General features: G+C 48.8%; 255 protein-coding genes and 4 non-coding genes across 259 annotated transcripts; 138 read left to right on the plus strand and 121 right to left on the minus strand.

Annotated features, from left to right (window-relative positions):
* Window positions 1-207: 207 nt before the first annotated feature.
* GCS1_1 (Zn finger-containing GTPase- Activating Protein for ARF) lies at window positions 208-2,635 on the minus strand (the record flags this gene model as incomplete). The annotated part of the gene is made up of 6 exons (XM_044823377.1): window positions 208-1,335; window positions 1,390-2,098; window positions 2,150-2,313; window positions 2,364-2,429; window positions 2,501-2,573; window positions 2,625-2,635. 6 exons carry the CDS (start codon window positions 2,633-2,635, stop codon window positions 208-210), a joined length of 2,151 nt encoding a protein of 716 aa, XP_044681868.1.
* A 5,212-nt stretch (window positions 2,636-7,847) lies between these two features.
* On the plus strand, window positions 7,848-8,475 carry J7337_005704 (uncharacterized protein; the record flags this gene model as incomplete). Its single annotated transcript, XM_044823378.1, has 2 exons — window positions 7,848-7,883; window positions 8,050-8,475. 2 exons carry the CDS (start codon window positions 7,848-7,850, stop codon window positions 8,473-8,475), a joined length of 462 nt encoding a protein of 153 aa, XP_044681869.1.
* A 505-nt stretch (window positions 8,476-8,980) lies between these two features.
* Window positions 8,981-10,030, minus strand: J7337_005705 (uncharacterized protein; the record flags this gene model as incomplete). The annotated part of the gene is made up of 1 exon (XM_044823379.1): window positions 8,981-10,030. The coding sequence occupies one exon, from the start codon at window positions 10,028-10,030 to the stop codon at window positions 8,981-8,983; it is 1,050 nt and encodes a 349-aa protein (XP_044681870.1).
* A 1,860-nt stretch (window positions 10,031-11,890) lies between these two features.
* On the minus strand, window positions 11,891-13,239 carry GNA2 (G-Protein alpha subunit; the record flags this gene model as incomplete). The annotated part of the gene is made up of 5 exons (XM_044823380.1): window positions 11,891-12,235; window positions 12,294-12,552; window positions 12,608-12,774; window positions 12,875-13,059; window positions 13,122-13,239. 5 exons carry the CDS (start codon window positions 13,237-13,239, stop codon window positions 11,891-11,893), a joined length of 1,074 nt encoding a protein of 357 aa, XP_044681871.1.
* Window positions 13,240-18,823: 5,584 nt separating this feature from the next.
* J7337_005707 (uncharacterized protein) lies at window positions 18,824-20,332 on the minus strand (the record flags this gene model as incomplete). Its single annotated transcript, XM_044823381.1, has 1 exon — window positions 18,824-20,332. The coding sequence occupies one exon, from the start codon at window positions 20,330-20,332 to the stop codon at window positions 18,824-18,826; it is 1,509 nt and encodes a 502-aa protein (XP_044681872.1).
* A 2,087-nt stretch (window positions 20,333-22,419) lies between these two features.
* J7337_005708 (uncharacterized protein) lies at window positions 22,420-23,668 on the minus strand (the record flags this gene model as incomplete). The annotated part of the gene is made up of 2 exons (XM_044823382.1): window positions 22,420-23,490; window positions 23,549-23,668. 2 exons carry the CDS (start codon window positions 23,666-23,668, stop codon window positions 22,420-22,422), a joined length of 1,191 nt encoding a protein of 396 aa, XP_044681873.1.
* Window positions 23,669-24,272: 604 nt separating this feature from the next.
* J7337_005709 (uncharacterized protein) lies at window positions 24,273-25,969 on the plus strand (the record flags this gene model as incomplete). The annotated part of the gene is made up of 2 exons (XM_044823383.1): window positions 24,273-24,395; window positions 24,449-25,969. The coding sequence occupies 2 exons, from the start codon at window positions 24,273-24,275 to the stop codon at window positions 25,967-25,969; spliced, it is 1,644 nt and encodes a 547-aa protein (XP_044681874.1).
* Window positions 25,970-26,362: 393 nt separating this feature from the next.
* Window positions 26,363-27,309, minus strand: J7337_005710 (uncharacterized protein; the record flags this gene model as incomplete). Its single annotated transcript, XM_044823384.1, has 3 exons — window positions 26,363-26,570; window positions 26,622-27,106; window positions 27,169-27,309. The coding sequence occupies 3 exons, from the start codon at window positions 27,307-27,309 to the stop codon at window positions 26,363-26,365; spliced, it is 834 nt and encodes a 277-aa protein (XP_044681875.1).
* Window positions 27,310-29,947: 2,638 nt separating this feature from the next.
* J7337_005711 (uncharacterized protein) lies at window positions 29,948-32,252 on the minus strand (the record flags this gene model as incomplete). Its single annotated transcript, XM_044823385.1, has 3 exons — window positions 29,948-31,804; window positions 31,872-31,915; window positions 32,138-32,252. The coding sequence occupies 3 exons, from the start codon at window positions 32,250-32,252 to the stop codon at window positions 29,948-29,950; spliced, it is 2,016 nt and encodes a 671-aa protein (XP_044681876.1).
* A 3,053-nt stretch (window positions 32,253-35,305) lies between these two features.
* J7337_005712 (uncharacterized protein) lies at window positions 35,306-38,434 on the plus strand (the record flags this gene model as incomplete). Its single annotated transcript, XM_044823386.1, has 3 exons — window positions 35,306-35,329; window positions 35,432-35,508; window positions 35,590-38,434. 3 exons carry the CDS (start codon window positions 35,306-35,308, stop codon window positions 38,432-38,434), a joined length of 2,946 nt encoding a protein of 981 aa, XP_044681877.1.
* A 3,327-nt stretch (window positions 38,435-41,761) lies between these two features.
* Window positions 41,762-43,209, plus strand: J7337_005713 (uncharacterized protein; the record flags this gene model as incomplete). Its single annotated transcript, XM_044823387.1, has 3 exons — window positions 41,762-41,876; window positions 41,934-42,594; window positions 42,642-43,209. 3 exons carry the CDS (start codon window positions 41,762-41,764, stop codon window positions 43,207-43,209), a joined length of 1,344 nt encoding a protein of 447 aa, XP_044681878.1.
* A 662-nt stretch (window positions 43,210-43,871) lies between these two features.
* J7337_005714 (uncharacterized protein) lies at window positions 43,872-44,793 on the plus strand (the record flags this gene model as incomplete). Its single annotated transcript, XM_044823388.1, has 2 exons — window positions 43,872-44,235; window positions 44,300-44,793. The coding sequence occupies 2 exons, from the start codon at window positions 43,872-43,874 to the stop codon at window positions 44,791-44,793; spliced, it is 858 nt and encodes a 285-aa protein (XP_044681879.1).
* A 91-nt stretch (window positions 44,794-44,884) lies between these two features.
* TFB5 (TFIIH complex subunit tfb5) lies at window positions 44,885-45,232 on the minus strand (the record flags this gene model as incomplete). Its single annotated transcript, XM_044823389.1, has 3 exons — window positions 44,885-44,932; window positions 45,012-45,160; window positions 45,214-45,232. 3 exons carry the CDS (start codon window positions 45,230-45,232, stop codon window positions 44,885-44,887), a joined length of 216 nt encoding a protein of 71 aa, XP_044681880.1.
* A 1,256-nt stretch (window positions 45,233-46,488) lies between these two features.
* On the plus strand, window positions 46,489-46,747 carry J7337_005716 (uncharacterized protein; the record flags this gene model as incomplete). The annotated part of the gene is made up of 2 exons (XM_044823390.1): window positions 46,489-46,535; window positions 46,582-46,747. 2 exons carry the CDS (start codon window positions 46,489-46,491, stop codon window positions 46,745-46,747), a joined length of 213 nt encoding a protein of 70 aa, XP_044681881.1.
* Window positions 46,748-50,839: 4,092 nt separating this feature from the next.
* J7337_005717 (uncharacterized protein) lies at window positions 50,840-55,998 on the plus strand (the record flags this gene model as incomplete). Its single annotated transcript, XM_044823391.1, has 2 exons — window positions 50,840-55,892; window positions 55,946-55,998. The coding sequence occupies 2 exons, from the start codon at window positions 50,840-50,842 to the stop codon at window positions 55,996-55,998; spliced, it is 5,106 nt and encodes a 1,701-aa protein (XP_044681882.1).
* Window positions 55,999-57,357: 1,359 nt separating this feature from the next.
* J7337_005718 (uncharacterized protein) lies at window positions 57,358-58,441 on the plus strand (the record flags this gene model as incomplete). Its single annotated transcript, XM_044823392.1, has 2 exons — window positions 57,358-57,511; window positions 57,573-58,441. The coding sequence occupies 2 exons, from the start codon at window positions 57,358-57,360 to the stop codon at window positions 58,439-58,441; spliced, it is 1,023 nt and encodes a 340-aa protein (XP_044681883.1).
* A 257-nt stretch (window positions 58,442-58,698) lies between these two features.
* On the minus strand, window positions 58,699-59,409 carry RPL22 (60S ribosomal protein L22; the record flags this gene model as incomplete). Its single annotated transcript, XM_044823393.1, has 4 exons — window positions 58,699-58,825; window positions 58,917-59,113; window positions 59,249-59,305; window positions 59,395-59,409. The coding sequence occupies 4 exons, from the start codon at window positions 59,407-59,409 to the stop codon at window positions 58,699-58,701; spliced, it is 396 nt and encodes a 131-aa protein (XP_044681884.1).
* An 821-nt stretch (window positions 59,410-60,230) lies between these two features.
* J7337_005720 (uncharacterized protein) lies at window positions 60,231-62,003 on the minus strand (the record flags this gene model as incomplete). Its single annotated transcript, XM_044823394.1, has 2 exons — window positions 60,231-61,846; window positions 61,922-62,003. 2 exons carry the CDS (start codon window positions 62,001-62,003, stop codon window positions 60,231-60,233), a joined length of 1,698 nt encoding a protein of 565 aa, XP_044681885.1.
* Window positions 62,004-62,660: 657 nt separating this feature from the next.
* On the minus strand, window positions 62,661-74,995 carry J7337_005721 (uncharacterized protein; the record flags this gene model as incomplete). Its single annotated transcript, XM_044823395.1, has 3 exons — window positions 62,661-74,752; window positions 74,816-74,897; window positions 74,969-74,995. The coding sequence occupies 3 exons, from the start codon at window positions 74,993-74,995 to the stop codon at window positions 62,661-62,663; spliced, it is 12,201 nt and encodes a 4,066-aa protein (XP_044681886.1).
* Window positions 74,996-77,647: 2,652 nt separating this feature from the next.
* Window positions 77,648-79,254, minus strand: DBP5 (RNA helicase required for poly(A+) mRNA export; the record flags this gene model as incomplete). Its single annotated transcript, XM_044823396.1, has 4 exons — window positions 77,648-78,145; window positions 78,193-78,430; window positions 78,482-78,967; window positions 79,022-79,254. 4 exons carry the CDS (start codon window positions 79,252-79,254, stop codon window positions 77,648-77,650), a joined length of 1,455 nt encoding a protein of 484 aa, XP_044681887.1.
* Window positions 79,255-80,008: 754 nt separating this feature from the next.
* Window positions 80,009-81,608, plus strand: J7337_005723 (uncharacterized protein; the record flags this gene model as incomplete). The annotated part of the gene is made up of 4 exons (XM_044823397.1): window positions 80,009-80,603; window positions 80,652-81,322; window positions 81,376-81,459; window positions 81,513-81,608. The coding sequence occupies 4 exons, from the start codon at window positions 80,009-80,011 to the stop codon at window positions 81,606-81,608; spliced, it is 1,446 nt and encodes a 481-aa protein (XP_044681888.1).
* Window positions 81,609-82,316: 708 nt separating this feature from the next.
* Window positions 82,317-83,623, minus strand: J7337_005724 (uncharacterized protein; the record flags this gene model as incomplete). Its single annotated transcript, XM_044823398.1, has 3 exons — window positions 82,317-82,614; window positions 82,669-83,509; window positions 83,566-83,623. The coding sequence occupies 3 exons, from the start codon at window positions 83,621-83,623 to the stop codon at window positions 82,317-82,319; spliced, it is 1,197 nt and encodes a 398-aa protein (XP_044681889.1).
* Window positions 83,624-87,845: 4,222 nt separating this feature from the next.
* J7337_005725 (uncharacterized protein) lies at window positions 87,846-88,931 on the minus strand (the record flags this gene model as incomplete). The annotated part of the gene is made up of 1 exon (XM_044823399.1): window positions 87,846-88,931. One exon carries the CDS (start codon window positions 88,929-88,931, stop codon window positions 87,846-87,848), a length of 1,086 nt encoding a protein of 361 aa, XP_044681890.1.
* Window positions 88,932-90,686: 1,755 nt separating this feature from the next.
* J7337_005726 (uncharacterized protein) lies at window positions 90,687-91,855 on the plus strand (the record flags this gene model as incomplete). Its single annotated transcript, XM_044823400.1, has 4 exons — window positions 90,687-91,284; window positions 91,335-91,382; window positions 91,436-91,651; window positions 91,707-91,855. 4 exons carry the CDS (start codon window positions 90,687-90,689, stop codon window positions 91,853-91,855), a joined length of 1,011 nt encoding a protein of 336 aa, XP_044681891.1.
* A 1,213-nt stretch (window positions 91,856-93,068) lies between these two features.
* Window positions 93,069-93,920, plus strand: SNF7 (ESCRT-III subunit protein snf7; the record flags this gene model as incomplete). Its single annotated transcript, XM_044823401.1, has 4 exons — window positions 93,069-93,243; window positions 93,304-93,508; window positions 93,578-93,786; window positions 93,838-93,920. The coding sequence occupies 4 exons, from the start codon at window positions 93,069-93,071 to the stop codon at window positions 93,918-93,920; spliced, it is 672 nt and encodes a 223-aa protein (XP_044681892.1).
* A 2,043-nt stretch (window positions 93,921-95,963) lies between these two features.
* Window positions 95,964-98,823, plus strand: J7337_005728 (uncharacterized protein; the record flags this gene model as incomplete). Its single annotated transcript, XM_044823402.1, has 2 exons — window positions 95,964-96,021; window positions 96,071-98,823. The coding sequence occupies 2 exons, from the start codon at window positions 95,964-95,966 to the stop codon at window positions 98,821-98,823; spliced, it is 2,811 nt and encodes a 936-aa protein (XP_044681893.1).
* A 256-nt stretch (window positions 98,824-99,079) lies between these two features.
* J7337_005729 (uncharacterized protein) lies at window positions 99,080-101,977 on the minus strand (the record flags this gene model as incomplete). The annotated part of the gene is made up of 2 exons (XM_044823403.1): window positions 99,080-100,912; window positions 101,252-101,977. 2 exons carry the CDS (start codon window positions 101,975-101,977, stop codon window positions 99,080-99,082), a joined length of 2,559 nt encoding a protein of 852 aa, XP_044681894.1.
* An 18,889-nt stretch (window positions 101,978-120,866) lies between these two features.
* Window positions 120,867-124,742, minus strand: J7337_005730 (uncharacterized protein; the record flags this gene model as incomplete). Its single annotated transcript, XM_044823404.1, has 2 exons — window positions 120,867-121,949; window positions 122,001-124,742. 2 exons carry the CDS (start codon window positions 124,740-124,742, stop codon window positions 120,867-120,869), a joined length of 3,825 nt encoding a protein of 1,274 aa, XP_044681895.1.
* A 3,295-nt stretch (window positions 124,743-128,037) lies between these two features.
* J7337_005731 (uncharacterized protein) lies at window positions 128,038-129,572 on the plus strand (the record flags this gene model as incomplete). Its single annotated transcript, XM_044823405.1, has 2 exons — window positions 128,038-128,270; window positions 128,336-129,572. 2 exons carry the CDS (start codon window positions 128,038-128,040, stop codon window positions 129,570-129,572), a joined length of 1,470 nt encoding a protein of 489 aa, XP_044681896.1.
* Window positions 129,573-129,974: 402 nt separating this feature from the next.
* J7337_005732 (uncharacterized protein) lies at window positions 129,975-131,231 on the minus strand (the record flags this gene model as incomplete). The annotated part of the gene is made up of 1 exon (XM_044823406.1): window positions 129,975-131,231. One exon carries the CDS (start codon window positions 131,229-131,231, stop codon window positions 129,975-129,977), a length of 1,257 nt encoding a protein of 418 aa, XP_044681897.1.
* Window positions 131,232-133,535: 2,304 nt separating this feature from the next.
* J7337_005733 (uncharacterized protein) lies at window positions 133,536-135,309 on the plus strand (the record flags this gene model as incomplete). The annotated part of the gene is made up of 3 exons (XM_044823407.1): window positions 133,536-134,496; window positions 134,587-134,755; window positions 134,865-135,309. 3 exons carry the CDS (start codon window positions 133,536-133,538, stop codon window positions 135,307-135,309), a joined length of 1,575 nt encoding a protein of 524 aa, XP_044681898.1.
* Window positions 135,310-135,679: 370 nt separating this feature from the next.
* Window positions 135,680-136,464, plus strand: J7337_005734 (uncharacterized protein; the record flags this gene model as incomplete). The annotated part of the gene is made up of 2 exons (XM_044823408.1): window positions 135,680-135,842; window positions 135,893-136,464. 2 exons carry the CDS (start codon window positions 135,680-135,682, stop codon window positions 136,462-136,464), a joined length of 735 nt encoding a protein of 244 aa, XP_044681899.1.
* A 1,212-nt stretch (window positions 136,465-137,676) lies between these two features.
* J7337_005735 (uncharacterized protein) lies at window positions 137,677-138,619 on the plus strand (the record flags this gene model as incomplete). The annotated part of the gene is made up of 2 exons (XM_044823409.1): window positions 137,677-138,102; window positions 138,155-138,619. The coding sequence occupies 2 exons, from the start codon at window positions 137,677-137,679 to the stop codon at window positions 138,617-138,619; spliced, it is 891 nt and encodes a 296-aa protein (XP_044681900.1).
* A 272-nt stretch (window positions 138,620-138,891) lies between these two features.
* J7337_005736 (uncharacterized protein) lies at window positions 138,892-140,171 on the minus strand (the record flags this gene model as incomplete). Its single annotated transcript, XM_044823410.1, has 2 exons — window positions 138,892-139,565; window positions 140,003-140,171. 2 exons carry the CDS (start codon window positions 140,169-140,171, stop codon window positions 138,892-138,894), a joined length of 843 nt encoding a protein of 280 aa, XP_044681901.1.
* Window positions 140,172-142,801: 2,630 nt separating this feature from the next.
* Window positions 142,802-144,496, minus strand: J7337_005737 (uncharacterized protein; the record flags this gene model as incomplete). Its single annotated transcript, XM_044823411.1, has 1 exon — window positions 142,802-144,496. The coding sequence occupies one exon, from the start codon at window positions 144,494-144,496 to the stop codon at window positions 142,802-142,804; it is 1,695 nt and encodes a 564-aa protein (XP_044681902.1).
* Window positions 144,497-146,679: 2,183 nt separating this feature from the next.
* J7337_005738 (uncharacterized protein) lies at window positions 146,680-147,557 on the plus strand (the record flags this gene model as incomplete). The annotated part of the gene is made up of 2 exons (XM_044823412.1): window positions 146,680-147,104; window positions 147,158-147,557. 2 exons carry the CDS (start codon window positions 146,680-146,682, stop codon window positions 147,555-147,557), a joined length of 825 nt encoding a protein of 274 aa, XP_044681903.1.
* Window positions 147,558-149,843: 2,286 nt separating this feature from the next.
* On the plus strand, window positions 149,844-150,854 carry J7337_005739 (uncharacterized protein; the record flags this gene model as incomplete). Its single annotated transcript, XM_044823413.1, has 1 exon — window positions 149,844-150,854. The coding sequence occupies one exon, from the start codon at window positions 149,844-149,846 to the stop codon at window positions 150,852-150,854; it is 1,011 nt and encodes a 336-aa protein (XP_044681904.1).
* A 464-nt stretch (window positions 150,855-151,318) lies between these two features.
* J7337_005740 (uncharacterized protein) lies at window positions 151,319-152,246 on the plus strand (the record flags this gene model as incomplete). The annotated part of the gene is made up of 3 exons (XM_044823414.1): window positions 151,319-151,502; window positions 151,553-152,041; window positions 152,095-152,246. The coding sequence occupies 3 exons, from the start codon at window positions 151,319-151,321 to the stop codon at window positions 152,244-152,246; spliced, it is 825 nt and encodes a 274-aa protein (XP_044681905.1).
* A 540-nt stretch (window positions 152,247-152,786) lies between these two features.
* J7337_005741 (uncharacterized protein) lies at window positions 152,787-153,495 on the minus strand (the record flags this gene model as incomplete). The annotated part of the gene is made up of 2 exons (XM_044823415.1): window positions 152,787-153,194; window positions 153,244-153,495. The coding sequence occupies 2 exons, from the start codon at window positions 153,493-153,495 to the stop codon at window positions 152,787-152,789; spliced, it is 660 nt and encodes a 219-aa protein (XP_044681906.1).
* A 3,261-nt stretch (window positions 153,496-156,756) lies between these two features.
* J7337_005742 (uncharacterized protein) lies at window positions 156,757-156,957 on the plus strand (the record flags this gene model as incomplete). The annotated part of the gene is made up of 1 exon (XM_044823416.1): window positions 156,757-156,957. One exon carries the CDS (start codon window positions 156,757-156,759, stop codon window positions 156,955-156,957), a length of 201 nt encoding a protein of 66 aa, XP_044681907.1.
* Window positions 156,958-159,255: 2,298 nt separating this feature from the next.
* On the plus strand, window positions 159,256-160,914 carry J7337_005743 (uncharacterized protein; the record flags this gene model as incomplete). The annotated part of the gene is made up of 1 exon (XM_044823417.1): window positions 159,256-160,914. One exon carries the CDS (start codon window positions 159,256-159,258, stop codon window positions 160,912-160,914), a length of 1,659 nt encoding a protein of 552 aa, XP_044681908.1.
* Window positions 160,915-161,865: 951 nt separating this feature from the next.
* On the plus strand, window positions 161,866-162,790 carry J7337_005744 (uncharacterized protein; the record flags this gene model as incomplete). Its single annotated transcript, XM_044823418.1, has 2 exons — window positions 161,866-162,363; window positions 162,443-162,790. 2 exons carry the CDS (start codon window positions 161,866-161,868, stop codon window positions 162,788-162,790), a joined length of 846 nt encoding a protein of 281 aa, XP_044681909.1.
* A 117-nt stretch (window positions 162,791-162,907) lies between these two features.
* On the minus strand, window positions 162,908-163,819 carry J7337_005745 (uncharacterized protein; the record flags this gene model as incomplete). The annotated part of the gene is made up of 1 exon (XM_044823419.1): window positions 162,908-163,819. One exon carries the CDS (start codon window positions 163,817-163,819, stop codon window positions 162,908-162,910), a length of 912 nt encoding a protein of 303 aa, XP_044681910.1.
* A 798-nt stretch (window positions 163,820-164,617) lies between these two features.
* J7337_005746 (uncharacterized protein) lies at window positions 164,618-168,790 on the minus strand (the record flags this gene model as incomplete). The annotated part of the gene is made up of 2 exons (XM_044823420.1): window positions 164,618-165,642; window positions 165,688-168,790. The coding sequence occupies 2 exons, from the start codon at window positions 168,788-168,790 to the stop codon at window positions 164,618-164,620; spliced, it is 4,128 nt and encodes a 1,375-aa protein (XP_044681911.1).
* A 7,625-nt stretch (window positions 168,791-176,415) lies between these two features.
* Window positions 176,416-177,219, plus strand: J7337_005747 (uncharacterized protein; the record flags this gene model as incomplete). Its single annotated transcript, XM_044823421.1, has 1 exon — window positions 176,416-177,219. The coding sequence occupies one exon, from the start codon at window positions 176,416-176,418 to the stop codon at window positions 177,217-177,219; it is 804 nt and encodes a 267-aa protein (XP_044681912.1).
* A 9,530-nt stretch (window positions 177,220-186,749) lies between these two features.
* RAS1 (Ras GTPase) lies at window positions 186,750-187,522 on the plus strand (the record flags this gene model as incomplete). The annotated part of the gene is made up of 2 exons (XM_044823422.1): window positions 186,750-186,854; window positions 186,920-187,522. The coding sequence occupies 2 exons, from the start codon at window positions 186,750-186,752 to the stop codon at window positions 187,520-187,522; spliced, it is 708 nt and encodes a 235-aa protein (XP_044681913.1).
* Window positions 187,523-191,841: 4,319 nt separating this feature from the next.
* J7337_005749 (uncharacterized protein) lies at window positions 191,842-193,195 on the minus strand (the record flags this gene model as incomplete). The annotated part of the gene is made up of 2 exons (XM_044823423.1): window positions 191,842-193,079; window positions 193,141-193,195. 2 exons carry the CDS (start codon window positions 193,193-193,195, stop codon window positions 191,842-191,844), a joined length of 1,293 nt encoding a protein of 430 aa, XP_044681914.1.
* Window positions 193,196-198,375: 5,180 nt separating this feature from the next.
* Window positions 198,376-201,197, plus strand: CHS1_1 (Chitin synthase, class 1; the record flags this gene model as incomplete). The annotated part of the gene is made up of 3 exons (XM_044823424.1): window positions 198,376-198,444; window positions 198,506-201,007; window positions 201,060-201,197. The coding sequence occupies 3 exons, from the start codon at window positions 198,376-198,378 to the stop codon at window positions 201,195-201,197; spliced, it is 2,709 nt and encodes a 902-aa protein (XP_044681915.1).
* Window positions 201,198-201,906: 709 nt separating this feature from the next.
* On the plus strand, window positions 201,907-202,683 carry UBC12 (NEDD8-conjugating protein ubc12; the record flags this gene model as incomplete). Its single annotated transcript, XM_044823425.1, has 4 exons — window positions 201,907-201,927; window positions 201,980-202,073; window positions 202,149-202,438; window positions 202,531-202,683. The coding sequence occupies 4 exons, from the start codon at window positions 201,907-201,909 to the stop codon at window positions 202,681-202,683; spliced, it is 558 nt and encodes a 185-aa protein (XP_044681916.1).
* A 1,514-nt stretch (window positions 202,684-204,197) lies between these two features.
* On the plus strand, window positions 204,198-205,541 carry ILV2_1 (Acetolactate synthase, mitochondrial; the record flags this gene model as incomplete). Its single annotated transcript, XM_044823426.1, has 3 exons — window positions 204,198-204,408; window positions 204,474-204,784; window positions 204,846-205,541. The coding sequence occupies 3 exons, from the start codon at window positions 204,198-204,200 to the stop codon at window positions 205,539-205,541; spliced, it is 1,218 nt and encodes a 405-aa protein (XP_044681917.1).
* Window positions 205,542-206,080: 539 nt separating this feature from the next.
* J7337_005753 (uncharacterized protein) lies at window positions 206,081-207,353 on the plus strand (the record flags this gene model as incomplete). Its single annotated transcript, XM_044823427.1, has 2 exons — window positions 206,081-206,420; window positions 206,476-207,353. The coding sequence occupies 2 exons, from the start codon at window positions 206,081-206,083 to the stop codon at window positions 207,351-207,353; spliced, it is 1,218 nt and encodes a 405-aa protein (XP_044681918.1).
* A 135-nt stretch (window positions 207,354-207,488) lies between these two features.
* Window positions 207,489-209,285, minus strand: J7337_005754 (uncharacterized protein; the record flags this gene model as incomplete). Its single annotated transcript, XM_044823428.1, has 2 exons — window positions 207,489-207,746; window positions 207,798-209,285. The coding sequence occupies 2 exons, from the start codon at window positions 209,283-209,285 to the stop codon at window positions 207,489-207,491; spliced, it is 1,746 nt and encodes a 581-aa protein (XP_044681919.1).
* Window positions 209,286-210,500: 1,215 nt separating this feature from the next.
* On the plus strand, window positions 210,501-211,955 carry J7337_005755 (uncharacterized protein; the record flags this gene model as incomplete). Its single annotated transcript, XM_044823429.1, has 3 exons — window positions 210,501-210,801; window positions 210,858-211,019; window positions 211,081-211,955. 3 exons carry the CDS (start codon window positions 210,501-210,503, stop codon window positions 211,953-211,955), a joined length of 1,338 nt encoding a protein of 445 aa, XP_044681920.1.
* A 305-nt stretch (window positions 211,956-212,260) lies between these two features.
* J7337_005756 (uncharacterized protein) lies at window positions 212,261-214,239 on the minus strand (the record flags this gene model as incomplete). Its single annotated transcript, XM_044823430.1, has 4 exons — window positions 212,261-212,360; window positions 212,415-213,851; window positions 213,898-214,149; window positions 214,202-214,239. The coding sequence occupies 4 exons, from the start codon at window positions 214,237-214,239 to the stop codon at window positions 212,261-212,263; spliced, it is 1,827 nt and encodes a 608-aa protein (XP_044681921.1).
* A 1,073-nt stretch (window positions 214,240-215,312) lies between these two features.
* On the plus strand, window positions 215,313-216,424 carry J7337_005757 (uncharacterized protein; the record flags this gene model as incomplete). The annotated part of the gene is made up of 3 exons (XM_044823431.1): window positions 215,313-215,420; window positions 215,605-216,274; window positions 216,330-216,424. The coding sequence occupies 3 exons, from the start codon at window positions 215,313-215,315 to the stop codon at window positions 216,422-216,424; spliced, it is 873 nt and encodes a 290-aa protein (XP_044681922.1).
* A 280-nt stretch (window positions 216,425-216,704) lies between these two features.
* On the minus strand, window positions 216,705-217,765 carry J7337_005758 (uncharacterized protein; the record flags this gene model as incomplete). The annotated part of the gene is made up of 2 exons (XM_044823432.1): window positions 216,705-217,687; window positions 217,741-217,765. The coding sequence occupies 2 exons, from the start codon at window positions 217,763-217,765 to the stop codon at window positions 216,705-216,707; spliced, it is 1,008 nt and encodes a 335-aa protein (XP_044681923.1).
* A 5,145-nt stretch (window positions 217,766-222,910) lies between these two features.
* On the plus strand, window positions 222,911-223,419 carry J7337_005759 (uncharacterized protein; the record flags this gene model as incomplete). Its single annotated transcript, XM_044823433.1, has 2 exons — window positions 222,911-223,146; window positions 223,209-223,419. The coding sequence occupies 2 exons, from the start codon at window positions 222,911-222,913 to the stop codon at window positions 223,417-223,419; spliced, it is 447 nt and encodes a 148-aa protein (XP_044681924.1).
* Window positions 223,420-225,303: 1,884 nt separating this feature from the next.
* On the plus strand, window positions 225,304-227,571 carry J7337_005760 (uncharacterized protein; the record flags this gene model as incomplete). Its single annotated transcript, XM_044823434.1, has 3 exons — window positions 225,304-225,757; window positions 225,816-227,084; window positions 227,132-227,571. The coding sequence occupies 3 exons, from the start codon at window positions 225,304-225,306 to the stop codon at window positions 227,569-227,571; spliced, it is 2,163 nt and encodes a 720-aa protein (XP_044681925.1).
* A 436-nt stretch (window positions 227,572-228,007) lies between these two features.
* Window positions 228,008-228,861, minus strand: J7337_005761 (uncharacterized protein; the record flags this gene model as incomplete). The annotated part of the gene is made up of 2 exons (XM_044823435.1): window positions 228,008-228,143; window positions 228,194-228,861. 2 exons carry the CDS (start codon window positions 228,859-228,861, stop codon window positions 228,008-228,010), a joined length of 804 nt encoding a protein of 267 aa, XP_044681926.1.
* Window positions 228,862-241,902: 13,041 nt separating this feature from the next.
* J7337_005762 (uncharacterized protein) lies at window positions 241,903-243,555 on the plus strand (the record flags this gene model as incomplete). The annotated part of the gene is made up of 3 exons (XM_044823436.1): window positions 241,903-242,128; window positions 242,181-242,313; window positions 242,379-243,555. 3 exons carry the CDS (start codon window positions 241,903-241,905, stop codon window positions 243,553-243,555), a joined length of 1,536 nt encoding a protein of 511 aa, XP_044681927.1.
* Window positions 243,556-244,840: 1,285 nt separating this feature from the next.
* Window positions 244,841-246,970, plus strand: J7337_005763 (uncharacterized protein; the record flags this gene model as incomplete). Its single annotated transcript, XM_044823437.1, has 1 exon — window positions 244,841-246,970. The coding sequence occupies one exon, from the start codon at window positions 244,841-244,843 to the stop codon at window positions 246,968-246,970; it is 2,130 nt and encodes a 709-aa protein (XP_044681928.1).
* Window positions 246,971-247,432: 462 nt separating this feature from the next.
* J7337_005764 (uncharacterized protein) lies at window positions 247,433-248,524 on the minus strand (the record flags this gene model as incomplete). Its single annotated transcript, XM_044823438.1, has 2 exons — window positions 247,433-247,824; window positions 247,876-248,524. 2 exons carry the CDS (start codon window positions 248,522-248,524, stop codon window positions 247,433-247,435), a joined length of 1,041 nt encoding a protein of 346 aa, XP_044681929.1.
* A 1,029-nt stretch (window positions 248,525-249,553) lies between these two features.
* On the minus strand, window positions 249,554-250,519 carry J7337_005765 (uncharacterized protein; the record flags this gene model as incomplete). The annotated part of the gene is made up of 1 exon (XM_044823439.1): window positions 249,554-250,519. The coding sequence occupies one exon, from the start codon at window positions 250,517-250,519 to the stop codon at window positions 249,554-249,556; it is 966 nt and encodes a 321-aa protein (XP_044681930.1).
* Window positions 250,520-253,859: 3,340 nt separating this feature from the next.
* Window positions 253,860-254,483, plus strand: J7337_005766 (uncharacterized protein; the record flags this gene model as incomplete). Its single annotated transcript, XM_044823440.1, has 1 exon — window positions 253,860-254,483. One exon carries the CDS (start codon window positions 253,860-253,862, stop codon window positions 254,481-254,483), a length of 624 nt encoding a protein of 207 aa, XP_044681931.1.
* Window positions 254,484-255,993: 1,510 nt separating this feature from the next.
* On the minus strand, window positions 255,994-256,852 carry J7337_005767 (uncharacterized protein; the record flags this gene model as incomplete). The annotated part of the gene is made up of 2 exons (XM_044823441.1): window positions 255,994-256,731; window positions 256,790-256,852. 2 exons carry the CDS (start codon window positions 256,850-256,852, stop codon window positions 255,994-255,996), a joined length of 801 nt encoding a protein of 266 aa, XP_044681932.1.
* Window positions 256,853-262,893: 6,041 nt separating this feature from the next.
* Window positions 262,894-265,947, plus strand: J7337_005768 (uncharacterized protein; the record flags this gene model as incomplete). The annotated part of the gene is made up of 1 exon (XM_044823442.1): window positions 262,894-265,947. The coding sequence occupies one exon, from the start codon at window positions 262,894-262,896 to the stop codon at window positions 265,945-265,947; it is 3,054 nt and encodes a 1,017-aa protein (XP_044681933.1).
* A 550-nt stretch (window positions 265,948-266,497) lies between these two features.
* J7337_005769 (uncharacterized protein) lies at window positions 266,498-267,379 on the minus strand (the record flags this gene model as incomplete). Its single annotated transcript, XM_044823443.1, has 6 exons — window positions 266,498-266,766; window positions 266,819-266,887; window positions 266,938-267,081; window positions 267,134-267,235; window positions 267,300-267,305; window positions 267,370-267,379. The coding sequence occupies 6 exons, from the start codon at window positions 267,377-267,379 to the stop codon at window positions 266,498-266,500; spliced, it is 600 nt and encodes a 199-aa protein (XP_044681934.1).
* A 387-nt stretch (window positions 267,380-267,766) lies between these two features.
* On the plus strand, window positions 267,767-268,569 carry ERV25 (vesicle coat component; the record flags this gene model as incomplete). Its single annotated transcript, XM_044823444.1, has 3 exons — window positions 267,767-267,976; window positions 268,033-268,156; window positions 268,247-268,569. The coding sequence occupies 3 exons, from the start codon at window positions 267,767-267,769 to the stop codon at window positions 268,567-268,569; spliced, it is 657 nt and encodes a 218-aa protein (XP_044681935.1).
* Window positions 268,570-269,600: 1,031 nt separating this feature from the next.
* Window positions 269,601-271,129, plus strand: J7337_005771 (uncharacterized protein; the record flags this gene model as incomplete). The annotated part of the gene is made up of 4 exons (XM_044823445.1): window positions 269,601-269,722; window positions 269,791-270,288; window positions 270,340-270,664; window positions 270,719-271,129. 4 exons carry the CDS (start codon window positions 269,601-269,603, stop codon window positions 271,127-271,129), a joined length of 1,356 nt encoding a protein of 451 aa, XP_044681936.1.
* Window positions 271,130-271,534: 405 nt separating this feature from the next.
* J7337_005772 (uncharacterized protein) lies at window positions 271,535-272,243 on the plus strand (the record flags this gene model as incomplete). Its single annotated transcript, XM_044823446.1, has 2 exons — window positions 271,535-271,748; window positions 271,804-272,243. The coding sequence occupies 2 exons, from the start codon at window positions 271,535-271,537 to the stop codon at window positions 272,241-272,243; spliced, it is 654 nt and encodes a 217-aa protein (XP_044681937.1).
* Window positions 272,244-272,842: 599 nt separating this feature from the next.
* J7337_005773 (uncharacterized protein) lies at window positions 272,843-274,524 on the minus strand (the record flags this gene model as incomplete). The annotated part of the gene is made up of 3 exons (XM_044823447.1): window positions 272,843-273,278; window positions 273,329-273,497; window positions 273,552-274,524. 3 exons carry the CDS (start codon window positions 274,522-274,524, stop codon window positions 272,843-272,845), a joined length of 1,578 nt encoding a protein of 525 aa, XP_044681938.1.
* Window positions 274,525-275,829: 1,305 nt separating this feature from the next.
* Window positions 275,830-277,707, minus strand: J7337_005774 (uncharacterized protein; the record flags this gene model as incomplete). Its single annotated transcript, XM_044823448.1, has 3 exons — window positions 275,830-276,145; window positions 276,195-277,380; window positions 277,629-277,707. 3 exons carry the CDS (start codon window positions 277,705-277,707, stop codon window positions 275,830-275,832), a joined length of 1,581 nt encoding a protein of 526 aa, XP_044681939.1.
* Window positions 277,708-283,169: 5,462 nt separating this feature from the next.
* Window positions 283,170-284,872, minus strand: J7337_005775 (uncharacterized protein; the record flags this gene model as incomplete). The annotated part of the gene is made up of 8 exons (XM_044823449.1): window positions 283,170-283,360; window positions 283,412-283,588; window positions 283,637-283,713; window positions 283,760-283,802; window positions 283,855-284,403; window positions 284,451-284,575; window positions 284,621-284,734; window positions 284,787-284,872. 8 exons carry the CDS (start codon window positions 284,870-284,872, stop codon window positions 283,170-283,172), a joined length of 1,362 nt encoding a protein of 453 aa, XP_044681940.1.
* Window positions 284,873-287,304: 2,432 nt separating this feature from the next.
* On the plus strand, window positions 287,305-288,355 carry DRE2 (electron carrier; the record flags this gene model as incomplete). Its single annotated transcript, XM_044823450.1, has 2 exons — window positions 287,305-287,992; window positions 288,048-288,355. 2 exons carry the CDS (start codon window positions 287,305-287,307, stop codon window positions 288,353-288,355), a joined length of 996 nt encoding a protein of 331 aa, XP_044681941.1.
* Window positions 288,356-288,737: 382 nt separating this feature from the next.
* KEX1 (Cell death protease) lies at window positions 288,738-290,705 on the minus strand (the record flags this gene model as incomplete). Its single annotated transcript, XM_044823451.1, has 3 exons — window positions 288,738-290,048; window positions 290,099-290,384; window positions 290,521-290,705. The coding sequence occupies 3 exons, from the start codon at window positions 290,703-290,705 to the stop codon at window positions 288,738-288,740; spliced, it is 1,782 nt and encodes a 593-aa protein (XP_044681942.1).
* Window positions 290,706-291,869: 1,164 nt separating this feature from the next.
* J7337_005778 (uncharacterized protein) lies at window positions 291,870-292,716 on the plus strand (the record flags this gene model as incomplete). The annotated part of the gene is made up of 4 exons (XM_044823452.1): window positions 291,870-292,188; window positions 292,325-292,435; window positions 292,490-292,608; window positions 292,660-292,716. The coding sequence occupies 4 exons, from the start codon at window positions 291,870-291,872 to the stop codon at window positions 292,714-292,716; spliced, it is 606 nt and encodes a 201-aa protein (XP_044681943.1).
* A 1,117-nt stretch (window positions 292,717-293,833) lies between these two features.
* J7337_005779 (uncharacterized protein) lies at window positions 293,834-294,728 on the plus strand (the record flags this gene model as incomplete). The annotated part of the gene is made up of 2 exons (XM_044823453.1): window positions 293,834-293,840; window positions 294,142-294,728. 2 exons carry the CDS (start codon window positions 293,834-293,836, stop codon window positions 294,726-294,728), a joined length of 594 nt encoding a protein of 197 aa, XP_044681944.1.
* A 202-nt stretch (window positions 294,729-294,930) lies between these two features.
* J7337_005780 (uncharacterized protein) lies at window positions 294,931-297,005 on the minus strand (the record flags this gene model as incomplete). The annotated part of the gene is made up of 2 exons (XM_044823454.1): window positions 294,931-296,580; window positions 296,631-297,005. 2 exons carry the CDS (start codon window positions 297,003-297,005, stop codon window positions 294,931-294,933), a joined length of 2,025 nt encoding a protein of 674 aa, XP_044681945.1.
* A 2,172-nt stretch (window positions 297,006-299,177) lies between these two features.
* Window positions 299,178-299,887, plus strand: J7337_005781 (uncharacterized protein; the record flags this gene model as incomplete). Its single annotated transcript, XM_044823455.1, has 2 exons — window positions 299,178-299,377; window positions 299,434-299,887. The coding sequence occupies 2 exons, from the start codon at window positions 299,178-299,180 to the stop codon at window positions 299,885-299,887; spliced, it is 654 nt and encodes a 217-aa protein (XP_044681946.1).
* A 266-nt stretch (window positions 299,888-300,153) lies between these two features.
* Window positions 300,154-301,023, minus strand: J7337_005782 (uncharacterized protein; the record flags this gene model as incomplete). Its single annotated transcript, XM_044823456.1, has 3 exons — window positions 300,154-300,493; window positions 300,549-300,726; window positions 300,813-301,023. The coding sequence occupies 3 exons, from the start codon at window positions 301,021-301,023 to the stop codon at window positions 300,154-300,156; spliced, it is 729 nt and encodes a 242-aa protein (XP_044681947.1).
* A 928-nt stretch (window positions 301,024-301,951) lies between these two features.
* Window positions 301,952-303,439, minus strand: J7337_005783 (uncharacterized protein; the record flags this gene model as incomplete). Its single annotated transcript, XM_044823457.1, has 1 exon — window positions 301,952-303,439. The coding sequence occupies one exon, from the start codon at window positions 303,437-303,439 to the stop codon at window positions 301,952-301,954; it is 1,488 nt and encodes a 495-aa protein (XP_044681948.1).
* Window positions 303,440-304,195: 756 nt separating this feature from the next.
* Window positions 304,196-304,961, minus strand: J7337_005784 (uncharacterized protein; the record flags this gene model as incomplete). Its single annotated transcript, XM_044823458.1, has 3 exons — window positions 304,196-304,243; window positions 304,360-304,718; window positions 304,808-304,961. 3 exons carry the CDS (start codon window positions 304,959-304,961, stop codon window positions 304,196-304,198), a joined length of 561 nt encoding a protein of 186 aa, XP_044681949.1.
* A 2,103-nt stretch (window positions 304,962-307,064) lies between these two features.
* J7337_005785 (uncharacterized protein) lies at window positions 307,065-308,951 on the plus strand (the record flags this gene model as incomplete). Its single annotated transcript, XM_044823459.1, has 1 exon — window positions 307,065-308,951. One exon carries the CDS (start codon window positions 307,065-307,067, stop codon window positions 308,949-308,951), a length of 1,887 nt encoding a protein of 628 aa, XP_044681950.1.
* A 2,535-nt stretch (window positions 308,952-311,486) lies between these two features.
* J7337_005786 (uncharacterized protein) lies at window positions 311,487-313,466 on the plus strand (the record flags this gene model as incomplete). The annotated part of the gene is made up of 1 exon (XM_044823460.1): window positions 311,487-313,466. The coding sequence occupies one exon, from the start codon at window positions 311,487-311,489 to the stop codon at window positions 313,464-313,466; it is 1,980 nt and encodes a 659-aa protein (XP_044681951.1).
* A 1,272-nt stretch (window positions 313,467-314,738) lies between these two features.
* Window positions 314,739-316,007, minus strand: J7337_005787 (uncharacterized protein; the record flags this gene model as incomplete). The annotated part of the gene is made up of 1 exon (XM_044823461.1): window positions 314,739-316,007. One exon carries the CDS (start codon window positions 316,005-316,007, stop codon window positions 314,739-314,741), a length of 1,269 nt encoding a protein of 422 aa, XP_044681952.1.
* Window positions 316,008-317,968: 1,961 nt separating this feature from the next.
* STS1 (Tethering factor for nuclear proteasome sts1) lies at window positions 317,969-318,971 on the plus strand (the record flags this gene model as incomplete). The annotated part of the gene is made up of 2 exons (XM_044823462.1): window positions 317,969-318,047; window positions 318,142-318,971. The coding sequence occupies 2 exons, from the start codon at window positions 317,969-317,971 to the stop codon at window positions 318,969-318,971; spliced, it is 909 nt and encodes a 302-aa protein (XP_044681953.1).
* Window positions 318,972-320,467: 1,496 nt separating this feature from the next.
* Window positions 320,468-322,131, plus strand: J7337_005789 (uncharacterized protein; the record flags this gene model as incomplete). Its single annotated transcript, XM_044823463.1, has 2 exons — window positions 320,468-321,230; window positions 321,281-322,131. The coding sequence occupies 2 exons, from the start codon at window positions 320,468-320,470 to the stop codon at window positions 322,129-322,131; spliced, it is 1,614 nt and encodes a 537-aa protein (XP_044681954.1).
* A 450-nt stretch (window positions 322,132-322,581) lies between these two features.
* On the minus strand, window positions 322,582-324,197 carry J7337_005790 (uncharacterized protein; the record flags this gene model as incomplete). The annotated part of the gene is given in 2 exon segments (XM_044823464.1): window positions 322,582-323,809; window positions 323,821-324,197. The coding sequence occupies 2 exon segments, from the start codon at window positions 324,195-324,197 to the stop codon at window positions 322,582-322,584; spliced, it is 1,605 nt and encodes a 534-aa protein (XP_044681955.1).
* A 418-nt stretch (window positions 324,198-324,615) lies between these two features.
* Window positions 324,616-325,213, plus strand: J7337_005791 (uncharacterized protein; the record flags this gene model as incomplete). The annotated part of the gene is made up of 2 exons (XM_044823465.1): window positions 324,616-324,706; window positions 325,032-325,213. The coding sequence occupies 2 exons, from the start codon at window positions 324,616-324,618 to the stop codon at window positions 325,211-325,213; spliced, it is 273 nt and encodes a 90-aa protein (XP_044681956.1).
* A 3,696-nt stretch (window positions 325,214-328,909) lies between these two features.
* On the plus strand, window positions 328,910-331,447 carry J7337_005792 (uncharacterized protein; the record flags this gene model as incomplete). Its single annotated transcript, XM_044823466.1, has 4 exons — window positions 328,910-329,496; window positions 329,898-330,641; window positions 330,693-331,281; window positions 331,364-331,447. The coding sequence occupies 4 exons, from the start codon at window positions 328,910-328,912 to the stop codon at window positions 331,445-331,447; spliced, it is 2,004 nt and encodes a 667-aa protein (XP_044681957.1).
* Window positions 331,448-335,683: 4,236 nt separating this feature from the next.
* Window positions 335,684-337,264, plus strand: J7337_005793 (uncharacterized protein; the record flags this gene model as incomplete). Its single annotated transcript, XM_044823467.1, has 1 exon — window positions 335,684-337,264. One exon carries the CDS (start codon window positions 335,684-335,686, stop codon window positions 337,262-337,264), a length of 1,581 nt encoding a protein of 526 aa, XP_044681958.1.
* A 447-nt stretch (window positions 337,265-337,711) lies between these two features.
* Window positions 337,712-339,586, minus strand: J7337_005794 (uncharacterized protein; the record flags this gene model as incomplete). Its single annotated transcript, XM_044823468.1, has 1 exon — window positions 337,712-339,586. The coding sequence occupies one exon, from the start codon at window positions 339,584-339,586 to the stop codon at window positions 337,712-337,714; it is 1,875 nt and encodes a 624-aa protein (XP_044681959.1).
* Window positions 339,587-340,785: 1,199 nt separating this feature from the next.
* J7337_005795 (uncharacterized protein) lies at window positions 340,786-342,342 on the minus strand (the record flags this gene model as incomplete). Its single annotated transcript, XM_044823469.1, has 4 exons — window positions 340,786-340,830; window positions 340,882-341,055; window positions 341,110-342,167; window positions 342,315-342,342. The coding sequence occupies 4 exons, from the start codon at window positions 342,340-342,342 to the stop codon at window positions 340,786-340,788; spliced, it is 1,305 nt and encodes a 434-aa protein (XP_044681960.1).
* A 10,466-nt stretch (window positions 342,343-352,808) lies between these two features.
* J7337_005796 (uncharacterized protein) lies at window positions 352,809-354,692 on the plus strand (the record flags this gene model as incomplete). The annotated part of the gene is made up of 2 exons (XM_044823470.1): window positions 352,809-353,720; window positions 353,907-354,692. The coding sequence occupies 2 exons, from the start codon at window positions 352,809-352,811 to the stop codon at window positions 354,690-354,692; spliced, it is 1,698 nt and encodes a 565-aa protein (XP_044681961.1).
* A 1,744-nt stretch (window positions 354,693-356,436) lies between these two features.
* Window positions 356,437-358,760, minus strand: J7337_005797 (uncharacterized protein; the record flags this gene model as incomplete). Its single annotated transcript, XM_044823471.1, has 2 exons — window positions 356,437-356,470; window positions 356,524-358,760. 2 exons carry the CDS (start codon window positions 358,758-358,760, stop codon window positions 356,437-356,439), a joined length of 2,271 nt encoding a protein of 756 aa, XP_044681962.1.
* A 3,532-nt stretch (window positions 358,761-362,292) lies between these two features.
* On the minus strand, window positions 362,293-364,896 carry J7337_005798 (uncharacterized protein; the record flags this gene model as incomplete). Its single annotated transcript, XM_044823472.1, has 1 exon — window positions 362,293-364,896. One exon carries the CDS (start codon window positions 364,894-364,896, stop codon window positions 362,293-362,295), a length of 2,604 nt encoding a protein of 867 aa, XP_044681963.1.
* Window positions 364,897-367,291: 2,395 nt separating this feature from the next.
* J7337_005799 (uncharacterized protein) lies at window positions 367,292-368,626 on the minus strand (the record flags this gene model as incomplete). The annotated part of the gene is made up of 1 exon (XM_044823473.1): window positions 367,292-368,626. One exon carries the CDS (start codon window positions 368,624-368,626, stop codon window positions 367,292-367,294), a length of 1,335 nt encoding a protein of 444 aa, XP_044681964.1.
* A 2,050-nt stretch (window positions 368,627-370,676) lies between these two features.
* J7337_005800 (uncharacterized protein) lies at window positions 370,677-371,491 on the plus strand (the record flags this gene model as incomplete). The annotated part of the gene is made up of 3 exons (XM_044823474.1): window positions 370,677-370,942; window positions 371,016-371,437; window positions 371,460-371,491. 3 exons carry the CDS (start codon window positions 370,677-370,679, stop codon window positions 371,489-371,491), a joined length of 720 nt encoding a protein of 239 aa, XP_044681965.1.
* A 1,773-nt stretch (window positions 371,492-373,264) lies between these two features.
* Window positions 373,265-374,833, minus strand: J7337_005801 (uncharacterized protein; the record flags this gene model as incomplete). Its single annotated transcript, XM_044823475.1, has 3 exons — window positions 373,265-374,362; window positions 374,415-374,624; window positions 374,669-374,833. The coding sequence occupies 3 exons, from the start codon at window positions 374,831-374,833 to the stop codon at window positions 373,265-373,267; spliced, it is 1,473 nt and encodes a 490-aa protein (XP_044681966.1).
* A 1,065-nt stretch (window positions 374,834-375,898) lies between these two features.
* Window positions 375,899-377,078, minus strand: J7337_005802 (uncharacterized protein; the record flags this gene model as incomplete). Its single annotated transcript, XM_044823476.1, has 2 exons — window positions 375,899-376,426; window positions 376,590-377,078. The coding sequence occupies 2 exons, from the start codon at window positions 377,076-377,078 to the stop codon at window positions 375,899-375,901; spliced, it is 1,017 nt and encodes a 338-aa protein (XP_044681967.1).
* Window positions 377,079-378,009: 931 nt separating this feature from the next.
* J7337_005803 (uncharacterized protein) lies at window positions 378,010-383,345 on the minus strand (the record flags this gene model as incomplete). The annotated part of the gene is made up of 5 exons (XM_044823477.1): window positions 378,010-378,566; window positions 378,668-378,806; window positions 378,859-380,472; window positions 380,527-382,587; window positions 382,929-383,345. 5 exons carry the CDS (start codon window positions 383,343-383,345, stop codon window positions 378,010-378,012), a joined length of 4,788 nt encoding a protein of 1,595 aa, XP_044681968.1.
* A 561-nt stretch (window positions 383,346-383,906) lies between these two features.
* On the plus strand, window positions 383,907-385,979 carry J7337_005804 (uncharacterized protein; the record flags this gene model as incomplete). The annotated part of the gene is made up of 1 exon (XM_044823478.1): window positions 383,907-385,979. The coding sequence occupies one exon, from the start codon at window positions 383,907-383,909 to the stop codon at window positions 385,977-385,979; it is 2,073 nt and encodes a 690-aa protein (XP_044681969.1).
* An 834-nt stretch (window positions 385,980-386,813) lies between these two features.
* On the plus strand, window positions 386,814-388,149 carry J7337_005805 (uncharacterized protein; the record flags this gene model as incomplete). The annotated part of the gene is made up of 3 exons (XM_044823479.1): window positions 386,814-387,125; window positions 387,301-387,391; window positions 387,437-388,149. 3 exons carry the CDS (start codon window positions 386,814-386,816, stop codon window positions 388,147-388,149), a joined length of 1,116 nt encoding a protein of 371 aa, XP_044681970.1.
* Window positions 388,150-388,402: 253 nt separating this feature from the next.
* J7337_005806 (uncharacterized protein) lies at window positions 388,403-388,929 on the minus strand (the record flags this gene model as incomplete). Its single annotated transcript, XM_044823480.1, has 3 exons — window positions 388,403-388,483; window positions 388,537-388,748; window positions 388,812-388,929. 3 exons carry the CDS (start codon window positions 388,927-388,929, stop codon window positions 388,403-388,405), a joined length of 411 nt encoding a protein of 136 aa, XP_044681971.1.
* A 3,552-nt stretch (window positions 388,930-392,481) lies between these two features.
* MBF1 (multiprotein-bridging factor 1) lies at window positions 392,482-392,988 on the plus strand (the record flags this gene model as incomplete). Its single annotated transcript, XM_044823481.1, has 2 exons — window positions 392,482-392,637; window positions 392,686-392,988. 2 exons carry the CDS (start codon window positions 392,482-392,484, stop codon window positions 392,986-392,988), a joined length of 459 nt encoding a protein of 152 aa, XP_044681972.1.
* Window positions 392,989-393,818: 830 nt separating this feature from the next.
* On the minus strand, window positions 393,819-394,865 carry J7337_005808 (uncharacterized protein; the record flags this gene model as incomplete). The annotated part of the gene is made up of 4 exons (XM_044823482.1): window positions 393,819-393,927; window positions 393,987-394,246; window positions 394,272-394,414; window positions 394,472-394,865. 4 exons carry the CDS (start codon window positions 394,863-394,865, stop codon window positions 393,819-393,821), a joined length of 906 nt encoding a protein of 301 aa, XP_044681973.1.
* Window positions 394,866-395,337: 472 nt separating this feature from the next.
* RPL44 (40s ribosomal protein L44e) lies at window positions 395,338-395,961 on the plus strand (the record flags this gene model as incomplete). Its single annotated transcript, XM_044823483.1, has 3 exons — window positions 395,338-395,544; window positions 395,591-395,868; window positions 395,922-395,961. 3 exons carry the CDS (start codon window positions 395,338-395,340, stop codon window positions 395,959-395,961), a joined length of 525 nt encoding a protein of 174 aa, XP_044681974.1.
* Window positions 395,962-396,284: 323 nt separating this feature from the next.
* Window positions 396,285-397,357, minus strand: J7337_005810 (uncharacterized protein; the record flags this gene model as incomplete). Its single annotated transcript, XM_044823484.1, has 3 exons — window positions 396,285-396,895; window positions 396,946-397,189; window positions 397,238-397,357. The coding sequence occupies 3 exons, from the start codon at window positions 397,355-397,357 to the stop codon at window positions 396,285-396,287; spliced, it is 975 nt and encodes a 324-aa protein (XP_044681975.1).
* Window positions 397,358-397,795: 438 nt separating this feature from the next.
* Window positions 397,796-398,539, minus strand: J7337_005811 (uncharacterized protein; the record flags this gene model as incomplete). Its single annotated transcript, XM_044823485.1, has 1 exon — window positions 397,796-398,539. The coding sequence occupies one exon, from the start codon at window positions 398,537-398,539 to the stop codon at window positions 397,796-397,798; it is 744 nt and encodes a 247-aa protein (XP_044681976.1).
* Window positions 398,540-399,167: 628 nt separating this feature from the next.
* Window positions 399,168-400,747, minus strand: J7337_005812 (uncharacterized protein; the record flags this gene model as incomplete). Its single annotated transcript, XM_044823486.1, has 4 exons — window positions 399,168-399,531; window positions 399,581-399,768; window positions 399,817-400,625; window positions 400,705-400,747. The coding sequence occupies 4 exons, from the start codon at window positions 400,745-400,747 to the stop codon at window positions 399,168-399,170; spliced, it is 1,404 nt and encodes a 467-aa protein (XP_044681977.1).
* A 1,192-nt stretch (window positions 400,748-401,939) lies between these two features.
* Window positions 401,940-402,349, minus strand: J7337_005813 (uncharacterized protein; the record flags this gene model as incomplete). Its single annotated transcript, XM_044823487.1, has 2 exons — window positions 401,940-402,014; window positions 402,065-402,349. 2 exons carry the CDS (start codon window positions 402,347-402,349, stop codon window positions 401,940-401,942), a joined length of 360 nt encoding a protein of 119 aa, XP_044681978.1.
* Window positions 402,350-403,947: 1,598 nt separating this feature from the next.
* On the plus strand, window positions 403,948-405,077 carry J7337_005814 (uncharacterized protein; the record flags this gene model as incomplete). The annotated part of the gene is made up of 2 exons (XM_044823488.1): window positions 403,948-403,992; window positions 404,043-405,077. 2 exons carry the CDS (start codon window positions 403,948-403,950, stop codon window positions 405,075-405,077), a joined length of 1,080 nt encoding a protein of 359 aa, XP_044681979.1.
* A 251-nt stretch (window positions 405,078-405,328) lies between these two features.
* Window positions 405,329-407,126, minus strand: J7337_005815 (uncharacterized protein; the record flags this gene model as incomplete). Its single annotated transcript, XM_044823489.1, has 2 exons — window positions 405,329-406,800; window positions 406,850-407,126. The coding sequence occupies 2 exons, from the start codon at window positions 407,124-407,126 to the stop codon at window positions 405,329-405,331; spliced, it is 1,749 nt and encodes a 582-aa protein (XP_044681980.1).
* Window positions 407,127-409,181: 2,055 nt separating this feature from the next.
* Window positions 409,182-409,736, minus strand: J7337_005816 (uncharacterized protein; the record flags this gene model as incomplete). The annotated part of the gene is made up of 3 exons (XM_044823490.1): window positions 409,182-409,388; window positions 409,441-409,545; window positions 409,602-409,736. 3 exons carry the CDS (start codon window positions 409,734-409,736, stop codon window positions 409,182-409,184), a joined length of 447 nt encoding a protein of 148 aa, XP_044681981.1.
* A 1,115-nt stretch (window positions 409,737-410,851) lies between these two features.
* Window positions 410,852-414,124, plus strand: J7337_005817 (uncharacterized protein; the record flags this gene model as incomplete). The annotated part of the gene is made up of 1 exon (XM_044823491.1): window positions 410,852-414,124. One exon carries the CDS (start codon window positions 410,852-410,854, stop codon window positions 414,122-414,124), a length of 3,273 nt encoding a protein of 1,090 aa, XP_044681982.1.
* A 1,621-nt stretch (window positions 414,125-415,745) lies between these two features.
* J7337_005818 (uncharacterized protein) lies at window positions 415,746-417,900 on the minus strand (the record flags this gene model as incomplete). Its single annotated transcript, XM_044823492.1, has 3 exons — window positions 415,746-417,391; window positions 417,445-417,754; window positions 417,820-417,900. The coding sequence occupies 3 exons, from the start codon at window positions 417,898-417,900 to the stop codon at window positions 415,746-415,748; spliced, it is 2,037 nt and encodes a 678-aa protein (XP_044681983.1).
* A 5,808-nt stretch (window positions 417,901-423,708) lies between these two features.
* Window positions 423,709-425,732, plus strand: J7337_005819 (uncharacterized protein; the record flags this gene model as incomplete). Its single annotated transcript, XM_044823493.1, has 5 exons — window positions 423,709-424,510; window positions 424,567-424,702; window positions 424,754-424,860; window positions 424,911-425,305; window positions 425,355-425,732. 5 exons carry the CDS (start codon window positions 423,709-423,711, stop codon window positions 425,730-425,732), a joined length of 1,818 nt encoding a protein of 605 aa, XP_044681984.1.
* Window positions 425,733-426,581: 849 nt separating this feature from the next.
* J7337_005820 (uncharacterized protein) lies at window positions 426,582-427,049 on the plus strand (the record flags this gene model as incomplete). The annotated part of the gene is made up of 2 exons (XM_044823494.1): window positions 426,582-426,679; window positions 426,818-427,049. The coding sequence occupies 2 exons, from the start codon at window positions 426,582-426,584 to the stop codon at window positions 427,047-427,049; spliced, it is 330 nt and encodes a 109-aa protein (XP_044681985.1).
* A 3,602-nt stretch (window positions 427,050-430,651) lies between these two features.
* J7337_005821 (uncharacterized protein) lies at window positions 430,652-436,010 on the plus strand (the record flags this gene model as incomplete). Its single annotated transcript, XM_044823495.1, has 2 exons — window positions 430,652-430,715; window positions 430,771-436,010. 2 exons carry the CDS (start codon window positions 430,652-430,654, stop codon window positions 436,008-436,010), a joined length of 5,304 nt encoding a protein of 1,767 aa, XP_044681986.1.
* Window positions 436,011-440,732: 4,722 nt separating this feature from the next.
* Window positions 440,733-441,951, plus strand: J7337_005822 (uncharacterized protein; the record flags this gene model as incomplete). Its single annotated transcript, XM_044823496.1, has 4 exons — window positions 440,733-440,745; window positions 440,943-441,210; window positions 441,267-441,729; window positions 441,859-441,951. 4 exons carry the CDS (start codon window positions 440,733-440,735, stop codon window positions 441,949-441,951), a joined length of 837 nt encoding a protein of 278 aa, XP_044681987.1.
* Window positions 441,952-444,438: 2,487 nt separating this feature from the next.
* J7337_005823 (uncharacterized protein) lies at window positions 444,439-445,660 on the plus strand (the record flags this gene model as incomplete). Its single annotated transcript, XM_044823497.1, has 3 exons — window positions 444,439-444,967; window positions 445,023-445,465; window positions 445,517-445,660. 3 exons carry the CDS (start codon window positions 444,439-444,441, stop codon window positions 445,658-445,660), a joined length of 1,116 nt encoding a protein of 371 aa, XP_044681988.1.
* Window positions 445,661-446,228: 568 nt separating this feature from the next.
* Window positions 446,229-446,534, plus strand: J7337_005824 (uncharacterized protein; the record flags this gene model as incomplete). The annotated part of the gene is made up of 2 exons (XM_044823498.1): window positions 446,229-446,325; window positions 446,377-446,534. The coding sequence occupies 2 exons, from the start codon at window positions 446,229-446,231 to the stop codon at window positions 446,532-446,534; spliced, it is 255 nt and encodes an 84-aa protein (XP_044681989.1).
* Window positions 446,535-447,095: 561 nt separating this feature from the next.
* J7337_005825 (uncharacterized protein) lies at window positions 447,096-448,713 on the plus strand (the record flags this gene model as incomplete). The annotated part of the gene is made up of 3 exons (XM_044823499.1): window positions 447,096-447,936; window positions 447,986-448,107; window positions 448,174-448,713. 3 exons carry the CDS (start codon window positions 447,096-447,098, stop codon window positions 448,711-448,713), a joined length of 1,503 nt encoding a protein of 500 aa, XP_044681990.1.
* Window positions 448,714-449,329: 616 nt separating this feature from the next.
* On the minus strand, window positions 449,330-450,949 carry J7337_005826 (uncharacterized protein; the record flags this gene model as incomplete). Its single annotated transcript, XM_044823500.1, has 1 exon — window positions 449,330-450,949. One exon carries the CDS (start codon window positions 450,947-450,949, stop codon window positions 449,330-449,332), a length of 1,620 nt encoding a protein of 539 aa, XP_044681991.1.
* A 354-nt stretch (window positions 450,950-451,303) lies between these two features.
* On the minus strand, window positions 451,304-453,505 carry J7337_005827 (uncharacterized protein; the record flags this gene model as incomplete). The annotated part of the gene is made up of 1 exon (XM_044823501.1): window positions 451,304-453,505. One exon carries the CDS (start codon window positions 453,503-453,505, stop codon window positions 451,304-451,306), a length of 2,202 nt encoding a protein of 733 aa, XP_044681992.1.
* A 2,903-nt stretch (window positions 453,506-456,408) lies between these two features.
* FDH1 (formate dehydrogenase (NAD+)) lies at window positions 456,409-457,853 on the minus strand (the record flags this gene model as incomplete). The annotated part of the gene is made up of 5 exons (XM_044823502.1): window positions 456,409-456,641; window positions 456,693-457,330; window positions 457,387-457,522; window positions 457,607-457,736; window positions 457,836-457,853. The coding sequence occupies 5 exons, from the start codon at window positions 457,851-457,853 to the stop codon at window positions 456,409-456,411; spliced, it is 1,155 nt and encodes a 384-aa protein (XP_044681993.1).
* A 1,271-nt stretch (window positions 457,854-459,124) lies between these two features.
* On the plus strand, window positions 459,125-462,449 carry J7337_005829 (uncharacterized protein; the record flags this gene model as incomplete). The annotated part of the gene is made up of 2 exons (XM_044823503.1): window positions 459,125-461,509; window positions 461,556-462,449. The coding sequence occupies 2 exons, from the start codon at window positions 459,125-459,127 to the stop codon at window positions 462,447-462,449; spliced, it is 3,279 nt and encodes a 1,092-aa protein (XP_044681994.1).
* Window positions 462,450-462,952: 503 nt separating this feature from the next.
* J7337_005830 (uncharacterized protein) lies at window positions 462,953-465,522 on the plus strand (the record flags this gene model as incomplete). Its single annotated transcript, XM_044823504.1, has 3 exons — window positions 462,953-462,997; window positions 463,083-463,939; window positions 463,995-465,522. 3 exons carry the CDS (start codon window positions 462,953-462,955, stop codon window positions 465,520-465,522), a joined length of 2,430 nt encoding a protein of 809 aa, XP_044681995.1.
* Window positions 465,523-466,000: 478 nt separating this feature from the next.
* On the minus strand, window positions 466,001-467,713 carry J7337_005831 (uncharacterized protein; the record flags this gene model as incomplete). Its single annotated transcript, XM_044823505.1, has 1 exon — window positions 466,001-467,713. One exon carries the CDS (start codon window positions 467,711-467,713, stop codon window positions 466,001-466,003), a length of 1,713 nt encoding a protein of 570 aa, XP_044681996.1.
* Window positions 467,714-469,600: 1,887 nt separating this feature from the next.
* J7337_005832 (uncharacterized protein) lies at window positions 469,601-472,206 on the plus strand (the record flags this gene model as incomplete). Its single annotated transcript, XM_044823506.1, has 6 exons — window positions 469,601-469,723; window positions 469,779-469,916; window positions 469,972-470,082; window positions 470,131-470,702; window positions 470,753-471,047; window positions 471,094-472,206. The coding sequence occupies 6 exons, from the start codon at window positions 469,601-469,603 to the stop codon at window positions 472,204-472,206; spliced, it is 2,352 nt and encodes a 783-aa protein (XP_044681997.1).
* A 433-nt stretch (window positions 472,207-472,639) lies between these two features.
* Window positions 472,640-472,903, plus strand: J7337_005833 (uncharacterized protein; the record flags this gene model as incomplete). Its single annotated transcript, XM_044823507.1, has 1 exon — window positions 472,640-472,903. One exon carries the CDS (start codon window positions 472,640-472,642, stop codon window positions 472,901-472,903), a length of 264 nt encoding a protein of 87 aa, XP_044681998.1.
* Window positions 472,904-476,364: 3,461 nt separating this feature from the next.
* On the minus strand, window positions 476,365-478,165 carry J7337_005834 (uncharacterized protein; the record flags this gene model as incomplete). Its single annotated transcript, XM_044823508.1, has 2 exons — window positions 476,365-477,292; window positions 477,339-478,165. 2 exons carry the CDS (start codon window positions 478,163-478,165, stop codon window positions 476,365-476,367), a joined length of 1,755 nt encoding a protein of 584 aa, XP_044681999.1.
* A 1,868-nt stretch (window positions 478,166-480,033) lies between these two features.
* On the minus strand, window positions 480,034-482,051 carry J7337_005835 (uncharacterized protein; the record flags this gene model as incomplete). Its single annotated transcript, XM_044823509.1, has 3 exons — window positions 480,034-481,636; window positions 481,682-481,898; window positions 481,955-482,051. 3 exons carry the CDS (start codon window positions 482,049-482,051, stop codon window positions 480,034-480,036), a joined length of 1,917 nt encoding a protein of 638 aa, XP_044682000.1.
* A 1,270-nt stretch (window positions 482,052-483,321) lies between these two features.
* J7337_005836 (uncharacterized protein) lies at window positions 483,322-484,100 on the minus strand (the record flags this gene model as incomplete). The annotated part of the gene is made up of 2 exons (XM_044823510.1): window positions 483,322-483,951; window positions 483,996-484,100. The coding sequence occupies 2 exons, from the start codon at window positions 484,098-484,100 to the stop codon at window positions 483,322-483,324; spliced, it is 735 nt and encodes a 244-aa protein (XP_044682001.1).
* Window positions 484,101-486,583: 2,483 nt separating this feature from the next.
* J7337_005837 (uncharacterized protein) lies at window positions 486,584-490,754 on the minus strand (the record flags this gene model as incomplete). Its single annotated transcript, XM_044823511.1, has 3 exons — window positions 486,584-488,372; window positions 488,420-489,678; window positions 489,723-490,754. 3 exons carry the CDS (start codon window positions 490,752-490,754, stop codon window positions 486,584-486,586), a joined length of 4,080 nt encoding a protein of 1,359 aa, XP_044682002.1.
* A 626-nt stretch (window positions 490,755-491,380) lies between these two features.
* J7337_005838 lies at window positions 491,381-491,463 on the minus strand. Its single transcript has one exon. It is a non-coding gene; the product is annotated as a tRNA-His (tRNA).
* Window positions 491,464-491,560: 97 nt separating this feature from the next.
* Window positions 491,561-491,642, minus strand: J7337_005839. The gene has a single exon. It is a non-coding gene; the product is annotated as a tRNA-His (tRNA).
* Window positions 491,643-494,714: 3,072 nt separating this feature from the next.
* Window positions 494,715-494,989, plus strand: J7337_005840 (uncharacterized protein; the record flags this gene model as incomplete). Its single annotated transcript, XM_044823512.1, has 2 exons — window positions 494,715-494,858; window positions 494,915-494,989. The coding sequence occupies 2 exons, from the start codon at window positions 494,715-494,717 to the stop codon at window positions 494,987-494,989; spliced, it is 219 nt and encodes a 72-aa protein (XP_044682003.1).
* An 837-nt stretch (window positions 494,990-495,826) lies between these two features.
* On the minus strand, window positions 495,827-497,069 carry J7337_005841 (uncharacterized protein; the record flags this gene model as incomplete). The annotated part of the gene is made up of 2 exons (XM_044823513.1): window positions 495,827-496,322; window positions 496,378-497,069. The coding sequence occupies 2 exons, from the start codon at window positions 497,067-497,069 to the stop codon at window positions 495,827-495,829; spliced, it is 1,188 nt and encodes a 395-aa protein (XP_044682004.1).
* Window positions 497,070-499,380: 2,311 nt separating this feature from the next.
* On the minus strand, window positions 499,381-500,708 carry J7337_005842 (uncharacterized protein; the record flags this gene model as incomplete). The annotated part of the gene is made up of 4 exons (XM_044823514.1): window positions 499,381-499,811; window positions 499,872-500,316; window positions 500,518-500,565; window positions 500,622-500,708. The coding sequence occupies 4 exons, from the start codon at window positions 500,706-500,708 to the stop codon at window positions 499,381-499,383; spliced, it is 1,011 nt and encodes a 336-aa protein (XP_044682005.1).
* A 3,955-nt stretch (window positions 500,709-504,663) lies between these two features.
* Window positions 504,664-509,208, plus strand: J7337_005843 (uncharacterized protein; the record flags this gene model as incomplete). Its single annotated transcript, XM_044823515.1, has 2 exons — window positions 504,664-507,649; window positions 508,331-509,208. The coding sequence occupies 2 exons, from the start codon at window positions 504,664-504,666 to the stop codon at window positions 509,206-509,208; spliced, it is 3,864 nt and encodes a 1,287-aa protein (XP_044682006.1).
* A 48-nt stretch (window positions 509,209-509,256) lies between these two features.
* On the plus strand, window positions 509,257-510,378 carry J7337_005844 (uncharacterized protein; the record flags this gene model as incomplete). Its single annotated transcript, XM_044823516.1, has 1 exon — window positions 509,257-510,378. The coding sequence occupies one exon, from the start codon at window positions 509,257-509,259 to the stop codon at window positions 510,376-510,378; it is 1,122 nt and encodes a 373-aa protein (XP_044682007.1).
* Window positions 510,379-510,896: 518 nt separating this feature from the next.
* Window positions 510,897-511,813, minus strand: J7337_005845 (uncharacterized protein; the record flags this gene model as incomplete). The annotated part of the gene is made up of 3 exons (XM_044823517.1): window positions 510,897-511,401; window positions 511,492-511,666; window positions 511,771-511,813. 3 exons carry the CDS (start codon window positions 511,811-511,813, stop codon window positions 510,897-510,899), a joined length of 723 nt encoding a protein of 240 aa, XP_044682008.1.
* A 3,547-nt stretch (window positions 511,814-515,360) lies between these two features.
* Window positions 515,361-517,043, plus strand: J7337_005846 (uncharacterized protein; the record flags this gene model as incomplete). Its single annotated transcript, XM_044823518.1, has 1 exon — window positions 515,361-517,043. The coding sequence occupies one exon, from the start codon at window positions 515,361-515,363 to the stop codon at window positions 517,041-517,043; it is 1,683 nt and encodes a 560-aa protein (XP_044682009.1).
* Window positions 517,044-517,627: 584 nt separating this feature from the next.
* Window positions 517,628-519,719, minus strand: GYP1 (GTPase-activating protein; the record flags this gene model as incomplete). Its single annotated transcript, XM_044823519.1, has 4 exons — window positions 517,628-517,885; window positions 517,938-518,821; window positions 518,878-519,326; window positions 519,667-519,719. The coding sequence occupies 4 exons, from the start codon at window positions 519,717-519,719 to the stop codon at window positions 517,628-517,630; spliced, it is 1,644 nt and encodes a 547-aa protein (XP_044682010.1).
* A 1,094-nt stretch (window positions 519,720-520,813) lies between these two features.
* J7337_005848 (uncharacterized protein) lies at window positions 520,814-521,250 on the plus strand (the record flags this gene model as incomplete). The annotated part of the gene is made up of 2 exons (XM_044823520.1): window positions 520,814-520,857; window positions 520,932-521,250. The coding sequence occupies 2 exons, from the start codon at window positions 520,814-520,816 to the stop codon at window positions 521,248-521,250; spliced, it is 363 nt and encodes a 120-aa protein (XP_044682011.1).
* Window positions 521,251-522,543: 1,293 nt separating this feature from the next.
* Window positions 522,544-523,767, plus strand: J7337_005849 (uncharacterized protein; the record flags this gene model as incomplete). The annotated part of the gene is made up of 2 exons (XM_044823521.1): window positions 522,544-522,654; window positions 522,706-523,767. The coding sequence occupies 2 exons, from the start codon at window positions 522,544-522,546 to the stop codon at window positions 523,765-523,767; spliced, it is 1,173 nt and encodes a 390-aa protein (XP_044682012.1).
* A 1,007-nt stretch (window positions 523,768-524,774) lies between these two features.
* On the minus strand, window positions 524,775-527,178 carry RSP5 (NEDD4 E3 ubiquitin-protein ligase; the record flags this gene model as incomplete). Its single annotated transcript, XM_044823522.1, has 3 exons — window positions 524,775-524,874; window positions 524,928-526,932; window positions 526,992-527,178. 3 exons carry the CDS (start codon window positions 527,176-527,178, stop codon window positions 524,775-524,777), a joined length of 2,292 nt encoding a protein of 763 aa, XP_044682013.1.
* Window positions 527,179-530,508: 3,330 nt separating this feature from the next.
* Window positions 530,509-531,235, minus strand: J7337_005851 (uncharacterized protein; the record flags this gene model as incomplete). Its single annotated transcript, XM_044823523.1, has 3 exons — window positions 530,509-530,755; window positions 530,808-531,064; window positions 531,122-531,235. 3 exons carry the CDS (start codon window positions 531,233-531,235, stop codon window positions 530,509-530,511), a joined length of 618 nt encoding a protein of 205 aa, XP_044682014.1.
* A 1,048-nt stretch (window positions 531,236-532,283) lies between these two features.
* On the minus strand, window positions 532,284-533,015 carry J7337_005852 (uncharacterized protein; the record flags this gene model as incomplete). The annotated part of the gene is made up of 1 exon (XM_044823524.1): window positions 532,284-533,015. One exon carries the CDS (start codon window positions 533,013-533,015, stop codon window positions 532,284-532,286), a length of 732 nt encoding a protein of 243 aa, XP_044682015.1.
* Window positions 533,016-533,879: 864 nt separating this feature from the next.
* On the plus strand, window positions 533,880-537,454 carry J7337_005853 (uncharacterized protein; the record flags this gene model as incomplete). The annotated part of the gene is made up of 5 exons (XM_044823525.1): window positions 533,880-533,963; window positions 534,031-534,195; window positions 534,252-534,932; window positions 534,982-537,267; window positions 537,320-537,454. The coding sequence occupies 5 exons, from the start codon at window positions 533,880-533,882 to the stop codon at window positions 537,452-537,454; spliced, it is 3,351 nt and encodes a 1,116-aa protein (XP_044682016.1).
* Window positions 537,455-538,002: 548 nt separating this feature from the next.
* Window positions 538,003-539,192, minus strand: TIF34 (translation initiation factor eIF3 subunit; the record flags this gene model as incomplete). The annotated part of the gene is made up of 3 exons (XM_044823526.1): window positions 538,003-538,368; window positions 538,416-539,013; window positions 539,143-539,192. 3 exons carry the CDS (start codon window positions 539,190-539,192, stop codon window positions 538,003-538,005), a joined length of 1,014 nt encoding a protein of 337 aa, XP_044682017.1.
* A 1,971-nt stretch (window positions 539,193-541,163) lies between these two features.
* Window positions 541,164-544,200, plus strand: J7337_005855 (uncharacterized protein; the record flags this gene model as incomplete). The annotated part of the gene is made up of 4 exons (XM_044823527.1): window positions 541,164-541,287; window positions 541,427-541,464; window positions 541,516-544,043; window positions 544,092-544,200. 4 exons carry the CDS (start codon window positions 541,164-541,166, stop codon window positions 544,198-544,200), a joined length of 2,799 nt encoding a protein of 932 aa, XP_044682018.1.
* A 2,265-nt stretch (window positions 544,201-546,465) lies between these two features.
* J7337_005856 (uncharacterized protein) lies at window positions 546,466-548,556 on the plus strand (the record flags this gene model as incomplete). The annotated part of the gene is made up of 1 exon (XM_044823528.1): window positions 546,466-548,556. One exon carries the CDS (start codon window positions 546,466-546,468, stop codon window positions 548,554-548,556), a length of 2,091 nt encoding a protein of 696 aa, XP_044682019.1.
* Window positions 548,557-549,832: 1,276 nt separating this feature from the next.
* On the plus strand, window positions 549,833-551,073 carry J7337_005857 (uncharacterized protein; the record flags this gene model as incomplete). Its single annotated transcript, XM_044823529.1, has 3 exons — window positions 549,833-550,018; window positions 550,071-550,152; window positions 550,199-551,073. The coding sequence occupies 3 exons, from the start codon at window positions 549,833-549,835 to the stop codon at window positions 551,071-551,073; spliced, it is 1,143 nt and encodes a 380-aa protein (XP_044682020.1).
* A 3,763-nt stretch (window positions 551,074-554,836) lies between these two features.
* On the plus strand, window positions 554,837-556,524 carry GLN1 (glutamate--ammonia ligase; the record flags this gene model as incomplete). Its single annotated transcript, XM_044823530.1, has 6 exons — window positions 554,837-554,839; window positions 554,900-555,022; window positions 555,305-555,639; window positions 555,688-555,770; window positions 555,872-555,958; window positions 556,040-556,524. 6 exons carry the CDS (start codon window positions 554,837-554,839, stop codon window positions 556,522-556,524), a joined length of 1,116 nt encoding a protein of 371 aa, XP_044682021.1.
* A 2,413-nt stretch (window positions 556,525-558,937) lies between these two features.
* J7337_005859 (uncharacterized protein) lies at window positions 558,938-559,337 on the minus strand (the record flags this gene model as incomplete). The annotated part of the gene is made up of 2 exons (XM_044823531.1): window positions 558,938-559,039; window positions 559,179-559,337. The coding sequence occupies 2 exons, from the start codon at window positions 559,335-559,337 to the stop codon at window positions 558,938-558,940; spliced, it is 261 nt and encodes an 86-aa protein (XP_044682022.1).
* A 460-nt stretch (window positions 559,338-559,797) lies between these two features.
* J7337_005860 (uncharacterized protein) lies at window positions 559,798-560,520 on the minus strand (the record flags this gene model as incomplete). The annotated part of the gene is made up of 5 exons (XM_044823532.1): window positions 559,798-559,824; window positions 559,870-559,920; window positions 559,973-560,086; window positions 560,141-560,337; window positions 560,391-560,520. The coding sequence occupies 5 exons, from the start codon at window positions 560,518-560,520 to the stop codon at window positions 559,798-559,800; spliced, it is 519 nt and encodes a 172-aa protein (XP_044682023.1).
* Window positions 560,521-562,426: 1,906 nt separating this feature from the next.
* On the plus strand, window positions 562,427-563,368 carry J7337_005861 (uncharacterized protein; the record flags this gene model as incomplete). Its single annotated transcript, XM_044823533.1, has 1 exon — window positions 562,427-563,368. The coding sequence occupies one exon, from the start codon at window positions 562,427-562,429 to the stop codon at window positions 563,366-563,368; it is 942 nt and encodes a 313-aa protein (XP_044682024.1).
* Window positions 563,369-564,522: 1,154 nt separating this feature from the next.
* Window positions 564,523-566,644, plus strand: J7337_005862 (uncharacterized protein; the record flags this gene model as incomplete). The annotated part of the gene is made up of 2 exons (XM_044823534.1): window positions 564,523-564,705; window positions 564,749-566,644. The coding sequence occupies 2 exons, from the start codon at window positions 564,523-564,525 to the stop codon at window positions 566,642-566,644; spliced, it is 2,079 nt and encodes a 692-aa protein (XP_044682025.1).
* Window positions 566,645-566,992: 348 nt separating this feature from the next.
* Window positions 566,993-569,232, minus strand: J7337_005863 (uncharacterized protein; the record flags this gene model as incomplete). The annotated part of the gene is made up of 5 exons (XM_044823535.1): window positions 566,993-568,107; window positions 568,156-568,643; window positions 568,690-568,874; window positions 568,929-569,137; window positions 569,205-569,232. 5 exons carry the CDS (start codon window positions 569,230-569,232, stop codon window positions 566,993-566,995), a joined length of 2,025 nt encoding a protein of 674 aa, XP_044682026.1.
* A 2,921-nt stretch (window positions 569,233-572,153) lies between these two features.
* On the plus strand, window positions 572,154-573,512 carry J7337_005864 (uncharacterized protein; the record flags this gene model as incomplete). The annotated part of the gene is made up of 1 exon (XM_044823536.1): window positions 572,154-573,512. The coding sequence occupies one exon, from the start codon at window positions 572,154-572,156 to the stop codon at window positions 573,510-573,512; it is 1,359 nt and encodes a 452-aa protein (XP_044682027.1).
* A 1,090-nt stretch (window positions 573,513-574,602) lies between these two features.
* J7337_005865 (uncharacterized protein) lies at window positions 574,603-574,934 on the plus strand (the record flags this gene model as incomplete). Its single annotated transcript, XM_044823537.1, has 2 exons — window positions 574,603-574,701; window positions 574,752-574,934. The coding sequence occupies 2 exons, from the start codon at window positions 574,603-574,605 to the stop codon at window positions 574,932-574,934; spliced, it is 282 nt and encodes a 93-aa protein (XP_044682028.1).
* A 512-nt stretch (window positions 574,935-575,446) lies between these two features.
* Window positions 575,447-576,412, plus strand: J7337_005866 (uncharacterized protein; the record flags this gene model as incomplete). The annotated part of the gene is made up of 2 exons (XM_044823538.1): window positions 575,447-575,932; window positions 575,978-576,412. The coding sequence occupies 2 exons, from the start codon at window positions 575,447-575,449 to the stop codon at window positions 576,410-576,412; spliced, it is 921 nt and encodes a 306-aa protein (XP_044682029.1).
* A 206-nt stretch (window positions 576,413-576,618) lies between these two features.
* Window positions 576,619-577,803, minus strand: J7337_005867 (uncharacterized protein; the record flags this gene model as incomplete). Its single annotated transcript, XM_044823539.1, has 1 exon — window positions 576,619-577,803. The coding sequence occupies one exon, from the start codon at window positions 577,801-577,803 to the stop codon at window positions 576,619-576,621; it is 1,185 nt and encodes a 394-aa protein (XP_044682030.1).
* A 1,134-nt stretch (window positions 577,804-578,937) lies between these two features.
* J7337_005868 (uncharacterized protein) lies at window positions 578,938-579,705 on the plus strand (the record flags this gene model as incomplete). Its single annotated transcript, XM_044823540.1, has 3 exons — window positions 578,938-578,997; window positions 579,050-579,262; window positions 579,319-579,705. 3 exons carry the CDS (start codon window positions 578,938-578,940, stop codon window positions 579,703-579,705), a joined length of 660 nt encoding a protein of 219 aa, XP_044682031.1.
* Window positions 579,706-583,149: 3,444 nt separating this feature from the next.
* Window positions 583,150-583,919, plus strand: J7337_005869 (uncharacterized protein; the record flags this gene model as incomplete). The annotated part of the gene is made up of 4 exons (XM_044823541.1): window positions 583,150-583,159; window positions 583,279-583,516; window positions 583,574-583,739; window positions 583,791-583,919. 4 exons carry the CDS (start codon window positions 583,150-583,152, stop codon window positions 583,917-583,919), a joined length of 543 nt encoding a protein of 180 aa, XP_044682032.1.
* A 3,618-nt stretch (window positions 583,920-587,537) lies between these two features.
* On the plus strand, window positions 587,538-587,886 carry J7337_005870 (uncharacterized protein; the record flags this gene model as incomplete). Its single annotated transcript, XM_044823542.1, has 3 exons — window positions 587,538-587,655; window positions 587,703-587,763; window positions 587,811-587,886. 3 exons carry the CDS (start codon window positions 587,538-587,540, stop codon window positions 587,884-587,886), a joined length of 255 nt encoding a protein of 84 aa, XP_044682033.1.
* A 392-nt stretch (window positions 587,887-588,278) lies between these two features.
* Window positions 588,279-589,396, minus strand: J7337_005871 (uncharacterized protein; the record flags this gene model as incomplete). The annotated part of the gene is made up of 4 exons (XM_044823543.1): window positions 588,279-588,692; window positions 588,743-589,238; window positions 589,297-589,318; window positions 589,375-589,396. The coding sequence occupies 4 exons, from the start codon at window positions 589,394-589,396 to the stop codon at window positions 588,279-588,281; spliced, it is 954 nt and encodes a 317-aa protein (XP_044682034.1).
* Window positions 589,397-592,707: 3,311 nt separating this feature from the next.
* Window positions 592,708-593,103, plus strand: J7337_005872 (uncharacterized protein; the record flags this gene model as incomplete). The annotated part of the gene is made up of 2 exons (XM_044823544.1): window positions 592,708-592,799; window positions 592,830-593,103. The coding sequence occupies 2 exons, from the start codon at window positions 592,708-592,710 to the stop codon at window positions 593,101-593,103; spliced, it is 366 nt and encodes a 121-aa protein (XP_044682035.1).
* Window positions 593,104-593,883: 780 nt separating this feature from the next.
* Window positions 593,884-594,789, plus strand: J7337_005873 (uncharacterized protein; the record flags this gene model as incomplete). Its single annotated transcript, XM_044823545.1, has 1 exon — window positions 593,884-594,789. One exon carries the CDS (start codon window positions 593,884-593,886, stop codon window positions 594,787-594,789), a length of 906 nt encoding a protein of 301 aa, XP_044682036.1.
* Window positions 594,790-595,082: 293 nt separating this feature from the next.
* On the minus strand, window positions 595,083-596,669 carry SPE3 (putrescine aminopropyltransferase; the record flags this gene model as incomplete). Its single annotated transcript, XM_044823546.1, has 4 exons — window positions 595,083-595,360; window positions 595,692-596,222; window positions 596,279-596,314; window positions 596,633-596,669. The coding sequence occupies 4 exons, from the start codon at window positions 596,667-596,669 to the stop codon at window positions 595,083-595,085; spliced, it is 882 nt and encodes a 293-aa protein (XP_044682037.1).
* A 1,381-nt stretch (window positions 596,670-598,050) lies between these two features.
* On the minus strand, window positions 598,051-600,381 carry J7337_005875 (uncharacterized protein; the record flags this gene model as incomplete). Its single annotated transcript, XM_044823547.1, has 1 exon — window positions 598,051-600,381. One exon carries the CDS (start codon window positions 600,379-600,381, stop codon window positions 598,051-598,053), a length of 2,331 nt encoding a protein of 776 aa, XP_044682038.1.
* A 2,448-nt stretch (window positions 600,382-602,829) lies between these two features.
* Window positions 602,830-604,533, minus strand: J7337_005876 (uncharacterized protein; the record flags this gene model as incomplete). Its single annotated transcript, XM_044823548.1, has 1 exon — window positions 602,830-604,533. The coding sequence occupies one exon, from the start codon at window positions 604,531-604,533 to the stop codon at window positions 602,830-602,832; it is 1,704 nt and encodes a 567-aa protein (XP_044682039.1).
* Window positions 604,534-607,783: 3,250 nt separating this feature from the next.
* RPL30 (60S ribosomal protein L30) lies at window positions 607,784-608,366 on the plus strand (the record flags this gene model as incomplete). Its single annotated transcript, XM_044823549.1, has 3 exons — window positions 607,784-607,862; window positions 607,922-608,076; window positions 608,268-608,366. 3 exons carry the CDS (start codon window positions 607,784-607,786, stop codon window positions 608,364-608,366), a joined length of 333 nt encoding a protein of 110 aa, XP_044682040.1.
* Window positions 608,367-610,177: 1,811 nt separating this feature from the next.
* On the plus strand, window positions 610,178-612,100 carry J7337_005878 (uncharacterized protein; the record flags this gene model as incomplete). The annotated part of the gene is made up of 1 exon (XM_044823550.1): window positions 610,178-612,100. The coding sequence occupies one exon, from the start codon at window positions 610,178-610,180 to the stop codon at window positions 612,098-612,100; it is 1,923 nt and encodes a 640-aa protein (XP_044682041.1).
* Window positions 612,101-617,840: 5,740 nt separating this feature from the next.
* On the plus strand, window positions 617,841-620,408 carry J7337_005879 (uncharacterized protein; the record flags this gene model as incomplete). Its single annotated transcript, XM_044823551.1, has 1 exon — window positions 617,841-620,408. The coding sequence occupies one exon, from the start codon at window positions 617,841-617,843 to the stop codon at window positions 620,406-620,408; it is 2,568 nt and encodes an 855-aa protein (XP_044682042.1).
* A 1,054-nt stretch (window positions 620,409-621,462) lies between these two features.
* Window positions 621,463-624,255, plus strand: J7337_005880 (uncharacterized protein; the record flags this gene model as incomplete). The annotated part of the gene is made up of 1 exon (XM_044823552.1): window positions 621,463-624,255. One exon carries the CDS (start codon window positions 621,463-621,465, stop codon window positions 624,253-624,255), a length of 2,793 nt encoding a protein of 930 aa, XP_044682043.1.
* A 366-nt stretch (window positions 624,256-624,621) lies between these two features.
* Window positions 624,622-625,146, minus strand: J7337_005881 (uncharacterized protein; the record flags this gene model as incomplete). The annotated part of the gene is made up of 3 exons (XM_044823553.1): window positions 624,622-624,792; window positions 624,866-624,981; window positions 625,035-625,146. The coding sequence occupies 3 exons, from the start codon at window positions 625,144-625,146 to the stop codon at window positions 624,622-624,624; spliced, it is 399 nt and encodes a 132-aa protein (XP_044682044.1).
* Window positions 625,147-626,604: 1,458 nt separating this feature from the next.
* Window positions 626,605-628,160, plus strand: J7337_005882 (uncharacterized protein; the record flags this gene model as incomplete). Its single annotated transcript, XM_044823554.1, has 3 exons — window positions 626,605-626,998; window positions 627,050-627,223; window positions 627,289-628,160. The coding sequence occupies 3 exons, from the start codon at window positions 626,605-626,607 to the stop codon at window positions 628,158-628,160; spliced, it is 1,440 nt and encodes a 479-aa protein (XP_044682045.1).
* A 425-nt stretch (window positions 628,161-628,585) lies between these two features.
* On the plus strand, window positions 628,586-631,123 carry J7337_005883 (uncharacterized protein; the record flags this gene model as incomplete). Its single annotated transcript, XM_044823555.1, has 1 exon — window positions 628,586-631,123. One exon carries the CDS (start codon window positions 628,586-628,588, stop codon window positions 631,121-631,123), a length of 2,538 nt encoding a protein of 845 aa, XP_044682046.1.
* A 978-nt stretch (window positions 631,124-632,101) lies between these two features.
* On the minus strand, window positions 632,102-634,188 carry PTC2 (Protein phosphatase 2C 2; the record flags this gene model as incomplete). The annotated part of the gene is made up of 7 exons (XM_044823556.1): window positions 632,102-632,484; window positions 632,552-632,812; window positions 632,865-633,071; window positions 633,124-633,208; window positions 633,304-633,377; window positions 633,490-633,784; window positions 634,153-634,188. 7 exons carry the CDS (start codon window positions 634,186-634,188, stop codon window positions 632,102-632,104), a joined length of 1,341 nt encoding a protein of 446 aa, XP_044682047.1.
* Window positions 634,189-636,481: 2,293 nt separating this feature from the next.
* Window positions 636,482-639,193, minus strand: J7337_005885 (uncharacterized protein; the record flags this gene model as incomplete). The annotated part of the gene is made up of 1 exon (XM_044823557.1): window positions 636,482-639,193. The coding sequence occupies one exon, from the start codon at window positions 639,191-639,193 to the stop codon at window positions 636,482-636,484; it is 2,712 nt and encodes a 903-aa protein (XP_044682048.1).
* A 1,496-nt stretch (window positions 639,194-640,689) lies between these two features.
* Window positions 640,690-641,689, plus strand: J7337_005886 (uncharacterized protein; the record flags this gene model as incomplete). Its single annotated transcript, XM_044823558.1, has 3 exons — window positions 640,690-640,931; window positions 641,070-641,237; window positions 641,344-641,689. The coding sequence occupies 3 exons, from the start codon at window positions 640,690-640,692 to the stop codon at window positions 641,687-641,689; spliced, it is 756 nt and encodes a 251-aa protein (XP_044682049.1).
* Window positions 641,690-644,142: 2,453 nt separating this feature from the next.
* On the plus strand, window positions 644,143-645,012 carry J7337_005887 (uncharacterized protein; the record flags this gene model as incomplete). Its single annotated transcript, XM_044823559.1, has 1 exon — window positions 644,143-645,012. The coding sequence occupies one exon, from the start codon at window positions 644,143-644,145 to the stop codon at window positions 645,010-645,012; it is 870 nt and encodes a 289-aa protein (XP_044682050.1).
* A 1,194-nt stretch (window positions 645,013-646,206) lies between these two features.
* J7337_005888 (uncharacterized protein) lies at window positions 646,207-648,609 on the minus strand (the record flags this gene model as incomplete). Its single annotated transcript, XM_044823560.1, has 2 exons — window positions 646,207-648,180; window positions 648,241-648,609. The coding sequence occupies 2 exons, from the start codon at window positions 648,607-648,609 to the stop codon at window positions 646,207-646,209; spliced, it is 2,343 nt and encodes a 780-aa protein (XP_044682051.1).
* Window positions 648,610-649,494: 885 nt separating this feature from the next.
* J7337_005889 (uncharacterized protein) lies at window positions 649,495-651,011 on the minus strand (the record flags this gene model as incomplete). Its single annotated transcript, XM_044823561.1, has 2 exons — window positions 649,495-649,995; window positions 650,052-651,011. 2 exons carry the CDS (start codon window positions 651,009-651,011, stop codon window positions 649,495-649,497), a joined length of 1,461 nt encoding a protein of 486 aa, XP_044682052.1.
* Window positions 651,012-652,237: 1,226 nt separating this feature from the next.
* Window positions 652,238-653,965, plus strand: J7337_005890 (uncharacterized protein; the record flags this gene model as incomplete). The annotated part of the gene is made up of 1 exon (XM_044823562.1): window positions 652,238-653,965. The coding sequence occupies one exon, from the start codon at window positions 652,238-652,240 to the stop codon at window positions 653,963-653,965; it is 1,728 nt and encodes a 575-aa protein (XP_044682053.1).
* Window positions 653,966-654,255: 290 nt separating this feature from the next.
* Window positions 654,256-655,291, minus strand: NUO24 (NADH:ubiquinone oxidoreductase 24; the record flags this gene model as incomplete). Its single annotated transcript, XM_044823563.1, has 3 exons — window positions 654,256-654,624; window positions 654,760-655,050; window positions 655,169-655,291. The coding sequence occupies 3 exons, from the start codon at window positions 655,289-655,291 to the stop codon at window positions 654,256-654,258; spliced, it is 783 nt and encodes a 260-aa protein (XP_044682054.1).
* A 1,967-nt stretch (window positions 655,292-657,258) lies between these two features.
* Window positions 657,259-659,092, plus strand: J7337_005892 (uncharacterized protein; the record flags this gene model as incomplete). Its single annotated transcript, XM_044823564.1, has 3 exons — window positions 657,259-657,861; window positions 657,924-658,943; window positions 659,009-659,092. The coding sequence occupies 3 exons, from the start codon at window positions 657,259-657,261 to the stop codon at window positions 659,090-659,092; spliced, it is 1,707 nt and encodes a 568-aa protein (XP_044682055.1).
* Window positions 659,093-659,411: 319 nt separating this feature from the next.
* Window positions 659,412-660,846, minus strand: J7337_005893 (uncharacterized protein; the record flags this gene model as incomplete). Its single annotated transcript, XM_044823565.1, has 2 exons — window positions 659,412-660,539; window positions 660,592-660,846. The coding sequence occupies 2 exons, from the start codon at window positions 660,844-660,846 to the stop codon at window positions 659,412-659,414; spliced, it is 1,383 nt and encodes a 460-aa protein (XP_044682056.1).
* A 1,181-nt stretch (window positions 660,847-662,027) lies between these two features.
* Window positions 662,028-665,523, minus strand: J7337_005894 (uncharacterized protein; the record flags this gene model as incomplete). The annotated part of the gene is made up of 2 exons (XM_044823566.1): window positions 662,028-662,738; window positions 662,788-665,523. The coding sequence occupies 2 exons, from the start codon at window positions 665,521-665,523 to the stop codon at window positions 662,028-662,030; spliced, it is 3,447 nt and encodes a 1,148-aa protein (XP_044682057.1).
* Window positions 665,524-670,622: 5,099 nt separating this feature from the next.
* On the minus strand, window positions 670,623-671,934 carry J7337_005895 (uncharacterized protein; the record flags this gene model as incomplete). Its single annotated transcript, XM_044823567.1, has 3 exons — window positions 670,623-670,667; window positions 670,762-671,855; window positions 671,913-671,934. 3 exons carry the CDS (start codon window positions 671,932-671,934, stop codon window positions 670,623-670,625), a joined length of 1,161 nt encoding a protein of 386 aa, XP_044682058.1.
* A 964-nt stretch (window positions 671,935-672,898) lies between these two features.
* Window positions 672,899-675,125, minus strand: ATG7 (Autophagy protein 7; the record flags this gene model as incomplete). Its single annotated transcript, XM_044823568.1, has 4 exons — window positions 672,899-673,366; window positions 673,413-674,708; window positions 674,754-674,877; window positions 674,926-675,125. 4 exons carry the CDS (start codon window positions 675,123-675,125, stop codon window positions 672,899-672,901), a joined length of 2,088 nt encoding a protein of 695 aa, XP_044682059.1.
* A 1,302-nt stretch (window positions 675,126-676,427) lies between these two features.
* J7337_005897 (uncharacterized protein) lies at window positions 676,428-676,741 on the minus strand (the record flags this gene model as incomplete). Its single annotated transcript, XM_044823569.1, has 2 exons — window positions 676,428-676,500; window positions 676,554-676,741. 2 exons carry the CDS (start codon window positions 676,739-676,741, stop codon window positions 676,428-676,430), a joined length of 261 nt encoding a protein of 86 aa, XP_044682060.1.
* Window positions 676,742-677,977: 1,236 nt separating this feature from the next.
* On the plus strand, window positions 677,978-678,779 carry GPI11 (Glycosylphosphatidylinositol (GPI) anchor assembly protein; the record flags this gene model as incomplete). Its single annotated transcript, XM_044823570.1, has 2 exons — window positions 677,978-678,307; window positions 678,360-678,779. 2 exons carry the CDS (start codon window positions 677,978-677,980, stop codon window positions 678,777-678,779), a joined length of 750 nt encoding a protein of 249 aa, XP_044682061.1.
* A 4,305-nt stretch (window positions 678,780-683,084) lies between these two features.
* On the plus strand, window positions 683,085-686,177 carry J7337_005899 (uncharacterized protein; the record flags this gene model as incomplete). The annotated part of the gene is made up of 1 exon (XM_044823571.1): window positions 683,085-686,177. The coding sequence occupies one exon, from the start codon at window positions 683,085-683,087 to the stop codon at window positions 686,175-686,177; it is 3,093 nt and encodes a 1,030-aa protein (XP_044682062.1).
* Window positions 686,178-686,280: 103 nt separating this feature from the next.
* On the minus strand, window positions 686,281-687,235 carry J7337_005900 (uncharacterized protein; the record flags this gene model as incomplete). Its single annotated transcript, XM_044823572.1, has 2 exons — window positions 686,281-686,450; window positions 686,497-687,235. The coding sequence occupies 2 exons, from the start codon at window positions 687,233-687,235 to the stop codon at window positions 686,281-686,283; spliced, it is 909 nt and encodes a 302-aa protein (XP_044682063.1).
* A 754-nt stretch (window positions 687,236-687,989) lies between these two features.
* On the minus strand, window positions 687,990-688,596 carry IMP3 (Small subunit (SSU) processome component; the record flags this gene model as incomplete). The annotated part of the gene is made up of 2 exons (XM_044823573.1): window positions 687,990-688,385; window positions 688,441-688,596. The coding sequence occupies 2 exons, from the start codon at window positions 688,594-688,596 to the stop codon at window positions 687,990-687,992; spliced, it is 552 nt and encodes a 183-aa protein (XP_044682064.1).
* Window positions 688,597-688,882: 286 nt separating this feature from the next.
* On the plus strand, window positions 688,883-689,571 carry J7337_005902 (uncharacterized protein; the record flags this gene model as incomplete). Its single annotated transcript, XM_044823574.1, has 2 exons — window positions 688,883-689,329; window positions 689,380-689,571. 2 exons carry the CDS (start codon window positions 688,883-688,885, stop codon window positions 689,569-689,571), a joined length of 639 nt encoding a protein of 212 aa, XP_044682065.1.
* A 187-nt stretch (window positions 689,572-689,758) lies between these two features.
* J7337_005903 (uncharacterized protein) lies at window positions 689,759-692,188 on the minus strand (the record flags this gene model as incomplete). Its single annotated transcript, XM_044823575.1, has 2 exons — window positions 689,759-689,927; window positions 689,982-692,188. 2 exons carry the CDS (start codon window positions 692,186-692,188, stop codon window positions 689,759-689,761), a joined length of 2,376 nt encoding a protein of 791 aa, XP_044682066.1.
* A 1,037-nt stretch (window positions 692,189-693,225) lies between these two features.
* Window positions 693,226-694,342, plus strand: J7337_005904 (uncharacterized protein; the record flags this gene model as incomplete). Its single annotated transcript, XM_044823576.1, has 2 exons — window positions 693,226-693,570; window positions 693,626-694,342. 2 exons carry the CDS (start codon window positions 693,226-693,228, stop codon window positions 694,340-694,342), a joined length of 1,062 nt encoding a protein of 353 aa, XP_044682067.1.
* An 861-nt stretch (window positions 694,343-695,203) lies between these two features.
* J7337_005905 (uncharacterized protein) lies at window positions 695,204-696,871 on the plus strand (the record flags this gene model as incomplete). Its single annotated transcript, XM_044823577.1, has 1 exon — window positions 695,204-696,871. One exon carries the CDS (start codon window positions 695,204-695,206, stop codon window positions 696,869-696,871), a length of 1,668 nt encoding a protein of 555 aa, XP_044682068.1.
* Window positions 696,872-697,355: 484 nt separating this feature from the next.
* Window positions 697,356-698,678, minus strand: J7337_005906 (uncharacterized protein; the record flags this gene model as incomplete). The annotated part of the gene is made up of 1 exon (XM_044823578.1): window positions 697,356-698,678. The coding sequence occupies one exon, from the start codon at window positions 698,676-698,678 to the stop codon at window positions 697,356-697,358; it is 1,323 nt and encodes a 440-aa protein (XP_044682069.1).
* A 1,380-nt stretch (window positions 698,679-700,058) lies between these two features.
* Window positions 700,059-701,110, plus strand: J7337_005907 (uncharacterized protein; the record flags this gene model as incomplete). The annotated part of the gene is made up of 2 exons (XM_044823579.1): window positions 700,059-700,560; window positions 700,740-701,110. The coding sequence occupies 2 exons, from the start codon at window positions 700,059-700,061 to the stop codon at window positions 701,108-701,110; spliced, it is 873 nt and encodes a 290-aa protein (XP_044682070.1).
* Window positions 701,111-701,579: 469 nt separating this feature from the next.
* Window positions 701,580-702,055, minus strand: J7337_005908 (uncharacterized protein; the record flags this gene model as incomplete). Its single annotated transcript, XM_044823580.1, has 2 exons — window positions 701,580-701,938; window positions 701,995-702,055. 2 exons carry the CDS (start codon window positions 702,053-702,055, stop codon window positions 701,580-701,582), a joined length of 420 nt encoding a protein of 139 aa, XP_044682071.1.
* A 2,759-nt stretch (window positions 702,056-704,814) lies between these two features.
* J7337_005909 (uncharacterized protein) lies at window positions 704,815-705,987 on the plus strand (the record flags this gene model as incomplete). Its single annotated transcript, XM_044823581.1, has 3 exons — window positions 704,815-705,232; window positions 705,283-705,581; window positions 705,634-705,987. 3 exons carry the CDS (start codon window positions 704,815-704,817, stop codon window positions 705,985-705,987), a joined length of 1,071 nt encoding a protein of 356 aa, XP_044682072.1.
* A 1,001-nt stretch (window positions 705,988-706,988) lies between these two features.
* Window positions 706,989-708,030, plus strand: J7337_005910 (uncharacterized protein; the record flags this gene model as incomplete). Its single annotated transcript, XM_044823582.1, has 2 exons — window positions 706,989-707,440; window positions 707,499-708,030. The coding sequence occupies 2 exons, from the start codon at window positions 706,989-706,991 to the stop codon at window positions 708,028-708,030; spliced, it is 984 nt and encodes a 327-aa protein (XP_044682073.1).
* Window positions 708,031-708,215: 185 nt separating this feature from the next.
* Window positions 708,216-708,305, plus strand: J7337_005911. The gene has a single exon. It is a non-coding gene; the product is annotated as a tRNA-Ala (tRNA).
* A 624-nt stretch (window positions 708,306-708,929) lies between these two features.
* On the plus strand, window positions 708,930-710,018 carry J7337_005912 (uncharacterized protein; the record flags this gene model as incomplete). Its single annotated transcript, XM_044823583.1, has 2 exons — window positions 708,930-709,139; window positions 709,191-710,018. The coding sequence occupies 2 exons, from the start codon at window positions 708,930-708,932 to the stop codon at window positions 710,016-710,018; spliced, it is 1,038 nt and encodes a 345-aa protein (XP_044682074.1).
* A 1,561-nt stretch (window positions 710,019-711,579) lies between these two features.
* On the plus strand, window positions 711,580-712,765 carry GLE2 (RNA export factor gle2; the record flags this gene model as incomplete). Its single annotated transcript, XM_044823584.1, has 3 exons — window positions 711,580-711,846; window positions 711,901-712,352; window positions 712,408-712,765. 3 exons carry the CDS (start codon window positions 711,580-711,582, stop codon window positions 712,763-712,765), a joined length of 1,077 nt encoding a protein of 358 aa, XP_044682075.1.
* A 622-nt stretch (window positions 712,766-713,387) lies between these two features.
* J7337_005914 (uncharacterized protein) lies at window positions 713,388-714,053 on the minus strand (the record flags this gene model as incomplete). Its single annotated transcript, XM_044823585.1, has 2 exons — window positions 713,388-713,861; window positions 713,919-714,053. The coding sequence occupies 2 exons, from the start codon at window positions 714,051-714,053 to the stop codon at window positions 713,388-713,390; spliced, it is 609 nt and encodes a 202-aa protein (XP_044682076.1).
* Window positions 714,054-718,081: 4,028 nt separating this feature from the next.
* Window positions 718,082-719,099, plus strand: J7337_005915 (uncharacterized protein; the record flags this gene model as incomplete). The annotated part of the gene is made up of 2 exons (XM_044823586.1): window positions 718,082-718,127; window positions 718,177-719,099. 2 exons carry the CDS (start codon window positions 718,082-718,084, stop codon window positions 719,097-719,099), a joined length of 969 nt encoding a protein of 322 aa, XP_044682077.1.
* Window positions 719,100-719,665: 566 nt separating this feature from the next.
* On the minus strand, window positions 719,666-726,411 carry ATG2 (autophagy- protein 2; the record flags this gene model as incomplete). Its single annotated transcript, XM_044823587.1, has 3 exons — window positions 719,666-719,683; window positions 719,733-726,173; window positions 726,238-726,411. 3 exons carry the CDS (start codon window positions 726,409-726,411, stop codon window positions 719,666-719,668), a joined length of 6,633 nt encoding a protein of 2,210 aa, XP_044682078.1.
* A 1,354-nt stretch (window positions 726,412-727,765) lies between these two features.
* J7337_005917 (uncharacterized protein) lies at window positions 727,766-729,435 on the minus strand (the record flags this gene model as incomplete). Its single annotated transcript, XM_044823588.1, has 3 exons — window positions 727,766-728,646; window positions 728,695-729,280; window positions 729,418-729,435. 3 exons carry the CDS (start codon window positions 729,433-729,435, stop codon window positions 727,766-727,768), a joined length of 1,485 nt encoding a protein of 494 aa, XP_044682079.1.
* Window positions 729,436-732,013: 2,578 nt separating this feature from the next.
* J7337_005918 (uncharacterized protein) lies at window positions 732,014-733,719 on the plus strand (the record flags this gene model as incomplete). The annotated part of the gene is made up of 4 exons (XM_044823589.1): window positions 732,014-732,835; window positions 732,887-733,163; window positions 733,224-733,332; window positions 733,383-733,719. The coding sequence occupies 4 exons, from the start codon at window positions 732,014-732,016 to the stop codon at window positions 733,717-733,719; spliced, it is 1,545 nt and encodes a 514-aa protein (XP_044682080.1).
* Window positions 733,720-736,253: 2,534 nt separating this feature from the next.
* Window positions 736,254-737,416, minus strand: J7337_005919 (uncharacterized protein; the record flags this gene model as incomplete). Its single annotated transcript, XM_044823590.1, has 7 exons — window positions 736,254-736,402; window positions 736,455-736,581; window positions 736,631-736,752; window positions 736,876-736,889; window positions 736,939-736,973; window positions 737,031-737,050; window positions 737,362-737,416. 7 exons carry the CDS (start codon window positions 737,414-737,416, stop codon window positions 736,254-736,256), a joined length of 522 nt encoding a protein of 173 aa, XP_044682081.1.
* A 3,892-nt stretch (window positions 737,417-741,308) lies between these two features.
* J7337_005920 (uncharacterized protein) lies at window positions 741,309-742,057 on the plus strand (the record flags this gene model as incomplete). Its single annotated transcript, XM_044823591.1, has 3 exons — window positions 741,309-741,607; window positions 741,711-741,820; window positions 741,873-742,057. 3 exons carry the CDS (start codon window positions 741,309-741,311, stop codon window positions 742,055-742,057), a joined length of 594 nt encoding a protein of 197 aa, XP_044682082.1.
* Window positions 742,058-742,778: 721 nt separating this feature from the next.
* J7337_005921 (uncharacterized protein) lies at window positions 742,779-744,008 on the plus strand (the record flags this gene model as incomplete). Its single annotated transcript, XM_044823592.1, has 1 exon — window positions 742,779-744,008. One exon carries the CDS (start codon window positions 742,779-742,781, stop codon window positions 744,006-744,008), a length of 1,230 nt encoding a protein of 409 aa, XP_044682083.1.
* A 33-nt stretch (window positions 744,009-744,041) lies between these two features.
* J7337_005922 (uncharacterized protein) lies at window positions 744,042-745,820 on the minus strand (the record flags this gene model as incomplete). Its single annotated transcript, XM_044823593.1, has 1 exon — window positions 744,042-745,820. The coding sequence occupies one exon, from the start codon at window positions 745,818-745,820 to the stop codon at window positions 744,042-744,044; it is 1,779 nt and encodes a 592-aa protein (XP_044682084.1).
* Window positions 745,821-746,926: 1,106 nt separating this feature from the next.
* On the plus strand, window positions 746,927-748,795 carry J7337_005923 (uncharacterized protein; the record flags this gene model as incomplete). Its single annotated transcript, XM_044823594.1, has 1 exon — window positions 746,927-748,795. The coding sequence occupies one exon, from the start codon at window positions 746,927-746,929 to the stop codon at window positions 748,793-748,795; it is 1,869 nt and encodes a 622-aa protein (XP_044682085.1).
* A 449-nt stretch (window positions 748,796-749,244) lies between these two features.
* On the plus strand, window positions 749,245-751,376 carry J7337_005924 (uncharacterized protein; the record flags this gene model as incomplete). The annotated part of the gene is made up of 2 exons (XM_044823595.1): window positions 749,245-749,332; window positions 749,386-751,376. 2 exons carry the CDS (start codon window positions 749,245-749,247, stop codon window positions 751,374-751,376), a joined length of 2,079 nt encoding a protein of 692 aa, XP_044682086.1.
* A 1,165-nt stretch (window positions 751,377-752,541) lies between these two features.
* J7337_005925 (uncharacterized protein) lies at window positions 752,542-755,525 on the plus strand (the record flags this gene model as incomplete). The annotated part of the gene is made up of 5 exons (XM_044823596.1): window positions 752,542-753,222; window positions 753,272-754,075; window positions 754,126-754,232; window positions 754,291-754,453; window positions 754,506-755,525. 5 exons carry the CDS (start codon window positions 752,542-752,544, stop codon window positions 755,523-755,525), a joined length of 2,775 nt encoding a protein of 924 aa, XP_044682087.1.
* A 703-nt stretch (window positions 755,526-756,228) lies between these two features.
* Window positions 756,229-756,833, minus strand: J7337_005926 (uncharacterized protein; the record flags this gene model as incomplete). The annotated part of the gene is made up of 3 exons (XM_044823597.1): window positions 756,229-756,324; window positions 756,450-756,612; window positions 756,721-756,833. The coding sequence occupies 3 exons, from the start codon at window positions 756,831-756,833 to the stop codon at window positions 756,229-756,231; spliced, it is 372 nt and encodes a 123-aa protein (XP_044682088.1).
* Window positions 756,834-758,676: 1,843 nt separating this feature from the next.
* Window positions 758,677-759,877, plus strand: J7337_005927 (uncharacterized protein; the record flags this gene model as incomplete). The annotated part of the gene is made up of 2 exons (XM_044823598.1): window positions 758,677-759,037; window positions 759,111-759,877. The coding sequence occupies 2 exons, from the start codon at window positions 758,677-758,679 to the stop codon at window positions 759,875-759,877; spliced, it is 1,128 nt and encodes a 375-aa protein (XP_044682089.1).
* A 1,550-nt stretch (window positions 759,878-761,427) lies between these two features.
* J7337_005928 (uncharacterized protein) lies at window positions 761,428-762,182 on the plus strand (the record flags this gene model as incomplete). The annotated part of the gene is made up of 2 exons (XM_044823599.1): window positions 761,428-761,815; window positions 761,866-762,182. The coding sequence occupies 2 exons, from the start codon at window positions 761,428-761,430 to the stop codon at window positions 762,180-762,182; spliced, it is 705 nt and encodes a 234-aa protein (XP_044682090.1).
* A 712-nt stretch (window positions 762,183-762,894) lies between these two features.
* J7337_005929 (uncharacterized protein) lies at window positions 762,895-763,611 on the plus strand (the record flags this gene model as incomplete). Its single annotated transcript, XM_044823600.1, has 2 exons — window positions 762,895-763,010; window positions 763,071-763,611. 2 exons carry the CDS (start codon window positions 762,895-762,897, stop codon window positions 763,609-763,611), a joined length of 657 nt encoding a protein of 218 aa, XP_044682091.1.
* Window positions 763,612-763,834: 223 nt separating this feature from the next.
* J7337_005930 (uncharacterized protein) lies at window positions 763,835-765,455 on the minus strand (the record flags this gene model as incomplete). The annotated part of the gene is made up of 3 exons (XM_044823601.1): window positions 763,835-764,280; window positions 764,575-765,351; window positions 765,404-765,455. 3 exons carry the CDS (start codon window positions 765,453-765,455, stop codon window positions 763,835-763,837), a joined length of 1,275 nt encoding a protein of 424 aa, XP_044682092.1.
* Window positions 765,456-766,090: 635 nt separating this feature from the next.
* Window positions 766,091-766,819, plus strand: ARD1 (N-terminal acetyltransferase A complex catalytic subunit ard1; the record flags this gene model as incomplete). The annotated part of the gene is made up of 2 exons (XM_044823602.1): window positions 766,091-766,403; window positions 766,452-766,819. 2 exons carry the CDS (start codon window positions 766,091-766,093, stop codon window positions 766,817-766,819), a joined length of 681 nt encoding a protein of 226 aa, XP_044682093.1.
* A 433-nt stretch (window positions 766,820-767,252) lies between these two features.
* On the minus strand, window positions 767,253-769,469 carry J7337_005932 (uncharacterized protein; the record flags this gene model as incomplete). The annotated part of the gene is made up of 1 exon (XM_044823603.1): window positions 767,253-769,469. One exon carries the CDS (start codon window positions 769,467-769,469, stop codon window positions 767,253-767,255), a length of 2,217 nt encoding a protein of 738 aa, XP_044682094.1.
* A 766-nt stretch (window positions 769,470-770,235) lies between these two features.
* On the minus strand, window positions 770,236-771,703 carry J7337_005933 (uncharacterized protein; the record flags this gene model as incomplete). The annotated part of the gene is made up of 3 exons (XM_044823604.1): window positions 770,236-770,320; window positions 770,370-771,542; window positions 771,606-771,703. The coding sequence occupies 3 exons, from the start codon at window positions 771,701-771,703 to the stop codon at window positions 770,236-770,238; spliced, it is 1,356 nt and encodes a 451-aa protein (XP_044682095.1).
* A 1,855-nt stretch (window positions 771,704-773,558) lies between these two features.
* On the plus strand, window positions 773,559-774,569 carry J7337_005934 (uncharacterized protein; the record flags this gene model as incomplete). The annotated part of the gene is made up of 2 exons (XM_044823605.1): window positions 773,559-774,351; window positions 774,418-774,569. The coding sequence occupies 2 exons, from the start codon at window positions 773,559-773,561 to the stop codon at window positions 774,567-774,569; spliced, it is 945 nt and encodes a 314-aa protein (XP_044682096.1).
* A 2,189-nt stretch (window positions 774,570-776,758) lies between these two features.
* Window positions 776,759-778,294, plus strand: J7337_005935 (uncharacterized protein; the record flags this gene model as incomplete). Its single annotated transcript, XM_044823606.1, has 1 exon — window positions 776,759-778,294. One exon carries the CDS (start codon window positions 776,759-776,761, stop codon window positions 778,292-778,294), a length of 1,536 nt encoding a protein of 511 aa, XP_044682097.1.
* Window positions 778,295-780,051: 1,757 nt separating this feature from the next.
* Window positions 780,052-780,563, plus strand: J7337_005936 (uncharacterized protein; the record flags this gene model as incomplete). Its single annotated transcript, XM_044823607.1, has 2 exons — window positions 780,052-780,369; window positions 780,429-780,563. 2 exons carry the CDS (start codon window positions 780,052-780,054, stop codon window positions 780,561-780,563), a joined length of 453 nt encoding a protein of 150 aa, XP_044682098.1.
* An 815-nt stretch (window positions 780,564-781,378) lies between these two features.
* On the minus strand, window positions 781,379-782,157 carry J7337_005937 (uncharacterized protein; the record flags this gene model as incomplete). The annotated part of the gene is made up of 2 exons (XM_044823608.1): window positions 781,379-781,794; window positions 781,848-782,157. The coding sequence occupies 2 exons, from the start codon at window positions 782,155-782,157 to the stop codon at window positions 781,379-781,381; spliced, it is 726 nt and encodes a 241-aa protein (XP_044682099.1).
* A 534-nt stretch (window positions 782,158-782,691) lies between these two features.
* QCR8 (ubiquinol--cytochrome-c reductase subunit 8) lies at window positions 782,692-783,416 on the minus strand (the record flags this gene model as incomplete). The annotated part of the gene is made up of 4 exons (XM_044823609.1): window positions 782,692-782,749; window positions 782,802-782,979; window positions 783,195-783,220; window positions 783,364-783,416. The coding sequence occupies 4 exons, from the start codon at window positions 783,414-783,416 to the stop codon at window positions 782,692-782,694; spliced, it is 315 nt and encodes a 104-aa protein (XP_044682100.1).
* Window positions 783,417-783,811: 395 nt separating this feature from the next.
* Window positions 783,812-784,704, plus strand: PHB1 (Prohibitin-1, subunit of the prohibitin complex (Phb1p-Phb2p); the record flags this gene model as incomplete). The annotated part of the gene is made up of 2 exons (XM_044823610.1): window positions 783,812-784,141; window positions 784,192-784,704. The coding sequence occupies 2 exons, from the start codon at window positions 783,812-783,814 to the stop codon at window positions 784,702-784,704; spliced, it is 843 nt and encodes a 280-aa protein (XP_044682101.1).
* Window positions 784,705-785,023: 319 nt separating this feature from the next.
* On the minus strand, window positions 785,024-786,982 carry J7337_005940 (uncharacterized protein; the record flags this gene model as incomplete). Its single annotated transcript, XM_044823611.1, has 1 exon — window positions 785,024-786,982. One exon carries the CDS (start codon window positions 786,980-786,982, stop codon window positions 785,024-785,026), a length of 1,959 nt encoding a protein of 652 aa, XP_044682102.1.
* Window positions 786,983-788,292: 1,310 nt separating this feature from the next.
* J7337_005941 (uncharacterized protein) lies at window positions 788,293-789,745 on the plus strand (the record flags this gene model as incomplete). Its single annotated transcript, XM_044823612.1, has 3 exons — window positions 788,293-788,370; window positions 788,432-788,731; window positions 788,789-789,745. The coding sequence occupies 3 exons, from the start codon at window positions 788,293-788,295 to the stop codon at window positions 789,743-789,745; spliced, it is 1,335 nt and encodes a 444-aa protein (XP_044682103.1).
* Window positions 789,746-790,888: 1,143 nt separating this feature from the next.
* J7337_005942 (uncharacterized protein) lies at window positions 790,889-791,587 on the plus strand (the record flags this gene model as incomplete). The annotated part of the gene is made up of 1 exon (XM_044823613.1): window positions 790,889-791,587. The coding sequence occupies one exon, from the start codon at window positions 790,889-790,891 to the stop codon at window positions 791,585-791,587; it is 699 nt and encodes a 232-aa protein (XP_044682104.1).
* Window positions 791,588-792,791: 1,204 nt separating this feature from the next.
* Window positions 792,792-793,241, minus strand: J7337_005943 (uncharacterized protein; the record flags this gene model as incomplete). Its single annotated transcript, XM_044823614.1, has 2 exons — window positions 792,792-793,120; window positions 793,169-793,241. 2 exons carry the CDS (start codon window positions 793,239-793,241, stop codon window positions 792,792-792,794), a joined length of 402 nt encoding a protein of 133 aa, XP_044682105.1.
* An 877-nt stretch (window positions 793,242-794,118) lies between these two features.
* On the plus strand, window positions 794,119-794,654 carry J7337_005944 (uncharacterized protein; the record flags this gene model as incomplete). The annotated part of the gene is made up of 3 exons (XM_044823615.1): window positions 794,119-794,200; window positions 794,254-794,345; window positions 794,397-794,654. The coding sequence occupies 3 exons, from the start codon at window positions 794,119-794,121 to the stop codon at window positions 794,652-794,654; spliced, it is 432 nt and encodes a 143-aa protein (XP_044682106.1).
* Window positions 794,655-796,254: 1,600 nt separating this feature from the next.
* Window positions 796,255-797,784, plus strand: SPM1_2 (Subtilisin-like proteinase Spm1; the record flags this gene model as incomplete). The annotated part of the gene is made up of 5 exons (XM_044823616.1): window positions 796,255-796,367; window positions 796,463-796,643; window positions 796,668-796,734; window positions 796,785-797,099; window positions 797,156-797,784. The coding sequence occupies 5 exons, from the start codon at window positions 796,255-796,257 to the stop codon at window positions 797,782-797,784; spliced, it is 1,305 nt and encodes a 434-aa protein (XP_044682107.1).
* Window positions 797,785-798,184: 400 nt separating this feature from the next.
* J7337_005946 (uncharacterized protein) lies at window positions 798,185-800,024 on the minus strand (the record flags this gene model as incomplete). The annotated part of the gene is made up of 5 exons (XM_044823617.1): window positions 798,185-798,297; window positions 798,348-798,488; window positions 798,540-799,196; window positions 799,246-799,657; window positions 799,707-800,024. 5 exons carry the CDS (start codon window positions 800,022-800,024, stop codon window positions 798,185-798,187), a joined length of 1,641 nt encoding a protein of 546 aa, XP_044682108.1.
* A 1,115-nt stretch (window positions 800,025-801,139) lies between these two features.
* Window positions 801,140-802,735, plus strand: J7337_005947 (uncharacterized protein; the record flags this gene model as incomplete). Its single annotated transcript, XM_044823618.1, has 4 exons — window positions 801,140-801,259; window positions 801,322-801,425; window positions 801,472-802,519; window positions 802,577-802,735. The coding sequence occupies 4 exons, from the start codon at window positions 801,140-801,142 to the stop codon at window positions 802,733-802,735; spliced, it is 1,431 nt and encodes a 476-aa protein (XP_044682109.1).
* A 514-nt stretch (window positions 802,736-803,249) lies between these two features.
* Window positions 803,250-804,052, minus strand: J7337_005948 (uncharacterized protein; the record flags this gene model as incomplete). The annotated part of the gene is made up of 2 exons (XM_044823619.1): window positions 803,250-803,866; window positions 803,923-804,052. The coding sequence occupies 2 exons, from the start codon at window positions 804,050-804,052 to the stop codon at window positions 803,250-803,252; spliced, it is 747 nt and encodes a 248-aa protein (XP_044682110.1).
* A 2,676-nt stretch (window positions 804,053-806,728) lies between these two features.
* Window positions 806,729-807,368, plus strand: J7337_005949 (uncharacterized protein; the record flags this gene model as incomplete). The annotated part of the gene is made up of 2 exons (XM_044823620.1): window positions 806,729-806,767; window positions 806,817-807,368. The coding sequence occupies 2 exons, from the start codon at window positions 806,729-806,731 to the stop codon at window positions 807,366-807,368; spliced, it is 591 nt and encodes a 196-aa protein (XP_044682111.1).
* Window positions 807,369-808,074: 706 nt separating this feature from the next.
* On the plus strand, window positions 808,075-809,172 carry J7337_005950 (uncharacterized protein; the record flags this gene model as incomplete). The annotated part of the gene is made up of 2 exons (XM_044823621.1): window positions 808,075-808,515; window positions 808,561-809,172. The coding sequence occupies 2 exons, from the start codon at window positions 808,075-808,077 to the stop codon at window positions 809,170-809,172; spliced, it is 1,053 nt and encodes a 350-aa protein (XP_044682112.1).
* Window positions 809,173-810,660: 1,488 nt separating this feature from the next.
* On the minus strand, window positions 810,661-811,215 carry J7337_005951 (uncharacterized protein; the record flags this gene model as incomplete). Its single annotated transcript, XM_044823622.1, has 1 exon — window positions 810,661-811,215. One exon carries the CDS (start codon window positions 811,213-811,215, stop codon window positions 810,661-810,663), a length of 555 nt encoding a protein of 184 aa, XP_044682113.1.
* Window positions 811,216-812,400: 1,185 nt separating this feature from the next.
* Window positions 812,401-813,913, minus strand: J7337_005952 (uncharacterized protein; the record flags this gene model as incomplete). Its single annotated transcript, XM_044823623.1, has 4 exons — window positions 812,401-812,457; window positions 812,507-812,593; window positions 812,643-813,781; window positions 813,871-813,913. The coding sequence occupies 4 exons, from the start codon at window positions 813,911-813,913 to the stop codon at window positions 812,401-812,403; spliced, it is 1,326 nt and encodes a 441-aa protein (XP_044682114.1).
* A 1,183-nt stretch (window positions 813,914-815,096) lies between these two features.
* Window positions 815,097-816,273, plus strand: J7337_005953 (uncharacterized protein; the record flags this gene model as incomplete). Its single annotated transcript, XM_044823624.1, has 2 exons — window positions 815,097-815,534; window positions 815,593-816,273. 2 exons carry the CDS (start codon window positions 815,097-815,099, stop codon window positions 816,271-816,273), a joined length of 1,119 nt encoding a protein of 372 aa, XP_044682115.1.
* Window positions 816,274-816,488: 215 nt separating this feature from the next.
* Window positions 816,489-817,367, minus strand: J7337_005954 (uncharacterized protein; the record flags this gene model as incomplete). The annotated part of the gene is made up of 3 exons (XM_044823625.1): window positions 816,489-817,093; window positions 817,142-817,171; window positions 817,292-817,367. 3 exons carry the CDS (start codon window positions 817,365-817,367, stop codon window positions 816,489-816,491), a joined length of 711 nt encoding a protein of 236 aa, XP_044682116.1.
* Window positions 817,368-818,011: 644 nt separating this feature from the next.
* Window positions 818,012-818,442, plus strand: J7337_005955 (uncharacterized protein; the record flags this gene model as incomplete). The annotated part of the gene is made up of 2 exons (XM_044823626.1): window positions 818,012-818,170; window positions 818,221-818,442. The coding sequence occupies 2 exons, from the start codon at window positions 818,012-818,014 to the stop codon at window positions 818,440-818,442; spliced, it is 381 nt and encodes a 126-aa protein (XP_044682117.1).
* A 273-nt stretch (window positions 818,443-818,715) lies between these two features.
* J7337_005956 (uncharacterized protein) lies at window positions 818,716-820,434 on the minus strand (the record flags this gene model as incomplete). The annotated part of the gene is made up of 4 exons (XM_044823627.1): window positions 818,716-819,806; window positions 819,864-819,952; window positions 820,001-820,260; window positions 820,390-820,434. The coding sequence occupies 4 exons, from the start codon at window positions 820,432-820,434 to the stop codon at window positions 818,716-818,718; spliced, it is 1,485 nt and encodes a 494-aa protein (XP_044682118.1).
* Window positions 820,435-821,592: 1,158 nt separating this feature from the next.
* J7337_005957 (uncharacterized protein) lies at window positions 821,593-822,741 on the minus strand (the record flags this gene model as incomplete). The annotated part of the gene is made up of 4 exons (XM_044823628.1): window positions 821,593-821,840; window positions 821,899-822,228; window positions 822,283-822,436; window positions 822,484-822,741. The coding sequence occupies 4 exons, from the start codon at window positions 822,739-822,741 to the stop codon at window positions 821,593-821,595; spliced, it is 990 nt and encodes a 329-aa protein (XP_044682119.1).
* Window positions 822,742-823,455: 714 nt separating this feature from the next.
* On the plus strand, window positions 823,456-823,546 carry J7337_005958. Its single transcript has one exon. It is a non-coding gene; the product is annotated as a tRNA-Pro (tRNA).
* A 1,498-nt stretch (window positions 823,547-825,044) lies between these two features.
* J7337_005959 (uncharacterized protein) lies at window positions 825,045-825,455 on the minus strand (the record flags this gene model as incomplete). Its single annotated transcript, XM_044823629.1, has 1 exon — window positions 825,045-825,455. One exon carries the CDS (start codon window positions 825,453-825,455, stop codon window positions 825,045-825,047), a length of 411 nt encoding a protein of 136 aa, XP_044682120.1.
* Window positions 825,456-826,880: 1,425 nt separating this feature from the next.
* On the plus strand, window positions 826,881-827,564 carry J7337_005960 (uncharacterized protein; the record flags this gene model as incomplete). Its single annotated transcript, XM_044823630.1, has 1 exon — window positions 826,881-827,564. The coding sequence occupies one exon, from the start codon at window positions 826,881-826,883 to the stop codon at window positions 827,562-827,564; it is 684 nt and encodes a 227-aa protein (XP_044682121.1).
* A 2,894-nt stretch (window positions 827,565-830,458) lies between these two features.
* On the plus strand, window positions 830,459-833,285 carry CHS3 (chitin synthase I; the record flags this gene model as incomplete). The annotated part of the gene is made up of 3 exons (XM_044823631.1): window positions 830,459-830,680; window positions 830,748-832,513; window positions 832,562-833,285. 3 exons carry the CDS (start codon window positions 830,459-830,461, stop codon window positions 833,283-833,285), a joined length of 2,712 nt encoding a protein of 903 aa, XP_044682122.1.
* Between the last annotated feature and the right edge of the window lie 895 nt (window positions 833,286-834,180).

Consider the following 834,180-nt stretch of genomic DNA (forward strand, 5'->3'; position numbering starts at 1 on the left):
ATATCTTTCTAGTGTGGCACCCTCAAATGATTGCTTCAACGTCTTCAGTAACAGCCGTGCCGTGTCTCAGCATAGCTCTTCAATACAGCAACTATGTCCTGAAACCAGCGTTGATCCCTGCTCTTTTCTTTCTAGATACATCCTATTACTACGTATGCTCAAAAAAAGCAGCCAAGAACGCCGACCCAAATCCAATGACGCTTCCCATCATGACTCAGTCTCCTGGCCTTCAATCCACTCGCTCTTGCGCTTCAGTGACCCGTTGGTGGCATCCGCCTGTGCTCCGTTGGTCTCTCCATTGGGTGCTGTGCTTGAACCGCCGCATCCTCCACGGAAGCCGTTCAGCAGACGCTCTAGGCCGTGGATCCCGAGACCCGCAAAGTCGCGGCCGGCCGTCTCCCGCTCGCCGATGGCAATCACGGCGCCGATAAGATCATGGTTGATCTCATCGTTGACAACGCTGTCATGCTTGTAACTGGGATGCACGTCGATGAAGTTGCGGATCCATCTGGCTGTGGTGTCAAGATTTCCTGAAGCTCGACGTGAAATCAGATCGAGATATGTAGACAGATGGCATCGGGTCGATACATCGACGTTGACGCTGTCGAGATAGCTCTCGACAATGGGGATCAAGCCGGGAAACTCTCCCGACTCCGAGCCGTTGATAATGTCATTCACTGTCATCTCCTCAAATTCGTGCTCCACTGGGCCCCCAGGTGATGCTGGTCGACTGGGATGCGCTGATCCGGGTCGACTGTCGTCACCAAATGTAGTGTTGGCTCTCGAGGGGCGGCTAGGGAAAGGGTTGCGCCGGAAGTAGAACTTCTCCTTCAGAACAGCATCGACTGCGTGTGCACGCTCCATGTTTTCGTCGACCTTCTTGATAGGGATGTAGAAATTGAGGTCAAATGACAGGATTGCACGTGTGACCAAGACCATAAAGACAGAGAAAGCCGCGTTCTCGAAATCCGTGATCTGAATCTCCATGGAGCGGAACTCGACTCGCCAGCCGATGCTGTTGTCAGCAGGCGGGGGCTTGAAACGCATGTGCTGCCAGTTAGTTGACTGGATGTTCTCAAAGTGGTCAGTCTTGCTGAGGTCCAACTCCTGGAGATCCTCCTCAAAGACAACAATGGGGTCTCGGATGAAAAGGTGAGCAAAGTGAGTCGCCAGTCGATCATCCATGCCCCCCTCGAGAAGCTGGCGCTTGATGTCAGAGTCGTAGACCAGGTCAGGGTCGAGGTACTCGTTCCTCAACCGAGGGTCTATGGCGATATATGTTGAGTTGGAGGCGTATCGTGACTTTGGTATCCTTCGAACACCTTCTGAAAGTGGCTGTTCCATTGTGAGCAGTGCAGATCGAATTGGAGAGCATGAGAGCGCTCTTACCTTTTCTCCCAACTCCTCAGGGGTTCTGCAGTCCACAGAGCGGCTGATCTGATTCCACCGCACGTCGGTGTTGGCAAGGAACCCCTTATACACAGGCGTGGCAGCAGTCAATGCCAACATGATGGGACCAAGCGGGCTCAGCTGATCATAGAGCATTCTTCCTTCAGTGATGTTCTTGGCCTGGAAAGTGATCTGGAGACAACAACTACCCATTCCGAAAGCCATGGCATCCATATGGATGAAGTCGTCAGGGGCAGCTCCGTTTCGTACGTCATCATCTTCGGGCCAGTCATGCTTGTCAAAGTCCACAGTAGGATCCTTCCAGGGTCTTGGTGTGTTCTTGTCGTGATAGATAGGAACATTGACCTGAACCTTGCGGCCTCGTCGAGATCGTATGTTTGCGGCTAGAGTTGGGAATCTGATATGAGGGTTGGCGATCTCATCCGGAACAAACTGAGAGCGGAGGCGCGGTCCTGAGGGCGGAAAGTAGGGGTCGGTGAATTGTCCGGGAACGCCGATTTGAGGGTATGTTGTGAGTGTGATGGGATATTCAGTTGAAAGCATGTGCTCTTTGGCGATCTTTCTCCGCAACTTCATATCTGGTTCCACATCGAGAAGCTCCTTGAAGCCGATGCCCCAAGGCTTACCTGGGGTCGCTTCCAACATAAAGCGCCCAAACTCAGGGTGAAAGACGGGGATCGTTCTCTCTCTGTTTCAGGGTCAGCAGATGGCGGAAAAGTCTAGGGGCTGTCTGATGTACTTTTTCTTCGCGCCAGCTGTGTCCACGTCTTGAAGATCTGGGACACAGCCACCTTGCTGTTCCAGTTCCTTGTCGGTAGCCAACGCCTCAAGAATCTCTGCCTGACGAAGGGACAACAGCACTCGCTGGTTGTCCTCCGAGTAAACTACCACAAGATACTCGACCTATGTAAGATGTTAGTTGAGATGATTCAGTTTTATGTGGTTGAACCAACCTCGTCGCCCCAGAGGAGAGCGTCGCGCTCCTTTCCCTTGGCCTTGTTCCATATCTCCAGAAGTTGCTATAGATATTTAGCGATCCATCGCCACCGAAACCTGACGATTGGATATGAAGGATGGGAAAGAAACTCACCTTGATACCCCATTCTCTGACTTGAGGAGCGCGCTTCTTGGCATCGGGCCAATCAAGGGCTGTTCCCAGGGCTCTAAAGTCTGGTCAGCTTCTAAGACCTTGTGGGTTGTAAGTTGTGGCTTACAGGAGACCCATCGTGAGAGAGGCAAAGTCTGGGTTTTACTATCAAGGGTGGTTTCTGAGCGCGCGCACCTTGCTTTCAGTTGCCGTAAGGTGTGATTGATCGGTATTCGGGAAGATTCTGTTCAAGATGACGAAACCGGGTAATGAGAATCGGGTAGTCTAAAGTGATGAGATATGAGCCTCGAAGCCTAGAAACAAGGCTGCTCTGACTGAACAGACTGCGTGCGCCAGTCGTATGGTATATACCGATAACGTGTTTTTTCTGAGGAGGAGAGTATCAAGAGAACGAACTCTCTGATAAAGCGAAACCGGGGGTTGGTGGACGCTAGGCGTAAAGGTTCTTGATTCTCCACGATATCGGAGTTGGCGCGGAGTTTGACTGTTTTAGATATGTATAACAACAACGACAATAATAACAAGGGAACCCGGTTCAATTGGAAATTGATACGATAGATAGAATCACACTCCAGTCAGTCGATAAACCAGTAGATAGACCGAGGGTCCAGATACTAGTTAGACTGGTTGAGCGACAACCCGAAGCGTCGCCACCAAAAAAAGTCTCGGACGTCAAATACAGAGACAGACAGCAGAAGAAGAAAAAAAATAAACGGCCCGTGTCGATCAGTGGTCCAGGGCAAGTTTGAGTATAGTCGGGTATAGTTGATGGGGGAGTGATAGAAGAGTAAATTTTAAACTTGTAGAGTGAGGCAGGTACCTGGATTGGCAAGGTAGGTAAGTAGGTAGATAATGAATAAGTAGTATTCGTACCTACAAGAATGATCTCTCTTGTTTTGTTTTGATTTTTTTTTTGGTTGTTTTTTTGGCCGCCGAGAATCAGGTCCAATTCCGCGGGTTCGCCCGTTGTCAAAGTCAAGAAGAAGAGAAGCGCCGAAGAGTACCAACCAACTAGCCCACCTCAGACTATGAATAAATGGTATGGGTTTGATGTGATAGAACTGGAGCATCAAAGGGGCTGATACTGACACTGATATGGTTGGTTGTAGCGGCTTGACTTGACTTGTCTCTCTTGTGGGAAACAACTGCGGTGTTTAGGTAGGTAGGTATCATCTACGGATACCTACTCCTCCGATCTCCATTTTCTATGTATGTATGAATTTCATCATCTCTCCCTTGTCCCTCCTCGTTAAACTCGTCGGCTTGTGATGGTTGCTGCGTTATGTTGCGTCGCTCAGAAGCGGATATTTCTGCTTAGAAATCGAGCACCAACCATCAAATCAGAGGAGGCCCTGATGATGCCATCCGGCCAATCTCCCGATCCGGTCAGGTTCTGGAAAACTTATCGCGCTAGCTCCAAGTGAGGAGATATTTACCACGGCATGGCCTGTCACTCCGGCATTTTGCGTAAGGTATATATAACTCATAACTATAGGGTAGCTGGGCATAAAGTCGAGGGTAAAGTATTATATTATTCTAGGTCTGTTTAGGTAGTACGATATATTATCAATCGTCCTAGTTAATTTCACCATATAATAAGCATATATATTGCTGGGCATCCATTATAAAGAGCAGCCCACTCATACAAGTCAGCCCTATCGAGTCTTCAGACTAACCATGCAATTCCTATACAATGCCTAGAGCCGGAGTCCGTGTAACCGTACAACCGTGCAGCCGATAACCGCTTGCTTACAATAGCATTGTTTAATTACCAAAACAACGATTCATCGATGCAGCAGATCGTACGTCAGCCCACTGACTAGGTGTTGAGAGACCAGCCGTATCTTGATCCTTGTACTGCCTTAGTACTTGAAGCGCCTAGGTATGTTGAGGGCCAATGTTACGCTCTGTGGTTCAACGAGTTATTCAACCATTACAGAGTTGCAGCTGTTCATGGCAGATAACAGCAAAAGGCGTTTGCTTTTCAAACAACTCGAAGCTTCCAACATCGTTCCAGAACAAACAAGCAATATGCATCTGAAACAGTCATCTCAATCAGAGAGAGTTGCTGCCACAATCTCGTGCACCTGATTGGACTCTCCAGCTTCGATATCTTCCATTGTTTCACGAACAAACACATCCGACTTATCCCCGTCGGTTTCCATGGACTTAGCAGGATTGACCAATAAATAAACCAAAAACCCTCGATATTCAAAAGCCCAAGGCTCTTGTCACACTGACCAATCCGAGATCAACACTCCAATGACATATGTACTGTAGACTACCGGGCTCACACAGAACAGAGCACGTAGGAAATCACTGTCCAATACCAGCGACGACCTTTGGCAGTTGCTTCGTCACAGCTGAACCCGAGCCCGGTCTAGAGCACTGTAGGTTGTCGCTCTCTCCTCTTTCCAACGTCCCTAGTACAGACATACTGCAGCCAACTCAGAACGAACCTGTCCGTTTTTGAGTCATGCGACCCTAGTTGTAACCAACAAGGTGCAACTGGCACGCCGAAGGAATGGATGCTGCATGATGATGAGTGACTGTGGGTGCTTATCAACTACCTACCACTGCTGGCATAACACGACATAACACTGTTCTTGGATGCATAGCAGAATGATTAATGTAGTGATGTTGTTAATCGACCATTTCTCTACTAGGTAGGTAGTTAGAATATTGATCAACATATCTCGGACCTCTCCAACTACCGACCAACCTTGGTGACTTATTCAGCGGATCCAGACATAAGAATATGCATACAATAATACTGGGGAATGACGGATTCCGGTATCCAGTGTCTAAAATGCCCATGTTACGGAGTAGAAACCGTAATACTCGTCCCAACAAGACAGAGGCAGGATAAGTTAGCTCTTTTGCAGCCATTGAGTCCCGACGCACACTAAGACGCAAGACGTGTGCTATCATAACCTTTAATGTTGAGCCAAGAAGACGAATGACTGATCAGGCCAAACATCAGTAATTCGATCACTGCTGGATTGATCAACTGCCGACAAGAAGCATCAGTTCTGGGTTTAACTTTGACGCCAAGACAAATCTTCATCAACAAACCTGCCAGCCACTGCTGCTGTTGCTGTTGCCCTCCTAACAATGGAGAGACTCTCGTGATGAGCACACTCTCAACTGTACAGTACCTCTGCATTAGTTAGTACCCGAGCGCCGGCTTGCCGCTTTGCGCCAACATAACGAACTCTATCCCAAGAACGATGATCAGCAGCCGGCGCCTTCCCAAGCTTCGAAAGCTAGAACTAAGAAGCGCCATGTGTATCATCGATCACCTGCTCAGGTGATCATCGCCATTGCGGTTCCAACAACAGTCCTTTGGTCGAGTAATACCTAATAAGCGTGGGTTCGTGGACACAGAATAGCACGCCAGAAGGAGCTGGAATTTGGAGAAGCCCGACAGCAATGACATGGTCAGGAAAGTCGTATCGATCCCGACAAGAGGAGGGACGGACACACAGTGCAGTACAAACCCGGAGATGGAATGCCGGTAATGGTGTTTGTGGTGCCGCAGTATGTTGGCTTCCGATCCTGGCTCACTGGATACTGGATGGCTGATGACGCTAGAAAGAATGCCATGTGAGCGATGGAGCCCAGCGCTACCGTAGTTCAAACTTCAACGTACCTAGCTAGGCAAAGAAAGTAAGTAGGTAAGCCGCATAACCATGTCCTTATCGAGGCGAATGAGCTCTGCTACTAGAATCTCTCGGCTCTCGTCCACTGACACCCAGTCAAAGTATTGCTTATAGATAAGCACGAGACAGGAGCAGAGTGCAATGAAACGCAAGACAGCCATCGACCTGGCAAACGACGGTGTCTCTTCACGCTTGTTGGTGTGTCAAGACGACGCTTACCAACAACGCGTCACTCGCTTCGCTTCGATGTTGTCTTGGCTCGCCCGTACAACCATAAACCATATCCCATTTCGCAACAAGCTACATTCTCGAGTACAGCATGCCTGACAGCACCGCTGTCTGGGGCCCAGCAGCCCAATTGTGGTTCCCAAATCCGAACCCATAGACCGTGGCTTATGATTACCCACTGGGTATCAATAGATGTTAACTTCAATGCAAGCTACCAGGGGACGAGCAAATCGCCCTGACGATCTTGGTGACGCCGGGGTATATACTGTCAGATGTCGACGGCACTCTCGATAACTAGCGACGATGTTCCTTCGTCCAATTCACTGTCGACCCATAAAACAGGTATATGTTAACGGCTCGTTGCGATTCCTGCTGGATAAGCAATGCCCAACCAGGAAGCAAAGAAGCACGGGTCAATGTCATGCCTGGGGCGAGGACGCAGATACAATTCATGCAGCGCGGATCATTGCATTGCTGTAGTTACCCGATGATACTGTGTTGCCTGGTACAGCTCCCTCGGGGAGCAAGAAACATCAGACCTTGGGATAGGGTGTCAAAATAAACTTAGCAAATGGTATCCTAAACTTATACCATGCTACCCAAGCCTTTTTGTCATTTAGGATCAAGGTCCTGCCTGGGATTTCTTTCCTCCCCTAGAGCCTGATAGAAGTTGACTATATTAATATCGCCACCCATGCACAGTTTGTTTATCATGTGCTGATTATACCTTAGGTACGTGTTGACCTTTGGAGAGTGAAGTTGTAGTTGAATCGACACGTAAAGAATAGAAAGGGGACAGGACGCACATGCTGTCACTTTTGGAGTAAAGATAAGCATCCATTAGATACAAATCATCGATAACAAGGAAGAGACAGACGCAAGTTTTGTGAAAACAGAGAGAGAGGTACAGTACACACACATCAATATTCGAGTTGGCTGTCCACGTTTCACCCCATGCGCTTATGACGTGTATACAGCAATGCCGCCGCCCCTCTATCTTCATACACCTCACCAACAGCACAGCCTAGCCAACAAGCGGGCATCCTTGTAACTCGTACGGAAACTCGCTACCCCACTAAGCCTCCTGGCCTCTCAGACTCACAGGGCAGCTACATCATACCCAACCTAACTGCTCTCAAGCCCCCCCCAATCAGGCACAATCATCCATCAATCCCTAAAATCCCCTGCTGCCACCGCTACTGCCACTGCCACTGCTACTACTACCCATTGTTACCACCCGAGTTAGGACCCTGCCCGTGGCTCCTCCAATAAATCCCCCCGCCATTCTCGCTCGATCTTGGTCCTTTTCAAAACGAACTCTTTGCTTGTCTAAATACCAAGAGAGCAGCACTGTACGGATACACATCTTTCCTTCGATCCGATCCTCACACCTTCTCTTGTGGTCTCGACCTTAGCGTATCAGCATTACCTCTTTCGCCATGAACCCTCATCAGAAGAACAAGGTCGATGTCAAGGTAAGCTGCCCATGGAGACCAACCAACCTCAGGCGATTCGAGCTCCCCTCTGTGCATGACTCGATGACCATGGTGCCCGTCAATGTCAATCCCTCCTCACAACATCTACACCGACGCGAGCTTCAATCGTACCGACTACTTTGCTGACGCCAACCCCTCGTTATAGTCACTCACTCCTGAGGAGCAGCGACTTTTCCGCCTCTACGGCAAGCTGCCCTCTCGATCCGACCATTTCGCCAAGCATCTCAAGGACCGCAAATACTTCGACTCGGGCGACTATGCCATGTCCAAGGCCGGCAAGGGCGACGGCGTTGATGCTGGTGCCGTCGGCTCTCAGCATCCCGTCCCCGAGAACATTCCCCACCTCTCTTCCCCGGTGAACGGCTCCGGAGCCAGCGTACCCAAGCACGCCCACCACGGCTCCGTGCCCGGCATCCAGGCTGGCAGCCCTATTAAGGAGAGCAGCTTCCTCAAGAGCGAGACCAGCGCTGATGAGACCGACGGTAATGATGCCGACAAGTCCAAAGATGCAGACGCTGCTATACCTGAGCCTGTTGCCGCTGGCGGCGAGGGCATCCCAATCCGACGATAGAGCGTCGAGTGAAAATGATGAAAAGAAAAGTGCGACGGAGCAGGAACAGAGAGGGAGTTTTTTTTCTTCTTACACTTCTTCACTGTTGTCTCGCAAAACATGGAACGTTTGTTTCTTTGATACTAAGCCTTGTGCGTGGGCTTGTGGTGGATTGCGAAATCGGTTTTGACGACTTACGAGGACCGCACAGTTGGCGTTTGGGAATTGGCAGACAATCTGGCTCGCACACACGGGGGACATATCTCGATCTGGAATCATCGGATAATGTTGTTTGAGAGCGGCAGGGTGAAAGAAACACCACACTCTCCGCAAATGGTTATCATGTTCATTTGGTCGTTTAGCTGCCTGCTTCGTTTCAGAAGCATGCTTTCTATTTCCATTGCCTTTTTCTTCTTCTCTCCCTTTTGTCTTAGTGTGTAGTATTACCCGGAACGTTTTGCATTTTCCCATGATATCGTCGAAATGTTCATACAATCTAAATGGTTTGCAGGTTGTGATACTCTCTTTAAGCATCCAGAGCCTTGAGCGCCATTTGCTTGGCACCGTCGAAAGTCTTGTTGCCACCAATGAAGCCAGCTGCATGGACAAAGACGCAGCCAGGAATGCCACTGATGCCATCTAGCTCAGCGTCGCGGAATCCTCTCCATGCCTCGGGTAAGGGCTTTCGGCTGACAAAGGAGTCCTTGCTCTCAGGAACGCACTGGATGCGCCACTTGGCGCCAGGCTCAGGCTTCTCAGCGTATAGAACGTAGAGCACCGAAGGAGTACCGTCCTCGAGAGCATAAAGATGATCCTTCCAGGGCACAGACTGGCCCTCGAGGACAAGCAGACGGCCCTGCTCGTCGTATTGCGTGCGCTTGGTGAAGGCTTCCTGGACAATGGTGCGGGCAGGGAGCCAAGAACCGGCGTAGCCGTCAAGATCTCTGTCGAACTCCTCGCCAATGCGGTTGCTGGCCTCGTTGAACTTGGCATCCTCAGCTGCCTGAGCCTCAGCGGGATCAGATGGCGTAGGGTCGTTCCACTTGGGGTTCAGACGTCCGACCATGGCACCAAGGCCAAAGGCGCCCTCGCTAAAGCGTTTCTCGAGACCTGCAGCGGCGACAGCAGCAGGGTCGAAAACAGAAATACCATTGTCGTGGGCATCGAGGGCTTCAACGAAGTTCTCGTACAGTTTCTTGTAAATCAATTCAACGTCGGCAGAGTCCTCGGGTTGTCCAAGGCGCTCAGCAACGATGGCGCGGCCAAAGTGCAGGAAGACAAGACCGGCGCTGGAGAGCTTTGTAGGGCGGCCGGGAAAGGTGGTTGTGAAGCCGCGCTGATGATGATCGAAACGGCGCTTCTCAGCGTCGTACTCGCCGCCAACGTCGACAACAGTGTGGCAGGTAGCCAGGACGGCAGGGTCGCGCGTACGGACAAGAGAGGCATCGCGGTAGGCGGGAAGACGGCGGAGCATGTGGACGGCGAGGGCCTCGTCAGCGTGGAAGTGGCCATTGTGGGTACCAATGAGAGGACCGTTACCCGTGGTCTTGACGCGCTTGGATGCTGATTCGGCCATGGTGTTGAAGAGGCGACGGAGCATGTACGTCTTTGGTGGTTTGTCGTAGTTGTTATGTAGGTACCTAGGTAGGTAGGTATGAAATTGAGGAGGAGGCAGAAAAAGTTGTCGAAGTTATCAAGGTGCGGGGGACAAAAATAAGTGGCACAAATGATGAAACAAAACCGCAACGATTTGTAGTGGCGTTAACGTTATAATTGGCTCTCCCCCCTCCCAAAAAAAAAATTCAAAAAAATCTAGACAGTTTAATATCATCAAGGCCCTCTATAGATAGTGTTATTCAATACCTAACTTGACTGATAATTCTGTCAAGGTACTGCATTATAGGTACCTATTCTATATTTCGTGTGCTTTTTATGAACCGGCGCAGTAAGGTATACAGGATCTCTACTCCATATACCTATCTCACAAGCGAACCCAGGTGCATCCGTAGTCTATGTCAGGTTTCTTGAATACTAACTTAGGCCTTTGGTGTACATATGACTTTGCCTCAACTTGGTAGATAAATAAAATTTAGTAGGTGAAGTACCTGGTATATCCATGTATTCGTTCTGCCTGCAGCTTCATAGTACAGGGCAGTTCTGAACCAATCACAATTGATGAATTACATAGTGCTGACCCGCCCATGGAGCTACTACGAGATCTCGAAATAGAGTATTACCGGTATATGCTGTAAATGCCCATCCTCATCTTGATATTGACACCATGGACCCCGAGAATCTAATATCACAGCCTAGTGTCAGTCCCGATTTATACTTTTACACCCTTGTCATCTATGTATGATCCATACACCATCATCATCCATGGTCAATTTCATCGAATCCTCATGCTTTAATCTCAAACACATCCAACCTACCAGAGACAAGAGAAAATACAGGGCCCTAAAGCGTGGTCGGATTTCCACCTTAGTAGCGAGCACCTCACAACGCAACACATGGTCCGAGCAGCCATGTGGCCCCGGGTATTTCAAAATTCGGTCCCAGGCCAAAAGTCACAGCGCATGTATGTTTCTTCAGCAGGATACAGGGCGGTGTGAGTGCGCCAACAACAGGTGACTTTGATGCCAACCATCTGAACCCGAGTATCAAGTTACGTTATGCTTCGCTATGTTACGTTCCTCTAATCTATACGTACATAATCAATCAACCGATCAATCCCCTCGTTGTTTATATCATACGCCTCATTAACAGCACTAAAAGAAACAAGGGATGGCAAGCCCGCCGCTCTGCTACTTTTAGAACAGTCGGTTTTGAAGAACAAAAGAACAGACAACCCGAAATGAATCCACTGGTACGCCTTAGGTATCATGCAATGCAATGCACAAAAAACACAATTCGGCCAAAACGCTCGTTCCGCTGTCGTTCCACTGCTGCCCTGATGCACCTGGTGACTTTGCTTTGGCGAGTCATGACTCGTTTCTGACAGCTTTGACTTATGCACTGCGGCCCGGACAAATCTTCAGACCGTATTGCCAGTATTGCCCTGGGAGGCAATTAAGTATTGGGTTGCATCCGTGTGAGGGGGGTCCACGCGGCTCCGACAACTGTGTCAATTGGCATAGAGGTCCGGACATATTAAGCGCATGTAAACATATCGCTGCTTCGACTGGCCCGAGTCGGTAATGAGATTTAGAAAAAAGTACAATCCAGAAGAAAGGAAGCAATATAGTCCTGATCGACAGCACTGATACATCTTAACCAGATGATGGCATGAAGAAGACATGATGAGGCTGAGGCTGAGGCTGAGGCTGAGGCTGAGTTATCGCCCGGAAAATATCTGAACCCCATTTTATAGTCGTGTATATCTTGATAAATGTCGGATGTCTCCGTGTAGCAAGTTCCGATTCCAGATCACGCTGAATTAGAGAATGAGCTGCTTGAGGTTGCGTTGGATGATCATGTCTTGGACTGAGGCCATTGTGATTTTGAGCAGGTTCGTATCGGTAGCATTGGTGAAATGGCCATAAATCTCCTTCTCGGTGTTTCGGTTTAGAGCCTTGAATTTGTCTAGGAAGTACTTGCTCGCCGCCTTGTAGTCGTCCTTGGGTCCGTGGTAATCGGTGAACCCGTGGTTCGTGATAGGGCTCTTGGGGAGCTTCTCCTTGAACAGATCCATCTTATTCAGGAACAGGATCAGTGCTGATCTGGCAAACCAATGCGAGTTGGCAATCGACTCCCAAAGCATGAGCGCCTCGTTCATTTGGTTCTGTGTCACTGTTAGCAGGGTATTCAAAGCTTCCTGTCTGATTTCATCTTTTACTGACCCCATCCTTGTCCTCAACCAAGCACTGGTCATAACCACTAATTGCGACCAAGAACAATAGGCAGTTGACATTCTCAAAGCAGTGAATCCACTTCTTTCGTTCTGAACGCTGGCCACCAACATCAAACATTCGGTAGGTTAGTTGGCCGAGGTCGAAGATGGTCTCTGTGATACCAGTAGTTCGCAATCGCGATCGAAGAAGATCCTGGTCATCCGGGACATAATCCTCTCCCCAAAGTCTATCGATGTCTTCGATGAAGCTTTAGAACATGTTAGCGCCAAGAACTTCACGCCATGCCATCATACAGCACGTACTAGGTCAGGTTGTCGTGTAACGCATATTCGTTACCCATCCCAATGGCCGCTCGAACGCCATTGTCTACCCACAGGGCTTTGATGGGCTCGAGATAGTCAGCCGGCATAGGGTCGTGAGGGCTAATTTCGTGATCGACAAGGATGTGGGCCATATGTTTCTGCAGCATCTGTTAGTAATTGGGCATGTCTCACTCCTCCACCTCACTCAAAATTGCCGTCGGAACCGTAGCTTAGGCAGTCATAGCGGGGAGGAAGTACTTGACTTACCTCGTTGTCGGGGTTGTCGAATTGGAGATCGTGCTCATTCATTGCCTCGGCAATAACTTTGAAAGACTGAACAATGTTGCTAAAGATGACGGGCTTCCATTCCAGCTTTTCATTTTTGCTGAAGCCTTGAGAGTAAATAAGCTTCATCTGCTTGAGTACAGTTGACTTTCCAGATTCTCCAGCACCTGTTGGACGCGCATGGCATGTCAGTTTTATCTGTGCGAAAGCGCGGCCAGATCAGTCCTACCTAGCAAGAGAAGCTTGACCTCCTTGGACAGCCTCTTCTCATCCTGGCGAAGCTGCTTGTCGATATCACGAGATCGCGCGAGACCGCGATCGCCCTTGTCCCGACTTCCAAAGCACATTATGGGGGTTTGAGGTGGAATTGTGGCGTAGGGTGAGGTTGATTGGGTGGGAGTAGATATGCAAGGCAAGTCGAAAATGGATGCCGTCTCTCGATGGAGTCGGAAACTCGGTTCGGTTATCGCAAGCGAGTAGAGTGAGACAGATCAAACAGAAGCCGAAGTATTAGATTTGAGGATCGTTCAAAGGTCAATGCTGTTACAAGAGCATGAGACGAGCCGGCAGACAAAGTCGCGAAAACGCCCGGGAACTCGGGGTTTGGGCTATGTATTCGATAGAAGAATCGGTCTGGGTGGTGCGAATGAAGAAGTCTCGACGGAATCAGCGTAAGTGGTAAAACCAAGTTGCTCGATAGTAGAGTAATCCGTTTCCCGTTGCCTCGGGAGTAGTGCCTCGATTTAAGTTGCGTATGTTGGATGAGGAGGGGGATTAGAGTCGATTGAGCTGGATAGGCGAAAGGACTGTCTGTATAGATAGAGCGGACAAACCAAGCCAGGCCAGAGAGTATTTCTGAGACAGGGAAGAAGAAGAGGAGGAGAAGAGACGGGTCGTTTAGGTATTAATTAACAACAACATCCATGACAGGCGCGACATGGGCAGGCATGGGCGTGGGCATGGGCATGGGCGAAAGAAAAAAAAAAAAGAGGCTAATTTAATGGAACCTGAGGTCACTGTACGATTTATGACGGGATGAGCCTTTGGGGACCAGGTAGCCAGGCCAAGGGCATGGCACCTCAGTCACTGAACGGAACGGCACAGCAGGAACAGGCTCACTGGCGGGGGGGAGTTCCCGCCTGTTAGTTCCCCGTCGCAAAGTGCAGGGTCTCGATACCCAACTTTTTGTTCTGTGCTAGCGAGCTGTACGGAGTACATCAGTACATACAGCACTTGGACTTACAGCCAGGTCAGCTCCATATTTTAGTGGCCGGGCAGCACCTGGACTGAAAGTCTGAAAATGGGCGCCTGGGCTGGCGTGAGAGTGGATTGCTGGGCGGCGGAGGGAAGCAGCTGCACCAATAGAATACGTGCTTTTAAACGATGCCGTTCCCGGCGATACCAAGGTACGGATGGATAGCTTCTTGGGTTCTCCATTGAAGAGAGAACCAACCAAAACAATCGTAGCGACATAATACATACATACCGAAATGGTACGTCGCAGGTAGCAGGTCCTGCCTGGCCTTGTCGTTCCCAGGTTTATCCCCGTTCCCGGCACCCGACTAGGTCGCCCAAAAGCCCCTTGAAACACCACATCCTTTTTGGTGGTTGAGATGTTGAAAAGCTGATAGACTGTGAAATGTTGATGTGATCCTCTTTTCTTTTTCTTTCTTTTGCCTCAATCTCCAGCTGCAATACGACTCTGGGAGACATCTCGCAGGCTAGAAGCCTCCACTTGGCCACAGTAGACTACCTACCTAACCTTACATATACCTAAGCACTTGCTAAGGTGCTGTAGTCTACCTTACTTTATGTACCTGTGCACCTCGAACCAGAAGCAACAGATGATGCATCGCTTGTCGATTCTCAATAAACCCCATCCACCACGAGGTGTGTGTGTGTGTGTGGGTGCCGTGACATGCAATGCCATGCCATGCCATGCAGTACCATGCAGTGGCCACATGCCGGTGCTGCCGCTCCAAGGTCAAAGCTGAACATGAAGCAAGCTCACGATTATGATAAGAATTGCTTCATGTCTTGGTCTGTGTCTTACTGTGTGGATTTATATGCATACAAAAGCCCGTGCTTAAACTTGCCATGTGGTTCTTGTTTAAAGTCAGCCTGTTCTAGACACTCTTGATACATAGCTCGACGACTGATGGCCGCCACTGACACTGACTCAAGCCCTAGAAACGCCCATCAGCCATGATCGGCATGACTCTCTCTCGATGAATCGGCCGTTCCCTTGACCTGCCCTGCCCTGCCTGCCCTGTCTTGCCTGTACATAACTTGCTTCCAAAGACGACAAAGGACGATAAAGCTAGTTAAGTTACCGACGATGAATGATTCAACCCCTTTCTTGACCCCTGGCTTACCTGACTCTCACCCAAGTCTATCATGGGAGAGAAAAAAAACTTCAGGGCCGTACCAAGAACAAATACCGTCCCTCCCGCCTGAAAATTTCCGGGTTGTTCTTTGAAACATCGGCACTAGCTTGTCTTGGATAGGTAGTTTCTTTGGTGGTTGCGGCAATGGTGGACCCATGAATGTCTCCTGTAAGTCAGTCCGTACATACTCAGTAGTCAGTAGTTGTTCAACAAGACTGTCGCCATGTCCACTGCTAGGCTCGATCCGTCTCCAGTGCTGAAGAATTTTGACCCTTATAGGCGCTACTGCATCAGGGAGAAACATCCGGAGGCACTAATTATCACCATCTGCCCATTGTGGTTTGAGCTTGAGCTTGATCATGAGCTTCGATTGAGAAGAGAGACAACTTGGGCTCTGATGGGGCCTACGTTCTCAGCTCACCACGATACCCTCTTCTCATTGGCTTCCACGGCAAAGAATAACATCCATCCATACATACATACATACATACAACCCTGACCCTTGCTCGGCTTGCAGGAGTTCGAGTTCCTGTTGCGAGAAGCCAGGTTCAGTTCCTTTCGCTAGCTGCGCCTCCACTCATCTCCGTCGACGGTTGCAGGGACTACTATTCGCTTTTCCCGTTCCCCATCGAATAATAGGGGAATTCTTCTTCTTCTGCCCATGCGCAATGCGACGCCAAAACACATGATACGTTGAACATATCACTTCACTACCTAGTAGCGGTTCGTCTTGTATGGCTAATAAAACCGATAGCTAGTTGATCTATCTCAGCCTCCGTATTGTCCTCGCAAGCCTCGACGTAAAGAGCAAAACTAAACTCTAGGCACATGGAATAAGCAATGTGTCTGCATACTGTACTGTAGCTTGTGACTGGCTAGTCAACCCTCTCGAGAACCTACGTCCTCAATATTGAGCCCGACCAAGGAGGCCATTACGACATATCACCTCGAACAAATCAAACCGCTAGAGAATGTTTGTAGGTTGGGAGACCATCAGGCGCAACCAGCAGCATCAAATATTAGCACTAAAACAAGAATTTGGAAACGGCATCTAAAGAGGAATAGATGCTCTCATACTGAATCCACTGCCGTGTGCGTGCTTGAGTGAAACTCCTTGACCTCGGGGCCTGGGCGAACCTAAAAGGACGACTCTTGGCCTTGCAAAAGCTCTGGCCACGTTACATGGGAGCATCCCATTCCCGACGAAGATCAGCGTCGTCTGATTGCGTTTCATTGATCGATATGTATATACGTACTCCATACATACATACTGAAGGATGGCAGGAAAACAGGGGCAACGCAGCCGCTCTGGTCTGGCTCTTTTGGCATGTCCCGTTTGAGCAATCAGTCAGGAGAAGGGATAACAAGGGCCATTCTCGGATACGGAGCTTCCGAGATGTAGACATAACGACAGCATTGGTCTCATTCTATCAGCATAACACAACAACAGACATCAAATACCGAGTAGAAACCAGTAATTTGTTACCAGTATTCACAGATTTTCAAGAACCCTTCAACGCTGTGCCAATGGCCCATCTCTGATTTTCATAACTCTACGGTTGATATACTCAAGCGAGATCTCATATGAATAAGGCAAAGCTTAATACTCTAGGCACCTATCTCGATTATCTATGCACCGTTGAACAGAAGCACGGCCGAGCTAGTCAGATCGTATCCAGCCACCCTGCATAACCTTATTTATACCTAATATCATCACACTTAAAGTTTGTGTATCACTCGCGTGGCATCTTCTCCTGCTACCTCGACACGACGTTGACGCTCTGATGCCATGACTGGCGCGGTAGACTACAGTCACCTTTGTCAACTGGAGATGATTACACATTAACCGTAAATATAGGCATGATATATACCACAGTGTCACAAAACTAATGTCCTTATTGGCCAGTTTACACTGGGAACTACTCTATAGTTTTTGCTGCCTACGAATATTGATTTTTGGGCTGGCACAGTTGTAGTGGGCTTCAAGGTATTCCAACGCCATCGGATTCATGACAGTCTCACGATCTTGTCGAGTCTGTAGCCACAAACAGTCAAAACCTTTCCGTCGACATGACCAGCTTTTCCCGGAAACAAGCCACTGCCAACTCATACAGCTTACATCCACCTATCACAGTTATTAAGTCACAAAATCGTGTTGGATTCCCGCCATCGACCTTCCCAGAGACCACCTGAAACCATGCCGAAGCTGTATCTATGTTACCAAATTAGGGCATATACGCACTGCAGTAGATGAATATGGTCAAGGTCTATGGGCAATCTATAAAGCTCCTTCGGCAGTTGTGGCCCTTGAAGTCACAATGAGGCATCAGACATGTTGCTCAAGTCGACTCCACACCATGACTGATACAATATTTTACTGCGCTGGCGAGGATCTCTAGTGTGCTGCATGTTCTTGGCCGCCTACGAGAGACGATCACTGAATACCAACAGAGGCTTTGTTGAGTGGAATCTACAGGAAACTCCTGTGCTGGCCATCACCTTGACCACTCTGGCATGTGCATCAAACTCATCCCCACCCAGCAGTGTACTACTATTATGTATACCCATATTATGTATAGCCAGGGCCTTTGACTCATTTTTGGCCTTCAAAAGGAAGCAGAACCGAGTCAAATTATATGTGGGCAGGAGAATGACCGGTTCATCTAAACACTGAGTTCAGGGATCTTCTGCGCAAACATATGCCTCTCTGGGATTATTCTGCAGCTATCACAGTTGTAACGCAGATGAAAGTGAAACAGAATTTGTGTTATTAGCATCATGGCTTGTATTGAGAGGCCAGTAGGCGAAACGTCTCATCACACCTAGTTTAGTTATGCGTTAAAATGGCTGACACAGCTCGAGTATGCCTACTGCGGCAATTCAGACATTTTGAAGTTTACACAAGTATCAGATAGATTCAGCATCTTACGTGCACTACCGCTTTGTGAAGCTACTATGCTAGCTTTTGTCGAACTCTGTCTGTCTATGGCAATTATCAGTCATCGAGGAGTGCAACATGTCCACATCCTCAACGAGGGTGGCACTCTTCACACTCTGGCATCGGCCGTTCTTGGTACCATGCAGGGGCTGATTTAACTAATACCTTAAATCAAATACTTCATAACCATCACAGGAGCATTTTGACATATCTAAGCTAGGGCATCGAACAGAAGCAGTATCTAGGTATCAAATCCCATAATCATCCCATCCAACATAACAGTGGTATACGTTCTAGGCCGCCAGTTCGGTTCTCCACGAACCAGACACGAAGAAGAAAATAATCTATCCCAAGAGATAACCCCCATCTAACGCCGTTTCCCATATAACAAATGCCGAGAAATCTGGTCCTCCCAGCTAAGACCCTTGGGCACTTACTACCAGATAAGCATGCACCCACGTACGTACTAATGCTCTAAGATCCACCACATAGGTTTGCTACATCAAACTCGGGTTCAGCTCGCAAAAATGAGGGAAACAATATAGGTGTGGCACTGGCACCAGTTACTCATAGTGCAACACACAACCGACTGACGAACATCCTCATCTAGTACCACGTGTTCTTCGGATCTAGGTTGTAGAGAATTCTACAATTCTGATTTTGACACATTTTTGTACGATTAAGAGTTTTGAACCTAGGCCCATCGGGACCAGTGACATAGTGATACTGACCGAAGAAACGCCACTGACGGGGGTCGGCGAGAGAGTAGACTTCGTCACCCCAATGCCCTTGGTAATGGAACCAAGATGTCGGTGCGTGAGGATTCGATGCCGCGGGAACAAGACTCAGAGGTTCGTATCGTTCGTCCAGGTCATGATTATCTTCTTTCGTATAGTCGTAATGATATGCGTAATTGTTAAGAGAGGGGTCCCAGAGAGGTCCCTTATCCGTGACATCCTTGAGAAGCTTGAATGGCAGGATATAAGCATGGTTTCCTGGTAGCGCGTACATTGCATGTGAGCCCACAGCTGAATAAATGACGGGTCTGCCACCGCGCTTTTCGACAGCTTCGAATGCGTACGCCTGCCCACCCTCATGCTCTGAGAAAAAGACACCACGGGGAATGCCGTGCTCGAAGCGCATCATGCAGTGCTCCCAGTCACCCACGTGGTTACCAAACCGAATGTTCAGGACAGTTTGGCCGAGGTTGTAGGAGTAGAAGAAGAACCAGAAGGCGTCAACAATGCCTGACCCCTTATCAACCACAACAAGTACTGCAGGAGCTGCTGAGTAGCCATTGGCATCCGGTTTGTGGCCGTTGGTCTCCGAGCGACGACGACTGTGTAACTTTCGATTTCTAGGGTCGGAAATCTTATGAACAGGCCGTGTTTTGTCGACATCATACCAGGTGCTGGGCTCCCGGGCCTCGGGTTCTCCTCCGGGGTTTCCTACCGGTATACCACCGTTTTGGCCATCATCTTTGCCGTCTTTGTCGTCAGGAAACGGGTTGGGAACATTGTAATGGCTGTGCAGCCAATTGGGACGAGACTCGACATCATCATCACTTCGGAGAGTGATCTTGCCGGAATACTTATTCAGCTCGTGCAAGTTGTGAAGAGTCCACTTCTCAGTCGAGTTAATGGGCTCGTCATCGGCGTAGGCAGTCATATGTTCTACGTGCTGACGTATGTCTGAGGGCCAAAACTCTTCCCCAGAGTAGAGGTGAACTAACGGCGCATGCTTCGTAACATAGTCGGGGATATCGCGGAGGACCCTGCGTCGTTGATTGACATCCCTCTTCCGATTCGGACGGGGAATCTCGTCAGGCTCCCAAGCAAGAGAGCGGCGCTTGAGCTCACCCCAGTCTGGCTCTTGGTCCTCATTATTCCCACGAGAGGCAGGATCACTGCGCAAGTGATGTAGTCCGCACAGACTAATCCAGCGACAGGCCTGACGATCCAGAAAGTACGGGCTACTGTTTACCCATCGTCGATCTCTGGCGCGCCTCTCAGGGCCTTTCGTCGTTGGGTCTAGTATACGGGGAAGCAGCCATGCGCCAAAGGAGATAAGCAGCATGAAAGAGAGTAATATGGTGAAGCGGCGTAACCAAATCATGGCTGTAGCGATAAAGGACTGCAAGAGCCCATGGACATGGACGCAGCTTGCGGAGCAATTAAAGTTGAAGAGGCTCGATGGCCAAGACCGACGACAAGCCGGGAGAGTATCGAAGTAAGGCCAGGAAGACGAACGGGACTGGATAGACCGGCTATATGAGCATCACGAACGAACGAGAGAAGTACGACACCGCTCGCAGCATGTCGTTGGGAAGACGGACAAAGAGTAGAGCAGAAGAAAGGAAGACAAAGCCTCCCGCTAAGTCGACAGAAGAAAAGAAGCGCGCGCCGTAGGTAGTCTAGAACGGGATACTTTTTTGGTCGCTGCGTAGTTGACTACAGGGCAGGGCAAGGGTATCGATTGGCGGCGGAGGTTTGGTGAGACGTAACCGGTGGAGGGTGGTGGGGATGCAGGTACAGATACTTTACACTTTAGGAAATGGAGCTGCAGGAGGTATACATGTGTACGGTTTGCATTTGCGGACTTGTAAGAGCGTACTTGACAGCATTCTTTTTCTGGCGTATCTGGCGATGGATGGCTACATACCTTAGTCAAGGTATGGTTGGGCTTTTGGTGATGAGTACGAATACGTCAAGTCAGTCTGGGGTACCTAGATGGAAAGCGGATAAGGTACCTAATGTCCATTTATGGACATTCTGTGCCGAGATTTCTTACTCAGCCTCAACCTAGTAGAAGTGTCTGTCTGTCTGTCTGTCTGTCTGTCTACTACAGAACTGCCGACACGTAATTCTTTTTGGTGAGAAGTATAACATAAATTTAGATTTTGTTTGCAAACTCTCTTGACCCACGTTTCACGCCTGTGTTACATTCTTCCATTTGTCTAAGTATTCTAGGTAGTTCAACACTCAGGTACCCTACAAGTATAGGGACTGACCTGATCCGCTACGGCAAACGAGAACGACATCACAGCCCTGCCCGGACTGTTCCTTGATCGTGTTTTAGCGCAAGGACCCCTCTTTTTGCGCAACATGAACAGGATTCCCCTCCTGCTAGCCCTCAAGATCCATTTGCAACCCCGGTTGGCTCAAAGATCGTGTAACGGATACCTTCAAACCCGCCCTATTTCCCATTCAACATAAAGTATCTACCACTTGCTGACCGCCGAAAGACTGGGAATTCAGCCAGAGTGACCTGGGTATGCTCGGTGTACTCACACTGACAGTAGGTACTTACCTACAGTCCCGAGTACGACACCCTCAACTGTCGTTCCCATGACCCATACTCAAGAAAGACAAGTGGATTTTGTTCACCGTCAGAATAAACATTCCCCAACAGATGTGCATCTGCAGCAAAGAATATATAAACGTGCGAGAGATGTGGGGGAGCTGGTGCTGGGTGACACGATCAATCTTGTGTCTACGAGTCACTGTACTTCAATGAAGTCCCTCCCGCTGCAGGTAAATGACTTGTGTGTCGGTTTCGGAGCAGCAGATGCGAAAATCAATGACACTAACTAGAGATATACCCATGATCACTTATCAATCCACAAGGCCTCAGCACGTGTGTTGTGTCATCGACCGTCAGTGGCAGTTTCATATGCACTCACTCATAACCTTGATCTTACAGAGGAGACTCCGAACCTTTAAATGATTTATTACATAACGCGGCTGGCAGTATCACATACGCGGACTTACCTATGTTTAAGTTCTTTACCTAGATACTGGATAGCTCGCAGAATCATTGAATGACCTGATCGAGAAACCCTGTCCAACGAAAGATCTCTATTTACCCAACAATCACCGAATCTATCACTGCCATATGATTATAGGAACTTTGTACTATGGACCACCGTATTCGGAGTGTCCGCCTATGTGCATAAGGCTGACTCCAAGACCCGTTCACCAATGACAGCTTGATCGCAACCCTCGTGCAGTCTTCAAGTGCACTACACGTTAGCTTTGTAGCTTCGCCATGAACATGCTCACAACCTGCTTAATACATGAAACAGAAGTGCAGGGTATATGAAGCCTTATTATTATTATCTTGGCGAAAATTCTCCACGGGTATCATAATCTCATGCGCTAAATGTCAACTCGATGCTTCTGGGGCTCAACTATTGCCGTCATTCAATCTGCCATTGTCATGTCCTCGTCGTCATCTTCTTCATCTTCTTCGTCCGTGTCATCCTCATCGTCAGAATGGTCCATGTATTCATCGGCTCTTCCATGCAGTTCATTCCATCTGCTTGGAGTAGGAGTTGACATATTCCCTTCATGCACAGTACTTTCCAGATCTCTAGTTGCCGATCGAGTTGGGGCCGTTGGGCCCCGTCCACGAACAACCCCGGGTCGAAGTCTGGGACGGCCGCCCCTGCGCCCACTTGCACGTCGTCTCTCACGTTTTGGAATGACTTCCTCTCCATCCTCATTGAGCAATCTTCTTCTTCGCCTGGGTTTGTAGTCAGGATCTCGGTTGTCTTTGAAGTCCTGACCCTCGCCGTCTTTAGCCCATACGGTGACCTGATCCTTCTCCTTGTTCCTCTTCTTGATCGCCATCAAGTTTTCTAGGAACCGTGTCTGTTCAGCTCTTTCTCCCGACCTGTCTTTTCCAACAGGAATTCGAATGTTCCATTCCTCCCTGATAGCGGCTAATGGGTCCTCCCTGATCATTTTTGGCTTGACAACAGTCTCTTTAGTGGCGATTCTTGACGCACATGCGCCGAGAAAATCAATATTTCCATCTAGATGGCGCAGAGCAGGGAGGGGGCGGTCGCTGTCGCGTGCCGTAAAGATAGCTTCGGTGCCAATGACTTCCGCCCACGACCCCTCGAATGTGCGTCCTTTGTATGAGATGACCGGCTTTTCTGAATGTAGCTCAAGAATCTGGATGTTTTCATTCTCATCACGTGTCTTGTCCACATCGTCTCTCGTGTCGTCCTCTGGCTCGCCTCTGTCGACTGCTTTGCCTTTATCTTTGTCATTGCTTAGTGCTGGATCGATTTCAGGTTCGTCGTCATCAGCCTCTCGTTCTGGGAGTGGCTCATTGTCATTGTCGTCATCATCCTCAGCATGAACACCTCTCAAACTAGGATTGTGGTCGAGCCAGGTTTTGTAATACCCGCCGCGGCTGTGGTGAGGCGCCCTTGGCTGTCGGTCCTTAAATTCTGGAAAAGAAAGATCGACAGTCAAGTAGTATGTCTTTGATAAGAAGTTAGCTGGTTGCGCATAATAGCTTGAAACCGAGGTGGAACAGTACCTCTGTTTCGATGGTTGAGTATTCGTACTCCCACTCTTCCTGTTCATCTTTTTCAAGCTGTTCCTCAATGTTGACGATTGCTGCCTTATCCGCCAATCTCGCCTCGTCCAACGAAGCCATAGTATGCTCAGAGAATTGGCAGGGAAAGCCACTAACTAGATGCCTAAGGAAGACAAACTGAACAAATAGAATTGCAATGCCGTACTCGTAATTTGGTCGTATCCATAGAGGAAGAAAAATAAAACACAGGCCTGAGGAGATAAGTTCGAAAAGCCAAATACCTATAGTACCTATAGTAGCTTTGTTGACAAACTGCAAACATGCAGTCGCGAAACTTTGGCTTCCATGTGGTAAAGAAAGCTAAGTACGTAGGTACTTGCCAATTGGGGGATGATGCCCAGTGTCTGGAAGTCGGTCAAAGGCGGCACTTTCTGAAAAGCCCAGGATTACAGGGACCAGGCGGGGCAGTTTCTGTGACTCGCGATTGCCCCGCTGTCGCTGTTACAACATTTCAATGAGTCTCATGGGATTTGAACAGTCACACTTATCTTGACGACTTCAAACACCTGTCTGGACTTGATATAGAGTTGGCTATCGCTACAATTGTCCGTTCTTACATCGTGTTATATCAGTCACGATTCACCTCTTCCAAGCAACATATCTGGTCTTTATACGAAGCTTCTATCTTCTTTATATATTTACCATCCATCATATCTAGGGTACAATGCCCACTGTTCACCTGTTGGACTATGTCGCCGGCAACATCAGGAGCCTGGTAAATGCCATTGAGAAGTCTGGTTACGAAGTAGAATGGGTCAGATCGCCGGAAGACGTTCCAAAGGCAGAGGTTTGCCGATACTTCCTTCAATATTTTGTCCACCATGACTGATGCGCTTTTAGAAACTCATCCTCCCCGGTGTCGGCCACTTTGGACATTGTCTATCCCAATTGTCACAAGCTGGCTATCTTGAGCCAGTTCGAAAGCACATTGCTGATGGAAAGCCATTCTTCGCTGTATGTGTCGGCTTACAAGCCCTATTTGAGGGTTCTGTAGAGGACCCCGACATCCCCGGCCTCGGAGTCGTTCCAGCTTCCTTGGATCGTTTCGAGGACTCAAATAAATCCGTCCCCCACATCGGGTGGAACAACGCTTTCACAGCTGGGCGAGCCATGTACGATCTTCAACCGGACTCAAAGTACTACTATGTTCACTCTTACAAATGCCCCTACAAGCCGGGTGAGCTTGAGTCACAGGGGTGGACTGTCGCTACTGGAACCTATGGTACCGAGACTTTCGTAGGCGCCATTGCGAAGGGAAACATTTTTGCAACCCAGTTTCACCCCGAAAAGTCTGGCACTGCAGGTTTGAAAACTATCCGGGCTTTCCTCACAGGTGAAGGCGCAAAGGATCTTGGTACCGTTGTTGACGAGACTGTCGCCAATGCCCCGATCAAATTCGAGGACAGCTTAACACGGCGAGTCATTGCCTGTCTAGATGTGAGGACAAATGACCAGGGTGACTTGGTCGTTACAAAGGGTGATCAGTACGATGTTCGCGAGAAGGGCGATGACCGCAACGTGCGAAACCTCGGCAAGCCTGTCGAGATGGCTAAGAAATACTACGAATCCGGTGCCGACGAGGTGACTTTTCTCAACATCACTTCTTTCAGAGACTGCCCTGTTGCCGATCTCCCTATGCTCGAGGTTCTTCGTCAAACGTCTCGCACCGTCTTTGTGCCCTTGACCATCGGCGGTGGTATTCGTGACACAATGGATACTGACGGCACAAAGGTGTCAGCCCTTGAAATTGCGAGCATGTATTTCAAGTCTGGCGCTGACAAGGTCTCAATCGGCTCCGACGCTGTTCTTGCTGCTGAAGAGTACTACTCTATAGGCCGCAAGCTCTTTGGCAATACTGCCATTGAGCAGATCTCACGCGCCTATGGTAACCAAGCCGTCGTTGTGAGCGTTGATCCCAAGCGTGTCTATGTTCCCAAGCCTGATGCCACCCGTCACAACATCATAAAGACGCAATTTCCTGGTCCTAAGGGCGAGGAATACTGTTGGTACGCTTGTACAATCAAAGGCGGTCGTGAGACTCGTGATATGGATGTTGTCGAGCTTGCCCAAGCCGTTGAAGCAATGGGAACCGGAGAGATCCTTCTCAACTGCATTGACAAGGACGGTACCAATAGTGGGTTTGACCACGAGCTCATCAACCAGGTGAAGGGAGCTATCAAGATCCCCGTCATTGCCTCAAGCGGTGCTGGCAACCCGGCTCATTTCGAGGAAGTCTTTGAGAAGACTGCTACGGATGCTGCTTTGGGGGCCGGTATGTTCCACCGCGGCGAGTACACCGTTAAACAGGTAAAGGACTACTTGAAGGAAAGGGGTCTCAAAGTTAGACAATTTGAGGAATGATCTTAGAGCCATCCGTGATAGAACAAAACGATAAATGATAGACACTATTCAACTTGCACGCAATTGCTTGAGTATTATCTCAACTACCTAGCAGGTTTGTACGACATTGAAAGTCATCGCCGTGAAAGATACAGAATGACACAAACACCTTTAGGCTCCTACACCCTTAAAGTCCAAAAAAACGAGAGATGCGCCAAAGGCCTTGGAGCCGTCGAACTTTTTCTGCGACTTAACGCCCGATGCTACCAGATCTCTCCAAGAACAGCAGAGCAAATCGCTGAGCAAGCCTCCAGACGAAATTTTGGAAAACACCAACGAACAAAACGTGCCATAGAGGAAACTAAGGAAATATGTCCGCTCCCAACTCCACAAAAGACAGGAAAGCGCTGATACCTATAGCTCCATGCCCATCAACATCCACTTCTTGCTCGTTACATCAAGACCATGAGCCCAGTGGTCTAGAGTAACCATGTCGAAGCCAACCCACTGTAGACTCTTTGTCAAAGAGTGGACGTCGTCAGCAGGGATGCGTCTATCTATGCAAGTGACAATATGGGCACAGTCCAGAGGACCGTCGGCCAGTTCGATAAGTGCCATCAGACTACAAAGTATTTAGCAATTGGACAGAAGAAGTGGAAGCAGGGTTACTTACGCCTTTTTCAGGTCTCGGCCAAGTACGCCTTCGATATCGAAGAAGACAAAGAGAGATTTCTCCTCTCCGTCATCAGCGACAAAGGCACGGAAGCTCGCTCCGCCGGCATAGTCCCACATCTCCAGCCAAGCAGTAACGTTGTAGGCAGGTAGCTTGTCATCAGAAACAGGCTTGAAGTGTTCGGGGAGCCGGTCATCGGACGGCGGCGTTGGTAAAAAAGCACCAGACAGGCCGGAGCCATTCATAGACGAATTCCTCTCACCGTGGAAAATCGTCTTCATGGACTCGCAAAAGAATCTCTCACATTCTTCCCTGATCGAAAGTGCTGCCCCCCCTCGTCGACCCAGGCGCCGGCCTGGGATCTCGCGCTTCTTGCTCTTGGGCAGAAGGGCGAGCTCGTTAGACGAGGTTAGTGCGGCGAGGGGGGGGCTTGTTGGAGGGGAGGGTAGTCCTGAGGAAGGGACCTCAGGAATACCACTCGGCCCCTGGAGTAGAGTTAGCACCATGAAAAGGATTTGGCCGTGAAAGGAGAAAACATACCTGCAACCCCGGTAGTGCAGTAGTGGAGGCCCTTGAGGTTGGCGGCAGAGTCGACGAGGTAGCAAGAGGCAAGGACGTTGACTTTCTGGGCAGCGGCCTCGCCGTAATTACTACTGTAATTCAAATTTTGATTATTCATTGGCGCCATTTCTGATGATGATTTCGGGTTGTCGACTAGAGTTGATATAGGTCGGTAAGGGTCGAGGATATTGATCGGCAGAAGTTGATTGATAGCGTGTCTTGAGATGGCTCTTGAGACCAGCGGGTTGGAAATCCTTTTAAAGAAATCTGTGTGTTGTTTGCTTTGGGGCGAATGTGGGAGGAACAAGTTGTGGAGACGTGCGAAGAAGTTTGCGACGGTGTTTTGAGCAATTCGTGGAGAATGTCTTGGATTCGTTATGTGTAGATAAGTAGATGTAAGCCTAAGGTAGGTAGGTAAGATCTCTGGTGTTTGGGCAGCGGTGAGGTTAAGTAAAAACGAGGAAGCAGAGGAACCCAGGAATTTGGTGACTTCGGGGCGCTCGGGGCGGAAGGAACAGTGCGCTTTGGGTGGACCCCTCACCTGAGGCTCTGGAATTTTGTGCACACCTCAGGCAGTCCACGGTCCACAGTCCACATCTCAGTGGACCTAGGGATTGCCACAATTGCAGTTGGAGCCGGGGTAACAATGGAACTCCTGGCCAAGTACGGCGTACAGTGCGACTATCTTATCTTGGCAACCACTGGTGTGAGGTAAGCCGAGGCCAACCAAACTCAAGAAATGGGTAGAAAGAATATGCAATGCCCGTTGCTATCGTCACTTTGTATCACATGATTAGACTCTATTGATTCGCTGCCAATGGGGTCGACTCAACTGGGTAGCAAGTTCATGATAATGACCATTTTGACTATTCTCAACTCATATCTTGCAAATATGAATCATCTCAGCAACCTAAGCATTGTCTCGACTTGGCGCACTGTCTCGCACTAACTAGTCTGATGCGAACGCCTCCGTAGCACATGGTCTAGTTTACTGGTTGATAAACACCAACCAGTTGTCAACAGAGTGATGGTCGAGGCCGAACTGTAAATTGTAACTGAGGAGATGATGCAAGGCAACCTATATGTATGTTCATTTCTTTAGCAGAGAGAATATTCCGTGTTAGTTATCCACGGCCACGATTCTGATTCAGATGATAGTCCCGGAACTGAACTTGTCAGTGCGGCAAAATGTACAAGCTCAGGAAGCTGATTGTCACAGGAAGGAATTGACTTTGTCGCTTGTCCCAGCTACCTTTTAGCTTAGGTACTCCTCAGTCTCCTTGTCTACCTAATGGGCGCAGTGAAGTGAATTCCATTGGTATGCCTTAATAGGTACCATGACAAACGACGATGGCAGAAAACCTACCTGTAACAGATTCTATTTGTGTGATAATAATACGTACACTGTTGAGATAATTTGGGACCAATATGGCGCTCCTTTGATCGGTTTATTGCTTCTGACAACGGAGACCATACATAAGTACTTAGTATTTTGGTTACACAGCACCGTTACGGATACACACAATGTTTCCAACTGTGCCACACAGATCGTCGAATGTGTCAGCCACTCATGTCCGAAGAGTCTAGAAACATCTGCAATCATCGCACAATAGTAAGAGTTCTTTAAAGCGCTTACACAACAACCACTCGCCTCCATTCAGCATTCTTACCATACAGCAATTATTGTACTCTGTATTCAATCTTGGATGCTGCTGCTGTGCCATAATTGTCAATAATAACAGACGCATTGCGTGCTGGCTTCTACCAGATTTGCATGATATTGGCTCCGTTACAGCTGTTTTGTTACCCACAAACCCAGTTTATTCTACTCTAAACATCCACATCGCATCACCTGATTCGGTCATGATTCTGTGGCCCAGCACATTTTTGTCTCTCAATTCATGATTTCTTCCTCGCCTATTGAGGATGAAGGGACTGGTTTCATGATACATTAGTGCTTTCGGCCAACTTGACCTTACCAACGCATATGCATCTCCGAGCAGCCTAATTGACCCCCTTCTGTCGTGTAAGTTGATTGGTGGACGTGCTAGATTCCCAAGGTGGTGGTGCCACTAATTAATTACTACCTTGCCCAACCCCGCGTTTTGCTTCTATCGGCTACGTATCCGGACCGAGACCATCACCAAAAACATCCATGTTCGGCTGCATTTCTGCTGCAGCCAGAGACATGATCAACAATTGAGATACTCAATTCGATCCCTTGTGTTGTCCGGGCACATCATGTCACTCACGAGACCAACGGTATGTGGAGACAGTCCAACAGAGTTTGGCAATCGCAAACAGTATCACCAACAGACAGCATCTTCTACAGTGCCATTTTTGTCGCAAAAATGCCAAAGCTCGAATTAGTTGACTCAGCAACAGCCAATGCCACAGGAGGAGGAATATCGCTTCCGTGCTCCCTCAACGCAATAGCCACCGTTGACTACCTCAGCAAGTCTATCATCGCCTGTCCCTTCGTCTATACGCACCATTATGCCATGTTATCCTCAATGCCGTCTTCCAACCTCCAATTGCTCAATCAAGGCCAGTCTGCCATACCCCAGCAATCCTGGCCAGTCCCTATCAATCACCCTGTCCTGGAGTACATAAACAAAGACTACAGCCAAATGGCAATAACATAGTCTCAACATGAAACCAGAACCAACGTTAATACTATCATACAGTGTACTTCACATCTCCCATGTCCCATTTGTACTATCCTGAACACATCGTATTCCAATACTGCCTCTAGTCTCGTACCATCATCCATGTCGTGCACTTAGGCTTGCGAATGCATCTGGGCTGTGTCGCCCATTTGTCCATGCAAGGTCAAGGCCAAGGTTCATGCTCTCTCTGCTCCTTGCAGCAAATGGGTCTGAAGTGGTCGCAGCATTTGGGTTACCAGCGACGCCAGAAGAAGGCGTACCGCTCATGAAAGGGTTCGTGCTAGATGATAGATGCTGCGGCACACTTGGTTGCTGCTGCACAGATGCCATTGGAGCTTGCAGGGGCTGGTTTTCTGGAATGGTTGGCTGCTGAACCTGGTATGAAGGCTGAGCCGCGGCCGTACCTGGCTGCTGTACAGTTGAAGGGTAGTTATTAAAAAGAGCCATAATCGAGGCCTTGTCTGGTCTTTGAGGTTGGTAAAACTGCTGCTGCTGCTGGTACATTTGAGGCTGCTGTCCAGGGAATTGCTGTCCAGGCTGCTGCTGGACAAAGGGGTTGTGGCTTGCTTGAGGTTGGCTTTGTATCTGTTGCACGGCAGGTTGTTGCGCAAAGATCTGTTGATTTGTTTGCGCCACAGGCTGGCCAGCATTTGCAAAAAATGGGTTGGTGCTTGTTTCTGGGGGGCTCAAAGGAGCCGGGCTTTGATACACGGCAGATCCCTGATGAACAGCTGCGTTTTGAAACGAGCTCTGCGTTTGCTCTGGTATCTGGCCAAGGCTTGGTGATGCGATTCGAGTTGGGGATCGAGCGAACGGATTGTACCCAGCAGGCGCTTGGTTGGTGTTGACTTGAGGAAAGGGATTAGACCCTTGTTGCGGCTGTTGCTGGATTGCACCTGTGGTGTTTGCTAAAAAGGGATTATATCCAGTCACCTGCGCTTGGACTGGCTGTGGGTATGTCATGTTGCTGGTGAAGCCCAGAGTTGAAAAGCCACTTGGGGTCGTCGGCGCTGACGGAGCCACTTGTTGATATCCTGTCGCCTGTGGTGATTGCTGTGGTGCTGGTCCTCCAGTATGGTGAGGGAACAGAGGCTGCTGGGGGGAGAGAGACATGTTTTGGAATGCCTGGCTGAATGCATCTGTCGGTTGTTGCTGTTGAGCGACTGGCACACCGAATGGGTTTGTCTGGCCGTATGGGTTCCGGTTATGAAGGCTTCCTGTCGACTGGGCCGTCTGGGGCTGAGCCGTTCCTAAGTTATCAAATGGGTTTGTCGAAGCACTTGATGGAGTAGCAGGACGGTCCGTAGCTGAACGGGCGGGAACACTAAGACCTGCGCCGAGTCCCAGCCCGCCAGAACTTGGTGTCAGGGGCGTCAAAGACCTTGATGTTCGCAGAGTCTGTTCCCGAGGTGAAGGGGTGGGAAGAGGTGAAGGTCGGCCGCTACCCTCACCCAAGCGCACAAGAGTCTCAATCGCTCGCTCGATGTTGCCATTAACACCTTTCAACACCAGAGTATTGCGTTTGGTGTCCTGAAATCCCATGTCTTGTAGCCTAGCCAGCTTTTGCTCCATGTCATCCGGTTGATCAAGATCCAAGGTGGCGCCGAACACTTTTGATGGCTTATTAGGAGGTCTTGGAGACTCACTACGTCTACCTTGTGCAGCTGTCATGGCTTTGACATCCTTCTTCGACTTGGACGACAGTGGGAAAATAGATGAAGCTGAACGGAATCCGAACTTCGAGTTCTTAGGCGGCAGTGGCGGAGGAGTCCCTTCGCCTATGTGAGGAGATCTAGGCTTTCCTGTTCCACTAACAGTATTATTCATATATTTCTGTCTGATGAATCGTTCCATGGCAGAATCCGCTTCGTCAGCGTCGACCGGGACGGGAGGTTTGCGATGCTCGGGGTTGTAAATGTTGTTGGATGTGATATTTCCGACCTTTCGCATGTTCTATAGACAGTGTAAGCTATTTATTATCTTTGGGCACGATCGCCGGGTTGTTGTTGTTGTTGCTCACGTCGACTTGCTCGTTGGTCCAACTATCCATGCTCAAGGACTTTACTTTCGAGATGTGAGTACCCAACTTTCGATGAATCGCAGCACATCTCATGCATAAGAAAACGCCTAACTAACAAGCATATTAGCATTCGATCACTTCCTGGATGCAGTAGAGGGCCGTACACTCCATGATGCCCAAGCTGATATTGACAATCGACGTTAGCAAATTCCGGCCATCTCGTATACCCGGCGCAGGATGAGCTTGGTAGTGCATCTGGAGCATACCTGGATTACGCGCGTGGCAGTCGGCGCACATATTATTGCCTGGGGTGTTCTGCACAAGATCCTGCAAGGCCTTTTCGTTCCGCGCCTGCTGGCGCTTGCTCATGATACTCGACATGGTGGCTGGCCTTAATAGTTCAAGTTTTCGGTGATCTCTAAAAGATGTGCAGTACCAAAGGAGCCTGCCTCGCAGTGTAACCGTTTCGAGTCGTTCGTAGGGCTCGTGCAGGACAGGTGCAGTGATCAGGGTCTGGAGTACGGAGGCCGGAGACCGGGACGGGGGTTATCGACGGGCAGCGGAAAGAAGCAAACAATTAAGTAAAGTAGATGTCGCGGATGAAGAAAAGCACTTATTACCAACAATGCAGGCGAAAGGAGGGACAAAGAAGAAGCGATGCAATGCGAGGCGAGGCGTCTCAAGTCGTTGATGGGTTTGAAAAGAAGGAGATGAAAAGATGAAAGTTGACCAAGAAACGGTACTTCCTTTCTGTTGCGCCGTGCGATTCAGGTCACAGCGGTAGGTACCTTAGCTTGAAGACGGACGGGATGCAGGTGCGGGAAGAAGCACTTGCCACCCGACACTCTGGCTCAGTGTTTCAGTGATTTACTGTGGAATTGAACACCTCGTGAATTCAGAGCCCAGATATTAGAAGGGGAAAATGAAAAACAGGTCAACATAACTAGAGGCAGATGGAAATTTCGTTCTCAAGTTCTTCAACTAAGGGTCAGCCAAATACCAACTCAAAAAAAAAAGCCCCTGGCTTGGCCTGGACCTTGGGCTTAGCTTGACGAGATTCCTCCTCGTAGGCTCGTCCCCTAAACCACAGTGGAGTTCCATCTCGCTGCCCGCTTAGATCCACAAGTCACTTAAGGTAAGGTCTGCCTGCTTAGGGGCCCGTCTGTCTATTCCAACTACCTAGGATTAGACATGGGCTCACTTGGTCCATCCACCAGTAGAAGTGTCTTGGTGGCCTTCGGTGCTTGGCTCGACGACGGGCGTCAGGGGCTGGTCGCGTGGGTGAGACAGGGTTTGAGTTAAGAGCCGATATCGATTCCCATCCATTGTAGTGATGAACCTCGAGGGTAATTGGGGCTGAGAAGATGTGATTTGTGATTATTTCTCTGGGAGTGTGGCTGTCTGTTAATGGGATGGTAGGAACTGTATTGCAATGTTCATTGCCAAATGCCATCAGTTGTTCTATGCTACAGGTAATGCCTACGTTGCTGTTCTAAACCAGTGCCATAATCACTGTAGTTCCAAGAACTAAGCAGATAGAGGGGGAAATGTCCATGATCTGCAAACATATCCATGAATTACGTAGACATTGCTCGCTCTATTTCCGTATCTTGTGCTGGCATTGGAAGAGGGTTTATTATACAACCGAACCTCGTTACGAAGCCCTGACTAGGAGGGGGATATCACTATAATGCATGCTATCTAGTTTATTTAAACGTGTGGCTAGTTGCCAAATATTCTCAATCCTGTGTTTGTAGACCCTCATATGTAGCTCGCGGAGCGATGAAGTATCAGTGCTGAATTTGTTCCTGTGGCAGAAGCCTCGTACAAAAACAAGGTCTGCCAACCCGTCTCATGTCATGGTCCCTAAAATGCCCTGCAAACTCACCAAAACTACCTATAGACTAACACAAGGTAACCAACCGTTGAGCCTTTTGGTTTATTTGCAATTAACGTTGTCAAATACGGAGTACAGTTTTGTCAGTTAGGTGTCCCGAAGTTTGTGCTTGGCCACCTCACTTACATGCTCGGCTTCCGGGTAGCCTTACCTTCTATTCAACAGGCAGACACTTATAAAAAGACTACTCCATACGGAGTAACCGTGCCGGAAATAGCATCTGTCAGTCCACGGTAGCTCGGATTGACCGGCAAGGCCCGGAATGAGGATTGCCCGTGGGGTAATGACCAGTCCTCAGGGCCCGAGAAGCTACTATTTATGAGGATCATCCTAGTTGACAGTGATCTTCCACCCGAGACATTGGACAATGCAACACCGGCGTAAGAATGCAGTGCACAAGAGATCGGGTTCCCATAGGCCTTGGAGCTATAAAGTCAAGCGGTGGCACGTGTATCACGACACAGCAGTATATACTTTTAGTAGTAGGTATGTATATTAGCAACATCACGAGCTACAGCTCAGTCCCAGAATTCGAAATGATGTGCCTAACCCCTATGCCTCGGAATAAAGTGGAATGCAACGTCATATCATGCCGTGTAACAACTAGCACTTTGCTGTGCTCGCATACCAAACCTACCGAGGCAAGGAACCTTGACATAGTAATCGCGAGTCCTCTTTGTTGGTTTTTGTACTTAATCAAATTCCACCTCTGCAAGCTTCCACATTCCTGACACCTTGAGTGATATTTGATCATCAATCATCCACTCGCATTAAAATCGTCTAGATTCTTCCGCCCTCCAGCCACCTTCATCACCCTTACCTAGGTACCTATGCCAGGGCTTTTATCCCCAACCTCCGCCCACCCTGTCCTCCCAACCACTTCAACCCTCGAATTGTCCACTTGAAACCAACAGCATCCTCGCAACAGTTTCGTCCCTGTCACCAAAGACTTTCCAGAAAAGGACTGGACCTGTGGCCCCAGTGGCTGTGGTGGCTGTACAAACTGCAGAATCCCCGTTTCCAACGTCAGCAGTAAGGCGAAACCTCGCTATCCGTATACTGCCCCTCCACCAAGGCCCCCGTTCGGCACAATACAGAGCCCACGACTCCGCTAAGGTACACAAACACTAGCTTAGTCGTTGGGTAGCTGCCTCGTGCGTACGTGCTCGAGTTGTCCACGTATAGCGCACGTATACGGCGGACGGATACTCATTCACTCCTCTAGGATTCGAGGCAAAACTCTTGGCTTCTACGCATGCAAAACAGTCAGACATAAGGAGGACTTGCCAGCCACTTTCACCCCCTGCACACACAACTTCTCTCTACAACTGTCGAAACCTGTCTTCTTCAACAACAAGAGCCATCTCCAATCCGCAGTTTCCGGTTCTCCGAAAATTCCAAGCTGAATATCGATCGAGCCGGTATGGTCAATCGCTAAGGGCTCTCAACTCCGCCACGAATTTGTCCACCGAGCTTCCCGATATTTGAAACCTCCACGGACGCGAAATCTTTGGCTGCCGGTAGAATACCATACAAAATGGCGGGCATTGAACAGCTTGAAGTTCATAGCAAGGCATGTAACTAGCTTTCCCTGCATTACAGATGCCGCGCGCCAGGCACCATACGAAGAATCGACATAAACTTCTGGCTAATACGGAACTAGTCGTATATTGTTCGCTGGGTCAAAGTCGATGAAGGGAATACACTATCGTGGAGCGTACAACCTCACAAGAAGTCCATGTACGCGCACCTCCATCTTGAGCCGCTTGGCGCGAACCTTCCCAGGCCCATGAATGAAGCTGTGTACTAACATGACTTTAGTAATTTTGGCATTGTCAAACATCCCGGCAGCGGTGCCACCACTTTTGCATCTTCTACAGCTGAAGATCTGAATAATGGAACTGAAGAATCGGGTGGTACCTCGGACGGGAAGTCTGCCCGCTTCTCGAAGAAGGATATAAACGCACAAGAGCTGCTAAAAAGCAAAGGATTTATACCCATCAAATGGATTGGTAAATGCGAAGCGGATAAGGTGTCCATCGGCACGTACGAGGTCAATCACGACCAGAGCGGAATGTACGGCCTCGTGTTCGATAACACGTTCTCGAAACAGACATCCAAGACGGCGACTTTCGTGGTAATGACATATCCTACAGGGGCACCTCCTCAGACTTCGTCACATTTGCCTAATCTTCAAGCACCGAAAGCTGGAGCTAGCCAAACGAGTCTCGGGCGGCACAGTAGCCCTAAGCTTGACGGGGTTGCCTCTGCTTCACTAGACAGTCTTCACAGTCACAACGCCGTAGCAAACTTGAACTCCGTTTCTGGCCGTAGTGAGGTTGCCTCGGGCAATTATCATGTGGGTGTTCTCCACAAGAGGCGTCGCAAGAAGGGACAAGGCTACGCTCGCAGGTTCTTTTCGCTTGACTACTCGACATGCACTCTGTCGTACTACTATAACCCTAAGTCCTCTGCGCTCCGAGGCGCTATTCCCCTAAGCTTAGCCGCCATCGCTGCAGATGAGCGACGGAGAGAGATCAGCATCGATTCCGGCGCTGAAGTCTGGCATTTGAGAGCCCCGAACGACAAGGAATTCCAAGACTGGGCACATGCGCTCGAAAAGGCGAGTCGCGTTGCAAGGGGCTTGGAGACGCTGGACCTACCCAAGAATGATCACTTGAAGATCAATACACGCCAGCTTCAGCCTATTCACCAGTCCTCTCCTCAAGAAGACAGGGAATGGGAGCAGGTCGAATCCCTGGTTAGCCGCGTGGTTGGTACACGCGATGCACTTCGACGCCTGACCCGTGAGGTTACAGCCCAAGCAAAACCGCCACCAGTAACCAGTCCTCAATATCTTTCACCTGGAGCCACGACTAGTGCTATCGACGAGAACGACACGTATTTCACACCCCCTCCCGAACAGAGGCGCTCCTTCTGGAGAAGAAAGTCAAACACTCCTGCGATATCCCCTGCCACGCTGGGAGCGCCAACAGCTATGGCAGTACCAGCGCCAGGTGGCGTCACTACGACTATTTCTGCCAATATGCCGAATCACTCAAGGAGACAATCCAAGGGGCTTGTTAGAGAGGAGCGCTCGCTGCAGGATCATTGTCAATCACTTCTGACGGACCTTGACTCAGTTGTCTCCGAGTTCACTACACTTATCAACAATAGTAAGCGCCGCCGCATGCCAGTGCCCTTGTCCGCAGGTGGCGTGTCAAGGAAGAGTATAGACACTGTTTCGACAGCAGACGAATTCTTTGATGCTGAAGATGCCAACTCAGCCGTTCTTAAAATTGATGGCAGCGAAGACGAAGCTTCACGATCAGAAGAGGCAGAAGACGAGGAGGAGGATTCTTTCCGAGACAATTCTTCTGTGTCGTCTATAGGAGAGAATGACACAGCAAACTTGGACGATGCATCTCATCTTTTCCCCACGAAACCAAAGAGCCTTACACCGTTGCCAATTGAGCAAGCCATTACCAGGAGATCAACCATACCACCTGCAGCTGCAGCCGCACCGAGTTTGATCGCATTCTTCAGGAAAAATGTCGGCAAAGATTTTAGTACCATCAGTATGCCCGTTGCCTCGAACGAACCGTCATCTATGTGCCAAAAGGTGGCTGAGCAGTTGGAATACGCACAGTTACTAAACCAAGCTGCAAAGCAATCTTCTCCAACAGACAGACTCTTGTTCGTCGCAGCGTTTGCAGTCTCGCAGTTTAGTAGTGGTCGAGCCAAAGAGCGTGCTATCCGGAAGCCCTTCACACCTCTACTGGGCGAAACCTTTGAACTGGTTCGAAGCGAAAAGGAGGTGCCCGGAGGCTTCAGACTTTTAGTCGAGAAGGTCCAGCATCGACCTCTTCTCCTTGCCATGCAAGCAGACTCAGCCAACTGGTCGTTCTCCCAATCACCAGCCCCAGGTCAAAAGTTTTGGGGCAAGAGCGCTGAAATCACGACAGACGGCCGTGTTCGAATTGTGCTACGTCTATCAAATGGCTCCGAAGAGCGATATTCATGGAATATTGCTACTATGTTCTTGCGCAACGTGGTTATGGGTGAAAAGTACGTGGAGCCTGTAGGCACAATGCATGTCGTCAATGACAGTACATGTCACAAGGCTGCTGTTGAGTTCAAGAGCAAGGGCATGTGGGGCGGACGTATTGAGGATGTCAGTGTGGAGATTTTCAACCCCGAAGGAGTAAACACAGGCAGCGGCTTGGTTGGTACATGGACCAACAGCTTGAAGACAACAGGCAAAGGTGGCGGCCAGGAGATTTGGCGTGTTGGACCACTGGTGGAAAATGCTGCCCAGACATTCGGTCTCACAACTTTTGCTGCCAGCTTGAACGAGATTACAGAGATCGAGAAGGGCAAACTGCCTCCTACGGATTGTCGCCTGCGACCCGATCAGCGTGCGTACGAACAAGGCGCTATCGATGATGCTGAGGACCTGAAACAAAAGCTGGAGGAAGCTCAGCGCGGTCGACGCCGAGAGCTCGAAGAGCGGGGTGAGACATACAAACCTCGATGGTTTGTCAAGGTCGAGAACGCTCCAGAGGGAGAGGAAGTGTGGAAGCTCAAGACAGGAAAGGATAGTTACTGGGAGGAGCGCGCAAAGGGAAGCTGGCAAGGGGTTGAGGACCTCTTTAGGCTTACGTGATGATTGATGAAAGTTAGACAGACACAAACATTGGATTCAGTTTTTGATACCCCTAGTCGAATGAATTGTTTGTAGAGTTCTTATGGAGTGTAATCAAGACTGTTGGTTAAGATGACAGGTCGCTGATGGGAGTTTAACATATATAAGATAGAGTGTGTGCAAAAGAAGGATGCTTAGACCATCACTGTTCTAGAGTCAGCTTATGAGGTAATGCTGGCCAAGCTTAAGACGTACGTCTTGATTGAGGAGTCAGTTTTAGGTACCTATGTAAGATAAGTTGAAATTCAAATGATTATCATGCAATCTTCCTCTTGCAGACCTGGGGTAATAAAACCTCTGTCATGAGGATAAGGTGTCCAAATCAACTGGTTAAAGAACCTACTAATATACACTGAACTTGGTTAATATTTTCATCGCTTGGGGTTAAGGTCTCACGTTTTCTTGGCTCCCCTACGCAAAGTGTCACTTGGAACATCCTATTGCAGCTAAACAAAGCCAAGCATTTTCTTGGCTCTGAGATAGAGTGGTGACCCGTCTTTTGGTGCATGTACTGGTAGGGGATGTGACGCACCCCAGGTAAGGTTACCAGATGAAAAGAGGGCCTTTGGTATTGTGAAGAACCACAGTGTTTCACACGAGGGCCGTTCTTGGCTGAGCGCCCAGATCTTGAGTTTAATTACGCAGCAGGCGAGATGTGATGTTGGCGTTGCGGTGAGAATCCTGAGTGAGGCGAGTGGTTGTGAGGGATGAGGGAGGCAGTGCAGGGTGATCGACGTGACGATTGAAATTTGGCCTTGGTCTTGGTTGATTTGACGGGTCTAGGAGATAAAACCAAGCAAAATCCCATGTCAAGTGCTACTCATCGTCATATGGATCCAGTGCTAACAGTCGGAGCTCAGACTGACTGATGCCAGCTACTTAGGATGAAGAAATGTTAAGACTCAAGATATGCGGTATCTGCCTGTACTTTGATATAATACACGGAAACGGTCTCAACAATAACGAGTGCTTGACGACCAGCAAGATTTTGGTAAGCTAAGTACTAAGCCATACGAGAAGTCGAATTTCTATTCTTGTTCTTCAATGGGATAATACGGTATGGCCCATAGACGTGAGAGCCTGCCCTGGGCTCCACTGAAGTTTAGCGGCACGGGAGTGGCAGAATGACCCCTGCCGATCATTGAATCTGCAGGTGAGAACCTAAGGTATGGATGGAAGAAATTCTTATTTGTGCTATTAGTGACAGATACCCAGGTAGGAAGTTTCTTTTAAGCTTACCTGGATACCTTGGTTTTGAGGCGAAAGTCTTGATTCTGACTTGATAACAAAACCTGTGACGAAAGCATAAATGAAAAAGAACTCTACGAATCACTCAAGATATCTATCTACCCAGACATTCAATGCCAACCCCAGACCAGCCTTCACCAAGCATCACGATGAACAAGGCAATAGAGGGACTGTGCCACCAGCTGGAGCCGTTTAAAAAGGAGCCTCAGGGGGGGGAGGGTTACGAGACGAGTTTCAGCGGTGCGCCAATCGCTGATCAGGAGGCGCTTGCTCCAGCCGAAAGGGAGTGTCATGCATGAGCAAGGGGAGGCGTGTACCGAGAGCTTAAAATGCATTACGACGACTTTGGTGGGTCAATTGAATTTCAACATTGAGCGAAATCCAGGCCAAGAAACGAAAAAGAGAGGACAGCAAGTGATGCCAATGTACTACAGGCCTTGGACCGGTCATAGAACCGGAAAGATTGAGTTGCTGGACTCTTGGTTTGTGGCTGAGCACTCTTGAAAGTTTCTTGTCATCCATAGGTAGTTAGGCGTTGAGGTGTTTGTTGGCACAAGTGAGATGTACAAGTATGGATGTATACGAGTGATGCAGCACCATGGGCAACACTAGCCAAAATACGGATGACGAGAACAGAGTTTTAAAGCTAGAGGGCAAGATGGTTAAATGTTTGCTTGTGTCGATCCTCTTTATAGTGACGAGTACGTAAACATACATACCTACTCGTCACCTACTGATAGCCGCCTCGTTTGTACGGATGTTGCAACAGTTTGTTCTTCACCAAGCGACTACCCAGGGACAACACATCAGCAGACTTCACACCACTGGCTAGGTCTAATCCTTCAGTGATAGGCTGGGTTAGCACGGAGTACAGCCCATTGATTCGTGTACCTGACTTCCATCATCCAAGTGTGAGCACAACAAGACACAATGTGTGACGATGCAAATGCCGGTAGATGGCAATTCAAACACACTCGTTTCATCCGACAAGATAGCTTCACAGCACTGAGTTACTAGTACATACAAGAGCATTGTACACTGCTGGATTTGATCGTCAACCCATCATCATGCTCTCTTGGGCCCTTCGAGATTAGGCAGGTACTGGTAGTACATAGGTGTTCCACCATGAATTTGTGGAAACTGAAATTACTGGACCAGACGTGCCCCACGCTTAATCCCCAATCCATGGCTTCCCCTTGGATTCGACGGAAGCCCATCCAAGCCTTCCAAGGAAGAGAGATGCCCACAGTGGCCGGCGTTAGACGCTTGGACTGACCACCTCAGTTTCCATTCTTGACCTGGGAGCGGAAGAGTCTGCATCGTTCGTTCGTCCAATGCCCCAATTGGTACCGTGAAACGAGTTACTCACTAACTCACTCACTCATTAGTCGGTATGGAGGTTAGTACTTATCCAGACACCCCGTCTCTCCCTAGATTGGTAGGTCAGTACCAAGATAATGCCGAGTGCTCTATACGGAGCAAGCTTAGTACTTACAGTACCAGTACCAGCCCATTTCAGGGATCAATCACTTGCCATCCAATCCAACATCCCTTGATACCACCACTATCCACGTTCTATCCTATCCCGTTGTGTCATTCTGTGATTGTCGATTCTAGTTGGTCCTGCCTTGTCACTTTGTACCACACCCCAGCCCATCATGGACGGGAGTGAGTGGAGGGCATCTATCCCATCTTCCCACCTCCATTGCCTACTATTTTAAACCCCCATTCCAACCTCCGTATCACGCTCGCTTTCCCTCTTTTCTTCTTCCTCCCTCCATTGATTTTTTAATTCCTTCAACTGCCCTTCCAACCGGTTAACGCCTTTCTGTCGTTTTCTCTCCGGTCGAGATCTTCTCTCTTCTTTCGTTCCCACCTCCCAACTCCCTCGTTGTTGGTTTTCTTCTACTTGGACTGTAATTCTACTTCCTCACCTGATCCACTCATTTCGATCATTTTCCACCCTCGAAATCGTCTCTTAACGACAATTCTTGAACCGTACTAATCTGTCGCCATACCTTTCAAACAATCAACTCAAAAATGAAGACCGTTGCTTTCCTCTCCGCCTTGGCGGCTGTCGCTTCGGCTACCCCTACTCTCAAGGAGCCTCCCAGCAAGCGTGCTTCCCTCCCCGCGGTCTCGGTTTCCGGCAATGGTTAGTAGTCAATTGCCTTAGGAGTCGGATGTACAGTCAATATTGACAAACAATTAGCTTTCTGGACTGGCAAGGACCGATTCTACCTCCGAGGTATCGACTACCAGCCCGGTGGTGCCTCTGCTAATGAGGATCCTCTCGCCGATCCCGATGTTTGCAAGCGTGATATCAAGTACTTCAAGGAGCTCGGCGTCAATGTTGTTCGCGTCTACGCTGTCGACAACAAGGCTGATCACGACGAGTGCATGAGTGCGCTCGACGCCGCTGGCATCTACCTCGTTCTCGATGTCAACAACCCCAAGTACTCCATCAACCGTGCCGAGCCCGGTCCTTCTTACAATGCCGCCTACATCCAGAGCGTTTTCGCCACCGTCGAGATGTTCGCCAAGTACGACAACACACTCGCTTTCTTCTCCGGAAATGAGGTCATGAACGACGAGAAGGATACCGACAAGTCCGCTCCCTACGTCAAGGCCATCACTCGTGATATGCGAAACTACCTCAAGGCCCGCAAGCTCCGCCAGGTTCCTGTCGGCTATTCTGCTGCCGATGTTGCCTCCAACCGCATGCAAACCGCTCACTACATGAATTGCGGTTCTGAGGAGGTTCGATCCGACTTCTTCGCTTTCAACGATTACTCCTGGTGCAACAGCGACTTCAAGACCTCTGGCTGGGACGTCAAGGTCAAGAACTTCACCAACTACGGTATCCCCATTTTGTAAGTCGATTCATCACTCATGTTGGCCTCTCCTGACCTTTCACTAGCCTGTCCGAGTACGGTTGCATTGAGAACCGCCCTCGCAAGTTCGAGGAGCTTGAGCCCCTGATGGACAGCCAGATGTCCTCAGTCTACTCCGGTGGCCTTATGTATGAGTACTCCCTCGAGGACAATGACTACGGTATCGTCACAATCAAGAACGGCAAGGTCACAACCGAAAAGGAGTTCGATCTCTTCAAGTCTGCTCTCTCCAAGTACCCCATGCCCACTGGCACTGGCGGTGCTGCCAAGACCTCCCATGGCGTTGCTTGCCCTACATCCGAGTCCGTCTGGCAGGTCGATCCCAGCTACCTCCCAGAGATGCCCTCCGAGGCAGAGAAGTACATGAAGGACGGTGCCGGCAAGGGCCCCGGCATCAACGGCAAGGGATCCCACTTCGACACTGACAGCGGTACCGCCACTGCCAGCGTTGCCATGGGCTCTTCCACTTCCACAGGCTCGGCCTCTGCCTCTGATGATGATGATGACAGCGGCGCTGCTAGCCTTGGCTTCGGTGCCTTGTACGTCTCCGCTGCCGCCACTCTCTTCACCCTTGTCGGAACCCTTTTGCTGTAGATGGCAGGCGTGCCGTCTCTTTATTTGTTTTCCTTGTTAGTGTGGGGATTGCCTTGTGGTCAGAGTTATGATTTAGGCCCCCCTCTTGGTTTTCATGACGGGCACAAGATGTTGGGGAAGAGCGCTTGATTACATAGTTGGGCGCGCTGCGCTGGGCACGCCGGGTTCGTATTTTTTCAACAGGAGCATTGGCGTCTAGCCCAGGCAGGGCAGACGATCCGGAAATGATTATAATGCTGTCTGGGCGGTTATCGCCTTTGTCGTTTCAGTTAAAGGGATTTAGTGCCGAAGCACGTTCAATAGACTTTCATTAAACTCGATACGAATATCCGCTGCCTCAACGGTGTACACGTTATAAACGTTAACTATTCATTTGTAGGTACTACCTGAGGGACGTATGCAACAATCGATTGCGTCGCACGTGAGTTGAAGTTATTAGCCGTAGAGCCTGGGCTAGATTTGGTGGGAACCTCGGCATCTCCATCAGCAGCCCACCTCTGACATGGGCTGTGTCGCAGCCAAGATCAAGCTACCTACCTTAACCCATGGGACAGTTTATTAGCCCGAGATTCTTTCATCCCTTATAAGTAGTACTCTTCTTACAATACCATTCATACTCTTCTCTTTTCAACGTAATCGCAACCGAGTTAAAAGTCCACACAATGTCTTCCATCGCACCTCTTCCCGCTTACACATCTTACAAAAACATAATTGTCAGCTCACCAAACCCTTTCGTCGCTCATGTCGAGATAAACCGACCTCAAAAGCTCAACGCCTTTACTCAAGAACTATGGCTCGAGTTTGGGCGTGTCTTCAAGCAGCTCAGCGGTGATGAAGACGTTCGTGCTGTTGTAGTCAGCGGCGCTGGCGACCGAGCCTTTACCGCAGGGTTGGACGTGCAGTCTGCGTCCAATGATGGAATCCTCTCTGGTTCTCAAGCGGATATCGCCAAAAAGGCTAAAATAGTAAGAAACCACATTGAGGAATTTCAGGACTCGATTGGCGCTATGGAGAAGTGCGAGAAACGTAAGTGTCACTGGTCCAACGATTTGCTATGATGGATCACTAATATGTGGGATTTAATTTGCAGCTGTCATTTGCGTGCTTCATGGTGTCTCTATTGGCCTTGCTATTGATATCGCCTGCTGCGCTGACATCCGCATCTGCGCCTCCAACACACGCTTCGCCGTCAAGGAAGTTGACATTGGCATGGCCGCTGATATCGGAACACTGGCACGCCTGCCCAAGCTCGTTGGCTCAACATCATGGGTTAAGGACGTTTGTCTCACGGCCCGAGACTTCTCAGCCCAAGAAGCATTATCAGTAGGATTTGTGAGCCAGGTTCACGAGGGCAAACAGGCGGCTGTGCAGGCTGCTGTGGCCCTGGCAACCACACTTGCTGACAAGAGCCCTGTTGCTGTACAGGGAACGAAGGAGCTACTCAACCACGGCAGGGATCATACTGTTGCTGAGAGCTTGAGGTATACGCAAGTATGGAATGCAGCGGCTGTGCAAGGCAAGGACTTTTCGTCGGCGTTGATGAGTGGATTGAAGAAGACGAAGCCGAGGTTTGAGAAGTTGTAGTTTAGTTGTTGGGTGCTCGAAAGGACCATAGGCGCATGTCGTTCGGGAATAAAATTGTGTATATATTTCGATGATTTCATATGCTCAAAGCCTACTCGGAACCGGACTCCTCTTCAGGAGGAAGGTTTTCTTTGAGTCGCTGGGAATGTGTCAGTCAAACAAAGCCATGTTCAGTCGCAAGTAACTTGGGTAAAGATGGTGCTAGCAGTTGAACGTACTTCTTCGAGCTTATGCTTGAGCGTTGAGACCATGGTCTCTTTCACAACCACGCGTTCATCGTCGAGGTCCTCAATGATGTAGTCATGGTTAGCACTGTCGATGCTGACAATGATAGACTTGATTGAAGGATCGCACTCGATAAGAACGCCTAGCATGGGTAAGCTGGGATACTCAGTGCCCAGAAAAGAGTGCGAGACGAACCTCTGATTGCACGAGGCATCTTGGACCAGTTCGCGGAAGCGCAACAATAGGTCCAGAAAATGCTCTAAGGATTATAATGAGGTTTAAGTTCAGGTTATGGTTGACGCTTCCCCCATAAAAAGGGTGGAGTTTAATGGCACGGGAGCCTTGCATGACGCACGGACCATATGCCATTTAGGTATCTAACGTCAGAGCCTGCATGGAATCATCAGATGCCATTCCAAATAATGTTTATTCATCCTTCGGCTGCCCAACGGCAAAGCCCGTAACTATACTGTGCGTGCCTGGCTTCGCAGAGCTGTTCATCTGGGAAGCCGAACTAAATCATGTGGCAAATTGGACCTGGGCGCCAAATGTTACCTCATCGCCCTCGTACTAAGCTGAGCATATTTGTTTGCGTACATGACTGTTGCAGCGTATTACTTAGTCGTTGTGAGTGGCGTTGCTCGTTCTCAATACGCCACTAGTCCAAGGCAGAGTTGAGAAGCTGTAGTCTAAGGGCCCGGCCTTCCATGCCGAGTTCTCTCGTTTGTCTGTCGGTATTCTTCAATTTGTTGTATCCGACTGGGCTGTGCCCATCATAGATAGATATCATGGCCAGAACAGGTGACGGGCGGCCAATTTGTCCCGGCTCCACCGGCGGACGGCGACATTCAACGGTCCTTACCTTACATATACATACATCCAGATCTAAGCTACTGTACTAAGCCACTATGATGAAGTCACCTTGACAGTGGGGGATGATCGGCTACGCGGCTCTGTAATGGAGGCATACGAATGCAAAAGGTTAAGGTAGAAGCCGAGGGTGCACAAAGTACAAAGAGCTGCCCTTTCCCCCAGGTTTGGAGTCGGGAGTTGGAGTTACTTACTAGATGACGCCACTCTATCAAAGTCTCTGACCTCACACCTTGACAATCTATCATTTTGATGATTCTTGATTCCTGACGTCTCACAAACTAAATAACAAGAATAAAAAGCCCTTTATATACATATCCATTTGAGATTCGATCACATACAGATCTTGTCTGAGACATCCGATAATATAGTCCAGTCAACACATATCAATATCATTTGATCGAGTACCTTACTTATACGCTGTAAAGATACATCTGCTATTGTGATGGCAACAAACGACAACACCGACGACAACACCGGTTTCTCATTTGGCGCACAGCCCTTTGCCTGGGTTCTCATTCCTCTCTTTGTCATCTTAGTTCTCGGTCTAACCGCCACCATTATCCAAGTGAGACGACGTCGACGTCGTCGTGGGAACCAATGGCCCGGCCAGACTGCCGGAGCTCCTGTATATACCGGCCTCCGCGGTGGAAGAAGAATGGGACATCGCCGATCGCCATGGAATGGTACCAGGTCTGAAGAAGGGCTCAATGAACTGGGACAGGCACCGCCTCCATACGATGGCAAAAAGGAGACGCAGGATCCCCTGGAACTGCGGGATCTCGAAGCCGGGAACATGCCGCCTGAGTATCCTGCTCACCCTGCGCCGGCTGTAGTGACGGATGGTCGAAGAAGTTGATTGTTGGACTTTGGCTATTGGATGATGATTTCCCCCCATATGTTCGTTCTTGGACCGTTTTATACCTACCTTTTTGCCTGGAGTTCGAGAGGGATAGGCCGGGAGGGTGTGTATTCGAGGAAAGAAGTGAATCAAAATGAGATTGCGTACCGATTGATATTGCCATAGCAATGAACAGTTCTGTGTTTTCGTCTCATGAGATAAGATCGAGCTGGGTTTACTGATATCCGTTCCGATCAAGCTTGCCCGATTAGCGAGACCACTCACTCTGTACATGAAATAGTCGTGCAGAGAAAAGATATCCGGGAGACTCAAGTGAAAGTGTGGAAAAGCTAAACTGAACGATGAACCGACACTCCCTCCCTCTTTCGAGGTAGACAAGCTTTATCGTCTTGGTCTCTATAATAATTCAGACTTTGAGCTTGCCTGGATACTCATATACGAATTGCTAATCAAATGAATTCAAAGAAACCGAGTGGAAGGACTAAGAATACATGGTTGCAGATTACATGACGAAGTCATCCTCTTACAAGCCACCGGAAGCAGAGTGCTATACGGGTCGTCTGCGTGTGATACGACTGGCCTCAGACGACCCGGTTGGCTGCATGCATCGAGGACGGTGTCACAGGTGATGCTGTCATCAACTTCCACAGGGGTTAATAACACCGATAGGACGAAGGGGTCTTTCCCTGTGGTCTTGCCATGCTGAAAGCAGGATGTCGTGGTGACCAACTAACCTCAAAACACGGGATCGCAGCAATAGCTACAGTAGTTAGTCGGGGACTACAACAACGGACTGTAGGGGCTCTGGGCCAATACTAATTGTACCGAGCCACAAAAAGGGGTACTTTTTCTCTCTGGGCTTTTGTTGACAGTTTGCTTTGGCTCGCTGCAGAATCAAGGAGTAAGTAGTGCCTCATGAGAGCCTTTGAAGACTCTGTGAACTTTGGCGGTAAGCCTGAAACAGTTTCGTTGTTGAGAACATTTGTTGCAAGTCAAACGATATAGAAAATTGAAAGTTGTCCTGGATCTAAACTTTAGAGGTGTCCTATGCCTTTTCGATGTGTCTCGCATGAGTGAAAGGGTCTTTGTTCGGGGGATCCACAGAGGGTTTGCGAGATCTTATGATTCATGTCATGCTTGGTAAAGCCTAGTTCGCCTCATCTTGACAAATGGATGTCGTGGTGAAATAGGACAGGAAGACCAGGATAACCCTAAACCATAATGGAAGGTAGAGAGGTGGTTGGAGAGGATATAAGGGGCACCAATTAAGCAAATGGGGCAATGTTTTCTTAGTGTGATGATGGAGGAGGCTGGAGATGCGAATGGGCTGAACATGAGCGGCAAAAGTCAATGTTCCGAGTCGGGTTACGGAGCATGCTTGAAAAGACGGAAAGCTAGACACGAGTAAAGTTGAGCCGCGGTAAGTATGATTTTCTGGAACATGTTAAATCTATCCGTATTAGGTGGTGGTGTTGAGGTCAAGGTTTGGTCTGGACGCTAGATTCGACCAAGAAGCTTCTAAAGCACTATTATGCTTGGAACCGGTAACTTATCTGAAACCTGTGGATAATGGTATGTCGCTGTCTTTGTGTAGAGAATAAGGTACCGTAGTTAGGCTATTCCTTAGGAATGAGAGTGTTTCATAATAGTTTGAAGACAATTCTGACACTCATAGTGAGTGAGTGAGTGAGTGATTCAGCCCTACAATCCACTCACAAGAGCGAAATGAGCGCCTATGGATCCGAGTGGAGGTCGGACTGGGACTCTGGTGATCTTTTTGATAAGATTGCTCAGCTAATATCGCGTATCTTGAACTCTTTACGAAGCGACTTGGGCAACTTGTGAAGTTATGAGAAGCGCTGACGGTGTCAACAAATGCAGCCTCATCACGGGCCTCGCCCTCATGGTCTGACTTGTTTTATTAGTCAAATAAATGAGGCTCACTCGAATGATTCTTTCCCGTCTCTAGGGACGCAGCCACCCAGCCGCACCTTTCCCATCCTGGCCCGAAGCTGGGGCCGTGGCGCTGAACGAGGGACGGCTGAAGTCTGAAGATTAATTACAGTAACAAATAGGCGGACAGGGGTTGGAGTGATTGACGAGGGTGATCAAGTGAAAAGAGAGGCTGGGGAAGAGGATTGTTTGGGAGTGCAACGATTGCCGGGACCTGATTCGAAGGGAAAATAGAAGATGAATCGTTTTACAACAGGGGGTTTGTCGTACCAGAGGTGGAAGCCCAACGTTTGTCTGCCTGTCGTGGTTTGATACTGGAGCATCTGAGCATTGGTAGTATCTAGAGAGGCAGAGAGGCAAGGAGGCTGGTTCTGCGTGGCAACTGGCAACGCAACAACTTGGAGACCGCTAGTTGGAAGATCCTGTTTTGATAGAGAGGGAGGATGCTTATTCGATGCTAAGGAGGAGTTGGATGGGATGAGGATGGTCATCACATCACACACAGCAAATCACGTATCACACACATGAAGCGTTACGATGAACTCGTCGGGCCTCGCTACTGTGCATCCAATGTGTGCTCTGCATGTTTCCTGCACGTTTTGGTGCATATCTCATTCCCCTCGTGTCCTTGGAAGATCGTCTATTGGCAGAGGAACCACGGGCATAGCGTGTTGAGCTAGGTGGCATCCCGGCGGGCCGGCGCTATTGGACAGCCCGCCTCGGCAGAGGTGCCAGAGACAACTCATCACCCCAAGGCACTAGCCTGAAAATGAAAATCTCGAGGGCCCAGCCGCTGAACCAGGTGGATCTAATATTTACCTAGAGTGTGATGACCGAGCCCGAGGACAACACAATCCAATCTGATATATGTTGTCAAACGAAGTACTCCGTAGATTTGCTGGTGTTGTTTAGAGCAATACCTACGCAGAAGAGATCCATGCGGAATCCAATACCTAAAACATCATAAGCTTCTTGGTTCCACTTATGCTGGCTGACTCTAATAAGTCGCATACCTGCCTAGGTACCTAGACTTTTCGCATCAAGATCTTCCTCAATACACCACGAAGCCATACATCATCGATAATTTTAGACCTCACTCATTGAAGCTTTAAACTTTAGCGCGTGCTGTGAGTTTACCAACTACCTACTCCATATCCCATCAATATTGCACAAAGATTAAAAAGAAAAACGGCCTGACCGTTCCGCATCAACACAATCCGTTTTCCCCAACCTCCAGATCTCTCGCCCAACCTCCTCGATTCCCCTTGACACAACTGCACCTAAAGTGAATGCCCTGTTCCTTTCCCCCCCAAATCAGTCTAGATCATATTACCTTGTATCCGTAACCCTTCTTGATTTTCTGTTTCGGCTCTCTTCCGCTCCGTCTGACACTGACATCTGGCGGTTTTCAGTTCTCTGTTCCTTGTTAATTGCTAGGTTTGGTTGCTGTGGGCAACTTTGCTGGCCCATTCTTTTTTCCTAGCCCCCCCAAGGCCCCAGGCGTCCCCCCCGCCGAGCTGCCTGACCTTACCTTACGGGATCCACATCCCATGAGCCTTCTTCACACCATCCTTTACAATCGACCACGCCGCACGTCGCATCCTTAACCCTTCCCCCAAATCTTTCTCCTTCTCGAATTCCCCACGGAACCTTGAGGCTTCTAAGGCCAGGTCAAATTCGAGTCGAGTCGAGTCGAGCTGTGTCGGTTGTCGACTCTTGTAAGTAGGCATCGCTATCGACTGTCCTGTCTCTGGGTAGTTGGTAGACGTCCAAAGTTATTTCCTTTCTTCTAATCGGGTCGTTTGTTTGTAAGTCTCTCATCCTTCCTTTTCCCTTGACCATTGCTTTACCCTTCTCCGCTTCATGAGTCGAGCGAGTAGTTTTCAACGCATGTGGCGATTCGTTACCCCATATAATCGGCCTACACCGTTATTTCTCCTCCGTTGGGCATTCGGGTTTACTGATATGTCCTACTAGACAATCTTTGTTGCTCCTTGATTCCGCATGTCTTGATATCAAACCGTTAATCAGCCAACCCCTCCTCTCCCACCGGTGTTTCTGCATTCGCTCCGGATCGCAGTCCTGGGAAGAAAGGGCCCCGAAACACCTCCACTTAAGAGCCTCACCAGATTTACGATGGGTGTATCTTCCAGAAAATCTCTTCCACTTCCCGCCCCTACCGAAACCGAGACTAATACCACCCCCACCGATCTCACAACAACGGTGGATGGGGTGAATCCCGGTGACGAGAAGTCCTCCTACTCTATTCCTGAAGACGGAACACCCGTCACCATTGCTACCCGTGGACACAAGGCCAGCAAATCTCAGACCTCATTGCTCATCGAGTACTTTGAAGGCGGCAAGTCAACTGTCGGTTCCACAGGCGAGCGACGTCCTAGTGTCCGCGTCCGCCTTACACCATCCAAGAGAGGCCGTTCCGATCACCATCTGCAAGTCACAGAAACAAAGGGCGCTCGCAACACCTCTGTGACTCGACGGATACCGTTGGGAGATTCTGAGTACTTCGACGGGGACGACGGCAACAGCATGAGCTCCTACGCTTCTGCTACCGAAGAGTCCAACGTCTCGAGAAATCCAATTGACATTGAGATTGATCGTAGCCACACTGGACGACGACGACGACCTGCCAGCCCATTGATCCCTTCGGAGACCTACAACGTCAACGCTTCAGACATATCCGCCATTCCATCTGACAGCTTTCTCGACGGCGACGCCAAGGGTGACAGTCCATCAGCAACCCGAGAGATGGTTGCAGCAGCAGGCGCCGGTGCACTTGCCGGTGCTGCAGTAGATGAATTGAAGAACCGGAAGAGTCGAAACAGAGACAGGTCAAAGGTGTCAGAATCAAAGTCGTCGAGGGAAAAGTCGACAGCAGAGAGAAAGCGTCGACCAAAAAGCAGGACCAGCAGTGTTTCTGAGAGGACGGAGGAGCCTATTAAAGCCCATCGCCGTCGCTCTAGCAGAAGTCAACAGGAATCCAATGTGTCAGGACTTGACTCGAATGTCTCAGCTTCTCATTTGGCTCCCAGCCATCGCACCCACGCAACGCATTCCTCACGCTCAGATGTCTCTAAATCCTCAATCAACAACCCCAAGCTCCTCGAAACAGTCGAAGACGCCATCCGCCGCTTGATTCTGCCCGAACTCAACGCTCTTAAGCGAGAGACCAGCAAGAGGGAGAGCCGACGCGATTCCTTTACTTCGTCTGCCACATCAGTATCTAAGGATGAGTTAACCCCCGACCGCCGGCGGTCGTCAGGTCAACGGAATGAGCCAAAGGATAGACGCAATAGAGAGGCTCGTCATGTCCTCGAAGCTAACTCTGATGTGAGCCATGATTCTATTGAGGATGACTACCAATACGAGAATGAGAATGTTACACCCAAGCGAAGTGGTGGTGACATGCTCAAGGCTGCTGCAGCCGGTGCAGCAGCAGCAGGCATTGGCTCATCACTCCTCTCAGATAGCACACAAGGCGACCGAAAGCCGAGAGAAAGACGGCGTCGGAGAGCCGAGTCTGCTCATAGCCGTGGCTTGAGCCGCGACCATCATGCTGACCAGTTCGACGACGATCCCGTGGTTCCTCAGCCACCCATGCCTCTCATGAGTGAAATTAACCCCTCGGAAATGACCAGGACTTCCATCCGATCTGCCGATACCGACAGGCCTCATTCGGCTAGCGAGGAGATCACGCCTGTTAAGAACATTCCGGGTGGATATGTCTCTGGAACCTCGACACCTACGCCTTCAGCAACTCCCTCAAATCTCGAGACAACATTATCCACGCAGCACGCCAACGTATCTCATGGCGATTTGACTGCTTTGCCGCGCGGTCAGAAGGATTACGTGGAAGAGTATGAACCAGACGAGTATGGCCAAAAGCATCCTCTCGAACGACAAGGCCAATATGAAGAAGATGACATTTCTGACAACGATTATCCTGAGGGTGGATATGATAACTCCTATTTCGCTACCCAGGATGTCCCTCCTCCATTAAAGTATGTTCCCTACCAGGCTGGTGCTCGAGGCCTCAGCCCCATCCCCAGTGTTTCTGGCTACACTGAGGGCGGCAGCGAATATCACCCTCGCAACTCCAGGAGTATGCATTCTACGAGTGATGCTTACTACGAGCGATCTGGGGATCGTCGCAATAGCCAGTCTACGCCTTCTCTGAACTCCCTCCAAGAAAGAGAAATGGGCCAAATGTCACCTCAAAGTTCTGGTGTAGGTTACCGAAACACCACCTACACGGATGACAGCGAGTTGGACAAGGTCGCGTCTGGACAAGCTGTTCGTGGCGTTGGTGCCAACCCCAACCTGGTTCACCCTCCTATGGGGCCTGAATCAGCAGTTGCTTCACTCGTTGAAGGCTCGATGCTCGACCAGTCCATGCTGAGCGGCTCCTACAGCGACTACCCTGGTCCTCGCGACTCGACTCTCTCTTACGACGACCAGTCAAGGACTTATAGCAGCCGCGGTGCGAGCCCTGACAAGAACTACATAGATGGTAGTGAGTTGGAACCCGAGAGGCATGCTACACCTAGTGCCAGATCTCATACCAAATCACAAGAGTTCACTGAGTATGATCTGGATGAGCATGGCCGAAAGGTGCCCCGAACAAGGTCACCCACGGCTTCAGAAGTTGCTATTGCGACTGGCGCCGTTGCTGCTCTCAAGGCGGCGCAGGGTAAGAAGCAAGCAGCTACCGAGGAGCCAGAGGAATACCAAGGCGCCGGCGTCTTCCGTAACAAGTCCTTCAAGGAGCGTACTTTGGAAGGTCATGAGCCTCGTAACACTCCAGCTCACAGCATCGACCGCCTTTCTTATGACGACTCACCCAAGATGACTGCAAGTGGTCTCCCCGACTTTAACAATCCCATGCCTGAATTTGGCTACATTGATGATGATGATCACACCAATCCTTCAGTTGTCCAAGAGCGTCTTGCTGGCGAACACCACGATGATGCTTCTGAAGGCCGAGCAACACCAACTCCCCGAAATGTTGCCGAGCAACGCGCTGAGAGCGCTGCCAGCAGTCACGGACCTGGTGCCGCTCAAGTCGCCGGTGCCGCTGCGCTGGGCGCTGCCGCTGGAATGGCTGCTACCAATGCTCACAGCCGTGAACCCAGCCAGGATCAAGATGAGTGGCAGCGGACCTCTGACGACCGCAAGCGAGACACCCTTGTCACCAACCCATACGAGGACGCCAGTCCTGTCGCCAACCCTGCCCTGAATGACAACCTTTTGGGAGCCCGGGGTTTTGGGGCTCCTTACCACACCGGAAGCCCTGGCTTCGGCCCCAAGTATGACGAAGGCTATATGTCCAATGGCAACAACCGAACTCCCGATCTCCAGCCCAAGGGCAAGGCTCTTCAGTTGTCTCTGCCCGGATCTCCAAATGATGCTGGCCAGGACCCCTTCTACGCCCCCAAGGACGCTCGCCACCTCAGTGGCATGTCTCAAGGCATGGGGTCACCATTCTACGATGCAGCCACTGGTCAAGGAATTGACCGCATCGAGAACAAGGACATTGTTGCCCTGATGCAGCACCTGATGGTTCGAGATGCTCAGCGCAGTGCCCGCGATACGGAAATTGTTGCACTGCTGATGAATTCTGCCCTTGAGATGCGAACTTCTCTGAACGAGCTTAGAAACCTCGTCCAGGACACTAGCGACGATGTCATTTTCGCCGGTGTTGAAAATACTGAGAAGCTTCAGAAGGCAATCAATGGCCCTCGCCCCTACCCTGGGGCCCGATCGGTTCAAAGCATCTCCCAGGTTGACACTTTCAATGAAGCCGCTGCCAAGAAGAACCTATTCAAGCGAGCTTTCCAAGGTCTCAGCAACAAGGGCACGAGCGACTTCAAGCGTATTGAAGAAATCCTGATGCAGATTCTCGGCGAGGTTGACGAGCTTAAGGGACAGAGCACCGCCCCCCCCGTTTCCACCAGTGGTGGTCGTGGCCCCTCCTTCGACAACCTGCAGCCTGAGGGCCACTTCGAGCAAGATCGAGGCTATGAGCCTGAAGGCAACTCGACAATCACCCCCAGCCAGTCTGGTCACTTCTCGCTCTCCCACTCCCGATCTCGGCTTGCCAACGAACGCAAGTTTTCTGATAACCGCATCAGCACCGTTGCTGAGCACGAGGATGAATACGAGCAGGCCCATCCTAGCCCGACTGGCGAGCGCAGCAACCCCAACATGCTGACACCGGAGCGATCAGGCTTCCAGCGCGGAAGTTCTGTTCCTCTTGACACACCCCCTCAACCATCTGGTGTTGCTCAGCCAATGAGCAACGAGAATACTCCTCGCACAACAGAGAAGCAAAAAAAGCACAAGTCCGGTCTTTCGGGTTGGTTTCCCAAGATTTCCAGGTGGTCTGGAACAACAGCCTCCAGCGCTGGCAAAGGCAAGAAGGAAGCCAAGTATGATGACTACCCTCCCTCGCGCTCAGGATCTAGCTTAGGCGAGTATAACGATGGGGATTACAGTCATGCCCCTTACGCAGAGGACCAGCTACATACCGGATTCTCCCAGCAAGAGCTCGCGTCGGTGCCCAATGCCGGTGATGCCATGCCAGCGCCTCTCCGCCGCGAAATCAACCATACTCCAGGCAATGCACCCAAATATCAGGTTCACCGAAACTCATTGAACCTACAACACCCCCAGCCCAGACAGGGCCAGACAGAGCGCTTCCGCAATGCTCTGGAGTTCTCTGCTCAAGAATACAACGTCCCCATGACACCTAGGTCGGCAGATTGGGGTGGCTCGGTTTCGAGCTTAAACCAAATGGCTCAAAACACCAACCGATACAGCCAGGCATCATCAACAGGTGCTCCTCAGGATCCTGCCTACTGGACCACATCTCCAACCGGCCCCCCTCGACCTCCCAAGGAGCCCATCGAGCCCACTGGTAGTCCCTCAGCTCTGTCCCCCCCCAGGGGTAGCCGCATCTCCAAGTTGGCGAAGGGTAGCCCCGCCCCTCATCCCAGTGATGAAAGCGGATATGCTACTATGAGTGGTACTCATGTCAGCCACCTCACAAGCAGCCCAAAGCCTGAGAACCGTAACCTCAATGCCGCTTTGGGTGTCCCTACTCGTCGACCTAGTGGGCCACGAGCCATGACCCCCAAGAGCCCTGAGGATGAAACTCGTCGACGCAAGCGAGGTAAGTTCGATTTGATCCGTGTCTAATATCCATGCCTCTAACCTTTGAAGCAGATACCTTCGGCAGTGTTGCATCTCATAACACGGATGACACGGAGACCTTTTAGAAAGAGGATAACCGTGGCAGCCGTCCACTACCAAGATGCTAATCTATATCTTATCGGAGAACGATACAGTGCCTTGCTTTTCTTGACACCAAACTTGGCTCTCCCTCTGGAGGTTCTGGCTGGTGGTCAGTTGTATGGACTTTTTATGGACATGAAACGGCCTTTAGGTGGACGACTTTGCTATTAGCGCGAAAAAGAAAGACAGCTTTAGACTGAAGGGGTGGCCAGCTGAAACAGCAGCAAGATGAAGGGCTTAATAAACAAACAACCGAACAACCAAAGAAACGGGGGAGAAACAGAGGATGGACAGGTGTTTACAACAAATACCGAAAGAGAAAACAAAGAGGAAAAGAGGATGCAGGAAAGGGATATATTTGCATACAGGGGGCTTTTGCTTCACTTCTTGACGACGACATGACATGGCTTTCTTACTGCAGAGCGATACGTCAATGGTTTGATTTGCGAGCAATGATTTAACTCGGATTGGATATCATGAGCGGAATGGGGAAGGATGCTACGGCAGGATAGCACAAACATAAGCATAAGCAAAAGCACAAAGTGGATGGACATGATGTGCGTGGACATATTTTCAAGTTAGATAGTTGGGGTTCCTGGTTGTGTTTAGCTTTGTGAGTGTGAGATAGATACCATGCCGCTGATATTGGTTGTAATTGGGAACGAGAGGAATCCAATCGATATAAGTCCAGAGGGATACCACCGCAATGTATCATGTTCCTTTGCAAGTGAAGTGAAAAAATGGCTCCTTCAGCCAGCGTTGTAGAATGATGCATATAGCCCAACGTTAGTCTACCGTTAGGCGTTCGTTATAAGTTAGGTAGGTTTTAGCGTACCTACAGAGAACTACCTACCTAAAGTACAAGTACCTACCTCGGGTAGGTAAGGTATGGATGGATACGGCCCCAGAGTATCCGGGGGAAGGCCTTAAAGTCCGGAGACTGCCAACTAAGGCCCAAGTTAATAGGCTGCTAAGCTAGGTCCCTTAAACTAGGTACCTAGGTAAACCCATTTCCAGGTCGCTCCGACTTCGGTAAAGAAGTAGGTACCAGTGCAGACAGCTCCCCCAGCTGCCCAGGTCCGGCGAATAACGATCTTCAAAAAGTTGTATGCGTCAGCATTCAACTTCTGAATCGGGGACTTTTCGACATCTCTTCAGCCCGAATGTTTTCATATCTACAAGACTTTATTATCTCGTCTTTCTCTAATATTTCTTTTGGTCTGAACAGAAGCCTCGCTGTTATACCACCAAGCTTGAGCATTAGCTCTTCCAAAAGCTGCCGTTCACTCCTTGGAAGAGATTCATGACGAACAGACTCGCACGAGTCAAATTACACACAGACAATGGCTGCAGACGTGCAAGGGAAGATTATATTGAATGAGCCAGAACCCATAAAGACAAAGGGAAAGAAGACAAGTAACGTCGGCGGTGGAAGCGGTGCACATGATTACAAAGGCTTTGTAGCGGGTGTCTTCAGCGGCATCGCCAAGCTCTCAGGTATGGACGTGTCCCTTATCATGACGGCTCGAGATGTAAAACATTGACAGACTTTTCATAGTTGGGCATCCATTTGATACTATCAAAGTCCGTCTACAAACAACAGACCCAAGTCGCTTCAGTGGCCCTCTGCAATGCGTCACCCAGACTATTCGCCATGAGGGCTTCCGCGGGCTCTACAAGGGCGCAACACCGCCTTTGGTCGGATGGATGTTCATGGACTCGGTCATGCTGGGCTCGCTCACCGTCTACCGTCGTCTCCTCTCAGAACATGTCTTCAACGTTGAGCCACTAGGAACCGACGTTACGGCATCTTCACCCGGCACAGCCCCAAAGGGTCACACAGCGCTACCTAGCTTCGGTCATGGTATCGCGGGAATATTAGCTGGCTCAACGGTGAGCTTCATTGCTGCTCCAGTCGAGCACGTCAAGGCACGATTGCAGATCCAATACGCAGCGCAAAAAGCAGACAGATTATACGCCGGGCCGATCGATTGTCTGCGCAAGATCTACCGCTACCATGGCATCAAGGGCGTGTATCATGGCCTCTCAGCGACCCTTCTCTTTCGAGGATTCTTCTTCTGCTGGTGGGGCAGCTACGATATCTTATCTCGACAACTACGCGAGAAGACAAACCTCAGTGCACCGGCAGTGAATTTCTGGGCGGGAGGCCTGAGTGCGCAAGTGTTTTGGTTGACTAGTTATCCGAGCGATGTAGTCAAGCAGCGCATCATGACAGATCCGCTGGGAGGCGGCCTCAATGATGGAGTCAGGAGATTTCCTCGTTGGAAGGACGCAGCAGTTGCTGTGTATAGGGAGGGAGGTTGGAAGGGATACTGGAGAGGATTTGTTCCATGTTTTCTGAGGGCGTTTCCGGCAAATGCCATGGCGTTGGTTGCATTTGAGGGTGTCATGAGATCGTTGCCATGAGGAGGCGCTAACACGAGAAGAATACGATGATGGCACGCAACAAACATACATGCCCGACAGCATCATCTTCAAGTCAGTTCACAAATTCGGCATTTACATCACTCAGGCATTGGGAAGAGAGCAAGAATATGAACACCGCAAAGAGTGCCACATAAAATGGCTGGGTCTATTGGCCGAGTCCTTGAAGAAACTTTTTGTTACCCCCTGTCCCAATTCACCAATCCATTCCTGCGCCGATGCAATGCAAATTGATTCGTTTACTCGTCGTCCTCGTCAGCCTCGTCGTTAACGACGTTGAAGAACTTGAGCTCGTAGACACCTCGGGAGGTGGAAACGACACGGAGCCAGTCACGGAGCTGCTGCTTCTTGAGGAACTTCTTGGTCCTGCTCACAGTTAGCATCTTGCTGGGTCATGCAATGTGATGTGATGTGATGTGCATCCCATCACCGTACTTCACTTCAAACAGAGACGTACAGGTACTTGAGGTAGCGACCAGAGAGCTCATTGTGGGCGGTGATCTCGATCTTGCCCTCACCGGTCTGCTTGACAACAACGTTGTCGCCGAGGTTGTTGGTGCGGCCCTCGACCTTGATACGGTCCTGGAGGAACTTCTCAAAGGCGGAGACGTCGAAGATCTTGTCGCTGGCAGGCTGAGAAGCATCGATGATGTACTGGCAGGATCAGTTAGCGATTGTGTCCCTCGTGGGGAGGTGTCTGTGTCTGTGCCACGTGAAATCGTCGTCGCAGTCGCAGTCGTAGTCGTCGTCATTGAGTCAAATGTCGACCTGGAGCTGGATCTCGCGTACCTTCTTGGTCTGCTTCTGGGCCTTGCCCGACTTCTTCTGTTGAAAAATGACCTTAGCCTACTGCATTCTTATACGGCTCCTCTCCTCGATGCGATACAATACGCTACGGGGGAGGGCCTAACAGCATAGCGATGTCATGTACGTACTGCCTGAGGAGCCATTGCGAATGGAATGGAATGGATTTTTGTGTCTGAAAAGGGACCGTGGTGTTTTTGTCGCAAAGAAGTCGAATCCTGCGCTTGAGGGGGGAAAAGAATCAGTATAACTCGAGTCCTCAGCTCCAAAAAGAAAGGTAATTCTGTGGGTGCAAAATTAGGGCTCTTTCGGATTATTTTCGGTGCGGAACTCCAGCATCATGTGACTTCAAGTAGACCACCGAGTTTCATGACTTGATGACTTCATTGATTATCTACCTAGAATCGAGACAATAGACAAAAAGATTGCACTCGGGCTATTTTGAAATCAAAATGCCACTCTAAAAGTCTGTATCGTAACTTGCCGAACGCATAATACCAAAGTGCTCATGATCATGTCCAATCTATGACCCAACTATCTATACTTATAGTTCTATCATGACGTTTATACTTCTTTGACCAGGACAATCAACTTGCGAGACAGAACACAAGAACTCACAGAAATGTTTCATGCGCCATTTTTGCATGACAGATTTAAAGCCAGTCAAATGCCGGAGCAAGATAGACAGATATGAACTATACTGGACTATACTGGACTATAGGTATTGCTTGGGCTCCTCGATAGGTCATGGCTAAGATAGGTACCAAGGCATGCACAGCCTGTGATTGGCTGTGTAACCCCTTTAGTCAGACTATCTGAGGACTGCCCAAGTCTTTTTAAGTTGTCAACCACAATCATGTCCCCTTTTACACAAAACAGATCTAAATACATGGCCACAGTCAAACGGAAACCCTGCATCTTTTCTCAATCATCGCTGACCTGACCTGACTCCCTCCCTAGGCTCCGCTCAGTTGGTCTTTTGGTGGTCGGCGTGAAGAATAGGGTCGAGCAGCTTCCTGTACTTTTCAAGAAGCATGTAGTGATAGCTCATGTAGATATCGGACAGTCGCTTGCGCTGATCCTTTTCATTCCCTTTCATATGCTTCGCTGCCATCTTGGTATCCTCCGGGAACTCCTCGTTCTTGAGGATCGGGTCGAGGTCCTTGCGAATAGCCTCGACAAGCATGCCACGCCATTGCATGTAGAGCTGTTGGAGACGCTTCAGCTGCTCAGCCTCGTCCCCATCAGCAAGCATTGGAGGATCGCCTTCTAGATCATACCAGTCCTCCCCTTGGCCTTTCTCCTTCTCCGCCTCCTTCTCCTTCTTCGCGTCCTTGGCCTGTACCTCTAGTGACCCAAAGTCCTCCTTGCAGCCATTTTCGCCGTTGCACTTGTAGACCTTGTACTCCTTGGTGATCACGAAAGCGGGCTTCTCTCCCTTCTCAATGACAGAGTGATGATCTTTGCTCTTATCATTCCCTAGCTTCTCCTTGATCTGGTCTCCAACATTTCCATAGAGAGTGTCTTCATACTGCTCAAGTGAGAATTTCTCAGTAGCCTCTTCTTTGGTAGCATCGGTCTTTTTGTCTTCCTTGCCGTAAGACTTTTCGTCCTTGTGTTTGGCGGCTTTGCCCTCCTTCTCCTTCTCATTCTCCTTCTCCTTCTCATTCTTCTTCTCCTGCTTCTGCTTGTTATGCTCCCCGGCATCTTTGGCTTCTGAGCGCTTCTTAGGGTTGTGGCTTGAAGCATGCTTCCCAAAATCCTCTTTGCGAAGAATTTCTTCATGGCTCATGCCCTGTACCTCTCTCGCTGCCTTTTCCCACTGGGCAATCTCAAGCTCCTTCTTGGCGTCAAGCAACCATTTTTCCTGTATGCGTGCATAACGATGAGCTCGATCGCTCACCGACTTGATCTGGTTTAGAACAAGCCGCTTCTCCTCGATGATCTTTTTTACCGACTTGCCCGTCTTCGTTATTTCTTGGGGATTCGCCTTGTCACATGTATTTTTGAAAATTGCGGCATATTGCACAAGTAGCTTTCCCCAACCATGTGCCGCTTTCCACAATCTCTCACTTTTCTTCTCGAGGTACTGCACTTCCATTTCTTTCTCCTTCAGAAGCAAGTCCTTATCCTTCTCGTCTTTGTGGCGACGGAGCAGCTTGGACTCTTTAGCGGAGCCAAAGTCACGATTGGGAGAGTTCCAACCATGGTCGGACCTGTGTGCTTCACCATCCGAATTATGGGCCTGGTGGTGATGAGAGCCTTTGGTGGTGAAGGCAGGGTCGGCTGCAGCGCTTGAAGCTGGTCTGGTCATCGTAACGGTTGTGGTTGTTGTCGTTGCGCGTAGGTTGACAGTCGAAGAAGACGCTGAAACAGTGGTGCTGCCACTTCCGACTTCACCAGAAGAGGGTGCAACAGAAGTGGTGAGAGTAGAAGTCGCAGTGACTACAGCTGGTGGTGCTGATGTTAATCCTGAGGTGACCAACCCAGCTGAGGCTGTCGAGGTAGCAGGTGCCTCGTTGTCACAGGGGCACGCAGCATCGGTGCCGGTAGTAGAGGCTGCTGCTCCAGAAGGGACGGTCCCTTCACCAGGATAAATGGTGGGCATTTCAGCGATTACGCTGTTCAGTCTGGTAGAAGCAGATGCCCATGACTTACGGAAGCTGACATAGCTGTCCAGGATGGGAACTGCTGCTAATGGCCCAGCGAGGCCCACTAGAAGAGTGAGATCAAGACGCATCTCGAACGCAAAGACTGATCTGACAAGTTAGGTTGCTGACTTGGTGAGCGTATCAGGTGAAAGGGCTAGCCAGACCCAGCGACAGGACCGGGCGCATCTTATATAGACCGGGAAGATTCTCTCTTTCGACAACCTTCGACAGAGAGTTTTCGAATCAAAAGCCCCTTTTGCAGAGCGTCTGAAGCACTCCGCCACTGATTCTATTCCTCAGTGTTGAAATCGGCATCGTGGTGCCCTCACTCAACTGGTGAGGCGTACAGTCGCACCACTCAAACATTTGTTAAACAAATACAATACCAATATTTCCGCCGCGTGCGTTGCCAATACAGCCACAGAATGGCCACAACAAGTCCACACGGCCGTGTTGCAGCCGAGGCCCCTTCAATTCCGTAAAGCCATTTGAAAAGAGGCAGCAGAAATAGCACTTCAATGACGAGCACATATCTTTTTCTCAAGTAAAACGAATCATAAACTGTCGTCAATCTATATGGCAATTATGGCGTGAGAAAACATGTCTGTCGTGCTTCCAGAGAAATCATATCGTCATGTCAACAAACTCAAAAGCCTCCCTTGTCGTCACATATATACGTAAAGCATATCATCGCACTACAAAAACTGAAATGAAGACAATCTGTCCCTTCCCTCGTCCTTGGCAGTTCAAGACTTGCTAAACAGCTTCTTGAACGCACCTTTGATGCCTGATGGCTTCTTATCTTCCTCCCTCATTTGCGCTCTACGTCGTTCTTCGTGGCGTGCTTTGCGTCGAGAGTCCTCCGTGTCCATCCGGACGTGTTTGACAGGTCGAGCCTCCTGTTCTCGGTCCCTGTCCCTATCTCTCGTCTTGCTCTTCTCCCTGTTTCTCTCCCGTTCCCTGTCCTTGTCTCGAGTTGGCTCAGGGGCAGGCTCCTCACGAGGGCGGCGCGAGGACCGAGGACGTGGCTCATCGGTGGAAGGGCGAGTGCGTCTATGACGTGTCGAGGGCCGTTTAGGTGAGTCCTCCAGCGGAGCCTCCCTCGTTCGTTCCCTGACAGGTTCGGCGATCACAGGCTCCTCACGTGGCGGTGTGGTACTGCCTAGGACACCCTCCGAGTTCTTGACGGCAAAGAACTTCTTTTCAGGCACGGGAGCGGGCGGGATAGGTTCCTCTCGAGGACGCTCCCTGGGCTCTTCATATCGAGGTCTCTCGGAATGGCTATGCCGACGCGAGCGGCGATGTCGTCGATCCGGCTCGGGCTCAGGCTGTGGCTGAAGCTGAGGCTCTGGTTCTGGTTCTTGTTCACGAACAGGCTCTTTACCCTTGCTCTCCTTTTCCTCTCGATATCCTGAGGGTCCACGCCCTTTGCTATCTTCCTCTCGCGCTCGCCGTTCTGCCCTTTCTGCTTTGCGTTTGTCGTGGGCAGCCTGTTCCTCAGGGGTTCGACGTTTGCGGCCAGAGCTTCCAGAACTATTGTCGGCAGAAAAGCCGCTGTCTCGTCGTGGTGTTCTGGGTGGGGTGCCAGGAGGGCCCGATTCGACCGTGTCGGATCGATGGCGTCGATAAGGATGAGTACCAGATGATCGTCGTCTGCGCTCTCGGCCCTCATCCTCCTGGGGTTGGGTACTTGAAGCTGGTTCTTCGGCCCTCCGAGATTCACGTGGCCGCGAGTCCTCGTCCCGGCGATAACCTCTGCTTCTTGGCTCTTCGGGACCGCGAGAGCTCCTGGGTCTGGCGTCAGCCTCACCACGTGAGTCGCGAGCTTGCGCTTCATCTTCTTCACGATGGCGTCGATATCGAGACTCGCCTTCGCGGTGAGACAGTCGGCGGTGGCGGCCCTCGTCTTCCTCTCGAGGTCGATGAGCTCGCCCCTCGTCGTCGCCACGATATCTGCGCTCCCTGTCCTCCTCACCACGACTTCCGCCGGAGCGATTCGAGTGATGAGAATGTCGGCGCCTACGATGTCTATCTCTGTCTCTGTCTCTATCGCTTCGCGACAAGTCAGATTCTCTGCTCCTATCGTCTGCAAACAAGTCAGCATTAGACTTGTGAAGTTCTTCGATCTCATCATCAAAGCTCCTCAAAGAAGGAGAAACAGCTGGAAAATTGTAATCATTGGGCTCTGCATCCATCTGACGTTCCAGGTTAGGAAATCCTTCGTTTCTCTGGTAAATGAAAGGCGAAGGGCTGCCGGGAGGACTGAGGGCCTCTGCAGTAGCATATATGACCACTGCAGCAGCCAGCGTATCCTCAGCACGCCGAATTGACGTCTTTCGTGTACGCCTCAAGGTACGGGCTCGCTGTAGATCAATCATATCTGCATCTGGAATCACGATGCTAGGACTCGGCGATCTCTGGGCATCAGCCTCAACAACAGAGCCAGCTGAGGGGGCAGCTCGATATGCAGCATTTCGGAGCCCCTCTTCAATTGTGACTGTGGGATGCCTCAGATCGTGCCTCACATGGCCCGTGGACGACTCGCCCTCGGCCTGGAAAGAACGAGATCCGGGGGCCTTTTCACTCCGCACCGCCATCGTTGAAGGATCACCGTGCAACTCCAAGGATTGGTGCGCTAGCGGCGGGCGAACTGGCACCTTGGCCGGTTCGCTTTCAGCACGAGGAGGCTGAGGCCGCTGAACAGGCTTGGTGTCTACTGGGCGGCTCGCGGCAGGGATGAAGATGGGATCCTTAGTGTAGACTTCTGTCACGGGACGAACCCTAAGCGATCTTCGTGGCCGCTGCTGTTGTGTCAGGAATGTCCGAGGCGGCTCCGCGCGAGACAGACGCGCCGATCGTGAAGTAGAGCTAGACCTCTTTGGACTCTCTGGTATAGTAACAACTGCTTTGCCTTTATCACGCGAAGGGATATCAACAACCTTGACAGCCATTTGTTCGGGTCGGACGAGTTCGAGAGGCTTCACCTCGGCGGCTTGCACGGGCTTTGGCTCAGAACCTTGAGTATCATCCGTATCAGGAGTCTTGACTTCGTGCAACATGTGGTCAGACAAGCCTTGATTGGGGCCCTCGGCTGATGGCAAATGTTGGTCCCGAAGGCCAGCGAATATGCTATGGTCATGATTTCGCTCTTCGTCTTGACTTCTCTCGCTCAAAGCCCTGAATTCATCTTTAACTCCCGTCCTTGCCCCTGATGAAGTTGCATAACTGAGAGCCGGCCGCCCCTGAAACTCATTACCGTGCACTGGTCGACCGCCTTCGGGCTTATTGTCAGGCCATTCAGGGGTTTCAGGAGTGGTGCTTAGAATCCCGATAGTTCCGGCCTCATGAGGCGGCATTCTAGCATTTTTGTCCTGACTTGTTTCTGCTTCGAACGCTAGCTGTTCCACTGCCTCAGGCTGGTGCGGTGCAGAGATTCTGTCGATACCAATGGGGGAAAGTTCTCTCGAGGCAGGTAGGTCACCGTCACTCTCATCATCAGTGGCAGCTGTCGCAGTCACCTTTTGATTTACTTCGTCATCTGTGGAACTGGTGACAGATCTACTTTCGATTTGAAGTCGATCGTCAGAAGCGGCTGGCAGCTCGACATCCAACACTTTTCCCAAGAATTCGTGCTTATCCTGTAGCTCACTATTTGGGGCTGTATCAGGAGGCTCTAACGTGTTCTCCGAGTCGAGATAGTCGTGGTTTGGCTGGACAGCAGATACAACAGCAGTAGATATTCCGCCGTGTTTCGGTTCATCACCAGTAGCAAAATGGGAATCGTCTTTTCTGGGTACTGTCTGCGGTAAGGACGGTGGTTCAGTTTTGGCTTCGCTCTCTGCCCCATCTGTCTCAGATTCGCTGTCGGCATCAGAGTGTTCAGGCGGTCTATGCGGGAGTGCGGTGCTATCGAGCTGCTCCTCATCGGTAGACCCAGGTGAAGAGGACCTAGTGAGATTGACAGATGATTTGGCTTCAGACGATGCCTCTCTCTGGGCAGTAATAGCTAGCTCTGGAATGGCGGTCTCAGATTCCGGGGGTGGAAGACCATGACGTGGAGAGTTGTGCTGACCAGAAGAAACCACTCTTCTTTGAATATCTGTAGCCATCGACAGTGATGAAGTAGAACCAAAAAGGTCCGGCTCCTCAGCATGGTCTATTGCGCGATCTGGTTTGGGTTTGGGCTGCTCATCAATGACTGCAAGGTTTGGATCTGTATGCTCAAGCGACTCGGATGGTTCCTCATCATTAAAAGGCGAGCCACGTCGAGCACCAGTGGTTTGCAACACGGAGCTTGGTTCTAGTTCTGGCGAGTTGGCTTTATGGACGATATGAGTTTGGTCTACATCAGACTCGTCGCCATCATCATTCGTGTCCACGCCCTCGTCATTATCACCAAGAGCAAGCGCATGGGCTCCCATATGTAGGTCCTCTATGGGATCATCTTGGGCTCTCAGGCTCGGTGAGTCGTGCTCTGGTTCGGAATCATTTTCGTCAGAATCAGAGATACCCTCCCTGATGGGATTGGATGAAACCAAGACTGGTGGGATTGGCTGCCTTTCAATGGCAGACTCGTTCAGTTCCCGAACAGATTCAGCCGGCAAACTAATACCAGTTGCTGACTGGGGTTCCGATTTAAGGCTGGCTTCAGAATCATCACCCTCTGACTCATCCTCGGAACCGGAGTCATCAAGATCACTCATCTCTTTGGCAGCATCTTCCAATTTGATAGATTCCGAGTGCAAAGTAGCAGCCGGCTCATCTAGCCTGAGAGAAACCGGCTCTGCCTGAGCTTGTCGATCATGGTGGCCCTCTAGCGAGATTGCCTGGTCGATTGATTTGGGCCTGGAAGCAACACTCCGTTGGTCGACGCTACTGACTTCATCATCTGAATCTTCGTCTGAAGCTATGGCTTTCTGAGAAACATTAACAGGTTGAACGTCCGTTGAAGCAGATGGCCGATCTCCAGGTCCAGACTTGAAACCAATAACTTCATCTGGTGAACTGGCGCGTGAGATAGAATCAGAATCTACAAGCTCTCCAATGGTTGTTTCTTCCGTCAGGCCGCGTTTGCTGGGCGGTGTGGCATCGCCCAAGATTATGGCATTCTCTTGAGCTTTAGTGGGCTTGGCTACCTCTGATGGCTCTAATTCTCGGAAGTGACTTGGAGTAGCAAGTTCTTGAATTTGGCCCTCCAAATTCGAAGCATCGTTGCCCACCGATTCAGCCTCTGAAATGTCTGGTTCTCCTTCCTCTTCTACTTCTGGCTCTGCACGCGGCATAGCCGTGTCTTGGGTCAAGTCTCGTGACGTTTGCAACACGTTGTCAAAGTCAGTTTCCAGAATTTTGGGCTCTTTAGAAGATGGTTCTGGCTTGAGTATTGGTTGTAGCAGCCCCGAAGATGATTTATCGGTTTCTGCTTCGACGCGGCAGGCAGGTTCATGAGCATCGAGAGGTTCATCGACGGCGGTGTGTGAGGGCACAGGAGTTTCTGAATCCTCATCAGAGATTACCGAAGCTGCCGGGGACGAAGGTGTGCTGCGAGCAACTATGGATGGCAGTTCTGGTTCCATTCTCCTGGATTTCTCATTTTCATCGTGAGTGTCCTGGGCTGGCTTTGAGCGTGGTTCTTCGACATGCGTCTCACTCTCAGTCCCAGGCTGCTGAGGCTGGGGCTCGGCAATCGAAATTGGGTCTTGGAGGCTGATATTTACAGGTCCTTCAGTAGCAAATCCCTGAACGGCGCTCTGTGATTGGCTTGCAAGGTCCTGTTCGTGTGGAGCATGTTGTGCGGAGATTTTAGTGCTGTCATGGGCTTCCGTGGCTGGGGGACTCGCGGCCAGACCGGTATCATCGGTAGCGTTCAGATCAATAGTCGTAGACAGAGCCGTCAGACCTGGCTGAGGCGCATGCCCCTGTCCTGAGATTGACTTCTCTTGGACATCATCTAGAATCTCGGCCTTCGGTTCTAGGGGTGCGGAGTTATCTTCCGCTGCTGCATTGCTCCTTTTTTCGCCCGAGCTAGGCTCTTGTGGCCCTGGCATTGTGGTTTCTGCAAGAGTTTGGTCATTGTGGTCGCCCGGTGCTGCAGCTACTGGTAGCTGGCTCGGGTGGTGAGTGGTTGTTTTGAGTGCTGTATTTTCCTCGCTGTGCGGAATCCCTTGATGGTGCTGGGTATCGTCTGAATCAAACTCCAAAACGCCATTGCCCCCTTCTTCATTCAACTCTGTGAAATCTCCCAAGTGTTGTGCAAAATCAATAGGGGTATCGTGTAATGAACCATGTTCCTCACCTTTTTTAGCCTGTCTCTTGTTACTTGGAATTGGCCCAAGGGTGTCTTTGCTTTCTTCGTCTTCCTTGGCCTTGGCCTCTACCTCGTCTGTGTCCTTGCCTGGCTGGCCGTCCTTCTTTTGTGCTTCGGCAGGAGGCTCATCAGTGGGCTCATTTGGTAATTTGGTCGTGACACCTTCGATTTCCGGGGTCACTTCTTCAGCAGGCCTGGCTTCCTCCTCTGGTGCAAGAGGCTCTTGTGTTTCCGGTTTCGTCTCGTCCTGAGAGACCTTGGAATCGTCAGCTGGCTTGCCATCACTTGGAACGTCATCCCCGGCTGCTGCAGATATTTGTTCTTGGGCCGATGTCTCCTCCGGTGCAGCTGCATCCTCTGGCTTGGGAGGCTCTTCGACAGTTCCACTGTCGGTAATCTGGTTGGTATCTTCCTGCGCATCTGCAGGTGTTGCCTGTTTGGGGTCGTCTTCAGCCACGGCTGCGGCTGCGGGATGTTCTTCTGCTGTTTTGCCATCTTGGTCAGGCTTTTCTTCAGAGGCTGTGGGGTCTTCAAGTTGCTTGTCCTCGACAGGTGTGGCCTCTTCCTCTGGTTTGCTGTCAGCGGTTTCAGAGCCTTTCTCTGGCTCGTCATGAGCTGCCGGTGCCTCCTCGGCCGGTTGATCTTCAGGTACTGCTTGCTCCTCGGCCGGCTTGATCTCACCCTCCGCCCTCGCTTCCGCCTCTGCCTTACTCTCCTGGGAAGAGGATTCTATAACTGGCTCGGTTTCTTGAGATTCATCAACGGCAATAGGCTCCTCCGCTGGCGTCTCCGTAGTGGGCTCTTCTTCCTTAGGTTCGTCACCAGTAGATACTTCCGCAGCCAACTTGGTATCGGAGGGGTCAGCTTTTTCTTCTGCCTTGTCGTCTGAAGTTCCGTTCTCGATCGCTTCCGAAGCTTCCACTGGTTTGTCGTCAGTTGTGAGGGTATCTACAGCTGACGTCTCTCCAGCAGGGTTGGTTTCCTCCTTGGTTCCATCTTCAGCCTCCGTAGCGCTTGCTCGTGTTTCCTCTTCAGAGGTTTGAGTAAATGTTTCCGTCGCTGATTCTGCAGGTCTATCATCAGGTGCTTCATTCAGTAGATCGGTTGCAGTATCTGAGGACTTGTCCTTTTCGTCAGGGCCAACAACAGCTTCAGATGCCTCCTCAGGATGTTGTCCCTCAACCGTTGCGTTGCTCTCCACTCCGGCCGGCTCAAGCGCCTCAGGCCCTGTCTCTGTTTCCGCTTCCTTCTTGTCAGAAGCTTCAGAGGCCTCCTCCGTTCCGTGGCCGTTTGCAAGTGCTCCTGCAGCTGGTGTTTCTTCGGAGGCCCTGTCTTCTCCTTCTAGTCGATTTGGCACAGTATCATCGGTTGTTCCTGTCTCACCATCTGTGATTTTGATCTCCTCGGGATCTTTCTCGGAGACACTGGTATCATCAGCTGCAGGTTGTGAAGGTTGTGGCGCATCCTGTTCTTTGTCGTTCGAAGCAGATTCATCTTGGTCTAGGTTGCCGACGGAGAGTGTTGATTCATTCTCTACCTTCTCGTTTGTACTTGATATCTCTTCAGTCGGCTCGGTCCTCTCTTCAGTAACGTGGTTCTCAGCTACTGGTGGCTCTTCCTTGGAGGTCGAGGTGTTGTCGACTGATGCCGTGTCGTCTTCTGCTGGGAGTGCTGGTTCTCGAGTCTCGGTGTCGTTTTCGTTGGGCGTACTTTCGCTGATGCCCTCTGCCTCTTTAGTAGCTTCGGTGTCACTTGATGATATCTCTTGTGTGACTTCGTTGACGTCTTCCTTTGGAGTAGCCTCTACCTCAAGGCTCTGAGTTTCGTCATTCTCAATGTTGACTGTAGCCTTCGCCTCATCAAAATTGGATACGCTAGGAGCGCTTGAATCCTTATGGTTTTCTTCGGGGTCTCCCTTGGCGTCGGTGTCGTTTGGCGTCTCTAATTCGGGATCTCTATCTGCAGCAGGCTCAGAAGTATCTCCCTCGTGGGGGTTCAGCTCTTCTGGCTTTTCTCCTAGAATTTCTACATTGACCTCAGGCACTTCAGTCGTTTCATCCGCTGTCTTTGGCGCCTTCTCAGCGACTATATCGGGCGATTCCTTTTCAACATCATCTGTTGGTTTCTCTGCTGGCAGTGGTTCAGTCGCATCACCAGTGGGAGTGTCCGATTCACCGGCTTCCTTGGTAGAGATGTCTAGAACAGGAGATTCATCCTCCGGTTCCGTGACTAGGGGTTCAATGGCTTCTCCTTCGGTCACCACTGGCTTATCCATCTCGACCGGCGCTGGTTCCTGCACAACAGGTTCGGCCACCAAGTCACTTTTCGCATCCTCAGGTGGCTGCGTTGTCACTTCGGGAAGATTAGCACTGTTTTCTGCTTCCTTAGACGCATCTTCAGGCTCGCTTTTTTCCGCCGAGCTGTCGCCTTTCGCCTCCGTAACTGCATCTTTAGGCTCAACGTCCTTTACTGCAGCATTCGTATCAGGACCGACAGTTGATGCAGGTTCTGCAGCCTCTCCTGGATCTTCTGTAGTAGCTTCGGGTTGTTCGTGCCCCTCTTCCCGTGGCTTCGATGACTCTTCCTGAGTCTCCCCAATCTCGCTATCCCTGGACTCAGCTGGGTCCCATTGCCTATCGGGGATATCATCACTGGAGCTTCCGCTTTCTGGTATCACTTCAGCTTGTTCCGTCGTGAGATCAGTAGCAGCAGGCTCACCGCTCTCAGGTTTGTCGGGGTTTTTGTCTTGAGAAGCTTCGGCTGGGGTGGTTTCGGTAATAGGGACGGTTTCAAGCTTCGATTCATCATCAATCAAATTGTTCTCGGTCTTTCCACCATTCCTGCTCTCTGTGTCCGAAGCATCGAGTTCTTTATTGCTTGGATCGTCTGCAGGTGCGTCTTTTGTGGGCTCAGCACCAAGTTCGACTTTTTGCGGCTCCTCCTTTGTAGAGGCATCTTCAGCATCCTGCGAGCTCATAGAGCCGGTTTCTACATCACTTCCTGTCTTCTCCGTCGTGTCGATAGCCTCCTCACTCTTTACTGTAGGCTCTGTTGTGGTTTCCGGGGTAGCGCCACTTGTGGTTGCAACGACAGTTGCCTCAGTCTTATTGGCCGTTTCCTCTCCAGAATCCGCCGGCTTCACAATCTCGGTTTCACCGCTGCCTTCTGTCTCGATAGTTTCATGATTTGCCTCTGGATCATCGGCAGGGATACGCTCAGCGGGTAGCGAGTCTTCTGGAGAGGCTTCAGGTTCAGTCTCGGTCTCGGGAGCAACTTCGTGAGATTCGGTGGGAGATTCAACTTCAGCTTTGCTGACAGTTTCGGGCTCAGTAACAACGTCGAACCCAGGCTCTGCAGACGACTCAGGCTTTACATCCTCCTCAGTCGCAGCCTCATTCAAAGATCCGACTTCTGCTTCGACGGATTCATCTTTGGCAGCAGCAGACTCAACATCAGGCTCGGGTTCAGGCTGGGGTGTTGCGACGCCACTTTTCCCGCCCTTCTTCTTCTTGTTTGCGGTCGTGGCAGTTGTGTCTTCAATAGCGGTGGCATCTTCTGTCGGATTTGTTGCCTCGGAGGCCCCTTCTTTGGATATTTCCTCCTTGGGCGGTTCATCCTGAGTGATTTCTGCTTCAAGCCCAAGTGCTTCAGATGGCTTGGCATCAGTCGCCTGGTCCTCCTCACGAGGCTTGTCTTCTGGTACTGAAGTTTCCTTGTCATTCGGCGAGGCAAATTCCGTCTCAGGGGACGATTCATTACCGCCAGGGGATTCCTCCGTATCGACAGGAATAGCTGGATCTTCCGTTTCAACAGGCTTATCATCGACACCAATAGCTGTTGTTGCATCTGTGCCTTCCTTATCGCCAGGTGCTGTTTCCTCTGACTTGACAGGCTCCTTGTTATCTCCAGCGTCCTCCGGCGATAGTGTTTTCTCGGGAATAGATTCGCCCTTCTCGTCCGCAACAGCCTCGCTCCCCCTTTCGGTTACTGGATCTTCAGCTGGGGTTTCTTCCGCTACAGCATCGACTCCTGCATCTACAGGACTTGTGTCTCCTAGATAGTCTTCTGATTCGGCGGTCGGTTTGGTTGCAGCGGCTGCAGTTTCATCTCCAGCAGAAGCTTCGGATTCCAAAGCTGCTACGGGAGTGGTACCTTCATTCCCGTCTGTGGCGTTATGGTCGCTAGAATCGCTTATTGCCCCAGAAGTCTCAGCTGCTTCTGCAGTCTTACTACCCTCGTCAGCGTTGGCAGCTTCAGGGGCAGCCTCTTCCGTGGGCAGCGCAGGAGTAGAGTCTGGGTTTGGTCTCTCCTCTTCGGCTGAAGCTTCCCCTGTGCGCTTCAGCTCAGAATCTGAGGGCGGAAGAGGAAGTGAAGACGATATCTCGTGTGCAGGCTGAGGCTCAACCTCAGGTTGTAAGGCTTGGTCTTCTGCTGGAATTTCGCTAGTTGGCTTTGCTTCAGGCTTTGAGTCTCCTTCAGTTGTGGGTTCTTTAGCAGGTGCCAGATCTTCGGAAGAGGAGGATGTGTCTTCTGCAGGTCCAGGTTCTATTTCGGATTCCGCAACTTTTTCTTCTGCCGGGCTCTCATCTGTGTGCTTTGAGTTCTGCTCAGGATTCGCTTCTTCAACTTGGATCTCTTCCGTGAGCTTTGGTTCTTCGGCTAAACCTTCGACTACAGGATTTGCTTCTTCCTCTGCAGACTTGACTTCGTCTATAGCCTTCACCTCTTCTGTTGAAGTTTCCTCTTTAGGCTTTAGATCTTCCACATAAGCTTGGTCCGCAGGCTTGGCTTCTTCTGTTGAGATTTCCTCTGTCGTTTTTGGGTCTTCCACTGGGGCACCATCGGTGGGCTTTGCTTCCTCCGTTGAGGTAGCTTCTTCTGTAGACTTGACTTTTTCTGTTGAGGTTTCTTCTGTTGGTTGTGGATCTTCCACCGAAGCTTCGTCTGGAGGCTTTACTTCCTCTGCGGGGGAAGCCTCTTCTGCAGACTTCGCTTCTGCTGTCGAGGTTTCTTCTATTGGCGTTGGCTCACTGACTTGTGTTTCTTCTGTAGGGTTCGAATCCTCCGCAGAAGCTTCACCTTTAGGCTTCACTTCTTCTGCTGGAGCAACCTCTCCTGCAGTCTTCGCATCCTCGGAAGGCTCAGGCTCCTCTCCAGACTTCGCTCCTTGAACCATCGTCACCTCTTCTAGGGAGGAAGGGGTCTCATCAGCAATGTTGGGATCAACTCCAAGTTCAGCGTCCTTGTTCTTCTCGGCCGGATCAACTGTCCTACTTCTCTTCCCTTCTTCTTCGTCCCCTATGGCTTTTGGTGAGTCAGGCGTATCGTCCTTGGCATTGTTCGCATCTTTCGAGGAATGTGAGTGCTTGGACTTGTGATGATGAGATTTTTCGGCTTTCGCAGCTGCCTTCTTCTTCTCCTCTCTCTCCTTCTTTTCTTTCTCCTTCTTCTTCTTCTTCTGACTCTTGTTCAGAGGCTTTGTTTCGGTAGCAGCTGTAGGCTTGTCATCACCATCGCCATCCTTCTCTGGCGCCCCGGATTTTTCTGGCTCAACTGAGGTTTGGTCCTTAGCTGGAGACTCTTCACCGGGAGGAGCCTCCTCTGTTCCAGGTACTCCCTCTGTGGAGGGCGTTTCCTCAGTCACCAGAAACTCTTTCTTGGAGTGATCCGTTACAGGAGAGTCTTCTGTAGCCTGCTCCGCTAGTGTGGGCTCTTCGGGAGCTTCCTTTGGCGCAGGTTCATCTTCTTTGATTAATGCTTCGCCTGCCATTGGAGCATCATCCTTTGGTGTCTCAATCGAAAGGTCTTTTGACTCGGGGATATCGACTGCGGACTTCTCACCCGAGATGCCTTCTTCGCTTGCCGGTTCATCATTTGATATATCGTCGGCGGGGCCTTCTGGTTGGGGCGCCTCTCCCTCTTCTTTGAGTGCGCCTTCTTGAGCAGGGGCTTCTTCTTTGACGGGTGTCTCTTCAGCCTCAGCAGCTGATGTTTCATTGGAAGGGGGAACCTCTTCAGGGGATGTTTGTTCCCTGGGTGACTCCTCCTTCTTCTCCTCCTCCTTCTTTGACGCCATATCTTCTGCTGTTGTCTCTGTCTCGACAACTTCTTCTTCTTCCGCAGTTGGTGAGTCTTCGTTATTGGCCGTGTCCTGTGTTCCAGTCAATCCAGGTGCTTCAGTCTCCTCCTTTGCTTCCTCCTCTACCTTCCCCGCCTCCTTGCTCTCCTCGGCAGTTGGAGGTGGGGGAGCCGGCACAGGAGGAGGAACTGGAAGAGACTTTGACTCCTTTTCCTTCTTCTTGCTCTTCTTGCTCTTCTTCTTCTTGCTGGACGTTGCGGCTGCTGGGGATTCATCATCTGCTGGCGCTGGAGCTGCTGGAGGGTCTGGTGCTGGAGGTGGCACAAAGGCAGCTTCTGCAACTGCAGCGGCCTTCTCTTCTTGCCTTTTCAACTTCTTCCTGTCTTTCTTTGAAAGTGGCTGTGATGGTGTAGGTGCTGTAGGCACTCTCATTAGTGATTGTTGTGTGTATCCGCCTGTAGGTGATTTAGTACAGAAGGGTCAAGGAAAGGAAACGAATGGCAATAAGCCCAGCTCACTTTCATATTCATCCTTTCCAGGATCATCCTCCGCATCTGAAAATTCGGGTCTGGAGAATTGGACATTTGAGAAATCGGAGAACTGTACATGCCCCCAATCAATTTGTGTCCTACTACCAGGGTAATAGTTGTAGCCGTAGCTGTAACTCATACTTTCTCTACCTTGTCCGCACCTGACATTACGAAAAGATCTCAATGAGAAAAATCCGGGGAGCAACTCTATTATCTTGCTTCTTGCAGCACGCCAGTCAGGCGATCGGGTAGCTGCAGTAATGCCACCAAGTATTAGATTTCTCGAGGCCCTGAAGTTGTTAAGCCTCCTACCTACCTTAGTACCTAGGAAGTATGGGTCGGGGGGGTATCATGCGGCGCACTGCAGGGCGCGACAGCTCAGCAACAGAAAAAAAACAAGTATGGCAGATAACGTCTATTGGATGGCACCAGAAAACAGAAGGGTTGTGAGCTCAGTAACTTTGATTTGCGAAATGCAAGCCTCGGATCATAACGGGCGAACGGGTGGGAGGTCCGGAGAGGTCATTCACGAGAGGTAACTATTCTTGAGGCGAACGATGGATGGGTCCATTTCCCTCAGGACAGGACTGCTGGAGAAAAAAGCATGCAGGCCTGACAAAGCCCAGTTTGATTGCCCAGTCCCCTGCTTGCGATGGGCCACAGGCACCCAAAATCCCAAGGATTACAGCGAGTGCTGCATCGTGCCCATGCGCAATTGGCCCATGCAGAGCCAGCGCTGGCTGGCGCCACGTCGCTGGGGCGGTTGGGTAGGTAGGTTGGGTTCCATGGGCGTACGGACGTAGGTAGGTACTATATGAGTAACTAAGGCGAGCCTAACGGGGCGGGCCATCAGAGCACTCGACGAGGTTGAACAGAGCAATGATGCATTGATTTGACCTACCTACCTGGCCAAGTGTCGATGAGGCCTGTCGCGGCCCAATCATAAGGTGCTGCACCAAGGCTCGGATAGCAGAATCAGTACGGACCTGCATGGACGGGCCGCTGCCAGCATGACAATCAAACAACCTTGAGCCAAGCGGCACGAGTGACAGACAATCATGATGCGATGCGTGCCAGGCAGGTAAGATAGCAATCGGCCAATAACTAACTAGCAGGCCAGCTTTGTGCAACACTGCTCAACTTGCCTGGTAGCATGGCGGATATCAGAGCCTTCAAAGCCCGTTGTCGTCCCCAGCCAACTGCAAATACGGATACATCTGGACCGGCTTCAATATCGAAGGTTATCCGGACCCGCCATCCCCACGCCAAAGGCCGCTCCTAGCAGGCGGATCCCGGTACGGGCCTCCTCTCCAAGACCTCTCGGAAGGAGGACAACATCTCAAAACCTTGGATGACTCGGCAGGTCGATCGATGGTGGATGGCTGCAACTGAGCGGTTTAGTTGCTTCAGATGTGCAACGTGGCTCGCTTCTGAAGCTGCTTCTGGCAGACCCATTATGCATCTCGATATCGGAAGCCCTCGGGCCTCAGATGTAGGCCATTTCCGCTCGGTGGGGGGAATTCATGTCAATCATTGTCAATACTCAGCATTTCCAGAAACGACCTGGTTACAACGCATATCTCTCAATGGGATGGCGCCCAACTCATCTCACACCTTTTTCTGACTGGCTCCTCAGCTTCAGGCTGCTCGAGCCTGATAGCATCATGACATCCACCCCCTCCGCCATTATACCGTTGTGATCGTTGAGCAACGTTGCCGTCGATGTTGTGGGCGTCGCGTGAGCTGGACTTGAGGTGTACGGAGTAGAGACAACAACATTATCAATTTGTCCACGCCCTTATTACTTGTTGTCTCAAATAGAGAGGTCCACTTCGCAACACGGAACTCTTGTTCTTGCGTCCCGTCCGTATTGATCAATCAACGCTGCGCCTCTGATTTCGTTTACAGCCTCCACAACTTCCGTCACAAGTAGCCAGCCAGCCAGTTTTGCTTTGTAACACAAACAAGATCCGTTCCTGGCGGTAGCGTCATGGGCGTTTTGGGGAGTAAGGAGGGCGGTGAGTAAGGCTGGCGTAAATGGAGAGGCTGGATCGTGAAAACTCTTGGCTGCTAGGCCGCCAAGAATTAATAGTAAGTGAAAGTTGGGGAGAAATATATATAGCTAACATGTGAACGAGACTGGGTCCCTTTCACGGCAGAACTTCACCATCTTAGTTTTAATTAGTATTAACATATATTTCGTGAGAAACAAGACCTACAATGGCTCTACTCCATCTCCATTGTACTTAATACTGTTTCTTTCAAACCTACGTCAGTATCTAGTACTCAAGTAGCGAGATGCGACACTGCCTGAACAGGCCAAACTCGCCTCGTGAGACACGTTGTGTGTGTGTGTGTGTGAGAGAGAGAGAGAGAGAACGAGAGCGACAGAGAAAAATCATCATAGTGTTGCACCATTGGACATGGTGGACAAGTATCGACGACTGTGCAAGGAACACCCAGTGGACAGTGATTTGATGACAGCCTTTTTCTTGTATTGGTATCTCCATCTCGCATAAGACAGACATAGGGTAGTTAGCTTTTCCACCTAATTGCATTCTCAATATCCCACAGCCCATCTTAACTCTGTCGCATTTCGAAAAGGTCAGAAACCGCTGGCTGGCGACAGCGATAGGCCGCTCCATAGCACCTCCCGCTGAATCAAATCAATGTACTGTGGCTACTATAGCCTCAAAACCTCATGCGGTCGTAGACCATCCCATTCTGGTTCATGCCGCCATAGGCCATACCGTTAAAGCGTGGTCCGTTATTCCCGAAACCATTCTGGAATCCAGGATGAACTCCGTACGCGGGCAAGTTCTAGGCACCCTCGGTAGCCTTAGGCTCAGTCGCACTAGGGGCATACGAAGCTTGGGCTCTGTTCTTCTTGATGACTTCCTTCACTCGTTCCTCCGCCTCATCCCAATCCTCGGTATCGAGCTTGACCAAGTCAATACCATACTGCTCGGCAATCTTGCTCAAGGCATCGAAACTTTTCTTATCGTAAACGAAGCTGATGCTGACCCCGACACGGCCAAATCGACCGGTTCGGCCGATACGGTGCAGATAAGTCTCGGCATCTGGTTCAGTGTCGCCTCTTCCCTTCATGGGAATGTCATAGTTGATAACCATGGATACACTGGAAACATCGATACCACGAGCCAAAACGTTGGTGGTAATGAGAACCTTGTTCTCGCCCTGGCGGAATTTGGACAAAAGATCATCTCGCTCGAATCCATCAAATGCGGCATGGAGTGCAGAGACCTTGTGACCATCTGCTACCATCCGCCTCTGAATCTCATTGGCGCTTTCTCGTGTCTGTGGAGAGTTAGACTAGAGATCCAACGATACCCAGTACTACTTACCTTTACGAAGATGACTGACTGGCCGATGGTCATCAACCCATAAAGCTTACAGAGAATATCGTACTTGGTGTTGTCATCTGGGCAGTCGATGAACATTTGAGAAATGCCCTTGACTGTGAGCTCACTACGCTGCAACTTAAGACTATGAGCGTTAGGCGCGAACTTGCTGGCATATTTCATGACATTCTCGGGGAAGGTGGCCGAAAAAAGAAGGACCTGAATGTCCTTGGGGAGCATGCTATCAAGTTTCAGCGTTTTGTCGGTAAACTCCAACTCGGTGGGGACTTACTTCTTGACCCTAAGGCACTGGTCCCCGAGTCCTTGCTGATCCAGCATATTGTCGGCCTCGTCAAGGACAAGGACGCGGAGCTGAGAGACATCCAACTGTCTGCGTCGAATGATATCCATCACTGTACCTGGAGTACCGACAATAACACTAGCTCTGACGGGTTCTCCGCGAGGGAGGGCGCCAGGGATCGCAGCAGCAACCTTCTTATTCTCGATAAAGCGACCTATGGCGTTGATAACTCCTTCAATTTGTCGCGCCAGTTCTCGGCTAGGTGCAAGAGCAAGAGCTTGGGGCTGGTCAGGTTTGCTGAAGTCAACTCGCGACAATATCGCGGTCACAAAGGCAGCGGTTTTGCCAGTGCCAGACTGAGACTGCGCCAACATGTTTCGCGGCGGATCGCTAAGCATCAGCGGAAGAGATCTGCCTTGCACTTTGGAGGGCTTCAGAAAGTTAAGGCTGAGGAGACCCTTCAGAATATCCTCACGGCTGAAATAGAAATGTCAGTTATGTTTCTCCCAGAATGAGATGATCGCCACCTACAGGCCGAGATCCTGCCAGGTGGTGGCAGAGTGGAAGGGGGTAGCTTCATTGTTCTGTAGCTCGCTAAGGGAGACCTCGACATCCCATTCAGGCTCATGGAGACCAGAGCCCCCGAGGTCCTCGATGTTGCCGTCGGCTTGGCCAAGTTCGCCAGTAGAGGCGGGAGCACTTTCGGCTGGAGGCTCCGTGGCAGCCTCATCGGGCTTTGTAATTCGGCTCGCAAGATCAGCCATGGCGGATGTATTGTTATGCTGTGAAAATCGTTTCGGCGATCGCAAGGTGGAAGGAGAGAGAAGTCGATACGGTGGGGGGCAGGCGGTGGTAAAGTTCTCGAGGCCCTGCAGCAGGCGCTAGATAACAAACTGCCCGGCAAGATCACGACGTTCCTTTAACCTGCACGAGCCAGCGCCGAAAGGCTTTGAAAATATATGGAAATGAAAATTTTGAGGTATGGGTTAGCCTAAGTCAAGAGAAATACTCAAGCAGGTAGGTAGGTGGATAAGGTAGGCATAAACAAAAGCTCATGCCAGTTACCGCGAGGTGATGAGAGGTGAATAGACTGGGAAGCTTCCTTCTCCAAAGTTTTGGCGGGGTCCAAGTTCTTGGAGGGGTACATGCAGAGCAGAGCAGGGCAGGTGAGGTGCCTTGGGTGCCTAGGAAGGTACCTAAGTACCTACCGATTGGGTGGAGTCCATTCAAGCTTCCATCAATGCTCACCTCTAGGTTACCTTAGGTACCAGTAGTACCTAGAAACATTGGATCCTGTAACTTGTAATGTGGGCGACAACCGCTAATTACCCGGCGCATTTGCTCTCACACCAACTGTGGATCTAATCCAGACTCATACAGTTATATAAATCAAGATAACTTCGGCATAAAGCTCGAGACTCAACTTACGCAACCATCTCATGGACTAGGAAATATCAAGACTCAGCTCATGAAGCTTTCATAGCTCCATACATCATACAATAGTCCTGAATAACAACAATGGCAGCTCCACCGCCGCCACCTCAAGGAGGGCTATCTCTCTACGAGAACCTGCTGGATCCCAATGATACGCCTTCAACCTCAGCGACAATATCTTCAGCCCCTGTTCTGTACAGCCAAACAGAAGACACATCTGCAGACATTACCGTCAAGAAGCCCATTGATCCCGCCCTTCGCTTTCAACCTATACGTCGTCCACAGGTGAAGCAAGCCAAGCCAAAGCCAGCATTCCCCAAGCCAGCTGTATCTAAGCAGGCTGTGAATCCTGCTCCTCTCGCTCCTGTGCAACCGAAGACTACTCTTGCAGACTGGGCTGCAACTGAGGAAGATGAGTGGATGTATGGTATGGGTGAAAAGCGTCAGCGTGGCGGTCGCAAGAAGAAGAAAAAGAGACAACAAGAGGAATTTGAGACGAACTGGGACGATATTTACGACCCTACACGGCCAACTAATGTTGAAGAGTACCTGCATAGTGATGAGAAAGTCCAAGAGGTCAGAGATTGGAAAGCCTTGCTTTATAGGCACCGGCGTGAACGCGACGAAAGCGACCTCTCAGACGAGGACGAGGATGAACAAACCCGGCATGTTCCTTCAAGTGAGTTCACTACGAACAACCTCTTAGTTAAATTCTTACCTGTATCAGATCAGTTTGCTCCACCTTCGTCATATGCTTTCGTACCACCACCGCCTCAATCACCCCCAGCAGGACCAACTCCAGGCGATGTTAGTGGGGACGATGCATTTGCTCGCCGTGTAGCTACATCTCAAGGGGAAGCTCCTCCGCCTGCTGCACAAGCATCACCCTCTCAGCCTTCCAATTCCGCGACCATATCACGCGCTCCCGTAAGATATTCAAAGCCACATGACGACGAAGACGGAACAGAGGATAATGTCGATGACGATGCGTATTCTCCGCCGCCAGCTCTTGGGTCCAGTCTTCCGGAACAACCTGGTGATGATGCTCAGGCTCGGTCAAGCCGTCCAGGCCAGTTTGGTTTTGCCCATCGATTGATGAGCAAATATGGATGGACAAAGGGCAGTGGCCTTGGTGCTGATGAGTCAGGAATTGTCAACCCTTTGCGTGTTCAAGTTGAGAAGCGGCGGAAGAAAGCCGACGCAGATGGCGGAGGATGGGCCGAGCCAGGTGGTAAGGGTAAGATCGTTGGTGGGAAGCGCAAAGAGGAAAACACAGGCAAGTTTGGTGCTATGAGTGATGTCATAGTACTGCGCAATATGCTTGAGAACATGCCGAATCTTGAGGAGGAGATTGCAGGAGGTTTGGGACAAGAGATTGGAGAAGAGTGTGGAGAAAAGGTTTGTGAAAGTTATGTCCTTCTTTAGGCATGGTATAATTAACAAAGATACAGTACGGGCGCGTGGAGAGACTATACATTGACCAGGAAAGTCGCAGAGTGTTTATCAAGTTCACAAATCAAGTTTCAGCCCTTCGGGTAAATATCCTGTTTCATCTTTCACAACAGCAAACAGCTGACAACCCATATAGGCAGTCAACGAACTAGATGGTCGTGTATTCAATGGTAATACAATAGTCCCCGAATTCTTCGATACAGAAAAGTTTGAGCAGGGTAAGTATCACTAAAAAAGGGTGCTTCTTACGACAGGTCAAGGCTAGACCGTGTGACAGAAGCAAAGATTAAGGGGCAGAAACAATCATTATACTGAAGTATTATCAATATGGAGATATACCCGTCATAGGTTTGAAGGAAGCGACTTTACCCAACCAGAGTTGGCATTCAGCATGAAACAATATTCCAGTAAATATACTCGTGTAGCCCACCCCTTCTCAGGCGTTGGTGTTGTCTTGAGTGTCATATTCCTTAGGAGGGACAAAGTTAGAAGATGCATAGATGGAAAGCACATTTCACTCATAATTTAACCAGGTTAACCCCCAAATGTCAAGAGCCGTTGGCAACTAGGTGGATAGAGAAGGATTTATATTCATCATGGACCTGCAACTTGGCAATGCTTGATATTAGTTGCAGACCGAAAAGATTCATGATGGTCAAAATCAAGAAGCGCTTATCACGGACTAAACACCTTGATATGATGAGTTAAGAGAAATGTCAATTGACAAGGCTCGGCAAACATGATCTCAAGAATAAAGTCCAAATACAATCGATTATTAAGCTCTAACAGGTTATCCTTTACACGCAGTTACCCCACCCCATGAAAAGCATTTTGTGCCCCATGATGACCAAGCACAATATGTCGTAGAGAAAAGTCAGGAAACATGATGACGGCGATAATGACGCCTTTAAGAGAAATCCAGCAATCTTCATCTCCGTGCTTAAAAGAGCTGGGCAACGGCAGCAACACCGGCAAGAGCAAGAACAGCCATGTTGACGCTGACAATGCCAGCAGCATCCTCCTTGTCGTCACTGTTGTTGCTCTCGGAAGAGCCGTCGCTCTCCTCACCACCGTCCTTGCCCTCGTTGGCCTCCTTGTTGTTAGATGTGCACTTCTCCTCACCATCGATCTTCTTGTCCTTCTTGAGGTTGTCGAAGTAGTCACAGAACTCCTTGATATCGGTGGTCGAGGAAACAACGACACTGCCACTAACTTGGTCAAGCTTGGGAAGTTCCACCCTGGGATCACTCATTAGACTTGGAATTGCTGTATGCTAGAGGGGTTTTACTCACTTCTCGAAGCTGCCTCGGAGGGCAACACCACCGGTGACCTTCTCAAGCTTGGGGAAATCATCAATAGCCTCAAGCTTGGTGTTGTTCTGGATGGTGAAACCGCCGCCAATCTCCTCCAGAGCGGGGAAGGAAACGTTGGTGAGCTTGTTCATGTCGACAAGAGACAGTGTCTCCGTGATCGTGGTCAGGTTGGGGGCGGAGAAAGACTTGAGCTCGGGGTTGGCGTTCAGCTTCAAGCTCTTGGTCACCTCCTGGAGAGCAGGAACCTTGAAGGACTTGGCGCTAGAAATTTGGATCTCGGCAGCAGTCTCGAGTTTGTTCATGGTAATTTCCATAACGTCGTTGCCATTGTCGAAGATCAGGAGCTGGGTGGTAACGTTAACGAGATCGGAGTTGAAAGCGTTCATCTTTCGGTTGTTGTCAATTTGGAAACTCTCGACACTGGCGACGCTGAGACCGCTAAGATCACTGATGAAAGTGTCGGTGATTCGAATGCTCTTGATCTTAGTAACGCCTTCGGTACCGAAGTTCAGCTCGCCGAGTCGGGGAAGCTTGATGAAGCTAAGCTCGCCCAGGCTCTGGAGTGAAGAGAATTCGAGGTTGTTGAGGGCCTCGAGGTTGTTGAGCTCGAACGTTCCAGTGATGGAATTGATAGTGGTGCTGGAGAGAGAGATAAGGTCTCCAGCGTTCTTGGCCTGGAAGTTACCCTTGATCTGCTTGGGGCCGTTGATGACAACGGCACCAGAAACAGACTTGTCAATGATGACATCGGCGTCAACAACATCACAGCTGATGACTTGTGTAGGTTCGGTGATCTTGATGTCCTTGGTACAAGTGGCAGCTAGACAAGATTGATGTCAGTAGGATATCCAAGATTGTGCATCTGATTTTACCCACCAGAGACGGCAGAGACACCGAGGGCCGCAATGGCCGAGAGGACCTTGACGGAATGCATTATGATCTGAATAAACAAGCAATTAGATAACGTTGACTATACACGGGTGCGTGAAGAAGACTGCGGGCTGATCTGTGACGGTGGTTCATATGAATGCCGGTCCAAAGTAGAGCCGCCTCGAAAGAAGCAATGCTGATGATGAATGGTGTCAAAGCGAGCAACTGCAATACAATGTCGTGTAGATGTCGGTGCTCGATAGCAAGGCCCCTTTTTGGCAGGAAAAGGGGATGTTCAATGGCAACCAACCTGGAAGGAATGCGTGAGGTGGAGGGGAGGAGGAGGAGATGCGTCCAGCCAAACCGTAGGTAGGCAGAAATGACCAAATCGCAAAGTGAATGGAGAAGCAAGAGCGTACAGAAAGATTATCTCGAGGCAGGTGAAGAAGAAAGAAAGAAAGAAAGAAAACAAGACGGCAAGAAAGACGGGACGGAACGGTTGAAACCAATCAAGGAGCACAAGCCAAGTAAATGCGCGTCTCGGCAAGCATCTCTCTCACAATGGATCGAGCCCAGTCGACCGAGCGATGAACGTTCGTACGTACGTACCTAATTTGTAAGGGGAAAGGATCCTGTGATTTTGTTGGATGGTGTTGATTCTTGAAATCCTTGGGAGTTTCTCGGCGAACGACTGATATATCACGGAACTGTAAGAATATTCCTAGAACTAGACAAAGTCTGGCAGAGTATAGCCTGACGAAAAACGAGTGGCGTGAAGAGAAAAACTGGACGAGAATATTACCGACGAGGAGAGGAAAGAAGAGGTTCGAAGGAGCGAGAGAAAAAGAGAGGAGGAGACGGGAGGGAGGAGATGAAAGATGGTCGACCGAGATGAGTGCACGGTGGGAATTCGGCGCCGCCTGCATTGGGCATGTGGCATGGGGCTCCAGGGGAGCTACCAGGGTGGGTTCCGAGTTGGATGGCAAAACCTAACTTGATGGACAAAGGCAGGGCACCGACAGGTCAATCACCAGCTTCGGGGCCCATTCTCCCAGGGGCACTCAGACACTGAAGACCAAAAAGGAACCAGTACCGGCCCAAGGCGATGCCAGGGCGAGCTGGACTCTAGACTCCAGTATGGACTGGACGGGTGCGACGGATCCATTGACCAGGTGTGAGAAATGGCTAATACCTAGGGATAAACGGCATAGGTACTAATCTCCTGCTAATGGTTCAGAGATATGGGCCCACTGACTTGGTTACGCCTCATCCGTTACTGTATGTATCATATCAGACTACTATCAGTGCACTGCTCAACACGACGTGAATTAGTATTGACACCGACCAGTGACCACCACGGAACTATCAAGACGCTAGCTAATCCATTGAAAGGTTTTTTTTTTGTTTTCAATCTGTCCTAGTTGAGGCAATGTAGGTTCTTTTTCTGCCTGTATTCTCGAGCCAAGACCTCATGCGCTCGCATTGATACCAACCTCCGGCTTCACAAAAAGCCCAATGGCCGCGTAAGCAGAGCTAGATGCAACAATCATGACAGCACTATCTGCCCTCCAGTCTGCTTGGCCAGCAACCAAAACAATCAACATCCCCCAAAGAGGAAATTAGTGGATACATACCTTCTTCTGCCTCTTTGACTTTAACTGCGTTGCATGCATTAGCGGGCTCTACCAGGCACCGCGGCTCATAGCCACTCCAAGCGCATTACTGAATACCTATAGTAGGTATATCCAGCTTTGAATGGATTTCTTCACTTATCCTTCTAGGTAGTCTTCTTTCATAGTAGACAATCATTCTCGAGGAGGCATATTTGCGCATGATTCTCTTTTTAGACTCACTCTGGTATATGTACATAAAGCAGATTGTCCTTGTTATTCCCTGACAATCTCAACACCAAAATTAGCTACAATCTCAAGCTTTGTGCCTCTAATTCCATCGCATCGCATGCAGGCGAGATTTGCACCCCATTCAGCTACGGACGCTGCTCAGAGCATCCACTTTTCGCATCTACTAGCAGGGGCCCTAAACTCCCATGTCTTTCAACCCGTTGATAGTAAAATACCTACCAATCGATCGACTCCATAGTGTCCTTACCCAGCAAGGGCACCCCCTTAGCAAGTATTCGCTAACAGACGGAGACATTGCACCGCCTTCCTTGTCAAACTCATCTTGTTCCATTTGTCTTCATTTACATATGATTTCACGATCCAGCTGGGCCTGGATTCTCCATCTTCAATTCCTTTCTTCTGCTGAGACGTCATCATTTCCACGAGACAAATCACCTATGATGCCAGTCGGAGGCAAAGGTTACACAGCCGATCTGTCAAGGGCGAGAAATGCTGTATGCCTGGCATAAGGGTAGGACAGAGTCCAGTTACAGATATGACAATCATTCAACCGAGCGAACACGAGCCTATCTTAATGACATGAGTATTAAAGCGAACTCGTTGATCGATATCAGACCCAAGTGATTGAAGAATCATTCATCAGAGTCACCGGGCATAAACACCACTCAAGGTCTGAAATCTTATTGCTACTGACATTACGATACGACTTTTCTCGGCATCGAAACTTCCGGAGGTTCCGGGGATAACAAAGCCGAATACTTCGTCTCCCTTTACGGATATTGCTATCATCATTCCACTTCGCGCACTCACTTCCCTTTCCTTTATCATCTCTTCAGTATTCGGAGTCTCGGACAACTAATATGGAACGCGGCCGTCACTGTCGCCGGGGTCCATGTGCCTCTTTTTCTTTTTTCTTTTTGTCTTTTTTCTTTTTGTCTTTCCCCTTTAACATCAGTCTCAAGTGATGTGGTAGTCCTGTGTTTGATCCCAGCCTGCCCAGCCCTTCTTTATCTCAGTGGATTGTCACTCATACAAATGTGCTGGGGGCTGGGGCACATGCCGCGGATAGATCCAAGGTTACGATCTTGAAATGGACTTTTCTTTTTCTCGCACCGTCCTTTAACCGAAATTCGCCCCTGATTTGTTTTTATGCCATGTCACAGTGGCCATGGGTTTGGTTATCTTTCAGTTTCACGGACTCCAGGTATCCATTGAAGATGATCTTGATTAAAATCATCATCCAGGTAGTCAAAACAACACACCAGAGCATATTGGGCATGTCTATCTTCTCTGTATCTCCGACAATGGCTTTTCAGGGTTCATGAGCCTCGTCGAAAACCCCAACCTCGAAGATCTTTCCGAACCATGGGAGGGGAGGAAAAAACTGTTATCAGCTGAGGGTACACGGCTATGAATGGCACTACATACCCACGTGTGGACACTAATTTAGATCAGATATGCCCAGATTTCCTCCCGTTGGCCACTCGGTTGAATCTTTCGCTGTCCAAAGAGGCCACGACGGACGCATTCCATCGAAGCATGTACATATATGTACCTAAATCGAAGTTATCCGTCGCCCCTTGACGCGTTACACTCTCCACACTCAGACAGCCAAGCCTGCAGCTTGTGTGGGATCGGCTCCGTCACTAACCAAGCATCTTCCTACTTCCCGCTTCAATATCTGCCCAGACCTTGCAAAGACTCGACGATTTGCGAAGTGGTTGCACAAGACTTTCATTTATGGGCCTTACTCCGTAGAGGTTAAATTATCACATTGGCCCCATTTAAATCTCGCGATCTGCGAGCTAATGTCGAGTTCGTTGTTCGTCGGACACGTATTCATGCGTCTTGTCTGATACATCGTACCTACATGGCATCCTCACTATCATTGTTTTTTTTTTTTTTTGGTGGTTTTTTTTTTTTATTTCTTTTTTTTTGGAGGGGGGTCAAACCTTCACGATGTTCCAAGCTACTAAGATGTTAGGATGCATCGAGGCCCGCTACGGTCTCGGCAGCGGCGTCTTTGGTCGATTCGTGGCGCCGCCTTCGCGCCGTTATGGGTGAATCCACAAAAGCAGATCGCCGATGGCGAATCATGTCCTTTGTGCAAGTTCAGCCAATTATGTTTGCTGCCGTGATCCTTGAACAGCAATAAGAGATATGCTCTGTAGACGACGAGGCCTCACCAACTCATTGCAGTACGAGAAACCGATTATGTATTGTTAGACGCGTACGTCGGACCTTACTCACCGGGTCCAGACAGAGGACAGCTATAGTACATAAATATTTGCATTGAATCTGTAGTGTGACATCACCACTCGCTGTAGTAACCGCGGAAGTGTACCGTATCCGATCAACACAATGTGGGATCTTTGTCTGCTAGGCACAACAACAACAAACACCTACCGCCCCAGCAACTAAAGTTTATTCCATTGTACTGATATCGGTCTCCTCGACTCGCCACATATACCACATGAAGAGACTTCGATATGGCGAGAACTTAATCGACAGCTCAGTCATATCCTGCTCCGACATGTACTTCCATTTACCACCGCCTTTGGCCTTTAGCTTGGCAATATCACGCCCCACGAATGCAGCCATACCTCTCTGAACGCCTAGATCACCGAGTGAAAAGACGTCCATCCTTTTGAGCCCGAAGCATGCAAACATCTCAACGGACCACTTCCCAAGGCCTCTCACGGCAATCAGCTTTTCCATGACCTCTGCATCCGAAGCATCATGGAGCATTTGAGCACTAAGTTCTCCACTGACGAACTTTTCTGCGAGACCTTTGATGTACTCGGCTTTGCGTTGCGATAGACCTGCTGTACGGAGCTCGTCGATCGACTTGGAAGCCACCTGGGAGGGGTGAGGGAATCGGTTTCCTGGTTGCTCCTCGAACAATGTGAGAAACTTGGCCTTTATAGACTTGGCTGCAGCTCCTGATACCTGCTGGCTAATGATGCCACTGGAGAGGTTCTCAAATGGGTCTATCTTCTCTGCCAGTCCCTCTGGTGAGAAAACTCTGCAGTGGTGGCTCTCTACAAGAGGTTTCATGCGAGGATCAACTGTGACCAGATAGTCGCATGCCTCTTTAAGGAGATTCTCTGTTGTCGTCTTGGCCTGGGGTGCCTTGCTGGGCGATAAATTATCAATGTCCCGTGAGGTAACAAGACGTGACGTCTCTGGTGAGAGTAGTGTTGCGTTTGTCAGCCTGGGGTTTGCAAGTCGTGTAACGGCCGCAGTACGAGGCTTCTTGGTGATGCAAGTCGGCTCAGCAAAGAGCCCAGCAGCAGCAGGCGTTGGTGTCTTTGGTGGCGGAACAGCTGATATTGCAGGTTCGTCTTGTGCTCGCTTCCTTGGGGGTGGTGTTGAAGGTGCTTCGGGTTCGTCCTCAACTGCAGCTGCTTTACGCTTCCGACCTGCCGCCGTCGATCTTGGTTTCTCCAGTGACTCCTTCATGGAAGCAGGCTGGGCGCTGATGCGTGAGGATCGCCTTGTGGTGACCATGATGTGCGTCGAACTGAGTCCTATCCTTGTTCCGAGTATTTGTGAATATGATGTGAATTGCTGCAAAGCCAGGGAGGTATGACGTCGTAAGAGCAACGTGGACATAACACAATCCGGCTCACGGTAGATGCACCGCTACTCACAAGTAGCCTCCGGCGTAGTAGAGCGTTTTTCTTCTAGAAATTGGCAGGTATTCCTGTTGACAAAAGTGTCAGTCTTTTGCTTATTCACGTTCATGAGTCCTTGGGAGATGCGACCTGTCTTATGTCATTGGTCGATCTCTTAGCGTGTTTGGAGCCAATAACACCACGATTTGAATAAGGTACCTTCCATTACCTCCACGATTAAGACAACGGACAGGCGATTAGTTAGGTTAAGGTACCTAAGTAGGTATGGATTTGTAACCTGTATCTATGTCTTCTCTTTCTAAATGTCTTGTTCAACCTAGATTTTTAACCAGATTTCTATCATTTCTTAGTACAAGCTTGCATCTGCCCCAGTAAATCCGTAGAGGGTTCTGTTACATATTAGTCAGTTGAAAGACCAAACAGAGACGTAACATTGTATATAAACAGCGGGTGCGAGGTGATGCGAAGTCTCCCTCGCTTGTAGCGCGGTATCACGCACCGCCGACATACAACGCGATTCGTTCCAAAGGTCAACAGAAGACGACGGGAAGAGGCAGAAGGAGAAGAGGAAGATTAACATCTATTCAAAAAGACCCATAGCCACGAGTTCTTCGGAGCAATCTCTAGGGTAAGCATATATCCGTCGCTGACGTTAGCCTTTCCACCCACCCACACGGCAGTCGCTTCGATAAGGGCTATCTGCCGCTGAAACCACTGAAGGATGGAGCTTACAGCGGGCCAGTGGAGTGCCTGGAAGGTCGGGCTGGAACGCTCTAGGTAGGGACCCTGTCCCGGCCACAACCCGGACTGTCGTGTCGAGCCAACGAAAGTCAAGGTCCTGATCCGAGCTATCGCAACGTGGATTAATGTCATGTCAACAGTGCTTTTTTGATTTACTTTTCCTACCTGGATTCTTACAACCGATACCTGTCGACTTCACCAATTCTTAATAGAGTACCATCACACACTCGTTTTCGGTCATACCATCTATTTTTGCTTAATGCGAACATTATATATTTTGAGCCGCTCTGGTAACGCTAGGCCCCTTACGCGACAGCAATAACCTCAAAGCCGCCAGCAAAACCCCTGTACAAAGGCGTATCAGAATCAGGGTGTAGTCTAACCAAGCACGAAACTACACGGGAGCCGCCGTAGGACTCTGCGGTACTGAGCAGGATCAAAGGGTTGTTAGACGGAGCCGTTGCGACAGGAGAATTGAAAGAACAGCGAACCTTGGAAGACCTCACGTGGTTGCTGACGACAAAACGTGAACACAGCTGCAACAACAGCGCCAGTTATCGCCTCTGCTACAGATTATCCTACCCGGAGAATACAGCGAGAGGACGACTTGCTGAAGTAAGGTATTCACCATGCTTCTTCCTGGTGGTGGACTGAGCTGGAGGGCCGCAAAGGCCCAAATGCCTCCAAGCAGAGTATTGCGAAGCAATTTGACACGATCACGACTACTTCTCCTAATAGGCGTTACTGGCATTGTGATGCTGCTGTACCGTACTTTTCGAGCACCACCCCCTGGGCCACAAAAGTCTGTACCGTCGACTGGGTTCGAGTAGAGGAGCTCGACTAACATGGAAACAGTGTTCGTTGCTGGGGCCCAAACAAGTCGCCAATGGAAATGACACCGAACGAACATGCTCTATGGAATGCACACATGCAGACACCGGTGCTCTTCAACCATCACAAACCACTAAAAGTCGAATCTCCTTCGATCCAGCACATCGACCTGAACCCGATCACCTCGAGCCCACAGGCCATCATCCGAAACGAACGAGTATTGATCTTGACACCTCTCAAGGACGCCGCCCCTTTCCTCAAGAACTACTTCAAACTCATCGCAGAGCTCACTTACCCGCACCGCCTGATCGATCTCGCTTTCTTAATATCTGACTCGAAGGACGATACACTCGCTATCCTTGCTTCCGAGCTTGACCACCTACAAAAGCGGAAGGACGAAGTGCCATTCAACAGTATTACTGTTGTCGAAAAGAATTTCCATTTTCACCTCAGCCAGGATGCAGAGCAGAGACATGGATTTGAGGTACAAGCGCCACGTCGCAAAGCCATGGCTAAGGCAAGAAACTACCTCTTGGCTACAGCTCTGAAGCCAGAGCACTCATGGGTGTACTGGCGTGACGTTGATATTGAACAAGCACCGAGACGGATCATTGAAGATTTTGTTGCGCACGATAGAGATATTCTCGTGCCCAGTAGGTCCCCCAAGGATATTCTGAGACATCATGGCACTGACACATCCGAGACATTTGGTTCCACAGGTTCGAGAAGGGTGTTGATATCGAAGGTCGATGTAGGTCCCTCAAGTCTAGCTATGACCAGAGAATTACTAATTTGCAAACGCAGTCGACTACAATTCATGGATCGAGTCCGACAAAGGCCGAAAGCTCGCCAACAGCCTGCCCAAAGACACAGTCATTGTCGAAGGCTATAAGGAATTTGACACTGGGCGCGAATACATGTGCAAGATGGGGGATTGGCGCGAAAACAAAGATGTCGAGGTTCAACTGGATGGTATTGGCGGTGTCAACATTCTGGTCAAGGCAGACGTTCATCGATCAGGTTTGTGGCCACAGTATTTCAAGTTCCGTAATGTCGCAATTAACATCGTTTTTAGGCATCAACTTTCCAGCGTATGCCTTTGAAAACCAGGCCGAGACCGAAGGCTTTGCCAAGATGGCTAAGCGTGCCGGCTATCAAGTTATTGGTCTCCCAAACTACATCGTATGGCATTACGATACACAAGAGAAGGGTGGTAACTTATGATGAGTGCCGTAATTCTGAAGAGCAAGTGGAGTTTTTTTTTTTGACGTAACTCGTCTACCTGACGACTCTCGACCAGCTCACTCCATACACGCAGACTCATGACGTTACGCCGTTAACGTTTCCAACATTTTTCCAGACCACTCGGTCGATGTTCAGCTTCAAGTTAAGCTTGGAAATGAGCAACAAAAGATTATCCTTCAGCAAGTAATTATTTCGTTCGATTCGACTCGATCTGTCGTGTATTTAATACGGTCAATGTGGGCGCTAGGGGTACTTATTGGAGGAAGAGGCTAAAAGTGAAGCAGATGCTTTTTGTAATATTGAAGAACTGGTTTCTTATTATCAGTCAGGAAACGCCCTGTGCCATAAAGACTCAGTAGTAATGTGTGTTAGGAAGAGCAGCCTTATAGAGGGAGGGAGCCAGATGTAATATAGATAATATGGGCCGTTTCCTGGAGTTGAGGATACACTGACGATAACGACCAATATAATTAGCCAATGGATCTCTCATCGGCTGCCTACCTAGTAGGTAGGTATGCTTGAACATGAGCTAACGAACGTAATTACCTAGGTATTTTTTGTAATTTTAGTCTGTTAAGAAGTGCGGAGACGAAAGGCGGATATGCGACATTTCACGGAAGAAGAACTTAAGCATGAACATACTAAAAGACCAAGCTATTACACCTAAGGTAAGATTCATCTACCACGTATCCCATCTCACTTGCGAATAGCCTCATATTTGGTTGTAGTGACATGGGTAGTTGAGATTGGCTATTCGAATATTGCGTCACATGAGACCTGAGCGATCTTGCAATTATAGCAGCCAGCCCCATAATATGCAATTAAGAGGAAATGGCGGGCAAGGCCTAGGTGCCGTCATCACACAGGCAACGATAAGAGTCCCGCAGGCTACCTTTAACTCTACACTACCTAGGACGGCGACTCTGACGACAACGAACAGCACAACCTACAGGACATATCGCGCTTCTTATTCATCCAATACTAGAAGCTTCCGATATCCTGTGTAGCCCCCGTGGATTTATTCTCCTGGAGCCTGACCCCACTACCGGACACTGAGTCGAGACTCATTACGCCATTTTCTGCCCCGACACTGCAAGACGAGATCGCTCAACAAGAGGAACAGGACGCGCGCTCCTTTTCCTTCATAAAACTCATATCTCTCCCCAATATTGACTGATCAGCAACTGTAATCATGTGGGGTTGGTTTGGTGGCGCCGCGGCCCAAAAACGCAAGGACACGCCCAAGAATGCGATCCTCGGGCTGCGAGCGCAGCTTGACATGTTGCAGAAGCGCGAGAGACATCTCCAGACTCAGATCGACGAGCAGGATGCTACGGCACGCAAGAATGTGAGCACCAACAAGAACGGTACGTGACCATCTCCATGAGATTCGTAATGCGGGGCAGAGATGCTGATCTATATGATAGCGGCCAAAGCGGCCTTGAGGCGCAAGAAGACACACGAGCACGCGCTCGAGCAAACTGTTGCACAGATCGGTACACTAGAGCAGCAGATCAACTCGATCGAGTCCGCCAATATCAACAAGGAGACTCTGGCAGCCATGAGCAACGCCAACGCGGCCATGAAGCAGATATACGGAGGTCTCACGGTGGACAAGATTGATGCGACGATGTATGTTGACACCAGGCTTATTCATGCCAGTTTGTGTGAGATGTGTTCTTGGCTAATCTGAAATCACAGGGATGAACTGCGTGAGCACAATGCAATGAGCGACGAGATTGTCAACGCAATCACCTCGAACTCATTAGGCGAGCCGATCGACGAGGATGAGCTGGAGAACGAACTGGATGAGCTACAACAGGAGCAGCTCGACGAACAGATGCTCAAGACGGGCACCGTCCCCGTGTCAGATGCTGTGCATAAGCTACCCACGCCGGCCAGGGAAGAGCGTATGTCCCCTTACTCAGGTTCTTTTTTGTGTAAACACTAATATTATACAGCCGTGTCAAGCAAGAAGCAGGCAGTCGAAGAGGATGACGAGGAAGCCGAACTTCGGAAGTTGCAGGCTGAAATGGCCATGTGAGATTGTTAATAGAGGAATTTGATGTTTGTATAGCATTTGGTTGGTGGGGACTGAGGGCGAAGCTGCATTACATGTGGCGTTTTTATCCAACACAGACAAGAGATGGCCTCGTGGTATTCGGAGCTTCCTGTGCCCTGGCGGATTTGCGGTTCTATTGTAGGTGTTATTGTCGGCGTCGGCGTCTAAGGTTGTTGTTGATCTTTATCGTTTACGAAACTCTTTCCATCTTTCGCCTGGCAATTCGGCTTGAGCATCGTGACCGCACAGAGGTGTTTCTGATGACGGTACGCCTGGCAAGGATGCACTTGATAAGAGACCTTTGTGATGGTTGACGAGCCTTGAAGTGGGAGAGAATCTAGATCTTCAATGCGAATATAATCCGTAAAGTTGACCAAATCTGCTACTGAGGTAATAAATTGCCGGTAATGAGAACACCCATATTACATGATGGGGACATGAATGCAGACATGACATCAACAGATCTATGGCATGGTAGCATTATAGGTGATAATAGTGCTTAGATCGTTTGGCTATGAGGATATGTATTAAGAATGGAGGCCAAGACATTGTGGGTCACATCACTATTTGATTGATTCATAGACGCCCATTTGAACCGAACTGAAACAAGGATAAGGTCTCTTGGTGAGCCCCAACATTTTCTTTAGGATCTCGCAACGAACCGAGAGGTCCACGTACAATCAAGACGAAGTGACACTGAGATCTTTCAGCTGGGCTGGAGGTGACCGTTTCAGAGCAACTCCTAAGAGGATAAGTGCACGTATGACCACCCAACTGACTTCGAAACCAGCCAAGGCGTGGAAAGGTGTAGTCATCACATCTACAGTATAGTATCAAGCTTAATAAAGGTCGCCGATCTGCAGCAGAAGGAGTACGCACAGTACCTTGGGGCGGCCCAAGTACCTACCTAGGTGCCTTACCTATACTAGGCCCCCAACTGAGGCTATACAAACACCGTGATTGGACGGAGATGGCTTCACGTGATCAGTCATCATGTTTCCAGTTGGGGAGGCTGGCTGTGGTTGGCTGTCAGTTGCTGACGCCCAAAAGGGCCCTCCCGCGTCTAACGGCGCTACAAGAAGCCTCAGCCAGTCATAGCTCGAACTCTAACCGCCAAACAAAACGTACACCGTCCGTCGAGTTTCGGATCGTCCAAGTATTCCGCCTCTGCATTGCACGCGCGCAAAAATAGAACGCACTTGCAGCAGGATATCTCGGATCCAGCCTCTTCCACAATGACGCAGAGAGCAATCGAGGGCCCGCTCTGGCGGTTCCATAGCCCTCGAGAGGCCTTGCAGCTGAGGAGGAGGCTTGCAGATGCAGGACTGACAACGCCCAGCAAGCGCTGGCCTTACATGTCATGATCAGCTTGCGTGATGTAGCAGCAGCAGCAGCAGCAGGAGGAGGAGGCGGCGGCTGCTGCTGCTGCTGCTGCTGAGATATGTGTATGTATGCTGCATATGCGCAGTTCAGTCTTGTCTTCATATGCCCCCTTGTTTCCTAACTCATCCATCCGTTGTGACTGTGTTTCGCATTTTCTCTTCTCTTTGTCCTTTTCCTCTGTCATATCCTCTGTGACCGCTTGTACAAACTCTCACTAGCTAATTTCTCCTTGGTTTTCTTTTCCCTTTGTTCCTTTGCCATTTTGTCACGGCTGCTCATGAATCCACTTCGTTGAGATGCTGGTCATCTCCTTTAATAGGATACCCTTCTCTTTAGGTGAGTTCACCTGTCCAACGTGCCCTGCTTCAAGCTCGAGCTGATTTCCGTTACTAGATGTTTCGTTGTAGAATGGCCAGTTGGCCATTTTCCTTCGTGCCGGCATGGTTGATCTTTTGTGTAACTGTCGTACTCGCGACTAATATCTCCAACGAATTCTCGAGCTTCATCCCTAGTTGTGCCGGAGAATGCTTCGCCTCCTTTCTTAACGTCAATTATGCTCCGGATGTTTGCACTGGAAAACCCCTGCTGGATTGTCTGTGTTCTCGAAGGGGCGCCTCGGGATTCACTCTTGGTGAGGGTGCAATGCAATGTATTTCTGCTGAACGATCCATTGGATACTGCTCCAAAGTCGAAGCCAGTGGTAAGTACTACGAACCACGGAGTACACAAAGAGTGTGTTGCTTACACAGAAGTAGACCGAGTCATCGAGAATGCATATGATATATGCAACGGGAGACCTGGCGCGGTCCATCCTACTTATCTCACCATCACGGCAACATTAGTTTTAGCTCCTACGGGAGGAGTTGTGACCTTTCCCTCAGTGACTACCAAGACCACTTCACGGCCGGATACATCCACCACTGCTCGTACATTGCCGACAACGTTGGTTATTGACACATCCTCGCCCCCTGTTATTCCAAGACCATCGACGAAACCAGCTGGCTCAACAACACGGTCGACGGCCAGAGAATACTCTACGACTGATTCATCAGACGATTCAGATATCATCTCGATCACGGAGCCTCCGTTCACTAAGCCCACTACTTTTGAGACTTATACATATACCTCAACTTCGAGTTCAGAGTCCGAGACCACCACGGACGTACAAGGTGGTGCTGGTGGGGCAAGCAAAGATAAGGACAGTGATGATCCAGACAAACTTTCCACTGAACAGGTCGCTGGTATTTCAGTCGGCGTCCTCGCCGCAGTGGGAGTTGCTGTTGGAGCTATTGTATTGGCAAGATACTATAGACGAAGAAAGTATCCTCAGATCAAGACTGGCTTTCTTCCTATGAGGGACACCTGGGGTTATAAGCCAGATCGATCTGACAACGGTGGACATAATTCGTGGATGGTTCACCAACTGCGACCTGATTTGGATCCTACGAATCACCCACCACCGCCGCCGACTTCCAACCTTAGGAGTGTCAAACCTGAAGCCATTGGTGTAGCATTATCACCTCCTCCCTTGAGCCGCAACACGGCGGTGCCTACATCTCCACTGAGGCGACTATCAAAGCTGCTCCCTGCGAAACCGACCCTACCGGATCTATCTGCCGGAGACACCAACGAAAAGCCCTTGCCTATTCTCCACGCGGAGCAAGCTGACGATAGGCGCCAAGATGCTGGACATTCATCGCGAGATGAGAGCTCTTCAATAATACCACCACCACCACCAGCAACACTTGCTGCTGCTGCTTGGGCAGGAAGATCTAAGCCGACACCACCCGCACCGCTGAAACTACAAATACCACAAGCCGGGAAACCGGCTGGACCAGCTGTAAGGATGAGCAACCGTGAGAGTAACGTGACGGAGTTTGAGGAAGACCGTACGTCGATATCTCCAAACGCCAACACTCAAGTCTGGAGACCACCAACAACGCCCCTTTCAGCGACAACTTATTATGTTGCCGACCAATACGGCAATTGGGTTCTGGGAAACCCAAAGCGTGCCTCGGTGATTGCTCGAGGCTCACAGGAGTCCAAGGTTTCTCAAGAGGGAGCACCAAGATCACCTCACAATGGTAACGCCCCCCTCAGCAGTGCAGAACGAAGCCGCACCAGATCGCTTGCTCCTCCGGCTGAGATTATTCCTGGCGGTGCACCGTCCAGACCTGGTGGACCTCGTCCGCAGTATCCCTCCCCCTTCTTCTCTTCCCAGTCCCATCCAAGACGCAGCACTTCCAATCGTCGTTCCATGACAAGGCCCCTGACTCGACCACGTGAAGATTCCAGCAGTAGTAGCGCCACCATCATTACCACCTCAACCGAGTCCTCCTCAAGTATTCCGTCTGTGGCACCAGAACAACAAGTCAGCCTCTCTCCTGTTGTTGAATCTCCCCAGTCAGTCCGAGCTCGTCAGCAGCAGCCTCAGATCCCCCCACGAGACCCTCGACGTGCCAGCCAGATGGGCAACCCTGGTGTCAGCGTCAACCCGCGAGCTGCCCCTCCTACGCGACAGGTAGTTTACAGCCCTCCTGGGCAGCCAAGCCCGACCTTGGGTCTGATGCAGCCTCCTAGTGCATACTACGCAGCACTACAGTCAAAAGCGCAGCTGAATGCGCAACCACAACAGAAACCTCAATCAGCTGTTCAGAGCATGCAGCCCGCCGACAACACAGGCGCACAGGCAGCTTCATCGACAATGCGCATTGTGGAGCCCTCTCCCGAGCCAGATGAGACCGCAGAACCAGCGAATGTCAAAGATGATCAGATCCGGGCGTCCCCCTTCTACTTTGACCCACCATATCCTCAACCTCTTCAGTCTCGTCAAACCTCTCAGCATCGCCGTTCTGCATCAGGGCCCCAGCCTCAGCAGTATCAACCTTACCAGAGGCCTCCCTCGTTTCAACCTTCTCCTCGTCAACAACAGGCAGCCTGGCAACCAGTCCAGAGACTGCATTCACACAATCACCAGCAACAACGCCACAACCATCAGCAGCAGCAGCAGCAAAACCCTTGGCAGCCTACACAACGTATGCCCCCAACATATCCGCCATTCCAGCAACAGCAACCTTTGCAGCCCTATCAACGCACATTCCCGCATCAGCAGCCCTACCAACAACCACATATGTACCCTTCCTTCCAGCCTCAGCCAAACCAGCAACACTACCCCCGCAATACAGGAGGTTACCAGTCATTTCAACCCTATCCTGCCGGACAGCAGGCTCAAATACACCCCTCTCAATACCAGAGTTACCGCCCCCCGCATTCAATGAACCCTTCACTTGCTCACTCCGATAGCCAAGATTCACTCCTGGCTAAGCGCGTCGGTTTGGATCGCGCCGCTGGTATGGCTATCGGTACAGACAAAACTGGCGCTTCGAAGTGGAATCGTGATACTCAAAACAAAACACCACCAAACCTTCCTATGTCGCTGCGTTGGCAGCCGACATTAACCCCTACACGGCGAGGAGATGACCTGGTCTTGAACGTACAATAAAATGGATACATAGATATTTCGGCGACACATGCACTATCGTTCTTTTGTTTCGTGAATCAGGTCACATATCAATTTTGTATAATAGCCAAGAATTTGGAAGCTATAATGAGCATTAGCAACAGTCATAGATGGAGGGAAAATGCCTTGGGACTGCACACGAATTTAGGGTGGAAATTATTGCATGCACCTATACTACACCTAGACATTCATTCTAATTCTATAGGTCACCCTTTCCCAATAATGTACTTCCTATCCTTCAGGTATGGTCTTTTGGCGATGTGCTAGGTCCAGCTTGGGCTTCGTCCTTGTTCTCCTCCTTGATTGTTTGACCCATAACACATTCCCTCTCGACGTACTGTCGAGGTTGCTGCGATGACTCGCTCGGCGTTCCCGCTGGATCGAGCATGTCCAGTTCCAAGTTATGAAATGTCTGTTCACTGCTTTGGTTGCTGCGACGAAGACGGCTTCCATGCTTTCTTAAGCTCCCTCGTCTGAAGAACCCAGATGCATTCTGTCGCATGTTATCAATATGATTTTCGAGTGCAACATCTAGAGCATCTAGACCTTGATCCAACGTATCACGATTGAGATGGACACCCGCATCGATGAGCTTATTCCTCCGTCGAATATCTTGCCACCTTGTCAGGTTACCCATTTCCAATACGTTCATTCGGCGGTTTTTGCCCATCGGGTTTCCTATCATTGTGGGCCGCCAGGCATGATCCTCTTCCATCAATGCCCGCAAGTCATTGGGCATGGAAGCTCGGCGCTTCGAAGACCTTCGACGTGCTTGGGTAATCCTCTCCATCTCTTCTGATTTCGAACGAGGTATGATGAGCACATTCTTGAACCGGATAAGAACAAGCAACAAGAGGACAGTCAACAAGAAGAGTATCGCGGCTACGACACTCGTGGCAACTTGTTGGCCAAGCTTCCGCGTTACATGACCGCCCAGCGCAGTTGAACCAGCCGCAAGTATGTATGAGAAGGATTGTATCATAGCGAATCCTGCTGTCACTCTCGGGAAAGAGGAGTAGTTGGTTCGACACTGGTCTTGACCTGTGGGATCACGGTGGAGACCAACCATTCCGGGAGATAGATCCGATGTATCGAAGGTTTCCATGATGAGACCGTTGCATTCTGAAATGGCGAGGCAGGATAGAAAACCTATACATAAGGCAAAAAAGGTTGGCACCCCAGGACTGATTGGTGGTCCTGACGAAACAGCAGCATAACAGGCGCCGCCAATCGGAAGGGCAATAGTAAAGACGGCCCGGCGGACTAGATGTGAAGACCACACTATCTTTTGGCCCAGAACATCCCGGTTGACTTTATTTTCTCTGTTGCGAGATCTTGAGAAGATGCTGACTTTTTGAAAAGGAATTGCAAGTAGAGCGCCGAGTGCAACGGCGGCGACATGAAGACCGACATATGGCGATCTGAGATGATAGAATCGAGATACGAGTGAGCCCAGCAGAATGATGACAAGAACGACTTGTGCATAAATCCAGGCGACATATATCGCTACAACCGCGAAGCCAGGTTGTTCGAGCATCTCCAAAGATAAACGAATGCCATGGTATGCTTCCTGTCCCCACCACTTTGGACCTGTCTTGACTCGATGCATCATCACTTCTCCTCGAGCCAGACGACGCGAGATGTCCCCTCCTGTTCGGACTTCTGCAATCGACCGTCGGAATGCAGATCGTCGGACCTCAGGGCAAATCACATTGAGAATCAAGACAACTGCAATCATCATAATGCTGATGTAAAATCCCCATGCTGGCGAATGCTTATCAATGATGGCTGCGCCAATGAGAAAACCAAGTCCAAGAGATCCAATCCAGCACCAGGTCCAGATACCGAGCCAAATGCCCATACCGCCACCATGTCTTCTTGCATCAAAATGATCGACAACCTCTTCATGGGGATGCTGACACATTAACGAAGCTCCAAAAAGGTCCGTCAGAACTGAGTGAAAGTTCATAGTTGCAAAACCCAAAGAGCCACCCATTAGGGTACGAGAGGCCAACAGCATTGCCCTCCAAGACGCAGTGTTGGTAAGCCTGGGGCTGCTGACTGCAATTGCCTGTGGAAAAAGAAGAGGCATTGCAATAATGAGACTTGACATTATATACGGCTTCCGACCGTGGAGTAGAGGTAATGGCCAGAGAAAGAAGGACGGAATAGCGAGGGCAAGGAAACAACCAGTGTTGCCGTGTACAGTGACATGTGATTGATCCACGATATAATACTGGATTGATGGGACTAGGCCTGTATAGATACCAAGTAGCACCCCGATGAGCGCTGTGCTCAAGCAGGCAGTAGAGGCTACAAATCGCTTGCGAACGGGTGACTAGTCTCTCGCAATCGGGTGCCTGATGTGCGACTTTGGAAGGTTGAAACCTTGCATGTCCCGTAGACTCACGTGCGATCGCTTTCGAAGATTGATGCCATGTTCGCCATGCAGCCTTCTCCCAGCAATGTTATGTTCTGGTAAAGCATCATGGCTGGTCCCGCTTCGAACGGCTGATGAAACGTTCACAGCTGCCGAGCGTTTGTGAGCTGTTGTTTGTCCTTTGACGTCCATTCCTCCAATATCAAGCAGGGCACTTGTGCTGCGGAGATCTTTCAGCATAAACGGCCTCCGTCTACGATCCATTTTGAACCCTTTGTTAGATTTCCAGGACTTTCTGCTGAGTGAAGAATGTCGTGAGGTGCCACTTTGTTGTCTTCGTTCAACCTGAGTCCTTGTTCGAAGCTCCTGATAGGTTCCGGAATAGCTCTCAACTACATCGGCCAGCCGCGGGCGTTTGGGTATGGCAGTGTAAGTGGCAGCACGTCTGCAGCCCGGTCTCGCTGTGTAGGCCACATCTACTCCATCTATAGGAAATGCTTCGACGTTTTCTTGGGAGATGATGCCCGTCGTCAAGTTTGATTCGTCCACAAAATCGGTGCCATGCTCATTCGGCACGGCAGGGTGGCTAGCATGAGCTGCGGCTTCCGAATGGTCCGCGACCTCCAGGGCGAGGGAGAGAGCTTCATCGAGGAGCCTCTCGAGATCGCCGAATGCACGCTTGATCAGTACCCCGTCAACTCCAGGATCAGACTTGCCAGATAGAGTCGACCAGGCAGACATTCTTCGCAGAGCCATGCTGCTTGGCAAAACAGGCTCTGATGGACGTCGATCATATGATCTGATTAGTTTGATTCCAGGCTGAGGCTCGGTAAGCTGTGAATCGTTTGACTTTTCTGTGCGCGATAGTCGCTTGAGCCATTGGCTTTTCCATAAACAGCTCATAATAGACCCCGAGGATTGACTTCGAACTGGTCTATTTATGTTTGTAGCTAATAAGCTCTGGTCTTCCAGCACAGATAACTCTGGACAATTCACGTCGGGAGAGCTGTTGTTTTGATCGTATAAGCCATGCAGTTCTGTGTCTGACGACGCCATATTGGGTAGGCATGTGCCTGTGTTGAGCGACGAGAAGGGTCTAGCATCCTGATCACCTACACTTGAAGCGTTCGAAAAGACCGCACATTTTCCTGGGGGATCTATCCTTTTATCTTTTGAAGCACTTCCGCCAGGACAGTTTATCCCTGTTTTCCCCCTTCCCTTAGTAGTTGACATCTTTAGACGATTTTTGTAATCGCTCAGAAGGAGGTCAAAGGTTGGGCGTAGTTTCACCGAAAGAGACTGTGACTTCTAGTCTTTGTTCGATAAGATACTCCTTGATCTACGCGAGTCCTGCTCCAAAGTTGATCGCTGACCGATCTCGCCTGGTGATGACTCTAAAGTTAGGCCATTATCGGCGCACAGAATCCCTGTAGTCCGTCGAACATCTTCAACTTCGTGATCATTCAGGCCCCCCACCGAAGATTCTAAAGGACTGTGCTGTATTGTCATCCCGCCTTGTGAAAAAGAAGTTTTGTGGTAAGGGGGGCCAGGTATAGCGCCCAATGTATTTGTTGTTTCTGCCGAGGGTGTGGATTGCCGAGTCTTCCCAAGAGGTGTCGGCTTATTTGTGCTAGAAACTTCTGAATCGGTTAATGGTGATTTCAGATGCCTAAGAGATGCCGAGTCATGGTTCGTTTTTAACTCTTTGATAGCCTCTGATCCCATATCCTCGCTTCTTGACATGTCCACGGATGCGCGTGAACTTGGAGGAGGGGTTTGATCGAAGTCGCAAACGTCAGTACCGATGTGATCATTAGAGTTCCCGTGAGGGAGAAAGGCCCGAGTGTGACCAATGAGGTTAGAAAACATGATGGATTTTCACGTATTGTGTGCTGTAGCAGACAACCGTATCGAATATTGGACGCTGGCGACGAGAGTGTATCGCGATGACGAGGGGATTTACGCCGTTGTGTATATGCTCTAATAGACGCTGTGTTGAGAAAGATTGACTCCGAGGAGTATTGTTGATGATTTTCTGAGCAGATGTGATACTGGATCAAGAGACTCGATCATCGAACACGAGGGCATTCCCAACAAGGTCTAGACAGAACACAGGAGGAGAATGAAGATGAAGACTAATGATTCTATCATGTATGTAGAGAAGTGGTTGCTAGGTCGCGAAAGACAGAAAAGGGAAAAGGGTGAGAGGAGAGGCCGTTGTTGATGGTGTTGAGGTTGAGTTATAAGTGGCAGCGCACGCACAGGCACGGCAAGGCCACTGACGGGTTGATGGCGGCAGACGGGATGTGCTAGTGCAGTTTCCTTTGCCAGTTTCGCCCAACCTGCCTTCCATTCACATCCCCCTTTCCCCGTTATCGTCATTATGCAGGAAGGAGCGATTGGATCAAGGGCAATATCTCGTTTCATGGCATCAGATACCTTAGGTAATAAAGTACAGTAATATTTCAGTTTGGGCCCGAGCTCATCATGACGACATGTTGATCTACCTATACTGTTAAGAAACCTGACTCGCGTGTAAGGCTGAACATGACATAGGTAGAGTCTGATGTGATCCAGGGCTGCAAATTAGTTAGTAATTAGTAATACTAATTACTAATTTTCTTTACTAATACTAACTAATTTTTTTTACTAATTACTAATTTACTAACTAAAAAGAATTTTTATTACTAATTACTAATACTAATTACTAAAAATTTTTTTAGTTTTAGTTAGTATTAGTAATTAATAATAAAAAAAGAGGTTTATTACTAATTTTTTAAAAGAATTTAAATTTTAAAAAAAATAAATAAATAAAAATTACTATATATATATTAATAAACTATATAAAAACTATATTTAAAAAAATATTTAATTACTTAATAAATATATAATTAATTAGTTAATAAATTATATAATTAAGTATTTAGTAAATTATATAATTAAGTATTTAATAAGTAATATAACTAAATACTTAATAAATTATATAGTTAAATACTTAATAAATTATATAATTATATACTTAATAAATTACATAATTAAATACTTAATAAATTATATATTTAAATAGTTAGTAAATTATATATTTAAGTATTTAAAGAATTAATAAATTATATATTTAAGTATTTAATAAATTATATATTTAAAGACTTTAAAAAATACTTTAAAAATTATAAAAAAAATATATTTAAAAAATACTATTAAAAGAAATTAAAATCTTTTAAAGTAATAGCTTTTTCCTCCTCTATATAGCTTGGATTATACTTATTAATAGCTCTTATAAATTGAAAATCGTTTAAAATAGACCTTATAATAGAAATCCTAGAATCTCTTAAATATTCCTCCCTAATATGCTTAATTATATCCTTATTAATAATATTTTTAATAATAAAATCATCTAGTAAATCTATAATAAAGTTAGTATTTATATATAATAAAAAAGGAATTTTTTTACTTATTATAGTCTTTATTAAAAGTTAAAATGTCTTTATAGTAATATATAAAGTATAGCTAATAAAGTCTTATAATAAGAATTATATAATATAATATTTATTTTTTAATATATTATATATAAAGTATTATATATAATACTAAAAAAAATATAATAACTTTAAAAGTAAGTTTTAAAGTTATATAGCACTATTATCTTTAACTTTATAATTTAATTAAATAAGTAGCTTTAATTTATAAGTATAAAAAGATATTTCCTCTAGCTTTAGTAAGCTAAATACCTTTTTTATTATTACCTAGTTAAAGTAATTAATATTAAAGATTTAACCTTAAAAGCTTAATTTTAAATAAGCTAAAAATTATAAAAACTAATATAAGATATAATACTATATAATTAATATTAATAATAACTATAACTATTTAATTAAGGCAGTTAATACCTATATATCTAGCCTTTTAACTAAAATCTATAGCTTTAAGCTTAATATTATATTAGTTTTTTAATCTTTTTTAAAATATTATAAAATTATAAGAAAATACTTATTATATATTAATAAATTATTAATAATATAGTAAGTTAATTTTATAATTTTTAATTACTAAATATAACTATTTAGTATTAATAAAAATAGAGCTAAAAATAAAGCCTTTAATAACTATATTATAAATTAGATATATATATTAAAAGACTTAATAAATTACCTAAAATAAGGTTAATATTTATTAAGGTAATAATAAGCTTTTATTAATAGTATTATATTAAATAATAATAATAGTTAATATTGGCTATAGTTTATAAAGTTAAAATATATAGTTATAGTAATTAAATTATAAATATAAATATTATATTATAAGAATTAAGGGCTATTATAATATAAAGGAAGGGAAGTAAAGGGAGAAAAAGGGGTAAAAAGGTAAATTAAAAAATAAAAGTTTTAGTATTAAGGGAAAAACTATAAATATTAGTAAGCTAAAGCTAGCTTAATAAGTTAGTAATAAATTAGATTAGGTTATAAGGTAATATAAAGTAATATAAGGAATATAAATTAAAGGTAAATATAGCTAATAAATACTTAGGTTATAGTCTTTATATATAATAGATAAAGTAATAATATAATAATTTAAATATTAGATTTTATAATAAAAAGGCTAGTATAAAGTCTTAAAAGCATTTTTATAATATAAATTAATATTTTTATTAAGAAAAATAAGTCTTATTAATATATTAGTATATAAAAATATAAAAAATAAAAATAAAAATAAATACTTACTTTTTTACTTTTTAAATTTTATATTATTATAATATTTTAACTAATTTAAATAATAAATAATCCTAAGCTAATTTAAATATTTAACTAGCTTAATAAAGGAAATATTAGTTTTTTTCTTATAATTATTAATAATAGCCTTTATAGTATTATCTAGCTTAGTCTAGCTAATAAAAAGACTATTATTTATATAATTAATAATAAATATAGTATTATTAAGGCTTATAGTAATAAAAATAGTACTTAGTAATTATATTTAATACTTAGTAATAAAGATAAGATTTTTCTTTAATTTAAAAAAACTAAAAACTAAGGTTTAAAAAGAAGGAAAAAGAGATATTTATAAAAAAGTAAAGGTTTTTTTATAAGATTCTTTTAATTTCTATATACTAACTAATATATATTATTTTTTTTTTTTTTTAGTTACTATTAGCTTTATTTAAGGCTATTAAGCTTTTAACTTTTTATATAATAGCTTAAATAGTAAGGCCCTTATAGTAGGCCAGAATTACAGAGCTTAAAATCAGTTAAGGTTTATCTGCCTTAAGTAGCATAACTGCTACCTTAACCAAGCAGCATAAGTACCGCCTGTAGGTCTATTACCCCTCAGCAGCTATATTAACCTTCTTCCTTTACCCTAGTTAAAAGATCTTCAATTAACCCTTATAATATACCAGGCCTAGTATACCTATTATAAAGTACATTCCCTAACCTAAATACCTGTTAGTTATAGTTACTAATATCTATTATAGCTACTAATATAATATTATAAAATAGCCTATAGCTATATAATCAGGCCTACTATATAACTTACTATAACCTTAATATAGCTATTAGGCCTATTATAAGGGTAGCTAATAAAAAAGAATATAAAAAGTTATATATAATAGTAACTACTATTAAGAAGAACTTCTTATTAAAGTACTAATTTAACTTTATTAAAATAGCTATCTTTAATTATAGCCTAATTAGGTTAATTTATTATATAAACCTTTATAACCTAATTAATATAACCTAAGTTAATAAGAAGCTATTAGCTCTTAAAGACCTAAAAAGATACTTAAAGGAAGGTCTTCCTTTTTAGTTAAACTAGGTAGCCTTCTTTACTGCCTTTATAGGCCTAAACTTAAATATATATAAAGAGTGGCTTCTTAATATAGCTAAAAGGGTTATTATAGTAAAGGGGGAGCTACTTTTAAATTAATAAGGGCAGTATATCTATATATAGAGTTCTAGGATAAAGGCAGGGTAATAGTAAAGTTTAAAGGTTTAAAGGAATAAGGTTAACTCTATTACTTTATATAAGTTAGTTAGTAAAAGTTAAATTAACTTAAAGTTAATAATAACTTTATTAATTAAATATATATACCTAGGTATATAACTAACTGCCTTTATATCTAAACTATAAATAAAGTGAAATTAATAATAAAATAGTAGTTAAACTGGGGCTAATATATATTATATTAATAATATACTTTTCTATTTTAAAAAGATAATTAATAATAAAATATATTATTAATATAGGATTTATAAGTAATAAAAGCTAGTAGAAATAGGTAGAAACTAATAGAAATAAAAAAAAATATATTATTAATATAAAATTTCTTAAAATTTCTTTAGAATTCTATAGATTTCTAGCTTACTAATATAATCTATTTTTAATATATTATATTATTAATATATATAATTACTAATATAGGATTTATAAGCTATAAAAACTTAAAGAAGCTTAAAGAAATTTAAGTATTTTTTATATAAAGAATAATCTTTCTTTTTTTTCCTTTTCTTTTACTAAATATTAAAGCATTACTATATTATATAAGCTATTTAATACCTATATATTATATTAACCTTTTACTTTTATATTATATATAATATAAAAACTATTTTTTTTATTATATTATATATAAAATTCTTAAAAATATTTAAAAAAAAATTACTATTTCTTTTACTTATTATATTATATAAAATCTATAAAAGCTTAAAAAAAAAACTACTATTTCCTTTACTTATTATACTATATAAAATCTATAAAAACTTAAAAAAAAACTACTATTTCCTTTACTTACTATATTATATAAAATCTATAAAAACTTAAAAAAAAACTACTATTTCCTTTACTTACTATACTATATAAAATCTATAAAAACTTAAAAAAAACTACTATTTCCTTTACTTATTATATAATATAAAATAGATAATAAACTAGAAAACTTTATACTTCTTTCTTTAAAAAATAGTGCTTTTATATTTAAATATAGATTATTTAATAGAGAATTATTACCTTATAATAAAGAAAAAGACTATAGAGAAGTTAAATTATAATATAATTTATATAAATATAATAAAATAGCTAAATAGCCTATTAATTTTAGTAATTTTACTTTTTATATTAAATATAAATATAAAGAAGCTTATATAAAAATAAAAAATAAAAATAATAATATAAATAATAATATAAATAATAATAATAATATAAATAGTAATAATACTTTAAATATATATTTAAATACTTCTATAAAAAAGAAAAAAAGTTTTATTTCTTTTAATATAGAAAAATATAAAGAATTAATTTTAAGATTTTTAATTTTTAATACCTTACCTTTTAATATAGTTAATAGTCCTTCTTTTAAAAATCTTTTAAAATATATAAAAGATAATTTACTTATTATAAATATAGATAATATTATAGAGTTTTTAAATTCTTTTTATATTATAAAATTTAATAAACTTAAAGCTTTATTAAATAATAATAATAGTAAATTTTCTTTAACTTTAAATAAATAAAAGTCTAGTAATAATAATAATTATTTAAAAATAACTATATATTTTTATAATAATAAGTTTATATTAAAAAGCTACTTAATAGGCTTTAAAATCTTAAATTCTTTTATTTCTTATAATAGTATTATTTTATATAATTATTTTAATAATTTATTAAAAGAATATAATATAAAGAAAAATATATTAATTATTACTAGAGATAATACTTTTACTATATCTTTTTTAATAGATTTAATTAAAGAAAATTATAATAATAAATATAATATAAATATAATAAATATAAAGTATTTTACCTATATCTTAAATTTAATAACTAATAACTTTTTATTTTATAGCCTTAACTTAATAATAATTAATAAATAAGACCTAGATATTTTAATAATAGCTATAAAAGTATTAACTATAAAATCTCTAGCTAGATTAAAATCTTAATAAACTTAATTAATAAGATTACCTTTAGGCTATAGTATCTTAAGTAACTCTAATTAAGATAAATATATTACCTAACTAGCTAAAAAGCTATAAAACTTAATTAATAAAGTCTATAACTCCCCTATAACCTTAACCTTTTCTAATCTATCTATTACTTAATAAAGTTATTATAATAATTATAAAATTATTAAGAAACTAACTAAACTTAAGTTATCTATAAGTTCTTTACCTTAATTATATTAAATTAATACTACTAACCTTAATTATAATTAAGATATTAAACCTAAATAGCCTATAACCTTAAACTATTAATTAATTAAATATATAATCTTTACCCTTACTTAACTATAGTTAAGAAATTAGTAATAATAATATTATAAACCTTATTTAAAATATAACCTTAAAAGCTAGAATATAGATATAGAAATTAGTAAAGAAAGTATCTATAATTAGCTATAATAATTAAATAGATAAGTAATTACTTAGCTTAATTAAATTTAAGTATAAAATACTTTATTACTTAGACTTTAATTTTAATACTATCTAAAGTTAATACTAAAATAAAATACTACTTTTAAGTATTAAGTAATAATATATTAATACTTTAAGCTTAATAATAGATTATTAAATTAATAAACTAAAAACCTATTATAACCTTTAAATTATAATAATTATTAATTTTATAAGTATAATCTTTATAAACCTAAAGATATACTTTCTATAAATAGTATTTAAAGTTTATATATAATAAAATTACTTAGAAAATTCTATTAAAGTTAATTATATAAAATAAAAAATTTAATATATAAAAAAGAGTTTAATTTAAAAGTTAAAAAAGCCCTTTAGTAAGTAAATAAAGCTATAGTTAATTAAATAGAATTTACTTAATTAAGTATATTTACCTTATAAAATAATAACTAATACTAAAGTAATAAATAGTAGTATTAATAGTAATTTAATAAAAGTAATAACTTTTTATATTATACTTTCTTTACTATTAATAATATTAATAAATTTAATAATAATATAAATAACTTATAAAAAGATAATAGTATTAATTTAGATTTATATAATATATATAAGCCTTTACCTATTACTATAAGGAATTTAATACTTGCATTTACTTATAATTACTATTTAAAGAATAATTTTAATAAATTAGTTAAAGAAAATAAATTAAAAAATAATACTAATTTAGGTCCTGAAAAGCTATTTAAAGATAACTTAATAAAGTAGCTTTTTACTTATAATATACTAGATAAAATAATATATTTTAAAGCTAAGATTAATTATATATTAAATTTAGCTAATAACTTACTTAATAAAGAAAAAACTAATTTAAATTTAAATACTTTTAATATAACTACTATAGAGTAGGAATATTTAACTATAATTAGAGATTTTTTAAAAGTTTTTAAAAAGCCTACTATTAAACTATAAGCTTATAATTATCTAACTATATTTTATATAATTCCTTATATTAATAGATTATTAAAATAGTTAAAAGAATTTAAATATAAATATAATAATAATCCTTTTCTTACTTTAGGCTTAGAAAAAGCTTATAATAAGTTATTAGATTATTATTCTATTAAAAATACTAATAATATAAATAATAATATAAATAATAATATAAATAAGATTAATATTTACTTATAGGAAGAAAGAATTCTATATAATATACCTATAATAGATTATTATAAAGCTAATAAAAATAAATTTCCAATTTTATATTTTATTTTTTAAGATTATTTAGCTATTCTAGCTACTTCTAGTCTTTCTAAATCTTAATTTAGTATAGCTAATAATATAATAATTAAAAATAGAAATAGTTTAAATCCTAATATTATTAAAAAATCTATTTTATTAAAAAGTTAAGATATAATTAAAGAAGAAAAAGAAGAAAATAAAAAGGAAGAAAAAAAAAATATATTTTTAAATAATTTAATAAATACAGATACTAGATCAGATATTTATAACTTAGATTAAACTATAATTATATTATTATATTATCCTTTTTTAACTAAATATTATTTATTTTAATTACTTTATAAAAGCTTTTAATTATATTTTTATATTTATATTTACTTATATTATACCTTTTTATAAATAAATAATATATATCTTTATAGTTTAAACTTTTTTTTATATAGTTTATTAATATATATATTTTATTTTATTAAAATACTTAAACTTAAGTATTTATTTTTATTTTAATATTTATTTTCTTTTTAATTTAAGTATATATCTTTATTAATATAAATTAAATATTTTTTTTTACTTTATTATTACTTTAAAATACTATTATTAATTAGAAATTTTTAAAGAATTTATTTTTTACTTATTTTACTTTTTTAAAAAGAAATATTTAACTATTTATCTTTCTGTAACTTAGCTATATCTTTATTAATATAAAGCTTATAAAAAAAAGAATTTTACTTTTAAATTACTATTAAAAACTACTTTTATATAGAATTTTAATAGAATTTTTTTTAAATTTATTTAAAAAATTAAAAAATTTAAATAAATACTTTTATTTTAATTTTAAATCTTTACTTTAATTAACTATATCTTTATAAAGAAATAAAATAAAAAATCTTTTTTTTAACTTTTATATATTAAATAATATTATAATTAATAAAAAAAATTTAAAAAAATTAAAGCTTAACTATTTTCTAAAAATAGAAATTAATAATACTAATAGTATTACTAATTACTATTACTAATTACTTAGTAATTTGCAGCCCTGATGTGATCGCAGCCGAGTTGCAGCAAAGGACCCTTACCTTACCTCCGTACACGACACAGGCCTATTCTCTAGAGAGGAGCAAACCCAGACTCAGCAACTGGTTTGGCTGTACGTACCTGAATACGTCCCTTACAGAATGCCCCTTACTCACAAGCGCTAGCCGCCCCAATCCCCTAGCTGGGACGGCTCACCCTTGCCCTCATCAGAGGAAAAACGCCTTGAGCACTCCACCAAACGCCATGCCCCTGCATACAAACAGCCCGGCTTCGGCAAGCCAGGGATCGTCTAGTTTATTTCTTGGGGACTCTGGTCGTCAGCATGGAACCCGACCTCAGCCGTTTCTGACAGCTGAATCATGCCATTCCTATTTCGAACTAATCCCTGAAAACTGCCGCGATGTAGCGTTACTCCTTTGGCTCACCTCAGCCTTCAATGAGTTGCTCAAGTGATAGACGAATCATCTTTCCACGTCCGCCAAGCTCAGAAATGCAAGCTTCAGGTAGCTCTCCGTCATGTCAGCACCGTCTTGTGCCGGCCAATTGCATCTGAGAATCCGGGTTCCCTTTATGCACTGCATAATCCATCCGACCTTGAGCTCGGCTGTAAGCTTGCGATGCTTCTTTGCACGGGATTGTTACATCCTCCTAGGATTTGAATCTCGATTGTTGCGCTCGTGTTGAGAATATAACAAACACTCAGCAGTACAGGCTATCGAGTACTAAGCGAGATCTACAGCTAACGTACATAGAAGACCACGTTTATTGGTACGCAAACTCCTTGTTCATCTATTCAAAACACATGCACCAACATCCTTGGCAACCCGACTGATCGTCTCACACCCTGGAATGGTTCCCTGCATGGCGCCAGTGCGCCTAATCGCGCACCGCCCGCAAATCACACAAGCCCGCAGCCCTCCTTGTAATCTGCGTCAATAGTTTCCTGAGTAAAACAGCCGAAATCCTTCTCAAGGCTAATTGGCCTTACTCTCGCCGAGCGCACCCCATCCTTCCCGCATGGCTCGATCTGGCAACCAACCGGGGTGGGTGGCCTAATAATAGGACACGCTAACCTCGGACGTCACTACCATTGCCGTGTCCATGGGCTTAGACAAACTATCGAAACTGCAAATGCTACTGCAAGGCTGTGACTCAAATTTAGCGATATAAGTGTTTTTAGCCCTTTCTGCCTTGTCTGTATGATGCACAACTCGGCATTCAGAGCTGGTGGCTTAACTGAGGCCTCCTCATGGCACATCTGACATTGCTGTTGCAATTGATTTTCCAGAGCCTCGAAGTCTTACACCTGTGCTAGAGACAATATGTAAAATCTTTGAAGATACGTAGTATGATTTATAGTGTGCACGTATACAGTATCTTTCAACCGAGGCTCTCAAGGCTTGGTTGTGAAGTTGTGGAGAAGTTGACTTCATATGACCCACTTTGCCTGATGATCGCGAGGATGAGTTGAAACTGAGCCTCAGTAAAATAGGCACCCATCATGCTTTCTACTTTGATTCACGAGAAGAGTTTGAGAGTATTGAGTAGATGTTAAATTGTGTTTTTTCATATTGTGGAACGTTCAACGTTACACTTCCTGTTGCTCGTTGCTCGATTGGGAACCCAGTTCCTAAGTCAAGAACATATGTACTACATGACCAGGGTGACTGTTGCAATCAATGCTCTGTTATAAGCCCAGGTGATGCAGTATGAAAACAAAAAGAATACATCGGAGATTTTGAAAGATCACCTCTCCAAAAGAAACGAAATAATGGCCAGCCATCCCTTGTCCACATTTAATGCTACAAGCATTTTAGCAAGCCCGGCCAGTTCAAATGCAAACCGTGATAAAAGTCCCAGTGACCCTAAGATGTGAATCGTCTTTTGTCAAAAAAGACATCCATGGAGAAGAAGAAGAAGAAGAAGAAGAAGACAAATCGCAGTACCGTAGTCCGGGGGCGGAGACTTATTACCAGTAATGTCTCGACTCGACCCATGATGCGCAAGAATAGAAATCCCACCGTCTAAAATCGCCGCGAGGCTCTCAGCACCTGCTGTTCCAAGATGTAGTCCAATATCGCTGTATCCTAACTTGTTTCCAGCCAAGCGAAAATGAAGTCGCACGAATAAATCCATCGCTGTGCAAAGGGGCAAAAGGCCAAATAAATAAACGCCATCCGACAATGTGAGTTGAGAGATTTTCCCTCCGTTGATGGATACTGTAGCCGACCAGCAAATAAAGAACCACCGACAGGTTCAAGAAAACAATGCCATATGTCAAAAGAAAGAAAGAAAGAAAGAAATGCCTGTGAAGGGGGAACAGCAATGCGAGTTGCTTTCCCCAACCGAAAAGAAGGCATTCCGTCGTGATCGTTTTCATGTCCATATCATATCTCATTCCCAGGCCCTCGGCAACGTTGCTGTGATCTCCATAACAAAAGTGGCCATCCACAAAACGAGGAGGCCCCAATGGGCGACGATAGAGCCAGGAAGTCTGCAAAAAGGATATGCCTAGCGGTGAACCTCATTCGGAACTCCACCAGCCCAACGAAATCCTGCTAGCAAAAAGGAGAGCTGCGATGGGTTGCAGGAGAGAAGGTAAAAAACCCAATCGTCGAACTTGAATATTATGAGTCTTGGAGAGCAAGATCCCACTGCCGAAGACAGAATCGTTCATCGATAGCTCTTTGAGCTCGAGTAACCACTGTAGTAGCCACTGTCGGAGTAGCTATGTGGTGACGCATACTGAGCACCATGACTCGAGTGTGCAGAGCATAGGTAACCAACGAGGATCGTTCGCTGCTGGATAGGATGGCCTGGGCGGCCGTATGCTGCACAGCGATCAACAGCATGGGTGTAGTAGGGGCATCGGCAGGCCGAATAGAGCTCGACAAGTTGATAGCACATGGTTGTGGTGGTGGGCCGTGAAGTTGTTGGCCTGGTGGTTGGTTTAGAAGACAGGAAATTGCACAACCCAGTAAGATGTCTAATATAATATGTGAACCAACAAAGGAGGAAATCGTTCGTGGTCTGAGTTCGTAATGAAGGCAAGGGGCACTGAACAAGAAGGATGAAGCTTGAAGGCAAGACAGTGAGGATCAATGGAGAATCGCTTGCTTTATGAATCTTATGAACATAGAGATAGGAAGTGAGGATAAGACAATTAACTTCCAAAGAGGCATCGCAGCCTTATAGGCCTGCTTGGAGCCTGGACGAGAGCATCGAAGGTCATAAAGACACGCCCCGGTTCGGGGCTTTTCTTGACAAACAACACTCCCCGAGAACATCACCAGGATGTGTGTCAAGGCACCAGTGACGCCAGAGACGCCAGTAAGAGTGCGTGAGAGCAATAGCCGCAAGTTGAGTCTGACTGCCTTGACAGGTGACAAAGGCTGGGGCGCGTCTATTGCAGGCTTGGGATAATTAGTGCAGACCCACCGCTGAAGGACCAAAGATGCCTTGGGCCTGGAAGGGGAGGGGGGGTCTAAAGGACCTTTGAATTTGGGGGCTTTACTTTTTTCGGAGGCTATGGCTTCTAGGACCTTGTGCGTCAAGTGCCCTGTGCTCTGATTTCCTCTGTTTCATCGGGTGGTTCTTGTTCCGAAGGAAGCCAGAAACATGCCTTAAACTCAACTTATCCATTGAGTGAGACTGAGAAAGCACGGGCTTGCTCTCAAGGCGCAGCAACGCAGTGGGTGTGGATGAACGAGCCTGGCTACTGGGTACCCGTACCGCATCAACCGGACAGGGATCCAACGGCGAGTGCAGGGGTAGTCCGTAGTGCAAAGCCCATAGTCCTTACATACAGCATAGTTAGTTAGCAAGTGCAAGGAATAGGCGGTGACGGGCCATGATCAACTCTATCCATAGGTTGGAGGTGGTTCCTGGGTTCGGTGTGAGGAGTCATCAATTGGCCTGAGACAGGGAGGTTGAATTGACCTGCAGCAGGGCTGAAGAGGAGGGTTACAGACCTGGAAACAATGTGATGCAATGCAATGGCGATAGTTGAAATTGCACCCTCTTCCACCATCATACCGCATTGCATGGTACCATGCTGGTACCTCCTGTACGTATCGTAGCTGCATGCATGTAAGAGCGGATTGACTGAACGACTTTGTCTTGATCGGCCGAGGGTGACTTCAAAAGCTTGTGACGGCAACCATGAATCTTCTTACCGTAAGAGAAGCACCACCATCAATGAATATTGGCGAGAGGTGCAGACTTATGACGTATGTGAAGCGCTGGGGCATGTTACCAAGAGAACAGAAGCGCACAGCGTTGATGACAAGGGATGAGATGCGCTCATGGAGGATATGACGAGGATGTATTAATCAGGGTCTTTTCGTTCGTACGTAGGAGGATTGGGACGTTAAGGTAGGTAAGGTACGTGGAGAAAGTACCTACCCTACTAAATTACGGAATGGCTTCAAAATTTAGGGGACTTTGGAGAGTTAGTCATTCAAGGCAATGGTTCGCCTGGCTCCTGTTCCCCATTGAAAAGTCGACTTACAGTGACACTTAGTCTACCAGGCACTAACATACCTAGGCCATCCATTCACACGTGCCCTGAAATATCAACAGGCAGATCAGGCAGAGACTCTATTCTCGTCCTCAATGAGTAACAACGTTTGCTCCTTTCTATACACCAATTCTTCCCCCAAAGGCAGCACAATGGGACTTTGAAACACGACAGCAAATCCCCCAGCCACAATATCACTAAATGACGCCTGAACGCCATATCGGGAATGCAGACCGTCCGCCTGCCATCCAATCTTGAATGATTCCTAACCGAATAAGTGACCTAGGTCAAGTTTCCATATACCTAATACCATGAGTGCTACAATACCTTATCGATACAAAGATGGATGTGTCAGGCCTAAGAAAGCGTCACACGCAGTAATGTAATTAGCACTGCTCAGCGCTAACCCTTGCTGCTCGGCACTTATGGTGATGGTGGGCAGGCCTTGCTGCGCCCAACGTCCCGGTGCTAGGGCACTGGAGTCCCTGGAATCTGATGTGGTTTCTCTAGTTTCCTGTTTCATACCGACAAGCATTAGCTAAGGTAATTCCAACCGTGCGTGCAATAGTGAAAAGCCACCATCTCAAATTAGAGTCGGGGAGCTACCGGCTAGCGGGCCTAGAATCGTATGGGTCTCGATCGTTACCCAGGGAGGGACTCATTCTTTCACGATTCCATAGATGATATTTTGGACATGATGATAACACAACTCTGTTCCATTACAACACAATAGCTCAGATGGATATAACCAAACATTCGCCCGCTCCCTAGATGGCCATATTGCTGGGCCTCGAGTCGATATGGCCCCAAGACGAGATATACCTGTCATATTGGGACTACGACTTTTCCAATATTACCTAGGTATCCGTACCTACCTTACTTTACCTTACCCTATGAGCCGATATCGATAGAAAACGGTAGAAACGAATCAGATTCGGAACCACAACTTCAAGGATACTACCCGCCCTATCACCTGCTGACAGTCATAGCGACAGGGTCCCCTGTCCATCATAAGGCTGTGTCTGCATCCCACCCCAGGCCTTGGCAATGCTTGCACTCTTCACGAGTGCACACTTGGGTTGTTAAGACATGGAGCCGTGGTATCTGATAATGTTTTCATGATTTATTGGTGATGGACTGTGGTCTTCGCAAAGTCTTGAGAGGGGCATGGAATTGCATGTGGGTTCCTCATTGTTGCAGCTTGTAAAGAAATATATAGCCCCTACCTATCTAGGGGAGCAAGTGTAAATTAATTGTTGGGGAACCCATCGAGTGAGTGAACGTCTGATGGTCTCAGATCGACCAAGACTCCCCCCCCCTCCAAGACCAAAGTGTTGGAAACTGAGCACACACACACCTCACTCAACCAAGTCTGTCATACAACATTTCCGCGCAACTGACATGCATCCACACTACCACCATCATCCCTGAAAGTCTTCCGAGTACTGTTCAGGACTGGCCAGTCAGCACTAGACTACCTTACCTTACCTACCTACTCTACTACTGCACACAGTTCGACATTGACTCTTTACTCATTGAATCCAAGTGTGGAGGCAGCCGGCCCAGCCTTGCATTGGTGGCTTTCTGGATGCTCAGGTACGTTTTCTCACACTCGACTCGTCTGGACAGTTGCCTCATAACGCTGACAAGTTCCCGAAAATTTCACCGCTCCCTGCCTCAAGTCTGTCTCACCCAAAAGCGAAACCCGAACTCCTATTGGAACGGGAACCAGTGTTCCCTGCCGCGGCCATACCTAGGTAGTAGGATAACAGGCATCTGACTTTCTTAGGTCAGCATTCTGGCCTAGGTAGGTACCTAGACACCTCACGTGGGCTCCGGGCAGTGAGTTCGCTGATATTGGGGCCCTGAGAAGACGTGCCGTGCCGTAGTTATTGATTGTGAACGACGAGAATTCAGTGTTCTGAGTCCTCAGTTGAGTAGGAAAGATCATATATGTTGTAACGCACAGCATAGGCCACATCACACCTACGATGCGTCTAACGCATTCCTGACTCAACAGTGTAATGTATCTCTATACAGGAGACTCAAGTTGTCTCGAGCTGTAGGCTAACGTTGACTGTTACATGACAATTTCGTGAGCGATAATTAAATCTGTTAGAATGCGCACAGAGTCAAGAATTAATTGATCGGTCACTACCTTACTGTACACAATGTCTCACTTGGCCACCACCATCGACGGTCCGTTGCCGTTGCATGTCTTGCCAAAGACACCACCACTTGAAGAAAGTGCTCAATTGGCTCAAGCATAACCAACTGGTCCTGATTGGGAATCAAGTCTTCAGGCACATGTTTCCTCCAAAGTTCTCCAAACTTCGCGATAAGACTATTATTGGCATCCATGGTAATTAGTGTGTACCCATTCTCTCGGAATACTGAATGCTGTAAGGTTATTCTTGGCCAACACCCTGGCTAACGGTTGAAACTGAGTGCCAGAGTCAGACGTCTCCTAAGCAGAACCAGAAAAAAAAAAAAAAGGAGTCATAGGTAGCTACGTGAACAGGCATCAGAAACAGCACAGGCTGGAGCATCACCGCATGCAGGATAAGAAAAAAGGGCTCCAGTGACTGGCCAAGTAAAGGCCAGACAGTCTGGCTGGGCCAGAAGGCAGATGACGAGCGAGCGAGCACGGACGAACGCAAGCCAGAGCCCTCCATCGTCGTCATGGATGGTTGTCCAAGATGCTCACTCCTCGTCTGCCTAGACTGCTTTGCTGCTATACGACACGAAAACATTGCGCTTTTGCGCATAGTCTGGGGGCTTTAGAGTGCCATGATCATATCGTGGGATCTATTCTTTACTCAACGCACAATACGGCCCTGACGGCTTACTATCATCGTCATGGAGGGTTTGATGACCTCACAGTCATGTCGCACAGCGATTCAAGGCCTTCAGCCTCGTCTGAGAACCTATAGGAGAGGGGCATGCAGTGGCGCATACCCCACGGGCTGCGCCTCCCGGAGTGGCCGGCGGAGAAAGCTTCACTTACAACATACCTTCGGCCGTATCATGACAACTTCTAATCCTCATCTGTTCTGTTACAGTGACTACTTGACGCCTAAAAAAGTCATACCTATCACAATAAGACGCAAGGCGCTCTAATGACTCCACCTTTATGCATCTTGATTCTTTTTAGGGAGACTCATACTCAGCTCAGTCTGCCTTGGACTCATAAACCCACCGGCACACATACAGTCGTTTAAGCATACCTTACCTTACCTTACTGTGACAGATATCAGACTAAACTCTCGGCCGGACCTGTTTCTAATATTATAATGAGCCTAGCTCCTGTTGTTGATTTGCTAATCATTTTCACATCTACCCCTTTCTGACTATCTGTTTCCCACTCGCCGGGGCCGACGTTATTGATCAGGGGGCATGCATGGCTCCCTGCACCATCGCCTGACCTTTTCTTTGTGTTTGGCGGCGCGGCTGTTTGCCGATGCGGTTACATCCTCAACCCTACCCATATTTCCCTCCCAGCGAAAGATGTCACCGCTTACAGTTAGCACAAGACCGTTCGTTACATGAACCCCCCTGGCACAACATTTGCCGCCGTGCCTCGCGCCTCTTCTTTTGATCTTGACGCAACCGCGATCCTATTCGTGATCACGGGCGTGGCCCGTCATCTGTCCCACATCATAAGGCGTAAGGCTGATCTGCAACCGCGGTGACGTTTCTCGAAACTGTCCCATCCTTCGAGCTTCGGAAACTCAGCGGTTTGACGATCAAATAAGCATCTGACGTCGTACATGTTAGCGAGTCTTGCACAAGCACCAATAACTGTACTCATGGAAGGGAGGCCTCAGTCAATAATCAAGAGTCAACAATGAGTCTAGTCTCGAATGTTCCATTATGTGTAAAGTTATCTGGTGGCCTGCCTGGAAGGCTCATTGGTGTTAGCCATACTCTGCCTGGGTGTCCGAACCCTTCTTGGGAGCCCCTTGACCTCTATACTCTCCGATTCGATACGGACAACGACATCTATTGAGTTGAGTTGAAACAAGTCGTCAAATCTCGTGATGTACCCGCTTCCCCAAAACAGTTGCCGCCCATTCCCAAGCTATGTTGACTCACTAATCGCTGTCTCCTTGTGTCACGAATTTGCCTCCCGCAGATCCATCACAAAGGGGTTGGAAAGCGGGCGTCTTTGGCCATCGTGTAGGCGTGGTAACAAGGATTGAAATAAATGTTCGAGATGTATCATGTGCCCCAAACCCATCTTCCCTCTTCTGCATCCTCCATGCCTTGTCCACAATGCTAAGATCCATGCGGTTTTGGTTTGTACGGCGAAGACCAAAGTCAAACTGTCCCTGGCAACGTCGTTGCATAGTGTATCGGTTACCCAAAGATGCACGCACAATGGTCAGAACAAAATGTTTACTGCAACCTAAACTCCAATCATGATAAAAAGGCATCCTCCAAATAAAAACTATGTTCGTCGACTCATTGCGGCTGTTGCACCCGCAGCGGCCAGGTCCTGCTTCGCACTCACACTCCTACCAGCAGCTCGAGGCAAGCTACTTGCTCCTTGTGGGAGCCCAGTCGTACCGGCGCTCATTCGTTTGGTTGGCATTGAGCCGATAGGCCCCGTGGTCCCGGAAGTTTTTCGCACACCGCCAGAGACTAGTTTGTGAGGGCTGGCTCCGGTTCGCAGAGACGTTGGGGGTTTGGCACCAGCACCTGGAGGCTCTGGCAGAGGCCTCGGCGTCGAAATTGTGTTATGCCGCTTCATGGGTGATGATTCGCGAGTTGGCGGCATACGAGGGACGGGCATCTTACGCCCAGTAATGAACTCGTGCCGAATCGCGTCCTCAGGTTTCATGCGTCGTTCGGGGTCCCAACGTAAGCACCTATGCAGAAAGTCTATGAAGACCTCGTCATCGCATTTGAGCACCTGGCCTAGAGTTTTGGAAGAAGGGCGACGTCTGCGACCTTTAGACGATACTGTAAGACGGGGTTTGCCCATTGAATCGAAGAAAAGCTTCTTTCGAGTGCTCTTCTCAATCAAGTGCTTCTCAGGAGGCCCAAAGACCTCCATAATGCAAGCAAGTTGCTCTTGTTCGTTTTCCCCAGGAAAAATAGGGACTCCAGTATATAGTTCTGCCAGGATACAGCCAACGCTCCACATGTCAATCGGCATACCATAGGTCATGCCAAGGATGACCTCTGGTGAACGGTAGAAGCGAGACTGAATATAAGTATACACCTTCTCATTCTCAAAACAGCTGGAGCCAAAGTCAATGACCTTGATTTCCGCATGGAGAGGATGTCGCAAGAGAATATTTTCGGGTTTGAGATCACAATGAATGACTTTGTGCTGCTTGAGCAGATTGAGTGAGCTGAGAATCTGCTTGGTGAAGCGCCGAATGATTTTGATAGAGAATCCTCTAAAAGCGTGGGCTTTGATGAGCTCATATAGATTCATATCCAGTAATTCTGTAGAAATGCAGAGATGACCACGGAAATAGAAACTTTGTGTAAAGTTGACCATACTGTGCCTATTCTTCGGATCCTGTACCAAGTTAGCATGGATATTGAAGGGTAATTGATGACTGTAGCTTACCCATTCACGAAGCTTTTGCAGAATATTGACCTCCACAAGAGCTTGTTGATGGAATCTCTTCTTGTTCCGTATGATCTTGATAGCTACCAGGCCGCCAGTCTTGTGGTCAATGCATCGGACGACTTGTCCAAAGCTTCCCTTTCCTAGAACATCAATGATCTCATATCGATATGCAAGGTGGTCTCCAGGCACAATGTAATAATCGCCACGCTCGTCATCATATCCAAAGTTTGGTGCGTCAGACTGGAGATCACCGACAACCTTGTGGGCGTTCTGTGTCCCGCAAAAGTACACATCGGTATAGTCCACAATTTCGCCCCTCTCATAAATATTGAGCATGGCAATGCGAATAGCTTCGTGGGCGCCAACTCGCTCTTTGGGGGTGGCTCGCTTTCTAAGTGCGTCGAGGGTTCTAGCAGCAACGTCCGTCTCTTTGCGCCTGGAACCCAACTTTGCCATCTCTTCTTCTGCTGCCACATCGTCCTTGTCGAGGTCTGCAGAGTATGAGTCAGGGCCCTTCGACATGCCAGAAGAATTCCTGGGGCGAAGGATTTTCTGCATGACCGAGGTATTTCGACCAACGGGCATTGTTGAAGGGTCTGGCACTGTTTTCTTCACAGTCCAAGATTCGCTTTTTGTCTTGTCGTGAGATATAAACCCATTGAGGCTTCCACCAGAGCTCTTTCGCCTCCGTGACTCAAGATACCCTCCAGGAGGTTGCTTCACGGTTGGGGAAGGACTGGCTTGCTTGAGAGTTGACAGGTTATTTAAAGTGGAGGAGATGGGGATCCTGGGAGGAGGCATAGGTTCCTCTGGCTGCTTCGCGCTGGCTTTCTCAACCACATCTGTAGGTGCAGTAATGTTGCTCTTGGAGTTCCCACGCTTCCAAGAAAGACTGAGTTTTCGTCGAATAGAGCTCATCGAGGAGGGTGTCTGTGGCTCATCCAGCGAAGGTTCCGGTTGAGGAGATTTGGGAGTTGGTTCTGCTTCTTTGGGCGCACGAGAACCCGTTGGCTTCTGGTGGATCTGATCTTGGAACATGTTTTCATCCAAAGTCATGAAGTCCGCTCCCGTCTTAGACCTCTTCAAGAAACCATGGTCTCCGCCCCCCTTGGGTAACGAGGATGACAAGAAAGGTGACATGCTTTGCTTGTGATCAAGTTCCTTGAAAGCTAACGACGATTCGGTCGAACTAGCGTCAGGGGGTGTAGGCGTAAGATGTGTGTGATGAACTGAACTGCTGCTCCTAAGAGAGGGAAGCTCAGGAGTATCGCCATGGCGACTCTTAGCAAAGAAGGAGCTTTTGGAAGCCGTCATAGGGGTTGTGGGCGTCTTTGGCAATTGCCGGGCTGGTGGTGGAGTTTCGTGCCGTTCTACACTGCTGTGGTCCTGCAATGCTGCAATCTTGTTAGCAGTTGGGGTGCTCAAAGGTCCCAGGTTAATTGGTGGTAGTTTTAGAGGTTGCAGATGTCGCTTATTTGGAGGAGTGGCCTTGCTATCAGGCTCAGCCGCTACACTTGGTACATAGCTCTTTCGCGCGCTGGGCTTTCTCTGAAGCTTTGTAGGCTCAGGAAAGACAGGCATAGAAATGACTCCAGTAGAGTTTGAGTTCATGCCCATGGCATCCATGTTACTGAGCGCGGTCTTTTTCTTCTCCATGAAATAAGTGTCTGCTGGCGAGTCTTTCGGCGACTCGTAGGCTTTCGGTATAGCAGGGACAGGCGGAACATATTCGTCATCGTCAATCGGAATAGGATTGTGGACTGTGGTATGTTTTGGGGCAGGCAAGCGCGACGTTGATGACGAACCAGATATACGGTGTAGCGATCCAGTCGATGTTCTGGCCGAGTTCAGGCTGAAGCCTGAGTTAACTGAAAGATTTGAGTTGAAGGATTTACGGTGGAGGTCTGGCGTAGTTCTCGAGGATGATGGGGTACCAGAAGTTCGTCTCGGAATCATAGAAGGCGATTTCGATTCAGCTCTCTCAGGCTGATTGTTCATCGACACTGGTGGTGGAGGCGGAGGGGTAGAAACCTGACCAAGACTCAATGACTGCGGCATGGTCGAGAGTCGTTTCATCCTCCTTGTATCAGTGGGACTAATTGTCCTCGCGCCGAGGCCAGTCGCATGTGATGAATGGTGGGCGCCGGGCATCATCGAAACCCTCTTGTTGGCGGAGGACGGCGTGCTCAATCGGCCTCCGACCCGAGGTGATCGCGGGGCCAGGGTAGAGTGTCGGTTCTGCTCTGGGGTGAGGGTGTTACCAAGACCAAGGTTGGTTTGATTTGGTCGTGGTGGCGGTTGTACTGATTTGGATTTCGCGGCCCTTGAGTTGGGGAAATTTCTTGTATTATCGAGCCACGATGAATTGGCGTCCATGGAAGCTCTCGTCGAGCCCGTAGGCGTCCCTTCGGAGAAGAGACTGGGGCGTCGCTTCTGGGGAGGTCGGGTTCCATAGTCCCCATCGCCAACAATTCCTGGGCCGATCGACTTTCGAGGAGGTTTCGGCACGACGGTATTGGAGACAGGCGGGTATTGACTTTGTCGACGAGAGCGTGCAGCGCCCGGCCCGTGGATATGATCAGTCGGACCAGAAGCACCAGAGGTATTGGCAGGCGGTCTGTTGGAGTTACTAGGTCGTCGCAGGAGCGAGCCTGATCGAGAGGGTCGAGTGTTGGTTTGGACGGCAGTCCTAGTGGCAGCACCATTCGATGATGGAACTACTTGAGATCTAGAAGACATACTGGCGTGATCTACCCCGTGCGTATCGAGGATGCCCCCTTCGCCGTTGGGAGACGGGAATTGGGTCAGTTTGAAATCTGTTGAAGCGGATTCGATGCTACTCTGTAAATCGTCGAAGCTGACAGAGGGCAAGAAATCGAAAGAGGCAGTCGAGTCGTTTAATTGACCTGAATCTCCATCGCGACTAAAAGAAAAAATGGAATGATTGTTGGAAGGAGTTGCGCTGAGCATTGGATCGTCGGAGGCAAAGCCAGGGTTCGTCGAGGGGATATGCGGTCGAGGCTGAGCGTTGGCGGTTTTGCCCCTGTCACAAAGGGATCAAGGTCAGCTTGGCCATGTGCAGAAATGCAGGGCGATCAAAGACTTGGATATGACGATGACAGCGGTACGCCAGAACATGCATTGACCAATAGGTCAAAATGAACGAAACAAATAGAAAAATGTCAGATGGAAAAGGCTCACAATCGCGTTGGAGAAAAGTTGGCTGGTCGAGGCCCAGCAGGTGCCTTGTGGTCGCGGCTCATGGGGTCCAAGGTCGAGGGGCGTGGCTGGCAATGCGACGAAGGTGGATTTCACGGGGTCGGGTTGCTGGCACAGACTCAGTCCGGTCAGGGAGCTGAGCGCATTCGAACGGCTACCTCATTCCGGAACCGACAAGAGTATTGAAGTGCAAGAGAGCAGACAGAATCAAAGTAAGAGGCAGTGTGCGGTTGGCGACAGGCGAAAAGGAGCCTGGAGTGATCGATTGCGGTGGACACCCCGAGAAAGGGATGGTACAGTAAGATGCGAGATGGAGTAGAATAAAAAGATGGAGTCGTTAAGTTGGTTACCTTAGGTAAGGTTGTGTTTTTTTTCTCTGGATGGGGATGGCCTTCCCTTAGGTTCATGGAACACTGCTATAGGTAGGTACCTACTCACCTACTAAACCTACCTAGGCGGCCACTGGCAGTTCCGGAAGGAGGCATGGGGAATACCTGCGTGCTAGGGCGCCCCCTTAGGGAGCGGGCATCGCACTCTCTAGCGTCTAAAGAACGGCACCTGAGAGGCTGATATGGTGGAAGGGGCCTCGTGAAGAACATCGAGGTTGATAATGAACAGTGGACAGCGGATCTCGACGCGGTAGACGGGCAGTTTGATTGGCTACTAGAGCTTTGAAATTGGTCCCTGGATGAGATGCGGGCAGAGGTGGAGGTCCCATACCGGTTGTCGAGATGCCTTTTACCGCCATTTAAGTGGATAGAAGGTACCTGTATCTTGGGCGCATTCTACCCTTATCAGATGTATCCTCCCCCAACATGTAACCTCATAATAATGCAATACCTCAGGAACGTCCCCTTACTTTATTAGCCTTTCACGAACCCAACGATGCACATCGAGGAACGTCAACCATTCGCGATAGAATATGGGGACATTCTCTGATCAATTAAATGCCAATCCAAATCCTGGCCAAGGATCTCACTCCCCTGGATGCATTTATCTCGTTTTATCGTCATCTCATTCCAAGCCACCTTGCCTACCTTGAGTATTATACTGCTACCCTGCTCTGCCAGCTGGTCTCTATAACACATCCACCACCCGATAATGAGCGGCGATGGCGGTGATTTTAGGTAGAAGATTTGCATGGTCAGTGGAGAAGACAGCGGTTTCGCGAATGAATGCTACCAGCCATACAGAGTACCATCCACGCATAGTGCCGAGTCGCGTGAACCGGTTGACGCATCAACGGGCACTGGCGCGATGCGCTACCCAGGTCGACAAACAGTGTTTGTATTGGGCCGCAATCGGATGTTGACATTAGACCTGAGGTAAAGATAGCTGGGGTTCACGAACAACAAGCGAACCGACTTGATACTACGACATTGGCAAATGCTTCGTTGTTACTAATCTTAGACTTTTCGCAACCACCTAGGCTCATGTCTCTTGAAACGAGTGCTGGGCTGTACTCGTGAGGAGGGACGGGCCAGACGGTGTGGTTAATGGATTGATAGATGCCTTGTTCAAGCCTCCCGCTCAGACCATGAACATCCAGTGAGTACAAGGATTGAGTCGTGTCTCAGATTCTCAAGGACCCATCAATTTGCCCCGATAGAAGCTTTCTCGGGCATCTTCAACCGGTAGGGCCATACGGATGCATCTCTATTATTTACCAAGCATTTTACCGGGCCAATTAACTAACCTGTCAAGACTGTTGTCAGTTGGTACCTTATGCATTGTTGTCCTGCCAAGCATCAAGGATCTGATGGTCCTGCATCCTGAGTCGTGTTTATTGTTTTTTTCGCAGTCAATACACGGTCTCGGATGATAGCTGGCAGCTCATAGCTGCTCCCATCATCTGATTGCCGCATAGGCAATCTAGCATCTGGCATATGTGAGCTATCGTTGTCATGGGCAATACCGTTTGAAGTGAATTAAGCCCATGGCTATGACATACCGCTTCATCTCATCAACCGTACATCAGACACTGACGAGCTGGGACATCCATCAGTGTGGATGACACAATCAAGCTGCCGGAGAGGAATTCGCGGTTTCAACGTCGTCGCTGGAATGAACTGCTGAATGCCTCCACAGCTTTACCGATAGCACCGAAATCACGAAGGTCATGTGCAGAGTACATACGGGTAGTACTGCATGCTTTATTCATTCGAAATTCAGTTGTGTGGGGTAAGCCAGATTTAAGGGACGACATGGATATCGCTATAGTCATCTAAATTAGGGTGGAATATATATGATATGAACCATGTCTCAGGACTTATTAACTCTCTCATGATGTGTGTAGTTCCATCCTTTATCCGGATCCATGCCAAGTCTTCCAAACTTCACCAAATGAAGCAATCCGTCTGCATCTAGTTAATTTACTGTACTTCAAAGAGCATAACACGGTCTGAAGGCGCTACGGGCCGCTTGGCACTACTGCAAACTCTACGGATAGCTGACGGCAGAATCATGGAGGGTAAGCAGGTTCGCAGGTAAGGTATCCAGTAAATGGTTTCCCACCCACAGCGCGAACATCATTTATTGCTGAATCTAGGCTAGCTTCTCTCCGTTGGATAGGTATTATTAGAAGTCGTTACGACGAGGTCAGTCTAGGTTAGGTAAGTTATCTTCGTAACCGAGTAGACTAGTCACAAAGATGCTCACCAACCTCCTTCGGACCTAGGTGTAAGTGATGTCACCAGTGTCACATGCTCACCCGCGATCGTGCTGTGACACCTCCGCGCGGGTATGTTGAATCTCCAGTTCCCTTTTGATTTCTCCACCATTCGGAGCCACAGCATGTCTTGAAACAGACTTCCTCATGGACGACTTCACTGCAGAGATGTTCGCTACTGGGCGCGACTTTGACTCCTCCGAGAGCTCAAGCCAGCGCCCCAACAATGACCAGAACGATGGTAATGACAAGCAGCCCGAGCCAAAGGCCGAATCAAGCTCTCAGAAAACAGGCCTACGCGGAGGATTGGCTGCTATTCGCCAGAAAGCTAGCTTACAGGACCGATTAGTAGAAAAGTATATTGAGCTGCCCGAGTCGCTGTAATACCGTGCTTTACTGACTGGTGCCATGGTAGGCTTCTTCAGCAAGTTATACCTACGGATAGCGATGACCAAACCGAGGTTCACTTCGTCGGTGATGAACAATCAGCCACTCATACCGAGAGGCCGAACTTCAACATCACTACCATGTCCTACAATTTTCGGCGATTCAACGCTCGAATAGGCGTTGTCTTTAAATTCCAGGCCCGTGTGGAACGTATTCTATCCTGGAAGCACGCATCGCATACCCTATCACTCCTCGCCGTCTATAGTTTTGTCTGCCTGGATCCTTATCTCCTGTTTGTGCTGCCTGTTGCTATCCTTCTGTTCGGTGTCTTCATCCCCGCGTTCCTGGCACGGCATCCCGCACCACCCAAGGGAACCTTGTCGAGTGAGCAGAATGTTGGATATTCTCCCCAGGGACCACCTTTGGCACCTGCGGCGACGGTGAAACCAGTCAAGGAACTCAGCAAGGACTTCTTTCGGAATATGCGCGACCTACAGAACTGCATGGATGACTTTAGTCGGGGACACGACCAGGTCGTCGCCTTGCTTGTACCAGTGACGAACTTTAGTGATGAGGCTCTCAGCTCGGCTCTATTTTTATTTCTTACAGCCGGGGGCATTTTTATGACCATCGCGGCCCAAATCCTACCATGGCGCTTCATATTCCTTCTTGGGGGTTGGGTTATCGTGGGTATGGGCCATCCGCACGTCGCCCGCCTCATTGCTGCTGCTCATCGAGAGCGTCTCCAACCGCAAGAGGCCAAAGCTCGGTCGTGGTTAGATAGCTGGATCAGTTCAGACGTTATCCTCGACTCCAGTCCTGAAACGCGTGAAGTGGAAATTTTTGAGCTACAGCGCAAAACCTCGGGTGGTGGCGAGTGGGAGCCTTGGCTTTTCAGTCCTTCTCCTTACGATCCTTTGTCACAACCTCGAATTGCAGGTGAACGACCACGTGGAACACGCTTCTTTGAAGATGTCATGCCACCCGAAGCGTGGGAATGGAGCGAGAAGAAATGGGCTCTAGACCTTTGGAGTCGTGAATGGGTAGAAGAACGTATTATTACAGGGGTTGAAGTTGAGACAGAAGGCGAGCGTTGGGTTTATGACATATGGGATGAGCGAGACGGGCGAACGGGTGTCGTGGAAGTTCCTATTAACGAGAAGGGAAAGCAAAAGGCAATACCGAAGCCAAGCTGGGAGGAGAATGAAGACGGCAGTGGCCGGAGAGGTGACTGGAGACGACGGCGATGGGTCAGATTGGTGAAGCGTAAGGCGGCTCAAGTACAGCCAAGTTGATCTGATACATCTCTATAGTATCACGTTCCTACTTTGATTTCTCGTATTATGCAAGGTGTTGGTCGGGGCATGAGATGGTCTACACAATTGTGGCCAAACATGGGCATTGTTATGTAAGAATTGACATGGCATCAAGAAATTCCATCTGAGTTATGCTTATTCAATTGGACAGTATGGGCTACCAAAAAGTGAATACTAAAAATCCAATCCTAATGCTGAAGTCACGCTTTCAGAGGCCCAAGTGGTATCATGCTGAACAGGCCTCCCCTGTGGCCACAAATTCGGAGGTCGTCAGATGTCTCTGATCTGTGTCACAACATTCTATATGCGCTTCGCTCATAACACATCAAATCCGTGAATCGTAACGAGATAAAAGAAATAAACCAAGACGCTGAATGGATATCATTGAATGGCCATCTTGTCAAGAATCTTCTGAATGCCCTTCGTGCTCCCACGGCCCTGGTCGAGCTCCTCGGCCATCTTGCGGGCCCGCTTGATGAGGACGTTGAGAACTTTACGGGTATACTCGAAGCTGCCTGTGGACTCCATGTAGGCAACAGCGTATCGCTTGATCTGGGTGTCCGAGGTCTTCTGCTTAAGGATGTTGATGAGCTGGAGATTGGTGGGGTTGGTGCGAATGCTGTGGATGACGGGGAACGAGAACTTGCCCTCGGTCAGATCCTCGCACATTCCCTTGTTATGGCTGTACTCCTTCGAGGACAAGTTCATGTAGTCGTCTCGAATCTGAAAGATGAGACCAATCAGGTTGACGAGCGGAACACAGTCTGTAGGACTAGGGCCGTTGGCTTCCGCCGCCATAAGCTTGATGCCGAGGCGGAACAGGCCGCCCGTCTTGTTACCAACCATTTCAAGGTAGTCCTCTTCCGTAGGACAAGTAAGAGTGTCACGCCAAAACAGGTCCATGCCCTGGCCTCGGTGGAGGTTCACAAGCTCATCGGAAAAGATGGTGATTAGCTCTGGATTGTTGAGCTTGTGCAGCTCTTGTAGGGCAACAAAGTATATGTAGTTTGCCGAGTTGATGGTTTGAGCGACACCAAAGATGTTGTGTGCGACAGGGAAGCCACGGCGCAGCTCGGACGAGTCCTGTACGTCGTCGATGAGGAGCGAAGACTCGTGCAACATGCCAACGACTCGGGTAATGACTTCGAGGCTCGGTGTAGGCACATCGAGCCAGACATTGAAAGCACCGATTAGCTGGGCGCGGAAGTCCTTGCCAGGATGGCTGATGACATAGTCGTAAGGTCCGCGGACGACATTTTCCTTCTCGTCAGTCCAAGAGCGCTTAGCCGTGAACTCGAGATCCTCGTGGGCGTAGCGCTCGGGATCGGGAGGTGGATTGGGAGCTTGCATTACGCCGTAACCAGCGTTTGACATCTGTGCCTTTGGGGAGAGCTGCTTCTGGCTCAACCAGTCGCCTTCTGGGACAGGGCGCAGAACGGGTTTTGTGGGTGTCGCGTTGAGAGAGGTCGGGATGCCGGTGCTTGAAGTGCGAGGTGGAATTGCATTGGGAGACATAAGTGGGTTGGAGATACCAGACATCTTCTCCATTGCCTTTGGCGAGAGCGACAGCATGTGTAAGGCCGACGGGGGCAATGCCTCAGGGTTGAAGCAGAGGACGGGGTCGGCCGTGGGGATCATGCGTGTTAAGTTTTTGGGGGTAATAGAATGCGATTCGTCTAAGGGTAAAAGAGAGGAGGAGGAGGGGGAGGGGTCCTTTTCTGACGGATAATCGATGACGCTGCTGAAGATATTTGAGATGCTAGCTGGAGAAAGAGAGGCAGAAATCAATATGGGACGGGAGCGAAATAATAAACAAATGCCGTTTACGTGGTTCTTGGCCCTGTCCTGTCTCGTGGCGTACTGATAGCGAATCGTGCTGTCGGGATGCTCGGGTGAATCTATAAGTGGTCGACGTCATTGAATGTCCAGACGATACATGTCTAAGCCTGCCTGATCATTGATGCGACGATAGAAGGGTCATAGAGTTGACGCTGAGCCTGTGTGCATGCTTGCAATGTGGATAAGGTAATTTACTCAAATCAATTGCTCAAGCGCTGAATAGCAGGAGCCTAAAAGCGAATCCTGCAGGCTGCAGCTATCCAGTTTGAGGTAGGACATACGTTGAGGAGGACGAAGCTGTCCAGAGCTCTCTCTGTCTTGTGATGAGGGGTCAAGGTGAGTGAGTGTGAGCATGTGGGCTAGGTACTTGTTCATTCGTCCTACGCAGGACATACCATCTTCGCACCTTGGCGCAGCATGAACTACAAACCCGCCCTCTACAGCATGTCAAGTACTAACTGACACGACCGTGCCTCTTTTTTTAGGGGTTCTTGTCACAAGCTAATGCAGAATGGATGGATGGGACGGGAGCTCTGAGACGGGAACGCAGCTTTGCTTTCCTTTTCTTTGTTGTTGAGAGGGGCTAGCGAGGGGAAAATGGGGTCTTTTCCAGGGGAAGATCAACGTGGGACTCTGATGAGTGTGATTGCGGGGAAGACTCAATAAGGTAGGACAACCAAAAGCAGTCAACAAGTCAGGTCATTCAGTCCTAATACCTAACTAACTTAGCTGCAATTGATAGTCATATTGACGTATATCGTAAGTATTCATACCTTTGATGTTCTCGTTGCCGCGTTGCACGAAAGTGTTATTGAGAGACGAATTAATATATGGAAATCTGTAAGTGAGTCAGTCAATCAGTTTATTAGTGGTACTTCTGTCGACTCATATTCGGTCAAAGGCATGCCTTACGTGTGCTGGCGATGCAACAGCCAAAAGAGAAGACAAGACTGGTTGAAGGTGCCTACGAGATATTTACATTGGTCGTAAGGATAGATACTAAGGTAGGTGGTCGTAATATAGAGCAAATAATAACGTTATGAGACAGTAAATGAAACATAGGAAGAAACATTATTTGATACACCAGCTCTCCCTTTTATCTATCTTCTATCCCATCTCACAATCATTAAAGAATTCGATCCGTTGGGACAGAAAACACACCACCTCAGCCCATTGTAAGATCAGGGCTTGCGAAGCCCATGCTCAGCTCGCTGAGGAGTAAGGCGAAGACGAACACGTTGAGTCGATCCCTGGTGTCACTTTGTCACGGACCATGTCTGCACCTTGAGATCTCGTCAGATAATTCCAGATTTCACATGCAAATCAAGGGTGCACCGAAGAGCTGATCAATGGACTCAGATCATGTTGCTTGAAGAACCCCTGCTGTCTCTGAATCTGGACAGTGGAGAGTTTGAACGCCTACCCGGGACTACTCTTTCGACACGCAAGTTCGATAAGTTGGGCCATATTCATGTCATCATTCTTCTAGTCAGTCTATCCCATGAAGTGTCTGTCTCTCTCTACGAATATTCATTTTACTCGTGTATCCGACCAAGCGTCTAAATACTACGATAAAGTTGGAAATTCGATACTTACATCATCGTATAACAATATTGTCCAGTCGCTTCATCACCCAAAGCCTCACTCAGGTGTCTGAGCTGACCACGGTGAGAACAATCTCTGTTCACAATTGGCCGAAACATTTGTCATACGGCAACGGGGATCCGAAAACGCGAGAGCCGAGCCATCCTCTCGATCAACGTTAGTAGTTCTCAACGTTAAGCGGGAATTGATTGCCGTTATTCAGGTGTTGCAGCCTATAGTGTACTAAGACCCCCCAAGGTATGATGACAGTGGTGGAGCGAAAGTGGTGATGCGGCATGAAGATCGGAGAACGGACTTAGATCTGATTTCTAATTTATTTCCGAGTCTGCAGAATCGACACTAGAAGCATAACAGTGTCATTGACTTCAAGAGAACTAACGTAACTCACTAGTTAGTAGATATCAGATATGGCATACACTGTGTGTTTAATATAAATATGAGTCTTGGCTCCCTCATCGTGGCCGACTGCCCCTATGCCTTGCAACATTACCAACAGCCATGGCCCCTATACATCGAATATTCTCATCGGCTAATAACAAGCCCTATCGAACTAAGCAACTCGAGGAAGAAAACCCCCCGTACTTAAACGAGGATGGCTACGTCGACTTTGCACCGGGCGATATTCAGAACCCACAGAATTGGTCTACTGCTCGGCGCTGGTCTGTCACATTCTCAGCTGTGTTGCTCGTACTGAATGCCACTTTTGCATCGAGTTCACCAAGTGGATGCTTTCCGTCTATCTCAGAACACTTCCACGTATCCGAGTTGGTAGCAGGTTTGACAATCACCCTGTTTTTACTGGGTTACTGTGCCGGACCGCTCATCTTCGCACCACTAAGTGAGCTCTATGGAAGAAGATGGATCTTCTACATCACCTTTACGCTATATCTCATCTTTAACTTTTTGTGTGCCTGGGCACCTAACTTTGGCGCCCTCCTTGTCGGTCGTTTCCTCACGGGAACCTTTGTCTCTGCACCCCTCAGCAATGCACCTGGCGTACTCGCAGACCTGTGGACCCCGATCGAGCGTGGCAATGCCATGGCAGGGTTCTCTGCTATGGTATGGGTCGGGCCAGCACTAGGGCCTGTCATTGCTGGGTTCCTCGAGCTGAAGAAGGACTGGCGTTGGAGTTTCTATGTGCTTCTCTGGCTTGGTGGTGCAACAGCTCTCCTCATGTTGACTATTCCCGAGACACATGCTCCCACAATTCTCCTTAAGAAGGCTCGAAGAATACGGAAGGCAAAGATTCCTGGATATGAGAATGTAAAAGCTCGTTCTGAAGAGGGTGATCGTACACTGAAGACTGTGTACCGTATCGCCTTGACCAGGCCGTGGATTATCCTTTTCGACACCATATCATTCCTCTGCGCAGTCTACATGTCTGTAGTCTACACATTATTGTATATGCTTTTCAGCATCTATCCAATCGTGTTTCAGCAGCGACGCGGCTGGAACCCCGGTGTCGGAGAGCTGCCCTTGATTGGGACTGTAATTGGCGAGTACTTTTCGTTGATACGACTTCGCTGAACTTACACTAACGTACTCTTAGGTGCATTCATTGGTGGTGGCATAGTTTTGATTGATACGAGAATCCGAAAGAAAAAGATTGAGAATGGAGACAAACAGATGGAGCCCGAAGATAGACTGCCATTGGCAATGATTGGAGGTGTTGGATTTGCCGTGACCATGTTCTGGTTTGCATGGACGGCTGAGTACAAGTAAGTCACTGAGATATCACAATCCTTGCTGTGACTCAAGTCACCACACACTCTCGAGCTTTAATTCTCTCCAACATATATGTATACATACTGATATTGGTCCCCGCAGTTCTATCCATTGGATCGTACCGACATTGGCGGGAACTTTCCTAGCTACATCTTTGATGTTGATCTTCGTGGCTTTCTTGACATATCTCGTCGACGTTTATCTTATGTACGCGGCATCTGCTATTGCAGCTAATACCATTGCTCGATCAGCGTGCGGCGCTGCTGCCCCCTTATTCACAACACAAATGTTCGATACACTGGGAGTTGGTGGTGGTGGAAGTCTGATCGGAGGAGTTGCTACAGTTCTAGCCGTTATCCCGTTTCTATTCTACAGATACGGTAGGCAGATTAGAATCAGAAGCAAATTTGCACCGACCGAGGAGAAGAGCGAAGCTAGGGAGAAGGATGAGGAACAGGCCAGCAACAATGCCACTGTACGGAGGAACAGTATTTTATCTCATTCAGATAGGGCGAGTAGCTCGGATACCACAGTGGCCGCAGCATGATACTGGAGGTCACATCAAAGAAACATGTGAGCTTTTGATCGACGTTGATGGATAATTCTTGGACAATTTATAGGCAGGCCCAGAATAATACTACGAATCCAAATTAATCTCCGACATTTAGATAACGTGATGACAGTGTGAGAGAGAAAACCCTTTTAGCTGTGTGTATGAATCTTTTTGGTACACCAAGTATCGGAATATGCATTTGCCGCCTTTTCACACGATTGTGCAGGATAAAATGCATGAAGCTACCTATGTAATCATGATGATTATGTGAGCATCCATCCCCTCTTAAGCCCGAAGCTTCTTTGTGTCGATCCTCAACCACCTGCATTGTGAACCGTCCGTCTTTCAAACTTTAACAGTCACCATGGGGCGGACAGTAATTGCATTCGACCTCTACGGTACTATTCTCTCCACCGGATCGATAGCAGGAGAGCTGGCAGAACTATACGGGCAAGATAACGCTCAGTCAATTGCCGCTCTAGCAAGGCGATATCAGCTTGAGTCAACATGGCGCGTGACCAGCATGGGTAAGTTGAGACAAGCCAAAAAAGGAAGCCATCGCTAATGATATATGAAGGCACTTATCGCACATTTAGTGACTTGACGAGATGGTCGTTTCGGCAAGCTACGAAAGAGATTGGTGTTGAGCTCACTCCGGAGCAGGAAGAGCGTATCATGGATGCATATAACGGCCTCGACACATTCCCAGATGTGGATAGAGCACTTGAAAAACTGGCAGAACATGCATCTATCGATCCATACATCTTCTCAAACGGAACCAAGGCCATGATGACATCGTCACTCGATACATGCCCAACTTTGTCAAGAGTGAGCAACATATTTCCCCATGAGAAAGTTGTCAGTATCGATCCTCTCAAAGTGTTCAAGCCGCATCCTCGTACGTATGAGTTCATGGCTGAGACAGCGGGGATGAAGTCTCAGCTTGATAGGGTATGGTTGGTAAGCTCAAACCCATTCGACATCACTGGTGCTGTATCTTTTGGATTCAAGAGTGCATGGATCGACCGTGAAGGCAAGGGCTGGACTGATACACTGGGATGTTCACTGGGGCTTCAGCCAACAGTGATAGCATCTGGCGTGGATGAAGCGGTGCAGGTAATCTTGCGTCAGTCGCAGGAACTTGAGTAGGGCGATGGTGATTTCTTATGCCGAATCATTATGACTCCCCTATTATAATTCCTATCATCCATCAATTTATACATGAGTTCTCGGATATGATGCGAGACTATTCGATCATAGATAGCTATTCTGTCAGCATTGAAGTGATGGGTTTGGTGACTGCAACTTGAGAGATCGACGAGGTAACTGCTGACTGCAGTGTTGAACTTCTTCATGGGTGTGTTCAGCCAAGTGAATTCGCAAGAAGCTAATGGTTCTGTAGTAAAAAGAAAAAAAGAAAAAAAAAGAAACCATATCCAATAGAGGAACCAATTGGGAGTATATCAAGTTTATCATCAGCTGAGAGTAGATATTGGGCTGAGATAATTTCGACTACCCGTGATAACCTTCCAACACTTGTAATTTCTTTATATACGAGAACCGAAGCGGGTGACTTGATGACTTAGGATTATCGAAAGTGCAATATCGGTTAGCCGTGGAATCTGATCAATGATATCTACAAGTACGAACCCAGATACTTTGGGACCTTTGTTTCCTCAGGGCTGAACTGCCGAAGTCTTAAGTACCGTTGCCGTGTAAACATCCAATGTCCACGGGTCTCCGCCTATCTCACCTACCTAAGTACCAAGCGTTCTAGCATTCCCATCTCGTGGATCAACCGTAGCTACCTACCTACCTAGTAGGCACCTATGCTCGCACCTAGAGCTCCGATCCTATTCGCAGCTTCTATCTCAATCCCTTACAAACAAGATTCCGTCTGGACCTACTGGGACATTCCCTTCACCAACGGCGCAGATGACAGTTGACAGCCCACTTTAGCGTGATCCTAGCTGCATATCCCCTGTAGGCCCCTGTAACCCCGGACCATGCCAGCCCGCTTGTCAGCTGGCGACCCTTAAATCTTGGAATTCCCTAAGCCGTTGCTGTGCCGATAGCTCCACTCCATGGGATTGTTTGGTGACAGCAACCTGACGACGATCATCCATCCATCTTTCTACTTCTTTAGACTGTTGCTTGGGCTCGGTGACTCTCGGCGGTGTGACTGCGATAATCAGTTTCCATTCTTCTATTCTTCCTGTCACCTTCATCAAATGTTTTCTTAAACACTCTTTTTTTAAAAAGCACCAGCCGCAATCGCATCAAGTCGATACTCTTCAGCCTTTCCATCTTTACCGTCTCCGGCATAACGTTCATTATTGTTCCCCCACGCACAGATACACGATGGAGTCTCTTCTGTCTCTCGCCTTCGACAACCTTTCCTCGTATGACGGACCAAAAGTCCGTAAGGGCCTTCGCCAGGTCGAAGGCCTTCTAGCTCAGATCTGTCTCTCTAAAGCAAACTCTCGAAACGACCGTGCACATCGAAACCGGGATACCGATGACGATGGGAGTGAAGGATCAACACCCTCTCAAAAGGATCTTTCCCAACTTTCCCGCGACCCGGCATTTCGAGAGTTTTTCAAATTGCAGGAGGGATTCGAATGGAACGTTGCGATGCGCCTTATCAGCACTCTCGATCGACTTATGGCCAAGGGAGGTGATGGCGGAAACGACCTGTTAATTCTGAGTGCCCTCGACCTCATACAAGGAGTCTTGTTGTTACACCCTCCCAGCAAGTCTCTCTTTGCCCGAGAACAGAATATGAACGTATGTATACAATGGCTAAGTCCATAAATACCACAAAACTAACACCTTGCAGCTCCTCCTTGACCTTCTCGAGCCCTTTAACTGCCCTGCGATCCAATCTGCGACTCTCCTCACACTCGTCACTGCTCTAATCGAGACCCCAATCAACACCCGTACCTTTGAGAGCCTTGACGGCCTTCTCACTGTTACCTCTCTCTTCAAGTCGCGATCCACCGCCCGTGAGGTCAAGCTGAAGCTCGTTGAGTTCCTCTACTTCTACCTCATGCCTGAGATTCCTTCGATTCCCCGAGCCGATCAGCGCGATAGTGTTCCCGCTATGCTTCAGCGAAGTCCTAGCAAACTCGCAGGTGCCTTCAATGCCGACCCACTTCGCAAGCGTTCCGGCTCTGATCCTGAAGGTGACATCTATCTCACCACGGAGGAGAAGCAGGAGCTGCTTAGCCAGCATCTGAGCAGCGTAGAGGATCTTGTCAAAGACCTCCAAAACTGCGCACCTTTTGGCGGTGTTGTCTGCTAAATGCCGGTGCAAAGACTGAAGTTGTGGTTTAGACTGTTTTCGTATTTCCAGTTACATCTCATTCAACGGCGTTGTAATGACTATTAGGTGGTGCCCTTATACTTTACTTTATGTTTTGGCGCGGAGTTCTGAGGGATAACTTCGGTGCACATAATCGTTTGCTTGTCGCACCGGGACTGCTGAATATTTGGATCATCCCTTTACATGAATGGTCTGGCTAGGCGTTTATAAGTAACAGAAACGAATAGAACGCAACGCATTTCTCCTTTGAATTATTGCTTTTGCTTCGTTGCGACATCCCCGGCTACACTCTGTGGAGGAGTGGGAACGATTGACAAGGGACGGTCTGGTGTCATGGCTGAGTCGTCACCGTACAGTTCGAACCGACCGTCTATTGTTTCAGAAAGGGGTGTCTGGTATATGCTCGGGCTTGACATGGGTGATAGAAGATCGCTGCCGTCTCTATTCGCAGAGTCGATCTCCACGGGCGCGGCGATGTCTCCAGGGGATTGTGCATGCATCGGCACAGCAGCAGTTCTTCCAGGTGAGGTGACCCGTGAGCTTGCTTGCTCAGTATATGGTCCTGCTGCTGGGTCTGGTCCAAAGTAGTCCCGAGTCAAGCCTGACCGGGCATGGCTCCCGGATATATCTGTCATGGCATCTCGAGGGGGCGCACTGCCGTCTCCTTCGCCAGATGCTGATGGCCTTGATGCAGTGCGCTGGCGTCGCTGGCGTCGCTTGCGTAGACACATCCAAGTTAGCCCACCAACAATGATACTGGCTCCCACAACGACACCAACGCCAATCCCTGCCTTTGCACCATCTGACAGGCCGCCGCCGCCGTCGTTGTCGTCGACAATCGTGACACCACTTTCTGTTGGTATAGCTTGAGCGCAATATCCCTCGCCACTGACCTGGGTGCACTCTTGGTCGTTGTCGCAACAGCCTGCACCGTCGGAGCATTTATGCTGAGAGGTTGTACAGCCTGAGGGAATGGGCGACAGGAGGTCCGTTCTCGAAGCTGGTCTCGTAGAGGCGCAATCGCCACCCGCCCGACACTCAGAGTTGTAGCCGCAGCAGTTCCCACCAAGACTACTTGGGCAAAGGTAAAGACTCGTTCTTGGACACTTGCGATCGCAGCAGCCCTCTTGCGCAGTGGCAGTTCCACTCCTTGTGACGGTGCGGGTACAGAAATAAGCATCCGAGCTACACGGCGAATCGCTGGAGCAGTTGGAGCCTATAGGACAGCATTTCGGGTCGCCTTTTCGGTTGACGTAGCAGTAAGAGTCGTTGTCGCAACAGTCATCTGCAAATCCAATCTCTAGACCTGTGGCATCAATGAGTTTGGTGTCCGAGAGCATTATAGCACCCACATGGACCTACAGTTGTGATGATCCGAACCACAATCCCCTGCGCGTTTTGCCAAAGGAAATGAGCGATCGATAAAGAATCGCGGCATCAGATCGCCAGGAGCTGCTTGGAGTGCCTCATACTGTCGTGGGTTGTGCGCAACGATAAGAGGGACAAAGACGAGACAACTGAGAAGCTTCATGATGAGAGCGGCACAAGGAAGAGTGACAGAAGATTCAACAAAGCGCAGTATTCACCGTCGCATCTCCTCTGATAACGATTTTATCTCACAGTTGAATTGATCGGAAGCCGGAAATCGATGAGCGCAGTTGAACAAAGAAAAAGAATGTGATGGGAGCCAAGACTCAAGAGAGGTAGGTCTAGCATGTAAGACTCGAATCAACTCGCTTCGGCGACGTGCGACGGAGAGTGGCAGGCCCTCCATGTTTGCGATCTGCCCTACCATATTGGATGCATGGCTATCATTGGCCTGCTGTTCACTGTACCTCAGTTTCATTCCCAATTTCTCATTCATTTCTGGAGCTGTTAAGGAAATGGTTGACCACAACGTGGCAGAGAACCGTTACAATGGGGCTGAAGGCACAAGTGCTTACATGAAATGGCCCAACGTGGTATAAAACCCGCAATGGTCAGTTCAGGCTGAGATGTTCACCGGAGAATTAAATTTGATATATTACATTACTGAGTAATTTTCCAGGCGTGCCGAGAGAATGAATCTAAATCAGGTGATGATGGACAACGCGAAAGATATACGTTCGAAGCGATATCAGCTGCGACTGTAGTTGAGTGAGATGAATAAGAAGCATGTGATTTCGAGTCTCTATAATCCCTGTATCTTAGCTGCATCCTAAATCTCACAAGGAAGATCTTTTGTAAACAGAACAGACTAATACAGATATACGAGCGAGTTTCTGCTGCGCAAGTCTGACAAAGAATCAAACCCTCGTTGTGAACGTGCGCTTACAAGGGACAAAATCCGCCATTTAACGATGATAGCGCAATTATACATTGGTTCACTACAAAGAAGAACGGCCAAGAATCCCTTGCTTAAACTACCGTATATCGGTTTCCTAGTCATGAGACAACTCATCATACCACCTGCAAGGTGAATGTAGGAATCCACTCTCTATTTCTGCGATGGTAAATACCCTACCAGTGAGGTCACTTCTGCTTTATACGATCGGTTGCTATTTGATACTGCCAGGAGAGAAACTTTGATATATTGGAGTGGCTTCCTCGACGACTAAAATGAATTCATAAGATATCTAAGTTCCCTTACAATATTGATGGAACACACGACAATCTTCATTTCTTTTCTAAATCGCAAGGATATCACTCAGACAAAGCTTATACTTAGTGAGTGAGAAATAGAGATACTAAACATTACTCGTTGAGTTGTGGGATGACAGCGAGGAGTTGGCAATATAGTTAGTATCAGTAAACGGCCATGTTACAGATAATGACCCTCAATCCAGTTAATAAGAACGCTTTCTTCCCATCAGGGAGACTATAGGAAACTCCATTGAACATTGAGAAATGCTTAAATATCTCGTCACGTTCTCTCTTCAAAGTCTCATAGCACCCCCTGCGATAATCTTGATACCTGATGGCCTTACTGACGACTTGGGTTGGAGGTAAAATTCAAGCCCCTTCAAGACTATGCCAGTAAATTAAGCTTGTATATGATTTCTTCAGTACTGACTCGCATGGACACTATACAGCACGGTGTAATATGTTCTGATTCTACTAACGGCTGGCTGGACACAGTCGACTCTGAAAGTCCCGTAAGAAGACTTACATTCAAGAACCTCATTGGCAGTGTCGCTGAAGTATTTTATAAAAAAATACTTGCCGTGATGATCTTCATCAGAGGCCGCCTCTGGTCAATTATTGAGTATCTCAGCGGATGCTCGCAAGCGACTCTGCAGTGAGCACTCAGATATTGTGATGTTGTAATGTTCCATGGCATCAACACATTTAACTGATACTATGAGCCTGATCTGCAGAAAGTTTAAACGATTTTGTTTATGAACCTGGGACATTTGGTCTTGATCCCTCTCTCATAAAGCCATTTGTAGCTGCTGATTCAAGGCCCTCGAGCTCGGGGTGCTTTCTTAACGGCGCTCCCAACTTCTACGATGTTGTCCAGACTGGTTTTGAACCTTGCCCGAGGTCATGCAAGCCGCCTCTCCCAAAAGTTCTCATACTTTTTTTTATTACCGCTAATGACAATCCGTATCATTAGTGAGAATGTATGCATTCAACTACAGCTTGCTTACCCTTGGCTCGGGATACGGCTTTGTAGAGTTTCAAAAGTTGATAGGGTGTAGTATTCGCAGGACTATTGACAGTTACGTGCTATTGCTTTTCAATGGCACGGTTCTGAGGGTAAACAGGAATTAATTCTCATTTGGATGACAAGCGTGCTAAAAAAGGGGTGGAATCCAACATAAATTCATAGTGATCATTCTAAAACAACCAAACCAAAACATCATTAAGGCGCTTAACTCCTGAGCAAGTCATGCATATCCGCGTCTATGCTCTCTCTGACAGACTAGCTGACGACCTCGGAATTGTTCTGAATCCACTGTTTGGTGTTGCATGGAATGTCCCGTTGATGCTTACAGCATCTTGAGACGATAGTGAAGAAAGAGGCAGAGGCTCTTGGCTGGGTTCAGGGGTTGTCAAGACATCAGCATGGCTCAAACTAATGGTGGTCGTGGTTGTGGTCAGAATGGCTGTAGTCTCTAACGCGAGAGGAGTTCCTTTAACAGTTTCTATCAAATGATTAGTGGAGTTCTCCAATCCGACCTAATTATGAATGCCCGAACCTGGTGTGCTTCCCTCATTGACACTCCCTTCCAAAGCAAGCTTTCCATCCTTGTTGAACGCTGCATTCGTGTCTGCGTCTTCGTCTTCTTTGAAAACATGGCCGGGGGCATTCAATGATGCAGTGGGTTGATTTGCATTAACAAACTCTGTGCGTACAGTAGTTACGAGGATGGTTGAAGACCTTGTAAGGACAGATGTGAACACGAGAGTTCTGAGGCTTAACGCTGTTGGCCCAGGTCTAGAAACAGAAGACGGATTTAGGAGTAGGGTTGGTGCTGCGAGCTGCTGAGAGTCTCCAGCCTTGATGTCTGGGGTGAAGGTGGCTTCTGTCTCTAACGCTGGGGCCGCTCCCTCGGCCTTTGCAGTTGCGGGAGAGTCTTCTGTTATCTGTGTCCCGGCTTCCGCTGCAGAGGCTTTGGAAGGATCTGCCTCTGGAGTAGGTACGAGGACGACAGTTATCGTGGTATCTTGTGCTGGCTCGCTCGCGGATTCGATCCTACTACCTGGTGTGCAGTTAGGTTTTCGACGTATGAGGGGCAGATCACTTACTTCTTCAACACACTCATCATCTTTGGCACCGGATGGTCTCTGAGTTTCCTTCGTTGCTGAAGTACTAGTCTGCCCGCCAGAGCTGACATTGGTCGTGACCGTCTGGGCAATGGCATCGGGATTCTCGACAAATGCAACCCCGGGCGTAGTACTAGTGGCCCCAGTAACCTCCTTGACAGATGAGATACTAGGATCTTTGGCCTTGCCATTCTCTGTCGGTTTGACATCTTGTGCTGTGCTAGGTTGTCTTCCCGTCGAAGCCTGAAGCTCCCCAGTCGGTTGAGCAACAGTATTCTTGGGACTACCGCCTGATTCCACGACGTTCCCCTTTCCAGAAGCACTTGCAACCTTAGGAAGGGTCACGACAGCGCTGTTGCCAGGCAGTTTTTCAGCCTCAGGCTCGCTAGACGGATCAGTAGATTCGCCCTTTGCTGCCTGGTTGGGATTTGCAGCAGGCTGCGTCAGGTCAGTCTTTGCTTGCCTGTCGGTATCTATCTGCGATGCATCTAGTTGAGCTGAAGCGCCTGGAACCTGAGGCTCGACAATCGTGGCTGCGTTAGCCTGTGACGGCAACGGGGATCGTAGAGATGGGTCCGAAACTACAGGAGCTTCTGATGGACCCGAAGCAACTCCCGGTTGGGGAACACCAGCTTTGCCAGAGGGAGCAGGCTCTTCAGACTGTTCGCTACCAGTAGACTCATTAGAAGAACCTGCAGGTAATTGATCAGATTGGCCAGACTGGCCCCCCGACGAAGCGCCTGCCCCCAGAGTAGGCTGTTTGTCCGTCGCACCAGCTGGCATCATGTTGTTCACCTGCTCATGGAGTTTGTTGATCTGATCCAAAAGTTCCTGGAGGGCTTCCTCGGTAACCTCGACCATATCGCCCTGGTCTTCAACCAATCGCTTCACAAGGCCGAGAGTGTGGTGAAGTCCATGACCATGGTGTGATTCCCCAGGAAGCTCCTTGAAAGGTACCACCTTGAAAGATCGAGCCACTGGTTCACTGAAGACTACGCCTGGCAGTTTGAATGAAGCTTTGAGACGAGGGAGTAGGGCCGCATGGGTGAATGGGGTGGTAAGGAAGAGGTATGGTAGAAGGCAGAGAAGAATGTATAATCGAATCATTGTGTCGACTTGGTGGTGGAAAAGAACCGAATAAACAATGCGTGATGCTCTCCAGTCCATTGCTGGCTGACAGGTTGCCATGATATATCTTTTGTGACGGTCCTCGGGTTGTAGGGGAGCAACACATTCCACCTACTATCGTGATAGCAACGCTTGCCATGGTGTCTCAGTCTCGGGTGGGCATACAATGGCTGGATCAACACTTGTTGTTTCACCGCGGGCCAAGGAAGTTCTTCATTCCTGTGGTGAGTGGTCAATTTAGGTAGTATCACGCTTAGTTTTCATTGTAGACACCTCGAATGAATCATATGGATAGCTATGTAGCATGGTGATACGCCGAAGCAGGTATTCTTGATATTGTTGCCGAGTGCAGCCCGTCTGTCATGCTGATCGCTGCGGGGAATCGAGGCGATGCGCAGCGGAATCCTTTCTGGTGCATCATATGGATGACGGAAGTCAGAATTGGACACAAGATTTGTTTGGCGGAGTCGTGACGACGCTTGGGTCTTGGTCAGGTAATTTCTCGGTCGGGATTCTTCGACTAGGTAAGTTACCCAGGCACCAAACCACTAATGGATCTCGGTTGCACCGGGAGTTTGTTACAATCACAGGTGATAACTGCAACTACGCGATGTGGCATTTGCGGGACAAAGTTTGGACAGAGAAACCGAAAGCTTCAAAGGTAAATAAACACCTGTTGATCGATCGAAAATTTACTGTTATTCGCGTCTGCAAGGATCCTGAGGTCTTCGATGATTAAATGCACAAAGCAAAATTTCCAGGGACTTGACTGCTGGGAATCAGACCTGAATTCGCAGGTGACAGGCTAGAGAAATCCGAGTGGCAGTTGAAAAGCAATGGATGCCAAGGTATTCTGGAGGTGTATTGAATCGTACAGTTCCGCCACCCTGATTATTGCAGGGGCTTGCTGAGTGATATTGAGAGGACCCCATTTCTTGCTGGTTTTCCACCGTCATCGCGGGCTAAGGGAGGGCTATCACGAAAATGTGACTGATTGAGGGGGATAAAAAGGGTCGGATGGAAGTTGCAGTGTTCTACGAGTTGGTTGAGGTGAGTTTTGTTGATTTCATCGATATTTCAATCTATGTGAATATTGATCAGGGTCATAGTGACCATTACAGAGCATCGCAACATGAAGCCGTGAAAAGTTTTGTGTATATTTAGCGATCAAATGGCTATTGGCAAGGTGAGGCAATGAAATCCGTGCCTCTCTGGCGGTTAAAATACGTGGTGACCATCGCTGATGGATTACAGGGACAACTCGGGGGCTGAAGGCGATGAAGTGACCGTGGGAGCTCGATTGAAACGAGCTTTTGGTCGCTGAGTTCGCTCAGTCGCCTAGGAGGAGTGGAATAACAATAGAAGTCGAGGCGCTGCTTTGAGAGAGATTAAGGACATACCGGGGCCTTGATTGGCTGGAAAGTAGCGGTACCCCTGTCATGCGGTAGAAGTGGCACTAAGCCCCATCTGGTAACAGAGGAGACGGGCTGGAACCTGGGCCTGAAATCCCCAAGTTTGTTCGTCTGCCAATGCCACTGCCACTTGCTCTCGCTCCTGCTGCTCTGAGTGTGAAGAAACGCGGGAAATCAAACCAACCCAACCCATCCCAACCGATTTTTCCTCTCCTTGTGCGCCGCCTTCGGCCCCAGCACCAGAATCAAAAATGACAACAATACCAAGACCCCAACCGTACAAGACAAGGCTTTTGCCCTCTGTTCCATTACTTTCATTTCCATCCACTTTTCACCACCGCAAACCCATCATCACCACCCTGAAATCAATCCTGACCCGGCACCAGCCAGCCAGGCTGAATGAATGACAAACCGACCTGCAACTTACGTCTGTGATCGCAACTCAGCTCTTCCTAATAAATCTCCCACTACTCCTACTACTAAGACTCGCTCCACGCAAGCCCCAAAAGCCCACCACCCCTGACCACGTCTTGTCCACCACGGGATCACCACCGGGTCTTTGGTTATTTGCCGCCTCTCCCGTCACCAGTCCTTTCTCAAATCCTGCTCCTTTCCCTAACCTTCTTCCACTATCCTTCGCCGCTTGCAAATATCATCAATCATCACCACACATCACCTTTTCATCAGACAACCCTTCCTAGACTACACCATCACCATCAGCTCTTTGTGACATCGACCTCTCTCAGCACCATGGCTCCTCAAGTCAAGTCCGCCGACGCGCGACGCAAGTCCAGCACCAAGGCCAGCTTGATTGTTACTCGCAAGGTGTCGCCCGACAAGCTGCGTGCTCTGCTCGCGCCCGACTCTATCAAGGAAGAATCTCCCTCCAAGGACTTCAAAGCCAACGCCGACTCATCTACCGATACCGTGTCCGCTTCTGGCTCGCAACCACCAGCCAGCAATACGAATGGCGACAATGCTTCAGACTCCAACGCCGCCACTCCTGTTCCTGACGCAACTCCCGCCGACGGGACACCGGCCCCGTCAGCCATGGGACCGCCTACCGATGGAGCGAAGAAGAAGGGCGTCAAGCGATCTGCCGCTGGCGCCAACGGTACAATAGATGGTGTCCCCAAGCCTCGAGGAAAGCCTGGCCCCAAGAAGAAGCCCCGTCTGTAAGTTTTAGCCCCCACACATATTTGAACACTGGACTGACCACTACTCCCAGGGAGGACGGAACGATCGATCACTCAGGTTCTAAGCCTGCCGGAGGTCACAAGCTTGGGCCCAAAGCGAATCAAGGAGCTATCAACGCCGGACTTCGCGCTCTAGATCGCTCAGGCAAGCCCTGTCGCCGATGGGCCAAGGGAGGGTTCCAACTCAAGAGCTTCACTGGTGTGGCATGGGAGATCCCTCGCTGGGTGGCACCTCAAAAGAAGGCTCCCGAATCCAGCGCTGAGGACTCTACTGCTGCATCAGCCGAGGGCAGCAGTAAGGAGAATAAAGAAAACGGCCACGAGAGCAACAGTGCTAGCAATAGCAATACTGCTAATGACGTGGAGATGCAAAGTGTGCCCAGCAACCACGCCTCGTCGCCGGCACCTCTTGCTATTGCCGCTGCTTCATAAAAACCCACGCTACGATGCTACCTATTTTCCTTTTCATTTTACTCTGATACCAGAGAATGTTTTACAGCGCGAGATACTACGGGCGTTCTAGGTTGGCAGACGACTCATTCTTAGCCTGTCAGTGAGACTAAGATGCTCTCAGACAGAGCATGACCGTTCACTTATTCGAAATCTTTTATGTTTTTTTTCCACCAAAAAAGCGACGCTGGTGTCGCTGGGCGTTACGGAACAGCGAGGATGGAACGCTGCGGAAAAGGATTAGCATTAAACCGTACCAGGGCTGGCGGAGCATATATTTGATGTATAATTACTGTTACGATGGGGCAATATTAGATACCTATACTCTGGTAATTCTCTGAATTGAGCAATCAAATATGTGTTCTCTAAGAATAAATCCCATCTATGCTGTCTGTCATTCTGCCATACATGCGCCCGTAACTTGAAAGACGGGCGCTAATCCGTTGTTTGCTACGAATATTGTCTTGTCGCAGCCTACCTAAGTACTAACGTTAAATGCCAATAATTTCAGTCGCTAATGGCTCACCCCTTGAGATTACGCGCCACGTAGGTCTAAAAGAAGTTGACGCAGCGCAGATGCCATCTCGCGACAAACCCAAGTAGACGTCGTAGAAAGCTCTTCACGTCAAAAATGATTCCCCAAACGTTCTCATCAGGTAATATAGATCATCGCAATGTTAGAGCCACAGTCACATGTCTTCAGTTTATCGCCTGTTCCGACGAGGAATGATCTCGAACATGAGGGAATTCTCAAATCCAGCGGTCGGGGAAGAGTTTTCGGGGGTTGAGATGGCCCAATGGCCAGACTGTGGATACATTTTGGTTCGTCTATCTCATCGGGGTCATGTCTTGATGTTGTGGTGTGGTCGCAGGGAGCTCGCAAAGCTTAGTCATCGGCACCAGAGCCGTCCCGTGACTTTCATGCCCGTTTGCCAACAGTAGACATGGAAGTGTAACTGTATTGCCCTGAATCTTAATTGATATTTGACTTATTTTTCTTTGTGGTTTGCGGTCCATCCGGGGATCTCGCTTTTAGGATAAAAATGGTGGCTTATGAAATGATGCCTGGAGGGGCTTGAGCGAACAGGTTTGAAACCGAAACCCAAACCAACCTGGAATATCCATATCGAGATGGAGATGCTCATTGGAGGTATCGGAATAAGTCAGCAAATAACCTCGCCAACTTATTAGCGAGGAAAACCTCGAACTTGTTTCTGCATGCACCAGGGCAGGGTTGGTGTAGCTATTGCTACCGTACTTTGATCACTCAAATGTTTCTTTTCAGAACACGGAAAGGCACTGAAAGAAAGAGGGTGTTATCGCCCATTATTACGCCTCAGCTTTTGGCTACCTATGTTGGGGCGATTCCCATTTGCATGGGGACCTGATGCAATGCAGCCCGGGCAGGTTAGAAAGGGTCCGGCCCGGCAGCGGGGAAGCTGGGCCTCCACTGTTAAGTTGATGCAGCTGTTTGCTAGGTGAAAGCTTAACAGACAAGGTCAAGTCAGGTTAGGTCAGGTCAGGCCAGGCAGGAGGTACTAAAGACTAAATCCGCTGGGGGAGAAGAGTGACCCTCGTGATAGATAGCGCAAGTTGGTAGCCATGATAAGTGATGTGATTCGTACAGTAACTGTCGGCGTTTCTCGTCAAGCCAGACTCGATTCATGTTGAGTGCTAACATTAACAATGGCTAATTGACGAGTTATTCTTACTTCAAATACATTCGTATCCTACTTTCATTCCTCTTCTTTTAACCTGCGTCTCTATAACTGCTAACTAACATACGAGTTAGCGAGTGGTAACGGTGACGCGCTGTTGTTCTGACGGGAACCACCTCCACCTCTACCCGCCCCGTCCATCGCCATCACCATCTCCATCTCCATCTCCATCCACTCGTCTTCTCCTACAACTACCCACTGCTATAGTACACAAGTCAACTTGCTCTCCCAACTGCAAGATCACTTGAGTCTATTGCTCTTATTTATTTATTTATTTATTTATTTATTTATTTATTTCGCTTCTGCTCCGCTTTGTCAGCCTCGCCGGTAATTTGTCGATACATCCGAGAAGCTCGTGCTACCACCTCCCAGACGACTGTTACGACTGTTTCCGACTACGCTATAGCTCGCACCCCCACTGCAAGCCTGTGCTGGAACCCATCCTAGGGCTTCACCTGGCAGTTAACTCACCTGCCCTTGCTGTCGGGTGTCTTACTACCAAGGTACCTGAGGTGATAGCCGGGCTGTTTCGTTTCTGCTTGTCGTGGACATGGCAAGTCCCCTTCACCAAGCTTCTCGCTCGTCTGCTCGTCCCGAACCAGCTTCGCCATCCACTCGCCACGCTCATTTCTTTCCTCCGCATAACTCATCCATCGCCAATACTCCCACCTTTTATACACATCCTGCCCGTACTTCGATATTCAGTGCATCCGGCGAGCTCAACTTTCTGGGCCCCGAACCGACGAATACTGTCATGGAAACTGTTGGGATGGAGACGAACGCTCGGAGAACTGGTCTACCGTCCTTCTCGCGAGCCTTTAACATGCTTGTGGAATCCGGGGCAGTTGATAACAATTCCAAGAACGAGAATGAGACGTTCTTTGTCCCATCTTATCTCGAGAACTCGACATACGTCCAGAAGCTCCGAGAGGCACACCAAGCTAAAGTTCAGTCCCGCCGCGACTCGACTCCAGCAAATGGCTTATCCCAGCACTCCGCTACGTTCAATCAGCATCCCTTGCCCCCGGGTTCGCATCGAGGCATGTCGCATACTGTTATAGAGCGCCCCCCGGCCTTTGAGGAGGATGATGACCTAGCACCTTTGCCAACAAAATGGAACAAGGATGATCAGTGGGGAGGTATTGAGATCCAGGCTGACGGCTGGACTGTGAAGTACATTGGACCTAAAAATCAGCACGACCAAGACCACATGGCTTGTGCAGTCCGCGCCGACCACTACATGCCCCCCCAGTGCGGAATTTATTACTTCGAGGTGCAAATAGCAACAGCTAAACGCGACGATGCGACTATAGGAATTGGGTTTGCAACCAAGAACGTCAGTCTGTCGCGGCCTATTGGCTGGGAACCCGAGGCCTGGGGCTATCACGGCGACGACGGGCGATGTTTCACAGGATCAAATATAGGAAGACACTACGGCCCTGGATACAACGCATATGATGTGATCGGATGTGGCGTGAATTTCAGGGAGAACACCGCCTTCTTCACCAAAAATGGAGTTAAGCTGAGTATGTGTATGCACACCAACACCCCGGAGAAGTAAGAAAACTCGGGACCTGTATCCTAGGGAATGAAAGACCGGCCCAAAGGCCTCTCAAGCCCATCCTAAATCTGTATGGGTTAGGATTGCCATCATCCTAAGTGATGAACATCTACGTCTGCACTGGACTTACTCAAATCTCTCGTCACCCAGGATACAGGTCCTCAGTTTTCTTGCTCCCTGAGGCAGCTCTTCTTGCGTCCCTCGCTAACAAGCAATAGTCACGGCATTCAACGATGTCAACAGAGGTAGGCTATACCCAGCGATTAGCCTCAAAAAGCCCGGCGAGTCTATCCGAGTCAATTTTGGACAAACCCCTTTTGTGTATAACATCGACGATATGATGCGGGTAGGCCTGTGCAACACCCCACATACAACACGATGCATAATTAATGCCCTTCTAGGAAGAACGTGACAGAGTACAGAAAGATATCCAAGCTACAGACACATCAAGTCTCGTCCCAAACATGAGCGAAACCGATGTAATCCAGGCACTTGTTCTCCAGTTCCTCCAACATGATGGCTACGTGGGTACAGCTCGGGCTTTTGCAGAAGACATGAAGAAGCAAAAAGAAGCTCTAAGTCTTGATCCCGGAGTCAAGGTCGACGGTGTTAGTATTAGAGATGATGAAGACGCAAATAATCGCCAACGTAAGATCACACTTTCTTGTTGCCTTGTCCTACTTCTGACCACGACACAGGGATTCGGCGTGCAATCCTCGAAGGGGATATTGACAGGGCGCTCAAGTACACGAATGCATACTATCCCCACGTTCTAAAGGATAACGAACAGGTTTATTTTAGATTGCAATGTCGCAAGTTTATCGAGTTGGTGCGAAAGGCGGCCCAGCTCAACATGCGCAATGAGACCAAGGGTAATGGGCATGTTAACAACCCCGCCCCTCAGACCATGGATCTCGATCTTAATGGGAGCGAAAATACTTCAAGAGATACCGATGGTGGTGAGAATAAGACAGTGGTTGCAGAGCTTGAGCGCAATATGCTGGAGTACGGACGGACACTCCAGGAACAATACGTCAATGACCCACGGGTAGAAGTTAGCAAGGCACTTACTGAGATTTGGGCATTGTTGGCATATGAAAACCCACTCAAGGTGCCTCAAGTCAGCCACCTCTTGGATAGGAACGGTAGGGTTACTGTTGCAGAGGAACTAAACTCGGCCATTCTACGTAAGTCGAACAAAGGAACATATCAGTAGTTGACAACGCTAACGAACAAGCAGTATCTCTCGGCAAATCGTCTCGAGCAGCATTAGAGAAAGTATATGCTCAGACCAGCGTGCTCCTTGAAGACCTTCGCCAAGACGGTGGCGAGGGGGCATTTGCTTCAGTAAATGATGTCTTGAAGGGAATTCCACAACCCCCACAACACTGATTCCAGCCTCGCCGACATGCCTTCTTTTGCCTCATTATCGGCTTACATTCTTGGGGTTTTGTGGTCATCGGCGTTCTACAGGGTAATGCTATGAGTATGGAGTTTCTCTTGCTTTCTGTTTCTGCTTACTTCTTACCACATGAGCCTGTAAGATACTGTGCTCATATGAGAGTGGCACTTTGTCGATACAACGCATTTCGAATGGAGGTTCTGTGTTCCTGATAAACTCTTATAGACGGGTGAAGAGCTTGAGGATGGCTTCATGGATAATAGGTCAACAACTCCCCTCTTGCAGGCAAAGAACGGCGGGTTGTACAATGCCCGGCACATAGATAAGACCAATGTCGACGATCAGTGATAAATTGGGTTTCCGCATATTCCTCCCGGCACCGGATTCTAAGCTGGCTACTTAGCCGTATCTATTTTCCCTTGCCAATTCCTTTGTGATACATATAGTACATATTTATACAGCACGTGTCTCGTCTTCTCTACGACGATGGGATGAAACTATCCTCCCAGATAATGGGCACACTGATAGCTTCACAATGTGCCCACTCCCCAGCACTTTTTGTATAGCCGTTCCTTGTGCCTCTTCAAATTATCTAGTCCTCCCAAGCACTGGCTCAATGACTTGTCCTGCCAAGCAAGAGCGTTATCATCTATCAGATAGGTGTATGCAAACACGTCTGCATCAAACAAGCCGGGCCCATGCGCACCAAAGAACCATTTATCCTCTCCTAGCAGGAATGATAGTGCTCGCAGGGCAGTTGTGGCGTCAGTTAGAAGTTGTGACGGTGAGATAGTCGCGCGTCGTGTTGTCTTGAGTATTTCGGAAGTGGCCGCGGCATGGAGTGTCTGATGAAGAGGCGCGCGAAGGAGCATCGAGGAAGGAAGGTAGAGACTTTTGAGGAGAGTGGCATTGGCGGGTAGGAGGTAGAGAGCATACAGCTATACCATATTAGTATGCATTGCAATTATATGACGGTGATTTACATACCCAAGCTGGTCGTATATTTTGTGTCAGGAGAGCTTGGTAGGCTTCAAGGCGGGGTGATGTGATGTTGGACAGCTCATGGACAGCGTGCTCGCGCACGTATTTGTGAATCTTTTCGCCAGTAAGGGGTTTCGAAGCTTGCGGCGCCAGTGGCAGGAGAAAAGGCAATGCGCCTGAGGGCGAGGCGTGGTTATTCGAAGGTACGATATCGAAATCAATACCAGCGATTCTCAACACAGTCTGTCGAGATAGCATTAGCACAATGCCTCTATCGACTCGTGTCCCTCGACTTCAAACACACCTGCCACTTCAGACATGAAGGATTATAGCTCGGCTTCCCTATCAAAGCATCTTCATCTGCCACAAAAACATATAGGGCCGGTCGTTGGCGCACGATGGCGGGGGACCTTGCAGGGAGTTCTTCGGGGCTGTATACGTGAAGGGGGAAATGGTTGAATAGATTTCGAATGGGACCCGGGACGACAAACCAGCGATTCGACTGTGGAGAGTCTACGGTAGACGTCATTGCGAATCCTGGATTGTTGGCCGTGTCTTGGTAGGCTTTGTGTTTTTTTGGTTGGAGGTTGAAGCTCTAGGCCGGAGGACGGATCGGCGCGGCGGGCAAAACCCCGGATCGGGAGTACGTATCTTTCCCCGGAATGAAGAAACAATCAACGGAGAAGAACCAATAAACCGATTCTCTTCCTCATTTGCGTCGACGGTAATCTCATAGTGGCTTGGAATTGCCTTTTCACCTGTCATGTTGATTCATGATGCAAACTGGTAGTGTCAAATACCTCGTAAAACCAGGACGTGGTTATGTCATGATGTACGATATAGGACGAGGATCCCGTACAAGATTCATGAGCTTGCGTCAAATTACGGCATCATATGAGGACCGAGGTCTCAACAGCGGCTGCAATATCCTTTAATCCGCTTGAGGCGGCTTGTACAAGTAGAAGCGCCTCGGACACTACTGTATACCTCCTCTAGAGGTAGTCTAACAAGGTGGTCAACTGCGGTTCAATACTAGCTCCGCAAGAGCGGCTCTATCAAGGGTTTGAGATATCCACCTCTACACTAACGCTTGGATTCTGGGCTGACGTTTTATTTCGCAAGCCAGACCTGACGGATCAGAGGCCCGAGGCAGGGCAGACGAAGTGGTAGCATCGGTGAATGATGTCCGACAGAGCCGCGCAAAATGGAGAATTGGTTCATAGTGGGCAGATTCTCCAGCTTCCCTGTCGTGATTTTTCTGGTTCCAGCTAGTACTAACCTATCTAGGGGAAAGTTCGGGATCTCCACTATGAGAACCAAGCGCACCAACTGAAAACCCAATTCCGAAAGAACCCGGGCTTGAGCTAGACTGTATGTACTACTGTAGTGGATCTGAATCTGATGCGGACCCTTATCTCGGACTGAGGCTCGCTCAAGAGTAGGGTCATGAGAGGCTCAGTTTGGAGTAACTATTCTCAAGCTGTTTTGGTGTTGGGCAGATGATTCCAGATAGGCTGAAAGGACCGGTTAGATGTTGTGAGCTGATTCCTTGTTATATCAAGAAGAAGAAGAAGAATCACCTTATTTGTTCCTGACTGAGTACAAATAACCTGCATGACATATGCAGGCGAATGAGGTAACACTGCAGATCAATACTTTATAAATACTTTATAAAAGCAGTCCCTGAATAAGCTATATGGGGTTATCGTACTATAGAATACTCTTTCCATAACATGACCTCTTATTCCTGACGATCCTGCTTATCACTGGAGAAGTTGCACAGAGCTTGGTATTAAGCCAGCCAATATTGTATCGATTTTCAGAGTTTGGGGTTTGGGGGGACACAAGACACACAAGACACACCCCACGCTATCAGTGTCCAAGGGTCCAATGATTGGTGGGCGCTTGTACGAATAGTTGAAACAGATGCCGAGCCGAGGAGGTTATAACACATCACGGCTAAAAAGAAGAGAAGAGAGGCAGAAAGCAACTGATTAGACGAGACGAGCGGTGAGCGTCTAAGCGGAGCAGGATGCCCGCCTTGCGGCGACAATAATGCTCGTAGGGCTCGATCCAATCTTATGCGGTGCCATGATGCTACTACATACAGTAGCGTCTTGTTATTATTCGCATTAGTTTATGGGTTTCTCTCGGTCTTTTTCAGGGTCTCTTAGTAGTTTCCACTTGTTGAACCAGAAAAGACTCCAATGCTAAAAATGACAAGGCAAATCGACCAAGGGGAAGTCAAGGGGGAAAAAAAGAAGAAGAAGAAAAAAGTCGGGTCTGAGATCCCACATCTCCCACTTGCACCCCAGATCCACTGGGACATGATATCCATAAGGTAGATTAGACCCCGGTTTCTAGCTCTGGCTAGCTCCCGGGCATAAGGCCGAGTTCGAGTTGCGGTAATGCAGAGAAGACTTCTTTTTCTTTTCTCTCGGTTCCATATTCTGCCCCGCCGCGCGATTATCTAGGATCTAGGAACAAAGCACTTGTCTACTGCTGCATGTAACCTTGGGGCTTTTTGTCAGCGTTACTGTATGGACGAAGACGGTCGGTGCTTGCGGATAAATGTAAATGAAGTGAACAATTGGTGTCACCCAATCCATTTGATACCTTACCCTGGCCGGACTATCTTGGTTTCATCGGCTTCAGTTGATCTGGCTGCGGGCGGCATCTTCCACTGTTATACCTAAATAAATACCCAAGTACCTAACTCGTAAATTCTTGAGCCTCTCTCTCATGATCTCGCTGCCTCCTCCACACTTCGGCGTCTCCGTCTCCGTCTCCGTTCACGATTTGATTTGATTTGCATCCTGTCCCCAGATACTCGGCCCTTTATTGTTCTGTAGCGCAGCCAGAATAAGAGGTTAGCTCCTAACGAGCGGGTCTTCAGCACACCCAACTGTTTGCGGCATCAGCCTAATACATACATACATGCATACATACACACATACACCAACCACACCTAAAATCAAACGTTTAGGTTGGGAGCCGTCCAGAACGTCACCACTTCGTGCCAACTTCCAGAGTCTACAGCCATTACCGGAACGTCACCCTGCAGGAAAAAGAGGTGGCAGCAAGCGTGTGAAACAAGTCGTTACATACATATTCTTGAGAACAGACCAAAGGGGGACAATAGAGTGACATCCCGTCATTTTACCCCACGCAATAGGTACCTACCTGTGCTTCCTACTTCCTGCCTATCGTTGTGGTCATAAGCATATATATATCCAGGCCAGGGCCCGACAACACCCACCTACCTCCACATCATCCTACGCACACAGCACACACATCCAATACCTGCTACATACAGTAGTTTATCAACTGTCACTGTGCTACTGTATCTTTATTTCTTGGCTGCCTAACCTCACGGATACTTATTCCACCCCATTCCCACATTCGTCTCCTCCGTCCTTCTCCTCTGAACTATACTATACTATACTATACTATCTTGCGTATCTATCCTGGACTCGCTCGCTTCTACCAACATTGTCCGTCACTATCTCATCCTCCATAATGGACGCTCCCTCCAGCTCAACCTCCAACTCCTCGGCTCAGCAGTCTCCTTCTGTACAGATGGCCCCTCAACCTGCTCCCGCTCAGGGTAACGGTCCTTCAACCGACGCCTTTCTACAAGACTTCACACTCATTGCCGAGGCTGCCAAGCGGGCGCAAATGGCCATCATGATACGCGACTTTGAAGAGTGTGGCCTGTAGGGCACTTACTCTTCACTCTTTCAGTTAACTACCTATGTTGGCCATGTTGTCCCTTCTCCAGAGGGCGAAGACAGGAAAAAGAAAAACCGGAAACAGAAGCGATAATCATGCCTGTCTCGACAACAAGAGCCTGTTCAGCCCCGCGAATCACTACAAGAGACATCGTCATTGGGGGATTTGTGCGACTGTGGCATGTTTGGCTTGCCGCATTTCACCAATCACGCCTCATTGATGCCTTGTTCACATTCTTTGTCTTTTTTGACAACTGAACTCGGCCCAGGACAACCCTTATCGATGAATCCTTTTCTTGCATTATTGAAAGAAAATGGTTCGACGGCATCTTTTTCGGCATGTGTTTTCCCGACGACGATAACGGTTTGCCTACCTTACCTAGCTCACTCGCGGATATGAAGTGGGCCTCACTCATCGTCTATTGCATTCGGCCCTTGATCCGACGCAAAGTATCGGCTGTTTCTACTGGAGTCAATGTGGGATTGTCGGGCCGGGGACCACAGCGAGAGTCGAGACGAGGCTACCGTGTTTTCGTTTGGCGCTGACGCAATTGACGGCTTTTTATCCGACCAAGGAAGTTTAACCCTCCATTCTTCTGATCGGCCACGCTGCCGTCCATCCTCGGCTCGGTCTCTTGTCTGCAAACAACCGACAAAGACACAATCCGGGGACTGTCGTCATATCAACAGCATCTCCATTGCATTGTATTTCATTGCATTTCTTACTTTCGACACATATATTACTCTTCTTTTTTTTTTTTTTTTTTTATTATAAATGTCGTTTATAACAGCGAACATTCGGGGGTTTATGGCGTTGGGTCAAAAATTGAGGCACATATGTATGGCCTCTTATGTTTTTCTTTCTTCTTTTACCTTTTCTTTCTCTCTCCACTTCTGCGACGGGAACAATTCTATGTTGCTACTGCTACCACATAGATGGATGATTGGATGCGATGATATATATACCACGGGCAGGTTGTTTTCATTTTTAGCATTTACCCATCATCTTATATGCTACAGAATGCCACGGCTATAATTGGAATAAAATGTATGGATGATACTCCCAGTACTACAACGCGATGAGACTGCTATTTACAGTGTCTCCCTAGGTACTTGATTTTCCAATCTTTACCTAGTTACTAAAAATGTGATTCAATGTCAAATTTGTGTGGAACTTTAGCCTGTGGCTCCGAGGCAGGTACATTTACCGGCACTTCTTTCTGGCCTTTCGGAACCAAATGCACGTGAACTCATTTGTATTCTTAGGTACCTGCCTTACCTAGAATATATCCAGTTCCCGGTCAACTCCACTGTTCAGGCAAAGTCACCAGCATTGCAGAGTACCAGTCTGGAGGTAACTATCTTACATTCAGACGCCGTCTACTACCGTCAATAGCGCAGTTGAAAGCATGCACTCGAGATGGCATAGCTCGCTTAACATTGGGTTATCCTGCTACGGGACAGAGCTTGGGAGCAGTTGGCCAATGTCCAACCCCAGGCTCAGCTTCAGGATTCAAGCCGCCGACTGGCGAAGAGGTTGCAACTAGAACGACATCACGATGCAACTCCCCTCCGTGTACCGCAAATTCATTGTCACCGGTATATCAGAGCATCACGATTTATCTCAAAAGTTCCCCTATCTCCTCCCTTTTCTCTTATCCGAGCCTGGTCACCGTGAGGCCCCCCGCACTTGACTGAGGTTCTTGGACGGCACAGCAGAAACCTAGCAAGGTAGCAAGACTACAACATCTAGAGTATGTATCGGTCAACTCCGTGTCTATCTGGATCTCCCTGCCGGAAGGATCAGGTGCTGTGACCCTCCATCTCATCAAAGATGGTGGCTAGGAGCGTGGAGGTCACACACTACCTTACATAAACTGAAACTCTGCTAGGTATACAGATGGACAAGGCCATCTGGAAGGCTGATACATAGGTAATGTCTTCACGAGGCTCGAGCGTTGGAGACCCTTGACATGTATGCCCCTGGCGTTTCAACACCTTTCAGCTTTGGTGCGTCCATTTCCTATTCTGACCCGGGGAAATCCTTCCGTCTGCAGGACACAACCAACTGCATATAAACCATGATCACACCATGGCTTCGCAACATAGCAAGTCGAACCAACGATATGATTCTCGAGGCTGAGTATCTTGACCCTGGTACTCAGTTTCAACCCCCTTGCAAGCAGAGCTCCCAGCCATTCATCTTCCCATACTTAATAGACCATCCGTAGGCATACCAATGCATTCTCGGGAACCCGATTTGAGTGTCACATCCACTCGAATTAAAATGGCCACTCTTTCTGAGCAACCCGTGTTCAAAGAGCTGAGCACTCTTCTTGTCAAACTTTCTGTCTCTGATGATGATCCGAACTATCCTAACTTTAAAAAATGCCAGGCTGCCAATTGCAATACTGGCACTAAGCTAAAGGAACCAGGAGCCAAGGAGATATGGGATGAAATGATGAAAAAGGAAACACTGTCGAACGAGGTCGAGTTCTATTCAAAGGTTAAAAAGTTTCTCCCGTCGGTTCACTGCAAGAGGCATAATGAGGGTAATTTCCTTGAAGATTGCTTTGGCAACTGGGAAAGGTCCCGAACTGAGAAGTCAGGTTACGCTTCATCTGAAGTGTCACTACCTAGTACACCGACTCAGAATCAAGTCTTCGAATCGCCTACTGTTGAATACGGTACACCTCTCTCAAGTCCTCTTGTCGAAGATGGCACACCAACAACCTCAGAAAAAAGTCCGGCTTCCAGCTTTGACAGTTTCATCCTGAGCACCCCCAGCAGGCTGAATCATCACAGCCCTCTCCCTTCGATTGAAGATATGTCAACATCTAACGAGAGCCCGAGATATAATCCCCCATTGGCACTCGGCATTGATTCGATTTCTGGCAGGTCTATTGATGTTGGCCAGCAAGATAACAAGGTGGACGACATATCACCCAAAGAACCTCCAAAGTCGCTCCCTATTCATTCCAGGCAAGACGTTGCTGCGGAACAACCCGATATGGTGGAATCCATCGTGGACGATACATTTATACTGGAGAATGACTCAGATGATGAGCCACGACTTGCCCACCCCCAGTTTAGTGAACTTGGGTTAAAGAGGAACGGAACCTTGAGCGATAAAGCCGCCATCATCATGGAATTAACGAAGCCTCTCACGCATGCACAGGCAGGAAAGGGCAAGATGTATGTCCTGAAGCACAAGGAAGAAAAGGATCTGTTCAAGATTGGATGGACCGCTACTACTGTCAACACAAGTTTATCAAGGCCCAACAACTGCTATGGCGCATCATGCGAGACTATGCCCATCTATGAGTCTCCTCATTTATTCAACGGTGCTCCCAAAGCCCATAGACTTGTGCACTTGTTTCTCAGTGGCATCAATGTACGGGTCAAAAAGTGTAGAAAGTGCGGCAAAGGGCACAAAGATTGGTTCGAAGGAAGTGAAGAGGCTATCGTGAACACAGTCAAAGTCATGGAGGGCTTTTTACTCGGGCCTGCTTACGAGTTGAAGGAGAAGGGAGAGCTAACCAACGAAGGGAAAGCCAGGGTGAAGAACATGTGTAATGTCACCCTCGAGTCATTCCAAAGGAATCAAGAGTATTGTGGAGTCCCAGGCCATATCACGGACGCCGAATCTTGGACGTTTCCACATACTGTGGTACCTGAAGCTGCGGTTAATGTACAATCACGACAGGCTTTAGTTAACGAGTCGTCAAGCCAGCCAGAAGCACTCGCCGCATCCGCAGATGCTTCTAAGGGACTGGAACCACCCTCGGAGGCGAACAAAGGTGGACTCCGCAACAAATTCAAAGAACTTTATGGTACCGTGAAGGACAAACTCTCCAAGTTTTCAGCCGCTGATGATGAATTTCCCTTTGCACTTCTCGGCGCCCTCGACCAAGATAGTGACAACACTGAGAAACCTCGCGGATAGAGTTCTTTGGGAGTCTCGTGGGTCAGATTCACGGCGACCTTCAGGGGGTCGGTCGAACCAGATGCTAAGAAAGCGAGTTGATGATTGGGTATGTATGCCTGAATAGTTGAGGTGAGGTGAGGTGAGGTGAGTATCTGTATTATAGGTTAGTTCTGTCTAAGTAGCTTGCTTGTTTGTTTTTGTGTATTAAATTGCTATATCGCTTGTCTGATCACTCTACTCAGTATCTCGTGATTTACTGCATATGCTTTTTGTCGTGCGTCGTTACAGGGCATGAGCGTGTAATTGTAACCATAGATCTGACTACGTGTGCCGTCGGTATCGGCTTATTCATGCAAGTCATTTACCAAGCAGGGAACAGGCTAATCATAGCACTCATGACGGTAAGAAACAGCAACTCTTTAGAGCGTACCCAGTATGTAAAGCCATGGAGATGTCTACATACAGGGCCTTTACCTAGCGCACACGCTAGTACATGGAAGAGTGCCTACCCTACCTTAGTAGCAGTTACTCCGGATGTCCGTACAAAGTCTCACTCACTCCTTGTCCTTCCGAAACTTGACTAACGCACGCGACCAACCGAAAAATGATTTGAAACTGCTCTTTTCATCCCCAATCTCAGTATCTCGACTACTTTGTGTGCCTACATTATTCACCTCAAGCAAAGGCACACTTCTGTAATCACTGATATCGATAGCTCACTTCGACAGCTTTCACAGCTCTCCACAAACGTCCCTCTTTCGTCATTGTCTACTAAGTTAACCCCACCATCCTATTCCATCCCGAACTTATATCGATCCATCCCGAGCCGACGGGACCCTCCCCCTCACCTCATAACGCGCGGTATCTTAAGGCCTCGAGTTGTTTCCCCAGATCGAGCAAATTTATTCTTCACCTTTCATCGCCGCCACACAGTCTCGGTTTCGTATTCTCTCCACCTCATAAGCGCCAATGGCTACCGAAAACCCTCTGGAAGACCGCATCTCGACTGTTCCGTTCGCGGAGCAGGGTGAGAAGTGGGATAGTTGCTGGAGAGAGGCTTTAACACCATGGGACCGCGGAACTGCCTCCATTGCCCTTCACGACCTCCTCGCTCAAAGACCCGATCTCGTACCGCCCTCCCAACATCATGATCATCGCGGCCATCCGCTCCGAGACTCAGCAGGCGCTATCGAAAAGAAGAAGGCTCTAGTCCCCGGTTGCGGGCGTGGTCATGATGTTCTGCTTCTGAGCTCGTGGGGCTATGATGTCTGGGGCCTCGACTTCAGTGCTGCTGCAAAGGAGGAGGCTATCAAAAACCAAAAGCAAGCCGAGTCACAAGGTCTATACAAACCTGTCGATGGATTGGATAAAGGAAATATTCACTGGATTACTGGTGACTTCTTTGCGCAAGATTGGGCTAAAGGTGCCGGCGCTGATGGGCAGTTTGACCTGATCTACGACTATACGGTAATTCCGCTTCTCGAAGCCCGGGGCTGATACATATCCTCGGCGCCTCTACTTTTCAGCAAGCCAACTAACTGTACAGTTTCTATGCGCTCTGCCTCGCGAAGCAAGACCAAAATGGGCCAAGCGCATGACCGAGCTGCTGTCTCATGATGGTCGCCTCGTTTGTCTCGAATTCCCTTCGACAAAACCCATGTCCGCCAATGGTCCCCCATGGGGAGTCTCCCCAGAGCTCTATGAGGCCCTCCTAGCAGCTCCTGGCGAAGAAATTGCGTACAACGACGACGGTACCGTCCATGAAGACCCTTGCTCAAAACCTTGGGCCGACGCCCTACATCGACTGAGTCTGCTCAAACCAACTCGAACGCACAAGGCCGGCACCAGCCCAGATGGCGCTGTGCTTGACTTCCTCTCGGTCTGGAGTCGATAACCAAGCTGAATAGTCTGGTCACCGAATCTCCATTTTTTACGTCTCGATACCAAACAACCACCATATGATCTTTCGCCGATGTATGCACAAGAACAAAAAGTGATCTCCTTATCCTTCTCATGATGGTGCCTTTCGGAGAGAGTTGTAGTGCTCTCCCAAGCCGTAGCCGTGCCTGTAGTATGCCAACCATAATGTTTTGCCTGACTCAGCTCCCTCTTCCTCCCCGATACGCTCAAGGCGACCATCTTGTACCACTCGGATCTCCGCTTTATACTGTCGTGCCAGCGCCATGAGCTCAAGCTGGCCGCCCCATTCGGCGGTATCTCGCATCTTGCGGGCGTAGTCTTGGAGGTCTTCCTCGAGGAACGGCGCAAAGTCGTCTCCATGCTCCAACATATACTCAGAAGCCACTCGTCGCACCGTCTTGTATGCTGGGTCCTTGGTGTCACTGTCTCCGAGAGGGATATCATTCTGGCCGAGTTGATCCGCCACCGCTGAGAATAGACAATGTCCATCGGGCGCGATATCTTTCTCCACAAGCCCATGCTTCTCAAACGTCGACTTCATGTACTCGCTCTCCTTGGCTCGGTAATTGGTCATACAAGATGCTTCCTCTTCTGCACGCTGCGCCTCAGCCTCCTGCTCAGCAGCACGTCGGGCAAGCCGCTCCTTCTGACGATTGCGCTTCTTTCCCGGCTGCTGCTGCTGCTGTTGCTGTTCGGGTTCTGAGACAGAGAGCTTCTTGGTTTCTTTCACTAGGGTGTCTTCCTGGAGCTGTGTTTGAGCTTCAGCGGCGGCACTTTCGCCTTCGTCGCTGTTATCATCGCTGTTGTTCAAAGCGGCGATCTCGGTGGCTTGCTTTTCACGTAGCTGACGTTCCATCTCTGCACATTCGTCATTTACGCCCTTGCGCGTCTTCTTTGTGGCATTCTTCTTCTTTCCCGTTATGCGGCCTTGCAGGTCCTTGAGCTCACGACGATGCCGTGTCTGGATCTGCTCGAGAGTTTCCGTTGCCATGGGACTGGCCATGACTGTGGCTTCAGCCTGGCTCGGAATTAAGTCAGAAAGCAAGTTTCAGGTAGTTTGTAGCTATCGACTCTTGCTTGATATGTCCCGCAGTCGGCGGCGAGAAGAAGGCGAGCCTTTCCTTGTTTGACTTCGATGTATCCAGGGAATAGGTAAGCAAAGAGAAAATAATAAAGCTTGAAGAACTACACCCATGAGTCGCGGGGTAAGTAAGTGGGAAATTTCGCTGGTGGGGCAATGCTTCAATCATCCATGATTTATTTTGTCTATCACCCCTGTCTTCAACCGTCAGTCGATTAGTATTACGAAAACTTCAATCGCGTATGAATCCACGAGCGTGGAAGCAAAAGATCCGAATCGAAGGTCACACATCAATTGGAGGCTCCAATCTCAAGATGGGCGATGCCAGTTTTAGCGTCATCTATCTACTTTTCAAGACCAACCTGGTTTCTTTGAACCAGATCGGACTGATGTGCATGTCCTTTTTTTTTACCAACAAGTTGTATCTGCTGAGACATGTCATCTACTTCACTCACATCAACCTCCGGATACCACAGCCCCTACATCTTCCCATTTTTTCAATGTATACAAAGTATGTAGCAGAAAGATAGTACCAAAACTCCACACATAATGATTGTGAACTAGCCCGCGGGCCCAGTTCTTAACCGATCCCAAAATTTATACAGAAAAGGGTATAATGCTGCGTAAAGCTCTGCCATAACCAATGAACATGACCAAGAAAGCGAGAGAAAATGAAAGTGATAATTGCCGTCGTGGCTACTGTGCTGAATTAAATGGATGCTAGAACCCCTTGAAGGGATCATCACGGAAATAGTCCTCCTCCCCAGCAGTTCTGCTTCCATGGTAATAGTCATCGTGTGTTGCACGGGTGCTGCGAGAATTATAACTATCTCGGTGTCTGCTTCGGCTTTGTCGTCTTCGTTGTTCTTTACTCCGTCTGCGAAGTGAGTGACGGAACTCATCCTGTTCATCCGGATAGTCATTGAACTGAGAAAATGCCAGTGGACTGATAAAGGCCTCCATTCGCACAGTACCAATAGCATCGAAGAAGTTACTTGGCCGTGAAGAAGCTTCAGATGTTCGCTGTGAGCCTGTTTGGCTCATTGCCCAAGTTCCGTTACTCGAAGCCTGCGACTGATAGATATCCGAAGAACCTGCAGTTCCAGTGCTATTACCAGCAGTACTATTGGTGGACTGGTGATGACCAACCCCCCCAATGGGTCCAGAAAATCCCCGGAAAGAGAGCGGCGGCGGTACGTGGCCGCCTGTGTTGCTTCTCTTACGCCCGTGAACGTTTACCTGGTTTCCTTGGTTCCTATCATGGAAACGTGGTATGAATGGGGGCTCTGCAGCATCTCTCGAGTCTTCTCGAGAGTGTGTACTTGAGAATCCTCCTACAGATTCCGTGACAGGAAAACTAGTGACATCTCCTAGTTGTGAAGATGGCGCGCTGGGGATACTTGGAACACTAGGTGGTCCAGCACGAGGGCCTACCGTTCGGCCTTTGGCAAGACGGATAGAGTCTCTAATTCCACCCCGTTTCAGTTTGGGCCGAGGAGCCTCAAAGTCTGGCAGTGGCGTTTGCTGTATTCGCGGTGGTGCACAGATGTTTTCGGGGACTGCCTGCGATGAATGTGCAAGGAATGACAAAGCGGTCAACCAGATATAGTGCCGGTCAGCAGAATCTGCCGTGAACTTGAGAGCTCTTTGTGGTGTCAATATAAGAATTGATCGGTTGAACACTGTTGCGACTCCCTTTGGTGGAGCATTATCATCCTTGACATCGAGAACAGATTGTATAGTCACTGTGTTTGTTAGTATCAGTCATAGAATTGGTGGGAGCAACTTACATTTTCGGCCAGCCTTACCCATCAAGGCGCTGCCGGAGGATGGCTGCTTGCTACTCCAGAGGATAGCCCTCTCATAGGGTGCAAGCCAGACCCATCGTTTGTGGCGATCGTTGCCGGTATCGTCCTTGCCGTTACTCTCCGCAACGCCGAAAGACTTTCTTCTGCGGACATATTTGAACATCCACTCGCCAACCATGGTCTGTGCGATGGCATCGACTACGCTCGTATTCTGAGGGTTGCTCGGGTTGGAGGGCGGATCCGTGCTGGAAGTGTTGAGCGTATTGCCAGTATTGTATGTATTGAAAGAGTTGTATGTGTTGTCAGTGTTGGTAGAAAGCTTATGCTGATGCCTAAATTGGCCACTATGTCGAGCCCGAGTGCGGGGAGTCGTGATATCATTCTTAGGCAGCGGAGGCAGGCCTGGGCTCTCAGGGGCCTCAGTAGAAGGAGACAGCGGAGGTGAAGATCGACTGCCTTGCTTACGATGTCTGTGGTTTCGCGGTAATGCAGCGGCAGACCTGACCTTTCGTACGCTTCCTGCCCGGTAGACGCGTCCTGATCCACGACGCTGGAAGAAGTCACCTCGGGTTGGGCTTCTTTGACCATCGCTTGGAGCACTTGCACTCGGAGGCACGTTTCTAGAGCTGGCTCTTGTGGGGATCGGGAATGGAGGAGGATTTTTATTATCAGGTAAACTTGGACTCCTCGCCCGTCCTTGGCCCTGATGACTTGCAATTCCATTCTGGATCATCGCAGCTTTGCGCATCACGCTAGCCCGGTTGGATGGCATGGCAGCAGGACCCTTCTCAAAGCCCCTTCCAGGCTTGGTGGTAAAAGCGTGATGAATTTCTGTGGTAACACGAGGACCCTGTCGCATAGTAATCTGTTCAGGGGACGTGGGGATCGTGCCGTAGGTTTCAGTCGTGCCAGTTGAGCTGCGCTTACCAGGACGACTTGAAATAGACTTAGGACGCGGGGCAGACAATGCAGTCCGGTACTCCAAATCACTCAAGTCTACATCACCAAAGTCGTCTGCTTCATCAGAGCTACCTCCATCAAAGCCAGCGAAGAGGCTACTAAAACGATGCGGCCGACGCACTGGGGCCTTCTGGCTGGAGAGAGGGCCATCATCGTTGTTGCCAGGATAAGCATCATGAAGGGTGTCATCCTCAGGAAGAGAAATGGGCGACGAAGGCTGATCACTAAAACTCTGCCTATTGAGTCGACGCGGGTTCCGTGGTGGGACATTACCAGGAACAGGCGTGAAGCTTTTTGTTGGTTCCACCCCAGATGTTGGGTTTGGTGAGGTAGGCCGGGAGGAAATGGCAGAGGGCTGGAGATGGGGTGGGAGGAGTGCCATTCGCTTGTCAGTCTGTATGCCTTCTGTTTGTACCGCTGCCTCGGATGTAGAGGATGAAGAGGGCAGGGCAACTTGACAACTGAAATCTTTGAAAAGCACTGGCAATCTCGGCTCCTTAGGTGTGGTAGGCCGACTGGTAGGAGGGTGGACGCTAATACTAGGAATTGCAAGAGGGGGGAGTGATGGTAGAGCAGGTGGAATGGCGGGTGGTGGGCGAATGGGTGGGCCTTCGGTCTGGGTAGAAGATGTGACCATTAAGGGTTTGTCGATCACAGGAGGCTGTACTGGCGGCGGTGGTGGTGGCCGAGTAGGTGATTTGGGCGTCTTGGGGGTCGGAGGCAGCAATGGCTCTTCCGTTGTCTGAACAGAGCTTGAGACCATGAGTCGTCGAGTTACTGCTGGCTCAATGTTGAGAGGGGGGTGAACACGCTTCCGACGTTGGTTTGCTTCAATCTCACCATCACCACGTGGCGAACACTCGACTTCGGGTAACTTGACAGGAGCACGGGGCTCGGGTGTTGCAGGTTTCGCAGGAGGAAGCTTAGGTGAAGGTGGCGGCGAGTATTGGATCCCTGTGTCAGTGTATGAAACTTTTGGTACAGAAACTGGTGCTGAGGCGGTTTTCCCCTCGTCTTCTTCATCTTCCAGGGCTTCAGGCACTGACTGGTTCATGAAAAGCCTGCCCCGAGTGACACTTCCAGTTCTCTTGATACTCTCCAGACTCTGATTTCGAGCATGGAACCTTTTCACTGGACTGTCGCGGCTGAGATTGCGGGTGTGGAATGAGGTTGCGTAGTTTGACATTGCGCTTTCCCGGCCGTCAAAGTCGCTTTGCTCATCCTCGTCATCAAAATTGAGCTCATCAGCGAGAGAGTTTCCATTCAGCCTCATTATGCCAGTGCCGCTTGTCATGGAAAAGCGAATGCTGTTGGTCATACTCATGGTCCTCACACTAGCAGCATCGTTCTCCCGGCCGCTATCCTCAACTTCACTATCATGGCCGTTGCCTGTCCCATGATTGGCACCACCGTGAGCATTACTGATTTGAGCTTGTTGATATGCGGCGACTTCATCAAGCACAGTCTTCAAGCGGCTTTCTGCGACATGAATACGTCTCTCGAACTTCCTTCTCTCATCCTCCCAGCCATCCTTCTCTTGTGCCCATAGTTCGTGGACACGCTGTGAGTCCTCCTCCTGAACCCGGATCTTCTTCTGGGCGGCTTCAAGACGCTTTCTCGTATCAGCGACAGAGTCAACAGCCTCGTCTCTCTCCCGAGCAAGTTCTCCTAATGCAGAGGACGATCCACCCTCGAGAAGGGAGAGTTGTCGTTTGAGCGACCTGCTCTCCTTACTCGTTTCAGTGAGATTTTGCTTCACTGACTCTTTTTCTTCCTTTGCCGCATGAAGAGATGCTTCGAGGGTTTCAATCTGCCTGGTCTTCTCCTCTTGGTCCCGGCGGAGAGACAATATCTCGGAGACGAGGTTGGCGTGAAGTGTTGGTGTGAAGCGTCGAGGATCGAGAATACTGATGGTTTCGTCGGTTGGAATATTTCGTGAGGATCTCTTGGAACCTGTCTCGTTTGGTAACTGAGCTGTAGAAGAATCCTTTCCAGGTGGTGTGACCGAGCGCCGGGACCTCTTCGACGCTCTCGATGGAGTTCGATAGGGAGTATCTAGAGGTGTAGGCAGCGAAGTAGCAGCCGGGCCACTGAGATACTCGTCATCTGTTTCCCAGACGCCCATGATAAAGTAGAGGCTGTAGCCTTGCAGCTAGCGACGTTCAGAAACTCCTATGAATTCACAGAACAAGGTGGACTGGTGCTCTCAAGTCCCCTTTCAAAGACTGTTGTAGAAAGCGACTTGTGGATGCACGCGTGCAAACCGGTGCACAGTTGGAGATGTTTCCTCTCGGAATGGAATAAGGAGCGTCTGTGACAGGAAAGAAATGCGCTCAAAGATTGACAGAAATAGTCTCAATGTTGTCTTTCACGCAAAGTGAATTTCACCATCACTATGAATGTACATATTAGCCGGGGTTATCCATCCCATACTCGATACACTCGAATGAACATATAGATTTTCGAAAATCAGATAAGGAAAACATGCGACAGCGGGAAAAACTTGAAACTGGCGCCGAGTACCACAATCTATCTCAAAACGTGTCTTGACTTACAGCATAAGCAAGCAACTGCCGTTTTGAATCAGCCGTGTTGCCCACTCAGAAGCATGGAGACGAACGCGATGCCATGGCATCAAGCACAATCAATGACTGATGATAGGCCGTAGAAATGTGAGTAGCGTACGTAGGTTGAGTTGGTGCAAAGAATGAAAGTGAGAATATCATAGGCCAGGCCAGTACCAGCACCAGCAGTTAGAAGAACCGGAGTAGTTACAAGCAGAAACTAAGATAAACCAGAAGACAAGGACACGAGGATGACGGCGAGGAAGGAAAGATAAGAAATGCTCAATGGATGATCGAGAATCTCGAGAGCCCCAAGGTAGGAGGTGGTAGTGACGCGGATTATCCCCAGGGCCAAATGTGTGATTAAGCCCACGCGGGCGCAGAAGACCATATCCTTGTTGGGTGTCCACTTCTGAGGCGTTCACTTGAACCAGGCCAATGGCTTACGACAAGAAAGCAAAGCCTTGCAGGTGACAGCGGCGAGTGAGGAACAAGTAGACAAGGAACATGGCCTTTCACCAAGACAGGCCAGCATCGGGCTGGTGCGAAAGCATGGGGGCCTGGCAAAGTTTGTGCAAAAAAGGGAATGGTCCACTTAGTACTCCGTAGTCGACGGGAGGTGGAGTTTCCAGACAGAGCCCGAGAAATCGGACTTGGTTGTCTTTGATTAAGGGTCAACGAGGCTTACTCAATCCGAGTCAATCGGTTGACGAGGAAGATGGAGGGTGACAGTGTCAACGTAGAGGCCTTCATGAGGGAGGGATACATTCGGAAGAGGTGTGAGGCCGAAAAGGAGGTGTTTGCTTCAGAGACCAACAATATGTGAGCAATCGAGTCTTGAACGTCGGCCTCCAACAATATCTCATAATTCAGATCAAAGTCCCTCGCAAAGTCCAAAGCAATGTTGACCAACAGGCCTGGCAGGCTGGTACCAAGTGGCTTTTCTCATCAGCTTAAACAAACATAAATGGTATAGCCTGGTCTTGCTCATAACCGACTTTAGACCATTCCATGCCGTAGACTGGTGGACACCCATCAACGCCTCTCTCGATTCGACCCGTCCCTACCAGGTCACCTGGCCTAATGGAGCTTAGTTGTCCCAAGAGAATTTATCCTGGTCAGGCACGTCGTAGCGACGTTGGTCGACGACTGTGAAGGTGATTAGGCAGGGCAGGGTTTGCAGCCTGCAGTTGACTGCAATTCCACTGGCACATTTACATCCTGGCCTGCCTGACGGATTTGGGGCTCGGGGAGCACAACGAGCAGGTGAAGACAATTGATTTGTTGAAGAGTGTGCTTCAAGTTGATGAGATGCAGCTGAGGGCTAACGTTGAAACAACGTTTATTTCCTGAAGGAGGGGCCGGCCGTTGAGGGATTTGATGACTGAGGCCTTCCATCATATCATTTCAATTCCGTTATGGAAAATTGATACGACCAAGGTTGGTAGTGCCTAATGCCTACTAATATCGGAATTCACTTTCCCTTCCAAGTGCTGTGCCTCTGCTCTTCATAATTTGAAAACTGAGGTCGGTACCTGCCTTGAATACGTTGCCCGGTTATACTGGCACGCAATTTAGCAGGAGCGGTACTACGTGATAGGTACCTGGTGTCCGGTATTGAACTTCAACGCCGGCAAAGGGAAGGAAGGTGATCTGCATCGATCTACTCCGTAGGTAGGTACAAATGACCCCAATGCACTTAACTGGTACTCCGTAGATGCAAGTTTTACACAGGAAGTCAGCTCAAGCCTCAAATAGCAAATCGCAAAGAGGAAGGGAAATTTCATTTACTCTCGCCTAATAATAACTTCTCATTAACACATTTCGCTGAACCCCGCTAATTGATCAAGACATGGCCAACGTCGGGCCCCCCTTTATGATGAGCTAAAGAGTCCTCCCCGGGAAAGCTAATGCACGACCTAGGGGGCCCCTGTGGCGCCGCAATATCGGCCCTGCATATTTCCAGGGACATCCAATGATTGAATAGGAGTTCCACGCTTTCTGTTGGATGTCCAATCTCTTCTCTCTTCTCATCGATGATGAATGCTGGTGATCCTACGGAGGTACTGTGTGAGCAGTTATCTATAGTATTTGATCGGAGCTGTATCGTATCCGATCCCTGGCCACACTCAGATCTTCTCGAGTCCAAGATGTCCACACTGGCGCTGGAGCCGTTGACCTTCAACAGGATGGAAGTTTCCTACTCCCCTCCTGTGCAACGGCTTCTGAGCTATGGCCCAAAAGATACGTGATACAAACTAACAGTGTGAGCAATCAATGATCTATCATTCTGATTTATGCTTGCACAGAGGCTAGGCAACGCTGTAAACGCAATTTACTCCGAGGCTAACAATATAGCTCTAATCGAAGCCAACGCCTGGTCCAACACCTGGTACTCGAAGATTCCTGGCCTACGGGACGAACAATGCACGAACCACTCCTTCTGGGGCTAAACTGGCAAACAAGGCCACGGGCTCGGTAATGATGCTGCGTATCTGGACAGGCGTCACTTGTCCAAGTGGCTAATCTACGACCGCCTCTTCTGAACTAGCTGAATGTGCAAATGCAAACATGTTTGATAGTTTGACAATTGGAGTTATACTGGTCGGGGCGAGTACTTACAAGAGCTCATGTATCTCTGGACAGAATTACCGACATGTCAAGACGAAAATCATGCCCCTGCTCAGCGCCCAGAGGCTGCTCGTGAAAGTGGGGGCTGTCGTCCTCAATCAAGACGAAACCTGAACAACTTCGATCGCCGAGCTAGCTTTGCTCTTCCTCTCATTCATGAGTTATTGCATCTTGCAAACCATTGCATTTGTCTACTGTTACCGCCTGGCAAGCGTCTGATCAATCTGATGCATGCACAGCATGTAAAACAATCTACGGAGACCCTATCTGTATGTACTACCGAGCTGCACCCCAGATGACTGCTCAAGGCCCCAGCTTCCGCTCCACTTTTCACTTTTGATTAAGGTGTTTACTTGCCTTCTGAAAAGCAAGCTTTTTTATTACCACTATCTGACCCATTCACGGTCAATAGTCGGAAACGAAGGCCAGCCTCTCATCGCGACTGTTTGCTTTGATCGAGGTCAATGGCGTCTGTCCATGTTACTCTATGTCGTGTCGTTCTACAGAGTACAGTCAATCAGTTAGGCATCAATGCCTTTTTTTTTTTCTTTTCTCTCACATAATGGAGTCTCCATGACGAGAAACATGCCAATCCCATGAGAGCAAAGATCAGCCTTGTGTCAATGAACTACTGAACAGCTGCTCCGTTCTTCCCGACTCTCTTTCGGTCACCATCTGCCTTCCAAAAGCAGGCCGTCAATCGATTCAGAGCCAGAGACAGAAGCACAAGCCATTTCTATGATGATCTCGTTCTCTTTCAATGTTGACTAGAACGCCGTATAAAACGCACTACCTCATGGCTTTATCAACGGCCTACGAACATGCATGGAAGTACCTGCTGATGAAAACTGGACTTGTAGAACCCAGACGCTCTTCTACGTACAGACTACCTCATTAAACTTTGCCCCATCCGCTACTAGGTGGTTCAATAGTTGAGGGCAGCCTCTCCACCTTGATGAACAAAGCAGCTCAGAGTCTAGGTATGAGATGCGTCAAGTGTGCTCCGTCATCGGCCTTGCCATTTTTTCTTCTCGCCAGTTATGCAGCTCTTCTCATGTTCAAGATGATATCGATAATGTGGCGTTCTCTTTGGAGGAAACGATATTCAAAGACAAAATCCTTCTTCCTAGCCTGCCTACCTGCTTACTTACTTGCCGTATTACGTCTTGGGTTTTAACTCGGTTAAAGCCCAAGGCTTCATGGCGCCGATAGGATGGTTCGTTCCTGCAAATCCCCCGTGGTTCACGCGCTAAGACGGCGCCGCGTTGCCACATGAAACATGCGGCTTCATTGCCGGGTGATAGAGAGTTCAGCTAGAAACATGGGTCAATACATGCTCCGTACAGTCCGGTTCCATTGACGTTGCGCACATTGTTATACAGAGCATGTATTCGGTTTCCTACCGGCGAGCCCATGCAGGCTAGGCAGGTCAAATCCCCTTCATCGGGAGCATGTAGTCTATCTACATGCTCAATAGGATCAAAGAACGCTTAGGGAGTATTGATTACCTCCTCCCCCAGAATATGTTGGTTAGTCACAACGCTTGGTCCTCTCGAGTTTCACATGGTTTTGCTCGTATGTCAAAAACCAAGCCTCACCGCAGAAAAAGCAAAGTGCGGTCGTTGATCTTCACAGAGCCGTGTTTCATCGCCTTGCCAGGCCAGATTTCACCAGCTTCGCAACGGTCCCTCGAGCCGTGGAAATGATGATACCGGTTCGCTAGCCATGACACATCACGAGCTCAACACACAACTCTGGCCCGTCAAGCTGATTTCGAATTCGTAACAGCAATGCCACTGCCGTATTACTAGCTGCATGGCGAGTTAGTTACGAACTCGAGCGTAGAATATGAATAAAGGTGTATATACATTGTACTCTGTTTCTAAAGTCCCTACGCAGACAAAGACGGATTTCCGAGAAGGAAGATGTAACAGAAAATCTCTGAAGGCAGTGACTCTTACACATCACGCAGAATTGCTGGTTATGCACCGGTACTTCAAGGATATGTTCCGTGATGCTGTATTTTTGGTTTGTCGGCCGGTAACATTATGTACTGCGTATGCAAGATGTGGTTTCTTACAACGAACTTCGTTCATGAAAACAAACCTCTTTTTCATTTGGTATGCCATGTCGATATCTCGGGGTGATAGATCTAGGCCCTGGCAAAAACAACACAACATGAAGTTTTGGACTTAATTCGACTTTCTGTCTTATGGCGTGATCTGATGACTCGGGGAAAAAAACAAATAGACATGATCCACGGACCTCGGGGTACGGATGCAATCAAGCGTTGAACGGCGGAGAAAGAATCAGTTCAATTAATCTGATACTTGGTGTCTCGTGCTTTATACGTGTTCAACATGGATCATGTATACGGTTTAGCATGCGTAAACTAATGTGCATGGATATTATGTTGACTACTCATGAGCCCATGGCCTATCCATATGAATCTATAGGAAACAACTCACAGACATTCGCGTAAAACCTGCATCATTGTCGTACGGTCATCGAACTCTTCTACCATAGCTATGTAACACGCTGGCTATGCTTTGCTATCTGAATACCTTACGCTCGTGTTCCTAGAGAGAACTGCCCCATCTCCTAGACTCAACTCTTAGAGATGTCATATTGTGAAGGCTCGGGATTGCTAGGATTTCTCCTCAAATCTTATAAAACCCACTGTCTAACAACTACCTACGACTACCTGATCAGTACATGGATCAATGAGTGGACACATATTCACCAGATATCCTCAATGCTACAAGTTTATAAAGCAAGCTAACGTTGTAAATGCATTTAGTCCCCTATTTCATCTGAGCCTTGAATAATTGAGGATAGGCAGAACAAGGAGATGGCTGTCACCCACTCTGTAACTAGGAGCTATACTTTTACGTTTGTAGGGCCCTCATATGGGCTTACTGGATACGTTTGTTGATGCTTCGCGGTAATACTCTGTACAATCGCTATTGCATTTATTAATGCAGTCTCACTCAGGTAGCCTTCTGCCTGGTCGTCCAGGCTTCCAAGTCGACGAGGCATATGCTGAAGGTCATAGCCATAACAGACACTGCTATAAAAATCCCATTATCTGGCAGCAGTTCATGTGGCACTCATTCTACCTGCTGCGTGAAGGCCTATGAGAAGCTCGTGGGGTTCTTCTACGACGAGAATTTACGCAATGGTCAAATTTTTGCTCAGCTCGCAAGCTGAGCCTAAGCTACTAAGTTTATTTCATACAAATACTCGGATATGAACTCATATTCACGGTCTGCCGGTTATTTCATCGTGGTGGAAGTGATTTCGTTGCAATCTTATACACCTCACGTAGAATAAATGTGTCAGTCTTTTCACCGGCTACGTTAATGAAACCCGTTTAATATGGCCACCATGCTTGAGATATCGGTTGCTGGTTCGAGCCGAATACAGCTACATGGAACTATAATGACGTGCAACCTGACTTACATCACGCGGCGTCGTCAAACAATGCGGCAGTACTGCATGATGTTTTGTATCGTTGCAAAAGCCAGGTTGCATCTTATTGTTCTAGCCACGTTCTTTGTCCGATGTTTACTTTTTTCAACCTAGATGTTCCAGTATGGATGGTTGATATATACGGATACTTGGTAATGGCGGTTTACAGTGGTAGTCATAGGGGAAACATGTATGTCAACCCATTGGATGTTGGGGTCAATTCGGAACTGAGAGATAAACCTTGGAGTGGCTATAAATCAAGTATGCGATGTCCATACACTATATTCAGCATGTAATGTTTTACTCTGTGAATTTAGTTATTTGTGACTGGTTTCTACTGTCCCTACCACTCATGGGTATTGAACGGGATATCTACTGCATGCATGATGCAATGCATTGCGTACAATTGCCCAGGAGCCAGCGAGAAACATGATATTTGGGGTCTTTTTGATCTCTTTCTTCAGGAACATAGAATATCTACTGCCCCCGGAAGAGAGTTCCCTATCTCTTGTGTAGCTGTGCCTGATATATTGCCTCAATTTATGAACTGGTGTGTAACAAACCTCGTGATATCACCCAACAACACTGGAGCGTCGCTTTGTTTACTAAGAACACTGTATTCTGTCACTCAAAAACACAAGATAGTAATGCACTCCTTTAGATCAAGTACCAGAGTTTGAAGAAGGGTCAAATCATAGCCCGAAGAACGACAATGAGGTGTTTAGTTTCGAGGTCGACTTGGCATACCCTAGACGACTTCGAATTTCTGTTGTGTGATCACAAACAATATGCTCAATGATCATACCTTACGGTCTCACTTTCGCAGTGCACTCAGCGTCGATTAGTCGATACCCATTTTCCCGCATTTGATTACCTCGGCAAACCTCGCCATTATACTTATGCCTGTTGAACGAAGGGCGTAGGCATCATGTGACGTAACAGGCGACTGTAGGTGAATGCGCGTGGTAGATACTAACCGATGAAAGGGTTATTGTCAACACAAGACTACTACAAGCGCTCAAATATAAGATCAAAACTTATTCACAGTACACAAAGAAACTCCAAGCCACACCAAAAGTTCACAATGTCACCAGGAGCAATCTCGCCGCTTAGTAAAGTCAAAGCCCTCACATTTGACGTCTTTGGGACTGTCGTCAACTGGCGCTCATCAGTAACCGATGAACTCACGCTTCGAGCTTATCGCAAGACTTCCTCCGACCTGAAACAAGATGTCAAAGCTCGTGTTCAGAAGCTCACCGAAGAGGACTGGGGCCGCTTCGCACAGGAGTGGAGGAACTCATACGGGAAGTTCACAAGAGGCTTTGACCCGGAAAAGCACACTTGGAAGACCATTGATCAGCATCACCATGACAGCCTAGTCGAACTTCTCAAGGTGTGGGATCTAGCTGATTTATACAGCCCAGCTGAGATTGAATCCCTGAGTCTCGTCTGGCATCGCTTGACACCTTGGGATGACTCCTCAGACGGTATTCATGAGCTTGGGAAAACATACAAAACCAGCACCTTGTCCAACGGCAACGTCTCTCTACTTAGAGACCTGAACGATTTTGGAAACCTGGGTTTCCAGGTTCTCCCCTCCGGGGAGAGGTTTGGGGCGTATAAGCCAAACCCGGCCGTATACACTGGTGCTGCACGTGAGTTGGGACTGGAGCCTCACGAAGTTTCTATGGTTGCAGCACACCTCAACGACCTCGAGGCCGCGAGAGCCTGTGGCCTGAGAACCATCTATGTCGAACGCCCCCAAGAGGAAGCCTGGGATAAAGAAGATGAAAGGTACCAGAAGGCCAAAGAATGGGTCGATATCTGGATCACGGAAGACGATCAAGGATTTCTGGCTTTGGCTCAGAGACTTAAAGAGTTGGCATGAGATAGTCGCAAAGTTTCGAGCAGTTGTTGTTGCTGTTATTGGTTATTTAAGTGCTGAGTAGGCATGATTCGGACTTGCCTATGGTCGAGACTCAATCTGCGGAGCCTTATTCTCAACCCAAGCCACTTGATTCATGACACCACATCGTTGTTTCTATCATTAGTATCATAGAAGCTTTCGTCTAAGCTATTTGGAGTCATATGACCTCACGTGCATTGATTCCCAATTCGGACTTCATCCATAAGACTTCTGTTTCCAGTAATACCATGAGATATACGGAGTATTTCATCAGCTTATATGAATAAGGTTGATCATTAGTTCTCTGCTTACAATCATACGATCCTAGTACACCACACAAACACCGATCGCCAAAATCCGCTACGGCATGAGCGCAAGTGGAAAAAGACAAACACTGGAACAACCCCACGATCATGGACCTGGTGGTTTCGGCTCTAACTACCTAGGTAGCCAAGTATGCCTCCATTTTCTCCGTCGCCTTCACTATCAGGTCTAGCGGAACCGGAACAAACGAGAACTACGTGGCCCAGTCGGCATCTGTATCCAGCAAGTGTTGGAGCTGAACTTTAGGGTATTTGAATGAGCAGTTTTTACAGCACCTTCGGTCGAAGCGAGGTGGCAGAGAGGCCCAGAGTGTACAAGTGAGCCTGCCATTGAACTAAACTCGCCCTATTGAAACCTTGTTTTGCGGCTCTTACAGCACGAGCATGTAGTCCAACGTTCCTAATAACTCAAGTCAGCTTGTTTAATTTAAGCCTAACCTGCTAGCTTATAAGTTAGGGAAAATTGCTATAACTTAAGGCTTTAAAGGTCTTAACTTATAAGTCTATAAGTCTATATAGTAAGATTATTAAAATTAGTAATATATAAGTTTTTTTTTTTAATTTTTTAGTTTTTAATTTTTTTAATTTTATTTTTTAGCCTTTTTTAAAATAAAAAATAATTATTTAACTATATTAAATTATTATTAAATTATTATTTATTACTTCTTAAGTATTTATTAGCTATATTTACCTTTAATTTATATTCCTTATATTACTTTATATTATCTTATAATTTAATTTAATCTATTACTAACTTATTAAGCTAGCTTTAGCCTGCTAATATTTATAGTTTTTCCTTTAATATTAAAACCTTTATTTCCTAATTTACCTTTTTACCTTTTTTTTTTCTTTTATTTCTTTTTTTTTATATTATAATAGCCTTTAATTCCTATAATATAATATTTATATTTATAATTTAATTACTATAATTATATATTTTAATTTTATAAACTATAGCTAATATTAACTATTACTATTACTTAATATAATACTATTAATAAAAGCCTGCTATTACCTTAATAAGTATTAACTTTACTTTAAGTAATTTACTAAATCCTTTAATATATATATTTAATTTATAATATAATTACTAAAGGCTTTATTTTTAGCTTTATTTTTATTAATACTAAGTAGCTATATTTAATAACTAAAGATTATAAAATTAACTTACTATATTATTAATAGTTTATTAATATATAATAAGTATTTTCTTATAATTTTATAATATTTTAAAAAAGATTAAAAAATTAATATAGTATTAAATTTAAAGCTATAGATTTTAGTTAAAGGGCTAGATATATAAGTATTAATTACTTTAATTAAATAATTATAGTTATTATTAATATTAATTATATAGTATTATATTTTATATTAGTTTTTATAATCTTTAGCTTATTTAAAATTAGGCTTTTAAAGTTAAAGCCTTAATATTAATTACTTTAACTAGGTAATAATAAAAAAAGGCATTTAACTTATTAAAGCTAGGGAAAATATCTTTTTATATTTATAGATTAAGGCTACTTATTTAATTAAATTATAAAGTTAAAAGTAATAGTATTATATAACTTTAAAACTTGCTTTTAAAGTTATTATATTTTTTTTTAATATTATATATAATACTTTATATATAATATACTAAAAAATAAGTATTATATTATATTATTTTTATTATAAGACCTTATTAGCTATACCTTATATATTATTATAAAGATATTTTAACTTTTTAATTAATTATTTATTACTTAAATATTAATTATTATTTTATAAAGTAAATATATTTAATTAAGCCTAAGTATTAATTAGCTATATTTACCCTTAATTTATATTCCTTATATTACTTTATATTACCTTATAACCTAATCTAATCTATTACTAACCTACTAAGCTAGCTTTAGCTTACTAATATTTACAGTTTTTCCCCTAATACTAAAACCTTTATTTTATAATTTACCTTTTTATCCTTCTTTTTCCCTTTATTTCCTTTCCTTTACCTTATAATAGCTTTTAATTCCTATAATATAATATTTATACTATTAATTTAACTACTTTAATTATATATTTTACCTCTATAAACTACACCTAGTATTAGCTATTACTATTACCTAATCTAATAGCTATAATAAAAGCTTATTACTCTATTAATAAGTCCTAATCCTACTTTAAGTAATTAGCTAGGCCTTCTAAGGCCCTTAACTTAATTATAATAGTTAAGATAATAAATACATTTTATATATCTAAAAGCCTTATAATATAATTAAAGATTATAAGATTAACTTACTATATTAATATTAATTTATTAATATATAGTAAATCTTTACTTATAATATTTAAATACTAAAAGAAAGTATATAAATTAAAAATATTATTAATATTAAGATTATTAATATTAATTAGATTATTATTTATATAGTTATTAACTGCTATAATAAGATAGTTATAGCTATTAATAGTAATTATATAGCAGTATATTTTATAATAGCTTATTTAGTTCTTAGCCTATTTTAAGATAGTTTATTTAGGTTAAAGCTTTAGTATTAATTACTTTAACTAGGTAATAATAGAGAAAGTATTTAGCTTACTAAAGCTAGGGAAAATATCTTTTTATACTTATAAATTAAGGCTATTTATTTAATTAAATTATAAAGTTAAAGGCTATAGTACTATATAACCTTAAGACTTACTTTTAAAGTTATTATATTTTTTAGTATTATATATAATACTTTATATATAATATATTAAAAAATAAGTATTATATTATATTATTTTTATTATATAAGACCTTATTAGCTATATTTTATATATTACTATAGAGATATTTTAATATTTTAATATTTAATTAAGTAAAATCTTTTTAATTAATTATAGCTTTATTTATATATTAAAAGGCTTTTTTAATTTTTAAATAAAACTCTTTTTTTTATTTTATATAAAAGTTAATTTTATTTTTTTAATTTTAATTTTTATAAAACCTTTAAACTTTATTATTACTTTACCTTTATCCTAAAACTCTATATATATATATACTATCTAGCTATTTTAGCAGTTTTATTATTATAGTTTTAAACTATAATTAGCCTATTATTAATTTAAAAGTAGCTCCTTTTACTATAATAACCCTTTTCTATAGCAGACCCGATAGCTGTATCAAGATTGTGGCAGGTCGTGCAGTAGGCCTGATCGTACGGCTGCAGGCTATTTCGCATAGCAGGCATCGTGTCGGTGGCTATGATTAATATTAGCAACTGTAACTAGCAGTCAGGTCTAGGAACGTACTTAAGTGCGATAGGTGCACCAGGCCCGGTATTCTTTTAGCTAGGGTGATAGAAGGTTGATACAGCTGCCGAAGGGTAAACCTGCAGGCGGTACTTATACTGCTTAATTAAGGCAGCAATTGCGCTACTTAAGGCAGATAAACCTTAACTAATATTAACTTCTATAATTCTAGCCTACTATAGGGGCCTTACTATTTAAGCTATTATATAAAAAGTTAAAAGCTTAATAGCCTTAAATAAGGCTAATAATAATTAAAAAAAATACTTTATTTAAAAAACTAATTATAAAAAATAAATAAAGCTATTTTTTATAACTATTTAATTAAAATCCTTTAAATTAACTTATTTAATTTAATTATAACTTTTAAAATATACTTACTAGTTTAATTTACTCCCTTCCTTAACTCAAACCCTTAAAAAAGCCAGCTTAAGTTAAGTTATTAGAAATGTTGATATAGTCTAGGTAGGTAGTCTAAGGCTATACTTTATACTTAACCATAGGTAGAGTTTATCTCTTGACAACTTAACCCTGCTAATATCCTACCACCTTCGTTCGCATGCTAAATCCCGCCAGCCCGCGCAGATGGGTATGATGTTGTTCTCTCTGCATATTGAATGAACCTGTAACCCAGACCACCACCCGTGACTGGTTGGGCTTCACGGATCGAACACCCGAAAGTTAGTCGGTCTCATTTACAATGTGCCAGAGAGTAACAAGAAGAGGAGCATCCGGTGGCAAAGCACATGGCAACATGACAGGGCAAATGATATCCGGTCTTGGGTCTGATATCCACCGAGGCTGTCGTTCAGATACCAATGATATCCAATTTTCGGCTGACGACAAGCTGCACCCATAGTTAGAAAGTCTGGGGAAACGTTGATTTACCCCATACATGACAACGGCCCGACAACATACGAGTTTCCCTCTCAAGTTGAGACCGTTTGACTAGCTGTTAACTTTTCCATGGCGTTTTCGGATCAAAGCAGAGACAGGGAAATTACCCAAATGTGTGATCGGGAAAATGTGGCCATGGGGTGTCAATCGGTCCTACACGATTGGGGTGTGCGAGACCTGGGATGGCTTCAAGGGCCGAGAGCCATGAGCTACAAGTAAGAAGTAGCCGCAGAGTTCTGTTCGAAACATGAGATCTGACGTATCTAGGAATAAGTTTCAGCGTCGTTTTCATTCCTTTTCTGACTTGACTTTGCTGAGAGAATTGGTGTGCTATATACTATGGTAGCTGGGTATCAAGACGTTTGCAATAGCTTTTGGCTTGCACGTTTAGAATAGGGTGTGGGGTGGACTTGTCTCGGGAGTGTTTGGCACGCCTACATATGGCCAATCCAGTCGTAATAATGTTCAATTGAACGTCGAGAGAAGTTCAATAGTGGCAAAACTTTGACCCAGTGCTGCCTTCATTGGCTGTGCAACTCTGACGAAGCTTCGCGTGTGATATGGAGCACCATGTCATCGTGATATCTTCTCGCATTCCCCTCCAGGGCAATGCAGTGAGATTGATACTGTAGGGCGAATGCAGATATCACGTCCGAGGGGAGACGGACTCATTCCGAGCCAACGGAACAAGCACCATGTCTTTAGAGGTCGCTGAGGCTCACCAGCCCCTGAGTGTCCCAGCTGCCATGTTATGCAAGCAGTGAACTTAACTTAGTTGTCCCTTGTGTGAAGACTGAATACGGACAGGGTCTCTGACTGGGCGTGACGAGGTGAGATAAACGCCGACCCCGCGGACGCTTAAATTCCCAGAGACCACAGAGTGGCGCCGCCGTTTCTCGGTCCTCGTGTTAGCATCGGGTGTCCAGGCTCGAATGGATCTCACTATCCATCAAAGTCGGGTACATGTTTGATTGAGTGGCTGGTGATCGTATGCACAGGTACGGATACCTAGGCTGTAGTCCGAAGCTTGTCTTCGCCCGTGTCAAGCGGCAGTCGTGTTTCGGAAGATTAGAAGATTACGTGGTGGACCGATTAGCTGATGCCAAGAGGATGCAGTCAGTGCTGTTAGGATTACTTGATTTACCTATACTATAGCGAAGGGAATTGTTACTTGTCGGACTGCTTGCTCGTTCTCCATCCCCACGGTGGAAAAAGTGATGTTGATGCTATCGCCAAAAGCCCCAAAAGCAAATAATGAGTTTTCCCGTGTCTTAATAAAGCCGCGGACGCCGTTAGCGGGAAGTAATAAAAAGCAAGAAACCGACGGACGGTACGTACATAACGTTCTTGGCGTTGGTTTTGACGCATCGAAGACTCGGTCGGCCAATCTGGTCTAGATTTTAGGATCCTGTAATTTATTTGATATATTGATAAGCCTACGTAGGTACTCAGCAACTTGAGTCACCGATTTCAGCACAACAATTCGAATTCCATCTTGTCCTCCTCCGAGGCTGGTCCACTCGTCTGGTGCCCAACCAGCTCGATTCTCCAAATCCAACCTCCTCTCTTTCCTGTGTCTCTCCAACGCTATCAAAACTTTGGTGGAGAATCGAAGCTCGCCGATGAGTGAGATCAGCATAGAAGTGACATGGGTGGAGATACCCCAGAGCAGACGGGACGTAACGCACAACAGCCAGAGACGTTACGGAGTACATATGTACTTGCTGCGTTGCGCTGTGCCGTGCCTTGTAGGAGCGTGGAATCCCGTCCTAGCACTCCGTCAGTAGCGCCGGGTCCCTTGAAAGAACCCGAAAGGAAAGGATTGGATCAATGCCGGTCACTTGTCACTGGGAGCTCGACAAGCGCGGCTCTGGAAATGCTTGGAGCTTGGTGCTTATTACGGAGTAGTTAGGTGATGCTTGATTCTCTCAGGGCATGCATGACTGGGCGATTAGTGCAAAGAGCATGCCTACTCGAAATCGAAGGAAATGTATCGTTGCCGGTCTGTAGGTAAAAGTCTCCCTAGGTAGGTAGGTGGGCAAAGTACTAGGGTATGGTGCTTGTCGGGAACAGCAGGTCTTAATTAATTAGGTGGTATCCGTAGGTATCGTAATTTTATCAGTTCTGCATCCATTGAAGAGCTCCCTGGAAAGAAAACGTGAGCTTTGATGGATGCTGGCTGGGAGCTGGGAGCGGCTTCCGCACAGGCCACCACCTTTTCTCCAAGGCTGGTCCTCTTTAAAATACGACTATGCCTCCATGGGACTGGACTTCCCGGGGAGACAAGGACCCTGTTCCTCTGAACAGAACCACACCACTTGTCCGTCCTGCGACCGCTTGGCCTGTGTGTGGGCTGGGCTGCAGCAGCATGGCCATGCAGACGACTACACAACAACAAGGATGCTGATTTGAGAGGCCCAGAACAAACGAGAAATGGAAGAAATAAATGATATCAAGCCATTGTGGAAAGAGAGAGCAGCAGCTCGGGAAACTATTTCCAACTTAAAGTTCTTGACTGATCACTAACTAAATGACATACGACTGAACGCAGCAGCATATGCGATCAATCAAATCCTTCGTCACAAATCTCAGGTGGAAGTCAATAAGAAGAAGAAAGCATTGCCAAACCATCTACATACGCCAGACACACATACTTGTACTGATCTTGCAAAAGACTTGAGTACCTAGGTATGTAGAATCACGACAGTGACAACAAATCTTTTCATTCCCCACTCAAACCACTAAAGGCACAGACAGACTGACAGGCAACGCGTGTTTCTTGTCCTAGCCAGGCCAAGTTCATGTTGGTTCTTTCAGCTAAGTTACTGTCACAACCCAGCGACATCACAGAGCAGCACAGAAGACTCTTCCAATCCACTCTATTCCTACAGTATGAGCAACGGACCAAGACCAGACCTGGTAAAGCTGCCTAGATCCGGTCGAGTCCTCCGCCCGCCTCGACACAGCCGAGCCGTGACCCGGGCTCCCGGGTGCCCGCCGACGAATAACCACCTGTTAGTCTGTACTGTTCACTCTAAATAATAGCCATAACAGGAGTCGCACCACTTGACGAAGGTGGCACTCAAGCATGTACCTGACAGAGGACAGGACAAGTCTTTCATACAAACTAAAACGGCCCGGATTGATAGGTACCTTGCTTAGACAAATCGAAAATACCTTACCTACCCATCTGGGTTTGGGTTCCGAATATCCTCGAGTTTATTAAGCATGGTCAAGAAACCGCATTGTTGCAGAGTCCCAGGCCCTTTCATACCACAACGTTTCAACTATCGAAGGATACGGCACGCAAAAGGAATGCCATCCTTCTGGGTGTGATGGGTATAAACTAAACACCACAAGGTGAGGGAAATGGAGACACTCGACAGCGAGCTTTGTGACCAGGGCATGCCCCTCGTCCACCGCTTCACCATTCCGGCTTCATCCCTCGCCTATCAGGAGCCTAGCACAGCACCCTCGCTCTCCCATTTCTCGGGGCACCCACCGAACCGATATCCTACCCATGAATGGCCAGGGCAGCTCCATTTCGTGGGGCTTGGGTAGCTCGTGGTATTCGCTAAGCTGCCTGTCTGTAGGGGATTTTCTCGTCAATTGATCCACGGCGACGAATCCCCTATTCTGCTGTCCGTGAAGGGCTATAGCAATTGAACTACGGGATTAGTAGACTGGAGCAATGAGATAGCTACCTTAGTTAGGCATCGTTGATCTTGGGTGTGCTTCTGCATTCCCCATTCACGCTAGGTAGGTTTATCCGTAAACGTGCACAGTCTAAAAGGGAGTACCTCTGGTCAATGTAAATCCTCTACGCAAGGTACCAGACCGTCTGCACGGTGAAGTGGCTTGTCTGGTTGCTGATCCCCCCTTAGGGAACCTAGAGAAACCCCTCCAAGGACCTCTAGCCTCTCCTCGGGGTCTTAGGAAGAGAGTACCGCTGCCGCGTCTCCATCGCATGGATACCTTTCACCCAGGTATTTGGTAAAACCTGGCGCCCCGCCTCGATTGCAACCTAGGAGTCCAGGGCGCCCACCTTCAAGGGCCTGCTAGCACTGAGTGAAAGTACCACTACAGTATGTTCAAATATTTGGGTAAGGTTGGGTGGGAGAGGGAGAGAGAAGGAAAAGGGTAAGAGGGAGAAGGAAAAAAAAGGGTTCTCCACCTTAGCTTGACTGAAGGTGGGCTGGGCTGGGCTGTCTTCTCCCAATCCCAATTCAAAGCCCAATGTGCAAGAACAAGCCAACTTCCTCCATTTGTCCTTCAGTCCAGTAACTCACTTCCTTAGCACTCAGTGTCCAAGCAGCTCCACGTCTACGTCTAGACCTAGACCTAGACCAAACATCTACCTCTTGTCCACTCCCAACTCTTTTTTTTCGGATGGATATTGACACTACAAACTCACAAACAGACTGCTATTATTACCAGTCCCTATCAGCCCGGTCCAGTGCTATCTTTTTTTTTTTGCCACTGGCGCTTGTTCGTCGACATCTGTAGCTGCCTTGCCGCGCCCTGCCCCGTGTCTTTGAGCCTTGCATTCATCGCTACGCATTGATTTGCCTTGGACTGCCATCGACCCCCTCCGCCCTCCCAGCTGCCTCGTTTTGACGCACTTGACGCCTTGACGCCCGCCGCCGCCGCTCCAAATCAGCACATACCTACCTGCCTGCCTGCCTGCATTACGTTTTCTGGTGCTGCTACTGGTACTGCCACTGCCGCCGCTTTCGCTTGGTCACAGCTCTTTGCTCCATCAAGCCACCCCCTCCTCCGTTTCTCACCTTCGCCTCTGTTTTACTACCCGTGAAGACGACCTCGACCTCACAACCTCCAACCACCTTGGATATATCGACACTGCATCTCGTGAGCCTCATCACCGACCACCCCCTCTTTTCTCCACCCTCCCCCTCTCCGGTCCGCTGGTCGCTTGGGTCGTGTTTCTCTCCCGCGAGACCCAATCTCTCTCCTCTTTTATCGACTCTGCCTTTTGTCGATTTCCACGACGTCGCCATCATCATGGCTGGCCGAATGGTGCTATACAAGTTGGTGGTTCTGGGAGATGGTGGTGTGGGAAAAACAGCTCTTACCATTCAGCTATGTTTGCAGCACTTTGTTGAGACTGTAAGTTGGATATGGCAGTTTTGTTTCGCCTTATTGGTGACATTGAGCTAACACCTCTGTAACAGTACGACCCCACGATCGAGGATTCATACCGAAAGCAGGTTGTCATCGATGGCCAACCTTGCATGCTCGAAGTACTCGATACCGCTGGGCAGGAGGAATATACAGCACTACGGGATCAATGGATTCGTGATGGCGAAGGCTTTGTTCTTGTTTACAGCATCTCATCACGATCCTCCTTCACTCGCATCAAACGATTTCACCATCAGATTCAACGAGTTAAAGAGTCGTGCGCTTCGTCGCCGTCTTATCCCGGTTCTCCTATCTCCGCTGCAAACCCGCAGTTGCCCGTGCCCATTATGCTTGTCGGCAACAAGAGCGACCGAGTCACCGAAAGAGAGGTCTCGACCCAAGAAGGTCATGCTCTCGCCCGTGAGCTCGGCTGCGAGTTTGTAGAAGCTTCGGCCAAAAATTGCATCAACGTTGAAAAGGCGTTTTACGACGTTGTTAGGATCCTACGTCGTCAACGACAACAAGCCTCACGTCCCTCGGAAAGATCGAGCGGCCGGACGCGAACAGGCAACGGAGATGCGAGGGGCGGCGATCGAGACGAAAGACACAGAAATAGGAACAAGGACCGAAGCAAGTCTAAGTGTGTGGTATTATGAGTGGATACGTCCCATTACGGATTAGAAGTCTATCAGTTAAGAGGAGGAAAATGAGGCGAACGAGTAGGTCGATTCGCCAACGACAACAGGCGAACGTCAAGAAACACGCATGAGGCGATCCCTCATCTCTCTTGACAGAGGATATGCCCAATGATGGTTGGTGAGATACCGCGGGAAGTGCGGAGGAGATGAGATCAGAGACGGGCTTTATTACTTTTCTGCGATTTCTAGATGGCCAATTGCCCAACAAGCAGGGCGACATGACGACGCAGCATCGAATGACGAACCAAAGCAGAAGCAGAAGCAGTTCCGCACCGGCGCACGGCGTACGAACAAAAAGAGGCATATTCTTGGGGCGCTAGGTTATCTGTTGACATTTATACTACTATTTGTTTTCCAAATTTACGACCAAAATTTGAATGGCATTCCTCTGCAACCAGCAACATATCGGTTGGCTCTCACATCTGTGCGGAAACATCCCCACTACCTAATCGAGGGTTTCCATTTACATATGATTTCAAGTTAATAGTCAACTTTCGGGAGATAATATCTTGGATATGACACTGGAAATTCCCATCAATCAACCCACTACAGAATAGAGCAACGATAAAAGAATGTCCATGAATCCTGATTCGCATCTATCTCGGCTCACGTTTCCTTTACGTTCAGCTTGATTTTGGATGAAAACTCAAGTCATTCCGACGCAGGGTCTAATAACCTCATCAAATTGTGAGTCTTGTACAGTGAGTGGGTAAAATCTACATTTGTTCCAACAAAGACTAGTAATGGCAGTCGTTTCACCATCACGAACAGGTGAGATTCGCAATATCCCAGCTCCTTCTGATAACCCAGTCCGGACTAGGACCTCTTCAGAAAGATACCAGATGTTTGTTCTAGGGAGAAGAAGGGACCCGACAAAGATGCAACGGCCGATTTCCCCTCCCTTTGTTGGTGTCTTGTGTCATGCTGGCTCACTCACCAAGGGCATGAAAACGGTGTTAGCCCCGTTAGCATCGGCGTACCTTGGCATCTATCGAGCAGGACTCGGAACCATGTTCCCTGCCAGTGGACTTCAAATGCAAGCCTTGATGTTTAGGAAGCACAGGGCTGATGGCAGATGCTCTCCCCCATCTATTGCGATTGTACCAAAGGCGACTTCCATGTTGCTGTTCTGACTTTGCTTCAGATATCCTTGCAACACACGCGGCATAGCCTTGCGACGACCTGAATGAAGACAGAAACCCAGTAGAGTAAAGCAAGGTAAAGATCGATCTGATAGCGAAATTGGTGGGGTTTGCTACTAGGTAGTAGTTAGTGTGCAAACGTGGGTGGGTGATATGGATGGGGTGTTGTTGCAGTTGAAAATGGTGGACGAGTTCGCACTACGCTCCTAGTAGATATTCAACCACAAAGGTTCCCCATCAGCGATGGAGACGCTGGGGAATACTTCTGTTTACGAGCAGCTACAGTAGCTCGTCACATACAGTACCTACTGTCGATGGATGGTCATTGATTAATCAGATTGTATGCACCACTCCCACGCTTCCCGCAGGTTATGTGATAGTTATCAAATCAATCACCCCACGTAATTGCCGTGAACCATGACACTCGTAAAAGGCGTGATGGAAAAAGTAAAGAAGGGCCTTGTTAATATGCAGCTAGTGATCAACAGCTCAGTTACATACTAACTATCTACCTACCTACTTGATGCACTGTAGAACAGGTCATGTCATTTGAAAGATGGACTGCGTGCCGCGTGTGTGTGTACCTTGTGTTTGTTCCCATGGCGGATGTTATCGCAGTGGCGCTTCACATTTTGTTATGGAAGAAGCATCAATGCCGTAGTCGATACGGACCTATCTAAAGTAGGTACCTATGTAAACCCAATACCCATGACATCAACTTGACATTGAATTTAGGGCTGGGGTTATTTAAAAATGGTCCCTTTGTTGCTAATATGGACAGCTAGTCATTCACCCACAGGAAATCCGATGGCAGAGCTCTAGGCTTTCACAGTGACAGGACAAGTGCCGAACAAAGTTTCCATGCGGTTAAGCCTATGCCGATACTACCGGTCTCTCTTTTTTTCTCGAAGAATTGCAGCAGGGGCTGCGGATTAAGATCCATGACTAGGACTCATCCTTGGAAGTGAGCCACAGTAGCATCCTGTCTGGTCTAACCCGGGGAAGCTTATGGCGCTACATTAGGATAGGAGAAGCTATATTGCGTTCTTTTTTGCAAATCACGTAACTACCTACACATGCACGCGCGCGCGCGTGTGTGTGTGTGTGTGTATGTACCTATGTATGCATGCATGTATATAAACTCCAGACGCTTCGGACAGACTGCCCTCCGAAGCCAGTAGCCGTCCCGTGTCGAGGTCTGGCAGGGACGGCGTACGGAGTAGTAGTGGGCGTTTAAGATGACCCTGAACGAAAGGGAGCGAGTGGCAGTTACACCCGGCATATTACGACTGTACTTGTCTCTATCACTTGGTAAGCAGTGTACGGAGCCTAGCACGTAGTTAATTGCTTGTGAAAAGGACTCAGCTGTGACGGGCAGTTCAAGTTAATGGATGGATGCTGGGGGTATGCACAGAAGGGGAAGGTCAGCCATCCAAAGGAATCAACCTAAGTGAAATGGAGGGTGAAGAAACCCATCAACGTAACGTATTCGGGGAACAGGGGATGAGAAATTCCGAAGCTAGGGTTGAGAGAAGAGACAGAATAAGACCAAGGAGAAGCCCTGCAGGTCCAGGAGACAGAAGAGACGGCGTGGTTCAAGACTCATGTTCCGACACTGGAGTTGCCTTGCCTACAATAGCATTGACATTCATGGCAAGCTCTTGGAGCCAACTCGACCAGTTCACAAGTCGTGTCAAGAGACAGTGCCGGATCTAAGGACGCCGATAATCTCGGCCAACTCTGCTAACCAGTCTCGACCAAAAGATCAACATGTTGGCTCTGAACTAGATATCCAGAGTTACGGATAAACCCGCATTCGCAACATTTATTTCACTCTAACCCCCAAAGGTACAGTTGCGTTACGGCATTCGCCTCCAAGATGTCAGTCTATAAACTGAAGAGCTGCCTAGATGTGATAGCCGTATTTGTTCATGTATAAAGGGCATTGTCGGACGACATAACGACGGCAAAGATCGTAGGTCAACTTAGTAGTCAGTCGAATGAGATGTTTCGAACCTCTTCCCCAGCAAACATATCACAAAGGGCTTCAAACAACTACACCAAAGACCCATTCCGTTATGAAACTCTCCCTTTCTCTCTAGCACGTTTCACCAAGCGGCCAACATTCTCTCATAATCATTGAGAAGTCTGCAAAAACTGATATGTACCACGGTGTCAATCGAGTTGGCGTTTTCCCTTCAGCGAGTTGCAATGTAATGGTTGCAATAGATGATCATTTCAGTGACCAATAGGCAGCGCGGTCTATCGGCCGAGTCATGGTGATAACCTCGCGAGATCGATCGACAGTCAAGGCACGACGATCTTCGTGCGATTGCCTCCAGATTGTGAGGGGAAGTGGCTGAGAGGCCGACTTTCAACTATGCCTGGTATGACCAAATCCATACTTATTAAGGTAATAGGCTAGTACTGACAAAACCAGAAAGTCCCAAGGGTTTGGGAAAGAAAAGATGTAACGAATGATCTACAATCCCTCTCATCCCAGGTCTGGTTCTACCTGGACTGTAGACTATGGAATTCATCATCGTTAAGCAAGGTACCCAAGTTGCCGAACACAGGGCACTATGTGATAATGATAACCAGTCTCTAATGTTCCCATTATGTCTTAATTCCTGCCCAGGCATCGATGCTCCTGTCTCTGCAATTACTTGGAGTGTAGACAGGCGACGGGATGAACATTTGCAACCTTTCTTTATGTCTCCCATGAAAAGGTACCACGGGGCATGTTCCAGGTGCCGCAATGGGTTGAGGGCTCATCAAAGATAGCAGCCATCATGGATATACAAGCATATATAGAATCATCTCTATTCAATATTCACATAGAGACTTCCGAGGCCTACAGGCATCCCTGAAGCTGTTGCCACGGCCCTCTTTCCAAGACGCCATAGCTGTTACCAAGTCCCTCTCCGCTATCCTGAATACAACATAAAAAAGGGTGCCATATCCCGTGACAATTCTGTGTTTGTCTGACCAATAGAAGTTGACATGAAGTGAATATAACATAAAGAAAATAAATAAAAGACAAATTCTAGTCCATGTCCCTTGACCAACATTCGGCTAGATTCGTGACATATTCGTGAGGAAGTTGTGCTGTATCAGAGTAGAGTGACGCAGCTGCTACTCTTTTGTCGCGTGCTTGTCCCCGAAAGGACTGCTATCTCGCCGCGTAAGAGTCAGAGGCTTGTCATCCTCGCCTACTGAGTCTTCCATGACGGCACCAAGGCTAGGGGCCTTGTTTACTTTTTGTGGGCTAGATCGCTCTGGGGGATCCGAGAAAGGACCTTGGTCCACAGAGGGCGACTCGTCAATAACGGTAATGCTCGAATCTCGAGTAACGCGGCCACTTGGTGTTGTTGGCGGTGATGGTGCCATGGTTGATGACGATGTGTCTGATTCTGTCTTGCTTCCCACGTCGACCTTCTTCAATGTTCCAACCTTCACCACCTGTGCACGAGCCTGCGTAGCAGTGTTGGCGCTGTTGAGGAACGTTGAGCCGACGCTGAAGGCACTTGCACCGCTCTTGGGCCTGCCGCCACCAAACTTCTCGAAATCAATCGTGGGGACTGGAGGTGCCACCATATCACCACCGCTGTTACCGACGGACTTGACGCTGACAACAGTCGGCTTGGCTCTCATTCCAGTCTGAGCAGGTGTAAGAACCTGAGCCTGTTTTCCATAAATCGTAGAAGCCACACTGGATCGGGGTGCGTAAGAGGTACGAGCGTATGAGGTTCGGTCCGAGTAGCCTGACAGCCCCGAGTAGGTAGAGTCCCGTAGATCGCCAGGAACAAAGAAATGCTGGTCGTCGTGTCCTAGGCCACGGTTGGCCTCGGCATGGTGCATAGGGATCGGTGGGACTGGAGGGACAAGAACGTTTGGCGATGTCGGGGTGGCTCGGTTTGTGACGCCAGGGATATATGCGATCTGAATGATGTTTGATGCTCGTGTGAGGACTGTTGATGCGATTGAGTGAACGGTGTGTGTAGAGTGCGGGCGAGTTCCTCTGGAAGCAGCATCCTTCTCATTCTGAATGGCGTCTGTGTCTTCGATGTATATAGACGTGGGGATCTGCGAACGCTTCGGCTTGATACAGAATCTCCATACTATATAGGTAGCAATAGCAATGACCACGATGCCACCGAGAACACCGCCAACGATAGCGCCAACATTTGGGCCACCGCCGCCGCTGTTGCTGGAGCTGTCTGAGTCCTTTTCGCAGAAGGATGTAGCACACATGGTACAGTCGAGGGGAACGGTGAATTGGCAGACTTCGTTATCTGCGCACTTTGGACATTCAAGTTGTGCATCATCATCACATTTCACACATTCCTTGCTTCGAGGGACGAGCTGGAATGCTAGGTACGATTGTTAGAGGCTGTGAAACTGAACATGCCGGCAACTCTCTGTTCGACTTACCATGGTTTAACTCATCCAGGTTCCTGGCAACGAGGTATCCTGACCTCTCCATCATGGTGACGTCTGGGTATGGAAGGCTTTGGAGCTAATGCGATGATATATGATGCTTGGCTGTTGAGATATGCCGATCGCTTCGGATGATCAGTCAGGCGAAAGTTGCTGTGGGTTATCAACAATGCTTGGCAAGATGCTGACTCGAATAGTGATCTGCGACAAGGCTTGAGGAGATATAGAAGGAGAGATTATGTGTGTGTGTGTGTGTGTTTTTTTTTTTTTTTCTTTTTTCTTGGCGGTCGATTTCCGGTATATGAGAACGAGTAGAACAAGACGTTGTATATCCAAAATCGAGTCGGTGATAGTCGAAGTGAGATGAGTGAGAAACGAGTGTGGGCTCAGAGGCTAGCTCGGATGAAAAGGAAGGCTGGTTAGGAGGCGCAAGGAGACATAATCGACCGGGCGATTGATTCGAATAAGAGAATACGAGAAAGAAAAGCCGGACTTCTTCTCTCTCACGGGAATTTGATTCGGTTCAAATCGATGCGTGGAACTGTTGGCCGTCGATGAGAAATTGATGCGATCGTCTGGGGTTGCAAAGAACGATGAAGGAGTGAAATCAACTGCACAGGCGGGAAAGCGGCGGGAGGTGGGAGGAGGTCAAGTCAAAGTACCTACTGTACATTAGAGGCAGACACGCGCACTCACTCACACGCACTTGCTTTGTTGGTGGGTGCGAGACATCGATTGGAGCACGAGGAGATGGTGCAACAGGGATACTGATGCTTGACTCTGCCTCTTTCAGCGATGGCGAAACAGTTAAATTAATCGCACTGTATATCAGCCCCTGATATTGTAGCTCCGTGGGTGAAGACTGGCTTATGGAAAAGCTTGCAGTATCCCTGCATGATATCCACTAAGCAGTGCCAGAAGCCCCTGAGGATCCTGGCCAGACACTGTCCTAACCAGTCGATTTGGGCCTAGATCCAGTGCCGCCCGTTGAGCTATTAATTCAGGTGCCGCAAACCATCAACTGGCCGCCGGCTTCAGGTGAACACGAACGAACAGCCGGCATCGTGCAGCATCACCCAGTGTATGTATAATGCTCTACTCATGAGGTTCTCGATTCTACGTAGAGGAGGAGAGGCAATCTCGGGTCCAAGACTCTGACTGCAACGTGACGGCCTAATCAGGACAGGCAAACATAAGCCCGACCGTTATACGTTATACTCCGTATGTTAACTGTTATACCCTACCGAACTCCATAGAGTTACAGCCTGTTTCCCCGAATCCATGCTCAGTGAGTTCAGTTCTGGCCAACCATGATACAGAGTCTCAACAGTGGCACGAGTTTGCATACCAGACTTGGGCAGACTCTGCAGAAATCGCTTTGTCTGCATCAGACGCGCGTCCCTAAATCCGAAACAACAAACTCCCGATGCAAGAGACAAAGCTTGCCTCGCCATCGCCCCTCCATCTTCGAGGTTTAGGCTCGATTATTAAGAAGTAGCGCTCATAAATGCATTTACGCCGAATTCAATGTGCGCGACTTTTAGTTTCGGCTTCGTAATTTACAAATGTTATCAGTAGGGCCATGCCCGTTATTCTTTGGCTGTTAATGTCTGGGTCTTCATATTGGCGGCTTGCATCAAATATCACAATTGGCGAATCACAATTCAACATTGCAATCTGACCGTAGACCTCGCTTCTTTGTTGGCAACATTCACTTATATACTTCACCCTGTCATCGGGTCTTTAACAAAGCGAAGGTATGTTGTCTTAGCTCAACGGTTATGGCATGATCGAGGACTTGGACCCACTGCGGGAGCATCATGTTTCTCTTTTTTGTTATCTGCAGATGAGAGCTGGACCAATTTCTGACTATGATATGAAGGGTTCGCGGCACCAAATATGAATTTCATCGTCGGATACTAAGTAGAGGATGTTACATCTACACTTTGCGCCAACCCCGTGAAGTCATCCCTTTTCGTACGCTCGATACCAGCGTCTCAGTGCTCAGTGACTTTGCAGTGTTTTCGGAATCCGGATATGTAATTTCGATGTTGCGCATTCAACCTAGTACTGTGTTATTGTCTGTTTTGAGTATATCGATCTGTTTACCCTGCGGCAGTGTGTAATGCTAGACTTGTGTCGGGCATCTACAAAGGTTTGGCGTAAAATAGAAGTACTATCTATTAATTAGAATAATCCAAGGCAAGTGATACATGTCCACAGTACTGGCCATTGAAGTGATTATTGACTGCTCAGTCGCTATACTTTGGCAACATTTAAGACGTTGAATAGATGCACTATGACTCGTGTTGCTCCGGCGCTGCACAGGATGGGAGAACTCAAGACATTTCATAATCCTTTCATTGCTGGTCAAGGCTCTTCAGGGTAGCAGTCGTCGGGACCTTAGTAGCCAGGCCACGACCTTCATTATGTTCCTCTAGTCACTGAATCAGAACCAGCCGATGTCTCGGAAAAGCAACCGAGGATGGGGACCACAAGCCGCTCGATATTGAGGGTACTGGGAATTGTGCTAGGCTAGTTGAATGCTGTTGATAGCGAAAGCACTGATATGTAGTGATATACGGGAAGATCTCCAGCGACAGTTCTACGTTAGATGCACGAGCCCATATCCGAGTTAAGAGATCCAGTAATGAATATCCAACGGATTTTGGACACAACAAATGTGAACAGTCCGAATAAGCTCGATAGCTTCGTGCCTCAACCGTAGGGCTGGGAGCCCGTAGTTCCCATCAAGTGCCAGCTGACGTGAGGACGAAGGATTCCGCGCAATTGCATTAGACGTTGGCTCGGCTGAGAACAACTGAGCTTCAAAGCCCGCTACTTGGTGGCCTTGTCTGTAAATTCACCGCAGAAAAATGCAGTCAGAATGGCGGACCGCAAGCCCACCTTTCACTGGTCCGAGATTGGATAGAATTCAGAACGGGGAGGAAGAGGTAATTCACGGATAGACGGACAAGACCGCAAAATGCCATGTACGTATCCGCCTGCGCCCCAGCATCATCAATGTCTAACCAGCCAGGCTGAGCAAGCCCAGCCAGTTGTCGGCTCGTTCCAGCTAATTTCGAGTTGCTAAGACAGGATCGGCTATTTTTAGAACATGCGCTTTGTTGTGGCAGACTCTTTGTCGTGTTTCGGACAAAAGACTAACCCATTCGAGCGTTTTAGTCAAGTAACCTCAAGACAAGGGAGGAATCGCCTGAATGTCACCATTTGTGATCTTGCCAGAGATAGGGGAATAGAGAGGGGAAGTAACACAAACATATACTTCGTTTTGAGTACTGGTACCGTTTTCTTTGTTCTCAATTGGCGGTCAGCAACCAAGCACCGTCGCAGCAATTCGGGACATGGTTAAATCTGACTGCTGACGGTTTCTGGCGGAACGAGCTACCATGGCCCAAAAGTCGTGCAGGTGAGCAGGCTTGCAGTAGGCTCAGCGGCTGATGTCAAAGGGAAAGGCTCGTAAGCAAACAGGGCCAGGTGCGGGTACTCCCAATTGAAAGATGATGGCTGACTGGCCTACAAGTTCCTGAGGCAGCCAGACTGCAAAGCCCGTGCCTTTGGAGGGAAATTAGGGACCGTTGCCCATACCGGACAACGATGCGCAGGGCATGTGGCGGGAGAAAGGGGATGACGATCTTCCGGCAAGCTGGCGGTTGAATGAAAAGGGGAGTCAAATGGTATTTATGTATGTGACTTGGCTCCTTCTGGAACTTTGCGTTGGGCCCCTCCGCAGAAGCTGCTAAACTACCTACACGCTGAAACAGCAGGATACTGCAGAGTACTGTGCAATACAGTTAGTAAGCACTGAGCAAACGGGAAGCGCCAGGCCCAAGCAGCATTGCAGATGCAAACGCGACAATTCTCAGCTTAGCCTCGGGGGGGGCAAGAAAACACTGAACTTTGATACAAGGTGTCAAAATAAACGTAGCAAAGAGTCCCCTAAGCTTAGGCTAAATTTACATAAATATTTTTATCCCTTAGGGTTACGGTCTTGAGTTTTCTTTCCTCCCCTAGCTTAGGCATCGGGCATCTCCTGTCAGTGGCATGCCTTGTTGTCTTTGGATGGACAACAATGCAAGGTGCCAGGGTCCCGTAGTCATCTCCATAATCTGTGGCACTCTACTACGTAGTTCCTCATTTCAAGGAACTTGGTTCAAGTTGAATTGTAAGACGAGTTGGAAAAAAAGAGGTCGATGGAACGGTGAGCAGGCGAATGCAGATATTGCGGTGGCTGAAGTCTTCGCTATGAAAGTTGAATGAAGACCAGCCGCCTTCTCCGCCCTGAAATGCTGGCTGGTTTTGGGATCAATGCTGACGAGACGATCTAGCGTAACTGTACGTACGTTACACATCTAGGTATTCGTACAGTGTAGATTGTAGATCTCTCGATGGTTTACAGCCGCAAGCCTCTTGAGTCTGCCCTGCCCGTGGGAGATGCTTCAACGTGCGAAAAACCAGTAACGCTTGACGGCGTGCCCGTCTCAACGCTCAGCCAGGTCAAGGGATATCTGCGCGTTAGTCGTCAACAACTGTGAATCGCCATCAGGGAACTCACCAGCCCAGAACGCACTGCAGTCAGATTCTCGTTTCTTAGAGGGCGGGTATCTGATTCTTGACAGGGATGGCAGCTGGAGATGGGATGGATCCTCGCCCCCCCAAGTACCAACTTATGGCGGAGTGGAGTGGCTCAGCAGGCTTAGCGCGAGATGAGTCCCCTATTCTTACCTCTCTTTCTCAAGCTGTGAGCCCAGTCGTGGAGCAAAACGAGATTCGTTCCCAGGGCCTTTCATCAAAACATTTTCTTGAAGAGAGGAGAAAAATAAACCCTGCCACTAGCCTTCTTCTTTGCCTTCATTATCCCTCTTCCCTCCTATCCTCATCTTCATCCTCCTTATCCTTTCCCCCCGCTCCAACTATCACCATTCTTTTGAGGCTGGCGCCTCAAGTTTCCTACTATCTGTTGACTGTTGCTGGGGCCAACCTAAGGTACTAGAGCTACTAAACTACCACTGCTATTCAATTAGGTGGCTACCCGTGACCACCATTCGCATTTCCTTCCTCCTGTTTCAGCTCCTATCTCGACTAGAGAAAAACTCACAACACCTTCTTCACTTCGCACCGCTATCGCTATCGCGCATCATTTTATCCGAAGCCCATCGACTAGAATCCCAACAGTGCTGAGCGCCTACGGGAGCATAACTATTCATCATGGCGTACAATGGCCGTGATCAGGAGTATGGAGGACATGCTTTGCAGGACCTTCCTGCTGGCGGAAGCGTGAGTGCACATTCTTTGTCCATAGCTTAATGCTGAACGACAAGGACTAATTCTTCTCTAGCAGTATCACCTCCCCCCTCAAGAGAACGACGAGGAGCAGGGCCGCGGTCTCTTGAACTCAGGTTACGACCAAGATCGACTTGGCGCCCGCACTCCCCCCGATCGCCCCGTCTCTGCTTACAGTCTCACTGAGTCCTATGCCCCTGGAGCCTCGTCAACCATGCCTGGCCAGGGACCTACTGGATACGGTGATGGAGGCAGCTTTGGTCAGTTTGGTAACCTTGACGCTGCTGCCCCTTTCCCTCGCCCCGACTCTGCCTTCGACCCCGAAGACAGCTGGGTTGAGCGACAGCAGCAGCCTCAGATGGGCGGTGGTCTTGGCCGCTCGAAAACCCGAAAGATTAAGCTGGTTCAGGGTTCAGTTCTGAGCATTGATTACCCTGTTCCCAGTGCGATCAAGAATGCTGTCCAGCCCCAGTATCGCGACGCTGAGAGTGGTACCGAAGAGTTCCATAAGATGCGATATACCGCTGCCACCTGTGATCCCAACGACTTCACTCTCAAGAACGGTTACGATTTGCGACCTCGCATGTACAACCGACACACTGAGTTGCTGATCGCCATTACATACTATAACGAAGACAAAGTTCTTCTCGCACGAACACTGCATCACACCATGCAGAACATCCGCGACATCGTCAACCTGAAGAAGTCGACCTTTTGGAACAAGGGCGGTCCAGCTTGGCAGAAGATCGTTGTATGCTTGGTTTTCGATGGTATCGACAAGGCTGACAAGAACACCCTGGATGTCCTTGCCACTGTCGGCGTGTACCAGGACGGTGTTATCAAGAAGGATGTCGACGGCAAGGAGACGGTTGCCCACATCTTCGAATACACCAGCCAGCTTTCCGTCACGCCCAACCAGCAGCTTATTCGACCCACAAACGAAGGCACACAGAACTTGCCACCAGTTCAGATGATCTTCTGTTTGAAGCAAAAGAACACCAAGAAGATTAACTCGCACCGATGGTTATTCAACGCCTTTGGCCGTATCTTGAATCCTGAGGTATGTATCCTGCTCGATGCAGGTACCAAGCCCAGTCCCCGATCTCTCCTTGCTCTTTGGGAGGGTTTCTACAACGATAAGGACCTGGGAGGTGCTTGTGGTGAAATTCACGCTATGTTGGGTAAAGGGGGGAAGAAGCTGTTCAACCCCCTCGTTGCCGTCCAGAACTTTGAGTACAAGATTTCAAACATTCTGGACAAGCCTCTTGAGTCTTCGTTTGGTTATGTCTCTGTCTTGCCTGGTGCTTTCTCAGCCTACCGATTCCGAGCCATCATGGGCCGCCCGCTAGAACAGTATTTCCATGGTGATCATACCTTGTCTAAGATGCTTGGTAAGAAGGGTATCGATGGTATGAACATTTTCAAGAAGAACATGTTCTTGGCCGAGGATCGTATTCTTTGTTTTGAGCTGGTCGCCAAGGCTGGCCAGAAGTGGCACTTGTCCTATATCAAGGCTGCCAAGGGTGAAACCGATGTGCCCGAAGGTGCAGCTGAATTCATTAGTCAACGTCGACGATGGCTCAACGGTTCATTCGCTGCCACACTATACTCACTGATGCATTTCGGACGAATGTACAAGTCGGGTCATAACATCATCCGCATGTTCTTCCTCCACATTCAACTCATCTACACCACTCTCAACACTCTCTTCGCATGGTTCTCTCTTGGTTCTTATTGGCTTACAACATCCGTTATCATGGATCTTGTGGGTACTCCCAAGCCTGCGTCCGGTTACCACGCATGGCCATTCGGCGACACGGGTACACCTGTCGTCAATGCCCTGCTTCAGTACCTCTACTTAGCCTTTGTCATGCTCCAGTTCATTCTGGCTCTTGGTAACAGGCCCAAGGGCTCCAAGTTCACATACATCGCTTCCTTCATGGTCTTCAGTCTCATTCAGGGTTACATCTTGGTCCTCTCAGCCTATCTGGTTGTTCGTGCTTTTGACACGCCCATTGGAGACCAGATCTCGTTCGCCTCGACCGACGCTTTCCTTGATAGTTTTTTTGGCGGTTCAAGCGCTGGAGGTGTTATTTTGGTCGCCCTTATCACCATCTATGGTCTCAATTTTCTTGCCTCGTTCATGTACCTCGATCCCTGGCACATGTTCCACTCCTTCCCCTACTATCTACTTCTCATGTCGACTTACATCAACATTCTCATGGTTTATGCCTTCAACAACTGGCACGATGTCTCCTGGGGTACTAAGGGTTCAGACAAGGCTGAGGCACTTCCCTCTGCCCACATCACCAAGGGCGAGAAGAACGAGGTTGTTGTCGAGGAAGTTGAGAAGGAGCAGGAGGATATCGACAGCCAATTCGAGCAGACTGTCCGCCGAGCTCTTGCTCCCTTCAAGGAGGTGGAAGAGGTTGAGAAGGCCGACGTTGAGGATGGCTACAAGTCTTTCCGAACAGGACTCGTCGTCACCTGGTTGTTCGGAAACATTCTCCTCATTGTCTGCATTACCAGCGACAAGTTTGATAACCTCGGATGGGGTGTAAGTTTTCCCGATGCTATGCGGTATGTGGTCAATACTAACAATTTAATAGGAACCTGCCACAGATCGCAAGGCGCATTACTTCCAGTTCCTTCTGTACGCTACTGCCGTGCTCTCGCTCGTTCGTTTTGCCGGTTTCTTGTGGTTCCTGGGCAGGACTGGTATCATGTGCTGCTTTTCGAGACGATAAGCTTCGCGCGTACCTACGCTCGTTGTATTCGACACCCACCTTGCTGGAGAGGCCAATTACGGGAAAGTACTGGCACTTGTCATAGTAGACAAACTGGATTTTTGTACCGGATACCTTTGTTATGTAACGTACGCTGGGTTTTGACTATTTGAGTTAATGGAGGGACATCCACAAAAGAGGACATTGGAAGTGAGGGTAATCAGACCAGACCTGAGCACGAGCAAATGCATCTCTATTTAGTCTTTTTCAGATTGGCATCTGCCCCTGGGGGTTTATGACGCATTTGAATGATATGATTTTTTCTTGGTAGTTAATATTGCCATGTTGCCTTTTCTTCCATTATTGGCTACCTAGGTACCTCCTTGGATGCTCACTCACACGACCTATCATGCGTTCGTTATTCTGGTGGTACCTTATCGCGTAAACTTCGGTGGGGTTCAAGGATCAGGCTTGTGGCTGCCTTACGCCGTGTTATCTTATCAAGCATCATCACCTTTTCCACTACGCACGACTAGACCCTGCTCGCAACTGAGTTCAGCGCATTCACAACCAATCTCTCAGAATCTTGCAGTGCTGCTTGCCCTACGTTATCCTACAGCTTGGGAGTTTTTGTCGTGCCTGGGCTCTCACACTTCTTTTTTTGTGATCTCATCAAGGATCTTTCCATAGCGCATAACGACAGCCCAAACCTAGGCACCCCACATCCACGATGTTGAAGATATGGTCGATGGTGAGTTATCTACTGGCCACCACTAGTTGGCTAGACACTGACAGTGATATAGAAAAAGGAGCAGAAGGAGGCAGAGAACGCCGAGGGCCAGGCGACGGGTGGTAAGAAGAAGAAGGTGACTGCAGCTCAGCTGCGCGTGCAAAAAGGTATGCTTCATCCTGCCCAGACCTTGACCTGTAGCGGTGTGTTTAGGATGAAGAGATTAACACATGTTGTGACAGATCTTTCAGAACTTTCCCTCGGATCAACGATGAAGACAGAGTTCCCCGACCCCGATGACATCCTTAACTTCGTACTCACGATCGACCCTGATGAGGGCATGTACCGAGGCAGCCGCTTTACCTTCGATTTCACCATAAACCAGAATTTCCCCCACGAGCCTCCCAAGGTCCGATGCCGAGAAAAGATCTACCATCCCAATATCGATCTTGAGGGAAAGGTCTGCCTGAACATTCTACGAGAGGACTGGAAGCCAGTGCTGAACTTGAATGCTGTGATTGTTGGCCTGCAGGTACGGAGTCTGGAAAGAAAAGCGTCTTGAGTTACTCAGACGTGAAATTCAAAGTACATATGATTGTGGATTGGTGACTAATATGTTTGCAGTTCCTGTTCCTCGAACCCAACGCATCGGACCCGCTCAACAAGGAGGCTGCTGAAGATCTACGAAACAACCGAGAGGGATTCAAGCGCAACGTGAGGACTGCTATGGGTGGTGGAGTAGTCAAGGGCAGGACATACGACAGGGTCCTGAAATAGATTTGGAATAAGACAAATAAAACGGAGTCCCAGGTATGGAAAACCAGAAAGGATGGGCCGTTAAGATTTTGGGACGATACAACGACTTAATGGGTGTTTGAGACAGACAAGCATTTGATAACAAAGAGCATCGCGTGGCGTCTGATAAACCCATGATCTTGATTAGGCAATCCTTCAATCTCCAAACTTCCATGATTGTTGATAGTGACCGGATTTGGTCGAGAGGTGAGTCGATGGCGAGACCTGGGAGGCGGGGTCGAGTCGACCTGAGAGCTGAGCTTGCGATGCCTACTCAGGTACAGATGATCACAAGCTCACTTTAACCACCTAGCCTGTATTGCCTTTTTGAGGCAGAGGGAGTGTTTGGAGGCGCTTTCTCGCGTTCAGTGGTACTCTATTGGCTGGCGATATCTTGCTGCCCTGGCTGCCGACGTAAGATCAACGGCTCAAGAAGAGCATGGCGTGGCTTGCTTGGTTTGCTTCATGGTCCCGTCCCGTCTACGCACGTGGAGTATAGACTATAACGTGGAGTCTAGAAATCTGAATTGAGCCTCATCGAGGTGCTAAGAGTCCGCAACCCGGAGTAAGTGGAGTTTTGAGGAGTCAACATCGAGCCAGATCTAGACTATCTTGCCTGACATGTCGACCGGAGGAAGTGATATGCCCCCGATATGTAGCTAGAGGACCCCGAGCGCGGTGCAGCTGCTGTTGCCGCTCATAGATATGGAGTTGTGATGCTGAGTTCGGCAGGGCCCTATTGGACAAGACGCCTGAATCGGCCGTGGTGTTGTTGGTCGGACGATATGCGGCTTATGAGTTCGGGGGGACTAGCAGAACTCCGAAAGCAAGAGGGCCCATTTCTTTTTGAGGGTTACCCCGTCAAAGCATTAGCATTAGCTCCAAGTTGGGATAGCTTGAGATGGTGCGGGCGAGAAGTGTTCAATTTTGCCACGCAATTGATGTCAATTAGGGCTTTGATTTTGACAAGATCTTTGATGGATTGTACTGGACTGCAAGAAGAGGAGCGAGCTTTTCATAGTGTATCATTACTGCCTGTAGCTGTATCTTGGGCCTTCTTCTTCTGGCGGTCAGATCTATATGCAATCCGACGGCATTCAGAAACGCACACGGAGAGCTTTGGTGGTTGGACAATATTAAGTCACCGCTAATTGGCCGAAACTTACGTGACTCAAGGTGTGAGAGAGTTCTCCAGGTCCCAGGTAATGTCCACGGTACACATTTCCCCTCACTCCGATACGCGCTGAGTCAAGTCGCCTCTACCCACATAGCCCCAGACCCATCCCCGCTGCTCAGCATAGGGCCCCCACCTCACAGTACAAGCCGAAATCGGTCCCCCCCCCCCTCCAACCGATGTCCCTTGGAGAGAAAATTAGGGACAGCTTAAACCTACTTAATCTTTACTCTCGCCATTGCCTTTCCCTCTTTTTCTTCCTCCTCATCCTCTCTCAGACACTCTCCCCTCAGTTCCCAAACTGTCCCCTCACATCCTCACAATGGCTTCTCGCAACTTCACAAAGGCCCTCCGTGGCCCTGCCCGCCAACTGGCTTCTGCTCCCCGCGTTCAGCAGCGAACTTTCGTTGCTGCCGCTCGCTCCGCTGCTCGTGTTGGTGCCGTTGCCCGACCTGTTGCCGCTGGCCCCGTCCAGCAGCAGGTCCGTGGTGTCAAGACCATTGACTTTGCTGGCCACAAGGAGGACGTCTATGGTGAGTTATATCTCCAATGGCGGCTGCTGGGTCAATTGGACACCCAATACTGACTAGTACTCTAGAGCGTGCCGATTGGCCCCAAGAGAAGCTTCTTGAGTACTTCAAGAACGACACTCTGGCCCTCATTGGCTATGGCTCTCAGGGCCACGGCCAGGGTCTTAACCTCCGTGACAACGGCCTCAACGTCATCGTTGGTGTCCGAAAGAACGGAAAGTCCTGGAAGGATGCTGAGCAGGATGGCTGGGTTGCTGGCAAGAACTTGTTCGACGTTGACGAGGCCATCTCTCGTGGTACCATCGTCATGAACCTTCTCTCCGATGCTGCCCAGTCCGAGACCTGGCCCGCCATCAAGCCCCAACTCGTTGAGGGCAAGGTAAGCCGAATTACCCGCCCATTGTCAGTCCAGGCACATCTCTAACATATGTATCTTGCAGACCCTCTACTTCTCCCACGGTTTCTCCCCCGTCTTCAAGGACCTCACCAAGGTTGAGGTTCCCACCAACATCGATGTCATCCTCTGCGCCCCCAAGGGCTCTGGCCGAACCGTACGATCTCTCTTCCGTGAGGGCCGTGGTATCAACTCCTCTTTCGCCGTCTACCAGGATGTCACTGGCAAGGCCGAGGAGAAGGCCATTGCCCTTGGTGTCGCCATCGGCTCTGGCTACCTCTACAAGACCACCTTCGAGAAGGAGGTCTACTCCGATCTCTACGGTGAGCGTGGCTGCCTCATGGGTGGTATCCACGGCATGTTCCTTGCTCAGTACGAAGTCCTCCGCGAGCGCGGCCACAGCCCCAGCGAGGCCTTCAACGAGACTGTTGAGGAGGCTACCCAGTCTCTCTACCCTCTTATCGGTGCCAACGGCATGGACTGGATGTACGAGGCTTGCTCCACCACTGCCCGTCGTGGTGCCATCGACTGGAGCCCCAAGTTCAAGGACGCCTTGAAACCCGTCTTCAACTCCCTCTACGACGCTGTCAAGGATGGTTCCGAGACCAAGCGATCTCTCGAGTACAACAGCCAGCCTGACTACCGTGAGAAGTACGAGGCAGAGATGAAGGAGATCCGTGATCTCGAGATCTGGCGCGCCGGCAAGGCCGTCCGATCTCTCCGACCCGAGAACCAGAAGTAAGCGGCTATTAATGTTGAATGATAATTTGTGAGCGGGAGATAGGGCATGGGATGGGATGTCTAGGAAACGGCTTTTATGAACCACATGAACTTTCTGTCTGTACTTTTAAAAAATTTCCTGGGCTCTGGAGGGGGATCTGAAATCGGTCCAAAAGTTGATATCAGGCTTGAAGCCAAAACGAATACCATTTTTATTTTACGTTAACTTGTAAACAAGCAAGCAAGCAAATAAACCCTATCGCTTCAATCCGCTGGCGACATTTAGTTCTTTGACATTCGAACATGATCCATTGGGCCTCTATTGCCTTCCCACGCCTTAAAGATGACAAGCAGCGTCTAGCGTCAGCTTGGCGATGAGATTGTAACGTTATTCAGTTGCTAAAACAGGCAGCTGGGAGTAGCCGACAACCGGAGCATGACTAGAGAGTTGGTGATACTTAAGACCCTCGACTGCGCAGCACAGATAGGGCCACAGTCTGTCCATCTCGTAGACTTATACCTTGAACCCAACCACCCCAACTCACTGTTATCACAATCAATATGGCTGATCTTTCAACAACTCCTCCATTGACTCGTGAGTCAGTCATCCAAGCTCACAAACTCATCAGCCCATATGTCCACTTTACACCCGTCCTGACCAACCAGACTATTACGAAACTAGCTTCAACCCCTCGCACAGCGGAGGAGCTCGAAGGGACTCGCTATGCTGGTAGAACGCCGGCCCGGCCAGTGCTAAGACTCTGGTTTAAATGCGAGAATATGCAACGTATTGGCGCTTTCAAAGCGAGAGGTGCTTTTCATGCCATCGAGAGGCTGCAGAAAGAACCAGGATGGCTAGAGGGAGGCGGCAAGGAGAAAGGAGTCGTGACACATAGTTCCGGTAACGGGTCACATGCATGCTTCGTCCGACGATGATGGCTGATTGATTGTTCCAGGAAACCATGCTCAAGCACTAGCTCTTGCGGCTCGAGAGAGTGGCATCAAAGCCCATATTGTCATGCCTGAGATCTCCAACCCCAAAAAGATTGCTGGAACAAAAGGCTACGGTGCTCGTGTTATCTTTAGCGGAAGCACATCTATTGAACGCGAAGCAATGGCCGCCAAAGTTATCGCTGAGACAGGAGCTCGACTTGTGCCGCCCTATGACCACCCGGATATTCTCCTTGGACAAGGCACCCTCGGACTAGAATTCCAACAGCAGGTTTCCGAATTGATGACTGCCGATGCCGTCGTCGACGGGCAGAGGAGACTTTTCCGGGCACCGGTTACAGGGCGAGACAACGAGGCGCCGAGGACCAAGAAGGAGAAACTTGGCTTGGACGCTATCATGACTCCTTGTGGTGGCGGTGGTATGCTCTCGGGTGTTGCTCTGAGCTGTGAAGGCACTGGAATCCGAGTTTTTGGCTCGGAGCCATCATTTGAGGGTGCTGACGATGCAAAGCGTGGGTTCGAGTCGGGCACACGAATCACAACAGTCAAGACTCTAACAGTTGCCGATGGACTACGTACTCCAGTGGGTGAGCATCCTTGGTCAGTCATATATGGCCGCCGCTTGGTATCGGGCATGTACAGCGTCACTGAGGAAGAGATACTGGCGGCTATGAAGCTTGTGTTTGAGCGGTTCAAACTGGTTGTAGAGCCCAGTGCTTGCGTCCCGCTGGCTGTGGCGCTGTTTGATGAGGAATTCAGATCAATGGTAGAGCGAGAAGCTGGCGAAGAGGGTTGGGACCTCGGACTGGTGTTCAGTGGTGGTAATATTGGCCTTGATGCTGTTGGTAAGCTCTTCGAAGGTAGCAAGATTTCATGTCTATAGACCAAGACAGAGACGCAGTCTGGACCGTAAATTGTGATTGTTCTCATTCTTATTTCCTTGATCGTATATGAAATACATAGTTCCGCACATCAACTTATCGTGAGTGCATTGCTTTTTAATCCCTGGTCGCGATCTTCACTGGGCCAGTGCTTCATCCATCGTTTTCCTCCACTTCGTGGCGTTCTTCCTCAGCAGGATGATACTAACGTAGCTAATAATGAGACAGCATATACAGAGAATTGTAAAAACCCATCCGACATTAATGGCGTTAATCCATGGAGCTGCGACAATGGCACCAATACAACTAAGCGTATTGCGAACAAAGTTATTGATGGCAACGCCTGAGGAGCTACGCTTACGGATTAATTCTGTGAGCATGGTGGTAGCAACTGACTGTAGGAACCGGTTAGCTAGTGAACCCGAGATAGGAGGGTGTTGACTTACAAAGACAAGCATGGATGAGATTCCAAAGAAGAATAGGGCGAGGCATGGTACTACAGGGTGCAAACCGTAACGAAGCACCCAGCCAAACATGAGCAGTGCCAGAGGATAAATGGTCGTCATTACCCAGGCATTCTCTCTCATTCGGTCTTCCGGAAGATATATCAGCTTCCCGTTCTCATCATAACGACCAGCTTTACGGGCTTCTCTAGCCATGATCTTGTCGATCCAGCGACCACCAAACAGCGATCCACAGATGTAACCCAAACCGGAGGGGATGTACATGAGACCAATGGAAAGCTGGCCAAAGTTGTATGGGTCGCGAGAAAACTTCTGCTGGATAGCAATGTTGACAACGTAGAGGGAACCAAAAGCAATGGCAGCAAGAAGCACGGTGATGAGGACGGGTGGAAAACGTAGATAGAGGAGAACACCCAGAGGATCAACGAGGAAATGTCGAGCAGATTTGGCGAAGTTTTTGGTCTTGACCTTGGCCGAGTCCATAGTGCGCATTCGACTGAGTTCCTGAGTCTCTGTGGTAGGCAACGTGGTCCCAGGCTTTCGTTGCAGCGTCTCGGGGAGGAAGAAGAGAATCATTAAAAGGACAACGAGGCCATATATAGCGAGAAACCACATAGTCGCTTGCCACCCAATCTCCTGAGTCAACGCACCACCAACGATAGGGGCTATCAGAGGCCCTAGCAATGGACCAAGGTAGAACAGACTCATAGCTTTGCCACGCTCAAACACCTCAAACAGATCAGCGATTGAGCCTGCACCTGTCGAGTGAGCACTTGCGGAAGCGCCACCGGCGCACATGCGGAAGACGATAAGCATGGTGATATTCTTGCTAATGGCAGAGAGGACGGAGAATACGACGAAGAGTGTGAAAGAGATGAGATATATAGACCGACGTCCGAACTCTTCAGAGAACGAGGACCACCATAGGGGGAAGATGGCCATGGATATCATATACAAGGCGACTGATAGGTTGGTGACAGTCTCAGAAGTGTCGAACTCTTTCACCAAAACGGGAAGGGCAGCTATTCTTGTCAACTCTGGATGCAGCCATGATTTTCCCAGGGACTTACGATAGACAATGGTCGAGCCTAAAGGTGCAGCAGCTGTGGCTAAGGCTATGATACCGGTGAGAAACCATTTCGTCGAGTTCTTGTAATCAGGAGGATACGCAATCTCAGGCACCAATGTCAGTTTTGCAAAAAGACCACGCCTCTTGGGCCTCGGAACAACAGAAAGAGCCCTCGACCGTGCAGATGACGCTCTGGACTGAGCACGCTTGGCAGATCGTCGAGTATCTATATGTCCCAGGGGCTCACCGAGCACGACTGGCTCAATGGTATCTCGAACATCATGTTCTGATTTGACGGAGCCCGATGCAGCAGTTCCCGGGCGTTGGCCGTCTTCTTCTTCTTCTCGCTCAATATCGATCTTTTCATCATCAATTTCTTGCTTTTTCTCTGTAGGTTTCATTGTCACAGCGGCCGGCCCCGAAGATGTGGAGAAGCCTCGGCCGAAAAGGTTGCGGTTATCGGGCCGGAAAGGAGAAGAGGTTTTCAAGATCAACTCCGAGATGATATGTATGATATTCAGATATAGAATAGCAGTATATTCAGAACCATTGGAGCACTTGTTGGCAAGGAAGGATTAATAAAGGACCAGGGATAGATAGTGACAGTGACGTGCGGAAGAGTGATTCCGCCTTGGAGACGAATAATAAGGGAATCGCCCATCCTAGCACTTCTGACAATGCCGACTTTTGCGAGGGAACACAAACCACCCTGCTTCCGGTCCTGATTATGACCAATAGTTCTATTATCTCTGGGGTACTGTCCGCGGGACCACACCGAAGAGGGGGACGCCGAAGACGGTGCCGACGATAGGTAGGTAACAACATACTTGTATGGGGTTTGTGTGGGGTTAACGCGGAGATAATCTGCGAGTTGGTGATGTTTGTTGTTGATTGTTACATATACGAGAATCGTGTTTGACGCGGAAATATATGAGGTTTGTGAACTAGGTAGAATCGAGATACATCATCTGAGTTTTAGACAACGGCGCATTATATAAGTACGGTGCCTACAATTTAGCTACTATATCGTTAGTCCAAAACAGACAATGCTGGATGAGCACACCCGTTTCCATGAGACATCACAATTCGTGATTCGAAAAGACGTTTAATAGTAGCGTTTCGGTGGAACATTGAGTTGCAGTCACTCGGTCCGGCAAAATAGGCCAGTTGGGGTCGAAAAGACGTAAATCAGGGTGACCTTAAAATAAGTACCTATGTACATGAAATTAGGTATACCTTACATAAGTAGGTAGGTAGAGAGGTTTGGGTATGGCCGATATCGCAGGGCGTATCCTCGAAAGCAACAATTTACTGCCATGTACCTTAGATACAGACAAAAGAGATTCTATTGTCACAACATGGGTAGGTAACAGCTAAGATTTCGTTTCTAGATACAATACACCGTAAACCTTATTTAATTATACTCAACCTTTAAATGTAGGTAGACCATGTAACGGCGGTTGAGGCTCATAATGGCGGGGTGCATACCTAGGCAAGGTAGCTAGCTACCAGCGGGGCACAGTTTAAACACAACCTCACCTGAGTCACTTTAACGCATTGTGTGACTACAACCTCATTCTCAATCTCAATCTCAATCTCAATCTCGCCACTGAAGAATGTCTCTCACAAACGCCTCCCCCGAGGCTGCAGCTAGCGCCGCAAAGACAGCATCTTTCACTCTCGCAACCCTCCCTGCCAGCGAGCGCAACAATGCACTTGAAGCCATCCACGCTGCCTTGACGGCCTCAAAAGACGAGATCCTCGCAGCCAACGCCAAGGATCTTGAGCTGGCAAGGAAGGCTGCCGACGAGGGCGGTCTTAGCCAGGCTCTTGTATCGCGATTGGATCTCGGAAAGAAGGGAAAGTGGGAGGATATGCTAAAGGGGATCTTGGATGTGAGGGATCTGAACGACCCAAGTAAGTAATCCAACTGTCATAAGACCATAAGACTTGTGGAACTAATGCGATCTCAGTTGGCCAGATTCAGATGAGGACAAAGCTCGACGATGACCTCATCATGGAGCGCGTCTCATGTCCCATTGGTGTCCTCCTTATCATTTTCGAGGCCCGTCCCGAAGTCATCGCCAACATCGCTTCTCTTGCTATCAAGTCTGGAAATGCTGCCATTCTCAAGGGTAACGTCATGACTCATCCGCAATATCACAACATCGGCTTATTTGCTCACCATTATTCCAGGCGGAAAAGAGTCCACAGAGTCCTTCGTGGCCATCTCAAAGGTCATCTCATCAGCTCTTGAGACCACAAAGGTCCCCAACTCAGCCATCCAGCTCGTCACAACTCGCGACGTCATCTCCCAGCTCCTCGCCCAGGACCGCTATATTGACCTTGTCATTCCTCGCGGATCAAATGAACTTGTTCGTTACATCAAGGAGTCCACAAAGATTCCCGTTCTTGGCCACGCTGATGGTCTCTGCCACATCTACTTGACAGCCTCTGCCGATAAGGAAAAGGCCATTGCTGCTATTGTGGACTCCAAGACCAGCTATCCTGCTGCCTGCAACGCCGTCGAGACCCTTCTCGTCCAGGAATCAGCTCTGAATACCATCTTCCCTGCTGTTGCTTCCGCCCTTGCGGCCAAGGGAGTTTCCCTCCGAGTCGACGAGCCCAGCAAGGTTGCCATTTCTTCTCTTTCACTAGAAGGCGTTCAAGATGCCACCCCTCAAGATTATGACACTGAGCATCTATCTCTCACCATTGGCGTAAAGACTGTTTCCTCTATTGACGAGGCCATAAACCACATCAACACCCACGGCTCTCACCACACCGACGCTATCATGAGCTCTGACTCTGCCGAAGCCGAACGTTTCATGAACGAGATTGACTCAGCTGGCGTATACTGGAATGCCGCTACTCGTCTTGCCGACGGCATGCGTTACGGTTTCGGTACCGAAGTTGGTATCAGCACAAACAAGATTCACTCTCGTGGTCCAGTCGGCCTTGACGGACTGACTATTTACAAGTACAAGATCAGAGGCGACTACCAGGCTACTGCTGACTATGGAGACGGAGAAGGCAAGAAGCCCTGGAAGCACGAGAAGTTGTCGCTCTAGGTAGACAACTGCTTGTAAAAAGGAAGAAAGAAGAAGAAGAAAAAAGTCGACGGCATATCACGGAGGCGTTGGGTAAAGTTTAACAGTTATAAAATAGCAGGCTCTTGAAGTCACGGTTCCAACACAATTATAGCGTTCCTTTGTGCTACTGCATTTGCCATTATTCTATGTTGTGCCAATATTGACCCAATAGCAATAGTCCATCCTAATCAGACTTCGCAAAAAGTGTTTCGATTTATCCCCCGAAGCACATATTTTAGTCAGCCGGCACTCCAATAATCCCAGGTTGAGCATTCGTAAGCACATCATAGCGAGCTGTTCTCGTACTGCTTGATTAACTCATCAAGCTTGGTGCCTTCAGACTTGAAGTCTAAGGGGGTGACAGTCATCACTTGGTAGCGTATCCTACAAAAGCGGTATTAGTATTCGATTAATGATCAACATGGTCGTCCTGCTTACCTTTGAGCCTCGCCAAAGTTGTCCATCTTCGCCCTGCATCGGAAAGTGAACTTCTTGCAGTTGGCCTCTTCAAACGCGGCCATGAATTTGTTATCATCATTTTCTTTGAGCTCCATCATTTCGTCTGCAGTTCGTCCTACGATCTGTCGACCAGAATCGTCAAAACAGCTCAGCCATTGATGACTGGTGTGATCCGCAACGTTCAAGGAGAGGATGTACCGGTATTCCGGCTTTTCGTGAGAGATAGCGCATTTCTCGCAATGCCAGGTGCCATCCGGCATTTGTGTAACCTTCTTATTACAGCCCTGAGATAGACAAGCGGGGTAGCAGAAGTTCTCCTGCTTGACGAAGACAATAGTCGCCTTGATAGTGTAGTAAGCCTGATCATCCACGCCAAGGTTCTCATCCTTGACCTGTGAAATGGTCTTGAGGTCTTCTTTTCTCCCTGTAGCATTGCCCATGGACGCCATGTTTTGGTGGGTGGCAAACGTGTCATTGCGACCAGCAGAGTCGTACCAGCCCTTGAGTCTATGGGCATCGGGAATATCGGGGTCGACGGCCATTGTGCCAGAAGAGAGGAGACTGAGACTCTTGCCACCGAAATCAGACACCTTCGTGCCCTTAAAAGCAACCACTGATTCAGGAGGAGCATCGAAAGAGTTGGCCGACTTGCCCCAAATAGTGACACGGACGGAGAAGCCCGTATCATCCACAAGTGTTAATTCTCGCTTCTGGAATGGTCGGCCATCCTTCTTGGATGTAATATCTCCAACCTCGCCAACTTCCTTCAATACACCAATAACATCGACAGTATTGTCCTTCTCCACACTCTGGAGTTCCTGGATGGAGCAGAAATTGAACCTCACCTGCGGAACATTGGTCTGATCCTCTGCCTTCTCGATAACAGTGTCCCGTTCGAAGGTGAGCTCGTAGTCGTTGGCAAGGTTGGAAAACTGTTTCTTAGCTAAAGCAACTCGGCAGGGTGTGGAGATGTAGTAGACAGAGCCTTCCTGCAGGCGGTCGTAGAAAGCGTCACACTGGTCGTTGAAGCCAGTGGCCTTGATCTCACCACTCTCATCGAGCAGGTTGACACTGAAAAGCTTTCCCTCGCCAGTGGCCTTGTGCCATGTCTTGATATCTGATTTTGAGGTAACTCGTGCCTTGATTGTCCACTTGTGGGCGAAGGGTGACAGACCCTCGATAGGATAGATGTTACTGCCAGCATGATTGGCAGGCCGTGAGGGCATCGACTGTTGTTGCTGCTGTTGGAATTGCTGGGGCTGTGTCTTTGATTCCTCCTTCTTGACGCCGTAAAAGTCACCTCCAGCAATGGCACCCTCCTGGGCCGCTGGCTTGGAGTCGACGGCAAAGGGCTCGCCAATCTTTTCTTGGACGCCAAGAGATTCGATGACTTCGATATCGAGAATGACGAGAATGCTACATAGTATTAGGGCCGTCTGATAAAATCTAGGAAGACACATACTTCTTGCCCTTCAGGTTATTGGGTGTGTATTGCTTGATTCGGGCAATGCAACCACGAACCAGCTTGTTATCGTGGACGACATGGTTGGCCTGCGTAGCAAGCATGGTCTGAACGTAATGCTGCCCATCGCTCATCACAAGTCGAAATCGGTCTCCCCCTTGAGCTGAAGGGGCCATCTGCTTAACTTGTAGACATTGCAAAACAGGTACCGGGAAGAGCTTGCTGGCTTTATCAGGATCATTGAAGATCACGCTGAGCAAAAGTTAGCGAGCAACGACGGGAAGGTTAGGTAATAAGAACATACTCAAGAGCGCCTCGAGATAGTGCCGAAGCTGCGTCCATGATTAATGTGCTTTACGTGTCTTTGGGGTATGTTGCGTATGCTGTTGAAACAGGGAGCTCTTCGTTTTGTTCTAGGAGAGAAGGGAAGTGCATTAACGAGAAGGTGTGGAAGACGCGTTCAGCGCGTTGAGTGAAACGCGCTGGTGCAACAATCGTGGGGTAGTTGTTTACGTAAGGAGTGGAGACCGCCTAGGCATGCGATCTGTGAAGGGCCTAAGGTAAGGTACCTAACCTAAGGTACCTTAGTAGGTACGGATAGGAGCTAAGGTACCGGCTGTCCCTGGGTAAGGTACTCATTTCTACATAAAAAGTACTTTACTTCATAAAGACCTTGGGTTTCTATTTCTAACTCAGTTCTTTCGTCCCATTAGCGGGGATTTTATCCTGTAGGGATAAAGATATCTCATAGGAACATATTGTGGCCTTTTAGGGACTATTGATTCACCCCTTGGAGAAAAGACACAATGCCAAGTTCCCATCCAATACCCATTGCTTTCTTGGTCGGGCAACGATAAAACCAATCCTCCTCACCTACCTAGGTAGTAACGGAGAGACTAAGAATTATGTATGCCATCTCTGAATCCTCAGTGTAGCATAAGACCATACATCCACACCAGCAACAATTACTAAGTCAAGGGCCCGGAGAGCATTTGCTTCTCGTTTGCCATGAGATCTCCGGCCTTAGGCAGTAGTTTCGTGGTACAATCCCATGCATTCTAATAACAGCATTGACTCAGTACCTTAGGTGTAAGACTTTTATCGTGCTATCCCTTTTTTTCTTCGAAGAAGTTTATTCTGGGGATATATGCTTTATTTTTAGCATGTATGAACTTCTTGCTAGCAAGGCAAATGATAATCTAAGGTGCCCTTACCTACTAGGTAATGTTAAAGTAAGTCAGTTACCCCTCCAACATGACGTTGAGTTCCCGCCTGGACCTCGTACGTCAGGTTGCCCCTCCACGTGCAACAGGCAGCATCATCTTCTTTCATTGTCTTTCAGTCAGTACGGTTCCACCAACTTACTCACTATCCCAGCCAAAGACAGGTAAATAGAACTCGGGAAGTCTACAAGAATGGCCGACGCAGATAATGCTACTCGCGCCCCTGAGAGCGACGCCCAGGAGACCCCTGTGGCCAGCGACAATATCCAAGCTCCAGCTCCAGCTAGTGAAGCTCCAGTCGTAGGCGAACATTGTGTCTCTGACAGACCAACTCGTACGGCACCATCTAGAACAACATCATCGCAGATCGCTAACAATTGTAGCTTCGGGCCAGTCCTCCACAGGTGAAATCATTAAGCTCAACGACGTCGATGTACGCGCCCAGCAAGCTTCCCAAGCTCTTAGCTGACCCTCCCTAACTTAGATCTACGTTTCGAAACCCACCGACTACCCCCATGCGCCTTCACGACTCCTTCTCCTTCTGACCGGCGGTACGGGAATCAAATCTACCAACAACCAGATCCAGGCCGATAAGTTTGCTTCGGAGGGCTATCTTGTCCTCATGCCCGACCTCTTCGCTGGCGACACAGCTCCTGGGGCCACAGCTATTACAGACGACTCCACATCCATTCTCGAACAGTTCAAGATGAAGGCAGTAGAAGTTACAAAGTCATTCCTCATTGACATGTGGCTCGCCCGCGTCACAGATGAGAGGGTAATGCCCATCCTGCACAGAGTCATTGATGCTGCGCGAGAGCAGTACGCGGATGCGATCAAACAGGGCGACGGCATCTATGCCGCTGGATACTGTGTCGGTGCACGATTTGTTCTTCTGCTTGCTAAACAAACGAAGACCGCTGAAGGAGATGCAGAGAGCGGCGGTGTCAAGAACGGTCCTTTTATTAAGGCCGGTGCTTTGGCACATGCTGCTTCTGTTATACCCGATGATTTCAAGGACGTCAGTGTTCCTCTCAGCTTGGTTTGTGTCGAAAACGACCCTCTCTTTCCCGACAGCGTTCGGATAGGGGGAGAAGATACTTTGTCTGACGCCAACGTCGAGCATGAGGTTCAGGTTTATCCAGGAGTTCCGCATGGTACGATCACCTTGAACTTTAGTCTTTTTCATGAGTCAGCTAATGATTTCTTTAGGATTCGCGGTTGTAGGCGAGTACCAAGATTCATCAATCAAGGATGCTCAGGCCACAGCCTATGACCAGATGCTCAACTGGCTCAAGGCTCATTGATTTTTACCATGATACCTTTTTCTTTCTCACCTGTGGCGTGCAGGTCGCCACAGTGGTTCTTGTTTGTGTCTTTGTTGATTTGGTTGAATATAAGCAAGTGATGGGGATTCTCACGGTGGGTGGAAGAAGGTAGGTCACAGGTTTCCACAACCAATGTACTAGTGAACTGTTTGAAATCCATGCTTTGGGGTTCAAACGGAAAGTCTTTCCGGACGATTTCTTTAGGCTAGATTTAATTGCTACATACTGTAGCCTGAAATCATTCTCTACCTCATCTACCTCACGAGATAGTGCATATAATCTTACCCAGATTCTTGGCATCTTCCATATGCTTGTGAGCCTCTTGAATCTGTTCCCACGGAAAGACCTCATCCACAAAGATCTTGAGCTTACCGGACTCGAAGTCTGGTAGATACTGCTCCAATCGGTCCCGTAGCTCGCCCTGGTAAACCTCGTCGCGGCTTCGAAGAGTGCTGCCCTCAATACGAAGTCGCTTGTACAAAATCTGAGAAATATCAGCATTGGGGACCTTGGCACCGCTCAACGTCCCCAAAAGCACGATCCGTCCGTCACGCGCAGCGACATTCTGATTCTGCTGGAAGTAGTTTCCACCAACAAAGTCCACGATGTAGTCAACACCCTTGCCGCCGGTAGCTTTCTTGATCTCCTCCGCCCAGTCCTGCGTTTTATAGTTGAATGCAGCTGTCGCACCGAGCTTCGAAGTGATAAAGTCGAGCTTGTCCTGAGATCCAGCTGTGGCATACACTTCAGAGGCTCCAGCGATACGCGACAGTTGGATGCCGGCGACCGACACCCCTGAAGCTCCTGCGTGCCACAAGATTGACTTGCCCTTCGTGAAGCGAAGCACAAGATGCAACGCCTGAGTTGCAGTAATCCAAGCCTCGGGAATACCAGCACACGTGGTGAAGTCGATGGAAGCCGGTTTGTGCAGCAACATGCGAGTACTGACCGCGATGTACTCGGCATACGCACCACCGTAAGCTAGCCCAAACACCTCATCGCCTTCCTTGAAAGCACCATGATCGCCAGGTCCAAAAGACTCAATGATGCCACTGAATTCCACTCCCAATGTCTTAGGCGCTTGAGGTGGCAGCGGGTAAAAGCCTCGGCGCTGGAGGATATCCATGCGGTTAAGACCAAAAGCTTTAATCTTTACAATCGCCTGTCCGTCAGTAGCAAAAGGCTTGGGTGTTTCGGCGTTGATAAAAAGGGCATCACGCTCGCCAGTGCCACCACGAATATCTGGGAGGATTAGTTGATCGTCACAGTCTTGAATTGGCATGTTAGCTTCATACCGACTGCCTTGATGTACTCGGGCATGTTTTCTGTATCGAAAATGCGTCTCGATTGTTGAAAGTTGATTTTGATGGAAGAATGTTCAGCTATGAAGTCAGAGGCTCCGTGTCGAAGACAATGCCCGCATTTCGCATGGCCTGCACCGAGGCAATGACGTACATTACTAATACAACTTTGAAGACGTCAATGGAAGCACCGGAGACGATGTTTGGTTTCCGCCTGACTTTCGGCCGGGAAAGCCTCCATAAGAGGGGCCGGCCCATTGTAAATTGAATACATAAACGTTAAGACATCTTTGCGTCGGTAACCAGACACAGGTGGGAGTGTTGGGCACTGAGTTATGTGTCAACTACGATTGGTAGGTCCGCTGGCAGCAAACTCGATTGGAACTTGAGTGTATAATAAATGTTGATCCAAAATGTTTGAGTTGAACTGAACTAAAGGGTGTTCCGAGGTCGGACAATGCTGTCTGTAAGGTTTATGCTTTAAGTCAACCACAGAAACACTTTGTTGTTGTGCAGGAGCTCTCACTGTTAGTAGGAGTAGTCGGTCAGTCAGTCCATGAGGATCTACACCACCAAGCGACATAGTGTGCACACATTGGTAAAGTATGAGGAGGCCAGTCGAACATGATACGGCTTTCAAACAAAATGTTTGCAGCGAGATGGAAAGCGACAATGCTCGTGTTGAACAGGGATAAGTCCTTCCAGCCCGATTTCTTTTCCAACATTCATACATACAACCTCTCTATGAGACAAGCCCACGACTCCAACCTCCGAACCGACCAGAGACGGGTTCCCTTGAGACTAAGGTACATACGCTCTTAGATAGTAAACCAACGCATTTGTCAGTACAGCAACGAGACCTCATCATGACAGTCATGCCATCCGGAATCTCGGCGGTAGGCAATATCGTCTAGTCCGTTAGCCACCATCAGGGCATAATCCGATAGTGGTTCAACAGCTAGAGACCAGCTAACAAGCCATGGAGAGCGACCTGCCTGTAGGTCCTCTTCCGCACTTCAATTCCAAGCCAAAAGTCCCGGCGATGGCAAATTAGCAAGCCCAATTATCGATCGAGTGCAATTAAACTACTGTTAGTTAGAAGTCACCATTTGGACGGTCCGCGTTTGGGTGCTATCAACTACCTATGGACTAATTCAGTGCCGACTACTGAGTGGATCCAACTAGCAAATGAGGTCTTCCAGCCCGGTTGTCTGGGCCAGTAATACAAAACAAATCAGGCGAATAATACGCGTCAACATCAACAAAACAACAATGCAGCCTTTGCGTTTGTTTTTAAGTGCTAAATCAACACAAATCGAAATTTTCAACATGCAAAACCACTAATCTGGTCGAGCCACCGTAGCGAGCGTTGCAGTGGGATAAATTCAAGTAGTTGTATCCGTAATGCAGCAGCCGACATGGATGATCTGACGACCAAGACAAGTGGTGGAAATGAAGTCCGGGTATACCTTTCCGAATATTATCATGGAGCCAAGCAGATTTGGGTGGCCAGAAACTTTACCAGTCTCACTCGATACTGGAAGTGGGCTTGAGAGGCTTGCGGGAGATCCAGCGCCTTGCTTGGAGAGTGTGAGCGGGAAGAGACGTAAGGGGATGGTGAAAAATCTTGGCACACCGTTCGGGAAATGTAGACAAAGACTCGGGCAGCTTGATCGAACAGAGTTTCGGGTCAGCAAACCTACATACATTCTGCATACATAGCAATAGGCTACATCCGCTGCTTTGTTGAAGATACAGGAACTGATCGTATGCCAAGCTTTCGATTCCTCCATGGACACGCCTCGGATCGCATCGATCAGAGAACCTGGCCTCGCTAGCTTTCTTAGATTAGAAAGCGGCCGAAAGCTTGTCGTTGACCATCAGAAAACTACAGTGCCCGATAACCCCTGGACACTGATTCTTATTTCTGTGGACTTGAGACGTGGGTCGCCATCTAAACTTACCAGAGTGATGATAGTCGAAACTAAGACAAGACAGAGCTACCGAACCGAAAGACCCCATCGAGAATCCATGACTCGAAAGAGGTTGATGGGGAAAATACGAGACCAGGATGGAGCTTTCGATACTCAGTTTGGATTCTTTGGAACCGATTCGCCTCGCCTTGTATCAGGGGGTTCGCCTCGATTGAACTTGAAGCCAATGCTGACTGACCTAAAAGTCAGGGGAATGGACAGGCCCTCATCTTCAATCAAAGATAAGGCATCGAGATGTTGAAGGTGTTCAGGCTGTCTGATAGCTAAACTATGTTTTAGTGGTTCAAAGGGAAATTATGGAGGGTTGCTAACAGACAGAACCGTCGAGCCGCCTTATCATCAGTACTTTATCCATGGTGATATCTTGCTGACTGATCTTGGTTTGCTCACTGGAAAGGGATCAGCAAGTACTGTAAAGGGTACTACATGCGTACCGAGGTACCTAGAGACAGGACTGGCTTAGGCTAGATCTGACATGACAAGGGAGATTGTATGGGTGGGTGTCAAGACCCCAACCGTCAGACGGATCCGACTGTTTTGGAGCACTCATCAGAGACAACACGGGAACAGCCTGAAGAGGAAAGTCAACAGACTTCGACTCCGTTGCCAACCCAGGATCTAGTCCACCTCTCAGACATTGATAGGACAGCTAGAACATGGCCGCCTTGTTTCTCAACGACTTCTGCGTGACCCGACCATATCAGGAGCCTCGAATAACTGTGCTAACGGTGCAGCGTTGGCATACCTAGCCAAGTGTTCACTGTTGCTTGGGCTCAGTGAGAACTCTGTTTAATGTTCCGGCCCTCTAGGCTCTAGCTTAGACCGCCCCCAGGTCTCCTAACCCCTGCTACAAGGTGCATGTGTGCCAGAACCCATCTAGCCATTCAAGCCATTGACTACCGTGTGGATAATTGCCCACTCTGCCACTGGAGAGTCCAAGACTAACTAGTCGGTGCACGGTGTATTGCGGATGCTGTTCAGTAGATATCGGGGAGGATATTGCCAGGAGCCATCTCCTTGTGGTCTTGTCTGTTTACTCTATGCTATTGGATTCACAGCTCAGGCATGGCATGATCAACGCGACCAATCAGATGATGGCGCCAGCTCATTGCTGGTGGCGATTATTGCCAGGATGGATAAATATGGGCTTCCCGCTACTACATGAACGGGTGATGCTCGCTGCAGCTTCAGATGAAAGCACAGTTGAGGCAGATAAAGAATGGATCGGTTTCATTGGAGGGGACTTCCATTGTCGAGCCGTGATACAACCTAGCAGGAGCGAATTCTGCAAAAGTTGAATAAGGGGATTGGCAAGGCAGCAGGAAGAGATTTGTTCCTGCATTAGTGTCGCATTATTCTAGGGGAACTGACCAGTGAACATGCCCACAATAGGAAGGCGACAGTCTATTGGATAAGGTATTGCCTGGCGAAGAGCAACGGGGGTGGCTGCCTCGCACCCACGCGACAGTCCGTCCATTTCTCATTTGATCTTCATTCTTCTAAAGTCAAATCAGTAGATCTTCGGAAACAGAAAATCCTTCGATAGGCACATACTGGTACCTTACGCCTTGAGACTTGTCGATTGATCATTCTGATCAGATTTGGAAGCCTCCCTGACTAAGGTACTTCGCAATATCGACATTTCAAATAAATTCATTCATTACTATCATACATGCTCCATACTCTCTCGTGGAACTTGCTTCTATTTCAAACTGGCAAGAATTAACATGTCTAGTTCCGAAGAAGAAAGACACTGTGACCCCGGAGTTCTGATCATATCACTGGGATTTTCGACGTGGAACGTCGGTCCGCTTCGGCTCATCCGACGATAATTATAGCTATCGCAAATCTCTTGCCTCAGTAGGCTCAGTTCTATATCAGCATATGGCAATACTACCTACCCAGTATCTTCTTCCTCGCAATATCACTCGGTATTATTTGTCTATTTCTAGTGTGATATGGAGGAGTAATTTCGGTTTGAAGATTGGAAGTCGAGCATGCATATCCGTAGGCGCTGCGGATGTCCGCCGACTTCCAGGTCCCCTCTCATGACTGGTTCCTTTTTTAGCTGTCTCGGTGATGATACCTGTCAGAGCGCAAGACATCCATTTCCATTTGCCGGGGTTCCCACACCAGAGCACGAGGCAAAGTGGAAGGGCCTCCTCTCCCCACGCACGTTCCCAGGGCCCGTTCTCAGCAAAGCACCCCTTTCTTGTTCTTAGGTAGCTGGCAATCCGAAGAACGATTTCACACACAGAGTAATAGTCGACGCTGCCTAAACGAGGCTCATAATGTCTCCTTATATTTAAAACAACAATACCGAAAGGTGTGATGAAGAACTTTCTCACATGGGCTCTCTCTCTTGGATACAAATATGCGGTCTAGAAACAGTATCAGAAGGTATAGCTGCTGGTTTCGAGCTTGATATCAATGAATGGCTATTTTTTGTATCTGGGAAGTTGTTTTCCTCGACAAGGAGTTGCCCTGATGCCAGCCAGCGTCCACTCAGATAAGAACAACTCATGAACTTGTGGTTGTACAAATCCTTGAGTGCAACAACTAAACCTGCAATCCTGGTAGAATTCGCCCCTAACTGTGGTTCAATAACATGGCGATTGGTAGAAAAAATCAATGCTTGCCTACCGAGCTCATTACATTGTACGGATATGGTAGTGTGCCACCGGAACTTGGGCCTAGATGAGCTTATCTTTTTGTCTTTTCCTGACTCTCGTCCGCTCTAGACTTGCACGGGGCCTCTGACACTGGATGAATGGCCTGCTCGTACTCCATACACCGTACAGATTTTAATTAATCGCTATTCTCAAGGATCCCCATGCTAGCCCATGCCCCAGGTCCCCTGTTGCTCCAGGTCCCACCCCTCCATTACTGATTCATTGCGGGCCACACCACAGGCATACCCACACCCCCATACCCAAAATCTCATCAACCTCCCTATCAGTCCCTGTCGAGCGAAGACCTCATCTTAATATAAAGCTCGAGTCCTCCAGATCTCCAGAGTCTTTTTTCTTTCTTTCTTCTTCTTCACCCACACACATTCATTCGCTACTACACCTTGACTTTTAGTCAATTTCACTCGTTACAGCACATCTACCAACTATACAACTTCCGAGTTACCTTAATTTAATCCCAACCCCAAACCAACCGACAAAATGAAGTTCGCTACTGCTCTCGCTTTCGCTGCTGGCGTCGCTGCCCACGCCAAGAACGTCACCTACACCACCGAGGTCGTCACTGCCTACACCACCTACTGCCCCGGTCCCACTGAGATCGTCCACGGCGACAAGACCTACACTATCACCGAGGCCACCACCCTCACCATCACTGACTGCCCTTGCACTGTCACCAAGCCTGTCATCACCACCTCCGCTGTCGTCTGCCACGACTGGTAAGTTACTGATATCCGATGTCCTCAGTCTCATCAAAACATCCATACTGACAGTGTCTCAGCCCTGCTCCTCCCGCCCACCACGGCAACAACTCCACCATGGTCCCCGTTTACCCTACCGGTAAGCCCGGCAAGCCTGGTTCTCCTGCTGGTCCCGGTGCTACCCCCACCGCTGGTGCTCCTTCCGAGGTCCCCACCGCCGGTGCCGGCAAGGTCGCCGCTCTCTCCGGTGCCGGTCTTGCTGCCGTCGTCGGTCTTGCTGCTTTCCTGTAAATCAACAGCTAGCAAGCCTACTCCACGTCGTGCCTACGATGCTTTACGCTCAGTAATACTTGATTCGCGTGGGGGCATCGATCATTCCTCATGGAGTGGTGTGGAACAGTTAGCAATGGTTTGGTTTCAGTTGGGGATGTAAGCGATCTTTCAGGGAATGTATAGAACTTTTTATTTTGGGTTACGAACATATGTCACGGGAGAACCGGTATACCCTTGCAACGCTCTATGGAGTCTTGTCTAATGATGGCCACGCTTTGCAGGAGTTGAGACATTCTTGTATATGAGTTTTGTCTCGGTGTTCGGAAGGAGCTTGCATATTCCCTGTGTGTGAGATCTTTCGGGGCTGGGAATATAATGTGTGTTTTTTTTGGCCTTGAGCAAAACAGGACGATCTTGTCTAGCTTCACTCGCGGTTCGTCTTTGTTCCTGCTCCCATCAATAACTTCAAGAGACGCTTTTCCAACCTCGACTCCCGTTTCCTCTTCTTGATACATATTTTTGGGTTGCCAAACGTCTTTAATATTTGCGGTCAAGTTATTGGCGCATATATATATATATACACAAACCGGGTGTGTTTATGGTCTCTTGTCAACTAGATTCAATGTTATTGCGAGCCTCTGGGAAACCATGTATCATAGTCAAGGCAAAAGCAAGCATTGCTGAGAGGCCAGTTTTGGCCCGGCATTATTAACTCTGTTGTCGTGTTTACGATGTGAATATGTCTTGGGTGTTTGTTTCAGCTGTTATATGCCGAGACAAAGCCAACGTTGGTTCACTTAATAACTGATAACTTGAGCCACACTTTGTTACTGCCAGTAATAAAGGAGCTGCTGAAAAACTACTACTTTCCCGTGTCTTCAATCTAACCCAACGTTGAGCTGCTTTGAGTCGTGGGGTTTGTTATCCAAGCATGAACTTTCACACCTTGCGATACAGCAATATGTCGGTTGATACTTTTTGAATATTATCATTATCAGATTATATATCTTATCAGCATGCAAAGAGATTGCATTGCATGAAGAAGAAGAAGAAGAAGAAAACAATCTTTTCATGCGGTGAGGCATACCATCAAGGTCAGCCTGTCAAATTGCTTAGTAAGAAGTGTACTCCGTACTACGGCAGTCGATCAGAGCTAAGTGATCCCGAATATCCGGGATATCACCGTCTCAGACATAAACCACCAAATAAGCTTTACAGTTTACACGTTGTCAAAGAACTCAACAATTACTAACTATCACGGCTCGGCCTTATACCGACCCGGCCGTTATCCATAAGGTCTACCGGACAAATGGGACGGTCATCTTGGCGTAATGCGGGGAAGGTTATCTGGTACAGTATGAAGCCACCCTACCCTGCCAAGCATGCTGGGAGAGCCGCAATTGATGATTAGAGATGGGAATTTGTTGGGGGGAAGCATCTCGCTGTATTTTTCTTGATACTGCCAGTCTCCAATAGTGCAAGATGGTTTCACTGGACTCGCCCTCGCCTCGCCTGAAGGTATATCGCCTATCTCCTTGGTCAATGGTACTTCCTTTGATCCGACATCTCATTTCATGTATCAAAGTCAAACTCCCTCGCCAGGACTTCTTTCATCAAGCTTGACCTTGGATACCTCTGTTGGACAGTTTCATTGCAGAAGAGATCGTCACCCTGGCAGAGTTATTTGTACACCGTCAAAGACGGCCCGAAGCTTGTCGGTAGTGAGGTCCCATGCCGTTGAACCTAAGACAAGCCATTCAGTTTATCATATACACTCGGCCCCCTAGCTTATCAGTTCCTACTCCGACATGCCCCTTTAATCATCGTTGTTGCTATTTGTTGCCGAGATACCCCTCCCTGCCAAAGCCATTGGCATCGACAAAAGCACAGAGTTACTCATCCATGCCCAGTACTGCATTGAATGAGGAGCCCAAGATACAAAGTAAGAACGAAATACCAGCTATGCCCCACAACCAGCAAGATCAACATATACAAGACGAGGTGCTTCGTCACAGTCTTGAGAACCCCGAAGACTTCTGGAGACACCAAGCCGAGCATCTCCACTGGCATAAGCCATATTCGTCAACCATCCAGCTCACTCAGAAAACTCTCAAGAACGGTGTTACACATGATAGCTGGGAGTGGTTCCCAGGCGGCGAAATATCTACTTGTTACAATTGTGTCGATCGACATGTACATGATGGGCATGGCGATTCCGTCGCCATCTACTTTGACAGTCCAGTGACAAAGACAAAGGAAAAATATACATACAGTCAGCTTCTTGGTGAGGTAGAGACTCTTGCTGGTGCTCTAAGAGAGCAAGGGATACAGAAGGGGGATGTAGTCCTGCTGTATAGTGAGTAAACCATGCATCGTTCTCGTACAGTGATGCTGGCAGCTAACTTGAGTAACAGTGCCTACGATTCCCGCTGCCGTGATAGGTATTCTTGCTGCTAATCGACTGGGCGCTATCCACTCTATTGTGTTTGGTGGTTTTGCCCCTCACGCTCTGGCGCAACGTATCGATTCATGCCGTCCTACGGCTATTCTGACGGCGTCTTCTGGTATCGATGGCAACAAACCTCCAATTGCATACAAAGGCTTGGTAGAGGAAGCGATTCGGTTGGCTGGCCATAAGCCCCATAATGTTATTGTCTGGCAAAGAGATCAGCTCCGTTGGAATCTCAACCACGAAACTGGGCAGCTCGACTGGAACATGCTAGTCGACAGTGCCCGATCTCGAGGAATTAAGGCGGACTGTGTGCCAGTCAAGAGCACCGACCCTATTTATATCATTCACACTTCAGGCACCACTGGAACCCCAAAGGGTGTACTCCGCGATGCTGGTGGTCACGCTGTCGGTCTGCACCTGTCCATAAGTTATCTGTTTAACATTCACGGCCCTGGGTGTGTTTCCTTTACGGCATCGGATATTGGCTGGGTCGTCGGTCACTCATACATCATCTACGGTCCGCTCCTCACAGGAGCTGCAACTGTCTTGTACGAGGGCAAACCCGTCGGTACCCCTGACGCATCGGCGTTCTGGAGAATAGTTGAAGAGTATAAAGTCAACACCATGTTCACAGCGCCAACAGCTCTACGTGCAATCAGGCGCGATGACCCCAACAACCAATCCTTCATCGATTACGGCAAAAGGGGTGCTCTCAAAACTTTGCGAGCTCTCTTCCTCGCTGGAGAACGCTCCGAGCCTACACTTATCGACACTTATCAGCAGCTCATGGGTCAATATTGCGCCGAAGGCGCAGCCGTAGTTGATAATTGGTGGTCTACAGAAGTTGGTTCCCCCATCACGGGGCGAGCGCTCGTTCCGCACGCTGGCAAGCATCGCAAGACAGAAGTTCGTGGACATCCACCTCCTTGCCTGAAGGCTGGTAGTGCTGGGAAAGCAATGCCAGGCTTTGACGTTCGTATCGTGGATGATGAGGGCAGTGAAGTCAAGAGGGGATCCATGGGAAATATTGTTTTGGCAATGCCTCTCGCCCCGACAGGATTTCGCACTCTGTGGAAGGATGAAGAACGCTTTTGGAAAGGCTACTTGAAAAGATTCGAGGGAAAGTGGCTTGATACCGGTGATTCGGGCTGGATCGACCAGCAAGGTTATATCCATGTGATGGCACGCAGCGACGATGTTTTAAATGTCAGCGCGCATCGTCTATCAAGCGGTACGTTTCAATTTCTTCCAACTTCAGTATGGACTAACAGTGTGTAGGATCTATTGAGCAGGCCATTGCAGCCCATCCTCGTGTCGTTGAAGTTTGTATCGTAGGCGTACCGGATTCACTAAAGGGTCAGCTTCCTTTCGCCTTCGTAGCACTTTCGGGACAAGGCTGTGCAGATCCAGCAGTGCCGAGTGAATCGGTCGTCAAGGAAATACAGCAGTTAGTCCGTGGCCAGGTGGGTGCTATAGCCTCACTAGGCGGCATCATCCAGGGCAAGGGAATGATCCCTAAGACAAGGTCTGGCAAAATGCTACGACGGGTCCTCAAGGAGATGGTGGAGAACGCCATTCGTGGTGACTTTGACAAGGAAGTTGCGGTTCCTAGCACGATTGAAGATGTGTCGACATTGACTGTTGCCCGTGCCAGGATCAGGGAGTACTTTGAACGAGCAGAGACCGAGACGGATGGCATGGTGAAGGCTCGCCTATAAAGCAGGTTTGATATGAGCGACCTTTCTGAAAATAGCGGATCTTTTCTGGTAGCTTCGAGTGGCCTGATATCGTTGGAAGATACAGTGACTTAGTTTCTTCATCCGGAGTCCATTTCACTTGGTAGATGAGCCACTCGCGATGTTCTGACGCTCATTCTCCTTATTTAACGTTTGATGGCTTCTGAAGGAAAGCTAGTTCGAGACGAGCCTCCGTTGCCTGCGAGGGCGTGACAGACTCCAGCATTCTATATCGCAGCCGCATTCGTAACCACAGATATCCTATCCCACGCTACCGACCGTTTACTCGAAGCAAAAGACCCTCCAATGTTTGACCATTCGTAACCGGAGATATAGGCGTAAGATTGTGACCGAAACTTCTTATGGCCCCTATCCTAGACTCCGGTGAACAAAAACATAGCGTATAGGTGAGTACAGCTCAGTCCTTGGATGACTGGCCACTCAACTGCCTCGAAAAGAGGCTATATACGCTGCCCTGTGCCTTGGGTGCCATCTTGGTACTGGAGAAGCGTGCTTCGGGTAGCCTTTTCCCGGCCTGCAGGCTTTCGAGGATCCTATTGATAGCATTAGTCATGGCTCGAGTACAGATGAGAGATACAGGTACCATTCAGCACCAACAAACTTAACTCCACATCCAGCCGTTCTCCTGATCTCCTTTTCTAGTTTCCCTCCAGCAAGGCCACCACCGGCACCCGAGTATCGTCCAGCTGACCTTCCTAGTATGACATGGGTGACTTTCCGGCGTCCGAGGTGCAATGACATCTGACCTCCGTGTTCAGTGACAAGCTGCTTGAGCTTGAGATCTGATACGAGAGGGAAACAACTCCCGTTGACGTAAACAGTCACCCCATCAAACATCCGTCGGCGAGACAGCTCTGCTTCTCTCTCTTCATCCTCCAGTTTTCTTGAATTCATGGTTGCTTCATGTCCTTTTCCTTGGACCTCATCCTTCACCCCTAGACTCTCACGCATCTTGCCTGGTTGCACGAGCATATCCTTTACGCTCCGCTGTGCCCTTTCCTTCACAGCCTTGGGGACCAACATCTTGCGCTTCACATCGTAATCCTCTGAGCCAGCACCCCATGTGTCGCTCAGACGCTTTCCACCAGATAAGCCGCTGCGAAATTGACTGTTGAGCTTGAGGTTACGAGACTCGCGCCAGCCAGTTCCGGGGCATGATTCAGGACGTTGGTGGCCGGTTGACGATGAGTTCCATGGGTCAAAAGATGCAGCGTGTTGAGGCTCGGCGGCCTTTCGTATAGGGTGTGACATCTCTTCTTCTTGCCACTTATGAAGGAGTTCGCCAGTTCCAGTTTTGTGTGAGTTGTGATGTGATGTGATGTTGTGATGAAGCGTTCTTTGTCTTGTGGGGGTTTGTTACTGTCATTTTCTTGTCGTTGTGTCATGTTGTGTCCGCTTTTGGCGCTGGCGCGTGTGACCAACCACTATATCCACGTCTTTCTCGTTGACATGTGCAGGACCTTTACGCGTAGTCACATGAGTCTGATTAAGGCGCTTACCCTATACTCCGCAATGACTTGAGCATTAATTGTTTTACATCTGAATACATGGTATGTTGCTTCCATGTGTTTTGAATGTGATGTTTATCTTAGCATGCTGTTCGATTTAGTTTTATTCCAACTTGGGCATACTTTGGACACCATAGTTGGATTTGTAGTGTCAGAACAAGGGAACGAAGACGAAAATCCTCTGTTACCATCATCAAAATCTTCAATCGAGATGACAAGATTTACCCCTTTCTCTCCTTCCCACCGTCCGGTCCGGAATGGCAAGGCAAAGACCATACTGTAGTCTGGTGAATTAACACAGTCCCTCATTGGATGAAGGAGAATGCCAACAAAGCGCGCTGCAAACATGATGTGCATTGGATCTATGTAATATCACGGGCCTCGCTCCAACTAGTGCTGTGCGGTGCACGATGAACCTGGTAGACCATATGTATACCTGAAACGGTCGATAGTTTGCTGCGGTAGGTTATGTTGGTAAACCAAACCCAAAATCCCCGTTACCTAGACGGGCAGACCTCCTGGCAGGCAAAAGTAGCAGGATATGGCCTGGCATTATATGACATACATACCTAGACTACTAAAGATGTAAGTTAGAGTGCACCCGCGGCTTGCAACCTGTCTCACGCGCTGCAGCGCGCGGGTAGAGCCGCGCGCCCACCTCAAACCAGGTGCCTACAATAGGTGCAGCACAGTATAGTACAGCACAGTACAGTACCCAATAAGTAAGCTAGGTAAGTTAAAACACGTCCGCTCAACTCTCATCTATCATCTTGATAAAAGTATGTATGTGTGTCATGCAAGGCGCAGGATCAAGCGCCTCAGGGTCAGGGTCAGGGTCGGGCTTGTGCTTGTGCTTAGGCTTGGACTTTGGCTGAGGCCTCTCTCTACCTATCTGACATACGGGCTCGATTTCATTCGAGTCCCTCTCAGTCTCAGCTCTCCAATCTCTCGCAGTTGCTCTTTGACCATCCTCCGACCCTAGCGCCTAGACCTGATATACATTGTCATGATACACGAATTGCCTGGACCAGTCGGTGCCATGTCAATCACATAACATCTCATTGAATCCCTGTCACTTCTCAACTTCATCACATCGATCCTTGTCTGAAAGGCCCGTTCCTCTCACAGCTCGGCCTTGAACATCCGCCCGGTGAACGGCCCGTCTCGTCTCGCCGAGTTTGCCTCTACATACATACATGTACATACTCCGTACAGGCACCAGCGACTCCAGCCCAGGCCATTCCATGTTCATGTTCATGTCATGTCATGACATGTCACGGTCTGGGGCCACCCAATTCCTCTTCCGCCCCCCTTCGTGAAGTCCTTAGATTACCTAGGCCCCTTCCTCCCTCTTGGCCCCCAAGCCTCAACCTTCGAACTCTTCATGGGTTCGGAGAAAGCCAAACACAAAAGACCGATCGCTTGACGGCTCGACCAGGATCGTAGGAACTTGATACAACCCAAGACGAGGTGGAGGCGTTGACCAGAACTATCCTTTCCTTGCTTAACAAACGAAAGCATTTGCCACCAATAATCCTGACCAGCATTTCAAGCACTACCTCCAATCACCTGTACGTACATTACAGTATGCATAACATACCTGCAGCACCCCCCTCTGAATTACAGAGATGTTGTGATCTGGCGTATTGCAAAGAGGTGTCTTTACAGTGCATCGGTATTATAACCTTGGCTTGATTGACGGTTTGCATCATATGGGCATGGCGGGTAACAGCATCTTTGACCAGGAGCACTGTTAATCAAATCCATCTATCCTCCCACTGCAATTTTCGTCCCTTTCATCGACTGGGAGTGACTTGAGAGTGACTGACATGCTGACATGGGCTACGCACAATCGAGATGTGGCTGTCTGCTTCATCAAGTTATTGTCCTCTGAATTAATTATGTGCTTCTGAGAATAGGCTGCTCAGATCAGGGGCTCTCCTCAGGAACTCATCGTCGAGGACCTTGGCCACCAAAACCAGGAGATATGACATCCCGACCTTTCAGCCACTTCTGCCCATTGACCTCCATGTGTCCCTAGCAGATAGGTCATACCTTTTGGCTTGTCAGAGATCTTTCGTGCTCTGTTGAAACACATATTCGTACATTACGAATTAACACTACAGTCGCCCGGCCTGCATGCACGCGTACGTGCATGCATGAAGGCTTCCCGTACCGTACATTAGCTGCCAGGTGGATAGACATCAAGTACCCCCAGCCCCTCAAACACCCCGCTGCTTGATGTGATGTGCGGGAAGGCTAACGGAGTGGGCAGCACGTAGAAACGCGATATTGTCACTTCACGCGATGCAATTGAAGGCACCAGGCACGACGCAAAGCCTTCCCGTTGTCGATATAGCTATAGCCTCGCCCTGACTCGCCACAAGGTGGTCCTGAGGCTGAGACTTTACATCCAAGCCGTGGCACCTTTCCCACGTAGCCATGATCATGATGCGATCCTGCAATATCTCGATGAGGACAGCCTGTGTCACGCAAGACTCTTTCAGTCTGCTTTTCACTGAGGCCCTTGTGGACTACCACTAGCAGATGCGGAGTACATGCTGCTTACCCGTCAAGCTCCAACCAGCATGATGCTGACAGGGAACGATGCTATCATGGCTTGGCTTCCCGCGAGATCTGTTTGGCTATGGCCCTGTGGAGCTTGAAGTGAGCTGGCATCCAAGTCGTGCCGTTATCATATGTAACAAGGCCACCCTTGTTGACTGACGCCCAAGGTCACCACAAAGGGGGTCGCTTTAGAGGCTAGTACTGTACAAGTGTACATCTCACTGAAAGGTACAATTGGGTCAGAGAATAGCGGTGAGGGTAGCACTAGGCTCTAAAAAGCCACTATCGGGGCGCAAAAAACTGACGGCACTTCATCGCTCTTTGAATATGATCTTGATACCATACACGATAGAGTCCACAGTCCCTGGAAAGACCGCGGCCTACTGCTCCATCAGCATGATGGAGAACTCGCAGCATGAAATTGGGTGCGTATGCAAGCATAGGTCAGATCTCTCAACAGGGTCGGCTACAAGGCAGAGTTACAGGAGCGCACTAAGCGCTGCCAGATCGCATCTGGGGATTAAGAACGCAGCGGCAGTATGTGGACAAAGCCCCGAACTCCGGAGGCCGGGGTGAGCATCCCACTGGGCAAACATCCCGGAGTCGTTCAAAGCAATCGCCATGCTCTGGTGAATGAAGGCAAGTCACAAACTTCAGGTTTAGTTCACGACGCATTATTCCCTGGATCGTGGCAAGGAATTGGTAGCAGGTCTTGCACGATGTGCACCGATTAAAATCCACACACGTCTAGAGACCCGACAGGAGACAACGACCGAGAAGACGAGGACACAAGATAGACAAGTAATCTGAAAGCTTCATCTGATGACCTCGGAGTCTATCGAGGTTGCGTCCTGGTCGTTGGGGAGCTGGTGGCGGCGGTGGGTGGTGTGCCAGAGACGTGGTGAGCTATCATTGGATCGAGATATAATGACTGGGCCAGAACGAAATGCCATCATAGCTTCCTAGTTGACCGCAAGAGAAGCACTCGTCGTACATGGCTTGGAATTGCAATTGATATCCCAATATTCGGTAGAATCACTGTTTGGAGACTGCATGGAAATGCAAGCATTGGGACTTAGGGAATTTCCTGCCTTCTCCAAGAACTTGAATGCTCCCGACACGTATTTCTCGGCTGGAGGCCAGTCTCGGAAGTGAAAATCGCCAAAATCTCCAACAGGGCCAAACTCGGTGGGGCACTTTTGTCAGCACTCAACAGCCCAGGCCCAAGTTACTCTTCCCACTGTGCCATCTGCATCTGACAGCAAGACGAACGGGTAGACTAAAGTCAGGATCCCCCACCAACGACTGACTAACGCGCACCGGTGTGCCAGGTAGTGGGCGCCCTAAGGCTCTAGAAGGTAAACGTGGCGACTCAACTCACTGGCTAAGTCTTGGCGACCAGGCTCCCCCACGGCATCTTGGAGCAGTCCAGTCAATGGCGGCTTAGACTCAAAAGGCTCACACGCGGGCCTAAGGACGGCTGGTTGGTTTTGAAACACCCCAACAGGGGCCCATGTTTGCTCTTCCCGACGATAATGCATTTCTAATTGGTTAGCTTTTAGACATGCAGCTACATAGCCGCTGTGCAGAACATGCGAGTGCTCAAGCCAGCATGTCCACCATGCCATCCTTGTCGACCGGAAGCAAGGGCGGCTGCAGGGACTGAAGCTTCTGGGAGGCCAGGCTCAACGATATGTAAAGCAGACCAAGCCCTTCTTGGATAATGCGAGGATAAGAACGATGATGGGGAGCATCACCAACCCTACCGCGCGATGACTTGCACCTAAGGCAATGTGATTTCCGAGGTCCGGCAACCAGAATCATAATGTTTCGTATACGGACTATTTGTCGATCATGTGGTTTCCGAGCACATACGTTGGGTCAAGTCCTCGAGGCAGTCACTCTGGCCCATCACGAGTTGGTTTGTAAGTCAAGGAACAAGTCACCAAGCCACAGCACTTGAATTATGGTACCCGAGGGTTAGACGATACTCCTAAAGATGCAGCAAATGGCTCTCCGAAACCACGGAGAGCATACATAAGAATTGTCGGGTTTGTGGAATAGTCGTTGCAGTGATATGAACACACACGAAGACAGTGTGTTAGATATCGATCGAGTGCTTCAGGGATGGGTCGTATGGCTGGTACCGAGATTGGCTGATATGAATCCGAACCAAGCCGACGACGCGGTACGTAGTTGACATTCATGTGTCGAGCTTAGACATATAAGGATCTGTTAGAATATCAATGCCTGAAGGATTGATGACTAGCTGCGAGGATCTGGCCACAGTCCACTCGTGTGCTAAACATGTTGTTTGCCTCGGGTCTAATTCTGTTGAAGTGTTTTTTTTTTGTTTTTGTTTTTTTTTGAAGGGAACGAGTTTATACCAGTGGATCAGATATAAGGAAATGGTACGATGAGGTTGAGAAAAAGCAAAACTGCATTCCCCCATGCGCTGTCAGAGTAGCATCAGCGACAATAGCTTCACGGACATGCCCGGATCAGACTGCGCGGGGTTGTTGATGCCTATCGACTGATCACGGAATGGAATACGTGAGAGGTTGGGCTGAATGATCGAATGCCAGGTGTCGCAAGATTGGGTTGCTGGATTGAGATCATTTCCCAACGATGGCCTGTCTCAACCCATCCAACGCATGCTCATAACACTATGGGTATTTGAGACAAGCATTCCGTATCAAGAATAGATTGAGGACGTCTTCTGAAGGACTCGGGCCATGTTGTGTGTGGCTGGACATGTGTCCTCCATTGAAACGTGCTGGGCAACGTGGGGTAAGCCAGTCGGGGGAAGCCAGCTGTCAAGCTCCAGTATGCAAATACGGCGGGCCAGTTGAACAGATCGGCCAGTCGTCTGTTCAAATTTGCTGGATGGGGATGGGAGTCAGCTGCTGTGATTGACATCCAGCCCAAAAAAGGCAACAAACAATTACCTGGAACATTGCAAAGACACCAGAACGATGGTAGAAAGCTAGCGAACAGCCAAATTGATATCAGTAACCACAATTTCTCTGGCGTCAATGTAAAAAAAACGTTCTTGCTCCACATCCCTGCTAGCTCAAGTAACGGCTGGAAAGCCAGCATGCAGACTGCAGAGTACGTCCCTAACTTGGAGATTTTGCCTGTAGAGGGGTAGATATCCTCGAGTGTCCTGTTTAATCACTGAATTTAGGTCAGGGCGTGAGGATTGTTCCCAAGAGAAAGAGAGACAACAACCACATGTTTTGCCTCTTCCTCGTTTGATAGATGAGGCGGGTTAGGTTGGATTTGTGACTATAACGGTTGGCAATGGTTGGTGGTGGAGACTAGAAGCGGGAAGAGATCGAGGGTTCCATTCCTTTTGGGGTAAGGTTGGTGGAAGTATCGGTACTTTCTTTGCCCGGAAATGCCTGCCACAGTGCGCCGTTTGTTCCTTCCCGTTTGATGTGCTCGGATGTTGACATCCCTCGGAGCGAGACTCGACGGAAGAAAGAAAGAATGTGGAAGGATAAGGCAACCAGCTGGGTATTAAGTTGCGAATTTCGACAATTTTATCAGAGACCATGGCAAAATGATCACCAAGGAAGCAGGCTTACTTTTATCCTAAGTTATTTTTTGCATCTGCTTTTACATCCTTTCTTCTGTCTTGTTTCTTGCCATGGCCCTCTTCTTTCCAAGTGCAGTTATTGAGGCGAAGTGGGAAAGAAAAAGCAATTTCTGTCAAAATATGCATGTGTCCCAGACTGACAGCTTAAAGACAAGGACTTATCATATTGCACATCGGCTCGCAACCATAGGTCTCCTAGTGTGAAGTCCCTAATGTGAAACCAGCCGGCTCCAGACCCGAGTTTGCGTCTCATGTGCTGAACTGATCTCTGTTCTAAGCTGTTCTCGATATGCATCTCATGGTACCTGCATCAACCCTATGTACTTGAGTTAGTCCAAGCCTATGAGATAATCCTATAGCCCCTTAAGAAAGTCTCACCTTGGATTGGCCAGGGTCGAGCGTATTGTACGAGTTCCTCCGAATGGTTGCCGCCGAGTCACTTGTTTGGCGCCAAACCCCAGCCTCGCCTGCTTGGTACGAATGTGCCTATTTGACAAGGAATAACCTGCGAGGTTGATCTCCCTCATACCCGTTGTCGTCTCTAGGTTCCGTCAGCACCCGTGTTAGCCTCTTGCCCAGCCTTCTCTTTTCTCTCGGCTGCAGGAACCGATGATATCCCATCATGCTCTCGACGGAAATCTTGCATGAGGCTGCAGTACGCTCGCTACCCTTGTGTACATTAGACGCCTCAGTGTGCAGTGCAACAGAAGAGTTATACGCCGTTGTTTTTAGTAAAACCCTAGAAATATTACCCACGTCTTACTTTATCTATGTCCGTTGTGTATATGCATGCTCTATCGCTCATCCATGCTCACTGAAGGTTCTCCACAGCGAAGTGTCAATCAACGAACAAAAAAGGGAGGTCTCATTTTGGCGAGACACCTAGACACCCGGGTAAACACAGGCTACGGAGTACAACCCTCATAGTTAATGGAAATTTACTTTTGAGCAAAAACCCAGCGGAGGCTGGGTTTCAGGGTGTCGTGGCTGACTGGAGGTAGTTCGTTAACTTATCCGCAATTATCGGAGAGATCGAGAAAAAAAAGCCGAACATCTGCGCCATTTGCCATATGAGGCAGGTCGCGATTTATTTGCCAGACGCTTAAGCATGTGCGGCCGAGATACCTTTCTTAAACAGTCAGATTTACGTGAACATTGTAGATGCAATGGGCACGAGAGGCATATGGCAGTGTCTTGGCCGAGGTTTTCGGAAATCTATTACTGACCAAAACAGAATCTATCATGAGTGGGGAGTGAGGTTCATTCAGTCTTCGTCGTTGGGTTAGTTGCTAGTCTTCTCCACGTATTCTCGAACGCGATCGAAATAAACCCTAAAGGAAAAAAAGACCGAACGAGCCAAGCCAAGGGATGACGTCCCTACGGTTCAGCCTCGTGGCATTATGTGAATCATATGCATCGAAGAATATCATACATCCACTTATGCACATCCCAGGACCAGCTTCTTTATGTATGCATCGATATGCACCTTAAGAGGGAGTGGCAGCCTGGCCCTGTCACACTGGCCCTGGTTGGATGAGCTCCTTGTACGTCTTGCATAAGGTCCCGGTCAACGGTGCGTAAGGACCATGTACGGAGTAGACACACATACAGTACAGTAGTGCCAGCTTGGTAGCCAGCATAAGATCTACACCACAGACTCGCTAAGTTTGTATATCTCGAGGCTGTTCGTTTCTAGACCACTCTTGCCAGATATCTGGTTTTCAATCTCCATCATCACGATTATCGTGGTCGGGAAGTCGAGCCGCTCCGAGGAAGAACCATGAAAAAACTTGTCTTCTCACTAGTAACAAGAGATCCCCGCCCACGAACGTACCACCCTGGTCAAAATGGTGTTAAACCCAGCCTCGACACCCTTTATCGGTGCCTCGGTATGATGTGGTAGGTACTTTTGGGTCGTGAACAATGGATTGTTGATAGTTTTAGAGTTTGCCAGCTGGATTAAGACTCCGAGCAAGACCCTTGACCTTTCGTGTTGACTTTCGAGATATTCGCTGGGCACAAATAATGGGTCAGAAGCAATTGAACAGAAGTGCCACTGCCTCTGTGCTAGGCTCGTGATAGTCATACGTGGGAAACAGTTGACGTAGGAGGCTGCTGGGCAGTGGCATCGTATTCAGAGGCTTGATAACAAGTGTAAAGACTTGGAGCGAGGAAAGCAAACACCGGCGTCTTGACAGAGAGAGGCTAGGACTTACAAAGTCACATGTCTTGGGAAACGGGTGGCTGAGCCGGTGCCCAAGTCTTATTGATTGAGTGGAAATTATGAGAAAGACCATCGAAACTTTGTATCAAGCTGAAGCAGCTGGTCAGCTGTCAAGAGCTCAACAAAGGCGGGAAATTCTGGGCCCAGAGTTTGTACATGCGTTGTCTGAGCGTCGGTAAATCTCGCGGGAGGCTACCTTGCCGCCGAGTCTTTCTCAAGGGAGAGAGAGGTAACAGTAGCAGAGGTAAAACTGATCTCAAGTGAGACATGATACCTGGCAAGTAGCTCGTCGAGACCGCCACAGCGTAACTCACAGACCCGAGGACATTCGGCCATGGATCAGGAACCGTGAAGAAGGTCTTTTATGAATAATAAGAGACCCCGCTGGTAATCCGGCACTGTGCTCAACTGGGCCCTCAGACCCCTTCATCGTTTTCTCGTGTGCAAGACATCCATCATTGGTGGGCCATAAAGCTCAGCCACGAGGACGATGACTTGATGTTCAGCTATGCAGAACAGAGAGAACGGAAACTCCACATATGCCTTATCAACGAATCAAACTCAATAAACACCAGCAGCGGATGCTTGTTCCAACAGCCTAGTCAAAGAGGGGAAATCCGGGCAGCTCGGAGAGCGGCGGCGACCCATGCGATTATGGCAACATGGGACATGAGAACTTGCCGGGCCATTAACGGACTTTCGCATGGCCGTGGGCTCGGGCTTGAGCAACTGTATGTAGAGAGACCGGGATGCTGATGTGGCCAATTCGCTCAGGCAGGGTTGGGAGGAGGTTGGCAGAACAAGAGCATTGACAACTGTAGACCAATGATCTTGGGCCGGAACCAAAGTCATTGAGCCTCTTACAGAAACTTGACTTGGTGAGTCTCTGTTCAAGACCTCTCCCTTCACCATCGGTGGCTGTTCCTGCGCAAGCGAATCCCGTAGTCAGAACTTAGTGAGAGTACACAGCCTTTCCGCTCCTAGTCTGCATGATGCCCCCATTGTTGAATTCTCGGCACTATGGAAAGGTTTTTGGTCGCATTTGGTTTCTCAACTTTTTTCAATAAGAGTTGTTGGTAGTTGCACAGAAATAATGGTGCACAGGCTGTCCCCCAAAGTAACGGTCCCGTAGTGGTTTGGCGCACCGTTGAGAACTACGATTAAGCACCTAGGTATGTAGGTAAGGCAGTTATAAGGCAGTTAACTACCTTACCTTACCTACAGATCGATCATTCGGGGGTAAGAAAGCAGAAATATCAGAAGCGCCGAGAATCTGGAAGCGCAAACTCTGATGCCATTATCCTCTCCCTTCCTTTGGTCTAAATATCTTCTAGTTGGTGTTCGAAGTCTTTGATTGGATGAACCTGGTTGAAGAGCTCTGGAAACTCAATCGCAAATATAGCCCGTACTTCACATGGGGAGCAAAGCCCTCGGGTAATTTGCACAGTGCTGTGCCGCACTTAAGAGTAGAAGGAAGGAGGGTGCGAAAGAACCGAAGTCAACCAAGAGTCGAAAGCCGACGAATGGCGTTAAAGCGACAAGAGCACACAATAACAAAGACAACACACAGCGCAACACACTACTAGCACATAACACGACACTGACACGACACGGCCACAGGAAAGCAACAACACAACCGGATAGACAAATGAGAAAAGCCCAGCCCACAACAAACTGACGCGACACAAAGGCAACCTGGACTCTAGCGCAGCCGTGGACGACACCAGATAGACTCAAAGCCGTTTTTGGATGCTTTGATAACTGTTGTTCATAGCCTGAAGAGCTGCTGATGAAACAAGGGCATGAATGATTCCTATAACATCCGTAATCCTGTCGGAAATATCCAGTGAATGCTTGCAGTTAAAGAACCTGGCCAGTATCACCTCAATTGTGTATGTATGTACATACACGGGCCAAGCATCTAACCAGGGATTGATGTGATTGAGTGGGAAATGGACGACAACAAGGTCCGCGAGGAGAGCAAAGACCAATCAAATTGACCCTTGTAATGTGATCTACGTAGTCAATCTCACTGTTTGTGAACAACTTATGATCGAGGTGACTTGGGTTTTGGATGAATTGACGAGCCGAAGCCAAGTATCTGAGGCGCAACTTGAGAGATGATCATGGGAAGTGTATCACCTAATGGAGGATTTGAGTAGGGTTTCTCATGTTATGACTTACTCTCTAGACGTCTCGAAGTTGTATCTTGAACCGATGCTGTGTGCGGGCTTTTCCTGTCGCATCAAGCGGGTGCTGAGATGCACTGTGGGTGCACAGTAACTGCTGGCGCGAGTAAGCGGAGTTTGAGCTGCCAGGGGTTAATGACACCAAGCATCGCTCCCGTCTGTTCCCCCCCCGGATCCTTCATCCTTGCACGCTGTGGCCTGGGTAGCCCTGCCGGCCCCGTGGCCTCCTGTAGCCACTGGGATTTCTGGGTGACCGATCACTCTATCCAGGGAGAGACCCCAGTACTAGTAGCAGTCGCGATACCTCAGTCGGTAACTGTACGAACAACCGCTGAGAGAAAACCCATGATCAACTCCCTCCTCCGCCCAACGCACTTTGAGGTGGCATGGTGCTACGCTGTTCTGGCTACACCCCAATGATATACCTCTGCCCCTGTAGCCGCACCCCTCGCACCACCCACCAAAGTTGCTGGGAGCGCTCTTTAGCTTTCAACAACGCCCTACAGAGAGTCCTTCCTCCACCGAGTTTGTGTGCAGGTTGCGAGCTGGATGGTCCCCTGGTTCTGTTGTGCGTTGACAGGAGAGTGCCCAGTGCACATACGGCAAGCGGAGGGACAGGCTGTATATTTCTCTGGCCACTTCTAGACAATGAGATGAGGAGGACGGAATATTTTAGGAATAACACGATGCATCTGGGTCATGTCTGGTTGTGTGCTCATGGAAAGACGAGATATCATCAAAAGCCTTCAATGCTGAGGACAGCGGGTACCCAAGCATTGAGTCTCAGCTTGAACCCAAGCATAACACAGTATGCATCGTACCGTGCGTGGTCAGGCCAAAGATAGTATAGTCTATTTCATGATCCACGCCAGCACACACCTGGAAAAGTCAAGGGCGATGTCGGCTCGTACGGTGAGAAGGGTTTTCAAGTTCATTCTTGAGATAATTCATTGTTGACCATTTTGTATGCCGGTTTTTCGGAAGTCAAAAAGACGATAGACTCGCTACCCACGAACAATTGCGAGGGAGATCAGCCTTAGAAATTAGGTGTTTTCTTTTCCTTTATCGCTTTGGACCTTATCAACCGTGACAATTCTGTGCCATGCACACAAACCTGTGAGGTTCAAGGAACGAGCAGAGCATGCAAGTGGTCCACTGCACCCCAAATAGACTCATATTGGGTGCGTGTGCATACATAAGGTAAGGTAGGTACAGTACTGCATGGTCGTTCTTTTTAGTGCCGCAGGCCGTTGAGCATGATTTCGTCAAATGAACAATACAATTCAGGCCTTTCAAAGCTTTTGCATACCTAAGAAGTAGTCTTTCCTTGATTTTGGAATATCCTCTATCATTCTCCGCCTCTCGTCTGCTCATAGAAATGGCTTTGGACTTCATCTGTGGATGATGTTCTTCTCCTGCCTCTCGTCTACTCTTGAACCAGACTAACTAAACTAAGGATTAACCCCTCTTTGCCCTTGATAGGATTAAATCTGTGGTGGATATCTGCCACACCCTTTCGTTCCCTTCTCACCAAGGATGGATTCTGTTTCTGTTTCTTATGCCCCACACTCCCTCACACTCCTCACCAAGCCAAAGTGCACTCCCCCATCGTCTGTCTTCCCCCCCTCCCCCCCGTCCCGACCTGCCTGCCTGAGGGGCGGGTATTGCTCAAGGCCCTGAGGGTACTGAGGGTACCTCTACCACGGCCATTGATCAAGCAAGTTGAGGGTACGTACCTCGCACCTGCCTCCTCTGTTCCTTTCTCTTCATTCTGCCCTCACCACCAAGATCCTGACCTTCTCGGGATTTTTTTCCTTTTCCTTTTTTCTTTCTATTTCTTTTCTCTCTCTCTCTCTTTTTTTTTTCTTTGCCGGTCTCTTTCCCTTTTGCCGTCCACCTCCTCTTCCTTTGAGTTTGCAGTCATCCTTCCTCGACTGCTTCCTCTTCGCAATTGTGCTGCCATATTAACGTTACGGCAGCCCTACCTCTCTCTATCTCTAGCAGAGAGTGCTCAACCGCCGTATCTCGACTTTTGAGACCAACCGCACCCCATTATCCCCCATTGAAAACAACAACAACACCTCCGCGATGAACCAAGGCCATCACCAGCCAGACATGTATTATTCACCTCATTATTCGACACCACAGTACGGCTATGGCTATTCTACGAATGGTGCTCCAACTACCGCGGTCTCCACTCCTATGCCAGCGCCCCAGAATGTATTGCCAGTACCTTCAGCGCTCAGCAACCAAGGAGCAATGCAGCAGCCAGGTTACAGTAACAGTAGTAATAATGGCGCTTTCGACACAACTGGCCAGCACAACCCCCCCGGTATGAAGCCCAGAGTCACGGCTACCCTCTGGGAAGACGAAGGCAGCCTCTGCTTCCAGGTGGAAGCTAGAGGTATATGTGTAGCACGGAGAGAAGGTGAAAATTGTTGTCCCTAAGCGCCCTATACACCAGCTGACCTTAAGTACAGATAACCACATGATAAACGGCACGAAACTATTAAATGTCGCTGGCATGACTCGAGGTCGAAGGGACGGCATCTTGAAAAGCGAAAAGGTTCGCCACGTCGTCAAGATTGGTCCCATGCACTTGAAAGGTGTCTGGTATGTATCCCCATGTAGTTGGGTCTGTAGACCCATTGCTGGATGTTGAACTAACCATGGTCTAGGATTCCTTACGACCGTGCACTAGACTTTGCGAACAAGGAGAAGATCACAGAGCTCCTGTTTCCCTTGTTTGTTCACAATATCGGAGCACTCCTTTATCATCCGTCGAACTCGAACCGCACCAGTCAGGTCATGGCAGCTGCCGAGCGCCGCAAGCACGAAGGACTCGGTGGTCAGAGACCCCCTGCTCCTAATGCTTTGCCTTCAATTGGACAGCATCACCCAATGATGCCTGGCTTGCCAACCGGAGGCTACGTTCCTCAATCCCTTGCAAATGGTCCTCAGTCTCTCGCAAGCACTCCCCAGCCTCTCGCAAATGGTTCCCAGCCCCCCATGCCTAATGGAGGTGGCATGCTTAAACGAGGACGAGAAGAAGAAGAAGACCTGCATCGGCCAGTCTCCAATGGACATGATCCTATGAGTAACATGCACGCAATGTCCAATGGTTACCCTCAACAGCCTCCCCTTGCGAATGTACATCAGCCTCCTATGCAGAATGGAGGAGATATGCTCAAGCGGGGTAGAGAGGAAGACGATGAGGTTCATAGGTCAGCGCATAATGCACACGACACCATGAACAACATGCCTGGTAGCATGCCTGGTATGTCAAATGCATATGCTCAGCCTTTACCAAACGTTCATCACCAGCCTCTTGCTAATGGAGACGGAGGTATGCTCAAGCGAGGTCGAGATGAGGATGATGATCACCGATCAAGTCCCAATGGACATGATTCTGCAGGCAACTTCGAAGCAAAGCGGCGTAAAACCATAACATCGAATGACAGCATGGTTTCTCCCGGCGGATTCTACACCCTGCACAACGGGTATGGCCAGCCTGGTGTTATGAATGGCATGAGCCCATACAAACGACGAGATGATGAGGCGGAGACGCCACGACCTGGCCCAAATGTACATGACCACTTGAACAACTTCGACCTGAAGCGACACAAGACCATGGAGACGAGTGTCCCTGCTCCCCAGTATGACGCCATGAATCGCCCTCATTCTAGCATCGGCACCTCTCCCTCCTATGCCCCTGCTCCTGTTTATGACAACTTGGCTCGGCCTGCATCCACTGTTGCTGCGTCTCCTTCGTATCCTTCTGCTCCGGTGTACGATACTGCCGCTCGGCCTCCTTCTGCCATTAGCGCTCCTCGAAGACAGCAATCTTTCGGTTAGTTTCCAGGACTGATAGATGACTCCCGGTGTTTCGTTGTCGACGTTTTACAAGGAACAGTGGCATCTCCCCCGTGCACTCATTGAACAGTGCAAGCGAAAATTATGATACGTCCCATCTCCGACGAACAGGGACATGAAAACACATTCTCTCAATTTCCTTTTTTCTCTAAAAAGAACTCTTTTCTTTCTTTTTTGTTGGGCACTGGAGTGTCCCTCATCGGAAAGCCCTTGATTGCAAAGATGATGCCGATGAGTTCACGACACGACTTCCGATTTTTTGTTGATCTAGCATGCTCTGTCACGGATATACAATGACTAATGAGTCACGGTCTGCATGGAGGCTTAATTTCTGGAAAGAGTCTCTGCAGCAAGGTTCTTACTTCGATGATTTACTCCGAAATGCGATATGATCGCATACTATGGGACAGTACTGCCTGTAATGAGCCCAGGCGGGAATGATGAGTTTGGACTGGACCCTTGTTTACTGAGCTGTCTTGGCTAGCCCAGATGTTGGAAAGTCAAGACGCCGAAGGGAACCTATGGGAAAGGCTCTGAATTATGAATTACGATCTTACATTTCTCATTTCTTCACTTCTTTTCATATGTGCTTGCGTTTCACTGTGGTTCAGAAAAGGCCAGCACAGACGATGTGTGTGTGTTTTTGAAGTGTTGCTTTATTAGGTAACGAATTATGAGGGAACAATAAAAGCTGTTTTTTTCTTCTCAAGAATAGATACAATTAGAGAGTTGGATCATACGTGCCAAAATTCCTGTGCAGGTGTGTCATGGCGATGATTGTTACAAAATGTATGGATGTGAGAACAAGTGTACGAAGCACTTACATGGGCATAGGGAGTGCTCAGGTTCCAAGCCATTCTGGCAATAATTTTGTGAGGTAAAGAAACATTGACATGTCATAACGCAGCTAAGCAACGGTAAGTGAAATGAATGTTATGCCCTCTTGCCTATAATCACCTACGTTGGTATTTATTTACCTCAGCAACCTAGTATTAACGTTGAAGGTACTCCGTAGTTGAATGATGATTACCTAAGGTATGATTACCACGTGAGAGATCCACTATTGGTTGTTGTCTGGTCAACTACCTAAAGTCAACATATTTGGTGTTAGCGTGCGACCGTTGAACTTGACTTTCTAAACAATTAACACTGCTCAAAGTGGCTTGAACCAGACTATCAAGTCAACGATATCCCCTGCCAACTAGAACAGTGACTACGCGCATTAACTGTTTGATTATCATATCTCCTTGATTCAGCGCGCATCACAATGGAAACACCACTGTCGCCCACCCAAGGTTCAAATCTCAATATCCAGACACCAGCTACTGCTCAGCGGTACGACTCCTATGAGGTACGAACAGTCTCTGCGGCCTCCGAATCACAGAGTCAGCCCTCTCAGGGATCATCCCCTTTCGTGTCTGCCCTCAACGATACTGCATTTTCCGATCAGGAGAACCATTCTCCCTCAAAATCACGACACTCCCGAGTCCTCTCCGGCGCAACTCTGTCACCGTTGAAGATCCTCACTGACCAGCGAGAGGTGAGAGATGGAAGACCAACAGATAGACTGAGCCCCAACGCTCGCAGCCCTAGGAAGGTGTCTCCCGAGAAGCGTTTTCCTGTTAAGATCAGCAACCCTCTCGACACAACCCGCGCCGCCTCACAAGAGAGCACGATGAGTCTAGAGGATGCAGTGCGGCAAAATGAAGGCCTCAAGCGCGCAATTGAGATCTTTGAAGATGAGCAGAGCGTCCTGGAAGACGGCCTGGACGATATGGACGTCACTACCGGCACCATCAACGTAAACCCTTCTGGAGAAATGGAGGTCGATGATTCCATGTGCCCTGACGATACAGCTATCAGTACCTTTAGTACCTTCTCAGCTGTGCCCAACCTAACCATGTTTGCCAAACTCGGCCAAAGTCCTACCAAGCTGTCCGATATGGGTGGCCTCACGCCTCGGGCAAACACACGAGGTGATCCCTCCCCATCACGAACGTCGCGAGCCAGAGCGAGACACGACTCGGGAAACACAACGAATCTTCTGGAATTCACAGAGCAGCTGCGTTTTCCTCAGAGATCACCCCAAAAGTCACTGGCCAAGGGCCGGCTTTCTCCATCTCGCACAGCACCTGATATGACTGCGACGCCTTCTCGTGGCGGATTTGCCAACCTCATCGACTTTGACATTCCCCCTATGCCCACACCTCGAAGCGTTCCCAGCATCACCGCGAGGGAACTCGAGTCTCTCAAATCAAACTTTCTGTCAGAGATCAGCTCACTCAAAGCTTCATTGAGCGGTAAGGAAGCCGAAGTGCAATCGCTCAAGGCCGCAGTTGGCGATGCAGAGAAGCGGGTGGGCGAGTCCCAGGAGCAGCTCCGCGAGGAACGCTCTATCAAAGAGCAACTTACTGCTGAGAAAGAAGGTTGGGAGAACCGCGGTCGTGAGATGGAACATGTCTTGCGGAAGGCCAAAGAAGAAATCGTGGAGAGCCAAAGAGAACAGGAAGAGCTCGAACAGAAGCTGGAAGAGAGTGAGAAGCGACGTGAGGCAGCCGAGATGTTGCACCAAGAGGCGGAGAGTAAGATGGCGGGTATGCGTGCCGGGAAAGACACCGACAAGTCGTCGCCCGAAAAGCCCAAGAGCCCAAACGACACCAATCACGAAGTTGAGATTGCAGTCGAGCGGGTGGCTCGTGAGCTTCATGCTCTTTATAAGAGCAAGCACGAATCTAAGGTTACTGCCCTGAAAAAGTCATACGAGACGCGGTGGGAGAAGCGTGTCCATGAGCTTGAAAGCAAGATCAGAGAACTTGTCGAGGAGAACGAACGTATGCGTGTCTGCCGAGACACAACAATGGTCAGAGTCGAGCCCGACAGCATCGAGGCCGACGAGCGCAAGGCCCAGGCAGTCCGAGACAGCGCAGCAATCAAGGAGTTGAATGCTGATATCCAACGACTTGAGGCAGTTGTCCATACAGTACAACTCGACAACGAGTCACTGCGCAGTATGCTGGAGAAGGAGCGCGTAGAGAAGGGAGAGCTTGTGCAACTTGCCGAGGAGATGATGAGCATGCAGAGCTTTGTTGCGCAGACACCAAAGCCTCAGCCTCTGCCACAGCAACAAGCTCAACAGCCTCCGTCTGCGTCTCGTTACCCTTATGAGAGACAACATGACCGGGAGCCTGAGACTAAGACGCCAAAACGAAGTGCAGATCACTTTAGAAGCAGTGTCAGTCGTGCGTCAGGACTACGCGCGCCAGGTTCGGGACTCCGAGCACCTCACGAGCGAACAAAGAGCGCAGGTGGCTTGCCTCGTCCAGGTGCTATGGCCCGTAGCGGCATTATGAACTCCATTGAGAAGATGGGCAACTACCGAGGACGAGGAGCAGAGTAATGTTGGATGGGGAGAAACACGATGAGCCTCAAAGGGGCAGATGGACGCGAAACTAATGACACATAAAGCTGTATGACTGGAGCCTGTTTTTCTGCATAGCATATGCTCGGGGGATGCCGCGAGCTTGCTCTAGATTCCTGACATGACATTGTTTATTGACGTTTCTACGACTGATGGTCATGGGAGCCCGGCGTTGCATTTTACAATGGATGTTAGTTGTAGATTGGAGTTTCTTCTCGAACATAGTTGATTTTCTTTTCCTTCCTGAGATTTGAAGCTTCTATCATGAGGCCGGATATAAAGTCGTCTTTGAGTAAATCATGAGATCCGTTAATATCAAGAGTTGCGATTATTTTTCTTATAAGAATCTCAGTTTATTTACACTCATATATCTCATTAAGGAAGCTTTCTTTAGACTAATATATATATATAGTATTTGCCCTGACAATGCCGTTCCTTGGCTTAGAGGCCATAAGCCTTCTTGGCCGTACCGCCAAAGATCATTGCGCGCTCTTCATCGCTCAGTGTAGCCATCCAACACATGCGTTCAACTATGCTGCACCATCGAGGCCAGGCATTGTCGGTGTTGACAGTACAGACAGGCCAGTCGCTGCCAAACATGATACGGCCGGGGCCAAAGGTGGCGAGGACAATACCGAGCCAACCGAGAGTAGCCTCGAAAATGTGGTTGGGGTCTTGGTTTCGTAGGGAGTCAGGCATCTCGGAGAAGCCACCGGAGAGCTTCATATAGACGTGAGAGTCTTTACTGAGGGTATAGACGGCAGTGCGCCAGGCGTGGAAGCTGGGATCTGATGTAAGGTTATAGATGCTGAAGTCGGGTTTGCAGAGGTGGTCTAAGGATAAACTGTTAGAATGAAGTAGGGGAAAAGAAGGGCTGCACGAACTTAGCACCAATGTGACCTTCTCCTCCTCAGGAACACCATCGTGAACACGGTCAACAAATTCGATCACTTCATCGAGCTGCTTCTTTCCACGACGATGCTGATCAATGCCAACATCGAAGGTGAAGCCTCGTCGGCCGAGAAGCTTGACGGCCTCGATGAATTTATCGTCCAGCATAGTGCCATGAGGCTTGTCCTGCAGTAAGTAGCGGAACCCTTTGATCTTCGGCCAAGCATCGCCGGCCTCCTCTTTCACTCGATCAAGATAACGCTCTAGAACCTCAGGCCCGCTTGGCAACGGCGCCCATGGCACAATACCGAGGCATAACTTTGCATCCTCGGGGCTGTGGCCTTCTCCGTCGCGCGGCTGACCAAGCGCAACACGCTTGAGCCATGAGACCTCAGCCAAAGGCTGCTCCCAGCCGGAGCCATCGACTGCGCCAGACTCAACATCATTCTTGCGGTCTGTTTCGACAAAGACGAAGCCTAGGAGAGACGGTGCGGAAGAGGTAGCTTCGCGGTATTCTTCCAGGGAATGTTGGCCGGCAAGAGGTCCATCGGGGGTGTACCAGGCGAGGGAGTCGGTTTCGGCCGCTGGGTAGAGGTGAATGTGGGAGTCGATGATGGGGAGTATGATTTGCTCGTCGGACATATTTGCGTTGGGTGATGCTATACTTGAGATCGTGTGAAGTGAAGCTCGACGAATGAATGAAGGAAGTACGTGGAGCGTGGTTGAAGAAGAAATTGAGACGCACTTAATGAGATTTGAGACAAATCACTGGTGATCTCAGGCCTCGTCTTACATAAAACCAGAGATACAATGCAATGTTATATGTAGAAAAGACGTTACAAGTACGGTGAACATGAGTTGTGATACTACCGCTGGGCAATACATGAATGTCCAATAGATGATAGGGAGTTACCCCGCCATAAGATTGGACCCTCGCCTCCTGAAGGCCTAAGGTAGGTACCCTACCTTAGTACCTTAGCCTCCACTGTTAGAGGTGTAACATGATGGATGGGGAGTAACATTGAACCGAAAGACCGAAATCGATAGCTTTACCTAGTACATCACGTTGCTCTGTTACTCAAAGCCTCTTATCTCGTTTCATGAATAGATTCAATCGTCATCTATCCTAGACAGCTAAGCTATTTCACTCATTAAATCGTTGTTCATGACTGTCCTTGATCATCCACCTCATACTTCGTAATGGCTAGTCTGGACCTTCATCAATCGCCAGGCCCTGAACCACATCCAGATATTGTCTGCAAGAAACGGGATCTCATCATCAGGACAGATGAGATTTCTCATGCGTTGACATTGTTTGCTTCTGGGACAGCCTCTTTCGAGAACTCCCAGCTCACTCAGGAACCAACAGAGTGAGGAATAGAAATTACGTCTGCGCAGCCTTGAGAGGACTGCGCCGAACGGCCGCAGCATCGACCTAGCTAACGATCAACGCATCGTCGCGGTGGAACGTACGAGACCAGCTCGGCGTACCATCCACGTCTGACAGCGTGACGCAGGTCGGAACAGAGAAATGATTGCTGATATTACCACAACAACATAGGTCGAGTCATCCCGGCGCGAGTGCGCTGCCAGGGGATGCCCGATTCAAAGAATGAACGGCTAGAGGTTCTCTCAACCTGTTGCCACAGAGCCCTCCTCACACTGACGCATTTATGCGACCACGCCGTGGCGGCGAGAGCTGGTGCGCGAGACGGAGCCTTCTTCATACTCATACTCGTCTTCACTGCCACTAGAGCAGATGGAGTCACTATCGTCATCGTAGCCACAGCGGGATCCGCCGCAGTCGAGCTTGACACGCTCGCCCTTGCGAGTAATACCATAGCGCTCGCAAGTGCAAGAGCTGACGTCGGATCCGGGAGTGCTGTAGCCAGAGAGGGACGAGTTGGGTGAGGAGCTGTCGGAGCGGTAGGACAGAGAAGAACCACTGGAGGAGATTGGCGATGTGCTGAAGTCAGTGATGAACTCGTCCTCGATGTTGGCGCTGCCGAAGCGGTCGGCAAGCTCCTCAAGTTCCTCATTGTCGTAGTAGGAAGCATCCAAGATGTGCTTAGTCGCATGGGGAGACATGGGCTTGGGGGCCTGGATCTGGGAGATTGATAGGGGGCGACCCTTGGGGATGTCAACTGAGAGCTTAGAGCTGTGGCGTGAGGATCGCGAGGATCGCGACTCCTTGTCCTTGGAGGAGTGAGAAGAGCTCTTGCTGCTGGAGGAAGACTTGTGCGATGATGACTTGGATGAGGACTTGGAAGAAGAAGAAGACGACGACTTGGAGGAAGACTTGGAAGATGAAGAGCGGTGGGACGAAGACTTGTGGGAGTCGGTGGGAACGTCGAGAACGTTCAGCTCACGGCCAGTGGTGGGCTCGATGGTTGAGGTGACGCTAGGGTTGTGGGCAACATGGTAGCCATCGATGATGTAGTAGTACCAGTATCGTTGGCCAGCCTCAAGAGTTGAGTTCTGGAATCGAAAGGTGCCCTTCCAGGAGCCGGACTTGGAGGAGGACTTGTCCTTGGAGAGAGGGAGCTGACCGACATAACCGTCCCAAGAGCCGAGAAGGTGGACAGTCTTGACGCCAGAGGAGACGCGGAGAGAGAAGGAAAGTTGAACAGCCGACATTTTGCTTTGGGTTGATTTGATTCAATTATGCGTTTGGGTTGTTTGGTGAGTCGATGATGCGAACAATGAAAGTTTGATCAATGCAATATTGTTTGATAGTTGGCGCGAGCAAGTGAAATCCGTGATTTCTGTAATTAGATGATTATAACAGGCGGGACGAGCAGTAAAAAAAAAGCAGGATAATTGTTAAAGGGCTGATGTCTCTAAGCTGGCCAGCAACTTATTGAGTAGGCTTTGGAGTTGACGGATATCTTTGATTAGAGACAACGAAAATTAGAAAGATAGTAGTAGAGACCGGCTCCACAGTGAACAACGAAAACACAAAGGGGGGAAGGGTAAGAGACCCAAGAACAAAAACAGGATTTGCGATTGAAAAGGACTTGCTGAGGAAGAAGAGAAAAAAGAAGAAGAGAGGCTTTGGGGGTGGGTGTTGGTCCTGTTTATAAGGAACGGCCGTGTACAGCGACCACAGCCATTCTGCCTGGATCCATGGATCCAATATCCATCCATTCCTTACCCATCATCATGTGGATGGACAGATAATTGTGATGGGCCCGATGTATTGATTGACAATAACATCTGTTGCCGTCCGTGTGAATTACGAATTACGCCCACACATACACACACACAGATTTACAAGAAACAGGGACTCTTCAACTTCAGAGACAGCCAATCACGGGCTGCAGACAAGGAAATGCCGAGTTCATGTCATCTACTATCACTCGACCCATCACAATTGAACGGTTCCCTCTTCCCTCCCGGGACAAGCGTGGGCGGTTAAGCAAGTGTGGATCAACTAAGTGCGTGCATCAAAAGTGGGACACAACCCATGCTAAATGCTGCGATATTTAGAAGCAGTCCCAGAGCGGGGGGAAACACTGCGCCAATCAGGAACCCATTACCGCTAAACAGGCAAACACGCCCAAAGAGCGACCCCCGTAGAGCGTCTATTCCAACGCCGTCATTGGCTTGTGGCACCGCTAGATCCAACCTCTCGTCACGCTGCAGGCCCGGCCAATTACCAACAGTCGTCAACCACATCTCACATCAACCACTTGCATTTCAGCCATGCAAGGACGCAACATCAGTGTCATTTCTTGTACGGCCTAGACACCAGATTTGTCGGCTCTCGTGGCCTCAGCAGTACATTGTAATCTATGGATCATGCAAAAGCCTACTTACTGTATGCTCATCGCACATCGCATCGCATCGCATCGCATCACATCGCCTTGCCTCGCATCTGCCTTAATGTTCTGCCTCTGACTTGCACCGCACCGCTTGACACCTCTGGCCATTATTGGGCCGCTCTCTAGTCGGGCGAACTGTAGTGCAACCCTCGAGTTCATGCGGCCGGCTTGAAGAATTGGACGAGTCAATAATTGACTCACTACCTTACCTAGATGGATTTGCTCTCAGAATCACGGCGGAACTGTATGCTCCACTGTTGTCGTATTGGCGATAGCATGTACGCCATATCACGCTTCAGATGCAAGTCGACAATGGTAGTGTGGATTTGCCGCGTCTGCGCTACGCTTACAGAGGTACTGCACATGGCCCAGAAGAGAGAGGTATGCGAATTGGCGGTGGCCTTCACCTACAAGGTACATACATACCTATCGAGGCCTCGTCTATCTGTATCCCCCTACCTACCTATCCAGCCACCTCTACTCGCATCCCCTACAGGCTCCTCATTCGTATGCAGACTGAAATCTCTGATAACAAGCCACGGGCCATCATTGAGATGACCTTGGCTCAAAGAAAAAATGAAATATGCCAAGCCAGGTTCCCGTTCGATAAGCATAATGGGTCTAAGCGTACTATCCCCATCTCCCCCTCTACGGCCCGTCCGCGTGTGCCAGATGCCTTCTACCTTCCCGGGTCTAGCATCGGTAGCATCGGTCCTCTCTAATCCATCTCCATGCATGCTATGCCTTTTAGCTTCGGCGGGTATGTGAGGTCCGTCACACATACACGAAGTCACCCACCACCGAGTGACTCTATTTACAAGGTTAGGACTGAAGTCCCAAACGACAAAAAGGCTCAGACTGTATTAATACAATACAGTATGGACTCAGCAGGCACTTTGGACACTTTATTTTTGCCCCCTGATATAATCACCAAGGTACTTCTGTAAGTCTTCTGACACCGCGAGAGGCCAGGGTAAACCAAGTTGTTCCCCGTGATGGCTGCCTTTTGAAAGAGGGGGACTTCACGATAGGCACAGCTGAAAGTTCCCCGTTGCGGAACCTCGGTCAGAGCGTGACCTTTCCTCTCCTTGATCGAATGAGTAATCGGTATGTCGAGCAGCGAGTCTGGGCTCTTGTCATTCTAATTGATACTGCATTGACAGTATAGCAACTTGCTTTCCCACAGCGCATGGCAATCACTTGGCAGAAGGTTACACTTAGGTGGCCTTGTATGCCACGAACTTTCTCTCGGATGACATTTTTTTGCTCGTATCAATATGCTTTTGTCCTGGGTGCATGAAGAATAATACCCACACATGGATACGCTTCATAGCATAAATTCAGTGTATCTAGCATAATCATAACAGCCTACAAGTGACGAGTAATGTTAGGCTTTGACAGTATACTGGATATCTATTATTAGACATTTGAATCATGTTTCAGCTGAGTCAATGCCTATATCGTGGCACGAGTTGAGATTCATGCACTCATATACAGGACCTGACTTGGTACATATAGATACCTAGGAGGCATTTAGGCGGGCAAGCGGTGAAATGTGGGCAAAGGGCTGCAGTTCCAGGCAAAAACTTTGTGTTCCTGGTGGATAATGTTTCTTGAAGGAAGCAAAAGAAGGAATAGAGGTGCTGGTAATCATCAAATGAGAGACCACAGTTAAGACCTCTGTCGAATAGTTTGTCTGGCGGGAATGAAACACAGGTGACTTTATTCATGAGGTATGAGTCCCATTTGGAATTCCGGTGACCTGTCACGTGGGGACCCGTTTTGTTTCCAGATTATCCTTCATTCACGTCGGGCCGTCGCGTCGTCCTCTGGACAAGCGTCATATATTCGACCTCAGGCATCTGTTTGGACTTCCTCTCTAAAGATTGCGTTATACGATCCTTACAGCAGATACTCAAATCAGAGTGCTGGGTTACAAAGGCTGGTAGGAGTACCATTTCGTGTCTAGGGTCAGTTTTGATGGCATAGAATCTTAGGGTCTTAATTTCGATCCTCCACTATTCCGTGCTTCAGTCATCCTCCGGACAATTCCAGGTTACCATAAGATATTGCGACACGTTTCCTCTATTGGAAACGCCAAATCTACCGTCTTACTTACAGGCATAGCCATCTCAGGTTACAGACTTCACATAATGACTACCCAAGACTGGTCAGTTGATGACGCCCTTATTGGCAAAGTGACAAATTATGTTGAGGAATATATGTCCAAGTATGACGCATCGCACGACTTCAACCATATCAAGCGTGTCCTCCGTCTCTCGCAGCATATCCAGTCTCGTACCCCTTCAACCCGCCAAGATCTGGTCACGCTGGCCGCACTGCTCCACGACGTTGGCGACAAGAAGTACCTCCGCCCCGGCGAGGACCCTTCTCGCATGGTAGCATCCGTGCTCGTGTCCTTTGGTGCACCGCAGGCCCTTGCCGACACCGTCCAGGCCATCTGCCTCGGCGTCAGCTACTCCTCCGAAGTCAAGGACCCGGCGCGGACACAGGCGCTTGTGGGCAAGTATCCGGAGCTGGCCGTTGTTCAGGATGCCGACCGCCTAGATGCCATTGGCGCCGTAGGCATTGCGAGGACGTTCGCATTTGGAGGTGCCAAGAGTCGGACATTGGAGAACACTATGGAGCATTTTGATGACAAGCTCCTATTGCTCGAGGGCATGATGAAAACAGAGGAAGGGAGGAGGATGGCTAAGGAGAGGACGGAGAGGTTACGTTTAATGAAGGCATGGTGGCAAGAGGAGACTAGCGAGTAAAGTGGTTTTTTGAACGAGTTATGAATATGACCCGAAGTCAAGGAAACAAAACACCGCCTTAGTCGAGTACAGTTAAATATGGATGGCATCTTACACTTCTAGACTTCCCATACCTAGGTATAGACTAAAAGCACAGTCAGTCTGGTCGGCTTACGTCCCCGCAAGCCTTACGAGAACCCTTACGAGAGACCTTAGGGCTTACGAGCCAATTGGCTCTCTTGTACTCGACCAAATCGGTGGATCTACGTCGACTGTGTTGGCTGTCTCACATGAGAACCTTTACGGATTGGGAGTTTGTAGTACAGGCAAGACATCAGGTCGGAAGATCATTCGCAAATAGGGAGGTACATAGAGCAGGGCATAGCCATTCATTATCGTGAAGGTTACCACTTCGGTTTTTCATTATCCTCGTCTTCACTCACTCCGCATACTTGACGACACAGTACTGAACCCTTTACGATGGCTCCCCTGCGGCCCGTTACAATGGAAACGCTCCCCACAGAAATCGTTATTCAGATCCTTGACAACCTCCAAGCCCCGGCTCTTAAGCAAGTCCGTCTGGCTTCCCGGTTCTTCAACACCATACTTGCAAAGAGAACCTTTGAAGTACTTGTATCATTTCTTGATCCGGTCGTTGCTCAAGACACTCTTATGACGATCGCGCGAGACCCAGAACGACGCCGTCGGCGACCGTCGATCTGGTCACCAAGATGCGGCGTGCCACAGAACCTACACATTGACGAATCATTCCTAATGGCGCTGTGGGCTGGCTTGCGTGGACAGTCATGGGCTGTGGAAATGGGTGCAAATGGGGTCAAGATGGATATAGATAACTGGCAGATCGGAGTGGGGAGAAGGATACGCAAAGAGGAGGTGAGGGAGGTTATGTTTCGATATGCGCTTTATTTGAGTTACATGAGTGACTGTGAAAACGAACAAGACGTGCCACAGGCCTGGGTTTTCAATACGTTCTGCAGCAAAGCATAGCACTGAGTCGTTGGCGCTTTAGGTTTCATGTTTACCGATTGCTTGGACGTCGGACCTAAAATACGAGACAGTATTCCATATCCTCAGACCCAGTAATGATTTTATGTTTCAGATGAGTTTTGCTTTAGTGCAGCAAATCAAGATCAATGGAAGTGGAATAGTATATGTGTCTAAGCAACCGTCTATATTTTATATAAAAAAAATAAAAATAATAAAAATAAAGCACCCTTTTAGGTATAATGTGAATCAAAGTCTAGTCTAAATGAATGGTCGCTAGTATTAAATGTAGAAATTAGTATATATAAGTCGTGTGCATGTGCTTTCGGATCTCATATAATGCATCCCCAATCCCGTCATCGCTAGGCCCAATCCATTGGTATCCATAGCGGAAATAACCCCAGTGTGTAAACGCCGTTCGCTTTCGCAAACAAAATCAAATCATGCCCAAATGCTATGCTTTCATGCATCATGTAAGGATCGTAAGAAGTTTGTAGACAAAAAGGTGTTGTGGTTAGTGCCCATCTTAGATCAGATAGGCGGCGGCGAAGCCAACGATAACGAGCAGGCCAGTGACGGCGTTCATGTGAGCTCCAGCAGTTTGGACAGTCTCGGGAACATCAGAGGAAGTCGAGGGCTCGTGGTCCTCGGATTCAGAGCCACCGTTGCCTCCCTTGCTGCCGCTGCCGCTGCTGCTGCCACCATGGGATCCGCTGTCAGTGCCATCATCGTTGCCGCTCTCTTCACCCTGAGGAGTCTTTCCACCATGGGTACCGGGATAACCGGGTGTGGTTCCATTATGGTAGACGGGAGCACCACCAGTAGGAACAGGGTGATAGGTATGAGGAGGAGGGTTGACAGCAGTAGCGTTGTGGCCATGGTCCTTGGGAACGGTGTAAGTGATGGTCTTGGTCACGCTCTGGCCAGGGTTGGTAGGATGAGGGTAGGCGTATGTCTGAGTCTTGGTGATAACATCCTGGCCCGGGTGAGTAGATACAGGCTCATGAGGCTTGGGCTCAGTAGGGTTGGGGTAGACAGGCTCATGAGGCTTGCTGGGCTCAGTAGGGACCTCAGTGACAGGGCAGACAGTTGTGGAAACGGCGATGGTCTCGGTAGTGACATGGCCCACGGGGCAGTCGACAACAGTAGGGGGGCACTGGGTGATGGTATAGGTCTTGGTGCTGTAGACCGTGCTGGTAGTGTACTCAGTAGGCTTGGTGACGTTGGCTGGGTGGGTGTAGACAGTGGTGAAGCCAACAGAAGGCTAGGTCATGTAAGTCAGTACAAGTTTCGAAACCTCAACAGTATCCATTGCAACTTACGTTCTCGTAGTGAGCGCTGGCGACAGCCGCAGCAGCAGCGACGATGATTCCCGAAGACCTCATGATAGTGGTTGGTGTTTAGTGGTTGTGGTTGTTTAAACGAATGTACTTTGTCAAGGTATCTAGATCCTAGATCGACAGAGCTAATCTTTGAACGAAGGACGATGGTGTATATGATGAGAGAAGGGGCTGAAGGCGAGGCAGAGCATTTCTTATATCTCGTCGACCTGGTGGCCTAATTTGTTGGGTAGGTAAGCGAGATAGAGCGGAGCCGACTAAAGTCTTCGTCAACTCGATTCTATTCCAAGCCAATGACGAGACTAGCTCTTGTGAGCAGGGCTGATGATAAGCCCATGGCGAAGTGGCTGTTGAAAATGGCGATATGGATACGAGGTGTGGGTTGTCCGGTGCCAAGACCCTGGATCTCCGTATTGCTGACAGCTGTAAACCACCATTCACGGCACTCCCCCCATGTCCCAAAGAGGAAGACAGACCCAAAAGAGCCATGTTACTTCCTTGGCTCTCGTTATCGTCGTCAACCAGCAGCGGGCCATGCCATGTCCACAGCTACTGCACCTAGCAAAGTCTAGAGCAAATCTCTGCATACAGGACCCACGGTGATGGCTGTTGGGCTCACCAAGCTTACCATTTCAAATTCTGTCTTGACCTGACCGTCAAGAGCAATCCAAAGACTTGGCTGGCAATGCACCCCGGTTGGAGAATTTCGTATATACAGTACAGCGGCCGGAGGGTCTAGAACGGAGTGGCATAACCAGAAACCTAAGCGTATGTGTGGCTATGTCAGTATGTAACGATTCGATCTCTTGGGAAAGCTTAAACATCCAGTTGACGATGGCGGACGTAACGTCGGGTCAATCAGATGTGTAAGGCTGCCACCACGAATTGACAAGGGCTATTCTTGGAAAATGGCGCTCTGTTGCCCAAGCTAGCGGTCCGCCACCTGCCCTATGCCCAGCGCCGGGGTTGCCGGGCCACGAGTATGGAGCCCGTCCATCTGAGCTGAGCCTCAGAGCAGGCTGGCAGGTCCCCGGATTGCTGGTAGAAGCAACCAAAATAGCTGGAATGTTTCAACGGCCTCCAGCGTCCGATGACTTCATCGTGGTTTAACCTCCGAATCTCGTGCTCTCCGAATCCAAATTTGGATTATGGATCCCCCAAACAGATCTCCATGGGTGACCTAGGTATGTATGTTTAACCGGGTGATTGAGTGACGCAGTCTGGAGATGCATCGGTTCTTGTCATCATCCATGCAAATCAAGAACACGACCAATTGCTGAGTGATTGTGACTCAGTGGGCAAGTGGCCATTACCAATAGCCCAATAGCCAATAGCCCTCTCTTTGTAACCTCTCTTTGCCCTTCCCTTTTACAAGGTGCGGCCGTCTGTTCCATCTACATTCGGACATCAATTCGATATCAGTTTGCTGATTCGTATTGATCACACCCTTTCTTTCTTTCCCTTGCAGTATCCTTAGAAAATGAAAAAGAGAACCGGTGACGGTCGGCAACTCTCATTGGCAGGGGTGCGCAAAAGGCTAGCAAAAACTTTCTCAAAGTAACGTTGCCAGGGTTGTGCAAACTTACCAGCTTCAAAGCTACCCGTCGGGACCTAGGGCTTTGTGGCTTGCCCTTAGCATCATAGCCACAGCCTCATCGGCACTCAGCCTCAGATTCTAGCGTCAGGCCCCATCTACCAGTAACCTTTAGGGAACTGGGCCTGGCGACGTTGATAAATATAACGTGAAGCCTCCGTTCGGGTTCGCACCAGGGCCTCCGGCTCTATTGTGGGAATCGGCCCATGGAGAAATCCGTGATGAACAGTAGGTTTGACTTCACCATCGGTTCGCAAACGCCACATAACGTGAGCTGTTCGTCTAGCCTTTATTCAGGTGACATCGGCGCGTCAACATTCTGCGGGTATGGCCAGGACAGAACTAGACAACAAGGCATAATACATACTCAAGTTGAGGGAATTAACAAGGCTGGCCATACAAATCCAACGGCGGCTCGTATCTTTGTCGCCATCAGCGCACCTCGTCCCCGCACGCAGTTACTGCAAGATCAGGCTGAATGACCACTCACCTCGATTCTTGCGATAATCAGCCCATTGTGAGCAAGAACAGATAACGAACGCGATGGTGGCCAACATAGTGGTCGGTGACCCTTCTGGATCCCAAGATCTCGTGGGAGCGAAATCCTGGCCAGAGCCCTTCGTTGCGGGGATTTGCTGTTGAGTCCAGCGACTGGAAAAGCTCTGCATGTTTGCACTCTATGTAAGCTTATCGAACTGCCCTGTCGATTTGGCCCAGGCTGCATCAGTGAGTGGGGGTCTATCAACCCGAGCAGCCCTTTCGGCGTACTGTCATGACGCTCGAGCCTTGCAAATAGTGGGTGGTCTGAGAGCTGGAACAAGGAAGTGTTTGGCTCAAGTGTAGATCTACGGTGCTGCAGAAAATTGTGCCGCTACTCTACGGTGAGATGGAGTTGGTGATACCAATGGTTTCCTCATTCTCGCACGTGGGTTTTCAGCAGGTTTGATTAGGCAAACCTGGCAGATCATTTCTCATCCCAAACTATTGGGGTTTGTAGACTGTCGCATGGATGCCGGCGTGAAGGCTGGTAGGTGGTATTCTGGTCTCCAAACACAGTCAACTGGAGGCAATTCTCCTTGTTTCGTTTCATACGCCGAAGGATCTACTGCTCATACATACAATACAGCGATTTACACTGCTTGTTTTATTAGTGACTGTTTAGTCCAGGAACCTCCCGGGCTTGTTGGATATTCCAATAGGACGATCGTTCAACTACAAGTATAAGACTACATATGCAAACTTACAGGTTGTCGGATGTCTCGCCTACTACGTCGTGGTGCTGAGTACCTATACACTTTATGTTAGTATGTTGAGGCCTGACCTTTGCAAGCTTTTAAGGAAATGCGATGATCTGGGAACGGCTGCAGGGTAGTCCGCTTGATTGCTAAAAATGATAAACAATGCACTGCTATCCGTAGAATATTCATAATTATTATGGATAAGGTAGGTTGAGAAGGTATATCCATCCTAGGGAGGGGAGAAAACTCGGGACCTTGATCCTAAACGATGAAAATATTGGGCAAATTTAGCCTAAGCTTAGGGTGCTCTCTGCTATGTTTATTTTGACACCTCATATCAAGGTTCAGTGTTATTACGCTGTTCGGCCTATGGGAACAGCTATGATCACTTATATGTTTCAGCGAGGCTGTATGTTTAATGTACAGGCTACCTATTCATAGGCATGTATGACTCTTCAGTAATCTCCTTCCAGTACTTGGGGTCTATTGGCTGCCGTGACGCATTATCTTCGCTCCTTACATAGTACCTAGGCAGTAATATATTCACAGGCGCGAAACGACGACTTGATAATATCATGAGTATTGGTTTTGGGTATATTTGGAAACCCCAACACACACACGCACGCTACTGTAGCGTCTCATCCTATCTTGACGTTGTGTTCTTAATGTATCAAGAACAAAGCTTCGTACGTCGGAGGTAATATCGCTCTTTTATGTTCCAGGGTAACCGACTCTCATAGTCGTCATCCACCTGAGGCTATGGGGGTTTTGATCAACAAACACCGCTTGCACGACGCAGGGGCAGGAACTAGTCAGGCACAGAGAGTCCTTGTGATATCATGTCGTCAAAACCATTTGCATGCGCTCATGAATCAGCTACGCCGACGTCCGCTTGCAGGGCCGAATCTGAGACGTGTGAGGCCAACGGTTTGAAACCTGTCGAGATTGTTTGTTAGAGCCTGCTATCCTAAGGGGTGCATCGAGCATGTCTGGACCCTGTCAATAAAATGGTAACTTGGTCACGGCGAGTTGACTGGGAATCAGTTATTCGTTGAAGTCCACGTATGAAATCAAGTGCAGGCTCAGGCATTGGACAATCTACCCAAGCAAGAGTCGATGGATGGACGCAGTATGCCGAATTACCGGCCTAGATATCCTAGTAGCCCCTGATAAGACGCAAGACTGAAAGAAGAAGAAGAAGAAGAAGAAAGGCTGGTAATCGCTCTGGTTGCACGACTTGCAGCCAAATGATCCTGATTCGATTATCGAGACATGCAAAGGCAGGTGAGTGAACGGGGTGGGAGAGGTGCTTTCGATCCTGAATGGCTGGTCAAGGCAACACTTATGCTGGCGTGCAGAAACTCAAGCTGGGTTGTCATTCATCCATTGTGGCTCTGTCACAAACTCGGCAGGGTTACGCTTCAACACGGCGAATTTGTCCCCGGAAGCATGAGAAACTTGGTGGTCGTGTCATGCGAAGCACTTAAGTTGACTTCCAGAATTGCGATTCAGTCGGCATGGTCCGTTGAAAGGAATATAGAGGACAAAGACAAGAATGCTAGGGTAACCGACGTGAGGATATCCAATCGCATTGGATCGCCATTGAGTCCCAAATCAATGGAAGACTTGGATGTCGAAGAGACATTCAGCCAGCCATCAATCGATCTGGACAACCTTGATTGGGGCTAGGCACTTATTCCACCACACAAACGATATGAGCAGGCGGGGCACTTTGCCATTCTTCCAGCAGTCTTGATCAAGCTATGATCCTTGCATTTTTCGTTATTCGGCAATCAAGGAAAGGCGTGTGAATACCACTGACTCCCCAAAGGTGCCTCTGAGTTCTGGGGCCGCATCCTATACCATACAGCATACTTACAGAATTGAAAGCATCTGCCCAAATTCCACCTTCGCGACATCCATTCAACTTTCAACTCGTCGCACTGTCTCACAGTATGAGGAAACGCCTCAAGTTCTAGGCTGAGATTGAGACACCTGACTCTGTCCAATAGAACATTCATAACGGCTTACAATCCAGCCAGCCAGCTTTGCCGAGCTATAGACAAAGAACTCAATACCATCCCTTGCGTATGTGGAAGCGCCCTTGAAAACCCAGACGCTCTAGCAAGATCCTATCCGCTTATTCAGTTGACCCCTCATAAGACTCGGCATTTGCGCTACGATAATGTGGACAGTACAGCCTCCATTATTGCATTGAATTTCCCTGCGCACGAACCAGTCAGCCAGTAAGCCAAGAGACTGCAACTCGAAATAGAGGTCCAGATTTAGCTAGCACTCAGGAAACGAATTGGATCAGTCCAATGGCCCCCAGGGGCATCTTGTGGTTGCGTCAGTGGTCCAGTGTCAAGAAACCAGAACCGCCAATCCTCACTGAGAATGGAAGGACTCGACGACTCGCTGGGTGACTCGACCTCATTGAATGTGGAGTGGAGTAGAGTGGAGAGGAGGGAGGGAAGGAAGCGCGCCTGTTGGCCCGGGCCGCTGGGCCACTGCAGGTTGTGAAATGCATCACTGGGGCCACTGAATGAATGTGTCTTCGAGACTGTTGAGGGCTGCTAGCGGGACATGCTGCCCCCTCCCTCCTTCTCAATCCTTGACAGGCTACCAGACAGGACTTGCTTCTTCTGGGCTTCTATGGCTGGGTTTCTCCACTCTCCCGTCATCTAGGTTAGTGGGCAAGGTCCTCCAGGCTCTAGGTGCTCCTGTTCCTCAACCAGCGCCTCGTCAATTCTCTCGTTATCTCACCTCACCTCATTTTCTCGTTCCATATTTGGCATTCTTCCTTTGATCTTCGTCAGTAGTGACTGGAAGCTAAGATCATCCATCATCTTATGTGCCGACTTTGACGTGATTCTAACCCGAGGAATTCTTACGGCGCCCATCTCGTCCCGATGCGCACTCAACTGTCGCGCTCGACACTTAACGCAACTCTGTAAGCCACGTTTGCGATTATGTTCGGGTGCTAGTTCGCGTTCGAAGCTGCTCCCAACTCTGGCTCTGCTTAAGACCCGTCGTTCTTCAAGCGCATCGCCTCCCTACTTGCATGTCTCGGACTACCGTCTGACCTGTTCCTGTTGTGTTCCGCAACTGTTCCAAAACCCTGCTTCCTGTCCGATGGCAGCCAGCATGCCAACACCAAACCGTTCCAACATCGTTGTCGCGAAGCAAAAGTTCTAAAACCCTTTTATCTAATAAAAGACATGCTATCAGCACACTCTATTTTATCGCCAGTCATGATGGCACCTCCCGCTGATTATCCGCTCCAAACACAACATGAGACCAGCCCAACCAGTCAATTACAATTTAAAAAGCACAAGATTCTTCCACGACCTCGATCTGAAAGGACCTCCGAATTACCGATTCGAGTTTCTAGCCCTTCAATCAGATATGACCTGGCTACCAATACTTCTGTTTCCGGCAATGGAAAGCATCCATCGAGCCCACGAACTCTCAAACATCAGTCGCGAAGGATAAGTAGTGGTCCAGATCTACCACCAACCCCGCCGAGACATTCGCGCCAGCCCTCGGAGAACTCTTCTGGCAAGACAAATAGTCCAGCTGCGACCGATATCGCTTTACGGACTCCCCAGCCATCACATCTGCGTCCACCCACCACGCCTCCTAATCAGAAGAGCCCGCCTACGCCCGATGTGACGCCGCCTCATTCCACAAGTCGCCCGCAATTACTACGGCCTATTGCTAGTGACCGTGCCTGTTCAAGTACTACAGCTGGTGAATCCCAATCTGGTTCCTTCACAACTGCGCGAGAAGAGCCTTTATCATCCGAAGATGAAGACAAGCCTATTGTCAATCAGAACTCACGAGCAACTGTACGCAAGATCTTTGACCCAAATTCTCGTATTGACAAGCCTGGAAACCTCGGACTGGCTTTGGGCAACCTGGCACCTCACTCGGAAGGGAGCAGTACGTCCAGGTCACCAGCAGGGGATTGGGCTCATAACGACAGCGACTGGGGCTCTGTCAGTGAGGTAGAGCAGGAATGGGATCACAATTTGCAAAGACTGGTGACTGTGAAGAAGCGACCTGAAGCACTTATTATGCATCGTTTAAGCCCAAACAGGGCGAGAGTCGTGGAGCCCAACACAGTCATACCGACACAAGCAGCCAAAGCTGTGCGAGGCATGCCTTTGTACCCAACGACAGAGACACTGACGGAGACACTTCCGCGAGGCACCTCGAGCCGTGATATCCCCCCCTCGGCGACATCGACAACAATCGCGACTTCTGACCCACGTAGGATGTCGGCGATCTCTACCAAATCCACTGCCTCGACTGTTGTGGAGGCTTATCTTTTGGACACAGTCCCCAAGAGGCAGAGGACACTGCGTCATGTGCGAAAACAAACCATTCTGAGAGACTCGACCAATGAGTCCTCCACCTCAACCGCAGCCTCTCTGAAGTCGGACAGATCGTATACTGATTCATGCGGTCGAAACCGTTCAACTGCTCCAAAGTCAGAAAGTCAATACTCGAACGCGACACATAATTCTATCTCTAGTGGCAGGGCTCGACGGGAAGTCTGGAAAGCAGGGGGCATACCTGTGGTGGTTGTTCCTAGTCGGCTATCATCACACAAAACCAAGTCTAGAGAGCCGTCACTGAGGTCGCACTCTAGCCGAAAGTCGAGCCGTACCACCAGCGCCAGCCCTACGCTGAACGACAAATCAACGAAAGATGAGCCTCCTATTGTGCGGCGTCAATTGAGAGGTCGATCTTATTCCATGTCCGAAAGCTCTGATGAGAGAACCATAGACTACCCACCTATGGTGCCTGCTCGCTCGTCCTCTCTATCTGCTCCTACTAGCCGTAACGGTTCAAGAGCCAGTTCCCTGACAACCGAGAGTATGAAGCTTCATAACGCCTTGCAGGAATATCTCAACAAGAAGAAGGATACGCCCAGGGTGCCTGACCTTCGCTTCTCAGAAGACACGCCAGGGGCACGAACGTTTTCCAATGCCTCAGAAAGTCACCGTCGGTCAGGTTCCGATCGCCATGACGACTTCTTGAACACAAAGGGATATGGCTCACAAAACACTCCGTTTTCGTTGGCTTCGGTCGACACAAATGGGACCAATCCGGTGGTATCAGAAGCGCTCGCAGTGCAGATGTACCCACACCAGAACTCGTCGCTATTAATGATAGATCATTCGACAAAACCCTCTGAGTCGCCAGACGAGACTCAATCGGAGGCGGAGGAAGATCTGGATGTGCCAATGCCGACTGATTCCTTGGAGGACATTCCAACCACACCTCCTCAGCCAAAGTTTTCTCTTGACGATGTCGACTCTCCTCTCCGAAATCCGCGAGCGCCTCCCGAGCCACCTAACCACCCACCAGTCATCAACTTCATTCCTGCCACCCCATCAGGAACGACTCCAGCTCACGAGAAAATGGCGCAGATGGGCAACTACTTTGAGTCAATGAACGAAAAACCCCCTCGTCGTCCTTCTGTGGTACGCCGTGCTTTCAATCGTACACGACGCCACTCGGTTGATTATACACCGTCAACCCGAAGACCTTCGAGCTTCTTGTCGCGCACTCTGTCCCTTTCGCGCACTGGGAGGATCAGAGGGATGCCTACTATGGAACGTGAACCAGCGCATCTTGGCTCGGACGACAGCCCCGTGGAAGAAAACAAATTGCACCCTTTTTGGCGCCCTCAATGGTCTAGTGAGGACTCAGACGAGTGCGATGGATACTGTGACGATGACTGTGATCTGCACTCGTCGGATGAACTCGGTGATCAGACCTACCAATATCCTCCGGTAGACAACCGACCGAAGGGACCTCAGAGAAGCTTCAGTTCCAGGATGAAGCGCACATTTGCCGTCCTCCCGCCTCGTGACGGTTCCTACTACACCAGCTATGATTGGCCCACTACTGAGCGTCGCACTATTGGGCGAACCCCAAGTGGTAACCTCAGAGTCATGAGACATCGGTCTAGTCTTGAATCTCTGCGACGAAACTATAACGATGATGAGAGGCCACATTCCGCGGATGGCGAAGTTAAGAGATCATTCTGGCGAGCCAATAACATCCACAGGCGTGCTAACAAAGAAAAGAGAAGGCTTTCCCTGGGAAGCAAGTTAGAGGAGTTGCAGAACCTCCCGCGCAAATTCAGCGAGAGGCGGCGTGAGAAGCGATCACAAGAGCTTCGCAAGAAGATAAGCGGGCCAAAGGAAGTTCGTGATGGGGTTGGAGAAGTCATCAGGTCGAGCGCAGCTCGCGATCATTACAAGCCTTTCGATGTGACCTCATCACGCTGAGTAACTGATTGGGTTTACTGGTGCAGATGGCATTATTGGTGTACCAGGGGAGGTAAACGATTTCCACTGCTCGTTGCAGGAGATATAAGACAAAAGGCTCATGACTGATGATTCACGCTTTACGACACGAATGATGGAGAGTTATGAAAATGATATTGCTTATGATATGCTATCTGGGATTTGTTTTTGAAGAGATTCTATATGGGAACTAGTTGGAGGATACTTTGACATTGAAGAGTGTAACTCTCATGTATGATAATTACCAGTACACACGCACGCACATGAATGAATATACACACAATATTTGCCTGACTAATGCGGCAGTAACAGGACCATATATTCCTGTAGCCATCCAATAAATCGGAATTGATAGACGCCCTTTGCTCATCCCGTGGCCGGGAGCCCACATCATATTAAAGAAAACATTTACTTCGCAGTATCTCCAACTGGGAATAATTTCCATTTTCCCAGTTCTTGTCTAACGCCCAATTCGCCAATGATGCTATGGCTGTAATCAGCCCAAACTTCATCCTTGCCATAGGAATGTCACTCATCGCTTCTCATGTCCGGGAGCTCCGGCTCCGGGAGGAGCGAATCCGTGTGGTGGAAATCCTTGGCCGGGCGGAGGCATGCCAGGCATGCCAGGAAAAGGAGGAGGGGCACCACCGGCAGCACCAGGTCCTCCTGGGGCGCCTGGAGGAGGGAACGGGAAGCCGCCTGGAGGAGGGGGAAATGGAAGACCGTTAGGAGGGACAGGCATGCCATTGGGCCCGGGGAATGGGGGCATGGGGGGCATGCCTCGACCACCGCCAGGAGGGGCTGGATTCTGTCAGAAATGGCTTCGTCTTTTGAGGGTAAAAGGTGTGCTTACGAGGTAGTCCTTGAGGAAATTGTCCAGGAGGCGCACCTGGCATCCCCGGGAAAGGCGGAGGAGGGATACCTATTCATGTGTAAGTACTCTGCCTATCATCATGGTATCTGCATTCTTACCACCTGGGAACGCGAAGGGAGGTGGAGGAAAACCGTGTCCAGGTTGATTATGAGGAAGCATAGGATTTGCGTGTGCTTGACCTTCAGCAGCATAAGAAGAGGTGATGGAGTCGATGACGGATTGAGCCTTCTCGTGGCCGATTTCTGTGAAGGACGTCAGTTTCGTATTATAATATGACCTACAGACTGGACATACGTTGGTAATAGTCAACCACGTTTCGCAGATGGTTTCGACCACTGTTGTGAGCCTTGCGCACGCTCATGGAATCGTGCGTGAGGTAGACATCGCAATAATCGCCTGGGAGTAAGTTGTCAGTTGGAGGGGCCTTTGTTGATTCGGGCGCACGAGGGACGGGGCTTACAGAAGACTGCAATATGAGTTAGCGAGTGTTTCCTCTTGGAAGTGTGTAGTTGTTTAGAAGGTAGGCTTACACTTGGGCATCTTGGAGACCTGTGCGATCGCTCTTGTTGAGGTAATCAGCCGGTGATAGTGATGGTTTGTGTGTTGAGGCTGTGATGTTCAGGCGCGAAAACGGACTGAAGTTGACGAGGCTGGACCCACACGTGATGGAAGCTACAAGGCAGGTGCCAAATTCAGATCATTGGTCGCAAGTTAAACTTGCCTAGGTAGGGGGCGCCTCCCGCATGTGGGCCACAGCTCAACTGGGACACCTTTCAGTTTAGACCCAAGTTCAGGTGAAAGCCCCTTGTCTGTCTTCAAGAACTACTTTACGTAGCCTTTCCACTCCGACTTGCCATCCACGATACGATAGAATACGATTGTTGGGAAGGGAGACCAACTTCTACTACCAAGTGTTTGACCACGGCAATGGCTCTCCAACAGAGATTGGTGCAGTATATCTGCAGCGTTCTGCTGCTTGTTAGCGCTGCCAGCGCTTTGAAGTTCGACCTGATTGCACAAGCAGAGAGCTCAAAGAGGGAACGTTGTGTGCGCAACTTTGTCGGAAAAGACACACTTGTCGTGGTGACAGCGACTGTCGATGGCTACAAGGGTGACGGCATGGTGGTGAACCTCTACGTACGCTGCGCACAGATACATGCAAGTGACAAGGCAAAACTGACATAACTTTACAGATTCGAGATGCCGTTGGCAACGAGTACGGCCGACCCAAAGACGTTGTCGGGGAATCCAGGACCGTCTTTACATCACATGCTGACGCTGCCTTTGATGTTTGTTTCGAAAATATTGTTACTGGTTGTATGTGATGGTCCCTGAGCGTAGCATGTCTGGTGGTTTCATTGCATGCTCTGCTCTATTCTATTGTTTAACATGCTGACAATTCTTCAGCCCAGCGAATCAACAACCCTACCCGCCATGTTGAGCTCGATATCGACATCGGCGCCGACGCCAAGGACTGGTCCGCCATCCAGGCCACCGAGAAGCTCAAGCCTGTTGAGGCTGAGCTCCGCCGCATCGAGGAAATCACTGGCGAGCTTGTCACCGAGATGGAATACCTCCGCACACGAGAGCAAAAGCTTCGAGACACCAACGAGAGCACCAACAACCGTGTTAAGTGGTTCGGTATCGCCACCACTTGGTTGCTTATTGGTCTCTGGGTCTGGCAGATCATGTATCTCCGTGCCTACTTCCGATCAAAGCATCTTATTTAAGAGATTGGTCTTGTATGCGTGCCATCTGTTGGGTCGGGAGCCTTCTTCGAGCCTCGAGCAATCGGCCATTCCGGCCCTGAAGACCTGTTTAGGGTGTTGGGGCTTCCTATATGATCATGCCCCTCCGTCTTGATTTCGATTGGCCATGCTAGTCGTTTCCAGGCATGCTCTTGTTGGAATCCGTAGCATGCAGGATTAGGACTGGGAAGCTTAGGCAGGGGTTGGGCCTTGGCAATTTGGGGTCTCTGTGTTTTGAAGAGTCATGTGTAACAAAAAGTCATGGAAGGAGCAATAATTTTACGTACGTACATGAGGCATTGAGCCAACAGAACTGCAAGCGACTCATTGATTCAACGTTGTGAGGTCTGTTCGGTCGAGTAATCACTATCGGTATCTGGACAAGATAGGAGGGAACACAGCACCAAGCTTAGGCACCATGAAAAACTGAGCCTGTAATGAATGCATCACCTCGGCGTTTACGCCATGAATTCTATGCTTTCTTCACCAGGACTTTCCAGCCGGCATCCGTGCTGTTACTTTCAAGGTGCAATTGAGCTAGCCAACTAAAACGATTCAACCTACCATAATAAAGCTTTGCCGGCTATAGGAGACATATCTGTTTAAGCTCCTTTACGCTCTGAAGATGTATGGATGTATATCTTTCGAAGTTGCCTAACTTATACTTTTGTTTAAATATATAGAAAGACATGCTTTTTAGTCACATATATACCTAAGATAGCTGTACTTCCTTGAGTGACTGTGATAGACGACTAAAGCCTCTCATCTTCTCATATCTAGGTATGTAGCCATCTTAGGAAGGAATCTAGGTAAGGTAGTTTGCGACACGCACGAGATACATAGCATGTCTGGGGCATCATTCTGATTGGTGCGCTGTTCTTTATCCCACATCTGAGGATGGTGCCCCTCCAAACCCACTCCTGTCATTGTTAATTGCAAGACCCCGCGGTGCCTCCGATCAACTTGACAAAGAAACGAGACCAACTCGAAGCTACTAAGGTAAACTGCACAACATGGCGGACCTCAACCCTCCCAAAACCGCCGTTCAGGACCAGGATATCAATCCTTGGTCAGTCGAGGGAGCTCAGGGTGAGAATGGTGAAGTTGCTGCCATCGACTACGACGCCATCTGCTCGTACGTGCTACCCCTCTTAAGACTTGACTACCTAGGTCCCTAGGATGTGACTAACACTTTGGAAATAGGAAGTGGAATACCTCAAAGATTGACCAAGCGCTCCTCGAACGATTCGAACAGGTGACTGGCAAGAAGCCTCATCGCTGGTTACGACGCGGCCTCTTTTTCAGCCACCGCGACTTCGACAAGATCCTTACAAAGTACGAGCATGGCGAGCCCTTCTTCCTCTACACTGGCCGGGGACCTAGCACTGGCAGTCTTCACCTTGGTCACACGATTCCTCTCGAGTTCACAAAGTGGTTGCAGGATGTCTTTGACGTGCCATTGGTTTTCATGTTGACGGATGACGAGAAGGCTTTATTCAAGGATAGCTTGTCATTCGAGGACACCCACAAATACGCTCTGGAAAACGCCAAAGATATCATTGCCCTTGGCTTTGATGAAAAGAAGACCTTCATCTATAGTGATCTCGAGTACCTGGGCCATCATTTCCTCATGAACGCCTACGAGTTTTCCAAGCTGGTAACTTTCAACCAGGTCCGTGGAGCTTTTGGCTTTGACGGGAGGTGCGTCAAATTGTCCACGTATCTACTTACCACAACACTAACTGAATACAGCGCCAACATCGGCAAGATCTTCTTCCCTGCAGTTCAATGCAGCGCTGCTTTTGCTACATCATACCCCGAGATCTGGTCTGATAGCCCTTCTCCCGATCGCACCAAGGCACTGGGCAAGATCCAGTGCCTCATCCCCATGGGTATTGACCAGGACCCCTATTTCAGGCTCATCCGCGACAATGCCCACAGGATGAAGAACCCGTCGCCAAAGCCTGCTTTGATCCATTCCAAGTTCCTCACCGCACTGCAGGGTGCCGGTGGCAAGATGTCATCTTCAAACCCCAACTCAGCCATTTTTATGACTGACACAGCGAAGCAGATTAAGGTAAGGCTCCATGCCATATAATTGAGGTGCAGAAGCTAAGTTTATCTACTATAGAACAAGATTAACAAGTTTGCCTTCAGCGGTGGCCGCGAGACGCTCGAAGAGCATCGTGAGAAGGGAGGAAACCCCGACGTAGATGTGGCCTACATCTACCTCACTTATTTCGAGGATGACGACGAGAAGCTACAAAAGATCTACGACGACTACAAGAGTGGCACTCTCCTCACTGGAGAGTTGAAGAAGATGGCAATTGAAGCTCTGCAGTCTGTTGTAGAGACCTTCCAAGAACGAAGGAAAGCCGTCACCGACGAGGTCCTCAGGTCGTACATGAAGCCTCGAAAGCTTCAGTGGGCTGGAAACCCAAACCCAAAGCCTAAAGAGTCGAAGCCAAAGGGGGAAAAGAAGAAAGAGAACGACGAGAAGAAGACCGAGTTGCCTGACCGTACTGCAGAGAAGTCGGCCTAGGCATTACTGGTATGCCAACGGCAGGTGATTGTCCGTTGTAGAAGAAACAAAGCTAGCATTGTCAAGGATAAAATGGAGTTACGTTTATCTCTGTGTATATGTATCAAGGCCTCCTTTTTGCTGTGAAAACTCTTGTTAGTCATTTCTTCATGAATGCATTCCCTGTGTAAGTCAACTACCAAACCCTGTTCATGACATGTTTCCCCCGGACCCACCCGCTCCGTATTAGAAATTATCATTCGGCCGCGGCTCTTTCAGTCTCGGAATCTCGACGTCAACGACAGACAAGCGCTTCTTATTTGCCACTACTCTCCCGACTATAGTCTTTTGCCGACTTTCTTAAGACAACAGCATCACCCTGCTATATTTCCATCGCCTGACAAAACTCTCTCGGAAAAGACCACCATGGCCTCCCTCATTTCGCGCACTATGCGCCCGGCCGCCCTACGCCGCATTGTCTCCGTGCCCGTTAGACCACTCACCACAACAGTCTCACGGCGATCCGATAATCTCTCATCCTCAGAGCTCAAGGTGGGCGAACTTCAGGGTGCCAAGTTCAGAGTCGAACCTCTACGCAGGGTGGGCGAGGATGACGCTACCAAGCGGGCTCGCCTTGTCTGTACGTTTTAAACAGTCAATTGATCAAAAGGACTACTGCTGATTCCACTTAATAGACCAGTCGCGAAAACGAGGTACCTTGGAGTCTGATCTTCTGCTATCCACTTTCGCAGCCGCCCATCTGCCCACGTTGTCCCCAGAACTTCTCGATCAGTACGACTTACTCCTCGATGAGAACGACTGGGATATTTACTATTGGGCGACGCAAAAGGAGCAATTGTCCACGACGAACCCTTCGTCCGCCCAGTCACCATCTACCGCTGACATTGACGCAAAGCCTGAAAGCGATCAGATTACCCGGCATCCCCCTTCGGGCGAATGGGCGCAGACCGTGGGCAATTTCAAGCCCGCCTACAGGCCCGTGCCTGCGCGCTGGAAGGACAGTGAAATCCTTGACAAGTTGAGGGCCCATGTGAGAAGCCGGAGTGTTGACGGTGGCGAGGGTGGTGGTATGGGTTTCATGCCTCCTCTTGAGCCCCCTGAGGTCAAGAAATAGATTTTAAATGGGACGCTCAAGAAGAAGTTGCCGAGAACTGTATTTCAAAGAATATCACGCAAAGTCATTGTACTATACGTCTAGCATCATGTATTATCATGGCCATGGGGCCCAGATTTTTAAATCTCAAGATAGGACCTCCATGTCGCTTGGAGGAGCGCTGAATACAAGCAGGGAACGAAATAAGGAGAGTGTGAATTCTAGTGGATTTTCAACCCGCTGGACCACGTACGCGTGGGATCTCCCTTACATACTGGCAACTAATAAAGCATGTATAGCCAATCCTTCCAAACTCCTCGCGCCTCCAACCTGGTTCGCAAACTCCGTGGGATATCGCCTCATGACCTCAGCGCTAGAACGAACGCAAAAAAGAATGAAACCGCCAAATAGGAATAAAAAGCGACGCAACAATTACCTGAGGGCCATGACAAGAAAGCAACGGGAATGAAGAAGCGGGCTCAGAAGCAGAAGAAGGGGGCGCATAATCTTGTCTTTTCTTGTCTCGTCTCGTCATCAATATCGTAGGCTGAAGAAAAGGGGTTCATGAATAAAAACAGAGGGTATCAAGCCGTTCATTCCAAATGCAAGATGTTGCACCTTCACCCACCTCCTTCAGGCAGAATGTTCCCTAGACTCCTCAAAACTTCAATGACCGGCATGTCCCTTGTTCCCACACTCGCCTTCTCTCGTTCCTCGCGCTGTCGAAGACGGAGGGCGCTCACACTGAGAACCTTGTCCGCTTCTTTGCCCGCGACCACAACCCGCTGCTCGAGCTTGTGAACGTTATCGGCAAGTTCGTCAATCTGAAACTCGAGTGATGACTGGATAGCGCGCAACCTTGATTCTGTCTGTAACCTTACAGCATCGAACGATGCTTTCTCATCTGCAAGGAAGCCTCTGATTTTACCTTCTTCTGAGTCCAAGAGATCAAAATCGGGCAGAACAATAGGTCCGATCTCGTCTTCAGGGAAAAGAGGTGGTTGTTCCGGCGGAGGTTTCCGTATTGCTTGCCACGCTCTCTTCTCATCTTGCAATCTGTGAAGGAGGTTAGTCGAGAATCCAGTCAGTTGCCCAAATAGATATACCTCTTAATGTTGATTTCAAGCTGAGCCAATTTCTCGTCCAACTCCATGTTTCTGGGATTGGGTTTCAGCACAACAGGCGCTTTTGGGGCATCGTCCTCTCGGCTAAACCAGTCCGAGAATTCGGATCTGGCCGCAAAGTCTTTCAATAGCTGATCCTGAATGGCACGAGCTATTGATAGTCAGTACTCAAGCATGACATAAATTATCTCAAAATGGTACTCACCACCGAGAATGGCGTTAGAATTCGGTGTGCCATGAGGAGGCTTCCCTGGCAGCGCGCGCTCGCCACACCATGTTAACAATTGCTTCATACGCCGAGGTTCTGTAAGGCCTTCGGCTTCAATGTGTTTATAGAAATCCGCCGGGTTGACCTCTCGATGAGGTATTGCTGTTTGTCCACTCTCGATCAAAGAGCTTGCCCTTCTTCCACGATTACCAAGGCTGCTCCGCCTGTTGGAACTGCCTCCCTTCTTTCGCATCTCTTTATTCCGGTTAATAATGGGTGTGTCGCTCATAGGCAGGGCGATCGTGGCCGACTGCGCAGGTAGTTCGCGTTGCGGTGACTTGTCCCAATCCGGGGGCGGTCGAGTAGACTTTGCACGGTTCCCCCGTTTCTTGGATGCTCCGTTGACACGGGGAGCTGGTGCCAGTTCAGGCACTGCCTCTGGTTGGGGCCCGGGATCGGGTTCTGGTGCTGACGCTGCTTGAGGAACTTCTTCATCCTGAGAGTCCCCCGACCTCCGCGTGCTCCTCCTTGTCGATGTTCTTTTAGGGGCATTAGTTTGTCGCCCTTCTGACGCGTCAACACTCGCTTTTCGTCTACTACTCTTTCTTGTCACAGGTTTCGTCGTAACGCTCATTTCGCTCTCTGCAGGCGCCTCCTCCGCAATGGTTCCATTTGTTGTCGGTGCCTTAGCAGCGCGTTGCTTCGCAGGTCGTCCCTTGGCATTTTTCTTGACAGGCTCCGCCTTTGGCTCTGGCTGTAGTTCTGGTTTTGGTTCATCTGACTTATCCGTCTTAGGTCGCTTCGATTTTCGAACAAATGCGAAATCATCGTCATGCTCATAATCTGTCGCCACCGCTGCATTTTGACGGTCAGCGGGTCGTCTCTTGTGGGCGCCATCACCTTCGTCATCAATCAACCTACCAGCGAGACGCTTGCTCGATCGTCGCCCGTGCTCGTTGCTCATGCTCATTACTTGAAGCGGCCGCCGAGTCGTCACCAGAGTCGTCATGGGTGGCGCATTCGGGACCGTCGACGATGCTATTTTTTTTTTTCCTTAATTCTGGGGTCGTGATGCTGGGGATTCGTCGGTGCGGGTGCGGCACTGATGGGGATGCTAAACTGTCGCGCAGGGTCAAAGAGGCGCGTCGCGTCGCGATTCTCGTGTACTGGCTGCTGGAAAAACGATGTATAAAAGTCTCAGGTGCTATCGCAGTGCAATTCGTGACGGTTTGATCTGTTTATGGCCTCATAGATGGTGATGGGTGGTTCGCGACGTGGGTGTGACTGTTTAAATCGCCTTGTTTACATGAGAGGTGATTTGGTTGTTCAACGCTAGACCCGATTGGACTGCTACCAGACCCCACCTCGAAATCCTCTTACCCAGAGGTTCACAATGAGCCAGTGGAGCAAATTCAAATAACGTCAATGCATTTTTCACTACGGAGTACCTCGAACAGCTTGGGGCTATGAATTGTCAAGCTGGATCTATCTTCCAAATCTGGACGGGGGGAGAAAACATCTCAAAAATGGCCTTGCCGCCACTTATAGTATCTTCAATAATAGTCTCACGCCTCAATTGGCTTCAAGCGACCACTTAAGTAATGCTACTGCCTGCGTGTAAAGCAAAACATATCAAATCACCAGTGAAACGACATCATAGTATATACTCTTCGTGTTTCATGTTGCAACTATCGTTCATCTCAATCGCAGCTTGTGTTGCTTGCAGCTACGTATAAAAGCACAAAACCAAAACACCAAATAATTTGATCTCCAGGAACCGAATTCCCCAAAACGCCCTCCACCCAAGTTGGCAAAAAGGTCAACCTGGCCAAACACCTTTTTGAACTGCGCGTTCCGTGTACCTTGCTGGGAAATACTTTACGTACAAGTTAAAAGTTGTAACGGCGCTGCCTCTAGTAAGAAACGCTCAAGATAGAGCGGCCTCCTCGCGCAAAACAAAAGCGTCAAGTGATCTCCAAGTGAAGCTCGACAAACTCCTGGTCTTAGACATCGCCTCCGTCTGGAAGCTATGTTGCCTCCGATCAAATGTTGTACAGCTCAAACGCGAAATGAAGTTGTGAGCCGATGGGCCTCCGGTGGAATAAACCTAAACCCTGTATATGCATATAATAAATAATTACCTCGGTGAGGTCGAATGGTGTCGTGACTGGGCAAAGAAAGGGTCGTCAAGTCCATGTATTATGTGGTTCGATGGAGAAGCGTGGTTAGGTTGCTCTACCTTGGCAGACTGCCCTAACTGGGGCTGTAACTCGTTCTATGAGAAACGCCGCTGGACACCCTGGCCAGCCATAACTTGCTGGTTTGGCATAGGTGCTGCCATGCCATAAGGGTTAATCTGAGGGTTGAAAGGCTCAACAACCTGGGACAAAAATGCACCGTGTATTCCCTGCTGCTGAGTAACTGGGCAGTCCTTGTGGGCAAGAAGAAGCGTCTTCAAATTGACGACTTCTTCTCTTAGTTGCGTTATCTGCGCCGTCAAGGCGTCGTTCTCCGTGCTGAACATTTCGACCTTGGTCTGTAGGTTGGCCAACCACTGTTTCTTTCTCTGGCGGCATTTAAGGGCAGCGACACTGAACAAAAATTAGCGACAAATAATAAACGATGCCATCATAGACATACCGGTTACGTTCAAGGAAGTTCTTGCGCTTCTCCTCGTCAGTCATCTTGGACTTGGAACCACCATCTTCATATTTCATCTTGGATTCGTCATCAGACATATCCATATCCATAGGCATGGAGTTGTTAGCCTTGGACTTCTTATTAGCGGGAGCCTTAGAGGGAGGCTCATCCGCTTTCCTGCGACCGTTGGTCGCTGGGGGATTCTTCTTGCCCCGGCCACGTGTATTAGGTCTTGCCTGTTCACTTTCATCCGACATCATGCTTCCTTCACTCATACCACGAGCTGAGCCAATAGAGCCGCCGTTAACACTGGACATTTGAGGTGAGGTATTCATATTCTGAGGCGCGACAGGGGCAGGATGAGCGTGGCCAGGTGCACCTGACGTCGCTGCGAATTGGTTCGCGTTTTGAGCTCCGTTTCGACCCTGGGCTAGCATAAAAAGGCCGTTGGCAGCGTCGTTATCGTGAGGGTCGAAGGGCCCGGACGCAGGCTTCGCTTCGGACTTATTGATTGAAGCACCGTTGGGCATTTCTTGGGGTTGGGAAGTGACAGAAGGCTGTTGAGGTTGCTGGGCTTGGGAAGTTTGCTGGGCTTGAGGACGTGGAGCAGTGCCGTTTTGATCACGTTTGGCCGCAGCACTCATCGCAGTGCGATGGAAATCGAGAGTGCTGGGTGTTGCTCCGCCGCTAGCAAGCTGAGCGAAGAGTGCTTGGGAGTTGGGGCTGGGAGCAGGGAACATAGAACCACTGCCACCTGGTGTCAAACCCGTCCTCAAGGAGGATTCGTTAGGAGTAGGAAATCCGCCACGAAGATGATGTGTATCGCCAAAATAATCATTAGCCGGACCAGAGAGCATTGCCGGACTCAGAGGGCCGGTACGTAAGGAGCCTCCTCCCCAATTGAAAGGAGTCGCGTTGCTACCAGGCAGAAGAGAGGACGGTGATGTCAATGCAGCAACTGAAGGTAGTTTTGTTCCCCCTGGTGTCTCTGGAGCGCCCCCGAAGGACTGCTCGAATGGATTGGGCTCCAGACTGAGAGATCCGCCGGCCTGAACCGCGAAGTAGTCCGGGGTGTTGCCTTGTTGTTGACCAGGTCGAGGAGGAGGGGCAAGAGGTTTGGCTTGTTCGGCATTGGCAGCCTCTAATTTCACGGGAGGATCGGCTGCCTTCGTGTCGGTCGTAGTTTCTGCGACAAGGCAAGATGTAAGCAAGCGTTACAGTCAATTGAATGAAGGGGCCTTGGTTTGACGATGACGGAGGACAAGAGACGGAGAAGGAAAGCGATGACGGAAGTGGACAGAGATGAGGATAGAGAGGGATGATCGATACCAATGACAAACATACGTCATGCAACAGGATAGGGTAAGGCACAAGGCATGTAGGTGTAAAGTCGACGATGTGATAAACAAGAGGAGGGGAAATTGAAGAACATACCAGGCCGAGCAGGAGAGCTGTTGGATTGCTTGGGGGACTTCGACTCACCTCCAGCAGAGGCTTCAGTTGTAGTCCCCATGATGACGATGATGTATTATATCTGGGGCTGGCAGGTTGAACAGTGCTGGCTGGATTGGAAGTGTGGGGGTGGGTGGCAGTAGAGCAGCAAAGATGGAGGAAGACGAAAAAGTCAAATGAGGTCAGAGGCGAAGAAGAACAGAATAGCAGCGCGGCAGCCGTCTGAGACTCTACTATAGGACGGCACGGTTTTAAGAGTTGGACCAGGGGCGATGGCCGCTTTTCGACAAGTCAATAGCGCAGGCAGCGCACAGCATACGCTCTGAAACCTCTTCAACCAAGGGAATGCGTCCTGAAAGCTCGAGCGTGGATGTGAATGGGATATTTGCTTATACTCGGCACTCGGCGTCAACGAGACAGAAGCAGGAGTGAAGAGGCGCGCGCGTGTCTTTGCTGTAGACAGAGACAGACGATGTACTAAGCAAAAGATTGGTTAAGAAAGGGGATAAGGATAAACAGACGCGAAGGGCGTTCGTGGTGGAGTTGAGGCTCGTGCCTCTCGAAGCAAAACACACACAAAAAAAGGATACGATAGATTTGCGCCGTGTTTCGAGGAGCGACAAAGCGGGCGTTGCTTTGCTTGCGGGATTGCGTCGTTGGACGAGGATTGTGAAAGGATTAGATTGAGACAAGACGTCAGAGATGACGTTGTGGGCAGCGAGGAAAGAAGGCGCAAAAAAAAAAAAAGGCGGCGGCGGCTGGGCTCCTGAAAGCAAACTCAAGAAGGCCTGGGGGCGAAAAAATAAGGGAAAGGACTTGACTGAGGGGACACTAGGCCGGCTGACAAAACCGACAGACACTGGCCTCGCACCTAGATACTACTGGATACACCCTAGGCATCCTGCTTCACACTGTAGGCACTGTATTTGATTGCATCGTTCGATCCTCCCCTCCAAAAAAAGGTCCGGGGAACCAACCAGACGAGTGCGTTTTGGGCGAATCACTTTGGTTGAGTTGCAGGGGGGGGCAGGGGGCAACGTTTCACTGATTAGAAACGGAGCATTGAATCTGTAAACAGAAGTGCCATAGAAGGAACCCAGAATGAAAGGAAAATCGATCGTGATGGCCGAGCATCATCCCACGAATCGGTGATTGCAGCTTGATGCCGCCGAGCTCTCTCCGCATCATGTGGTTAAGCCATAAGTTATAATGGTATTCTGCAGGTAAATTGTCTTTGTTTCTCCTCATGGCTTGGAAATGTCGGCAAAACAATCTTTCGAATAGATCCAACGTTGGTAGTCGTAATTGATTACATACTTTTTCCAAGGTTTCAAACGGGTCCAAATCATGAAATGAGATAACCAGCTTACAGTACTGACACTGTGCGGATGCCAGACGTGCTAGCATTTTCTCTGTCTCCATACCCCATTTCCAGAGGAGCCAGTAAAGCAAGTGGGCACTTAGACCGGAGCATCACCGTCATTCCCACATCAATCAATCCAATTGGCGCATCTTTCGGTGATGACGCAAGGAGTGGCCTCGTCAAGCTCATCTTGACAACAACAATAATTCCTTCACCACCCTCATCAATCTTGGAAATCTCGCGACTGTATCCGTTTTCAGTTCCCTGACTAAACCCGAATACTGTCTCAATCTTGATTGATATCTTAGATCAATTAGATTCAAGCTGAGATTGGAGACCAGAGCCAAGCTTGAAGCCCCATGTTGCTGGTTGAAAAGCTCCGTGCTCTTGGAACTCTGTGTTCCAGTCTGGGGGGCACGCTCCCGAGTCCCGCCCCTTGTCTGGTCTTTCATTCTGGAAACCAAGGTTCCAAAGTCACGTTGCTGTATCAGACTCTTTGCGCTTTGCTGGTACTGACCCCACGAGTCTCTCATTTCTGTAACTTTCTACTTTTTGAGTACATAAGTTACTTCAGAACCCTCCCGGCTTTCATGGATTTATAAGTCGGAGGCGTCGTTGAGGGATCGACGTTCGTTGCAACACACCCCCTGAACTCTACTACACACACCTAACTCGCGAAGAGGAACTGGCTGTCGCGAGCCTCTTCTGATCAGGCGCGCTCTTGTTCATGTTATTGTCTATCTCGATCGGCACCCAGCTTACAGGACCATTGTCTTTCATCCGCCCTGAACCAAAGCCCCTTTCTTGCCAGTGGCCAATTAGCAATAAAGAACCTGGACATTCAGATTGACACTGAAGCCTTCACCAGCCGACGTTCCACTTTAGAAATCAAGGCTGCACGCTAATGGCATGACCCCCTGGACTTGGTTGGGTCCTCAATCCCCTCTGGCCATTCACAAGCAATATCGCATTGTGTTCGCGCACAAGTGTGCGTTGTCCCGTGAAGTCGTCTGTGCCCAGAGGTATTCTCGCATCACGCCAAACTCTGATGGCGTTCAAGTTTTCGGGGGGATGCAAGAAGTGCTTCGGTATTTTTATGAGGGCTATGTGAATAAGTGAACACTTGGCTGGTGATAGGCTTCAACAAGACAAGAGCAGGCGTGATAACAAATCCCATCATGTAAAACCTGGCGTACTGAGGGGAAGGAAGATACACTGTGTCACCTTACGTCGGCAGGTCGGACATGCTCGAGGACAAAACACTGTGTCAGGAACTCGTACAGCAGTTAGGTATTCAGGCGCCATATGACTTGTCCATGACGTCAGCTCTTTCAGCCAGTCATAGTTCAGATGTTCGAGTTATCAGATACTGAACGGCTTCGTTCCTATCATTGTTAGTTGCATTTACGCACGCATCACAGTCAACGGATTCTCGAGGCAAAACAACAGGCACTGGACATCAGCTTCGTCAACAAGCTGGAGCGCTCACTTACTTTTCCAGACTTCTCCACGGTCTAATTTGACAACGGGAGATATGTTAGTCTGTTCCCACCCGCAGTTGGACCACCATGTTGAACATATCAAGGAATGCTTTGTCAGCCTCCGTTACCGTTACTGTCCAGTTTCAGTTGAACTCTCCCATCCTATTCAAGATTGGTTTTTCTAAGACCTGGATTTCATTGAAGCCTGGCCGCCGGGTACTATCTTGCATTTCTCGACATCCATTTCCAAGCTTTTCCACGGTCCCTAACACTAATAAAGCTCCAGTCGACTTCATAAGCTAGCACTGGCGCCGATGCGCCTACCGGGGTCAAGAAACGATGGTCGAGAACAGTATGTGCTTGCTACTCGTCCTCTTCTGGCTTGCAATACTTCTAGAGGTAACGAACATACAGACTGTTTACCCATATACAACGGAACCATCCGTACCCTCATACGTTCATGCAATTCATCGGCCCATGCAAGGGCCAAGGAAAGACTTGTAAGTGTTGAGTTATGACGAAAACGCAGCCTGTATGAGTTCCCTCAAATGTGACTTGTAGACAGATAACCAAGACAGCCCGATCACTTCGGAAACTTGAAACTTGTCCAGTAATTGATATTGTGTATGTCAAAATGGATATGTAGCTCTAACCAATATTCCGGTAAAGATTGTGGTTGAATACTCCGGGTACCCAGCAGAGCCGCTTCCACAACTCTAATTTGATGCCCCTTGTCCTAGCATGACGTTTAAGTGGACTCGGCCGAGCCAAGTAGCTACCAACCATTTCAGTGACACAACAGCACCCTGCTTTGCCTACTCCAATGTCTTCATCTCATATCAATATCTTCGCGAATTGTCATTTCTCTAATAACCTGACAACTACGAGCGAGGTGGTCATGGAATGAATGTTCCGTCGTCACGCTCTGCCCCGCCTAACCGTCAGGTACCTAGTACTGAGTCTACTGACCGCCCTTGGATGAATTCCATTTCATAAAGCGATCGACAATTTGGTGATAATCGAGATCCGGATGGACTGTTGAGATATGATCGAGATTGGGCCTTACATTCAATGTTGGGTATCTCCTGTTTGCCAAGCCTCGTAGGTATGTTGTTTAACGTACATACGACGTCCATATATAGTAACTTTGCTGTGATTCTGACGTATAGCAGTCGTCACGATAGAAATGGCGGGAATTCCAAACAGAACTGCTGCCCTAGGATAACTCGTTTTTTTAAGCCCACCTATCTTAGCTTGTTCCAACAACACCTTAGATCTTGGATTGGATACCTGTCTAAAATATACTATGGTTGATTACCCTACACGATGACTTTTCGATCTGAATTCGTAACCATGAAATAGGAGACAGGAGACAGAATAGCAGCTATGTCATTGATTGGCTTCAACATATTGGTCTAATTTCTTGCCCATCATTAAGATGTGCTTTCCTAGCTATCCCAGGCATCTTCGGAGGAACTAAGATACCAAAGACATCCTCGTACATACCATGTGGATTGCAATATAGCACACGTTTTCGGGACTCAGGTGTAGAAGCCGATCGTCGAACAACGAGAACAGTGCTCCCCGCGGTTATGGCCTACCAGACACAAAGTTAATTATTCAGTTTATATTTTGACCAGAAGGTACAGATAGTTGTAATGTGTATATAGCTAGATTTTCATGTTTAGTAACAGGAATGGAAAACACTGCCGAGACGGTTATGACATGTTGTCTTGAAACATTAGTAGATCTTCAGTGGTAGGGCTGAGGCACGCCGCGTCTTTATTCTCGTGTTATTTCCTACCACAATTCACAACCGCTGTCCCCATTATTATCATTCAACTCAGCCATAACCATCAAATGGCCTAGTCCTCCAAATAACAACCTTGTCAGGCTATCAGGTATTGCCACAACTGGCTGTACCCATACCATACCGAGCCCAAGACAACATATTCGCTATCAATATCCCCGTAACCATCAAACAACTGGAAAACAGACACTGGTACCAGCTATTTCCAGGTACCCATCGAGCTGGAGGGATGCACTGACAGCCCCCCATTACCGGAGGCTTATGAGGCATCATCGCTACCAACAACACCGTAAAGCACGAATTGCCACACAGTTTCGACCTGTATATGAGAACACATCGCGATCAAAACCTTTTGTTCCCAGCCTCCATCGCAGCCTTGGGCTGAACTAGTATATTGAGTAATGAATACCTAACAACACAAAATATATCCAACTTGAAGCCCTACCGCAGCATGATACCGAAAATTTGAAATTATTTGTTGCACGCGAGAAAATGTAAAACGAATTAGCTATCAACACATGGGAATACCGGGGATATCTCCCAATGGACACAATCCTCATACCTCAATGGGTCTTCATGATTTGATGATACCTGATCTCACCACATTGTAACCATTTCAGGCATGTCACGAAAACCTAAGCTAACTGATCAAGACGGCCAATATTAACGATCACGACCACTCAATTGATTAGGCATTTATGTGGGTGCATGGATTAATTACTTCCAACGGCCAACTTTTGACGAAATCGCTTCCAACATCACCCTTTTTTACTACTTCGGTTCGTCTGTTAAATGCCACCCACCGACCATATGCATCAAAATCGCCGAAGAGTCTGTCTTGCAGGACAGGTTCATGCCATGAATAGTGTTTACCACCCGTCGTTGCCACCAGTGTTCTGATTGCTGTAGCCGTCACCACCCCCCACGGCATCAGCGTTGGACCATCCACCGTCCCCGTCACCAGCAACACCAAAGCCGTCAGCCTCATCGACAGGAGGGACCTTGCATCGAACTTTGGTGTGGCCGTACTCCTGACAGTTGGAGCACTGAACTTTAGTCCCTGGACACTGGTCAGTCACGATTACGACAATAAGCAACGCAAGTAACTCACAATCCTTCGGCTCGGGGCACTCCTTGCTGAAGTGTCCTTGCTTCTCACAGTTGCGGCAAGTCACAGTCGACATGTCGCGAGGCTGGTCACAGTCTTTGGCGATGTGGCCCTCCTGACCACAGTTGCGGCAAGCACGGCTGCCACCGCCCTGAGGACAATATTTGGCAAAGTGACCCACTACGACAGTTAGAACAACGACAGTGAAAACGTATCATATAGACTCACTCTCGTTGCACTTGCGACATTCGACATTGGCGGGATTGGGGGGCTCCTCGCAGTCAGCGGCCCGGTGACCAGATTGACTACTGCTGTCAGTTCACAGTTCCAGATTCTTCGTTCAAAGCTTACCCGCAATTCTTGCAAGCATTCTTGTCCACACGGGGCTCAGGACCTGATGGATTAGTATCATGTTCAGTTGACGGACTACCAATAAGTCGACTCACAGTCTCTGACACGGTGGCCATCCGCACCGCAGTTGAAGCAAGAGATCTTGACCACATCGGTACGTTCCGTCTTCTCCTGAGTACAAAACTTGGAGATATGTCCAAGTTCCTTGCAGTTCAGACAAAGAGGAACACCTCGATCCACGACTTCGCCAGCGTCATCCAGACGAGAGAGAAGTTCGTCCCGGCTCTTAGGCCATCCTTCGAGCTCACGAGGACGATCAGCATGCTCGACAAAGCGATAAGAAACGGTGTATTTCTTGTCGATATGGCCCTGAAGGTCCATGTTGGTGAAAACAGGGACGAGAGTTCGCTCAGTCGCAATGAGCCAGAGGCCAATGCCGTGGTCGATCAATGCTTCTTGGAGTTGGCGATAAGTAATATCACCATCGACGGCCTTGATGTACTCTTGGACCGCCTCCTTAACGTCGTCGACGTCTCGATCACTGACGGCCTGTTTGATTTTGTTCCAGGCGTCATCAGCGCTGACATCAGCGATGTGGTCGCGGTTAATCTTGCGAGGCTTTTCGCAATTCTTGCGCATGTGGCCTGGGCATATGAGCATAGAGCATCACGCAGCAATGGATGAAACTGACCTTCTTCACCACAGTTCTCGCAGATCATGGGGGGCTTATCGGGACACTCCTTGATCATATGACCAGGCTGCTTACAGAAGCGGCAGGTCATCTCCTGAGGATTGGGACACTCGGCACGGCGGTGACTGAGCCTGTTAGATGATGTGGTTCCCCAGAAAGTTGGCTCTTACCCAGTCTCGCCACAGCCGAAACACTTGTCATCACCAGCGGGCTGTTCGCTTACAAAACCATCGCCGTCGTCGAAACCATCGTTAGCGAAGCCAGTGTTGTTGGTGGATGTGTTTCTGTGAATGTCAGAATATCGGGTTCTAGGTAAGTACAACTGAGAGCACATACCCAGCCTGTCCTCCGCTTGTCCAGTTATCTTCCCCAAAGGTGTTCGCATGGGCCGAACCACCCTGCTCGTTGTTCCAGTCGGACATGATGGAGGAGATCGTCAGCCTGAGTCTAAACGCGGTCGTTACTATATGTGAGCAGAGATGAAATGAGTGTTTAGTGACGACAAATGCAGAACGTAATGGTGTAATGACGGCTCCCTGGATTCCGAGAAGGGAGAAGATAACTCTGGAAACGGATGCCAATAGCAAGCATCTGAAAATATGTCTCGAGATGAGAGGGAGAACGCGGAAAGCGGCTGACGAGGACCGCAAAACATGAAATAGCCAAAACCAAGCAGCAGAACTTCTCAAGACGGTTCCACGACGACAGGGAAATTCGATGGATAGAAGAAATACCAAATGAGATAGAAAACTGACGTTTTACGTACCTTGAGGATTGAGTATTGTCTGACTATCAACAGAAGCGTTGGCTGGCAAAGACAACAGCAAGTTATTTCTTAGCACGAGGGCATGAAGAGTTGAAAAGAGTACAAATAAAGCAGAGCCTTATATCGGAGATAACTTTGAAAGGCAAGCGCAATGATCTGTGCCTTCTTGTGCCCGATGAGGGATGTTGAGGAATGCAAGTGTGGTTGAGGAAGGAGAAGACGAAGAGAAGTGGAAGGAGGAAAGAAAGAGCAGGAAAGAAAGAGCAGGATCGAATGAGGTAGTGAATCACTGTTGCCTGGGGCAAGAATTTATCAGAAACACACATGCGTTTGTTTATTCTATAATCCGGTGAAATCAGAAGGAGGCATAAAATATGACGGCCACTGACAGATGCGCAGCACTGGCAATCACTTAGCTGCAGTAAAGGCATCAAAGCACCAGAATATTGCAGACCTTGTACTAGAATGTTGATACAAGAATAGAAGAGGAGCAGGAACATAAGGAAGAGCATGCGATGATGATAATATGAAGAATGTTTTCTTGCCAATATAACAATAGGTACCTCGTAGCTGAGTCCTACCAGCAACCTATCACTCTTATATTGTTTATAAGACCCGAGTGAGATCCAGTGAAATACCCGCGACGCGCAAATTCTAATCAACTGATGCTAGAGTTGCCTTCTTGCTGCTCCAATATGAAATCAAAAGCTAGAAATCGAGACTCTGTTACACCCAGATTGCGTAACACGAGATCAGATCAAGTTGTATGTTCAACCAATAAATCGTTACCAGCGACCTAAAAACTGTACGGGACTGAAAAGCCCAACTCAGAACGCTTCGAGTACAAAAGATCAGGTGAGATTTGCGCTGTATCGAAATTGTTGTGCAACACCAGTCAGTCACCTTTAAGCCTCACAATTACGAAGGGGGATAACTTCATAAGCACTCCAACGTTTGACTAATACCCCAGAAAAAGACTCTCCACTATTACACATGAAATGGGAGGCCACGAAGGCTGCAGGCCACCAGCTGAGGGCCGGGATCGCGGCTCCCATGCCCGTGTCATCCGCTCACGAGATTGAGCCCGAGAGCACAGTGACAGACAACCTATGACAATGGCGCATATCGAAACCAAACAGCAATCGTACTGTTCGGGATTGGTCCGACATCGCCCACCGCCCGTTCCCGACCCGTACTGCAATATCTACTACGGTAGGTGGTTCCGAGCCGTTGTCTCCCCCACCCTTGGCTCGGATTACCAATGATCATATCCATGTCAGCTACCCATTGCCCGACCTGGGAGCAAGAAAGCATGGCCTTTAGAAGCGGGTGTCAAAATAACTGTAAATAACTTGGTAAAATGCCCCTTAACATGAGGCTATGTTACCTAAATATTTTTGTGACCTAGGATCGAAGTCTTGAGTTTTCTTTCCTCGCCTGCCTAGCTCGGGTACCTAGAATTGAAGTGTGGAAGAAATAAGGTAGAAAGAAGAGCTCAGAACCAAACAGGGTTGAGAAAGATCAAGTCGTATGGTTTGATAGGTAACTCTTAGCTACCAAAGACCACAAATTTCTTGCATCTCCGGGAAATGCAAACGGCAACACCAACACCAATTCTAAGAGGCTACTTCGTTATCAACTTATCGGCGACAACTGATTGTGACTGCATGATTGTAGCCATTCCCAATATGATGGGCTCTCTAATGACCTTTTAATTCGGCAGAAGTACTCGGCGTCTCCGCAGTCGGAATAAGGGCCCTTTCGAAGAAGCCAAAAAACCCCCGCCGTGGAAAAGCAGAAAAATGACCCCGCAACCCTGATATCAGATGCAGTACCGTTCATCTGATAGTCAGGCCACACGGTACAGTCTCTCGTATGCTAGGGCATATTGCACAGTTCATATTGGCCGTGCACGGTACTACCGTTCTTTGACTAATCCAGGACACCACCTAGCGACCGCCGAGTCAAAAAGTCTGGGTCTAACATCACCTTGGAGATCTTAAAAACGTTCTGTCCCTCATCTTTCCTTACTCTCTCGTTCCCCTCCCCTCTCATTGATTTTGCCTTTCTGTTGTCTATTCACTCGCCATGGCGCCCGCGACCCTCATGATCGATCCCAGTGACGACTTCGTCATGCCTGTCACAAAGTCTGTCCAATCTACCTCGCCACCCAAGCGAACGCTTCTTCTGGCGCCTCCTTCTCTTGCTTCCAATTCCGACGCGCTCACATCTATCCTCGCCGATTATGATCGCTCCGTCACCGATCTCCAGATGCTTGACCGTCTCTCCCTGGGATTGGTCACATTACCTCCTTCCACCTACGACCTTGTCTTGGTCCTGTCCGATGCCTCTTCTATGTTAGGCGAATCCCTTGCTTTGATGAACCGAACTGTCCTTGGATCTCTCGCCGAGTCCCTAAAGCCTAGCGGTCGTCTACAGTCTCAAGATGGCAACAGCCTGGAGGAGTCCACTTTGTCAAAAGAAGCAGTTTTGGCCGGGTTGATATCATCGCGGGGTGGTTTTGAGAAACCCGACTACGGTGAGAATGACGGAGCCATTACTCTGAAGTTTGGCAAGAAGAAATCCCAGCCTGCTCCTCTCGCAGATGGCTCTGTCCCTCTGAACCTGAAGAGGAAGCCCACTGAGGCGAAACCGAAACCAGCGGTCCCTGCCGGCGTCGGCTTCATCGATCTTGAAGACGACCTTGAGGACGACGATCTAATTGACGAGGATACTCTCATGACTGAAGCGGATCTGGCGAGACCCATCAATATCCGTAGGTAACCCCTGCAAGTGCTTCCGTAGTCGAATATATCCTGACAATATACTAGCTGCGGAATGTCTACCCAAGGCTGGCAAACGTCGTCGGGCCTGCAAGGACTGCACATGTGGTTTGGCTGAACGTCTTGCTGCCGAAGACGCCGATAAGCGCGCAACCGCCGACAAAAAACTTGAGAGCATTAAACTGGCAACAGACGACCTGGCCGAGATCGACTTCACCGTGCAAGGTAAGGTTGGCTCATGCGGCAACTGTTCCCTTGGCGACGCTTTCCGTTGTGACGGATGCCCTTATATTGGGCTTCCTCCCTTCAAGCCAGGTGAAGAAGTTCGCCTGCTCAATAACGATGTGCAACTCTAAAGTTTGGCTTATACAATCTTTCTTTCTTCATGGGCAACGATGGCGCAGCACTGCAGGCGTAAATACAAGCTTTACTTGATAGGCGGACTGTTTGCTTTGGAACATGGAACACGATACACAGGCTGCAAGCCACACAAGGATCTCGGGGCAAGGTTTCACGGAGGGCTCAGATCTACATACGGAGTTTGTCGGCGTAGGATTACCAACTTAGATGATGACAAAATTGATTTGATTCGCGAGATGAATGAGGAAAACGCCAGACCTCCCAATTGTGACAGAACCAACCACTTTATGCAAAAGAACCAGGGCGCCAGCTAAATATACAACCAGAGAAATCGTATTCAGGGTGGAAACGAGGCCCGTTCATGACCTCGGCTTGAAATTATTCGGCGTACTTGGTGACAAACTTCTCGCTACTGTCATGATTCGCTGGAAACCTAGCACTGTTGCTGGTTCCCGGTGTTGTTACATGCAAATCGTCCAGTTCGCTTTCATCAAAAGCCGCCGACTCAAGATCACCAGGCTGTGACTTGGCTCGGTGGCCGTTGGGTTGACTGGAAAGATCGTGATCAGCCAAAGCAGAATAAGCAGCGCCCCTGCGACGTTCACGCCATATCCAGTATCCCCAGACGATGACACCAATGATGACGATGACCAGAACAATTTCGCCAGACTTGTAGTATGCTGCCCACTTGGCCTCGTCCAACTGCTTTTGGTGTTCCTCGTCGGCGGTCTTAGTACTGTTCTTGGCGTCGCCAACGCTGGTCTTTGGCCCCTTCTCGCCATCAATGCGACTGTCAGCAGGGTCGCCGCCAACTCTGCTGATATCAACGCCCATGAAGCGGTCCAGCATATCTCGGCTTCTTCGTGGAAGGTCGAAAGGGACCATGTGGGAGGAGTTATAGACAAGAACATATGTCAAGTTTCGGGCCTCTTGCCAGAAACCAGCTGTCTCGTCCTCAAAAGTCCAGTCACGCCGAGGAGCCCAGTTGCCGGGTGTTACTTCGAAACCCTTCCCACCGTTCCACTCCATCTTGCTAAGCATGTTTTCGGTTCCAATGTGGTTGCAAATGAGATCCTCAGCTCCAGAGAAGAGCATGATAGGAACCTCCTTAAGGAGAGCGGGCAGGAGATCAACCGAGGGTTTAGACTTCCTTGCGTTGAAGGCACCTCCAACAGCACCGTTACACTCAGTCCAACCGACAGATTTTTTTATGCCATCGACGTGAAGGGCTTTCGTAACCTCGGGTTTTCTCAAGTAAGGAGTTAGGTGCACCAGATCCGGAGGCCAGTTCATGCCGCAGCTAGGGTATGAATCTTTCAGTCGCACATCGTACATGTTAACGCATGCATTATCGCCGTCACCGTTCTTGGTTAGTCTGAGCATGTTTGACAAGATAGCTTCGCATTCGCCGTAATCAACATGGCCGACATCCGAGGCCATCATTCTTTGACAATTGCGCAGATCGCCTTGCAGTTGCTTGTGCTCGTCGGAATCCTTCTTGATCAGACCCTTCTGTATGGCAAATGTAATATAAGCGGGATACTGTTCGATTGGGTCGATCCAGCCATTGCCGATCAATAGTCCTTTCAGGTTCCATGCGGTTGCAGGATTCTTCATGTTGCGATCGAGAATAGCCCTGGCGATGTATGGGATATGCTGTCCGGCGTAAGACTCGCCTGCGATGTATATCTGCGTTGTTCTTAGCAAATTGAAATGCCCAAAAGGAAGAGGCTGCTCACATCATCGCGATCGTACTGGGGAAACAGAGCGAACCACTTCTCAAGGAATTTGACAAATTGATCCGCCATTTCTTTGAGTTCGTGTATATAGTTATTGGTGTCAACCGAGCTGAAGCCGGTGCCTACAGGGTTATCGACGAACAGCAGGTTGGCGAATTCGTTCCACGAGCCATTGTTGTAGACCAAATGGTCTTGATCCTTGAGCCGATAGGGGCCGATTTCCATCATGGAGCCATCTTCTGAACTGCAGCCTGGTCCACCATTGATCCAAATAACGGTCCGTTGTCTATCAGCGATGTGTTGGTTCTCAAAATGCCAAAAGAACAAGTTCCCATGAGTATCTGGGGTGACTTCGATGTGACTAAAAGGGACGCGGATGCGTCAGTAAGCCTGGAGCAAAGGGAGGAAGCAGTTTGTCTAACCCAGCGTGCATCTTGACATCGGGCCCATCGGTGGGCAAACCCGGAAGGTCGCGAACATAGTAGTCGGCAGCTGCAGCTTTTGTTGCGGTCGCATCGTTTACAGCGATGGCTAAAGTTGGTGCGAGGCAGAAGGAGACAAGGGCGGCCCATCGTCTCGGGGACGGAATCATGGATTTGAGGACCATGATGAAGTTGCGGACGAAGGACGCCGCGGGTGATGTTAAAGAACACAGAAAGGAAGGGCGAGTACTTATAAGAGGACGGAATGTGAAGATTAAACAGACAAAGAATTGAAGGTCCTCCTCGTCGTCAACGACATGGAAAGCAATCAGAGTTGCTGTTGGAATGAAGGTGCCTGGGTTGATAAAGGGACAATCCAGCCAGTACTTGGGACCTAAGTTACGTTAGTCCAGGAGAGATGAGGTGGCCCCTCGGGACCCCGGGACGGTTTATAGTGGGGACCATGCTAGCTTCCGTACTGTCGCTGGTCGCAGCTGTGGCTTGGTGCTTTACTTCTGGTTGTAGTGGATGAGGTAGGGAGGTAATTCCTCCAGGCAAGGGGTGCATTTGCCTCTAATTTGGACTACCTACTCCTTTGATGTCCGTAAGAACCACGCATTTTCTTCTTCTTCTTCTTCTTCTTCTTCTTCTTCTTCTTCTTCTTCTTCTTCTTCTTCTTCTTCTTCTTCATATTTTGTTTTACTCCGACGCAATCAATAATACATAACCTTTAATTTCCTTATGCCGGTTCCTGTTGGCCGACGTGTTCATGTTTGTCTTTTTAGTATCGTGGCGCTATTGACTTTGCTCCTACTGGTACTTAATAAGAAATAGCTTCGTGAACGTCGGATATAACAGTATAAACGGTATGCATTATCAATGTATCGACTGCATGACCTCCAATAATCACTCGTCACTGGCTTACTCTGTTGTTTCTCCCGGCATTCTTCCACATTTATTTATGATCAAGTTCAAAATCAATAAGACGTAGCGATACTCAGTATTGGAAAAGCGAGAGGAATGGATTAAAAATCTTGGTGCATCTGCTCGATAATTCCTATTGCTTCAGCCTTCTCAATGTACTAACTTTCAAGCTACGGACCTAGTAGACAGATGGATAAGGTACCTTAGGTAGGGAGTCTCAAAAACCCTCTCCAACTAAACCAATCAGAGTCTCCACCACATTCACTTTTGTGAAGTCCCATATTCAAGGTGCAACTGAACGTCTATCAATATCAGAAGTCATCAATCAATAGCACAAGCCTTCAGTATTTACCACCATTACTTGCCTAGCGTACGCGCCACTGACTTTTAATCAGCATTGCCCCTCGCCAGAGAACAAAGAAGAAATGGCAGCCTCTGGGAAGACTTTTATTGTCGAGCATCTCGACCCAGAACTAGGCCCTTGGTCCGAACTCGAGTATCTGGCCATTGCACGCGAGACACAAGCGACTCATGGTTCTTTCATCCTCTCCAGTTTACCTTCTGCGTTCCAGGTTCCAGCAGATCTGGCCAGCAACCCCGCCTTCACTGCTGAGCAGCGTGGTGTTGAGGAGCTCTACGCCGCCAACAAGTCGCGAGTTTGTCTGCTAGATCCATCAGCCGCCAAGGATCTCTCTCCTAAGGATGGTGAGAACTTTGATGCCTTCTTATTTGGAGGCATTCTTGGTACGTAAAATGCATGAGGAACGGCAGACGTACTGTCACTAACGTTTCATGTTTGTGTGATAGGCGATGATCCTCCTCGAGGTTTGTGACTCTTAGGAAAAAATTTTGCTTGATACATTTTGACCAGAAATCTTAGACCGTACTTCAGAGCTTCGAAAGAAGGGCTTTGAAGGTCGCAGACTCGGCCCCAAGCAGATGACAACAGACACGGCCGTCCGGGTTACTCGTATTGTTGTTCAAGACAAGGGTTCGTTATCCGCCTACTGGCCCCTGTAGCTCGGAAGCTTATGATGACCACCAGTGCCACTTGATCAGGTGCCCTACCTGGACTTCCCTGAGCTCAAATTCAACGAACACGAGAGCACCGAGATGCCCTTCCGATATGTACAGGGTGAAGACGGCAAGCCTATCATGCCCAAGGTTTGTGGGGCCATTTAACCATACTCACCAGAATCTAACAGTCTCCTCTAGGGCATGGTCGAGTTGATTCAAAAAGATGCTGATAAGGCTGTGGATGATCTCTTCTAAATAAATCAAAATAAACAATTCTATCCACTGTCTGGACCCAGTTGCTGGGTATAAGACTTGACTATTCTTTGTCATCACCAGGGGCTACTTAAACATCGCTTCAGCAAGCGTGATTCTTCATAACAATGCAGTTGAACTGTCAACTAAAGACTTGTGTAATAAGTTATTAGCTAGATAACTATGTTGACATGCGGATGAAGATAGCAATAAGCCTCAATATCTAGCCTCTGAACCACGTACATTACTTTTGGACGGTCTTTAGTTTTGGTTCGCAGTTCACAATCACCTAATAATACCAGGTACTTCCAGCTCCTGCCTGCTATCTACTACCCTATCTAGTTCTCAAATACATAATAGCCGAGCCCATGAGTTCTTTGCTTGCTTCCAAAACTGCCCGTATACAGCACGCGCCTTTACATGAATGACGACTTTGCTCCATAGCTGCCGCTTCGGCAAATGAATAAACGAAGAACAAATCAGGCATAAAAAGAATTTGATAGAATTGCCAGATTTCATGGCAAGGGTTTTTGTATGGTGTAAAGTTCCTTCTGAGAGGGTCTGCTCGGTTCAAGCGAGTGAGATAGGTCTTTCTTCATGCCAAAAAAGCCAATGCAGATAAGCGGAGATGCAACAAACGCGATTGTTTTATATAGGCAGTCGCTTCAGGCTGCTAACCTTATTGATACGCCAACAAATAACAAACAGAACTAAGTGGCTCGATACTAACATGAGAGCATGATTCTATTTACCGTTGCCAAATCTAGATCATTGTTCGATGTGCGAGTTCCTCAATGGCGAAGGCTCTTCTCGCAAAATGTGACTCGAAAATCGCCAGATTCGCTGCGCATTCTCTTCTGCGGATCTGATGAGTTCAGTTGCGCTTCTCTGGAAGCTATTCATGAAGAGCATCGCCACAATAAGAACCTTGTAGAGTCGTTGGATGTAATGGTTTTGCCGCCACGACGCATGGGAAGAGGTTTCAAAACACTGAGAGAAGGTACGCCAAATCCATGAGAAAACCACGATATTGTGCTTATTTATATATCGATTCAGTACCTTGTAAGTTGCTGGCAGAAAATTTGAGATTGAATATTCACCAGCGCAAAACCTTCACAGGATGGGATGTAAGTTTGCATGCTTCCTCGCTGAGCACTTCCCGGAAACTCAGTGACTAAAAACGGTAGCTCCCGGAAGGAATAAATCTTGTCATAGCAGTGTCCTTCGGATTATTCGTCCCGCCCAGGATCTTAACTTCGGCCAAATATGGCGGACTGAACGTCCATCCTTCTCTGCTACCTGAGTAAGTCTCATGCCGCATACTTCCACCAGAAACCTAAACAAAAACTAGTCTTCGTGGGCCTGCTCCTATCCATCATGCGATTCTCCAAGGATATGACTACACGGGAATCTCATTACAAACATTAGACCACAGAACCTTCGATCATGGAACTGTCCTGTCTCAAACCTCTCGTCCCGGAATATCGATACCTCCAGGCTGCACCGTTCAGGAACTGACAAGCCTCCTGGCACCAATTGGAGCGCAAATGTTAATTCAAGGTCTACGAGATGGAGTCTATGTGCCGCCTCGCCAAAATGCAGGATGGAGAGCAGAAGAGCTGAGCGACGAGCATCTCGTACACGCGCCCAAGGTCACAAAGGCTGATGGACGCATAAAATGGACTCAGTGGACAGGGGACGACATTGTGCGAAGGATACGAGTACTTGGGTCTGTATGGACTCATGCTGTCAACAGGAAGGGAGATAAAAAGCGTTTGATTTTCCAAGATGTCGAGACCATATCCTCAAGGGATATCGGGAATCGTGGAGCAAAAGTCCACCTCCTTGAGGACACTGGGGTTGTCTTGGAGACTCCAATTTGGGATCAAGGCGATGGCAGCTGTGCCATACGCGCTCTGGACGGCAGCGTAATTCGCGTGAAGAAGATTAAGGAGGAAGGGAAGTCGCAGCGTGATGCAATGATGGGACTGAGGGGCTACATCGCTAATGACTAGATCTAGGCCTAGGCTTTGAGATCTATTATGTCCATGTTGCAACGTTGAAGTCAGGTTTTTTGTCGTGTCATGAGGAAAAGTATGGTCCATACCATCGTAGCATAAGTCGTTCAGTTTCTCCGCCTATCCATTTTGTGTGACACTTAGAGGGTATCGTTCAACTCCTAGTTCCTGTTCAACCACCATATCAAGTCTCAGCGACTCATGCAAGCCTTGTCCGAATCCATTCTGCCCATTTGCAAAGATCCTCCATATATTCTAGCAGCTTTCCCAAATCTGCCCGCGTGAGTTCTTTGCCCTTCATTCTACTATCCTCGCCACGGGGAATGACATTCTCCTCGACAACTTCGACGATTCCGTCCTCGAGTACCTTCAAGGTAATATTGGCAGTGGAATCTCGGAATGGGAAGACAACTTGAAGGTGTGGAATCGGATGAACCCACAGCGTAACGTCAAGCTTGACCTCCGGCGCAGCCGCGGGATGCTCGTCAGTCACAGAAGCTGAGCTCATAAACTCCGACAACTCATCTCTGGTAGTTAAATTGGATTTCGGCACCGGCGATGCGGTGTTTACTTGTTTGGGTAATTTCTCAAGTTGGTTCGTCTGTGATCCAAAGCTGTTCTCTAGCAAAGTTGCGACAAACGCATACTGTCGAAGCAAGGGGAGCATTTCGATGAGCTGCTGAGGATGAGAGAATGGAATTTCAGTCACCACTTGTGAATATATTTGCTTATAGATATACAATGTGTTCTGATGAGGCTTGATGGTAGCTTTCTGATCTTTGTTGTAGATGCGGACATCACGGCTGCGAGAGATTGCACGGAGCTCGCTAGGATCCTGAGCACTTCCCGGGGAGATAGGGAAGAAGAGACTGTCAAAAGTTGGTGAGTACCCAAACAATGGGTTTGCGTTAACATTGGCGTATGAGTGCAACCGGAGCCAGTCGTTCTGGGGCAGGATGACAGGAGGGTCAAAGGTGGCGACGAACATAACCTGTGGCACCCTGGCTGTTGAGAGATCTGGCTGGAGCATCTCCATGCTAGCATCCTTGTTTTCTTCTGAGTGCGGAAGCACGACGTTATCGGGTTCCTGCCAGTCCAGATTGGGACGCTTAGGGTCCATCGAGGGCTCTGCCTTCACAACATCCTTGGAGATCCAGTCCTCAGAGACGCGAACCGGCATGTGGCCCATGCCTCCTGTTGAAGCACACCCGATGAGGAGAGACCAGACCGGTTCATGAGAAGAAGCGAATGAAGCCAACTTGGTGTTGGTTGGCTGTACAAGACGAAGGGCCTTCCAGTACTGGAGTGCAAGGCCCACTCGGTCTTTCGAATGCATAACGGGGTAGCCATGTCGCGTGCACATTGCCATGGTAGACAGCTCACTGTCCGGCTTGCCAGCCATTCCGGGTTCATCACGAAGTCGAGCAACATCCCATCGGTGAAGCCTTTCTAAGCTCACATAAATGCCAGCCAATGCCTCATGACAGTCGAGACCAGGGATGATGCTAAGCTTATCAAGGACGGCTAGTCGCTCGAGATTGGCCGCAAACTTGTCAAGAGTTTTTGTCAGTGGGCTCTGGTTGGGAAGAAGTTGCAAGTCCCTCAAGAGAATCTCGCTTGCTCGGGTAACATGATCGGTAACGGAGCGAGCAGATTCTGGGAAGGCCAGGGATATATTCTCGACAATATTATTGTGCAGGGTGATTTCCAGCTGAATGGCTGAGCCCGCTATCACAAGAGTTCTTTGCTTTCGGCCGTCGGGTGCTGTATGATCCTCCGAAAGGCAGTCCAGTCCTATTCGCTGCGCTAGGCGCTCAAGTCCTGCCTCGCTCACAAGTCCCTTCTTCTGCTACACTGAATTAGTAAGACGTCTGATCGCATAGGGGGCAATATAATTACATCCAGTGTGGCTATGATCGTTTCCAGGCGCTTCAACTTGTCGTCCTCACTCGCCAGGGCACCCAAAGAGCCCAGGCCACCAACGCCGACATTATCGAGTCCCATATCGAGCCCATTGGGTATTCCAAGGGCGCCCATTGCGGCGGCTGTCGAAGGGCTGTCGAAGTTAAGAGGAGCATTAGATGCGTGCGCCATCAAGGTTGATGCGGCAGGCGACTTTTTGAATTGTTGAGGGGATGATCGTGGTCCCCTGGGCGAAAAGACAACATGGGCAGGATTTGAGAAGGGAGTTGATACAGGAGGAGTCGCGGCGGCGAGTTGCGAGGGGGTACGGCCCTGCTGCGAAGCATGCTTTGCGGCTGTTGGTGTCGCCATCGCGAAAGTGATGATGCCCTCCTGTGAGGGCGCGAATAGAGTTGTGTCTCTTATATAAGAGGATGTAAAATGCGCCGTGTCAACAGGTAAGTTGCACTTTCAGAAATGGCTTCAAGACGCGGCAAGGAATCTGGGGATTAACGACAGGTCGCCCTGGTTCGGTTCGAAATGTTTGGAGCTCCAGGTTGAAAGCAACAAAGATGGATCCGATAGGTGAAGAGCTCTGGCCGTATGTACCTGAGCTAGCTGAGTTGGAGTCCAGCCCCACCGAAGCCGAGCCGATAGTTAGTGGAGGTTGAATATGAAATGTAGCCCAGTGGATCGTTTCCTTAACATTGCCCTGAATTCTTCGCTTCAACATGTCTGCTTCGAAAACCTGCCGAGCAGCCCAGTCGGCCGCGAAAACTGAGCTTATGGCTACGACTCATCTCAAGAATATAGAAATCGGGAAGCGCTCTATACGTCTCTTCGTCTCGCCTGCGCCAGTCAATTTTGCTGAGAGACGCTCTGTTTTGAGAGCGCTTGAACAATATGGCCCAGTAGAGTTCTTCAAGCTCATGCCGGTATGGCTGGTTTCGAACTGTGTGGACACTAGCTGTTTTCGCTGACTCTTTTAACTGTAGGGTCAAGGTTCTGCCTTCATATCACTGATGAAAGAAAGTGAAGCTGCCACCAAAGCCGTCTCTTCAAGCCCAGTCAACATTACCGTTCCTTCATCCTGCAAGGTGCCAAGGTCTGTTGTGAAAGTTGACGGGCTAAAACCGCGCTTTGAAAAGCAACCTTCGCAGTCTTTTAGGTCAGAAGACAGCAAATTTGTCATCGAAATAACGGAGTCCCCCGCATATAATCATAAGGGCAGCTCCAGCTCGTTTCTCGCGAGCGTCTGGCCAGACTTTGTCACAAAAAATAAGACTCTTGCTTCAGAAACTCTGCAACAGTCGCTCCCTAATAGTATCGCAGCTAGGGGCTTGAGCCATTGGGCCGTTGATTTCGGACACGAACCAGCAATGGATTCCAGAAAGATTGACAGATTAGAAACCCGCAATTGGATTCCAACGAAGATAAAAACACCGCCTAGAAACCCAATACCGCAGGCAGTGGGAGAATGGGTGCGTCGAGAACATATACTGCCCCGCCAGCAATTAAGGACGGATGAGCAAGCGACGCGTACCACTCCCGAAGACCAAGACATCTGAATCACTCTCAGCTCCATTGCCCAAGGCTTAGGCGGCACTTGCGCAACACATTTCTACCACTCTCGACCTTGTTAACTCAGCCATGTTGACGATTCGCTTCATTCTCTGCATAGCGCAGATCTTGACTAGTTATCGCAATATGCAGCGCAGGACTGGGACAAAAGATTACACATGCGCCCAGGTACAGATATAAGGACACAGTCAAATGCATGCAAGACAGCTAGACAAAGAACGGGGTTCACCGAGCACTGAGCAGTCTGACAAGCGAATTTCTCCATGCCGTATTGATGTCTGGTATTCACCCACCCTGCTTTTCTGAACCACATTACAGTTCACACTAAAGATAAGTGTGACGCTGATTGGGAAAAGAAACAAGCAGAGCTTCCAAGCAAGGATCTTGGTATGATCTGACCTAGTTGGGTTAGTCTTGTCTGAAATGCAGGCAGGGTCAAAGGGCCAAGATTGATCTAAATCATCTAATTGACACAAAAGAGACACCCGAATCAAGAAATTCGGGGCGGCCTACACCCCGGTAGATGAGCCACGATTCGGCCAAAGCCACCAACTCTACGTCACTACGTAGCAGAGACGGCTTCTTGCGACGAGGATGCTATACCACGATATAGCCTGTCTTGGCTTTGATCATGACGGATTTCGGCACACACGAGACCTGGAACAGGGCTTAGTGATGACGTCTCACGTAACGACTCTGCACAATGTTGGTTCCTAGTATTCTAGTATTGGCTCCATGAATCCATGACACGGGAACCCTCATACTCCCGAGTGACTATATATCTTGGCCTGCTTCTCTCGGTTTCTTGCCATTTATTTTCGTATTGTCTTACTCCGTACATCACTTCCAAACGGCAAGCGGATTCGTTTCCTCTTAATAACTGCATAATTTCCTGCAATCTTTGAGTAGCAGACGCTCAACACTACCACTATTTCCATACCGTACCATACCATAACCATCAAAATGGGTCTGGGACGATTCATTCACCATATTGGTGCCTTTTTTCTCTTGGCAGCAACAGTCATGCTCATTGTCGTGAGCATTACAGCCCCTGTTGTCAATGATATTGCCCTCCTCAAGGTCAACTTGAACGGCAACTCTGGAGGGGGAAATGGTGTGAATTTTGGAACTTTTGGGTATTGTGTCACAAGAAGCAGCGGGAGGTAAGTTCATACCACCACCGTGTCTGATTTCGTGGTCTAATAACCCGTAGCGATAGTTGTACAAGCGCTCGCATTGGCTACGACCCTTCCAATGCTGTCGCCGGCACCGACTTCTCCAAGGCTGGTTCGGACACTGCAAAGGCCCTAACATATGTCATGGTCCTGCATCCTATTGGTGCTGGGCTTTGCTTCATTGCCTTCCTTCTGGCTCTTGGTGCCGGCATCTTTGGCTCCCTCATGTCCACGCTTGTTTCACTCCTGGCCTTCTTGGTTACTATCATTGCCCTGGCTTGTGACTTCGCTGGATTTTCCATTGTCAGACGACGTATCAACCGAGACACCTCTGCCAGTGCTCGCTGGTCTGTTGGTATCTGGCTCGTCCTCGCCGCAGCTATTCTCTGTCTTATTGGCACTATCGCCGTCTTCGTTACCTGCTGTTCTGGTCGCCGTCGCCGCAACCGCGAGAACAAGAAGATGGCGGCCTACAACTCTTCTCCCACCCGCTACTAATTAATCAATTTACGTTTCGGTAGCGTTTGTCATAATCAAATACTTGCCGTCAGCCAGAAGAGGGGGGTGTAATAGCAACATTTGGAATATAGCAATGGCCAGACATGGTTTTCCAAATACGAGATCATGAAGTGTAAATATCAATGGAGACGATACCAGCCTAGGATGTATCACAGCGACTTTTTTCTTGTCTTTATATTTATTTAGACCTAATATATATAACCATATACCATTCTGATCTTCCTCCAGTCGAGACAGTGCTACCACTAATCCAGAAGACGGGAAACATTGACACCATCCCACAACGGCAGGAGAAATGTCTCAAGTCGTGGGCTCTGCAGTGCCAAATCATTGAACTGTCTCACAGCTAAAACGTTTTTCAATTGATCACCTTTGAGCTCGTCATCACCGAGCGCTTTGTCGTCCGCAACCAATCCTCGACGCAGCACATTGTCTGAGACGATGAGAGCGCCTGGCCGAAGGATTCTGTTCGAGTTACCAGGCTCCGACAACTCGAGCAGTTGCTTCAAGTATCCCGGATAACCAGTCTTGTCTGCATCGATGAAAACAAGATCATAGGGCTCGGTGGGGTTGAGTTTGGGCAGACTATTCGAGCATCAGTAATTTAGTGTGTAAAATGATACATATCTGAATAACTCACGACTCAGAAGCAGGGCCAACGATGATCTCAACATTATCGACTCCGTTGGCTGCGAAAGCCTTCTTGGATAATTCAGCGTACTCAGGCTCGAACTCTAGGCCAGTCACAAGTCCACTGGGTCCCACAGCGTCAGCCCATACGAGGGCAGAGAAGCCAACGTAGACACCGATTTCTAGAACTATTGGCTGGTGATCAGTATTGCTCTCCTGGCTGATGAGAAAAGCCTCAGGGAATCTTGTTCCATGTCAAGGTATCTTGACCTACCCCTTGTAGCACGAATAGATTTTGCAAGAAAAGTATTATATTGAGACTGGAAAACAGAGCTCATATAATAAGAATCCTCTCTGTTGGCAGAGATATCCGCATGGTAATCACTGATGTGCTTGGGTAACGGGGTCGAGTGTTGCTCTGCGTAGTCAGTGACTTTTTGGCCCAACTGCGGCGAGGTATAAAGAGGAATGCTGTTGTCTTTCATCTTGGCTTGATTGCGAGAAGAATGTTTCCTGGAGGCTTTGGATGTCGGAGGAAATAAATAAAGCCTGAAGGCGTTGTTTTATACCTTTGTCTTCGGTACTGTAGCTCGGAGATAAAACTGACCACGAAGGAGGGGGTTCTGCCAGATGGACAGAGTGCAGCAAGACCTCAGACTACAGCCAACAAGGAAATGAAGGCCAATGTAACAGGAGCATGACTTGACGGCTCAGCAGATTCTATTTAAGTCTGGGTAGATTATGGTATTTGGATGCCGTGTCTCCAATAGAGATTCTGTGTCATATTATATGAATCCTACCATCGATGAGATGGTCAAAATCGTGCTTTTCCTTAAGGGGAATATGCCACAACTTAGGAGTCTAGGGGAGGAAATAAAACTCGAGACCTTAAGCCTAGCTGACAAAAAGATTTAGGTAACTTAGTAAAAATTTAAGATGAGTTTAGGATACCTTTTATGGAGTTTATTTTATCACCCTAGCCTTAGGTCTTGTGTTTTCTTGCTCCCTAAGGGGAGTACCTTATACCTACATAACCCCATCTCCAGCTTCCAGGAGATCCGATACTGCCCCGCATTGTTAGGTAAGGACATTGACGTCAGCTTGAAATGACAAAGCATTAGGTCGGCGGTATGCCTCTCGATCCGATCCTTACTCCGACTAAATTCCCGCCGGTAAACGGGCATTCAATGGGTGCGGTTCTCTTCATTATGTGAGAGAAGTGAACAAAAGGAGAGGACGATCAATTGAAAGCTACTAGCCATCTATGAATCCAAAGATAATCTCAAAGGCCCTATTCCAAGATCTTGCAGACATGACACCAATTTTTTCTAAACCCCATCTTGCCGCTTCCAACGTATCCCTTTCAGTGGTGCTTCGTTCAGCGCACTTCCATTGCAAAACTAAATCCGAAGCTCACAGAAGCATCATGCTGGTAACACCTGCAAAGACGGCGATGCCAACAGAGACGCGGTTGTAGGTGGCTCCGGACTTGGGCACTGTTACAGGAACTGAGGGAGCATTGCCGTGTTGGCCCTCTTCAGGCTTGGCTCGTTCGGGCTGAGCCGGCGCCGGCTGGACCTCAGGCTTCTGCTCGGGGTAATGAGGAGCCGGGGCCACTGGAGCTGGCTTCACTTCGTGGTGAGGAGCCGGAGCAGGGGCAGGCTTCACTTCGTGGTGAGGAGCGGGAGCCGGAGCTGGAGCTGGCTTCACTTCGTGGTGAGGAGCGGGAGCCGGAGCTGGAGCTGGCTTCACTTCGTGGTGAGGAGCCGGAGCCGGAGCCGGAGCCTGATGGGGATGGCAACCCTCAGGCTTCGAACAGATGTCCTCCTTCTTGGGCTCGTCAACCTTGTGGTGTTGATGCTTGATCCTGTCACAGATGCTAGGCTGGCCATGGTGATGGACCCTGTCACAGATGTCCTCCTTGGGCTCCTCCTTTGGGTACTCATGCTTAGACTTCTCCTTGGGGTACTCATTCTTGGGCTTCTCATCAGCGTACTTTTCTTTCTCTCCTTTCTCCTCTGCAGACTTCTTCTCCTCCTCGGGCTTCTTCTTAGATTCCTCGATGACGATGACCTTAGGGCCCTCTTTATGAGGCTGTTCAATCTGAGGAGCCACAGGTCGAGTAGCTTCAGGGGCCTTGGTCTCTTTAGGAACAATGATAGTCTTGTCTCCATGCGTGTATGTCTTTACGTGAGGATCCTTTTCCTTCTTCTCCTCTTCCTCCTCCTCTTCTTTGGCCTTGGTTTCTTTAGGGGCATACTTGGTGGTCTTCGCTGCCTGTTCAGCAACCTCCTCACCAGTGGCTCCAAGGGCCTTGCAGTGCCAGCAGCCAGGCTGTGCCCAGTTTCCGTGGCATTCCTTGCAAGGCTTGCGAATACACTTGTCGCCGACACATCCAGGACTGAGAGTAGGTGCGTGGGTAGTGTAAGAGGTGTGGAAGTGGACCTTTGGTTTATGGATATAGTCGTATTTCTCTCCATCAAGCGTGTAGGGGCCCTTTTGGAGGTGGCCTGAGTGATGGTGATGATATCCAGTAGTTTTTGTGGCAGGGTCGTAGGTAGGATCAGGGGAGTATGAGGAGTGGCTGTGGTGGTGATGGCGGTTTCCTCTAGCCTGTGCAGCCTTGAGCTCAAGCTCATCCTCTTTCTTCTGCAGCTTCTCCTCCAGCTTCTTGGCCGCTTGTTCAGCTTTCTCCCCCTCCTGCTTTAATTTTCCAGCCTCAAGTTGGCCCTTGTTGCCATCACTTTGACCCTCATTCACCTCCACCTTAAAGACAGGGGCGGTAGCGTTCTTGTGCTCATGCTTGGCAACATCAGCCTTGGACTCGCTCTGCCAGTCGAAACGGTTGGCCTGAGCGAGGCCGTTGACGAGGGCCATGAAGGCCAGAGCGTTGTATCTCATGCTTGATGTTGATGTAATGCAGTGTTTAGAAATAAAAAGTAGACGTAAAGGAGAGCGGAGAACTTCCCTTAGAGTGTGCCCTACTAACTAAGGAAGCAGGAGAACTCCAAGGAAGATGAAAGTAGCCGGGATCAGATCCTTGATTTATACTTGGTATGCTGTCAATGAATTTTCCATTGAAAGAGGGGAACTTGAGTTTTTTTTAACTTGACTGCAAATATGACTCCAGAATACGACAGGAGAAGCCAATTGCCTGGGTGACGGAACGCCATGTCGCCATGGCATCACCTCTAGGCTTGTGTCCTCGTACGATCAAGACTCCATGAGGCGGTAAGCACTCGTTTATGCTTGAGAACAGTCCAATGAGTTCTTATTTGTGACTATTCCCAGTCAACATGGAGGGGCCGACCGGTATCTTGCCGGTGTAAGAGGCGGATCAATCGAAGGATAATAGATGAGGAGCGGACATCGAGTGGAACAAGGGATGGCAAACTGTTGAGAAATATGCCGATTCCAAATCCAATTGCTGTTTTGAAGCTACCGCTGAACGACCGAACACTCCGCCCACCAGCCGCGCTGCAAATACTGCTCGCTATCAACTTGCACAATCTCGACTTCTTCTTATTTTTCGCAATCCCCCAATTCTCTTTCTCGCCAAAGATAATCTTACCCTAACGCCCCTGATACTAATACAGCAAATCGGTCCCACGGTAGTTATTTTGCTTCTGCCTCTGTTTCTGCTCCTTATTCGGTCTCCTATTCCTCTGGTAGACCTGAGAACAGCCCAAATCGCATTCGGTGGCTCTGAGCTTATGTTAGCATATGGCGCCGATGAGAAAGTATGTTGTGTAAACAAAATGAAGAGAACATGTCATAGATGCAGATACGCAAACAAATAGAGGGGTGGCATAGCAACATACGAAGGGTAGCTTTGGGATGACGACTCCCAGGACAGCCAATAAGTTAATAGTAAAGTAAGTCAAGTCGTAATGCGTATAATGAGTGCTGACGAGAAACAGTGCAATCGGAACACCAAGAAGAAACTTCTTGGTGGGCGTGTACTGCGCGCCATTGTCAATTTGCTCCCACATGTTGAGGTTGTCAAAAGCGCCACTGTTGAAATCGAAGGGGACGCCACGAACATGGTGGAACATGATGTAGGAGCCAAACATGTATGACATGTTGACAAGCGTCCATGAAGTCTCCTGCGAAACACCGGGGATGGCGTCAAATATGATTTTGGCGCAGACGATCAGGACGAAATGAATGGTCCAGGCACCTAAGGGGCGCTACACGTTAGCATATGGCTCTCGGGGATTGTTGTGCAAGTGAAGATACAGATGCGCAGCAAAAATGGGCCAGGCATACCTTTAGCATTTGTCCAGTTGGCGTTAAGGTTAGGCAGGGAAGCTTGGTCGCTGATCTGCTCAAGAGTCTCGGGAGGCTCATGGTAAACTTGGAGGATACTGCTAGATCTCCTCCTTCGGGCTCCAGCTCCCTCTGTTGCATTTCGTTCGGGCATGTTGAGATAGATGCTGCCTCGGCGCGGAGGCTTGTTCGCCGCGTCGTAGGAGACGGTGCGCTGGAGTAAGATTGGGGAAGACAGCTTGGCGGTATTGACAGGTCAATTTGCAGAAAGCGTAAGTCGAGTGGGAGGAGGGGAGAATCGGCGAAGAACAACACGGGTGCACACACCCAGATTTGCGTCGTCGATAAAAGATGGGTCGGTTTGAGTTCAGAGATAAGTAACTGTAGATGCTCCCCCTAATGATGTCACGGCGAAGGCGTTCGGGGGCAAAATGGGAGGCCAATGCAAGGGCAAAAGAGAGCAGCCGTGTATGATTGATGCTGGAGATAATGAGAACGGACGTAGTTGGCCAAACACGATAATAGACCCAGGTAAGAAGATGTAACGCGCAGAATAGAATAAGGTAGTTGACAATACTGGTAGCAGACAGTAGAAAATAGTTGGATCAAGAGAATGGATATGGAAGGACTGGACGAGATGAGAGGGGCCGCCGAACCGGAATATTCAATGTCCCCCGTATGATGGCAGATGGTGGACAAGGTAGGAGGAGCCACTGTCATGAGATGGAAAGGAGCAACAGCCTATCAGCCAGCAAGAGAAAGGGACACGCAATGCAACTACCTTAGAACGAGGGACGGGGCTACTTCGCAGGGTCGGTCGGGTTAGGCGGAACAGTGGAGCCAATGCTGAAATTAGTGGTCGTAGTGGGTGAGCTTGCAGCAGTTAGTAGTTCACTGGAGCATGGTTAGTCCGGGGGTCTTTTTTCATTTAGGACCTCCAATAAAACGTTCGGACCTAGGAACCCGCGGGTTTTGTTCAGGGGATTTTTATGTCAATACAGTACGGCGTGTGATGACAGTCCTCCAGAACAGTCTAGGTGTCTTAATAAGAGCCACAGGACGTTAATAACTGGGATCAAGAGTGTTATTTTTTAAGTGATATAGGTTTGTACAGTTACCTCACTTGTGAGGTTTGCCAGGGCAATCACTTTTTTCTCTCGTGAACTGCAAAAACGATGCAACATAAGCGAGATCTGGCAAAGCCTCGTGGGTATCGGATTCACCAGCGAGATTGCATTGCAATACGTATATAGCACATGTCTCAATACCCGAGATGAGGAAAAATCGCTATTATCCGGGGCTGACCTGTGGAATGATATGTGAATGTTGCAGAATGTGACGCTGGCGTGGACTATACTCTGACCAACTGATGGTCCTCGGCGCCATAGAACGACAACTATGGCCACGAAGCAGAGGGCAAGACAGCCGACAAAGACCCACGATATCTTGATCAGAGTGTGTGCATATTCGGAAATCGGCTGATATCGAATGTCTCTCAGAACATCCAGGCTTTCATGGCAATTCATCTAATAACCCAAGGCTAGCCATGGCGGAGTGGTTACCCTAGATGTCTGGATAATCTTCGGGGTTTAAAAATAGCCACGGAACTTGAGGATGAGGCAGACCTTTCTCCTGTGGGCCTGCATTTCCTATTTGCTGGCTGCGGAATTTTCTCCCAACTGCGCTCTAACTTAACATAGAGCAGTCTTATCGATATCATCACAGCTTTCACTTTACATCTCCCCTGACACCATCAAATAAACTCTTCGCACCTTGCCTTTGCGAACCTTGAAGTATCAGTCACGATACTATCACAAGTTGCAGAAGCCGTGCACAAACGATTTTTATTGCTGGAGTTTCTTCGGAAGTGATTTTTCACTCGCGACGCTCAGGTACGTTCATAGTTACATTCGTTGAAACCTCTAGCTTTCAGCAAGCCAAATGGGAGGTTGTGTATGATCAATCATCGCGCCACCCTATGGCTAGAGTATTTTCGGATGTATTCGCGCTCCCTGTGTTCATCGATGAGCAGTGTTGACTAAGTTTCTTTAACCAGGATAGTCACGAACAATTTCGATGAAGCCAAGTGGCCCTCAGAAATTTGCTTGAGGTTGAGTTTCACGTGAAGTCGGATGCGCCAAGGTCTGAAACACACAGATTCAGATTCGATACTGCGTTCAAGCTGGCACGTCTCTCAGCTTCGATAAGGACTGCCGGTACCGCATAAGTGTCGCGCTGAATTTTGTTGCGCATCGGTATGGCAGTTGAAGAATTCGACCCAGGCGAGGTCATTTACTTATCCAGTGGAGACGAAGCAGCGGCAGCTGCTAGAAAAAGGCCTCTTGAGGATGATTCAACACCTGAGCCTAAGCGCTTGAGGAGTCATGCGCGTGCGGCCAAAGCCCCTAGAATCGAGGAGCAATCTGCAAAAGGACGGAAGCCCATAGAGGAGTCGACAGTCGTTGGCAAGTCCTCAGCACAGTCATTCACATCAGGTGACTCCGCACCCGAAGATTCTGGCGAAATCTCTGACTACAAGCAAGGTAGTGCCAGCTTCAAAATACCCAACCTCGTGGATAAGAAAGGCGGCTCCTGGCTTAAAAGGTTTAAGGACTGGGTCAAGGCATTCCATGCCCAAAATCCGGGAAAATGTGATGCCATTACCTCATCATTAGCTTACTCTGCTTATGGCTACTATATTGACCACCACGCTGGCTTGAAGCCCAAGAAGAGAAAGAACGCAAAGCAAGTTGCAAAGGAGCTTGAAAGCACCGGCGAACTTCAAGCTCTTATTGGAAATCTCCATTCTTTGGGCCGCTGTGGGCCTAATCAGCCAACTCTCCACAGCTGGGTGACAAGGCAACCCCGACAGGAACCCGACAAGAAAAGTAAAAACCCACACGCTTCTAGCATAAGCGAGGGAGAAATTGACGAAAGGGACGAAGATGGCTCCGAAAGTGAAGCTGAGTACGAACCAACCTTAAACAAGAGTGAGAGGACTGAGGAAGACGGCGGAGAAGAGTACGCATCAGGCATGAAGATACCTGCAAATGGCAACTCAATCTCCAAAGTTTCAGACTCCCAGAGCTTACCACCGATTAACACTCACCGGAATGTTCCCACCGGTGATAATGCATTAGAACAACAGCGCAGATATTTCCCGTCGGCCATGGATCCTGCCGAGATGTGTCTTCTCTGTGGGCTGAATACACATCTGGCACCGAGCTGCCCATCACTTATCTGCTCGTCATGTGGAAGTTTGGAACACTCAAGAATCTGTTGCCCTGGAAAGGAGCGATGCAAGAAATGCCGCCAACTTGGCCACCAAGCAGGCCAATGCATTGAGAAACTGGCTCTGACCAAGGAAGAAGGTCTTGCATGCGTCTTTTGCAGCTCAATGGATCACCTTGAGGAGCAGTGTACACAGGTGTGGCGATCGTTTTGCCCGGATGTAGCTACAGTCAGAAAGGTTGCGTTTATTCCTGCATCGTGCGCTGTGTGCGGTAGTGATAGGCACTTTTCTTCGGACTGCAATGCGCACCGCAATGCCGTCTCTAACCCTACATGGTCTGTGAAGAACCGCGATCAATATATTGACCCGGATTGTGGCTCAGTGCCGATCGAAGGGGAAGTGGGAAGGCAGCAGAATGCCAGGGCCACAAGAGCACCCGACCTCAAGATTCGCGGCCACGCTGCGCGGACGACTAACATTCATTACTCCGAGAGCGACGACTCCGAAGCGGAGTTTCTAGGCCACAAACGCGTTCAGAAGCCAGCGATCGGCCAAATTCGAATGGCTAGTAACATCCAGATGCCAAACATGCAAAATGGAGGGTCGAGACGAAACAACGGACAGAATGGCGTGCCGGTCCAACCCCCTCTCCCTCCTGGACCGCCTCCCGGACTACCGCCCATGCGAGGTTCTTTTGGACACCCGCCTCCACCGGGTGCTCCGCCTGAACAATTTTCATCGCTACCCAGGAAGCCTCCTATCCAAGACTATAGGAACGTCCCCCCGCCATCTCACCACGGTTCCCAGGGACCCGGAAGGTCGCATGCTAGCAATGGGCCTCAAGGATCCAAGCCTAGAGGAGGTGGACGTGGAGGTCGTGGACGGGGCAGGGGCAGAGCGAGGGGCAGGTGACTGCTTCTGGGTTGAACGAAGCACAAACACATATGCATTGCTTGGAATCGAGCTAGAGATGATGGGGAGTTGTGATGCCCTTGGAGCAGGGCATCCTACGAAATGGTTGGTGCACAAAAGCCGAGCTGTGCGCCCACAGGGGGGACTTGTCCAGACTTGGCGAACGAGCTTTTCGAATATGATGCCCGCCAGCCTGTGCCTCATTAGTAGCACCTGGTAACTACTCATATGGCAGTTTCTCCTTGAAACAAAATGGGAAACGACGAGACCGAAACAACTGTGAACCACGAATACCAATAGTTTTTAAGCTATGAATAAACATATGGAACGAAAGAGGGCTCGGATATGCCAACAAGCTCAGATGGCAACGCGAGTCGAAAATATCTGATTCACAGGCTTGATCACACAGTTTCTTGTCAATGCATTTATGGACAAGGGTCATGCACTAGTAGGGCCCGCTACTGGCTGTAATTTGTAGACACCACAAATCGGTTTTAAACAAGAGGTTATGCGCCTGAGTGGATAAATCACTTCTTCTCCTCTAAGGGCCAGGAAGTGTCCGAGATAATATCCAACTGACTGTCTTACCAAAGACCGCCGAAAGTGAAGCTGCATCTCCAGATAGTTAGTCAGGGATAGCACCCAATTAAATGATGTCCTCTCAGGGAAAAGACGGTCGGCTGTCTGTGTGACAAGAGCTCGCAACAATGCAGCATCACATTCGCGAAGCATATGATGTCACTCACAGTGCCCCGAGTGGAGGCAGCGACCTATTGCCACGAGTCTGGACGCGACAGGACTGTGTCGTTTACTACATAGTCTCGTGTTGAGATGGAGTCATCTCGAGGACCCGTTCAAGGTTCATACAGGGCTGTGCTGAGGAATTGGTGGGGAGAGCAAGAAGCTTAATGGAGATGCATGTTTTAGGGTTGGGGCTTTCTCGACCTTTGCTTTCAATGGATCTTTTTGAGAGCAAGGTTGTACCAAGAAGGATGTGATAGGCTGGGATGTATGGTAACGAATAGATGACATGCTAGCAGAATAATGTGGTATATGCATTTTAGGTGTGTTGCGCAGTTAAGTCTCCCTGTGTCGGTTAGGTCGAAGGAATCCTGCATGATTCGTCCTTGGATGAGTTTAGGGCAGACATGCGAGTTTCGGCGATGAATAGTTGATATCCTGTAATGGCACGATTCATATTCAAATGCTACCTAGATTGAGCGATGTTAGACTCTGACAGTTTCCAGACTGAGATCTTGCAGCTCAGGAACCCGCAGAACAGCGCAGAACTTGACTCCCACGTCCCGGCCCGCTTTGGTTGAGAGTCAAGATACTAACATAACCATAACCTGCTGCTGCCGATGACTTACATCGCGATGGAAGGAAGTTGAGTGTTGTCAGAATAGCCAATCATGGCGCGACAGACATGGTTGAAACAACGCGACTACCGCGTTCATGGACACGCAATTGATTGGTTGAAAGATATATGCATGTTTCCAAGGCGTGGCAGGCGGGACGGGAGGGACCATATCCACAGTCCAGAAGCGCTATCGATAAACACCCGAGGCATGGGATGCACGTCCAAGATACATACATAGTACGGAGTACTTGCGTTCAAAATGTAGGAGGCCTGAGCTAAAGGATTAACCGAGCATTAAAGGAGTGGAAGGGTGTAGGAGTGGACCTGATAGACGTGGCGAGATTTAAAATAGGAAGCATCTGCATTGAAAGAGTTTGCAGCTGGTCTCGCGAGTGGTTGTTGATGCAGAGGCCAGCAAAGTACTCTCCAAGTAGGATGCCATCGTGCCCCGCGGCAGATCTGCAGCAACAAGGGTAGAGGCAGAACAACTCACCGTGAGCCAACCAATCATGAAGCGATCGCAACGCGTTGTCGGTCAGTCATACAACGTCCAGTCCAACGCGCACAAGTATGGACACCTCGATCTAGACACGACCAGGGTGATTTGAGTTCTGAGTCACCGACAGCCAGTCGTCGCTGGCAGAGGGTGACCATCTCGCGATAGGACCAATGCAAGAACCTGCAGCCGGCAGAGACGCTAGAGCAAGAGAATGGAGTTGGAGAAAGGGGAATTTCCATTTTTCTCTTTTTCCTTTGAAGCTAAAAGAGAACGAGGCTGATCTCAGGGACCGTAGCGAGACAGACAGAGAGGGAGATACAGATATATCTCGACCGCCCGGACCCGGCGCTCATGGCCTGACCCGATCCTTTCGTCTTTTTGATTCACTAACAGAACTGCCTGGTATTATTCTATAAATTGTTGACTTATTAGACCACTACCATTGTCTACTATCCTCATCTACCTACTTGCTCTTTGCTCTATTGACTGTTGTTGTTTGAATAACACCCATCTCAACTTACAACAAAGACTCAACCTCGTCTTGGATTAGAATATTGATATCACACCGTTTTGCATCATCATAAACATTGTTACGCCGGCACTTGACAGCAACCGCAGTTATCAGGTATCAGAGACGAATCTACGAGGCTAAAGTCCTCCGCGACATGCGATTACAATGGCGTCCTCAACAGAACAACTATTTCTCGCCATCTTGAGAAGTGACCACATCAAGGACTCTCTTCTTCCTCACCTCTCATCCAATGATCTCTGCAACATCCGTCAATCTTCGTCGGCTTGCTGCAACCTCCTTACCAAGCGTATCTTCACCCGCCTACACATCTCCTTCTCAGCCTCGACATTTACCAAGTCAGCTCGAGTGTCTGCTCTCGCTCGTATCGGTCATCATATTGAGCATCTTACCTTCTACTTCCCCCATTCTGAGGCCACTTTCCTTCCTCCACTCATCCATCCAGTTTCTGGTAACGAGATATGCTTCCTATACACTCCTCACACAAGCATGGGCTCTGTTCTCTCTCGGCCCAAGTACGCCAACGCTGAGCTTGGTGACATCCTTACCCAGCAATACCCTCCTCTCTTCCATGCCGCCACCAATGTCCCTAGCTTTATCAACGCCATGCGCAGTCTAACCAACATGCGCCATCTGACTATCAGATGTCCTGGCCAGGATCCTAGAGAGCGATATCGCCGTGACATTGTCGACTATGCTCTCATCAGCTTGCGTATCTCCCTTGAGCGTGCTCCTCTGGAGAAGCTTCGCAAGCTGTCCCTTTCTCAGCTGCACCCTGCGGCTTTCAACTACCTTCGTCACGTCAACGGCTTTGGAACAGTCCCGTCAGCCGGAAGACGCTGGCGCCAGATCAACAAGCTCTCCATCTCGGTAGATGCTTGGGACTTTTATGGAACATCGCCAGGTCGTGACCATTTGAAGATCTTGGACGAATACGTCCGCACATTTGCCCCCAATCTAGAGAAGTTCGCCTTCACATGGCTTGGCCGCAAAGGGCCTTGCCCAGTTGCTCTAGCTTCTGACGCCCTCTTCTCACCGCCCCGTGCCTCTAAGAAACTTTTCCACGAGGTTACATCTCCTATGTCTCCCTTACCTGAGACTCCTGGAAAGGGGGCTATCCACTTCCCGAAACTGCGATACCTTCAAGTTCGCAATGCTGTTATGAATGCCCCTCAGCTCAGCAACTTGATCAACTCACACCGCCCAACAGTCAAAGAATTCGACTTCGAGAGTGTCGTTCTGGCTGATAATGGTAACTGGGACGATGTCCTTGCGCCCATCGACACCGATGATTCCTGGTCTCGAAGCAACAGCATAGCCGCCCAATCAGAATACAGTCTTGTCACGAGCCCCAGCTCAGAACATCTTCCAAGCCCAAGTGCTGCTGTAACTGCCGCTAGTCGTGAGCTTTTCGACATGGACCTCGGTGGCTTCCCTTTCGGCGACATTGAAAACGAAGTCGTTGATGACCCTACTGAAGAGATCACTGCCAGTGAACTGTTTTCTGCCCCTGCATATGAATCAGATGCTGGATTCAGCACAAAACTTAGAAAGAAACGCTCTCGTCGCCGCAGACGCAAGCATCGCAGCAGTGTTGAGGATGCCCCTGAAACACCGTCTCCTTCACCCAAGTCCTCTCAACACTCCCTATCACGCCGCCACAAAACCTCTCGTCCTCGACTCCAACCTTTTCTGGAGGAACAAATCCTCCGCCCCTCAACTCCTGTCCCCAACATCACCGCCCCCATCTTGATCAGTGATCCCCAGCCTGTGCTGCTACAACCCACAACCTATGACCCAACCGCAAGGAGGAATGCCAGTCGAGATCCGGATGAAGGCATTTCTCCCGTGCAGCGCAATATAGAGCAGGAAGAAGCCCACCGTCTTCTGGCTGAAGATGCTGTCGCGAGAGTGAGCGCCTTGCAAAAGGCCAAGGCCGCTGTCCTGTCCAAGCTGAGCCGCGAATTCTGCCATAGCAAGAAACCCCGCGTCGGTGAAGCTAACGCATGTCGCTTTCTAGCAGGCCGGGATATTGGTACGGCATTTGGCCCCAGCATGGTCATGGAGGATCGAAGAGCGCTGGAGAGTCGGAGCGTATTAGTACCCCTGATGTTCAGTCGCTCATGAACTGAACACAGTACGAGAAACATGAATGAAATGATGGCGGGCTCCGAGAAATAGTGGGAACACTCTTGTAATAACGATACCATGTCCTTCGTTTCTTGATGTATTTACTATCAGTATTCTTTACACTGACAACGAATATTATGCTTTGTTATGACCAATGCCTTCGTTGCCTCTCATCATGTGCTTGCTTAATTATGAACTTTCCTTCCTTATTGTCTCCATTGCCTTAATATACTCCGAGACTTCTTTCAGGCCCGTGAGCATCAAGTCTCTCCTTCGACCTTCAATGACTATAGTCGGCACGGCATCGATGTCCATACCTGTACTTCTGATCTTTTCTTTGGTATCCCTTTCACCCCTGGACTTATCTTCCACCAAGCTCTTTGCCATTTCCTCATCTATACCAGCCTCAACACATGCCTCAATCAACATATCGTCAGCACCGGGATGTCTGCCTTCCGCAAAATACAATCTAAACACCGCGTCCACGAGCTTGTTCGCTACTTCAGCTCCCTTGGACTCCTGAACTTGTTGAATGACCCGATGTCCAGGAAATGAGTTACCAGTTGGTCCCGTAAAAGCTATGGGAAGTTTCAGTGGTTGAGCAAGTGAGAGCATATACTCTTGGAAGATTTTCTGGGCCTCTTGATTGTCATTATGCTTCTTATGTAGGGCATATGCAGCTCGGTCTGGGATGGTTTCAGGCCTGTCTGGATTAGGCTGATAAGATGCGAAATGAAGCTTGAAGGAGATGGAGGATGAAGAATTCGAGGAGCGGAACTGAGACAGAGCCTCATCAAGTCTGTAGTCGAAGCGTCAGACGGTCATTAAAGTCAAGGTGAGCCAATAAAGATGGGAGATACTACCTCCTCTTTCCAAGATATGTCCTGAGATGTATTAGCCATGACTCTGCTTCTCTTCAACAAGCTAGGTTAGGCATCATACCAAGGACAAATCGTGTCCATGACGAAAGTGATTTGAGACTGGTACATAATGAGATGCGATAGGAGACGAATAGTTATTGCATCTCTTGTATATGGCACCCATTAAATGACCGAGATCCACGTTGGAATATAAATGCGGGGTAATTGCACCAAGCCTCCGGATCTATAACGGAACGGAACGACTAAACCGAAAGAGTCTTCATGCGTAAGGATAATCTCATGGTAGTGGAGGTCTCACTTATGATGTATACATCTTTTCACATTGGATATAAGGAACCATTGGAACTAGAAATGGGTATCTCGGAACATGGAATGTGTATCGCTGTACTTAGTCAAACGTCATCTTGGTACCCGTATGCTTCACAACCGCGCCCGTCAGTCTCGCAACAGATATATCCTCAGCCTCCTTGAGCGGCTTCGCAGCCCCCCCACGAGTATCATGACTCTCCCGCACTGCGCCATTCGTTTGATCATACTTGCGCGGCGGAGGTCGACCTCGTGGGTTACTGTCCTTGTCGGGAAGCGCCTTACGATCCTTGCCGAACCGCTTCTTGTACCGTACTTGATCATCCTCGGCCAACTCCACCTTGAGCTCGCGACCCAGCATTCGGTTTACCCACCACTTGCGTGTCTTGAACTGCTTCTGCTGCGACTTGTCCTTCTCTTCATCGTCCTTGAAATCGTCCTCTGTGTCGACTGCCTCTTTAATTTTGACAAAACCTTTGACCGCCCATGCAGCAGCAGTGGGGTCCTGGAACTTGACCCAGCCAAAGCCCTTGCACTTCCCAGTATCCTCGAAGGTCGCAACCTTGGCCCATTCGATCTCGCCGCACTTCTCAAAGTTTCTGTATAGATCGTCCTCAGTTGTTTTGAAGCTCATATTGCCCACAAAAATCTTGCGACTGGCATTGGCATCTTGCTTTTGCTCCTTGCTGGTCTTTCCCTCATTGGCATCCTCTTCTGTGGACTCAGCCTCCTTTTTGGGCCGACCCTCAAACGATGTCGCATCCTTGATGAGAAGTTTTCGACCACCAAGGTCACTCTCGGTCAGAGAGATAGCGGAGACTTTGGGACCGATTTCTGTAAAATCGACGTAGGCAAACCCCTTGTTTGCTGGTTTGACACTCTTATCCCGGCCAGGTTCCTTGTTGGTTGGTAGCTTGACCCGAGTGATCATCTCTTCAGTGATGACGCCTCCGGAGTTATCGACGAGCCACTTGCGAAGTTCTGTAGCCGTGACATGAAATGGCATGTTGCCGATCCAGACACTGTGCTCTGACCGAGCGGCTTTCTTATCCTTGCCATCTTTATCGCCCCTTTTCTCGTCATCGCTATCCTGTTTCGAGGGCAATGACTTTCCCTTTTTGAGGGCACGCTTTGCACGCTTAGACGGGGGCTCGGGTGCGTCTACGTCGACTTCGATTTCTTCGAGTTCGATCTTGCGCTTGGAAGAAGATACAGCGGCTTCAGACTCTGCCATCTCAGCAACTTCTGTCGATTCGACCTTCTCAATTTCGATAGTCTTCCCGGAGCTCTCGGTCTTCAATTCCGACTTCGAAGCTTTGGGCTTCTTCTCTTTCTTTTCCTTTGTCGCCATTGTGGTGATGATGGTTGATAGACGAGTCTAAGGATAAAGTCGCTAGAAATTTTCTGCCTGTTCTAATGCGATAAGAGATAAGAAACTCGGAGATGTGGGCCCGCCGCCGGACCCTTGAAAATCTGATTGCTCCGATAGTGGGCCTGCCAAGTACCGATTATGCGTTGTCCATTGTCCGTTGTCCGCCGCATTGAAGCCCCTGGAATTATGGAGAAGCCTACAGCTTGTTCAACAAGGAGAAAGACTTTATTAGTGAGATTTTGCTGAGTACTGACTACATAAGGGTATTAACTTCTCAGCGTTATGTCAACCCCAAGCACCGTACGGTAAGCTCAATCAACCTCTGAAAAAGAGATGAGAAGGACATACAATGGCAGCTGTTGAACTCTGCTAAAATGTGATACTGGCAGTGAGATGAATAGTAGCCTTGCTGGGGGTTGTCAATTTCTGGGTATCGATGCTTGTGGATAGGCGCAGTGACGTTTGGTGCTACAAAGACAGCGAATCTTACGGGCTGATGCCATTACAGAGGATCTATAGTTTGCTAACTTGCCTGGAGATAAGAACTTAGAGGGGGAAGCAATTGAGGCTGCTGTTAGATACGATTTTGCTATTAAGTCGTATCTTGTAAAGCGAGACGAACAAACTGGTATTCATCAAATATCTCACCGCTTGACGGCACTAGTCATCCAATATACCTAGGTAGGTAGTAACAGGGGTTTCGCTGTCTCAGAAACATCCCAAACACCCAATGGCAGAAGTTATCAAGCAAAGTTGTCAGTGAATCATCCATGGAACCGAGCTTACCATAGCCCTGTATAGTTACCAGTACCTTAGGGACTATGCCAGCCCTGACTTTCATCCCTAATTGTTATCACGTATCTGCGGCCCAACCATAAGCTATCACCCGACCAGCATGCCAGTCTATCGACATTGCTGATAAGAAGGTGATTAATCAGAATGTTCACACCTGTACATAGTAACTTGTTGTTCCGGGGCCTGAGAGCTACTGGCCCGACGTACATCGCCGAGGCCGTACCAGGTGGCGGCCGAATTTGGGAAAGGACCCGTTCCGGCCCCGTCAAGACGGCCCGGGCTTAGTTAATCTTAACTTTGCCGTGGTAACTATTGATTGGTGGGTATGCCATGAAGAGCCCCGGCGGATTCCTAATCCTATACCGCTTCTGACATATAAAATACTTGAAATGACGCTTGAAGAAAATTTGCAAGAGTCATGACATAGAATTGTAGACCCGGCCAGCGGGGTGAAGGAAAATTGAAACCAACCAACAGCCACTTGAGCCCAAAATGGTGCTAAATTAATACTGGAGACCATGAAGATGCCCCTCAACCGGTCCCTGTTCACGTGTGGCTACCAGGCCTGGGCGGCTTGCGACGGGGGCCTCAGGTGTGGCCAGAGCGAATGAGATGCCTCGTGACCCCCCTTCGACCTAGGCCCAGGTAAAATTCACTAGCCCCAGACAACGGACCAAAAACACTGGAACCTTGGAACTCTCCCTCATTCAAAGCCTGACCAACCCCAACTTCACCAGTCCCGTCCACCTCTTCATCCTCCTCCACCTTTTTAAAACCCTCTTCTACGCCATTCACCCTCCGCCACGATTCCTCTATTTCATTCGATATATCGTATTGCTCGGAATAGCAATTCTGCCAAGCAAACGCTTCCATCATATTCACAGTGCTTAACGCTGACTCCCGACACATTTGTATTCACGCAACCGGCGATAGAATTTGGAACTTCGTTTCTTGACGTCCAGCACTACGAGACCACCGCTGGTGTCTTAACGGCCAACACACAAACCATCTTTGTCGGCAAACACATTCGTCACCGACTCTGGCTTATCCAACTTGCACTGTCTCTGAGTGATTTATTCATTCATTGATTGTTGAACAAGGATCGTCCCCGAGTCCCATCGGATGCTTTTGGAACTTGCGACAACATGAACGTTCTGCTCTCGCCTCAGCCCCCTGTCTTCCCTCATCAACACGAAAACCCTCGTCTCTCCCCACAGCGATCCCGTAAGTGCTATCGTGCCTCGATCATTCCCATTCGAGATGCGGATGACTCGCTCAACTCTTCCACCAAACTGCTCTTTGCCACTAACACTTTCAGTGCCCCCCTTTCACAGTATGACCTCTCGAAAGCGAAAAGCTGACGAGGATGGTGATGAAACCATGTCACCCAGGAGTTCCCCTACTATCTCTGCTCGGCCTCTAGCTCGACCATCGAAAAAAGTTCGATCCAACGAAGTCATCGGTCGACCTCTTGCACTTCCACGACTTCTCGAGACTCTCGATACGTCTCAGCTCAGAACCGTTCTTGAGCGCATATGCGAAACTCATCCCGATATTGGTCATGAGGTTGTCTCACAAGCTCCTCGACCTTCAGTTACGTCTGCCTTGCAAGTTTTGCAAGGCTACGAGGCGAAGTTGAAGGATGCTATTCCATACGGCGAGACTAGCCCGGAATACACCTACTATCGGATCAAAGAGCCACTGGTTGCTTTGATTGACGCACTATCAGACTTCACCCCTCAATTTCTCCCACCAAATGAAACCCAGCCTACCAAATCACTTGAGTTCTTGGACGAGGCCACAAACATTATTCATAGACTTCCCAATTGGGAGCCGCAGACATACCGACACCATAAAGAAACTGCATATGAAGAAATATCGAAGGCATGGGCACTTGTTATCAACGAGGCTGGCAAGAGGGCCGGAGGTCTCAACTTACATACTGGAGGATGGGATCAAATTTTGTCTCGACACAATGAACAATCCGGTGATCGCCTTGCCTCAGCAATCCACACTATGTCCACCAGCGTTGGATGGATAGGCGCCAACGCAAACCCAGGAGCTGGAGGGCCTTCTGACCCTAATTCTATTCTCAACCAGCTCATGTCTGGTACCTATGGAGCTCCCGTTAGAGTCGGGCCCTGGTAGGGACAGTTGTGACCTGGAGCTCTCCAAGATAATGATTGCATATCGCGGCGCACCGGACCAGTCATCTTCGCACATATTACGACCAAATCATCACGACGACTTTCATTTGGCAGCATTGGCGGCATAGACTTGAGGCACCCATTTCTTTTTTTCACGGCAGGGTGGTTGGCGTTTTGCGTGTGTTTTTTTATATCCCTTTCCTTCACTTATGAACCAGTAGGGATAATTGTTATACGGATAGGTTGATTTCCCAAGCAACCCCAACAGCGCAGACAGACTGCGTGTGCCTGTATGTAGAAATTTGATATATCTTGTTTGTTATCTTGATAGTCTTTGCAGAAGGCTTGCAGACAGTTCTCCACGAACCTCTGAATTGTTCCTTGTGACGACCGACACTGTATATTTGTCGATGAAACCTGGTAACATACCTGGATGTAACCTTTTTCTACCAGCCAGATATGTCACCCTAACCAGGACCTATCGTCGAATGAATAGTATCTTTCAGACCCGGCTCTATCCCGTCTATATCACTAAGCGGAAAGGGAAAGACTGGCAGCCGCAATTACGTGACCTAAATGCATTGAATGAACGTTTATCGGATAAAAAAGCTGAAACTTTGTTATCTTCAAGTAGAAACATATATAGCTAAAAGGTTCAAGACGAACGCGACGTGATATGAACTCAATAGGTAAGCCCTCATGGGCATGCATATTCCAATTGCGTCTTGAGCTTCGTGCACTTATAACTCTCCTCTTTTAAGAAATGACATTCCTCTTTGGGATGTTCTCCCCGTCATCGAGATCCTTTTCTTCAGCCTGAAGCTGATGACCTTGGTATAAAATCTAACTTACTAAGTGACACATGCCGCAGGGACTGAACTGAAGATGCCAAAATGGTTAGCCATCTAATTCAAAAGCCGCTGATTACATACCGGATTTTCTTCTATCTACACGAAATTTACTGTAATCCTTTTGTCGTAATGTAGGATAGAGGCCTTGAGTTCTCTCGCCTCCCAAAGACGAGGCATTGAATCCGTGATGGAGGTACGGAGGTCTACTACCTACCTTATGTAGGAACAAAGAGTTGTCCAAGTCATTCGATTTGAATACCTTAGGTAGGTAGGTAGATTCAGAGATATGAGGGGCAATTATGGACACTCGACAATCTGATTACAGTTGTACAGCACTCGTCTACCAAGAACAGGAATTCCATACCAGGTTAGTCCTTCTAACGGGCTTACAGGCTTACAGACGATGGTGCCTTGCCTACGCAGTGTCACGTGCTCTCCCGTCATTCAATCCAGGCAGTCGCGCCTCCACTTCTGACCGTTAACGCGCTCTTGCTCATTGATCAATATCAAGCCCGCCACTGCTGGCGAAGTTTTGCCTCAACTCTATACTATCTCAATTTTTCTCTATTACTACAAATCCTTATTGCTGACACTTCCCGAGTTCTTCATGTGCACATAAATTTTGTTCTGTGTTCAACCATTCACCATGCCTGCGTATGTCCCTAGACGTGTCGCGTTTAATGTTCTTATCACTAACGGCTTCACCAGTCCAGGCGATCAGCACACTACAGTGACGAATCCCTTTGAGGAGCCGCGTATACGAGTCGCCGAATGGGCTGCCAAGGACATTGCAACTATCTCAGCGAAACTGGATAAACAACTTGGCCCCGAGTACATTTCTGCCCGTGCAGGTCCTGGTGGTACCAAAGTTCATTACTTAACTGCTGAGAAGTGTATCACCTTGGCGAATGAAGTATTTGGTTTTAACGGATGGTCGTCCTCCATTCAAAACATTCAGGTTGACTTCGCGGACGAAAATCCTCAAACACAGCGCGTCAGTATCGGTTTATCGGTCATAGTCCGAATTACACTACGCGATGGCACCTACCATGAGGATATTGGATACGGATCCATCGAGAACGCAAAAGGAAAGGCAATGGCTTTCGAAAAGGCTAAGAAGGAGGGCACCACCGACGGACTGAAACGCGCCTTGAGGAGCTTTGGTAACGTCTTGGGCAATTGCATATACGACAAAGACTACGTGAAACAAGTCACCAAAATGAAAGCCGAGCCCGTTAAAAAGTTTGATCAAGACAATCTCCACCGTCACGCTGACTACATCAAGCGTGATGTTTTAAGACAAGAACCCGCCGCTGCCTCTACTTCTGCCGCGCCCGCTGCGCCTGTGGTTAAGACAGAGCCGGTGCCGCCACTCCCTGTTGCAGAGTCATTTGACGATTATCTTGGAGGTATCTTGTCCTCCGATGGATTTGAGGAAATCGAGGCTGAATATCTGTAGAGCTCGACGAGGCAGACTTCTGTGTTCCAGAAGATGGCCACCCGGACGAAATTATGCTTTCAACATCAATCCTGGGCCAATCTGCAAATGAGGGACCCATCAACAGAACAGCAGCCCAACAAGTTCAGCAGCAAACTGGCAGGTCGAATTCTACTGGACCTCCGAATCGAGCACCGCAAACTCCGATACATGGACAGCAACGTCCAGCCCCCCTGAATGGTGCAGCCACACTTTCCAATCGCCCGCAAGGTGGACCTTCGGGACGAACAACTCCAAATCAGATTGGCAACCCTCGTCTGCCACCTAATGGACCTCAAAATATGCCCGAAACCGTAGGGTTCTTCTCTGCAAAGGCCGTGAATCAACTACCGGAATCCACTCTAGAGGGTTCGAGTAGTGCTCGTCTTGTTTTGCCACAGGGACAGCAGGCCTTCAACCCCAAGGCAGAAAGCCCATCTATTCGAAAAACCCCTGGCATCGACCACTCTTCATCCAAACCTGTTGCAAAGAATGGCCAACATGTTGCCCCGACTAATAGCCAAGTAACAGTGGCACCTGCTACGCGCTCTAACACGAATAGCTTCACCCCGGTGCGACCTTCGATGCCCAGCTCCCAGAGCGCACGCGGAAATGTCATAAACCCTTCGCTCGATCAAACTCGTCGAATTGGCGCACCTTCCGGCCCAGGAAGTCCACTCGCAAATAGGGGCAGCTATCGACCCCCAGCAATGAAACGACCTCCTCCAGTGGATGGTAGAACTGCACTAGCCGACCTCCCCGCTAACGGAAACGGAGGGACAGCACCAACTGCGGCAAGCGGATTGGAAGCAAAGCGACAGAAGACGGGGTAGGCCTTTAAGGTCGAAGTCTGGGTTCAGACAGGCGATGAATGGCATGATGGTAGGCGTACCGGTATTTCTAAGAGATGCTTTTGTTAGGAGCTCAGGTCTGGGATATTTTTTATGGAATCAAATAATGATCGGAATGCAACTTGGGCTCTAGAGTTAAACGTCAGATACCATTCCCTGTCTGCATTACGGTCTGACTTGGTGCTTTTCAAATAAGTATAAATGCCGAGTTATGTTCTTGAAAATGATATGGCAATCAATAGAAGTTGCTGCTCTCTGTGGAGTTTCTGGGACATATATCTCTGATCATCACTGGTGCGTTGTTATTTCATCTATCATCCTATTGTTACATGGCTAAGCCTACCTAGTTGGTGTACATGTGCTTCATCCCAAAGACATTCGAGATGCTCTATTTAGGGCGGAGAAAGTGTTTTATATGTATGCTTGCTGCTTTCAGTTCAGCTTAGCAAGCCCTGACTGAGCCTGTTTCACTGCATGTGGAAAACCAAGCTTGCCCGCCATTTCGATACACTGCTTGTACTTCTTGCGAGCCAAGTCATTGTTGCCCAACATGGCTGCGACATCGCCCCAATTACACAAAGCAACAGCGCAAGCCTCGTCACATTCCTCTGTACGCTCATCGCCACTAACATCCTTTGCATGCTTATAAGCGTTTTTGGCCCAGTTCTGCGCAGCTTCTAGGCACTCCTTCCGAGTCGCGGGCATGGCAGGGTCATGCAGCTCCTTAATCATCTCGGAGGGCTCGCTGGTAGGTGGAACAAATATGGGGTGTTGGGCGAAGCTGGCAGCGAGGTTGTTCATAATGATGGGACGGTGGCAGGGCGCCTCACAAAGACGAAGAGCTTGGAAGAAGAGAGGGATCGCGAGGTGGAACTGGTTCTTGCGCTCGTAGTCACGACCCAAAGATTCCATAGCGCCACCCATTTGTTCTGGGCTTAGCCAGTCACCCTCTCCAGGCTTGATACCCTCCTCTTTGCGGCGACGAAATTCTTTTAAAGCGGTTTCAACAGCCCAAATGAGGTGCTTCTGAGAGCTGTCAGGGTCAAGAACGTGTTCGTCTGCGTAAAGCTCTCCAAGTTTGATAGCAATCCCAACAGTCTTAGTAAGAAGACGTTGCCTCTTATGCCATAAGCTTTCGGGTACGAAGTCCTCGTCAGTAGCTTCTTGCTCATTGGGAGAAGCGGCATTGTTCACGTCATGGGTCGAAGAGGCCTTGGACGTCTCGGATGCAGGCTTGACAAGTCTGCCCTCATCGTTGACTTTGCCTTCCTTGACCGAGTGCTCCATAACCCGAATCCACCTGTTACAGTCGGAAAGGATGCCCTCAAGAACCTGCAAGCAGCCGTTGTAGTTTCCGATCTTCTGCAGCCAGTGTGAAGTCTGGATACGAATACCAAGAACTTCGTCAGAGTAGGGATCTAGGCCATGCTCTGCGCATTGATCCATGGCGCGCTTATAGTACTTGAGAGCGAGTTCGGAATCGGGACTGATGTTGGTATAGTATAGAGCTCGTCGTAGAGAGTTTGCGATGGGCTTTGGATATCGTGTAAATTGGTAGTGATAGAAGTAGTTGAAGTAAAGGTAGACGGTGTATGCGCCAATGACCGACACCACACCGAGGCTAATATCGTTACCACAAGGAAATGGCCGAGGGTATGCTCTGGGACTCACATGAAGATTCCTAGTGTTGTTGCACCCGGGCTCTGTCGGAACGCTGTCTTAATACCGGTAGGACTCATGGCGACTACAAGACTACGTAGGCCAGCAGCAAGAGCACGACCAGCGAATTGGCGAAATGTGATCTGTGGTAGTGTCGGTTGACTTTTCTTGGGTAACTGGTTCTTCCTGGCTTCAAGATCTCCATCATGGCGATTATTTGACGAATTGCTTGTTTGGAATCGACACTGGTCCGACCGGAGGCCAACAATGGCCCAGAAGTTGACCGTGGCTGTTCGTGAACGTAATTGGACGGACAACAGGCCGGAAGCTGGGTGCTGCCAGCATCTCCGGCGGAGGGGCCTCAGCGATGCAACTACTGACACCGACATGGTAAGCCGGTTGACGAGTCCCTCGGCGAGCGATGGCCGGGGGTTCTTTTTTGTATGGTTGTGGTTGTAATGACAAGCGTAGAGGTTGAAAAGCTGTAAGTGGATGCTAACTTGGAGCTCATCATGATTGCGCACAGACCATTTCCCGGATGAATACTGGCCTGTGCGTTTCCAATCAAAGAGATTCTTTAGTGAAGGGCAGTTTCGGTATCCGCTAACAATACCTACCTACTAGCCTAACTAGAGCTGACTTGGCCGAGGCTTTCTGGGCCGGGCGGGAAAGCTCAGGGTCGTCTTTGGTTCTGGCGGGGGGAGGAGAGTTTTGCATATGACGGAATCTGGACAAACGTCCCAGAACCATTCAAACTTATTCCTTGCTACTCAATCTTACACTGTAATCACAACTGCAACCGCAATAATGGCCGGGAAGTTTGAACCCAAGGTTCCTGTGAACCTCGACCCCCCAAAGGACGACATCATCTCTCGAGAAGAGCTCGCTAAAGCCAACGGTACGGCCCGCCCCTCATTCAGGCTCAGTACGGGCATCATGTTGGCTTTGACTTAATCTTGTATCTGGGAGTTTTGAATTGGACGTTGCTAATCTGAAGAAAGGTGCGGATGGAAACAAGTGCTACGTAGCCATCAAGGTATGATCTCCCATAGCAAGCAACTTGCCGCATGATCCATCTGATGTGAGTGCGACTGATTGCGTCAAACACAGGGCAAGGTTTACGACGTTACTGGAAACAAGGCTTACCTTCCCGGAGCTTCCTACAATGGTAAATAATCGAATTGCGTGTACTACAACACAGGATACCTAACTGTCACGACCAGTGTTTGCCGGTAAGGATGCCTCGAGAGCTCTCGGCAAGACCTCCACCAAGCCAGAGGATGCACGGCCAGAGTGGCAGGATTTGGACGAGAAGGAAAAAGGCGTATTGAATGACTGGATCACTTTCTTTTCAAAGCGGTACAACGTCGTTGGTGTTGTTGAAGGTGCCACGAACATGGACTGACTAGCCGAGTACCCTCCGAGTACTCAAGTCAAGTTATAAAACCTCCATATTCATACTAATTTATTCTTTTTGTGGATCACAAGCAGTGATTAGAATTCCCGGATCTCCGCCGTTACGGGCCCATGGAAGCTGAAAGGATTTCAGATGCAGTATCTCGCTCAATAACTGGTCCTATACGTTGGCCGATATGCTGAGAAACTATCTCAAGACCGACGACACAAACGACCACTTCTCTGGCTCAAGCTACAGTTTGCCCTTGTGTACTCAATCGAGACAAACCTGATCTTAGGCAGTAGATGCTCCGCTTCAAGTCCACCCGTTCCAGCTTTCATGCGTCGTCAACTTAGTGCTCTCGCACAAGCAGCGTTGCACAAAACGGGCCCGCAGCGGTCCTATCTTATCCTTACCATTTCGACCCATCCTTCCATCTGTGGTCGGAGAAAAGCTAGGGGTAGCATTTACGCCTGACATCCCCGTTTCACACGAGTGTTAGTCTCTGGACAGACAGACAGACTTGGACACCGAAGCTTGAGCACTACGTGTCACATATGAGATCTTTGGTGACCAAAAAGAGGTTCATTAATACTTGAATCATGCGTGTGCTGTGACTATAATTATCTTAGCGGTGATTTCTACTCATGTATACGAACTGTTTGACAAAAATAGAGGTAATGGCCTTTATGATCACAGATGGGGATGAACAAGATGAGGATCTTAGCCAACAGCAATAATAAGGCATTGATAACCCAAACTCATAACTAATTGAAAACCTCCAAACTTATCCGCCATGTCTTCGCAATGACCGTTCCTGATCGTAGTTATGCTGTGTCTGAGATTCACTTGCCCGGCAAGCGAGAGCACAGTTGTCGCAAGGAACGCATTGTCTCCATGACTTGCGAAGCACCTTGACTCCAAAACATTGATGATTGGGGTCGTTGCGAGCAAAGTGGCAGTATGACTTGAGGCGGAGGGTCGAGTGATTGCATGCAAAGAGAAACTCTTCCCAATCGCACATTTTTGTTATGGCAATTGCTTTCGACTGGGATGATCTTGATGTAATTAAGTTACTGAGGCGAGCTTCGATAAAAGGCAGTAAATTCTTACAAGAGCTTCCTATATCGTAGTAAGGAGTCTGAGTTATGAAGTCCAACGTGTGAGTAAGTGATTAACAAATTAGAACCGTAGATGGTAGCGAACAAACTTAGTGATAACGACTGATCAGTGGCAAAGGATGCACGTTTTATAGTAAGAGAGCCGACGCCGGCTTCGAGGTTTGTTCATTGAAGTATACTCTCTTATCGTTTCCTCGTTTCCTCGTTTCCTCGTTTCCTCGTTTCCTCGTTTCCTCGTTTCCCCAGTTCCTGGATAATCTAGCTGTCGGGTAAGAGACAAGGGTTCTAGTCTTCATCATCCAATCGACTTCCAAATATTTGAGGAATCGGCCTATACAATGGACTATCTGCAGCCCAGGATGACATTAGCTGCACATTTTCCTTGCAGCGCTGAAAAGAGCTGGCTGCATAGGACAAAAAGTGAGTATCCGAACGAGGGGCCAGTGAAGATTCGAGTCTTGTGCTACCCAGTGCGTCTCATGGGAGTTTGCTGGTGGAGTTTTCATCGTGTTTCTTCTGTTTCTTTGCAATATTCAAATTGAACTGGATATCTTCTTTGGCGATAGCGAGAATGCGGTATCAACGAAGAAGCACCGTAATCTAAACATCGAACGAGAGAGCATGAATGCCAACTCTCACTTGAGAGTCGTGGGGTCTTGGAGTTTCAAACTGAACGAGGGTTCAAGTTGAGAGTGACGGGCATACGTAATAGCCACTGGCGCTGCCGTTGTCTTTGCCAACCCAACGGGTCTCGACATGAGCTGAAGTTTGACCAATGATCCTCGCACGATATACATTCATCCTCCAACAGACTATAGCCGCCACTTACATTTGAGCCAGATTTTGAATAGATATCTTGGATCCTTTTCGTTCAGCCACATTCGGCCTCGAGGGCTTTGATCCAGGATAAATAGTGGGATTTTCGGCAAGATGCAGATATTACCAAGGCTAATGAAGAACCGCATGAATGCATGTGGCCGAATCGAGCTGGACCAAAAGGAGTAGATGGGGGAAGAGACAACGGACCACATCGTTGAGTCACGAAGAATGGTGCGATCCCGAGGTAGATAGATAAAGGAGTGAACTAGGTGCTGTTGGGTCTTCTAGGGACTTTTCTAGAGGGGCATATGATTGGGATAGGCTCAGTATCCCATAATAGAATATATCAACAATTGAGAATAATTGTCAAGGCTATCATGTGAAAAAGAGCTTGGCGCACTTGCAACATGGCGTTTTCCGTAGGCTGAATACCTTAGGTATGAGCAACAACATTCGGCTGAGAATCAATGCTGTGTGGAGCAACCGTAGCAGTTGAGCTTTTATGCTTTGATTTTCGTGTAAACCAGGATAGTCAGTCGTATAGTGTAGGCCGTACGCTCTAATTGTTGATAATGATACAAAATGACGGCAATAGTCGTGATCGTGGGTGAGCCGGTAAGTAGACAGATACTGGTCTGAAGTGCCGAATTGTGAAAAGCACCGAATGTTCTTATACGGAGACGTTCTAGCATTAATCATATGCTGGTGACGTATGTAGACACAGTATGATCCGTTGCAAATTGAGCCGCATCATCAATTGATGGTTCGCAAAAGCGCACTTTCAACTAAGTTTCGTCAGCGGGCGAACGCAGGTTGCCTCGCCGGATGCCTAGTATCTTGGGGGTTGAAAGAAGAATGCTGATTGGTTCAAATACATCGCAAAGCCTCAAAGTGAGGCGGTTTGGGGAAGACAGAGTCGCTCACATCTCACCCGGAATTGTACTTTGCCAAATACATACAATACCTAAGGTACCTTACTTACTTTATTTCATCACAGTGACTCTTCCCTCCTCTATTTCCCCCATCGTCCCCCGCCATTTTCCTCTTCTTTTGCGCTTCTGCATCCATCCTCCTTTGCCTTTTGCCTCATTCTAAGCCAGCCCATAGACCTCAATGCCTGCCTACTAACCCATGGCTCATACTACTTTGGCAGTGACACCCTGACGCGAAGCACAACACAACATAGCATACACCTAAGGCAATCGACTATCACTGGTGTAGCTACCAACTAGCTCGCTCAACCACTTGGGGATTTCTCTGGGTTCGACCTGCCTCCTTCTTCAGACTCGGTGCTGGCTTGACAAAGATCTCACGCTAGTATCTGTCAACAGTCGTCCGACCCGGATCCCTTATTGGACCCTGGACTCAACGCTTGTTTGCGCTGGATAGCTATTGATCTCAGCCCAATGTATGCTTTTTGATTCCTTTGATTCTTCGGGTTGCCGTGTCTCTCCTATGTGTCCTACCCAGTCCCATCGATAGTGTTGGGTCGAGAACCTTGTTGTCCCTTCCAAAGTCGAACAACCTTAGCCCTCCCGTCTATCAACTCGGGCAGAACATGATGTACTGCTATAAGACAACGACTAACTAGAGGAGCTAGCCGCCCTTGAATCGCCTTGGCGTGTGTTGTTCATCTATACGCCCATTCCTGGGCTCCCAGTTAGTGCCAGCAGCGGTCCTGCTCAGATACACAGCACGGTTCGAAATCGTCTACACTTAACGCATCCATTCACTCTGATAGCTACATTAACACTCTGCCCGCAGAATGGACTCCTTTAGCCCTTCACAGGAACAACGAGGCGGCGCCAATGTATCCCCGCAGGCGGCTCAACAGCAGAGCTCGAACCTGGCTGCTCTGGGTCAGCAGAGACACCAGACCACGAACCCTTTTTGGCAAAACTGGGCTGGAGATGATCCCTGGAACCATCTTGCCTTCGGTGCGCCTAATGATGGCCAGACCCGCTCGCAACTTATTGGATCCGCCAACTTTCAAACATCGTATCAAGACTATCGGAGCAAACCACTTTTATCAGAATGCGATACCAACCCAGAGGATTCGGCTTACGGCAGCCGCTTGACTCATAGCATTGGAAACCCTTCTGCATATGGTGAAGATATGGACCCTGATGTCCAAAATTTGGAACCTCAACATTCGGATGCCCAGCTTGTCAACAGAAACTTAGAAACTCTCCAACTGCAGTGTCAACCAGCCTCCAACGATGCTGACTTATATCAAGACCAATGGGTCAGACCTTACCCGCCCGCAAGCGTTGCAACGGCCCCGGTTGGTGGAGAACGACGTTGGATCTGTGGTGACTGCCAGAAACGATGCCGTACACGTTCCGAGCTAAGGTGAGCACATGGGTTTGGCCTCTATTGACCACCCCTTTGCTGATAGAGTTTAGAAAACACGAATTGAAACATTCTCTTCCTTGGCACTGTGACGTTACAGGCTGCTCACGTGAGAAAGGCTTCACGTCCAAGAACGATCTCGACAGACATAAGAGAACCGTACATAGCGACCGCACTGTTTCTGGTCGTACCTTTGTGTGTAATATTGGCAACTGTGCGAAGAAAAGTAAAATCTGGCCAAGGGCAGACAACTTCCGGTCACATTTGCAGAGAATTCATGCAAAGACATATTCAGCCAATGACGATCTATCTGAATATGTGCATCGGTATGCCTTTTCTCCCCCTTCCTTTTTAGCATCATCCTTTGCCCTGGTACCCAGAAGCTAGCTAATAAACTACAGTCCAGTTCCGTCACAAGATCTCGAGGGCGTGGGTGGGAGTGCTATGGCATATCTCCAGGCACAGGAACAATTACCTGGTCTGGCTCATCCCTCAACAATCCTATCCTTCCGTGTGTCTTATGGTGAACGACGGGCTTCACAACCCCAATCTGTTACCAGTAATCCTCCTCGAGGACCACCCTCTTTATCTTTTGATCGAGATGCATCAAGCCTTGCAACGGTACGAGAAGGTGATGAGAGCTTCGCTCACCCTGACATTGTCCATGGACGCAGTGCTCTGCCACCGAATCAATGGCCGGCATCTGCTTCTGAGGAGGATGCGCCTGGTGACGATGTCACCGCTTCTGAAGCTGAACAGCCTGACGATGATGCATTAGAAACTATGGACGGCGTGCAGCAAGGTGAAGGAGCAACTGCAGATGTCTCTCATGAAAATGGGGACCTAGGAAGCCAACAGGCTGATGTCAGAATGGTTGACGCTGACGAAGCCCAACGGACTCCTAAAGCAATTCCCCCACAAGAGAAGGAAAGTGAAACACCGTCCGATCTGAGCCCAGAATCAGCATACGATGACCTTCTTGATAAAATACCAAAAGAACTTATCGCAAGCTATCTGAAGAAGAAGCGGTTCGCAGGCCTCGGAGAGGAGGCCTCAAAACCAGACACAGTGAGCAGCAAGAACCAAACACATCCTCACAAATGCCAGGAGTGTGACAAAGCATTTCCTCGTCTGTGCGAGCTGAAGTAGGTGTTGTCTTTCATCACGCTGAATACCTTGGCTAACATTTTCTACAGAAAGCACCAGAAGAGGCATTCAAAACCATACGGTTGCACTTTTGCCGATTGTAAAAAGACATTTGGAAGCAAGAACGATTGGAAGAGACACGAATCGATTCAGCATTATCAACTTGAGACATGGATATGTGACTGCGCCAAGTCTGATTCTGCTGAGCCTTGTGGCAAGGTTTGCTACCGCCGCGAGAGCTTCCGGAACCATCTTTCGAAGGAACATGAGATTACAGATACCAGTAAGCTCGAAGAAAAAGTTGAAGGCTGTCGAAAGGGTCGTCACTGCGATGCTCACTTTTGGTGCGGCTTCTGTCGGGAAACTGTTGAGATTAAAGAGACGGACAACACCTGGGCAAAACGTTGCGACCACATCGACGACCATTTTTCTGGCCGTCGTGTACCCAAGAGAGACATCAGGGAGTGGATACATGAGAAGGACCACAGTATTGTTCCCTCGGCTCCCCAGATGGACGAGTCTGGATCCTCATCTGAATCATCCCCATGTGACCCAGTATCTCCTCAGAGCCCTGTCTCTACAGAAAACAGTGGTGAAGATCGCCGAGGTAGAAAGAAGGATATGTATATGTGGACATGTGTGAGTAGAGCTCCGGCCCAAATACCAACCGCAACGAGACTGCTGACACACTCAAACAGTGTAATTGCGCTGTTGAAAATAGTTTCAGCAACAACACGTTGTGCTGCGAGTGCAACCAACGTTCGTGCAAGAACTGCACTTGGCACGCAATTCCATCTACAAGTGACACTTAGCTTATTGTGTCAGTGCGTCAATGTTATACTATAATCTACGGATGTTCCCTTTTCTGTTATTATTGATGCGAATGATATACCCCCGTCATGTGGCATGTTTGGATATTTACAATTTATAAGATTCAGAAGGTCGTTTTTGCTTGGGAAACACTTGTATTCATAATAGAATGAATTCCATCTTAACTCCACCTTCTGCAGCTTCCAACAAAGCTAGGATGTGCGGAAATAAAGAGCATGTTGATCCATAGCAATGCTATAGGCCCGGCAGTGGCTAGGGCAATTGTAAGCTGGGCAACTTTACTCCTGATATATCACGAATCACTAGTGGGAGTCTGCTCCGGGGTATTACCAAACGAACCCCGTAAGATCAACAAAGTCAAGAAGACAGGGGTATCGGTCAACTTCGAATGCCGTCCGCATCCTCGAATAGTGCCCTGGCGCATACGACGTATTTCCACTTTTGTTGACCACCAGCTGGCATGGCGCGGACTATTGTCTCAGTCTCAAGCCACTCCAACAGGCGCCCCGGATAAGCTCCCGGGGCGTGATCCAGGGCAGCCATGAGGTCCATGTGGATGAGATGCTTCAAAGCTGAACCCGACCGACGAGTTGCATCGCCGGGCATCTGTTCTATGTGTGTCACAGGCGCATAATGATCCATCGACGACAAAAGGAACTATTGGCATTGGAAGGGTCAGCCAATGCACCGCTGTGAGTTTCTGGTAGTTGCTCATTTCCCCAGGAGCCGCTTTGGGTAGTCTACATCACTTGTCATGTTACACAAGGGACCACTGACATGACCCTTGCTCTCTCAACGGGGCATGGGGTTGAAAAAAGAATGTATAACTGTACAACAGAGTAGATAGGCTATCTCGCAGGGGTTACCCACGGAAGATAAGATCTGCACCACATTTGGGGAAGGGACCGATCCTCCCGACGCTCGAGTGTGCCCAGATATACATCTCAATGACTGGTATCATCAAGTGTAATACAAAGGCCAAAGGTTTCTGCACCACCTTGACCATCCCATGAAGCAAGATGGCCATGAGAGTGGTATCTCGATGGCTATGGAATGAACAAGCCGAACGACTGAGAGCTTTGGGTGCCCTTAGACTGCCAGATTACTGGTGACAAGTGAGTTCACGCCTACAACGGCGGCTAATGGTTCCGCTTGACATCCAATCCTGACAAGTTGCATTTCCTAGTTACATAGTAGTTGAGAGTGGTACAGAGCTGACTCTGACTCGAACCAGGTTGTAAAGAGGCTGAAGGGCTGGCTGTGTGCATTGAAGTTGACCTGAATCCACGCACTCGGTTCATCCTGTCAGATCAAGATATCGAGATTCAAGACGTAAGTTTACGTATTCGTACATACATGGCTCAAAATAGATGAATTCAACATCCAGCTCGCTTCAGCTGAAGTGTAATACTCGATATTCAATCGGCATACAATATTACAGGACAGTCCCATGGCTTATGTTGGGGGCTGTTAATTCTTCATCAATGTAACATCGCCTTGCAGACATCAATCTTTGACCTAGACGGCCCCCTTGGTGCGTGCATGCGAAGGGAGGTGTATGTAGCTAATGGACTCAGCCCTGCTGCTGTATTGTGATGATTCATAATTGATATCTGTCATGAAGAACAATGCCGACCTGCTCCCCGAACCAACATGGACTTACACCAGTGCGTTGTTCCGAGTCCAGAGCTGGATGAGAACCCAATTGTTTGACCAAATCGCCGTACTCTTTACATACATTTCCGGTGATAAATACACTACTGCAGAGATTCTTCTCTCGAATAAGGTACGAACATGCTCCCATATTCTCTTATGAGATGGATAACATACATAGGCTAGTACCGAGTAGACGCTGAAGGAATGAGGACCTGGACAGGCATTCTCGAGATTCTGTTGTTGGACTCTTGATAGTCTTGATTATCAGACTGGAGATTGGGTGTCATTGAGGATCGACATCGACAAGGGGTCTTTATACCAATAGAATGAGAGCTGAAAGCCAAACCCGTGCGATAAATCAGACTAGCCTGCCTCTGTCCTAATCAGTTGCACCGTATATACGGTGCATGTACACCAAACCAAGGTGACGTTCGTGTCAGACGGGATGGTATGGGATGGCATGGGGCGGGAACCCTCAACCTAACAGTGGAGGGACAGAGGGAGCGACAGCGAAGACCCAGGTCGGGCGAGGTAATGCTTGTAAGTCTGTTGGCTCTAGCAATCCACTAGCCTCCCTTTCAGTACTCGCTATTGGTCAAGATCTAGGCGATGGCCGCCTATGTACTGTACTTTTTTAAGGTGCTCATCTGTGGTAGACTTGCCTAGCCCACAAAGGTTTAGTGCTGGGGAGGCAATTCCTTGTCTCAAAATTAGCCAATGGTTAACGCCTGTCGTCGATCCTGGCCACAGCTCGCTGTGGAGGACCTCAACCGTGAGCGATTTCGTTTCTTGGGGATAAGGAGGAGTTCTTCAATACTAGCATTTGAAGGAATGTTTCACACACTCTCATCAAGGTCTCCAGATTGTCAGCATCTTCAGCCCTGACTAGGTACTACACTGGGTAGGTAGACACACATGACACAGCACCTACTCGTCATGATACGTTTCAAGGGTCATCTCATACTTGGGAAATATTAGCCGCCACTAATCGCGATCCCAACCGGCTGACGCGGATTTTAATGTGTTTATTAAAATGCTACAGGCTCACTCCGACTTGGCGGCTATCCACGCTCCCGCAATGATGGCCCTCATTCGAGATAACCATCACCAGAAAGAGACGTCGACGTCTTGCATCAAACTGTCTCAGGCCAGCCATCAGCATCAGTTTGCCGGTGGATGCTCCGCTCATCCCTAGCCTACTCATTCTCGGGCACAGACACAGTTCCTGCTCTCTAGGCCTATCAACACTCAACGCCAGCAACCCATCGCCATCGCCATCGCCATCGCCATCGCATCACCGTTGCGGCTGCAAGGAATGCCTGCCTGGACTCACTCACACTGGCACGTATCCATCCACATTGGTGCAATACATACTGACATGGCGGCTGAACGGGCCTTACCGTCCTCTTGCGTGGCGTTAAGCTCACTCACCCCCGTGTGCCTTGGACTAACATTAGCGGCCATGGACTTGGCCGCCAATGACTGAAGACAATGTCAATACGACTTCTCTCAAAGATGCATACCCGCTGTCAATTCGACGGTGTCTGATAGTTGTTCGGATTCAAGTGCATAGAGACCTGAGACAGAGCCTGGGAGATGAAATCCACCTCACCCAGCAGCTACAGCTCACAAAGTCATCAATCTCCCGTCTCGACCACCAGATTGGAATTTGGGCACTGTTACTACCTACATCAAGGTACCCTTCGACCTGACGGCTCCGTCCCGGCTCGCACACCATCTTCTACCAAGGATGACAGGGCGAGGCCGCCAGGGCCAGGTCTGGAGTCCCATGCTGCTGCAGGTCGTCCTGAAGAGTAATAGATGGGATCAGCGCATCGCTCCACTTCCACCGATGCCTCTTCAGGCTGAGGTACGTACTTGAGGCTCTGCTCGACCAACTCAGGGAGTGCCCAATGCCCGCGTCGGCAGGACTCTCCAGATAGGCTGGCGAGACCTTCTGGCCATACAAATCTTGGGGTCTTTATAATCTATTAAGATGTCTGCCCTCGCCCTCCACCATGGCGACTCTTCTCTATTGTGGTCAACAGGTTCCAGCAATCCTTTTCTGGTCAATTCTTTATAAACTTCCCTTTTTTCCATTCCCTACTTACACCAAGCCTCCCACTCACCTTACCTAATTCCCCAAGCTTGCACTACCGGTGACTTATTTACACGTCCAACGTCTTGCGTTACCAAGTCGACATTTTGCACTCTTGATATACATGCCCATTCGCCATTTCAGACCTAATGGTTCTTAACTTCGGCGCTAGGACTTGAACAGCTCAGTGGCTCTTCCTCCTCCAGGTTTTCTTTTGCTTTGAAAGCTCTGGCATACCGTGCTCTTGTTCTTCTTGTTGTCTTTCGCCGCAAAGAGCCTTACTTACAGTGCCTCTCTAACAAAAGGGGATCTGTTGACAACATGACTGTCCAATCACCCTATGAGAGGAACAACGGAGCTAGGTGTTTATCTGACACACGTTATTTCTCCTATTCCGGCCCTGACTCAATCAATCACGAAGACTTCACCTGCCAAATTGATCCCCTTCTTCAACATATGGTACCCTATCCCAGCCACGAGGTCACCTACTATGGTGCCAACAGCATGCAGAGGTATCTGCAGGAGCCTCAGAGCAACTACTTCATCGCTGCATCAAACATTGATATCCCAGGCACTCGATATGCCGGAATTTACCCCGATATGAGTTGTCCTGCTCATCAAAGTTCACAAGTTCGCCAGGGCTCTCCAATGTCCTACCAACCATCATCAGCTGCGAGTGGTCCACAAAGTCCCAATTGGACAGATAATGATGCACATGTCAGCACTCTAGGTCCTTCTACCCCCTCCGATGTTGCAGTCTTGTCTCCGAACATCGTTGGTTCAGGCTCTCTGTCACCTAGTGTCTCCCTTTATGGGTTGTCAAGTGGTCCACAAGGATGTGTGAACCCGGCTGTCATTGAACCAAGTCAACCCTTTTCAGAAATCACAGAGGAGCAAGAGATCAATGCTTTCACCCTCGACATGAATGCTGAGTTTGACGGCGCCACTCCCAATTCCACCTACCAAGGTGACGGCTCGAGTTCTCCATCGACTTTCGACCCTTCACCTTCAAAGTTATATCCTCAACCCGATACAAAGGCGACCTACCCTGATCCTGACGACACGGATCTGGACATAAATCTCGAAAACGAAGCTGAGACTATCCATGTCGACGACGGTGACGATGAATACAGACCCAATTGTAGAACCAAGTCACCTCGAAATGCCAAAGGTGGCAGTCGACGTGGCCGCGGCAGTCGACTAAGTTCCAGTGCCAATGCTAGCAGAGGAAAGGTTACCAAATCACGGCCTGTTACCCACGGTACCCCAGCGCGGAAATTACTCTCCTCGTGCGAAAGCATATTGTGCATGCATTGCCAGAAAGTGTTCAACGACGACGTATCACTACAGAAACACATCAATGCCATGCATACTCGCCCTTTCATCTGCGTCTTCCATTTTGCGGGCTGTAACCACGCTTTTGCAAACAAGAATGAATGGAAAAGGCATGTTTCCGCTCAGCATTTGAACCTACACTACTGGCTTTGTACAACTGGTGCCTGCGGATATCCTTCAACCCCACTGAAATGTGTTCTAGGCAACGCTACACATTGCAGGGTCTTTAAAAGAAAAGACCTCTACACACAACACATACGCCGGATGCACGCACCTGACGAGGTTGCCAAGGCTGACAAGAAAAACAAGACCTTCCCTCCTGACTGGTTAGCCCAGGAGAAGAAGTTACAGGAGGAAGCATTCCGACAGCGTTGCAAATTGCCAGACTACATGCATTGCCCAGCTAAGGGCTGCACAACAGTCTTCAATAACGGCCATAAGACTTGGGATGACCGAATGGAGCATGTCGCTGTTCACCTTGAGCGTGCCGCCAAGAACGAGGAGCCACATGTCGTTTTCGGGGGTACAAACGACGAGGCTCTCACGCAATGGGCTTCACACCCCCACGTTCGTGTCATTATGTCCACCAACGGACGCTGGGAGACATGTCAACCGCTCAAGGCGGCTAAGACAGAGTTATCAAGGCTAACCAGTGTTCATGACGAAGGCCTGGATGAGGATGCAGAAGGTGAGGAATGCTAGAAGTCATACGATTGGCTTCATACCACCAGTGCATCATTTCTCTATCTTTGTAAGCTTTGCATTTCACAAACTGGTGTCGGAATGCGTTTTGGTATATCTGCAAATTGGGGTCGTAATACTGAAGAGTCGCGAACAATGTATTGGATATTTAAGGGGGTTTCTTGGCGTTTATTCAATTATTATACCACTATCGTACCTATACAAGTTCCTAACTTTGATAATTTCTGATAAGAATGGATTAATGTTCTGTCTTGCACAGCCAATGGATACAAGGAGGGAATGAATGCGGGAATTTATAGTTTGGTCTGGTCGTGCTTGGTTTGCACAACGACAGAGTTGCTGATGTCAGAGCATCTTCGTTTTTTGTTCATGTTTCCCTCCACATCTTATCATCCAAACTGATCACTGAACCATTTGGGCTCCTTCGCGCGAAGCGTGATGCATTGATCAAGGTTGCGTTGCTATACCACGTTGGGCACGGCGTTGTTGCCGGCCTTTGCATGCAAGTGCGTATCCAGGCTCATGAGCTTTACGCCATTCAATATATTCTTCATATTTTTGCTGCTGAATTGGGTCCGGGTTTGTCGGTTTGGGAACAGGGTGTGGGCGAGGTTGATAACAACTACTTCCCGGCGTTGGATTGAAGAGAATCTGAGGCGCTACAGAAGTGCCCATGAAGTGACCTGATGCAACAGGATACTGTTGTAGAAGAGGACTAAACATTGCTAGGCTCGGCGTATTGCCGAAGGTGGCAGGCGTTGGCAGGATTCCAAGTCCAAGACCAGGTAGCACTCCAGGGGTGAGGATATTTCGCACTGAAGGGCCACAAGCACCCCCTGGGGATCCATAATGGGCGGGCGGCGATACATTCGATGAGTAGTTGATCTCTTCTGAGTCCTGTTTGGCTGCATCGGCTGTACTTATCACTGGAACAGATGTACTCTCTGTACTGTTGGCACCAATGTCTGACTGTAGTGCGGGAACAGAAATGTCGTCCATGTTATGAGATGCAGTCCTGATGGTGTTTCTAACGATGTCTTCGCTTCCATTCTCAGTTTGCCTTAGCAACATACTCTTCAAAATCTCGTCTTCTGAAAAACTGACAATTCCCAGAGTTTGCGGTGCTGCTGGGAAACTTCTTTTGAATGACAGGAATTCCCTTGCCCTAGGGTTCAATCCATGTGTGAGGACATCAGAATCAAATCGGATTCCGGAGTCATTAGATGAGTCCTTACTTCTCCGTGGATCGCTATAAAGAGAGCCAATACCGGAATCAGAGCTTTGTTGTTTAGATTGGCTCGGCTGCTGGCTTGATTTTGGGCCCCAAGGACAACCATGGCTGATAAAAGGCCTATCTATATCTCTCTTGCTTTTTTCAGTCTCATTTTTTGATCCTTTCTGAAGCTTTTGCAAAATTTTCATGAAAGCGGCTTTTCTGCGTTCGAGTTCTTCACTCTTTCTGGTTTGCTCAGCTGACGATGACGGGCCACTGGGTACTTCCGGTTGGAATTTTCCATGTGCGCTGCCGATGTTGGCAACAGCTGTGCCCTTCAGTACAGCTTGCCTGGTCTTGTCAGTCCTTTCTTTGTCGAATTCACTCTCGTTTCCAGCCTCTGTGGGGAAAATATGGCGATGAGTTCGACATCGTTCTGCATTGGAGCTATCAGTTCTTTGCATAGTTCTTCGCTGTGTTCTGACAACACGTTGCACGTAGGCAATAGGAGCCTCTCGATCAATGTTAGGGACTGCCGCTCTATGCTCCTGTGGGCTGGCAGCGTAACAAGGAAGGGTTGAGACTTGAAGAACGCGGAGTTGGCGGTCCTTGCTGTGGCCACCGGCCAGGTCGACGTTAAGCCGGATAGTACAGAGCCCACCCATGGCACCAGCTGCCTGCACATTATCATGTTCTTGGTTGGTAGAAGACACGTTTGAATCCTTGGTATCAGTCTCAGAACCGCATAGGCAAGGTTGTAATTGATTGGAATTGTCAATGAAAGTCCATGGAGATACGCTTCCATTCCTCATATGGGAGATATATTCTCCTTCTGCACCATTGTTGGGAGTCTCTCGACTATGTGGACTGGCTTGATTTATGCTGTTGGTTGTGTCAATAAGGTCAGAAGCACTGAATCCATCGCGTCGACGCCAATCGGGGTTTTTCATTGCTTCAGCAAACTTTGAACTACCGAGGTTATCTTCGGAGTATTCTCTCCGCGAAAGAGACGGTGCCGAAGACAGTTCCTCAAAAGAATCATCAGTGGTTGTGTCGGCTGTAATCATGGATTGAGCCTTTCGGCTTCGAATCCTCTTTTCGAAGGCCATGCCGAAATTTGAGTCTTGAACGTCTCAATGCGTTGACTGGGGATTGTCAGATGCACCACGAATCCAAATCAAATTGGATCATAGGAAGATAGTCTTCCAGTGTTTGTCAGTGTTACAGATGCCGAATGATTCTATATAAACACAGAACAAGTGCTTGGTGCCGTATGCCAGTGATTCTTCTGCGTCTTTTCTTGACGGTCAACGGTACATACGTCTCGAGTCTGAAGTTTTTAGCCTGTTGATTCTATTTGTCGTCAGGCATTTCTTTCAATCCATCAGGAAACCAAGGTGAGTCTCTAACCCAAAGTCGTACCCGCGACGGAGGAAATGTTGAGCGGTGCCTAAATCGGGTGTCAGTGTCGATTCTTGTTCAGACAACCAAGATCCCAAGTCATCAAAGTGAGCCGGTCGGTAACTTTTAGGGCAACATACCTATATGGAGATGCGAGCAATCCAATTCGAAACTCGCATATGGGAAACTGCGTGGCCAGGCGCTTCGCGGCAAAGGTGCTAAGCTTGCCTCACAGATGGGGGTGCCAAAAAGGGGGACTTGGTAAGCTTCGGGGACGATCGCTGACAAGTAAATTCGCTTTTTCCCGGGCGTCTTTGCCAGAGACAGTTTGTTTTAATGCTGCGTATAGCGGGATAGATTGTCCAAAAGGGGGCGTTTGGCTGTCTTGCAAATGAAGGCCAAGCTACCTATGGTGGTGAAGATGGAAAACAGCAAACGTGAGGGCGGCCGTGAAAATGACTGCTTTGATAGTAATGCTGAGAATATGGAAGGCGCGATTAGATGAATTACAGAACGGAGAAAGAACTAAAGTGCAGTGCCTTTGTCAGTTCTTGCTCCTCCAGAAGGGCTCTTTCCCTGAGACTCAAAACTCGGCTGGGTGACAGAACTGATTTAAGAAGGAGGGGACATCGAGCTCCGACACGTGCAGAAAGGTACAAAGACTTCGTACCATAGTAGAAATCAGGAATGTATGGGAAAATCTGATAGCACGTGTTTGTGAGCGAAAGTACTACCTAGGTAGGCAAGGTGCTTAGATACTTTGGTATTGAGATACCTAATTAGAGGTATCCAGAGACGGCCGGCAACCAAAAAGAAAGCCCGAGATATTTCAAGAAGAATAAAAACTAAGATACATAGCAAAGTTAGGCACTCGCTTTCACATGCTCTTCATGGTTCCACGAAACAATTATCCCTGATACTGCTGCCCACCCATGAAAGCAGCAAACGCCCTCTATAACATTGTTAGTGACAGAAAGGACCACAGACAGAAAAGATCACTCACCGAGTTCCGGGTTTGCATGTAGACTGTTCCCGGACCAGTAAATTTACAGACCAAACCCTCTGCTGAAGCAATGCCTGAGATGATACCTCCAGAGGCAACACGCTCCATTACATACTTGCAGTTCCAGGCAATCAGATGTCCGTTATCCACGATGTACTTCTCCCCCTCGACAAGCTAGTCCATACGTTAGCCTCTGATAACAAAAGAAATTGCGTTCAAGAAACCTACTGTTTTGTGAATGATGGCACCGAAACTCGAAACCCACAACAACCCTACACCACTGATCTTATAAACCCAGAGACCCTCGCCACTGAACATAGCCTTGCCCAATCCTTGTCTCTTGAAATCTTTTATAACACCCTGGGTACAAGCTAGAAATGCATCGTGGCCTACGGACCAGGCTTCCTTGCCTGTAAGACGAAGAGTAGTGATATCACCAAGGCTGTGGGGCGCAAGAAGAACCTCTCCAGGGCCAATATATGTCGAACTTGACATGTCACTTCCGGTGATCATCTTCTTCATGCTGAACTTGATTTGGCCCTTCAAAGTAACCGAGGGAGACATGGCGATCATCGCACCAGGCTTGCCAGTCATAGGGCAGCCCATTGCGAGCTGGATGGTTAGAATCGTGTTGGTATCGCGGTGGCTAATACGGTAGCTGCCACCGTTGAATGTTCCAACGTCATCAGACGTGGCCCCTGCCCCAACAAATTGACCTGCCTCGGGTGCCCCAGACACAGTCATTGCAACTGCTGTTCCAGGCTGTTGTTCAAGCTCCTGCTTGGGCTTCTCAATGGGATATTGGTTATCATCCAAAGGGGATACCGGCGGGGGCGGTTCAAAGTTCTGTTGAGTAGACTGAGGAGTCGCTACTGGAGGAGTTGGCCCAGGCCTCATGGCCAAATTGCTCTGCTGGCCCGGCGCGTGATACTGATTTTGTGAGGGTGGAGGTGTCGCCTGAGGCAGGTTGTGCTGAAAGTGCTGTTGATAAGCTGGTGCCGAAGTTGGAGGAGGAGGATAGTAGCCCTGAGAGGAACTATGAGAGTGATGCTTGGCTTGCGGGGAGGGAGTTTGCTGCTGAGCCTGGGGAGGAGCCGGATAGTGAATCGGTGTTGGCTGGTGAGGAACTTGGGGAGATGGCGTATGTTGAGGAGGAGGAGGGTAGTTCACAGCCTGTCCGGGTTGAGATTGAGGCTGAGGTGGAGGAGCATAGAATTGTGTGCGATTAGCCGGAGGAGAGGTCGGTGGCAGCGCATATTGATGTTGCTGTTGCTGCGGTTGAGGAGCTATCCAGAGATCGTAAGGTCAGCTTTGCCAAAAGGTCTTTGTGGAGAGCTTTGCGAACCTGGTGAGCTCTGTGTCGCGCCGGGCGGAGCTATTGAGGTGTCATGATCAGTTTCGTTGTCATGATACAAAACTCGATGGGGACCTACGAGGATAGTAATGCTGCTGGCTCGTCATAATTAATAGGGGCAATACCACAATGAGATAAAGAATACAAGAGCTTCTGGGCCGGAGGATAAGATGAAGAAGGGAAGAAAATGTTCAGACCCTGAGAGAACCTGGCCTCCTACGACAGCTCGACTCTGCTTCCTTAGCCGCCCGTAACATGTGCCAAGCTAGGGTAGCCCCGCATTGATATCAGGTTCCATCTACCACGATACTTGAGTCTTGGAGTTTGATGATGGAGATACCTGGACTGAAAAAGCTACAACACTCTGGAGAACATCCTGCCGTCTACATATTTCTTGCCAAATCCCTTTCAATATTGCTTCGGCATTCGCTTGTCTCACCATTGAAACGAAACGGCCGCGTCCCAAAAGACCAAGTTCCCGCTATTCATACAACAAATGCAACACAAGCTGCAGTATGCGGGCTGTTTCATTCGAGACCATGCCCAATCACTGAGTGCCATCAAGTCATCGATCGGCCCCTGGTTCAATGAGCTCTGTGGCCAGTTCAACGTAAGCGCCTACGCGGGGCAATAGTCAGCGCGTAGCTAGCATCTCCAAGACCCTATTGGTTTGAGAGAATATTAGCCCACGACTTTCTCCTCCATTCGGAAGCTCTGGGTCAAGCTGTGACTCTATTGAATCCATGGAAAAGAGCCTAACCTCAGACTTATAGATTCGCCATTACCTAGGCTAGGTAGTCCATCTCGTCACGTGGTGAATCAATGAACTTTCTATTATTGGCGTATAAGGTAGCAGTAGTGAGTGACGTTTCACACGTGATGTGACAGGATACGGGTTTGACAAGAGACCGTGAGACCTAACGTTAGCTTTCAATCATGGAAATCCTGGACCAGCTTTAGATGAGCACGTCCTAATACACTTTAATCATTTATTTTTGGTATCTTAATCAGATGCATCAAGTCTCTTTGCATACCGACCGCGAAGACCTTACCCCAGGCTCCATTTGTTTACAACATGCCATGACTCGTTACCCATGGTGCCCTCATTCCATCGAAATGGCCATTTCCTGGTAGTTTCTGGGTATGTGTTTATTCCCATTGCCAAGGATATGGCGGTTTCAGCTCTTGTGCATCACGAAGTTTGATAATAACAAGTATTTCCAGAGGTCAAACCCGCTGTTCACGCATACAAACGTGCTTGGCTTAGCGCCACAATTCATCCAACATTCGTAGCTCGGCGTCTACATGATGCATATTTTGTCTTGCTCCTAGGGTCCAAGAGGCAGTCTGCAAAGGATCTAATTTGAAGAACTGCATCTCCAAAGGAACGAGATGTCAGCCATGACGCTCCACAAGTTTAGGAATGCAGCACAACGAGCCACTTGTGAGAGCCTTCAGCTTGGTAAGCGATCATGTTAAGGGTGCCGACTGATGAAATCATCTTGAACCTAAAAGTTAATGCTCATGGTATTGACCGGCCATACCAGATCTAACAGAGTATCGTGGAACATGCTGAAAGTTGTTTCACCCAATGACACTGAGATGGCACATGCTAGTGACGTTGATATGGCTCCATGACCCGGGAATACCACGCCCTGGTAGTGGCGTCTATATCTGATATGTAATTCGTCTTGTGCTTCTCATGAGCAGATATCTTTTGGCTGACCTATAACAGGCTGCTTTGCGAATATGGCTCTTTGTCCTTCTGCCCTTCTACTATGGCCAAACCACCTCTGTGTGTCCCATGGTGGCACTCCAGACGCCACAATGCAATGATTCCTACAAATTGGATGGACGCTCCGTTCCGTTCCGCTTTGCCTTACAGGACATGCTCTCCTGCGGCAGCTGAAGAAGCACCATGGGCCTTTTTGTTTGCCACAACAGCCTGGGGCGATTCGCAGTGGCCTATGTATTTTGATTATTTCTAGAGTGTAGCAAGAATTATCCAGACGTTTGAACAACATGGCCCTTGCGTCAAACAAAGCAACACCACCGTTGATTCTTTACGTCGTTCAACCTCGTGGCCGTTGGCTTCGACATGGCAGGGCGAGGCTGGGCTAATACCGCCGTAAGTAAACTTACGAGATACCCGAAAGAGAACCAAGGCGTCGTAGATGTATTTTAGAGTTCGACTATTGAAAGCACTGTTGGAACCGATGCATGTCGGAGAGACTTTGTCCCTAACTGACAGGTTTGATAACCGAAGCCCAGACGCCACTTGTGCACAAGGATGGTATTTATGGTTGGTGGTGTTTCAATAGTAGCCTAGACGTTCAAGTTCGCCGAATCACCTCTATGATGTTAAGCTGCGGCTACTGTTGATGGTAACGCTTACCAAAGTCCGGGTGCGAGGACCCAGGGACTGGAAACAGCATGCACTAGAGAATGAACACCAGTGTACAGATTATCAGATCGTATTACAACCTGTCAAATGAACGGCTTTCAGCCTCATGCAGGGACATCATCCACAAAGGATTCAACATCGTAGCGCAAAAGCCATGTAATCTCCGTCGAGGCGAGAAGCATGCTTTCCTGTGACGTCGAAAGATCAGCACTGTTCTCGTAGAGGTTTAGCATATTATCACCAGGGGCCCAACAAGTCTTTAGATAGAGAAGCCATCTCACACTTCTCTGAAGAATAAAGTGTGCATCTTTCAAGGAATCAAAATGTCACTGGAATTTCATCGTCAGGGTGGAACGAAAGCTCCGAAACACCTCCATCAAGCCAGCGATAAATATTCCCAAAGAAGGCGACTAATATGATACGTCATAAGGATAGCTGATATGTAAGGCTCTTTCAGCCATGTGAAAGGGTGACCTACCCGTTACCCATCTCAGCCCAGAGGCGTGAATAGTTGCCTGTTAAGCTGAGGTCCAGGCATGATTAATAAAAATCGTATAAAAACCGTTAGTATTTTGGCCAGCACTAAATTCAGCAAATCGGCTTGCCTTCCTGAGTCGAGAAGCAGCCGTTTTATAGCCAACATAGCAAGATCGCGATGCTAGTTCCGAAAGACTTATTACTACAGAGTACCCGCAAGATAATGGCCGAATGGCGATTTTCACGGAAATCGGCTCTTATCAAAAAGGAAGTTCTCTGCTGGGTCTCTGGGTCAAAGATTTGCATGGTATTCGCCCGCTGTACTCCGTACTTCAGCCAGGTCTTCCCATGCGTTGCATCGTTATCGTACTCTACCGCTCTCCACAGAACAACCTAGCGTCGAGATTCATGTTACAGTAATAAGCTTAGGTGGCCTAGAACTTCCCGAGAGAGATCGGCGGGCTAAAGTGGATAGCAGATCGTAGATGAGTTTCTTCCAGATTAGCTCAAGTGGTTGATAACTTTACTTCCCATTGCTCTCCCTCTAACGTTAGAGGACAGAAATCGCAAGAATGGCCTCCACTAAGATCCAGCTTCCTGCCACGAGTCTGATTCTTGAGTTTTGTGTTCCCCCCATTGCATTCATCTTGCGCATCACCTTCCCACCCCTGTCAGACGAACGCCTCTGGTCTTAAGAAGCCTGAAAAATCAATCCTGGGTGAGACATGATCGGGCATCTTAGCCCGTGGGTTAATAGCCGAAGCGAACTGATTTCCTTTTCCAGATGAATTGTCTAGCCTACCTAGGGGAGGGAAGAAAGTTCAGAACCTCGATCCCAAGTGATAAAAAAGACTTTGGTAACTTGGCATAAGCTTAGGTTACCTTTTGCTGAGTTTATTTCCACACCTTCTATCAAGGTCTGATGTTTTCTTGCTCCCTGGGGCCGGTCAGCTCTGACTTGTGGGCGTCTGAGAAGCTAACTTTTTTGGGTCCGAGTAACACAAAAACCCGTATACCAGTAACAGTGACAGCAGCACGTGAGAGTCAGTACGTCGAGACAGGAACATTAATTGTGACAGCGGCCGCTCACTTACTGTCCCTTAAGTTGGGCGAGAAGCCCAGACCTACAACCCGTTCAGAGAATCAAGGGCGAAAGAATAGCCTAGCCCCTTGCGGGCTCATTCTAAATGTCATCTATGCTCTTGAGTATTGCCAGACAGAATCCTTCGAATCATTGGCACACCACAATCCGACCCTTTGGGTCGGGTTGGTCTTTAACGGCAGCATTACCAACACCGCGGCCCAGAGATGGAGCCTATTGTGTATCGGTCGACAATACAGTAGGGCTCCAGGGCCATGCCTTTGGATCTGTCGGCCGCTGAGACTGGCATTGACGTTGGTTGGTTCACAAAGGGCAGAAATAGGTCCTACCGAAGAGCGCTCTAGAAACCGCCTCATGCATTTCGAAATGCTGACCTGCGTAGACTGACAAGGCACCACCTCGTGAGGCCCCATTTGAACCTATAAGCAGGTGTTCGAGAATCTCAATCAACATGGTTTGAGTCGTGCTGTAGAAATGTCCATCCTTTGGCGGGAAGCCCATCCGTATGCAGATATACACTGATCAGCATACATACACCGATCGTGATCGGTGTATGATCATCGCGGTGTGTGCAAACAAGAAATCAGCTCCTTCGAAGCGCGGCCAGTTAAGTATACGATTTGGTCCTACTGCAGCAGAGGATTGCCAAGTTTGATCCCGATCGAAGTTGGTTCATGCTCCGTCACAGGCTTTCGAGCGATCGGAGGGCTGATTATCAGCACGCCAATTCCGACTTGCAAATTTATGAGCCAGGTCCACGGATTTTTGAACTCTGGGAATCTTACGAGTCTTGACGAATAGCTGCTGTGTGGTCGCTGCTCTTCTCCTGACTCATTAATTAACACTCGGCACCGAGGCGATTTATGGCTTCGGAGGTTCAGCTCACAAGAGTTTAGCGCTGAGTGCTAATGGGAGCTAAGAGCCAGGCTCTTCCCTGGTTCTCCGTGTCCAGGGACGTGCTAGAACTTGGGCTAATAGACACTGGATAGCACATCACTGTTTCAGGTAACTTATTAGTGAAGTTGCCCAGAAAGATGGGGATTAATGAAAGCTTTCTGAAGTTATCTTGGTTTTTGATAAAAGCCGATGATCTGTTGAGGGAACGGCGGAAGGCTGAAGATCTTGGCCGGGGTGGACCCAAGGAAATGGAAAGATGCGATTGGACGTGGAATCAGACATTTAGTGTCTGTGTCTGCCCTACGAGGACGATGCATCTGTTGGTTACCTACCTTACCTAGGTATGCTAGGTCGTGAGCAGAAGACACTGGGGTATTGTAGCATTTCCGACTAACAATATGCATCAGACAGACGCCCGAGCACATGGGATCATGGATGTCTGTGCATCTCAGGGCCGTATCATGTTTCACGTAGCGCTGTCAGATACTGTACCGGTTTCTGTTGTGTCAGGAGCGATAGATGCTCGCGGGGCAAACATTCCAACACCTTGTCAATGGAATAGCAACTCTACCTTAACTGCCAGCTTTACCGTATGGGGACACGGTTGAGATGGCCTTGTGGAAACATGATCCGAGTCTCTTCGATTGAAATGTCAGAATCACCTGCCCAAGCCCAAGCCAAAGCAAAGGGACCTGAGCCTGGGGACCTTGGAAGAGGGTGGCACTAGGCTTTGAGATAGTTGAAATGCTAGACAACGCCGAGAAACAAACCCTTTTCCCGCTGAGATGACGGCGAAGGGCAGACGCGAGGTGGTATGGATGGAAACAGCTACAGTATAGCAAACACAGGCAGTATTAAGGGCTCTCCTTGGGTCGAATCCCGCGTCGTGGTGCAGACGCTGACGCCAGTGGGCGGTCAATACTCAAGCTGACAACCCTCCAAGACGGTCAGCCCTTTTTTCCCATGTATATATATTATGTATATGATTTCAGGGGTGAGATTGAGATCGGACCAGGTAGCAGGATCTGCAGTACAATTCATATGTGAACGAATCACGATCGCTATTTCCGACAGACTGGACAGCGATATTACCGGACAGAGTGATTGACGTTCAATTGCGAGAGCTGATTTGACGTGATTCGACTTGAGCGTGAACTGCATCGAGGCGTGCAGAGACAGACTCCTGATAGGCTCACCCTTGGCAAAAAGGACATCAACATGGGCTGATGTGCATTTGCATCCATGTCGACTCGCACCAACGGTGAGGGCGCCAAGGAATCGCCAAGACCACGGTGAGCCAATCGCACTTGTACGAAAGGCCGGGGCTCCACCTGCACCGCAACTGGGACCACCCTAGGACACGCTGTCGGGTTTAAAGACCCGGCTGTCGGTACAACCTAGAGCAGACCTACTACCTACCTACCTTACCTAGCAGTGGAGGAGGCTTGATTGCTCCGGCTGGACGGTCACTGGACGGGCGTAACACCCAGCCAGTTATGTACGCCTTCGGTAGAGACATCTATGGATGCAGACAATCTGCCAGAAACAAAGAAATACAGATACGTTACAACAAGTACCTAGGTACCTACTTTGACAGGCCGAGTTACGTGCAGTACCCAAGGTCGTTTGTCCAGCGATACCCTACTCGACCCATCCTGTCGGATCATTAAGCTGAATCCAGTAAAACATGACCTAGGTATCCGTACACAGAGTTAGCAACTCAGATAGCCTACTAAACCTCAAGTACTGTTCCAAGGCTAACCTCGAGGTACTAATAAGTCTACTACCACCACCATGGAGTAGTCCGCTCCACGGCCCACCCCAGCAATGAAGCGGCGTCAACGCCGCCTGCTCTTCTAGCGCAGCGAGGATACCTTCATATTACCTGTCCTGCCCTGGTTCCCTTTCCGTCTCTGTTCCTTCTGATCTTCCTTTCATCTATTCCCGTCTTAAATCTCGTCTTTCATCTCTCAAGTCCTACCCAAGCCACTTTACCTTGTCCTTCACTCAAACTCCATGGGGCAAGTCATCATCCCCAGCTGCCTCTAGCGATGTGCGAGCCTCACACAGGAAACCAGTGGAGACACTCGCCTTCAGAGGCAACCCAACACCAACACCAGCAGGACATTAATATCACTGCTTCATGCCCAAGCGCAACTACAATAATGACACCTGGAAACGCGCGAATAGTCCGACAACCATTATCACCCCCGACTTCACCACCCGCCTCGTCATTGATATCATCATTAGCCTCTGCATGCCAGTCTACTCGGCCTCTTCAATCTCAATCAATTGATGTCCTTGCTTCACAACTTGGCAGCTCTTCCTTGGAACATTTCCATTACGACTCTTCCCGCTCGACTATACGGCTCCCAGAAACGGCTCTCTCGCCTATTTCATTACCCGACGATGACTGCATTAATGTACAGCCGATACTCAACCATCAAGGTTCCGACCCCATGGAGCTTGACCCCCACAAAGACATGAAGACTTTGAAATCCCGTAATTGTCATCCGAGAGTCTCCCAAGAGGATTTTGCTTGTGCTCTTGATGGACCTTTCAGTCCATTTATGCCAATTGCTGTTGATTCGACAACTCTGAGCGAAGGTCCTGGGGATGCTTCAAGGTCCTCGTACAGGCCCAATGCAAATGGCGGCTTTCAAGTGGATGAAGGATACTGTGAAGACGATGATGATTTCTCTTGGCTTCAACCACTTGTGCCGCGAAGGACGACTGGTACGCCTGACGGAATTAAGAAGCGTTACGAGCTTGGGTATCGAAGATCCGCTGATGCTGCAAGTCGTTGTCGCAACACGATTCACAGTGTACCTCGAATGCGACGACGCGACAAAAAGAGAAGTAGGCATTCGCAAACTCACTCTGCGGCAAGCTCCGTCAGGGGCCGCTCGAATTCACAAGCCTCCCAGACGGTTATTTCAACACAGTGAAGTGCCCAAATTTCTGCGGTGCTCTCTTCAGCATTTATATATTTTTAAACGGTATACATGGTTGGCAGGCTTCATGTTACAGAGTAGTAGTCCTTTCAAGGATGACTGACTCACGCATCACGGCGTTACACGGATGGAGCATTTACAAGAGCGAAGCATTTGCTTTCTGAAACAAGGACATGGACGACTGGGCAAAGGCGTTGCAATTTTCTTCTTCTTCTTTTTATTTTCTTTATTCTTGGAATCACAGCCTGGAGTTATGGTATCACGACCGGGGATATTATGTTCTTTACGGGTCATGTAAGAGGCGTTCAAGGTTTATATGCTTGGAAGACAGGACCAGCATGTGGCGCATTATCAGGGAAGCAATACAAGACTGTTGCTTAGTATTGTATGATGGACAAAGTCGATATCGGTATTTAGTACTATTGTACGTTAGTAGAGCACCACACAGCGTCTGATGTCGATGAGCAGATGAGCAGATGAAACTGTACCCCGTGCGATACCACGAAGGAAATCAAACAAATCGTATACAATTTACACTAGACAAACCGTCAGGCAGGGAGCTGCTTTTGTGTGAAGCTCTGAACCCATGGGGGTCACTTTGACGGAAAGTGGAAGAATGATAAGAAGCACAACTCAATTGTGGGTCAGGCTTCAATCGGACGACTTGTAAACTCTATCGAGCACGGCTGGTGAAGCCATCACCAACTGGGGCTGGGTGACTATGACGCCGGCCCCGCAAGGCCATAAGCGTCCACTGACAAATCGCCAAGATACGTAAGCCATGGGTGTCTAGAAGGTAAGGTAGGTATCTAGCGTGTCAGTCGGCAAAGGCGTCTTCATTTGGGATCTCTGCCCATCGTATGAGCGACTGTCGCATATAAATCGATTCATCGGTGCCGTCGACAGCCGCACGCCAGATCAGCGCAAGCCTCTGGAAAGAGTTTCATCGGCCTGTGCTCGCTAATGACGCGGGTAATAATAAACGGGGGAGGGAACCAATTCACCTAGGTACAGCGATTCCGTAATCTAAGAGGCTTCAGACGAAACAGAAAGTTCATTTGTTTACGATTGAGAGTCATGAGGACTGGGGCGTTGATGAGGCGACGAGGTCAGACAGGCTGAAGGAGCATTCTTGACATGAGACATGAGACATTCGCGGAAGAAAGATCCATGATCAAGGTGTATGCATTTGCTTTAATTGAATGTGTCGGGTGAGGGCGATGATCGATCGGAGGGGGGACTGAATGACAATCATAGTGGAGGGGAGACGGGCCTAGGGGCCTAGAGCCTGTCAGATCTGATCAACCCCCCTGTATTGGATGTCATGTCAGATGCAACTATGCAATGCAACCAATCTATTTTGCCTGGGCTGCAAGGTACAGTGCACGAAGCCAGGATCAGGGCCAGGACCAGGGGCACTAGAAAGCTGCCAGGGGCTTTGTTAGTCTGAACGAGAATCAATTCAATATCAGAAACTAAAACCCAAGATAGATGCGATGTGCTGCAAGAGACGTAATGTGATGCTATACTCTGGTGGAAAGATCATCATTGGACGTCATACCGTCAATCTTTTGATCAATTCGAACGAGCTCTTAAACTCTACACATCTGTACCTCTGTACCTGTGCCCAGTTGAGAGCAACGCTCCGCTCATGATCAACCGGCCCAACTCAAATTTCGCACGCTCTCCTGTCCTCTCCTCTCCTCTCCTGTCCTCTCCTCTCTCCTTTTCTCCCCTCTCGCTCCTCGCCTTCGCCCTTCCCGCCCATAAATACTAATACTAATGCTAGGCTAACGTAGGTACACCCGTAAACTCTACTTTAGCCCATCCCAGCGCCTTTACCACTTAGTCTTGGGTGGCTTCGGGCGTCCAGAGCATCACCACTTGCCGTCTCAGGAGTCATGTCAGTCATGACTCTTCACTCACGCTCAATCGTCAACCCATGGCGAATATCAATTATTTTCTCGAAACTGATGTCAATTATATTTAAGCATATCACTCGTTCGATTTAATTAGCATTTGCAACACGGAAGAGATCGTCCTCTTCAAATTCCCATTTGGATCAGACAAAGGGGGGTCAATCATCCGTCAATGACACGAGAATCTTTCTCAATGGAATGCTCCCTCATAGCCCCGTGCATTCCTCCCACTGTCGCACTCAAATCGCCCTCATCCAAGTAGCAACCCGACCCAACGATCTCGTTGCTGCGCCAGAGTGAATTCGTAGTCCTCTCTTTCTTACTCTCATGACCCTGATTCTGACCCTGTTCATCAATATCTTGCTACTATTCTCAGCAAAGGCCAACCTTGATTTTTGTCCTTGTGTCTTGCCCGTTTCTCTGGTACCCGTTGCTAGCTTCTCCGTTGCTCCATTGACTTGACTTCGGCCATCTCCACGCCTTGCCAGGTCTCGTTCGCTTACCGGCCGAGTCCCTTGTTGCTCGTCTTGAACTTTGTTTTGCTGCCTCTGACTGGCCCAGGCCTCTCGCCTCTCTTCTCACTATCGCTCAAAGACTCCTCAGGCTCCGGGTCTGGCTCCTTCTTTTCATTCCCTCCGTTGCCATTCTTTTGGCTCTCACCTCATTCATGCCATCAACCTTCACTTCCACTTCGACATCTTCGTCGTCTTCCGTAACTCTCTCAGCCAGCCCTAGGTGACTCGCTTGGCTGACCACGCCCCCATTGCATCCTCACCCATCAGCTTCAACTACTATTGCAGAACAACAGTCCAGTATCCCAATGGCCTCTTGGACCTTGCCCTATCGGGTTGAGGCTGTCGACCGCGACCCAGGCTTCTACTGGCAGGATATCGACAATGGACCTAACGATGGATCAAACGACTTCTTTGGTCAGTTTCTCAACTTTGATGGCGAAATCCCGTCCTCTATGGCCGATCCACACGGCCATAACCCATCAATGCCGGCCCTGGCCAATGGACTTATCCTCGACCATCCCGCCGAGTCCACTGCATCTGCCTCATCAGGCGTTTCAACAACTGAAGATGAGTTTGATTTCTTCTCCTGCAGTTCTCAGGTCGACGCGACAATCCCCTCTCAGCCAGTCTCATCCGCTGTCGCAAGTGCATCGCATGAGGTCGATCCTCGAAGCCTCGCACTTGCAAGTGCCGTTGGACTGGCGGAAGAGAAGCCCCCCCTGGTGCCTCGAGTTTCCATGTCGGACCCAGAACTACCCCGAGTTGATGGCATTTCATTGCACTCTTCGCCTGGAAAGCGGGTGCCTATTTCACAGCCATCATCGCCAACCCCACCCAACACAATGGCCAGGAAACCCAACAAATTCGTCGAGGCACTCTCATCCACGATTCGTAAAGCCAGTAAACTTCGCAAACCCAAGAAGCTCGTTGCCATAGACCGCCCAGGCTCTCCGACCATGGACAATCCTCCTCGGGCCTTGCGACTGCAGCATCACGAATATAGCAATGGTAATGACGCATTCCCCCCATCGCCGACATGCGGGCCGGATAGCACCAACTTTGTTCATGGGTTTTGTGACGATCCCTTTAGTGAAATTCCTCAGCCGCCTCCGAACAACTCTCTCCGCTTTTTCAGCACCAACGGCATCCACACACCAGCAGAATCCCCAGGAGTCAAGACTGAACCTGGTCTTTACCACCCCGACATGGCAGGGCAGGTTCCTCAGTCAGCTTGGCAGCATCAGCAACACCCGCACTCACACCCTCATCCACACCAGCATCCCCATCCCCATCCTCATCCCCATCCTCATCCACACCAGCATCCCCATCCCCATCCTCATCCCCATCCTCATCCTCATCCTCATCCACACCCACAAGCCCATGTTCATCCTCACACACAACAGCAACCTGTTCCTGTTGTGGGTGCTGCACCCGAGACATGGCCGGGGCAAGAGTATATGGCTCAAAATCCTCATCAAAGCGGGTGGTGGGATCTAAATCTTTTAAACCAGAATGGCGAATATGTTGTAGCCGATCCGCAACAGCAGAAAAACGCCAGCCTCAACCTTGCCATGCATGCCCAGCATGCGGAGTTGCCATACGAGTATCAGGGTCATGATCCCAATTCGGCTGGCCTCATGATCCATATGCCACAACCGCGAAACGCCTCGGCTCCCGGACACGACCTTTCGTTAAACACCCAGACTTACCTCCCTCCACCGCCTATCCCTCCAACATCAGAACGCCATCGTCCGCCACGAGCCCCTTCTTCTGGAGCACGACACTTGTCTTGCTCGCCAATTCGCAAGACACGCCAGCCGTCCATTCCACCCACGCCTGCCACAGCGCACTCGCGCCAAAGCTCCAACGGGTCCGTCGCATCAGCTCGCAGCGCCTCGGGTCGAGGTATAGTACCGGGGACCCCCACGGCAATGCGCAAGCAACGACGGTCTCGAGATGCAAGCGGCAGCAGTGGAGGCGGCAGCGAGATCGGGTTTGTCAATTTTACTCCCAGTGACGGCGGTCTCCTCATGACAGGTGTTGCGCCGAGCGGCAGTTCCAAGACCAAAGCGCGAAGAGAGCGTGAGGCGATGGAACGGAGACGACGATTGAGTGAGGCGGCCATGAAAGCGGTGCAAGCAGCAGGTGGCGATGTCGACAAGCTGATGGAACAAGGCTTTGCATTTTAACCCCTCAAAATGCAATCCAGATCGGGTCTATTGAATTTTGGTTCCTGGTTCCTGCATGAGGCCACGTATGTGGCTGTCGGGACTTGCCGCAGCGTTTTTTCAAACGCGACTTCACATTTTATGCCATCAATAAACATTTGATGATGCAGAGAAGAAAGAAAGGAGGAGGGTGAGGGGAATAATATCAATTGACGTGGGAGGACTAAGAAATCAAGTGGCAGGTGTTGGTGTTGGCGGTGAGACAATCCCAATTTGCATCGGAGCTAAAGGAAGGGTGGGCGTTGAAAGGGAACATCCATGGAAAGGGGGTATGGAGGGACCTGGAGCTTTGCCTCTATGAGGTTAACAAGCATTTATCACGACAACAAACGACATCCATCGCCAACTGCGATAGGCACTGATCTTTTCATTATCATAACTCTCGACGACGGTGTTTCTCAATAATCTTCTATCTCTCTTTTTTCCACCATCTTCACTTTATCTCAAGCCTTTGCGCACTCTTTTTTTTTATCGGACTTGAATCTAACGAACACGAGAGATACTCACTCAGTCTCATCAGTCCATCGACTATATCTAGGTACCCTATCTATCTACCTAGGCCTTCCATTTGGCAAAATTCCCATCAACAAGTCTTTTGGCTCTCAAAGCCTACTAGTCCAGAGACATTCGTGGTCTCACAAAATTCCATTTCTTTGAATTTGCCCTTTTTGCCTCGCTTGTTTGTTTGCTTGCCTTACCCATATACCATTCGTCATGTACCAATAGTCATACCACAGGACTTGGAGTAGTCTTGTTTTATCTCTTCCTCACTATATCTCAAAGCCTCTCGTTTAGACGCAAACCCTTACTGTTCCGCTCAGATATGGAATAATCATTGTATTTGTACGGATGGTCGGGGAGGTTGGGTGTTTGGTGTTTCCCTCTTCAACGTCCGAGGTGTTTCACCGAAGTGTGGATGAGTGTTTAAGGCTTTCAATCCCTACGATGGCTGGTTTTGCATCATCCATACCGAGCACTGAGCTTAGATACATTTGATTCAGCCTCCATGAATAATTACTTCTCCGTTAACCACGGAAGTGGCAGTCACTAGAAAACCCTTCTTCAATAGATAAATAATGCAATGCGCTTTACATGGAATGTCTGTGAATCTCAACCTCAAGCTGACTTAGGAGGCTATTTCAGGCCACTGTCATTCACGTGGACAGCAATCCAGTTATTGGAATTTTTTGGTTTTAATTTGGGTACAAGTGATGGGAAGTCAAGCCTCCCACTGCCACATCGTTTAAGCTGTGGCATACTACCTCGGATATCGAACGTGAATTGGTGCCTATGCCATCCCAATCCAGTGAAAAAAGTGCATTCCTCATCCCTTCCCGATAATGTTTATATATACAAAGCAAATACTCGTAAGAGCACTAGGGTTTCGATTATCACCAACGCCATGTCTCAACGCAGACGCCGTCGTCATGCTTTCGACAAACCATCCAAAAAGAAATTTGAGTAGGACGAAACAAACAAGGAAAAAGAAAACACGATCTTGGCGTGGTTGATATCGATTAATAGCTTAGGTCGCTTAAGTCGAGAGCTAACTCTCATCGTCCATAGCAGAAAATTCGATTTGTTAATGCTGTTGGGTCGGCTCGCTTTTGACAAAAGGTCATCAAATCCGAAGCCTTCGCTGATGATAGGGGTCTCGGATGTAAGCTTGTCATGATATAAATGGATAGATCCTCGGTTACATCGATTAGTGCTCGTAACCAGCACCACGCTGCCAAGGGCTAAGGAGAGGTCAGCATGTGCATCACTCTACTCGTCAATTGTGAAAGCTTACCTGGCATTGTTCTGTGATCTGTAACCGCCTGGGCTACTGTCACCTGCCGACCGTTGTTGAGAGAGATTGGATGCCGACTGTTGGTATGGGTTTGGTGACGCATTGCGGAACGGGCTTGCCGGTCGCTGTCCGTCAGCAGGGAAAAGTGGCATGGCGGGGTTCACAGGAGACCGAGGAGGAACATCGCCCCGCTGAAACGATGTTTGGGACTGGTTGTTCATCTCCGCCCGTCTTCTCAAGCTCTCTGACGACACCGAGTCCTCCTCGTCGAGATCGAGGTGCTTGTTGCTATAACCAGCCTTGTCACCTCGGGCCGTAGCGGCAAGAGCATCAAGCTCAGTTGTGGCGTTGACCTGAGTTTGAGATTTCATGAACGAGGCACGATCATCGGCCATGAACTGGTATCGTGCATCAGGGTTCTTGCGGAAGAAAACCAAGGCCGTTGAGACGATAAGCATGAGAAGAAGAATGAGTGCGAATGCAGCATTCAAAACGAACAACACGACGCCGACAACCCCAACGACAATCTTGGGCAGCCCAAACACATTAGAAAAGATGAGCAGAAAGATGGCGTTGATGAAGTTGATCGCAGCAATCGCAATGTTGAACGAGTTGGTGGGTTTATCCATCCAGGGTCGAAGAACCGAGGCGGCAATTAAGAAACCGACCTCAATGATGATGAACCCGACTGCCTGTGCTACATCGTTCTTCTGAGCCAATGCAACAAACATTGCCTTGACCACAGTGTAGACAAGGACGGGGACAATGAAGTAGTAAGCAGAAGCTCGGAATTGGACGTAGAGGAAACCCCACTTGTTGAGGGCCTGGGGATCCGAGAAGAGGATGTAGGCTGGGTTGCGGTGCATGGCAACAGAACGGCGAGCGATGCGAATGACCTTGCTGGCGCCCCAAGCGAGGGTGAAGGTCATTCCCAAGAGGAAGAAGACAGCCAGAACAACCTCAGCAGGCGAATCCTGTTGAGTGAATTCCCACAAACAAAGAATGACCATCTGAGGGAAACCGATGAGTGTCAGACGGAAGAGAATGCCCTTCAGGACAGTCATCCAACCATTTCGAAATTCCAAGAATTTGTCTGGGGCCATCCACTTCTGACGAACGCACAGTTCGCACACACCCTTGAAAGCAGCAATAGCCAGACATGTGATAACCACAAAGATGCAAAAGAAAGTGAGGCCAGTCATGAACAAGTTGGTGGTTTCGATCCTGGACTTAAAAGCAACTCGCTGAATACCGTACACGATATAAGTGCCATCCTCAGTTTGGATATTGGCGCGCTTAGCGAGTGCCCCAGCAGCATGACCGATGGGCTCCGTGATACTTCGAGGCATCATGGCGGCACTACGTTTGAAAAGATCGATACTGGTAGAGGCAGCCTGCAAGCTTCGCTTCTGAACCTCAACCGACACTTGGCGAACATTGTACAGAATAGACTCGGGTGTACCGCCGGTTGCTCGTTGATACCACGTAAAAATGTCCTGCATGAAACCAACACGGATGATTCCCATTGACCACTGGAAATCCTGAGTCCAAGAGGAAACGATTGGGGGGAGTCCGACGCTGGTGAGACCAAGAATGGCCTGTGCCTGGAAGTAGCCAAACAAGGAAAGCGAGTTAGAAGCGACATGAGCAGCAGTGTTGGCGTGACCAACTCCGGAAACAACGGCAGAAGAGATCAGACCGAGGCCAGCAATGATGGCAGTAGCCCACTTGACACCTTTGAGATCAACTGTTTTTCCATTGGAAAAATCAGCTTCGACACAAGCGACGCTCTCGCCAGTGCTAGACATGTTGACATAAACACGGACGGTAGCGTCAAGATCGGGGACACTGTAGGCGATTCCGGGTACTTGTTTGAGATTTTCTTTACCGACTGGCAAGTTGAACTTAAATGGAATCTTTCCAGAAACCATAGGACAGAGACCAGCAAGATTGATTGTACAAGGGTCTACAGTCTGTTGAAGGAACTGGTAGCCATATGCCGAGAGTCGAATGTCGAAGATAACCTTGCCCTGGATGGATGAGGTTGCCACAGCCTTGACAAAGGCAGAACCGTTGTTCGGTGTCAGTGCGACGTTGAAGAGCGTAGCTTTGAAACCGTTATCCTTCTGGCAACTGTTGAGCGAGTTGGAGTAGAGAATCTTCTCTCCAGAGACGGGCGAGGCCAGGGCAGCCACTGAGGCGAGAACCGCCAGTGGTTTCATGATACAAGACCACATCGTGACCACGTATCCTAGTGATGATCGGGTTCCTTGTCGATGGAGTCGTTTCGTTCGGTGGAGAGTTGGCTGTCGTCGTTACAAGTCCAGGGTTGTTGACAGTGCACTTCCAATCCTTCCAACCCTTCCAATAGTCCAAGATTACTAGTATGAGTCAAAACAAAGCCCACGACAGAGGTGGTCGAAGAAATATCGGAAATGGGGGCGACGTATTATGGTCTTCCAAAGACGTGAATTTCTTCCGGATTGACTTTGGATAGTTGGATAGCGAGAGTGAGGCCGCGGCAGTTGGCGTAGTGGAATTAGGAACGGAGTAAGGCGATAATAAAGAAAGAAGTAAAGTGAATTAGCGAAAGGCCGAGGCGAGAAATCGTCTCCGCGACGAGGCGTGGCTGAAAGAGACAGCGTCTGGTCGTCTCGTCGTTGTCGATATGGGCTGGTTTTTCCCGTTGTCGCGGATGATGAATGAAATGAATTTGTTGTGTGGGGGAAGACGAGAGGGAAAAGGAAGACCAGCGGCAACGGCCAAGGGGAGGAGTGAGGTGGACGGGCTAGAAGGGAGAGAGGGAGGGATCGGGAACCTGGGTAGCAATGGCAGCGGCAACAGGAAAGCAGGTACGACCTGGCCTGGTCGGCGCTCGTAATAGCGGCAAGTACCTTACCTACCTACTTTACCTTAGCGAGTACATAAATTGATACGTACGCGGTGCAGTCGAAGGGGTCAGGGGGCGGGTGGGTGGCCCTTCACGAGTGCGGTGAAGCGGGGCCTGGAGCGACAGGTTCGGTTTAGCTTGGTCTTGGATCCTGCGTGTGATGTGTGATAGGGGAGTCTTTTGGACAGAGACACGGCCTTTGTCTCTGAAGGACCAGTTCATCTGACGAGGGTTTCCTTTACTTTGCTGGCAGCAATATTGGAAGTGGTTTGGCAGTGCTCAGCCGTCGCAAGGGCTAAACCAAAGGCACGAAATAACAGGTTTTGTCGTATTCACATCCGTTGCGTCGTATTCAACCATGACACGCGGTGTATCAATGCTAGCACGTCTCAGGCGCATGCCCCCTAAGTCAAGAATCTGGAGGCTGTGCAGGTACTTGGAATGTAGGCCAAGCGCTGGGCCAAGTAAAGGTCAATACCACAGATGCATGCGTGGGTATGGGGTGACGATCTCGTATCGACTCTAACAGTATATACTTTGTGGGTACACACTTTGTTCCCCCTCAGCAACAAGGCCTTATTACCCCTGGAAGATGATGTCCAAATTTGTCTTCTCACTCCGTGTAAAGTGATATGTTGTACGTACCAAGGACGGATGTTTCGGGCTGGCTAAAACGTCGATTGAATGAAATGTGAGCAGCCACCTATTTGTTGCCGAAGATCTTGATTGCGCAACAGATGTTGACAATCGAGAGGCTGGCAGGGCTGGTTAGTTGCTATAGTAGAGGCGGCATCACGCTGCATAAGATAAAACAAGGTCAGCAGGCGTTACTCCGTACTTGGACTTTCGATGCATGAACCACGATTTGGGCATTAAGAACATGAGCGTTTCCGGTTTTTGTGCCATAACATGTAGTAGTGTGGCTAAATCTTTATGTCAACGACTTTGAAAGGTTGCGCGTGGTTGGTCTTCAGCAGGCTTGTCAACAACGCCGTCAAAAGCCAAGGCCTGGGCGATTCCCCATGCCCTCAAAGAATACGAACAATCTAGACAATAAATGTTGGAACAATAATATACGGAGTAAGGTAAGCCAGAATCGACACGATACGGATGCCACCTCCAGTAACCATGAACCAGCTCTCGCATTGTTACAGGATGGGTTTAATTAACTGAGGCTTGCACAGCCTCAGGGCCTCCTTACAGGCAGTCTCTGCAGACTGTAACTTTGCCGATGCCCGAGGGGTGTGGCCCTTGCTCCAAAGCCTTTGCGTATCCTACCCTCGGGGGGGCAAGAAAACACCGAACCTTGCGATAAGGTGTCAAAATAAACTTAGCAAAGAGTCCCCTAAGCTTAGGCTAAATTTCCCTAGATATTTTTATCCCTTAGGGTTCAGGCCTTGAGTTTTCTTTCCTCCCCTAGCCTACTTCGTTCCCTTCAGGTGTGCCAATTCAGGGTGTCAGGCCTTTCAAGGCGCACTAATTTCAGAAAAGCACACACAGTGACAGCAATGGCGAGCGAATTGTGATAGTCAGGCGTGAAGAGGCTGTGTACTCAGGTGCTGTCGCGTCCTGTCTTGGTTGTTCTTGGGCTAATATCGTGTTTTTCTTGGAAACACTACTTTCGGCATCTCCGTTTGTCTGCAGAGAGAAAAACATGGATGAATGTATCCGTAAGACGCTCACTATTACGAGTGTGGGAATGTGGTCAATATCTGTACTGAGACACTTAAATTTTGCCCCAACCAGAGTCATGCGTCCTTCTGATTCTGAACTCGTCTGAAGAAATGCCGAAATCAAGCTCAACTTTTGAGTTATCGATAGACTTTGATAAATCAATCTCAATGATGATGCCAAGACTCGCGTTCTTCTGTCACCTGCAAATCGTCTAGAACTTCGCTTCACATAGAGTAAGCTCATTGGCAGATGAGATCGACGGCCAGCATCCTTTAAGGGAACGCCTCGCAAACGAAGGACGAGCAACTCTCCTGACAATTGTCTGTCTGAGGTAGGTAGCTTATGTCAACTTCTCTATACTCGGAGAATATCTGACCAAAATTATCAGATGAATCTCAAACTCGACAACGATGCCAATAATCACAATTGAGTTTATATTTCAACGTCCACCGTTCTCACACCATCGTAGTCAGTTTCAACAGTAGAAATTCTGCTCATCAAACCCAGAATCGTCGACTCTCGTTTCCTATTGGATATCTCACCTTCCAGATCTCCAACCATCACAGCCCCGGTATTCAGGGGTATGCATTCCAGAGCCAATAGTATTCGATAATGTGCCACTGTAATAAACGCTGTACGGATACAGAGAAATTGAGATTAACTAAAGAGAACTTAGAGAAGGACATCCATTACGCGTGGAATGGCCGGCATAATCCACTGGGGAATGTCACAGGTCTTGTTACTGGACAGACGACACATTTCTCAAACATAAGCGTCAAAAACTACTAATATGGAGCATGGACGCGTCAACTCGAAACCTTCTGATACGAAGATACTAAGTATGATCGACGTGTTTATCCATTCAAAATTCATGCCCAGCACGTGTTAGACCAAAGAGCATTACACTAAGCGAGAATATGAATCGTCACCATTCCGGTTCATCTTCATCCGAGTCTCATTACATGTTTCGCTCGTCGCATTCCTAACAAATGCTATGCCTTTATCTTGATGCTTCTGTTTCGAGAGATCCTCAAACACTCCAGCGACGTAGGCCTCAGATAAGAAACGGATAAAACAGAACCATAGAATTCATCGCCAACGCCCGATGTCTAATTTACCAAACTCCAGCCATGAGCCGTCCAAATGTTGTGTATATGGCCATGCACAGATCTGACTCCAGAATATCATAACATATATTGCGCATTCTACAGCACATCCCACTGTGCATTCCATGGATTGTTCATCGTCGTATAGTCGACACCATGCTTGTAGGAACTAGTCAGTTCCTCCTGGTCCACTCCGCAGTGTGTCTGTCCATCTCTTCCGGTAAACCATCCTAGTCCATACGTCTTACCGTCATCAAGCTTCTTCGCCATCTCTGCGTTATTTAGCTTCGAGGTTCCCACAAAATTGTACAGCATCTTGCTCTGGTGGATAAAAGCCAGAATTGACGCAATAGTGTTGGGCTGACGCGGCAGGAAAGGATGGCGCCGGCGGAAGAACACCACGTTTGAGACAACAAACATGTACATGAGTATGAATAATGTGGCCCCGAGGGTGATATAGAATGAGCGTATCGTCTCCTGTCCAGAGTTGAGTAATTCACTGTTCTCCTTGTCATCCTTCCACTTCCCTTTATTCATTCCATATCCTGTGATGAAGCCTTGCCCATCCACCGTTGCAAGGCTGGTTACAAGGATTGTCAGGAATTCAGCCATGACACTACCGAACCCAACAAGAAACACTAGAAAGTGGCCGTTCAAGAGCGCTCGCAGCGGCATATAAGCAAACGGCAGTGCGGTGTAATCAAGGGTAAGAACTTTTGAGTGCGCATGTCGCTTTGAGAGGATATAGTAAGGTTCCATCATACGAACGGATGTCTCCATCGCGCCCCAGCATAGCTTGAGGATGACGGCCAACGCTGTGACGACCCAGGCAGCCTTGTCTGTGATGATCTGGGCGGGAGTGAAGAGAAACGTTGGGATCAATGCTACAAAGAGGATCAACCCAATGATGAAAGGGATACATCCCATCGGACGTAGCATCAGGGGATGTGGGTGCTCCGAGAGATGGGCGCCATCATCCTGTTCGCTGTCCGTTTCCACCTTTGTGCTTGTGCCCTCGTAAGGTGCAAGCGAAGAATTTCTCAGCATGTATCGACGACGCTTCAACTTTTGGTGAATGTCTTTATGCTTGGCTGTGTCCATGTCTTTAAAGTCCATCAAGACATGGCTCACTACAGCCATGCTAGCAAGACCAGCAATGCCTCTGACATCAGAGAGCAGGCCTGATCGTCGAGTTTGTAAAACATATAGTAAGCCGCACCCCATGGCTGCACATAACACCAAAGTAACCGTCAAAAGTCGTGACCAGACCGAGGCCACAAAAATCTCCTTCATGTCGCTGGGGTTTTCCATACGCTCCTTGCGGCTCGGTGTGAGTATGATCGAAGCAGCTGCACAGGTTGGTACGAGGGAAACGGCGAGTGTTGAGGCGAACGAAGACAGAGCTACCGCATAGTGGCCAAGCTTGATCGCTCGAAAAGGTCGCCAGAAGCTGTAGCTTGTGACATAGTCGGCATTGATTGACTTGGAAGCCAGAGCACCCTGCTGTCTGGATAGCTGGTAGAAAGCCTCCAGGCGGCGGACTTCGAAGTCAGTGAACTGCCAGAACACGCCGAAAGTAACCGCAACTACTGTTGGTAAGAATTTGATGGCAAAATAGACAAAGGTGTCTATGTCTTTAGGTGACCGGAATTTTACTATGGGCTTTTCGTGAAATCGTTGAAAAAGGTACTCCTGTGCAATAGCCAACCCGACCGATATGATAATCAGCAAAGTAAGGTAGGGCCATCGCATTGTGGGAGGCTTCCAGTTCGGTTGAGGGTAGAATATTTCCGTCTTGCCCTCCTTAGTCGGGAATGTTGATCGCCGAAAATCATTAGAGGCAACCGTACTGAGTCCCTCGATGCTGCTCAGGTCGGCGCCTGGTCCCTCCTCTAATATCACCTCGATGACTTCTCCTTTCCGATTAGCTTCGTCCTGCCCTCTTTGTCGGATTGCCTCGAATCGGCCAAGATGCTCAGGCGGCTTGCGGCGCGAAAACGACCGCGACAGACTCCTCTGAACAGATGGGGTCGACGACAGAAGTTCGGCATCACGCATCTTGACGTCCGCGTGAAACCCTTGGCCCAAACCTCCTGTCAACATCCCGCTAGCCTCTTGCGCCTGAAGCTTCTTCACGAAAACCTCATCGTGCGAGGTCATTGGTCCTAGGGCGGCGCTCAAGTCGAAACCAGGAGACACATCATCCTCATCCTCTTTTATGGGATCATAGCGACTAGAGTGGCCTATGGGCGCTGCACCACCAAGCAATGACAGATCATATGCTTCGTCTTCTGTGGTTTCCTCTTGAATGGTTCTTCCGAGAGATGAGCCGTATGCACGCTTGGCTCGAGATGGGAACCGCGAGGGGGGAGGCCCAGCTGCAGACACAGGCGCATACGATCCCCCGGCTCCATTGTAGCCAAATGATGCGGACCATCCAGACCCAGCAGCGTACGAATGTCCGTCATATTCCTGTTGGGGTGGGCTCGAGTTTCCTGCATAGGAGTCGAGAGACACCATAGACTCGCGGCCGTGGAGCTGAGGGTACGAATTGTCGTCGGAATATATTGTCATGGCAGAGACGCGATGGCTCAGATGTGGTTGGCTTGTTGCGGGCCTTTGCGATGCGGTCACAGAGCCAGCAGGATGATATGGCTCGTAAGTCTGAAAGGGCTCTTCAGCCCGGTCATCTTGGTATGCCATATTGCGCAGCTCTTTTCATTATCGGATATTGTTTGTAACTTTAGACAACGGCTCTAAGCCCAGAGTAACAGTTCCAGCTGTACGCTATGGTATGGATCGATCTCTCGCGGTATGGTGGGCGGGGCACGACGCGCAAAAAGAGGGACGGCCGATCAGACAACGAAGGATTTCACGATGCTAATAGTTTGTCGGTTATCGAGAAGGAAACGAGCGATAGATAAACGAGAACTACAGTGCACAAGGCAGAAGGAACAAGGGATGAGAAGAGAGGATATGATATGGAATGGAAAAGCCTCCCCCTTGATGAGCAACTTCAGCCGTTCAGCCATGAACGGTAATGAACGTCGTATCACCAAGGGTTCATTAGTGGTCACCTACCAACCTTAGATGGGTCAAACTAACACTGGCTAGGGGCGCCTTAGGCTTCCCCGTCCATCCTCTGAGAGGCATGGTTGGGATCGGGCGGATCATTAACCTCTGTAAGGCTGGGGCTGGACCTATTTTCTGGGTCTTCCCCCCCCCCCCACGAAAGACCATGCGAGATCTCATACATACATATTTTGTCCAAGTGCTGTAATGACCCTCTTCAACCTCTGTCTCATGTGCCGTAACACAACGCGATAATCAAGCAGTGCTACTTCTCGAGTCGCTTATTGACCCTCACTCAAGCGCTTCAGAAGTGGCTATCTTTTATATGAGCCCTTAGAGGCGAAAGCAATCCTTCGTACCTTGGGGGTTTTCCGTTTTTCGATCTAGCCTCAGATGCATAGCTGCACTTTCTGTTGGGTTGGCTTCGATTCAAACCCTTGCAGTAATCATCTATCCAATCGACACTTACCATAGGCGGCCTCCGCCTTGGCTCTCCCAAACAATCATCCTGCCTTTATCGCACAAATGCGGATACTGTGTCCCAGGCATCGAGGTGTCATTCAACTTCAGCTTCAAGCCTCAGAGGCGCAACTAGGTTGAGTCTAGCTAAACAGCCTTGTCATCAGCTACTGGAGCTTTCCACAATACTTGTGTTCTCTCTGGCAAAGCTGAAGGGGGTCCTTTTCTCTCCCCTCTTGTCTGTGCTTAAGGGCAGCACTGAGGGCAGCGGGGAGAAAAGAGTGTGAGGTTTTTCACGCTGAATGTACAGCAGCTGAGTTGCCTTGTCGTCGATGCTGTAATGCAACCCTACACAACGTATCTTTTTGGGAATCCTTCCTCTCTCCCGCTGTTGCGGTACCTGTCTCAGTCACGGCATGTTACCTCTGCCGCATTCGTTTATGTAAGTACAGGCTAGGCTTGGTTTTTGGGCTCCTGTCCTCGTAGTGAGTTGACCGATGCAAGCCACAAGAAGTGCATGCATGACCAGTTAGTTGTCTTGAATGGTAGGCTGTCGGCGGCTGTCTGCAGACCCTTGATTTATCGACGACGCTTGTCTGGCTATGGTATAAATAGAACAGATCTGACCAATCACTGCATATTCCATGTAGGGCCCGTACTGCCAGTCTTTGCGCAATGGTATCTGTAACGGGCTCTAGCGTCGACACCTCCAGTTTTACTGGTAATAAGACTCTCAACCTGAGCAGACAATAACGACAGAACACACTTCACCGGGCAGCATTCTTCCATTGCTTTCGGGTAATTCTGGCATCCGGTTTGTGGTTTCCGGCCCATCAACAATTAATCACACAAAAGGTGCATTTTTTGCAGATCTGGACAACCATAAGATTTGTTTCGCGGAAGTCAAGATGTACATGCCTGGTATTTACACATACCCTATGCCCTATATGCTCGATATGCGAGTTATTATCAAAACAGATACACGGATAAAGTAAAGACTGTTATAAATGTGAGGTTTGCCATGAACCGACTTCGTATGTGAGTATCACGCATGATCTTGTACGCCGATTACGATGCGCTACACCGGTGTAAGACGTATATTGTCTGTCTGTTCATGCGCCTGGTGGGCACATTTAAACGTGAATTTGAAAGTGGTATTCGAAAGCCACACCGAATTTACACAGCATTTCACCAGAAGAGCAAGTTTCTTACCCTTCAAAACTGAAACTATGCACCGGGAAATTGTTCATGGAAAAAAAAGAATGCCTACCGAAGTTGACGTAGACATTCATTAGATGCTGACTTGGACCGTTTCCAAAGTTGAACAGGGCGAGCTACATGGTAATCAACCTGATCTAAAACAAGAATTTATATTCTGAAAACGAGAACTTGATTCACACCTGAGAGCCCCATCCTCAATTATAAGTTTGTGCTGAGTACTGAACTTGCCCATGTGTCTTTGATCCCAAAACCCCCAGTCTATGCAAAACAAAAATCAATACGCTTCTATCTCTATGCGAACAAAACCAGCCAGAAATGCGGTCATATATATATCCCATGCGCACATCTAAAACATGAGGTATGCTGACATCAATGCAGCCAGCAAAGCTGTCATGGACGCAGCTTGATATGTATGTGGAGCTAGGCTCACGGTACCGCAACAACTGTCACGGTTGTATGTCACGTTATTCATCTGCGCAGCAACCTCAAAGACAGAGCCAGGGAAGCCGCCGTAATTGTAATAGTCCACGTTGAGAATATTGGGAGCCCGGCCCCAGTCAGAGCGGCAGTTGTTGGCCGCAACACCCAGGCTGCCATAGCCCGTGACGTTATTAGTCTCGTTGAGTAGTGCCACAGCGGGGACCAGAATTTCGGCACCAAAGACGTTGAACTCGGCGTTGAGGTTGTGGTTCATGAGGTACAGGCGGTTCTTGGCTGATTTGTCGCTCAGGTTGGGAGGACGCTGGACAGTGCAGGGAAATTTGCGATCCAGGGGATCAAAAGGAGTCTCCCACATCTGTGTGAACTCATCGAGAAGCCAGGGGTACTTCTTCTGATCCGACACATAGTCGATGAACATGATGACTCGCTTGCCACGAATGATCAAGTCTTCCAGAGTGGGCCAGTCTTCAAGGGCCATTGGGAGGTAAGGCGCTTGGTAGACATACTTCAAAATACCGGTCTCTCTGATGTACGGTACGTAAAGATCGGGATGGGAGTAGTTTCCGTTCCCAAGAAGAATAGTGACAACATCGTATGGGTGGTCGTCAACCCACTTTCGTACTCTGGTTAGCCAGTCGGTGATGGGACCCGCGTCAAGAAGATCACAAGTCGAATGGCAAAAGTGTGGCACTGATGAGTTGCTAGGGAACTGGATCTGAGCCTGAAGGAAGCGAATGCCGTCATTAAGTTGTGTCTCAACCTCAAGCTCCTGGTTAGAGCCAGAGTTACCCGGCCTCACGAAGGGTGAGTTGTGGCAGCCAACCATCGTGATATTGCCGTACTTGCGCTTGCAAAGCTCGACATAATTGTTACAGGGCTGTGTGTTTGTAGGCTTTGATTTCGTCGTGGTAGTCGAGGTACCATTTGCTGTGGCGGTTCCTGTGCCAGTCTCTGTCAGGTTGCTGGTAATGGTAGTGCTATCTGTGACATCTGTGGGGAAAAGCCCTGTGAGGGTGCTCGTGAATTGGTCCGATTCGGTGTCGCTGGAGCCCTGCAGGGTGATCTTGGAGGCGTAGGAAGAATATGCGCCTGTAGGAGGGCCGGTTTGTCGTGTAATTTTCTGTGTTCGTGTACCTCCAATGAAAGTGAGGTCTGAAGACGCTGATAAATCGACTGTCTGAGCTGCCACTTGACTGTAAGTCAAAGCCAGAGCCGCGAGTACTGAGCTCCAGAGCTTCATGACGGAAAACCGATCTTGAAAGAATTTGTGGCAGGAGAGAATATCTCTGGCGAGGCGCAGGATAAGTTGGAAGGGCGATAGGAGGGAGCTCGCTAGTCGCAACAAGCTTTACAACTGGAGCTCAAGGTCCACCTGTTGCAGCCGGGCCCGCGTTGATTTAAAGTGGTACAAGATCAAGGGAGTTCCAGTAAGCAAAGCAGGCCGAAAGAAAAAGAAGAAACAAAAGTGAGTTGTGCTCTTGATGAGGTAGAACGAGATCCAGCCTAGTGCGATCTGCGACGACCTGCGCAGTCCTGCCTTTGATCCCTGCTTGAGAAACACCAGACCAGCATCAAGAGAGCCCACTTTTGCGAACAACGACAGATCGGCGAGATGATGTGGGTATGATACGTATTGCAGGAAGAAAATCCTCAAGTAGGTACTCCGTAGTCACTGTAGAGACAGGTGGAAGGATGTGATACGTGAGGCGGTTGGGAAACCTTCTTTTTTGCACCGCCTTGCTTGGCTTTTTAGTCAAGAGTACCTATCCCAATCTTAGACGAGATTACGAATAAAAAGAGATCAAAATGAAGGACCCAAGGAAAAAAGGAGAGCGACTGCGTGATAGTTGCTTTGTCGCGACTTGGCAAAAGAGAGCAAAAATAAAAATGAAAATGCTGAACAAGTTGGCTACGGTTAGTAGCTTGTTAGTGCTTAATTTGATGATACGGCCTCACCTGCTGTGACATAATGGCATGTGTCTATGAATAAACAGTCAGTCAGTCCTCACCCTCTTAGCGGTAATAACGGCAGGAATTGACAGTGTCAATTGGCCAATGTTGAGCCGCAAAAATAAACGCACAAGTCATGTTAAGTTTCTGACTGTTTCCGTAGCGCTAAGAGTTGTCAAAATACCCGAAAATCCGAGCGTACTCGTTACCACAGCGCTTGTTGTTCACTTGTTCATGAAATTTTGCTGGATGGTGTTGAAACGCGTCATCATATTGGGCCGCAGCTAAGACCCAGCCGGTAACGCGGCACATCACTTCCTTTTCTTCACCTGAGGCTCGGTAGTTTGGGGCTAGAGAAGAAATGGATTGGATTGGATACCAGAAGACAAAAGCGAAAGCCAAGCACCAATAACCTATGATAGTGGCATGGCATCCCATGTTTTTCTTGCAAGTCGTAAATCCAAGAACTTTTCTTAGGCGCCCGTTCAAGACGTTCCCATTCTTTTTTTGGCCTGCTAACTGACAGGTACTATACTTGGGCTTTTACCAACTGGATGTATCATAATACGTGCGGCTGTCCAGGTTCCTCTTCCCGCTTCGATAGACAAATAGAGATCGATTCGCTCAGCTTTCCCAGGTTCTGATGCCCCCTAACCCACGGACCCTAGGTACCTAGGCATGTATGTATAAACCTTCCCTTTGCCGCTGCATTGTCGCTCCCTAGGCTCGCCAGGGGCGCTGTATTGCAGGGGGGCATTCCACCAAAAGCACGTAAAAGCTCTCCACTGATGGAGGTCGTCTGTCCCTTTTTAGGTCAAGGTTTCGGAAAGCCCCACGACCCTTTTGGCGCTTCTACGATCATGGATTTGCATGGATCCATCCATGTCGCCTGGCAAGATCCTTGGAATTGGGATTTTCCCTTCATCATGACGATTGCTCCACTACCTATCTCTGTGAAAGCTGTCGCTCCTTACTCGCTCCTCCAAGTACCTTGCAGCTGGTGTCGACCATTTGGCTGGCCCACCTCACAACGCATTTCTCTACTGCATACAACTTCTTCATTGTCCTGTCGCTACCTTTCTTTTGTTCTCTGGATTACGAAGCCTTTCGTAACCCCATTTGTTTCTTATGTTCTGTTTGTGGACTGTGTAGACATTCAACCGCACACCACTCCGCGATTAGCATTTCCTTTCATCCTTCATCTTTCAGGTTCTGTTCGTCATTTGTTTCATCGCTGGGTATCTTGCAGCACAGCACGCAATTAGAAGGCATCGCCAACAAACGAAAGAGCCGCTTGGAAGCTCACTCCGATACCGCAGTGCCTATCTAGGTACTTTACCATGGCGAACGTGCATAGGCGAAACACGGCCTTCGCTGCTAGCACGCTATACTTTCTATCGATACCCTTCTTGATTCTCGTCATAATCGGTAATACCCATATCAATTCGACATTGAACGACATATACTTCTTCAAGCTTGATGTCTCTCAAGTTATACCGATCTCGGTCGATAATTCGCAGCTGCTTAATTCTGTTGCCCGGAGTCTAGGTCTGCATGATTTCTACCAGGTTGGACTATGGAACTTTTGCGAAGGTTACAATGACGAGTATGTTTCCGAGTATCACATGTAGCATACGATAGCTAACAACACAACTCAGAGGCGTTACCCACTGCTCTAGCCCCAAACAATGGTACTGGTTCAACCCTGTCGAGATTCTTGTGAGCGAACTGCTCGCCGGAGCTCAGATTGCACTCCCTGCTGAGGCCGTCACCGTCCTCAACTTGCTCAAGATAGGCTCTAGAATCATGTACGGATGTTTCATGGCCGGCATATGCATTGATTTTGTCCTTATTCCACTAAGCCTCCTCGTTATTCGCACCCGTTGGTGGAGTTTGGTTATAACGGTTCTTGCTTTCTGCACTGCGGTTCTTGTTTCCCTCGCAGCTATCATTGCAACTGTCATAAGTGTTGCTGCTAAGGTCGCACTTACGGCGCAGGATCAGCTCAATATCAAGGCAAACATTGGCATCAAGATGTTTGTCTTCATGTGGCTGGCTGCCATCTTCACCGATGTGGCATTCCTGCTACATGCTGCCATGAGTTGCTGTTGTAGACCTAATAGGGATAAGCCGCAGAGTCCCCAACCAGAGATGAGGGCAGCGCATCCAAGCCTTCGTCATCGAAGAGGGCATAGGTCTTCATCACATTCGTCATAGGAAGTTATGCGGATCCAACTTCAACTTCGAGGCCCTGCTGATGAACAAATTTGGTGTGGAAAGAACACCTTTGGCCCAGAATTCCAAGATGGTCCAGAAGCTAGACCTCTTGAAGTTCTGGGATCCAGACATGAAATCAAAAGCCTGCGCAATATTGCGCGCTCATTTAAACTGTTTGGCTCATTACATTAGACAGTACAGGGAATAATTGCATAAAGCATACTCAATTTAGGTGTTTTTTCGCCTTGAGCACAAGGGATGCATAGCACATAGGATTTCACGGTATAGACGGGCGAGCGAGGTCAGGGAACAGGCCATATAAAACGACTGCGTTGGGCTATCTCCCACGCAGATGACATTCTTTCACGGCGCTAAGGCTCAAATAATAGAATATATACTGAGGAAAACATAGCTTTGTAATAATCGTTTCTGGATCCAACTGATCCTTTTATCATACGAGGACCTCTATTCCAATACTTGATGGTCCCATTAGAGTGCCCCAGAGAACTGTTGACACTAGACTGACTACCTATCTTGAGCTCGAGACACTCAACCTCAAGTCGTCATGGTGATTATTTAGAACAAAGATTGACAAACATATGGTCATGTCTCGTGCACCTGATTATGAATTAATGATATGATCATTGTAAGAACATGTCTTTACCTATTTTGCGTTCTGCTAGCACACCTACTCATCCAAGAAACATCGATGGCTTCACAACACCAGAAGAAAGCTACAGTGACTGCCACACCGTTGGCCAATATTTCACCTTGATGGTCGTGACCTTGCTATACGCAGTCTAACCAGAACTAAACGATATTCCCAAAGCTCGAGCTCGTGCTGACATCCTTGAAAGAGGCGTCGATTGGCCTTGACTTTACAATACTTGGTATTGAAGAGAAAATACACCCCCACAAAATGAAACTTATTCAAGAACCCGAATCTTTTGCAGAGAGGACACTAGGGCAATGGGCAACTACTGGAGAAGCGCTCTCGAGGCACTGCGCGTAGAATGAAAACGGAAGGCGTCATTAGAACCATGGTAAAGGTCAATGAAGAGAAATGGGAGGGATGCACGCCCTGAGCCTTTTCCTGTCCGCGACTGGTAGCCAATGACAAATTGAAGCTCCATGAACACCAAGAGCTTGCCATGCGCAAAATGATGCATCACGACTACTACCATCTTAGCGAGGGTGCATGCGGGTGATAAGATACAGGAATATTGAAGAAACGACTTTCGAGGCCAATAGGAGAACTGACAAACCAGAAGCGGTATCATTGAGAAGACATAATTGCCCGCTTGTCATACACTCGATGATGGGTTCAGGAGACGCAGAGAGACCGAAGCATGAATAATAGTGACAAATGGTAAATTGAGTTCAACACATGTCCTTCAGAGCTGAGAAATTCGAACGACAGAAGGAAGAGATAATAACGGGCAGAAGACGGAATCGGGGGTCAGGAGACCGTCATCAACTGGTGTTCAACCACAGCCAGTCATCATTTGATTGATTATCTAGTGAAATACAGAGTAATACGCCGCGTCTTCATCTAACGCAACCCTTGCGAGCAGCATTGTTGCCAACTATCGACGAATATGTCGTGTCTGTGGGAGAATGAAATATGCATGTCTGCTTTTTAGAGTAATAAGCCCATACTGCTCACCATAGGTTATGACCGTGTGAACATGCCTGTTTCTGAGCGGTCGACTTAGGCAGTTGGTGTGATGCCTGTCATAAGGTCCTCATCTTCTATTAGAGAATCGAAGCCCAGTCCAGGATCTGTAGGGTCCTTGTCTGCCCGCTTCTGCTCCCTGACAGCGTGCTTCACGTACTCCTTACTGTTAACAAGCCGTTCGTTGGCTACCTTGTACTGGCTTCCAAGGCTTTCGATGTTATGACAACGCTGGGCAATCTGTTGGGCAAAGTTTGCCTCTGTCATCTCCTCATTGTCGTCGTGGAAGTGCAGATAGAGTTCCCCGTCATTGTTGCCCGGCTGCAGCTCGCCTTTTAGGAGACCGGAATCAATCATATCTTGAACTAAGCGTGTGGTGGCATCGTCATCTGTGAGGATTTCGCCTGTCTCGGCACTGAGTGTCGAGAGACGCACTTGAGAAATGGACACCCGTACATATATGTCGCGGAGGTTGATGATTTGCCATTTTGGGTACGCCGCCACTACCTCGGCCACCAACGATGAGGTGCCGTCTTCCTCCCAGACCTGTCGGTTGGCCTCAATTTCTGCTTTGAGCTGCGCAGCATCCGTTGTTGTGAACCAAGTGGTGATATTCTTGTATGGCGTACTTAGTGTGCTGAAGGTATTCTTGGCTACCGTGGAAGTGTATGATGGAATACTTGGTTCCTTTCCATCCTTGAGCAGCCCGACCAGTAACCATCGCTTGTACGCTTCATCCATGACCTTACTGACGCCTTTGTCTTTTGCTGGGTGTGTAATGACGCGCTCAAGAGCTCGGTAGGCTTTGGTCCAGTCTCGTCGTGACATGTAGCATTGAGCTGTAAGGTGATTATACTCCAAGACGGCAGAGCTCTTCACATCCCCAGTAAGACCTGTGTCAACCGAAATGAAGGAGGCGGGATGCAGACTACTATCACACAAGAGTCTGGCGTCCTTCTGGCCTGCCATACCGGGGTAGAACGTAAGATCGCAATCGAGAACCTTGAGAGCAGGCTCAATCCAAGATGTCGAATAGGCGATCTTGACGAGTGTAAGATGGGTGGATGTGAACATGCTTCCTGTGGGATCGAGTCGCAGTACAGCAGCAGCCAAAGCCTCTACAGTAACCCTTGTCTAGTTGCAGGATAGTTAGCGCCTGGCGATGCCATGGAGGGGTGGCGCGTACCGTAAATAGCGTGCCTGATGCGATGTATTCGAGAAGCTTTCTGAAATCAGAGCCCACATATCGTATCTGGAGAGGGTTGAAGTTGAGAAGGAATCGGAGGGTCTCGTCTAAGAGTGTGCTTCGTTCGCTACCATGTGCCGGGTTCGATGTTTGTAGTGAGAGAAGCAGGATGGCTTGAAATGTGATAGAGTCGGTCGAGGGGTCAATATTCTGGGAGCGTTAGCTAGAATCAACAAAGATACTGTGAGATTTACTCGTAGGATTTGGCTAGCATTGGCACTGATGACTTCCCGTTGGTTCGCAAACAGCGAGGTCACAGCTGCGACATGGTCCCGAATAGCAGCATCATACTTCTTGACGGAATGAGCAGCGGCCTGAGTTGGCGCGAAGGCAGCTAGAACGGCCGCAATAGTGTCCATGATCAGCTGTGCTCTGAATACCCACCCAGGCTGATTCTCAGTGTAGGTAGTGGTTGGTTATGTGAAGTGTGGAGTTTGAATTGATGAAACTGTTACACTGATCATCTCCCAGTCATGCTCGTCAAAAACTCAAAATGATGACGAAGAACTTTGTATTGTAAGGCCCCGGTCCGTATTGAGGTATGAAGAATCAGATGATATGAAGCTTGTTGTTGCTCTCCAAGCTCACAGGCAGGTAACAACTCATGAGCACAGCTCTCGCATTGGAGGGGTGGTGACGTTGTAGGTCCGGGAATTAGCCGACTGAGCTTATCGTCTAGCGGATCTCGATAAGGAGCTGCCCCACCACCACCAAAGGTTTCCTCTAGACTCGTAGGTGGTGGGTTGGGGATAGCTTCATTTATTCGTCTTGCAGTCTGTTATTCAAAATTTGGTTTTCCAGGAAAGCATGAGCTGTCGGGACTCCTGCAGGAATCGATCTTGGTCTAGAAACTGCTTGTTTTTCTTCTACATGCCGTTCTAGCCCATTTGCGCAAACTCTTGCACTAGACCTGACATCACACAAGCACGAGTATAGCGTGGCAAGGTACAATGCTAACATAAGCGTAACAATAAATACATATCTAACTTGTGTTTCACCTAAATTCTGCCTGAGACCTGGCTCGCATGGCCAGCTCGCTAAAGCTTATGTGACACCACCGAAGTGATTTCAAGAAACATGGCTGGCTAATGACAAAATAAATCAGAGATCATTCAGCTGTCTATGAAGCAAGCCTCAGCGCAGCGTCCCAGAGATTGCCTTTCGAAGATTATACTAAAGATTGGGTTCGTATCTAATATGAAATGATCAAACAGAAAAGAGAGTAATATCTAAGTTGCTGGACAACACATCAATCGAACAGCCGTTGGGACCGAACTTCAACAAATTTTCCAGCACGTACATAAAACCAGAGGATTCATTCCAATTACTTGTCTTTCTAGTACATCGACTTGTTGAGAGTCTAGTCGGCGTGTTCCTTTTTCTTTGTTTTCGTATAGGTAGCTTGTTTGCCCAACACACAGCCGCTAGCGAATATAATGACCAGCTGAGACCGAAGAGCGGCGAGGCGAAGATCCGTTCCAGCCCTGGATTGCTGTCGAGCCCATGAACCATTCAGTCTCCGACCCTGTTAGTGAGCGCTTCTCAGATGCTGGAGCACTAGGCAGCCCCTCGCGAGTCTGAGAGAGGCGATTTTTCTTGCTTGATTTCTGATTTCTCTCCGGGCCAATGGTAGCCAGGACTGTCGCGGCCTGAGGGACATCCTCATTGCCATCATCTCGCCAGCCAGACTGAAGGATGACTTGGCTGCTACTGGCATGCAAGTCTCGATTGCGGTGCTTCTGAAGCTCCTCCTGGTGATCTCGCCACCACTTAGGGAACCCATGAAACAGGCCCAGAGATTGCTGCGTAGCCTTGTCGAAGGGCATTTCGTGTTTGTATTTGCAACCCTGCTGAGTAAAGGCGCAGGTGCCGTCGTGGATCCATTTGTCACAATAGATCTTGGTTCTGCGTTGTTGAGTAGGTGATGTTGCAACAATACGATCAATCCTGGTCTAGAAAACGACGTTAGTCTTGGTCCAGGAAAAAAGAAAAAGCACAAAGGAGGTAGCGAAACACTGCCAGAGGCTGATTACCTGGAGGATATCAGATGCTGGGCCAGTTGGAGCCTATACACTCAGCATCGCCTACTGTGTGCGCCGTATTTAATTCACTTACCTTGAATGTGACAGGCTGATTCATCCCAGGAACCCCTTGTGGGGGCTGCATGTGCAAATCCGGAAGCAGTACCATTCCTTGGGCGCTGGTCTGAGTAGCAGGCAGCTCGATGAGGGTTGGGACCATGTCTGCCGGAATCAGTCTTGTGTATAGCCCGTCAGGTCGCTTTACACAGTACGCATAACCGTTGAGGCAGTCGGAGATGCTCACAGGCCCGCCGCCGTTGTTGGACGAAGAGGAGGGTTGAGTTGGAGAATTCATGAGTGAGTGCTTAGCACCGGGGACAGAGCTGTTCATGGGGTTTGCAGATGGCTGAGATCCTCTCCAGTTGCCAGATGTCATGCCTCGTGGAGCAGAAAGTTGGGAGACTGGAGTGTTCTGCTGCCAGCCTCCATAAGACACTTGAATAGGATAACCGTTACCGCCAACCACATGAAAGTGATTGTTGGAGGGAGGTTGAGAAAGTTCCATAGAGCTTGGCCGATTCATAATTTTGAGAGCTGAGAAGGTGTTGTGATGAAATTTGAGCCCAGCGATAAACATGAGATCTTTTGACAATGTATTGAAGAGAAGGGATATTTCTGATTTGGTGAGAAGGCAAAGGAGGCTAGTTCTTCACCTGAGGAAGATCGATGTTAGAGTTGGTATTGGTAGAGACAATTCTTTCCTGGACGATTTAATAAGTGTAGCATCCGATGACTATAAGAAGTACTTGGTTCCAGGAGCATCCACGCACGGTCTATCAGACGGCTAGGAACTGGGACGCGGGTAGCGGAAGACGGGTTATAACTTCGAGACATGCGCGGGCAAACAGTAAACGGAAGATAGCGTCTATGTTCAACAATACTGTGTGGAAGTCCACCAGGGTGGCTCGAGGACACGGTATAGGTAAGAGGATGGGGATAAGTGCTTAATTCTAGGTGGGCGGTCAATGAGACTTTACGTTATCTTATACTTGAGATGATGGTCATCAGTCACTATGGCATGTTTGCTTGACATTGAGGCGTACTCTACAAAACACATGCTACGACTGCGGTTACCTGCAGCGACAGTTTGCCGGCACTGACCTTCAAACACTTGACCTAGAATATCAGCAAGGCTCATGTGTGCATTCATGAGAGTTTTCATTCAAAGGCCTTCGTCTGTGCTATGCTGTCTATCATCTTGCCTCGCTAAACTGAGGTTGGCCATGTCGCCAACTTCCAAGGTTGCTTGCTTGTTAGCTTGCCGTCCTCCTTCACTGGATACCCAGCTCCGCGTGCATGATGCCGCCTGGCATGCAAACAAGCATAAATCAAAATGGTTAGCAAAGCAAAGGGCTTGTTGTCCACCGTTAATTCACACCAAATGTGGGGAAATTATTGTATCAGCGCGGCTGCTTGCGCTGAGCAACCCCGTCTTCTTTATGTCCAAAGTAAAATCATTTGTGCTGCGTTCCGCTTTTACCGGTAAGCGACCTTAAACGGCTTAGCAGAACCGCCTTGTATTGTTTCCTAACCTCAGCCTCAGGTTCCGAACGTTGGACCCAATCAAGGGCTACTCTAACTTCGGCTTCTGAGCGGAGGCGAACGTTTCTGTAATCAACTATTTGGTTATTAGGAGCATGAGGTTGGGTGGGAATTACCCGCTCAGGTGGTACAGGGTCTGTAGAGTCGCCCTGGTAGAGGTAGTTACCCTTGATATATCGGGTGAAGTCAATGGGCATTTCGGTATTTACTGGGCCACTCCCTTGAGGGTAGGAGGTTTGCATGGGGTAGCCGGGGGTCGCTGTGCGATTGTTTTGGATACTCCCTTGCTGCTTGGGGTTTTGGGTGTTCCCGATTTGCCACGTTGGCTGCTGCTTTTGCTGTTTGCTGTGGTTGTTTGGTGTTTCTTGCCGGCTCCCGCGACTGGCTTTTTGCTGTTCACCAATGACTTCCTGTGGTCTGGCGTTACGGGCGTTTGATGCTTGGAAGGTTTGGAGGTCTGCTTCGGCGTCTGTGTTGCAGTCTTGTTAATTTTACTTTTGCGGCTTGAATCTTTCACTGGTGTCGTGGACGGGGTTGTTTGTTTAACAGATGGGATCTTTTGGCGTTTACCTTTTGCCAGTGACGGATCTTCCTCCTCAGACTCTTCTCCAGAGTCACCGCCAGCAAAATCATCAGAGGAGTCTGACGGCTCAGCTTCGGCATCGCCAGGAATAGGGTTATCTAGGGCGTTCGTCTTGTAGTTAATAGCCTGTGAGGTGGTCAGCTGCTGATAAGTAGAACTTTACAAACCAATAGCCTACCTGTCGACGTCGACCACCGCGACCCAGAACCTCCCTAGTTGCTTCAGCTTGACGCTGTGCTTCTGCCTCACGTTGAGCCAGGATACGATCCCAGACGCTCGAGTTTATAGCTTCTGGTTCAGCCATCTCTTCGGTAGCAAAACCAGCGTCGAAGCCGGACTTGTCGTTGGACCACACCTTGGCGTAAGAGAATGATGTCCCGTCATCTGGTTTGCTTTCTGTATCGTCTGTCCGATCTAGAAGTGCATCAACAGCAGCAGAATCATAGTGGATAGACTTCTTTTCATAGTCATCGTTGAACAAGGCCTGGGCGCCGTGTTTCAATATTGACTCCAGATCATCACCGGCAAGTTCGTCGTCGTCCATGCTTTCGATCAGAGCATGATCCAAGGCCATCTTCTTCTTCCCAATTTGCATAATTCTTTCTTCGACCGAGTCTACAGTCATAAGCTGGAAGCAAAGGACCTTCTTCTTCTGTCCAATGCGATGAGCACGGGACAATGCCTGAATATCCTGGTGTGGGTTGAAATCAGGATCGAGGATGATGACTGTATCTGCAGTAGCGAGATTGATGCCAACACCACCAGCTCGGGTCGAAAGAAGAAACGCGAAGATGGGCGAGTCAGGGGCGTTGAAGGCATCAATGCGCCGTTGTTTCTCCAGACTACTGATACTGCCATCGAGACGGCGAAAATCGTAGCCTAGGCCATTGAGAAAATCCTCAATGATATTTAATTGCTGTAAAAACTGGCTGAAGATCAACACGCGATGCCCCCTTTCCTGTAGTTTTGGAAGCATGACTTGGAGAAGTAGGAGCTTGGCTGATGCCTCGACCAAGTTGCGTTGAATTACTGTTTGATCATGGTGACGCTCCTCAATAGCTTCGGAGTACATGAAAGGGTGACAGAGGCATTTTCTCAGCTGCATTAAAATGTTGTTGAGAGATCCACGTTCTTTCTTGTTCATCTTGCTGTTGGAGAACATGGCCTTGATGAGCTCGGGATTTTTGGCCATGATACTCTTCGAAAGTTTCTCTTGAATTACAGTCATTGTGACCGGCAGAATGATTTGTGTCATGGGAGGTAAAAATTTGAGAACACCTGCTTTGGTTCGGCGGAGGAAGTATGGTCGAATCTTGTTGTGCAACTTGGGTAGCGTCTCCTTATCAAGAACCGCATACTCTGCGTCCAGTTCTTCGGCATTCTGCTTCTCATCAATGAACTGTAAAAGATTGAACAGTTCCCTCTTGTTGTTCTGGAGTGGTGTACCAGTAAGTAGAAGTCGGAAAGGAATTCGCATTGAGCGAAGAGCACCATACAAAATGTTCTGGTCGTTCTTCAGGCGCTGACCTTCGTCAACCACAAGCCCTGCCCAATTGATAGACTTGAAGAGAGCCTTTGTCGCAGGGTCCTGTGCTGAGTCATAGGACATGATCACAACGTGTGCCTTCATGTCAGTAGATCCATTGGGGAACAGCTCGTACTTGTAAGCAAGTGCCTGTGGTTCTCTTCCGCCATGATAGGCGACCACTCGGAGCTCTGGCACCCACTGCTTGAACTCACGGCGCCAATTCGGACATGTAGCATTTGGAACAACGACAAGAAAAGGCCAGCACTATTGGTTGTGTCAGTATAAGTGACATCGGCTTCTTGGACGCTGATGCCTTACCTTAGGGCTGTCTTGGACTAAAGAAGTCACAAGGCCTACAACCTGGACAGTCTTTCCTAAGCCCATCTCATCTGCGAGAACCACACTGCGGCCTGAATGGTAGTTCCCTAACAACCAATTGACTCCTTCAATCTGGTATCCCATGAGCTTTCCACGTTTGAGGCCGGCAGGTTGCTCCTTCAACTCCTCGAACGGCTCGGCTTTGTAAGCCTTGACTCGTTCTCTGATCTTGTGCTGAGATTCACTCCTGAAGTATTTGCCCTCAATATACTCGTAGTATGCCTCCACAAAGGAGGCATAGATATCGCCTGCATCCTCTGATGGGGGCGTGTCCCACACAACGTCATCATAACCAAGGCCTTGAAACTTGACAAAGATTTTGCTGACGTTGGCCAAGTTATCTATTTCGTCTTTTTTTGTCCTTGGTCTTGGGACCGATGGGTCCAGTCTGGTGTTGAGAACTATGTCTGGCATAAGGAACTCATCTGGAATGGCCTCTCGCTCGCTGAGTTTCAGCAAATCCTGCTCGAGGTCTCTTTTGCCGAAGGAAGTACGCATCGTGGGCGCTGCTACACCGTACACCCAAGCGCCCGGCTTCCAGTCACAGTGAGCATAGGATAGACTTTCCCATTTGATCAGATATTCCTTCTCGTCCTCTCGAACCTCAGTATACATTGGTCGAGGGTCTCGTTTGGCAAGCTCTGTTGGTATAGGGCGCCATGCCACGAGCCGATGAATTTTATGCCTGGCATTTGCACACTCTTTGCATTGCCAGTCAATGGAATGGTCTTTCAGACGCTCGGACTTGAGATCCGTTCCGATTGTTCCGCCTCTAGCGCCCGGAAGATGATCAACGTGCCAGCCTCGATGACATGAAGTACATCGGAAGAGGACCGCTTCAGCGTTGTTAAGAAGGTCTGGAGGAACCTGAGTGATTGGATCAACGCCACCGTTCTGCTCACGAAGCTTCTCCTCCTGGCGAGATGTCTTCTTTTCAGAAAAGGCCGCGCAGCTACGACCTGAAGATTTGCATGCCTGACACATGCTATACCTGGGAGCACTGCCATCCTTTTTATTTGGGACGCCAATACAGAACCTGCACTGCAGGACAAAATCATCCTGACCGATCTTGGTAACCATATGCTCGCGAGCACTGCGGTATCCCAGGCAGTTCTTGTGATAAGACAACGTGCAGCCCTGACAGTGAATCATTGGGCCCCGTTGTCGTGAGCCTCCGCAGGTGTGGCAGGCATCCATGTGCATCGAAGCAAACTCTGAGTCGGCAGGAAGAGGCTGAAAAACCTCCCTGATTGAGATAATCTTCGGGGCGCCAGGGGCCTTGTCATCGGCAATATAGAAGGAATCCTCATCCATTTGGGCATCATCTCGCATGTTCAGGGTGCTCCTTGTAGCTCTGGAGGAACGTCGAGGTGCTTCAAACTCAATATCTGAGTCAGGGGACTTCTGGCGCAATTGAGACAGAGCCTTTTGTCGCATACTCGCAGTGTGAAGACGCTTCGACTTTTGTCGCGACCTAGTAGGACGTCCTTTTTTGGGGGCAAGATCGGAGACGATAGGCATGAAATCATCATCTTCCTCGCCTGACGAAACAAGAGGGGCATCTCCGAGCAGTTCATCCTGGTCTTGACTACTGATGCCGTTCTTAAAGGACATCCGAGTCAGTTGTCTTGGAGGTCGAGTTCTCAACGATCTGGTGGCCCCTAAAGGCTCTGGCTGTAGATCGTCCAGATCATCTTCGTCTATCGCCAGAGCAGGACTACGGGAAAGTTGCTTGGTGTTCTCTCTAGAGCGAAGGCGTCGGGATACGCTTCGAGACGAACGTTTTCTCTGAACTGGTTCTTCGTCATCATCCTCCATCTCCTCGTCAATGTCCATACGGTCAGAAACAGCAGACTCCTGTCCAGAGTCCCACTCATCGTCCTGCATGTATTTTCGCTTGCGGGCAGACATGTCGTCAAGTTCATGTGGCCATAGGCCTTGGCTGAATCGGGCCAATGCAACTCTTCCGTTCTCACGGGTAACGAGTTCAGCTGTAGATATCTTGAGATAAAATCAGTACTATGCGGTGGAAATGAACAGAGAATATTGAGAGGGAGAGTGTGCAAGTGTGTTATAGGCAAAGAAATGAAACGTAAAAAAAGCCGTGATGAAGGAGGAGCTGCAGTTGTGGGGGCACAATAGAGAAGAATAGGTTTGCGAGCTAGGCAGTGAATAAGGCATATTATAAACAAGAGTTCGCATATTATATTTGCGGCCCCAGCTTCGAAGCTGCAGCCTAACAACTCGAGCGGGCTTCAGGCATATAGATAATAGCATTTCTAGGTCATGCAGGAGAAGCAGCTTGGCATCTCCTCAGAATTCATGAAAGAATGTCCACCTACCAACTCTTGTCGCCCATCTGTAAACTCGACATGATACTTGACGATGCCACGACTTGACCGGAGCTCCCCAGATATGAACTCGACGATATCGCTGTGAACGGCCGAGTACTCGTTACGCTTGTCAAGAGGCATTTCCGGAATCGCAACCTCAAAACTGTAGTGAGGCTGAGAAACTCTGAAGACCTTTGGTCCATCTTCTTCGATTTGGGGAATGTCTTGTTCCCTATCCTCGCCTCGAGCATTCATATTCCCACGCGCTGTTGGCTGCCGTTCCGTATCAATATCAGCGTCAGGAGGCAGAGCGCCATTGTTTCCATTGAGGTCCGCCAGAAGCCACTCTAGCGAGCGCTCAACAGCGTTATCATCTTGGTCAATAAGGCCCTCAAGGGGCTTGTAGGGGTGGTTCTCTGTGTCCATCTTGCGCGCGTCGCATTAATCGCAAAAGAGATGTTCGTAAACCGGTCGAGACCTGGTGGGGGTGAATGGCCCTTCGGGGACACGATACCGATCGTCAGAATCGACTAAATGTATAAATTGTTTAGTTTAATTTGACAAGCTGGATCGCAACTTGGTAAGTTTGGCGGCATGGCTGAAGCTTCATAATGGAGAATTTGGTTGTTGCCTTGGGTTTGGTTAGTCAAGTTAAATTCATCGGTATCAGGAAACGCGACAGTCGCATTCAAACGCGTTAAAGTTATGGCCCAATTAACACCTGGGCCAGGGATTGCAATGGCCCCGCCATAATTAATGAGCTCTCGTCGAATCTCACCGCCCAGCTGGACCCACTAAGAGGCCCAGTCGATTAGCTAGCAGGGGAAGGCAGAAAAATAGTTTAGCGGGGCCACTGATATCGAAACTTCTATCTCAGTGCATAGAATTTTTGAACACATTGGACTACAACCTGCAATCCAGCAGGCAGGACAACCGCAAACATAAACAAGGAAATCATTGTATAGCAATATATAGCCACGTTATGCAATGCTTACCCCTACACAACTGAGGATTGTTGCTCTAAACCGCCCATTAGCAAGGCTTCATCCCGCTACCAGGAGTTTCGCCCCCATTTTTGTTCGCGCAAAAGGTCTCTCAGCCATTGTTCGGGGATCGATCAGATCTGAACGAATTCAAAACGGCCCAGACAGCTTCGACACCCGCAATGCCTATCGTGACACTGGTCGACGAAAAGTAGGAGGCGAGCGACTCGCTCGTCCTAAAGAGCCTCCCAACCGACCCCGAGACGATTTTTTGGCAAAGTTCAGTGCAAGAGCCGTCGACTCCGGTGGCACACGAAATTGGCGTCAGGAACAAAAGCTGAAAAAGAAATTGAGGAAAAAAGAGGAGGAAAAGAAGGAACGGGAAGAGAGAGAAGAACTAGGCATAGGCCGCCGAACCAGGAGGAGACGATTCGCCGATCCTGAAAACGAATTCGGAAATCGCAGCTTCGTACACCGAATGAAGTATGGCGATCTCAAAGAGGTGGCCGACAGTTTGAACGTAAAGCAGCCCGTTCGACCACGACCATTCCCTGAAGCTCAAAGGGAGCGCACGTTTGGGTCCAGAAATGGGGATAATGATGTTGCACGACAAGAACGACGAGAGCCATCAAACGAGAAGTTCGAGAAATTAAGTCAGCAATTCAATCGCTCAATACGATGCCCCGAAGATTCACAACAAAGTTTTGGCCGCTTCGACCGTCAAGATCGCCAGTCAAATATCTCTGGTGGATGGTCCAACGATGATGAATTTAACGGATCACAGCGGAGATTCGATCGTTCACAGCCTAGCGACTTTCGTCATGACAACGCTCGAGAAGACCGGCAGAATGACCAAGGAGATAACTCTGGCGATGTCAAGCGTGGAAAGAAGAAGGAGATGATGGCCATGACCCTCAAATACACTACCGCTGCTTCTCAGTTCCTATACGGTCGATCAGTTGTCAAAGCAGCACTGGAGCAGAATCGACGAAAGTTGTATAATCTCTACATCCATGCCAATGAGAATCGAAAGTATAACGCGGATACTGTTACCCTGACGCGAATGGCAAAGAAACTCAACGTGCCCATAAAAATCGTGCCTCCTGAAGAGCAACGAATCATGGATAAGATGAGCATGGGGCGACCTCACAATGGCTTCGTGCTTGAAGCCTCCCCTCTACCCCAGATCCCCATCAAATCTCTTGGCAAATTAGAGGAAAGTCCTGGTCGCCTGGGCTTTCACGTGGACATTGATCATCAAACCAAGGAAGAGGCAGCGATCAATGGCACCGACACATTTATTCGGCGGTCCAATGACGTGATGCCCAAGCCTTTTGTCTTGCTGCTCAACGAGATTCTCGACCCGGGAAACCTAGGCGGTATCATTCGCACTGCGAGCTATCTCGGCGTTGACGCCGTCGGTATCACGAACCGGGGATCCTCCACACTCACACCTGTTGTTCTCAAGTCCGCTGCCGGTGCAGTGGAGGAAGTCTCATTATTCGCGGTGGATGATCCTGTGAAGTTCGTCCAAGACTCCCAGAAAGCTGGCTGGAAATCATACGCTGCGGTGGCGCCGCCTGATCGAAAGCTTGTTCGAAAGCATGGGAGCAAGTTCGTGTCAACAGATACGATTGAGGCACAAAGCCCACTAAACGAACATCCGTGTCTACTAATTCTTGGCAATGAGGGCTATGGACTTTCGAAATCTATCAAAGTTGCTGCCGACTATGAGCTATCAGTACCTCGGTTTGTCCAAGGAAGCTGTGTGGATAGTCTGAACGTCAGTGTTGCGGCAGGCCTCTTGTGTCATGCCTTCGTTAAGGAACCTGTGACTGTCTCATCAGAGCCAGTTGAGCCCACAGCCAGACTGGCTGATTCGAAGGCCAGTTCTGACGATGTAGAGAGCAGGACCATAGCGACGAAGACTGGGGCGAAGCTCATCGAAGCTGGAAGTGAGGGTTCTTCTGAAGTAAAGACAACTGGCGAGGAATCTGAAGTTGATGCTGCTACGGAGGCAGAGCAAAAGCAACCCGACGATCAAAAGCTCGATAAAAATGACGATTTGGTGTTCTAAGAGCATGAGACTACCTAAGGCCTGGGTGCCGTTATTGTAATAACTTAGATATGTATAACACGACGGTTGGGTGGCGCTTGGGTGTTTGGCATTGGGGACATAGAAAATCATGTATGATAACCATGTATACTAGTTAGATCAAACACATGTGGAAAACAATATCTAACTTATTGAGTGCTAAGCAATTATGGAGAACTTACGGAGTACTTGATTGTCACTGTACCTAGTTGCTGGAGTACGTCTCATGAGGCTAGCTTGTGAGACCCTGCATGACGTTGCACGCCGCGCCGCCAGCCATCATGACTCCTCCTTTGCCCATACATACAAACGACTCTCCTACGGCTCTCAGTCTGATGCGTATAAATTTCAGCGCTACGGCCGATTAGTAGAATCAATGTCCTCACTGTAACTTAATCAAGTGCTGGAGTACGCATTTGTGTCAGTCTCGGTAGCGATAGAGCCATCTTGTGGCCCCATCATATCTTCACCTAACCGTCGCCCAGCCACCCAATTAATTATTGACAAGCCACCTAAAAATCTCTGAGTTGTCGTTGTCATACCCCATCGGCAGCATCATACCCTGTCTCGTTCATCGTGTACCTTATAACCTGAACAGTACCTTAGCCCAGTGGTATTTCCTGACCTTCTTTAACCCGTGTCTGGCAACTGCATTTGGCTCATACTGTGTGGCGGTGTAAGCATTCATAATAGTAACACCCATCACACATTTACCTAGTTGTTCACCGCTGTCGCTTGAAATTCCATGAGCCCAACCAGAGGTCAACGCATGACTAGTTGAGCCTGATCTTTCCACAACTTCCTCAGTATACGGCAATGCGATCCATATCAGCTCTTCTGTTGTGTCTCGCTACATTACTTTCTCCTCAGGCCCTCGCTGAATCGGGTTCACCAATAGCTATCCGGAAGGTCGCCCCTGGTTCGCACGACAAGCTCCTTAGGGAGCATCTCGCTTTCGCACCACTGCACAGTCTTACTCCGCGCGAAGCTGCTGCTGCCGCCATATCGTTTCTTGAAGAGCAAGATGACAAACTCGTGAGCCTCAATGGCACAGAGCGCCCCTACCGTCCAGCGTTCGCTCCTCACAGTGAAGAGTCCCACGAGAGCCTGCTGCGCCGAGCCGCAGAGGTACTGGCGTTGCTACAGAGGAGGTCGTCTTGCCCTAAGGGGATGAACAGCTGCTCTGACATTGATTCCGAAGTCAAGTGCTGCCAGGAGGGAACGTATTGTGTGAATGTTGGCAATACTGTGGCGGGAGGCATCGCGTGCTGCCTGGACGGTGCGTCTTGTGGCGGAGGTGTAGGAGCGTGCCCTGATGGAGCTACGAGTTGCTCTGCAGAACTTGGCGGAGGATGCTGTATTCCGGGATATGTTTGCCAAGGATTGGGCTGTGAGTGAATACCTGCAATGCTTCTTAGACCAATATTGACTTTAATCAGGCGTCCCCAGTGCTGTTGCTACACAGAGAACCACAACTCAGGATCAAACGACAGTCCTCACACCTTCTCAAGAACCAACTTCAGGTGTATCCACAGTCGAGCCTACTACCAAGACGGAAACAGAGGTTGGGACCACTGGAGAGCCTACGACTTCCGAAGTTGGAACCACAACTGAGACCGAAACTGAAGTCGACTCTGGAACAGAAGATAGTACTGTGACCGCGACACCTACAGCGACTGGCTCGGCCACTGGAATCGCTCCGTATCGCCCAACTGGCACCTCGGTAACATTAAGCGACGATGGAGAGACACAAACAGGCTGTCCCACAGGCTTCTACGGCTGTCTCGCCACTCACGGAGGCGGGTGTTGTCGAACAGGTCGAAACTGTGATGTTCATGATTGCCCTGCTCCTTCGACAACCATCGTCTCAAACGGCGCGACTGTGGTCGTCCTTGCAACCGATGCTCCACCTGCCCCGGGACCTTCATCAACTTGCGCAGATGGCTGGTTCCTTTGTGGTCGAGATGCCGGCCCAGTCGCTGGATGCTGTCCAGACGGATATGATTGCGGCACAGCGAGTTGCTTCACAGCACAGGCCAGTGAAACCGGCCGTGTACAGAAGGAATTCCCCAAGGCCGATGCAGCCGCCTATGAGAAGCCCGCCATCACATTGGCGGTGATGATGGCGGTGTTGTGTGTTGCGCTTGTATGAGGGTGTAGACTTACTATCATGATTTAATGTCGGATGACTTCTGGGTTTAAAGAAAAAGCATTTGCGCGATTCGATCGCACATAGATCATCTAGAGAATGAATTATTAGATAAACTTGTGATGACCACATCAGTTCTTATTTTACTGCTTGTGAATATGCTTAGATTTTTGTATTTTTATCAACTATTTGTAGGCATGTAGCCTTTCTTCACAACTCGCTAACTCTCCCTATCATATCCTTCCAGTGGCATGTTTTACTCGGGCATGTGGGAGAAGGGTTTAGCAAGATGCTCCTGGCAGAAGGGCAGCTTGCTGACGGTCCAGATCTCGGTGTCCTACGATCAATGTCAGTTACCAGTAGCATCGGCATGGGGCGCTTTATATTCACAGGCTTCAGGTTCTTCTTGATCTCAGTGTCGAGAGTACCGGCCTTGATCGCAATGATCTCAGGAGCAGCATCGGGGTCGTGGGCGATGGGAGAGCCGCACTCGGGGCAGAAGAGACGGTGGACAATGTTGCCTGACGAGCCTTTACTGCCAGAATAGGTCTTGACGGGGCCGCTGATTGTGAGCTTGTCCTTCTTGACAACAGCCACGAGAGCTAAAGTAACAGATGTCAGCCCGATCTATTCAAGCATCGTTGGCTTGTGGAGCTGGGACGTACAGTAAGTAGAACCACTCTGGCGCTGGCAATCGTCACAGTGATCGTAGCCAACCAGAAGAGGCTCGTCGTCGACCTTGTAGGTGACGGCTTTGCAAAGGCAGTGTCCAGAGAGAGGCATTGTGATTGTTCAAGAGTGTGTCGATAAGATGTTATACTAAGTCGAGGATTGATGTCTGAACTGAAAGATCCCCTCTGAAACGGGGAACAGAGCGCTTTTAAAACCTCTAGAGAAGCTCTCGAAAGCTCCATGAGGGGCCATAGCGGGGTAAAGGGAAATCCCGAACTGTTGTCAGTGATGGGGAGTGTTGGGAGTAACGGTACAGTATGATGAAAGAAGACCGGGAATGTGGTGGTGGGGCGGTGATTGGATGACGTTGAGAATGATCTTCAGGTTAACGAAGGATGTGTTGTCGAACTAGGAACGACGGGCGTAAACTGGAGCTGCATGCTTCGATTTGTGTACAGCTTCGTGTTGGTAACAAAGCTTGACATGAGCGCTAGCCTAGTAAGCGGCGTTACATGCTTCGTCTGACACTCCCAAATACTCAAATTCTGTACAAACCATCGTTCAATTCCAGATACGCAGGTCGTTGGGATACCGTTACTGGTACGCAGCCATATACCACTGGCGAGTCCTATCGTCAGCCTTAGTTCATTGGGGCCCCTGGCACTCTTACCAAGTGCTGTGTGACGTTGACAGAGATATTTGTCATTCTTCAGGGAGTAGTCTCAATGGAGACGAAGTTTGAAGCCCCAGAAGCATGAGCGGGGCTTCATGCGTATAGTATTTGGAATTGAGACAATTTGAAATATGCCCAACATATGCAGGGGTACGCTATGGTTATTGTATACGGAGTGGTTGGTGTTTGTAATGACATTCTGGCAGTAGACTACTGTCGCTCAAGCAACTCCCAGAGCTTTAAGAAGCTCTTGATTTCAAATTCGAGACAGTAAGCTCACATCGTTGAGAGCTTGATCAGAACGATGATAAGATTCGCGGGGCAGGTGGAGACCCCAACGCCTGAGCTATATGGTTCGTGGTGCTGGTTGGTCAGTCACATGGTCTTAACTCGACGTTGGTTTATAGCCTGTTCTGAAGTCGTCTCTCAATCGTATCAATATCGGTTGACTCGGACGTATGGTGTAAGCAGGATGTTGACCCTAATTTCCTGTTCTTCGTCCAATCAATAATGGATGGGCGCTTCCCATGCTTCTGTCCGTGACATGATGAGCATCATGAGAAGCCCATGATCGTCTGCGTAATGAGCAATGCCAGCACCCATGAGACTCCCACCTCGCAAAAGATGGCCTCAGAATCATGCGCATATTGAACGAAACGTGAATAGAAAATCGGTGTCAACACTTTGATCTTGATCTCGAAATTTGAGTCTCCAGGGCCGCAGGTGGAGGGTGAGATGAATGTCTGCTCAGACGCTTCAGCAACTCCCCCTGGCGTGTATAGAATAGTGACAGGCGCGGTTGATCGTTGGACAAGATACTTCGAGTATTCACGAAATACTTGTTCGAGAATTTTCTCAATCCAATTAGCTGGCCGTCCTATGCTTTCCTTCAAAGGTTCTGGTCGATACCAGAAATGAAGATTATGCTTGAAGAAGAGGATGGTTGATTGCATCATGAATCGAGGAAGAATGGCGAGAACCGAGCCGAACCAGCTTAAGACGAAGCCGACCCTCCCTAAAATGCTTATTCTGTCGGTGTCAATAGTTTTGCCTTCAGAGAGCAATTTTGCAAAAAGCTTCGGCTGTTCTTTTGACGAACAGAGGGTGATAGAGATGTCGAGTCCTCGAAATCCTTGCATTCCAGGCCCAAGGGGATCTTTGGCAAGTATAGAGTATGATCCCCTTCGTGAGTTGGAAGGTGAAACATGAAACCTCTTTCGCCATGTCGTTTTTATATGAGAGCACTGAAGCCCCTGGTCGTTCTGGGTCATATTATGAACATGCTCGTCTTCTTTCTCTAATTCTCTCGTGACAAAATAGGGATGCCTTTCTCCGAAGATATTGCTCATCTCCAGAATGATTGCCTGAAGGACCTTGTCCGATGACTAAAGGAACCAGAAGGTTACCGGTTTAAATTGAAAGCCTGGGAACTGTGCGGCAGTCACGAGATGGGCATAACGGATATCGCGAGGCTTCAATACCCTACGCCTGTCAGTCTGAGATCAACTATAGGATGGCTTCACAAACCTCGGGCCCTAGATATGCATCCAATTTTCCACGCCAGCCATTGTCGGAACGTATGCGTTGTAGGTGATCAACTGGACGAACCTCAAAGAAGTTTGTCAACCCGAATAATTGGGTGAACCAAGATGGTGGACCGTGAGCATCTTCAGACATAATTCCATTAGCGTTTTCCGAGACCTCTATCGGGATGCCAAGCATGAAGTATGGATAAGCAAAAGAATGCTTCTGGGGACATACCATATGGTGTGTTATTCGACCAGGAATCAACAGTGGATGAGCAGTACTAGCAGTGGGATGACCCTGCGATTGGCAATCCACCTTGAGACATAGTTACCAACTAGAAATATTCCGCATATTTTGAATGCGCCATCCGTGATGTACCGTGATTGGAAGTGTCTTGCAAGCGAGGTCATCACAGAAGCTTGCTTCCAAGCGACAAAGCCAAGGGTAAGCAGAATGTCGAGTCTCCTTGCAAGTACAAAATATACCCAAGCTGTAGTCAAGATGGCAATAAGATCCCACCATTTCTCCAAGAGTACATCAACTAAGTCTGCGGCGAGGACGGCCGATAGAAGCGGCGAGTCATCGAACAAGCGGTCCATAAGCAAACCAGGAGTCGATGATGCATCTCTGTTTGACAAGCCAAGATAATACCTCAGCTTCGCGGGCGAGTGATGCAAGAGAAAAGGCAGAGGAGGGTCTTTGTTCAAACATCTACGAAGGAATTCCGAGGTTAAAACCTGTCCATCAAGGTACTGTAGTTGGCATTACGGATAGACATTTTATCGATGCATGAGCCAGTAAGCAGTTGAGCTCCAAGCATTGCCTGTCATTAGTCATCATCTCAAGAACGATAGAATGTTTACGAGTTATCTATAGTTTCCTAGTGTAAGATGGGCACGAGAGCACGTCAGTTTGTCAGGCACGTCAGGTCCCGCTTCATCGTCATTGAGTCTTTTCGCTCAGTCAGACCGGTCCCATCTTGCATCAGCACCGACATAGGCGTCTCCGTGCCCCAGTCCCTAGTCCGTCTCGAATAGGGTTCCCGTCCAGAAAGTCTAGCACCTTCTATGGGCTGAGAAGAGGCGACACATGGGCCACCAGTGGCGGTGCGAATGAAAATTAACACACAGATGCCTGGCCGCACTGTTATCTCCAGGGCTTTGGTAACCAAATTCGAGGCAGCCTTACCACGCGAGTAACAAGGCGCATGCAAAGAGAGGCCACCGATGCACGGTGCCAATTATAGTCCCCCGCCGATTGACTCAGTGGCCCAAGGCCAGGCCCAAAACCCCTCCGCCCATTCCATCACCATCCCCATAAATTCTTTGTCGCCCAGAAGTTCAGCTTGATCTATATTCCATTCTTACATACACAACATACAACACATCTTCCATATCGCCACATCGAGCCAAACCTCGCTCTAAAACACGTGTTTTCTTTCGACAAAAATTCATATCTTCAAAATGGATGACTGGGATACCACCACCAAGATTGGCAGCCGCACCCGTGGCTCTGGCGCCGTCCAGCGAGAGACTGTTGTTCGAGGAAAGGCTGCTTTGAACGCTGCCCAACGAGCTGGCGGTCTCACAACCGAGAAGAAGTACGCTTCTGCCAATGCCGTATGTATAGCCATCGTCTTCCTGTAACACACACTAACCGTTTTGCAGGGTTCTGCACCAGAGGGTCAGCGCATGACAAAGGTCGATCGATCCGACGACATCATTAAGCCCAACACCATCGGCAAGACTGTTGGCGATGTCATCTCCAAGGCTCGTCAGCAAGTTGAGCCTAAGATGACACAGAAGGATCTTGCTACCCGATGCAACACCACCCAGGCTATCGTCGCCGACTTCGAGCGAGGCACTGCCGCCCCCGATCAGAAGGTGCTTGGCGCCATGGAGCGAGTGCTCAATGTCAAGCTGCGAGGTAGCGACATTGGCGCTCCCAAGTTCCCCAACAAGAAGAAATGAGCAATTGCGTCCAATGCTTAAGACAAAAGATTTTGTAAGACGGCTTCAGTGCCGAGTCGAGCGTTAGCGAATGATGATGACATCTTGGTTGGGAAATTCGGGAGTTTCGTGTGGGCCGTCATGATGCTTTATGACATGGGTACATGAGACTTGTTCTCTTTTCTTCACGGGGTTTAGGATTGACGGCATAGAAAGAATTGACAGGTCCTTTTATGATATGGTTGCTCTAGTCTCTGAACTTTTGAGCAAGGTAATACGCCTGCTCACCCGAATAAATTATCCCCTTGAGCATTATGAACCTGTTTTAGCAACCCATTCTGTACCTGGATGCGACCAGCTAAGCAGGATCTAGCAATGTGGTCTTCTAATTGATAGGTATCCTGACTGTGTCTCGTGAAGATATCATGGATATAATATGTTTGGAGATTTGGTAGCATGAGAAGATTCAATGATCACTCACCTCGGCTCCATCTTTTTCGCAATGGGCCAAAAGACGGTATCTCGACAAACGTGGTCTTCAGAACCATGCCAGACCTTGCTATACTGTTAACAAGAAATACCCGTCATTCAGAAGGCTAAGAATTACAAGTCCACACACAAGTGGCTGCATATACCCTTGCCAGTGTTAAATCTAATTCTTTGCAGTAATGGACCCTGATATATTTTGACAATCCTTGCTTTCCCGTTGTTACTTTTATATGGCTCGAACGTGCTTTCGGTCAACATGGCAAAATACGTTCAAGATCTCAATAATCATTGCCAAGAGAGTTCAATCCTCTATGAATAATGCGCCCGCCATTAATTTTAGCAATTGATACGCCTAGTCTAAATCATGCCGACACCTTGGGGCTATACTTCGTGGCAGCCTTATCAAAAAGAGCGCTCTTCTCCTCCAAGTCGGCCAAGAATTGATGGTTAGGCTTGACGCTCTTCAATTTCCTATAGTAAATATTAGTATAGGCCTTGTTTAAAGATTGGAATCAGACAACGGGACTGACTGTGCGAATTCATCGGACTGGTTGCCGGAAATAACATTGAGAACCAGCAGGTTAGCAATCGCGTCGGGGTTATTAGCGTCCTTCTCCAGGGCCTGTTCGAGAGCAGCTTGGGCTTCTTCTGTTCGGCCGAGGTGCAGTTCGCAGACAGCTTGCGAGACAAGACTTCGAACTGATGAGGTCGAGGGAGCTTGGGCGAGCTCCTCATAAACGTAAAACGCCTGCTGGTACTTCTCACCACCCTGCACCTTCTCAGTGATGTACTTCCTGAACATGTAGAAAACTTACGATTCTTAATCCAACCCACGACTCAGCCAAGTTGACCAAGAGACTATCTTGGGCCCATCGTCTTGCGGCGGATACTTCCTTCAGGGCGAGGTCGGTTCGGTTTTGTTGCAGATGGATCTGGACGATAAGAGAGACAGCATCGACTGGATAATAGCGGTCAGCAGCATTCTAAGCAATCTCCAACGTTTGATTAGTCTTACGGCTTCCCTGGTGTTGATTGAGAAGAGAAAGAGCCTCTTCAGATTTCCCAGCAGCTTGGAGCACCGTTCCGCCGATAACCTGGACCGTTGTGTTGTCGGCAGCTGAAGAGGCCAGCTTCTCGATCGTCTCCACCGCAGAATCGGCCTTGCCCAAGTTGAATTCAGCAAGAGCGCCCAGGGCCTGGAGCTCAGGCTGAGAATCACCCTTCACGTCATCGAGAACATCTTCTGCCTGTCCAAGAGCCAATCGAGCTCGGAGGACAAGAATGCGCGCGGGAAGAGCGTTGTCAGGGGAGAAGGAAGAGGTATCAAAGTCAATGACTTCCTGATACTGGCCCTGATGGAAATGGTTGTGAATGTTGATTAATTCGCCTTCGGTCGAGTAGGGGTCCATCTTGGTTAACGCTTTGGAAACGTATTTTGTATGCGGATGACTGCTGTCCCTGAAAACGTCCCTTGAGAACACCTTGGATGCGCTCAAGATGCCGATGGAATGGTGGGGCCGGTCGTAGTCTGTCCTTTCCATCAACGTGGGGTGAGATCCACGGTACGTACCTTCACCTTCGCCTCACCGAGATGAGGCGCTAATCATGATTGCCCTAGATCTCAGGCGCTCGAATGTGGCTGGTGCAAACCGATGGGGCTAGGGTCGGCTGCCCACAAAGTGAGAAATCACACCAAAACCTCAATTTAGCCAGTCTTTGGAACTTGCATCACCAAACACACCCAAAGAACGGCACCGTACATCGTCGTCAAAATGGTACGTCGCTGCAGCCCAAAACCTCATTACCAGCATCAACAATAGCACCATCGTATTGTTGAGAACGCAATGCCATTATCTCAAGCCATTCGACCACGCGCGCACCATGACAGTCACTGGGAGAAAGTGGGATGAAATTTCGGAGCAACATGAAGAGACACGAACTCGAAACGACTACGTCGACCTCGAACCGACGATACTTCTTGAAGGTGTCACTTTTTCCGCCCTTCAAGCCCTTTCCGACGATTCAATCTTTTCTCTCAAACTGTCTTGGGGGCGTGCGACTCGATATGCTGAGATCTGGACAGAGGTCGTGATCCTCGAACATCACCAGATGGCTAACATTCTGGCTCCTACAGGTCAACATTCCCAAGACGCGCAACACCTACTGCAAGGGCAAGGAGTGCCGCAAGCACACCCAGCACAAGGTCACCCAGTACAAGGCTGGCAAGGCCTCCCTGTTCGCTCAGGGTAAGCGCCGATATGACCGCAAGCAGTCCGGTTATGGTGGTCAGACCAAGCCTGTCTTCCACAAGAAGGCCAAGACTACCAAGAAGGTTGTTCTGCGATTGGAGTGTGTCAAGTGCAAGACCAAGCTCCAGCTGGCGCTGAAGCGATGCAAGCACTTCGAGCTTGGGTACGTGATCTCTAGGCTCCACGGACTCTGCAATATACTAACATTGAAAACAGTGGTGACAAGAAGACGAAGGGTGCTGCTCTGGTTTTCTAAGTGCTTTGTGTTTGGGGTCTTAGGGTCACCATTTCTATGCTTACCTCGGCGGCATTTGGGCATCATGGATGGACACAGGCGAAAGGAGGTACACGCCCTCGATTTGAGGCATGTTTCATAGGGAACGAATGAAAAAAAGAGTCTCTGTGTTGCACCAACACGAATTTTCTGAAGCAAAGCACAATAACGTGCATTCATGGTGATGAACCATTTTCAAGGGTTGAGTCGTTACCCCTCAACATCAAGCGGGTTTGGGCTCATGAGTCATGGTCGTGGTTGAGAAACGATGTATTGGTCTATAGGTCTAAAGCTCCGATGCTATTCTAAAATCCTTCACCCAGCATTATAGTCTTGCCGCCTCCATACCAGAGTGTGCCATTTCGTGCATCCAGTCCTCTCTCATGGCCGACTAGCCACTCGCCAGCATTGTACTCGGAGTCAGGATTATCCCAGACCTCCTTCTCTAGCCATGCATTGACCTCCTCAATGGCCTTTACCCAGGCTGCCCTTTTCTCTGGCGTGTCATGGTCATTGTGATTCAGATAGCGTCCAAGCGTGATGTGCGCACTGGGAACTTGATATCTTGATGCAACCACGACGCCGCTTTCCTGTGCCTTGTCGTACACGTCGCGACGCAGATGGTGATATGTGTAGGCGTCTCCCTGTGTGATCCCCTCTGTAATAACAGGCTCGGTGAGTGGAGGGGAGAGTGCTGCTTCACCTGATGCTGGGAGGAACGAGAGGGCAAAAGCAGACAAATCATAAGAAACCATAGGCTTGACAAGGCGAGACCTGTGACGATATGGGTAGTTCACAATGTCAGGGATAGCCGGTCTCAGAGTCGTTACGAAGGCAGCAATCTCCTGGGGTGTTTTGGAGAACGCAACCTCGAGGGTTGTCAAATGCATCCTATGCGAAGGCATAAGCCAGATACCTTTCAACGGTCAGTATATGCTAGTTGACTATGGAACTGAATCTCCTCACTGGGCGCGGCCTTCTTGAGTAACTCATTGACCTTAGAGGCTAAGCGGATAACATGGTCTGGGGGTCTGGCCCAGACGACCAAACAGTTCCTATTGTCACGAAATCCCGGCTCTACAGTCGGATCTTCAAGCCGTAGGAGTGTCTGGTCAATAACCAGCTCCTTAAAGTCAGGGGACAAAAACTTCTCCGCTTGTTGGCCGTTCCTCTTTGTTCGGTGGACAGAGTACAGAGTTTGGACCTCAGCCTGACATTGTGAGTTTGGGAACAACAAGTTTGAATGACAGTCACTTACCGGATTATCATTGCAGGCTTTGATGAGGGCATTGTATGGGTTCTCGCCCGGCTCAAGCTGAATTCCAGAGAGATCCTCCAGCTTGTTGCGAGCCTCTGCAGCTTCAAATTGGGCTGCCATTTTGATTCAGGATACAACGCAGCTTGTTGTGACTGTCGCCTGATTTGCAATATTGCTCGGGATTCTACAAGAATGATAGGATTGATTAACGAATGGCCCTAAGTGCCTGTCTAGTCAAGCTACTTATAAGAACAGTTTAAAGGACATCGTGGGATGATAGGAATGCACGATGACTAAGCTTTTGGCAACGTGGTTGTCTATTGATCTGAGAACTATTTATATTATCATATTCGTATTATTGCAGTCACTATATTGGCCGACCTGAGCTTGTTCGATTCAAGATTAGCTGAAACGTTAAAGCCCAGGGGTTTCGCATCATAATATGTAGTCCTCGGGTAAATGAAGCATATATTTTAAATTGCATACCCAGCTATCTCTACTCAGCCACTGTCCAGTTACGCATTGTGCGATCCTCAAATATCGCGTGTCTTGGTTTAGCTACAGTTTGGCGGTAACGCTTCCGCCTCGCGGAACGCGCACTTTAATATCGGGTTCTTTAGAGTCATGCCCCTCAAATGTGACGATCTGGCAGTCTTGAATGTCAACGCCGGAGGAGAACTGAACAACCAGGAAATCCAATGTTGTCTCCTTCTTACCAAGAGCTACCATTGGAGCGTGCCATGTCCCAGCCGCATAAGTCACAGCCTGGTGGTCTGTTGCTACAAACGCACGCAACCCATTCAGATCAGGGAGACCTCTGCCGGGTAGACCCTCTCCACTTGGTACAGGCAGACCATCGTCTTGGGGAGATGGTGGCAGAGAAGGGGCCACGATGACCAAGTATTTTGAAGCGGTAGAGGCGAGCGGGGCAAACGTTTGAGAAGTGAATGGGTGCCGTTCAAGAATGTTAACGGTGAACTCGCTCTGTGAAGCGTCATCGCTTGCAGGTGCCAAAGTTCTTGCTTCGCAGACGAATTGACTCATGATCAACCGGCCATTGCTGCTGGGAGCCTGTGAGAGAAGGTCCTGAGGCTTGCTGACATCAGCATAGCGAATTGCTGTTCCTTGATTGGCAGTGGTGCCGTTGTATGGGAGAGAACCACCTCCAGATGCGTGTTTTGATGGAAGAAGGCTTGGTCGTGGATTGGAGACAACGTCTCCAAATGGCGCAAACTCCTCTTGTGTCAGGGGAACGGCCCCGATACGGAGGCTTCGGTTTCCGACGTTAATTTTAACTGACATGGCTGCTGCTTGGGAGCGTTATGTTGACTGGATGTTGGGAAAAGAAAACTGTTTGCCTTGTTGAGTTAATTATTTCATGCGATGATGAGTTAAAGTAGGTCAGCGCGATCCGAGGTCGGCAATACATCCGTACAACTACACCACAACGTAAAGCACACACTCTAAATATGACGAAAGATATTATTTCTCTGAAAAGTTAGTTATTGAGTTCTCGGTAGAAGAAAAAAGAGAGAAAAAGATGCCTGATGCAGTATTACTGCAGACACTGAGTTAGCGACTTCCAAGCTACCCTAAACCTTTAAGTAATAACTACTAATAGTGATTCCTCTCATAACACTCATATCGAGGCCCCATTCTACCACGTTCAGCATAAGCTTGAGTTACTCATTTATTTGATTATGTTCCTCGACTAGGGTGGTAAGTCCGTTGTTAATTCCATCCCATCCCACTTGACCTTGCAGCCAACAGTGTGGTATTTCCCACTCTCAGGCCAAGCAGACATACGGACGGAGATAACGAGTCACAGTTTCACTCCTTATGATCAAAGTTTCGATCACTCATGTTATTCGTCTTATTGCATGAAAGCTAACATAAACGCCAACTCCAGTACCCAAAGTCAAAGTATTGATCAGAACTCCCTCGGTCGCTGCTCACGTCCCAGGTTCAAATCCGCCTCGTCATCTTTGTCATTTGATTGCCATGGTGATGGTGATCGCAATGCAGGTGACATTTGGCCAAGCCCGGCCTGGTTCGATGGCGGTTGATAGCCTGGAGGAGGATCGGATGGATAACCCATGTGTTGGGGAGGAGGCTCCCGCCATGGCGGTGCGCTGTATTGCTGAGGGCCTGCCAGACCAGGGCCACGAGGTCCAAGACGGCGCTTGTCCATGTATCGACGACCATAGATCAAGATGAGGCTGCTTATGCAGATAAAGATGATGAGAAGAGCGAGGAGCATGCCGAATTTTCTGTTCAGAGCAAAGGTGAAGCCGCTGATGATGGTCAGTGATGAGCAACCGATATGTGCATGTGACAACTTACAGAAATGCGTTCAAAGTGCCTAGTAGTAGAATGATACGGCCAACCCAAAGATGAAACTTGCCGTACTTGGTCGGGGTCTGTGTTCTCCTGTACTGAGTATGGTGCATTACTCCTAGTCCAAACTGCCCAAGCAATAAGCCAGTGACGACGAATCCAATAATTTGGTGAGGATCATCAAAACTTCGAGACTACAACATTTGTAAGTGACAGGCCCAAAATAGCCGGTATGGACTTACTCTTTGGTAATAGAAACTGTTCGCAACACCAATACCGAAACCTGCAAAGACACCCAGAGTCGCAATGGACTGGTTCAGAGCATGCCACTTGACCCAGCCTCCAGACCTCAGCAGAACAACGCCAATTGGCATAAGGAATATGATTGATAAAACCATGAAAACTCCGTGAAGCGGTGATGCCCAGTTTGGCTTGGCCTTCGTCGCGTAGATAAGCTCGGATCCAACATCTTTCGTTGAATCGCTAAGAGATGGCAGCTCGGACTTCCCGTGAGTTCGTTTGATGTCGAGGGAGAAACTGCCATATCCTGCATGATATTTCAAAGGTGCGTCCTTATCGTCACTGTAGTAGTCCTCTTTTGGCCCAAAAGCGAAGACGGCCTTGCTATTGTGATCGTAAACATCGAGGTATCCCTTCTGTCCACCGTGTGATGGCCAACTGCGACATCCACTCTTGCAGCGAATAGTGGCCACCATGTGATCGTCGATAATTCCTGTAGTATTAAGAACTTCGTAATCCATCTCGTCCCAATAATAAGGCTCGTAATGGCCATAGGCGAGTCGCGGGGAGAATGTAACATTGTTGGTGGTCCGGCTCTTGTATACCATGAGGAATAGGGCTCCGGGCATATCCTCGCTTCCAAGGCCAACAGCACCCCAGGATCGATTCTTCTTAACGCGGAGACTGAAGTAGACTTCGGTGTTGGCGTTCTCGCCAATGTCAATCGCAAACGCTACGTCTCCGTCTGGGGAAACGAAGGTGGATTGACCACCTTCATCTTTTTCCTTGGCAAAAGCGACTGGAAAGAGGGCTGCGGAAGAACGCGTGTCAGCAGCAGTATAACAAAAAAGAGAAAAGATTTCGTCTTCCAGAAAAGAGGGCAAACTTACCTGCTGTCGCAGCCAGGGCATACCCGAGCTTGCGAAGCAACATTGTATGGGTCTGGATGTGGGGGAGATATAAGAAGATGGAGAAGAGAAAACAAAAGAAGGCGAAGAGGGAGGAAGAAGATTAGAGATACGAGAAGAAATCACAAATTGGATGCTTAATTGAGCATTTGCTAAGGCTGGCAGGAAGATCAGGGAGACAAAGCCGGAAAAGGAGGCGCGCCACTAAGATGAGGTGTACAGTAGGTAGATTTGTAGAGGGGACGGCAAATGATGGAAGTGTGATATTTATGTCCGTTGGGTCGCCAATAGATAGGTGAAGAGTGGATGTGAAATTGCAGGCTCAATCAGGAAAGTTAAGATTCCAGTTTGTCTACTTATTAGGCCGTACAGAGTAGTCGATAGATGGCCAAGATACTCATCTACCTACTACAGGTGTCACAAGCAAAAGTCCAAGTGATTCAGATTCGGCATTCCGTCTATGAAAAGCGGCTCTTTGAGACTTTGACGAGGGCTCTGGCATGTCTTGTCTTAGTCCCGAGCAATACATTATCACGAATCGCGTACAGAGTAGCTTTTCCTCAGATCATGCCTATTTTAGCACGTAGGCAAGTGAAAGAACCTCCAAACTCGTATTCTGGGGTTCCCGTTGCGTCTTTCTTTGTTTTTGCGGGCCAAGTAAACAAAATGAGGCATCTGGCCGTTGGGTACGTAATAACGCTATTGGTCCAACGAATGGAATAGAGTTTGCTCAGGGGATGACTGCGCTAGCCAGGTACATGATCCCTGAGTCCTCCCGCTATTCGTACTTTTAATCTACCAATCAACAGCTCGTCTTTACATACCGCTTTGCACTCTACCTAAGGTAGATCAACAACATAACAACACCATGTCAACAACCACGATATGATGGCCGGCCTCAGCCGAACGGAATTATTTCAGGGTATATATGCAAAAAGTACACGCACGATCTGGGGACGGAAACTGTTGGGGATTCGAACTGAAATTATAGGAATAGGCAGATGGGGTTTATCAGTACTTAAGGACCGTACTGCTGGAATGGCAATGGACAGTTTACCACTAAGCGAAATACGCTGACAGTCGAGTAGCTCGTCCGACTGTGACTGTTTTTGCATCGCAGTGCGTGAATGCAGGTCATCTTGATCTAAATAGTTCGTTGGATCTACAGGAAGGTGTCTGTGTACATAACTCTTAGTACGCCCTTCGTTTGCGAGATTTCAACTGTGCGATCCTCGTAAACCATTCAGAGATATCTGGGCGTCCATTGCCTCTCCAACGTTAACCCAATCCAACTGCGAAACTCAGTTAGATAATCCTTCTATAAAGTTAGTTCACCACTTACAAGAACGACATTCGGTCGCCTGCCCCAGCTGCTTTCGCAAAGGTCTACCTGTTTTTGGATAGAATACTCTGAATTTGTCTTCTCTGTATGGATCTGATCTGGCATGACGACGCCCATGAGGTCGTGATTCAACATATGGTTCATGATCCCCATGAGTACGGTTGGATCCCCCTTCTCCGGTCGGTCAACCTTGCAGGTTGGAAACGAGGGGTCAGTTTCACCGAATGGAGTCTCCCAGAAATAATCAAACTCATCAAGTATGTAGTCAACCTTGCTCTCATCCATATTGTAGTCTATAACAGTCAGTAAGCTAAAGAAACGAATAAACAGAGCAAGGCATCCATACCCATAAATACAATAACCCGAGTTCCATCGTCAAGTAACTCTTGCAGAGTTGGCCATTCGTCTCGGGAAAGCCTCTTCTTGGGACGAAATACAAGGTCTTTTAGCCCTGCACTGCTGAAAGCTTCATCGAACTTTTCAATCGGTAGGGCGTCAACATTCGTCAGTAGTATCGTTACAACCTCATATGGGTTCTTTCCGATCCATCCTGATATCTCTGTTAGATAGTTATGCAAGGTTCCGGCGTCTAGTTGCCAGCAGTGAGTGTGGCACATCTGTATATCGCCATTCTTGTCTTGTGTCTGAGCCTGTAAGAATCTTACGCCTAAATTGAGTTGTTCTGAGACCGAGATGTATTGGTTGTTGAAGGGAAGCTCTCCAACAAAAGCGCTGTTATGCGTCCCAATGAAAGTGATATCCGAATATTTTCGCCGGCAAAGTTCATCATGACCATTGCATGCCGCGAGAGCTGCCGTAGCAAACGCTGATACCAATGAAACTCGCATTGCAAAGAAACAGAAAGGTAGTGTCTGGGGAGACTGCGAGTCAAAGCAGAGCCCCTCCAGAGGAAGCTTAAGACTATATATATGACAACATCTTCAACTTTAAATTACCACACTAATACTGGCTGCCAGCATGTTGCCTCAAGCCTTCGCAGCCACAAATAATATCGAGTGATCCTACCACAAGTCGGATAATACGATCAATAGTTCGACGATCTTAACATCTGTTTTCGGCGCCTTCTTTATGCACCCACTCGTGGTAAGGGCTGGTAGAATGCAACGATGCGATGGTTGGCTCAGAACCCCAGTCGCAACATCTCATCAGCCACATCCTCCCTTTGGAGATCAATGCAAAGAGAAGATGATTAGGTGGCAATAGCATTTTGGGATATGAATGGTAGGAAATCCCTCAGGAACCAAGAAAGCATGAGACTTGAGAAACTGAAGAGGATGCCAAAATAAACCCAGTAAAGAACCCCCTAAACCTAGACTGAATTGCCTAAGCTTTCTCATCGCTTAAGATAAAGGTCTCAAGTTTTCTTGCCTTCCCTTGGAAATGATAATTTGATGTTCACTCACGACTCAGTATAGATGACTGCGTTTAGACACTGGAATGGGGAACAACGTCCAAGCTATAGGCTCTTAACTATTTATAGCAGTTGACGTGTATAGGTAAGCATATGACACAGGCATCCAAGATTTGTTATACTAATCCGGACTATGTCAGCGAATGTGCTTGTATGAATAGCTCGGTAATTGAAGTTGAAGAGTCAATGGACGCAGTGACAAAGAAACAGCTTCGTCTTGTAAGACTCTAACTAGACCCACTCTGAGGCACTGGAGCTCGAAACACCAACTAACAATTGCCAGCGCGAGCCTTTGCAACTTCCTTACTAACGGTACAATCTGGCCACATCAAATACCAACCTATACAGCTGTTCTCAACTAGATTGATGCCAGCAATTTCCTTGCTCTTTTAACACATTCACACATATTTCCGGAACTCACTAAACCTCTACCAATGATCCGCTACCCACCATGTCTGGCTATTTGTCTATGCTAGGTTGGGCCTTTCTTCCAAATGTATGAGATTCGTTCACGGGAACTTGCTTGACCTGCTAACCGCTTCATAGCTTGCAACAGGATGGCTCCAGTCCATCTATTATGGTTTTACCGTTCGCGCCGGCGATCCCAAGCCTGCCCCTGGCTCTGCTCGCTATAACTCGCATCGACGCACCATACATATCCTCGTTGTCGCTGCCTACCTCTGCTACACAATCTTCGAAGCGGACTATGAACAGCGCCGTATATCCTCATACTATGCAGACCTCGGAGTGCCACTCGATGCTGCCGATCGTGAGATCAAGACGCGCTTCCGCCGCTTGGCTGCCATGCACCACCCAGACAAGGCAGGCAAGAACGCAGGCGATTCTGCTACCTTTTTCATGCACCTAAAGGTTGCCAGTGATACGCTACAAGATACCGCCAAAAGATTTGCATATGAACGCTTCGGACCCGAGATTGCGCGGTGGCAGAAATGCGTTACCATCAGAGATTATGTTACTCGTGGTGTTGTCTCCGGTATCCTGCCTCACTACGTTGTGGCTGCCACATCAATTTACGTTCTAGGCTTATTTGGCTACATGGAGTTTGGTAAATACTACCGGTGGCTAGTTCTGATCGCCCTTTGCGTATTCGAGCTCCATGCCGTAACACGTCCCGATTTCCCACCTTTTGTCAATGCCATCAACGCCGTCCTCCTCCGATTCACATCTTCGCCACCATATCTACCTTTCCAGATCATCTCTCTCGCCCGGAGACTCACAATTACTTTCTACATTGCTCTCAACCAGATAGGACCTCTCATTGCGTTCATGATCACGGGGCCAGAAAAATCTGAGGAGGACGACGAAAAGGCTATGAGACAAAGCCTACATCGCCTTGAAATGTTGACAAAGCAACTTGACGGAGATGCTGTACGACTATTGGATATGGAAATGGCTCCTTTTAAAGGTGACAATGATGCAACGTCCAATCTACAGGGCAAGATGAGGGAGTGGCTTGTACAGAACACGATCAGAGCTGACCCTATGGTTAGAGATGCCATGGGAACGTCACTGAGGAAGAGGAGAGTTGATGCACCTGCCGGTGCAAAAGGTAACAGATAGACAAACTTTATCAATATCTATTGTAGTTTTTTCAAGTATCAACCACTAGTTAATCTGTGCTCTATGCAGGCAACTTTATGAATAGCATGAAATACAAAGCACTGCCAAACCCCATTGTAAATGACATCAGAAATGCAAGCTATACCCAAGACCACTCTTTGACTCCGGGTCGTTAGTATGCGTGTGTTGTAACAAAGGTTATGCGGTACCTATTATGCTTATGGGACCGCACTTGATTGAAAGTTGAGGACTCAAAGTCGTGAAGCTCCTCTTGTCTCGATGGGAATGAGACAAATGCCAATAAAAGCCGATGAAATAAGGACTGCAGACATAATAATAGGTGTAGTAGCACCATCGCCGGGAACAGTAGCGGCAATGATGGGTGCCATAAGGCCAGTGATACGGTTCAGGAAGCTGGCCACGCCGGTACCAGCGCCTCGAACAGGAGCAGGGAATATCTCAGGCGTGAAGGCGTACAGAACACCGTACATGATATTTTGGGCGAAAGCCTCAACACAAGACATTAGTAGTTGGGCAGTTGATGTAGTGCCGTAGAAGACAAAGAGGAAAAGGAACACCGCGGAGAGGAGGGTGGAACTAGCAAGCGTTCCTCGACGACCGAGGAAGGGGGACGGGTGATCAACGAGGTATGCAGCGAGAAGAGAACCAGGGACGCCCATGACAGAGGCGATGGCGTAGTTGCGGTACGTGTCTGATGAGATGGTATCTGTTTCGGACTGCATGTTATCCGATGCTTCGTTATGTGCACGAGCAAAGTATTGAGGAAGGAAGGCATTGAAAAGGGGATATCCCATGCCAATCGTAGCCCAACAAAACCAGATTAAAGTAGTTGCCATGCCGAGGGTCTTATTCCGGAATAGAGGTCGCAGACGCTCTCCGGAGAATGACTGGAGCTTCTCCCGGAGAAAACCCATAGTCGATGGAGCAGGAATCTTCTTCTCTGCGACATGGGCCAGATCCTCGCCATCCTCACAAGCAACCAAGTCGAGAAGCTCCGAAGTAAGCCAAGTCTTGGTACCATTACGGTATGCCAGACCATGAATGACAGCCACAGCCTCATGTTGGCGACCCTTGTTGAGAAGAAACTTGGGTGACTCGAAGAGATGAAAGACGAAGAATCGGACAACAAACATGGCGAAAGTAACAATGCCGATGGTGACAATGAAGTATCGCCAACCCTGCTCAACTGGCCAGTTGCCGATAAAGTACCATGCAATCAGAGATGAGACAAGTTGTCCAAAGGGCCACCAGACGGACAGCAGAGTGAGCAAAGCGCTGGAAGCATCAGGGAGGAATTCCAGGAAGAGAGCACCATCAACAGGAAGATTGCCGCCGACACCGAAACCAAGGGCACTGAAGAAGAAGCAAACACTGCCCCAGCTTTGGGCATAAGCGGACATGATGCCAAAGACACTGGTAATAAGCAAGGTAGTGTTGAAGGCAATGCGACGACCGAGGAAATCGGACCCGATTCCCCAGAAAAAACTCCCAATCGATAGACCAACGAACAGGGCGCTGGTTGTGTATCGAACTGTCTTTTCATCGACACCGAATTCTCCTGATAGGGATGGGAGACAGAGTGACACTCCCTGCATCCAAAGGTTGTCGGCGAACCATCCACATCCACAGAGAACAAATAACTGCCAGTTATAACTGCCCATACCGATATCTCCAATTGCCTTATTCATGAGCTTTGATTTGACTGAAACCTCGTTAGCTCATAATGCAGCAGCCTTAAATGTAGCACTCACTCTCATATGTCGTCCATTGACCTCGTCGCCCTTCTCTCATTTCTTTGCGTAGACCATCTACCGTATACTCAGCAGCATCACCTCCCAGCATGCCCTCGCGTTCTTCTTTCATCTCCAAATCATCCATCTCACCCTCCTCCCGCGTTTCACCATGACCGACGCCCTTCGCTTTAGCCGCTTGGCTGTAAAGATGAGCTTCCTCCAGTGGTACCAAGACGCCGATATAGTCATCCACTGACTCGACGTACCCAGAGCCGAGACGCCATGAAATGCGCATTTCAGAAGCTGGTACTTGAAGTAACAAGATGATTATAACTTTAATTGCACAAACATCAAACAAAAATTGGATATTTTCAGGAAAGCGTGATGCTGCAGCTCGCACACGAGAGACAACTTGGATTTGGAAGATGAGATAAAACTGTGGCTTGATGGTTGTTAAAAAGAGCTTGAACGGAAAGGATTATAACTGTTTGTTGTTGAGCTGCGTCACTGAGCGGAAGAGCCGATCGTGAGTTCCGGTAGCTTTGTTAAGAGTAGAGAGCCGTAAAAGAGAAACCTCGCGTAGAACAAGTAAAACAAAGAGTGACCAGAGTGATTATAATGTAAGAACTAACAAAAGAAAAACAAGATATTCAATTGTACAGTTGATGAGAGGGTGAAACAAGGCACAGACTTGGAGATAAGAGGACAAGTCAGAATGGAAGTTAAGGTGGATAGAACCAGCAAGTAATATTGGTTGTTAGGCCCGAAATAGGAGGCCGTAGGTCCAATTTTTGTTGGGTCCAGGGGCTTGGGAGGCGCCAAAGCCGGGCATCCATCAGCATCATCAGGGCACCCATCCATCCCGTCTCCTGTGCTATGGGGGCTTGGCATCAGGACTTCTGTTACCGCCCTGATCTTGTATAGCACTCGTAATGTTCCTGATAATAAGGCATTTCTTGAAAAACATGGCATTGCGTCTTTCCCCAAGAGAACTAATAATGAAGCAGTAACTCAGCAAGTCCCTCTAGGTTCTTAAATTCTGCTAAGGGCTGCGATGCAGATGAATCCTCAAAGAGACCAATGTTGATAGTCTGGATACGGAGTACGGTGGATGGCTACTAGATCACCATTACCAGGCCGCAGCCGACATTGCCATGCTGGAAAGTTGCTGATCAACTTCATGATACTTGGTTGAAGCGCTGAGTGAGCGGGGCGCAGCTATTTTCCATTCGAGTTCCAGACCTGATACTTTCTCCTAATTACAGCCGTGGAATTGTTCCAGACTCCAACCATTTAATTGGAATGAGAACTTTGACAGGCGATTGTCTACTGTTAAACTTTGGATTGTAAGTTCTTATCGGGGCCAAGCTAGCTTGTCGGGAATAAGGCTTGCGCGTCGATCCGCCCCTTTCGAGATTTGAAACTAAGGAGAGTATGGGGTTTGTACCTCATGGTATCCGTAATGTTATGTTACTGTATACACATGAGATTTCTTGTCTCCAGAGACTATCCGCATATTGTGCCTATCCACCAGTTAGATCTGAATCTTAAGCTATAATTCTGCCATGGACTGCGTCGCAGTTCCAAAAAACGCACAGCTTCCATTCATCAGCATCGGATGGTCTCTCAATACTATTCCCTACAATGGAAGGATGACAGAGATCTCCTTGACCTGAAAATGACAAGGCCAAGGGGTGCAACTTGGGAATTGGAATATTGCGAATCCGTAGTACGGAGTACAGTAGTTGCTAAAGCTGCACCACGCCGTATGATTGCGATAGTCCGGACGGCTGAGCGATAACCCGGTGTGGCATACATATTTCCATCTTGTAAATAACGTGTTCCCGGCCACTCATTTATCGAAGTTGTGCTTGTTCACCCCTTCGTGTAAGCTATGTTTCATATCGGCAAGACTCTTAATACAGAGAAATCCCCCATGACCGCATGGCTTTACCTTGATAAAGCAGGGCCTTTGCCATCAATGTAACTCCTGGGCTTAATGTATTCCAATAAAGCTTATATGCTGCATAACGAGTCCAAGTCTTTCGCTATGCTAGCTATTGTAGTTCACTTAAATTACCTTGCTTGCATGATGCTCCTCATTAGGACCATTCTGCATTTCGTGTCCGCGCCATGAACCTTGATGTATTACCATCACTCTCATTACTTTGCTGAAATCCATCATTCTGACATAGCGCCAGAAAGTGATCCCATGCACAAATCACCGGCTGGGCCCCAAGGGCGTGATGGCCGCGACTCCAAAAACTCCATGCGTGGTATACATAGTGCTAACACAAGCCCAGCTCGTGGGCGAAGAAAATGCTGGAAAGAAAATGCCAGACACGCCGCTCTAGTCCTCTTCCTCGCTGGTGGTCTCAATGTTCGCCTTTGGTGATTTCTTCCGCTCTTTTTTGGCCTTGGCTGCTGGAACCAGAGCAGTATCACGCTCGTCTGCGACGTCACCCTCAACGACGAGACCCTTGGCGCGAAGAGCAGCATTGATCTGTGGAACAGCCTTAAGGAAAGCGTTGTACTGCTCGATGGAAAGTGAAATACCCTATCCAACTAATCAGTGAGATGTCCAATATGAAAGAAGCCTTCGAAAATACCTTCTTGCCAGGTAAAGTCTTGCCATCCTTATCATAGTACTCGCGAATATTGACAAAGGTTTTCTTGCTGAACTCTGATACACCAACACGGCGCTTGTTTGAGAGCTGGACATGTCCTGTTAGCGTGCGAGCCCAACGGTAGATGCTTCGAACTCACGTACCTCCCAGAATGGATTTCCATCATCATCTTTACCATCCGACTCAACCGATGTTCCACCCTTGACTCTTTTAGAAACAGTCTCGGGCTCGCTGTCAGAATCGGCAGCGCGCTTTTTTGCAGCGGATGTACGGGCCATTTTGAGAATCGCAAAAGTCCTTTCAAGAGTTCGACACCCTAATGCTGTTTTGTTGAAAGTCGTTTGAGATGTCTTGTCACTTTTGGCTTGAAAGTTGAGCTTGAACTACACTGGCCTCCTAGGTAAGTAGGCTGCGGGAGACGCGACTGGAAGCTACGCGCGATGTGACACCAATGCACGTGATATGTCAAAACTGGACCACTCGGCAAACCACCTCAGGTTATATAAGTACATGTTGGATCTTATCAAGGATGCCATCGTAAACTAAACTTTCCGGCTCGACTGCTGAAACTCATTGGATGCCGCATTCCAGCTTGATATAGACCTCGGCTTCAGGATTATCCTCTCTCGTCACCTCAGATATTTACTCAAGTTTTCACCATCTAACATCAAGTAAATTAAAGATCGACCGATCACGTCAAGGCGGCCTAGGGTACATAAACCTGGCAAGGTTAATCAAACGAAACAAGACATCACACAAGAAAGATTGGACGCCGTAACTCTGCAGTGGAGATAATTCAGGGGCAGTATTAGACTTTGTTGCCGTTTTTAGTGCACGATGGCAGTTGAAGTCCACTATTTTGTGACACGGACCGCACCAGCATGAACTTGTTGCCTCGATCTTAGGTGATAGAAAGATTCGAACAAAGTTAGGATGAAATTGGCATACCCTCTCACAGCCTATTTTATCAAGCTTTCTCTCAATACTTGGTCGCAGCCCTACCCTGGGGTTCAGGGGCTATGACCCCTGAAGACTTGAAGACAAGCAATTCCAATGCTCGGCAATTTGAGGCTAAAAAAGCCCACCTGGCACCTCAGACACGCGACACCAGCTGCTGTATCCGTAATTCGGCCCCATCCATTACCCCCAGCGTTCCAGACAAATTCCAAACCTTGCACGATTCCTTCATTTCATTCCCTACTGTTATCTAGTCTACTGTCTTACTCCTTTTGCTCTCGGTTTCAGTTTTATTCACGTTTCTCATCTCACTCTCTATTTCCACTGGCTATGCGTACGGGAGCTCGCCTGGGTTCCAGTGTCTTCTTCGTTCGTTAGGAGAGCTACAACATCTGGGTCGTGTACCGAAACAACCCTTGACAGCCTTCCATTCCCCATGAGTTCAACCGCATTCCCCAACCAGAATGCGCCTCAGCCAGGTGCTTCCCTTACGAACCCGCCAAAGCCGAAGGCCATAGCACTCAATGGATCGCCATTGCCTACACTTTCACATACACAAGACGACGGCAAGCCACTGTTGACAGACAAGCTATCAGATGCAAATGATCTTGCCAACAAGACGACTACAACAAACGACGCAATGAACTCTGGCAACCCCATTACGAACTCTACGAGAACCGAAACGATCAATACAAGAACCTCAACCGAAGATGGCACTCCAATTACAAAGGTTATTCACTTCTTTGCTACAGCGACTCCAGAGTCACTCGCCGGCGTGGCAGTTGGTTTCGCTGCTTTCACATACTTCACTATGGGACGCTTGGGTCTCGTCCTAATCGGCGCTTTGGGCGGAGTCGCCGGATTTATTTCATGGGAAGCGCGTAACCCAGAGATCGCCAAAGCTGTGCGAGGAGAGCGAGGGATCGACGTTATAGATAGGCTTCTAGAGGCCAGAAACAACCAGACAGGAGAGAAGCGCGAAGACAGCAGCGATGATGAAGAGCCGACCTTGAAAAATTTCGACGAGTTCCGACCAGAGACCCGTGAGGCACTTGGGGGCCTCGTAGATGCTATTGTCAGGGACTATGTTAAGTGGTGGTACAGCCCGATTGTTCCGACTGACCACTCGTTTCCTTTGGCGTGTCGCAAGACGCTCACATCTTACCTGCTCTCCGTTTCTAGCCACCTGAACCGAAAGCGACCTGCGGATGCCTTTCTCGATCTTCTCACCAACTCGTCCTCCATTATCATCGTGTTCATGTCTGAGCTCGCATCCGCTTTCTCCGAACTTCCCCCAGATAGTAGTATGACTGCTGCCGACGCCGTTTACAATTACCTGGCGTCCAACCCCGACTGCCATTTGGCCAATCTCTTGAATCAACGTCAGCAAGCGTCAAAATTCAAAATGGTGGCCGAGGACCTTCTTGGTTTCCTGGACCGAAACGCGTACAACTGCGACCCGGCCCGAGTTTTCTTGCGTGAGATCCTCGCGAACTCGGTTCTTGAAAAGACTCTACATACCTGCAGTCAAGCCGATTGGATTAATGGATGGATCGTATACTTGCTAGAAGCTGGCGAACCAAACCTAAATCAGGCTATCGATGTTGGCATGCAGCGAGCTCCGGAATCGAGCGTGGCGGCGACTAACGTCTTTGCGGATTTGGATGGAAATGTCGGAAACATTGGGATCGCCAAGCCAGGGCGAAGTTCTTTGGAGACGGAAAGGGCTCGGCGCAAGGAACCCCTTGGCCACAAGAAGAAGCTAAGCAAGGCGGAGGAAGAGATGGACGAAGCCATGCAAGAGATGAAACGCATGAACGAAATGATTGCCGAAGAAGAAGCACGACGAAAACGAGCGTCGGTGGTTTCTTTTCATGATCCACCAAAGGATCCCAACAATGCTGGAAAAAGGTTGTCTGGTGCGCCAGATCTTTCAGCCGTTACGAAACATGATATGCCTCTGCCATCGGCGACATCAACGGAAGGGTTCTCATCAAAGAGTGACATCGTCCAAACTCCCGTCACACCTCGATCACCAATGGATTCCTCCAGCCCTGAGTCGTCCCCTCGTCGATCCGACGGAACTCGCTTCACTAGCTTCGACCAAATTGTGCCACCAGGACAAGTAGCAGACGAAGGAGAAGAGGATGCCCCTAAGAAAGCTCCTCTGACCCTTCACAATGCCACAATAACTCTCCACGATGATACCCCTGGCGAGCCAAACAGAATTCGCAGCAAACCTAACTGGGACTACTGGGTGCAGGTTGAGCCGTCAGCTACTGCGTATCCTGGATGGATGATCGTACGAAGATATGCAGATTTTGAAACTTTGCATGAGATCCTTAGACGAATTGCCAACATTTCTGGTGCAACTGCTTTCACCGAGTTGCATAAAGACCTGCCTGACTGGAAGCTTCACACTCGTGAATCTTTGCGCGGTGAACTGGAGAGATACCTTCGAGATGCTTGTTGGTACCAGAGCTTAGCCGAAAGCGAAGGCATGAAGCGATTCCTCGAAAAGTCAAAGGGGCATACCCACAGCGAATCCAAAGCAGGCTTTGGATGGGAAACCATGGGTAAGGGTATGTTGGATGCCCTGACATCAGGGCCCAAGGGTGCTATGGAAGGTGGCAAGAGTCTCGTGGGTGGTGTCACTGGAGTTTTTGGAAGTAAATTTTCTGGTCTTAGCAGGAAATCTACCCAGTCAGTAGATCTAACGGCCAACTCTAGCCGGCTCTCGACCTCGACACCTCCCAGCCAGCTAAGCGGTGTAAGATCTCCCGTCCGCTCTGCGAGAGATAGCATGGACAGCCAACGCTCGTCTATTGTATCATTGCAGCCAGGGAAAATGCCACCGATGGAGCGTCGTCCCAGTTATCAGTCACAAAGTGAGTCGGATGCGGACATTCGTCCCAGCCGTTCGGAATGTAAAGAGTCTGCTTCAGCGTCGGCGAGTGCTCTTCCTAGTCGGGAGCATAGCCGTGCACCTAGTCTTGCTCAGCTGCGGTCCCCATCTGCCGTTAGCCTCGACTTCACAAAACTTCCGCCCCCTCCCGATCAGATTGCGGACGATTATGGGTTGCCTGAAGGCAACATTGATATTCAAAGTGCAAAGGGACAGCAGGACCGCAAGGGCTCCCAGCAAATCCCAACACCTCCCCCTTCGGTGACTGACGGCAAGAGGGCGTCTTTGAAGCCTGGTAAACAATATACCCCTCTGTCAGAGCCCGAGACTCGTGTTGCGGTTGAGCTCCTGTTCGCTGTCATCAACGAAATGTACACCCTGTCATCGGCGTGGAATATTCGACGTACTCTTCTAGCAGCGGCAAAATCTTTCCTCCTACGACCTGGCAACCCGTCTCTCTTGACTGTGCAGTCATTGATTCAGAAATCCGTCATTGATGCCAATACATCGGATTCAGGTATCGCGGAACAGCTTCGCAAGATACGGGAAAATATGATGCCAACAGAGCACGAGCTCGCGGGCTGGCCGGCTGAGCTTACAGCCGATGAGAAGGAGAAGCTCCGCGTCAAAGCCCGCCGACTGCTAATTCAGAGTGGTCTTCCAGCTGCTCTGATGGGTGTCATGGGCCAGGCGGCGACTGGCGAAGCACTTGGCCGAGTCTTTGACTGTCTGCAGATTGAGGAGGTGGCAAGAGGGCTTCTCTTTGGCCTGATCTTACAGGTTGTTCGAATTGTGACGCACTAAAGAGTTGGTACGAGTAATATTTAATGTGATGGGACAACATGAACGGTGTTTGGTGCATTCGGGGCTGGCTCATCTCACGAAGTGCACGTTGTGATGTACGAATTTTGAAAGGACAACAACTGGCAACGGAATGGAGCAAAGGAATTGATGGTTCTCTTCGTTGTTGCACAAGGGGCGAGCATCTTGTAATGATAGATACGCAGACGAGAGAGACCTAGATGGTCTCCGTCGTTATTAATATGGAATACTTACAGACAGGTTCAACTGACTCGAGCCGAGTGTTATCGCACCTGAACGCCAAGAGACTGCACCATGCGTTTAGGTCCAAGTCCCCATTCCACCGTCGTTGAAGCATCCACGAAGAAACTCAAAAAGAATCACTCCACGGATAATCCGACCTCCGTATAAGCATAATATCGGGAGTGTCCACACTATGAGCTTTACAAAGTATAGCCCTTGTTTCCGAGCGGTGCACATCGTTTTCCGATGACGGTCCTTCACTAATTTCCGACTGGTCCTCTCTCCACCGAGTGCTCAAAGGGGGCGATGTTCGGCATATCACAGATAAACTGGAGGCGTTATAAGCCATATCGTACGATAATTGTCGATGATTGACCACTCACTTGGTTTGCACGTGGAGAGGGAAAAGAAGACCCGCAAGGAAGCAGGGGTTTGGGATGAACGGTCTACACAGGGGGAGTGGATGACAACAACAGGAATAGAGGCATAAACGACGTGCTTGGCGGTAGACGTGGGCTGCATCACCCAAATACAACATCTACTGGGCCTGTTTGGCCTCGAGAATCAGTTCTATAGGTCGTTATACGCCTTGGTAATTAATATCTCGGCCAGCTTCTAACATGAGTTAGATTCGAGAAACTGATTGCTTTTGCAGGATGCATGCATGGTTTGTTTGGCCTTACGTCTGTCACATCTGGCCTTCAACACTATCACATATCATCTTGTTATAGCCGACGATCCTGCAGGCTCAGTTTCTAAAACCTAAAGTTTCTTGGCAATTAAAGGCGTATGCATAGTACGTACCATGCATGTCTCCTTGCCATCTTGGTACGGACAACCCCCAAAGGTTGCATGATACCCTTGTCCATGCCCACATCTCGCATTGTATCACAAGCCCACAAAGAATCACTTCGATACTACATGCCTCTTTGATCACATCACGGGTTTCTTCCGTCTTGACTCTTGAGAGGAGAAGATAGGGAGTTACGTTGAAAGCGCCTTGGCAGAAAACATGCCAAGATAATATCATTATGAAGAAACTAAGAGTAGTAGTACTATGATAGGGTGATATATGCAACAAATTAACAGTGCATTGATACAATAAAAGAAGTGAACTCAGTTCAAGAAAGGAAATACTATGATAAATGACAGAAGCCTCCTGCTTGCGCCCTATGATGATACATAATAAAACAATGAATGCATGATATGCTGTTGCAGCCGTAAAATGTCATGAGTAGACGTAGCGCAAATATGCAAAAAAAATGTAGAAAATGCCGTAGGGGTATCAAAGGATTGTAAATGGTTTGGCCGTGAATCGTTGAAATGCGATACAGTTTTGGCAGGACTATGGTGACAAATATCAGAGATATGCTGAAACTCATCAGGGGCGATAGACAACATTCGTCAGTAGAGGTAGGTCATCTTCCGTCTGTTCGTTTTGTTTGGTAGCAGACGAGGTTGGTGGAGATGCAAGAGGAGAAATGGCACGGCATTCAGAAAAGTCCCGTTTCTTCATGGCGTGTGCTTCTCCGGAAAGCCCGTTGAGTAGCTCGTGGCTTCTCTGACGGTGAAGTTCAATGCGTTTTGTTTCAATCAGGTTGTTTGGGGGCTTAGGCTCATATACCGGCTGCTTGCCCATCTTGGTAATTTCATCCTCAACATCGGCTAATAGAGCGTAAACATCGTCGCCAGCATAGATACGAATGCTCTCCACATCAGAGCGATTCAGAGATCCGGTGCTGGTCACGCGTTCAGCGCTTTCTTTCGTAGCCTCTTCTTCGATCACAGGCTGTTCCAGGATGGTGCTGGGTACTTGAGCCACAACACGTTGGGGAGAAGGTGAACTGGCAGTACGAGATGAGATAGCGGTCTCTTTCGAAGGGCTCCGAGGGGGGGTTGAGATATTGCCAATGCCAGATGAGGATGGGCCACTCACTACAGGCTCACGTGTCATGCTTGGTCCGCCAAGAGGGAGACAAGCAGCTGCAGCAACGTGTTCAAGCAACTTCTGGCGAACACGAGTACGTCTGTTCTCAGCCTGCTCCAGCTTGTTCACCCAGTCGTCAATCGAGGCATCCAGCTCGGTAAGTGCCTCTTCCTGCTTCAGCATAGACTCGTTACTGAACTTGGCCACGCGAGGCGAACGCAAGTACTGGCAAATGCGGGAGTGGAGATTTTTGCGACCTGAGCGAAGGGCAGTGTAAGTGCGGCGAAGGTACTCGGTCTTCTCATCCAAATGGCGGAGTTCCTTTGAGAGCGCCTCAACATCTTCGGCCCTTAGAACCTCGAAGCGCCCGACCTGTTCGTAAGCTTGCTTTTGAAGCGACGCAAGTTCTGACATTTCGATTTTCTCTAAAGCCTCCGTATGCTTCACACCAACTGGGAGGTTCTCAAAGGCCTTTTGTTCTGAAGTAATCCTATTCTTCGATTCTGTCCTCTGGATGATCGGTCCGTTGTTGGTGCGCTGATCACGTCTCTTCCTAGGACGACCTCTGTCCATCACTGAAGATTCTGAGCCACCTCTTCGATGCCCTACCCGAATAGAATCAACGGGAGGGGTATAACGTCCATCAGAAAGCTGAGGAGATTCAGCTTGAGGCTCCATGAGTGGTGCAGACACTGGGATGGGAGTCGTTGAGCCTGTTGATCCAGATTTTGGTGTTGTAAGATCGGGCATGGAAGAGTTCGGGGTGAAAGAGGTGCAACTTTGGGGAGATGACTCGCTGGTGCGACCCCTGCGAAGAGGCTCGTTCTTTACAGGGAAGCAGTTCAACGACTGTTGACGACGGAGTAATGGCGACTGTCCTCCTCGTCTAGGGATGACCAAAGGGGCCAGGTGTCTTGGTGAAGTTGGAGTTGCACCTCTGGAGTCCGCCTCGGTCTCACCCTTCATCGAAGCCTGAGGGTCGGGGCCCTCGTCATCGCTCGACGCAAAAAGAAAGGTGTCGGTAAGATGATAGTTTCTGGACGAATTGCCAGGTGCACTAATAGAGCGCTCGTGGAAAGGTGGGCGGCCAGGAATTGTTGCTACGATGATATTAGTCTAGAATCCAACAGCCTTTGCCAAGCATGTGACTTACGAGAGTCCATTGAAAGCTCCTGAACGGTTGTCATAGGTCCAACCTCAGGCACACTAATTTTGCGTCGTCGAGCCAGGCTGTGTTGATTCAACCGCTTCTTCAAGCCATTGAGTGTTGTCTGCTGGTTGTCTGTCTTATCACTTGCTGTAGTTGAAGGTCCCATGGTTGTCTTATCTGGGTCTACCGCTTTACTGCTGTTGAGGACGGGCAATTTCCTCTCCTTTGGAAAAAGTTGATACTTCTTCGACGGATCAGGTTGTTGCATTCTCCAAGTAAATGGTTTCTCCTGTGGAGGTAATGGTGACAATTTCTGAAAAGAAAGCATAGGTAAGCTCGGGTTGAATAAGAGGATAGTGAAACATAGGGAGGACATACCGAATCGTTGGGTGACTGCGAAGACTGCTTGGTTATATAGGTGGTGTCGATATCGACGATGCACTTGGCAATATGAGCCATTGCGTCGAAACAATGCTACCAGATCGGGCAGCCACAATGGGAAGTAGGAGGGCGTTAGAGATTAATTGCCACGGCGAGATGGCACTACCGTGGAGATGAGAGCAATAAGCTATAGTATGAAGCACAACAATACTGGTCCGGTTTAAGTGTTTCGGATTCCTGGGACAGATGGTATATAACAGTTCTAGCTGTGGAAGGGATCCCAGACATTGCTTTTGCGCCAAGCTGTGAGCTCTCCGGTTAGCTTTCTTCGTTTGTGGTTGGACATGCACTTACCGGAGAGCAGCCTCAATCGACCCCTTGTTCTGGACAATCCATGATGGGATATCAGGCCCAGGGCCTGAATCCTGGTCAGAACCCATGGCCCCGCCTGAAGGATATGGTGTCACGCCCCCAGAGACTAGAGACATCCATAATGGTTAGAATCAGGGATAGGAGCACAAAGAGGTCTGGGGCACACGGGACAAGGAGCTAAGGTGAAGTTGACGAGCAGACGAAGGCCAGGAAGGTCATGGTTCTTGATGGATGGTCCATGCTCCCCGCAAGGCACAGGTCGGCCTAAACTTTGTCAACCGGGCTCGGAGTGGGTTCGCAAAAAGGAATAGATCAACAGGGCCTGTCAGAAATTCGAAGTTGTTTTTGTGGCTGCCAACGGTTTTTACTCGACGCCTCGTTCGGCGGTTTTGCTCTTTGGTTGCCCTCCATCACTTCCCAAGCTCCCCCTAGTCCCCTAGAACTCCTTAGTCAATCCATGTCTCATACTGCCCCTGGGCCCAACCTCGGCTACTACGTTAGCGGAACCGGGACAGGGTGTCTTCTCCACCATGACGGACAGAGATCAGACCCTAGAGGTACTGTGACTAGTTGAGCCGGAGGGTCTTGGCACACAGCTCCCAAAGCAAAGACGGAAACTTCCCATCAATCATCATCCACGAGGAGATGAATAACTGTGGCTCGTGCGATTGTCTATCATGGTGATGCGGTTAAGACTAACAGACTCAACAAGCGAGAGGAAAGGAAAAGGAGGGAGAAATTTTCGATGAATTTATCTTGTCACACGGGAAAGACGAAAGCCCAATGCACCAGTCCTTCCAAATTGGGGAGTGGCTTTTTACAAACAGAGACACTCCCCGTGGAAGGCCTGTTTCAGTTTCCATCACGTATCAAATCTGGAAGGAGAGGTCAAAACGGACGGGAGGCACGCCCCACGGGCTAACGGTGCCGTTGGGTTGCTTGGCTCGACATGTTCTATGGTTACAGCAGATGTCTCCGGGAGGATAGGGTTTCGAAATCCAATCTGGCATGGACCAATTGCAACTATTGCACGAGTAAGCTCAACCTGCACTGCAACTATATCATCGTGTTGCCTATCGGAGTTGAAGGCTTCATTATTCATGCTCCCTCACGTGCGGTGCGGAAAGTCGACTATCCGATGTCCGTCATTAACGCGTCTCTGTATGATAGGGCCCGAATACTACTCTTAGAGTTTTCCAGTCATCTTGTGGCAATCATGCCGCTGCATGCCGTCTTGTTTTCCTAGCTATCATTTTACTAACTTAGTATCCATTGCAGAACATGTTGCCCCCGCTGTATTAAGATTTTGATAGTCGAGGTTCCTTTGTCCGTCATATAATTGTAGTATGTATAATAGGGATATCACATGAATATGACGAGTTGACGAAATGATAGTGTTTTTTGTCTTGGCTAGAGCGCGACTTTCTTTGCTTTTGTTCTCCCTCCAACGGCTGCAGGGATACCAATGGTGGCTTTAACCCCGACAAAAGGCAACGTTGATCACTTAGACGCAAAACCCGGATGCAACGTCCACTAGAACTAGGGCGAGCAGAAGATTGCCGCCTGATCTACGGAGAGTCGATCGACAATGGCAGCAGTATTTGAGAATAGAGACAATACGACAGTGACTTCCGGCCAAGATGAAGACCCTTCGTCCCATCCCCCGGCACTTACCTACTTCCATAGGTTTTTGGCGGCGTCTCGAAACATGCTGACAAGTGTGGACTGCTGCATATTGCATATCGCATATGATATGCTTCCGGTGTTTCCTAAAGTTTCTGAACTGCATTATACGTCATTCAGTCTTACATAACTACCTAAGGTGCCTTGCCCTTTTTTGCTCTTTGCTTTTCCCGCTTCGTTTCCTCTTTCCACTGTCCGCTGGAATTCTACATGCAACCCTGGCCGGAATATTTAAATAACCTTACCTATAGTGTATTGTGAACTCGTGTTGTCTCTTGAAACATAACCGCTTCTGGAGCTAGTCGACTGTTCATTTCGTATCCGGTGCAGGTTGTCTGTTCATCAGTAGGTTGTAACCATACGTGACGAATCTCCTACTCTCTTGGTTCATTGATGTTGATCAAGTGACTGCGGATAGACATTGATTATTTCCGATATGCATATCCTTTGCTACTGTATTATCCGGACGACGCTATAAAGGGCAATATTATAGTCCATATAGCTATACCGTGACTTGATATGCCATCTCGAGGAGCTGGTCCACTGCACTGCAACATCGTGAAGCTGTTGCACCATCCCCTCACCATGATGGTATGAACCATCTTTGATCTACGGCGCTGTGCCTTTTTCGACTCTCATAGCTGAGCTCGCTTATCCGTACAGTATGTTGAGCTGCCAGAAAGCATGGGCCCCTTGTTCTGTCCCGTGCTTGCGGTCGGTCCGGGTTATCCACCCGGTCAAGGGTCAATTAGAACATCACCCTTGCCGATGGTTTTAGAAGGTCTCAGATCTAGGCACACATCCTCAACGCCGGTGTTTCCAATTGCACCACCCATGTTCGTACAGGTGAATTTTTCATCTAGGTGAGTGATCGTAAAGCAGAAATGATAGGTGTCTCGAGTCAACAATACCTAGCCAGTATTGGTCTGCGTTCAGACCTCCAGTGTCAGTTTCAGCTGTCAATGGGTGAAGATCAGTTGCCTTACTCATCGTTCATAGCAAAAGTCCGTGTCATGATTATACTCACTGAGAGATCATGCTCTCAAAGCAAACGCGGGACGTGAATGAGACAAACTGACATTGGTCCTTGTTGGGAAAAAGTATCAGCCAACCGGTAGTGTTCTTGTTCACCCGCCTGGGCGGCACAGTTATTATCTAAAGCAACAATATTGGTTTCGAGGCATTGGGTATTCCCGTCACATCTACCCTTCAACTATCCCTGCGCAATAACACAAGATCCTGCATGTCTGATATGGTTCGTCAGTGATTCAAGCCAAGCCATGAGGCAAACCAGACTCGCCCAGCCCCTCGACATGAAACAAGCTTCAGCCTGGTATCCTGTTCAGGAACAAATATTTGAACAATCGGGTAAGCACAGCGTCAAATGACAGGGGAAATGGCGTCCATAGGCCTTCAGTAGTTGGTCTGGGTCTTTTTACATCCAAGTGATCCCTTTGCCCAACCCGTTAAAGCTGGACAATTAAGACATCCAGCCGTCTGGGTGACTTTGTGGCGCTTCACTTATGTGCCCAGGGTAGAACACGTGGAAGTGAAAGTTAGGTGCAGCCCTACATGCTAACTTAGATATCGCGGATCATTGACCACATTGTAGTTAGATATCATCTCGTGTACGACTAGTCGGTTTCATTCTCCTATCTTAGATCTCGGCTACAGATAATTACAATGGGCATTGACTTCGTAGGCGACACCAAGGTATTTCCCTACAGATAATACATGCATCCACCTAGGAGTGATCACCAAGAGGCATTAGATCTGCTCTATGTTATGATCTTTTGGGTATATCAGAGTAGTGATAGTGCACCTGCAGGCAAACAAACATGTTGAACAGATAGTCACAATGGACCTATCGGAATCATTCAGCTCGGACAATGAAGAGCATGTTTCAAACAAGAACGAGGCCTCGTCGTTGGATGAAGTTGCGAAGATCTTCGCTGATCAATCAATCACTTGCAAGTCTTAACACATACGGAGGCTTGGCAGCGTGGCAACCCTACCTCTTACTATTTCTAAGACCGCTTCATGTAAAAGCCGGTTTCGTCAAGGTCAAGACGTTGAGTAGCGATGCCCATGTTACATAACTCAAATCGATAGCACCCACATGCTAAGACCAGGGGAGAAGCTACTAAACAGGGCTACCTAGGATAGCTTGCAAGAATCTAAGCCTCCACTGCTTCTGCACGTCCCCTGCATTAAATCAACAGCTGGGATCCCCCACCCGTCAACTCGCACCGCTACCACCGCAGACCCGGCCCAGGCTCGCTTGCGCTTTGGTGGTTTCGTGGGGTGATATTTGCTCCCTCACCATGACGCCTCCTGCAGCAGCGCCAAGTAGTTTGCCCGGGAGTATCGACTCTAAAGACTTCTTCAGTGCCGTCATGACTTCCTATACGGAGTGTCCCCAGGCCAGCAGACCTAGGAAAGATTCCGCTATCGCAAAGTGGCAACTTTGATCAAGTGAGCGGAGGCTTTGCTTGTGACGAAAGTTGGAGCCTGCTTCCCTCTAGCGACGAGACACTTCCCAAGTTTCGTATGGTAAGGGCCTCAGTACCCTTCATGATCCTTGGCCAACGTTGGACAAGGGATCATTAAGGACCCTCAATTTTGCTCCTACTAAAATACCGGTACATCGGAGAACCTGTCATGACTCGGAGATGACAATATCTGCGCAAATATTACCTTCGGTATCGTGACAATTTGACCGCTAGGACAGAAATATTGTCGAAAACCTAGGTCCCACCAACGGCTGGCCTAGCCCGTTTAGACCCTAATAAAGTCGAGTTCGTTTTGCAGCTTAGGGGATTCGAATGGAAAACCCATATCAATAGCTTCTACTCATGCAAAACACTAATCTGAGCCTTGCCTTCACAGCAGTTGCATGTTTTGTGTGTCTATTCTCTAAAACACTATGTATTTCAGAATAAGGCGTGTATAATGGTGAGAGCTTCGGACCTATTGTGTTCGACACATTTGGCTGGTGCCCTATTTGCTTCGAGATATAATTAGAACGGATATCAGAGTTTCTCTCTTCCGGACGTTATTTCTCGCCTCTGACTTCAATGATAGCCCTGTTCAGGTGTGCCAAGCCTCCCAGCTCCATGGCCCGTTGCTAGGGATAGACAGGCTGGCTATAGGTGGTTATAGATATCTGTTGGCATCTTGAGCCACGAATAATAACACATGATAATGGTGGGAATGTCTTTGTGAAGATAGCCGGGCTTTTCTAATTACAATGAGTATCGGACTGAATAGTCAGTCGTGTGAGACATTTCTGGCGGGAACGTGGTGACTTCTACTCCATATCCGGCCTGACTCCGTGTTACTGCCCGGGCAATTGGATGTCATGCCAATTCCCGATGGAGGCCATTTTCGATTATGGATTTCATTACCAGAGCTATGCTGCACGTGACAAGACCCGAAGATACAGTCACCTGACACTTAAACACAGCATCACTTGACTCGAGACTACTGGATCAATTTGTTCCAATTTAGTGTCGCCAACGGACCTAAGGCAGTTCACATACAAAAGTCCCTATGAGAAGGCCACTATCTTCATGTTTGATACGCCTTTTGGAAGGTGGCTGCTGGTCTACTGTGCGGGCCATCTCACGTGATGTTCTAGAAGCGGAATCTGAATGGAAACGCCTTGTTGTCATACCTCACTGAGCCCACTGGAATAAAGCTGTGTCATTGGCGATTCGACAGACCCTCATGTCGTGGCTCTCGTCACTCAAGAAACCTGCGATTCTGCGAACTTGTCAAGTCAAAATCACCCACAATCGCAATCTAAGACGAACATTCGCAACAGTCAATATGGCGGCCAATCGTGATCCCAGCACCCTCTCCAACTATAGCGCTTGGCGAACTCGCCATACGACTGCTAGCTTCAAGATCGACTTTGAGGACAAGGCGCTCAAAGGTTCGGTTGTTCTTCAGCTTGAGTCGCAGACCAATAAAGAGAGCAACGAGATCATTCTTGACTCTCGATATGTGGATATTTCTACCATCCGTATCAACTCAACAGAGTCCAAGTGGGAACTGAAAGAGTATAATGCACCCCTCGGCGCCCCTCTTCACATCCATGTGCCAGGCGGAGTTGCAAAGGGTGAACTGATTGATCTCACCATTGAGCTCAAGACGACGAGCAAATGCACTGCTCTGCAGTGGCTTACTCCTGCCCAGACCTCGAACAAGAAGCACCCGTATATGTTCTCTCAATGTCAGGCTATCAATGCCCGCTCTATTTTCCCGTGTCAGGACACTCCTGATGTGAAATCCACTTTCACTTTCAAGCTCACTTCTTCCCTGCCAGTTGTTGCGAGTGGTGTTCCTGTGGGAGACCATAGTGCCACGCCTGGTGAAGAGAAACTCTATGAGTTTGAGCAAAAGGTCCCTATCCCCTCTTATCTCTTTGCCGTAGCTTCTGGCGATATTGCGACTGCGCCTATTGGCCCTCGGAGTATTGTCGCCACAGGTCCCAATGAGCTGGAAGAATGCAAATGGGAGCTGGAGCGTGATATGGAGAAGTTCATGGAAGTGGCAGAGAAACTCGTCTTCCCCTATAAGTGGGGAGCTTACAATGTGCTGGTCTTACCCCCAAGCTTCCCATATGGAGGTAGGTTTTGCTATTAGTTAAAAGGCAAGAAAGGAAATTGACCTATATGACTCTAGGTATGGAGAATCCCATCTACACGTTTGCTACACCTACTATCATTAGTGGTGATCGTCAAAACGTGGACGTAATTGCCCATGAATTGAGCCATAGCTGGAGTGGTAACCTGGTTTCCAATGCCAGCTGGGAACATTTGTAAGTTCAAGATGACCAATTGCCCGAAGGGATGATGCTAATGGGGTTCAGCTGGCTAAATGAGGGCTGGACGATGTACCTTGAGCGTCGTATCCAAGCAGCCATCCACGGTGATGCCGAGTTTGATTTCTCTTCCATCATTGGATGGAAAGCTCTTGGTGCGTAACGCGATATTGCTATTGGGACTTCGGCTGACCATATATCACAGAGGATGCAGTGGAACTCTTCGGCAAGGACCATGAGTACACCAAACTTATCATTAAGCACGAGGGTGTAGACCCTGAGGATGTCTATAGTACGGTTGCGTATGAGAAGGGCTTCCACTTCCTCTACTACCTAGAGGGCGTTGTTGGCCGAGAGAACTTTGACAAGTTCATTCCTTTTTACTTCACCAAGTGGTCTGGCAAGTCTCTTGACTCCTTTGAGTTCAAGCAAACCTTCCTCGACTTCTTTAACAACCTCGGAGATGAAAAAATCTCCAAGAATGTCGCCGAGATCAACTGGGAAGAGAAATTCTACACGCCCGGTCTACCCCCTAAGCCTGAGTTCGACACTACACTGGCGAACCAGTGCTACGACCTCGCAACTAAGTGGAAAGACGCTGTAAGTTCCGCCGTCCATGTTGTGATATTTCTACGCTGACTTTTATCAGAACTTTACACCAAGCGCCAAGGATCTTGAGAACTTCACTGCCAACCAGAAACTTGTTTTCTTGGCTGAGGTGCAGCAGTCCGGTGAGCTGAGCGCAGACCGAGCGCAGCTTATGGGGAAAACCTACGATTTCTTATCGTCCAAGAATGTCGAAATTTTGTCTGCGTATTATCTGATTGCTCTCAAAGCTCATGATTCTGCCATCTACCAGGACGCCGCCAGTCTGCTTGGACGAGTTGGTCGAATGAAGTTTGTGCGCCCTTTGTTCCGCGCCCTCAACAAGGTGGATAGACAGCTGGCATTGCAAACATTCGAGAAGAACAAGGACTTTTACCATCCAATTTGTAAGGGTATGGTCGAGAAGGATCTCGGCCTTTAGATATGTGATTACGGAGGGGCAGTCCTTAGAAATCCACTCTCCCAATATAAAATAATAGACTCAATCCAGCCATTCTGACTTTGCCATCACTTCATCCCACGTCTGACTCTCTTGACGAACAAATTTCACAGTCGAGTCGACATTGTCAGCCCCGAAATTGCCATACAGGTGGGGAAACCCGCCCTCCCATCTGATGGAATCAGCAAACTGCTTGGATTCAAGCTTTATGACCCAAAGTGAGGACGATCTTGTAAAGAACAAGTCTGCGGTCTTGGGTACCTGTAAACTGCATTAGTGAACAGTAACACTGTCTACGAAAAGCGCTCACTTGAATGGACGTGCTCAGATGTACAAAGCCATCATTCTGATCAAGGTCCGATAAGGGATGTTCCTTGGGAAAAGGGTCACCAGGCGGCGACGGGACAATCTTGTAGATGAACCTCGGAGCTGACTCAATAGACATTCTGGTAGAATCGACCAATACGTGACTAGATGAAGAGTAGAGATGTGATTGAACCCCCACCACGATATAACCTACCTAAGCACTTGGTCATATAGGGTACGTGTAGATAGTGCGAATTGATACTGTATTACCCGTATCATGTAGATCAATGACCAAGGCCTAGAAGATTTGCACTGTACACATAGTTTTCCGTATCCCATTTCACGTGAAGTCAACATCAAAGACAAACTGCATTTTCAACCTCCATTAATCCCTTCAGTACCCCATATCCTTTATGTCACCAGTAGAGTTGATTGTGAGGGATTTCTTCTGGAGCTGCAGCATAATCACATCTTTCGGGCCTCAAAATCCCCTAGCAAGGCCCCCAGTAGCCACGCGCAACGGGCATGTCGCGGGGCCCAGTTTCTTCTCAGCTTCACTTGCTGTCGAATCTCCCTGCTGTACCTGTCGGTGACAAAGTCAGATTCCTCGGATGGTATGACCGGTGAACACTGTTCCACTCTTTGTGTGCTTGCTCACATATTCATTCACGGCACATACTGTTGGCTAACCAAGATAGCGTCACTTCTTACTCAACCTCTTCGGCCTGTCTCTTCCTCAATCATCTTTATCCAAGGGATAGCAATACCACTGCTGTGGTGGATGTCAGCCTGCTTCTAGAATCCCTCACCGCTGAGCAAACACGTGTCGGCGAGTTTGTCAACGTGATAGGGTATATCACAGAGCAAAAGATGACTCGTGATAAGAAACAACCATACCAAGAGTCGAAACAGGTGTGTGTGCAAGCCATAGTTCTCTGGTCAACTGGTCCCATGGACCTTCAGAAGTACGAAAAGCTTGTCGATGCCAAATGAGTTAGCACAAGGCATGTAGCGCATGCACCCAACAAACTGTGGGATTATCAGATCCAGCTTTGATTCATCGCCATTTACTCAAACTTGCGCACGATCACACGAGCATGGCAGCATACAACTTAAAATCCGATTGGAACACGAAGACTGCCGGGTCCCGAATATGACGACTCCACTCCTATGCTTTCGTGCAGCTCCAGCTCGACTTGCTACATGCCTAAAACAAATGTAATTTGGGCAGTATTTGCACTCATATGGGTTCCGTTAGGTTGGAATCATGCCAGATGGCACCGCATCTGTGGAAAGACATGGCAACCATCATGACACTTGCTTAATTTGACTCAATTGGGTATCTCATCCTCCACATATCTATATTGGGCACCGGACAGCTTCTGCTTTATGGCTATTTGCAGCCTGCAACCCTTCGCTTCACCGCACTCTAAAATTCCATCACAAATTGTTTCACGGGCCTCAAAGTCGGGGGTGATGGCTGCAGCTGCCAGCCCTCGACGTGCAGAAGACCCCCCCACAGGTATCTGTCAGGCTTCCCTCGGGGTACTGGAGAGGTGGAGAGGTAGCACGGTTTTAACTGCTGAGCCATGCTGGGGCTCAATCATCATCCTGCCGGCGTCGGTCGTGGTAACGTCGATGAGAGTCTCTGGAAGACCCTCTCGAAACAATGACAGGCTGATGTAACGGTCGTTTCAGCAACTTCTCGGGATTCTGTTGGACCTTGGCTGCGGCCTGTCGATCCCACAGATCTTTCGACTTTCGGCAAATATCATCGATTTGTTCCTATCAAGTGTCAACCGACTGAGGACGTTTACAAACCAGCAGCGACCAACATCTGTCAGGCAGGATCCGGGAGTGGTGATGAGGAAACCATCCTCTCCCTACGTTCGAATTCATGAGCAAAGGATAGCCGTTGGGCTAGCTTGACAAAGAGATACCTCCAACGTGTATGGGCGAACTGTAGCCTGGGGTCCTAGATAATACTGGAGTTCTTGAGTGATGACTTTTCTGTGAATGTCTTGATGCGGGATCCAGTATTTGTTCATTGACGAGGACATGGTCGCACAGTCGATTCTACTGAGGAATCTACGAATATCGAGACAGGCTGGGAAGAATAAAGCGGTATAAACTGGGCCAAAGGAGGGTATTTATCCAAATCTGGCACAGCCTGCTAAGTTACAAGATATGGTTACGATGTGCCTGACGGTTAGAGGGTACCTTTCATGCTAATGTATGCGAACCCAAGGTATGTTAATCTTTTGCGTGTGACTATGCTCACCGCTCCACAGCAAGATATCCCAACACGAATTTGAAGAAGGTCTTCAAGGGGTACCCAGATTTGATTTGCTGCATGTGTTTTTTGTCGCTCCTTGTAACCAGAACCAATATGGCAGCAAACCCCTGCCATACGCCGCGAGCCTTTGAAAGTGAGGCGAATCAGGTGTGGTTGGCCATTGGTGAGCGGCGTCCAGCGTCCGCCCTGCCAGCGTGGCAAATATCGAACGGGTGCATCTGGTGCCAATAACGCCGCGCGGAGGCAGTTCAAAGGACGCTTGTTGAACCCAGACTTTATTACTCCTCAAATGCGTGTGTGAATAAGTTAAGATGGGGGTTGTGGTGGATGTCCGTAAGGCTGATCACGTCGACAACAGTCATGCTCTATTCAAGCGAACCCAGATCTGCGCTTACCACAGCTCAAGCTTTAAACGATCGTGAGACTCATTGGGCGAAGTAAGCGCCATGTGCATCTCTTGATCTAGGGGCAACGGCTCGGAAAGCCACTTGACCAATAAATCTGCAGGTTGCCGATCTTGTAAGCGATACAGAACCCCCATTCTCTTTCTCGAAACTGTCAAAAGCCAAGTAATTTTGTTCTTTTTCAAAGCGTGCTAGCATGACTAGGCCGTTGTGTTCATGATCTATAAGGCGAACTGCTTCCCTACAAATGCAAAATGGAGATTCTCAGGGCCTTGTCCTAGGCGTAAAGTTGCGATTTGCACTCAAACCTTAATGATGTATTCAATCTTCATTCGTTGGATCTACTACTGGCGCCACATCCTCTCGAAGCTTCAGTTCATCATTCCTGGATGATGTTGCAGGCGACCGAGCATCAGACACCAATTGTTATCACCAGTCTTTTGGCCTTGATTTGAAAAGAAGTACTGGGAGAGATAGGATGGCTGATCCTGGATTCTGTCAAGCGTCGCGGCGTCTGAAGTATACGTTATGACATCCTGGATATTGTCCCGAGTTTCTCTCACTCAGTCGGTGGTTACAAGCCATTTGAGGGATTCTTATTCAGGCCGGCGCAAAATAGAGACAAGCATATATAAGGGACTCCGTACTCGTACATGAGTTCGACTGTTCGAAGGTATTTCAAGGATTACGTTTGTAAGCGAAATGCCTCTGTGAGTCTTTCATTTCGGTTCATGCCCCAACTTCCGGAGTAGCGAGACGAAGAGGTCTTGGTTGCGGGCAATTATCAGGGCAGTGTTCGCCAATCAAGACACTCAATCTCACGATGAAGAACGTGTTAATCGGCTTTGGCATTGCGTCTTGACAAAGGGCGCCACAGGGTTCTCAAATGTTCCATGTTTCTTTCACAGGCACGCAAGTCCGTTTTCGCCTATGTCGCTGAGTTAAACCGCTGGAGAACCACAACTAGCGTGGGAGTTGAACAAAAAGTTGACAAATTCGAGGTTTGCATAGGTTGAGACTCTGAAATTGTCAATAAATGCCATGGCTGGTGCATGGACGTGATCCACAAATGAAGCGCAAGCAACGGGAGCAGAAGCGAAAGTCGAGACGGAAGTCAACATCAAAAGCCGAAACCAAAAGCGAAACGAATTGGGGAGATCATGAAGTCTACGACTTTCATGGAATCGACACCATCAAACCCATTGGCATTACGAACAGACGCGGCTGTTTCAATGCTGAGGAAGACGGGTTGAGCGCTGGCTTGCGGTTAATGCTCGGCAGTTAACGTGCCTCCAACATCCAAGATTTGAGCTACGGAGTATCCGTACTTCCACGTGAATCCCACTCCCAACTTCTTATGTACTAACAACCCCAGATCCCCTGCTCATGCATCAGCTGCCAATCAAAGCACGGGACTTGGACCAAGCAGCTTGCTGCGCGACCTCCGACCGCGCCCACCAAATTTGTTGACAAGCAACCACCACAAGGTATTCTATTCACTCGTGCTCGACAACGGACAGGCAAGCATTCTTGCACCTCAGCTCCCCAGAAGGCAGCTCCAGCGAGACGAGCCTTGCCCACAGCGAACCCCTGTCGAAACCTTGAATAGCGATATTAAATCCGACACAGTCGTCATTCCTGGATACGTACCTCTTAGCCTGTGCCTCAAGGGACGGTCAACCCCTTACGTAGCGATACCTACCGACGAGACAATGCGCTGAAGTTTCGGACGGCGACTGCACCGTGGAGCCACATGCTGTTACAATAAACCATAAGCTACCGGTATATATCGTTTTAGGGATAGTTCTGATCCCCTTCCAAATCCCGCGCATTCTCAACAACCAAGCTTTTGTCCAGAGGGGACCGACTTGGGTCCCCTAGACAAATCACTAGCCATGCCGCCTACTGGCGGAGGAAATATCAAGGTGGTGGTGAGATGTCGACCTTTCAATAGCAGAGGTAAGTAGCGGGTCTGGCTCGCATAGGTAAAGAGCGGTGCTGAAATGGGATCCAGAAATCGAAAGAGGTGCAAAATGTATCGTGGAGATGAAAGGGAACCAGACAGTGGTCACCGCACCTGAAGGGAAAGGCGTGAAAGATGGAGGACCAAAAGCCTTTGCATTTGATCGTTCGTACTGGTCTTTCAATAAGGACGACCCCAATTACGCTGGCCAATCGAACCTTTTCGACGATCTGGGACAGCCCCTTCTCGACAATGCATTCCAAGGCTACAACAACTGTATCTTCGCCTATGGCCAAACCGGTTCAGGAAAGTCATATTCTATGATGGGCTATGGGAAGGAAATAGGGATTGTTCCCTTGATTTGCCAGGATATGTTCAGAAGGATCGATGAGCTGAAGAAGGATAAAACAACGAAGTGCACAGTCGAAGTTTCTTATCTCGAGATCTACAACGAGCGTGTCCGAGATTTACTCAACCCCTCAACCAAAGGCAACCTCAAAGTCCGAGAACATCCCTCCACAGGTCCCTATGTGGAGGATCTCGCCAAGCTTGCAGTCAACGAATTTCAAGAAATTGAACATCTCATGGATGAAGGAAACAAGGCCCGAACAGTTGCCGCAACCAATATGAACCAAACATCAAGTCGAAGTCACGCCGTCTTCACCCTGATGTTGACACAGAAGAAATACGATGCTGACACAAAGATGGAGATGGAAAAGGTCGCCAAGATCAGTCTGGTGGATTTGGCAGGTTCTGAACGAGCGACATCCACTGGAGCCACTGGCGCAAGGCTGAAAGAGGGTGCTGAGATCAACCGATCATTGTCGACGTTGGGTCGCGTCATTGCCGCTTTGGCCGACCTGTCAACCGGCGGCAAGAAGAAAAAAGGCACCGGTCAAGTTCCCTACCGAGACAGTGTCTTGACGTGGTTGTTGAAAGATTCGCTAGGCGGTAACAGTATGACGGCAATGATTGCAGCCGTCAGCCCGGCTGATATCAATTTTGATGAAACGCTCAGCACTCTCCGTTATGCCGACTCCGCTAAGCGAATCAAGAACCACGCTGTTGTCAACGAGGATGCTAATGCCCGTATGATCAGAGAATTGAAGGAGGAGTTATCGCTATTGAGAAGCAAACTTGGGAATGGCCCTGTTCCTGGTGGAGCTGCTGGAGGCGGACTCGTCACCGGAGAGACTTATCCTGAAGGCACACCCCTAGATCAGCAGATGGTCAGCATCACTGGCTCGGACGGTGTTCTGAAGAAGGTCTCGAAGGCAGAGATCGCAGAGCAGTTGAGCCAGAGTGAAAAGCTGCTTACGGATCTAAATCAGACATGGGAGGAGAAACTATTAAAAACGGAGGAAATCCACAAAGAACGTGAAGCAGCCCTCGAAGAACTCGGTGTCAGTATTGAGAAAGGTTTTGTTGGCCTACATACGCCGAAGAAGATGCCGCATTTGGTCAACTTGTCTGACGATCCGCTTCTGGCTGAGTGCCTTGTCTATAACCTCAAGCCGGGTACCACAACAGTCGGCAATGTCGATACCAACGCCGATCATCAAGCGAACATCCGACTTAATGGATCCAGGATATTGCACGATCATTGCACTTTTGAAAATGCTCCTGATGGGACTGTGACTCTCACTCCCAGTGAAGGTGCTTCGGTCATGATCAACGGAAAGCGTATAACCGAGCCATCACAACTCCATTCTGGTTATCGTGTCATTCTGGGCGATTTCCATATTTTCCGATTTAATCACCCTATGGAGGCGAGAGCAGAGCGGGCTGAGGTACCAGAGAGACCACAGAGCTTGCTTCGACACTCTATCACAGCTAGTCAGCTACAGGCGCTGGACCGAGGCTCACCCTCACCAAGTCCCCGACCCGGCCACGAAAGATCATTTAGTAGGGTCTCAGAATTTGGCGACATCTCTAGACCAGAGTCTCCATCAATATTCCAGAGAAGTGGTAGGGAATCGGACTGGTCGCTCGCAAGACGAGAAGCCGCTGGTGCAATTCTTGGATCTGATCAAAACCTCACCAGTCTTACTGACGAGGAGCTCAATGCTTTATTCGAGGATGTGCAGAGGGCAAGGGCGGAACGAGTGAATGGTCGCGAGGATGGGGACGATTCGGAGTCTTCCTACCCGATCAGGGATAAGTACCTGTCGAACGGTACGATGGATAACTTCTCGTTGGATACCGCTTTGACAATGCCCTCAACCCCAAAACAAGGAGAGCCCGACGATAGATTGAAAGAGGTCCGCGAGGAGTTGCAAAACAGATTGGAGAAACAGAAAGAAGAGTACCAGGACCAACTAAAGAGCGCTGAGGCTGCTAACGTCGAGATCGAAGAAATCAAACAGGAGAAGGTCAAGATGGAGGCGGCGTTGAAGGAGTTAAAGGAAGACATGCAGAAACAGCTAAACCAACAGCGGAAGCAATTCGAAGAAAAGATCGAAAAGATGGATCCCCTCAAGATGCCAAAGAAGAGCCCGACCCTCTCAGAAGAAGAGATTGAGATGGCAAAGAAGACTGTCAAAACTTGGCGAGGCCGACATTTTGTGAAAATGGCCGAGGCGGTGTTGCAAAACGCATCCATTCTCAAAGAAGCCCAGGTCATGAGCCACGAACTTGACGAGCACGTCGTTTTCCAATTTGCGGCGGTTGACGTCGGCCATGTTTTGTGCTCGTCCTATGATATGGTGCTCAATGGACTTACTGGTGAGGGCGATGATGTGGCACTGGAGGAAGCTCACAAGCCGTGCATTGGCATTCGTGTGGTTGACTATAAGCACAGCGTGGTTCATTTATGGAGTTTGGAGAAACTACATGACCGTGTAAGGCAGATGCGGCAGATGCACCAGTACCTTGACCAGCCGGAATATGCACAGCACCTCAGTCTCGACAACCCGTTTGTTGAGACATGTATGCCGTCATATACTCTTGTGGGCGAGGTTGATGTGCCACTCAAGGCAGTTTTCGAGTGCCGGGTCCAAGATTCCACTCTCGATGTCTTATCGCCTTACACATCACATGTTGTCGGCATCCTCAAGCTCTCTCTTGAACCGTCACATGCTCGTGCACCAACAAACACTCTCAAGTTCAATGTTGTCATGCACGAGCTCGTGGGGTTTGCTGAACGAGAAGGCACAGAAGTCCACGCACAACTCTTCATCCCAGGCATTTCTGAAGAGGATGGCATTACCACGACCCAAATGATCAAAGACTTTGATGAGGGGCCAATTCGCTTTGAGAGTGTTCATAGCATGAGCATTCCTCTATTTGCCCCTCAAGATGTCACCTTGAGAGTCGCCATCTTCGCCAAAGTCTCCACGATGCATTTGGATAAGCTGCTCAGCTGGGATGATATGCGAGATGCTGTGCCTGTAAGAGAAGACAAAGCCAAAGCATCTCGAATCAATGAATCGCAGTTCTACACCCAGGAGAAGCACGACCTACTCTCCCGGATCCAAATCATGGAATTGAACGAGAATGGCGAATATGGCGCTGTTGAAGTCACACAAACCAGCGAGCTTGACACGGGAACTTTTCAGCTTCATCAGGGACTGCAGCGAAGAATCGGCATTAATATCTCTCATAGTTCTGGCGATGCTCTTCCATGGAGTGGCGTCACTGCCGTTCGCGTTGGAAAGATCAGACTTGTTGACTCGGCTGGGAAGACACCTGACATGGGAGCCAATGAACCTGATATCTCTCTGAAATTGTCACAGAGCCCGATCTTTCGCGAGAATGCCAACGGTACTAAGAGCCTCACAATCTACGCTCAGTGGGATTCCAGCTTGCACAACTCACTGCTTCTTGATCGAGTGACGCAGGATAAGTATCGAGTTCAAATGACAATCTCATGGGAGATCAGCTCTGAGAAGTTGGCTGAGCCGATGAAGTTCTCGCAAAAGGTTTGCGTGCAGATTCTATCAAGAACTTTCGTGCGGCAGACCTCAATGTTCTCGGCACTCTGGCAGAATGTTCGCTTCGTGCGCTCCTCAACTGGCATTTTCACTCTTGCCATGCGTCCTGCTCCTGTCAAGAAAGTCGGTGACCTGTGGAGGCTCAATAGCCAACATGACTACGTCAAAGGCGAGGAAGACCTAACAAGCTGGACACCCCGAGGGGTGTCGCTGGTCAGCGATTTTCTCATGGCTCGTAAGAAGAAAAAACGCGCTGCGGATATGTCAGTCACGGAGTCTGTCTTGGCTAAACTTGGTTTGGATGGAGCAGGTACCCTGCCTGAGAAAAAAGAACCCGAGCCTGAACCGTCTCCAGAGCTAAAGCCAATCATTCCAAGCGACGATGACCTGCTTAATGATACACCAGACACTTCACAGACTCCTTCTCTCGATGATGAGGAGCAGCCTCAACTCTTGAAAGAAGCACAGCAACCTGAGACGGATCTCTCTAACCCAGAGCAGCCTGAAATAACAGAAACCTACATCGATGAACATGACAAGCCTGTCAAAGAAGAGTCAGAGAAGGAATACACAGAAGAAACGTCATCGGAGACACCAGAAGCTACGGAACTCGAGGAGGAAGAAACAATTACTGTGGAAGAGCCACTGCCCAAGCCCGAGTACGATGAAGACCAGGCCTATCTTTTGACAAAGTGCCTGAAGCTCTGGAAGAAATATCCCGATCCATCGAACAACATCCTCAGCCCGACCAACATGGCACCTCCAACAGACGGTCTGATGACAGACGGTCCAACGCAGCCGACACTTATCGCAACAGTTATCCGAGTACCAAAGAACCCCAAAGTTCTGAAAGGCGGTTACCTGATGATTCCGAACAGCGACTCAACTAGGTGGGTCAAAAGATTCGTCGAGCTGCGGCGACCGTACCTTCATTTGCACTCTGCTACTGATGGTGACGAGGTTGGGCTCATCAGTTTGAGAAACTCTCGTATAGACAGTCAGCCTGGGGTGTTGGGCCTGCTCCAGGGGCCCGATGATTCTGGGGTGCAAGGTCAAGATGGGGGAACCGATTTCACACCAGGACATCGACGAACTGGGTCGGGCCGTGTTATCTCTACTATATGGACCGGCAGTGGACCTGGCGCCTCATCAGGAGGGCCAGGCCTTCAGCGACTACCAGAGCGGATGCAGTCCGCAGTGTTTGCCATTTATGGAACAGACAACACTTGGCTATTCGCAGCACGGAGCGAGCGTGACAAAATGGACTGGATCTTTCGAATCGATCAAACATATATGTCAAGCAATGACAGCGTCCCCGGAAGTGGGATAGCCAGCCCCTACCCCGGGAGCGATTTCTAGAGCGGGGTGAGCCTGCTTGTTATGAGAGTAATGACTTGCAACGTCCTCTTGGGGAAACGATTTTCTTTGTAACTATTTGATGGTGAATTAGATGACTTATACCCCCACAGGAGTAGGAGGGCAATCATGTAGATTTGCTTAAATTTTGGATATATCTTGGATAAAAGAATCACTTGAGAACCACAGACAAAAACAAGCGCAATGGTCACGCCGAGCATCCGGTTTTCTGTTGTAGATACCTGTGCTGTTACCCATATCGGCCATTGTGAGGTTATGCTAAGCCAAATACCGTGGAGCTTCTTCAATGGTTCTGACGCAAGAGAGACCCATGCTGTGAATTAGAGGCTCTAGTTTGCCATGCTATGACACAATCGACACGAGGACCATCAGAGCTGAGGGCAGCTACCATAGTTCACCTCCTATAGATTCAGAAATATGTTGGATCTTTCCTTGTCAAAACCAGGTGGTGCTCACCTACAAGACATGCAATGATGCAACAGTGTTTCTATAGTGGAACATGTAACACTGTAAGTGGTGAAAAATGCCATGCAGCGCACATTCAAAGTTGTGCAAGTAATATGGTTACTTAAGTGAGAGGCTACAAGATACGTAAAACTCAGCAACACGGTGGTGATTCACCCTTGACAACGCATGAATGGCTCGAGTGGTGATTCTAGTGCGGGAGCTGGGGCGGAAAAGATCACCCCGCTCCCCTAACCAATAGGGCATCTTCCGCAGGTATGTAGTTAGAAGATTGGTTTAAGGCCAGGGATGCCCGGGGAAAACGGCTACGGAGCGAAGCAGGAAAAAGTTAGGGGGCTGGCCCCAGAATTCATTGAGAATTCGATTTCGGAGGTATAAAGCTGGGCATGGGGACTTGCACCGAGATTATAACGGTTGGGGTGTAAGTGCTGATGACGTCCCGGGAGATGGTTTTGGAGAACAAGGCTACCTTATCAAAGGGAAGCAAAGTTGGTAAACCCTTGGGTATCGGAAATGAGCCTAAAAACTTGTGATTCTATTCCTATTGACTGCGATGAAGAGATGTGTTTCCGAGGTGTGTATAAGCCAAGTACATGTAGCGAAACCTTGCACAATGTGTCTTGGTCTTAGTGACGTTCCAGGAGCATATATCATGGTTAGCAATGTGATAATGTCTGTTGATTGGTTCGGTAATGTCCAAAAAGACGTCCTGATTTTTTGGGTGCTAGCCAGACCCAGAAAGAGGATGCGAAGATAAACTCATCAGACATGGGCTGACTTGCCTATGTAAATATTTTTCTTATTTACAAACGAGGGTATGAATTTTACTGCCTCCATCACCTGCTACTATTTTCATATCTCGATTAATGCCAATGCGCAGGTTGAATTACATACATCCTTAATGTTAACGTGTCTCTAATGTTGGAAAACAAATACAGCTGAACCAGGATGAAGGAAGAAGAGGGGAATGGAAAACGCGGAAGGAGGAAATGTTCACGAGACAGGGTCTTATTTGGCCCGCTTATTAATAGCAGCTCAACTCAAAATGAGAGAAGAATTTCCTGAAAGGTGAGGACAGACCCTAGACTGATGGATTGGCAGAAGCATATCTTCGGGGCACAACGTTGACCAGGACAAGGAGTGTTTGAGACGCTAGGAATAGCGGAAGTAATTAAACTTTGTGTACGAAAAAATACGTAAAGAGGTGCTTCTGGCGGTAAACATCGACTCTGAGTTGCCAAGTTACCTAGTACGTAGCAGGATGTGCCTATTATTACTACGGTATGGAATACTATAGGATGCATCGAGTTTGGAAGAGGCTACTGACTTCATGTCGAAAACTGCACTTAAGTCGACGCGAAACACGGGACGGTACGAAGCTGGCAGCAGTAAAAGGCTTGTGATGACAAATATTTCTTAGCTACTGGGAGATGTGTGCCCAGGTACATTTTCCAAATCATGGATGGCGTTGATTGTGCTCACGGGCTGTCCCTTATTGTTAGTGAGTTCATCACGGGAGGTAGATTGAGTTTTTACCAGTTTCAGAGTCAGAGCCAACCTTATTAGTTGCATGACTAAAAGAATCGGGGCCAGAGTAGCCCATAGCCCCATGCTGAAGAGGCATGGAATACCTATGTTAGCTCATATTAGATCTTGAACTGATAATGATGAGCGACGTGTTTTCAAAACACAATCAAACGGAGACTGTTCCATCGACAAGCTTGTTCTATTGGCATCTGGAGCCTGACATGGCTGTCTGAGGGTAAAGCTTACAGGTTATTTCGGCCTTGTCATAAGCCAAGTCTTGCGACAGTACCTTGTTTGTTCCAGGAGGGAGATTTCCATCACAAAGCGAAAATTGAACTCCAGGTCGTATGCATATCCAATATTGGTAGGTTCTATCGTGACCTGTGATCTCATCGACTTGTACCCTCCTTAATTGATCAAAAGCATGCATTTCTCACCCACTCCCCACGGATCTCAGAATAAATTACTCTAATCTCCTCCTATTCAACTCTCCCTTGATGACTACCCCCCAGAAGAACATCACATCATACCATATCATTTCGTATCACGCACACAAGAACATCTTCTGGCATGTGTCGTCGGTTTCGTTGATGTGGCTTGAACCTTTGTGGTGGCTTCTTATAAGCCGCAGTCTTCAAGTCCATAGGCGTCGACCTAGGCTGAGAATCAACCGACTACCAGGTCCTAAAATGAAGCTTGATGACTAGGCCGAACGCTTCCCTCTTCATAACTCGCACAGGACATTCGGTGGAAAACGCTAAAACACAAAGTCCTCCCGAGATACACATCCACTAACATGAGAACAAGGATCGCGACCATTCCCAAGCCGTCGGAAAGGCGGCTGGTGACACCTTGTCCGACCCAGGCCATCGGATTTTATCCCAGCGCCCGGTCGTTAGGCTTGAGCTAGCCCACCCATGTCGTTGGGACCGCCCGAAGCCCCTTGATGAATGAGAGGGACGAGGGACCAGGGACCAGGGTCTCGACGGGAGTTTGTTTTGCGTACCCGAAGTCATTTGCTTGCAGGCTCAGAGGAACTACCGTGGCCAATGGCGGCATCTCCTTGCATAACTTGATACAACGCTAATACCGAAAGTACCTTTGAAAGGATTTTATAGAAAACGCTAGAGGGTCTTTTCCGTCCTGGCTCGGAACATTGCTATGCTTGCGCTGCAATTGCTTGTTTCCTCACAAGGGGTTACCGATATGCCCGGCCCCATTTATCGGAATATCACCAGTGAGCTAAGGGATCGTATATACGCGCCACATGATTGCATAGATACTTTGTCGACATGGCTCTTGCTCTTCTCATATCCTGTTACCGGTGTATGTTCTCGGTGAGTAGTTGGCGATTCACAGGCAGGCAGCTGCCGGATTTCATATATGGCGTGATGGGCTGGCTGTATTACAAACACGACTCAAAATTCACCTTTTTGGATCCATGTTCCCGGCTGAATGGGTCGCCTCTTGTGTACTCTGTACATACAGTACAGTACAGGCCCTCTAGACTGGGGGTAGTCTAGGTAGTCACCACACCAAGACATCGCAGCATCCAATGCCAATGACACATCAGCAACAAGCGCTTGTTCCACTTGCAGTTCTTTTGCGGTAGGGCTTTGTGGCTTTGCCAAGAAAGCCGAGAGCTACCTAGATACCCGTCCCAAGCTGCTGGGTCCCAAGCTCCATTGCTTGACCCCGTCCTCGTCTACTCGTCTCCTGTCTCCATCCTCTTGATCCCGTTTGCTAACTTATTAGCTACCCTGACTGAATGGAATCCACTCCTCAAGCCTCGGTCGCACCAGGTGTTTGGGCCGCTTCCCGTTTCCTTTCAACTGGCCCTGTCCTTTACTTTACCTTACTTTACTGCATTGTTCTTCTAGGCCTGGCTCCTTTTCTTCTGGTGTTTCTACAGAGAGCGGGGATTCCATTCAAGCTTCTCGCCCTTCTCCATTTCCACAACTAAGGTAGCTTCTATTTCCCGAACCTTCTACCTACTCTAGCTCCTGATCTCCCCTGACCTCGCTGGTACTACATAGCACTTCTTCCTGATGCCGCTCTAAGCGTCCCTAAGCGTCCCTCTTAGAGAGACCGATCAGTAGCTAGTGTCGATCGTCTTTTGCTCCCGTCTTCCCCTCATTGTGCTGCACGCTCCACGATACCACCAAGAACCTGCTTGTCGAATTTGTCTCGTGTGTTTTTTTATCCGCGATTACCACCGGCGAACATATTCGATCCATATTACCATTGGACTTTCGCTCCGCATCGGTATTCACGATCGACTACCAAGTCGTACATCAAACCGACTTTCGGGGCTTTTCAACTTTTTTGGACAGTCGACAGTGTATAGGTCGTTCGCCACAAGGGAAGTCTCAGCGTTTCTCAGCTCTAAGTCGGCGAAGCGCAATTACTCGCAGCGTCGGGTTGAGTCGCCTTTTCCTTCATGATTCCAGCTAAGAGCCGCTTCTGTTCTTTTGCCTGATACTCAGTCCTTGTCATACATAACTGTGACTATTTTATGGCGCCTGCTGTAATGGCAGCTCAGTCACCAAGCCATGGCAGCATGCCTAACTCATCACCTTCAAGTCTTCACCATTTTCAGTTTACTTTCAACTGCTCCGCTTCAAATTCTGGCGGGAACAGTTTCATTGAACCCGATGTATGTACTTCTCTTCTGTACCTTGGCTCAAGGGCGTGCTGACTTTGTGTAGCCTCATGCTCAAGGCATGTAAGTTGTTGAAACCCATAGTGCACCTTCACCGTGTTAATTCCGCCTAACAAGAACTATCAGAGACTCCGAATCTCTCACAGACAGTGTACAGAATTTCCCAGAAGAATTTGGGCGCACGTATCATGCCTACCGGGCTGGCTGTAAGCTTTGTCTATCCATTCACCACCATTCACCCACTAATGACGCCTTTTTAGCATATGCGTTTCCCAACGACCAACTAGAACGTGAGCGTCTTGATTTACAGAATGAAGCATTAGTGAAACTCTTCGGCGAGCGTCTTTACTTTGCACCACTGTCAAGAAGGGCACCGCCTGTAAATATCCTCGATATTGCTACTGGTACTGGCGACTGGGCAATCAAAATGGGCGACTTGTTTCCAGAAACAGAAGTCGTCGCAACCGACCTTTCACCAATACAGCCTCGAAAAGTACCCCCGAACGTGAACTTTTACGTCGAAGATTCGTATGTCAACAACATCCGGGCCTCAGGTGACCCTTTGAAAACTCACTTCTCTCTAGCTCTGAGCCTTGGGATTATTCTCAGCCTTTCGATTATATTCACACCCGAGTCACATCTGGCTGCTGGGCTAGCTTCAAGGAGCAAATTGCGGACCAAGCCTTTCAAACACTGAAGCCAGGAGGCTGGTTTGAGTCGCAGGAATACGATGCCATTATAATGTCTGATGACGGAAGCCTTCCACCGAACGGACCTCTTGCAACATGGTTCCGCGAAATCAATGAAGCTTCAGAATTGATGGGCCGGCCTACCAATGTTGCTGCCCATGTTCGTGAGGCATATGTGCTGGCGGGCTTTGTTGACGTTCAAGAGCGAATCTTCAAAATGCCCATGAATGGCTGGCCAAAGGATGAACGCCTAAAGGAGCTTGGGCGCATGTGGGAAAGGAATTTCTTGATGGGCCTCAGCGGCTTCTCTTTCACACTTTTCAACCGCGTCTACGAGAGAACTCCTGCACAGATTGAGGTAAGTATACTGTCAAAGTTTCTGGGACTTATCTGACCGAAAGTCGCAGGTGGCATTAGTTGATGTCCGACGAGAGCTGATCGATACGCGGATTCACGCTTATATACCAATACATGTCATTATTGGCAGGAAGCCATTCCCAGGCGAACGGCCTATCCCATGAGTGCCATTTACATGAAGGGAAAATACCGGGGACTGGAACGAACTACCACCACTCATTGAGTTTTAATGGTTGAGAAAGGGAGCCTGGCATACGGTTCAGAAGGACTAATTCCAACACCGATAAAGCACCATTACACAAACGATGCATATCGACAACGGGGACGACTTTGGCTTTTCATATCCACGATACCCAATGATGTCGATACGATGCCTATGACTAGAATAATGTATTGATATGGGTTTAGGTACGATAAGTACCGACCTGCGCTTTTGATAGCCGCCTGTTCCAAAGCTCTGGGGTCTGTGATCAATGGCAAGGAGATTGTCAGACGACATAACTCTCTTCCAAAAATACTACAGAAGCAACCCGTTTCTTATACAAATGTCTTCTCTTTGCACAAATGTCAGTCTGAATCTCTGTCCTTGAACATTTACTCCGATCTCCTCACGAGCCAATCCAGTTCGCGGGCTTGCTCTTCTTTGAGTAGCTCACGAATTCCTTCTTGGGTGAGGAATGCATGGTCGTGATATTCAAAGCCAGGGACAACCGTCTCTGAGATCAGCAGGCCCCCCGTTTCCTCCCTATTTGGCTCGTGGCTGGTATCTGGCTCGTTGGGGAGCAAGTAACTTGCCTTCCAGACATCGCCTTCAACGATCCATTGTATACGCTCGCCCCGTTCAACTGCATTCCCGACAATAAAGGACTCGATGCACCCATTAGGGTGGATGAGTACATATCGTCCCCGTCCACGATGTAAGGTATGAATAACACGGCTGCGGTTGCGATGGAAGTTCCCCTGACTATGGCGTGGGGTTAGTAGGTAGTAAATGGTGGTAGAGAGGCGTCGTGTATCCGCCCTGTAACCTTCACGAGCAGGACCCGAAAGAGTGAGAGTTTCGTGAGAGAGAGCTTCGGATGAATACGGTGAAGGAATGGTAGTAGGATTTGTATCGGTTTGACGAAAATAGCCCCCCTCGATATGGGGATCCAAAGATAGAGCCTCGATAAGGGACTTTGACTGGGAATTTTCAGGTTCAGATGAAGAGGTGAATGAAGGTTTGATGGTGCCCAAGTCAGGCTCGCTGTTGACGAGTTCGCCCATCTTGTGATTGGTATCAAATAGAACAGGAGATTAATCGTTTCGAGAATATGATATAGGATAAAAATTGCTTTTGGGTTGGCAGCAGTTGAAAGATAGAAAGCTCCTTTTATACCCCCTGAATAGAGACTGAGCAAGAGACTGGTAGCGTAACAACAAAGCTTACATCTTCGGCTATAAGACGTTGAATGTGTGGTTCACTGCCTTTGCGCCCACACCAATGCGACGGGTTGTTTGATAAGAAGGCCTGCAAGACGAGACCCTCTTGGTGTGATTCGGGATTCAAAACTACTTAAAGAAGCTAGTATCATGTTAGCAAACGATGATGGTGTAAGCCAAAGTCTGACCTCCAAGGAATGATTACGAACTCAGGCTAGGATGAAGAGGTGCAGAATTGGCTTTTAGACCTTGGCAGGGAGTTTGTACTGAGGTCAGGCTGCTGAGATGATGTCAGGGTTACTCTCAAGTGAGCTACCTGTGGTGAGAATGCTCCATCGCGTGGTGGTCAGGCCAAGCCCGTAGTTTCCGGGTCATATGCCTACAAGAACAAGCCGTTGATTGTATATGACAAAAGTTTCTGTGTGATAGTAAAGCTTGAATCTGGATGTCAGCTGTTGGGTTTGTGATGGGGAAGCAAATTTGTTAGTGTAGTTCGTGATACTATTCGGAAATCCCAGGCAACAGACACGCCGACCACTGGGTACGGATAAGATCTTCTTCGTGCGGATGAGTAAATGTGTGTCATTTTTCAGGTACTGGGTACCTGCGATGATCATACTGATCTGTAATTTCAGTATTGGTAACAATTGCAGAGCTATACGCTCGTTCATTCATGAGTGGATGTTGAGTCCCAAGGGTCCCTGGAACGGAAAGAAAATCAGGGCGGGCTGTAACAGCTATCACCCACGAAGACCATAGAGACAGTGAAGTCTTTCATCTCAAGGAAGGAAGTACTTTGACTTCTTTTTTATCATTTATCTATGAGAATTTATGAAATCTGATGATGAAGATGAAGCAAATATTTTTGTTCTTCTCAAGAGCGTTGCTGTATTCCGTAGTACATCTATCATCGTGCCTCCACGCTTTTAGCCGAGGCAATTGGGTGGTAAAGACCCACTAAATTTATCAAATCTATTCTAAACTTGCCTAAGTTTAGTGTCGTTTATCGCTTGAATCGCTTGAATACCTAGGTTCCCGATAGCGGGCCTACCTAGGCGGGAGAGCTGCAGACTGATCATGACGCAAACCAAGTAGTTTCTTCTAACCTGTGCTGAACCAATAACTATCACGAGACACAGCAACACACAAGCAAGCACACAGTCGCCAGCCCCGCGGCCCGCTGGCTTCTTGATATTTATTCGATCTTATCACTGCTTATAATTATAGAGCAAAATACGGGATAGCAACACGACAATTGACCGAATCACGCCGGCCGCCAAATCCGACAATGACTGCCCCTCGTTTACTTCAAAAGTCATCACTGAGCATAAGCCGCCCGACCATTTTCCTTATTCATCGCACTGCCATATCCCCTATCTCTCGTCGTAGGACCTTCTCGCAATGCCAATATCGCGCCCAGCAACATTCCGAACGAGAACTACAAGAGCGCCTACAAGCTGCGCGACCCCTCGTCCCACATCGTGCTGCGCGCAAGTTCACACAAGCGGGCAGTAGTCGCAATTCGCGTCTCACCGTGATAGCAACCGTTCTCGCCGCCATTGGCTTCTACTTCTACAACTCTCAGACTGTGCCGGTCACGGGCCGTCGAAGATTCAATTTCCTCTCTGATTCTATGGTCGCACGTGCGCATTCGAAAGCAGCTGCACAGGTCATTGAGCAGGTCAGAGCGCAGGGTGGTCATTTTCTATCAGAATGGGATCCAAGGACTATCTTGGTCAGGAGGGTAATGAAGAAGTTGATCCCCGTGAGCGGCATGGCGGACCTCAATTGGGAGATATTTGTGATAGCTGATAATGGTACGTTCTGGCGATCATGCGCAGCGACTGTTGGTTTGCTGACCTTTGACCATAGGAACAGCAAACGCCTTTGTCCTCCCTGGAGGTAAAGTGTTTGTGCATAGTGGTATTATCAACGTCTGCCGCAGTGAGGATGCCCTCGCAGCAGTACTAGGGCACGAGATCGCGCATAATACAGCCTCTCACGCAGCAGAGCGCCTCTCTGCTGCATGGGTAGGAAATCTTACGGCCGGAAGCTTGTTCTTCCTCGCTGGAGCTCTGCCTGGCCTTGCGCTCTTTGGACTTTGGAATGTCGTGGGAGGATATTACCTACAAGATCTACTCTTCTACCTTCCCATGGGTCGCAAGCAGGAAAGCGAGGCAGACTACATCGGCCTAATGATGATGGCCGAAGCCTGTTATGACCCCCGTGCAGCTTTGGGCTTCTGGCAGCGAATGCACGCGCTTCAGCATGCCAGCGGAGAAGAAGCCCCAGAAATGCTGAGCACTCATCCATCCGTAAGTCTAGTACATATTGCTGAGAGATTCGGGCGAACTGACGAGGTGTAGAACGAGAATCGGATTGTCAAGATTAGTGAATGGCTGCCAAAGGCTCTTGAGAAGCGAGCGGAGAGTGATTGCCGTGGAACAGCAGCGTTTGCGGACCGATTCCGTGACGCGATCCGAAGGAGATCTACTACAGTTGTCGTATAATAAGCTGGCCAGACTTGATGAGTCAACGAATAAAGGGTATAGAGAAGCGGCGTACTTGTACTACAAATGACCTTGAGTTTTGGTTTAGAAAGCATTTTCTCAATTTCTACAAATAATCTGGATTTATGCATCAGCAATCTGTTACAGTAGATATAGGTAGCTCATCCCGGCTCTAATAGGGCCGGCCATCTTGAGTAATACCTTAGGTGCCGATGAGACCAACTGGGGCTTCAAATCGCGTGCTTCCTTGTGAAAGTTGCCAATTGCCTCTCTGTGATAGGTGCAGACTACCCGGCTTAGTAGCTTTCCTAGCGCACTTCCCCAGCTCCCCCGGCCCCTAAGCTTCTGAAATGGGTGAAAGTGCGGGCTGCTCGTGACCGTGGACCGAGGCAAGCCCCCCACCTGCCGACGGCGCTGCCCCGGAAAGAACTCCTTGTTTCTTTTCCAAGCTCATCCATTATAATTTACCTTATTCTCTTATCACCTACGCTTTCATCTACAGCTCAATTCTTTTGTCAACTTCTCATTTCCGTTATAGCTCGACTTTTATAACTACCTACCTACCAAAATGTCCGAGACATATACTACCGCTGAGGTTGGAAAGCACAAGGATGAGGCCAATGGTTTCTGGCTCATTGTTGAGAATGACGTTTACGACGTGACCAGTACGGCGACCGAACCCAAACTCGCAGAACAAAACTGACAAATATCCGCAGAGTTCATCGATGAACATCCCGGTGGTGCTAAGATCCTGAAGCGCTGGTCTGGAAAGAACGCTACCAAGGCCTTCTGGAAGTACCACAACGAGCATGTCCTGGCAAAGTATGGCAAGGACCTCAAGATTGGCGCTGTCGGCGAGAGCGCCAAGCTATAGAGAGATGCCCAACTCTGGGACTCGAAGGCGGCAGCGTGCACTTTTATTTGATTTGATTTTATTTTATTTGATCTGATTTGATTTTGGCATGGCGCATACCACATGTTGCATTAAGCTACACTATATATAGGTGGATTTGTATCGAGTTCAAAGATCTCAGTCTAGAAGCGAGTGGCAGATGGTTTCACACATCAGGATATATCATCAGGGCCATCAGAGCAAAAAAAACATTCATATGGACTGAGAACTTGATTGATCGCGTGCCATCATATGAGTCTCTCTGAGTCCAGAAACATTTCTATGGGACTAACCCACCTTCCAAAGGGAGCATCGGATAAGTTGGCCGAGATAACTACAGGAGTCAACACCATGACAATCGTCCTCTATTGTCGAAGGATCGTGCTGCAGGCTGCGGCTTAAGCGGCCAAGGCAAGTGGGGAGGCTTACATGAACGGTGTGAGATAGCGGTAAACTGAGTGACTCATGTTGTTCTCAGGGTAAACAATTTCTCTAGAGGCATTTGTAACAGTACCATCATTTTGACCTATATTTTGGGCAAGAATGAGTGACTTATTCAATCTCGACGTCCAACGGACCCGTTTATCCCGTCGCCATGGCCCCGAGCCCGGCTCCGCTCCGGCACCTACTCTTCCCGAGTTATCTGCCATTCAGACCGCCGAAGCCAAGCTCCCTCGGCCTGGTTCGGATGACTACCTCCGAGGTGTCTCACAGGAAGATGTTGTACGACACATCATACAGGACATTGTTCCCGCGTGTAACGGTCAGGGCAGTTCGTCCCGTTACTACGGGTTTGTCACTGGTGGTACTCTTCCTATTGCTGAGTGGGCAGACAATGTAGTCTCCCGCCTGGATCAGAATGTCCAGGTCCATCTGCCAGCGCAGACAATTGCGACCGCACTGGAGGTTGCAGCTTTGGAGATGCTCGTTTCGCTACTGAGACTTGGAGATTGGAAAGGGCGCACCTTCACGACTGGAGCTACGGGCAGTAATGTTCTCGGACTTGCATGTGGACGCGAGGCCATCTTGGAGAAACGCGGGCAGAGTATTGGTGAGGTCGGCTTGCTTGCGGCTTGTCTTTCTGCTGGCGTCAAGGAGCTCCAGATCCTCACAAGTGCAGGCCATAGCTCCTTGTCTAAGGCAGCGAGTATTGTCGGCTTCGGACGAGGAGCTGTGAAGGAGCTGAGACTCAACGATAGTGAGCCATGGAGATTGGATCTTGAGGCTCTGGAAAGAGAACTTCAGACGAAAGACACCGCAAGTGTTATTGCATTAAGCGCTGGAGAGGTTAACACCGGGCGATATGCTTTAACGGGAGCTGAAGAGATGCGTAAAGTAAGGGAGTTGGCGGACAAGTATGGAGCTTGGATTCATGTCGATGGAGGTAAGATCCAACTCTTTTGCAAGATGCCGTTCATCCTCTAACATATCAGCCTTCGGTATCTTTGCTTGCGCTCTTCCCGAAGAGGACGACTACAAAATCCTTCGTGATCGTGTTGAGGGGATCGAGTTAGTAGACAGTATCACCGTTGACGGGCACAAGCTTCTCAATGTCGTGAGTATCCCATATCATGTCGGCTTGACTTTGACTGGTAGTCACTCTAATTGCTAACTTGGTCAGCCCTATGACTGCGGCATGTTCCTCACGCGATCACCTGCTATTCTTCAATCCGTCTTCACCAACCCCAATGCTGCATATCTCTCCACGGGGTGGGCCTCCAGCATTCCCTCGCCCCTAAATATTGGCCTTGAGAACTCGCGGCGGTTCCGTGCCCTCCCCGCATATGCTGTTCTCCTCAGTGAAGGTCGACCAGGGATGGCAAAGTTGCTGGCCAACATGACTGCTTTATCCCGCCGAGTCGCTGCGTTCTTGAGGGACTCGGAGCACTACGAGCTACTCCCCGACGACGGTGCTGACTTGAATGAGATCTTCATGATTGTTCTTTTCCGTGCTAAGGATTCCATTTTGAACAATGAGCTAGTTCAGAAGATCAATGAGACCCGGCAGATGTATGTGAGTGGCACAAGCTGGAAGGGAGAAAAGGCTGTACGAATGGCTGTATCCAACTGGATGGTTGATGTCGCCAGAGATTTCAGGGTGGTGACTTCTATATTGAATCACGTGGCAGAGGGAAAGGTGTTCGACATCAACAACTGTTGAGGTCTAGGTACTGAGAAAGGTCGTTTGTGGGTTACAAAGGGCTGAGCAATTGAGGCTGGTTTTGGAATGAACATACAGTCATAAGCTGACTGTATGTACCATTTGGACTGGTGATCCCGTAGTCTTCAAGGAAGATAATCATTGTGATATACATGGCCTATAAGATATATGGCTCTTGTGACGACAGTATCACTGGGAAGAATGATTGAAGCAACAAAGGTTGTTTCTACCAAAATATCTCAAGCCTATACCCATAGAGTAAAGTAGTCCGTTGCAGTTATGCATGAACCATATCCCTTGGGTAATATACCACTGGTCCCGTTCTCGATGTGTCTGATCTCCGCAAACATATTCTCAGTGCGTCTTATCCCCATAAACCCATAGCAAACTGTATTTATAAACGTGACACAAGATACGCCGCCCGTCCTTCCCATGTCGAGGTCCTCTATGCGCCAAGCAGTTGCATGCCAACATACACCTAGCCCCTGGCTAATGAGTTAGTGACACAATCAATCATGACCAGCTGCATCAACTTACATATTGTAAATCTCAACTGACTTGCCATTTTCCAAGGCAACGAGGTATCAGTGTAACGAAGCAGGCTTACTGCATGTCCTCATCCGAGGGATTGTCGTGATAAATAATCTAACAATTCACGGTTGGTATCTCGGAAGACGCTGATGAGTGCCTGCTTGTACCGTTCCGGCCCTTCCTCCATAGAAGCATTGACTTGAGTGGAAATCTCAGTGACGCTCTTATTAAGGAGCTCTTGTACAGAAGCATTGACCTGAGTGGAAATCCCAGCGGTACTCTCGGTAAGGCGCTGCTGCATAGAAGCATTGACTTGAGTGGAAATCTCAGCGACGCTCTTATTGAGGAGCTCTTGTACAGAAGCATTGACCTGAGTGGAAATCCCAGCGGTACTCTCGGTAAGGCGCTGCTGCATAGAAGCATTGACTTGAGTGGAAATCTCAGCGACGCTCTTATTGAGGAGCTCTTGTACAGAAGCATTGACCTGAGTGGAAATCTCAGCGACGCTCTTATTGAGGAGCTCCTGTACGGAAGCATTGACCTGAGGAGAAATCCCAGCAATACTCTCGGTAAGGCGCTGCTCCAGGGTTCCAATGCGGGTTTTTGTGTCCTGAAAGGCAAGCTGGACATTTTGCAAGATCGACATCATGTTCTTGTCATGCTCTCTCTGTCGCTTCGCCTCAGCTGCCATGCTCTTATTAGTCATATTGACTAGGATTGTAAGACGCATGACATCTCTAGCAGTAGACGCAGAGTTGAGCAAAATCTGAGGAGCCTCCTGTGAAAACTTAAGGAATGCGGGCTCATGTCGATGCAGCATTGTATATAGCTTCTGCAACTTGTCATCAGAGTCAGGCTGGACCGACTCATCGGAAGTGACGTGCTGGCTGTCAAGATCCATTTCATCATCCGAGGGGTTGTCGTGATCACTGAAGCCTGTCCATTCGGAGTTGTCGTGATCACTGAAGCCTGTCCATTCGGAGTTGTCGTGATCATTGAAGCCTGTCCATTCGGGCTTAAAATACTGGTCAATCTCATGCTGGAACACTGAGTCATCGACAGAGTGGCTCTTGACACGAAGGTATTTTTTGTGTCCGTCCTGAATAATTCGGCTCTGACGCCCATCATCAAGGTTGTAGCCATCATCAACCGAGATGAACAGGAGGTGGGATCGGTCCCTCTCATAGATACGAATAGCGAGGTTCAGCCACTTGGCAACATTTTTGTCGCAGAACATCGAAATGATGGCTTTGCTAGGACTTCCTGTAGGGGGCTTTCGAAAAAGGACCAGAGCAATACAGGACAAGAGAAAAGGGGCATAGGGGCACGGGATCAGATTCTTGATGTCTTCAGGGAGCTCTTGGTCTTGTTCAGTGACGAGTTTAGCACGTCTCTGGAGAGTTCTGTAGCCGGTGGACTTGGTAAAAGACTCTGTCCACATCAGACCATGATTCTTCATGAGAAGTTTGACAGTAGCATCATGACAGGCCGGAAAATGTCCAGGGGGGTAGAGGGCAGTGACGCCAGTCCGATCATAGATTTCCTGGAGCATTTGGCTGTAGAGTGTCTCAAGAGTTTCAACATCGAGGTCATTTTGGGAGACAAGGCCAGAGACATCGAAGCGAACGTTCTGAAGGTCAAATGGAGGATCTTGGAAGAGATCTCTGACAGAGCCGTCAGACTCGACGTCAACCGCGGCAGCCATCGTGAGCTGCGTGCGTAGAGATACTAACCGTCCGGCGATTGTCAGTCAACATAATCAGCAAGTTGCACACGGGGCTTGCTTACCTTTGCAAGGATATCACTGTCAGAGCCGCAGAGTATGAGTTGTCGAGTCTACAAGTTGAAGTTATCATGCATGTAGTATGGCGTTGGTGAAGAGTTCAGGTTGGAGTGGAGGCGCGGGGTGTGGTGGATAGATATAAACAATCACACTGGTACTCCTGCTGGCTCAGGTGCAAATTATTATAAACTCTGATTTTTCATAGCAAATGCATACGAAATAAGGAGTCTCAAAAAAATTGCACTCAAGGCTACAGGTGTTGCCCATTAGACCCACTTAACCGCCGCTGACTCCCTTCTGTTTCTTCTTCGTATTCTTTCGAAGTACTCGGTTGCCCGCCTTTAGAGCTCTTTTGTAGCATGTCCTGCATTTGGCCTTATCTCTCCAGCCATAGAAATTTGTCTTGGTTCGGGCACGACCACATTCGCAACAAACATCTCGATTGCCTTGGGCTACCCACTGTGCATGGACGGACTTATCACCATATGCGATTTCTGCTGGTGGCTTGTCGTGTTTATGCTTCTGTTTATACTGGAAGCAAGACAGGCATCTCCGGTTAGCAGCTCGTCCATGTATAAGATTTGTATAGATGCGATCAACGCCGCACAAAGCACAAGTGTCGCCGTGTTCTTCAACCCATGCAGCGTCATCGTCATTTGTTGGGCGCGCGTTCTTGGTGCACCTTGCGCATTTGGAAGCGTCCAGCCAGCCAGTCCAGCCTAGGAGATGGCTTTCGTCTGGTCGTAGTTCACGACAAGTCCCATAGACGTCATGATTTCCTTGATCTAACCATTCCTGATGTTTTGCAAAAGGCTTTCCATTGTGCGGGCTGGGGTCTTCCTCTTCATATTTAATCTTGTGCTTGTAACATGCGATACATCGTGACTCGGGCCCAAAACCCCTGAAAGCATTGCGGCCGGGTCGGCGTGGTTCTCCGCAAAGAGGGTTTTGACAAACATCTGGATGGCCCATGTCGACCCAGAATAGTTGATGATCAATCAGACTAACAAATTCTCCAGGTTGCTTTTCGTGTCCATGTGCATTCCGCCAACTCAGACATGCTCGGCAGCGGCGTTTAGAGAACCATCCACCCCAATCCTTATCGTCGTCAGGTGCATGTCTCCCACAATTCATGCATACGTCTTCGAGGCCGTTCTCCTTTAGCCAGGTTTGATGCAGTGTATGGGATACGGGCATGCCTTTGTATCCGTAGGCTAAAGGAATGCTACGGTTGAGACCAATTGCCGAGAAGTCATGGACACCAGGGAGGTCCTGTCGCAACGTTTCCAGAAAGACCTGCTGTTCTGAGGACACTATGACTGTTGACAGGAAGGACATCAAAATGGCCTCGGCGAGGACAGTAGGGGCGGTGTTATTAGCCTGGATTTTGAAAAGAGCGAGGGTGCGGAAATTCGAAGACATTCCAGGTTGGCTAAGGAAACGATAATGCTCAGATTTCTGTGCCGCGGATAGCGAATCGAATGGTTTCATGGCATTGGCCAAGTGGCCGCGTACACGACCTGTGATCCCGATGTATGTTTTATATGCGACGCTTGACCCAATGTAGACTCCGCGGACTCTTCCGAACTTGTCAGTGACAATGTTGACATATACACCCCAAAGACGGAAATGATCATCAACTCGAGGTAGATCCAAGAGGTCAGCTGGCTGAAGGTCTTTGCGGCCTAGTAGCGACATGACCTCGGGTGCCATCGATCCGAAAAAGGGTTTTGTCATTTCTGCCACTTGGAGGCGTTCGAATAAGTTCCAGAACCCAACAGAAAGGGCACGCTCTTTGAAGTTCTTTACTCGAAGATCAGATAGCTCCTGTGTCATAGCATATTTCTGCGCTCTTTCCAGCATAGATGTGACTGTAGACTCAAAGAGCAGCTGGTTGGCTTTAACGACAGGCAGCGAGACACCTGGCATAAGGTAAGGGGCGATATCGTTAGGTGGTTCTTGTGTGATTGCTAGGAGCCGGGTTACCCAGTGTCTTGCACCACCATCGGTGACCTCCTTTTCTAAATTGTCATCATCTTCTGAGTCGTCTTCGTCCACAAGCCCTTTAGTATCTTGTACCCCTTCAGCAAGATCGACGACTTTATATGCATCAATTATGTCATTGCCTTCCCCATCAGTGTCAGAATCGAAGGAATAATTTTGGGCTTGAGGGGGACTCCAAGTTCCATCATCCTCGAGGGAATGAACGACATCATCGACTGAGTGTTTGGGGTTTGAATGTTGATTGGCAATTCGCTTCTTTCGGATTCTTGGGACAAGGGGAGTATCAGAGTCAGTGTCTGAACAAGGGGCGTTGGAGGGCAATGGTTTGGTGGGGAGGTGGATGGGGGCAGAGGCATTGTCAGAATCAGTATCATCGTCAATGATCTGTCTGGCCATACGCTTGCGCTTTGTCTTTGAGCGAGGCAGGATATTGGAGATATCCTGGAGAGCTGAACGCTCAAGATTTGAAGACATTTTGAATTGGACTGTTCATGTCTGGCTTGAGTCCAAGAACAGTTTGGGGCATCGTCAGACTCTGACATGGTTGCATGTCGTCCCTTCCTTGGACTACCGATACGCAGTCAGGGCTGTGGGAAGGTACATCGGGTGCGTCATTGCTTCTTTAGGAAAGTTGGACGCGTGGAAGTCATGGGGAGGCATGTTAGACACGCATTGTTCCTTCCTTGGATGATCTGTATGCATAGTCGCGGTTATGGGAAGGAGCGTGTGAAGGAAAGTGCTGGGCAGACTGCGAGTAGTATGTATAGGTAAGGTAGGTGGTATAAAGTTCCTGGACTGTCTTGTCATCTCATCTTTGCTGGGCGGGTATAAGGATTGATGGGATAAAGGTACGGAGTTAGAGAATTAAAAAAAAAGCTCCGCATTCGATGCCAGCACGAATGCGGTGCGCTTGTTGCGCGCCGGAGGGGACCAGTCTCTTAGGCCCTGTCTTTTACTCGTCAAAGACGAGTGGCAATTACCAGAGCAGTGCTCTGACTGGCTTAGGGTTTTGCAGAAGAAGAGATGACAAGAGAGAGGAGAAACCAAGATACAGAATTGAGGGGATACGACGCGGCCATGTCACTACTGAAAAATAAGCTGACGATGAATACATCTCCGAGATGAATTATCGACAACATCAAGCACAATCTCAGTAGCTCGGTGTTGCTATTGAAAGATGGAGTCTTCGTAATGACAAGAGCTCGTGGTCAGGAACTGTCTGGTGTGAAAAGAACAGAGGAGGTCAAACCCATACGGCATGCTCGTGCTGACTAGACTAAGAATAAGTCGCGACTGACTGAAAAAGTCCACGGCCAGTTATCAGTTGGCCCTTCGCAGTGACTTTATGCCTCAATGTTTCTTGGTTTGTGGTGTGACGACAAGGTGTGGCCAGGCTGAGGAACGACCAGACTGGAAGTGGTGAAGAGCAATGTTATTGGGCGATCCTGCTTGGAGACAGTGGCAAGACACGCCGACCTGAGGCGGCTACCGTTGCACTGACATCAATATCGAGTAAGAATATGTTCTCGACAAAGGTGCGAGTGAGCTCCAAGATGAACTTGCGATAACGGACAGCTGATTCGTATACGACGAGGGCGCCGGAGAAGACACGCAACACGCGTCTGGGAAGCAGGACTAGCGATAAAGCCATGACTTCTGCTATGACTAGATCATAGTTGACTAGGTAATAGCCACCGTTGGTTCCCGTGATGTTTTCTTCGGCTGGGTTTTGCTGAACATGGGAGGGACGAGCGTATGGTTCTCCAAGACTATTGGCTTGACCATAGCGAGAGGCGTGGAATAGCGTGCGGGAGACAACCAGGAAGCAAGTCTGATGACAAGGTCTTGCATTGCGCTATGGCCGAATTCTAGTTGATCAGGTCATGACAGTTGTTATTTCGTGTGACATCGTCCTCGACAGTATCTTGGCGAATATGGAAGATATGCCATATGGAATCTCTGAGGCGACTGATATGACCATCACTAGACGCGTAAGAGCACGCGTGATTCGAGCCCATAAACTCGAACGCAATTGTGATCATTGACTCGTTGAGCTATTGTATCAATATTAGTACAAGAGATTGATCGTAATGACAAGAGGAAATACCTTGCGACAATTCATGTGGCATGTGCCGAGTCTTCCAGCGATCCGCATGAAAGAGGATTGGGGGGGCTTTGAACACGTTTCAGAGGGGCGTAAGGCCATGTGATACACCGGTATAAGGTCACAGTGTTTAAGAGATCATCATGCTCCTCTTGCTGACTTTGTTTGTACCGATATGGCATCGCATACCTAGATACAGACGGACGAAGTGGAGTAAATGTCTGGGGAAAAGTCGTGAAATAAACAAGGGGGAGTGGAGCGATACAATTGTTTACTTTGAGTCGGTTGTGTGCAGTAGGGCACGTGACACGATCTTTTTATTAAAGGAGGGTCTGTTTTGTTAAATGATGGATATTCCAGTCACATCAGTAATGCAATTAGCAGAAGTCTAATACAGTGTAAGCCAATTTGATTGGCTACGTTATACTGGATGCCACACTAAATGTAAGATACTTCTTCTTATATATTATTTCTATAGTACAGTTAGTACAGGTTACCGGGATTACAAATATGCAAAATTGGATCCACATAAACCAAGATTTGCCACCTTATATAGCCTTTAAGTATATATATCTTTTATAATAAAATAAATTAAATAAAAAAATATATTAAATTAAATAGATTTTTAAATATTATTTAACATAAGAATTTTTAGTATAGATTTTTAGGAGAATTTATAAAGATATATTTATTATAAATAATTAGGGGCTTGTACTAACGCTAAATATTTATAATCCCGGTAACCTGTACCTAGTTAGCAGGAAGCTAATAAAACAGACCCTTAAGGCCTGTAAAATACTTAAGTCCTATTTATTAATTATTACTAAGTTAAGGCTATAAAAATAATTACTAGATAAGAACTATAGCCTACCAGTATATGTAATTTAAAGATCATTATAGTATTCTATATTAGCTAATATATTAGCTATACTCTCATAATGATATAGTAATATGGATATTCCAGTAGATTCTTATTATCTGATATAAAGTAGGTAGTTGCTCTTACCTTGATGCCTTGGGTCGGCGGTGACCACAGACATCCAACTGGAGGCCCAAGGTAACCAGAATTGTTCCTCCTACGCCGCGAATAGCAGTGGAGTGACAGGTACGCATCATATATAACACTGTATCAGTCGCACAGGGCATTATTTAAGGTATCTATCAAGGTCCTCAAATTTGACACATAATAAGAGCGGCTCCCGAGGCAGAGAGAAACAGTTTGCCATTTAACATAAAATTTTGATATCATTCATCTATACTACATTTTGGGTCATTAAATCTTAGGCTCAAGCTTTTGCATATCGACGACGGCACGGATGCAGTCGCCTTGCTTCATCGTCTCGAAGGCGTTGTTGATCTCGCCGAGAGTCTTGCGGTGGGTGATGAACTCGTCGACCTTGAGATCACCCTTCTTGTAGTCAGCGACAAGGTCGTTCAGCTGAGAGCGGCCCTTGACACCACCGAATGCACATCCTCGCCAAACTCGGCCGGTAACAAGTTGGAAAGCTGTCGAAAGTTAGTATCTTCGAATTCCAATGCTATTAGGAGTAAACTTACGTCGAGTAGAGATTTCCTGACCAGCGGCAGCAACACCGATGACAATGCTCTCACCCCAACCCTTGTGGCAAGCCTCGAGGGCAGCACGCATGACACCAACGTTGCCAGTGCAGTCGAAGGTGTAGTCACAACCACCATCAGTCATCTCAATGAGTTTATCTTGGATGGATTGGTCACCGAGCTCGGTGGGGTTCACGAAGTGAGTAGCACCGAACTTGTCACCCCAGGCCTTCTTGGAGGGGTTGACATCAACAACAATGATCTTGCCAGCCTTACGGGCAGCGGCACCCTGAACGACTGAAAGACCGACACATCCGGCACCGAAGACGGCCACGTTGTCACCCTCCTGAACGTTGGCTGTAATGGTAGCAGCACCATATCCAGTGGTGATACCGCAGCCAAGCAGACAGGTTCGGTCCATAGGAGCATCGTGCTCGATGGCGACTACGGAGATGTCGGCGACGACGGTGTACTGAGAGAAGGTGGAGGTGCCCATGAAATGAAGCAGATCCTTGCCCTTGCACTTGAATCGAGAGGTACCATCGGGCATCAGACCCTTACCCTGAGTGGCTCGGATCTTGCCGCAGAGGTTGGTCTTTCCGGACTTGCAGAACTTGCACTCCTTGCATTCGGGGGTGCTGACCGAGAATACGTTAGCTTTTGCGAGACTGATCAAGGTATGAAAAATGCATACTAAAGGGCAACAACGTGGTCACCAGGCTTGACGTTGGTGACGCCCTCACCAACCGACTCAACGATACCGGCGCCCTCGTGTCCGAGGACAATGGGGAAAGCACCCTCAGGGTCCTTACCGGAGAGAGTGTAGGCATCTAAAACCACGTTAACACACTAATCTTGAGCTGATTTGCACGACTCGAGAGCTATGAGAGCTCGATGACGTGGGTAGAGCATACCTGTGTGGCAAACACCAGTGTAGTAGACCTGGATACGGACCTCGTTGGCCTTGGGAGGAGCAACTTCAATGTCCTCGATGGACAGAGGCTTACCGGCCTCCCAGGCGACGGCGGCCTTACAGGTGATGGTCTAGTGATAGCATCAGCAATGCGTCTTTCATGATGGTTCTCGTCCAGGGCAGGACACTAGGCGTGATGAGGGGTAGTAAAGCTTGTAAAAGGTACATACCTTGCCCACGGTAGACATGTTTCTGTGTTGTGAGGATGAAATTGGCTGTCGATGGAGAAGGAAAGAAGTGAATAACAAGACAGACAAACAATTTGAGGGGTAGATGAATCTTCAAGGGGAATCTGTTTATGTACGTAGAAACAGTAGGAAAACCGTCCGCACACTCAGATCCCGATCACCGAGCAACTCCGGTGGGCAACAGCGTACCCCGCAATTGGAGCTCCAATCCACACCCACTGAGATAGGAAAAGAATCGCGGCTTCGGGCATGAGATCAATGCTCATTGGGCGTATGACGCCCAATTCGACTCTCCTTACGTGAGAGCATTGTGCGGAGACATTGGCAGAGTATGCCAAGGTACTGCGCCATTGGTGTGAAGTGCTGAGACGGCCATTGGCAGAGATAGCCAGACTGCCCCAAAGACGGAATACTCTCTCGGCAGATGAGACCGATCTGGCCGACGGTTAGGGAGAGAAGCCGCACCTGTGAGTCAGGACGAGAACTCTTTGTGGCTTCACGGGGTCGGAAGACCTTCCGTTTGACGCCGTGCCCACTTGACGTGATCTTTGGCAAAAGGTTAAAGCGGTCTTGGTTCCGAACGCTCGGGAAGATGAAGATAAGAGATTAATGGTACTACATTTTAGAATTTAGAAAGAAGCAATTCAGACCCTTCCAAAACTTCAATAAAACGAGTTGGCCCCACCTTCAGTGAAGCTCTCTCTTTACATTCCGCTTTTGTTATCACTCATTGTACAGAGGAAAAGCTCAGTTCGAAATGTGATCGAGTATTCGTATTTTGTCTCGATTTAGGCTTAATGATTTCCTCTTGATTTGCCAGAGCTCAATTACTGCAGTCTTTGTGGGCACAGAATTCGACTAATGTTAAGTTTTACAAGTCCTACAGATGCGACAAAGGAGCAGGAAACTCATCCTTTCAATGTAACGAACATGACTGACCAGCTTCACATTTTGCTGGGAGGATAACTATTGGCTTGGTTGAGTGAGAAAGCCTATCCGATGTCATGTGCAGGGGTCGCGTCGGATAAACAACGGCTAGTGTTACCCATCGCGATAGCTCCAAAAAATATCCCAAGCGCGTTCAGCTCAAGCAAACAGGAGCTTGCAACTCAACACCGCTTTAACAATTTATATCCATTCCACCACTAAATACGACCATCGCATGCGAAAACAGCACAAGCCAACGTGAGGGAGCGAAGAACCCAGAATTATATTCACGCGCCGATAAGGTCTAGCCAAATTCGAAGGCAGAGGAGTGCTGTCTAGCCATAATGGCATCTCGCTTCATTGTTCCGGACTCTAGTCCTCCAGCAAGCCCAGCGCCATCGACGCCAGACAAGAGCGGCCGCGGCACAGGTTTTTCGTTTCTCGCCGATAACCCTTCAACGACTCCAGCTGGACCTCCTCCATCTTCAGCCGCTTCGTTCACACCCGCGGGTGCCCCGTCTGATTCATACATGGGAAGCTCTTTCATGCGTGGAATGACTGATACAAAGCCTCTGAGCTTTGGCGTGTCCAACAACTCATCCTCAGGAAGAAATCTTTTTGGTCGCACAGGCGCCTCGAGTAACCCGCTTGGCCGATCCATTAGAGGACGACAGCCTTCAGGATTGAGCCGCCAGTTCAGCGCGGCGGACGAGGAAGATGAGGATCTAGAGGAAGATCAAGATGCTGAAGGAGATGTGGAGCTCCCACCCCCACGAGGTAATCTTTTTCGCATGTCTGCTGCTCCAGACAAGCGCCTCGAGGATGACGAAGTTGACGCCGAGATCGAACGCTACATCGACCAAGACATTGCCGGTGAAGAAGATGAGAGAGAAAGCTATGGGGAAGACGACCATGTTTTCGAGCGCGAAGAATCCGAAGAACCCGATATGTTCTTGAACATGAGACATGACGATCGACCCTATGGCCAGCCTATGATTGGCGATGAATCCGATCTCATGATGCTCAACACACCAGCCGCCACAAAACGAGTGCGTCAAGAAGCGGAAAGCATTTTCAGACAAACATCAGCCCATCTTGGCATGTCAGGGCGCCATGAGGGTTACCATTTTGCATCGATCGCCAAGAATCTTTACAGTCAACATGGACATGCACAAATTATCGAACCCGCAGATATGATCCTCGAAACCGAAGAGCTCGTATGCAGGCTATACGAAGAGGGGGTTGGACCTGAGGATGACGTTGAGAAGATGGACAATTCTTTGTCTAACATCACATTCCGCCTGATTGAACTATGGAAGAAGACTATGAGTGGACTGCCACAACCAGAAGGAGAAGATTTTGCAACCATTGGCCCTGGTCTCAACAGTGACCCATTTGAGAAGGCCGCCTATGTCGCACAACTAATACTTCGAATGCATCACAATCGCTTCGGCACCAATACCGACGAGGAGAAGACGCCACCGCTGCCCGAAATCCTCTTCGACTGGATGCATGAAAATCACAACCTGTACCCTGATCAGGTACGCGAGGTCAGCCGCTACATACCAAGCCCTGCATGCCATCCTCTATTCTGGCAGACTGTCCGGTGCTCCTTGCTGCGAGGTGATGTTGCCAGCGCATCCCATCTACTGAAAGAAGCTGGTTGGCAGAATGTTCGCCGAGGACCTAGAAGTGACTATGCGTACACGGGCAAAGCTCTTGAGAATGTCAGACGCTTTGCCGCTGCCACTAGCGAAGTCCTGGACCAGTGCCCAGGTACAAGATCAGAGTGGGACATCTGGAATAGCAACTGGACTCTTTTCCGAATTCAGGCTCGCGGATCTCTGAATCGAATGACCCTGTTCGCCGAGGGAAGAGAACAAGATATCCAGGATCTGATGGACGACGAGTTTGCCCCCCAACAACAATCACTATCCACAATGGCTCGGAAGGCCTCAAGCCAAATACCTTGGGATATCTACGAGAACTTACAAACCGTGTATGGTATCGTTCTTGGTAACCATGAGGCCATCCTGGAAGTCGCCCAGGATTGGTGTGAAGCGACGATAGGCCTTTTTGGGTGGTGGGATGATGGGAATCAACGCCACAAGGCCCTGAGACTTTCACAATCGCAGTTACTGCGGGCATCATCTCGCTTCGCTGGCTCGGAAGACTACTTTGATCGACTCGCAACTGCTTTTCACATGGTTGTGCAGTCAGATCTTCACCCTAATGTTATAAACCCCGTCGAAGTTGCGGTAGCCTCCGCTTTCGAAGGAAACGTTAATGCCGTGCTGGGATTCCTGAGGATATGGTCATTGCCACTGGCATGTACTGTGGCAGAAGTCGCATCTCTAGGCGAATGGCTCCCCGCTCCTACCGGACCCAACCTGTTTCCTACCGACAGTCTGGATATGGACGATCTCGCGCTACTAGGTGTAACTCAGCCAGGACCCGATGAACTGGATGGCATCAAAGACACAACTCTTGTCCTGTACGCTAGGGAACTGGCAGGTATAGAGCAACTGTCCCCAGAGCGTGATGGGTGGGAGATGGCCATACAGGTGTTGGGTCGAATGGATTCACCCGAGAGATCAGAGGAGACAGTGGGCGAACTTCTTCGAGATCTGCTTGCTACGTTAGATGAGAACTCAGGACGGACGGTGGACAAAATTTGGACAATACTGAATGACCTCGGCATGATTAACTACGCTGAGGAAACAGCAGAGGTTAGTAATTTTGATTCTAATGCTGAACTAAACTGACCCGAGACAGACATTCGCAGAGATCCTTTCCAAGGAGTCTCACCGCTACGGCGAGGCTCTCTGGTACTATGCACTCTCCCATCGCTCAGACAAGGTCCGGGAGGTGCTTAATCTACTAATGTCCTACTCGCTTGTTCAGTCAACAGTCTACCCCTCAGAGAAGGATCTAGATCAGGATCTCAAAGATCTATTACGAAAGCGAACACAGACCCTTGAGAAACGGGCCAAGCAAGATCTTGAAGCTGCTCAACTGCTTGGCCGAATGCTTAGCGGTTACGCCACATTACGCAAGTTTTACGAGCTCCGCGATGCTGAGGACTTGGAGAATATCTCGCCTACAAAGGCCCTCAAACTGAAAAAGCAAGCGGCATCTGCATTAGTTGCTGTTATTTCTAGTTCAGACGACAACATTCGTGGTGGACTTTACGACGAAACGCGGGATGCAGTAGTCAGCGAGGATTTCCTCCTGGCCCTACTGGGAGAGGCCACTGTCTTTATTAATCAATCCCCAGCCATCGTCACACTCCCCCAGATCGATGTTCTGCTCAAAGCCATCGAGGATTTACAAACAGTTGGTGATCGAGTCTATTCAGCGTGCGACGATTTCTTCAATCTTGTATTGGCATCAGCCCAGGGACTGAAGGGCTCTACACCACAAGATCTAATGGCCAAATCAACAGCCTCTGTAGGAGGAAGCTTCATGATGACCGGAAGCTCCGTGTTGGTGAATCATCTGCACAAGTCGATCTCGGCAGGCACAAAAGTTAATAGAGGATGGGACTGGAGGAAGGGTTGGCTTGCAACAAGCAAGGGCGAAGACGTTCTTCGAAAACTTCGGTTAGGATTGGCAAAGGACCTGGCGACACTGTGGTTGGAAGACGCAGATGGTGTCGTTGCCTACTAGGAGGCATGTATTTGAACAAGAGATACTTTTTGATGCTTTGATATATGAGTTCGGACTGGCGACGAATGGAAGGCGCCTTTGGTAATACAAGACATGAGCGAAATGTAATATATGCCCCTATGCTCTCAGAATGGGAATTGTATCCAAAAAAAAAAAAAAAAAAAAAAAAAAAAAAAAAAAAAAAAAAAAAAAAAAAAAAAAAAAAAAAAAAAGAAAAAAAAAAAGATTTATAGCCCCTACTTTTTGAACACATAGTTGGCCGTTCTCTTCCGAGGTTATACATATACCTACCTGTGCGGGCAGGGACCTATCCCCGCCGGTGTTCGGATCGCGGAGGCCCCCACATCCCCGGACACAGTTGTTAACGCCAATCGGCTCCTGTCAATTTACAATTGACTAAAAAAATCCGCCCCGACTTCGCCCCCACCACAAATTTAGGGAATAACATCTGTAGCAAGAGGACCAAAAGAGTCATCGTTCATTGTTGCCGTGTATAGCCCAACATGGTTTCAATGGAGGTCGCCAGCCGCTCAGGCGGTGCCATGACGGTACGCTACACCATTATGTCAACTGGGAGCCTCTCTGCAGGAAAACACAGATGCACAAGCTGACCCTTACACCACGCGGTAATAGCAACTCTTGCGACGTTCCGGTCCTAATGCCATTCGATCAACCACCGTTCTATCTAACAACACAAGGAGAACCTTCTCAAGCGCGAAGCCTCTTCCTCCTACTTACGAAAAGTTATACACCAAGTACACCGATGTCCGCCGAGTTCTCGGCAAGCAGCGTCTGACCCTCGCCGAGAAGATCCTCTACAGCCATCTCGACAACCCCGAGGACTCCTTGCTGAATAACACCGACAATGGACGAAACATTCGCGGGAAGGCCAATTTGCGCCTCAAGCCCGACCGTGTCAACATGCAGGATGCTTCTGCTCAGATGGCTATTCTTCAGTTCATGTCCTGTAACTTGGCCAAGCCTGCAATCCCTGCAAGCATTCATTGTGACCACTTGATTGTTGGCTCCAAGGGTGCTGAGGATGATTTGTCTGCTGGTATCCAGACTAACAAGGAGGTTTTTGATTTCCTTGAGTCTGCAGCGCGCAAGTATGGAATGGACTTTTGGCCTCCTGGTGCTGGTATTATCCACCAGACCGTTCTTGAGAACTATGCTCTTCCTGGATTGATGATGCTTGGTACCGACTCCCACAGCCCCAATGCTGGCGGTCTTTCTACAATCACCATTGGCGTTGGTGGTGCAGATGCTGTTGAGGCCCTTGTCGGTGCTCCTTGGGAACTTAAGGCCCCCAAGATTTTGGGCGTGCAACTTGTCGGCAAGCTGAGCAACTGGGCTTCTCCCAAAGACGTCATTCTCCGGCTTGCTGGCCACCTCACAGTCCGTGGTGGTACTGGCTCCATCATTGAGTATTTTGGTGAAGGCGTCGAAAGCCTAAGCGCCACCGGCATGGCTACTATCTGCAACATGGGGTAAGTTTGCCCTACAAGGCAGGGACGGGATCTGGAAAATACTGACTTAATCTAGTGCTGAAGTCGGTGCCACAACCTCGATCTTTCCTTACACCAAGGCTTCAGCCAGATACCTTGACTCGACCCGACGATCTCAGGCGAACAAGAACATTGAAGCTCTGGAGACCTTCGCCAGCAACAGCTCCGACCCTGATGCTCGATGGCAATTCAAGGCCGACGAGGGTGCTGAATATGACGAACTCATCACCATCGATCTTTCGACTCTCGAACCTCACATTAATGGCCCTTTTACACCAGATCTGGCCACACCACTCTCCAAGTTCAAAGAAGTTGTGAAGGAACAGGACTGGCCCCAGGTTCTTTCCGCTGGTCTCATTGGTAGCTGCACCAACAGCTCTTACGAGGATATGACCCGAGTCGAGAGTTTGCTCAAGGATGCCAAGAAGGCCGGGCTGAAGCCTGCTGCCGACTTCTACATCACTCCCGGAAGTGAGCAGATTCGCGCCACGCTTGAGCGCGATGGCACACTCGAGACATTCCAGGAGGCCGGCGGCATTGTTCTCTCCAATGCCTGTGGTCCCTGTATTGGTCAGTGGAAGCGACAAGATGGTGTTGAGAAGGGCACAAGTAATGCTATTCTGACCTCGTATAACCGAAACTTCCGTGGTCGAAATGATGGCAATCCTGATACCATGAACTTTCTGGCCTCTCCCGAGATCGTTACCGCCATGGCCTTTGCCGGATCCACTACTTTCAACCCTGTGACTGATAGCATCAAGACGCCAGATGGCAAGGACTTCATGTTCTCCCCTCCTCATGGTCTCGAGGGCCCCCAGACTCCTTTCGAGTCTGGCAACGCCGAACTGGGTGTTTTATCCCAGGCCCCTGACCCCAACACCAAGATTGCCATCTCTCCCACTTCCGAGCGTTTGGCCTTCCTTGAACCCTTTGCTCCTTTCCCCTCGTCTGATCTCTCAGGCCTTCGCGTTCTTGTCAAGGTCACAGGCAAATGCACCACCGATACCATCTCCGCAGCCGGCCCTTGGCTCAAGTACAAGGGCCATCTGCCTAACATTAGCACCAATACACTCAACACTGCCATCAACAAGGAGACCGGTGAGGTCAACGCTGCCTACGACCTCGACGGCTCCAAGCACACTATCCCTGAGCTTGGCCAACTCTGGAAGGAACGTGGCCAAGAGTGGCTTGTCGTTGCTGAGCACAACTATGGCGAGGGCTCAGCCCGCGAACACGCTGCCCTGCAGCCTCGCTACCTTGGTGCCCGTGTTGTTCTGACAAAATCGTTTGCCCGTATTCACGAGACCAACCTCAAGAAGCAGGGCGTTGTACCTTTGACTTTTGAGAACGAGGCTGACTATGATAAGATCGCCGCTGGTGATGAGGTTGCCACTGTCGGCCTATATGAGATGCTCCAGAATGGTGGCAAGGGCGATGTCCGGCTTCGTGTCACTAAGTCTTCCGGTGAGGAGATCCTCATTCCCACCAAACACGCTGTTACCAAGGACCAGGCTGGTTTCATTCTTGCTGGCAGTGCTCTCAACCTGCTGTCTAAGGGCATATAAGACGAGCCGATCTCTTCCTGAGCATTAGTAGATATAGCTTTCAGGCCACGTGATAGTTTCCTCTCACGATGCCTAAAATGCCCAAGTTATGTATTGGACTGAAGAAAAAGGGCGTTTTTGGTTGGGTAAAAATGCCGAGTGATAGATTGTTTATACCAGCAATACCAATTATTTCTGTTCTCTAGCCGCTTTTACTATTCACGAATGAGCTACGTGCATATATGCGCCAGTTTTGATCAATTGGTAAGGTACCTATATTGCTTCTTGGAGAAGTGGAAACTTCCTAGCTGTGTTATTCCTAATTCGAATTCCTGAACTCCTGTGGCATATTTACATTTAGATCGTTGGAATCCTTTGCCCCCCCCCGTTTTCAAGAACGAAGATGGCCGTTTGCCCAAGATGCGCCTAGTCAAAAGTCATCAAGACAGCCTCCTTGACTCCTTTGCAATGCACCGTCATCATATATCATGTGAATTCATCAAGCGTTCAAGCTCTGAAAGTAACTCTCTGTCTCTTTCGTCTTGTTGTTGACATGTCGCTGGCGTGCAGTCGCCTTATCCTCGCATTCTCTGAACCAAGCGCAGGCTTTCAACCAAGCAGGATTACTCCGCACATATTCAGGCAGTTCCTCCTCGGGCAGGTCACCAAAGTCAAGAATACGCTTGACCCCCCTCGGCTCTGGTGGTATGTAGGGGGGAGTAGTCCCGTCTTGCTGAGCTTGTTTGATTTTCTCTTGCTTCTTCACCTCTAGAGCCTGTAACCAGCGTTGTCTCTCCACAACCTTGCCAAACCACTGTTTGCGTTTTGGACGCCGTCTGATTTCGTCGCACTTCTTTCTATACCAGGCACGGGATCGCTTATGCATGTGATGGATTGCTGGATTCACCGGAAGATAGAGTGGCTTTTGGTCACCGTAAAGTGGATGGTACTTGACCATACGCGAAGATACAGTAACATGCGGAGGTGGTTGCAAACTTGACTGCCGATAAATGAGTGAGTCGAATGCCTCAGAATCGAACTCGACCAAAAGCCTCTTTTTGCGAGCTTCTGCTTTGGCACGGGGAGAGAGCGACACGGGTTTGGTCGGCTTTGCTTCCTCGTCAATGTCACTAACATCGGCCATATTCACCTCATCATCCATTTCGGCGCCGACTTCAGGCAGGGAACCTTGAAAATCCTGTTTCCTGACTGGGAGCTCTTTACTTGTCATGGGAGCCGAGCGTTTAGTGGGAGTTGATAAGAGCTTTGCCTTCGAACTCGTTCGTGTTTCTGGATGAGGATGGTCCGAATTCTTCTGTGCATTGTCCTTCTTTGACTTGGATGTCCGAGGAGAAGACCTAAATTTGACACCATCTTCAGAGGTAAGCTGCATATGATTCACAGGAGCGGTGGAAGAAGCGCACGACTGAGAGTCAAGGCCTAGGGAAGGCTCGGTGTTCTTAAACCCTTCGTTTGAGGGAAATTCAGAAGACACTTGCGCCGTCCTAGTCAAGTGTTGGCTGTCACTTGCATCGATAGATTGCCCATTTTGATGCGCGTCTATCTTGGTATTCTCTGTGGGATGCGTTGCCGATCCAATATTTGAACAGGAACTCAGTTTTTTGGTGGCACGGTCGAGGCCAAGTGGCTGGTTTATCGCCTCCTCTGTCCCGGCTCGCAAATTCATAGCCAATGGTGTCCCCATATTCGTTACAGTATGAGAATTTACCTGGTTAGTAGAAGAGCCCTTGTCAGCTTTCGCTACATCTTGGACTGCCTTAATCTGCGCGGAGTCGGGTGTTAATCCAACGTGGCTGGTTCCGTTCCTCTCTGGCTGGGGATGAAGGTTTCTGTCATTATCAATGGATTTGTCTTGCACCAAAGATGGAGCAGAAGCCTCTCGCTCATTTGCTTCCGGAGACTGTGTCATGGGAGCGCTGGTATCCGGACTAGAGGTATCTCGAGATGGCGGATCATGCCTAGAAAAGTGCCGCGAAGGTGTAAAGACGAATTTGCCTCGACCTCTTTTGGCAACAAAATTCCTGTTAGAGGGTCGGAAGCCCTTGGCCATATTCGTAACGGGAGAATCTCTGCTAGCCGCAGTTGGCTCTAATGCTGAGTGTTCATCGCAGTAATGCCTGGAACTAAGCAGAATGATCTTTTCACAAGTGAGAACGGCACAAGTGCCGCCGACATGTGTGGAGGCAGCCATTCAGAACCTCGTTGATGGGGCCAAAACGCAGAACTGATCCACCACACGCAGGCTTTTACGACTGAATTGAGTCATGAGGCGCGTAGATGAATGATTACCTAGAAGTCATGTTAGCAATATGCGTTTAAAGTAGTAACGGATTGCTGAGCAAGTATTGGATAAGAAGTCGAATCAGATCTTTTCAGTTTTGAATGGCCGTCAAGCTAGGCACCTCGTCGGTTGGCACATAGTCTCTTCTGACGTGTGTGTTGATTCAATGAAACTGATGTTTGTCGCGGCCTTTGGTCAAGATCCGTGGCGAAGACGAGGAAGAAGACTCCATTGTGCGACAACAGAAACTCCATGGTAACCGGCCCCAGCGCTCTACAAACAAGCTTAGAACGTAGGAGAGCAGTTACAGCTGAGGTGCGGTATGGAATGGCAGGGTTGATCAAGACAACAATGTCATTGACAGAGCCAGAAGAGAAGATGGCGCAACCAGAAGGGTTCCGTTCAGTCAGACCTTTTACCATAGGCATCATTTAACGAGCATAGAGTAAGACAAAGAAAACGAAATCAAAATATCTTACCGAGGTCTGAGACCACCCACAGAAGAGTTCTGCTCCCCTATGCCCGTGCGTTGCGTTTGTTGTGCTAATGGAAAATCCTGCGCAGTCGATAGTCTGTATTATGTTGGTGGAGGCGAAAGGACAGTATTATACTGTAGTAGAAAGAAGCAAAGGGAGCTAGGTCGCGTCCGAGACAGTTCCCCACGGCTGCCCCGTGTTGAAAGAGTATGTGCGTTCCGAACTTAGGTAACGTAGGTATGTATATATGGGTTGACGAGCCAGTCGACGACATCAGGAAAAGAATGAGAGAGATCTCCAGCCGCCAGAGGCAGAGAGGCGTATGACTGTGGTTGTTGGTTTCGCGCCTTTCATTGCGGGCTGGTCCTGTTGCTCCTGGTTCGCTATTGGCCCAAGCAGTGATGATGATGAAGGATGGGGTGCAGAGGCGCCGGGAAGACCTCCCTGGTGGGGGGGGTTCCCGAGGTGAGTTACCCCGAGCTGGAAGACTAATTCTTCCGCCCCGGCTGCCAGGCCTACCAGTGGAGCCCCACAAGTCAACTTACACCCATGAGCGTGTCCAAAGGGAAATTCTGCCCTGCCTGTTGACTCAAGACATAGGCGATTAATGAATTGACTTGTGCTTGTCTTTATAGAAGCTCAGTGAAGACTAGGTTTTATTCAAGACTGCTCCCTCTGTAGTTGGTGAGTATTAACGCACTATAAAGATAGAAGATCCAAGTCCAAACCTAATACACCTTTTACATTCTTTGTAATGTGAATAAGACGCCTCAAAAGCCATTAACCCAGGCACTCAGTGACCGCTCTGATTTGTCTCAACTAAATTTTCTTCAGTCTTCTTGATAAACCCACTCCCTTTGGGTTTGGATACAGAGAAAAGTTCCGTCCCAAATCTGTACATAATTTGTATTCATATCTAAGTCCGATCACCGGGGCTAATTCCTTCTACAGTCCAGTTAGTGACGACATAATCAAACATACCTCGATGTTAGATTCCACGGAGTTATATATATACATCATGACCTATCCAAGCCCAAACTTTAGCATGTTGCTGGTGCTCCGTATGCTCTGGGCTCTTACATGGTCAGATGGATTAGGTAACCCTGACACCCCTCCATCCCCTGTTAAATTTATCAGGCACTAGCGCGGGGGTCTTGAGCTCCCTGACGTGCAGCACCAGTAACCACGTTGCGACTCTGGAACCAATATATCATTCGTCTACAAACAGCATTATTTTCGACCTATCCATATACCGATTCTCGACAACTAGGGTGCTGAATGCTCAAGTCTCAATAGAACTTCTAGACTTTGCGACCCTGGAATGAACTTTCTCAAATCTGCCGTGGCCTCGGCCATAGCACAAGGCCCTCCCTTTCCATACAACTTTGGTGACAAGGTTGATATCGATGAGTCCATCTGGACCCTGTATAATGGTACCAAGAGGGTACGCCCAACGTCGCAGAGCTCAAAACGTGGACTTGCTGACAATCTATGAATAGGAAGATGGTTCAAACTGCAGCATCTTTTCCTTCGATATCACCTCCAACCGATCCCAACTCCCCCTGGCCAAGAATGCCCTAAAGAAGCTCCGAACACTACGGCACCCAGGCGTGATCAAACTTCTAGATGCGGTCGAGGTACATGCAAGACTTACGGTCGATTTAAGAGCATTTCGCTGACGACATCTGGTAGACGGAGACGTATATCTACATTGCGACTGAACGAGTAGTACCCCTACGATGGCACGTTCGAAGAAAGAGTCTCAGCCCTGAGACGATAAAATGGGGCTTGCATAGCGTTGCGGTATGACTTGTTATGCTAGTCTTTTAATCGATATTAATAATGTCACAGCGCACTATAAAATTCATCAACGAAGACGCTTCCTCGATCCACGGCAGCATCAAGGTTGGATCGATATATACTTCAGAGAGTGGCGAGTGGAAGCTTGGTGGCTTTGATGTTCTCAGCAGCCTCAAGGACGATGAATCAATAATTTATGCAAGAGGTCCCCGGATAGGTACCCGTGTACTCAAGCTAACATATACACAGACATACGGTAGCTTGGTCCCTGATGCGGGTCGATACTCTCCTCCAGAGTTGGCACGAGGCGGATGGGATGTTATCAAGAAGAACCCACATACAGCAGTAGACGCATTTAATCTTGGAACGTTGATCTTTGAAGTCTTTAACGGCGATTATAACGGAGCTGATCAGGCTGGCCAAACGAAGAGCATTCCCCCTTCAATGCAGTCTAGTTATAAACGTCTGTGTAACGCCAACCCAAAGGCTCGAATTAGTGTGGGTGCTTTCCTTGACCAAGGCAACCGAAATGCTTCTTTCTTCGACAGTTCTCTCATCAAACTGACCGAGGGTATCGATAACCTGGACATCAAGACGCCAGATGAACGAGAAGAGTTCCTTAGGTATATCTGCAACTCCTTCCATGATTCCAAGTTGCTAAGAATTTGAACAGTGGACTGGATGAACTGAGCGATGACTTCCCAGAAGAGTTCTTCAAGCTAAAGGTTATGCCAGAGCTGATGAAGTCCGCTGAGTTCGGTGGTGGTGGCCCTAGGGCTGTATCTGTAGTTCTCAAAATCGCATCTAAACTTCCCAAAGACGACTTTGATTCAAAGATTACACCCTTCATCATTCGCCTGTTTGGAAATCCCGACCGAGCTATTCGAGTGTGCTTATTGGATAGCCTTCCTTTGATGATTGATCAGCTATCACAGAAGATTGTCAACGACAAGATCTTTCCACAATTGGTACAGTCTCTGTTACTCCTCTTCAATGCAAGACTAACATGTACAGATCACTGGCTTCACTGACGTGACACCCGTCGTACGAGAACAAACATTAAAGTCTGTTTTGGTCATCATCACTAAGCTCTCGGACCGCACAATCAATGGTGACCTCCTCAAGCAACTTGCAAGAACCGCAAATGATGAACAACCGGGCATTCGAACAAATACAACTATCTGCTTGGGAAAGATTGCAAAGCACTTGGGTACTTCGTCCCGCTCAAAGGTTCTTATTGCCGCCTTCACTAGGTCACTCAGAGATCCATTTGTTCATGCCCGAAATGCTTCCCTAATGGCCTTGGGTGCCACTGCGGAGTACTTTACAGATGAGGATAGCGCATGCAGGATCCTGCCCGTTATCTCTCCTGTCCTGATTGATAAGGAGAAGATTGTCCGCGACTCTGCTACTCGTACTATGGATATATATCTCCAAAAGATCAAGAAGGCAGCTTCTGCCATGCCTGAAAGCGTTTTGCCTCCTCCTCAAACGAATGATGGCTCAGCTCCACGGATGAGCACTCCACAGCCTAACGAAAACACCCCAGGTGGCTGGGCAGGCTGGGCAATCTCTTCCTTCACAAACAAAATCTCTGCGGCTGCAGGCGAAATTAATGCGGAGTCAGACTCCCGTGCTGCTTCACCTGGGCCCGCGCCCTCACCTAACTCCGAGCCAAAGAAGCCGGCAACGAGTACCGCCTCGTCACTTCACCGCCAAGCAGTCAAATCTCCCCCAGCAACACTCTCGCGAAACTCTTCACATACTGCAAGTGTAGTAGCTGACTCATTCTTACCCGCCGATGATGGTGAGGATGCTGGAGACTCATGGGGAGATATGAACGATGATTTCGACAGTTTCGACTCTCCCGGACAATCCTCAAAACAGCCTGCGACAACAACAGCATCTGCTGCCACTTTTGATGATGATGGCGAGCCTGACTTTGCTGGATGGTTAGCTGCTCAGTCACAGAAAAAGCCCACCAAGGCCTTGCCGAAGGGTTTATCGAAATCAAGTGCAGCTAAGAAGCCTGCGGCCAAACCGGCTGCGAAACCAATTGCTGCGAAAAAGATTGATATGAAGCCGAAGGAGACAGATGACGATGATGGTTGGGGCGATGGCTGGTAACAATAGACTCGAAAGAGAGAAAGTTTGAGGAGTTGGTACCTTTCATGAAGCGTTACTTTGCCATAGCCGGCCTTCTTTAGTAGTCGGGGAGGACCAGGATACCATTCTCGAGCATATACACTGGTATGCCGATTGACGATTGAAACCATCCATAATTTTTAGCTGGACACATATAGACACCATCATCTTATAAAACTCATGATACTAGCTATAAGTGTTTCAAGACTGGAAAATACATTTAATCCCTATTTTATGATGAAGGTAAATCGATATCCAGGCTCCAGACCGAATGCCCACCGAGGTGAGCATCACGCCCCACTAAAATCATTCACCTTGATTTTTATTTTTCCCCACCAGACCCAACAGTGTTCAACTCTCTCGCTCCAACCTTCTTCTTGCGACATCACCAGATTTTATCTCAACGTCCCTCAAAATGGCCCAAGGCACGGTCAAGAAGCTCGGACGAGCAACCCCGGCCAAGATCACACACTCAAAACGACAAGCATCGAAAGTGCATAAACCCAAGAAGACAAAAGCGAGCGTCGACAAGGTGCACAAGAAATTCACAAGCGGCATGACGGCGCGCACAGAAGCGCTCCTCGGTGAGCGCGCAGGACATCTGGAATTGCTTGGACAAGGAAAGAAGAAGACGGATAAAAAGACGACTCAGAAGGGCGGCTCGAAGAAATTTGGTTAAGGGTTATATCATGATATCGAAGGCGGACGATGATCGAACTTTTTTATGTCTGAACGAGTGACTGGGTTTGCCTCACGACTGCGCATCAACGACGGCCTCTACAGACAGGCACAATTAAACACGCGATCTACCTCACTTGATGGCCTTTTACGATCGGACACCTCCCAAAACCTTTCGAGCCTTTGGCATTTCGGAACCCTGACTTTCCTACCCGCCCTACTGCTCTCTGTTTTTGGAGAGCTCAATTATGGAACTAGTCACTGTCACTTCTTTGCTGCTGCTACAAGGGCATGTCTAGGGGGAAGGATTATATACTAAGGCCGTCCTCTACCCTTCCACGAAGAGTGGTCGAATGGCATCTACCTATAACCTATGAACCTAAAATCCGCTCCTAAAAACCTTCCTCCCTCGGCCGCTCTTCGTTTTTGCTCGCGAGTTCATCCTGCAGCCTTTCTCTGTCTTTGCTGTAGACTCAAACCAAGAGCAAATTGATATACCACTGTACCAACCATTAACGCTTATTATCTCCATAAACTATAGCAAGCTGTTTGTTTGTAAACAGTGCACCAGATACGCCATCTTTTCTTCTCATGTCGAGAGGTATATTATGCCCCGACAGTCACCTGCTAGTACACGCCTAGTCCCTAGCTAATAAGTTAGAGAGATACAATCAATCATGACGAGCTGCATTGACTTATGTCTTACAAATCTTAGTCCATGTAACATTTTAGGGTAAAGAGGTGTCAGCATAGGGAAGCAGGCTTGCTGTACAATGTCATCCAATGCATTGGTCTTGCCATTGTCAACTTGACGACGATGTGTAGCTGCAATTTGGTGAGAGCGCTCATGATACCGGTTATGACACTGTCTGTGACACCGTTCTCAGCAGCGGGAGTGAGGCACTTCTCAACGTCACTCGAGGCTTCTTTGACAGCCTCATCGACAACAGTCTTGGTAATATCATGGTTGGCAATACCGGACTTGAGAATGTCACTGATGACTGCCTGTTCGAATCGTTCTGCATCATTATGGACAGAGTCCTGACTCGACCTGCCCCATGACTAATTCAGTAAGTTTGCTGATAGAGTACGAATTGCAGTCTTTCCTTCTTCACAGTGAGTTCGTATTGAGTTGCAGTAAAACCTCTTGGTGATAGCTGGATGATGGCATTATACAGGGTCGAGTCTGTGGTAGCACGATTCGCGGAATATCGACTATTGAGTGACTGAATCGGTATCTAGTATCCGACTAGCATGGAGCGCTTAAGGAGAAGAAATCGGAATGTCGAGGAAGGAGATGGGTAGAGAAGATATGGGAAATGAAGAGATGCTGATGCTTAAGAAGAGTGTGTAATGATTTCGTCTATGATATACATTCGAATGTAAAGTAGTTCCTTATTGAGGGACGAATTATTGAAGTATCTGACTGTATTTGGAAGGGCCAGGGAGGATATGGCTTGGATGGCTTGAGATGGCTTGAGAGAATTACGCATTCGATGGTAGCATGAGCTTTGGGTTTCGATACACTTTCGAGTGTGGAAAAGTTACTTATTGAGTAAGAGATCGTCGAAGTAGAGTCTGACTGTGGTTTGGGGAGCTTAAGGATGAGAAGTCGCAATACCAAGGGAGGAGATGGGTTTGAAAGTGTGGGATGGGAAGAGATAGAGAGGTTAAAAAAAGACTTCGCATTCGATGCCAGCACGAAACGCGGTAAGCATGATTTCGCGCCGGAGGGGACCAGTTTCTTAGGCCTTGTCTTTTACTCGCAAGTGAGTGGCAATTACCGGAGGTGACTCTGGCTGGCTTAGGGGTTGGCCGTTGAACTCATTCTCCTCTTCTTCTTGAGCGACCCCTAACATCGGGGGCCAAGGAACAGACGTGACTATTATCTCCAAGTGTCAGAGTTATCCTGTCTTCACCAAAATGAGTTATCGCATATGGGAATATTGTACTTACCTAGTTGTGGTAGCGGTGGTGTTGCTAAGAGGAGGAACAGAGGGAGACGTTAGTAAGATAATATTATATAGCGAGAGTGGCTGCTGAACGGGATTCTGGTCCCCGGGCTGAGAGACGATCCGCAAGGTGGTCTGGCACGTCAATAAGTATTTGGCGGACTTACTCGTTTGGTTTTGCTCATTACTTACTTCAGATGAAATATGCGAGCCATGAACTTCTCTAATATTAGTCGAATGTGGTAGAAAGGTTTGCCATGGATGTCAGATGTAGTGAACCCTTATATATATTAGTAGTAGAGAGGTTCCTGATCTTTTTACTCTTTTGATACTACTGTAGTTTGCAAAAGAGTAATGTTGATTATATAATAATAGAATAGAGGCTTGATAAATATAAATATTATGTATAAGGGAGATGTTATTTTCTACTAGGTATATAAGAGGCTCTGCCCTAAAGTTACTTGGCGTATAGTCATAGTTGAAGACTAAATGAAGGGGATGATCTCTGCTATTCTGTCGGAGTATGGATAGGAAGGGGTAGGCAATAGTAATCTTATATGGAAATTTAGGGGGTTTTATAGTCTAAGAGGTGTAAGTTTGTCTATTCTATTAGGTTTCCTCATTTACTCTCAACAATAGGTTTCCCACCTGGTATTTGTAATTGTTGTAATCTGATTGCTTGTTTGTAGCCTGTAAAGGTAAAAGGAATGACTGTGCATTATCAAAGCCCATAAACGCCCGGTCAATAACACCCACCGTGGGTAAAAGGGCATGGATGATTGATGGTTTGTGAACAAATAAGAAAGGCGATCAGCCGATAGAGGTCCAACTTATCATAGCATATATGGATGGTTTATGTAACAAGTGGTTAAGACAATGGATCGCAAAAACGCTGCTCACTTCTTCATACGACCAAGCATTTATGTTCGTTTGTTCATTGTCTGTAGAGTGAGTATAGTGCATGTTGCAGATTCCTCAGGTTGGCCACTAGTCACCATATAAAACGATCGGATGAATAAATATTATTTGCTTTGTTGCGTTATTAGTAACTAGTTTGGGATACATACATTCTGTAAACAACTTGTCTTAGCAACAGAAAACAACAGGATGACTAGGTTAAGTGTTTAGGCTACATGTATTCACATGGAAAACTCTAGCACTTTACCCAGACGTCAACAATCAATAAAGATTTGTCTACTATCACACAGCGGCCACCCCGCATGACAACAATTAATAAAAGCACACACATTAGACCATATATCATCCTTGAATAAAGCTACCGTCTCGGTCAGTGTGATTCTCTCCCGCTAAGAACAGAAGGATGTTGAGGTCAGTATGCACTTTGTCATAATTCATTGATTAGGCAAAGCTGCAACATAAAGGTAACTTGATAGCAGACGGTTGAACTCCCCAACCGTCTGTGTTGAACGCGCCTAAATCTCAGTATGCAACGCCGATATGCACCAATTTTCCCTTCATCTTAGTCTATCGTCTTATCGTGAAGAATTGTCTAGGCATCGCTGGCCTTTTCTTTCTCCTTTTCATCTCCGAATTCATCACCAAACTCCTCCACAATCCAGAGACAAAACTTCTCCCACTCGATCTGCCACTCTTGCATTCTCTTGGCCTTGACATTCGTCCCAAGACTAGCCTGTTTGATGTCGTTGATCCAGTCAGCCTGGCTCTGGTCCTCAAAAGCGGCCCATCTAACGCTATTCTCCGCGAGACTGCCAAGGCCTGCGAGACCAAGGTTCTTCCACCCCTGGAGAGCCTGCCAGAAGTCGTGTGACATGCCGGCTGTGTCTTGCCCGAGCATAGCGGGATCATCGTTACACAGACTGCAAGCAACACCACGAGCCAAAAGGGCGGGCAGGGGATGGGCTGTTACGGAGCCACAGAGGCGGAGGACCTCGTTCGAGATGGGGCACGACTCAATGAGAATACGTTTATCCTTGACCATATCGATCAGCAGGGGGTGTTTGAAGAGACTGAAGCCGTGGCCGATGCGTCGGGTGCCAAGTAAGATCGCATCAAACACATTGTTATCAGTGTCAGTGCCATCCCCAAGTGTCTCTCCTGCATGGAAGAAGAACGGGAGGTTGACGCCTTCCATGGAGCACTGCTTGCGGAACCAGAAAAGCTCAGGGAGCAGATCAGAAAGGGGTCGGCCCAGATCTTCGGGACCAACCAAATCATAACCAGCAATGAGGTCAGGGAAAGCAATCTTGGTAGCGATGCAGCAGTCCATGTTCTCTACGATCAGGCGGGTCGGCCAGCTTCTCAGAGAAGTCCAAATAGTGGTGAGACCCCAGAAACCCTTGCCCTCCGGCGATTTCTTGAAGTTATCGATCTCTTCGCGCAGAACCTCAAACATGTGAATGTAGTCTTTCTCAGGCTCCTCTTTCTTATCACGGCAATAGTTAAGTGGCCAAGTGAATCTATGGCTGTTAGAAGAAGATCAGAAACTGTTGACTTACGACTTACCGAAGCTCAGCCCAGTTGACACCGTCATCCTTGAGGTTCTTCATGAGTTCGCGGAGGAAGATCCGGAACATGGGTTCATAGTGAATGATGGTGGCACAAACGAGAAAACACTTTCCAAACTTGACCCAAATGGCATCGACTCCATGGTGTTGCTCATGGCTGTCTGTGACGGAAAGAGTGCATCGGCCCTTCAGCCACTTGAGAAAGCCAGGTCGTCCACCATGGGGAAACTCATCTGCAGCCTTGGGAAGTGGCACAAAGGCATTAGGCTTGTAGCTCTCTTCCCAGATAGATCCATCAGTGTCCGACTTGGTTCTGTATCGGAAGCTAGGGACTGCATCCTCTCGCGATTCTTCAGTGTTGAGAGGTCGGTCGCTGCACATGTGCATTCCTGGCATTTTCAGAAGCTCGTCAAAGAGAAAGTCAAAGTTGACCATGGCATCCATGTGAGCGTGAAGCAGCGCTCCCTTTGGCATGCGTCGAACAATCTTCCAGAGGTTGGTCTTCTCCATGCGATCTTTGGCCAGCATGAACATCATTCCGGGGAAAATGCACTCGTTTCCTGCTTGGGCTAGCTCTTCCTCGACTTGAGGGGTCCAGATGGAGTCATTCTCCTGGTCACGGATGCGGTCGACAATGTCACTCGCGCGCTTGGCAATAGGTGAAAGAGAGGCTCTGAAGGAGGCATCTGCGCGAGACTTTTGTTCTTGACTCATGAGGTTTGCTCGGCCTGTGAGATATTGCTGAAGGAAAGGGTCCGAGAGTGAGGGGATGTCTTGAGAGACTTCCTCCCACTCTTCAGTGGACATGGTATGCTCGTCCGCCATGATTATGATCCCTTGATCGATTGGAGGAAGCAGTTGCTCTCAAGTGTTTGGTGGAGGTTTATGGATAGGTTAGAGCTAGAAGTCGTCTGCGGACGGTGAAACGGTAGGATACTGTAGGTGGATTAGGCAGGTCGGGGAAGCGTGCTAAGCAGAAGATCGCTGAAGTCAGATGAGCTGCTTATGAGAACGAAGGATCAAAACGAGAACACGTCAGATGTGGCGAGACATGATTTGATGAAGAATATGACACATCAGTGTTGAAAGGCACTCTACTAGAGGTGAAGTGAAGCGTTTGAATGTAGAGTTGAGGATGTGACGTAGAGGCACAAACGGTTACGCTTTGAGTTGAGCGTAACAAACGGTGTATCACTCCAAGGCCTTCGGCGATAACCGACATCTTGATTCACGTGACTGTGCAGTCGTTGCACCCGCAACGTGTATCACTGTATCACAGCCTCTGATTGGCTGAGCTAGTCTCACAGCTCCCAGTAGGTAGACGCACCTTATCACCTCCAGGGTCCATGCATCGTCACACTTGAGTCCCTGCAACCAATCCTCTCCTCAAGATGTTCTCCCCGGTAGTCTGTGGCTGGACGCATGAAATGAAGCTATCCCCGCTTTCTCTCCTGCGGTGAAGAAGGATATCCCTGGCCTGTCACCCACCTTGTGCCTTGCATCTCGGAGCATGAACGGCATAGCACCAACAATCACGTCGAAATGTCACTCTGCTAATTACTTCGCGGCTGCTCCTGGCAGGCCATTCGCTCCTGAGAATGGCCCTAGTTTTGTTCGTCCTATAGCGCGAAACCCCGAGACTCCCAATGGAAATCGTCACGTCCATCACTTGGAATCACCTGCACGGGACATCACAGCTCTAGAGACCGACTTTTCACGATAAATGTGACTCTCTGCTGACCATCGTGAGCCAAGTGGCTTCCTTTCTGACTCAATCCTTCGACCAACGTGCATTCTCACATTCGGTTGGATGCCTTTGAATGGATTTATTTCTGCTGATCCTTCATGAAGCCGAGCCCGATGGGTGATGGATAATGAGGTCTCCAGAATTATAAAAAGTGAGGGAATTCCTGTGATGTCTACGATGTTTGAGTTCTCTATCACTATCTTTAACAATTGAGCTGGACTCAGGAGTATTACAAGTTCATTCTATTTTTAATCTACCTGCTCACATCATCCATCATACCCTCTTCAAGATGAAGCCATTCTCTCTGGTCACTCTCTTGTGCACCATAGCCACAGCTGCAGTTATCCCTCGTGATACTGTCTTCGATGGCCATTGCTGCTTCACGTTACAAGATGTGGCAACTAGTGCTACAGTTCAACAAAACAGCGACGGCAACTTGCTGCTTAATGCCGGCAAAACCAACGGCTTCTACTGTATCGATCTGTCCAATTCTCAAGACATTCTTCGAGACAACGCCTTCAACGCTTGCTTTCTAAGCCCAAGCGGTGCTCTCAAATGCGTCGATCCAACGCCTGGTTTCCAATCATGGACGTTACAAAAGAGTGGCAGCAATACGCTTCTTGAGCACGATGGAGGAAGCACGTTCAACTCCTGCTCAAAAACTTCTACGAGTGCAAAAGGCACTGTTCTATATGGAGACAAACACACGGATGCCAGGACGTGTAAGAAGGTTACACTGAAGGCGAAGAATTTCAAGGGCACATGCAAGAATCTCTAGGGTTGATGGGGGACATGCATACAATATTTGATACCCATTCTTTACACTTAGTTCAACGTTCTTAGTTTCTCTTGAGCTTTCATTTTATAAGTGATAAAAACAGTGCTGGCCCCATATTTGCAAGGATGAGTGAGATGATACGGCCATAGATTAATACCAATGGTGCTGTCAAAGCTTGGCAAAGATCTCGTTTCTGGGGCCTCCATACACAACTGCGAAGTCCTTCGCAAGCTGTTCTCGAGCTGAAACCTTTTCTCGCTTCGTAGTGACATTCTTCCCTTCCAAGAATCGATGGAAAATATCCAGCGACACTTGATCACCGTCACTACCAGCGTCAACAAAGAGAAGAACAGACACTAGTAAATCTGCCACAGCCCAGAGAACTTCCCTGGCATCTCCCATCAAGTCTGCCAACGATTCTCGTTCAATACGCTGCCTCAGGCTCTTCCAAGCGGCCAAATTGTTCAAGCCTTCAGGCCAAGACACCTTTCCTTGAAATGCCATACCCTTCTTAATAGAGTCTTCGAGGGCGTTCAGAGTGTCCTGGCCAGCCTTTGGATGCTTGATAGCCCTCAAGAAATCGGTGCTCAAAACATCTGTTGTGCCCTCCCAGATAGGCAGCACAGCGCAATCGCGATGGAGGCGAGCGATATTGAGGTACTCTTGTTCCTCATTGGCAAGGTACCCAACACCACCGAGCGCCTCCATACAGGAGAAAAGTAGCTGTACCGATGCTTTGCAAACGTAAGCTTTTGTGAGCTGAGTAAGGACCCGAATCAATGGCGCAGCGTGTTGTGCAGAAGGTGTCAGCGCCTCTAGCGCAGGTGAGAGATTTGCGTCTGACGCTATGCCATGCTCCGAAACGCCAAGGACATATGATGTAAAGATGGTAAGAAGCATAAGGCCACGATACTCGAAAGATATCTTTGAAAGGGTTCTCATGTGTAATGAACTCTCTGTCAGCTTCATTCGAGTCCCCTTTCCACCACCAACCTCTCGTACTTGAGCATATGCTCTTGCGATGGCAAGCCCTCTTCCCAAATAACCCACAGCAGCAACTGAAGAGTGAACTCGAGTCAAGGTCAAGATTGTTGCGATTTCTTGGATGCCTCGGCCTTCTTGCCCTATAAGCCATGCTCGCATGTCCTGGAGAACTAGTTCAGCTGTTGGGAGACTCTGTGTGCCTGATTTGTTTTTCAAGCGTTGGATCCGAACTCCATTAAGTTGCTCCCCGTTGCTTTTCCGAAGTCCGGTGGCTGTGGTAGCACTCGCATCGTGTTTATACATGGGAGCCATAAAGGCTGACAGTCCGCCTTTAGATGTTCGAGCAAGGAGGACAGTCATTCTCGAGTCCGTTGCTGACGAAAACCACTTGAAACCATTGATACTCCATGGTCCTAATGGTATCTCTTCATCTTTCGAGGCGAGTTGGATCTCAGACGTTGGCATGTGCACTGCTGTTGTTTCGGTCAATGACACATCACTTCCCCCTGTTCGCTCAGTCATCCACTGGCCGCTGGTCCAGGCACGCTGTGAATCTCGTGTGGTTAGATGATTGAAAGCGTTCTCGAATACTTTCTTTTGCTCGTCTGTGAGTTTTGCGACGAGTTCTGGGCTACTAAGGTGTGTTTGTAGAAGTCGAGCAGCGCCATCCTGCATAGCGGAAGGACAACCGACATTGGCACACGATGGCGTCCAAAGTTGTATGCGCATGAACTGGTATGCTCGTGCAAATGCACCATATGGAGTATCATATCCAGCGGCGACAAATCTAGACACGTCAATAGTTAATCAGTCAACAACGTAGATGTCTTACCCTCGGGACAGGCCAAAATTCTGGAGACCACGCCACCCTTCACCCGTGACTAAATCACCCTTCCACTGGCCAAATACATCACGGCCTGATCCTTTAAGGAACGGTTTGTTATGTTCAGCATCCGTGATCCAGGCAAAAACTTGGTCGGAGAGGACATCATCTCCAAGTGAAGCCAGTTCAGCTTGGACTTGCTGAACGATCTGCCATGGAAGAAACACTGTGAAGACAAGTAAGCACAGACCTCCGTATAATAGTAATTGGCCTTGAACTCACGCTTAAAGCACCTCTGGAAGGTCACATCATCATGAAACTGATTGTTCAGAACGGGAGGCTTCTGGAAGAAGCCCTTATCAGCGCCTGAAGCCTCCATGACTGAATGAGGTGAGAGAAGACGAATTTGAAAATGTTGGATCCCGCCCGAGGCTGCTTTATCACTGTTGGTCTGCACTGCTAATACTTTGTCAGGGCATTCAATCACAAGCCATCAACTACATCACATCGGGGACCTCCAGTGGGGTCAGACCTCCAACTCGAGCCAGTATTCCGCCATTTTGGGTAAGTCGTGCGGAAGATTTTCCGGGTTCATGGATTCCTGATGATTTCATCGCGGAACGAAGAGCCAGAAACGGAATGTCAATCATGATCGTTGGCGGAATTCCTTTCACATCCATGCTTGTTTTCTCCGCATTCTTGACTGGGGTTCATACCTTGTCCCGAGGTTTGGCTTTGAAATCTCCACATGAATCTATTCCTGGGCCTGGTGTCGATCCTGAAGACTTAAAGACAAGGTCGTATTCTTGGAACAAGGCGGAGTTTGTCACGGGAGATACAAGCCTACAGTGTGGGAACAAGTTTTAGTAATCAAGGTAAAGATTGTCGAGAATCATGAAACCATTCGTCAAAGTTTGACCAGGATTGCCCCAAACTTGTAATAGTATCAGTATCAAGTCATAAAAACAAGTTTGTTTGGCAGTTCTCGCAAAGCGTCTCAGTCAGTCTTTAGACTCAGTGTGGCCGCTTGTCGGACAGGATCTACCAATGCCAGGCCCAGTGTTCCTAGTAAGTATGTATTTCTTTGATGCAAGTTAGTACATTCTCAAAAAGGGCTTTATAGCAGCAATAAAGACTAAAGGCCACAGAACGTTCTATGGACAATTGCAACAAAGAGTGAAAGCGGAGTTTAGTTCTTTTAGCTACCTAAGGTAGATAGATATACAATAGAAAAATGAAAGCCGCGATACTAGCCGCTAATTTGCTGCCTTGTTGCGTTGCTACCAGTACCAACATACAGCACAGCTGTAAACTAAACAAAGTGAGCATCCATCGACACAACATATTCAAAGACTGTAGTACTGACCCCCATTTAAAGAAGCAAGATGAAGCCTTAATAATGGCTTTATCCTGTAAACTGGTCACTCAACCACTGGCGAAAGCTTCTCGGCTGCACGTTGACGAGGCCATTCAACGATGTATGCCCAAAGTCGTAGCGTCCCTCAACAGTGGCTTGAAGTTGCCGATAAAAAGCAACTTTGGCGTAGTCTCCCTGTTGATAGAAACCACTCATAAGTCCTGCAATATCTGAAGCTTGCCATTGAGACAGAGAAAATGCCGCTTAATGAGTTAGCATAGTCTTTGCTTACTTATGTTGTCAACTTGCCGTTCAGGGTTCTTGAGCATTGCCCAACAATGTCACGAAGTGACAGGCGGTCTCCTCTCATCGTAAACTCGCGAGGCCAGTTCGCAGGTCCCAAATCAATGGCAGCAACGATGAATTGAGCAACATCATATACAGATGTCATGCAGACGCGCACAGTATGCCCCCGGGGAGTCTTTTCAACGCACTCAGCAGTATAGGTATTCATGTCCAGGATGTATGATCCAACGTTGGACAAGTTTGAACCATAGCCAATAGCCAAGCTTCCGAGCCCCTGGGGGAGAAATCTCTCCATGAAGATGCCGCAAGAGAATACGGTCCACTTCATATGGGATGATCTTGCACAGCGTCTGAGGTGCTGTCTGGCTTGGGATGAGTATGAATAGGGGTCGAGTTGATCGTTTTCGGGTCGCTTCTCGAGACTTCCTTCGAACTCGGACGGAACAAAGAATTGTACACCGCTTTGGGCAGCTGCAGTGATCAGGTTGATCTGTTCAGCCCCTGAAAAGGTGCAGATGACAAGATTAACTCCGTGAAGTGCGTATGCTAGGCTATTCTCGTCATTGTAGTCAACAACCATGACTTGAACATCAAGTGTTGCATATTCGGGACGTGACTGTGTTGTCAGAAATATCGCATATACATAAGGGTAATACTTACTGAACGGGAGAGAACAACAACTTGATAAGCGTTTGCTGCTTTGGAAATATGACTTGCCAAGAGATATCCAAGGCCAGAGCCCCCAGCTATAGCTATTCGCATCATGGTGAAAGTATTAAACGCAGTTTCGGCAAAGTCTACCAGGACAGTTTACAGATGCTAGGATGGTCGAGAAAGAGCTAGAGAAGGTATGGCTGAGGTTAAACGTTTGAGAACTTAGCGTTACCTAAATAGCTTCTTGTCTGAGTTCTGAATTCAAGATGCTGGGGGTGAAGTTGAGCCTCAAGTCTAGACAGACGCATGGCTGAGTACGGCAACAAGGATTCCATGGTGAACTCAGTAAACAAGGCTCATCGGAGAGGCCTCAGTTACAGGCAGAAGCAGGGGAACAAGACATCTATGGTTCAAGGTCCAACCAAGAGCCTCTACTGGCTCGTGATAAGTTGCCATGGAGTTACTAACGGACGAATGTCTGCACGTATTCTCATACAGTATAGCTCTCTAAAGCTATCTTCAGCCTCCTTTTGGTTCCGGTTGTGGGGTGCACTGGAATTCCTGCTTCAAGTGATAGGTCCGGAATGGTGTTGATTTGCCATGTGAAGTCAGGGGTCTCTGAATAAGGATGCCTAACGAGTTTAAGGGGTCAGGAAGTTGCGAGAAAACTTAAACTACCAATCGCGGATTGGCCCGGTCAAGTTACAAGAAGTGACAATATCCCTCAGAGATCTTACACGGCATATGTCTGGCCGATAGACATAGGGTACAAAGGCAGTGCACATTGAAGCACAAGACTTATCGTGATCACATGCAGCTTGTTGGTTGCCTCGAGCCTTACGAGAGCCAGTCCGTTTGGTTGATGCAGCATGGCTGTGTTGAGGTTCACGGTGGATATGGATGTCTCATTCATGGGAACTCGATGTCTAATCATGACATTCTCAGGCCCTCAAACTGACAAGTCAGTAGTGACTATACACCTGATCGATTGTTTATCTTCCACCCTTGTTCTATGCTTCCGCCACAAAGGAGGTGCATAACTCTGCGTCAGTCACGGTCACAGTAGGAGTTGACCGACCAATCTTTAGCCTGGACTTATGGAAAAGGTGTTTAAGCACGATACATCGACTGCTGTTCATGGATTACACGCCTAGAAGGCATACAGAATGCCTTGTGAAGTTAAGAAGAGGCAATTCATGGTTCGCGGCATGCAGATATAGTTCAACGCCCGCCCCATCCGCATCACTCCATCGGACAAGCCGTCATTGGCCTGAAGATAGGCTACACTGATGCTAGCAAGGCAGAAGACACTGTAGCCTGTTCTAGGGTGAGATCGCAGCGAGGCTCTGGTTCTCGGGGGCAAGAGTATCGAGTGTAGATCAACAACTTCCAGGGCCAATATGGAGATTGGGGGCCAAGACCCTGGCCCATCAGTGGTTGAGCTAATGCAGCAGCCCCCATTATCCATGTCTATCCCCCGTAGGGCTGACTGGGGTTCGTAGTGAGTGGCGAGCAATTGGGCATATTCATTGGGCATTGCAGATATTGTTTCGGTGGGAGACAAGTCTTAATCTAACGTCCTCCTTGCCGTGTGGCACCGGTGACTTGCATAGCCCTTTTCGAGAAACACCAGTGATGGTGTAATTTTTGACGATCAGGATGGTCTGATCGGAAACGGCTGTTATCGAACCGGTCTATTGGTGTTAATCTGCGATTGAGATTGGCCATATGCAAGTGTGTGCGTGTGTGATTGTTTGTGTTGGAGGTTGTAAGCTGCATCGCGACACAGGGTTTTCAGGTACTTCTATGCAGAGGGAGCCAATTCACCACCTCAGTCTCTTTCAGAAGAAGCTTTTTTGCTGCAACGCGGGAGATTCGCTGCGTTTTGCCTGTTCAGTTGATGTGTGTGCTTAGGAAAGGTTTTCCCCGGTGAACAATGCATCAAGTCGCAGCATGGTTATTCCTCATCAAAGTCACTTTCCACAATCTCTACATACCTTAGCTACCAAGATACCACCAGGAAGCTTGAAAATTCAAACGAGAAGACTCGCGTATATTCTCTTGAAGTCCCCATCTGGGTAAGGTCCCAACTGTTTAAAATTCTCAGTGAAACATCAAACTTAGAAAGGATGAACAGTGCCATAGATGCATGCAAATGATCATAATACCGGGTTACCTATATCTCCCAATCATATGCTAGTTGGGCTGCATAAAAGCACTATTGGTGCCTTGTCGTGGTTGCACGGAGCTGCCAACAGGACTCGTTGCTAGCTTTTTGACACTCCAGAATGTGTCCAGCATTATCTCAATTACGTGATAAGTCATCCCAGTGACCAACCTTTGAATGTCTTAACCTTAGGTTAAAGTTCTCACAATGAGACATATATAGATTTAACAGTAGCACAGTTCTGCCATAGATGGCGGCTTCACCTGAGACATTTCTAGGCTACACAAGTTGGGGTTTAAAGCCTGCTTTCAAGTCTCTCTTGGAGCGTTTGAGACCAACGTACGGAAACTTTGATTTCATCCTCCCCGAGCCCATTCAGGTCCCAGCCCTTTGCTAGGCAACAGTCCAATGTCATATTTTGCCCTGTCTAAGCCTGGAGTGCAGTCTCATCCCTTGTGTTACCACTACCCTTCCTCCAGCCCTCAGTATGGTCAATCTTCTTCTTAGCCCTACTTTCAGACCCCTCAGCTCCCCATGCACCTCCTCCAGGTGTGCAGATAATGATACGATCTCCAGCCTTCATAGCAGCTGTGTTTTTAGCCCCCATGTTGATATGTCGCTCCTCGTATTCAACTTCCCCCGCATCTCCCTTTGTGTGAAACTGTTTCAGAGAAGTCTGCCAGTTGGCCTTTTCAACGTTGCGCACCCATAGGTTCAGACCACACTCTCCATCGCCACCACCACTTAGCCCATACGGGCGATAGACGCGGCGTTCACTGAGGATGGACACTTGAAGGGGGATCCGGAACTCAATGTCACGGGTGACACCGTCACCACCACGATGTTGGCCTCGGCCTCCTGAACCGGACCGAATAGAAAACTCACGGAGAAGTACAGGATAACGACGTTCAAAGATCTCTGAATCTGTGATTCGAGTGTTTGTCATATGGCAGTGAACACCACTGGTTCCCTCCCAGTCAGAACCCGCACCACTTCCGCCAGCAATCGTCTCGTAGTATCCGAAACCCTTGACAGCTTCGGTGCCGTCTTGGTTGCCGCCAAATCCAAAAGTCAAGTTGTTACAGCATCCCTGACTGGCAGCGCAAGCCTGGAATGCCTTGAAGATAACATCTGTGATGCGTTGACTGGTAAGGACATTGCCTCCCACAACTGCAGCCCCTGGGGACGGCGACAGAATGGACTTGGGAGGGATGTTGACATGAATAGGCTTCAGGCATCCTTGGTTAAGTGGTATGTCTTCGGAAATCAGGCATCTCAAACAGTAAATAATAGCACTGAACGTGATTGCCTGGGGGGCGTTGATGTTTCCGTAGACTTCGGGGCCAGTACCCGAGAAGTCAAACTCCGCTTCACCCTTTTCTGGATCAATGCGAATTTTCAATCGAATAGGAGAACCGTCGTCCATAAAGTCTACTGCCGAGAGATCCCTGCCTTCGAATCGCTTGTAAACATCTTTGAGTAGCCGGCGCACACACTGCTCGGCATTGTTCTGGATATGGACCATATAGAACTGCACTGTCGCCTCACCATACTCCGCGATCAGAGTCTCAATGAGTGAGATTCCCTTTTGATTAGCCGAGACTTGAGCTCTCAAATCATTGATATTATCGGCCAGACAACGGGTTCCGCTGCAGCCTGGATACTTGGCGGGTTCTTCGTAGAACAACTCGACAACTCGTTTCTCATCGAACTTGCCACCACTCACAAGCTTCTCACTTCTGATAGAGGCGCCCTCTTGGTAGAGCTCTCGTGAGTGAGGTGGCATACTTCCGGCGCTAATACCGCCAATATCAGCATGGTGAGCTCGAGACGCAGCGTAGAAGAGGATGTTTTCTCCTTTCTCATCAAACGCTGGCATCAACAAGGTCACATCCGGAAGATGAGTTCCTCCATATGAAGGGTGATTAGAGATTATGACATCGCCCTTCTCCAGCCTTCCTTTCCAAATCTCAGCCTGGCGTCGTACACAAGTAGACATCGAACCAAGATGGACAGGCAGATGAGGAGCATTGGCTACAAGGCCGCCTGTGGCGTCGAAAATGGCACACGAAAAGTCAAGTCTCTCCTTGACATTTGTGCTGACACTAGTCTTTTGTAAGGCACGTCCCATCTGCTCAGCAATTGCCATAAATCGATGACCAAAAATACTGAGCATGATGGGATCAACTTCGCGATCCTCAGATGACTTGGTAGACCTAGATCCATTAGAGGGTGATATCTTTGTGGTCGAGAGACAACTTACTCGGACTTTGCTCCCTCCTTCTCCAGATTGATGACTACATGAGTCTTGAGAATAACCGCGGTTGCCTTTGGTGTTACAACGATGGTTTGAGTGCCGTCGGCAAGCATGGCTGGTCCAGGGATCGAATCGCCGGTATCTAGATCTTCAAGCTTGAATACAGGGGTTTCCTTCCTACCACCCTCAAAGTATACCTGTTGGCTGTCAAGCTTCTTCTTGTCAGAAACCGTCTGCTGCTTTAGTTTCTTGAGTTGCTTGTCAACTGTATCGTCTTGGTGTCGGAAACTCTTGCCGATACCACGAACACGGACATCATCAACGATGATGTCTCGCTCGTCAAGCGTAAAACCAAACTCATACCGGTGCTGCTTCACAAAAGCTTGGCCAAAATCCCATTCTTTCCCATCAAAATGTTTCTTGGCCTCCTCGGGGGTCGGTCTGACAATCATGAGGGCTGACTCAGTGCCGCGGTATCTCATGTTGAGGTATTCTTCAAAGGCAATTTCATCTTCTTGGAAGCCTTGATCTTGCAGGGACTTTCGTGACTGGTCCTTGAGCTTCTCCATTTTCTTCTTCAGTTCCTTAACTGTTTTGTCATCGTCCTTCCATACCAAGGAATCGGGCTCCTGTCGTTCGTCAACGACATCTGCTAAAGCCATGCCGTATGCAGAAAGAACTGAAGAATATCGATGAACCAGAATTTGTTGAATGCCCAAAGACTCCGCAATGGCGACAGCGTGCTGACCACCGGCACCACCAAACGTTGCAAGTCGATGTTTTGAAGAATCGTGTCCCTTGGCTTCGGTAATCGACCGGATGGGGCGAGTCATTGTCTCATTAGCTACGGTCAAGAAGCCATATGCAACTTCGTCTACCGTTAGGTTTTTGTTATTCTCCCGGTTCACTTGATCTGCGAGCTCCTGAAGAACCTTTCGGCTGGCCTCGATATCCAGTCCCTGGTCCTCATTCTCTCCAAAAATCTTAGGAAAGAATTCAGGTAGTAGGCGGCCAAGTACCAAATTTGCATCTGTCACGGTGGCTGGACCTCCTTTACGGTAACACGCGGGACCTGGGTGAGCGCCTGCGGACTCAGGTCCAACAACGAAAAGGCCATTCCTGAAAAAGAGGCGAGAGCCGCCACCGGCAGCGACCGTATTAATGTCCAATTGTGGCGACTGAATTGTAACACCAGCAGTCGTTGTCTCGAACACATGTTCGTAACGGCCTTCACCATATCTCGAAACATCGGTACTTGTGCCACCCTACTCAAGTTAGTCTGCTGCTTGGAAAACGACGTTTAACTTACCATGTCGAAGCCGATGACCGGTGTCTTCGTCTCTTCATCATACGAAGTGATGGCATATCCCACGACACCTCCTGCAGGGCCGGATAGAATTGCCTTGAGTCCTGTAAACTTTTCCACATCGACAAGGCCACCATCACTCTGCATGAACTCGCATCTCGCTCCCTTGGCACCCTTCTCCTCTTTCACACTACGGGTTCCAAGACCGCCTTCAAACCCAGCCTGGAAGCCATCAATGTACTTGCGGATAGCCGGTGTGAGGTAGGCATCGGCACAGACAGATGTAGCTCGCGAAACCAGCTTTATCATGGGCATGAGCTCGTGGCTTAGTGATATATGCTGGAAGCCGATATCCTTAGCTATCCGCCCAATCAGAGCTTCATGGTCAGGAAAGGTGTAGCCATGCATCAGACAAACAGCAATGCTGCGAATGCCTTGATCGTAGACACTCTTGAGCTTTGATCGAATGTCTTCTTGTTCGGCTCTTTCGAGAATTCTGACTGTCTCACCAGACAAACCTCTAACGAGAGTCTTGCCTTCGGCTTCTTTGGTACCAACTTGAGCTTCTGCCTCTGTTTGCGTTCTTTCAGGGTCTTCAGCGTAATCTTCGAGTGTAACCCGCTCGTCAATCTCAATGACTTTCTCATATAGCACATCGGGCTTCCGAATTGCAAGGTCAAAGATCTTGGGCCTCGACTGATTTCCGATGGTCAGGCAATCCTTGAAACCTTTGGTAACGACCATGGCAATTTTTTCTCCCTTTCTCTCAAGCAAGGCGTTTGTGGCGACAGTTGTTCCCATCCGGATCGAATCAATCTGGGAAGTGTCCAAAGCTTCACCTCGAGGAATATCTCTACCGAGGAAGTGGCTCATGATGCGCCGAATGCCCTCAAGCGGGGCATCCTTGTAGTTGGCCGGGTCCTCGGACAGAAGTTTGATGATAATCTCCTTTCCATTGCTCTCTCCTACGCAGTCGGTGAAAGTTCCACCTCTGTCAATAGCGATTCTAATACCGCGCTGTGATGTTGCTGTCATGGCGGATATCTTTCGGGATGTTGGTGAGGGGAAGAGGGGTTACAGTGAAGGTCTCAAGAGCATCAAAACGTGCGGGTACGTCTAATGGGTTGTGATAGACGTTAGAAAAAATGAGAAAGGTCAATTACGTTGCATTCGGCGAGCTCCGGAACAAGTATGCTCGCTCTTTGTCCAGGTTGAAGCTGCCCAGGTGAGATTCTCAGGCGGTTATCATGTCGTCACAAACCCCACGTTGTGTGATTGGTAATTGATAGCTTCAATCACCCGAATAGGCAATTTTAAGGACAGGACAGAGTAATTCACTGAGATCAATGTCAGGTATTTTCAAGGACAATGTTCTCTTTGATGGTGCGTTTTTACAACTACAAGCTGCTGGAGAGGGGAACAAAAACACCAAAAGAGTGGCAGAGACTGAAAGTTTGGCAACTATATGCTTAACAACAAACAGCCAATGGCAATTATGGTTTGGTCTCCCGTTCGGTTTTGCCTATTGAACGATTCTAAGAAACCTTACTTTTGATAAACCTGGAATGTGCCTCTAAACATTCATGCGCAATGGTTTTGCATAAGGCGGAGAGCAATCCCATGCAAAAAGAAACAAACAACGTGAGTATTTATCACGATTTTGCCGTCAGCAAGACTCGAACTTGCGTTTTCAGTGCTTTCGAGTAGCCACAAACTGATGTACTGACCCCTATACGATGACGGCTTTCAGTTGTTTGTTGGGAAACGAGGCGTAAAAGAAGTTTATGAATACCTTGGCAAGCATTGGATGAAGCAAAAATCAAGCAAAATAACAAAAGGTTTGCCGTCAGCAAGACTCGAACTTGCGTTTTCAGTGCTTCGAAGAGCCACAAACTGATGTACTGACCCCTATACGATGACGGCTATTTTCCAATTGATATAATCCTTGTCACTTGTATTGGGTTATAGGCTAGTCGTGGCTTGAGATGTTTACCTGTCATCCACGTCCTTGGCAGCAACTGATCATAGAAAAAGAGCAGTTTCCTCTTATCAAACGACCAGGACAAAATGGAGTTGAAATATGGCAATACCGAAACCGGACTTTGATAAGGTTGAGGTAGTTAATAAAGGGAAAAGGAAGGACTAGAAACCTCAGTTATCGGGAGTGGCGGATCCTGACTCAATCTAGCGGCGAGCTTATCAACAGCTTCAAGACACCGGAAAGCTTCGTAGAGTTCATACAGTATTACAAAAAAGGTTCTACTCCAGCTGAGATTCATTCTATGTCTCTGCCGTTGCATATGCGGGAACTATTTCAGCCGGAGTCTCAGGTCCGGCGTCTCCGGCGATGCACGGAGCAGGTTACCGGAGACATGGGACGCGGAGGACGCCGGACGGCTCGAACGTGTCGTGGAATGGGGAGAATATCATGCAGCTAACAATCTGCCGGTAAGTGAAAACTGAAGGATAAGTCAATGTTAGATTTTGATCGACCGTTGGAGGCAGAATTTGTGATTGTCAGGAAACAGGCCACGAGCCACACAATATGTATGGCATGACTGGCACTTGACAGGATTGTCCTTTGCAAAATTCAATACGACAGCGTATTGTAGGTAGCTTCGGCTCTGAGCTCGCCAATGGGCTTTGTAGTGTTGACGTATACATTCATCCGTCTGGCGTCATTCCTCATAAGAACTTCAGACCTCAAAGAATCTGTCTGTGCCCCACTCGCGAGATCAGCATGAAGTGAAATCTTATTGATTAGTGAGGCTTACTACAAACGCTCATTTCATCTCCAACGTCTGGAGATTGAGGTTGTTGGGGTAAGGCGCTGTTCTCATAGTTGTCTCTCATCGAGTGATTCACTGACAACACACTCCCACCGCCTCTTGCTCTAAGCGCCTGGAACGATTTGTTGATAGGTATTACAGAACAGCTGAGCCATTCGATTCATGGCCCAAGACACACTCAAGCTAAACCTGACTCGTCGGACCCCGGCTCTGAACTGTGCCAATGATGCAGTGGCTAGGACGCCAGGTTATGTACCAACTGCCAGCGCGAACCTCCATGCTTGTTGGGGGGCGATCCCCATGCATTAAGGCCATGTTTTTATGTAAATCCCTTCTGTTAAGCGATTGGAGATGAAAAGACTTCCAAGATGCAGGGTAGCGGGCATTGGTACAGTCCGCAGGGGTTACAAATGTGCATTTCCGCGATTTAAATAGGTATTTTTGCTATAACGGAATTAAAGAAGACTAATAAGAGGTAATTATTCTTATATATAGATGGAGATAATACTGGAGTGATTAGCATAGATTAGCCACTGAGAATAACTAATCTAAGTACCTGTAATAACATTTGTAACCCCTGCGGACTGTAAGGTACGGACCCTTATCCCAGTCCCTCTGGTCCCACGGCATGGAACCCCAGGAATTTGTCGGAAACACAGACAGTGAAGCACACAGGCGGTAGAACTGTAGCACGTTACGTACGCCGTGGTAGGCCTAGACCTCGTGGATACGAAGCTCAAGCTCAAAAAGCAAGGGGGCCAACCCAGTGACTGGGATGAGCATCTAGAGCGCCAGGCGCGGCGATAAGCGTTTGGTTGAGAGCAATTGAGGAACGAGGATGCACACTGTAGCAATGCAGATGCAGCAGCAGCGCATCAGATGAAGCTATTGGTACTCTGCTTAGAATAGGTATCTCATTAGTGTAACAAAAACAACACAACGAAAGACGCGGCTGCAACAAGACTGAAAGAGCCCTGAGTTGAGGGTTTGCTACATACTCACTCCCCCATCTGCCGTCATCGTCGGCCTCAATTGTGTTTCCATGTGCCTCGGGTTGAAAAGACGAGACAGGCCAAGTTTATTAGCCCACCTGATCGACGTCACATCTCTCGCGCTCCGGACCCTTTTTTCAAGTCTCAGACTCTCAGTACGGTCCAGTTCAGTTCAACACAGTCACGGCCAGCCCCGCCCAATCCTATTGCCTCCGCCGCCCGCTTTCGGAGCCTCGCGGTGAACGACGAACAAGAACAAGAACCCTTTTTCTCGCTGTTGATTTAAGAGAGACGAGACGGGTCCAGCTTGGTCATTCCAGTTCACCCAAAACCCAGCGCCTCTGCGGGTAAAAGTGGCCCATCGAATTCAATGGGTATCCCATAATCAGTAAGCCAAAAACGGGAGAGACATGGAGGGGGGTGCGTTTCCACGAGCTTCTGCAGTTGTTTGTGTCTTTGTCAATTTACTTCCCATTGCCCATCGAATTGGAAATCGCATAGCAAACTTTGATGGTGCACATGCGTGTGAGTGAGTCTGTGTAGGTATATACATTTGTCGTCTAAAGAAGTGAGGGATCGTACTTGTGCATATGCAGTGCATGTGTAGACAAACGATCGGCTGGTCGACGTTGTTGTTCATTGCTACTGTACATATGTAATGAGCAAGCTTTGGTCCCTGTATCTGAGCATGGATGAACAAACCAGACTATGCATTTCATACTGTGTGACAGCAGCGTCTTTTAACGATGGGACTCAACAAGGTAAGGTACCTAGGTAGGTAAACAACCAAACTTACACACCTCCCCCCTGCCCCATGGCCGCGGCCTGAATGTGGTGAGAGCGATGAGCTGGAGGCGAACTGACCAGCCGCTGGCTCCACCAAGGCATGATTCATTCATCAGCCGCCTTGCCTCGCCTCGCCTCGCCGCTCTTTATAAAGCCCCGGCCAGATTCCTTTTCCACCGCCAACTTGTCTTTTGTTTTGATCGCTTCATCTTCTGTCACTGTCGTTGTGTGAATGAGTCTTTGATTTGGTCCTTGCTTTCCACGGATTTCTCGAAACGCCGTCACTGCATTCGATTTCCTATAAAGACCGCCTTACTTGGCTCAGCCTCTTACCGCTTCCAACATAAACTCTCACCGACTCAAGAACTTGTCCAGTTCACCTCTCAGAAGTCTACCTTTTCTACAAATTCAACAAAGGAATCAACGCCATGCCTCCTAAGCGAATCCGTTGCACCGCTGCTTCGTGCCGTGAGCCCGCTCAACGGATCGTTGGCGACTGCACCTTTTGCCAAGGTCATTTCTGCGGCAAGCACCGCCTACTAGAAGACCACAAGTGTACCGGTCTCGAGGACGTAAGTTCGGCATATCATACAAACCCATGGTTGCAGACCCGCTAACCCACATGCAGTGCAAGAAGCAGTCTCACGAGCGTAACGCTGCACAACTCGAGTCGGAACGAACCCAGGTTATCCGGGGTGTGTAAATCGACCAACGAGAGTCATCATCATTTTACATATCTATCATGGTTCGGACCGGAGACTGGCGTCACTCCCAAGGTCCGCAATGCGCAATCTGACGGCCACGACGTAATGAAATTGGATTCCGAGACAGCATCTGCATTAGATGCATAGCGTTATTCGCCGGTGTATATTTCTATTCGGATAGTTGAGGGTGCGTTGGCGTACAGGATATGATAAGGGGACATTGTCCCCTCCTTTAGCGGGCTCTGAATTGATTCATTTATTCATCACAATCACAAAGCGATATGTGTCCATTGATATGGTAATCCTTGGAATTTGTCGATCAACGGACGGTTTGAGCCGACTGCTGCTGCAGAGGCGGTGACATTGCTCGACTACTTGACTCAGAATGGAGTGAAGATCCGTTGTCTTAGCTTGATTACGTAGTGCTCGAGCCTGGCCTCGAATGTGACTTCAGGGAACCACCAGGACCCTGTCTTGTTTTACCGGCTTATCTCCGATATCGTATCGGACCCATGACTGAACTCGTGAGCGTCTATCAAGACCGCGCATATGATAGTGCCGCCTAGGCTGGACCACAGAAGTGCGCCAGCAAGAGACTCATAACTTTGCCTCTGTACAATAGGGTACCAATGGGTATTAATGCGTCTGGATAGCAGTCTTTTCTGTCAGTTCTCAACGCCAACCTTCATAGGCGCTCATACACGTGGTCGAATCGACTTCTACCAGCGACTCCGGCAACTCGATCCTGGGGATTATTATGGGGTGGTTGGTTCCGGGGGCGGGGCCGCTGATGGGGTTAATCGTCTGTCATGAGAACCTGGCTACCTGGGAACCCATCATGCACCACCCTCTTCTTTGATTACAATGCTCTGTGAAACCTCCATTTTGACCAGTGTGTCGCTCTGGGCCTCCGATTCAACTTTTTCGGCTTTGAGCTTACGTCCAGCAGACACCTTTGCTCGATCGGCAGCTTTGCATAGTCCTTCAAGGCCAAGATCACATTCGCCGCACTTGCGACCGACAGGAAGACATACCGACTGTCCCAACCCCACCAGAAGATTATTGATCTCATGCCATCGATCCTGAGGGAGCCATGACTGAAGTGTTGTTCGTGTCTCCTCCGGGTTCTTCGTTTTGTGCCAACCCCAAAGATTTGTGATACGATGTACGTGCACATCAACACCAATCCCCAGATGTTTACCCCATGCTACGGACATGCAGAGATAGGCCATCTTGGGTCCGACGCCCGGCAGCGATACGAGGCCCTCGATGGTGTTGGGGATATCGCCATCCCATGTATCGCGGAGTATCTCGGCTGTTTGCTTGATATATCTGAACACCAGTCAGTCCAATCTCGATCAGTCCATACCGATCGGGTGACACAAACTTTGTCTTATTATTATGGAAGCCGACCGCCCAGATGAACTCGTTCAGAAGCTTAGGGTCGATTGCCAGTATGTTATTTAGGTTTAGTCCTGGGGGTGCCCCGGGTTCAAACGGTGGCAGTTCAGTTTGCATCTTCCTCATAACCACGGCGTTCACCGTGTCCTTTGTCTGACTCGATAGCATGAGCGCCACCAATGTGTGAAATCTCTGGTCTTTTGGCGATGCGTTTCGATCCGCCAGGCGTTCGCATCCCATAGTGTCAACAGCTGCACCGTAAGCTCGCCCGCCTGGTGCCCGCATCTTCCTCACGGTATCATAAACAGCCTCCCAATCTGAGGGAGGGTCCATCTTCGTTACGCCAGTTGTTGCATCGAAGGCTTTGCGAGCGGGCTTACGAACCCGTCGCGCTTTTGCTGGGGGTGAAGGGATATCATCGAGGGCTTTGTCGACCACTTCAGGCTTTACAACTCGGGCGGATTTCGAAAATTCGGTCTTAGTCACTACGGCACGCCTTCGTTTGCGAGCAGGATCTCCACTGTCTTCGATATCGGCGATCGTAGGTTTGGACTCTTCTGTCGAGGTAAAGGCGAATTTGGCTAGCGCAGACCTTGTCAATCGTCTTGGAGGTGAAATGGGCTCAGCCGTATGATCGAATAGTTTCGAAGCATCTCTTGAAATCCGTGATGAGCGCATTTTGTTTGTTTCGTCTGATTCCTTTGGTAATTGTAGATTGTTCTAAGTCGCGACTTATCATGGTCCCCTTTTCATTAGTAGGTTGACAAATGAAATCTAACGAATTGCAAAAATTGTCCCCACCTCCATCCAGTGTTAGTGGAGATACCCCATATTCTGGATAGGTAAGTAGGTAGTGATGCAAGGCTCCGTAATACTGAGACACGTTACGAAGAACGAGTTAGTTATTCACATAATCTAGAGTCCACGAGTCAAGACTTACTGTACAAGTGAAATTTGAATAGATATATCAAGTCTAAGGTAGTTGCTATCTACTGTATGTATTTAGAGTTCTGTTTAGATTTAACGGGAAAATCGCAATACGAGCTCCAACATAACGTCGGCTCCATCATCAAGGCGTACCTCTCAGGGGACTCCAACTCGCACGAGAACGACGTCTGGTCATCCATCTCGTGCTCCCTACAGCTGGCGACGACGTAGATCCCCTTGATTTCCGTTCTCGAAGACATTTCCGTCATGAACGTCCTGTGCTGGTTCTTCACCACCTTCCCCACGAAGAGTTTTCTTTAGGACACCGAACTCCACGATCCCGTTGTAGATACGGCTCCCTCGAGAACTTATGACACCCGGCCTCCTCGACTTTGTTGACGACGTAGTTCCCAAGAACCCCGACTCCATCCTCACAGGCCTTCGTCAATATGGATTTCGTGAGCAACACCTTGGTCTCGACGTTATAGGCATCGGAGTCCGAGCTCACGTCCATCGGTCTAGCAGTAGGGGGGGTTCCTTGACGCCCTCGAGATGAAGTCGTCTGTCTTATGCAGCCCTGCCGAGTCCAGCTTCGCTACCATAGAGACCAACATCGATTTCGCAGTCTGAAACTTACACAACATCACCTCAGAAGCTTTAACTAGCTCCAGCCTTACGTGCTTATACAATACCTTCGTAAGGTCCTTGCTCAGCCCGCAGATAGAACAGACTGTCTCCATATGAGGGTCATCCATCTTGTGGTTAAACTTTGAGATCTGGTCTTGACTTCAGGACCGTGTGGTTCTGTGGTAATGCTCGCGATTCGAGCAACGCAAGCTCTAACTGTACAACATGGGCCACATCCTGGTGAACAAGTGCAAGTCCTACTATGAGAACATCTCGTGGAAACTGGACACGCGCAAGGAGGTGCCCCGGGGTCGATTTGCGTCAACTTGCCAGAGCACGGGAGCGACTTGGTACCGATAGGCGGGTCAGTGAAGAGCGACGGGAAGTATGCGCTGATATCGAGGGCTATGGACATCGTCAAGGTCCATAACTACCACACAGAGTGCAAGGTGGAGTAGGATGAGATATACGACGACATGAGCAACTACAAGAAAAACGACAGATACGTCAGGTAGAACAACGACTACAAGTAGTCCTACTTATTCCACACGATCCTCCAGAGCGAACTGACGACAGAGAGAGTCATCGTCCCCGGCAGGAAGATCGAGTTGGCCCCTTTTGCCGCAAGGTACGTGTGGTCGTCAATTGACGTTGAAAAATTAATCTACCAGTCCCCGACGTCGAGTTCATTGATGACGCTACTACGTGCTGCGTGGACGAGAACTGTTTAGGGCGTAAAATAAAGGAGTCAGATATCATGGTATTCTTAATGCCTTACAGCTTCGCGAGAGGCAATAACAATAACTTCGGCACGATAAACTAAGTAACTAAATAAAGCCATTATAAACTACCTACGTCTCGGAGTTGCTGTTCGGGTACGAAACGAGGAGGATCTCGAACGCGGCCAGTACGAGGACACGACCACAGACACGCTCACGGACTATCACGTAGACGGGATCACGTACGCGTCTGCATTCGGGTCGAAAATCGGATCGCGCGCTAGCCGTGTACCTCGGGATAGACGAGTGCATGTACCAGAGCTATAATATGTGCAGACTCGTGAAGCACATCTGCATCGAGTAAGGGTGAAGCTACGATCGTGACCATGGGGAGCAACACGCCTGTGAGGGTGACTGACTTCATGAGCGCGTTGATGAACAGCTCCGGCCCGAGCACAAGATAGTGATCCCCGGCAAGAACGTGGTCTTGGCGTTCATCAACACTCAGACCAACACCGAGGACGCGTGCGACATCATGGAGGAGTTCGCGCAGTCGGGGTCGTTCTCGTGGATGGGCGTGATCGACTACCCCCTGCCGCGAGCTTGTGGCGTGATAGAGCCCGGGACAGTGCTCTACGACCAGCCCTGGTGGAAGCCGGCGACTAGAGCCGTAGTGGTGAGGGTGTGCGTCAACAAGAACGGTAGCATGAACGCGATCATGTATCTGTACAGGCATAACCTCGAGATCGGAGACAAGCTAGTGGGCTGGCGGAGTCAAGTTTTCGGTTGGGTCTCTCATCCCGTACAAGAACATGTACACCATCAAGAATGTCGTCACGGGCGAGAAGTTCAAGCCGAACATGCTTGTGTCCACGAAGACGCTCGCGAGAGGTCCCGGAGGGTGGATAAGAGAGATGAACATGTACACGGCCGCGTACGACAGGTCCATGGGGAGGCGTACCAACGACTCCACGATCACGGTCATGGAGGAGCGTATCACCAGGGCCGAGCTCCCGGAGGGGTATGTGACCATGGACGGGGAGAGGATCGAGTTTGAAGACACCGACGGATGCATAAGGACGGTCAAGTGCAACTACGGCATCGCGTGGATCATGCAGGTCAGGCACATGCCTGTGCTCAAGCAGCACTATCCGAGCGAGCCCGTGATGTCATTAGAGGTCCCGAGAGGGAGATATAGATCGGGCACGCCCAGAATGTCGGAGACGGAGTTGATCTCGATGATAATGCAGAACCTCACCAAGAACGCGACTGACGCTATCCAGAGCAGCGGATTGTCGGACTTCAGCAAGTGCTCGGTTTGCTCCGGAATCTACCGCGACTGTCCGCATCCGAAGCCACCCAAGACCACCGCCGCGATCGTGAATCGCGCTCTGAAGCTGAACGAGTTCGCGACCAAGGCCATAATGAACGATGGGAAGAGCAATCCGCTCACGCTCAGGTTTTACACCTCGGACACGTCCTAGTACATCAGCACAGCCCTGTCCATGATCTCGACCGTACTCGCGTCCACGTCCGACCACACGTCCGGGAACACGTCCTTGACCCTGCGCAGATTCTCGACCGACGGCATCCTCAGGATCGGCTCCTCGTATGTCGACTTGCCGAACGTCGTGTTCACGTATGATCTTCCGCTACTCGTCTTGACCACGTTCATGGTCACGGGTGGCTTGCCGACCCCGTCCATGGGCATGTTGTCGTGCACGAATCCGCGTCCGTACGTGGAGAGGCCCGACGACGTCAATGTGTTGATGACCGTGATGTGGTACGATATGCTGAACGAAAATACGGTCGGGATCTTGTGTGTGCTCATGGCCGTAATCACGTCCGCCTACCTCAAGAAGTCCTCGGACCTCCCCGCGAAGTACAACACGCACCCGGCCCTGTTCGTGATTGATATGATCTGCTTGAACAGACTCCTGTTCACGTCGTAGGGTACCATCATCTTCAGATGCTTATGCCTCCTGATCCTCGTGACGTCGATGTTGGGGTCGATTGCAATGTACGAGAACTTGTCGAGCGCCATCTCGTTGACGTCCTGGAGATTATGTGCCTATTTGAGATTTTGTATAACTATATAAAGAAGGACGACTACTACCGGCTGACCGGGATGTGCTGCGATAACCCGTTAAAGTAAGTAGTTTATAAGATTGCTGCTAAAGGTGCAGTTTAGGTTTCTAAAGCAGCAGAATAACAAGACTTAACCTATTAACAGCTTTATATTTATTATATCCCTATGATCAGCTTGACCTTTGGATAGGGGCTAAAGTACGAGCCCCTGCTCACGAGGTTTATTAATACTCTCTGCATAGTCTTTAAGGATGTAAAGTTTGTCTACTTGTTAGGGGATAAGAACTGCATATTCTGGCCGCTATTCCCGGCGAAGTGACCAGCGGGAAAGGGGGGGGCCGAACAGCACGATACCGCTCATGGTCAGGGTCGCCGACAAGTCCGTCAACTGTATCAGGATCGCCCTCCAACTGTGCATGCTCATCAAAGCGGACTTCGACGGCGACGAGATATAGGGGCTCGATGGAAGCCTCCAAGAGGTGATGCGAGATGGGGTTGAACGAGGAGCCGCCGATGCTGGTGTTAAGGGAGACACCGGTGGAGATCAAGACGTTGGTGAAGGTGGGGTCAAGCTAGGCGGCGGAGGTATTTGCCTCGCCTTAGGTAGGATGGCAGCCTGTCAGCATCAGGGTTTTGGACAACCCCGCCGCTGTATATCGATAAGACTGCCTTCTACCTCACGAATTTAACAAGCGCTGACTGTCAGATAGGCATTTACTGTTAGAAGCACGGGGATAGTACTAATAAGATCCCAGCGATCTGTACCTTACTGGGAGACTACGATAAAGGAATCGTAACTGCAAACGAGAAGCCTGCCCTCGTCATGAGATTCAATGATTCGATGGCCAGGAATCGTCCTTATATAGCTCTTTGAAGTGTATATCCAACTGGTACTCCTGTCTACACGAGCTCAAGAAGGCTTGCGAGGTCACCGTGTTGACCGATGAGATAGACTCAGTCGGCCTTACCCCAACTGAGACAGCAGTGATATTGTACTTCTTAGCCTGCTTGTCGGAGAACATCTACGCATCGATACACGGGTCCTTGGCGGACGTGCGGTCGATCAATAGCTTTGGGCTGGACTAGTATACCTCGTGGACATGGTCTAATATCAGGTGGCCGAAGACCGTGATGACGAAGTTCTCCTACGGGACGCACCTCGCCATACACAGACTCGAACATGATCTTGGGCAAGACCTTTATCGGCGACATGAACTACCCAATGCCTAGGTCGTCGTCTGGGACTTCAAAACCGCCGACTACTCCTACTGGTTTTCACGCTGTGTGATCCTGTAAAAGCTCGAATTCCCCGGCTACAATTAGTACTCGAATGAAGAGGAGACCGTGAGGGACGCAGCTGCAATGAAGTCCAAGTCGGGTTTGTCGCTCACGATCTTGTAGTTGAGATGGGAGCCCATCTGCTTGTTGCACATGCAGATAGATGAGATATACTGCGACTGCTGCCACAATATGATCGGCATAATGGGGCTGGTATAAGGGCATGGAGTACGAGCCCATAAGGATATACCCGTCCACGAGTCAGACAGTGGACAAGTACTTGAAGATCATCACGCTCCTGACGAAGGGGACTTGCGTGGTCATAGCGATTATCACCTGCTATAATATCTGCAAGAGGAAGGGGAAGAGGCGGGTGGCGACCATGGAGTTATTTAATTCAGTGTGCTACGAGCTCTCGCGGTATAAGCCGGTCTGCTACATTATTGACGGCTATAAGGACGAGATAGTGATGAAGATGACTGTCTTGAATATATCCGACGTCTTGATTACTGCCGTGTACCTATATCAAGCTCAGGTAGAGAGATGAAAAGCTTAGACTCTAATATGTTAAAATCGAGGCGCATCCCTGACGATGACAAAGTTCACCAATGACACGAGATGGCCATCTGCACTATATCAGAGTATCACGGTCATCGGCAAATATGACGGGGTGAGGAAGCCCGAGAAGTTTTTAAACAAGTAGATGCACCTTGACTTGCGTATAAACACTGAATTGGCGGTCGAGCCCAGGGAGAAGAAGAAGAAGAGGTAGTTCCACTACCTGTCTATCCTCCTGAGCGACGAGACGATGGTTAACATCTTGTTCTTTATTGCAGTCTTAATTAGCTCGACGACCATAGGGTACAACGACCCCGCTGAACTACATCGGCCCGTTGTCTTAGAGCGTTAGGGAGGTCGACCTTACCCTCTTAAACCCGTTACAGATCTTTAACTTAGTAGAGGACTAAGTGATCTAGTGCGCTGTTACCTCTATCTTCGCGCTAATCCTCCTGCAGTATATAGTTATATCAGGATCATGTTTATCATGGTGATTGACAATCAGGTGACTTTTACTGTTTATTTGTCACGAAGTTATTTAATAATAGTCCTGAATTACCTTATTGCCTTATTAGTATCGCCCAAGGAACAATACAATATCCCAACACTGAGCTGTTTGCTAGGAACAGCGGCCCCACTTACATAAATGCCGAAGTGCCTACCTTAGTACCTTTCGTATTGCAAGGTAGGTGGGTAGGTACCTTAGTACACGGTAAGGTAATCCTTAGTGACATGTCACGTGGTACCGTCATCGACCTCAACTTCATCATGGTAATTATTTTAAGAGTTCCATCATCCTCTTTTTGAATTTTTTTTTTTAAATTCTGTACTACCACCATGATCTTCTTGCTCCTGAAATGGCCCTTTTACTGTGGCCCAAATTTTGGTTCGCCGCCGTTGGCTTTTGTTTACACACAGCTTTTGTCGTTGATACTGCCTCGACCTCTGCTGTCATGATTTCCTTTTCTTGAGCAACCCAAAGCCAGCCAGAGTTATCTCTGGTAATTGCCACTTATCTTAGATAAGTAAAAGACAGGGCCTAAGAGACTGGTCCCCTCCGGCGCGCAACAAGCGCACCGCATTCGTGCTGGCATCGAATGCGGAGTTTCATTTTACCCAATATCTCTCTGACAGAGATACTTTTGCCCAAGAGAAAAATCGTAAGGACTCCCAGCAACTCTCCATGCATAACCTTTTGACAAGCCATTGCCAGATATAGTCAGAGTTCCAGCCGACATCGACTCCTAATACCCTCCACTACGCACAGTACTTTATGCTCTTCACACGAATAATTCCTTTGATTTTCTTTATCGACAGCAACAACAAGACAATTCAACTACAGAACATATTTACTATACGAACCAAACTGTTACCTCAAGGACTCACTTCACGCCTATCGCTATTTCTTTATCGCTTTGTCTACCAGTTCATCTCTATCGAAAACACTCACTCCCTTCACGCTTATATTCTGTCTTCATTCATTTCCGAGATCAGTCACAGAGCAAATATTCTACTAAGTCCCATTACGAAACCCAGCTCAGATATGCCACGGCAGCCTGAGGATAATCTACACAGAAATACGGAAATTACTGGTCGGTCGGTTCAAAACGCAACACGAGCCAGAGACTCGTCCTTACTGTCTCTGGTATACCTCATGCAATAAGAGACTTTGCACCAGGTTTGAGGAGTGCGTTCGGACGAAACGCACTTAACTGTACCCTCGTCCATCACCACGTTGCCCCCCGATATTTTCGGGTTTGGTGTTTGGGTCTTTTTTTCCCCCCTGCCACTGCCAGCGGCTGTCAACGACTGCCAAACAACTGTCAGATACCACCACACATTTCCACGACTTTCTATTGTTTCCTAGCCAACCCTTTATATTTGAAATTTTCTGAAATTGTTTTTGTGCGCACACATAAATTTTCTCTGCCTTCCCACCACTCATCCTCTCCATCACATCTTCCCACCACTCATCCTCTCCATCACATCTTCACACAAATCATCATAATACCCTCACTCTACCCTCTACACTTCTCTCATCAAGTCTTTGAAACGAATACTCTTGCAACTTCAAGATGAGCCGCTCGCCTTTCGAGGGTCATTGTGACCCCGGAGGATCAGCACCGCCTAAGCATCCTGTGCGCTCGCACCTGAACCCTGCTGCAACAAGTTTCCAGCCGCGAAGCTCTACATCTCAATACTTTCCGTCTGGTCAAGCTTCTTACAACCCTGCAGCTTGGTCCTCGTCTGCTCGTGGAATGTCATCTGCTAGCGAGCATTACTCTGCCCATGACTCTAATCCTGAGTCTACTCATCCCAACCTTGCAAGTCACTCTACCCATGACTCTGCTAATCCTGAGTCTACTCATCCCAACCTTGCAAGTCACTCTACCCATGACTCTGATGATCTTGAGTCACCTTGCCTCAGCCTTGCAAGTCACTCTACCCATGACTCTGCTAATCCTGAGTCTACTCATCCCAACCTTGCAAGTTACTCTACCCATGACTCTGCTGATGCTGAGTCTACTCATCCCAACCTTGCAAGTCACTCTGCAATGTCAGACACGGACGAATCTCGCGTAGACAAGCATAATCGCATGATTGAATGGGTGATGGACAAATTGTCCGCGCCCAAGAGTCAAATTGTCGCGGGCATCGAGCTCCCTCCGCTTAAGATTTCCCGTCGACGATCTTTTGCATATGGCAACAATGCGGAGCGCCCTTCTGAGGTCTTTGGTTGTGATGAGAACTCTGCACCCCGCGCCGAGTCGGTTTCAGGTCAGATCGAAGACCCCATGGAAGCTGTCTTTCGTGAGATCACTGATCGCACTGGCGCTGCGGCCAACCTGAAAGGAGAACCTAGCAAAGACAAACAAGGCGAGCTCGTGTTCAAGATGGGACGATACTCAACCAACTTCTTCCATTCAATTGTTACGATTGGCGACAAACCTCTCCCTGGCTTTGATGCAGCTACTATTGCTCGTTTGGGTATCGGTCCATTCCCCGGCTTGCACTGTCGCACCCGAATGTCCGCGGGTCAATTTGGAAGACCTATTTTGCACATTGAACTATGTATCCGACACCTGTGCAACGTCGACAAGTTCATGGATATCATCGTTCCTCTTGACAGAGTCCTTGACGATGTCACATTAGTTGACGTTGAATCTGCCGACGACACAGCTCTTAGCCCCCTGTACGCATTTGAGGCTTTTGACATGGAAGGACTCGCGCGACAGCCCGGTCACGATGGATATGCTGATTACCTTGTTGACGCTGATCTTACGCAGCCAGCTGCGGCGATCCAAATCATCACACCGAATGTTCGCTTGGTTCGTGTCGACCTTAACAAGTGTGACGTGTTCACTGTCAATAACGTCCGCTTTCATAAAGACTGGGACCGACATCCTACTACCACAATTGCTATTGCTAAGGCAGTCCGCGAAATGTTCAAGGACACTGAAAGTCTGTTTTCTATTGGTCTTTGGTTCCTCCCAGAACAAAGCTTTGAGAGACATTGGCCTGACATTCTAAACAATGTCCGACAATTAGCAAATCCTTTCGCTCAGTACCTAGCCAAATGCCGCAACTTGAATTACAAGGACTTGGGCTTTGCCAATATCGCTGAAATTGACGAGGAAGAGCTCCCGGATAAGCCTGTCCCCAAGACCAATCTTTTTATTGACAATGAGCACCGCACAGTTACACTAGTTGCTGGTGCAAGAGAGGAGCTTGCAATGCAGGACAAGCGTACCAATGACCTCTATGATCTTCATCTCCCTGTCGTCTTTATCAAGGACACATTCTCTCGATGGCTGCCAGAAAGCGACGATATGGAGAAGTATGGTATGGCGGCGACTGGCTGTGTCACTCGATTCTTCATGGTCATGAGCGTCGACCCAGACATTGCTGGTGCTCTTCCCGACATTGGCGATTCCTGTACCATGGCCCTCAACGCTCCATTTGGCAATCATCCTCTGCCAACCACTGAATTGACTGCGAATGAGCGCAATGCCATCACCAGATCGATCCTGAAGGACTTCCATCTTGGTGAACACACAGCCAGAAACGTTCGAGACAATGTCACCAACGAGATCAACGCCGCTGGTGAGGATAATGGCAGGATCGATTATCTGCAGGAGAATGTTGATGATATGGCTGACAATGCGTTTCTCAAGCGCGCTGCCCGTACACTATTCATTGTGCGCAAAGAAGCATCTGATGAAGCCAAGGCAGCCTACCCTGATGTACCTGATTCGCAACGTATTGCCACCGCTGTGAGGGACGCACGTCAACTTCGCCGGGACAATTATGAAGATGACGAAGAATGGTATCAGGCTATTGATAGATGGGTCAACACTCACGCTCGTCACGGTATGCTTCGCAAAAGCTCTCCCAATGGCCCTGAATATCGTGCTCGGTGTATTCCACTTCCTTATGGCACAGAGGCGAATGTCAAGTTATTCGAGGTGCATGTCCCTCGCCAAGAAAACTGGATCCCTGGTCTGGCCAGACCTTATATCAGGGTTGATATACCAACAGTCGATCCTGTTGGTCCGATCAACAAGTTCTTGGAGTCTTTGTTCACTCCTGGCTACAAGGACACAGAAACCGAAATGATTGTTCGAGCTGTGCCTAAGGTTAAGAAGAGTCTTCTTGCAAAGATCTTCTTCGCTCAGGAAGAAAAGACAACGAAACTTGAGTGCGACACTCCATTCCGCCTCAACGGTCGAGCTGAGGTGTCGTCCCCGTCTATCGCTGGACAGTTCTGGTCCTTTACAACATCATTCCAAGGCAAGCCTGTAGTCTACAGCTTTCTACGCGCCTTTCCTGGTCTCGCTTCGGCACTTGAAGGGGGAAAATTCACTGCTGAAGCTCGTGAGTTTGTCAACGCACTCTCGGTCGTCCCCTTCGGCTATGCGTTCTTGTCTGGTGGTCCAGGCTCTGGCAAAACCACTCTGGCGTTGTCGGTTGTCAAGGAAGCACTATCTGATACTGCGAACATCGCTCGTGCCATCGTCAAGGATGCTTTTACCGACGAAACCGCCAACTTCTCCAGCGAAGGTTGGGAAAGTGTTACGCTTAATACCTCCGATGATTCTAAGAACGCTACTGATAACTTGGGCACTGCTTCTACTGGCAAGACCAACGCTATTAATACTACTGATAAATAGGGTACTACTGATAACTTAGGCACTGCTTCTACTAGCAAGACTAACGCTGTTAACGCTACTAATAAATAGGGTACTACTAATAACTTAGGCACTGCTTCTACTGGCAAGACTAACGCTATTAACGCTACTAATAAATAGGGTACTACTGATAACTTAGGTACTGCTTTTACTAGCGAGACTAACGCTATTAACGCTACTAATAAATAGGGTACTACTGATAACTTGGGCACTGCTTCTACTGGCAAGACTAACGCTATTAACGCTACTGATGAATGGGGTACTACTGATGACTTAGGCACTGCTTCTACTGGCGAGACTAACGCTGTTAACGCTACTGATAAATGGGGTACCACTAATAACTTAGGCACTGCTTCTACTGGCGAGACTAACGCTATTAATACTACTAATAAATAGGGTACTACTGATAACTTAGGCACTGCTTTTACTAGCGAGACTAACGCTATTAATGCTACTAATAAATAGGGTATTACTAATAACTTAGGCACTGCTTCTACTGGCAAGACTAATACTATTAATACTACTGATAAATGGGGTACTACTGATAACTTAGGCACTGCTTCTACTAGCAAGACTAACGCTATCAACGCTACTGATAAGTGGGGTACCACTTCTACTGGCGAGATAACCACTGCCAATGAAACTATTACTAGCAATGGATTTACTTGGAACGCCGATGCCCAACTCGTCGCCGACACTCAGCCTGCGGACTTCCTGACAAGCAATCCTGAGGACAACGAAGAGGTCTGGGATGAAGTTCCAGGTCATTCGACGACAAACTCTACAGATCTCAAAGTCCCTGACGTCTTCCAGGTTGACACACCTGTCAAGGATGTCACTACTCAAGCATCTACCAAGACTCGAATTGCATGGACTGCTGGCCATAACAAGTTGGTTGATGATGCTGTCTCTCGTGCTATTGAGCAAATCCCCGACAAGCTGGTTGTTCGCGTTCAACCCTGGGCCCTAGAGATGGGCAATCTCAAGCGTGTCAGAGATGACATCGAGCCAAAACAGACAGACACATCAGTGAATGCCGCTGCCAATCGCTCAATGGTAGCTCTTGTGAAACACACCAATGCCTTTTCTCAGCGGGTATTCAAAGAGAAGTCTCCCACACAAGTCAAGTGTTCGCTGTCCGAGTACGCACGATCCAAGGCTATTGAGGACCCCAAGAAATGGTCTGATGTTCATGATGCCTGGAATGAGTTACTTAATGACCCTGACCGCTATGCACTGAACAAGCCCAAGCATGAGGAGGCTTTTCAAGGGCTTATGAGTGCCGCTATTGATGATGTTGACATGGTCTGCGGTACACCTGTCGCTCTGGCAGAGCTCGCCGCCCATGTTAAATGGACACCACACCTTATTGTCGTTGATGAGGCTGCGCGACTCAACGAGACTACATCGCTCATGCTTCAGTCATTCTAGCAGAATTCACTAAGCATTTTTGTCGGCGATACTAATCAATTCTCTCCCATGGCGCTCGCTTATGGTCAAGAAGACTACAAGTCAGTGTATAGCCCGCAGCGAGAAGTCAGTCTCTTTGAGCGAATGGAAGAGACTGGGAACGTGACGTTTGTCCTGAAGCGCAACTTTCGTGCCAGACGCCATGCCGCCGAATTTGTTATCGAGGCATTCTACGGCCGGGATATGACTATTGTCCACCGTCAAGCCACCGAAGCGACTAAATCATTCAGTGATTGGGCCAAGACAACATTCGGCGCTCGCTCTAATACCTTCATGCTACGCACCAAGAGAGGCGCAAATGAGGCATCTGTCGGTTTCTCATTCAACAACCGTTTCAATGCGAACTTCGTCATCCAGACAATTATTCAGCTGTACCGTGACGGAAAGATCCTAAACGCAGATGACATCCAAAACTCGGCTTTCCCAGTACGACGCGGTTCTGTCCTGATCATCACTAGCTACAAAGCGCAGAAGAACATGTACCAAGGACTTCTGGAGCAAGTGAATGAAGCTGAACTGCCTAAGGAACTCGTCGATGTTCGAACTATCGATGAATCTCCAAGCTTTGAGGCTGATGTCGCGTTCGCCGACCTTGTCCGCACGAACAAGCGAATCGGACACATCAACGATAACAAACGGCTCAATGTTGCCATGAGTCGAGCGAAACTAGGTACCGTCATCATGGGACCAGGTCTCGATGTTGACTGCACACGAGCTCCGTTTTCGCTACTGATCGAACACTTGGGAGAACGTCAGTCGATTATCAAAATCAACACCAAGGTTGACTTCTCCATCATGTGCGAGAACTGTATACAGCCAGGTCACGACGCGTCCAAGTGCCCTCACACACCTTATTGTGTTCGATGCAATGAACGTCACGCAACCCGGCACTGTCCACGAGCTGAAGAGGATGCGATCTCTCACTATGAACAAGACAAGATCATGGCTGACGACGGAATCAAACGCAATATCCGCGCCAACACAGCAATGATGATGTCGGATCTCAAGCGCGACAAGGGCAGTAAAGGCAGGGGTGGTCGAGTCAAGCCTCGAATTGAGAAGGACGACGATCCTCGGGCGTTCAAGGAAGCTTGGAAAGTGTTTAATGCCAGGTCTATGGTCGACAACTAGTCGACAGTCACTACACATATGCTGACAGTGACTCAAATTGGTGACGGTTGAAGGAACGGATGAATTAAAATTGGTGATGGTATTAAGGATTGACAGAAGACAGCAATTTGTGAGGCAAATGACGGTATGGATTGAGAGAAGATTATATTTTCTACGATAGATTCGCACCAATAATCATGACCTTACAGGACTACTTTCATTAATGTGTGACTTGTAATTCGTGACAACCTCTGCACATTTTGACTGCGACGTCACAGACTTGATATTGTCTACAATTCAAGGGTTATCTACTAATTTAGATATTGACGCAAGTAACCGTTATTATGTCCTCCAAATATTCATAAGTATTTAATTCATGTGGCAATGCCTTACGAGACAAGTCATAATCACAAAGACTTAAGAACCGATTTGAATATTGAGTAACGATACAGCTTAGACAGACTGCGTGACCTCAGCATCATCCATCTACAAACATGTGCCTCTAATAGTTCCCCTCATGACATCTCCATCCCGAATTCTTAGGTTCTATACCAGTGGCGTGTGATTCTCGTCTTCCTCATCTTGCGCTGGAGCTGGAAAATCCCGTACATCAGAGCCTCGCTTGTAGGAGGACAGCCAGGAACATATACATCGACCGGTACTACTCTATCGGCCCTTGCCTGGGAGTTAGACGGACTGTATGAACGAAGGGGGGAGTTGGGGGACATATCTCGGACGACAGAGTAGCTGTAGTGGTAGTATCCACCACCATTAGCGCACGAACCCATGGAAATGACCCAGCGGGGATCAGGCATCTGATCGTAAACCTGTCGAAGAGCAGGAGCCATCTTGTTTGTGAGAGTTCCAGCAACAATCATGACATCGGACTGTCGTGGCGAGGCACGGAAAATAATACCGAGGCGATCCTGATCGTATCGGGGGGTAGAGAGATGCATCATTTCGACGGCACAGCAGGCCAGACCGAAGGTCATGGGCCACAGGGACGACTGACGAGCCCAGTTGGTGACGGCATCAAGTGTGGTTCTGTTGAATGGAACAGGTTAGTGCTGGTCCAGTATTTAGGTGACGATTGCGATTTTCTTGACACAAGCAAAGGTCGAAGGAACAACATACAGCGCATACTGCAAGGCACCCTTGGGAGCAACCTCGCTGGGCAGCGGAACCTCTCTGCGAACCTTTCCTACACCAGTTGCGGAGTGAGTCTGGAGGGCGCTCGCATCGCGGCGAGAGTTGGTCGTGAAGGCGGCAGCGGTAGTTCTGAAAGGAACAATGGCAGTTGTAGGCTTGACTATTGTGACAAGTAAAGTCAGTAATATGTATTGGCGTCGCGATGATCGAATTCGTTGTCCGAGCTATAAAGCCCGCCTGGCCGGAAGAGTTCAAGGCACGCACCTCGGAGGGCCATTGAAGCCGCGGACCGCGTGGAAGAGAGCATTTTGGGCGAGAGAACGATTCGGCAGAGGAGCGAACCTCGATCGCACGATATCAGAGGGCCTGAAGAGGGGAGATTGGCGCGAGCGTGGTTGACGGCGTTGGCGGAGCGAAGCTTTCTTGGTTGATGTTGAATGATTCGCCTCTTTGCTTGCCGACCTGGAATAAGACAATTCTGATTGGCTGAGATGGACTTCTGAAAGCCGTGGATTAGCCGACGTGGTGGGGCACCTCTTCTGGTGATAACCTCGGGCGACCTTGGCTATGAGAAAGACAGATGTCGAAAGGAATTTGACTTTTGGAAGTTATTCCTGCGATGGTAGAGAAGAAATTTCGAAATTTTCAGAGCTGTTTTTGGTTGAATTTTTCAATGGGAATCATTTTGCCTTACGGTCTGTCATTGGGTTCAGAACGTTTCACGCTCCCAAGTCCATGACGTTCACATTACCTCTAGACCACTGGACGGGAAGTAGGCGAATTCTCTCCAATCGACATGAACTGAACTGAAATTTAGTGTTCTTGTTCTTAAAGCCAGTGGCGAATACTTGGTGTTCGTTGATTTGTGTCTTGATTGCTTGGGCAAGGAGATGGAAGTGTTACTGTCTTATTAGCAATAGATCTTGGGTTGACTCCTACCTACTCAGATGTATCAACATGTCAGGGTTTCGAAAATGCAAGAAGCTGTACGGATATTTCCATTGTTCTCGCCTTTATATTGGCCCCGGTATGAAATTTAGAGACTTCTGATACGGCTATTGTCATCCTTGATGTTTGCCTTGATTGTGCCAAAAAATATATTTCAGAAATGTTTTTACCCTGCTAGCTAGAAGTTGCCAACCTTGGTTGATAATAACTGAGCTGCTGGGGTGGTGATTATGTCTGGCTGTCCTAGTATACGGAGAATTTCGATGTGAATATCAAGCTAGAAGAATTTGGGATAATCAATGAATTTAAAGGAGATTCGGTAGGAAAGTATGAAATATTTATTCCGGGTCTGATCAAGGGGTTGAAAACCATAAGACTATAAGGCAACATTGTTGGTTTCCAAGCCAATATCGTTTGCGTGTTGCTTCTTGGTTTTGTTCTAACTGTAGCTGAGCTTTTGACTTCTCGTCTCGGGCCAAGCATCTATTAGTTACGATTTTTGATCGATTATCAGTCAATCAAGCAAGGAGGGAATAATAATCGTCTCGCTCGTAATTTAGATATACGATAAAAATAAACTAATAAAGCTACTCGGAAGATCTTCCCCAGAGTTTTCCTCCCTTACCACGCGAGAAAGGGGGTTGTTCGTTGGCTACTGGCACAAAGTTTGTGAAAACCAGTTCGTGGTTGGCTCCAGCGGTTAAACTAAACAAATGAGTTGACCTGGATCAGTGACAGGGGTTGTCATTTCGGAGCCGGGGATAACTGCATCTTCAATCACAGGTCGGTTATGCACAAAACGTAATGTAGGTCACAGTGATTTCATTTCAGATCTTTACAATTAAAGGAAGAGCCAATTGAGTCTTTCAGTTTCCGGAATCAAGTGGGTTCGCTTGTTTGATTTATTTAATCATCCATGTTTGCAGTCCCAGTTGCTGCCCGCATCGACCCGCCGCTCAAGGGTATACTAACACACAGGGATATGAAAGAGACTGTGCGTCTGCACATATCATGTCTGACCGTAATGACCGTTGCTAGACCCGTAAAGTGATTTACATATTATATGACAGCTGCTAATCGTTCACTTTCGGACTGAATGTCGGCTAACTAAAAGTGACAAGCATTACCAAGGGTGGTTTTCATGGCTACCAGAATGCTTAACATTGAACCCTGAACAAATACTCCGTACGGGCGGGAGTACAGGCACCGCACATAGTGTAGTGCGAACGAGAGACATTTTATGGTTACGTTTACACGTTCCTCGTCATCCGCTATTATGTCACTTTGCGTATGCAAATGGATAAAAGTCAGCCAGCCAGCCACGCGCCAAAGCAAGAACTAGACGCGACTAATTTGATATGCACCAAGGTGTATCCGAGGTAGTCCATAGTGAAGATGCTGATGTTAGTTAACATCTTATCATCACAATAACAAGATCGATTTTAAGAGATTCGCAATACATAGGTAAATAAAAGATTCACAAGGGACGTGGACTCGATTGATGGGTAGTTATCTTGGGTACTTGCTAAGGACATAAATAGCATTCCAGACGAAAGTTAGTGGATAGAATCCGGCGTGCGATCACTAACATGGACTGCCAAGCCACCCCGCTAATGGCTAGAGGCGGGCAGGACAGTAGTTTCCGTTCTGAGACTCTGGTTCCCCCTTTCTGGCTGCCGACTATCACTTCATCACCTCCTGCGGAAGGTGGGCGCATCTCAAGGGTGGGTAGTACTACGTGGAAAGTGTTGTGAGAGACCAAGACTTGACAAATGCGAATATCAAGGGATAACAAGTCCAAGGTTTAGGTTAGACTTTGGGACCTTGGGTGTTGCTGAATCACATGAAACAACCTAATTATGCTTCTTGGCCACGCCTTCAAGACCCTCTACACTCACTCGGAAACAGTATTAACTGTTCGGTACATGGTGCTCCCCTGAAGCGAAGTTCTAACTTACCTAGCTCAGAAAATGTAGTATGATACATGTCCATAGAAGCGGACTTCATATGGTGGCTAACATGTAGAGGATCTGGCTAGAGTTTGGATACTTATGAGACACAACTTCGACCCCTCGCCTTAGAATGACAAGAACTGGAGGGAAAGCCTGGCGATGTTCCTAAGTCTCTTTCTGTCTCCTCGAATCCTGGTCTCTTCAATCGACAGCCTCTACAACAACGAAGCTCCGATACCACTACCCTGGCTTTATAGCACCTTGCTCAAGTTAGGTAGATAGCATACTGGTGGCTCCGCAAATCTCCAAGTAACTTCTCCACGCTCCAACGCCCCCCTCCACTCAGGACCAGTTCTTGGATTTGACTTGCGACTTCCCGGCGATTTCCAGTTTCCACCTCGACAGGGCAGGTACTTGTCTGGAAATCGTTCCCGTTCCACCTGACCTTTCTCAACACCACAACCTCAACTCACCAATTCTCACGTCACTTGTCTGATCTCACCCTTCTCTACCTTTCCTCTCCTCTTGATTTCTTCTGTTAATCTACTCCTGCTCCTACATCTCTTCCTGCGACAAAAGCCGCCGCGATCCCTCGAATTCTTACCAAGAGCAACCTCGAACATATCTTTCTCCGTCGCAAGTCCGAATAATATCCTGCTTTAAAATGCACTCTGGCTACGCTCTCTGAGCTTGCATTCGTCCGTCGATGCTTCGTTTTACCGCTCCTCCGTGGCGCGCATAGACTCTCCGACTCCTCCGGCTCCTGCATTATCTTGCATTATATCCGTGGCCATGATGTGGCCTCGGTTCAAACAATGGCTATCGAACTGGCCCTCTCGATTAGTCTTCCGCTACCTCAGCACCCTATTTCTTATATGCTTCGCTATCACCAATTATATATTATGGACCAGCAGCCAGGGCTGGGATGTGACAGAACCTAAAGGCCCAGTCACTATGGGCCCAAAACATCCGATTAAGAAGCTCATGGCAGATGCCCGCGCTCGCCATGAGGGCCTCCTTTCAAAACGAAGCCATAATCTTTATGATGCTGCTGAGCGTTATCGCGCCCGCCGAGGACGTCACCCGCCACCAGGCTTCGATAAGTGGATGGAGGCTGCACTCGCTTCCAACAGCATTGTGGTTGAGGATTATTTCGATCGTATATACAAGGATTTGGCTCCATATTGGGCGCTTGACGCTCACACCTTAGCCAGGCGCGCATCCGCCTGGCATTGGGTCGTGAAAGTTCGCAATGGCGTGGCCACCGGTGTTGGCGATGCAACCGGTCGTGTGCCATGGCTTGAACTATGGACCAAACTCGTCGGAGAGTTTGCAAAGGATTTGCCCGACGTCGACATGCCAATTAACTACATGGATGAACCTCGACTTCTTGTTCCTTTCGACGAATTATCCAAATTTGTCGAACAAGAACGCGACAATCGGCGCATTGCTCCTATGAAAGAGGTCGTCACAAGATTCAAGGCTTTGTCCAAGCTCGACGACGAAAAACCTCAGCCTTACGATCCCTACTGGTACAATAGCTCAGCTAACTATTGGGAACTTGCGCGTGTGACGTGTGACCCCAACACTCCGTCACGCAATGTTCAACAAGTCTCAGACTTTAAGGCTCCCGTTGAATATCCCTCAAATTGGAATCCCGAGTACGCTTATAAAGGTTATATAAAAAACTGGACTGCTGCCCAGGACCCGTGTTTACAACCACATCTGCGCCAAATGCACGGGAGCTTTGTTGCGCCTCTCAGTTTGTCTACTTCTACCGAATTGATCCCATTGTTTGGCGGATCTAAGCTTCCTATGAACAACGAGATCCTCATCCCTGGCGCCATGTACCTTACTGCCGACGAATTCTATTCTGGAGGGGAGAAGATGGGTCCAGCATGGCACGCCAAGAAAACCGGTGTTGTTTGGAGAGGTGATGCTTCTGGTGGTGAGCCGAGAGCTGATGTCTGGCATCGCTTCCATCGTCACCGTCTTATCCAGATGCTGAATGGCACATATGTTGACAGTGTTGAGCATCGAGGCGTCAAGCCCAAGACATTTCAACTGCCAACTCCCGACCATTACAACAGCACCCATCGCGCCTCCAAAACCATTGGTCAATGGTTGATGCAGATCTCTGACTGCGGATTCAAACGTCTTCTATGTGAAAAAGTTGGCTGTGATCCTGTCACCCCTTATTATCGTGAATTGAAGCATATGGCCATGAAGGAGCAGTACCGCTACAAATTTTTGCCTGATACCGACGGCAATTCATTCAGCGCCCGTTTTCGTGGCTTCCTACGTTCCTCGAGCATGCCTCTCAAGGCTACTATCTATGCTGAATGGCATGACGACCGTCTTACTCCATGGGTTCACTTTGTACCCTTCGATAATACTTTTCAAGACCTTTACCCCATCCTCGAATTCTTCACAAATGAAGAAGCCGGCGGGGATACCGCCGCGCGATTTATCGCTGAGAGGGGAAGAGACTGGGCCAGTCAAGTCTTGCGTCGCGAAGACATGTGTCTTTACACTTGGCGTCTGTTACTTGAGTGGGCTCGAGTCTGCGATGAAGATCGCGAGAAGCTTGGATTCATAAGAGACTTGATAGAGCCCAGAAAGGATTCAATACGGTAAACTGAGTCGAGTTTCGACAGCACATGTTTACAGCACACTGATCCACCACCAAACTGGATGGTTTAGGTGCTCACGTATATATTAATATTCACGGCGTGGCGTTCCGGAGTTGGATTGTTTCTCTACGAGTGGCTGGATATCTGAGATAATTTGGATGGCATACGGGGCGTTCAAGACGCTTGACTGACTAAAAAACGTTCTATACTTGGGCGGCAAAATCATGTAATTGAGGCATACCCCAAAACAAATGACGTTGGATGAATGAAAGATAAGGATGAGATGGAATAGAAGGGGTCCTCTAATTCTTAATTCTCGACTGTAGGAAGTTGGGCTAATCCACCCTAGATAATAAGTATGATACCAAACCCTACCACAAAGACTCACACTCCGTACTTTGCCGAGATTGTAAAGTCAGGAATCAGATACACGAGGAAGATGCCGATCATGGCTTCCCATCCTCATTTCGATGCCAATATATTGTAGCAATACCTCATTGCTACAATTCCATGCCACGCCCTTTATGAACCAACTCCAAAAGTCGCTCCCATATGGTCATTCAACTCTGTATAAGACAACGAGATTCTTCACAGCTGTAGGTTGGTAACAGGTTCGCGGGCCGGTTGGCCTTTTAGGTGTGCGGCAGAGCCCTTGAAAAGGGACTGCCAAATGAAAGCTTCACTCAGGAGTAGCTCAATGTCCTTCTCCGTCCAATCCTTAGTGGGAAGGCTTTGGAGGAACATCATGATCTCCTGAAAGTCCATGCTCAGGAGCTTATCTGACCATTTCACAAGGAAGGCCGCACACACATATAGATGGAACTCGGAAAATCCTTGCTCTTCAGCCTGACAAGTAGTTAGTTTTTGGAGAGTTGCCAGCAGATGATTGTTGACAAACCAGATAAGTGTCCCACATGCGAACTGTGTTTTTGACGCTGATCTCACGCATCAAGAGACAGTTCATCCAACGGAAACTAAACTGTATGAACTCGATGCCTTCTTTTTCCAAATGCTTGGACAGGTTGCCGTCTATACGTGCTGTTAAATCACGGAGAGCAGCTACCTGGCGTTGAATCCCTGGTTGCGCCACGATATAGTGGTCCTGGATACCATCGAGAAGCTTTGTCAGACACCAAAAGGAATCGGCCTCCACCGCGTCTAACACGGACTTTGGGAGCTGTCCTGGGTCCATTCCAGACTCGATATCAGGATCTCCAATATAAATTCCTAAAAAGACTTGCCAAAAAGGCGTTACAAGGTCGTTGATGCCCTGCACATAGCCACTGGCAGGATGTCGAACAGCCCACACATACAGAATGCGCTCAAGTGATCGCTGCGTAGCTTCATAGCTGTACAGCTCAATATGCGGGTTTGTCCGGGGTGCATCGATGCTGATTTGATGCCAGATGGCCTCGTCAAGGCCCCTTGTTCGGCCGGCTGGGGCTGTGTTGGCTGCAGTGGTCGCGGCGTTTCCTCCTCTCTCGAATGCCTGTCGTACACCATCCAAGTATTCCTTCCGTTTTCTCTCCAAGGTGGCGACCCGGCGCTCACTGTTCGCAGGAAGATAGCTGAGGAGGAGTTGCCAGGTAATGGCGCGCACCTCTTGTGGTACACCAGACCAGGCGAGTGACCTCAAGTCAGGCAGTGAAATAGTGGACGCTTGTAAGAGCTTCTTAAACTTATTAATACGTGTAATTCGGGAGTTTATGGCATCGGCTTCCTTGGGAGTGGCATTGGCAGGAACCGTAGGATAGTTGATGAGATGCAGAGCGTTGGCGGGGTCTGATAGTCATCGTCAGTGCCTTATGCGACAGCGCTTTGAAGTGTGATCAGCAAACCTTTTAAGATTTCTTTATACTGAGGCCGAAGAATCTTCCCCTCACTCTTTTTGGGCATGGGATATGTGGGCGCCGGTCGCTCTATTGCGATGTCGGCACTATTTGAGTATCGTCTCGCCGAGAGAGCATTAGGAGGCCCTTCTGTTGTCGGTGATAATGTGCTTGATTCGGCCTTGTTCTGTGTGGCGATGCGCCGTGTTCTTCTCTTCATACTCGACAAACTTGGCAAACCAAAGTCATCCCCATCGTCATCCTCGTAGCCCATCATGTCGTCCTCATCTGCTTTCCAGTCATCGTTTGTATTGGAGAGAAAGTTGATATAGCTCTTGTATGGAGGTGAACCATTCTTTCCAGGCGTGGTCCTCGGCGGTGGAGAAGCTTCTTGAATCCGGATCTTAGCTGAAGAAGAAGAAGGAGGTGTTCGTGGTCGAGATGAGTTGGAGAGGTTTCTGGCAATTGACATCAGCAACACGAACTAAGCATTGAGCAGGGCCAAGGCAACGAACAAGGAGTCAAACTTGAGCATATCCGCATGCGAATATGAGGCGCCAACAACAAGACCTGAGCCATGGCCTGTGGGCGACGTGATGTTTCTCTTTGGGGTAGAGCTGTCTCGTGGTGGCGGTCTCCAAAATGGCGATACGGACCTAGTTGTATAAGCTTCAGCGCACAAGCTTGGAGGGTATGGAACTCGATATCAGCGAATACATACTCTGATCGGTCTGCCTCGAAGCAATCGAGCTTATATCAGCAAATATTCGACATCTCACAACTCCTCGCTGAACGTACCGACTTGGACCATCTCCTGGGGCGGTGGGGCTGTTAGCAGAGGCGGGCGCCATTACGTCGAGTCTCGTGAGTACAGAGCAGAGAGCTTCAACGCTGATAGTCATGACTTACAGATTGCGCGGGCTTCTTGCCGCTCCCGGATGACGACCACATGGTTCGCTGAAGAGGAAAGGAGGCCGTGTAAAAGAGCCTTGGAAGGTATTTCACATGCTGCGGTGTAACGCGACGCAATGATGTTGTGAAGTGCAAGAAAGTCAGTAGGTTGGGTTGGTCGACCTATTCTACTATGGATCGATCAAACATAATGGAAACGGGCTTAATTAGGCTGCCCTGGCTCAACCACGAGATCACCCCGCAAACAGCACTACCATGGCTTGGAAATAGCGGGTTCGGACGGGTTCATAGCGGGGGTATCTGCTAATTGAGGACTGTGTACCTTAACCCTGTGGCCTGAGCTCAGCTGCCAGGCCACTGGGCTGATTCCTCGCCCAACAGGCGAGGCGGTACGAGCCTTGTTACGGAGTACGAATAACTGCACCTCACCAACGAGCGCATGCGGTTCGAGCCAGATTAACAGAACCTCCCTTTCCATGTAATGCCCAAAGAACAAGGCAGCCTTCTTCACAATGGAACTTGGAGAGTATGTACAGGGGAATTTAGGGGTTGTAACAGAGAAGCATGAATCTGTAAGGGCAAAATACTCTCAATTGGTAGGCCAGACTTCAATTTTGAATATCATCTACAAGTTCTTTCATTATCTTCCAGATCTCAGTGATGTTGGCATTTGGGTTTTGAAAAGACCCCCCAAGGACTCAGGTTCTTGCTGGTTTGTAACTGGTGGTGCTGATTTCTGATTGGTTCATCTTTGGCTTAGTCAGTAAGGTCCGTTAGGCTTTAGCTCCACGACTCGATAACCTAGCACCTTTCTTTACCTTCATGGTTCAGTCGCCTCATCTTCCTTTTCTTTGACTTTTGATTCGACTTATTTCTCAATATCAATTGCGCATCCCTTCTCACTTGCCCTTGTTCACTCACCCATTATAGCTTTTTAGTGTCGAGTGCCCGAAATTCGTCGTTCGCTTCTTTCGCGCTCCCTCAGCTTTCGAACTTGGTTATCACGAACGCGCGCCAAACCTCAACCGTCGCCATGACTGAGCCTGAGAACTTCGAGGATGATCTCTTCGCCGACCTGTAAGTATCCGTCGCAACATGAGCGCGAGCATAGACAGTGTGTGCGTCTACCTAGGATACTGACTCTTGGACAGCTACGATGACAACGATGCCGCAAAGCCCGCGTCTGCTCCCGCTGCAGCAGCCCCCCCTGCCCCAGACGTTCAGCCTCCTACTAACATTCACAACAACGACAATGATGACCATAACGGGATGCAGCAACATCAGGAAACTGGAGGTGATGAACACATGACTCAAGATCAAGATGACGACGACGACGATGTCGACTTCAATCTCGGTGGAGGAGGAGGATACGGCGCATCCGGTCACACAGGCCAGGCTGATATGCATGACGATGCTCCAACGCCTCCATACGGAACCGTACACAAGGCGAGTGCCAAAGAAGATGGGTAAGTCTATGTTGTTTCTGCATTGTGATTACATTTCCTGAATTCGCTCTTGCGAGAATATCACGGTTCGCCTTGCGTGTTTACAATCCTGAATCCTCATGGCAACTGCCACGTTGCCACGTAGTAGTGGCCATCGATGTAGCATTTGCATACATTTCGGAACTTGGCTTGGCTAGAGATGGTCGTGGTCAAATTAAGAAAAAGAGGTTTTGCTATCGGAGACGTCAAACGGCAAAGATTCAGATTGGAGGAGTTGCCATTGCTCATTCAAGAGGATGTATGGATCAAGAGATATAACCAGTTGAGGCGAGTCCGCTGCTATTATCTATGGGCTATGAGAGGAAGAGGAGGATGTCACAATCGGTACTGGGATACGCCCTGTGGACGGACATCCCAGGATGAATCATTCGGCACTAGTCCAGACGAAAGACACTACTACTTGAGTCGTCCATAGCCCTCAGTCGCAGAGATCTTATTGAACCGACGGGAGTGGTAAACACTCTCGAGTGCTATAGCGAGATTCGCAGCGAATAGCGCTCGAGGCCAGTACCTAGCATGAGACAGAGACAGAGAGAACAGTCAAGACGGTAGCACAAGACGAAATTTTATTCGACCAAGCTGATCTGGCATCTCTCATTGCAATGTCTGCGCCATACTTTCGACTGTCATGGCCGTTTGGTCAACGTTTGTCAACCATGGTCCTTGTTATGTTGGCCTTGGTGCATGCACACGCAGGGATCTTACAGAAATTGCCGCCAACATCAAGCAAACCGAAGAAACGGGAACCTTCAGATCAATCGACCTCGCGCTGGGCTGTACCCTTCGCTGCATGCACCCATATTGCCCTGTACGACCCATTTTTTGCAAGGATACAACTGCTTCATCACATTGCAATCACCAAACCGCAGCCATCTGTTTTTATGCTGTATCAGGCATTCAAGTCTCAACTGTCGATTCTTTTCTCTAAGCCAGGGTTAAGGTTTCAGCAAACCATTGATCATTCGCAAACTCGCAGCCTCTAAGCAAGCCACTTCGCCATCAACCTGGGTCCTATTGTTCTATCAAGCCTAGGAGACCCGTGTTTAACAGCCTTGATATTCAAAATGCATAAACAACTCTAAAATGAAAGTATACTGACATGTTTGTGTAGTAAAATGTTCATAGGCGGTCTGAACTGGGAAACCACCGATCGTAAGTGACAAGGACATGCAGCTCTCCAAACTTGCGCTAATGATTGCTGGTAGAATCATTGCGGGATTACTTCTCACAGTTTGGTGAAGTCGTTGAATGCACGGTCATGAGAGACAGCAGTACCGGCCGGTCGCGAGGATTTGGTTTTTTGACTTTCAAGGACGCCAAGACAGTCAACATCGTCATGGTCAAGGAGCATTTCCTTGATGGCAAGATCGTAAGTGATATATCTTAACATGGCCAAACTCACATTCTAATTGCGTTGCAGATCGACCCTAAACGTGCCATTCCCCGAGACGAACAAGAGAAGACGAGTAAGATCTTCGTCGGAGGTGTCAGCCAGGAAACCACCGATCAAGAATTCAAGGAATACTTTGCACAGTTCGGCCGCGTCGTAGATGCAACTCTTATGATGGACAAAGATACCGGTCGTCCACGAGGATTCGGGTTTGTGACGTTTGAAAATGAAGCCGGCGTCGATGCCTGTATCAACGTACCACTAGAAATTCACGGAAAACCCATCGAGGTCAAGAAAGCCCAGCCTAGGGGCAACCTTCGAGAAGAGGAAGAGGCATCACGACGCGGCAAGTTTAGGAAAGACGGCGACCAGTCAAGCCAGGGCTCCATGGGCCAACAGATGGGCAACAACGGCATGACACCCCAAGTCATGGCCCAATACTTTCAACGCATGCAACAGTATTTCGCTATGATGCAGTCACAAATGGCCATGAGCCGAGGAATGCCCATGAACCCAGCCATGTGGCAGAACATGATGCAGATGCAACAGATGCAACAACAGATGATGGGTCGAGGAGGCGGCGGTGCTAATGCTCAGAACATGATGCAGAACATGAACCCACAGATGATGCAGCAGATGCAACAAATGCAGCAACAGATGATGCAACAGCAGGGCCAGCAAGGTGGTCAAGACGCTGCTTCCGGCAGTGCTAGTCCCACTGCCTCTGCCAGCGGCGGTGGTGGTCGGGGATACGACAATAACAACTACAATCAATACCAACAAGCTCAAGGAGGTCGTCGTGGGGGCCGTGGAGGCTACGGCGGTCATGGAGGAGGTCATGGAGGCTATGGTATGGGTGGAGGAGGGGGCGCCCCTACTTCATGGGAGGGCATGTACGACGACGTTCCTCAGCCAAACTCCCAAGGCTCAGGTGGCTTTAACCGTGCTGGCAGTGCCAGTGCGAACTCTGACCCGCAGCATGCACCACCCGCCAATGCGCCTACAGGACCCAAAAACGCCGGTAAACCTGGAGCTAATTACCGTGGTGGAGGACGGGGTGGAAACCGCGGCTTTCACCCTTACTCACGATAAAGACTCGTCATCAGATTTTGCTCGTAGCAAGGAGGGTTTGGGAGACTATGAACGCCGTCAGAATCCCGGCGAGGTGATGGGAAGGAGATGATGGTGTCAGCCATGTATAATAATGCGGAACGATTGTTCATTCCGCTTACGTTTTGTTTTTCCTCTATTTTCCCAGAAATTTTGGTTTCATTTGGCGGCTTTCCAATGCTTTTGTTCATCAAGATGCAGCCAGGTTCGGTTGATACAAGGGGCCCAAATAGGGGGGATGGTCGGTCTTGCGAGAGCATTGCAATAATTAGAAATCAAATAAGCCCAAAATTGGTCTATCGAGTCATTATACGTGTATTCGTTTTCGTGGTGTTTACTGCATAGATGGGCTCTGCCCGACATGCAAAGGCGTTCGAGATTGATCATAACGCTGCCGAGGCAAAATACCTTCAGAAAACAAGAGGTAGATAGTGAAAGTGATATATGTGATAAGTAGTTGAAAAGAAGCGCTATAACCTTGTCCTTCTTAAACTTCCAGCCCTTCCATGCTGGCTTCGGTGCTACTACCAACGTTACACGTAATACATAGCAAAGTACAGTTTCTTTCTTTTTTTTTCCTCTTCGTCTGTCAAGTATCATCACATCCAAGGACTCGTCTATCCCTGTGTATGGCCGGTAATTCCACAATGCCTGCCAATGCTTCCTTACGAAACAGATCACAAGGTGCGTCTATGATAATGGCAACACTCGAGTTCTGTTAAATCGTCTATTTACTGGGCTGACAGGGAGAAGCAGTTGTTGCATCGCATGTTGAAGGCAAATTAATCCCACCAACGCCAAACGACCCAGGTCTGTCCACTCTTGGGACTGAAGCAAATACCCAAAAGTTCGTGTATGTTAGCGAGGGTGCTCCCTATGGGGGCAGACAATAGAAGTCGCTGTCTCACGGAAACTACAAAGCAGTACGACTGAGTGCAGTTTGGCCCTTTCCAGTTCAATGTCCCTGCTGAAAGTAATGTCGTTATCGTCTACTCTTGGCCAAAGCCCATAGTTTCCTCAACGGCGATGGTAAGCTTTTGTTGAAGCATTTCTAGACTCTTGTAAGGGGGCAAGTCAAGTCGATTGAAACTGTTGATGAGTCAGTGATTTGTTCTCGGAGTCAATTGTCATAATCAACTTACCATGTATGCGCCTTTGGCAGATTTGTGATTTCTCCCGCCTTCTCAATTGTAAATCGTCGTGGGCCGTCGCTACCTTGGAGATCCTTGAAGCCATTGACTGGGATTCGAGAAGTACCTGTAGTAAATTGTAGTAGACGGGACTTCTGCTCCCCATCCCACGAGCGTACTGTTGCCCAGAAGTTCTGCACGACCTCGTCGGATTCGGTATATCCTCGATAATCGGTGTGCTTCTTCCAGTCGTCAACATCAATTTCGGCAATACCTCCAATCAAAAGCTCCAGCTCACGCTCATCAAAGACGTTAATAAGATCCTGAGGGATAAGCTCTTGAAACCCTTCCTTGAAAGCCTGGAACTGCTCGGCGATACGTTTCTCAATGCGCCACTTGACCATGAGATCAACGTACTCCTTCTTGTTTTCATTGGTGACATCAATATTGCGGCCATCAGGGATGAGATCCTCAGTAGTCATCACTCCAAATCTCTCGTCTTCGGTCGAGAAAGTCTGCTCAAGAATCCCGCCCGATATATCGTTATCCAGCATCCACTGCAATGATCGGTGGAAATCGGCATCCACACCCTCCATATCGGCCAAGGCCACCGCCTTGCCAAGCATCATCTTGTACAAAGCGCCAATAAAGAACGCATCCAAAAATCGCCTGTGGAATATAGCCAAGCCGACAACACGGCCGATGAACTTGAAATAGTTGAGATGTTCCGGGTTGATGCCGGAATGTGGGTTAATCTGAAGGGTGTAATTATCGTGGGCGGAGTATTCGAATAGGCAATAGAAGGGGTTGAACATTTCGTGGGAGAGGAGGAAGAAGAATTCTCGAGAGAGACCACCGTAATCCAAACCATCTTCGCCATCGAACTTGATCATAAGTCGTTTCTTCAAATCCGTTGCAGACTGGCGTGTGATCTCGGCAAAAGAGTCCTCGAAGATGTGAGATCGTCGCACCTTGATGTGGCATTGTCCACTGAGAATTCGCATGGCTGGCTGTGAGCGGAAGTAGATGAGCTTTCGTCTGAAGTCTCGCTTGTACTGAGGAACATTTTGGTCAAGAGACGACGGTAGTCGAGGATCGTCCCAAGTGGTGGTCTTGGTGTTATGATCAACAAAGTACACTCGAGCAGTGTTTGTCAGGCGCATCTCCCAGCCACTAGGCAGAGGACCAAGTTGCGATACGGGTTGCTGCTGGATCTGGCCGTTGGCATTATTCTGACCGCCATACATGCGGATGTATTGTTGGCGACGTGGATCTACCCAGGTCGTGGTTCTTGTATTGTGATCAACGAAGTATGGTCGACCTTCTGGGGTCCACCGTTGCTCCCAGCCAGGCGGGAGTTCTCCCGTTCCAGGGCTCGTCGCTCCAGTATGCATCACTGCGCCACCATTAGTAGCCGGTGATGCTGATGGCTGGGGCTGCTGGGCGTGCAGCGTCGGTGAATTGGAACCGGTTCGTTCCTCGGGCAAAGTGCGGTTCTGATGTCTCTGTCGCTCAACCTGAGTAGCTGCTTCTCGATCGTTTCGTTGCTCTTGGGCGCCAGAAGCAGTGGGTCGATTCCAGCTCGTTGTGCGAGTGTTGTGGTCAACGTAGTAAGTACGGCCGAGATTGTCTTCTCGGCGCTCCCAGCCAGCTGGTAGTCGACCCTGGGCATCCTCGAATGGGCTGAGTTGATTGCTTTGTCGAGTTTGTCCGGAAGCATTTGGTCCTGGAGCGCTGGTGCCACCAACAGAGCTGATGCTGGATGGACGATGGGCCAGGTTGACTTGTGAACCACCCGCGCCATTTGGTCCAGAAAGTGAAGATCCTGGTCGGTTTTCCGGTGGAGGGGCGGAGAGGTTCGAAGCGTTCGACGGGCCGGTGCCGAGAGATGGTCGTGCCGTCGATGCCTGGCCACCGCGGGCTGGTGCACTGAGATTGCAGGACAGGTTAATAATAAGTTTGCCGTGAACGACGAGGTTATCGGTTGATTTTTTAAGGTCTCGAGTAAGCATCTGGTCTGAAGCGCATGTCAGAAAGCTCCTCCACGGTTTCTGTCATAGGATCAAGTAAACTGACCATCGGCATCTGGGCTGAGCTCAGGGATAACATCTCCAACGCGAATGTTTATGACGCCTAGGAAACCCTGGTCCTTCTTCTTAAACTTCTTTTGGTCGAAAACTTGGACTGCAAGGATACCATCTTCATTGGTACGACTAATGATCTCGAGTTGGTTAAATTCTTTGTCTAAAGCGGCGGGGTACATTACAAGTCAAAGCTCTCGTTCCAGTATGGGTTTAGAGTTCTTTTGCTGACAGTCGTCGTTTTGGTTTGCTCCCCATTGATGGTCGCAACAGCGAAAGGGTCAGGGAAGCCTGACTCAAGTTAGCAGATAGGCCGAGCGAAGTTTCGGAATCTACTACGTACGGAAAACATCCCTCTTGTATAGGCCGTCGGCGGCGATAACTTGGATGATGTCAATATGTCAAGTCGAACGGTGGGGCAGGTTAATTAGCTGTAACTCACTGGTAACCCGAAGGTTGGGCCTGCTACAAGGAGCATTAGTACGGTCATCGTAGTAGCAGTGAAGGGGGAGATGGGTAAAGGTCAGACTGGAGGTGAAGCTGGACGCGATGCGATGGGCGAAAGGCTGGGAATGGACTTACTTAGAATCGGTGCGACTGGTCATGGTGTCACCTCTTGCGCTGCGCAGCGAGGGACTAAGTCACAGCGACGACAATGATAATAATCGATATTTCCGAGGTGAAAAGTTAGGGAGAGGTTCGGAGCCAGACAAATGCAATGAAGCCTTGTCGTAGAAGGCGCTCGCGGAACGTGATCAGTGGAGGTTGAAGGTTCACTGAAGAAAGTTGACGACGCTTGGTTTGGGGCAATGGGGGGAGGTTGAGGCTGTGCACGGGCGGCCCAAAAGACCCAAGACTGAGAGGCTAAGGCCAAGGCAAGACACGACTCCCCGCTTCCAGAGCGAGAACTGACAGCGGCCGGAACGGGAAGATCCAGGGTAGGAGTAGTGATCCTGAGGCTGCTGGGAGAGCGCAGCAAGATAAACCAAGTTGCTATAATTGAGCTGATAATATTCGTGAATTAGTAACGATAAATGGTGACAGAGAAGCTCGTGGATGGAGTTGATTGATCGTCACGAACCGTTTTGTGTGGGTTCAGTCTCAACTCTCTGTCTCGTGGTTAGCGTTGATGATGCTAACGTTGGAAGGATAATCAATCGACCCGACCTGGCCTGACTAACCTTGGCGCCTTGTTACTCGAGTACGGTTTCATGGGCTGGGGTGTAGTCAGTGGGGGTACTCTTCTGATACATTAGTTGATAGTGCTGCCAACTTGTTTATATAGGTAGCTCCTACGTGCATGAGTGTTACAGCACGGTAGTCGTTCTGTACAATATATACTACAGCTATACTTGAATCTAGCACTTTATTAGACATTGCACCAAGCAACATAACAAAAGGCAGCTCCCCAAGTGCATACCACCAAGATCAGAGGAACCCTTCCAATGGGAACTACTCCATCAGCCAGGGAACAAGAGAGCACCCATCCTAAAGATAGGGTGCCAAAATTAAGTTATCAAGGTCCCCCGTAACCTTCGAGTAAGCCTACACATATACCTCTGTCTCTTAGAATCAAGTCCCTATGTTTTCTTTCATCCTTGGCTAGCCCGTGCTCTATGATCAACCCTGTATTATGTATCCGGGCCTTTTAGTGGGCTGCAATGGAGGCCTACAGATGACTAGACGACAAGTTATTACCTTGTATTAGTGGCTGGTAGGTAACCAAGAGGTTCTTTTGCATCCGCTCCTTTGGACATTTCCACGAAACCCGCGATTAAAGATGAACGTTCCAGGATCGGCTTGTGTACTTTGATCGAAGGTATCTACCCGGTATTGCCTAAATCTTGACCTCTCGTGCATTCTAGTCACTTGCTACTAAGTCTGAGCAATGATTTCAAAGGTGTTCAAGAGCTCCAGTATTTTGTTGCCACTTTGGCTGAGAAATTGTCAAATAATGATTATGGCATCTGCCTTCCTGGGCTGCGGAATCCACGGCTGCGCTTTATTACGACGTATTTCGTACAACCTCGGCAGTAAACAGCGACTGCCGCTATGGAATCATAATCTCAGTCACCTGTAAGGGTTTGTGAGCGGATGTTCTGAGCCTAATTGCGGCGTACGGCTTACCGGCACAGCTTTCGTCAGGCATCGGGCGCTTAAGCAGGGTTGTTATGCCTTGCAACTTGGTCGCTGAGGTTGATGCTTGTGGTTGAAGACTGGCAACATGGGATTCAAAAGGCTGCATTTATCAGGACACAATTTGAAACATGCCCCATACACACAGGATTCAATGTGTGCCTTTGTAAATTTCTCTTTCCTACGGAGTACGCCCAATCCTACCCTTCAGCCGTAACTTCGTAGTTGCGTTACTTGATCAAGATATTTACAGTATTTGCATCTCTGTGACTGGGCAACTGCTGAGCCACTGGCAAAACGTCAATGACACCCTTGTTGATTGCGTTGACAACGCACATCTTGAACAGCATATGTAATCTGGAGTAGTCGAGAATGACGACTCATGTACGAGCTATGTTATGGTAAACGTTTAATTATAGCCCACTGCGGGAGGAGTGACACATTTGCAATAGTATGGCTGTCTAAAGTGTGGAGTTGTTCAATACCAGCTTTGGTGGCTGAGCAAGAAATCAGACCTAAGAAGAAGCCTTGTTAAGAACCGAATCAACCATATATGAAAGAAAACACATGTTGCACTACAAGAGAGTATAACTACGTGATCAGGAACATTTCTGCACTGAGAGAGTATAAAGCTCGAGCTCTAGGGTAAGCTGCATGTAATGTGGATTACCCAACGCATTAGCTTATTTAGCTTGCGATCTTCAATGAGATGTCAGATCTTCCTTTCCATTATGCACCCTGACACTAGATTTGTCTCATTGCAATCACAGTCATTCCCGCCAAATATCCAAGCCTTGGCACGAACTGATGTGGGGGGTACCACATGGGCGGCCTCACACGCATACCTAGCTAGGATGAAGCTCCAAGATGAACGCGTGGCAACATGTCACTACTTTAAGCCTCCTATGGACCTACATTATCGAAGCTGCTTAGAATTGGCACCCTAGTCTAGTTATAATTAAAATAGCTGATTAGATTGCGTTTTGGCTCATGATGATTCCAGAGGACGTTTGCACTGAGTTAATGATGGGAGCAAACATTGATGGATTACTGTGATTTTGCTAAGACGAAAGAAACGTCAAGACCGGAACTCCTATCCCTTCCCTCGGTGTTCATGGCTATCTGTGTGTTTTCCTGTTCCTGGATAATCGATAGTATTATACTGTTCCCCCTCTCCTAGTAAAGCACCCTTCTCCTTATTACCATAACCCTAAATTCAAGGAAAAAGATGGATGGAAACTGTTCCATCACAGGCCAACATATCCATGCGCGTAGGGGTTGTTTTCAAGCCCGTGAGATTCCTCAACTTCGATCTCGAAAGGCCTAGGTTGCTCAGATCGTCGACCATGTCCCAGCGGCAGAGTGCCTCCCTGCTCCTAGTAGGGGGCGAAACCTCGCCCGCGACCACGGTAGCCACCGCGATAACCACCACCGCGAGGAAAGCTGCCTCGGCCATGAAAGCCTCGGCCACCGCGGAACCCACCGCGACCACGCCCACGGCTCATGCCAGGGACATTGGTGCGCTTGGGGGTCACCTTGATGTTACGTCCCTTGAAGACACTCTCGTTGAGAACAAGAGCCTGGGCGACCAAGCTCGGCTCGGTGAACTCGACGTAGGCGTAGCTACAGAGCGATATGTTAGCAATACTCAGAAAGCTCCCGCATACCAACATACCCCTTCGGTTGACCTGTGAACTTGTCAAGAAGAATGGTCACTCGGTTGATGGAGCCGCAGCTCTGGAAGTGACTCTGGATATCTTCAGGCGAGGCTGAATAATCGACGTTGCCAACAAAGATACTGCGTGCATCGATGGATTCCTTGTCATCCGCAAGGTCCGCAGATTGCTGTTCCAGAGTTGCTTGCATCTCGCGAAGCTTCTTGGCCTCCTCTTCCATCTCTGCCACGCGGCGCTTCATGGCAGTGATTTCTTCCTAGGGGTGTGGCGTCAGTTTCCTTCTAAGATCCACCTCTTTGCGCGCCTAACACACCTCCTCAGCTCCTGACATCTCGGTTCCTTGCTCATGTTCATTGTCGTGCTCACGGTCATGATCGATCTCGTGCTCGCCCGTGGGCTTCTCGTCTTGCTTGCCAGAATCCGACATGTTGACTAGTTTGAAGGAAAGCTGGTAGTGTCTCGTGCACGATACTTCTACGTGAACCAGTATTAGTAAAAGGTAGGATGACTGCTGAAAGAGGAAAATGAACGATGCGCAATCGTTCAAAACAGGCTTGACATCATTGTACGAAGAGACAAGAATAGTGCAATAATGAATGCCAGAAAATAGAAGAAGAGATATTTACCTTCGTGGGACAAACCTTTCGCGATGCAAGTGGAAGAAGAGAAGTAACAAAAAAGGTATAAAAAAAAAGAAACGCGCGAAGGGGTTCGAAGTTCGCGAACGACAAAAATGCACGATTAATGAGGTCAAGGCCGGGGTACGCAGCTACCTTTCATCTAGCGCCAGTTCCGAGTCTCGGGCTGCATGAGAGTTCCCTGCAAGTCAAAACCAATGGAAGCTCTGGTGTTCTTTGGTAAGTTCTCGGACCGAAGATAACCCGACAAGTTGGAGGCGTGAGATAAGGATTCTACATGTGATTACGTTAGGTAGGTTGGTAGGTATGAAGCTGTTTCTCTACCATCTATTATTTATTGAGAGTTGATATTGGTTGCAAGAAAAAGAAAAGTCTATTTTGCCTGAAAGAGGGAAAAAGCTAATGTGTTAATCTGACCGAGTGGCTTAGATCTATCCCTATGGGATGATGATTACATTTGCCGACCAAATGAATCTCTACCATCTACTCCTTCGACCTAGGAAGTTATAGGGCTTTGCCATACCATGATAGGATGACCAGTCGCATACAACCCGTACAAGAAGTTTCGTTGGTTCAGCAGGAATAGTTAGAGAATCATCATCATCAAATTTATCGTGTTATGAAAAATATGGCAATCGCCAGACACAAAATGAAAACCAGACACCCCCAAATGCAATAGTTACGTCCTCCAAACGCCGCCCATGCTCTTCGCTAGTCAATGCGTCCGTCTGTAAACATGCCTCGTTCCATCCCATCCATCTAGTACCCAGTGCTCCGAGACAAATATGCTTCATGTTGTGTGTAGGGATAAGGAAAGGTGATGATCTCGGTGGATAATCAAGCATGTCGGCCACGCTTCCCTCCCTTTTCGAAAGGATCCTTTCCGCTTAGACTGCCAAGATCGAATATTTCCTCAAAGTTCAATTTGCGCTTGCTACCAGCCCGCTGTACCAAATGTCCCGGACCCCTCGGGCAAGATCGACTCGGACCACCCGCAAGCCTAGTTTTCGTTGGTCGTGTGGGAGCAGGCACATCATCGTGAGGTCTTGAGTCAGACAGGTCCAGAGTAGCGATATTCGGGTACGGGTGTGAAGACTGGAAAGTGAAGTTGTCTTGAGAAGGGACAACTATCGGCGTAGGCTGTTCGGTAACAGGAGGGATACTCGGTGGTACGGAGTCGGTTCGCACTTGATTCGCCGGATGAGGAGGGATAGCCGTTCGAGTCAGCTCGGGCGATGAGGCTGTTTCTGCTTTGTCAACCTCGTCCTCACTCTCCGTGTTCAGAGAACTGCTTTCACGCCCATCGAGTCTTTCTGTGGCCCATTTCCGGATCTTCCACCCTTCTCCATCACCCAGACCCATGCCCTCTTTATCCAAGAATTGTAAGAGATCATCAAGGCAATCCTGATATCCATCGGCGCGAGCCTTGGACTGTCCTGCAGCTGAGATCTTGTAGAGCTTGGTAACCGACAGGGCAGCTGCCTTGAAGACATCGAGGAGTTGTTCAGGGCTTTCTTGCTGAGCAGGCTGCTTGCCCATGCTACCAGAGACGCCCCTCATAGGCTCCATCGTGATCAAGCGACGGAGAGATGTGGAAAACTGGAAACGAAGAGTCAGATATGTTTGAAAACGTCAAGGGGAAAATCGCCTCACTTGATGGTCAAAGGGAAGTAGTATTGGTATCAAAAGAGGCTCCCAGACCGGAGAGAGAATGTTATGTAGTCGCGGTGCACCAGAGTCAGACAAGCTGGTTATGTTGCTCCTGAAGAGCTATGATCTCAAACACAGTTGGGTAAGAAGGTCAAGGTTGGGGTCACGAAGCGTTTGCCCAGGTCATCCACTCCAACAGAGCATGGGCAGAGCCTGATGGACGGCACTAACCGAGGGGTCGGTACCTGTAGATGTGGGGGCATTTCAGCCACGTGACTGCATACAACTTTGAGAATTGTCTTTCAGCAACTCACCAGAATTTCTTTCAATCGCGTACTTGTACGAGTGCATAAGACAAGATCAGCTTAGCATGCTTAACCTGGGTGTTTTTGGATTTACAGTGACTTCCTCACACAAGATCAGTAAGACAGAGTGACGTCGTTAAAAAACCATCGGAATATCCTTTCTTCCCTTGCAGCATCGTGGGGCCCAATGCCATTTACAAGGGTCTATGCACGCCGCTAGCCCAGATTGGCCCCCTTCGAGGTGACCGTTTAGATTCTACCTGCCAACACCTTCGCAACAGCATTCACACTTTCTTTTCCAATCCTTCAAACGACGTGACTGTATTAAATACACCACAGACCCCTCAAGACATACACAAAATACGCTACAGGAGTCAACAAACTACTTGCATTGACTCGTGCTTCACATTGCAAGCTACCGAAACGCGTCTTCTGGACGCCAGTCGCGTAAAGAGGTTTATCCTAAACTCGACTCGCAATGGCGCCTCGCTCTCGAGCTAAAGCTGTCGATACTGACGCGTCCATGTCTGACGCGCAGGAGCATCGTCAAGAAGAAGAGATGGTGAGTTCCCATGTTGACAAGATTTTGTTCGTTTATGGCCGAGAGCTTGTGCTGACGGGTTGTTAAGGAAGTTGACGAGACCCCCGACTACACTGATACCGAGAACCCTAGCACTACTGCTAGCAGCGTCGCCGGAGAGCCTACGGGGGATGGCCGTAGGCGCCGCACAGAAGTCAATCAACTTCGTCGTAGCATTTTTGGAAAGAAGCACGATCGCTTAGGCGAGTCAAAGGTATGTTGCACTCCAAGAGGAGGCTATGATACGGAACGATCTAACCGAGCCTCTAGGAAGATGACACTATTCGTCGATTTCGATACCTCCTCGGCCTGACAGACCTCTTCCGCCATTTCATTGAAACAAACCCCGACCCCAAGATTCGCGATATCATGACCGAAATCGATCGACAGAATGCCGAATCTGCGCGGGGCAAGAAGGGTGCCGGAAGGCAAGGGGGTGCCACGAGCGAGCGACGCCGACGTACTGAAGCTGAAGAAGACGCCGAACTCTTGAAAGATGAGAAGCACGGCGGCTCCGCTGAGACGGTCTTCCGAGAATCCCCTCCGTTCATCCATGGCACCATGCGAGACTACCAGGTTGCCGGTCTCAATTGGCTGATTTCCCTGCATGAGAATGGTATTTCTGGTATTCTTGCCGATGAAATGGGACTTGGAAAGACCCTGCAAACTATTTCATTTCTCGGCTACTTGCGACACATCCTTGACATTACTGGACCACACTTGGTCATCGTGCCCAAGTCCACGCTCGATAACTGGAAGCGAGAGTTTGCCAAATGGACACCCGAGGTCGATGTTTTGGTGCTTCAGGGTGCTAAAGATGAACGGCAAACTCTAATCAACAACCGGCTTGTTGACGAGAAGTTTGATGTTTGCATTACCAGCTACGAAATGGTGCTTCGAGAGAAAGCGCATTTGAAGAAGTTTGCTTGGGAATACATCATCATCGACGAAGTATGTGATTTGGAACAGTCGAGACTTGCATCAGCTAACAATTATCCAGGCGCATCGCATCAAGAACGAAGAGTCATCACTGTCACAGGTTATCCGATTGTTCTCCTCCAGAAACCGATTACTTATTACGGGCACACCGTTACAAAACAACCTGCACGAACTCTGGGCTCTCCTGAATTTCTTGCTTCCTGATGTTTTCGGCGATTCTGAAGCATTTGATCAGTGGTTCTCTGGTCAAGACCGCGATCAAGACACGGTCGTACAACAACTACATAGAGTCCTCCGCCCCTTCTTACTGCGTCGTGTGAAGAGCGATGTGGAGAAGAGTCTTTTGCCCAAGAAAGAGGTCAATGTTTATCTTGGCATGTCGGAGATGCAGATTAAATGGTACCAGAAGATTCTGGAGAAAGACATTGATGCTGTGAACGGCGCTGGTGGCAAACGAGAGTCAAAGACACGACTGCTCAATATCGTGATGCAGCTTCGAAAATGTTGTAACCACCCATATCTGTTCGAGGGCGCCGAGCCCGGACCCCCTTACACAACCGATGAGCATTTGATTTACAATGCTGGCAAGATGGCAGTTCTCGACAAGCTCCTCAAGCGGCTCCAGAAGCAGGGAAGCCGCGTTCTCATCTTCTCTCAAATGAGCCGACTATTGGATATTCTCGAAGACTATTGTGTCTTTCGGGAGTACAAATATTGTCGAATCGATGGTGGCACAGCGCATGAAGATCGAATTGCTGCCATTGACGAATACAACAAACCTGGTTCGGAGAAATTTGTCTTCCTCCTTACAACGCGTGCTGGTGGTTTGGGCATTAACTTGACGACTGCCGACATTGTTATTCTCTATGACAGCGACTGGAACCCTCAAGCTGATCTTCAGGCCATGGATCGAGCCCATCGTATTGGTCAGACTAAGCAGGTTGTTGTATACAGATTTGTCACAGATAACGCCATCGAAGAAAAGGTCCTGGAGAGAGCTGCCCAGAAGCTACGACTAGACCAACTGGTTATCCAACAAGGCCGTGCCCAACAAGCCGCTAAAGCTGCAGCCAACAAAGATGAGCTTCTTTCCATGATCCAACACGGTGCTGAGAAGGTCTTTCAGTCTAAGGGGCCTACCGGCAACATGGCCTCCAAGGATGGCGAAGTTGGTGATGACGATATCGACGAGATCCTTGCAAAGGGCGAAAACCGAACAAAGGAGCTGAACGCAAAATATGAGAAGTTGGGAATCGATGATCTGCAAAAGTTTACCTCAGAGTCTGCTTACGAGTGGAATGGCGAGAACTTCGCCAACACAAAGAAAAATATCAACATGACCTGGATCAACCCGGCCAAGCGAGAGCGAAAGGAGCAGTCATACTCAATGGATAAGTACTTCCGGCAAACTATGTATCCCAACCCCAAGGCCGATGCTAAGCCAAAGGCACCCCGGGCACCAAAGCAAGTTCCTGTTCATGACTACCAATTTTACCCCCCTCGCTTGCGAGATCTCCAAGATAGGGAGACTGCTTACTATCGGAAGGAGATTGGGTATAAGGTACCTCTACCTGACGGTGATGAAGAAAATCTTGAAGAGCGAGAGGCCGAAAGAGCCCTCGACCAGCAGGAGATTGACAACGCTACACCTTTGACTGAGGAAGAGAGGGAGGAAAAAGAGAAGTTATCGCTACAAGGTTTTGGAGACTGGAACAAACGGGACTTTCAGCAATTTGTCAATGGATCGGGCAAATACGGACGAACTGACTACGAAGGCATCTCTAACGAGATTGACAGCAAGTCAGCCCCCGAAATCAAGGCTTATGCAAAGGTTTTTTGGCAACGCTATACCGAGATCGCCGACTACCCGAAATACATCAAGACTATCGAAGATGGCGAGGAGCGGACTCGCCGTATTGGCCATCACCAAAAGCTTTTGAGAAAAAAGATGCAGCAGTATCGAGTCCCTCTGCAGCAGCTCAAGATCAACTATTCTGTGTCGACTACCAACAAGAAGGTTTACACTGAAGAAGAGGACCGATTCCTTTTGGTTTTGCTCGATCGATATGGCATTGATTCGGAAGGTCTCTACGAAAAGATGCGAGACGACATTAGAGAGTCGCCTCTGTTCCGATTTGACTGGTTCTTTCTCAGTCGAACACCAATTGAGCTGTCTCGTCGATGCACTACTTTGATCACTACTATTGTTAAAGAGTTCGAAGACGTCCCTGCTCGTGGCTCAAACGGAGTGAATGGAAAATCTAAGCGAGAGCCTGACGATGAGAATGACGAAGATAGCATTCTTGGTATGGCACCAGCAAAGAAGAAGGCCAAAAACGGCGTCAAGGTGCGTCAATAACTAATCTCTCGCATTGTCTACGACTAACGTGTTTTTAAAGAACAAGGCACTCGATAATGTCAAGTCCGTCAAGTCTAGCAAGAATAGCTCTGCCACGCCATCAAGAGCATCTAGTGTTGCCTCTACCGTATCCGCAGGAGGTTCTGCTAAGGGCAAGAAGGGTAAAAAGAAGTGAGGGAATATGGAATTGCCTTTAGTATGCTGGGTAGGCAAAGGGATAGACTTTTTGGCGTTTGGTTGCTTTGAGGACTTATAAGAGAAGCCAATGTGTATGTATTTGCTTAATCTAGCATGGCTGTTTGTACCAGGGGCCAGAAAATGCATCACACGATGCCCGACAGGTGGGAATACAGGCGTGAGAATGGCTGATAGTACAATGAAGAAAGTTACTTGAGCGGCAGAACCACCTGACTGATTGTCTGCCTGATATCTTCAACTCGACGTGCTGTGAAGTAGCGACCATGATGTTCATGACAGCATGGTCATAAGGATATCCAAAGTCGTAGAAACGTGATCAATCGTGCATTTCGACCTTTCCTTAAACCCTGGAGAGATGGTAAGAATTACAAGCCCATTTGTCAACCTCGTTATCTCCCCTAACACACTCAATTCTTCTTCCATCACATCCAGCTCCCGTTTATTTTTTGCCCCATTTGAACAAAAACATTTATTTGTTTGTCCCCCAAACGCCGTACTATGCAAGCACACAGGAAAAGAACGCATCTACTGCATTCGGTTGATTCGTTCCCTCTCAACCTCGTAGTTGAAGTCGAAGTAACCCTTGTCGAAGTGGTGAACTCGCACGTATCCATCCTCTCCGCCGCTGGCGTAGCTCTTGCCTGTAGGATCGGCAGCGACAGTGTTCAGAGGACCGAAGTGACCTCGCACACGACCAATCTCGTCCTCGAAGATCTTGTGATAGAAACGAGCCTCGAACTTACCCTGACGGGCAGAAGTTCGGGTAACATCCATAGCGGCCTGACCACCACCGAGGATGACGAATTCCTTCTTGGGGGTGATAGTGGCACTGTTGAGGGGTGTGTCGGCTATATAGGTCTTGAGGACCTCGAGATCGCGGGCAGAGATGAGCTTCAAAGATTAGTATTTGTCATATGGGATAATCTGATCCGACATACCTTGGCGGTCTTGTCCTTGCATGCGGTGATAAAGTAGGTACGGTCGGGAGACCACTGGAGATCGACAATGGGCTGGTTGAGTTCATGGACGGGAACGTTGTCGAGGAGATCACCAGTCTTGGCATCGTATCGGCTTACGCTACCATCCTCATGTCCGGCAATGATGTACTTGCTGAGAGCACTCCATCCAGCAACGGTGGCCTTGCTCTCGTCGCAAACAATAGTGAGAGCCTTCTCGTCGGTCTGCTCAGCGTTGAGATCGGGGTTGATGTCGATGACGACGATGTTGGAGAGGTAACCCATTCGCTTCTCGGTAACTCCCAGCAACTTGGTGGCATCTTCGTTGAACTCGACTCGCTTGACGGCGGTGGGGAACTCCCAGGTCTTGATGAGACGGCCAGTCTTGACTTCCCAGAGACGGATGGTGTTGTCGGCAGAACCGGAGGCGATCATGGTTGAGGTGGGGTTGACATCGACTGTCCAGATGGCACCAACGTGGCCGTGGTAGGTTCCAAGTCGCTCGCCGTTGTGGGAGAACCAGGCGCAGATTTGCTGATCCTTTGCGACGGAGAAGATGAGGTCGCCATCTTTGTTGAATCTGTTGAGCGAGGTCAGTCGAGACCGGCGAAGTTATCACAGGCTGTATAAAGGTATAATATTCTCCCTCCTCTTCATCAAGACTATAATACAGAGACATGTATAGAGACAGAACATGGCTCGGACATACCTGATCTGGGTGAGCGCACGCTCGTGCCCGGCAAGAAGAATGGGCCTCATATTGTCGATGTCTGGGGGGCACTAGGAGGGGTTGATGGCGGAGGCAGATTCGGAGCGGGTGGTTATATGGCGAGGGCTTTCGCGATGGAATTTTTGGCGGTTGTGCGTTTTGGTGGGGCAAAAATCGAAATCAGTTCCCCCGCCTTAGCTGAGCTGTGAGGGGCACATGGCTGATGCCTGATTTGTAGGGAGAGAGGTGTTAAAGTTGAGTTTAGCCATGTTTGGCACGCTGTGATGCCTATCATAGATCAATATGAGTCTGAGAAGAGTCACTGAAGGATTCAAGAGTCATCGTCCGAGTAATTCTCTGTAGAAATATTCAAGTCGATTCATATTACGACTCTCGTTTAGTCTCAGCTCACTTGTCAGCGAATCTGAGGCATCAACAGCCTTAGTTTCTGCAACAAAACTCAGGCATCCTCTGGCCGGCCGCTGAATTAACTCTAGCCCAGCGGCAATGGCTACGAATCTATCGTCCAAGTAGCCCTGCTGTTTTCAACAAAAGACTGTCTCTTTGAGGCTCTCAGCTGTTAAACCGCTCTAAGCAAGCATGACCTTAAGAACATTGATCTGTTCCAACTCAGCAACGCATCGCCTAGAGATGTGATGCGTCTCACGAAAGGGTACATCCTTTCGTACGAGATAATCAGCAAGATCAGTGGCCAGCATAAATGCATCTAGGGCAGCCTCTATCCGCTCTGACTTAAATAGCCAGCGTAACGAGGATCCCTTGTGCAATCCGAAGACTATTAGAGATAGTCTTTGCACGATCCAGCCATCCATCAGTGTAGATAAGGGTATAATTCGTTATTAGCACTGTATTTCTAGTACCGCACTTGGTCAAATCTGCTCAGAGGAAAGCAGCGGCAGCTCAGGCTTGGCACCATGAGCGGGTCGAAGGTAAGATCTGTCACGGTGACTAACTACCTGATACAGGTAAAATTCTAGAACTCTGGCCTTTGTCAATCTCAGTGTAAGACCACTTCATTGAAGGCATCACCGCCAGACCTATTCGGCCCCATTGGTCTCGGATGTCCAGTCCGTTGAGAGACACGTTAATGCCCCTTCTTCAAGGCAGGCACTTGACATAAGATTCTGCGGTAATGCAAAGTCATTCACGCGAGACCACTGATTGCAAGTATTCGAATATGGACGAGATGCAAAGAAGTTCTCAACTGGCTCAATATTCTTTGAAAGTCTAAGTCTATCGACTGAGAACTACGTTGCTGTACAATACTGTGTTATTGCCGTCGTCATCATCCAACAACCTTGCTGGTTCGCTTCCTCTCTTTTCTGCAACTTTGGCTTAGAACATTTCCTTATGGAAAGGCTTGCATTGCATTGCATAGATCTACATGTATATGCTCTCGCCATTGATCCGTCGGACACCAGGAGATTGTTCGGCATTGGGTCTAATACCATACTCATCTACATACGGCTGATGAGGATATAATCATATTATAGTTGATCATGTACGGCGCGGTCCTCCGTTGCGCCGGGTGGCTTGAATCGAATAGTTCCCGAGTGATCCCGAGACAGCAACGGCATTTGCGGTTTCTATCTTGGACGTTATCGATACCGATATCACGATATGCAACGAGAATAAGCCTTGGACATCAACGGCTGGGCTGCCGATTATATACGCACCAAGCCGAACCCGCAGTAGAATTAGGCGGGCCCCAGCAAAGTCAGATTCTCACCCACCCACAGGCGTATTCACGCACAAAGTCGCACAGGCAAACTCCCCTTCACACGTGTTCGGTGGTTTCTCCCGTGTCGACCGTGCCTTTCGTGGACGCCGCTATTCGGACTGCCCCTCCTCACAACCCGACAGCCCACTTCTTATACAGAGACTGCCTCTCAGTCAACAAACGACGAAATATCTTTGCTTCAACCTCTGTTGTCGAGTCTAAGTCTTTATCTTTCATTAACTCATTCTCACATCAGAAAAGACTCTTTTCTTCGACTACAATGGTTGCTGCAAAGCTCGATGGCAATGCCATTGCCAAGTCGATCCGAGAGAAGCTCTGCGCCGAGGTTACTGAGAAACAGAAGCTCAACCCTAGGTTTAAGCCATGCCTCAAGATCATCCAAGGTATGACCAAGTTGCTCGTAATACTATACTTGTTCAATGCTGACTCAATTGTCTCACAGTGGGTGATCGTTCAGACTCCTGTTCGTCATAATCCTGCCCCGCCATCATGAGATCATCTCACCACTAACCCGCGATATAGCTACCTATGTTCGCATGAAGCTCAAGGCTGCCGCAGAGGTGAGTCATAATGAAATTTTAACTGCGTACGTTTACTGACTCATCACAAAGGCTGGTATCGACAGCCAACTGCTGCATTACCCTGAGTCTATCACGGAGGCGGAGCTTCTCGATCATATCCGTCGATTCAACCATGATCCTGCCGTTCACGGTATCCTAGTCCAGCTCCCTCTTCCTAAGCACATCTCTGAGTATACTGTCACATCTTTTGTAGCAGATGAGAAGGATGTTGATGGCTTTGGCACCAAGAACATTGGGGAGCTGGCCAAGAGGGGCGGCAAACCTCTTTTCGTACCCTGCACGCCCAAGGGTGTCATGATACTTCTCAAGGAGTCGGGGATTGACCTGAAGGGAAAGAACGCAGTTGTTCTTGGGAGAAGCGACATTGTCGGTAGCCCCGTGAGCTACCTGTTGCGAAACGCTGACGCTACTGTCACCGTTCTGCACTCCAAAACGCAAAACATTGAGGAGTACGTCAAGAATGCAGACGTCGTTGTTGCTGCTATTGGCCAGCCTCTGTTCGTCCAGGGCAGCTGGATCAAGCCTGGTGCCGTCGTCATTGACGTTGGAACCAACTTTTTGCCTGATGCCACCAAGAAGGCTGGTCAACGACTTGTTGGCGATGTCGACTACGCTGCCGCAGTCGAAGTTGCATCCGCCATCACCCCCGTTCCTGGCGGAGTTGGACCCATGACTGTTGCTATGTTGATGCAGAATGTCGTCGATGCTACAACGTGGTATTTCGAGTCTCAGAAGCTTCGAAAGACCATCCCTCTACCCCTGAAACTAGAGGATCCCGTTCCTTCAGATATCGCTGTGTCACGAGCGCAAACACCTAAGGACATCACACGCATTGCTGCCGAAGTCGGCATCGCTCCCCACGAGCTGGAACCTTATGGCGCATACAAGGCCAAGGTTGACCTCGGTCTCCTGCAACGACTGGAGCACCGTCGAAACGGCCGTTATGTCGTTGTCACTGGCATTACCCCAACACCCCTGGGCGAGGGCAAGTCTACCACAACTATGGGCTTAGCTCAGGCTCTCGGAGCTCATGTTGGACGTTTGACTTTTGCCAACGTTCGACAGCCCAGTCAGGGCCCTACCTTTGGTATCAAGGGAGGTGCTGCTGGAGGAGGCTACAGTCAGGTCATCCCCATGGATGAATTCAACATGCACCTCACTGGTGATATCCATGCCATTACCGCCGCCAATAACTTGTTGGCTGCTGCTATTGAGACTCGAATCTTCCACGAGAATACTCAGAAGGACGGACCTCTGTACAAGCGCCTAGTCCCCACAAAGAACGGCGAGAGGAAATTCGCCCCCGTGATGTTCCGCCGATTGAAGAAGCTCGGAATTGACAAGACCAATCCTGATGAACTGACTGAAGACGAGATTCACCGATTCGCCAGACTGGACATCGACCCCGAGACGATTACGTGGAGACGAGTTCTGGATGTTAATGACCGCCACCTTCGAGGAATTACAGTTGGAACAGCCCCCACTGAGAAGGGCCAAACTCGAGAGACTGGTTTTGATATCACAGTTGCTAGCGAGTGTATGGCTATTCTGGCACTTAGCAACAGTCTGGCCGAGATGCGCGAGCGTCTAGGTTCAATGGTGGTGGCTACATCACGAAATGGCGACACTGTCACTGCCGATGATATCGGTGCGGGCGGCGCTCTTACTGCTCTCATGAAAGATGCCATCAAGCCCAACCTTATGCAGACACTCGAGGGTACTCCTGTATTCGTCCATGCTGGTCCTTTTGCTAATATCAGCATCGGTCAGAGCTCCATTCTTGCTGACAAGCTCGCTCTGAAGCTTGCTGGTACTGAGCCTGACGAGGACCATGATGAGAAGGCTGGCTTCGTCGTCACCGAAGCCGGTTTCGACTTTACCATGGGTGGTGAACGATTCTTCAACATCAAGTGCCGTACTTCTGGCCTTACTCCCGATGTTGTTGTCGTTGTTGCTACTGTCCGAGCCCTCAAGGTTCACGGCGGTGCACCTCCCATTGCTCCCGGTGCAGCGCTCAGCCCCGTTTACAAGGAGGAGAACGTTGACATTCTGCGCGCTGGTTGCGTGAACCTGAAGAAGCAGATTGCCAACGCCAAGTCTTTTGGCATTCCTGTTGTCGTTGCGATCAACAAGTTCTCTACCGACACAGAGGCCGAGATCGCTGTCATTCGTGAGGAGGCCATCTCTGCAGGTGCTGAGGATGCCATCCTTGCTAACCACTGGGCTGAGGGTGGCAAGGGAGCCGTCGACCTGGCTCATGGTGTCATTGCAGCTTCAAAGAAGCCCAAGGACCTGAAGCTGACCTACGATCTGGAGGGTACTGTTCAGGAGCGCCTTGAGGCTATCGGCAAGAAGATGTACGGTGCCGAGAAGGTCGAGTTCAGCGAACTCGCTCAGAAGAAGGTTGACACCTACACACGCCAAGGATATGGCCATCTACCTATCTGCGTGGCCAAGACACAATACTCTCTGTCCCATGATCCCGACCTGAAGGGTGCTCCTACTGGCTTCACGATCCCCATTCGTGATGTCAGGATGGCTGCCGGAGCAGGATACCTGTAAGCTTATTTACTTTTTTGGACGTAACGTAACTAACAAATTACCAGGTATGCCCTTGCTGCTGATATTCAGACAATTCCTGGTCTGCCAACAGCACCTGGCTATCTCAATGTTGATGTCAATGTCGAGACAGGCGAGATCGAAGGTCTCTTTTAAACTAAAACAATCCTGGTGCATAATGGATTTTGTCGGAAGCGAGGTACACGGGACTGTACACCCTCAACTCAACGTGGGAACGGACGGATGGGAAGGCGAAGCATTAGGGCGTGGCATTTCAACATATGGTGCGGGACTGGTTAGCGGATATCATCAATCATGTGCCTATTGGCAATTAAATCAAGTTTTTGATTTGGACTATTTACAGCGTGTCTTGTGTTACCATCGTGTAATGAATGAGTGTCTGGGTCTGAGTTGACTCGACCAGCATGACAAGCATGTTTATTACCGTCAATGCGAATGCCATAGCTGAAGAGGGATTCTGCCTTGGCTGGAAATGCAGTCTTATCATGCATACTACGTGGTAGGCGTCGACGAATTTGCCATTGTGCATGTTGCATACAGCCACAAAGTTGAATGGTAGGGCCCATCTAATGTCAGGCAAACCGGAATGGGGTGGTTGGTCAGTAACTCTACCACCACAAATATCAAGCCTTTTTTTTTTTTATTAGTGTGAGGGTGAGGGAGTGTGACTTGACAGCATCGGCATTTCCCGTTGATATCTCTGGCGTAGGGTCTAGAACTAGTCGAACGCATGGGCCACCGGCATGACGACGTTCCGTGTGGGGGCTGTTGGCCTTGTGTCAACTATATTTGAGCTACGACGCTCGATGAGGTGATGCTGAAAATATGATTGTGTGCTGAGGAATGGAGTTTCTTCTGCTGAACTCTCGCTTTGCGTGAATGAGTCGAACTGCCGAAGTCAACCGTCATAACCTCATTAAAACATCCATGTTACAAAGCAAACATATCACTCAGCTGAGGATCCTATTACAGGGGGACACAGATTTGCTTCTCATCATTGGTCACAAGCAGAGAGCCACGAGAAAGCCATGTAAGACTCAGCCCAACTAAACCAGCAATGCGAGAACCAATGGCTCTGCGCCACACTGAGACTAAGAAACGGCACCGTTTGACCCCTTACCGCCGAGTGAGATCAACTCCGGAGGATTAAATCACTGGTCGTTGTTCTCCCCTCCGATGGCAGTTTATCAGGTCACAGCCCGGATTGACGCATTCTTCCGTACAGTGTTTACTCTTGAGCTGCGTACAGGTTCGGAGGGTCTAAATTAAGTGTCGTGCTGCGAGACATTGAACTATTTTCAACTGATCCGTAATAGGCAGGCAATGCGATAGGCTTCTCTGGAATGAGTTAAGTATGATCCAAGAGAGTTAGTATTGAGTATAACTAGATCACGATCCTGTTGCTTGATTCACAGTAAAGTTTTCGTATTGTTGCAATCCAGTCTCACTTACGAGAGGTACACGAAGAACAGTAAGACCGAGCTTCGCGAATCGATAATTTTCGTATATAATAATGCAATGTAAGCCGTGTCCATGACATTGGATCCACCGAGATGCCTTGCCGGGAGCCTGGCAGCATGTTCGACCTTCTCGTTCAGTATGATTCACTCAAAATAAGAATAAGCATCTGACGGTTGTCAACACTGCCTCCGACCTGTGTCATCTTTAGCTCCGTGTTCAGTCCAGCCAACACATGTCTTTTGTCTGTCAGTTCACGTCAGTTCTCCCTCCAAGTTACCAGCAGAGTGGTGCTTCACTTGACCCAGACACTGCCACTCCCACCCTATCGAGGCTATCAGCCCTAAATGATGCAGGCCTCGGACATGGATGGTTGACAAGCTTCTCGGCTACTACTAATATTACCTACCAATGAGGGGGGAAACCTTCTTGGAGGCCCTGAGAGTTGATCTGATCTAAACCCTACAGTGTGGGCTTGTCTAGCTCCTGTTGAGGCTACTCTGATTCGAAACTAAACCCAGGCAGCCGACGCCATTCAACCTCATACAAAGATCGTCTCCTTGGCGTTTCTACCGAGATCAGATCCCTTTTTGGCAAATTCCCCAGAGCTGCCAGTTTCTTTTGGCCCCCAGATTTGTTGACATATGGTAACTGATCCTTCAACATTTACACCCCTCGAGCAAGATGAGCTCGAAACATCCCTTGAGACGATCGTGTGCATTTTGTCGGGCGAGAAAGATCAAGTGCTCAAACGAAACTATCTGTGAGGCTTGTCGTAAGCAAGGTGCCGACTGCATTTACGACTTTGAGCCTACAAGACCAAAGGGTCGGAACTTGAGCTTTGACAGCACAAAAGCCAATAATCATCTACAGGTGCGGAGCGAACATGAACTACCTGACAGCAAGAGAAGGAGATCGTGCTCTGCCAATTCTGCCTCTTCTATGTCTCCTGGCAGAACCCAGGAAGATCTTGCCCCGTTGGCAGATGGTGTTGAGAGCCTTGCTGCATCTCTTGAGCAGATGTTTCAGGACAAGTTTTCCCAGTTGATTTTTGGAGAAGTAGGAAAAGCCCTGCACCAGCAGAGCACAGAGGTTAGATTCACTGGACTGTTGCCCCTGATTGCCTTTGACCTTGTCGCTTCTGTTGGCCAGAGATATAGCGACTTGGGATCTCCTCAGTCTAATGAAAGCAACCAATTTATCCGGTCTGGATTATCCAACGATACTTCTACCAACATGTTCGACAATCCTTCAGCATATTGTAGCCCTTTGTCTACCTTGAGCCATCGACAGAGGAACCAGCTTATCGACGTCTGGTTCTCCGCACATCCCCTGACATTTCTCATCTCCAAGACACTGCTGCTTCGAGAAATCCGCGAAGATACCTGTGACGAAATCCTCATGGCTGTGATGCTAGCTGATGCTAGCTTCGTCGTCGGAGAGGACTCGACAGTTGCTCGTGGACATGAGCTCCTGCAGTGGGCCAAGACTCAGCTACAGATGCGGCCATGCTATCATCCTTCCGAGGACAACGATGCTGTATATTCTGGTGTACCTACGAGAGTTTACAAAGGGGTTACCACAGCACAGACCTTGGTGTTGCTGGCCTGGAACGCCCTATATTCCCACGAATTCCGCCGAGCGATCTGTTATATCGAAGTTGCAAGCAAGCTGGTTACCGAGATCAAGGATTGTATGTCCAAGGATGCCTCCCAGCCGAGCTCCAGCCGCATAAATGGTGTTGACGTCCTTGATGTCGAGAAAGAAGTTGTCTCAAATCTCTGGTGGACAACATATTCCCTTCACATCTGGACCTCCATCCAAGCAGGAGTCTTGCCCAAAACCACACCGTCAACCTTTGACCTCGAATCTCTCCCCGTGACCTCAACCTCATCAGTTACCATTCAGCTTGACCTCGTCTCTGAGAACTTCAACACCCTACAGAAGCAAAAGGGTAACATTCGAGAAATGAGACCTCTTGCCCAGGTTGTGAGCACTGTTGCATACTTGTTCTCCCAAACCTCGGATCAAACCGCCTCAAATCATGGCGTCGGCATCTGTAAAGAAGCTATCCGCTCTTTTGGTACAAATACATATGATCCGAACGCAAAAGGTCAAGATGATGACAGATTGTGGCAATTACTTGTTGCCTTTCACCATACAATGCTCATTCAGTTCCTCTTCCCCAAAAACGGCTCATTCTACGAGCAAGTGGTGGTCCCGGCTGAGACTGTTCATCAATTTTGCGCTTCTGTAGAACAAGTCATACAGGCCCTTTCGCCAACTACCAGGCACAATCAACACTCAGCCTCAACATTCCAACAACCCCTCTATAAAGCTCTGTGTACTCTTATGGACACTTGCTCCCGAGCTTTTAGCCTCCTGCGGGATAACCTAGGGCTTAGTCTTGATCATAGCTACTTCCGTCCAGAGTGGGATAATCGTCTCTGCTCTTTGGCAAACTCCTTGTATACAATCAGCAAAGACGAACGATTCTACCAAGGCACAACCTTGCGCAGTGTGCGAAAGCAGATCAAGTCATGTGCTCGTGCTTTTGGCAGTAATAGCAATACCAACGCGCTTGGGCTATTGGAGCCGAGCATGAACTCTATGCGATCCATGTCGCACTCCCCTCAGAGCAATGTCAGGCCTCCGAATGGCTTTATCGCGAATAATGAGGCCTTGGTGGATATGCCGTCGCCTTTTCAGGCTGAAGCTTCTTCGAGGGTATCTTCATCTATGCCATCTTCGTCAGGCTCCTCTACTAGCGTGTCAACTCACTCGTTCACCCCGTTTGAGGGGATGGGCAAATGGCCAATCAACGAGACTTTTCCTCATGGGATAATGTCTACCAATATGAACTCTCCCCCTATTGTTCAGCAAGGGATGTGGTATTCGCAAGCACCCCCTATGGTGAACTTCGAGGCCGCGGGCCCTGTCTCTCTTCAGCATAGCCAGTGGGCTTGGCCTCCCACAAGTGGCGAAGAGGCACCATACATATCTTTCCAAACACTAGATATGGATGAGACCTGAGTATGAGTTGAGGATACCAGTTTCGATATTGGATGAATGCAGTTATGATGATCTCGGACAAACCAAAATGAAGCCTGTTATTTGTTTATTGGCGGACTCTAAAATTGGAATTCGCCGCTGGCGGCATCGATGTTTGCTTATTGAGCATTGCGTGCGCTGGATCAGTATTTTATTATGTATATATTTTTAATCAAGTGTTGGGAGAAAACTCGAAACTTTGATAGGGGCGTCAGAAGAGGCTGTATCATGTCTATAGTTTTGTCTACCTTTCGTATATGATCAATAGTTATCGTCACTATATTTCATCCTCACTTTCGTGTCTGTACCAATCAAGCCACAAACGTATTCCTTATCATCCTTACACAGAAGATGTCCCAGTAAGAGCTTATGTTCATTACTTATTGAGCTTCTAACATAAAGTTTCTGATTCAAGTTGATCTAGAATCATAGCCCAGAAACTCCAAGTAACTATTTGGTCAATACCGAAGATAATCGTAGGGTCAGTCTTCTCTGTATAAGATGTCATCTTATCGACCTTTCGGCTTCGGATCCGATCACTCCGGGAATCTCGGACCGGAAAAGTGGAGATCTCCCGAGTCCTTCGTTGCGAAAAGAGTTGGATAAGAACAACTCAAGCAACTGACTGTAAGAGGCTGGTAAAACCAAAGCCACCTCGAATCATACTGTGAAGCAAGAATGTATGATAGATAGATAGTATCCCAGCATCATGCTTTAGCCCTACCCTTTTCACTTGGATAAGAGCTACGAGTTTCAGGGTAGGCTCTTTTAACACGAAACTTTACTCGAGTGCCTGTTTAGAACTTGATCTGCTTTCTTCTGTACACCTTGTGATATATAAGGCCTTCTTCCTCATTTTTCACTTCTGATTCAAAGCTTTAGTGCAACCTCAGCCCACCATCTTTGTTTTCGAAGGGAGCCAGCAATGATGGGATGATAGGCCATTGCACAGAATCGACTAGTAGTTAAGACGTCGATAGAGACTGCTTAGACACAGTTTAGGAATTCTTGACTATAAAACAAGACGTCCCCTCTCCTATTCCAAAGCTGGACATTTTATTATTGTCGAGCGACGTTCTTGCTCAAGGTATCACACGTGGTTGTATTTCCCATATCGCTGACGTCAGCTGACGAGGGTAGTCTGATGCCAGATTGACTAGCTCTTTCAATTAACCACAAGAAGTTCGACAACGACAAACCTCAGCTCACCTTTTACGCCCTGAAACTTCGGTATTCTAAGCGCTTAAGTCCATCAGTCATGAGATTGCTATATGCTCTCCCCGCAACTTGCGCGCTCATCTACCGCGCCAAGAGCAGGAATTCTTTAACGCCCGCTGGCATCTTCGCTGCGACTCTGACAGCTGCCGCACACGCCTACCACCCATGGAATCTTCCATTTGCACTCCTATGCGTATTTTTCCTTGCCGGAACACGCGTAACACACGTAAGTATTTGCGCCCGCTACATGGCAAGGGAGACGTCTGACGACGCCTTAGATCAAAGAAGGCATCAAGGCCAACTATACGCTTCGTTCAAAGGGTACATCTGGAGGGGAAGGGCCTAGAACACATGTTCAAGGTAAGCACTTGAAGCCATCCATGAATCAATTGACTGATCTGTCAAGTTCTCGCCAACAGTTTGATGGCCTCTGTCCTCTCTGTCCTCCACGCGAACCAACTACGAAAACGAGAAGCCGCATTCGCCGATCCTAATACTCCGGATCCCACGGGATCATTATGCTTTTCATGGGGCGGTGACCTCCTGGTCGTTGGTATCATTGCCAATTATGCGGCCGTTGCGGCCGATACTTTCAGCTCCGAACTTGGTATCCTGTCTTCAGGACAGCCTCGACTGATCACATCACCAACACTCCGAAAGGTGCCTCGCGGAACAAACGGTGGTGTCACCTTGCTGGGTTTAGGAGCAGGTTTGCTGGGGTCAATGATTATTGTCACCGCATCCATGATATTCCTACCGTCCTGCAGTGAGGAGTCATCTCAGACGCCCGCAGGCGGTGCCCCATGGACGATGCTGGAGCGGCGCAAGTTTATGGGATTCATGGTAGTCTGGGGTGCTCTTGGCAGCGTCTTGGATAGTTTCTTGGGTGGCCTATTCCAAAGGTCAGTCAGGGACGTACGGTCCGGTAAAATTGTCGAGGGAGAAGGCGGCAACCGTGTCCTAGTGGCCGAATCTGCCACGGACGCGGCTGCTCATTCGAATGTCAAAACCGAGGCCTTGCAGAGCGAAGCAAAAGAGAAGCTTGGTGGTTCTGCCATTTTGGACGATGACGATGCTCATGCTGGTGTCTACAATCATAAAGACAAGCACCGCAAGTCAAGTTTTGGAGATCAGCGACCATCACGGGCTGTTGAAAACGGGTGGGATCTTCTCGACAACAATGATGTCAATTTCCTCATGGCAGTTACGATGAGCGTTGGCGGCATGGCAGTAGCGAGCTGGTACTGGGACGTGCCCATACAGAGCGTCATGGGTGTGTAGAAACACAAGTTAGCGACGTCATTTTGAGGGTCAAGGGCAATTCTTGACCTTGGCCCCTTCCTGCCAAGACCAATGAGAATAAAGTGATGTAAAGAGCAACTCCCTTTCCCTTCTGGTGTCCTTTGATCCATCACGAGATTTAAACCACCATTACCCGTCGCCACTGGATGGTGTTGAACTGCGTCAAGACGCACGCAAATGCTGAGTGCCCCCAGCTTGGCACGGCCAACCCCCGGTGAAAGTCCGTCACCCCCCGTCAATCACCCCGCCGGGTCTCGGCGTGAATCGCAGCATCTCGGAACGCCAAACCCGGAGTTGACTCCGTGGTGGGTAAACTTTGAGTCCAATGCGAAATCGGCAGTTTTTTGATTTCAGAAGCCGGCACGGTATCTCAACAATTAGACTCAATCTCATTCGCGCAACGAGTTATCTGGACGTGATTCCATCACCCAATTCTCCAGATCTCGGAGGACGGGAGGGTGGGAGCGAGAAAAGCCAAACGATTTACATCCCCCTTCTGGCGATCCAATAGACATGAGGCCTTTAGTGATCGAGATTAATTGCTCTTTCTCTTCCAGAGATAGGAAGATATCGACGGAAACCTGGGGTAAGCCTGAATCGGATCAGTTCCTGTTGCTCATTTAAATGTGTAATAGTCTCAAGCTTGAGTCTGATTGGTCTGTCAATTTTCCAATGAGTCAAATGGGGATTGCGGGGGGCGGCAGATCTCCATCTCAGCAGTATGGGACATTGCGCAGGAGCGTTGCCTGGATTGCCTCTTTGAGTGGTTATTCTGCTATTAAAGCAATAGAAACTTATGATGAGTTTTGAAAAAAGCAGTAAAATTTAGAAGATTTAGATAAAGTTAGGATGACTCTAGCCTAAGAAAGGGAGGCGTCACTGTGGTATTGTGGTCTGGGCATAGTTGCCAAACCAAAGTTTCGAGCACCTGCACCTGCTCTGAGATAATATTCTTCCACCCACAGAGTAAGAACGATCTGCATAACTCTGGTTAACCTCACACGAGCCCTCGACTGAGAAGAAAATTTCTCCTGGACATCTTCAGACGCGCCCTCCAATCACTTTGATGTTATTCTTCCTCTTGGCCTGCCTTATCGTTACCATACATTTACTTGAGAGCATCTCAACTAAGTTGTCGGAATATGCATTACCCCTGGCATTGTCAGGGGCTCTATCTTTCTCATAGTCTCGTGCGTGTGCGCCCACTGACAAGAACCGTTCGTTGCAGCCAGTCGGATTCAGCTCGGGAATAATTGAACCCTGACACCCGGCAGAATGGAGTCCTCCAGTTCTAGATCAATGATTTATCCAGGGAGAAATGGATGAAGAGGTGGGCAAAATCGACTGACACAACCGGACCGACGCTAATAGTTGACGGCAAAACCCCAGCAATACAACTACTCGATTCATCGCGTATCCCGAAGCCGGAGACCATACCCTCTCAATCCAGGACAGGGCAGACCTGGAGAAGTGCCTGAAAGTCTGGAGTGTCCCGAAACCGACATTGCAATTTCGTACGGTCTGGGGAAATGGAAGAGGACCTGAAGATCGGAATCAATGAGCGATTTACAGTTCGGTAAGTGATGAAGATAGCCAACCAGGAACGAAGATATCTGAAACGGCTTTGAAGCCGTCGGTCGAAACCCAACGTGAGATAACATTCATTATGCAGAGCATGCCCTGATCCAATCACGACTCAATGATAAGAGCATGCAAGTTGCTGTCCAGCTCGGGTGTGTGGCTTTAGTTCGTTGGGTACGGTATTCTTTTTTTGGGGTGGCGTTGGTGACAAGGTTGGGCGTGCTTGGAGAGACACCGACTCGTCGCCGGGCAGCGCTGAGACTGAACCCCAAAAAAGAAGCGGTGGTAGAAGGAACTGCGCTCCGGCCGAGGTGTTGCGGCCCATGGTTGGACAACTTGAACAAAGAAACAGGGTCCTCTGACTGAAAAGAGTATGGCTCGCCTGGGGCTCAAGAAACGATTTGGTAACAGATCAGGGACAAACCGGAACCACCGAGGCTGTCGGGCTTCCTGGAGAGTCACAAGCACCAGGCTCTAAGCGGTTCTCAAAATAGCTGGGCCTGGCTCATGGCTGGAGTATTTTCGGGGCATCCATGGCTCACATCAGAAGGGCTCAGGGCGCAGTCTGGCCCTGGGGCTGTTTCTGACGCCTGTGTGCACCTTTGTTGCTTGTCCTCGGGGGGCAAGAAAACAGCGAACCTTGATATGGGGTGCCAAAATAAACTCATCAAAAGTTGCCCTAAGCTTATACTATATTACCTAAGTCTTTTTGTCATTTAGGATCGAGGTTTTGTGTTTTATTTCCTCCCCTAGCCTGTGTCCTGCAGCATGTGCGAATGTGGGCCAGACGTACCTGGTTACAAGGATTGCAACTGTCCCACCCAACCCCAGAATCTTTGCCCACGAAAGGCGCGGGCACCATCAGATAGCCTCGACTTGAGAGTGGGAGGGAACTTTGGGGGTTCAATTTCCTGGGGAAGAAGACGGAGGCACGACGGGATGCCTTCTTATCTATGGTTTACGGATATACTGAGCTACTCAGTGACGACTGCATGAAGCTTTTGAATACAGGATACACAATTGGTCTGAATTGCCAATGCTGGGAACACATGGTTTTCACCTTATCTCACCCCACTATTCCTTATCCGGGTATGCGTACATACGCACAACCACACGCGCAATTAACTCTACTTTAACGTGTTAATGGGCCATTGTTGCGATAAGAGTTTGGGTCAATTTGTGGTATACTGGGTCGTATTTCCTCAATGGAGTCGAAGCTCCGTAAGCGGAGTAAAGCGGTTTATATCCGCCTATTTTCAGATAACTAATTGTCAACGAACAGGTTGAGCCGGCACTGAGCCGAATCAACATCTCAATCAGCGACCAAAACTTGCCGGCCCGGTGATGATTAGATACGGAGGCTGATGAAAAGCACCGCCTTATGCCGCTGGGATACCCGCCGAGCGGCTGCGTCAAAAAAGTATGAGTACCTTGCACATACACCGTCTCCGCCGAAGCCGCCCCGTTATGTCATACTGTTTTCAGCACCACTATGAGACGGCAGTGCCCTGAAAGTTTCGTTATGACAGCGATACTACCCACTAAAAGAGGCACTGTTCTCATTCAGCCGGCTGCCGGAGAAGCACTTGCGTGCTGGAGACGGTGGTGCAATTATGGAAAATGCGTTCCACTTGAATGAAGCTACTGGCTCCTTCTTGAGCTGTTCTCGACTTGCGTGGCGATATTTCCTCATAAGGATTATTATACGGGAGTCAGTTGCGGTAGGCATGGACGACGGGGTCTCGTTTATAGCAGCATACGTATGTATACTCATCATGAAGAAAAAGATGATCTCTGTTCAAAACAAGTATCTTCCCTGTGTGTGGTGTCTTGTTAAACTTTAAGTTTACACCCCCTCCATAAAGAGGCCCTGCCGAACGCCAATCGAGGATTGTGACGGAATACATTTAACCCCACTCTGAAAGCCGGTAACAGCCACGCCCCTGCATCCGGCCACAGGGAATCCTTATCTTTTGGCGGGCGAGAGCATCAACCTTTCTTTAGAATCCGTAAACATAAAACCCGCGACGCCCCGACCTCTCAAGAATTATTTTTCGGTCATCCTACAAATATCTGTTTGATTGTTTGATACGCTCGTATCTCCTTTTTATATTCTCTTTATCTCTCGAAGTCCCTTGACTCCATTAGAACCGCACTCACAATGGTACGTGCTCGCCATCGAACGCTCCTTATCGGCGCAAACCACTAATACGATGTCCTACAGGCTACTCCCATTACCTCAAGGACGGAAACTCTCCAGAAGTATCTCAAGCTTGATCAGAAGGGTATGATCATGGCTGAGTACGTCTGGGTTGACGCCGATGGTGGCACTCGTTCCAAGTCTCGCGTAAGTCCAATCTACCGATTCTATATCCCGGACCCACAATTGCTCTTCCGATCCGAAACGGCGAGGCCGGCCTCTCGGCCTCAATCAAGGCGTTGTTTTAAGCTTGGGAAGCGATGTCGCGCCTGCCTTGTGGAATGAGCCTTATACTTGCGATTAAGCTTGTTTTTCCACGATGCGGGGATGCATGGCCCGATCTCTTGGGCACACGTTTTCGATACCAGCAAGAAGGAGCAAGGGAACAGGAGCGACGTAAAACTTGAACACCAACTTACAAAATTGCAGACACTTCCCGAGAAGGAATACAAGGCTGAGGATCTTCCTGTCTGGAACTTTGATGGTTCTTCCACCAACCAGGCTCCTGGTGACAACTCCGATGTCTACCTCCGTCCCTGCGCAGTCTACCCCGATCCCTTCCGTGGTTCTCCCAACATTATTGTTCTTGCCGAGTGCTGGAATGCCGATGGAACTCCCAACAAATACAACTTCCGTCATGATTGCGTGAAGGTCATGGATACCTACGCCGATGATGAGCCTTGGTTTGGCCTGGAACAGGAGTACACCCTTCTCGGCTCTGACAACCGACCTTATGGCTGGCCCGCCGGCGGCTTCCCTGCTCCGTAAGTTGACGCTTGAATTCTTTTTGGCATTGCCTAACAATTCCACAGCCAAGGCGAGTATTACTGTGGTGTGGGCACTGGAAAGGTAGTCCAGCGCGATATCGTCGAGGCCCATTATAAAGCCTGCTTGTGTGAGTAAAATCCTTGAACCGTGCTCTATGAAATTGTAAAGTTTCGAGAGTGTATCTGTTATCTGGTCATTCCTTATGGATCATGTCTAATACGATTCCAGATGCCGGCATCAAGATCTCTGGAACTAACGCTGAGGTCATGCCTGCTCAATGGGAATATCAGGTCGGTCCCTGCACTGGCATTGAAAGTACGTTTATTCCAATGTGGGGCATATCGGTTAAACCCGGGCACCACAAAATATCGTGCTACTGCTAACCAAACTGTTCAGTGGGTGACCAACTTTGGGTCTCACGATTCTTTTTGCATCGAGTCGCCGAGGAATTCGGTGCAAAGGTTTCTCTGCACCCCAAACCTATCCAAGGAGACTGGAACGGAGCTTTAAGTAACCCCGGCCTTTTCTGTCTCTTCACAATGCTAATATCTCTACAGGGTCTGCACTCAAACTTTTCCACCAAAGCCATGCGCGAGGAGGGAGGTATGAAGGTTATCGAGGAGGCACTGAAGAAGCTTGAGCCTCACCACGTCGAGTGTATCGCAGAGTACGGAGAGGACAACGAATTACGCCTAACCGGCCGTCATGAGACGGGATCGATCGACAGCTTCTCCTGGGGTGTCGCCAACCGTGGCACAAGCATCCGTGTACCACGCGAAACTGCGGCCAAGGGTTACGGTTACTTCGAGGATCGCCGCCCTGCTTCCAACGCCGATCCTTACCGCGTTACCAAGGTCCTCCTCCAATTTTCCATGGCTTAAAGCGAGTTTTAGAGTTTGTTCCTTTCTGATGACATGGTCTACGGCGTGCAGGTTTGGGAAACTATTGATTACATAGATAGCATGATAGCTTGTCCAGAAGGACAGTAATGACAACAATCAGTAAAATATTTGTTTGCCTCATCAATTTGATTGATGTGAACCACATCGGATGGTCACAAGTCGTTCAAATTAAGCTTATTTTAAGCGCGTGGAGATACGCCACGTGACTACCCCGGTTTGTTACCGGCCCATTCCCAAACCCTTCATAATTCTGGAAGGTGCTTCCCAGGAACATGTGCATCTGGTGGCTCAGCGGTATAAGTATTGCAGTAGCTCGATTTAGCATGGCTTATGTGTGTCATACCTACTGTGTGTGATACTTAACTTCTGTGGTGCCTACTCCAGTGATATCGAATTCTTGAGAGCGAGCCATCAATTGTGATGAAGAAGAAGAAGCTAGCTTCTTCTGTTGACTTAAGTTGACTGTTGCCATCTGCTGTTTTTCGATCCTTGATTTCACGGATATTGATGCCGAGAAGTACCAGTTGATTACCAATAAACCAATCGAAAGGGAAGTGAGACTAATTACTCAATTGCTCGTCGCAGATCGTTACAATGGTGGCTTTGTGCTCACCGGACTAGTTAATTGTGATTTGGTACGAAGCAATGGTGAACTTTTCGTTTTCATGACTGAGTATCTTCTAACAATGAATCAATCAACACAGAGAAGTTCAAGGAACATGTGGAAATTCTTTCTCTCTATTGCAAGTTCGGACTTTCTAGCATATATGGTCGTACCTCTCAAAACCTTTTGAGGTGGATGTTTCAGGAAAATGCTCTGAATGGAGTTTGAGAACAACCGATGATAATGAGTTGATACATAGCGATATCCCATGACTGGCGGCTAAGTCTAGGCTCGCATGAAGTATGAATCGTCTAATTGGTGATAAGGATCACCAAGGAGGACGAAGAGAGGATGGAGAAGAAGGAGAAGAGGGACAAGAAGAAGGATCAGAAAGGGCTTAGCCTGAAGAAGAGGAGCAGGAGCAGGAGGCAGAGGCAGAGGCAGAGGCAGACTGAGTAGTTTTTTCTTTTTCCCACTTCTGTTTATATTATAAACACCACTCTTCTGCCCAAATACTGATTCTGTATTGCCATGCCCAATGCAATTTTGGACAAGTTCCATTTAGAAGTAGGTAGTTCTTAACCAGTTCCGCCACCAGGTAAAAGTCTTGCCTTGAGGCACTGAGGCCCGTGACATTGCGCACAAGCCGATGCTCGAATTTGTTTTGGTGGAACTAATACCTTTGCCTCGTAAGCCCGAGATGCGCAGAACTATCATTTTGTAATTTCTTTTTTGCTTTCTTTCTTTGAAGTATATTTCGTCAGAATGCGCAGAGTTGCTCTGTAACGTTGCTGTGCAGAATGGCTTTTTGAAGAGGGCGGATTTGTCGACGGAATGCATATTTTGTCGCAGAAGGCTTTATCGCAGTATTGTGTCACATTTTGGGAGCTTACAAAATCCTCATGTGAACTGGCAGTGAGAATTTCTGACAGCAATAACTGCGTCTTCGAGCTTGGCCAGTGGCCGCACCGAACTGCTTCTCCATGTCAGCCGGCAACGGGAAGCCCAGACCGCAATAGCCGTTACCTCAGCTGTACCCAAAGTCCTTCTCACTAATTAGACGGGCTTTTTGAAACCCATATCAGCTGATGGTCCGAGTCGAAACCTTTGCCCACCCAATTTCTTTTGGAACTGGTCACTACCTACACAACCGTTGTCCATTTTCTTCATGATAGAAGTTACTCATCAAGACAACGTCTACAAACACATTGCCGTGTCGTTGGTGACGCCCGGAGTCCCAGTGTGTATTTTGAGGAGTTATGCTCGCACAACTGCACTGCCGAGAGACCCGGACGCTGGATCTGAAGCCCTGATGAAGGCAGAGCTCTGTTCAATGCCATAGGCTGGTGTATGAACGGCCCCTGAGAATGGAGCTGTTTCTAGATATCTGCCACAAGTCTTTCCATTGGTAGCCCATAGCTATACTACGATGAAATCCAGCCTGTTACTGACAAAATAAAAGTTTCTATCAATATTACCCGATCAGCCATGTGACTATCTCGGGGCAAGATCACTGCTGTCGTGAAAACGTTCACTACCAAGAGCAATCGAAGGCGGGCAGTAAATATAGCCAATTGTTGAAACTATGCAATTAAAAACGTTCTCTATATGCTTTAGGTCTCGATTCCGATCTATTTAACTTGGCTAGGGAAGGAAAGAGGACCTGGGACCTCGATCAAATGACAAAAGGACTTAGGTAACTTAGTATAAGTTGAGCCTAAATTTAGCATAAGTTTAGGATACCTTTTGTTGAGTTTATTTTAATACCTTGTATGCAGGTCCGATATTTTAATGACCCCATGAGCCACATTGAGTTTCACCCTCACCCTCATTTATCTTCTTCTCCTCGCCCTCGCTCGCCTTGGTCATAAAAGACCACATCATCTCAACCTTCGAAAGGGAAATGACATTGTGTCGATGTTTTCATGACAACGTTGGGGTGCGGTTGAAGTGCCGGGGAGTGGTGCTACTCGATGTACACCTGGAGATGGTCAATATGGTCCGGGTGCATCAAGTTTCTCCTGCTTACCTTGGACTTCTTTGCGAATGAGCTTTGTTCAGCCACCAGAGATTGACCCCGTTTCTCGGGCAGGCTAGCTGCCCGAGAGTTGAAGCGTATGCTTCCCTTGGACACAGCACCGAGGACTTCGGGCTGGTCGTTCTTGTTGTTGTTCTTGTTGGGGGCCATCTTGGTATTATTGAAGGCGGTTATATGTTTTAAAAGAAGGCCTTTTAGAAGAATTGGGAAATAGTCGTCGTTTAATCTTTGTAGAAGACAAAAAATCAAGACAGACAACCCATTCTTGGTGTCTTGATGACCCAGGCCTGAATTCAGGAAAGAGCACTTATGTGGAAGGGGCGTCGCCCACAGTAGCGTCACCATATAGAAAGAGCGTGTTGAGGGAGGAGCGTTACTCAGGGGCAGCACTACCAAGTCAAAGAAATACTTTTCTTCAAGTGCTTACTGATGCGGCTTTGCGCATCACGAAGTCTCTGGCCAAAATTAGTAAATAATCGATTAGGAAACAATTGCATATAAGTATACCGAGGGACCCGCGTTCGACTCATTCGATTGGGGAGTCTGCAGGTAGCCAAGGCTACCGCTACCACTCCGACCACGATCTCCACGATCATGGCCCCGAGATGTTTTAGTCGGGGTTCTCTATCAGAGTTGACTGGTCAGTCATGATAAAACAGTTAGAAAGTAATTTCCAACTTACGGTGGCTTTCTGCTTGCCACGACGAGCAGCACGTAGTGCCGATAGCGAAGTCTACATTCTATCAGTCTATTGTCAAATCGTGTAGGAGATAATTCTAAAGTACTTCGCCCCTATCCTCTGTACGAAGAGGCGCTGCATACTTGGCGGCAGCGGCAGCGGCGGACTCGCGGCCGGCGTTGTCGTCTGGGAATCCCTCGAAATCTGTTGCAGAGTCGTACTGGGATTAATTAGAATGCCATCCCGCTTTGACTCCAAACTGAATCTAGCTTACTTCCTGGCCACGGCGAGGGCGCCGGGAAGAAGATGCCTGGACACGAGCTCCAGGGCCGTAGAGGGGCGTGGGCGGACCCGTTGGCAGGAGTCGTTGAATGCTTGGCCTGGATCCAAGTTCTGGGGAGAAGCCACGGTGCTTTGCCTTTCTGGGAGACCAGTTGTGGCTGATTCTACCAGCAAACAGGTAATACCACCCTAGGAAAATTCAGCAGATAGCTTCGAATCAATCTGGATCATTTCCGACTTACGGACAAGGTCGTCTTCTAGCTGTCGCGTGTTGGGGCCCTGGCGAATCTCCAATCGGTGTTTGTGCACCTCACGGTAGTGCTTACCAAGGGAGGCAGTACTACTGAATTGATGTGTCTGAGCAACCGTCATTATTGATATCTTGATCACCCAGGACCGAGTCCAGGAAAGAACATGCATGTCAATTGTTAGTCGCTGGGCACTGGGACATATGCCACTCGGCATTAAACCTGGGCTCTTGGGTTGCATTCGTTATGATTCCATAGGAAAGGCCAAGCTCACACGTATCGAATGTGTTCTATTTCGCCCATGGCCGGTTGGACTGGTGTGTTTTCGTGCCAGAATATGTATCATGCGTCGCTGGGAACCCGGATGGCACTCCGACTCAACAGCCGTACCTGCATCAAAGGTTTACTGGCCAATAGGTACCACGTAACAGAACCCAAGTGGGCCATGCAGATTCACCCTGGCAGTGGAGGGCACATGCAGTTAATATCGCCTTAGTAAGGTAAGTAGTGGAGGTTGGCAGTTGCCTTTGTCGATATATACTGGTACTCAGCTCAAACTTTCACACATTACATCATGATATATAGACAAAAAGGAAAGGCATAATAGAATTGAGTCTAGCCTAGGAGAAAGAGGACTATTTATACTAGTCCCTGAGATAATTGCCTCTATAGGTAATATCAGTTTGTCCTTGCTGCCTAGATAGACTATATGCATATTAGGTAGCAAGGCAAACAGCAAATAACTACAAACATAGGTATAGGCAAACCTAACCAACATGATATTAGCTTAAACACAGGTGAGAAACTTGGCAGTCTTGACTACCTTAAGCTAGTCTAAAGTCATATTAATATTTATCCTAAAGATATCTCAGCCTTTTCTATGCACTTAGGACTGTATATTTATAAACTTAGACTTACTCTTCATTTTAGGTCCGCGAAAAGAACCCAGTAAATAACTTGTGGTGTTGCTGCAAAGTAGATCCTCTTTCCTAGCAACAGCAGAATCTTGCTGAATTTGTCTGGGCAAACATCGCGCCGGGGGTGTACATTTACCTTCCTCTCTGGAGTGGCAGTTCGACGACAATTGCTCTTTCACGTTCTACTCTTGGAGCTGGCTTCGAAACGCTGAAGCCGGGAGGCTTACCGATATGGTTTTCACGTGTTTCCAGCGGCACGTCAAATTCTATCTGCCGATAGTCTAGACATGGTGCACCTGTTAAGTCTTCTAGGGCCCAGGCTCGATGACTTAGCTGACAGTTGCAACAAGCCTGGTGTATACGTTTTCGTATACCATGCAAAACGTGGGGTTCATTACCAGTCATGAATTCGAGAGGCTATAGGCAATACCTTGGTCGCGTGCTACACTGGCCAGAGTATTACCAATGTCCCTTCGCTTCGATCAATATCGTCGGGAATTGAGGCGATCGATTCCCGAGCTTGAAGATAATGCTCAGAGAGTTTCGGCGAGTGTGCCTAGCTCTGCCGAACTGTGGTTGAAACAAACTTGAGGTTAATCCTTGAGTGGTCGCAACTTTCAACCAGAGACATCACCGACTTAGTCAGATGTATACTCAGAGCCATATGAGGGACAGAAAAGGCAGCAAATGGTTATATAGAGGATCCCAGTGGAAAAGACAATTGAAATTGGTAAGCAAAAGTAACGACTGTTGATCCCCAGAGTTACGATGATATATTCTAAGCTTATGAGAATTTTCAATAAATCATTGACAGCTTTAGAGAAGGCAACAAAACTTGGGACCTCTATCCTTAACTAAAAAGAGCCTTAGATAAGTAATTAGAAGATGAGAGACCCTCTGATGAGTTTACGTCTGGCATCCTTTGCCAAGTTGAGGTTTTCTCGGAGTGTACCTTCGAGATACAGATCCCTGTCCTTCGTGTAAGTAGACTGTGCGAATTGTTTCAAAGATAACACTGTCCTTATCTGATATGGGGCCAAACTTTTTTTCTTGTTTGCTTCAATCTGGACTCGTCAATAGTCTTCCAGTTGCTCATCAACCACATTGATCAATATGTCTCCCGTCGAAGAAACCGGAGACCTGTTCTCCATTCTCCCAATAAAAATCCCTGCCACACCTTCATACCCAGAGACCGCCATTCACGAAGTTCGCATACGGAAAAATGCACCCAAGATACCTACCACCAACGACTCACGAAGTCTATTCCTCAAGAACATTCCCACCGACAGCACAGAGCCTCACTTTCGCGCTGTCTTTACACAACTTGTAGGCGCTGGGCGCTTTGAGGGGATTACATTCGAAGACGAGTCACGGACGCTGCTGCCTATTGATCCTGCGCAAGCCACGAAAGTGGCAGGCTTTGCGAAAAAGAGAAAACGCGGCGACGTTGAGGTGGAAGAGCGGGAGCGAGAAGAGGAAGCTGCGCAATTACCGCAGATCTGGTCGCGGCGCGTGCAGCGCAGCAGCAGCACCGCAATTGTGCTTCTCGCAGACGAGAAGAGTGTGCAACTAGTCCTCAAGGCTATCGCAAAGCTACAAAAGAGTAAAAAGTATCCCACATGGGGTAGAGATCTCTCCGACGACGTCCCCTCGCTCGGCTCATCGTGGATCGCATCGCATCTGCAACTCTCACGCGTCGACAAGCCAGCCACCCAAAAGGCTGTTCACGCCTTCTTCACGGCATTCAACCGCAAGGAGAAGGAAGCTATTGAGCTAGCTAAGCGGCTGCGCAATGAGCCAGATGAGGATGGCTTCGTTACAGTAACCCGCGGTGGACGGGCAGCTCCCGCCAGCCGAAACGAGGCCGAGGAAGCCAAGCGCAGGATGATCGAGAGGGATACCAAGAAGAAGTCCGAAACCAAGGACTTCTACCGCTTCCAGATGAGAGAACGACGCAAGGCGGAGCAAATGGCCTTGATGAAGAGATTCCAGGAGGACAAGAGAAAGGTGGAAGCGATGCGGGAGAAGAGGGGGAAATTCCGACCAGAGACATGAGATATTTGGTTAGCTACGATTCGTAAGTCATGATGGTGTTTTTTGTTTGTCTTTATGATGACGTCGCGGGGCCATCGAACATGATGGGGTAGCGAGGCCTTTGGTCTCCCATCTTGGGTGCCGAAAACAGCCGCGTTACAATCTTCTCAAATTTGTCTGAGACAAAGACATTGTTCCATATTTTGTCAGACTCTATTCGTGAATCTCACTGACAAGTTCAGCTGTTTCTAGAGCATGTCAAACTCGGTCTACACAAGGATACTGTTTCAAAGATATCCATGTTGGCGCGCAACATATACCCGAGTCATTATGGGTTTTCGTATTCTGTCCATTACGACTCAACAATCCTGTCATCGCCGCTCGGATCAACACCCTTAAGTCTGATAAGGGTCCAAGAGGAGATGTAAAATCCGCCACGAGGCAACATTCGGGCCTTTGGTTTCCACCACGTTTTAATTCTGTCTCGCCTCAGCCAAGAAGCTATTAAGGCGGGGAGGACCTTGTCGGAAGGAGGAGATAGAAAATAGAATCAGTGCGGCTTCAGAGCTTGAACAAGTTTCAGACTGAGACTTCGAGTTGACGGTACATGTGCCAGCAGCTATGTCTGTTTCAATGTCAAGTTGTCCCTGGAAACAATGCACAACACCATTCATATGACATTTGGCCGTTTTCTGACCACATCTTTCCCCTCATTCATACCTTGATCAGGCTGTATATCTGTAAACATGCCCAATTTCGACCCATCAGCATCCTCATCGAGGCTTTCTAGTTTAACAGGTGGGACTGTCGACCCAGACAACGACCCTCACCAGCAAACACCAAAACCCTCACTTTTGGCCCAAAGACAGAAAAAGCTTGATCATCTGCATTGCCACCTGTCGAGCGCTGTCTTGTCAAAAGGATGACCCTGGCAGGTCTCTCGTTCAGGCCCGCCTCACTTTTACAGGGATCTCATTGGCGGACGCATTGTTTACTTTGCTCCCCCACATAGCAACCAGCTCTCCCCACCAAAACAATTAAAGGGACCACAAGCTTGTACACTTATACAGGAGAGATAGTACTAGTACCTTTGCGCAGGAAATTGATGAGAAAAAGTCAATCTCTTCAAGATTCGAGGATATGTGTATCAACTTTGGACTCGCTCACCTATCACAATGATCGATACCGATAATCTTCGTACAGCATCGCTGTATATCAACAATCAGCTTCTATCTAGAGGTTTGCTTCGCGATGGTCAGAGTATTGATTTCGCCGGCGCGGCCTTCAATGGCGATGAAGCTGGGACTACCATGGGACGAATCGTGAGCGTCCTCAACGATCTAATACTCCGAAGAGATGTACGTTAGCTCTCATGTGTCTTGATACAACTAACAGTCACAGCGTGATGCAGAACATCGCGAATCCCTCTCAACCACCATGCGCACCCTACGCGCCGATAACCTCAAACATACCAACGACATTGCGCGACTCACAGAGAAACACACCGAGGCCAAGAGGAAGCTGGACATCGCAGAAGCTTCAGAGGCTGCTCTCAAAACACAAATGAAGTCGGCAGACGCCGCCATACGTGGTTTAAAGGAAGAAGTCGCCCGCACAAAGGGACTGGTCGCCCAGGCACGAGCTGCATGCGCAACAGACGTCCGTAGACGAGACCGCCAAATCGATACCTTGAAGAAACAGCTCGCCGAAGCTGGGCGTGCGCGAGGATCCCGAGCAAACCCCGGCATAACCTCAATTCTCGTCACAGGCGATGTTGGCGAGGAAAAGTCGACAGGTCGCGGAGGCACCACAGCAGCAGATGATTATGATCTGCGCAACGAAACCAATGCATTCTTGGCCAACCTGGCTCAGAATCTGAGTGAAGAAAACGAAGCTATTCTTTCCGTAATGCGCAAGACGATGCAGCAACTGCGGGACATGAGCGGGTGGAACAACGAGAACCAGGATAACCTTGTTATTCAGCAGCAAGGGTGGCAGGATATGGCTTCGGAGCTGGACTCTGTGCTGGAACACATGCGAACTATCCTAACGAACCCCTCGTTCGTACCAATCGAAGAGGTCATGGTTCGAGAAGAGGAAATCAGCCGTCTCAAGGATGGTTGGGTCAAGATGGAAAGTCGCTGGACTGAGGCAGTTCACCTGATCGATGGCTGGCGGAAGCGCATGGCTGCTAATGGACGGCCAATTTGCGACGAAGAGCTTCAGATGGGACTGCGTCTTAGTCCGGTAAGGGTACGAGATGTAGAGGAGACAAGGCACGCATCTGCTCTCAGACTTTCTGCGGTTGCTGAGGAGCCCGAAGATGAGATGGATGTTATCAACTCGCCATGCCCTTCACGCTGCTCCCCTCGTGTACAACTCGTCCCAGAGTCAGAGCCTGAAGATGAAGTTGACCGAGAAAGTGACATCGAATCCGATTACGACGAAAACATACCAATCGACGACTATGACGTTGAGGAGCCTAATGTGCAAATCCTTCAGCAGTCCACAGCAGCTCCCCTCTACCACCCAGACCCAAACTCATCGCCACTACCAGAGCCTCCCCAGCTCAGCCCCTTGAAAGATTCTGCATCAGCCGGAAACCGAGGCTCTCAACCTCGCAAACATGGCAAGGGAGACTTCAGCACTATTGTGGAGGAAAACACATGGGACCTTGCTGCAGAAGGAGGCTCTATTCCTCTCAGATTTGATCAAGAACCTCGCGACCGCGTGTCATCTTCTTCTTCACTCGACGAAGTCCTCCTCGTCAAGTCACCGGAAACTGCTCCTCAGCTTAACGAGATGAAGATGTCTACTCCCCGGCACCAAAGCTCTCACCGCAGCAGCGACGACCAAAGCGAGACTCAAACATCACCAAACCGCTCCCCTCGTAGAACAGCATCCCGTCTCCCCCTCCCGCGAAACATCGATCCCGCTCCTCAGCAAAGTCCTCTCACTATGGCGACTATTGCCGCCAAACTGGCCGCTTCAGAGCGCGAGGCTGATGCTGCTCGTGTTCGCGCCAAGCTTCGAGCTGCCCGTGGAACTCGTGGAGTCAAGAAACCAACCATGACTTCATCTCAGCCTGACAAGGCTACCGAATCGACAAACGAAACCGAAAAGAGAAATGATTTTGAGAACGTCGACCCTGTAAAGAGGGACCCAGTACCGGCTGATGATCAAGTGAAGCCTGAAAAACGACGCCGTGAACGCCGAATGAGCAAGAGTGTATCGCGACGTAGAAGTACGTTGAGTCCTTGGGAACTTGAAAGCTTGATGAATGGAAGCGTACAGTAATGAGAATTTGTCAATGATGGGCGGAATCCTGGAAAGCTGACTTGGGCAATTTGGTCTGGCGTTTGGTGCAGAGAAGCGGTAACCCGACAAGGGATCAAGTTTAATACATTTCTGATGGATGACATTTATCGTACTTCACACGAGACGGTCTGCTTGCTAGTTGTGGAAGGAAACTTGTAGATTCATATGAATACGACTGAAATACCCCCTGACATGCCTTTGGTTCCTCAAACCAGCAAGTGGAAAAGCAAAAGATAGACTAAAGTAAACAACCGACTCCCTGTCCTTGATTCCGGATCTCAAACTCCAATAAAGTTCCATAAGTCACTGGCGTGTACTGTCTGTAAATTACAGGGCAGGCGCCGTAGCAATAAGCACCGACATGACAGCAGCTCCTCCAAGGGCGACATACCCAACTGCTTCTGCCATACGACGAAGACGTTTGCTTGGTGGGGTTCCCAAGGCTGCAATGTGGCGAGGCCTTGCACTTGGTTGCACCTCTCGGCAGTGCACCTGTGGACGAGATTGCCGGTCGTCAGACATTTGTTCTTCTTCAGGGGTAAGCTGAGAAATTTCATCGGCCTTTCTCTTGGTTGCAGTGGATTCTGGCACTGGAGTCTTCACAGGTTCAGCTGCCACGGCTCCGACCGGTTTCGCTAGCTCCACGGCTTCGACTGGTTTGGCCAGTTCAGCTGCCTCCAAGGCTTCAGCGGGCTGGGCATCACCGTCTTCGACAACATCGGTATCATTCTCTTGGGCCACTACCTTCTCAGTTGTCTCGGTTGTGACTTCGATACCAGATGACTTCTTGCTCTCTTGGAAAGCCCAGGCAGATGAGTCGTCCAACCCTTGCTCCACAGATGGTACGGTGGTATCGATGTGCTCAGGGGGCGTTGCCAGATATTTCAGACCAGAAGATACCAAATCGGAAGCGCGAGGTTGGGTTTCATCTGCGGGCGACTGGAGTTGATCTTCTGGGTGCCCGAGGACTTTGTTTTCCATCCCTGCCCGCAAGAGATAGTGTTCCTGAACTTGTGCCTGATGGACGGGGCTTATGAGTCGAGCTCGGGGTTTTGCGAGGGCAGCTAGAGCGTTGGCTTCTCTAGCAGCAAAGAACTCGTACTTCCCATGCTTTCTGCCGACAACCTCAGCGGTAGAGTGTGTGATCGTCTCGTGGTTATATTTGTCGAAGACTGCTTCTGAAATTGGGGGAAGCTTCAAGGACGACGTGCCGTTGATCGACATCATTGGAGCAAGGTCTGATTTCCATGTATAGTGGCTTTTGTCCAACTGGGTGAGTTTGGCACTATCAAGTTTTTGAGAAGCATCCGGGGTCTGGGTGCTCGAAGGGTTGACCCAGGGCTGCGCAGCGGTCTTTTCGGGGTTCTCGCTCATTACAGATGCCATGTCAGCAGCCTCTTCAATACGACCGTTGGCTTGAGGGGCAGGTTCCTGAGTGTGGACTGGAAAATGGTCAAAATGGTCCAGAGCACTGTATCCCATGAACATACCTTGCTCTTCTTCAAACTCGTCATGCTCTGCAAAGTCTTCTTCTTCATCGACAATGGAGTCCTCTGCAACGGATGACATTGCATAGTCGACGCTCTGGCAATCTTCAGAAATGCCACCATAAGAGTCGTCTGTGTCCATCGAGTTTGGTGACAAGTCGTTTTCCGCTTCTTCATGCTCTTCCTCAAGGTCAGAGAACTCGTGGCCCAAGACAGAAACAGGTTCTGGCAGCTTGGAGAGAGGTATCTCTTGAATATGAGGACAGTTGACAAAAACCTCAGTTCCGTTCCTAACATTGGAAAGAGGATATTGATCATCCATTGTCAAGTCGATCGGACCATGACCAAACGATGAAGTAGTCACTCTACCAGGGACAAACTTGTTGGTGCGCAACATCTCGTAGCTATTGTTCACTTGGTCTTCGTCACTGATCAGAGATTCGATGTCGCTATCCTCAGGAACGCGGAAGCTATTGCCGCGCAGTTCGGGGCTATAATAATCAGCAAAAGGACCGGAGATATCGGAGGATGACATACTTGATGGAGCCGTATGTCTGACGAACTAGCATAGCGCAAGGGTAGTGTTTGTCCTGGGGTCGTTCAATGAGAGCACCAAACTTGAGCTTGTCACCACTGATCACTTCATGGTTCACATTCGTCTCGAGGCGGACGTCGTTTTTATAAGTTCCATGGAGAGAACCCGTGTCCTTGACATAAAGTTTCTAGGGAAACAGTTAACACAAAGTTACTGGAGAGTTTGCCTCCATAAACCTTACCTGTTTGTCGGCGTCAAGGGTGAAGAGTGCATGCTTTCGAGACATGACTGGTGAATCGAACCAAGCATTGCTCTTGGCAGCTTCAAAAGCTCCATTTCTTCTAGAAGTTCGGCCGATTTCGATGGTCGGATTCTTCTTGCTGAGAAAGATGCGACGAGTTGGAAATGAGAAGCTGGGCGAGGGGTCGGTTATCGAGAGTGTGATGGAAACTATGAATGTCAGTCACCATCAAGGTTCGAGGAGTATGTTTATTCTGCTGTTTGGATATTGCCTCACCTTCGTCACGGTACTCGGGTACCGCCATTTTGATGGCCTGTTGATAAGGACAAATTACGAGCTCTTGAGTGAAGATGGTAGGTAGCGTTTGGTGATGCTCTTGGTGTGCGGTGCACACTGTCTCATGGACCCACTCCTGTGAATGGATGTCAGTAGGCCAAATGCAGACTCGAAAGAGTTTGTGAGAGTTGATGAAGGAAGGAAGAGCAAGCCTGTGAGAGAGGCCTACCCTTTTTGTTCGAGAAAACGGCTGAAAGATAAAAGTTAAAAGGCAACACAGATGAAAGGTAAAAGGGTGTTGGGAAGCCCGGAAGGTGAATGCAGGCATTGCGAGTACCTTAGCTCCGATAAGTGGCGGGGCTTATCGCTGCCTGCCTTGTGGGCTGTGGGCCTACGCTGTCACCTGTCCCGTCTGCCTGTTACGGCAGTGGCCTTGCACTGTTGCCCCACTTCGCGGGATGAATGGAGGAACCCCGCCGGAATCTTCAATTCAGTTTTGGGATTACCTGGTTGATGATCGTGAGCAAGTTGCTCACAATAAAACCCGAAAGGATATAAGATTTCTTCAAGTCACTTTGGGTATCTTCCAGCAAGAACAAGGTATCACAGCTGATGTTGGCAGTATTATCAGTTTCAGGGTCTAGCTTGGATCTAGTGCTCTTAGGTTGGTGTTAATGGCGGCAGCTGTTTCAAGTGGGTCGCACTGTACACTGCCGAAACACCCTGGACCTGAGTATTGAAGTGACTGTCGTGATATGGGCAACATGGCTTCACCAACTTAATCAACTATTGTTTTCCTCGAAGCAAAGCTACCAGCCCCCGAAGAAGCTCGTATATCGGACAAAACCCAGCCCAAAGGCGGAAAATCGGACCGAGGGGAAGATGGCTTGAGTGAAGAGGTCATGGATAAATGATAAATAGTGCAAGAGTTCAATGTTGAACTGTGTAAACTGCCCGCTGCTTTGCTGACACCTTCAGCTTGGGCACTCGACCCTAAGGCCTTATCATTCTAGGAGGCCAGAAAACTTGGGGCCGTCATCCTAAGTAACGGAGACCCTGTCAAATGTTTATAGTGTATGTTATTAGGTCTTCAGACTACTTGATTTCGGGACCATCCTCCTCACCCGTGAGTGTTTGTTTTCTTTATCGGGTATCTGCAAGTAGTCAAACCGGCGGTACCCGAATATTGTGATGAAGGTACTCGTATCATGTTCATGCAAGTGGTTGAGCTGGCACAGTGACTAGCATTTTAACTCACTCCTAAATAAATACATAGCAACATGGCGTCAGGTGGTAATCTTTTCATTGGCACCAGCGCCATCAGGAGTGGTTGGTACGGCGGGTGTGAGTTGGCTTCCAACGCATAAATGTCAGCTTGGTTTTGTTTCAACCCTCCTGAAGAAAACATCAATAAATTTGAAAGCCTGGGCCGTATTATTGGGTGTTTCTAATATGGTGAGGGGTACGAATGCACTTTTGCGGGAAGCTAGGACTTCAGTTGCCAGGTGCTCGTAAACGAGAGGCAGGCAAGAAGCCCCCAGGGCATCTTTGGATGGTTCGCATACCAGTAGACTCTACGTGGTTCAGCCAGCCAAGGAAGCAGGAGTTGCACAATGCATTCTGACCAGGATCTCTCTCGTCTTTGATACTTTGTTTATATTAGTATGAATTCTATCTGATGAATATTCAGATATATAGCCCTGACTATTTTATCTCACACGAGCTCAGTCAAGCCTCGGTTTATGGGATCTTGTCCGTTTAACTCAAGCCAACAAGCCGGTGCTGCCTAACCCAACCGGGCAATGAATACTGACACGGGTATCAGCATCTCAAGTGATTGGCGCTTACTCACATCACACGCGAAGCTCTTCAGTTGGCTTCTCGTTTGTTCGGTTTCACGTTCGCTTTTCCTAACCACATTTGACTGCGGAGGGAGCTCGCCTAGCTGGATTCTCTCATCACACCACTTCTCATACCCAAAGTTATTCTTAAGTTGCCAAATCATGTTCAGAAGTTTGAACTCAAAGCGTGATTCGACATTACTGAGGCACCAAGACAACACTCTGGTTAAGACATATCAGCAAGGGACTAAGCGAGTTAGATGATCGATGACGCTGACCGAGACAAGGGTCATTCAAGTGGAGAATATCTAAGCGGGAGTGGGACGTTAGCATACATTCCTTGTCCCTTTTCTGGGGAGGTTACCCACTATGCTGTCATTTGAAGTATTGGAACAAACATGTGATACTGTATATACTTCGAACCTCATGAACTAAATGACAAGAATGCATGAGATTCCCCAGATGACAGTAGTACCCAGAAGCATCTAGCATGCATTCTATAGTGATATCCAAGCCTCTGAGTCACAAACCCCTTAACCGTTGGCTTGCACCTGCGTACATTCAAGGCACTTTAAGCTTCACGGCTAATGATTTGCCACTAACAGTGCTGGAATTTCTCAGCGGCGCCTGATCCATGTTCCACTCAGACTGTTCCACTGTCCACAGGGCTGTTCATACTCCTGGTGCCACGCCACAACCCGGTTCTTACTGGCTTTAAACAAATATTTATCGCCGTTCGTCCACTTCCTTCTCTTCTCTCTCCTTACTTTGCTCAAATTCAGGTGCAACCATCTTGCTAACACCTATCTCCGAATCTTCCTATTGTCACGCGAACTTCCTCATGGACTTTATGCCTCGATACGCCTATAAAGTAACACGAACCTCCGCCTACTACACACACATCAGTCGACCCAGACCCAAAACTATACCCAAGTGACAGAATTTTCAACTAGACGAGGATCACTTGCTGCACAGCTTTTGATCATTTGATCGTTATAAACTTGCTTACATTCAAATTCTGCAAGTTTTCCTCGTCGATTAACCTCCACCCTTTTTGCACATTCGCATTTACAACACCACTTTTGGACTTAACCAAGACTTGGGCAAAATGATGAACCACGCTCGAGTCAAGGCCCTCAAGGGCGACGGAAAGACTACATCAAAGAAAGCAATCAAGTCAGGTCGTGCTTCCGCTGGTTTGACTCCTCGAGGCTCTCCTTTCGCTTCGCTTCTTACGTCACCCGCGCATTCCGCAACCCCAAGCCGGGCTGCTTCTGACGAGAGCGAAGATGACTTCGAATACGACGATACCATGAGCATTGCTTCCGGAAGCTCTCTAGTCGGCACCAACGAAGACGGCACCAACACATTCGACGCCAAGCAGTTTATGGAAGAACTTCAGGATCGCAAGCACAACAATAGCGATGCGCGAACTCAACTCCTGGAACTCTACATTAAGGTTTTGCGACATCGGTTCGCCCCTGCCACCCACGAGTGGCTTGATGATTCGGCCAACGAACTCGCAGAGCTTTTCATTCGTGGCGCTAATCGCGGCATGGAAGCTAGAGAGCGACTACTTTACCTCCAGGCATATCTTCTGACTCTTAGTTCCTCAGAGGACGCCAATGTTTACGAGCATGCCGAAGGAACTCTCAAGCAGATAATTGCCGACGACGACGATGAGGAATGCAAGGCTTTTGGCATTTACGCATTGTGCTTTACTGTACTTTATGGCGGCGGTGGCGAGACGGAGGCCCTCGAGTTGCTCGACTACCTATATGCTATAGTTGAGTCTGATGGAGACAACATCGACTCATATGACAATGGATTCATTGTTGCGGCTGCTCTTCGAGGTTGGGCCTTTGTTGCTAGCCACGTGGACGACTTTTCATATGCCGCCACCATGGCTTTGGATGGGTTTTACGAACAGCTTGACAGCGTCGATGTTGGTGTTCAAGCTCAGGCCGCTGCCTGTATTGCACTCATTTTTGAAGCGGCGCGCAACCACGAGGAGGAGACGGGAGAATCCTGGGATCTTCCCGTCAACCCAGAGAAACTCACAGGTCGCATGTCAGAGCTCGCCAAGCAGAGCTCCAAATCAGTTTCAAAGAAGGATCGCCGAGACCTTCGAGATAGCTTGATAAGTGCCATCACCTCACTCGAGAAGGGTGTTGGACCAGGATATTCGTCAGCTGGCTATACACCTCAGAAGGGCGATAAGCGCCCAACCTCCAAGCCCAATGAGGATGGTGTCATTGAATTTGGATACCGTCACAAACTCCGCCTCGGCAACTACGTCGCCGTGATCGATTCGTGGTCACTCTCTTCCAGAATCGACATGATGAGACTTCTTTTTGGAGGGCACCTACAAAAGCACATTTTTGACAACCCTGTCGTTGCTGAGTGTCTTAGTGACGCCGACTTTAGCGACCAGGGACCAGTTGCAAAGAAACCTCCTAAGAAATAAGACAGCTAACTACATTGCATTGGGATTCGAGGTTTGGGTGTTTTGCAGGCGTTTTGATGCAGACTTTATACCTGGGGGATTATTACATGGAGGGTTTCCAGAAGGGCATACGTTCTTGGTCGGTCTTTGACGATCTTGTCGGAATAGACGAATGGATGATTGTGTTAAAGTGCTTTTCTGTCGCATTCTTTCAAGCGGCGATATCTGATGGGTTTGCTTTGCCCTTCATCTCTATCAATACAGCGTCTTGAAAGTTATTTGCCACGTGCTTGCTTGGTGATCTGAGTGTCGTAAACTTCTCGCAAAAGATGAGAATAGTGTTTTGTATATAGGAAGAGTTTAGCGTTTTAGGCTTAAAGCCGTCGCATGAATGAATGTTGAGGCTTGTTTCTCGGATGAGACATGGTTCAGTTCTTCTCAATAACTTGCAACGTATGCATCGTGATATTTTATTGGTCGCTTATCTTTGGTTGCATCGCAAACTAAGCCACAATTCGATCCCCGCCAAACCCATTAATGAAACTTGGCATCAACCACTCATAAGCTGTAGCACTTATCCTATCTGGCACATGAACTGGGCTGTTTTCAAGGCAGGCCACCACAAGGCATCGACATTTCCTTCTTCTTCTGTCTACCACTCAACCTCAATCTAATTCATTTATACTCGATAATAGACTGCAATATACACCATGACGCGAGTCTCAGTATATACTTCGGCCCTGGCGGCTTTTGTAGCTGGTACGTTTTCCGACCTTCTGTCCACAGCACGCGCCGCAATGACGTATGCGACCGGTTCTGGTTCATCTCAAGTTGACAAACAATAGCGACGGTCATGATAGTAATCCCGATATGGCTCCCCAACTGGGTAACATACTCTGTTACTTCGGCCACCGGCGAGATAGTCGAGAGACATATCGGCTTACACAAGAGCTGTTCAACGCTTGATGATCCCTACTGTCGACCATTCCCTCCCAAGGATCTCTGCCAAGGAGGTGAACGATACTTCTGCTCCATGTGGAGGACCGTTGGGTTTCTAGCATCATTTGCTACTCTGTTATGTTTGGGCGGTTTGGTGACTTTTGTTGTCATCATGTGTGGTGGGAAATACAAGCGCGAGACTGGATGGCCTTTTGCCGCTGGCATGTTGACCTTTATTTCTGTTATGGAGTTTGTGGCCATTTCTATTGTGGTGAGTTGGTCTGCTACGGAAGTATTTGAATGCAAACTAATCTATGCTAGGCGTATCTTTATGATCATGATGATCAGTTTAATATTCCTGGATGGTCGCTCGATACGTCGTTCTATCTCAGCACCACCGGGGCAGTTATTTGCCTTCTGACTGCCACTGGTATTGCTTTCTCCGCATACCTTCTTCCCCCGGAGGAGGGATACGATTTTTTGTCAGACCCTCTCGATGCTTAGGAAGTCTAGGATAACTAATGCTTGGGTTTGTTGGTTGCGTCTTTTCTCGTTTGATGTTCTCATGGACAGGTGTTTTGTTTCTAAGTAAAGAGTCTCTGGTGTTGGATGTCTGGTACATTTCAAGGTGCTAATCTAGACTAATACAAGGAGCTCTGCTGTAGCTACCTTGAAATACGTAGATTTAGTAAATCGATAGATTATTTCGCCTGTTAGAAGTGACTAGGACCATGACCTATACATTACAAGTAACTGCGTCCGTCAGTAGTTGACCCTGAACTGTCAAAGTCTACAAACAAGCCAGCTTACAATCCTTCTCTCAAGCGATACAGCTGCTGTGTGCGTTGTAGTTAGTCCAGCCGTATGAGGCATGTGGTGATGCAGGCGGGGTATGTTGCTCCCCACCTTTGACTCTTTATCTACATGAACTTATCTCACACAACCTCGGTTCAGATAAAGACAAATCACCTCAAGTTATACCCAAACACTACTTAACTCTTCGAAACAAAGACACTATGACTACTGATACCCCAGGACTCTCACCAGATCAGCTGGAAACCTTCAATCGCGATGGCTACCTCATTCTACCTGGTGCCCTCTCCAGCTCAACTGTCAAATCTCTACTCGACGAAACTCACAGTCTTCTCGAGAATTTCTCCCTAGATGATCACCCTCTCACACGTTTCTCAACCGGCGAGAAACGTGACCATGTTGGTGACGACTACTTCCTGACTTCAGGCGACAAGATGCGGTTCTTCTTCGAGGAAGACGCCTTTGATGATGATGGAAAACTCACCAAACCCAAGGCTCGTGCTGTCAACAAAATCGGGCATTATTTGCACGCTCTATCCCCTCCGTTTGCTCGTCTTCTGGACCACGATACGAGCAAGGTCAGCCCACCTGCTGTGGCACGTAGCCTTGGCTTCAAAGACCCTCGGTGTCTGCAGAGCATGGTTATCTGCAAGCAACCAGAAATAGGAGGCGCTGTCCCTCCGCACCAAGTATGTCAAGCTGATACTGTTTTATGACTGACTAACGTCCACCAGGATAGCACTTTCTTGTACACCAACCCGCCATCGGCTGTTGGTTTCTGGTACGCACTTGAGGATGCCACGCTCGAGAATGGTTGTCTAAGTTTCCTGCCCGGTTCACATCTCTGGGCACCCGTTGAGAAAAGACTCGTTCGCAAGGTAGGCAATGTTGGTACAGAGATGGTGGATAATGACGGTCCAAGGTTCCCTGCAGCAGCAGGCGATGGACAAGCAGCGCCAGACGGACCACATGAGTATGTCCCTGGAGAAGTCAAGGCTGGCGATCTAGTACTCATTCACGGCAACCTCTTACATAAGAGCGAGAGGAATACCAGTCAGAAGGGACGAATTATTTACACGTTCCATATCATTGAAGGACAAGATAGGGACTATGATGATAAGAATTGGCTTCAACCACCAAACGAGGGGTTCACCAAGTTGTATGCTTAAATGAGTACAACAATCTCTAAATAACATATACTATTGCAACGCTCATCAGAGCCCTTTTTCCGTCCACAAATAAGTATGCCATAGACATGCATTGAAACATGATGCGTAGGTATGTCGATAAAATTAGTCTGCGAACATGGTTTTACGGTCTATCCGGCTCCCCCTTCGTCCTAATCCTGTGTCGTCAAAGACGGGTATCATAATCCTCACTCAGAGTCTGAATCATCCTCACTCGAACTGTCGCCAGAGCTTGACTCATCCGAGGATGACGAGGAATCGCTTGAATCTTCCTCGCCGGGCTGTCGATAAGCTCGTGCCGGGGCCTCATTCTCAGATTCGTCCTCGGACGATGACGAGCTCCCGCTGCTGCTGGTGTCGGATTCACCATCTGAATCAGAGTCCGAGTCTGACTCGGAACTGCTGGAATCGCTGTCTTCGACATTCACACGGAGCTTTCGTCGACGTTTTCCGGGAGCGCTGTCGGCGGTCTTCACAGTCTTCTCTGCATCTGTAGTTGATGTGACGTTATTATCGCTTGCAGTGATGGTCTGTGATGATGCGATGCTGGCCTCAGTGTCTTCGCCATCGGAAAGCTCATCAATGACAAGCTCAGCTCTCATGCGCTTCACAAGTCGGCGAATGATGACACTCTCTTCTTCTGAGTCCGAGAGGTAATCAACCTCGGTGAAGCCCTTTCTCTTAGTTCCCACTGGGTGGTTTTCAAGAATTTTAGCAAGGGCCTCCTCATATCGTTGTTGATTAGCCTCAAGGTTTTTGGTTCCCTCAGGGAACACCTTTGCTCCGTCCGATTGGTCCTGATCCCTAACCTCGCGAGCATTCTCCAGCAGTCGCATCCTCACAAAGCCCTTCAAGTCTTGGATGTAGTCGTAGAAGGTTTCAATGTCAGAGGCGGGGATTCCATCGGCATCGAAAACGTGCTTGATGAGGTTTGATTGGTGGTTTTTGTTGAACTTCCAGCTATCGCGAGCTGTCTTCCAGAGCCTCAAGTATTCAAGCGCAGGCTTGAGATCAGTAGGGACCTGGGGCTGAGGTTTCTTTGCGGGGCCTTTGCTCTTGGCCTTGCTCTGTTTAATGGGCCTTGATGGTGTCCTGGCAGAGTGGTTGTTGGATGGCGCATCGGCAAAGGTGACTGACTTCTGCCTCTTTAACTGTCCTGGTGCATTCCGACTGGTTGTGGCTTCATCCTGACGTGGTCGCTTAGCAACCTGGGAGGAATTGTAAGGTGGCGGGGCGTCGTATTTTCTCTTTGTACTTGACTGGATGCTTGTGCTTGTACTGCTGGATGGGTGCCCAAAGCTGGGCTCAGATGCATCCGATGGCTGCTTGAGCTTCAAGCCCAATTTCTTCCAAGCGGGAGTTTGACCAGACATTGTGAGATGATGTTTGTGCAGTTCGTTTGAAAGAGAGGACAAAAAAACAGCAACCAGAACTTGAACGGACTTCTACTCTCAGAAAGTTGAGATTCAGAGATTTGTGTTTTCTTCAACTTCCTCAGATTTGCTGTAGTAGTTGCCAGGGTCCTTGAATTTTCTTCTAGCTGCTGGGTGAGCGGCGGATTCTCTGTTGACTTTCAAAGGACCAATAACAGCAGCGTAAAGTCTAAAGGGGGACTCTGAGTTGTCAATTCTGCAAGTTCCTTTTAGCGCAGTGCAAGTGCAAGGCCGATATGCAATATCGTGTTGTTGCGGGCCGGATCTCCTGGGTTGTCAAGCAACTTTTTTCTGAGGATCATCATGAGTGGATCTAGAGATACGATAAGATAAGAAATATGGAGAGCTTGGACGGCAATATTATATGGAAAGAGCTTCAGAGACTGATCGATCACTTTATCATCTCAGACCTCTCTGTAGGGACAATACGTTAGATATTCTAGTTTTATAAATCCTGTTACATAGTTTGAGAGAACCTACTGGCTTTTGGCAGACCAACAAACTCCAGGCTTCTCTTATGGGAAGACATCATAGTGTCTATCTTTTGTGTCACCCTGCCACCTACCACATTCTGCCTGAGGATTACCTAATGCCAGCGAGGCATCAACTCAGCCTTCCCATTGAGCTCCGTTGCCTCACTATGCTCTAGGCAAGCTCCTGCTAACGCGTCGACTATCTCAACCCACAATAGCTCCCCTCAACCTCCGCAACGTCAATCAACATCCCAAACTCTCCTCATTGAGAACTTAACAAGTTCTTCTCGAGCTTCGTCCCCTAAACCTACCCGATTCTGAATCGTTAAATACACAAATCCTCCACAATGTCGGGTATGTTATGCTGCATCAATACGGTTTATGGCATCCTTGCTAACACACAATGAACAGCCGGCGCATACGATCGACACATTACCATCTTCGCTGACAATGGCCGGCTGTACCAAGTTGGTATGCGAATCCCGAGCGTCAAGAGCACCGAACCCTACGATTTCTTTGGCCGATGACGTTGATTGATACATGATTCAGGGCTGACATGAATTCAGAGTATGCCTTCAAAGCGATTACGGCTGCCAACATTATGTCCGTCGGAGTGAGAGGCAAGGACTGTGCCGTTGTTCTGTCTCAGAAGAAGGTCCCCGTACGTTGATGATGTTGGACAATCTCATGGTCAGCACTGATGAAGACAATAGGACAAGCTTATGGACCCCGCCTCTGTCACCCACATCTTCCAGCTCTCTCCCTCGGTCGGCTGCGTCATCACAGGATCCATCGCAGATGCCCGGGCTTTCGCTCAAAGGGCTCAGGGCGAAGCAGCAGAATTTCGATACAAGTATGGGTATGAGATGCCAGCTGATGCACTAGCCAAGCGTCTTGCCAACATCAGCCAAGTCTACACTCAACGAGTAAGCATATTCTCATCCTCAAAATTGCGACCAATCATATACTGACTCTACCCCAGGCTTACATGCGACCTTACGGCGTTGCGACCACTCTGATTTCGCTCGACTCCGAATATGGCCCCCAGCTGTTCAAGTGCGACCCTGCTGGATACTACATCGGTTACAAGGGAACTGCGGCAGGCCCGAAGCAACAGGAGGCGCTGAACCACCTTGAGAAGAAGCTCCGTAACAAGGAGCATGCGGAGGGATCTTGGGAAGAGGTTGTTGAGCTGGCCATCACAACACTGAGCACAGTTCTGAGCATGGATTTCAAGAAGGGAGAGATCGAGATCGGTATCGTAGGTGGGCCTCGACCTGACGGTGAAGAGGGAACCTACTCGGGATTCCGAACATTGACTGAGGACGAGATTGACGACAGGTTACAAGCTATCGCAGAGAAGGACTGAGCAAGTGGAGAGAATGATATGGAACATGGGTTGAAACATAGTCGGCTGGCCATAGTAGAAGGTCGGTGCACTGTGTCGCGAGGAATGATAGCCCTGATTCGCGGGCTGCAGGGACGACGTTCTGCTCCCAGGAACGTGGGCCATGCAATGCCAATGCAGGGGGGTGGATTATCAAGATCAGAGAACCGGATGCCGTCGTGGGCGTGGGTCCTCGCCAGTGTGTCACTAGCCGTCCTGACCATGTGCAATAGAAATTGATGAGACTTTTCAATTGAGCAAATGACAACAGTCGCGCCTGATGACCCAATTGAGGACGAGTATGCCTCGCGCCAAGTTGCTAGGAGCCTACGATGGGCCCAAGATATGCTAGTTAGTGGGTCAGGGATGCGTGTAGTGCAGGTTTGAGAGTTGAGAAAACCAATATTTCTCAATAGTGGATCTATTTCAGACATGAACAAAGGCGCAAGCCTCGCAGCGAAGACAGTTCGATTTGGTGCAAGTTTGTTCTAGCGTGGTTTGTTCTAATTTTGGTCAATGCGCATACCTTGTGTCATTTACTTTCTCCAAAACAAGCTCAATTGGTATTGATCTCTAAGTCATACGAGAATCTAGAACATGAATGACAAAAGAGGCTTCTGGACGAGTGATTTCAAGTATGATTTCCAAGTTTGAATGAATATGCAAACAGAGCTATCCCGAACTATGCTAGTACCTTCATCACATCCTTGGAAGTGATAATCATATGGGGTCAAATATGTCAATGCACAGATTTGGAGAAAGCAAGTGGCTGGCAATGAATGTTTCTCCTGGCATGGACAAGCTTGTCGACAAGGCTTGTGGAATATGATCTGAATTCTGAAAGTGAAAGCCATCCATCTGGTCGATCGGATCTACTACTACGTCCTTACAGGGGGCCCTGGTTTACTGGGAGGCTCCTTGGAGTTGATGGCTGGCTACCCAGAGTAAGCGCCGATTTGAGCCTCCCAGGGGCGCTGAAAGAAAGCAAGCCACGGCCAATCCAAAAACGGGATCAAGTTCTGATGTAAGTTGTTTACAGAACCAAGGCGCGGGAGCGGGAGCGGGAGCGATAGAAAGTAACCGAGACGGAGGAGTTCGTGTTGAGGATGGTATGGGATGGGAGGCGAACGTTGAGAAGGCAAATGGTAGAGAGTTCGTAGTAGCACTAGTTTGGGCTTTCTTTAGTTTGGACAAGTCAATAACGGTTGGAGAACAAGAGGAATGACGTTTGGTTGGGGGAGAGAATGTGAGCGGCCTCAAACGGCGTCCATGCAGAGAATAGATAGAGGACATGACGCCACGGCATGGACCAGGAACAGTTCTTTGGATTATGGATGCTTGATAGTGAGTGAGTGAAGATACGGTCATCTGACGATTCTGTGCCTCATGGTTTCGAGGAGAGCCCAATGTTTTGCAATATCTGCGATATGCCTTGTTGAAATGAACCTGGACGAGCTGGAATTGACAAGCCAAGTAAGCAAGCTAGGTGCTGAGTTAAGTGTGATAGATGCAGCAGGCCCTGGGCTGGTCTCAGATCTGACTTGACACCCATGGACTATCTTACCTACCCCCCATGTCAACCATCTAGGTAGGTAATCTAGCATTACATTGTGTATCAAACCTGGAAGTCGGTGACAAGAGTCGTCAATCACCCGGGTGAACAACATGAATCATTATTTCGATAACTCCTCATATCGGAATCACCGCCATTGACTCAGCCTTTTGACTTTGTCTTGCGTCGCGTCATGCCCATGTCTTGTAGGGTTGCATTCACTTTTCAGACGGCCTCGTGTAGATAGGCTTGACCCTTTACGGCCTTCCAGCTCGCCCCGGACAGTTGTGAAAGCTTCATCCGCGCGCCTATTGGCCTCGCTGCCCCGATAGAGCTACAGGGCGTTTCCTATTCGGGAACAACTAGTGAGTGGCTCATGGGTAGCCAGGTAGCTGAGCGGCGCCAACCCACCACATCCACCTGCGCTATTCAACAACCTACACATCTTTTTTTCTCTCACAACTAATTAACCATCAAATACTTTGACCGTGTCTTTGCTCTACACGCAAGGGCAGGTATTGCACAGTATCCCAAGCTTAGCATCTCTCTCTGCGGAGACTTGTTTCTGACAACCACACCCACCCCTGCAGGAAAAGTGACTGCACGCACGGTTCCTAGCGTATAACGTTAACATACCCGGTGTATTTTTACTTTTGTTTTGCTCGGGCATGCTTTTTAGGATGTTTTGGTCCGTCGGAAAACTGAAGATATGTGAAGTTCGCAATGGCTTGAGTCTTGACCCACGCCGCTCTGTCTAAAGACGGAATACGGTATCGTGCTTAAACTACAAACCGAGCCGAGAAGAAAGAGAAACGCCTCTTTGACGCCTCTCAAGCAGAACATCACGGATGCTCGACCCTATTGGGAGAGAAAAACCGGGTGTGGCTGGACACACCCCCATTGATTTCATCCTCACCCTCAACACCATACCATGCCATGCCATGCCATGCTCATGACGTGCCACACACATACACACTACACTACACTACAGTACCTGCCTACATGGGGCTCTTTACTCTCCGGGCCCTGCAGTACTCTGCATATATCCAGGGGCAGGACAGGGTATGGAGTAGGGCTGAGGGTAAGGCTTTGGCCTTGTGCTTGGGTTCCATTCGATAGTATGATGGTTTGCCACCAGCTGGTCCGGGGTCGTCGATGTTTTTGAGCTTGCACTTGAACATGCGCTTGCAAATGGTCGTCCTGAGTGGAGGCACATCTCGACTCTCTCACTGGTGGCCCAGGATTCTGTCTCAGAAGGCTGGCTTTAATTGCCGAGCCTCTCATGTGTGTCGTAGGGGCTCTTCGACTGGGAAGAGAGGAGGGGGTGCTTGATGTCGGGTGGTATCCCCCCTTGGACCTAGTAGCCGTTCGCTTCCCGTTGGTGGAGCATGGCATGCCTTTGGCAAGCTTAGGTCGAGCTGTAGACTCAAGTTAGACTAGATGGAGACTTTTCTGGAGCAAGAGCTTCTTTGGAACTCTTCTTGTTGTCTGTGTCTGTTTCTAGCTTCTCGATGGAGTATCTGGGAGGCCTTCGACAACCATCACGATAATACAATACAAAAAGGATGCCCGGTTCTGCTGCTTGTTTCGATTGTTCAGTCAATCAATCAAGCAAGCATTGAAGAACCGGCTTCTCTCAACTATTACCAAGTGATCGACATGACAAAGCTCTTATAATATTTCCTTACCTACCATTTTCGTCAACTTTTTCATCACCGACTATTTTACGATTCAAATCAATTTTGCTTTGGTTCGATTATATCCCGAGTCTATTTCCTAACTCGTCTTCCATTTTGGCCTTGTTGTCTTCGTGTCCCAGCGAGTCTTAACACCTTGACCTTTCTAAATCAATTCCAACTAAACGCTAAGAAACAATGGACGGATGTAAGTTATACCTGGCCAGCTTAGCAACTATCTACAGTGGTCAATTGGCATCTTTGCATCACCACAGCCCCCCTTAAAGACTCAGAGACACTGACACGTGAACTTGTTATCTGCTACAGTAAACGAGTTCCGCACAATGCGAGTTGCTGAAGTTCTCTCTGATTTCCGAACACTACAATACTACATAGCTGCTGCTCCTGTCGACCCTGAGGACACTGCAGACTATTACACCGAAGGATGGGCTGCCCTTCGACAATGTGCGCTGGATGGGCAACACATTCTGGAATGTGGTGCAGACACCAGCGTGCCAACTCCCCCTGGTGGAGAGCAAGAGCAGGTGAAGGCCGAGCTTAAACAGTAGGTCATCAAGTTTGCTAGACAGGGACTCGGGACAAGATCACTAACACCTCAAAGGGTTCTCCTGGACGCGTACGCGAGACGGCACGAGGGACAGAAGATTTACCTTCGACAAGCGGCGGCTCAACGATGGGTTGAATACAGAAAACAGGTGCTGCAGGGCGGCGTACCAAACTCGAGCAACCAGTCTCAACTTCGAGCATGCGATCGTCAACTGCGAGCGGTACGATAACCTCCAATGCTCTAAGCCATCCCAGACTAACTCTTGCTACAGGAGCTCTCAGCCATCGCCGACGAAGTAATCTACGCCGAGCTCAAGGCCTCGGATGAAGGAATGGGCCGCTGGACGGCAGAAGATCCCAGTCTCCGAAGCGTGCTCCGCTGGCTCCGAGCACGCCGGTGAACGATACGCCAGGGAACCAGGAACGACGAAGCCACCACGTACGATCTAAGATACCCCCAGGACCAACGGTTGTGATGAACGAGGGACGAAACGAAGAGAACCAAAAGCAAGCGAACGACGTCTACGCTAATCATGAAAACTTTCTTCCTATTACTTCTTTGACGCATACGATTCTTTAACGAATACCCTTGACGACCGGATATTTAAGGGGGAGAGTTGAGGTTTGGGGTTGTGATTTTTGCAAAGGATAAACATGTTTGTTATATCTTCTTCATGACTTGATGAGTCATGGTTTGTTTTACTGGATGTAAACGATACAGATTTATGTTGCTTGGGCACACTTTGAGATAGATGGAGAGCATCTCCTGGGTCTTGTAGGACCTTGATTAGGAGAACGGGGCTGGGCTCCATGAACTGCCTGGAGCAGAACAATAACATAACTATTTACTCTGCCTCTTCTCCTGCATTCTTTAATGATTTTCTCTTCACTTCATGACTTATATGCCTCACCCATGATTGTGGTTTATATTTCACCAAATAAGTCCTTCCGAAGTGGAGTCTCCCATACATGTTGCTCCCATTGTTTGGTAACCAATCCGAACGAAGCATTTATTGAATACAAAATCATTGATGTTCAATTGCATGTAATCTAGTCTATCAACGCTTGCTCTGAACACACAAACCAATTCCAACCAACATAAGAGCCATTCCAACCGCAGTATCTAAAATGGTCAATACACAAAGAGCTATGGAAGAACACAAACTCACCTTTACTGATCACTTTACCATCAACGTACCAATCACCCAGGACGGTAAAGAGGAACGCCAAAGTGTTTACAATGGGCACGGTCAAGCTCAATTCTGATTGTCGTCATTAGTAACTAACACCTCGGCGTGGCAAAGATTCACTAGACTATCCGCGATCGACACCCCCTGACAACCTTTGACAGGCGAGTTAAGAAAGCACAACTTACCAGCCTGTCCAATAAGCAAGAAGAACCAGATGCTTCCCGTAAGATTAAGAACCAATGGGATTGCGTAACGAGGATTCTTCAAAAGGTCAATGACCGCAAAGAAAGCTCCGTATAACTTTGACTTCAGCCAGCTAGATTGAACTGATGGGCTCTCGAGCACCGGATGCGTAGGTGGATTATGTGATTGAGCGGCACGACGGATGAAAGGGGTTGTGAAGCCCCACGCGAGGCCGACAAGAACGAAGCTGAGGATGTAATTGAAGACTGGTGGCTTCTCGTCTGCAGATGCCATGATGGTGATGATGATGCAACGCAAGCTTCCCCTGCGTTCTAGATTTTCAATGTCAAGGGATCAAGGAGAGGTGTGAACGTAGACCAGGGAACATGAGGCTCGTGCGCTCGTCAAGAAAGGGCTGATACTAGTCCACGAGGCCTATTAGTCGTCGGGCTGTGATGGTTGTGTGGAGGTTGAGATTGAACCACGGGCAGAATCTCGCAGGAGAAGTGCGTTCTAAAAATATTACTGGAGGTTAAGGCGTCAACGTGGCTGGCGGGTCGTGAACTCAGCCTCGCCCTAGGGAAATTCTGTCCACTAAGGACGCTATCCTTACAGGGGGCTGTTGTTGGGTTCTAGGGGGCTTGGGTTAGCTAGTGTGGCGCTTTCTGGCTCCCCGCATGGTCAGTGCTTTTAGCCGCATTCCCGCGCTGACAAGCGACCCGACCATCCATCATGGACATCTTTTTCTCACACAGACACATCGCTTATTCTTCTTGGTGCGAGATGCTGTCACCGCTTGCTAGGAGTAGCCCACATCTCGTCCCGGCCACTCGGAGATTCTTGGCGATGATCCCTGTTCAGCTGGACATGGGAACTTAAAGTTCTGATGCGGCGTCATCGGGATGTTGGACATGAGGCCCGTGGTTGGCCTCCCTACCTCCTTGTGATCAACATAGACCCTGTAGGGAGAGACCCAGTTCCGACGATGAGGGATATTGATAGACGCACTGCCAAGAGCCGCTCAATGGAGGACCATTGAGTTTGATTCGCTCCTTTTACCGCGGACACGCCGATGAGCCACTTGTCATATCCAGATGGATCGACATAACATGTCTCGCTGTCCCACGAGGACGGATCAGCTATATGCTAGAGCCAGTTAGTGTCTTTGCAGTGGTTTCGTCTAAGTTTCGGATCGACCTAGAAAGCTGGTACGCTCCGTGATTGGCTTTTCGATCTCGGGACTATTATCAAGCTCAACGACACGCAAGACAGGATTAAGTGATCGTCAATCTGTACGTCGGCATCAGTTTGACCGCATATGCAGATAAGTCGGCCAGCGCCGGTTGAAATTTCTTATTCATACAGACACTCTTCGATATGTTTACTTCGGAATTGTCCGAATCATACCCAACGTCTCAGCTTGCCGATCATGCAGAGTTTCTGACGATCAACCTACCCTTGACCAACCACAGGACAAATGACAGAATTGATATATCAGTTAAGTTGATCTTGCTTACAGGGCATTATCGGATTGCAATTGGATTCATGAATCTTAGGCATGTTTCTATTCAAAGTTGTTCCTCGCCAATGCTTTCAGAGTTCAAGTTTGGTAGAGATTCAGTGCACTGCCAGTCAAAATCTATCAGTTAATCCAATCACCGTGAACCAAGCTTGGAGCAAATTCAAACATCGAATAGCCAACTCCCTTTTCTCATTTTTCTCTCACTTCCTGGCATGTCGCTCTCATTCTCCAGTATTTCACGGGATCTCGCGCATTGCTCGTGATCGGTCCTATATTTGCAACACGCTCTGATGTCATTATCCACGTCCATGATTCATTAACTGGCACAGACCGTCTGTTCATCTTTGTTTGCTTTGGAGTCCTCACTTAGGCCAATGGCCGCGATTTTATGGAATTCTTGTTGAAATCAGCGATGAGCGCCTCACAGATATGAATTATGCGTCATGGCAGCTTTGCCTATGAACGTTATAGTTGTGGTGTTGTTGTTGATCTCAACCAACAACTTGCCCTTTCGAACTTCGTCTACAATAGTATTGATCTAGACTTAACACTTTCTATTGCATAATCGTGGATGATCTATAAGAAGACCATCAAACAAGATCGGACTATACAAACGATCGACCCAATAACATACCTACAGGCTTTCCCTATGATGTCCCCAATTGAGATCTTATGCCGGAATGTCACTAATCACGCTTGAACACCATGATCGAGCGTTTGTCCGTGACGAGACACTTGCTCAGGGGCAACCTACACGTCACCATGCAACAAGCCGTATCCGCATTATTCCTCAACAGAAGCAAACAATCCCGCCAGGTACTAGGCCAATATGCAAGCTTCCTTGTGAGAAAGCAGCTTGCCGACAGCAATGTCGTAGTAAGAGGAGGCTGGATAATACCCCGGCTCATCAGTTGCGTCAATGAAATTAACTTTGATGTTTTCAAGTTGACTTTAACTCTGGGATCGGCGATGAGAGGTCAAACAATGACTGAGAAACAGGTATAAGAAGGTCCTGTTGTCCGCTACCAACTCACCAGTTCTCATCAACACATCAACACTTCTCAAGCAATAGCTACCGCAAGATCTATTATTCTTTACCAATCTCACCACACACTTCCTTCAAAATGACTGATGCTCAGGTTGCCGGCGGCCACAAGGCTACTATCAACAACCCCAGCACCTCCGAGGAGGCCAAGGAGAACTCCCGTCAGGTTCTCGAGAACGAGTTCAACGGTGGTGACGGTAAGCTCCATGCGTCCCATTATAAGTCCTATTCTGACACCTTACAGTCACTGGCGCTGAGAACAATAAGGAGAAGAACCCTGGCAATGTTGCTGGTGGTCTCAAGGCGTAAGTTTCAACGTCTCTTAGACTTGACTACCGGCTGATAGCAATAGTACCCTGAACAACCCCAATGTCTCCGAAGAGGCCAAGCGGAATGCCCAGGAGCGCCTTGCTAAGGAGGACTTCTAAAATCTCTGAGGTTGCCCATTTCTAGCTAGCGATATTGACACCTACACAAATGCTTGGAAGGCCCTAGATTTCACCAGCGGTATAACTTCAATATGAACAATCTAAATTGTCAACAGATTAGACCCCTTTTTAAGATCTGTTTAATCATTCCATATCCGACTTGGCCAGCATTCTTGCCTCGCCAGTGCCACATACTTGATGTCATGCTTTATGGACTTACAATGTGATTTCTGTTGACAAATGGATGCATTTTACTATCTAGGGCACATGTCCGTATCGAAGCTCCAATTCTCAAACAGTAATATCCGAACCTTGATGAAAATATCGTACCAACGCCATTCTCCCGCCAATCTGGCATGAATCTAGTGATATACCGTGCTCCATATAACCCCTTACCGTGTTTCTGAATAATCGTTCAAGGCAACGCAGACAGCCCCTCTGTGATGTCCGTTGTATTGTCGGATAATCTGCTGGCTATGCAATTCCCACAATCTCGCATAGTGATCGGAGCAAGCAGTGACCAGGTATGCAGAATCGGCACTGAAGGCACAATCCCAGACCCAGCGCTGGTGCCCGGTAAGAGTGGCTTCTAAAGGATACGGCTTAGGTTCCAGGTCTGTGCTTGGTTCGATGTTCTTCACCTCCCAGATCTTGGCTGTGTGGTCTGCACTACAAGTGGCGAGTTTCTTGACGTCTGGGGATAGAAGAATACGGGTGATGTATTCCTTGTGAGCATTGAAGTGCGTTACTGGAACTAATTGTGTGCGATCAAAGCTCTGAATAAGATTCCACACGAATACGTTGCCCTAGCGAGATAGTTAGAGATTGATTTTCAGCACCTCTGATTGTTGCTTACAGCATTGTTCGCAGCGCATAGCAAGGACCCATCACTAGCGACAGTAACGCTGGAGACTGAGACGTCCTCTTCCGGGATGAGCTCATGGGAACAGTTGTTCTCAGCCAGATCCCACACCCTGACACTTCCAGACCTATCGCAGCTGATGATCTCACCCTGGTTGGGGTGAATCACCACGTCGTTGGCTGGACAGCCATGGTTGTAGCTTCGCTGGATCGATCCGGTCCGTGTCTCCCAGATCTTGACGGTCCCGTCCTCGGAGCTAGTTACCATCCATTTCCCTTCACAGTGAAACGCGACACCTGTGATATTCCCGGTGTGGCCCTCGAATGTCAACAATGGGTTAGGATTCGTAGACTTAATGTCGTACAGTTTGACGGTATGATGGCCAGCAGCGGCAAGGTATCGCTTGTCGGGGGAGATGCAGAGACGGTTCACCTGGGAGTCAGGGTGTTGAATCGTGCGTGAACAGATACCCGACAAGGCCTCCCAGAATCTAGAAGCTGCATGTCAGCCATTTGCGATTACCAGTCGAGAAGTGCATCGGATCGCACCTGATAGTGTGGTCATAGCCAGCTGCAAGGTGGGTTAGCTTGTGCTGGAGGATTTGGTGATAGAAGAGTCGCATTTACCTGTGCAGAGAATAACAGACATTTTGAAGGCGGAAAATCAGTCGCGTAAGCTCAGCTCATGGTCTTGATAATTATCCCAGGACTTTTTTGTCGAGGAAGTTCGAGAAACCAAGGATTCATTAAGATCCCAAGCTCTAATTCCCTACTCCAAGGCTTCCTCTCCACCGCGAAGAACGACGCGCATGGAGACGATATGCAACAACCAAGCTATGCATTTAAACGGTACTAGACTTCCCTCATACCTAGATCGGAACGTCGCATCCTCCTTCCATTCCCAATTTGAACAACTGGTTCTGACATGAACATCAACAGCAAAATTGATTCTCAATCACTAAAGAACACACCGAATATTGCCACGATGTTCTCTTCGTGCTTTCAGCTTGACCCGTGGCAGCGTCTGTGAACTATTATGCCACAATGTGGACACTTGCAAGTACATACCACAAAGATCATGCAGACCAAGTTCAGCCGAAAGCCCGAAAAGGCCAGAAATTTCTAGCAGAACCTCGCCAAGTTACTACGAGACTCACATTGCCTAGAAAGGGCGTCATTCGTGCGACGGGCTTGGCTTGTGTAACCGGTCGCACAGGCTCATCGTGGTTTCGCCCATGCCATCACCCGCCTCTGCAGCTCGTTCAGCACCACCGCCTGCCCACCGCATACAGCATTTGCATCAACAACAGCTCCTGGCATGGCAGATGATATGATTGACCCAGTCATTTTCGGTCAGGTCAACTTGTCATTCTCGCGTGGCCGGGCCGTTGTAACACAGCTATAGGAAAGTGGGCGTTATGTTGAAGGAAGTGACGGGAGTCTGATGTTAGAGCAGCTGCAAGTGCAGTAGCCGTCTACTGATCAGCAAGTGTATGTCCACGGAATCACGATCGCATATCGACACCAAGTTGTATATCCGAGTGCACCAGCTGTGAGTTGTTGCACAATGTCAAAAGCAAAGAAAGGCACCCCTTGCCTGCATCAATTTCAAACCGACTCTGAATGAATTATCAGATCATTTCACGAAAACATCACCGATGCAGGTTCAACTGTCGTGTGACGCCGTTGGAGGTCCAATACGGCCTGTTGACATCGAGACCTTCGGAAGTTTTGAGACATACACGGCATATCCTACGTGACCATCAAAACAGGAGGAATTGCTTTCTCTTCACTCTCATCATACTTGAATCATCAGGTTTGTTGGGACTGACTGCAGACTTCCAAAACAGAACGGAATCTGGCTGATAGCCCCTGACGGCTCCACCCCCTTCAATATGAGCGAGGGCCAAATGCTGGTATGGTTCAGCTGACTTTCATGTTCTCTAAGTCAATACATCTCGGATCTTGGGGCTGAGATACAATGATAGATACTATCAGAGATAAGAAAAACTACATTTCGAGCCACTGCGCACCTTCTCTGATTGGTGATCGAAAAGTCTTCCGCATCGAGGTCATCTGACAGTCTTTTGATGAGCTCAGACGTCATCAAGCACGAATAAACATCCCGCGGTGAATGTGCATGGCTTGAGGCTTAGGATAAGAAGTATCTTATTCATTTGGCAAAGGTGCCTGCAAGGCCATCTGTGCAACAACCCCAGGCTTAACATCTCCGACATTGTTATCTTGACTATTATTTTCCTTAGCAATGGATGATGTACCCGTTATCAACTACTGGCAACGATGCGGGATGGGTTGGGTGGTCAGACTGTGAATAGTCTCGTCCTTGCAAGATCTTAAGCCGAGCCAAGGCAAGAGACGGCATCGATCGATAAGACAGCCAAGATTGGTAGAGTCTTCTGTTGGCCATGACTTTTTCGATTACAAAGCGTTGGTGGGCAGACACCTGTAGGCTCAACAGAGAAGGGTTGAAGGAGTTGGGGGTAACACAAAGGCAGAGCTAATGAAGAGGTGCATGACTTTGCGTATCGAAAGATCATAGCAAGCTTACTGTTTCCTTCCTTATTTCCAGTCTTGGCTTGACCGATGGATAACACATGTCTTTAGACCGGTCAGGTTATTGATGGGCGTACAAGAGTGGCATGTCGACAACGATGTCGTGGCTTCGTGTACTTGGTTCTGTCTCTGGGACAACCTTTGGGCTCACTTGATGCAGCAAATAACGACAAACGCGGCTGCCATCAGGAAAGTCGGTCAACTGGTGAACTATGCCAGTTGGAGAGGCCCGACGCTCATCGGGAGGTTGCACCGGATAAGAGACAGGATGGGCACAGCATGATGGCCAAGACTAGGATTCTCTCAGAATCTCGGTTTCATATACCTGCACTATACACCAGCGTGATATCAAAATCTCAGGTGATGCGACTATATCGCCTTCTGCGTCCCTTCTCAAGCAAGGCTACTACTAGCTGACTCTTCATGAGACGCGATCGGTCTGTCGCTCAGAGTTAATATGTGACACCCACCAGATGAGCGCTTTCCAGAATTTCCAGTTTCTGTTAAGGGTGTTGGGCAAGTAATATGATGGCTGCTGCAACTACTTAGGCATGCACGCAATAGCACAGCTATTTGAGAAATGGCGTCTTTTAATACCCGCGAAGCTGCATGAGTTCAGCCGAAGTCACAGAGTCCGCCGAACCTGGTTCGTCGCAAAAGCTCGGGGTATGAGGCACAACCTTGCGATCATGCAGCAAACCGTCAGAGTTGGTCAGCATGGATTGTGATTTGCCGGACGCCTCCGCAACCGGTCAACATTTCGAGGCATTTTACCTCCATATAAGCACCGACGACGCGGTCCAGGAGGCGCTCTTGGTACAGACCGAAGGAGAGTTGCATGAAGTGCAAAAGCCACAAAGCGCAGCTATTCGGCCAAGTTTGTGCTGTAGTTCGGGGCCGACAGGAGCTGGTGTAGGGATGTGCATCTGGAAATGAGGCCCAAATACAGGACCCCAGATATGTGAATTTGCATCTCGGCTCAGATGAGCGCCATTGAGTTCGGGCACGAAACATATTGTCTAGGGATTCGAGCCCGATTAAGGCAACCAAGCATCCTTGACCTGATCGCCATCACAAGACCCGGTTGCAGCCGGCATCTTGACAACAGCTACCAACTCTGACAGACATGTTATGACGCTCCATGTCAATTCACGCCTTCGTATTGTTTGTGAGGCGGTGTGTTGGTGGCCGTTCTGAACAATGAACATGGCCTCTGTCGCATTGGCTGTCTGATATATACTATGGCCGAAGCTGATGCTCTCTAAGTTGAGACTATATATATAGATGGGCCTTCCTGATGTTGCGATGAAAGATTAGGGAAAATAAGAAGCTCAACTGACTATCAAACTCAAACACCACAAACAACAACTCCTGACATCGCTTACCATGGCTTCTTCTCTATCCTCCTATGTCTTTGATGATGAAGGCATGACTTGGATTACCTGTGATCTATGTGCTGGATCCTTCCAGCGTGGGTCGTATGTTCGCTACACTCCATTGTATCTCAGCTTTACTGACTCTGAAGCAGTGGTTTATGCCAGGCCTGTCATGGAACCAAACTTCGTCGAGTTTCCTACAGCTATCTCGCTACAGGATCCTCCCCTCCCCAGGTCCAAGGAGGCACCACTCCTCCACCACCTCCTCCATCCAGAGGTGGCCAGCATGACCGTTCTCACGGAGGCTCAAGTGGTTTCAGTGTCTATGGTCGCCGCTCTTGATCACTTTACCTCATGGCAGACTATGGTCAGTCTTGCTAAGAAATGTCTTTCAGGACATATATAAGAGGGGATAGCCGTATCAGGCTACATACAAGTGTGCACACTCAATCGTTCGAGATACCATGTGATTTGCTTTTATTGGTGTGGATATCTATCTATTGCCGGCATTTGTCTGGTGTCACTCGTTTTGAGGCTTGACTTGATTTACTCTGATCTTTGGTTTGAAGGATGAAGCTGAGCTGCTACAGGAGCAACAATTGGCAGCTATTCTCACTCCTTAAGAAATGAACTTTGCTCGAAATATGACATTTGTAGTTGTGCTGATCTGTTTTTTAAACTTGTATACTCGATATCAAGCCCAGGCGAATGCAACCGATTTGCCAGGGTCATCAACTGTTGAGTAATTCGTATGAGGTCCTGTGTAACTCAAGGATATCTGCCTATCTTGAGTAACATTGCAGTTCCCCTAAATAATCTGACAAATTGTCGTGGAAACTGTAGGCTATTCAATGGTTGTGTTGTTTCTTGGTCAACTCATTCATTGATACAACTTTTGGCGAATAGCATCTCCCCCTCTTGCCCCGCGTCATACCGAAGAGCTCGTTACTATTTCGTAATGAACCCCACCCCCACTCCCATTGGATCACATCACTCGTACCCCGATGCCGGCAAACAACCCTCGCCAACGTTTCCATATCTTTCGCCATCTTGATAAAGCTGCTGATTGTACTCATAAACGATGCGAACTGTCCTTAGTCGACTCGCACTAACATCTCGATCTTTGACCACCTCAGTCTCACTGTTCTCACTATTCCAACGAAGCAGCCCCTCCGTTATCCGCAAGATGTCGTCTATCACTGAACCAGTTCTTAAGCAGCGCGTCAAGCTATCTCTCATTCAACTCGCTTCTGGCTCTGACAAGAAGGCCAACCTCGATAGTGCAGCCTCACACGTCGCCCGAGCAGCTTCTTCAGGAGCAAAGATTGTTGTTTTGCCAGAATGCTTCAACTCGCCTTATGGAACAGATCACTTCCCTCAGTACGCGGAGACTCTACAACCTAGTCCGCCATCTAGCGATGCTGCGCCCTCTTATCACGCACTCTCTGCAATGGCTGCTGATAACAAAGTCTACCTCGTCGGTGGGTCAATTCCAGAATACAGCCCGGATACGAAGAAGTACTATAACACAACTCTCATCTTTGGACCCGACGGTGCCTTGTTAGGTACACACCGCAAGGTTCATCTCTTTGATATCGATATCCCTGGCAAGATCACATTCCGCGAGTCAGATATTCTGAGTCCTGGTAACAAGGTGACACTTGTTGATCTTCCTGAGTACGGCAAGATTGCTGTTGCTATCTGTTACGATGTCCGCTTTCCTGAACTAGCCACCATTGCGGCTCGAAAGGGTGCCTTTGCCCTTATCTACCCTGGCGCCTTCAACACCACAACCGGCCCTCTTCACTGGCAATTGCTTGGTAGAGCTCGAGCTGCTGACAACCAGCTCTATGTAGCTCTCTGCAGTCCTGCGCATGCTGAAACAGGCTATCCTGCTTACGGCCACAGTCTTGTCGCCGACCCAATGGCGCAGGTTCAGGTCGAAGCAGACGAGAAGGAGACCACTGTCGACTGGGAACTCGACCCTGAGAAGATTACCGAAGCGAGGAAGAACATCCCATTGAACACTCAACGAAGGTTTGATGTATACCCTGATGTAAGCGAGGGAAAGATCCGGTTTGAGGAACCTTGAGTCTTAGGACTACTACCCCTTTTAGCAGCACATAAGAGCTCAGATTGAAATGCGTCACGGGACAATGACGGAGTATATGTTGAGCGAGGGACCAAAATCCTTTATTTTATGACTCGATTTGCAGTAAAACGCCAGAGTCTTTTCCTTTTTGAACACATATACCTTTGCGTCCATGTTAATCTATTCGTGACCACCTTGGTCATGTTTTTGTATCTCCGTTGATCCCTATCCTGCGTAAACTCATAAAAGTAGCCAGACATCCTACCCAAAGATCCTCGGCATGGTAAACGGCTTTACTCAAGAGCCTTCTGGGCGAACTTGGGAAGGACGAAGCTGGCCTTGTGGATCTCAGCAGAGTAGTATCGGCACTTGGCGTCCTCCTCCTCCTTCGTCCAGGATCGGAGAGGTGTCTTGACATCGGCCTTGGGGTCCTTGGAGCAGACCATGAAGCCAATCTGACCGGAGGGGTAGGTAGGGATGGTGGTGTAGGCGTACTCGGCGACAGGGAAGATAGCCTGGCAGTCCTTCTTGAGGCGGGTGATGAGGGGGAGGTGAAGCCAGGGGCTCTCGGCTGTGAGCAAGTTAACGAGTTAGTGTAGTCCCATGAGAAACTACTATGCAATACTACAATAACATGGCGGGTCAGGAACAGCAGAACTGAACGGACGAACGCGGCACACGTTGACCAACAAACGAAATGCATGCTATCGCGGGACTACCGGAAGCAGAGCTGGGAAAGCAGCACTAGCTTCTGGGAGCCCCTAGGAGGGAAGCGGCACCAAAATGTACCCATCGAGGGAGATCCCAGCCACAGCGATCAACTTTGATCCGGGAGGGTTCCCCGATTCTGCCGTTCCTAGGGACGCCAGTTACTCTCCTCAAGAAAATAGGGAACATACAACCTTGAGTAGTAATGACGCCGCCCTCGCGGAGAGCGTCGTGGAGGAGCTGGAAGTAGCTCTTCTGGAAGAGAGCCTCGGCGGGACCATCGGGATCGGAGGAGTCGGTGATGATGACGTCGAACTCGTTCTTGTAGTCGTTGAGGAACTTGAAGCCATCGCCAATGTGGGTCTTGGACTTGGGGTGGTCGAAACCGCAGGCCATGGAGGGGAGGTGCTCCTTGGAGAGGCGGACAACAGCCTCGTCGATGTCGCAGAGGGTGGCCTCCTCAACACAGTCGTGCTTGACGATCTCACGGAGAACACCGCCATCACCACCGCCAATGACAAGAACCTTCTTGGGGTTGGGGTGGGAGTTGAGGGCGAGGTGGGCGATCATCTCCTGGTAGGAGAACTCGTCACGCTCGGTGCACTGGATAACGTTGTCGAGAACCAGAACGTTGCCAAAGTCGGTGGACTTGAAGATGAGGACATCCTGGTACTTGCTCTTCTCGTGGACGAGGACCTTCTCGACGCGGAGGGTCATGGCATGGCCTATTGGGTAGGTTAAGAATTGAAAGCTATTTTCTGAATGGATCATATGTGCCTACCGGGCCACATGTCCGAGATCTCTCGGAACCAGCCATCTGAAAAGAATGTTAGCTTTTGCCGACAAGAATTAAAAACTCTGAGGGAATTGGAGTGTATGCGAAGATCTTGGTGTATAGAGGGGAAGCGTAGATTGAAGAGCTGAGGCTGTCGCTATTATGTAGCGATAAGCTCAAGAATTTGAGCCCCGACTCTTACGAGAACCAATCATCAGGTCATAGGCTTCATTTCAAAAAGAAACCGTGAGGAATTGAGTGACCAGACATGTGCATGATGGTGATGATCATCATGAGAGAGGGGCAGGATAACGCGGGGCAGTAGAAAAAAAGATAACATGAACAGCAAGAAAAACATACCCTTGATGGTAGGGTGGGTGATCTCCTCGGAAGACATTTTGCTGTTAGAAGAGTAGAAAGAATAAAAAGTCCGACGTGACGTAAATGCAAGCGACGAGCCGAAGGTGGAAGTGGTGATGTTTCGTGGAGGTGAAGAAAAAGGCGGGAGTCTCGACTTTTTAAAAAGGTGCATCCGCATCCGCATCCATTCCTGCTTCTGTACACGGTTGTACAGGTACCCGCGTCCGCGCCTGCGAATGCAAGAGCTCCCGGTCGTAAATATTAGTGGAGATACAGCCATTGGATCCAATGGCTTTTAGCGGGTAAAAAATTTGATGCCGCCCACACAGGGACAGAAACAGAACCTGGTGTTGGCACTGTCGTTTTTTGGGCATCGATTGATTGGGGCCCCAGGCGGTTATTAGGCGGTGACTTTCAAGGTTCACGAGGCATTACTGGGTACCCTAGACAACTTTGTCTCACTGTAAACGGTGAAATAGAGTCATGATACAACGCGTTGGCCGTTTAACCCATGTTGTACTGTCCTTGTACTTGGTCAACGCTAACTAACGTTAAATCTTGTAACTCATTATTCTGCCCAATTGCTGCCATTTTCGGCTTAACCGCGCTAACACGTCAGTGGGACAAGACAAGACAAGAGATCAAACAGTCCATAGCACAACGTGGGGTGGTGGAACGACGCTTGGGAGAGGAGAGAGAGTTGGATATCAAAGGTGAAGTTGACTTAACCTCTCTAATTATTTCCTCTTGTGGTAATTTGACCTTTAACCCCAGCATGGTCCATATCAGAAGCGGGCCATGGGGATCGTGATTAGGAGCTAAATGGCCTATAGGCAATTCAAATGGGGATACATAGTTACGAGACGCTTCACATCGGTGACTTGGAATATACCTCGGAGAGAAGTTGGTAACTGAGGGGATATATCTCTTGAAGTCATTTCCCTTTCTCGTCTCTCATCACAAGGCAGAGCGTAAGCATGACCAGGGACCCAAATAGAACAATATACATCGCTTGTTTGGTATATCCTTCAACAAGCTCAGACAAAGAGGAGGATGCGGGCTGATATCGTGGTACAAAAGATCCTTCCCAGATTTACAAACTTTTCCCGCTATCAAGGCACAATCTTCCAATATCCAGAATCAGGGGACACCCAACTTCATCTGAATAGTATTGACTCATCCAGCCCATATAATCGTACGCCCTTGTTACCCCCTAGCGCCATTCACCCCTAAACCTTGATTGCAGGAACGCCTTGTAAACCAGAACCTTCCTGTGAAACGCCAAGCATATAATTATAAACACGCAGAACAATGAAATTGCCAACCATGGGTGGAGATGGGCATGTGTACAGAGAGTTGAAAATAGAGCTGCCTTCATGTTGTTTGGCAGCAATTATATATAACGTACTTCGAAAACCTCATGATCTGTTATCGTCATCTTCGTGAATGTGAAACTCGGCCGCGTTGTTATCTGGCCATGCATTTTGTGTACTGGGATACTCGGAAGGCTGGCTGCTGACGTTGCTGTCAGGATCAACGTTTTCGCCATCCGAGGCCTCGCGTTGGTCCTCGATCCCAGGCCACGGCTCATCTTCTGGAAGCTGCCAGCCCTGCGAACCTTGCTCTACGAGAGCTTGGTTGTGTGTGATAATCTCCATGTCGTTCACGCTTTCAGCATCTTCCATGTCTTCGGATCCGCTCTCGTATATCTCGATGTTAAAGTCAGAGTCATCATCGAAGTCATCCTGGGCGGGAACAGGAGCAGCACTCCCTGCGCGAATAGGTCGTTCTTGGAGAGGGGCATTGCTGTACGGCGTAGCATAGGCAAAGGGAGTAGTGCCACGCGCTGGTTGACGATCATGAATTCCAAGGGGCATTGGACTCGGTGAAGCAGTCCATCTGGGTGTGAAACGATGGCTAGGTGATCTTGTGCGGCGACGCTTCATGATTGCCGACTGGGAGTTGGCATGCAGAGCTGGAGAGGAGCGACGGCTCTGTCCGTATGACGCCACGCGGCGTCTGCTGAGGGCAGGTGAGGCTTGTACTGGGGCAGACATGGGCATTGAAGAGGTCCTAATGTGAGGCGGGCGAGAGCCCCGTCTGCTGAGCAACGGTGACTGAGCACGTGTCATAGATGGACTTGCAGATTTGATTGACTGCAGAGCTGGATAAAAGGTCTGCGATGGTGATGATGAGGTTGGTGCCTTGTCGTGTCGCACGTTCATGGAGTTGCTTGCACTCGGTGGCTCATCAAGCTGCTCAACCCAAGACCAGCACTCTTCATACGGTTTGCCTTCGTCTAGTGAGGCTGATGGATCAGGGGCGACCGGACTCATTTCCCTGAGCATCTGCCACGTCCAGCCCATTTCGTAGGCCTGAAAGTCCTGAAGGTAGGCATCAGGATGAGTTACGAACAACCTAGGCTCAGAAGCTCTCATCATGACTTGGCTCAGGAACTGAACGTCCCACACAGCTGGAGTCATCATCTCAGCAGGACTGAGGAAACGTAGTCGTGAATCCTTGTGAATTTTGCGAAGGGGGACCCAAGTGGATTGAAGCCCCAAAAATGTTGATGAGCGAGGATCTGTCGTTTGTGGACGAGAGAAAATGTTCATCTCGCGAAAGAGGTGACCAAAAGCTGCGTTCATAGCCATAGTAACGCTACGAGCGTCCGAGCCCTTGACAGATATCGTCTTGATTAGACCACGGCTGCGCAATCGTCGATCAATAACGCCTTTGTCTGCGCAAGCTTTAGGCAGAAGCCATTTCGTGTCTTGATCTGAGACCATCCAGTCAGGATAGAGCGACATCTCAGACCGGAGAGTTGCAGTGCTGTGCGTCATGGGTAATTGCGTCCAGTCATCGTTGGAGATTTGTGGCTCGTTCTTGAACTGCTGTGCCTCCTGCCATACCTTTTTAAGGGGAAAAGGCAGAAAGACCACCTCGATCTCAAATGGATGATTTGGGGATGGCATCAGCGACTGTAATTGCACCACCTGTGCTTGTAGAGATTGGACCTGACTCCACAGCTCCTGTGAGTGAGTTGGCCGACTCGTAGTGCTGGTCGATACCGATATCACACTGGCATCATCACCACGGCGAGACGTGACGCTATTGCTGTCGTTAAGAACGCTCTTGTTATCATTCACAAGTTTCTCCACTTCCTCAACGCGACTTTCTAACTCAGTCATACGAATGTCGGCGTGATCATGCTTTTCGTGGCATTCCTCATGTCCCGCTGCTGTGAATGAGACCGTCTCCAGCCGATCCAAACGCTGATCGTGACCGCTGACAATGTCAGATAGGTTCTTGAAAGCGCGACGCGAAACAGCTGCACTGAAGGCTGGAGCTCGGGGTTCAGACTGGGTTGGTGTGCTTGCGCGGGGAGTGTCAGGTGGTTTGTAGTCCTGGGAAGTCCACGTAAAAGAGTCAGCTGGTGGCGCCTGGTTCTGAGGCACAGAAGTTGGTGGAACATCCTGGGTATTGGCCTGAGTTGGGGACGGAGGTTTCTCTGCTGCAAGCCCATTGAGTGTGTTAAGTCCCTTTCCTGCAAACGGCCGGAGATATTTGGCGTGGGCGGATGAGGTTGTCGATGCGGTTTGAGAAGCAATCAAACACTGGGCCGGTATTGGTGGAATAGCAGAAGGGCAAGACTGTGACTGAAGAAGGCCGCCCCAGCTCAAGGTATCCGGGATTGATGCAGAAGCACCGATGTTTTGGCTGGTAGAAATCCTTGGAAATGGGCCCATATCCGCGGATATTCTCTGGTCCGGTAATCTCTGGTCTGGCGTCCTTTGGAAAGAAAAGGCTCCTGCATTGAAACTCGCGAAATCCATTCCGGGTATCACAGGGGGCGTCTTGATGGCAATGTCCACTACGGGGCTTAACGGTTCTCTTCCAGTCCTGGGTCTCTCGTTCTCCTGGCCTGGTATACCCACCTCGGGCTGCTGGACATCACGAGATCCCTCCTCATGATAACAGGCGTGGTGATTGCACATACACCATTGGGTTTGGTCCGGCACAAGATTGCCAGTTGGGCAACGACTCCAGAACCTCCGGCATCCACATCGGGCTCCATTGGCACCAGGATTCAAGTCCACGAAACCGCAAGCTCCTCCTGGCAAGCTGGGAGTCGGCGCCCTTATCGCGACAGCATCTGTGTATATATCGAAGGCATTAGGAGTGAAGTGAGACGGGTCGAACGGGGTCGTTGCCATTGGAAGCTACACGCGCTCATGTCGCGAGGTTGGGATCGAAAGCGAGTGTATAGATAGGCTCGGGTGCCTTCGAGGATTGAGGTCCAAGTCTGGGGGGGAAGCTACTATGTAAGATATATATATATGGTATGGCAATTGGTCGATGACAGCCGTGATGATGTGTCAAGGGCTGCAACCAGGCCCAACTGGACAGGGTCGCAGGCAAATCGGCCGCCTAATTTCAGTTCATCGCACTATAAGATCAATTAGAAGAGCTGTCCAGGTCGTCAAGGTTGAAAAATATCCAGGCGCAGTCCAAAAAACCCGGGCGAGGAAATGGAACAGAATCCCAAGGCATGGATGAGACTGACCAAAGCGCGAACGGAGAAGGGAAAGCACACGAGCGCTGATGGAGGGAACAGCGCAATTTATACACTGGAAGCTCAGGAGACGACGAGAAATCGCAGGCGAACGGGGGAGAGTGGGCGAGAAGCAAAGTCGCAAGAGCACGAGGCACGAGATGGAGGGGACTCGAAATGTCTGTCTGCCTATGGAGGAGGGAACAGGGCGAACAAGGCGACTGCTTTTCGAGTGGTTCACGAGATGAGATAGGACAAGAGGGGACGGGGATAGGGAATCAGATTCCCCCACAGCAAGACACGCCTCGACGGTAGGCACGCGCGAATCCTGTTGACGCACTATTGCCATAAAAGGCAAGTAATCATAGCTGCCTTTACAGTGGGAAACAGAGCAGAAATACAGCACGTTCTCGGAAGCAGCTCAATCGCTCAAATTATGGGCAAAATAATGATTTCAAGGTTCACAGTACGGGGATTAATTCATTTTCACCAGCAAGATCATTTTTTAGGGTTTAATAACGTCGGCCGTTGAAGAACACGAAGCTTCATATCTGCCTTTAACGTCTTCTTGGTTAAAATGCAAGGGAGACACGAAACTTGTTAAAGCGGCACCACTTGTCTCAGAGCGCGCTCCTCGCCAAGTCACTTTCAGAGCTGCCTCTCTTTCTACCCCGCCTAATTAAGTGCTCACGCCAGTGCACGCTCACTAAGAGTGACAACAGGACAAGGAAGCGCTTCGAGATAAGGATTTTTCTAACCAATAGGGTGCTTCCGCACTCGACGAGTCCCGCCCTGCTACGGGAACGAACGGCGCCTCCCTCTTCTCCCCGTTGGTCTAAGTTGAGTCAAATGAACGGTTGGACAATGTTCTCTGAAAAGGAGAAGTTCAATCGTGAGGCATCAAGATATAGTATGTGTTGAAGAGAAGGAGTCATAATTGCCAGAACCTTTTATTAAAGAACCGCCCTAAGCCCGTTACTACATGTGAATGATACACAATTCAAGACTTGCACCACCTACAAAGAATCCCTTTGAACTCAGGTACAGGCTGGAGCTGTTTTCACCAAAATAAATACAACCCGTGCAAAGAACTAAAGATGCCTCATTGAGGCAAATGTCACACAAGGCGGAAAATGCAATTGGTTCCCAGCCTCTCCTTACGTTACTTTTCTTTCCAAGATTGACGTGATTGTCATGTCCCATTGCGTTCTAATCTCGACTCGTTCAGTGAGGCGATAACTGGGCCCTTGGCCTCGATTAATGGCTGGCTGTGCAACACACCAGGATAGTCAGTGACAAATGAAAATAAATCACAATGAATCTGAACTAGGACAATGGGATACAATTTGTCTGCAAAGAGTGAAGGGATAATTTCTTTGTTTCCAGTGAGTATTGGGGACCTGCCCAAGGACAAGTCCGTAAAATCATAAAATAAAACTCTATCATGTCCCAGAAAAACTCCAACCATTATCTTTGAATAATTTTCAATAGTGATTTCCTTCGTTTAAAACTTACGTCATGTAGTTAACCTGTAACTGGCCAAATGCTCATATACTCCTGATGCGACCGTTGTAATGCGCCCGTCGTAGCTCATGCGTCAACCTCTGTTACACTTTCATCTTCACATACATCATAATTATCGTCACACTTCGCCCCAGCTACCCATCGGACCGTTAGACGCAATTACAGAGCCTGTACCCAGAGATCCGCCTATGTCCCAGTAGTGTCGAGATGAGACACTACTACGGCGGGCGGATCGTCTGGTGCTCTGACTCGCGCAACTACTCGGATGCCGAATTGCCACTGGACTTCCGGGCGTCGTAGCTTTGAACGTTCGGCGTTCGGCGGGAGGTCGCATGCGTGAAACCAACGGGTGGTGCTGACGGACGCGGGCCAGCTTTGCGGCTGTGTCTTGACTATTCGACGTAGCCAGGTGAACTGTTGTTGAAGGGGGAGGATTGCTGCTTCGTGGCATGAAACGAGAGCGTAGATATCTGAACACCAGTTTCATATCAAGATCCTTCTCCCATTCCTCTTGAGTGAACGTGTTGCTCATAGGAGTGTCTTGTCGTGACGTTTGCGTGACTTCGGCCGAAGATTCAGATCTGCCATGAATGTTGATGGGTTGCGATGATGTCTGAATTGTTGGTTTGAATTGTGGAAATGACGCGTGTTCATGTTCTGTTGGTCGAATGTTGTCTGTGGCGGAATGAGATGAATTTGACTCCGGGATGATTGGAAGGCCAGCGTAGGGAAGTGGCATCTGCTGGACTCGGGTATAGGTTGAGAATGCACCAGGATGATGGGAAATATGGCTGACAAGGGAACCAAGCTCCCTCGACATCCTCTCCAGCATGTCCAGCTGCCATTCCTCTCTAGAGGCAAACTGTCGCGACTCCCATGCCAAGGTTTGGGAAGCGCGGGGTGTTGACGATAGATCTTCATCATCCTCAGGTACCGTTTCTCCCAAGAACACTGAAATCGATCGTTCGTCCATTCCAACTATATCTCGCAAGAATCTTCTGGTGACCTTGGAAAAGAAACCTTTTGAATCCGATGATGTCCCAATAGCATCCTCATCGTGCCATGTCGTGTTGTCTGATTCTCCATCATAGGCAAGGGCCGACGGGACAGAAGGCACGTTGGAGGATGGGCGTTTCTGAATAGATGCTTGCGAAAATCGTCTCCTCCTTGTCTCGCGCTGAATCTCACCTAGCAGTACTCGACTGTGTTCCAGTCGCCAAGCTTCAATTCTTTGGCGCTTCTCTGCCTCATGAACCTGGTCACGCTCTACATCGAGCTGCCGCAGATCAAAGCTCTCTCTTCGCTGATACTGCCGTCTGGGATTGAATCGTTCGAATTGGTAGATGTGATCCTGTGCTTCAGCCCCCAAGGTGGGCTGATCAAGGTGGAAGGATCCCAGACCATCGTGGCCGGGAAACACTGGCCCAGATCCCTGCTGTTCTTCCTGTGGCTGATACTGCACTGCAGATATTGAGCGAAAGCCAGGCAAGTGGCCATCTAGACTATCTAGCTCGGCATCATCCTCTTCATCAAGACCAGATGCTGAGGCGGATTGGCGTGACTCAGCCTCCGATTTCGCAGCCGAGTTCAAACTGCCCAGATCTCCCACTCGTGATCTTCCAGGAGTTTTCAGCGAGTGATCCGTTTCGGTGAGATATGATGTTGTTGTCACATCAGTTGGCGCGAAGAGCACCCATGTCTGCGACTGTTCTGGTTCACGTTCTTGGGTTATTGGCACATCTCTCCGAGGGATCTCTTGCTCGTCAACAGGAGCCCGAACGACGCGCTGGACCGACTGTCGGGTCGGCTGATGAAAAGCCATGATTGTTACGCTCGTTGTAACTGTCGTGAAGCTGCGAGGTTGGCGGCGATAAGGAAATGGCGGACAAGATAAGATGCGTTGATGATGGAAGTGGACCCCCTAGATAACTGTATCCGCCTATGTCGGGGTGCTGGCGGAGGCGATATGCGGCAAAGTGGAACAAAGCAAGTGATAGAGGACTTGGATGCTCGAGGTTATCAACCGCGAGCAGTCCAAGAAGTGAAAAAAGGTGAAGGTATGAAGTAAAAGACAAGAAGATTCGAAAAACAAGATGTTGGGGGAAGAAAGGGTTTGTAGTATCACTAAAAGATAGGGAGAAGAGAGGCGGGAGGATTGCAGATGGAACCTTTGGAGGGGCCAGTCAAGCACCTCAGCGCAAAGTGAACTGCACCAAAGGGAGCTAGGTCAGTCTCCGTACCTTAGAGGGATGCTACGCTCATGGGCGTCATCTAGACGCTGTAGTCGGGGGTTGATCGGCGGGTGGGGGGGGAGACGCTCGCGTGTTCACTTGTCCATCCATCCGCCATAGCCAGTGAAGCTCAGCTGCCTTTGAACTCAACAAGACAGAGAGAAACAAACATGTACAGTACCCGGAAACACGGGTAGAAAGTACCACTGCATAATGCTGGGTATCGATATGTTAAGAGTTCAGACGCCTTAAGACTATGCATTCCCACTCAACAGAGTCCACCCGCATGAGTCGCGAGACGCGGATGGATAAGACAAACCCAAGACCGCATTGAGACAGACGTACAACCCTGATTCTAGCTCTGGCTCTTCTGACGTGGACAGGCGTAGCAATCTTGTTGACGAAGCCCGAACAAACATCCATGATGGCATTTCGGGCCTGCTTATCACTTCATGCCGTGCTGACCGATATTTCAACCGCAGCCGTAAGTTGATATGCCTAATAAGAAGTCGTACGGTTAAACCATCGTTACATTCTTCGAGAAGGAAAAAGGGCCCGGCACATATCCACAGCCAAGATCAGATGCAGGGTGATAAGTTGCTGCCCATCAAAGACAGATCTGAGGTACCTATGAGCTAGCCTGCCCGCAGTCCCGCCCAAGGTGACACAACCGCAGGTGAGGTGCCTTCATGATCCCCTAGGGCCTCCATTCCATTTGTCCAATGCCAGCTTTAGCCAGCCACTTCTCATCTCATACTGCATCTGACTGTGCTAATGGATGCTACTAAAACCGACCTAAAGGAACAGCGCCACACAATAGACACCGACTATCAAGTATCTCACTACTCGGTACAACTGAACCAGATTATTTTTCACAAGAAAGAACAAAGAGGTCCCCGAGCGATGAGTAAAAGAATCCTCACCTCATACGACCTTACGATTCATGTTTCTTCGGCCTAACCAAGGGGGCTCCATCTTGTCCAACGATAACCCCTGATGTCTTCTGTCAGACTGAGGAAAGAGACGTGCGCTACCTGTGACCTTCATGGCGTCACAAATCACCCAAGTGAAGTCATGTGGTCCGAAGACAAGCGTAGCCGCATTGCGAAACTGCCCCAACAAGACATTGCATGTCTGTGTCGACACTCTTAAAGTACAGTCTTCTATATGCAAAACCCAAGTACCTTGAAATGACATATAACAAGCATCAAGAAATGGTAGTATTCCTCCTGCATCAGGATTCCCCCGAGGTGAGAGGGAGTACACCACTATGGTCGGCAGAGCGTACGAGTGGGGATGCGGACAACACGACCCGCCCGCCAATCACCAACCCAAGCGTGAGAGGAATGCCAGGCTTGAGCTGATTGATGAGCAACTGTCTGACTACGATAAGCCAAGAAGTGCATGGCTTAAGAAATTGAGAGGCACATTTCAGTGTTACAGATCTCAGAGAATCCCGTCCGGTGCTTAGATAAGACCTATCACACTAGTCAAAGTCAGAAATTCTTTGCATGATATCATCAATTATGAGGTGCACGATGAAGGAACACAATTCTGAATGCAAGATTTCAATTTGCCTAACCGGCACCTTTCAACTAGTAAAGTCTCGAGAGGTCCTTATTTGACAAGCCATTTTGACGCCAGAAAACCCAGATTCCATCCTGTCCATCATTTCTTTAAGCCTCAGACTTGAAGGCATCAGGGAAGCGGCGGATGTTGCGCTCCAGAGAACCGTGGTTGGAAAGGAACTGGACGTAAGCACCGTCGACCTTGACGCGGCCAGCAGCCTTCTTGTCGAGGTACTCCTCACGTCGGAGAGGGGTGAAACCCCAGTTCTTGGAGACAATGATCTTTTGTCGGCCAGGGAACTTGTACTGGGATCGTCGGAGGGCCTCGAGGGCGATGGCACGGTCTGGTGGTTGATTAGTAAGATGGTCCAGAGTGGCAAAACGGATTACACATACTGGCATCACGAGTGCGGACGCTCATGAGAATCTGGCCAATGTTGACACGGGCGACAGTGCCGTTGGGCTTACCCCAAGCACCACGCATACCGGTCTGCAGTCTATCGGCACCGGCACAAGACAACATCTTGTTGATACGGACGACGTGGAAGGGGTGAGCGCGGACTCGGAGGTGGAAACCCTCCTTACCGGTGTTCTTGACGAGGTACTTGTTGGCGCAAATACGGGCGGCCTCGAGGGCCTCGGAGCTCAGCTGCTCATACTCGTTGGAGACGAGGTGAATGCAGAGAGGGAAGTCGTCAACATTGGCGCGCTTTCGGCCAAGATCGAAGATTCGGATCTTGGGGTCGGGGACACCACGGTTGAACCGAGACTTGGGGTACGGCTGGAGGAGAAGTCAGTATGATACTATCTCCAAAAAATTGGTGATTCATAATCAGGAAGACCACCCCGCAGAAGCAAGGCACTGGACATTTCGTCGCGGAAATGAACCAGCGAGGTCAAAATCACAATATTTCTGGAGATGATTCGAATTAAGAAAAACGCACCTTGTTCTTGCAGTACCGGTAGCAACGAGCAGGACGGCGCGCCATTTTGTCGGAGGTTTGATGGATATCCGGGTTGATGGTGTTGGTGTAGGAGAGAACAGAGCAACACACAAAGAATCTCCCAAACAGCCTTTCTCGCAATGTCTGCTAATTTGTCAGCGAATGAGGTCAACGGATAAATGTCGGCTTAGGGCACGGCAGGAGCGTATCGGGCTTAGCGCACTCCACCACGCACTTGCCTTTCAAAAACCCATGCAACTTTTTCTTCACACATTCAGCTTCCATCAACGAACGTCAAGTCAACGCCAACCCGTCGCCCAACAGTCACAATGGCCCCCCAGAAGAAGAGCAAGAAGGATGCCAACAGCATCAACTCCAAGTTGGCGCTTGTTATGAAGTCCGGAAAGGGTATGCGCAGAGTCCTGAGATACAACCAAAACCGAACTTTGGACTGACAAATTTTGTAGTCACTCTTGGCTACAAGTCTACCCTCAAGAGTCTCCGATCCGGCAAGGCCAAGCTCATCATCATTGCTGGCAACACTCCTCCTCTCCGCAAGTCTGAGCTCGAGTACTACAGCATGCTGTCCAAGGCCCCCATCCACCACTTCTCTGGAAACAACGTAAGTCCCAAATCGCTATGTCTCTTTACAAATACCGTCATGCTGCGGGAAACTGCAACATGATCCTTCTCGGAAATGTTGGCTTGCTTGACAACATTTCTTTGGTCCCAAGAAGTTGAGTTCTTGTGGCCTACCCAGAGAAGAAGTCATCCGACTTTGGAGGGTTCATAGGCTTACATGTCCACCTATAGATTGAGCTCGGTACCGCCTGCGGTAAGCTCTTCCGTTGCTCCACCATGGCCATCCTCGACGCTGGTGACTCCGACATTCTTAGCGACCAGCAGGCTTAAATGTCTTGGCTGATAGAGAATGCATTTTATGGCGTTTGGGGTAAAATGGGTCTAGGGCATTTGAAGATATACCAATCTGAGTAATGAAAAAGCGAAAACTCTTGTTGAGAACATGCGATGCAAGAAAGCTGGCAGTTCTCCCCTTGACCTATGTGTCTTGGGCTTCGTTGGACTGGTATCGATTACCAGTTCAAGCCAATAAAAAATAAAGCTCATGCATTGTTCCCCGCCAATATCTGTCTTGTCCCTGTGATAGTAACATTAGTCGTCATGCAAATGGATCTGTTAATGTCGCGTTCAGCGTTGCGACAAGAGAGCACTAACGTATGGACCTCTGTCACCCCGTTGTAAGGACTCAATACAGAAGCACTCCCCTTCACCTGTATATGTATAAACTCTCTGGTTGCTCATTATCCTTAGCTGAACAAGGTTTCCTGGTTCTTAAGTCGGCATGTTAACTTTTGTGTTATCCCTGTTCGAGAGGCATTAAACCTTCAAGGGTAGGAATGCACGGGTTGTTGAGGAGCAACCCGCTACTGGGAACGCATGACCTTACCAGCTTCAAGAGCCATTCACTTAATTATAAACCATAAGGTTCAGGCCTTGGACGTGCAGTGACTACGCTAACCGGTGTTGCGATCGGAATTTCGAATGCTTGGGTTAGCTGGCTGTGAGTCAACCACTACGTGGCATACATATAACATGATCAGTTTTGGAAGATATGCTCATTCCTCTACCACTCATGTGATACATTGACGGGCATTTCATTCAAATCTCAGTTGCCAATCTCCCATTACAATTCTTCCTAATTTCCAGGTGCATCATTAAAGGCACTTTACCAGAGGGCATGCATAGTACGCATGGATCAAGTATGGCTCTGTTCTTTGCGGGAAAACTTCCAGGCACAAGCATTTATTAATGTCCCCAACACCTTCTGGGGAAGATCCGTGGCATTCATTCATAAAGGGCCCATATAAGGAGCTGTTCCACTCATTGACACGGCAGAATAACATTGAACAGCCACACATCACCTCTTACGACGCTACGGCGCCAGCAATGTTACGGATATAGATTGGCTGCTACAGTATGAGTAAATAATTAAGATTAATGACTATACATGTGTACATCGAAACCTTCCTATAATGCTCCGTCCCTTACTTAGGTACACCATAATCGAGGGAGGTTGTTGGCAATAGAGTGTGAGTCCCTGCATATCAGGTCAGCCAACACCCGTCGAATCCTTTGTCCTCGACTGGCAAGTTTTGCGGCTTCGTCCCTCAACATCTGCACAGCATTCACTCTTCTGCAACAAACCCCAAACTGGAGTCGTTTCTCAAGGCTTATCGCTATCAATCCAGTTACACAATATAGCACAGTATTTCCTGGCCTGGCGCAGCCTCCACTGTTTCAACAGTTGAATGCTTGGATGCCCCAGAAATATCGACCTTCTGGACGCCGACGCCACACGCTAAAGTGCAGGCCCCTACCCCGTACCTGGCAACGTCCCTTTTGAGGCGCAGACGGACTGTCCGCTACTGTATTGGACAGACGAGACACACTCCTATTTCAGCTTCGACCCTTCTTGTTGGGTTTATTATCTTTGAATACGTTCCAGATCACCGGGCGAACGTGCAACACAATCGGCCGCAAGCAGAAGACACTACCGCAGGTTTAAGCCGTACAATATCTATACTCGACCTCGAAACAACCTGGTGTTGCTCTCACTCCCTTGAGACACCGCCAACTCTTCTTACGCTGCATCGCTAAAAGCATACGACCCAACACAGCCCAACCAAACAAAACAAATAAACATGTCTGCTGCTACAAAGAAGCCTCCGGCGGGTGGTGTTGGCCGGGTTTCTCATACCGAATCTAATTCTTCAACAAGTCCTTCTCCCTCACGTTCCAACTCTCGATCTACTACTCCTACCAGCAATGGCCATACCCGCACTCGATCGCTACGAACAACTGCGCCTGTGTCGGCCCGTGCTGCTATTGCCAGAAGGGATACTCTGAGTGCTGCTGAATCAGACGCTCGAGCCGAAGCTGCTGCTGCCGTTGAAGATCTTCAGAAGCGCCTAGAGAATGAGGAGAAGTCTTCCCTTCAATACAAGCGTCATGTCGAGGTTCTCCAGTCCAAACTCGACGAGGCGGTCAAGGAGTCGGCGAAGTTGGAGGAGAAAGCGCACGAATACGAAGAACAGATTGAGGCTCTGAGTAACGAGAAGAGGGAGATGACTCGTCAGATGCGTGAGATGGAGTCCATTTACGAAGCGGAACGCAGTTCGATTCTTAAAGAGAAGGAAGAAATGGCCAGCCGAGAAGAGGAGATGCAGGCCATGATCCAGCGCCTCAAGGACAGCCTTGCCCAGCGAAACAACATGGCGGAAGAGAGTCGCCCTTCGAGACAACGTATGTCCACATATTCATTCTCTCTGCCATCTTCCCCGCTCACTGGTTATCCAGATTCTGCCGGCTCATCGCCATCGCTCGAAAATGGCAGCTTCGCACCTCCATCTTCTATTCAGCGCAGCGACTCGCGGAATAGCTCGAAACTCATTCTTCAGAAAGATAAGCTCATTGAGTCTCTACGACTGGAACTCGCCGAGGCTCAGATTAAGCTGGTCGAGTCAGAGAACCAGGGCGGCGGTCGCCTGCACGAGGTCGAACGACTCCTCATGGAGGCTCGCATGGCGAACGCTCGACTTATGGAGGACAACGAGAGCTACCAGCTGCTTCTACAGGAGCGTACACTCAAGGGTGACTTTGGGCAGAACGACTTCAGCTACATGGGCAGCAACTCCAACCAGGACGCCCTGGCTGCACTCGAGGGCAAGGCTGCTGGTTCTAGTCTTGCTGATGAGTTGTCTGAGGCTACTGAGGGGGAATCTGTCTCCGATGGTGACCGCCGTCTTGAGGCCGAGCTGAAGTCCATGAAGGAGCAGAACAAGGCGCTCACATTATATATTAACAAGATTATTGAGCGCCTTCTTAAACATCAGGACTTCGAGTCCATCCTCGACCAGTCGAGCGATTTGAAAAGCCTCCCAGATACCAACAAGGAGCTTCCTCCGGCCCCTGCCGACAAGCAACAGTCTGGGGCAACAATCCTCCAGCGAGCCAAATCCATGGCGGTCGGGCCTACCAAACCGAGGCCTAGGCCAATCTCCGTCATGCAGCCCTCCACCAGCTCAAACCACACCGACCCTGACAAGGCACCTAGTATACCGATCGGGTTATCACGTTCAACCAGTACAAGACGGAATCCACGGCCTCAGAGCGACCAATATACTGGGGCTGCCAGCCTGGTCAGCCAGATGTATCGGGGGCCAGACGGCCCCGTCTCTCCACCACTTGGGACTCCACGGCATTCCCAAACCTTCTTCTCCCCGCCGAACAACTCGGGCAACCCTAACGCGGCCGCCCGGGTGCCTAGCGGAGCCTCGGTGGCCACCTCCGGCAACTTTCCTGGGATGCGGAGTGAGACGTCCAGCTTGAGCGGAGAGTCTGGAGAGTTATCCATGTCGACGCCGCCCTCGCAATCACCACCCCGAACCCACAATGATAGGCACACAACGTCGTTCGCGGGAGGCAAGCCGAGGCCGCTTCGACTGGTCCAGGAGAACCAGGAGGCTGTCAAGGAGAACAAGCGAGCCAGCTGGTACTCGCCATTCACCTGGGGGGCCAAGAAGGAGGACCAGCAGGTACCGTCCGGCAACCCCATTCCCGAGTAGAGCGGAATAGGGCTGTAGGAAGGGCCTGAGACTGGAGAGAAGATGCTACGCAGTGACACAGAATTAATGAGACGTGACGCTTGGATATGTATGTTCATGGGGCATCCTTGGGGACTGATGACTGGTCATGTACGATTTACGTCAACAGATATAGCGGCGTTTGGTTCATGGATTATCGTTGGCTGTATCGACGCCGTCTCGCAAGCAATGGGTGGTGTTTTAAGGATTTGTCCTGTTGGTGCTTGGGATACGTGATGGACAATTCCAAGCTAGTATGGGAGCACATGACTGTTGACGACGAACTGGGAATGGAGGCATGATGTTTCTAGATATAGACTTACGGAAAGCACTCGTATAGCGAGGTTACAATCATGAATATAGTTGACGATATTGGTTTTACGAATCCAGGGGCTTCTTATTAATCTTTGGATAATGTCGAATAGTGTTGTGTTTTTTCTAGGGCTGGCATTTTAGGCGTCCTATAGATACGGATGAATGTACAGCGACACAGCCTGAACGGGAATGTCATAGTTGATTCCGTAAGTGACATATCATCGAATCTTGAAGGACATTGAGTTACAAAGCTTTCCTCCATCTTCCTTGCCCTTGCTGGCCTCATATGCAATATAATACTACATGTCAAACCTGGCCAACCGTAAAGTTGACTGGCTGCTGAATTGTCAAGTTCAGTGAGATGCTGTTCCCTTTCAGACCCTACATGCATCCTGGACAGAATCAATAGTCCTTCCCGAAGCAACTCTACGATGCTACTTAACCGAGCAGATAAGTATACAAGCATGTACAAGTTGCGCGATTTCAGACAAGAGCTATGATGTGTAAAGCAGTCATTCGTAAGCGCACGCATATACTACGACTGGACAACACAGCATACATACTCCGGTCCCAGGGGAGTCAGGATTATTGTGATAAGACGGGACAAGTGGTCCGTGGCACGAGGAACATCCCGTTGACAGCTCAGATGGCGCGACGCGGGATGATCATCTGCGCAGGAACCCGAGGAGACGATAGGCTGTGTTCATGACATGTCAGCCCTGGGAATGGGGGTAAGTGATACAAAACAAGCAGGACAATGAATCCAAGAAATAGCGCATGTGGAGGGTACGTATTGTTTTTTTATTCAGAGGGTGCGCTCCGGATTGTGACTGTGATTATCATGATGCGTTATGTTGATGATGATTTGTGGTTGTTATTTGTCCACCACCAACAAGGGTTCAGTTTGGCAGCTGACTCTGATCTTGATTCCATTCTCACAAAATCCGCAGAAGGAATCGAAGCCAAGCCGGCTGAGGTGGCTAAGCATTCTATTTGGGGACTGATTAACACCAGTTGATGCCTATCGAGGCTGAATCGAGATCCAGCTTCTCTTATTGTAGCATCTCGAAACTTGTCCTGTCTGTGTGCATGAACTTGGCTACCCTCATGTTACACAAGCCAGGGTTGAAGACTTTCTGGCAAGTTTTTGGGATGTTGATACGAGGCAGCTTAGTGAGTCGTGAGTGTAAGACAGAGAGAGAGACTCGATCGTAGAGTTGCAGGGTTAAGATACATGAACTTATAAACATATCAGTGCATCATAAGATAATCAGGGTGTTTGTATTCTCTCCTTCGTTTGATCCTCAAGAGGAAGCTAGGCAGGAAATACACAGGCCATTCACACCCTGTGTCTTCTTGCTCGGCTATATCGATCTTGTCCACCGTAATTGAGCTTGTTCTGACCAAGACATTGGAATTTGTGGCTTGGGTCTTACCCTGAACTTGAGCATCTGCTGTCCAAGCATGTGGCATACTTGCGACCTTGGTGGAGAAGGATGATACTCGTGTCAGACTGTGAGAGGCTGAAGAGTCGAGAATAGTGACTGTGACTTGAAAGGAGCTGAATATTCTGCCTACACTATTACCTCTAATGTTTCTTGTTCGATTTTGGTTTTAGGCAGGAGGTAGTTGACGTAGGTCAGAGCATTTGCTTTTACTCTGTAGGTACCTAGTGAACGGAAGCCGAATCTCAGATCCGAGATACAGACAGCAAAAGTCTTCATCCGCGTCTCGGAAGGGCGAACGGATGATACCCCTCCCGAGTTACTGTTACTCCTCCATGCACGAGAGGATGCCGACGCGTGTATTATGTGCATGGCTTTCAGATGATGCTGGTCCATGTATGTCTGAGACCGAGGTTCATTGACAGGATCCAGGGTAGTTGGAGTGACAGGAGTTTGATGGGGCATGATTAACAATGCAGAGAGACACAAGACTTTGCAGTGTAGATTTAGCAGATCCCAACAACGCATATGATTGTGTCTCTTCTATCAATAAGGAGTCTAAAACCATTCTCAAGTCAAAAGCCGAGGCATTGTTGTCATGATGAGGCCAGCGACACGGCCCGAGCAAGAACATGAACTTGGCATCGTGCAACCACATTGGTACCTACCTACATGCCTTGTGACAATATGTATGTAGCAACGTTGGCGATGACCATCTATCTTGCATATTCATCTTCTGGGGTAACATGGCTAACAGCACCAGCGGCATATACTTACATACCTACTGTATGTACGGGATAACTGTGTTAACTCCGTCCCTCCGCCTCGACGCAAGCATCAACCAGGACCTTTCACTCACAACAAAGCACCTACAAACCTGCAGCATCTGACAGTCCCGGACAATTCTTTCCGGTCCCCGAGTAGCCGAAATAGGCAAGCAGTATCATCAAAATGTGCGGTCAGAGCAGTCACGGGTTTTAAACCGCGATACCCAGAGTATACCTGAAACTGTTATTCAAGAGTCGGTGAGGTATTGTAGTGTCAGTGTACTAGGGCTAGGACCGCCGCCGTGTCTGAGATTTGAGCACAACGAGCCTCTAGAAGCGTTCTCCGGTCTCCGGGGGACTGTGATGATTGTTTCCGCCTGGTTTGGCTGGTCGAATGGGGCTTTCTTTTTGCTAGCGGGTTTGCCCCGGTCAGAACAGAACGGTCTGCTGGGACAATGTGTCAGGGGATGACCGGCTATTGTCATTGGGGGCTCGTCCTACGAAGGGCAAAGTCCATGACGTGCAGGCTGAAGATTGGGGCATGTTCAAGGCAGATTCAGGTTCGTGTCAATCCAATGCGAATGAATGAATGAATATCAAAAAGAGAAGATGATGCAGGCTTTAAGTGTCCACATGATCATGCTGATGAGCCGTGCTGCAACACCACACATCGCATCCCATTGCATCCCACGACTGGCCCACTAAGAACCGTTGTCAACGTGGCTCTGGAAGCTCTAGCTATGCTAGCTGCAGTCAACAAGACAAGCCCTCACTGGGGTGTCACAAACACTGCATCGCATAGTACACAGGAGTACGGAGCAGCCTATCGTGCAGTGGAGGAATAGGGCTAGAAAGGTTGAAATTTTCACCTCTGACCGTCTTTGTAAGGCCCAGGTCCCTTCTGGAGAGCCACTGCTGCTCGTCTTTATAATCAGCGGACCCGGCCGATGCTTCTGTGTTGCCGTGATGATAGTGACATTGTCTGAGAATATCCGAGACGTGAGACTTGGCGTTGTTGCGAAGCTTAGATTCAGACCAGAAATACCGATGATTGGAAATTGGCAAGACTCGGTGTACCAAACCTGATGACCTATGAAGTGAGATGGAGCTTTGTAACTGCAATAAGTTAGCTACTCGCCCAAGTCCACTGCCTAGACAAAGAAGCGAAATGGAAGTCCTCTTGCGACGATCTGAGTGCGAGCAGGCAGAGAAGACATTTTTGGTGTGGGAGCAATCAGGTACCGGCTACAGGGATGGCTTCCGCCAAACAAGGGCTCTCCACTCTGCTTACGATTGGATCCTTGATGTCGCGCCTGGTGCCAGGAACCGGTTGCAGGGGCTGTTGCGAGTGCGAATCTGGAAGGGACCGGGCTTTGCGGTTCAAGAAGCATTTTGAGGCTTGAGATGTTGTTGGGTTGAGAACTTGAGATACAGAGAGGCTCAGTGCGAATTTGATAACTACCTACCTAGACAGAGGAAGCTATTCACTAGGGGCAACAATTAGAGTTAAGAAGTGGCTACTTTATTCTGACTCCTATCGTCATCATCGCCATCGTTTAGCATCACTTGATGAATGGTCTTGGCTAGCTTGAACTTGCTAACTTGTTCGGCTTACCATGTCTGTCAGGGAAAGCTGTCAACATAGATCGCCCTACTCGAGCCACATGAGCATTTGTTATGGCGTTGATCTTTCGGAATCAGAATTGACTTTCAGGAACCACTTCTGACAAACAAGTAGTTGCTGAGAAACAGCCATCAGCCAGTGAGTGGACTACAAATTTGGAAGGTTTGTTGAGTATCCTTCAACTGAATTAGTCGCTATAAGCCCTTCTTCTAGTTACGATGATATTAGGAGACGTAGTATTAATTAACTGCGCATATGATGGTGGTAGAAAACAAACATTTCCATCATATCAACACAATCCGTCACTCACTTACAACCCCAAATCACACCCACTCAGACAGACTCAACGAGGAGAGGGGGAAGAAGGCATCCTTGTTGGGACCCAATGAGATGCAAAGAATTGCGACATGATCGTGGCCGAAAACTCTGAACAGCTCGTGAGGTCTGCTTTCTTTTTTTCATCTTTTCTTTTCCTTGTTGCTCTATGTAAGTATTCTCTGTCCTAAATCATAGCCTGATGTTGGATGGATGTACGTACATATGTAAATCAGTGTCAGCTTTAGCACCCGCGCTATCCTCCCTTCAATCTAGACTCGTCCAACCCAACAAGACATTGACTCTCTGTGTCTCCAGGGCTTTCGTACCAAGACGACCCGACAGATTGTGTCATGCTTCAACGCTAAACGCAACTGACCAATCCACTTGATTTACCCCAGCCAGAACTTGCCCCTACGTGATTCCTTTCTGGTTCTTTGCCAGGCCCCATCCCGGGAGCCAGCCCATGTCTCTTATTTTGGGGGGGGGGGAGAGGGGGGCGCTGCTCTTCCGGAAGACTCTCTGAGTGAGTGAAAAAAAAAAGGACAGGAAAAAAAGGTACTTTGATCTACGTACCCGGCTGCGTCAGTAATCGGACGGGAGTGCGGATATAGGTACGGCCGGGTACAACACCAGCGTCACCTTTTCTCTCACATCCACATCCTTCACATTACGGCCAAGACTACGTCCACCACCATCTTCTCGCCTACACCCACCGTCACTCCCGCCGACCACTACCATCATACTGTACTCACTCACTCACTCACTCAGTTGCTCGCTCGCTCACTACTACTACTTACTCTCGACCTCAACACCACCACTACCACCACCACTTTTACGACAATAAACGATACATCTCGTCATCGCACCGTTTTCTCTATTCTGTACATGCCGACTGTTTCGCCCTCGTTTAGTTCGATACTCTTCCTACCTATCTAGTCAACTTGCATTCGCCCTCACCCTTTGTCTGCCCAGCCATATCCCGCCCGTCCGCTTGTGTCGTCTGCCATATACTCGACAGACAGGTGCCAGCAGCCGTCCGGAATAGGTTGGGTTAGCTTCTCTTTGCGGGCTCTCCCTCCTGGACATTCTCGCGGCCCTCGATCTCGGCCATACGCCCATCCTGTTTCAATGACGAGCCAACCACAATGATCTATTCTGAAATCTGCTTTGCAATTCATTGTCCCTGCTAAGGCCCGTCCCGGTGGTATGCTCGCTAGGCATTCACTCCACCATTCCCACAGGCCACCGTCATCATGGACAAGTCATCTGCCGTCTTAGACGGCACATCTGGCGTCGGTCGTGCGTCTCGTAACGTGACCGACCCATCTGCAACATCATCAAGCGCAACAACAGGAAGTCAGAACTCGAAACAATCCTCTGCCAACAATTCTGTAGGCCCTTCGCCCTTGGCCTCAAGAGATTCTTCCCCCACGCGACGCCCTCAAAGGACTGCTTCAGCAAACCGCTTGCCTGGTAATCGATCTCGAAAAAACAGCCAAACCGATAATAGTCCTTCACGGACGACACGGCCAAGCTTGTCCTCCGCTCCTCCATCACGGTCATTGTCCTCGACCAACACCCCAACACTTACACCATCCCAAGAACAACAACAACAACAGATCCAAGCACCGACCCCACAAAAGCCAGGCTTCAACGCAGACCTTAAAGACAGCCCGCGATGGCCCGTATCGCCCCGCCTGCGATCGCCTCCTCCCCAGTTCAGTAACAGACCAGCAATTCCGGCACGTCGCAGCGAACAGGATCTTCCTTCCATTAGTGTTCAACGACCTACACCGTCACCGCAGCCTATGGAGCAACAAACAATATCAGAGAGCGAAATGGAGGAGTCGCAGTATCCCTCTGGTATGCGAACTCCAGCTCGCGTAGCGTTGGAAACGGTTCAAGAAGTCAGTTTACCAAACTCTCCCAACCCTCCCAACGGGTCGGCTTTAGTGGAAAGGGTGAAGGAAAAGCTATCAAGCACCGACAACTATTCTGATACCGCACTCCCCGATGGACGGGCTCTACGAGCAAAGAACAGCTTGGTCGGTCAAGAGAGTGGAAGCGACACTAGCAACAACAAGGCGGAAACTAGAAGACCGACATCCGTTCCTCCACCCATAATTACTCGGCAGTCTAGTGCCATGTCGAATAAGCAAATGAAGTCGAAGCAAGATGGATCCATACAGACCATGACAGTAGAGACTGAGACTGTTCCAAGCGTGCCACAGGTTGCGCTCACAACCACCCAGAAAAGTGAAGGAACGAACGGAACTCTGAAGACGAAACAGAGCACCGAGACAATAAAACCGAAAAAGGATAAGAAGAAGGTTACACGCAAACAGCCCCCAGTAAATGCAGGGAATGGTGAGCCTGAGCTAGTGACACTGATATTGAGGGATGTTGCTAATATCCATCCAGCATCCTCCAAAGCCGATGTTTTCGAGGCAACAATTGCCAGCGCCGTTGACGAAGCAAACACCTCGGATTCTGAAGAGACCTTTGTTTACGACTCTAACCCTCCAGATGGCAATGATCGGGCTGGACGCCGGTTTCATTCAAGGACTCCCAGTGCTACATCCATGGCTAGCCAGGCTGATCGCCAGAATCTGCGATCCATTTATGGTATTATGGAGAGTGGAGGACCTGCTCATGGACCCAAAAAGACGATGAAATTCGTCAACACTTTTACCAGCAACGGAAACGAGAGCCTGGCAGTCGAAACCGAGGATGGCAAAGGCTCTAACCGCAGTGGTGGCAGTGGGTCAACACGAGGTACGACGAGACACCATCACCACATTGGTCGCTGGGGTAGACAGCCTGGTAACGGCCATGCTTCGCTATTTGACAATGAGTCCCCATTTCCGAATGCTGCGAGGTCGAAGCTCGCTGGTCCCAATTCTCGCAATTCATCCGGGCCACCGAGCCCTCGCAACGCTCACTCCAACGCTCCACGCCATTTTGGACATAAACGTTCTGCGATGCAGATGTCGTCCAGTTACGATATGGATGACACGACAGGAGCAGATGATGAGCGTACACCTCTTCTCGGCTCGGTCCGCTCAGGTCGTTCAGGTCGAAACCGGCGTGGGCCGCACAACCTACGACAGGCCGAGTCACAAACTTTCGCAAGACGGTCGTCATACTTAAACCGGTTTGCGGCATGCTTGGTGCTTACCATGATGTTCATGCTTGTCATTACTGGCGCTATCGGCTTCATGTTTGCTACCTCGCAGCCGATGACTGGAATCGAAATCACTGCTATCCACAACGTTGTGACCAGCGACCAAGTGTTGATGTTCGATTTGACCGTCAAAGCACATAATCCTAACATCGTTGTCGTCACAATAGACCACGCGAACCTAGAGGTTTTCGCGAAATCTGAATATACAGGAACAGATTCGGACTGGTGGGCTCGACCTTTCCCGCACGGCCCAGATGATATACGTGTGTCAGACGACCCAGAAAACGACCCTCCGCTGGATGATCCCGACCCAGATGACGACCTTCGACCCAACGTTCTTCTAGGACGGATCACAGAATTCGATAGTCCCCTCACTTTTGAGGGCTCTCTTTTCCATCAAGGTACCTCTTCTTCAACTGGAGAGATGCAACTCGAGTACCCTCTGAACAATACAGTGGGGGGCTCGCGACGTTGGGAGCGAATTTACCAGAACGAATTTGACCTGATCGTTAAGGGCGTGGTTAAATATACTCTTCCGATGAGCGCCCGTATCCGCAGCGCCACTGTATCAGGGAGGAAGGCCGTCAGTCCGAATTCTTCAAATGATCCTTCGAATAGTACAAAGGTCGAACCTTGAAAATAGATGGGAGGCTGCCCCGGGAGAGGCAGAAGCCCTTCTGGCCTTTCTTTTGTCAAGTCACCGTTTGTCTTGTGTATTTTGAGCGTGCATAGCATGTCACATCAGGGAGCAGCGGCGTTGGATGTATACCTCCATCCACATTATGGCTGAACATGATAGGGAAATGGAGCTTCAAGATTTTGTTTCATTATTTTGTTCATTGGTTTATAGACAGGTTTAACACCTATGCTTCCTGTCCGGTGTTTCTTGGGTTGTTTTCACTCCAAGCCTGACCTGGTGAGCATGTACAAGTTGTGCCGTGTGGTACGGTACACATCTGCTTGCTGGGAGTAGTCTTCGAGAATGGTTAGGGATGGAGTTATTGCTTTGATTTCGTTTCACAAAACCCATAGAAGGAAAAGCGGCAACTATACGTTGTAATTTTAACGGCTTATGAAATACACAAGAAGAGAAAAGAAAGTCAGGCCGACTTGAAGAGGAAGATGTGGATTGGAGCACATATCAAATGCTTCGTAGTTAGGGCGGGTAGAAGAGAGTTATTATATCGTTGAATGCAGAATTCAACAGAAAGCCTGTTGCTATCATGAAAGAACCATATCGTTGTAAAATCTGTATGAAATATGAGCTTCTCATTGTGGTTTCTCGGTTTAGTCATGGACAAGGGAGCTTAAGGCGCTTGGCAACTTGACACAGTATTATGGCCCTGACGGAACTTACTGGAGCAGTGGTGAAGTTTTATTAAAGTGCATGTTTGGAGATGTAAAGCCTCTTGGGTTTATTAATAAGTAGTGGCATTTCCTGGGATATGTATAAAATTGCTTCTACCAATCAACGTTTGGCAGAGTCGTTCGTAGAGGATGTCAGACTTCAACGGAAAGTGGCGGACTGTGGAGCCTAGAGCTCTCTAATTTTGACCCGCATTTATGTTTTGGATTGCTTCCTTTCTCATCTGAGCTCTGCGCGACCTCGATCTTCCCTCTTCAAACCTCGGGATTCGATCCAATCGACACACTCATTTATCTAATAGCAATACAAGGGACTCGCCGTCAGAATGTCGGGGCGACGCGATTTCCTCAACCAGGCTGCCCCTGAGAACTATGTCGCTGGTCTTGGACGAGGCGCAACAGGTTTTACAACACGATCCGATCTTGGCCCTGCTCGAGATGGACCTAGCGAGGATCAGATTAAGGAGGCTCTTGCGAAGCGTGCCGCTCAGCTAGGTCTTGCGCCGGATAAGAAGGGCAAGGATAAAGAAAAGGATGAAGACGAGGGAGGTGACGAAGAACGATATCAGGACCCTGACAACGAAGTTGGGCTCTTCGCTGGCGGTGTGTACGACAAAGATGATGAGGAGGCCGATAAGATTTGGGAATGGGTGGATGAGAGAATGGACCGAAGAAAAAAGCAGCGCGAAGCACGAGAGCAGGCCGAGAAGGACGAATACGAACGAAACAACCCCAAGATTCAACAGCAGTTTTCCGACCTGAAACGAGCTCTGGCGACTGTCACTGATGACGAATGGGCAAATCTACCCGAAGTTGGCGACTTGACAGGCAAGAACCGGCGTAGCAAGCAAGCGTTGCGACAACGATTCTATGCTGTTCCGGACAGCGTCATTGCAGCAGCGCGCGACTCGAGCGAGATGGGAACAACAGTTATGGATGAGGGCACTTCTTCCAACGCCGGTGGCAGCGATGCTGCAGATGGTACAATGACCAACTTTGCCAAGATCGGCGCGGCTCGCGACAAGGTGCTCAAGTCCAGATTGGAGCAAGCTGGGAGTGATTCTGCTGCGCCAGGCACATCCACTAGTATCGACCCTCAGGGCTATCTTACTAGCCTCAACAAGATGCAGATGAGTGAAGCGCAAGCTCAAGTTGGAGATATCAACCGTGTTCGCGAGCTTCTGCAGTCTGTTGTCAAGACGAATCCCACAAACGCTTTGGGTTGGATCGCGGCGGCGCGACTCGAGGAGTTGGCAGGCAAGAGTGTAACGGCAAGAAAGACGATCGACAAGGGTTGTACACAGTGTCCTAAAAGTGAAGATGCTTGGCTTGAGAACATTCGACTTAACAGCGATTCTCCAAATGCAAAGATTATTGCACGAAGAGCTATTGAGGCCAACAACACATCAGTCAGACTATGGGTCGAGGCGATGAGGCTAGAGACAATTCCAAGCAACAAGAAGCGAGTTATCCGACAAGCGCTTGATCACATTCCTGAATCGGAGGCTTTATGGAAGGAGGCAGTGAACTTGGAGGAAAACCCCGATGATGCTAAGCTGCTCCTAGCCAAGGCCACCGAACTGATTCCTCTCTCTGTGGATCTCTGGCTGGCCTTGGCACGATTGGAGACGCCAGAGAACGCCCAGAAGGTCCTCAATAAGGCTCGAAAGGCCTGTCCTACGTCACACGAAATTTGGATCGCGGCTGCACGGTTACAGGAACAGCTCGGACAGGGCACCAAGGTCAATGTTATCAAGCGTGGTGTCCAGGTCCTGGCGAAGGAGTCTGCGATGCCCAAGCGCGAGGAGTGGATTTCAGAGGCAGAAAGATGCGAAGAGGAGGGTGCCATTATCACCTGTCAGAACATCATTCGGGAGACTCTAGGTTGGAGTTTGGACGAGGATGATGATCGCAAAGACACATGGATGGAAGATGCAAGGGCAAGTATCAACCGAGGCAAATACGAAACTGCCAGGGCCATATACGCCTACGCACTACGGATATTTGTCAATAGTAGAACGATGTGGATGGCAGCAGCAGACTTGGAAAGGAATCATGGAACCCGAGAGTCGCTGTGGCAAGTGCTGGAGAAGGCTGTGGAGGCGTGCCCTAAGAGCGAGGACCTATGGATGATGCTGGCCAAGGAGAAGTGGCAGGCTGGCGAAGTGGACAATGCTCGTCTCGTTCTCAAACGTGCCTTCAACCAAAACCCTAACAACGAGGATATTTGGCTTTCCGCTGTCAAGCTAGAGTCGGAAAATGGCAATGGCCAACAGGCCCGGAAGCTTCTGGAGATTGCCCGCGAGAAGGCTCCCACAGATCGTGTATGGATGAAGAGTGTTGTGTTTGAACGAGTGTTGGGCAACATTGAGGCTGCTCTCGATCTTGTCCTTCAGGCTCTTCAGTTATTCCCGGCAGCAGCCAAGCTTTGGATGCTCAAGGGACAGATCTATGAGGACCTCGGCAAAACTGGCCAAGCGAGAGAGGCGTATGGCACAGGAGTCAAGGCTGTTCCCAAGTCTGTCCCCCTGTGGCTTCTGTATGCCAGGCTTGAGGAGCAGGCCGGTCTTACCGTGAAGGCTCGATCGGTGCTTGACCGTGCTCGACTTGCTGTACCAAAGAACGCGCAGTTGTGGTGCGAGTCGGTACGACTAGAACGTCGAGCAAGCAACACAGCCCAAGCCAAGTCAATGATGGCCAAGGCGCAACAAGAAGTCCCCAAGAGTGGTCTCCTCTGGGCAGAACAGATATGGCATCTGGAACCCAGAACACAGCGCAAGGCCCGCAGTCTCGAAGCTATCAAGAAGGTGGACAGCGACCCCATCCTGTTTGTGGCTGTAGCACGCATCTTTTGGGGCGATCGTAAGCTGGAGAAGGCGCAAAACTGGTTCGAGAAGGCTCTTGTACTGGACAGCGACTATGGCGATTCTTGGGCTTGGTACTACCGGTTCTTATGTCAACATGGTACGGAGGAGAAGCGGGCAGATGTGGTGACGAAGTGCGTGCTGAATGAACCTCGACACGGCGAAGTGTGGCAGGCGATTGCTAAGAAGCCCACAAATGCGAGAAAGAGTTGTGAGGAGATACTTAAGTTGGTGGCTGATGAATTGGAGCAATAGGGTCGTCTGATATTAGAGACTGGCAACTGGTAACTATCAGGGATGATGTTGATAAATGGATTGGAGTTCTGGATTCGGTTATGGGGAACTAATGAGCTTAGACAACATTCGTAGCGGTGGATAGTCTTTCAACACCGCATGTCACCAAAATATGTACGTGTTCTTCTCGTTGACCGTGATTCATTGCTCTTATACTATCGAATTACATTGCATGCAGAGACCCAGAGCTATCTCAAGGCCAGTGTCATGCTGCTGGGCCATGACCATTCGCCCGCTCAATCCCAAAAAGTGAAACCCCAGGCTCCGACTTTGATTAAATAAGTAATACAGTTGCTTCATCTTGGTTCTTGATTGTCGAAGATACGCTTATTTGCTGCCACCGAACCAGCTCGAGATACCGCCCTTGGCCTTTGCGGCTTCCGCCTCGACACGGTGGTCGAACTTGTCGACTACTCTCATGGCCTCGGCCTTTGCGTCCTTGGCAACAGACTCGACATTGCTCTTGATGACACCAGCCGTACGGTCGGCTTCGGCAGCCTGCGATTGGGTTAGGAAATGATTGCAACGTACTAGAGCACAATCGTAGTGTCTCTTCGGGAAATAAACATACAACACTGTCAATCTTGGCACCGGCAGCAGCACCAGCTCCCTTCAGCTCACCCTCAGCGTTAGGGGAACGGCCGGGAAGGTGGCTCTTGATGTTGGCAGCAGCGCTATGGGCGTCACCTATTGAGTGCGATGTTAGTAGAATTATTGGTATTGGGGTTGAGAGCGCATACTCTCGGCCTTCTTCTCAGCAGCTCGTGGGTTGCCACCAGCGGCGTAGAGGTAGTATCCGATACCAGAGACGGCAGCGCCGCCGATGATGAGAGGAGTGCGAGACTTGGACATTTTGAATGGTTTGTAGTTGATCTGCGCGAAAGTGTGTGCTGTTGTGATGTGGTTTGTAGGGAGGGTTGAGTATGGAGTGACAAGATGCAAAGACGGATGAGGAGATGATGGTCGGGTATTTATCATGAGGGAAAGGAAAGCAAGCTGTTTTCTACCTTAGGTAAGGTGGTTACCTCGGAACTACCTCATACCTCATAGGTAGGTAGGTAGGTTAGAAGATTCCCTTGCAAGTCAAGATTACTTGGTAGTGCCCCTCTTCTTTGTCAATCAAATTTCCATGTGCTCATATGCGAACCCGGAAAGGATGGTTGCAAGTACATGACGTAACGAGGGCGGGGAGAACCAATTGCTCGGATCATGAGGTGATGAGTGATGGCTGAACTGATGAATGCGGATAGGTACTATAACTTGGTGAACTGACACTGTCTGATACTGCCTATGAGCATCAATTAGTGGGTAGACTTCTGAATTACGGTTGTTTGACGGACAAGGCATTATTTATGGTGTTGTTGATGTCATGACACTAAGAATTCTATGCAAAGTAGATTTATTGGAAGGTGTGATTGTATATATATCTGTGACACAAGATCCTCAAATGTATGTATAATCCAATCGTTTGTACTCCGTACTGGCAACAAGTGTCCTTCAGTTTACATCCAATCCTTGATGTCGTAATATGATTCACTTCCAGTGAAAGAATCAAATCTGGACTCTTTTGTTTGATCAAGCATTCCACGCTAAAGTGATGAGCCGCCGACGGAGCTGAACCTCAATGGATTTCCTCCAGGGAACGGCCCCACCGAAAGATGCAAGTACCCGACCCGTCGTATATCGGCATTACATCATCGAACTTTAGTAGCTTATTCTTCTGGACCTGGCTACGGATACCTACTAAGGTTAAGCTGTGACGACGATCGATCACGAACGACACAGCTTACTTTGTGTGTGTATATTTTTTCCCATTCGAGTATAAACTTTGCCTTTGTTTGGATTATTAGCTCTGTGTATATACCTTTTTCTTTCTTCTTTTTAGACCCTAAACTAGGATAATCGTATCATTATCTCATGAAACTTTCCATTGACTATTCGCTACAATAATAGAACATCATTATCAACACGGAAGCTGCCTCAGCTGAACGCCCCCCACAGCCTCCCAAAGCAGGTTGGAGCCCCTAACAGTCAGTAGTAGCGCCTCCTCTAAGCTCACAACGCCATATTGTCTCTCCTAGCCTGCTTTTTTGACACTTCACTTTTTCCATCTCTTACTTTAATCACAGCGTTACCTTATTCCAAGTGACACTCTGACCATCTAGTGTCAGCCGCGCCGCTGAACAGCCTCCCACGTGCCATCATTCGCTTGTAACACCAAAACGTAATTCATCTCCGCCATCATTGACGACCTAAACAAGCTCTCTCCCATTTGTGTCTGGGCCGTTAGCCCCGGGCGGCACAGCTTCAATGCTGAGGGTCAAGAGCTCGCGTCGTCCCGCGGGACTCAAGCCTACAGATTACGATCATGAAATTGCCCTAGTCGATCACGATGCCGCCGCGACACCGACAGGGTCAGTTACGCCCGAACCCCATACCATGACAAGATACTCAACAACATCAAGATTGTTGGACCTGGAGGAGGAACACGAGGAGGAACACGAGGAGGAACAACAAGAGAACCCTGACGAGCGAAATGGCGGCCAAAGGAAACCATCAAGCAATACACCCAACAATGCTCACACCAATGAGCATGTCGATTCTCATACTGAGGGAGACAGCCAGACCCATTCATCATCGAACCGCATCGAGAACGGCCAACCTCCAACGCCTCCACAAACAAGACCATCCATCGAAGTCCAAGGTCAGTATGGCCCGCCATAGCGAACCTCAAATTAGTCTGACATATCAGCAGAACCAACCCCCGACGCCTTTCATGGAGATCATCCACATGTGAAGCTGAAGAAGCCTCATGTCGAGCGCGAGACAGCGATAGACATCCTTTACGAGAACGAAAGGGGTGGGTTTCTCTGCGGAATTCCTCTGTTTTCTTCGCAGGCTCTTGGAGGTCTTGATCCACCTGCTTGGAGTGAGTCGTCAAACCCAGTAACACGAGTCGCTTTCATCGAGTAGAAATTGACATTTTTGCTTCAGCCAATGGGTACCATAAAGCTTCACCAAGCAACATCCACAATGCACAAGTTCCTGACCCTACATGGGAATGGGCGTGGCCCGAATGGCGAATCAACCATCAAAAAGGTGTCGACGAACATGGCTGGGAATATTCCTTCCACTTTTCAAAAAAGTTTTCCTGGCATAGCGGCAAGTGGTGGAACTCGTTCGTCCGAAGACGTGCCTGGATTCGAAAGAGGGTGCGAAAGAGACCAGAGGAAGTGTCTGCCGATCCACACATGCTCAATGCGGATTACTTCACGATACGGCCCGCTTCCCACAAATCACCAAAGTCTCGCGAGAGTGTGACTAGCAGCCGTCTCAGTCGCTCGAGTACGAGTCAGATGTCAGCCGCAGACGTGGACGAGAAACCTGCCGATATTGATAACGTGGACGATCTCATGCGTGCTCTCCGACAAGCCAGGATAGACCGAGAGAAGCTTGACGCTGTCAATAACTACATGGAACATGCAACAGACCTCCAAAAACTTCAACACGAGATGCATGAGATAATGTCTTTGTTTGTCTTCCAACAATCACGCCGCATATTGCTCAGCAGATTGATGGAAATTCATGACGAGACAACAACTCAGATGAAGAGGATGAACACTTCTGAATTACGAGAGCGAAACCAGGCATTGAAGGATGCCGTCCATCATGCTGACGAAGAGGTTCGCAAGCTAGCCTACTGGAGCGATGTCAAGCAAATGGCCGAGAGTGGCGAGGCGAAAGAGGCAGTCAAAGGAGATAAAGGTTGGGATGAAAGTTGGGAAGGTGTCGACCAGAGCGGCGGGGCTCATCCAATGCAGGAAAATGCCATGGTCAACGGTAAAAAGAAGCAATCGGAGACATGAGCGAAGATTGTTGTCAAGTTTCAATCTTTTGATGAGTAAAGAAACATGGGCGTCTGATGGGAAGCAGGCAAGGCGTTGTTGCATTGGTGCAGCTGGCGATTTGATGCTGGTGACTACAAGCTAACTGTTTGCTATTGTAATGCCTTTATGAGTTTACTACATACATGATTGGTTTTGGTTTGTCACATTGTTAACATGGCCCTATACGACGAGCCAAGTCGAGGAATGATATTCGGGTGCCCACGTGATGCAATGGCCGACAGAACGTGTCCGTTATCACGATAACAGATAACGCCGCCGCCAATCTTTTTTCCGCTATATTTTGAGACTACTGTACCAAAGGTATCTAGTAGCCCAAGGACCCTGCTCTCAACGAGTGGCCTCTCGAAATTAAGACGTCGTTGACGATGCGTGAATTATAACAAATGTCCCTGGCGATCAAGTCAATATGGCGGGCTCGGTCGCGATGCTCTGCCTTCTCAGGACCTTTTCCAAACTCAAGAGCACCATTGCCCTCCAGGATATCCAACCCCCACGTTATCCGGCTCGAGTCAACGACAGCATATTCTGATGGGACAAACTCAACCGAATCTTCGGAGACAGCCCTTGTAGCCCTTCCCGAAAAGTCTCTCGAAGTGGGCGAACAACAGCCCGAGCAGGTCATTGCCAACCTAGTTACAGACGATACTCACGAGTCCCGCAATCGAGTCTTTAAAGATGCATTCAAGATCGACGCGCTTCGACTGGTTGAAGACAAAGATGCCATGAAGCTCTTTAAACCCGTGATCGGAAGACCACTCCAATACCCAAACGAACAGGCGAACAAGGCAAGCGAACAGGAGCATAGGCGAGACGCACGACGACAGGCCGGCTTAGGTGTGGTCTGGAGCCACTTCGATAAGGCAGTTCCGCAATGGATAGAATGCTTTGGGCTGATGAAGCGCATGACACCACAATGGAGCGAGAGGGCTAACATGTCGGCTGTGAGGATCGTCCTACCCAAAACGTGGGATATTGAAGTCAACAACCAGAATCTCGAATATGTCGACTCTGCGACGGGCGTGCTCCAGAAACTGCGGGCAGTGGTGGACCGTAATCCTTCTGCCATTGTGCTCCGTGGACAGAGCAAGATATTGGTCAAGGTGGCCGACGAGATCGTGAGGTATTGCCAAGACGCTGAAATCTACGAGCTGGGAGAAGTGGCAGCGTCGGATTACAAGACGAGGCAGTTGTGGCCGACCATTGAAAATGCGCCAAACGGAGGTGCCTCGCTCCCCGATGACCATAACGACAATATCTGGGTGCACAAAGAGTACCAGCCTCACTCTCTCCATGTGCCATACGAACAGATCCCGCGACCGTCCGTGTGGACACATGACAACTTTGAGCACTATATCTCAACGCTGTGCTATGGCAAGGTGCCTCCCCATCTAGCAATCAGGTTCTACGGCCAAAGGCGAGTGAATGGGAGATATATCGATACGGATGGCATCAGGATCAAGCTCATTGTTGATGCCTTTGATGACCCTGCTGCAAAACCATTCATTACTATCCCTGTCTTGAAAATGGCTATTTCCATGATGGCTTTCCGAGGTGGACATCGTGCCTCTGCCAACTATCTCATACAATTGGGAGAGGAATTGGGCATTCCCATGGACACCGATATATACAACATCATGCTTGACGGCTACGCTCACAAGCGTGATATCGGTTTCTTTCATAGTTTTCTCCGAAGGATGGAGGCGCGCTATCATCACCCCAACATTCGAACATGGCTGCTTTTCCTTCGACTGGTCAGGGGTGAGGATGAAAGGAGGCAGGTCATTGTGGCCATGTACCAACTGGGCATGTTCAATCATCAGGCCACACGTCGCGGGATCGCCGATGTAATGGCCTCTATTGATGCATATGCTGCTTTCAAAGCTGGAATACCTCTTAAAAACTTTCTGGGCGAGCAGAAGGAACGCTATGGTGAGGGCTGGCTAGCGGTCGATGGCCTTGATAGTATTGTCACTGAACTACTTCGCTTCCACCGTCCAGAAGATCCTCGAATCGAAGATTGCAAGAAACTGGTCAGGATTTATACAGAGTCAGGCCACAGAGTTGAGCTCAAGACCATCAACATCTTCCTCAGCTACGCGTCCAAGTCCAGAGATTGGGATGCTGCTCTCTGGGCTATGTCACTCTTCAAGGACGCCGGCTGCAAGCCTGACCAAGAGACTTATGGTGCTCTCCTGTCGCTTGCGGTCAAAACACGCTCACCACATGCCCTCGGAACAGTCTACTTCTACGGCGTCCTCCATCGTCAGCTTAAGAAAGGATCGAGACACTTACTGAGCCAAGTCCTACTTCGCAAGCACAAAGACCCCTTTTGGAAAAAGCTTGAGCATCAGCCAGGCATTTTCCCCAGACAGGCAATCCCTGATATTCTAGCCAACAAGATTCCTCGGGTTTGGGTAGTCATGTCCCGAGTCGAGCGTGCCATCCTTGACAAGTGGGCGGGCTATGTTCCCCTTAAACCCCTGGAGTATGCGCTCGAACTTTCATATCGCTCCAATGACCAGCCCATGCACTCCCAGATCAAAGCCGGTAAACCCGTTCAGGTGCAAGATCTCATCGTCAAGCTTCGCAGAGCTGACGGTCAACCTGGGAAAATCAATGTGCGTCTCAAGGGTCGTTTCGATCCGGCGCGTATGATTTGGGGCTGGGATGAGTCTCTGGCAGATACAAACCATCCGAGCATACTAAAAGAAGAAGACGAGCCTGACAGTTGGCCTGATAATGATGATGACGTTAATGATACTCCAAAGCTTTTGTTAGCAGGGCCAGAGACGGATCCAAAATCGCCTGACGGTGGTCAAGATGGTCCTCCTGAAAGGCCAGATTCAACACTTTCGCCTGACGCTGCTTTGAAGGGGCTCGAGAAGAAGATCGCAGAAGCTCGAAGAAGAGACGAGATTTAAGTCTTGCTGAACTTCTGTAAGAAGCGCCACATACAATCCCCATATAACAACGCCGTATTTCCCGCACCTTGCATCATTCCACCCTGTATACTACAATTCCTACTAGGATGCCTTCCGATTTTACCTATATTTTCAAGGGCACATTGTGATAGAACATCACGGACTTACCATGTACACTAGCAAAAGCATATTTGTCAAGAGGATGGGCGAGACGAAAGCCAGAACATCGATAAATAAAAACGAAGTTATGAGAACACTAAATCTTGACTTCTCGCACTAAGAACTGCAGTCTGTGTTGCCCTCGAGATCAGTTCAATGTTCACCTACATTACAAAAGTGTCAGGTATGTGGAAGTAGAATGAAAGCCCCTGCAGAAATATGGACATAGATTTTTCCCAACTCACGTCTGAATGAATCGAGCCTACCGTTCATAAAACAAAATTGAGCCGTCAGTTAGTGTCCTGTATATGCTATACTGCCTCTTGATCCCTCTAAAAGCAATCCAACCATACTCGAGCATATCATCCCAGCATTGCGAGGGGGGAGACTGGCATTCGCAATGGAAAATTGGAATGAGACGGATGATCTCATGGCGACGTGAAGAAGATGGGAATCCCATGCGTGCGTGAACATCAAAAAAAAAAAGGATTCTCTCGCTCTTCTTTCTTTCTTTCCTTGTATCCGCCTCAGCCCAGAACATGATATCTTTCCCGAGTCTCGCTCTTCTCGTGATGCGTCTCGGCAAGTCGATGAAGTACGCACGATCCAGATCCAGGTTTGACACCAATACACCGACAAGTTGAGATGCAAGACTTAACATGAGAATATCACAACCCCCTCTCGTGACCACCATCTACCACTTGCCCTGTAAACTTCCCAGAAAGTTGGGATCCGAGAAACATAACCGGAGGTGCAAGGGAGAAGAAGCGACACCCAGGTTGAATTCAAACCAGTTACCCCGTAATTTCAGACCACAACCTATTCTTCCTTCTTGATTTCCTGGGCACTGGCCTCCTTCCTCACCTCCTCCGCTGCGTCCTTGTCGGTGGGCTTCGTAATGGTTGCATCGGCGGGTTTCGTATCGGCGGCGGCGGCGCCAGGGGCGGTTACAGGAGCGGTGTCCTTCTCGGCGGATGACGGGTTTTTGGTGACCTGGCTGGCGAGGTCTTTGTCTTCGTCGGCGTTGTCAAACATTTCTGTATCATCTGAATCCGTAAGAACCTCAGTGCCATCGCCGAGGAAAATGATCCGGCCTCGGTACCCACCAACTCCAAAGCTTCGTCCCTTGTTTTCAGGATCCATCTCATAGCCACTGTCGCTATCCTCAAAGTTGTGGTGGACTCCAGGTCCTCGGAATTCGGCTATCAATTTCGCGTCAGTCTGTGTCTGGACGTCCAACTCAATTCACTGAGCGGGTATCATCCTTACCGTACTCGGGGGGGGCACAAGGGCCATCTCCGTTGGCGACCCGGCGGGCGATCTCCTCGTACCACTCTTCCTTGGTCTTTCCGTTGAGGAAGCCGATGATGACCATGGTCATGTTGTCGCAGCCAACTCCACCGGTCTCGGAGTTGGAGGCAAGACAGTTGTCCATCATGTTCTCGCAAATCTTATCGAGCTCCTGCTTGGCAGCGATGCCTCGTCGGACGAACTCGACCACGGCTTGAGAGGATTGGCAATCCCAGATACCTATGCTAGTGAGTACTGTTATTCCCTCATCACTCGAGCCGACGTAGCTTACCATCACAAGCAATGACCAGGAATTCATCCTCGTCTGTAAGGTCATGTTGCTCAACATCGGGGTAGGCTGTAACAATTTGGTTCTCGGGGGATAACTCAGCACTCTTCTTGAATTCAAAATCACCAATAGCACGCGAGAGGGCGAGGTTTCCGTTCACTCGGCCGAAGTCGACGAAGCCACCGGCAGCTGTGATTCGGTTCTTCTCGTCTAGTGTGGATGTCAGTACTATCGCTCGTGTTGCGTGAGTGATGTGACTGACTCTCGAGTTGGGGCTTGTGGTCCTGGGATAAAGGCTTGGCACGACCCTTGATACCAAGAACACCTCTCGAATCACCAGCGTTGGCCTGAATTTACGTGTCAGCTTCTTGTCGCATGTCATCCTCCAACGGGGTATTAAGGAGAAAGCCATTGGGAGAACAAAGGCGAGGGGCGAACTGACAACATAGAGCTTGTTGCCGGCGATCAAGCTGACACAGGCTGTGCAACCGGAAACTTCTTCTTCGTACTTGGGGTCTGATGTTGGCAAAACATAACACGTTAGCAGTTGTTATTACAGAGGCCAGGCGACGGTTTGTCCATTATCGGGTATGGCGGAGAACGGAGAGGATCAAAAGCTGGCGCATACCGTTGAGAATAGCGCGATCGGTCGCGAGGAAACCATCCTTCAGACCCTGAGCATAGTCACCAGACTTGAAGGTGTCCTGCTTGAAGATAATGTTGTGAATGTTTTGGCCGGTAAATAGTGCCACTTTGTCACCACCATGTCCGTCGAAAACACCGAAGAAGGACAGCTTGCTGGAGTGAGACTTGGCTGAGTCGAGGTCGAGTACTGCGGTGTGAGCATCCTCCATACTAATGCGCCAGCCTTGCATGGCCGAAACACCGTAGATGAGGCGCTCATCCTCACCCTTCTCCGAAGTCTGTAAGATAGAAAAGAAGCGTTAGCGGGACTTGGTGTGACGACAAAGCAGCCGACGGAAACATCGGGGAAGCGGATATCAGTATGCGAACATGGGCGTGGGAAATAATGATCGCAAGAGCCGAATCACAAGCCCAAAGCCTCCGGCGGTCGATGATATTCCCGACAAGGCTGAGAATATAGGCGCGGCTGGTGAAATTGGTATTGCGTGGGCTCCAGCGCCAGCGCTGTGTGAGGGGCTCAAGATTGCCCCTCTCGCGCCGGGTCCGAGTACTAAATCCCAATGGCCGAATGCAAAACAAAAAAAACAGAACAGAACCGCGCAGATGATCGAGACGAGCACATAGAATTCAAAGGCACAAGACGCACCTTTTCGACAACGGGCTCTGATAGAGTCTGACCCATGACTATAGATTTTTATGGCCGATTCGATCGAAAAGAAAAAAAAGCCTAGGCGTTGCTGGGACGAGACAGGACGGCGAGCGGAAGAGAGAGGAGAGAAGAGATGAGGAAGATCGACCGACGAGGGGTTGGCGGGGGAGAGGGTCGTTTGAAGAGGAGGAGGGAGGGGGGGATGACGAGATAAGATCTCGCTCGACAAGAGAATTTTAGTTATTTGCTTAAGAACACGAAGTACGGGTATGAGTATGAGTATGAGTATGAGTATGAGGAGAAGAAACTATAGCAAAAGCAAAAGGTAGAAAAAGAAGATGAATGGGGTAGACTACGATGCCGGCGCCGGGAGCGTGGTCAAAGGTGGATTCACGTTTTCTGCGGAAGAGGGAGATTTGGACGTGTGAGAGATGGATCTGGATGTGTGGATTGTTGAGGTTAGGTGAGGTGAGGTGATGTCGGTCGGGGGGCTAGTGCTGTAGCTAGGTAGCTACCTATGCGATCGCTAGGCTTCAGTGGTGGTGATCACCAAATTTGGAGCTCCCCAGGTGATCGAGAGGTTGCCTAACAATAGCACCCTCGGTACCTAAGGTACCCTTAGGGGGCAAGAAAACACCGAACCTTGAATTAGGGTGTCAAAATAAATTTACCAAAGAGCACCTTAAGTTTAGACGAAATTTACCTAATATTTTCATCGCTTAGGGTCAAGGTCCTGAGTTTTCTTTCCTCCCCTAGCCTACCTACAGTACCTAGGTGGTGGACGTTTTTAGCTGGGGCGCAGGCTTTGAAAATCAAACGAGGCGGGGGATTCGCAGGTAACTATTGGGTAAATACCTATGGATCTATGCATTTTCTCGGGGGAACTGTCAAGTGCAGCATCTATCTACGGATACCTTAGGTATTGCTGAATTTTGCGCTCCTCGAGGCATAATCCTAGGTACAGTATATCAACCAGCATGTGCCAATCAAGGTGTTTTCAACCGTGATATCTTGCTCCTCCATCCCATCTGAAAGAGCTCAACTACTTTGGTCTTAGCACCATTCTACTCCAAGGCAGGGGCGAATACACTGAACTGTTCCTGTCCCTACATCATCAATCTGGGCTGCTCTTCTGCTAGTTAACCCCTGTTCCCATAGGAATGGGACCGCCACTAACAGCCACGCTTTGCATGAAATCACTCGAGGTGACACAATGACCTCACGTCACTGGCTACCTAGATAGATATGATGTAGGTACGCATCCATACAGGCCAAACCCCCATTGATACACTAAAATAAGTTGAGCCTTTTTAAAACCGCCCACTGCATGCATGAAAATTAGTTAAGAGGGTAAAAAACTTTGCATGAGTGCGTCGTGCCGTGTAAGAGTTCCGTCAGCCGCTGGCGCCTAAACAGTCCCCTCTCGTTCGCTCCTTTTTTTTTTCACTGTCACGCGTGAAAAATTTCCATGTTTGTCCTCGCCACTTCTAGCCGCGTGTATTATTCATTTGTGCTACTGCATGCCTTGAGTGGCTGTTGAGAATTACCTTGTTCAGAACCTAATTTGATCCGATGCTACATGCACATAGCCTCAGATCAGGTCGCGTGCCCTTCCCTTGATGACGGTCCGGTCCGGCTCCAAAAAAAATTACAAAACCCAGTTTCTTATCCCCCATCCGTGCGTGTTTGATGTATTGATTGATAGTAGGTAGGGCTGTGGCTGCGGTTGTGGCTGATCGCTTCTTTGTTAGAGGATGATGCTATCCCCGAGGCTTGAGGGCCAGAGAAATGGGAACCAGGGAGCCCGTCTTTAAGTGAAGGGTTCACGTTATATTATTCAGATAACTCTCAATCTTCAAGAAGGGATAAGTCTGCACATCAAGCCGTCAACCCTGATGATACGGAATACCCTAAAGGCCACCTCCACTACTTGTCTACAACAAACAATTTAGCTTACCCTAGAACACTGGCCACTGAAGACTATTTTCATCAATCTAGCCTTATCGTACAAAACATCATGTTGTCATTTGGGGTCTCTTGCTAGTAATTAAGATATTGGGAATTTTTAATTTATCTAGTGAAATGAGGATTGTCGTTTGAGGACTTGTGCTACCAATCTAGACCAAACATGTTTTCGGAGACCCCATCTATAGAGAGAACAACATCTAAATTATCCTTTCCCAAGCAAAATGCCAAGGCAGGAAAAAGGAAAAGAAAAGAAGAGAAGGAAAGTATCAATATACCAAAACAAATACAAAGCGCCAGGGTATCTCATGCTCCAACATATACATCATCAATACAGGACTTCAACTCACTGTCCTTCAACTCAGAGAAAGGCATAACTGCCACCTTCTGACTTGCCCGAATCTTCTCTTCTCCAGTTCACCGACGAGTTTCCTGCTGGCTTCGAGTGTCTGCTGCCAGGAACACTGAGCGGATCTACACTCAAGCGAGACAACTTGCTCATCGAATGCCCCCAACCTTGCCGTAAAGAGGCCAATGATCCCCTGATGCTATTCTGAGCATCTCCCCATTGGCTGGGGGATATCAGATCCGAATCTGCTCGCTCTCCAGGCCGTGCTCCATCACGGCTCGAGCTCATCGCCGTGCTTGGTCGAAGAGGATGGAAAGGCGACTCGTCCACGAGCTGGTGATATGACGCGCCTGTCCCATCGCGCTGGGATTCGTACACACGCCAGTTCTCCCCGGAACCAAACGAAGGGTCACTTAAAAGCCCTCTGGGTGTCTCTAAATCATACCATGGCCTGCTACTGGGGCCGACATCCTCTCCCAGTAGTTCCTGGGTGGACAGACGTACTAGCTCCGGCCGTCTCAATGTTGGCAGGCTCTGAGTTGCCCCTATTGAAGGGTCCTCAACATCACCGATTGAGGCATGAGAACCGAGCCCAGTATCTGGCGCTCGTGTTGGAACCCTGGTCAGGAGCCTCGGGCTGGAAAGATGCGAGGAAGCGAAGGCCAATGAGCTTTCATTGCCACTTGTGTAGTAGTCAGAGCCCTGCTGGAATAATGCCCTTTGAGATCGGATGTTGGGGAGACCATTGAGCGAGGAGTCAGCTGCATCGTTACCCCCCATGAAAGACCTTCGTCTTGCATCTGATAAAAATACCGGAGGAGGTATCAGCTGACTAGTTGACTGTGATAATGTCGAGTTCGACAGTTGGCTCCTCAGAGAGTCACGACTTGGCCGCCCTGCAGTTGCAGTTCCAACTGTGACCCAGGATCTTCTTTCATCCTCGCTGCTGGATGTACCAAAGGGCCGAGATACACTGGTGTTGGAATTCTCAGCGACGAATATCGGAGGAAGAAGAGGTGTCGCCATGAATCCTAATGTTGGAGATGCCATAACTAGCGTTTCCGAATCCATCTCAGAATGGGGTGTCCTTATCGGGCGGCGTTGTTGTTTGCCTGCAGCTGCGATGATCTCGACTTTGTCGGCCTCTCGCATTGCCGCCGAGCTCCCGTTGACACGAAGGCTCTCGAGGACAGGCCCAGAGATCTTATGGCGAAACTTGGACGAGAGATATGTTTGTCGTTTGCGGCGGCGCCGAAGGAGACAACAAACAAGCAGCATAGAAAGAAATATGACGACCAGAAGAGGCAGAAGAATCGCGAGGAGGAGGGTACCGGTTGTCAGACTCCCATCTGCATCAGACAACTGTACATCAGGCTCTGCCGAGGTTTCGGTGGGCGCGACAGAAGTAGACGTGCCCGTAGATGTTGATGAAGTGCGAGACTGAGTTGTCGACGAAGATGTAGGCTCGAACGGTATCACGCTCAAATTTAGAACCTCGGTCTCTGTGTCGTCTAAAGTCTTTGACGAAGCTGTCACGGAAATATTTAGATCTCCTGAAGCCGATACTGGGATCTTCCCGGTAATGTTAAAGTCATCAAGCTTTAGCCAATCATTCTTCGGTTTGGCTGAAATCTGAAGGTCAATGTCATCAGGGTCCCAGAAATAGGGCCGCAAATCAATATCGACATCTTTTCCAGCCTCGACCTTAATACTGTCAAAAGTTGAGCGAAATAGAGCAGTGGAGACATTGACAGTGGCGTATATGTTAAGCGTATCTTGATATGTGTCGCGGAGTGTGATGGTGAAGTTGGTTGAATGATCGCCTTTTCCTGGTGTTCCCTCGATATCCCATGTTTTCTTGTCCAAGGACAGCCAGTCCGGCATCCCGTCTGTTGAAATATCAAGGTCGTCGATCTTCACAGGTTTGTTGTCAAGCTTGATGCCATCTGCTAGCCCGCGATATGCAAGCTTCTTCCCTCTGGTAGTGTTCAGAGTGATGTTGGGGTTGTCAACACTGAGTTTGTGTCTACCCACAATGACAGAGAAGGCAATTGACACGGCAGAGAAGCCAACAATGTCTGAAGCGACAAGCTGGAAGCCAAAAGTTTGAGGAGGCTGGATAAGTGACTCGAAAGGAGGTGTTTTGCCACTAAATGTCAATGAACCAGCATCGAACCTCATCCAAGCAGGTAAGGGACTGCCATCGCCTGAAGTCGCATAATAGTTGATCATATTGGGCTGGTATTCAAATGTGTCGGCACCAAAAGTAAAGCTGAGCTCCGTAGAAGGATACGAGATTAGTGATGACGGCGGCGAATAGTCGCCAAAATCCTTAAGCTGCTCCAGAAGTGGTGTTTTGAGGGATGGGCCTTTGTTCCTGGACACGACCAGAGTTGAACTTAGCAATGCCGAGCCAGAATCATCCTTGGCAATGATCTCTACTCTCTGCCCTACCACATCGCCACTGGGAACGGTGTCGTTAGTCGGGATGCCATATAGACGGCGATCTTTGCTGTCGATAGAAATCCATTTTGGCGCATCCCCAAGCGAGTATGATATTTTGGAGTCTGATCGAAATGTGTAACGAGAGAAGACGTAAGAGAAGGGTTCATCTAACCGGGCTACTGGTGGTAACTGAGAGTTAATCGGGTAGTTGATTGTTGGCTGAGATTTTGTGAGTCCTGAGATGGTGAGAAGGAGAACAGCGAGTATGAAGGAAGTCATCATGGCATGGCAATACACTTTTCAGTGTTGAAGTTCGAATAGGATAACATGAAACGCCATTCAGGTGAATAGGAACTCGCTGAACAGAGCCGAAAGGATGAAGGAAAGAGAAGTGAGAAACAGGAAGGCCGGGAGATAGACGACCGTACGAATGCATATCGTGAATGACATATTGATGGCTGGCAAGCTGAAGACTTGAGCTAGAGGAATACTGAGCCCTTCATTCCTGTATAGCTTCTCCACTGAGCCTCTTTGAACCACGGGAGAAAAATTGGTGGTGATAGTCAATTAAGGGAACGGTGTTGAATCCATTCGCCCATTTCAAGAGGAGGCAAGATGTCTCAGGTTAACTGAACTTCCCGTGGGATGGAGAGACATTGACGTGTGGCGGGTATAACCAAAGAAACGATACTGTAGGCTGATACAACATTCCTATGGAAGGCTTGGTAGCCCAGAGAGACTGGTGAGACATCGTAGCCACTCGGCATGACGATGATGAAAAAATCGACATGGTAATCATGAAGGTTGACGGGATACTGGCTTCATTGAGCTAGGGGAGGAGGGCTGGAGAGGGAGAGTCAATAATTAGCAATGGTGTTGTTGAAAGAGCATATATTGGCTATGATATCATATAACGCCTCCCTTGATCATTAAACTCAGCATGGCCATTGGGTATTGATACTATCATCTGGGCCATTCCCTGGGAGCTTGTCAACCTCATGTAACATGCATGAGTCGACCCTTGACTCTTTCAGCTTTCTTAGTAACGAGCAACACTCGCCCGAGTGAGGCAGCAGTGGATCACACACGATTTCTCATGTTGAAGGGCAACTAGGTCGGCGAATTTATTTGTGGAGGAGCCCTTATCCAAACGGAGTACAATGAGTTTTGGTATACGTAGTTAGTTTAGTCGTTATCGTCAGTCCCGCAGAGCCTTTAACGAGCCAATCGCTCAACTGTTTCGATGACTCTTTAAGCGGAGGATGCCAACAAAAATAAAAAGGGTCTATTTGAGTCTGGATCGCACACGTATGCAAGTGCAAAAAGCCGTAGAAGAGGCAAAAGAGGAGCGGTCGAGTACCTAGGTTCCTGTGATTAGAAGGGGAAAAAGTCTGCAGGTGACACACAGGGCAGTTAGGTTGTGCTTTTCACAGATACTCGATAGAAGGCTATCTTATTCTAGGTTAGCAGGCGCAAGAGGGAGTAACCTACCTACCTGAAGGGCCGGAACGACAACTTAAAGCCATAGAAAGTTCTTCCTCTCGCTTCATTTGAATAGAACAAACCCATCTTCCTCGCTTTATCTGTAGGGCAGCGCTCCTCAAGCTCCACTGCATTGATAGGTATCCCTTCGACTTTCAACACTACCTATCCCTTGAGGGCAACTAGTCGTGATAGATCCGACTACTCCGTGCAGTCTATTTTTTTTCTTCTTGACCCTCTGCAAAAGCCAAGGGACTGAAATCGAAGGCCCGAGCAGCGACAACTCTTTCGCAATGAGCAGTCCACCGTCGTCCCCTCTGATGGACGCGGTCACCATCAGCGAGGACATTGCTCCGTTGCCGTCCTTCAAGGCCAGTGGTGTTGCGACTATCGATTTCGATGGCGTTCTCTCCAGTCCTCTCAAGGTGCACGAAGATGTGCGATCTGGTTGTGGTGGGCAAACGTGGCCCGCGGGAATGCTTCTCGGCAAGCATATGTTGCGTTACCACAAAGACCGTCTTGCTGACGCTCGAATGTGAGTTTCGCGCTCTTTCTTCAACTTCGACACTGCTATCGCATGCATGTGACTTGGACCGGGTCCTTTGTCTTGGTCTGCATAGACAGTGTGAGTATACCGAAAGACGGAGTAGACTTGCTGACTCGTTGGTCATAGATTGGAACTTGGAGCTGGCGGCGGTCTCATCGGCCTTGCCGTCGCCTTAGAATGTCAGCTTCAGAATCAGTTGTTAGTGACGGACCAGCTGGAGATGTATGAGCTGATGAAGCACAACATCGAGCTGAACAACCTACAAGACAAAGCCAAGGCGATGGTGCTCAACTGGTACGTGAATTTGAATTCATTTGTCATGTGTAACATCCTCGTCTGCCGTACCAATCCCCTGGTCAGATGAGGGCGAGCCACTAAGCTGACTGGTCTGTCCATGTAGGGGCGAAGACTTGCCAGCTGCCGTGCTGGAGCAAAAGCCAGACGTGATATTGGCTGGTGAATGTGTCTATTTCGAACCTGCTTTCCCTCTGCTGATGTCTACGCTTAAGGCTCTATTAGAGCTTAACCCCGCAGCTGTCGTGTACTTTTGTTTCAAGAAGAGGAGACGCGCGGACATGACCTTTGTCAAAATGGCTAAGAAAGCGTTCAAGGTCGAAGAAATATTCGATGAGGATAGACCCATTTTCCAGCGCCAAGGCCTTTTCCTCTTTTCTTTCACCAGCCGCCCAACCACAGGCCAAACCAAATCTACTAAGAAAGAAAGTCAATCTCAACTGTCGAGATGATGAAAACGGCCAATGAACGCTTTGTCTACACAGCATCTTTGTTGGCATGCGCCTGAAAACTGTCCATGCATTGTTGAGTCCTGGCGCAGAGACCCGACTGGATCTTTTTATGAGGAAACACAGTGACACTGACAGGACTGCATAGTAAGTCTGACCAACAGGACTTCAATGTAACATCGCCAAGGGTTCTTGAGTCGACTCAATGATAGTCCGCCTCCAGTATTGCTCCCAGTATGTGTCGTTATGATGGAGGTATAATGGGCCTCGAAATGTTGACTTTTCCCACCGATTCGAGGGTTCGGAATTCGTGGAAGAGAGAATAGACATGCAGAGCACCCACACCTGCGTTACTGGCTATCCTCCGAGCGACATGTGCCTGAGACTTGTCTGTCGTCTTTGTTACAATAATAGGCACTGTACAAGCTGGACCAATGAAGTCTGCGCTTATAGCAAAGAAAACCAAGTCATTGTGGCCTGCATCTTTCTCAAGAAATTCCCAAGCACACCGTAAGATTTTCATCACATCGCATCACAGTGAAAGCGCATATATGTTCACACAGACAACGAAGCAAATGGAATAATGACTGGAAGCACAACTCAATAAATGAGAACGTCACGCATGCATTGGCGCCAACATTATCCCCAACGACCCAGCAAGAGAAGGCGGCAAAGAAGACTTTTTATTTCCCTCACACCACCGGGTTTTCTGGTACTTTCTCACTCTTCCAGGCTTCTAAACTCCTCCTACTGCTGCAAGCCATGTCAGCAAAGACAAGCCGTTGGGTTGTTGATGAGTGGATGAGGTGGCACCCAGATTAACGTTGCCCTGAACCTGGGAAGAAATGGGTCTTGTTTCAACTTGGCGTATGGCGTCCTCCACACCTCCCGGATGCACGTTGACTCGTTGAGTGCTTTCAAGCCTCTCAAGCCTCTGCGTTTCGGGCCAGGCACAGGGCGCCAGCGAGCAGGACAACTCAGAGATCGATTTACAGTGTCTCCCCTCCACCAGCTTTGGTCCTCCATCAGTGCCAGATGTCCCTTGCTTCCTCGCTCCGCAGACCTCCCGCCATCGTCAGGCACATACAGACTGTCATTGGCTGCCTCTTAGCCCTGACAAGATCTAACTCGGAAGCTGACGACAGGGCGGCCCCTTGCAGATTGACCAATCACAACATCCTTGGTGAGAAAACATGCCTTGAGTCGGACCACTGGACTGCGCGCGTTCTCTGTGAAGGTGGTGCGGGATCTGAAAAATCAAGTTGCTCGGCGATGACTCTGATGATTCCGTTCAAGACCTCTTTAACTTCGCTATACTGAGATGACGCGGCCCGCAATACGTGAGTCGCTATTCCCCGCAAAGCCGTTCTCAGATGAAGCAGCTAGCTGATTGAGGACGGGTTTTGAGGTTCAGTTCTGAACGAGGATGCTGGCGATCAACTTTGCAGCACAAACACGATGAATGCCCCTTGATGGTGCCACGGCACCCCTGAAGGGCGACAGGGTTGATTTTGCTTCTCCTTGTCCTCAGGCCTCGTTCTCAGGCTGTGTAGCGCTCTGGCATTTTTTACGTAGCTGTTAGGGCAGACCGTTTGCATGGTTCAGGGACGTGTTTTATGGCTGGCTCCAGCAGATCCCAATGGCCCAGTGAAAACCTCCTGAGGAGCGAAAGAGATGGCAGCTTGCCACGTCCGTGCTGTGACCCGTTTCGTCTCCACCATCCACCTCGGAACAAGGCCAGGCACGCAGGCACGAGAAAGACTGACTGGCTTGGAATTGGGTGTGTGGGCTATGCTTGTGGGTGGATTTCTCTGGAAAAAACCACGCGTAGCCAGGCCCCCCCAAAGCGGAACTCCCTCTCAGCTCCCACTACCGGGGATGAATCCGGTACGCCGCCGCCTGTGGTTCTTTTGCCTACAGTTGCGGTACCCTTGACTCACAAGTTCCAGCGGGTTGCTTGTGGACACACTGCGTTCAGCGCTGGTTATGGATGGCACACCTCCAGTCTTCGGTACCTGGCTAGGAGTAATGTACTAACGTTAGTCTAAAGCCAAGCCTTTTAAGAGCTAGCATAATGAGCCGGCGCCGTCTTTTACGGCGAGGCGTAGTATTAAAGGAAGAGTCGGTTCCTCCCCTTGTTTCGTTTCTTCACCTACGATCTCTTCGAGTTCAAACACCACTCATTCCCACCTGAGCACTGAGCAGGACTCTCTTCTCTCTCACGCACACATTCCCTCACACGACGGTCAACGTCCATTCATTCAATTCTTTTTTTTGAAATAGATTCATTCCTGTGGAACAGAATCTAAACCATCCTTCCTTTGCCTAGCAATCCATCGCGTTGAGATACCCTTTCGTCTACACACCAGACGTATCACAGCTACAGCCACTCTTTGGTTAAATAACAGAACTCGAAAACAACAACAACAACAAGAACAAACCATCCATATATCAACATGAAGTCTTTCACTCTTGCTTCCGCCTTCTTCGCCGCTGCGGCCGTTGCCCAGCCCCACGCCAACCCTCACGGAAACCACCACCGCCGTCACCACCAGAACGAGAAGCGCGCTGTTGTCACCGAGATTGAGTGGGTGACTGAGATCGAGTACGTTACCAAGATGGTCGATGCTACTACCACCGTCTGGGTCCGACCTGAGGCCGAGCCTACTACTGCTCCTCAGCCCGAGACAACTCAGGCCGCCCCCAAGAAGGTTGCTCCCAAGAAGGAGAAGAAGCCTGCTCCTCCTGCCCCTACCACTACTCTGGTCACCAGCGTCTACACTCCCCCCCCTGCTCCTAAGCCCACCACTGAGGCTGCTCCTGTTGCTGAGCCTACCTCTCAGTACGTCGCTCCCGTCGAGCCCACTACCCAGGCTCCGGCCCCCAAGCCCACCACTCAGGCCCCCAAGCAGGAGGCCGAGCCCGAGACTGAGGTCGCTCCCGTTCAGCAGGAGAAGGCCGCCAAGCCTTCCTCTGGCGGTAGCTCCTCTGGCAGCAGCTCCTCTGGTGGTTCTGACACCAAGCACGGTGAGTTCACCTACTACGATATTGGTCAAGGTGCTTGCGGTGAGGACGACACTGGCAAGGATGACTCCGTCAACATTGTCGCTCTCTCTCACCTCATGATGGGCCCGCTCTCCAACAACAACCCCATGTGCGGCAAGACAATCACCATCAAGGCCAACGGCAAGACCTGCCAGGCTACGGTCGCCGATAAGTGTATGGGTTGCGCCATCAACGACATTGATGTCAGCCGAAAGGTCTACGAAGAGATCTGGGGCAGCCTCGACTCTGGCCGCACCGAGGTCGAGTGGTGGTTCAACTAAGCGCCACGCCAAACACGTTTTCTTGAATCATGAAAACAATACGAAGGATACCCTTTTCTTACGACTGTTACTTTTCATGAAGCGGGAATCTCTTCAGCCCCGAAGGCGCTGGGGCGTAAGACATAAAAAAGGCACTTGGGTACCACTTGGACCTTAGACCTGGAGATTCTGGATTGGGGTGTTTTTGGTTTCTTGGGCGAATCAGCTCCGGTTGACAGTCGTTTGACTTCTATGTACATAAACTTTGGATACGCCGTTCGGATAGACAAACAATACAGCACCCCCAATCAGGGACTGCACTTTTGATTACATTACGTTATGTTGTGTGATATGATTTCCCCTCAATCGTTGTGACATGTCGCCTAGCATTGTTTATTTTGAATCTAATCTCAGGGCAGATGAAGCGAGCGGGTTTTTAATTTGTGATCCTGGTATTCTGGTCGCTACAATGTGACTTCTTACTCAACCAATCCATGCCCTTAGCAGGGTCTATTAGCGATCAACTCTACTCCGTAATGAATTCTCGTTTAAGCTGGAACTTGGACATTTAATGATCAACCAGCAGAAATGGGGAGCTTGACTCTGGTAATGAATATCGCTCGGGTTCATAATGACGAATTGCTGCACTAAAACAAAATTCCTTGTCGGTGGTCGATGTCATAACACGGTTAGTCAATAAACAGCTGGTATCCAGGGGTGAATGAGAGGGTACTGCGTACTCTGTCTCGGAGCTGGAAGAGTCTAACGAGGCCACTCCCTTCAGCTAAGACTTTACTGATGACCCCTCGGCCTCACTGAGGATTTACGTATGTAAGCAAGGGCTGAAAAACAGGCAGCGTTGCACGAAGGGATTCCGATCCCTCTTGAAAGGAGAAAGAAAGGGCAAGGATAGACGCGGTTGGCTACTAGTTAATGATTCTACGCCGTACAGAGGCGTTTTTGAATACGAGCTATCGATACGGATACAAAAATAGGCATTGTCAGACTCTCAAGACCCCCGGCCCAGCCGCGCGTATTGCGTATGCGCAACATGCATATATGGATGGATATAGGACGTCTATCGTACTGCATTTACCATTTGCGTGTTCTCATGCTCATGCAAGAAGGCGGCTTGATACATAGAGCACTGCCCCCAATAGCAAGTCCAAGTCGTAAATCATGAATTTAGTGGAATGCAGTGTATTCTGAAACCTTTCATAGCAGGTTCAATAGTTCCTCCACGTAGCGGCGTGTATCGACGCCGATGCCCTGAGCAAGCTTACCTGCGCCCTCCGCGGAATCTGTACGGAACCCGACGTGATCGCTTGCGCGGCGGATGAGGAAGATTTCCTTGGCAACATCCGGATGTCGGGGATCGGGTCCAGAATATTTCCTTTCTCCTTCATCTTGAGAGGTGTCGTGGTCTGTGTTTGGGCGAGCTCCGCCTTCGTGAATTGTAGAGAGATTCCCCACGGCAGCATCTTCTTGACGGTCGAGCAGACGTGTCCAGACTATCCACCATCCACGGCTGGACTTTTGGGTACGCTCAAGGGCAGTTGAACGGGACCTTGTACCAATGTAGAGATTGACCAGGTGGAGGTGAGTGTTGAGAGCATCAGGACGGGACCACGGTTCCGTATCATCGTAGACTTCTGGTATGTTTGGTATTGATGAATGAACCGTCAATGAGACGGGATCCCAGACGAGATCATATATGTTGTTTCCAGAGTGGTTACTGCCAGAACCCGCATTGGTCTCAGGACGCTCCGGACGATAGCTTGTTGAGAGGAGAAGAGGTTTGCGTAAAGGAGCAAGTTGATGATGAAGGGAGCGATAGAGTGAATCCATAGCAAGGGAGTCGGTTCGTAGATTGAACAGAAAGGTGAACATGAATGGTCGGTTAACGTAGACAACAACGCGCAGTTTCTTTGCCTTGTTGAGATCGTGGGAGTCGTAGCCAGGTATCATATTCCCTACCACCTGCGATTGCGTGAGAGCACTGGCCGGATGCTCAAAGTCACGCACCGTTATGGCCTCTGGTCTATCCAGAGCCTCGCTCTCAAGCTCAATGTTTACAGTTCGCAAGACAGTACGAGAGTTGTTTGCCCCGTCACCAGCATCGTCCGAACTTCCACTTTCGGTTCCGCTATAATCTTCATTGATCTCCCCCTTTAAACCAATCAAGTAATGGCCAGCAGCTTCATACGAAGGCGTGCGTTCCGCAAGGCTGGGCCGCGCCAATTTGGTTGCGTCTTGGGCAGGTTCAGGATCCTGCTGCGGATTCTCGGGCTCTTTGGTAGGAGAATTGCCACTACCAGTGCCGCCAGGAAGAGACCAGTATGTGCCATAGCCCAGCTTGAGGTAGCTAACCATCTTTTCCAGTTTGCCATCTTCAGTCACTTGGATTTGGGGCTGGTCTTTGCCGGAACTCTCCCCAGCAGGGAAACAGGCTGAGGAATTCGTGAGTTCGCTCTCTGGTACCCTTGTTTGATCTTGGGCCGCTTGCTGGCGATCCGCTGCCCGTCGCCGTTTTGCGCGCCGAACCGATGTTGGGCTCTCTATGATACCATAAGCGTGGTTACCCCAAGTGTATAGATCCTCCATCCAGTGAGTAACGTCTCTCACTGATTTTCTGGACAGAGCGCCGGTACCCAAAAAGATGGCACCGTCATCGGGACCAGGTTCTCTTCCTGTCCCTAACCATTGCTCGGGGTCGCCATAGGGGTCATTTGGAGGAGGCGATTCGGGGTTGTAGTCGCCGAACTTGGAAACAACTAGGTCGACGAGCCCTTCTATTCTCCCAACCAGTCCTTCCAATACGGCTCGCTCGCCGCTACCGCGTTCTTCCTCGCCGACGCCTACGCCTAGCTCACCAGAGGCCGCAATGGGGATGCCTCCAAAAATATCACGAGCTGGGTTCCCATGCATCATGACATTCCAGGTCGAAAGGTAGAGATCCCAGTATCGACTCAATATAGTGATGAACTTGGTTCTCTTGTTACGCACGAAGAGGGCGCTCAACGAGGAGTCATGATGCATGAGGAAGATGCTATGGGCTCGCAGCAGATCGCGCAACAACAGGCTCGCGGGTTTCATCTCGCGACTGGAATATTCATATCGTTCTTCGGCGGCCTCACTCTTCTTAGTAGTGAGCCGAGGAGGGAGAGGTAGTTTGGTGAGGTCGATGCTCTAGTATCATTGGTGAGTATGGTGCTCAAGACGAACAACAAAAAGTCATGGTATTCTTACTGCTAGAATCCACCAGCCAGGTTCGAGCTCATGGAGTATGACTCTTGACTTCTCGGTGTCGATAGTATCTACTGTTGAACCGCTCGCAAAACCGCGGCTGAAGCTAGCCATGCCCTGGGCAAGGCCAATCTGTCGCAAACGCTCGTTTCGCTCCTCTGGAGAGATATTCTGAGTCGGTTGGCCACGAGTGCGCCTGCGCTTATTATGCGCGGCTTGTGTTGTAACAGAGGCATAGTAGACGATCTGATCCTCGATGGTTTCGTCGGTATTGCCAAGCGTAGGGTTGAAGATGGCGAGGAATCCGAGCTGCGCAGGCACGACAGTCCCCGGTGCTGGTTTAGCAGTACCCGAAGCTGAACGTGAGGCCATTGTTGCGATGACCCGCGACCTGTCGTCTTGCAAAGGCCTCGGAAATTGTGCTGCTTTGTTTTGATTTTTGCGCTGGAGCTGCAGCTGATGTGACTAGGAAGGTAGGTAGTTCGTCACTCCCAGTCAACTCTGACGTAGATCGGCGATCGTAACAGCACAAGCCTCCAATGAAGCCTGTAAAACCGTCACGGCGCCTCAAAATAACGGGCGCACATGAACATAAACAGCCGAAAAAAGAAAATGAGAGTGTAAGGAAGAAAGAATGAAACAGAGGAAAGAAGAGGAAAGGGAATGAGGGGAAGAAGGGATCAGGCTAGATGCTGGCTCTCTCGTGTGCAAGGTACTGCACCGTACAGATATATATCTACTGTATCTCGGGCTGTTTCTTACCTAGAGGCCCAGGCCTCGATCATGCGGGCGGGTATGGATGTTTGTGGTCGGAGGTTATACCCCGACTTCAACACGATTGGGCACATTAAAAATGGCCAATTGAGCTGTTACTTTTACGTGGTGCCTACCTGAGGTACGGAGTAGATGGGATCGAGATTCAACGGCTGGACCGAAGAAATGGAAGAGGGAAGGTCTGGGCAAGAGTGCGATTGTATTGGACGCCCATTTCCATCCTTGATTGTTCAAATGTTACATGGGTCAGAGTCTCGATCGCGGGGCAAAAAAAAGATCTCGAACTGTAGATCAACATAGCATTTCCTCTCTTCCTTTCATACAGATTGTGCTCTTTCAACAATGCCATCCATGATTGAGATTGTCGCCTCCACCGTCGTCCAGTATTCCTTAGCATACAAATCATTAACCAGCTCCAAATGTCGCTATCATAATTTCCAACGCATTAGAAATGTGTGGCATCTTCAATAACCAGTACTTGGCCTATTCATTCCTTACACCTATTGATTCATCTTTATCACCTTGTCCAAAGACAGTCTGTCTCCTCTTTGCCATCGCATACGCCTCACTAACACGTTCGCGTTGGTCTTTCAGTACTTGCATTGGTGATCGGGTTTCATCTTGAGCCTTCATGCTCTCAGTTCTGGGAAAGCCCCATCTTCTACGCTCTCTTCTTTGGCTCCGATCAAAGCTGGAGAACTCAGCCCACATAAAATATAGAATAAACGTGATGAGGGTGAGTGGTATGGTGACGGCCCAGTATAACCGAAACTGCGGTGTGGTTTTGACCCCGATATCTCCCCCGTCACCTTGCACACTATCCCAATCGAAGAGATCGGTCGAGAAGAGAGCTGAAATGAAACTTCCTGGTAAAAAGAACATTGTCACAAACGCCAGTGTTTTCATGGAGGCAGCGTCGCGAAGAGTGGATATGGAGATGATGTAGTTGGAGAGGCTGTAGTTCTCTGATATGAGATTATTCAACTGGCAAAACGTCAGTAATCTTGTGAAACATCTCTCTTTAAGGCCGGCCGACATACCACATCAATTTGGATTTGCACTCTCTTCAAGGTATACTCCCTGTCCATGGCCTGCATCATCAACCGTTTCTGGAGAACGCCGACATGGTTCTTCATCAGCTCGTCTGCTTCAGGGTTCGAGCTTTGGCCAAGGCCTAGTCGTTGCTGGACAAACTCGAGAAGCTTCTGTAGCGTCTTATCCTTCCTCTCTGTACTCGCTAGGCGGACTGCGAATCCGCTCATCTGTGCGCTCAGTGTGCCTAGCTCACCAGCCGCGATATGTTTCCGTTCAGTCTTGAAGTCTGAGTACCCTGTCCGCGCTTCTATCTGTTGGATGCCAGGCTTCATGTTGTTCTGCGTTACCTCAATCTCTCCATGGAACATGAAAGCAAAGAGGAATGCAGGAAACATGGCATGACTTGCTGTGCTGAGGCTCCATTTGCTTTTGCTCTTGAGAAGCTTCTTCAAATAATGCTGCTCTTTATCGCCAGCCAGAATCATGCCATATGTGACACCTGGTCGCAAATAAGGTGGCCTGAAGCGAGTATGTGACCATATAGACGCAAGTTTAGGCGCATAGCAAAAGGTGTAGGCCTGCTGGCTTGCTTCAGACTTAACAATCTCAGGAAAGGCATTGACGCCAGCGACACAACTCGAGAAGTAATTATATGCAAGCTCAAGACCAAACTTGTCTAAAACCTGATTCTTGGTATCTTCGGGAAGCTCAACGCAGTTATCGTCGAGGATGAACTTGGGCCATATCAGGCGCAGAACTAGTGACTCTGGTCCTGTTGTTCCTGTTCGCGTCTCCATGGCCAGCCAGGAGGCGACATCAGGTATTGTAGTGACTCCTTCATGGTAGTCGACAATGCCAGTATCATCCCTGCTCCAAAGCTCACTATACTTGAACGAGAGGACGTCGTGTGTTTGGACGATTCGCCGTGAATTGAACTCGGCGATCTTGTGGTATATCTCATCCATGTGTGCGGAGCGTTAGCGTCCCAGAAGGCTGACTGGCGGCTCGGCGCATGAGACGAGAGGCTTATGGGGCTGATTGGGGGTACTATACAGACGAGCCGGCGTTTTTCATGTCGGAATCGTCTGTATATATGGTCTGGAGGGTCGGGAAATGAAAGCTGAAGGCGTCCAGTCTGCTGATACTGGCGAACCGCTGGCGATCTGCCGCTTCAGCTGCTCATTTCACCTGCATCTCATTGCCCAGAGTCTGAGAGAAATCTACCCGTTTCGGGGCAGCCAATGGCCCCAGAGCATTAAGACATGGGTTGATAATCCTTGCTTCTTAAAATGGGCTGGGCGTCAACTAGAAGTTGAATCAATATCGGGGTACAACAATGCTTTGTTTCTCGAGTGCTGTTTATTCCGACCTTGTTCATCCCTCAGATCTCCAGTTACCCTTTCCACGATTAGAGCAATCGAGATTCAGCAGAAGTCAAGCCTCTAGAGTTGAAGCTGAAGCTCCGCTTCAATGCGGTATGTCAGCTTGTTAGCTTGCACTGCCACCAGGCAGTATTTCTCTGGTAGTAGTTATTCGAGGCTTCAATGCCTCCATCTGTGAAACAGGATCTATCCGACTCGGTATGCTGTCAATTCTCTACAAGGGAGTGGTCTTGGAGGGGAGAAGAGAATAGCCATCTAGAACAGTAGACGACGTCTTGGCTGAGCCTACACCTAGCTTCGGCCGCTAGGTAGACTAAAGTAGCCCAAGCTAAGATGGAGGTATTAACTGCGTTAGGTCCCTTATTACTACTGTACCCCGCAGGTCCCTTCCACGTCCGTCTTGTCCGCTGCAAGCTCAGCCCGTCAGATCCAATGCAAAGCATGGCCTGCATCACATGCATCGACAAAAGGAGCCCAGCTTTTGGATTGGTATGAAGGAATTAAAGAGTCGAGCTCATGATAAGTTTGGTGCCGATGATAAGTGCCTCATTATGAACCCCCAAGATCTATAATTATCCATAGAGACCCTTGTAAATTGGCGTAAACGCGCCTACGTCATCCCCGTCATTATCGCCAGCATCATCTCACTTCGTACTGTAAGCTCCCCCCGCCGCTGACTAGGCTTGCATGTTTCATTTTCTCCTCCTACATCATCCCATTCATTCAGTTGATGTGCACATAAACCTACAACCTCGTTTAACCACCAGTATTGCTCACGCCTATCGGCCCTCAGGCCCAAATCCATCATCATGGAATCTTTCTCTCTACTCAAGCGTCGTACCACCGACCTCCTCCACAATGTCCAGCAAAACCTCCCCTCCATGCCTATGCCTTCCGTTCCATCCGCTCCCTCAGCAACTCACCAGAAGAAGAGTTCTATGAAAGGAACATGGGAGCGCATCGATGCCCCTGACGTCCCCCGTTCTTCACATTCTCTCAATATTGTCCACGGAACCGCTTACCTCTTTGGCGGAGAGATCGAGCCCCGAAAGCCTGTCGATAATGATATGCATGTCGTAACTTTGCCTTGGTCTTCGGCTGGGGCCGACTACTTCAAGATCAAGGCATCCCCAGCTAAACCAGATGCCCAGCCGAAGAAGCCTGAGGTTCAGCAACCCGTTCAGCCCAAGGCCCCGGAGCCAGACAAGTCCGACGAGAAGCCGGACGAAGAGGAGATTGAGAAAAAGCTCGACGAAGTTTCTCTTGCGGAGGATGACGAAGAAGAGGATGAAGAAGAAGAAGAAGAAGACGAATCTTCAGATGAAGAGGTTGAAAGCAAGTCCAAAGGCAAGCAGCCTGCTGGTCCAGAAAAGCCGGAATTGGGCGATGTCCCAGCTTCACGAGTCGGCCATGCTACTGCTGTCATCGGGTCCCGTATCTTTCTCTTCGGTGGTCGCGGAGGTCCCGACATGCGGCCCCTGAACGAAGGTGGCCGTGTTTGGGTCTTTGACACTCGCTCCAACACATGGACATATCTTGACCCTGCCCCTGTCGTTCCAGGTGGTGCAATTGTCCCCCAACCCGCCCCGCGAAGCTATCACACAGCCACATCGATCGACCGGCCCCGGGACTTTGCTCCTAAGCGGCCCAAGGAACCTGAGACTTGGGGGCAGTGGGCACTCGGAGACACCTCTAAGACGGGCATCCCTCAAGCTCCTGTTGTTGGTAATGTGGCTGAAGAAGCCGTAGATGAAGAGTCGGATGGCTACGGTACCTTCTTCATTCATTCTGGATGCCTCGCCAGTGGCGAACGCACCAATGATATCTGGGCCTTCAACGTCCATGACCGTACTTGGACTGAGCTTCCAGCTGCTCCAGGCCCTGCTCGAGGTGGCAGCGCCATATGTGTGAGCAAAACCCGCCTGTTCCGCTTCGGGGGTTTTGATGGACAAAGTGAGCTTGGAGGGCAACTCGACTTCCTCCACCTCGAGGTTGAGACCTTTGACGATAGAGGCACCAAAGGAGAAGTTGCTGTTCGCGCCCGTGGTGGTTGGCAAACCATTCTCGAGAGTGATCCAAACACCGACTCAACTGAAATCCACGCCGAACCAGCTCAGATCTGGCCCGAACCCCGAAGTGTCGCATCTTTGGAGGCAATCACGTCAGGGGCTGGATACGAGTATCTTGTCTTGACCATGGGTGAGCGTGACCCAAGCTCAGAGGGCCACGAAGGTGCAGGCAAGTTCTTGAACGATGTCTGGGCCTTCCAAGTTCCGCCTCTGGGCATGACAGCCGCCAGCGTTACCGCTGCCATGTGGCAAGCTGTCGGCCGTAAGACAGGTGAAGGAAAGTGGACGAAGCTTGATCTTGAGCCATACGACGATGATAACAGTGATGAGATGCCTGTGGCGAGAGGCTGGCTTGCGAGCGCCCCGATGGGAGAACTTGAGGAGAGCGGCATTTTGATCTGGGGAGGTCTTGGTGAGGACAATCAGCGTCTCGGGGACGGCTGGATCTTGCGTGTGGGCGATTCCTAGGTGAAAATGATGAGGGACTGGAAAGGCAGTTGATTTGGATGTAGTATTCTTTTTTGGCGTAACATGTTTTTGGCGATTGTATTAAGTGAACGAATGGAACGAAGAAACAAAGTCCTATCGGACACAATACTTCACACAGCATATCATATTGCTATTGACGAGAATCCACGCATTCTATACCTGGGAAAGCATTTGACATGGTGTTATGTACAGTAGAAGCCTCCTCCCGCCGGACACTTTTTGCATTTCTTGCTATTGAACTAAAAAAGAGAGATAATGATGTTATAATTCTACAGGTCTGCCCTTGTGGTCTCGGTTCCCCAAGGTTCCGCGTTAAGGCTTGTTTGGCCAGCACTGTTCTCACATGTGTCTCGGCTGCTGAGAGGACCAGGCTTGGGGACGTTGACGGTGGAGGGATCGGAAGCAGTAGCCTGGGCCCGAAGAGACTTGAGGAGGTCCTTCACGGAGGCGGGGGTGAGATCCTCGTAGTAGTCGTCGTTTATCTGAATCATGGGAGCGTTGACGCAGGCACCGAGACATTCGACCTCGAGAATGGTGAAGAGACCGTCGGCAGTGGTCTGGCCCTGCTCAATTCCGAGCTCCTCCTTAATAGCCTTGACGATAACATCAGATCCACAACCACCAAGTTGGCAAGGTGTCTATTGGGGCAATTGTTAGTGGGTTGTACTTTTAGAGTATCCGGTAATCTTCAATGGCGTCTAATCGTCATTGCCACGCTAGCGTGGAGCAATTGCAGTCGACAAAGCCGTGCTTCATGTGGGAAAACAACATACCGTAGTGCAGATTTGAACAAAGTATTTGCCCACGGGGGTTCTGTTGTACATGGTGTAGAAAGAGGCAACTTCGTACACTCGCATAGGAGGCATCTCAAGAAGACGGGCGACCTCGTTCATGACGCTGATGCTGGTGAAGCCGTGCTGGCGCTGGCCGAGGTCTAGCAAAGGCATGACAGCAGCCTTCTTGTACTGAGGAGGGTATCGCTTGAGGATCTCGGCAATGACGGTCTGGTTCTTCTCGTTGAACTTGAAGGGGATGTCGGGGTTGTTGTCCTCGGTGTTTCGATGCTGTCACACGGTCATAGGTCAGACAAGTTGGTTCTCATCGCTAGCAATTGCGCGCCGATAGATCTACCATGATCTATGGTCCAGGGTCGCAATTGACAGCGCCAATTGGCCTACTTACCACCATGAGAGTGTCGCTTCGTCGGCTGGCTGTGAGAGCGAAGGCGGCGCGAGACTGAGGGCGGGCAGCCCGGCACACCGGCCGGATGGCGGAGCGGATGAGAGGAGTGAGCTTGCTCGCCATTGTGAATAGTCTGGAGATGCTTTTCTGAGCGAGCGGAGTGGGTGTCGTCGCGAAGGCGGGAGGGCTTCCAAGGTCGTCGGTTCCGGGTCTTGTCAAAATGTCGCCGTCGTAGCGAGCATTACAATTCGAGTTGGAGCTGCTTGCAAAATCAACGTCGATGATTGGTGTGTTTGGCCCAAGGTTTAGCCGTCCCGGTGTGGGCCGATGGGAGAGGTACGTATCGTCCGTCATGAGGTGTAAGTGGAGGTGGACCTGTAGCTCTCTTCCATTTACATACTTCACCTATCTCATGGAAGCTGTCTCATCTTGAATTCAGCAAAGCTCAATCACCGATGTTTTCATGGTTGACTTACGACGATGAACATCTCCACAAACCGTCATTGATGATTAAGTCACCCAAGACCTCAAATCAGCCACCAACCTAAGAAAAGCGAAGCTTGGTAATCTTGAGAATCGCTTTCTAGAAAAGACCAAAGGCTGTATCAACAGAAGCTCTGCAGCCCCCTTCACTGACCGAACCTTCCCCCCAAGTCATAACCACTCTCTTCAGCACTTAGAAATAATACGCTATGAAAACAAGTTTCGTGGTTTTGGTGGTACCACATGTTCCTCTGTTCTTGTGCGCAATCTCCAAACATCCCTCTCGGTATGTGTATCTAACCACTGAGCATGTTGTGAATCGCGATTCAATTTCGATAGCCTATGACCCAGCCTGCTTTCAGGTGAGAGAGTACTTTTGAACGACGATCACCATTCGTTTTGGAGCCTTAAACACGAAACCAGATCCAATTGGATTCGTTCTATTATGGCACACAAGCAGGATTCAACACGCCGATCTCTATGATGCTCGTTAAACAACCGAAACTTAAGCCGTCCACTGCCAGATTTGTCTTCATACATGATATTTCAGGTGGGACAACCGAAGAGTTGCAGCAAACTCAATTGTATGCGCAAGAGTTGCTTTTACGCTCGCTTCCACACATGCAGAAGTTAAACGAAAGGGCACATCGTCAGGGCAATATAAGCTTAAAAGGTTTTTGTCGTTTAACCTTCTTTGTCCGCAAGACAACCCCGAGTCGATGTAACTTTGCCACCTCGCATTGGTACAGGGCCTCCCACTCGATGTTTGGGGAAGCACAATTGTGTAGTTCGGCTAGAGGCTTGTTTCTCGCGATGAGACATCAACAGTGGATTGGGTGCTGAGGTATCACCACCTTTATGCTGTGGTATTGGAGGCTCACAACACAGGACTACCGATGACAACTTGTCCTGTAGTTGCCAACTCACCGAGGTGGACGCATAAAACCAGTAAATAATTTGCTGGCCATTGAGATGATATCGATTGTTGTCGTCGTAGGTTTCAGATGGCGGGGACAGAGAAGGGAGCCAACGTTGTGATGGCTGGGATCCAGTAATGGGTGTAGCTAATTTTAGTTAAGCGTCTTCATCACTCACTCTCTGAAAGAGGCTGAGGAACAACAGCATGTACAAACGGTTCGTGTATGTATATAATATTAAGCCTGCTCGCGTCAATAATCCAGCCACGGTTGTAACTATTGAATCTGTCCTTCATTTATTTCTGGTGACATCCTTCATCGTGAGTCGACACCCCGTGGCTCAACTCTATCGTCTGGCTCGATCTCAGAGTGAGAGACCCTTGTTTCTGACTAACTTAAGAGATAGGGTCTTTCAGCTAATATCTTAGTTCTAGAGCCACGTTGAGAACCGCCAGATCTTAAATGAACTACCTAACAGAAGGAGGTAGGTAGATGGCGCACCTCCTTCCTGAGGTTTTCAGCTTAGCTTGGCTTGATACTTCTAGTCTTTGGTAGGCAATTGCGACTCGTCTGAGCTGGACCTCTTTCCATCTTACCAACAAATAGAAGCTCGTACTCCATCTGACTGGTTATACTGAACTCCATCCCTCTTAAAACATCGATATCTCGACTTGTCGACAACATCGCACGATGCCAATCGAATCGCGATTTTCGGTGTCGGTTCCTAATTGCTCGATTCAACAATGGATATTTGGCTCGCCTTCAGGGCCCTTACCAGATCAGAAGGCTTTCATCGACGCTGATAACCCTGAGCAACGTTATTTCACCTACAACCAAGCCCGATTGTTTGCGAAGCGTATCGCCGTCGGTCTTATCAGCAATGGTCTTCAGCCAGGTGATCGTGTTCTCCTCTTCGCTAGTAACAGCTTATTCTTCCCGACCATTGTGATGGGCATTTGGATGGCCGGGGGCATATTCACAGGAGCTAACCCTGGGTATGTCACTCGAGAGTTGGCCCATCAACTTCGAGATAGCGAGGCGTCATTCGTTGTTGCCGCGGAGAGCGGCATGGAAGTGGCATTAGCTGCTGCCTCGCAGGTTAGTATGAAAGCTTCACAAGTCTTTCTGTTGGATTCGACATGGCCAGGTTCACCTATCGAGACACAACCCAGAGGAGGCAGTCGACACTGGACAGAGCTCATTGCGTCCAAGCCAGAGGGCGAGAGATTCGAGTGGACGGAGCCAAATGATTCTAATAAATCTGTCTGCTCTCTCAACTACAGCTCAGGCACTGTAAGTCAGTCTTTCGACTTTTTCTTCATCCTGAATAAGTGCCGCGAAGCTGATAGAATTAGACTGGAATACCGAAAGGTGTCGAGATCTCACATTACAATCATGTTGCGAATAGCTGTGGCGTGACTCTTTTCCATAAACTCCATCCCGACTACGAAGCTCGCCGTCAACGTGCTGCTGCCTTGTGTTTCCTCCCCATGTATCACGCCTTTAGTCAAGGCTACTTCATCACCAGCTTCCCTTGCGAGCGTGTTCCTGTGTATATCATGCCTTCCTTTGATTTTCCTAAAATGCTCGCACATATTCAGAATTTTCGCATCACGAAGCTTCTGGCCGTTCCTCCTATTCTTGTCCTTATGTCGAAACACCCACTTGCACGCCGTGCCGACCTGAGTAGCATCGACATGATTGCATCCGGTGCTGCCCCATTAGCGAAGGATACACAACGCGAGATAGCCGGGATGATACCTGGGGGCGAGTCAGTAGTACGGCAAGGTTGGGGGATGACTGAAGCAACCTGCACCGCATTGTCGTGGGACCCTAACAAAGCTCCTAGCTCTGCGGCTGGTGAGCTGACACCAGATTCCAAGGCCAGATTGATCCATATCGAAACTGGAGAGGAAATTACGACTGCAAACACTCCAGGAGAACTCTGGATCACGGGTCCTACGGTGATGCGTGGCTACTGGAGAAACCCAAGTGCAACCCAAAGCGCATTCGTTACTGACTCTGAGGGCACTCAATGGCTCCGTACTGGGGATGTTGCATATGTGGAGGAATACGCAAAAGGATCTCTCTTTCATATCGTGGATCGCGTCAAGGAGTTGATCAAGGTTAAAGGCATGCAAGTTGCTCCAGCTGAACTCGAGTCTCTCCTACTTGAACGAGAAGATGTTGCAGACGCTGCAGTTGTTGGGGTCATGGTCAACGGTGAGGAGCTCCCACGAGCCTATGTCGTCAGATCAGCAAACACAAAAGACACATCTGAACAAGACATCGCAGACTGGCTGGCTAGCCGTGTTATCAAATACAAACAACTTAAGGGGGGAGTGGTCTTCGTCGACGCTATCCCCAAAGTTCCTGTAAGTCCATTATCCTTCTCAAAAGAGGTGCTGCAAGTTCGAGGCTTATATATTGTCACTCAAAGTCGGGCAAGATCTTGCGTCAGGCTCTACGTGAGCGAGCAAAACGCGAAGTTAGCAACGGCCTTGAGGTGCGCGCCAAGCTGTAGGTCAGCGGCGGCGACGCGCGCGCAAGCTAATATATTGCATTACTTCGCAAATCATAGACTTCTCTGCGTACGCGATGGTCTGTGAAGTACGGGGAAATCGATAAAGAAGGTATGTCACGATTGGTGACAGAAGTGTTCTCCTTTCTAGGACCAGACTGAGCACAGTTTACTTGTATCAATATGTTTGCATGAGATTCTTAGTGTAAGGGAGGTTGTCTCAATAAGCGACAGCAGCATCTCTCATGGCTTTCAGGCATTTTATTATCTCCATTAATCGTTACACACAGGCCTCATCATGGCCCTTGCCATGAGACATATTTCATTTTCCATCACCAATCATCATCATGACTTCGTCCAACAGTGTTGAGGGTATCTTCATATCTCGAGCCCTATCAACTCGCCCTCCATCAATTCGATATTGGGCCGGCAGCTCCACACCATCCGCGATCCCCAATATCTTCTGGGAAACCGCTATTCCACATCTCGCTGCAACTGGCATACCATGCCCCGTATAACCAACACTAAGCCAGAGGCCACCATCTTCACCGCCTAAAGAAGCGGGTAGTTGGCCAACCCACGGATAGCCATCTTTCGAATAGCCCATTATGCCAGTCCACTCATAAGTAGCTTGGAGAGAAGTGTCCTCGGTTTCTTCTGGTGCCCTTAGCTTGACGGCCTCATGAAGTGAAGCACGCAATCGCTGAGCTATAACTGGGTCGATCGAATCGTCCCGCGATAGTCCGACTTGGCCATCGGACGAGCCTAATCTCTCACCGCCAGTGATAAGTTCACCCGAAGGTCTCTGGACTAAATAGTCGTCTCCTCCATCTGGTGTCCACCACACGTGGCTATGCTCTAGTGGTGAGCTGCCGTCTGAAGGGGTGAGAGCAGCAACTTGACCACGCACGGGAACTATGTACCCAGATAGCTTCGGAATAAGGTGTGAGGTATAAGCGTTAGTTGCTAGGATGACTTTCCTGGCTGCTATCTGGCCGCGAGGGGTGTGGAGAACCCAAGAGTCACCAATCCGCTGAAGATGCTCCACGGGCGTCTTTGTTTGAAAATTGAAGACGCTTGAGTCGTTTGCTTCAAGGAGACTCTCAAGAACCCAGCTAACAAGCTTATATGGCCATAGCTTAGCGGCGTTGGGCTGGTATATGGCAGCAGATGCCCCTGAAACTCGCAGGTTCTTGAGCTGCTCCTGATCTGTTATTACCTTGATATCGTCCGCAAGCTCGGGATTGGTTTTCTTTAGACGGTCTAGATGCCGGGTCACGATGTCGAGGATTTCCTGTGAAGGGACGTGGGACACACCTCCAACTGTCTCCCAGTCACAAGGGATATTGTGCTCTGATACAAGGTCCTTTAGGAAGTTAAAGGTATCAAGTTCAAATTGAGCGACTGGAGCTTTGGAGGCGTAAATAAGGGGCTGGCAATGACCACCATTCTGATGGCAATCAGTAATCCCGTGTAAAAGACTTTAAGCAGGCTTAACTCACTCTTCCTGTAGCTCCCCAACAGGCCTCTCTTGCCTCGAGAAGCACCACGTTCTTACAGCCCCCCTTAATAAGTTCTCTCGCTGCAAATGTCCCCGTGATACCACTGCCAACAACCACAACATCGGCTGTGGAAGGGAGCTCAGCTGTGGTGCGATGCCTGATGAGCTTCTCAGAGGGTTCGTGATGCCAGTACGATTTTGTGCTCTCAGTGCTGGGCAATTCAGCCTGTCCTGGTAGTAGCGTGGGGATCGCCATTGTTTAGCTGAGGTGTTTTAGTGTATGTGTGGGTGCTGATGTGAGACCAGATATAAGTTTGAGGTAAGTTGCGGAGGTGTAAGTTCAAAGTCTGGTGGGTTATGAATCGATTGTGAATCCGTCTTAGTAAACCCCCGCCTTGAACGGCAGTTATTGGAGGGCGTTGGCATAACATTAGATGTATTACGTAGATTTCCATATTTATCAGTTGCGTGCATAGGAGCTATAGATAGACTGATATGATAAAGGACTGCAGTATCATGGGCTTTCGGATATCACGCATACACGCACAACTTGATACCCAGGCAAAGTAAAGTGTTGATTATGAATTGATCGTATCATGTTCATGCCATTTCGTCGTCAGAATCATCAGCAGCTATCAGATCAAGCTCCCCCATCCAGTGACCTTTCAATCCATCCCATTCTGCCTTGCTTCGGCAGTGGGCTTCTAAAGTATCCTTGCACCATGCTTGCTTGTATGCTTGCTCAAAGAGCCATTACTATAATTTACAATATTCCAGCTTCTCATGTAGCAAATCCTGCACCTTCCAATGACTCGATACAATCATTTCTCAAAGACAACCGTCTCTTTTTGGCTCCTCCATATGCTGTGTCCTGTGCTGTTGCCCCTCTCTGCTGAATCCTGCAGAGGTTTGCTGGAACTTTTGATTATTACTCCCACCCAATATGCGCTGTAACCACAGCATGTCTAATGCTTTCCGGGGTATTTGGTACACGCAGTCTCTTTGTTGAGACGCAAAATATTCAAGCCATCTTCCTGAGAGGGGCACATTCTTCAAACTGTGCTCTCGCTCCCTGTGGCGTACAAAGAAAAGTTGACAAATGAAAAAAAAAGGTCGATCCGGGGAACAGTTGTGGCATGCCTAGTGGCGACAGCCTCCGAATCGAAGGTTGAATAAAGAACTCAACAAAACGCCATGGGAATAAATCTCCCGCCAATGGCTTCCATTCCTCGTGGTACTCGTGTCATGTCGCAGTAGCAAATAATGTAGATGTCGTCAGAGCACATAACTCCTCATGGTCGTGAGTGCTATGTTCCTAGTTCGAACCAGGTTCCCCAACATCATTTCGGCGTACTTCTCCTCATAAAAATCGCAAAAAGCCCCTTCTCAGTAGACCTCCAGTGCTATCCAGAGTGAAATGCAACGAGGTAATTCCCTCTAGACGTCAGTCATCTCTGTGTCGCTGTCACCACCCTCTGCGATGGAAATAGGGATCAACTCCTCATCGGGTCCCCAGTTTCCTTCGTAAACAGTTGCCGGTGCGGCGCGGTGGTGGCCAACCCACTGCAGGCCCTCAAGTTCCAGAACCTGATGCACAGTTGGTCGCTCACTGGGCTCTTGAGCTGTCATCCATCGTACAATCAAGTCGAGAGAGCTGTTGTGGGTGGCATTAACCATAAACTCAGGAGGTTGCAGTAGTTCCGATCGCTTGGATGGACCAAACAAGTTGCTTGGGTCATGTGTCTTGCCACTTGTGAAGTCATCGCTATGCATAATCTCGGTAGGGTTACCAGTGGCATCTCGCTGGACCTCAATAGAGGGATTCCAGGTGAGACTTGGCACTTCGGAAAGATCTCCCGAGCGAAGGGCGATCCACGTAGGTCCATTGTCAGGTAGGACAACGTTGGCGGCTGTCTCAAGGATGATGAGACCAAGGGAGAAGACGTCGGCGGACTGGCAGGATTTGCCCTTGAGCATCTCCGGGGCCATGTACTCACGATCGCCCTCAACGTCCACGCCTTCGGCAGATGAACAGGATTGGGCTAGGCCGAAGTCACCAATCTTGAGAACACCTTCGAACGTGACAAGAATGTTGGCCGGCTTGAGATCCAAGTGCATGAAACCTGAATCATGAATATCCTTCAGGCCCTACAGAAATGTTAGTAGGTATAGAGTAGCGAAGTGGTTTATAACTTACCAAGCACAGGTCCTGGAGAATCTTGAAGATGCGAAAGTCATCTAGTCGTCCACCTCGTCCAACAGTGCCCAGAAACTTGTCGAGGGTACCCTCTTCGCAGTACTCTGTTTGAATATAGAGATGGTTGTTGTAGTCCCAATGATCGAAGTACTGGACCACATGCTCGGAGTAGCTAAGAGTCCTCAAAATTTCGGCCTCCCGGACCTTTGTATCCCGATCCTTCGGTCCCTGGAACGCATGCTTGCTCTTCTTTACAGCATAGACTCTGCCCTTAGTGGGGCTTGTTGTCGGGGTTGTACTGAGGTTGCCAAATGTCATTTGATGGTCCGCCTGAGTGACACGATAGACGACAGAGAATTCACCCTTTCCAATCTGCTCGACTTTGTCAAATCGGGAGGACAGGCTTGCATCAATGTCAATGTTACTAGTACGGGCGTTCACAGGAGTAACAAGGAGGCTGGTAGATGATCGCAAGTCCCGTCCTGCTGTTGGGGTGACGGGAGGTGGCATGTTATCAGAGAAGCCATCGCCAATCTGAGAAATAGACAATCGGCTGGTGTCGAGAGGCAGCAAACTCTCACGTGGAGTCTGCGGTGTTCGTCGTCCATCAAGAGGGCTGGCTGATTCACAGAGTTTCGCTTTAGTAAATGTCTCATGAGGAGAACTGAGGGAATGACTCAAAGAAACTGTGCTTAGTGGAGAAGGAGAGTGTAATCCTCGTCGAGCCCGGGAACGGCCAAACGAAGATAGAGGCAGATGCGAAGATGGGGAATACAGACGTCCAGCATCGGGAAGCCGACTTGAATTGTCGACTTTTCCAGCTGGTCTGTCCGTTGTTGGGACTTCCGACTTACAAGTTGCTTCTCGAGGGATAGAGGTGCCAAAGACCGGAGTAGTAGAGTGTAATGTTCGGTTGGCAGTTGGGCTATGGTTATCATGGGGGCTCTCAAATGAGTACTCGCTGACCTTGCTAAGGCTGGGAGTTAAAGTGTTCTTGGTTGGAGTAGGGGGAGCGTCGCCTTCCATGGGTGTCGAAAAGTCAATCGTTTCGCCAAAGAGCTTGTGCTCATCACCGTCCAGGCCGAGGACACTGCCGCGACGCGCACTCCTAGAAGCACTGCCACGCTGGAATATCGACATGCCCTTTCCTGGCCTACCAAAGCTGGCTGTACTGTTACCAAATGGGGTGGAAGGGAGGCCGCCAAAAGAATTCCGGTTGTTACCCCTCTTCTTCATAGCACTCCCGGCCGGTGGAGGGAAAGTAGCGAACGGATTAGAATGCTTCTTGCACGGTGTATCGGGAGGGGCCATCTTCTTGTCGGCATCCTCTTCGGGGTTTCGGTTGACCTTGGAAATAAGTCCAGTAGAGTTGAAAGCGCCCACCCACAGCTGCGAGTTGCTGGGTGTCGCCATGGCCTTGGACATATTATTTGGGCCAGTAGGTCGTGTCGCATTGAGAGGAAGGGATCGTGAGAAAAGGTGAGGTCTGGGTCGATCTGGCATCCGGGCCACGGGAGCATAAATAGGTGCTTCCTCGGTTAGGCTGTTTCCTGAAGACGATGTCGTCAGTGTCTTCGATAGAGGATGTGGTTGGTGGGCCTTGTCGCCAAAGAAGGAAGTGGGTGGTGGTTTCGAGGTCGGCGTTGTAGAAACAAAGGGACTCTCTTGAGGCACAGGGGGAGGAACAAATTGGTCCAGAGAAAGGCGAGGTCGACTTCGGACAGGAGAATATTCGGAGCTCATCTGAGCCAGCTGTCGTTCACCGGATCGTCTTCCCCAAGATCCTCGCTCCCCATATCTTTGTTGTAGAGTTGACTTACGTAGGGACGATGACCTCTTAGGAACATTCGTCGTCGCCGGTGTTGGTGAGGGGACAGGATCGCGGAATGGTGATCCGCTAGTACCCGCAATCTCATATTCGGTAGATGAGTCTTCATGTATATAGAAGCTCTGTGAAGATGTCGTATTGGCACCAAAGATATTTTGGTCCTCGTTCTGGCCCAGCCCCGATATTCCATGCAAGCTCCGTCGCTTAGCCACTGGGCTTCCCTGGCTCGGTTGGTCCAGATTCATGGTTGCGTCACTGCGCTTTAATGACCCGTTGTTTGGGACCGTCTGGCCGTCATTGTTGGAATCAAGAGACTTGAGAAATGAGGTCGGCGAAGATCCAGCGACGTCGAGAGTGAGGCTGCGTCGCTTGACGGGACTGACAGAGATGGGGCTTGTAGCTCCCAGAGCGTTGTTCTCTTGCCCTGATACATCGATAACCGAAGCCAAAGGTACCGCAGGTAGTGAGTTGCCGCTATCGGGAGCCATGTTGAGTGCCCTCTTGAGAGGGCTCTTGGGAGAAGCGCGTGCTCGTGTCAACGGTCTCGAGGGCGATGTCTTACCGGCCTTGGCGGAACGCAACGAGAGCCTAACGCTGGGGCGGAAGGGTGTAAAGGCGCTTGAATGCGGGGCACCGTTGATATGAGGAGGTGCTGAGCGAGTGTGTGACGGTAGAAGTTGTTGGTTTTGCGGCGTTGCGCCGAATCGACGACAAGGCGATTGAGGTGAGGTTTGGTGGGGGCTTTCGGGGCTCAGCGAGTTTTGAGAGTTGGAACGCGTTAAAAACTTGGAAGGTGATCGTGAAATAGAGCGTCGGAGAGTGCGAACTGCCGATGTGACGTCGATGTGATGGGCGTGGGTTGGTGATGGTAGGGCGAGTGTGCCACCGCTGCTGTTCGAGAAGGACATTGTGAGGTTGCGAAGTGCTGCGCGCTGCGCTGATGCGCGAGCAAATGACGCAGTAAGGCTGATGGGTATAAACAGTTGAATAACTAGGCGTTATCGATATTTGCTGCTAGTGCGAGATACAGTGACCGGTGAAGGATGCAGTAGGTGAAATAAAGGTTGCGGACGTTGGTGAGCCAAATGTGCAAGTCGAAGATGTGAGAAGCAGCTCGACGCGATACCCAACAAATCGCAAAAAGCTATGCCAGTCTCACTCGGATGTCGAAGGTCATATCATGACTCGACAACTGAGAGTAATCAGACGCTAAAGTGAGGAGGCAGAAGGCAGAAGTGCGTTGAGCGTAGGCTTCCGTTTAAGTGCCCGAATGGTGATGTCGTCGACAAGGCAGCCAAATAGATACCGTAGATAAGAGTGGTCGACGTGAGTTCGCGTTGAGGGTTGAGTAAATATGAGTGATTGTCGACAAAAAAAAGTGAGGTTGAGTAGAGGAGGAAAGTTGGTAGAAGTTGGAACTGCTAAGCAGCTGTAGGAGTAGTGCTGCAGGTGGTGGTTGTGTCGTGTTTCGTACAAGCAAGATGGACGTCCGGGTTGGAGTTGGGGGTGGGCGGGTTGAAGAGACGAACGGGAAGACAAGAGAGTTGGGTTAGGTAGGTGAACTAGTTAGTTAGTTTGGGTGTGGCAGTTGGACCATGGCGCTCGTGAACTGAACGGGCATGGGGCTACTGATCCTGACACAAACTAACAAAGTTGTGTGTAAAGAAGAGAAGAGACTAATGAAAAGCAAATTGTTCCTGCAGTTGTCGTCCGGTCTTGTCTCTGTTTTTACTTTGCTCTTGCTCCTCGAGTCTTTGTTTTTGTGGTTTGTTTGAATCCACAAACAAGCAGCAGAGTTCAGAGCAATAATACCCGATATATCGGCCCCGTCGTGTACAATACCCCTCGTGTGGCTGCGTTGAAACCCAAGAACCCTTCCTCAGGGCAGAACGTGGATACTCCAACTGGGGTCTGGTGACTCAGAATATTAGGTCGAAAGGACAACGACTGGTAGTGATAAGTCAGGCTGGTATGCACTCGTCTGGGCTTTCTTGGTGTCTGTGTTGGGAAGTTGGTGCAGACCACAGTTGACTTGCAAGTAACAAAAGACCCAGAGGGTGTGACAAAATACTAGTGAGAGATAGCCCGGACAGACAGGATGGGATGAGAGTGGAAGGGAGGGCGCGCAAGAAAGAGGATGGACAAGACAGCCTGGAGTGAGTGGTTGGAGGAGAGGGTCCCCCATAGACGGATGGGGATAGGGAGCGTGGGAGCCCAGGGATGGCGCGTGTTGGCGCTGTAGGCTAACAATTTGGTGCACGCCCCGTACTGTAAAAATGGTAGGCTCAGGCTGAGTTAGTGCGGACTTTCCAGTTGTCTACAAGCCTCCCGTCTTCAACCAATATTCAATATATCAGTTGGTGAGGAACGGGAGAATCACTAGAGCAGTCAATATCATAACAGGGAAACAACGCGCGTACTTTGCATCAGGGAGGCAAATTCACTTTTGTGTATCCGTACTCGTCCTCTACCATCCAAAAATCTCTTCGTCATATTAAAGAGGCTGGAAAACAACAAGCAGGTGTAGAGGCGCGCGACAAGTGACGCATTTGTTTACACGTTTGCCTAAAGAGGAATAGTGTCACACGAAAAGACGCGTTTCTCCAAACAAAAGCCAGGGGTGCAACAACATACAGCTCACACAGACATCAACTCACTAACACACCCTCCAGGCTGGCCCTGTTCCTGTTAGCGAGTGGCTTCCTTTAAGGATGGCGCCGGGAGCTGGTCCCCGTAACTCAACCCGCTCATGGCCCGTCCATGTTCCATCTCAAGCCTCTGGCTGGTAGCTAGGTCTGATTCTTGTTCTACGGAGTACAGGACTCTGCTCTACAGGTAGAGTTGCACTGATCTCTCTGTTTCATCGGCCATGGCACGTTCATCGGAACAATCACATTCCTTCGTGGCTTCGTCATGTCCAGAGATTCTCTCTCCATGTCTTGATGCTTCCTCCTCGTCATCCGTAGGTAGGACAACCGACTTATTGAATAACGACGATCGTTGATGGTCAGGGAAAATCACATTGTCTGTGACTGGATGTTCCTGTGAACTTGTTGAGCCTCCATGCCTGTTGCGCTAGGACTCTTGTAAGTGAGGGCCACGATATATCCATGGGTAGAGAGTCTGGAGTGGTTCCTGAAGCCAACCTCAAACTTCAGACTGCCCAGCACCTCTTCTCCGTTTTCGAGAAAGAAAGAGGAAAATGGATACGAATGCAATAGAGATTACCCACTTGCGAAGAGTTTCTGGCTTTTTCTGGCTCACATCATCTAGGTTGAAATCAATCTATCAACACCAAAGTTCATGTGGAAATCTTATTCAAGAGACTGACATGGAAGTCGGACATCCAAAGCCCTGATTCGTCAATACCCCACTGGGCGCCTCTCAGCGCCAGTGCTCAGGGGTATTCCCGTCCTTCAGACGCTCCTCAAGCCATCACAAGCCACCTCACCCCCGAGACCTCCCCTCATCAGGCCCAGGGACTTCTCTGTTCTTTCCAGCCAGGGGAGATCCCATGGCACTGGCAGTTGGCAGGGGATGGCGCCCGTTGGACTGAAGATCGCCTCTAACATGGCATGGAATTCTGGTGGAATGGCATGAGGCCTATTCTCGATGGGGCAAAAAAGACGAGCGCTTCTGCTGGTCAGTCTCGAGGTCGCAGTTGCTGTAGGACAGCAGCATCTACTTAGACGCTGGAGTAACTGTCCCAAGATAGATCGAAGGTCGCAGCACGGGCACTTACACTGGCACTCGCAAGTTGCAGCAAGTCCAAAGCAAGATACGATTGGGACGGGGGGGTTGGGGCCGCCGTGTCTAGAGCCCACCCGTTCGCTGGCTCCCGTCCCCTTCAGACCACTCAGCGTCATGATCGTCGCCGTCACTTGCTGGGGGGCATGCTTTATCCCGGGTCCCATCACCTGCCTCGTACAGGACTGGGCTACCTCGAGCAAGTGAGTGAGTTGTGTTGCACACAACAGAGACAACGTCAGCCCTGGCTAGTCAATGGGTACGGTACTCTGTACAGCTTAGTTTTCGTTACCAAGCGAGTTCCTCATACCAGCCACTTCCTATGGATGAGTTTTCTCTGCGTCTTACAGCCGCTCAGTGGCCCTCTTGTTCAGGCCCTCTTTGCCTCCACCGGCAGAAATCAGTAGCAGTCATGACATGGCCATACCAGGCCAGGCCAAGTCATCGCATCGGGCACAGGCACCTCGAGGCTAGCATCAGCACCAGTGTCAACCATGTCCTGACCTACATCCCGATACGCCGGCCCCTCTCATGACGCGCAGGAAATCTTCCCGTTCTGATCAAAACAAACAAACGATTTGCTTCCCCTATCCTCTTGTGCACTCCCCCACTAGCTGACGGTGGTAATTTGAGCTTTAATTGTGCTCTTTATGCCAACCAGCCCATGTCATCTCGCTTCTTATGAGGGAGTCCGGGATGGCCCCCGCTATATGCAAGAGGGCACTACACTAACAATTCAATTGTGTGCGCTCGTCAGTTGGGGCCTGCGTGTGGACGAGAAGAGGCACAAAAGCCCTGCTCATGAGCCTGGGGCCTGGGCCAGAGGGACCACAAAGCGCATCAAATCGAAAAGCTGCGCATCGTACTCCGTACTTCTGAGATTTGAAGCCCCTAGCATGTCGCCCATCTAACCAACTGCCAATCAAGGCCATCAATCGGCATTGCCTCTACCGTTGCTGCACCGTGCTTCTTGATCGGAGGTTTTAGATCAACTCACATATCGACTTACACGGAGCATCGTCATCGTCATTTGCACTAACACAATGAAAGGTCCTTCATCATTGTTCACATCCTACGTATAGATCAGCTCCAACTCAATTCACTCACATACATCCCCCGCGCTCGCACATTTTACACTAGACAGGGGATGCAACTGGCTGTGCACAACATAATCAGTGCCAACTTTGTTGACCGCCTGACTTGGTTGCATATTTTATGGGACATCGCTGCAACTAGCACGTCGTTGAAGCACACCGCACAAGTCTGCGGCTCTGTGAAATGAACCCCTATGCAGTTCATATTATAAGGGCAGTGTAAGTGGCCTCTGGCGGCAGCGGTCTGCAACTTTCAGCGCAGCTTCGCCAACTTTGTCATACTCCTGAGCCCCTATTCGCAAACTGTTTCCTGCATGTGGTAGCCGTTGTCCTGTTGTTGCGATGCAAACGCACGATGTGTTCAGGCGTATGAAACAAAGCAAGAGTTTGTTACAGCCGAGACATTCGAGAACTTGTGCGACTTTAGTTAGCACGTAGTCGAAATTAAGCGCTTGGATAAAGGATGCAGATATTGAATTTATTCGTGTGCGTTGAAATGTTGGTCTTGCATAAGAGACCGTCGAGAACAGGGCCAGTTTAAACCCAAGCGCACCGTTATTCGAAACGGAAGACACAGACAAACGCCATGACGCAAAGTGGCTTCATTCTCATCTTCCCGCACTGCGGCCAAGTGGGCTATGGCTACCCTGTAGTGTTCTAGAGTTCGGCGTCATTGGGGCTTGGTAACCTGCTGGCCTCAATAACGGGCCACGCTGGCAATGCAATACGCACCTCGACGGGCCGTCTGCCTGCCTCTTCCGCCTTTGAGGTTTCGGTGCAGCGATGCAATGCTTCAAGTGGACTCGGGACAGGGCGGATACTGCATGAGAGAGCGTTGCACATAGTATTTGATTGGACAATTGGACACCACATTCGCAAGGGAGTCAGCGAGGGGTACAGTAACTTTGCATGTCAACTCCAGCCTTTGACCAAAGTCTCATATGCACCTCCTCGCGAGGGAGGATCGAGATGAGCGAATTTTGCATGCCAATTGAGGTGGGTGATCCTGAGCACGTAGTCTTCTGCCATCAAATCTTGTTCAAGTAATTCCAGTATCGTGTTCTGCTTCAATAAGCCACATTCTGGGCAAAATCCAGCATCTCTCTCAAGATTCCCCACAAAGGCATAGCAAGGGATTATAGTGAGACGGCCGATATACCGAAGATCTAGTAAAGTTCCATCTTCTCGAGATGAATCAGGCCATTGGGCGGCTAGATCTGAGTCAGTATCAAACTCTCAAGAAGCACTAGTGAATGACAGAATTGCGTCCAGATCTGGACTCCAAGGGAGGGTTCATGTACTCACTGGTATGAACTGTCTCAGCTTCACGCCAGCCTCCCTAAACACCCGGGCTGTATCGTTGTCCATGCTGTATGTGTGAGCATAGACAACCTCGCTGATGCCCACCTGGCAGATTTTGATACTGCATGTGAGGCAGGGACACGTGTCGCAGTATAGGACAGAACCCTCGCGTATTCTTTCTCGCCCCGCTTCCAAAAGCGCGTTCTCTTCGGCATGGATACACAGGCAAGTCGATAAGCCCACTCCGGAGCTATTGCCGTCATTGCACCTTGGACAGCCTCCTTCAGTGCAATTCTGTAGTCCCCTTGGAGTCCCATTATAACCGGTGCTAATGACCCTGCGTTCTTTGCCAACAAGCACACATCCGACTCTACGCTTCATACAATTGGAGCGTTGTGCAGCAAGGGATGCCAATTCCATAAAGTAAGTGTCCCAGCAAGGGCGAAGACGATCAGGATTCGGGATGTCCAACTTGCCAAGGGTAGCATAGAGGTGCGCTAGAGAGGATGATGTGTTGAGTAGTCTCACAACAGCACGGGAGATAAGGGGTGAAAGGCCTTTCTCTGCATCGTATAGGTGGATATCGCTCTCTCTGACAAAGTCTTCTAGACTCATGTCAGGCTCTCCCGTATGCCTCTGCCTCGCGCGGTCCTGGAACCGTCGCCAGCGGACCGTCAATGGCGCATCGACGGAGAGCAATAGGAAGAAAGGCCGACGGAGAAAGACGTCTAGAACTGCCTCGGTGGGAATGTCAGTAGTGACAAAGCGGCTGCGCCAGCGTTTCGTCACAAAGTCGAGGAGTTCCTCAGCTGTGGAAAACACGTGTTGCGGACCATCCCGGAGAGTCAGCGTGGTTTCAGAAGAAGACTGGTAAACATTCTTGGTGGTGAGCGCTGTTGAGGTCAGAGCGCCTTTGAAGGCTGTCGAGTCAGTAGACTGTGATGGAGACTCTGCATCGTGTTCCTCGGGTGAAGCGGAATGGGCTCCAAGCGAGGTATTGGACGGTCTTGGCTGGGATTGTGGCTGTAGATGGAGAAGTTTGAATCCATGATGCTCAACGAGATATTGGGCCACCGTCTTTTTGCCGGAGCAGATACCTGATCTATGTGAGTTTGGGACTTGACTTGGGAAATTTTGGATATGTTTGTTCTTACTGCCACAGACGCCGATGAGCATGCTGTAGTTCGATGCTGGATTTTGTTCTGGATTTTGTAGATGTAAAGTCGGGAACTGGCTTTGGATGATTTATGATGCCTCACGTTGAGATTTTCCGTATGGCCATTTGACGCGTACGGCGACTATTCTAAGCGCGTCGCAGAGTGTGGGGGTGCACTGTTCGCAGCTGTGACCGTTGTTGTTCTAGAATGTCTACGGAACCCTCTGAGAAGTGTCGCAAACTCAACTTTGAAAGCGTCCGACAAGTTGACAAGTATGTTTCTTCATCTTACGAGTTATCACCAACATCTCGATCTAGTTAGACATCTCATATATATAGAAACTGTGAGTTATGATCAAAGCGCACCATTCCAACAATCCCGGGAAAGCTTGAACCCTTGAATGTTTCAGACACAAATCTCTCATTAATGAGATGGCGTCTTCACGAAGAGGGTCACATTCTTTAAGTGAATGGTGGAGATAGATCTGAACGGGTGTATGCTTGATGACCTCCGATATACCGAGTCTGCGGTTGTGAAGAACGTGTTTCTCCTGTAGCTGAGGTGATGGTAAATGAGTCTGAAGGGCCTTTGTTGATGCTGGAAGGGTAATGGGGTTTGCAATATCGATCTCCTTTTCTCAGTAAAATTTGAAGCTGGGTTACTAACAGTGATATCATGTTGCTTTTGGCCAGCAACTTCGAATCACTGTGGCTGGGAAATTTTCAACGGGATGACATTCATAGCGTCGATCTGAGGTATGGATATGACAGCGCTTTATGTAGACCTGACATTGACGATATAATGACGATATATCAAGAAAACTGTAGTGGAATACTATTGATACTGCCGTGTTCCTTTTGATCTTACCTGCGCTTCCGGACTTACACGCATGATGGCCGCATTGCAGCGAACGACCACATCACTTCTGCTTACCCTATAACGACCCGTACCCTGTGATTCCGACGCCTTTAGGCCAGAATACTCTAAATTAGCTCTCCGTCACCTTCTTCAACGAGGTCATCGTCCTCATCCCAGTCAACCTGGGCAGCCATTTCCTCTGCTCTTCGCTGGACCTCGGCCAGGCCCGATAGCTCCGCCACATAGTCCTTCTCTTGCAAGGCTTTCTTCACAAAGCCCCATCCGTCACTGCGGTAGGCATCAAGAATCTTAGGGCTGCATGCGCTGCAACAGTCGTAAGATTGGCCGCGGATGACAATGTTCTGATATGTCGAGACATAGCCCCTTATTTGATGCGGAATCAAACCCAGCGGATGGTCAGGTGGGTCTCGCTCTGGAACCACTCCAGGAGTTGGCTGTGGTGCTGGTGCATCTTTGCCTAGGGGGTGTTGTAACAAGCTTGATAGAAGTTCAACAAGAAGGGCAGACGCAATCGCTGCAACACCGGGTCGAGTGACAGTACATTGCTGATCCAGGGTCTGGTCCTTTTGAGACTAAAAGAATGTTAGATACGTTCTAAGAAGTAAAATGGAAGCTTACATCAGCTGGGGCCACGACGTCGTTGCAGAAATAGCAACCAAGCGGTGTCTGCCCTTCGGCATGGCCTTCAGAACCATGTCGCATAACAACATACGAATCGAAACCCAGGGCAGCGTTCATGACAATCTTTCCTTTGGCCTTTCCCATGACCGTTGGCAGCCATCGAGACTCTCGTGAATCCATGAGGAGGAAAATGGCATCGTGTTCGTCGATAAGCTTCTCCAACTTTTCGAATTCGCCCCTTGTCTTCGACTCTTCTATGTAAGGGTGGCCGAGCATAGGTACAAACAGCGTGTGTCCTTCACTATCTATGCCTGGGAAGATTTCTTTCAATGCTTCCGCAGCTCGAGGTGCTTTTGCTCTTCCTCCTTCGAGGCAGTCTTGATGGTTGAATAGTGGCTGTCGGACAGGGTTAGAAAATGATACTCGCCCGTAATCCACAAACGTTATCTTCCGGACGCCCCAACCCATAAGGTTTCTTGAGACATAACTTCCCAGCGTACCGGCGCCAAGTAGCAGGCACTTCGTGTGCTTAATGGCATCTAAGTCGAGCTCAGGGGCGATCCTCCATTTCATGAGCTTCAGGTTCAGGTCGACAGAGCCTTCAGCCTGTCGTGCAGGATCCATAGACTCTCCTAGGTTGACTTGCTGTGCCTGCAGTTTTCCATTGTTCGACCGTGCCCAGCCAGTAACCTTAGGCATTTCAGAGATCTCTAAGTTCTCGACTGGATCTATCTCGATTGGGAGGATAACGCTGCGAGCTTCGTGTCTCTTTGCCTGGATGTCTCTGTAGCAGATCACTTTGGTCTTTGTCAGATGAAACCTTTGTCGGATAAGGACCAGAAAATTTCTCAGGGGCCATCCAGGGCTTTCTGGGTACGTCGAAGGATCAACGAATGCAACGTAACGGTCCGCCTCAGCCACCTGGTCGAAGAAGCCATTCTCAAACTCTCGCAGCGAGGCAACTTCCCATCGAAAAGGAAGTCCCTGTGAAGACTCCGGATCATCTGTATCCTGATCTTCGCCGTGTACCTTCTTGACCAAAAAGAAGCCATGCTCGCGAGAGTCGACACTGTACCTCCAAGTTCCTACCCTGTCAACAAGCGCCGTGCTCTCCCTGGAGTCGAGACGTTCGGCTGGGCCGGATCGCTTCCACGAAGGATCAGAGTGCAGGGCAGGGAAAGCGAACCAGTACATAAACTTGTACTTTTTCAGGTCCGCGTATGAAAGTATGATGAACGACGAGAGCAGGGATGGAACAGAGTAGATACTACCATCTTTGATCGCATCCCAAATCTAGAGTTGTCAGCGGTGTTCTAGTCTCCGTGGGCTCATAAATACCTGTCGGCCAGCAGTCTTGAGCATGGCAAGTTTGTCTGTATTCTTGAAATCCTCGAGTGTATTAACGTTCCTAATGATTCCCTCAGCCCTCATTGTCCCGAGAGGCGGACTGGGCGCATTAGTTCTGCCACGGTCAGAGAAGGACTGTGCATAAATCAAACAGCGGACCTACCTGCTGCTCGTAAGGGCATTCCCTAATATCTGCATGCGACAGCTGGATTCTGGTTCTTCCAACCGGGGCTCATAGAGACCAAGGATGCTCCGCGCCGAGTCGTCGAGCTTGTCATGCTCAAGCTTCGAGGCAAAGAGCGCCGAGTAGAACGATAGCTCGATCTCTGACAGGAATGGTGCGAATTGCAAAGGGGCTGACATGGTGAAGGTTCCAGCTTGTGTGACGCTGGTGAGGCAGGCTTTTGGGTGGGTTGAAGAGGGAAGGTTCGTCCCAGCTGCGATGCCTTGGGTAGGTAGGTACCTTGGGTATTTATGCTTCTTGGACAAGGCAGCAACTGCGTCCCTGAGGCAAATAAACCTTATGATTAGGTACCTTGTTGATGCCGACCTGTCATAGGATTATCACTGTTTATGCTACTGTTATGTAAAGCTAAAGAAGCTCTTGTGAGGTTGAATACAGATTTGATATGCCCTGTTGCTTTCCTCGTCGCTACTGTAGGTAGCTAAATAAGTTCTTTCGGACGTGCAAGTATCTCCTCGGGGCCGTGACCGGATCTGTTATAAGGCCATAGGTAGTTGTGTGTATTCAGTGATCTTGCGGAAGGTTCACCTGAACGGATAAGATGACCGTCACTGGTGACCTTGAGTGGGGTTCCAACTTAGGTCAAAGGCGTCAGCGAACAAAACTTAGGACCTCTACTCTAACTGATAAAAATACTTAGGTAACTTTAGTGGAGGCTTAGGAGGCCTTTTGATCAGCTTTTTTATGACTTAGAATAAATGTCCAAGGTTTTCTTGTCTCCCCTAAGCCCCACCGCGGGGTACTGGGCGCCGTCACGGAGCCTCCTTGTGTTATCGGATCAGGTCTTATCGGACGTCACCTACAATACCGCACTTAAGTAAATTTCCCTAAGTTTTCCTAAGTTGACCAAATAAGTCTACCTAAGTCTACCTCAATTCACCTAAGTCTATAGTAGATTTGCACAAATTTCCTAAATTTACCAAAGTTTGTCTAAGTTTATAATAAATAATCTGCTGAGGGACTTTCGGGGTATCACTCGGCGTATTTGGGGGGTTCATGAGATATTACCAGGGAGCCGTTTCATTGCAAGATAGAGCTGTCAAGGATAGCGATCGCTAAAGTACCCCATATCGTTGATGTATCATGCATGGGACGATTCGTGTAAGTGATGTAATCTGAATATCAAGCGGGGTGCTTGAGATAGACTGCGAATATTGGAGACAATGGGCAGTGATCACAAGAAAAAGAAGCTTTGAAGTTACAACATATGGGATTATATAGTTCTAGAAATTTATCATATGTAGTCGTAGATGGGTTGCTTTAAGCACCCTTCCTGGAATGCACCGCAACGCCTTTCCATGCTATGTACAAGTGACTGTGCATCGTCACAATCTAGTTGATCCCAATATCGAGTATTGGTACCGTCGAGTCTTGCTCGGTCGATGTTTATCCAAGAGATTGGAATATTCTGTATATCTCTTTTACAGTCTACCGTCGAAGGCATACTGGGCAGCGAGGGGCCAGCCGAGGATGACAGCGAAGCCAGGGAAGAAGCTGAGACGGTGTTAGTTGATATTGGTAAAGCTTTGGATGTTGGAGCAACTTACAAGAGAGCTTGGCTTCCAACTCGCTTGAACATCTTGGCGTAGTCGGGCTTAGCAGGCTGTTGAGTGATCGGAAGACGCTCGAATGGGTGAGACTCCATGGCTCGACCAGCGTTTCGCATAGCAGTGAGGAGAGAGAATTGGCGGCGCTGAACAGCGCGGGCGGCAGATCGAACAACGATGGGAGACATGGTGATTGAGTTTAGGGGAGTTGAGTTGAGTTGTTTTTTTTTTTTGAGGTGAATCGATTTCAAGTTGTCCTTAGAGAAAACGCAGTAGTAATATACCCAAGGAATTGAACTGAGTGGTGAAGATGTTTGTTGAGTGGAGAGTTGTGATTGCTCTGTTGATGCTTTAGATGCTGCTGATGATGATGAGAGAAGAGACTATCTTTGGGAACGGTAGATGGCATCCTCTTATACAGAGTTGCGATGCCGATCATTTTTCACTAAAGATCACAAATTTAGTCAAGGATTCCTTCAAACGGCGATCTCCCAGAACCCGTGCAGCCGGGTACATCCATTGTGGTCAGATTTCATCTGGTTTGGCAACCATCATGCCACTGTAGAGACCTGGATCCTGGGGTATTAGAGGGTGTTTTGACAGCTGGCCAATCATTGTTCACGGTAAACCATCAGTCAGCACAACAGCCCAGAGGTGCATGGCACGATTTCTAAGGCGTCGAGGGCGGTTGTGGTGCGATTCTGATTTGGTCGGCGGGGACCGGTGACGCTGGCGATTGGTCAATGGGTACACCCTTACCAACACCCTGTTTCTCCCGTCAACACTTCGTCGTTATCGACTGATTCTGAAGGATCCCAAATGAAGCAATGACCTGCGCTGTTTCCGGGGAACGGCGAAGAGCAAGTGGTTGCATTCGTGAGCCTGGATTGCGAATAACACCAGGGTTTGCCATGATATGATGGTCATTCAACCACTCACGAGGCTCTCATGCTTACCCCAAAATGCACATGCCCATGTCGTTTCTAGTCACGTTCTAGGTTCTGGCCCAGATTGACAGGACAGCCCAGATTTGATCGCATGAGATCCAGATGGTGATAACCATGCCATAATTGCCCTGGCTCTCGCCGATGCCGATGCCGATTCTGGTTCATTCGTTCCCATGGTTTATTCTTAGTCCACCTATTCCCGTGCCGATAGTAGGCCTCTTTCGGAGGATTCATCCTGTTGTTGCTGTGAGTGAACCCATGAGGCAACGGCGCGGAGGAGAGAGAAATCGGAGCCGAACATTCGGCCAGCTATCATCATGTGACCGAAAACGTGATTGGTATCCAGCTACACCTGTCAACTCAAGCTACCTAAGCTAACCACCTTGTTGGCGATCGCGACGAGACTAGCTTCGAGCAATTGCTCAATACACACTCCTTTTACAATTCTCGCCAATGCCACTTGTCGACCCCGTCGCCATGTCGACAACACTTGTCAAGAGCGGGACCGCCGCCCAACAACCCGCGCCCAAGGCCGCCGTGCCCGCGATTCCGCTTGTAAATTCTCCTGCAGCTTTGCCCGCATCAGTCGCTCATCAGCTGTTGCTCGCTGGCCTGTTCTACTGGCGCTTCGATGCCCTGGTGGCTGATCCCGTTTCGACTCTTCAGACTGGCCTCCCAGTTGTTGCTGCCATTCAGGCTGTCTATCTTATACTGAGTCTTCCACCAGCGGGATCCTCGGGCTCCTCGAAGAAGCCTCGTCCTGGTGAGAAGAAGAAGTCGGATGGACGGGAGGCAAAGGCTATTCCTGTAAGTAGATTTGTTGTGTGTGGAAGCCATCAAGCTAATGTCAATGGTATAGACCGCCGTTATTTCATTGCTCCTAGCTCTAATCCTGACGCCGGTTCTTCATCTCCTCCTTGTCCTCTTTGGCGCGCCATTCCTTACACACGTTCCTCATACATTCTTGTGCTGCGCACATATCGCCGTCCTCGCGATTTATCCTGTCTTCTACGTTCGTGGTTCCGACCCCGTGCCTCTCCAGGCTGTGGTGGGTGTATCAGCTCCTTTTGACCAGACATTTGGCGGCTTTGTTGGAACAGTGGTTGGGGCCTGGCTTGGAGCTGTTCCCATTCCTCTCGACTGGGATCGCGAGTGGCAGAAGTGGCCCGTCACCATTGTTGTCGGTGCTTACATTGGATATATCGTTGGATCTCAGATCTTGGGAACCGTTTTCTTTGGAAAGCGGTGGGAAGTCACTCCTGAAATCAAGGAGGAATAAGCTATTGTTTCATGGTAAGAACAATAGCCATTTTCTCAAGATGCCCGTTTGATAGGTGGGCTGGGATTTACAGAGATATTTCTGGCTTTGGGTACATTGTCATGTGCCATGGCAAAAAAATTGATATAATGAGATCGCCTACTATCATAGCGAAGAATACTTAAAAACGATACTGTATTGGCTTGCCGCTGCTCCACTGATCAGAAACGAATTCATAGCCATGATAGAAATACGTATGTATGCTGTGCGATTGGTCGAACGTGTCTTCCTCCATTGCTCTATTTCAAGAGTACATAATGTTCATCATATCGTCTGGGGATGATATGAGGTAGTGCAAGCGAAATACCCTATACCATGTTTAAGATCATGATCTTCCATATCCTCATCATACTGCAGAATTTAGATGATGAACACTGATATCATCGGGTTGAAGAATTATGCTGGGTCGCTGATTAATAATAAGGTATTCTTTATGGTTTCTCATCTAACTACCTTACTATAAGGCACACAGATAGCCTCCCGTATGCTTGGCACTACTTGGAATCGATCGAGCTGATACTACCAGATAAAGTCTCAGCATACGTAAGTAAGTACTAGTTTTCCCTCGATATCTCCAAATCAGCTAGCCCTTGGCAGTCGTTTTAGTTACCTTGGCTCAGACGTAATTGGTGTATACATGATTGGACGTATGTCAAGACATCATGTTGATTCGCCGATGGCCTTTCAGAAGGCCATCTTCAGAGGTTACTGGTGGAACAAGCACCAATAGCCGAAGAGTTACCATGACTTACTGGTATGAGAGAATGATATTGTCTCAAAACTGATTAATTTGCAATGCCGGCACCAAGTTCAATAGTCTGACAAAGCCTATCGACAGTTTGCCTCTATGCATTGATTGACTGGTACTCCGTAGTACTGGATAGAGAACGGTGATGCTCGGCTTGCGTTGCCAGTGCGAAAATGCTCTAGGACTGATCGTCATTGGGCAAACCGTATCCCACAACCCTGCATGTTCGGCACAGCTGGGGCCAAACTCTATAACCCCGGATTGTTGATGCGTTAACGCTGATATCATCGTAGCATCTTCTGAGATAATAACCCAAAGTTAGACTTTGAGACGGACTCATCCTTATCGTGACGCTTTCCTTGAACAGACCGCGAGGGAGAGAGATTATAGGCGAGGGCCAGACTTGTCGAAATGGGACTGGCGACTCGTCGTCTCTTGGCCCTCCACCTAGCAAGTGCCGGTGAGGCCGTGATAGAGGGCTTGGAACTTCAGTTCATGCTTGGCACTGACGCGTGCGCTCGAATCTTCTGAAACATGAGATTAGCCAGCCAAGAGCCAAGCTGAGCCAGCGGAGACCAGGACAAGCCACGTCAAAATCAGGTTAATCTAGAACCTGCAGGCCAGCTCGGGCGCTTATTCCCAGAGCATGCATGACCAAAGAAAATTTTAGCAACAATCATGTTTCCCTTTCAGGCAGGGCATTTTTTTAATTGCCCTGTTGTAAGGGCTTGGGAGTCGGTAGACTCGGCATCTTTTAGTGGTAGTCGCCCAGTAACGTGCTGATTACGACAATTGGGTGTCAGGTAATCTTGCTTGTCAGGCACACTGCATAACATTAACAACTTCCTATTATCGAACCATGAACCGCCAGTTACGATATCAGAGAGGCTCAGAGTGGCCACAGCACATGATACACAGATCTATATCGAGATTCGAGTTTGAATTTGGCATCGAGAATGAAGGATTGCGATAACTCAGCCACAGCGATTAACGAATCCTTCACATCGTCAATCACTTCGCTAAGATCAAGTCCAGTTGGCGATTGATTGAGGCTCGCCCCAGCCACACTGCGGCATTCGCCTCATGACGTAGCCCGAGAAACCTTGTCAGTTCCGTGACATGGAAGTTGGCCGGGGTGATGGAAAGAAAAGCGAGCTCACTATACCATTGCTCACTGTAACATATCAAGCACATACTGGTAGACCTTGATACATAAATTATTTGTCAAGAAATACGAAATTCTAGAATTATCAAGGTACTTGATTTCTTTTTCTCAGTTTAGATGCTATAATACAGTCCCGCGTAGCATTCGTTGGTGGTGTTTGTGAGGTAACCAGTTGTATTTTTCTCTCCTGACGGGCTCACCCGACTGCTAGGTAATCTTGTAAACTCATGTACCTAGTACAAGCCTACAAGGTCAGGCGGAGAGAAAGAGAAAGCAGGGACACATTTTGCTTGGCCCACGCTCTGTTCCTCTTCGTCGTCCCTGTGGCTTGCCTCATCCTAGTCAATCGATGACGCAGTGCCCAGAAAGAAAAGGTGCGGGCTGAGGTTGCGCGGACGATTGATGTTACTTGGACAGGGAAAGTTGGAAGCTACGGAACGAAATTGGTTTGGCAGTGACTATCTGCTGAGGTTGAATGGGTGTGTATCCGTAATGAGTGATGTGATGCCATGCCCGTTCTTGGCCCGCCCGTTTGTGACGGAGCCTTGTATAAAAGACAAACCATATCCCTCTCAACTAAGATTCTGTTTTCAACATCTCATACAAACTCTGTCTAACGAAGCTATCCAATCTTCTCACTTCCAACCACTACCACTACCTGCCATACACACTTTCGAGTAATACCTCGCCTTCACAACTGACAACATGCCTTTCACTGCTAGGTAAGCTCAGCTCGACATCTTCAACCACACTCGACTTCGCGACGTCATCCCGAGCGATCCGCTGTTAGGGCTGTCGCAACATGGCGACTGTCGGTAGCTCAGGAAGAGACACTCGAGTTGTTGTGGTTGATTGAACAATCACCAAGATTATACCTACTAACACTCTTCTAATAGCGATATCTGCAAGATCCTCCTTGCCATCATCCTCCCTCCCGTGGGTGTCTTCCTCGAGCGTGGCTGCGGTGCCGACTTCTTCATCAACATCCTCCTTACCATCTTGGGTACGTTCCTCTTGTCTCTCCTCATCCCAACCTCCATTATCCAGCCGCATCCGACCCCTCCGCGGGTTCGGGCTTACCCATCGTCCCTTGACCGTCCCTTCGCGCATTGCTCAGCAGTTTACTAACACTCCGCTTCAGGTTACATCCCCGGTATCATCCACGCTCTGTACATCATTCTGAAGTACTAAGCCTCTTCGCACCTCGCTCCTCAGCTCGGCGGCGCTACTCGGATCGCTTCAATGATGGCTGCCCCGCTTTCTAATTGTCCAAGACTGGCCAGCCATCGGTTGTCATTATCCATGCGACACCTCGTCTGACGGCCAAGGCCAAGACACCAATGACTGCCGAGCAATCCGGGCGCATGCTGTATGTCGATGACGCTGTGACGAGCTGTGCAGATTGTTTTCCTCGCTTTGATACCTTACGCCGGTGTTCCGCGCTTGGCGCTGGATGCTGATTTTACGACTGGCACGGGCGCGACTCAAGTTTCTTATTTTCCTTTATTCAGTCACGACATGATGGAGGCGCATGTTGGATTGGCTCTCAATGCAAAGATGCACTGGGCTTTTTAGTAATTAATTCGATACCCGTCAATCCAACAATTCCCTAACACGTCAATGCTACTGTTACCTCGACGCTTTCTCCGCGATATGAAAATTAAGCTGAAGCTCAAGTGAACAAGTGATTGCTCTTCGTCCCATTGTACAGACTTGCATCGGCAGATGTGTGTGACATGGGTCCCCTGTTCTCGACGGACAATGCGCTATCCATAGGCGGACACTTTTCAAGACACGTCAAACTCAAACTACTGATTCGATGAAAACAGTCGCACCAGAGTACAAATTTGGTTATGTTTGGCAGTGCTTGCCTTGTCTTACACTGATGTTGGAATTTTGGTAAACAATGGAATTCTGTAGCCCCATCGTCAAGTCCCAGAAAGAAAGGGAAAAGGATCACTAGACTCACGATTACCGACTCAGGATCATTTGGCATTGTCGAGCGGGTTCATCAAGGGCGATCGCTGTGGCTGTGCGTTCGTTCAATGGATCCAAATAGAAACGAGGGTGGAGCTAAAATTTCAGCTTGGGCATTTTTGATTGTCCGCAAAAAGACAAGAATTAGAATGGCGAGTACGCGTATCTAGCTTTGCGATTGAGATTGATCCCTTCATACGCAACTCTAAGCTGAGTGTTGATAGCGTGGCTGCGGTTTGGCAATCGAGGCTATCTTAAGAATGACATATGCAAACATGCTTAAATACAGTCACGTGCTTTCGCTCCTTATGACGCTACAACGCGTCGCCACGCGTTCATCGTACCGTGTACTTCACCATCGACCTCACTCTTCGTTATGCCTCCTGCACCGCCAGATGTAATAGAAATACCTGATGATGAAGGCACGGCTTCGGAGTCTGAGAATAACGTCTCATCCTTTACAAAAACCGCAGGAAAAAGAAAACACGATCCTGACCCTGACATTGAGGAGAAGGTAGAATGGACTGGAGACGAAGAAGATCTACCTGCAAAGCCCAAGAAGCGTCGTGGAGGGCGAAAGTCAACTCGCAAAAAGAAAGGGGATGATGTACATGGAGAGTCTGAAGCACCCAAAGACGATTACGAGCTCGGAGGTTTACCTGATTATCTGATCGAGCGACGGCGCAAGTTTGACACCAGGAGGAAACTTCACCACGATAATGCTCTTATGGTGCCTCCTGATTATTCGGGGATTCACTTCGAAGAAACGAGAAGACTCAGGGAGCTGGAAGAGCGACCCAAGTTCAGTGAAAGCAGTGGCATAAAACCTTCACGACCATACAAAGATATCGAGCTGCCCCAATCAGCAGGTCTTATCCCAGCTTCGATCGCACAGTATCTTCGAGATTATCAAGTTGCTGGCGTTTCATTTCTGCACAGGAAATTCGTCTACCAAGAAGGCGGTATTCTGGGAGATGACATGGGCCTTGGAAAGACGGTGCAAGTTGCTGCGTTTCTAACAGTTGCATTTGGCAAAACTGGCGACGAGCGTGACGCTAAGCGGCTAAGACAAATTCGCCAATATCCCGATAGGTGGTACCCGAGAATATTGATTATTTGCCCCGGGTCTCTCATTGTGAACTGGAAGAACGAATTAGATCGTTGGGGCTGGTGGCATACTGACCTGTTCCACGGATCCCATAAGGACGACGCATTGAGTACTGCCCGTGCAGGGCTAGTCGAAATCATGATCACCACTTATGACACATACAAGAACAGCCGAAGCTCAATCAACATGGTTCAATGGGACGCAGTGATTGCTGATGAATGTCACCGGCTGAAAGACAGATACTCAGAGACCACCAAGGCTCTCAACGAGATCAATGCACTTTGCCGCCTGGGCCTCACTGGTACCGCGATCCAAAACCGATACGAAGAGCTCTGGACACTACTGGACTGGACTAACCCTGGACACTTCGGGACTCTGGCAGAATGGACACAAAGAGTCACCAAGCCCCTAACTGTTGGCCAGTCTCACGACGCAACCAAAGCTCAGCTCAGCCTGGCAAGAACAACAGCTGACAAACTAGTCCACAATCTGCTACCACAGTATTTCCTTCGGCGAATGAAGTCCATCATAGCGAAGCAACTACCCAAGAAAACCGACCGAGTCGTCTTCTGTCCTCTAACAGATCTCCAGAGGGAAGCATACGAGAACTTTTTGGAAAGCGCGGACATCGATCTCCTTCGCAGTCTTTCTGATCCCTGCTGTGGAGACAAGAAGAGAGGATGGTGCTGTGATCGCCTTCTTTCTAGCGGCATACGCTGGCAGAACATTGTTTTTCCTAGCATGATCGTGCTGCAGAAGATGGCAAATCATCTTACTCTCCTTGTGCCACAAACCACCGACTTGGAGGGAAAACACGAGTCGGACTTAAACACTCTTCGAACTTGCTTGCCTGATGACTGGAAATATGTCTACGATAATCGGGATCGGATTAAGAATCTTGTTAATCCTGAGTTTTGTGGAAAATGGAAAGTTCTGAAGAAGTTGCTCAAATTCTGGCATTCAAACGGAGACAAGGTCCTTGTCTTCTCTCACAGCGTGCGACTTCTTCGTATCCTCCAGCATCTATTCACCAATACGAGCTACACTGTTAGCTATTTGGATGGCTCCCTGAGCTATGAACAACGCCAGGAAGTTGTTGACACATTCAACTCCGACCCGACGCAGTTCGTGTTCCTTATTTCGACCAAAGCTGGCGGCGTGGGACTCAACATCACATCTGCGAATAAAGTCGTTATTGTTGACCCTCACTGGAATCCGTCTTATGACCTTCAAGCCCAGGATCGAGCCTATCGCATCGGCCAAACTCGCGATGTTGAGGTTTTCCGCCTTATATCGCTCGGGACAGTCGAGGAGATTGTGTACGCGCGTCAGATTTACAAACAACAGCAAGCAAACATTGGCTACACTGCATCGTCTGAACGCCGCTACTTCAAGGGTGTCCAACAGGACACTGATCGAAAGGGTGAAATATTTGGTCTTGCCAACATCTTTACGTACCATAACGATAGTGGCTTATTGCAGGAGATTGTGAACAAGACAAATATAGCCGAAGCAAAGGCGGGCGTGCATCTTGTGGACGTCAACATGGAGCAGGCGGCCAAGGATGGAGAGGACCTTGTGGTGGTGAAGAATGAAGAAACTGATGCTGAGGATGGTGGTATGAGTCAGCTTGCCACTCTACTCACAGCAGAGAACCAGCAACGAATGATTGAATCCAAAAAGGCTAAAAAGCCAAAGAGCGACGCGATCCAAGCGATCCTCACTTCTGCGGGTGTCGAGTATACACACGACAATAGTGAGGTGATTGGAACGTCCAAAGTCGAGGAGCAACTCTCGAGACGGGCTGTCATGACGACATACTCATCTGGAGATGCTGATGGGCAGAGTACCCTTTTTGCGGAGAGTGATGACGAACAAGGGGACGGCCTACACAGCATGTACAATCCCCCTGAAGAAGTGATGCTCCGACATTTCTGCGAAATGGCCAGAGAGTTTGGCTTCAGGAATGCAACAGACTTTGCACTTGTTGTGGAGAGTTGGAGTCAAGAGGCAAGGAGAAATTGTCTAGCAACATTTTATAAGAGGAGAGCTGCGAAGCTTATACAAGAAGGCATCATCAAGGTGGATGATGTAAAAGATACTGCTCAGGTGGACACTAAGCACGACATCGACGCCAAAGAAGAGGTCAAGGATGAGAAGAAGGATGCTGAGCTGACCGTGAAACAAGAAGACATCAAAAAGGATGACACCAAACATGCTTTGGTGAAGACGGAGACCACAAAACTGGAGGCCGTTGACACCAAGATGGCGGGCGAGAAGAAGATCAAAACGGAGGCTCAGGGGTCGAGTATGAGAACCTCGATATTCCTCTCAGATGACGATGATGATGACGAGCTGTGACGGGCGTTGGCGCACCGATTTGATACCCATAATGCATAACTCATATTTTGACTCCCAGCCGCGACATGGTTCCGGTAAATCGTGAAATACTATGGACACCCGTTTATTTGGTTAATGTTCCAACAACATGGGGAAGAATGCCAAATCTTGCCTCTCCTTCAGGCTGTGCTAGGTCAATCTTCTCCCATGGTCCGGCTTCTCTTAACGATTTCCCTGTCGATCGGCAAATGCGGCACGACCCCATGACTTGTGACCACACAAGACCAGTAACCCCTATCGTTATCAGCAATTGCTTTTTGGGGCTGGATGACTGACTCACATTGATAGGCACGCAAGAGGACGCCCCTGTTCTCATTGATGCGCACATGCTCATAGGCATACCATCGGCCCCCTTTTTTGAGACTCTGATACAGAAGCTTGATGTTCTTGTCAGGCTCAGGAATACTGCAGAGACACAAAATTGTGACGATGCAATCGACACTTTCTGGCTCAATGCGCCCATCCCAAGCCTCTGGATCGTTGATGGATTCAATGCCCACTGGGACGACCTCATAGATATCATCGAGGCCAATCTCCTTCACTCGTCGTCGCAGAGTTGCCGCAGACTTGGGATTTGGCTCAATGCCATATACGCGAGTCAAACCGTTGCCTCCTTTTCTTCGCCTCAATTCTCCATCCGCGTCTCCTTGGTTGTTCACTCCAACGTTGACTTTGGCAAACACATCCGCCCACATTCCGGTCCCCGCACCGATCTCAAGAACGACACCGTCGATGGGCTCTCCAACAACTTCGTCTCCCATATGTCCATTTCTCACACGACCTTCGAGTAATGGAATGACACGGTTCTCAGCGTTGGCTTTTACCTGCGGTCCGATGAAAGCCCAGAAGTTGCCGAACCAAACATCCTTGAAGCGGGATGGCGAGAACAAAGTTCGGAAGTCCTTGTTCCTGATAACCTCGAGAAGGGTGCCGGGAAGGAAACGCATAGCGATTCCCATGAAAAGATAGGGGCCAGTGAGGCACTCCACGAGCTCCTTGAGGGTTGAAAGAACTGCCATGATGGGCAATGAGTCACAACTATCTAAGCACGGGGATCGTGAAAATGCGTATGCGGGTGCTATATAAGGAAGAAGGATTGCTTTATATAGAGTAGGATGGGGGACCTTTGACTTATCGGCTCATTTTGTAAGTTCTCCGCCTCCCGGATACGGAGCCGAGCGGGGCCGAAGGCGCCCAACAGAGCAACCATGATTGTCACTGTATCGTTCTTAGCATATAAATTATGTGTGTGGTGTAGCATGATATTGTTTCTGCAGAGTGTGGGGGTACTTTTGCAGATGCTGATCCTGGAAACATGCCTCTCCTAGACAGAATTATGGTCCTGGCTTATCTTATACCGAACCATCATGATCAACCTCTATTTGGGATTTGAGCTGCCCAACACAATTATTCTTGTCTCAGAAGATCTTTGAACAATGGCTCAGGGCTTGCCCTCGTGCCGTTCATGACGCCATCCATGTAAGATTTTGGTTGGTCCAAGGGGGTGTCAAGGCAGAAACACGGAGAACATTGCCTGGACACCAAACAGGAGCCGCTCATATCATCTGCCATACTTGCACGTCCCATGCAACGTAAAAACTTTGTCGAGATTTGACCAAGAATCTATTATCGCAGATAGAGCCATTCTCGAACTTTTGAACCATCATGGCGGAATCCTCCAAAGAAGAACACATACAAAGACGCCCAAACTCCCAATTGCCCATACATTTTCCTTCCCTCCCCTTTCCACCTTGTGCCATCCAAATAGCCACATCATAGCAATTCGAAATCGTCCAGCTGATCGCGGTACTTCATGATGTTCCTCTTGATCTTGCTGCCCACAGTCCATGTCACAAAGTCCTCCATGCCTCTTGTGACCAAGTACGCAGGATCCGTAACTGTCTCTGTACCCACGCGCACATGACCCTGCTCAATCATCTTCGTAGCCGCTTGCACGGTCTCAGCCATGCGCAGTCTTGTCATCAGCACAGGCAAGCGACGGCGCGCAAATGCGCTAACAGTAACACTGTTCTCGACAGCGGAGAGCTTAGAGGCGCTGGAAAGGACACCCATGTCGTAAAGCTTATTGAGGAGAAGTTCTTCGTGCTTGCGGCGTGTTGCGTTCTCGGGAGGGAGGAGGGAAAGGCGATGGGCGAGTTGGCGCAGAGACTGTGATTGTTAGTACCATGAATCTACGCCTGAGATTGAAGTGACATAGACTTACGCCACAAAGACGGTTATACTTGTGATAGTCCTCGGGCTTCTGGATCATATAACGTCGCATGACGGCCTTGTCGCGATGGCCATTGTCGGATTTGTATGTGATGAAGTCTGTCTTTCGGAGGAGCTTCTGCTCGTGATGCTTGAGTTTTCGCACCATGATCACGGTAGTTGTTCACCTCCAAGTACTAAACACTCCGTATTCCTCGCTTAATGGTTTTTTTATGTGTCGGCGCAGTTGTTGGTAGAGGTAATCGTTGCTGTCCCGCGATATAAAAAGTTTAAGGTTGGATGAGAAAACGATAAAATCTGGGTGGAGTCGCGGAATCTGCCCCGCCGCATTCCGCTTGGTCGAAAAACCTCCAACGGTCGAACATCACCAAAACCAGCTCTAGAGCCTCGCAAACCGCCAATTCGACCGACGGCTTCAATTGCGACCGCCCAAGATGCCTCCTCAACTACCGACGGCCTCGACGGCCTCAACTATTGCGCGCAGCGTCATCCGTCCATTTTCCACCACAGCAACTACTGCAGCTCCCGGCCGACAACCCCCCTCCGGTGGACACGCCAGCCGTCTTGCTAGTCTAAATGCCAGCAACAGCAAGGGACCAGTTGGTCGAGGAGCTCGAGGAGATGCTGCTGCGAGGCTCCTAGAGAGATTCAAGACGCGGACAAACTCGTACACTATGGAGAAGACGGCGCAGATGGAGTTTCTCAAGAACCAGAAGATGTCAAACGATTTCCTCAAGCAGATGCCCAGACGATGGGAGGCTGGTGACGTGTACTCGCCGCACGATTTGAGTCCCGTCGAGATGCAGAAGTGGAGGAAGAAGACTGTGCGGAACAATGATGTTATCGATGCTCTTGGAATCAGCCCTCTGGATATGTACAAGGTGCGTTCAAATCGCCAACCATTTGTTACCCACACTGACATTTCTCCTAGAACTTCTCGCTCATCGAGCACTTCACATCAACATCTGGAATGATCAACCACTCCAATCTCACACGCCTTCGGCCCGTCAACCAGCGCAAGGTGGCCAAGATGGTTCGCCGAGTACAGGGCATGGGTATCTACCCCAGCGTGCACGCTCACCCTGAGATGCTCCGAGACCAATTCTTCTCACGCCACAAGTAGACCAGTCGTATATAGAAAGGGGAAAACGGCTTGTTCTGCGCTGGCGTTTATGTTGTCTGGGATGATTGATGTCATGGTCATTATTTTTTGGTCATATGTATAACAGCCTCAACCTCTATGTAACATATTGATACAAATGTCTGCATCCAAACATATCTTCGTTTTATGCAAAATCTTTATGATACACTCAAGCTCTTATTACCCTGTTCAGCTTGTATTGGCACAGCGAGTCTTTGTTAAGTCGCTTACCCTTGGACTCGAGGTTAGCCCATGCTTCGGGATACCTCGCCTGGGCCCAGCTTTTGAAATTCGATTGCAGCGTCTGCCCTGGTAGAGCATTGAAAGCAATGCCCAGTCTAGTTTTTGTTAGCGATTTGCTATATCAGTAGGATGATATTATTGAAACTCACGTCATTGCATCTGGCTCGCCCGCCGTCGCCAAGCTCATTCGCATAATGAGATCCTTAACCCCTGCCTCCTCTCCACTGCCAGCAATAGCACCAACATATGCGTTGTATACCACTGGTGGCACATCAATATCCATGCTCTTTATCCGCTTCCAGATGATGTGTGCTTGACTTGCACCATTCGGCGTACGCTCAAGAGCCCAGAACACAGCTTCTAAACTGGCATAGGAAGGCCCTTCTTGGGAGGCTGTGATCGCTTGCCAAAAGTCCATTGCCTGGGTAGTCTTCCCGCAAGCCGCATGAGCTAATAGGAGAGAGGTATAGAGTTGGGTGTTGGGCTCAACTGTTGTATCCATCTTGAGCATGTTGTGGACGATGTCCAGAGGCTCCTCATCTGGACATCGTGATAAACCCTCAAAACATGATATATATGTCTCACGCTTGGGGTGGTAATCGCTATTTCGGTGCTGTCGCATGTGGCCAAAGACATGGGATGCCATATCTGGACGTTTTCGCTCAAAAAAGGCCTCCATCAGCTGTACACGGTGCTCAAAGCTAAGATCCTGGAAGAACTGCCGTAAAATCTGATACCCGTTCCATGCTCGTGAAGTGCTAGTTTCGCGATTCACACAGAATTGGGTGAATGCATCTTGAATGACCTCTCGCTCCGCTGCACTGAATTGGAACGAGTGGACGGATAATATGTCCATAACTTCGTAGTGCTGCTCGTTCTCCAAGAATCGGATACACAGCGAAGCGACTGTCTCTGGCTCAAGGAGTACCTGGTTCTCCTCACACATCTCGACAATCTCTCCGATGACCTTGAAATTTGGTGTCGATTGTGTCGTGAGGGTCATCATATACTCGTTTACAAGTCGACCGAAATCCCACCAAAGATCAGGTTGAACGTGCCAGGGCTCGTGGTGTGTGACTTTCTTGTATGCTGCATGAACTCCCGGTAGATAGCCTGCATGAAGTCGCATCTCCATGAGGATAAGGTGAGATTCGCCATCCAGCGGGAGACCCCTGTCTGTAGCAAGCGAGAGAATCTCCTCAGTTAGTAAAGAGTCGTTCAGTCCCATAGCAGCTCGGAGAAGGCTGTTAATAGTGGCTGTGGTGGTCTTGATAGCTTCCTGAGAACTGTCCATGTGGGCTATCATCTTTTCCACCTCTGGTAAGCCTCTACCAATTATGAGAATCGCCTGCAACAGGCTATCCCAGTAATGTTGCTCCGGCTTCTCGTTGAGCTGGTTACCGATCTCAATGAAAAAGGGAATCGCCCATTCTTGCAGGTTGTTGCGGGCAGCGAAAGAAGCAACCAGGGGGATAATCTTGTTTGAAGGACTTCCCGATAAGAGTGGTTTCTCGAACCATTGCTTTGTCTCGGGGACTCGGTTGTTCTGGGCAAAATAAGTGACCAGCACTCGCTGAAGGTGCTTGTCAAAGGGGTATCCGTTCTTCTCGGCATAGTTGATCAGCTCGACAAGGTCCTCTTCACGGCCGTCCCTGGCAAGTCCCTCCGCTAAAGATAATATCGGATTTTTCGTCTTCTTCTTGCAGAATTCTATCACATCGTTCCATTTTGCGTAGGCAATCTCGAGAGCTTCTTTCGATCCGCCAAAGGTGCATAGCACAGTGAGGTACTGTGACCATAGTGTACCACTAGTCACCCAGTTCGGCGTCTGCAGCTTCGGGTTATTGATGGCGGACCAAAGGGTTTTGGCGAAATCTAAATGATGCTCGGTTCTCTCGCGAGGTCGGAGGCTCTCGAGAGCATTGAGGGCTTTCAGAATGTCCCAGATCTCGATCTTGGCCTGGGTTGGAAATTCGTGTTCTTTAACAAGATATTCGAGGAGTCGACGGCATTGCATCGCTTGTGTACCGTTCAATGCCATACGACTAGACAGCTTTCCTTCGAAGAAAGATTTCCATGCCTGGACAAGCTCCTCTGTAGGTGGAGGCCGTAAGTTGTCGAGCATGCGACTCCTCCAAATCATAATCTTCTGCCATCCTGGTTCGAATTCGGGTTGACGAATCTCGCGGGGAGCTTTGGCGAACAGGCCGTCGAGGAAGAACCGTCTTGAGTAGCCATTATTGATTGTTCTAGGTGCACATCTTCGTCGAAGGGGGGCTGAATAGACAGCGCAAGACGGGGATCGGACTTGTTGGATAAGGACCCGTCGAGCATGGCGGGCCAAATGCGCCCTCATAATGGAATCAGTCTATGAGGAGGAGAGTCTGAACGAGGTTAGCCGTTGCCCATTACCGACGATTTTAACTAATCCTTACAAAAGCATGTTTGAAACGGCACATTCACAAAAGGTAGCGGGAATGGACTCGGCAATTGGGAAGCTCAAAATCCGATCGCGACACTGAGATTTTGGAGTTGAAGGCGGAATATCAGTCACCGATATTTATCCGATATTTAAAGACATTGAAATATATCCCCACCTCAAACACCTACGTTATCAATGGCATACTCTTCGTAAGAGCATCTCTTGTTATTTTTCTGAGATCATTGGCTTCGCTTAATGGAAGATTGATTATAGTAGCCAGGCAGGCCCAAACTTTTCCGATTCATGAAAGTTTGACCCCCCTTGGTCATTGTGTATGTAAACATTTTAAGTTTTGGTGCCACCAGCACATGCTGGGATACCCAGCGAGTCACTGTAATTCAGATGATGGGACCCTAGATTTAACTGTGACCCAGACTTTATGAAGATAAACGTTCTGTTGTTCTGGTCAGTTCAATGGACATATAGTTCTACCCGGGCGTAAGTCCGATGAAGCCCTGGACCAAAGCGCAACCGTGGATCTACGTCATGAAGCTAACCCTGATGAGTAGCTTACAGGAGCTTCAACTCCTTTCGTTATCATGGCATCGTGATCGTTGGTCAACAAAGGCTGAAACGCATGTACAGTATTATTAATCCACCAATGCCGTCCCTAGCCAGTAAATAAATGTCTCGGATGATGATCCGATTAATAGACTCTCATGGCGCTCATTTGGCTGTAACTGCCTACTATCTACCGAAATCGTACCCCGCCCGAAGCCGCAGACGTTGGTGGGGTGCTATGATGAGCGTAGGTCGCGGAAAGGAACGAAAATAAAGAGCTGGAGTTTAAGAGTCACATCTCCGAAACAAATCCTTTCCGAGGAACTATAAAGAGCTTGACCACTCCAACTTCCATTGACTTGTAGTCTTGAATCAAATTTAAACACCAACAGACACCATCAACCGTCGCAATGCCTCTCGTAACCCAGAACGTTAAGCCTCGTGTTATCCTGGGTCTAATGACCTTTGGACCCCCTGGTAGTGAACAGCTCGACGCGCGTATCTTTGACTCTGAAACTTACAACAAGGCTCTTGACCTCTTTCAAAGCAAGGGCTACAACGAAGTCGACACTGCTCGCATCTATGTTGGCGGCAAACAGGAGGGCTGGACTGGCTCGCAGACCAACTGGAAAGAGAGAGGACTTACTGTGGACACAAAGGTCAAGTATCCCGCCCAGCCTGGCGAGAACACATACGACAAGGTCATCCAGTCGGTGGAGACCAGTCTGAAGGAGCTGGGAACTGACTGCATCGATGTAAGTGGCATGTCCCGATAAGCTTAGTTGCATCATGCACTAACACGCCCATTAGCTGCTCTACCTCCATCGCCCTGACCGCGGCACTCCTTTCCAAGAAACCCTCGAGGCTATCAACAAGCTACACAAGGATGGAAAGTTTGTCAAGTTCGGTATCAGCAACTTCACCGCGTACGAGGTCGCAGAAGTTGTCATGATTTGCAAGTACAACAACTGGGTCCGGCCCACGGTCTACCAGGGCATGTACAACTGTCTCACCCGTTCTATCGAGGCAGAGCTCTTTGTGGCATGCAGGAGATACGGCCTCGACATCGTCGTGTATAACCCAATCGCTGGTGGCCTCCTTTCTGGCAAGATCAAGTCCATGGACATCAAGCCCGAGAGCGGCCGTTTCTCTGATCAAAGCAAGATTGGTACCGCCTATCGTCAGCGATACTTCAGAGAGAGCACATTCAAGGCTCTGAAGGCTATCGAGGAAGCTACCGAGAAGAACGGACTGAGCATGCTTGAGACAGCATTGCGATGGATAATCCACCACTCCGGACTAAAGGTCACAAATGGCAACGATGGAATTATCATTGGTATGTCCAACATCCAGCAGCTCGAGCAGAATCTTGAGCTTGTTGAAAAGGGACCTCTGCCCGACGAGGTGGTAAAGGCACTTGACCAGGCGTGGCTGTATTCCAAGGCAGATACAGCCAACTACTGGCACGGGGATTTGGAGTACACATATGATGTGCAAGAGGCTCTGTTTGGTGCGTCGGCCAAGTAAAATAGCAATAGGCAGAAGTAATACAGAGCTTGGCATAGACCACCTAGAAACCTGAATATAAACTCACGTGCTGTCATTCATTTCTGTTGGTGGCACGGTGATACCGCTCACAAAGGTTGTCTTGGGTTTGGGGGCGCGTGGAGAGAATACAGAGGGCACAAGACCGAAGGCGTCATTTGTTTGCAGGACAACATAAGAGTAAAGTAGCATCTCATGCAATCGGATCTTACAGAGAGATCCAAGAGACAGGTCAAAACCTGTTGTAGGTAACAGAGTAGGAATGTCCTTTTGTACCACGCATAAGCTTATTCCCGCACGTGGGAGCAGAGTTTAATCTCAGTTGGGAGTGAAGACTTTCAACGGTTAACGGTAACTTACTCGTCGTAACCTTTCACCTGTAACCGCGATAACCTCAATGAGTCGCTAGCAACAAACTCTCCTACCAGCGGCCATGATTCTACCTAAAAAATCGCCCCATGGCTTAACATTTGGTGCTTAGCCCTGTTCTCCAGTGGATTCCAGGTTCAACAATGACGAACCCCCTGCCCCGTGCCATTACAACTCCCCGCGCTGTTGGTCCCCTGCGCTACAGCGGAGTAAGCCCCCTGCAAAATCGGGGTCTCGAGACCCGCTTGTCTCCGCCCCGGACCATCCATGGCTGTTTTTCAACACCACCTTTACATACCACGGATCCAATACCACGCCTCGATTTGCCAAAAAGACCAAACCCGGTGCTGCCCCAAAATCAGCTAAGCCGTTTCACTCCTTTATCGCACCCCTCGCCTATTGTATTCGTAATTTTGTCGTGGTTGTTTTTCTCATATCTTTATGTAAAGTACCCCTTCCCTTCCCTCTCCCTTCATGCCTCGGCGTGATACCAGTGACCAAGAAGTCCGCCTTCTGCAAGGTCACAATCGATCGTCTACAGACTCGGATTCTTCAACATCATCTAGCGACGATACCACATGCGAACCAGGCCCATCTTCGACTGCCAGACCAAACGTTGTTGGCGCCCGTGGCACCGCCGACCATCCGAGCGACGCTTCCGATCTTGACACGAAGCGCCACGATCCTAAGAATACAAAGATTCATAGTGACAGCGAGTGGCTGGAATTGGACAATATGGATCCCAATGACCTTCGCCGTCCTAATTACCATCGTCATGGCGATGGTAAATCTGGAACTCCTCTCCTTTACAAGGAAGATGACCCAGAGCGCGGCCGCGCTGGTTACTCGCCTCCTAGTGATGGGCCAAAGGGGTCAAGGGGGTCCAGCGAAGACGATCTCCCATATCATCCCAGAGAATCAATGGGAAGACCAAGTCTCAGTCGACGATCAACAATGCGCAGTCGAAGCCCTCAAACTGCTGCCGCTGCCGCCGAAGATTCGACCAAGAAGAGGTACACGTACGCAGGATTCTTCCTCATCATCAGTCTGATCGCATTCTGCGTCCAGACAGAACTGAGCGCATACATCCAACACGACCTTGGCTGGGACAAGGCTTATTGTATGATGTACCTCACCCACGGTTCTTGGATCGTGTTATGGCCAGTTCAGCTCCTTATTTTGCGCTTCCAGAAGCGCGATGTACCCTGGCCAGTATTCTGGAAGCGACATAAGCAGCAATTACGCACCACCGCCATCATGATCGAAAAGCAGACCTTGGATGTATTTCATATATCGATTCAGCATCGCGCGAGGCCCATTCGCTATTTTGTTCGATTCACTGCCATCATTACCTGCTCACTGACCGTCGCTGGTTTGAGTTGGTACATTGCCGTTAGTCTGACAACGCCATCGGATCTGACGGCCATTTACAATTGCTCCGCCTTCTTCGCATACGTATTTTCCGTTCCACTTCTTCGCGAGCCTCTTCGACTCGACAAGTCGGTAGCTGTTCTGATCGCCATTGGCGGTGTTCTCGTCGTTGCTTATGGTGACACCAAGGAGGGAGGCGAGAGTATTGAGGCCGGAAACCGATTCCTTGGCAATCTCGTCATTGGTGTCGGCTCAGTCTTGTATGGTCTGTACGAGGTCTTGTACAAGCGCTATGCTTGCCCACCCGAAGGCTGTTCGCCTGGTAGGGGTATGATCTTTGCCAACACCTTCGGTTCTCTGATTGGGCTCTTCACTCTCACTGTGCTCTGGCTTCCTCTCCCGATTCTCGACTGGCTCAACATTGAAAAGTTCGAGATTCCAGCTGCTTCCACGTGCTGGCTCATTCTCCTCGCGGTGCTTTCCAATGCCACTTTCAGCGGTTCATTCCTCGTTCTTATCTCGCTGACTTCGCCCGTCCTGTCATCGGTGGCTGCATTGCTCACCATCTTCATTGTGGCCATTGTGGATTGGATGATCACCGGAGAGCCTCTGAGCTTTGCCGCCATTGTCGGAGGCGCCATGATCATTGTCGCATTCTTGGGTTTGACTTGGAGCACGTATCGCGAGATGAAGGAGCATGCAGCGAGGGAGCCTGTCCCAGACTTTTCGGACAGCGACAAGGATGGCGACATCGACAGTGACGAAGATTAGACTTTGTGTATTCGACATGGCGTTTTGGGTTTAATGGAACGGCTTGGAACTAGGTTATGGCGGCGTGTCTATCATGTACAGACTCGACCGGCTGCTTTTTGAATTTAGAGGCGTTTGTGTCTGGATTTAGGGTTCATCTACAAGAAGCCTGGGAGGCTGAAGATTCACAAAGGAACTTGCTATTTGGACCAGCATAGTCGTGGATGAGTGATAGATTTCATATTCTACCAACATAGAGCATCGTGTAGAAAAATGATGATCAAAGTCATCCGCGACATTATTCTATCTTTTGAATCCCTTTCTTTGTAGCTGAGTTGGAACCCAGATTCATGGGCTTGTTGGAATTTGGGCAATATCTCAACAGTGCTAATGAATGTGCAAGGCAATCATAGAATTGTTCCATGTCCCGTAAGCTTAGGTATCATAAGATGCTGCCCTCTTAATCATAGAGATGACCTCTGCCAACCTTCTGGTCGCATGACTATTATTCTTCCATCATAATTTGTTCATCGGTGTTTTGAATATCACCCTTGACAAAAACACCCTCGCTTTCTTCTCTCCACCCATTCGATCCATTGATATGGCCATCGTAAGTATTCATCTTCCATACTCCTTCTGCGGGCTTGTCACCCGTCTCGAACACCTTCAATTTCTGCCAGCCCGGTTGAGGAACAGGTTGCAGCATCTGACGCACAAGCAATGCGTACGACGTGTCGCACTCAAGCCACAAGTCGGAAAGAATCACGTGTGAAAGACTACTGCTCTCCCAGAAGTCACGACTCTTGGGCATCAGCTGTACAAAGAGATGCTCCACGGGTGGGCAATTAGGGATGAGATGGTCAGTAATATGCTGAGAAAGGGGGAACGTGGCGATGTAGGATAATGAATGAAGGTTTGCACATAGAGTGTCAAAAGAAGGATCCGATGCGTCAAAGATTGCAGGAAGAAGGGTGGCTGCCGAGTAGTTAAAGAATTCATAGGTTGAATAGACTGGGGCGAAGGATCCCTCATTGACGAGGACTGAGCTCCAGTCTCTGATATGGAACAAGTCACAGGGGATGCGGTTCGTTGGCCCCGGAATGTGAGAAGGCAGAACCTGCACTTTTTTAGACTCTGCCATACTTCGGGATGGTCGTGATAATGATAGAACATAGTAGCCGCTGTTGAAAGCCCAGTAATTCGTCAAATCGACAGTTCGGCTCAAGAGTGAAGCGAGAACGTCTACTGAGCTGATCATGGTGATTCTCAAGGGATCAACGACATCAAAGATAGTATGCCAAAGCCAGTTGTTGTCCCAATAACACTGCGCTCTGTCTTCCTCAGTCCTTGTGTCACTACCCTCGGCGTCTCGGTCCTCTTGATTCAGAACAGACCATAACAAATTCCAAGACATGGGCGTCTCCGGCTGACGAGATACAGGAGGCAGTATACCCCAGAATTGGCCATCGGGATATCGATTCTGGCCTGATCCGAGAGGAGTATCGACCAGGATAGTGAAGTGATCAACGGAGGATGATAGGTTCTTTCTTTGGATGAAGTCCAGGACCTCAATTTGTGATGCAATGTCTTGTGCGACTGGCTTGTTAAATCGCCAAAACGGCCAAACGACGTAACGAAAGAGTATTTTTATGACAGAGCTTCTCCAGAGACGACATACCAAAGAAGCATTCTTGAGGGGTGTATGTGGACCAGATGATACCGGCCTGGTGAGTTTCGCAGGATCAAGGTAAATGCGCCTTTGTAGATCAGATTCGGAGTCAAGGAAGCTGAGGATGTGAGCGACGAGCTCGTTTGGAAGATCCTGCATGTTTAGCGAGGCCGTTACTCAGTCTCGAAAATTGTTTGTTTGATTGCGGCCAAAACGAAAACAGAGAGAGAGACAGAGAGAGAGAGAGAGAGAGAGAAAACAGGTTGGAGTGGCATTTTGGAGAGTCGGGTTTCTGCAAGGCGTTGTTTATAAGGAGTACGACTGTACGACCTGATGACGGACTAACTTAGGATTACCCCACGTCACGTCACCAATAACTTCGGATACAGTGCAATCAACTCGGATTCGCTTGGACATCCCGGGAACAATGCTAATCTGATTGGGTGTCTGCAGATCGAGACTGCATATCAAGAATTCTGTAAGTCTGTACTTGTAAGTTGTAACTACCTAACAGACGCTAGAATGCAACTTGTGAGCTGAGCTAGCCTATGAAAAGACTGATTAGAGTCTTGTAAAACACATATAAACCTTAATAATGTGCATATGCTGCTATTTTATATCCATGCAAGGATCCAAACGGATGCTAACATTAGTCGGACGTATCGAGTGTTTGTCAGTGACTACAAGGAATTGTCTATGCCCTCCGTTCCCTACGGCTACCAGAATACAAACAGCAGACTGTGCAACGAAAGGCGCCTTTTGAAGCTTGTTTATTGCAAGTATCCGCCTTTCTTTTACCTTGACTTGTCACTTTGAATTATTCTGACAATGCTTTGTCTTTGGAATATGCATGAAAGGGACATTGTATTTCCTATGATAGGGTGGATAATATATACTCAATGGTAATCATTTAAGAACTCACATGAAACATAAGAAAGAGTCTGATACTATATGATTGCTTCGTTTTACCCCTTTTCTTCAAATCGAGTCCTTGATGTATGAGCCACAGCGCATGGGGACATCAATGTTGTGTTCTTGTGCGGTCCGTGTCCGATACAAACGAGTCTACCTATCTATAGTATGTACAAATTGACATTAGATGTAGATAGTTGCATGGAGAGGTGAGTTACCTGATTTGCAAAATAGATGCCTACCTAGGATAAGAGACTCTTTCTTGATCTTGTCTCTGTCCTGGCCCCCGGCAACTTGTCATGCAGGAAAATAGAGATAACTCAACGCCATTACACATACACTTGATGATTTTTGCAAAACTTAGGATATTCTTTACAAGATGAAGGATGTTTATGATAAGGCAGGCAGGATAATTTAATGATTCTCAGAGAACCTGCTCCTTCCGTTTGTTCTGTTTATTGTTCTCTCCTTGCCTTCCTTCGATTGCCGGGCAGCCCTTGACAGGTACATGGCAGTGTCACTCTTTGCTGCCTCAAACTCTGCAATAAATTCCCGGGCTTCTTATAAGTGACTACCTGCACGATCCCTCTCTTCCCTAGCATACCCATTGCTTTACCATAATTCAAAATGGGTGCGATTTTTGAGGACAGCCTGGATGTCATGCTGGCAGGGGATCTCTCTGATTTTAGGGAAAAAAGAGCTGCCATCCTCGAGCCGGCCTACAAATCATATCTCATATCCTCAGATTTTCGCGAAGACGCACCCCGTCCCTCGTCAACATATCTGCTTCCATCATCCGAGGTTGTTGCCTTGATTTCGCGCTGCCCTGAGACTGAAGCAGCGGTCGACCTGCACATCACCAAGGTATCAGACACCTTTGCGGAGAATTTCATAGGATACTGCCCCGAACAGAAATGTGTCGTGTTCAAGGGTGAGAGAGGGTTGATAGACGACTTCATAGACTTTATCGAGTCAGTCGCCGGTGGAAAAGAAGTCACGATTGTCCTGAAGGCTCCAGAACAAATTCGGATACCTCGTGGCGGACTAGAACAAGGCCTCGGGTATGAGGAATTCGTGGCTCGCGTCGAAATTCTCGAGTGCGCTTTATGGATTGGAAACTCGCCAAGCGGTATGTACTCCTCCTCTCCCTGTGAAAATAAAGAAGAGGCTCTCAGTACTGGAGAATCAGAAGTCCTCAGAGAAAGTGCCATTCAACTCACCTGTCTTTTTCCTGACTGTTCTCGATCTTCACGATACCCCTTAACTCTTGCGGATCTATTAGTACTTATATACTAACTTTTTTTGAAGAACAGGAAGAAGGTGGAATCCATTTCAACGAACTTGCTGCAGATCCTAAACTCGTAGAGCAGATCACATCCAACCGAATGCCAACATCCGACTATGTCAATATCACAAATGGCAACAGTCTCAGTAACGAAGAGCCGTCAAACACAAACTCGACCAACATGAGGAGCCCACCGACGGGTGCCTCATCTCCTTTATCTGAGCCTCCATCGTCTTTTTCGACCGACACTCCATCATCTCCTCTATCTGACCCTCCATCTGATATCAATGAAATTTCATCACACAACTGGGACGACCACGACGAATCATCGTCTTCCTCGCCTTCCTCGTCTGAGGGTGCTGAGACCCCTCCCTCGCTTAGGGAGTGGGAATAAAAGTCGATGTCAGGCTCAGTTGGTACGAAACAGAAAGGCTGCCGAAACAGAAGGGGGGTTGGACGATAACAATCTCACATGTACAAAATGAGCTATTGTAGGACGGCTAACTTAACGTGCTACTTTTTGATGGGAGTAACGGCTTGTCAATCGGGTTCTTCAAGCTGTATTATCTCCAGGAAGTCTGACCAAAAGGAGCAAACCGCATGACTACATGGTTAGGGTCTCGAATTATCATTCAGTCACTTCACCCCATAGCATTGCAAAGAATAAAATTAAAGTGGAAGCAATTAAGCTCTATGTTCATTCATGTGTAGTGTAGTATCTAGGTAGATTATGTGTAAGATCGCAGTCTAAACGCCAACCAATGCCAAGTATTAAACCCATAGTTCTAAGGAGGGAAAGAATAAGAATGTCCGCTATCCAGAAAGCTTCATATGCATCTCATAAAATCGTAGAGTTGCGCCGTTTAGTTCTTGAGACCGCAGTCGGAAGGCTTGGCGTGGTAGACCTGGGCGTTGATGCGGCCGAGCTTGACAGCCTGGCCGTTTGTGAGGGCGTTCATGGCATCAAGGCCAATGTTGAAGCCAGAGGCAGCGTGGTCGATAGCAAGGACGTTGATCTTCTTGCCCTTGTACTCGAGGCGGTAGCAGCCACCACAGTTGGCAGAGTTCCAGCCCTCGATGATGTTGACACCACCGACGTACTTTGTAGGGACGTTGCCCTGAGTCTTCCAGCCATACTTGGTGATGAGACCGTTCTTGCCATCAGAGCAAGAGACAGCGGTCATGGGGCGAGACTTGTCATCGTAGCCAGTGTCGTAGGAGACTGAAAGAATTGTTAGTGAGTCAAGATGCATCAGAGAATAGTGTGGATAGACTCACCAGTGGTGGCCGAGACGGCGGAGGTAAGAGCAAGAGCAGAGAGGACACCGGACAGCTTCATGTTGACGGTTGTTGTTGGGTTGCTTGTGTGTAAGTGAAGAGGAAAGTAGTGGTGGTGGTGGTGTTGAAGAGTGTTTGGCTGGAAGCTCGAAGAGGGTGAGAGTGGTTGATTGTTGTTGTTGAGAGTGATGATACAAGAGAAGAATAGGAATCTGGACGAGACTGAGGGCTCTTCTTATACTTGAGTTCTCACAACGATCTCTAAGAAATCGAACGAACGAGCCATGCATCTAACGTTACCCATCACGGCCCTCGGATGATCAGCCTCTCCACAGCCAAATCGAGAACACCACCGGGAAGGCTGGAGGCTGGACAAGCCTAGATTGTCTCCATATAGCGTCATAGCTGGCATTGAATGGCAGATGGACTATCACATCCCGGCCGAGAATATACCCAAGCTACCCAAGCTACCCAAGCTCCATTCGTATCGACCGTCTCCCGGTGCCATCGCTGCCAAAATTGGCTTTAGCAACGGATGCCAGAGCAAGGCTAGGCCACGCCGTATGCTATTTCGAGGGGCGGATACAGAACCTAAGATAGAGCCTAAAGGTAGGACATGGCGTGGGCGCGGAAAGGTTGCTCGCATTACAGTTGAGTTGACTATAGACAGGCCCAGAACCTAAGATCCAGAATATTTCCCGTCGTACAGGGGTGTAGGGGTTGATTTCTGCTGGTCATGGTCCCCATTTTGGGGCATTGTGGGGTAACGTTAGGTTGTTTTTGGTGAGGAATATCTCGTATTCTTGAGCTCAGCTTGAAGCTAGTGTCGTCCTGTGAACAGCACGACGTAACGTAGCTCCAGCGCGTCGAAGAGGCTCAGGCTCAGGCTCACTAAGATCTGTAATATCATAGTAAGGCTACAGTACACTGAGGCTATCATGATGACCTTGTTGCGGAATGGCCGGTCATATCTTTAGCCTTAATTTGGTAATACTTTATTACTGTTGAAGCTTCAATGTTGAATAATTAGTGTCACGGATTAGGATTCACCTCGTCCGATCAACGTGCCGAGCCGGTGACCCCATGACCTCACCGCCGAATAGCTGCATCGTCTGTTCACGACTAGTCACGTCTTTTTCAACAAGCATGACTGATCTCAAGGGTCCTGCCTGTCTATCTCAGACTAGTCTTGCTCGTATTCCTCCCTGCGCTGTCGACGCATCAAAGAAACCGTCAATAACTGGAAGCCCAAAGAGGAATTAATTGACAGTGTGGTCTGAGCTATTGACGTTGTATTGCATCGTGAAAACAGCAAAAACACCAGGCCAAGAACATCGGATTGTGGATCGATGATAAAAACTCTGCAAATGGGAGTTTTAGCAACATGGATGATCCCACGGAGCATCGAGAGAACACGAGAATTTGAACGTCATGGGCTCAGCGATCTTGCTGGACAAAAAGACCTCAAGGATCCATTCTTTGCTCAAGTGCCGGAATTTCCGGTACTGGTGCAGTTACGGGACGGAATCCAGGATCTATCTGGTCCTGTCCTGCTCGTACCCGAAAAGTGAATCCGACGTGAGGACCCGTGATGCACTATTGGCATTGACATCATGGTGGTGAGATGCTAATCGAGGTTCTGTGCTATTTTGGGATATGGAGCTTGGATGTTCTGGAAGCCTCTGAGTAAGGTACCTCAGTGGGCTGTCGGCATAGCCGGTTGGTCACTTGCTTGTTCACCGAAAACACCATCGAAATGCTAAAGGCCGGGAATGTGTCATTTATTGAATAGCTCCATGAGACAGTTGACCCCATTTACTAATAGTGCATATCACTTTAGTTAGAATGTCGGATCATGAGAAACAAATCGCCTAGAGATGGAATCGTCAATTTGACTTAGACTGGGTGTGCCGGTTTGCACAGCAGCGGACTTACTAAAGCCAAGCAATGCATACACAGGTGACGGATTTCTACAATCTTCAAGAAACTTGTATCTCTACTAAGCAAGCTGAGTCCCACAAACATACAGGTCACAAACAATGCGTTGGGCAGAGACAACGGTGCAACATCGTATCCGTTAACGTCAGATATAGAGGATCAAACTGAGCCTCACAAAGGAAGCCAAGGAAGCCAAGGATTAAAACAGTGGCTCTTCTCGCATCGAAAACCTCCGTCATGGCAACAAACATACATATTCCTTATGCATAATGGCTCAGATAAGATTATCACCATCAGACATATAACCCGATAGCCCGAAGCAAACCACTCCGACGTTGGATCCCAGCGCAGCTCAGATCATTCAATGTCCATATGTAGCAATCATACTGAATCCCTTCAGTAAACTAACTCTCTTATCGACCAATAGATGTGTAGAGAACCCCGCCGCAACAGTTCTGAACTGAAGAGCCAGAGTATTTTACCCCGCCAAATGCCATTCACTCTGCTGATATTTGAAGCAAATTTTCAGTAACAAGACCTAGGGCGTCCAAACCGCATGTTTTTTTGCTCATGTGGTGGAGAGCTCCGTCATCGGGGAGATTTTGACCATCATGTCAGTCACAGTAATAGACAAATTCCACTATCGGCCAGACTTCCTCTGATGTGACATTTCATTCTTGAATCTGCAATTCGAATTCCTCTGCCGTGAGAAGTCAGGAAAAAGGTGTTGGAGTTGTACTAACCCCGATTTGCTTTTGCTTCGCGCCGTTAGACCCTCCTCTCCTCGCTGGGTATCTTGTCTCAAAACTTTCCTCCAAGTAACAAGCTCCAGTTCCGAACTTCGGCATACACCACAGTAAGCAAGCAAAAGCAGCAGCAGTCATGGAATCATTCATCATCAAGACCCCCAGCTCCAGCGCAAACATCGGCCCCGGCTTTGATGTCATTGGCCTTGCTCTGTCCGTCTACCTTGAGCTTCACGTAACCATTGATCGGTCAAAGACAAAGTCCGAGCACCCACTCAACTGCAAGATCACCTACGAAGGAGAGGGCGAGGATGAGATTAGCCTTGACCCCCAGGTCAACCTTATCACACGTGTAGCGCTCTATGTCCTGCGCTGCAACGACCAGAGGGCGTTCCCTGTTGAGACCCACGTGCATGTCAAGAACCCTATTCCTCTAGGTCGTGGCCTTGGTAGCTCAGGTGCCGCTGTTGTTGCTGGTGTTGCTCTGGGCAAGGAAGTTGGAGGATTAAAGCACCTCGACAATGACCGACTATTCGACTACTGTCTCATGATTGGTAAAATCAACCCTCCGATCGACTCGGTTACACGCTAACCTCAATTCCAGAGAGACATCCTGACAATGTCGGAGCTGCCCTCTACGGAGGTTTCGTCGGAACATATCTCAAGCCCTTGACTCCCGAAGACGTTGCCCGAACCGAAATTCCGCTTAGCGAAGTTCTACCTGCGCCGGCGGGAGGGGAGGACACTGGTAAGAAGCCGCCGAACCCTCCCAACGGAATTGGTCACCATATCAAGTTCCCATGGGCCAAGGAGATCAAGGCTGTTGCTATCATCCCCGATTTCCAGGTTGCTACACATGCTGCACGAGGAGTGCTACCTGCGAACTACACTCGTCCCGATGTGGTATGCCAAACCCCGAGATTCTGGTTATGATGAAGCTAATCCACGGCCTTAGGTCTTCAACCTGCAGAGAATTGCCCTTCTGCCCGTCGCCCTGGGCCAGTCCCCCCCCGATCCCGAGCTCATCCATCTTGCCATGCAAGACAAGATTCACCAACCCTACCGCCAGACTCTCATCCCTGGTCTGACCGAGATTGTCGAGACAATGTCCCCAAAGACTGACGAAGGCTTCCTCGGTGTCTGTCTATCTGGCGCCGGTCCTACCATTCTGGCTCTTGCCACGCACAACTTCGAGGCTATCGCCGCCAAGATCATCGCTAAGCTGAGAGAACACAACGAGAAGAAGGATCTACCGTGCCAATGGATGGTGCTTGAACCCGCTGAGGGTACCCATGTCATCCGCTCATGAGTATGAAATCGTGAGAACAGATACCATGAAGGGAATCAAAATGACCGCCCGACTAGAATCGTGGCTGGGATTGCATAGACATGTGTATCACGTAAAAGGAATTATGTATGGCTGGCAAACTTCTGAAGACCAAGGATAGAGGGTCACGCCCAGGCATGGAGTATGTGAGAACGATTCAATGAAAATAACGCAATAAAAGGGAAGTTTAGATATACAATTTAATTCGATTTATGAAAATGGCAGGCGAGCTAGATATATTGTTTATGTGATATCTTGAACTACCTAGACTATGGGACTGCAACGCGGTTGTTTGGTAAGTAGGACTAGATTTCATCAAAAGATATACATTTGATCAGAATAGACTTGAAAATCCTTCTTCAATTACCAGTTTCTTGCAATGCTGGTATTCCGTCCTCTGAAGAAGGAATATCGACCGAATATCTCGTGTGGCTATAGGTTAGTTCCGCTTTAGCATCTGGGACTATTGGGCATGCTATAATGTTCAGAGTACCCGTAGTTACCTAAATAGTAGCAGCCGAAAACTAATATTCAAACAAGATATCGGGAGTTCGATCTGATTCATAAACACTTTGAGGTCTGTTTGCTGGGATGTTCAGAAGCCAGTATATGTAAGTAGGCTTCCTTTCCATGTACAACCATTGGCTAGAGCAAACACACAACAAACTCACAACCACTTCATGATTCTATCGACCGAGCCGGAAACTATCCCGTTGCTTTCCACTGTTTCCATATTGGGGGGAAGGTTTCCACCGATCTCGGCGGGTGTTACCATATTTCTGTCTCGATAGGCCGAACCGTTGCCTTTCCCCAACTTCAAGACTATAGTTTCGCTGTAACTTACCCCGAAGAACCGAGGGTTGGGTTGCATGACGGCAAATGCGTGCCTATAATAAACAATGTCCTCAGCGAACCCCTCTCGAGTTGATAATTCCTCTGTTCTTCTCAATTCATTTGTGACATAGAATTCACTGCCACCAAAAATGTCTGCTCCTCCACCCAAGGGTATCTACGTGCCCGTTCCCACGTTCTTCGCTTCCAAGAAGACTGCCAACTACAACGCTATTACCCCACCCATCGATATTGAAACACAGGTCGCTCATTCAGTCTTCCTGGCCAAGAATGGAATCAAGGGCCTAGTAGTCCTCGGTAGCACAGGAGAAGCTGTTCATATTCACCCTAGAGATCGCCACGCCATTCTCAGTGGTATCAAGGCTGGTCTTGAGAAGGAGGGTTTCAAGGATTATCCCATCATTGCGGGCACAGCAACAAACAGCGTCGAAGAGACTGTTGAACAACTCAAGGATGCTCAAAAGTCGGGTTCCCAATGGGGATTGTGCCTCGTTCCTGGGTACAATGCCGGTGCAGTTACACAAGAGGGTATTATCCAATGGTTTACTGCCGTTGCTGACCAAAGTCCCATTCCTGTCATGATGTAAGTCGTCTCGGCCCAATTATACCAAAACCCCGGCCGGACTAACCAGATTGCTCAGCTACCATTACCCCGGAGTCTCGAACAACGTCAAAGTTGCACCTTCGACATATGCCATACTTGCAAAGCACCCTAACATTGTCGGCTGCAAGCTCTCTCATGGAGATGTCTCGGTAGCCGCGCAGGTTGCTTCCAACCCATCCATCGATCACACCCACTTCCACTGTTTCACAGGCCTCGGACAACAGCTCCTACCTGTTATCTCAATTGGCTTTGCCGGCGCCATTGATGGCTCAGCGGGATTCTTCCCCAAGTCACTGGTGCGACTCTTCGAGCTGTCGTCCAAGACCCAGCCTACAGATGCTGAGATCCAGGAGCGAAGACTGCTGCAGTTCAAGGTTAGCTCAATGGAGGAGCTTGTGGTCAAGTTTGGTACTGTGGGTATCAAGGATGCTATTAGCAGACTGAGAGGCTTTGGGGATACAGACGGTACGAGGTTGCCGCTCGTGGGTGGTATTCCTGGTGGTGATGCTGAGTGGGCGAAGTGGAAGGGGGTGATTGATGCAGTTGAGGAGGTTGAGAAGTCGCTATAAGCAGTTAAAAGTTTAGATTAAAGAAGAGTATAAACTTCAAACATGATGATCAGAATCAGTGGACAAACCAACTTTGAATTGGGTGATCTTGCAATATCGATGTTGTTCATACCTATCTTAGCATTTGACGCGCGCTTCTCAGCCTCATAGACTCAAATTTTCGATTGAGCTAATATCAAATAACCGGGCGAATGGTTTAGTGGTATAATACTCCCTTAGCATAATTCGACCGAATAATCTGGGAGTGGTCCAGGGTTCGATTCCCTGTTCGTCCATTGCAGGTGGTTAGATTCCACTACATATCCTCTTTTTGCAATTCAAGCAACTTCATCTTTTTGTCAGTTTAATTGTAGAGGTGCCTGTTGTGATGCTATTCGAGACGAGTGCTTCTGATAGTAATCCTGCTTCTTACTATGCGGTAAGCTGACGTGTGATGTATGGTATGGATAAAGTCGCTGTCATGTTCTATATCTTGCAGTATCTTGCATGCTGAATGCTCACGGCGTCATATTGCAATGCCGCAAGGAAGCCAGTATAATGCTATAACGCTCCCGTTCTCTTGTAGGATAATCTACTTGTGCTTAACTTTCCCGACATTTTCATCGCTTACACAACTCGGCCGAGTCGCGTTCCCACCAAACTCCCGTGCCTCGGCTCCTTCAATTCCTAATCGATAGTGGCATATCACAATAGAGCTTTGAACTTTTCAAGGGGGCAACTAACTTTAGGGCCTTGTACACTCACTAATACCTACGGCATCCTCGGCGTTCGTCACAAGCTTCCTTGATTGGCAAGTCCTGTTGCACTTTTAATTAACCGCGTTCGGTTGAGATAAATACCGGGTGAATCCCATTCTTCCAGTCCCTCAGGGTTGTCGCAAACACCACAATCAACTCACCATGGCCGGTGCAAGTAAGAAAATGTTTGGGCTTTCCCATGTGGTGCCTGTCATTATGCCTCTCGCTCTAGGTTCTGCTGGATATGCTGCCTATCGAGTCAATTGGGGTCCTCTGGTCAAGGCTTTCCTTACAGGACCTGGCCGCACGTCGCGAATCCTGTTGCTGCTGTTTGTTGTGTTCAACTGGAAGAGCATGCCCTTTGCTTGGACTGTAAGTCTCGATGGTCTCTCCTGGCCTTTATAACACCCTGACACTCTATAGTACCGAGTCTTCTATGTGATCTTCTACCATACCTTCTGGCGCAAATCGCCTAATCTTGGACCCGAAGCCCTCTTCAAACCCATGATCTCTACCACCCACGCGCCTCTTCTCGAGATTGACTACAACTTCCACAAGTCCAATTCGACCTATTTTGCCGATCTCGACGTCTCACGATCTCACCTTGTTACATATCTCTGCCGCGCATCCTACGTCACACTCGCCCAAAACAGCAAGACCAAGATTGTCCTAGACCCCAAGACCGATCAGCCCATCAAGGGCCAGATGAGCATCATACTTGGCGCTGTCGAGTGCAGCTTCAAGCGCGAGATCCCTGCGTATAAAAGCTTCGAGATGTGGAGTCGCATTCTATGCTGGGACCGCAAGTGGTTATACATCGTGACACATTACATTCCCAAAGGAGCTGCTAAGCCAACATCATGGCTTGACCCCACGTTCAACAAAGTTTCTGCGCGAGGCCCTCAAGATGCTGCTGGTGGATGGGAGAAGAAGATCTATGCTACGGCCATAAGCAAGTACGTTTTCAAGCTGGGTCGCTTTACTGTGAACCCAGCTATCATGCTCGGCGGCGCTTCTGGCCTGCTACCTGAGCGACCCGGAGGTTGGACATCTGGTGAACAGCAACTCGGTGATCTTTCTGCTGATGTCTCAGATGTGGACTTGGATGTCCCTGGAGAATGGAATTGGCGACGTGTTGAGGCGCAGCGACGTAAGGGTATGGAGTATGCAAAGCACTTCCAGGAGCTCGATAACTTGCACGACTTGTTTGATGGAGGCAAAGAAGGCGCTCTTGGCAAGTTCACACCCTAAAACAAGTGAGATAGAATGTGGCAGATTAGACAAAGTTGGACATATAGAATTATAACATATAGGCCGGCAGTAACCTATCCTTAGATATCGGGGTTGTATAGAAGGATGGTCAGAGCTAGAGGGAATCGGGATAGTATCTGGAGTGCTTCATCGGTAGGCACCTTTAATGAATATATGACGCCTGAAGACTGGGTCGAAGGCTAAAGACGTAGACCAGAAGATCATAAAATATCTCTCCGCCCGTTATACCAGCTTCAATACCTTGTTCAGTCGAAGATACGGAAGGAGAATGCAAGATTTTCGAGTAGACTTCTTTGCAAATCATCCATGAGAAAGCATGGTAGGCGGGCTACGTTGAACAGAAGGCGTCTCGCAACTTGGACCAAGTTCAATATCACATCGACACGTCAACAGTCAAAGTTGCAGCTACTATCTATCTTGGCATCAACATGCGTTACCTAAACGAGAAGTTTGAAGTTTTTCAGTTGACATAATTTGGTGGTCCACAACGTCAGATTTTCTGACTCGGTGCTTGACTCTATGTTTGGTCATCATCATAAAAACTTCAACCCATCTCATCCAAGTTCAGGTCTCTTCCAAAGAGGGGTACTTCCAGCGAAGTTTAGAGTGTAAAAAAGGAAAAGACCGTCACCCAAAGGTCAACGGGATGCCGGCCCCTCGCATCAAGAATGAGCCCCATCGAGTAACCCAGCTTTCGCCGAGCAATCGCATACCTATCAATCTCGACAAAAATCCTCAGCGACCCGATACCACACGCGCGAGCACCAAGCGTCTGCCAACCATCAACTTGCCAGACGACTCGTCTGTCTCGAAACACACCAATCTCTCGGCAGCGGACTCATATCTTCATCCAAGGGGGCCGAGAGCGGCAGAGAACGCGATTCAGAGCCTTTAACAAATTGATGTGACGGAGGGCAGGGCCGGTGCAGGGCGCGGGCCTGGGTGCAGAAGTCAGCCGCTGTGCTTCTATGGCGGCGCGTTTCCGCAAGCTCCGTCGAAACGAAGATGTCCGGGGACTTTCTCCCAAAGCCAGAAAGAATGCGAGACGCTGCGATAAATCGCAATGTCTCTGTTTGTAAGCTTCGAATGGCGATTTTTTGAGCGAGGGGCGCGGATGAAGAGAAGAAAGAAGAAAGAAAAATCGTAACCAGCTCAAGTTGAATTTTTATGCACGAAATGGGGCTGAAGTGTGGCGCCATGAATCAGAGCTCCCAGGTGTGGCTGTACCTTAGCTTGCTGCCTTTTTTTGTCCGACGCGGGTTGGCCAATCCGAACTTCGCGTTGAGAAGGCTGGGTCACTGCCTTCGTGCCTGTTTATTCATTCTCAATACAAAGCTCACGGCGCAACCAGTTTCAGCAGTGCAAACATCAATTCTTTAAAGATCTGTTTTTCATCTGAGATTAGTCGCGTGGCCAGTTGGAAGCTTCGCTCATAAGCCACCAAGTTTCTGAGTCTCAGGAGCGGGATCCCAAAGCCAAAAAGACAGAAAAAGGGCCACCGACTGGCTTTCAACTTTCTCTCCTTCGGCACACCGCGATCATGTCGACCCTTTTTGGCGGTGCTTCAGCTGCATCAACGACAAGCAACACCGTCGGTGACCTTAAGCAAGACGTCGCACTCTCAGACCCCCCTACTGATACCATCTCCGACCTTTCCTTCTCCCCTGCGCCAAACGGGCCTGACTTCCTCGCCATCTCCAGTTGGGATAACAAGGTTCGCATTTACGAGATTGCTGCCAATGGCCAGAGTCAGGGCCGACACGCCTACGAGCACAGCCAACCTGTGTTGAACTGCGACTTCTCCAAGGTACGAAGATATAATGATCGAGCGAAACGAAATGGCAACTGACTAGGTTTCTAGGATGGAACAAAAGTCGCCTCTGCTGGCGCTGACAAGAATGTCAAGGTCTGCGATCTTGCCTCCCAGCAGGACGCCGTTATTGGCACACACGACCAGCCAGTGCGAACATGTCGATTTTTCATGAACGATGGTAACCCCATGGTGGTCTCGGGCTCGTGGGATAAGACGATCAAGTACTGGGATCTTAGACAACAGGGACCTGCGGCAACCGTACAATGCCAGGAGCGAGTTTATACGATGGACGTCCGCGATAATCTCTGCGTTGTCGGCACCGCCGATCGATACATCAATGTTATTGATCTCAAGAACCCTACCAAATTCTATAAAACCCTGCAGAGCCCTCTCAAGTGGCAGACCAGGGTGGTTAGTTGCTTTACTGACTCTGCTGGTTTTGCTATCGGTAGTATCGAGGGTCGTTGCGCTATCCAATACGTCGAAGATAAGGACTCCAGGTAAGAAGCCTCTCGGATCTGCCTTTCTTGACATGCTTAGACTAACATATTGCAGCTCCAACTTCTCTTTCAAGTGTCATCGCGACCCCCCCGCCAACAGCGTCACAAATGTCTATGCCGTCAACGATATTTCTTTCCACCCCGTTCATGGCACATTCAGCACTGCTGGTTCCGATGGCACATTCCACTTCTGGGACAAGGACGCCAAGCACCGTCTCAAGGGCTACCCTAATGTTGGTGGCAGCATCACTTCCACAACCTTCAACAAAAATGGTTCCATCTTCGCCTACGCTGTAGGCTACGACTGGGCCAAGGGCTACCAGCACAATACTCAGAACTACCCTATCAAGGTGATGTTGCACCCTGTCAACCAGGACGAGTGCAAGCCCAGGCCATCACTCAAGAAGCGATAAAGGATCACACGAATATCAAGAGGACGGGCTGGAGAGGAGGGAATGGATTTCGTTGGTCGATTAATAGTTAGTTGCGATTATGTACTGTACCACAATTGGTGAAGACTCCAAGATTGATAGGAAAGGGCCAAAAAGGATGGAATGTTGAGTTTGGACCAAAAAGAGCAAGGCAATCCAGGTGGTGGTGTTTTACGAGAGATGATACCATAGATGCAATAAAACATCAACACAAACCTGGCATAGTATCCAATGGCATTCAGCTTCACAAATGTCATCATATGGCAACGCAGTGAGATGAGCCCATAAGCTTGCGGACAAATACGTTGACGATCTGGCAGCCATTATTCACCAGTTATAAAGCTTGAGTTGCAAGGATAGCAAAGGATTGGTATTGATTCCAGTCTGCCACCTGGGCTTTCACTTTATCATTGTGTATCGATGTATAAAAAAAAAGGATGGTTCTTAGCCACAGGAGCCTCTTGTAGCGGGCCATTAATTGATGCAACCGCACCTTGCTTCGCATAAACAGATTAAAACGCTTAATATATCATCAGCTCTCTTTATGAGTAGCTGGCATAACCAGACCCCGCCTTATCGTCCCTTTCGTATTTTCACTTGATTCTTAGTTTTTGCTGAGCGTGCGTCCAGGAAGAATATCCTGGATCATTCCGCCGAAGACGTCTTTGAGAAAGGTACTTCTGTCAGAGTCGTCTGGCTTTGTCTCCTGAGCAGGCTGCTCATGAACAAACTTGACGTCGACGCTGTCCATGTTCACGGCATCCATAGTAGCCATGGGAGCACCAGGAACGACGACATCAGGGTCGACAGCAAAGATGACGGGCCGCTTGCTATACAAGTCGGCGGCATCGGACATTGAGCTGTGGTAGGCGCCATAGTTGTCAGGGAGAAGAGGCATACGAGGGAGAGGCTCGTTGAAGTTGGGGGTAGCGTGAATCTTGGGCAAGACTGTGCTGTCGACATGGTTGACAGGAGCACGAGAAGGTGTTGAGGAATGGAAGCTCTGCATCAATGGCCTTCGGCGACCAGAAAGAGATGGCTGAGGAGTAGGGCGGTGGGTAGTCTTTAGACCACGGGACTGGAAGTATTGTTAGTACCAGAGCTGAAATGACTAATTGGAAGAGAAGAAACTCACCTCAGAGTGCTGAGACTGCTCTGAAGAAGCTCCAAGGAGCTCGGCATACTTGGGCATGAGAGCGATACCGGCATGGCGCTGAGACTCGGCCAGAGAGCGAGTGAGCTTTGAGACGGGAGCGGTGATTCTAGGCATTGTGATAGAGTTGGATGTGACAAGATGGCAAAGGTTTGTTGTGGTGGTAGCAAGGTGTTGGCGGTGTCCAGCTACTTATACGTTGGCGTAGTAGTATGGATCTGATGGAGTGGTTGGTAAGGCAAGGTAGTGTACGGATAGTGGTGACCAAGTCTAATCAGGCGATGAGAAGAGTGGAGGGTCCACGGATGCAATGGATAGATGATACAGGCAGGCACAGGTATAAGTGGAAGCAATTGGATGGTTCAATTGGAGGGAGGGAAGGAGGGTTTATGTATGTATTCCAAGTACCTGTGACTGAGACACCTGGCAGGTAAGGCAAGATAAGCTAGAGGAGGGGGAAGGCGGGAGGGAGCTTCTGGTAGCTTGACCTCAAGGTGAAGCAAGCGCGGATGCTTGTCCGGGAGGCCCGTGTGATCTGGGGATCCATGGAATGAGCAACAGCAACCGCAAGAGAAACAACAACAGCAACGGGGTTGAGGAAAGAGTCACTCACAGCCTCCACACCTCATCCTTGGAACCTGGAAGGTACGGTACCGATCCCGCCCTGTTAGCTCACCTTATTTTAGCGACTACAGCATTGATCCCGCTAAAAGTAATGGAGTGTGGAGAGCAGGTACAGTACTGGGTTGTGTCAAACAGCTCTCAACCTGCAGCAGACCCATTCTACTATAACAATTTGAACTTTCAAACAACTATTTTCGCTGCGAAACATCACGGTATCAGAAACCTCTAAATATATCTCTTCCGTTTCGTTGCAAACAAACAAATGAATATCGGCAGCAGCAGCACCAAAATCACCAAGGATGCGAAGCAGTGACCATACCATAATAACATGGCAATTCCCGACTCGGCGACGAAATACCGAATGCCGCCCAGTGCAAACAAGGTCCCTCATGCAAGTGGCACATCATCAAACACATGTTGAGATCCAATCAACTGCCTTGAAACAGCGCAGGCTACTACAGTACAGTACTTAGCATTCACCGTACGGGCCAGCTCGTAAGGGGTATGTATCACTACGTTACTGATTCCTCATCAACCTCACCATAGGTAGCCATCCCCAGCTTTCGTTCTGCTGAGAGACTGGGTCCATGGTCCTTCCCCGGGCTAAAAAAGAGGCAACTACAGGGCTTCTCCAGGTCGATTTCCAGCTCGATCACTTGTTTTTCATCGAACCATAGCTTGCTAAGCCCGAAAACATTAAGAGAGCAGAGTTGAGGTTGAGGCAACCAGTTAAAGGTGTCAATCACAAAGTTACCCTGTGCCTGGCTCTGTGTTCTATCAAGAGATAACAGTATCAGATCAGAGGAACAGTGGCGTCAACTTACGAGACCTTTGGATACTGTGTGCAATGCATACCAATGCTATGCAAAGAGTGTCGCAATGTGCCGCCGGAAGAATCAGCATGGCACCATCTTCACAGCCTCCAAAACCATCACTACAACGAAACAGATCCGTGAGTGGAACTCGTTGAGCTTGAAGCTACGTACTCTGGCTAGATGCTGTAACTTTAGGTGGGACAAGGGTCTATAGAACAGAACAACGCCGCTTTAAGCCCCCCCGCCTTACACTCAACCTTTCGCCTACAACCAACAAATGCCAATGGCTGCTGACGAGTCTCGGCAGGGGACTCTGATCTGACGCACGTGGATTGTGCCTGTCGCTCTCAAGATCGCCATTCTTTGAACCAATTGTTGCTCTAGCATTAACAGGGCGGTCAGAAGCCAGCTGTACTGGATACACTGTTTTGAAGACGCCTCTTATTGTTACTCGTCGATCGTTCTGCTGTCCAGTTCGAACCCGATTACGAAAGAGCCTGTCTTAACTCAATCTGGCCACGATATCATTACAACCTCTTGAAATGAAACCAGCCACTGACTTCTTTCCACTTTGTGTTTCTGACTACGTATATAGATCACGCCGATCATGCAGCTCAAAGCTGCTTAGAGTGGCATGGGATAGGTGTAAATACGTATGTATGGCAGCGCGGCATTGAGCAAGGCCTGAAGAGCGGGAGAGGACCCGTGACACCCCCAAAGCTGTCAGTGAACGTCTCCTGGTCCACTTCTAGAAACCCGCCAACTCGGTCGGTTGCTCAAAGGTCGGAAGTCCCCCTTGGGCCGGGGAGACAGAGCGGACTCCGTAAACAGATGGCCCTGTTTCCTACACCTGGATTGGGCTTTCTACCGGCAATTACTCCATACTTGATCCCTTTCTTGCGAATTGAGATTTTGAATTGCCTCGGCTCAGAGCACGGAAAACCTCCGACGTCAGAGATTCGGCGTTCAATGTTATCAGATGAAAGATCTGGAAGTCACAAGGTCAAGAACTGATCAGGGCCAAGAGCAAGCACAGTCGAGACCAAGACTGGATCTTGCTCATGGGTCCTGGGCTGACCCGTGCATAAACTGAAGACCGTGTGAATATTGGGATTCGCGCGCGTCTGAGATTGTTGAGCTGCGCTGGCGGCTGATTTCAGTTGCACAGTTCGGATTCCAGAAGGAATTCTCGAGCCAAATCAAATGAGACAGAGCTAGAACCTAGACCACAGTTAGGGGCTTAAACCAGGGGGCGATTGCTATTGTTGGAATTATGGCGGCGCTGGTCAACAAAAATTGTTGAACGGGGCCAGCCTTCAAATCGTCCTCACCTTGTTCTCACCGTAAGAGCTAGGGCCCCTAGTTCATCATGGATGGCGGTGACCTTGACACCGCCATGTGCTTGACCGAAAAAAACAGAGGCGATCGGATTTCCTCCCGTTCTTCAAGATACACGATTACGAGTTGATTCAGGGGCTGATACCAGGAAGTCATGACGACGCTCAACAAAAATAGACTCAGTATCATATCTTGAACAGAAACAAAATCTGCCAATCAATCTGTGGCTGTATGTCTATCACGATGCACCTTTGTGTTATCTTGAAACTTTGTCTTTGGTTGTCAATGTCAGGACTGCCATGAACCCAAATATAAGATAACAACTAGAGGTTGCCGGGATACGATATCAGTCCCTCGATGTCGAACAGCTACGGAGCTGCAGTCTATCAATCTCTGGACATCTACTGGAGGGCTTATCTTGTGTTGGTGGAGGACATCGATGGACCTAATTGCAGGCTAACTTGAAGCCTGTGATTGCTTCAGTAGGGATCGTAACAGCCAAGAACTTATTGCCTTCAATGATCATGGCAGGCCGACATAGGACATTCATCGGACATATGGCAGCTCACTTGGTCTCGGTCCATACCTAGTCATTGTAGTCTAGGACCTCGGCTTCTAGCCGAAGGTTCAGGAAGAACGGTTCAAGAAGAAGAACATTGACGGACATGATGTCCGATTCGGAAGATAAAGTACGGAAGAGTCATATCTGAAGCTCATGAGCTGTGCACAGCATGATGGCACTGGACCCCACAGGGTATGATGAAAGTATCCGAGGGTTGATCAAGACCTGGCAGCTTGGGCTACCCATGCAACGTGGATTGATTGATTGATTAGATTCAAACTTTGCTCCTTGCATCTGCTTTGCATAGGCGAAACTCTGTACAGATCTGATGAAAACGACAAGAACTACATCCTTCAAGTGAAGATATGATGATATTAGTTTCATGGAACTGTTGACTCTGGTTCCTGATTATTTGCAGGATCTGTGATTCTACATTTTCTCCTCCAATCGAGGCTACATGCCAGATCGTCAATGGCGTCACTGAAGAACCCCAGAAATGCCCCGCCATCGTCAGGTACAGCATCTAAATTTGGACATCGACGGCTCATGATATGCGCCTTTTTGTGTACAAGAGTGGAAGAATATGACTTCTAAGTAGAGAAAACTCCAAAAAATCTAGTTTTTTCACCCTTTCATTGAAAATCAGTGTCTCTTTCGGTTTCAAAAGGAGAATATACTGTTGCTTATCAATTTTTGATTCTGCTATTGCCCCTCCCACCGCTTCAACTAACTTAACTCTTGCGATATCGCTTGGAGGAAATACACAACAACAGACCTTTCCAGGACAAATCTTCAGGTTTCTCAAGATGGCAGACTCAGAATCTCGGAAACGAGCTGTCGACTCGCCCAAAGGTAAAGAGGCCGAACCATGCGTAGCGCAAGTTCTAACGTACAATCTCAGTCTGGACGAGTCTCATCACGAACCTAGACTACTTGCCTGGTCTTCTCACCCTCGAACATTCTCTCCGCGCGGCCAAATCTCAGTACCCTCTTGTGGCATTATATACCGATTCATTCCCCCCCGAAGGTCACGCAGCTCTCCGTGCTCGTGGCATTGCCACCCAGCACATTCCATACTTGCTACCAACTGAAGGCAAGGATTACTCCAACGACCCGCGGTTCTACGATTGTTGGAGCAAGCTCGCGCCTTTCTCCTTAACCGAATATGAGCGCGTCGTCCAGCTCGACTCGGACATGCTTGTTTTGCGCAATATGGACGAGCTGATGGATTTCGAGCTGGACCCTCCCTCGATTGCTGAGACTGGTGATAAGACCGTCAGTAAGCGTGTCTTTGCAGCCGGTCATGCCTGCGTATGTAATCCCCTCAAGAAGCCTCACTATCCAAAGGACTGGATTCCTGAGAATTGTGCATTTACCTCACAACACTCGAATCCCGATACCGCGCAAACTGAGGCTGCTGATCCGTCAGTCGGACCCTTGGGCTTTATGAATGGTGGCTTGCAGGTTGTCAATCCTTCTCAGGGCCTCTATGCGCAGATTTTGGCGCATATGGAGGCCGACGCCGCCAACATGGATTTTGCAGACCAGTCACTTCTCTCGGACTTGTATCGTGAGCGATGGGTTCCTTTGCCGTACATTTATAACGCGCTCAAGACGCTACGGTGGAGAGGAGTCCATGATGCTATTTGGAGGGACGAGAGCGTCAAGAACATTCACTACATCTTGAGTCCTAAACCTTGGGATGAGATTAATGAGAAGGGTGAGTGGACGGGTAAGGACCAGAGTCACAAGTGGTGGGTTGATGCGAACCGTGTCAGAAAAGAGTTGGAGAAAGAGAAGGGAGTCCCTGATGATGGCTTTTAAGGAGTTTGGGGCAGCGATAGTATTATGAGCACGGCGTTTGTGGCTAGATAGTAGTTCATGCGAATGAACTGGAGGTTTCAGAGGTGTTGGATGCAGAATATAAACAGCAGGCTTTGGGTAATCCACTCTTTCATTCTGTTACAGGTATCTATAGTATCAGACCCAGTCCCAACAATAGGAAACATCCATAAGACAAAGAACCCTCCAAGTAAGAATAATCCAACTCCTAGCTAAATGTGAAAAGAAAAATCAGTCGACGCATGCCTGTCCTCTCCAGGGTCTATGCTGTGCATCTAAATGCATGTCCTGTTTTTACCGATCTATCACAGACGAGTGCATGCAGATACATGCCTCTCTTTCTTAAAGAACAAAATATGCCTTTGGTCCGAGCACCGTTATATGCAGAATGGATGGGGAAAACATCGAGATGAAGGTGGAAAGGACATGGAAGATCAAAGACACCTATGATACTCCGATGTGATTGGTATCTCAATATCATTGCGCCATAATATGTTGCCCACATTCGTATCGTGTTTTAGGTAAGTTGACCGAGCCGACGAAGCGACTTAGTATCGTTTGTATTTCTGGCAGTTTGTTAGTCAAGCTCGTTGACATGAACCCGTATTGACTTACCTCCTCAATCCTTCGTCTGTTGTTGGGATCAATCGAGTTGGTGGCTCCCATTAGAGTCTGTCCGATTGCTCGAGTGACACCGACAGCAGGTCTGAAAATGATCGTTGGTGCTCGCTTTAGCACAGCCTTTGCGGCGCCAGTAGCTGAAGAGCTCTCCATGACCTCGCCGGGAACTGCAATGATGGCATCACGCACGAGATTCACATCTCTAGCAAGAGATCGGTATCCGCCGCGAATACCCGAGATGACGCCCGTAGGTTGATCTGCATAGAGAGAGATTTGTCTCTGTTCTTCAGGGTCCATGTCATCCTCGTCCCAGCCCTCGTAGGCTTGTTGAGGGTCTGCAAGCATGCCCTCAGCACCTTGTAATGCGTATTGTGTACCAACAGCGAGCTTGGCACCCAACTTAACCAGTTCGGTACCGGTTGTGCGAGCGAAGGCTGTGGCACCCTTCGATATACTGCGAATCACACGTCCGTCCTTCTTGTATTCGCGGATGGGCACCTCAACAAGGTCTCTGAAACCGCTGCCCACGTTGACAAGGGAACGGACAGGTGCCAGACCAGCAAGAATACCAGGAAGTTGGTTTGCCTTGACATCAGGCATCCAGATATCGTTGAGGGTCTTGCCAAGCTTCTCAAAACCCGAAATACCATAGATGATGACATGCCGCAGAACCATTCTCGCCTCTTCGAGAACGATGAAGTTCATGAATTCAGTGGTGTGGCCAGAACGGAGACCAGCATAGTCGACTCGCTTGGGCTTGAAATCGAGCTTCACTGCCACGTTGTTGACCTCAGCTCTCTGAAGGAAGGGCACATCACTTTTTGACGTATGAACCGGCACCTGGTCATCCTTGAACTCGAAAAATCGGGTGATGAAATCAAGGGCATCTTGATCCACATGCAGCCTCAAAGGGAGTAAGGTCGCTCTTAGCACAATCTCGGACGCCTCGAGTGAGGGCTGTGGCTTGACGTTGAGCAGTTCAAGATGAACCATGCTGGTGCCCATTTCTCGCTCTCCCATATCCTGGTCATAGGTTGCAAACTTCTTCCATGTTGAAGTTGGGACGTGGTCGAAAATGTCCAGGTTGTTAATGCGGATATCTATGCTGTTGAGAGTTTCCCCAGAATTTGGTGGGAAAACGAACAAATCTGCATCAACACCTCGCAACTCAAAGGTGATCTTGTGATGCTTGCTGCGTTTGAGCTTAAGTCGCTTCGACTTTGGCTGACGAGCACGTGCTGTCCTGTTGGTGGCAGAAGTGAAAGCTGTGGTTGCAACCGATTCAGTTTCTGTTGCATTGTCGTTCAGGCCTTCATTGATAGCTCGAGACAGTTCTTGGGGATCACGGTTTGCTGGGATGCCGATGTAAATAGAATTAAATAGAAAGTCTCCGATGGCCTCTTCATCCTCTAGCTCTTCCTCATAGACCTGGACTTGGCCAGCACGGGCTTGTCGTTCGTATGCTTTGGCTTCAACGTCCTGAACTGCCTTCGTTATGACATCTCGTGTGTGAACCCAGTCATAGCCGTCAAAGAGGTTCCATATAACATGGACATCTCGAACAGTTACCTTGACAGGACTGCGCTCCACCAAGTCGCTGGGAGCCCGATCGTAGCTGTTCTTCTTCGAATTCCAGATCTTGGCTTTGCTGTCCTTTAAAGTGCCGCTACCATAGTAGTCTTCCTGGATCACAAGATCACCAGAGTCGACTGTTTGCTGGCTTGCTGAGCCAAACCCGGTCAGTAGTACACCCTCGTTAGTATCTTTCATCTGGGGGCCAGAGCGATGCGACCCATGTGAGATGATAGAGCTACTCGTGGCGTCGAAAAGCTCCTCGGCGACTGGCTCCTCGTCATAAAATTGGGACTGGACTTGCAGCGGGCTGTCTGTATTAAAGTCGGCCTCAGAATCGCTCCCAGCCATCTCTTGAGCACCAGCGAAGTCTTGGTCAAAATCGTACTCTCCCTCGGGCCTACCGAAAGCTTCCGCTGAGATAGAAGCGAGCAGATCCTGCATGGGGACCACATCTGTAAGATACTTATTCTCCTTACTCGGGGGAGTTGGTGGTTTTAACGCATTGGCCAAAGAGATCAGAGTTTGTGTTGAATCGGCGCATGTTTCCAGAACAAGGAGGTCATCCTTGAGCTCAACACAAAGTTGCTTTTCTCCATCATCGAGTTCCTTCACATCGACTACAAGCTTTGCGGATGAGATGTAGCAAATGTCCACATAACCTCTGGCGCACATATCCGCTACCTGACGAGATGTTGAAGATGAGGCGCGAGGTCTTTGGGTGGCAGGAAGTTCACTTGTTGCAACTTCGGCAATGTCGTTGATCAGCAAGATGGATGACTTGTTGATGGTGAAGACAGCATTGGTCTCCACGTCTTTGGGTAACACGGCGACAAGATGAGCATCTGTGAGAGCGATCACCATCTTTGAGGGCTGACCCAGCGGGTTAAGGCCCAAAAGGCAATCTCGGAAGCCAATATCCAGGGTCATAGGATTTCCACCCTTGCTCTTCTCACCCGGAGAGCCAGGCTGTCCAGTTAAAGCATGATGCGCGTGGTCACCAAGGTTTGCTACCGAGGCAGCAAGACTGGCCTCAAAATCTTGGGGTGTGGCGTCTTCTCCAAGTTCGAGAATATCCATGATCGTAGGGACGCGGTACTCGATGCAAAGATCTTGCATCTTCAGCTTAATAACCGGCTCAATCTCGTCACCAATCATCCGTGCCATCAAGACTGGGCCACGAAGGGAGATTTCCTTGGCTCCATATGTTGCCGTGCTAACCAGCTCTTCTGACCTGTTTCTCTTCACAGCAAGATCATGTATAGCTATGGCAACAAGTGAAGGGACTGTGATATGACCTACGTGAAGATCTTTGATGTCCGCACCGAGGTGGCCAAGCTTGCCACCAAAGTCTAAACTCAGCGCAACCTTTTGGACTTTTGTTAAGGTCAATAAGCCTGGTCGGTCATCTTCAGGCAAGTATTTTGCGACGGTAGAAAGCTTTGCAACTTCCTCACCAAGGTTGGGTAGAACTGAGAGCTGGGACATATTTTGAACGCGAACATTCACGCCATCGACTGACAGTCTCAATACGGACCCCTTCCTTCGCTGACGTAGCAAAGTATCAACCATGATCTCGTCATTATCGCCATCGAATTGATGCTTTGAAGGGATGATTAACTCAAGGAGTTTCTCGAGATCTGAATCGTTGGGGGTTGTCAAGAACTCGACTCGAACTGTGATGATCTCCGTATTGATAGGAGGATTTGCCGTCGAGTCCTTCAAGTATGGCCCTGTTATTCTGATCATGCCGCAACCCAATCCTATAACCTCGTCACGGCTCACAGCCTTAATGGAACTGGTTTCTACCAGCATACTGCAGTCTTTTCCGATGAGCTCCACATAAGAGCCTCCAATGCGCACGTTAATCTTATTCTGCGATGCCATGGATTTGTCATTCGGATCAACTGGAGTATCGAATCGAACCCCTCTAGGATTTGGTGTAGGAGCAGCTGGTTTGGGGGTTGGTGCAGGACTCGAAGCCATCGAAGCACTCATATTAAGGAAGCTACTAAGGCCACCGAACCAGCTAAAAGTCTCGTCAAGCCGTCGCAGATCAAGTTGGAAAACGAGCGGTAGAGTCTGGACGTCTATCTTGGTTTTGCCACCTGATTGAAGGATTTCGATTCCAATATCAGAACCTGCCGATAGAAATGTTTCCCTAACTGATGCACTCATGGGCTTGCCCTTGTCGAAGGAGATGATGTCGCCATTTGCATACCCGAAGCGAAACCTCTGCAAGTCAATCTTGGTCAGAATAGCTGGCTGCGTCGCCAATTTACCCTTAATGACTGGCGGTGTTGATACCTCAGTCTCGGAAATGGATATAACCAAGTTTTGCAAGGTTGTGTTGAGCAAAACTTCCTGGTCGAAAAATGGCGATGGATCCAGGTCCATGTAACGCTCAGCTGTATCCGAGATCCCTCCCAAGCGATTGATGAAGTCGATTTTGATCTCCTCCAATGTTATTGTGAGGTTGGGCATCTTCTTTGAACTTGTCTCCTGCTTCGTGCTCTCAGAAGAGGGCGCGTTCTTGTCTCTTATAGCATCCAACAGCTTCCCAACAACCATCGCTAGTAAGAAACCCAATGAGGCGTCGAATGTAAGATTCATGGGCGACAGGTTCACTTCGAGTGTTTCGTCAATTTTCGAAGCTCCTGGTGCTGGCTTGTTTTGTTGCATGGAAGCCCCGCCATGCATTGAAAAGGCACCTGGAGCCTGAGGGTATGTAGACCGTCCCATTGACTGCGAGAGCTGAGCTACAGATTCCGGCGATGCAGGCTGAACATGCAGATGCTGGTGCTGTGATGGGATATATATCGAGATGGTTTTCAGATTTAGAATCTCCTTAACCAGACGCGTTGGTCCCTTGGGAGTAGCAGCACCTTCCTGTTGTCTGGTAGGAGTACTAGGATTCTCTGGATCAGCATCAGTGAGGCAAGCCCTTGAAAATGCAGGCTCTGAAGATTCGCTATCTGAGGCATCCCGTGTTATTGAGGGATCATCTTTCCGATACATTGAGTGTCTCAAGGTAGTGGATGGTACTATGGCACTTGCTGAAGGGTCATCATCGTCGTCGTCATCTTCCCAAGCACCGGGAATAAAAGGCTTTGACTCTTGTTCCAACGGTACAGTGGCTGGAGCCTCTTCTAACTCTGGGCTTGGAGGCTTGACATCTGGTATCGGAGGAATCGTTTCTGGCATGTCGGACTTTGCATCTATAGTGTCCGACTCAGTTTCTTCGTCTGCCACAGGTGTATGCGCCGTTGTAGGTGGGGTAACTGCCGCCTCGACTGGTTCAACAGGTTTAGCTGGCTCATAAAGTTGTTCCACCTCTTCGGTCAAGTCATCTTGGGGTTTCGGCGAGGGTGTATGTCCATGAGAAGGAACCGGTAGCGAAAAGGCCGCCGATTGAGCGTTAGTCTGCGAGAAAGCGCTCATGTACATGCTCTCTGCTTCTTCGTGTGTGTACATATGAGACTGTGCCAGGTCTTCAGCCGATCTCGCACCAAAGCTCTCACTTGAAGAAGTTCGACTGAGGTGCTCATTCGAAACGTCCCTCCTTGAAGCTTCCAAATTACCTTCTGTCGCTGGCGTCTCGAGTGTAGGTGCGGACCTGGCTTCCCTGTCTGCGACAGTCCACTGGGGCCTCTCATTCTCCAGCGCAGTTGAATGAGAGCCGTGTTCTCCAGGAAGAAAGGTTGAGTGAAATACAGGTTCGTCATTGGGACTATTACTGAAATCGTGATACATCGATGCCCGGGGGGTCACAGGGCTATCTTCTCCATCATCATCATCCTGAGGGCTTGAGAATTCGTATGGTATTCCAAGTGCGTCCTCACTGTCACCGAGAGAATGCTCGTGCTCTGGAGACTCTTGATCGATTGAGTATTCGTCTCTAAGGCTCTGCTGTGAGCTAGTCAAAGAATCATCGGACTTAAGACTCTGCTGTGAGTCCGCAAGTCGTTGATCGATGCTGTGTTGTGAAAGAACCAAGGGTTCTGCTTGTGGAAAAGCTGGCCGTGGTGAAGATTCTTGCGCCTCTGATCGTATGCTTCCCTGCGATGATCTCACGGATTCTTCGTGAAGGCTGCTTAATGAAAGTGTAGTAGTCTGGCGTGACGGTGGATTTCTGGTCATAGCTGGAGAAGAAGCAAGTGATGGCGAAGTGACTGAAGGTGATCGCGCCAATGCAGAAAAGACGTTTGCTTCTGAAATGAGGTACGCCCGTACGTTTGACAATGAAACATGACGCTTGCCCTCCTTTGGTACGATGGTGGGAGACCCGTCAGCGTTATCAGAGGTAGTGGTAACACCTTCGACATCGATACCCTCGAGTGCGACTTGGAATGACACCAACTCAGTCGTAGTGGTGTTCGGTTCAACAGGCACTTCAACGTGAAGCTGAAAATTAACACCCTTTATCCTTACCTGCGTTCGGTCGACAATGCCCTGCAAAAAGTCGGCCAAAAACGCTGGGAGAGAAAGGGCTTGGCCAGTTCCGTATGCCAGATCGTCTTCACTGCCATCATCGCTCATGGCGATGGAAGCGCCAAGATCCTGGGTTTCGGCGGCCAAAGCATCCTCAAGTTTCCTTCGCTCTGATCGTGGCTGTGTTTCAAGGAATGATTGTGCAAGGTCCACAGTGTTCGGTACTGCGGTGGTCTCTTCGGGTGTTCTTGTGCCTGATGAACGAGCCGGTTTGGGTTCCGCTCCTATGACTTGCAGCGCAATATCGACACCGTCGACCTCGACTATTATAGGGCTTGTGTAAAAGTCCATCGGGATTGTGACTCGCAGAAGCAAAACCTTGGCTTTTTGCAATCTGAATGTGTCAGGAAGCTGCAGCAGCTTATTGAGTTTCTATGGCGAAGCATCAGTGACCATGATCTTCTAAGCTGTTGATTGATGCAGTCATTAAACCTACCTTGAGCCTGATCCCGACATCGCGAAATTCGAGGACTGTATTCCTTCCTATCGCCAAATCTAAATTATCAATATCGAGGGCCTCGGCATCGAGAAGTTCCAGTCGAGAAAGGGCATATCGTAGCAACCTCTTCGGCATAGAGGAGCTCCGGAAAGACTGGAAGAGGGTCGCCATGATGTCGTCGTTCGCGGGATGCGATCGAGTCGATGGGCGGAGTGGCGATGACTGCCCACGCAGCCCGAGAGGGGAGGATGATAGAAGACGACAGATGAATATCGACAATCGAAATGGTGTAAGTTATCGATAGAGTATCGCTGCTGTCTACTAGGCAGAGGCCTACGTCGGCGTCTATCAGTCGGTAGCTTGAGGACCCCGGCCAGATGCGGGGCCGTAGAACATGTTCAGAGGAAATGGGACAAGGCCATGAGAAGAAGCTGTAAGAGGAGAAGAAATTCGCTGTGAGATCGGATAAACTGATTAGGTTTGTATGTGAATCGTGGCTAAGTTAAAGGTAAGGCAGTAACGAGGCTGAAAAGGTTTGGTCGATACAAACTTAAGTTGAGTTAAAGAAAAGAACAGTAATAAAAGTAAGGTAAGGTAAGGTAAGGTCGGTCGAGGCATACTTCCCAAAGAGTCGGGTCACCGTCACAGACAGCGTCACACAGTCACGGCTTGCATGGGCATGGACCATGGCTGAGACGGCAACGCGCGGGCGAGTGGGGGAGATAAACCTCCAGTGGACCTTCTACTACCAAATCCATACGAGCTACAGTTGGTAGAAGGCCTGGAAAGGACCCTGTCCCTCGGGGGCAAGAAAACAGCGAACCTCAATACAGGGTGTCAAAATAAACTCAGTAAAAGCTATCCTAAGTGTAGGCTACATTACCTAAGCCTTTTTGTCATCTAGAGTCAAGGTCCTGTGTTTTCTTTCCTCCTCTAGCCTGTCTATCGACCCTCGAGGCGCTAAAACACTAACACATGAGGCTCGTGACTCGATTTCAAGGATCGTTTCGAGCGGTGCACCAAAGCAGCTGGTCCACGATGTATCTCCCGAGGACATCTCGTTGGGGCGTCATTTGACCCGTGAATTGCGCTTTTAGTGGGTGATACGACTCGCGCAACCTCTACTGTACTGTAATTTGGGGAGCCCAATCGATAAGGTCGGCTCCATCAATAACATTGTGTGCTGCCCGCGTCATGGATACCACAATCAACCAGTGTCTTGGTCAACTGTGACGTGGTTTGCTCTGACACGATTTGTTGCGAAAGATTGCCTTTGCTGTTTTAGGTAAATCGGGTGAGTCAAGGCCGCTGCAACTTCACCTCAAACAAATGCATCGTCGATCTCTATGCAGCCCCTTTGATAGCCTGAGACAACGACATATTCACTGCTTATCACGCGCATATCCTTGCCAAGGTTTCTCTAACGGCCGCTTTAGGCATCTTGTCTATTGCTACTCTAACCACAAACGATTGACGGTGTCCTCTTCTCACTGAAGAATCCATCAAATCTTCAAAAGGCCCTTACTTACTTGGATCGTCCGTAATAAGCCTCCGCTATTCTCTTACCAACAGCCTCACCGCTCCAGTAGGCTCCAGTCGCCGTGCCTAGACCAACAAACGGCGCAGTGTGCTCGCCTGCCAGCCACAATCCATGATCCGGCAAACCCTCTCGCATTGTCCGGATATCACCATCACCCTCTTCCAAACCAACCTGAAAATTACTATAGCTTCCAAATCCCGAAAGTTCATCGTGAAGCCAATCCGTAGCCATAAAGCCAGACGGCTTGCAATCAGGGTTACTCTCCGAGTAATGCGGAAGCCGTGAGTAATATGGCTTGAAGAAGTTGAGGAGGAACTCGTCCTTCTTCTGGGGATCCGATATCTTCAATAGCTTGCTCGTAATATACTGCGACTGCTCGCCGTATGTGTAGAAGAGAAGAGTTGGATGTGAAACCTCCGGGTCCAGACTGGCAAGTTCCACGACCTCTTGATTCCATCGTCTTGGGTTCAGATCAGGAACATAATTTGGTGAGAGCCACTGTACAAAGCCCTCTGCTTTTCGGTCGTCACCTTCTTTACCGAGCCAGTAAGGCTTGGGAAAGTTGATGTAGACCTTTTCAAGGCATCCATAGCCGATGGCATTAATTGCCTTGGTCATCCGAGCAGGTAGCGCAGGCTCAAAAGCGTCGAGGTTTTGTTTTAGCCAGCCAAGGGGTGCGGTGACAACAATCTCGTCAAACTCAAGTGTCTGGCCGCCTTCTGTTGTGACCTTGGCCTTGTCCTCAGGATTTGATCGATATGATATTCTGTCTACCTTGGTCTGGAACTTGATCTCGGCTCCCCCGAGAGCAGGCTTCGCAACTTCATCAAGAACCTTCTTGTATGTGCCGGCACAAAATAGATTCTCTGGTTCGAGTTAGACGATTGTTTTCATGAAGTTGGGTTTCAACATACCTCCTTCTATACACTCTTCTAACCAAAAGAACTTCAGGCTTTGTCTATAGACAGGACTGCCGATAAAAGCGCCCCACATCTCAGATATTTGCATGACAATGCTTCGTCTCCTTTCATGGTCGGCTTCAGTATCAGGTACCCTCTCCGTAACCTTCTGGACAAAGAAGTCGTGAAGACTTTCTTTCGAATCGATATCAGACGAGTTGCTGTTGGAGTGCTTGAAGGCGTCCTGGATAATATCCCACATGATAGTGGAGTATTTTTCACCATCCTTGAGGGACAAGAGCTCGCCAGACTCGTCAAAGACACAAGACGTTGAATCCCAGTCGCTGATGGCAGTATTCGTTTGCTTGGCCAGATCTAGCATTGGATTATCGTTGGTTCCATGGATCCAATTGGGACCGACATCAGCCAAGTGACCATTTGGAAGGACCTCTTGATGCAAGCGGCCACCAACTCGATTCCTAGCCTCAATGATAGTGACTTTGAAGCCATTCTGAATGAGAATATCTGCACATCGAAGGCCAGCGAGACCAGCACCGACTATACCAATATGTGGTTTTGAGGTCTGATCACCACTCCAACGCTGTAGGCTTGTTAATCAGCATTGACTTCCCAGTGTGTAAGAGGCTGAGAATGAAAACGTCACCATTGAATGGCCATAAGTGGCGTGCAATATGAGACATTTAACAACGGCCAGTTTGGTGCAAATTTTGTACATACCTGTTTCAAACTATCCATGGTGACAAATTTCGTCAAGATCTTATCTTGATCATACCCAACACGAGTATGTGGACGGGTAGACCAGAGATCCTGGTAGATTTTGGATGTGTGCCTAGCGGCAGGACTAGTGCAACATATCGAGTAAGCATCCATGCTGAGATATTCAAGATGTATGGTCGAAAGATATGCTTTTGGGAATGGGTGTAGTGCAATGGTAAAAGAAGGATAACTGGACTTCCAGTAGGAAAAAAGGATCGAGATAGGGAGATATAAGGGTATGATAGGGCGGGGAATACAGGTGTAGCCCAAAACGGAGGGATATAAGCCTCAACGGTTGACAAGGAGGTCACCAGGTGCCAAAGTCATGTCTGGCAAGAATGGCTCTTGGCCACCAAAGTTCCCTGAGAATAGATGACAACTCGTAGCAGGCTAGATACCGTGACGATGACGATCACGAGGGAAATATATCCACAGCGCAATGGAGGGAGGGAATGACTGTGTGGTGTCTCGGGTGTGTTAGCTCCCACGACGTTTAGATCAAGGCAATTTCTAGCCAATGACCTAGTTGGAGATAGTTGCGGCAACCTGAGCGGCTTGCGAACTTCAGATAACGTAGAAGAGCCAATCGCGAAACATCAACAAGGACAAAACCCCGGTGTCAACTGGCGAAACCGATGAGAAGCGGGCGCAAGGGGCGACGCCGCCATGCACGCCTCGTTGCTTTAGTATGAGCTTTAAACTCGACTTATTCACATCGCCATTGGAGCAACCTCTTTGATAAGGAGGCTCGGCAGTATGTAAAAGACCAAAGTGAGGCGGACATGGACATGGCTGTCACGGATGCAGGTCCGGGGTTCGAAAAAGAGTAATAAACTGAGAATGGGAGATACACAAAGAAAAGCCCGCAAATAATCAAGCCAATGGCGGCTCTCAACTGCTGCTCATGGGAACATGGGGATAGGACAAGAGCCGTGGCTTTGATATAGAACCAAGATGCCCCTCAAAAGGCCTGTGCAGATCCAGATTCAAATCGTGGATCCTCCCGTTTGCCAAGCCAGACTAGCTCAAAGAAACGGCGGTTGCAAAAAAAACGGTTCAGAGGGTTTGAGGTGAGCGCAAGTAGGGTCATGTAAGAGCGAGGCAAAGTGATAAGAGAAAACGAGGGGTGAGAACTAAGACTGACTTGACTGATAGGTACTTGATTAAGAATCGAGAGTACGAGTGATATAGAGCAGGATGAAAGAGGGAAGATCGCAGTGCTCTTCAAAGAGCGAGCCTGGAACATAAAAAAGAATACATTCAGGCTCAGAGGAAAAGATTCTGAGGCAACCTCAAGTTCTATCTTTATCGGCTTCTACCTAGCGGCGTGGGGCCATGACTAACGCAATTCGCCGCAAAAGTAAAGAAACTTGATTGCCTGCCTCGTATTTGGGCATCTATCTATGAAGTGTTGACACTATCGCAAGATGGATGCATTCTAGAAAGTAAGACCTCCGAGGATTTATCCACAAGCCCACGAGACTGACAGGCCACCATGCCCAAAAACCAATAGCCTCTGGTACAGGTTGAGCTAAGAGCCACAGAGCTTACGAAAGAGTGAAAGGAACACATGTAATGTGATTCTCAATGATAGTCTGGCTTGCTTGAGTAATGAGAAGGAGTGACAAGGTCCTATAGCGACAACTAGTTTTGAAGGATGGAGATGGGCGGCTTGTAATGAGCAGAGTCAGCACATCAGACAGACCGTAAATAACGGTACAGTTCTTGGAACGATTATTAACATGCTGTTCTCAGTGTCACTCATCTGAGCAACAGAGTAAGTACTACTAGAAGCTGATCAATGAGTGAGTCTTGGGGCATCGCTCATACTAGATGTTGAAGATCGTCTTCCTCGATACCTGGCTACCTTAGCTATCCTTAGTGCAATTTCAGTCTCTAGAGTGCTTTACCTTTGTTGCCTTATAGCCAATCAGGAGTGAAATCAGATGAGCGGAACATGTATAGTCTTTTCATGATTTCTTGCAGGGAATCATCTAATGATCAAGCAGATCCTAAGTAGTGTTGGTTAACGACAGCTCCCAGGCTCCTTGTTTGATGAAGCCCAATGAAGCTCAACCCCATAAAATCAGGCCATCCGAGAGAAGGACGGCGATGGCCCTTTTAACAAGCCGCGGGTAGAGACCTCGCTTAAAGGGATTATGGGGCTTTATTACCGAGGAAAGACTCAACTCCATTGACTGACGGTTGACCCTCTATCCATGTCTCAGCTTTTTTCTTTCTTGGTCAAGATTCAGGTCATTCCATCATGTGCAAATGCGTCGGCCCCGCCCCCACAAAATGGAAGTGAAGCCGCTGAAGCCAATGGGAGACTTTGTATTTCATCACAACAGGCCCACTTAGTCGGTGCCGAGGTTCAAGGTCATTCATCATCGTCTGGGGTAGTTTTAGTGTGTGTCTGTCTACTGTGTCTGGGGGCTTGGGAACAGCTAAAGCAAGCCAAATTCCACCCATTCAGCTTCAGCTTTGTTTCTCACCTGTTCTTTTCTTTTATACTCTTGCGATACATCGTCTCCCTCTGATATCCCAAGTCACAGCCATGAGCTCTCCTTCAGATACATTCTCCCGCGAGGAGGTCCGCTCCCATACAACCGACGAGTCCCTCTGGTGCATCATCGATAGCACAGTCTACGATCTCACAGATTTTGTCGACGCTCATCCCGGTGGTGAGACTGTCCTAAAACAAGTCGCCGGTCAAGATGCGACCACCGCTTTCTACAATCTCCACCGACATGAGGTTCTCACAAAGTACAAGGACCTCGCTGTTGGCACCATCGAGGGCGAGAAGCCTCAAGTTATTACCCCACAGCCTGGTGACCTCAGCAAGGTCCCCTACGCCGAGCCCCTATGGCTTGCAGAGCCCTTCCGTTCGCCCTACTACAAGGATAGCCACAGGCGATTGCAGCGCAAGCTCCGAGAGTTCGTCGATAGTGAGCTTTACGCGGAGGCGCAGGAGTGCGAGGCGACTGGACGATACATTAGCCAGAAGATGATTGATCGCATGAGTGAGCTGGGCATCTTGCACATGCGTATCGGACCTGGAAAGCATCTTCACGGTGTTGACCTCATGGGAGGCGCCGTCAAGGGTGAGGAGTTCGACTACTTCCATGATTTGATCGTGGCACAGGAGCTCGCGCGAGCTATGGCTCGAGGTTTCGCCGATGGAAACATGGCAGGTATGACTATTGGACTGACAGCGGTCCTCAACTTTGCACGCGACGAGGCATGGAAGAACAAGATTGCCAACGAGGTCTTCAGCGGCAAGAAGAAGATCTGTCTCGCCATCACCGAGGCCTTCGCCGGTTCAGATGTCGCTGGATTGCGCACAACTGCTGAGAAGACACCCGATGGCAAGCACTATGTAAGTCAATTGCTACTTGAAGATCAAAGATCAGGCGCTCACACAAACTAGATTATCAACGGTACCAAGAAGTGGATCACCAACGGTGTGTGGTGCGATTACTTCGTTACAGGTGCCCGAACCGACAAGGGCTTGAGTGTCTTCCTTATCGAGCGTGGCGAGGGTGTCGAGACCAAGCAGATCAAGACCTCTTACTCTACAACAGCTGGTACAGCTTTCGTCACATTCGATAACGTCAAGGTCCCCGCTGAGAACATGTTGGGCAAGGAGAACAAGGGCATCCAGGTCATTCTGAGCAACTTCAACCACGAACGATGGTACATGGTTTGTAAGTGCTACCTCCCAGCTATGGTATAACCATTAAGATCAGAACTAACCTCTACAATAGGCGGAAGTCTTCGTCTGTCACGATCCATCATTGAGGAGTGTCTTAAGTGGAGTAACCAACGCCAAGTGTTCGGCAAGTCACTCATTGACCAACCTGTCATTCGCCAGAAGTAAGTTCTCCTAAACTCTGCATATTTCCTCAATCGCTAATGCCGTCCAGACTGGCAAAGATGATCGCACTAATCGAAGCCAACCAGTCATGGCTCGAAACTGTCACCTACCAAATGTGCCATATGCCCTACTCACAACAAGCACAGCACCTTGCCGGCCCCATTGGTCTGCTCAAGATGAGCGCCACTCGTGCTGCCCACGAAGTTGCCGACGAGTCCGTGCAGATCTGGGGTGGCCGTGGTATTACCCAAACTGGTATGGGCAAGTTCATCGAGATGTTCCACCGAACATACAAGTTCGATGCCATTCTTGGTGGCGCCGAGGAAGTGTTGGCAGATCTTGGTGTGAGACAGGCCATGAGGAACTTCCCCAAGGCTATGTTGTAAGACTACGGTGCAGTGTTTCAAGGTGGTTATAGTTTACACCATGTATTATTGGAAAATATCCGGGAATTTATTTCTTCTTGTCAAAACGAAGGACCTGTGATAACGAATCACTTACTAGGTAGGCTGCCTTAACGCAACGTTAGAGGTAGGCCGCGAGCAAACTTCGTAGTCGTTTCGCAATGGGTGCTTGCAATGTTGCATCAATACATCTAAAGTAGAAGCACTTGACTTTCTTCTTGTGTGTTTCAGTATTCGTTATCGTCGCCTGCCAACCTAAAATCGACAAATGTGTTGAGGTACTGGTTTTCACAAAGTTGCTCGTTAGGAACCTGCTGTCTAACTTTTTGAAGCCACGTCCTCCCATGGTGGCTGAACGTGATCTTCTTAACAAGTTGAACTACTTTCGAGTCTATTGCATCTGCTATACATCCGAATTCCATTTGCAAAAGTGTTTTCAAACTTGCCATATGAGTAGATAGGCCGTGTATCAAAGGCAGTTGGACCATGAAACCGGCCCTCGCATTTTCTGCGTTGTTATAAGAGTTGCCGAGGTGCGCCGCAACTGAATTCGCTGGATCTACTTCAAGTATAAAATGATTTCTATTGCAGGTGCCGTTCGTTGTGGACGATTGATGCCTAGGAGAAGGACGCAAAGGCCAGACTAGAATTATATCAAGCTTTGGTAACGAATACGTTTACAGAAGCTTTGCCATTAAGTTGATCAGAAACTGGGGAAACAGTATGAAATAGTATCTTTTTTTAACGCAAAGGGCTTGACCATGCCATCCTCGCAAAACAACCAAAACTTCGATCTCAGTCTGGCGATCCTACCCCCTGAATATTCCTCTCCGTTCTTTGAAAAGCCTGAAATTAGTATCGTCAAGCCAAAGATGTCAGAAAGTGATCTTATATACATTGCTCATCCAAGAAAGCTGATTGAAGGAAAGGGACGTGCAGAATAGCGGTTACTTCTCCATTAATAATCGAAAATTATGAAGAGAGTCGGTTGAGGTGTCGTTAGAGAGCAAAGAATCGAATACTAGAGTATCCAATGGCTTATCAAGTACACCAAAAAGGCCAAACTTGGATTCCAAATTCCATTTATATATCGTCGGTCTAATGTCAGCTATGTCAAGACAAGCGTGATGAGTCTTGATAGATCTAGCCACGGTGTAATGTCAAGGACTCAAGGAGACAACTCAACTCAACACAGATCATGCTTGTGCTTGTGTTACCAACCCAAACAACACTTTCAGTGGCGCACTCGACTGGCTCCGATTGGAAAAGAAGGGCCCTTTCAGAGGTTGTATAGAGAGTGTCCGTCTTCTATATAATTGATTCATGTGTATTACGCAGCAGAGCCCGAGTAATGTTCTTGCTACCATGGCGCTATCCATATAAACAGCTTGATATAGAATCCAGAGTCAGGCTGGTAAAGCTTCCGACTCTTTGACCTTGATTTAAATGACATGGCAGTCAGCTTGATTCTATTTATTCCCGCCGTCTGCAGTCGACCTTTATTATCAGACCCCCTGATTTTGAAATTAACAAGCTATACCAACAGCCTAGTTCATTGGATATCTGTGTTTTAGGCCGCTAAAGTGCTTGTTGAGTTTCACCTATATCGGCTGGTTATTCAAAAATTCTGCCGAATTGTTGTAAAAGGTCTTTCATGCCGGATCCTTATCTTGATCCGTGGGCTTGATATGAGCCCCAACGGGCCACGTCAGGAATCCGTGTGCACTCCGAGTCGGGAACCGTTCTAGATCTGAATCTTCGTCACACAGCTACCCCTGAAGGGTTCCTGTATGCGCGGCCAGCAGCTCGCTGGCTATTTCGTCATACCAAGCTGACTGAACATGCTATTGTCCGAATAGCATGCTACTGATCGGAGTCTGTCTTAATAACAACAGGCCGACTGTGCTGGTGCGTCCAAGAGGAACGATCACCCTTTGAGCCTTGTTCACCTTCATTCTACACACCGGCTTCTGCTAGTGACGCAAAGCATAGATCGGCAATATCGAAACACACAAACAGTCACACCAGGTTAGAGTTTCCACAACGTTGGGACAACGCATTTCATCTCGACTTGACTACCAAAGGAGCACCCCCAGCTCTCCTCAGCTTGGGTTCTCCACTTGCAGCGAGTAAGCAGAGCACCAGAGGTGTTGTAGAACATTGCATGCAAGACACCAGATATTTTCAGTTTGATCTCGTCACCCCCACCCGTCACCATCCGTCTGTCTCAGAGTCGAGTCGATTTCATGGTCGTAGTCGTTCGTTCGTTGTGTGACGAAATCCAATGCCGATATGTTCCAATCAAAGCTGGTCGCCGCTAGCCACTCGTCGAGAATCGCGCACGGTTTGTTTTGTGAGCCTCCATTCTGCCGTGATAATCATAAGAAGTCGTGCGAAGAAGTTGAACTTTTGCCGAAATGCCATAAAAAGAACTAGGAAATAAATTGTCCGTGGGTATAAACGAGTCTCCACGTCCACCTCGCCTCAGTCGCATTGCTGAGTCACGAGCCACCATTTTAGTTGCTGGGGCACTGAGACTGGACATGTCCAGGCTGCTGGCACTTGTAGCAGATCTTCTCACCACCAGCGGACTCCTTGGGGCAGTCGCGGGAGTAGTGGCCAGACTCGCCGCAGTTGTAGCACTTCATGCCGTTGACACATTCGCCTGTGATTTGGTAAGCCAAGATCAAACGCTCCCGCATAAAAGTACAACTCACGAGACATATGGCCGTAGCCGCCGCAAGAGTAGCAGGTCTTGCCAGCGCCACCACCGAAGCCACCACCATAGTTGTTACCGTAGGAGGACTTGGAGCAGTTGCGGGCAATGTGGCCGATCTCACCACACTTAAACATTGTTAGCCGTAGCCGTAGTCTGAAGGACAAATGAACTCACCTTGTAGCACTCGGTAGCCTGGCCGCTGCCGCCGCTCATGGGGCAGTCACGGGAGATGTGGCCGGGCTGGCCGCACTTGTAGCAGGACTTGTTATCCTTCATGGGCTCGGTGCAGTCACGGCCTGGGATGAATTAGCGACGGTCAAACGAGAAAGGTGAGACGACATACTCATGTGGCCCTCGCCTGATAGCAAAGGAAGTTAGTTGACAAATTACGTATTGGAAAAAGAGCCAGTAGATCTTACCACCGCAGTTGTAGCTAGATCTGAATTAGTAAAGAAAACTCAAAACTCTGAGAGAACACTCACCACTTAGCAGGACCCTTGGTAGGGCAGTCGCGGGCCTAGAGAGAACAGTGAGTAGGTTGACAGAGACAAAGACGTCGAAATGCGAATCATACCTGGTGGCCAGTAGAACCGCCTAGAAATCATGTTAGTGTTTGTTCAAGTGTAGAAGAAAAAGTATGTGGATGCGACACGCCGCAACCGATGCTGAATGAGATTCAGAGGCCACTACCAAGCCAGGTCTACAGTGAGCGTACGGCACGCGACGCCGTGCATAAACACATCAAGGGCAAGCCACAGCATCAAGCCTAGAACCTAAAGAAGCAGCGCACTGTTTTGAGTCGCCATTGGGAACAAAGCTAGCGCAGAAGCTTGCATTGGTCTGGAAACAGGTCTTTGTGCGGAACATGCTGATGAAGGAGTCTGAACGAGATAGATCGAACTTACAAGAGTAGCAAGCGCCACGGGGCTGCTGCTGTTGTTGCTGCTGGAAGGAATCCATTTTGAGAAATTGGGTAGTTGTGTGAAAGGGTTTCTGAATTCTCAAAGTCAGTCTAAGAAGTGAGGCACAGAAGATGTGAAAGTATGAAAGTGTGTTAAGGCAAAAGCTAGAGTGGTCACCCGCCTCCGAGATCTGATAGAGGTAAGAGATTGGCGAAGAGGGGCTGATGTGTAGTGACGGAGTTGCAGAAAGTAAGAAGAGGGGCAACTGGAGGAAATTGAAAAGTTTTTCTTTGCGGACGAGAAAACACAGACTCTTTGAACCAAAATGGCTGAGAGGCGTGAGAGAGTCATGAGGGCGATTCAGAGACTCTTGAACTTGGCAATTGGAGCTGTAATCGCATTAAAACAGTGATAGACTGCCGACAATGGACCGTTTCCCAACGGCTCGTCCCAATGGCTTGTCATGGGAGTGGACAGTGAGTTTCAAGCCCACTGTCAACGTTCTCATAGCTGAAAGTGGTAGGCGGGGGCGGGGTGCAGAGATTTCCCAGGTAATTTTGCTCCAGGATTTTTTTTCAGGCGAGCGCTGAGAGATGATGATGATGATGCGAAAGAACGGCAGCGAAGTGGGAGTTGCTGGTAAAGAGGCTGCGCGTTGAAATCTGATAAAGTGAAGCCGTGGACTTACCGAAAGGTTTGACTTGCTTATATTTGCGGGAGAGGATCAAACGAGAATTTGAGGAAAGTTTGTGGTGATGTGTGAAAGAGAGAACCAAGGCCGAATTCCAGAGTTTGAGGGGAGTTTTCACGCGCTTTGACGGGTTGAGTAAGTGCGGGTCGACTCTGCATACCTGCCTTGCCGTCTAGTAACCTTCCATTAGTCTAAAGTCCCTGGCCCAGTGCGTTTCTTAACCCACAGTGGAGGCCTGACTTCTCGCTTCAGGGCTTAAATCGTTGGCCCTTCCGCTGCAAGGGACGGCTTGCAGCGAGTACATCTACTGGGCTAGCATCGTGGATTTGGATCTAGCCGGGGCACTGTGCAATCACCCGATCACATTTTACTATGTACAGATATTCGTATCCTGACACCCATTCACCTGTAACTACCCGAGAAATTGATTTAGATAAATTGGTCCTGTTATTGTGTTCAACAGGCATTGGCTCGCTTATCGTTGTTCTCGAAAACATCGAGTCAAACCAGGATGCACAATGTCAGTCTGACAAGGCCTTGCTTTATCATGGATGGGTCGATACCGTCTGAGTTGGCCATTACACAACATTTAGAGCTGTTCTATTGGTATGTACTCAAGCCTTATATGGCGACGTTGTACAGAGATGATGCAAGATGCCAAAGCCGGTCAAGATGCGACATTATGGCTATCATCACTTTTGTATCACTCGACTTGTGCTTGTGAGGCTGAGTGTGATAGGTCATAATCATCTATCAGAGCCGAGCCAAGCAGAAAGGTACAGCAGTTCTGATCTTTTGAGGGACCAAGATATGTCAGATGAGATACTCTGTGACCTCTAATGGCAAATCTTCGCAGAAATTGCTCTTAACGCACTTGCCAACGCCGTCAAATGACCTTGCATCAGACGCTGTAACGTGATGAAATGCAGTTGCCCTAGCTTACCATGCACAATCAGGCGAGATCGCCAAAGACGCGGCGCGACCGCACAGATGGGGCAAGGTGGGTGCTCTAGCTGTTTCAGGTATAGCCTGTGAAGCTATAATTCGAGATCCAGATCGGCGCAACATAGCCAAACACCATCCAACATCATGAGACGACTTATCAACGGAGGCATGAATACTGCCCTCGGTCTAATTCGAATGCATACGAGACAATAATTCTCAGAAACTGTAAATATAGCCGTTTCTCCAACAAGCTCATTCTTCAATAGTCTTTGGCCTTTAGCTGGTCAAGAGCCTCACCGGACGCTGGCAACTAAGGTCAAGGGATGTTGTCTCCCGCGGCGAGACAACTTGGCTGTCTGACGTTCTCCGATTGGGACTTGTGCTCAGTCTCAACATGGGCGTTGTGCGCCCTTGTAATCGGAGAATTGTACGTACTTGGTAGTAGAGTGTTACACAAAGCTGCTGTGCGCCCTTTAGTAGCCTCCTCAACGACAACGGAATTCGATCAGTCTGAAGCAGTGCCTTGTTTTCGATGATGAGATTTCTCTTTCTTCCTCTGTATCAGACACGGATGGTCTGATTTTCTGTGAAAGGCTGGTCATCGGGATCACTAGTAGTGAGAGGAAATCAAACGATGTAGTAGCCTGGACGTTGACGTTTGAGAATATCACCCAAGGTCTCGGAACTGCCTTTATACACGATAATATCCATTTACTAATTAGGTTTGATTACAAGATACTGACCAGTTCCTGCTGTTCATCCACTCATAAACCTGACAAGGGGAGTATGCCGGCTTCACTGCTAAATCACTGCTAAAAGAATATCATTTGTTGGCATTTCCTTCCGCAGCCAATGATTGCTGTTTCCTGGAAATACTGAAGCGGAATTTAATTAGATATTAATGTATTTCATTTGCAAAAAGCCAAGTTTGCCGAGTACCTGGTGATTGCGCCTGAGAGAAATAGCTACTATCTAATTTGAAGCCATCAATCTCTTGAAGGGAATGTACATCATTCTGCTGGGATCTAAACAGGCTGGAGTAACCCATAAAACTACAATAGTTCAGTAAGATATCGTCGTGTATCAGGCCAGTCGATGATCCTCATGAACCCTCTGGATAAAACAATGCGAGGATGTCTTCCCACGTTGCCCCCTCATCTTTCCCTTTATAACCTATGACTTCATTCCACACAGTTTTATTCCGAGGAAGTTTCCTAATAATCGCCATTCTGACAGGACAATATCAGTGCTAATCCCTTGGTATTGGTCTTCTCATGATGTTGGCAACCCTTCTGTCATTCCACGGGTCAGTGACAACTAAGGTAGTGAACATCCCAACATGTCCCCCCTTCAACGGTCCCCTCCGCAGGTTGAGTACTATCATGGTTTTCCCTATTATAAGCACTCCGCAAGACTCCACCATCTTTTAAAGATGAAATACCGACCAATATCGCTAGGTTCTTATGGACCTCCTCATGACGCCCGTCACTCTGCAATTAGGGTTTACGAGCCACTTGGACCAGATTTGCAGATGATCCATGAAGTGCCCAAGCCGGTCTTCAATTCATGGGTCCAAAAGCAACGAAAGAAAAGGTACATTGTAACCCATGTTACGGTCACTGGTACTAGAGAGGGGGCTATCTTTGCTGGCGTTATGGAAGAAGACAGAAAGCCTAACAAAATGGTCTGGACACTTGATGATGGTATTAAGAACTGGGAGCCGTTTCTTGAGAGAACAGAGTCGGTGTTCAGAATGAAAACATAAGAATGCAGTTCGTACAGCACGCCTAACAACCGAACATATTGCATTCTGCGTCACGAGAATCGTGGAAATGAGATTGTCGCTCTGCACGCCGACCTAAAAGAGGAGGATTTCCAACATGTCTTCGCCAGTAAGATAACGTAGCCTTTCTGGCGTCCCAAGAAGCTCTTTATGTCTAACGATCTCGATATCGCTGGAATCTTCATTGAAACGAGTGTTGGGGATTGGTACAGCGACACACACCTGAATGAAGTAGCCCTCGAGGCGACTATCAATGGACAGACATCAGGTGTTTGACCCTGGCGGATATACAAAAAGCGGCGTATATGAGGGCGAGGGGTTTTACAACGTCATCTTTCAAGAACTTCTAGAACCAAGGACTCATCACTGGTAGTCACAGAGGAACAACGACAGACTTGTCGCTTGTACGCCACAGAGCAAGAAACCAAGTTCCTAAGGAAGCATAAATCACTGGACTCGATCATGGAGAAGTTCATGAAGACAAATGGTCTCAGGCAAGCACAAGTGGCTATAACATCGAAGGGTGTAATCATGGCTGAGCGCGCCTATAGGCCGAAGATGACCGTGAGACTGTTGCAACTAACGATACCTTTCTTCTTGCCAGGCGTGAGTAAGATGTTCACTGCTGCTGCCATTGACCACCTCATAAAGCACGGCAAACTCTCCATTCGGACAAAGGTCTATAAGCGGATAGGCTATTCCGCAAAGGGCCAGCGGGCCATGAGTATCATTGTCAAACATCTGCTCGAACATAAGGGAGGATATGATGGACGTGAAGCTAGCGAGGATATCTCAGTAGACTTCAACAAAGAATATCTTTCGAAGCTTGGGTATAGAGCTGTACAAGACTTCGCCATACCAACACCGGCATGATCGTACTATCCAGGAAAGTCACCTGAATGGATTAGATCCGCTGCACCCGGTGTCAAATAGATCAGTTGCTGCAGTGTACTGGGGATACGGTGCTATTATGGAAGAATGCAGCGCTGCGTTTTCTCTCAAAGCGAGTGCCAGCACCATTGCCAAGTTTGCTGGGTTCCATGGTAAGTACTAAGTTCATGTCTTTTGACTGTCTCTAAACTAACAATTTTATAGCTGTGAGCGGAATTGGGCTTCGAAAGAATGGTTCTCATCGGGGTGACTTCGAAGGCGCCCGCACCCACGTCGAGAGCAATGAGTATTTCGACTTTGCTGTGGTGCTCAACACTAGAGACTTTGCTTCATTCGATGATCTGACAGAGAATCAAGTTCACCTGCTCCAAGATGACTTGATGCCCTGATTTCCTCGCTCGAAGAATAAGAAGTGGGGGTATTGACGGGGGTGTGATTGACAGACAGAATGGATGAGATTTATACGAAGCCTGCATTTGTGTTAAGCCCATTTGGAGTGTCATGAAAGCAAGGGACTTGCTCGATTCCATTATCAGTATCAGGTTCTTTAGAAAACCTGAGGCAACTACAGGCTCAATAGTTAGTATCAGCGGTACTTAGCTTCAATTAATGATTTAAGTACCCAGGTATGAATGATGTCTGGGGACAATATCCAACATCATGTCTTTTAGAATGCAGACACACTCAACGACTCCTTATTTAAAAAAGGTCAAATGGAGATTGTCTTGTCTTCAATTATTTGTAGAGTACATGGAGTGTTATCTTGGCGACTGGTGGATGTCTGCTCCTCGTGAGCTGACATCGTCCCATTCGCTCATTCCAGCAGGAGTTGTCTCACGCTATTCAAATCAACCTCAGATAACGTTAGTACAACGCCATTAAATAACCCTTGATCGACGCTCGATACCCTTAAAATCTCACTGGAGGTGTTTTGATAATCGGCTTATCAAGAACCTCGCATCTCAGCCTCCCTGGCCTAATCATGACTAACGATGACCCATCACCAAGTTAGACTTTCGTCACGACCTTGATCCAACAGTGGACCTTTTTCACCTGAAACCTCCACCAACCTTCATCTTTCACGGTTTCTCACCGTGTATCGGCCTCAAAATGTCTTTTTCTGCAGACGGCGATGGCCGTCTCGACCTCAAACGCCGCGTCCAGGATATGGACAATGATAATTGGAAAGAAGGCCATACACGAGTGGCAGGGCAAAAACACTTCAAGTCCACTGCCAACGTTCGAATCGTGGAACGCCTCAAGCACATAACATGGGCATGGTTCACATTCGTCATGAGCACAGGCGGTATTGCGCTATTGCTACATTCAGCACCACATCAGTTTCGAGGTCTGCAGGTCATCGGCAAGATCTACTTTATCCTTACTTTGGTCCTTTTTGTTACCATCGTATCCGGTCTTGTTTTCCGCTTCATGAAGACGCCGTATGCGCTGAGGAATAGCTTGATGCATCCCACTGAGGGTCTTTTCTTCCCGTGCTCTCTACTCAGCCTCGCTACTATCATTGCGAATGCAACCGTATATGGAATCCCCGCTGCTGGCCCGTGGCTAGCTACTGCGTTGCGAGTGTGTTTCTGGCTGTATGCTGGCCTTTCGATCTTATCCGCTATAGTCCAGTTCTACGTCCTATTTACCGGAGCTCATTTGCCTATTCATTCCATGACACCAGCATGGATTCTACCAGTATTCCCAGCAATGCTCACTGGGACTCTCGCTTCTGCTCTCATGTCCTCTCAGAGCCCGGAACATCGGATGTCAATGCTAGTAGCTGGTCTGACTTTCCAGGGTCTTGGGTGGACAGTATCTTTGTTCATGTATCCATTGTATTTGGGCAGGTTGATGCAGGATGGTCTTCCAGCACCAGCAATGCGGCCTGGCATGTTCATTGCTGTAGGCCCAGCCGGATACACAGCGGTGGCCATCGTTGGTATGTCGAGATCACTTCCAGAAGGCTATGGCTACTTTACGACACACCCAATGGCGAGCGAAATCCTTCGAGTGCTGGCACTTTGGACTGGTGTATGGATCTGGTGTGTCGGCTTCTGGTTCCTTGGATTCAGCCTCTTTGCCGTTCTCGCCTCTGCATTGAGATGGAAGTTAAAGTTCAGCATGAGTTGGTGGGCTTTTGTCTTCCCGAATATCGGCTTCACACTAGCTACGGCGTACATTGGTGAGGAATTACAAAGTGAAGGGATTAAATGGGTGTCAAGTGTAATGACAATCTTGCTCGTGATTATGTGGTTCGTTGTTCTGTATGGAATGATCTCAGCGGTGATTCGCAGGAAGCTTTTATGGCCTGGACGGGATGGCGATGAATCTTAATCAGACTGCTTAATGAGACTCTTTAATGGTAGACTAGAGAATTCGATAGTTGTAGATCCCAGGTTGGTCCCCCACACTGAGGAATTCTTCCTCGTCTGTAAGAGGCGCAAACTTGCTAAAGTCCCTATTCTCAGCCCAGGGCTCTATGGTCTCTCCAGTCATGCTGACCTGGCCAATTCGACGGAACTCTCCCTTCTCAATGCCTCTAACAAGGACCAATGCTTCACCAATAGGGCTTCCATCACGAGTAAAGCGGCAGTAGAAGACTGAAACATAAATATCGACAACCTCTTCAGCCAGCACAGTTGGGATAACATCATCGAGCAAAGCCCTGGTCACCGACAAATGTGTATATGCTCCCATGGTTGCCTCAGTTGGACCCCCTGGCACTGTAACCTGGTTTTGAACAAATCGCAACTTTCCGCCTGGTACGAACTCTAAAGCCTGTTTTTCCGTGAGGCGATTCGATAAATCGATCGTGTTCATAGAGAGACGAGCCTTGATCAATGGCCCATGAAGGACAATGTACCCGCCAGAAACTGAACCAAATTCTGACCCCATTCTTTCAACAGATGCCTCAATGACAGTGGCTGTACGGACCCAAGGCTGTTCCGTCTCTGATAGTTTTATGTTTATCTCCTTGCTCCCTATCAGGAACTGCTTTTTCGTATCTGGTGCTGGCTCCACGGACGCCCAAGACCACGATGGGGCGCGGTAATTCAGTGGCGGTGACACTTTTCTACCCTCACTTATAGTCCATAATAGATCTTGAAGAAGAACATGGCGCCATATTCCTGCCAGATAAGAGTCTGCTTTAATTTTCGCATGACTCTGGTAAAAGCTAGCGATACCGGCAAATGCTACCAAACGATCGGACTCAAATGTGAGTGAGCGTGACATGTATTCTTGCAGCAAAGTATGCCACACGAGCTGAAGACTCTCTTCACTTTGGCTTTCCATCGAGTACAGGGTCCCCGGAGCCATCGTACGGATGTATTCTCGATGAACGTCAAAGTCAAAGCCTTCGCATGTCTCGTTTGCGGCAAACCCTCCAGAAGTCATATCTGAGGCCGAGGTCCACCAAAGCTGGTCTCGAGCGACATGGATGGTCCTTGGCGATAGGATCCATTCTTGGAAGACCCATCCCCTGCGAAACAGAGGCTGGGCAAGAACTGCGTCGCAGAAAGCGGATCTGTTCACAATCCTCACAGGCACAGGTGGAATCTGATTCTCAAACCCTGTCCAGGATGGAATGATCTCACAAGGATGCTTCAGCATTGGATGTTGTTGTTTGAGACCAGCTGCAGAATCTTGGGCAGCAGTGGCGGAGATTGTGACATAGGAAAGGGAGTATATAGAAGCCATTTGTGCAGCTTCTGTCTGCCAATCATCCTTGGAATCCTGAATGATACAGAGCGAGTCAATCCAAATGTACTCAACGTCTAGCGCATTGGCTAATCTGATGGCGTCTTGAAATGTTGGTGGGATCGTACCGAAGGGGATGTTCTTAAAGAATGTATCTCTCAGAGACTCCAACAACATGAGTGGTTGTCCTGCGCCCCAGCGATGGCTGAGGGCGATGTAACGAGTAGATACGCCAAAGCCAACCGTATTGACTAGTTTAACTGTAGGGTCTCCTGCGAGATTAGCTGACGATTGGCAGTGAAGCAGCCTTGTTGGCAGCCGAGGAGTCAATCTTGATATGGTTGGCGATGAACTAAGCCAGCTTTTGATTCGTAGCAACGATTCTTGGCGATCGTACTTGGGCTTCCATATGAATCGGTTCTCTCCCTTTGAAAGGTCTAGTTTCATTAACATGGATGTATTGGAAAGACGGGCCTGATGCTTACCAACTGTTAAAAAGGCATGGTATATTTGAAAAGTATGGCCCAGCCACTTCTGCCCACCCCAAGTGACATACAGAAATCCAAGAGTGAACATGCCAGAAAATGTTCCCGGCTGTGGCTTGATGACTGGGATTCCAATTATATCCTTCCCCATTTCCTTCATCTCTTTCAGCCTCTGCGGTATGGCCGCTGGCTGTTTATCTGACTGTATTCTCTCCGACATAACAGCGCATAGACTACACTTGTCTGCATTTTTAGCCAAGTCATGGAGGCTGTGATGGAGATACGGCGTTGCTTTTTCTTGTCCTGCTGCGTATTCCAGTCTGACTTTCCATTCAGTTACGTCTTTCGTGAAGCCAGGGATTCCAAAATCAGTGTCTTGAACATCAACCAAGTCTTTCTCGGCCAGCACATTAGTAGGGACATAATGCCCCTGAAAGATACCAGAACATGCTTCACAAAAGTTCGTGGATATGGCCGTTGAGAACATCTCGCGATGTTTAATTATTCAAGAATGTTCGTGGATGTGTAGCTGTGAATTCAGTTCAGGCTGGGACGAAATGAGGCAAAAGGGAGGGAATGTCGACTTGAGCGCTTATAGGGGAGCATGATGAGGCCTGTCGTGCGGCTGCAGGTTGGCCTGCGACTAGACAAGGGGGGTCTGTCATCATCTAGCATCTCTGAGCAGTCCATGATTCATATCTACGAAGGAAGCCGACATGTAAGAAGTGGTAGATTGCCGAGGAAACTAAAATATGCGTATTAGGTTCGTTAACCTCGCCAGCCAATAGTGAAGAATTCAAGGTGGGAGATATGGATGTCTCGGTCATAGCCAGCTAATTTGTTAGGCGTCGGGAGCGCTAAGTTTAATTAACCCACCCGCGAAACCTCGACGGTAAATGCTGCAACACCACGAGTATTGTCGTCTTTCTCTATCAGCTTTTCTACGAATACTTTCATTTTACTCAATCCCATCATGTATCACTAAGGAAGACTTCTTGTTAATACAGTTCTTTGAAAACACATTCACATTCACATTCACTCAAGAGGCTGTCAAGGAAACACGGCATCATGGACAAATTCCTTCAGAAAACTCAAGCGCGAGCAACGCGTTCAAGTGCGATCAATGCTTCGCAAAAATTCTTATCCCAGTTGGAGCCTGAAGATGATAAGGATTCCGTAATTAAGAATCGCGTGGCTAAGCGCCCATCACCTTCTCACGACGAAGAGTTTGACGCGTCTGAGAGAGACGCGACGCCAGAAAACGATGTCAAGCTGCCTATAGCAAAGCGGAGGAAAACGCAGTCCGCAAGAGGCAAAAATGCAAACTCCAAGATTCATGAGACTCTGTTCTCATGTGAAGGAGAGACATGCCAAAACCCATGCACCCCTCCGTCAAGACATCATCCTCTCTCATATCACCGGCCCCTGTTACTGAAACAGTCTGCCTCTCGACAGGCACTTCTCAGCTGGTTTGACGGCGTGAGTACCAAGCGTTCGATGCCATGGCGCAAGACCTGGATAAATCCAAAGGATCATGGTCAAACAGAACTTCGCAACCTTCTGGAACGGCGAGCGTATGAGGTCTGGATCAGCGAGATCATGCTGCAGCAGACGCGAGTTGCTGTGGTCATAGACTACTGGAATAGATGGGTGGAAAAGTGGCCCACGATCCAAGATCTCGCTGCTGCAAGTGCCGATGATATTCTCAGTGCCTGGCGTGGCTTGGGATACTACAGCAGAGCAACAAGAATTCACGAGGCGGCAAAGCTTGTAGTCAACGATTCGACTATGGAAGGACTGTTGCCTTCCTGCACACAAGATCTCGAGGCAAAGGTTCCTGGTGTTGGGCGATACACTGCCGGTGCCATTTCAGCCATTGTCTTTGGGCGAGCTGCGCCGATGGTTGATGGCAACGTTTTACGCGTGTTGAGCCGACAACTTGGGCTATTCGGCAATGTGAAAACCAACAAAGTCGTGATCGATACACTATGGGCCGCTGCCGATGCTTTGGTCAAAGCTGTGGCGCAGGACGGGACGAATGCTCAAAGCGACGAAGAAGTCGAAACAAGCGATCGCCCTGGTCGATGGGGACAAGCACTCATGGAATTGGGAAGCACAATCTGCATACCCAAGCCAAATTGCTCCGAGTGCCCCATTACTTCGACCTGCCGTGCCTACGCCGAAGGACAAACGTTGATCGCAAGCAAAGGCCGTGATACAAAGATTGGGGACATCGAAGATTTGTGCGACCTCTGCGAGCCCTTCGAAGAATCAACGAACTCAGACGAGCCAGAGGTCAAGGTGGAAGTCAAGGCCTTCAAAAAGACCAAGGCAAATGGAGGACAAGGCAAACAGATGACCTTGGCCGCATTTGCCTTCAAGGGGCCATCTGGAGATAAGAAGGCTTCCTCGAAAGTAGAAACGGGTCCAGGTCCTCGAGATACGGAGATCATTGTCGATCACGCACGCAAATTCCCGCTCAAAGCTATCAAAAAGGCAGTCAGAGAAGAAGAGACATTAGTCTGCGTGATTCGCCGCGGCGACGGGCAATATCTGATTCAGAAACGTCCAGAGAAGGGACTTCTCGCTGGCCTGTGGGAATTTCCTAGCTATATCCTTGAAAACTCGAAAGAGGGTAACACACCGGCAAAGCGAAGATCGAAGGCATTGTCATACGTTTCCAAGCTGGCAGGTGAGCATGGAGGCAAGGCAGTGAAACCTAAACATGTGGAAGAGCTTGGCAGTGTACCATGGATTTTCTCTCATTTGAAGCTTACGATGCATGTCCACTTGTTTACCCTTGAAGATGGTGACTTGAATGACACGAAGTCGCTTGCTTCAAGTCGACTGAGGTGGGCAACTCCTGAAGCTGTTGATGAAGAGTCCATGGGTACTGGGATGCGCAAGTGCTGGACACTTGCCAAGGATCAAGACTAATGAACAGTATCAGTTGTATACCTTAATTATAGCGAGTGTATTTTTAGATGCATGTCATGGCACATAAATAGGTTTTGGAATAGAATAAGCTGGAGCTTTGGGGAGTTTTTGGAATACCATTAGTACCACAATTGTCCTACTTCCACATTTCACATAATCAAACTTCCAATGAAAGTTCTATCCATAGTTGATTTTCCAAGCTCCTCAGATTCCCTTTTGTCTTAGATTTAAGTTCTTGATTCATCATGAGTCCTCCGAGGGTGGTCACGTGCGTGCGCCGACTGCAGGCGTCCCTTAAGTGGAAATCGCCGCGTCGGTATCGGTAAACCTGTGGAGACGCGTCGAGGTTGCATCAGCCCAGCTAGTCCAGGTACATCACTCCTTCGACCGTTATACATCCTCAGAAAAGACGAGTCAACAGAAATGTCATTTGGTTTGTATATAAAACGATGACAAGTTGGCTTGCTTCTGGTCGCCCGGCTCTTTTTGATGCCATCAATAATGCGTGTGATTTAATTGACCAGCAGATCGCATCAGGTACGTCATTAACTTAAGAACATGGCGTGAATGAGATTGTTAACACGCATTAGATCTTGCAAAGGCCCAGAAGGAACTTGATGAAGCTCTCCAGCAGCGAGATGATTACGCGTCTAGAGCATCTGATTTGGCGGATGAAAATGCAAGGTTGAAAGAACAGCTCCAGCAAGCAACAACCAAGACGGCAGAGAACCCACAGGCATCAGCCCAGCGAAAATCGCCAGAGAGCAAAACAACAGAAAACGAACCAGACTGGAAGCTCGAGTGTGCTAAAGTTAGCCACAAGTTTAAGGCACTTTCGGTAAACTTCAAACAGGCAAAGGATGCCTTGAGGAAAAGAAAAGAGGAGCGCGATCGATGGATTAATCATGCGACGATGCTGGAGAAGAGGATCAAGGCAGCTGAGGACGAGCATCGAATCAGCATCACAGATCGTCAAAACAGAAGCTCCCGGGCAACCACGCTCCCTGCGGCAAGGACAGAAAACGCTGCTCCCAGCCCCAGTACCAGTTTCACTTCGGAAATTGGCCTTGAGCAAGCGGACCTGGAACTTCCACCCCTAGCAGCGGCGTCTCTCCATGCTGATAACAATCAACCCATTCTCGACACAAAAGCCGCCAACCCTAGCTCGGATTCTACACAAAGCGAGGGGGAATCGAGGCCCCACGATGAGGATCTACCGGGTCTTCCTGAGCTACCGCTTCAGGGCTATGTCAGCGAAGTGAAAATTAAGCAAGAACCGACATCTGACACACCAGTTGTTGTGTCAGAAAGAGAGGTACGGAAGAGGAAACGTAACGATGCAGATCCCAATGACTCGCCATTACAAAGAGTGAAAGTTGAGCCCAATGAGCGATCCTCGAGCCCCATACAAACGTTGGGGCCTGCTACTCTCCTTGCACAAGAAAGTATAGACTTAGGAGATGTTGCACAAAGATTGTTGACGCCCAGGAAACGACGTGAGCTAGAAGAGTCACAAAAGTTGGAGCAAATGCATAGGGATGCATTTGCTCCAGCCACGACCCCCAAGCCTCTCTTTGTTCGACCCGACCACGTACCTCAGACGGCTCGGCCAATCGAGCGAACCTCAGCACTCACGCCGTTGAGTGTAAATCGAAGGGTGGTGCAGTCAACTCGAGAAAAACCAGACACTCCCCTCAGAAAGGGGCTGGGACGTGGTATCTCGACCCTGGCTGAAGATGGCGAGGCCTACAGAAAGGACAAGGATGCAAACACAACTCCTAGGGGGAGACTCGATACACTGTTGAACAGTCCTGCCGCCCAGAATTCACCTACCAGTCGACTCACTCCCAGAACGGCAACAAGACCAAGCACAACTGCGGAAGACCTTGCAATTCCAGGGCGTCGAGTATTACCATTCGAACAAGGGAGTCGAGCTAGAGACAGAACTCCCGCGCAACAGATTGATACTCCGAGTCGAACTACAGATGTGGGCGCTGTCTCCAAGTTTACACCCCAGAATATGCGGTCTCCTGTGGACTCCAAGGAAGGGACCCTGCGACGCAAACCAATATCGGAACTACGACCTGACGACTTCAAAATCAACCCCCAAGCCAACGAGGGTCACGACTTTGCTTTTTCTGACGTGGTGCGTGACAGAGACGAGAGGTCTCGCATGCAAGGCTGTACCGATCTACATTGTTGCGGGAAAGATTGGCGCGCCCTCGCTCTGTCTGATCGTCCAAAATCCCCTCTAACAGCTGCTCAGCGACAAGAGGAACAGAAGTTGCTGGAGGAGTATCTGGGAGATTTTGCATACCGCCTGGGAACCATGGACAAGAGGGAGAGAGAAGAGTTGTGGGTTGAGGCCAAGACACAGGAGCTTGCCAATAAGTATGGGACGCACCGATTCCACTACTCAAGAATGCGAAGTCCTCCAGGCTTTTGGAACGCCGACTTCCCTAACACGCAGGAGTTGGAGCAAGAGAGATCAGAGGCTGCTCAGCGAGAAAGACAGACGGTCCGAGACAGACATCGGGAAGCTATGAGACCTGGTGGTAGATGGCTGTTTCGCGATGAGTAGATTTGGATGAATGGGAGTAATTGTATTGTCAGGATACTGAGCGTATATTCTTTTGTCTTTGTGGGAGTTCAGGTATCAAGTTGGGTTATGAAGCATTGGTACAGGTACAAGGAGTAAACTGGATCATAATGGAATATCTCGAAAACTTATAACTGTTATCATCATGGCTTGAGTTGTGTTGAGCTTGTTTAGATGGCCCCCTAGCTCGAGCCAACGGGTAGTTGCCGTGATAAGGTTGAGAGTTTAAAAGAGGCTTCAGCCCCATCGCACAAAGGTAAAGAACACCAACGAACACATAGTTATGGGCAACATATTACTGTCTAATGATCTTAGCCAGGATGTTGATATTGGAGAGCGATGCCGGGGCTTGGCCTGGAGTGAGTGGATCCAAGTCCCCTCGTTTGGAGCCCAGCTGCTTTTCTGCCTCAGACAGCAACATTTGCCCCCAACCCAATCAATGGACCTTGTGCTTTTAGTTACCGGCTCGTGCAGTGCGTGCTGCTGCTGTCGTGCGTGCCCTCCACTGCGTTGCGGCTTGAGTTTGTCAGTGCTCATAGGTCATAGCCATAGCCAATATCAGCTGCCCGCTGCAGAAGCCCGCGCCTTAGGTTGAGGTGGATAATTTTATTCCACACTGAACGGACTGACCTCCGTTATACGCTACCACTCACTACCTACCTCACCTACCTACGACCATCGCAACGCAACGTCAAGCGTCCCCCGTCCGTTTTGCCTGACGCAACTCGGCAAATCCTCTCCCTCCCTCTCCCTCAACCTCTCTCTCAGTGCGTCTACTCTTCGGCTTCGACTGCGCTCATTGAAACAAGTCATTCAGTTTTTATTTCGGATTTCTTTGTTGCGTTTCATTTTCCATCATTTGTTTGTGCGGCTTTATTGGCTTGAGTCTGCCGCCTCTGTTCAACCCGTGCCGACTTGATAAATCCACCCATCAACCTACTTTTTTGCGGTCAACGTACGTTAGGCCGCCCACAGCTCGTGTCGCGTCGCAAACCCTCTCGCCGTACCGACCCGAGAAACTTCGTCAAACTGAAGCCAGCCGTTTACGATTCCTGCACTGTCCGCGAGAGGAGGCTCACACGCTGTTCACACGGGTGTCGCATCAACTGGGCGACTCCCGTCCTCACTCAATCCCCAAGCCGGCACGATGAGTAACCGCCATCTGCCGGCTGGGCAGAATATACAGGGAGGAGCTCACGGCGCCGATATGGTCGGCGGTCCTGGAGCGCCTCGTCGGAGGCAGCCTCCTCCCTATGTTCCGTACCAGCAACACCACCAGCACATGAATGCTATGTATCCTAACTACATGCCCTACAACCAGCCGTACTACGGTTATCAGCCACACTACCAGGGTCAACACTACCAGAACGCACAGTATCCGAACACGCAGTATCAAGGTGGACAGTATCAAGGTGGACAGTATCAGGCTGGACAGTATCAGAATGGTCAATACCCAGTCGCACAGTATCAAAATGCTGGAATGCATTCTCCTGGATATGTGCCCTACCAGACCTTCGCACGATCACCACCTGCTATGCCTCAGTACGTCCCCATGTCTGGCGTCAGCGTTCCTCCGAGCTATACTCCTCGACCAGCTCAGCAACAGTCACCTGCCTTGTCGAATCCCTACCAACCTCCGGCTGCGGCTCCAATCCCGCCTCAAACTCCGACCTCCACCCACTCGTCGCAGATGATTCCTCCTCCAACTCCCCCGGTCCCCCAGGAGACTGAGCCAGTTGCTCCCACTCCTGCTGCGCCTGTCGAGCCTGCCGAGCCGACCAGGGTGCCTTCGCCCCCTCCCGCTCCCAAAGAACCCTTCCGTGCACCTGTAAGTTGATGGACCGATAGCAGAATCTTACTCAAACTGACCCTATCAGCTACCATGGTCATCTCACCCCGATTTCAAGTTCCCTGCTAGAGCCACAAAGTCGAGAGGACGGAGAAGGCATCTCAATGCTGACAGCGAAGCTTTATCTTTACCAGTTGAACAGCAACAAGCGGCCACAGAGCATGCCAATGCTCCCGAAGCTAATGCCACCGAGCAGTCGGTGGCTGTTCTCACATCCGCTTCCTCGGCTGCCCCCTCTGAGACGGCCGAAGCAAAGGCTGCCGATTCTCCCGTCTCTCCTGTCCAGCAACGATCTCGCACCAACACTGCTACCAGCGCTACCTCGACTGCGACGAATCGCCCTGTTGCTCGTTCCTCCACCGTCCCTGCCCCAGCTATTCCTTCTCTCCCTAAGGCCAGTCCTAAGGAGGCCAAGCCAGTGCGTGCTGAAAAGCCGGCAAACGGCGATATAGCCCCTGAGACTGCTCATGAGACGTCGACGGAAGCTGAGGCCCTCGAGAAGGAAGCCCCTGAGAAGCCTGCTGAACCTGCCCCTGCCGTTAAAGCTGCACCTGCAAACTGGGCGGACCTTTTGAGGAAGCCTGCTGCTGCTACTGCTCCTGGAAAAGCGAATGCGGTTAATGGTACTGCCTCTCCTAGTACTCCGGTCAATGGCCATAGTACTGATGGTGCTGCTGGAGCCACCAACGGCTCTGCCTCCAGCTTCTCTAAAGCCAACGCAAGCTCTGTTGCGGAGGCTATTCACTCGTTCCACGTTGGTCTCGCCGACCAAGTTGCTTTTCTCGAGCCTCGCGGCCTGATCAACACCGGGAACATGTGTTATATGAACTCTGTAGGTCTCGATGCCTTCTTTGGTCACACTATTAAGCTGACCAATGCCAGGTATTGCAAGTTTTGATGTTTTGTCTTCCCTTCTATGATTTCCTCAGCCAGATCAGCAAGCGTGCTGTTCACAGCTTTAAGAGTGATACTCCTCTGATCGATGCTATGTAAGTTGTGCATCCATGCTAAGTTCTTTGACTCAAAACACTGACAGACTTTTGCAAGGATTATGTTTATGCATGAATTCAAGACCATCAAGTCTGCTGCTGGCATTGAATCTCTGCGAACTACTCTCAAGAATGAGGAATTGGAGCGCTATGGTGATCCTTTCACCCCTGAATTCGTTTACGAAGCTATCAGGCAGCTTCCAAGATTCGCCAGTATGAGGGTATGTTGTTGGCCGCTTACAATGTTCACGAACTTTTACTAACTGGTTATAGCGAGGTCATCAGCAAGATGCTGAGGAATTCCTTGGCTTCCTGTTGCAGTCTCTTGATGACGAGTGTACTTCAGTCCTCAAGAACTCCGCACTACCTGACCAAGAACGTAGGGCCAGTTCTGGGTCTGGTGCTGGTGGTGAAGATTGGCTCGAAGTTGGCAGAAAGCAAAAGGCCGCCGTTTCTCGATCCTCTGGGCCTAACTCTTTCAGCCCCATCTCAAGGATTTTTGGTGGTTCATTAAGGTCAGAGTTCCGTGTACCAGGCTTGAAGGACTCTATCACCACTGAGCCTTATCAGCCCCTTCAGCTGGATATTGGATCTCCTGACGTGCGAAATGTTGTAGACGCTCTACGGGGTCTTACTCGTCCAGAGCGTCTCCAGGGAGACTTCAACTCACCTCGTGGCAAGGATGTCACGGCCACTAAGCAAGTTTTCATTGACACACTGCCTCCCGTCCTCATACTGCATCTCAAGCGCTTCCAGTTTGATGCAGAAGGTAATGGGACCGTCAAAATTTGGAAGAAGATCGGTTACCCCTTGGAGCTTGAGATACCTCGTGAAGCCTTGTCGCGGCAGAAACGCCAGGCGTACGGTGACGACGGCATGCCCAAGTACAGGTTGATCAGCGTTGTATACCACCATGGGAAGAACGCCAGTGGTGGACATTATACCGTTGATGTTCGACGTCAAGAAGGACGCGAGTGGATTCGCATCGACGACACCGTCATCCGCAGGGTCCGAAGTGAAGATGTTGCCGAGGGCGGCGAGGAGGAAGAGATCAAAGACAACCGCAAGGACGGTCTTTCATCTGGTTCTGCCGGAAACCGGTTCGGAGCTGTTCTCGATGAGGATGCTGGAGACGATGACGGCTGGAGTAAGGTCACAAGCCCTGCCGGAGGAGCGAAGAAATGGAGCAGCGTTGCCAATGGTACTAGTAACGGCAGTACCAAGGCCAAGCAGGTCAAGGACAACATCAAGGATAACAAGGTTGCCTACCTGCTCTTCTACCAGCGAGTGTAAGGAGTTAATCACCTTTACCTATTCACTATCTATCACACTCACTATGCCGCCATGTTGAGCATTGATCATGGAGGGCGTTATGTTACGACTTAACACGAGCTTAACGGCCATATTTGGATTGGAAAAGCAGCATTTTCAGACGGAGTCGCTTGTTGGGAGGTGGAAAAACTAGGGAAAAGCTGCATGTCGTCAGTATCCAGCTTGATGCTCGGCGTATGGCGTCGAGGAAGGGATACCTAAGGATTGGACTGGAAAAGAAGAGGCGCTGGTGGCATGATGCCTGTGAAGGGCTGATCATCCAGCGTATATGGGATCCGTGTAAGAAGCTTGGGACCTCTGGATGAAGCGGTATCTCAGCATCTTCTGTTAGAGTTGCTTGGACAGCGACACAAGAGCTGCCTGGAGATGAACTTCTCGCGAGGTCATTCTCAGCGGATACATTGTAAATTACAAAATTGTGCATGAGACAAGTTTTATAAAATATTCACATGCGTACAATGAATTTTAGGGACATGACGATCTGTGCAAAATGAGTCAAGTCAAGTCAAGTCAGACGACGTCTATACATAGGATACACGGGAACTGTCTAGTCCGTTGAGGTGTGGCCACCATTCTTCTAGGAGGCGCCAATTCCCTCTCAACCACCGTCCTGCTACTATCAACCTCTCCTTTCTGATCTCCCAGCCCGAGATCTAAAAATGATTTAGTGCTTTCGGACGACGGCGATGGAGTCGAGCTCGTTCTTCTCGGCCTTCTCAGAGGCGACCTCCTCCATCAGGGGCTGGAGGTAAGGCTTGTCCTGTAGAGCGTGATGAGTTAGTCGATGATATTCTGTCCATTCGTGATATCTCGGGATCGTGAACTCTTGTTTGCCGAAGAGGGCCCGGGCAGAGAGATTCGATCGCAGGGTGTCGTCATTCATACCATAGCGGTGGTGATCCACTGGTCCTTGGGGAGAAGCTTGTGCTGGTAACTGCACTGAACAGCACGTCGGATGCGGTAAATGCGCTCGTAAGACTCGACATTGGAGAGACGCTTGAGGGCCTTCTGGGCAACCTCGTTCTCCTCCTCGAGAAGATCATCATATCTATATCAACCAATTAAAAACTCCGTTCAGCCAAAAATGTCCGCAAGTATCGCCAATTTCAACATTTCGAGGTCCAATTGGCGTTCGCAGGGAGGGGAGATCGCATACTTGAGGCCCAGCTGGCGGTAACCGGCGGCGTTGACGTACCAGGTAGCGGCGGGCTTGAAGAGGCGGGCGAGCCACGGCCTGCGGAGGATGAAGGGGGCGAGCGAGTACTTCATTTTGGAGGAGGATCGATTGACACGTTCCGAGGCTGGGGGTTGGAATTCGTGGTTGTCGTCGTCGTCGTTTCGTCGGAAATGGCGCGAATTGGGGATGGGCTGAGCGAGCAATTGCAAAACTTCCTGGGAGAGCTCGGGACGTCACGTGGTCTTGATGACCATTCCTTTGTCGTTCTCTGGCTGGCTTACAAGGTTCCGATCGGGCAGAAGGACCCCAAAAAAAAAACTATGACTAAGGATACATGTGGCGTTTGAGATTAGATTGTGATTTGTGGCACAGGGTGTGGCGGGTGAGCACATGGCTTTGAGAATGACGATGTGGGGGTCCTTTGGAATGACCCTGTCCCGTGGGAAACCGGTTCGGGATGAAACGGTCAATCTGATTGAACATGTGTAAATGAAGCATGAGTTTGTGACTGTCAGTGTCTTTCATGTTAGCTAAACACTTGGTATCCCGTATAGAATATGTAGTCACACTCATCTCATGCCTCGGATAATATCCTCTGCACCTCAAGCCTCGGAATACAACCGCCAACGTCGTCATCCCACGTCGAGCAAGGGTTCAAGATCAGTATCGGAGCTTGTCCTCGAGAGATACCGGGCTTTGCACAGAACTTGCAGCTGCCAATGCTCGTGCTCTCATACCATATGCAATCGTGTTGCCCTTCCCATTTGTGTATATCCCTCTTGCACATAAAACTACACATTTTACTCTAGTGTCTGTTAGTTCAAACTGCGTCATTTTCATTTCGACTGTGAAGGCTGAAGCTATCTATTGTCTCCGCTAATACCGGCTTGCAGCGGTGCAAAAAAAAGATGACAAGACCGGATTAGAAGAGAAATTCTGCAAGATAACCAATATGATAGCGTTTTGTGCCCTGGAATTATAGTTCGGTATTTTGTTGAACAAGCATTCAGCGGACTCCATATCAACAAAAAAACACAGAAACAAACCCTGCAGGTGCTGTTGTGGTCCAGTTATAGTGGGTTGTGGTGCACCTAGGGCGCCCTCCAGTTGATCAACCGCCTGCCCCGTCCAGTGCAGGCCCTGTCGTTCCCTCCGCCGTCGCCCGCGCTCCATCCGCTCCGTTTCGCCTTCGGGGAAACTTGATTCTTCTTTCCCTCTACTTCCACTCACTTATTCTAACTTCATACAACTCTTTTCTCTCTATCATCCCAACCTCTTTTTTCGTCCTTTTTCCGCCCTCACTCTCAGTTTCAGCTCCCAACTCCCACTGGTTTCTCTGGTCCCCAGGCTATCGCTTTTTTCGAGTTTATAAGTCAATGGCCGGCGCCATTCGCTGAGTGGGAAGCGGTCGGTCACGGCGCGTGGGAGCGTTCCCCCGCAGTACCTTCGTACCGGCTGCGAGGTTCCAACAGCAGCAGACGTCAGTTCCTCTCAACAGGCGGAACTTTTTGATTTTTTGGGGGGCGGAATCGGCTTGGGACATTGAGGGATCACTTTGATAGTGGATTACTAGGTTGCGAACAATCCACGGCCCGTAGGACTTGTCGTAGGGTTGATCCCGGCTCCCGAAATACATCAACTTGACGTCTGCGCCGGACCGGGGGACAAAGATATATCGTGTCGAGATATCTGTGGACGAGCGCCCGGGATAGTCTACACGATTGAGCGATAACGGCAGATAATAGCTCTGCCACATTTCATTCTCGAGTCCATATCGCACGCATCGAGTTATCAAAAATACGGCCAGTGACAGACAAATCTTGACGTTGGACGACTGGGATGTCGTCAACTGACCAAGTCCCTCCCGAAGCTGCCCGGTCGCCGTCTTCAGACTATGCTGCATCATCCTACGGTTACGCATCCTCTAACGCTCCAATGTACTCCACGACGGTCACCCCCTTACACCGATGGGCACTCAACGCCTCAGATACCCAGTTCAACGCTGTCGCTGGCGCAGTGGGCGGTTTCACATCAGGTGTCGTGACATGCCCTCTCGACGTCATCAAGACCAAACTACAGGCGCAGGGTGGCTACGCCGCCTTGAATAAGGGACGACATGTTGGCCACCCCAAGTTGTACAACGGTCTCGTTGGTTCAGCAAAGGTCATATGGAGAGAGGAAGGGATCAGAGGCCTCTACCGCGGTCTGGGGCCTATTGTAATGGGCTACTTGCCAACATGGGCTGTGTGGTTTACTGTTTATAACAAGAGCAAGGTGTATATATCACAATATTCAGGTAAGTGCGCTTGGTCCAATGGTGAGGGTGGCATATTAACCTTGTTTTCACCAAACAGACAACAGTCACATAGTCAACTTCTGGTCGTCTATCGTAGCAGGCGCCAGCAGTACAATCGTCACCAACCCGATATGGGTCATCAAAACTCGGCTCATGTCACAGAGCAATATCCGCCACAACACACAAGACCACCACTCTACATACTACCCGAAAGCTGTGGGCACACCAACAGCACGGCCAACACTACACGACTGGCATTACCGATCAACGCTAGATGCAGCTCGCAAGATGTACACTTCGGAAGGCCTCATTTCGTTTTATTCAGGGTTGACACCAGCACTCCTTGGCCTAACACATGTTGCTGTGCAGTTTCCGACCTACGAGTACTTGAAGACCAAGTTTACCGGTCAGGGAATGGGTGAATCGAAGGAGGGAGATGATAAAACTCAAGTTTTTGGAATATTAGGGGCCTCTATTCTATCCAAGATCCTTGCCAGTACTGCCACATACCCTCACGAAGTCATCCGAACCCGTCTTCAAACCCAACGGCGCCCACTTGCCGGCGAAGAGTTCGTTCAAGGGATGGGAGTGACAAGTTCAGGCCCCAGGAGTAGGGCCCCTGTGGAGAAACCCAAGTATCAGGGCGTCGTTAATACCTTTCGAACCATTCTAGCTGAGGAAGGTTGGCGAGCGTTCTATGCTGGTCTTGGTACTAATATGATGCGGGCTGTTCCAGCAGCAACCGTCACCATGCTGACTTACGAATATGTCATGAGGCAATTATACCATACCAGGGCTGAGGCACGCCATTTATTGCTCGACCCTTCGGTGGAATCATAAATGCTTAACAGTCCTCAGTTTGGGGAAACGTCAGAATCACAGGAGTTGAACGATCATGGCGAAGGAATGTACACATGGATTCACGGAAGGTATAGGATTAGAAGATGGGGCAAGGCTGAGATACCCTTAGTCGGCTGAAGGCTTAGACAAATTTCTGGTTCACTATGGGACATACGTGGCGAACGTTACGGCGACTTGGTTCCTATCATTTCCATTTTTCATATACAGAGGAATGTATACAGCAGGCGCATATGGCTGCACAACCCCTCTCTTCTCTTGTTTGAAGAGCAGAGAAAGCTCGATTTTCTGAGTCGCATTAAGGGGCTGATGAGTCGAGGCATGGCGAAATTGGTGCAGCGCAGGCATTCAGATGGAGTTTGTTTCATGATTTAACTTCGAGAAACTAGACAACAAATCATAAAAAATACAATACGTTCAAATTCATATGCTTTGCAGAATGATTGACGCTCAGGTCTAGTGACGGGGGGGCCGATTTGCTTCCTATACGCCAATGTATGCTACAAGTTACTCTGCTCCAGTGTGCTCTCATGATGAGCCACGTCTTGGTGCATGTTCTCCATTCCCTGGTAGTTTTGAGGATTTCTGTCAAGGGGTTCTGTTAGTTGATATTGATGAAGCTAAGTGGAGGGACGTACTGCTTGGTCTCGAGCGGAGTGAATGGATGAGCGGGTGTATCTACAGACTATCAGCTTACTGCTTGCATCCAAAGTCTTTTGTATATTTTTCTCTAAGGAAATGTTGAGATATCTTCACATCTGAAGAACACGCCACTTTCTTTACTCACACGAGCAGAACACATGCCATAGTGAAGGCTGCCCCTGGGGCCATAAAATTCTGTAGATATTGAGTTAGCGCACACAAAGTTCCTTCGATTTGCATAAAAAGAACTTACTCGGGGATTCATGTTATGGGACTCTGCATTGTACTTTAGAGTTAAAGGTTAATGGTGAACATCTCGTCTCGTCTCGTATCGTCTCGTCTTAGGTACTGGAAGTAAACGGATGATTTCGGCAAGTATTCTATTGGTGCGCAGTACAAGCATAACTTCAATTGATGCATCTCTTCAACCGTCCGTCTTCTTTTTCTCAGCTCCGCAATCGCAGTCTCCACTATCAATCATCTATCTACCTAACTAGGGTAGGTATGTAAGCGAAAAGACATGGCCCGTGCGCCGTCCGCTGCCGAGCCCAGCAGCTTGTGGTCCAAGCTCCCGGAAGCTTGAAAGGGCCTGCAACAGCCTCTATTGGTCCCCAGACGAGACCTCCCAAACCGGGGTGAGGCACCTCATTCGAATGCGACTGCGACGGACGGGCAGAGTCCCATTTCCCCCAAGCGCCCAACCTCATCTTTTGTTTTTATCTGCTTCATCCGCCTTTTCTTTACGCGTTTCGTACTCTTCGCGCCGTGGTTTTTAAATCACAAATTCATCCCCGAGCTTGCTCTTCATTCGTTGCATTCAGCGCATCGCATCGCATCGCATCGCATTATCGCAAACTACATAAATCCTCTCGCCCCATCCATATATCACCATGCCTATGGAACTTCGCAAGCGCAAGGCATCTACTGCCCCTCCTCCTCCTCCTGTTAAGAGAAAGTCAACTACCAAGGTTCCCAAAGCCGCTGCCAAGGTGAAGGAGGCCGCCGCCAAGGTCACAGAGAAGAAGGAAGAGCCTGAGGAGGCTAAGGAGACTAAAGAGGAGGAGAAGACTGAGGAAGTACCCAAGGCTGAGGAACCCAAGGCGGAAGAGCCCAAGAAGACTGTTGGCAAGCCCAAGGTCGGCGATGTTGTGGACCTTGATGGCTTTGGAGGCGAGATAGAGACCAATGATGGTGAAAAGACCACATTGAAGAAGCTTGTTGATGAGAGCAAGTCTGGTGTCGTCCTCTTCACCTACCCCAAGGCATCTACTCCCGGTTGTAAGTTGATAAAGCCCTCTCATCCGAATATCCATCTGACTCTTCCGCAGGCACCAAGCAAGTCTGCTTCTTCCGCGACTCTTATGAGCCTCTCACCAAGGACGGCCTTGCTATCTACGGTCTCAGCGCCGACTCCCCCAAAGCCAACACAACCTTCAAGGAGAAGCAAAAGCTCCCTTACACACTGCTGTGCGACCCTAAGGCAACGCTCATCGAGGCTATCGGTCTCAAGAAGGCTCCCAAGGGAACGACGCGCGGCGTTTTTGTCATCAGCAAGGAGGGCAAAATTCTCGTCGCTGAGGCTGGAAGCCCCCAGGGCACTCTTGATCGTGTTCAGGCACTGGTTGAAGAGCTGGCTAGCAAATAAAGACGAGGCCTCTGATCAGTCGCACCCCTGCGTATGTGGGTGATTAGTGGGAGCGGTCGGGACTTTTGATGTGCTTTGGTGAAAGGGTTTTTGTTTTCGTATCTTGCTGCAAATGAAAAGGGTTCATAGACCAGTAGTAACACGGGTGATCACAACATTTCACCTTTCCGATTTTGGTTTATATCCGATAATGCCTTGATGATTATTTAGTCCTCGATCACCAAGTCTCCCAGTGGAAATGCCAGCATTGGAGCCTATACTTAACCATAATCTGACGACACGCTTGTTTCTTAAGGTACAATCTTGATTTAGGACAAGTCTTTTCAATTTCCATAACTTGATGCCATTGGAGCTCGAAGACAGGCCGTGAGAGCTGTAGACCTGGGTGGCTGTAGTGTCGTTGTCGTGGTAGAAGCCGCCAGCCATCCGCAGTATTTCACCTTGCGTCACACCGTGCCTCGGTATAAGAAGGACTCAAGTCTCAACACAAATGCCAATACTACTCCGTATAAATTTTATAGTCATTTATGAGACCGAAACCACATGCGGCAGCACCTTCGGAACGTGTAAGTCTATAGGGTAGTTCGCGTCTCTCGGTGGAGCCTCGGCTAAACCAACCTGGTCAGCCAATAATCACGACGCCATTTCAACTTGGAATCGATTCCATCACCCGAACCTCAACGACAGCCTTCATCAGCCTACCACCGCCATCATGTCGTCCCAAGCGGCCAAAGCCGCCAGCAACGTGGTCAGCATCGCCAAGGTACGACTCATGAACAAACCTCCGAACCCAATGCCTCCCAACGGCCCCTCGACCGCAGCCCCTACGTTCGAATTACCTCTCACATCCATCATGAAAGCCAATACATGACACACAGCCGCTAACAGGACCTCTGTCGTACAGAAGCAAACCCTCCAGTCGACGGGCATCTGGGAGGCCTTCCGTCGCTTCATGGCCATCGATCCTGAGCGATCCAACGGTGTCCCTCTGAACCCTCACTTCCGAAACCCTCCACCCGGCGCCAACCCTCCTCTCGAGTACGACGACCCAGTTACGCTGCCCGCAGGCGACATCGCCGACAACCCCTACTGGAAGCGCGACAACCGCCGAAACTACCCCCAGCTTAGCGTCGTCAACCAATCCCAGTTCGCCCAGCTCCTCACTGTCGGCAGCGCTGCGGCTCCCAAGGTCGAGCTCATCGGTGAAGCTGGTGAGAAGCAGCTCGTGGCTGTCAAGCAGGAATCCGAGACTGGTTTGGCAAAGGCTCTCGAGAAGGCGACCGACGCGACCAAGGATGTGTTCGTTAATGGTATGCCTCCTCTGCCCAGTGGCCAGACCTTGGCAACTGGAAAGTGGGATGTACACAAGTATGAGGTGACAGAGACATCTTATGGTGAAGGGTACGTTGTAGACGCTGGTAAATTGTGAAGGGGAGATGTGCTGACTGTTACAGATACCCTTGCAGATCGTTCAAATAAATTAGAAGCGAAGAGGGTGGTTGTGGATACAAATTATGAGGTAGTGAGGGTATAGAATTTCCATTGACAATGCAGATGATGTTCCTTTTTCAAGTATGAAAGTCTTTGATACCGATGTTCCCGATTTCAGCCTTCATACCCCAAACCAAACTCCGAATCCATTTCCGATGTTCTCAGGCTGCTGGTGATGCTCCTGATGTCTCTCTTCCACCACTGCCAGCCATCTTTTCGACAATCTTGGCCTTTCCTTGTGCCCGTTTCACCCGGTCATCGAAATCTTGAACCGCATCATCCGAGTTCTCCGTCGAAAGTGTATCTGGCTCTACGAGAGCATACAGAGTGTTGATGTTCTTCTCCAGTCTTGCATTCTTGGGTAGTGGTGGTAATGTGCAAGCCTCTCCTGAGGTAGTACCGCCGTTGCGTGGTATTCGGTTCGCCCATACGATAGCTTTACTGGCAAGACGGCCACTTTCGAGGAACTTCTCAAAGCCCTTTTGCATACCAAAAGATCGTCCTTCAATCCGACCAGCCTGAACGCCGTCTTTGATGCCTTGTTGGTAGCCTTCTGAGTAAAATCGCTCTTCGAGGTTGAGGACATCCTCGAAGGGATCAGAGGAGTCTATTTGCCTTGTTTCCATGGTATCTGTGTGCGATCTTTGGGTTGTCTTGACTCACTGACTGATTTGTAAGTGAGTTGAGAGAGTGAGTGAGTGAGTGGCAGAATTTGCGTCACCGCCCACTAATGGCGGGGCAGTCAAACTTATTACAACAGTCTAGAAGGGTTCACTCATTGCAACACAATCACTGGCCAACATGAATTTGTACAAGTTGCGTAGTATTTACTACAAAAGACCCCTGAGAACACCTAACTTCTATTTTCCTTTACTCCGTGATGAAACCCTCTATTGCATACCAAAGATCATACCGCCGTTGGCGCAAATGACTTGACCAGTGCACCAAGCACTCTCAGGGCTAGCAAGCATAGCGACGATGCCAGCAATCTCATCAGCTTCACCTGCTCGGCCGCCGGCAGTCTTGGCCTCCTCGACGACCTCGGGATCGTCAATGCCAGGACGAGCAGCCATGAGAGGCGCATTCTGGATGAAAGGCTTGATGAGGCGTTTGAACTCGTCTGAGTTGCGGGAGTACATCTCAGAGCGGACGGGACCAGGATTGATGGCGTTGACGGTAGCTCTCTCGCTGAACTCACGAGCCCAAGTTCGTGTCATAGCCTCGAGAGCAGCCTTGGTGCCGCCGTAGACACTCTGGCCAACAAAACCGAGACTTGCGCTTACACTGCTAAGGTTGATGATACGGCCGGAGCGGTCTGTGGGTAGGTAAGGGTGTGCGGCCTGGACGAGAAGAAGAGGGCCAAGTACGTTGACGTTGTAGCTCTTTGTGAAGTCCTCAGGCTTGATGTCAGGGACCTTGTCATTGTAAGCAACACCCGCATTGTTGACGAGGATGTCGATGCGCAGGGGGCTGAAGGCATCGGCAGCTTGAGAAATGAGCGAAGCAGGACCTGACACTGTGCCGAGGTCTGCTTGCACGGGAACGACCTTGATAGAATGCTTGGAGGACAGCTCAGAAGCAAGCTTAGCTGTTGAATCAGCAGAGCTGGCTGATGTGTAGGCGAGGACGAGGTTTGCGCCTCGGGCAGCAAGGGCTTTGGTAATGGACAGGCCAATGCCTTTTGAAGTCAGTAGAGCTCAGTTGGTCGTAGAAAAGGTAAGAGAACATACCCCGAGAAGCACCAGTGACAATGGCAAGCTTGCCAGTAAGAGGAAGAGCCATGATAGTAATGTGTTAGTCTAGTCGGTGGTGAAGTGAGGCACTATGAGCCGGGTATCAGGACAACAGAAGAACGCAGATTAAATGGGGAAAAGAACACCTTGTCTAGAAGACGGGAACGACAACTGACGATGATCTCCTTATATATTTATTTATTTATCTATGTCCTTAGACCGTTCTTGTCGTGGTCCTCTTGCACGTTACCTTAGTTTACGCAACTGGCACAATTCAAGAGTCCACTGCAATTGTCGCGCCAATAGAGACAAAGCACCAACTAATAATCCACCTTCTGCTCGAGTCCCGTGGCGGCCATTGCTTGTCGTTGACAGGTGCGCTTCCACAAGGGGACATTTCTCGGGTGTTACAGTGGAGGGGTAGTTAACTGGTGCCTGGCTTAGCGTTCTAGGTCTTCTGCTTCAGAGCATCGTAGTGGGGTTGTCCCTCTGCGGCGCGGGGGGCTTTACTGTCGACCTCCGGGCTGACTTTTGACCGCAAACTTTGACCCGCCGTGAATTGAGGGCCCGATTCCGCTTGATGAATTGAAGTGGGATGAAGCTATACCATTCTCTGTCGACATCCAAATACTACCTACGTATACGTATATTCTTTTGAGCCTCACCACAGAACCACAAGCAGCCATGGATATCCGCCTCCTCACAAACGCAGACTTGCCCCTCATTCAGCACGCAAACCTCGAGAACCTCCCCGAAAACTACTTCCTCAAGTACTACCTCTACCATGCCCTCTCATGGCCTCAACTGAGCTACGTCGCCGTTGATGTCTCGCGACCCAAGAAGGACCCCTACGAGTACCCCAAGATTGTCGGATATGTCCTCGCTAAGATGGAGGAGGAGCCTTCAGACGGCATTCCACATGGACACATCACGAGTCTGAGCGTCATGAGAACACACCGAAGACTGGGTATTGCCGAGAAGTTGATGCGCCAAAGCCGTAAGTATATCGAGATACTGCTCCCAGATTATAAACTGACCCATGTAGAACTGGCCATGGTCGAGACATTCCAGGCAAAATACGTCTCACTCCACGTCCGTGTCTCCAACGCCGCAGCCCGCCACCTCTACGAAAACACCCTCGGCTTCACCAACGAGAAGACCGAGTCCAAATACTACGCCGACGGCGAGGACGCCTTCTGCATGCGCCTAGATCTCGGAGGCATCAAGAAGCAAGTCGACGAGGCCCTTGCAGAGGAAGAGGAAGAAGCCGAGGACGAGGGCGAAGCCGTGGGTGAGGTTGGCCGTGATCCTGAAGCCGGCAAGGACAAGGACAAGACGAAGAAGATGAAGGTTGCAGTGGGGAGAAGCTTGGGCGTCGGTTCGTTGGTGGAAAAGGATGACTCGAAGCATTAAGGAAAGAAGAATATGAAAAATGGGGAATGTGTGTTTTAATAGACGGATAGATAAAAAGTTGTGATGTCCAGGTGAAATATGTCATGAGTAGCTGAAAGATAGGTAGGCATGATGCCGATGAGTTTACGTTTGGGACACTGTACAACTGAGGAGTGAAAGGTCGGATCTATCAAGAACTACGTTAAAATGGACCACAAGCACTGCTCTAAGTTTAAGAGTTCAAGTAGTAAGAACTATGACCAAGAATAATTCTAAAAGGACCGTTAGGTTAAACAGACTAGACAGTGGTATAGAAGTGAGGTTTGTGAGTTTGTAGCCCGTTTAATTTTGTATAGCTGGCTTGGAGACGGATCGTCGCTTTGATGATAGATACCAATACGAAGTTCAAGAAATGGTTATCCACATAAATACATAAGAAGTCGAAGAATCATCATTAGCCATCAAGTTGTTCAGCCAACTCCCGAGCATAAGCCTCGTCAGCTTCGAGCCTCGTTCTCTCCATCGTTTCCGTAAGAGCCTCAATCTCCTTTTCCAGCGCCCTGCGCTCACTCAAAGTTATTTCTTTCGCCTCCATATCCTTTTGCTTTGTTGCAATCTCAGTCTCTATTCCAGAGACAGTGTCGTACTTTGCAGCTGATGCCGCGCCTGGCGGCGGAATACTGCCATCTTTGTTGGCATCTGCTGGCCATGAACCTGGAGGACCTTCTCCTGAGCGAGATGGCCACTCTCCACCACCAAAGAAACCGCCTCGACCGGGAGATCCGAACGAACAGTGGTTTGGCCAGCCCCCTTGGAAGCCTCCTCGACTTCTGCTCCAGGGACCCTGACTTTCACAACCACCCCAGCCTCGACCTCTGCCTCGATTATGATGGCCTCGATCTCCTCGGCCGGCTCCTCTGCCTGACCACCCGCAGCCACCGAGAGCTGGTGGAGGAACTCTAACGCCTGGGACGTTGACAGGAGGAACGTGAACATTTACTGCAGGAACATGGACGGGAGGAACCTGGAAAGGAGGCACCGCAGGAACAGGAGGTGTCTCAACATGGCCTCGACCTCTTTGGCCCCTCCTATGATCTCTGCGTGCAGCCTTCATCTCCCTCTTTTGCTGTCTCCTTTCCCTCTTTTCAGCCCTTTTCTTCTTCTTAAGATCTCTCTTTCGATCTCTCCGTTCCCTCTTCTGTTGACGTTTCAAAGTCTTCCATTGTTGCGAAAGGGCTTTGCCTTGCATCTTAAGAGCCTTTCGGTCGATGTTGGGAGCAATGCCATTTGTGTTCGAGGCTTTAAGTTCAGCTTTCAATTGCTTTATATCAGCCTTGCTGCGCACTTCAAGGGGATTAGCCGTCCATTGTTGTAGACGGGCGATGTAAACGGGCAGCTGCTGGTCCTTGAGATCGTCGTAGTCAGGGAGAGAGCCAATGGACTCTGAGCTAGAAGAGGAATTTGAGGACGAGGAAGAAGATGAAGATGACGACCGAGAGCGGCGTCTTTGGTGATCATGGCTAGCTGCTCGCCCTCGTTGGGGAAAGGTGTGGGCTTCAGGAGGTCCCTGATGCCATGCTGGGTGTCCGGGCATAAAAGGGGGCATGTTGCGAGCATTCGGAAGTGGTGGTTGGGATGGCCCAGGGCCAAAAGGGGCTCCCACAGGCTGGCCGTTCATGCGAATTCCCCTGCTGTCCATGACAATGTTTCCTATACGAAGCCCATTGCTATCGGCAACAAATCTGTCTCCCCACCGGACGCTGTCGTTGTCAACTTGGAAGCCGCCCCAAGATCCTGTCCAGCCGCTAGGCCTGCGCTGAGGCATCGCGTCTCTCGGAGAGGACGGTCCAGCCTGTGGTGGGAGTTGCACTGGAGGATCGTCGAATGTGGTCTCCCATCCTCCTGGCATGTGCGATTGCTCCTCGGGCTGAAGCCTTACCATGACATTTCGGGGAGCGAAGAAGCCAGAGTTCCACTGTTGCACGATAGCTTCGACCTCTGCACGCTTTCGACGTAGTTCATTAGGATCAGTTGTGTGTCGTTCCAACTTGACGCTTCCGTCGCCACCAAAAGATGACTTGATATCTGAGCCATCTTCTGATTTGCCCTTTTCACCCAAGATAGCCTCGTTCCGGACAGAATCGTGGTCGGGGAGGAGAAAGTTAACAAAAGTGGCCCAATCTTGGGCTGTGATATCGTACGAAGTCGCCCAATTCTCCGGATAAGGAATATCATCTGGCACAGAGTTCGGCTTCACAGTGATGGTGTGGATCTGAGGCTCCCATTGAGACGCTGATGTTGGGACAGGCCGGGTCTCAAAGTAGAGAGCTACACTGGGAGAGAGGGGGATTTCGTGTGTCGTAGGCGTTGTTGCGTTGGCATTAGATTCGGTGCGAGGTGTGAGTGGCGGAGTGAAGATGGGTTCTGTAGTTGAAGTCGAGGACATGCGGGAGGCGGTATCATCACCGGGAGCTGCGGGGCCGTACCCGGAGCCGGCGACGGAGCCAGCATGCGGTGAGTGCGGGGGCTGAGAAGAGGTAGAGTAGATATCAGTCTCTGAGTATGGAGGCGGTGGCGCATCGTCAGCTGTTGCTGGGGCCTGACCCGTTGTGAGATATGGGGGATTGTTTCTGCTGGTAGAAGAGTCCATGGCTGGTGATGGAGCTGTCATGATGAGAGGAGGTGCTGCGATTATGGAGGGGTAGGTATTAATGGGGAGAGAATAGGTGGGAGGTGAATGCTGATGGTGTGATACAATAGCACACTGATTAATCTACTGTAAGCTTTCAAAGCTATCCGAATGTGAATGCATCATAGCGTGAGGAGAAGGGCATATCCTTTATTTAATATTTGTCAATGACCCTCAGCTATCACCTCACATCATGACCAAAGAGGAAACGCTTTCAACCTCCGTCCAGTCTGATCAAATCACCGAACTCCATGCGAAAATGCCCTGCAGCGAGAGCCTTACAGGGGGTTACGCAACTCGCATTCGCAGCCCTATGACTCCCAAGGATCCCCTGCGTCCAATGGCCGAGCTGGTGCTTACGCGGCCGAGCGAGGGAGCCTAGACTAACTGACAGCTGTGGTGCCGCGTTCCCGGCCTCTGATCACTCTGGCAATACTCTAAACTTATGCTTGACTTGACTTGGGCCGTCGCGTCGTCATTGCTTTCATACACCGCACACGACTCGATACGATGCATACGGTTGCGGCGTAATCTGGTAATTTGTTTGTGTGAGGCTGATTTCAACCCAATATGGTTGAAATTTTAAAAAACGCTGGTGATATGTGCTATCAAGCAAATTCTATGGTACCTTCACTCCTTGACTGGATTGGATAATGGAAACCCTGTCTCGCTCAACGCCGAGAAATGAATGAATGCAAGGCACAACTTTTGCGACGTTTTCTTGTCCTTTGATTTTGATGTTCCTCCATTACTCATCTTGAAAAAAGTCGACGTCCTCCGTCTTGTAATGATCTGCGATGAGACTGGACAAGTGATCTCTTGAGTGTGTCCCCCTGAAAAGAGAATTAGTTGTTTGCCTTACACAACGCCATCTTTACTTACAAGTTGGTGATATATATGTCGATCAGCTCCGGAGGAACCATCTCATTGAGGGCAGTCCGAACCTCGACACTGTTCACCATGTTCCCATCTGCAAAGTTGACAAAGCTGGCAGAGTCTCCCCACTCAATCAAGTGCTCGCCACTATATGGGTTTACAGGGCTAAGTTTGTACACGCCGCCGAGGACGATAACAGCACGTCCTCGCTCCTTTGCGGCTCGAGCAATGGCTGTCGCGCCAGCATCGGCCATAACACCACCACTGGCGACAATCGAGTGCGCCCCCAGAATGACCTTGTCCACTCGGGACATGTATGCCATCAACCCTCCATTCATGATGTTGATCACCGTGATACCAGCGGAAGCAAGCTTCTTACGGAATGAAGCATGGGGGACCTCCGGGGTCTGCTTTTTCGGTGGCTCGGTCGCGATGAGAACTGTGAACCGGCGCTTCAGGGCTGCGCGAAGAATGAATCGCTCGACTGTAGGTGAGGGTTGGTGAATGAGCACGTAGTCGCCAGGGTGAATTTGAACATCAGCCAAAGCTGCGATTTGATCGTCCACAGAGCTGATCTCATCCTTGATCTCCTCAATACCGTCTATAACCTCTGATCTCAAAGCATGAACCTGAGCCGAAGGAGCTCTCCACGAAGGGGTTGATGCTCCTGAAAGACCTAGGGGCGATCCCTGGCTGCTGGGCGCGAGCTCGCCGGGTGTAGACACTGAGAGGAGGTGGAAGAGAGTCTTAGGCACGTTGACGGAGCTGTAAGACGAGAGAGGACCTGGCCGAGCGGGTGGGGGTTTGGCGCTGTTGGTGATATAGTCTCCGGCAGAATCTTGCTTGCCGTATGTCGAAGGAGGCCACTGATGTGACAGGGCATCTGGGTTCGGGACAGCATCGGTTGGCGTGATCTGGGCGTCGCTGGGGGTTTCACTCGCACCCTCGTTTCTATCCTCGGCAGCCTCGTCGCGAATGAGGCCTAGAACTCGGCGCACAATGTTGGCGATAACGAGCTCTTTGGGCTGAGCCTCGACCAGGCGACGACCAATACGCGAGACGTTGTCGATCAAGCTGTCAACGTTGAACCATTTCGATCGGGCGACCACTTGGAGTAGAATGTGGGCTGTAGCGACGGCGCAGGGCTCAGAGCCCTTGATTTGTCTTCGCTTGAGGAGACTGAAGGCATCGCAAACACTTTAGTAACGAGCACCTTGGCAAAGGACTTGGCGTGTGTCTCACCAGATGAGGCTCTCAACAGAGGATTCCAGTGCTTGACCCTTGAGAGACCTGAGATATTTCTCGAGATCAGGCGCGTAGCCTGCAGAAACAGGGGCCATATCTACTAGGAGGTGTATCGGTCGGAGTCACACTCGCGGTCGGTCGTAGCTTGGTATGTAGTGAAGCCGGGGTGGGATGTCTGCGATTCGCGGGGTGAAATGGAGGGGTGATTTGTGAGTCAAACACAAATATCGCCCAAGTGAAGATATGCTTTTGGATCTAAAGATGCTGATTTATTCTCTGTTTGATTCTGAGTGACAGATTTCGCAGGCGTTGTGCGAAGCGTCGACGTTGTTGAACAGGCAAAACGATCGTTGCTTGGAACGAATTGTACGGTTTGTGAATATGAGTCAATCAATTCCTCCTCGCATCGGAGCCTTTTTTTGTGCAAGGCTTCAGGTCCGGGTGGGGGCCATCAGCCTTGTCGCTTTGTGGGGCTATACCCCGAGCCCCGAGTGCAGGCCATGACGACAATGGGACAGGGGCAGATTCTACTAAGACGTCGGGTAGCACTAATTCGATGAATTTGGTTATCGAAAGAATCTTGGGAGAATACCACAGATTTGCAATCAAAGGTGGGATACATGAAATTTATCAATATTCGCTGTCACTCTTGGAGGGTTGGACTCACCGCCATCATCTATGTATGAGCTGTCACTAACTTCAAGAATGGAAGTTGATGAGCTGGCAATGTTCAAGGCATTACGGAGTGATCTTCCGAAGCTCGATCTATTGCTTTATTGCCAAGAAAGTGATCAAGCTGGTTCGTTAAAACCAATCAAACACAATTATTTCAGTGACATATTCGATGCACAAGAATGACTTATCATAACCGTCCTGCTGTATTTCTTGGTGTTGGCCTTTTCACTCAACGCCTTCCAAACGGACGACCATAATAATAAGTCCTCACGTCGGCAGGATGGGTTTTTATTTATTCTTTTTATCACGTTTCGCCATCGCTGTATGGGACTCATCTACCTCAGCAGTTGAGGGCAGAGGTTTCTCATGTCTCAAGTGCCAAATGCTGCTCAGTATCAGACATACCATGGCATATATTTACCAGATCAACAAGGGTACTCCTCTTCACATGCAAAGAGTCACACCGTCCAGAACCAACCGGCCATTTGCAAATTCTAGATACGAAAACGAAACGAACATGCAAACCCGACAGATCCACAACCTGGCCAGGTCTAATAAGATGCCCTTGCTCCCAACCCTTGTCAACCTACAGCCGCCCTATGAAAGACACGGCGACACGATTTATCGTTTATCTATTAGAGGACCAGAACATGCAACAACTAACATGCTTGATGAGACCTTTACAAGTATGGTTTATCCATATATTAACTCTTGTGTCAGTTCGTCTAAGCGGGACAGTAGCTGAGATCATCTTATTCCATGCATAAGTACAGATATAAGCGCTTTGTGTAAGTGGAATACTCAATTCTATCAACATTAACCACTATGATGATTTCTTCTTCATAATATGTCGGCAGTTGGATGGCTGATATTGATTTTTCTGGTTCTTCACATGAAGCTTTTTAGCATCTACAAACCATAGCAGCCTTTCCATGTGCCAATAACCTCACAGCTTGATGAACTACCTTACCTACGCGAGAGGGGGTGTTTTTGGACATCAGTTAGTAGACAGAAAAGGACTATCACGGTTATTTTTAATCAATAATATCATGTCAGCCTAAAGGGCAGGATGCCAGGGGTGATCAAATAAAGTAGATGCTCTTTCCTCCCTTTAATAGATGTCCCCCCCCCCCGAGTAGGTATGCTCAGTGTCTACAAAGTTTATGACAATAAATCCGATATTTTTACAAACTCAGATACAAGGCCTTTCAAACAGTCTGTTGCTACTTTTCTCCCTCTTCTCCTCATCTTCATGTACAAACCTTATCTGTCATCATGGTGACGCTCCGTAGCCAGACACGAGCTGAGAAGGCCTCCCACTCGAGTTGGGCTCTTCTCCCTCAAGAGATCCGCCGCATGATCCTAGAGGATATCTCTAGTCAAAGACGATGGAGTTGTGCGTCCACTGTCTGTAAAGAATGGCATGCCATTATTGCATCAAAAAATCTTAATCGACTTGAGTTGGGCGGAGCATCCGCCGAAGGCCTGGAAACAATCATTCTGCAAAGGCACCTCATTCGCAGAGTTTACCTCAACATTCAGCTTCCTCTCTATAGATGTAGCCAGTGTCCGGGATATATCCCTCCATTTGTCCCTGTGAGGCTCATCAAAGAGGCACTACGAAAGCTGACCAAAGCGCTCGCAACCTGGAGGCCTACACATCATATAACGTTGGAGCTCAATGCGTACTCACCGTCTGACCCGGATCACTGCTTCAAGAACCATCTTTACGGATTCGAGTACGAAAATGATGTAAATTTTCTTGAGAAGCAGATAGTTTTGCATGATCCAGTCCACGGCTGGTTCAGAGGGAAGCAGGTGACGCCTCCAACGCCAGCAGCTGTTCATCAGCTGTTCAGCACAATCATTCCAAAGATCAGCGGCAAGAGACTCTCAAAAGTTCCAGCAATTAAAGGGGTCGTGATCCGCCGACAGATGCGACGTGAAATCGACCGCGTCGCGCTCTCCGAATTGCTAAAGAAGTTCCCAAATCTCGAGAGTATCAACTACGAGCCGTGGCGGGTTCTGTTCCACATACCAAATTCACTTGGCTCGAGTTATGACCAGAGTAAGTCAACGGCAGACACGATAGGCATGTCCCGGCATCTAACACTCTTGTGCAATAGGTTTACAGGATGGGCTTCCCACATGGCCGCAGCACATCAGATCAGTGACCATTTTCGAGGATTTCAACGAACAGATCATGGAAGCTACTCGGAGGAACGTGAACTCGACCATTATTGTGGCATCCATGCAAATAGAGACCCGCCGGCATACAAGATATGAGCTGGGGGAAGCATTTGCCGATCAAGCCGTAACCTCGAACATCTCTCTGTGTCGTTCATGATCGATGCTCAAGACTTCTTCACAGCTTGCAAGATGATGAGTGACTGGCCTCGACTCCGATCGCTGATACTCACAACGCCGCTCATGACGAAAGGGTCTCGGGGCCGTATATCTGACTTTTTGGTGAATGCTGGCCGAGTTGCGCAGAAGATGCAGCATTTGAAGAGCTTCGCGATCTGGCACTGTTCTCGCGACGATGCTAGTGCGGTCATCTTCCACAAGAATGAAGATGAGGGCATCAAGGTACATGGCTCAGCGACTCTCACATGGCGAGGAACACGCGAGTTCGACTTCAGTGAAGAGGTGGTTGAGACATGGCAGAAAGTTGTCTGCACATGTAATTCTCATCAAGGATATGTTGGCCAATGCGACTCTCATCAACTCCTTTGCAGGATCGAACGAGTGGAGGGCGAAATAATCTCTCATGGCGATGCTATCCATCATCTCCGTTTGCCTGATGGTGTGATTGATCCTACATCGCTGTGGCAGATACGCCAGGAAGGGATATTGCAAGCAGAGACCTGGGCAGTGAAAGCTGAGCCAGATGATGGATCTGAGGAAGACCAATAGCGAAGCTGTTATGAGGAGGAAACAAGATCACTGCGGTGGCATGAGCTGTTTGGGAAACAAAAGGAAGACTTGCGTTGATTGTAGTTGCTTTGTGGAAGAAGTCTTTTATTGTAATACGCCGTTGGCTAAGGGGGTGGCATAAAGCTCACCTATGACAAGGTCATGTCCTAAGGTTACAAAAAGACTTAGACAGTACTTGCAGCATCAAGAGAAGTTGAAATAAACTTGGTAGGATCTTATACTGTTTTGTTTCTCGACTGATGTACGGTCTCAAGTCTTCTGACCCAGACAAAGACCTAGGTAGCCCGGTCATTTATGATAGTGGAGGACATAAAAGTTGGGAATTCTGTAATGGAGAGCATATGTGATTGATACGAGCCGCGGTATCCAATAACCCCTGTAGCGCTACTGTAGCAGGGACCAGTGATGCACTGAAAGCAGCCTAGAAACTCGAGTTCGCAGGCTGGAGCCTCCACTCCAAAGCCTGGCAGTTCCCCAGCATCTCGGCACCTCAATCCCCAACACGTGCCATCCCTCTCAACCATCATCCGTCGTCAATCGAGCCACCCATCAGCGAATTCTCTCACATCTCACTCCCTTTGTGATCTACTCACTCCTTTCTGGATTGATCTGATTTGACCAGATCCCTTACGCTCTCTTTGCGCGCGCTCAAAGCGGCTCGTAAACTTGCCCCCCTCATCCAGTCTTATCTTTATTCCTCTCCAGCAATCAATCGCCACGGGCTTCTTTGTTCTTGTCTCTCACGAGCTAGAAGAAAAAAAGGACAGACTCCCCGCCTCACCCGTCGATAGCCCGCTATACTTACGTACTTGCTACTGTTTTACAACTAGCGCTGCAGGGCTGCTTATTTCTAGCTTGGAAGAACCCGATCTTGGACCTAACTTAGTTGACCAACAAAAGGCTCCCCAGCCTTAGAACTCTCTCCAGCAGCCAGCTCCCCTCTCAACGCCACGAAACAGTTGATAACTACAGTACTCGCTGACAACCGTGCGAGGGCGGCTTGTCTTTGCTCTCTGTCTTGCCTTGCCTTGTCTTGTCTAGCAGTCTATACAACCAACCGACAGGTTACTAGACCAGGCTAACCTGATCGTCTCATCACTCAAGACATCTGTACTTTTGGATTGCATTTGTTTCTGCTGCTTGGGCTTTGTCGTGCGAAAAGTGTCCTTGTTAATTCCTCCCTGGCACTCTTTTATCATTCGGCCATTTTGTATGTACATTCCCTGGCCCTACCATCGCGATTGTACTGCGCCCCTGTCCTAGTCCTCGCCTCTATCCTTATTTTTTCTCGCTTGGCCGCACGCATTCGATGCCTTCTTGACATTCGTTTCACTTCCTGTCAATCAGCTTTTGTATCGACGGCTTCTCCTTCCCGCGAAACCAGGCCGGCCAATAGCCCGACGATCCGTTCCTCGGGACTGTTTCCCTTCTTTCCGTCCGCCGTCACAGAATTCCGAACTCTTTGCACCAACCTTGAAGACTCGAACGTATCCCCTGAACTGCTTCTTCTACCTCATGGAATGCGATAGCCTGTGGCGATGAACTCCCTCAACATCCTAACGGCCCGCGTATCGCCGCCCCCAAGTCCAACTCAATCTCGATCGAACAGCATAGGAGGAGGTCCCATTGGTACAATTGGATTGGCCTCCGAAGACCAGCACGGCGACGACAGACTCTCCGGTCACGAGACCGAATCCTTTGCCCAGGATACTATCGACGAATCGCGATTCACCGAAAAGCCGGCTGACGAGAGTACACCATTGCTCAACGACACAGGCGACAGCCAAAAACGAAGTTCATGGTGGCACTCTATCCCTCGACGCTTTGCTTCCAGCATTATTGGTTCTATTAGATGGGTTCTTGCGACACTGGCATCTCCAGGTGTCTATCTCATTGCATGTTTCTATGACGAATACGGCAACTTCGCACCCTTTACACAGCTCGGAAAACTATTTGGATTGCACGGACCTCGACATAAGATCATGGAAGAATCTGAAAATGTTTCTGAAAAAGACTATGGCAGGACTACAGGATATAGGAAGCTAGCACCAAGACCGAGGCCCGTATCATCGTCATCGACGTCATCAGGCCTCTCATCGGAATCGGAATCGGATGGATCGCGGTCTGGCAGTCTCAGTCGACACGCACGATCAAAGTCACTACAGCCTGCAGAGGAAACCGGTCCGACGAGAAGGTCAATTCGCATCAAGCTCAACAGCGACGAAGATCTCAGGCAGCGGAAGCATAGGAAAACGCAATCGGCAGTCGCGCGAACAAAGGCTAGTGATTTGGGCGGCGGCGACCTCTCGGCGCATCTGAAATCTCCCACTTCCCCCATTGCAGCGCTCACCAAGTACCCTAAGACACCGGCACCACCTCGACCTTTGATCCCACGCAGGCAGCCGTCATATATCAACCTCGAACCACCGACGAGCCCGCAGAAGACCCTGATTCTAGATCTAGACGAAACCTTGATACACAGCATGTCCAAGGGCGGCAGGATGAGTACCGGACACATGGTTGAAGTGCGCTTGAACACAACATATGTGGGGGTTGGTGGGCAGACATCGATTGGACCGCAGCATCCGATTCTATACTGGGTTAACAAGCGACCGTATTGCGACGAGTTTTTGAGGAGGGTATGCAAGTGGTACAACCTGGTTGTTTTCACGGCATCGGTGCAGGAGTACGCAGATCCAGTGATTGACTGGCTGGAGGCGGAGAGGAAGTATTTCTCGGCGCGATACTATCGCCAGCACTGCACGTTCCGGCAAGGCGCTTTCATCAAGGACCTCAGTTCGGTCGAGTCAGACCTGAGCAAGGTCATGATTCTGGACAACAGTCCGTTGAGTTATCTGTTTCACCAAGGTAAGCTGCCTCAGCCGGATTTCGGAGGGAAGACTGTTAACATTCGTTTGTCAGACAATGCGATTCCCATCCAGGGGTGGATCAATGATCCGACGGATACAGACTTGATGCATTTGGTGCCGCTGCTGGAGGGTCTGCAGTATGTTCATGATGTTAGGGCGTTGTTAGCCCTGAGGGGTGGTGAAGATGGTCAACATATGGCATAACCTATGATATTTATTAGGCATAACTTATGATAAGGTACTTTAATTTGGAGTTGATTTCTCGTTGTCGCTGTAGATTACGTGGGTAAAGCTGGTCGCTTATTACGGAGTAGATGTGGCGGGAGAGCAACCGCCATGTTACCCCAGACCCGACGAGAGTGGCTTGACATAAGGTAGTTCAGGTAAACTTCTGATGATATTACCTATGCATATCGTCGACTTTGGGGTCAGATATATGATGATGCAGTTGTCTTTATTCATAAGTCCTTAGACTAGGTTCTCAATCTTAGGGTAACCGCCAAATTGGCAAAGCTCGAGTTACAACACTTTTGGAAGCGTTCGAGCAACCAAGTTAAGTGCCGGATTGCTGGCTGTCGTCTTGTGATGCACCAAAATATTTCCAATTATCTTAGACACAAGCTGCTTTGTGTTCACAAAACAAAGAACAAGGGTCCATCCACAATCACACGTCGAATCCGTCATGACATCCCAATCCTCTGTCCTCGAATTGTGATGTCCAGGGACAGGGTCTGGTGTCAAAGGCATGTGGTGAAAGTCCGAGACAAGAGTTGCAGGTTAGCTCGAAACGGAATGTGTTGCTGAGCCGGCTGTTTTCGGGAGGCCAGGACTGGCTTTACAAGGTTTGAAGATGGGAATTTTGGTTGAACTGAGAAGTTGGAAACGGGGAATAAAAAACAAGCTTTGGGCCGGCTTCGGTTCCGCGGATCACATCAGACACTTTTCAGCTGGGGACTCCTGAAGGGGAGTTCGGCTGGAAAGGGAGACAATGGCAGAAGGAAAAGTTAACAATGGCCGGCTTTGATATGACCGGGGTTCATTGTGTGTAAGAGAGAGCCGAGGAAAGGAAAGGAATAGGTGCAGATGACGCCGTGACATCGTCACTCGTCACTCACTTCTGAGAAAGCCTAGGTACTCTGTAGTCTGTACGGAGTACTGTGCTAGAGATCCATTTGGTTATGGCGCTGTTCCCCGCTTAAGACTTGCTTGCTTTCATGGACGGGAACTGAAATGAACTCTGCTGCACTTGGTAGCAGCAGCAGCTACTACTGGTACAAACCCTGGTCACCAAGAAACTTGCCCTGGCCCTGGACCTGGACCTACAGTACCTTAGCCTAGACCAAGCAAGCTTCCCCATCTTTTGCCCCGCCCGCAGGAGATCAAGCTCCTGTAGCTCCAATTGCAGACAGGGCAGCAGCTGTGAGCATGTAAGAGTGAGTGAGTGGGTGAGTGAGTGGGTGAGCTCTGCTATGGATGGATGGCATGTCTGAGTCGTACACGTAAACGTCAGATCAGATACAAAGTTGGCAGGGGAGCAGAGGAAAAAATAAGAGATGCACCCCGCAATAAGTGAAGGCCAGTGAATTAAATCGGTTAGTGGCAGTGAAGAGCAGCTGCAGTGGCTGGAACATGGAGGAAAACGGTCCAGAGTTGAAATTTGTCTCACCAAATGGTGACATCATCACATCTGGTGACGACACAAGGGCAGATGAGAGGAGGGGAGAACCCGAGAAACAGTCAAGGCAATGGAAGGGCAAGCCACCCGGAAGCGCTTTTCTCAATGATGCGAGATCGAGATCTGTGACGAGCTCGAGAGTACAAATACTGTGAAGGATCCAATCCAACCAGCTACCTTACTTATACCTACCACCTTAATCTTTCACACTCCAACTCAACTACTCATCTCAACCAACCAATTGAAGCTATACCCATCTCTAAATTCTTCAACTCATCACATCAAAATGTCTCTGCACTATCTCCCCCCCGTCAAGCCCTCTGCCATCGCTCTCGGCACGGCCTTCAACCACGGCATTGAGCTCGCCGTCCTCGCTCCCATCTTCGGCCAGACCTACCAGCGCGCCAAGGCTGCCAACACCAAGGAGGAGTTTATCCGCTCTAAGGAGGCTTCCGGTGCTGCTCTAGCCTGGGGCTCTTCCCTCATCGGCTCTGCTCTTCAGTCTTATGGTGTCGGTGCTCTCATCAACGCCACTGGTACCCTGAGCTACAAGGGCGCTGCTTACCTTGGATCCCTCATCTTCTTCGCTACCTCTGCTCCCGGCGTATGTTTTCACTCTTCCCTCCTACTGCATCTATTCACTCACTAACTGACCTTCTATAGTACATTGCTCAGATCTTCGTAGAGAAGCGACCTCTCGACACCGTCGGCGTCAGCCTGGCTACCAAGCTCGTTGAGACCCTCGGTCTCTCCGTCTTCCTCACCTGGTGGGGAACCCGAACCAACCCTTTTGAGTAAATCTTCTCTTGACCAAGGTTTCTTAATCTCCCCACGATCGGGATAGGGTTTTCGTGATGAATTTGTTATACCGCGGCTTCGGGCCTGTGTGAAATACCTAGGGATAGGGACGATGTACCTATAACAGAAAGCCAATAAGGCAAAATAATACCACACAAATGAACAAAACTATAAACTGATAAAGTGATGTCAATTACTTGAATGCATAGTACTCGACCGCCGGAAAGCTATTTATGAAGTGATGTGTTTACCATAAAGGGACCTTGCGGCAACTGCCAATCGTTAGTGTGTGGCTGAGGTTATCCAAAGACTCGAATTATGCCGAGGCCATGGTTTGTCCTAGAGCCAGTCAATGATGTGATCAGACTAAGTCGAGTATCCAGAGAAGGGTCCAGCTGTGACAATGCTTCGGTATTGAGCTGTCACATTCGGGTGTATTGTGGTGGTGTTGAGGTTGGGTCGCGTGCCGTGGCTTGACGAATGATGCGAACTTCGTGAACATATCAACATCACGAGCTCACAGGTTACAGCTCAAGATCTGCCATGTTTCAAATTCAAGGACCCTTGATAATCATGTCCCATTTTTAATGCAATAGCTAAACCTGAACGCCGCCAAAGCCCTCATCCAGCCGTTGGTTCTCCGGCTAGATGTTCTGGTATAATACATCCAGACTTGTACTTGTTCTAACACACCACACCATCCGCTCCAGGGTACCCTTTCTCTTTCTTGATCTTTGGGGATCCCGGCTCTCTCTTCATCTTCGGACCTTTCCTACAATGACGGCACTGTCGCGTCGTCGATAGACCTTGTCCCCCTAGTACTTGGTTCCACCCTTGACCCAGAAAGCCTGCTTGCCATACTCTTTCTGCACGTACTTGACGAGGGACGCGTAGCTCTCGCCGAACGCCTCACCATCATCCTCGCCGTCCTTGTCAGCGGACTTGTCCTTTGACTTCTTGCCCTCGGCCTTCTCCATGATCATGACCACAGATGTAGGGCGCTTGGTCTTGGCGGCAGCGCCGAGCTCGGCGCGCGACGTGACGAAGATGAAGGGCACATTGTGGTCCTCGCACAGCACGGGGAGGTGAGAGATGACGTCCATGGGAGAGATGTCGCCGGCGATGATGACAACGCCGGGGAAAGAGGTGTTGCCGGGGGCGGAAGGGGGAGACTTTCGGAGAGTCTTGACGACCTCCTTGACACCGCGCTTCAGGGTGTTGTTCTTGGCGGCTGTGAAATGTTAGCGATCTGTTCGAAATACATCGTTCACTGTAGTCGCATACCCTTTCGGATGGTCTTATAAACCTTCTTCATGCCCTTCTCATCCGCCACGGGGAGGGCGAAAGGAACGACAACGCGCTCAAGAGGCAGCTCAGCGGCCTTCTCCTCTTCAGCATCAGAATCCTCGTCCATGTTGGCAGCAGCAGCGGCAGCGACGGGGGCATCCTGCTGGAGCTTCTCCTCAAGGGCGGCGGCGAGCTTCTCCTTCTTGTCCTTCTTATCCTTCTTCTCCTTCTTGGACTTTGAGACGCCGGACTCGTCGCTTCTCTTCTTGTCCTTCTTCTCCTTCTTATCGGGCTTCTCGGCGGCCATTGCTGCGGTTCTCTCGAGGAAGCTTCGTCGAAGTTATTACTTGTGTATTCTTGGAAGTCGCACGGAGATTGTGTGTGCGAATTGAAGGTTCCTCGGGAATGTTGGTGGTCGCAAAGTTACAGTGTTTTCTTTTAGCACTCCACTGACCTCGAAATTTTCCAACTTTTTTTTTCTCCAGCGAGCGGAAGAAGAGCTATCGCGCAGAGTTTCGGCGTTATGTGGCGCCGGTTCCGTACAACGCTTCTGTATTCACGTGACCTTATAATCGAGCAGTCCAATCATGCTCTCGGCAATGACTATTACCAGTAGATCCGATATTGATTCGAATCATCAAGAGATACGACATTGATGGGGTGACTGGGCTAGAGACTTCAATTCGACTGTAATTTATAGATGTCGAAAGGCCAAATAACAAGGAAATAGTGTGACTGCCATCTATTGCACCTCCTCATCTAGGTATTGATGTTGTACAATGAGTCCAGAGGACCTACTCCAACACATCCGCCATGGTTTTGCTCCAATAATTTAACCAATTTACTCCTCCTCATCACCGAACTCGGCACGGCCAGCCTTGGAGTTAAGATACTCGCTTCTGTAAATATAATTAGTATTCTGTCGTGGTTGAGCGCCGTGCATGAACGTACCGCTCGACGGCCCAGTTCATGATGTAATAACCGGCAATCATGGGAGGAAGCCAGTAGAAGATTTGGCTCTTGGTTCGGCGGAAAGTGTTGAAGATGGCATCGTTGAAGGCACCGGCCCAAGGGTTCTGTCGGTTGGCGGACAGACCGTAAGTGATGATACCACGCTGCTTCTCACCACCTGATTATCGAGTTAGTCTCCAGTTTCGTCGATGACGTTGATGAGCCCCGGATAATATCCCATCAATGAACTTCGAGACCGGTTATGCGTATGCATCGAGTTTTGGTGTTATGCTGACCCAATTGCTTCCACCTCGTGCATCGTCATTATCCGTTGGTCCGTCGCGTTCATCGATCCAGTTTCCTCGTTCGCACATCTTGGGAGCAATCACTTACCAAAGTGGCCCCAGTTACCAAGGTAGCTATTGAAAAATCCGTCAGCATTTAATTACATCTCGATTGGTAGATTTCGAAGGCCCGGTGTTGTTCGTTCGATCATTAACCATTGGAAAAGCCGCACGCAACAGAACCACCAATTGCCCTCGTTCAATCGCAATCCACGTACTGTCCGTTCTTAGGGTCGGCAGCGCCGCTTCGGAGCATCTGAGTCGGTCTCATTTTGGCGGATTTGGCACGAAAAAGTCGAGATCTCTCGTGTGTGGTTTTTGGAGTCGTCGGTTTGGAGGCGAAAGGCAGAAAAGGGCCACTTGAGGATTTCTCGGGTTGGAAAGGAAAGCGCAGACGCAGGCTTTCCCCATCAGCCGAGCTTTCCCGAAGGAGCCTAGCTCCGAGCAACAACCCACCCGAAGGAATCCAGCAGCCAACCAGCGAATCGCACTGGGAATTTGTCCAGAGGTGGACCAAGAGCTTCAAATCATCATCGCTGTCCGTTGACTCCGAACAGCTTCAGTTACGCCTCAGGTCCCATCGATATTTGGGTTCTAGCGACCACCATTCTTGACCGACGTCTTGCAACGATACACCGAATAAGACTTTAAGCACATCACATCAAAATGGCGGCCGCTGCGAGAGCCCTCAACTTCATGTACCGCATGGCGGTCCCCGCTTCAGCTGTCGTCTTCCTAGGCAGTCAGTCCATATACGACGTCAAGGGAGGAACTCGGGCTGTCATCTTCGACAGATTGTCTGGTGTCAAGGAGACCGTCGTCAATGAAGGAACCCATTTCCTTGTTCCCTGGCTGCAGAAGAGCATCATCTTCGATGTCCGCACTAAGCCCAGGAATATCGCAACAACGACAGGCAGCAAGGATTTGCAGATGGTTAGCTTGACACTGAGAGTGCTGCACCGACCAAATGTCAAGGCTCTCCCCAAGATTTACCAGGTAAGATGAACAAGAACCCCTGATTCAGGTCATATGACTGATTCTTATAGAACCTCGGTGCCGATTACGATGAGCGAGTCCTCCCCTCTATTGGTAACGAAGTCTTGAAGGCTATCGTCGCCCAGTTCGATGCCGCAGAGCTGATCACCCAGCGAGAGGCTGTCTCTGAGCGAATTCGAAACGACCTTACTCTCCGTGCTGCCGAGTTCAACATCGCTCTTGAGGATGTTTCCATCACCCACATGACCTTCGGACGTGAGTTCACAAAGGCTGTCGAGCAGAAGCAGATCGCCCAGCAAGATGCTGAGCGAGCACGATTCATCGTCGAGCGTGCTGAGCAGGAGCGCCAAGCCAACGTCATCCGCGCCGAGGGTGAGTCCGAGTCCGCTGAGGCTATCAGCAAGGCCATCCAGAAGGCTGGTGACGGCCTCATTCAGATTCGAAAGATCGAGGCCAGTCGCGAGATTGCTGCTACTCTTTCTTCAAACCCCAACGTCGCCTACCTACCTGGTGGAAGCGGAAAGCAGGGTGGCCAGTACCTGTTGTCAGTGGGCAGGGCTTAAAGTAACGGACTTTGTATAATGTGAAGGATATTGAGGAAATGACAGGGAAATCCCCGCTTATCGTTGGCGATGAAAGCAGTTATTCATGAGCGCCAACTATGTATTTCTAGAACGAGACCAGACGGGAATGTCAACCCTATCTCGCAATGTATAATCGCCGGTGGCTTCACGGCTTCTCCCGTTCCAAAACAGCAATAACTAAGCTGAGCAGTGACCAAAATCCAGAACACCTCAATATCTATGATGCCAATGCTCTCCAGTACCATGAATTTTCACATGTGTATTCACCTGTCTTGAATATGGTTCCCAGGCTCAAGAACTATGCCTCAATGAACGCCTCCGTCAGTCCTGAAGCTTTCCCAGGAGCCACGAAATTACCATCCACCAATTTCCAACCCTCTCTCTGCATATCCATCCATTCATTCCTGATCTTGAGACGAACTAGGTCTCCTGCTGCCCTTGCATCTTCAGCAGAATCATGGCCTACCATCTTCGGGCCCGTTTCCTGTTGAATCTTACGGTTGAGATGAACATCCATGAGCATCTTCAGACTATACCGATATGGCAAACCAGCCTTGTGGGGGAAGAGCAGTACGGTGTCAATTAGTGTTGGGTGCACAATACGGACTGAGTTGAGATCGTTCTCAAGACCATGTCCGATCAGGGGCGTAGTGGGGGAGATCAGTTGAAATAGTAGGTCTCTGGCAACTTCTGGAGATGAGACGATCTTCAGCTGCTTCTTCTTATGCTTCAGCTCGCCGTCTTCGCTCACATCGTCGTCGCCACTCTTAGTTGGCTTCATCGACTTGCCCGCGGTCCATGATTCAGCTTGAGCGAGGTCGTCTGGCCAGACACCAGAGTATCGCGAATTGAGATCGAGTATTTCTCCCAATGGTCGAACCAGGACATCTAGCAGTTCCTCGCCTGTCGGCCATGATGTTGCAGTTAGACGGATAAGTTCCATGCCATAAACTGTATAACCCATCTCGCAATCAAAAGCCACTGCTCTGTCCGTAGGCACGATAGGATTCTCGGGAGTTTCTGCAAAGTTAAGCACCGAGGCAAGTCTCTTGGGATCTGAGGTCTTGAACACGTGGTGATCACGAGTGAAGCAGCCAACAGAGTCGCCGACTTCTTGTCCACAACACTGATATCGTTTGGGCTGCCTATTGTTGTCGCCCGGAGCCTTGGGGGCGATGAAGGTCTTTCCCCAGTGGAACGTACATGTTCCACCAGAAGTGAGTGCGCCGTCTTCTTCACGTCTTCCAGGAAAGACCTGGAAGCGTTGTTGGCAACGGTCACATTTCTCCCATCCTGCGGCTGTTGCTACACCTTGTCTCCCCTTTTCAATATCAGCTTCTGAAGGTATACTAGCAACGTAACCATGATTTGTTAGCTTATCGATGGGAGTCAAAATGCGTTTCGTAAGCTCAACCTCCTGAGCAGGGGTCAGGCCGGTCTTGATTTCCGTGGGCTTCTCGTTGGGATCTTTTCCAGCTGCTTCGAGTTCCTTCTTCTTTATTTCGTCCTCTCTCTCGGTCTTCCACTGATCAACCTTCATTCGTTTGTGTTGCATGACTTTGTTTTTCATGACGTTAGAATACACAGCGGTCTTGTGGACGGCAACGTATTCCTCTTCGTCTAGAGTTCTGACGATAAGATCTTGATCTGATAGTAGAAGTCTCGTCTCGTCTTTCTTGATCTTAGCTTTGAGTTCTTTGTTGAGACGGGTAAGTTCCTGGTGAAGCATTTTGACTAGTCTGAGACGGATGTCGTGAGCAGCAGGCAATCGTTTAAGGAGTCTCGGATTCAGTGTCTCGGCCTTCTTGGGCTTTGCTGGTACAAGTTTCCGGGCAGAAGATGGATGTGATTCAATAGCAGAATGACTTGTTTTGGCAATCTTTGAAGAAGGTTTTGAAGTGTGATCTTGAGTGTCCATTTTCCGTTTCAGCGGTGGGGGAGAGACTGTTCGAGCTGCTGTTTCAAGCTTCTTGGCTACAGGCTTTGGGATATCATCCGTTGGAACTCCACGAGATGTTCCAGAAGAGCTGGGTGCCCCATCCTGGGGGGTTTTAGGTGAAGGAGGCGGATGAAAGGGATCTGTCCTCACGCGCTTGCGTGGTACATCTTGGTTTGCTGCGGTGGTCTCATTGCTCGTGTCATCTGATGAGAGTCCTTGCGACGGCGGTTCATATTTCTCCTTTGGATGGTTGAATGGACAGAGGCTCGCTGCGCAATCATCGCCCTTGGGACAGGGGATGTGTTTAAATAAACTCATGGTGACGACACCTCAAAGTGACGTTGAGGGTTTCTCAATATGAGCTTTGTGCCGGAATTCGTGATCATGCGAGCTTCTAACGATACTAGCGAGATGGTTGAGCGTGAATGGATGAATCGTGGTTAGAGGTTGGAGCCAGGTTTAGGGTGGTTGTGCTTGGTGAGACGAAATAATAGAAGGTTATCCACTGCAGTGAGGTGAGTTGTGGTGGAGAGGTTGAAGGGAAGACCGTGCTGATATGAATGCACGCGAGCTTCTTGAAAGGTCGAAGGGGCCAGAAGAGAAAAGAACTAAATTATCGTCGTTGATTCAATTGAGATTGCATTAACTGTATGAAGCCTTTGATGTAGTGATGAGGCTCAGCTTGAAAGAGAGATACAGGTAGCCTACCTAAGCTTTCAGCTCTCAAGCGGTTGCTCTCAAGGCGAGGTCCACTTTTAGATGTACCTTGCGCACTCTAAGTGCTGAACTCCGCCATGATTTTAGAGGCTCGTAAGCCATGACGCTTCATACCAACTGGAACAAGGGATGGACTTTTGGTTCTTTGTAATAACCACACCTAGAATTATAGGAATACAGCTGACTGTGTGTACTAGGTGGTTCTAACCACATACTGAAACAGATCTGGCTCTCTTATCGCGATAAACTTCCATGTTTTCAGTGCACTTACATAGTACGTACACCTAAGGTAAAAGACGGCTCGCACTCGGGTTCGCACCCCTTTGTAAGCGTCATGATAGGAATTCAGCTGGCCCAAATCTAGAAGCAACCCGCGATGGTGTGGGAAAGCGCCGCATTTGATGATCGATTAAACAGATGAAGTAAGATCCAGAGACCAGTTAGTCCATGCGATCCAAACCAGAGCCATCTATTGGCAGCAGTCGGAGTTCACATCTATCCGAGATCTTGTGTAATTAGACTGCGATAAGTCCGCAACTATAAAGACTGAACGACGCCTCTGCTGTTATGGTCTGGGTGACCACGTCTTCAACTCAGCCCCACGGCATTAATATTCGTTAAACACCGTTGTCAGCAACCAGATTGTATTCCTAAAACGGCATATGCTGTCGCGTGTTTGGTCGACGTCGATAGTGGTCATCGATATTCTGGTGGGGACTTTAACGGCTTAACTCCGTATTCCTGCAGTTGGGCGGACTTCAGACAACCCGACTTTACGCAATCCGAAACTCCGTTGGGGGCTACATCTCCTGAGAAACCTCAACTAATTTATTCTGAAAAAAACTGGCAACGTTTCTGCCTCAGTCTCTGTTCTTTTTTGGTCATTTTAATTTCATCGCACATCCTTCACCATGTCTAAACCTGTTGTTCTTGAAGACGTTACTGGCGGAAGCGCAAAGGCTACTCACCTTTGTGTTTTAGTTCACGGCGTAAGCATCATCCCCTGACGATCAATCCTTATACGTCATGCAGCGCTGACCATAGAAACAGCTTTGGGGGAACCCAAGTCATATGCGCAATGTTGCTAAGGCTTTGCGCGACGAATATTCCGAAGACGAATTATATATCCTGCCTGCCGAGAAGAACTGCGGCAACTTCACATACGATGGCATCGAGCTTGGTGGCGAGCGCGTGTGCGCAGAGATCGAGGACAAGTTGCGCAACATTGAAGAGCAAGGAGGCAAGATCACCAAGTTGAGTATTGCAGGATATTCCCTCGGTGGTCTAGTCTCGCGATATGCGGTTGGCTTGCTTTATGCGAAGGGGATTCTCGATGATCTTGAATGCATGGTAAGTCGCACCCAGGGAAACAGTAGGAGGAAGAAATTGGATTAACAATCCTGTCAGAACTTTACCACATTTGCATCCCCCCATCTCGGAGTGAGAACGCCACTTAAAGGATGGCACAACACCGTTTGGAACGTCCTCGGCGCCCGAACCCTATCAATGTCCGGTCGCCAACTTTTCACCATCGACAAATTCCGCGACACCAACCGACCTCTTCTCGCAGTGCTCGCCGATCCAGATTCTATCTTTATGTCCGGTCTCAAGAAGTTTAAGCGCCGCACCCTATACACAAATATTGTCAACGATCGAAGTGTGGTACACTACACATCCGCCATTACCAAACATGATCCTTATACAGACCTTGAAAAAGTCAATCTCAACTACCTTAAGGGATACGAGGGTGTGATTCTTGACCCTGACCATCCTATTGCGCTTCGACCAAAACTTCAACAAGATACCCTATTGACGGACTACGAAGCTCTCAAGAAGTGGGTCAAGAGCATACCATTTATGGTGACAGTCGGTGTTATAATTCCGATCGGAGTTGTTGTTTTCCTCGCCAACTCTGCTGTCCAAACAGTTCGAAGCGCCAATCGAATCAAGGCGCACGAGTCCGGAGAGGCTGGATTGAAGATCGAGCAGTACCGCATGCCCCTACGGATTAAGGAGATTCGAGAAGAAGTCGAACAAGCCTACGAGGTCCTCAACAGCTCACAGAACCAGCAATACTTGGCAGCGTCAGATTCAGAAGATGATCTGGCCTATGATGCCGAGGATCGCAAGCTGCTGAAGAAAGAGCGCAGAATGTCGACTCCTGGACAGCCTACGCTTGCGCTGACCCCTGATCAGTTTGAGATGATTGAGAACTTGGATGAAGCTGGCTGGCGCAAGTTTCCTGTTCACATTCAGAAGCATCGACATAGCCACGCGGCTATTGTCGTGCGCATGGATAAGGAGAGTTTCGCTGATGGTTGGGTTGTTTTGAAGCACTTTGCCGGAAGCGAGTTCCTCATGTAAGGGGAACATTCCATTGCAATGGATCATAATGGATTTATGCGGGATGCATTTGCGAGGCGTTTGGGATACTTTTAATATGGTTGGGACATATGGATAGAATTGGAGTTTGATATAATGCCCTTTATTAGACACAGGCAAGAAAACCTTTAGGACGGATATGTTAGCGCGTTTAGCGATGATACTCATTAATTCATGGAAAAACGATGATTTATGAAATGTGTGTAGCCGATCTCAAATGAAAAGCAGATCTAACAATGAGATATTGACTTCCATGTATGGTATGTCATTGTGCAGACCAAGTGACATTGATTCGTCATACCTCTATACTGTCGCATCGTGAGTTCTATAAGCTGTCGTCATCTCACCCAGCTTTGGTGTTGCAGTCTGATGACGCTATGATCCAGCATCACGTGTTTAATCGCCACATCCTCTCCCCAGATCAACCAACCCCTCACTACGGCCCAATCGGAAACTTGTGAGTTTCGTGATCAAGGAGCTCTTAATTGGCTAAAACGACATCAATCAGCCGATTGCTCGTGCTTTTGCCTCCACTTTCTTCTTAAGTTCCTCCTCTTTTTCTTCTTCTACAGCGGAGAAAGAAGCCCAGACCAGTCGAGTACTGTTGTTGCTGCCAAAGTCTCGTGCTGCTTGCTCTGCTCTGCTCTGCTTTGCTTGTCGAGGTCGCGAGGGTCTCCAGATCTAAACTTGATCACTCCATCATCAGCTCTTTTTACTGTATTATTCTTCCCTTGTTGTAAAGTCTCTCGCGGCCCGACATAGCTGCGAGCTCCGCTTCCGAGTCCGTCTTACTGCTCTGCTCTCTTGCTTATCGATTTCCCATATCCGGCTCTGTGCCCCCCGGAGATAAGAAAGTGCTGGTGCTTAAGCCGAGGCGCCGGCTCAATTTTCCGCAACCACCAACCTCTTAGTGATCAACTTGATCCAAGAGCATCATCGAGCTTACGGCTCATTGGGATAGGAATTGGGGTTTCAATCAGATCTGCCATTTGTTTCAGGGCTTCTTTGCACAATTGATAGGCCAGATCAGTTGCCACTTAATCAATTGGACCTCTTCTTCTACTTCTACGTCGCTACTCTTCGATTCTTTTTCTTGACGAGCATTATTTGCTCGAATCCGCGACAATGGTTCTCACTCACACGACAAACCATAACTATAACCACCCTTTCCCGACTGTCACTCTTGCCTACTTCCTCCGATACTCCTCGCCTCAGCTAAACCCCTTCGCCGCCCATGTTCTTAGCACCGACACCATTGAGAGCTATGTCGACCCAAAAACCCGTCGACTTCACACAACTCGCATCCATTTGAAGAAAAGTCGAATGCCTGGTGCCGTTTACAAGCTACTTCCTGCCAGTGTCACTGGTGGTGGCTCTGGAGACAAGGCATCATACATCCTCGAGACGAGTGTTGTCGATATCAAGGAGGGTTGGATGAAGACGGAGAGTCGGAACCTCAATTTCACCGGCGTGCTTTCTGTCATTGAGAAGCAGGAGTTCAACGTCCCTGCTGAGGGCTCCAACCAGAACCCTAACGAGACTGCTGTGACGACTATGGTTCAGTTTAGGTCAAGACTCGGTGATAAAATCAGGGGCAAGCTGGGACAAGCTCAAGAGGACGGCTGGTTTAAGAATGGTATCATTGGTGGCTGGGGCACGAAGGGTATTCAGCGCAGCATCGAGAGCATTGCCTCCACCAAGACGCAGGATCAAATGGGGAAAAGCCGAGATGGCATGAAACTCGTCCTCGAACGATTGCGCAACAATGGCGTAATGGGAGTCCTCGAGACGATACGGCGAGAACGTCAGCGACAGCTCGCTTAAACGCATAACGATACGACCAACTGTAACAATGAACGACAACGGCCTTAGAGCAGCACAACCTCGGGAGGGAAAGGTTCCTGATGGGCTGTGTACGCTCTGTGTATTATTATTGCATTTCACCCGAGCCTGGCGTATGTGTCTTTTTTTGGGTAGGAGAATATGTGGAAAATCTGGAGATTGATACTGGAATCAACCAGCGGAGCGGATGAGGGGACAGAATAACGTGCGACGACACGGCGCCTCGACTATATGTGGCATCCCCTCTCTTGTATTGTGTATGAAAAATGAATGGAAACAAAAATTCAAACAAGTTTATTCATCTAGTGATTGACCGCGCGGATATGAGGTTTGGGCTTGCCTGACAGTTGATCTGAACTAACAAGCTTGAGGCGTATACGTTCTAATCCAGAGCCCATGGACCTACTTATAGCAAATGTATATACACGCGAACCTGTTACATGATATCATAGACTATGTCCAAGTGATGCAGCCGTACTTCAAGCACCAGCTACCTCGTTCATATTGTACTGTATGGTTGTCTTTTGAGTGGTATCGGGCTCTTCCGAAACCTGTAAGACAAGCACACTTCAAAGAGCTATGTTTTTCTTCCATGAAGGATTCAATACAATCTAGTCTTATAGGAGCAATACTGATCTGTATGGATATTAATGCGGCCTGAGAGAGAGGGAGATTACTCTGAGCAGTCTTGCTATCGGTCGAAACGATGGCAAAAGTCAGATGGCAGAAACTTCGAAGTTGCCCTTATCATGCTGACTTTTTATGATGCCTCTTTGCGGAAGACTAGCGAGTCTTATTTCTACGATAAGCAGCGGAGACCACCATTCTATATTCTACGCATACTAACAGCTGTGCAGTTCACTCACACAGTAACTTCATCTCGCAGCAATGAGCCCTTCTTCTATGACCATCCCGTTGCTACGTTCAATTCCATCGAGCACCAAGTATCTCAGTCTTCGTTTCTCATTTCCTCCCAACACTGGTGTACGCACTGTTATTGAACTTGTTTTGATACACAAGTGCCTTGATTTCGATCCCTTGCAACCGTTCCGGAAACCTCCATCAGACCACTCTATCTCTTTGGCGATTGTCGTTGAATGCCTGTCATACGAGGGGGATATCAAAGTAATAAGAAAAAGGAGTGTAGTCAATTCAGGAGCACAGGTTAGTCATCCTAAGTATAAATTCAAGCCATTTGGTACACAGCACCAACAGATCCCTCGGTATCCTCAAAGAACCTATACAGGCCATGCTCGCCCTCTTTTTCCTTCTCGGTCAACATTTTACCTCCAGCCTTTTCAATGATGGGGCCGATGTTGTCAACGTTTTCGACAAACCAGTAAACCATGAGACCTCCTTTTCCGGGGTGGATGTTTCCAGTGTAGTCAGGAGCCTGTACAATACCACCTGTCAAGCCCAGGCTGGGGTTGAAGTCGAATTTCCTGAACACATCAGGTTTCTTGTGGTCGGAGTCCTTGAAGTTAAAGTTGAATACAGTCTTGTAGAACTCTGCAGCTATAGAGGTGTAAGTGCAAGATAGACTAGCAGTTGGCTAGGACATACCACGGCTGACGTCTGTGGCAGGGATGCTCATCCAGACGGGAGTACCAAAGGCCGGAGGCTTCCATTCAAACATATTGGACGATTGGATGATCTATTTGGCAAGAGTTTATAGTTGTTGAGAGTGAAGGATGATGAGGAGAGTTCAACCTGAGGCCATTGAGGTATCGAGGCCCTTTTTATAGACCATCTTGCTGCCTCTTCACTCAAAGAATTTAGGCTTATTCACATCTTTCTGTCGGATTGCCAGCTGTCAACCGTGAAGATGGGAAGACTTTAGGCCGATGGCTTGGACTAAGTGACGATGCTTGCACGTTTTCGACAATCGGAACGCGTTGGAGAAGCCGTCTTGACAGGGGGTATAGGACGCCAGCTGAGCACGAGAGCACGTGCCGCTTAGTAAAGGCCATACAGTGTTCGGTTTAGCTGAAACTTGTTTATTTTTCGGATTGTTCAGAGTGAATTAATGACCTGATACAATGCCAAGCGATACTGAGACAAGGTGGCAGTTGGTGATTGAGAGGTAAAGTTTGGTTGTGCTATAGGGAGCCTGTCTATATCACCGGAAAATATTGATGATTATAATCTATCCTCTTCATTAGTTCAGCTTTTGATGGCCATGGCTTTTAATACTGTGCCCGTGCCCCTCCATCTCTCCACTCCAAAGCCTGGAATTCTGAGATGGTGGGGTAGACCTGGTAGATTAGATTACTGTGCGCATCGGCCCGTCACGTCACTCAATCCCATTGCGATCATCAGTATTTCGGTTCTTTCAAATTTCCCTCCTTTCTCGATAAATAAGCTTATTGGTACTTTTCTCTCTCTTTCTCGCGATCGACCTACTCTGTTTCACATCACTGTATCATCGTCGAAACCAAGTCAAATCAAATCAAATCATGCCAGACCAAGTAAACGTCCTCTTTGTCTGTCTCGGCAATATTTGCCGCTCACCCATGGCTGAGGGCATCTTCCAGAACCTTGCCAAGCAGCCGAATCTCAAGGATAAGATTGGACGCATCGACTCTTGCGGTACAGGTATGAAAACCGGATCAAATTAACCAGAATTCAACTGATTATTCTCGCTGTAGCTGCTTATCACAGCGGAGAACCCCCGGATGACAGAACCATGGCTACCCTCGAGGCCAATGGTATAAATGATTACGACCATCTCGCGCGGCGCGTATGTTTCCCCATCTCACCCGCAGCGCAATCTTGCTGACACGATATCCAGTTCCACCCGAGCGACTTCAACACCTTTGACTACATTTTCGCCATGGACAGATCGAACCTCTCTGATCTTCACAGACTACAGAAGAACGCCCCAGACTCCAAAGCCAAGGTTATGCTGTTCGGCGAATTCAGCGGAACAAAGCGACCCGAGATCGTCAACGACCCCTACTATGGGGGAGACGACGGTTTCGCAAAGGCGTATGAGCAGTGCACACGGTTCTCCAAGAACTTTCTCAAGGAGACTTTCGGAGAAGAGTAAATGGATGGATGATATTGATGGAGTTGGGGGGTGATGATGGATTTAATACCCGATACTTGTACATACAGATGATCAATGAAGGGAAACGAGGCAGGTTATTGCATATTAGAGGGGACTAACTAGGTAGATTAGAATAATTATTGACACTTAAACAAAGTTGATGACTATTGGCTGAAAGATTCCCAGCAAGACGGTTCGATTAAGTTGGAGGGTAGGTTATTCTATGTCGATCCTACAGGTTGTGTCTCAGAACCCTTGAGGTCGGTTTCAGATAAACACCCATGGAAGTTAGTCTCGAAGAAAGAAAAAGAAGGAAACTCGGCGAACTTTTCTCTGATGGACCACTTGTCACGAGATACTCTAATCACAAGCTTGCTGAACATTTCTAAAGCCTTCAAAATGATCAACAGATGCCAGGAGAATTGCCAAGGAACATACAAAACAATAACGTATGGACTGTAGACCATGATGCAGTGACAGTCCCACTTGGCAAGCTTCAGCCCTATACTCCCAGGGCTGACGATGTTGCGGCCTAGTGGGCGGCCTTGATCTCGGGCTGGAGAACAGCGTCATTCAATTTGTCTGACTTCACTCCGAGTGTCTCTCATCTCTGTCATGTTGCATCGGTGATGCCGGACCCAGAGACTATGATAACAACACGAGGTCATATTGTACACCTGGGAACTTGACGGCATTGGACCCTAATTCTCAGTGGAGGCTTTACGTGAGGCGGATCTCTCAGATGCCGGGTGAGATTGGATGAGATTGCTGACCATCAGTGATGGCCTTTAGGAGACTCAGCCCCTTGGTGGCACAGGACGGCGTGCGGCTGGATACACGACCTAACGAAGCGGGAGGTGAATGCCGAGATACATACCTTTGTTGGGCTGTCTGTTGTGAGAGGAGATAAACTTTGGATTTCGTAAAGAAACGCGTGTTTTTAAATCATCAAATTTGAGTCTGTGTCCTCTGAGAGTTCAACACGACAAGTTCCCCTTTTGCAATAGATGAGGCCAAGCCGTTGCATGCATCACTGGGACTTGAGAGCAAGGGTCGTTGTCGCGCGGCTATGAAGTGAAGAGCTTGATTCGTCCTCCCATTGGCCCAGTACGTGTGGGGGCCGCAAGCCGAGCAAATCAGCCACATCACCAGGCGGTGACTTCGCTGCGGGGTCCCTTTTTTTCATACCTTAGCGGCTTCGGGTCACTGTGGATCGGTTCTAGCAGCCCTGAAAGCCCCTGCTAAAACAGCAACGCAATGCTTCGTCCAGTAGCAGTCCAGGGACGGGCTCAGCAGCTGAGGGAGCTATTTCCCATTCCACTCGTTCAACCCGCGGGACCCAACCAACCAACCAACCAGCAACTTAAGGTACATACATATATCGCAAAGACGTCGGGTCGCTGACTGTTTCTTTGTCTTATTCTTACACAGCTTTTCTAAACTCTTCCTTCGTCTTTATATACCTTGTCTTTCCCTATAAAGTTCACTTCCCAACCGACGCAAACGGTCGCAACCCTTTGACCAAAACCTTGTCGCATTCGAAGCTTCTATCTTCCATCTGCCCCGCATCCAAGAGATCATATCAGACAGAACAGCCACCATGTCGGACCTTCAAGGACGGAAGGTCTTCAAGGTCTTTAACCAGGACTTTATCGTCGACGAGCGCTACACGGTGACCAAGGAGCTTGGACAGGGAGCCTACGGTATCGTCTGGTGAGTGCGCATTCTGTTACTGCTTGTGCTGCGACTCCAAACCCGTCCTCTACCCCGCCGTCTCTGCATTTGCTGACGATAACCCCGCCTCTCAGTGCCGCCGTTAACAACCAAACCAACGAGGGCGTCGCCATCAAGAAGGTCACCAATGTCTTCAGCAAGAAGATTCTCGCCAAGCGCGCTCTGCGCGAGATAAAGCTGCTTCAGCACTTCCGAGGCCACCGCAACGTGAGTTCCGCCGAGGCGCAACGAGTACCAGGGTCAAAGCAGGGACGCGTATGCTAATATACTCACGAATAGATCACATGTTTGTACGACATGGACATTCCTCGACCCGATAACTTCAACGAGACGTATCTGTACGAGGGTCAGTAACGAGTCGAGAAGAGACAATGACCATAAGCTGACACACCGTAGAGCTGATGGAGTGTGATTTGGCTGCCATCATCCGATCTGGCCAGCCTCTTACCGATGCCCATTTCCAATCCTTTATCTACCAGATCCTTTGCGGTCTCAAGTACATTCACTCCGCCAATGTGCTCCACCGAGATCTCAAGCCCGGAAACTTGCTCGTCAATGCCGACTGTGAGCTCAAGATTTGTGATTTCGGTCTTGCCCGAGGTTTCTCAGTCGATCCCGAGGAGAATGCCGGATACATGACCGAGTATGTTGCTACCCGATGGTACCGTGCGCCCGAGATCATGTTGAGCTTCCAGAGCTACACCAAAGCGAGTATGTGTGACCCGAAAACCAGAGTGTTAGTGGATTGTCTTACTGACCCGATATAGTTGATGTTTGGTCTGTTGGTTGTATTCTCGCTGAGTTGCTGGGTGGCCGACCTTTCTTCAAGGGCCGTGACTACGTCGACCAGCTCAATCAGATTCTTCACATTCTTGGAACTCCCAACGAAGAGACCCTCTCTCGCATTGGCTCACCCCGTGCTCAGGAATACGTCCGCAACCTCCCTTTCATGCCCAAGAAGCCATTCCCTAGCCTGTTCCCTCAGGCTAACCCTGATGCTCTCGACCTTCTCGACAAGATGCTCGCCTTCGACCCCTCATCTCGTATCAGCGTAGAGCAAGCTCTCGAGCACCCTTACCTCCACATCTGGCACGATGCCTCAGACGAGCCCGACTGCCCTACCACATTCAACTTCGACTTCGAGGTCGTTGAGGATGTTGGCCAGATGAGAGGCATGATCCTGGACGAGGTGATGCGATTCCGACAGACTGTCCGCACTGTTCCTGGCCAAGGTGGCCCTGCCGGTCTCCAGAACCAGCAGGGTGTGCCCGTTCCTCTGCCTCAGAGCAACAGCCAATGGACAGCGGAGGACCCCCGACCACAGGAGTATCAGGGCCATGGAACCACGGGACTCGAGCAGGATCTCCAGGGAGGACTGGATGCCTCCAGGAGATAAGGAAGCATATTCGCGTATGATAAGAGTCGGATAGTGTCTTCTCGGAGGCTCAGAGACGTCGCTTTAAGTTCAAAATGAGAGAGATACTTTAGGACAAGGAAACAAGAATAAGGCTTGGTGATTTCAAGAATTTAATGCCTGGTGCTAGGAGGATAGGAGAAGGAGGAATCAGCTTCAAGAAGCTGATGAGGCATGCTTGTACATGGAGTGAGAGGGTTGAGCAGCGATTCCCTCGTCTTCAATTTCCATGACTGTTTTTCCAAACGAGAAACAAGATGAATACGATATTTCTTTATCTGTTATATGATATGTGCCGGCCCTAGTGGTGATGTTACTCTATATGATGAGAACAAGGTCCTCCAATGTCTACATGCTGATGTCTATTCTACAGTATTTCCGTTCAGCCAACAGTCTCATAGACGAGCTTGGCCATAGCGATGACCTTTTCTTCTTCCAATCTCCGTGCAACGATTTGAAGACTAACTGGTAGTCCATGGACCAGCTCTGCGTCATCTGCATAGTGTTAGTGATATTCGTTCGTATGGCTGGCGCGGGCCACTCACATTCTTCATTGACGGACTTGCATAGCGGGCTCAACGGCTCATACGAAGCGTCAAGCTTGTCAATATCCTTATCGACGCTGATGCCCGTAGCAAAAGAGATAGCCGAGTAGTCAACAACATTGAAAACACCAGTATAAGCAACTATCAATCATTAGTATGTCGAATCGTCTCATCGATGACCTAAATACTTACCATGTCTTAGGCTTCCATGCTTTCCGGTACTGTAAGGGGTTGTTGCACTAACAATAGCATCAATGCCCGCCTTGTTCCAGCGATCGAGATAGCGGTTCTGGAAAGCTGTTCGCTCGAGCTGAAGCTTCCACATCTCAGATGTACTCAAATCTCTAGCGACTCGATAGGCTTCCATCTCAGGCCTCCAAGGCTCATCTGTACGTTCAAGCTCCTTCCGGATAGTTTGTCCACCATCAGCAGTGAACATGCGCTGCAGAAGTTCACTGCCTTCCTTCTGGTCAATAGGATCCCATTCTATGATGGTATGTCCCGCCGCTTCGAGCTTCTTCTTGGCGATCTGGAGAGCTCGAGTTACAGGTGGTGTTGGTAGGACCATGCCGTCGTGCCACATGAAAGCGATCTTTAGCTTTTCAGGCAGTTGGGCTGGGCGCCAGGGAATAGGGAGACACTTAGGGTCGACGAGCCAGGGCTGAGCTTCAATGACGGCTTTGCTGTAGAGCTCAACATCTTGGAGGGTTCGTGCCAGGGGGCCGTTGACGGAGAGAACGGCTTCTTGGCCGGGCATGCCGGAACGACAGTTACGCACTGGGAATCGGCCTGCTGAAGGACGGAGAGTGAAGATACCAGTGCAAGCAGCAGGAATGCGCAATGATCCTCCTATGGAAGGGTAAGCTTATTATTGCCAACTTGAGAGCGAAGAGCTTACCAATATCAGATCCCACACCAAGAGGACTTCCCTTGAATGCAATAAGGGCTGACTCTCCACCCGAACTTCCACCACTGGTAGTATTCCTATTCTTGGGATTCACAGTTCGTCCAAATGTGTTGTTAACGGATTCTGCAATCATCATAGCCGTAGGGACATTGGTCTTGACGTAGAAGACAGCACCGGCATTTTGAAGAACTGTTGCGAGTGCAGAGTCGGACTTGGCTGGGTCTCCAACATGAGCTGTGAATCCAACTGTTGAGTCAAGACCTTCAAGGTTGAAGTTGTCTTTGAGAGAAATGGGAAGACCGTGGAGAGGGCCGATAGGAGTTCCAGTCTTGGCGAGATGCTCGTCTAGTTGACGGGCTGTTTGGAGAGCGCGCTCAAAGCAAGTCTCTGCAAGACAGTTTGTCTATACATCGTGTTAGTAGACCGCAGTTCTTGTGGTGTAACTGACTCACAAGTTGATGAGCGGCAGATGCTCTTTTACAGAATGCCTTGGTGACATCTTCAGACTTGTACTCCCCTGAAGCAAGCTTCTTAAGGAGTTCAGCAGCAGTCAAAGATGTAATAGCAAGCTCTTCCTTGGTAAACCATCCTGAAGATTCTGGCCAAGTTGTAACATCAGCCTGGTCATCAGGGGGGAGAATATCTTTAGGAATGCGCCATTGTTCAGGGATAGAAGAGTTGAGAGCCTTGATCTTCTGGTCGCTGATATCCTTCCACGCAGGAGTGGTATCAAGGGTGGCTGTTTGTGTAGTAGTTGTTGTGAGAGTCATGATGGGCGAGACTATTGGGTGTGCAGTATCTTGGGTTAGCCAAGGGAAGATAGAGAATAGAGGCAGCTTAAATCTAGTCTGAGATACCGTAGTCGAAGGCGTCAGTTGAGGGTTGTATCAGTGTAATAGATATCTTTCCTATTTGGGTTATTGCCGGACCGGAGTTAACTGATGGTGCACTAGTGATTTAGGTTCCCTTCCTGATGAGGAGAGGTATCAAAGGGTCAAGTGTGGTTGTATGAGGGGAAATGCAGCTTATCACGAGGTGTTGACACTAATGAGATATGAATATCTGGGGTAATTCCAGATACTCGGTAGTAGAACAAGGATCCGAGTTTGTTTGCTGATAGCTATATCTTTTGACATGTTTTGACCTTTTTGAGTGAGTATATCCGGCGTAGTTATGCTTGGAGATTCGCCTAACTATAGTAGACGTGGTGAACTACTCCAACTCCAACTCTAAATCCAAGTATATAGACTTTCTCTCTACAACAAAGACTGTATCTGTGTACCAAGAGCAGAGAAATACAATTCTTGGCATCTGCTACTCCTGTCACTTATCCAATTAATAAGCTATCTTTAATATCAGCTGTTTACATATCAAACCCTCAGTCTCCATCGAGATACCTCTGTAGCATCCGCCAAACTTCCCCGGCATCTCCTATCTCACTAACAAGGAACTTATCTACCAGGTTCGTGTAGATATGTTTCCAAAAGAGGAAATGAATCAAGCAATCATTTGCGGAGAGAAATCGTATCTTCAGGGATGATCAACGCCCTGCACGCTCTAGCCTATCGCTTCCCCGCAAATTCCCATTTTTTTTGGCTGCTTATCGTTTCGGTAGATTAAGACTAGAATTGGCCGAAATCGTTTGACTTGCTCGCTCAACACGCGCGACTTGACTCTGATACTGCAGCGGAATAGGAGCGTTGCCAAGGTTGGTATAATTGAGTCTTAGGAGACTAATACGCCAATGACTGACTATCTTTGTCTGCAGCTTCACTCGGCATGTATAAGTAGACCAGGTCTCGACCCTCTTGGTTGTCACTCTTGATCATCATCATCATCATCATACTCTCGCCACTTCAGACTCTTTCTTACAAAAGTCGCAAATATGTCGTCGAGACTGAAGGAGTATCTTCATGTTGACTACAAGCCCGGAGAGAGACGCCTTGTTCAAAAGATTGACTTTTTCATCTTGACTTTTTGTTGCTTGAGTTACTTTGTCAACTACGTAAGTCGTCATACCCTACTTGCTTGACTCATTAATATCCTGAGCTGACTGACTCCGTATAGCTTGACCGAAATAACATCAACAATGCCTACGTGTCTGGAATGAAGGAGGACCTTGGGTTCGAGGGCGACCAGCTGAACCAGATCTTTACTTGCTTCACTGTTGGGTAAGCTCACATCCTCTCGCCTTAAACATACTCTAACAAGTCACAGCTATGTTATCGGCCAAGTTCCCTCAAACCTCTCCCTCCAATACATCAAGCCTCGCATCTGGTTCCCTCTCATGATGGTTCTCTGGGGCGGTCTCACTATGGCCACTGCTTCCGTCCAGAGCCCCAAGTCCATCATGGCCATTCGCTTCTTCCAGGGCATCTGCGAAGCGTCAACCTTTGTCGGCACACACTACATCCTTGGATCTTGGTATACAGAGAGAGAACTGGGCAAGCGAAGTGGTATCTTTACAGCTTCTGGCCTGGCAGGAACTATGATTGGAGGTTTCATCCAGACGGGTATTCACTCCAGTATGGATGGTCGAAATGGCTTGACTGGCTGGCGATGGCTTTTCATCATTGATGGTCTCATCACCATCCCCGTTGCTCTCTACGGCTTCTTTCTGTTCCCCGATACACCGCACACGACCACCGCCTTTTACCTCTCCGAAGAGGAACGAGCCCTCGCCAAATCTCGCGTTCCTCCCGCTGAAGAGCGACCTAAACTGACATTCGGCTACGGAAAGATGGTTCTCACATCGTGGTTTTGGTGGGGATTCGTTATTCTCTGGATCATCGCCGGTGAGACCGAGTCCTTCAGCACCAACGCCCTCTTCGCTCTCTTCCTCCAGAACCATCCGACCGAAACATACACTGTCGCCCAGAAGAACAACTATCCCAGTGGTGTGCCGGCTGTTGGTATTGTATCTACGCTGTTTTGGGCAACGTTGACCGACTTTCTGTCTGGAAAGCGATGGCTTGTTGGATACTTCATTGGCCTCACTGGAATCGCTACAGCCATCATGGTCTTGGTTGCTTCCAAGGATCCTACGAACCCGCATTCTACCACGGTTGTATTCGCAGCTTACTACTGGGCCGGTTCTGTCTACGCGTGCCAGGCTACCTTCTTCGCTTGGTGCAACGATGTCATGCGTCACGAATCAGCCATGTTCCGTGGTATCGTGTTGGCCGGTATGAACACGGGCAGCAATACCATCAATGCTTGGTGGAGCATCGTCTTCTATGGTGCCTCGATGGCTCCTTGGTTCATTGTAAGTTTCTATCATTCAATCTCGGCTAGCCTCGAAATAGTACTGACATTTCATCAGCGAGGCATGTGGGCAATGATTGCTGTCAGCATCGCCATGATCATCTGGTGTACGGCTTTGACTTACAAGTGCCACAAGTATATGACCAATGTAGTGATTGCTTGCGAGAGAGAAAGCCTGGAACATGAGAAGCAGGTTGTCGGCAAGGAGGATGCTTGAGTGGCGTCCTTTGTATTATCTTGCCTTCTTGATGATGGGTTGTCTAGCGTTCTTTGCGATGGGGAGTTAGTTGATATACTTGAAGCGTCTTTGTGCACCTCAGTTGCTCATATAGGTTTGCCATATCATTCACGGGTTTATGAGACTTCAAGATTTGCCTGAAGGACTAGATGCAATGTATTTCCTTATGACAATGGCTAACTACTAACCTATCCTCGTTCCACCCCATCTTGACTATCCAATACGCCCTCCAATTCCTTCGTATCAAAAGCAAAACGCCAAATGTTGTTCCTAATGTCCTCTGGGGTAATGATGCATTCACGCCCGTAATAAACCATGGTATCTGTTCCCAAAACCCGAGACTTTGTACCAGTAAACGATCGTCGTGAAACGTATGAGTATCCTATGTAAAGCGATTGTGACCTTTTATAAACTCCAATGAACCGCCGTTCTATCTGACTAAGAAAATATGTGATTAAGAAGTGAAAGATGAAAAGTCGTGACTGGTTTTGGTTTAACCGTAGAACCAGTAGAGGGCGCTGTAAGAAGTGCTGTCGGTGCCCTTGGCCTTGCAGCCGTGAGAAACACCTCCAGCAGTGTTGACACGGTAGACGTAGGAGACACCAATGCTACCACCAGCGTCGCCAAGGTAGAGCCAGTCAACAGCGCCGGTACCGTCAGGGCCAGCGGAGGCAGTAGAAGGAGCCTTGATACCGTCGAGCTTCTTGCAGACGAGAAGCTGGTTGGCCTTGTCGAGGTCAAAGGTAGGAACTCCAGCAGCGTTGAAGAAGTGATGTCCGAGGTAGGGGAGCTTCTTCTGGAGGCCTTGGACCTTGAGATCCTGCTTCTTGGGGAAAGGGTTGGTAGTAGAAGCTCCGACGCCGTTGGTGTTGAGGTTGAGAGGGACCTTTCCGGTGCTGAGGACGTCACCAGTGAAAGAGGCCCATTTGTCGGGAGTCAGAGATGAAGGACCTTGGCCCGGGTAGAGATGAGTGATGTCGTAGAGAACAGCCAGAGCACCGATGGCAGCGGGAGTGGCGGCGGCATCAGCGCAGGTGTAGTTCTGAATACCGAAGCCAAAAGCGATGTGCTTGAGAGCGACGCCTTGGGGAGGAGCAGGGAGTTCAGTAGCTTTAAGTAACGTTAGTGAAACTGAGGATGTATAAGTCGGTTGAGTTAAGACTTACCACCACCATTGACTGGGAGGACAGGAGCAGGCTTTCCAGGTTTGCAGCTAGAACCAGGTCCAAAGGTAGCAAGAGGAGAAGCCAGAGCCAAAGTGGCAGAGGCAAGGACGAGAAGGGAGTTGGCGAGCATGGTTAATGATGATGTAGGAGACCGAAAGCAACTTTCTGAGACACCGGACTATGACAATGCGTCTTTAAGGAGGTAAAAGATGGTGTCGATCGTGAGTAGGTAATGGGGAATCAAAGCACCAACGACGACTAAAGAAGCAGTGATAGTAGAATAGAAAGGGTGATAGAGGGAGAGCAGAAGGCAGTCTTGTATAGAATCGGCGGCAACGACGAGTACAAGGGCGGCAATGCTAATAATAAACGCAACGAGCAAGGGGTCTAAGTGGATGGGGCGTTTCCACCTGGGCGCTTATATTGAGAGTTGGTGTGGTGAGTGCAGAAGAAAAGAAGCGGGGATAAGAAATGCAATGGTTACCAGAACCAGACAAGACTTATAATAAGAATAGAAGAGGACTAGACTGTAATAGAAGTTGTTGATTGTGGTTGAAGAGACGAGGTCGTGATAGACTTTATATACAAAACTAGACAAACTCTACTGCGCCCTATCTAGGCAGATTTTGAGATGGACACGAAACCCAACAAACGGAACAGAACAAGATAGTTTCTCCTTCGTTTCTGTTTCTGTTTCCTGCGTCTCCTCGCCAAAAACTCAGACGAAAACGATGCAGGCAAACATCCATGGACTAGGCCTCGAAACGCGGGCGGAGGCGAGAGAGAGCGAGAGTGAGATGAGAGTGAGACCCTTGTAAGTGGAGGGTGCAGGGATCGAATAGTGCAATACAACGCTGTTCGCTTGGGGGGAGGAGGAAGAAGAGGAGGGTAGGAGGGAAATTGATCTAAATGGAAGGGCGGCCGCGTTGAGAGGCGACCCTAGCGCGGGCGGAAGCGTCGTTTTCTGGAGGTGTAAGCAGGGATCATAGTTGTATTCGGCTTGGTGTTGCCGTCAGCAGAGAGTCTCTCTCGTCTCAGTTGAGAGTCTGAGATGTCAGAGGAGGAACGAATAGGGAAATGGCTAAAGTGGTTAATTAACAGAGTGTTTGATGTTTACGGTTTGGTTTGGTTTGTTCGTTTTGTCTTCATCCTATATTACAACCTCAACGACCAGAGGATCAACCACTCGCCGTCGATGAAACGCAGAATCGCCCACCGTCGTCTGAACTTGTAACCTCTCAGGTATCAACTCTTGTCCATCCTTGGCTCAGATCGGACAGAGCATCTTCCGCCCTGCGCCCCGCGGGCCAAGACGGCAAGCCCATCGTCTACGTAGTAATTATTTACTATTTGCATACCACTACTAAGACAAGGGCACGATGTTATAAGCGGGAAAGGTCAAGGATGCAAGAATCGTAAGAGAACAAATATAGTTATCCAATATTATAAGCAAGGCCCGGGTTCAGGTCCAGGTCCCCGGGGGTCAACCACCTGCATCTACAAGTAGAATGTGGTATTAGAGCATGTACAGTACATACAAATGTGGACTACGAGTAATGTAGGAGACACGGAGGAATCTAATAGTTTCCAAGAGTCTCACCTGAAGATGAGAAACGTAGACAAAAAGTAAATAAAAAAAAACGAGTGAGAGATAGACAGAGTAAAAAGGCCATCTCATTTATCTCAAACATCGGGCCCTGGTAGTTTCAGCTGTGTTCTAGTGTACGCTACTGCACGAAACGACCGAGTCACTTTATATCTCATTTCCACTGCATTCTCCTCACACGAATTCGTATTAAATAATTAAAATTAAAATCCAATATTTCCAAAATGCAGTAATTAATCGGGGATACAGAGGCAGAGACGAGAATAGAGAAGAAATCGGGGAAATCAACCGCTCACAACCGCTCCGAGAGCTATAAGTGGTTCATTCGGCCGCACCCTTCTCTTGGCTTGCGGCACGGGAATGGAAGAACTGCGCTTTTTTAGCGGGAGGTTGGAGTCTAAACTATTCGCGTTTAGCTCGAAGGATTTGAGCTCAATTCCTTAGCTTACGGTTAGCTTATGGTCAGAGTATCATTGGCTAGGTAGGTATCCAATTTGAGGAGTTGGGTTGAGTTGAGTTGCGTTGAGAGGTTGGTGTAGGACAAGACTCAATCGGACCAAGTGTGGGAATTATAGCAATCTTGTGACACACTCTGGATGTTTGTTGTATGCAGGTAGTAAAATATGGAGATGACCTAGTCAAGATGTTGGTTGGTAATCTACTGACTGCGGTTGGCAAATGCATCGCTTGTTGGGTCTACCAGTTGTTGGTCATGACGGCGCTTGAAAGACCAAGGTATTCATTCAATGTTGGCTCCAACGTCCTTCAGGGCTCAGCAAGGCTTTCTTTGTTCCGAAATAGCATTCATCATGTTGGTAAGATTGTTGCCAGCTCATTACCAACAGTAGTTACTGGGCTAGTTTTCTCGTCTGGTTACCTCTTTACTCCATTGAACAGCAAATTAGATTCTGTTACACAGCATATCATATGATTCGATAATTGCAGCATCTATTGACCTGTTACGCATTGCCTTGCGTTGTCGTGCCTTGCCGTGCCTTGGCTTTGCTGCATCTATGTAATTGAGGCCCCCGTGCTGTAAATACGGCCCCACTTGTCCATGACATTGGATCGGCCTAGGTAGGTACCTAGCGAGCGACCGGTCGCCGAAACAACCTAAACTCCAAACACCGCCCGATCTCTCCTCCATCTCCGTCTCCGCCTCCGCCTCCGGCCCTCCACCGGCTTCAAGCACCGCCCATCATGTCTCGCCGAGCTCCCAAGGGCGAGTACATCGAGACCGTAAGCTCCCTATACTATTGGGGATCGTCCAATGCTAACATTGCTATAGGACACTGGTAACAAGGTCGCTCGCAAGGCTGTCCTCGTCGGTACTCAAAACATCATGCTCGGCGGCAAGACCGTCATCCAACCTGAAGTCATGATCCGCGGTGATCTCGCTCGAACAGCCACATCGTCATCCTCTGGCACCTCGCCAGCGAACAACACAGCCGTCGCCATTGGCCGATACTGCTTCCTAGCTCGAGGTGTACTGCTGCGTCCACCGGGCCGCATATACAAGGGCGCATTCACATACATGCCCCTACGCATAGGAGACCACGTCTTTGTTGGCCAAGGTACAGTAGTGCAAGCTGCAGCTGTGGGGAATCACGTACATATCGGAAAGGGATGTACGATTGGAGAGTTTGCTATCTTAAAGGACTACGTCAAGGTATTGGATGGGACGGTTGTGCCGCCGAGTATGGTCATTCCAAGCTTTTCGATCGTTGCGGGACAGCCGGCTCAGGTTATCGGGGAGATCCCTGAGGGAGGTTATGATGACTTTGAGTTGAGGGATATGTACAAGACTGTGGGAAATAATCCCCATCCTCCAGCGTCATGAGAGTGTCGTGACAGGCCGGGGGTCGGTGTGCAAATCAGCAGAGGGGAGCATACATCTTATACGTTGGGAGGTAACGAGGTTGATACAAACCAGGACCTGAATGAAGGGCCACATCTCATGGCGGGATAGTACGCAGCACATACCTACGACTTTACAGTACTCGATAGGACGACGGGAATGAACTCTGGCAGGATTCATTTCTGAGGTTTAGCTGGCACAAAGGAACCCCTGCATTCTACTGACCTTGATGGACAAAACCAGGCTCCAAGAACCTGCATGGCCCTTCAAAGCATATAAACAAACAGGGCGATATTCACGGGAGGATCAAGTTAGTTATTTAGATAAATGTTAATGATACCCTTTTATGCGTACGTATTCCTTCTATTGTTGGTAATTTCCGTCTCCTATTGTTTCCTCGTTTCACTCCCGTCAAACGTCATCTGACCAACAATCAACAATAGAGAGCCATATACCGTCACCACGACGATACTGTCTGAAGTTGACGATACTCCTATTGTCCGTCTGCAGTGCTTGGTCTTCACTCTTCGGCCTTGTTTTCTTATCCTCTCGCACACGTGTTTACTCAGATCTCTCTCCGTCTCCCATCGTCAATTCCATCCAGATACATACCTCTGCCAGATCCTATCATTCGCTAACAACAATTCTCACTCAGAACCACGACAACAACAATCAACAAGCATCAGTCATGTCTCCCCCAGAGCTCCCCTCCAAGCTTGTCACGGTCCCCTGGTCGGAGGCTCTTAACAGCGAGATCGACTCTTGCGGGTCCGAATCATCTCCAAGCCCATTCGCTCTAACCGTCCCTCATGCTATCATCCGAAATACTCATCTCTATAACCAGCTCCGCTACGCTGAAGACCTCGACAACCGATCCCTTAAGGACGTCATCGCTCCTCTCTGTCAAGAGATCGCACACTTTCAAAAGCAAGACAACAATGAGATGTACGGCCTCTCCAAGACCATCATTATCAAGTACGGTGAGACTTCTCTCCGCGTCATCCGTCGCATGTTGGACCTCAACCTGGTCTACAACTCTCACCCTGAGATCCCTGGCGACATTCCTCTGGTCTTTGCTCAGGGTACTTGGTCTGGTACTCTCCGCGACACTGTTTTGTACCGTATGCATGTCCGTCTTCTTCGCAATCAGCTTAGCAATGCTCTCGCCGCTTAGTATGCCGAGGACTTCAAGATTGCGAATCACAACCAGTTCAAGAACGGCGCTTACGTCACCGACGTTCTTACTCAGGATCACCGCGACCGAGTCGAGCGCGCTGCCAAGGAGCGTGAGGTCCTGTCCGCTGTTTGGCAAGAAGTGGCTGAGAGCTCTAAGCTTAAATTCTCTAGCTCTAAGTGCCTAGGGATGGCAAAAGAGTCTGCCCTAGAGCTCTGCCTCGAGACTGTGGAGGCCTTCCACGAGAAGCTTGACAGAGTCTCAGATGACAAGGAGTATGAGCTTTATGTAGGAGATACAGAAGAGGTTCACCGCCATCAGGCCCGTCAGCTGTTGCATATTGCAGTCCGAGCTGCTGCCAACTGGGAGCCTCGACAACCCGGATCTTCAGACAATATTTTGGCTATGTACTGTCAAGACATGCTCCGACGCCGTAGGAACGATATCCGCAAGCAGAATGCAGAACTGAGACAGCAGCTTGAGGCCATTCTTGGAGATACTCGTGGAGGACAGGTCGGCATGGGCAGTAATGGTGAGAGCGAATATGACAATGATGATGAGTCTGAGGATTCCGATGATTCTGATCTTCCTATGTTTGGCCACTACACCTAAGGAAGCTCACCCCTTTGTGGCCTTTTGCGATTGGTGTCTAGTTTGTTTTACACATCACCGAAGAGTGGTCCGTTTCTTGGCAAATGATTGATATTGAGTTTTAACGAAGTACTTCCGCAGGGATTTGACAACACATGGCAAAGAGCAGAGTATAGGTCTGGGGTTGGGACAGATCAGTGCAAATTTTACAGTTGCTATGTCATATAGATGGCAACACTGGCTAGCGAACCTCTCATGGGTTTCAGGGCATATTCCCAAATTAAACAGCTTCGGTATATGTGTTAGAGCCAACGAAGTATTGTGTGATCAAAAGGAGTCTTCTCTCGGCAAGGTGTGATTACCAAATATTCTGTGTTTTACCTCGTGTAAAGTTTGTATCTTCATCAGGCGTATTCCTTCAACGCCTCTGATATCATGACAGGGACAGCCATTTTGGCGAGACATTGCCTTTAACGAAATACCATTAAATAATAAGACTTTGACACGACTCAAGAGTTCTTAAATAGTAACAAAGGTGTGAACTGTAGGCATGGCAAGCACAAAAGCTGCCACTATGTATTCACTTAAGATCCGAGATTAAGCAACTTGGCGATCATTAAACATGAATATCGTGATATATCATTCACCTACCAAGAAGTCTTGGGCCTCGGGATTTTAATGACCTGAACTTCATGACACTCAGGAACTTCTCATGATTTATTCTGCAAGCCACACCCAATTCGAAAGATTATAGAGTTTCATACAAGCCCGATCTAATCATAGAACAAAGCATCGACTTCCGACAATCCCATCTTTAAACTTCCCTAGTCACCCACCCCCTCAGAATCCCAAACCGGCTGCTGCGGGGAAAGAAGGGTCACGAACCACCGATGCTCGGCCAGAGGGGAACGGAGAGACAAAAGGTGTAAGCCATTCGGCACTAGAAATAGCGAATGCCGGGCAAAGGCCGTTGAGAAGCGACCGAGTGTGGGTGAGTGCATAAATTCAGCCGAGCGGCTATGCTATATTCTGGAATCAGGCTTAAGAAACAGTAGCTATGTAATCACTGTGAATGGAAAAGCAGGTATAGTGGTTGTAATAGGTTTCATGATTAAGTATTCTAATCAGTGACTCTATCAAGAAGCCCGTTCTAGGCGATGAACCCGAGGCAATTCCTCGGGGTCCATGTGCTCTCGACTGTCTAATAGACCGGGGGTATAGTCCGAACAACTCCAAAACGCAAGGCATTGATGTAATGTAATGTATCATGCCGAAATAAGCAAAATCCTCTTTTTGTGTACAACTTTTGAACAACCTTCTAAACGCCAGTAAAATGCTGCAAGTGTCATCTACTCCTCTTTTTTAAATATCGCGCGCCAGTCTTTTTATGCCGTGTCGTCGTTAAATAGTGTAGCGGTGAGTAGTGGAGATTTGGTGTCGTGTGTGCAACCCTTGGAGATAAGGGACTGCGGGTCGGAGATAAGGCGTGATTCATACGTGATGTGAAACTCATAGAATCTGGCGCGCCTTCTCCTCGGCGAAAGCCTTTCGGCTCATCATCAGAACGCGCTCGAAGCCCTCACGGCCCTTGACAGCATTCTCGCGGAAGCGGGACACCATGGTGTCTTCGATGCTGTTCTTGATTCGCTGCCAGCCACCGCAGAGAGCAGTGATGTTCGCGTTCTGGATGAACTGTGTTTGGTGGTCACCGAGGGGCTTGTAGACGACCTCCTCCTGGACGTTGACGAGGTTGCTCCATGTCAGGTTCTGGCTAACCATTGTGACGGTCTTGTTGATGGGGTCGACGTAGCTAGCCTCATACATGAAGCTCTCGTCGCCGGTGCCACCAATGATGGCCTTGATCCAATCGGGCACGGTTTGCTTGCAGGTGATCAGACGCTCGGTACGAAGGATACCAGTCGCGGGGTCGACATCGCGGGAGAGGGTGTCGACGGCAATGACATGCTCAGACTTGTTGTTCCAGGGGCCGTACTTTGTCCAGTTTGCTGTGGACACCTCGTCCCAGGAGTAGTTGTATGTGACCTTGTTGCTGAAGACCTTCATTTTGATGGAGGAAAGCTCGTTGAGGTTTGTGTTCGAGCTTGGTTGTTGTGGAAGAGGGAAGTCGCTCGCGTGGGAGTCAGAAACTTTTTTTTTCTTCAGGTGTAGAAGCTAATAGCTTATGAAAGAAAGAGGAGTCTCTATTTTGTGTAGAGTCAGAAAATCAAAGACGTAAAAGAAAGTGGACGCCTTTCGTATTATATCAGTCGCAGAAAACGAAGATATACAAGATGCTCCAGTGGCGATGGAGAGTGACGGAAGTGAGGGTAAAGATGAGCGCTGGACGGAGATGGATGGCAATGGATGGCGATGCGGCCTTTTTAATTGGGGACACCGCCCTGACTCCTCCCTCTACGGGCAGGCCTCTAAGAAAAAATTATCCCATGTGAAGGAGGGTACTCGCTCGCTATCGCCGGCCATCGGCTCTGGGCCCGAGCACATCCGCGCTCAGCCACTAAACCCGATATGATACAGAACTAACTCTACACGGCAAAGCCTCTCGATCGCGATAAAGCCTCGGGATATTGAGAGACAATGATTGGCTCGGTCTGCAGGAGGAGGTCGGAGCTCGATTTCTGGTCTCGTGCATTGCTGGAAGAGCGACTGTGCCACAGAGTGGCGAGTGCGTCAATGATGGGGAAAAACCGGAGAACGATGAAGCTAAGCGTTGGCGATCAACCGTCAAGCATTGGTCAACTTGTCGCTGTGAGGCTCGATATGGGGAAGGGATTAACGCGGGTGAGAAGATTAAATTTCAAGGGTCTTGGTCTGTGGAATGTACAAGAATCGATACAGAAACTCATGATAGCGTCAGCCATTCCTACAGCACGTATTCCAAGATTAGATACTCAGATCGATCGATCATCTTGCAGCCGTCAGAATGGGCAGTTGATTGCATTGGGGTTCATGGCTAGGTACGCAATTTATACCAACGTTGCAATGCATAACCTGCCAGGTTCTTGCATACACAATCATGTTGCTGGATATTCAAGCTGTAATGCTTCACCATTCATGCCATGAGCCAATCTGCAACTCTTCATACATCGTTGGCTATGCCATTTATTCTTTAACGTAAATCATATTTTGTGTTTATTCACATAGTCAAACCTGCTCGCGTCGAAAGAGGAGAGTCATATTTCAGAGTCCATCTCACAGTTCGCTCCATGACATGCATAGTAGAAGATCCGTCTAGTAGTCATCTCCACGGCTGATGACCTCCTTCACGGTGGGTCGAATCAGAATGGTCTAGGATCTGTTAGTCACTATCACCAGCTGCACATCATGATTCACTTACATGCTCAAACTGAGCAGTGTACGAGCCCTTCTTGTCACACAAGGGCGGGTACGCTTCGACGATACCAGCGTTGACCAGATTGTTGAGCTGTAAACTGTTAGCAGTAGTTCCTTTTCTTGTCGGCATCAACACATACTCCAAGTAGATACTTGTCCTGGCCAAGACGGTCCAGATATCGGCGGCAGAACGGCAGAGTGCCAAAGTTCTTGTTAATCACGTTAAGCAGAGACTTGGCCGAGCTCAAGCGGAGATCAACGTGCTGCGAGTCTCCTCGCTTAGCATAGTGCGACGTCTCCATATCGTCGCGGACGTATCCATTGCCAGTGCTTCCAAAGGTCTCAATGGCAAAGACATCGCCTTCCTCCATCTTGGTCTGATCGTTACTCTTGACGATGGGTACGGCCTTGGTTCCGTGGATGCTGTAGGGCAGAATGTTGTGGCCTGTGAGGTTGCGGATACTCTTGACGGGGTACGTGGTTCCATCGATCTCAACCTCGAAGCTCTCCATGGTCTCCTGGATGACACCACCAATTTCACCGACGCGAGCATCGATACCGGCCTCGCGGATACCGGCGTTAGTGGCCTCCTGGACGGCCTTGAGAAGGTTGTCGTACTTGTTGTCGAAGGACATAGTAAAGGCAGAGTCGACAATACGACCATTGACGTGGACACCGAAATCGACCTTCATGACATCCTCCTGTTGGAGAACCATCTTGTTACCGGCATTGGGAGTGTAATGCGCGGCGCAGTGGTTGAGACTCAGACCACAAGGGAAACCCATACCAGCCTTGATACTATCACCCTCCTCTAGTCCGGCGTGTCCAGTGAGAGCACGGACACCATCCTCAATTCCCTCAGCGATCTGAGTCAAGGTCTGTCCAGGCTTGACATTCTTCTGAGTCCACTGTCGAACCTGGCGATGAATCTCGGCTGCCTCGCGGTAGTCGGCCAAGAAGTCGCTGTTCAGGTTATCGAGATGGCGCTTCTCCTCATCGGTAGTTCGGTAGTTGTTCTCGTCCTTGTATTCAACCTCCTCTCCGTGAGGGTAGGACTTGTTAGGGAACAACTGGCTGACCTGGACTCGAGGAGGGTCGCTCTGGCTGGTAGGGTTCTTCTTCTTCTTCTTGGGCTTTCTCTTCTTCTTCTTTTTGGCGGCTCCCTCGGCGGGAGCAGTGCCGTTGGCTTCGTCTTCGGAGTCATCTTCGCCGTGATCGTCTCCGGCAGCATCGGTCTTTGATTGTGTGTTTGCGCCGGGCTTCTGAGAGCCATCGGCCACTGCGGGGCAGCCGTTGTCAGTATGTTTTGGTCCATACGTTTTCACATGATGGTTCACCGCTGAGTAGACCGTATACGTAGGAACTTACCGTTGAGCTCCTTGAGAGCTTCAGTGGGGACTTGAGCTGCCATCTTGGCTAACTGCGCATGAGTGAGAGCTGCAAAAAAAAGAGAGAATTTGGTGGGAGGGTTGGATGAGTGGGAAGATGTCACACCCCACCAAGAATTTGACTTCTATCGACAGAAATACTTGGACAGGCTTTGGTCATGATGGGGACAAGTGTTTCTGTCTGGTCTAGTCCCCGCTGACAGATTTTTGACATGACGAAAGTGGATTGGACATCCATGCCAATGATACGCGAGGCGGTTAATTGTCAGAGAACGACTCAGGCTTTGAGTGTGGATTAGATAACAATTGCTGCTGTTGGTGTTTATAAATAGCGCTCAAGCTGTCGTAATCGGCAATTACTTACAGCCCATGCCTTTGCCAAACATCAAACTCTTAGTACATCTTGTGACGACCTATTGGTTATAAATGATGTTTGATGGATGGTCTAAGTCACTACATGGCTTGGTTTCACAGCTGTATTGGCGTTGAAGATGCCGTACTGCCATATGCTGTGACGTTTGCCATGGCTGTCAGGTGTGTTTCAGTGAATTCAGAAGCACTTCTGTTCCTGTGACAAGACGCTGATCCTTTCTCTCGCCGCGACCCTGCAGTACCCAATTTGTACTAAATTACCTGGAGGACTACTACAAGTTATTTCTTAATACAATTACTCAGAATGGAGATATTTTTCATACCTTCAGTCACTACAAAATGGCGGTTTCACGACATCTCTAGGGTACCCAATCCCCTTGCAGTCCAATGTATGACCTCACAAGCAGCCAAAAAAACCAAGCTAAAACTTACCCTGTCGCTGAAATTCAGGGCATCGTCAGCCAAACAAGGGTAGCCACCAGGTCATAAGTCAGTTTGCCGCTTCATGGACAGGAAGCCCGACCCGACCTAAAACGCCACGTCTCCCCCCTTTCTCAGAACCAGGAATCTCGTGATAACTTCATAAAGACCTCCCGCTTCACGAACCTAAGCCACTGCCATTCCGTTTACGCTTACGACACATCGAAACTACTTATCCACTGCGGCCGGTCCCTTATAAGCTGGAGACCGTTCTGTTAGCGGCGCCACTTACGGGCCGTTTGTATGCTCCTCTGCGATTGGGTTCCCTCACTTGACTAAGCTCAAGTTCTACTACAACCTTGGTCTTTCACGACTCGCGATATCTTTGAGTTTTTGAAGATATCTTGGATCAGCATGACGGACAATCATACAGAGGCCAACGCCTCAACTACTGCGAAATCCCCCATTGAGCGCAAGCCCGTGGGAGGCATCCCTCCTGAGAGTCCTTCTGTCGAACGAACCCCGACTCTTCCTCCACGACCAGCGCAAGACTCTGGCGAAAAGACCTCTGAAGCTCCAAAATGCGATACTTGCTCTGTACCTAAAAAGGCTGGTTCTACAAGAAGCAAATCTCCCCCTACGCCGATCAAGGTCGACAAGACGCAGCCCGAAGATTTTGAAGGCGAACTTGCGACCAACAACGACCTACCCTCCGCCGAAACCCTCAAGAAGATCGAAAACTACATCGTTCTCGACAGACATGGAAAATCACACCCCTTCAAGACCCTTTACACTGGTAGCAACGTTGCACGACGCGTGCTCATCATCTTTGTTAGACATTTCTTCTGTGGCGTATGTCGTGACCCCTCCGTCTCGTGGTAGTTTCAAGTTACTGATATTGTCCTTCTAGAACTGCCAAGAGTTTCTGCGCTCTTTGTCCGAGGCTATTACTCCAGAAGCTCTCTTGCGGCTACCAGTGAGCACATTCATTGCGGTTATTGGGTGTGGTGATCCTGCGCTCATTGATATGTATGTCAATGAGACGGGATGTCGCTTTCCCGTGTATACCGATCCGACGAGGTCCCTTTTCGACGCCCTTGGCATGTCAAAGACGCTGCAACTAGGCACCAAGCCAGCCTACATGCGCCGAAGCATGATGCACAGCATTGTTGGTAGCATAGTCCAAGGCGTGAAGCAAATTCCAACCGGAAACGTTCTCAAGATGGGCGACCAACGTCAGGTCGGCGGCGAGTTCCTCTTTGAGCCACGAGACATCCTCACACCCATCTCAACACCACGAGACGAAAAGCCGAAGCCCATTAGCGCATTCGAAGAAGCAGAAGAACGAGGCCCAGACCACGATGGAAACGAGGAGAAGAGAGTCACATGGTGTCATCGCATGAAGACTACGCGCGACCACGCTGAAATTCCTGAGCTCATTGAAGTGCTGGGTCTAGACCAGACCGCTACCGCTGGACGGGACGTGAGTCGTGCCTCGATCACTTCAGCGCGCAAGGGCAAGGGGCATAGCATGGCGCAAGAGATTCGCAAGCTGAGCGCGGAACGATCTAGGACATCGAACGAAACATGATGTGACTGCCAACTGAGTGGGCTACTGGATTTGAGCGAATTTGAGCATTGCTGGTTCTCATTACAGCGTTGGAGTAGGGTTTGGTTATATTGGCATAACTTGCTTTTTGGAAAGACTATGATGATTTGGTTGGAGAGACTTAGAAGAGATATCCTTTGATATTGACCAATAGAGTGGAATGCACAAAGTATTTATTATTTCTCTTCTCAGGTCTTCTATTCATGGACCCAGCTTCCATCTTCTCGACTTTGGATTACCTCGTCTATTCTGAGCCTAAAGTCAATGATCTCTTTACCATTAACTAGATCATTTTCCATGGCCCTTCTATCTCCCTCTGCAAGATCCTTCACAATGCCTGCTCTTACATGCCTCTCCCTAAGCCGCCTCCTCGCAACCTCAAAGTCCACCTCGACGAACCACACCTCATCCAGAAGCTTCGCCGCATCTCGCCAGATATCTTGATCTAGCGCAAGATAGTTCCCCTCCAGTACAACGACGCGATGCTCCGGCTTGACGACGATATCGTCGTCTCGGGGATCCTTCAGCGCATGATCAAAGGATGGTGCAAGAATTGGCTCTGATGGAATTGGTCTCCTGGAGAGTGCTTGGACAAGGGTGAGGAACTTGGGCGCATCAAAGGTAAAGGCTGCGCCGCGGCGGAAGTGAGCTGTATCAGGGTCTGGCATGGCAGAGAGGGCGGCGCGGGTGAGATGGAAGCCGTCCATGGGAACGAATGTTGCTGGAGGATGAGATGAGGGATCTGAAGAGGCGGCGCGGGCATTGATACGATCGGTCATGATCTGTGAGAAGGTTGTTTTGCCTGAGTAGTTGTGAGTGTCGAGGCTTGAGGTTGACTGGGCTTACTGACCTGAGCCGGGGATACCAGCAACGCCGATCACTGAGAATGTTAGCGAGATAATCCATTTGTTCCGGAGAGAAAGATATCGATATAGGGAAGGGTGACGTCTCAGCTCATGAGAGCTCTCTTGAAAGAAGATGAGTGCTGATGAGTACTCACATAATCTCTTATCCTTTGGCGTTTCCTCATACTTCTTCCACGCCTTCTCAACAAGCCTTTGAACCTGAGTCTCCATGTTTGCGAATTATGTTGTAAAATGAGAACGAAACGAGTTGAAGAAGTGATCAAGAGCTTGAATGTCGTTGGGATATAATATGCCCCGCGTTGAGACGTTGCCCCACGTTGTTACATCACAGCTATCCACCCCTGTAAATCCAAGGATTGATAACTGCAGTATCCGTACTTCACTATCAAGTGTAACTTATCTCATACTTACCAATTCAGCATTATTCGAGCCAAGGGACGTCATGCATGTGACCAAAGGAGAGGCAATGAAACTTATTGCATTGAATTATGAATGATGAAAGGATTTAGTCAAGTTAGCCCAGATTTAGTGGTCTCTTCAGTAAGTTTGTTTCGACATCGTCATTTCTTGCTATCGGGGGCGAGGTCTATATCCATCTTATTTACAAGACGAGGAATCATACTCAGGCGCACAGCATGAGGCCTAATACTCCATAGTGACCTTCTTATTAACACGGAACTCAAATTTGAAACTATCTATAGAGAGATTTAGTCAACAACAGTCAAGTGATCAAGGCCCTTTCCATCCAACCATTACACATCATATCCAAGTGGGTCCTTTCCTATCCTCGACCCAAAAACTCAGTCTTACTCTCCTCCCTCCATCCTCATTCACAGTCAGAACTAAACCACAAAATGGATGACGAAGATCCCCTCACCAACTTCGCCTTCGGAGACGCCTCTTCAGATGAAGCCGATGAAGCACAGGCGACAAAGTCCCGCCGCACAGGACAGTCAGAAGAAGCTTGGCGAGTAGTCCAGAAGGAGTACAAGGCAAAGGTTGAGAACGGCGATGTAAGTGAACCTCGGCGAAAACAGGTATACCTAGCACTGACTTGGACAAGATTTACCAGAAGGTCAAGCTCCCACTTGGCCATGACGCCACCAAGATGGATATTCAAGAGGTTATCCACGCCGTTGAAGAACACTACTTCTTTCACCGTTATAGAGAAGCTGAGCTACTAGCTGTTGAGGCCTTGAAGGATGGCCAAGGGCTCGACCGTGACTCTAGACAGTTGCTGGAAGCATATAGAGACAGATGCCACGGGAAACACGAACAATCCTAAACATATTCACACAACCAACAACCAAAAGGATCCAGACAGTTTGTTTTATTACGCTGGGTACGCTGGGACTATCTCAATTTCTACAAACATGCCTTAGTCGCTTCCATTGCCCATCGAGAGGCTGATCTCCAAAATTACCCTTGAAAGCACTCGTTGAAGAACCTTCATTACAGCGAATGCCCCAACTACCAGGCCCAAAAGAGAGATCCTCTACACCAAATAAGTCACCAGCTTTCCCCAGGCTCTCTGCCCTCGTACATGGCGACACCAAGCTCAGTACTTGATCGGGCCAGTGAATCTGCCTTGGAATGTTGCCGGCTTTTTGGCAAAACGTGACGAACCCAAGCCCTTAGGCCTTCCGAGCACAGAGTGGTTGGTTGAATCCTCCACCTGCTTCGGATTCTTCTCTTGTTCGGCAGTTGCAACACCAGGGTCCGTAGCATTGCCATTGACAGGAATCTCGCTTGCCTTGGCATCTCCGAGGCCGGAAGCAAAGTCATGGGAGACTGGCTTGCCAAACATGTTGAGGCAGGTACGAATGGTGTCCAGGAGACCCTCTCGCACTTGTTCGCCACGCTCATGCAGGGGACCGTGGCTAAGAGCGTGTTCGAGGATTTCATACTCAATCCCATCGATACTCTGACTAGAGTGGTTCCCCAGGGCAGCGACCTGCTCCAGAACCTGGTTTAGCAACTGACTCAGCTGTACGGTTTCATGCCCCAGGCTGTGAATGTTGCTGTTCGCTGGCGCTCCCCAAGTGTCATCCATCATGATAAGGGGCTCTTGCACCGCGGTGGGCACCTGATGAGATGAATCGTTGACAACGGGGATTGAAGCATCGGACGCCGTTTCCGCAATGGGGCTGGCGGCCATCAAGAGGTCGCCGTCGTCCTCCGCCTTGCTTTCCTCAATCTGAGACTTGTCGTTGTTTTGCTTCTGATGATCTAGTAGAGCATTCTGAAGCTTGATCAGATTCATCTTGAAATCCTGCGCATCGCTGACTGTAGCAAAGCGAAGCTTCTCCGAGAAGGGCCTAGTCTTCACTTTGATGGTACACAAGAGGCCGTCGAGGACTGGCTGCTCAAGTTCGAGAGCATTGTGGATTCGGAGGCCCTTAGTGTCATTTCGAATCTCTAGAATGCCGTCGCTCTCTGCGATGATCTTGACAGCAATGTGTGTGACAACACTCAGTGCCTCAGCCTTTCCGGGAATGAGGTGGCACTTGCTTTTGTACAAGAAGTGTTCCGATGCAACAAGTTCCTGGGCACACTCATCCTGCTTTTCCGTGATGTGAGTAGCCAGAGGCGAAGGCTCTTCACGATTGGTTTGAGAAGCTGTCTCCGTAGGTCCCGGGCCCCATCTCGCTGTGGCCATATTAACATTATACTGTTCTATAATTCTCATCACACAGGGCTTCTAACCGGGTGTCGTGGGTTTGAACTGAACGGGAGTTCCCCGAGACTGACGTGCAGAGGGCGCTCTACCAGGAGCAGATTTAGCTGGAGCATCTCTATCGAAGGTGTTAGAAGATCTAATTGCTGTAGGCAGAAAGACTTACTCGTGAACTATGATGGTCGGAAGTTTCTCTCTTCTCTGGCCTTTTGCCCAAGGTCGTGCATCTTCGAGCTCAAGGCCCTCCATACTTTGGGACTCTGCATCGTTGATCTTGGCACCCCATAAGTTCTCGAGTCCAGCCTTTGTAGAGACCGAAAAGTGGCCAGTTCCATTGTTTCGGCTTGGGGCATAAGTTGGGCCTCGATCTCTTCTCGTTTCATTGCTTAGAGGAAGTTCTTCCTGACGAAGGCGAGAGAGGTCGGCCTACCAGAATTCGTCAGTTATAGGGTCGCCGTATGGTATTGAGAAGATGATACAGAGGGCGCCAGCAGAGAAAGCAAATAGGATCCCCGTGATGTGAATGGAACAATGAAAGTGAAGAAGAAGTCTTACCATTGTGGCCTGCTTGACGGCCTCCGGGTCAATAGGGTTGCCCATTTTGATGACCGCGAGCAGAACGGGTTGGGAAATATGATAGAAAGGTGACAAGAATGTATAATTATTTCCCCGTAGCGCTTGATGCAGTGATAAACTGTGATGGGCGCGCGAAAGAAGTAACCAGTGTTGACGGATAGTGTTGTGGAGGAAAAGGTGAAGGGCAAAGACTCTATTTGAGTCGAGACAGGAGGGAGGGAGGATTTATTGAAGCTCTAGAGGGAGAGAAGAGAAGGTGAGGGAAGGAAAGATGCAGTATCGCACCTCCCCTCCGCTGTGGTGCGATGCCGGGGCAACCACGAAGAGGAAGAGGCAGGAGGCAAGATGCAGGCACCCGAAGAACTTTTCGTTTAATAGAAGACAAGCTGCAAGGAAGCTATGACAGAAGGGAAATAGAAGAAACAAGACCAATGTCAAACACTTTTTGACAGGTGGAGAGCTGTTTCTTGGTCTCGTGGAAAATTGTTGGAGGAGGGAAGGAGGAAAACCGAGAAGTGGGTGCGGATGCAATTTATAGCTGAGGTAGGCACGGAGTGTGGCTAGGCCATGAGTCTCTACAGCAGCAGAAAAAAGCCTGAAGGGCCTAGAGAAGCCACAGAGTGAAATGACCTAAGCTTGTAGAAGCTTAGGGGTCGTTAATACTGAAATGATCAAAGTGTAGAGGAGAGTGAGTCTCCGTTTCAGGGGAGGCCACCTGAGGTGCAGGTGCTTGCTTGCCCACTGGCTGCCATATGTGCCCGGGTGATGCTCATCCTACCTAGCGATGTGGCTTGGCCAAGCTGCCTCTACTACCCATTCCCACAACTGTCTCCCGGATCACTGGCCCGGTATATGCATGATCTATCTTTGTTCTTCTCTCACTCCTCCAATGATAAGGTCCCAACGGATGCACCGACCCTTACAGATCGTCCTGACGGGAAGCTGCAGCTCGCTTCTTTAATTTCATCTACCAAGCAGGGATGCATCAAAGAATGTGATATGGCTGCACTGTTGTGGTAGGCCAACTAGACACAAGATATCGACAAATGTTGAGCATTAACTTGAAGCAACAGCACAAACTACATATGGTCAAAGACTGATGACGGACTATTGCAGGTCAAGGATTGAGCTCTACAGAGTCAAACCGCATTCCATTGTATCCGAAAGCATCGTTACCTACCTTCAAGGAGCGAAATACTTCTCCCAGAACCCCTCGAGAGTCATCAACTTAGCATCGCTCGACTGTCCCTTAGCCTCGGTCGCCTTTGCCTTCAGCTCAGTAGAAGGGCCCAAATCGTTAGGCACTCCATAGTACAAGCCGCCAGAGTACTGACAGAAGCCGAACATGTACTTGACAGTCTCAAATGATTGATCGCCGTAAGTCTCCATGGTTTTCCAGTCCTCAATGGGCACGAAACGGGCCTTGTTACCTGTCACTGACAAGCTATTAGCTAAAAGGAACCCAGCAGCTGGAACCACGACACTCACCTCTTCCGAACTCGGAAACAAGCTTCTCAATTGTCTCGCTGGCGCTGATACCTTGGACAAGACGCCCGTTGTACTTCTTAGGATCGAGGAAGATGCCATGAACAAGATCACCATAGTCATCTCCGATAGAAATGAAGGGAATCTCTTCATTACCGCCCCAGCGTGGAACACGTAGAGTGAGGTAACCCTCCTCGTCAGTGGTGAAAGGGAAACCGCCTAGAGCTGGGGCAAAATCTTCCACGAGATGGTTCTCCATGTACCAGCCTGGGCTAACAACGTTGACAGTCTCAAACCCCTTACTCTTTGCATACTCCCCGACAGCATGCTTCACTGTATTAAGTCAGTGTGGATATTCCAAGTGGAAGGGAAGAGAAGATGGCATACTGTCGAAAGCCTTATTAGGAACCGCCCCTCCAGTGGTTTCAGAGGCAGAGGCCATACCGCTGTACACAAAGTGACGGACCCCTGCCTCAGCGGCTGCATCCACGAGGCTCTTACCGATATCAAGTTCGGTAGGCCCACCTTCTTTGTTCATTGACTGCAACTGTATCAGAGGAGAATCAAATACTGGTTTCAATGACTTACAGGATCGTCCGAGTTTGTATTGGCAAAGACTCCCCAGCTGCCCCTGAAAGCTTCAATCACCTCTTCCCTGACCAGACCGTCAGCCTTGACTACCTCAACACCATGCTCAGCGAGAGCCTTGGCCTTTTCGGACTCAGGATTGCGAGTGATTCCTCGGATCCTGAACGACCGGGACTTGTTCTGAAGCAAGGACTGCACCACGCTGCCGCCCTGAGAGCCAGTGGCACCAAAGACGGTGATGAGCTTGGGAGAAGACATTCTTTTGATTTAATAGCAGGAAAAAGGGTATGTCCAAGATATTGCGTCTTATGATTGAGTGTTAATGATTTGGATACTGTTGATAAGACATTTTTCGTTTTCACAGATACGACCACTTCTTATATATCTGAATGAAATGCTCAACATCACAACCCAACTCCGCAGTCCACTATGCCATTGTCGTCACAATTTTGTGAATAAGTGATCTCGGGGCACGCGGCCACCGTAAGAGTCGGCGATCCAGGATATTGATTACCCCGATTGTCCATTTTCAGCAGCTGTGACAGCAAATTGACCAACCAGATGACAGCAGGATGGCGTTGGAGTTTCTCATCATTTGTCTTGGCACTACTTTGCGGCTGTGGCTAACACGACACCCACTTTGTGCGTTATTGGTATAAAGTGGATGTGATTATTAATTCCGCTCTCAACACTTGCAAGAGGGATTCTTGCGGAGGAGCGGACTTACACAGATGGGCTGAAGAAAAATCTGATGATTATTACCTAATGAATACTGAGTGAGATGGTAAGAGCTGAACATCCCATGGTAATGTCTAAATGACTTTTGCTGCTTTCAATTGCTGACCACCGAGTCTCACAGCTCAGACCTGATTTTCTACTAAGGACACTCATTCTAGGGAGCACAGGGTCTTAGATTATGTTACGAGCCCTACCGTCCATCAACAGCAGCGCCAAATGTTCTGCTCCAACACTGGTCTGGTGGTCTAGTGGTATGATTCTCGCTTAGGGAAAACCCTACAGCATTGCTTGCGAGAGGTCCCGGGTTCAATCCCCGGCCAGACCCTTCCTTTTGCACTTTTGTCATCAGATATGACATCGCGATGTTTCTTTTTGTCTTAGGCCTCTCCTTGATAGCTGTCGCGAACCCGAGAATGTCATTATGACGGAGTGGCTGGTAAGCGGGTTGCCTGTTCATATTCCGAATTGCAGGGGCTAGAGACGGTAACTGTTTATTTTACTACTTAGAATCTGGGTCCCAAGTTTCTTGCTCCTAGAGGAGAGGGGTATGGCAATAACGGAGAGCAAATCTCCGATTGTTTTATTAGTGTTGGAAGCAAGTGCTAGATCAATCGCCTGAATTATGCACTCGAGTCGAGCAGCTTCCCTCTTGTAAGGTCAATGGATGCTCGAATGCAATCAGTATACTGGAAGGCCTACCACTAAGTGACGAGCGAGAGAACGAATGCAGTGTCCACTACCCTGATAAAACACTATGTTGACTCTTGATTAGGCACGCGGCAGTGTAACAAGAAAACGAAACTTATTAGCTTCCCCTTCTACACTTATCAACAACATCTAGCGCAACTAACGAGGCCTAAGATACACCGTTCCCTCGCCCAACTCCACCGCCGAAAAGGAACAATGAGCTTAATGGAGTGACTAATACGAAAGAGAGAACACAGAACAACATATAATGGCCGTTAAAGCCTACAGCCTATCTCTGACGTGAGTTATCAGGCAGTTCCCATCGCTGAGCACTCTCATGAGGCGTGTACGCATTCGCTGAGTTGGTATAGCCTGGGAGCTCAGGCGGCCTTGCTTCACCAGCCATTTCCACACGAGAATCTCGACCGTCCATCTCCAAGTTTGGTCTCCATCCTTCACCCGACATTTCATGTTGTCCTGAGACTCGAATGGGCGGACTGGGTGTCATGCTGGGAAAGGGATGGACTTCCCACCCAGAAAGTTCACGTTGAACGCCAACACCAGATAACTCGTTGGTCTTGGATAGAGAAGAAACAGAAGAGATTGTTGAAGCTCCGACGGGCTTTCTTGGTAGAGTGTCCCTCCTCTCAGGCGTCGAAGGGAGACAGACGTCACGACAGCAGGACCGCCGCCTGTTGAAACTTCGCTGAGGGGTTGAGTAGTGTGGGGGTATTGTGTCTTTTGTTGTCTTCTTCGTCTGACGAACCACCAAGCAAACAAGCCAGAAGCGATGACTATCACTGGTACAGCGACGCCGACACCAATCTTGACGACAGAGATGCCATCATCCCCGTTCTTGGATGATGCTGGGGACCCGTCCGAGTTGACCCAATAAGTGGATGTTGCTTCGACGATTACTAGTGACCAAAATATTAGCAAAACTATCGATAGGGCACACACAGGAACAGTACCTGAAGCAACAGCAAAGGCACCATCACCATGAGCAGCAGGAACTTACCCTGCGTTCTGGAAGCACCACCCTCTGCCGTTTGTGTGACAATGGTCATGTGCGTTGAAGTCGCGTCACCACCTGAGTTGGCAGTTCGACTGGGCCTCGCATTGCTGTCACCACTGCTCTATGCGGTAGGCTCATTCGTGGGTTCCTCTGTAGCTTCAGCGGGGTTGTACCACTCAGTAGCACCAGGTTGCGTGAAGCCTGCACCCATACAGTACGAAGCGTAGTAGGATTGCATGGAAGTCAAGTCTCGAGAGCGATCGCCAGCTGAGCACAATGAGGTGGCACACTTGGACATAAAACCATCAGCTTTGTTGGCAGATGCAGCTGCGGTAGCGCAGTAGCAGTTGTTATCATAGGGGTCATCACACCCCATAGCCCTGCCCATATCGGACAGAACGGTGTAGTAGAGACACTTGCTGATACATGTATGGCCAACGTTGTCGAGGTTGGCACTGATGGTGACGCTTTCAAAGTCTGCTGAGAGGGCAAAGGGAAGAGAGAGGAGAAGGACTGAGAGAAGTCGAGACATAATTGCTGGTGTTGCTCCAACTGGAGATGGTGGGAGAACGTGTAAGTGGAAACAATGGGACTCGACCTGGCTAACAGAACGAAACTGCCCGCACAACTGACAGCAGAGCATCAACTCTATAAGAGACCACCACAGTCAGGACTAGAATCCCCATAAAGCGGCATATATTTACACCGTATCTATCTATTCTCGTCCCTGCTTGCTCTCGGGATTGGCCTAGCTAATTTGAGGAGATCTGCATCGAAGCCATACACGCCAATGCATGTACGTTTATGTTTATGTCAGGGTCGAAGTGTTTTTATTGGTTCTTCTAAAAAGATGACACTCTGATAGGGCCAGAGACTGCATGAGCTGAATAGAGTTGGCGGGTATATTTGAAGTCACGATGGAAGATGAAACCGCCATGCCTGCAAGGTGCCTGGATGAGTGGGAGGATGCTTGAGTGGCATTTAGAGCCGGCAGTGGAAACTTAGACAATATGCAAGGGATAAATGAGAAAATAAATAGTAAGTAGGCCTTCCAGTGAAGCATTTTCTATCATCAGTCGTTGAAATGCTGGCGTTGAAGATGTCGACTCTCGAAGAGAACACTTGAGAGAGCGGAATTGGACAAACAACTTGCATGCCCGCTGAAACATCATTGGCTAATACAGTGACAACGTTCATTTTTGGTGCGGAACAAGTTATCTTGGCACAAGGATCAGGTATGCTGGAACTTCAGCCGCAGCCAACAAGGGACGGACCGAACCTGCATTGTATTGGCTGACGACTGTGTCTCTGAGACCTCTTGTGACCCAGGCGCCCTGGCTAGTTTAAGTGTTTCCCACGGCTTGCATTAATTTACTGCCTGGCTGATCAGTTATTCGTTATGGGATATTCGTATATGGGACGGACATTAGTCGCCTCAGCATTGAGAGGACGGCGCTTCGGCGTTCAGTCATACGCTGCTGCTAGTGCTTGGCTAGGCTGCCTGGCCAAGATGGCTAGATATTACAATATTTTGAGAAACAGATGTACAGGAACTCTATTAGAGTGACAAGTTTCACTTTTAAGTGACCATTATGTATATCTGAGTTGTTATACTCGTGCCTACTTGTTCGCTGGGAGACATGACAATGGAATAAGAATTAAGCTTAAACTTCCCCGCACCATCTACCGCTAGAACATTTCCTGCTTGTGCAATTGTGAGCTGTCTAAGATACTCACTGTGATATGTTTCTTCTCGACACTGCCGTTTCTAGCCTTACTCTGGAATTTCTGAATCGATTTACGTAATTTCAGAATACGCCTCTCGGATCGGGAAGCAGCCCATGCCATCAGGGCCAGACTCGAGCCCCTCGGCCGAACAGGCCTCAGCATCGTATACACAGATAAGGGCAACTCCAAGTCCGCTCTGAAGGCCGCTGGATTTTGGTCAGACGGTGAAATGTACGACCACGCCGCATTTGCTGAAGATACGAGCAACTTATTCAAGCGTGAAGCTGCCATATATGAAGCTCTCGGCTCACATCCATGCATCCTCAAGTGTATCGGTGTCGAACTCATGCCTGATGGAGAAGAAGATTGGGCTTTGCGTCTTGAGAGGGCGCCGCATGGTAACTTACGGGAGTACATTGGGAAGAACGAATCTCCGACAATGACTCGCCGCTTGCAGGTAGCCATCGACTTTACGGAGGTTTTGCAGTATATCCATGATCGCGGGGTCATTTGGGGCAACGTCTCGCCTCGAAATGTTCTTGTGTTTGATGATCTTCACATCAAACTCTGTGATTTTGCCGGCTCGACTCTGAAGGGCAAGTTCCCCGAGCTTCTCTTTACATGTGAACCTTGTTGTTGGGTGTCAGGACCAGAAGGAGACTCTATTCTCCGAAGTATGCTCGAAAAGGAACTGTTTGCGCTTGGTACTGCAATTTGTGAGATCACAGGATGGGCTGTTCCCTATGGGCCAATAGAGATAGAAGAACGCCAGCAGAAACTTATGGACGGAGAGTATCCATACATTGGTGACAGTAATCCTGTCAAGGATGTTATCAAGAAGTTATGGAATTTTGAGTATAGCTCTGCACAGGAGGTGGTGGAAGCTCTAAGGACAGCTCTCGTCGATACGTAAGGCGGAGTTCAAGTGTAATGCTAGCAAATAAAGCCAGTATCTAGTAGCGAAGAATTTCTAAAGTCTGGCTACACAAGTATGAAGTTGATGGCTGCAACGGGGTGCCCAAGCATACCCGGGTTATCACCAGGTTTGTGCTCAAAGACAGGTGCAACCATGAGAACGCTGGTACACCTCCAACCAAACACTACAACGTATGACTCAACTCTGCTGTGTATACGGAAGAGGAGACTTTATGGCAAGTAATCTCTCGAAAAGCCCTCAGAACGACACCGAAGTTCATATACGCTATGAGACCCCTAAGGCTAGGACACAATTTAATTGTATCTTCATCAGACTAAAGCGATACCTGGAGCAACCAATTCTAGAGCTGATGACCGATGAAAGTGCCGAGCGTGTTCGAAAATGATGATTACGTTTGTTATGGTTGGGTACTTGCGCTGGTTAATTATTAATTAACTTTCTCCCGTTCCTGTACCGCATCCCTTATGTATATTGAAGGGTTGTCAAGATGGTCGTGGGAAAAGACAAAAGGTTTGTACCGTTGGATTAAGCTATTTCGAGTTAGGTTGGTCATCTCCACCTCTAGCGGGTTATTTTTCAGCTACGGATACACATTACAGGAAGAGGGTCATGTGCTGTATCTGCCAAGATCGAACGGAATAGAGGCACACAGTCCAACAGTTCGGAGAGAAAGCCAAACGGGAATATGAGGAGATGATGGCAAATCCGAAAATACGTGTATGAATTCGTAACGATCTGAATCCGAGGTCTTGGCAGATGCGAGGTTCTTATTGACAGGTCGTGGCGCAGTCAATTTACTGTGAGACTGCGGCATTTCTAAACCTGACTGAAGGACCAGCCAAGAGCCAAGGAGCATTCAAACTGTGGCGATTCATGTACCGTTGGAGATATTTTTGGATTTCTGCTGATCAGGTACGGATGCTGGCTGCATCAGCAACAGCAGAAAACAGTAACAGTGGAGGGACGGGACCCAGATGTGATTACTGTGCTTCCATCTAACTTAGGGCTGCATGCGACTGTCTGTAAGCAGGTTAACGCTGCTCGGGCGAGAGAGGCTTGGGCTAGTCAGCGTTGGGCGATTGGTTAAGTCTCCCTAGTCTCCTCAAGCTCAACGGCAGGATGCGATGATTGTGTCGCACGAGAGAGCCTTGTGGGTGCAGCTGAAAGGCACATTCTATCTGGAGGCTTGAAAGGCGCGAGGTTAGGCCTGGCTGGATCTTTCTGGGCTGGATATTTGGCGGAGGCGCGGCTTGGGACTAGACTGCGAGAGGAATTGGAGGATGGATCTAAGCTGCGGCTGGGCTGACAGAAGGGTAATCGGGCTGAGGTGTGATGAGACAAGACAAGCTATTGTGCAGTAGTAGCTTGCTACAGTAGCTGCCAAGCTTCAGCTGTAACTAGGACTCAAGTGAAGTCAGCCTCTTTGTATAACCACTTGACCTGCCTCTCGTCGATATTCATTCATTCTCTCTCATTTCTCTTTTGCACTTCATCATTTCCTCCAGGACTGGACAGACAGAGACCCCCCCCTGCCACCTGCGGTTCAAGCCGAGCCCCCCCCCAAACCAACGTCACTCGCTCAATCATACCCTTATCCGTCACTGGGTCAGTGGAGGATCATCCTTTACTATCCCACTCGGGCAGAGTGTGAAACACAGAGACCGTTGCTCTCGAGCACGCCAAGTTGGACCCTCCAACTCCTCGGTCCTTGGATTTGAACGGAGTAAACGGATCTGCCAAGACAAGGACAAGGGTTTTGGTCATTCATTCGCAGAAGGGGACGCGCATATCGAGCAGCCGAGCCACAGACCAGACGCAACTGTTAGCCACCTGCAGACTTTTGTTCGCTCTCCTCTCTCTCGCTCCCCTCGCATCTTGCAGTTGGAGGTTTAGCTACATAGCGACCTAGCGCTTGATCCGATCCCTGTCATTTGCTCTGCTTCTGCGGCTGCAGTCAGACATTGATTGACACTGGACTGACATTGGTTTTCGTCAGCTTTGAAACCGAACCAGAATCTTTTTTCTTTCTTGCGCAACCATCTCTTTATTTTTGTTCTCTCTCCTCTTTGTCTACCTACCTACTACTGTGCATTCGTTTCACGGTATCATTCGTTGGCGCGTTTATAGCCGCTTCTCCTGCGTCTGTGCATCGTCGCATAACGTCACTCAGGCCTCACAAACACTGGACTTGTCGCCCGCCCGCGGTTCCTTGGTCTTTAGAGAGTGGGAACCGAAACCCGGGGCAACCACCAGCGCAACAGCAACAGCAACAGCGACAGCGACAGCGACATTCAACCATAAACCATCTTTTGCGCAACTGTAACCGCCAACCAAATAATACACACTTCAAAATCTTTATGTGTATAGCGCCTCTCGTGCGCATAAACAACCGCAATCATGTCGTATAATCGCCTAGGCAAGTACATACAACCAACCACCTTTATCCCTTCCCATTAGGTTCCTTTGATCATCGTCATCTGCCCCTTTCTCTCCCTCAATATGAGACAGTCGAGACATACCCCTCCCTCCCTCTTAAACACCCCTGGCCCGATTAGAATTGCATTGCATTACATTGCGATTCGGCATATGTTCGCCTCTTCGCTCTTGATACTCGGCAAAGTTCAGACCTGACAAAGTGGCTATAATCTTATCATCATCACCTGTTATCAAACTTTCCTCGTGGTGATAATAAGGTTCATTGCTGCTGCGTCTCTTTGCGCATCACCGAGGCCCCATTCGCAAGTCTATTTACCTTCGCCCACTCACGTCGTCTTTCACTCCAGTTACCAACTCAATCAACAACAAGCATACTCTTGAACCTATAAGTCTAACTCCAATTGCCTTCAGACGACGATTACTATAACAACGAGATGGATCCTCGCTACGGGGCACAGCCTCAGCAACATCCACACCCTCACCGGACGCCTTCGCCAGGCCAACCGCTCCAGCAAGGCTACCAGCTCGACGATAATCCCTTCGACGATGGCCGATATGGACAGTATGGCCCTTCCCAACAGCACCTTCATATGCCCTCGGGCCCCGACCCGCACCGGCTACCTACTCCAAGCGATCATCTGAACCTCAATGCAGCTGTAAGTCTTACTCGCCGTATTCAACATGGCGCACGTGTTATCAAGAATTGAATTGACTTTGTCGCAGCAATCTGTCGACAATTTGTCAGGCTACGGACCTCCTGGTGATTACGCTGTAAACCCTGAAGCGCATCACGATGCCTACTACAACCAACCTTACGAGCCTCGTCCTCAGCAACAACCCTACGATCAGAGCTACGACCAAGAGTACGATCAACCCTACGATGACCACAGGCCTATGCTGCAACACCAACCATCAGATGCGCCAAGCGAACCATATCAAGACCAACCGCAACAAGGTGGTGGAATCAAGCGCTGGAAAACCGTCAAGCAAGTTCTCTTGTACCGCGGTAACCTGGTCCTGGATTGTCCTGTTCCTCCAGTTCTGCTGCAACAGAACCCCCACGGAGAGCGTGATGAGTTCACACACATGCGATATTCCGCTGCGACTTGCGATCCCAATGACTTCTACGACCACGACTTCACACTGCGACAGAGGCTCTTCACAAAGCCCCGCCATACCGAGCTGTTCATCGTCGTGACAATGTATAACGAGGACGATATTTTGTTTGCCCGAACCATGACCGGTGTTTTCAAGAACATCGAGTACATGTGTAACCGTCCCAACAGTAAGACATGGGGTAAAGACGCGTGGAAGAAGATCGTCGTCTGTGTCGTCAGTGATGGTCGTTCCAAGATCAACCCTAGAACCAAGGCTCTTCTGGCCGGTATGGGTGTATACCAAGAGGGTATCGCCAAGCAGCAGGTCAACGGCAAGGATGTCACAGCCCATATTTACGAATACACAACGCAAACTCACCTTCAGATCAAGAACGATGTTGTCCAGCTCGTTCACCGACGTCAACCAGTTCAAATGCTGTTCTGTTTGAAGGAGAAGAACGCCAAGAAGATTAACTCACATAGATGGTTTTTTACGGCCTTTGGTAGAGTCCTGGACCCTAACATTTGTGTGCTTCTCGATGCGGGTACTCGACCCGGTGGAAGTTCAATTTACCATCTCTGGAAGGCCTTTGATCTCGAGCCCATGTGTGGTGGTGCTTGCGGTGAGATCAAGGCTATGTTGGGTACTGGTGGAAAATACCTTCTGAACCCGCTCGTCGCTGCTCAGAACTTTGAGTACAAGATGAGCAACATTCTCGATAAACCACTGGAGTCCGCTTTCGGTTTTATCTCTGTGTTGCCTGGTGCCTTTTCAGCCTACCGATATGTCGCTCTTCAGAACGATAAGAACGGAAAGGGACCTCTCGAGAAGTACTTCTTGGGTGAGACGCTCCACGGTGGAAGCGATGCTGGTCTTTTCGAGTCCAACATGTATCTCGCCGAAGATCGTATTCTTTGCTTCGAGCTGGTCACCAAGCGTAATTGTCATTGGATCCTGCAGTACGTCAAGTCAGCTACTGGCGAGACCGATGTTCCCGATACAGTTACTGAGCTTGTTCTCCAACGTCGCCGTTGGCTCAACGGTTCTTTCTTCGCTGCCATCTACGCTATTGTTCACTTCCTCGACTTCCTTCGATCTGATCACACTTTCTTGCGAAAGTTTGCCTTCTTCATCGAATTCATCTTCAACACTATCAATATGATCTTCGCTTGGTTTGCTATTGGTAACTTCTTCCTCGTTTTCAAGATCCTCACAACAAGTTTGGGAGATGATTCGTTGCTTGGGCGGACTGGGGAAATTCTGGGTGTCGTATTTACCTGGCTCTACGGTGTTTTCCTGATTACTTGCTTCGTCTTATCTCTGGGCAATCGACCAGCAGGTTCTGGTAGGCTCTATACCGCCATGTGTTGGTTCTGGGCTATGATCATGATGTAAGTTCACTGAAATTATTTTGCTGCCTAACACTAACAACCGACCAGCTATCTATTGTTCGCTGCTATTTTCATCGCTGTCAAATCTATCATTGCCGACGTTAACGACTCAAACGGCTTTAATTTTTCAGAGATCTTCAAGAACAAGGTCTTTTACATGCTTATCATCTCGGTCATGTCCACGTTTGGTATCTGGCTGATCGCTTCGCTGATCATGTTGGATCCCTGGCATATGGCTACCTCTTTGGTTCAGTACATGCTTCTCACGCCAACCTTTACAAATGTTCTAAACGTCTACGCCTTCTGCAACACGCACGATGTTTCTTGGGGTACTAAGGGTGACGACAAGGTTGAGAAGCTTCCTTCGGTCAACACCAAGGACGGTACTGGAAAAACGGATCTGCCTGACGAAGGAGACTTGAACGCACAATATCAACGAGAACTTGCTGTCTTTTCACAGAAGCATGTTGAGGTCAAGACTGCCCCCACTCCCAGCCAGCTCCAGGAGAAGCAAATGGACTACTACAGAGGTGTTCGTACTGGCGTCGTTCTCATCTGGATGGTGTCAAACTTTGGACTGGCAGCGCTTGTTCTGAGCTCTGCAGGTCTGGATCGAATCAGCCCCAACAAGGATCAGGACCATGAAGCGGAACAGCTGAGCCGATCCAACATCTACATGTCTATCGTCCTTTGGAGTGTGGCAGGTCTGAGCGCGTTCAAGTTTATCGGTGCGATGTGGTTCTTGGTGGTGCGCATGTTCCGAGGTGTCTAAGATGAGAGGCGCAGCGCAACTTAGGCTCGAACTTTTGGCGTGCAGGGAACGAGAAAGTTCGTTTAGCTTTCACATTATACCCATTTATGACGAGGAGTCCCTGGGGATTTGAGGGGCTCGGTGTTGTTGAATAACGTACGTGTAGGTAGGCAAACTTTGATGTTGGTCATGTCATGATGTTTTGACTCGGCTGCGGAGGATACGATACATACCAGGAAGGCGTTTGGTTTGCTTAGGCTGGGTTTATATCCTTAGATATGCACACATGAGGGTGAATTTTACGTTAACTACTTTATACCATTTTGTTTCTCTTTTGCCGTGATGTGGTTGTGTTTTTCATAGGACCCATAAAAGTCCGACTGTGATATCATGAATCTCTTCACTAACGTGTCTCCAACACCACCATGTACCATCATGTCACGCACACCCTCACTCTTCAACTGTCTAATCCGTACCCATCATATAACATCGCGCAAGAAGCTCTCGCGCGTCCGTCGCGCAGCACAGCAACTAAACGTGGATTGGCTGTATGTGCGAAGTGGTGGATCACCAGGGATAATGTTTGCAGAGGGGCGCGATGAGGCTGGTTTGACAGAGTGGGTATCTACAGTGCAAGCGCTGCGGTACAAAGACTTTAAATGTGTTGCGAAACCTGCGAGGGCTGAGGGCGTAGGAAGCAAGACGGGGTTTGATGAGACCGAGTCGGTGAGGGAGTTTGGGAGGGTCATGGACGAGAAGGGCTTGGGGGGTTGGTGGAAGAGGGCGATGGGGTATGAGGGGGAGTGATTGACGCAGTTCATCGTGGCCATACCAGGACATGAGAGAGGAGAATAGCTGCTGGGCAATTGAGGGTGGTGAGAGACGCGTCGTACGCGCGGCCTTGAGGATCGTGAAG

The sequence above is a fragment of the Fusarium musae genome, chromosome 4, assembly GCF_019915245.1.
Source record: "Fusarium musae strain F31 chromosome 4, whole genome shotgun sequence".
In the NCBI taxonomy this organism is placed as follows: Eukaryota; Fungi; Ascomycota; class Sordariomycetes; order Hypocreales; family Nectriaceae; genus Fusarium; species Fusarium musae.